We start from the raw sequence: 1,147,500 nt of genomic DNA on the forward strand, positions 1-1,147,500 counted from the left end.
CCTAACCTAACCTAACCTAACCTAACCTAACCTAACCTAACCTAACCTAACCTAACCTAACCTAACCTAACCTAACCTAACCTAACCTAACCTAACCTAACCTAACCTAACCTAACCTAACCTAACCTAACCTAACCTAACCTAACCTAACCTAACCTAACCTAACCTAACCTAACCTAACCTAACCTAACCTAACCTAACCTAACCTAACCTAACCTAACCTAACCTAACCTAACCTAACCTAACCTAACCTAACCTAACCTAACCTAACCTAACCTAACCTAACCTAACCTAACCTAACCTAACCTAACCTAACCTAACCTAACCTAACCTAACCTAACCTAACCTAACCTAACCTAACCTAACCTAACCTAACCTAACCTAACCTAACCTAACCTAACCTAACCTAACCTAACCTAACCTAACCTAACCTAACCTAACCTAACCTAACCTAACCTAACCTAACCTAACCTAACCTAACCTAACCTAACCTAACCTAACCTAACCTAACCTAACCTAACCTAACCTAACCTAACCTAACCTAACCTAACCTAACCTAACCTAACCTAACCTAACCTAACCTAACCTAACCTAACCTAACCTAACCTAACCTAACCTAACCTAACCTAACCTAACCTAACCTAACCTAACCTAACCTAACCTAACCTAACCTAACCTAACCTAACCTAACCTAACCTAACCTAACCTAACCTAACCTAACCTAACCTAACCTAACCTAACCTAACCTAACCTAACCTAACCTAACCTAACCTAACCTAACCTAACCTAACCTAACCTAACCTAACCTAACCTAACCTAACCTAACCTAACCTAACCTAACCTAACCTAACCTAACCTAACCTAACCTAACCTAACCTAACCTAACCTAACCTAACCTAACCTAACCTAACCTAACCTAACCTAACCTAACCTAACCTAACCTAACCTAACCTAACCTAACCTAACCTAACCTAACCTAACCTAACCTAACCTAACCTAACCTAACCTAACCTAACCTAACCTAACCTAACCTAACCTAACCTAACCTAACCTAACCTAACCTAACCTAACCTAACCTAACCTAACCTAACCTAACCTAACCTAACCTAACCTAACCTAACCTAACCTAACCTAACCTAACCTAACCTAACCTAACCTAACCTAACCTAACCTAACCTAACCTAACCTAACCTAACCTAACCTAACCTAACCTAACCTAACCTAACCTAACCTAACCTAACCTAACCTAACCTAACCTAACCTAACCTAACCTAACCTAACCTAACCTAACCTAACCTAACCTAACCTAACCTAACCTAACCTAACCTAACCTAACCTAACCTAACCTAACCTAACCTAACCTAACCTAACCTAACCTAACCTAACCTAACCTAACCTAACCTAACCTAACCTAACCTAACCTAACCTAACCTAACCTAACCTAACCTAACCTAACCTAACCTAACCTAACCTAACCTAACCTAACCTAACCTAACCTAACCTAACCTAACCTAACCTAACCTAACCTAACCTAACCTAACCTAACCTAACCTAACCTAACCTAACCTAACCTAACCTAACCTAACCTAACCTAACCTAACCTAACCTAACCTAACCTAACCTAACCTAACCTAACCTAACCTAACCTAACCTAACCTAACCTAACCTAACCTAACCTAACCTAACCTAACCTAACCTAACCTAACCTAACCTAACCTAACCTAACCTAACCTAACCTAACCTAACCTAACCTAACCTAACCTAACCTAACCTAACCTAACCTAACCTAACCTAACCTAACCTAACCTAACCTAACCTAACCTAACCTAACCTAACCTAACCTAACCTAACCTAACCTAACCTAACCTAACCTAACCTAACCTAACCTAACCTAACCTAACCTAACCTAACCTAACCTAACCTAACCTAACCTAACCTAACCTAACCTAACCTAACCTAACCTAACCTAACCTAACCTAACCTAACCTAACCTAACCTAACCTAACCTAACCTAACCTAACCTAACCTAACCTAACCTAACCTAACCTAACCTAACCTAACCTAACCTAACCTAACCTAACCTAACCTAACCTAACCTAACCTAACCTAACCTAACCTAACCTAACCTAACCTAACCTAACCTAACCTAACCTAACCTAACCTAACCTAACCTAACCTAACCTAACCTAACCTAACCTAACCTAACCTAACCTAACCTAACCTAACCTAACCTAACCTAACCTAACCTAACCTAACCTAACCTAACCTAACCTAACCTAACCTAACCTAACCTAACCTAACCTAACCTAACCTAACCTAACCTAACCTAACCTAACCTAACCTAACCTAACCTAACCTAACCTAACCTAACCTAACCTAACCTAACCTAACCTAACCTAACCTAACCTAACCTAACCTAACCTAACCTAACCTAACCTAACCTAACCTAACCTAACCTAACCTAACCTAACCTAACCTAACCTAACCTAACCTAACCTAACCTAACCTAACCTAACCTAACCTAACCTAACCTAACCTAACCTAACCTAACCTAACCTAACCTAACCTAACCTAACCTAACCTAACCTAACCTAACCTAACCTAACCTAACCTAACCTAACCTAACCTAACCTAACCTAACCTAACCTAACCTAACCTAACCTAACCTAACCTAACCTAACCTAACCTAACCTAACCTAACCTAACCTAACCTAACCTAACCTAACCTAACCTAACCTAACCTAACCTAACCTAACCTAACCTAACCTAACCTAACCTAACCTAACCTAACCTAACCTAACCTAACCTAACCTAACCTAACCTAACCTAACCTAACCTAACCTAACCTAACCTAACCTAACCTAACCTAACCTAACCTAACCTAACCTAACCTAACCTAACCTAACCTAACCTAACCTAACCTAACCTAACCTAACCTAACCTAACCTAACCTAACCTAACCTAACCTAACCTAACCTAACCTAACCTAACCTAACCTAACCTAACCTAACCTAACCTAACCTAACCTAACCTAACCTAACCTAACCTAACCTAACCTAACCTAACCTAACCTAACCTAACCTAACCTAACCTAACCTAACCTAACCTAACCTAACCTAACCTAACCTAACCTAACCTAACCTAACCTAACCTAACCTAACCTAACCTAACCTAACCTAACCTAACCTAACCTAACCTAACCTAACCTAACCTAACCTAACCTAACCTAACCTAACCTAACCTAACCTAACCTAACCTAACCTAACCTAACCTAACCTAACCTAACCTAACCTAACCTAACCTAACCTAACCTAACCTAACCTAACCTAACCTAACCTAACCTAACCTAACCTAACCTAACCTAACCTAACCTAACCTAACCTAACCTAACCTAACCTAACCTAACCTAACCTAACCTAACCTAACCTAACCTAACCTAACCTAACCTAACCTAACCTAACCTAACCTAACCTAACCTAACCTAACCTAACCTAACCTAACCTAACCTAACCTAACCTAACCTAACCTAACCTAACCTAACCTAACCTAACCTAACCTAACCTAACCTAACCTAACCTAACCTAACCTAACCTAACCTAACCTAACCTAACCTAACCTAACCTAACCTAACCTAACCTAACCTAACCTAACCTAACCTAACCTAACCTAACCTAACCTAACCTAACCTAACCTAACCTAACCTAACCTAACCTAACCTAACCTAACCTAACCTAACCTAACCTAACCTAACCTAACCTAACCTAACCTAACCTAACCTAACCTAACCTAACCTAACCTAACCTAACCTAACCTAACCTAACCTAACCTAACCTAACCTAACCTAACCTAACCTAACCTAACCTAACCTAACCTAACCTAACCTAACCTAACCTAACCTAACCTAACCTAACCTAACCTAACCTAACCTAACCTAACCTAACCTAACCTAACCTAACCTAACCTAACCTAACCTAACCTAACCTAACCTAACCTAACCTAACCTAACCTAACCTAACCTAACCTAACCTAACCTAACCTAACCTAACCTAACCTAACCTAACCTAACCTAACCTAACCTAACCTAACCTAACCTAACCTAACCTAACCTAACCTAACCTAACCTAACCTAACCTAACCTAACCTAACCTAACCTAACCTAACCTAACCTAACCTAACCTAACCTAACCTAACCTAACCTAACCTAACCTAACCTAACCTAACCTAACCTAACCTAACCTAACCTAACCTAACCTAACCTAACCTAACCTAACCTAACCTAACCTAACCTAACCTAACCTAACCTAACCTAACCTAACCTAACCTAACCTAACCTAACCTAACCTAACCTAACCTAACCTAACCTAACCTAACCTAACCTAACCTAACCTAACCTAACCTAACCTAACCTAACCTAACCTAACCTAACCTAACCTAACCTAACCTAACCTAACCTAACCTAACCTAACCTAACCTAACCTAACCTAACCTAACCTAACCTAACCTAACCTAACCTAACCTAACCTAACCTAACCTAACCTAACCTAACCTAACCTAACCTAACCTAACCTAACCTAACCTAACCTAACCTAACCTAACCTAACCTAACCTAACCTAACCTAACCTAACCTAACCTAACCTAACCTAACCTAACCTAACCTAACCTAACCTAACCTAACCTAACCTAACCTAACCTAACCTAACCTAACCTAACCTAACCTAACCTAACCTAACCTAACCTAACCTAACCTAACCTAACCTAACCTAACCTAACCTAACCTAACCTAACCTAACCTAACCTAACCTAACCTAACCTAACCTAACCTAACCTAACCTAACCTAACCTAACCTAACCTAACCTAACCTAACCTAACCTAACCTAACCTAACCTAACCTAACCTAACCTAACCTAACCTAACCTAACCTAACCTAACCTAACCTAACCTAACCTAACCTAACCTAACCTAACCTAACCTAACCTAACCTAACCTAACCAAACCTAACCCAACCTAACCTAACCATCACGGAAATCAAAGAATTCGACATTGCAAAAATATACTTGAAACTCGCTTACCGAACAAAACCTTACGAAACCTAGCCTTACTATCACCGAAATTAAAGAATTCGACATTGCAATAATATACACAAAAATCGCTAACCTCACCGAACCTAACCCAACCTAACCTAACCATCACCGAAATCAATGAATTCGATATTTTAAGATTTACACAAAACTCGCTTACCTCAACAAACCTAACCCAACCCAACCTAACCGTCACCGAAATCAAAGAATTCGACATTGCAAAAATATACACGAAACTCGCTTACATCACCAAACCTATCCCAACCTAGCCTAACTATCACCGAAATCAAAGAATTTGACAATGCAAAAATATACACAAAACTCGCTTACCTCACCAAACCTAACCCAACCTAGCCTAACTATCACCGAAATCAAAGAATTCGACATTGCAAAAATATACACGAAACTCGCTTACCGCACCAAACTTAACCCAACCTAACCTAACCGTCACCGAAATCGAAGAATTCGAGATTGTAAGATTTACACAAAACTCGCTAACCTCACCAAACCTAACCCAACCAAGCCATACTATCACCAAAATCAAAGAATTCGACAATGCAATAATATACACAAATCTCGCTTACCTCACCAAACCTAACCATCACCAAAATCAAAGAATTGCAATGTCGAATACTTTGATTTCGGTGATGGTTAGGTTTGGTTGGGTTAGGTTTGGTGAGGTAAGCGAGATTTGTGTATAATATTGCATTGTCGAATTCTTTGATTTTGGTGATAGTTAGGCTTGGTTGGGTTAGGTTTGGTGAGGTTAGCGAGTTTTGTGTAATTCTTACAATCTCGAATTCTTCGATTTCGGTGACGGTTAGGTAAGGTTGGGTTAAGTTTGGTGCGGTTAGCGAGTTTCAAGTATATTTTTGCAATGTCGAATTCTTTGATTTCCGTGATGGTTAGGTTAGGTCGGGTTAGGTTTGGTGAGGTAAGCGAGTTTTGTGTATATTTTTTCGATGTCGAATTCTTTAATTTCTGTGATGGATAGGTTGGGTTGGGTTACGTTTGGTGAGGTAAGCGAGATTCGTGTATATTTTTGCAATGTCGAATTCTTTGATTTCGGTGATGTTCAGGTTAGGTTGGTTTAGGTTTGGTGAGGTTAGCCAGTTTTGTGTATATTATTGCATTGTCGAATTGTTTGATTTCGGTGATAGTTAGGCTAGGTTAGGTTAGGTTTGGTGAGGTTAGCGAGTTTTGTGTATATTTTTGCATTGTCGAACTCTTTGATTTCGGTGATAGTTAGGCTAGGTTGCGTAAGGTTTGGTAATGTAAGCGAGTTTTGCGTAAATCTTTTTATCTCGAATTCTTCGATTTCGGTGACGGTTAGGTTAGGTTGGGTTTAGTTTGGTGCGGTAAGCGAGTTTCAAGTATATTTTTGCAATGTCGAATTCTTTGATTTCCGTGATGGTTGATTAGGTTGGGTTAGGTTTGGTGAGGTTAGCGAGTTTTGTGTATATTTTTGCAATGTCGAATTCTTTGATTTCGGTGACGGTTAGGTTGGGTTGGGTTAGGTTTGTTGAGGTAAGCGAGTTTTGTGTAAATCTTAAAATATCGAATTCATTGATTTCGGTGATGGTTAGGTTGGGTTGGGTTACGTTTGGTGAGGTAAGCGAGTTTTGTGTATATTTTTGCGATGTCGAATTCTTTGATTTCGGTGATGGTAAGGTTGGGTTGGGTTACGTTTGGTGAGATAAGCGAGTTTCGTGTATATTATTGCAATGTCGAATTCTTTGATTTCTGTGATGGTAAGGTTAGGTTGGGTTAGGTTTGGTGAGGTAAGCGAGTTTCGGGTATATTTTTGCAATGTCGAATTCTTTGATTTCGGTGATGGTTAGGTTAGGTTGGGTTAGGTTTGTTGAGGTAAACAAGTTTTGTGTATATTATTGCATTGTCGAATTCTTTGATTTTGGTGATAGTAAGGCTAGGTTGGGTTAGGTTTGGTGAGGTTAGCGAGTTTTGTGTATATTTTTGCATTGTCGAATTCTTTGATTTCGGTGATAGTTAGGCTATGTCGGGATAGGTTTAGTTCTGTAAGCGAGTCTTGCGTAAATTTTTTTTTCTCGAATTCTTTGATTTCGGTGACGGTTAGGTTAGGTTGGGTTAGGTTTGGATTGTTAAGCTAGTTTCGTGTGTATTTTTGCAATGTCGACTTCTTTGATTTCTTTGATGGTTAGGTTAGGTTGGGTTAGGTTTGGTGAGGTAAGCAAGTTTTGTGAAAATCTAAAAATCTCGAATTCTTTGATTTCGGTGTTGGATAGGTTGAGTTGGGTTAGGGTTGGTGAGGTTAGCGAGTTTCAAGTATAATTTTGCAATGTCGAATTCTTTGATTTCCGTGATGTTAAGGTTAGGTTGGGTAAGGTTTGGTGAGGTTAGCGAGTTTTGTGTATATTATTGCATTGTCGAATTCTTTGATTTCGGTGATAGTTAGGCTAGGTTGGGTTAGGTTTGTTGAGGTAAGCGAGTTTGTATATATTTTTGCATTGTCGAATTCTTTGATTTCGGTGACGGTTAGGTTGGGTTGGGTTAGGTTTGGTGAGGTAAGCGAGTTTTGTGTAAATCTTAAAATATCGAATTCATTGATATCGGTGATGGTTAGGTTAGGTTGGGTTAGGTTCGGTGAGGTTAGCGAGTTTTGTGTATATTATTGCATTGTCGAATTCTTTGATTTCGGTGATAGTTCGGCTTGGTTGGGTTAGGTTGGGTAATGTAAGCGAGTTTTGCGTAAATCTTTTTATCTCGAATTCTTCGATTTCGGTGACGGTTAGGTTAGGTTGGGTTAAGTTTGGATTGTTAAGCTAGTTTTGTGTATATTTTTGCAATGTCGAATTCTTTGATTTCGGTGATGGTTAGGTTTGGTTGGGTTAGGTTTGGTGAGGTTAGCGAGTTTTGTGTATATTTTTGCATTGTCGAATTCTTTGATTTCGGTGATAGTTAGGCGAGGTTGGGATAGGTTTGGTGAGGTTAGAGAGTTTTGTGTAAATCTTACAATCTCGAATTCTTCGATTTCGGTGACGGTTAGGTTAGGTTGGGTTAAGTTTGGTGCGGTAAGCGAGTTTCAAGTATATTTTTGTAATGTCGAATTCTTTGAGTTCCGTGATCGTTAGGTTAGGTTAGGTTAGGTTTGGTGAGGTTAGCGAGTTTTGTGTATATTTTTGCGATGTCGTATTCTTTGATTTCGGTGATGGTAAGTTTGGGTTGGGTTACGTTTGGTGAGGTAAGCGAGTTTCGTGTATATTTTTGCAATGTCGAATTCTTTGATTTCGGTGATGGTTAGGTTAGGTTGGGTTAGGTTTGGTGAGGTAAGCTAGTTTCGTGTATATTTTTGCAATGTCGAATTCCTTGATTTCCGTGACGGTTAGGTTGGGTTGGGTTAGGTTTGGTGAGGTAAGCGAGTTTTGTGTAAATCTTAAAATATCGAATTCAGTGATTTCGGTGATGGTTAGGTTAGGTTGGGTTAGGTTCAATGAGGTTAGCGAGTTTTGTGTATATTATTGCATTGTCGAATTCTTTGATTCCGGTGATAGTTCGGCTTGGTTGGGTTAGGTTTGGTAATGTAAGCGAGTTTTGCGTAAATCTTTTTATCTCGAATTCTTCGATTTCGGTGACGGTTAGGTAAGTTGGGTTAAGTTTGGTGCGGTAAGCGAGTTTCAAGTATATTTTTGTAATGTCGAATTCTTTGATTTTCGTGATGGTTAGGTAAGGTTGGGTTAGGTTTGGTGAGGTGAACGATTTTTTTGTAAATTTTTGCAATGACGAATTCTTTGATTTCGGTGACGGTAAGGTTGGGTTGGGTTAGGTTTGGTGAGGTGAGCGAGTTTCGTGTATATTTTTGCAATGTCGAATTCTTTGATTTCGGTGATAGTACGGCTAGGTTGGGTTAGGTTTTGTGAGAGAAGCAAGTTTTGTGAAAATCTAAAATTCTTTAAATCTTTGATTTCAGTGTTGGATAGGTTAGGTTTAGTTAAGTTCGGTGAGGTTTGCGAGTTTTGCGTATATTTTTGCAATGTCAAATTCTTTTATTTCGGTGATAGTTAGGCTAGGTTTGGTAAGGTTTGGTTAGGAAAGCGAGTTTTGTGTAAATCTTACAATTTCTAATTCTTTGATTTCGGTGATGTTCAGGTTAGGTTGGGTTAGGTTTGGTGAGGTTAGCGAGTTTTGTGTATATTATTGCATTGTCGAATTCTAGGATTTCGGTGATAGTTAGGCTAGGTTGGGTTAAGTTTGGTGAGGTAAGCGAGTTTTGTGTATATTTTTGCATTGTCGAATTCTTTGATTTCGGTGATAGTTAGGGTAGGTTTGGATAGGTTTTGTAATGTAGGCGAGTTTTGCGTAAATCTTTTTATCTCAAATTCTTCGATTTCGGTGACGATTAGGTTAGGTTGGGTTAAAATTGGATTGTTGAGCTAGTTTCTTGTATATTTTTGCAATGTCGAATTCTTTGATTTCTTTGATGGTTAGGTTAGGTTGGGTAAGGTTTGGTGAGGTAAGCAAGTTTTGTGAAAATCTAAAAATCTCGAATTCTTCGATTTCGGTGTTAGATAGGTTAGGTTGGGTAAGGTTTGGTTAGCGAGTTTTGTGTATATTTTTGCATTGTCGAATTCTTTGATTTCGGTGATAGTTAGGCTATGTCGGGATAGGTTTAGTTCTGTAAGCGAGTCTTGCGTAAATTTTTTTTTCTCGAATTCTTTGATTTCGGTGACGGTTAGGTTAGGTTGGGTTAGGTTTGGATTGTTAAGCTAGTTTCGTGTGTATTTTTGCAATGTCGACTTCTTTGATTTCTTTGATGGTTAGGTTAGGTTGGGTTAGGTTTGGTGAGGTAAGCAAGTTTTGTGAAAATCTAAAAATCTCGAATTCTTTGATTTCGGTGTTGGATAGGTTGAGTTGGGTTAGGGTTGGTGAGGTTAGCGAGTTTCAAGTATAATTTTGCAATGTCGAATTCTTTGATTTCCGTGATGTTAAGGTTAGGTTGGGTAAGGTTTGGTGAGGTTAGCGAGTTTTGTGTATATTATTGCATTGTCGAATTCTTTGATTTCGGTGATAGTTAGGCTAGGTTGGGTTAGGTTTGTTGAGGTAAGCGAGTTTGTATATATTTTTGCATTGTCGAATTCTTTGATTTCGGTGACGGTTAGGTTGGGTTGGGTTAGGTTTGGTGAGGTAAGCGAGTTTTGTGTAAATCTTAAAATATCGAATTCATTGATATCGGTGATGGTTAGGTTAGGTTGGGTTAGGTTCGGTGAGGTTAGCGAGTTTTGTGTATATTATTGCATTGTCGAATTCTTTGATTTCGGTGATAGTTCGGCTTGGTTGGGTTAGGTTGGGTAATGTAAGCGAGTTTTGCGTAAATCTTTTTATCTCGAATTCTTCGATTTCGGTGACGGTTAGGTTAGGTTGGGTTAAGTTTGGATTGTTAAGCTAGTTTTGTGTATATTTTTGCAATGTCGAATTCTTTGATTTCGGTGATGGTTAGGTTTGGTTGGGTTAGGTTTGGTGAGGTTAGCGAGTTTTGTGTATATTTTTGCATTGTCGAATTCTTTGATTTCGGTGATAGTTAGGCGAGGTTGGGATAGGTTTGGTGAGGTTAGAGAGTTTTGTGTAAATCTTACAATCTCGAATTCTTCGATTTCGGTGACGGTTAGGTTAGGTTGGGTTAAGTTTGGTGCGGTAAGCGAGTTTCAAGTATATTTTTGTAATGTCGAATTCTTTGAGTTCCGTGATCGTTAGGTTAGGTTAGGTTAGGTTTGGTGAGGTTAGCGAGTTTTGTGTATATTTTTGCGATGTCGTATTCTTTGATTTCGGTGATGGTAAGTTTGGGTTGGGTTACGTTTGGTGAGGTAAGCGAGTTTCGTGTATATTTTTGCAATGTCGAATTCTTTGATTTCGGTGATGGTTAGGTTAGGTTGGGTTAGGTTTGGTGAGGTAAGCTAGTTTCGTGTATATTTTTGCAATGTCGAATTCCTTGATTTCCGTGACGGTTAGGTTGGGTTGGGTTAGGTTTGGTGAGGTAAGCGAGTTTTGTGTAAATCTTAAAATATCGAATTCAGTGATTTCGGTGATGGTTAGGTTAGGTTGGGTTAGGTTCAATGAGGTTAGCGAGTTTTGTGTATATTATTGCATTGTCGAATTCTTTGATTCCGGTGATAGTTCGGCTTGGTTGGGTTAGGTTTGGTAATGTAAGCGAGTTTTGCGTAAATCTTTATATCTCGAATTCTTCGATTTCGGTGACGGTTAGGTAAGTTGGGTTAAGTTTGGTGCGGTAAGCGAGTTTCAAGTATATTTTTGTAATGTCGAATTCTTTGATTTTCGTGATGGTTAGGTAAGGTTGGGTTAGGTTTGGTGAGGTGAACGATTTTTTTGTAAATTTTTGCAATGACGAATTCTTTGATTTCGGTGACGGTAAGGTTGGGTTCGGTTAGGTTTGGTGAGGTGAGCGAGTTTCGTGTATATTTTTGCAATGTCGAATTCTTTGATTTCGGTGATAGTACGGCTAGGTTGGGTTAGGTTTTGTGAGAGAAGCAAGTTTTGTGAAAATCTAAAATTCTTTAAATCTTTGATTTCAGTGTTGGATAGGTTAGGTTTAGTTAAGTTCGGTGAGGTTTGCGAGTTTTGCGTATATTTTTGCAATGTCAAATTCTTTTATTTCGGTGATAGTTAGGCTAGGTTTGGTAAGGTTTGGTTAGGAAAGCGAGTTTTGTGTAAATCTTACAATTTCTAATTCTTTGATTTCGGTGATGTTCAGGTTAGGTTGGGTTAGGTTTGGTGAGGTTAGCGAGTTTTGTGTATATTATTGCATTGTCGAATTCTAGGATTTCGGTGATAGTTAGGCTAGGTTGGGTTAAGTTTGGTGAGGTAAGCGAGTTTTGTGTATATTTTTGCATTGTCGAATTCTTTGATTTCGGTGATAGTTAGGGTAGGTTTGGATAGGTTTTGTAATGTAGGCGAGTTTTGCGTAAATCTTTTTATCTCAAATTCTTCGATTTCGGTGACGATTAGGTTAGGTTGGGTTAAAATTGGATTGTTGAGCTAGTTTCTTGTATATTTTTGCAATGTCGAATTCTTTGATTTCTTTGATGGTTAGGTTAGGTTGGGTAAGGTTTGGTGAGGTAAGCAAGTTTTGTGAAAATCTAAAAATCTCGAATTCTTCGATTTCGGTGTTAGATAGGTTAGGTTGGGTAAGGTTTGGTGAGGTAAACGAGTTTTTTGTATATTTTTGCAATGTCGAATTCTTTGATTTCGGTGACGGTAAGGTTGGGTTGGGTTAGGTTTGGTGAGGTTAGCGAGTTTCGTGTATATTTTTGCAATGTCGAATTCTTTGATTTCGGTGATAGTTAGGTTAGGTTGGGTTAGGTTTGGTGAGGTTAGCGAGTTTTGTGTATATTTTTGCATTGTCGAATTCTTTGATTTCGGTGATAGTTAGGCTAGGTTGGGATAGGTTTGGTAATGTAAGCGAGTTTTGCGTAAATCTTTTTATCTCAAATTCTTCGATTTAGGTGACGGTTAGGTTAGGTTGGGTTAAGTTTGGATTGTTAAGCTAGTTTCGTGTATATTTTTGCAATGTCGAATTCTTTGATTTCGGTGACGGTTAGGTTGGGTTGGGTTAGGTTTGGTGAGGTAAGCGAGTTTTGTGTAAATCTTAAAATATCGAATTCATTGATTTCGGTGATGGTTAGGTTAGGTTGGGTTAGGTTCGGTGAGGTAAGCGAGTTTTGTGTATATGATTGCATTGTCGAATTTTTTGATTTCGGTGATAGTTAGGCTTGGTTGGGTTAGGTTTGGTAGTGTAAGCGAGTTTTGCGTAAATCTTTTTATCTCGAATTCTTCGATTTCGGTGACGGTTAGGTTAGGTTGGGTTAAGTTTGGTGCGGTAAGCGAGTTTCAAGTATATTTTTGCAATGTCGAATTCTTTGATTTCCGTGATGGTTAGGTTAGGTTGGGTTAGGTTTGGTGAGGTAAGCGAGTTTTGTGTAAATCTTAAAATATCGAATTCATTGATTTCGGTGATGGTTAGGTTAGGTTGGGTTAGGTTCGGTGAGGTAAGCGAGTTTTGTGTATATGATTGCCCTGTCGAATTTTTTGATTTCGGTGATAGTTAGGCTTGGTTGGGTTAGGTTTGGTAGTGTAAGCGAGTTTTGCGTAAATCTTTTTATCTCGAATTCTTCGATTTCGGTGACGGTTAGGTTAGGTTGGGTTAAGTTTGGTGCGGTAAGCGAGTTTCAAGTATATTTTTGCGATGTCGAATTCTTTGATTTCGGTGATGGTTAGGTTGGGTTGGGTTACCTTTGGATTGTTAAGCTAGTTTCGTGTATATTTTTGCAATGTCGAATTCTTTGATTTCGGTGACGGTTAGGTTGGGTTGGGTTAGGTTTGTTGAGGTAAGCGAGTTTTGTGTAAATATTAAAATATCGAATTCATTGATTTCGGTGATGGTTAGGTTAGGTTGGGTTAGGTTCGGTGAGGTTAGCGATTTTTGTGTATATTATTGCAATGTCGAATTCTTTAATTTCGGTGATAGTAAGGCTAGGTTTCGTAAGGTTTGGTGAGGTAAGCGAGTTTTGTGTATATTTTTGCAATGTCGAATTCTTTGATTTCGGTGATGGTAAGGTTTGGTTGGGTTAGGTTTGGTGAGGTAAGCGAGTTTCGTGTATATTTTTGCAATGTCGAATTCTTTGATTTCGGTGATGGTTAAGTTAGATTGGGTTAGGTTTGGTGATGTACGCGAGTTTTGTGTAAATCTTACAATCTCGAATTCTTCGATTTCGGTGACGGTTAGGTTAAGTTGGGTAAAGTTTGGTGCGGTAAGCGAGTTTCAAGTATATTTTTGCAATGTCGAATTCTTTGATTTCCGTGATGGTAAGGTTAGGTTGGGTAAGGTTTGGTGAGGTAAGCAAGTTTTGTGTATATTTTTGCATTGTCGAATTCTTTGATTTCGGTGATAGTTAGGCTAGGTTGGGTTAAGTTTGGTGAGGTAAGCGAGTTTTGTGTATATTTTTGCATTGTCGAATTCTTTGATTTCGGTGATAGTTAGGGTAGGTTTGGATAGGTTTTGTAATGTAGGCGAGTTTTGCGTAAATCTTTTTATCTCAAATTCTTCGATTTCGGTGACGATAAGGTTAGGTTGGGTTAAGTTTGGATTGTTGAGCTAGTTTCTTGTATATTTTTGCAATGTCGAATTCTTTGATTTCTTTGATGGTTAGGTTAGGTTGGGTAAGGTTTGGTGAGGTAAGCAAGTTTTGTGAAAATCTAAAAATCTCGAATTCTTCGATTTCGGTGTTAGATAGGTTAGGTTGGGTAAGGTTTGGTGAGGTAAACGAGTTTTTTGTATATTTTTGCAATGTCGAATTCTTTGATTTCGGTGACGGTAAGGTTGGGTTGGGTTAGGTTTGGTGAGGTTAGCGAGTTTCGTGTATATTTTTGCAATGTCGAATTCTTTGATTTTGGTGATAGTTAGGTTAGGTTGGGTTAGGTTTGGTGAGGTTAGCGAGTTTTGTGTATATTTTTGCATTGTCGAATTCTTTGATTTCGGTGATAGTAAGGGGAGGTTTGGATAGGTTTTGTAATGTAGGCGAGTTTTGCGTAAATCTTTTTATCTCAAATTCTTCGATTTCGGTGACGATTAGGTTAGGTTGGGTTAAGTTTGGATTGTTGAGCTAGTTTCTTGTATATTTTTGCAATGTCGAATTCTTTGATTTCTTTGATGGTTAGGTTAGGTTGGGTAAGGTTTGGTGAGGTAAGCAAGTTTTGTGAAAATCTAAAAATCTCGAATTCTTCGATTTCGGTGTAAGATAGGTTAGGTTGGGTAAGGTTTGGTGAGGTAAACGAGTTTCGTGTATATTTTTGCAATGTCGAATTCTTTGATTTCGGTGATAGTTAGGTTAGGTTGGGTTAGGTTTGGTGAGGTTAGCGAGTTTTGTGTATATTTTTGCGATGTCGAATTCTTTGATTTCGGTGACGGTAAGGTTGGGTTGGGTTAGGTTTGGTGAGGTTAGCGAGTTTCGTGTATATTTTTGCAATGTCGAATTCTTTGATTTCGGTGATAGTTAGGTTAGGTTGGGTTAGGTTTGGTGAGGTTAGCGAGTTTTGTGTATATTTTTGCATTGTCGAATTCTTTGATTTCGGTGATAGTTAGGCTAGGTTGGGATAGGTTTGGTAATGTAAGCGAGTTTTGCGTAAATCTTTTTATCTCAAATTCTTCGATTTAGGTGACGGTTAGGTAAGGTTGGGTTAAGTTTGGATTGTTAAGCTATATTCGTGTATATTTTTGCAATGTCGAATTCTTTGATTTCGGTGACGGTTAGGTTGGGTTGGGTTAGGTTTGGTAAGGTAAGCGAGTTTTGTGTAAATCTTAAAATATCGAATTCATTGATTTCGGTGATGGTTAGGTTAGGTTGGGTTAGGTTCGGTGAGGTAAGCGAGTTTTGTGTATATGATTGCATTGTCGAATTTTTTGATTTCGGTGATAGTTAGGCTTGGTTAGGTTAGGTTTGGTAGGGTAAGCGAGTTTTGCGTAAATCTTTTTATCTCGAATTCTTCGATTTCGGTGACGGTTAGGTTAGGTTGGGTTAAGTTTGGTGCGGTAAGCGAGTTTCAAGTATATTTTTGCAATGTCGAATTCTTTGATTTCCGTGATGGTTAGGTTAGGTTGGGTTAGGTTTGGTCAGGTTAGCGAGTTTTGTGTATATTTTTGCGATGTCGAATTCTTTGATTTCGGTGATGGTTAGGTTGGGTTGGGTTACGTTTGGATTGTTAAGCTAGTTTCGTGTATATTTTTGCAATGTCGAATTCTTTGATTTCGGTGACGGTTAGGTTGGGTTGGGTTAGGTTTGTTGAGGTAAGCGAGTTTTGTGTAAATATTAAAATATCGAATTCATTGATTTCGGTGATGGTTAGGTTAGGTTGGGTTAGGTTCGGTGAGGTTAGCGATTTTTGTGTATATTATTGCAATGTTGAATTCTTTAATTTCGGTGATAGTAAGGCTAGGTTTCGTAAGGTTTGGTGAGGTAAGCGAGTTTTGAGTATATTTTTGCAATGTCGAATTCTTTGATTTCGGTGATGGTAAGGTTTGGTTGGGTTAGGTTTGGTGAGGTAAGCGAGTTTCGTGTATATTTTTGCAATGTCGAATTCTTTGATTTTGGTGATGGTTAAGTTAGATTGGGTTAGGTTTGGTGATGTAAGCGAGTTTTGTGTAAATCTTACAATCTCGAATTCTTCGATTTCGGTGACGGTTAGGTTAAGTTGGGTAAAGTTTGGTGCGGTAAGCGAGTTTCAAGTATATTTTTGCAATGTCGAATTCTTTGATTTCCGTGATGGTAAGGTTAGGTTGGGTAAGGTTTGGTGAGGTAAGCAAGTTTTGTGTATATTTTTGCAATTAGAATTCTTTGATTTCGGTGATAGTTAGGCTAGGTTGGGTTAGGTTTGGTGAGGTTAGCGAGTTTTGTGTAAATCTTACAATCTCGAATTCTTCGATTTCGGTGACGGTTAGGTTAGGTTGGGTTAAGTTTGGTGCGGTAAGCGAGTTTCAAGTATATTTTTGCAATGTCGAATTCTTTGATTTCCGTGATGGTTAGGTTAGGTTGGGTTAGGTTTGGTGAGGTTAGCGAGTTTTGTGTATATTTTTGCGATGTCGAATTCTTTGATTTCGGTGATGGTTAGGTTAAGTTTGGTTACGTTTGGATTGTTAAGCTAGTTTCGTGTATATTTTTGCAATGTCAAATTCTTTGATTTCGGTGACGGTTAGGTTGGGTTGGGTTAGGTTTGGTGAGGTACGCGAGTTTTGTGTATATTTTTTCGATGTCGAATTCTTTGATTTCGGTGATGGTTCGGTTGGGTTGGGTTACGTTTGGTGAGGTAAGCGAGTTTTGTGTATATTTTTGCGATGTCGAATTCTTTGATTTCGGTGATAGTTAGGCTAGGTTGCGTAAGGTTTGGTAATGTAAGCGAGTTTTGCGTAAATCTTTTTATCTCGAATTCTTCGATTTCGGTGACGGTTAGGTTAGGTTGGGTTAAGTTTGGTGCGGTAAGCGAGTTTCAAGTATATTTTTGCAATGTCGAATTCTTTGATTTCCGTGATGGTTAGGTTAGGTTGGGTTAGGTTTGGTGAGGTTAGCGAGTTTTTGTATATTTTTGCAATGTCGAATTCTTTGATTTCGGTGATGGTTAGGTTTGGTTGGGTTAGGTTTGGTGAGGTAAACGAGTTTCGTGTATATTTTTGCAATGTCGAATTCTTTGATTTCGGTGATAGTTAGGTTAGGTTGGGTTAGGTTTGGTGAGGTTAGCGAGTTTTGTGTATATTTTTGCCTTGTCGAATTCTTTGATTTCGGTGACGGTTAGGTTGGGTTGGGTTAGGTTTGGTGAGGTAAGCGAGTTTTGTGTAAATCTTAAAATATCGAATTCATTGATTTCGGTTATGGTTAGGTTAGGATGGGTTAGGTTCGGTGAGGTAAGCGAGTTTTGTGTATATGATTGCATTGTCGAATTCTTTGATTTCGGTGATGGTTAGGTTTGGTTGGGTTAGGTTTGGTGAGGTAAGCGAGTTTTGTGTATATTTTTGCATTGTCGAATTCTTTGATTTCGGTGATAGTTAGGCTAGGTTGGGATAGGTTTGGTAATGTAAGCGAGTTTTGCGTAAATCTTTTTATCTCAAATTCTTCGATTTAGGTGACGGTTAGGTAAGGTTGGGTTAAGTTTGGATTGTTAAGACAGTTTCGTGTATTCTTTTGCAATGTCAAATTCTTTGATTTCGGTGATGGTTAGGTTGGGTTGGGTTAGGTTAGGTGAGGTTAGCCAGTTTTGTGTATATTATTGCATTGTCGAATTCTATGATTTCGGTGATAGTTAGGCTAGGTTGGGTTAGGTTTAGTGAGGTAAGCGAGTTTTGTGTGTATTTTTGCATTGTCGAATTCTTTGATTTCGGTGATAGTTAGGCTAGGTTGCGTAAGGTTTGGTAATGTAAGCGAGTTTTGCGTAAATCTTTTTATCTCGAATTCTTCGATTTCCGTGACGGTTAGGTTAGGTTGGGTTAAGTTTGGTGCGGTAAGCGAGTTTTAAGTATATTTCTGCAATGTCGAATTCTTTGATTTCCGTGATGGTTAGGTTAGGTTGGGTTAGGTTTGGTGAGGTTAGCGAGTTTTGTGTATATTTTTTCGATGTCGAATTCTTTGATTTCGGTGATGGTTCGGTTGTGTTGGGTTACGTTTGGTGAGGTAAGCGAGTTTTGTGTATATTTTTGCGATGTCGAATTCTTTGATTTCGGTGATGGTTAGGTTGGGTTGGATTACGTTTGGTGAGGTAAGCGAGTTTCGTGTATATTTTTGCAATGTCGAATTCTTTGATTTCGGTGATAGTAAGGTTAGGTTGGGTTAGGTTTGGTGAGGTTAGCGAGTTTTGTGTATATTTTTGCATTATCGAATTCTTTGATTTCGGTGATAGTTGGGCTAGGTTGGGATAGGTTTGGTAATGTAAGCGAGTTTTGCGTAAATCTTTTTATCTCAAATTCTTCGATTTAGGTGACGGTTAGGTAAGGTTGGGTTAAGTTTGGATTGTTAATCTAGTTTCGTGTATATTTTTGCAATGTCGAATTCTTTGATTTCGGTGACGGTTAGGTTGGGTTGGGTTAGGTTTGTTAAGGTAAGTGAGTTTTGTGTAAATCTTAAAATATCGAATTAATTGATTTCGGTGATGGTTAGTTTATATTGGGTTAGGTTCGGTGAGGTTAGCAAATTTTTGTGTATATTATTGCAATGTCGAATTCTTTAATTTCGGTGATAGTAAGGCTAGGTTTCGTAAGGTTTGGTGAGGTAAGCAAATTTTGTGTATATTTTTGCAATGTCGAATTCTTTGATTTCGGTGATAGTTAGGTTAGGTTGGGTTAGGTTTGGTGAGGTAAGCGAGTTTTGTGTATATTTTTGCCTTGTCGAATTCTTTGATTTCGGTGACGGTTAGGTTGGGTTGGGTTAGGTTTGGTGAGGTAAGCGAGTTTTGTGTAAATCTTAAAATATCGAATTCATTGATTTCGGTGATGGTTAGGTTAGGATGGGTTAGGTTCGGTGAGGTAAGCGAGTTTTGTGTATATGATTGCATTGTCGAATTCTTTGATTTCGGTGATAGTTAGGCTAGGTTGGGATAGGTTTGGTAATGTAAGCGAGTTTTGCGTAAATATTTTTATCTCGAATTCTTCGATTTCGGTGACGGTTAGGTTAGGTTGGGTTAAGTTTGGATTGTTAAGCTAGTTTTGTGTATATTTTTGCATTGTCGAATTCTTTGATTTCGGTGATAGTTAGGCTAGGTTGGGATAGGTTTGGTTATGTAAGCGAGTTTTGCGTAAATCTTTTTATCTCAAATTCTTCGATTTAGGTGACGGTTAGGTAAAGTTGGGTTAAGTTTGGATTGTTAAGACAGTTTCGTGTATTCTTTTGCAATGTCGAATTCTTTGATTTCGGTGATGGTTAGGTTGGGTTGGGTTAGGTTAGGTGAGGTTAGCCAGTTTTGTGTATATTATTGCATTGTCGAATTCTATGATTTCGGTGATAGTTAGGCTAGGTTGGGTTAGGTTTAGTGAGGTAAGCGAGTTTTGTGTGTATTTTTGCATTGTCGAATTCTTTGATTTCGGTGATAGTTAGGCTAGGTTGCGTAAGGTTTGGTAATGTAAGCGAGTTTTGCGTAAATCTTTTTATCTCGAATTCTTCGATTTCCGTGACGGTTAGGTTAGGTTGGGTTAAGTTTGGTGCGGTAAGCGAGTTTTAAGTATATTTCTGCAATGTCGAATTCTTTGATTTCCGTGATGGTTAGGTTAGGTTGGGTTAGGTTTGGTGAGGTTAGCGAGTTTTGTGTATATTTTTTCGATGTCGAATTCTTTGATTTCGGTGATGGTTCGGTTGTGTTGGGTTACGTTTGGTGAGGTAAGCGAGTTTTGTGTATATTTTTGCGATGTCGAATTCTTTGATTTCGGTGATGGTTAGGTTGGGTTGGATTACGTTTGGTGAGGTAAGCGAGTTTCGTGTATATTTTTGCAATGTCGAATTCTTTGATTTCGGTGATAGTTAGGTTAGGTTGGGTTAGGTTTGGTGAGGTTAGCGAGTTTTGTGTATATTTTTGCATTATCGAATTCTTTGATTTCGGTGATAGTTGGGCTAGGTTGGGATAGGTTTGGTAATGTAAGCGAGTTTTGCGTAAATCTTTTTATCTCAAATTCTTCGATTTAGGTGACGGTTAGGTAAGGTTGGGTTAAGTTTGGATTGTTAATCTAGTTTCGTGTATATTTTTGCAATGTCGAATTCTTTGATTTCGGTGACGGTTAGGTTGGGTTGGGTTAGGTTTGTTGAGGTAAGCGAGTTTTGTGTAAATCTTAAAATATCGAATTAATTGATTTCGGTGATGGTTAGTTTAGATTGGGTTAGGTTCGGTGAGGTTAGCAATTTTTGTGTATATTATTGCAATGTCGAATTCTTTAATTTCGGTGATAGTAAGGCGAGGTTTCGTAAGGTTTGGTGAGGTAAGCAAATTTTGTGTATATTTTTGCAATGTCGAATTCTTTGATTTCGGTGATAGTTAGGTTAGGTTGGGTTAGGTTTGGTGAGGTAAGCGAGTTTTGTGTATATTTTTGCCTTGTCGAATTCTTTGATTTCGGTGACGGTTAGGTTGGGTTGGGTTAGGTTTGGTGAGGTAAGCGAGTTTTGTGTAAATCTTAAAATATCGAATTCATTGATTTCGGTGATGGTTAGGTTAGGATGGGTTAGGTTCGGTGAGGTAAGCGAGTTTTGTGTATATGATTGCATTGTCGAATTCTTTGATTTCGGTGATAGTTAGGCTAGGTTGGGATAGGTTTGGTAATGTAAGCGAGTTTTGCGTAAATATTTTTATCTCGAATTCTTCGATTTCGGTGACGGTTAGGTTAGGTTGGGTTAAGTTTGGATTGTTAAGCTAGTTTTGTGTATATTTCTGCAATGTCGAATTCTTTGATTTCCGTGATGGTTAGGTTAGGTTGGGTTAGGTTTGGTGAGGTTAGCGAGTTTTGTGTATATTTTTTCGATGTCGAATTCTTTGATTTCGGTGATGGTTCGGTTGTGTTGGGTTACGTTTGGTGAGGTAAGCGAGTTTTGTGTATATTTTTGCGATGTCGAATTCTTTGATTTCGGTGATGGTTAGGTTGGGTTGGATTACGTTTGGTGAGGTAAGCGAGTTTCGTGTATATTTTTGCAATGTCGAATTCTTTGATTTCGGTGATAGTTAGGTTAGGTTGGGTTAGGTTTGGTGAGGTTAGCGAGTTTTGTGTATATTTTTGCATTATCGAATTCTTTGATTTCGGTGATAGTTGGGCTAGGTTGGGATAGGTTTGGTAATGTAAGCGAGTTTTGCGTAAATCTTTTTATCTCAAATTCTTCGATTTAGGTGACGGTTAGGTAAGGTTGGGTTAAGTTTGGATTGTTAATCTAGTTTCGTGTATATTTTTGCAATGTCGAATTCTTTGATTTCGGTGACGGTTAGGTTGGGTTGGGTTAGGTTTGTTAAGGTAAGTGAGTTTTGTGTAAATCTTAAAATATCGAATTAATTGATTTCGGTGATGGTTAGTTTATATTGGGTTAGGTTCGGTGAGGTTAGCAATTTTTGTGTATATTATTGCAATGTCGAATTCTTTAATTTCGGTGATAGTAAGGCTAGGTTTCGTAAGGTTTGGTGAGGTAAGCAAATTTTGTGTATATTTTTGCAATGTCGAATTCTTTGATTTCGGTGATAGTTAGGTTAAGTTGGGTTAGGTTTGGTGAGGTAAGCGAGTTTTGTGTATATTTTTGCCTTGTCGAATTCTTTGATTTCGGTGACGGTTAGGTTGGGTTGGGTTAGGTTTGGTGAGGTAAGCGAGTTTTGTGTAAATCTTAAAATATCGAATTCATTGATTTCGGTGATGGTTAGGTTAGGATGGGTTAGGTTCGGTGAGGTAAGCGAGTTTTGTGTATATGATTGCATTGTCGAATTCTTTGATTTCGGTGATAGTTAGGCTAGGTTGGGATAGGTTTGGTAATGTAAGCGAGTTTTGCGTAAATATTTTTATCTCGAATTCTTCGATTTCGGTGACGGTTAGGTTAGGTTGGGTTAAGTTTGGATTGTTAAGCTAGTTTTGTGTATATTTCTGCAATGTCGAATTCTTTGATTTCCGTGATGGTTAGGTTAGGTTGGGTTAGGTTTGGTGAGGTTAGCGAGTTTTGTGTATATTTTTTCGATGTCGAATTCTTTGATTTCGGTGATGGTTCGGTTGTGTTGGGTTACGTTTGGTGAGGAAAGCGAGTTTTGTGTATATTTTTGCGATGTCGAATTCTTTGATTTCGGTGATGGTTAGGTTGGGTTGGATTACGTTTGCTGAGGTAAGCGAGTTTCGTGTATATTTTTGCAATGTCGAATTCTTTGATTTCGGTGATAGTTAGGTTAGGTTGGGTTAGGTTTGGTGAGGTTAGCGAGTTTTGTGTATATTTTTGCATTGTCGAAGTCTTTGATTTCGGTGATAGTTGGGCTAGGTTGGGATAGGTTTGGTAATGTAAGAGAGTTTTGCGTAAATCTTTTTATCTCAAATTCTTCGATTTAGGTGACGGTTAGGTAAGGTTGGGTTAAGTTTGGATTGTTAAGACAGTTTCGTGTATTCTTTTGCAATGTCGAATTCTTTGATTTCGGTGACGGTTAGGTTGGGTTGGGTTAGGTTTGGTGAGGTAAGCGAGTTTTGTGTAAATCTTAAAATATCGAATTCATTGATTTCGGTGATGGTTAGGTTAGGATGGGTTAGGTTCGGTGAGGTAAGCGAGTTTTGTGTATATGATTGCATTGTCGAATTTTTTGATTTCGGTGATAGTTAGGCTTGGTTGGGTTAGGTTTGGTAGTGTAAGCGAGTTTTGCGTAAATCTTTTTATCTCGAATTCTTCGATTTCGGTGACAATTAGGTTAGGTTGGGTTAAGTTTGGATTGTTAAGCTAGTTTTGTGTATATTTTTTCAATGTCGAATTCTTTGATTTTGGTGATGGTTAGGTTTGGTAAGGTAAGCGAGGTTTGTGTATATTATTGCATTGTCGAATTCTTTGATTTTGGTGATAGTCAGGCTTGGTTGGGTTAGGTTTGGAGAGGTTAGCGAGTTTTGTGTAAATCTTACTATCTCGAATTCTTCGATTTCGGTGACGGTTAGGTTAGGTTGGGTTAAGTTTAGTGCGGTAAGCGAGTTTCAAGTATATTTTTGCAATGTCGAATTCTTTGATTTCCGTGATGGTTAGGTTAGGTTGGGTTAGGTTTGGTGAGGTTAGCGAGTTTTGTGTATATTTTTGCGATGTCGAATTCTTTGATTTCGGTGATAGTTAGGCTAGGTTGGGATAGGTTTGGTAATGTAAGTGAGTTTTGCGTAAATATTTTTATCTCGAATTCTTCGATTTCGGTGACGGTTAGGTAAGGTTGGGTTAAGTTTGGATTGTTAATCTAGTTTCGTGTATATTTTTGCAATGTCGAATTCTTTGTTTTCGGTGACGGTTAGGTTGGGTTGGGTTAGGTCTGTTGAGGTAAGCGAGTTTTGTGTAAATCTTAAAATATCGAATTAATTGATTTCGGTGATGGTTAGTTTAGATTGGGTTAGGTTCGGTAAGGTTAGCAATTTTTGTGTATATTATTGCAATGTCGAATTCTTTAATTTCGGTGATAGTAAGGCTAGGTTTCGTAAGGTTTGGTGAGGTAAGCAAATTTTGTGTATATTTTTGCAATGTCGAATTCTTTGATTTCGGTGATAGTTAGGTTAGGTTGGGTTAGGTTTGGTGAGGTAAGCGAGTTTTGTGTATATTTTTGCCTTGTCGAATTCTTTGATTTCGGTGACGGTTAGGTTGGGTTGGGTTAGGTTTGGTGAGGTAAGCGAGTTTTGTGTAAATCTTAAAATATCGAATTCATTGATTTCGGTGATGGTTAGGTTAGGATGGGTTAGGTTCGGTGAGGTAAGCGAGTTTTGTGTATATGATTGCATTGTCGAATTCTTTGATTTCGGTGATAGTTAGGCTAGGTTGGGATAGGTTTGGTAATGTAAGCGAGTTTTGCGTAAATATTTTTATCTCGAATTCTTCGATTTCGGTGACGGTTAGGTTAGGTTGGGTTAAGTTTGGATTGTTAAGCTAGTTTTGTGTATATTTTTGCAATGTCGAATTCTTTGATTTCCGTGATGGTTAGGTTAGGTTGGGTTAGGTTTGGTGAGGTTAGCGAGTTTTGTGTATATTTTTGCAATGTCGAATTCTTTGATTTCGGTGACGGTTAGGTTGGGTTGGGTTAGGTTTGTTGAGGTAAGCGAGTTTTGTGTAAATCTTAAAATATCCAATTAATTGATTTCGGTGATGGTAAGTTTAGATTGGGTTAGGTTCGGTGAGGTTAGCAATTTTTGTGTATATTATTGCAATGTCGAATTCTTTAATTTCGGTGATAGTAAGGCTAGGTTTCGTAAGGTTTGGTGAGGTAAGCGAGTTTTGTGTATATTTTCGCAATGTCGAATTCTTTGATTTCGGTGATGGTTAGGTTTGGTTGGGTTAGGTTTGGTGAGGTTAGCGAGTTTTGTGTATATTTTTGCATTGTCGAATTCTTTGATTTCGGTGATAGTTAGGCTAGGTTGGGATAGGTTTGGTAATGTAAGCGAGTTTCGCGTAAATCTTTTTATCTCAAATTCTTCGATTTAGGTGACGGTTAGGTAAGGTTGGGTTAAGTTTGGATTGTTAAGACAGTTTCGTGTATTCTTTTGCAATGTCGAATTCTTTGATTTCCGTGATAGTTAGGTTAGGTTGGGTTAGGTTTGGTGAGGTAAGCGAGTTTTGTGTATATTTTTTCGATGTCGAATTCTTTGATTTCGGTGATGGTTCGGTTGTGTTGGGTTACGTTTGGTGAGGTAAGCGAGTTTTGTGTATATTTTTGCGATGTCGAATTCTTTGATTTCGGTGATGGTTAGGTTGGGTTGGGATAGGTTTGGTTATGTAAGCGAGTTTTGCGTAAATCTTTTTATCTCAAATTCTTCGATTTAGGTGACGGTTAGGTAAGGTTGGGTTAAGTTTGGATTGTTAATCTAGTTTCGTGTATATTTTTGCAATGTCGAATTCTTTGATTTCGGTGACGGTTAGGTTGGGTTGGGTTAGGTTTGTTGAGGTAAGCAAGTTTTGTGTAAATCTTAAAATATCGAATTCATTGATTTCGGTGATGGTTAGTTTAGGTTGGGTTAGGTTCGGTGAGGTTAGCGATTTTTGTGTATATTATTGCAATGTCGAATTCTTTAATTTCGGTGATAGTAAGGCTAGGTTTCATAAGGTTTGGTGAGGTAAGCGAGTTTTGTGTATATTTTCGCAATGTCGAATTCTTTGATTTCGGTGATGGTTAGGTTTGGTTGGGTTAGGTTTGGTGAGGTAAGCGAGTTTCGTGTATATTTTTGCAATGTCGAATTCTTTGATTTCGGTGATAGTTAGGTTAGGTTGGGTTAGGTTTGGTGAGGTTAGCGAGTTTTGTGTATATTTTTGCATTGTCGAATTCTTTGATTTCGGTGATAGTTAGGCTAGGTTATGATAGGTTTGGTAATGAAAGCGAGTTTTGCGTAAATCTTTTTATCTCAAATTCTTCGATTTAGGTGACGGTTAGGTAAGGTTGGGTTAAGTTTGGATTGTTAAGCCAGTTTCGTGTATATTTTTGCAATGTCGAATTCTTTGATTTTGGTGATGGTTAGGTTTGGTGAGGTAAGCGAGATTTGTGTATATTATTGCATTGTCGAATTCTTTGATTTTGGTGATAGTCAGGCTTGGTTGGGTTAGGTTTGGTGAGGTTAGCGAGTTTTGTGTAAATCTTACAATCTCGAATTCTTCGATTTCGGTGACGGTTAGGTTAGGTTGGGTTAAGTTTGGTGCGGTAAGCGAGTTTCAAGTATATTTTTGCAATGTCGAATTCTTTGATTTCCGTGATGGTTAGGTTAGGTTGGGTTAGGTTTGGTGAGGTTAGCGAGTTTTGTGTATATTTTTGCGATGTCGACTTCTTTGATTTCGGTGATGGTTAGGTTGGGTTGGGTTACGTTTGGATTGTTAAGCTAGTTTCGTGTATATTTTTGCAATGTCGAATTCTTTGATTTCGGTGACGGTTAGGTTGGGTTGGGTTAGGTTTGTTGAGGTAAGCGAGTTTTGTGTAAATCTTAAAATATCGAATTCATTGATTTCGGTGATGGTTAGGTTAGGTTGGGTTAGGTTCGTTGAGGTTAGCGATTTTTGTGTATATTATTGCAATGTCGAATTCTTTAATTTCGGTGAAAGTAAGGCTAGGTTTCGTAAGGTTTGGTGAGGTAAGCGAGTTTTGTGTATATTTTCGCAATGTCGAATTCTTTGATTTCGGTGATGGTAAGGTTAGGTTGGGTTAGGTTTGGTGAGGTTAGCGAGTTTTGTGTATATTTTTTCGATGTCGAATTCCTTGATTTCGGTGATGGTTAGGTTGGGTTGGGTTAGGTTTGGTGAGGTTAGCCAGTTTTGTGTATATTATTGCATTGTCGAATTCTTTGATTTCGGTGATAGTTAGGCTAGGTTGGGTTAGGTTTAGTGAGGTAAGCGAGTTTTGTGTATATTTTTGCATTGTCGAATTCTTTGATTTCGGTGATAGTTAGGCTAGGTTGCGTAAGGTTTGGTTATGTAAGCGAGTTTTGCGTAAATCTTTTTATCTCGAATTCTTCGATTTTCGTGACGATTAGGTTAGGTTGGGTTAAGTTTGGTGCGGTAAGCGAGTTTCAAGTATATTTTTACAATGTCGAATTCTTTGATTTCCGTGATGGTTAGGTTAGGTTGGGTTAGGTTTGGTGAGGTTAGCGAGTTTTGTGTATATTTTTGCGATGTCGAATTCTTTGATTTCGGTGATAGTTAGGCTAGGTTGGGATAGGTTTGATAATGTAAGCGAGTTTTGCGTAAATATTTTTATCTCGAATTCTTCGATTTCGGTGACGGTTAGGTTAGGTTGAGTTAAGTTTGGATTGTTAAGCTAGTTTTGTGTATATTTCTGCAATGTCGAATTCTTTGATTTCGATGATGGATAGGTTTGCTTGGGTTAGGTTTGGTGAGGTAAGCGAGATTTGTGTATATTATTGCATTGTCGAGTTCTTTGATTTTGGTGATAGTTAGGCTTGGTTGGGTTAGGTTTGGTGAGGTTAGCGAGTTTTGTGTAAATCTTACAATCTCGAATTCTTCGATTTCGGTGACGGTTAGGTTTGGTTGGGTTAAGTTTGGTGCGGTAAGCGAGTTTCAAGTATATTTTTGCAATGTCGAATTCTTTGATTTCGGTGATTTTCAGGTTAGGTAGGGTTAGGTTTGGTGAGGTTAGCCAGTTTTGTGTATATTATTGCATTGTCGAATTCTTTGATTTCGGTGATAGTTAGGCTAGGTTGGGTTAGGTTTAGTGAGGTTAGCGAGTTTTGTATATATTTTTGCATTGTCGAATTCTTTGATTTCGGTGATAGTTAGACTAGGTTGCGTAAGGTTTGGTAATGTAAGCGAGTTTTGCGTAAATCTTTTTATCTCGAATTCTTCGATTTCCGTGACGGTTAGGTTAGGTTGGGTTAAGTTTGGTGCGGTAAGCGAGTTTCAAGTATATTTTTGCAATGTCGAATTCTTTGATTTCCGTGATGGTTAGGTTAGGTTGGGTTAGGTTTGGTGAGGTTAGCGAGTTTTGTGTATATTTTTGCGATGTCGAATTCTTTAATTTCGTTGATAGTTAGGCTAGGTTGGGATAGGTTTGGTAATGTAAGCGAGTTTTGCGTAAATATTTTTATCTCGAATTCTTCGATTTCGGTGACGGTAAGGTTAGGTTGAGTTAAGTTTGGATTGTTAAGCTAGTTTTGTGTATATTTTTGCAATGTCGAATTCTTTGATTTCGGTGATGGTTAGGTTTGGATGGGTTAGGTTTGGTGAGGTAAGCGAGTTTTGTGTAAATCTTAAAATATCGAATTCATTGATTTCGGTGATGGTTAGGTTAGGTTGGGTTAGGTTCGGTGAGGTAAGCGAGTTTTGTGTATTTGATTGCATTGTCGAATTTTTTTGATTTCGGTGATAGTTAGGCTTGGTTGGGTTAGGTTTGGTAGTGTAAGCGAGTTTTGCGTAAATCTTTTTATTTCGAATTCTTCGATTTCGGTGACGGTTAGGTTAGGTTGGGTTAAGTTTGGATTGTTAGGCTAGTTTTGTGTATATTTTTTCAATGTCGAATTCTTTGATTTTGGTGATGGTTAGGTTTGGTGAGGTAAGCGAGATTTGTGTATATTATTGCATTGTCGAATTCTTTGATTTTGGTGATAGTCAGGCTTGGTTGGGTTAGGTTTGGTGAGGTTAGCGAGTTTTGTGTAAATCTTACAATCTCGAATTCTTCGATTTCGGTAACGGTTAGGTTAGGTTGGGTTAAGTTTGGTGCGGTTAGCGAGTTTCAAGTATATTTTTGCAATGTCGAATTCTTTGATTTCCGTGATGGTTAGGTTAGGTTGGGTTAGGTTTGGTGAGGTAAGCGAGTTTTGTGTATATTTTTTCGATGTCGAATTCTTTAATTTCGTTGATAGTTAGGCTAGGTTGGGATAGGTTTGGTAATGTAAGCGAGTTTTGCGTAAATATTTTTATCTCGAATTCTTCGATTTCGGTGACGGTAAGGTTAAGTTGAGTTAAGTTTGGATTGTTAAGCTAGTTTTGTGTATATTTTTGCAATGTCGAATTCTTTGATTTCGGTGATGGTTAGGTTTGGTTGGGTTAGGTTTGGTGGAGTAAGCGAGATTTGTGTATATTATTGCATTGTCGAATTCTTTGATTTTGGTGATAGTTAGGCTTGGTTGGGTTAGGTTTGGTGAGGTTAGCGAGTTTTGTGTAAATCTTACAATCTCGAATTCTTCGATTTTGGTGACGGTAAGGTTTGGTTGGGTTAAGTTTGGTGCGGTAAGCGAGTTTCAAGTATATTTTTGCAATGTCGAATTCTTTGATTTCGGTGATGTTCAGGTTAGGTTGGGTTAGGTTTGGTGAGGTTAGCCAGTTTTGTGTATATTATTGCATTGTCGAATTCTTTGATTTCGGTGATAGTTAGGCTAGGTTGGGTTAGATTTAGTGAGGTTAGCGAGATTTGTGTATATTATTGCATTGTCGAATTCTTTGATTTTGGTGATAGTTAGGCTTGGTTGGGTTAGGTTTGGTGAGGTTAGCGAGTTTCATGTATATTTTGGCAATGTCGAATTCCTTGATTTCGGTGATGTTCAGGTTAGGTTGGGTTAGGTTTGGTGAGGTTAGCCAGTTTTGTGTATATTATTGCATTGTCGAATTCTTTGATTTCGGTGATAGTTAGGCTAGGTTGGGTTAGATTTAGTGAGGTTAGCGAGATTTGTGTATATTATTGCATTGTCGAATTCTTTGATTTTGGTGATAGTTAGGCTTGGTTGGGTTAGGTTTGGTGAGGTTAGCGAGTTTTGTGTAAATCTTACAATCTCGAATTCTTCGATTTCGGTGACGGTTAGGTTTGGTTGGGTTAAGTTTGGTGCGGTAAGCGAGTTTCAAGTATATTTTTGCAATGTCGAATTCTTTGATTTCGGTGATGTTCAGGTTAGGTTGGGTTAGGTTTGGTGAGGTTAGCCAGTTTTGTGTATATTATTGCATTGTCGAATTCTTTGATTTCGGTGATAGTTAGGCTAGTTTGGGTTAGGTTTAGTGAGGTTAGCGAGTTTTGTGTATATTTTTGCATTGTCGAATTCTTTGATTTCGGTGATAGTTAGGCTAGGTTGCGTAAGGTTTGGTAATGTAAGCGAGTTTTGCGTAAATCTTTTTATCTCGAATTCTTCGATTTCCGTGACGGTTAGGTTAGGTTGGGTTAAGTTTGGTGCGGTAAGCAAGTTTCAAGTATATTTTTGCAATGTCGAATTCTTTGATTTCCGTGATGGTTAGGTTAGGTTGGGTTAGGTTTGGTGAGGTTAGCGAGTTTTGTGTATATTTTTTCGATGTCGAATTCTTTGATTTCGGTGATGGTTCGGTTGGGTTGGGTTACGTTTGGTGAGGTAAGCGAGTTATGTGTATATTTTTGCATTCTCGAATTCTTTGATTTCGGTGATAGTTAGGCTAGGTTGGGATAGGTTTGGTAATGTAAGCGAGTTTTGCGTAAATCTTTTTATCTCAAATTCTTCGATTTAGGTGACGGTTAGGTAAGGTTGGGTTAAGTTTGGATTGTTAAGCTAGTTTCGTGTATATTTTTGCAATGTCGAATTCTTTGATTTCGGTGACGGTTAGGTTGGGTTGGGTTAGGTTTGGTGAGGTAAGCGAGTTTTGTGTAAATCTTAAAATATCGAATTCATTGATTTCGGTGATGGTTAGGTTAGGTTGGGTTAGGTTCGGTGAGGTTAGCGATTTTTGTGTATATTATTGCAATGTCGAATTCTTTAATTTCGGTGATAGTAAGGCTAGGTTTCGTAAGGTTTGGTGAGGTAAGCGAGTTTTGTGTATATTTTTGCAATGTCGAATTCTTTGATTTCGGTGATGGTAAGGTTTGGTTGGGTTAGGTTTGGTGAGGTAAGCGAGTTTCGTGTATATTTTTGCAATGTCGAATTCTTTGATTTCGGTGATGGTTAAGTTAGATTGGGTTAGGTTTGGTGATGTAAGCGAGTTTTGTGTAAATCTTACAATCTCGAATTCTTCGATTTCGGTGACGGTTAGGTTAAGTTGGGTAAAGTTTGGTGCGGTAAGCGAGTTTCAAGTATATTTTTGCAATGTCGAATTCTTTGATTTCCGTGATGGTAAGGTTAGGTTGGGTAAGGTTTGGTGAGGTAAGCAAAATTTTGTGTATATTTTTGCAATTAGAATTCTTTGATTTCGGTGATTGTTAGGCTAGGTTGGGTTAGGTTTGGTGAGGTTAGCGAGTTTTGTGTATATTTTTGCATTGTCGAATTCTTTGATTTCGGTGATAGTTAGGCTAGGTTGGGATAGGTTTGGTAATGTAAGCGAGTTTTGCGTAAATATTTTTATCTCGAATTCTTCGATTTCGGTGACGGTAAGGTTAGGTTGGGTTAAGTTTGGATTGTTAAGCTAGCTTTGTGTATATTTTTGCAATGTCGAATTCTTTGATTTCGGTGATGGTTAGGTTTGGTTGGGTTAGGTTTGGTGAGGTAAGCGAGATTTGTGTATATTATTGCATTGTTGAATTCTTTGATTTTGGTGATACTCAGGCTTGGTTGGGTTAGGTTTGGTGAGGTTAGCGAGTTTTGTGTAAATCTTACAATCTCGAATTCTTCGATTTCGGTGACGGTTAGGTTAGGTTGGGTTAAGTTTGGTGCGGTAAGCGAGTTTCAAGTATATTTTTGCAATGTCGAATTCTTTGATTTCCGTGATGGTTAGGTTAGGTTGGGTTAGGTTTGGTGAGGTAAGCGAGTTTTGTGTATATTTTTGCAATGTCAAATTCTTTGATTTCGGTGACGGTTAGGTTGGGTTGGGTTAGGTTTGGTGAGGTACGCGAGTTTTGTGTATATTTTTTCGATGTCGAATTCTTTGATTTCGGTGATGGTTCGGTTGGGTTGGGTTACGTTTGGTGAGGTAAGCGAGTTTTGTGTATTATTTTGCGATGTCGAATTCTTTGATTTCGGTGATAGTTAGGCTAGGTTGCGTAAGGTTTGGTAATGTAAGCGAGTTTTGCGTAAATCTTTTTATCTCGAATTCTTCGATTTTGGTGACGGTTAGGTTAGGTTGGGTTAAGTTTGGTGCGGTAAGCGAGTTTTGTGTATATTTTCGCAATGTCGAATTCTTTGATTTCGGTGATGGTTAGGTTTGGTTGGGTTAGGTTTGGTGAGGTTAGCGAGTTTTGTGTATATTTTTGCATTGTCGAATTCTTTGATTTCGGTGATAGTTAGGCTAGGTTGGGATAGGTTTGGTAATGTAAGCGAGTTTTGCGTAAATCTTTTTATCTCAAATTCTTCGATTAAGGTGACGGTTAGGTAAGGTTGGGTTAAGTTTGGATTGTTAAGACAGTTTCGTGTATTCTTTTGCAATGTCGAATTCTTTGATTTCGGTGACGGTTAGGTTGGGTTGGGTTAGGTTTGGTGAGGTAAGCGAGTTTTGTGTAAATCTTAAAATATCGAATTCATTGATTTCGGTGATGGTTAGGTTAGGATGGGTTAGGTTCGGTGAGGTAAGCGAGTTTTGTGTATATGATTGCATTGTCGAATTTTTTGATTTCGGTGATAGTTAGGCTTGGTTGGGTTAGGTTTGGTAGTGTAAGCGAGTTTTGCGTAAATCTTTTTATCTCGAATTCTTCGATTTCAGTGACGGTTAGGTTAGGTTGGGTTAAGTTTGGATTGTTAAGCTAGTTTTGTGTATATTTTTTCAATGTCGAATTCTTTGATTTTGGTGATAGTTAGGTTTGGTAAGGTAAGCGAGGTTTGTGTATATTATTGCATTGTCGAATTCTTTGATTTTGGTGATAGTCAGGCTTGTTTGGGTTAGGTTTGGAGAGGTTAGCGAGTTTTGTGTAAATCTTACTATCTCGAATTCTTCGATTTCGGTGACGGTTAGGTTAGGTTGGGTTAAGTTTAGTGCGGTAAGCGAGTTTCAAGTATATTTTTGCAATGTCGAATTCTTTGATTTCGGTGACGGTTAGGTTGGGTTGGGTTAGGTTTGTTGAGGTAAGCGAGTTTTGTGTAAATCTTAAAATATCGAATTAATTGATTTCGGTGATGGTTAGTTTAGATTGGGTTAGGTTCGGTGAGGTTAGCAATTTTTGTGTATATTATTGCAATGTCGAATTCTTTAATTTCGGTGATAGTAAGGCTAGGTTTCGTAAGGTTTGGTGAGGTAAGCAAGTTTTGTGTATTTTTTTGCAATGTCGAATTCTTTGATTTCGGTGATAGTTAGGTTAGGTTGGGTTAGGTTTGGTGAGGTTAGCGAGTTTTGTGTATATTTTTGCCTTGTCGAATTCTTTGATTTCGGTGACGGTTAGGTTGGGTTGGGTTAGGTTTGGTGAGGTAAGCGAGTTTTGTGTAAATCTTAAAATATCGAATTCATTGATTTCGGTGATGGTTAGGTTAGGATAGGTTAGGTTCGGTGAGGTAAGCGAGTTTTGTGTATATGATTGCATTGTCGAATTCTTTGATTTCGGTGATAGTTAGGCTAGGTTGGGATAGGTTTGGTAATGTAAGCGAGTTTTGCGTAAATATTTTTATCTCGAATTCTTCGATTTCGGTGACGGTTAGGTTAGGTTGGGTTAAGTTTGGATTGTTAAGCTAGTTTTGTGTATATTTTTGCAATGTCGAATTCTTTGATTTCCGTGATGGTTAGGTTAGGTTGGGTTAGGTTTGGTGAGGTTAGCGAGTTTTGTGTATATTTTTGCAATGTCGAATTCTTTGATTTCGGTGACGGTTAGGTTGGGTTGGGTTAGGTTTGTTGAGGTAAGCGAGTTTTGTGTAAATCTTAAAATATCCAATTAATTGATTTCGGTGATGGTAAGTTTAGATTGGGTTAGGTTCGGTGAGGTTAGCAATTTTTGTGTATATTATTGCAATGTCGAATTCATTGATTTCGGTGATGGTTAGGTTAGGATGGGTTAGGTTCGGTGAGGTAAGCGAGTTTTGTGTATATGATTGCATTGTCGAATTTTTTGATTTCGGTGATAGTTAGGCTTGGTTGGGTTAGGTTTGGTAGTGTAAGCGAGTTTTGCGTAAATCTTTTTATCTCGAATTCTTCGATTTCGGTGACGGTTAGGTTAGGTTGGGTTAAGTTTGGATTGTTAAGCTAGTTTTGTGTATATTTTTTCAATGTCGAATTCTTTGATTTTGGTGATAGTTAGGTTTGGTAAGGTAAGCGAGGTTTGCGTATATTATTGCATTGTCGAATTCTTTGATTTTGGTGATAGTCAGGCTTGGTTGGGTTAGGTTTGGAGAGGTTAGCGAGTTTTGTGTAAATCTTACTATCTCGAATTCTTCGATTTCGGTGACGGTTAGGTTAGGTTGGGTTAAGTTTAGTGCGGTAAGCGAGTTTCAAGTATATTTTTGCGAAGTCGAATTCTTTGATTTCCGTGATGGTTAGGTTAGGTTGGGTTAGGTTTGGTGAGGTTAGCGAGTTTTGTGTATATTTTTGCGATGTCGAATTCTTTGATTTCGGTGATAGTTAGGCTAGGTTGGGATAGGTTTGGTAATGTAAGCGAGTTTTGCGTAAATATTTTTATCTCGAATTCTTTGATTTCGGTGACGGTTGGGTAAGGTTGGGTTAAGTTTGGATTGTTAAGCTAGTTTTGTGTATATTTTTGCAATGTCGAATTCTTTGATTTCCATGATGGTTAGGTTAGGTTGGGTTAGGTTTGGTGAGGTTACCGTGTTTTGTGTATATTTTTTTGATGTCGAATTCTTTGATTTCGGTGATGGTTAGGTTGGGTTGAGTTAGGTTTGGTGAGGTTAGCCAGTTTTGTGTATATTATTGCATTGTCGAATTCTATGATTTCGGTGATAGTTAGGCTAGGTTGGGTTAGGTTTAGTGAGGTAAGCGAGTTTTGTGTATATTTTTGCATTGTCGAATTCTTTAATTTCGGTGATAGTTAGGCTAGGTTGCGTAAGGTTTGGTAATGTAAGCGAGTTTTGCGTAAATCTTTTTATCTCGAATTCTTCGATTTCCGTGACGGGTAGGTTAGGTTGGGTTAAGTTTGGTGCGGTAAGCGAGTTTCAAGTATATTTTTGCAATGTCGAATTCTTTGATTTCCGTGATAGTTAGGTTAGGTTGGGTTAGGTTTGGTGAGGTTAGCGAGTTTTGTGTATATTTTTTCGATGTCGAATTCTTTGATTTCGGTGATGGTTCGGTTGTGTTGGGTTACGTTTGGTGAGGTAAGCGAGTTTTGTGTATATTTTTGCGATGTCGAATTCTTTGATTTCGGTGATGGTTAGGTTGGGTTGGATTACGTTTGGTGAGGTAAGCGAGTTTCGTGTATATTTTTGCAATGTCGAATTCTTTGATTTCGGTGATAGTTAGGCTAGGTTGGGATAGGTTTGGTAATGTAAGCGAGTTTTGCGTAAATCTTTTTTTCTCAAATTCTTCGATTTAGGTGACGGTTAGGTAAGGTTGGGTTAAGTTTGGATTGTTAAGCCAGTTTCGTGTACATTTTTGTAATGTCGAATTCTTTGATTTTGGTGATGGTTAGGTTTGGTGAGGTAAGCGAGATTTGTGTATATTATTGCATTGTCGAATTCTTTGATTTTGGTGATAGTCAGGCTTGGTTGGGTTAGGTTTGGTGAGGTTAGCGAGTTTTGTGTAAATCTTACAATCTCGAATTCTTCGATTTCGGTGACGGTTAGGTTAGGTTGGGTTAAGTTTGGTGCGGTAAGCGAGTTTCAAGTATATTTTTGCAATGTCGAATTCTTTGATTTCCGTAATGGTTAGGTTAGGTTGGGTTAGGTTTGGTGAGGTTAGCGAGTTTTGTGTATATTTTTGCGATGTCGAATTCTTTGATTTCGGTGATGGTTAGGTTGGGTTGGGTTACGTTTGGATTGTTAAGCTAGTTTCGTGTATATTTTTGCAATGTCGAATTCTTTGATTTCGGTGACGGTTAGGTTGGGTTGGGTTAGGTTTGTTGAGGTAAGCGAGTTTTGTGTAAATCTTAAAATATCGAATTCATTGATTTCGGTGATGGTTAGGTTAGGTTGGGTTAGGTTTGGTGAGGTTAGCGAGTTTTGTGTATATTTTTTCGATGTCGAATTCTTTGATTTCGGTGATGGTTCGGTTGTGTTGGGTTACGTTTCGTGAGGTAAGCGAGTTTTGTGTATATTTTTGCGATGTCGAATTCTTTGATTTCGGTGATGGTTAGGTTGGGTTGGGTTAGGTTTGGTGAGGTACGCGAGTTTTGTGTATATTTTTTCGATGTCGAATTCTTTGATTTCGGTGATGGTTCGGTTGGGTTGGGTTAGGTTTGTTGAGGTAAGCGAGTTTTGTGTAAATCTTAAAATATCGAATTCATTGATTTCGGTGATGGTTAGGTTAGGATGGGTTAGGTTCGGTGAGGTAAGCGAGTTTTGTGTATATGATTGCATTGTCGAATTCTTTGATTTCGGTGATAGTTAGGCTAGGTTGGGATAGGTTTGGTAATGTAAGCGAGTTTTGCGTAAATATTTTTATCTCGAATTCTTCGATTTCGGTGACGGTTAGGTTAGGTTGGGTTAAGTTTGGATTGTTAAGCTAGTTTTGTGTATATTTTGGCAATGTCGAATTCTTTGATTTCGGTGATGGTTAGGTTGGGTTGGATTACGTTTGGTGAGGTAAGCGAGTTTCGTGTATATTTTTGCAATGTCGAATTCTTTGATTTCGGTGTTGGTTAGGTTGGGTTGGGTTACGTTTGGTGAGGTAAGCGAGTTTCGGGTATATTTTTGCAATGTCGAATTCATTGAATTCGGCGATGGTTAGGTTGGGTTGGGTTACGTTTGGTGAGGTTAACGAGTTTCGTGTATATTTTTGCAGTGTCGAATTTTTTGATTTCGGTGACGGTTAGGTTGGGTTAGGTTAGGTTTGGTGAGGTAAGCGAGTTTTGTGTAAATCTTAAAATATCGAATTCATTGATTTCGGTGATAGTTAGGTTAGGTTGGGTTAGGATCGGTGAGGTTAGCGAGTTTTGTGTATATTTTTGCATTGTCGAATTCTTTGATTTCGGTGATAGTTAGGCTAGGTTGCGTAAGGTTTGGTAATGTAAGCGAGTTTTGCGTAAATCTTTTTATCTCGAATTCTTCGATTTCGGTGACGGTTAGGTTAGGTTGGGTTACGTTTGGTGAGGTTAGCGAGTTTTGTGTAAATCTTACAATCTCGAATTCTTCGATTTCGGTGACGGTTAGGTTAGGTTGGGTTAAGTTTGGTGCGGTAAGCGAGTTTCAAGTATATTTTTGCAATGTCGAATTCTTTGATTTCCGTGATGGTTAGGTTAGGTTGATTTAGGTTTGGTGAGGTTAGCGAGTTTTGTGTATATTTTTGCGATGTCGAATTCTTTGATTTCGGTGATGGTTAGGTTGGGTTGGGTTACGTTTGGTGAGGTAAGCGAGTTTCGGGTATATTTTTGCAATGTCGAATTCATTGAATTCGGCGATGGTTAGGTTGGGTTGGGTTACGTTTGGTGAGGTTAACGAGTTTCGTGTATATTTTTGCAATGTCGAATTTTTTGATTTCGGTGACGGTTAGGTTGGGTTAGGTTAGGTTTGGTGAGGTAAGCGAGTTTTGTGTAAATCTTAAAATATCGAATTCATTGATTTCGGTGATAGTTAGGTTAGGTTGGGTTAGGATCGGTGAGGTTAGCGAGTTTTGTGTATATTTTTGCATTGTCGAATTCTTTGATTTCGGTGATAGTTAGGCTAGGTTGCGTAAGGTTTGGTAATGTAAGCGAGTTTTGCGTAAATCTTTTTATCTCGAATTCTTCGATTTCGGTGACGGTTAGGTTAGGTTGGGTTACGTTTGGTGCGGTAAGCGAGTTTAAAGTATATTTTTGCAATGGCGAATTCTTTGATTTCCGTGATGGTTAGGTTAGGTTGGGTTAGGTTTGGTGAGGTTAGCGAGTTTTGTGTATATTTTTGCAATGTCGAATTCTTTGATTTCGGTGATGTTTAGGTTTGGTTGGGTTAGGTTTGGTGAGGTAAGCGAGTTTCGTGTATATTTTTGCAATGTCGAATTCTTTGATTTCGGTGATAGTTAGGTTAGGTTGGGTTAGGTTAGGTTAGGTTAGGTTAGGTTAGGTTAGGTTAGGTTAGGTTAGGTTTGGTGAGGTTAGCGAGTTTTGTGTATATTTTTGCAATGTCGAATTCTTTGATTTCGGTGATGTTTAGGTTTGGTTGGGTTAGGTTTGGTGAGGTAAGCGAGTTTCGTGTATATTTTTGCAATGTCGAATTCTTTGATTTCGGTGATAGTTAGGTTAGGTTGGGTTAGGTTTGGTGAGGTTAGCGAGTTTTGTGTATATTTTTGCCTTGTCGAATTCTTTGATTTCAGTGACGGTTAGGTTGGGTTGGGTTAGGTTTGGTGAGGTAAGCGAGTTTTGTGTAAATCTTAAAATATCGAATTCATTGATTTCGGTGATGGTTAGGTTAGGATGGGTTAGGTTCGGTGAGGTAAGCGAGTTTTGTGTATATGATTGCATTGTCGAATTCTTTGATTTCGGTGATAGTTAGGCTAGGTTGGGATAGGTTTGGTAATGAAAGCGAGTTTTGCGTAAATATTTTTATCTCGAATTCTTCGATTTCGGTGACGGTTAGGTTAGGTTGGGTTAAGTTTGGATTGTTAAGCTAGTTTTGTGTATATTTTTGCAATGTCGAATTCTTTGATTTCCGTGATGGTTATGTTAGGTTGGGTTAGGTTTGGTGAGGTTAGCGAGTTTTGTGTATATTTTTGCAATGTCGAATTCTTTGATTTTGGTGATGGTTAGGTTTGGTTGGGTTAGGTTTGGTGAGGTAAGCGAGTTTCGTGTATATTTTTGTAATGTCGAATTCTTTGATTTCGGTGAAAGTTAGGCTAGGTTGGGTTAGGTTTGGTGAGGTTAGCGAGTTTTGTGTATATTTTTGCAATGTCGAATTCTTTGATTTCGGTGACGGTTAGGTTGGGTTGGGTTAGGTTTGTTGAGGTTAGCGAGTTTTGTGTAAATCTTAAAATATCGAATTAATTGATTTCGGTGATGGTTAGTTTAGATTGGGTTAGGTTCGGTGAGGTTAGCAATTTTTGTGTATATTATTGCAATGTCGAATTCTTTAATTTCGGTGATAGTAAGGCTAGGTTTCGTAAGGTTTGGTGAGGTAAGCGAGTTTTGTGTATATTTTCGCAATGTCGAATTCTTTGATTTCGGTGATGGTTAGGTTTGGTTGGGTTAGGTTTGGTGAGGTAAGCGAGTTTTGTGTATATTTTTGCATTGTCGAATTCTTTGATTTCGGTGATAGTTAGGCTAGGTTGGGATAGGTTTGGTAATGTAAGCGAGTTTTGCGTAAATCTTTTTATCTCAAATTCTTCGATTTAGGTGACGGTTAGGTAAGGTTGGGTTAAGTTTGGATTGTTAAGACAGTTTCGTGTATTCTTTTGCAATGTCGAATTCTTTGATTTCGGTGATGGTTAGGTTGGGTTGGGTTAGGTTAGGTGAGGTTAGCCAGTTATGTGTATATTATTGCATTGTCGAATTCTATGATTTCGGTGATAGTTAGGCTAGGTTGGGTTAGGTTTAGTGAATTAAGCGAGTTTTGTGTGTATTTTTGCATTGTCGAATTCTTTGATTTCGGTGATAGTTAGGCTAGGTTGCGTAAGGTTTGGTAATGTAAGCGAGTTTTGCGTAAATCTTTTTATCTCGAATTCTTCGATTTCCGTGACGGTTAGGTTAGGTTGGGTTAAGTTTGGTGCGGTAAGCGAGTTTTAAGTATATTTCTGCAATGTCGAATTCTTTGATTTCCGTGATGGTTAGGTTAGGTTGGGTTAGGTTTGGTGAGGTTACCGTGTTTTGTGTATATTTTTTTGATGTCGAATTCTTTGATTTCGGTGATGGTTAGGTTGGGTTGAGTTAGGTTTGGTGAGGTTAGCCAGTTTTGTGTATATTATTGCATTGTCGAATTCTATGATTTCGGTGATAGTTAGGCTAGGTTGGGTTAGGTTTAGTGAGGTAAGCGAGTTTTGTGTATATTTTTGCATTGTCGAATTCTTTAATTTCGGTGATAGTTAGGCTAGGTTGCGTAAGGTTTGGTAATGTAAGCGAGTTTTGCGTAAATCTTTTTATCTCGAATTCTTCGATTTCCGTGACGGGTAGGTTAGGTTGGGTTAAGTTTGGTGCGGTAAGCGAGTTTCAAGTATATTTTTGCAATGTCGAATTCTTTGATTTCCGTGATAGTTAGGTTAGGTTGGGTTAGGTTTGGTGAGGTTAGCGAGTTTTGTGTATATTTTTTCGATGTCGAATTCTTTGATTTCGGTGATGGTTCGGTTGTGTTGGGTTACGTTTGGTGAGGTAAGCGAGTTTTGTGTATATTTTTGCGATGTCGAATTCTTTGATTTCGGTGATGGTTAGGTTGGGTTGGATTACGTTTGGTGAGGTAAGCGAGTTTCGTGTATATTTTTGCAATGTCGAATTCTTTGATTTCGGTGATAGCTAGGTTAGGTTGGGTTAGGTTTGGTGAGGTTAGCGAGTTTTGTGTATATTTTTGCATTGTCGAATTCTTTGATTTCGGTGATAGTTAGGCTAGGTTGGGATAGGTTTGGTAATGTAAGCGAGTTTTGCGTAAATCTTTTTATCTCAAATTCTTCGATTAAGGTGACGGTTAGGTAAGGTTGGGTTAAGTTTGGATTGTTAATCTAGTTTCGTGTATATTTTTGCAATGTCGAATTCTTTGATTTCGGTGACGGTTAGGTTTGGTTGGGTTAGGTTTGGTGAGGTAAGCGAGTTTCGTGTATATTTTTGCAATGTCGAATTCTTTGATTTCGGTGATAGTTAGGCTAGGTTGGGATAGGTTTGGTAATGTAAGCGAGTTTTGCGTAAATCTTTTTATCTCAAATTCTTCGATTTAGGTGACGGTTAGGTAAGGTTGGGTTAAGTTTGGATTGTTAAGCCAGTTTCGTGTACATTTTTGCAATGTCGAATTCTTTGATTTTGGTGATGGTTAGGTTTGGTGAGGTAAGCGAGATTTGTGTATATTATTGCATTGTCGAATTCTTTGATTTTCGTGATAGTCAGGCTTGGTTGGGTTAGGTTTGGTGAGGTTAGCGAGTTTTGTGTAAATCTTACAATCTCGAATTCTTCGATTTCGGTGACGGTTAGGTTAGGTTGGGTTAAGTTTGGTGCGGTAAGCGAGTTTCAAGTATATTTTTGCAATGTCGAATTCTTTGATTTCCGTAATGGTTAGGTTAGGTTGGGTTAGGTTTGGTGAGGTTAGCGAGTTTTGTGTATATTTTTGCGATGTCGAATTCTTTGATTTCGGTGATGGTTAGGTTGGGTTGGGTTACGTTTGGATTGTTAAGCTAGTTTCGTGTATATTTTTGCAATGTCGAATTCTTTGATTTCGGTGACGGTTAGGTTGGGTTGGGTTAGGTTTGTTGAGGTAAGCGAGTTTTGTGTAAATCTTAAAATATCGAATTCATTGATTTCGGTGATGGTTAGGTTAGGTTGGGTTAGGTTCGTTGAGGTTAGCGATTTTTGTGTATATTATTGCAATGTCGAATTCTTAAATTTCGGTGATAGTAAGGCTAGGTTTCGTAAGGTTTGGTGAGGTAAGCGAGTTTTGTGTATATTTTCGCAATGTCGAATTTTTTGATTTCGGTGATGGTAAGGTTTGGTTGGGTTAGGTTTGGTGAGGTTACCGAGTTTTGTGTATATTTTTTCGATGTCGAATTCTTTGATTTCGGTGATGGTTAGGTTGGGTTGGGTTAGGTTTGGTGAGGTTAGCCAGTTTTGTGTATATTATTGCATTGTCGAATTCTTTGATTTCGGTGATAGTTAGGCTAGGTTGCGTAAGGTTTGGTAATGTAAGCGAGTTTTGCGTAAATCTTTTTATCTCGAATTCTTCGATTTCCGTGACGATTAGGTTAGGTTGGGTTAAGTTTGGTGCGGTAAGCGAGTTTCAAGTATATTTTTGCAATGTTGAATTCTTTGATTTCCGTGATGGTTAGGTTAGGTTGGGTTAGGTTTGGTGAGGTTAGCGAGTTTTGTGTATATTTTTTCGATGTCGAATTCTTTGATTTCGGTGATGGTTCGGTTGTGTTGGGTTACGTTTCGTGAGGTAAGCGAGTTTTGTGTATATTTTTGCGATGTCGAATTCTTTGATTTCGGTGATGGTTAGGTTGGGTTGGGTTAGGTTTGGTGAGGTACGCGAGTTTTGTGTATATTTTTTCGATGTCGAATTCTTTGATTTCGGTGATGGTTCGGTTGGGTTGGGTTAGGTTTGTTGAGGTAAGCGAGTTTTGTGTAAATCTTAAAATATCGAATTCATTGATTTCGGTGATGGTTAGGTTAGGATGGGTTAGGTTCGGTGAGGTAAGCGAGTTTTGTGTATATGATTGCATTGTCGAATTCTTTGATTTCGGTGATAGTTAGGCTAGGTTGGGATAGGTTTGGTAATGTAAGCGAGTTTTGCGTAAATATTTTTATCTCGAATTCTTCGATTTCGGTGACGGTTAGGTTAGGTTGGGTTAAGTTTGGATTGTTAAGCTAGTTTTGTGTATATTTTTGCAATGTCGAATTCTTTGATTTCGGTGATGGTTAGGTTGGGTTGGATTACGTTTTGTGAGGTAAGCGAGTTTCGTGTATATTTTTGCAATGTCGAATTCTTTGATTTCGGTGATAGTGAGGTTAGGTTGGGTTAGGTTTGGTGAGGTTAGCGAGTTTTGTGTAAATCTTACAATCTCGAATTCTTCGATTTCGGTGACGGTTAGGTTAGGTTGGGTTAAGTTTGGTGCGGTAAGCGAGTTTCAAGTATATTTTTGCAATGTCGAATTCTTTGATTTCCGTGATGGTTAGGTTAGGTTGATTTAGGTTTGGTGAGGTTAGCGAGTTTTGTGTATATTTTTGCGATGTCGAATTCTTTGATTTCGGTGATGGTTAGGTTGGGTTGGGTTACGTTTGGTGAGGTAAGCGAGTTTCGGGTATATTTTTGCAATGTCGAATTTTTTGATTTCAGTGATAGTTAGGTTAGGTTGGGTTAGGTTTGGTGAGGTTAGCGAGTTTTGTGTATATTTTTGCATTGTCGAATTCTTTGATTTCGGTGATAGTTAGGCTAGGTTGCGTAAGGTTTGGTAATGTAAGCGAGTTTTGCGTAAATCTTTTTATCTCGAATTCTTCGATTTCGGTGACGGTAAGGTTAGGTTGGGTTAAGTTTGGATTGTTAAGCTAGTTTCGTGTACATTTTTGCAATGTCGAATTCTTTGATTTCTTTGATGGTTTGGTTAGGTTGGGTTAGGTTTGGTGAGGTAAGCAAGTTTTGTGAAAATCTAAAAATCTCGAATTCTTTGATTTCGGTGTTCGATAGGTTAGGTTGGGTAAGGTTTGGTGAGGTAAACGAGTTTTTTGTATATTTTTGCAATGTCGAATTCTTTGATTTCGGTGACGGTAAGGTTGGGTTGGGTTAGGTTTGGTGAGGTTAGCGAGCTTCTTGTATATTTTTGCAATGTCGAATTCATTGAATTCGGCGATGGTTAGGTTGGGTTGGGTTACGTTTGGTGAGGTTAACGAGTTTCGTGTATATTTTTGCAATGTCGAATTTTTTGATTTCGGTGACGGTTAGGTTGGGTTAGGTTAGGTTTGGTGAGGTAAGCGAGTTTTGTGTAAATCTTAAAATATCGAATTCATTGATTTCGGTGATAGTTAGGTTAGGTTGGGTTAGGATCGGTGAGGTTAGCGAGTTTTGTGTATATTTTTGCATTGTCGAATTCTTTGATTTCGGTGATAGTTAGGCTAGGTTGCGTAAGGTTTGGTAATGTAAGCGAGTTTTGCGTAAATCTTTTTATCTCGAATTCTTCGATTTCGGTGACGGTTAGGTTAGGTTGGGTTACGTTTGGTGCGGTAAGCGAGTTTAAAGTATATTTTTGCAATGGCGAATTCTTTGATTTCCGTGATGGTTAGGTTAGGTTGGGTTAGGTTTGGTGAGGTTAGCGAGTTTTGTGTATATTTTTGCAATGTCGAATTCTTTGATTTCGGTGATGTTTAGGTTTGGTTGGGTTAGGTTTGGTGAGGTAAGCGAGTTTCGTGTATATTTTTGCAATGTCGAATTCTTTGATTTCGGTGATAGTTAGGTTAGGTTGGGTTAGGTTTGGTGAGGTTAGCGAGTTTTGTGTATATTTTTGCCTTGTCGAATTTTTTGATTTCAGTGACGGTTAGGTTGGGTTGGGTTAGGTTTGGTGAGGTAAGCGAGTTTTGTGTAAATCTTAAAATATCGAATTCATTGATTTCGGTGATGGTAAGGTTAGGATGGGTTAGGTTCGGTGAGGTAAGCGAGTTTTGTGTATATGATTGCATTGTCGAATTCTTTGATTTCGGTGATAGTTAGGCTAGGTTGGGATAGGTTTGGTAATGTAAGCGAGTTTTGCGTAAATATTTTTATCTCGAATTCTTCGATTTCGGTGACGGTTAGGTTAGGTTGGGTTAAGTTTGGATTGTTAAGCTAGTTTTGTGTATATTTTTGCAATGTCGAATTCTTTGATTTCCGTGATGGTTATGTTAGGTTGGGTTAGGTTTGGTGAGGTAAGCGAGTTTTTTGTATATTTTTGCAATGTCGAATTCTTTGATTTTGGTGATGGTTAGGTTTGGTTGGGTTAGGTTTGGTGAGGTAAGCGAGTTTCGTGTATATTTTTGTAATGTCGAATTCTTTGATTTCGGTGAAAGTTAGGCTAGGTTGGGTTAGGTTTGGTGAGGTTAGCGAGTTTTGTGTATATTTTTGCAATGTCGAATTCTTTGATTTCGGTGACGGTTAGGTTGGGTTGGGTTAGGTTTGTTGAGGTAAGCGAGTTTTGTGTAAATCTTAAAATATCGAATTAATTGATTTCGGTGATGGTTAGTTTAGATTGGGTTAGGTTCGGTGAGGTTAGCAATTTTTGTGTATATTATTGCAATGTCGAATTCTTTAATTTCGGTGATAGTAAGGCTAGGTTTCGTAAGGTTTGGTGAGGTAAGCGAGTTTTGTGTATATTTTCGCAATGTCGAATTCTTTGATTTCGGTGATGGTTAGGTTTGGTTGGGTTAGGTTTGGTGAGGTAAGCGAGTTTTGTGTATATTTTTGCATTGTCGAATTCTTTGATTTCGGTGATAGTTAGGCTAGGTTGGGATAGGTTTGGTAATGTAAGCGAGTTTTGCGTAAATCTTTTTATCTCAAAGTCTTCGATTTAGGTGACGGTTAGGTAAGGTTGGGTTAAGTTTGGATTGTTAAGACAGTTTCGTGTATTCTTTTGCAATGTCGAATTCTTTGATTTCGGTGATGGTTAGGTTGGGTTGGGTTAGGTTAGGTGAGGTTAGCCAGTTATGTGTATATTATTGCATTGTCGAATTCTATGATTTCGGTGATAGTTAGGCTAGGTTGGGTTAGGTTTAGTGAATTAAGCGAGTTTTGTGTGTATTTTTGCATTGTCGAATTCTTTGATTTCGGTGATAGTTAGGCTAGGTTGCGTAAGGTTTGGTAATGTAAGCGAGTTTTGCGAAAATCTTTTTATCTCGAATTCTTCGATTTCCGTGACGGTTAGGTTAGGTTGGGTTAAGTTTGGTGCGGTAAGCGAGTTTTAAGTATATTTCTGCAATGTCGAATTCTTTGATTTCCGTGATGGTTAGGTTAGGTTGGGTTAGGTTTGGTGAGGTTAGCGAGTTTTGTGTATATTTTTTCGATGTCGAATTCTTTGATTTCGGTGATGGTTCGGTTGTGTTGGGTAACGTTTGGTGAGGTAAGCGAGTTTTGTGTATATTTTTGCGATGTCGAATTCTTTGATTTCGGTGATGGTTAGGTTGGGTTTGATTACGTTTGGTGAGGTAAGCGAGTTTCGTGTATATTTTTGCAATGTCGAATTCTTTGATTTCGGTGACAGTTAGGTTAGGTTGGGTTAGGTTTGGTGAGGTTAGCGAGTTTTGTGTATATTTTTGCATTGTCGAATTCTTTGATTTCGGTGATAGTTAGGCTAGGTTGGGATAGGTTTGGTAATGTAAGCGAGTTTTGCGTAAATCTTTTTATCTCAAATTCTTCGATTTAGGTGACGGTTAGGTAAGGTTGGGTTAAGTTTGGATTGTTAATCTAGTTTTGTGTATATTTTTGCAATGTCGAATTCTTTGATTTCGGTGACGGTTAGGATGGGTTGGGTTAGGTTTGTTGAGGTAAGCGAGTTTTGTGTAAATCTTAAAATATCGAATTAATTGATTTCGGTGATGGTTAGTTTAGATTGGGTTAGGTTCGGTGAGGTTAGCAATTTTTGTGTATATTATTGCAATGTCGAATTCTTTAATTTCGGTGATAGTAAGGCTAGGTTTCGTAAGGTTTGGTGAGGTAAGCAAGTTTTGTGTATTTTTTTGCAATGTCAAATTCTTTGATTTCGGTGATAGTTAGGTTAGGTTGGGTTAGGTTTGGTGAGGTTAGCGAGTTTTGTGTATATTTTTGCCTTGTCGAATTCTTTGATTTCGGTGACGGTTAGGTTGGGTTGGGTTAGGTTTGGTGAGGTAAGCGAGTTTTGTGTAAATCTTAAAATATCGAATTCATTGATTTCGGTGATGGTTAGGTAAGGATGGGTTAGGTTCGGTGAGGTAAGCGAGTTTTGTGTATATGATTGCATTGTCGAATTTTTTGATTTCGGTGATAGTTAGGCTTGGTTGGGTTAGGTTTGGTAGTGTAAGCGAGTTTTGCGTAAATCTTTTTATCTCGAATTCTTCGATTTCGGTGACGGTTAGGTTAGGTTGGGTTAAGTTTGGATTGTTAAGCTAGTTTTGTGTATATTTTTTCAATGTCGAATTCTTCGATTTTGGTGATGGTTAGGTTTGGTAAGGTAAGCGAGGTTTGTGTATATTATTGCATTGTCGAATTCTTTGATTTTGGTGATAGTCAGGCTTGGTTGGGTTAGGTTTGGAGAGGTTAGCGAGTTTTGTGTAAATCTTACTATCTCGAATTCTTCGATTTCGGTGACGGTTAGGTTAGGTTGGGTTAAGTTTAGTGCGGTAAGCGAGTTTCAAGTATATTTTTGCAATGTCGAATTCTTTGATTTCCGTGATGGTTAGGTTAGGTTGGGTTAGGTTTGGTGAGGTTAGCGAGTTTTGTGTATATTTTTGCGATGTCGAATTCTTTGATTTCGGTGATAGTTAGGCTAGGTTGGGATAGGTTTGGTAATGTAAGCGAGTTTTGCGTAAATATTTTTATCTCGAATTCTTCGATTTCGGTGACGGTAAGGTTAGGTTGAGTTAAGTTTGGATTGTTAAGCTAGTTTTGTGTATATTTTTGCAATGTCGAATTCTTTGATTTCGGTGATGGTTAGGTTTGGTTGGGTTAGGTTTGGTGGAGTAAGCGAGATTTGTGTATATTATTGCATTGTCGAATTCTTTGATTTTGGTGATAGTTAGGCTTGGTTGGGTTAGGTTTGGTGAGGTTAGCGAGTTTTGTGTAAATCTTACAATCTCGAATTCTTCGATTTTGGTGACGGTAAGGTTTGGTTGGGTTAAGTTTGGTGCGGTAAGCGAGTTTCAAGTATATTTTTGCAATGTCGAATTCTTTGATTTCCGTGATGGTTAGGTTAGGTTGGGTTAGGTTTGGTGAGGTTAGCGAGTTTTGTGTATATTTTTTCGATGTCAAATTTTTTGATTTCGGTGATGGTTAGGTTGGGTTGGGTTACGTTTGGTGAGGTAAGCGAGTTTCGTGTATATTTTGGAAATGTCGAATTCTTTGATTTCGGTGATGGTTAGGTTTGAATGGGTTAGGTATGATGAGGTAAGCGAGATTTGTGTATATTATTGCATTGTCGAATTCTTTGATTTTGGTGATAGTTAGGCTTGGTTGGGTTAGGTTTGGTGAGGTTAGCGAGTTTTGTGTATATTTTTGCGATGTCGAATTCTTTAATTTCGTTGATAGTTAGGCTAGGTTGGGATAGGTTTGGTAATGTAAGCGAGTTTTGCGTAAATATTTTTATCTCGAATTCTTCGATTTCGGTGACGGTAAGGTTAGGTTGAGTTAAGTTTGGATTGTTAAGCTAGTTTTGTGTATATTTTTGCAATGTCGAATTCTTTGATTTTGGTGATAGTTAGGCTTGGTTGGGTTAGGTTTGGTGAGGTTAGCGAGTTTTGTGTAAATCTTACAATCTCGAATTCTTCGATTTTGGTGACGGTTAGGTTTGGTTGGGTTAAGTTTGGTGCGGTAAGCGAGTTTCAAGTATATTTTTGCAATGTCGAATTCTTTGATTTCCGTGATGGTTAGGTTAGGTTGGGTTAGGTTTGGTGAGGTTAGCGAGTTTTGTGTATATTTTTTTGATGTCGAATTTTTTGATTTCGGTGATGATTAGGTTGGGTTGGGTTACGTTTGGTGAGGTAAGCGAGTTTCGTGTATATTTTGGAAATGTCGATATCTTTGATTTCGGTGATGGTTAGGTTTGGTTGGGTTAGGTTTGGTGAGGTAAGCGAGATTTGTGTATATTATTGCATTGTCGAATTCGTTGATTTTGGTGATAGTTAGGCTTGGTTGGGTTAGGTTTGGTGAGGTTAGCGAGTTTTGTGTAAATCTAACAATCTCGAATTCTTCGATTTTGGTGACGGTTAGGTTTGGTTGGGTTAAGTTTGGTGCGGTAAGCGAGTTTCAAGTATATTTTTGCAATGTCGAAATCTTTGATTTCGGTGACGGTTAGGTTGGGTTGGGTTAGGTTTGGTGAGGTAAGCGAGTTTTGTGTAAATCTTAAAATATCGAATTCATTGATTTCGGTGATGGTTAGGTTAGGTTGGGTTAAGTTTGGTGAGGTAAACGAGTTTTTTGTATATTTTTGCAATGTCGAATTCTTTGATTTGGGTGACGGTAAGGTTGGGTTGGGTTAGGTTTGGTGAGGTTAGCGAGTTTTGTGTAAATCTTACAATCTCGAATTCTTCGATTTTGGTGACGGTTAGGTTTGGTTGGGTTAAGTTTGGTGCGGTAAGCGAGTTTCAAGTATATTTTTGCAATGTCGAATTCTTTGATTTCCGTGATGGTTAGGTTAGGTTGGGTTAGGTTTGGTGAGGTTAGCGAGTTTTGTGTATATTTTTGCAATGTCGAATTTTTTGATTTCGGTGATGGTTAGGTTGGGTTGGGTTACGTTTGGTGAGGTAAGCGAGTTTCGTGTATATTTTGGAAATGTCGATATCTTTGATTTCGGTGATGGTTAGGTTTGGTTGGGTTAGGTTTGGTGAGGTAAGCGAGATTTGTGTATATTATTGCATTGTCGAATTCGTTGATTTTGGTGATAGTTAGGCTTGTTTGGGTTAGGTTTGGTAGTGTAAGCGAGTTTTGCGTAAATCTTTTTATCTCGAATTCTTCGATTTCGGTGACGGTTAGGTTAGGTTGGGTTAAGTTTGGATTGTTAAGCTAGTTTTGTGTATATTTTTTTAATTTCGAATTCTTTGATTTTGGTGATGGTTAGGTTTGGTGAGGTAAGCGAGATTTGTGTATATTATTGCATTGTCGAATTCTTTGATTTTGGTGATAGTCAGGCTTGGTTGGGTTAGGTTTGGTGAGGTTAGCGAGTTTTGTGTAAATCTTACAATCTCGAATTCTTCGATTTCGGTGACGGTTAGGTTAGGTACGGTTAAGTTTGGTGCGGTAAGCGAGTTTCAAGTTTATTTTTGAAATGTCGAATTCTTTGATTTCCGTGATGGCTAGGTTAGGTTGGGTTAGGTTTGGTGAGGTTAGCGAGTTTTGTCTATATTTTTGCGATGTCGAATTCTTTGATTTCGGTGATAGTTAGGCTAGGTTGGGATAGGTTTGGTAATGTAAGCGAGTTTTGCGTAAATATTTTTATCTCGAATTCTTCGATTTCGGTGACGGTTAGGTTAGGTTGGGTTAAGTTTGGATTGTTAAGCTAGTTTTGTGTATATTTTTGCAATGTCGAATTCTTTGATTTCCGTGATGGTTAGGTAAGGTTGGGTTAGGTTTGGTGAGGTTAGCGAGTTTTGTGTGAATCTTCAAATATCGAATTCATTGATTTCGGTGATGGTTAGGTTAGGTTGGGTTAGGTTCGGTGAGGTAAGCGAGTTTTGTGTATATGATTGCGTTGTCGAATTTTTTGATTTCGGTGATGGTTAGGCTTGGTTGGGTTAGGTTTGGTAGTGTAAGCGAGTTTTGCGTAAATCTTTTTATCTCGAATTCTTCGATTTCGGTGACGGTTAGGTTAGGTTGGGTTAAGTTTGGATTGTTAAGCTTGTTTTGTGTATATTTTTGCAATATCAAATTCATTGATTTCGGTGATGGTTAGTTTAGGTTGGGTTAGGTTCGGTGAGGTTAGCGATTTTTGTGTATATTTTTTCGATGTCGAATTCTTTAATTTCGGTGATAGTAAGGCTAGGTTTCGTAAGGTTTGGTGAGGTAAGCGAGTTTTGTGTATATTTTTGCGATGTCGAATTCTTTGATTTCGGTGATGGTTAGGTTGGGTTGGATTACGTTTGGTGAGGTAAGCGAGTTTCGTGTATATTTTTGCAATGTCGAATTCTTTGATTTCGGTGATAGTTAGGCTAGGTTGGGTTAGGTTTGGTGAGGTTAGCGAGTTTTGTGTATATTTTTGCATTGTCGAATTCTTTGATTTCGGTGATAGTTAGGCTAGGTTGGGATAGGTTTGGTAATGTAAGCGAGTTTTGCGTAAATCTTTTTATCTCAAATTCTTCGATTTAGGTGACGGTTAGGTAAGGTTGGGTTAAGTTTGGATTGTTAAGCTAGTTTCGTGTATATTTTTGCAATGTCGAATTCTTTGATTTCGGTGACGGTTAGGTTGGGTTGGGTTAGGTTTGGTGAGGTAAGCGAGTTTTGTGTAAATCTTAAAATATCGAATTCATTGATTTCGGTGATGGTTAGGTTAGGTTAGGTTGGGTTAGGTTCGGTGAGGTAAGCGAGTTTTGTGTATATGATTGCATTGTCGAATTTTTTGATTTCGGTGATAGTTAGGCTTGGTTGGGTTAGGTTTGGTAGTGTAAGCGAGTTTTGCGTTTTTTTATCTTTTTATCTTTTATCTTTTATCTTTTTATCTTTTTATCTCGAATTCTTCGATTTCGGTGACGGTAAGGTTAGGTTGGGTTTAGTTTGGATTGTTAAGCTTGTTTTGTGTAAATTTTTCAATGTCAAATTCTTTGATTTTGGTGATGGTTAGGTTTGGTGAGGTAAGCGAGATTTGTGTATATTATTGCATTGTCGAATTCTTTGATTTTGGTGATAGTCAGGCTTGGTTGGGTTAGGTTTGGTGAGGTTAGCGAGTTTTGTGTAAATCTTACAATCTCGAATTCTTCGATTTCGGTGACAATTAGGTTAGGTTGGGTTAAGTTTGGATTGTTAAGCTAGTTTTGTGTATATTTTTTCAATGTCGAATTCTTTGATTTTGGTGATGGTTAGGTTTGGTAAGGTAAGCGAGGTTTGTGTATATTATTGCATTGTCGAATTCTTTGATTTTGGTGATAGTCAGGCTTGGTTGGGTTAGGTTTGGAGAGGTTAGCGAGTTTTGTGTAAATCTTACTATCTCGAATTCTTCGATTTCGGTGACGGTTAGGTTAGGTTGGGTTAAGTTTAGTGCGGTAAGCGAGTTTCAAGTATATTTTTGCAATGTCGAATTCTTTGATTTCCGTGATGGTTAGGTTAGGTTGGGTTAGGTTTGGTGAGGTTAGCGAGTTTTGTGTATATTTTTGCGATGTCGAATTCTTTAATTTCGGTGATAGTTAGGCTAGGTTGGGATAGGTTTGGTAATGTAAGCGAGTTTTGCGTAAATATTTTTATCTCGAATTCTTCGATTTCGGTGACGGTAAGGTTATGTTGAGTTAAGTTTGGATTGTAAAGCTAGTTTTGTGTATATTTTTGCAATGTCGAATTCTTTGATTTCGGTGATGGTTAGGTTTGGTTGGGTTAGGTTTGGTGAGGTAAGCGAGATTTGTGTATATTATTGCATTGTCGAATTCTTTGATTTTGGTGATAGTTAGGCTTGGTTGGGTTAGGTTTGGTGAGGTAAGCGAGTTTTGTGTAAATCTTAAAATATCGAATTCATTGATTTCGGTGATGGTTAGGTAAGGATGGGTTAGGTTCGGTGAGGTAAGCGAGTTTTGTGTATATGATTGCATTGTCGAATTTTTTGATTTCGGTGATAGTTAGGCTTGGTTGGGTTAGGTTTGGTAGTGTAAGCGAGTTTTGCGTAAATCTTTTTATCTCGAATTCTTCGATTTCGGTGACGGTTAGGTTAGGTTGGGTTAAGTTTGGATTGTTAAGCTAGTTTTGTGTATATTTTTTCAATGTCGAATTCTTTGATTTTGGTGATGGTTAGGTTTGGTAAGGTAAGCGAGGTTTGTGTATATTATTGCATTGTCGAATTCTTTGATTTTGGTGATAGTCAGGCTTGGTTGGGTTAGGTTTGGAGAGGTTAGCGAGTTTTGTGTAAATCTTACTATCTCGAATTCTTCGATTTCGGTGACGGTTAGGTTAGGTTGGGTTAAGTTTAGTGCGGTAAGCGAGTTTCAAGTATATTTTTGCAATGTTAAATTCTTTGATTTCCGTGATGGTTAGGTTAGGTTGGGTTAGGTTTGGTGAGGTTAGCGAGTTTTGTGTATATTTTTGCGATGTCGAATTCTTTAATTTCGGTGATAGTTAGGCTAGGTTGGGATAGGTTTGGTAATGTAAGCGAGTTTTGCGTAAATATTTTTATCTCGAATTCTTCGATTTCGGTGACGGTAAGGTTATGTTGAGTTAAGTTTGGATTGTAAAGCTAGTTTTGTGTATATTTTTGCAATGTCGAATTCTTTGATTTCGGTGATGGTTAGGTTTGGTTGGGTTAGGTTTGGTGAGGTAAGCGAGATTTGTGTATATTATTGCATTGTCGAATTCTTTGATTTTGGTGATAGTTAGGCTTGGTTGGGTTAGGTTTGGTGAGGTAAGCGAGTTTTGTGTAAATCTTAAAATATCGAATTCATTGATTTCGGTGATGGTTAGGTAAGGATGGGTTAGGTTCGGTGAGGTAAGCGAGTTTTGTGTATATGATTGCATTGTCGAATTTTTTGATTTCGGTGATAGTTAGGCTTGGTTGGGTTAGGTTTGGTAGTGTAAGCGAGTTTTGCGTAAATCTTTTTATCTCGAATTCTTCGATTTCGGTGACGGTTAGGTTAGGTTGGGTTAAGTTTGGATTGTTAAGCTAGTTTTGTGTATATTTTTTCAATGTCGAATTCTTTGATTTTGGTGATGGTTAGGTTTGGTAAGGTAAGCGAGGTTTGTGTATATTATTGCATTGTCGAATTCTTTGATTTTGGTGATAGTCAGGCTTGGTTGGGTTAGGTTTGGAGAGGTTAGCGAGTTTTGTGTAAATCTTACTATCTCGAATTCTTCGATTTCGGTGACGGTTAGGTTAGGTTGGGTTAAGTTTAGTGCGGTAAGCGAGTTTCAAGTATATTTTTGCAATGTCGAATTCTTTGATTTCGGTGACGGTTAGGTTGGGTTGGGTTAGGTTTGTTGAGGTAAGCGAGTTTTGTGTAAATCTTAAAATATCGAATTAATTGATTTCGGTGATGGTTAGTTTAGATTGGGTTAGGTTCGGTGAGGTTAGCAATTTTTGTGTATATTATTGCAATGTCGAATTCTTTAATTTCGGTGATAGTAAGGCTAGGTTTCGTAAGGTTTGGTGAGGTAAGCAAGTTTTGTGTATTTTTTTGCAATGTCGAATTCTTTGATTTCGGTGATAGTTAGGTTAGGTTGGGTTAGGTTTGGTGAGGTTAGCGAGTTTTGTGTATATTTTTGCCTTGTCGAATTCTTTGATTTCGGTGACGGTTAGGTTGGGTTGGGTTAGGTTTGGTGAGGTAAGCGAGTTTTGTGTAAATCTTAAAATATCGAATTCATTGATTTCGGTGATGGTTAGGTTAGGATGGGTTAGGTTCGGTGAGGTAAGCGAGTTTTGTGTATATGATTGCATTGTCGAATTTTTTGATTTCGGTGATAGTTAGGCTTGGTTGGGTTAGGTTTGGTAGTGTAAGCGAGTTTTGCGTAAATCTTTTTATCTCGAATTCTTCGATTTCGGTGACGGTTAGGTTAGGTTGGGTTAAGTTTGGATTGTTAAGCTAGTTTTGTGTATATTTTTTCAATGTCGAATTCTTTGATTTTGGTGATGGTTAGGTTTGGTAAGGTAAGCGAGGTTTGTGTATATTATTGCATTGTCGAATTCTTTGATTTTGGTGATAGTCAGGCTTGGTTGGGTTAGGTTTGGAGAGGTTAGCGAGTTTTGTGTAAATCTTACTATCTCGAATTCTTCGATTTCGGTGACGGTTAGGTTAGGTTGGGTTAAGTTTAGTGCGGTAAGCGAGTTTCAAGTATATTTTTGCAATGTTAAATTCTTTGATTTCCGTGATGGTTAGGTTAGGTTGGGTTAGGTTTGGTGAGGTTAGCGAGTTTTGTGTATATTTTTGCGATGTCGAATTCTTTAATTTCGGTGATAGTTAGGCTAGGTTGGGATAGGTTTGGTAATGTAAGCGAGTTTTGCGTAAATATTTTTATCTCGAATTCTTCGATTTCGGTGACGGTAAGGTTATGTTGAGTTAAGTTTGGATTGTAAAGCTAGTTTTGTGTATATTTTTGCAATGTCGAATTCTTTGATTTCGGTGATGGTTAGGTTTGGTTGGGTTAGGTTTGGTGAGGTAAGCGAGATTTGTGTATATTATTGCATTGTCGAATTCTTTGATTTTGGTGATAGTTAGGCTTGGTTGGGTTAGGTTTGGTGAGGTAAGCGAGTTTTGTGTAAATCTTAAAATATCGAATTCATTGATTTCGGTGATGGTTAGGTAAGGATGGGTTAGGTTCGGTGAGGTAAGCGAGTTTTGTGTATATGATTGCATTGTCGAATTTTTTGATTTCGGTGATAGTTAGGCTTGGTTGGGTTAGGTTTGGTAGTGTAAGCGAGTTTTGCGTAAATCTTTTTATCTCGAATTCTTCGATTTCGGTGACGGTTAGGTTAGGTTGGGTTAAGTTTGGATTGTTAAGCTAGTTTTGTGTATATTTTTTCAATGTCGAATTCTTTGATTTTGGTGATGGTTAGGTTTGGTAAGGTAAGCGAGGTTTGTGTATATTATTGCATTGTCGAATTCTTTGATTTTGGTGATAGTCAGGCTTGGTTGGGTTAGGTTTGGAGAGGTTAGCGAGTTTTGTGTAAATCTTACTATCTCGAATTCTTCGATTTCGGTGACGGTTAGGTTAGGTTGGGTTAAGTTTAGTGCGGTAAGCGAGTTTCAAGTATATTTTTGCAATGTCGAATTCTTTGATTTCGGTGACGGTTAGGTTGGGTTGGGTTAGGTTTGTTGAGGTAAGCGAGTTTTGTGTAAATCTTAAAATATCGAATTAATTGATTTCGGTGATGGTTAGTTTAGATTGGGTTAGGTTCGGTGAGGTTAGCAATTTTTGTGTATATTATTGCAATGTCGAATTCTTTAATTTCGGTGATAGTAAGGCTAGGTTTCGTAAGGTTTGGTGAGGTAAGCAAGTTTTGTGTATTTTTTTGCAATGTCGAATTCTTTGATTTCGGTGATAGTTAGGTTAGGTTGGGTTAGGTTTGGTGAGGTTAGCGAGTTTTGTGTATATTTTTGCCTTGTCGAATTCTTTGATTTCGGTGACGGTTAGGTTGGGTTGGGTTAGGTTTGGTGAGGTAAGCGAGTTTTGTGTAAATCTTAAAATATCGAATTCATTGATTTCGGTGATGGTTAGGTTAGGATGGGTTAGGTTCGGTGAGGTAAGCGAGTTTTGTGTATATGATTGCATTGTCGAATTCTTTGATTTCGGTGATAGTTAGGCTAGGTTGGGATAGGTTTGGTGATGTAAGCGAGTTTTGCGTAAATATTTTTATCTCGAATTCTTCGATTTCGGTGACGGTTAGGTTAGGTTGGGTTAAGTTTGGATTGTTAAGCTAGTTTTGTGTATATTTTTGCAATGTCGAATTCTTTGATTTCCGTGATGGTTAGGTTAGGTTGGGTTAGGTTTGGTGAGGTTAGCGAGTTTTGTGTATATTTTTGCAATGTCGAATTCTTTGATTTCGGTGACGGTTAGGTTGGGTTGGGTTAGGTTTGTTGAGGTAAGCGAGTTTTGTGTAAATCTTAAAATATCCAATTAATTGATTTCGGTGATGGTAAGTTTAGATTGGGTTAGGTTCGGTGAGGTTAGCAATTTTTGTGTATATTATTGCAATGTCGAATTCATTGATTTCGGTGATGGTTAGGTTAGGATGGGTTAGGTTCGGTGAGGTAAGCGAGTTTTGTGTATATGATTGCATTGTCGAATTTTTTGATTTCGGTGATAGTTAGGCTTGGTTGGGTTAGGTTTGGTAGTGTAAGCGAGTTTTGCGTAAATCTTTTTATCTCGAATTCTTCGATTTCGGTGACGGTTACGTTAGGTTGGGTTAAGTTTGGATTGTTAAGCTAGTTTTGTGTATATTTTTTCAATGTCGAATTCTTTGATTTTGGTGATAGTTAGGTTTGGTAAGGTAAGCGAGGTTTGTGTATATTATTGCATTGTCGAATTCTTTGATTTTGGTGATAGTCAGGCTTGGTTGGGTTAGGTTTGGAGAGGTTAGCGAGTTTTGTGTAAATCTTACTATCTCGAATTCTTCGATTTCGGTGACGGTTAGGTTAGGTTGGGTTAAGTTTAGTGCGGTAAGCGAGTTTCAAGTATATTTTTGCGAAGTCGAATTCTTTGATTTCCGTGATGGTTAGGTTAGGTTGGGTTAGGTTTGGTGAGGTTAGCGAGTTTTGTGTATATTTTTGCGATGTCGAATTCTTTGATTTCGGTGATAGTTAGGCTAGGTTGGGATAGGTTTGGTAATGTAAGCGAGTTTTGCGTAAATATTTTTATCTCGAATTCTTTGATTTCGGTGACGGTTGGGTAAGGTTGGGTTAAGTTTGGATTGTTAAGCTAGTTTTGTGTATATTTTTGCAATGTCGAATTCTTTGATTTCCATGATGGTTAGGTTAGGTTGGGTTAGGTTTGGTGAGGTTACCGTGTTTTGTGTATATTTTTTTGATGTCGAATTCTTTGATTTCGGTGATGGTTAGGTTGGGTTGAGTTAGGTTTGGTGAGGTTAGCCAGTTTTGTGTATATTATTGCATTGTCGAATTCTATGATTTCGGTGATAGTTAGGCTAGGTTGGGTTAGGTTTAGTGAGGTAAGCGAGTTTTGTGTATATTTTTGCATTGTCGAATTCTTTAATTTCGGTGATAGTTAGGCTAGGTTGCGTAAGGTTTGGTAATGTAAGCGAGTTTTGCGTAAATCTTTTTATCTCGAATTCTTCGATTTCCGTGACGGGTAGGTTAGGTTGGGTTAAGTTTGGTGCGGTAAGCGAGTTTCAAGTATATTTTTGCATTGTCGAATTCTTTGATTTCCGTGATAGTTAGGTTAGGTTGGGTTAGGTTTGGTGAGGTTAGCGAGTTTTGTGTATATTTTTTCGATGTCGAATTCTTTGATTTCGGTGATGGTTCGGTTGTGTTGGGTTACGTTTGGTGAGGTAAGCGAGTTTTGTGTATATTTTTGCGATGTCGAATTCTTTGATTTCGGTGATGGTTAGGTTGGGTTGGATTACGTTTGGTGAGGTAAGCGAGTTTCGTGTATATTTTTGCAATGTCGAATTCTTTGATTTCGGTGATAGTTAGGCTAGGTTGGGATAGGTTTGGTAATGTAAGCGAGTTTTGCGTAAATCTTTTTTTCTCAAATTCTTCGATTTAGGTGACGGTTAGGTAAGGTTGGGTTAAGTTTGGATTGTTAAGCCAGTTTCGTGTACATTTTTGCAATGTCGAATTCTTTGATTTTGGTGATGGTTAGGTTTGGTGAGGTAAGCGAGATTTGTGTATATTATTGCATTGTCGAATTCTTTGATTTTGGTGATAGTCAGGCTTGGTTGGGTTAGGTTTGGTGAGGTTAGCGAGTTTTGTGTAAATCTTACAATCTCGAATTCTTCGATTTCGGTGACGGTTAGGTTAGGTTGGGTTAAGTTTGGTGCGGTAAGCGAGTTTCAAGTATATTTTTGCAATGTCGAATTCTTTGATTTCCGTAATGGTTAGGTTAGGTTGGGTTAGGTTTGGTGAGGTTAGCGAGTTTTGTGTATATTTTTGCGATGTCGAATTCTTTGATTTCGGTGATGGTTAGGTTGGGTTGGGTTACGTTTGGATTGTTAAGCTAGTTTCGTGTATATTTTTGCAATGTCGAATTCTTTGATTTCGGTGACGGTTAGGTTGGGTTGGGTTAGGTTTGTTGAGGTAAGCGAGATTTGTGTAAATCTTAAAATATCGAATTCATTGATTTCGGTGATGGTTAGGTTAGGTTGGGTTAGGTTCGTTGAGGTTAGCGATTTTTGTGTATATTATTGCAATGTCGAATTCTTTAATTTCGGTGATAGTAAGGCTAGGTTTCGTAAGGTTTGGTGAGGTAAGCGAGTTTTGTGTATATTTTCGCAATGTCGAATTTTTTGATTTCGGTGATGGTAAGGTTTGGTTGGGTTAGGTTTGGTGAGGTTACCGAGTTTTGTGTATATTTTTTCGATGTCGAATTCTTTGATTTCGGTGATGGTTAGGTTGGGTTGGGTTAGGTTTGGTGAGGTTAGCCAGTTTTGTGTATATTATTGCATTGTCGAATTCTTTGATTTCGGTGATAGTTAGGCTAGGTTGCGTAAGGTTTGGTAATGTAAGCGAGTTTTGCGTAAATCTTTTTATCTCGAATTCTTCGATTTCCGTGACGATTAGGTTAGGTTGGGTTAAGTTTGGTGCGGTAAGCGAGTTTAAAGTATATTTTTGCAATGTTGAATTCTTTGATTTCCGTGATGGTTAGGTTAGGTTGGGTTAGGTTTGGTGAGGTTAGCGAGTTTTGTGTATATTTTTTCGATGTCGAATTCTTTGATTTCGGTGATGGTTCGGTTGTGTTGGGTTACGTTTCGTGAGGTAAGCGAGTTTTGTGTATATTTTTGCGATGTCGAATTCTTTGATTTCGGTGATGGTTAGGTTGGGTTGGGTTAGGTTTGGTGAGGTACGCGAGTTTTGTGTATATTTTTTCGATGTCGAATTCTTTGATTTCGGTGATGGTTCGGTTGGGTTGGGTTAGGTTTGTTGAGGTAAGCGAGTTTTGTGTAAATCTTAAAATATCGAATTCATTGATTTCGGTGATGGTTAGGTTAGGATGGGTTAGGTTCGGTGAGGTAAGCGAGTTTTGTGTATATGATTGCATTGTCGAATTCTTTGATTTCGGTGATAGTTAGGCTAGGTTGGGATAGGTTTGGTAATGTAAGCGAGTTTTGCGTAAATATTTTTATCTCGAATTCTTCGATTTCGGTGACGGTTAGGTTAGGTTGGGTTAAGTTTGGATTGTTAAGCTAGTTTTGTGTATATTTTTGCAATGTCGAATTCTTTGATTTCGGTGATGGTTAGGTTGGGTTGGATTACGTTTGGTGAGGTAAGCGAGTTTCGTGTATATTTTTGCAATGTCGAATTCTTTGATTTCGGTGATGGTTAGGTTGGGTTGGGTTACGTTTGGTGAGGTAAGCGAGTTTCGGGTATATTTTTGCAATGTCGAATTCATTGAATTCGGCGATGGTTAGGTTGGGTTGGGTTACGTTTGGTGAGGTTAACGAGTTTCGTGTATATTTTTGCAATGTCGAATTTTTTGATTTCGGTGACGGTTAGGTTGGGTTAGGTTAGGTTTGGTGAGGTAAGCGAGTTTTGTGTAAATCTTAAAATATCGAATTCATTGATTTCGGTGATAGTTAGGTTAGGTTGGGTTAGGATCGGTGAGGTTAGCGAGTTTTGTGTATATTTTTGCATTGTCGAATTCTTTGATTTCGGTGATAGTTAGGCTAGGTTGCGTAAGGTTTGGTAATGTAAGCGAGTTTTGCGTAAATCTTTTTATCTCGAATTCTTCGATTTCCGTGACGGTTAGGTTAGGTTGGGTTAAGTTTGGTGCGGTAAGCGAGTTTTAAGTATATTTCTGCAATGTCGAATTCTTTGATTTCCGTGATGGTTAGGTTAGGTTGGGTTAGGTTTGGTGAGGTTACCGTGTTTTGTGTATATTTTTTTGATGTCGAATTCTTTGATTTCGGTGATGGTTAGGTTGGGTTGAGTTAGGTTTGGTGAGGTTAGCCAGTTTTGTGTATATTATTGCATTGTCGAATTCTATGATTTCGGTGATAGTTAGGCTAGGTTGGGTTAGGTTTAGTGAGGTAAGCGAGTTTTGTGTATATTTTTGCATTGTCGAATTCTTTAATTTCGGTGATAGTTAGGCTAGGTTGCGTAAGGTTTGGTAATGTAAGCGAGTTTTGCGTAAATCTTTTTATCTCGAATTCTTCGATTTCCGTGACGGGTAGGTTAGGTTGGGTTAAGTTTGGTGCGGTAAGCGAGTTTCAAGTATATTTTTGCAATGTCGAATTCTTTGATTTCCGTGATAGTTAGGTTAGGTTGGGTTAGGTTTGGTGAGGTTAGCGAGTTTTGTGTATATTTTTTCGATGTCGAATTCTTTGATTTCGGTGATGGTTCGGTTGTGTTGGGTTACGTTTGGTGAGGTAAGCGAGTTTTGTGTATATTTTTGCGATGTCGAATTCTTTGATTTCGGTGATGGTTAGGTTGGGTTGGATTACGTTTGGTGAGGTAAGCGAGTTTCGTGTATATTTTTGCAATGTCGAATTCTTTGATTTCGGTGATAGCTAGGTTAGGTTGGGTTAGGTTTGGTGAGGTTAGCGAGTTTTGTGTATATTTTTGCATTGTCGAATTCTTTGATTTCGGTGATAGTTAGGCTAGGTTGGGATAGGTTTGGTAATGTAAGCGAGTTTTGCGTAAATCTTTTTATCTCAAATTCTTCGATTAAGGTGACGGTTAGGTAAGGTTGGGTTAAGTTTGGATTGTTAATCTAGTTTCGTGTATATTTTTGCAATGTCGAATTCTTTGATTTCGGTGACGGTTAGGTTTGGTTGGGTTAGGTTTGGTGAGGTAAGCGAGTTTCGTGTATATTTTTGCAATGTCGAATTCTTTGATTTCGGTGATAGTTAGGCTAGGTTGGGATAGGTTTGGTAATGTAAGCGAGTTTTGCGTAAATCTTTTTATCTCAAATTCTTCGATTTAGGTGACGGTTAGGTAAGGTTGGGTTAAGTTTGGATTGTTAAGCCAGTTTCGTGTACATTTTTGCAATGTCGAATTCTTTGATTTTGGTGATGGTTAGGTTTGGTGAGGTAAGCGAGATTTGTGTATATTATTGCATTGTCGAATTCTTTGATTTTGGTGATAGTCAGGCTTGGTTGGGTTAGGTTTGGTGAGGTTAGCGAGTTTTGTGTAAATCTTACAATCTCGAATTCTTCGATTTCGGTGACGGTTAGGTTAGGTTGGGTTAAGTTTGGTGCGGTAAGCGAGTTTCAAGTATATTTTTGCAATGTCGAATTCTTTGATTTCCGTAATGGTTAGGTTAGGTTGGGTTAGGTTTGGTGAGGTTAGCGAGTTTTGTGTATATTTTTGCGATGTCGAATTCTTTGATTTCGGTGATGGTTAGGTTGGGTTGGGTTACGTTTGGATTGTTAAGCTAGTTTCGTGTATATTTTTGCAATGTCGAATTCTTTGATTTCGGTGACGGTTAGGTTGGGTTGGGTTAGGTTTGTTGAGGTAAGCGAGTTTTGTGTAAATCTTAAAATATCGAATTCATTGATTTCGGTGATGGTTAGGTTAGGTTGGGTTAGGTTCGTTGAGGTTAGCGATTTTTGTGTATATTATTGCAATGTCGAATTCTTTAATTTCGGTGATAGTAAGGCTAGGTTTCGTAAGGTTTGGTGAGGTAAGCGAGTTTTGTGTATATTTTCGCAATGTCGAATTTTTTGATTTCGGTGATGGTAAGGTTTGGTTGGGTTAGGTTTGGTGAGGTTACCGAGTTTTGTGTATATTTTTTCGATGTCGAATTCTTTGATTTCGGTGATGGTTAGGTTGGGTTGGGTTAGGTTTGGTGAGGTTAGCCAGTTTTGTGTATATTATTGCATTGTCGAATTCTTTGATTTCGGTGATAGTTAGGCTAGGTTGCGTAAGGTTTGGTAATGTAAGCGAGTTTTGCGTAAATCTTTTTATCTCGAATTCTTCGATTTCCGTGACGATTAGGTTAGGTTGGGTTAAGTTTGGTGCGGTAAGCGAGTTTCAAGTATATTTTTGCAATGTTGAATTCTTTGATTTCCGTGATGGTTAGGTTAGGTTGGGTTAGGTTTGGTGAGGTTAGCGAGTTTTGTGTATATTTTTTCGATGTCGAATTCTTTGATTTCGGTGATGGTTCGGTTGTGTTGGGTTACGTTTCGTGAGGTAAGCGAGTTTTGTGTATATTTTTGCGATGTCGAATTCTTTGATTTCGGTGATGGTTAGGTTGGGTTGGGTTAGGTTTGGTGAGGTACGCGAGTTTTGTGTATATTTTTTCGATGTCGAATTCTTTGATTTCGGTGATGGTTCGGTTGGGTTGGGTTAGGTTTGTTGAGGTAAGCGAGTTTTGTGTAAATCTTAAAATATCGAATTCATTGATTTCGGTGATGGTTAGGTTAGGATGGGTTAGGTTCGGTGAGGTAAGCGAGTTTTGTGTATATGATTGCATTGTCGAATTCTTTGATTTCGGTGATAGTTAGGCTAGGTTGGGATAGGTTTGGTAATGTAAGCGAGTTTTGCGTAAATATTTTTATCTCGAATTCTTCGATTTCGGTGACGGTTAGGTTAGGTTGGGTTAAGTTTGGATTGTTAAGCTAGTTTTGTGTATATTTTTGCAATGTCGAATTCTTTGATTTCGGTGATGGTTAGGTTGGGTTGGATTACGTTTTGTGAGGTAAGCGAGTTTCGTGTATATTTTTGCAATGTCGAATTCTTTGATTTCGGTGATAGTGAGGTTAGGTTGGGTTAGGTTTGGTGAGGTTAGCGAGTTTTGTGTAAATCTTACAATCTCGAATTCTTCGATTTCGGTGACGGTTAGGTTAGGTTGGGTTAAGTTTGGTGCGGTAAGCGAGTTTCAAGTATATTTTTGCAATGTCGAATTCTTTGATTTCCGTGATGGTTAGGTTAGGTTGATTTAGGTTTGGTGAGGTTAGCGAGTTTTGTGTATATTTTTGCGATGTCGAATTCTTTGATTTCGGTGATGGTTAGGTTGGGTTGGGTTACGTTTGGTGAGGTAAGCGAGTTTCGGGTATATTTTTGCAATGTCGAATTTTTTGATTTCGGTGATAGTTAGGTTAGGTTGGGTTAGGTTTGGTGAGGTTAGCGAGTTTTGTGTATATTTTTGCATTGTCGAATTCTTTGATTTCGGTGATAGTTAGGCTAGGTTGCGTAAGGTTTGGTAATGTAAGCGAGTTTTGCGTAAATCTTTTTATCTCGAATTCTTCGATTTCGGTGACGGTTAGGTTAGGTTGGGTTAAGTTTGGATTGTTAAGCTAGTTTCGTGTACATTTTTGCAATGTCGAATTCTTTGATTTCTTTGATGGTTTGGTTAGGTTGGGTTAGGTTTGGTGAGGTAAGCAAGTTTTGTGAAAATCTAAAAATCTCGAATTCTTTGATTTCGGTGTTCGATAGGTTAGGTTGGGTAAGGTTTGGTGAGGTAAACGAGTTTTTTGTATATTTTTGCAATGTCGAATTCTTTGATTTCGGTGACGGTAAGGTTGGGTTGGGTTAGGTTTGGTGAGGTTAGCGAGCTTCTTGTATATTTTTGCAATGTCGAATTCATTGAATTCGGCGATGGTTAGGTTGGGTTGGGTTACGTTTGGTGAGGTTAACGAGTTTCGTGTATATTTTTGCAATGTCGAATTTTTTGATTTCGGTGACGGTTAGGTTGGGTTAGGTTAGGTTTGGTGAGGTAAGCGAGTTTTGTGTAAATCTTAAAATATCGAATTCATTGATTTCGGTGATAGTTAGGTTAGGTTGGGTTAGGATCGGTGAGGTTAGCGAGTTTTGTGTATATTTTTGCATTGTCGAATTCTTTGATTTCGGTGATAGTTAGGCTAGGTTGCGTAAGGTTTGGTAATGTAAGCGAGTTTTGCGTAAATCTTTTTATCTCGAATTCTTCGATTTCGGTGACGGTTAGGTTAGGTTGGGTTACGTTTGGTGCGGTAAGCGAGTTTAAAGTATATTTTTGCAATGGCGAATTCTTTGATTTCCGTGATGGTTAGGTTAGGTTGGGTTAGGTTTGGTGAGGTTAGCGAGTTTTGTGTATATTTTTGCAATGTCGAATTCCTTTATTTCGGTGATGTTTAGGTTTGGTTGGGTTAGGTTTGGTGAGGTAAGCGAGTTTCGTGTATATTTTTGCAATGTCGAATTCTTTGATTTCGGTGATAGTTAGGTTAGGTTGGGTTAGGTTTGGTGAGGTTAGCGAGTTTTGTGTATATTTTTGCCTTGTCGAATTTTTTGATTTCAGTGACGGTTAGGTTGGGTTGGGTTAGGTTTGGTGAGGTAAGCGAGTTTTGTGTAAATCTTAAAATATCGAATTCATTGATTTCGGTGATGGTAAGGTTAGGATGGGTTAGGTTCGGTGAGGTAAGCGAGTTTTGTGTATATGATTGCATTGTCGAATTCTTTGATTTCGGTGATAGTTAGGCTAGGTTGGGATAGGTTTGGTAATGTAAGCGAGTTTTGCGTAAATATTTTTATCTCGAATTCTTCGATTTCGGTGACGGTTAGGTTAGGTTGGGTTAAGTTTGGATTGTTAAGCTAGTTTTGTGTATATTTTTGCAATGTCGAATTCTTTGATTTCCGTGATGGTTATGTTAGGTTGGGTTAGGTTTAATGAGGTTAGCGAGTTTTGTGTATATTTTTGCAATGTCGAATTCTTTGATTTTGGTGATGGTTAGGTTTGGTTGGGTTAGGTTTGGTGAGGTAAGCGAGTTTCGTGTATATTTTTGTAATGTCGAATTCTTTGATTTCGGTGAAAGTTAGGCTAGGTTGGGTTAGGTTTGGTGAGGTTAGCGAGTTTTGTGTATATTTTTGCAATGTCGAATTCTTTGATTTCGGTGACGGTTAGGTTGGGTTGGGTTAGGTTTGTTGAGGTAAGCGAGTTTTGTGTAAATCTTAAAATATCGAATTAATTGATTTCGGTGATGGTTAGTTTAGATTGGGTTAGGTTCGGTGAGGTTAGCAATTTTTGTGTATATTATTGCAATGTCGAATTCTTTAATTTCGGTGATAGTAAGGCTAGGTTTCGTAAGGTTTGGTGAGGTAAGCGAGTTTTGTGTATATTTTCGCAATGTCGAATTCTTTGATTTCGGTGATGGTTAGGTTTGGTTGGGTTAGGTTTGGTGAGGTAAGCGAGTTTTGTGTATATTTTTGCATTGTCGAATTCTTTGATTTCGGTGATAGTTAGGCTAGGTTGGGATAGGTTTGGTAATGTAAGCGAGTTTTGCGTAAATCTTTTTATCTCAAATTCTTCGATTTAGGTGACGGTTAGGTAAGGTTGGGTTAAGTTTGGATTGTTAAGACAGTTTCGTGTATTCTTTTGCAATGTCGAATTCTTTGATTTCGGTGATGGTTAGGTTGGGTTGGGTTAGGTTAGGTGAGGTTAGCCAGTTATGTGTATATTATTGCATTGTCGAATTCTATGATTTCGGTGATAGTTAGGCTAGGTTGGGTTAGGTTTAGTGAATTAAGCGAGTTTTGTGTGTATTTTTGCATTGTCGAATTCTTTGATTTCGGTGATAGTTAGGCTAGGTTGCGTAAGGTTTGGTAATGTAAGCGAGTTTTGCGAAAATCTTTTTATCTCGAATTCTTCGATTTCCGTGACGGTTAGGTTAGGTTGGGTTAAGTTTGGTGCGGTAAGCGAGTTTTAAGTATATTTCTGCAATGTCGAATTCTTTGATTTCCGTGATGGTTAGGTTAGGTTGGGTTAGGTTTGGTGAGGTTAGCGAGTTTTGTGTATATTTTTTCGATGTCGAATTCTTTGATTTCGGTGATGGTTCGGTTGTGTTGGGTAACGTTTGGTGAGGTAAGCGAGTTTTGTGTATATTTTTGCGATGTCGAATTCTTTGATTTCGGTGATGGTTAGGTTGGGTTTGATTACGTTTGGTGAGGTAAGCGAGTTTCGTGTATATTTTTGCAATGTCGAATTCTTTGATTTCGGTGACAGTTAGGTTAGGTTGGGTTAGGTTTGGTGAGGTTAGCGAGTTTTGTGTATATTTTTGCATTGTCGAATTCTTTGATTTCGGTGATAGTTAGGCTAGGTTGGGATAGGTTTGGTAATGTAAGCGAGTTTTGCGTAAATCTTTTTATCTCAAATTCTTCGATTTAGGTGACGGTTAGGTAAGGTTGGGTTAAGTTTGGATTGTTAATCTAGTTTTGTGTATATTTTTGCAATGTCGAATTCTTTGATTTCGGTGACGGTTAGGTTGGGTTGGGTTAGGTTTGTTGAGGTAAGCGAGTTTTGTGTAAATCTTAAAATATCGAATTAATTGATTTCGGTGATGGTTAGTTTAGATTGGGTTAGGTTCGGTGAGGTTAGCAATTTTTGTGTATATTATTGCAATGTCGAATTCTTTAATTTCGGTGATAGTAAGGCTAGGTTTCGTAAGGTTTGGTGAGGTAAGCAAGTTTTGTGTATTTTTTTGCAATGTCAAATTCTTTGATTTCGGTGATAGTTAGGTTAGGTTGGGTTAGGTTTGGTGAGGTTAGCGAGTTTTGTGTATATTTTTGCCTTGTCGAATTCTTTGATTTCGGTGACGGTTAGGTTGGGTTGGGTTAGGTTTGGTGAGGTAAGCGAGTTTTGTGTAAATCTTAAAATATCGAATTCATTGATTTCGGTGATGGTTAGGTAAGGATGGGTTAGGTTCGGTGAGGTAAGCGAGTTTTGTGTATATGATTGCATTGTCGAATTTTTTGATTTCGGTGATAGTTAGGCTTGGTTGGGTTAGGTTTGGTAGTGTAAGCGAGTTTTGCGTAAATCTTTTTATCTCGAATTCTTCGATTTCGGTGACGGTTAGGTTAGGTTGGGTTAAGTTTGGATTGTTAAGCTAGTTTTGTGTATATTTTTTCAATGTCGAATTCTTTGATTTTGGTGATGGTTAGGTTTGGTAAGGTAAGCGAGGTTTGTGTATATTATTGCATTGTCGAATTCTTTGATTTTGGTGATAGTCAGGCTTGGTTGGGTTAGGTTTGGAGAGGTTAGCGAGTTTTGTGTAAATCTTACTATCTCGAATTCTTCGATTTCGGTGACGGTTAGGTTAGGTTGGGTTAAGTTTAGTGCGGTAAGCGAGTTTCAAGTATATTTTTGCAATGTCGAATTCTTTGATTTCCGTGATGGTTAGGTTAGGTTGGGTTAGGTTTGGTGAGGTTAGCGAGTTTTGTGTATATTTTTGCGATGTCGAATTCTTTGATTTCGGTGATAGTTAGGCTAGGTTGGGATAGGTTTGGTAATGTAAGCGAGTTTTGCGTAAATATTTTTATCTCGAATTCTTCGATTTCGGTGACGGTAAGGTTAGGTTGAGTTAAGTTTGGATTGTTAAGCTAGTTTTGTGTATATTTTTGCAATGTCGAATTCTTTGATTTCGGTGATGGTTAGGTTTGGTTGGGTTAGGTTTGGTGGAGTAAGCGAGATTTGTGTATATTATTGCATTGTCGAATTCTTTGATTTTGGTGATAGTAAGGCTTGGTTGGGTTAGGTTTGGTGAGGTTAGCGAGTTTTGTGTAAATCTTACAATCTCGAATTCTTCGATTTTGGTGACGGTAAGGTTTGGTTGGGTTAAGTTTGGTGCGGTAAGCGAGTTTCAAGTATATTTTTGCAATGTCGAATTCTTTGATTTCCGTGATGGTTAGGTTAGGTTGGGTTAGGTTTGGTGAGGTTAGCGAGTTTTGTGTATATTTTTTCGATGTCAAATTTTTTGATTTCGGTGATGGTTAGGTTGGGTTGGGTTACGTTTGGTGAGGTAAGCGAGTTTCGTGTATATTTTGGAAATGTCGAATTCTTTGATTTCGGTGATGGTTAGGTTTGGATGGGTTAGGTATGATGAGGTAAGCGAGATTTGTGTATATTATTGCATTGTCGAATTCTTTGATTTTGGTGATAGTTAGGCTTGGTTGGGTTAGGTTTGGTGAGGTAAGCGAGTTTTGTGTATATTTTTGCGATGTCGAATTCTTTAATTTCGTTGATAGTTAGGCTAGGTTGGGATAGGTTTGGTAATGTAAGCGAGTTTTGCGTAAATATTTTTATCTCGAATTCTTCGATTTCGGTGACGGTAAGGTTAGGTTGAGTTAAGTTTGGATTGTTAAGCTAGTTTTGTGTATATTTTTGCAATGTCGAATTCTTTGATTTTGGTGATAGTTAGGCTTGGTTGGGTTAGGTTTGGTGAGGTTAGCGAGTTTTGTGTAAATCTTACAATCTCGAATTCTTCGATTTTGGTGACGGTTAGGTTTGGTTGGGTTAAGTTTGGTGCGGTAAGCGAGTTTCAAGTATATTTTTGCAATGTCGAATTCTTTGATTTCCGTGATGGTTAGGTTAGGTTGGGTTAGGTTTGGTGAGGTTAGCGAGTTTTGTGTATATTTTTTTGATGTCGAATTTTTTGATTTCGGTGATGATTAGGTTGGGTTGGGTTACGTTTGGTGAGGTAAGCGAGTTTCGTGTATATTTTGGAAATGTCGATATCTTTGATTTCGGTGATGGTTAGGTTTGGTTGGGTTAGGTTTGGTGAGGTAAGCGAGATTTGTGTATATTATTGCATTGTCGAATTCGTTGATTTTGGTGATAGTTAGGCTTGGTTGGGTTAGGTTTGGTGAGGTTAGCGAGTTTTGTGTAAATCTAACAATCTCGAATTCTTCGATTTTGGTGACGGTTAGGTTTGGTTGGGTTAAGTTTGGTGCGGTAAGCGAGTTTCAAGTATATTTTTGCAATGTCGAAATCTTTGATTTCGGTGACGGTTAGGTTGGGTTGGGTTAGGTTTGGTGAGGTAAGCGAGTTTTGTGTAAATCTTAAAATATCGAATTCATTGATTTCGGTGATGGTTAGGTTAGGTTGGGTTAAGTTTGGTGAGGTAAACGAGTTTTTTGTATATTTTTGCAATGTCGAATTCTTTGATTTGGGTGACGGTAAGGTTGGGTTGGGTTAGGTTTGGTGAGGTTAGCGAGTTTTGTGTAAATCTTACAATCTCGAATTCTTCGATTTTGGTGACGGTTAGGTTTGGTTGGGTTAAGTTTGGTGCGGTAAGCGAGTTTCAAGTATATTTTTGCAATGTCGAATTCTTTGATTTCCGTGATGGTTAGGTTAGGTTGGGTTAGGTTTGGTGAGGTTAGCGAGTTTTGTGTATATTTTTGCAATGTCGAATTTTTTGATTTCGGTGATGGTTAGGTTGGGTTGGGTTACGTTTGGTGAGGTAAGCGAGTTTCGTGTATATTTTGGAAATGTCGATATCTTTGATTTCGGTGATGGTTAGGTTTGGTTGGGTTAGGTTTGGTGAGGTAAGCGAGATTTGTGTATATTATTGCATTGTCGAATTCGTTGATTTTGGTGATAGTTAGGCTTGTTTGGGTTAGGTTTGGTAGTGTAAGCGAGTTTTGCGTAAATCTTTTTATCTCGAATTCTTCGATTTCGGTGACGGTTAGGTTAGGTTGGGTTAAGTTTGGATTGTTAAGCTAGTTTTGTGTATATTTTTTTAATGTCGAATTCTTTGATTTTGGTGATGGTTAGGTTTGGTGAGGTAAGCGAGATTTGTGTATATTATTGCATTGTCGAATTCTTTGATTTTGGTGATAGTCAGGCTTGGTTGGGTTAGGTTTGGTGAGGTTAGCGAGTTTTGTGTAAATCTTACAATCTCGAATTCTTCGATTTCGGTGACGGTTAGGTTAGGTACGGTTAAGTTTGGTGCGGTAAGCGAGTTTCAAGTTTATTTTTGAAATGTCGAATTCTTTGATTTCCGTGATGGCTAGGTTAGGTTGGGTTAGGTTTGGTGAGGTTAGCGAGTTTTGTCTATATTTTTGCGATGTCGAATTCTTTGATTTCGGTGATAGTTAGGCTAGGTTGGGATAGGTTTGGTAATGTAAGCGAGTTTTGCGTAAATATTTTTATCTCGAATTCTTCGATTTCGGTGACGGTTAGGTTAGGTTGGGTTAAGTTTGGATTGTTAAGCTAGTTTTGTGTATATTTTTGCAATGTCGAATTCTTTGATTTCCGTGATGGTTAGGTAAGGTTGGGTTAGGTTTGGTGAGGTTAGCGAGTTTTGTGTGAATCTTAAAATATCGAATTCATTGATTTCGGTGATGGTTAGGTTAGGTTGGGTTAGGTTCGGTGAGGTAAGCGAGTTTTGTGTATATGATTGCGTTGTCGAATTTTTTGATTTCGGTGATGGTTAGGCTTGGTTGGGTTAGGTTTGGTAGTGTAAGCGAGTTTTGCGTAAATCTTTTTATCTCGAATTCTTCGATTTCGGTGACGGTTAGGTTAGGTTGGGTTAAGTTTGGATTGTTAAGCTAGTTTCGTGTATATTTTTGCAATGTCGAATTCTTTGATTTCGGTGACGGTTAGGTTGGGTTGGGTTAGGTTTGGTGAGGTAAGCGAGTTTTGTGTAAATCTTAAAATATCGAATTCATTGATTTCGGTGATGGTTAGGTTAGGTTAGGTTGGGTTAGGTTCGGTGAGGTAAGCGAGTTTTGTGTATATGATTGCATTGTCGAATTTTTTGATTTCGGTGATAGTTAGGCTTGGTTGGGTTAGGTTTGGTAGTGTAAGCGAGTTTTGCGTTTTTTTATCTTTTTATCTTTTATCTTTTATCTTTTTATCTTTTTATCTCGAATTCTTCGATTTCGGTGACGGTTAGGTTAGGTTGGGTTTAGTTTGGATTGTTAAGCTTGTTTTGTGTAAATTTTTCAATGTCAAATTCTTTGATTTTGGTGATGGTTAGGTTTGGTGAGGTAAGCGAGATTTGTGTATATTATTGCATTGTCGAATTCTTTGATTTTGGTGATAGTCAGGCTTGGTTGGGTTAGGTTTGGTGAGGTTAGCGAGTTTTGTGTAAATCTTACAATCTCGAATTCTTCGATTTCGGTGACGGTTAGGTTAGGTTGGGTTAAGTTTGGTGCGGTAAGCGAGTTTCAAGTATATTTTTGCAATGTCGAATTCTTTGATTTCCGTGATGGTTAGGTTAGGTTGGGTTAGGTTTGGTGAGGTAAGCGAGATTTGTGTATATTATTGCATTGTCGAATTCGTTGATTTTGGTGATAGTTAGGCTTGTTTGGGTTAGGTTTGGTAGTGTAAGCGAGTTTTGCGTAAATATTTTTATCTCGAATTCTTCGATTTCGGTGACGGTAAGGTTATGTTGAGTTAAGTTTGGATTGTAAAGCTAGTTTTGTGTATATTTTTGCAATGTCGAATTCTTTGATTTCGGTGATGGTTAGGTTTGGTTGGGTTAGGTTTGGTGAGGTAAGCGAGATTTGTGTATATTATTGCATTGTCGAATTCTTTGATTTTGGTGATAGTTAGGCTTGGTTGGGTTAGGTTTGGTGAGGTAAGCGAGTTTTGTGTAAATCTTAAAATATCGAATTCATTGATTTCGGTGATGGTTAGGTAAGGATGGGTTAGGTTCGGTGAGGTAAGCGAGTTTTGTGTATATGATTGCATTGTCGAATTTTTTGATTTCGGTGATAGTTAGGCTTGGTTGGGTTAGGTTTGGTAGTGTAAGCGAGTTTTGCGTAAATCTTTTTATCTCGAATTCTTCGATTTCGGTGACGGTTAGGTTAGGTTGGGTTAAGTTTGGATTGTTAAGCTAGTTTTGTGTATATTTTTTCAATGTCGAATTCTTTGATTTTGGTGATGGTTAGGTTTGGTAAGGTAAGCGAGGTTTGTGTATATTATTGCATTGTCGAATTCTTTGATTTTGGTGATAGTCAGGCTTGGTTGGGTTAGGTTTGGAGAGGTTAGCGAGTTTTGTGTAAATCTTACTATCTCGAATTCTTCGATTTCGGTGACGGTTAGGTTAGGTTGGGTTAAGTTTAGTGCGGTAAGCGAGTTTCAAGTATATTTTTGCAATGTTAAATTCTTTGATTTCCGTGATGGTTAGGTTAGGTTGGGTTAGGTTTGGTGAGGTTAGCGAGTTTTGTGTATATTTTTGCGATGTCGAATTCTTTGATTTCGGTGATAGTTAGGCTAGGTTGGGATAGGTTTGGTAATGTAAGCGAGTTTTGCGTAAATATTTTTATCTCGAATTCTTCGATTTCGGTGACGGTAAGGTTAGGTTGAGTTAAGTTTGGATTGTTAAGCTAGTTTTGTGTATATTTTTGCAATGTCGAATTCTTTGATTTCGGTGATGGTTAGGTTTGGTTGGGTTAGGTTTGGTGGAGTAAGCGAGATTTGTGTATATTATTGCATTGTCGAATTCTTTGATTTTGGTGATAGTTAGGCTTGGTTGGGTTAGGTTTGGTGAGGTTAGCGAGTTTTGTGTAAATCTTACAATCTCGAATTCTTCGATTTTGGTGACGGTAAGGTTTGGTTGGGTTAAGTTTGGTGCGGTAAGCGAGTTTCAAGTATATTTTTGCAATGTCGAATTCTTTGATTTCCGTGATGGTTAGGTTAGGTTGGGTTAGGTTTGGTGAGGTTAGCGAGTTTTGTGTATATTTTTTCGATGTCAAATTTTTTGATTTCGGTGATGGTTAGGTTGGGTTGGGTTACGTTTGGTGAGGTAAGCGAGTTTCGTGTATATTTTGGAAATGTCGAATTCTTTGATTTCGGTGATGGTTAGGTTTGGATGGGTTAGGTTTGATGAGGTAAGCGAGATTTGTGTATATTATTGCATTGTCAAATTCTTTGATTTTGGTGATAGTTAGGCTTGGTTGGGTTAGGTTTGGTGAGGTTAGCGAGTTTTGTGTATATTTTTGCGATGTCGAATTCTTTAATTTCGTTGATAGTTAGGCTAGGTTGGGATAGGTTTGGTAATGTAAGCGAGTTTTGCGTAAATATTTTTATCTCGAATTCTTCGATTTCGGTGACGGTAAGGTTAGGTTGAGTTAAGTTTGGATTGTTAAGCTAGTTTTGTGTATATTTTTGCAATGTCGAATTCTTTGATTTTGGTGATAGTTAGGCTTGGTTGGGTTAGGTTTGGTGAGGTTAGCGAGTTTTGTGTAAATCTTACAATCTCGAATTCTTCGATTTTGGTGACGGTTAGGTTTGGTTGGGTTAAGTTTGGTGCGGTAAGCGAGTTTCAAGTATATTTTTGCAATGTCGAATTCTTTGATTTCCGTGATGGTTAGGTTAGGTTGGGTTAGGTTTGGTGAGGTTAGCGAGTTTTGTGTATATTTTTTTGATGTCGAATTTTTTGATTTCGGTGATGATTAGGTTGGGTTGGGTTACGTTTGGTGAGGTAAGCGAGTTTCGTGTATATTTTGGAAATGTCGATATCTTTGATTTCGGTGATGGTTAGGTTTGGTTGGGTTAGGTTTGGTGAGGTAAGCGAGATTTGTGTATATTATTGCATTGTCGAATTCGTTGATTTTGGTGATAGTTAGGCTTGGTTGGGTTAGGTTTGGTGAGGTTAGCGAGTTTTGTGTAAATCTAACAATCTCGAATTCTTCGATTTTGGTGACGGTTAGGTTTGGTTGGGTTAAGTTTGGTGCGGTAAGCGAGTTTCAAGTATATTTTTGCAATGTCGAAATCTTTGATTTCGGTGACGGTTAGGTTGGGTTGGGTTAGGTTTGGTGAGGTAAGCGAGTTTTTTGTATATTTTTGCAATGTCGAATTCTTTGATTTGGGTGACGGTAAGGTTGGGTTGGGTTAGGTTTGGTGAGGTTAGCGAGCTTCTTGTATATTTTTGCAATGTCGAATTCATTGAATTCGGCGATGGTTAGGTTGGGTTGGGTTACGTTTGGTGAGGTAAGCGAGTTTCGTGTATATTTTTGCAATGTCGAATTCTTTGATTTCGGTGATAGTTAGGCTTGGTTGGGTTAGGTTTGGTAGTGTAAGCGAGTTTTGCGTAAATCTTTTTATCTCGAATTCTTCGATTTCGGTGACGGTTAGGTTAGGTTGGGTTAAGTTTGGATTGTTAAGCTAGTTTTGTGTATATTTTTTCAATGTCGAATTCTTTGATTTTGGTGATGGTTAGGTTTGGTGAGGTAAGCAAGATTTGTGTATATTATTGCATTGTCGAATTCTTTGATTTTGGTGATAGTCAGGCTTGGTTGGGTTAGGTTTGGTGAGGTTAGCGAGTTTTGTGTAAATCTTACAATCTCGATTTCTTCGATTTCGGTGACGGTTAGGTTAGGTTGGGTTAAGTTTGGTGCGGTAAGCGAGTTTCAAGTATATTTTTGCAATGTCGAATTCTTTGATTTTCGTGATGGTTAGGTTAGGTTGGGTTAGGTTTGGTGAGGTTAGCGAGTTTTGTGTATATTTTTGCATTGTCGAATTCTTTGATTTCGGTGATAGTTAGGCTAGGTTGGGATAGGTTTGGTAATGTAAGCGAGTTTTGCGTAAATCTTTTTATCTCAAATTCTTCGATTTAGGTGACGGTTAGGTAAGGTTGGGTTAAGTTTGGATTGATAAGCCAGTTTCGTGTATATTTTTGCAATGTCGAATTCTTTGATTTCGGTGACGGTTAGGTTGGGTTGGGTTAGGTTTGGTGAGGTAAGCGAGTTTTGTGTAAATCTTAAAATATCGAATTCATTGATTTCGGTGATGGTTAGGTTAGGATGGGTTAGGTTCGGTGAGGTAAGCGAGTTTTGTGTATATGATTGCATTGTCGAATTTTTTGATTTCGGTGATAGTTAGGCTTGGTTGGGTTAGGTTTGGTAGTGTAAGCGAGTTTTGCGTAAATCTTTTTATCTCGAATTCTTCGATTTCGGTGACGGTTAGGTTAGGTTGGGTTAAGTTTGGATTGTTAAGCTAGTTTTGTGTATATTTTTTCAATGTCGAATTCTTTGATTTTGGTGATGGTTAGGTTTGGTGAGGTAAGCGAGATTTGTGTATATTATTGCATTGTCGAATTCTTTGATTTTGGTGATAGTCAGGCTTGGTTGGGTTAGGTTTGGTGAGGTTAGCGAGTTTTGTGTAAATCTTACAATCTCGAATTCTTCGATTTCGGTGACGGTTAGGTTAGGTACGGTTAAGTTTGGTGCGGTAAGCGAGTTTCAAGTATATTTTTGAAATGTCGAATTCTTTGATTTCCGTGATGGCTAGGTTAGGTTGGGTAAGGTTTGGTGAGGTTAGCGAGTTTTGTCTATATTTTTGCGATGTCGAATTCTTTGATTTCGGTGATAGTTAGGCTAGGTTGGGATAGGTTTGGTAATGTAAGCGAGTTTTGCGTAAATCTTTTTATCTCAAATTCTTCGATTTCGGTGACGGTTAGGTTAGGTTGGGTTAAGTTTGGATTGTTAAGCTAGTTTTGTGTATATTTTTTCAATGTCGAATTCTTTGATTTCGGTGATGGTTAGGTTGGGTTGGGTTACGTTTGGTGAGGTAAGCGAGTTTCGTGTATATTTTGGAAATGTCGATATCTTTGATTTCGGTGATGGTTAGGTTTGGTTGGGTTAGGTTTGGTGAGGTAAGCGAGATTTGTGTATATTATTGCATTGTCGAATTCGTTGATTTTGGTGATAGTTAGGCTTGGTTGGGTTAGGTTTGGTAGTGAAAGCGAGTTTTGCGTAAATCTTTTTATCTCGAATTCTTCGATTTCGGTGACGGTTAGGTTAGGTTGGGTTAAGTTTGGATTGTTAAGCTAGTTTTGTGTATATTTTTTTAATGTCGAATTCTTTGATTTTGGTGATGGTTAGGTTTGGTGAGGTAAGCGAGATTTGTGTATATTATTGCATTGTCGAATTCTTTGATTTTGGTGATAGTCAGGCTTGGTTGGGTTAGGTTTGGTGAGGTAAGCGAGTTTTGTGTAAATCTTACAATCTCGAATTCTTCGATTTCGGTGACGGTTAGGTTAGGTACGGTTAAGTTTGGTGCGGTAAGCGAGTTTCAAGTTTATTTTTGAAATGTCGAATTCTTTGATTTCCGTGATGGCTAGGTTAGGTTGGGTTAGGTTTGGTGAGGTTAGCGAGTTTTGTCTATATTTTTGCGATGTCGAATTCTTTGATTTCGGTGATAGTTAGGCTAGGTTAGGATAGGTTTGGTAATGTAAGCGAGTTTTGCGTAAATATTTTTATCTCGAATTCTTCGATTTCGGTGATGGTTAGGTTAGGTTGGGTTAAGTTTGGATTGTTAAGCTAGTTTTGTGTATATTTTTGCAATGTCGAATTCTTTGATTTCCGTGATGGTTAGGTAAGGTTGGGTTAGGTTTGGTGAGGTTAGCGAGTTTTGTGTGAATCTTAAAATATCGAATTCATTGATTTCGGTGATGGTTAGGTTAGGTTGGGTTAGGTTCGGTGAGGTAAGCGAGTTTTGTGTATATGATTGCGTTGTCGAATTTTTTGATTTCGGTGATAGTTAGGCTTGGTTGGGTTAGGTTTGGTAGTGTAAGCGAGTTTTGCGTAAATCTTTTTATCTCAAATTCTTCGATTTAGGTGACGGTTAGGTAAGGTTGGGTTAAGTTTGGATTGTTAAGCTAGTTTCGTGTATATTTTTGCAATGTCGAATTCTTTGATTTCGGTGACGGTTAGGTTGGGTTGGGTTAGGTTTGGTGAGGTAAGCGAGTTTTGTGTAAATCCCTAAATATCGAATTCATTGATTTCGGTGATGGTTAGGTTAGGATGGGTTAGGTTCGGTGAGGTAAGCGAGTTTTGTGTATATGATTGCATTGTCGAATTTTTTGATTTCGGTGATAGTTAGGCTTGGTTGGGTTAGGTTTGGTAGTGTAAGCGAGTTTTGCGTAAATCTTTTTATCTCGAATTCTTCGATTTCGGTGACGGTTAGGTTAGGTTGGGTTAAGTTTGGATTGTTAAGCTAGTTTTGTGTATATTTTTTCAATGTCGAATTCTTTGATTTTGGTGATGGTTAGGTTTGGTGAGGTAAGCGAGATTTGTGTATATTATTGCATTGTCGAATTCTTTGATTTTGGTGATAGTCAGGCTTGGTTGGGTTAGGTTTGGTGAGGTTAGCGAGTTTTGTGTAAATCTAACAATCTCGAATTCTTCGATTTCGGTGACGGTTAGGTTAGGTACGGTTAAGTTTGGTGCGGTAAGCGAGTTTCAAGTATATTTTTGAAATGTCGAATTCTTTGATTTCCGTGATGGCTAGGTTAGGTTGGGTTAGGTTTGGTGAGGTTAGCGAGTTTTGTCTATATTTTTGCGATGTCGAATTCTTTGATTTCGGTGATAGTTAGGCTAGGTTGGGATAGGTTTGGTAATGTAAGCGAGTTTTGCGTAAATCTTTTTATCTCAAATTCTTCGATTTCGGTGACGGTTAGGTTAGGTTGGGTTAAGTTTGGATTGTTAAGCTAGTTTTGTGTATATTTTTTCAATGTCGAATTCTTTGATTTTGGTGATGGTTAGGTTTGGTGAGGTAAGCGAGATTTGTGTATATTATTGCATTGTCGAATTCTTTGATTTTGGTGATAGTTAGGCTTGGTTGGGTTAGGTTTGGTGAGGTTAGCGAGTTTTGTGTAAATCTTACAATCTCGAATTCTTCGATTTTGGTGACGGTAAGGTTTGGTTGGGTTAAGTTTGGTGCGGTTAGCGAGTTTCAAGTATATTTTTGCAATGTCGAATTCTTTGATTTCCGTGATGGTTAGGTTAGGTTGGGTTAGGTTTGGTGAGGTTAGCGAGTTTTGTGTATATTTTTTCGATGTCAAATTTTTTGATTTCGGTGATGGTTAGGTTGGGTTGGGTTACGTTTGGTGAGGTAAGCGAGTTTCGTGTATATTTTGGAAATGTCGAATTCTTTGATTTCGGTGATGGTTAGGTTTGGATGGGTTAGGTTTGGTGAGGTAAGCGAGATTTGTGTATATTATTGCATTGTCGAATTCTTTGATTTTGGTGATAGTTAGGCTTGGTTGGGTTAGGTTTGGTGAGGTTAGCGAGTTTTGTGTATATTTTTGCGATGTCGAATTCTTTAATTTCGTTGATAGTTAGGCTAGGTTGGGATAGGTTTGGTAATGTAAGCGAGTTTTGCGTAAATATTTTTTTCTCGAATTCTTCGATTTCGGTGACGGTAAGGTTAGGTTGAGTTAAGTTTGGATTGTTAAGCTAGTTTTGTGTATATTTTTGCAATGTCGAATTCTTTGATTTTGGTGATAGTTAGGCTTGGTTGGGTTAGGTTTGGTGAGGTTAGCGAGTTTTGTGTAAATCTTACAATCTCGAATTCTTCGATTTTGGTGACGGTTAGGTTTGGTTGGGTTAAGTTTGGTGCGGTAAGCGAGTTTCAAGTATATTTTTGCAATGTCGAATTCTTTGATTTCCGTGATGGTTAGGTTAGGTTGGGTTAGGTTTGGTGAGGTTAGCGAGTTTTGTGTATATTTTTGCAATGTCGAATTTTTTGATTTCGGTGATGGTTAGGTTGGGTTGGGTTACGTTTGGTGAGGTAAGCGAGTTTCGTGTATATTTTGGAAATGTCGATATCTTTGATTTCGGTGATGGTTAGGTTTGGTTGGGTTAGGTTTGGTGAGGTAAGCGAGATTTGTGTATATTATTGCATTGTCGAATTCGTTGATTTTGGTGATAGTTAGGCTTGGTTGGGTTAGGTTTGGTAGTGTAAGCGAGTTTTGCGTAAATCTTTTTATCTCGAATTCTTCGATTTCGGTGACGGTTAGGTTAGGTTGGGTTAAGTTTGGATTGTTAAGCTAGTTTTGTGTATATTTTTTTAATGTCGAATTCTTTGATTTTGGTGATGGTTAGGTTTGGTGAGGTAAGCGAGATTTGTGTATATTATTGCATTGTCGAATTCTTTGATTTTGGTGATAGTCAGGCTTGGTTGGGTTAGGTTTGGTGAGGTTAGCGAGTTTTGTGTAAATCTTACAATCTCGAATTCTTCGATTTCGGTGACGGTTAGGTTAGGTACGGTTAAGTTTGGTGCGGTAAGCGAGTTTCAAGTTTATTTTTGAAATGTCGAATTCTTTGATTTCCGTGATGGCTAGGTTAGGTTGGGTTAGGTTTGGTGAGGTTAGCGAGTTTTGTCTATATTTTTGCGATGTCGAATTCTTTAATTTCGGTGATAGTTAGGCTAGGTTGGGATAGGTTTGGTAATGTAAGCGAGTTTTGCGTAAATATTTTTATCTCGAATTCTTCGATTTCGGTGACGGTTAGGTTAGGTTGGGTTAAGTTTGGATTGTTAAGCTAGTTTTGTGTATATTTTTGCAATGTCGAATTCTTTGATTTCCGTGATGGTTAGGTAAGGTTGGGTTAGGTTTGGTGAGGTTAGCGAGTTTTGTGTGAATCTTAAAATATCGAATTCATTGATTTCGGTGATGGTTAGGTTAGGTTGGGTTAGGTTCGGTGAGGTAAGCGAGTTTTGTGTATATGATTGCGTTGTCGAATTTTTTGATTTCGGTGATAGTTAGGCTTGGTTGGGTTAGGTTTGGTAGTGTAAGCGAGTTTTGCGTAAATCTTTTTATCTCAAATTCTTCGATTTAGGTGACGGTTAGGTAAGGTTGGGTTAAGTTTGGATTGTTAAGCTAGTTTCGTGTATATTTTTGCAATGTCGAATTCTTTGATTTCGGTGACGGTTAGGTTGGGTTGGGTTAGGTTTGGTGAGGTAAGCGAGTTTTGTGTAAATCCCTAAATATCGAATTCATTGATTTCGGTGATGGTTAGGTTAGGATGGGTTAGGTTCGGTGAGGTAAGCGAGTTTTGTGTATATGATTGCATTGTCGAATTTTTTGATTTCGGTGATAGTTAGGCTTGGTTGGGTTAGGTTTGGTAGTGTAAGCGAGTTTTGCGTAAATCTTTTTATCTCGAATTCTTCGATTTCGGTGACGGTTAGGTTAGGTTGGGTTAAGTTTGGATTGTTAAGCTAGTTTTGTGTATATTTTTTCAATGTCGAATTCTTTGATTTTGGTGATGGTTAGGTTTGGTGAGGTAAGCGAGATTTGTGTATATTATTGCATTGTCGAATTCTTTGATTTTGGTGATAGTCAGGCTTGGTTGGGTTAGGTTTGGTGAGGTTAGCGAGTTTTGTGTAAATCTTACAATCTCGAATTCTTCGATTTCGGTGACGGTTAGGTTAGGTACGGTTAAGTTTGGTGCGGTAAGCGAGTTTCAAGTATATTTTTGAAATGTCGAATTCTTTGATTTCCGTGATGGCTAGGTTAGGTTGGGTTAGGTTTGGTGAGGTTAGCGAGTTTTGTCTATATTTTTGCGATGTCGAATTCTTTGATTTCGGTGATAGTTAGGCTAGGTTGGGATAGGTTTGGTAATGTAAGCGAGTTTTGCGTAAATCTTTTAATCTCAAATTCTTCGATTTCGGTGACGGTTAGGTTAGGTTGGGTTAAGTTTGGATTGTTAAGCTAGTTTTGTGTATATTTTTTCAATGTCGAATTCTTTGATTTTGGTGATGGTTAGGTTTGGTGAGGTAAGCGAGATTTGTGTATATTATTGCATTGTCGAATTCTTTGATTTTGGTGATAGTTAGGCTTGGTTGGGTTAGGTTTGGTGAGGTTAGCGAGTTTTGTGTAAATCTTACAATCTCGAATTCTTCGATTTTGGTGACGGTAAGGTTTGGTTGGGTTAAGTTTGGTGCGGTTAGCGAGTTTCAAGTATATTTTTGCAATGTCGAATTCTTTGATTTCCGTGATGGTTAGGTTAGGTTGGGTTAGGTTTGGTGAGGTTAGCGAGTTTTGTGTATATTTTTTCGATGTCAAATTTTTTGATTTCGGTGATGGTTAGGTTGGGTTGGGTTACGTTTGGTGAGGTAAGCGAGTTTCGTGTATATTTTGGAAATGTCGAATTCTTTGATTTCGGTGATGGTTAGGTTTGGATGGGTTAGGTTTGGTGAGGTAAGCGAGATTTGTGTATATTATTGCATTGTCGAATTCTTTGATTTTGGTGATAGTTAGGCTTGGTTGGGTTAGGTTTGGTGAGGTTAGCGAGTTTTGTGTATATTTTTGCGATGTCGAATTCTTTAATTTCGTTGATAGTTAGGCTAGGTTGGGATAGGTTTGGTAATGTAAGCGAGTTTTGCGTAAATATTTTTTTCTCGAATTCTTCGATTTCGGTGACGGTAAGGTTAGGTTGAGTTAAGTTTGGATTGTTAAGCTAGTTTTGTGTATATTTTTGCAATGTCGAATTCTTTGATTTTGGTGATAGTTAGGCTTGGTTGGGTTAGGTTTGGTGAGGTTAGCGAGTTTTGTGTAAATCTTACAATCTCGAATTCTTCGATTTTGGTGACGGTTAGGTTTGGTTGGGTTAAGTTTGGTGCGGTAAGCGAGTTTCAAGTATATTTTTGCAATGTCGAATTCTTTGATTTCCGTGATGGTTAGGTTAGGTTGGGTTAGGTTTGGTGAGGTTAGCGAGTTTTGTGTATATTTTTGCAATGTCGAATTTTTTGATTTCGGTGATGGTTAGGTTGGGTTGGGTTACGTTTGGTGAGGTAAGCGAGTTTCGTGTATATTTTGGAAATGTCGATATCTTTGATTTCGGTGATGGTTAGGTTTGGTTGGGTTAGGTTTGGTGAGGTAAGCGAGATTTGTGTATATTATTGCATTGTCGAATTCGTTGATTTTGGTGATAGTTAGGCTTGGTTGGGTTAGGTTTGGTAGTGTAAGCGAGTTTTGCGTAAATCTTTTTATCTCGAATTCTTCGATTTCGGTGACGGTTAGGTTAGGTTGGGTTAAGTTTGGATTGTTAAGCTAGTTTTGTGTATATTTTTTTAATGTCGAATTCTTTGATTTTGGTGATGGTTAGGTTTGGTGAGGTAAGCGAGATTTGTGTATATTATTGCATTGTCGAATTCTTTGATTTTGGTGATAGTCAGGCTTGGTTGGGTTAGGTTTGGTGAGGTTAGCGAGTTTTGTGTAAATCTTACAATCTCGAATTCTTCGATTTCGGTGACGGTTAGGTTAGGTACGGTTAAGTTTGGTGCGGTAAGCGAGTTTCAAGTTTATTTTTGAAATGTCGAATTCTTTGATTTCCGTGATGGCTAGGTTAGGTTGGGTTAGGTTTGGTGAGGTTAGCGAGTTTTGTCTATATTTTTGCGATGTCGAATTCTTTGATTTCGGTGATAGTTAGGCTAGGTTGGGATAGGTTTGGTAATGTAAGCGAGTTTTGCGTAAATATTTTTATCTCAAATTCTTCGATTTCGGTGACGGTTAGGTTAGGTTGGGTTAAGTTTGGATTGTTAAGCTAGTTTTGTGTATATTTTTGCAATGTCGAATTCTTTGATTTCCGTGATGGTTAGGTAAGGTTGGGTTAGGTTTGGTGAGGTTAGCGAGTTTTGTGTGAATCTTAAAATATCGAATTCATTGATTTCGGTGATGGTTAGGTTAGGTTGGGTTAGGTTCGGTGAGGTAAGCGAGTTTTGTGTATATGATTGCGTTGTCGAATTTTTTGATTTTGGTGATAGTTAGGCTTGGTTGGGTTAGGTTTGGTAGTGTAAGCGAGTTTTGCGTAAATCTTTTTATCTCAAATTCTTCGATTTAGGTGACGGTTAGGTAAGGTTGGGTTAAGTTTGGATTGTTAAGCTAGTTTCGTGTATATTTTTGCAATGTCGAATTCTTTGATTTCGGTGACGGTTAGGTTGGGTTGGGTTAGGTTTTGTAGTGTAAGCGAGTTTTGCGTAAATCTTTTTATCTCGAATTCTTCGATTTCGGTGACGGTTAGGTTAGGTTGGGTTAAGTTTGGATTGTTAAGCTTGTTTTGTGTATATTTTTGCAATATCAAATTCATTGATTTCGGTGATGGTTAGTTTAGGTTGGGTTAGGTTCGGTGAGGTTAGCGATTTTTGTGTATATTTTTTCGATGTCGAATTCTTTAATTTCGGTGATAGTGAGGCTAGGTTTCGTAAGGTTTGGTGAGGTAAGCGAGTTTTGTGTATATTTTTGCGATGTCGAATTCTTTGATTTCGGTGATGGTTAGGTTGGGTTGGATTACGTTTGGTGAGGTAAGCGAGTTTCGTGTATATTTTTGCAATGTCGAATTCTTTGATTTCGGTGATAGTTAGGCTAGGTTGGGTTAGGTTTGGTGAGGTTAGCGAGTTTTGTGTATATTTTTGCATTGTCGAATTCTTTGATTTCGGTGATAGTTAGGCTAGGTTGGGATAGGTTTGGTAATGTAAGCGAGTTTTGCGTAAATCTTTTTATCTCAAATTCTTCGATTTAGGTGACGGTTAGGTAAGGTTGGGTTAAGTTTGGATTGTTAAGCTAGTTTCGTGTATATTTTTGCAATGTCGAATTCTTTGATTTCGGTGACGGTTAGGTTGGGTTGGGTTAGGTTTGGTGAGGTAAGCGAGTTTTGTGTAAATCTTAAAATATCGAATTCATTGATTTCGGTGATGGTTAGGTTAGGTTAGGTTGGGTTAGGTTCGGTGAGGTAAGCGAGTTTTGTGTATATGATTGCATTGTCGAATTTTTTGATTTCGGTGATAGTTAGGCTTGGTTGGGTTAGGTTTGGTAGTGTAAGCGAGTTTTGCGTTTTTTTATCTTTTTATCTTTTATCTTTTATCTTTTTATCTTTTTATCTCGAATTCTTCGATTTCGGTGACGGTTAGGTTAGGTTGGGTTAAGTTTGGATTGTTAAGCTTGTTTTGTGTAAATTTTTCAATGTCAAATTCTTTGATTTTGGTGATGGTTAGGTTTGGTGAGGTAAGCGAGATTTGTGTATATTATTGCATTGTCGAATTCTTTGATTTTGGTGATAGTCAGGCTTGGTTGGGTTAGGTTTGGTGAGGTTAGCGAGTTTTGTGTAAATCTTACAATCTCGAATTCTTCGATTTCGGTGACGGTTAGGTTAGGTTGGGTTAAGTTTGGTGCGGTAAGCGAGTTTCAAGTATATTTTTGCAATGTCGAATTCTTTGATTTCCGTGATGGTTAGGTTAGGTTGGGTTAGGTTTGGTGAGGTTAGCGAGTTTTGTGTATATTTTTGCGATGTCGAATTCTTTAATTTCGGTGATAGTTAGGCTAGGTTGGGATAGGTTTGGTAATGTAAGCGAGTTTTGCGTAAATATTTTTATCTCGAATTCTTCGATTTCGGTGACGGTAAGGTTATGTTGAGTTAAGTTTGGATTGTAAAGCTAGTTTTGTGTATATTTTTGCAATGTCGAATTCTTTGATTTCGGTGATGGTTAGGTTTGGTTGGGTTAGGTTTGGTGAGGTAAGCGAGATTTGTGTATATTATTGCATTGTCGAATTCTTTGATTTTGGTGACAGTTAGGCTTGGTTGGGTTAGGTTTGGTGAGGTTAGCGAGTTTTGTGTAAATCTTACAATCTCGAATTCTTCGATTTCGGTGACGGTTAGGTTAGGTTGGGTTAAGTTTGGATTGTTAAGCTTGTTTTGTGTATATTTTTGCAATATCAAATTCATTGATTTCGGTGATGGTTAGTTTAGGTTGGGTTAGGTTCGGTGAGGTTAGCGATTTTTGTGTATATTTTTTCGATGTCGAATTCTTTAATTTCGGTGATAGTAAGGCTAGGTTTCGTAAGGTTTGGTGAGGTAAGCGAGTTTTGTGTATATTTTTGCGATGTCGAATTCTTTGATTTCGGTGATGGTTAGGTTGGGTTGGATTACGTTTGGTGAGGTAAGCGAGTTTCGTGTATATTTTTGCAATGTCGAATTCTTTGATTTCGGTGATAGTTAGGCTAGGTTGGGTTAGGTTTGGTGAGGTTAGCGAGTTTTGTGTATATTTTTGCATTGTCGAATTCTTTGATTTCGGTGATAGTTAGGCTAGGTTGGGATAGGTTTGGTAATGTAAGCGAGTTTTGCGTAAATCTTTTTATCTCAAATTCTTCGATTTAGGTGACGGTTAGGTAAGGTTGGGTTAAGTTTGGATTGTTAAGCTAGTTTCGTGTATATTTTTGCAATGTCGAATTCTTTGATTTCGGTGACGGTTAGGTTGGGTTGGGTTAGGTTTGGTGAGGTAAGCGAGTTTTGTGTAAATCTTAAAATATCGAATTCATTGATTTCGGTGATGGTTAGGTTAGGTTAGGTTGGGTTAGGTTCGGTGAGGTAAGCGAGTTTTGTGTATATGATTGCATTGTCGAATTTTTTGATTTCGGTGATAGTTAGGCTTGGTTGGGTTAGGTTTGGTAGTGTAAGCGAGTTTTGCGTTTTTTTATCTTTTTATCTTTTATCTTTTTATCTTTTTATCTCGAATTCTTCGATTTCGGTGACGGTTAGGTTACGTTGGGTTAAGTTTGGATTGTTAAGCTTGTTTTGTGTAAATTTTTCAATGTCAAATTCTTTGATTTTGGTGATGGTTAGGTTTGGTGAGGTAAGCGAGATTTGTGTATATTATTGCATTGTCGAATTCTTTGATTTTGGTGATAGTCAGGCTTGGTTGGGTTAGGTTTGGTGAGGTTAGCGAGTTTTGTGTAAATCTTACAATCTCGAATTCTTCGATTTCGGTGACGGTTAGGTTAGGTTGGGTTAAGTTTGGTGCGGTAAGCGAGTTTCAAGTATATTTTTGCAATGTCAAATTCTTTGATTTCCGTGATGGTTAGGTTAGGTTGGGTTAGGTTTGGTGAGGTTAGCGAGTTTTGTGTATATTTTTGCGATGTCGAATTCTTTAATTTCGGTGATAGTTAGGCTAGGTTGGGATAGGTTTGGTAATGTAAGCGAGTTTTGCGTAAATATTTTTATCTCGAATTCTTCGATTTCGGTGACGGTAAGGTTATGTTGAGTTAAGTTTGGATTGTAAAGCTAGTTTTGTGTATATTTTTGCAATGTCGAATTCTTTGATTTCGGTGATGGTTAGGTTTGGTTGGGTTAGGTTTGGTGAGGTAAGCGAGATTTGTGTATATTATTGCATTGTCGAATTCTTTGATTTTGGTGACAGTTAGGCTTGGTTGGGTTAGGTTTGGTGAGGTTAGCGAGTTTTGTGTAAATCTTACAATCTCGAATTCTTCGATTTCGGTGACGGTTAGGTTAGGTTGGGTTAAGTTTGGTGCGGTAAGCGAGTTTCAAGTATATTTTTGCAATGTCGAATTCTTTGATTTCCGTGATGGTTAGGTTAGGTTGGGTTAGGTTTGGTGATGTTAGCGAGTTTTGTGTATATTTTTGCATTGTCGAATTCTTTGATTTCGGTGATAGTTAGGCTAGGTTGGGATAGGTTTGGTAATGTAAGCGAGTTTTGCGTAAATCTTTTTATCTCAAATTCTTCGATTTAGGTGACGGTTAGGTTGGGTTGGGTTAGGTTTGGTGAGGTAAGCGAGTTTTGTGTAAATCTTAAAATATCAAATTCATTGATTTCGGTGATGGTTAGGTTAGGTTGGGTTAGGTTCGGTGAGGTAAGCGAGTTTTGTGTATATGATTGCATTGTCGAATTTTTTGATTTCGGTGATAGTTAGGCTTGGTTGGGTTAGGTTTGGTAGTGTAAGCGAGTTTTGCGTAAATCTTTTTATCTCGAATTCTTCGATTTCGGTGACGGTTAGGTTAGGTTGGGTTAAGTTTGGATTGTTAAGCTTGTTTTGTGTATATTTTTTTAATGTCAAATTCTTTGATTTTGGTGATGGTTAGGTTTGGTGAGGTAAGCGAGATTTGTGTATATTATTGCATTGTCGAATTCTTTGATTTTGGTGATAGTCAGGCTTGGTTGGGTTAGGTTTGGTGAGGTTAGCGAGTTTTATGTAAATCTTACAATCTCGAATTCTTCGATTTCGGTGACGGTTAGGTTAGGTTGGGTTAAGTTTGGTGCGGTAAGCGAGTTTCAAGTATATTTTTGCAATGTCGAATTCTTTGATTTCCGTGATGGTTAGGTTAGGTTGGGTTAGGTTTGGTGAGGTTAGCGAGTTTTGTGTATATTTTTGCGATGTCGAATTCTTTAATTTCGGTGATAGTTAGGCTAGGTTGGGTTAAGTTTGGTGCGGTAAGCGAGTTTCAAGTATATTTTTGCAATGTCGAATTCTTTGATTTCGGTGATGGTTAGGTTTGGTTGGCTTAGGTTTGGTGAGGTAAGCGAGATTTGTGTATATTATTGCATTGTCGAATTCTTTGATTTTGGTGATAGTTAGGCTTGGTTGGGTTAGGTTTGGTGAGGTTAGCGAGTTTTGTGTAAATCTTACAATCTCGAATTCTTCGATTTCGGTGACGGTTAGGTTTGGTTGGGTTAAGTTTGGTGCGGTAAGCGAGTTTCAAGTATATTTTTGCAATGTCGAATTCTTTGATTTCCGTGATGGTTAGGTTAGGTTGGGTTAGGTTTGGTGATGTTAGCGAGTTTTGTGTATATTTTTTCGATGTCGAATTTTTTGATTTCGGTGATGGTTAGGTTGGGTTGGGTTACGTTTGGTGAGGTTAGCGAGTTTCGTGTATATTTTGGCAATGTCGAATTCTTTGATTTCGGTGATGTTCAGGTTAGGTTGGGTTAGGTTTGGTGAGGTTTGCCAGTTTTGTGTATATTATTGCATTGTCGAATTCTTTGATTTCGGTGATAGTTAGGCTAGGTTGGGTTAGGTTTAGTGAGGTTAGCGAGTTTTGTGTATATTTTTGCATTTTCGAATTCTTTGATTTCGGTGATAGTTAGGCTAGGTTGCGTAAGGTTTGGTAATGTAAGCGAGTTTTGCGTAAATCTTTTTATCTCGAATTCTTCGATTTCCGTGACGGTAAGGTTAGGTTGGGTTAAGTTTGGTGCGGTAAGCGAGTTTCAAGTATATTTTTGCAATGTCGAATTCTTTGATTTCCGTGATGGTTAGGTTAGGTTGGGTTAGGTTTGGTGAGGTTAGCGAGTTTTGTGTATATTTTTTCGATGTCAAATTCTTTGATTTCGGTGATGGTTCGGTTGGGTTGGGTTACGTTTGGTGAGGTAAGCGAGTTTTGTGTATATTTTTGCGATGTCGAATTCTTTGATTTCGGTGATGGTAAGGTTGGGTTGGATTACGTTTGATGAGGTAAGCGAGTTTCGTGTATATTTTTGCAATGTCGAATTCTTATATTTCGGTGATAATTAGGTAAGGTTGGGTTAGGTTTGGTGAGGTTAGCGAGTTTTGTGTATATTTTTGCATTGTCGAATTCTTTGATTTCGGTGATAGTCAGGCTTGGTTGGGTTAGGTTTGGTTGGGTTAAGTTTGGTGCGGTAAGCGAGTTTCAAGTATATTTTTGCAATGTCGAATTCTTTGATTTCCGTGATGGTTAGGTTAGGTTGGGTTAGGTTTGGTGATGTTAGCGAGTTTTGTGTATATTTTTTCGATGTCGAATTTTTTGATTTCGGTGATGGTTAGGTTGGGTTGGGTTACGTTTGGTGAGGTTAGCGAGTTTCGTGTATATTTTGGAAATGTCGAATTCTTTGATTTCGGTGATGTTCAGGTTAGGTTGGGTTAGGTTCGGTGAGGTTTGCCAGTTTTGTGTATATTATTGCATTGTCGAATTCTTTGATTTCGGTGATAGTTAGGCTAGGTTGGGTTAGGTTTAGTGAGGTTAGCGAGTTTTGTGTATATTTTTGCATTTTCGAATTCTTTGATTTCGGTGATAGTTAGGCTAGGTTGGGATAGGTTTGGTAATGTAAGCGAGTTTTGCGTAAATCTTTTTATCTCAAATTCTTCGATTTAGGTGACGGTTAGGTAAGGTTGGGTTAAGTTTGGATTGTTAAGCTAGTTTCGTGTATATTTTTGCAATGTCGAATTCTTTGATTTCGGTGACGGTTAGGTTGGGTTGGGTTAGGTTTGGTGAGGTAAGCGAGTTTTGTGCAAATCTTAAAATATCGAATTCATTGATTTCGGTGATGGCTAGGTTAGGTTTGGTTAGGTTCGGTGAGGTAAGCGAGTTTTGTGTATATGATTGCATTGTCGAATTTTTTGATTTCGGTGATAGTTAGGCTTGGTTGGGTTAGGTTTGGTAGTGTAAGCGAGTTTTGCGTAAATCTTTTTATCTCGAATTCTTCGATTTCGGTGACGGTTAGGTTAGGTTGGGTTAAGTTTGGATTGTTAAGCTAGTTTTGTGTATATTTTTTCAATGTCGAATTCTTTGATTTTGGTGATGGTTAGGTTTGGTGAGGTAAGCGAGATTTGTGTATATTATTGCATTGTCGAATTCTTTGATTTTGGTGATAGTCAGGCTTGGTTGGGTTAGGTTTGGTGAGGTTAGCGAGTTTTGTGTAAATCTTACAATCTCGAATTCTTCGATTTCGGTGACGGTTAGGTTAGGTTGGGTTAAGTTTGGTGCGGTAAGCGAGTTTCAAGTATATTTTTGCAATGTCGAATTCTTTGATTTCCGTGATGGTTAGGTTAGGTTGGGTTAGGTTTGGTGAGGTTAGCGAGTTTTGTGTATATTTTTGCGATGTCGAATTCTTTGATTTCGGTGATAGTTAGGCTAGGTTGGGATAGGTTTGGTAATGTAAGCGAGTTTTGCGTAAATATTTTTATCTCGAATTCTTCGATTTCGGTGACGGTTAGGTTAGGTTGAGTTAAGTTTGGATTGTTAAGCTAGTTTTGTGTATATTTTTGCAATGTCGAATTTTTTGATTTCGGTGATAGTTAGGCTAGGTTGCGTAAGGTTTGGAAATGTAAGCGAGTTTTGCGTAAATCTTTTTATCTCGAATTCTTCGATTTCGGTGACGGTAAGGTTAGGTTTGGTTGGGTTAGGTTTGGTGAGGTAAGCGAGATTTGTGTATATTTTTTCGATGTCGAATTCTTTGATTTCGGTGATGGTTAGGTTGGGTTGGGTTAGGTTTGGTGAGGTTAGCGAGTTAGTGAACAGTACCGCAACATTCCTCATCGATGGTATTCGGATGCAAGCTCAAGATCTGCAGTCTACACACCAACTGCCTACCTGCGAATCACGAATGCTGTTTCAATTGGCGTCCAAGGCTGGACGTGGGTGGAGATGAGGGGAGTGAGGTTCTATAGCTGCTATTTTTCTCCTAGTGCAACAATAGAGGAGTTCAAGAGAGATCTCGTCTGCCTTGAAGATGACGTGAGAACATCGACCTTACCTGTTGTCGTTGCCGGAGATTTTAACTCAAAAGCTCCAGAGTGGGGCTCTCAAAAAACGGATCGCAGAGGTATTTTACTCTCTGAAATGGCATCGCATTTACATCTGCATGCGGCCAACGTAGGAAGTGCTTACACGTTCGTTCGGGGCAGCACCGGATCGGTCATCGATGTCACATTTGCAGGTGAAACAATAATTGGCAGGATCCGAAAATGGCAAGTGCTTGACAGCTACTCTCACAGCGACCATCGCTATATTGGCTTCGAGTTGGAAGATCGCCTCGCCGGGCCACAAATGTTACCTTCTAGTTCTGGCTGGGGAGCTCGTCAGCTGGACATCGTAGCTTTGGACGAAGCCGTTGCAGAACTAAGATCAAAAGTGACTGACGTCGCAAGCAGCGGGGTTGGAGCCGAAGACATTGCCAACTCATTAAATGACCTATTGAGTGAGAGCTGCGACGCATCGATGCCGAGACGCGGAGGTAAAAAGAGGCGCCCGGTCTTCTGGTGGACCGAAAACATCGCCATACTTCGCCGCGAGTGCTTAACCTGCAGACGCCGAGCACAACGACGGTCAAGCAATGAACAGCACAGAGTGAAATATCAAGAAGCCAGGATAGCTTTACGAAAAGCTATAAAAGAAAGTAAAGAGAGATGCTGGAAAGAGCTCTGCAAATCGATTGATGTGAATCCGTGGGGGAGCCCATATAAGATCATAAGGAAAAAGCTCCGAATTGGAACTGTCGATCCATATCTTGAAAATAAGGCGAGTCTTGAATTGGTCATAGATGGCCTCTTTCCGCAACACCCAGTGATGGAAAGACGATCGGCGAGCAGTACTGGTGATGAGATGCCGATTTTCACGGAGGAAGAAGTCGTAGCAGCCGCCAAACGAATAAATATTGAAAAGGCGCCGGGACCGGACTGCATTCCAAACGCAGTTATTAAAAGAATTGCCTTGAGCGATCCTGCGTTGCTGTTGACGACCTTCAATGCTTGTCTGTCGGAAGGAACCTTTCCAAAACCATGGAAAAGACAAAAACTCGTGCTGATTTCAAAAGGAAAGGGAGGCCCACCAGGACCTTCATCATACAGGCCACTCTGCCTACTTGACGGGGTAGGAAAGTTACTAGAGAGACTTCTCCTACAGTGACTACAACAACAGCTAGAAAACAGCGACACAGGACTGTCATCGCAGCAATTTGGATTTCGACCCGGTCGCTCAACTATTGACGCGATCAGTGAAGTCGTAAACACCGTAAGACTTGCATGGCGTGGGAGCGTCAAGGCGAGCAAACATGTTGTGATGATCGCGCTCGACATAAAAAATGCATTCAACACTGCCAACTGGGGAAGGACTCTCGATGCATTAGTCACTATCAATGCTCCGGAAAAACTTATCAAGATGATCGAGAGCTATTTTTCGGACAGAATCCTTCTGTATGAATGCATGGGCAAAAAATACGAACGATCAGTCACTGCGGGCGTACCACAGGGATCGGTCCTGGGCCCGGCGCTTTGGAATGTAATGTACGACGGCTTGTTGAAGATCCCAATGCCAGATGAAACGAGCCTGGTCGCCTTTGCTGACGATGTCGCGTTGCTTGTCACCGCAAAGAACACAACATCTTTACGCCTAAGAAGCGAAGAAGCCATAAGAAGGGTTAAAAAATGGCTCGTGGATGCGGGCTTGGAGCTCGCCGTCCAGAAAACCGAAGCTGTATTCTTCACAAGACGTAGAAAGCTGCTGCCTCCTCAAATAACAGTCAACGGTTTTGAGGTGACGTTCAGCAGATCACTGCGGTATTTGGGAGTGCAGTTAGATGACAAACTACGCTTTGCAAAACATGCGGAAAAAGCGGGAGCTAGGGCGGCCCAAATAGCAGAAGACCTCGCCAGACTGATGCCCAACATCGGTGGACCGAAACAGAGGAGAAGAAAACTATACTGTGAAGTAGTACACTCAGTCCTCCTGTACGGTGCTCCGATTTGGGCGGAAAAAACAAAGGTTGAGAGGACGAGGCTCAGCCTCGCTAGAGTACAAAGAAGAGCTGCATTAAGAGTCGCAGCGGCATACCGTACAGTATCTGAAGATGCCATCCTGGTGTTGTGCGCCATTCCACCGATCGACTTACTCGCTCTAGAACGACAAGCGATCTACAGAGGTGAAAAGAAGAGTGCAGCCAGAGAGACAACGATGATCAAATGGCAAGACAGATGGAACAACTCAGAAAAAGGTCGATGGACACACCATCTCATCGGAGACCTAAAAGCGTGGTGCCAAAGAAAGCACGGCGAACTGAATCACCACACGACCCAAATACTCACAGGTCACGGGTGCTTCGGGACCTACCTACACAAAATAGGAAAGGAAACAACTCCGAAGTGCCACCACTGTGAAAACGAGAAAGACGACGCGGCCCACACAACCTTTGATTGTCCAGCATGGGAAGACGACAGAAGAACATTCAGAACTGTAATCGGCGTAGAACACCTGACGCCGATAAACATAATCTTCGTCATACTGGATAGCGCAACTGCCTGGTCAGCGTGGGAAGCATTTGCTTCGATGATAATGAAAAATAAAGAAGAAGCAGAAAGAACCCGAGAACTCGAAGGAAGAGCCATAAATGGCTAAGACAAAACTGCTTTCCCGAAGCAAAACATGAAAATGTGTCCGGGGAGCAGGGGAGTCAAGGGGGTGGGGTTTAGTCGGTAAAAATCCGACACTATCCTCCAGTTCGGGCTGGAGGATGTCTTTGGAAGATTCCCCACCTCCGACGATAAAAAAAAAAAAAAAAAAAAAAAGGTTAGCGAGTTTTGTGTATATTTTTTCGATGTCGAATTTTTTGATTTCGGTGATGGTTCGGTTGGGTTGGGTTACGTTTGGTGAGATAAGCGAGTTTTGTGTATATTTTTGCGATGTCGAATTCTTTGATTTCGGCGATGGTTAGGTTGGGTTGGATTACGTTTGGTGAGGTAAGCGAGTTTCGTGTATATTTTTGCAATGTCGAATTCTTATATTTCGGTGATAATTAGGTAAGGTTGGGTTAGGTTTGGTGAGGTTAGCGAGTTTTGTGTATATTTTTGCAATGTCGAATTCTTTGATTTCGGTGATAGTCAGGCTTGGTTGGGTTAGGTTTGGTTGGGTTAAGTTTGGTGCGGTAAGCGAGTTTCAAGTATATTTTTGCAATGTCGAATTCTTTGATTTCCGTGATGGTTAGGTTAGGTTGGGTTAGGTTTGGTGATGTTAGCGAGTTTTGTGTATATTTTTTCGATGTCGAATTTTTTGATTTCGGTGATGGTTAGGTTGGGTTGGGTTACGTTTGGTGAGGTTAGCGAGTTTCGTGTATATTTTGGCAATGTCGAATTCTTTGATTTCGGTGATGTTCAGGTTAGGTTGGGTTAGGTTCGGTGAGGTTTGCCAGTTTTGTGTATATTATTGCATTGTCGAATTCTTTGATTTCGGTGATAGTTAGGCTAGGTTGGGTTAGGTTTAGTGAGGTTAGCGAGTTTTGTGTATATTTTTGCATTTTCGAATTCTTTGATTTCGGTGATAGTTAGGCTAGGTTGGGATAGGTTTGGTAATGTAAGCGAGTTTTGCGTAAATCTTTTTATCTCAAATTCTTCGATTTAGGTGACGGTTAGGTAAGGTTGGGTTAGGTTTGGATTGTTAAGCTAGTTTCGTGTATATTTTTGCAATGTCGAATTCTTTGATTTCGGTGATAGTTAGGCTAGGTTGCGTAAGGTTTGGAAATGTAAGCGAGTTTTGCGTAAATCTTTTTATCTCGAATTCTTTGATTTCCGTGACGGTAAGGTTAGGTTGGGTTAAGTTTGGTGCGGTAAGCGAGTTTCAAGTATATTTTTGCAATGTCGAATTCTTTGATTTCCGTGATGGTTAGGTTAGGTTGGGTTAGGTTTGGTGAGGTTAGCGAGTTTTGTGTATATTTTTTCGATGTCGAATTTTTTGATTTCGGTGATGGTTCGGTTGGGTTGGGTTACGTTTGGTGAGATAAGCGAGTTTTGTGTATATTTTTGCGATGTCGAATTCTTTGATTTCGGCGATGGTTAGGTTGGGTTGGATTACATTTGGTGAGGTAAGCGAGTTTCGTGTATATTTTTGCAATGTCGAATTCTTTGATTTCGGTGACGGTTAGGTTGGGTTGGGTTAGGTTTGGTGAGGTAAGCGAGTTTTGTGTAAATCTTAAAATATCGAATTCATTGATTTCGGTGATGGTTAGGTTAGGATGGGTTAGGTTCGGTGAGGTAAGCGAGTTATGTGTATATGATTGCATTGTCGAATTTTTTGATTTCGGTGATAGTTAGGCTTGGTTGGGTTAGGTTTGGTAGTGTAAGCGAGTTTTGCGTAAATCTTTTTATCTCGAATTCTTCGATTTCGGTGACGGTTAGGTTAGGTTGGGTTAAGTTTGGATTGTTAAGCTAGTTTTGTGTATATTTTTTCAATGTCGAATTCTTTGATTTTGGTGATGGTTAGGTTTGGTGAGGTAAGCGAGATTTGTGTATATTATTGCATTGTCGAATTCTTTGATTTTGGTGATAGTCAGGCTTGGTTGGGTTAGGTTTGGTGAGGTTAGCGAGTTTTATGTAAATCTTACAATCTCGAATTCTTCGATTTCGGTGACGGTTAGGTTAGGTTGGGTTAAGTTTGGTGCGGTAAGCGAGTTTCAAGTATATTTTTGCAATGTCGAATTCTTTGATTTCCGTGATGGTTAGGTTAGGTTGGGTTAGGTTTGGTGAGGTTAGCGAGTTTTGTGTATATTTTTGCGATGTCGAATTCTTTAATTTCGGTGATAGTTAGGCTAGGTTGGGTTAAGTTTGGTGCGGTAAGCGAGTTTCAAGTATATTTTTGCAATGTCGAATTCTTTGATTTCGGTGATGGTTAGGTTTGGTTGGCTTAGGTTTGGTGAGGTAAGCGAGATTTGTGTATATTATTGCATTGTCGAATTCTTTGATTTTGGTGATAGTTAGGCTTGGTTGGGTTAGGTTTGGTGAGGTTAGCGAGTTTTGTGTAAATCTTACAATCTCGAATTCTTCGATTTCGGTGACGGTTAGGTTTGGTTGGGTTAAGTTTGGTGCGGTAAGCGAGTTTCAAGTATATTTTTGCAATGTCGAATTCTTTGATTTCCGTGATGGTTAGGTTAGGTTGGGTTAGGTTTGGTGATGTTAGCGAGTTTTGTGTATATTTTTTCGATGTCGAATTTTTTGATTTCGGTGATGGTTAGGTTGGGTTGGGTTACGTTTGGTGAGGTTAGCGAGTTTCGTGTATATTTTGGCAATGTCGAATTCTTTGATTTCGGTGATGTTCAGGTTAGGTTGGGTTAGGTTTGGTGAGGTTTGCCAGTTTTGTGTATATTATTGCATTGTCGAATTCTTTGATTTCGGTGATAGTTAGGCTAGGTTGGGTTAGGTTTAGTGAGGTTAGCGAGTTTTGTGTATATTTTTGCATTTTCGAATTCTTTGATTTCGGTGATAGTTAGGCTAGGTTGCGTAAGGTTTGGTAATGTAAGCGAGTTTTGCGTAAATCTTTTTATCTCGAATTCTTCGATTTCCGTGACGGTAAGGTTAGGTTGGGTTAAGTTTGGTGCGGTAAGCGAGTTTCAAGTATATTTTTGCAATGTCGAATTCTTTGATTTCCGTGATGGTTAGGTTAGGTTGGGTTAGGTTTGGTGAGGTTAGCGAGTTTTGTGTATATTTTTTCGATGTCAAATTCTTTGATTTCGGTGATGGTTCGGTTGGGTTGGGTTACGTTTGGTGAGGTAAGCGAGTTTTGTGTATATTTTTGCGATGTCGAATTCTTTGATTTCGGTGATGGTAAGGTTGGGTTGGATTACGTTTGATGAGGTATGCGAGTTTCGTGTATATTTTTGCAATGTCGAATTCTTATATTTCGGTGATAATTAGGTAAGGTTGGGTTAGGTTTGGTGAGGTTAGCGAGTTTTGTGTATATTTTTGCATTGTCGAATTCTTTGATTTCGGTGATAGTCAGGCTTGGTTGGGTTAGGTTTGGTTGGGTTAAGTTTGGTGCGGTAAGCGAGTTTCAAGTATATTTTTGCAATGTCGAATTCTTTGATTTCCGTGATGGTTAGGTTAGGTTGGGTTAGGTTTGGTGATGTTAGCGAGTTTTGTGTATATTTTTTCGATGTCGAATTTTTTGATTTCGGTGATGGTTAGGTTGGGTTGGGTTACGTTTGGTGAGGTTAGCGAGTTTCGTGTATATTTTGGCAATGTCGAATTCTTTGATTTCGGTGATGTTCAGGTTAGGTTGGGTTAGGTTCGGTGAGGTTTGCCAGTTTTGTGTATATTATTGCATTGTCGAATTCTTTGATTTCGGTGATAGTTAGGCTAGGTTGGGATAGGTTTGGTAATGTAAGCGAGTTTTGCGTAAATCTTTTTATCTCAAATTCTTCGATTTAGGTGACGGTTAGGTAAGGTTGGGTTAAGTTTGGATTGTTAAGCTAGTTTCGTGTATATTTTTGCAATGTCGAATTCTTTGATTTCGGTGACGGTTAGGTTGGGTTGGGTTAGGTTTGGTGAGGTAAGCGAGTTTTGTGCAAATCTTAAAATATCGAATTCATTGATTTCGGTGATGGCTAGGTTAGGTTTGGTTAGGTTCGGTGAGGTAAGCGAGTTTTGTGTATATGATTGCATTGTCGAATTTTTTGATTTCGGTGATAGTTAGGCTTGGTTGGGTTAGGTTTGGTAGTGTAAGCGAGTTTTGCGTAAATCTTTTTATCTCGAATTCTTCGATTTCGGTGACGGTTAGGTTAGGTTGGGTTAAGTTTGGATTGTTAAGCTAGTTTTGTGTATATTTTTTCAATGTCGAATTCTTTGATTTTGGTGATGGTTAGGTTTGGTGAGGTAAGCGAGATTTGTGTATATTATTGCATTGTCGAATTCTTTGATTTTGGTGATAGTCAGGCTTGGTTGGGTTAGGTTTGGTGAGGTTAGCGAGTTTTGTGTAAATCTTACAATCTCGAATTCTTCGATTTCGGTGACGGTTAGGTTAGGTTGGGTTAAGTTTGGTGCGGTAAGCGAGTTTCAAGTATATTTTTGCAATGTCGAATTCTTTGATTTCCGTGATGGTTAGGTTAGGTTGGGTTAGGTTTGGTGAGGTTAGCGAGTTTTGTGTATATTTTTGCGATGTCGAATTCTTTGATTTCGGTGATAGTTAGGCTAGGTTGGGATAGGTTTGGTAATGTAAGCGAGTTTTGCGTAAATATTTTTATCTCGAATTCTTCGATTTCGGTGACGGTTAGGTTAGGTTGAGTTAAGTTTGGATTGTTAAGCTAGTTTTGTGTATATTTTTGCAATGTCGAATTTTTTGATTTCGGTGATAGTTAGGCTAGGTTGCGTAAGGTTTGGAAATGTAAGCGAGTTTTGCGTAAATCTTTTTATCTCGAATTCTTCGATTTCGGTGACGGTAAGGTTAGGTTTGGTTGGGTTAGGTTTGGTGAGGTAAGCGAGATTTGTGTATATTTTTTCGATGTCGAATTCTTTGATTTCGGTGATGGTTAGGTTGGGTTGGGTTAGGTTTGGTGAGGTTAGCGAGTTAGTGAACAGTACCGCAACATTCCTCATCGATGGTATTCGGATGCAAGCTCAAGATCTGCAGTCTACACACCAACTGCCTACCTGCGAATCACGAATGCTGTTTCAATTGGCGTCCAAGGCTGGACGTGGGTGGAGATGAGGGGAGTGAGGTTCTATAGCTGCTATTTTTCTCCTAGTGCAACAATAGAGGAGTTCAAGAGAGATCTCGTCTGCCTTGAAGATGACGTGAGAACATCGACCTTACCTGTTGTCGTTGCCGGAGATTTTAACTCAAAAGCTCCAGAGTGGGGCTCTCAAAAAACGGATCGCAGAGGTATTTTACTCTCTGAAATGGCATCGCATTTACATCTGCATGCGGCCAACGTAGGAAGTGCTTACACGTTCGTTCGGGGCAGCACCGGATCGGTCATCGATGTCACATTTGCAGGTGAAACAATAATTGGCAGGATCCGAAAATGGCAAGTGCTTGACAGCTACTCTCACAGCGACCATCGCTATATTGGCTTCGAGTTGGAAGATCGCCTCGCCGGGCCACAAATGTTACCTTCTAGTTCTGGCTGGGGAGCTCGTCAGCTGGACATCGTAGCTTTGGACGAAGCCGTTGCAGAACTAAGATCAAAAGTGACTGACGTCGCAAGCAGCGGGGTTGGAGCCGAAGACATTGCCAACTCATTAAATGACCTATTGAGTGAGAGCTGCGACGCATCGATGCCGAGACGCGGAGGTAAAAAGAGGCGCCCGGTCTTCTGGTGGACCGAAAACATCGCCATACTTCGCCGCGAGTGCTTAACCTGCAGACGCCGAGCACAACGACGGTCAAGCAATGAACAGCACAGAGTGAAATATCAAGAAGCCAGGATAGCTTTACGAAAAGCTATAAAAGAAAGTAAAGAGAGATGCTGGAAAGAGCTCTGCAAATCGATTGATGTGAATCCGTGGGGGAGCCCATATAAGATCATAAGGAAAAAGCTCCGAATTGGAACTGTCGATCCATATCTTGAAAATAAGGCGAGTCTTGAATTGGTCATAGATGGCCTCTTTCCGCAACACCCAGTGATGGAAAGACGATCGGCGAGCAGTACTGGTGATGAGATGCCGATTTTCACGGAGGAAGAAGTCGTAGCAGCCGCCAAACGAATAAATATTGAAAAGGCGCCGGGACCGGACTGCATTCCAAACGCAGTTATTAAAAGAATTGCCTTGAGCGATCCTGCGTTGCTGTTGACGACCTTCAATGCTTGTCTGTCGGAAGGAACCTTTCCAAAACCATGGAAAAGACAAAAACTCGTGCTGATTTCAAAAGGAAAGGGAGGCCCACCAGGACCTTCATCATACAGGCCACTCTGCCTACTTGACGGGGTAGGAAAGTTACTAGAGAGACTTCTCCTACAGTGACTACAACAACAGCTAGAAAACAGCGACACAGGACTGTCATCGCAGCAATTTGGATTTCGACCCGGTCGCTCAACTATTGACGCGATCAGTGAAGTCGTAAACACCGTAAGACTTGCATGGCGTGGGAGCGTCAAGGCGAGCAAACATGTTGTGATGATCGCGCTCGACATAAAAAATGCATTCAACACTGCCAACTGGGGAAGGACTCTCGATGCATTAGTCACTATCAATGCTCCGGAAAAACTTATCAAGATGATCGAGAGCTATTTTTCGGACAGAATCCTTCTGTATGAATGCATGGGCAAAAAATACGAACGATCAGTCACTGCGGGCGTACCACAGGGATCGGTCCTGGGCCCGGCGCTTTGGAATGTAATGTACGACGGCTTGTTGAAGATCCCAATGCCAGATGAAACGAGCCTGGTCGCCTTTGCTGACGATGTCGCGTTGCTTGTCACCGCAAAGAACACAACATCTTTACGCCTAAGAAGCGAAGAAGCCATAAGAAGGGTTAAAAAATGGCTCGTGGATGCGGGCTTGGAGCTCGCCGTCCAGAAAACCGAAGCTGTATTCTTCACAAGACGTAGAAAGCTGCTGCCTCCTCAAATAACAGTCAACGGTTTTGAGGTGACGTTCAGCAGATCACTGCGGTATTTGGGAGTGCAGTTAGATGACAAACTACGCTTTGCAAAACATGCGGAAAAAGCGGGAGCTAGGGCGGCCCAAATAGCAGAAGACCTCGCCAGACTGATGCCCAACATCGGTGGACCGAAACAGAGGAGAAGAAAACTATACTGTGAAGTAGTACACTCAGTCCTCCTGTACGGTGCTCCGATTTGGGCGGAAAAAACAAAGGTTGAGAGGACGAGGCTCAGCCTCGCTAGAGTACAAAGAAGAGCTGCATTAAGAGTCGCAGCGGCATACCGTACAGTATCTGAAGATGCCATCCTGGTGTTGTGCGCCATTCCACCGATCGACTTACTCGCTCTAGAACGACAAGCGATCTACAGAGGTGAAAAGAAGAGTGCAGCCAGAGAGACAACGATGATCAAATGGCAAGACAGATGGAACAACTCAGAAAAAGGTCGATGGACACACCATCTCATCGGAGACCTAAAAGCGTGGTGCCAAAGAAAGCACGGCGAACTGAATCACCACACGACCCAAATACTCACAGGTCACGGGTGCTTCGGGACCTACCTACACAAAATAGGAAAGGAAACAACTCCGAAGTGCCACCACTGTGAAAACGAGAAAGACGACGCGGCCCACACAACCTTTGATTGTCCAGCATGGGAAGACGACAGAAGAACATTCAGAACTGTAATCGGCGTAGAACACCTGACGCCGATAAACATAATCTTCGTCATACTGGATAGCGCAACTGCCTGGTCAGCGTGGGAAGCATTTGCTTCGATGATAATGAAAAATAAAGAAGAAGCAGAAAGAACCCGAGAACTCGAAGGAAGAGCCATAAATGGCTAAGACAAAACTGCTTTCCCGAAGCAAAACATGAAAATGTGTCCGGGGAGCAGGGGAGTCAAGGGGGTGGGGTTTAGTCGGTAAAAATCCGACACTATCCTCCAGTTCGGGCTGGAGGATGTCTTTGGAAGATTCCCCACCTCCGACGATAAAAAAAAAAAAAAAAAAAAAAAAGGTTAGCGAGTTTTGTGTATATTTTTTCGATGTCGAATTTTTTGATTTCGGTGATGGTTCGGTTGGGTTGGGTTACGTTTGGTGAGATAAGCGAGTTTTGTGTATATTTTTGCGATGTCGAATTCTTTGATTTCGGCGATGGTTAGGTTGGGTTGGATTACGTTTGGTGAGGTAAGCGAGTTTCGTGTATATTTTTGCAATGTCGAATTCTTATATTTCGGTGATAATTAGGTAAGGTTGGGTTAGGTTTGGTGAGGTTAGCGAGTTTTGTGTATATTTTTGCAATGTCGAATTCTTTGATTTCGGTGATAGTCAGGCTTGGTTGGGTTAGGTTTGGTTGGGTTTGGTGATGTTAGCGAGTTTTGTGTATATTTTTTCGATGTCGAATTTTTTGATTTCGGTGATGGTTAGGTTGGGTTGGGTTACGTTTGGTGAGGTTAGCGAGTTTCGTGTATATTTTGGCAATGTCGAATTCTTTGATTTCGGTGATGTTCAGGTTAGGTTGGGTTAGGTTCGGTGAGGTTTGCCAGTTTTGTGTATATTATTGCATTGTCGAATTCTTTGATTTCGGTGATAGTTAGGCTAGGTTGGGTTAGGTTTAGTGAGGTTAGCGAGTTTTGTGTATATTTTTGCATTTTCGAATTCTTTGATTTCGGTGATAGTTAGGCTAGGTTGGGATAGGTTTGGTAATGTAAGCGAGTTTTGCGTAAATCTTTTTATCTCAAATTCTTCGATTTAGGTGACGGTTAGGTAAGGTTGGGTTAGGTTTGGATTGTTAAGCTAGTTTCGTGTATATTTTTGCAATGTCGAATTCTTTGATTTCGGTGATAGTTAGGCTAGGTTGCGTAAGGTTTGGAAATGTAAGCGAGTTTTGCGTAAATCTTTTTATCTCGAATTCTTTGATTTCCGTGACGGTAAGGTTAGGTTGGGTTAAGTTTGGTGCGGTAAGCGAGTTTCAAGTATATTTTTGCAATGTCGAATTCTTTGATTTCCGTGATGGTTAGGTTAGGTTGGGTTAGGTTTGGTGAGGTTAGCGAGTTTTGTGTATATTTTTTCGATGTCGAATTTTTTGATTTCGGTGATGGTTCGGTTGGGTTGGGTTACGTTTGGTGAGATAAGCGAGTTTTGTGTATATTTTTGCGATGTCGAATTCTTTGATTTCGGCGATGGTTAGGTTGGGTTGGATTACATTTGGTGAGGTAAGCGAGTTTCGTGTATATTTTTGCAATGTCGAATTCTTTGATTTCGGTGACGGTTAGGTTGGGTTGGGTTAGGTTTGGTGAGGTAAGCGAGTTTTGTGTAAATCTTAAAATATCGAATTCATTGATTTCGGTGATGGTTAGGTTAGGATGGGTTAGGTTCGGTGAGGTAAGCGAGTTATGTGTATATGATTGCATTGTCGAATTTTTTGATTTCGGTGATAGTTAGGCTTGGTTGGGTTAGGTTTGGTAGTGTAAGCGAGTTTTGCGTAAATCTTTTTATCTCGAATTCTTCGATTTCGGTGACGGTTAGGTTAGGTTGGGTTAAGTTTGGATTGTTAAGCTAGTTTTGTGTATATTTTTTCAATGTCGAATTCTTTGATTTTGGTGATGGTTAGGTTTGGTGAGGTAAGCGAGATTTGTGTATATTATTGCATTGTCGAATTCTTTGATTTTGGTGATAGTCAGGCTTGGTTGGGTTAGGTTTGGTGAGGTTAGCGAGTTTTGTGTAAATCTTACAATCTCGAATTCTTCGATTTCGGTGACGGTTAGGTTAGGTACGGTTAAGTTTGGTGCGGTAAGCGAGTTTCAAGTATATTTTTGAAATGTCGAATTCTTTGATTTCCGTGATGGCTAGGTTAGGTTGGGTTAGGTTTGGTGAGGTTAGCGAGTTTTGTCTATATTTTTGCGATGTCGAATTCTTTGATTTCGGTGATAGTTAGGCTAGGTTGGGATAGGTTTGGTAATGTAAGCGAGTTTTGCGTAAATATTTTTATCTCGAATTCTTCGATTTCGGTGACGGTTAGGTTAGGTTGGGTTAAGTTTGGATTGTTAAGCTAGTTTTGTGTATATTTTTGCAATGTCGAATTCTTTGATTTCCGTGATGGTTAGGTAAGGTTGGGTTAGGTTTGGTGAGGTTAGCGAGTTTTGTGTAAATCTTAAAATATCGAATTCATTGATTTCGGTGATGGTTAGGTTAGGTTGGGTTAGGTTCGGTGAGGTAAGCGAGTTTTGTGTATATGATTGCGTTGTCGAATTTTTTGATTTCGGTGATAGTTAGGCTTGGTTGGGTTAGGTTTGGTAGTGTAAGCGAGTTTTGCGTAAATCTTTTTATCTCAAATTCTTCGATTTAGGTGACGGTTAGGTAAGGTTGGGTTAAGTTTGGATTGTTAAGCTAGTTTCGTGTATATTTTTGCAATGTCGAATTCTTTGATTTCGGTGACGGTTAGGTTGGGTTGGGTTAGGTTTTGTAGTGTAAGCGAGTTTTGCGTAAATCTTTTTATCTCGAATTCTTCGATTTCGGTGACGGTTAGGTTAGGTTGGGTTAAGTTTGGATTGTTAAGCTTGTTTTGTGTATATTTTTGCAATATCAAATTCATTGATTTCGGTGATGGTTAGTTTAGGTTGGGTTAGGTTCGGTGAGGTTAGCGATTTTTGTGTATATTTTTTCGATGTCGAATTCTTTAATTTCGGTGATAGTAAGGCTAGGTTTCGTAAGGTTTGGTGAGGTAAGCGAGTTTTGTGTATATTTTTGCGATGTCGAATTCTTTGATTTCGGTGATGGTTAGGTTGGGTTGGATTACGTTTGGTGAGGTAAGCGAGTTTCGTGTATATTTTTGCAATGTCGAATTCTTTGATTTCGGTGATAGTTAGGCTAGGTTGGGTTAGGTTTGGTGAGGTTAGCGAGTTTTGTGTATATTTTTGCATTGTCGAATTCTTTGATTTCGGTGATAGTTAGGCTAGGTTGGGTTAGGTTTGGTAGTGTAAGCGAGTTTTGCGTAAATCTTTTTATCTCGAATTCTTCGATTTCGGTGACGGTTAGGTTAGGTTGGGTTAAGTTTGGATTGTTAAGCTTGTTTTGTGTATATTTTTTCAATGTCAAATTCTTTGATTTTGGTGATGGTTAGGTTTGGTGAGGTAAGCGAGATTTGTGTATATTATTGCATTGTCGAATTCTTTGATTTTGGTGATAGTCAGGCTTGGTTGGGTTAGGTTTGGTGAGGTTAGCGAGTTTTGTGTAAATCTTACAATCTCGAATTCTTCGATTTCGGTGACGGTTAGGTTAGGTTGGGTTAAGTTTGGTGCGGTAAGCGAGTTTCAAGTATATTTTTGCAATGTCGAATTCTTTGATTTCCGTGATGGTTAGGTTAGGTTGGGTTAGGTTTGGTGAGGTTAGCGAGTTTTGTGTATATTTTTGCGATGTCGAATTCTTTAATTTCGGTGATAGTTAGGCTAGGTTGGGATAGGTTTGGTAATGTAAGCGAGTTTTGCGTAAATATTTTTATCTCGAATTCTTCGATTTCGGTGACGGTAAGGTTAGGTTGAGTTAAGTTTGGATTGTAAAGCTAGTTTTGTGTATATTTTTGCAATGTCAAATTCTTTGATTTCGGTGATGGTTAGGTTTGGTTGGGTTAGGTTTGGTGAGGTAAGCGAGATTTGTGTATATTATTGCATTGTCGAATTCTTTGATTTTGGTGATAGTTAGGCTTGGTTGGGTTAGGTTTGGTGAGGTTAGCGAGTTTTGTGTAAATCTTACAATCTCGAATTCTTCGATTTCGGTGACGTTTAGGTTTGGTTGGGTTAAGTTTGGTGCGGTAAGCGAGTTTCAAGTATATTTTTGCAATGTCGAATTCTTTGATTTCCGTGATGGTTAGGTTAGGTTGGGTTAGGTTTGGTGATGTTAGCGAGTTTTGTGTATATTTTTGCAATGTCGAATTCTTATATTTCGGTGATAATTAGGTAAGGTTGGGTTAGGTTTGGTGAGGTTAGCGAGTTTTGTGTATATTTTTGCATTGTCGAATTCTTTGATTTCGGTGATAGTCAGGCTTGGTTGGGTTAGGTTTGGTTGGGTTAAGTTTGGTGCGGTAAGCGAGTTTCAAGTATATTTTTGCAATGTCGAATTCTTTGATTTCCGTGATGGTTAGGTTAGGTTGGGTTAGGTTTGGTGATGTTAGCGAGTTTTGTGTATATTTTTTCGATGTCGAATTTTTTGATTTCGGTGATGGTTAGGTTGGGTTGGGTTACGTTTGGTGAGGTTAGCGAGTTTCGTGTATATTTTGGCAATGTCGAATTCTTTGATTTCGGTGATGTTCAGGTTAGGTTGGGTTAGGTTTGGTGAGGTTTGCCAGTTTTGTGTATATTATTGCATTGTCGAATTCTTTGATTTCGGTGATAGTTAGGCTAGGTTGGGTTAGGTTTAGTGAGGTTAGCGACATTTGTGTATATTTTTGCATTTTCGAATTCTTTGATTTCGGTGATAGTTAGGCTAGGTTGGGATAGGTTTGGTAATGTAAGCGAGTTTTGCGTAAATCTTTTTATCTCAAATTCTTCGATTTAGGTGACGGTTAGGTAAGCATGGGTTAAGTTTGGATTGTTAAGCTAGTTTCGTGTATATTTTTGCAATGTCGAATTCTTTGATTTCGGTGACGGTTAGGTTGGGTTGGGTAAGGTTTGGTGAGGTAAGCGAGTTTTGTGTAAATCTTAAAATATCGAATTCATTGATTTCGGTGATGGTTAGGTTAGGTTTGGTTAGGTTCGGTGAGGTAAGCGAGTTTTGTGTATATGATTGCATTGTCGAATTTTTTGATTTCGGTGATAGTTAGGCTTGGTTGGGTTAGGTTTGGTAGTGTAAGCGAGTTTTGCGTAAATCTTTTTATCTCGAATTCTTCGATTTCGGTGACGGTTAGGTTAGGTTGGGTTAAGTTTGGTGCGGTAAGCGAGTTTCAAGTATATTTTTGCAATGTCGAATTCTTTGATTTCCGTGATGGTTAGGTTAGGTTGATTTAGGTTTGGTGAGGTAAGCGAGTTTTGTGTATATTTTTGCGATGTCGAATTCTTTGATTTCGGTGATGGTTAGGTTGGGTTGGGTTACGTTTGGTGAGGTAAGCGAGTTTCGGGTATATTTTTGCAATGTCGAATTTTTTGATTTCGGTGATAGTTAGGTTAGGTTGGGTTAGGTTTGGTGAGGTTAGCGAGTTTTGTGTATATTTTTGCATTGTCGAATTCTTTGATTTCGGTGATAGTTAGGCTAGGTTGCGTAAGGTTTGGTAATGTAAGCGAGTTTTGCGTAAATCTTTTTATCTCGAATTCTTCGATTTCGGTGACGGTTAGGTTAGGTTGGGTTAAGTTTGGATTGTTTAGCTAGTTTCGTGTACATTTTTGCAATGTCGAATTCTTTGATTTCTTTGATGGTTTGGTTAGGTTGGGTTAGGTTTGGTGAGGTAAGCAAGTTTTGTGAAAATCTAAAAATCTCGAATTCTTTGATTTCGGTGTTCGATAGGTTAGGTTGGGTAAGGTTTGGTGAGGTAAACGAGTTTTTTGTATATTTTTGCAATGTCGAATTCTTTGATTTCGGTGACGGTAAGGTTGGGTTGGGTTAGGTTTGGTGAGGTTAGCGAGCTTCTTGTATATTTTTGCAATGTCGAATTCATTGAATTCGGCGATGGTTAGGTTGGGTTGGGTTACGTTTGGTGAGGTTAACGAGTTTCGTGTATATTTTTGCAATGTCGAATTTTTTGATTTCGGTGACGGTTAGGTTGGGTTGGGTTAGGTTTGGTGAGGTAAGCGAGTTTTGTGTAAATCTTAAAATATCGAATTCATTGATTTCGGTGATAGTTAGGTTAGGTTGGGTTAGGATCGGTGAGGTTAGCGAGTTTTGTGTATATTTTTGCATTGTCGAATTCTTTGATTTCGGTGATAGTTAGGCTAGGTTGGGATAGGTTTGGTAATGTAAGCGAGTTTTGCGTTAATCTTTTTATCTCAAATTCTTCGATTTCGGTGACGGTTAGGTTAGGTTGGGTTAAGTTTGGATTGTTAAGCTAGTTTTGTGTATATTTTTTCAATGTCAAATTCTTTGATTTTGGTGATGGTTAGGTTTGGTGAGGTAAGCGAGATTTGTGTATATTATTGCATTGTCGAATTCTTTGATTTTGGTGATAATCAGGCTTGGTTGGGTTAGGTTTGGTGAGGTTAGCGAGTTTTGTGTAAATCTTACAATCTCGAATTCTTCGATTTCGGTGACGGTTAGGTTAGGTACGGTTAAGTTTGGTGCGGTAAGCGAGTTTCAAGTATATTTTTGAAATGTCGAATTCTTTGATTTCCGTGATGGCTAGGTTAGGTTGGGTTAGGTTTGGTGAGGTTAGCGAGTTTTGTGTATATTTTTGCGATGTCGAATTCTTTGATTTCGGTGATGGTTAGGTTGGGTTGGATTACGTTTGGTGAGGTAAGCGAGTTTCGTGTATATTTTTGCAATGTCGAATTCTTTGATTTCGGTGATAGTTAGGTTAGGTTGGGTTAGGTTTGGTGAGGTTAGCGAGTTTTGTGTAAATCTTACAATCTCGAATTCTTCGATTTCGGTGACGGTTAGGTTAGGTTGGGTTAAGTTTGGTGCGGTAAGCGAGTTTCAAGTATATTTTTGCAATGTCGAATTCTTTGATTTCCGTGATGGTTAGGTAAGGTTGATTTAGGTTTGGTGAGGTTAGCGAGTTTTGTGTATATTTTTGCGATTTCAAATTCTTTGATTTCGGTGATGGTTAGGTTGGGTTGGGTTACGTTTGGTGAGGTAAGCGAGTTTCGGGTATATTTTTGCAATGTCGTATTTTTTGATTTCGGTGATAGTTAGGTTAGGTTGGGTTAGGTTTGGTGAGGTTAGCGAGTTTTGTGTATATTTTTGCATTGTCGAATTCTTTGATTTCGGTGATAGTTAGGCTAGGTTGCGTAAGGTTTGGTAATGTAAGCGAGTTTTGCGTAAATCTTTTTATCTCGAATTCTTCGATTTCGGTGACAGTTAGGTTAGGTTGGGTTAAGTTTGGTGCGGTAAGCGAGTTTCAAGTATATTTTTGCAATGTCGAATTCTTTGATTTCCGTGATGGTTAGGTTAGGTTGGGTTAGGTTTGGTGAGGTTAGCGAGTTTTGTGTATATTTTTGCAATGTCGAATTCTTTGATTTCGGTGATGTTTAGGTTTGGTTGGGTTAGGTTTGGTGAGGTAAGCGAGTTTCGTGTATATTTTTGCAATGTCGAATTCTTTGATTTCGGTGATAGTTAGGTTAGGTTGGGTTAGGTTTGGTGAGGTTAGCGAGTTTTGTGTATATTTTTGCCTTGTCGAATTCTTTGATTTCAGTGACGGTTAGGTTGGGTTGGGTTAGGTTTGGTGAGGTAAGCGAGTTTTGTGTAAATCTTAAAATATCGAATTCATTGATTTCGGTGATGGTTAGGTTAGGATGGGTTAGGTTCGGTGAGGTAAGCGAGTTTTGTGTATATGATTGCATTGTCGAATTCTTTGATTTCGGTGATAGGTTGGGATAGGTTTGGTAATGTAAGCGAGTTTTGCGTAAATATTTTTATCTCGAATTCTTCGATTTCGGTGACGGTAAGGTTAGGTTGGGTTAAATTTGGATTGTTAAGCTAGTTTTGTGTATATTTTTGCAATGTCGAATTCTTTGATTTTGGTGATGGTTAGGTTTGGTTGGGTTAGGTTTGGTGAGGTAAGCGAGTTTCGTGTATATTTTTGCAATGTCGAATTCTTATATTTCGGTGATAATTAGGTAAGGTTGGGTTAGGTTTGGTGAGGTTAGCGAGTTTTGTGTATATTTTTGCATTGTCGAATTCTTTGATTTCGGTGATAGTCAGGCTTGGTTGGGTTAGGTTTGGTTGGGTTAAGTTTGGTGTGGTAAGCGAGTTTCAAGTATATTTTTGCAATGTCGAATTCTTTGATTTCCGTGATGGTTAGGTTAGGTTGGGTTAGGTTTGGTGATGTTAGCGAGTTTTGTGTATATTTTTTCGATGTCGAATTTTTTGATTTCGGTGATGGTTAGGTTGGGTTGGGTTACGTTTGGTGAGGTAAGCGAGTTTCGTGTATATTTTGGCAATGTCGAATTCTTTGATTTCGGTGATGTTCAGGTTAGGTTGGGTTAGGTTCGGTGAGGTTTGCCAGTTTTGTGTTTATTATTGCATTGTCGAATTCTTTGATTTCGGTGATAGTAAGGCTAGGTTGGGTTAGGTTTAGTGAGGTTAGCGAGTTTTGTGTATATTTTTGCATTTTCGAATTCTTTGATTTCGGTGATAGTTAGGCTAGGTTGGGATAGGTTTGGTAATGTAAGCGAGTTTTGCGTAAATCTTTTTATCTCAAATTCTTCGATTTAGGTGACGGTTAGGTAAGGTTGGGTTAAGTTTGGATTGTTAAGCTAGTTTCGTGTATATTTTTGCAATGTCGAATTCTTTGATTTCGGTGACGGTTAGGTTGGGTTGGGTTAGGTTTGGTGAGGTAAGCGAGTTTTGTGTAAATCTTAAAATATCGAATTCATTGATTTCGGTGATGGCTAGGTTAGGTTTGGTTAGGTTCGGTGAGGTAAGCGAGTTTTGTGTATATGATTGCATTGTCGAATTTTTTGATTTCGGTGATAGTTAGGCTTGGTTGGGTTAGGTTTGGTAGTGTAAGCGAGTTTTGCGTAAATCTTTTTTTCTCGAATTCTTCGATTTCGGTGACGGTTAGGTTAGGTACGGTTAAGTTTGGTGCGGTAAGCGAGTTTCAAGTATATTTTTGAAATGTCGAATTCTTTGATTTCCGTGATGGCTAGGTTAGGTTGGGTTAGGTTTGGTGAGGTTAGCGAGTTTTGTGTATATTTTTGCGATGTCGAATTCTTTGATTTCGGTGATGGTTAGGTTGGGTTGGATTACGTTTGGTGAGGTAAGCGAGTTTCGTGTATATTTTTGCAATGTCGAATTCTTTGATTTCGGTGATAGTTAGGTTAGGTTGGGTTAGGTTTGGTGAGGTTAGCGAGTTTTGTGTAAATCTTACAATCTCGAATTCTTCGATTTCGGTGACGGTTAGGTTAGGTTGGGTTAAGTTTGGTGCGGTAAGCGAGTTTCAAGTATATTTTTGCAATGTCGAATTCTTTGATTTCCGTGATGGTTAGGTAAGGTTGATTTAGGTTTGGTGAGGTTAGCGAGTTTTGTGTATATTTTTGCGATTTCAAATTCTTTGATTTCGGTGATGGTTAGGTTGGGTTGGGTTACGTTTGGTGAGGTAAGCGAGTTTCGGGTATATTTTTGCAATGTCGTATTTTTTGATTTCGGTGATAGTTAGGTTAGGTTGGGTTAGGTTTGGTGAGGTTAGCGAGTTTTGTGTATATTTTTGCATTGTCGAATTCTTTGATTTCGGTGATAGTTAGGCTAGGTTGCGTAAGGTTTGGTAATGTAAGCGAGTTTTGCGTAAATCTTTTTATCTCGAATTCTTCGATTTCGGTGACAGTTAGGTTAGGTTGGGTTAAGTTTGGTGCGGTAAGCGAGTTTCAAGTATATTTTTGCAATGTCGAATTCTTTGATTTCCGTGATGGTTAGGTTAGGTTGGGTTAGGTTTGGTGAGGTTAGCGAGTTTTGTGTATATTTTTGCAATGTCGAATTCTTTGATTTCGGTGATGTTTAGGTTTGGTTGGGTTAGGTTTGGTGAGGTAAGCGAGTTTCGTGTATATTTTTGCAATGTCGAATTCTTTGATTTCGGTGATAGTTAGGTTAGGTTGGGTTAGGTTTGGTGAGGTTAGCGAGTTTTGTGTATATTTTTGCAATGTCGAATTCTTTGATTTCGGTGATGTTTAGGTTTGGTTGGGTTAGGTTTGGTGAGGTAAGCGAGTTTCGTGTATATTTTTGCAATGTCGAATTCTTTGATTTCGGTGATAGTTAGGCTTGGTTGGGTTAGGTTTGGTAGTGTAAGCGAGTTTTGCGTAAATCTTTTTTTCTCGAATTCTTCGATTTCGGTGACGGTTAGGTTAGGTTGGGTTAAGTTTGGATTGTTAAGCTAGTTTTGTGTATATTTTTTCAACGTCGAATTCTTTGATTTTGGTGATGGTTAGGTTTGGTGAGGTAAGCTAGATTTGTGTATATTATTGCATTGTCGAATTCTTTGATTTTGGTGATAGTCAGGCTTGGTTGGGTTAGGTTTGGTGAGGTTAGCGAGTTTTGTGTAAATCTTACAATCTCGAATTCTTCGATTTCGGTGACGGTTAGGTTAGGTACGGTTAAGTTTGGTGCGGTAAGCGAGTTTCAAGTATATTTTTGAAATGTCGAATTCTTTGATTTCCGTGATGGCTAGGTTAGGTTGGGTTAGGTTTGGTGAGGTTAGCGAGTTTTGTCTATATTTTTGCGATGTCGAATTCTTTGATTTCGGTGATAGTTAGGCTAGGTTGGGATAGGTTTGGTAATGTAAGCGAGTTTTGCGTAAATATTTTTATCTCGAATTCTTCGATTTCGGTGACGGTTAGGTTAGGTTGGGTTAAGTTTGGATTGTTAAGCTAGTTTTGTGTATATTTTTGCAATGTCGAATTCTTTGATTTCCGTGATGGTTAGGTAAGGTTGGGTTAGGTTTGGTGAGGTTAGCGAGTTTTGTGTAAATCTTAAAATATCGAATTCATTGATTTCGGTGATGGTTAGGTTAGGTTGGGTTAGGTTCGGTGAGGTAAGCGAGTTTTGTGTATATGATTGCGTTGTCGAATTTTTTGATTTCGGTGATAGTTAGGCTTGGTTGGGTTAGGTTTGGTAGTGTAAGCGAGTTTTGCGTAAATCTTTTTATCTCAAATTCTTCGATTTAGGTGACGGTTAGGTAAGGTTGGGTTAAGTTTGGATTGTTAAGCTAGTTTCGTGTATATTTTTGCAATGTCGAATTCTTTGATTTCGGTGACGGTTAGGTTGGGTTGGGTTAGGTTTTGTAGTGTAAGCGAGTTTTGCGTAAATCTTTTTATCTCGAATTCTTCGATTTCGGTGACGGTTAGGTTAGGTTGGGTTAAGTTTGGATTGTTAAGCTTGTTTTGTGTATATTTTTGCAATATCAAATTCATTGATTTCGGTGATGGTTAGTTTAGGTTGGGTTAGGTTCGGTGAGGTTAGCGATTTTTGTGTATATTTTTTCGATGTCGAATTCTTTAATTTCGGTGATAGTAAGGCTAGGTTTCGTAAGGTTTGGTGAGGTAAGCGAGTTTTGTGTATATTTTTGCGATGTCGAATTCTTTGATTTCGGTGATGGTTAGGTTGGGTTGGATTACGTTTGGTGAGGTAAGCGAGTTTCGTGTATATTTTTGCAATGTCGAATTCTTTGATTTCGGTGATAGTTAGGCAAGGTTGGGTTAGGTTTGGTGAGGTCAGCGAGTTTTGTGTATATTTTTGCATTGTCGAATTCTTTGATTTCGGTGATAGTTAGGCTAGGTTGGGTTAGGTTTGGTAGTGTAAGCGAGTTTTGCGTAAATCTTTTTATCTCGAATTCTTCGATTTCGGTGACGGTTAGGTTAGGTTGGGTTAAGTTTGGATTGTTAAGCTTGTTTTGTGTATATTTTTTCAATGTCAAATTCTTTGATTTTGGTGATGGTTAGGTTTGGTGAGGTAAGCGAGATTTGTGTATATTATTGCATTGTCGAATTCTTTGATTTTGGTGATAGTCAGGCTTAGTTGGGTTAGGTTTGGTGAGGTTAGCGAGTTTTGTGTAAATCTTACAATCTCGAATTCTTCGATTTCGGTGACGGTTAGGTTAGGTTGGGTTAAGTTTGGTGCGGTAAGCGAGTTTCAAGTATATTTTTGCAATGTCGAATTCTTTGATTTCCGTGATGGTTAGGTTAGGTTGGGTTAGGTTTGGTGAGGTTAGCGAGTTTTGTGTATATTTTTGCGATGTCGAATTCTTTAATTTCGGTGATAGTTAGGCTAGGTTGGGATAGGTTTGGTAATGTAAGCGAGTTTTGCGTAAATATTTTTATCTCGAATTCTTCGATTTCGGTGACGGTAAGGTTAGGTTGAGTTAAGTTTGGATTGTAAAGCTAGTTTTGTGTATATTTTTGCAATGTCGAATTCTTTGATTTCGGTGATGGTTAGGTTTGGTTGGGTTAGGTTTGGTGAGGTAAGCGAGATTTGTGTATATTATTGCATTGTCGAATTCTTTGATTTTGGTGATAGTTAGGCTTGGTTGGGTTAGGTTTGGTGAGGTTAGCGAGTTTTGTGTAAATCTTACAATCTCGAATTCTTCGATTTCGGTGACGGTTAGGTTTGGTTGGGTTAAGTTTGGTGCGGTAAGCGAGTTTCAAGTATATTTTTGCAATGTCGAATTCTTTGATTTCCGTGATGGTTAGGTTAGGTTGGGTTAGGTTTGGTGATGTTAGCGAGTTTTGTGTATATTTTTGCAATGTCGAATTCTTATATTTCGGTGATAATAAGGTAAGGTTGGGTTAGGTTTGGTGAGGTTAGCGAGTTTTGTGTATATTTTTGCATTGTCGAATTCTTTGATTTCGGTGATAGTCAGGCTTGGTTGGGTTAGGTTTGGTTGGGTTAAGTTTGGTGCGGTAAGCGAGTTTCAAGTATATTTTTGCAATGTCGAATTCTTTGATTTCCGTGATGGTTAGGTTAGGTTGGGTTAGGTTTGGTGATGTTAGCGAGTTTTGTGTATATTTTTTCGATGTCGAATTTTTTGATTTCGGTGATGGTTAGGTTGGGTTGGGTTACGTTTGGTGAGGTTAGCGAGTTTCGTGTATATTTTGGCAATGTCGAATTCTTTGATTTCGGTGATGTTCAGGTTAGGTTGGGTTAGGTTTGGTGAGGTTTGCCAGTTTTGTGTATATTATTGCATTGTCGAATTCTTTGATTTCGGTGATAGTTAGGCTAGGTTGGGTTAGGTTTAGTGAGGTTAGCGACATTTGTGTATATTTTTGCATTTTCGAATTCTTTGATTTCGGTGATAGTTAGGCTAGGTTGGGATAGGTTTGGTAATGTAAGCGAGTTTTGCGTAAATCTTTTTATCTCAAATTCTTCGATTTAGGTGACGGTTAGGTAAGGTTGGGTTAAGTTTGGATTGTTAAGCTAGTTTCGTGTATATTTTTGCAATGTCGAATTCTTTGATTTCGGTGACGGTTAGGTTGGGTTGGGTTAGGTTTGGTGAGGTAAGCGAGTTTTGTGTAAATCTTAAAATATCGAATTCATTGATTTCGGTGATGGTTAGGTTAGGTTTGGTTAGGTTCGGTGAGGTAAGCGAGTTTTGTGTATATGATTGCATTGTCGAATTTTTTGATTTCGGTGATAGTTAGGCTTGGTTGGGTTAGGTTTGGTAGTGTAAGCGAGTTTTGCGTAAATCTTTTTATCTCGAATTCTTCGATTTCGGTGACGGTTAGGTTAGGTTGGGTTAAGTTTGGTGCGGTAAGCGAGTTTCAAGTATATTTTTGCAATGTCGAATTCTTTGATTTCCGTGATGGTTAGGTTAGGTTGATTTAGGTTTGGTGAGGTTAGCGAGTTTTGTGTATATTTTTGCGATGTCGAATTCTTTGATTTCGGTGATGGTTAGGTTGGGTTGGGTTACGTTTGGTGAGGTAAGCGAGTTTCGGGTATATTTTTGCAATGTCGAATTTTTTGATTTCGGTGATAGTTAGGTTAGGTTGGGTTAGGTTTGGTGAGGTTAGCGAGTTTTGTGTATATTTTTGCATTGTCGAATTCTTTGATTTCGGTGATAGTTAGGCTAGGTTGCGTAAGGTTTGGTAATGTAAGCGAGTTTTGCGTAAATCTTTTTATCTCGAATTCTTCGATTTCGGTGACGGTTAGGTTAGGTTGGGTTAAGTTTGGATTGTTTAGCTAGTTTCGTGTACATTTTTGCAATGTCGAATTCTTTGATTTCTTTGATGGTTTGGTTAGGTTGGGTTAGGTTTGGTGAGGTAAGCAAGTTTTGTGAAAATCTAAAAATCTCGAATTCTTTGATTTCGGTGTTCGATAGGTTAGGTTGGGTAAGGTTTGGTGAGGTAAACGAGTTTTTTGTATATTTTTGCAATGTCGAATTCTTTGATTTCGGTGACGGTAAGGTTGGGTTGGGTTAGGTTTGGTGAGGTTAGCGAGCTTCTTGTATATTTTTGCAATGTCGAATTCATTGAATTCGGCGATGGTTAGGTTGGGTTGGGTTACGTTTGGTGAGGTTAACGAGTTTCGTGTATATTTTTGCAATGTCGAATTTTTTGATTTCGGTGACGGTTAGGTTGGGTTGGGTTAGGTTTGGTGAGGTAAGCGAGTTTTGTGTAAATCTTAAAATATCGAATTCATTGATTTCGGTGATGGCTAGGTTAGGTTTGGTTAGGTTCGGTGAGGTAAGCGAGTTTTGTGTATATGATTGCATTGTCGAATTTTTTGATTTCGGTGATAGTTAGGCTTGGTTGGGTTAGGTTTGGTAGTGTAAGCGAGTTTTGCGTAAATCTTTTTTTCTCGAATTCTTCGATTTCGGTGACGGTTAGGTTAGGTTGGGTTAAGTTTGGATTGTTAAGCTAGTTTTGTGTATATTTTTTCAATGTCGAATTCTTTGATTTTGGTGATGGTTAGGTTTGGTGAGGTAAGCTAGATTTGTGTATATTATTGCATTGTCGAATTCTTTGATTTTGGTGATAATCAGGCTTGGTTGGGTTAGGTTTGGTGAGGTTAGCGAGTTTTGTGTAAATCTTACAATCTCGAATTCTTCGATTTCGGTGACGGTTAGGTTAGGTACGGTTAAGTTTGGTGCGGTAAGCGAGTTTCAAGTATATTTTTGAAATGTCGAATTCTTTGATTTCCGTGATGGCTAGGTTAGGTTGGGTTAGGTTTGGTGAGGTTAGCGAGTTTTGTGTATATTTTTGCGATGTCGAATTCTTTGATTTCGGTGATGGTTAGGTTGGGTTGGATTACGTTTGGTGAGGTAAGCGAGTTTCGTGTATATTTTTGCAATGTCGAATTCTTTGATTTCGGTGATAGTTAGGTTAGGTTGGGTTAGGTTTGGTGAGGTTAGCGAGTTTTGTGTAAATCTTACAATCTCGAATTCTTCGATTTCGGTGACGGTTAGGTTAGGTTGGGTTAAGTTTGGTGCGGTAAGCGAGTTTCAAGTATATTTTTGCAATGTCGAATTCTTTGATTTCCGTGATGGTTAGGTAAGGTTGATTTAGGTTTGGTGAGGTTAGCGAGTTTTGTGTATATTTTTGCGATTTCAAATTCTTTGATTTCGGTGATGGTTAGGTTGGGTTGGGTTACGTTTGGTGAGGTAAGCGAGTTTCGGGTATATTTTTGCAATGTCGTATTTTTTGATTTCGGTGATAGTTAGGTTAGGTTGGGTTAGGTTTGGTGAGGTTAGCGAGTTTTGTGTATATTTTTGCATTGTCGAATTCTTTGATTTCGGTGATAGTTAGGCTAGGTTGCGTAAGGTTTGGTAATGTAAGCGAGTTTTGCGTAAATCTTTTTATCTCGAATTCTTCGATTTCGGTGACAGTTAGGTTAGGTTGGGTTAAGTTTGGTGCGGTAAGCGAGTTTCAAGTATATTTTTGCAATGTCGAATTCTTTGATTTCCGTGATGGTTAGGTTAGGTTGGGTTAGGTTTGGTGAGGTTAGCGAGTTTTGTGTATATTTTTGCAATGTCGAATTCTTTGATTTCGGTGATGTTTAGGTTTGGTTGGGTTAGGTTTGGTGAGGTAAGCGAGTTTCGTGTATATTTTTGCAATGTCGAATTCTTTGATTTCGGTGATAGTTAGGTTAGGTTGGGTTAGGTTTGGTGAGGTTAGCGAGTTTTGTGTATATTTTTGCCTTGTCGAATTCTTTGATTTCAGTGACGGTTAGGTTGGGTTGGGTTAGGTTTGGTGAGGTAAGCGAGTTTTGTGTAAATCTTAAAATATCGAATTCATTGATTTCGGTGATGGTTAGGTTAGGATGGGTTAGGTTCGGTGAGGTAAGCGAGTTTTGTGTATATGATTGCATTGTCGAATTCTTTGATTTCGGTGATAGTTAGGCTAGGTTGGGATAGGTTTGGTAATGTAAGCGAGTTTTGCGTAAATATTTTTATCTCGAATTCTTCGATTTCGGTGACGGTTAGGTAAGGTTGGGTTAAGTTTGGATTGTTAAGCTAGTTTTGTGTATATTTTTGCAATGTCGAATTCTTTGATTTTGGTGATGGTTAGGTTTGGTTGGGTTAGGTTTGGTGAGGTAAGCGAGTTTCGTGTATATTTTTGTAATGTCGAATTCTTTGATTTCGGTGAAAGTTAGGCTAGGTTGGGTTAGGTTTGGTGAGGTTAGCGAGTTTTGTGTATATTTTTGCGATGTCGAATTCTTTGATTTCGGTGATGGTAAGGTTGGGTTGGATTACGTTTGATGAGGTAAGCGAGTTTCGTGTATATTTTTGCAATGTCGAATTCTTATATTTCGGTGATAATTAGGTAAGGTTGGGTTAGGTTTGGTGAGGTTAGCGAGTTTTGTGTATATTTTTGCATTGTCGAATTCTTTGATTTCGGTGATAGTCAGGCTTGGTTGGGTAAGGTTTGGTTGGGTTAAGTTTGGTGCGGTAAGCGAGTTTCAAGTATATTTTTGCAATGTCGAATTCTTTGATTTCCGTGATGGTTAGGTTAGGTTGGGTTAGGTTTGGTGATGTTAGCGAGTTTTGTGTATATTTTTTCGATGTCGAATTTTTTGATTTCGGTGATGGTTAGGTTGGGTTGGGTTACGTTTGGTGAGGTAAGCGAGTTTCGTGTATATTTTGGCAATGTCGAATTCTTTGATTTCGGTGATGTTCAGGTTAGGTTGGGTTAGGTTCGGTGAGGTTTGCCAGTTTTGTGTATATTATTGCATTGTCGAATTCTTTGATTTCGGTGATAGTTAGGCTAGGTTGGGTTAGGTTTAGTGAGGTTAGCGAGTTTTGTGTATATTTTTGCATTTTCGAATTCTTTGATTTCGGTGATAGTTAGGCTAGGTTGGGATAGGTTTGGTTATGTAAGCGAGTTTTGCGTAAATCTTTTTATCTCAAATTCTTCGATTTAGGTGACGGTTAGGTAAGGTTGGGTTAAGTTTGGATTGTTAAGCTAGTTTCGTGTATATTTTTGCAATGTCGAATTCTTTGATTTCGGTGACGGTTAGGTTGGGTTGGGTTAGGTTTGGTGAGGTAAGCGAGTTTTGTGTAAATCTTAAAATATCGAATTCATTGATTTCGGTGATGGCTAGGTTAGGTTTGGTTAGGTTCGGTGAGGTAAGCGAGTTTTGTGTATATGATTGCATTGTCGAATTTTTTGATTTCGGTGATAGTTAGGCTTGGTTGGGTTAGGTTTGGTAGTGTAAGCGAGTTTTGCGTAAATCTTTTTTTCTCGAATTCTTCGATTTCGGTGACGGTTAGGTTAGGTTGGGTTAAGTTTGGATTGTTAAGCTAGTTTTGTGTATATTTTTTCAATGTCGAATTCTTTGATTTCCGTGATGGTTAGGTAAGGTTGGGTTAGGTTTGGTGAGGTTAGCGAGTTTTGTGTAAATCTTAAAATATCGAATTCATTGATTTCGGTGATGGTTAGGTTAGGTTGGGTTAGGTTCGGTGAGGTAAGCGAGTTTTGTGTATATGATTGCGTTGTCGAATTTTTTGATTTCGGTGATAGTTAGGCTTGGTTGGGATAGGTTTGGTAATGTAAGCGAGTTTTGCGTAAATATTTTTATCTCGAATTCTTCGATTTCGGTGACGGTTAGGTTAGGTTGGGTTAAGTTTGGATTGTTAAGCTAGTTTTGTGTATATTTTTGCAATGTCGAATTCTTTGATTTCCGTGATGGTTAGGTAAGGTTGGGTTAGGTTTGGTGAGGTTAGCGAGTTTTGTGTAAATCTTAAAATATCGAATTCATTGATTTCGGTGATGGTTAGGTTAGGTTGGGTTAGGTTCGGTGAGGTAAGCGAGTTTTGTGTATATGATTGCGTTGTCGAATTTTTTGATTTCGGTGATAGTTAGGCTTGGTTGGGTTAGGTTTGGTAGTGTAAGCGAGTTTTGCGTAAATCTTTTTATCTCGAATTCTTCGATTTCGGTGACGGTTAGGTTAGGTTGGGTTAAGTTTGGTGCGGTAAGCGAGTTTCAAGTAAATTTTTGCAATGTCGAATTCTTTGATTTCCGTGATGGTTAGGTTAGGTTGATTTAGGTTTGGTGAGGTTAGCGAGTTTTGTGTATATTTTTGCGATGTCGAATTCTTTGATGTCGGTGATGGTTAGGTTGGGTTGGGTTACGTTTGGTGAGGTAAGCGAGTTTCGGGTATATTTTCGCAATGTCGAATTTTTTGATTTCGGTGATAGTTAGGTTAGGTTGGGTTAGGTTTGGTGAGGTTAGCGAGTTTTGTGTATATTTTTGCATTGTCGAATTCTTTGATTTCGGTGATAGTTAGGCTAGGTTGGGATAGGTTTGGTAATGTAAGCGAGTTTTGCGTTAATCTTTTTATCTCAAATTCTTCGATTTCGGTGACGGTTAGGTTAGGTTGGGTTAAGTTTGGATTGTTAAGCTAGTTTTGTGTATATTTTTTCAATGTCGAATTCTTTGATTTTGGTGATGGTTAGGTTTGGTGAGGTAAGCGAGATTTGTTTATATTATTGCATTGTCGAATTCTTTGATTTTGGTGATAGTCAGGCTTTATTGGGTTAGGTTTGGTGAGGTTAGCGAGTTTTGTGTAAATCTTACAATCTCGAATTCTTCGATTTCGGTGACGGTTAGGTTAGGTTGGGTTAAGTTTTGTGCGGTAAGCGAGTTTCAAGTATATTTTTGCAATGTCGAATTCTTTGATTTCCGTGATGGTTAGGTTAGGTTGGGTTAGGTTTGGTGAGGTTAGCGAGTTTTGTGTATATTTTTGCGATGTCGAATTCTTTGATTTCGGTGATGGTTAGGTTGGGTTGGATTACGTTTGGTGAGGTAAGCGAGTTTCGTGTATATTTTTGCAATGTCGAATTCTTTGATTTCGGTGATAGTTAGGTTAGGTTGGGTTAGGTTTGGTGAGGTTAGCGAGTTTTGTGTAAATCTTACAATCTCGAATTCTTCGATTTCGGTGACGGTTAGGTTAGGTTGGGTTAAGTTTGGTGCGGTAAGCGAGTTTCAAGTATATTTTTGCAATGTCGAATTCTTTGATTTCCGTGATGGTTAGGTAAGGTTGATTTAGGTTTGGTGAGGTTAGCGAGTTTTGTGTATATTTTTGCGATGTCAAATTCTTTGATTTCGGTGATGGTTAGGTTGGGTTGGGTTACGTTTGGTGAGGTAAGCAAGTTTCGGGTATATTTTTGCAATGTCGTATTTTTTGATTTCGGTGATAGTTAGGTTAGGTTGGGTAAGGTTTGGTGAGGTTAGCGAGTTTTGTGTATATTTTTGCATTGTCGAATTCTTTGATTTCGGTGATAGTTAGGCTAGGTTGCGTAAGGTTTGGTAATGTAAGCGAGTTTTGCGTAAATCTTTTTATCTCGAATTCTTCGATTTCGGTGACAGTTAGGTTAGGTTGGGTTAAGTTTGGTGCGGTAAGCGAGTTTCAAGTATATTTTTGCAATGTCGAATTCTTTGATTTCCGTGATGGTTAGGTTAGGTTGGGTTAGGTTTGGTGAGGTTAGCGAGTTTTGTGTATATTTTTGCAATGTCGAATTCTTTGATTTTGGTGATGGTTAGGTTTGGTTGGGTTAGGTTTGGTGGGGTAAGCGAGTTTCGTGTATATTTTTGTAATGTCGAATTCTTTGATTTCGGTGAAAGTTAGGCTAGGTTGGGTTAGGTTTGGTGAGGTTAGCGAGTTTTGTGTATATTTTTGCGATGTCGAATTCTTTGATTTCGGTGATGGTAAGGTTGGGTTGGATTACGTTTGATGAGGTAAGCGAGTTTCGTGTATATTTTTGCAATGTCGAATTCTTATATTTCGGTGATAATTAGGTAAGGTTGATTTAGGTTTGGTGAGGTTAGCGAGTTTTGTGTATATTTTTGCGATGTCGAATTCTTTGATTTCGGTGATGGTTAGGTTGGGTTGGGTTACGTTTGGTGAGGTAAGCGAGTTTCGGGTATATTTTTGCAATGTCGAATTTTTTGATTTCGGTGATAGTTAGGTTAGGTTGGGTTAGGTTTGGTGAGGTTAGCGAGTTTTGTGTATATTTTTGCATTGTCGAATTCTTTGATTTCGGTGATAGTTAGGCTAGGTTGGGATAGGTTTGGTAATGTAAGCGAGTTTTGCGTTAATCTTTTTATCTCAAATTCTTCGATTTCGGTGACGGTTAGGTTAGGTTGGGTTAAGTTTGGATTGTTAAGCTAGTTTTGTGTATATTTTTTCAATGTCGAATTCTTTGATTTTGGTGATGGTTAGGTTTGGTGAGGTAAGCGAGATTTGTTTATATTATTGCATTGTCGAATTCTTTGATTTTGGTGATAGTCAGGCTTTATTGGGTTAGGTTTGGTGAGGTTAGCGAGTTTTGTGTAAATCTTACAATCTCGAATTCTTCGATTTCGGTGACGGTTAGGTTAGGTTGGGTTAAGTTTTGTGCGGTAAGCGAGTTTCAAGTATATTTTTGCAATGTCGAATTCTTTGATTTCCGTGATGGTTAGGTTAGGTTGGGTTAGGTTTGGTGAGGTTAGCGAGTTTTGTGTATATTTTTGCGATGTCGAATTCTTTGATTTCGGTGATGGTTAGGTTGGGTTGGATTACGTTTGGTGAGGTAAGCGAGTTTCGTGTATATTTTTGCAATGTCGAATTCTTTGATTTCGGTGATAGTTAGGTTAGGTTGGGTTAGGTTTGGTGAGGTTAGCGAGTTTTGTGTAAATCTTACAATCTCGAATTCTTCGATTTCGGTGACGGTTAGGTTAGGTTGGGTTAAGTTTGGTGCGGTAAGCGAGTTTCAAGTATATTTTTGCAATGTCGAATTCTTTGATTTCCGTGATGGTTAGGTAAGGTTGATTTAGGTTTGGTGAGGTTAGCGAGTTTTGTGTATATTTTTGCGATGTCAAATTCTTTGATTTCGGTGATGGTTAGGTTGGGTTGGGTTACGTTTGGTGAGGTAAGCGAGTTTCGGGTATATTTTTGCAATGTCGTATTTTTTGATTTCGGTGATAGTTAGGTTAGGTTGGGTTAGGTTTGGTGAGGTAAGCGAGTTTTGTGTATATTTTTGCATTGTCGAATTCTTTGATTTCGGTGATAGTTAGGCTAGGTTGCGTAAGGTTTGGTAATGTAAGCGAGTTTTGCGTAAATCTTTTTATCTCGAATTCTTCGATTTCGGTGACAGTTAGGTTAGGTTGGGTTAAGTTTGGTGCGGTAAGCGAGTTTCAAGTATATTTTTGCAATGTCGAATTCTTTGATTTCCGTGATGGTTAGGTTAGGTTGGGTTAGGTTTGGTGAGGTTAGCGAGTTTTGTGTATATTTTTGCAATCTCGAATTCTTCGATTTCGGTGACGGTTAGGTTAGGTTGGGTTAAATTTGGTGCGGTAAGCGAGTTTCAAGTATATTTTTGCAATGTCGAATTCTTTGATTTCCGTGATGGTTAGGTTAGGTTGGGTTAGGTTTGGTGAGGTTAGCGAGTTTTGTGTATATTTTTGCGATGTCGAATTCTTTGATTTCGGTGATGGTTAGGTTGGGTTTGGTTACGTTTGGATTGTTAAGCTAGTTTCGTGTATATTTTTGCAATGTCAAATTCTTTGATTTCGGTGACGGTTAGGTTGGGTTGGGTTAGGTTTGGTGAGGTACGCGAGTTTTGTGTATATTTTTTCGATGTCGAATTCTTTGATTTCGGTGATGGTTCGGTTGGGTTGGGTTACGTTTGGTGAGGTAAGCGAGTTTTGTGTATATTTTTGCGATGTCGAATTCTTTGATTTCGGTGATAGTTAGGCTAGGTTGCGTAAGGTTTGGTAATGTAAGCGAGTTTTGCGTAAATCTTTTTATCTCGAATTCTTCGATTTCGGTGACGGTTAGGTTAGGTTGGGTTAAGTTTGGTGCGGTAAGCGAGTTTCAAGTATATTTTTGCAATGTCGAATTCTTTGATTTCCGTGATGGTTAGGTTAGGTTGGGTTAGGTTTGGTGAGGTTAGCGAGTTTTTGTATATTTTTGCAATGTCGAATTCTTTGATTTCGGTGATGGTTAGGTTTGGTTGGGTTAGGTTTGGTGAGGTAAACGAGTTTCGTGTATATTTTTGCAATGTCGAATTCTTTGATTTCGGTGATAGTTAGGTTAGGTTGGGTTAGGTTTGGTGAGGTTAGCGAGTTTTGTGTATATTTTTGCCTTGTCGAATTCTTTGATTTCGGTGACGGTTAGGTTGGGTTGGGTTAGGTTTGGTGAGGTAAGCGAGTTTTGTGTAAATCTTAAAATATCGAATTCATTGATTTCGGTTATGGTTAGGTTAGGATGGGTTAGGTTCGGTGAGGTAAGCGAGTTTTGTGTATATGATTGCATTGTCGAATTCTTTGATTTCGGTGATGGTTAGGTTTGGTTGGGTTAGGTTTGGTGAGGTAAGCGAGTTTTGTGTATATTTTTGCATTGTCGAATTCTTTGATTTCGGTGATAGTTAGGCTAGGTTGGGATAGGTTTGGTAATGTAAGCGAGTTTTGCGTAAATCTTTTTATCTCAAATTCTTCGATTTAGGTGACGGTTAGGTAAGGTTGGGTTAAGTTTGGATTGTTAAGACAGTTTCGTGTATTCTTTTGCAATGTCGAATTCTTTGATTTCGGTGATGGTTAGGTTGGGTTGGGTTAGGTTAGGTGAGGTTAGCCAGTTTTGTGTATATTATTGCATTGTCGAATTCTATGATTTCGGTGATAGTTAGGCTAGGTTGGGTTAGGTTTAGTGAGGTAAGCGAGTTTTGTGTGTATTTTTGCATTGTCGAATTCTTTGATTTCGGTGATAGTTAGGCTAGGTTGCGTAAGGTTTGGTAATGTAAGCGAGTTTTGCGTAAATCTTTTTATCTCGAATTCTTCGATTTCCGTGACGGTTAGGTTAGGTTGGGTTAAGTTTGGTGCGGTAAGCGAGTTTTAAGTATATTTCTGCAATGTCGAATTCTTTGATTTCCGTGATGGTTAGGTTAGGTTGGGTTAGGTTTGGTGAGGTTAGCGAGTTTTGTGTATATTTTTTCGATGTCGAATTCTTTGATTTCGGTGATGGTTCGGTTGTGTTGGGTTACGTTTGGTGAGGTAAGCGAGTTTTGTGTATATTTTTGCGATGTCGAATTCTTTGATTTCGGTGATGGTTAGGTTGGGTTGGATTACGTTTGGTGAGGTAAGCGAGTTTCGTGTATATTTTTGCAATGTCGAATTCTTTGATTTCGGTGATAGTAAGGTTAGGTTGGGTTAGGTTTGGTGAGGTTAGCGAGTTTTGTGTATATTTTTGCATTATCGAATTCTTTGATTTCGGTGACAGTTGGGCTAGGTTGGGATAGGTTTGGTAATGTAAGCGAGTTTTGCGTAAATCTTTTTATCTCAAATTCTTCGATTTAGGTGACGGTTAGGTAAGGTTGGGTTAAGTTTGGATTGTTAATCTAGTTTCGTGTATATTTTTGCAATGTCGAATTCTTTGATTTCGGTGACGGTTAGGTTGGGTTGGGTTAGGTTTGTTAAGGTAAGTGAGTTTTGTGTAAATCTTAAAATATCGAATTAATTGATTTCGGTGATGGTTAGTTTATATTGGGTTAGGTTCGGTGAGGTTAGCAAATTTTTGTGTATATTATTGCAATGTCGAATTCTTTAATTTCGGTGATAGTAAGGCTAGGTTTCGTAAGGTTTGGTGAGGTAAGCAAATTTTGTGTATATTTTTGCAATGTCGAATTCTTTGATTTCGGTGATAGTTAGGTTAGGTTGGGTTAGGTTTGGTGAGGTAAGCGAGTTTTGTGTATATTTTTGCCTTGTCGAATTCTTTGATTTCGGTGACGGTTAGGTTGGGTTGGGTTAGGTTTGGTGAGGTAAGCGAGTTTTGTGTAAATCTTAAAATATCGAATTCATTGATTTCGGTGATGGTTAGGTTAGGATGGGTTAGGTTCGGTGAGGTAAGCGAGTTTTGTGTATATGATTGCATTGTCGAATTCTTTGATTTCGGTGATAGTTAGGCTAGGTTGGGATAGGTTTGGTAATGTAAGCGAGTTTTGCGTAAATATTTTTATCTCGAATTCTTCGATTTCGGTGACGGTTAGGTTAGGTTGGGTTAAGTTTGGATTGTTAAGCTAGTTTTGTGTATATTTTTGCATTGTCGAATTCTTTGATTTCGGTGATAGTTAGGCTAGGTTGGGATAGGTTTGGTAATGTAAGCGAGTTTTGCGTAAATCTTTTTATCTCAAATTCTTCGATTTAGGTGACGGTTAGGTAAGGTTGGGTTAAGTTTGGATTGTTAAGACAGTTTCGTGTATTCTTTTGCAATGTCGAATTCTTTGATTTCGGTGATGGTTAGGTTGGGTTGGGTTAGGTTAGGTGAGGTTAGCCAGTTTTGTGTATATTATTGCATTGTCGAATTCTATGATTTCGGTGATAGTTAGGCTAGGTTGGGTTAGGTTTAGTGAGGTAAGCGAGTTTTGTGTGTATTTTTGCATTGTCGAATTCTTTGATTTCGGTGATAGTTAGGCTAGGTTGCGTAAGGTTTGGTAATGTAAGCGAGTTTTGCGTAAATCTTTTTATCTCGAATTCTTCGATTTCCGTGACGGTTAGGTTAGGTTGGGTTAAGTTTGGTGCGGTAAGCGAGTTTTAAGTATATTTCTGCAATGTCGAATTCTTTGATTTCCGTGATGGTTAGGTTAGGTTGGGTTAGGTTTGGTGAGGTTAGCGAGTTTTGTGTATATTTTTTCGATGTCGAATTCTTTGATTTCGGTGATGGTTCGGTTGTGTTGGGTTACGTTTGGTGAGGTAAGCGAGTTTTGTGTATATTTTTGCGATGTCGAATTCTTTGATTTCGGTGATGGTTAGGTTGGGTTGGATTACGTTTGGTGAGGTAAGCGAGTTTCGTGTATATTTTTGCAATGTCGAATTCTTTGATTTCGGTGATAGTTAGGTTAGGTTGGGTTAGGTTTGGTGAGGTTAGCGAGTTTTGTGTATATTTTTGCATTATCGAATTCTTTGATTTCGGTGATAGTTGGGCTAGGTTGGGATAGGTTTGGTAATGTAAGCGAGTTTTGCGTAAATCTTTTTATCTCAAATTCTTCGATTTAGGTGACGGTTAGGTAAGGTTGGGTTAAGTTTGGATTGTTAATCTAGTTTCGTGTATATTTTTGCAATGTCGAATTCTTTGATTTCGGTGACGGTTAGGTTGGGTTGGGTTAGGTTTGTTGAGGTAAGCGAGTTTTGTGTAAATCTTAAAATATCGAATTAATTGATTTCGGTGATGGTTAGTTTAGATTGGGTTAGGTTCGGTGAGGTTAGCAATTTTTGTGTATATTATTGCAATGTCGAATTCTTTAATTTCGGTGATAGTAAGGCGAGGTTTCGTAAGGTTTGGTGAGGTAAGCAAATTTTGTGTATATTTTTGCAATGTCGAATTCTTTGATTTCGGTGATAGTTAGGTTAGGTTGGGTTAGGTTTGGTGAGGTAAGCGAATTTTGTGTATATTTTTGCCTTGTCGAATTCTTTGATTTCGGTGACGGTTAGGTTGGGTTGGGTTAGGTTTGGTGAGGTAAGCGAGTTTTGTGTAAATCTTAAAATATCGAATTCATTGATTTCGGTGATGGTTAGGTTAGGATGGGTTAGGTTCGGTGAGGTAAGCGAGTTTTGTGTATATGATTGCATTGTCGAATTCTTTGATTTCGGTGATAGTTAGGCTAGGTTGGGATAGGTTTGGTAATGTAAGCGAGTTTTGCGTAAATATTTTTATCTCGAATTCTTCGATTTCGGTGACGGTTAGGTTAGGTTGGGTTAAGTTTGGATTGTTAAGCTAGTTTTGTGTATATTTCTGCAATGTCGAATTCTTTGATTTCCGTGATGGTTAGGTTAGGTTGGGTTAGGTTTGGTGAGGTTAGCGAGTTTTGTGTATATTTTTTCGATGTCGAATTCTTTGATTTCGGTGATGGTTCGGTTGTGTTGGGTTACGTTTGGTGAGGTAAGCGAGTTTTGTGTATATTTTTGCGATGTCGAATTCTTTGATTTCGGTGATGGTTAGGTTGGGTTGGATTACGTTTGGTGAGGTAAGCGAGTTTCGTGTATATTTTTGCAATGTCGAATTCTTTGATTTCGGTGATAGTTAGGTTAGGTTGGGTTAGGTTTGGTGAGGTTAGCGAGTTTTGTGTATATTTTTGCATTATCGAATTCTTTGATTTCGGTGATAGTTGGGCTAGGTTGGGATAGGTTTGGTAATGTAAGCGAGTTTTGCGTAAATCTTTTTATCTCAAATTCTTCGATTTAGGTGACGGTTAGGTAAGGTTGGGTTAAGTTTGGATTGTTAATCTAGTTTCGTGTATATTTTTGCAATGTCGAATTCTTTGATTTCGGTGACGGTTAGGTTGGGTTGGGTTAGGTTTGTTAAGGTAAGTGAGTTTTGTGTAAATCTTAAAATATCGAATTAATTGATTTCGGTGATGGTTAGTTTATATTGGGTTAGGTTCGGTGAGGTTAGCAATTTTTGTGTATATTATTGCAATGTCGAATTCTTTAATTTCGGTGATAGTAAGGCTAGGTTTCGTAAGGTTTGGTGAGGTAAGCAAATTTTGTGTATATTTTTGCAATGTCGAATTCTTTGATTTCGGTGATAGTTAGGTTAAGTTGGGTTAGGTTTGGTGAGGTAAGCGAGTTTTGTGTATATTTTTGCCTTGTCGAATTCTTTGATTTCGGTGACGGTTAGGTTGGGTTGGGTTAGGTTTGGTGAGGTAAGCGAGTTTTGTGTAAATCTTAAAATATCGAATTCATTGATTTCGGTGATGGTTAGGTTAGGATGGGTTAGGTTCGGTGAGGTAAGCGAGTTTTGTGTATATGATTGCATTGTCGAATTCTTTGATTTCGGTGATAGTTAGGCTAGGTTGGGATAGGTTTGGTAATGTAAGCGAGTTTTGCGTAAATATTTTTATCTCGAATTCTTCGATTTCGGTGACGGTTAGGTTAGGTTGGGTTAAGTTTGGATTGTTAAGCTAGTTTTGTGTATATTTCTGCAATGTCGAATTCTTTGATTTCCGTGATGGTTAGGTTAGGTTGGGTTAGGTTTGGTGAGGTTAGCGAGTTTTGTGTATATTTTTTCGATGTCGAATTCTTTGATTTCGGTGATGGTTCGGTTGTGTTGGGTTACGTTTGGTGAGGAAAGCGAGTTTTGTGTATATTTTTGCGATGTCGAATTCTTTGATTTCGGTGATGGTTAGGTTGGGTTGGATTACGTTTGCTGAGGTAAGCGAGTTTCGTGTATATTTTTGCAATGTCGAATTCTTTGATTTCGGTGATAGTTAGGTTAGGTTGGGTTAGGTTTGGTGAGGTTAGCGAGTTTTGTGTATATTTTTGCATTGTCGAAGTCTTTGATTTCGGTGATAGTTGGGCTAGGTTGGGATAGGTTTGGTAATGTAAGAGAGTTTTGCGTAAATCTTTTTATCTCAAATTCTTCGATTTAGGTGACGGTTAGGTAAGGTTGGGTTAAGTTTGGATTGTTAAGACAGTTTCGTGTATTCTTTTGCAATGTCGAATTCTTTGATTTCGGTGACGGTTAGGTTGGGTTGGGTTAGGTTTGGTGAGGTAAGCGAGTTTTGTGTAAATCTTAAAATATCGAATTCATTGATTTCGGTGATGGTTAGGTTAGGATGGGTTAGGTTCGGTGAGGTAAGCGAGTTTTGTGTATATGATTGCATTGTCGAATTTTTTGATTTCGGTGATAGTTAGGCTTGGTTGGGTTAGGTTTGGTAGTGTAAGCGAGTTTTGCGTAAATCTTTTTATCTCGAATTCTTCGATTTCGGTGACAATTAGGTTAGGTTGGGTTAAGTTTGGATTGTTAAGCTAGTTTTGTGTATATTTTTTCAATGTCGAATTCTTTGATTTTGGTGATGGTTAGGTTTGGTAAGGTAAGCGAGGTTTGTGTATATTATTGCATTGTCGAATTCTTTGATTTTGGTGATAGTCAGGCTTGGTTGGGTTAGGTTTGGAGAGGTTAGCGAGTTTTGTGTAAATCTTACTATCTCGAATTCTTCGATTTCGGTGACGGTTAGGTTAGGTTGGGTTAAGTTTAGTGCGGTAAGCGAGTTTCAAGTATATTTTTGCAATGTCGAATTCTTTGATTTCCGTGATGGTTAGGTTAGGTTGGGTTAGGTTTGGTGAGGTTAGCGAGTTTTGTGTATATTTTTGCGATGTCGAATTCTTTGATTTCGGTGATAGTTAGGCTAGGTTGGGATAGGTTTGGTAATGTAAGTGAGTTTTGCGTAAATATTTTTATCTCGAATTCTTCGATTTCGGTGACGGTTAGGTAAGGTTGGGTTAAGTTTGGATTGTTAATCTAGTTTCGTGTATATTTTTGCAATGTCGAATTCTTTGTTTTCGGTGACGGTTAGGTTGGGTTGGGTTAGGTCTGTTGAGGTAAGCGAGTTTTGTGTAAATCTTAAAATATCGAATTAATTGATTTCGGTGATGGTTAGTTTAGATTGGGTTAGGTTCGGTAAGGTTAGCAATTTTTGTGTATATTATTGCAATGTCGAATTCTTTAATTTCGGTGATAGTAAGGCTAGGTTTCGTAAGGTTTGGTGAGGTAAGCAAATTTTGTGTATATTTTTGCAATGTCGAATTCTTTGATTTCGGTGATAGTTAGGTTAGGTTGGGTTAGGTTTGGTGAGGTAAGCGAGTTTTGTGTATATTTTTGCCTTGTCGAATTCTTTGATTTCGGTGACGGTTAGGTTGGGTTGGGTTAGGTTTGGTGAGGTAAGCGAGTTTTGTGTAAATCTTAAAATATCGAATTCATTGATTTCGGTGATGGTTAGGTTAGGATGGGTTAGGTTCGGTGAGGTAAGCGAGTTTTGTGTATATGATTGCATTGTCGAATTCTTTGATTTCGGTGAAAGTTAGGCTAGGTTGGGATAGGTTTGGTAATGTAAGCGAGTTTTGCGTAAATATTTTTATCTCGAATTCTTCGATTTCGGTGACGGTTAGGTTAGGTTGGGTTAAGTTTGGATTGTTAAGCTAGTTTTGTGTATATTTTTGCAATGTCGAATTCTTTGATTTCCGTGATGGTTAGGTTAGGTTGGGTTAGGTTTGGTGAGGTTAGCGAGTTTTGTGTATATTTTTGCAATGTCGAATTCTTTGATTTCGGTGACGGTTAGGTTGGGTTGGGTTAGGTTTGTTGAGGTAAGCGAGTTTTGTGTAAATCTTAAAATATCCAATTAATTGATTTCGGTGATGGTAAGTTTAGATTGGGTTAGGTTCGGTGAGGTTAGCAATTTTTGTGTATATTATTGCAATGTCGAATTCTTTAATTTCGGTGATAGTAAGGCTAGGTTTCGTAAGGTTTGGTGAGGTAAGCGAGTTTTGTGTATATTTTCGCAATGTCGAATTCTTTGATTTCGGTGATGGTTAGGTTTGGTTGGGTTAGGTTTGGTGAGGTTAGCGAGTTTTGTGTATATTTTTGCATTGTCGAATTCTTTGATTTCGGTGATAGTTAGGCTAGGTTGGGATAGGTTTGGTAATGTAAGCGAGTTTCGCGTAAATCTTTTTATCTCAAATTCTTCGATTTAGGTGACGGTTAGGTAAGGTTGGGTTAAGTTTGGATTGTTAAGACTGTTTCGTGTATTCTTTTGCAATGTCGAATTCTTTGATTTCCGTGATAGTTAGGTTAGGTTGGGTTAGGTTTGGTGAGGTAAGCGAGTTTTGTGTATATTTTTTCGATGTCGAATTCTTTGATTTCGGTGATGGTTCGGTTGTGTTGGGTTACGTTTGGTGAGGTAAGCGAGTTTTGTGTATATTTTTGCGATGTCGAATTCTTTGATTTCGGTGATGGTTAGGTTGGGTTGGGATAGGTTTGGTAATGTAAGCGAGTTTTGCGTAAATCTTTTTATCTCAAATTCTTCGATTTAGGTGACGGTTAGGTAAGGTTGGGTTAAGTTTGGATTGTTAATCTAGTTTCGTGTATATTTTTGCAATGTCGAATTCTTTGATTTCGGTGACGGTTAGGTTGGGTTGGGTTAGGTTTGTTGAGGTAAGCAAGTTTTGTGTAAATCTTAAAATATCGAATTCATTGATTTCGGTGATGGTTAGTTTAGGTTGGGTTAGGTTCGGTGAGGTTAGCGATTTTTGTGTATATTATTGCAATGTCGAATTCTTTAATTTCGGTGATAGTAAGGCTAGGTTTCATAAGGTTTGGTGAGGTAAGCGAGTTTTGTGTATATTTTCGCAATGTCGAATTCTTTGATTTCGGTGATGGTTAGGTTTGGTTGGGTTAGGTTTGGTGAGGTAAGCGAGTTTCGTGTATATTTTTGCAATGTCGAATTCTTTGATTTCGGTGATAGTTAGGTTAGGTTGGGTTAGGTTTGGTGAGGTTAGCGAGTTTTGTGTATATTTTTGCATTGTCGAATTCTTTGATTTCGGTGATAGTTAGGCTAGGTTATGATAGGTTTGGTAATGAAAGCGAGTTTTGCGTAAATCTTTTTATCTCAAATTCTTCGATTTAGGTGACGGTTAGGTAAGGTTGGGTTAAGTTTGGATTGTTAAGCCAGTTTCGTGTATATTTTTGCAATGTCGAATTCTTTGATTTTGGTGATGGTTAGGTTTGGTGAGGTAAGCGAGATTTGTGTATATTATTGCATTGTCGAATTCTTTGATTTTGGTGATAGTCAGGCTTGGTTGGGTTAGGTTTGGTGAGGTTAGCGAGTTTTGTGTAAATCTTACAATCTCGAATTCTTCGATTTCGGTGACGGTTAGGTTAGGTTGGGTTAAGTTTGGTGCGGTAAGCGAGTTTCAAGTATATTTTTGCAATGTCGAATTCTTTGATTTCCGTGATGGTTAGGTTAGGTTGGGTTAGGTTTGGTGAGGTTAGCGAGTTTTGTGTATATTTTTGCGATGTCGACTTCTTTGATTTCGGTGATGGTTAGGTTGGGTTGGGTTACGTTTGGATTGTTAAGCTAGTTTCGTGTATATTTTTGCAATGTCGAATTCTTTGAATTCGGTGACGGTTAGGTTGGGTTGGGTTAGGTTTGTTGAGGTAAGCGAGTTTTGTGTAAATCTTAAAATATCGAATTCATTGATTTCGGTGATGGTTAGGTTAGGTTGGGTTAGGTTCGTTGAGGTTAGCGATTTTTGTGTATATTATTGCAATGTCGAATTCTTTAATTTCGGTGAAAGTAAGGCTAGGTTTCGTAAGGTTTGGTGAGGTAAGCGAGTTTTGTGTATATTTTCGCAATGTCGAATTCTTTGATTTCGGTGATGGTAAGGTTAGGTTGGGTTAGGTTTGGTGAGGTTAGCGAGTTTTGTGTATATTTTTTCGATGTCGAATTCCTTGATTTCGGTGATGGTTAGGTTGGGTTGGGTTAGGTTTGGTGAGGTTAGCCAGTTTTGTGTATATTATTGCATTGTCGAATTCTTTGATTTCGGTGATAGTTAGGCTAGGTTGGGTTAGGTTTAGTGAGGTAAGCGAGTTTTGTGTATATTTTTGCATTGTCGAATTCTTTGATTTCGGTGATAGTTAGGCTAGGTTGCGTAAGGTTTGGTTATGTAAGCGAGTTTTGCGTAAATCTTTTTATCTCGAATTCTTCGATTTCCGTGACGATTAGGTTAGGTTGGGTTAAGTTTGGTGCGGTAAGCGAGTTTCAAGTATATTTTTACAATGTCGAATTCTTTGATTTCCGTGATGGTTAGGTTAGGTTGGGTTAGGTTTGGTGAGGTTAGCGAGTTTTGTGTATATTTTTGCGATGTCGAATTCTTTGATTTCGGTGATAGTTAGGCTAGGTTGGGATAGGTTTGATAATGTAAGCGAGTTTTGCGTAAATATTTTTATCTCGAATTCTTCGATTTCGGTGACGGTTAGGTTAGGTTGAGTTAAGTTTGGATTGTTAAGCTAGTTTTGTGTATATTTCTGCAATGTCGAATTCTTTGATTTCGATGATGGATAGGTTTGCTTGGGTTAGGTTTGGTGAGGTAAGCGAGATTTGTGTATATTATTGCATTGTCGAGTTCTTTGATTTTGGTGATAGTTAGGCTTGGTTGGGTTAGGTTTGGTGAGGTTAGCGAGTTTTGTGTAAATCTTACAATCTCGAATTCTTCGATTTCGGTGACGGTTAGGTTTGGTTGGGTTAAGTTTGGTGCGGTAAGCGAGTTTCAAGTATATTTTTGCAATGTCGAATTCTTTGATTTCGGTGATTTTCAGGTTAGGTAGGGTTAGGTTTGGTGAGGTTAGCCAGTTTTGTGTATATTATTGCATTGTCGAATTCTTTGATTTCGGTGATAGTTAGGCTAGGTTGGGTTAGGTTTAGTGAGGTTAGCGAGTTTTGTATATATTTTTGCATTGTCGAATTCTTTGATTTCGGTGATAGTTAGACTAGGTTGCGTAAGGTTTGGTAATGTAAGCGAGTTTTGCGTAAATCTTTTTATCTCGAATTTTTCGATTTCCGTGACGGTTAGGTTAGGTTGGGTTAAGTTTGGTGCGGTAAGCGAGTTTCAAGTATATTTTTGCAATGTCGAATTCTTTGATTTCCGTGATGGTTAGGTTAGGTTGGGTTAGGTTTGGTGAGGTTAGCGAGTTTTGTGTATATTTTTGCGATGTCGAATTCTTTAATTTCGTTGATAGTTAGGCTAGGTTGGGATAGGTTTGGTAATGTAAGCGAGTTTTGCGTAAATATTTTTATCTCGAATTCTTCGATTTCGGTGACGGTAAGGTTAGGTTGAGTTAAGTTTGGATTGTTAAGCTAGTTTTGTGTATATTTTTGCAATGTCGAATTCTTTGATTTCGGTGATGGTTAGGTTTGGATGGGTTAGGTTTGGTGAGGTAAGCGAGTTTTGTGTAAATCTTAAAATATCGAATTCATTGATTTCGGTGATGGTTAGGTTAGGTTGGGTTAGGTTCGGTGAGGTAAGCGAGTTTTGTGTATTTGATTGCATTGTCGAATTTTTTTGATTTCGGTGATAGTTAGGCTTGGTTGGGTTAGGTTTGGTAGTGTAAGCGAGTTTTGCGTAAATCTTTTTATTTCGAATTCTTCGATTTCGGTGACGGTTAGGTTAGGTTGGGTTAAGTTTGGATTGTTAGGCTAGTTTTGTGTATATTTTTTCAATGTCGAATTCTTTGATTTTGGTGATGGTTAGGTTTGGTGAGGTAAGCGAGATTTGTGTATATTATTGCATTGTCGAATTCTTTGATTTTGGTGATAGTCAGGCTTGGTTGGGTTAGGTTTGGTGAGGTTAGCGAGTTTTGTGTAAATCTTACAATCTCGAATTCTTCGATTTCGGTAACGGTTAGGTTAGGTTGGGTTAAGTTTGGTGCGGTTAGCGAGTTTCAAGTATATTTTTGCAATGTCGAATTCTTTGATTTCCGTGATGGTTAGGTTAGGTTGGGTTAGGTTTGGTGAGGTTAGCGAGTTTTGTGTATATTTTTTCGATGTCGAATTCTTTAATTTCGTTGATAGTTAGGCTAGGTTGGGATAGGTTTGGTAATGTAAGCGAGTTTTGCGTAAATATTTTTATCTCGAATTCTTCGATTTCGGTGACGGTAAGGTTAAGTTGAGTTAAGTTTGGATTGTTAAGCTAGTTTTGTGTATATTTTTGCAATGTCGAATTCTTTGATTTCGGTGATGGTTAGGTTTGGTTGGGTTAGGTTTGGTGGAGTAAGCGAGATTTGTGTATATTATTGCATTGTCGAATTCTTTGATTTTGGTGATAGTTAGGCTTGGTTGGGTTAGGTTTGGTGAGGTTAGCGAGTTTTGTGTAAATCTTACAATCTCGAATTCTTCGATTTTGGTGACGGTAAGGTTTGGTTGGGTTAAGTTTGGTGCGGTAAGCGAGTTTCAAGTATATTTTTGCAATGTCGAATTCTTTGATTTCGGTGATGTTCAGGTTAGGTTGGGTTAGGTTTGGTGAGGTTAGCCAGTTTTGTGTATATTATTGCATTGTCGAATTCTTTGATTTCGGTGATAGTTAGGCTAGGTTGGGTTAGATTTAGTGAGGTTAGCGAGATTTGTGTATATTATTGCATTGTCGAATTCTTTGATTTTGGTGATAGTTAGGCTTGGTTGGGTTAGGTTTGGTGAGGTTAGCGAGTTTCATGTATATTTTGGCAATGTCGAATTCCTTGATTTCGGTGATGTTCAGGTTAGGTTGGGTTAGGTTTGGTGAGGTTAGCCAGTTTTGTGTATATTATTGCATTGTCGAATTCTTTGATTTCGGTGATAGTTAGGCTAGGTTGGGTTAGATTTAGTGAGGTTAGCGAGATTTGTGTATATTATTGCATTGTCGAATTCTTTGATTTTGGTGATAGTTAGGCTTGGTTGGGTTAGGTTTGGTGAGGTTAGCGAGTTTTGTGTAAATCTTACAATCTCGAATTCTTCGATTTCGGTGACGGTTAGGTTTGGTTGGGTTAAGTTTGGTGCGGTAAGCGAGTTTCAAGTATATTTTTGCAATGTCGAATTCTTTGATTTCGGTGATGTTCAGGTTAGGTTGGGTTAGGTTTGGTGAGGTTAGCCAGTTTTGTGTATATTATTGCATTGTCGAATTCTTTGATTTCGGTGATAGTTAGGCTAGTTTGGGTTAGGTTTAGTGAGGTTAGCGAGTTTTGTGTATATTTTTGCATTGTCGAATTCTTTGATTTCGGTGATAGTTAGGCTAGGTTGCGTAAGGTTTGGTAATGTAAGCGAGTTTTGCGTAAATCTTTTTATCTCGAATTCTTCGATTTCCGTGACGGTTAGGTTAGGTTGGGTTAAGTTTGGTGCGGTAAGCAAGTTTCAAGTATATTTTTGCAATGTCGAATTCTTTGATTTCCGTGATGGTTAGGTTAGGTTGGGTTAGGTTTGGTGAGGTTAGCGAGTTTTGTGTATATTTTTTCGATGTCGAATTCTTTGATTTCGGTGATGGTTCGGTTGGGTTGGGTTACGTTTGGTGAGGTAAGCGAGTTATGTGTATATTTTTGCATTCTCGAATTCTTTGATTTCGGTGATAGTTAGGCTAGGTTGGGATAGGTTTGGTAATGTAAGCGAGTTTTGCGTAAATCTTTTTATCTCAAATTCTTCGATTTAGGTGACGGTTAGGTAAGGTTGGGTTAAGTTTGGATTGTTAAGCTAGTTTCGTGTATATTTTTGCAATGTCGAATTCTTTGATTTCGGTGACGGTTAGGTTGGGTTGGGTTAGGTTTGGTGAGGTAAGCGAGTTTTGTGTAAATCTTAAAATATCGAATTCATTGATTTCGGTGATGGTTAGGTTAGGTTGGGTTAGGTTCGGTGAGGTTAGCGATTTTTGTGTATATTATTGCAATGTCGAATTCTTTAATTTCGGTGATAGTAAGGCTAGGTTTCGTAAGGTTTGGTGAGGTAAGCGAGTTTTGTGTATATTTTTGCAATGTCGAATTCTTTGATTTCGGTGATGGTAAGGTTTGGTTGGGTTAGGTTTGGTGAGGTAAGCGAGTTTCGTGTATATTTTTGCAATGTCGAATTCTTTGATTTCGGTGATGGTTAAGTTAGATTGGGTTAGGTTTGGTGATGTAAGCGAGTTTTGTGTAAATCTTACAATCTCGAATTCTTCGATTTCGGTGACGGTTAGGTTAAGTTGGGTAAAGTTTGGTGCGGTAAGCGAGTTTCAAGTATATTTTTGCAATGTCGAATTCTTTGATTTCCGTGATGGTAAGGTTAGGTTGGGTAAGGTTTGGTGAGGTAAGCAAAATTTTGTGTATATTTTTGCAATTAGAATTCTTTGATTTCGGTGATTGTTAGGCTAGGTTGGGTTAGGTTTGGTGAGGTTAGCGAGTTTTGTGTATATTTTTGCATTGTCGAATTCTTTGATTTCGGTGATAGTTAGGCTAGGTTGGGATAGGTTTGGTAATGTAAGCGAGTTTTGCGTAAATATTTTTATCTCGAATTCTTCGATTTCGGTGACGGTAAGGTTAGGTTGGGTTAAGTTTGGATTGTTAAGCTAGCTTTGTGTATATTTTTGCAATGTCGAATTCTTTGATTTCGGTGATGGTTAGGTTTGGTTGGGTTAGGTTTGGTGAGGTAAGCGAGATTTGTGTATATTATTGCATTGTTGAATTCTTTGATTTTGGTGATACTCAGGCTTGGTTGGGTTAGGTTTGGTGAGGTTAGCGAGTTTTGTGTAAATCTTACAATCTCGAATTCTTCGATTTCGGTGACGGTTAGGTTAGGTTGGGTTAAGTTTGGTGCGGTAAGCGAGTTTCAAGTATATTTTTGCAATGTCGAATTCTTTGATTTCCGTGATGGTTAGGTTAGGTTGGGTTAGGTTTGGTGAGGTAAGCGAGTTTTGTGTATATTTTTGCAATGTCAAATTCTTTGATTTCGGTGACGGTTAGGTTGGGTTGGGTTAGGTTTGGTGAGGTACGCGAGTTTTGTGTATATTTTTTCGATGTCGAATTCTTTGATTTCGGTGATGGTTCGGTTGGGTTGGGTTACGTTTGGTGAGGTAAGCGAGTTTTGTGTATTATTTTGCGATGTCGAATTCTTTGATTTCGGTGATAGTTAGGCTAGGTTGCGTAAGGTTTGGTAATGTAAGCGAGTTTTGCGTAAATCTTTTTATCTCGAATTCTTCGATTTTGGTGACGGTTAGGTTAGGTTGGGTTAAGTTTGGTGCGGTAAGCGAGTTTTGTGTATATTTTCGCAATGTCGAATTCTTTGATTTCGGTGATGGTTAGGTTTGGTTGGGTTAGGTTTGGTGAGGTTAGCGAGTTTTGTGTATATTTTTGCATTGTCGAATTCTTTGATTTCGGTGATAGTTAGGCTAGGTTGGGATAGGTTTGGTAATGTAAGCGAGTTTTGCGTAAATCTTTTTATCTCAAATTCTTCGATTTAGGTGACGGTTAGGTAAGGTTGGGTTAAGTTTGGATTGTTAAGACAGTTTCGTGTATTCTTTTGCAATGTCGAATTCTTTGATTTCGGTGACGGTAAGGTTGGGTTGGGTTAGGTTTGGTGAGGTAAGCGAGTTTTGTGTAAATCTTAAAATATCGAATTCATTGATTTCGGTGATGGTTAGGTTAGGATGGGTTAGGTTCGGTGAGGTAAGCGAGTTTTGTGTATATGATTGCATTGTCGAATTTTTTGATTTCGGTGATAGTTAGGCTTGGTTGGGTTAGGTTTGGTAGTGTAAGCGAGTTTTGCGTAAATCTTTTTATCTCGAATTCTTCGATTTCAGTGACGGTTAGGTTAGGTTGGGTTAAGTTTGGATTGTTAAGCTAGTTTTGTGTATATTTTTTCAATGTCGAATTCTTTGATTTTGGTGATAGTTAGGTTTGGTAAGGTAAGCGAGGTTTGTGTATATTATTGCATTGTCGAATTCTTTGATTTTGGTGATAGTCAGGCTTGTTTGGGTTAGGTTTGGAGAGGTTAGCGAGTTTTGTGTAAATCTTACTATCTCGAATTCTTCGATTTCGGTGACGGTTAGGTTAGGTTGGGTTAAGTTTAGTGCGGTAAGCGAGTTTCAAGTATATTTTTGCAATGTCGAATTCTTTGATTTCGGTGACGGTTAGGTTGGGTTGGGTTAGGTTTGTTGAGGTAAGCGAGTTTTGTGTAAATCTTAAAATATCGAATTAATTGATTTCGGTGATGGTTAGTTTAGATTGGGTTAGGTTCGGTGAGGTTAGCAATTTTTGTGTATATTATTGCAATGTCGAATTCTTTAATTTCGGTGATAGTAAGGCTAGGTTTCGTAAGGTTTGGTGAGGTAAGCAAGTTTTGTGTATTTTTTTGCAATGTCGAATTCTTTGATTTCGGTGATAGTTAGGTTAGGTTGGGTTAGGTTTGGTGAGGTTAGCGAGTTTTGTGTATATTTTTGCCTTGTCGAATTCTTTGATTTCGGTGACGGTTAGGTTGGGTTGGGTTTGGTTTGGTGAGGTAAGCGAGTTTTGTGTAAATCTTAAAATATCGAATTCATTGATTTCGGTGATGGTTAGGTTAGGATGGGTTAGGTTCGGTGAGGTAAGCGAGTTTTGTTTATATGATTGCATTGTCGAATTCTTTGATTTCGGTGATAGTTAGGCTAGGTTGGGATAGGTTTGGTAATGTAAGCGAGTTTTGCGTAAATATTTTTATCTCGAATTCTTCGATTTCGGTGACGGTTAGGTTAGGTTGGGTTAAGTTTGGATTGTTAAGCTAGTTTTGTGTATATTTTTGCAATGTCGAATTCTTTGATTTCCGTGATGGTTAGGTTAGGTTGGGTTAGGTTTGGTGAGGTTAGCGAGTTTTGTGTATATTTTTGCAATGTCGAATTCTTTGATTTCGGTGACGGTTAGGTTGGGTTGGGTTAGGTTTGTTGAGGTAAGCGAGTTTTGTGTAAATCTTAAAATATCCAATTAATTGATTTCGGTGATGGTAAGTTTAGATTGGGTTAGGTTCGGTGAGGTTAGCAATTTTTGTGTATATTATTGCAATGTCGAATTCATTGATTTCGGTGATGGTTAGGTTAGGATGGGTTAGGTTCGGTGAGGTAAGCGAGTTTTGTGTATATGATTGCATTGTCGAATTTTTTGATTTCGGTGATAGTTAGGCTTGGTTGGGTTAGGTTTGGTAGTGTAAGCGAGTTTTGCGTAAATCTTTTTATCTCGAATTCTTCGATTTCGGTGACGGTTAGGTTAGGTTGGGTTAAGTTTGGATTGTTAAGCTAGTTTTGTGTATATTTTTTCAATGTCGAATTCTTTGATTTTGGTGATAGTTAGGTTTGGTAAGGTAAGCGAGGTTTGTGTATATTATTGCATTGTCGAATTCTTTGATTTTGGTGATAGTCAGGCTTGGTTGGGTTAGGTTTGGAGAGGTTAGCGAGTTTTGTGTAAATCTTACTATCTCGAATTCTTCGATTTCGGTGACGGTTAGGTTAGGTTGGGTTAAGTTTAGTGCGGTAAGCGAGTTTCAAGTATATTTTTGCGAAGTCGAATTCTTTGATTTCCGTGATGGTTAGGTTAGGTTGGGTTAGGTTTGGTGAGGTTAGCGAGTTTTGTGTATATTTTTGCGATGTCGAATTCTTTGATTTCGGTGATAGTTAGGCTAGGTTGGGATAGGTTTGGTAATGTAAGCGAGTTTTGCGTAAATATTTTTATCTCGAATTCTTTGATTTCGGTGACGGTTGGGTAAGGTTGGGTTAAGTTTGGATTGTTAAGCTAGTTTTGTGTATATTTTTGCAATGTCGAATTCTTTGATTTCCATGATGGTTAGGTTAGGTTGGGTTAGGTTTGGTGAGGTTACCGTGTTTTGTGTATATTTTTTTGATGTCGAATTCTTTGATTTCGGTGATGGTTAGGTTGGGTTGAGTTAGGTTTGGTGAGGTTAGCCAGTTTTGTGTATATTATTGCATTGTCGAATTCTATGATTTCGGTGATAGTTAGGCTAGGTTGGGTTAGGTTTAGTGAGGTAAGCGAGTTTTGTGTATATTTTTGCATTGTCGAATTCTTTAATTTCGGTGATAGTTAGGCTAGGTTGCGTAAGGTTTGGTAATGTAAGCGAGTTTTGCGTAAATCTTTTTATCTCGAATTCTTCGATTTCCGTGACGGGTAGGTTAGGTTGGGTTAAGTTTGGTGCGGTAAGCGAGTTTCAAGTATATTTTTGCAATGTCGAATTCTTTGATTTCCGTGATAGTTAGGTTAGGTTGGGTTAGGTTTGGTGAGGTTAGCGAGTTTTGTGTATATTTTTTCGATGTCGAATTCTTTGATTTCGGTGATGGTTCGGTTGTGTTGGGTTACGTTTGGTGAGGTAAGCGAGTTTTGTGTATATTTTTGCGATGTCGAATTCTTTGATTTCGGTGATGGTTAGGTTGGGTTGGATTACGTTTGGTGAGGTAAGCGAGTTTCGTGTATATTTTTGCAATGTCGAATTCTTTGATTTCGGTGATAGTTAGGCTAGGTTGGGATAGGTTTGGTAATGTAAGCGAGTTTTGCGTAAATCTTTTTTTCTCAAATTCTTCGATTTAGGTGACGGTTAGGTAAGGTTGGGTTAAGTTTGGATTGTTAAGCCAGTTTCGTGTACATTTTTGCAATGTCGAATTCTTTGATTTTGGTGATGGTTAGGTTTGGTGAGGTAAGCGAGATTTGTGTATATTATTGCATTGTCAAATTCTTTGATTTTGGTGATAGTCAGGCTTGGTTGGGTTAGGTTTGGTGAGGTTAGCGAGTTTTGTGTAAATCTTACAATCTCGAATTCTTCGATTTCGGTGACGGTTAGGTTAGGTTGGGTTAAGTTTGGTGCGGTAAGCGAGTTTCAAGTATATTTTTGCAATGTCGAATTCTTTGATTTCCGTAATGGTTAGGTTAGGTTGGGTTAGGTTTGGTGAGGTTAGCGAGTTTTGTGTATATTTTTGCGATGTCGAATTCTTTGATTTCGGTGATGGTTAGGTTGGGTTGGGTTACGTTTGGATTGTTAAGCTAGTTTCGTGTATATTTTTGCAATGTCGAATTCTTTGATTTCGGTGACGGTTAGGTTGGGTTGGGTTAGGTTTGTTGAGGTAAGCGAGTTTTGTGTAAATCTTAAAATATCGAATTCATTGATTTCGGTGATGGTTAGGTTAGGTTGGGTTAGGTTCGTTGAGGTTAGCGATTTTTGTGTATATTATTGCAATGTCGAATTCTTTAATTTCGGTGATAGTAAGGCTAGGTTTCGTAAGGTTTGGTGAGGTAAGCGAGTTTTGTGTATATTTTCGCAATGTCGAATTTTTTGATTTCGGTGATGGTAAGGTTTGGTTGGGTTAGGTTTGGTGAGGTTACCGAGTTTTGTGTATATTTTTTCGATGTCGAATTCTTTGATTTCGGTGATGGTTAGGTTGGGTTGGGTTAGGTTTGGTGAGGTTAGCCAGTTTTGTGTATATTATTGCATTGTCGAATTCTTTGATTTCGGTGATAGTTAGGCTAGGTTGCGTAAGGTTTGGTAATGTAAGCGAGTTTTGCGTAAATCTTTTTATCTCGAATTCTTCGATTTCCGTGACGATTAGGTTAGGTTGGGTTAAGTTTGGTGCGGTAAGCGAGTTTCAAGTATATTTTTGCAATGTTGAATTCTTTGATTTCCGTGATGGTTAGGTTAGGTTGGGTTAGGTTTGGTGAGGTTAGCGAGTTTTGTGTATATTTTTTCGATGTCGAATTCTTTGATTTCGGTGATGGTTCGGTTGTGTTGGGTTACGTTTCGTGAGGTAAGCGAGTTTTGTGTATATTTTTGCGATGTCGAATTCTTTGATTTCGGTGATGGTTAGGTTGGGTTGGGTTAGGTTTGGTGAGGTACGCGAGTTTTGTGTATATTTTTTCGATGTCGAATTCTTTGATTTCGGTGATGGTTCGGTTGGGTTGGGTTAGGTTTGTTGAGGTAAGCGAGTTTTGTGTAAATCTTAAAATATCGAATTCATTGATTTCGGTGATGGTTAGGTTAGGATGGGTTAGGTTCGGTGAGGTAAGCGAGTTTTGTGTATATGATTGCATTGTCGAATTCTTTGATTTCGGTGATAGTTAGGCTAGGTTGGGATAGGTTTGGTAATGTAAGCGAGTTTTGCGTAAATATTTTTATCTCGAATTCTTCGATTTCGGTGACGGTTAGGTTAGGTTGGGTTAAGTTTGGATTGTTAAGCTAGTTTTGTGTATATTTTGGCAATGTCGAATTCTTTGATTTCGGTGATGGTTAGGTTGGGTTGGATTACGTTTGGTGAGGTAAGCGAGTTTCGTGTATATTTTTGCAATGTCGAATTCTTTGATTTCGGTGATGGTTAGGTTGGGTTGGGTTACGTTTGGTGAGGTAAGCGAGTTTCGGGTATATTTTTGCAATGTCGAATTCATTGAATTCGGCGATGGTTAGGTTGGGTTGGGTTACGTTTGGTGAGGTTAACGAGTTTCGTGTATATTTTTGCAATGTCGAATTTTTTGATTTCGGTGACGGTTAGGTTGGGTTAGGTTAGGTTTGGTGAGGTAAGCGAGTTTTGTGTAAATCTTAAAATATCGAATTCATTGATTTCGGTGATAGTTAGGTTAGGTTGGGTTAGGATCGGTGAGGTTAGCGAGTTTTGTGTATATTTTTGCATTGTCGAATTCTTTGATTTCGGTGATAGTTAGGCTAGGTTGCGTAAGGTTTGGTAATGTAAGCGAGTTTTGCGTAAATCTTTTTATCTCGAATTCTTCGATTTCGGTGACGGTTAGGTTAGGTTGGGTTACGTTTGGTGAGGTTAGCGAGTTTTGTGTAAATCTTACAATCTCGAATTCTTCGATTTCGGTGACGGTTAGGTTAGGTTGGGTTAAGTTTGGTGCGGTAAGCGAGTTTCAAGTATATTTTTGCAATGTCGAATTCTTTGATTTCCGTGATGGTTAGGTTAGGTTGATTTAGGTTTGGTGAGGTTAGCGAGTTTTGTGTATATTTTTGCGATGTCGAATTCTTTGATTTCGGTGATGGTTAGGTTGGGTTGGGTTACGTTTGGTGAGGTAAGCGAGTTTCGGGTATATTTTTGCAATGTCGAATTCATTGAATTCGGCGATGGTTAGGTTGGGTTGGGTTACGTTTGGTGAGGTTAACGAGTTTCGTGTATATTTTTGCAATGTCGAATTTTTTGATTTCGGTGACGGTTAGGTTGGGTTAGGTTAGGTTTGGTGAGGTAAGCGAGTTTTGTGTAAATCTTAAAATATCGAATTCATTGATTTCGGTGATAGTTAGGTTAGGTTGGGTTAGGATCGGTGAGGTTAGCGAGTTTTGTGTATATTTTTGCATTGTCGAATTCTTTGATTTCGGTGATAGTTAGGCTAGGTTGCGTAAGGTTTGGTAATGTAAGCGAGTTTTGCGTAAATCTTTTTATCTCGAATTCTTCGATTTCGGTGACGGTTAGGTTAGGTTGGGTTACGTTTGGTGCGGTAAGCGAGTTTAAAGTATATTTTTGCAATGGCGAATTCTTTGATTTCCGTGATGGTTAGGTTAGGTTGGGTTAGGTTTGGTGAGGTTAGCGAGTTTTGTGTATATTTTTGCAATGTCGAATTCTTTGATTTCGGTGATGTTTAGGTTTGGTTGGGTTAGGTTTGGTGAGGTAAGCGAGTTTCGTGTATATTTTTGCAATGTCGAATTCTTTGATTTCGGTGATAGTTAGGTTAGGTTGGGTTAGGTTAGGTTAGGTTAGGTTAGGTTAGGTTAGGTTAGGTTAGGTTAGGTTTGGTGAGGTTAGCGAGTTTTGTGTATATTTTTGCAATGTCGAATTCTTTGATTTCGGTGATGTTTAGGTTTGGTTGGGTTAGGTTTGGTGAGGTAAGCGAGTTTCGTGTATATTTTTGCAATGTCGAATTCTTTGATTTCGGTGATAGTTAGGTTAGGTTGGGTTAGGTTTGGTGAGGTTAGCGAGTTTTGTGTATATTTTTGCCTTGTCGAATTCTTTGATTTCAGTGACGGTTAGGTTGGGTTGGGTTAGGTTTGGTGAGGTAAGCGAGTTTTGTGTAAATCTTAAAATATCGAATTCATTGATTTCGGTGATGGTTAGGTTAGGATGGGTTAGGTTCGGTGAGGTAAGCGAATTTTGTGTATATGATTGCATTGTCGAATTCTTTGATTTCGGTGATAGTTAGGCTAGGTTGGGATAGGTTTGGTAATGTAAGCGAGTTTTGCGTAAATATTTTTATCTCGAATTCTTCGATTTCGGTGACGGTTAGGTTAGGTTGGGTTAAGTTTGGATTGTTAAGCTAGTTTTGTGTATATTTTTGCAATGTCGAATTCTTTGATTTCCGTGATGGTTATGTTAGGTTGGGTTAGGTTTGGTGAGGTTAGCGAGTTTTGTGTATATTTTTGCAATGTCGAATTCTTTGATTTTGGTGATGGTTAGGTTTGGTTGGGTTAGGTTTGGTGAGGTAAGCGAGTTTCGTGTATATTTTTGTAATGTCGAATTCTTTGATTTCGGTGAAAGTTAGGCTAGGTTGGGTTAGGTTTGGTGAGGTTAGCGAGTTTTGTGTATATTTTTGCAATGTCGAATTCTTTGATTTCGGTGACGGTTAGGTTGGGTTGGGTTAGGTTTGTTGAGGTTAGCGAGTTTTGTGTAAATCTTAAAATATCGAATTAATTGATTTCGGTGATGGTTAGTTTAGATTGGGTTAGGTTCGGTGAGGTTAGCAATTTTTGTGTATATTATTGCAATGTCGAATTCTTTAATTTCGGTGATAGTAAGGCTAGGTTTCGTAAGGTTTGGTGAGGTAAGCGAGTTTTGTGTATATTTTCGCAATGTCGAATTCTTTGATTTCGGTGATGGTTAGGTTTGGTTGGGTTAGGTTTGGTGAGGTAAGCGAGTTTTGTGTATATTTTTGCATTGTCGAATTCTTTGATTTCGGTGATAGTTAGGCTAGGTTGGGATAGGTTTGGTAATGTAAGCGAGTTTTGCGTAAATCTTTTTATCTCAAATTCTTCGATTTAGGTGACGGTTAGGTAAGGTTGGGTTAAGTTTGGATTGTTAAGACAGTTTCGTGTATTCTTTTGCAATGTCGAATTCTTTGATTTCGGTGATGGTTAGGTTGGGTTGGGTTAGGTTAGGTGAGGTTAGCCAGTTATGTGTATATTATTGCATTGTCGAATTCTATGATTTCGGTGATAGTTAGGCTAGGTTGGGTTAGGTTTAGTGAATTAAGCGAGTTTTGTGTGTATTTTTGCATTGTCGAATTCTTTGATTTCGGTGATAGTTAGGCTAGGTTGCGTAAGGTTTGGTAATGTAAGCGAGTTTTGCGTAAATCTTTTTATCTCGAATTCTTCGATTTCCGTGACGGTTAGGTTAGGTTGGGTTAAGTTTGGTGCGGTAAGCGAGTTTTAAGTATATTTCTGCAATGTCGAATTCTTTGATTTCCGTGATGGTTAGGTTAGGTTGGGTTAGGTTTGGTGAGGTTACCGTGTTTTGTGTATATTTTTTTGATGTCGAATTCTTTGATTTCGGTGATGGTTAGGTTGGGTTGAGTTAGGTTTGGTGAGGTTAGCCAGTTTTGTGTATATTATTGCATTGTCGAATTCTATGATTTCGGTGATAGTTAGGCTAGGTTGGGTTAGGTTTAGTGAGGTAAGCGAGTTTTGTGTATATTTTTGCATTGTCGAATTCTTTAATTTCGGTGATAGTTAGGCTAGGTTGCGTAAGGTTTGGTAATGTAAGCGAGTTTTGCGTAAATCTTTTTATCTCGAATTCTTCGATTTCCGTGACGGGTAGGTTAGGTTGGGTTAAGTTTGGTGCGGTAAGCGAGTTTCAAGTATATTTTTGCAATGTCGAATTCTTTGATTTCCGTGATAGTTAGGTTAGGTTGGGTTAGGTTTGGTGAGGTTAGCGAGTTTTGTGTATATTTTTTCGATGTCGAATTCTTTGATTTCGGTGATGGTTCGGTTGTGTTGGGTTACGTTTGGTGAGGTAAGCGAGTTTTGTGTATATTTTTGCGATGTCGAATTCTTTGATTTCGGTGATGGTTAGGTTGGGTTGGATTACGTTTGGTGAGGTAAGCGAGTTTCGTGTATATTTTTGCAATGTCGAATTCTTTGATTTCGGTGATAGCTAGGTTAGGTTGGGTTAGGTTTGGTGAGGTTAGCGAGTTTTGTGTATATTTTTGCATTGTCGAATTCTTTGATTTCGGTGATAGTTAGGCTAGGTTGGGATAGGTTTGGTAATGTAAGCGAGTTTTGCGTAAATCTTTTTATCTCAAATTCTTCGATTAAGGTGACGGTTAGGTAAGGTTGGGTTAAGTTTGGATTGTTAATCTAGTTTCGTGTATATTTTTGCAATGTCGAATTCTTTGATTTCGGTGACGGTTAGGTTTGGTTGGGTTAGGTTTGGTGAGGTAAGCGAGTTTCGTGTATATTTTTGCAATGTCGAATTCTTTGATTTCGGTGATAGTTAGGCTAGGTTGGGATAGGTTTGGTAATGTAAGCGAGTTTTGCGTAAATCTTTTTATCTCAAATTCTTCGATTTAGGTGACGGTTAGGTAAGGTTGGGTTAAGTTTGGATTGTTAAGCCAGTTTCGTGTACATTTTTGCAATGTCGAATTCTTTGATTTTGGTGATGGTTAGGTTTGGTGAGGTAAGCGAGTTTTGTGTAAATCTTACAATCTCGAATTCTTCGATTTCGGTGACGGTTAGGTTAGGTTGGGTTAAGTTTGGTGCGGTAAGCGAGTTTCAAGTATATTTTTGCAATGTCGAATTCTTTGATTTCCGTAATGGTTAGGTTAGGTTGGGTTAGGTTTGGTGAGGTTAGCGAGTTTTGTGTATATTTTTGCGATGTCGAATTCTTTGATTTCGGTGATGGTTAGGTTGGGTTGGGTTACGTTTGGATTGTTAAGCTAGTTTCGTGTATATTTTTGCAATGTCGAATTCTTTGATTTCGGTGACGGTTAGGTTGGGATGGGTTAGGTTTGTTGAGGTAAGCGAGTTTTGTGTAAATCTTAAAATATCGAATTCATTGATTTCGGTGATGGTTAGGTTAGGTTGGGTTAGGTTCGTTGAGGTTAGCGATTTTTGTGTATATTATTGCAATGTCGAATTCTTTAATTTCGGTGATAGTAAGGCTAGGTTTCGTAAGGTTTGGTGAGGTAAGCGAGTTTTGTGTATATTTTCGCAATGTCGAATTTTTTGATTTCGGTGATGGTAAGGTTTGGTTGGGTTAGGTTTGGTGAGGTTACCGAGTTTTGTGTATATTTTTTCGATGTCGAATTCTTTGATTTCGGTGATGGTTAGGTTGGGTTGGGTTAGGTTTGGTGAGGTTAGCCAGTTTTGTGTATATTATTGCATTGTCGAATTCTTTGATTTCGGTGATAGTTAGGCTAGGTTGCGTAAGGTTTGGTAATGTAAGCGAGTTTTGCGTAAATCTTTTTATCTCGAATTCTTCGATTTCCGTGACGATTAGGTTAGGTTGGGTTAAGTTTGGTGCGGTAAGCGAGTTTCAAGTATATTTTTGCAATGTTGAATTCTTTGATTTCCGTGATGGTTAGGTTAGGTTGGGTTAGGTTTGGTGAGGTTAGCGAGTTTTGTGTATATTTTTTCGATGTCGAATTCTTTGATTTCGGTGATGGTTCGGTTGTGTTGGGTTACGTTTCGTGAGGTAAGCGAGTTTTGTGTATATTTTTGCGATGTCGAATTCTTTGATTTCGGTGATGGTTAGGTTGGGTTGGGTTAGGTTTGGTGAGGTACGCGAGTTTTGTGTATATTTTTTCGATGTCGAATTCTTTGATTTCGGTGATGGTTCGGTTGGGTTGGGTTAGGTTTGTTGAGGTAAGCGAGTTTTGTGTAAATCTTAAAATATCGAATTCATTGATTTCGGTGATGGTTAGGTTAGGATGGGTTAGGTTCGGTGAGGTAAGCGAGTTTTGTGTATATGATTGCATTGTCGAATTCTTTGATTTCGGTGATAGTTAGGCTAGGTTGGGATAGGTTTGGTAATGTAAGCGAGTTTTGCGTAAATATTTTTATCTCGAATTCTTCGATTTCGGTGACGGTTAGGTTAGGTTGGGTTAAGTTTGGATTGTTAAGCTAGTTTTGTGTATATTTTTGCAATGTCGAATTCTTTGATTTCGGTGATGGTTAGGTTGGGTTGGATTACGTTTTGTGAGGTAAGCGAGTTTCGTGTATATTTTTGCAATGTCGAATTCTTTGATTTCGGTGATAGTGAGGTTAGGTTGGGTTAGGTTTGGTGAGGTTAGCGAGTTTTGTGTAAATCTTACAATCTCGAATTCTTCGATTTCGGTGACGGTTAGGTTAGGTTGGGTTAAGTTTGGTGCGGTAAGCGAGTTTCAAGTATATTTTTGCAATGTCGAATTCTTTGATTTCCGTGATGGTTAGGTTAGGTTGATTTAGGTTTGGTGAGGTTAGCGAGTTTTGTGTATATTTTTGCGATGTCGAATTCTTTGATTTCGGTGATGGTTAGGTTGGGTTGGGTTACGTTTGGTGAGGTAAGCGAGTTTCGGGTATATTTTTGCAATGTCGAATTTTTTGATTTCGGTGATAGTTAGGTTAGGTTGGGTTAGGTTTGGTGAGGTTAGCGAGTTTTGTGTATATTTTTGCATTGTCGAATTCTTTGATTTCGGTGATAGTTAGGCTAGGTTGCGTAAGGTTTGGTAATGTAAGCGAGTTTTGCGTAAATCTTTTTATCTCGAATTCTTCGATTTCGGTGACGGTAAGGTTAGGTTGGGTTAAGTTTGGATTGTTAAGCTAGTTTCGTGTACATTTTTGCAATGTCGAATTCTTTGATTTCTTTGATGGTTTGGTTAGGTTGGGTTAGGTTTGGTGAGGTAAGCAAGTTTTGTGAAAATCTAAAAATCTCGAATTCTTTGATTTCGGTGTTCGATAGGTTAGGTTGGGTAAGGTTTGGTGAGGTAAACGAGTTTTTTGTATATTTTTGCAATGTCGAATTCTTTGATTTCGGTGACGGTAAGGTTGGGTTGGGTTAGGTTTGGTGAGGTTAGCGAGCTTCTTGTATATTTTTGCAATGTCGAATTCATTGAATTCGGCGATGGTTAGGTTGGGTTGGGTTACGTTTGGTGAGGTTAACGAGTTTCGTGTATATTTTTGCAATGTCGAATTTTTTGATTTCGGTGACGGTTAGGTTGGGTTAGGTTAGGTTTGGTGAGGTAAGCGAGTTTTGTGTAAATCTTAAAATATCGAATTCATTGATTTCGGTGATAGTTAGGTTAGGTTGGGTTAGGATCGGTGAGGTTAGCGAGTTTTGTGTATATTTTTGCATTGTCGAATTCTTTGATTTCGGTGATAGTTAGGCTAGGTTGCGTAAGGTTTGGTAATGTAAGCGAGTTTTGCGTAAATCTTTTTATCTCGAATTCTTCGATTTCGGTGACGGTTAGGTTAGGTTGGGTTACGTTTGGTGCGGTAAGCGAGTTTAAAGTATATTTTTGCAATGGCGAATTCTTTGATTTCCGTGATGGTTAGGTTAGGTTGGGTTAGGTTTGGTGAGGTTAGCGAGTTTTGTGTATATTTTTGCAATGTCGAATTCTTTGATTTCGGTGATGTTTAGGTTTGGTTGGGTTAGGTTTGGTGAGGTAAGCGAGTTTCGTGTATATTTTTGCAATGTCGAATTCTTTGATTTCGGTGATAGTTAGGTTAGGTTGGGTTAGGTTTGGTGAGGTTAGCGAGTTTTGTGTATATTTTTGCCTTGTCGAATTTTTTGATTTCAGTGACGGTTAGGTTGGGTTGGGTTAGGTTTGGTGAGGTAAGCGAGTTTTGTGTAAATCTTAAAATATCGAATTCATTGATTTCGGTGATGGTAAGGTTAGGATGGGTTAGGTTCGGTGAGGTAAGCGAGTTTTGTGTATATGATTGCATTGTCGAATTCTTTGATTTCGGTGATAGTTAGGCTAGGTTGGGATAGGTTTGGTAATGTAAGCGAGTTTTGCGTAAATATTTTTATCTCGAATTCTTCGATTTCGGTGACGGTTAGGTTAGGTTGGGTTAAGTTTGGATTGTTAAGCTAGTTTTGTGTATATTTTTGCAATGTCGAATTCTTTGATTTCCGTGATGGTTATGTTAGGTTGGGTTAGGTTTGGTGAGGTTAGCGAGTTTTGTGTATATTTTTGCAATGTCGAATTCTTTGATTTTGGTGATGGTTAGGTTTGGTTGGGTTAGGTTTGGTGAGGTAAGCGAGTTTCGTGTATATTTTTGTAATGTCGAATTCTTTGATTTCGGTGAAAGTTAGGCTAGGTTGGGTTAGGTTTGGTGAGGTTAGCGAGTTTTGTGTATATTTTTGCAATGTCGAATTCTTTGATTTCGGTGACGGTTAGGTTGGGTTGGGTTAGGTTTGTTGAGGTAAGCGAGTTTTGTGTAAATCTTAAAATATCGAATTAATTGATTTCGGTGATGGTTAGTTTAGATTGGGTTAGGTTCGGTGAGGTTAGCAATTTTTGTGTATATTATTGCAATGTCGAATTCTTTAATTTCGGTGATAGTAAGGCTAGGTTTCGTAAGGTTTGGTGAGGTAAGCGAGTTTTGTGTATATTTTCGCAATGTCGAATTCTTTGATTTCGGTGATGGTTAGGTTTGGTTGGGTTAGGTTTGGTGAGGTAAGCGAGTTTTGTGTATATTTTTGCATTGTCGAATTCTTTGATTTCGGTGATAGTTAGGCTAGGTTGGGATAGGTTTGGTAATGTAAGCGAGTTTTGCGTAAATCTTTTTATCTCAAATTCTTCGATTTAGGTGACGGTTAGGTAAGGTTGGGTTAAGTTTGGATTGTTAAGACAGTTTCGTGTATTCTTTTGCAATGTCGAATTCTTTGATTTCGGTGATGGTTAGGTTGGGTTGGGTTAGGTTAGGTGAGGTTAGCCAGTTATGTGTATATTATTGCATTGTCGAATTCTATGATTTCGGTGATAGTTAGGCTAGGTTGGGTTAGGTTTAGTGAATTAAGCGAGTTTTGTGTGTATTTTTGCATTGTCGAATTCTTTGATTTCGGTGATAGTTAGGCTAGGTTGCGTAAGGTTTGGTAATGTAAGCGAGTTTTGCGAAAATCTTTTTATCTCGAATTCTTCGATTTCCGTGACGGTTAGGTTAGGTTGGGTTAAGTTTGGTGCGGTAAGCGAGTTTTAAGTATATTTCTGCAATGTCGAATTCTTTGATTTCCGTGATGGTTAGGTTAGGTTGGGTTAGGTTTGGTGAGGTTAGCGAGTTTTGTGTATATTTTTTCGATGTCGAATTCTTTGATTTCGGTGATGGTTCGGTTGTGTTGGGTAACGTTTGGTGAGGTAAGCGAGTTTTGTGTATATTTTTGCGATGTCGAATTCTTTGATTTCGGTGATGGTTAGGTTGGGTTTGATTACGTTTGGTGAGGTAAGCGAGTTTCGTGTATATTTTTGCAATGTCGAATTCTTTGATTTCGGTGACAGTTAGGTTAGGTTGGGTTAGGTTTGGTGAGGTTAGCGAGTTTTGTGTATATTTTTGCATTGTCGAATTCTTTGATTTCGGTGATAGTTAGGCTAGGTTGGGATAGGTTTGGTAATGTAAGCGAGTTTTGCGTAAATCTTTTTATCTCAAATTCTTCGATTTAGGTGACGGTTAGGTAAGGTTGGGTTAAGTTTGGATTGTTAATCTAGTTTTGTGTATATTTTTGCAATGTCGAATTCTTTGATTTCGGTGACGGTTAGGTTGGGTTGGGTTAGGTTTGTTAAGGTAAGTGAGTTTTGTGTAAATCTTAAAATATCGAATTAATTGATTTCGGTGATGGTTAGTTTAGATTGGGTTAGGTTCGGTGAGGTTAGCAATTTTTGTGTATATTATTGCAATGTCGAATTCTTTAATTTCGGTGATAGTAAGGCTAGGTTTCGTAAGGTTTGGTGAGGTAAGCAAGTTTTGTGTATTTTTTTGCAATGTCAAATTCTTTGATTTCGGTGATAGTTAGGTTAGGTTGGGTTAGGTTTGGTGAGGTTAGCGAGTTTTGTGTATATTTTTGCCTTGTCGAATTCTTTGATTTCGGTGACGGTTAGGTTGGGTTGGGTTAGGTTTGGTGAGGTAAGCGAGTTTTGTGTAAATCTTAAAATATCGAATTCATTGATTTCGGTGATGGTTAGGTAAGGATGGGTTAGGTTCGGTGAGGTAAGCGAGTTTTGTGTATATGATTGCATTGTCGAATTTTTTGATTTCGGTGATAGTTAGGCTTGGTTGGGTTAGGTTTGGTAGTGTAAGCGAGTTTTGCGTAAATCTTTTTATCTCGAATTCTTCGATTTCGGTGACGGTTAGGTTAGGTTGGGTTAAGTTTGGATTGTTAAGCTAGTTTTGTGTATATTTTTTCAATGTCGAATTCTTTGATTTTGGTGATGGTTAGGTTTGGTAAGGTAAGCGAGGTTTGTGTATATTATTGCATTGTCGAATTCTTTGATTTTGGTGATAGTCAGGCTTGGTTGGGTTAGGTTTGGAGAGGTTAGCGAGTTTTGTGTAAATCTTACTATCTCGAATTCTTCGATTTCGGTGACGGTTAGGTTAGGTTGGGTTAAGTTTAGTGCGGTAAGCGAGTTTCAAGTATATTTTTGCAATGTCGAATTCTTTGATTTCCGTGATGGTTAGGTTAGGTTGGGTTAGGTTTGGTGAGGTTAGCGAGTTTTGTGTATATTTTTGCGATGTCGAATTCTTTGATTTCGGTGATAGTTAGGCTAGGTTGGGATAGGTTTGGTAATGTAAGCGAGTTTTGCGTAAATATTTTTATCTCGAATTCTTCGATTTCGGTGACGGTAAGGTTAGGTTGAGTTAAGTTTGGATTGTTAAGCTAGTTTTGTGTATATTTTTGCAATGTCGAATTCTTTGATTTCGGTGATGGTTAGGTTTGGTTGGGTTAGGTTTGGTGGAGTAAGCGAGATTTGTGTATATTATTGCATTGTCGAATTCTTTGATTTTGGTGATAGTTAGGCTTGGTTGGGTTAGGTTTGGTGAGGTTAGCGAGTTTTGTGTAAATCTTACAATCTCGAATTCTTCGATTTTGGTGACGGTAAGGTTTGGTTGGGTTAAGTTTGGTGCGGTAAGCGAGTTTCAAGTATATTTTTGCAATGTCGAATTCTTTGATTTCCGTGATGGTTAGGTTAGGTTGGGTTAGGTTTGGTGAGGTTAGCGAGTTTTGTGTATATTTTTTCGATGTCAAATTTTTTGATTTCGGTGATGGTTAGGTTGGGTTGGGTTACGTTTGGTGAGGTAAGCGAGTTTCGTGTATATTTTGGAAATGTCGAATTCTTTGATTTCGGTGATGGTTAGGTTTGGATGGGTTAGGTATGATGAGGTAAGCGAGATTTGTGTATATTATTGCATTGTCGAATTCTTTGATTTTGGTGATAGTTAGGCTTGGTTGGGTTAGGTTTGGTGAGGTTAGCGAGTTTTGTGTATATTTTTGCGATGTCGAATTCTTTAATTTCGTTGATAGTTAGGCTAGGTTGGGATAGGTTTGGTAATGTAAGCGAGTTTTGCGTAAATATTTTTATCTCGAATTCTTCGATTTCGGTGACGGTAAGGTTAGGTTGAGTTAAGTTTGGATTGTTAAGCTAGTTTTGTGTATATTTTTGCAATGTCGAATTCTTTGATTTTGGTGATAGTTAGGCTTGGTTGGGTTAGGTTTGGTGAGGTTAGCGAGTTTTGTGTAAATCTTACAATCTCGAATTCTTCGATTTTGGTGACGGTTAGGTTTGGTTGGGTTAAGTTTGGTGCGGTAAGCGAGTTTCAAGTATATTTTTGCAATGTCGAATTCTTTGATTTCCGTGATGGTTAGGTTAGGTTGAGTTAGGTTTGGTGAGGTTAGCGAGTTTTGTGTATATTTTTTTGATGTCGAATTTTTTGATTTCGGTGATGATTAGGTTGGGTTGGGTTACGTTTGGTGAGGTAAGCGAGTTTCGTGTATATTTTGGAAATGTCGATATCTTTGATTTCGGTGATGGTTAGGTTTGGTTGGGTTAGGTTTGGTGAGGTAAGCGAGATTTGTGTATATTATTGCATTGTCGAATTCGTTGATTTTGGTGATAGTTAGGCTTGGTTGGGTTAGGTTTGGTGAGGTTAGCGAGTTTTGTGTAAATCTAACAATCTCGAATTCTTCGATTTTGGTGACGGTTAGGTTTGGTTGGGTTAAGTTTGGTGCGGTAAGCGAGTTTCAAGTATATTTTTGCAATGTCGAAGTCTTTGATTTCGGTGACGGTTAGGTTGGGTTGGGTTAGGTTTGGTGAGGTAAGCGAGTTTTGTGTAAATCTTAAAATATCGAATTCATTGATTTCGGTGATGGTTAGGTTAGGTTGGGTTAAGTTTGGTGAGGTAAACGAGTTTTTTGTATATTTTTGCAATGTCGAATTCTTTGATTTGGGTGACGGTAAGGTTGGGTTGGGTTAGGTTTGGTGAGGTTAGCGAGTTTTGTGTAAATCTTACAATCTCGAATTCTTCGATTTTGGTGACGGTTAGGTTTGGTTGGGTTAAGTTTGGTGCGGTAAGCGAGTTTCAAGTATATTTTTGCAATGTCGAATTCTTTGATTTCCGTGATGGTTAGGTTAGGTTGGGTTAGGTTTGGTGAGGTTAGCGAGTTTTGTGTATATTTTTGCAATGTCGAATTTTTTGATTTCGGTGATGGTTAGGTTGGGTTGGGTTACGTTTGGTGAGGTAAGCGAGTTTCGTGTATATTTTGGAAATGTCGATATCTTTGATTTCGGTGATGGTTAGGTTTGGTTGGGTTAGGTTTGGTGAGGTAAGCGAGATTTGTGTATATTATTGCATTGTCGAATTCGTTGATTTTGGTGATAGTTAGGCTTGTTTGGGTTAGGTTTGGTAGTGTAAGCGAGTTTTGCGTAAATCTTTTTATCTCGAATTCTTCGATTTCGGTGACGGTTAGGTTAGGTTGGGTTAAGTTTGGATTGTTAAGCTAGTTTTGTGTATATTTTTTTAATGTCGAATTCTTTGATTTTGGTGATGGTTAGGTTTGGTGAGGTAAGCGAGATTTGTGTATATTATTGCATTGTCGAATTCTTTGATTTTGGTGATAGTCAGGCTTGGTTGGGTTAGGTTTGGTGAGGTTAGCGAGTTTTGTGTAAATCTTACAATCTCGAATTCTTCGATTTCGGTGACGGTTAGGTTAGGTACGGTTAAGTTTGGTGCGGTAAGCGAGTTTCAAGTTTATTTTTGAAATGTCGAATTCTTTGATTTCCGTGATGGCTAGGTTAGGTTGGGTTAGGTTTGGTGAGGTTAGCGAGTTTTGTCTATATTTTTGCGATGTCGAATTCTTTGATTTCGGTGATAGTTAGGCTAGGTTGGGATAGGTTTGGTAATGTAAGCGAGTTTTGCGTAAATATTTTTATCTCGAATTCTTCGATTTCGGTGACGGTTAGGTTAGGTTGGGTTAAGTTTGGATTGTTAAGCTAGTTTTGTGTATATTTTTGCAATGTCGAATTCTTTGATTTCCGTGATGGTTAGGTAAGGTTGGGTTAGGTTTGGTGAGGTTAGCGAGTTTTGTGTGAATCTTCAAATATCGAATTCATTGATTTCGGTGATGGTTAGGTTAGGTTGGGTTAGGTTCGGTGAGGTAAGCGAGTTTTGTGTATATGATTGCGTTGTCGAATTTTTTGATTTCGGTGATGGTTAGGCTTGGTTGGGTTAGGTTTGGTAGTGTAAGCGAGTTTTGCGTAAATCTTTTTATCTCGAATTCTTCGATTTCGGTGACGGTTAGGTTAGGTTGGGTTAAGTTTGGATTGTTAAGCTTGTTTTGTGTATATTTTTGCAATATCAAATTCATTGATTTCGGTGATGGTTAGTTTAGGTTGGGTTAGGTTCGGTGAGGTTAGCGATTTTTGTGTATATTTTTTCGATGTCGAATTCTTTAATTTCGGTGATAGTAAGGCTAGGTTTCGTAAGGTTTGGTGAGGTAAGCGAGTTTTGTGTATATTTTTGCGATGTCGAATTCTTTGATTTCGGTGATGGTTAGGTTGGGTTGGATTACGTTTGGTGAGGTAAGCGAGTTTCGTGTATATTTTTGCAATGTCGAATTCTTTGATTTCGGTGATAGTTAGGCTAGGTTGGGTTAGGTTTGGTGAGGTTAGCGAGTTTTGTGTATATTTTTGCATTGTCGAATTCTTTGATTTCGGTGATAGTTAGGCTAGGTTGGGATAGGTTTGGTAATGTAAGCGAGTTTTGCGTAAATCTTTTTATCTCAAATTCTTCGATTTAGGTGACGGTTAGGTAAGGTTGGGTTAAGTTTGGATTGTTAAGCTAGTTTCGTGTATATTTTTGCAATGTCGAATTCTTTGATTTCGGTGACGGTTAGGTTGGGTTGGGTTAGGTTTGGTGAGGTAAGCGAGTTTTGTGTAAATCTTAAAATATCGAATTCATTGATTTCGGTGATGGTTAGGTTAGGTTAGGTTGGGTTAGGTTCGGTGAGGTAAGCGAGTTTTGTGTATATGATTGCATTGTCGAATTTTTTGATTTCGGTGATAGTTAGGCTTGGTTGGGTTAGGTTTGGTAGTGTAAGCGAGTTTTGCGTTTTTTTATCTTTTTATCTTTTATCTTTTATCTTTTTATCTTTTTATCTCGAATTCTTCGATTTCGGTGACGGTAAGGTTAGGTTGGGTTTAGTTTGGATTGTTAAGCTTGTTTTGTGTAAATTTTTCAATGTCAAATTCTTTGATTTTGGTGATGGTTAGGTTTGGTGAGGTAAGCGAGATTTGTGTATATTATTGCATTGTCGAATTCTTTGATTTTGGTGATAGTCAGGCTTGGTTGGGTAAGGTTTGGTGAGGTTAGCGAGTTTTGTGTAAATCTTACAATCTCGAATTCTTCGATTTCGGTGACGGTTAGGTTAGGTTGGGTTAAGTTTGGTGCGGTAAGCGAGTTTCAAGTATATTTTTGCAATGTCGAATTCTTTGATTTCCGTGATGGTTAGGTTAGGTTGGGTTAGGTTTGGTGAGGTTAGCGAGTTTTGTGTATATTTTTGCGATGTCGAATTCTTTAATTTCGGTGATAGTTAGGCTAGGTTGGGATAGGTTTGGTAATGTAAGCGAGTTTTGCGTAAATATTTTTATCTCGAATTCTTCGATTTCGGTGACGGTAAGGTTATGTTGAGTTAAGTTTGGATTGTAAAGCTAGTTTTGTGTATATTTTTGCAATGTCGAATTCTTTGATTTCGGTGATGGTTAGGTTTGGTTGGGTTAGGTTTGGTGAGGTAAGCGAGATTTGTGTATATTATTGCATTGTCGAATTCTTTGATTTTGGTGATAGTTAGGCTTGGTTGGGTTAGGTTTGGTGAGGTAAGCGAGTTTTGTGTAAATCTTAAAATATCGAATTCATTGATTTCGGTGATGGTTAGGTAAGGATGGGTTAGGTTCGGTGAGGTAAGCGAGTTTTGTGTATATGATTGCATTGTCGAATTTTTTGATTTCGGTGATAGTTAGGCTTGGTTGGGTTAGGTTTGGTAGTGTAAGCGAGTTTTGCGTAAATCTTTTTATCTCGAATTCTTCGATTTCGGTGACGGTTAGGTTAGGTTGGGTTAAGTTTGGATTGTTAAGCTAGTTTTGTGTATATTTTTTCAATGTCGAATTCTTTGATTTTGGTGATGGTTAGGTTTGGTAAGGTAAGCGAGGTTTGTGTATATTATTGCATTGTCGAATTCTTTGATTTTGGTGATAGTCAGGCTTGGTTGGGTTAGGTTTGGAGAGGTTAGCGAGTTTTGTGTAAATCTTACTATCTCGAATTCTTCGATTTCGGTGACGGTTAGGTTAGGTTGGGTTAAGTTTAGTGCGGTAAGCGAGTTTCAAGTATATTTTTGCAATGTTAAATTCTTTGATTTCCGTGATGGTTAGGTTAGGTTGGGTTAGGTTTGGTGAGGTTAGCGAGTTTTGTGTATATTTTTGCGATGTCGAATTCTTTAATTTCGGTGATAGTTAGGCTAGGTTGGGATAGGTTTGGTAATGTAAGCGAGTTTTGCGTAAATATTTTTATCTCGAATTCTTCGATTTCGGTGACGGTAAGGTTATGTTGAGTTAAGTTTGGATTGTAAAGCTAGTTTTGTGTATATTTTTGCAATGTCGAATTCTTTGATTTCGGTGATGGTTAGGTTTGGTTGGGTTAGGTTTGGTGAGGTAAGCGAGATTTGTGTATATTATTGCATTGTCGAATTCTTTGATTTTGGTGATAGTTAGGCTTGGTTGGGTTAGGTTTGGTGAGGTAAGCGAGTTTTGTGTAAATCTTAAAATATCGAATTCATTGATTTCGGTGATGGTTAGGTAAGGATGGGTTAGGTTCGGTGAGGTAAGCGAGTTTTGTGTATATGATTGCATTGTCGAATTTTTTGATTTCGGTGATAGTTAGGCTTGGTTGGGTTAGGTTTGGTAGTGTAAGCGAGTTTTGCGTAAATCTTTTTATCTCGAATTCTTCGATTTCGGTGACGGTTAGGTTAGGTTGGGTTAAGTTTGGATTGTTAAGCTAGTTTTGTGTATATTTTTTCAATGTCGAATTCTTTGATTTTGGTGATGGTTAGGTTTGGTAAGGTAAGCGAGGTTTGTGTATATTATTGCATTGTCGAATTCTTTGATTTTGGTGATAGTCAGGCTTGGTTGGGTTAGGTTTGGAGAGGTTAGCGAGTTTTGTGTAAATCTTACTATCTCGAATTCTTCGATTTCGGTGACGGTTAGGTTAGGTTGGGTTAAGTTTAGTGCGGTAAGCGAGTTTCAAGTATATTTTTGCAATGTCGAATTCTTTGATTTCGGTGACGGTTAGGTTGGGTTGGGTTAGGTTTGTTGAGGTAAGCGAGTTTTGTGTAAATCTTAAAATATCGAATTAATTGATTTCGGTGATGGTTAGTTTAGATTGGGTTAGGTTCGGTGAGGTTAGCAATTTTTGTGTATATTATTGCAATGTCGAATTCTTTAATTTCGGTGATAGTAAGGCTAGGTTTCGTAAGGTTTGGTGAGGTAAGCAAGTTTTGTGTATTTTTTTGCAATGTCGAATTCTTTGATTTCGGTGATAGTTAGGTTAGGTTGGGTTAGGTTTGGTGAGGTTAGCGAGTTTTGTGTATATTTTTGCCTTGTCGAATTCTTTGATTTCGGTGACGGTTAGGTTGGGTTGGGTTAGGTTTGGTGAGGTAAGCGAGTTTTGTGTAAATCTTAAAATATCGAATTCATTGATTTCGGTGATGGTTAGGTTAGGATGGGTTAGGTTCGGTGAGGTAAGCGAGTTTTGTGTATATGATTGCATTGTCGAATTCTTTGATTTCGGTGATAGTTAGGCTAGGTTGGGATAGGTTTGGTAATGTAAGCGAGTTTTGCGTAAATATTTTTATCTCGAATTCTTCGATTTCGGTGACGGTTAGGTTAGGTTGGGTTAAGTTTGGATTGTTAAGCTAGTTTTGTGTATATTTTTGCAATGTCGAATTCTTTGATTTCCGTGATGGTTAGGTTAGGTTGGGTTAGGTTTGGTGAGGTTAGCGAGTTTTGTGTATATTTTTGCAATGTCGAATTCTTTGATTTCGGTGACGGTTAGGTTGGGTTGGGTTAGGTTTGTTGAGGTAAGCGAGTTTTGTGTAAATCTTAAAATATCCAATTAATTGATTTCGGTGATGGTAAGTTTAGATTGGGTTAGGTTCGGTGAGGTTAGCAATTTTTGTGTATATTATTGCAATGTCGAATTCATTGATTTCGGTGATGGTTAGGTTAGGATGGGTTAGGTTCGGTGAGGTAAGCGAGTTTTGTGTATATGATTGCATTGTCGAATTTTTTGATTTCGGTGATAGTTAGGCTTGGTTGGGTTAGGTTTGGTAGTGTAAGCGAGTTTTGCGTAAATCTTTTTATCTCGAATTCTTCGATTTCGGTGACGGTTACGTTAGGTTGGGTTAAGTTTGGATTGTTAAGCTAGTTTTGTGTATATTTTTTCAATGTCGAATTCTTTGATTTTGGTGATAGTTAGGTTTGGTAAGGTAAGCGAGGTTTGTGTATATTATTGCATTGTCGAATTCTTTGATTTTGGTGATAGTCAGGCTTGGTTGGGTTAGGTTTGGAGAGGTTAGCGAGTTTTGTGTAAATCTTACTATCTCGAATTCTTCGATTTCGGTGACGGTTAGGTTAGGTTGGGTTAAGTTTAGTGCGGTAAGCGAGTTTCAAGTATATTTTTGCGAAGTCGAATTCTTTGATTTCCGTGATGGTTAGGTTAGGTTGGGTTAGGTTTGGTGAGGTTAGCGAGTTTTGTGTATATTTTTGCGATGTCGAATTCTTTGATTTCGGTGATAGTTAGGCTAGGTTGGGATAGGTTTGGTAATGTAAGCGAGTTTTGCGTAAATATTTTTATCTCGAATTCTTTGATTTCGGTGACGGTTGGGTAAGGTTGGGTTAAGTTTGGATTGTTAAGCTAGTTTTGTGTATATTTTTGCAATGTCGAATTCTTTGATTTCCATGATGGTTAGGTTAGGTTGGGTTAGGTTTGGTGAGGTTACCGTGTTTTGTGTATATTTTTTTGATGTCGAATTCTTTGATTTCGGTGATGGTTAGGTTGGGTTGAGTTAGGTTTGGTGAGGTTAGCCAGTTTTGTGTATATTATTGCATTGTCGAATTCTATGATTTCGGTGATAGTTAGGCTAGGTTGGGTTAGGTTTAGTGAGGTGAGCGAGTTTTGTGTATATTTTTGCATTGTCGAATTCTTTAATTTCGGTGATAGTTAGGCTAGGTTGCGTAAGGTTTGGTAATGTAAGCGAGTTTTGCGTAAATCTTTTTATCTCGAATTCTTCGATTTCCGTGACGGGTAGGTTAGGTTGGGTTAAGTTTGGTGCGGTAAGCGAGTTTCAAGTATATTTTTGCATTGTCGAATTCTTTGATTTCCTTGATAGTTAGGTTAGGTTGGGTTAGGTTTGGTGAGGTTAGCGAGTTTTGTGTATATTTTTTCGATGTCGAATTCTTTGATTTCGGTGATGGTTCGGTTGTGTTGGGTTACGTTTGGTGAGGTAAGCGAGTTTTGTGTATATTTTTGCGATGTCGAATTCTTTGATTTCGGTGATGGTTAGGTTGGGTTGGATTACGTTTGGTGAGGTAAGCGAGTTTCGTGTATATTTTTGCAATGTCGAATTCTTTGATTTCGGTGATAGTTAGGCTAGGTTGGGATAGGTTTGGTAATGTAAGCGAGTTTTGCGTAAATCTTTTTTTCTCAAATTCTTCGATTTAGGTGACGGTTAGGTAAGGTTGGGTTAAGTTTGGATTGTTAAGCCAGTTTCGTGTACATTTTTGCAATGTCGAATTCTTTGATTTTGGTGATGGTTAGGTTTGGTGAGGTAAGCGAGATTTGTGTATATTATTGCATTGTCGAATTCTTTGATTTTGGTGATAGTCAGGCTTGGTTGGGTTAGGTTTGGTGAGGTTAGCGAGTTTTGTGTAAATCTTACAATCTCGAATTCTTCGATTTCGGTGACGGTTAGGTTAGGTTGGGTTAAGTTTGGTGCGGTAAGCGAGTTTCAAGTATATTTTTGCAATGTCGAATTCTTTGATTTCCGTAATGGTTAGGTTAGGTTGGGTTAGGTTTGGTGAGGTTAGCGAGTTTTGTGTATATTTTTGCGATGTCGAATTCTTTGATTTCGGTGATGGTTAGGTTGGGTTGGGTTACGTTTGGATTGTTAAGCTAGTTTCGTGTATATTTTTGCAATGTCGAATTCTTTGATTTCGGTGACGGTTAGGTTGGGTTGGGTTAGGTTTGTTGAGGTAAGCGAGTTTTGTGTAAATCTTAAAATATCGAATTCATTGATTTCGGTGATGGTTAGGTTAGGTTGGGTTAGGTTCGTTGAGGTTAGCGATTTTTGTGTATATTATTGCAATGTCGAATTCTTTAATTTCGGTGATAGTAAGGCTAGGTTTCGTAAGGTTTGGTGAGGTAAGCGAGTTTTGTGTATATTTTCGCAATGTCGAATTTTTTGATTTCGGTGATGGTAAGGTTTGGTTGGGTTAGGTTTGGTGAGGTTACCGAGTTTTGTGTATATTTTTTCGATGTCGAATTCTTTGATTTCGGTGATGGTTAGGTTGGGTTGGGTTAGGTTTGGTGAGGTTAGCCAGTTTTGTGTATATTATTGCATTGTCGAATTCTTTGATTTCGGTGATAGTTAGGCTAGGTTGCGTAAGGTTTGGTAATGTAAGCGAGTTTTGCGTAAATCTTTTTATCTCGAATTCTTCGATTTCCGTGACGATTAGGTTAGGTTGGGTTAAGTTTGGTGCGGTAAGCGAGTTGAAAGTATATTTTTGCAATGTTGAATTCTTTGATTTCCGTGATGGTTAGGTTAGGTTGGGTTAGGTTTGGTGAGGTTAGCGAGTTTTGTGTATATTTTTTCGATGTCGAATTCTTTGATTTCGGTGATGGTTCGGTTGTGTTGGGTTACGTTTCGTGAGGTAAGCGAGTTTTGTGTATATTTTTGCGATGTCGAATTCTTTGATTTCGGTGATGGTTAGGTTGGGTTGGGTTAGGTTTGGTGAGGTACGCGAGTTTTGTGTATATTTTTTCGATGTCGAATTCTTTGATTTCGGTGATGGTTCGGTTGGGTTGGGTTAGGTTTGTTGAGGTAAGCGAGTTTTGTGTAAATCTTAAAATATCGAATTCATTGATTTCGGTGATGGTTAGGTTAGGATGGGTTAGGTTCGGTGAGGTAAGCGAGTTTTGTGTATATGATTGCATTGTCGAATTCTTTGATTTCGGTGATAGTTAGGCTAGGTTGGGATAGGTTTGGTAATGTAAGCGAGTTTTGCGTAAATATTTTTATCTCGAATTCTTCGATTTCGGTGACGGTTAGGTTAGGTTGGGTTAAGTTTGGATTGTTAAGCTAGTTTTGTGTATATTTTTGCAATGTCGAATTCTTTGATTTCGGTGATGGTTAGGTTGGGTTGGATTACGTTTGGTGAGGTAAGCGAGTTTCGTGTATATTTTTGCAATGTCGAATTCTTTGATTTCGGTGATGGTTAGGTTGGGTTGGGTTACGTTTGGTGAGGTAAGCGAGTTTCGGGTATATTTTTGCAATGTCGAATTCATTGAATTCGGCGATGGTTAGGTTGGGTTGGGTTACGTTTGGTGAGGTTAACGAGTTTCGTGTATATTTTTGCAATGTCGAATTTTTTGATTTCGGTGACGGTTAGGTTGGGTTAGGTTAGGTTTGGTGAGGTAAGCGAGTTTTGTGTAAATCTTAAAATATCGAATTCATTGATTTCGGTGATAGTTAGGTTAGGTTGGGTTAGGATCGGTGAGGTTAGCGAGTTTTGTGTATATTTTTGCATTGTCGAATTCTTTGATTTCGGTGATAGTTAGGCTAGGTTGCGTAAGGTTTGGTAATGTAAGCGAGTTTTGCGTAAATCTTTTTATCTCGAATTCTTCGATTTCCGTGACGGTTAGGTTAGGTTGGGTTAAGTTTGGTGCGGTAAGCGAGTTTTAAGTATATTTCTGCAATGTCGAATTCTTTGATTTCCGTGATGGTTAGGTTAGGTTGGGTTAGGTTTGGTGAGGTTACCGTGTTTTGTGTATATTTTTTTGATGTCGAATTCTTTGATTTCGGTGATGGTTAGGTTGGGTTGAGTTAGGTTTGGTGAGGTTAGCCAGTTTTGTGTATATTATTGCATTGTCGAATTCTATGATTTCGGTGATAGTTAGGCTAGGTTGGGTTAGGTTTAGTGAGGTAAGCGAGTTTTGTGTATATTTTTGCATTGTCGAATTCTTTAATTTCGGTGATAGTTAGGCTAGGTTGCGTAAGGTTTGGTAATGTAAGCGAGTTTTGCGTAAATCTTTTTATCTCGAATTCTTCGATTTCCGTGACGGGTAGGTTAGGTTGGGTTAAGTTTGGTGCGGTAAGCGAGTTTCAAGTATATTTTTGCAATGTCGAATTCTTTGATTTCCGTGATAGTTAGGTTAGGTTGGGTTAGGTTTGGTGAGGTTAGCGAGTTTTGTGTATATTTTTTCGATGTCGAATTCTTTGATTTCGGTGATGGTTCGGTTGTGTTGGGTTACGTTTGGTGAGGTAAGCGAGTTTTGTGTATATTTTTGCGATGTCGAATTCTTTGATTTCGGTGATGGTTAGGTTGGGTTGGATTACGTTTGGTGAGGTAAGCGAGTTTCGTGTATATTTTTGCAATGTCGAATTCTTTGATTTCGGTGATAGCTAGGTTAGGTTGGGTTAGGTTTGGTGAGGTTAGCGAGTTTTGTGTATATTTTTGCATTGTCGAATTCTTTGATTTCGGTGATAGTTAGGCTAGGTTGGGATAGGTTTGGTAATGTAAGCGAGTTTTGCGTAAATCTTTTTATCTCAAATTCTTCGATTAAGGTGACGGTTAGGTAAGGTTGGGTTAAGTTTGGATTGTTAATCTAGTTTCGTGTATATTTTTGCAATGTCGAATTCTTTGATTTCGGTGACGGTTAGGTTTGGTTGGGTTAGGTTTGGTGAGGTAAGCGAGTTTCGTGTATATTTTTGCAATGTCGAATTCTTTGATTTCGGTGATAGTTAGGCTAGGTTGGGATAGGTTTGGTAATGTAAGCGAGTTTTGCGTAAATCTTTTTATCTCAAATTCTTCGATTTAGGTGACGGTTAGGTAAGGTTGGGTTAAGTTTGGATTGTTAAGCCAGTTTCGTGTACATTTTTGCAATGTCGAATTCTTTGATTTTGGTGATGGTTAGGTTTGGTGAGGTAAGCGAGATTTGTGTATATTATTGCATTGTCGAATTCTTTGATTTTGGTGATAGTCAGGCTTGGTTGGGTTAGGTTTGGTGAGGTTAGCGAGTTTTGTGTAAATCTTACAATCTCGAATTCTTCGATTTCGGTGACGGTTAGGTTAGGTTGGGTTAAGTTTGGTGCGGTAAGCGAGTTTCAAGTATATTTTTGCAATGTCGAATTCTTTGATTTCCGTAATGGTTAGGTTAGGTTGGGTTAGGTTTGGTGAGGTTAGCGAGTTTTGTGTATATTTTTGCGATGTCGAATTCTTTGATTTCGGTGATGGTTAGGTTGGGTTGGGTTACGTTTGGATTGTTAAGCTAGTTTCGTGTATATTTTTGCAATGTCGAATTCTTTGATTTCGGTGACGGTTAGGTAGGGTTGGGTTAGGTTTGTTGAGGTAAGCGAGTTTTGTGTAAATCTTAAAATATCGAATTCATTGATTTCGGTGATGGTTAGGTTAGGTTGGGTTAGGTTCGTTGAGGTTAGCGATTTTTGTGTATATTATTGCAATGTCGAATTCTTTAATTTCGGTGATAGTAAGGCTAGGTTTCGTAAGGTTTGGTGAGGTAAGCGAGTTTTGTGTATATTTTCGCAATGTCGAATTTTTTGATTTCGGTGATGGTAAGGTTTGGTTGGGTTAGGTTTGGTGAGGTTACCGAGTTTTGTGTATATTTTTTCGATGTCGAATTCTTTGATTTCGGTGATGGTTAGGTTGGGTTGGGTTAGGTTTGGTGAGGTTAGCCAGTTTTGTGTATATTATTGCATTGTCGAATTCTTTGATTTCGGTGATAGTTAGGCTAGGTTGCGTGAGGTTTGGTAATGTAAGCGAGTTTTGCGTAAATCTTTTTATCTCGAATTCTTCGATTTCCGTGACGATTAGGTTAGGTTGGGTTAAGTTTGGTGCGGTAAGCGGGTTTCAAGTATATTTTTGCAATGTTGAATTCTTTGATTTCCGTGATGGTTAGGTTAGGTTGGGTTAGGTTTGGTGAGGTTAGCGAGTTTTGTGTATATTTTTTCGATGTCGAATTCTTTGATTTCGGTGATGGTTCGGTTGTGTTGGGTTACGTTTCGTGAGGTAAGCGAGTTTTGTGTATATTTTTGCGATGTCGAATTCTTTGATTTCGGTGATGGTTAGGTTGGGTTGGGTTAGGTTTGGTGAGGTACGCGAGTTTTGTGTATATTTTTTCGATGTCGAATTCTTTGATTTCGGTGATGGTTCGGTTGGGTTGGGTTAGGTTTGTTGAGGTAAGCGAGTTTTGTGTAAATCTTAAAATATCGAATTCATTGATTTCGGTGATGGTTAGGTTAGGATGGGTTAGGTTCGGTGAGGTAAGCGAGTTTTGTGTATATGATTGCATTGTCGAATTCTTTGATTTCGGTGATAGTTAGGCTAGGTTGGGATAGGTTTGGTAATGTAAGCGAGTTTTGCGTAAATATTTTTATCTCGAATTCTTCGATTTCGGTGACGGTTAGGTTAGGTTGGGTTAAGTTTGGATTGTTAAGCTAGTTTTGTGTATATTTTTGCAATGTCGAATTCTTTGATTTCGGTGATGGTTAGGTTGGGTTGGATTACGTTTTGTGAGGTAAGCGAGTTTCGTGTATATTTTTGCAATGTCGAATTCTTTGATTTCGGTGATAGTGAGGTTAGGTTGGGTTAGGTTTGGTGAGGTTAGCGAGTTTTGTGTAAATCTTACAATCTCGAATTCTTCGATTTCGGTGACGGTTAGGTTAGGTTGGGTTAAGTTTGGTGCGGTAAGCGAGTTTCAAGTATATTTTTGCAATGTCGAATTCTTTGATTTCCGTGATGGTTAGGTTAGGTTGATTTAGGTTTGGTGAGGTTAGCGAGTTTTGTGTATATTTTTGCGATGTCGAATTCTTTGATTTCGGTGATGGTTAGGTTGGGTTGGGTTACGTTTGGTGAGGTAAGCGAGTTTCGGGTATATTTTTGCAATGTCGAATTTTTTGATTTCGGTGATAGTTAGGTTAGGTTGGGTTAGGTTTGGTGAGGTTAGCGAGTTTTGTGTATATTTTTGCATTGTCGAATTCTTTGATTTCGGTGATAGTTAGGCTAGGTTGCGTAAGGTTTGGTAATGTAAGCGAGTTTTGCGTAAATCTTTTTATCTCGAATTCTTCGATTTCGGTGACGGTTAGGTTAGGTTGGGTTAAGTTTGGATTGTTAAGCTAGTTTCGTGTACATTTTTGCAATGTCGAATTCTTTGATTTCTTTGATGGTTTGGTTAGGTTGGGTTAGGTTTGGTGAGGTAAGCAAGTTTTGTGAAAATCTAAAAATCTCGAATTCTTTGATTTCGGTGTTCGATAGGTTAGGTTGGGTAAGGTTTGGTGAGGTAAACGAGTTTTTTGTATATTTTTGCAATGTCGAATTCTTTGATTTCGGTGACGGTAAGGTTGGGTTGGGTTAGGTTTGGTGAGGTTAGCGAGCTTCTTGTATATTTTTGCAATGTCGAATTCATTGAATTCGGCGATGGTTAGGTTGGGTTGGGTTACGTTTGGTGAGGTTAACGAGTTTCGTGTATATTTTTGCAATGTCGAATTTTTTGATTTCGGTGACGGTTAGGTTGGGTTAGGTTAGGTTTGGTGAGGTAAGCGAGTTTTGTGTAAATCTTAAAATATCGAATTCATTGATTTCGGTGATAGTTAGGTTAGGTTGGGTTAGGATCGGTGAGGTTAGCGAGTTTTGTGTATATTTTTGCATTGTCGAATTCTTTGATTTCGGTGATAGTTAGGCTAGGTTGCGTAAGGTTTGGTAATGTAAGCGAGTTTTGCGTAAATCTTTTTATCTCGAATTCTTCGATTTCGGTGACGGTTAGGTTAGGTTGGGTTACGTTTGGTGCGGTAAGCGAGTTTAAAGTATATTTTTGCAATGGCGAATTCTTTGATTTCCGTGATGGTTAGGTTAGGTTGGGTTAGGTTTGGTGAGGTTAGCGAGTTTTGTGTATATTTTTGCAATGTCGAATTCCTTTATTTCGGTGATGTTTAGGTTTGGTTGGGTTAGGTTTGGTGAGGTAAGCGAGTTTCGTGTATATTTTTGCAATGTCGAATTCTTTGATTTCGGTGATAGTTAGGTTAGGTTGGGTTAGGTTTGGTGAGGTTAGCGAGTTTTGTGTATATTTTTGCCTTGTCGAATTTTTTGATTTCAGTGACGGTTAGGTTGGGTTGGGTTAGGTTTGGTGAGGTAAGCGAGTTTTGTGTAAATCTTAAAATATCGAATTCATTGATTTCGGTGATGGTAAGGTTAGGATGGGTTAGGTTCGGTGAGGTAAGCGAGTTTTGTGTATATGATTGCATTGTCGAATTCTTTGATTTCGGTGATAGTTAGGCTAGGTTGGGATAGGTTTGGTAATGTAAGCGAGTTTTGCGTAAATATTTTTATCTCGAATTCTTCGATTTCGGTGACGGTTAGGTTAGGTTGGGTTAAGTTTGGATTGTTAAGCTAGTTTTGTGTATATTTTTGCAATGTCGAATTCTTTGATTTCCGTGATGGTTATGTTAGGTTGGGTTAGGTTTGGTGAGGTTAGCGAGTTTTGTGTATATTTTTGCAATGTCGAATTCTTTGATTTTGGTGATGGTTAGGTTTGGTTGGGTTAGGTTTGGTGAGGTAAGCGAGTTTCGTGTATATTTTTGTAATGTCGAATTCTTTGATTTCGGTGAAAGTTAGGCTAGGTTGGGTTAGGTTTGGTGAGGTTAGCGAGTTTTGTGTATATTTTTGCAATGTCGAATTCTTTGATTTCGGTGACGGTTAGGTTGGGTTGGGTTAGGTTTGTTGAGGTAAGCGAGTTTTGTGTAAATCTTAAAATATCGAATTAATTGATTTCGGTGATGGTTAGTTTAGATTGGGTTAGGTTCGGTGAGGTTAGCAATTTTTGTGTATATTATTGCAATGTCGAATTCTTTAATTTCGGTGATAGTAAGGCTAGGTTTCGTAAGGTTTGGTGAGGTAAGCGAGTTTTGTGTATATTTTCGCAATGTCGAATTCTTTGATTTCGGTGATGGTTAGGTTTGGTTGGGTTAGGTTTGGTGAGGTAAGCGAGTTTTGTGTATATTTTTGCATTGTCGAATTCTTTGATTTCGGTGATAGTTAGGCTAGGTTGGGATAGGTTTGGTAATGTAAGCGAGTTTTGCGTAAATCTTTTTATCTCAAATTCTTCGATTTAGGTGACGGTTAGGTAAGGTTGGGTTAAGTTTGGATTGTTAAGACAGTTTCGTGTATTCTTTTGCAATGTCGAATTCTTTGATTTCGGTGATGGTTAGGTTGGGTTGGGTTAGGTTAGGTGAGGTTAGCCAGTTATGTGTATATTATTGCATTGTCGAATTCTATGATTTCGGTGATAGTTAGGCTAGGTTGGGTTAGGTTTAGTGAATTAAGCGAGTTTTGTGTGTATTTTTGCATTGTCGAATTCTTTGATTTCGGTGATAGTTAGGCTAGGTTGCGTAAGGTTTGGTAATGTAAGCGAGTTTTGCGAAAATCTTTTTATCTCGAATTCTTCGATTTCCGTGACGGTTAGGTTAGGTTGGGTTAAGTTTGGTGCGGTAAGCGAGTTTTAAGTATATTTCTGCAATGTCGAATTCTTTGATTTCCGTGATGGTTAGGTTAGGTTGGGTTAGGTTTGGTGAGGTTAGCGAGTTTTGTGTATATTTTTTCGATGTCGAATTCTTTGATTTCGGTGATGGTTCGGTTGTGTTGGGTAACGTTTGGTGAGGTAAGCGAGTTTTGTGTATATTTTTGCGATGTCGAATTCTTTGATTTCGGTGATGGTTAGGTTGGGTTTGATTACGTTTGGTGAGGTAAGCGAGTTTCGTGTATATTTTTGCAATGTCGAATTCTTTGATTTCGGTGACAGTTAGGTTAGGTTGGGTTAGGTTTGGTGAGGTTAGCGAGTTTTGTGTATATTTTTGCATTGTCGAATTCTTTGATTTCGGTGATAGTTAGGCTAGGTTGGGATAGGTTTGGTAATGTAAGCGAGTTTTGCGTAATTTTTTTTATCTCAAATTCTTCGATTTAGGTGACGGTTAGGTAAGGTTGGGTTAAGTTTGGATTGTTAATCTAGTTTTGTGTATATTTTTGCAATGTCGAATTCTTTGATTTCGGTGACGGTTAGGTTGGGTTGGGTTAGGTTTGTTGAGGTAAGCGAGTTTTGTGTAAATCTTAAAATATCGAATTAATTGATTTCGGTGATGGTTAGTTTAGATTGGGTTAGGTTCGGTGAGGTTAGCAATTTTTGTGTATATTATTGCAATGTCGAATTCTTTAATTTCGGTGATAGTAAGGCTAGGTTTCGTAAGGTTTGGTGAGGTAAGCAAGTTTTGTGTATTTTTTTGCAATGTCAAATTCTTTGATTTCGGTGATAGTTAGGTTAGGTTGGGTTAGGTTTGGTGAGGTTAGCGAGTTTTGTGTATATTTTTGCCTTGTCGAATTCTTTGATTTCGGTGACGGTTAGGTTGGGTTGGGTTAGGTTTGGTGAGGTAAGCGAGTTTTGTGTAAATCTTAAAATATCGAATTCATTGATTTCGGTGATGGTTAGGTAAGGATGGGTTAGGTTCGGTGAGGTAAGCGAGTTTTGTGTATATGATTGCATTGTCGAATTTTTTGATTTCGGTGATAGTTAGGCTTGGTTGGGTTAGGTTTGGTAGTGTAAGCGAGTTTTGCGTAAATCTTTTTATCTCGAATTCTTCGATTTCGGTGACGGTTAGGTTAGGTTGGGTTAAGTTTGGATTGTTAAGCTAGTTTTGTGTATATTTTTTCAATGTCGAATTCTTTGATTTTGGTGATGGTTAGGTTTGGTAAGGTAAGCGAGGTTTGTGTATATTATTGCATTGTCGAATTCTTTGATTTTGGTGATAGTCAGGCTTGGTTGGGTTAGGTTTGGAGAGGTTAGCGAGTTTTGTGTAAATCTTACTATCTCGAATTCTTCGATTTCGGTGACGGTTAGGTTAGGTTGGGTTAAGTTTAGTGCGGTAAGCGAGTTTCAAGTATATTTTTGCAATGTCGAATTCTTTGATTTCCGTGATGGTTAGGTTAGGTTGGGTTAGGTTTGGTGAGGTTAGCGAGTTTTGTGTATATTTTTTCGATGTCAAATTTTTTGATTTCGGTGATGGTTAGGTTGGGTTGGGTTACGTTTGGTGAGGTAAGCGAGTTTCGTGTATATTTTGGAAATGTCGAATTCTTTGATTTCAGTGATGGTTAGGTTTGGATGGGTTAGGTATGATGAGGTAAGCGAGATTTGTGTATATTATTGCATTGTCGAATTCTTTGATTTTGGTGATAGTTAGGCTTGGTTGGGATAGGTTTGGTAATGTAAGCGAGTTTTGCGTAAATATTTTTATCTCGAATTCTTCGATTTCGGTGACGGTAAGGTTAGGTTGAGTTAAGTTTGGATTGTTAAGCTAGTTTTGTGTATATTTTTGCAATGTCGAATTCTTTGATTTCGGTGATGGTTAGGTTTGGTTGGGTTAGGTTTGGTGGAGTAAGCGAGATTTGTGTATATTATTGCATTGTCGAATTCTTTGATTTTGGTGATAGTTAGGCTTGGTTGGGTTAGGTTTGGTGAGGTTAGCGAGTTTTGTGTAAATCTTACAATCTCGAATTCTTCGATTTTGGTGACGGTAAGGTTTGGTTGGGTTAAGTTTGGTGCGGTAAGCGAGTTTCAAGTATATTTTTGCAATGTCGAATTCTTTGATTTCCGTGATGGTTAGGTTAGGTTGGGTTAGGTTTGGTGAGGTTAGCGAGTTTTGTGTATATTTTTTCGATGTCAAATTTTTTGATTTCGGTGATGGTTAGGTTGGGTTGGGTTACGTTTGGTGAGGTAAGCGAGTTTCGTGTATATTTTGGAAATGTCGAATTCTTTGATTTCAGTGATGGTTAGGTTTGGATGGGTTAGGTATGATGAGGTAAGCGAGATTTGTGTATATTATTGCATTGTCGAATTCTTTGATTTTGGTGATAGTTAGGCTTGGTTGGGTTAGGTTTGGTGAGGTAAGCGAGTTTTGTGTATATTTTTGCGATGTCGAATTCTTTAATTTCGTTGATAGTTAGGCTAGGTTGGGATAGGTTTGGTAATGTAAGCGAGTTTTGCGTAAATATTTTTATCTCGAATTCTTCGATTTCGGTGACGGTAAGGTTAGGTTGAGTTAAGTTTGGATTGTTAAGCTAGTTTTGTGTATATTTTTGCAATGTCGAATTCTTTGATTTTGGTGATAGTTAGGCTTGGTTGGGTTAGGTTTGGTGAGGTTAGCGAGTTTTGTGTAAATCTTACAATCTCGAATTCTTCGATTTTGGTGACGGTTAGGTTTGGTTGGGTTAAGTTTGGTGCGGTAAGCGAGTTTCAAGTATATTTTTGCAATGTCGAATTCTTTGATTTCCGTGATGGTTAGGTTAGGTTGGGTTAGGTTTGGTGAGGTTAGCGAGTTTTGTGTATATTTTTTTGATGTCGAATTTTTTGATTTCGGTGATGATTAGGTTGGGTTGGGTTACGTTTGGTGAGGTAAGCGAGTTTCGTGTATATTTTGGAAATGTCGATATCTTTGATTTCGGTGATGGTTAGGTTTGGTTGGGTTAGGTTTGGTGAGGTAAGCGAGATTTGTGTATATTATTGCATTGTCGAATTCGTTGATTTTGGTGATAGTTAGGCTTGGTTGGGTTAGGTTTGGTGAGGTTAGCGAGTTTTGTGTAAATCTAACAATCTCGAATTCTTCGATTTTGGTGACGGTTAGGTTTGGTTGGGTTAAGTTTGGTGCGGTAAGCGAGTTTCAAGTATATTTTTGCAATGTCGAAATCTTTGATTTCGGTGACGGTTAGGTTGGGTTGGGTTAGGTTTGGTGAGGTAAGCGAGTTTTGTGTAAATCTTAAAATATCGAATTCATTGATTTCGGTGATGGTTAGGTTAGGTTGGGTTAAGTTTGGTGAGGTAAACGAGTTTTTTGTATATTTTTGCAATGTCGAATTCTTTGATTTGGGTGACGGTAAGGTTGGGTTGGGTTAGGTTTGGTGAGGTTAGCGAGTTTTGTGTAAATCTTACAATCTCGAATTCTTCGATTTTGGTGACGGTTAGGTTTGGTTGGGTTAAGTTTGGTGCGGTAAGCGAGTTTCAAGTATATTTTTGCAATGTCGAATTCTTTGATTTCCGTGATGGTTAGGTTAGGTTGGGTTAGGTTTGGTTAGGTTAGCGAGTTTTGTGTATATTTTTGCAATGTCGAATTTTTTGATTTCGGTGATGGTTAGGTTGGGTTGGGTTACGTTTGGTGAGGTAAGCGAGTTTCGTGTATATTTTGGAAATGTCGATATCTTTGATTTCGGTGATGGTTAGGTTTGGTTGGGTTAGGTTTGGTGAGGTAAGCGAGATTTGTGTATATTATTGCATTGTCGAATTCGTTGATTTTGGTGATAGTTAGGCTTGTTTGGGTTAGGTTTGGTAGTGTAAGCGAGTTTTGCGTAAATCTTTTTATCTCGAATTCTTCGATTTCGGTGACGGTTAGGTTAGGTTGGGTTAAGTTTGGATTGTTAAGCTAGTTTTGTGTATATTTTTTTAATGTCGAATTCTTTGATTTTGGTGATGGTTAGGTTTGGTGAGGTAAGCGAGATTTGTGTATATTATTGCATTGTCGAATTCTTTGATTTTGGTGATAGTCAGGCTTGGTTGGGTTAGGTTTGGTGAGGTTAGCGAGTTTTGTGTAAATCTTACAATCTCGAATTCTTCGATTTCGGTGACGGTTAGGTTAGGTACGGTTAAGTTTGGTGCGGTAAGCGAGTTTCAAGTTTATTTTTGAAATGTCGAATTCTTTGATTTCCGTGATGGCTAGGTTAGGTTGGGTTAGGTTTGGTGAGGTTAGCGAGTTTTGTCTATATTTTTGCGATGTCGAATTCTTTGATTTCGGTGATAGTTAGGCTAGGTTGGGATAGGTTTGGTAATGTAAGCGAGTTTTGCGTAAATATTTTTATCTCGAATTCTTCGATTTCGGTGACGGTTAGGTTAGGTTGGGTTAAGTTTGGATTGTTAAGCTAGTTTTGTGTATATTTTTGCAATGTCGAATTCTTTGATTTCCGTGATGGTTAGGTAAGGTTGGGTTAGGTTTGGTGAGGTTAGCGAGTTTTGTGTGAATCTTAAAATATCGAATTCATTGATTTCGGTGATGGTTAGGTTAGGTTGGGTTAGGTTCGGTGAGGTAAGCGAGTTTTGTGTATATGATTGCGTTGTCGAATTTTTTGATTTCGGTGATGGTTAGGCTTGGTTGGGTTAGGTTTGGTAGTGTAAGCGAGTTTTGCGTAAATCTTTTTATCTCGAATTCTTCGATTTCGGTGACGGTTAGGTTAGGTTGGGTTAAGTTTGGATTGTTAAGCTTGTTTTGTGTATATTTTTGCAATATCAAATTCATTGATTTCGGTGATGGTTAGTTTAGGTTGGGTTAGGTTCGGTGAGGTTAGCGATTTTTGTGTATATTTTTTCGATGTCGAATTCTTTAATTTCGGTGATAGTAAGGCTAGGTTTCGTAAGGTTTGGTGAGGTAAGCGAGTTTTGTGTATATTTTTGCGATGTCGAATTCTTTGATTTCGGTGATGGTTAGGTTGGGTTGGATTACGTTTGGTGAGGTAAGCGAGTTTCGTGTATATTTTTGCAATGTCGAATTCTTTGATTTCGGTGATAGTTAGGCTAGGTTGGGTTAGGTTTGGTGAGGTTAGCGAGTTTTGTGTATATTTTTGCATTGTCGAATTCTTTGATTTCGGTGATAGTTAGGCTAGGTTGGGATAGGTTTGGTAATGTAAGCGAGTTTTGCGTAAATCTTTTTATCTCAAATTCTTCGATTTAGGTGACGGTTAGGTAAGGTTGGGTTAAGTTTGGATTGTTAAGCTAGTTTCGTGTATATTTTTGCAATGTCGAATTCTTTGATTTCGGTGACGGTTAGGTTGGGTTGGGTTAGGTTTGGTGAGGTAAGCGAGTTTTGTGTAAATCTTAAAATATCGAATTCATTGATTTCGGTGATGGTTAGGTTAGGTTAGGTTGGGTTAGGTTCGGTGAGGTAAGCGAGTTTTGTGTATATGATTGCATTGTCGAATTTTTTGATTTCGGTGATAGTTAGGCTTGGTTGGGTTAGGTTTGGTGAGGTTAGCGAGTTTTGTGTAAATCTTACAATCTCGAATTCTTCGATTTCGGTGACGGTTAGGTTAGGTTGGGTTAAGTTTGGTGCGGTAAGCGAGTTTCAAGTATATTTTTGCAATGTCGAATTCTTTGATTTCCGTGATGGTTAGGTTAGGTTGGGTTAGGTTTGGTGAGGTAAGCGAGATTTGTGTATATTATTGCATTGTCGAATTCGTTGATTTTGGTGATAGTTAGGCTTGTTTGGGTTAGGTTTGGTAGTGTAAGCGAGTTTTGCGTAAATATTTTTATCTCGAATTCTTCGATTTCGGTGACGGTAAGGTTATGTTGAGTTAAGTTTGGATTGTAAAGCTAGTTTTGTGTATATTTTTGCAATGTCGAATTCTTTGATTTCGGTGATGGTTAGGTTTGGTTGGGTTAGGTTTGGTGAGGTAAGCGAGATTTGTGTATATTATTGCATTGTCGAATTCTTTGATTTTGGTGATAGTTAGGCTTGGTTGGGTTAGGTTTGGTGAGGTAAGCGAGTTTTGTGTAAATCTTAAAATATCGAATTCATTGATTTCGGTGATGGTTAGGTAAGGATGGGTTAGGTTCGGTGAGGTAAGCGAGTTTTGTGTATATGATTGCATTGTCGAATTTTTTGATTTCGGTGATAGTTAGGCTTGGTTGGGTTAGGTTTGGTAGTGTAAGCGAGTTTTGCGTAAATCTTTTTATCTCGAATTCTTCGATTTCGGTGACGGTTAGGTTAGGTTGGGTTAAGTTTGGATTGTTAAGCTAGTTTTGTGTATATTTTTTCAATGTCGAATTCTTTGATTTTGGTGATGGTTAGGTTTGGTAAGGTAAGCGAGGTTTGTGTATATTATTGCATTGTCGAATTCTTTGATTTTGGTGATAGTCAGGCTTGGTTGGGTTAGGTTTGGAGAGGTTAGCGAGTTTTGTGTAAATCTTACTATCTCGAATTCTTCGATTTCGGTGACGGTTAGGTTAGGTTGGGTTAAGTTTAGTGCGGTAAGCGAGTTTCAAGTATATTTTTGCAATGTTAAATTCTTTGATTTCCGTGATGGTTAGGTTAGGTTGGGTTAGGTTTGGTGAGGTTAGCGAGTTTTGTGTATATTTTTGCGATGTCGAATTCTTTGATTTCGGTGATAGTTAGGCTAGGTTGGGACAGGTTTGGTAATGTAAGCGAGTTTTGCGTAAATATTTTTATCTCGAATTCTTCGATTTCGGTGACGGTAAGGTTAGGTTGAGTTAAGTTTGGATTGTTAAGCTAGTTTTGTGTATATTTTTGCAATGTCGAATTCTTTGATTTCGGTGATGGTTAGGTTTGGTTGGGTTAGGTTTGGTGGAGTAAGCGAGATTTGTGTATATTATTGCATTGTCGAATTCTTTGATTTTGGTGATAGTTAGGCTTGGTTGGGTTAGGTTTGGTGAGGTTAGCGAGTTTTGTGTAAATCTTACAATCTCGAATTCTTCGATTTTGGTGACGGTAAGGTTTGGTTGGGTTAAGTTTGGTGCGGTAAGCGAGTTTCAAGTATATTTTTGCAATGTCGAATTCTTTGATTTCCGTGATGGTTAGGTTAGGTTGGGTTAGGTTTGGTGAGGTTAGCGAGTTTTGTGTATATTTTTTCGATGTCAAATTTTTTGATTTCGGTGATGGTTAGGTTGGGTTGGGTTACGTTTGGTGAGGTAAGCGAGTTTCGTGTATATTTTGGAAATGTCGAATTCTTTGATTTCGGTGATGGTTAGGTTTGGATGGGTTAGGTTTGATGAGGTAAGCGAGATTTGTGTATATTATTGCATTGTCAAATTCTTTGATTTTGGTGATAGTTAGGCTTGGTTGGGTTAGGTTTGGTGAGGTTAGCGAGTTTTGTGTATATTTTTGCGATGTCGAATTCTTTAATTTCGTTGATAGTTAGGCTAGGTTGGGATAGGTTTGGTAATGTAAGCGAGTTTTGCGTAAATATTTTTATCTCGAATTCTTCGATTTCGGTGACGGTAAGGTTAGGTTGAGTTAAGTTTGGATTGTTAAGCTAGTTTTGTGTATATTTTTGCAATGTCGAATTCTTTGATTTTGGTGATAGTTAGGCTTGGTTGGGTTAGGTTTGGTGAGGTTAGCGAGTTTTGTGTAAATCTTACAATCTCGAATTCTTCGATTTTGGTGACGGTTAGGTTTGGTTGGGTTAAGTTTGGTGCGGTAAGCGAGTTTCAAGTATATTTTTGCAATGTCGAATTCTTTGATTTCCGTGATGGTTAGGTTAGGTTGGGTTAGGTTTGGTGAGGTTAGCGAGTTTTGTGTATATTTTTTTGATGTCGAATTTTTTGATTTCGGTGATGATTAGGTTGGGTTGGGTTACGTTTGGTGAGGTAAGCGAGTTTCGTGTATATTTTGGAAATGTCGATATCTTTGATTTCGGTGATGGTTAGGTTTGGTTGGGTTAGGTTTGGTGAGGTAAGCGAGATTTGTGTATATTATTGCATTGTCGAATTCGTTGATTTTGGTGATAGTTAGGCTTGGTTGGGTTAGGTTTGGTGAGGTTAGCGAGTTTTGTGTAAATCTAACAATCTCGAATTCTTCGATTTTGGTGACGGTTAGGTTTGGTTGGGTTAAGTTTGGTGCGGTAAGCGAGTTTCAAGTATATTTTTGCAATGTCGAAATCTTTGATTTCGGTGACGGTTAGGTTGGGTTGGGTTAGGTTTGGTGAGGTAAGCGAGTTTTTTGTATATTTTTGCAATGTCGAATTCTTTGATTTGGGTGACGGTAAGGTTGGGTTGGGTTAGGTTTGGTGAGGTTAGCGAGCTTCTTGTATATTTTTGCAATGTCGAATTCATTGAATTCGGCGATGGTTAGGTTGGGTTGGGTTACGTTTGGTGAGGTAAGCGAGTTTCGTGTATATTTTTGCAATGTCGAATTCTTTGATTTCGGTGATAGTTAGGCTTGGTTGGGTTAGGTTTGGTAGTGTAAGCGAGTTTTGCGTAAATCTTTTTATCTCGAATTCTTCGATTTCGGTGACGGTTAGGTTAGGTTGGGTTAAGTTTGGATTGTTAAGCTAGTTTTGTGTATATTTTTTCAATGTCGAATTCTTTGATTTTGGTGATGGTTAGGTTTGGTGAGGTAAGCAAGATTTGTGTATATTATTGCATTGTCGAATTCTTTGATTTTGGTGATAGTCAGGCTTGGTTGGGTTAGGTTTGGTGAGGTTAGCGAGTTTTGTGTAAATCTTACAATCTCGATTTCTTCGATTTCGGTGACGGTTAGGTTAGGTTGGGTTAAGTTTGGTGCGGTAAGCGAGTTTCAAGTATATTTTTGCAATGTCGAATTCTTTGATTTTCGTGATGGTTAGGTTAGGTTGGGTTAGGTTTGGTGAGGTTAGCGAGTTTTGTGTATATTTTTGCATTGTCGAATTCTTTGATTTCGGTGATAGTTAGGCTAGGTTGGGATAGGTTTGGTAATGTAAGCGAGTTTTGCGTAAATCTTTTTATCTCAAATTCTTCGATTTAGGTGACGGTTAGGTAAGGTTGGGTTAAGTTTGGATTGATAAGCCAGTTTCGTGTATATTTTTGCAATGTCGAATTCTTTGATTTCGGTGACGGTTAGGTTGGGCTGGGTTAGGTTTGGTGAGGTAAGCGAGTTTTGTGTAAATCTTAAAATATCGAATTCATTGATTTCGGTGATGGTTAGGTTAGGATGGGTTAGGTTCGGTGAGGTAAGCGAGTTTTGTGTATATGATTGCATTGTCGAATTTTTTGATTTCGGTGATAGTTAGGCTTGGTTGGGTTAGGTTTGGTAGTGTAAGCGAGTTTTGCGTAAATCTTTTTATCTCGAATTCTTCGATTTCGGTGACGGTTAGGTTAGGTTGGGTTAAGTTTGGATTGTTAAGCTAGTTTTGTGTATATTTTTTCAATGTCGAATTCTTTGATTTTGGTGATGGTTAGGTTTGGTGAGGTAAGCGAGATTTGTGTATATTATTGCATTGTCGAATTCTTTGATTTTGGTGATAGTCAGGCTTGGTTGGGTTAGGTTTGGTGAGGTTAGCGAGTTTTGTGTAAATCTTACAATCTCGAATTCTTCGATTTCGGTGACGGTTAGGTTAGGTACGGTTAAGTTTGGTGCGGTAAGCGAGTTTCAAGTATATTTTTGAAATGTCGAATTCTTTGATTTCCGTGATGGCTAGGTTAGGTTGGGTAAGGTTTGGTGAGGTTAGCGAGTTTTGTCTATATTTTTGCGATGTCGAATTCTTTGATTTCGGTGATAGTTAGGCTAGGTTGGGATAGGTTTGGTAATGTAAGCGAGTTTTGCGTAAATCTTTTTATCTCAAATTCTTCGATTTCGGTGACGGTTAGGTTAGGTTGGGTTAAGTTTGGATTGTTAAGCTAGTTTTGTGTATATTTTTTCAATGTCGAATTCTTTGATTTCGGTGATGGTTAGGTTGGGTTGGGTTACGTTTGGTGAGGTAAGCGAGTTTTGTGTATATTTTGGAAATGTCGATATCTTTGATTTCGGTGATGGTTAGGTTTGGTTGGGTTAGGTTTGGTGAGGTAAGCGAGATTTGTGTATATTATTGCATTGTCGAATTCGTTGATTTTGGTGATAGTTAGGCTTGGTTGGGTTAGGTTTGGTAGTGAAAGCGAGTTTTGCGTAAATCTTTTTATCTCGAATTCTTCGATTTCGGTGACGGTTAGGTTAGGTTGGGTTAAGTTTGGATTGTTAAGCTAGTTTTGTGTATATTTTTTTAATGTCGAATTCTTTGATTTTGGTGATGGTTAGGTTTGGTGAGGTAAGCGAGATTTGTGTATATTATTGCATTGTCGAATTCTTTGATTTTGGTGATAGTCAGGCTTGGTTGGGTTAGGTTTGGTGAGGTAAGCGAGTTTTGTGTAAATCTTACAATCTCGAATTCTTCGATTTCGGTGACGGTTAGGTTAGGTACGGTTAAGTTTGGTGCGGTAAGCGAGTTTCAAGTTTATTTTTGAAATGTCGAATTCTTTGATTTCCGTGATGGCTAGGTTAGGTTGGGTTAGGTTTGGTGAGGTTAGCGAGTTTTGTCTATATTTTTGCGATGTCGAATTCTTTGATTTCGGTGATAGTTAGGCTAGGTTAGGATAGGTTTGGTAATGTAAGCGAGTTTTGCGTAAATATTTTTATCTCGAATTCTTCGATTTCGGTGACGGTTAGGTTAGGTTGGGTTAAGTTTGGATTGTTAAGCTAGTTTTGTGTATATTTTTGCAATGTCGAATTCTTTGATTTCCGTGATGGTTAGGTAAGGTTGGGTTAGGTTTGGTGAGGTTAGCGAGTTTTGTGTGAATCTTAAAATATCGAATTCATTGATTTCGGTGATGGTTAGGTTAGGTTGGGTTAGGTTCGGTGAGGTAAGCGAGTTTTGTGTATATGATTGCGTTGTCGAATTTTTTGATTTCGGTGATAGTTAGGCTTGGTTGGGTTAGGTTTGGTAGTGTAAGCGAGTTTTGCGTAAATCTTTTTATCTCAAATTCTTCGATTTAGGTGACGGTTAGGTAAGGTTGGGTTAAGTTTGGATTGTTAAGCTAGTTTCGTGTATATTTTTGCAATGTCGAATTCTTTGATTTCGGTGACGGTTAGGTTGGGTTGGGTTAGGTTTGGTGAGGTAAGCGAGTTTTGTGTAAATCCCTAAATATCGAATTCATTGATTTCGGTGATGGTTAGGTTAGGATGGGTTAGGTTCGGTGAGGTAAGCGAGTTTTGTGTATATGATTGCATTGTCGAATTTTTTGATTTCGGTGATAGTTAGGCTTGGTTGGGTTAGGTTTGGTAGTGTAAGCGAGTTTTGCGTAAATCTTTTTATCTCGAATTCTTCGATTTCGGTGACGGTTAGGTTAGGTTGGGTTAAGTTTGGATTGTTAAGCTAGTTTTGTGTATATTTTTTCAATGTCGAATTCTTTGATTTTGGTGATGGTTAGGTTTGGTGAGGTAAGCGAGATTTGTGTATATTATTGCATTGTCGAATTCTTTGATTTTGGTGATAGTCAGGCTTGGTTGGGTTAGGTTTGGTGAGGTTAGCGAGTTTTGTGTAAATCTTACAATCTCGAATTCTTCGATTTCGGTGACGGTTAGGTTAGGTACGGTTAAGTTTGGTGCGGTAAGCGAGTTTCAAGTATATTTTTGAAATGTCGAATTCTTTGATTTCCGTGATGGCTAGGTTAGGTTGGGTTAGGTTTGGTGAGGTTAGCGAGTTTTGTCTATATTTTTGCGATGTCGAATTCTTTGATTTCGGTGATAGTTAGGCTAGGTTGGGATAGGTTTGGTAATGTAAGCGAGTTTTGCGTAAATCTTTTTATCTCAAATTCTTCGATTTCGGTGACGGTTAGGTTAGGTTGGGTTAAGTTTGGATTGTTAAGCTAGTTTTGTGTATATTTTTTCAATGTCGAATTCTTTGATTTTGGTGATGGTTAGGTTTGGTGAGGTAAGCGAGATTTGTGTATATTTTTGCATTGTCGAATTCTTTGATTTTGGTGATAGTTAGGCTTGGTTGGGTTAGGTTTGGTGAGGTTAGCGAGTTTTGTGTAAATCTTACAATCTCGAATTCTTCGATTTTGGTGACGGTAAGGTTTGGTTGGGTTAAGTTTGGTGCGGTTAGCGAGTTTCAAGTATATTTTTGCAATGTCGAATTCTTTGATTTCCGTGATGGTTAGGTTAGGTTGGGTTAGGTTTGGTGAGGTTAGCGAGTTTTGTGTATATTTTTTCGATGTCAAATTTTTTGATTTCGGTGATGGTTAGGTTGGGTTGGGTTACGTTTGGTGAGGTAAGCGAGTTTCGTGTATATTTTGGAAATGTCGAATTCTTTGATTTCGGTGATAGTTAGGTTTGGATGGGTTAGGTTTGGTGAGGTAAGCGAGATTTGTGTATATTATTGCATTGTCGAATTCTTTGATTTTGGTGATAGTTAGGCTTGGTTGGGTTAGGTTTGGTGAGGTTAGCGAGTTTTGTGTATATTTTTGCGATGTCGAATTCTTTAATTTCGTTGATAGTTAGGCTAGGTTGGGATAGGTTTGGTAATGTAAGCGAGTTTTGCGTAAATATTTTTTTCTCGAATTCTTCGATTTCGGTGACGGTAAGGTTAGGTTGAGTTAAGTTTGGATTGTTAAGCTAGTTTTGTGTATATTTTTGCAATGTCGAATTCTTTGATTTTGGTGATAGTTAGGCTTGGTTGGGTTAGGTTTGGTGAGGTTAGCGAGTTTTGTGTAAATCTTACAATCTCGAATTCTTCGATTTTGGTGACGGTTAGGTTTGGTTGGGTTAAGTTTGGTGCGGTAAGCGAGTTTCAAGTATATTTTTGCAATGTCGAATTCTTTGATTTCCGTGATGGTTAGGTTAGGTTGGGTTAGGTTTGGTGAGGTTAGCGAGTTTTGTGTATATTTTTGCAATGTCGAATTTTTTGATTTCGGTGATGGTTAGGTTGGGTTGGGTTACGTTTGGTGAGGTAAGCGAGTTTCGTGTATATTTTGGAAATGTCGATATCTTTGATTTCGGTGATGGTTAGGTTTGGTGAGGTAAGCGAGATTTGTGTATATTATTGCATTGTCGAATTCGTTGATTTTGGTGATAGTTAGGCTTGGTTGGGTTAGGTTTGGTAGTGTAAGCGAGTTTTGCGTAAATCTTTTTATCTCGAATTCTTCGATTTCGGTGACGGTTAGGTTAGGTTGGGTTAAGTTTGGATTGTTAAGCTAGTTTTGTGTATATTTTTTTAATGTCGAATTCTTTGATTTTGGTGATGGTTAGGTTTGGTGAGGTAAGCGAGATTTGTGTATATTATTGCATTGTCGAATTCTTTGATTTTGGTGATAGTCAGGCTTGGTTGGGTTAGGTTTGGTGAGGTTAGCGAGTTTTGTGTAAATCTTACAATCTCGAATTCTTCGATTTCGGTGACGGTTAGGTTAGGTACGGTTAAGTTTGGTGCGGTAAGCGAGTTTCAAGTTTATTTTTGAAATGTCGAATTCTTTGATTTCCGTGATGGCTAGGTTAGGTTGGGTTAGGTTTGGTGAGGTTAGCGAGTTTTGTCTATATTTTTGCGATGTCGAATTCTTTGATTTCGGTGATAGTTAGGCTAGGTTGGGATAGGTTTGGTAATGTAAGCGAGTTTTGCGTAAATATTTTTATCTCGAATTCTTCGATTTCGGTGACGGTTAGGTTAGGTTGGGTTAAGTTTGGATTGTTAAGCTAGTTTTGTGTATATTTTTGCAATGTCGAATTCTTTGATTTCCGTGATGGTTAGGTAAGGTTGGGTTAGGTTTGGTGAGGTTAGCGAGTTTTGTGTGAATCTTAAAATATCGAATTCATTGATTTCGGTGATGGTTAGGTTAGGTTGGGTTAGGTTCGGTGAGGTAAGCGAGTTTTGTGTATATGATTGCGTTGTCGAATTTTTTGATTTCGGTGATAGTTAGGCTTGGTTGGGTTAGGTTTGGTAGTGTAAGCGAGTTTTGCGTAAATCTTTTTATCTCAAATTCTTCGATTTAGGTGACGGTTAGGTAAGGTTGGGTTAAGTTTGGATTGTTAAGCTAGTTTCGTGTATATTTTTGCAATGTCGAATTCTTTGATTTCGGTGACGGTTAGGTTGGGTTGGGTTAGGTTTGGTGAGGTAAGCGAGTTTTGTGTAAATCCCTAAATATCGAATTCATTGATTTCGGTGATGGTTAGGTTAGGATGGGTTAGGTTCGGTGAGGTAAGCGAGTTTTGTGTATATGATTGCATTGTCGAATTTTTTGATTTCGGTGATAGTTAGGCTTGGTTGGGTTAGGTTTGGTAGTGTAAGCGAGTTTTGCGTAAATCTTTTTATCTCGAATTCTTCGATTTCGGTGACGGTTAGGTTAGGTTGGGTTAAGTTTGGATTGTTAAGCTAGTTTTGTGTATATTTTTTCAATGTCGAATTCTTTGATTTTGGTGATGGTTAGGTTTGGTGAGGTAAGCGAGATTTGTGTATATTATTGCATTGTCGAATTCTTTGATTTTGGTGATAGTCAGGCTTGGTTGGGTTAGGTTTGGTGAGGTTAGCGAGTTTTGTGTAAATCTTACAATCTCGAATTCTTCGATTTCGGTGACGGTTAGGTTAGGTACGGTTAAGTTTGGTGCGGTAAGCGAGTTTCAAGTATATTTTTGAAATGTCGAATTCTTTGATTTCCGTGATGGCTAGGTTAGGTTGGGTTAGGTTTGGTGAGGTTAGCGAGTTTTGTCTATATTTTTGCGATGTCGAATTCTTTGATTTCGGTGATAGTTAGGCTAGGTTGGGATAGGTTTGGTAATGTAAGCGAGTTTTGCGTAAATCTTTTTATCTCAAATTCTTCGATTTCGGTGACGGTTAGGTTAGGTTGGGTTAAGTTTGGATTGTTAAGCTAGTTTTGTGTATATTTTTTCAATGTCGAATTCTTTGATTTTGGTGATGGTTAGGTTTGGTGAGGTAAGCGAGATTTGTGTATATTATTGCATTGTCGAATTCTTTGATTTTGGTGATAGTTAGGCTTGGTTGGGTTAGGTTTGGTGAGGTTAGCGAGTTTTGTGTAAATCTTACAATCTCGAATTCTTCGATTTTGGTGACGGTAAGGTTTGGTTGGGTTAAGTTTGGTGCGGTTAGCGAGTTTCAAGTATATTTTTGCAATGTCGAATTCTTTGATTTCCGTGATGGTTAGGTTAGGTTGGGTTAGGTTTGGTGAGGTTAGCGAGTTTTGTGTATATTTTTTCGATGTCAAATTTTTTGATTTCGGTGATGGTTAGGTTGGGTTGGGTTACGTTTGGTGAGGTAAGCGAGTTTCGTGTATATTTTGGAAATGTCGAATTCTTTGATTTCGGTGATGGTTAGGTTTGGATGGGTTAGGTTTGGTGAGGTAAGCGAGATTTGTGTATATTATTGCATTGTCGAATTCTTTGATTTTGGTGATAGTTAGGCTTGGTTGGGTTAGGTTTGGTGAGGTTAGCGAGTTTTGTGTATATTTTTGCGATGTCGAATTCTTTAATTTCGTTGATAGTTAGGCTAGGTTGGGATAGGTTTGGTAATGTAAGCGAGTTTTGCGTAAATATTTTTTTCTCGAATTCTTCGATTTCGGTGACGGTAAGGTTAGGTTGAGTTAAGTTTGGATTGTTAAGCTAGTTTTGTGTATATTTTTGCAATGTCGAATTCTTTGATTTTGGTGATAGTTAGGCTTGGTTGGGTTAGGTTTGGTGAGGTTAGCGAGTTTTGTGTAAATCTTACAATCTCGAATTCTTCGATTTTGGTGACGGTTAGGTTTGGTTGGGTTAAGTTTGGTGCGGTAAGCGAGTTTCAAGTATATTTTTGCAATGTCGAATTCTTTGATTTCCGTGATGGTTAGGTTAGGTTGGGTTAGGTTTGGTGAGGTTAGCGAGTTTTGTGTATATTTTTGCAATGTCGAACTTTTTGATTTCGGTGATGGTTAGGTTGGGTTGGGTTACGTTTGGTGAGGTAAGCGAGTTTCGTGTATATTTTGGAAATGTCGATATCTTTGATTTCGGTGATGGTTAGGTTTGGTTGGGTTAGGTTTGGTGAGGTAAGCGAGATTTGTGTATATTATTGCATTGTCGAATTCGTTGATTTTGGTGATAGTTAGGCTTGGTTGGGTTAGGTTTGGTAGTGTAAGCGAGTTTTGCGTAAATCTTTTTATCTCGAATTCTTCGATTTCGGTGACGGTTAGGTTAGGTTGGGTTAAGTTTGGATTGTTAAGCTAGTTTTGTGTATATTTTTTTAATGTCGAATTCTTTGATTTTGGTGATGGTTAGGTTTGGTGAGGTAAGCGAGATTTGTGTATATTATTGCATTGTCGAATTCTTTGATTTTGGTGATAGTCAGGCTTGGTTGGGTTAGGTTTGGTGAGGTTAGCGAGTTTTGTGTAAATCTTACAATCTCGAATTCTTCGATTTCGGTGACGGTTAGGTTAGGTTGGGTTAAGTTTGGTGCGGTAAGCGAGTTTCAAGTATATTTTTGCAATGTCGAATTCTTTGATTTCCGTGATGGTTAGGTTAGGTTGGGTTAGGTTTGGTGAGGTTAGCGAGTTTTGTGTATATTTTTGCGATGTCGAATTCTTTATATTCGGTGATAGTTAGGCTAGGTTGGGATAGGTTTGGTAATGTAAGCGAGTTTTGCGTAAATATTTTTATCTCGAATTCTTCGATTTCGGTGACGGTAAGGTTATGTTGAGTTAAGTTTGGATTGTAAAGCTAGTTTTGTGTATATTTTTGCAATGTCGAATTCTTTGATTTCGGTGATGGTTAGGTTTGGTTGGGTTAGGTTTGGTGAGGTAAGCGAGATTTGTGTATATTATTGCATTGTCGAATTCTTTGATTTTGGTGACAGTTAGGCTTGGTTGGGTTAGGTTTGGTGAGGTTAGCGAGTTTTGTGTAAATCTTACAATCTCGAATTCTTCGATTTCGGTGACGGTTAGGTTAGGTTGGGTTAAGTTTGGTGCGGTAAGCGAGTTTCAAGTATATTTTTGCAATGTCGAATTCTTTGATTTCCGTGATGGTTAGGTTAGGTTGGGTTAGGTTTGGTGATGTTAGCGAGTTTTGTGTATATTTTTGCATTGTCGAATTCTTTGATTTCGGTGATAGTTAGGCTAGGTTGGGATAGGTTTGGTAATGTAAGCGAGTTTTGCGTAAATCTTTTTATCTCAAATTCTTCGATTTAGGTGACGGTTAGGTTGGGTTGGGTTAGGTTTGGTGAGGTAAGCGAGTTTTGTGTAAATCTTAAAATATCAAATTCATTGATTTCGGTGATGGTTAGGTTAGGTTGGGTTAGGTTCGGTGAGGTAAGCGAGTTTTGTGTATATGATTGCATTGTCGAATTTTTTGATTTCGGTGATAGTTAGGCTTGGTTGGGTTAGGTTTGGTAGTGTAAGCGAGTTTTGCGTAAATCTTTTTATCTCGAATTCTTCGATTTCGGTGACGGTTAGGTTAGGTTGGGTTAAGTTTGGATTGTTAAGCTTGTTTTGTGTATATTTTTTTAATGTCAAATTCTTTGATTTTGGTGATGGTTAGGTTTGGTGAGGTAAGCGAGATTTGTGTATATTATTGCATTGTCGAATTCTTTGATTTTGGTGATAGTCAGGCTTGGTTGGGTTAGGTTTGGTGAGGTTAGCGAGTTTTATGTAAATCTTACAATCTCGAATTCTTCGATTTCGGTGACGGTTAGGTTAGGTTGGGTTAAGTTTGGTGCGGTAAGCGAGTTTCAAGTATATTTTTGCAATGTCGAATTCTTTGATTTCCGTGATGGTTAGGTTAGGTTGGGTTAGGTTTGGTGAGGTTAGCGAGTTTTGTGTATATTTTTGCGATGTCGAATTCTTTAATTTCGGTGATAGTTAGGCTAGGTTGGGTTAAGTTTGGTGCGGTAAGCGAGTTTCAAGTATATTTTTGCAATGTCGAATTCTTTGATTTCGGTGATGGTTAGGTTTGGTTGGCTTAGGTTTGGTGAGGTAAGCGAGATTTGTGTATATTATTGCATTGTCGAATTCTTTGATTTTGGTGATAGTTAGGCTTGGTTGGGTTAGGTTTGGTGAGGTTAGCGAGTTTTGTGTAAATCTTACAATCTCAAATTCTTCGATTTCGGTGACGGTTAGGTTTGGTTGGGTTAAGTTTGGTGCGGTAAGCGAGTTTCAAGTATATTTTTGCAATGTCGAATTCTTTGATTTCCGTGATGGTTAGGTTAGGTTGGGTTAGGTTTGGTGATGTTAGCGAGTTTTGTGTATATTTTTTCGATGTCGAATTTTTTGATTTCGGTGATGGTTAGGTTGGGTTGGGTTACGTTTGGTGAGGTTAGCGAGTTTCGTGTATATTTTGGCAATGTCGAATTCTTTGATTTCGGTGATGTTCAGGTTAGGTTGGGTTAGGTTTGGTGAGGTTTGCCAGTTTTGTGTATATTATTGCATTGTCGAATTCTTTGATTTCGGTGATAGTTAGGCTAGGTTGGGTTAGGTTTAGTGAGGTTAGCGAGTTTTGTGTATATTTTTGCATTTTCGAATTCTTTGATTTCGGTGATAGTTAGGCTAGGTTGCGTAAGGTTTGGTAATGTAAGCGAGTTTTGCGTAAATCTTTTTATCTCGAATTCTTCGATTTCCGTGACGGTAAGGTTAGGTTGGGTTAAGTTTGGTGCGGTAAGCGAGTTTCAAGTATATTTTTGCAATGTCGAATTCTTTGATTTCCGTGATGGTTAGGTTAGGTTGGGTTAGGTTTGGTGAGGTTAGCGAGTTTTGTGTATATTTTTTCGATGTCGAATTCTTTGATTTCGGTGATGGTTCGGTTGGGTTGGGTTACGTTTGGTGAGGTAAGCGAGTTTTGTGTATATTTTTGCGATGTCGAATTCTTTGATTTCGGTGATGGTAAGGTTGGGTTGGATTACGTTTGATGAGGTAAGCGAGTTTCGTGTATATTTTTGCAATGTCGAATTCTTATATTTCGGTGATAATTAGGTAAGGTTGGGTTAGGTTTGGTGAGGTTAGCGAGTTTTGTGTATATTTTTGCATTGTCGAATTCTTTGATTTCGGTGATAGTCAGGCTTGGTTGGGTTAGGTTTGGTTGGGTTAAGTTTGGTGCGGTAAGCGAGTTTCAAGTATATTTTTGCAATGTCGAATTCTTTGATTTCCGTGATGGTTAGGTTAGGTTGGGTTAGGTTTGGTGATGTTAGCGAGTTTTGTGTATATTTTTTCGATGTCGAATTTTTTGATTTCGGTGATGGTTAGGTTGGGTTGGGTTACGTTTGGTGAGGTTAGCGAGTTTCGTGTATATTTTGGCAATGTCGAATTCTTTGATTTCGGTGATGTTCAGGTTAGGTTGGGTTAGGTTCGGTGAGGTTTGCCAGTTTTGTGTATATTATTGCATTGTCGAATTCTTTGATTTCGGTGATAGTTAGGCTAGGTTGGGTTAGGTTTAGTGAGGTTAGCGAGTTTTGTGTATATTTTTGCATTTTCGAATTCTTTGATTTCGGTGATAGTTAGGCTAGGTTGGGATAGGTTTGGTAATGTAAGCGAGTTTTGCGTAAATCTTTTTATCTCAAATTCTTCGATTTAGGTGACGGTTAGGTAAGGTTGGGTTAAGTTTGGATTGTTAAGCTAGTTTCGTGTATATTTTTGCAATGTCGAATTCTTTGATTTCGGTGACGGTTAGGTTGGGTTGGGTTAGGTTTGGTGAGGTAAGCGAGTTTTGTGCAAATCTTAAAATATCGAATTCATTGATTTCGGTGATGGCTAGGTTAGGTTTGGTTAGGTTCGGTGAGGTAAGCGAGTTTTGTGTATATGATTGCATTGTCGAATTTTTTGATTTCGGTGATAGTTAGGCTTGGTTGGGTTAGGTTTGGTAGTGTAAGCGAGTTTTGCGTAAATCTTTTTATCTCGAATTCTTCGATTTCGGTGACGGTTAGGTTAGGTTGGGTTAAGTTTGGATTGTTAAGCTAGTTTTGTGTATATTTTTTCAATGTCGAATTCTTTGATTTTGGTGATGGTTAGGTTTGGTGAGGTAAGCGAGATTTGTGTATATTATTGCATTGTCGAATTCTTTGATTTTGGTGATAGTCAGGCTTGGTTGGGTTAGGTTTGGTGAGGTTAGCGAGTTTTGTGTAAATCTTACAATCTCGAATTCTTCGATTTCGGTGACGGTTAGGTTAGGTTGGGTTAAGTTTGGTGCGGTAAGCGAGTTTCAAGTATATTTTTGCAATGTCGAATTCTTTGATTTCCGTGATGGTTAGGTTAGGTTGGGTTAGGTTTGGTGAGGTTAGCGAGTTTTGTGTATATTTTTGCGATGTCGAATTCTTTGATTTCGGTGATAGTTAGGCTAGGTTGGGATAGGTTTGGTAATGTAAGCGAGTTTTGCGTAAATATTTTTATCTCGAATTCTTCGATTTCGGTGACGGTTAGGTTAGGTTGAGTTAAGTTTGGATTGTTAAGCTAGTTTTGTGTATATTTTTGCAATGTCGAATTTTTTGATTTCGGTGATAGTTAGGCTAGGTTGCGTAAGGTTTGGAAATGTAAGCGAGTTTTGCGTAAATCTTTTTATCTCGAATTCTTCGATTTCGGTGACGGTAAGGTTAGGTTTGGTTGGGTTAGGTTTGGTGAGGTAAGCGAGATTTGTGTATATTTTTTCGATGTCGAATTCTTTGATTTCGGTGATGGTTAGGTTGGGTTGGGTTAGGTTTGGTGAGGTTAGCGAGTTAGTGAACAGTACCGCAACATTCCTCATCGATGGTATTCGGATGCAAGCTCAAGATCTGCAGTCTACACACCAACTGCCTACCTGCGAATCACGAATGCTGTTTCAATTGGCGTCCAAGGCTGGACGTGGGTGGAGATGAGGGGAGTGAGGTTCTATAGCTGCTATTTTTCTCCTAGTGCAACAATAGAGGAGTTCAAGAGAGATCTCGTCTGCCTTGAAGATGACGTGAGAACATCGACCTTACCTGTTGTCGTTGCCGGAGATTTTAACTCAAAAGCTCCAGAGTGGGGCTCTCAAAAAACGGATCGCAGAGGTATTTTACTCTCTGAAATGGCATCGCATTTACATCTGCATGCGGCCAACGTAGGAAGTGCTTACACGTTCGTTCGGGGCAGCACCGGATCGGTCATCGATGTCACATTTGCAGGTGAAACAATAATTGGCAGGATCCGAAAATGGCAAGTGCTTGACAGCTACTCTCACAGCGACCATCGCTATATTGGCTTCGAGTTGGAAGATCGCCTCGCCGGGCCACAAATGTTACCTTCTAGTTCTGGCTGGGGAGCTCGTCAGCTGGACATCGTAGCTTTGGACGAAGCCGTTGCAGAACTAAGATCAAAAGTGACTGACGTCGCAAGCAGCGGGGTTGGAGCCGAAGACATTGCCAACTCATTAAATGACCTATTGAGTGAGAGCTGCGACGCATCGATGCCGAGACGCGGAGGTAAAAAGAGGCGCCCGGTCTTCTGGTGGACCGAAAACATCGCCATACTTCGCCGCGAGTGCTTAACCTGCAGACGCCGAGCACAACGACGGTCAAGCAATGAACAGCACAGAGTGAAATATCAAGAAGCCAGGATAGCTTTACGAAAAGCTATAAAAGAAAGTAAAGAGAGATGCTGGAAAGAGCTCTGCAAATCGATTGATGTGAATCCGTGGGGGAGCCCATATAAGATCATAAGGAAAAAGCTCCGAATTGGAACTGTCGATCCATATCTTGAAAATAAGGCGAGTCTTGAATTGGTCATAGATGGCCTCTTTCCGCAACACCCAGTGATGGAAAGACGATCGGCGAGCAGTACTGGTGATGAGATGCCGATTTTCACGGAGGAAGAAGTCGTAGCAGCCGCCAAACGAATAAATATTGAAAAGGCGCCGGGACCGGACTGCATTCCAAACGCAGTTATTAAAAGAATTGCCTTGAGCGATCCTGCGTTGCTGTTGACGACCTTCAATGCTTGTCTGTCGGAAGGAACCTTTCCAAAACCATGGAAAAGACAAAAACTCGTGCTGATTTCAAAAGGAAAGGGAGGCCCACCAGGACCTTCATCATACAGGCCACTCTGCCTACTTGACGGGGTAGGAAAGTTACTAGAGAGACTTCTCCTACAGTGACTACAACAACAGCTAGAAAACAGCGACACAGGACTGTCATCGCAGCAATTTGGATTTCGACCCGGTCGCTCAACTATTGACGCGATCAGTGAAGTCGTAAACACCGTAAGACTTGCATGGCGTGGGAGCGTCAAGGCGAGCAAACATGTTGTGATGATCGCGCTCGACATAAAAAATGCATTCAACACTGCCAACTGGGGAAGGACTCTCGATGCATTAGTCACTATCAATGCTCCGGAAAAACTTATCAAGATGATCGAGAGCTATTTTTCGGACAGAATCCTTCTGTATGAATGCATGGGCAAAAAATACGAACGATCAGTCACTGCGGGCGTACCACAGGGATCGGTCCTGGGCCCGGCGCTTTGGAATGTAATGTACGACGGCTTGTTGAAGATCCCAATGCCAGATGAAACGAGCCTGGTCGCCTTTGCTGACGATGTCGCGTTGCTTGTCACCGCAAAGAACACAACATCTTTACGCCTAAGAAGCGAAGAAGCCATAAGAAGTGTTAAAAAATGGCTCGTGGATGCGGGCTTGGAGCTCGCCGTCCAGAAAACCGAAGCTGTATTCTTCACAAGACGTAGAAAGCTGCTGCCTCCTCAAATAACAGTCAACGGTTTTGAGGTGACGTTCAGCAGATCACTGCGGTATTTGGGAGTGCAGTTAGATGACAAACTACGCTTTGCAAAACATGCGGAAAAAGCGGGAGCTAGGGCGGCCCAAATAGCAGAAGACCTCGCCAGACTGATGCCCAACATCGGTGGACCGAAACAGAGGAGAAGAAAACTATACTGTGAAGTAGTACACTCAGTCCTCCTGTACGGTGCTCCGATTTGGGCGGAAAAAACAAAGGTTGAGAGGACGAGGCTCAGCCTCGCTAGAGTACAAAGAAGAGCTGCATTAAGAGTCGCAGCGGCATACCGTACAGTATCTGAAGATGCCATCCTGGTGTTGTGCGCCATTCCACCGATCGACTTACTCGCTCTAGAACGACAAGCGATCTACAGAGGTGAAAAGAAGAGTGCAGCCAGAGAGACAACGATGATCAAATGGCAAGACAGATGGAACAACTCAGAAAAAGGTCGATGGACACACCATCTCATCGGAGACCTAAAAGCGTGGTGCCAAAGAAAGCACGGCGAACTGAATCACCACACGACCCAAATACTCACAGGTCACGGGTGCTTCGGGACCTACCTACACAAAATAGGAAAGGAAACAACTCCGAAGTGCCACCACTGTGAAAACGAGAAAGACGACGCGGCCCACACAACCTTTGATTGTCCAGCATGGGAAGACGACAGAAGAACATTCAGAACTGTAATCGGCGTAGAACACCTGACGCCGATAAACATAATCTTCGTCATACTGGATAGCGCAACTGCCTGGTCAGCGTGGGAAGCATTTGCTTCGATGATAATGAAAAATAAAGAAGAAGCAGAAAGAACCCGAGAACTCGAAGGAAGAGCCATAAATGGCTAAGACAAAACTGCTTTCCCGAAGCAAAACATGAAAATGTGTCCGGGGAGCAGGGGAGTCAAGGGGGTGGGGTTTAGTCGGTAAAAATCCGACACTATCCTCCAGTTCGGGCTGGAGGATGTCTTTGGAAGATTCCCCACCTCCGACGATAAAAAAAAAAAAAAAAAAAAAAAAGGTTAGCGAGTTTTGTGTATATTTTTTCGATGTCGAATTTTTTGATTTCGGTGATGGTTCGGTTGGGTTGGGTTACGTTTGGTGAGATAAGCGAGTTTTGTGTATATTTTTGCGATGTCGAATTCTTTGATTTCGGCGATGGTTAGGTTGGGTTGGATTACGTTTGGTGAGGTAAGCGAGTTTCGTGTATATTTTTGCAATGTCGAATTCTTATATTTCGGTGATAATTAGGTAAGGTTGGGTTAGGTTTGGTGAGGTTAGCGAGTTTTGTGTATATTTTTGCAATGTCGAATTCTTTGATTTCGGTGATAGTCAGGCTTGGTTGGGTTAGGTTTGGTTGGGTTTGGTGATGTTAGCGAGTTTTGTGTATATTTTTTCGATGTCGAATTTTTTGATTTCGGTGATGGTTAGGTTGGGTTGGGTTACGTTTGGTGAGGTTAGCGAGTTTCGTGTATATTTTGGCAATGTCGAATTCTTTGATTTCGGTGATGTTCAGGTTAGGTTGGGTTAGGTTCGGTGAGGTTTGCCAGTTTTGTGTATATTATTGCATTGTCGAATTCTTTGATTTCGGTGATAGTTAGGCTAGGTTGGGTTAGGTTTAGTGAGGTGAGCGAGTTTTGTGTATATTTTTGCATTTTCGAATTCTTTGATTTCGGTGATAGTTAGGCTAGGTTGGGATAGGTTTGGTAATGTAAGCGAGTTTTGCGTAAATCTTTTTATCTCAAATTCTTCGATTTAGGTGACGGTTAGGTAAGGTTGGGTTAGGTTTGGATTGTTAAGCTAGTTTCGTGTATATTTTTGCAATGTCGAATTCTTTGATTTCGGTGATAGTTAGGCTAGGTTGCGTAAGGTTTGGAAATGTAAGCGAGTTTTGCGTAAATCTTTTTATCTCGAATTCTTTGATTTCCGTGACGGTAAGGTTAGGTTGGGTTAAGTTTGGTGCGGTAAGCGAGTTTCAAGTATATTTTTGCAATGTCGAATTCTTTGATTTCCGTGATGGTTAGGTTAGGTTGGGTTAGGTTTGGTGAGGTTAGCGAGTTTTGTGTATATTTTTTCGATGTCGAATTTTTTGATTTCGGTGATGGTTCGGTTGGGTTGGGTTACGTTTGGTGAGATAAGCGAGTTTTGTGTATATTTTTGCGATGTCGAATTCTTTGATTTCGGCGATGGTTAGGTTGGGTTGGATTACATTTGGTGAGGTAAGCGAGTTTCGTGTATATTTTTGCAATGTCGAATTCTTTGATTTCGGTGACGGTTAGGTTGGGTTGGGTTAGGTTTGGTGAGGTAAGCGAGTTTTGTGTAAATCTTAAAATATCGAATTCATTGATTTCGGTGATGGTTAGGTTAGGATGGGTTAGGTTCGGTGAGGTAAGCGAGTTATGTGTATATGATTGCATTGTCGAATTTTTTGATTTCGGTGATAGTTAGGCTTGGTTGGGTTAGGTTTGGTAGTGTAAGCGAGTTTTGCGTAAATCTTTTTATCTCGAATTCTTCGATTTCGGTGACGGTTAGGTTAGGTTGGGTTAAGTTTGGATTGTTAAGCTAGTTTTGTGTATATTTTTTCAATGTCGAATTCTTTGATTTTGGTGATGGTTAGGTTTGGTGAGGTAAGCGAGATTTGTGTATATTATTGCATTGTCGAATTCTTTGATTTTGGTGATAGTCAGGCTTGGTTGGGTTAGGTTTGGTGAGGTTAGCGAGTTTTGTGTAAATCTTACAATCTCGAATTCTTCGATTTCGGTGACGGTTAGGTTAGGTACGGTTAAGTTTGGTGCGGTAAGCGAGTTTCAAGTATATTTTTGAAATGTCGAATTCTTTGATTTCCGTGATGGCTAGGTTAGGTTGGGTTAGGTTTGGTGAGGTTAGCGAGTTTTGTCTATATTTTTGCGATGTCGAATTCTTTGATTTCGGTGATAGTTAGGCTAGGTTGGGATAGGTTTGGTAATGTAAGCGAGTTTTGCGTAAATATTTTTATCTCGAATTCTTCGATTTCGGTGACGGTTAGGTTAGGTTGGGTTAAGTTTGGATTGTTAAGCTAGTTTTGTGTATATTTTTGCAATGTCGAATTCTTTGATTTCCGTGATGGTTAGGTAAGGTTGGGTTAGGTTTGGTGAGGTTAGCGAGTTTTGTGTAAATCTTAAAATATCGAATTCATTGATTTCGGTGATGGTTAGGTTAGGTTGGGTTAGGTTCGGTGAGGTAAGCGAGTTTTGTGTATATGATTGCGTTGTCGAATTTTTTGATTTCGGTGATAGTTAGGCTTGGTTGGGTTAGGTTTGGTAGTGTAAGCGAGTTTTGCGTAAATCTTTTTATCTCAAATTCTTCGATTTAGGTGACGGTTAGGTAAGGTTGGGTTAAGTTTGGATTGTTAAGCTAGTTTCGTGTATATTTTTGCAATGTCGAATTCTTTGATTTCGGTGACGGTTAGGTTGGGTTGGGTTAGGTTTTGTAGTGTAAGCGAGTTTTGCGTAAATCTTTTTATCTCGAATTCTTCGATTTCGGTGACGGTTAGGTTAGGTTGGGTTAAGTTTGGATTGTTAAGCTTGTTTTGTGTATATTTTTGCAATATCAAATTCATTGATTTCGGTGATGGTTAGTTTAGGTTGGGTTAGGTTCGGTGAGGTTAGCGATTTTTGTGTATATTTTTTCGATGTCGAATTCTTTAATTTCGGTGATAGTAAGGCTAGGTTTCGTAAGGTTTGGTGAGGTAAGCGAGTTTTGTGTATATTTTTGCGATGTCGAATTCTTTGATTTCGGTGATGGTTAGGTTGGGTTGGATTACGTTTGGTGAGGTAAGCGAGTTTCGTGTATATTTTTGCAATGTCGAATTCTTTGATTTCGGTGATAGTTAGGCTAGGTTGGGTTAGGTTTGGTGAGGTTAGCGAGTTTTGTGTATATTTTTGCATTGTCGAATTCTTTGATTTCGGTGATAGTTAGGCTAGGTTGGGTTAGGTTTGGTAGTGTAAGCGAGTTTTGCGTAAATCTTTTTATCTCGAATTCTTCGATTTCGGTGACGGTTAGGTTAGGTTGGGTTAAGTTTGGATTGTTAAGCTTGTTTTGTGTATATTTTTTCAATGTCAAATTCTTTGATTTTGGTGATGGTTAGGTTTGGTGAGGTAAGCGAGATTTGTGTATATTATTGCATTGTCGAATTCTTTGATTTTGGTGATAGTCAGGCTTGGTTGGGTTAGGTTTGGTGAGGTTAGCGAGTTTTGTGTAAATCTTACAATCTCGAATTCTTCGATTTCGGTGACGGTTAGGTTAGGTTGGGTTAAGTTTGGTGCGGTAAGCGAGTTTCAAGTATATTTTTGCAATGTCGAATTCTTTGATTTCCGTGATGGTTAGGTTAGGTTGGGTTAGGTTTGGTGAGGTTAGCGAGTTTTGTGTATATTTTTGCGATGTCGAATTCTTTAATTTCGGTGATAGTTAGGCTAGGTTGGGATAGGTTTGGTAATGTAAGCGAGTTTTGCGTAAATATTTTTATCTCGAATTCTTCGATTTCGGTGACGGTAAGGTTAGGTTGAGTTAAGTTTGGATTGTAAAGCTAGTTTTGTGTATATTTTTGCAATGTCAAATTCTTTGATTTCGGTGATGGTTAGGTTTGGTTGGGTTAGGTTTGGTGAGGTAAGCGAGATTTGTGTATATTATTGCATTGTCGAATTCTTTGATTTTGGTGATAGTTAGGCTTGGTTGGGTTAGGTTTGGTGAGGTTAGCGAGTTTTGTGTAAATCTTACAATCTCGAATTCTTCGATTTCGGTGACGTTTAGGTTTGGTTGGGTTAAGTTTGGTGCGGTAAGCGAGTTTCAAGTATATTTTTGCAATGTCGAATTCTTTGATTTCCGTGATGGTTAGGTTAGGTTGGGTTAGGTTTGGTGATGTTAGCGAGTTTTGTGTATATTTTTTCGATGTCGAATTTTTTGATTTCGGTGATGGTTAGGTTGGGTTGGGTTACGTTTGGTGAGGTTAGCGAGTTTCGTGTATATTTTGGCAATGTCGAATTCTTTGATTTCGGTGATGTTCAGGTTAGGTTGGGTTAGGTTTGGTGAGGTTTGCCAGTTTTGTGTATATTATTGCATTGTCGAATTCTTTGATTTCGGTGATAGTTAGGCTAGGTTGGGTTAGGTTTAGTGAGGTTAGCGACATTTGTGTATATTTTTGCATTTTCGAATTCTTTGATTTCGGTGATAGTTAGGCTAGGTTGGGATAGGTTTGGTAATGTAAGCGAGTTTTGCGTAAATCTTTTTATCTCAAATTCTTCGATTTAGGTGACGGTTAGGTAAGCATGGGTTAAGTTTGGATTGTTAAGCTAGTTTCGTGTATATTTTTGCAATGTCGAATTCTTTGATTTCGGTGACGGTTAGGTTGGGTTGGGTAAGGTTTGGTGAGGTAAGCGAGTTTTGTGTAAATCTTAAAATATCGAATTCATTGATTTCGGTGATGGTTAGGTTAGGTTTGGTTAGGTTCGGTGAGGTAAGCGAGTTTTGTGTATATGATTGCATTGTCGAATTTTTTGATTTCGGTGATAGTTAGGCTTGGTTGGGTTAGGTTTGGTAGTGTAAGCGAGTTTTGCGTAAATCTTTTTATCTCGAATTCTTCGATTTCGGTGACGGTTAGGTTAGGTTGGGTTAAGTTTGGTGCGGTAAGCGAGTTTCAAGTATATTTTTGCAATGTCGAATTCTTTGATTTCCGTGATGGTTAGGTTAGGTTGATTTAGGTTTGGTGAGGTAAGCGAGTTTTGTGTATATTTTTGCGATGTCGAATTCTTTGATTTCGGTGATGGTTAGGTTGGGTTGGGTTACGTTTGGTGAGGTAAGCGAGTTTCGGGTATATTTTTGCAATGTCGAATTTTTTGATTTCGGTGATAGTTAGGTTAGGTTGGGTTAGGTTTGGTGAGGTTAGCGAGTTTTGTGTATATTTTTGCATTGTCGAATTCTTTGATTTCGGTGATAGTTAGGCTAGGTTGCGTAAGGTTTGGTAATGTAAGCGAGTTTTGCGTAAATCTTTTTATCTCGAATTCTTCGATTTCGGTGACGGTTAGGTTAGGTTGGGTTAAGTTTGGATTGTTTAGCTAGTTTCGTGTACATTTTTGCAATGTCGAATTCTTTGATTTCTTTGATGGTTTGGTTAGGTTGGGTTAGGTTTGGTGAGGTAAGCAAGTTTTGTGAAAATCTAAAAATCTCGAATTCTTTGATTTCGGTGTTCGATAGGTTAGGTTGGGTAAGGTTTGGTGAGGTAAACGAGTTTTTTGTATATTTTTGCAATGTCGAATTCTTTGATTTCGGTGACGGTAAGGTTGGGTTGGGTTAGGTTTGGTGAGGTTAGCGAGCTTCTTGTATATTTTTGCAATGTCGAATTCATTGAATTCGGCGATGGTTAGGTTGGGTTGGGTTACGTTTGGTGAGGTTAACGAGTTTCGTGTATATTTTTGCAATGTCGAATTTTTTGATTTCGGTGACGGTTAGGTTGGGTTGGGTTAGGTTTGGTGAGGTAAGCGAGTTTTGTGTAAATCTTAAAATATCGAATTCATTGATTTCGGTGATAGTTAGGTTAGGTTGGGTTAGGATCGGTGAGGTTAGCGAGTTTTGTGTATATTTTTGCATTGTCGAATTCTTTGATTTCGGTGATAGTTAGGCTAGGTTGGGATAGGTTTGGTAATGTAAGCGAGTTTTGCGTTAATCTTTTTATCTCAAATTCTTCGATTTCGGTGACGGTTAGGTTAGGTTGGGTTAAGTTTGGATTGTTAAGCTAGTTTTGTGTATATTTTTTCAATGTCAAATTCTTTGATTTTGGTGATGGTTAGGTTTGGTGAGGTAAGCGAGATTTGTGTATATTATTGCATTGTCGAATTCTTTGATTTTGGTGATAATCAGGCTTGGTTGGGTTAGGTTTGGTGAGGTTAGCGAGTTTTGTGTAAATCTTACAATCTCGAATTCTTCGATTTCGGTGACGGTTAGGTTAGGTACGGTTAAGTTTGGTGCGGTAAGCGAGTTTCAAGTATATTTTTGAAATGTCGAATTCTTTGATTTCCGTGATGGCTAGGTTAGGTTGGGTTAGGTTTGGTGAGGTTAGCGAGTTTTGTGTATATTTTTGCGATGTCGAATTCTTTGATTTCCGTGATAGTTAGGTTAGGTTGGGTTAGGTTTGGTGAGGTTAGCGAGTTTTGTGTATATTTTTTCGATGTCGAATTCTTTGATTTCGGTGATGGTTCGGTTGTGTTGGGTTACGTTTGGTGAGGTAAGCGAGTTTTGTGTATATTTTTGCGATGTCGAATTCTTTGATTTCGGTGATGGTTAGGTTGGGTTGGATTACGTTTGGTGAGGTAAGCGAGTTTCGTGTATATTTTTGCAATGTCGAATTCTTTGATTTCGGTGATAGCTAGGTTAGGTTGGGTTAGGTTTGGTGAGGTTAGCGAGTTTTGTGTATATTTTTGCATTGTCGAATTCTTTGATTTCGGTGATAGTTAGGCTAGGTTGGGATAGGTTTGGTAATGTAAGCGAGTTTTGCGTAAATCTTTTTATCTCAAATTCTTCGATTAAGGTGACGGTTAGGTAAGGTTGGGTTAAGTTTGGATTGTTAATCTAGTTTCGTGTATATTTTTGCAATGTCGAATTCTTTGATTTCGGTGACGGTTAGGTTTGGTTGGGTTAGGTTTGGTGAGGTAAGCGAGTTTCGTGTATATTTTTGCAATGTCGAATTCTTTGATTTCGGTGATAGTTAGGCTAGGTTGGGATAGGTTTGGTAATGTAAGCGAGTTTTGCGTAAATCTTTTTATCTCAAATTCTTCGATTTAGGTGACGGTTAGGTAAGGTTGGGTTAAGTTTGGATTGTTAAGCCAGTTTCGTGTACATTTTTGCAATGTCGAATTCTTTGATTTTGGTGATGGTTAGGTTTGGTGAGGTAAGCGAGATTTGTGTATATTATTGCATTGTCGAATTCTTTGATTTTGGTGATAGTCAGGCTTGGTTGGGTTAGGTTTGGTGAGGTTAGCGAGTTTTGTGTAAATCTTACAATCTCGAATTCTTCGATTTCGGTGACGGTTAGGTTAGGTTGGGTTAAGTTTGGTGCGGTAAGCGAGTTTCAAGTATATTTTTGCAATGTCGAATTCTTTGATTTCCGTAATGGTTAGGTTAGGTTGGGTTAGGTTTGGTGAGGTTAGCGAGTTTTGTGTATATTTTTGCGATGTCGAATTCTTTGATTTCGGTGATGGTTAGGTTGGGTTGGGTTACGTTTGGATTGTTAAGCTAGTTTCGTGTATATTTTTGCAATGTCGAATTCTTTGATTTCGGTGACGGTTAGGTTGGGTTGGGTTAGGTTTGTTGAGGTAAGCGAGTTTTGTGTAAATCTTAAAATATCGAATTCATTGATTTCGGTGATGGTTAGGTTAGGTTGGGTTAGGTTCGTTGAGGTTAGCGATTTTTGTGTATATTATTGCAATGTCGAATTCTTTAATTTCGGTGATAGTAAGGCTAGGTTTCGTAAGGTTTGGTGAGGTAAGCGAGTTTTGTGTATATTTTCGCAATGTCGAATTTTTTGATTTCGGTGATGGTAAGGTTTGGTTGGGTTAGGTTTGGTGAGGTTACCGAGTTTTGTGTATATTTTTTCGATGTCGAATTCTTTGATTTCGGTGATGGTTAGGTTGGGTTGGGTTAGGTTTGGTGAGGTTAGCCAGTTTTGTGTATATTATTGCATTGTCGAATTCTTTGATTTCGGTGATAGTTAGGCTAGGTTGCGTGAGGTTTGGTAATGTAAGCGAGTTTTGCGTAAATCTTTTTATCTCGAATTCTTCGATTTCCGTGACGATTAGGTTAGGTTGGGTTAAGTTTGGTGCGGTAAGCGGGTTTCAAGTATATTTTTGCAATGTTGAATTCTTTGATTTCCGTGATGGTTAGGTTAGGTTGGGTTAGGTTTGGTGAGGTTAGCGAGTTTTGTGTATATTTTTTCGATGTCGAATTCTTTGATTTCGGTGATGGTTCGGTTGTGTTGGGTTACGTTTCGTGAGGTAAGCGAGTTTTGTGTATATTTTTGCGATGTCGAATTCTTTGATTTCGGTGATGGTTAGGTTGGGTTGGGTTAGGTTTGGTGAGGTACGCGAGTTTTGTGTATATTTTTTCGATGTCGAATTCTTTGATTTCGGTGATGGTTCGGTTGGGTTGGGTTAGGTTTGTTGAGGTAAGCGAGTTTTGTGTAAATCTTAAAATATCGAATTCATTGATTTCGGTGATGGTTAGGTTAGGATGGGTTAGGTTCGGTGAGGTAAGCGAGTTTTGTGTATATGATTGCATTGTCGAATTCTTTGATTTCGGTGATAGTTAGGCTAGGTTGGGATAGGTTTGGTAATGTAAGCGAGTTTTGCGTAAATATTTTTATCTCGAATTCTTCGATTTCGGTGACGGTTAGGTTAGGTTGGGTTAAGTTTGGATTGTTAAGCTAGTTTTGTGTATATTTTTGCAATGTCGAATTCTTTGATTTCGGTGATGGTTAGGTTGGGTTGGATTACGTTTTGTGAGGTAAGCGAGTTTCGTGTATATTTTTGCAATGTCGAATTCTTTGATTTCGGTGATAGTGAGGTTAGGTTGGGTTAGGTTTGGTGAGGTTAGCGAGTTTTGTGTAAATCTTACAATCTCGAATTCTTCGATTTCGGTGACGGTTAGGTTAGGTTGGGTTAAGTTTGGTGCGGTAAGCGAGTTTCAAGTATATTTTTGCAATGTCGAATTCTTTGATTTCCGTGATGGTTAGGTTAGGTTGATTTAGGTTTGGTGAGGTTAGCGAGTTTTGTGTATATTTTTGCGATGTCGAATTCTTTGATTTCGGTGATGGTTAGGTTGGGTTGGGTTACGTTTGGTGAGGTAAGCGAGTTTCGGGTATATTTTTGCAATGTCGAATTTTTTGATTTCGGTGATAGTTAGGTTAGGTTGGGTTAGGTTTGGTGAGGTTAGCGAGTTTTGTGTATATTTTTGCATTGTCGAATTCTTTGATTTCGGTGATAGTTAGGCTAGGTTGCGTAAGGTTTGGTAATGTAAGCGAGTTTTGCGTAAATCTTTTTATCTCGAATTCTTCGATTTCGGTGACGGTTAGGTTAGGTTGGGTTAAGTTTGGATTGTTAAGCTAGTTTCGTGTACATTTTTGCAATGTCGAATTCTTTGATTTCTTTGATGGTTTGGTTAGGTTGGGTTAGGTTTGGTGAGGTAAGCAAGTTTTGTGAAAATCTAAAAATCTCGAATTCTTTGATTTCGGTGTTCGATAGGTTAGGTTGGGTAAGGTTTGGTGAGGTAAACGAGTTTTTTGTATATTTTTGCAATGTCGAATTCTTTGATTTCGGTGACGGTAAGGTTGGGTTGGGTTAGGTTTGGTGAGGTTAGCGAGCTTCTTGTATATTTTTGCAATGTCGAATTCATTGAATTCGGCGATGGTTAGGTTGGGTTGGGTTACGTTTGGTGAGGTTAACGAGTTTCGTGTATATTTTTGCAATGTCGAATTTTTTGATTTCGGTGACGGTTAGGTTGGGTTAGGTTAGGTTTGGTGAGGTAAGCGAGTTTTGTGTAAATCTTAAAATATCGAATTCATTGATTTCGGTGATAGTTAGGTTAGGTTGGGTTAGGATCGGTGAGGTTAGCGAGTTTTGTGTATATTTTTGCATTGTCGAATTCTTTGATTTCGGTGATAGTTAGGCTAGGTTGCGTAAGGTTTGGTAATGTAAGCGAGTTTTGCGTAAATCTTTTTATCTCGAATTCTTCGATTTCGGTGACGGTTAGGTTAGGTTGGGTTACGTTTGGTGCGGTAAGCGAGTTTAAAGTATATTTTTGCAATGGCGAATTCTTTGATTTCCGTGATGGTTAGGTTAGGTTGGGTTAGGTTTGGTGAGGTTAGCGAGTTTTGTGTATATTTTTGCAATGTCGAATTCCTTTATTTCGGTGATGTTTAGGTTTGGTTGGGTTAGGTTTGGTGAGGTAAGCGAGTTTCGTGTATATTTTTGCAATGTCGAATTCTTTGATTTCGGTGATAGTTAGGTTAGGTTGGGTTAGGTTTGGTGAGGTTAGCGAGTTTTGTGTATATTTTTGCCTTGTCGAATTTTTTGATTTCAGTGACGGTTAGGTTGGGTTGGGTTAGGTTTGGTGAGGTAAGCGAGTTTTGTGTAAATCTTAAAATATCGAATTCATTGATTTCGGTGATGGTAAGGTTAGGATGGGTTAGGTTCGGTGAGGTAAGCGAGTTTTGTGTATATGATTGCATTGTCGAATTCTTTGATTTCGGTGATAGTTAGGCTAGGTTGGGATAGGTTTGGTAATGTAAGCGAGTTTTGCGTAAATATTTTTATCTCGAATTCTTCGATTTCGGTGACGGTTAGGTTAGGTTGGGTTAAGTTTGGATTGTTAAGCTAGTTTTGTGTATATTTTTGCAATGTCGAATTCTTTGATTTCCGTGATGGTTATGTTAGGTTGGGTTAGGTTTGGTGAGGTTAGCGAGTTTTGTGTATATTTTTGCAATGTCGAATTCTTTGATTTTGGTGATGGTTAGGTTTGGTTGGGTTAGGTTTGGTGAGGTAAGCGAGTTTCGTGTATATTTTTGTAATGTCGAATTCTTTGATTTCGGTGAAAGTTAGGCTAGGTTGGGTTAGGTTTGGTGAGGTTAGCGAGTTTTGTGTATATTTTTGCAATGTCGAATTCTTTGATTTCGGTGACGGTTAGGTTGGGTTGGGTTAGGTTTGTTGAGGTAAGCGAGTTTTGTGTAAATCTTAAAATATCGAATTAATTGATTTCGGTGATGGTTAGTTTAGATTGGGTTAGGTTCGGTGAGGTTAGCAATTTTTGTGTATATTATTGCAATGTCGAATTCTTTAATTTCGGTGATAGTAAGGCTAGGTTTCGTAAGGTTTGGTGAGGTAAGCGAGTTTTGTGTATATTTTCGCAATGTCGAATTCTTTGATTTCGGTGATGGTTAGGTTTGGTTGGGTTAGGTTTGGTGAGGTAAGCGAGTTTTGTGTATATTTTTGCATTGTCGAATTCTTTGATTTCGGTGATAGTTAGGCTAGGTTGGGATAGGTTTGGTAATGTAAGCGAGTTTTGCGTAAATCTTTTTATCTCAAATTCTTCGATTTAGGTGACGGTTAGGTAAGGTTGGGTTAAGTTTGGATTGTTAAGACAGTTTCGTGTATTCTTTTGCAATGTCGAATTCTTTGATTTCGGTGATGGTTAGGTTGGGTTGGGTTAGGTTAGGTGAGGTTAGCCAGTTATGTGTATATTATTGCATTGTCGAATTCTATGATTTCGGTGATAGTTAGGCTAGGTTGGGTTAGGTTTAGTGAATTAAGCGAGTTTTGTGTGTATTTTTGCATTGTCGAATTCTTTGATTTCGGTGATAGTTAGGCTAGGTTGCGTAAGGTTTGGTAATGTAAGCGAGTTTTGCGAAAATCTTTTTATCTCGAATTCTTCGATTTCCGTGACGGTTAGGTTAGGTTGGGTTAAGTTTGGTGCGGTAAGCGAGTTTTAAGTATATTTCTGCAATGTCGAATTCTTTGATTTCCGTGATGGTTAGGTTAGGTTGGGTTAGGTTTGGTGAGGTTAGCGAGTTTTGTGTATATTTTTTCGATGTCGAATTCTTTGATTTCGGTGATGGTTCGGTTGTGTTGGGTAACGTTTGGTGAGGTAAGCGAGTTTTGTGTATATTTTTGCGATGTCGAATTCTTTGATTTCGGTGATGGTTAGGTTGGGTTTGATTACGTTTGGTGAGGTAAGCGAGTTTCGTGTATATTTTTGCAATGTCGAATTCTTTGATTTCGGTGACAGTTAGGTTAGGTTGGGTTAGGTTTGGTGAGGTTAGCGAGTTTTGTGTAAATCTTAAAATATCGAATTAATTGATTTCGGTGATGGTTAGTTTAGATTGGGTTAGGTTCGGTGAGGTTAGCAATTTTTGTGTATATTATTGCAATGTCGAATTCTTTAATTTCGGTGATAGTAAGGCTAGGTTTCGTAAGGTTTGGTGAGGTAAGCAAGTTTTGTGTATTTTTTTGCAATGTCAAATTCTTTGATTTCGGTGATAGTTAGGTTAGGTTGGGTTAGGTTTGGTGAGGTTAGCGAGTTTTGTGTATATTTTTGCCTTGTCGAATTCTTTGATTTCGGTGACGGTTAGGTTGGGTTGGGTTAGGTTTGGTGAGGTAAGCGAGTTTTGTGTAAATCTTAAAATATCGAATTCATTGATTTCGGTGATGGTTAGGTAAGGATGGGTTAGGTTCGGTGAGGTAAGCGAGTTTTGTGTATATGATTGCATTGTCGAATTTTTTGATTTCGGTGATAGTTAGGCTTGGTTGGGTTAGGTTTGGTAGTGTAAGCGAGTTTTGCGTAAATCTTTTTATCTCGAATTCTTCGATTTCGGTGACGGTTAGGTTAGGTTGGGTTAAGTTTGGATTGTTAAGCTAGTTTTGTGTATATTTTTTCAATGTCGAATTCTTTGATTTTGGTGATGGTTAGGTTTGGTAAGGTAAGCGAGGTTTGTGTATATTATTGCATTGTCGAATTCTTTGATTTTGGTGATAGTCAGGCTTGGTTGGGTTAGGTTTGGAGAGGTTAGCGAGTTTTGTGTAAATCTTACTATCTCGAATTCTTCGATTTCGGTGACGGTTAGGTTAGGTTGGGTTAAGTTTAGTGCGGTAAGCGAGTTTCAAGTATATTTTTGCAATGTCGAATTCTTTGATTTCCGTGATGGTTAGGTTAGGTTGGGTTAGGTTTGGTGAGGTTAGCGAGTTTTGTGTATATTTTTGCGATGTCGAATTCTTTGATTTCGGTGATAGTTAGGCTAGGTTGGGATAGGTTTGGTAATGTAAGCGAGTTTTGCGTAAATATTTTTATCTCGAATTCTTCGATTTCGGTGACGGTAAGGTTAGGTTGAGTTAAGTTTGGATTGTTAAGCTAGTTTTGTGTATATTTTTGCAATGTCGAATTCTTTGATTTCGGTGATGGTTAGGTTTGGTTGGGTTAGGTTTGGTGGAGTAAGCGAGATTTGTGTATATTATTGCATTGTCGAATTCTTTGATTTTGGTGATAGTTAGGCTTGGTTGGGTTAGGTTTGGTGAGGTTAGCGAGTTTTGTGTAAATCTTACAATCTCGAATTCTTCGATTTCGGTGACGGTTAGGTTAGGTTGGGTTAAGTTTGGTGCGGTAAGCGAGTTTCAAGTATATTTTTGCAATGTCGAATTCTTTGATTTCCGTGATGGTTAGGTTAGGTTGATTTAGGTTTGGTGAGGTTAGCGAGTTTTGTGTATATTTTTGCGATGTCGAATTCTTTGATTTCGGTGATGGTTAGGTTGGGTTGGGTTACGTTTGGTGAGGTAAGCGAGTTTCAGGTATATTTTTGCAATGTCGAATTTTTTGATTTCGGTGATAGTTAGGTTAGGTTGGGTTAGGTTTGGTGAGGTTAGCGAGTTTTGTGTATATTTTTGCATTGTCGAATTCTTTGATTTCGGTGATAGTTAGGCTAGGTTGCGTAAGGTTTGGTAATGTAAGCGAGTTTTGCGTAAATCTTTTTATCTCGAATTCTTCGATTTCGGTGACGGTTAGGTTAGGTTGGGTTAAGTTTGGATTGTTAAGCTAGTTTCGTGTACATTTTTGCAATGTCGAATTCTTTGATTTCTTTGATGGTTTGGTTAGGTTGGGTTAGGTTTGGTGAGGTAAGCAAGTTTTGTGAAAATCTAAAAATCTCGAATTCTTTGATTTCGGTGTTCGATAGGTTAGGTTGGGTAAGGTTTGGTGAGGTAAACGAGTTTTTTGTATATTTTTGCAATGTCGAATTCTTTGATTTCGGTGACGGTAAGGTTGGGTTGGGTTAGGTTTGGTGAGGTTAGCGAGCTTCTTGTATATTTTTGCAATGTCGAATTCATTGAATTCGGCGATGGTTAGGTTGGGTTGGGTTACGTTTGGTGAGGTTAACGAGTTTCGTGTATATTTTTGCAATGTCGAATTTTTTGATTTCGGTGACGGTTAGGTTGGGTTAGGTTAGGTTTGGTGAGGTAAGCGAGTTTTGTGTAAATCTTAAAATATCGAATTCATTGATTTCGGTGATAGTTAGGTTAGGTTGGGTTAGGATCGGTGAGGTTAGCGAGTTTTGTGTATATTTTTGCATTGTCGAATTCTTTGATTTCGGTGATAGTTAGGCTAGGTTGCGTAAGGTTTGGTAATGTAAGCGAGTTTTGCGTAAATCTTTTTATCTCGAATTCTTCGATTTCGGTGACGGTTAGGTTAGGTTGGGTTACGTTTGGTGCGGTAAGCGAGTTTAAAGTATATTTTTGCAATGGCGAATTCTTTGATTTCCGTGATGGTTAGGTTAGGTTGGGTTAGGTTTGGTGAGGTTAGCGAGTTTTGTGTATATTTTTGCAATGTCGAATTCCTTTATTTCGGTGATGTTTAGGTTTGGTTGGGTTAGGTTTGGTGAGGTAAGCGAGTTTCGTGTATATTTTTGCAATGTCGAATTCTTTGATTTCGGTGATAGTTAGGTTAGGTTGGGTTAGGTTTGGTGAGGTTAGCGAGTTTTGTGTATATTTTTGCCTTGTCGAATTTTTTGATTTCAGTGACGGTTAGGTTGGGTTGGGTTAGGTTTGGTGAGGTAAGCGAGTTTTGTGTAAATCTTAAAATATCGAATTCATTGATTTCGGTGATGGTAAGGTTAGGATGGGTTAGGTTCGGTGAGGTAAGCGAGTTTTGTGTATATGATTGCATTGTCGAATTCTTTGATTTCGGTGATAGTTAGGCTAGGTTGGGATAGGTTTGGTAATGTAAGCGAGTTTTGCGTAAATATTTTTATCTCGAATTCTTCGATTTCGGTGACGGTTAGGTTAGGTTGGGTTAAGTTTGGATTGTTAAGCTAGTTTTGTGTATATTTTTGCAATGTCGAATTCTTTGATTTCCGTGATGGTTATGTTAGGTTGGGTTAGGTTTGGTGAGGTTAGCGAGTTTTGTGTATATTTTTGCAATGTCGAATTCTTTGATTTTGGTGATGGTTAGGTTTGGTTGGGTTAGGTTTGGTGAGGTAAGCGAGTTTCGTGTATATTTTTGTAATGTCGAATTCTTTGATTTCGGTGAAAGTTAGGCTAGGTTGGGTTAGGTTTGGTGAGGTTAGCGAGTTTTGTGTATATTTTTGCAATGTCGAATTCTTTGATTTCGGTGACGGTTAGGTTGGGTTGGGTTAGGTTTGTTGAGGTAAGCGAGTTTTGTGTAAATCTTAAAATATCGAATTAATTGATTTCGGTGATGGTTAGTTTAGATTGGGTTAGGTTCGGTGAGGTTAGCAATTTTTGTGTATATTATTGCAATGTCGAATTCTTTAATTTCGGTGATAGTAAGGCTAGGTTTCGTAAGGTTTGGTGAGGTAAGCGAGTTTTGTGTATATTTTCGCAATGTCGAATTCTTTGATTTCGGTGATGGTTAGGTTTGGTTGGGTTAGGTTTGGTGAGGTAAGCGAGTTTTGTGTATATTTTTGCATTGTCGAATTCTTTGATTTCGGTGATAGTTAGGCTAGGTTGGGATAGGTTTGGTAATGTAAGCGAGTTTTGCGTAAATCTTTTTATCTCAAATTCTTCGATTTAGGTGACGGTTAGGTAAGGTTGGGTTAAGTTTGGATTGTTAAGACAGTTTCGTGTATTCTTTTGCAATGTCGAATTCTTTGATTTCGGTGATGGTTAGGTTGGGTTGGGTTAGGTTAGGTGAGGTTAGCCAGTTATGTGTATATTATTGCATTGTCGAATTCTATGATTTCGGTGATAGTTAGGCTAGGTTGGGTTAGGTTTAGTGAATTAAGCGAGTTTTGTGTGTATTTTTGCATTGTCGAATTCTTTGATTTCGGTGATAGTTAGGCTAGGTTGCGTAAGGTTTGGTAATGTAAGCGAGTTTTGCGAAAATCTTTTTATCTCGAATTCTTCGATTTCCGTGACGGTTAGGTTAGGTTGGGTTAAGTTTGGTGCGGTAAGCGAGTTTTAAGTATATTTCTGCAATGTCGAATTCTTTGATTTCCGTGATGGTTAGGTTAGGTTGGGTTAGGTTTGGTGAGGTTAGCGAGTTTTGTGTATATTTTTTCGATGTCGAATTCTTTGATTTCGGTGATGGTTCGGTTGTGTTGGGTAACGTTTGGTGAGGTAAGCGAGTTTTGTGTATATTTTTGCGATGTCGAATTCTTTGATTTCGGTGATGGTTAGGTTGGGTTTGATTACGTTTGGTGAGGTAAGCGAGTTTCGTGTATATTTTTGCAATGTCGAATTCTTTGATTTCGGTGACAGTTAGGTTAGGTTGGGTTAGGTTTGGTGAGGTTAGCGAGTTTTGTGTATATTTTTGCATTGTCGAATTCTTTGATTTCGGTGATAGTTAGGCTAGGTTGGGATAGGTTTGGTAATGTAAGCGAGTTTTGCGTAAATCTTTTTATCTCAAATTCTTCGATTTAGGTGACGGTTAGGTAAGGTTGGGTTAAGTTTGGATTGTTAATCTAGTTTTGTGTATATTTTTGCAATGTCGAATTCTTTGATTTCGGTGACGGTTAGGTTGGGTTGGGTTAGGTTTGTTGAGGTAAGCGAGTTTTGTGTAAATCTTAAAATATCGAATTAATTGATTTCGGTGATGGTTAGTTTAGATTGGGTTAGGTTCGGTGAGGTTAGCAATTTTTGTGTATATTATTGCAATGTCGAATTCTTTAATTTCGGTGATAGTAAGGCTAGGTTTCGTAAGGTTTGGTGAGGTAAGCAAGTTTTGTGTATTTTTTTGCAATGTCAAATTCTTTGATTTCGGTGATAGTTAGGTTAGGTTGGGTTAGGTTTGGTGAGGTTAGCGAGTTTTGTGTATATTTTTGCCTTGTCGAATTCTTTGATTTCGGTGACGGTTAGGTTGGGTTGGGTTAGGTTTGGTGAGGTAAGCGAGTTTTGTGTAAATCTTAAAATATCGAATTCATTGATTTCGGTGATGGTTAGGTAAGGATGGGTTAGGTTCGGTGAGGTAAGCGAGTTTTGTGTATATGATTGCATTGTCGAATTTTTTGATTTCGGTGATAGTTAGGCTTGGTTGGGTTAGGTTTGGTAGTGTAAGCGAGTTTTGCGTAAATCTTTTTATCTCGAATTCCTCGATTTCGGTGACGGTTAGGTTAGGTTGGGTTAAGTTTGGATTGTTAAGCTAGTTTTGTGTATATTTTTTCAATGTCGAATTCTTTGATTTTGGTGATGGTTAGGTTTGGTAAGGTAAGCGAGGTTTGTGTATATTATTGCATTGTCGAATTCTTTGATTTTGGTGATAGTCAGGCTTGGTTGGGTTAGGTTTGGAGAGGTTAGCGAGTTTTGTGTAAATCTTACTATCTCGAATTCTTCGATTTCGGTGACGGTTAGGTTAGGTTGGGTTAAGTTTAGTGCGGTAAGCGAGTTTCAAGTATATTTTTGCAATGTCGAATTCTTTGATTTCCGTGATGGTTAGGTTAGGTTGGGTTAGGTTTGGTGAGGTTAGCGAGTTTTGTGTATATTTTTGCGATGTCGAATTCTTTGATTTCGGTGATAGTTAGGCTAGGTTGGGATAGGTTTGGTAATGTAAGCGAGTTTTGCGTAAATATTTTTATCTCGAATTCTTCGATTTCGGTGACGGTAAGGTTAGGTTGAGTTAAGTTTGGATTGTTAAGCTAGTTTTGTGTATATTTTTGCAATGTCGAATTCTTTGATTTCGGTGATGGTTAGGTTTGGTTGGGTTAGGTTTGGTGGAGTAAGCGAGATTTGTGTATATTATTGCATTGTCGAATTCTTTGATTTTGGTGATAGTTAGGCTTGGTTGGGTTAGGTTTGGTGAGGTTAGCGAGTTTTGTGTAAATCTTACAATCTCGAATTCTTCGATTTTGGTGACGGTAAGGTTTGGTTGGGTTAAGTTTGGTGCGGTAAGCGAGTTTCAAGTATATTTTTGCAATGTCGAATTCTTTGATTTCCGTGATGGTTAGGTTAGGTTGGGTTAGGTTTGGTGAGGTTAGCGAGTTTTGTGTATATTTTTTCGATGTCAAATTTTTTGATTTCGGTGATGGTTAGGTTGGGTTGGGTTACGTTTGGTGAGGTAAGCGAGTTTCGTGTATATTTTGGAAATGTCGAATTCTTTGATTTCGGTGATGGTTAGGTTTGGATGGGTTAGGTATGATGAGGTAAGCGAGATTTGTGTATATTATTGCATTGTCGAATTCTTTGATTTTGGTGATAGTTAGGCTTGGTTGGGTTAGGTTTGGTGAGGTAAGCGAGTTTTGTGTATATTTTTGCGATGTCGAATTCTTTAATTTCGTTGATAGTTAGGCTAGGTTGGGATAGGTTTGGTAATGTAAGCGAGTTTTGCGTAAATATTTTTATCTCGAATTCTTCGATTTCGGTGACGGTAAGGTTAGGTTGAGTTAAGTTTGGATTGTTAAGCTAGTTTTGTGTATATTTTTGCAATGTCGAATTCTTTGATTTTGGTGATAGTTAGGCTTGGTTGGGTTAGGTTTGGTGAGGTTAGCGAGTTTTGTGTAAATCTTACAATCTCGAATTCTTCGATTTTGGTGACGGTTAGGTTTGGTTGGGTTAAGTTTGGTGCGGTAAGCGAGTTTCAAGTATATTTTTGCAATGTCGAATTCTTTGATTTCCGTGATGGTTAGGTTAGGTTGGGTTAGGTTTGGTGAGGTTAGCGAGTTTTGTGTATATTTTTTTGATGTCGAATTTTTTGATTTCGGTGATGATTAGGTTGGGTTGGGTTACGTTTGGTGAGGTAAGCGAGTTTCGTGTATATTTTGGAAATGTCGATATCTTTGATTTCGGTGATGGTTAGGTTTGGTTGGGTTAGGTTTGGTGAGGTAAGCGAGATTTGTGTATATTATTGCATTGTCGAATTCGTTGATTTTGGTGATAGTTAGGCTTGGTTGGGTTAGGTTTGGTGAGGTTAGCGAGTTTTGTGTAAATCTAACAATCTCGAATTCTTCGATTTTGGTGACGGTTAGATTTGGTTGGGTTAAGTTTGGTGCGGTAAGCGAGTTTCAAGTATATTTTTGCAATGTCGAAATCTTTGATTTCGGTGACGGTTAGGTTGGGTTGGGTTAGGTTTGGTGAGGTAAGCGAGTTTTGTGTAAATCTTAAAATATCGAATTCATTGATTTCGGTGATGGTTAGGTTAGGTTGGGTTAAGTTTGGTGAGGTAAACGAGTTTTTTGTATATTTTTGCAATGTCGAATTCTTTGATTTGGGTGACGGTAAGGTTGGGTTGGGTTAGGTTTGGTGAGGTTAGCGAGTTTTGTGTAAATCTTACAATCTCGAATTCTTCGATTTTGGTGACGGTTAGGTTTGGTTGGGTTAAGTTTGGTGCGGTAAGCGAGTTTCAAGTATATTTTTGCAATGTCGAATTCTTTGATTTCCGTGATGGTTAGGTTAGGTTGGGTTAGGTTTGGTGAGGTTAGCGAGTTTTGTGTATATTTTTGCAATGTCGAATTTTTTGATTTCGGTGATGGTTAGGTTGGGTTGGGTTACGTTTGGTGAGGTAAGCGAGTTTCGTGTATATTTTGGAAATGTCGATATCTTTGATTTCGGTGATGGTTAGGTTTGGTTGGGTTAGGTTTGGTGAGGTAAGCGAGATTTGTGTATATTATTGCATTGTCGAATTCGTTGATTTTGGTGATAGTTAGGCTTGTTTGGGTTAGGTTTGGTAGTGTAAGCGAGTTTTGCGTAAATCTTTTTATCTCGAATTCTTCGATTTCGGTGACGGTTAGGTTAGGTTGGGTTAAGTTTGGATTGTTAAGCTAGTTTTGTGTATATTTTTTTAATGTCGAATTCTTTGATTTTGGTGATGGTTAGGTTTGGTGAGGTAAGCGAGATTTGTGTATATTATTGCATTGTCGAATTCTTTGATTTTGGTGATAGTCAGGCTTGGTTGGGTTAGGTTTGGTGAGGTTAGCGAGTTTTGTGTAAATCTTACAATCTCGAATTCTTCGATTTCGGTGACGGTTAGGTTAGGTACGGTTAAGTTTGGTGCGGTAAGCGAGTTTCAAGTTTATTTTTGAAATGTCGAATTCTTTGATTTCCGTGATGGCTAGGTTAGGTTGGGTTAGGTTTGGTGAGGTTAGCGAGTTTTGTCTATATTTTTGCGATGTCGAATTCTTTGATTTCGGTGATAGTTAGGCTAGGTTGGGATAGGTTTGGTAATGTAAGCGAGTTTTGCGTAAATATTTTTATCTCGAATTCTTCGATTTCGGTGACGGTTAGGTTAGGTTGGGTTAAGTTTGGATTGTTAAGCTAGTTTTGTGTATATTTTTGCAATGTCGAATTCTTTGATTTCCGTGATGGTTAGGTAAGGTTGGGTTAGGTTTGGTGAGGTTAGCGAGTTTTGTGTGAATCTTAAAATATCGAATTCATTGATTTCGGTGATGGTTAGGTTAGGTTGGGTTAGGTTCGGTGAGGTAAGCGAGTTTTGTGTATATGATTGCGTTGTCGAATTTTTTGATTTCGGTGATGGTTAGGCTTGGTTGGGTTAGGTTTGGTAGTGTAAGCGAGTTTTGCGTAAATCTTTTTATCTCGAATTCTTCGATTTCGGTGACGGTTAGGTTAGGTTGGGTTAAGTTTGGATTGTTAAGCTTGTTTTGTGTATATTTTTGCAATATCAAATTCATTGATTTCGGTGATGGTTAGTTTAGGTTGGGTTAGGTTCGGTGAGGTTAGCGATTTTTGTGTATATTTTTTCGATGTCGAATTCTTTAATTTCGGTGATAGTAAGGCTAGGTTTCGTAAGGTTTGGTGAGGTAAGCGAGTTTTGTGTATATTTTTGCGATGTCGAATTCTTTGATTTCGGTGATGGTTAGGTTGGGTTGGATTACGTTTGGTGAGGTAAGCGAGTTTCGTGTATATTTTTGCAATGTCGAATTCTTTGATTTCGGTGATAGTTAGGCTAGGTTGGGTTAGGTTTGGTGAGGTTAGCGAGTTTTGTGTATATTTTTGCATTGTCGAATTCTTTGATTTCGGTGATAGTTAGGCTAGGTTGGGATAGGTTTGGTAATGTAAGCGAGTTTTGCGTAAATCTTTTTATCTCAAATTCTTCGATTTAGGTGACGGTTAGGTAAGGTTGGGTTAAGTTTGGATTGTTAAGCTAGTTTCGTGTATATTTTTGCAATGTCGAATTCTTTGATTTCGGTGACGGTTAGGTTGGGTTGGGTTAGGTTTGGTGAGGTAAGCGAGTTTTGTGTAAATCTTAAAATATCGAATTCATTGATTTCGGTGATGGTTAGGTTAGGTTAGGTTGGGTTAGGTTCGGTGAGGTAAGCGAGTTTTGTGTATATGATTGCATTGTCGAATTTTTTGATTTCGGTGATAGTTAGGCTTGGTTGGGTTAGGTTTGGTGAGGTTAGCGAGTTTTGTGTAAATCTTACAATCTCGAATTCTTCGATTTCGGTGACGGTTAGGTTAGGTTGGGTTAAGTTTGGTGCGGTAAGCGAGTTTCAAGTATATTTTTGCAATGTCGAATTCTTTGATTTCCGTGATGGTTAGGTTAGGTTGGGTTAGGTTTGGTGAGGTAAGCGAGATTTGTGTATATTATTGCATTGTCGAATTCGTTGATTTTGGTGATAGTTAGGCTTGTTTGGGTTAGGTTTGGTAGTGTAAGCGAGTTTTGCGTAAATATTTTTATCTCGAATTCTTCGATTTCGGTGACGGTAAGGTTATGTTGAGTTAAGTTTGGATTGTAAAGCTAGTTTTGTGTATATTTTTGCAATGTCGAATTCTTTGATTTCGGTGATGGTTAGGTTTGGTTGGGTTAGGTTTGGTGAGGTAAGCGAGATTTGTGTATATTATTGCATTGTCGAATTCTTTGATTTTGGTGATAGTTAGGCTTGGTTGGGTTAGGTTTGGTGAGGTAAGCGAGTTTTGTGTAAATCTTAAAATATCGAATTCATTGATTTCGGTGATGGTTAGGTAAGGATGGGTTAGGTTCGGTGAGGTAAGCGAGTTTTGTGTATATGATTGCATTGTCGAATTTTTTGATTTCGGTGATAGTTAGGCTTGGTTGGGTTAGGTTTGGTAGTGTAAGCGAGTTTTGCGTAAATCTTTTTATCTCGAATTCTTCGATTTCGGTGACGGTTAGGTTAGGTTGGGTTAAGTTTGGATTGTTAAGCTAGTTTTGTGTATATTTTTTCAATGTCGAATTCTTTGATTTTGGTGATGGTTAGGTTTGGTAAGGTAAGCGAGGTTTGTGTATATTATTGCATTGTCGAATTCTTTGATTTTGGTGATAGTCAGGCTTGGTTGGGTTAGGTTTGGAGAGGTTAGCGAGTTTTGTGTAAATCTTACTATCTCGAATTCTTCGATTTCGGTGACGGTTAGGTTAGGTTGGGTTAAGTTTAGTGCGGTAAGCGAGTTTCAAGTATATTTTTGCAATGTTAAATTCTTTGATTTCCGTGATGGTTAGGTTAGGTTGGGTTAGGTTTGGTGAGGTTAGCGAGTTTTGTGTATATTTTTGCGATGTCGAATTCTTTGATTTCGGTGATAGTTAGGCTAGGTTGGGATAGGTTTGGTAATGTAAGCGAGTTTTGCGTAAATATTTTTATCTCGAATTCTTCGATTTCGGTGACGGTAAGGTTAGGTTGAGTTAAGTTTGGATTGTTAAGCTAGTTTTGTGTATATTTTTGCAATGTCGAATTCTTTGATTTCGGTGATGGTTAGGTTTGGTTGGGTTAGGTTTGGTGGAGTAAGCGAGATTTGTGTATATTATTGCATTGTCGAATTCTTTGATTTTGGTGATAGTTAGGCTTGGTTGGGTTAGGTTTGGTGAGGTTAGCGAGTTTTGTGTAAATCTTACAATCTCGAATTCTTCGATTTTGGTGACGGTAAGGTTTGGTTGGGTTAAGTTTGGTGCGGTAAGCGAGTTTCAAGTATATTTTTGCAATGTCGAATTCTTTGATTTCCGTGATGGTTAGGTTAGGTTGGGTTAGGTTTGGTGAGGTTAGCGAGTTTTGTGTATATTTTTTCGATGTCAAATTTTTTGATTTCGGTGATGGTTAGGTTGGGTTGGGTTACGTTTGGTGAGGTAAGCGAGTTTCGTGTATATTTTGGAAATGTCGAATTCTTTGATTTCGGTGATGGTTAGGTTTGGATGGGTTAGGTTTGATGAGGTAAGCGAGATTTGTGTATATTATTGCATTGTCAAATTCTTTGATTTTGGTGATAGTTAGGCTTGGTTGGGTTAGGTTTGGTGAGGTTAGCGAGTTTTGTGTATATTTTTGCGATGTCGAATTCTTTAATTTCGTTGATAGTTAGGCTAGGTTGGGATAGGTTTGGTAATGTAAGCGAGTTTTGCGTAAATATTTTTATCTCGAATTCTTCGATTTCGGTGACGGTAAGGTTAGGTTGAGTTAAGTTTGGATTGTTAAGCTAGTTTTGTGTATATTTTTGCAATGTCGAATTCTTTGATTTTGGTGATAGTTAGGCTTGGTTGGGTTAGGTTTGGTGAGGTTAGCGAGTTTTGTGTAAATCTTACAATCTCGAATTCTTCGATTTTGGTGACGGTTAGGTTTGGTTGGGTTAAGTTTGGTGCGGTAAGCGAGTTTCAAGTATATTTTTGCAATGTCGAATTCTTTGATTTCCGTGATGGTTAGGTTAGGTTGGGTTAGGTTTGGTGAGGTTAGCGAGTTTTGTGTATATTTTTTTGATGTCGAATTTTTTGATTTCGGTGATGATTAGGTTGGGTTGGGTTACGTTTGGTGAGGTAAGCGAGTTTCGTGTATATTTTGGAAATGTCGATATCTTTGATTTCGGTGATGGTTAGGTTTGGTTGGGTTAGGTTTGGTGAGGTAAGCGAGATTTGTGTATATTATTGCATTGTCGAATTCGTTGATTTTGGTGATAGTTAGGCTTGGTTGGGTTAGGTTTGGTGAGGTTAGCGAGTTTTGTGTAAATCTAACAATCTCGAATTCTTCGATTTTGGTGACGGTTAGGTTTGGTTGGGTTAAGTTTGGTGCGGTAAGCGAGTTTCAAGTATATTTTTGCAATGTCGAAATCTTTGATTTCGGTGACGGTTAGGTTGGGTTGGGTTAGGTTTGGTGAGGTAAGCGAGTTTTTTGTATATTTTTGCAATGTCGAATTCTTTGATTTGGGTGACGGTAAGGTTGGGTTGGGTTAGGTTTGGTGAGGTTAGCGAGCTTCTTGTATATTTTTGCAATGTCGAATTCATTGAATTCGGCGATGGTTAGGTTGGGTTGGGTTACGTTTGGTGAGGTAAGCGAGTTTCGTGTATATTTTTGCAATGTCGAATTCTTTGATTTCGGTGATAGTTAGGCTTGGTTGGGTTAGGTTTGGTAGTGTAAGCGAGTTTTGCGTAAATCTTTTTATCTCGAATTCTTCGATTTCGGTGACGGTTAGGTTAGGTTGGGTTAAGTTTGGATTGTTAAGCTAGTTTTGTGTATATTTTTTCAATGTCGAATTCTTTGATTTTGGTGATGGTTAGGTTTGGTGAGGTAAGCAAGATTTGTGTATATTATTGCATTGTCGAATTCTTTGATTTTGGTGATAGTCAGGCTTGGTTGGGTTAGGTTTGGTGAGGTTAGCGAGTTTTGTGTAAATCTTACAATCTCGATTTCTTCGATTTCGGTGACGGTTAGGTTAGGTTGGGTTAAGTTTGGTGCGGTAAGCGAGTTTCAAGTATATTTTTGCAATGTCGAATTCTTTGATTTTCGTGATGGTTAGGTTAGGTTGGGTTAGGTTTGGTGAGGTTAGCGAGTTTTGTGTATATTTTTGCATTGTCGAATTCTTTGATTTCGGTGATAGTTAGGCTAGGTTGGGATAGGTTTGGTAATGTAAGCGAGTTTTGCGTAAATCTTTTTATCTCAAATTCTTCGATTTAGGTGACGGTTAGGTAAGGTTGGGTTAAGTTTGGATTGATAAGCCAGTTTCGTGTATATTTTTGCAATGTCGAATTCTTTGATTTCGGTGACGGTTAGGTTGGGCTGGGTTAGGTTTGGTGAGGTAAGCGAGTTTTGTGTAAATCTTAAAATATCGAATTCATTGATTTCGGTGATGGTTAGGTTAGGATGGGTTAGGTTCGGTGAGGTAAGCGAGTTTTGTGTATATGATTGCATTGTCGAATTTTTTGATTTCGGTGATAGTTAGGCTTGGTTGGGTTAGGTTTGGTAGTGTAAGCGAGTTTTGCGTAAATCTTTTTATCTCGAATTCTTCGATTTCGGTGACGGTTAGGTTAGGTTGGGTTAAGTTTGGATTGTTAAGCTAGTTTTGTGTATATTTTTTCAATGTCGAATTCTTTGATTTTGGTGATGGTTAGGTTTGGTGAGGTAAGCGAGATTTGTGTATATTATTGCATTGTCGAATTCTTTGATTTTGGTGATAGTCAGGCTTGGTTGGGTTAGGTTTGGTGAGGTTAGCGAGTTTTGTGTAAATCTTACAATCTCGAATTCTTCGATTTCGGTGACGGTTAGGTTAGGTACGGTTAAGTTTGGTGCGGTAAGCGAGTTTCAAGTATATTTTTGAAATGTCGAATTCTTTGATTTCCGTGATGGCTAGGTTAGGTTGGGTAAGGTTTGGTGAGGTTAGCGAGTTTTGTCTATATTTTTGCGATGTCGAATTCTTTGATTTCGGTGATAGTTAGGCTAGGTTGGGATAGGTTTGGTAATGTAAGCGAGTTTTGCGTAAATCTTTTTATCTCAAATTCTTCGATTTCGGTGACGGTTAGGTTAGGTTGGGTTAAGTTTGGATTGTTAAGCTAGTTTTGTGTATATTTTTTCAATGTCGAATTCTTTGATTTCGGTGATGGTTAGGTTGGGTTGGGTTACGTTTGGTGAGGTAAGCGAGTTTCGTGTATATTTTGGAAATGTCGATATCTTTGATTTCGGTGATGGTTAGGTTTGGTTGGGTTAGGTTTGGTGAGGTAAGCGAGATTTGTGTATATTATTGCATTGTCGAATTCGTTGATTTTGGTGATAGTTAGGCTTGGTTGGGTTAGGTTTGGTAGTGAAAGCGAGTTTTGCGTAAATCTTTTTATCTCGAATTCTTCGATTTCGGTGACGGTTAGGTTAGGTTGGGTTAAGTTTGGATTGTTAAGCTAGTTTTGTGTATATTTTTTTAATGTCGAATTCTTTGATTTTGGTGATGGTTAGGTTTGGTGAGGTAAGCGAGATTTGTGTATATTATTGCATTGTCGAATTCTTTGATTTTGGTGATAGTCAGGCTTGGTTGGGTTAGGTTTGGTGAGGTAAGCGAGTTTTGTGTAAATCTTACAATCTCGAATTCTTCGATTTCGGTGACGGTTAGGTTAGGTACGGTTAAGTTTGGTGCGGTAAGCGAGTTTCAAGTTTATTTTTGAAATGTCGAATTCTTTGATTTCCGTGATGGCTAGGTTAGGTTGGGTTAGGTTTGGTGAGGTTAGCGAGTTTTGTCTATATTTTTGCGATGTCGAATTCTTTGATTTCGGTGATAGTTAGGCTAGGTTAGGATAGGTTTGGTAATGTAAGCGAGTTTTGCGTAAATATTTTTATCTCGAATTCTTCGATTTCGGTGACGGTTAGGTTAGGTTGGGTTAAGTTTGGATTGTTAAGCTAGTTTTGTGTATATTTTTGCAATGTCGAATTCTTTGATTTCCGTGATGGTTAGGTAAGGTTGGGTTAGGTTTGGTGAGGTTAGCGAGTTTTGTGTGAATCTTAAAATATCGAATTCATTGATTTCGGTGATGGTTAGGTTAGGTTGGGTTAGGTTCGGTGAGGTAAGCGAGTTTTGTGTATATGATTGCGTTGTCGAATTTTTTGATTTCGGTGATAGTTAGGCTTGGTTGGGTTAGGTTTGGTAGTGTAAGCGAGTTTTGCGTAAATCTTTTTATCTCAAATTCTTCGATTTAGGTGACGGTTAGGTAAGGTTGGGTTAAGTTTGGATTGTTAAGCTAGTTTCGTGTATATTTTTGCAATGTCGAATTCTTTGATTTCGGTGACGGTTAGGTTGGGTTGGGTTAGGTTTGGTGAGGTAAGCGAGTTTTGTGTAAATCCCTAAATATCGAATTCATTGATTTCGGTGATGGTTAGGTTAGGATGGGTTAGGTTCGGTGAGGTAAGCGAGTTTTGTGTATATGATTGCATTGTCGAATTTTTTGATTTCGGTGATAGTTAGGCTTGGTTGGGTTAGGTTTGGTAGTGTAAGCGAGTTTTGCGTAAATCTTTTTATCTCGAATTCTTCGATTTCGGTGACGGTTAGGTTAGGTTGGGTTAAGTTTGGATTGTTAAGCTAGTTTTGTGTATATTTTTTCAATGTCGAATTCTTTGATTTTGGTGATGGTTAGGTTTGGTGAGGTAAGCGAGATTTGTGTATATTATTGCATTGTCGAATTCTTTGATTTTGGTGATAGTCAGGCTTGGTTGGGTTAGGTTTGGTGAGGTTAGCGAGTTTTGTGTAAATCTTACAATCTCGAATTCTTCGATTTCGGTGACGGTTAGGTTAGGTACGGTTAAGTTTGGTGCGGTAAGCGAGTTTCAAGTATATTTTTGAAATGTCGAATTCTTTGATTTCCGTGATGGCTAGGTTAGGTTGGGTTAGGTTTGGTGAGGTTAGCGAGTTTTGTCTATATTTTTGCGATGTCGAATTCTTTGATTTCGGTGATAGTTAGGCTAGGTTGGGATAGGTTTGGTAATGTAAGCGAGTTTTGCGTAAATCTTTTTATCTCAAATTCTTCGATTTCGGTGACGGTTAGGTTAGGTTGGGTTAAGTTTGGATTGTTAAGCTAGTTTTGTGTATATTTTTTCAATGTCGAATTCTTTGATTTTGGTGATGGTTAGGTTTGGTGAGGTAAGCGAGATTTGTGTATATTTTTGCATTGTCGAATTCTTTGATTTTGGTGATAGTTAGGCTTGGTTGGGTTAGGTTTGGTGAGGTTAGCGAGTTTTGTGTAAATCTTACAATCTCGAATTCTTCGATTTTGGTGACGGTAAGGTTTGGTTGGGTTAAGTTTGGTGCGGTTAGCGAGTTTCAAGTATATTTTTGCAATGTCGAATTCTTTGATTTCCGTGATGGTTAGGTTAGGTTGGGTTAGGTTTGGTGAGGTTAGCGAGTTTTGTGTATATTTTTTCGATGTCAAATTTTTTGATTTCGGTGATGGTTAGGTTGGGTTGGGTTACGTTTGGTGAGGTAAGCGAGTTTCGTGTATATTTTGGAAATGTCGAATTCTTTGATTTCGGTGATAGTTAGGTTTGGATGGGTTAGGTTTGGTGAGGTAAGCGAGATTTGTGTATATTATTGCATTGTCGAATTCTTTGATTTTGGTGATAGTTAGGCTTGGTTGGGTTAGGTTTGGTGAGGTTAGCGAGTTTTGTGTATATTTTTGCGATGTCGAATTCTTTAATTTCGTTGATAGTTAGGCTAGGTTGGGATAGGTTTGGTAATGTAAGCGAGTTTTGCGTAAATATTTTTTTCTCGAATTCTTCGATTTCGGTGACGGTAAGGTTAGGTTGAGTTAAGTTTGGATTGTTAAGCTAGTTTTGTGTATATTTTTGCAATGTCGAATTCTTTGATTTTGGTGATAGTTAGGCTTGGTTGGGTTAGGTTTGGTGAGGTTAGCGAGTTTTGTGTAAATCTTACAATCTCGAATTCTTCGATTTTGGTGACGGTTAGGTTTGGTTGGGTTAAGTTTGGTGCGGTAAGCGAGTTTCAAGTATATTTTTGCAATGTCGAATTCTTTGATTTCCGTGATGGTTAGGTTAGGTTGGGTTAGGTTTGGTGAGGTTAGCGAGTTTTGTGTATATTTTTGCAATGTCGAATTTTTTGATTTCGGTGATGGTTAGGTTGGGTTGGGTTACGTTTGGTGAGGTAAGCGAGTTTCGTGTATATTTTGGAAATGTCGATATCTTTGATTTCGGTGATGGTTAGGTTTGGTTGGGTTAGGTTTGGTGAGGTAAGCGAGATTTGTGTATATTATTGCATTGTCGAATTCGTTGATTTTGGTGATAGTTAGGCTTGGTTGGGTTAGGTTTGGTAGTGTAAGCGAGTTTTGCGTAAATCTTTTTATCTCGAATTCTTCGATTTCGGTGACGGTTAGGTTAGGTTGGGTTAAGTTTGGATTGTTAAGCTAGTTTTGTGTATATTTTTTTAATGTCGAATTCTTTGATTTTGGTGATGGTTAGGTTTGGTGAGGTAAGCGAGATTTGTGTATATTATTGCATTGTCGAATTCTTTGATTTTGGTGATAGTCAGGCTTGGTTGGGTTAGGTTTGGTGAGGTTAGCGAGTTTTGTGTAAATCTTACAATCTCGAATTCTTCGATTTCGGTGACGGTTAGGTTAGGTACGGTTAAGTTTGGTGCGGTAAGCGAGTTTCAAGTTTATTTTTGAAATGTCGAATTCTTTGATTTCCGTGATGGCTAGGTTAGGTTGGGTTAGGTTTGGTGAGGTTAGCGAGTTTTGTCTATATTTTTGCGATGTCGAATTCTTTGATTTCGGTGATAGTTAGGCTAGGTTGGGATAGGTTTGGTAATGTAAGCGAGTTTTGCGTAAATATTTTTATCTCGAATTCTTCGATTTCGGTGACGGTTAGGTTAGGTTGGGTTAAGTTTGGATTGTTAAGCTAGTTTTGTGTATATTTTTGCAATGTCGAATTCTTTGATTTCCGTGATGGTTAGGTAAGGTTGGGTTAGGTTTGGTGAGGTTAGCGAGTTTTGTGTGAATCTTAAAATATCGAATTCATTGATTTCGGTGATGGTTAGGTTAGGTTGGGTTAGGTTCGGTGAGGTAAGCGAGTTTTGTGTATATGATTGCGTTGTCGAATTTTTTGATTTCGGTGATAGTTAGGCTTGGTTGGGTTAGGTTTGGTAGTGTAAGCGAGTTTTGCGTAAATCTTTTTATCTCAAATTCTTCGATTTAGGTGACGGTTAGGTAAGGTTGGGTTAAGTTTGGATTGTTAAGCTAGTTTCGTGTATATTTTTGCAATGTCGAATTCTTTGATTTCGGTGACGGTTAGGTTGGGTTGGGTTAGGTTTGGTGAGGTAAGCGAGTTTTGTGTAAATCCCTAAATATCGAATTCATTGATTTCGGTGATGGTTAGGTTAGGATGGGTTAGGTTCGGTGAGGTAAGCGAGTTTTGTGTATATGATTGCATTGTCGAATTTTTTGATTTCGGTGATAGTTAGGCTTGGTTGGGTTAGGTTTGGTAGTGTAAGCGAGTTTTGCGTAAATCTTTTTATCTCGAATTCTTCGATTTCGGTGACGGTTAGGTTAGGTTGGGTTAAGTTTGGATTGTTAAGCTAGTTTTGTGTATATTTTTTCAATGTCGAATTCTTTGATTTTGGTGATGGTTAGGTTTGGTGAGGTAAGCGAGATTTGTGTATATTATTGCATTGTCGAATTCTTTGATTTTGGTGATAGTCAGGCTTGGTTGGGTTAGGTTTGGTGAGGTTAGCGAGTTTTGTGTAAATCTTACAATCTCGAATTCTTCGATTTCGGTGACGGTTAGGTTAGGTACGGTTAAGTTTGGTGCGGTAAGCGAGTTTCAAGTATATTTTTGAAATGTCGAATTCTTTGATTTCCGTGATGGCTAGGTTAGGTTGGGTTAGGTTTGGTGAGGTTAGCGAGTTTTGTCTATATTTTTGCGATGTCGAATTCTTTGATTTCGGTGATAGTTAGGCTAGGTTGGGATAGGTTTGGTAATGTAAGCGAGTTTTGCGTAAATCTTTTTATCTCAAATTCTTCGATTTCGGTGACGGTTAGGTTAGGTTGGGTTAAGTTTGGATTGTTAAGCTAGTTTTGTGTATATTTTTTCAATGTCGAATTCTTTGATTTTGGTGATGGTTAGGTTTGGTGAGGTAAGCGAGATTTGTGTATATTATTGCATTGTCGAATTCTTTGATTTTGGTGATAGTTAGGCTTGGTTGGGTTAGGTTTGGTGAGGTTAGCGAGTTTTGTGTAAATCTTACAATCTCGAATTCTTCGATTTTGGTGACGGTAAGGTTTGGTTGGGTTAAGTTTGGTGCGGTTAGCGAGTTTCAAGTATATTTTTGCAATGTCGAATTCTTTGATTTCCGTGATGGTTAGGTTAGGTTGGGTTAGGTTTGGTGAGGTTAGCGAGTTTTGTGTATATTTTTTCGATGTCAAATTTTTTGATTTCGGTGATGGTTAGGTTGGGTTGGGTTACGTTTGGTGAGGTAAGCGAGTTTCGTGTATATTTTGGAAATGTCGAATTCTTTGATTTCGGTGATGGTTAGGTTTGGATGGGTTAGGTTTGGTGAGGTAAGCGAGATTTGTGTATATTATTGCATTGTCGAATTCTTTGATTTTGGTGATAGTTAGGCTTGGTTGGGTTAGGTTTGGTGAGGTTAGCGAGTTTTGTGTATATTTTTGCGATGTCGAATTCTTTAATTTCGTTGATAGTTAGGCTAGGTTGGGATAGGTTTGGTAATGTAAGCGAGTTTTGCGTAAATATTTTTTTCTCGAATTCTTCGATTTCGGTGACGGTAAGGTTAGGTTGAGTTAAGTTTGGATTGTTAAGCTAGTTTTGTGTATATTTTTGCAATGTCGAATTCTTTGATTTTGGTGATAGTTAGGCTTGGTTGGGTTAGGTTTGGTGAGGTTAGCGAGTTTTGTGTAAATCTTACAATCTCGAATTCTTCGATTTTGGTGACGGTTAGGTTTGGTTGGGTTAAGTTTGGTGCGGTAAGCGAGTTTCAAGTATATTTTTGCAATGTCGAATTCTTTGATTTCCGTGATGGTTAGGTTAGGTTGGGTTAGGTTTGGTGAGGTTAGCGAGTTTTGTGTATATTTTTGCAATGTCGAACTTTTTGATTTCGGTGATGGTTAGGTTGGGTTGGGTTACGTTTGGTGAGGTAAGCGAGTTTCGTGTATATTTTGGAAATGTCGATATCTTTGATTTCGGTGATGGTTAGGTTTGGTTGGGTTAGGTTTGGTGAGGTAAGCGAGATTTGTGTATATTATTGCATTGTCGAATTCGTTGATTTTGGTGATAGTTAGGCTTGGTTGGGTTAGGTTTGGTAGTGTAAGCGAGTTTTGCGTAAATCTTTTTATCTCGAATTCTTCGATTTCGGTGACGGTTAGGTTAGGTTGGGTTAAGTTTGGATTGTTAAGCTAGTTTTGTGTATATTTTTTTAATGTCGAATTCTTTGATTTTGGTGATGGTTAGGTTTGGTGAGGTAAGCGAGATTTGTGTATATTATTGCATTGTCGAATTCTTTGATTTTGGTGATAGTCAGGCTTGGTTGGGTTAGGTTTGGTGAGGTTAGCGAGTTTTGTGTAAATCTTACAATCTCGAATTCTTCGATTTCGGTGACGGTTAGGTTAGGTTGGGTTAAGTTTGGTGCGGTAAGCGAGTTTCAAGTATATTTTTGCAATGTCGAATTCTTTGATTTCCGTGATGGTTAGGTTAGGTTGGGTTAGGTTTGGTGAGGTTAGCGAGTTTTGTGTATATTTTTGCGATGTCGAATTCTTTAATTTCGGTGATAGTTAGGCTAGGTTGGGATAGGTTTGGTAATGTAAGCGAGTTTTGCGTAAATATTTTTATCTCGAATTCTTCGATTTCGGTGACGGTAAGGTTATGTTGAGTTAAGTTTGGATTGTAAAGCTAGTTTTGTGTATATTTTTGCAATGTCGAATTCTTTGATTTCGGTGATGGTTAGGTTTGGTTGGGTTAGGTTTGGTGAGGTAAGCGAGATTTGTGTATATTATTGCATTGTCGAATTCTTTGATTTTGGTGACAGTTAGGCTTGGTTGGGTTAGGTTTGGTGAGGTTAGCGAGTTTTGTGTAAATCTTACAATCTCGAATTCTTCGATTTCGGTGACGGTTAGGTTAGGTTGGGTTAAGTTTGGTGCGGTAAGCGAGTTTCAAGTATATTTTTGCAATGTCGAATTCTTTGATTTCCGTGATGGTTAGGTTAGGTTGGGTTAGGTTTGGTGATGTTAGCGAGTTTTGTGTATATTTTTGCATTGTCGAATTCTTTGATTTCGGTGATAGTTAGGCTAGGTTGGGATAGGTTTGGTAATGTAAGCGAGTTTTGCGTAAATCTTTTTATCTCAAATTCTTCGATTTAGGTGACGGTTAGGTTGGGTTGGGTTAGGTTTGGTGAGGTAAGCGAGTTTTGTGTAAATCTTAAAATATCAAATTCATTGATTTCGGTGATGGTTAGGTTAGGTTGGGTTAGGTTCGGTGAGGTAAGCGAGTTTTGTGTATATGATTGCATTGTCGAATTTTTTGATTTCGGTGATAGTTAGGCTTGGTTGGGTTAGGTTTGGTAGTGTAAGCGAGTTTTGCGTAAATCTTTTTATCTCGAATTCTTCGATTTCGGTGACGGTTAGGTTAGGTTGGGTTAAGTTTGGATTGTTAAGCTTGTTTTGTGTATATTTTTTTAATGTCAAATTCTTTGATTTTGGTGATGGTTAGGTTTGGTGAGGTAAGCGAGATTTGTGTATATTATTGCATTGTCGAATTCTTTGATTTTGGTGATAGTCAGGCTTGGTTGGGTTAGGTTTGGTGAGGTTAGCGAGTTTTATGTAAATCTTACAATCTCGAATTCTTCGATTTCGGTGACGGTTAGGTTAGGTTGGGTTAAGTTTGGTGCGGTAAGCGAGTTTCAAGTATATTTTTGCAATGTCGAATTCTTTGATTTCCGTGATGGTTAGGTTAGGTTGGGTTAGGTTTGGTGAGGTTAGCGAGTTTTGTGTATATTTTTGCGATGTCGAATTCTTTAATTTCGGTGATAGTTAGGCTAGGTTGGGTTAAGTTTGGTGCGGTAAGCGAGTTTCAAGTATATTTTTGCAATGTCGAATTCTTTGATTTCGGTGATGGTTAGGTTTGGTTGGCTTAGGTTTGGTGAGGTAAGCGAGATTTGTGTATATTATTGCATTGTCGAATTCTTTGATTTTGGTGATAGTTAGGCTTGGTTGGGTTAGGTTTGGTGAGGTTAGCGAGTTTTGTGTAAATCTTACAATCTCGAATTCTTCGATTTCGGTGACGGTTAGGTTTGGTTGGGTTAAGTTTGGTGCGGTAAGCGAGTTTCAAGTATATTTTTGCAATGTCGAATTCTTTGATTTCCGTGATGGTTAGGTTAGGTTGGGTTAGGTTTGGTGATGTTAGCGAGTTTTGTGTATATTTTTTCGATGTCGAATTTTTTGATTTCGGTGATGGTTAGGTTGGGTTGGGTTACGTTTGGTGAGGTTAGCGAGTTTCGTGTATATTTTGGCAATGTCGAATTCTTTGATTTCGGTGATGTTCAGGTTAGGTTGGGTTAGGTTTGGTGAGGTTTGCCAGTTTTGTGTATATTATTGCATTGTCGAATTCTTTGATTTCGGTGATAGTTAGGCTAGGTTGGGTTAGGTTTAGTGAGGTTAGCGAGTTTTGTGTATATTTTTGCATTTTCGAATTCTTTGATTTCGGTGATAGTTAGGCTAGGTTGCGTAAGGTTTGGTAATGTAAGCGAGTTTTGCGTAAATCTTTTTATCTCGAATTCTTCGATTTCCGTGACGGTAAGGTTAGGTTGGGTTAAGTTTGGTGCGGTAAGCGAGTTTCAAGTATATTTTTGCAATGTCGAATTCTTTGATTTCCGTGATGGTTAGGTTAGGTTGGGTTAGGTTTGGTGAGGTTAGCGAGTTTTGTGTATATTTTTTCGATGTCGAATTCTTTGATTTCGGTGATGGTTCGGTTGGGTTGGGTTACGTTTGGTGAGGTAAGCGAGTTTTGTGTATATTTTTGCGATGTCGAATTCTTTGATTTCGGTGATGGTAAGGTTGGGTTGGATTACGTTTGATGAGGTAAGCGAGTTTCGTGTATATTTTTGCAATGTCGAATTCTTATATTTCGGTGATAATTAGGTAAGGTTGGGTTAGGTTTGGTGAGGTTAGCGAGTTTTGTGTATATTTTTGCATTGTCGAATTCTTTGATTTCGGTGATAGTCAGGCTTGGTTGGGTTAGGTTTGGTTGGGTTAAGTTTGGTGCGGTAAGCGAGTTTCAAGTATATTTTTGCAATGTCGAATTCTTTGATTTCCGTGATGGTTAGGTTAGGTTGGGTTAGGTTTGGTGATGTTAGCGAGTTTTGTGTATATTTTTTCGATGTCGAATTTTTTGATTTCGGTGATGGTTAGGTTGGGTTGGGTTACGTTTGGTGAGGTTAGCGAGTTTCGTGTATATTTTGGCAATGTCGAATTCTTTGATTTCGGTGATGTTCAGGTTAGGTTGGGTTAGGTTCGGTGAGGTTTGCCAGTTTTGTGTATATTATTGCATTGTCGAATTCTTTGATTTCGGTGATAGTTAGGCTAGGTTGGGTTAGGTTTAGTGAGGTTAGCGAGTTTTGTGTATATTTTTGCATTTTCGAATTCTTTGATTTCGGTGATAGTTAGGCTAGGTTGGGATAGGTTTGGTAATGTAAGCGAGTTTTGCGTAAATCTTTTTATCTCAAATTCTTCGATTTAGGTGACGGTTAGGTAAGGTTGGGTTAAGTTTGGATTGTTAAGCTAGTTTCGTGTATATTTTTGCAATGTCGAATTCTTTGATTTCGGTGACGGTTAGGTTGGGTTGGGTTAGGTTTGGTGAGGTAAGCGAGTTTTGTGCAAATCTTAAAATATCGAATTCATTGATTTCGGTGATGGCTAGGTTAGGTTTGGTTAGGTTCGGTGAGGTAAGCGAGTTTTGTGTATATGATTGCATTGTCGAATTTTTTGATTTCGGTGATAGTTAGGCTTGGTTGGGTTAGGTTTGGTAGTGTAAGCGAGTTTTGCGTAAATCTTTTTATCTCGAATTCTTCGATTTCGGTGACGGTTAGGTTAGGTTGGGTTAACTTTGGATTGTTAAGCTAGTTTTGTGTATATTTTTTCAATGTCGAATTCTTTGATTTTGGTGATGGTTAGGTTTGGTGAGGTAAGCGAGATTTGTGTATATTATTGCATTGTCGAATTCTTTGATTTTGGTGATAGTCAGGCTTGGTTGGGTTAGGTTTGGTGAGGTTAGCGAGTTTTGTGTAAATCTTACAATCTCGAATTCTTCGATTTCGGTGACGGTTAGGTTAGGTTGGGTTAAGTTTGGTGCGGTAAGCGAGTTTCAAGTATATTTTTGCAATGTCGAATTCTTTGATTTCCGTGATGGTTAGGTTAGGTTGGGTTAGGTTTGGTGAGGTTAGCGAGTTTTGTGTATATTTTTGCGATGTCGAATTCTTTGATTTCGGTGATAGTTAGGCTAGGTTGGGATAGGTTTGGTAATGTAAGCGAGTTTTGCGTAAATATTTTTATCTCGAATTCTTCGATTTCGGTGACGGTTAGGTTAGGTTGAGTTAAGTTTGGATTGTTAAGCTAGTTTTGTGTATATTTTTGCAATGTCGAATTTTTTGATTTCGGTGATAGTTAGGCTAGGTTGCGTAAGGTTTGGAAATGTAAGCGAGTTTTGCGTAAATCTTTTTATCTCGAATTCTTCGATTTCGGTGACGGTAAGGTTAGGTTTGGTTGGGTTAGGTTTGGTGAGGTAAGCGAGATTTGTGTATATTTTTTCGATGTCGAATTCTTTGATTTCGGTGATGGTTAGGTTGGGTTGGGTTAGGTTTGGTGAGGTTAGCGAGTTAGTGAACAGTACCGCAACATTCCTCATCGATGGTATTCGGATGCAAGCTCAAGATCTGCAGTCTACACACCAACTGCCTACCTGCGAATCACGAATGCTGTTTCAATTGGCGTCCAAGGCTGGACGTGGGTGGAGATGAGGGGAGTGAGGTTCTATAGCTGCTATTTTTCTCCTAGTGCAACAATAGAGGAGTTCAAGAGAGATCTCGTCTGCCTTGAAGATGACGTGAGAACATCGACCTTACCTGTTGTCGTTGCCGGAGATTTTAACTCAAAAGCTCCAGAGTGGGGCTCTCAAAAAACGGATCGCAGAGGTATTTTACTCTCTGAAATGGCATCGCATTTACATCTGCATGCGGCCAACGTAGGAAGTGCTTACACGTTCGTTCGGGGCAGCACCGGATCGGTCATCGATGTCACATTTGCAGGTGAAACAATAATTGGCAGGATCCGAAAATGGCAAGTGCTTGACAGCTACTCTCACAGCGACCATCGCTATATTGGCTTCGAGTTGGAAGATCGCCTCGCCGGGCCACAAATGTTACCTTCTAGTTCTGGCTGGGGAGCTCGTCAGCTGGACATCGTAGCTTTGGACGAAGCCGTTGCAGAACTAAGATCAAAAGTGACTGACGTCGCAAGCAGCGGGGTTGGAGCCGAAGACATTGCCAACTCATTAAATGACCTATTGAGTGAGAGCTGCGACGCATCGATGCCGAGACGCGGAGGTAAAAAGAGGCGCCCGGTCTTCTGGTGGACCGAAAACATCGCCATACTTCGCCGCGAGTGCTTAACCTGCAGACGCCGAGCACAACGACGGTCAAGCAATGAACAGCACAGAGTGAAATATCAAGAAGCCAGGATAGCTTTACGAAAAGCTATAAAAGAAAGTAAAGAGAGATGCTGGAAAGAGCTCTGCAAATCGATTGATGTGAATCCGTGGGGGAGCCCATATAAGATCATAAGGAAAAAGCTCCGAATTGGAACTGTCGATCCATATCTTGAAAATAAGGCGAGTCTTGAATTGGTCATAGATGGCCTCTTTCCGCAACACCCAGTGATGGAAAGACGATCGGCGAGCAGTACTGGTGATGAGATGCCGATTTTCACGGAGGAAGAAGTCGTAGCAGCCGCCAAACGAATAAATATTGAAAAGGCGCCGGGACCGGACTGCATTCCAAACGCAGTTATTAAAAGAATTGCCTTGAGCGATCCTGCGTTGCTGTTGACGACCTTCAATGCTTGTCTGTCGGAAGGAACCTTTCCAAAACCATGGAAAAGACAAAAACTCGTGCTGATTTCAAAAGGAAAGGGAGGCCCACCAGGACCTTCATCATACAGGCCACTCTGCCTACTTGACGGGGTAGGAAAGTTACTAGAGAGACTTCTCCTACAGTGACTACAACAACAGCTAGAAAACAGCGACACAGGACTGTCATCGCAGCAATTTGGATTTCGACCCGGTCGCTCAACTATTGACGCGATCAGTGAAGTCGTAAACACCGTAAGACTTGCATGGCGTGGGAGCGTCAAGGCGAGCAAACATGTTGTGATGATCGCGCTCGACATAAAAAATGCATTCAACACTGCCAACTGGGGAAGGACTCTCGATGCATTAGTCACTATCAATGCTCCGGAAAAACTTATCAAGATGATCGAGAGCTATTTTTCGGACAGAATCCTTCTGTATGAATGCATGGGCAAAAAATACGAACGATCAGTCACTGCGGGCGTACCACAGGGATCGGTCCTGGGCCCGGCGCTTTGGAATGTAATGTACGACGGCTTGTTGAAGATCCCAATGCCAGATGAAACGAGCCTGGTCGCCTTTGCTGACGATGTCGCGTTGCTTGTCACCGCAAAGAACACAACATCTTTACGCCTAAGAAGCGAAGAAGCCATAAGAAGTGTTAAAAAATGGCTCGTGGATGCGGGCTTGGAGCTCGCCGTCCAGAAAACCGAAGCTGTATTCTTCACAAGACGTAGAAAGCTGCTGCCTCCTCAAATAACAGTCAACGGTTTTGAGGTGACGTTCAGCAGATCACTGCGGTATTTGGGAGTGCAGTTAGATGACAAACTACGCTTTGCAAAACATGCGGAAAAAGCGGGAGCTAGGGCGGCCCAAATAGCAGAAGACCTCGCCAGACTGATGCCCAACATCGGTGGACCGAAACAGAGGAGAAGAAAACTATACTGTGAAGTAGTACACTCAGTCCTCCTGTACGGTGCTCCGATTTGGGCGGAAAAAACAAAGGTTGAGAGGACGAGGCTCAGCCTCGCTAGAGTACAAAGAAGAGCTGCATTAAGAGTCGCAGCGGCATACCGTACAGTATCTGAAGATGCCATCCTGGTGTTGTGCGCCATTCCACCGATCGACTTACTCGCTCTAGAACGACAAGCGATCTACAGAGGTGAAAAGAAGAGTGCAGCCAGAGAGACAACGATGATCAAATGGCAAGACAGATGGAACAACTCAGAAAAAGGTCGATGGACACACCATCTCATCGGAGACCTAAAAGCGTGGTGCCAAAGAAAGCACGGCGAACTGAATCACCACACGACCCAAATACTCACAGGTCACGGGTGCTTCGGGACCTACCTACACAAAATAGGAAAGGAAACAACTCCGAAGTGCCACCACTGTGAAAACGAGAAAGACGACGCGGCCCACACAACCTTTGATTGTCCAGCATGGGAAGACGACAGAAGAACATTCAGAACTGTAATCGGCGTAGAACACCTGACGCCGATAAACATAATCTTCGTCATACTGGATAGCGCAACTGCCTGGTCAGCGTGGGAAGCATTTGCTTCGATGATAATGAAAAATAAAGAAGAAGCAGAAAGAACCCGAGAACTCGAAGGAAGAGCCATAAATGGCTAAGACAAAACTGCTTTCCCGAAGCAAAACATGAAAATGTGTCCGGGGAGCAGGGGAGTCAAGGGGGTGGGGTTTAGTCGGTAAAAATCCGACACTATCCTCCAGTTCGGGCTGGAGGATGTCTTTGGAAGATTCCCCACCTCCGACGATAAAAAAAAAAAAAAAAAAAAAAAAAGGTTAGCGAGTTTTGTGTATATTTTTTCGATGTCGAATTTTTTGATTTCGGTGATGGTTCGGTTGGGTTGGGTTACGTTTGGTGAGATAAGCGAGTTTTGTGTATATTTTTGCGATGTCGAATTCTTTGATTTCGGCGATGGTTAGGTTGGGTTGGATTACGTTTGGTGAGGTAAGCGAGTTTCGTGTATATTTTTGCAATGTCGAATTCTTATATTTCGGTGATAATTAGGTAAGGTTGGGTTAGGTTTGGTGAGGTTAGCGAGTTTTGTGTATATTTTTGCAATGTCGAATTCTTTGATTTCGGTGATAGTCAGGCTTGGTTGGGTTAGGTTTGGTTGGGTTTGGTGATGTTAGCGAGTTTTGTGTATATTTTTTCGATGTCGAATTTTTTGATTTCGGTGATGGTTAGGTTGGGTTGGGTTACGTTTGGTGAGGTTAGCGAGTTTCGTGTATATTTTGGCAATGTCGAATTCTTTGATTTCGGTGATGTTCAGGTTAGGTTGGGTTAGGTTCGGTGAGGTTTGCCAGTTTTGTGTATATTATTGCATTGTCGAATTCTTTGATTTCGGTGATAGTTAGGCTAGGTTGGGTTAGGTTTAGTGAGGTTAGCGAGTTTTGTGTATATTTTTGCATTTTCGAATTCTTTGATTTCGGTGATAGTTAGGCTAGGTTGGGATAGGTTTGGTAATGTAAGCGAGTTTTGCGTAAATCTTTTTATCTCAAATTCTTCGATTTAGGTGACGGTTAGGTAAGGTTGGGTTAGGTTTGGATTGTTAAGCTAGTTTCGTGTATATTTTTGCAATGTCGAATTCTTTGATTTCGGTGATAGTTAGGCTAGGTTGCGTAAGGTTTGGAAATGTAAGCGAGTTTTGCGTAAATCTTTTTATCTCGAATTCTTTGATTTCCGTGACGGTAAGGTTAGGTTGGGTTAAGTTTGGTGCGGTAAGCGAGTTTCAAGTATATTTTTGCAATGTCGAATTCTTTGATTTCCGTGATGGTTAGGTTAGGTTGGGTTAGGTTTGGTGAGGTTAGCGAGTTTTGTGTATATTTTTTCGATGTCGAATTTTTTGATTTCGGTGATGGTTCGGTTGGGTTGGGTTACGTTTGGTGAGATAAGCGAGTTTTGTGTATATTTTTGCGATGTCGAATTCTTTGATTTCGGCGATGGTTAGGTTGGGTTGGATTACATTTGGTGAGGTAAGCGAGTTTCGTGTATATTTTTGCAATGTCGAATTCTTTGATTTCGGTGACGGTTAGGTTGGGTTGGGTTAGGTTTGGTGAGGTAAGCGAGTTTTGTGTAAATCTTAAAATCTCGAATTCTTCGATTTCGGTGACGGTTAGGTTAGGTACGGTTAAGTTTGGTGCGGTAAGCGAGTTTCAAGTATATTTTTGAAATGTCGAATTCTTTGATTTCCGTGATGGCTAGGTTAGGTTGGGTTAGGTTTGGTGAGGTTAGCGAGTTTTGTGTATATTTTTGCGATGTCGAATTCTTTGATTTCGGTGATGGTTAGGTTGGGTTGGATTACGTTTGGTGAGGTAAGCGAGTTTCGTGTATATTTTTGCAATGTCGAATTCTTTGATTTCGGTGATAGTTAGGTTAGGTTGGGTTAGGTTTGGTGAGGTTAGCGAGTTTTGTGTAAATCTTACAATCTCGAATTCTTCGATTTCGGTGACGGTTAGGTTAGGTTGGGTTAAGTTTGGTGCGGTAAGCGAGTTTCAAGTATATTTTTGCAATGTCGAATTCTTTGATTTCCGTGATGGTTAGGTAAGGTTGATTTAGGTTTGGTGAGGTTAGCGAGTTTTGTGTATATTTTTGCGATTTCAAATTCTTTGATTTCGGTGATGGTTAGGTTGGGTTGGGTTACGTTTGGTGAGGTAAGCGAGTTTCGGGTATATTTTTGCAATGTCGTATTTTTTGATTTCGGTGATAGTTAGGTTAGGTTGGGTTAGGTTTGGTGAGGTTAGCGAGTTTTGTGTATATTTTTGCATTGTCGAATTCTTTGATTTCGGTGATAGTTAGGCTAGGTTGCGTAAGGTTTGGTAATGTAAGCGAGTTTTGCGTAAATCTTTTTATCTCGAATTCTTCGATTTCGGTGACAGTTAGGTTAGGTTGGGTTAAGTTTGGTGCGGTAAGCGAGTTTCAAGTATATTTTTGCAATGTCGAATTCTTTGATTTCCGTGATGGTTAGGTTAGGTTGGGTTAGGTTTGGTGAGGTTAGCGAGTTTTGTGTATATTTTTGCAATGTCGAATTCTTTGATTTCGGTGATGTTTAGGTTTGGTTGGGTTAGGTTTGGTGAGGTAAGCGAGTTTCGTGTATATTTTTGCAATGTCGAATTCTTTGATTTCGGTGATAGTTAGGTTAGGTTGGGTTAGGTTTGGTGAGGTTAGCGAGTTTTGTGTATATTTTTGCCTTGTCGAATTCTTTGATTTCAGTGACGGTTAGGTTGGGTTGGGTTAGGTTTGGTGAGGTAAGCGAGTTTTGTGTAAATCTTAAAATATCGAATTCATTGATTTCGGTGATGGTTAGGTTAGGATGGGTTAGGTTCGGTGAGGTAAGCGAGTTTTGTGTATATGATTGCATTGTCGAATTCTTTGATTTCGGTGATAGGTTGGGATAGGTTTGGTAATGTAAGCGAGTTTTGCGTAAATATTTTTATCTCGAATTCTTCGATTTCGGTGACGGTAAGGTTAGGTTGGGTTAAATTTGGATTGTTAAGCTAGTTTTGTGTATATTTTTGCAATGTCGAATTCTTTGATTTTGGTGATGGTTAGGTTTGGTTGGGTTAGGTTTGGTGAGGTAAGCGAGTTTCGTGTATATTTTTGCAATGTCGAATTCTTATATTTCGGTGATAATTAGGTAAGGTTGGGTTAGGTTTGGTGAGGTTAGCGAGTTTTGTGTATATTTTTGCATTGTCGAATTCTTTGATTTCGGTGATAGTCAGGCTTGGTTGGGTTAGGTTTGGTTGGGTTAAGTTTGGTGTGGTAAGCGAGTTTCAAGTATATTTTTGCAATGTCGAATTCTTTGATTTCCGTGATGGTTAGGTTAGGTTGGGTTAGGTTTGGTGATGTTAGCGAGTTTTGTGTATATTTTTTCGATGTCGAATTTTTTGATTTCGGTGATGGTTAGGTTGGGTTGGGTTACGTTTGGTGAGGTAAGCGAGTTTCGTGTATATTTTGGCAATGTCGAATTCTTTGATTTCGGTGATGTTCAGGTTAGGTTGGGTTAGGTTCGGTGAGGTTTGCCAGTTTTGTGTTTATTATTGCATTGTCGAATTCTTTGATTTCGGTGATAGTTAGGCTAGGTTGGGTTAGGTTTAGTGAGGTTAGCGAGTTTTGTGTATATTTTTGCATTTTCGAATTCTTTGATTTCGGTGATAGTTAGGCTAGGTTGGGATAGGTTTGGTAATGTAAGCGAGTTTTGCGTAAATCTTTTTATCTCAAATTCTTCGATTTAGGTGACGGTTAGGTAAGGTTGGGTTAAGTTTGGATTGTTAAGCTAGTTTCGTGTATATTTTTGCAATGTCGAATTCTTTGATTTCGGTGACGGTTAGGTTGGGTTGGGTTAGGTTTGGTGAGGTAAGCGAGTTTTGTGTAAATCTTAAAATATCGAATTCATTGATTTCGGTGATGGCTAGGTTAGGTTTGGTTAGGTTCGGTGAGGTAAGCGAGTTTTGTGTATATGATTGCATTGTCGAATTTTTTGATTTCGGTGATAGTTAGGCTTGGTTGGGTTAGGTTTGGTAGTGTAAGCGAGTTTTGCGTAAATCTTTTTTTCTCGAATTCTTCGATTTCGGTGACGGTTAGGTTAGGTTGGGTTAAGTTTGGATTGTTATGCTAGTTTTGTGTATATTTTTTCAATGTCGAATTCTTTGATTTTGGTGATGGTTAGGTTTGGTGAGGTAAGCTAGATTTGTGTATATTATTGCATTGTCGAATTCTTTGATTTTGGTGATAATCAGGCTTGGTTGGGTTAGGTTTGGTGAGGTTAGCGAGTTTTGTGTAAATCTTACAATCTCGAATTCTTCGATTTCGGTGACGGTTAGGTTAGGTACGGTTAAGTTTGGTGCGGTAAGCGAGTTTCAAGTATATTTTTGAAATGTCGAATTCTTTGATTTCCGTGATGGCTAGGTTAGGTTGGGTTAGGTTTGGTGAGGTTAGCGAGTTTTGTGTATATTTTTGCGATGTCGAATTCTTTGATTTCGGTGATGGTTAGGTTGGGTTGGATTACGTTTGGTGAGGTAAGCGAGTTTCGTGTATATTTTTGCAATGTCGAATTCTTTGATTTCGGTGATAGTTAGGTTAGGTTGGGTTAGGTTTGGTGAGGTTAGCGAGTTTTGTGTAAATCTTACAATCTCGAATTCTTCGATTTCGGTGACGGTTAGGTTAGGTTGGGTTAAGTTTGGTGCGGTAAGCGAGTTTCAAGTATATTTTTGCAATGTCGAATTCTTTGATTTCCGTGATGGTTAGGTAAGGTTGATTTAGGTTTGGTGAGGTTAGCGAGTTTTGTGTATATTTTTGCGATTTCAAATTCTTTGATTTCGGTGATGGTTAGGTTGGGTTGGGTTACGTTTGGTGAGGTAAGCGAGTTTCGGGTATATTTTTGCAATGTCGTATTTTTTGATTTCGGTGATAGTTAGGTTAGGTTGGGTTAGGTTTGGTGAGGTTAGCGAGTTTTGTGTATATTTTTGCATTGTCGAATTCTTTGATTTCGGTGATAGTTAGGCTAGGTTGCGTAAGGTTTGGTAATGTAAGCGAGTTTTGCGTAAATCTTTTTATCTCGAATTCTTCGATTTCGGTGACAGTTAGGTTAGGTTGGGTTAAGTTTGGTGCGGTAAGCGAGTTTCAAGTATATTTTTGCAATGTCGAATTCTTTGATTTCCGTGATGGTTAGGTTAGGTTGGGTTAGGTTTGGTGAGGTTAGCGAGTTTTGTGTATATTTTTGCAATGTCGAATTCTTTGATTTCGGTGATGTTTAGGTTTGGTTGGGTTAGGTTTGGTGAGGTAAGCGAGTTTCGTGTATATTTTTGCAATGTCGAATTCTTTGATTTCGGTGATAGTTAGGTTAGGTTGGGTTAGGTTTGGTGAGGTTAGCGAGTTTTGTGTATATTTTTGCAATGTCGAATTCTTTGATTTCGGTGATGTTTAGGTTTGGTTGGGTTAGGTTTGGTGAGGTAAGCGAGTTTCGTGTATATTTTTGCAATGTCGAATTCTTTGATTTCGGTGATAGTTAGGCTTGGTTGGGTTAGGTTTGGTAGTGTAAGCGAGTTTTGCGTAAATCTTTTTTTCTCGAATTCTTCGATTTCGGTGACGGTTAGGTTAGGTTGGGTTAAGTTTGGATTGTTAAGCTAGTTTTGTGTATATTTTTTCAACGTCGAATTCTTTGATTTTGGTGATGGTTAGGTTTGGTGAGGTAAGCTAGATTTGTGTATATTATTGCATTGTCGAATTCTTTGATTTTGGTGATAGTCAGGCTTGGTTGGGTTAGGTTTGGTGAGGTTAGCGAGTTTTGTGTAAATCTTACAATCTCGAATTCTTCGATTTCGGTGACGGTTAGGTTAGGTACGGTTAAGTTTGGTGCGGTAAGCGAGTTTCAAGTATATTTTTGAAATGTCGAATTCTTTGATTTCCGTGATGGCTAGGTTAGGTTGGGTTAGGTTTGGTGAGGTTAGCGAGTTTTGTCTATATTTTTGCGATGTCGAATTCTTTGATTTCGGTGATAGTTAGGCTAGGTTGGGATAGGTTTGGTAATGTAAGCGAGTTTTGCGTAAATATTTTTATCTCGAATTCTTCGATTTCGGTGACGGTTAGGTTAGGTTGGGTTAAGTTTGGATTGTTAAGCTAGTTTTGTGTATATTTTTGCAATGTCGAATTCTTTGATTTCCGTGATGGTTAGGTAAGGTTGGGTTAGGTTTGGTGAGGTTAGCGAGTTTTGTGTAAATCTTAAAATATCGAATTCATTGATTTCGGTGATGGTTAGGTTAGGTTGGGTTAGGTTCGGTGAGGTAAGCGAGTTTTGTGTATATGATTGCGTTGTCGAATTTTTTGATTTCGGTGATAGTTAGGCTTGGTTGGGTTAGGTTTGGTAGTGTAAGCGAGTTTTGCGTAAATCTTTTTATCTCAAATTCTTCGATTTAGGTGACGGTTAGGTAAGGTTGGGTTAAGTTTGGATTGTTAAGCTAGTTTCGTGTATATTTTTGCAATGTCGAATTCTTTGATTTCGGTGACGGTTAGGTTGGGTTGGGTTAGGTTTTGTAGTGTAAGCGAGTTTTGCGTAAATCTTTTTATCTCGAATTCTTCGATTTCGGTGACGGTTAGGTTAGGTTGGGTTAAGTTTGGATTGTTAAGCTTGTTTTGTGTATATTTTTGCAATATCAAATTCATTGATTTCGGTGATGGTTAGTTTAGGTTGGGTTAGGTTCGGTGAGGTTAGCGATTTTTGTGTATATTTTTTCGATGTCGAATTCTTTAATTTCGGTGATAGTAAGGCTAGGTTTCGTAAGGTTTGGTGAGGTAAGCGAGTTTTGTGTATATTTTTGCGATGTCGAATTCTTTGATTTCGGTGATGGTTAGGTTGGGTTGGATTACGTTTGGTGAGGTAAGCGAGTTTCGTGTATATTTTTGCAATGTCGAATTCTTTGATTTCGGTGATAGTTAGGCAAGGTTGGGTTAGGTTTGGTGAGGTCAGCGAGTTTTGTGTATATTTTTGCATTGTCGAATTCTTTGATTTCGGTGATAGTTAGGCTAGGTTGGGTTAGGTTTGGTAGTGTAAGCGAGTTTTGCGTAAATCTTTTTATCTCGAATTCTTCGATTTCGGTGACGGTTAGGTTAGGTTGGGTTAAGTTTGGATTGTTAAGCTTGTTTTGTGTATATTTTTTCAATGTCAAATTCTTTGATTTTGGTGATGGTTAGGTTTGGTGAGGTAAGCGAGATTTGTGTATATTATTGCATTGTCGAATTCTTTGATTTTGGTGATAGTCAGGCTTGGTTGGGTTAGGTTTGGTGAGGTTAGCGAGTTTTGTGTAAATCTTACAATCTCGAATTCTTCGATTTCGGTGACGGTTAGGTTAGGTTGGGTTAAGTTTGGTGCGGTAAGCGAGTTTCAAATATATTTTTGCAATGTCGAATTCTTTGATTTCCGTGATGGTTAGGTTAGGTTGGGTTAGGTTTGGTGAGGTTAGCGAGTTTTGTGTATATTTTTGCGATGTCGAATTCTTTAATTTCGGTGATAGTTAGGCTAGGTTGGGATAGGTTTGGTAATGTAAGCGAGTTTTGCGTAAATATTTTTATCTCGAATTCTTCGATTTCGGTGACGGTAAGGTTAGGTTGAGTTAAGTTTGGATTGTAAAGCTAGTTTTGTGTATATTTTTGCAATGTCGAATTCTTTGATTTCGGTGATGGTTAGGTTTGGTTGGGTTAGGTTTGGTGAGGTAAGCGAGATTTGTGTATATTATTGCATTGTCGAATTCTTTGATTTTGGTGATAGTTAGGCTTGGTTGGGTTAGGTTTGGTGAGGTTAGCGAGTTTTGTGTAAATCTTACAATCTCGAATTCTTCGATTTCGGTGACGGTTAGGTTTGGTTGGGTTAAGTTTGGTGCGGTAAGCGAGTTTCAAGTATATTTTTGCAATGTCGAATTCTTTGATTTCCGTGATGGTTAGGTTAGGTTGGGTTAGGTTTGGTGATGTTAGCGAGTTTTGTGTATATTTTTGCAATGTCGAATTCTTATATTTCGGTGATAATTAGGTAAGGTTGGGTTAGGTTTGGTGAGGTTAGCGAGTTTTGTGTATATTTTTGCATTGTCGAATTCTTTGATTTCGGTGATAGTCAGGCTTGGTTGGGTTAGGTTTGGTTGGGTTAAGTTTGGTGCGGTAAGCGAGTTTCAAGTATATTTTTGCAATGTCGAATTCTTTGATTTCCGTGATGGTTAGGTTAGGTTGGGTTAGGTTTGGTGATGTTAGCGAGTTTTGTGTATATTTTTTCGATGTCGAATTTTTTGATTTCGGTGATGGTTAGGTTGGGTTGGGTTACGTTTGGTGAGGTTAGCGAGTTTCGTGTATATTTTGGCAATGTCGAATTCTTTGATTTCGGTGATGTTCAGGTTAGGTTGGGTTAGGTTTGGTGAGGTTTGCCAGTTTTGTGTATATTATTGCATTGTCGAATTCTTTGATTTTGGTGATAGTTAGGCTAGGTTGGGTTAGGTTTAGTGAGGTTAGCGACATTTGTGTATATTTTTGCATTTTCGAATTCTTTGATTTCGGTGATAGTTAGGCTAGGTTGGGATAGGTTTGGTAATGTAAGCGAGTTTTGCGTAAATCTTTTTATCTCAAATTCTTCGATTTAGGTGACGGTTAGGTAAGGTTGGGTTAAGTTTGGATTGTTAAGCTAGTTTCGTGTATATTTTTGCAATGTCGAATTCTTTGATTTCGGTGACGGTTAGGTTGGGTTGGGTTAGGTTTGGTGAGGTAAGCGAGTTTTGTGTAAATCTTAAAATATCGAATTCATTGATTTCGGTGATGGTTAGGTTAGGTTTGGTTAGGTTCGGTGAGGTAAGCGAGTTTTGTGTATATGATTGCATTGTCGAATTTTTTGATTTCGGTGATAGTTAGGCTTGGTTGGGTTAGGTTTGGTAGTGTAAGCGAGTTTTGCGTAAATCTTTTTATCTCGAATTCTTCGATTTCGGTGACGGTTAGGTTAGGTTGGGTTAAGTTTGGTGCGGTAAGCGAGTTTCAAGTATATTTTTGCAATGTCGAATTCTTTGATTTCCGTGATGGTTAGGTTAGGTTGATTTAGGTTTGGTGAGGTTAGCGAGTTTTGTGTATATTTTTGCGATGTCGAATTCTTTGATTTCGGTGATAGTTAGGCTAGGTTGCGTAAGGTTTGGTAATGTAAGCGAGTTTTGCGTAAATCTTTTTATCTCGAATTCTTCGATTTCGGTGACGGTTAGGTTAGGTTGGGTTAAGTTTGGATTGTTTAGCTAGTTTCGTGTACATTTTTGCAATGTCGAATTCTTTGATTTCTTTGATGGTTTGGTTAGGTTGGGTTAGGTTTGGTGAGGTAAGCAAGTTTTGTGAAAATCTAAAAATCTCGAATTCTTTGATTTCGGTGTTCGATAGGTTAGGTTGGGTAAGGTTTGGTGAGGTAAACGAGTTTTTTGTATATTTTTGCAATGTCGAATTCTTTGATTTCGGTGACGGTAAGGTTGGGTTGGGTTAGGTTTGGTGAGGTTAGCGAGCTTCTTGTTTATTTTTGCAATGTCGAATTCATTGAATTCGGCGATGGTTAGGTTGGGTTGGGTTACGTTTGGTGAGGTTAACGAGTTTCGTGTATATTTTTGCAATGTCGAATTTTTTGATTTCGGTGACGGTTAGGTTGGGTTGGGTTAGGTTTGGTGAGGTAAGCGAGTTTTGTGTAAATCTTAAAATATCGAATTCATTGATTTCGGTGATGGCTAGGTTAGGTTTGGTTAGGTTCGGTGAGGTAAGCGAGTTTTGTGTATATGATTGCATTGTCGAATTTTTTGATTTCGGTGATAGTTAGGCTTGGTTGGGTTAGGTTTGGTAGTGTAAGCGAGTTTTGCGTAAATCTTTTTTTCTCGAATTCTTCGATTTCGGTGACGGTTAGGTTAGGTTGGGTTAAGTTTGGATTGTTAAGCTAGTTTTGTGTATATTTTTTCAATGTCGAATTCTTTGATTTTGGTGATGGTTAGGTTTGGTGAGGTAAGCTAGATTTGTGTATATTATTGCATTGTCGAATTCTTTGATTTTGGTGATAATCAGGCTTGGTTGGGTTAGGTTTGGTGAGGTTAGCGAGTTTTGTGTAAATCTTACAATCTCGAATTCTTCGATTTCGGTGACGGTTAGGTTAGGTACGGTTAAGTTTGGTGCGGTAAGCGAGTTTCAAGTATATTTTTGAAATGTCGAATTCTTTGATTTCCGTGATGGCTAGGTTAGGTTGGGTTAGGTTTGGTGAGGTTAGCGAGTTTTGTGTATATTTTTGCGATGTCGAATTCTTTGATTTCGGTGATGGTTAGGTTGGGTTGGATTACGTTTGGTGAGGTAAGCGAGTTTCGTGTATATTTTTGCAATGTCGAATTCTTTGATTTCGGTGATAGTTAGGTTAGGTTGGGTTAGGTTTGGTGAGGTTAGCGAGTTTTGTGTAAATCTTACAATCTCGAATTCTTCGATTTCGGTGACGGTTAGGTTAGGTTGGGTTAAGTTTGGTGCGGTAAGCGAGTTTCAAGTATATTTTTGCAATGTCGAATTCTTTGATTTCCGTGATGGTTAGGTAAGGTTGATTTAGGTTTGGTGAGGTTAGCGAGTTTTGTGTATATTTTTGCGATTTCAAATTCTTTGATTTCGGTGATGGTTAGGTTGGGTTGGGTTACGTTTGGTGAGGTAAGCGAGTTTCGGGTATATTTTTGCAATGTCGTATTTTTTGATTTCGGTGATAGTTAGGTTAGGTTGGGTTAGGTTTGGTGAGGTTAGCGAGTTTTGTGTATATTTTTGCATTGTCGAATTCTTTGATTTCGGTGATAGTTAGGCTAGGTTGCGTAAGGTTTGGTAATGTAAGCGAGTTTTGCGTAAATCTTTTTATCTCGAATTCTTCGATTTCGGTGACAGTTAGGTTAGGTTGGGTTAAGTTTGGTGCGGTAAGCGAGTTTCAAGTATATTTTTGCAATGTCGAATTCTTTGATTTCCGTGATGGTTAGGTTAGGTTGGGTTAGGTTTGGTGAGGTTAGCGAGTTTTGTGTATATTTTTGCAATGTCGAATTCTTTGATTTCGGTGATGTTTAGGTTTGGTTGGGTTAGGTTTGGTGAGGTAAGCAAGTTTCGTGTATATTTTTGCAATGTCGAATTCTTTGATTTCGGTGATAGTTAGGTTAGGTTGGGTTAGGTTTGGTGAGGTTAGCGAGTTTTGTGTATATTTTTGCCTTGTCGAATTCTTTGATTTCAGTGACGGTTAGGTTGGGTTGGGTTAGGTTTGGTGAGGTAAGCGAGTTTTGTGTAAATCTTAAAATATCGAATTCATTGATTTCGGTGATGGTTAGGTTAGGATGGGTTAGGTTCGGTGAGGTAAGCGAGTTTTGTGTATATGATTGCATTGTCGAATTCTTTGATTTCGGTGATAGTTAGGCTAGGTTGGGATAGGTTTGGTAATGTAAGCGAGTTTTGCGTAAATATTTTTATCTCGAATTCTTCGATTTCGGTGACGGTTAGGTTAGGTTGGGTTAAGTTTGGATTGTTAAGCTAGTTTTGTGTATATTTTTGCAATGTCGAATTCTTTGATTTTGGTGATGGTTAGGTTTGGTTGGGTTAGGTTTGGTGAGGTAAGCGAGTTTCGTGTATATTTTTGTAATGTCGAATTCTTTGATTTCGGTGAAAGTTAGGCTAGGTTGGGTTAGGTTTGGTGAGGTTAGCGAGTTTTGTGTATATTTTTGCGATGTCGAATTCTTTGATTTCGGTGATGGTAAGGTTGGGTTGGATTACGTTTGATGAGGTAAGCGAGTTTCGTGTATATTTTTGCAATGTCGAATTCTTATATTTCGGTGATAATTAGGTAAGGTTGGGTTAGGTTTGGTGAGGTTAGCGAGTTTTGTGTATATTTTTGCATTGTCGAATTCTTTGATTTCGGTGATAGTCAGGCTTGGTTGGGTAAGGTTTGGTTGGGTTAATTTTGGTGCGGTAAGCGAGTTTCAAGTATATTTTTGCAATGTCGAATTCTTTGATTTCCGTGATGGTTAGGTTAGGTTGGGTTAGGTTTGGTGATGTTAGCGAGTTTTGTGTATATTTTTTCGATGTCGAATTTTTTGATTTCGGTGATGGTTAGGTTGGGTTGGGTTACGTTTGGTGAGGTAAGCGAGTTTCGTGTATATTTTGGCAATGTCGAATTCTTTGATTTCGGTGATGTTCAGGTTAGGTTGGGTTAGGTTCGGTGAGGTTTGCCAGTTTTGTGTATATTATTGCATTGTCGAATTCTTTGATTTCGGTGATAGTTAGGCTAGGTTGGGTTAGGTTTAGTGAGGTTAGCGAGTTTTGTGTATATTTTTGCATTTTCGAATTCTTTGATTTCGGTGATAGTTAGGCTAGGTTGGGATAGGTTTGGTAATGTAAGCGAGTTTTGCGTAAATCTTTTTATCTCAAATTCTTCGATTTAGGTGACGGTTAGGTAAGGTTGGGTTAAGTTTGGATTGTTAAGCTAGTTTCGTGTATATTTTTGCAATGTCGAATTCTTTGATTTCGGTGACGGTTAGGTTGGGTTGGGTTAGGTTTGGTGAGGTAAGCGAGTTTTGTGTAAATCTTAAAATATCGAATTCATTGATTTCGGTGATGGCTAGGTTAGGTTTGGTTAGGTTCGGTGAGGTAAGCGAGTTTTGTGTATATGATTGCATTGTCGAATTTTTTGATTTCGGTGATAGTTAGGCTTGGTTGGGTTAGGTTTGGTAGTGTAAGCGAGTTTTGCGTAAATCTTTTTTTCTCGAATTCTTCGATTTCGGTGACGGTTAGGTTAGGTTGGGTTAAGTTTGGATTGTTAAGCTAGTTTTGTGTATATTTTTTCAATGTCGAATTCTTTGATTTCCGTGATGGTTAGGTAAGGTTGGGTTAGGTTTGGTGAGGTTAGCGAGTTTTGTGTAAATCTTAAAATATCGAATTCATTGATTTCGGTGATGGTTAGGTTAGGTTGGGTTAGGTTCGGTGAGGTAAGCGAGTTTTGTGTATATGATTGCGTTGTCGAATTTTTTGATTTCGGTGATAGTTAGGCTTGGTTGGGATAGGTTTGGTAATGTAAGCGAGTTTTGCGTAAATATTTTTATCTCGAATTCTTCGATTTCGGTGACGGTTAGGTTAGGTTGGGTTAAGTTTGGATTGTTAAGCTAGTTTTGTGTATATTTTTGCAATGTCGAATTCTTTGATTTCCGTGATGGTTAGGTAAGGTTGGGTTAGGTTTGGTGAGGTTAGCGAGTTTTGTGTAAATCTTAAAATATCGAATTCATTGATTTCGGTGATGGTTAGGTTAGGTTGGGTTAGGTTCGGTGAGGTAAGCGAGTTTTGTGTATATGATTGCGTTGTCGAATTTTTTGATTTCGGTGATAGTTAGGCTTGGTTGGGTTAGGTTTGGTAGTGTAAGCGAGTTTTGCGTAAATCTTTTTATCTCGAATTCTTCGATTTCGGTGACGGTTAGGTTAGGTTGGGTTAAGTTTGGTGCGGTAAGCGAGTTTCAAGTAAATTTTTGCAATGTCGAATTCTTTGATTTCCGTGATGGTTAGGTTAGGTTGATTTAGGTTTGGTGAGGTTAGCGAGTTTTGTGTATATTTTTGCGATGTCGAATTCTTTGATGTCGGTGATGGTTAGGTTGGGTTGGGTTACGTTTGGTGAGGTAAGCGAGTTTCGGGTATATTTTTGCAATGTCGAATTTTTTGATTTCGGTGATAGTTAGGTTAGGTTGGGTTAGGTTTGGTGAGGTTAGCGAGTTTTGTGTATATTTTTGCATTGTCGAATTCTTTGATTTCGGTGATAGTTAGGCTAGGTTGGGATAGGTTTGGTAATGTAAGCGAGTTTTGCGTTAATCTTTTTATCTCAAATTCTTCGATTTCGGTGACGGTTAGGTTAGGTTGGGTTAAGTTTGGATTGTTAAGCTAGTTTTGTGTATATTTTTTCAATGTCGAATTCTTTGATTTTGGTGATGGTTAGGTTTGGTGAGGTAAGCGAGATTTGTTTATATTATTGCATTGTCGAATTCTTTGATTTTGGTGATAGTCAGGCTTTATTGGGTTAGGTTTGGTGAGGTTAGCGAGTTTTGTGTAAATCTTACAATCTCGAATTCTTCGATTTCGGTGACGGTTAGGTTAGGTTGGGTTAAGTTTTGTGCGGTAAGCGAGTTTCAAGTATATTTTTGCAATGTCGAATTCTTTGATTTCCGTGATGGTTAGGTTAGGTTGGGTTAGGTTTGGTGAGGTTAGCGAGTTTTGTGTATATTTTTGCGATGTCGAATTCTTTGATTTCGGTGATGGTTAGGTTGGCTTGGATTACGTTTGGTGAGGTAAGCGAGTTTCGTGTATATTTTTGCAATGTCGAATTCTTTGATTTCGGTGATAGTTAGGTTAGGTTGGGTTAGGTTTGGTGAGGTTAGCGAGTTTTGTGTAAATCTTACAATCTCGAATTCTTCGATTTCGGTGACGGTTAGGTTAGGTTGGGTTAAGTTTGGTGCGGTAAGCGAGTTTCAAGTATATTTTTGCAATGTCGAATTCTTTGATTTCCGTGATGGTTAGGTAAGGTTGATTTAGGTTTGGTGAGGTTAGCGAGTTTTGTGTATATTTTTGCGATGTCAAATTCTTTGATTTCGGTGATGGTTAGGTTGGGTTGGGTTACGTTTGGTGAGGTAAGCGAGTTTCGGGTATATTTTTGCAATGTCGTATTTTTTGATTTCGGTGATAGTTAGGTTAGGTTGGGTTAGGTTTGGTGAGGTTAGCGAGTTTTGTGTATATTTTTGCATTGTCGAATTCTTTGATTTCGGTGATAGTTAGGCTAGGTTGCGTAAGGTTTGGTAATGTAAGCGAGTTTTGCGTAAATCTTTTTATCTCGAATTCTTCGATTTCGGTGACAGTTAGGTTAGGTTGGGTTAAGTTTGGTGCGGTAAGCGAGTTTCAAGTATATTTTTGCAATGTCGAATTCTTTGATTTCCGTGATGGTTAGGTTAGGTTGGGTTAGGTTTGGTGAGGTTAGCGAGTTTTGTGTATATTTTTGCAATGTCGAATTCTTTGATTTTGGTGATGGTTAGGTTTGGTTGGGTTAGGTTTGGTGAGGTAAGCGAGTTTCGTGTATATTTTTGTAATGTCGAATTCTTTGATTTCGGTGAAAGTTAGGCTAGGTTGGGTTAGGTTTGGTGAGGTTAGCGAGTTTTGTGTATATTTTTGCGATGTCGAATTCTTTGATTTCGGTGATGGTAAGGTTGGGTTGGATTACGTTTGATGAGGTAAGCGAGTTTCGTGTATATTTTTGCAATGTCGAATTCTTATATTTCGGTGATAATTAGGTAAGGTTGATTTAGGTTTGGTGAGGTTAGCGAGTTTTGTGTATATTTTTGCGATGTCGAATTCTTTGATTTCGGTGATGGTTAGGTTGGGTTGGGTTACGTTTGGTGAGGTAAGCGAGTTTCGGGTATATTTTTGCAATGTCGAATTTTTTGATTTCGGTGATAGTTAGGTTAGGTTGGGTTAGGTTTGGTGAGGTTAGCGAGTTTTGTGTATATTTTTGCATTGTCGAATTCTTTGATTTCGGTGATAGTTAGGCTAGGTTGGGATAGGTTTGGTAATGTAAGCGAGTTTTGCGTTAATCTTTTTATCTCAAATTCTTCGATTTCGGTGACGGTTAGGTTAGGTTGGGTTAAGTTTGGATTGTTAAGCTAGTTTTGTGTATATTTTTTCAATGTCGAATTCTTTGATTTTGGTGATGGTTAGGTTTGGTGAGGTAAGCGAGATTTGTTTATATTATTGCATTGTCGAATTCTTTGATTTTGGTGATAGTCAGGCTTTATTGGGTTAGGTTTGGTGAGGTTAGCGAGTTTTGTGTAAATCTTACAATCTCGAATTCTTCGATTTCGGTGACGGTTAGGTTAGGTTGGGTTAAGTTTTGTGCGGTAAGCGAGTTTCAAGTATATTTTTGCAATGTCGAATTCTTTGATTTCCGTGATGGTTAGGTTAGGTTGGGTTAGGTTTGGTGAGGTTAGCGAGTTTTGTGTATATTTTTGCGATGTCGAATTCTTTGATTTCGGTGATGGTTAGGTTGGGTTGGATTACGTTTGGTGAGGTAAGCGAGTTTCGTGTATATTTTTGCAATGTCGAATTCTTTGATTTCGGTGATAGTTAGGTTAGGTTGGGTTAGGTTTGGTGAGGTTAGCGAGTTTTGTGTAAATCTTACAATCTCGAATTCTTCGATTTCGGTGACGGTTAGGTTAGGTTGGGTTAAGTTTGGTGCGGTAAGCGAGTTTCAAGTATATTTTTGCAATGTCGAATTCTTTGATTTCCGTGATGGTTAGGTAAGGTTGATTTAGGTTTGGTGAGGTTAGCGAGTTTTGTGTATATTTTTGCGATGTCAAATTCTTTGATTTCGGTGATGGTTAGGTTGGGTTGGGTTACGTTTGGTGAGGTAAGCGAGTTTCGGGTATATTTTTGCAATGTCGTATTTTTTGATTTCGGTGATAGTTAGGTTAGGTTGGGTTAGGTTTGGTGAGGTTAGCGAGTTTTGTGTATATTTTTGCATTGTCGAATTCTTTGATTTCGGTGATAGTTAGGCTAGGTTGCGTAAGGTTTGGTAATGTAAGCGAGTTTTGCGTAAATCTTTTTATCTCGAATTCTTCGATTTCGGTGACAGTTAGGTTAGGTTGGGTTAAGTTTGGTGCGGTAAGCGAGTTTCAAGTATATTTTTGCAATGTCGAATTCTTTGATTTCCGTGATGGTTAGGTTAGGTTGGGTTAGGTTTGGTGAGGTTAGCGAGTTTTGTGTATATTTTTGCAATGTCGAATTCTTTGATTTTGGTGATGGTTAGGTTTGGTTGGGTTAGGTTTGGTGAGGTAAGCGAGTTTCGTGTATATTTTTGTAATGTCGAATTCTTTGATTTCGGTGAAAGTTAGGCTAGGTTGGGTTAGGTTTGGTGAGGTTAGCGAGTTTTGTGTATATTTTTGCGATGTCGAATTCTTTGATTTCGGTGATGGTAAGGTTGGGTTGGATTACGTTTGATGAGGTAAGCGAGTTTCGTGTATATTTTTGCAATGTCGAATTCTTATATTTCGGTGATAATTAGGTAAGGTTGGGTTAGGTTTGGTGAGGTTAGCGAGTTTTGTGTATATTTTTGCATTGTCGAATTCTTTGATTTCGGTGATAGTCAGGCTTGGTTGGGTTAGGTTTGGTTGGGTTAAGTTTGGTGCGGTAAGCGAGTTTCAAGTATATTTTTGCAATGTCGAATTCTTTGATTTCCGTGATGGTTAGGTTAGGTTGGGTTAGGTTTGGTGATGTTAGCGAGTTTTGTGTATATTTTTTCGATGTCGAATTTTTTGATTTCGGTGATGGTTAGGTTGGGTTGGGTTACGTTTGGTGAGGTAAGCGAGTTTTGTCTATATTTTTGCGATGTCGAATTCTTTGATTTCGGTGATAGTTAGGCTAGGTTGGGATAGGTTTGGTAATGTAAGCGAGTTTTGCGTAAATATTTTTATCTCGAATTCTTCGATTTCGGTGACGGTTAGGTTAGGTTGGGTTAAGTTTGGATTGTTAAGCTAGTTTTGTGTATATTTTTGCAATGTCGAATTCTTTGATTTCCGTGATGGTTAGGTAAGGTTGGGTTAGGTTTGGTGAGGTTAGCGAGTTTTGTGTAAATCTTAAAATATCGAATTCATTGATTTCGGTGATGGTTAGGTTAGGTTGGGTTAGGTTCGGTGAGGTAAGCGAGTTTTGTGTATATGATTGCGTTGTCGAATTTTTTGATTTCGGTGATAGTTAGGCTTGGTTGGGTTAGGTTTGGTAGTGTAAGCGAGTTTTGCGTAAATCTTTTTATCTCGAATTCTTCGATTTCGGTGACGGTTAGGTTAGGTTGGGTTAAGTTTGGATTGTTAAGCTAGTTTTGTGTATATTTTTTCAATGTCGAATTCTTTGATTTTGGTGATGGTTAGGTTTGGTGAGGTAAGCTAGATTTGTGTATATTATTGCATTGTCGAATTCTTTGATTTTGGTGATAGTCAGGCTTGGTTGGGTTAGGTTTGGTGAGGTTAGCGAGTTTTGTGTAAATCTTACAATCTCGAATTCTTCGATTTCGGTGACGGTTAGGTTAGGTACGGTTAAGTTTGGTGCGGTAAGCGAGTTTCAAGTATATTTTTGAAATGTCGAATTCTTTGATTTCCGTGATGGCTAGGTTAGGTTGGGTTAGGTTTGGTGAGGTTAGCGAGTTTTGTCTATATTTTTGCGATGTCGAATTCTTTGATTTCGGTGATAGTTAGGCTAGGTTGGGATAGGTTTGGTAATGTAAGCGAGTTTTGCGTAAATATTTTTATCTCGAATTCTTCGATTTCGGTGACGGTTAGGTTAGGTTGGGTTAAGTTTGGATTGTTAAGCTAGTTTTGTGTATATTTTTGCAATGTCGAATTCTTTGATTTCCGTGATGGTTAGGTAAGGTTGGGTTAGGTTTGGTGAGGTTAGCGAGTTTTGTGTAAATCTTAAAATTTCGAATTCATTGATTTCGGTGATGGTTAGGTTAGGTTGGGTTAGGTTCGGTGAGGTAAGCGAGTTTTGTGTATATGATTGCGTTGTCGAATTTTTTGATTTCGGTGATAGTTAGGCTTGGTTGGGTTAGGTTTGGTAGTGTAAGCGAGTTTTGCGTAAATCTTTTTATCTCAAATTCTTCGATTTAGGTGACGGTTAGGTAAGGTTGGGTTAAGTTTGGATTGTTAAGCTAGTTTCGTGTATATTTTTGCAATGTCGAATTCTTTGATTTCGGTGACGGTTAGGTTGGGTTGGGTTAGGTTTTGTAGTGTAAGCGAGTTTTGCGTAAATCTTTTTATCTCGAATTCTTCGATTTCGGTGACGGTTAGGTTAGGTTGGGTTAAGTTTGGATTGTTAAGCTTGTTTTGTGTATATTTTTGCAATATCAAATTCATTGATTTCGGTGATGGTTAGTTTAGGTTGGGTTAGGTTCGGTGAGGTTAGCGATTTTTGTGTATATTTTTTCGATGTCGAATTCTTTAATTTCGGTGATAGTTAGGCTAGGTTTCGTAAGGTTTGGTGAGGTAAGCGAGTTTTGTGTATATTTTTGCGATGTCGAATTCTTTGATTTCGGTGATGGTTAGGTTGGGTTGGATTACGTTTGGTGAGGTAAGCGAGTTTCGTGTATATTTTTGCAATGTCGAATTCTCTGATTTCGGTGATAGTTAGGCTAGGTTGGGTTAGGTTTGGTGAGGTAAGCGAGTTTTGTGTATATTTTTGCGATGTCGAATTCTTTAATTTCGGTGATAGTTAGGCTAGGTTGGGATAGGTTTGGTAATGTAAGCGAGTTTTGCGTAAATATTTTTATCTCGAATTCTTCGATTTCGGTGACGGTAAGGTTAGGTTGAGTTAAGTTTGGATTGTAAAGCTAGTTTTGTGTATATTTTTGCAATGTCGAATTCTTTGATTTCGGTGATGGTTAGGTTTGGTTGGGTTAGGTTTGGTGAGGTATGCGAGATTTGTGTATATTATTGCATTGTCGAATTCTTTGATTTTGGTGATAGTTAGGCTTGGTTGGGTTAGGTTTGGTGAGGTTAGCGAGTTTTGTGTAAATCTTACAATCTCGAATTCTTCGATTTCGGTGACGGTTAGGTTTGGTTGGGTTAAGTTTGGTGCGGTAAGCGAGTTTCAAGTATATTTTTGCAATGTCGAATTCTTTGATTTCCGTGATGGTTAGGTTAGGTTGGGTTAGGTTTGGTGATGTTAGCGAGTTTTGTGTATATTTTTGCAATGTCGAATTCTTATATTTCGGTGATAATTAGGTAAGGTTGGGTTAGGTTTGGTGAGGTTAGCGAGTTTTGTGTATATTTTTGCATTGTCGAATTCTTTGATTTCGGTGATAGTCAGGCTTGGTTGGGTTAGGTTTGGTTGGGTTAAGTTTGGTGCGGTAAGCGAGTTTCAAGTATATTTTTGCAATGTCGAATTCTTTGATTTCCGTGATGGTTAGGTTAGGTTGGGTTAGGTTTGGTGAGGTTAGCGAGTTTTGTGTATATTTTTGCAATGTCGAATTCTTTGATTTTGGTGATGGTTAGGTTTGGTTGGGTTAGGTTTGGTGAGGTAAGCGAGTTTCGTGTATATTTTTGTAATGTCGAATTCTTTGATTTCGGTGAAAGTTAGGCTAGGTTGGGTTAGGTTTGGTGAGGTTAGCGAGTTTTGTGTATATTTTTGCGATGTCGAATTCTTTGATTTCGGTGATGGTAAGGTTGGGTTGGATTACGTTTGATGAGGTAAGCGAGTTTCGTGTATATTTTTGCAATGTCGAATTCTTATATTTCGGTGATAATTAGGTAAGGTTGGGTTAGGTTTGGTGAGGTTAGCGAGTTTTGTGTATATTTTTGCATTGTCGAATTCTTTGATTTCGGTGATAGTCAGGCTTGGTTGGGTTAGGTTTGGTTGGGTTAAGTTTGGTGCGGTAAGCGAGTTTCAAGTATATTTTTGCAATGTCGAATTCTTTGATTTCCGTGATGGTTAGGTTAGGTTGGGTTAGGTTTGGTGATGTTAGCGAGTTTTGTGTATATTTTTTCGATGTCGAATTTTTTGATTTCGGTGATGGTTAGGTTGGGTTGGGTTACGTTTGGTGAGGTAAGCGAGTTTTGTCTATATTTTTGCGATGTCGAATTCTTTGATTTCGGTGATAGTTAGGCTAGGTTGGGATAGGTTTGGTAATGTAAGCGAGTTTTGCGTAAATATTTTTATCTCGAATTCTTCGATTTCGGTGACGGTTAGGTTAGGTTGGGTTAAGTTTGGATTGTTAAGCTAGTTTTGTGTATATTTTTGCAATGTCGAATTCTTTGATTTCCGTGATGGTTAGGTAAGGTTGGGTTAGGTTTGGTGAGGTTAGCGAGTTTTGTGTAAATCTTAAAATATCGAATTCATTGATTTCGGTGATGGTTAGGTTAGGTTGGGTTAGGTTCGGTGAGGTAAGCGAGTTTTGTGTATATGATTGCGTTGTCGAATTTTTTGATTTCGGTGATAGTTAGGCTTGGTTGGGTTAGGTTTGGTAGTGTAAGCGAGTTTTGCGTAAATCTTTTTATCTCGAATTCTTCGATTTCGGTGACGGTTAGGTTAGGTTGGGTTAAGTTTGGATTGTTAAGCTAGTTTTGTGTATATTTTTTCAATGTCGAATTCTTTGATTTTGGTGATGGTTAGGTTTGGTGAGGTAAGCTAGATTTGTGTATATTATTGCATTGTCGAATTCTTTGATTTTGGTGATAGTCAGGCTTGGTTGGGTTAGGTTTGGTGAGGTTAGCGAGTTTTGTGTAAATCTTACAATCTCGAATTCTTCGATTTCGGTGACGGTTAGGTTAGGTACGGTTAAGTTTGGTGCGGTAAGCGAGTTTCAAGTATATTTTTGAAATGTCGAATTCTTTGATTTCCGTGATGGCTAGGTTAGGTTGGGTTAGGTTTGGTGAGGTTAGCGAGTTTTGTCTATATTTTTGCGATGTCGAATTCTTTGATTTCGGTGATAGTTAGGCTAGGTTGGGATAGGTTTGGTAATGTAAGCGAGTTTTGCGTAAATATTTTTATCTCGAATTCTTCGATTTCGGTGACGGTTAGGTTAGGTTGGGTTAAGTTTGGATTGTTAAGCTAGTTTTGTGTATATTTTTGCAATGTCGAATTCTTTGATTTCCGTGATGGTTAGGTAAGGTTGGGTTAGGTTTGGTGAGGTTAGCGAGTTTTGTGTAAATCTTAAAATATCGAATTCATTGATTTCGGTGATGGTTAGGTTAGGTTGGGTTAGGTTCGGTGAGGTAAGCGAGTTTTGTGTATATGATTGCGTTGTCGAATTTTTTGATTTCGGTTATAGTTAGGCTTGGTTGGGTTAGGTTTGGTAGTGTAAGCGAGTTTTGCGTAAATCTTTTTATCTCAAATTCTTCGATTTAGGTGACGGTTAGGTAAGGTTGGGTTAAGTTTGGATTGTTAAGCTAGTTTCGTGTATATTTTTGCAATGTCGAATTCTTTGATTTCGGTGACGGTTAGGTTGGGTTGGGTTAGGTTTTGTAGTGTAAGCGAGTTTTGCGTAAATCTTTTTATCTCGAATTCTTCGATTTCGGTGACGGTTAGGTTAGGTTGGGTTAAGTTTGGATTGTTAAGCTTGTTTTGTGTATATTTTTGCAATATCAAATTCATTGATTTCGGTGATGGTTAGTTTAGGTTGGGTTAGGTTCGGTGAGGTTAGCGATTTTTGTGTATATTTTTTCGATGTCGAATTCTTTAATTTCGGTGATAGTTAGGCTAGGTTTCGTAAGGTTTGGTGAGGTAAGCGAGTTTTGTGTATATTTTTGCGATGTCGAATTCTTTGATTTCGGTGATGGTTAGGTTGGGTTGGATTACGTTTGGTGAGGTAAGCGAGTTTCGTGTATATTTTTGCAATGTCGAATTCTCTGATTTCGGTGATAGTTAGGCTAGGTTGGGTTAGGTTTGGTGAGGTAAGCGAGTTTTGTGTATATTTTTGCGATGTCGAATTCTTTAATTTCGGTGATAGTTAGGCTAGGTTGGGATAGGTTTGGTAATGTAAGCGAGTTTTGCGTAAATATTTTTATCTCGAATTCTTCGATTTCGGTGACGGTAAGGTTAGGTTGAGTTAAGTTTGGATTGTAAAGCTAGTTTTGTGTATATTTTTGCAATGTCGAATTCTTTGATTTCGGTGATGGTTAGGTTTGGTTGGGTTAGGTTTGGTGAGGTATGCGAGATTTGTGTATATTATTGCATTGTCGAATTCTTTGATTTTGGTGATAGTTAGGCTTGGTTGGGTTAGGTTTGGTGAGGTTAGCGAGTTTTGTGTAAATCTTACAATCTCGAATTCTTCGATTTCGGTGACGGTTAGGTTTGGTTGGGTTAAGTTTGGTGCGGTAAGCGAGTTTCAAGTATATTTTTGCAATGTCGAATTCTTTGATTTCCGTGATGGTTAGGTTAGGTTGGGTTAGGTTTGGTGATGTTAGCGAGTTTTGTGTATATTTTTGCAATGTCGAATTCTTATATTTCGGTGATAATTAGGTAAGGTTGGGTTAGGTTTGGTGAGGTTAGCGAGTTTTGTGTATATTTTTGCATTGTCGAATTCTTTGATTTCGGTGATAGTCAGGCTTGGTTGGGTTAGGTTTGGTTGGGTTAAGTTTGGTGCGGTAAGCGAGTTTCAAGTATATTTTTGCAATGTCGAATTCTTTGATTTCCGTGATGGTTAGGTTAGGTTGGGTTAGGTTTGGTGATGTTAGCGAGTTTTGTGTATATTTTTTCGATGTCGAATTTTTTGATTTCGGTGATGGTTAGGTTGGGTTGGGTTACGTTTGGTGAGGTTAGCGAGTTTCGTGTATATTTTGGCAATGTCGAATTCTTTGATTTCGGTGATGTTCAGGTTAGGTTGGGTTAGGTTTGGTGAGGTTTGCCAGTTTTGTGTATATTATTGCATTGTCGAATTCTTTGATTTCGGTGATAGTTAGGCTAGGTTGGGTTAGGTTTAGTGAGGTTAGCGAGTTTTGTGTATATTTTTGCATTTTCGAATTCTTTGATTTCGGTGATAGTTAGGCTAGGTTGGGATAGGTTTGGTAATGTAAGCGAGTTTTGCGTAAATCTTTTTATCTCAAATTCTTCGATTTAGGTGACGGTTAGGTAAGGTTGGGTTAAGTTTGGATTGTTAAGCTAGTTTTGTGTATATTTTTGCAATGTCGAATTCTTTGATTTCGGTGACGGTTAGGTTGGGTTGGGTTAGGTTTGGTGAGGTAAGCGAGTTTTGTGTAAATCTTAAAATATCGAATTCTTTGATTTCGGTGATGGTTAGGTTAGGTTTGGTTAGGTTCGGTGAGGTAAGCGAGTTTTGTGTATATGATTGCATTGTCAAATTTTTGGATTTCGGTGATAGTTAGGCTTGGTTGGGTTAGGTTTGGTAGTGTAAGCGAGTTTTGCGTAAATCTTTTTATCTCGAATTCTTCGATTTCGGTGACGGTTAGGTTAGGTTGGGTTAAGTTTGGTGCGGTAAGCGAGTTTCAAGTATATTTTTGCAATGTCGAATTCTTTGATTTCCGTGATGGTTAGGTTAGGTTGATTTAGGTTTGGTGAGGTTAGCGAGTTTTGTGTATATTTTTGCGATGTCGAATTCTTTGATTTCGGTGATGGTTAGGTTGGGTTGGGTTACGTTTGGTGAGGTAAGCGAGTTTCGGGTATATTTTTGCAATGTCGAATTTTTTGATTTCGGTGATAGTTAGGTTAGGTTGGGTTAGGTTTGGTGAGGTTAGCGAGTTTTGTGTATATTTTTGCATTGTCGAATTCTTTGATTTCGGTGATAGTTAGGCTAGGTTGGGATAGGTTTGGTAATGTAAGCGAGTTTTGCGTTAATCTTTTTATCTCAAATTCTTCGATTTCGGTGACGGTTAGGTTAGGTTGGGTTAAGTTTGGATTGTTAAGCTAGTTTTGTGTATATTTTTTCAATGTCGAATTCTTTGATTTTGGTGATGGTTAGGTTTGGTGAGGTAAGCGAGATTTGTGTATATTATTGCATTGTCGAATTCTTTGATTTTGGTGATAGTCAGGCTTTATTGGGTTAGGTTTGGTGAGGTTAGCGAGTTTTGTGTAAATCTTACAATCTCGAATTCTTCGATTTCGGTGACGGTTAGGTTAGGTTGGGTTAAGTTTGGTGCGGTAAGCGAGTTTCAAGTATATTTTTGCAATGTCGAATTCTTTGATTTCCGTGATGGTTAGGTTAGGTTGGGTTAGGTTTGGTGAGGTAAGCGAGTTTTGTGTATATTTTTGCGATGTCGAATTCTTTGATTTCGGTGATGGTTAGGTTGGGTTGGATTACGTTTGGTGAGGTAAGCGAGTTTCGTGTATATTTTTGCAATGTCGAATTCTTTGATTTCGGTGATAGTTAGGTTAGGTTGGGTTAGGTTTGGTGAGGTTAGCGAGTTTTGTGTAAATCTTACAATCTCGAATTCTTCGATTTCGGTGACGGTTAGGTTAGGTTGGGTTAAGTTTGGTGCGGTAAGCGAGTTTCAAGTATATTTTTGCAATGTCGAATTCTTTGATTTCCGTGATGGTTAGGTAAGGTTGATTTAGGTTTGGTGAGGTTAGCGAGTTTTGTGTATATTTTTGCGATGTCAAATTCTTTGATTTCGGTGATGGTTAGGTTGGGTTGGGTTACGTTTGGTGAGGTAAGCGAGTTTCGGGTATATTTTTGCAATGTCGTATTTTTTGATTTCGGTGATAGTTAGGTTAGGTTGGGTTAGGTTTGGTGAGGTTAGCGAGTTTTGTGTATATTTTTGCATTGTCGAATTCTTTGATTTCGGTGATAGTTAGGCTAGGTTGCGTAAGGTTTGGTAATGTAAGCGAGTTTTGCGTAAATCTTTTTATCTCGAATTCTTCGATTTCGGTGACAGTTAAATTAGGTTGGGTTAAGTTTGGTGCGGTAAGCGAGTTTCAAGTATATTTTTGCAATGTCGAATTCTTTGATTTCCGTGATGGTTAGGTTAGGTTGGGTTAGGTTTGGTGAGGTTAGCGAGTTTTGTGTATATTTTTGCAATGTCGAATTCTTTGATTTTGGTGATGGTTAGGTTTGGTTGGGTTAGGTTTGGTGAGGTAAGCGAGTTTCGTGTATATTTTTGTAATGTCGAATTCTTTGATTTCGGTGAAAGTTAGGCTAGGTTGGGTTAGGTTTGGTGAGGTTAGCGAGTTTTGTGTATATTTTTGCGATGTCGAATTCTTTGATTTCGGTGATGGTAAGGTTGGGTTGGATTACGTTTGATGAGGTAAGCGAGTTTCGTGTATATTTTTGCAATGTCGAATTCTTATATTTCGGTGATAATTAGGTAAGGTTGGGTTAGGTTTGGTGAGGTTAGCGAGTTTTGTGTATATTTTTGCATTGTCGAATTCTTTGATTTCGGTGATAGTCAGGCTTGGTTGGGTTAGGATTGGTTGGGTTAAGTTTGGTGCGGTAAGCGAGTTTCAAGTATATTTTTGCAATGTCGAATTCTTTGATTTCCGTGATGGTTAGGTTAGGTTGGGTTAGGTTTGGTGATGTTAGCGAGTTTTGTGTATATTTTTTCGATGTCGAATTTTTTGATTTCGGTGATGGTTAGGTTGGGTTGGGTTACGTTTGGTGAGGTTAGCGAGTTTCGTGTATATTTTGGCAATGTCGAATTCTTTGATTTCGGTGATGTTCAGGTTAGGTTGGGTTAGGTTCGGTGAGGTTTGCCAGTTTTGTGTATATTATTGCATTGTCGAATTCTTTGATTTCGGTGATAGTTAGGCTAGGTTGGGTTAGGTTTAGTGAGGTTAGCGAGTTTTGTGTATATTTTTGCATTTTCGAATTCTTTGATTTCGGTGATAGTTAGGCTAGGTTAAGATAGGTTTGGTAATGTAAGCGAGTTTTGCGTAAATCTTTTTATCTCAAATTCTTCGATTTAGGTGACGGTTAGGTAAGGTTGGGTTAAGTTTGGATTGTTAAGCTAGTTTCGTGTATATTTTTGCAATGTCGAATTCTTTGATTTCGGTGACGGTTAGGTTGGGTTGGGTTAGGTTTGGTGATTTAAGCGAGTTTTGTGTAAATCTTAAAATATCGAATTCATTGATTTCGGTGATGGCTAGGTTAGGTTTGGTTAGGTTCGGTGAGGTAAGCGAGTTTTGTGTATATGATTGCATTGTCGAATTTTTTGATTTCGGTGATAGTTAGGCTTGGTTGGGTTAGGTTTGGTAGTGTAAGCGAGTTTTGCGTAAATCTTTTTTTCTCGAATTCTTCGATTTCGGTGACGGTTAGGTTAGGTTGGGTTAAGTTTGGATTGTTAAGCTAGTTTTGTGTATATTTTTTCAATGTCGAATTCTTTGATTTCGGTGATGGTTAGGTTTGGTTGGGTTAGGTTTGGTGAGGTAAGCGAGATTTGTGTATATTATTGCATTGTCGAATTCTTTGATTTTGGTGATAGTTAGGCTAGGTTGGGATAGGTTTGGTAATGTAAGCGAGTTTTGCGTAAATATTTTTATCTCGAATTCTTCGATTTCGGTAACGGTAAGGTTAGGTTGAGTTAAGTTTGGATTGTAAAGCTAGTTTTGTGTATATTTTTGCAATGTCGAATTCTTTGATTTCGGTGATGGTTAGGTTTGGTTGGGTTAGGTTTGGTGAGGTAAGCGAGATTTGTGTATATTATTGCATTGTCGAATTCTTTGATTTTGGTGATAGTTAGGCTTGGTTGGGTTAGGTTTGGTGAGGTTAGCGAGTTTTGTGTAAATCTTACAATCTCGAATTCTTCGATTTCGGTGACGGTTAGGTTTGGTTGGGTTAAGTTTGGTGCGGTAAGCGAGTTTCAAGTATATTTTTGCAATGTCTAATTCTTTGATTTCCGTGATGGTTAGGTTAGGTTGGGTTAGGTTTGGTGATGTTAGCGAGTTTTGTGTATATTTTTGCAATGTCGAATTCTTATATTTCGGTGATAATTAGGTAAGGTTGGGTTAGGTTTGGTGAGGTTAGCGAGTTTTGTGTATATTTTTGCATTGTCGAATTCTTTGATTTCGGTGATAGTCAGGCTTGGTTGGGTTAGGTTTGGTTGGGTTAAGTTTGGTGCGGTAAGCGAGTTTCAAGTATATTTTTGCAATGTCGAATTCTTTGATTTCCGTGATGGTTAGGTTAGGTTGGGTTAGGTTTGGTGATGTTAGCGAGTTTTGTGTATATTTTTGCGATGTCGAATTCTTTAATTTCGGTGATAGTTAGGCTAGGTTGGGATAGGTTTGGTAATGTAAGCGAGTTTTGCGTAAATATTTTTATCTCGAATTCTTCGATTTCGGTGACGGTAAGGTTAGGTTGAGTTAAGTTTGGATTGTAAAGCTAGTTTTGTGTATATTTTTGCAATGTCGAATTCTTTGATTTCGGTGATGGTTAGGTTTGGTTGGGTTAGGTTTGGTGAGGTAAGCGAGATTTGTGTATATTATTGCATTGTCGAATTCTTTGATTTTGGTGATAGTTAGGCTTGGTTGGGTTAGGTTTGGTGAGGTTAGCGAGTTTTGTGTAAATCTTACAATCTCGAATTCTTCGATTTCGGTGACGGTTAGGTTTGGTTGGGTTAAGTTTGGTGCGGTAAGCGAGTTTCAAGTATATTTTTGCAATGTCGAATTCTTTGATTTCCGTGATGGTTAGGTTAGGTTGGGTTAGGTTTGGTGATGTTAGCGAGTTTTGTGTATATTTTTGCAATGTCGAATTCTTATATTTCGGTGATAATTAGGTAAGGTTGGGTTAGGTTTGGTGAGGTTAGCGAGTTTTGTGTATATTTTTGCATTGTCGGATTCTTTGATTTCGGTGATAGTCAGGCTTGGTTGGGTTAGGTTTGGTTGGGTTAAGTTTGGTGCGGTAAGCGAGTTTCAAGTATATTTTTGCAATGTCGAATTCTTTGATTTCCGTGATGGTTAGGTTAGGTTGGGTTAGGTTTGGTGATGTTAGCGAGTTTTGTGTATATTTTTTCGATGTCGAATTTTTTGATTTCGGTGATGGTTAGGTTGGGTTGGGTTACGTTTGGTGAGGTTAGCGAGTTTCGTGTATATTTTGGCAATGTCGAATTCTTTGATTTCGGTGATGTTCAGGTTAGGTTGGGTTAGGTTTGGTGAGGTTTGCCAGTTTTGTGTATATTATTGCATTGTCGAATTCTTTGATTTCGGTGATAGTTAGGCTAGGTTGGGTTAGGTTTAGTGAGGTTAGCGAGTTTTGTGTATATTTTGGCATTTTCGAATTCTTTGATTTCGGTGATAGTTAGGCTAGGTTGGGATAGGTTTGGTAATGTAAGCGAGTTTTGCGTAAATCTTTTTATCTCAAATTCTTCGATTTAGGTGACGGTTAGGTAAGGTTGGGTTAAGTTTGGATTGTTAAGCTAGTTTCGTGTATATTTTTGCAATGTCGAATTCTTTGATTTCGGTGACGGTTAGGTTGGGTTGGGTTAGGTTTGGTGAGGTAAGCGAGTTTTGTGTAAATCTTAAAATATCGAATTCTTTGATTTCGGTGATGGTTAGGTTAGGTTTGGTTAGGTTCGGTGAGGTAAGCGAGTTTTGTGTATATGATTGCATTGTCGAATTTTTTGATTTCGGTGATAGTTAGGCTTGGTTGGGTTAGGTTTGGTAGTGTAAGCGAGTTTTGCGTAAATCTTTTTATCTCGAATTCTTCGATATCGGTGACGGTTAGGTTAGGTTGGGTTAAGTTTGGTGCGGTAAGCGAGTTTCAAGTATATTTTTGCAATGTCGAATTCTTTGATTTCCGTGATGGTTAGGTTAGGTTGATTTAGGTTTGGTGAGGTTAGCGAGTTTTGTGTATATTTTTGCGATGTCGAATTCTTTGATTTCGGTGATGGTTAGGTTGGGTTGGGTTACGTTTGGTGAGGTAAGCGAGTTTCGGGTATATTTTTGCAATGTCGAATTTTTTGATTTCAGTGATAGTTAGGTTAGGTTGGGTTAGGTTTGGTGAGGTTAGCGAGTTTTGTGTATATTTTTGCATTGTCGAATTCTTTGATTTCGGTGATAGTTAGGCTAGGTTGCGTAAGGTTTGGTAATGTAAGCGAGTTTTGCGTAAATCTTTTTATCTCGAATTCTTCGATTTCGGTGACGGTTAGGTTAGGTTGGGTTAAGTTTGGATTGTTTAGCTAGTTTCGTGTACATTTTTGCAATGTCGAATTCTTTGATTTCTTTGATGGTTTGGTTAGGTTGGGTTAGGTTTGGTGAGGTAAGCAAGTTTTGTGAAAATCTAAAAATCTCGAATTCTTTGATTTCGGTGTTCGATAGGTTAGGTTGGGTAAGGTTTGGTGAGGTAAACGAGTTTTTTGTATATTTTTGCAATGTCGAATTCTTTGATTTCGGTGACGGTAAGGTTGGGTTGGGTTAGGTTTGGTGAGGTTAGCGAGCTTCTTGTATATTTTTGCAATGTCGAATTCATTGAATTCGGCGATGGTTAGGTTGGGTTGGGTTACGTTTGGTGAGGTTAACGAGTTTCGTGTATATTTTTGCAATGTCGAATTTTTTGATTTCGGTGACGGTTAGGTTGGGTTGGGTTAGGTTTGGTGAGGTAAGCGAGATTTGTGTATATTATTGCATTGTCGAATTCTTTGATTTTGGTGATAGTCAGGCTTTATTGGGTTAGGTTTGGTGAGGTTAGCGAGTTTTGTGTAAATCTTACAATCTCGAATTCTTCGATTTCGGTGACGGTTAGGTTACGTTGGGTTAAGTTTGGTGCGGTAAGCGAGTTTCAAGTATATTTTTGCAATGTCGAATTCTTTGATTTCCGTGATGGTTAGGTTAGGTTGGGTTAGGTTTGGTGAGGTTAGCGAGTTTTGTGTATATTTTTGCGATGTCGAATTCTTTGATTTCGGTGATGGTTAGGTTGGGTTGGATTACGTTTGGTGAGGTAAGCGAGTTTTGTGTATATTTTTGCAATGTCGAATTCTTTGATTTCGGTGATAGTTAGGTTAGGTTGGGTTAGGTTTGGTGAGGTTAGCGAGTTTTGTGTAAATCTTACAATCTCGAATTCTTCGATTTCGGTGACGGTTAGGTTAGGTTGGGTTAAGTTTGGTGCGGTAAGCGAGTTTCAAGTATATTTTTGCAATGTCGAATTCTTTGATTTCCGTGATGGTTAGGTAAGGTTGATTTAGGTTTGGTGAGGTTAGCGAGTTTTGTTTATATTTTTGCGATGTCGAATTCTTTGATTTCGGTGATGGTTAGGTTGGGTTGGGTTACGTTTGGTGAGGTAAGCGAGTTTCGGGTATATTTTTGCAATGTCGTATTTTTTGATTTCGGTGATAGTTAGGTTAGGTTGGGTTAGGTTTGGTGAGGTTAGCGAGTTTTGTGTATATTTTTGCATTGTCGAATTCTTTGATTTCGGTGATAGTTAGGCTAGGTTGCGTAAGGTTTGGTAATGTAAGCGAGTTTTGCGTAAATCTTTTTATCTCGAATTCTTCGATTTCGGTGACAGTTAGGTTAGGTTGGGTTAAGTTTGGTGCGGTAAGCGAGTTTCAAGTATATTTTTGCAATGTCGAATTCTTTGATTTCCGTGATGGTTAGGTTAGGTTGGGTTAGGTTTGGTGAGGTTAGCGAGTTTTGTGTATATTTTTGCAATGTCGAATTCTTTGATTTCGGTGATGTTTAGGTTTGGTTGGGTTAGGTTTGGTGAGGTAAGCGAGTTTCGTGTATATTTTTGCAATGTCGAATTCTTTGATTTTGGTGATAGTTAGGTTAGGTTGGGTTAGGTTTGGTGAGGTTAGCGAGTTTTGTGTATATTTTTGCCTTGTCGAATTCTTTGATTTCAGTGACGGTTAGGTTGGGTTGGGTTAGGTTTGGTGAGGTAAGCGAGTTTTGTGTAAATCTTAAAATATCGAATTCATTGATTTCGGTGATGGTTAGGTTAGGATGGGTTAGGTTCGGTGAGGTAAGCGAGTTTTGTGTATATGATTGCATTGTCGAATTCTTTGATTTCGGTGATAGTTAGGCTAGGTTGGGATAGGTTTGGTAATGTAAGCGAGTTTTGCGTAAATATTTTTATCTCGAATTCTTCGATTTCGGTGACGGTAAGGTTATGTTGAGTTAAGTTTGGATTGTAAAGCTAGTTTTGTGTATATTTTTGCAATGTCGAATTCTTTGATTTCGGTGATGGTTAGGTTTGGTTGGGTTAGGTTTGGTGAGGTAAGCGAGATTTGTGTATATTATTGCATTGTCGAATTCTTTGATTTTGGTGATAGTTAGGCTTGGTTGGGTTAGGTTTGGTGAGGTTAGCGAGTTTTGTGTAAATCTTACAATCTCGAATTCTTCGATTTCGGTGACGGTTAGGTTTGGTTGGGTTAAGTTTGGTGCGGTAAGCGAGTTTCAAGTATATTTTTGCAATGTCGAATTCTTTGATTTCCGTGATGGTTAGGTTAGGTTGGGTTAGGTTTGGTGATGTTAGCGAGTTTTGTGTATATTTTTGCATTGTCGAATTCTTTGATTTCGGTGATAGTTAGGCTAGGTTGGGATAGGTTTGGTAATGTAAGCGAGTTTTGCGTAAATCTTTTTATCTCAAATTCTTCGATTTAGGTGACGGTTAGGTAAGGTTGGGTTTAGTTTGGATTGTTACGCTAGTTTCGTGTATATTTTTGCAATGTCGAATTCTTTGATTTCGGTGACGGTTAGGTTGGGTTGGGTTAGGTTTGGTGAGGTAAGCGAGTTTTGTGTAAATCTTAAAATATCAAATTCATTGATTTCGGTGATGGTTAGGTTAGGTTGGGTTAGGTTCGGTGAGGTAAGCGAGTTTTGTGTATATGATTGCATTGTCGAATTTTTTGATTTCGGTGATAGTTAGGCTTGGTTGGGTTAGGTTTGGTAGTGTAAGCGAGTTTTGCGTAAATCTTTTTATCTCGAATTCTTCGATTTCGGTGACGGTTAGGTTAGGTTGGGTTAAGTTTGGATTGTTAAGCTTGTTTTGTGTATATTTTTTCAATGTCAAATTCTTTGATTTTGGTGATGGTTAGGTTTGGTGAGGTAAGCGAGATTTGTGTATATTATTGCATTGTCGAATTCTTTGATTTTGGTGATAGTCAGGCTTGGTTGGGTTAGGTTTGGTGAGGTTAGCGAGTTTTGTGTAAATCTTACAATCTCGAATTCTTCGATTTCGGTGACGGTTAGGTTAGGTTGGGTTAAGTTTGGTGCGGTAAGCGAGTTTCAAGTATATTTTTGCAATGTCGAATTCTTTGATTTCCGTGATGGTTAGGTTAGGTTGGGTTAGGTTTGGTGAGGTTAGCGAGTTTTGTGTATATTTTTGCGATGTCGAATTCTTTAATTTCGGTGATAGTTAGGCTAGGTTGGGATAGGTTTGGTAATGTAAGCGAGTTTTGCGTAAATATTTTTATCTCGAATTCTTCGATTTCGGTGACGGTAAGGTTAGGTTGAGTTAAGTTTGGATTGTAAAGCTTGTTTTGTGTATATTTTTGCAATGTCGAATTCTTTGATTTCGGTGATGGTTAGGTTTGGTTGGGTTAGGTTTGGTGAGGTAAGCGAGATTTGTGTATATTATTGCATTGTCGAATTCTTTGATTTTGGTGATAGTTAGGCTTGGTTGGGTTAGGTTTGGTGAGGTTAGCGAGTTTTGTGTAAATCTTACAATCTCGAATTCTTCGATTTCGGTGACGGTTAGGTTTGGTTGGGTTAAGTTTGGTGCGGTAAGCGAGTTTCAAGTATATTTTTGCAATGTCGAATTCTTTGATTTCCGTGATGGTTAGGTTAGGTTGGGTTAGGTTTGGTGATGTTAGCGAGTTTTGTGTATATTTTTTCGATGTCGAATTTTTTGATTTCGGTGATGGTTAGGTTGGGTTGGGTTACGTTTGGTGAGGTTAGCGAGTTTCGTGTATATTTTGGCAATGTCGAATTCTTTGATTTCGGTGATGTTCAGGTTAGGTTGGGTTAGGTTTGGTGAGGTTTGCCAGTTTTGTATATATTATTGCATTGTCGAATTCTTTGATTTCGGTGAAAGTTAGGCTAGGTTGGGTTAGGTTTAGTGAGGTTAGCGAGTTTTGTGTATATTTTTGCATTTTCGAATTCTTTGATTTCGGTGATAGTTAGGCTAGGTTGCGTAAGGTTTGGTAATGTAAGCGAGTTTTGCGTAAATCTTTTTATCTCGAATTCTTCGATTTCCGTGACGGTAAGGTTAGGTTGGGTTAAGTTTGGTGCGGTAAGCGAGTTTCAAGTATATTTTTGCAATGTCGAATTCTTTGATTTCCGTGATGGTTAGGTTAGGTTGGGTTAGGTTTGGTGATGTTAGCGAGTTTTGTGTATATTTTTTCGATGTCGAATTTTTTGATTTCGGTGATGGTTAGGTTGGGTTGGGTTACGTTTGGTGAGGTTAGCGAGTTTCGTGTATATTTTGGCAATGTCGAATTCTTTGATTTCGGTGATGTTCAGGTTAGGTTGGGTTAGGTTCGGTGAGGTTTGCCAGTTTTGTGTATATTATTGCATTGTCGAATTCTTTGATTTCGGTGATAGTTAGGCTAGGTTGGGTTAGGTTTAGTGAGGTTAGCGAGTTTTTTGTATATTTTTGCATTTTCGAATTCTTTGATTTCGGTGATAGTTAGGCTAGGTTGGGATAGGTTTGGTAATGTAAGCGAGTTTTGCGTAAATCTTTTTATCTCAAATTCTTCGATTTAGGTGACGGTTAGGTAAGGTTGGGTTAAGTTTGGATTGTTAAGCTAGTTTCGTGTATATTTTTGCAATGTCGAATTCTTTGATTTCGGTGATAGTTAGGCTAGGTTGCGTAAGGTTTGGAAATGTAAGCGAGTTTTGCGTAAATCTTTTTATCTCGAATTCTTTGATTTCCGTGACGGTAAGGTTAGGTTGGGTTAAGTTTGGTGCGGTAAGCGAGTTTCAAGTATATTTTTGCAATGTCGAATTCTTTGATTTCCGTGATGGTTAGGTTAGGTTGGGTTAGGTTTGGTGAGGTTAGCGAGTTTTGTGTATATTTTTTCGATGTCGAATTTTTTGATTTCGGTGATGGTTCGGTTGGGTTGGGTTACGTTTGGTGAGATAAGCGAGTTTTGTGTATATTTTTGCGATGTCGAATTCTTTGATTTCGGCGATGGTTAGGTTGGGTTGGATTACGTTTGGTGAGGTAAGCGAGTTTCGTGTATATTTTTGCAATGTCGAATTCTTTGATTTCGGTGATAGTTAGGTTAGGTTGGGTTAGGTTTGGTGAGGTTAGCGAGTTTTGTGTATTTTTTTTGCATTGTCGAATTCTTTGATTTCGGTGATAGTTAGGCTAGGTTGGGATAGGTTTGGTAATGTAAGCGAGTTTTGCGTAAATCTTTTTATCTCAAATTCTTCGATTTAGGTGACGGTTAGGTAAGGTTGGGTTAAGTTTGGATTGTTAAGCTAGTTTCGTGTATATTTTTGCAATGTCGAATTCTTTGATTTCGGTGACGGTTAGGTTGGGTTGGGTTAGGTTTGGTGAGGTAAGCGAGTTTTGTGTAAATCTTAAAATATCGAATTCATTGATTTCGGTGATGGTTAGGTTTGGTTGGGTTAGGTTTGGTGAGGTGAGCTAGATTTGTCTATATTATTGCATTGTCGAATTCTTTGATTTTGGTGATAGTTAGGCTAGGTTGGGATAGGTTTGGTAATGTAAGCGAGTTTTGCGTAAATCTTTTTATCTCAAATTCTTCGATTTAGGTGATGGTTAGGTAAGGTTGAGTTAAGTTTGTATTGTTGAGCCAGTTTCGTGTATATTTTTGCAATGTCGAATTCTTTGATTTCGGTGACGGTTAGGTTGGGTTGGGTTAGGTTTGGTGAGGTAAGCGAGTTTTGTGTAAATCTTAAAATATCGAATTCATTGATTTCGGTGATGGTTAGGTTAGGATGGGTTAGGTTCGGTGAGGTAAGCGAGTTTTGTGTATATGATTGCATTGTCGAATTTTTTGATTTCGGTGATAGTTAGGCTTGGTTGGGTTAGGTTTGGTAGTGTAAGCGAGTTTTGCGTAAATCTTTTTATCTCGAATTCTTCGATTTCGGTGACGGTTAGGTTAGGTTGGGTTAAGTTTGGATTGTTAAGCTAGTTTTGTGTATATTTTTTCAATGTCGAATTCTTTGATTTTGGTGATGGTTAGGTTTGGTGAGGTTAGCGAGTTTTGTGTAAATCTTACAATCTCGAATTCTTCGATTTCGGTGACGGTTAGGTTAGGTTGGGTTAAGTTTGGTGCGGTAAGCGAGTTTCAAGTATATTTTTGCAATGTCGAATTCTTTGATTTCCGGGATGGTTAGGTTAGGTTGGGTTAGGTTTGGTGAGGTTAGCATGTTTTGTGTATATTTTTGCGATGTCGAATTCTTTGATTTCGGTGATAGTTAGGCTAGGTTGGGATAGGTTTGGTAATGAAAGCGAGTTTTGCGTAAATATTTTTATCTCGAATTCTTCGATTTCGGTGACGGTTAGGTTAGGTTGGGTTAAGTTTGGATTGTTAAGCTTGTTTTGTGTATATTTTTTCAATGTCGAATTCTTTGATTTTGGTGATGGTTAGGTTTGGTGAGGTAAGCGAGATTTGTGTAAATTATTGCATTGTCGAATTCTTTGATTTTGGTGATAGTCAGGCTTGGTTGGGTTAAGTTTGGTGCGGTAAGCGAGTTTCAAGTATATTTTTGCAATGTCGAATTCTTTGATTTCCGTGATGGTTAGGTTAGGTTGGGTTAGGTTTGGTGAGGTTAGCGAGTTTTGTGTATATTTTTGCGATGTCGAATTCTTTAATTTCGGTGATAGTTAGGCTAGGTTGGGATAGGTTTGGTAATGTAAGCGAGTTTTGCGTAAATCTTTTTATCTCAAATTCTTCGATTTAGGTGATGGTTAGGTAAGGTTGGGTTAAGTTTGTATTGTTGAGCCAGTTTCGTGTATATTTTTGCAATGTCGAATTCTTTGATTTCGGTGACGGTTAGGTTGGGTTGGGTTAGGTTTGGTGAGGTTAGCGAGTTTTGTGTATATTTTTGCGATGTCGAATTCTTTGATTTCGGTGATAGTTAGGCTAGGTTGGGATAGGTTTGGTAATGTAAGCGAGTTTTGCGTAAATATTTTTATCTCGAATTCTTCGATTTCGGTGACGGTTAGGTTAGGTTTGGTTGGGTTAGGTTTGGTGAGGTAAGCGAGATTTGTGTATATTTTTTCGATGTCGAATTCTTTGATTTCGGTGATGGTTAGGTTGGGTTGGGTTAGGTTTGGTGAGGTTAGCGAGTTTTGTGTATATTTTTTCGATGTCGAATTTTTTGATTTCGGTGATGGTTCGGTTGGGTTGGGTTACGTTTGGTGAGATAAGCGAGTTTTGTGTATATTTTTGCGATGTCGAATTCTTTGATTTCGGCGATGGTTAGGTTGGGTTGGATTACGTTTGGTGAGGTAAGCGAGTTTCGTGTATATTTTTGCAATGTCGAATTCTTATATTTCGGTGATAATTAGGTAAGGTTGGGTTAGGTTTGGTGAGGTTAGCGAGTTTTGTGTATATTTTTGCATTGTCGAATTCTTTGATTTCGGTGATAGTCAGGCTTGGTTGGGTTAGGTTTTGTTGGGTTAAGTTTGGTGCGGTAAGCGAGTTTCAAGTATATTTTTGCAATGTCGAATTCTTTGATTTCCGTGATGGTTAGGTTAGGTTGGGTTAGGTTTGGTGATGTTAGCGAGTTTTGTGTATATTTTTTCGATGTCGAATTTTTTGATTTCGGTGATGGTTAGGTTGGGTTGGGTTACGTTTGGTGAGGTTAGCGAGTTTCGTGTATATTTTGGCAATGTCGAATTCTTTGATTTCGGTGATGTTCAGGTTAGGTTGGGTTAGGTTCGGTGAGGTTTGCCAGTTTTGTGTATATTATTGCATTGTCGAATTCTTTGATTTCGGTGATAGTTAGGCTAGGTTGGGTTAGGTTTAGTGAGGTTAGCGAGTTTTGTGTATATTTTTGCATTTTCGAATTCTTTGATTTCGGTGATAGTTAGGCTAGGTTGGGATAGGTTTGGTAATGTAAGCGAGTTTTGCGTAAATCTTTTTATCTCAAATTCTTCGATTTAGGTGACGGTTAGGTAAGGTTGGGTTAAGTTTGGATTGTTAAGCTAGTTTCGTGTATATTTTTGCAATGTCGAATTCTTTGATTTTGGTGATAGTTAGGCTAGGTTGCGTAAGGTTTGGAAATGTAAGCGAGTTTTGCGTAAATCTTTTTATCTCGAATTCTTTGATTTCCGTGACGGTAAGGTTAGGTTGGGTTAAGTTTGGTTCGGTAAGCGAGTTTCAAGTATATTTTTGCAATGTCGAATTCTTTGATTTCCGTGATGGTTAGGTTAGGTTGGGTTAGGTTTGGTGAGGTTAGCGAGTTTTGTGTATATTTTTTCGATGTCGAATTTTTTGATTTCGGTGATGGTTCGGTTGGGTTGGGTTACGTTTGGTGAGATAAGCGAGTTTTGTGTATATTTTTGCGATGTCGAATTCTTTGATTTCGGCGATGGTTAGGTTGGGTTGGATTACGTTTGGTGAGGTAAGCGAGTTTCGTGTATATTTTTGCAATGTCGAATTCTTTGATTTCGGTGATAGTTAGGTTAGGTTGGGTTAGGTTTGGTGAGGTTAGCGAGTTTTGTGTATTTTTTTTGCATTGTCGAATTCTTTGATTTCGGTGATAGTTAGGCTAGGTTGGGATAGGTTTGGTAATGTAAGCGAGTTTTGCGTAAATCTTTTTATCTCAAATTCTTCGATTTAGGTGACGGTTAGGTAAGGTTGGGTTAAGTTTGGATTGTTAAGCTAGTTTCGTGTATATTTTTGCAATGTCGAATTCTTTGATTTCGGTGACGGTTAGGTTGGGTTGGGTTAGGTTTGGTGAGGTAAGCGAGTTTTGTGTAAATCTTAAAATATCGAATTCATTGATTTCGGTGATGGTTAGGTTTGGTTGGGTTAGGTTTGGTGAGGTGAGCTAGATTTGTCTATATTATTGCATTGTCGAATTCTTTGATTTTGGTGATAGTTAGGCTAGGTTGGGATAGGTTTGGTAATGTAAGCGAGTTTTGCGTAAATCTTTTTATCTCAAATTCTTCGATTTAGGTGATGGTTAGGTAAGGTTGGGTTAAGTTTGTATTGTTGAGCCAGTTTCGTGTATATTTTTGCAATGTCGAATTCTTTGATTTCGGTGACGGTTAGGTTGGGTTGGGTTAGGTTTGGTGAGGTAAGCGAGTTTTGTGTAAATCTTAAAATATCGAATTCATTGATTTCGGTGATGGTTAGGTTAGGATGGGTTAGGTTCGGTGAGGTAAGCGAGTTTTGTGTATATGATTGCATTGTCGAATTTTTTGATTTCGGTGATAGTTAGGCATGGTTGGGTTAGGTTTGGTAGTGTAAGCGAGTTTTGCGTAAATCTTTTTATCTCGAATTCTTCGATTTCGGTGACGGTTAGGTTAGGTTGGGTTAAGTTTGGATTGTTAAGCTAGTTTTGTGTATATTTTTTCAATGTCGAATTCTTTGATTTTGGTGATGGTTAGGTTTGGTGAGGTTAGCGAGTTTTGTGTAAATCTTACAATCTCGAATTCTTCGATTTCGGTGACGGTTAGGTTAGGTTGGGTTAAGTTTGGTGCGGTAAGCGAGTTTCAAGTATATTTTTGCAATGTCGAATTCTTTGATTTCCGGGATGGTTAGGTTAGGTTGGGTTAGGTTTGGTGAGGTTAGCATGTTTTGTGTATATTTTTGCGATGTCGAATTCTTTGATTTCGGTGATAGTTAGGCTAGGTTGGGATAGGTTTGGTAATGTAAGCGAGTTTTGCGTAAATATTTTTATCTCGAATTCTTCGATTTCGGTGACGGTTAGGTTAGGTTGGGTTAAGTTTGGATTGTTAAGCTTGTTTTGTGTATATTTTTTCAATGTCGAATTCCTTGATTTTGGTGATGGTTAGGTTTGGTGAGGTAAGCGAGATTTGTGTATATTATTGCATTGTCGAATTCTTTGATTTTGGTGATAGTCAGGCTTGGTTGGGTTAAGTTTGGTGCGGTAAGCGAGTTTCAAGTATATTTTTGCAATGTCGAATTCTTTGATTTCCGTGATGGTTAGGTTAGGTTGGGTTAGGTTTGGTGAGGTTAGCGAGTTTTGTGTATATTTTTGCGATGTCGAATTCTTTAATTTCGGTGATAGTTAGGCTAGGTTGGGATAGGTTTGGTAATGTAAGCGAGTTTTGCGTAAATCTTTTTATCTCAAATTCTTCGATTTAGGTGATGGTTAGGTAAGGTTGGGTTAAGTTTGTATTGTTGAGCCAGTTTCGTGTATATTTTTGCAATGTCGAATTCTTTGATTTCGGTTACGGTTAGGTTGGGTTGGGTTAGGTTTGGTGAGGTAAGCGAGTTTTGTGTTAATCTTAAAATATCGAATTCATTGATTTCAGTGATGGTTAGGTTAGGATGGGTTAGGTTCGGTGAGGTAAGCGAGTTTTGTGTATATGATTGCATTGTCGAATTTTTTGATTTCGACGATAGTTAGGCTTGGTTGGGTTAGGTTTGGTAGTGTAAGCGAGTTTTGCGTAAATCTTTTTATCTCGAATTCTTCGATTTCGGTGACGGTTAGGTTAGGTTGGGTTAAGTTTGGATTGTTAAGCTAGTTTTGTGTATATTTTTTCAAAATCGAATTCTTTGATTTTGGTGATGGTTAGGTTTGGTGAGGTTAGCAAGTTTTGTGTAAATCTTACAATCTCGAATTCTTCGATTTCGGTAACGGTTAGGTTAGGTTGGGTTAAGTTTGGTGCGGTAAGCGAGTTTCAAGTATATTTTTGCAATGTCGAATTCTTTGATTTCCGGGATGGTTAGGTTAGGTTGGGTTAGGTTTGGTGAGGTTAGCATGTTTTGTGTATATTTTTGCGATGTCGAATTCTTTGATTTCGGTGATAGTTAGGCTAGGTTGGGATAGGTTTGGTAATGTAAGCGAGTTTTGCGTAAATATTTTTATCTCGAATTCTTCGATTTCGGTGACGGTTAGGTTAGGTTGGGTTAAGTTTGGATTGTTAAGCTTGTTTTGTGTATATTTTTTCAATGTCGAATTCTTTGATTTTGGTGATGGTTAGGTTTGGTGAGGTAAGCGAGATTTGTGTATATTATTGCATTGTCGAATTCTTTGATTTTGGTGATAGTCAGGCTTGGTTGGTTTAGGTTTGGTGAGGTTAGCGAGTTTTGTGTAAATCTTACAATCTCGAATTCTTCGATTTCGGTGACGGTTAGGTTAGGTTGGGTTAAGTTTGGTGCGGTAAGCGAGTTTCAAGTATATTTTTGCAATGTCGAATTCTTTGATTTCCGTGATGGTTAGGTTAGGTTGGGTTAGGTTTGGTGAGGTTAGCTAGTTTTGTGTATATTTTTGCGATGTCGAATTCTTTAATTTCGGTGATAGTTAGGCTAGGTTGGGATAGGTTTGGTAATGTAAGCGAGTTTTGCGTAAATATTTTTATCTCGAATTCTTCGATTTCGGTGACGGTAAGGTTAGGTTGAGTTAAGTTTGGATTGTTAAGCTAGTTTTGTGTATATTTTTGCAATGTCGAATTCTTTGATTTCGGTGATGGTTAGGTTTGGTTGGGTTAGGTTTGGTGAGGTGAGCGAGATTTGTGTATATTATTGCATTGTCGAATTCTTTGATTTTGGTGATAGTTAGGCTTGGTTGGGTTAGGTTTGGTGAGGTTAGCGAGTTTTGTGTAAATCTTACAATCTCGAATTCTTCGATTTCGGTGACGGTTAGGTTTGGTTGGGTTAAGTTTGGTGCGGTAAGCGAGTTTCAAGTATATTTTTGCAATGTCGAATTCTTTGATTTCCGTGATGGTTAGGTTAGGTTGGGTTAGGTTTGGTGAGGTTAGCGAGTTTTGTGTATATTTTTTCGATGTCGAATTTTTTGATTTCGGTGATGGTTAGGTTGGGTTGGGTTACGTTTGGTGAGGTAAGCGAGTTTCGTGTATATTTTGGCAATGTCGAATTCTTTGATTTCGGTGATAGTTAGGTTAGGTTGGGTTAGGTTTGGTGAGGTTAGCGAGTTTTGTGTATATTTTTGCATTGTCGAATTCTTTGATTTCGGTGATAGTTAGGCTAGGTTGGGATAGGTTTGGTAATGTAAGCGAGTTTTGCGTAAATCTTTTTATCTCAAATTCTTCGATTTAGGTGACGGTTAGGTTAGGTTGGGTTAAGTTTGGATTGTTAAGCTAGTTTCGTGTATATTTTTGCAATGTCGAATTCTTTGATTTCGGTGACGGTTAGGTTGGGTTGGGTTAGGTTTGGTGAGGTAAGCGAGTTTTGTGCTAATCTTAAAATATCGAATTCATTGATTTCGGTGATGGTTAGGTTAGGTTGGGTTAGGTTCGGCTAGGTAAGCGAGTTTTGTGTATATTATTGCATTGTCGAATTCTTTGATTTCAGTGATAGTTAGGCTTGGTTGGGTTAGGTTTGGTGAGGTTAGCGAGTTTTGTGTAAATCTTACAATCTCGAATTCTTCGATTTCGGTGACGGTTAGGTTAGGTTGGGTTAAGTTTGGATTGTTAAGCTAGTTTTGTGTATATTTTTTCAATGTCGAATTCTTTGATTTTGGTGATGGTTAGTGGAAAAGACTTCGATAATGGTTCGATGTAGTTTATTGAAATGTAAAATTTGCACGTGGTGGTTCAGCGGAGCGTACGGAACACAAGTTGTCCGTACGCCGTCTGCTCGCTGACTCTGTCGACCGTCGCGTATTTCCGCTTGGGCCGACACTAATGCCAACTCGTCAATAATGCCAATCGACAATCAGTTAATAAGACTGTTTGCCACACGTCATTACAAAAGTCGGAACATAGTCCCACATAGGAAAACTGTTGAACAATACAGTTATTCTACAGAGTTACAGCATTACTGACGAGTCGTTTACAATAAATCATAGCTCTTAAAATAATTAAATAGAGGGTGAATAATGAAACCTTTGCCTCATCCAGTGTGAGGATAAAATCAATTTATTGGTTTAGTAATATTTCAACTTATAGGTATACCTCTGGTGAATGTTGTTTCTATTTACATTAAAATTTTTGAAATCTCCTTTGAAGCTGTGAATAAGCATTACAAGATAAGTTTACTTTAAAGAAGAGAGAGTGGACTGTATATGGTTTAAAACTTAAGCATTCCTCATCTTGATGTTAACTTAGACAATACAATGTTGACACTGTTACAGTTGTCAAGACAGATCAGCTATTACCGATCAACTAAACTTGATTAGTGAGTGTAATGCTCCTAAGTTAACTTGATTTCATCAACAAGTAGCACAAACATTGCTAAATTAAAAGTAAATTGGAAAGTCATTCATTCATTCCTACAAGCAGGAAATGAAGGCGAACTATGATTATAGATGTCTCTACGTTAAACATCGAAATGTTCAGTATTATAATATTTACTTATTCTATGATTCACATAAATACTATAAACAGTAAGAGTTAACTTATGTTTTCATAACAAGAAACATAAGACCTGCGGATGACTCCCGGCAGGTTATAATTAAGTAGACATGAAATAATTTAAGATGCTCCATTAAGTGTGGCTTGGAGACTAACATTAACAAATCATGAATCTAATTTTAACTGTCAAATTTGAACAGTTTATTTTAAACTCGGATATAATCCTTCCGAGTGATGACATGAGACAAGTCTTATATTATAAAGACAAAATGATTAGATTAAATTCGGAGATATATACTGCCGAATGTTAAAATGAAAATAGCTTAAATTATACACACAACACAATTAAAGTGAATTACGGAGTACTACTATTAACATTGAATGATTTAAACTCATGATTACATCTAATAAGTAATATGAGTTGGGGGTAGTGTCTTCGGGTTAAACTAAGCTACCGAAGTTGACGGAATTGAAGCTGCTGTTTCTCCTCCCTCTTGCTGATCTTCCTTCCTGTCAAGTGATCCTTGTGGTAGAATCGGCAATGGCGCCACTAGATGACTGGACCGACGAAACTCTCCGCTGGCAGTAAAGACGTCGACGACTCGAACTCTGCCATCTGGTCCGGGATACAATTTAGTGACTCGACCCAAGACCCATCGGGTTGGCAGCATGTGTTCCTCCTTTAACAGGACCATTTGACCCACACTCAGATTGTTGCTCGAGTCCTTCTTCCATTTGTGTCGTAACTGCAAAGAATGTAAATATTCCGCCGACCAACGTTTCCAAAATGCTGCTGTGGTCAATTGTATCTGAAGCAGATTGGCATGGACATTAGTGTTATATTTAACCTCCATTGGAAGAGCGAGTAAGGATCTGCCAATTAAGAAATGTCCAGGTGTGAGGGGTAAAAGGTCTAGTGGATCCGAAGACAAGGGACTAAGAGGACGGGAATTCATGCAAGCTTCTATTTGAGTCAATACCGTACAAAATGATTCGAAATTTAAGGTGGTGGCCTTTAACACCTTGTTTAAATGAATCTTCATGGATTTAACCGCTGCTTCCCACAGCCCTCCCATGTGAGGCGCCCTTGGCGGGTTAAACTTCCAACGAATCCCTTCGGAGGCTACATACCGTAGTAGCTTCTCCTCATGAGGACGTTCGTTAATTAATTTTACTAAATTAACGAGTTCACGACTTGCACCGACAAAATTAGTAGCATTGTCGGAATATATCGTATTGGGCCTGCCACGTCTGGCTACGAATCTTCTTAAACAATTTAAGAAATTTGAACTCGTTAAGTCTCCGACAAGTTCCAAGTGAACTGCCTTACTGGAAAAACACACAAAGACACAAACGTAACCCTTAATTATCTTAGAATTCTTATTGCAACCACTCTTCACAGGAAAAGGTCCTGCGAAATCTATCCCCACATGACTGAAAGGAAAATTCGCAGTGGTACGTTCAAGCGGGAGTAATCCCATTAATCTATTGTGTGACAGTGGTTTATTTCTGAAACAAATGACACATGAACGCACCACTCCTTTGACCGTATTATGTACGGCCAATGGCCAATAGGTCTGCCGCAATAACGACAGTAAGGCTTGAGTACCCAAGTGAATATATTTCAAGTGCGCATCTCGGACAATCATGTGTGTAAGTTTATGCTTATTTGACAAGATAATGGGTGACGTTGATAGAGTTGTTCCCAGAGGAAGTCTTTTTCCAACACAAATTAAATTCTCGTGGAATAGAGGGGACAATTTAGCTAATTTACTGCTACTGGGAATTGGATGTCCCTTGCTCAGCAAACGATATTCCAATGGAAATGATTCCATTTGCGATAACCTTATCAAATTATTTAAAGCATCTTTTAATTCTAAAGCGGACGGTTCGTTATTTTCTTTAACGTTTAATTGTTTATTCCTTAGTGGCCGACGAACATATGATAAAACTCGAAGGAGTCTTGGAAGATGAGAATGTTTATCTATCCAATTATTTTCCCTCACAAGGGTAGCGTTAGTGACTACCCTTCTCTCTGGAAGATCTATTGTGATCTCAGGAGGTCTTCGAGGCCATCGTGATTCGTCTAATTTCAACCAACTAGGGCCGTCCCACCATAACGAATTATGATTTAATTCTGATGGTTGAGTCCCTCGAGAAATTAAATCTGCTGGATTGTCTGTAGAGGAGACATGGTACCACTCAATGGGTTGAGATATTGATTGGATTTCGGCCACTCGATTGGCAACGAAGGTGGTCCATTTACATGACTCTCCTCTAATCCAATGCAATGCGACGGTTGAATCCGTCCAATAATATTTTTCATTAATATGAATTGTTAATTGGTCTATTGTTGACTTCATTAACTTTGATAATAACATAGCGGAGCACAGCTCTAAACGCGGAATAGTTACAAAACTGAGCGGAGCGACTCTCGAACGAGAACACACAAGATGACATTTGGAATTTCCCAATTGATCAGTACATTTTACATAAATACAAGCACCATAAGCTTTCTCGGATGCGTCACAAAATCCGTGTGCCTGTATATTAATGACATTATTTAGTATTATCAATCTAGGAATTTTATAAAGTTTCATGACTGTATTGGATAATTGACAATCTTTCCATTTTTTGAAGATTGTCTGAGGAATGAATTCATCCCAACCAATGGTTTGTTGCCAGACAGATTGCATTAATATCTTATAATTAATTAACAATGGAGATAATAGTCCTAATGGGTCGAAGATCTGACTAATTACTGATAAAAAGTTTCTTTTTGTTATATTTTCAGTCTCGACTTCGGTTTGAACCTTAAATACAAAAACGTCTTCCCGCGGTTTCCAAAATAAACCTAAAGTTTTGTGTGATTCGTTAGAGAAGTTAAAATCTGAACAATCGTCAGCTTTAACATCCGTGATTATATCGGAGTTGTTCGATGTCCATTTGCTTAAGGGCATACCGGCTGATAATAATATGGTTTCCAGTTGAACCTTTAATAATTTACCAGCTTCAATAGTATTAGTTCCCGTGAGCAAATCATCAACATAAAAATCACGTTCGATCACTTTACTAGCGATGGGATATTTGTTTCTATTCTCCTCTGCTAACTGATTTAGACATCTAGTAGCTAAAAATGGGGCTGAAGCAGTTCCGAATGTTACTGTATTAAGCTTGTAATGCTTGAATTTACTCTGGGGATCTGTTCGCCAAATGATTCGTTGTACATTTTTATTTTTCTCTGCTATTTGAATCTGTCGGTACATCTGCTTAATATCCGCAGTAATCACGTATTTATGGAGTCGAAAGTTGAGTAGTAAACTTAACAAATCTGATTGGACACTAGGTCCCACCATCAAAATATTATTTAGTGAGATATTCGACGTTGTCTTTGCGGACGCATCAAAAACTACACGATATTTAGTGGTAAGGCTAGACTCCTTAACCACGACGTGATGAGGTAAATAACAATGAACCTCATGTGCCTCCGGAGGTTCACACTCTGACATATGTCCTAAATTTATGTACTCTTCTAAAACTTTATTGTATTCCATTTTTAAATTATTATTGGCTAAAAAACGTCTTTCCAAAGTTTTGTGTCTTTTCTCCGCAATGTGCAATGAACTTCCTAATACTACCGGGGAATTTTTATATGGTAAAGCTACACAAAATCTACCGTTTTTATCTCGTGATGTGTGTGCTTGGAAATGTTCCTCACATCTTTTCTCCTCAAGAGATTGATGTTTTACCATAGGAACCTGGTCGATCATCCAAAAGTTTTGAATGTGACTGTCTAATTGACTTAAGCCTATGTGGCTCTTCCCTGGAGCATTATTTACTTCGGGATATGGACCAACTATTGTCCATCCGAATTCGGTATCCTTTAAGATAGGCATACCTTTTCCTAACTGGATGGTTCCTGCTTTCATAGCATGAACGCAAATCTCGGCGCCGAGCAAGAAATCGATTGGCGTCGGTTTATTCCAAAGGGGATCTGATAACTTGATTCCCGCTGGTATTGAAATTAACTGTTGATCCAGTTTCACAGTTGGAATTTCGCCAGTAATTTCTGGTAATACCAAACACAACACTTTGGTTGAGTAATTAGTGGTTGAAGACCTTATGGTCACCTTGGTGATGTGACGAATGCTACTTTCTTGATTAGCGATACCTACAATTTTTTGAGAGATTTTCTCTAATTTGAAGTTATTCTTCTTAGCGAAAGATGTGGTAACATAGTTGACTTGTGAGCCGGAATCTAATAATGTGCGACCCTTAACGACCGTTCCATTGGACGTTATAATGTCTACTTGTACCGTCGGTAAAATTATCTCCCTTTGAGAGAAATGAGTAGAATGAGCATTAATTGACTTCCTTCCCGTATTATTGGAACTAAATGTATCGTCCTGATGCAACAAAGTATGATGGTTTTGTTTGCACCTTAAGCAATTATAGTTAGACTTGCAATTTGTTATCTTATGCGATGAATTTAAACATTTAAAACACATGTTATTAGATTTAACGAATTCATTTCTTTCCATACTGGATTTTGCTTTGAATTTATCACATTTGCCTATGAAATGATTATTTCGACAGAATGCGCATGCGTTTACCTTACTTGATGGGTTTTTGTTCGCGACATGAGTTCTCATGATTCTTTGACGACTATGAGGGAATTCCTTCACCGTAGTTACAGATGCAGTAGATTGTAATACATTACATCTATTCTGCAAGAATGTCTCTAAACTTTCATATGGTGGCATTTCTCTGCTAACCAGCGATATTTCCCAGTCTCTTACTATATTAAAAGGTAATTTCCTTAGAACTAAACATGTTACCCATGGATCTAAAATTTCTCTCGCGTAACCCAACGATTCAATGTTTTTAATACACACTGTTACCTGATTCAATAGATTTCTCAATTCGATATGTGATTCTCTTGTGATTAATTTTAAGTCACAAAGTGAATTAATCCTAGTTTTGAGATTAAGTCTTGGTTAATTATATTGCTTGTCTAAAATACTCCAAGCTATTTCGTAATTGTCTGAGCTAATATCTAAACCTGATACAGCTGCCAAAGCGGGACCGATTAAGGATTGATGCAAATATTGCAATTTCGTGACATTCGAATATTCCGTTTTGTTTCCTATTATATTCTTAAAAGCTTGTTGAAACGATTGCCATTCAGATGGATCTCCCTGAAATGTGGGAATGGTTAACGTCGGTAACTTATCTCTAGCAAATTTAATTGTTGCTTGCTCTACCTTTAGTTTACTATCTTGAAAGGATTGGCAATCTAATGCTGCTTTAAGATTTTTAACTGTTATTGTAATTGCATCGTACTCTTCGTCTATTTTGGCCGCTTTCGATATGTCTGTAAGGTTATCTAAATACTCGTAATGGAGTTTTCGGACATAATCGTATGCTTCTTTAATGGTTTGATACTGTCCTTCATCTAATTCGGAGGATTTATCTATTTTTCCTTTTAGTCTTTGTACCGCGCCTGAATACCTTAATTCTATTGACGTCATTATAACTTCTACTTTATTTTCCTTCGCTAATATTTCTATCGATTGAGTCTGACTTCGAGTCTGATGTATTCTAGAGCTTGACCTGTCTCTAATAGGTTCTACGTCCCTAGTTGGATTTCGACCTTTATGCGACTTGGAAGTCGAAGCTTCTATTTCCTCGTTTTCAGCACTTGACATTTGTTTCAGAAAGTTGCACTATTTCGTCTCATAAATACAGTTATTCTCTACTATAGCTGTCAATTGAACTATTCGTAGAGATAAGGTAATAATATTCAATGATTAACCGTGAATCTTAATATTCTACTTTAACTATTATCACCAGAATCTATCCAACATATTTTGGAAGAAATAACAACCCTAAATTGAATGGTGCTTGATTTAAACCACTTTGGGGCTACAAGTCTTGTGATTTATTTTAAATCACCACTGTTTCATCACACATTATGAAACAAAGAGATCTACCGATGTATGAATATGCCGGTATGTACTTGATTTAATCCACTTTGGGGCTACAAGTGTAATTCCACATTTATCGTGGAAGGGGGGGGGGGGGAGGGTGTTTCTACACACATTAAGAAACAAAGATCTACCGATATGAATATACCGGTATGTACTTGGTTTAAGCCACTTTGGGGCTACAAGTATAATTCCACATTTATCGTGGAAGGGGGGGGGGGGAGGGTGTTTCTACACACATTAAGAAACAAAGATCTACCGATATGAATATACCGGTATGTACTTGGTTTAAGCCACTTTGGGGCTACAAGTATAATTCCACATTTATTGTGGAGGGGGGAGGGGGGAGAAAGTTTCTACACACATTAAGAAACAAAGAGATCTGCCGGTATATGAATATACCGGTATGTACTTGATTTAATCCACTTTGGGGCTACAAGTGTAATTCCACATTTATCGTGGAAGGGGGGGGGGGGGGAGGGTGTTTCTACACACATTAAGAAACAAAGATCTACCGATATGAATATACCGGTATGTACTTGGTTTAAGCCACTTTGGGGCTACAAGTATAATTCCACATTTATCGTGGAAGGGGGGGGGGGGAGGGTGTTTCTACACACATTAAGAAACAAAGATCTACCGATATGAATATACCGGTATGTACTTGGTTTAAGCCACTTTGGGGCTACAAGTATAATTCCACATTTATTGTGGAGGGGGGAGGGGGGAGAAAGTTTCTACACACATTAAGAAACAAAGAGATCTGCCGGTATATGAATATACCGGTATGTACTTGGTTTAAGCCACTTTGGGGCTACAAGTATAATTCCCCACGTGCTTTGCTAATTTTACACTACATCTGATTTTACACTTTTAATACGAAATTCGATGCGACCGATGAAACATTCCTTCGTAGCGCGATATTATTTTATACAATCGCGTTAATTAATTGTTATACTTTAAAACATATTTTAAAAACTGACCTACCCACATGATTGCCTTTTGAACAGATTGCCTGAGATTGAATACATTCACTTACTTGAATATCCTTTACGATGTTTATGTGATCGTTCCGATAATTTTGGATTACCTCTGTGTCCCATGCGTCTTTGTAGGTTATGTTTTTATTTATATATTTTCTGCGTCAATCACGCGGTCATGTACCTCTGTACATCAATCAATATATTGCTGAAATAGAAGCAAACATGTTATTAGTATTGGAAAGGTATGGATAGTAACAAAGGAACGATACCGATTTCTTAATTGACATCCATTTTTTCTCGACCACGTTTTTTCCTATTGGTTTGTCCGTTTGGTGTTGTGGCCTAGGTTACTGGTGTCCGGTTTGAAAGACCATCATGGAAAAGACTTCGATAATGGTTTGATGTAGTTTATTGAAATGTAAAATTTGCACGTGGTGGTTCAGCGGAGCGTACGGAACACAAGTTGTCCGTACGCCGTCTGCTCGCTGACTCTGTCGACCGTCGCGTATTTCCGCTTGGGCCGACACTAATGCAAACTCGTCAATAATGCCAATCGACAATCAGTTAATAAGACTGTTTGCCACACGTCATTACAAAAGTCGGAACAGTTAGGTTTGGTGAGGTAAGCGAGATTTGTGTATATTATTGCATTGTCGAATTCTTTGATTTTGGTGATAGTCAGGCTTGGTTGGGTTAGGTTTGGTGAGGTAAGCGAGTTTTGTGTAAATCTTACAATCTCGAATTCTTCGATTTCGGTGACGGTTAGGTTAGGTTGGGTTAAGTTTGGTGCGGTAAGCGAGTTTCAAGTATATTTTTGCAATGTCGAATTCTTTGATTTCGGTGACGGTTAGGTTGGGTTGGGTTACGTTTGGTGAGGTAAGCGAGTTTCGGGTATATTTTTGCAATGTCGAATTTTTTGATTTCGGTGATAGTTAGGTTAGGTTGGGTTAGGTTTGGTGAGGTTAGCGAGTTTTGTGTATATTTTTGCATTGTCGAATTCTTTGATTTCGGTGATAGTTAGGCTAGGTTGCGTAAAGTTTGGTAATGTAAGCGAGTTTTGCGTAAATCTTTTTATCTCGAATTCTTCGATTTTGGTGACGGTTAGGTTAGGTTGGGTTAAGTTTGGATTGTTAAGCTAGTTTCGTGTACATTTTTGCAATGTCGAATTCTTTGATTTCTTCGATGGTTTGGTTAGGTTGGGTTAGGTTTGGTGAGGTAAGCAAGTTTTGTGAAAATCTAAAAATCTCGAATTCTTTGATTTCGGTGTTGGATAGGTTAGGTTGGGTAAGGTTTGGTGAGGTAAACGAGTTTTTTGTTTATTTTTGCAATGTCGAATTCATTGATTTCGGTGACGGTAAGGTTGGGTTGGGTTAAGTTTGGTGAGGTTAGCGAGCTTCTTGTATATTTTTGCAATGTCGAATTCATTGAATTCGGCGATGGTTAGGTTGGGTTGGGTTACGTTTGGTGAGGTTAGCGAGTTTCGTGTATATTTTTGCAATGTCGAATTTTTTGATTTCGGTGACGGTTAGGTTGGGTTGGGTTAGGTTTGGTGAGGTAAGCGAGTTTTGTGTAAATCTTAAAATATCGAATTCATTGATTTCGGTGATAGTTAGGTTAGGTTGGGTTAGGATCGGTGAGGTTAGCGAGTTTTGTGTATATTTTTGCATTGTCGAATTCTTCGATTTCGGTGTTGGATAGGTTAGGTTGGGTTACGTTTGGTGAGGTTAGCGAGTTTCGTGTATATTTTTGCAATGTCGAATTCTTTGATTTCGGTGACGGTTAGGTTGGGTTGGGTTAGGTTTGGTGAGGTAAGCGAGTTTTGTGTAAATCTTAAAATATCGAATTCATTGATTTCGGTGATGGTAAGGTTAGGTTGGGTTAGGTTCGGTGAGGTAAGCGAGTTTTGTGTATATGATTGCATTGTCGAATTTTTTTATTTCGGTGATAGTTAGGCTTGGTTGGGTTAGGTTTGGTAGTGTAAGCGAGTTTTGCGTAAATCTTTTTATCTCGAATTCTTCGATTTCGGTGACGGTTAGGTTAGGTTGGGTTAAGTTTGGATTGTTAAGCTAGTTTTGTGTATATTTTTTCAATGTCGAATTCTTTGATTTTGGTGATGGTTAGGTTTGGTGAGGTAAGCGAGATTTGTGTATATTATTGCATTGTCGAATTCTTTGATTTTGGTGATAGTCAGGCTTGGTTGGGTTAGGTTTGGTGAGGTTAGCGAGTTTTGTGTAAATCTTACAATCTCGAATTCTTCGATTTCGGTGACGGTTAGGTTAGGTTGGGTTAAGTTTGGTGCGGTAAGCGAGTTTCAAGTATATTTTTGCAATGTCGAATTCTTTGATTTCCGTGATGGTTAGGTTAGGTTGGGTTAGGTTTGGTGAGGTTAGCGAGTTTTGTGTATATTTTTGCGATGTCGAATTCTTTAATTTCGGTGATAGTTAGGCTAGGTTGGGATAGGTTTGGTAATGTAAGCGAGTTTTGCGTTAATATTTTTATCTCGAATTCTTCGATTTCGGTGACGGAGGTTAGGTTGAGTTTAGTTTGGATTGTTAAGCTAGTTTTGTGTATATTTTTGCAATGTCGAATTCTTTGATTTCGGTGATGGTTAGGTTTGGTTGGGTTAGGTTTGGTGAAGTAAGCGAGATTTGTGTATATTATTGCATTGTCGAATTCTTTGATTTTGGTGATAGTTAGGCTTGGTTGGGTTAGGTTTGGTGAGGTTAGCGAGTTTTGTGTAAATCTTACAATCTCGAATTCTTCGATTTCGGTGACGGTTAGGTTAGGTTGGGTTAAGTTTGGTGCGGTAAGCGAGTTTCAAGTATATTTTTGCAATGTCGAATTCTTTGATTTCCGTGATGGTTAGGTTAGGTTGGGTTAGGTTTGGTGAGGTTAGCGAGTTTTGTGTATATTTTTTCGATGTCGAATTTTTTGATTTCGGTGATGGTTAGGTTGGGTTGGGTTACGTTTGTTGAGGTAAGCGAGTTTCATGTATATTTTGGCAATGTCGAATTCTTTGATTTCGGTGATAGTTAGGTTAGCTTGGGTTAGGTTTGGTGAGGTTAGCGAGTTTTGTGTATATTTTTGCATTGTCGAATTCTTTGATTTCGGTGATAGTTAGGCTAGGTTGGGATAGGTTTGGTAATGTAAGCGAGTTTTGCGTAAATCTTTTTATCTCAAATTCTTCGATTTAGGTGACGGTTAGGTTAGGTTGGGTTAAGTTTGGATTGTTAAGCTAGTTTCGTGTATATTTTTGCAATGTCGAATTCTTTGATTTCGGTGACGGTTAGGTTGGGTTGGGTTACGTTTGGTGAGGTTAGCGAGTTTCGTGTATATTTTTGCAATGTCGAATTCTTTGATTTCGGTGACGGTTAGGTTGGGTTGGGTTAGGTTTGGGGAGGTAAGCGAGTTTTGTGTTAATCTTAAAATATCAAATTCATTGATTTCGGTGATTGTTAGGTTAGGTTGGGTTAGGTTCGGCTAGCTAAGCGAGTTTTGTGTATATTATTGCATTGTCGAATTCTTTGATTTCAGTGATAGTTAGGCTTGGTTGGGTTAGGTTTGGTGAGGTTAGCGAGTTTTGTGTAAATCTTACAATCTCGAATTCTTCGATTTCGGTGACGGTTAGGTTAGGTTGGGTTAAGTTTGGTGCGGTAAGCGAGTTTCAAGTATATTTTTGCAATGTCGAATTCTTTGATTTCCTTGATGGTTAGGTTTAGGTTGGGTTAGGTTTGGTGAGGTTAGCGAGTTTTGTGTATATTTTTTCGATGTCGAATTCTTTGATTTCGGTGATGGTTAGGTTGGGTTGGGTTACGTTTGGTGAGGTTAGCGAGTTTCGTGTATATTTTTGCATTGTCGAATTCTTTGATTTCGGTGATAGTTAGGCTAGGTTGGGTTAGGTTTGGTGAGGTTAGCGAGTTTTGTGTATATTTTTGCATTGTCGAATTCTTTGATTTCGGTGATAGTTAGGCAAGGTTGCGTAAGGTTTGTTAATGTAAGCGAGTTTTGCGTAAATCTTTTTATCTCGAATTCTTCGATTTCGGTGACGGTTAGGTTAGGTTGGGTTAAGTTTGGATTGTTAAGCTTGTTTCGTGTACATTTTTGCAATGTCGAATTCTTTGATGGTTCGGTTAGGTTGGGTTAGGTTTGGTGAGGTAAACGAGTTTTTTGTATATTTTTGCAATGTCGAATTCTTTGATTTCCGTGATGGTTAGGTTAGGTTGGGTTAGGTTTGGTGAGGTTAGCGAGTTTTGTGTATATTTTTTCGATGTCGAATTTTTTGATTTCGGTGATGGTTAGGTTGGGTTGGGTTACGTTTGTTGAGGTAAGCGAGTTTCATGTATATTTTGGCAATGTCGAATTCTTTGATTTCGGTGATAGTTAGGCAAGGTTGCGTAAGGTTTGTTAATGTAAGCGAGTTTTGCGTAAATCTTTTTATCTCGAATTCTTCGATTTCGGTGACGGTTAGGTTAGGTTGGGTTAAGTTTGGATTGTTAAGCTTGTTTCGTGTACATTTTTGCAATGTCGAATTCTTTGATGGTTCGGTTAGGTTGGGTTAGGTTTGGTGAGGTAAACGAGTTTTTTGTATATTTTTGCAATGTCGAATTCTTTGATTTCCGTGATGGTTAGGTTAGGTTGGGTTAGGTTTGGTGAGGTTAGCGAGTTTTGTGTATATTTTTTCGATGTCGAATTTTTTGATTTCGGTGATGGTTAGGTTGGGTTGGGTTACGTTTGTTGAGGTAAGCGAGTTTCATGTATATTTTGGCAATGTCGAATTCTTTGATTTCGGTGATAGTTAGGTTAGCTTGGGTTAGGTTTGGTGAGGTTAGCGAGTTTTGTGTATATTTTTGCATTGTCGAATTCTTTGATTTCGGTGATAGTTAGGCTAGGTTGGGATAGGTTTGGTAATGTTATTACCAGCCTATGATTAATACTGCAAATGAATGTTTTTCAGGAAACAGAAACCAAGCGGGTCAACTAGATGAACTGGAAAGGAGGGATCCGCACAAAAAGGAGAAGCCAACAAGGACGAAATCAGCCCCTGCGGAAGCAATCCACCAACGAGTGGGGTCCCCAAAGGGGTGAGGTGAGTCGGGGGAGTTTTTTAGTCAGTAAAAATCTGACACTTCCCTCTAGTGCGGACTAGAGGGAGTCTTATTGAAGATTTTCTCCTCCCACGCATAGGAAAAAAAAAAAAAAAAAAAAAAAAAAAAAGGTTTGGTAATGTAAGCGAGTTTTGCGTAAATCTTTTTATCTCAAATTCTTCGATTTAGGTGACGGTTAGGTTAGGTTGGGTTAAGTTTGGATTGTTAAGCTAGTTTCGTGTATATTTTTGCAATGTCGAATTCTTTGATTTCGGTGACGGTTAGGTTGGGTTGGGTTAGGTTTGGTGAGGTAAGCGAGTTTTGTGTAAATCTTAAAATATCGAATTCATTGATTTCGGTGATGGTGAGGTTAGGTTGGGTTAGGTTTGGTGAGGTTAGCGAGCTTCTTGTATATTTTTGCAATGTCGAATTCATTGAATTCGGCGATGGTTAGGTTGGGTTGGGTTACGTTTGGTGAGGTTAGCGAGTTTTGTGTATATTTTTGCAATGTCGAATTCTTTGATTTCGGTGACGGTTAGGTTGGGTTGGGTTAGGTTTGGGGAGGTAAGCGAGTTTTGTGTTAATCTAAAAATATCGAATTCATTGATTTCGGTGATGGTTAGGTTAGGTTGGGTTAGGTTCGGCTTGGTTAGCGAGTTTTGTGTATATTATTGCATTGTCGAATTCTTTGATTTCAGTGATAGTTAGGCTTGGTTGGGTTAGGTTTGGTGAGGTTAGCGAGTTTTGTGTAAATCTTACAATCTCGAATTCTTCGATTTCGGTGACGGTTAGTTTAGGTTGGGTTACGTTTGGTGAGGTAAGCGAGTTTCAAGTATATTTTTGCAATGTCGAATTCTTTGATTTCCGTGATGGTAAGGTTAGGTTGGGTTAGGTTTGGTGAGGTTAGCCAGTTTTGTGTATATTTTTGCAATGTCGAATTTTTTGATTTCGGTGACGGTTAGGTTGGGTTGGGTTAGGTTTGGTGAGGTAAGCGAGTTTTGTGTAAATCTTAAAATATCGAATTCATTGATTTCGGTGATAGTTAGGTTAGGTTGGGTTAGGATCGGTGAGGTTAGCGAGTTTTGTGTATATTTTTGCATTGTCGAATTCTTCGATTTCGGTGTTGGATAGGTTGGGTTGGGTTACGTTTGGTGAGGTTAGCGAGTTTCGTGTATATTTTTGCAATGTCGAATTCTTTGATTTCGGTGACGGTTAGGTTAGGTTGGGTTAAGTTTGGTGAGGTTAGCGAGTTTTGTGTATATTTTTGCATTGTCGAATTCTTCGATTTCGGTGATGGATAGGTTGGGTTGGGTTACGTTTGGTGAGGTTAGCGAGTTTCGTGTATATTTTTGCAATGTCGAATTCTTTGATTTCGGTGACGGTTAGGTTGGGTTGGGTTAGGTTTGGGGAGGTAAGCGAGTTTTGTGTTAATCTTAAAATATCAAATTCATTGATTTCGGTGATTGTTAGGTTAGGTTGGGTTAGGTTCGGCTAGCTAAGCGAGTTTTGTGTATATTATTGCATTGTCGAATTCTTTGATTTAAGTGATAGTTAGGCTTGGTTGGGTTAGGTTTGGTGAGGTTAGCGAGTTTTGTGTAAATCTTACAATCTCGAGTTCTTCGATTTCGGTGACGGTTAGGTTAGGTTGGGTTAAGTTTGGTGCGGTAAGCGAGTTTCAAGTATATTTTTGCAATGTCGAATTCTTTGATTTCCTTGATGGTTAGGTTTAGGTTGGGTTAGGTTTGGTGAGGTTAGCGAGTTTTGTGTATATTTTTTCGATGTCGAATTCTTTGATTTCGGTGATGGTTAGGTTGGGTTGGGTTACGTTTGGTGAGGTAAGCGAGTTTCGTGTATATTTTTGCATTGTCGAATTCTTTGATTTCGGTGATAGTTAGGCTAGGTTGGGTTAGGTTTGGTGAGGTTAGCGAGTTTTGTGTATATTTTTGCATTGTCGAATTCTTTGATTTCGGTGATAGTTAGGCAAGGTTGCGTAAGGTTTGTTAATGTAAGCGAGTTTTGCGTAAATCTTTTTATCTCGAATTCTTCGATTTCGGTGACGGTTAGGTTAGGTTGGGTTAAGTTTGGATTGTTAAGCTTGTTTCGTGTACATTTTTGCAATGTCGAATTCTTTGATGGTTCGGTTAGGTTGGGTTAGGTTTGGTGAGGTAAACGAGTTTTTTGTATATTTTTGCAATGTCGAATTCTTTGATTTCGGTAACAGTAAGGTTGGGTTGGGTTAGGTTTGGTGAGGTAAGCGAGCTTCTTGTATATTTTTGCAATGTCGAATTCTTTGATTTCGGTGACGGTTAGGTTGGGTTGGGTTAGGTTTGGTGAGGTAAGCGAGTTTTGTGTAAATCTTAAAATATCGAATTCATTGATTTCGGTGATAGTTAGGTTAGGTTGGGTTAGGATCGGTGAGGTAAGCGAGTTTTGTGTATATTTTTGCATTGTCGAATTCTTCGATTTCGGTGTTGGATAGGTTGGGTTGGGTTACGTTTGGTGAGGTTAGCGAGTTTCGTGTATATTTTTGCAATGTCGAATTCTTTGATTTCGGTGACGGTTAGGTTAGGTTGGGTTAAGTATGGTGAGGTTAGCGAGTTTTGTGTATATTTTTGCATTGTCGAATTCTTCGATTTCGGTGTTGGATAGGTTGGGTTGGGTTACGTTTGGTGAGGTAAGCGAGTTTCGTGTATATTTTTGCAATGTCGAATTCTTTGATTTCGGTGACGGTTAGGTTGGGTTGGGTTAGGTTTGGGGAGGTAAGCGAGTTTTGTGTTAATCTTAAAATATCGAATTCATTGATTTCGGTGATGGTTAGGTTAGGTTGGGTTAGGTTTGGCTAGGTTAGCGAGTTTTGTGTATATTATTGCATTGTCGAATTCTTTGATTTTGGTGATAGTCAGGCTTGGTTGGGTTAGGTTTGGTGAGGTTAGCGAGTTTTGTGTAAATCTTACAATCTCGAATTCTTCGATTTCGGTGACGGTTAGGTTAGGTTGGGTTAAGTTTGGTGCGGTAAGCGAGTTTGAAGTATATTTTTGCAATGTCGAATTCTTTGATTTCCGTGATGGTTAGGTTAGGTTGGGTTAGGTTTGGTGAGGTTAGCGAGTTTTGTGTATATTTTTTCGATGTCGAATTCTTTGATTTCGGTGATGGTTAGGTTGGGTTGGGTTACGTTTGGTGAGGTAAGCAAGTTTCGTGTATATTTTTGCAATGTCGAATTCTTTGATTTCGGTGATGTTCAGGTTAGGTTGGGTTAGGTTTGGTGAGGTAAGCCAGTTTTGTGTATATTATTGCATTGTCGAATTCTTTGATTTCCGTGATAGTTAGGCTAGGTTGGGTTAGGTTTGGTGAGGTTAGCGAGTTTTGTGTATATTTTTGCATTGTCGAATTCTTTGATTTCGGTGATAGTTAGGCTAGGTTGCGTAAGGTTTGGTAATGTAAGCGAGTTTTGCGTAAATCTTTTTATCTCGAATTCTTCGATTTCGGTGACGGTTAGATTAGGTTGGCTTAAGTTTGGATTATTAAGCTAGTTTCGTGTACATTTTTGCAATGTCGAATTCTTTGATTTCTTTGATGGTTCGGTTAGGTTGGGTTAGGTTTGGTGAGGTAAGCAAGTTTTGTGAAAATCTAAAAATCTCGAATTCTTTGATTTCGGTGTTGGATAAGTTAGGTTGGGTAAGGTTTGGTGAGGTAAACGAGTTTTTTGTATATTTTTGCAATGTCGAATTCTTTGATTTCGGTGACGGTAAGGTTGGGTTGGGTTAGGTTTGGTAAGGTTAGCGAGCTTTTTGTATATTTTTGCAATGTCGAATTCTTTGAATTCGGCGATGGTTAGGTTGGGTTGGGTTACGTTTGGTGAGGTAAGCAAGTTTTGTGTATATTTTTGCAATGTCGAATTCTTTGATTTCGGTGATAGTTAGGTTAGGTTGGGTTAGGTTTGGTGAGGTTAGCGAGTTTTGTGTATATTTTTGCATTGTCGAATTCTTAAATTTCGGTGATAGTTAGGCTAGGTTGGGATAGGTTTGGTCATGTAAGCGAGTTTTGCGTAAATATTTTTATCTCGAATTCTTCGATTTCGGTGACGGTTAGGTTATGTTGGGTTAAATTTAGATTGTTAAGCTAGTTTTGTGTATATTTTTGCAATGTCGAATTCTTTGATTTCGGTGATGGTTAGGTTTGGTTGGGTTAGGTTTGGTGAGGTAAGCGAGATTTGTGTATATTATTGCATTGTCGAATTCTTTGATTTTGGTGATAGTTAGGCTTGGTTGGGTTAAGTTTGGTGAGGTTAGCGAGTTTTGTGTAAATCTTACAATCTCGAATTCTTCGATTTCGGTGACGGTTAGGTTAGGTTGGGTTAAATTGGTGCGGTAAGCGAGTTTCAAGTATATTTTTGCAATGTCGAATTCTTTGATTTCCGTGATGGTTAGGTTAGGTTGGGTTAGGTTTGGTGAAGTTAGCGATATTTGTGTATATTTTTTCGATGTCGAATTCTTTGATTTCGGTGATGGTTAGTTTGGGTTGGGTTACGTTTGGTGAGGTAAGCGAGTTTCGTGTATATTTTTGCAATGTCGAATTCTTTGATTTCGGTGATGTTCAGGTTAGGTTGGGTTAGGTTTGGTGAGGTTAGCCAGTTTTGTGTATATTATTGCATTGTCAAATTCTTTGATTTCGGTGATAGTAAGGCTAGGTTGGGTTAGGTTTGGTGAGTTTAGCGAGTTTTGTGTATATTTTTGCGATGTCGAATTCTTTGATTTCGGTGATGGTTCGGTTGGGTTGGGTTACGTTTGGTGAGGTAAGCGAGTTTTGTGTATATTTTTGCGATGTCGAATTCTTTGATTTCGGTGATGGTTAGGTTGGGTTGGATTACGTTTGGTGAGGTAACCGAGTTTCGTGTATATTTTTGCAATGTCGAATTCTTTGATTTCGGTGATAGTTAGGTTAGGTTGCGTTAGGTTTGGTGAGGCTAGCGAGTTTTGTGTATATTTTTGCATTGTCGAATTCTTTGATTTCGGTGATAGTTAGGCTAGGTTGGGATAGGTTTGGTAATGTAAGCGAGTTTTGCGTAAATCTTTTTATCTCAAATTCTTCGATTTAGGTGACGGTTAGGTTAGGTTGGGTTAAGTTTGGATTGTTAAGCTAGTTTCGTGTATATTTTTGCAATGTCGAATTCTTTGATTTCGGTGACGGTTAGGTTGGGTTGGGTTAGGTTTGGTGAGGTAAGCGAGTTTCGTGTAACTCTTAAAATATCGAATTCATTGATTTCGGTGATAGTTAGGTTAGGTTGGGTTAGGATCGGTGAGGTAAGCGATTTTTGTGTATATTATTGCAATGTCGAATTCTTTAATTTCGGTGATAGTAAGGCTAGGTTTGGGAAGGTTTGGTGAGGCTAGCGAGTTTTGTGTATATTTTTGCAATGTCGAATTCTTTGATTTCGGTGACGGTTAGGTTGGGTTGGGTTAGGTTTGGGGAGGTAAGCGAGTTTTGTGTTAATCTTAAAATATCGAATTCATTGATTTCGGTGATGGTTAGGTTAGGTTGGGTTAGGTTCGGCTAGGTTAGCGAGTTTTGTGTATATTATTGCATTGTCGAATTCTTTGATTTCCGTGATAGTTAGGCTAGGTTGGGTTAGGTTTGGTGAGGTTAGCGAGTTTTGTGTATATTTTTGCATTGTCGAATTCTTTGATTTCGGTGATAGTTAGGCTAGGTTGCGTAAGGTTTGGTAATGTAAGCGAGTTTTGCGTAAATCTTTTTATCTCGAATTCTTCGATTTCGGTGACGGTTAGATTAGGTTGGGTTAAGTTTGGTGAGGTAAGCAAGTTTTGTGAAAATCTAAAAATCTCGAATTCTTTGATTTCGGTGTTGGATAAGTTAGGTTGGGTAAGATTTGGTGAGGTAAACGAGTTTTTTGTGTAAATCTTACAATCTCGAATTCTTCGATTTCGGTGACGGTTAGGTTAGGTTGGGTTAAGTTTGGTGCGGTAAGCGAGTTTTGTGTATATTTTTGCAATGTCGAATTCTTTGATTTCGGTGATAGTTAGGCTAGGTTGGGATAGGTTTGGTATTGTAAGCGAGTTTTGCGTAAATCTTTTTATCTCAAATTCTTCGATTTAGGTGACGGTTAGGTTAGGTTGGGTTAAGTTTGGATTGTTAAGCTAGTTTCGTGTATATTTTTGCAATGTCGAATTCTTTGATTTCGGTGACGGTTAGGTTGGGTTGGGTTAGGTTTGGTAAGGTTAGCGAGCTTCTTGTATATTTTTGCAATGTCGAATTCTTTGAATTCGGCGATGGTTAGGTTGGGTTGGGTTACGTTTGGTGAGGTTAGCGAGTTTTGTGTATATTTTTGCATTGTCGAATTCTTTGATTTCGGTGATAGTTAGGCTAGGTTGGGTTAGGTTTGGTGAGGTTAGCGAGTTTTGTGTATATTTTTGCATTGTCGAATTCTTTAATTTCGGTGATAGTTAGGCTAGGTTGGGATAGGTTTGGTAATGTAAGCGACTTTTGCGTAAATATTTTTATCTCGAATTCTTCGATTTCGGTGACGGTTAGGTTATGTTGGGTTAAATTTGGATTGTTAAGCTAGTTTTGTGTATATTTTTGCAATGTCGAATTCTTTGATTTTGGTGATAGTTAGGCTTGGTTGGGTTAGGTTTGGTGAGGTAAGCGAGTTTTGTGTAAATCTTACAATCTCGAATTCTTCGATTTCGGTGACGGTTAGGTTAGGTTGGGTTAAGTTTGGTGCGGTAAGCGAGTTTCAAGTATATTTTTGCAATGTCGAATTCTTTGATTTCCGTGATGGTTAGGTTAGGTTGGGTTAGGTTTGGTGAGGTTAGCGAGTTTTGTGTATATTTTTTCGATGTCGAATTCTTTGATTTCGGTGATGGTTAGTTTGGGTTGGGTTACGTTTGGTGAGGTAAGCGAGTTTCGTGTATATTTTTGCAATGTCGAATTTTTTGATTTCGGTGATGTTCAGGTTAGGTTGGGTTAGGTTTGGTGAGGTTAGCCAGTTTTGTGTATATTATTGCATTGTCGAATTCTTTGATTTCGGTGATAGTTAGGCTAGGTTGGGTTAGGTTTGGTGAGGTTAGCGAGTTTTGTGTATATTTTTGCGATGTCGAATTCTTTGATTTCGGTGATGGTTCGGTTGGGTTGGGTTACGTTTGGTGAGGTAAGCGAGTTTTGTGTATATTTTTGCGATGTCGAATTCTTTGATTTCGGTGATGGTTAGGTTGGGTTGGATTACGTTTGGTGAGGTAAGCGAGTTTCGTGTATATTTTTGCAATGTCGAATTCTTTGATTTCGGTGATAGTAAGGTTAGGTTGGGTTAGGTTTGGTGAGGTTAGCGAGTTTTGTGTATATTTTTGCATTGTCGAATTCTTTGATTTCGGTGATAGTTAGGCTAGGTTGGGATAGGTTTGGTAATGTAAGCGAGTTTTGCGTAAATTTTTTTATCTCAAATTCTTCGATTTAGGTGACGGTTAGGTTAGGTTGGGTTAAGTTTGGATTGTTAAGCTAGTTTCGTGTATATTTTTGCAATGTCGAATTCTTTGATTTCGGTGACGGTTAGGTTGGGTTGGGTTAGGTTTGGTGAGGTAAGCGAGTTTCGTGTAAATCTTAAAATATCGAATTCATTGATTTCGGTGATAGTTAGGTTAGGTTGGGTTAGGATCGGTGAGTGTTCCGACTTTTATAATGACGTATGGCAAACAGTATTATTAACTGATTGTCGATTGGCATTATTGACGAGTTGGCAGTAGTGTCGACCTAAGCGGAAGAACGCTACGGTCGGTAAGTCAGCGAAAAGACGGCGTACGGAGAAGTTGTGTTCTCGTACGCTCCGCTGAACCACCACGTGCAGATTTTACATTTCAATAAACTACATCAAACCATTATCGAAGTCTTTTCCATGATGGTCATTTCGAACCGGACACCAGTAACCTAGGCCACAACACCAAACGGGAAAACCAATAGGAAAAAACGTGGTCGAGAAAAAATGGATGTCAATTAAGAAATCGGTATCGTTCCTTTGTTACTATCCATACCTTTCCAATACTAATAACATGTTTGCTTCTATTTCAGCAATATATTGATTGATGTACAGAGGTACATGACCGCGTGATTGACGCAGAAAATATATAAATAAAAACATAACCTACAAAGATGCATGGGACACAGAGGTAATCCAAAATTATCGGAACGATCACATAAACATCGTAAAGGATATTCAAGTAAGTGAATGTATTCAATCTCAGGCAATCTGTTCAAAAGGCAATCATGTGGGTAGGTCAGTTTTTAAAATATGTTTTAAAGTATAACAATTAATTAACGCGATTGTATAAAATAATATCGCGCTACGAAGGAATGTTTCATCGGTCGCATCGAATTTCGTATTAAAAGTGTAAAATCAGATGTAGTGTAAAATTAGCAAAGCACGTGGGGAATTATACTTGTAGCCCCAAAGTGGTTTAAAGCAAGTACATACCGGTATATTCATACATCGGTAGATCTTTGTTTCTTAATGTGTGTAGAAACACCCTCCCCCCCCCCCTCCACGATAAATGTGGAATTACACTTGTAGCCCCAAAGTGGCTTTAACCAAGTACGTACCGGTATATTCATACATCGGTAGATCTTTGTTTCTTAATGTGTGTAGAAACACCCTCCCCCCCCCCCCCCCTCCACAATAAATGTGGAATTATACTTGTAGCCCCAAAGTGGTTTAAAGCAAGTACGTACCGGTATATTCATACATCGGTAGATCTATTTGTTTCTTAATGTGTGTAGAAACACCCTCCCCCCCCCCTCCACGATAAATGTGGAATTACACTTGTAGCCCCAAAGTGGCTTAAACCAAGTACGTACCGGTATATTCATACATCGGTAGATCTATTTGTTTCTTAATGTGTGTAGAAACATCCTCCCCCCCCCCCTCCACGATAAATGTGGAATTACACTTGTAGCCCCAAAGTGGCTTAAGCCAAGTACGTACCGGTATATTCATACATCGGTAGATCTCTTTGTTTCATAATGTGTGATGAAACAGTGGTGATTTAAAATAAATCACAAGACTTGTAGCCCCAAAGTGGATTAAATCAAGTACATACCGGTATATTCATACATCGGTAGATCTCTTTGTTTCATAATGTGTGATGAAACAGTGGTGATTTAAAATAAATCACAAGACTTGTAGCCCCAAAGTGGTTTAAATCAAGCACCCACCAATTTAGGGTTGTTATTTCTTCCAAAATATGTTGGATAGATTCTGGTGATAATAGTTAAAGTAGAATATTAAGATTCACGGTTAATCATTGAATATTATTACCTTATCTCTACGAATAGTTCAATTGACAGCTATAGTAGAGAATAACTGTATTTATGAGACGAAATAGTGCAACTTTCTGAAACAAATGTCAAGTGCTGAAAACGAGGAAATAGAAGCTTCGACTTCCCAGTCGCATAAAGGTCGAAATCCAACTAGGGACGTAGAACCTATTAGAGACAGGTCAAGCTCTAGAATACATCAGACTCGAAGTCAGACTCAATCGATAGAAATATTAGCGAAGGAAAATAAACTAGAAGTTATAATGACGTCAATAGAATTAAGGTATTCAGGCGCGGTACAAAGACTAAAAGGAAAAATAGATAAATCCTCCGAATTAGATGAAGGACAGTATCAAACCATTAAAGAAGCATACGATTATGTCCGAAAACTCCATTACGAGTATTTAGATAACCTTACAGACATATCGAAAGCGGCCAAATAGACGAAGAGTACGATGCAATTACAATAACAGTTAAAAATCTTAAAGCAGCATTAGATTGCCAATCCTTTCAAGATAGTAAACTAAAGGTAGAGCAAGCAAAGATTAAATTTGCTAGAGATAAGTTACCGACGTTAACCATTCCCACATTTCAGGGAGATCCATCTGAATGGCAATCGTTTCAACAAGCTTTTAAGAATATAATAGGAAACAAAACGGAATATTCGAATGTCACGAAATTGCAATATTTGCATCAATCCTTAATCGGTCCCGCTTTGGCAGCTGTATCAGGTTTAGATATTAGCTCAGACAATTACGAAATAGCTTGGAGTATTTTAGACAAGCAATATAATTTACCAAGACTTAATCTCAAAACTAGGATTAATTCACTTTGTGACTTAAAATTAATCACAAGAGAATCACATATCGAATTGAGAAATCTATTGAATCAGGTAACAGTGTGTATTAAAAACATTGAATCGTTGGGTTACGCGAGAGAAATTTTAGATCCATGGGTAACATGTTTAGTTCTAAGGAAATTACCTTTTAATCTAGTAAGAGACTGGGAAATATCGCTGGTTAGCAGAGAAATGCCACCATATGAAAGTTTAGAGACATTCTTGCAGAATAGATGTAATGTATTACAATCTACTGCATCTGTAACTACGGTGAAGGAATTCCCTCATAGTCGTCAAAGAATCATGAGAACTCATGTCGCGAACAAAAACCCATCAAGTAAGGTAAACGCATGCGCATTCTGTCGAAATAATCATTTCATAGGCAAATGTGATAAATTCAAAGCAAAATCCAGTTTGGAAAGAAATGAATTCGTTAAATCTAATAACATGTGTTTTAAATGTTTAAATTCATCGCATAAGATAACAAATTGCAAGTCTAACTATAATTGCTTAAGGTGCAAACAAAACCATCATACTTTGTTGCATCAGGACGATACATTTAGTTCAAATAATACGGGAAGGAAGTCAATTAATGCTCATTCTACTCATTTCTCTCAAAGGGAGATAATTTTACCCACGGTACAAGTAGACATTATAACGTCCAATGGAACGGTCGTTAAGGGTCGCACATTATTAGATTCCGGCTCACAAGTCAACTATGTTACCACATCTTTCGCTAAGAAGAATAACTTCAAATTAGAGAAAATCTCTCAAAAAATTGTAGGTATCGCTAATCAAGAAAGTAGCATTCGTCACATCACCAAGGTGACCATAAGGTCTTCAACCACTAATTACTCAACCAAAGTGTTTTGTTTGGTATTACCAGAAATTACTGGCGAAATTCCAACTGTGAAACTGGATCAACAGTTAATTTCAATACCAGCGGGAATCAAGTTATCAGATCCCCTTTGGAATAAACCGACGCCAATCGATTTATTGCTCGGCGCCGAGATTTGCGTTCATGCTATGAAAGCAGGAACCATCCAGTTAGGAAAAGGTATGCCTATCTTAAAGGATACCGAATTCGATGGACAATAGTTGGTCCATATCCCGAAGTAAATAATGCTCCAGGGAAGAGCCACATAGGCTTAAGTCAATTAGACAGTCACATTCAAAACTTTTGGATGATAGACCAGGTTCCTATGGTAAAACATCAATCTCTTGAGGAGAAAAGATGTGAGGAACATTTCCAAGCACACACATCACGAGATAAAAACGGTAGATTTTGTGTAGCTTTACCATATAAAAATTCCCCGGTAGTATTAGGAAGTTCATTGCACATTGCGGAGAAAAGACACAAAACTTTGGAAAGACGTTTTTTAGCCAATAATAATTTAAAAATGGAATACAATAAAGTTTTAGAAGAGTACATAAATTTAGGACATATGTCAGAGTGTGAACCTCCGGAGGCACATGAGGTTCATTGTTATTTACCTCATCACGTCGTGGTTAAGGAGTCTAGCCTTACCACTAAATATCGTGTAGTTTTTGATGCGTCCGCAAAGACAACGTCCAATATCTCACTAAATAATATTTTGATGGTGGGACCTAGTGTCCAATCAGATTTGTTAAGTTTACTACTCAACTTTCGACTCCATAAATACGTGATTACTGCGGATATTAAGCAGATGTACCGACAGATTCAAATAGCAGAGAAAAATAAAAATGTACAACGAATCATTTGGCGAACAGATCCCCAGAGTAAATTCAAGCATTACAAGCTTAATACAGTAACATTCGGAACTGCTTCAGCCCCATTTTTAGCTACTAGATGTCTAAATCAGTTAGCAGAGGAGAATAGAAACAAATATCCCATCGCTAGTAAAGTGATCGAACGTGATTTTTATGTTGATGATTTGCTCACGGGAACTAATACTATTGAAGCTGGTAAATTATTAAAGGTTCAATTGGAAACCATATTATTATCAGCTGGTATGCCCTTAAGCAAATGGACATCGAACAACTCCTGTATAATCACGGATGTTAAAGCTGACGATTGTTCAGATTTTAACTTCTCTAACGAATCACACAAAACTTTAGGTTTATTTTGGAAACCGCGGGAAGACGTTTTTGTATTTAAGGTTCAAACCGAAGTCGAGACTGAAAATATAACAAAAAGAAACTTTTTATCAGTAATTAGTCAGATCTTCGACCCATTAGGACTATTATCTCCATTGTTAATTAATTATAAGATATTAATGCAATCTGTCTGGCAACAAACCATTGGTTGGGATGAATTCATTCCTCAGACAATCTTCAAAAAATGGAAAGATTGCCAATTATCCAATACAGTCATGAAACTTTATAAAATTCCTAGATTGATAATACTAAATAATGCCATTAATATACAGGCACACGGATTTTGTGACGCATCCGAGAAAGCTTATGGTGCTTGTATTTATGTAAAATGTACTGATCAATTGGGAAATTCCAAATGTCATCTTGTGTGTTCTCGTTCGAGAGTCGCTCCGCTCAGTTTTGTAACTATTCCGCGTTTAGAGCTGTGCTCCGCTATGTTATTATCAAAGTAAATGAAGTCAACAATAGACCAATTAACAATTCATATTAATGAAAAATATTATTGGACGGATTCAACCGTCGCATTGCATTGGATTAGGGGAGAGTCATGTAAATGGACTACCTTCGTTGCCAATCGAGTGGCCGAAATCCAATCAATATCTCAACCCATTGAGTGGTACCATGTCTCCTCTACAGACAATTCAGCAGATTTAATTTCTCGAGGGACTCAACCATCAGAATTAAATCATAATTCGTTATGGTGGGACGGCCCTAGTTGGTTGAAATTAGATGAATCACGATGGCCTCGAAGACCTCCTGAGATCACAATAGATCTTCCAGAGAGAAGGGTAGTCACTAACGCTACCCTTGTGAGGGAAAATAATTGGATAGATAAATATTCTCATCTTCCAAGACTCCTTCGAGTTTTATCATATGTTCGTCGGCCACTAAGGAATAAACAATTAAACGTTAAAGAAAATAACGAACCGTCCGCTTTAGAATTAAAAGATGCTTTAAATAATTTGATTAGGTTATCGCAAATGGAATCATTTCCATTGGAATATCATTTGCTGAGCAAGGGACATCCAATTCCCAGTAGCAGTAAATTAGCTAAATTGTCCCCTCTATTCCATGAGAATTTAATTTGTGTTGGAAGTAGACTTCCTCTGGGAACAACTCTATCAACGTCACCCATTATCTTGTCAAATAAGCATAAACTTACACACATGATTGTCCGAGATGCACACTTGAAATATATTCACTTGGGTACTCAAGCCTTACTGTCGTTATTGCGGCAGACCTATTGGCCATTGGCCGGACATAATACTGTCAAAGGAGTGGTGCGTTCATGTGTCATTTGTTTCAGAAATAAACCACTGTCACACAATAGATTAATGGGATTACTCCCGCTCGAACGTACCACTGCTAATTTTCCCTTCAGTCATGTGGGGATAGACTTCGCAGGACCTTTTCCTGTGAAGAGTGGTTGCAATAAGAATTCTAAGATAATTAAGGGTTACGTTTGTGTCTTTGTGTGTTTTTCCAGTAAGGCAGTTCACTTGGAACTTGTCGGAGACTTAACGAGTTCAAATTTCTTAAATTGTTTAAGAAGATTCGTAGCCAGACGTGGCAGGCCCAATACGATATATTCCGACAATGCTACTAATTTTGTCGGTGCAAGTCGTGAACTCGTTAATTTAGTAAAATTAATTTACGAACGTCCTCATGAGGAGAAGCTACTACGGTATGTAGCCTCCGAAGGGATTCGTTGGAAGTTTAACCCGCCAAGGGCGCCTCACATGGGAGGGCTGTGGGAAGCAGCGGTTAAATCCATGAAAATTCATTTAAACAAGGTGTTAAAGGCCACCACCATAAATTTCGAATCATTTTGTACGGTATTGACTCAAATAGAAGCTTGCATGAATTCCCGTCCTCTTAGTCCCTTGTCATCGGATCCACTAGACCTTTTACCCCTCACACCTGGACATTTCTTAATTGGCAGATCCTTACTCGCTCTTCCAATGGAGGTTAAATATAACACTAATGTCCATGCCAATCTGCTTCAGATACAATTGACCACAGCAGCATTTTGGAAACGTTGGTCGGCGGAATATTTACATTCTTTGCAGTTACGACACAAATGGAAGAAGGACTCGAGCAACAATCTGAGTGTGGGTCAAATGGTCCTGTTAAAGGAGGAACACATGCTGCCAACCCGATGGGTCTTGGGTCGAGTCACTAAATTGTATCCCGGACCAGATGGCAGAGTTCGAGTCGTCGACGTCTTTACTGCCAGCGGAGAGTTTCGTCGGTCCAGTCATCTAGTGGCGCCATTGCCGATTCTACCACAAGGACCACTTGACAGGAAGGAAGATCAGCAAGATGGAGGAGAAACAGCAGCTTCAATTCCGTCAACTTCGGTAGCTTAGTTTAACCCGAAGACACTACCCCCAACGCATATTACTTATTAGATGTAATCATGAGTTTAAATCATTCAATGTTAATAGTAGTACTCCGTAATTCACTTTAATTGTGTTGTGTGTATAATTTAAGCTATTTTCATTTTAACATTCGGCAGTATATATCTCCGAATTTAATCTAATCATTTTGTCTTTATAATATAAGACTTGTCTCATGTCATCACTCGGAAGGATATCCGAGTTTAAAATAAATTGTTCAAATTTGACAGTTAAAATTATATTCATGATTTGTTAATGTTAGTCTCCAAGCCAAACTTAATGGAGCATCTTAAATTATTTCATGTCTACTTAATTATAACCTGCCGGGAGTCATCCGCAGGTCTTATGTTTCTTGTTATGAAAACATAAGTTAACTCTTACTGTTTATAGTATCTATGTGAATCATAGAATAAGTAAATATTATAATACTGAACATTTCGATGTTTAACGTAGAGACATCTATAATCATAGTTCGCCTTCATTTCCTGCTTGTAGGAATGAATGAATGACTTTCCAATTTACTTTTAATTTAGCAATGTTTGTGTTACTTGTTGATGAAATCAAGTTAACTTAGGAGCATTACACTCACTAATCAAGTTTAGTTGATCGGTAATAGCTGATCTGTATTGACAACTGTAATAGTGTCAACATTGTATTGTCTAAGTTAACCTCAAGATGAGGAATGCTTAAGTTTTAAACTATATACAGTCCACTCTCTCTTTTTTAAAGTAACCTTATTTTGTAATGCTTATTCACAGCTTCAAAGGAGATTTCAAAAATTTTAATGTAAATAGAAACAACATTCACCAGAGGTATACCTATAAGTTGAAATATTACTGAACCAATAAATTGATTTTATCCTCACACTGGATGAGGCAAAGGTTTCATTATTCACCCTCTATTTAATTAATTTAAGAGCTATGAGTTATTGTTAACGACTCGTCAGTAATGCTGTAACTCTGTAGAATAACTGTATTGTTCAACAGTTTTCCTATGTGGGACTATGTTCCGACTTTTATAATGACGTATGGCAAACAGTCTTATTAACTGATTGTCGATTGGCATTATTGACGAGTTGGCAGTAGTGTCGACCCAAGCGGAAGAACGCTACGGTCGGTAAGTCAGCGAAAAGACGGCGTACGGAGAAGTTGTGTTCTCGTACGCTCCGCTGAACCACCACGTGCAGATTTTACATTTCAATAAACTACATCAAACCATTATCGAAGTCTTTTCTAGTGAGGTTAGCGATTTTTGTGTATATTATTGCAATGTCGAATTCTTTAATTTCGGTGATAGTAAGGCTAGGTTTGGTAAGGTTTGGTGAGGCTAGCGAGTTTTGTGTATATTTTTGCAATGTCGAATTCTTTGATTTCGGTGACGGTTAGGTTAGGTTGGGTTAAGTTTGGTGAGGTTAGCGAGTTTTGTGTATATTTTTGCATTGTCGAATTCTTCGATTTCGGTATTGGATAGGTTGGGTTGGGTTACGTTTGGTGAGGTTAGCGAGTTTCGTGTATATTTTTGCAATGTCGAATTCTTTGATTTCGGTGACGGTAAGGTTGGGTTGGGTTAGGTTTGGGGAGGTAAGCGAGTTTTGTGTTAATCTTAAAATATCGAATTCATTGATTTCGGTGATGGTTAGGTTAGGTTGGGTTAGGTTCGGCTAGGTTAGCGAGTTTTGTGTATATTATTGCATTGTCGAATTCTTTGATTTCAGTGATAGTTAGGCTTGGTTGGGTTAGGTTTGGTGAGGTTAGCGAGTTTTGTGTAAATCTTACAATCTCGAATTCTTCGATTTCGGTGACGGTTAGGTTAGGTTGGGTTAAGTTTGGTGCGGTAAGCGAGTTTTGTGTATATTTTTGCAATGTCGAATTCTTTGATTTCGGTGATAGTTAGGCTAGGTTGGGATAGGTTTGGTAATGTAAGCGAGTTTTGCGTAAATCTTTTTATCTCAAATTCTTCGATTTAGGTGACGGTTAGGTAAGGTTGGGTTAAGTTTGGATTGTTAAGCTAGTTTCGTGTATATTTTTGCAATGTCGAATTCTTTGATTTCGGTGACGGTTAGGTTGGGTTGGGTTAGGTTTGGTGAGGTAAGCGAGTTTTGTGTAAATCTTAAAATATCGAATTCATTGATTTCGGTGATGGTTAGGTTAGGTTGGGTTAGGTTCGGTGAGGTTAGCGAGTTTTGTGTATATGATTGCATTGTCGAATTTTTTGATTTCGGTGATAGTTAGGCTTGGTTGGGTTAGGTTTGGTAGTGTAAGCGAGTTTTGCGTAAACTTTTTATCTCGAATTCTTCGATTTCGGTGACGGTTAGGTTAGGTTGGGTTAAGTTTGGATTGTTAAGCTAGTTTTGTGTATATTTTTTCAATGTCGAATTCTTTGATTTTGGTGATGGTAAGGTTTGGTGAGGTAAGCGAGATTTGTGTATATTATTGCATTGTCGAATTCTTTGATTTTGGTGATAGTCAGGCTTGGTTGGGTTAGGTTTTGTGAGGTTAGCGAATTTTGTGTTAATCTTACAATCTCGATTTCTTCGATTTCGGTGACGGTTAGGTTAGGTTGGGTTAAGTTTGGTGCGGTAAGCGAGTTTCAAGTATATTTTTGCAATGTCGAATTCTTTGATTTCCGTGATGGTTAGGTTAGGTTGGGTTAGGTTTGGTGAGGTTAGCGAGTTTTGTGTATATTTTTGCGATGTCGAATTCTTTGATTTCGGTGATGGTTAGGTTGGGTTGGGTTACGTTTGGTGAGGTAAGCGAGTTTCGGGTATATTTTTGCAATGTCGAATTTTTTGATTTCGGTGATAGTTAGGTTAGGTTGGGTTAGGTTTGGTGAGGTTAGCGAGTTTTGTGTATATTTTTGCATTGTCGAATTCTTTGATTTCGGTGATAGTTAGGCTAGGTTGCGTAAGGTTTGGTAATGTAAGCGAGTTTTGCGTAAATCTTTTTATCTCGAATTCTTCGATTTCGGTGACGGTTAGGTTAGGTTGGGTTAAGTTTGGATTGTTAAGCTAGTTTCGTGTACATTTTTGCAATGTCGAATTCTTTGATTTCTTTGATGGTTTGGTTAGGTTGGGTTAGGTTTGGTGAGGTAAGCAAGTTTTGTGAAAATCTAAAAATCTCGAATTCTTTGATTTCGGTGTTGGATAGGTTAGGTTGGGTAAGGTTTGGTGAGGTAAACGAGTTTTTTGTATATTTTTGCAATGTCGAATTCTTTGATTTCGGTGACGGTAAGATTGGGTTGGGTTAGGTTTGGTGAGGTTAGCGAGCTTCTTGTATATTTTTGCAATGTCGAATTCATTGAATTCGGCGATGGTTAGGTTGGGTTGGGTTACGTTTGGTGAGGTTAGCGAGTTTCGTGTATATTTTTGCAATGTCGAATTTTTTGATTTCGGTGACGGTTAGGTTGGGTTGGGTTAGGTTTGGTGAGGTAAGCGAGTTTTGTGTAAATCTTAAAATATCGAATTCATTGATTTCGGTGATAGTTAGGTTAGGTTGGGTTAAGATCGGTGAGGTTAGCGATTTTTGTGTATATTATTGCAATGTCGAATTCTTTAATTTCGGTGATAGTAAGGCTAGGTTTGGTAAGGTTTGGTGAGGCTAGCGAGTTTTGTGTATATTTTTGCAATGTCGAATTCTTTGATTTCGGTGACGGTTAGGTTAGGTTGGGTTAAGTTTGGTGAGGTTAGCGAGTTTTGTGTATATTTTTGCATTGTCGAATTCTTCGATTTCGGTGTTGGATAGGTTGGGTTGGGTTACGTTTGGTGAGGTAAGCGAGTTTCGTGTATATTTTTGCAATGTCGAATTCTTTGATTTCGGTGACGGTTAGGTTGGGTTGGGTTAGGTTTGGGGAGGTAAGCGAGTTTTGTGTTAATCTTAAAATATCGAATTCATTGATTTCGGTGATGGTTAGGTTAGGTTGGGTTAGGTTCGGCTAGGTTAGCGAGTTTTGTGTATATTATTGCATTGTCGAATTCTTTGATTTCAGTGATAGTTAGGATTGGTAAGGTTAGGTTTAGTGAGGTTAGCGAGTTTTGTGTAAATCTTACAATCTCGAATTCTTCGATTTCGGTGACGGTTAGGTTAGGTTGGGTTAAGTTTGGTGCGGTAAGCGAGTTTCAAGTATATTTTTGCAATGTCGAATTCTTTGATTTCCGTGATGGTTAGGTTAGGTTGGGTTAGGTTTGGTGAGGTTAGCGAGTTTTGTGTATATTTTTTCGATGTCAAATTCTTTGATTTCGGTGTTGGTTAGGTTGGGTTGGGTTACGTTTGGTGAGGTAAGCGAGTTTCGTGTATATTTTTGCAATGTCGAATTCTTTGATTTCGGTGATGTTCAGGTTAGGTTGGGTTAGGTTTGGTGAGGTTAGCCAGTTTTGTGTATATTATTGCATTGTCGAATTCTTTGATTTCGGTGATAGTTAGACTAGGTTGGGTTAGGTTTGGTGAGGTTAGCGAGTTTTGTGTAAATCTTACAATCTCGAATTCTTCGATTTCGGTGACGGTTAGGTTAGGTTGGGTTAAGTTTAATGCGGTAAGCGAGTTTCAAGTATATTTTTGCAATGTCGAATTCTTTGATTTCCGTGATGGTTAGGTTAGGTTGGGTTAGGTTTGGTGAGGTTAGCGAGTTTTGTGTAAATCTTAAAATATCGAATTCATTGATTTCGGTGATGGTTAGGTTAGGTTGGGTTAAGTTCGGTGAGGTTAGCGAGTTTTGTGTATATGATTGCACTGTCGAATTTTTGGATTTCGGTGATAGTTAGGCTTGGTTTGTTAGGTTTGGTAGTGTAAGCGAGTTTTGCGTAAATCTTTTTATCTCAAATTCTTCGATTTCGGTGACGGTTAGGTTAGGTTGGGTTAAGTTTGGATTGTTAAGCTAGTTTTGTGTATATTTTTTCAATGTCGAATTCTTTGATTTTGGTGATAGTCAGGCTTGGTTGGGTTAGGTTTGGTGAGGTTAGCGAGCTTCTTGTATATTTTTGCAATGTCGAATTCATTGAATTCGGCGATGGTTAGGTTGGGTTGGGTTACGTTTGGTGAGGTAAGCGAGTTTTGTGTAAATCTTAAAATATCGAATTCATTGATTTCGGTGATAGTTAGGTTAGGTTGGGTTAGGATCGGTGAGGTAAGCGATTTTTGTGTATATTATTGCAATGTCGAATTCTTTAATTTCGGTGATAGTAAGGCTAGGTTTGGTAAGGTTTGGTGAGGCTAGCGAGTTTTGTGTATATTTTTGCAATGTCGAATTCTTCGATTTCGGTGTTGGATAGGTTGGGTTGGGTTACGTTTGGTGAGGTAAGCGAGTTTCGTGTATATTTTTGCAATGTCGAATTCTTTGATTTCGGTGACGGTTAGGTTGGGTTGGGTTAGGTTTGGGGAGGTAAGCGAGTTTTGTGTTAATCTTAAAATATCGAATTCATTGATTTCGGTGATGGTTAGGTTAGGTTGGGTTAGGTTCGGCTAGGTTAGCGAGTTTTGTGTATATTATTGCATTGTCGAATTCTTTGATTTCAGTGATAGTTAGGCTTGGTTGGGTTAGGTTTGGTGAAGTTAGCGAGTTTTGTGTAAATCTTACAATCTCGAATTCTTCGATTTCGGTGACGGTTAGGTTAGGTTGGGTTAAGTTTGGTGCGGTAAGCGAGTTTCAAGTATATTTTTGCAATGTCGAATTCTTTGATTTCCGTGATGGTTAGGTTAGGTTGGGTTAGGTTTGGTGAGGTTTGCGAGTTTTGTGTATATTTTTTCGATGTCGAATTCTTTGATTTCGGTGATGGTTAGTTTGGGTTGGGTTACGTTTGGTGAGGTAAGCGAGTTTCGTGTATATTTTTGCAATGTCGAATTCTTTGATTTCGGTGATGTTCAGGTTAGGTTGGGTTAGGTTTGGTGAGGTTAGCCAGTTTTGTGTATATTATTGCATTGTCGAATTCTTTGATTTCGGTGATAGTTAGGCTAGGTTGGGTTAGGTTTGGTGAGGTTAGCGAGTTTTGTGTATATTTTTGCATTGTCGAATTCTTTGATTTCGGTGATAGTTAGGCTAGGTTGCGTAAGGTTTGGTAATGTAAGCGAGTTTTGCGTAAATCTTTTTATCTCGAATTCTTCGATTTCGGTGACGGTTAGGTTAGGTTGGGTTAAGTTTGGATTGTTAAGCTAGTTTCGTGTACATTTTTGCAATGTCGAATTCTTTGATGGTTCGGTTAGGTTGGGTTAGGTTTGGTGAGGTAAACGAGTTTTTTGTATATTTTTGCAATGTCGAATTCTTTGATTTCGGTAACGGTAAGGTTGGGTTGGGTTAGGTTTTGTGAGGTAAGCGAGCTTCTTGTATATTTTTGCAATGTCGAATTCTTTGAATTCGGCGATGGTTAGGTTCGGTTGGGTTACGTTTGGTGAGGTTAGCGAGTTTCGTGTATATTTTTGCAATGTCGAATTTTTTGATTTCGGTGACGGTTAGGTTGGGTTGGGTTAGGTTTGGTGAGGTAAGTGAGTATTGTGTAAATCTTAAAATATCGAATTCATTGATTTCGGTGATAGTTAGGTTAGGTTGGGTTAGGATCGGTGAGGTTAGCGATTTTTGTGTATATTATTGCAAAGTCGAATTCTTTAATTTCGGTGATAGTAAGGCTAGGTTTGGTAAGGTTTGGTGAGGCTAGCGAGTTTTGTGTATATTTTTGCAATGTCGAATTCTTTGATTTCGGTGACGGTTAGGTTAGGTTGGGTTAAGTTTGGTGAGGTTAGCGAGTTTTGTGTATATTTTTGCATTGTCGAATTCTTCAAATTCGGTGTTGGATAGGTTGGGTTGGGTAACGTTTGGTGAGGTTAGCGAGTTTCGTGTATATTTTTGCAATGTCGAATTCTTTGATTTCGGTGACGGTTAGGTTGGGTTGGGTTAGGTTTGGGGAGGTAAGCGAGTTTTGTGTTAATCTTAAAATATCGAATTCATTGATTTCGGTGATGGTTAGGTTAGGTTGGGTTAGGTTCGGCTAGGTTAGCGAGTTTTGTGTATATTATTGCATTGTCGAATTCTTTGATTTCAGTGATAGTTAGGCTTGGTTGGGTTAGGTTTGGTGAGGTTAGCGAGTTTTGTGTAAATCTTACAATCTCGAATTCTTCGATTTCGGTGACGGTTAGGTTAGGTTGGGTTAAGTTTGGTGCGGTAAGCGAGTTTCAAGTATATTTTTGCAATGTCGAATTCTTTGATTTCCGTGATGGTTAGGTTAGGTTGGGTTAGGTTTGGTGAGGTTAGCGAGTTTTGTGTATATTTTTTCGATGTCGAATTCTTTGATTTCGGTGATGGTTAGGTTGGGTTGGGTTACGTTTGGTGAGGTAAGCGAGTTTCGTGTATATTTTTGCAATGTCGAATTCTTTGATTTCGGTGATGTTCAGGTTAGGTTGGGTTAGGTTTTGTGAGGTTAGCCAGTTTTGTGTATATTATTGCATTGTCGAATTCTTTGATTTCGGTGATAGTTAGGCTAGGTTGGGTTAGGTTTGGTGAGGTTAGCGAGTTTTGTGTATATTTTTGCATTGTCGAACTCTTTGATTTCGGTGATAGTTAGGCTAGGTTGCGTAAGGTTTGGTAATGTAAGCGAGTTTTGCGTAAATCTTTTTATCTCGAATTCTTCGATTTCGGTAACGGTTAGGTTAGGTTGGGTTAAGTTTGGATTGTTAAGCTAGTTTCGTGTACATTTTTGCAATGTCGAATTCTTTGATGGTTTGGTTAGGTTGGGTTAGGTTTGGTGAGGTAAACGAGTTTTTTGTATATTTTTGCAATGTCGAATTCTTTGATTTCGGTAACGGTAAGGTTGGGTTGGGTTAGGTTTGGTGAGGTTAGCGAGCTTCTTGTATATTTTTGCAATGTCGAATTCTTTGAATTCGGCGATGGTTAGGTTGGGTTGGGTTAGGTTTGGTGAGGTTAGCGAGTTTTGTGTATATTTTTGCAATGTCGAATTTTTTGATTTCGGTGACGGTTAGGTTGGGTTGGGTTAGGTTTGGTGAGGTAAGCGAGTTTTGTGTAAATCTTAAAATATCGAATTCATTGATTTCGGTGATAGTTAGGTTAGGTTGGGTTAGGATCGGTGAGGTTAGCGATTTTTGTGTATATTATTGCAAAGTCGAATTCTTTAATTTCGGTGATAGTAAGGCTAGGTTTGGTAAGGTTTGGTGAGGCTAGCGAGTTTTGTGTATATTTTTGCAATGTCGAATTCTTTGATTTCGGTGACGGTTAGGTTAGGTTGGGTTAAGTTTGGTGAGGTTAGCGAGTTTTGTGTATATTTTTGCATTGTCGAATTCTTCGATTTCGGTGTTGGATAGGTTGGGTTGGGTTACGTTTGGTGAGGTTAGCGAGTTTCGTGTATATTTTTGCAATGTCGAATTCTTTGATTTCGGTGACGGTTAGGTTGGGTTGGGTTAGGTTTGGGGAGGTAAGCGAGTTTTGTGTTAATCTTAAAATATCGAATTCATTGTTTTCGGTGATGGTTAGGTTAGGTTGGGTTAGGTTCGGCTAGGTTAGCGAGTTTTGTGTATATTATTGCATTGTCGAATTCTTTGATTTCAGTGATAGTTAGGCTTGGTTGGGTTAGGTTTGGTGAGGTTAGCGAGTTTTGTGTAAATCTTACAATCTCGAATTCTTCGATTTCGGTGACGGTTAGGTTAGGTTGGGTTAAGTTTGGTGCGGTAAGCGAGTTTCAAGTATATTTTTGCAATGTCGAATTCTTTGATTTCCGTGATGGTTAGGTTAGGTTGGGTTAGGTTTGGTGAGGTTAGCGAGTTTTGTGTATATTTTTTCGATGTCGAATTCTTTGATTTCGGTGATGGTTAGGTTGGGTTGGGTTACGTTTGGTGAGGTAAGCGAGTTTCGTGTATATTTTTGCAATGTCGAATTCTTTGATTTCGGTGATGTTCAGGTTAGGTTGGGTTAGGTTTGGTGAGGTTAGCCAGTTTTGTGTATATTATTGCATTGTCGAATTCTTTGATTTCGGTGATAGTTAGGCTAGGTTGGGTTAGGTTTGGTGAGGTTAGCGAGTTTTGTGTATATTTTTGCATTGTCGAATTTTTTGATTTCGGTGATAGTTAGGCTAGGTTGCATAAGGTTTGGTAATGTAAGCGAGTTTTGCGTAAATCTTTTTATCTCGAATTCTTCGATTTCGGTAACGGTTAGGTTAGGTTGGGTTAAGTTTGGATTGTTAAGCTAGTTTCGTGTACATTTTTGCAATGTCGAATTTTTTGATGGTTCGGTTAGGTTGGGTTAGGTTTGGTGAGGTAAACGAGTTTTTTGTATATTTTTGCAATGTCGAATTCTTTGATTTCGGTAACGGTAAGGTTGGGTTGGGTTAGGTTTGGTGAGGTTAGCGAGCTTCTTGTATATTTTTGCAATGTCGAATTCTTTGAATTCGGCGATGGTTAGGTTGGGTTGGGTTAGGTTTGGTGAGGTTAGCGAGCTTCTTGTATATTTTTGCAATGTCGAATTCTTTGAATTCGGCGATGGTTAGGTTGGGTTGGGTTAGGTTTGGTGAGGTTAGCGAGTTTTGTGTATATTTTTGCAATGTCGAATTTTTTGATTTCGGTGACGGTTAGGTTGGGTTGGGTTAGGTTTGGTGAGGTAAGCGAGTTTTGTGTAAATCTTAAAATATCGAATTCATTGATTTCGGTGATAGTTAGGTTAGGTTGGGTTAGGATCGGTGAGGTTAGCGATTTTTGTGTATATTATTGCAAAGTCGAATTCTTTAATTTCGGTGATAGTAAGGCTAGGTTTGGTAAGGTTTGGTGAGGCTAGCGAGTTTTGTGTATATTTTTGCAATGTCGAATTCTTTGATTTCGGTGACGGTTAGGTTAGGTTGGGTTAAGTTTGGTGAGGTTAGCGAGTTTTGTGTATATTTTTGCATTGTCGAATTCTTCGATTTCGGTGTTGGATAGGTTGGGTTGGGTTACGTTTGGTGAGGTTAGCGAGTTTCGTGTATAATTTTGCAATGTCGAATTCTTTGATTTCGGTGACGGTTAGGTTGGGTTGGGTTAGGTTTGGGGAGGTAAGCGAGTTTTGTGTTAATCTTAAAATATCGAATTCATTGTTTTCGGTGATGGTTAGGTTAGGTTGGGTTAGGTTCGGCTAGGTTAGCGAGTTTTGTGTATATTATTGCATTGTCGAATTCTTTGATTTCAGTGATAGTTAGGCTTGGTTGGGTTAGGTTTGGTGAGGTTAGCGAGTTTTGTGTAAATCTTACAATCTCGAATTCTTCGATTTCGGTGACGGTTAGGTTAGGTTGGGTTAAGTTTGGTGCGGTAAGCGAGTTTCAAGTATATTTTTGCAATGTCGAATTCTTTGATTTCCGTGATGGTTAGGTTAGGTTGGGTTAGGTTTGGTGAGGTTAGCGAGTTTTGTGTATATTTTTTCGATGTCGAATTCTTTGATTTCGGTGATGGTTAGGTTGGGTTGGGTTACGTTTGGTGAGGTAAGCGAGTTTCGTGTATATTTTTGCAATGTCGAATTCTTTGATTTCGGTGATGTTCAGGTTAGGTTGGGTTAGGTTTGGTGAGGTTAGCCAGTTTTGTGTATATTATTGCATTGTCGAATTCTTTGATTTCGGTGATAGTTAGGTTAGGTTGGGTTAGGTTTGGTGAGGTTAGCGAGTTTTGTGTATATTTTTGCATTGTCGAATTCTTTGATTTCGGTGATAGTTAGGCTAGGTTGCATAAGGTTTGGTAATGTAAGCGAGTTTTGCGTAAATCTTTTTATCTCGAATTCTTCGATTTCGGTAACGGTTAGGTTAGGTTGGGTTAAGTTTGGATTGTTAAGCTAGTTTCGTGTACATTTTTGCAATGTCGAATTTTTTGATGGTTCGGTTAGGTTGGGTTAGGTTTGGTGAGGTAAACGAGTTTTTTGTATATTTTTGCAATGTCGAATTCTTTGATTTCGGTAACGGTAAGGTTGGGTTGGGTTAGGTTTGGTGAGGTTAGCGAGCTTCTTGTATATTTTTGCAATGTCGAATTCTTTGAATTCGGCGATGGTTAGGTTGGGTTGGGTTACGTTTGGTGAGGTTAGCGAGTTTCGTGTATATTTTTGCAATGTCGAATTTTTTGATTTCGGTGACGGTTAGGTTGGGTTGGGTTAGGTTTGGTGAGGTAAGCGAGTTTTGTGTAAATCTTAAAATATCGAATTCATTGATTTCGGTGATAGTTAGGTTAGGTTGGGTTAGGATCGGTGAGGTAAGCGATTTTTGTGTATATTATTGCAAAGTCGAATTCTTTAATTTCGGTGATAGTAAGGCTAGGTTTGGTAAGGTTTGGTGAGGCTAGCGAGTTTTGGGTATATTTTTGCAATGTCGAATTCTTTGATTTCGGTGACGGTTAGGCTAGGTTGGGTTAAGTTTGGTGAGGTAAGCGAGTTTTGTGTATATTTTTGCATTGTCAAATTCTTTGATTTCGGTGACGGTTAGGTTTGGTTGGTTTAGGTTTGGTGAGGTAAGCGAGTTTTGTGTTAATCTTAAAATATCGAATTCATTGATTTCGGTGATGGTTAGGTTAGGTTGGGTTAGGTTCGGCTAGGTTAGCGAGTTTTGTGTATATTATTGCATTGTCGAATTCTTTGATTTCAGTGATTTTTAGGCTTGGTTGGGTTAGGTTTGGTGAGGTTAGCGAGTTTTGTGTAAATCTTACAATCTCGAATTCTTCGATTTCGGTGACGGTTAGGTTAGGTTGGGTTAAGTTTGGTGCGGTAAGCGAGTTTCAAGTATATTTTTGCAATGTCGAATTCTTTGATTTCCGTGATGGTTAGGTTAGGTTGGGTTAGGTTTGGTGAGGTTAGCGAGTTTTGTGTAAATCTTAAAATATCGAATTCATTGATTTCGGTGATGGTTAGGTTAGGTTGGGTTAGGTTCGGTGAGGTTAGCGAGTTTTGTGTATATGATTGCATTGTCGAATTTTTTGATTTCGGTGATAGTTAGGCTTGGTTGGGTTAGGTTTGGTAGTGTAAGCGAGTTTTGCGTAAATCTTTTTATCTCGAATTCTTCGATTTCGGTGACGGTTAGGTTAGGTTGGGTCAAGTTTGGATTGTTAAGCTAGTTTTGTGTATATTTTTTTAATGTCGAATTCTTTGATTTTGGTGATGGTTAGGTTTGGTGAGGTAAGCGAGATTTGTGTATATTATTGCATTGTCGAATTCTTTGATTTTGGTGATAGTCAGGCTTGGTTGGGTTAGGTTTGGTGAGGTTAGCGAGTTTTGTGTAAATCTTACAATCTCGAATTCTTCGATTTCAGTGACGGTTAGGTTAGGTTGGGTTAAGTTTGGTGCGGTAAGCGAGTTTCAAGTATATTTTTGCAATGTCGAATTCTTTGATTTCCGTGATGGTTAGGTTTGGTTGGGTTAGGTTTGGTGAGGTTAGCGAGTTTTGTGTATATTTTTGCGATGTCGAATTCTTTGATTTCGGTGAAGGTAAGGTTGGGTTGGGTTACGTTTGGTGAGGTAAGCGAGTTACGTGTATATTTTTGCAATGTCGAATTCTTTGATTTCGGTGATAGTTAGGTTAGGTTGGGTTAGGTTTGGTGAGGTTAACGAGTTTTGTGTATATTTTTGCATTGTCGAATTCTTTGATTTCGGTGATAGTTAGGCTAGGTTGGGTTAGGTTTGGTGAGGTTAGCGAGTTTTGTGTATTTTTTTGCATTGTCGAATTCTTTGATTTCGGTGATAGTTAGGCTAGGTTGGGATAGGTTTGGTAATGTAAGCGAGTTTTGCGTAAATATTTCTATCTCGAATTCTTCGATTTCGGTGACGGTTAGGTTAGGTTGGGTTAAGTTTGGATTGTTAAGCTAGTTTTGTGTATATTTTTGCAATGTCGAATTCTTTGATTTCGGTGATGGTTAGGTTTGGTTGGGTTAGGTTTGGTGAGGTAAGCGAGATTTGTGTATATTTTTGCATTGTCGAATTCTTTGATTTTGGTGATAGTTAGGCTTGGTTGGGTTAGGTTTGGTGAGGTTAGCGAGTTTTGTGTAAATCTTACAATCTCGAATTCTTCGATTTCGGTGACGGTTAGGTTAGGTTGGGTTAAGTTTGGTGCGGTAAGCGAGTTTCAAATATATTTTTGCAATGTCGAATTCTTTGATTTCCGTGATGGTTAGGTTAGGTTGGGTTAGGTTTGGTGAGGTTAGCGAGTTTTGTGTATATTTTTTCGATGTCGAATTCTTTGATTTCGGTGATGGTTAGGTTGGGTTGGGTTACGTTTGGTGAGGTAAGCGAGTTTCGTGTATATTTTTGCAATGTCGAATTCTTTGATTTCGGTGATGTTCAGGTTAGGTTGGGTTAGGTTTGGTGAGGTTAGCCAGTTTTGTGTATATTATTGCATTGTCGAATTCTTTGATTTCGGTGATAGTTAGGCTAGGTTGGGTTAGGTTTGGTGAGGTTAGCGAGTTTTGTGTATATTTTTGCATTGTCGAATTCTTTGATTTCGGTGATGGTTAGGTTGGGTTGGGTTACGTTTGTTGAGGTAAGCAAGTTTCGTGTATATTTTTGCAATTACGAATTCTTTGATTTCGGTGATAGTTAGGTTAGGTTGGGTTAGGTTTGGTGAGGTTAGCGAGTTTTGTGTATATTTTTGCATTGTCGAATTCTTTGATTTCGGTGATAGTCAGGCTAGGTTGGGTTAGGTTTGGTGAGGTTAGCGAGTTTTGTGTATATTTTTGCATTGTCGAATTTTTTAATTTCGGTGATAGTTAGGCTAGGTTGGGATAGGTTTGGTAATGTAAGCGAGTTTTGCGTAAATCTTTTTATCTCGAATTCTTCGATTTCGGTGACGGTTAGGTTAGGTTGGGTTAAGTTTGGATTGTTAAGCTAGTTTTGTGTATATTTTTGCAATGTCGAATTCTTTGATTTCTTTGATGGTTAGGTTAGGTTGGGTTAGGTTTGGTGAGGTAAGCAAGTTTTGTGAAAATCTAAAAATCTCGAATTCTTTGATTTCGGTGTTGGATAGGTTAGGTTGGGTAAGGTTTGGTGAGGTAAAGGAGTTTTTTGTATATTTTTGCAATGTCGAATTCTTTGATTTCGGTGACGGTAAGGTTGGGTTGGGTTAGGTTTGGTGAGGTCAGCGAGTTTCGTGTATATTTTTGCAATGTCGAATTCTTTGAATTCGGTGATGGTTAGGTTGGGTTGGGTTACGTTTGGTGAGGTTAGCGAGTTTCGTGTATATTTTTGCAATGTCGAATTCTTTGATTTCGGTGATGGTTAGGTTGGGTTGGGTTAGGTTTGGTGAGGTAAGCGAGTTTTGTATAAATCTTAAAATATCGAATTCATTGATTTCGGTGATGGTTAGGTTAGGTTGGGTTAGGTTCGGTGAGGTTAGCAAGTTTTGTGTATATTATTGCATTGTCGAATTCTTTGATTTCGGTGATAGTTAGGCTTGGTTGGGTTAGGTTTGGTAATGTAAGCGAGTTTTGCGTAAATCTTTTTATCTCGAATTCTTCGATTTCGGTGACAGTTAGGTTAGGTTGGGTTAAGTTTGGATTGTTAAGCTAGTTTTGTGTATATTTTTGCATTATCGAATTCTTTGATTTCGGTGACAGTTAGGCTAGGTTGGGATAGGTTTGGTGAGGTTAGCGAGTTTTGTGTAAATCTTACTATCTCGAATTCTTCGATTTCGGTGACGGTTAGGTTAGGTTGGGTTAAGTTTGGTGCGGTAAGCGAGTTTCAAGTATATTTTTGTAATGTTGAATTCTTTGATCTCCGTGATCGTTAGGTTAGGTTGGGTTAGATTTGGTGAGGTAAGCGAATTTTGTGTATATTTTTGCGATGTCGTATTCTTTGATTTCGGTGATGGTAAGGTTGGGTTGGGTTACGTTTGGTGAGGTAAGCGAGTTTCGTGTATATTTTTGCAATGTCGAATTCTTTGAATTCGGTGATGGTTAGGTTGGGTTGGGTTACGTTTGGTGAGGTTAGCGAGTTTCGTGTATATTTTTGCAATGTCGAATTCTTTGATTTCGGCGATGGTTAGGTTGGGTTGGGTTAGGTTTGGTGAGGTAAGCGAGTTTTGTATAAATCTTAAAATATCGAATTCATTGATTTCGGTGATGGTTAGGTTAGGTTGGGTTAGGTTCGGTGAGGTTAGCAAGTTTTGTGTATATTATTGCATTGTCGAATTCTTTGATTTCGGTGATAGTTAGGCTTGGTTGGGTTAGGTTTGGTAATGTAAGCGAGTTTTGCGTAAATCTTTTTATCTCGAATTCTTCGATTTCGGTGACAGTTAGGTTAGGTTGGGTTAAGTTTGGATTGTTAAGCTAGTTTTGTGTATATTTTTGCATTATCGAATTCTTTGATTTCGGTGACAGTTAGGCTAGGTTGGGATAGGTTTGGTGAGGTTAGCGAGTTTTGTGTAAATCTTACTATCTCGAATTCTTCGATTTCGGTGACGGTTAGGTTAGGTTGGGTTAAGTTTGGTGCGGTAAGCGAGTTTCAAGTATATTTTTGTAATGTTGAATTCTTTGATCTCCGTGATCGTTAGGTTAGGTTGGGTTAGATTTGGTGAGGTAAGCGAATTTTGTGTATATTTTTGCGATGTCGTATTCTTTGATTTCGGTGATGGTAAGGTTGGGTTGGGTTACGTTTGGTGAGGTAAGCGAGTTTCGTGTATATTTTTGCAATGTCGAATTCTTTGATTTCGGTGATGGTTAGGTTAGGTTGGGTTAGGTTTGGTGAGGTAAGCGAGTTTCGTGTATATTTTTGCAATGTCGAATTCTTTGATTTCGGTCATGGTTAAGTTAGATTGGGTTAGGTTTGGTGATGTAAGCGAGATTTGTGTAAATCTTACAATCTCGAATTCTTCGATTTCGGTGACGGTTAGGTTAGGTTGGGTTAAGTTTGGTGCGGTAAGCGAGTTTCAAGTATATTTTTGCGATGTCGAATTCTTTGATTTCGGTGATGGTTAGGTTGGGTTGGTCTACGTTTGGTGAGGTAAGCGGGTTTTGTGTATATTTTTGCGATGTCGAATTCTTTAATTTTGGTGATGGTTAGGTTGGGTTGGGTTACGTTTGGTGAGGTTAGCGAGTTTCGTGTATATTTTTGCAATGTCGAATTCTTTGATTTCGGTGACGGTTAGGTTGGGTTGGGTTAGGTTTGGTGAGGTAAGCGAGTTTTGTGTAAATCTTAAAATATCGAATTCATTGATTTCGGTGATGGTTAGGTTAGGTTGGGTTAGGTTCAGTGAGGTTAGCGAGTTTTGTGTATATTTTTGCGATGTCGAATTCTTTGATTTCGGTGATGGTTAGGTTAGGTTGGGTTTCGTTTGGTGAGGTAAGCGAGTTTTGTGTATATTTTTGCAATGTCGAATTCTTTGATTTCGGTGATGGTAAGTTTAGGTTGGGTTAGGTTTGGTGAGGTAAGCGAGTTTCGTGTATATTTTTGCAATGTCGAATTCTTTGATTTCGGTGATGGTAAAGTTAGATTGGGTTAGGTTTGGTGATGTAAGCGAGTTTTGTGTAAATCTTACAATCTCGAATTCTTCGATTTCGGTGACGGTTAGGTTAGGTTGGGATAAGTTTGGTGCGGTAAGCGAGTTAAAAGTATATTTTTGCAATGTCGAATTCTTTGATTTCCGTGATGGTTAGGTTAGGTTGGGTTAGGTTTGGTGAGGTTAGCGAGTTTAATTACTTTCATTTACACACACCCACGGTGAATCGTAACACTGTTGACTGGAGACAAGAGACAAAGTTACTGTTAAAGTGTCCATCACAACATAAACGTCTTACAACAGCTCATTAATATTAATAACAACTACGTTGCTAACGACTTGTTGCGATTACGGCAGATCAAAGTACCACTAACAACGACCAAAATAAATAGTGTGCGAGCGCGTACCGATTGAAAAATTAACGATCACGGTGAACTTTTTAGTCGGAGAAATTGGAATAATGACAACAATGGCTAGCATATCTTTGGAAATGTGTGAGATTACTGCTAAAGAAGCTCTCGAGCAGAAGGTATTCCACAAATTAGAATTAATTCTAATTGATCTCAATAGTAAAATACGTAAAAATACCTACGTTCCAATCAAGGATGGAATTGAAGAGGCAATGATAGCCTTTAATACATATAAAGACATAAAACTAGACCTGTTAAAGCATAGATTACAAACTAAAACACTAATAGAACTCAATCCCACCTCGAGCGATGTTTTAAAGAATCCTCCAAATGCTTTAATACCGGAAAATCCCGCAATCATGGACTCGGCATCCTCACTAGATCAACCAAAAGAGGATTCCTGGAAAGAAGTAAGGTCAAAAAGAAGGCGGAATAAAAAGAATAAAAGAACAAATAATACAAAGAACACCAACAACAACAACGATCGGCGTCAGCCAAACATTGAAAATATCTTTCAAGATCGATATGCGCGATTTCCACCAGGCCCCAGAAATGAGGCTATAACAATAAAGTCAGACGGCACGGTGACATATGCAGACACCTTAAAGAAAATCAGAAAAGAAATTCCAATGGAGAATGTAGATGTTGCCGCTATTCGTCAAACAAAGGGTGGAGAAGTTCTTATAAAAATGCAAAAAGGAACAACAAAAACGGAAGAGCTAATGGGTGCGATTTCCGCGATTCTGGGCAATGGTGCGACTGTGAAGAGGCTCGTCCCTGGAGTCGTCATTGAAATACGGGACATCGATGGGGCCACGGATGAGACAGAATTGATGGAGGCATTAGCAAGCGCTTCACCACATGTGGTGAGAAATGCGCGATTGATCACGTTCAAACCGGCTTATGGAGGCACTCAGATGGCGATGGTCAAACTCCCGAGAGACGATGCCACTGAATTGATTAAGGCTGGAAGAATTCGAATCGGATGGGTCAATTGTCGTTTGAGGCCCCGAGTCCATATAATAAGATGCTTCAGGTGTCGGGGATTCGGACACATTGCGGTAGAATGCGCCAGCAAACAAGACAGAAGCAAAGAATGTAACAAGTGCGGCCAGGAAGGCCATAAAGCTGTGATTTGTAAGAACGACCCACACTGCAGCATTTGTGAAGGAGAAAAAATAAGCAGCGGTCATCAGACCGGTAGTCGAAGCTGTGCAGCCCTCCGGACAGCTCTGAAAAGACGAACACAACAATGATCCGCATACTCCAGATCAATCTGAATGGATGCCAGGCGGCGCAGGATGTGATGATACAGACAGCAGAGGAGCGGCGAGCGGACCTCGTGATTGTGTCTGAACAGTACCGCAACATTCCTCATCGATGGTATTCGGATGCAAGCTCAAGATCTGCAATCTACACACCAACTGCCCACCTGCGAATCACGAATGCTGTTTCAATTGGCGTCCAAGGCTGGACGTGGGTGGAGATGAGGGGAGTGAGGTTCTATAGCTGCTATTTTTCTCCTAGTGCAACAGTAGAGGAGTTCAAGAGAGATCTCGTCTGCCTTGAAGATGACGTGAGAACATCGACCTTACCTGTTGTCGTTGCCGGAGATTTTAACTCAAAAGCTCCAGAGTGGGGCTCTCAAAAAACGGATCGCAGAGGTATTTTACTCTCTGAAATGGCATCGCATTTACATCTGCATGCGGCCAACGTAGGAAGTGCTTACACGTTCGTTCGGGGCAGCACCGGATCGGTCATCGATGTCACATTTGCAGGTGAAACAATAATTGGCAGGATCCGAAAATGGCAAGTGCTTGACAGCTACTCTCACAGCGACCATCGCTACATTGGCTTCGAGTTGGAAGATCGCCTCGCCGGGCCACAAATGTTACCTTCTAGTTCTGGCTGGGGAGCTCGTAAGCTGGACATCGTAGCTTTGGACGAAGCCGTTGCAGAACTAAGATCAAAAGTGACTGACGTCGCAAGCAGCGGGGTTGGAGCCGAAGACATTGCCAACTCATTAAATGACCTATTGAGTGAGAGCTGCGACGCATCGATGCCGAGACGCGGAGGTAAAAAGAGGCGCCCGGTCTTCTGGTGGACCGAAAACATCGCCATACTTCGCCGCGAGTGCTTAACCTGCAGACGCCGAGCACAACGACGGTCAAGCAATGAACAGCACAGAGTGAAATATCAAGAAGCCAGGATAGCTTTACGAAAAGCTATAAAAGAAAGTAAAGAGAGATGCTGGAAAGAGCTCTGCAAATCGATTGATGTGGATCCGTGGGGGAGCCCATATAAGATCATAAGGAAAAAGCTCCGAATTGGAACTGTCGATCCATATCTTGAAAATAAGGCGAGTCTTGAATTGGTCATAGATGGCCTCTTTCCGCAACACCCAGTGATGGAAAGACGATCGGCGAGCAGTACTGGTGATGAGATGCCGATTTTCACGGAGGAAGAAGTCGTAGCAGCCGCCAAACGAATAAATATTGAAAAGGCGCCGGGACCGGACTGCATTCCAAACGCAGTTATTAAAAGAATTGCCTTGAGCGATCCTGCGTTGCTGTTGACGACCTTCAATGCTTGTCTGTCGGAAGGAACCTTTCCAAAACCATGGAAAAGACAAAAACTCGTGCTGATTTCAAAAGGAAAGGGAGGCCCACCAGGACCTTCATCATACAGGCCACTCTGCCTACTTGATGGGGTAGGAAAGTTACTAGAGAGACTTCTCCTACAGCGACTACAACAACAGCTAGAAAACAGCGACACAGGACTGTCATCGCAGCAATTTGGATTTCAACCCGGTCGCTCAACTATTGACGCGATCAGTGAAGTCGTAAACACCGTAAGACTTGCATGGCGTGGGAGCGTCAAGGCGAGCAAACATGTTGTGATGATCGCGCTCGACATAAAAAATGCATTCAACACTGCCAACTGGGGAAGGACTCTCGATGCATTAGTCACTATCAATGCTCCGGAAAAACTTATCAAGATGATCGAAAGCTATTTTTCGGACAGAATCCTTCTGTATGAATGCATGGGCAAAAAATACGAACGATCAGTCACTGCGGGCGTACCACAGGGATCGGTCCTGGGCCCGGCGCTTTGGAATGTAATGTACGACGGCTTGTTGAAGATCCAAATGCCAGATGAAACGAGCCTGGTCGCCTTTGCTGACGATGTCGCGTTGCTTGTCACCGCAAAGAACACAACATCTTTACGCCTAAGAAGCGAAGAAGCCATAAGAAGGGTTAAAAAAATGGCTCGTGGATGCTGGCTTGGAGCTCGCCGTCCAGAAAACCGAAGCTGTATTCTTCACAAGACGTAGAAAGCTGCTGCCTCCTCAAATAACAGTCAACGGTTTTGAGGTGACGTTCAGCAGATCACTGCGGTATTTGGGAGTGCAGTTAGATGACAAACTACGCTTTGCAAAACATGCGGAAAAAGCGGGAGCTAGGGCGGCCCAAATAGCAGAAGACCTCGCCAGACTGATGCCCAACATCGGTGGACCGAAACAGAGGAGAAGAAAACTATACTGTGAAGTAGTACACTCAGTCCTCCTGTACGGTGCTCCGATTTGGGCGGAAAAAACAAAGGTTGAGAGGACGAGGCTCAGCCTCGCTAGAGTACAAAGAAGAGCTGCATTAAGAGTCGCAGCGGCATACCGAACAGTATCAGAAGATGCCATCCTGGTGTTGTGCGCCATTCCACCGATCGACTTACTCGCTCTAGAACGACAAGCGATCTACAGAGGTGAAAAAAAGAGTACAGCCAGAGAAACAACGATAATCAAATGGCAAGACAGATGGAACAACTCTGAAAAAGGTCGATGGACACACCATCTCATCGGAGACCTAAAAGCGTGGTGCCAAAGAAAGCACGGCGAACTAAATCACCACACGACCCAAATACTCACAGGTCACGGGTGCTTCGGGACCTACCTACACAAAATAGGAAAGGAAACAACTCCGAAGTGCCACCACTGTGAAAACGAGAAAGACGACGCGGCCCACACAACCTTTGATTGTCCAGCATGGGAAGACGACAGAAGAACATTCAGAACTGTAATCGGCGTAGAACACCTGACGCCGATAAACATAATCTTCGTCATACTGGATAGCGCAACTGCCTGGTCAGCGTGGGAAGCATTTGCTTCGATGATAATGAAAAATAAAGAAGAAGCAGAAAGAACCCGAGAACTCGAAGGAAGAGCCATAAATGGCTAAGACAAAACTGCTTTCCCGAAGCAAAACATGAAAATGTGTCCGGGGAGCAGAGGTGTCAAGGGGGTGGGGTTTAGTCGGTAAAAATTCGACACTATCCTCCAGTTCGGGCTGGAGGATGTCTTTGGAAGATTCCCCACCTCCGACGATAAAAAAAAAAAAAAAAAAAAAAAAAAAAAAAAAAAAGGTTAGCGAGTTTTGTGTATATTTTTGCGATGTTGAATTCTTTGATTTCGGTAATGGTTAGGTTGGGTTGGGTTACGTTTGGTGAAGTAAGCGAGTTTTGTGTATATTTTTGCGATGTCGAATTCTTTGATTTCGGTGATGGTTAGGTTGGGTTGGGTTACGTTTGGTGAGGTTAGCGAGTTTTGTGTATATTTTTGCGATGTCGAATTCTTTGATTTCGGTGATGGTAAGGTTTGGTTGGGTTAGGTTTGGTGAGATAAGCGAGTTTCGTGTATATTTTTGCAATGTCAAATTCTTTGATTTCGGTGATAGTTAGGCTAGGTTGGGTTAGGTTTTGTGAGATTAGCAAGTTTTGTGAAAATCTAAAACTCTTTAATTCTTTGAATTTAGTGTTGGATAGGTTAGGTTTAGTTAAGTTCGGTGAGGTTTGCGAGTTTTGTGTAAATCTTACAATCTCTGATTCTTTGATTTCGGTGATGTTCAGGTTAGGTTGGGTTAGGTTTGGTGAGGTAAGCGAGTTTTGTGTATATTATTGCATTGTCGAATTCTTTGATTTCGGTGATAGTAAGGCTAGGTTGGGTTAGGTTTGGTGAGGTTAGCGAGTTTTGTGTATATTTTTGCATTGTCGAATTCTTTGATTTCGGTGATAGTTAGGCTAGGTCGGGATAGGTTTGGTTCTGTAAGCGAGTTTTGAGTAAATTTTTTTTTCTCGAATTATTCGATTTCGGTGACGGTTAGGTTAGGTTGGGTTAAGTTTGGATTGTTAAGCTAGTTTCGTGTGTATTTTTTCAATGTCGAATTCTTTGATTTCTTTGATGGTTAGGTTAGGTTGGGTTAGGTTTGGTGAGGTAAGCAAGTTTTGTGAAAATCTAAAAATCTCGAATTCTTTGATTTCGGTGTTGGATAGGTTGGGTTGGGTTAGGGTTGAGAGGTAAGCGAGTTTCGTGTATATTTTTGCAATGTCGAATTCTTTGATTTCGGTGACGGTTAGGTTGGGTTGGGTTAGGTTTGGTGGGGTAAGCGAGTTTTGTGTAAATCTTACAATCTCGAATTCTTTGATTTCGGTGACGGTTAGGTTAGGTTGGGTTAAGTTTGGTGCGGTAAGCGAGTTTCAAGTATATTTTTGCAATGTCGAATTCTTTGATTTCGGTGATGTTCAGGTTAGGTTGGGTTAGGTTTGGTGAGGTAAGCCAGTTTTGTGTATATTATTGCATTGTCGAATTCTTTGATTTCGGTGATAGTTAGGCTAGGTTGGTGAGGTTAGCGAGTTTTGTGTATATTTTTGCATTGTCGAATTCTTTGATTTCGGTGATAGTTAGGCGAGGTTGGGATAGGTTTGGTGAGGTTAGCGAGTTTTGTGTAAATCTTACAATCTCGAATTCTTCGATTTCGGTGACGGTTAGGTTAGGTTGGTTTAAGTTTGGTGCGGTAAGCGAGTTTCAAGTATATTTTTGTAATGTCGAATTCTTTGATCTCCGTGATCGTTAGGTTAGGTTGGGTTAGGTTTGGTGAGGTTAGCGAGTTTTGTGTATATTTTTGCGATGTCGTATTCTTTGATTTCGGTGATGGTAAGGTTGGGTTGGGTAACGTTTGGTGAGGTAAGCGAGTTTCGTGTATATTTTTGCAATGTCGAATTCTTTGATTTCCGTGATGGTTAAGTTAGATTGGGTTAGGTTTGGTGATGTAAGCGAGTTTTGTGTAAATCTAACAATCTCGAATTCTTCGATTTCGGTGCAGGTTAGGTTAACTTGGGTTAAGTTTGGTGCGGTAAGCGAGTTTCAAGTATATTTTTGCAATGTCGAATTCTTTGATTTCCGTGATGGTAAGGTTAGGTTGGGTAAGGTTTGGTGAGGTAAGCGAGTTTTGTGTATATTTTTGCAATGTCGAATTCTTTGATTTCGGTGATGGTAAGGCTAGGTTGGGTTAGGTTTTGTGAGATTAGCAAGTTTTGTGAAAATCTAAAATTCTTTAATTCTTTGATTTCAGTGTTGGATAGGTTAGGTTTAGTTAAGTTCGGTGAGGTTTGCGAGTTTTGTGTATATTTTTGCAATGTCGAATTCTTTGATTTCGGTGATAGTTAGGCTAGGTTGGGATAGGTTTGGTAATGTAAGCGAGTTTTGCGGAAATCTTTTAATCTCAAATTCTTCGATTTAGGTGACGGTAAGGTTAGGTTGGGTTAAGTTTGGATTGTTAAGCTAGTTTCGGGTATATTTTTGCAATGTCGAATTCTTTGATTTCGGTGACGGTTAGGTTGGGTTGGGTTAGGTTTGGTGAGGTAAGTTAGTTTTGTGTAAATCTTAAAATATCGAATTCATTGATTTCGGTGATGGTTAGGATAGGTTGGGTTAGGTTCGGTGAGGGTAGCGAGTTTTGTGTATATGATTGCATTGTCGAATTTTTTGATTTCGGTGATAGTTAGGCTTGGTTGGGTTAGGTTTGGTAGTGTAAGCGAGTTTTGCGTAAATCTTTTTATCTCGAATTCTTCGATTTCGGTTACGGTTAGGTTAGGTTGGGTTAAGTTTGGATTGTTAAGCTAGTTTTGTGTATATTTTTTCAATGTCGAATTCTTTGATTTTGGTGATGGTTAGGTTTGGTGAGGTAAGCGAGATTTGTGTATATTATTGCATTGTCGAATTCTTTGATTTTGGTGATAGTCAGGCTTGGTTGGGTTAGGTTTGGTAAGGTAAGCGAGTTTTGTGTAAATCTTACAATCTCGAATTCTTCGATTTCGGTGACGGTTAGGTTAGGTTGGGTTAAGTTTGGTGCGGTAAGCGAGTTTCAAGTATATTTTTGGAATGTCGAATTCTTTGATTTCCGTGATGGTTAGGTTAGGTTGGGTTAGGTTTGGTGAGGTTAGCGAGTTTTGTGTATATTTTTGCATTGTCGAATTCTTTGATTTTGGTGATAGTTAGGCTAGGTTGGGTTAGGTTTGGTGAGGTAAGCGAGTTTCGTGTATATTTTTGCAATGTCGAATTCTTTGATTTCGGTGATGTTCAGGTTAGGTTGGGTTAGGTTTGGTGAGGTTAGCCAGTTTTGTGTATATTATTGCATTGTCGAATTCTTTAATTTCGGTGATAGTTAGGCTAGGTTGGGTTAGGTTTGGTGAGGTAAGCGAGTTTTGTGTATACTTTTGCATTGTCGAATTCTTTGATTTCGGTGATAGTTAGGCTAGGTTGCGTAAGGTTTGGTAATGTAAGCGAGTTTTGCGTAAATCTTTTTATCTCGAATTCTTCGATTTCGGTGACGGTTAGGTTAGGTTGGGTTGAGTTTGGATTGTTAGGCTTGTTTCGTGTACATTTTTGCAATGTCGAATTCTTTGATTTCGGTGACGGTTAGGTTGGGTTGGGTTAGGTTTGGTGAGGTAAGTTAGTTTTGTGTAAATCTTAAAATATCGAATTCATTGATTTCGGTGATGGTTAGGATAGGTTGGGTTAGGTTCGGTGAGGGTAGCGAGTTTTGTGTATATGATTGCATTGTCGAATTTTTTGATTTCGGTGATAGTTAGGCTAGGTTGGGATAGATTTGGTAATGTAAGCGAGTTTTGCGTAAATATTTTTATCTCGAATTCTTCGATTTCGGTGACGGTTAGGTTAGGTTGGGTTAAGTTTGGATTGTTAAGCTAGTTTTGTGTATATTTTTGCAATGTCGAATACTTTGATTTCGGTGATGGTTAGGTTTAGTTGGGTTAGATTTGGTGAGGTAAGCGAGATTTGTGTATATTATTGCATTGTCGAATTCTTCGATTTTGGTGATAGTTAGGCTTGGTTGGGTTAGGTTTGGTGAGGTTAGCGAGTTTTGTGTAAATCTTACAATCTCGAATTCTTCGATTTCGGTGACGGTTAGGTTAGGTTGGGTTAAGTTTGGTGCGGTAAGCGAGTTTCAAGTATATTTTTGGAATGTCGAATTCTTTGATTTCCGTGATGGTTAGGTAAGGTTGGGTTAGGTTTGGTGAGGTTAGCGAGTTTTGTGTATATTTTTTCGATGTCGAATTCTTTGATTTCGGTGATGGTTAGGTTGGGTTGGGTTACGTTTGGTGAGGTAAGCGAGTTTCGTGTATATTTTTGCAATGTCGAATTCTTTGATTTCGGTGATGTTCAGGTTAGGTTGGGTTAGGTTTGGTGAGGTTAGCCAGTTTTGTGTATATTATTGCATTGTCGAATTCTTTAATTTCGGTGATAGTTAGGCTAGGTTGGGTTAGGTTTGGTGAGGTTAGCGAGTTTTGTGTATACTTTTGCATTGTCGAATTCTTTGATTTCGGTGATAGTTAGGCTAGGTTGCGTAAGGTTTGGTAATGTAAGCGAGTTTTGCGTAAATCTTTTTATCTCGAATTCTTCGATTTCGGTGACGGTTAGGTTAGGTTGGGTTGAGTTTGGATTGTTAGGCTTGTTTCGTGTACATTTTTGCAATGTCGAATTCTTTGATTTCTTTGATGGTTCGGTTAGGTTGGGTTAGGTTTGGTGAGGTAAGCAAGTTTTGTGAAAATCTAAAAACTCGAATTCTTTGATTTCGGTGTTGGATAGGTTAGGTTGGGTAAGGTTTGGTGAGGAAAACGAGTTTTTTGTATATTTTTGCAATGTCGAATTCTTTGATTTCGGTGACGGTAAGGTTGGGTTGGGTTAGGTTTGGTGAGGTTAGCGAGCTTCGTGTATATTTTTGCAATGTCGAATTTTTTGATTTCGGTGATGGTTAGGTTGGGTTGGGTTACGTTTGGTGAGGTTAGCGAGTTTCGTGTATATTTTTGCAATGTCGAATTTTTTGATTTCGGTGACGGTTAGGTTGGGTTGGGTAAGGTTTGGTGAGGTAAGCGAGTTTTGTGTAAATCTTAAAATATCGAATTCATTGATTTCGGTGATAGTTAGGTTAGGTTGGGTTAGGATCGGTGAGGTTAGCGATTTTTGTGTATATTATTGCAATGTCGAATTCTTTGATTTCGGTGATAGTAAGGCTAGGTTTTGTAAGGTTTGGTGAGGCTAGCGAGTTTTGTGTATATTTTTGCAATGTCGAATTCTTTGATTTCGGTGACGGTTAGGTTAGGTTGGGTTAAGTTTGGTGAGGTTAGCGAGTTTCAAGTATATTTTTGCAATGTCGAATTCTTTGATTTCCGTGATGGTTAAGTTAGGTTGGGTTAGGTTTGGTGAGGTTAGCGAGTTTTGTGTATATTTTTGCGATGTCGAATTCTTTGATTTCGGTGATGGTTAGGTTTAGTTGGGTTAGGTTTGGTGAGGTAAGCGACTTTTGTGTATATTATTGCATTGTCGAATTCTTTGATTTCGGTGATAGTAAGGCTTGGTTGGGTTAGGTTTGGTGAGGTTAGCGAGTTTTGTGTAAATCTTACAATCTCGAATTCTTCGATTTCGGTGACGGTTAGGTTAGGTTGGGTTAAGTTTGGTGCGGTAAGCGAGTTTCAAGTATATTTTTGCAATGTCGAATTCTTTGATTTCCGTGATGGTTAGGTTAGGTTGGGTTAGGTTTGGTGAGGTTAGCGAGTTTTGTGTATATTTTTGCGATGTCGAATTCTTTGATTTCGGTGATGGTAAGGTTGGGTTGGGTTACGTTTGGTGAGGTAAACGAGTTTCGTGTATATTTTTGCAATGTAGAATTCTTTGATTTCGGTGATGTTCATGTTAGGTTGGGTTAGGTTTGGTGAGGTTAGCGAGTTTCGTGTATATTTTTGCAATGTCGAATTTTTTGATTTCGGTGACGGTTAGGTTAGGTTGGGTTAGGTTTGGTGAGGTAAGCGAGTTTTGTGTAAATCTTACAATCTCGAATTCTTCGATATCGGTGACGGTTAGGTTCAGTTGGGTTAAATTTGGTGCGGTAAGCAAGTTTTAAGTATATTTTTGCAATGTCGAATTCTTTAATTTCGGTGATAGTAAGGCTAGGTTTGGTTAAGTTTGGTGAGGTTAGCGAGTTTTGTGTATATTTTTGATATGTCGAATTCTTTGATTTCGGTGATGGTTAGGTTTGGTTGGGTTAGGTTTGGTGAGGTAAGCGAGTTTCGTGTATATTTTTTCAATGTCGAATTCTTTGATTTCGGTGAAAGTTAGGCTAGGTTGGGTTAGGTTTGGTGAGGTTACCAAGTTTCTTGTATATTTTTGCAATGTCGAATTCTTTGATTTCGGTGATAGTTAGGCTAGGTTGGGTTAGGTTTTGTGAGATTAGCAAGTTTTGTGAAAATCTAAAACTCTTTAATTCTTTGATTTCAGTGTTGGATAGGTTAGGTTAAGTTAAGTTCGGTGAGGTTTGCGAGTTTTGTGTAAATCTTATAATCTCTAATTCTTTGATTTCGGTGATGTTCAGGTTAGGTTGGGTTAGGTTTAATGAGGTTAGCGAGTTTTGTGTATATTATTGCATTGTCGAATTCTTTGATTTCGGTGATAGTTAGGCTAGGTTGGGTTAGGTTTGGTGAGGTTAGCGAGTTTCGTGTATATTTTTGCAATGTCGAATTCTTTTATTTCGGTGATTGTTAGGCTAGGTTGGGTTAGGTTTGCTGAGGTTAGCGAGTTTTGTGTATATTTTTGCACTGTCGAATTCTTTGATTTCGGTGAAAGTGAGGCTAGGTTGGGATAGGTTTGGTTATGTAAGCAAGTTTTGTGTATATTTTTGCATTGTCGAATTCTTTGATTTCTGTGATGGTTAGGTTGGGTTGGGTCACGTTTGGTGAGTTTAGCGAGTTTCGTGTATATTTTTGCAATGTCGAATTTTTTGATTTCGGTGACGGTTAGGTTAGGTTGGGTTAGGTTTGGTGAGGTAAGCGAGTTTTGTGTAAATCTTACAATTTCGAATTCTTCGATATCGGTGACGGTTAGGTTCAGTTGGGTTAAATTTGGTGCGGTAAGCAAGTTTTAAGTATATTTTTGCAATGTCGAATTCTTTAATTTCGGTGATAGTAAGGCTAGGTTTGGTTAAGTTTGGTGAGGTTAGCGAGTTTTGTGTATATTTTTGATATGTCGAATTCTTTGATTTCGGTGATGGTTAGGTTTGGTTGGGTTAGGTTTGGTGAGGTAAGCGAGTTTCGTGTATATTTTTGCAATGTCGAATTCTTTGATTTCGGTGAAAGTTAGGCTAGGTTGGGTTAGGTTTGGTGAGGTTACAGAGTTTCTTGTATATTTTTGCAATGTCGAATTCTTTGATTTCGGTGATAGTTAGGCTAGGTTGGGTTAGGTTTTGTGAGATTAGCAAGTTTTGTGAAAATCTAAAACTCTTTAATTCTTTGATTTCAGTGTTGGATAGGTTAGGTTTAGTTAAGTTCGGTGAGGTTTGCGAGTTTTGTGTAAATCTTATAATATCTAATTCTTTGATTTCGGTGATGTTCAGGTTAGGTTGGGTTAGGTTTAATGAGGTTAGCGAGTTTTGTGTATATTATTGCATTGTCGAATTCTTTGATTTCGGTGATAGTTAGGCTGGGTTGGGTTAGGTTTAGTGAGAATAGCGAGTTTTGTGTAAATCTTACTATCTCGAATTCTTCGATTTCGGTGACGGTTAGGTTATGTTGGGTTAAGTTTGGATTGTTAAGCTAGTTTCGTGTACATTTTTGCAATGTCGAATTCTTTGATTTCTTTGATGGTTCGGTTAGGTTGGGTTAGGTTTGGTGAGGTAAGCAAGTTTTGTGAAAATCTAAAAATCTCGAATTCTTTGATTTCGGTGATAGTTAGGCTAGGTTGGGATAGGTTTTGTAATGTAAGCGAGTTTTGCGTAAATATTTTTATCTCGAATTCTTCGATTTCGGTGACGGTTAGGTTAGGTTGGGTTAAGTTTGGATTGTTAAGCTAGTTTTGTGTATATTTTTGCAATGTCGAATACTTTGATTTCGGTGATGGTTAGGTTTAGTTCGGTTAGGTTTGGTGAGGTAAGCGAGATTTGTGTATATTATTGCATTGTCGAATTCTTCGATTTTGGTGATAGTTAGGCTTGGTTGGGTTAGGTTTGGTGAGGTTAGCGAGTTTTGTGTAAATCTTACAATCTCGAATTCTTCGATTTCGGTGACGGTAAGGTTAGGTTGGGTTAAGTTTGGTGCGGTAAGCGAGTTTCAAGTATATTTTTGCAATGTCGAATTCTTTGATTTCCGTGATGGTTAGGTAAGGTTGGGTTAGGTTTGGTGAGGTTAGCGATTTTTGTGTATATTTTTTCGATGTCGAATTCTTTGATTTCGGTGATGGTTAGGTTGGGTTGGGTTACGTTTGGTGAGGTAAGCGAGTTTCGTGTATATTTTTGCAATGTCGAATTCTTTGATTTCGGTGATGTTCAGGTTAGGTTGGGTTAGGTTTGGTGAGGTTAGCCAGTTTTGTGTATATTATTGCATTGTCGAATTCTTTAATTTCGGTGATAGTTAGGCTAGGTTGGGTTAGGTTTGGTGAGGTTAGCGAGTTTTGTGTATATTTTTGCATTGTCGAATTCTTTGATTTCGGTGATAGTTAGGCTAGGTTGCGTAAGGTTTGGTAATGTAAGCGAGTTTTGCGTAAATCTTTTTATCTCGAATTCTTCGATTTCGGTGACGGTTAGGTTAGGTTGGGTTAAGTTTGGATTGTTAGGCTTGTTTCGTGTACATTTTTGCAATGTCGAATTCTTTGATTTCTTTGATGGTTCGGTTAGGTTGGGTTAGGTTTGGTGAGGTTAGCGAGCTTCTTGTATATTTTTGCAATGTCGAATTCTTTGAATTCGGCGATGGTTAGGTTGGGTTGGGTTACGTTTGGTGAGGTTAGCGAGTTTCGTGTATATTTTTGCAATGTCGAATTTTTTGATTTCGGTGACGGTTAGGTTGGGTTGGGTAAGGTTTGGTGAGGTAAGCGAGTTTTGTGTAAATCTTAAAATATCAAATTCATTGATTTCGGTGATAGTTAGGTTAGGTTGGGTTAGGATCGGTGAGGTTAGCGATTTTTGTGTATATTATTGCAATGTCGAATTCTTTGATTTCGGTGATAGTAAGGCTAGGTTTGGTAAGGTTTGGTGAGGCTAGCGAGTTTTGTGTATATTTTTGCAATGTCGAATTCTTTGATTTCGGTGACGGTTAGGTTAGGTTGGGTTAAGTTTGGTGAGGTTAGCGAGTTTTGTGTATATTTTTGCATTGTCGAATTCTTCGATTTCGGTGTTGGATAGGTTGGGTTGGGTTACGTTTGGTGAGGTTAGCGAGTTTTGTGTATATTTTTGCAATGTCAAATTCTTTGATTTCGGCGATAGTTAGGTTAGGTTGGGTTAGGTTTGGTGAGGTTAGCGAGTTTTCTGTATATTTTTGCATTGTCAAATTCTTTGATTTCGGTGATAGTTAGGCTAGGTTGGGATAGGTTTGGTAATGAACGCGAGTTTTGCGTAAATCTTTTTATCTCAAATTCTTCGATTTAGGTGACGGTTAGGTTTGGTTGGGTTAAGTTTGGATTGTTAAGCTAGTTTCGTGTATATTTTTGCAATTTCGAATTCTTTGATTTCGGTGACGGTAAATTTGGGTTGGGTTAAGTTTGGTGAGGTAAGCGAGTTTTGTGTAAATCTTAAAATATCGAATTCATTGATTTCGGTGATGGTAAGGTTAGGTTGGGTTAGGTTCGGTGAGGTTAGCGAGTTTTGTGTATATGATTGCATTGTCGAATTTTTTGATTTCGGTGATAGTTAGGCTTGGTTGGGTTAGGTTTGGTGAGGTTAGCGAGTTTTGTGTAAATCTTACAATCTCGAATTCTTCGATTTCGGTGACGGTTAGGTTAGGTTGGGTTAAGTTTGGTGAGGTTAGCGAGTTTTTTGTATATTTTTGCATTGTCGAATTCTTCGATTTCGGTGTTGGATAGGTTGGGTTGGGTTACGTTTGGTGAGGTTAGCGAGTTTCGTGTATATTTTTGCAATGTCGAATTCTTTGATTTCGGTGACGGTTAGGTTGGGTTGGGTTAGGTTTGGTGAGGTAAGCAAGTTTTGTGTTAATCTTAAAATATCGAATTCATTGATTTCGGTGATGGTTAGGTTAGGTTGGGTTAGGTTCGGCTAGGTTAGCGAGTTTTGTGTATATTATTGCATTGTCGAATTCTTTGATTTCAGTGATAGTTAGGCTTGGTTGGGTTAGGTTTGGTGAGGTTAGCGAGGTTTGTGTAAATCTTACTATCTCGAATTCTTTGATTTCGGTGACGGTTAGGTTAGGTTGGGTTTAGTTTGGTGCGGTAAGCGAGTTTCAAGTATATTTTTGCAATGTCAAATTCTTTGATTTTCGTGATGGTTAAGTTAGGTTGGGTTAGGTTTGGTGAGGTTAGCGAGTTTTGTGTATATTTTTGCGATGTCGAATTCTTTGATTTCGGTGATGGTTAGGTTTAGTTGGGTTAGGTTTGGTGAGGTAAGCGACTTTTGTGTATATTATTGCATTGTCGAATTCTTTGATTTCGGTGATAGTAAGGCTTGGTTGGGTTAGGTTTGGTGAGGTTAGCGAGTTTTGTGTAAATCTTACAATCTCGAATTCTTCGATTTCGGTGACGGTTAGGTTAGGTTGGGTTAAGTTTGGTGCGGTAAGCGAATTTCAAGTATATTTTTGCAATGTCGAATTCTTTGATTTCCGTGATGGTTAGGTTAGGTTGGGTTAGGTTTGGTGAGGTAAGCGAGTTTTGTGTATATTTTTGCGATGTCGAATTCTTTGATTTCGGTGATGGTAAGGTTGGGTTGGGTTACGTTTGGTGAGGTAAACGAGTTTCGTGTATATTTTTGCAATGTCGAATTCTTTGAATTCGGTGATGGTTGGGTTGGGTTGGGTTACGTTTGGTGAGGTTAGCAAGTTTCGTGTATATTTTTGCAATGTCGAATTTTTTGATTTCGGTGACGGTTAGGTTAGGTTGGGTTAGGTTTGGTGAGGTAAGCGAGTTTTGTGTAAATCTTACAATCTCGAATTCTTCGATATCGGTGACGGTTAGGTTAAGTTGGGTTAAATTTGGTGCGGTAAGCAAGTTTTAAGTATATTTTTGCAATGTCGAATTCTTTAATTTCGGTGATAGAAAGGCTAGGTTTGGTTAAGTTTGGTGAGGTTAGCGAGTTTTGTGTATATTTTTGATATGTCGAATTCTTTGATTTCGGTGATGGTTAGGTTTTGTTGGGTTAGGTTTGGTGAGGTAAGCGAGTTTCGTGTATATTTTTGCAATGTCGAATTCTTTGATTTCGGTGAAAGTTAGGCTAGGTTGGGTTAGGTTTTGTGAGATTAGCAAGTTTTGTGAAAATCTAAAACTCTTTAATTCTTTGATTTCAGTGTTGGATAGGTTAGGTTTAGTTAAGTTCGGTGAGGTTTGCGAGTTTTGTGTAAATCTTATAATCTCTAATTCTTTGATTTCGGTGATGTTCAGGTTAGGTTGGGTTAGGTTTAATGAGGTTAGCGAGTTTTGTGTATATTATTGCATTGTCGAATTCTTTGATTTCGGTGATAGTTAGGCTAGGTTGGGTTATGTTTGGTGAGGTTAGCGAGTTTTGTGTAAATCTTACTATCTCGAATTCTTCGATTTCGGTGACGGTTAGGTTATGTTGGGTTAAGTTTGGATTGTTAAGCTAGTTTCGTGTACATTTTTGCAATGTCGAATTCTTTGATTTCTTTGATGGTTCGGTTAGGTTGGGTTAGGTTTGGTGAGGTAAGCAAGTTTTGTGAAAATCTAAAAATCTCGAATTCTTTGATTTCGGTGTTGGATAGGTTAGGTTGGGTAAGGTTTGGTGAGGAAAACGAGTTTTTTGTATATTTTTGCAATGTCGAATTCTTTGATTTCGGTGACGGTAAGGTTGGGTTGGGTTAGGTTTGGTGAGGTTAGCGAGCTTCTTGTATATTTTTGCAATGTCGAATTCATTGATTTCGGTGATGGTTAGGTTAGGTTGGGTTAGGTTCGGCTAAGTTAGCGAGTTTTGTGTATATTATTGCATTGTCAAATTCTTTGATTTTAGTGATAGTTAGGCTTGGTTGGGTTAGGTTTGGTGAGATTAGCGAGTTTTGTGTAAATCTTACAATCTCGAATTCTTCGATTTTGGTGACGGTTAGGTTAGGTTGGGTTAAGTTTGGTGCGGTAAGCGAGTTTCAAGTATATTTTTGCAATGTCGAATTCTTTGATTTCCGTGATGGTTAGGTTTGGTGAAGTTAGCGAGTTTTGTGTATATTTTTTCGATGTCGAATTCTTTGATTTCGGTGATGGTTAGGTTGGGTTGGGATACGTTTGGTGAGGTAAGCGAGTTTTGTGTATATTTTTGCGATGTCGAATTTTTTGATTTCGGTGATGGTTAGGTTGGGTTGGGTTACGTTTGGTGAGGTAAGCGAGTTTCGTTTTTTATTTTTGCAATGTCGAATTCTTTGATTTCGGTGATAGTTAGGTTAGGTTGGGTTAGGTTTGGTGAGGTAAGCGAGTTTTGTGTATATTTTTGCATTGTCGAATTCTTTGATTTCGGTGATAGTTAGGCCAGGTTGGGATAGGTTTGGTAATGTAAGCGAGTTTTGCGGAAATCTTTTTATCTCAAATTCTTCGATTTAGGTGACGGTAAGGTTAGGTTGGGTTAAGTTTGGATTGTTAAGCTAGTTTCGGGTATATTTTTGCAATGTCGAATTCTTTGATTTCGGTGACGGTTAGGTTGGGTTGGGTTAGGTTTGGTGAGGTAAGTAAGTTTTGTGTAAATCTTAAAATATCGAATTCATTGATTTCGGTGATGGTAAGGTTAGGTTGGGTTAGGTTCGGTGAGGGTAGCGAGTTTTGTGTATATGATTGCATTGTCGAATTTTTTGATTTCGGTGATAGTTAGGCTTGGTTGGGTTAGGTTTGGTAGTGTAAGCGAGTTTTGCGTAAATCTTTTTATCTCGAATTCTTCGATTTCGGTGACGGTTAGGTTAGGTTGGGTTAAGTTTGGATTGTTAAGCTAGTTTTTTGTATATTTTTTCAATGTCGAATTCTTTGATTTTGGTGATGGTTAGGTTTGGTGAGGTAAGCGAGATTTGTGTATATTATTGCATTGTCGAATTCTTTGATTTTGGTGATAGATGGTTAGGTTTGGTGAGGTAAGCGAGATTTGTGTATATTATTGCATTGTCGAATTCTTTGATTTTGGTGATAGTCAGGCTTGGTTGGGTTAGGTTTGGTAAGGTAAGCGAGTTTTGTGTAAATCTTACAATCTCGAATTCTTCGATTTCGGTGACGGTTAGGTTAGGTTGGGTTAAGTTTGGTGCGGTAAGCGAGTTTCAAGTATATTTTTGGAATGTCGAATTCTTTGATTTCCGTGATGGTTAGGTTAGGTTGGGTTAGGTTTGGTGAGGTTAGCGAGTTTTGTGTATATTTTTGCATTGTCGAATTCTTTGATTTTGGTGATAGTTAGGCTAGGTTGGGTTAGGTTTGGTGAGGTTAGCGAGTTTTGTGTATATTTTTGCATTGTCGAATTCTTTGATTTCGGTGATAGTTAGGCTAGGTTGGGATAGGTTTTGTAATGTAAGCGAGTTTTGCGTAAATATTTTTATCTCGAATTCTTCGATTTCGGTGACGGTTAGGTTAGGTTGGGTTAGGTTTGGATTGTTAAGCTAGTTTTGTGTATATTTTTGCAATGTCGAATACTTTGATTTCGGTGATGGTTAGGTTTAGTTGGGTTAGGTTTGGTGAGGTAAGCGAGATTTGTGTATATTATTGCATTGTCGAATTCTTCGATTTTGGTGATAGTTAGGCTTGGTTGGGTTAGGTTTGGTGAGGTTAGCGAGTTTTGTGTAAATCTTACAATCTCGAATTCTTCGATTTCGGTGACGGTTAGGTTAGGTTGGGTTAAGTTTGGTGCGGTAAGCTAGTTTTAAGTATATTTTTGCAATGTCGAATTCTTTGATTTCCGTGATGGTTAGGTAAGGTTGGGTTAAGTTTGGTGAGGTTAGCGAGTTTTGTGTATATTTTTTCAATGTCGAATTCTTTGATTTCGGTGATGGTTAGGTTGGGTTGGGTTACGTTTGGTGAGGTAAGCGAGTTTCTTGTATATTTTTGCAATGTCGAATTCTTTGATTTCGGTGATGTTCAGGTTAGGTTGGGTTAGGTTTGGTGAGGTTAGCCAGTTTTGTGTATATTATTGCATTGTCGAATTCTTTAATTTCGGTGATAGTTAGGCTAGGTTGGGTTAGGTTTGGTGAGGTTAGCGAGTTTTGTGTATATTTTTGCATTGTCGAATTCTTTGATTTCGGTGATAGTTAGGCTAGGTTGCGTAAGGTTTGGTAATGTAAGCGAGTTTTGCGTAAATCTTTTTATCTCGAATTCTTTGATTTCGGTGACGGTTAGGTTAGGTTGGGTTAAGTTTGGATTGTTAGGCTTGTTTCGTGTACATTTTTGCAATGTAGAATTCTTTGATTTCTTTGATGGTTCGGTTAGGTTGGGTTAGGTTTGGTGAGGTAAGCAAGTTTTGTGAAAATCTAAAAACTCGAATTCTTTGATTTCGGTGTTGGATAGGTTAGGTCTGGTAAGGTTTGGTGAGGTAAAGGAGTTTTTTGTATATTTTTGCAATGTCGAATTCTTTGATTTCGGTGACGGTAAGGTTGGGTTGGGTTAGGTTTGGTGAGGTCAGCGAGTTTCGTGTATATTTTTGCAATGTCGAATTCTTTGAATTCGGTGATGGTTAGGTTGGGTTGGGTTACGTTTGGTGAGGTAAGGGAGTTTCGTGTATATTTTTGCAATGTCGAATTCTTTGATTTCGGTGACGGTTAGGTTGGGTCGGGTTACGTTTGGTGAGGTAAGCGAGTTTTGTGTATATTATTGCAATGTCGAATTCTTTGATTTCGGCGATAGTTAGGTTAGGTTGGGTTAGGTTTGGTGAGGTTAGCGAGTGTTGTGTATATTTTTGCATTGTCGAATTCTTTGATTTCGGTGATAGTTAGGCTAGGTTGGGATAGGTTTGGTAATGTAAGCGAGTTTTGCGTAAATCTTTTTATCTCGAATTCTTCGATTTCCGTGACGGTTAGGTTAGGTTGGGTTAAGTTTGGTGCGGTAAGCGAGTTTCAAGTATATTTTTGCAATGTCGAATTCTTTGATTTCCGTGATGGTTAGGTTAGGTTGGGTTAGGTTTGGTGAGGTTAGCGAGTTTTGTGTATATTTTTGCATTGTCGAATTCTTTGATTTCGGTGATAGTGAGGCTAGGTTGGGATAGGTTTTGTAATGTAAGCGAGTTTTGCGTAAATATTTTTATCTCGAATTCTTCGATTTCAGTGACGGTTAGGTTAGGTTGGGTTAAGTTTGGATTGTTAAGCTAGTTTTGTGTATATTTTTGCAATGTCGAATACTTTGATTTCGGTGATGGTTAGGTTTAGTTGGGTTAAGTTTGGTGAGGTTAGCGAGTTTTTTGTATATTTTTGCATTGTCGAATTCTTCGATTTCGGTGTTGGATAGGTTGGGTTGCGTTACGTTTGGTGAGGTTAGCGAGTTTCGTGTATATTTTTGCAATGTCGAATTCTTTGATTTCGGTGACGGTTAGGTTGGGTTAAGTTAGGTTTGGTGAGGTAAGCAAGTTTTGTGTTAATCTTAAAATATCGAATTCATTGATTTCGGTGATGGTTAGGTTAGGTTGGGTTAGGTTCGGCGAGGTTAGCGAGTTTTGTGTATATTATTGCATTGTCGAATTCTTTGATTTCAGTGATAGTTAGGCTTGGTTGGGTTAGGTTTGGTGAGGTAAGCGAGTTTTGTGTAAATCTTACTATCTCGAATTCTTCGATTTCGGTGACGGTTAGGTTAGGTTGGGTAAAGTTTGGTGCGGTAAGCGAGTTTCAAGTATATTTTTGCAATGTCGAATTCTTTGATTTCCGTGATGGTTAAGTTAGGTTGGGTTAGGTTTGGTGAGGTTAGCGAGTTTTGTGTATATTTTTGCGATGTCGAATTCTTTGATTTCGGTGATGGTTAGGTTTAGTTGGGTTAGGTTTGGTGAGGTAAGCGACTTTTGTGTATATTATTGCATTGTCGAATTCTTTGATTTCGGTGATAGTAAGGCTTGGTTGGGTTAGGTTTGGTGAGGTTAGCGAGTTTTGTGTAAATCTTACAATCTCGAATTCTTCGATTTCGGTGACGGTTAGGTTAGGTTGGGTTAAGTTTGGTGCGGTAAGCGAATTTCAAGTATATTTTTGCAATGTCGAATTCTTTGATTTCCGTGATGGTTAGGTTAGGTTGGGTTAGGTTTGGTGAGGTTAGCGAGTTTTGTGTATATTTTTGCGATGTCGAATTCTTTGATTTCGGTGATGGTAAGGTTGGGTTGGGTTACGTTTGGTGAGGTAAACGAGTTTCGTGTATATTTTTGCAATGTCGAATTCTTTGAATTCGGTGATGGTTGGGTTGGGTTGGGTTACGTTTGGTGAGGTGAGCGAGTTTCGTGTATATTTTTGCAATGTCGAATTTTTTGATTTCGGTGACGGTTAGGTTAGGTTGGGTTAGGTTTGGTGAGGTTAGCGAGTTTTGTGTATATTTTTGCATTGTCGAATTCTTTGATTTCGGTGATAGTTAGGCTAGGTTGCGTAAGGTTTGGTAATGTAAGCGAGTTTTGCGTAAATCTTTTTATCTCGAATTCTTCGATTTCGGTGACGGTTAGGTTAGGTTGGGTTAAGTTTGGATTGTTAGGCTTGTTTCGTGTACATTTTTGCAATGTCGAATTCTTTGATTTCTTTGATGGTTCGGTTAGGTTGGGTTAGGTTTGGTGAGGTAAGCAAGTTTTGTGAAAATCTAAAAACTCGAATTCTTTGATTTCGGTGTTGGATAGGTTAGGTTGGGTAAGGTTTGGTGAGGAAAACGAGTTTTTTGTATATTTTTGCAATGTCGAATTCTTTGATTTCGGTGACGGTAAGGTTGGGTTGGGTTAGGTTTGGTGAGGTTAGCGAGTTTTGTGTATATTTTTGCGATGTCGAATTCTTTGATTTCGGTGATGGTAAGGTTGGGTTGGGTTACGTTTGGTGAGGTAAACGAGTTTCGTGTATATTTTTGCAATGTCGAATTCTTTGAATTCGGTGATGGTTGGGTTGGGTTGGGTTACGTTTGGTGAGGTTAGCGAGTTTCGTGTATATTTTTGCAATGTCGAATTTTTTGATTTCGGTGACGGTTAGGTTAGGTTGGGTTAGGTTTGGTGAGGTAAGCGAGTTTTGTGTAAATCTTACAATCTCGAATTCTTCGATATCGGTGACGGTTAGGTTAAGTTGGGTTAAATTTGGTGCGGTAAGCAAGTTTTAAGTATATTTTTGCAATGTCGAATTCTTTAATTTCGGTGATAGTAAGGCTAGGTTTGGTTAAGTTTGGTGAGGTTAGCGAGTTTTGTGTATATTTTTGATATGTCGAATTCTTTGATTTCGGTGATGGTTAGGTTTGGTTGGGTTAGGTTTGGTGAGGTAAGCGAGTTTCGTGTATATTTTTGCAATGTCGAATTCTTTAATTTCGGTGAAAGTTAGGCTAGGTTGGGTTAGGTTTGGTGAGGTTACCAAGTTTCTTGTATATTTTTGCAATGTCGAATTCTTTGATTTCGGTGATAGTTAGGCTAGGTTGGGTTAGGTTTTGTGAGATTAGCAAGTTTTGTGAAAATCTAAAACTCTTTAATTCTTTGATTTCAGTGTTGGATAGGTTAGGTTTAGTTAAGTTCGGTGAGGTTTGCGAGTTTTGTGTAAATCTTATAATCTCTAATTCTTTGATTTCGGTGATGGTTAGGTTGGGTTGGGTTACGTTTGGTGAGGTTAGCGAGTTTTGTGTATATTTTTGCGATGTCGAATTTTTTAATTTCGGTGATGGTTAGGTTGGGTTGGGTTACGTTTGGTGAGGTTAGCGAGTTTTGTGTAAATCTTAAAATATCGAATTCATTGATTTCGGTGATGGTAAGGTTAGGTTGGGTTAGGTTTGGTAATGTAAGCGAGTTTTGCGTAAATCTTTTTATCTCGAATTCTTCGATTTCGGTGACAGTTAGGTTAGGTTGGGTTAAGTTTGGATTAGTAAGCTAATTTTTTGTATATTTTTGCAATGTCGAATTCTTTGATTTCGGTGATGGTTAGGTTTGGATGGGTTAGGTTTGGTGAGGTTAGCGAGTTTTGTGTATATTTTTGCATTGTCGAATTCTTTGATTTCGGTGACAGTTAGGCTAGGTTGGGATAGGTTTGGTGAGGTTAGCGAGTTTTGTGTAAATCTAACTATCTCGAATTCTTCGATTTTGGTGACGGTTAGGTTAGGTTGGGTTAAGTTTGGTGCGGTAAGCGAGTTTCAAGTATATTTTTGTAATGTCGAATTCTTTGATCTCCGTGATCGTTAGGTTAGGTTGGGTTAGTTTTGGTGAGGTAAGCGAATTTTGTGTATATTTTTGCGATGTCGTATTCTTTGATTTCGGTGATGGTAAGGTTGGGTTGGGTTACGTTTGGTGAGGTAAGCGAGTTTTGTGTATATTTTTGCAATGTCGAATTCTTTGATTTCGGTGATGGTTAGGTTAGGTTGGGTTAGGTTTGGTGAGGTAAGCGAGTTTCGTGTATATTTTTGCAATGTCGAATTCTTTGATTTCGGTCATCGTTAAGTTAGATTGGGTTAGGTTTGGTGATGTAAGCGAGTTTTGTGTAAATCTAACAATCTCGAATTCTTCGATTTCGGTGACGGTTAGGTTAGGTTGGGTTAAGTTTGGTGCGGTAAGCGAGTTTCAAGTATATTTTTGCGATTTCGAATTCTTTGATTTCGGTGATGGTTAGGTTGGGTTGGTCTACGTTTGGTGAGGTAAGCGGGTTTTGTGTATATTTTTGCGATGTCGAAACCTTTGATTTCGGTGATGGTTAGGTTGGGTTGGTCTACGTTTGGTGAGGTTAGCGAGTTTTGTGTATATTTTTGCGATGTCGAATTCTTTAATTTCGGTGATGGTTAGGTTGGGTTGGGTTACGTTTGGTGAGGTAAGCGAGTTTCGTGTATAATTTTGCAATGTCGAATTCTTGAATTTCGGTGACGGTCAGGTTGGGTTGGGTTAGGTTTGGTGAGGTAAGCGAGTTTTGTGTAAATCTTAAAATATCGAATTCATTGATTTCGGTGATGTTTAGGTTAGGTTGGGTTAGGTTCAGTGAGGTTAGCGAGTTTTGTGTATATTTTTGCGATGTCGAATTCTTTGATTTCGGTGATGGTTTGGTTAGGTTGGGTTTCGTTTGGTAAGGTATGCGAGTTTCGTGTATATTTTTGCAATGTCGAATTCTTTGATTTCGGTGATGGTAAGTTTAGGTTGGGTTAGGTTTGGTGAGGTAAGCGAGTGTCGTGTATATTTTTGCAATGTCGAATTCTTTGATTTCGGTGATGGTTAGGTTAGGTTGGGTTAAGTTTGGTGCGGTAAGCGAGTTTCAAGTATATTTTTGCATTGTCGAATTCTTTGATTTCCGTGATGGTTAGGTTAGGTTGGGTTAGGTTTGGTGAGGTAAGCGAGTTTTGTGTATATTTTTGCGATGTCGAATTCTTTGATTTCGGTCATGGTAAGGTTGGGTTGGGTTACGTTTGGTGAGGTAAACGAGTTTCGTGTATATTTTTGCAATGTCGAATTCTTTGAATTCGGTGATGGTTAGGTTGGGTTGGGTTACGTTTGGTGAGGTAAGCGAGTTTTGTGTATAATTTTGCAATGTCGAATTCTTGAATTTCGGTGACGGTCAGGTTGGGTTGGGTTAGGTTTGGTGAGGTAAGCGAGTTTTGTGTAAATCTTAAAATATCGAATTCATTGATTTCGGTGATGTTTAGGTTAGGTTGGGTTAGGTTCAGTGAGGTTAGCGAGTTTTGTGTATATTTTTGCAATGTCGAATTCTTTGATTTCCGTGATGGTTAGGTTAGGTTGGGTTAGGTTTGGTGAGGTTAGCGAGTTTTGTGTATATTTTTTCGATGTCGAATTCTTTGATTTCGGTGATGGTCAGGTTGGGTTGGATTACGTTTGGTGAGGTAAGCGGGTTTCGTGTATATTTTTGCAATGTCGAATTCTTTGATTTCGGTGATAGTTAGGTTAGGTTGGGTTAGGTTTGGTAATGTAAGCGAGTTTTGCGTAAATCTTTTTAACTCAAATTCTTCGATTTAGGTGACGGTTAGGTTAGGTTGGGTTAAGTTTGGATTGTTAAGCTAGTTTCGTGTATATTTTTGCAATGTCGAATTCTTTGATTTCGGTGACGGTAAGGTTTGGTGAGGTAAGCGAGTTTTGTGTTAATCTTAAAATATCGAATTCATTGATTTCGGTGATGGTTAGGTTAGGTTGGGTTAGGTTTGGTGAGGTTAGCGAGTTTTCTGTATATTTTTGCATTGTCGAATTCTTTGATTTCGGTGATAGTTAGGCTAGGTTGGGATAGGTTTGGTAATGTAAGCGAGTTTTGCGTAAATCTTTTTATCTCGAATTCTTCGATTTTGGTGACGGTTAGGTTAGGTTGGGTTAAGTTTGAATTGTTAAGCTAGTTTCGTGTATATTTTTGCAATGTCGAATTCTTTGATTTCTTTGATGGTTAGGTTTAGGTTGGGTTAGGTTTGGTGAGGTAAGCAAGTTTTGTGAAAATCTAAAAATCTCGAATTCTTTGTTTTCGGTGTTGGATAGGTTAGGTCTGGTAAGGTTTGGTGAGGTAAAGGAGTTTTTTGTATATTTTTGCAATGTCGAATTCTTTGATTTCGGTGACGGTAAGGTTGGGTTGGGTTAGGTTTGGTGAGGTCAGCGAGTTTCGTGTATATTTTTGCAATGTCGAATTCTTTGAATTCGGTGATGGTTAGGTTGGGTTGGGTTACGTTTGGTGAGGTTAGCGAGTTTCGTGTATATTTTTGCAATGTCGAATTCTTTGATTTCGGTGACGGTTAGGTTGGGTCGGGTTACGTTTGGTGAGGTAAGCGAGTTTTGTGTATATTATTGCAATGTCGAATTCTTTGATTTCGGCGATAGTTAGGTAAGGTTGGGTTAGGTTTGGTGAGGTTAGCGAGTGTTGTGTATATTTTTGCATTGTCGAACTCTTTGATTTCGGTGATAGTTAGGCTAGGTTGGGATAGGTTTGGTAATGTAAGCGAGTTTTGCGTAAATCTTTTTATCTCGAATTCTTCGATTTCCGTGACGGTTAGGTTAGGTTGGGTTAAGTTTGGTGCGGTAAGCGAGTTTCAAGTATATTTTTGCAATGTCGAATTCTTTGATTTCCGTGATGGTTAGGTTAGGTTGGGTTAGGTTTGGTGAGGTTAGCGAGTTTTGTGTATATTTTTTCGATGTCGAATTCTTTGATTTCGGTGATGGTCAGGTTGGGTTGGATTACGTTTGGTGAGGTAAGCGAGTTTCGTGTATATTTTTGCATTGTCGAATTCTTTGATTTCGGTGATAGTTAGGCTAGGTTGCGTAAGGTTTGGTAATGTAAGCGAGTTTTGCGTAAATCTTTTTATCTCGAATTCTTCGATTTCGGTGACGGTTAGGTTAGGTTGGGTTAAGTTTGAATTGTTAGGCTTGTTTCGTGTACATTTTGCAATGTCGAATTCTTTGATTTCTTTGATGGTTCGGTTAGGTTGGGTTAGGTTTGGTGAGGTAAGCAAGTTTTGTGAAAATCTAAAAACTCGAATTCTTTGATTTCGGTGTTGGATAGGTTAGGTTGGGTAAGGTTTGGTGAGGAAAACGAGTTTTTTGTATATTTTTGCAATGTCGAATTCTTTGATTTCGGTGACGGTAAGGTTGGGTTGGGTTAGGTTTGGTGAGGTTAGCGAGCTTCTTGTATATTTTTGCAATGTCGAATTCTTTGAATTCGGCGATGGTTAGGTTGGGTTGGGTTACGTTTGGTGAGGTTAGCGAGTTTCGTGTATATTTTTGCAATGTCGAATTTTCTGATTTCGGTGACGGTTAGGTTGGGTTGGGTAAGGTTTGGTGAGGTAAGCGAGTTTTGTGTAAATCTTAAAATATCGAATTCATTGATTTCGGTGATAGTTAGGTTAGGTTGGGTTAGGATCGGTGAGGTTAGCGATTTTTGTGTATATTATTGCAATGTCGAATTCTTTGATTTCGGTGATAGTAAGGCTAGGTTTGGTAAGGTTTGGTGAGGCTTGCGAGTTTTGTGTATATTTTTGCAATGTCGAATTCTTTGATTTCGGTGACGGTTAGGTTAGGTTGGGTTAAGTTTGGTGAGGTTAGCGAGTTTTGTGTATATTTTTGCATTGTCGAATTCTTCGATTTCGGTGTTGGATAGGTTGGGTTGGGTTACGTTTGGTGAGGTTAGCGAGTTTTGTGTATATTTTTGCAATGTCAAATTCTTTGATTTCGGCGATAGTTAGGTTAGGTTGGGTTAGGTTTGGTGAGGTGAGCGAGTTTTCTGTATATTTTTGCATTGTCAAATTCTTTGATTTCGGTGATAGTTAGGCTAGGTTGGGATAGGTTTGGTAATGAAAGCGAGTTTTGCGTAAATCTTTTTATCTCAAATTCTTCGATTTAGGTGACGGTTAGGTTTGGTTGGGTTAAGTTTGGATTGTTAAGCTAGTTTCGTGTATATTTTTGCAATTTCGAATGCTTTGATTTCGGTGACGGTAAGGTTGGGTTGGGTTAAGTTTGGTGAGGTAAGCGAGTTTTGTGTAAATCTTAAAATATCGAATTCATTGATTTCGGTGATGGTTAGGTTAGGTTGGGTTAGGTTCGGTGAGGTTAGCGAGTTTTGTGTATATGATTGCATTGTCGAATTTTTTGATTTCGGTGATAGTTAGGCTTGGTTGGGTTAGGTTTGGTGAGGTTAGCGAGTTTTGTGTAAATCTAACAATCTCGAATTCTTCGATTTCGGTGACGGTTAGGTTAGGTTGGGTTAAGTTTGGTGAGGTTAGCGAGTTTTGTGTATATTTTTGCATTGTCGAATTCTTCGATTTCGGTGTTGGATAGGTTGGGTTGGGTTACGTTTGGTGAGGTTAGCGAGTTTCGTGTATATTTTTGCGATGTCGAATTCTTTGATTTCGGTGACGGTTAGGTTGGGTTGGGTTAGGTTTGGTGAGGTAAGCAAGTTTTGTGTTAATCTTAAAATATCGAATTCATTGATTTCGGTGATGGTTAGGTTAGGTTGGGTTAGGTTCGGCTAGGTGAGCGAGTTTTGTGTATATTATTGCATTGTCGAATTCTTTGATTTCAGTGATAGTTAGGCTTGGTTGGGTTAGGTTTGGTGAGGTTAGCGAGTTTTGTGTAAATCTTACAATCTCGAATTCTTCGATTTCGGTGACGGTTAGGATAGGTTGGGTTAAGTTTGGTGCGGTAAGCGAGTTTCAAGTATATTTTTGCAATGTCGAATTCTTTGATTTCCGTGATGGTTAAGTTAGGTTGGGTTAGGTTTGGTGAGGTTAGCGAGTTTTGTGTATATTTTTGCGATGTCGAATTCTTTGATTTCGGTGATGGTTAGGTTTAGTTGGGTTCGGTTTGGTGAGGTAAGCGACTTTTGTGTATATTATTGCATTGTCGAATTCTTTGATTTCGGTGATAGTAAGGCTTGGTTGGGTTAGGTTTGGTGAGGTTAGCGAGTTTTGTGTAAATCTTACAATCTCGAATTCTTCGATTTCGGTGACGGTTAGGTTAGGTTGGGTTAAGTTTGGTGCGGTAAGCGAGTTTCAAGTATATTTTTGCATTGTCGAATTCTTTGATTTCCGTGATGGTTAGGTTAGGTTGGGTTAGGTTTGGTGAGGTTAGCGAGTTTTGTGTATATTTTTGCGATGTCGAATTCTTTGATTTCGGTGATGGTAAGGTTGGGTTGGGTTACGTTTGGTGAGGTAAACGAGTTTCGTGTATATTTTTGCAATGTCGAATTCTTTGAATTCGGTGATGGTTGGGTTGGGTTGGGTTACGTTTGGTGAGGTTAGCGAGTTTTGTGTATATTTTTGCAATGTCGAATTTTTTGATTTCGGTGACGGTTAGGTTAGGTTGGGTTAGGTTTGGTGAGGTAAGCGAGTTTTGTGTAAATCTTACAATCTCGAATTCTTCGATATCGGTGACGGTTAGGTTAAGTTGGGTTAAATTTGGTGCGGTAAGCAAGTTTTAAGTATATTTTTGCAATGTCGAATTCTTTAATTTCGGTGATAGTAAGGCTAGGTTTGGTTAAGTTTGGTGAGGTTAGCGAGTTTTGTGTATATTTTTGATATGTCGAATTCTTTGATTTCGGTGATGGTTAGGTTTGGTTGGGTTAGGTTTGGTGAGGTAAGCGAGTTTCGTGTATATTTTTGCAATGTCGAATTCTTTGATTTCGGTGAAAGTTAGGCTAGGTTGGGTTAGGTTTGGTGAGGTTACCAAGTTTCTTGTATATTTTTGCAATGTCGAATTCTTTGATTTCGGTGATAGTTAGGCTAGGTTGGGTTAGGTTTTGTGAGATTAGCAAGTTTTGTGAAAATCTAAAACTCTTTAATTCTTTGATTTCAGTGTTGGATAGGTTAGGTTTAGTTAAGTTCGGTGAGGTTTGCGAGTTTTGTGTAAATCTTATAATCTCTAATTCTTTGATTTCGGTGATGGTTAGGTTGGGTTGGGTTACGTTTGGTGAGGTTAGCGAGTTTTGTGTATATTTTTGCGATGTCGAATTCTTTAATTTCGGTGATGGTTAGGTTGGGTTGGGTTACGTTTGGTGAGGTAAGGGAGTTTTGTGTAAATCTTAAAATATCGAATTCATTGATTTCGGTCATGGTTAGGTTAGGTTGGGTTAAGTTCAGTGAGGTTAGCGAGTTTTGTGTATATTTTTGCAATGTCGAATTCTTTGATTTCGGTGACGGTTAGGTTGGGTTGGTTTAGGTTTGGTGAGGTAAACGAGTTTTGTGTAAAACTTCAAATATCGAATTCATTGATTTCGGTGATGGTAAGGTTAGGTTGGGTTAGGTTTGGTAATGTAAGCGAGTTTTGCGTAAATCTTTTTATCTCGAATTCTTCGATTTCGGTGACAGTTAGGTTAGGTTGGGTTAAGTTTGGATTGTTAAGCTAATTTTTTGTATATTTTTGCAATGTCGAATTCTTTGATTTCGGTGATGGTTAGGTTTGGTTGGGTTAGGTTTGGTGAGGTTAGCGAGTTTTGTGTATATTTTTGCATTGTCGAATTCTTTGATTTCGGTGACAGTTAGGCTAGGTTGGGATAGGTTTGGTGAGGTTAGCGAGTTTTGTGTAAATCTAACTATCTCGAATTCTTCGATTTTGGTGACGGTTAGGTTAGGTTGGGTTAAGTTTGGTGCGGTAAGCTAGTTTCAAGTATATTTTTGCAATGTCGAATTCTTTGATTTCCGTGATGGTTAGGTAAGGTTGGGTTAAGTTTGGTGAGGTTAGCGAGTTTTGTGTATATTTTTTCAATGTCGAATTCTTTGATTTCGGTGATGGTTAGGTTGGGTTGGGTTACGTTTGGTGAGGTAAGCGAGTTTCTTGTATATTTTTGCAATGTCGAATTCTTTGATTTCGGTGATGTTCAGGTTAGGTTGGGTTAGGTTTGGTGAGGTTAGCCAGTTTTGTGTATATTATTGCATTGTCGAATTCTTTAATTTCGGTGATAGTTAGGCTAGGTTGGGTTAGGTTTGGTGAGGTTAGCGAGTTTTGTGTATATTTTTGCATTGTCGAATTCTTTGATTTCGGTGATAGTTAGGCTAGGTTGCGTAAGGTTTGGTAATGTAAGCGAGTTTTGCGTAAATCTTTTTATCTCGAATTCTTTGATTTCGGTGACGGTTAGGTTAGGTTGGGTTAAGTTTGGATTGTTAGGCTTGTTTCGTGTACATTTTTGCAATGTCGAATTCTTTGATTTCTTTGATGGTTCGGTTAGGTTGGGTTAGGTTTGGTGAGGTAAGCAAGTTTTGTGAAAATCTAAAAACTCGAATTCTTTGATTTCGGTGTTGGATAGGTTAGGTCTGGTAAGGTTTGGTGAGGTAAAGGAGTTTTTTGTATATTTTTGCAATGTCGAATTCTTTGATTTCGGTGACGGTAAGGTTGGGTTGGGTTAGGTTTGGTGAGGTCAGCGAGTTTCGTGTATATTTTTGCAATGTCGAATTCTTTGAATTCGGTGATGGTTAGGTTGGGTTGGGTTACGTTTGGTGAGGTTAGGGAGTTTCGTGTATATTTTTGCAATGTCGAATTCTTTGATTTCGGTGACGGTTAGGTTGGGTCGGGTTACGTTTGGTGAGGTAAGCGAGTTTTGTGTATATTATTGCAATGTCGAATTCTTTGATTTCGGCGATAGTTAGGTTAGGTTGGGTTAGGTTTGGTGAGGTTAGCGAGTGTTGTGTATATTTTTGCATTGTCGAATTCTTTGATTTCGGTGATAGTTAGGCTAGGTTGGGATAGGTTTGGTAATGTAAGCGAGTTTTGCGTAAATCTTTTTATCTCGAATTCTTCGATTTCCGTGACGGTTAGGTTAGGTTGGGTTAAGTTTGGTGCGGTAAGCGAGTTTCAAGTATATTTTTGCAATGTCGAATTCTTTGATTTCCGTGATGGTTAGGTTAGGTTGGGTTAGGTTTGGTGAGGTAAGCGAGTTTTGTGTATATTTTTGCATTGTCGAATTCTTTGATTTCGGTGATAGTGAGGCTAGGTTGGGATAGGTTTTGTAATGTAAGCGAGTTTTGCGTAAATATTTTTATCTCGAATTCTTCGATTTCAGTGACGGTTAGGTTAGGTTGGGTTAAGTTTGGATTGTTAAGCTAGTTTTGTGTATATTTTTGCAATGTCGAATACTTTGATTTCGGTGATGGTTAGGTTTAGTTGGGTTAAGTTTGGTGAGGTTAGCGAGTTTTTTGTATATTTTTGCATTGTCGAATTCTTCGATTTCGGTGTTGGATAGGTTGGGTTGCGTTACGTTTGGTGAGGTTAGCGAGTTTCGTGTATATTTTTGCAATGTCGAATTCTTTGATTTCGGTGACGGTTAGGTTGGGTTAAGTTAGGTTTGGTGAGGTAAGCAAGTTTTGTGTTAATCTTAAAATATCGAATTCATTGATTTCGGTGATGGTTAGGTTAGGTTGGGTTAGGTTCGGCGAGGTTAGCGAGTTTTGTGTATATTATTGCATTGTCGAATTCTTTGATTTCAGTGATAGTTAGGCTTGGTTGGGTTAGGTTTGGTGAGGTTAGCGAGTTTTGTGTAAATCTTACTATCTCGAATTCTTCGATTTCGGTGACGGTTAGGTTAGGTTGGGTTAAGTTTGGTGCGGTAAGCGAGTTTCAAGTATATTTTTGCAATGTCGAATTCTTTGATTTCCGTGATGGTTAAGTTAGGTTGGGTTAGGTTTGGTGAGGTTAGCGAGTTTTGTGTATATTTTTGCGATGTCGAATTCTTTGATTTCGGTGATGGTTAGGTTTAGTTGGGTTAGGTTTGGTGAGGTAAGCGACTTTTGTGTATATTATTGCATTGTCGAATTCTTTGATTTCGGTGATAGTAAGGCTTGGTTGGGTTAGGTTTGGTGAGGTTAGCGAGTTTTGTGTAAATCTTACAATCTCGAATTCTTCGATTTCGGTGACGGTTAGGTTAGGTTGGGTTAAGTTTGGTGCGGTAAGCGAATTTCAAGTATATTTTTGCAATGTCGAATTCTTTGATTTCCGTGATGGTTAGGTTAGGTTGGGTTAGGTTTGGTGAGGTTAGCGAGTTTTGTGTATATTTTTGCGATGTCGAATTCTTTGATTTCGGTGATGGTAAGGTTGGGTTGGGTTACGTTTGGTGAGGTAAACGAGTTTCGTGTATATTTTTGCAATGTCGAATTCTTTGAATTCGGTGATGGTTGGGTTGGGTTGGGTTACGTTTGGTGAGGTGAGCGAGTTTCGTGTATATTTTTGCAATGTCGAATTTTTTGATTTCGGTGACGGTTAGGTTAGGTTGGGTTAGGTTTGGTGAGGTTAGCGAGTTTTGTGTATATTTTTGCATTGTCGAATTCTTTGATTTCGGTGATAGTTAGGCTAGGTTGCGTAAGGTTTGGTAATGTAAGCGAGTTTTGCGTAAATCTTTTTATCTCGAATTCTTCGATTTCGGTGACGGTTAGGTTAGGTTGGGTTAAGTTTGGATTGTTAGGCTTGTTTCGTGTACATTTTTGCAATGTCGAATTCTTTGATTTCTTTGATGGTTCGGTTAGGTTGGGTTAGGTTTGGTGAGGTAAGCAAGTTTTGTGAAAATCTAAAAACTCGAATTCTTTGATTTCGGTGTTGGATAGGTTAGGTTGGGTAAGGTTTGGTGAGGAAAACGAGTTTTTTGTATATTTTTGCAATGTCGAATTCTTTGATTTCGGTGACGGTAAGGTTGGGTTGGGTTAGGTTTGGTGAGGTAAGCGAGTTTTGTGAATATTTTTGCGATGTCGAATTCTTTGATTTCGGTGATGGTAAGGTTGGGTTGGGTTACGTTTGGTGAGGTAAACGAGTTTCGTGTATATTTTTGCAATGTCGAATTCTTTGAATTCGGTGATGGTTGGGTTGGGTTGGGTTACGTTTGGTGAGGTTAGCGAGTTTCGTGTATATTTTTGCAATGTCGAATTTTTTGATTTCGGTGACGGTTAGGTTAGGTTGGGTTAGGTTTGGTGAGGTAAGCGAGTTTTGTGTAAATCTTACAATCTCGAATTCTTCGATATCGGTGACGGTTAGGTTAAGTTGGGTTAAATTTGGTGCGGTAAGCAAGTTTTAAGTATATTTTTGCAATGTCGAATTCTTTAATTTCGGTGATAGTAAGGCTAGGTTTGGTTAAGTTTGGTGAGGTTAGCGAGTTTTGTGTATATTTTTGATATGTCGAATTCTTTGATTTCGGTGATGGTTAGGTTTGGTTGGGTTAGGTTTGGTGAGGTAAGCGAGTTTCGTGTATATTTTTGCAATGTCGAATTCTTTAATTTCGGTGAAAGTTAGGCTAGGTTGGGTTAGGTTTGGTGAGGTTACCAAGTTTCTTGTATATTTTTGCAATGTCGAATTCTTTGATTTCGGTGATAGTTAGGCTAGGTTGGGTTAGGTTTTGTGAGATTAGCAAGTTTTGTGAAAATCTAAAACTCTTTAATTCTTTGATTTCAGTGTTGGATAGGTTAGGTTTAGTTAAGTTCGGTGAGGTTTGCGAGTTTTGTGTAAATCTTATAATCTCTAATTCTTTGATTTCGGTGATGGTTAGGTTGGGTTGGGTTACGTTTGGTGAGGTTAGCGAGTTTTGTGTATATTTTTGCGATGTCGAATTTTTTAATTTCGGTGATGGTTAGGTTGGGTTGGGTTACGTTTGGTGAGGTTAGCGAGTTTTGTGTAAATCTTAAAATATCGAATTCATTGATTTCGGTGATGGTAAGGTTAGGTTGGGTTAGGTTTGGTAATGTAAGCGAGTTTTGCGTAAATCTTTTTATCTCGAATTCTTCGATTTCGGTGACAGTTAGGTTAGGTTGGGTTAAGTTTGGATTAGTAAGCTAATTTTTTGTATATTTTTGCAATGTCGAATTCTTTGATTTCGGTGATGGTTAGGTTTGGTTGGGTTAGGTTTGGTGAGGTTAGCGAGTTTTGTGTATATTTTTGCATTGTCGAATTCTTTGATTTCGGTGACAGTTAGGCTAGGTTGGGATAGGTTTGGTGAGGTTAGCGAGTTTTGTGTAAATCTAACTATCTCGAATTCTTCGATTTTGGTGACGGTTAGGTTAGGTTGGGTTAAGTTTGGTGCGGTAAGCGAGTTTCAAGTATATTTTTGTAATGTCGAATTCTTTGATCTCCGTGATCGTTAGGTTAGGTTGGGTTAGTTTTGGTGAGGTAAGCGAATTTTGTGTATATTTTTGCGATGTCGTATTCTTTGATTTCGGTGATGGTAAGGTTGGGTTGGGTTACGTTTGGTGAGGTAAGCGAGTTTTGTGTATATTTTTGCAATGTCGAATTCTTTGATTTCGGTGATGGTTAGGTTAGGTTGGGTTAGGTTTGGTGAGGTAAGCGAGTTTCGTGTATATTTTTGCAATGTCGAATTCTTTGATTTCGGTCATCGTTAAGTTAGATTGGGTTAGGTTTGGTGATGTAAGCGAGTTTTGTGTAAATCTAACAATCTCGAATTCTTCGATTTCGGTGACGGTTAGGTTAGGTTGGGTTAAGTTTGGTGCGGTAAGCGAGTTTCAAGTATATTTTTGCGATTTCGAATTCTTTGATTTCGGTGATGGTTAGGTTGGGTTGGTCTACGTTTGGTGAGGTAAGCGGGTTTTGTGTATATTTTTGCGATGTCGAAACCTTTGATTTCGGTGATGGTTAGGTTGGGTTGGTCTACGTTTGGTGAGGTTAGCGAGTTTTGTGTATATTTTTGCGATGTCGAATTCTTTAATTTCGGTGATGGTTAGGTTGGGTTGGGTTACGTTTGGTGAGGTAAGCGAGTTTCGTGTATAATTTTGCAATGTCGAATTCTTGAATTTCGGTGACGGTCAGGTTGGGTTGGGTTAGGTTTGGTGAGGTAAGCGAGTTTTGTGTAAATCTTAAAATATCGAATTCATTGATTTCGGTGATGTTTAGGTTAGGTTGGGTTAGGTTCAGTGAGGTTAGCGAGTTTTGTGTATATTTTTGCGATGTCGAATTCTTTGATTTCGGTGATGGTTTGGTTAGGTTGGGTTTCGTTTGGTAAGGTATGCGAGTTTCGTGTATATTTTTGCAATGTCGAATTCTTTGATTTCGGTGATGGTAAGTTTAGGTTGGGTTAGGTTTGGTGAGGTAAGCGAGTGTCGTGTATATTTTTGCAATGTCGAATTCTTTGATTTCGGTGATGGTTAGGTTAGGTTGGGTTAAGTTTGGTGCGGTAAGCGAGTTTCAAGTATATTTTTGCATTGTCGAATTCTTTGATTTCCGTGATGGTTAGGTTAGGTTGGGTTAGGTTTGGTGAGGTTAGCGAGTTTTGTGTATATTTTTGCGATGTCGAATTCTTTGATTTCGGTGATGGTAAGGTTGGGTTGGGTTACGTTTGGTGAGGTAAACGAGTTTCGTGTATATTTTTGCAATGTCGAATTCTTTGAATTCGGTGATGGTTAGGTTGGGTTGGGTTACGTTTGGTGAGGTAAGCGAGTTTTGTGTATAATTTTGCAATGTCGAATTCTTGAATTTCGGTGACGGTCAGGTTGGGTTGGGTTAGGTTTGGTGAGGTAAGCGAGTTTTGTGTAAATCTTAAAATATCGAATTCATTGATTTCGGTGATGTTTAGGTTAGGTTGGGTTAGGTTCAGTGAGGTTAGCGAGTTTTGTGTATATTTTTGCAATGTCGAATTCTTTGATTTCCGTGATGGTTAGGTTAGGTTGGGTTAGGTTTGGTGAGGTTAGCGAGTTTTGTGTATATTTTTTCGATGTCGAATTCTTTGATTTCGGTGATGGTCAGGTTGGGTTGGATTACGTTTGGTGAGGTAAGCGGGTTTCGTGTATATTTTTGCAATGTCGAATTCTTTGATTTCGGTGATAGTTAGGTTAGGTTGGGTTAGGTTTGGTAATGTAAGCGAGTTTTGCGTAAATCTTTTTAACTCAAATTCTTCGATTTAGGTGACGGTTAGGTTAGGTTGGGTTAAGTTTGGATTGTTAAGCTAGTTTCGTGTATATTTTTGCAATGTCGAATTCTTTGATTTCGGTGACGGTAAGGTTTGGTGAGGTAAGCGAGTTTTGTGTTAATCTTAAAATATCGAATTCATTGATTTCGGTGATGGTTAGGTTAGGTTGGGTTAGGTTTGGTGAGGTTAGCGAGTTTTCTGTATATTTTTGCATTGTCGAATTCTTTGATTTCGGTGATAGTTAGGCTAGGTTGGGATAGGTTTGGTAATGTAAGCGAGTTTTGCGTAAATCTTTTTATCTCGAATTCTTCGATTTTGGTGACGGTTAGGTTAGGTTGGGTTAAGTTTGAATTGTTAAGCTAGTTTCGTGTATATTTTTGCAATGTCGAATTCTTTGATTTCTTTGATGGTTAGGTTTAGGTTGGGTTAGGTTTGGTGAGGTAAGCAAGTTTTGTGAAAATCTAAAAATCTCGAATTCTTTGTTTTCGGTGTTGGATAGGTTAGGTCTGGTAAGGTTTGGTGAGGTAAAGGAGTTTTTTGTATATTTTTGCAATGTCGAATTCTTTGATTTCGGTGACGGTAAGGTTGGGTTGGGTTAGGTTTGGTGAGGTCAGCGAGTTTCGTGTATATTTTTGCAATGTCGAATTCTTTGAATTCGGTGATGGTTAGGTTGGGTTGGGTTACGTTTGGTGAGGTTAGCGAGTTTCGTGTATATTTTTGCAATGTCGAATTCTTTGATTTCGGTGACGGTTAGGTTGGGTCGGGTTACGTTTGGTGAGGTAAGCGAGTTTTGTGTATATTATTGCAATGTCGAATTCTTTGATTTCGGCGATAGTTAGGTTAGGTTGGGTTAGGTTTGGTGAGGTTAGCGAGTGTTGTGTATATTTTTGCATTGTCGAATTCTTTGATTTCGGTGATAGTTAGGCTAGGTTGGGATAGGTTTGGTAATGTAAGCGAGTTTTGCGTAAATCTTTTTATCTCGAATTCTTCGATTTCCGTGACGGTTAGGTTAGGTTGGGTTAAGTTTGGTGCGGTAAGCGAGTTTCAAGTATATTTTTGCAATGTCGAATTCTTTGATTTCCGTGATGGTTAGGTTAGGTTGGGTTAGGTTTGGTGAGGTTAGCGAGTTTTGTGTATATTTTTTCGATGTCGAATTCTTTGATTTCGGTGATGGTCAGGTTGGGTTGGATTACGTTTGGTGAGGTAAGCGAGTTTCGTGTATATTTTTGCATTGTCGAATTCTTTGATTTCGGTGATAGTTAGGCTAGGTTGCGTTAGGTTTGGTAATGTAAGCGAGTTTTGCGTAAATCTTTTTATCTCGAATTCTTCGATTTCGGTGACGGTTAGGTTAGGTTGGGTTAAGTTTGAATTGTTAGGCTTGTTTCGTGTACATTTTGCAATGTCGAATTCTTTGATTTCTTTGATGGTTCGGTTAGGTTGGGTTAGGTTTGGTGAGGTAAGCAAGTTTTGTGAAAATCTAAAAACTCGAATTCTTTGATTTCGGTGTTGGATAGGTTAGGTTGGGTAAGGTTTGGTGAGGAAAACGAGTTTTTTGTATATTTTTGCAATGTCGAATTCTTTGATTTCGGTGACGGTAAGGTTGGGTTGGGTTAGGTTTGGTGAGGTTAGCGAGCTTCTTGTATATTTTTGCAATGTCGAATTCTTTGAATTCGGCGATGGTTAGGTTGGGTTGGGTTACGTTTGGTGAGGTTAGCGAGTTTCGTGTATATTTTTGCAATGTCGAATTTTCTGATTTCGGTGACGGTTAGGTTGGGTTGGGTAAGGTTTGGTGAGGTAAGCGAGTTTTGTGTAAATCTTAAAATATCGAATTCATTGATTTCGGTGATAGTTAGGTTAGGTTGGGTTAGGATCGGTGAGGTTAGCGATTTTTGTGTATATTATTGCAATGTCGAATTCTTTGATTTCGGTGATAGTAAGGCTAGGTTTGGTAAGGTTTGGTGAGGCTAGCGAGTTTTGTGTATATTTTTGCAATGTCGAATTCTTTGATTTCGGTGACGGTTAGGTTAGGTTGGGTTAAGTTTGGTGAGGTTAGCGAGTTTTGTGTATATTTTTGCATTGTCGAATTCTTCGATTTCGGTGTTGGATAGGTTGGGTTGGGTTACGTTTGGTGAGGTTAGCGAGTTTTGTGTATATTTTTGCAATGTCAAATTCTTTGATTTCGGCGATAGTTAGGTTAGGTTGGGTTAGGTTTGGTGAGGTGAGCGAGTTTTCTGTATATTTTTGCATTGTCAAATTCTTTGATTTCGGTGATAGTTAGGCTAGGTTGGGATAGGTTTGGTAATGAAAGCGAGTTTTGCGTAAATCTTTTTATCTCAAATTCTTCGATTTAGGTGACGGTTAGGTTTGGTTGGGTTAAGTTTGGATTGTTAAGCTAGTTTCGTGTATATTTTTGCAATTTCGAATGCTTTGATTTCGGTGACGGTAAGGTTGGGTTGGGTTAAGTTTGGTGAGGTAAGCGAGTTTTGTGTAAATCTTAAAATATCGAATTCATTGATTTCGGTGATGGTTAGGTTAGGTTGGGTTAGGTTCGGTGAGGTTAGCGAGTTTTGTGTATATGATTGCATTGTCGATTTTTTTGATTTCGGTGATAGTTAGGCTTGGTTGGGTTAGGTTTGGTGAGGTTAGCGAGTTTTGTGTAAATCTAACAATCTCGAATTCTTCGATTTCGGTGACGGTTAGGTTAGGTTGGGTTAAGTTTGGTGAGGTTAGCGAGTTTTGTGTATATTTTTGCATTGTCGAATTCTTCGATTTCGGTGTTGGATAGGTTGGGTTGGGTTACGTTTGGTGAGGTTAGCGAGTTTCGTGTATATTTTTGCGATGTCGAATTCTTTGATGTCGGTGACGGTTAGGTTGGGTTGGGTTAGGTTTGGTGAGGTAAGCAAGTTTTGTGTTAATCTTAAAATATCGAATTCATTGATTTCGGTGATGGTTAGGTTAGGTTGGGTTAGGTTCGGCTAGGTGAGCGAGTTTTGTGTATATTATTGCATTGTCGAATTCTTTGATTTCAGTGAAAGTTAGGCTTGGTTGGGTTAGGTTTGGTGAGGTTAGCGAGTTTTGTGTAAATCTTACAATCTCGAATTCTTCGATTTCGGTGACGGTTAGGATAGGTTGGGTTAAGTTTGGTGCGGTAAGCGAGTTTCAAGTATATTTTTGCAATGTCGAATTCTTTGATTTCCGTGATGGTTAAGTTAGGTTGGGTTAGGTTTGGTGAGGTTAGCGAGTTTTGTGTATATTTTTGCGATGTCGAATTCTTTGATTTCGGTGATGGTTAGGTTTAGTTGGGTTCGGTTTGGTGAGGTAAGCGACTTTTGTGTATATTATTGCATTGTCGAATTCTTTGATTTCGGTGATAGTAAGGCTTGGTTGGGTTAGGTTTGGTGAGGTTAGCGAGTTTTGTGTAAATCTTACAATCTCGAATTCTTCGATTTCGGTGACGGTTAGGTTAGGTTGGGTTAAGTTTGGTGCGGTAAGCGAGTTTCAAGTATATTTTTGCATTGTCGAATTCTTTGATTTCCGTGATGGTTAGGTTAGGTTGGGTTAGGTTTGGTGAGGTTAGCGAGTTTTGTGTATATTTTTGCGATGTCGAATTCTTTGATTTCGGTGACGGTAAGGTTGGGTTGGGTTAGGTTTGGTGAGGTCAGCGAGTTTCGTGTATATTTTTGCAATGTCGAATTCTTTGAATTCGGTGATGGTTAGGTTGGGTTGGGTTACGTTTGGTGAGGTTAGCGAGTTTCGTGTATATTTTTGCAATGTCGAATTCTTTGATTTCGGTGACGGTAAGGTTTGGTGAGGTAAGCGAGTTTTGTGTTAATCTTAAAATATCGAACTCATTGATTTCGGTGATGGTTAGGTTAGGTTGGGTTAGGTTTGGCTAGGTTAGCGAGTTTTGTGTATATTATTGCATTGTCAAATTCTTTGATTTCAGTGACGGTTAGGTTAGGTTGGGTTAAGTTTGGTGAGGTAAGCGAGTTTCAAGTATTTTTTTGCAATGTCGAATTCTTTGATTTCCGTGCTGGTTAGGTTAGGTTGGGTTAGGTTTGGTGAGGTTAGCGAGTTTTGTGTATATTTTTTCGATGTCGAATTCTTTGATTTCGGTGATGGTTAGGTTGGGTTGGGTTACGTTTGGTGAGGTAAGCGAGTTTTGTGTATATTTTTGCGATGTCGAATTCTTTGATTTCGGTGATGGTTAGGTTGGGTTGGGTTACGTTTGGTGAGGAAAGCGAGTTTCGTTTATATTTTTGCAATGTCGAATTCTTTGATTTCGGTGATAGTTAGGTTAGGTTGGGTTAGGTTTGGTGAGGTTAGCGAGTTTTGTTTTTATTTTTGCATTGTCGAATTCTTTAATTTCGGTGATAGTTAGGCTAGGTTGGGATAGGTTTGGTAATGTAAGCGAGTTTTTCATAAATATTTTTATCTCAAATTCTTCGATTTAGGTGACGGTTAGGTTAGGTTGGGTTAAGTTTGGATTGTTAAGCTAGTTTCGTGTATATTTTTGCAATGTCAAATTCTTTGATTTCGGTGACGGTTAGGTTGGGTTGGGCTAGGTTTGGTGAGGTAAGCGAGTTTTGTGTAAATCTTAAAATATCGAATTCATTGATTTCGGTGATGGTTAGGTTAGGTTGGGTTAGGTTTGGTGAGGTTAGCGAGTTTTCTGTATATTTTTGCATTGTCGAATTATTTGATTTCGGTGATAGTTAGGCTAGGTTGGGATAGGTTTGGTAATGTAAGCGAGTTTTGCGTAAATCTTTTTATCTCGAATTCTTCGATTTCGGTGACGGTTAGGTTAGTTTGGGTTAAGTTTGAATTGTTAAGCTAGTTTCGTGTATATTTTTGCAATGTCGAATTCTTTGATTTCTTTGATGGTTAGGTTTAGGTTGGGTTAGGTTTGGTGAGGTAAGCAAGTTTTGTGAAAATCTAAAAATCTCGAATTCTTTGTTTTCGGTGTTGGATAGGTTAGGTCTGGTAAGGTTTGGTGAGGTAAAGGAGTTTTTTGTATATTTTTGCAATGTCGAATTCTTTGATTTCGGTGACGGTAAGGTTGGGTTGGGTTAGGTTTGGTGAGGTCAGCGAGTTTCGTGTATATTTTTGCAATGTCGAATTCTTTGAATTCGGTGATGGTTAGGTTGGGTTGGGTTACGTTTGGTGAGGTTAGCGAGTTTCGTGTATATTTTTGCAATGTCGAATTCTTTGATTTCGGTGACGGTTAGGTTGGGTCGGGTTACGTTTGGTGAGGTAAGCGAGTTTTGTGTATATTATTGCAATGTCGAATTCTTTGATTTCGGCGATAGTTAGGTTAGGTTGGGTTAGGTTTGGTGAGGTTAGCGAGTGTTGTGTATATTTTTGCATTGTCGAATTCTTTGATTTCGGTGATAGTTAGGCTAGGTTGGGATAGGTTTGGTAATGTAAGCGAGTTTTGCGTAAATCTTTTTATCTCGAATTCTTCGATTTCCGTGACGGTTAGGTTAGGTTGGGTTAAGTTTGGTGAGGTAAGCGAGTTTCAAGTATATTTTTGCAATGTCGAATTCTTTGATTTCCGTGCTGGTAAGTTAGGTTGGGTTAGGTTTGGTGAGGTTAGCGAGTTTTGTGTATATTTTTTCGATGTCGAATTCTTTGATTTCGGTGATGGTTAGGTTGGGTTGGGTTACGTTTGGTGAGGTAAGCGAGTTTTGTGTATATTTTTGCGATGTCGAATTCTTTGATTTCGGTGATGGTTAGGTTGGGTTGGGTTACGTTTGGTGAGGTAAGCGAGTTTCGTGTATATTTTTGCAATGTCGAATTCTTTGATTTCGGTGATAGTTAGGTTAGGTTGGGTTAGGTTTGGTGAGGTTAGCGAGTATTGTGTATATTTTTGCATTGTCGAATTCTTTAATTTCGGTGATAGTTAGGCTAGGTTGGGATAGGTTTGGTAATGTAAGCGAGTTTTTCGTAAATCTTTTTATCTCAAATTCTTCGATTTAGGTGACGGTTAGGTTAGGTTGGGTTAAGTTTGGATTGTTAAGCTAGTTTCGTGTATATTTTTGCAATGTCAAATTCTTTGATTTCGGTGACGGTTAGGTTGGGTTGGGCTAGGTTTGGTGAGGTAAGCGAGTTTTGTGTAAATCTTAAAATATCGAATTCATTGATTTCGGTGATGGTTAGGTTAGGTTGGGTTAGGTTCGGTGAGGTTAGCGAGTTTTGTGTATATGATTGCATTGTCGAATTTTTTGATTTCGGTGATAGTTAGGCTTGGTTGGGTTAGGTTTGGTGAGGTTAGCGAGTTTTGTGTATATTTTTGCATTGTCGAATTCTTTGATTTCGGTGATAGTTAGGCTAGGTTGCGTAAGGTTTGGTAATGTAAGCGAGTTTTGCGTAAATCTTTTTATCTCGAATTCTTCGATTTCGGTGACGGTTAGGTTAGGTTGGGTTAAGTTTGGATTGTTAGGCTTGTTTCGTGTACATTTTTGCAATGTCGAATTCTTTGATTTCTTTGATGGTTCGGTTAGGTTGGGTTAGGTTTGGTGAGGTAAGCAAGTTTTGTGAAAATCTAAAAACTCGAATTCTTTGATTTCGGTGTTGGATAGGTTAGGTTGGGTAAGGTTTGGTGAGGAAAACGAGTTTTTTGTATATTTTTGCAATGTCGAATTCTTTGATTTCGGTGACGGTAAGGTTGGGTTGGGTTAGGTTTGGTGGGGTTAGCGAGCTTCTTGTATATTTTTGCAATGTCGAATTCTTTGAATTCGGCGATGGTTAGGTTGGGTTGGGTTACGTTTGGTGAGGTTAGCGAGTTTCGTGTATATTTTTGCAATGTCGAATTTTCTGATTTCGGTGACGGTTAGGTTGGGTTGGGTAAGGTTTGGTGAGGTAAGCGAGTTTTGTGTAAATCTTAAAATATCATATTCATTGATTTCGGTGATAGTTAGGTTAGGTTGGGTTAGGATCGGTGAGGTTAGCGATTTTTGTGTATATTATTGCAATGTCGAATTCTTTGATTTCGGTGATAGTAAGGCTAGGTTTGGTAAGGTTTGGTGAGGCTAGCGAGTTTTGTGTATATTTTTGCAATGTCGAATTCTTTGATTTCGGTGAAGGTTAGGTTAGGTTGGGTTAAGTTTGGTGAGGTTAGCGAGTTTTGTGTATATTTTTGCATTGTCGAATTCTTCGATTTCGGTGTTGGATAGGTTGGGTTGGGTTACGTTTGGTGAGGTTAGCGAGTTTTGTGTATATTTTTGCAATGTCAAATTCTTTGATTTCGGCGATAGTTAGGTTAGGTTGGGTTAGGTTTGGTGAGGTGAGCGAGTTTTCTGTATATTTTTGCATTGTCAAATTCTTTGATTTCGGTGATAGTTAGGCTAGGTTGGGATAGGTTTGGTAATGAAAGCGAGTTTTGCGTAAATCTTTTTATCTCAAATTCTTCGATTTAGGTGACGGTTAGGTTTGGTTGGGTTAAGTTTGGATTGTTAAGCTAGTTTCGTGTATATTTTTGCAATTTCGAATGCTTTGATTTCGGTGACGGTAAGGTTGGGTTGGGTTAAGTTTGGTGAGGTAAGCGAGTTTTGTGTAAATCTTAAAATATCGAATTTATTGATTTCGGTGATGGTTAGGTTAGGTTGGGTTAGGTTCGGTGAGGTTAGCGAGTTTTGTGTATATGATTGCATTGTCGAATTTTTTGATTTCGGTGATAGTTAGGCTTGGTTGGGTTAGGTTTGGTGAGGTTAGCGAGTTTTGTGTAAATCTTACAATCTCGAATTCTTCGATTTCGGTGACGGTTAGGTTAGGTTGGGTTAAGTTTGGTGAGGTTAGCGAGTTTTGTGTATATTTTTGCATTGTCGAATTCTTCGATTTCGGTGTTGGATAGGTTGGGTTGGGTTACGTTTGGTGAGGTTAGCGAGTTTCGTGTAAATTTTTGCAATGTCGAATTCTTTGATTTCGGTGACGGTTAGGTTGGGTTGGGTTAGGTTTGGTGAGGTAAGCAAGTTTTGTGTTAATCTTAAAATATCGAATTCATTGATTTCGGTGATGGTTAGGTTAGGTTGGGTTAGGTTCGGCTAGGTGAGCGAGTTTTGTGTATATTATTGCATTGTCGAATTCTTTGATTTCAGTGATAGTTAGGCTTGGTTGGGTTAGGTTTGGTGAGGTTAGCGAGTTTTGTGTAAATCTTACAATCTCGAATTCTTCGATTTCGGTGACGGTTAGGATAGGTTGGGTTAAGTTTGGTGCGGTAAGCGAGTTTCAAGTATATTTTTGCAATGTCGAATTCTTTGATTTCCGTGATGGTTAAGTTAGGTTGGGTTAGGTTTGGTGAGGTTAGCGAGTTTTGTGTATATTTTTGCGATGTCGAATTCTTTGATTTCGGTGATGGTTAGGTTTAGTTGGGTTCGGTTTGGTGAGGTAAGCGACTTTTGTGTATATTATTGCATTGTCGAATTCTTTGATTTCGGTGATAGTAAGGCTTGGTTGGGTTAGGTTTGGTGAGGTTAGCGAGTTTTGTGTAAATCTTACAATCTCGAATTCTTCGATTTCGGTGACGGTTAGGTTAGGTTGGGTTAAGTTTGGTGCGGTAAGCGAGTTTCAAGTATATTTTTGCATTGTCGAATTCTTTGATTTCCGTGATGGTTAGGTTAGGTTGGGTTAGGTTTGGTGAGGTAAGCGAGTTTTGCGTATATTTTTGCGATGTCGAATTCTTTGATTTCGGTGATGGAAAGGTTGGGTTGGGTTACGTTTGGTGAGGTAAACGAGTTTCGTGTATATTTTTGCAATGTCGAATTCTTTGAATTCGGTGATGGTTGGGTTGGGTTGGGTTACGTTTGGTGAGGTTAGCGAGTTTCGTGTATATTTTTGCAATGTCGAATTTTTTGATTTCGGTGACGGTTAGGTTAGGTTGGGTTAGGTTTGGTGAGGTAAGCGAGTTTTGTGTAAATCTTACAATCTCGAATTCTTCGATATCGGTGACGGTTAGGTTAAGATGGGTTAAATTTGGTGCGGTAAGCTAGTTTTAAGTATATTTTTGCAATGTCGAATTCTTTAATTTCGTTGATAGTAAGGCTAGGTTTGGTTAAGTTTGGTGAGGTTAGCGAGTTTTGTGTATATTTTTGATATGTCGAATTCTTTGATTTCGGTGATGGTTAGGTTTGGTTGGGTTAGGTTTGGTGAGGTAAGCGAGTTTCGTGTATATTTTTGCAATGTCGAATTCTTTGATTTCGGTGAAAGTTAGGCTAGGTTGGGTTAGGTTTGGTGAGGTTACCAAGTTTCTTGTATATTTTTGCAATGTCGAATTCTTTGATTTCGGTGATAGTTAGGCTAGGTTGGGTTAGGTTTTGTGAGATAAGCAAGTTTTGTGAAAATCTAAAACTCTTTAATTCTTTGATTTCAGTGTTGGATAGGTTAGGTTTAGTTAAGTTCGGTGAGGTTTGCGAGTTTTGTGTAAATCTTATAATCTCTAATTCTTTGATTTCGGTGATGGTTAGGTTGGGTTGGGTTACGTTTGGTGAGGTTAGCGAGTTTTGTGTATATTTTTGCGATGTCGAATTCTTTAATTTCGGTGATGGTTAGGTTGGGTTGGGTTACGTTTGGTGAGGTTAGCGAGTTTTGTGTAAATCTTAAAATATCGAATTCATTGATTTCGGTCATGGTTAGGTTAGGTTGGGTTAAGTTCAGTGAGGTTAGCGAGTTTTGTGTATATTTTTGCAATGTCGAATTCTTTGATTTCGGTGACGGTTAGGTTGGGTTGGTTTAGGTTTGGTGAGGTAAACGAGTTTTGTGTAAATCTTCAAATATCGAATTCATTGATTTCGGTGATGGTAAGGTTAGGTTGGGTTAGGTTTGGTAATGTAAGCGAGTTTTGCGTAAATCTTTTTATCTCGAATTCTTCGATTTCGGTGACAGTTAGGTTAGGTTGGGTTAAGTTTGGATTGTTAAGCTAATTTTTTGTATATTTTTGCAATGTCGAATTCTTTGATTTCGGTGATGGTTAGGTTTGGTTGGGTTAGGTTTGGTGAGGTTAGCGAGTTTTGTGTATATTTTTGCATTGTCGAATTCTTTGATTTCGGTGACAGTTAGGCTAGGTTGGGATAGGTTTGGTGAGGTTAGCGAGTTTTGTGTAAATCTAACTATCTCGAATTCTTCGATTTTGGTGACGGTTAGGTTAGGTTGGGTTAAGTTTGGTGCGGTAAGCGAGTTTCAAGTATATTTTTGTAATGTCGAATTCTTTGATCTCCGTGATCGTTAGGTTAGGTTGGGTTAGTTTTGGTGAGGTAAGCGAATTTTGTGTATATTTTTGCGATGTCGTATTCTTTGATTTCGGTGATGGTAAGGTTGGGTTGGGTTACGTTTGGTGAGGTAAGCGAGTTTTGTGTATATTTTTGCAATGTCGAATTCTTTGATTTCGGTGATGGTTAGGTTAGGTTGGGTTAGGTTTGGTGAGGTAAGCGAGTTTCGTGTATAATTTTGCAATGTCGAATTCTTTGATTTCGGTCATGGTTAAGTTAGATTGGGTTAGGTTTGGTGATGTAAGCGAGTTTTGTGTAAATCTAACAATCTCGAATTCTTCGATTTCGGTGACGGTTAGGTTAGGTTGGGTTTAGTTTGGTGCGGTAAGCGAGTTTCAAGTATATTTTTGCGATGTCGAATTCTTTGATTTCGGTGATGGTTAGGTTGGGTTGGTCTACGTTTGGTGAGGTAAGCGGGTTTTGTGTATATTTTTGCGATGTCGAAACCTTTGATTTCGGTGATGGTTAGGTTGGGTTGGGTTACGTTTGGTGAGGTAAGCAAGTTTCGTGTATAATTTTGCAATGTCGAATTCTTGAATTTCGGTGACGGTCAGGTTGGGTTGGGTTAGGTTTGGTGAGGTAAGCGAGTTTTGTGTAAATCTTAAAATATCGAATTCATTGATTTCGGTGATGTTTAGGTTAGGTTGGGTTAGGTTCAGTGAGGTTAGCGAGTTTTGTGTATATTTTTGCGATGTCGAATTCTTTGATTTCGGTGATGGTTTGGTTAGGTTGGGTTTCGTTTGGTAAGGTAAGCGAGTTTCGTGTATATTTTTGCAATGTCGAATTCTTTGATTTCGGTGATGGTAAGTTTAGGTTGGGTTAGGTTTGGTGAGGTAAGCGAGTTTCGTGTATATTTTTGCAATGTCGAATTCTTTGATTTCGGTGATGGTTAGGTTAGGTTGGGTTAAGTTTGGTGCGGTAAGCGAGTTTCAAGTATATTTTTGCATTGTCGAATTCTTTGATTTCCGTGATGGTTAGGTTAGGTTGGGTTAGGTTTGGTGAGGTTAGCGAGTTTTGTGTATATTTTTGCGATGTCGAATTCTTTGATTTCGGTGATGGTAAGTTTGGGTTGGGTTAGGTTTGGTGAGGTAAGCGAGTTTCGTGTATATTTTTGCAATGTCGAATTCTTTGATTTCGGTGATGGTAAAGCTAGTTTGGGTTAGGTTTGGTGATGTAAGCGAGTTTTGTGTAAATCTTACAATCTCGAATTCTTCGATTTTGGTGACGGTTAGGTTAGGTTGGGATAAGTTTGGTGCGGTAAGCGAGTTAAAAGTATATTTTTGCAATGTCGAATTCTTTGATTTCCGTGATGGTTAGGTTAGGTTGGGTTAGGTTTGGTGAGGTTAGCGAGTTTTGTGTATATTTTTGCGATGTTGACTTCTTTGATTTCGGTAATGGTAAGGTTAGGTTGGGTTAGGTTTGGTGAGGTAAGCGAGTTTCGTGTATATTTTTGCAATGTCGAATTCTTTGATTTCGGTGATGGTAAAGTTAGTTTGGGTTAGGTTTGGTGATGTAAGCGAGTTTTGTGTAAATCTTACAATCTCGAATTCTTCGATTTTGGTGACGGTTAGGTTAGGTTGGGATAAGTTTGGTGCGGTAAGCGAGTTAAAAGTATATTTTTGCATTGTCGAATTCTTTGATTTCGGTGATAGTTAGGCTAGGTTGGGATAGGTTTGGTAATGTAAGCGAGTTTTGCGTAAATCTTTTTATCTCGAATTCTTCGATTTCGGTGACGGTTAGGTTAGGTTGGGTTAAGTTTGAATTGTTAAGCTAGTTTCGTGTATATTTTTGCAATGTCGAATTCTTTGATTTCTTTGATGGTTAGGTTTAGGTTGGGTTAGGTTTGGTGAGGTAAGCAAGTTTTGTGAAAATCTAAAAATCTCGAATTCTTTGTTTTCGGTGTTGGATAGGTTAGGTCTGGTAAGGTTTGGTGAGGTAAAGGAGTTTTTTGTATATTTTTGCAATGTCGAATTCTTTGATTTCGGTGACGGTAAGGTTGGGTTGGGATAGGTTTGGTGAGGTCAGCGAGTTTCGTGTATATTTTTGCAATGTCGAATTCTTTGAATTCGGTGATGGTTAGGTTGGGTTGGGTTACGTTTGGTGAGGTTAGCGAGTTTCGTGTATATTTTTGCAATGTCGAATTCTTTGATTTCGGTGACGGTTAGGTTGGGTCGGGTTACGTTTGGTGAGGTAAGCGAGTTTTGTGTATATTATTGCAATGTCGAATTCTTTGATTTCGGCGATAGTTAGGTTAGGTTGGGTTAGGTTTGGTGAGGTTAGCGAGTGTTGTGTATATTTTTGCATTGTCGAATTCTTTGATTTCGGTGATTGTTAGGCTAGGTTGGGATAGGTTTGGTAATGTAAGCGAGTTTTGCGTAAATCTTTTTATCTCGAATTCTTCGATTTCCGTGACGGTTAGGTTAGGTTGGGTTAAGTTTGGTGCGATAAGCGAGTTTCAAGTATATTTTTGCAATGTCGAATTCTTTGATTTCCGTGATGGTTAGGTTAGGTTGGGTTAGGTTTGGTGAGGTTAGCGAGTTTTGTGTATATTTTTTCGATGTCGAATTCTTTGATTTCGGTGATGGTCAGGTTGGGTTGGATTACGTTTGGTGAGGTTAGCGAGTTTCGTGTATATTTTTGCAATGTCGAATTCTTTGATTTCGGTGATAGTTAGGTTAGGTTGGGTTAGGTTTGGTAATGTAAGCGAGTTTTGCGTAAATCTTTTTATCTCAAATTCTTCGATTTAGGTGACGGTTAGGTTAGGTTGGGTTAAGTTTGGATTGTTAAGCTAGTTTCGTGTATATTTTTGCAATGTCAAATTCTTTGATTTTGGTGACGGTTAGGTTGGGTTGGGCTAGGTTTGGTGAGGTAAGCGAGTTTTGTGTAAATCTTAAAATATCGAATTCATTGATTTCGGTGATGGTTAGGTTAGGTTGGGTTAGGTTTGGTGAGGTTAGCGAGTTTTCTGTATATTTTTGCATTGTCGAATTCTTTGATTTCGGTGATAGTTAGGCTAGGTTGGGATAGGTTTGGTAATGTAAGCGAGTTTTGCGTAAATCTTTTTAACTCAAATTCTTCGATTTAGGTGACGGTTAGGTTAGGTTGGGTTAAATTTGGATTGTTAAGCTAGTTTCGTGTATATTTTTGCAATGTCGAATTCTTTGATTTCGGTGACGGTAAGGTTTGGTGAGGTAAGCGAGTTTTGTGTTAATCTTAAAATATCGAATTCATTGATTTCGGTGATGGTTAGGTTAGGTTGGGTTAGGTTCGGCTAGGTTAGCGAGTTTTGTGTATATTATTGCATTGTCAAATTCTTTGATTTCAGTGACGGTTAGGTTAGGTTGGGTTAAGTTTGGTGAGGTAAGCGAGTTTCAAGTATATTTTTGCAATGTCGAATTCTTTGATTTCCGTGCTGGTTAGGTTAGGTTGGGTTAGGTTTGGTGAGGTTAGCGAGTTTTGTGTATATTTTTTCGATGTCAAATTCTTTGATTTCGGTGATGGTTAGGTTGGGTTGGGTTACGTTTGGTGAGGTAAGCGAGTTTTGTGTATATTTTTGCGATGTCGAATTCTTTGATTTCGGTGATGGTTAGGTTGGGTTGGGTTACGTTTGGTGAGGTAAGCGAGTTTCGTGTATATTTTTGCAATGTCGAATTCTTTGATTTCGGTGATAGTTAGGTTAGGTTGGGTTAGTTTTGGTGAGGTTAGCGAGTTTTGTGTATATTTTTGCATTGTCGAATTCTTTAATTTCGGTGATTGTTAGGCTAGGTTGGGATAGGTTTGGTAATGTAAGCGAGTTTTTCGTAAATCTTTTTATCTCAAATTCTTCGATTTAGGTGACGGTTAGGTTAGGTTGGGTTAAGTTTGGATTGTTAAGCTAGTTTCGTGTATATTTTTGCAATGTCGAATTCTTTGATTTCGGTGACGGTTAGGTTGGGTTGGGTAAGGTTTGGTGAGGTAAGCGAGTTTTGTGTAAATCTTAAAATATCGAATTCATTGATTTCGGTGATGGTTAGGTTAGGTTGGGTTAGGTTCGGTGAGGTAAGCGAGTTTTGTGTATATGATTGCATTGTCGAATTTTTTGATTTCGGTGATAGTTAGGTTTGGTAGTGTAAGCGAGTTTTGCGTAAATCTTTTTATCTCGAATTCTTCGATTTCGGTGACGGTTAGGTTAGGTTGGGTTAAGTTTGGATTGTTAAGCTAGTTTTGTGTATATTTTTTCAATGTCGAATTCTTTGATTTTGGTGATGGTTAGGTTTGGTGAGGTAAGCGAGATTTGTGTATATTATTGCATTGTCGAATTCTTTGATTTTGGTGATAGTCAGGCTTGGTTGGGTTAGGTTTGGTGAGGTTAGCGAGTTTTGTGTATATTTTTGCATTGTCGAATTCTTTGATTTCGGTGATAGTTAGGCTAGGTTGGGATAGGTTTGGTAATGTAAGCGAGCTTTGCAAAAATATTTTTATCTCTAATTCTTCGATTTCGGTGACGGTTATGTTAGGTTTGGTTAAGTTTGGATTGTTAGGCTAGTTTTGTGTATATTTTTGCAATGTCGAATTCTTTGATTTCGGTGATGGTTAGGTTTGGTTGGGTGAGGTTTGGTGAGGTAAGCGAGTTTCGTGTATATTTTTGCAATGTCGAATTCTTTGATTTTGGTGATGTTCAGGTTAGGTTGGGTTAGGTTTGGTGAGGTTAGCCAGTTTTGTGTATATTATTGCATTGTCGAATTCTTTGATTTCGGTGATAGTTAGGCTAGGTTGGGTTAGGTTTGGTGAGGTAAGCGAGTTTTCTGTATATTTTTTCATTGTCGAATTCTTTGATTTCGGTGATAGTTAGGCAAGGTTGGGATAGGTTTGGTAATGTAAGCGAGTTTTGCGTAAATCTTTTTATCTCAAATTCTTCGATTTAGGTGACGGTTAGGTTTGGTTGGGTTAAGTTTGGATTGTTAAGCTAGTTTCGTGTATATTTTTGCAATGTCGAATTCTTTGATTTCGGTGACGGTTAGGTTGGGTTGGGTTAGGTTTGGTGAGGTAAGCGAGTTTTGTGTAAATCTTAAAATATCGAATTCATTGATTTCGGTGATGGTTAGGTTAGGTTGGGTTAGGTTCGGTGAGGTTAGCGAGTTTTGTGTATATGATTGCATTGTCGAATTTTTTGATTTCGGTGATAGTTAGGCTTGGTTGGGTTAGGTTTGGTGAGGTTAGCGAGTTTTGTGTAAATCTTACAATCTCGAATTCTTCGATTTCGGTGACGGTTAGGTTAGGTTGGGTTAAGTTTGGTGAGGTAAGCGAGTTTTTTGTATATTTTTGCATTGTCGAATTCTTCGATTTCGGTGTTGGATAGGTTGGGTTGGGTTACGTTTGGTGAGGTTAGCGAGTTTTGTGTATATTTTTGCAATGTCAAATTCTTTGATTTCGGCGATAGTTAGGTTAGGTTGGGTTAGGTTTGGTGAGGTAAGCGAGTTTTCTGTATATTTTTGCATTGTCAAATTCTTTGATTTCGGTGATAGTTAGGCTAGGTTGGGATAGGTTTGGTAATGAAAGCGAGTTTTGCGTAAATCTTTTTATCTCAAATTCTTCGATTTAGGTGACGGTTAGGTTTGGTTGGGTTAAGTTTGGATTGTTAAGCTAGTTTCGTGTATATTTTTGCAATTTCGAATTCTTTGATTTCGGTGACGGTTAGGTTGGGTTGGGTTAGGTTTGGTGAGGTAAGCAAGTTTTGTGTTAATCTTAAAATATCGAATTCATTGATTTCGGTGATGGTTAGGTTGGGTTGGGTTAGGTTCGGCTAGGTTAGCGAGTTTTGTGTATATTATTGCATTGTCGAATTCTTTGATTTCAGTGATAGTTAGGCTTGGTTGGGTTAGGTTTGGTGAGGTTAGCGAGTTTTGTGTAAATCTTACAATCTCGAATTCTTCGATTTCGGTGACGGTTAGGTTAGGTTGGGTTAAGTTTGGTGCGGTAAGCGAGTTTCAAGTATATTTTTGCAATGTCGAATTCTTTGATTTCCGTGATGGTTAAGTTAGGTTGGGTTAGGTTTGGTGAGGTTAGCGAGTTTTGTGTATATTTTTGCGATGTCGAATTCTTTGATTTCGGTGATGGTTAGGTTTAGTTGGGTTAGCTTTGGTGAGGTAAGCGACTTTTGTGTATATTATTGCATTGTCGAATTCTTTGATTTCGGTGATAGTAAGGCTTGGTTGGGTTAGGTTTGGTGAGGTTAGCGAGTTTTGTGTAAATCTTACAATCTCGAATTCTTCGATTTCGGTGACGGTTAGGTTAGGTTGGGTTAAGTTTGGTGCGGTAAGCGAATTTCAAGTATATTTTTGCAATGTCGAATTCTTTGATTTCTGTGATGGTTAGGTTAGGTTGGGTTAGGTTTGGTGAGGTTAGAGAGTTTTGTGTATATTTTTGCGATGTCGAATTCTTTGATTTCGGTGATGGTAAGGTTGGGTTGGGTTACGTTTGGTGAGGTAAACGAGTTTCGTGTATATTTTTGCAATGTCGAATTCTTTGAATTCGGTGATGGTTGGGTTGGGTTGGGTTACGTTTGGTGAGGTAAGCGAGTTTCGTGTATATTTTTGCAATGTCGAATTTTTTGATTTCGGTGACGGTTAGGTTGGGTTAGGTTTGGTGAGGTAAGCGAGTTTTGTGTAAATCTTACAATCTCGAATTCTTCGATATCGGTGACGGTTAGGTTAAGTTGGGTTAAATTTGGTGCGGTAAGCAAGTTTTAAGTATATTTTTGCAATGTCGAATTCTTTAATTTCGGTGATAGTAAGGCTAGGTTTGGTTAAGTTTGGTGAGGTTAGCGAGTTTTGTGTATATTTTTGATATGTCGAATTCTTTGATTTCGGTGATGGTTAGGTTTGGTTGGGTTAGGTTTGGTGAGGTAAGCGAGTTTCGTGTATATTTTTGCAATGTCGAATTCTTTGATTTCGGTGAAAGTTAGGCTAGGTTGGGTTAGGTTTGGTGAGGATACCAAGTTTCTTGTATATTTTTGCAATGTCGAATTCTTTGATTTCGGTGATAGTTAGGCTAGGTTGGGTTAGGTTTTGTGAGATTAGCAAGTTTTGTGAAAATCTAAAACTCTTTAATTCTTTGATTTCAGTGTTGGATAGGTTAGGTTTAGTTAAGTTCGGTGAGGTTTGCGAGTTTTGTGTAAATCTTATAATCTCTAATTCTTTGATTTCGGTGATGTTCAGGTTAGGTTGGGTTAGGTTTAATGAGGTTAGCGAGTTTTGTGTATATTATTGCATTGTCGAATTCTTTGATTTCGGTGATAGTTAGGCTAGGTTGGGTTAGGTTTGGTGAGGTTAGCGAGTTTTGTGTAAATCTTACTATCTCGAATTCTTCGATTTCGGTGACGGTTTGGTTATGTTGGGTTAAGTTTGGATTGTTAAGCTAGTTTCGTGTACATTTTTGCAATGTCGAATTCTTTGATTTCTTTGATGGTTCGGTTAGGTTGGGCTAGGTTTGGTGAGGTAAGCAAGTTTTGTGAAAATCTAAAAATCTCGAATTCTTTGATTTCGGTGTTGGATAGGTTAGGTTGGGTAAGGTTTGGTGAGGAAAACGAGTTTTTTGTATATTTTTACAATGTCGAATTCTTTGATTTCGGTGACGGTAGGGTTGGGTTGGGTTAGGTTTGGTGAGGTTAGCGAGCTTCTTGTATATTTTTGCAATGTCGAATTCATTGATTTCGGTGATGGTTAGGTTAGGTTGGGTTAGGATCGGCTAAGTTAGCGAGTTTTGTGTATATTATTGCATTGTCAAATTCTTTGATTTTAGTGATAGTTAGGCTTGGTTGGGTTAGGTTTGGTGAGGTTTTTAGAGTTTTGTGTAAATCTTACAATCTCGAATTCTTCGATTTTGGTGACGGTTAGGTTAGGTTGGGTTAAGTTTGGTGCGGTAAGCGAGTTTCAAGTATATTTTTGCAATGTCGAATTCTTTGATTTCCGTGATGGTTAGGTTGGGTTGGGTTACGTTTGGTGAGGTAAGCAAGTTTCGTTTTTTATTTTTGCAATGTCGAATTTTTTGATTTCGGTGATAGTTAGGTTAGGTTGGGTTAGGTTTGGTGAGGTTAGCGAGTTTTGTGTATATTTTTGCATTGTCGAATTCTTTGATTTCGGTGATAGTTAGGCTAGGTTGGGATAGGTTTGGTAATGTAAGCGAGTTTTGCGGAAATCTTTTTATCTCAAATTCTTCGATTTAGGTGACGGTTAGGTTAGGTTGGGTTAAGTTTGGATTGTTAAGCTAGTTTCGGGTATATTTTTTTAATGTCGAATTCTTTGATTTCGGTGACGGTTAGGTTGGGTTGGGTTAGGTTTGGTGAGGTAAGTTAGTTTTGTGTAAATCTTAAAATATCGAATTCATTGATTTCGGTGATGGTAAGGTTAGGTTGGGTTAGGTTCGGTGAGGGTAGCGAGTTTTGTGTATATGATTGCATTGTCGAATTTTTTGATTTCGGTGATAGTTAGGTTTGGTAGTGTAAGCGAGTTTTGCGTAAATCTTTTTATCTCGAATTCTTCGATTTCGGTGACGGTTAGGTTAGGTTGGGTTAAGTTTGGATTGTTAAGCTAGTTTTGTGTATATTTTTTCAATGTCGAATTCTTTGATTTTGGTGATGGTTAGGTTTGGTGAGGTAAGCGAGATTTGTGTATATTATTGCATTGTCGAATTCTTTGATTTTGGTGATAGATGGTTAGGTTTGGTGAGGTAAGCGAGATTTGTGTATATTATTGCATTGTCGAATTCTTTGATTTTGGTGATAGTCAGGCTTGGTTGGGTTAGGTTTGGTAAGGTAAGCGAGTTTTGTGTAAATCTTACAATCTCGAATTCTTCGATTTCGGTGACGGTTAGGTTAGGTTGGGTTAAGTTTGGTGCGGTAAGCGAGTTTCAAGTATATTTTTGGAATGTCGAATTCTTTGATTTCCGTGATGGTTAGGTTAGGTTGGGTTAGGTTTGGTGAGGTTAGCAAGTTTTGTGTATATTTTTGCATTGTCGAATTCTTTAATTTTGGTGATAGTTAGGCTAGGTTGGGTTAGGTTTGGTGAGGTTAGCGAGTTTTGTGTATATTTTTGCATTGTCGAATTCTTTGATTTCGGTGATAGTTAGGCTAGGTTGGGATAGGTTTTGTAATGTAAACGAGTTTTGCGTAAATATTTTTATCTCGAATTCTTCGATTTCGGTGACGGTTAGGTTAGGTTGGGTTAAGTTTGGATTGTTAAGCTAGTTTTGTGTATATTTTTGCAATGTCGAATACTTTGATTTCGGTGATGTTCAGGTTAGGTTGGGTTAGGTTTGGTGAGGTTAGCCAGTTTTGTGTATATTATTGCATTGTCGAATTCTTTAATTTCGGTGATAGTTAGGCTAGGTTGGGTTAGGTTTGGTGAGGTTAGCGAGTTTTGTGTATATTTTTGCATTGTCGAATTCTTTGATTTCGGTGATAGTTAGGCTAGGTTGCGTAAGGTTTGGTAATGTAAGCGAGTTTTGCGTAAATCTTTTTATCTCGAATTCTTTGATTTCGGTGACGGTTAGGTTAGGTTGGGTTAAGTTTGGATTGTTAGGCTTGTTTCGTGTACATTTTTGCAATGTCGAATTCTTTGATTTCTTTGATGGTTCGGTTAGGTTGGGTTAGGTTTGGTGAGGTAAGCAAGTTTTGTGAAAATCTAAAAACTCGAATTCTTTGATTTCGGTGTTGGATAGGTTAGGTCTGGTAAGGTTTGGTGAGGTAATGGAGTTTTTTGTATATTTTTGCAATGTCGAATTCTTTGATTTTGGTGACGGTAAGGTTGGGTTGGGTTAGGTTTGGTGAGGTCAGCGAGTTTCGTGTATATTTTTGCAATGTCGAATTCTTTGAATTCGGTGATGGTTAGGTTGGGTTGGGTTACGTTTGGTGAGGTTAGGGAGTTTCGTGTATATTTTTGCAATGTCGAATTCTTTGATTTCGGTGACGGTTAGGTTGGGTCGGGTTACGTTTGGTGAGGTAAGCGAGTTTTGTGTATATTATTGCAATGTCGAATTCTTTGATTTCGGTGATGTTCAGGTTAGGTTGGGTTAGGTTTGGTGAGGTTAGCCAGTTTTGTGTATATTATTGCATTGTCGAATTCTTTAATTTCGGTGATAGTTAGGCTAGGTTGGGTTAGGTTTGGTGAGGTCAGCGAGTTTCGTGTATATTTTTGCAATGTCGAATTCTTTGAATTCGGTGATGGTTAGGTTGGGTTGGGTTACGTTTGGTGAGGTTAGGGAGTTTCGTGTATATTTTTGCAATGTCGAATTCTTTGATTTCGGTGATGGTTAGGTTGGGTTGGGTTACGTTTGGTGAGGTAAGCGAGTTTCGTGTATATTTTTGCAATGTCGAATTCTTTGATTTCGGTGATGTTCAGGTTAGGTTGGGTTAGGTTTGGTGAGGTTAGCCAGTTTTGTGTATATTATTGCATTGTCGAATTCTTTAATTTCGGTGATAGTTAGGCTAGGTTGGGTTAGGTTTGGTGAGGTTAGCGAGTTTTGTGTATATTTTTAAGATGTCGAATTCTTTGATTTCGGTGATGGTTAGGTTGGGTTGGGTTACGTTTGGTGAGGTAAGCGAGTTTCGTGTATATTTTTGCAATGTCGAATTCTTTGATTTCGGTGATGTTCAGGTTAGGTTGGGTTAGGTTTTGTGAGGTTAGCCAGTTTTGTGTATATTATTGCATTGTCGAATTCTTTAATTTCGGTGATAGTTAGGCTAGGTTGGGTAAGGTTTGGTGAGGTTAGCGAGTTTTGTGTATATTTTTGCATTGTCGAATTCTTTGATTTCGGTGATAGTTAGGCTAGGTTGCGTAAGGTTTGGTAATGTAAGCGAGTTTTGCGTAAATCTTTTTATCTCGAATTCTTCGATTTCGGTGACGGTTAGGTTAGGTTGGGTTAAGTTTGGATTGTTAAGCTAGTTTTGTGTATATTTTTGCAATGTCGAATACTTTGATTTCGGTGATGTTCAGGTTAGGTTGGGTTAGGTTTGGTGAGGTTAGCCAGTTTTGTGTATATTTTTAAGATGTCGAATTCTTTGATTTCGGTGATGGTTAGGTTGGGTTGGGTTACGTTTGGTGAGGTAAGCGAGTTTCGTGTATATTTTTGCAATGTCGAATTCTTTGATTTCGGTGATGTTCAGGTTAGGTTGGGTTAGGTTTTGTGAGGTTAGCCAGTTTTGTGTATATTATTGCATTGTCGAATTCTTTAATTTCGGTGATAGTTAGGCTAGGTTGGGTTAGGTTTGGTGAGGTTAGCGAGTTTTGTGTATATTTTTGCATTGTCGAATTCTTTGATTTCGGTGATAGTTAGGCTAGGTTGCGTAAGGTTTGGTAATGTAAGCGAGTTTTGCGTAAATCTTTTTATCTCGAATTCTTCGATTTCCGTGACGGTTAGGTTAGGTTGGGTTAAGTTTGGTGCGGTAAGCGAGTTTCAAGTATATTTTTGCAATGTCGAATTCTTTGATTTCCGTGATGGTTAGGTAAGGTTGGGTTAGGTTTGGTGAGGTTAGCGAGTTTTGTGTATATTTTTTCGATGTCGAATTCTTTGATTTCGGTGATGGTTAGGTTGGGTTGGGTTACGTTTGGTGAGGTAAGCGAGTTTCGTGTATATTTTTGCAATGTCGAATTCTTTGATTTCGGTGATGTTCAGGTTAGGTTGGGTTAGGTTTGGTGAGGTTAGCCAGTTTTGTGTATATTATTGCATTGTCGAATTCTTTAATTTCGGTGATAGTTAGGCTAGGTTGGGTTAGGTTTGGTGAGGTTAGCGAGTTTTGTGTATATTTTTAAGATGTCGAATTCTTTGATTTCGGTGATGGTTAGGTTGGGTTGGGTTACGTTTGGTGAGGTAAGCGAGTTTCGTGTATATTTTTGCAATGTCGAATTCTTTGATTTCGGTGATGTTCAGGTTAGGTTGGGTTAGGTTTTGTGAGGTTAGCCAGTTTTGTGTATATTATTGCATTGTCGAATTCTTTAATTTCGGTGATAGTTAGGCTAGGTTGGGTTAGGTTTGGTGAGGTTAGCGAGTTTTGTGTATATTTTTGCATTGTCGAATTCTTTGATTTCGGTGATAGTTAGGCTAGGTTGCGTAAGGTTTGGTAATGTAAGCGAGTTTTGCGTAAATCTTTTTATCTCGAATTCTTCGATTTCGGTGACGGTAAGGTTGGGTTGGGTTAAGTTTGGTGAGGTAAGCGAGTTTTGTGTAAATCTTAAAATATCGAATTCATTGATTTCGGTTATGGTTAGGTTAGGTTGGGTTAGGTTCGGTGAGGTTAGCGAGTTTTGTGTATATGATTGCATTGTCGAATTTTTTGATTTCGGTGATAGTTAGGCTTGGTTGGGTTAGGTTTGGTGAGGTTAGCGAGTTTTGTGTAAATCTTACAATCTCGAATTCTTCGATTTCGGTGACGGTTAGGTTAGGTTGGGTTAAGTTTGGTGAGGTTAGCGAGTTTCGTGTATATTTTTGCAATGTCGAATTCTTTGATTTCGGTGACGGTTAGGTTGGGTTGGGTTAGGTTTGGTGAGGTAAGCAAGTTTTGTGTTAATCTTAAAATATCGAATTCATTGATTTCGGTGATGGTTAGGTTAGGTTGGGTTAGGTTCGGCTAGGTTAGCGAGTTTTGTGTATATTATTGCATTGTCGAATTCTTTGATTTCAGTGATAGTTAGGCTTGGTTGGGTTAGGTTTGGTGAGGTTAGCGAGTTTTGTGTAAATCTTACTATCTCAAATTCTTCGATTTCGGTGACGGTTAGGTTAGGTTGGGTTAAGTTTGGTGCGGTAAGCGAGTTTCAAGTATATTTTTGCAATGTCGAATTCTTTGATTTCTGTGATGGTTAAGTTAGGTTGGGTTAGGTTTGGTGAGGTTAGCGAGTTTTGTGTATATTTTTGCGATGTCGAATTCTTTGATTTCGGTGATGGTTAGGTTTAGTTGGGTTAGGTTTGGTGAGGTAAGCGACTTTTGTGTATATTATTGCATTGTCGAATTCTTTGATTTCGGTGATAGTAAGGCTTGGTTGGGTTAGGTTTGGTGAGGTAAGCGAGTTTTGTGTAAATCTTACAATCTCGAATTCTTCGATTTCGGTGACGGTTAGGTTAGGTTGGGTTAAGTTTGGTGCGGTAAGCGAATTTCAAGTATATTTTTGCAATGTCGAATTCTTTGATTTCCGTGATGGTTAGGTTAGGTTGGGTTAGGTTTGGTGAGGTTAGCGAGTTTTGTGTATATTTTCGCGATGTCGAATTCTTTGATTTCGGTGATGGTTAGGTTGGGTTGGGTTACGTTTGGTGAGGTAAACGAGTTTCGTGTATATTTTTGCAATGTCGAATTCTTTGAATTCGGTGATGGTTGGGTTGGGTTGGGTTACGTTTGGTGAGGTTAGCGAGTTTCGTGTATATTTTTGCAATGTCGAATTCTTTGATTTCGGTGAAAGTTAGGCTAGGTTGGGTTAGGTTTTGTGAGATTAGCAAGTTTTGTGAAAATCTAAAACTCTTTAATTCTTTAATTTCAGTGTTGGATAGGTTAGGTTTAGTTAAGTTCGGTGAGGTTTGCGAGTTTTGTGTAAATCTTATAATCTCTAATTCTTTGATTTCGGTGATGTTCAGGTTAGGTTGGGTTAGGTTTAATGAGGTTAGCGAGTTTTGTGTATATTATTGCATTGTCGAATTCTTTGATTTCGGTGATAGTAAGGCTAGGTTGGGTTAGGTTTGGTGAGGTTAGCGAGTTTTGTGTAAATCTTACTATCTCGAATTCTTCGATTTCGGTGACGGTTAGGTTATGTTGGGTTAAGTTTGGATTGTTAAGCTAGTTTCGTGTACATTTTTGCAATGTCGAATTCTTTGATTTCTTTGATGGTTCGGTTAGGTTGGGTTAGGTTTGGTGAGGTAAGCAAGTTTTGTGAAAATCTAAAAATCTCGAATTCTTTGATTTCGGTGTTGGATAGGTTAGGTTGGGTAAGGTTTGGTGAGGAAAACGAGTTTTTTGTATATTTTTGCAATGTCGAATTCTTTGATTTCGGTGACGGTAAGGTTGGGTTGGGTTAGGTTTGGTGAGGTTAGCGAGCTTCTTGTATATTTTTGCAATGTCGAATTCATTGATTTCGGTGATGGTTAGGTTAGGTTGGGTTAGGTTCGGCTAAGTTAGCGAGTTTTGTGTATATTATTGCATTGTCAAATTCTTTGATTTTAGTGATAGTTAGGCTTGGTTGGGTTAGGTTGGTGAGGTTAGCGAGTTTTGTGTAAATCTTACAATCTCGAATTCTTCGATTTTGGTGACGGTTAGGTTAGGTTGGGTTAAGTTTGGTGCGGTAAGCGAGTTTCAAGTATATTTTTGCAATGTCGAATTCTTTGATTTTCGTGATGGTTAGGTTTGGTGAAGTTAGCGAGTTTTGTGTATATTTTTTCGATGTCGAATTCTTTGATTTCGGTGATGGTTAGGTTGGGTTGGGATACGTTTGGTGAGGTAAGCGAGTTTTGTGTATATTTTTGCGATGTCGAATTCTTTGATTTCGGTGATGGTTAGGTTGGGTTGGGTTACGTTTGGTGAGGTAAGCGAGTTTCGTTTTTTATTTTTGCAATGTCGAATTCTTTGATTTCGGTGATAGTTAGGTTAGGTTGGGTTAGGTTTGGTGAGGTTAGCGAGTTTTATGTATATTTTTGCATTGTCGAATTCTTTGATTTCGGTGATAGTTAGGCTAGGTTGGGATAGGTTTGGTAATGTAAGCGAGTTTTGCGGAAATCTTTTTATCTCAAATTCTTCGATTTAGGTGACGGTTAGGTTAGGTTGGGTTAAGTTTGGATTGTTAAGCTAGTTTCGGGTATATTTTTGCAATGTCGAATTCTTTGATTTCGGTGACGGTTAGGTTGGGTTGGGTTAGGTTTGGTGAGGTAAGTTAGTTTTGTGTAAATCTTAAAATATCGAATTCATTGATTTCGGTGATGGTTAGGTTAGGTTGAGTTAGGTTCGGTGAGGGTAGCGAGTTTTGTGTATATGATTGCAATGTCGAATTTTTTGATTTCGGTGATAGTTAGGCTTGGTTGGGTTAGGTTTGGTAGTGTAAGCGAGTTTTGCGTAAATCTTTTTATCTCGAATTCTTCGATTTCGGTGACGGTTAGGTTAGGTTGGGTTAAGTTTGGATTATTAAGCTAGTTTTGTGTATATTTTTTCAATGTCGAATTCTTTGATTTTGGTGATGGTTAGGTTTGGTGAGGTAAGCGAGATTTGTGTATATTATTGCATTGTCGAATTCTTTGATTTTGGTGATAGATGGTTAGGTTTGGTGAGGTAAGCGAGATTTGTGTATATTATTGCATTGTCGAATTCTTTGATTTTGGTGATAGTCAGGCTTGGTTGGGTTAGGTTTGGTAAGGTAAGCGAGTGTTGTGTAAATCTTACAATCTCGAATTCTTCGATTTCGGTGACGGTTAGGTTAGGTTGGGTTAAGTTTGGTGCGGTAAGCGAGTTTCAAGTATATTTTTGGAATGTCGAATTCTTTGATTTCCGTGATGGTTAGGTTAGGTTGGGTTAGGTTTGGTGAGGTTAGCGAGTTTTGTGTATATTTTTGCATTGTCGAATTCTTTGATTTTGGTGATAGTTAAGCTAGGTTGGGTTAGGTTTGGTGAGGTTAGCGAGTTTTGTGTATATTTTTGCATTGTCGAATTCTTTGATTTCGGTGATAGTTAGGCTAGGTTGGGATAGGTTTTGTAATGTAAGCGAGTTTTGCGTAAATATTTTTATCTCGAATTCTACGATTTCGGTGACGGTTAGGTTAGGTTGGGTTAAGTTTGGATTGTTAAGCTAGTTTTGTGTATATTTTTGCAATGTCGAATACTTTGATTTCGGTGATGGTTAGGTTTAGTTGGGTTAGGTTTGGTGAGGTAAGCGAGATTTGTGTATATTATTGCATTGTCGAATTCTTCGATTTTGGTGATAGTTAGGCTTGGTTGAGTTAGGTTTGGTGAGGTTAGCGAGTTTTGTGTAAATCTTACAATCTCGAATTCTTCGATTTCGGTGACGGTTAGGTTAGGTTGGGTTAAGTTTGGTGCGGTAAGCGAGTTTCAAGTATATTTTTGCAATGTCGAATTCTTTGATTTCCGTGATGGTTAGGTAAGGTTGGGTTAAGTTTGGTGAGGTAAGCGAGTTTTGTGTATATTTTTTCGATGTCGAATTCTTTGATTTCGGTGATGGTTAGGTTGGGTTGGGTTACGTTTGGTGAGGTAAGCGAGTTTCGTGTATATTTTTGCAATGTCGAATTCTTTGATTTCGGTGATGTTCAGGTTAGGTTGGGTTAGGTTTGGTGAGGTTAGCCAGTTTTGTGTATATTATTGCATTGTCGAATTCTTTAATTTCGGTGATAGTTAGGCTAGGTTGGGTTAGGTTTGGTGAGGTTAGCGAGTTTTGTGTATATTTTTGCATTGTCGAATTCTTTGATTTCGGTGATAGTTAGGCTAGGTTGGGATAGGTTTTGTAATGTAAGCGAGTTTTGCGTAAATATTTTTATCTCGAATTCTTCGATTTCGGTGACGGTTAGGTTAGGTTGGGTTAAGTTTGGATTGTTAGGCTTGTTTCGTGTACATTTTTGCAATGTCGAATTCTTTGATTTCTTTGATGGTTCGGTTAGGTTGGGTTAGGTTTGGTGAGGTAAGCAAGTTTTGTGAAAATCTAAAAACTCGAATTCTTTGATTTCGGTGTTGGATAGGTTAGGTTGGGTAAGGTTTGGTGAGGAAAACGAGTTTTTTGTATATTTTTGCAATGTCGAATTCTTTGATTTCGGTGACGGTAAGGTTGGGTTGGGTTAGGTTTGGTGAGGTTAGCGAGCTTCTTGTATATTTTTGCAATGTCGAATTCTTTGAATTCGGCGATGGTTAGGTTGGGTTGGGTTACGTTTGGTGAGGTTAGCGAGTTTCGTGTATATTTTTGCAATGTCAAATTTTCTGATTTCGGTGACGGTTAGGTTGGGTTGGGTAAGGTTTGGTGAGGTAAGCGAGTTTTGTGTAAATCTTAAAATATCGAATTCATTGATTTCGGTGATAGTTAGGTTAGGTTGGGTTAGGATCGGTGAGGTTAGCGATTTTTGTGTATATTATTGCAATGTCGAATTCTTTGATTTCGGTGATAGTAAGGCTAGGTTTGGTAAGGTTTGGTGAGGCTAGCGAGTTTTGTGTATATTTTTGCAATGTCGAATTCTTTGATTTCGGTGACGGTTAGGTTAGGTTGGGTTAAGTTTGGTGAGGTTAGCGAGTTTTGTGTATATTTTTGCATTGTCGAATTCTTCGATTTCGGTGTTGGATAGGTTGGGTTGGGTTACGTTTGGTGAGGTTAGCGAGTTTTGTGTATATTTTTGCAATGTCAAATTCTTTGATTTCGGCGATAGTAAGGTTAGGTTGGGTTAGGTTTGGTGAGGTGAGCGAGTTTTCTGTATATTTTTGCATTGTCAAATTCTTTGATTTCGGTGATAGTTAGGCTAGGTTGGGATAGGTTTGGTAATGAAAGCGAGTTTTGCGTAAATCTTTTTATCTCAAATTCTTCGATTTAGGTGACGGTTAGGTTTGGTTGGGTTAAGTTTGGATTGTTAAGCTAGTTTCGTGTATATTTTTGCAATTTCGAATTCTTTGATTTCGGTGACGGTAAGGTTGGGTTGGGTTAAGTTTGGTGAGGTAAGCGAGTTTTGTGTAAATCTTAAAATATCGAATTCATTGATTTCGGTGATGGTTAGGTTAGGTTGGGTTAGGTTCGGTGAGGTTAGCGAGTTTTGTGTATATGATTGCAGTGTCGAATTTTTTGATTTCGGTGATAGTTAGGCTTGGTTGGGTTAGGTTTGGTGAGGTTAGCGAGTTTTGTGTAAATCTTACAATCTCGAATTCTTCGATTTCGGTGACGGTTAGGTTAGGTTGGGTTAAGTTTGGTGAGGTTAGCGAGTTTTGTGTATATTTTTGCATTGTCGAATTCTTCGATTTCGGTGTTGGATAGGTTGGGTTGGGTTACGTTTGGTGAGGTTAGCGAGTTTCGTGTATATTTTTGCAATGTCGAATTCTTTGATTTCGGTGACGGTTAGGTTGGGTTGGGTTAGGTTCGGTGAGGTAAGCAAGTTTTGTGTTAATCTTAAAATATCGAATTCATTGATTTCGGTGATGGTTAGGTTAGGTTGGGTTAGGTTCGGCTAGGTGAGCGAGTTTTGTGTATATTATTGCATTGTCGAATTCTTTGATTTCAGTGATAGTTAGGCTTGGTTGGGTTAGGTTTGGTGAGGTTAGCGAGTTTTGTGTAAATCTTACAATCTCGAATTCTTCGATTTCGGTGACGGTTAGGATAGGTTGGGTTAGGTTTGGTGAGGTTAGCGAGCTTCTTGTATATTTTTGCAATGTCGAATTCTTTGATTTCCGTGATGGTTAAGTTAGGTTGGGTTAGGTTGGGTGAGGTTAGCGAGTTTTGTGTATATTTTTGCGATGTCGAATTCTTTGATTTCGGTGATGGTTAGGTTTAGTTGGGTTCGGTTTGGTGAGGTAAGCGACTTTTGTGTATATTATTGCATTGTCGAATTCTTTGATTTCGGTGATAGTAAGGCTTGGTTGGGTTAGGTTTGGTGAGGTTAGCAAGTTTTGTGTAAATCTTACAATCTCGAATTCTTCGATTTCGGTGACGGTTAGGTTAGGTTGGGTTAAGTTTGGTGCGGTAAGCGAGTTTCAAGTATATTTTTGCATTGTCGAATTCTTTGATTTCCGTGATGGTTAGGTTAGGTTGGGTTAGGTTTGGTGAGGTTAGCGAGTTTTGTGTATATTTTTGCGATGTCGAATTCTTTGATTTCGGTGATGGTAAGGTTGGGTTGGGTTACGTTTGGTGAGGTAAACGAGTTTCGTGTATATTTTTGCAATGTCGAATTCTTTGAATTCGGTGATGGTTGGGTTGGGTTGGGTTACGTTTGGTGAGGTTAGCGAGTTTCGTGTATATTTTTGCAATGTCGAATTTTTTGATTTCGGTGACGGTTAGGTTAGGTTGGGTTAGGTTTGGTGAGGAAAGCGAGTTTTGTGTAAATCTTACAATCTCGAATTCTTCGATATCGGTGACGGTTAGGTTAAGTTGGGTTAAATTTGGTGCGGTAAGCAAGTTTTAAGTATATTTTTGCAATGTCGAATTCTTTAATTTCGGTGATAGTAAGGCTAGGTTTGGTTAAGTTTGGTGAGGTTAGCGAGTTTTGTGTATATTTTTGATATGTCGAATTCTTTGATTTCGGTGATGGTTAGGTTTGGTTGGGTTAGGTTTGGTGAGGTAAGCGAGTTTCGTGTATATTTTTGCAATGTCGAATTCTTTGATTTCGGTGAAAGTTAGGCTAGGTTGGGTTAGGTTTGGTGAGGTTACCAAGTTTCTTGTATATTTTTGCAATGTCGAATTCTTTGATTTCGGTGATAGTTAGGCTAGGTTGGGTTAGGTTTTGTGAGATTAGCAAGTTTTGTGAAAATCTAAAACTCTTTAATTCTTTGATTTCAGTGTTGGATAGGTTAGGTTTAGTTAAGTTCGGTGAGGTTTGCGAGTTTTGTGTAAATCTTATAATCTCTAATTCTTTGATTTCGGTGATGGTTAGGTTGGGTTGGGTTACGTTTGGTGAGGTTAGCGAGTTTTGTGTATATTTTTGCGATGTCGAATTCTTTAATTTCGGTGATGGTTAGGTTGGGTTGGGTTACGTTTGGTGAGGTTAGCGAGTTTTGTGTAAATCTTAAAATATCGAATTCATTGATTTCGGTCATGGTTAGGTTAGGTTGGGTTAAGTTCAGTGAGGTTAGCGAGTTTTGTGTATATTTTTGCAATGTCGAATTCTTTGATTTCGGTGACGGTTAGGTTGGGTTGGTTAAGGTTTGGTGAGGTAAACGAGTTTTGTGTAAATCTTCAAATATCGAATTCATTGATTTCGGTGATGGTAAGGTTAGGTTGGGTTAGGTTTGGTAATGTAAGCGAGTTTTGCGTAAATCTTTTTATCTCAAATTCTTCGATTTCGGTGACAGTTAGGTTAGGTTGGGTTAAGTTTGGATTGTTAAGCTAATTTATTGTATATTTTTGCAAAGTCGAATTCTTTGATTTCGGTGATGGTTAGGTTTGGTTGGGTTAGGTTTGGTGAGGTTAGCGAGTTTTGTGTATATTTTTGCATTGTCGAATTCTTTGATTTCGGTGACAGTTAGGCTAGGTTGGGATAGGTTTGGTGAGGTTAGCGAGTTTTGTGTAAATCTAACTATCTCGAATTCTTCGATTTTGGTGACGGTTAGGTTAGGTTGGGTTAAGTTTGGTGCGGTAAGCGAGTTTCAAGTATATTTTTGTAATGTCGAATTCTTTGATCTCCGTGATCGTAAGGTTAGGTTGGGTTAGTTTTGGTGAGGTAAGCGAATTTTGTGTATATTTTTGCGATGTCGTATTCTTTGATTTCGGTGATGGTAAGGTTGGGTTGGGTTACGTTTGGTGAGGTAAGCGAGTTTTGTGTATATTTTTGCATTGTCAAATTCTTTGATTTTAGTGATAGTTAGGCTTGGTTGGGTTAGGTTTGGTGAGGTTTTTAGAGTTTTGTGTAAATCTTACAATCTCGAATTCTTCGATTTTGGTGACGGTTAGGTTAGGTTGGGTTAAGTTTGGTGCGGTAAGCGAGTTTCAAGTATATTTTTGCAATGTCGAATTCTTTGATTTCCGTGATGGTTAGGTTGGGTTGGGTTACGTTTGGTGAGGTAAGCAAGTTTCGTTTTTTATTTTTGCAATGTCGAATTTTTTGATTTCGGTGATAGTTAGGTTAGGTTGGGTTAGGTTTGGTGAGGTTAGCGAGTTTTGTGTATATTTTTGCATTGTCGAATTCTTTGATTTCGGTGATAGTTAGGCTAGGTTGGGATAGGTTTGGTAATGTAAGCGAGTTTTGCGGAAATCTTTTTATCTCAAATTCTTCGATTTAGGTGACGGTTAGGTTAGGTTGGGTTAAGTTTGGATTGTTAAGCTAGTTTCGGGTATATTTTTTTAATGTCGAATTCTTTGATTTCGGTGACGGTTAGGTTGGGTTGGGTTAGGTTTGGTGAGGTAAGTTAGTTTTGTGTAAATCTTAAAATATCGAATTCATTGATTTCGGTGATGGTAAGGTTAGGTTGGGTTAGGTTCGGTGAGGGTAGCGAGTTTTGTGTATATGATTGCATTGTCGAATTTTTTGATTTCGGTGATAGTTAGGCTTGGTTGGGTTAGGTTTGGTAGTGTAAGCGAGTTTTGCGTAAATCTTTTTATCTCGAATTCTTCGATTTCGGTGACGGTTAGGTTAGGTTGGGTTAAGTTTGGATTGTTAAGCTAGTTTTGTGTATATTTTTTCAATGTCGAATTCTTTGATTTTGGTGATGGTTAGGTTTGGTGAGGTAAGCGAGATTTGTGTATATTATTGCATTGTCGAATTCTTTGATTTTGGTGATAGATGGTTAGGTTTGGTGAGGTAAGCGAGATTTGTGTATATTATTGCATTGTCGAATTCTTTGATTTTGGTGATAGTCAGGCTTGGTTGGGTTAGGTTTGGTAAGGTAAGCGAGTTTTGTGTAAATCTTACAATCTCGAATTCTTCGATTTCGGTGACGGTTAGGTTAGGTTGGGTTAAGTTTGGTGCGGTAAGCGAGTTTCAAGTATATTTTTGGAATGTCGAATTCTTTGATTTCCGTGATGGTTAGGTTAGGTTGGGTTAGGTTTGGTGAGGTTAGCAAGTTTTGTGTATATTTTTGCATTGTCGAATTCTTTAATTTTGGTGATAGTTAGGCTAGGTTGGGTTAGGTTTGGTGAGGTTAGCGAGTTTTGTGTATATTTTTGCATTGTCGAATTCTTTGATTTCGGTGATAGTTAGGCTAGGTTGGGATAGGTTTTGTAATGTAAACGAGTTTTGCGTAAATATTTTTATCTCGAATTCTTCGATTTCGGTGACGGTTAGGTTAGGTTGGGTTAAGTTTGGATTGTTAAGCTAGTTTTGTGTATATTTTTGCAATGTCGAATACTTTGATTTCGGTGATGTTCAGGTTAGGTTGGGTTAGGTTTGGTGAGGTTAGCCAGTTTTGTGTATATTATTGCATTGTCGAATTCTTTAATTTCGGTGATAGTTAGGCTAGGTTGGGTTAGGTTTGGTGAGGTTAGCGAGTTTTGTGTATATTTTTGCATTGTCGAATTCTTTGATTTCGGTGATAGTTAGGCTAGGTTGCGTAAGGTTTGGTAATGTAAGCGAGTTTTGCGTAAATCTTTTTATCTCGAATTCTTTGATTTCGGTGACGGTTAGGTTAGGTTGGGTTAAGTTTGGATTGTTAGGCTTGTTTCGTGTACATTTTTGCAATGTCGAATTCTTTGATTTCTTTGATGGTTCGGTTAGGTTGGGTTAGGTTTGGTGAGGTAAGCAAGTTTTGTGAAAATCTAAAAACTCGAATTCTTTGATTTCGGTGTTGGATAGGTTAGGTCTGGTAAGGTTTGGTGAGGTAATGGAGTTTTTTGTATATTTTTGCAATGTCGAATTCTTTGATTTTGGTGACGGTAAGGTTGGGTTGGGTTAGGTTTGGTGAGGTCAGCGAGTTTCGTGTATATTTTTGCAATGTCGAATTCTTTGAATTCGGTGATGGTTAGGTTGGGTTGGGTTACGTTTGGTGAGGTTAGGGAGTTTCGTGTATATTTTTGCAATGTCGAATTCTTTGATTTCGGTGACGGTTAGGTTGGGTCGGGTTACGTTTGGTGAGGTAAGCGAGTTTTGTGTATATTATTGCAATGTCGAATTCTTTGATTTCGGTGATGTTCAGGTTAGGTTGGGTTAGGTTTGGTGAGGTTAGCCAGTTTTGTGTATATTATTGCATTGTCGAATTCTTTAATTTCGGTGATAGTTAGGCTAGGTTGGGTTAGGTTTGGTGAGGTCAGCGAGTTTCGTGTATATTTTTGCAATGTCGAATTCTTTGAATTCGGTGATGGTTAGGTTGGGTTGGGTTACGTTTGGTGAGGTTAGGGAGTTTCGTGTATATTTTTGCAATGTCGAATTCTTTGATTTCGGTGATGGTTAGGTTGGGTTGGGTTACGTTTGGTGAGGTAAGCGAGTTTCGTGTATATTTTTGCAATGTCGAATTCTTTGATTTCGGTGATGTTCAGGTTAGGTTGGGTTAGGTTTGGTGAGGTTAGCCAGTTTTGTGTATATTATTGCATTGTCGAATTCTTTAATTTCGGTGATAGTTAGGCTAGGTTGGGTTAGGTTTGGTGAGGTTAGCGAGTTTTGTGTATATTTTTAAGATGTCGAATTCTTTGATTTCGGTGATGGTTAGGTTGGGTTGGGTTACGTTTGGTGAGGTAAGCGAGTTTCGTGTATATTTTTGCAATGTCGAATTCTTTGATTTCGGTGATGTTCAGGTTAGGTTGGGTTAGGTTTTGTGAGGTTAGCCAGTTTTGTGTATATTATTGCATTGTCGAATTCTTTAATTTCGGTGATAGTTAGGCTAGGTTGGGTAAGGTTTGGTGAGGTTAGCGAGTTTTGTGTATATTTTTGCATTGTCGAATTCTTTGATTTCGGTGATAGTTAGGCTAGGTTGCGTAAGGTTTGGTAATGTAAGCGAGTTTTGCGTAAATCTTTTTATCTCGAATTCTTCGATTTCGGTGACGGTTAGGTTAGGTTGGGTTAAGTTTGGATTGTTAAGCTAGTTTTGTGTATATTTTTGCAATGTCGAATACTTTGATTTCGGTGATGTTCAGGTTAGGTTGGGTTAGGTTTGGTGAGGTTAGCCAGTTTTGTGTATATTTTTAAGATGTCGAATTCTTTGATTTCGGTGATGGTTAGGTTGGGTTGGGTTACGTTTGGTGAGGTAAGCGAGTTTCGTGTATATTTTTGCAATGTCGAATTCTTTGATTTCGGTGATGTTCAGGTTAGGTTGGGTTAGGTTTTGTGAGGTTAGCCAGTTTTGTGTATATTATTGCATTGTCGAATTCTTTAATTTCGGTGATAGTTAGGCTAGGTTGGGTTAGGTTTGGTGAGGTTAGCGAGTTTTGTGTATATTTTTGCATTGTCGAATTCTTTGATTTCGGTGATAGTTAGGCTAGGTTGCGTAAGGTTTGGTAATGTAAGCGAGTTTTGCGTAAATCTTTTTATCTCGAATTCTTCGATTTCCGTGACGGTTAGGTTAGGTTGGGTTAAGTTTGGTGCGGTAAGCGAGTTTCAAGTATATTTTTGCAATGTCGAATTCTTTGATTTCCGTGATGGTTAGGTAAGGTTGGGTTAGGTTTGGTGAGGTTAGCGAGTTTTGTGTATATTTTTTCGATGTCGAATTCTTTGATTTCGGTGATGGTTAGGTTGGGTTGGGTTACGTTTGGTGAGGTAAGCGAGTTTCGTGTATATTTTTGCAATGTCGAATTCTTTGATTTCGGTGATGTTCAGGTTAGGTTGGGTTAGGTTTGGTGAGGTTAGCCAGTTTTGTGTATATTATTGCATTGTCGAATTCTTTAATTTCGGTGATAGTTAGGCTAGGTTGGGTTAGGTTTGGTGAGGTTAGCGAGTTTTGTGTATATTTTTAAGATGTCGAATTCTTTGATTTCGGTGATGGTTAGGTTGGGTTGGGTTACGTTTGGTGAGGTAAGCGAGTTTCGTGTATATTTTTGCAATGTCGAATTCTTTGATTTCGGTGATGTTCAGGTTAGGTTGGGTTAGGTTTTGTGAGGTTAGCCAGTTTTGTGTATATTATTGCATTGTCGAATTCTTTAATTTCGGTGATAGTTAGGCTAGGTTGGGTTAGGTTTGGTGAGGTTAGCGAGTTTTGTGTATATTTTTGCATTGTCGAATTCTTTGATTTCGGTGATAGTTAGGCTAGGTTGCGTAAGGTTTGGTAATGTAAGCGAGTTTTGCGTAAATCTTTTTATCTCGAATTCTTCGATTTCGGTGACGGTAAGGTTGGGTTGGGTTAAGTTTGGTGAGGTAAGCGAGTTTTGTGTAAATCTTAAAATATCGAATTCATTGATTTCGGTTATGGTTAGGTTAGGTTGGGTTAGGTTCGGTGAGGTTAGCGAGTTTTGTGTATATGATTGCATTGTCGAATTTTTTGATTTCGGTGATAGTTAGGCTTGGTTGGGTTAGGTTTGGTGAGGTTAGCGAGTTTTGTGTAAATCTTACAATCTCGAATTCTTCGATTTCGGTGACGGTTAGGTTAGGTTGGGTTAAGTTTGGTGAGGTTAGCGAGTTTCGTGTATATTTTTGCAATGTCGAATTCTTTGATTTCGGTGACGGTTAGGTTGGGTTGGGTTAGGTTTGGTGAGGTAAGCAAGTTTTGTGTTAATCTTAAAATATCGAATTCATTGATTTCGGTGATGGTTAGGTTAGGTTGGGTTAGGTTCGGCTAGGTTAGCGAGTTTTGTGTATATTATTGCATTGTCGAATTCTTTGATTTCAGTGATAGTTAGGCTTGGTTGGGTTAGGTTTGGTGAGGTTAGCGAGTTTTGTGTAAATCTTACTATCTCAAATTCTTCGATTTCGGTGACGGTTAGGTTAGGTTGGGTTAAGTTTGGTGCGGTAAGCGAGTTTCAAGTATATTTTTGCAATGTCGAATTCTTTGATTTCTGTGATGGTTAGGTTAGGTTGGGTTAGGTTTGGTGAGGTTAGCGAGTTTTGTGTATATTTTTGCGATGTCGAATTCTTTGATTTCGGTGATGGTAAGGTTGGGTTGGGTTACGTTTGGTGAGGTAAACGAGTTTCGTGTATATTTTTGCAATGTCGAATTCTTTGAATTCGGTGATGGTTGGGTTGGGTTGGGTTACGTTTGGTGAGGTAAGCGAGTTTCGTGTATATTTTTGCAATGTCGAATTTTTTGATTTCGGTGACGGTTAGGTTGGGTTAGGTTTGGTGAGGTAAGCGAGTTTTGTGTAAATCTTACAATCTCGAATTCTTCGATATCGGTGACGGTTAGGTTAAGTTGGGTTAAATTTGGTGCGGTAAGCAAGTTTTAAGTATATTTTTGCAATGTCGAATTCTTTAATTTCGGTGATAGTAAGGCTAGGTTTGGTTAAGTTTGGTGAGGTTAGCGAGTTTTGTGTATATTTTTGATATGTCGAATTCTTTGATTTCGGTGATGGTTAGGTTTGGTTGGGTTAGGTTTGGTGAGGTAAGCGAGTTTCGTGTATATTTTTGCAATGTCGAATTCTTTGATTTCGGTGAAAGTTAGGCTAGGTTGGGTTAGGTTTGGTGAGGATACCAAGTTTCTTGTATATTTTTGCAATGTCGAATTCTTTGATTTCGGTGATAGTTAGGCTAGGTTGGGTTAGGTTTTGTGAGATTAGCAAGTTTTGTGAAAATCTAAAACTCTTTAATTCTTTGATTTCAGTGTTGGATAGGTTAGGTTTAGTTAAGTTCGGTGAGGTTTGCGAGTTTTGTGTAAATCTTATAATCTCTAATTCTTTGATTTCGGTGATGTTCAGGTTAGGTTGGGTTAGGTTTAATGAGGTTAGCGAGTTTTGTGTATATTATTGCATTGTCGAATTCTTTGATTTCGGTGATAGTTAGGCTAGGTTGGGTTAGGTTTGGTGAGGTTAGCGAGTTTTGTGTAAATCTTACTATCTCGAATTCTTCGATTTCGGTGACGGTTTGGTTATGTTGGGTTAAGTTTGGATTGTTAAGCTAGTTTCGTGTACATTTTTGCAATGTCGAATTCTTTGATTTCTTTGATGGTTCGGTTAGGTTGGGCTAGGTTTGGTGAGGTAAGCAAGTTTTGTGAAAATCTAAAAATCTCGAATTCTTTGATTTCGGTGTTGGATAGGTTAGGTTGGGTAAGGTTTGGTGAGGAAAACGAGTTTTTTGTATATTTTTACAATGTCGAATTCTTTGATTTCGGTGACGGTAGGGTTGGGTTGGGTTAGGTTTGGTGAGGTTAGCGAGCTTCTTGTATATTTTTGCAATGTCGAATTCATTGATTTCGGTGATGGTTAGGTTAGGTTGGGTTAGGATCGGCTAAGTTAGCGAGTTTTGTGTATATTATTGCATTGTCAAATTCTTTGATTTTAGTGATAGTTAGGCTTGGTTGGGTTAGGTTTGGTGAGGTTTTTAGAGTTTTGTGTAAATCTTACAATCTCGAATTCTTCGATTTTGGTGACGGTTAGGTTAGGTTGGGTTAAGTTTGGTGCGGTAAGCGAGTTTCAAGTATATTTTTGCAATGTCGAATTCTTTGATTTCCGTGATGGTTAGGTTGGGTTGGGTTACGTTTGGTGAGGTAAGCAAGTTTCGTTTTTTATTTTTGCAATGTCGAATTTTTTGATTTCGGTGATAGTTAGGTTAGGTTGGGTTAGGTTTGGTGAGGTTAGCGAGTTTTGTGTATATTTTTGCATTGTCGAATTCTTTGATTTCGGTGATAGTTAGGCTAGGTTGGGATAGGTTTGGTAATGTAAGCGAGTTTTGCGGAAATCTTTTTATCTCAAATTCTTCGATTTAGGTGACGGTTAGGTTAGGTTGGGTTAAGTTTGGATTGTTAAGCTAGTTTCGGGTATATTTTTTTAATGTCGAATTCTTTGATTTCGGTGACGGTTAGGTTGGGTTGGGTTAGGTTTGGTGAGGTAAGTTAGTTTTGTGTAAATCTTAAAATATCGAATTCATTGATTTCGGTGATGGTAAGGTTAGGTTGGGTTAGGTTCGGTGAGGGTAGCGAGTTTTGTGTATATGATTGCATTGTCGAATTTTTTGATTTCGGTGATAGTTAGGCTTGGTTGGGTTAGGTTTGGTAGTGTAAGCGAGTTTTGCGTAAATCTTTTTATCTCGAATTCTTCGATTTCGGTGACGGTTAGGTTAGGTTGGGTTAAGTTTGGATTGTTAAGCTAGTTTTGTGTATATTTTTTCAATGTCGAATTCTTTGATTTTGGTGATGGTTAGGTTTGGTGAGGTAAGCGAGATTTGTGTATATTATTGCATTGTCGAATTCTTTGATTTTGGTGATAGATGGTTAGGTTTGGTGAGGTAAGCGAGATTTGTGTATATTATTGCATTGTCGAATTCTTTGATTTTGGTGATAGTCAGGCTTGGTTGGGTTAGGTTTGGTAAGGTAAGCGAGTTTTGTGTAAATCTTACAATCTCGAATTCTTCGATTTCGGTGACGGTTAGGTTAGGTTGGGTTAAGTTTGGTGCGGTAAGCGAGTTTCAAGTATATTTTTGGAATGTCGAATTCTTTGATTTCCGTGATGGTTAGGTTAGGTTGGGTTAGGTTTGGTGAGGTTAGCAAGTTTTGTGTATATTTTTGCATTGTCGAATTCTTTAATTTTGGTGATAGTTAGGCTAGGTTGGGTTAGGTTTGGTGAGGTTAGCGAGTTTTGTGTATATTTTTGCATTGTCGAATTCTTTGATTTCGGTGATAGTTAGGCTAGGTTGGGATAGGTTTTGTAATGTAAACGAGTTTTGCGTAAATATTTTTATCTCGAATTCTTCGATTTCGGTGACGGTTAGGTTAGGTTGGGTTAAGTTTGGATTGTTAAGCTAGTTTTGTGTATATTTTTGCAATGTCGAATACTTTGATTTCGGTGATGTTCAGGTTAGGTTGGGTTAGGTTTGGTGAGGTTAGCCAGTTTTGTGTATATTATTGCATTGTCGAATTCTTTAATTTCGGTGATAGTTAGGCTAGGTTGGGTTAGGTTTGGTGAGGTTAGCGAGTTTTGTGTATATTTTTGCATTGTCGAATTCTTTGATTTCGGTGATAGTTAGGCTAGGTTGCGTAAGGTTTGGTAATGTAAGCGAGTTTTGCGTAAATCTTTTTATCTCGAATTCTTTGATTTCGGTGACGGTTAGGTTAGGTTGGGTTAAGTTTGGATTGTTAGGCTTGTTTCGTGTACATTTTTGCAATGTCGAATTCTTTGATTTCTTTGATGGTTCGGTTAGGTTGGGTTAGGTTTGGTGAGGTAAGCAAGTTTTGTGAAAATCTAAAAACTCGAATTCTTTGATTTCGGTGTTGGATAGGTTAGGTCTGGTAAGGTTTGGTGAGGTAATGGAGTTTTTTGTATATTTTTGCAATGTCGAATTCTTTGATTTTGGTGACGGTAAGGTTGGGTTGGGTTAGGTTTGGTGAGGTCAGCGAGTTTCGTGTATATTTTTGCAATGTCGAATTCTTTGAATTCGGTGATGGTTAGGTTGGGTTGGGTTACGTTTGGTGAGGTTAGGGAGTTTCGTGTATATTTTTGCAATGTCGAATTCTTTGATTTCGGTGACGGTTAGGTTGGGTCGGGTTACGTTTGGTGAGGTAAGCGAGTTTTGTGTATATTATTGCAATGTCGAATTCTTTGATTTCGGTGATGTTCAGGTTAGGTTGGGTTAGGTTTGGTGAGGTTAGCCAGTTTTGTGTATATTATTGCATTGTCGAATTCTTTAATTTCGGTGATAGTTAGGCTAGGTTGGGTTAGGTTTGGTGAGGTCAGCGAGTTTCGTGTATATTTTTGCAATGTCGAATTCTTTGAATTCGGTGATGGTTAGGTTGGGTTGGGTTACGTTTGGTGAGGTTAGGGAGTTTCGTGTATATTTTTGCAATGTCGAATTCTTTGATTTCGGTGATGGTTAGGTTGGGTTGGGTTACGTTTGGTGAGGTAAGCGAGTTTCGTGTATATTTTTGCAATGTCGAATTCTTTGATTTCGGTGATGTTCAGGTTAGGTTGGGTTAGGTTTGGTGAGGTTAGCCAGTTTTGTGTATATTATTGCATTGTCGAATTCTTTAATTTCGGTGATAGTTAGGCTAGGTTGGGTTAGGTTTGGTGAGGTTAGCGAGTTTTGTGTATATTTTTAAGATGTCGAATTCTTTGATTTCGGTGATGGTTAGGTTGGGTTGGGTTACGTTTGGTGAGGTAAGCGAGTTTCGTGTATATTTTTGCAATGTCGAATTCTTTGATTTCGGTGATGTTCAGGTTAGGTTGGGTTAGGTTTTGTGAGGTTAGCCAGTTTTGTGTATATTATTGCATTGTCGAATTCTTTAATTTCGGTGATAGTTAGGCTAGGTTGGGTAAGGTTTGGTGAGGTTAGCGAGTTTTGTGTATATTTTTGCATTGTCGAATTCTTTGATTTCGGTGATAGTTAGGCTAGGTTGCGTAAGGTTTGGTAATGTAAGCGAGTTTTGCGTAAATCTTTTTATCTCGAATTCTTCGATTTCGGTGACGGTTAGGTTAGGTTGGGTTAAGTTTGGATTGTTAAGCTAGTTTTGTGTATATTTTTGCAATGTCGAATACTTTGATTTCGGTGATGTTCAGGTTAGGTTGGGTTAGGTTTGGTGAGGTTAGCCAGTTTTGTGTATATTTTTAAGATGTCGAATTCTTTGATTTCGGTGATGGTTAGGTTGGGTTGGGTTACGTTTGGTGAGGTAAGCGAGTTTCGTGTATATTTTTGCAATGTCGAATTCTTTGATTTCGGTGATGTTCAGGTTAGGTTGGGTTAGGTTTTGTGAGGTTAGCCAGTTTTGTGTATATTATTGCATTGTCGAATTCTTTAATTTCGGTGATAGTTAGGCTAGGTTGGGTTAGGTTTGGTGAGGTTAGCGAGTTTTGTGTATATTTTTGCATTGTCGAATTCTTTGATTTCGGTGATAGTTAGGCTAGGTTGCGTAAGGTTTGGTAATGTAAGCGAGTTTTGCGTAAATCTTTTTATCTCGAATTCTTCGATTTCCGTGACGGTTAGGTTAGGTTGGGTTAAGTTTGGTGCGGTAAGCGAGTTTCAAGTATATTTTTGCAATGTCGAATTCTTTGATTTCCGTGATGGTTAGGTAAGGTTGGGTTAGGTTTGGTGAGGTTAGCGAGTTTTGTGTATATTTTTTCGATGTCGAATTCTTTGATTTCGGTGATGGTTAGGTTGGGTTGGGTTACGTTTGGTGAGGTAAGCGAGTTTCGTGTATATTTTTGCAATGTCGAATTCTTTGATTTCGGTGATGTTCAGGTTAGGTTGGGTTAGGTTTGGTGAGGTTAGCCAGTTTTGTGTATATTATTGCATTGTCGAATTCTTTAATTTCGGTGATAGTTAGGCTAGGTTGGGTTAGGTTTGGTGAGGTTAGCGAGTTTTGTGTATATTTTTAAGATGTCGAATTCTTTGATTTCGGTGATGGTTAGGTTGGGTTGGGTTACGTTTGGTGAGGTAAGCGAGTTTCGTGTATATTTTTGCAATGTCGAATTCTTTGATTTCGGTGATGTTCAGGTTAGGTTGGGTTAGGTTTTGTGAGGTTAGCCAGTTTTGTGTATATTATTGCATTGTCGAATTCTTTAATTTCGGTGATAGTTAGGCTAGGTTGGGTTAGGTTTGGTGAGGTTAGCGAGTTTTGTGTATATTTTTGCATTGTCGAATTCTTTGATTTCGGTGATAGTTAGGCTAGGTTGCGTAAGGTTTGGTAATGTAAGCGAGTTTTGCGTAAATCTTTTTATCTCGAATTCTTCGATTTCGGTGACGGTAAGGTTGGGTTGGGTTAAGTTTGGTGAGGTAAGCGAGTTTTGTGTAAATCTTAAAATATCGAATTCATTGATTTCGGTTATGGTTAGGTTAGGTTGGGTTAGGTTCGGTGAGGTTAGCGAGTTTTGTGTATATGATTGCATTGTCGAATTTTTTGATTTCGGTGATAGTTAGGCTTGGTTGGGTTAGGTTTGGTGAGGTTAGCGAGTTTTGTGTAAATCTTACAATCTCGAATTCTTCGATTTCGGTGACGGTTAGGTTAGGTTGGGTTAAGTTTGGTGAGGTTAGCGAGTTTCGTGTATATTTTTGCAATGTCGAATTCTTTGATTTCGGTGACGGTTAGGTTGGGTTGGGTTAGGTTTGGTGAGGTAAGCAAGTTTTGTGTTAATCTTAAAATATCGAATTCATTGATTTCGGTGATGGTTAGGTTAGGTTGGGTTAGGTTCGGCTAGGTTAGCGAGTTTTGTGTATATTATTGCATTGTCGAATTCTTTGATTTCAGTGATAGTTAGGCTTGGTTGGGTTAGGTTTGGTGAGGTTAGCGAGTTTTGTGTAAATCTTACTATCTCAAATTCTTCGATTTCGGTGACGGTTAGGTTAGGTTGGGTTAAGTTTGGTGCGGTAAGCGAGTTTCAAGTATATTTTTGCAATGTCGAATTCTTTGATTTCTGTGATGGTTAAGTTAGGTTGGGTTAGGTTTGGTGAGGTTAGCGAGTTTTGTGTATATTTTTGCGATGTCGAATTCTTTGATTTCGGTGATGGTTAGGTTTAGTTGGGTTAGGTTTGGTGAGGTAAGCGACTTTTGTGTATATTATTGCATTGTCGAATTCTTTGATTTCGGTGATAGTAAGGCTTGGTTGGGTTAGGTTTGGTGAGGTAAGCGAGTTTTGTGTAAATCTTACAATCTCGAATTCTTCGATTTCGGTGACGGATAGGTTAGGTTGGGTTAAGTTTGGTGCGGTAAGCGAATTTCAAGTATATTTTTGCAATGTCGAATTCTTTGATTTCCGTGATGGTTAGGTTAGGTTGGGTTAGGTTTGGTGAGGTTAGCGAGTTTTGTGTATATTTTCGCGATGTCGAATTCTTTGATTTCGGTGATGGTTAGGTTGGGTTGGGTTACGTTTGGTGAGGTAAACGAGTTTCGTGTATATTTTTGCAATGTCGAATTCTTTGAATTCGGTGATGGTTGGGTTGGGTTGGGTTACGTTTGGTGAGGTTAGCGAGTTTCGTGTATATTTTTGCAATGTCGAATTCTTTGATTTCGGTGAAAGTTAGGCTAGGTTGGGTTAGGTTTTGTGAGATTAGCAAGTTTTGTGAAAATCTAAAACTCTTTAATTCTTTAATTTCAGTGTTGGATAGGTTAGGTTTAGTTAAGTTCGGTGAGGTTTGCGAGTTTTGTGTAAATCTTATAATCTCTAATTCTTTGATTTCGGTGATGTTCAGGTTAGGTTGGGTTAGGTTTAATGAGGTTAGCGAGTTTTGTGTATATTATTGCATTGTCGAATTCTTTGATTTCGGTGATAGTAAGGCTAGGTTGGGTTAGGTTTGGTGAGGTTAGCGAGTTTTGTGTAAATCTTACTATCTCGAATTCTTCGATTTCGGTGACGGTTAGGTTATGTTGGGTTAAGTTTGGATTGTTAAGCTAGTTTCGTGTACATTTTTGCAATGTCGAATTCTTTGATTTCTTTGATGGTTCGGTTAGGTTGGGTTAGGTTTGGTGAGGTAAGCAAGTTTTGTGAAAATCTAAAAATCTCGAATTCTTTGATTTCGGTGTTGGATAGGTTAGGTTGGGTAAGGTTTGGTGAGGAAAACGAGTTTTTTGTATATTTTTGCAATGTCGAATTCTTTGATTTCGGTGACGGTAAGGTTGGGTTGGGTTAGGTTTGGTGAGGTTAGCGAGCTTCTTGTATATTTTTGCAATGTCGAATTCATTGATTTCGGTGATGGTTAGGTTAGGTTGGGTTAGGTTCGGCTAAGTTAGCGAGTTTTGTGTATATTATTGCATTGTCAAATTCTTTGATTTTAGTGATAGTTAGGCTTGGTTGGGTTAGGTTTGGTGAGGTTAGCGAGTTTTGTGTAAATCTTACAATCTCGAATTCTTCGATTTTGGTGACGGTTAGGTTAGGTTGGGTTAAGTTTGGTGCGGTAAGCGAGTTTCAAGTATATTTTTGCAATGTCGAATTCTTTGATTTTCGTGATGGTTAGGTTTGGTGAAGTTAGCGAGTTTTGTGTATATTTTTTCGATGTCGAATTCTTTGATTTCGGTGATGGTTAGGTTGGGTTGGGATACGTTTGGTGAGGTAAGCGAGTTTTGTGTATATTTTTGCGATGTCGAATTCTTTGATTTCGGTGATGGTTAGGTTGGGTTGGGTTACGTTTGGTGAGGTAAGCGAGTTTCGTTTTTTATTTTTGCAATGTCGAATTCTTTGATTTCGGTGATAGTTAGGTTAGGTTGGGTTAGGTTTGGTGAGGTTAGCGAGTTTTATGTATATTTTTGCATTGTCGAATTCTTTGATTTCGGTGATAGTTAGGCTAGGTTGGGATAGGTTTGGTAATGTAAGCGAGTTTTGCGGAAATCTTTTTATCTCAAATTCTTCGATTTAGGTGACGGTTAGGTTAGGTTGGGTTAAGTTTGGATTGTTAAGCTAGTTTCGGGTATATTTTTGCAATGTCGAATTCTTTGATTTCGGTGACGGTTAGGTTGGGTTGGGTTAGGTTTGGTGAGGTAAGTTAGTTTTGTGTAAATCTTAAAATATCGAATTCATTGATTTCGGTGATGGTTAGGTTAGGTTGAGTTAGGTTCGGTGAGGGTAGCGAGTTTTGTGTATATGATTGCAATGTCGAATTTTTTGATTTCGGTGATAGTTAGGCTTGGTTGGGTTAGGTTTGGTAGTGTAAGCGAGTTTTGCGTAAATCTTTTTATCTCGAATTCTTCGATTTCGGTGACGGTTAGGTTAGGTTGGGTTAAGTTTGGATTATTAAGCTAGTTTTGTGTATATTTTTTCAATGTCGAATTCTTTGATTTTGGTGATGGTTAGGTTTGGTGAGGTAAGCGAGATTTGTGTATATTATTGCATTGTCGAATTCTTTGATTTTGGTGATAGATGGTTAGGTTTGGTGAGGTAAGCGAGATTTGTGTATATTATTGCATTGTCGAATTCTTTGATTTTGGTGATAGTCAGGCTTGGTTGGGTTAGGTTTGGTAAGGTAAGCGAGTGTTGTGTAAATCTTACAATCTCGAATTCTTCGATTTCGGTGACGGTTAGGTTAGGTTGGGTTAAGTTTGGTGCGGTAAGCGAGTTTCAAGTATATTTTTGGAATGTCGAATTCTTTGATTTCCGTGATGGTTAGGTTAGGTTGGGTTAGGTTTGGTGAGGTTAGCGAGTTTTGTGTATATTTTTGCATTGTCGAATTCTTTGATTTTGGTGATAGTTAAGCTAGGTTGGGTTAGGTTTGGTGAGGTTAGCGAGTTTTGTGTATATTTTTGCATTGTCGAATTCTTTGATTTCGGTGATAGTTAGGCTAGGTTGGGATAGGTTTTGTAATGTAAGCGAGTTTTGCGTAAATATTTTTATCTCGAATTCTACGATTTCGGTGACGGTTAGGTTAGGTTGGGTTAAGTTTGGATTGTTAAGCTAGTTTTGTGTATATTTTTGCAATGTCGAATACTTTGATTTCGGTGATGGTTAGGTTTAGTTGGGTTAGGTTTGGTGAGGTAAGCGAGATTTGTGTATATTATTGCATTGTCGAATTCTTCGATTTTGGTGATAGTTAGGCTTGGTTGAGTTAGGTTTGGTGAGGTTAGCGAGTTTTGTGTAAATCTTACAATCTCGAATTCTTCGATTTCGGTGACGGTTAGGTTAGGTTGGGTTAAGTTTGGTGCGGTAAGCGAGTTTCAAGTATATTTTTGCAATGTCGAATTCTTTGATTTCCGTGATGGTTAGGTAAGGTTGGGTTAAGTTTGGTGAGGTAAGCGAGTTTTGTGTATATTTTTTCGATGTCGAATTCTTTGATTTCGGTGATGGTTAGGTTGGGTTGGGTTACGTTTGGTGAGGTAAGCGAGTTTCGTGTATATTTTTGCAATGTCGAATTCTTTGATTTCGGTGATGTTCAGGTTAGGTTGGGTTAGGTTTGGTGAGGTTAGCCAGTTTTGTGTATATTATTGCATTGTCGAATTCTTTAATTTCGGTGATAGTTAGGCTAGGTTGGGTTAGGTTTGGTGAGGTTAGCGAGTTTTGTGTATATTTTTGCATTGTCGAATTCTTTGATTTCGGTGATAGTTAGGCTAGGTTGGGATAGGTTTTGTAATGTAAGCGAGTTTTGCGTAAATATTTTTATCTCGAATTCTTCGATTTCGGTGACGGTTAGGTTAGGTTGGGTTAAGTTTGGATTGTTAGGCTTGTTTCGTGTACATTTTTGCAATGTCGAATTCTTTGATTTCTTTGATGGTTCGGTTAGGTTGGGTTAGGTTTGGTGAGGTAAGCAAGTTTTGTGAAAATCTAAAAACTCGAATTCTTTGATTTCGGTGTTGGATAGGTTAGGTTGGGTAAGGTTTGGTGAGGAAAACGAGTTTTTTGTATATTTTTGCAATGTCGAATTCTTTGATTTCGGTGACGGTAAGGTTGGGTTGGGTTAGGTTTGGTGAGGTTAGCGAGCTTCTTGTATATTTTTGCAATGTCGAATTCTTTGAATTCGGCGATGGTTAGGTTGGGTTGGGTTACGTTTGGTGAGGTTAGCGAGTTTCGTGTATATTTTTGCAATGTCAAATTTTCTGATTTCGGTGACGGTTAGGTTGGGTTGGGTAAGGTTTGGTGAGGTAAGCGAGTTTTGTGTAAATCTTAAAATATCGAATTCATTGATTTCGGTGATAGTTAGGTTAGGTTGGGTTAGGATCGGTGAAGTTAGCGATTTTTGTGTATATTATTGCAATGTCGAATTCTTTGATTTCGGTGATAGTAAGGCTAGGTTTGGTAAGGTTTGGTGAGGCTAGCGAGTTTTGTGTATATTTTTGCAATGTCGAATTCTTTGATTTCGGTGACGGTTAGGTTAGGTTGGGTTAAGTTTGGTGAGGTTAGCGAGTTTTGTGTATATTTTTGCATTGTCGAATTCTTCGATTTCGGTGTTGGATAGGTTGGGTTGGGTTACGTTTGGTGAGGTTAGCGAGTTTTGTGTATATTTTTGCAATGTCAAATTCTTTGATTTCGGCGATAGTAAGGTTAGGTTGGGTTAGGTTTGGTGAGGTGAGCGAGTTTTCTGTATATTTTTGCATTGTCAAATTCTTTGATTTCGGTGATAGTTAGGCTAGGTTGGGATAGGTTTGGTAATGAAAGCGAGTTTTGCGTAAATCTTTTTATCTCAAATTCTTCGATTTAGGTGACGGTTAGGTTTGGTTGGGTTAAGTTTGGATTGTTAAGCTAGTTTCGTGTATATTTTTGCAATTTCGAATTCTTTGATTTCGGTGACGGTAAGGTTGGGTTGGGTTAAGTTTGGTGAGGTAAGCGAGTTTTGTGTAAATCTTAAAATATCGAATTCATTGATTTCGGTGATGGTTAGGTTAGGTTGGGTTAGGTTCGGTGAGGTAAGCGAGTTTTGTGTATATGATTGCAGTGTCGAATTTTTTGATTTCGGTGATAGTTAGGCTTGGTTGGGTTAGGTTTGGTGAGGTTAGCGAGTTTTGTGTAAATCTTACAATCTCGAATTCTTCGATTTCGGTGACGGTTAGGTTAGGTTGGGTTAAGTTTGGTGAGGTTAGCGAGTTTTGTGTATATTTTTGCATTGTCGAATTCTTCGATTTCGGTGTTGGATAGGTTGGGTTGGGTTACGTTTGGTGAGGTTAGCGAGTTTCGTGTATATTTTTGCAATGTCGAATTCTTTGATTTCGGTGACGGTTAGGTTGGGTTGGGTTAGGTTCGGTGAGGTAAGCAAGTTTTGTGTTAATCTTAAAATATCGAATTCATTGATTTCGGTGATGGTTAGGTTAGGTTGGGTTAGGTTCGGCTAGGTGAGCGAGTTTTGTGTATATTATTGCATTGTCGAATTCTTTGATTTCAGTGATAGTTAGGCTTGGTTGGGTTAGGTTTGGTGAGGTTAGCGAGTTTTGTGTAAATCTTACAATCTCGAATTCTTCGATTTCGGTGACGGTTAGGATAGGTTGGGTTAGGTTTGGTGAGGTTAGCGAGCTTCTTGTATATTTTTGCAATGTCGAATTCTTTGATTTCCGTGATGGTTAAGTTAGGTTGGGTTAGGTTGGGTGAGGTTAGCGAGTTTTGTGTATATTTTTGCGATGTCGAATTCTTTGATTTCGGTGATGGTTAGGTTTAGTTGGGTTCGGTTTGGTGAGGTAAGCGACTTTTGTGTATATTATTGCATTGTCGAATTCTTTGATTTCGGTGATAGTAAGGCTTGGTTGGGTTAGGTTTGGTGAGGTTAGCAAGTTTTGTGTAAATCTTACAATCTCGAATTCTTCGATTTCGGTGACGGTTAGGTTAGGTTGGGTTAAGTTTGGTGCGGTAAGCGAGTTTCAAGTATATTTTTGCATTGTCGAATTCTTTGATTTCCGTGATGGTTAGGTTAGGTTGGGTTAGGTTTGGTGAGGTTAGCGAGTTTTGTGTATATTTTTGCGATGTCGAATTCTTTGATTTCGGTGATGGTAAGGTTGGGTTGGGTTACGTTTGGTGAGGTAAACGAGTTTCGTGTATATTTTTGCAATGTCGAATTCTTTGAATTCGGTGATGGTTGGGTTGGGTTGGGTTACGTTTGGTGAGGTTAGCGAGTTTCGTGTATATTTTTGCAATGTCGAATTTTTTGATTTCGGTGACGGTTAGGTTAGGTTGGGTTAGGTTTGGTGAGGAAAGCGAGTTTTGTGTAAATCTTACAATCTCGAATTCTTCGATATCGGTGACGGTTAGGTTAAGTTGGGTTAAATTTGGTGCGGTAAGCAAGTTTTAAGTATATTTTTGCAATGTCGAATTCTTTAATTTCGGTGATAGTAAGGCTAGGTTTGGTTAAGTTTGGTGAGGTTAGCGAGTTTTGTGTATATTTTTGATATGTCGAATTCTTTGATTTCGGTGATGGTTAGGTTTGGTTGGGTTAGGTTTGGTGAGGTAAGCGAGTTTCGTGTATATTTTTGCAATGTCGAATTCTTTGATTTCGGTGAAAGTTAGGCTAGGTTAGGTTAGGTTTGGTGAGGTTACCAAGTTTCTTGTATATTTTTGCAATGTCGAATTCTTTGATTTCGGTGATAGTTAGGCTAGGTTGGGTTAGGTTTTGTGAGATTAGCAAGTTTTGTGAAAATCTAAAACTCTTTAATTCTTTGATTTCAGTGTTGGATAGGTTAGGTTTAGTTAAGTTCGGTGAGGTTTGCGAGTTTTGTGTAAATCTTATAATCTCTAATTCTTTGATTTCGGTGATGGTTAGGTTGGGTTGGGTTACGTTTGGTGAGGTTAGCGAGTTTTGTGTATATTTTTGCGATGTCGAATTCTTTAATTTCGGTGATGGTTAGGTTGGGTTGGGTTACGTTTGGTGAGGTTAGCGAGTTTTGTGTAAATCTTAAAATAACGAATTCATTGATTTCGGTCATGGTTAGGTTAGGTTGGGTTAAGTTCAGTGAGGTTAGCGAGTTTTGTGTATATTTTTGCAATGTCGAATTCTTTGATTTCGGTGACGGTTAGGTTGGGTTGGTTAAGGTTTGGTGAGGTAAACGAGTTTTGTGTAAATCTTCAAATATCGAATTCATTGATTTCGGTGATGGTAAGGTTAGGTTGGGTTAGGTTTGGTAATGTAAGCGAGTTTTGCGTAAATCTTTTTATCTCAAATTCTTCGATTTCGGTGACAGTTAGGTTAGGTTGGGTTAAGTTTGGATTGTTAAGCTAATTTATTGTATATTTTTGCAATGTCGAATTCTTTGATTTCGGTGATGGTTAGGTTTGGTTGGGTTAGGTTTGGTGAGGTTAGCGAGTTTTGTGTATATTTTTGCATTGTCGAATTCTTTGATTTCGGTGACAGTTAGGCTAGGTTGGGATAGGTTTGGTGAGGTAAGCGAGTTTTGTGTAAATCTAACTATCTCGAATTCTTCGATTTTGGTGACGGTTAGGTTAGGTTGGGTTAAGTTTGGTGCGGTAAGCGAGTTTCAAGTATATTTTTGTAATGTCGAATTCTTTGATCTCCGTGATCGTAAGGTTAGGTTGGGTTAGTTTTGGTGAGGTAAGCGAATTTTGTGTATATTTTTGCGATGTCGTATTCTTTGATTTCGGTGATGGTAAGGTTGGGTTGGGTTACGTTTGGTGAGGTAAGCGAGTTTTGTGTATATTTTTGCAATGTCGAATTCTTTGATTTCGGTGATGGTTAGGTTAGGTTGGGTTAGGTTTGGTGAGGTAAGCGAGTTTCGTGTATATTTTTGCAATGTCGAATTCTTTGATTTCGGTCATGGTTAAGTTAGATTGGGTTAGGTTTGGTGATGTAAGCGAGTTTTGTGTAAATCTAACAATCTCGAATTCTTCGATTTCGGTGACGGTTAGGTTAGGTTGGGTTAAGTTTGGTGCGGTAAGCGAGTTTCAAGTATATTTTTGCGATGTCGAATTCTTTGATTTCGGTGATGGTTAGGTTGGGTTGGTCTACGTTTGGTGAGGTAAGCGGTTTTTGTGTATATTTTTGCGATGTCGAAACCTTTGATTTCGGTGATGGTTAGGTTGGGTTGGTCTACGTTTGGTGAGGTTAGCGAGTTTTGTGTATATTTTTGCGATGTCGAATTCTTTAATTTCGGTGATGGTTAGGTTGGGTTGGGTTACGTTTGGTGAGGTAAGCGAGTTTCGTGTAAATCTTAAAATATCGAATTCATTGATTTCGGTGATGTTTAGGTTAGGTTGGGTTAGGTTCAGTGAGGTTAGCGAGTTTTGTGTATATTTTTGCGATGTCGAATTCTTTGATTTCGGTGATGGTTTGGTTAGGTTGGGTTTCGTTTGGTAAGGTAAGCGAGTTTCGTGTATATTTTTGCAATGTCGAATTCTTTGATTTCGGTGATGGTAAGTTTAGGTTGGGTTAGGTTTGGCGAGGTAAGCGAGTTTCGTGTATATTTTTGCAATGTCGAATTCTTTGATTTCGGTGATGGTAAAGTTAGTTTGGGTTAGGTTTGGTGATGTAAGCGAGTTTTGTGTAAATCTTACAATCTCGAATTCTTCGATTTTGGTGACGGTTAGGTTAGGTTGGGATAAGTTTGGTGCGGTAAGCGAGTTAAAAGTATATTTTTGCAATGTCGAATTCTTTGATTTCCGTGATGGTTAGGTTAGGTTGGGTTAGGTTTGGTGAGGTGAGCGAGTTTTGTGTATATTTTTGCGATGTTGACTTCTTTGATTTCGGTAATGGTAAGGTTAGGTTGGGTTACGTTTGGTGAAGTAAGCGAGTTTTGTGTATATTTTTGCGATGTCGAATTCTTTGATTTCGGTGATAGTTAGGCTAGGTTGGGTTAGGTTTGGTGAGGTTAGCGAGTTTTGTGTATATTTTTGCATTGTCGAATTCTTTGATTTCGGTGATAGTTAGGCTAGGTTGGGATAGGTTTGGTAATGTAAGCGAGTTTTGCGTAAATCTTTTTATCTCGAATTCTTCGATTTCGGTGACGGCTAGGTTAGGTTGGGTTAAGTTTGAATTGTTAAGCTAGTTTCGTGTATATTTTTGCAATGTCGAATTCTTTGATTTCTTTGATGGTTAGGTTTAGGTTGGGTTAGGTTTGGTGAGGTAAGCAAGTTTTGTGAAAATCTAAAAATCTCGAATTCTTTGTTTTCGGTGTTGGATAGGTTAGGTCTGGTAAGGTTTGGTGAGGTAAAGGAGTTTTTTGTATATTTTTGCAATGTCGAATTCTTTGATTTCGGTGACGGTAAGGTTGGGTTGGGTTAGGTTTGGTAAGGTCAGCGAGTTTCGTGTATATTTTTGCAATGTCGAATTCTTTGAATTCGGTGATGGTTAGGTTGGGTTGGGTTACGTTTGGTGAGGTTAGCGAGTTTCGTGTATATTTTTGCAATGTCGAATTCTTTGATTTCGGTGACAGTTAGGTTGGGTCGGGTTACGTTTGGTGAGGTAAGCGAGTTTTGTGTATATTATTGTAATGTCGAATTCTTTGATTTCGGCGATAGTTAGGTTAGGTTGGGTTAGGTTTGGTGAGGTTAGCGAGTGTTGTGTATATTTTTGCATTGTCGAATTCTTTGATTTCGGTGATAGTTAGGCTAGGTTGGGATAGGTTTGGTAATGTAAGCGAGTTTTGCGTAAATCTTTTTATCTCGAATTCTTCGATTTCCTTGACGGTTAGGTTAGGTTGGGTTAAGTTTGGTGCGGTAAGCGAGTTTCAAGTATATTTTTGCAATGTCGAATTCTTTGATTTCCGTGATGGTTAGGTAAGGTTGGGTTAGGTTTGGTAATGTAAGCGAGTTTTGCGTAAATCTTTTTATCTCAAATTCTTCTATTTAGGTGACGGTTAGGTTAGGTTGGGTTAAGTTTGGATTGTTAAGCTAGTTTCGTGTATATTTTTGCAATGTCAAATTCTTTGATTTCGGTGACGGTTAGGTTGGGTTGGGCTAGGTTTGGTGAGGTAAGCGAGTTTTGTGTAAATCTTAAAATATCGAATTCATTGATTTCGGTGATGGTTAGGTTAGGTTGGGTTAGGTTTGATGAGGTTAGCGAGTTTTCTGTACATTTTTGCATTGTCGAATTCTTTGATTTCGGTGATAGTTAGGCTAGGTTGGGATAGGTTTGGTAATGTAAGCGAGTTTTGCGTAAATCTTTTTAACTCAAATTCTTCGATTTAGGTGACGGTTAGGTTAGGTTGGGTTAAGTTTGGATTGTTAAGCTAGTTTCGTGTATATTTTTGCAATGTCGAATTCTTTGATTTCGGTGACGGTAAGGTTTGGTGAGGTAAGCGAGTTTTGTGTTAATCTTAAAATATCGAATTCATTGATTTCGGTGATGGTTAGGTTAGGTTGGGTTAGGTTCGGCTAGGTTAGCGAGTTTTGTGTATATTATTGCATTGTCAAATTCTTTGATTTCAGTGACGGTTAGGTTAGGTTGGGTTAAGTTTGGTGAGGTAAGCGAGTTTCAAGTATATTTTTGCAATGTCGAATTCTTTGATTTCCGTGCTGGTTAGGTTAGGTTGGGTTAGGTTTGGTGAGGTTAGCGAGTTTTGTGTATATTTTTTCGATTTCGAATTCTTTGATTTCGGTGATGGTTAGGTTGGGTTGGGTTACGTTTGGTGAGGTAAGCGAGTTTTGTGTATATTTTTGCGATGTCGAATTCTTTGATTTCGGTGATGGTTAGGTTGGGTTGGGTTACGTTTGGTGAGGTAAGCGAGTTTCGTGTATATTTTTGCAATGTCGAATTCTTTGATTTCGGTGATAGTTAGGTTAGGTTGGGTTAGGTTTGGTGAGGTTAGCGAGTTTTGTGTATATTTTTGCATTGTCGAATTCTTTAATTTCGGTGATAGTTAGGCTAGGTTGGGATAGGTTTGGTAATGTAAGCGAGTTTTTCGTAAATCTTTTTATCTCAAATTCTTCGATTTAGGTGACGGTTAGGTTAGGTTGGGTTAAGTTTGGATTGTTAAGCTAGTTTCGTGTATATTTTTGCAATGTCAAATTCTTTGATTTCGGTGACGGTTAGGTTGGGTTGGGCTAGGTTTGGTGAGGTAAGCGAGTTTTGTGTAAATCTTAAAATATCGAATTCATTGATTTCGGTGATGGTTAGGTTAGGTTGGGTTAGGTTTGGTGAGGTTAGCGAGTTTTCTGTATATTTTTGCATTGTCGAATTCTTTGATTTCGGTGATAGTTAGGCTAGGTTGGGATAGGTTTGGTAATGTAAGCGAGTTTTGCGTAAATCTTTTTAACTCAAATTCTTCGATTTAGGTGACGGTTAGGTTAGGTTGGGTTAAGTTTGGATTGTTAAGCTAGTTTCGTGTATATTTTTGCAATGTCGAATTCTTTGATTTCGGTGACGGTAAGGTTTGGTGAGGTAAGCGAGTTTTGTGTTAATCTTAAAATATCGAATTCATTGATTTCGGTGATGGTTAGGTTAGGTTGGGTTAGGTTCGGCTAGGTTAGCGAGTTTTGTGTATATTATTGCATTGTCGAATTCTTTGATTTCAGTGACGGTTAGGTTAGGTTGGGTTAAGTTTGGTGAGGTAAGCGAGTTTCAAGTATATTTTTGCAATGTCGAATTCTTTGATTTCCGTGCTGGTTAGGTTAGGTTGGGTTAGGTTTGGTGAGGTTAGCGAGTTTTGTGTATATTTTTTCGATGTCGAATTCTTTGATTTCGGTGATGGTTAGGTTGGGTTGGGTTACGTTTGGTGATGTAAGCGAGTTTTGTGTATATTTTTGCGATGTCGAATTCTTTGATTTCGGTGATGGTTTGGTTAGGTTGGGTTTCGTTTGGTAAGGTAAGCGAGTTTCGTGTATATTTTTGCAATGTCGAATTCTTTGATTTCGGTGATGGTAAGTTTAGGTTGGGTTAGGTTTGGCGAGGTAAGCGAGTTTCGTGTATATTTTTGCAATGTCGAATTCTTTGATTTCGGTGATGGTAAAGTTAGTTTGGGTTAGGTTTGGTGATGTAAGCGAGTTTTGTGTAAATCTTACAATCTCGAATTCTTCGATTTTGGTGACGGTTAGGTTAGGTTGGGATAAGTTTGGTGCGGTAAGCGAGTTAAAAGTATATTTTTGCAATGTCGAATTCTTTGATTTCCGTGATGGTTAGGTTAGGTTGGGTTAGGTTTGGTGAGGTGAGCGAGTTTTGTGTATATTTTTGCGATGTTGACTTCTTTGATTTCGGTAATGGTAAGGTTAGGTTGGGTTACGTTTGGTGAAGTAAGCGAGTTTTGTGTATATTTTTGCGATGTCGAATTCTTTGATTTCGGTGATAGTTAGGCTAGGTTGGGTTAGGTTTGGTGAGGTTAGCGAGTTTTGTGTATATTTTTGCATTGTCGAATTCTTTGATTTCGGTGATAGTTAGGCTAGGTTGGGATAGGTTTGGTAATGTAAGCGAGTTTTGCGTAAATCTTTTTATCTCGAATTCTTCGATTTCGGTGACGGCTAGGTTAGGTTGGGTTAAGTTTGAATTGTTAAGCTAGTTTCGTGTATATTTTTGCAATGTCGAATTCTTTGATTTCTTTGATGGTTAGGTTTAGGTTGGGTTAGGTTTGGTGAGGTAAGCAAGTTTTGTGAAAATCTAAAAATCTCGAATTCTTTGTTTTCGGTGTTGGATAGGTTAGGTCTGGTAAGGTTTGGTGAGGTAAAGGAGTTTTTTGTATATTTTTGCAATGTCGAATTCTTTGATTTCGGTGACGGTAAGGTTGGGTTGGGTTAGGTTTGGTAAGGTCAGCGAGTTTCGTGTATATTTTTGCAATGTCGAATTCTTTGAATTCGGTGATGGTTAGGTTGGGTTGGGTTACGTTTGGTGAGGTTAGCGAGTTTCGTGTATATTTTTGCAATGTCGAATTCTTTGATTTCGGTGACAGTTAGGTTGGGTCGGGTTACGTTTGGTGAGGTAAGCGAGTTTTGTGTATATTATTGTAATGTCGAATTCTTTGATTTCGGCGATAGTTAGGTTAGGTTGGGTTAGGTTTGGTGAGGTTAGCGAGTGTTGTGTATATTTTTGCATTGTCGAATTCTTTGATTTCGGTGATAGTTAGGCTAGGTTGGGATAGGTTTGGTAATGTAAGCGAGTTTTGCGTAAATCTTTTTATCTCGAATTCTTCGATTTCCTTGACGGTTAGGTTAGGTTGGGTTAAGTTTGGTGCGGTAAGCGAGTTTCAAGTATATTTTTGCAATGTCGAATTCTTTGATTTCCGTGATGGTTAGGTTAGGTTGGGTTAGGTTTGGTAATGTAAGCGAGTTTTGCGTAAATCTTTTTATCTCAAATTCTTCTATTTAGGTGACGGTTAGGTTAGGTTGGGTTAAGTTTGGATTGTTAAGCTAGTTTCGTGTATATTTTTGCAATGTCAAATTCTTTGATTTCGGTGACGGTTAGGTTGGGTTGGGCTAGGTTTGGTGAGGTAAGCGAGTTTTGTGTAAATCTTAAAATATCGAATTCATTGATTTCGGTGATGGTTAGGTTAGGTTGGGTTAGGTTTGATGAGGTTAGCGAGTTTTCTGTACATTTTTGCATTGTCGAATTCTTTGATTTCGGTGATAGTTAGGCTAGGTTGGGATAGGTTTGGTAATGTAAGCGAGTTTTGCGTAAATCTTTTTAACTCAAATTCTTCGATTTAGGTGACGGTTAGGTTAGGTTGGGTTAAGTTTGGATTGTTAAGCTAGTTTCGTGTATATTTTTGCAATGTCGAATTCTTTGATTTCGGTGACGGTAAGGTTTGGTGAGGTAAGCGAGTTTTGTGTTAATCTTAAAATATCGAATTCATTGATTTCGGTGATGGTTAGGTTAGGTTGGGTTAGGTTCGGCTAGGTTAGCGAGTTTTGTGTATATTATTGCATTGTCAAATTCTTTGATTTCAGTGACGGTTAGGTTAGGTTGGGTTAAGTTTGGTGAGGTAAGCGAGTTTCAAGTATATTTTTGCAATGTCGAATTCTTTGATTTCCGTGCTGGTTAGGTTAGGTTGGGTTAGGTTTGGTGAGGTTAGCGAGTTTTGTGTATATTTTTTCGATTTCGAATTCTTTGATTTCGGTGATGGTTAGGTTGGGTTGGGTTACGTTTGGTGAGGTAAGCGAGTTTTGTGTATATTTTTGCGATGTCGAATTCTTTGATTTCGGTGATGGTTAGGTTGGGTTGGGTTACGTTTGGTGAGGTAAGCGAGTTTCGTGTATATTTTTGCAATGTCGAATTCTTTGATTTCGGTGATAGTTAGGTTAGGTTGGGTTAGGTTTGGTGAGGTTAGCGAGTTTTGTGTATATTTTTGCATTGTCGAATTCTTTAATTTCGGTGATAGTTAGGCTAGGTTGGGATAGGTTTGGTAATGTAAGCGAGTTTTTCGTAAATCTTTTTATCTCAAATTCTTCGATTTAGGTGACGGTTAGGTTAGGTTGGGTTAAGTTTGGATTGTTAAGCTAGTTTCGTGTATATTTTTGCAATGTCAAATTCTTTGATTTCGGTGACGGTTAGGTTGGGTTGGGCTAGGTTTGGTGAGGTAAGCGAGTTTTGTGTAAATCTTAAAATATCGAATTCATTGATTTCGGTGATGGTTAGGTTAGGTTGGGTTAGGTTTGGTGAGGTTAGCGAGTTTTCTGTATATTTTTGCATTGTCGAATTCTTTGATTTCGGTGATAGTTAGGCTAGGTTGGGATAGGTTTGGTAATGTAAGCGAGTTTTGCGTAAATCTTTTTAACTCAAATTCTTCGATTTAGGTGACGGTTAGGTTAGGTTGGGTTAAGTTTGGATTGTTAAGCTAGTTTCGTGTATATTTTTGCAATGTCGAATTCTTTGATTTCGGTGACGGTAAGGTTTGGTGAGGTAAGCGAGTTTTGTGTTAATCTTAAAATATCGAATTCATTGATTTCGGTGATGGTTAGGTTAGGTTGGGTTAGGTTCGGCTAGGTTAGCGAGTTTTGTGTATATTATTGCATTGTCGAATTCTTTGATTTCAGTGACGGTTAGGTTAGGTTGGGTTAAGTTTGGTGAGGTAAGCGAGTTTCAAGTATATTTTTGCAATGTCGAATTCTTTGATTTCCGTGCTGGTTAGGTTAGGTTGGGTTAGGTTTGGTGAGGTTAGCGAGTTTTGTGTATATTTTTTCGATGTCGAATTCTTTGATTTCGGTGATGGTTAGGTTGGGTTGGGTTACGTTTGGTGATGTAAGCGAGTTTTGTGTATATTTTTGCGATGTCGAATTCTTTGATTTCGGTGATGGTTAGGTTGGGTTGGGTTACGTTTGGTGAGGTAAGCGAGTTTCGTGTATATTTTTGCAATGTCGAATTCTTTGATTTCGGTGATAGTTAGGTTAGGTTGGGTTAGGTTTGGTGAGGTTAGCGAGTTTTGTGTATATTTTTGCATTGTCGAATTCTTTAATTTCGGTGATTGTTAGGCTAGGTTGGGATAGGTTTGGTAATGTAAGCGAGTTTTTCGTAAATCTTTTTATCTCAAATTCTTCGATTTAGGTGACGGTTAGGTTAGGTTGGGTTAAGTTTGGATTGTAAAGCTAGTTTCGTGTATATTTTTGCAATGTCGAATTCTTTGATTTCGGTGACGGTTAGGTTGGGTTGGGTTAGGTTTGGTGAGGTAAGCGAGTTTTGTGTAAATCTTAAAATATCGAATTCATTGATTTCGGTGATGGTTAGTTTAGGTTGGGTTAGGTTCGGTGAGGTAAGCGAGTTTTGTGTATATGATTGCATTGTCGAATTTTTTGATTTCGGTGATAGTTAGGTTTGGTAGTGTAAGCGAGTTTTGCGTAAATCTTTTTATCTCGAATTCTTCGATTTCGGTGACGGTTAGGTTAGGTTGGGTTAAGTTTGGATTGTTAAGCTAGTTTTGTGTATATTTTTTCAATGTCGAATTCTTTGATTTTGATGGTTAGGTTTGGTGAGGTAAGCGAGATTTGTGTATATTATTGCATTGTCGAATTCTTTGATTTTGGTGATAGTCAGGCTTGGTTGGGTTAGGTTTGGTGAGGTTAGCGAGTTTTGTGTATATTTTTGCATTATCGAATACTTTGATTTCGGTGATAGTTAGGCTAGGTTGGGATAGGTTTGGTAATGTAAGCGAGCTTTGCAAAAATATTTTTATCTCTAATTCTTCGATATCGGTGACGGTTATGTTAGGTTGGGTTAAGTTTGGATTGTTAGGCTAGTTTTGTGTATATTTTTGCAATGTCGAATTCTTTGATTTCGGTGATGGTTAGGTTTGGTTGGGTTACGTTTGGTGAGGTTAGCGAGTTTCGTGTATATTTTTGCATTGTCAAATTCTTTAATTTCGGTGATAGTTAGGCTAGGTTGGGATAGGTTTGGTAATGTAAGCGAGTTTTGCGTAAATATTTTTATCTCGAATTCTTTGATTTCGGTGACGGTTAGGTTAGGTTGGGTTAAGTTTGGATTGTTAAGCTAGTTTTGTGTATATTTTTGCAATGTCGAATTCTTTGATTTCGGTGATGGTTAGGTTTGGTTGGGTTAGGTTTGGTGAGGTAAGCGAGATTTGTGTATATTATTGCATTGTCGAATTCTTTGATTTTGGTGATAGTTAGGCTTGGTTGGGTTAGGTTTGGTGAGGTTAGCGAGTTTTGTGTAAATCTTACAATCTCGAATTCTTCGATTTCGGTGACGGTTAGGTTAGGTTGGGTTAAGTTTGGTGCGGTAAGCGAGTTTCAAGTATATTTTTGCAATGTCGAATTCTTTGATTTCCGTGATGGTTAGGTTGGGTTGGGTTACGTTTGGTGAGGTAAGCGAGTTTCGTGTATATTTTTGCAATGTCGAATTCTTTGATTTCGGTGATAGTTAGGTTAGGTTGGGTTAGGTTTGGTGAGGTTAGCGAGTTTTGTGTATATTTTTGCATTGTCGAATTCTTTAATTTCGGTGATTGTTAGGCTAGGTTGGGATAGGTTTGGTAATGTAAGCGAGTTTTTCGTAAATCTTTTTATCTCAAATTCTTCGATTTAGGTGACGGTTAGGTTAGGTTGGGTTAAGTTTGGATTGTTAAGCTAGTTTCGTGTATATTTTTGCAATGTCGAATTCTTTGATTTCGGTGACGGTTAGGTTGGGTTGGGTTAGGTTTGGTGAGGTAAGCGAGTTTTGTGTAAATCTTAAAATATCGAATTCATTGATTTCGGTGATGGTTAGGTTAGGTTGGGTTAGGTTCGGTGAGGTAAGCGAGTTTTGTGTATATGATTGCATTGTCGAATTTTTTGATTTCGGTGATAGTTAGGTTTGGTAGTGTAAGCGAGTTTTGCGTAAATCTTTTTATCTCGAATTCTTCGATTTCGGTGACGGTTAGGTTAGGTTGGGTTAAGTTTGGTGCGGTAAGCGAGTTTCAAGTATATTTTTGCAATGTCGAATTCTTTGATTTCCGTGATGGTTAAGTTAGGTTGGGTTAGGTTTGGTGAGGTTAGCGAGTTTTGTGTATATTTTTGCGATGTCGAATTCTTTGATTTCGGTGATGGTTAGGTTTAGTTGGGTTAGGTTTGGTGAGGTAAGCGACTTTTGTGTATATTATTGCATTGTCGAATTCTTTGATTTCGGTGATAGTTAGGCTAGGTTGGGTTAGGTTTGGTGAGGTTAGCGAGTTTTGTGTAAATCTTACTATCTCGAATTCTTCGATTTCGGTGACGGTTAGGTTATGTTGGGTTAAGTTTGGATTGTTAAGCTAGTTTCGTGTACATTTTTGCAATGTCGAATTCTTTGATTTCTTTGATGGTTCGGTTAGGTTGGGTTAGGTTTGGTGAGGTAAGCAAGTTTTGTGAAAATCTAAAAATCTCGAATTCTTTGATTTCGGTGTTGGATAGGTTAGGTTGGGTAAGGTTTGGTGAGGAAAACGAGTTTTTTGTATATTTTTGCAATGTCGAATTCTTTGATTTCGGTGACGGTAGGGTTGGGTTGGGTTAGGTTTGGTGAGGTTAGCGAGCTTCTTGTATATTTTTGCAATGTCGAATTCATTGATTTCGGTGATGGTTAGGTTAGGTTGGGTTAGGATCGGCTAAGTTAGCGAGTTTTGTGTATATTATTGCATTGTCAAATTCTTTGATTTTAGTGATAGTTAGGCTTGGTTGGGTTAGGTTTGGTGAGGTTAGCGAGTTTTGTGTAAATCTAACAATCTCGAATTCTTCGATTTTGGTGACGGTTAGGTTAGGTTGGGTTAAGTTTGGTGCGGTAAGCGAGTTTCAAGTATATTTTTGCAATGTCGAATTCTTTGATTTCCGTGATGGTTAGGTTTGGTGAAGTTAGCGAGTTTTGTGTATATTTTTTCGATGTCGAATTCTTTGATTTCGGTGATGGTTAGGTTGGGTTGGGATACGTTTGGTGAGGTAAGCGAGTTTTGTGTATATTTTTGCGATGTAGAATTCTTTGATTTCGGTGATGGTTAGGTTGGGTTGGGTTACGTTTGGTGAGGTAAGCAAGTTTCGTTTTTTATTTTTGCAATGTCGAATTCTTTGATTTCGGTGATAGTTAGGTTAGGTTGGGTTAGGTTTGGTGAGGTTAGCGAGTTTTGTGTATATTTTTGCATTGTCGAATTCTTTGATTTCGGTGATAGTTAGGCTAGGTTGGGATAGGTTTGGTAATGTAAGCGAGTTTTGCGGAAATCTTTTTATCTCAAATTCTTCGATTTAGGTGACGGTTAGGTTAGGTTGGGTTAAGTTTGGATTGTTAAGCTAGTTTTGTGTATATTTTTTCAATGTCGAATTCTTCGATTTTGGTGATGGTTAGGTTTTGTGAGGTAAGCGAGATTTGTGTATATTATTGCATTGTCGAATTCTTTGATTTTGGTGATAGATGGTTAGGTTTGGTGAGGTAAGCGAGATTTGTGTATATTATTGCATTGTCGAATTCTTTGATTTTGGTGATAGTCAGGCTTGGTTGGGTTAGGTTTGGTAAGGTAAGCGAGTTTTGTGTAAATCTTACAATCTCGAATTCTTCGATTTCGGTGACGGTTAGGTTAGGTTGGGTTAAGTTTGGTGCGGTAAGCGAGTTTCAAGTATATTTTTGGAATGTCGAATTCTTTGATTTCCGTGATGGTTAGGTTAGGTTGGGTTAGGTTTGGTGAGGTTAGCGAGTTTTGTGTATATTTTTGCATTGTCGAATTCTTTGATTTTGGTGATAGTTAGGCTAGGTTGGGTTAGGTTTGGTGAGGTTAGCGAGTTTTGTGTATATTTTTGCATTGTCGAATTCTTTGATTTCGGTGATAGTTAGGCTAGGTTGGGATAGGTTTTGTAATGTAAGCGAGTTTTGCGTACATATTTTTATCTCGAATTCTTCGATTTCGGTGACGGTTAGGTTAGGTTGGGTTAAGTTTGGATTTTTAAGCTAGTTTTGTGTATATTTTTGCAATGTCGAATACTTTGATTTCGGTGATGGTTAAGTTTAGTTGGCTTAGGTTTGGTGAGGTAAGCGAGATTTGTGTATATTATTGCATTGTCGAATTCTTCGATTTTGGTGATAGTTAGGCTTGGTTGGGTTAGGTTTGGTGAGGTTAGCGAGTTTTGTGTAAATCTTACAATCTCGAATTCTTCGATTTCGGTGACGGTTAGGATAGGTTGGGTTAAGTTTGGTGCGGTAAGCGAGTTTCAAGTATATTTTTGCAATGTCGACTTCTTTGATTTCCGTGATGGTTAAGTTAGGTTGGGTTAGGTTTGGTGAGGTTAGCGAGTTTTGTGTATATTTTTGCGATGTCGAATTCTTTGATTTCGGTGATGGTTAGGTTTAGTTGGGTTCGGTTTGGTGAGGTAAGCGACTTCTGTGTATATTATTGCATTGTCGAATTCTTTGATTTCGGTGATAGTAAGGCTTGGTTGGGTTAGGTTTGGTGAGGTTAGCGAGTTTTGTGTAAATCTTACAATCTCGAATTCTTCGATTTCGGTGACGGTTAGGTTAGGTTGGGTAAAGTTTGGTGCGGTAAGCGAGTTTCAAGTATATTTTTGCATTGTCGAATTCTTTGATTTCCGTGATGGTTAGGTTAGGTTGGGTTAGGTTTGGTGAGGTTAGCGAGTTTTGTGTATATTTTTGCGATGTCGAATTCTTTGATTTCGGTGATGGTAAGGTTGGGTTGGGTTACGTTTGGTGAGGTAAACGAGTTTCGTGTATATTTTTGCAATGTCGAATTCTTTGAATTCGGTGATGGTTGGGTTGGGTTAGGTTACGTTTGGTGAGGTTAGCGAGTTTCGTGTATATTTTTGCAATGTCGAATTTTTTGATTTCGGTGACGGTTAGGTTAGGTTGGGTTAGGTTTGGTGAGGTAAGCGAGTTTTGTGTAAATCTTACAATCTCGAATTCTTCGATATCGGTGACGGTTAGGTTAAGTTGGGTTAAATTTGGTGCGGTAAGCAAGTTTTAAGTATATTTTTGCAATGTCGAATTCTTTAATTTCGGTGATAGTAAGGCTAGGTTTGGTTAAGTTTGGTGAGGTTAGCGAGTTTTGTGTATATTTTTGATATGTAGAATTCTTTGATTTCGGTGATGGTTAGGTTTGGTTGGGTTAGGTTTGGTGAGGTAAGCGAGTTTCGTGTATATTTTTGCAATGTCGAATTCTTTGATTTCGGTGAAAGTTAGGCTAGGTTGGGTTAGGTTTGGTGAGGTTACCAAGTTTCTTGTATATTTTTGCAATGTCGAATTCTTTGATTTCGGTGATAGTTAGGCTAGGTTGGGTTAGGTTTTGTGAGATTAGCAAGTTTTGTGAAAATCTAAAACTCTTTAATTCTTTGATTTCAGTGTTGGATAGGTTAGGTTTAGTTAAGTTCGGTGAGGTTTGCGAGTTTTGTGTAAATCTTATAATCTCTAATTCTTTGATTTCGGTGATGGTTAGGTTGGGTTGGGTTACGTTTGGTGAGGTTAGCGAGTTTTGTGTATATTTTTGCGATGTCGAATTCTTTAATTTCGGTGATGGTTAGGTTGGGTTGGGTTACGTTTGGTGAGGTTAGCGAGTTTTGTGTATATTTTTGCAATGTCGAATTCTTTGATTTCGGTGATGGTTAGGTTGGGTTGGGTTACGTTTGGTGAGGTAAGCAAGTTTCGTGTATATTTTTGAAATGTCGAATTCTTTGATTTCGGTGATAGTTAGGTTAGGTTGGGTTAGGTTTGGTGAGGTTAGCGAGTTTTGTGTATATTTTTGCGATGTTGAATTCTTTGATTTCGGTAATGGTAAGGTTAGGTTATGTTACGTTTGGTGAAGTAAGCGAGTTTTGTGTATATTTTTGCGATGTCGAATTCTTTGATTTCGGTGATGGTTAGGTTGGGTTGGGTTACGTTTGGTGAGGTAAGCGAGTTTTGTGTATATTATTGCATTGTCGAATTCTTTGATTTCGGTGATAGTTAGGCTAGGTTGGGTTAGGTTTGGTGAGGTTAGCGAGTTTTGTGTATATTTTTGCATTGTCGAATTCTTTGATTTCGGTGATAGTTAGGCTAGGTTGGGATAGGTTTGGTAATGTAAGCGAGTTTTGCGTAAATCTTTTTATCTCGAATTCTTCGATTTCGGTGACGGTTAGGTTAGGTTGGGTTAAGTTTGAATTGTTAAGCGAGTTTCGTGTATATTTTTGCAATGTCGAATTCTTTGATTTCGGTGATAGTTAGGTTAGGTTGGGTTAGGTTTGGTAATGTAAGCGAGTTTTGCGTAAATCTTTTTATCTCAAATCCTTCTATTTAGGTGACGGTTAGGTTAGGTTGGGTTAAGTTTGGATTGTTAAGCTAGTTTCGTGTATATTTTTGCAATGTCAAATTCTTTGATTTCGGTGACGGTTAGGTTGGGTTGGGCTAGGTTTGGTGAGGTAAGCGAGTTTTGTGTAAATCTTAAAATATCGAATTCATTGATTTCGGTGATGGTTAGGTTAGGTTGGGTTAGGTTTGGTGAGGTAAGCGAGTTTTCTGTATATTTTTGCATTGTCGAATTCTTTGATTTCGGTGATAGTTAGGCTAGGTTGGGATAGGTTTGGTAATGTAAGCGAGTTTTGCGTAAATCTTTTTATCTCAAATTCTTCGATTTAGGTGACGGTTAGGTTTGGTTGGGTTAAGTTTGGATTGTTAAGCTAGTTTCGTGTATATTTTTGCAATGTCGAATTCTTTGATTTTGGTGACGGTTAGGTTGGGTTGGGTTAGGTTTGGTGAGGTAAGCGAGTTTTGTGTAAATCTTAAAATATCGAATTCATTGATTTCGGTGATGGTTAGGTTAGGTTGGGTAAGGTTCGGTGAGGTTAGCGAGTTTTGTGTATATGATTGCATTGTCGAATTTTTTGATTTCGGTGATAGTTAGGCTTGGTTGGGTTAGGTTTGGTGAGGTTAGCGAGTTTTGTGTATATTTTTGCGATGTCGTATTCTTTGATTTCGGTGATGGTAAGGTTGGGTTGGGTAACGTTTGGTGAGGTAAGCGAGTTTTAAGTATATTTTTGCAATGTCGAATTCTTTAATTTCGGTGATAGTAAGGCTAGGTTTGGTTAAGTTTGGTGAGGTTAGCGAGTTTTGTGTATATTTTTGATATGTAGAATTCTTTGATTTCGGTGATGGTTAGGTTTGGTTGGGTTAGGTTTGGTGAGGTAAGCGAGTTTCGTGTATATTTTTGCAATGTCGAATTCTTTGATTTCGGTGAAAGTTAGGCTAGGTTGGGTTAGGTTTGGTGAGGTTACCAAGTTTCTTGTATATTTTTGCAATGTCGAATTCTTTGATTTCGGTGATAGTTAGGCTAGGTTGGGTTAGGTTTTGTGAGATTAGCAAGTTTTGTGAAAATCTAAAACTCTTTAATTCTTTGATTTCAGTGTTGGATAGGTTAGGTTTAGTTAAGTTCGGTGAGGTTTGCGAGTTTTGTGTAAATCTTATAATCTCTAATTCTTTGATTTCGGTGATGGTTAGGTTGGGTTGGGTTACGTTTGGTGAGGTTAGCGAGTTTTGTGTATATTTTTGCGATGTCGAATTCTTTAATTTCGGTGATGGTTAGGTTGGGTTGGGTTACGTTTGGTGAGGTTAGCGAGTTTTGTGTAAATCTTAAAATATCGAATTCATTGATTTCGGTCATGGTTAGGTTAGGTTGGGTTAAGTTCAGTGAGGTTAGCGAGTTTTGTGTATATTTTTGCAATGTCGAATTCTTTGATTTCGGTGACGGTTAGGTTGGGTTGGTTTAGGTTTAGTGAGGTAAACGAGTTTTGTGTAAATCTTCAAATATCGAATTCATTGATTTCGGTGATGGTAAGGTTAGGTTGGGTTAGGTTTGGTAATGTAAGCGAGTTTTGCGTAAATCTTTTTATCTCGAATTCTTCGATTTCGGTGACAGTTAGGTTAGGTTGGGTTAAGTTTGGATTGTTAAGCTAATTTTTTGTATATTTTTGCAATGTCGAATTCTTTGATTTCTTTGATGGTTAGGTTTAGGTTGGGTTAGGTTTGGTGAGTTAAGCAAGTTTTGTGAAAATCTAAAAATCTCGAATTCTTTGTTTTCGGTGTTGGATAGGTTAGGTCTGGTAAGGTTTGGTGAGGTAAAGGATTTTTTTGTATATTTTTGCAATGTCGAATTCTTTGATTTCGGTGACGGTAAGGTTGGGTTGGGTTAGGTTTGGTGAGGTCAGCGAGTTTCGTGTATATTTTTGCAATGTCGAATTCTTTGAATTCGGTGATGGTTAGGTTGGGTTGGGTTACGTTTGGTGAGGTTAGCGAGTTTCGTGTATATTTTTGCAATGTCGAATTCTTTGATTTCGGTGACGGTTAGGTTGGGTCGGGTTACGTTTGGTGAGGTAAGCGAGTTTTGTGTATATTATTGCAATGTCGAATTCTTTGATTTCCGTGATGGTTAGGTTAGGTTGGGTTAGGTTTGGTGAGGTTAGCGAGTTTTGTGTATATTTTTTCGATGTCGAATTCTTTGATTTCGGTGATGGTCAGGTTGGGTTGGATTACGTTTGGTGAGGTAAGCGAGTTTCGTGTATATTTTTGCAATGTCGAATTCTTTGATTTCGGTGATAGTTAGGTTAGGTTGGGTTAGGTTTGGTAATGTAAGCGAGTTTTGCGTAAATCTTTTTATCTCAAATTCTTCTATTTAGGTGACGGTTAGGTTAGGTTGGGTTAAGTTTGGATTGTTAAGCTAGTTTCGTGTATATTTTTGCAATGTCAAATTCTTTGATTTCGGTGACGGTTAGGTTGGGTTGGGCTAGGTTTGGTGAGGTAAGCGAGTTTTGTGTAAATCTTAAAATATCGAATTCATTGATTTCGGTGATGGTTAGGTTAGGTTGGGTTAGGTTTGGTGAGGTTAGCGAGTTTTCTGTATATTTTTGCATTGTCGAATTCTTTGATTTCGGTGATAGTTAGGCTAGGTTGGGATAGGTTTGGTAATGTAAGCGAGTTTTGCGTAAATCTTTTTATCTCAAATTCTTCGATTTAGGTGACGGTTAGGTTTGGTTGGGTAAAGTTTGGATTGTTAAGCTAGTTTCGTGTATATTTTTGCAATGTCGAATTCTTTGATTTTGGTGACGGTTAGGTTAGGTTGGGTTAGGTTTGGTGAGGTAAGCGAGTTTTGTGTAAATCTTAAAATATCGAATTCATTGATTTCGGTGATGGTTAGGTTAGGTTGGGTAAGGTTCGGTGAGGTTAGCGAGTTTTGTGTATATGATTGCATTGTCGAATTTTTTGATTTCGGTGATAGTTAGGCTTGGTTGGGTTAGGTTTGGTGAGGTTAGCGAGTTTTGTGTATATTTTTTCGATGTCGAATTCTTTGATTTCGGTGATGGTTAGGTTGGGTTGGGTTACGTTTGGTGAGGTAAGCGAGTTTTGTGTATATTTTTGCGATGTCGAATTCTTTGATTTCGGTGATGGTTAGGTTGGGTTGGGTTACGTTTGGTGAGGTAAGCGAGTTTTGTGTATATTTTTGCAATGTCGAATTCTTTGATTTCGGTGATAGTTAGGTTAGGTTGGGTTAGGTTTGGTGAGGTAAGCGAGTTTTGTGTATATTTTTGCATTGTCGAATTCTTTGATTTCGGTGATAGTTAGGCTAGGTTGGGATAGGTTTGGTAATGTAAGCGAGTTTTGCGTAAATCTTTTTATCTCAAATTCTTCGATTTAGGTGACGGTTAGGTTAGGTTGGGTTAAGTTTGGATTTTTAAGCTAGTTTCGTGTATATTTTTGCAATGTCGAATTCTTTGATTTCGGTGACGGTTAGGTTGGGTTGGGTTAGGTTTGGTGAGGTAAGCGAGTTTTGTGTAAATCTTAAAATATCGAATTCATTGATTTCGGTGATGGTTAGGTTAGGTTGGGTTAGGTTCGGCTAGGTTAGCGAGTTTTGTGTAAATTATTGCATTGTCAAATTCTTTGATTTCAGTGACGGTTAGGTTAGGTTGGGTTAAGTTTGGTGAGGTAAGCGAGTTTCAAGTATATTTTTGCAATGTCGAATTCTTTGATTTCCGTGATAATTAGGTTAGGTTGGGTTAGGTTTGGTGAGGTTAGCGAGTTTTGTGTATATTTTTTCGATGTCGAATTCTTTGATTTCGGTGATGGTTAGGTTGGGTTGGGTTACGTTTGGTGAGGTAAGCGAGTTTCGTGTATATTTTTGCAATGTCGAATTCTTTGATTTCGGTGATAGTTAGGTTAGGTTGGGTTAGGTTTGGTGAGGTTAGCGAGTTTTGTGTATATTTTTGCATTGTCGAATTCTTTGATTTCGGTGATAGTTAGGCTAGGTTGGGATAGGTTTGGTAATGTAAGCGAGTTTTGCGTAAATCTTTTTATCTCGAATTCTTCGATTTCAATGACGGTTAGGTTAGGTTGGGTTAAGTTTGGATTGTTAAGCTAGTTTTGTGTATATTTTTTCAATGTCGAATTCTTTAATTTTGGTGATGGTTAGGTTTGGTGAGGTAAGCGAGTTTTGTGTATATTATTGCATTGTCGAATTCTTTGATTTTGGTGATAGTCAGGCTTGGTTGGGTTAGGTTTGGTGAGGTTAGCGAGTTTTGTGTAAATCTTACAATCTCGAATTCTTCGATTTCGGTGACGGTTAGGTTAGGTTGGGTTAAGTTTGGTGCGGTAAGCGAGTTTCAAGTATATTTTTGCAATGTCGAATTCTTTGATTTCCGTGATGGTTAGGTTAGGTTGGGTTATGTTTGGTGAGGTTAGCGAGTTTTGTGTATATTTTTGCATTGTCGAATTCTTTGATTTCGGTGATAGTTAGGCAAGGTTGGGATAGGTTTGGTAATGTAAGCGAGTTTTGCGAAAATATTTTTATCTCGAATTCTTCGATTTCGGTGACGGTTATGTTAGGTTGGGTTAAGTTTGGATTGTTAAGCTAGTTTTGTGTATATTTTTGCAATGTCGAATTTTTTGATTTCGGTGATGATTAGGTTTGGTTGGGTTACGTTTGGTGAGGTTAGCGAGTTTCGTGTATATTTTTGCATTGTCGAATTCTTTAATTTCGGTGATAGTTAGGCTAGGTTGGGATAGGTTTGGTAATGTAAGCGAGTTTTGCGTAAATATTTTTTTCTCGAATTCTTTGATTTCGGTGACGGTTAGGTTAGGTTGGGTTAAGTTTGGATTGTTAACCTAGTTTTGTGTATATTTTTGCAATGTCGAATTCTTTGATTTCGGTGACGGTTAGGTTGGGTTGGGTTAGGTTTGGTGAGGTAAGCGAGTTTTGTGTAAATCTTAAAATATCGAATTCATTGATTTCGGTGATGGTTAGGTTAGGTTGGGTTAGGTTCGGCTAGGTTAGCGAGTTTTGTGTAAATTATTGCATTGTCAAATTCTTTGATTTCAGTGACGGTTAGGTTAGGTTGGGTTAAGTTTGGTGAGGTAAGCGAGTTTCAAGTATATTTTTGCAATGTCGAATTCTTTGATTTCCGTGATAATTAGGTTAGGTTGGGTTAGGTTTGGTGAGGTTAGCGAGTTTTGTGTATATTTTTTCGATGTCGAATTCTTTGATTTCGGTGATGGTTAGGTTGGGTTGGGTTACGTTTGGTGAGGTAAGCGAGTTTCGTGTATATTTTTGCAATGTCGAATTCTTTGATTTCGGTGATAGTTAGGTTAGGTTGGGTTAGGTTTGGTGAGGTTAGCGAGTTTTGTGTATATTTTTGCATTGTCGAATTCTTTGATTTCGGTGATAGTTAGGCTAGGTTGGGATAGGTTTGGTAATGTAAGCGAGTTTTGCGTAAATCTTTTTATCTCGAATTCTTCGATTTCAATGACGGTTAGGTTAGGTTGGGTTAAGTTTGGATTGTTAAGCTAGTTTTGTGTATATTTTTTCAATGTCGAATTCTTTAATTTTGGTGATGGTTAGGTTTGGTGAGGTAAGCGAGTTTTGTGTATATTATTGCATTGTCGAATTCTTTGATTTTGGTGATAGTCAGGCTTGGTTGGGTTAGGTTTGGTGAGGTTAGCGAGTTTTGTGTAAATCTTACAATCTCGAATTCTTCGATTTCGGTGACGGTTAGGTTAGGTTGGGTTAAGTTTGGTGCGGTAAGCGAGTTTCAAGTATATTTTTGCAATGTCGAATTCTTTGATTTCCGTGATGGTTAGGTTAGGTTGGGTTATGTTTGGTGAGGTTAGCGAGTTTTGTGTATATTTTTGCATTGTCGAATTCTTTGATTTCGGTGATAGTTAGGCAAGGTTGGGATAGGTTTGGTAATGTAAGCGAGTTTTGCGAAAATATTTTTATCTCGAATTCTTCGATTTCGGTGACGGTTATGTTAGGTTGGGTTAAGTTTGGATTGTTAAGCTAGTTTTGTGTATATTTTTGCAATGTCGAATTTTTTGATTTCGGTGATGATTAGGTTTGGTTGGGTTACGTTTGGTGAGGTTAGCGAGTTTCGTGTATATTTTTGCATTGTCGAATTCTTTAATTTCGGTGATAGTTAGGCTAGGTTGGGATAGGTTTGGTAATGTAAGCGAGTTTTGCGTAAATATTTTTTTCTCGAATTCTTTGATTTCGGTGACGGTTAGGTTAGGTTGGGTTAAGTTTGGATTGTTAACCTAGTTTTGTGTATATTTTTGCAATGTCGAATTCTTTGATTTCGGTGATGGTTAGGTTGGGTTAGGTTACGTTTGGTGAGGTAAGCAAGTTTCGTGTATATTTTTGCAATGTCGAATTCTTTGATTTCGGTGATAGTTAGGTTAGGTTGGGTTAGGTTTGGTGAGGTTAGCGAGTTTTGTGTATATCTTTGCATTGTCGAATTCTTTGATTTCGGTGATAGTTAGGCTAGGTTGGGTTAAGTTTGGTGAGGTTAGCGAGTTTTGTGTATATTTTTGCATTGTCGAATTTTTTAATTTCGGTGATAGTTAGGCTAGGTTGGGATAGGTTTGGTAATGAAAGCGAGTTTTGCGTAAATATTTTTATCTCGAATTCTTTGATTTCGGTGACGGTTAGGTTATGTTGGGTTAAGTTTGGATTGTTAAGCTAGTTTTGTGTATATTTTTGCAATGTCGAATTCTTTGATTTCGGTGATGGTTAGGTTTGGTTGGGTTAGGTTTGGTGAGGTAAGCGAGATTTGTGTATTTTATTGCATTGTCGAATTCTTTGATTTTGGTGATAGTTAGGCTTGGTTGGGTTAGGTTTGGTGAGGTTAGCGAGTTTTGTGTAAATCTTACAATCTCGAATTCTTCGATTTCGGTGACGGTTAGGTTAGGTTGGGTTAAGTTTGGTGCGGTAAGCGAGTTTCAAGTATATTTTTGCAATGTCGAATTCTTTGATTTCCGTGATGGTTAGGTTAGGTTGGGTTAGGTTTGGTGAGGTAAGCGAGTTTTGTGTATATTTTTTCGATGTCGAATTCTTTGATTTCGGTGATGGTTAGGTTGGGTTGGGTTACGTTTGGTGAGGTAAGCGAGTTTCGTGTTTATTTTTGCAATGTCGAATTCTTTGATTTCGGTGATGTTCAGGTTAGGTTGGGTTAGGTTTGGTGAGGTTAGCTAGTTTTGTGTATATTATTGCATTGTCGAATTCTTTGATTTCGGTGATAGTTAGGCTAGGTTGGGTTAGGTTTGGTGAGGTTAGCGAGTTTTCTGTATATTTTTGCATTGTCGAATTCTTTGATTTCGGTGATAGTTAGGCTAGGTTGGGATAGGTTTGGTCATGTAAGCGAGTTTTGCGTAAATCTTTTTATCTCAAATTCTTCGATTTAGGTGACGGTTAGGTTTGGTTGGGTTAAGTTTTGATTGTTAAGCTAGTTTCGTGTATATTTTTGCAATGTCGAATTCTTTGATTTTGGTGACGGTTAGGTTGGGTTGGGTTAGGTTTGGTGAGGTAAGCGAGTTTTGTGTAAATCTTAAAATATCGAATTCATTGATTTCGGTGATGGTTAGGTTAGGTTGGGTAAGGTTCAGTGAGGTTAGCGAGTTTTGTGTATATGATTGCATTGTCGAATTTTTTGATTTCGGTGATAGTTAGGCTTGGTTGGGTTAGGTTTGGTGAGGTTAGCGAGTTTTGTGTATATTTTTTCGATGTCGAATTCTTTGATTTCGGTGATGGTTAGGTTGGGTTGGGTTACGTTTGGTGAGGTAAGCGAGTTTTGTGTATATTTTTGCGATGTCGAATTCTTTGATTTCGGTGATGGTTAGGTTGGGTTGGGTTACGTTTGGTGAGGTAAGCGAGTTTCGTGTATATTTTTGCAATGTCGAATTCTTTGATTTGGGTGATAGTTAGGTTAGGTTGGGTTAGGTTTGGTGAGGTTAGCGAGTTTTGTGTATATTTTTGCATTGTCGAATTCTTTGATTTCGGTGATAGTTAGGCTAGGTTGGGATAGGTTTGGTTATGTAAGCGAGTTTTGCGTAAATCTTTTTATCTCAAATTCTTCGATTTAGGTGACGGTTAGGTTAGGTTGGGTTAAGTTTGGATTGTTAAGCTAGTTTCGTGTATATTTTTGCAATGTCGAATTCTTTGATTTCGGTGACGGTTAGGTTGGGTTGGGTTAGGTTTGGTGAGGTAAGCGAGTTTTGTGTAAATCTTAAAATATCGAATTCATTGATTTCGGTGATGGTTAGGTTAGGTTGGGTTAGGTTCGGCTAGGTTAGCGAGTTTTGTGTATATTATTGCATTGTCAAATTCTTTGATTTCAGTGACGGTTAGGTTGGGTTGGGTTAAGTTTGGTGAGGTAAGCGAGTTTCAAGTATATTTTTGCAATGTCGAATTCTTTGATTTCCGTGATGGTTAGGTTAGGTTGGGTTAGGTTTGGTGAGGTTAGCGAGTTTTGTGTATATTTTTTCGATGTCGAATTCTTTGATTTCGGTGATGGTTAGGTTGGGTTGGGTTACGTTTGGTGAGGTAAGCGAGTTTCGTGTATATTTTTGCAATGTCGAATTCTTTGATTTCGGTGATGTTCAGGTTAGGTTGGGTTAGGTTTGGTGAGGTTAGCTAGTTTTGTGTATATTATTGCATTGTCGAATTCTTTGATTTCGGTGATAGTTAGGCTAGGTTGGGTTAGGTTTGGTGAGGTTAGCGAGTTTTCTGTATATTTTTGCATTGTCGAATTCTTTGATTTCGGTGATAGTTAGGCTAGGTTGGGATAGGTTTGGTAATGTAAGCGAGTTTTGCGTAAATCTTTTTATCTCAAATTCTTCGATTTAGGTGACGGTTAGGTTTGGTTGGGTTAAGTTTGGATTGTTAAGCTAGTTTCGTGTATATTTTTGCAATGTCGAATTCTTTGATTTTGGTGACGGTTAGGTTGGGTTGGGTTAGGTTTGGTGAGGTAAGCGAGTTTTGTGTAAATCTTAAAATATCGAATTCATTGATTTCGGTGATGGTTAGGTTAGGTTGGGTAAGGTTCGGTGAGGTTAGCGAGTTTTGTGTATATGATTGCATTGTCGAATTTTTTGATTTCGGTGATAGTTAGGCTTGGTTGGGTTAGGTTTGGTGAGGTTAGCGAGTTTTGTGTATATTTTTTCGATGTCGAATTCTTTGATTTCGGTGATGGTTAGGTTGGGTTGGGTTACGTTTGGTGAGGTAAGCGAGTTTTGTGTATATTTTTGCGATGTCGAATTCTTTGATTTCGGTGATGGTTAGGTTGGGTTGGGTTACGTTTGGTGAGGTAAGCGAGTTTCGTGTATATTTTTGCAATGTCGAATTCTTTGATTTCGGTGATAGTTAGGTTAGGTTGGGTTAGGTTTGGTGAGGTTAGCGAGTTTTGTGTATATTTTTGCATTGTCGAATTCTTTGATTTCGGTGATAGTTAGGCTAGGTTGGGATAGGTTTGGTAATGTAAGCGAGTTTTGCGTAAATCTTTTTATCTCAAATTCTTCGATTTAGGTGACGGTTAGGTTAGGTTGGGTTAAGTTTGGATTGTTAAGCTAGTTTCGTGTATATTTTTGCAATGTCGAATTCTTTGATTTCGGTGACGGTTAGGTTGGGTTGGGTTACGTTTGGTCAGGTTAGCGAGTTTCGTGTATATTTTTGCATTGTCTAATTCTTTGATTTCGGTGACGGTTAGGTTGGGTTGGGTTAGGTTTGGTGAGGTAAGCGATTTTTGTGTATATTATTGCAATGTCGAATTCTTTAATTTCGGTGATAGTAAGGCTAGGTTTGGTTAGGTTTGGTGAGGTTAGCGAGTTTTGTGTATATTTTTGATATGTCGAATTCTTTGATTTCGGTGATGGTTAGGTTTGGTTGGGTTAGGTTTGGTGAGGTAAGCGAGTTTCGTGTATATTTTTGCAATGTCGAATTCTTTGATTTCGGTGAAAGTTAGGCTAGGTTGGGTTAGGTTTGGTGAGGTAAGCAAGTTTCTTGTATATTTTTGCAATGTCGAATTCTTTGATTTCGGTGATAGTTAGGCTAGGTTGGGTTAGGTTTTGTGAGATTAGCAAGTTTTGTGAAAATCTAAAACTCTTTAATTCTTTGATTTCAGTGTTGGATAGATTAGGTTTAGGTAAAGTTCGGTGAGGTTTGCGAGTTTTGTGTAAATCTTATAATCTCTAATTCTTTGATTTCGGTGATGTTCAGGTTAGGTTGGGTTAGGTTTAATGAGGTTAGCGAGTTTTGTGTATATTATTGCATTGTCGAATTCTTTGATTTCGGTGATAGTTAGGCTAGGTTGGGTTAGGTTTGGTGAGGTTAGCGAATTTTGTGTATATTATTGCATTGTCGAATTCTTTGATTTCGGTGATAGTTAGGCTAGGTTGGGATAGGTTTGGTGAGGTTAGCGAGTTTTGTGTAAATCTTACAATCTCGAATTCTTCGATTTCGGTGTCGGTTAGGTTAGGTTGGGTTAAGTTTGGTGCGGTAAGCGAGTTTCAAGTATATTTTTTCAATGTCGAATTCTTTGATTTCCGTGATGGTAAGGTTAGGTTGGGTAAGGTTTGGTGAGGTTAACGAGTTTCAAGTATATTTTTGCAATGTCGAATTCTTTGATTTCCGTGATGGTAAGGTTAGGTTGGGTTAGGTTTGGTGAGTTTAGCGAGTTTTGTGTATATTATTGCATTGTCGAATTCTTTGATTTCGGTGATAGTTAGGCTAGGTTGGGTTAGGTTTGGTGAGGTTAGCGAGTTTTGTGTATATTTTTGCATTGTCGAATTCTTTGATTTCGGTGATAGTTAGGCTAGGTTGGGATAGGTTTGGTAATGTAAGCGAGTTTTGCGTAAATCTTTTTATCTCGAATTCTTCGATTTCGGTGACGGTTAGGTTAGGTTGGGTTAAGTTTGGATTGTTAAGCTAGTTTTGTGTATATTTTTGCAATGTCGAATTCTTTGATTTCGGTGATGGTTAGGTTTGGTTGGGTTAGGTTTGGTGAGGTTAGCGAGTTTTGTGTATATTTTTGCATTGTCGAATTCTTTGATTTCGGTGATGGTTAGGCTAGGTTGGGATAGGTTTGGTGAGGTTAGCGAGTTTTGTGTAAATCTTACAATCTCGAATTCTTCGATTTCGGTGACGGTTAGGTTAGGTTGGGTTAAGTTTGGTGCGGTAAGCGAGTTTCAATTATATTTTTGTAATGTCGAATTCTTTGATCTCCGTGATCGTTAGGTTAGGTTGGGTTAGGTTTGGTGAGGTTAGCGAATTTTGTGTATATTTTTGCGATGTCGTATTCTTTGATTTCGGTGATGGTAAGGTTGGGTTGGGTTACGTTTGGTGAGGTAAGCGAGTTTTGTGTATATTTTTGCAATGTCGAATTCTTTGATTTCGGTGATGGTTAGGTTAGGTTGGGTTAGGTTTGGTGAGGTAAGCGAGTTTCGTGTATATTTTTGCAATGACGAATTCTTTGATTTCGGTGATAGTTAGGCTAGGTTGGGTTAGGTTTTGTGAGATAAGCAAGATTTGTGAAAATCTAAAACTCTTTAATTCTTTGATTTCAGTGTTGGATAGGTTAGGTTTAGTTAAATTCGGTGAGGTTTGCGAGTTTTGTGTAAATCCTATAATCTCTAATTCTTTGATCTCCGTGATCGTTAGGTTAGGTTGGGTTAGGTTTGGTGAGGTAAGCGAATTTTGTGTATATTTTTGCGATGTCGTATTCTTTGATTTCGGTGATGGTAAGGTTGGGTTGGGTTACGTTTGGTGAGGTAAGCGAGTTTCGTGTATATTTTTGCAATGTCGAATTCTTTGATTTCGGTGATGGTTAAGTTAGATTGGGTTAGGTTTGGTGATGTAAGCGAGTTTTGTGTAAATCTTACAATCTCGAATTCTTCGATTTCGGTGACGGTTAGGTTAGCTTGGGTTAAGTTTGGTGCGGTAAGCGAGTTTCAAGTATATTTTTGAAATGTCGAATTCTTTGATTTCCGTGATGGTAAGGTTAGGTTGGGTAAGGTTTGGTGATGTTAGCGAGTTTTGTGTATATTTTTGCAATGTCGAATTCTTTGATTTCGGTGATGGTAAGGCTAGGTTGGGTTAGGTTTTGTGAGATTAGCAAGTTTTGTGAAAATCTAAAATTCTTTAATTCTTTGATTTCAGTGTTGGATAGGTTAGGTTTAGTTAAGTTCGGTGAGGTTTGCAAGTTTTGTGTATATTTTTGCAATGTCGAATTCTTTTATTTCGGTGATAGTTAGGCTAGGTTTGGTAAGGTTTGGTTAAGAAAGCGAGTTTTGTGTAAATCTGACAATCTCTAATTCTTTGATTTCGGTGATAGTTAGGCTAGGTTGGGTTAGGTTTGCTGAGGTTAGCGAGTTTTGTGTATATTTTTGCAGTGTCGAATTCTTTGATTTCGGTGAAAGTGAGGCTAGGTTGGGATAGGTTTGGTTATGTAAGCTTGTTTTGTGTATATTTTTGCATTGTCGAATTCTTTGATTTTGGTGATGGTTAGGTTGGGTTGGGTTACGTTTGGTGACGTTAGCGAGTTTCGTGTATATTTTTGCAATGTCGAATTCTTTGATTTCTGTGATGGTTAGGTTAGGTTGGTTTAGGTTTGGTGAGGTAAGCGAGTTTTGTGTATATTTTTGCAATGTCAAATTCTTTGATTTCGGTGATGGTAAGGTTTGGTTGTGTTAGGTTTGGTGAGGTAAGCGAGTTTCGTGTATATTTTTGCAATGTCGAATTCTTTGATTTCGGTGATAGTTAGGCTAGGTTGGGTTCGGTTTCGTGAGATTAGCAAGTTTTGTGAATATCGAAAATTCTTTAATTCTTTGATTTCAGTGTTGGATAGGTTAGGTTTAGTTAAGTTCGGTGAGGTTTGCGAGTTTTGTGTATATTTTTGCAATGTCGAATTCTTTTATTTCGGTGATTGTTAGGCTAGGTTGGGTTAGGTTTGCTGAGGTTAGCGAGTTTTGTGTATATTTTTGCACTGTCAAATTCTTTGATTTCGGTGAAAGTGAGGCTAGGTTGGGATAGGTTTGGTAATGTAAGCAAGTTTTGTGTATATTTTTGCATTGTCGAATTCTTTGATTTCTGTGATGGTTAGGTTGGGTTGGGTCACGTTTGGTGAGGTTAGCGAGTTTCGTGTATATTTTTGCAATGTCGAATTCTTTGATATCGGTGACGGTTAGGTTGGGTTGGGTTAGGTTTGGTGAGGTAAGCGAGTTTTGTGTAAATCTTAAAATATCGAATTCATTGATTTCGGTGATGGTTAGGTTAGGTTGGGTTAGGTTCGGTGAGGTTAGCGATTTTTTTGTATATTATTGCAATGTCGAATTCTTTAATTTCGGTGATAGTAAGGCTAGGTTTGGTAAGGTTTGGTGAGGTTAGCGAGTTTTGTGTATATTATTGCATTGTCGAATTCTTTGATTTCGGTGATAGTTAGGCTAGGTTGGGATAGGTTTTGTGATGTAACCGAGTTTTTTTGTAAATCTAACAATCTCGAATTCTTCGATTTCGGTGACGGTTAGATTAGGTTGGGTTAAGTTTGGTGCGGTAAGCGAGTTTCAAGTATATTTTTGCAATGTCGAATTCTTTGATTTCTGTGATGGTTAGGTTAGGTTGGTTTAGGTTTGGTGAGGTAAGCGAGTTTTGTGTATATTTTTGCAATGTCAAATTCTTTGATTTCGGTGATGGTAAGGTTTGGTTGGGTTAGGTTTGGTGAGGTAAGCGAGTTTCGTGTATATTTTTGCAATGTCGAATTCTTTGATTTCGGTGATAGTTAGGCTAGGTTGGGTTCGGTTTCGTGAGATTAGCAAGTTTTGTGAATATCGAAAATTCTTTAATTCTTTGATTTCAGTGTTGGATAGGTTAGGTTTAGTTAAGTTCGGTGAGGTTTGCGAGTTTTGTGTATATTTTTGCAATGTCGAATTCTTTTATTTCGGTGATTGTTAGGCTAGGTTGGGTTAGGTTTGCTGAGGTTAGCGAGTTTTGTGTATATTTTTGCACTGTCGAATTCTTTGATTTCGGTGAAAGTGAGGCTAGGTTGGGATAGGTTTGGTAATGTAAGCAAGTTTTGTGTATATTTTTGCATTGTCGAATTCTTTGATTTCTGTGATGGTTAGGTTGGGTTGGGTCACGTTTGGTGAGGTTAGCGAGTTTCGTGTATATTTTTGCAATGTCGAATTCTTTGATATCGGTGACGGTTAGGTTGGGTTGGGTTAGGTTTGGTGAGGTAAGCGAGTTTTGTGTAAATCTTAAAATATCGAATTCATTGATTTCGGTGATGGTTAGGTTAGGTTGGGTTAGGTTCGGTGAGGTTAGCGATTTTTTTGTATATTATTGCAATGTCGAATTCTTTAATTTCGGTGATAGTAAGGCTAGGTTTGGTAAGGTTTGGTGAGGTTAGCGAGTTTTGTGTATATTATTGCATTGTCGAATTCTTTGATTTCGGTGATAGTTAGGCTAGGTTGGGATAGGTTTTGTGATGTAACCGAGTTTTTTTGTAAATCTAACAATCTCGAATTCTTCGATTTCGGTGACGGTTAGATTAGGTTGGGTTAAGTTTGGTGCGGTAAGCGAGTTTCAAGTATATTTTTGCAATGTCGAATTCTTTGATTTCGGTGATGGTTAGGTTAGGTTGGGTTAGGTTTGGTGAGGTGAACGAGTTTTGTGAAAATCCAAAAATCTCGAATTCTTTGATTTCGGTGACGGTTAGGTTGGGTTGGGTTAGGTTTGGTGAGGTTAGCGAGTTTTGTGTAACTCTTTAAATCTCGAATTCCTTGATTTCGATGACGGTGGGGTTAGGTTGGATTAGGTTTGGTGAGGTTAGCGAGTTTCGTGTATATTTTTGCAATGTCGAATTCTTTGATTTCGGTGATAGTTAGGCTAGGTTGGGTTAGGTTTTGTGAGATTAGCAAGTTTTGTGAAAATTTAAAAATCCCAAATTCTTTGATTTTGGTGTTGGATAGGTTAGGTTGGGTTAGGTATAGTGAGGTAAGCACTTTTTGTGGATTTTTTGGCAATGTCAAATTTTTTGATTTCGGTGATGGTTAGGTTAGGTAGGATTAGGTATGGTGAGGTCAGCACGTTTTGTGGATATTTTGGCAATGTCGAATTCTGCGATTTCGGTGATGGTTAGTTTAGGTTGGGTTAGGTTTTGTGGGGTAAGACCGTTTTGTGGATATTTTGGCAATCTCGAATTCTTTGATTTCGGTGATGGTTAGGTTAGGTTGGGTTAGGTTTTTTGGGGTAAGATCGTTTTGTTGATATTTTGGCAATGTCGATTTCTTTGATTTTGGTGATGGTTAGGTTAGGTTGGGTTTGGTATGGTGAGGAAAGCACGTTCTTTGGATATTTTAGCAATGTCGAATTCTTTGATTTCAGTGATGGTTTGGTTAGGTTGGGTTAGGTATGGTGAGGAAAGTACGTTTTGTGGAAATTTTGGCAATGTCGAATTTTTTGATTTCGGTGATGGTTAGGTTAGGTTGGGTTAGGTTTGGTGAGGAAAGCACGTTTTGTGGAAATTTTGGCAATGTCAATTTCTTTAATTTCGGTGATGGTTAGGTTAGGTTGGGTTAGGTATGGTATGGTAAGCACGTTTTGTGGATATTTTGGCAATGTCGAATTCTTTGATTTCGGTGATGGTAAGGTTAGGTTGGGTTAGTTATGGTGAGGTAAGTACGTTTTGTGGATGTTTTGGCAATGTCGAATTCTTTGATTTCGGTGATGGTTAGGTTAGATTGGGTTAGGTATGGTGAGGAAAGCACGTTTTGTGGATATTTTGGCAATGTCGAATTTTTAGATTTCGGTGATGGTTAGGTGAGGTTGGGTTAGGTATGGTGAGGAAAGCACGTATTGTGGATATTTTGGTAATGTCGAATTCTTTGATTTCGGTGATGGTTAGGTTCGGTTGGGTTAGGTTTGGTGAGGTAAGCACGTTTTGTGTATATTTTTGCAATGTCGAATTCATTGATTTCGGTGATGGTTAGGTTAGTATGGGTTAGGTTTCGTGAATTGGAGTGGCGCGCGGACAATGGGAGCGAGTGGACGTGTTTGTGCGCGCTCTCGGCCGATCACCGACGCCGGCAGTCTACACAGTCCAGAACCGCCACTAGAAGCCAGGAGTCGCAACTAGGAGTCAGGAGGGGCCATTGGAACTTCACTGCGTCTGTGCCAGTACTATCAGACGTATCTGAAGGAGCGACATCTATTGTCACAAATAAAAATCCTTACCCCAAAAATCGTAAAAAATAAACGTCACCGGGAACGAACCGCTGACATACATAGTTCGCTTTATGAACAGCTGACATACATGCGCGTGACTATTCGCCCCCATGCGCGAGAGACGTAACATTATTACATGCACAGCTGATTCTTAGACCAGTTGACCACAACAAACGATACATCGTGGATTATCTGCTGATATGAATGACAATGGGCAACGAATAGCCACAGCAACAAATTATGGATCCAATAAACAGAATAAAAGTGGAAATGGACATGTCAAAAACACGAAGATAAATATTAAAACCAAAATTAGCCTAGTAGACAGATTCGTGACAAGCCTAGCCGAGGAAGAGCAGAAAAAGAAAAAAACCAACAAAACTCCATCTTAAGTTTCCTCCTCCAGCACGGCGACAGAGACGACAGAGAAAAACAATCAGACCGAGACCGAAGAGTGGGAGACCCAACGGCAACAGCAGCGGAAGCAAAAGTGGAAGCCCCAGAAGCCGCTACAGAAGCAACAGGAACAGGAGCAAGCGCAACAGGAAGAATAACAGCAGCAGCGCCCACAGCCGTATTCACAGCCGCAGACGCAGCAGCAACGACAACAACAAAACAAGGTCCAGCAGGAAAAACCCAAACTGACTATACCGCTCCCAAAAACCGAAACGATAACACTGAAGCGAAACGAAAATAATAACAACACGTACGCGGATATTCTCAAAAAAATAAGAACCACCGTAGACATCGCTGAAACTGGATGCCAGGTGGACCGCATCAGAAAAACCCGGAACGGAATGATCCTAATGGAGCTGGAAAGGAACGGCGGCAACCCCACAACGCTAGCAGACGCCATTAAAACAGCACTTGGTGACGACACAACGGTCAGGAGATTGACGACGATGGTGAAGATAGAGGTGCGGGACCTGGATGAAGGAGAAGATGTGATGGACGCCCTTAAATCAGTACTGGGACCGCTTACATTCGAGGAGGCTGAAGTGGTCAGCCTATTCAACATTTACAACGGAACAAGAGTTGCAGTTGTAAAGATGGCAAGTGACAAAGCACATACAATCCTAAAAAAAGGTAAGCTTCGCGTAGGATGGGTAAACTGCCGCGTACGACAGCACATAGAAGCGGTCCGCTGTTACAAGTGCCAGGAGTACGGACACTTGGCAGTCACCTGCAGCGGAAGCGACAGGTCCCAACTGTGTCGCCGATTTGGTAAAGGAGGCCACATAGCGGCCAAATGCGAGAACAGTCTGTGCTGCATTGTCTGCAAAGACCGCGGCACGGACACACAGCACATGGCAGGGACACCCAAGTGTCCTGCATACAAAGCCGAACTGGAGAGACAGAGGAAGGGGAAGACACAAACATAATGGCTGCAAATGGAAAAATATGAGTCCTCCAGGTAACCCTTAACCATTGCAGGGCTGCGTAAGGACCTCCTCCTGTAGACCATCTATGAGAAAAAAATTGACATCACAATAATAAGCTAACAACATCGCCCATTAAATGGAGATTGGTTTGCCGACACAACCCAGCGCTCGGCGATCTACATCTCACGTGGAAGCGGGTTAATCACAGAGGCAGGAACACCACAGGCAGGTGCAGTCTGGGTTCGGGTGCGGGGCGTGCGGTTCTACAGCTGTTACTGTAGAACCGCCCGCCCCGAACGCCTCGGACTCGAACTTCGTACTGTTTTTGCAGGAATTGGAGGCGAGCTTCAGCAGGAGCACAGGACGAGTGGTCGTTGCCGGAGACTTCAATGCAAAGTCTACAGAGTGGGAATCACCGATGAGCGCGGTCGTCTACTAGCTGACACAATGGCCAGACTAAACCTGCATGTCCTGAACACCGGAAGTGCAAATACCTTCGTCAGAGGAAGCACTGGCTCCATAGTCGACGTCGCTTTCGCGGACGAGGACACCATTGGCCGCATTACCAACTGGGAGGTGCTCAGCGACACCACACTAAGCGACCACCAATACATCTCATACGAGCTAAGAGACACAAGAACGACCGATTCGATCCCGCATAAGAACGAACCGATAAGGTGGGCCGTCGGCAAGCTAGACACTAAAACGTGCGAAGAGACGCTCAAGTTCGAGTGTGGCCGTATTTGCCAAATTCCCTTCTTAAACAGAGATGGAAATTTGGAAACGATAGTTTCACACCTTTTCCCTACACACAACGAGACGACACCACAAGCGTGGATCATAGAGCCCGAAGACATCCCAGAGTTTTCACTGGGTGAACTATACTCGGCAACAAAACGGCTGTCCACTGACAAATCACCTGGACCTGACGGAATACCGACCGAAATTCTCCGCATATCTGCTAAAGTCTGCCCGGAAACATTGCTGCGGACAGTCAACAGTTGCCTCAAGAGCGGAGAATTCCCAAAAATATGGAAAAGGCAGAAACTCGTGCTCATACCTAAGGGCAACAAACCACCGGAGGAGCCGTCGTCATACCGGCCACTGTGTATGTTGGACGGATTGGGCAAACTTCCCGAGCGCCTCATATTACAGAGAGTAGCGAAGACGACGGAGACGGAAGGCGGGTTATGTTCGCAGCAATACGGGTTCAGACCCGGTCGGTCCACGGTAGACGCAATAGCCGAGGTCATAAAGACAATAAAAGACGCGTATAGTGGAACATTAAAAACGAGTAGTCACTGTATAATGGTGACACTGGACGTTAAAAATGCATTCAATTCTGCCAGATGGGGTAAAATAATGTCGGCTCTATCGGAGCTCGGTGGAATACCGGACTACCTTGTAAGAATAATAGGAAGTTACCTGTCGGAGAGGGTTCTGATCACAAGACTGGCAGAACGCAAAATCTCCTCTGGTGTTCCACAGGGCTCTGTCATGGGACCAACATTATGGAACATAATGTACGACTCACTTCTTAAGTTAAGACTTCCAGGAGGAGCGAAGCTGGTGGGTTTTGCAGACGACGTAGCTATCATTGTTGTGGCTAGGACAATAACGGACCTCGAGACCGCCACGAACGACACTCTCGACCTGGTGAACGACTGGATGACGGAAGCCGGACTACAGCTTGCACCACAAAAAACCGAGGCGGTTTTTTTCACCAGAAAATGAAAAATTGAACCCCCGAAAATCACCATTTCGGGATACGACGTGAGACTAAAAAGGTATTTGACTTATCTTGGAATAATTCTAGATGACAAATTAACCTTTAAGAAACAAGCTGAGCGTGCCGCCGAAAAAGCGGCATGCTCAAGACCTGTCAACAACATCGGACGACTAATGCCCAACATCGGAGGGCCCAAACCATACCGAAGAAAACTACTCAACAGCGTAGTGCACTCGGTGATCCTATACGGTGCACCAATATGGGCGCCCAGCATGGCAGTGGAGAGAACCAGAAAATACCTCGCAAGGGTACAACGCAGGGGCGTACTGAGAATCGTATCGGCATATACAACAGTATCGGAGTACGCAGTACTGGTTATTGCTGGAGTACCACCCATCGACCTACTGGCACATGAAAGAAAGAAGGTATACGAGGGAAGAAAGGAGGGAACGAAAAAAGTAAGAGCGACGGCACGGGCGGAGCTCATGACGGAATGGCAGGTCCGCTGGGACGGCTCAGACAAAGGTAGATGGACACATCGACTGATCCCATCAATCACAGCCTGGACAAGGAGGAAAAGCGCACAACCGGACTATCACACAACCCAGCTACTAATCAGCCATGGGTGTTTCGGGGCATTCCTCAACCGCATCGGAAAGGAAACGACAGCAGGATGTCACCACTGTGAATCAATCAGAGACGACGCGGAGCATACACTCCTCGTATGCCCTGCATGGGAATCTGAAAGAGCCACACTCGAAGAAAGCACCCCGGTCAACACAGAAGACATAGCACAGAACATCACTAAAGACGTAGCCTCTTGGGACGCATTCGCAGAGTTCGCACGGAGCGTCATGAAGCAGAAGGAGGAGGCCGAACGGCTAAGGAAAGCGGAAAGACTTATAGAAGGAAATGAACAGATGTCAATCCATAGATATAGATATACTATTACCAGCCTATCATTAATACTGTATATGAATGTTTTTCAGGAAACAGAAACCAAGCGGGCCAACTAGACGCACCGGAAAGGAGGGATCCACACAAAAAGGAGAAGCCAATAAGGACGAAATCAGCCCCTGCGGAAGCAATCCACCGACGAGTGGGGTTCCCAAAGGGGTGAGGTGAGTCGGGGGAGTTTTTTAGTCAGTAAAAATCTGACACTTCCCTCTAGTGCGGACTAGAGGGAGTCTTATATAAGATTTTCTCCTCCCACGCATAGAAAAAAAAAAAAAAAAAAAAAAAGGTTTGGTGAGGTTAGCGAGTTTTGTGTAAATCTTACAATCTAGAATTCTTTGATTTCGGTGATGGTTAGGTTAGGTTGGGTGAGGTTTGGTGAGGTTAGCGAGTTTTGTGTATATCCTACAATCTCGAATTCTTTGATTCCGTTGTTGGATAGGTTAGTTTGGGTTAGGTTTGGTGAGGTAAGCACGTTTTGCGAATATTTTTGCAATCTCGAATTCTTTGATTTCGGTGATGGTTAGGTTAAGGTTGGGTTAGGTTTGTTGAGGTAAGCGAGTTTTGTGTAAATCTTACAATCTCGAATTTTTTGATTTCAATCTCGAACTCTTTGATTTCGGTGATGATTAGGTTAGGTTTGGTTAGGTTTGGTAAGGTTAGCAAGTTTTCTGTAAATCTTACTATCTCGAATTCTTTGATTTCGGTGATGGTTAGGTTTGGTGAGGTTAGCACGTTTTGTGTATATTTAAGCAATGTCGAATTCTTTGATTTCGGTGATGGTAAGGTAAGGTTGGGTTAGGTTTGGTAAGGTTAGCGAGTTTTCTGTAAATCTTACTATCTCAAATTCTTTGATTCCGTTGTTGGTTAGGTTAGGTTGGGTTAGGTTTGGTGAGGTAAGAACGTTTTGTGTATATTTTTGCAATGTCGAATTTTTCGATTTCGGTGATAGTTGGGTTAGGTTGGGTTAGGTTTCGTGAGGTTAGCGAGTTTTGTGTAAAACTTACAATCCTTACAACTTACAATCTCTTTTGTGTAAAACTTCAAGTTGGTTAGGTTAGATTGGGTAAGGTTTGCTGAGGTATACGAGTTTTGTGAATAACTTACAATGTCGAATTCTTTGATTTCGGTGATGGATAGGTTAGGTTGGGTTAGGTTTGGTGAGGTTAGCGAGTTTTTTGTATATTTTTGCAATGTCGAATACTTTGATTTCGGTGATAGTTGGGTTAGGTTGGGTTAGGTTTCCTGAGGTTAGCGAGTTTTTTGTATATTTTTGCAATGTCGAAATCTTTGATTACGATGATAGTTGGGTTAGGTTGAGTTAGGTTTGGTGAAGTTAGCGAGTTTTGTGTAAATCTTACAATCTCGAATTCTTTGATTTCGGTGATGGTTAGGTTAGGTTGGGTTAGGTTTGGTGAGGTTAGCACGTTTTTTGTATATTTTTGCAATGTCGATTTCTTTGATTTCGGTGATGGTTAGGTAAGGTTGGCTTAGATTTGGTGAGGTTGGCGAGTTTTATGTTAATCTTACAATCTCGAAATCTTTGATTTCGGTGATGGTTAGGTTAGGTTAGGTTGGGTTAAGTTTGGTGAGGTTAGCGAGTTTTGTAAATAACTTACAATCTCGAATTCTTTGATTTCGGAAATGGGCACCTCTTTAACAAACTTCGATCCAAGTTTTGTTAGATCAGGTATTAGAGTTAAACTAGATAAAGTAATAGACGTGGCAAATCTTTTGAAAAAACATTATGGTGAGGACTGGAATACTAAAGTCTTAGAATACTAGTACTATGTTGATGTTGAGGAATTCAGCAAAAATTAAAATATGGCAATAAATTATGATGATCATAATCGGGTACATTGTCAAGCAATGGAAGAAAACGATTGCCGAGTATATGTAATGAGATAATCGATTTGATTAAATTTAATTTTCTATTATTTTACTTTTTGTTATTCATCGTTCGATTTTTTTTTCCTTCATGAATATATCTTGTTCGTCGTTCCTAGCATATTTTATTTAAAAAATATATTTACAGTTTTTCGTTCCTAACACATTTATAAAAATATATAATTTAAATGCTACAATTTTTATCGTTATTTTTTAAATAAAAATATTTTAATGTTTTTTTGTGCCAAATTTAGTTTTAAGTTTTCGATTTTCGAAAAAAAAGCTCGTAATTTTTTTATATCATGTTCCTAACATTTTCTTAAAAAAATACGTATTTTACGTGTTTTTCATTCCAAATATATTTTTTAACAAAAAACATAATTTTAAATTTTTGTTTATATTTTTTTACTTTTTCTAAATAAGAATTTCTAAAAAAATATTTAAAAATGAAAGTTTTTTTCTTAACCATACTGTATATGAATGTAAAGTTTACTTAAAAATTCATCATTTTTCGTTCCAAAGACCGGTAAAACGACAACTCAGGAACAGACACCGGCAAAATTATTTTCAAGTCTTAATATTTTATTTAATCTCAAAAATTTTCCAAAAAATTGAATTGCAAAATAATTTTAAATCGTATATCTTTCATTAAAATAAAACTTTGTAAATGAAATCCACTAAATAAAGTTGTGGCAGAAAAAGTGCGTTTACCAACAAATGAGTGAAACGCTTTTACCGGGTTTTGGAACTAGACGACTCAATATGTACAGTCAAGGCCGATAAGAGGGGGGGGGAGGGTATGTAAATAACCTGGGCCCGGCTGTCGTAGGGGGCCCGAGGCCCCCGCAAATAATACGTACATTTTTAGCAAAAGTATAAAATCAATATTTGGACTTTATACTCTTAGGGTTTTTTGAACACTAAACAAAATGTTATAACTGTTTTCGAAAAACGGATTTTACCTACTTATGGAGGAGAACGAGAACGAGAACGAAAACGTACAACGGGTGAGTAATATGAGACATGTGAAAACCGCATATTTTAGTACATTCTAAATGTAACGAATGTTACATTTAGTAACATTCGTTACCAACTTGAGGCATAAGCACGCTGACTAGATTTGAGGATGTTGCGGCTTGATGCTCCCGGGGCCGGGGCCCCAAGAGACAATTTTTGCCATGAAAATCTCGAATACGGAATATTTGGCACTCGAGTTCTTGTTAGTATGATAGTAATCGTTAGTGTGATGGATTTTTCGACTGCCAGAAATTTTAGTGACTTTTGGACGAGCGTTTTGTGAGCAACAAAAAACAAGAAGCTTAAAATAATTTAAAAGGTCAAAATAAAACAATGAAAAAATAATGAAAAATTGTTTTAAAAAAAAAACTACTAAAAATCACTATCAGTGTCATTGACACTCATTAAATATCAAGAAAATAAAAATAATTATAAAGGTCAAAATAAAATAATGAAATATTGTTTTAAAAAAAAATACTACTTTCGGTTTACGAATTCTGACCAAAACCCTACCAGCTCTAAGTTAGTACATAAAGGATAGAAATATATCAATTTTCAGCTTAATACGTTCAGGGGTGCGGACAGAGTAGTGGGCACAACATTTTCGACCTTTCTAAGAGAAAAAAATCCCACTTCCGGTTTATAAAATAAAATAATTTTTTTTTATTTTCATCAAATTGATACAAGAATTATACTTGAATTTTTTTGTGACGATTACACATGTTTAAGGGGTCGAAAAAAATAGTGGAAGAAAAATCGAACAAGAGTAAACTGCTACTTCCGGTTGACGGATGCTAACTAAATTTTATAATTAACTTGGTATTAAACTTAAACTTCTAGATATGAAATTTCAGTTCAATAAACCGAAAGGTTTCTGAAAAAAACATAAAAAACTTCGATTCTCTAGAGTAAAAGTACTGCTTCCGGTTCAGATAGAAATATTTAAAGAATATGAAGTTATAAAAATTATTATTTGTATTATATTTAAAAAAAATTCAGTCCGATTCAGTTAGTGGTTTGGGAGATAATTGAATTCAAAAACTTAAAAAAAGAGGACACCTATAAGGCGAGGTACCATTTCCGGTCAACTAAAAAATTTGAAAAAAATTTACGTCGTGTCGATAAGAATTTCAGTAACCGATACTAAGTTTCAGTTCGATAGGACTAACGGTGTTAAAAATATCCCCAAAATACACACCCACACAGACACATGTGTATTTTAGGGTTATTTTTAACACCGTTAGTCCTATCGAACTGAAACTTAGTATCGTTAAAAAATGAAATTCTTATCGACACGTCGTTATTTTTTTTCAAATTTTTTAGTTGACCGGAAATGGTACCTCCCCTTATAGGTGTCCTCTTTTTTTTAAGTTTTTGAATTCAATTATCTCCCAAACCACTAACTGAAACAGACTGAATTTTTTTTTAAATATAATACAAATAATAATTTTTATAACCTCATATTCTTTAAATATTTCTATCTGAACCGGAAGCAGTACTTTTACTCTAGAGAATCGAGGTTTTTTATGTTTTTCTCAGAAACCTTTTGGTTTATTGAACTGAAATTTCGTATCTAAAAGTTTAAGCTTAATACCAAGTTATATGTAAAATTTAGTAAGTATTTGTCAACCGGAAGTGGCAGTTTACTCTTGTTCGATTTTTCTTCCACTATTTTTTTCGACCCCTTAAACATGTGTGTTCGTCACAAAAAAATTCGAGTATAATTCTTCTAGTAATGTGATGAAAATAAAAAAAAGTTATTAAATTTTATAAACCGGAAGTGGGATTTTATTCACTTAGAAAGGTTGAAAATGTTGTGCCCACTACTCTGTCCACACCCCTGAACGTATTAAGCTAAAAATTTATATTTCTATCCTTTATGTACTAACTTAGAGCTGGTAGGGTTTTGGTCAGAATTTGTTAACCGGAAGTAGTATTTTTTTTAAAAACAATATTTCATTATTTTATTTTGACCTTTTAAATTGTTTTAAGCTTCTTGATATTTATTGTGCATAATAAAAATAGTAATTTCAAGTAAAAATAAAAAAAAAATTACTTAATTTAATGAACCGGAAGTGGGACTTTTTTCCTCGTAGAAAGGTCAAAAATGTTGTGCCCACTACTCTATCCGCACCCCTGAACGTATTAAGCTGAAAATTTATATTTCTATCCTTTATGTACTAACTTAGAGCTGGTAGGGTTTTGGTCAGAATTCGTAAACCGAAAGTAGTATTTTTTTTTAAAACAATATTTCATTATTTTATTTTGACCTTAATAATAATTTTTATTTTCTTGATATTTAATGAGTGATTTTTAGTAATAATCACTGATAGTGATTTTTAGTAATAAAAAAAAATTTAAAAAAATCAGACAACCGGAAGTAGAACTTTTGTTTTGTGCAAGTTTCCATACATGTGCGCTCAATTTGTATCGCTATCATAGTCATCAGTTCAATATCGAATTTTGTTTTGTAACCTTATTATATTCCTCAAATACATAGATAAAGTCATGGGTTGGTCACACCCGAATTTTTTTTATCTAAACGTACTAACTCGGTAATTTCAATTTAAATGCTTCATATTAATTCATTTTTTTTCATTTTTTGTGTCGAAGGCATCGGGGACGCTGGGGGCGTCGGAGGCGTCGGCGGCGCCGGGGGTGAAGGCCCCGGGGTTCCGAAGGCATCGGGGGCGAAGGCGTCGGGGCGTCGGCGATGCACAAAACGTAATTCGTAATCACTTCGTAATTTGTAATTCGTAATTTCTAATTCGTGCATCAATTTCTTTCCGAAACCAGTCGATTCTGTTCCTGTTTTGTAGCCTATTCTTGCCCCCCCCCCCCTCTCTTCACGTTAAGTTTATGCAAGAATGTTGGCGTTATTTATCGATTTTTTTTACTTAGAATTTTTATAACGATTTTTTTTCTTTGGAGAGAAATTTAAACTATTTGGATTGCATTTGCAACTCGAATTGTACTTGACTCTGGATCTGCATACTTGCGAACTAATTAAGCGAAGGAGAGGAAAAAAAGTCAAAAGGTAATGGTCGGATTTAAAAAACGTTACGAGTGGGGTGGGTAAGTGTCAAAGTGTCAAAATATACAATGTTTCGGTTGGAAGAGTTTGAAAGATCAATTTGAGCAATTGAAGATGGCCAACGCGAACGATGGCAGTGGAAATGGAAATGAAAATTGCGAAATATCAATTTTCGGATATGTTAAAAATCGCACCAGCTTTTAAGTCAGCTCGGTGTGGAGATGAAGAGTCGAAGCTCGGTATCGCCATCGGAAATTTAAGTTTCAATGTACGAGTATGATTATTTAGCAATGATTGACAATATTCATAATTACAATCACTTTTCTTTCAGGTCCATCACCGAGACACCAACGTCGTCAAACGAGTAACTCATTTATATATTGTTTCTGCATTATTATCGATTCTTGGATATGTTAATAATCTCAATCGCTTATAAATTTCAGCTCAGAATGTGATTTCGAAACAAAAAGTGGAAGATCGATCATATTATACGGAACGTAAGTTGTAACTGCTTATATCTATTATACGAATGATTATTTATAGTAAATCACATATATTGTTATTAATCGAATTAATTTAAATTTCAGCTCTGATAGCGGTTCTGAAAACAAAAATCGGGGCCGGGCCATGCTATCTGAAATGTAAGTAGTAACTGCTTATATTATATATCGATGGTAGACAATTACAATTACAATTACAACCACTTTACTTTCAGATCCAATGGAGAGGCTGCGTCCTCAATAACTGAGTAAGTCACACCGATTAACATACACATGTATATTATTCCCATAATATTCTCAATTCTGAGCAGTAATTTCAGTTTCAGCTCAGATAGCTGGATAAATGGATAAATGGATTTCATCGTATGCTGATCTAACAAATTCAAATTGGATTGTTTCCAAGTCGATAAACGTTTTATCTTTGCAGGTTTCTTTCCTGTTCCTTTCATTTAAATATATAGATGTAGTGTTGGGATTGAACGAAAGGCTGATGTATGGGCTATGGCTGAGAAAGGGTATGTTACGACCGATTGTAGAGAGGGGATGGAAAAGTGGCAGAGGGCGCGAAAGGACCGCTATTTTACAGTTAGTAGAAGTTAACCTTCCACTGGGGGCGGTTGGTCGTTAAACCACCGCGTGGTGTCGTTTTAATAAACAACATGACTGAAAACGCACGTGTTTGATCTTCAATTCCACCGCCACATCCCATCGTGGTCCTGAATAGCGTCATCTATTCAGGAATTCCACCCACATACATAGATATACAATAACTACCAGATATGTTAGCGTCAGTTATACGTATTTGAAAGGGCTATCATAACTTTTATCCATCATAACTTTTACGATTCATCTCAATCCGTTGAGCGGCTTATGAGACAATTGAATCCAAAAACTTAAGAAAAGACCTAAAATTTAATACACATTATTTAAAATCTCCAGTTCGAATTTTCATGTTCATAAACGAAAATTAAACGAGTTAGCCTTGATTTAATGCATTTATTTGATTTAAGCAATGCATTTAGTATATAATATAATATTATAGATAAGAGTTAAAACCAGTGTCAACAATCCTTCTTCTATTTTCAATAGTCGGTTGTTTTTTTGTGCGGTTTTTCCGCTATCATTGAAATTATCTTGAAAAAAATACATTTTTCGGTTATTATTCAATTCTTATTAATTGCTTACTTTAGATTTTATTTCTCTTGAGTGCAAAATATGCATTTCGGATTTGAGTAGTTTGTCGAATTCTATTATCGATGATCTTATTTTTAATTTCCAAATGTGTTTTATCTGTGAGAAGATGATTATTTTAATATCGGATGAGTGGTTATTTCCATGCGGTTTTTCATTATTATTGTAAAAACATGTTTTTGTGTAGTACATATAATGCCACATCCGGGTAAATAATCAAGTGCTAATTACATGTAAGTTAATTTCAAAAAACTCCAAAAACTGTTTTTATTCTTGCAAAATATGTGAATATCGCTTTTACAATTTAATCATTGAAATTTCATAAATCAAAATCCAAATACCAATTCAGACACAACATCTTTGTTCAAATTATTCATTTTAGCCATCACTATTAAATATTTTTTTTTATTTAAGATAACGTTTATTACAAAATTGAGAGGGAATAAAAATAAATTCAATCTTCTCAATGATTATGAATAAATAAATAAATAAAATAACTTAACAATACTTTGTTTATTTTATTTACCATAAAAATAAAATAGTTGACTTGCACGTATTTTGATGTGCTTAAATATTTATTTTTATTTCAATTTTTACTCTCATTTTTTTATTAAATTTATATGTTTGTGTATGAAATTCTTATCCATGCACTATGAATGTACTTACTCTTTATTTATACCTATTTCACTACCAATAATTCGATATATTGGATAAATGGCAATTTAATTCCATTATTTTTTTTTATATTTGAAATATCGCAATTATTTTCATTTTTAATAATTTTATGCATTGGCAAAAAAAGTCGATCATACTATAATATAATAATTCGAGTCCGAATGGAATCATAGCAAAACGTCGGAGTCTGACTCCACAGCCCTGATCTTAACTAAAGTTCAATTATATACTCCCCGTATGTTGGTCACCTGTCATGGCATTTATGAGAAATAATTAACTGCAGTAAATAATTAATATACGTTTCAATGCAACGAAAGGGTTGAGATATCCTTATCTATCGAGATAAAACCGCAGAACGACAGTTCTCCACATCAGTTGCTGCTATTCTTTCCAATTGGTAAGTCGAACTTTATTTTGCTTAGCACTTATAGTTATATTGTCTTTTTATATAATTTTCAATCTTGTTTTCCAGGAGAAATCTAAGAGAAAATCAGAAACAAGATGTATCTAGTGAAGGCGAAGCCTGATTTTGCTGCAAAACGAGTGGAGTATTTGTATGAGTCCTTCCAACTAAATAAGAAATGCGACACCTTATTTGCAGTTCGAGGCCGAGAGTATCTTAATTCGAATCCAAAATTATTTAAAATGTAAATTGTTCTGCCAGTTGAATTATAATTTTTCATAATCGCAGGTTTCCTGCACACTTGATAGTTCTAATGGCGTGTAGCGAATTCTTTGGGACAAACGAAGGTCTAGTGGAGGGGATTATGTCACAATTTGACTACGAAGTTATCGATGCAATCCTAAAGTATTGTTACACTGGAGAAATAAGTTAGAGTTCATAAACATCAAAAGTAATCAATTATTTTCGTCTTCAAATGTAATAATCTGAAATATAATTTTAGATATAGACGAAAAGCACGTCGAAAAATTAATGGACCTAGCCAACCGACTGGAAGTGAAAATTCCAAAGCAATTTAAAACAGTCGATCTCTCAAACTGTCTGGAAGTTTTGAAATCAACAGGAGATTCCGAATTACTAAAAAAGGCAATGGATTTGACTCTGGAAAACTTCGAGACGGTGAGTGTTGATTATATAAAAAAATATGTCACTTAAATATTTTTCAATTCCACTTCTGTTTCAGCTGCACAAAACTCAAGGTTTTCTCAATCTGCCGCTCTTCAACTTGATGGAAATCTTGAAATCGAATGATTTGTTCGTGCATTCCGAAGAAAGCGTATTCAAAGCTGTGAAATTGTGGGTAAATCATGATGATGCAAACCATAAAAGTAACTTGGCACAGCTGATGAAATCTGTGAGGTTATCCCTACTCTCGTTGGAGGTATTTCAAATTAAATGAATGTTTCAGTTTAGTGATAAAAATCATTCGAATAATGTGTTATATTTTCAGTTTATCGTCTATGAAGTAATGACGTTCTGTAATTTGTGTGCAGAGTGTATGACCACTATTAGACAAGAAATTATAAACAAGAATGATAAATCTTTCGTCCCAAGAGAGACCCCTCGTAGAAAAATAAAAGGATATAAAATGGCACTGGTTGGGGGGAATGATTTAGAAGTGAGTTTTGTATCACAAGTATAATATTTTGATTGGATTGTAAATTAATTATTTTATTGCATAACGTGTTTTCAGATGGCAAACACCATCGATATATTTGATGGACTAAAGAACAGTTGGACTCTATCCAAAAATATTGGAATAAATAAAATATGGTTTGCGTCTGTCCTCGTGGGAGATTGGATAGTTATCATCGGCGGATATAATTCTTCAGATGAATCAATGACTTCAGTAACGTTTTCCGGTGTTGCGAAGTAGCTGCTTAGAGAAATCGGAATATAACCGGAATTTATTTGTTTTCAGGTGGAATACATCGATTTGAAAAGCGGCGAGAAAAAGCCATTGAAGCCATTAAATCAAGCTCGTTATGACTTCTCAGCAGTGACACTTCGGCGCGGTTCGTCCACGGATGTTTACGCCATTGGTGGTGACTATTTATCTTCAGTGGAAAGGTGATTAAATTGCAATCATTTCATCAGATCGATTGAAAGAGAAGTTGACGATTATTGATTTCGATTAGGTGGAGCAGCAACACTGGGGATTGGGAGATCATCGCTCCATTGTTGCTAGCAGTTAGTCATCATAGTGCTTCTGTCATCGCCGATAAAATATACATAACAGGTGGGTTTACAATGGAAAATGGAAAATGGATATCCACGAATAAAGTGCAGATGTATTCAGTGGAGACCAATTCTTGGACTTACCGCTTTCAGATGATTCAGAGAAGACATTATCATTCGGTGAACATCAATTAACTTTATTCACAACAATCGCAAATAATATACAACTCTCCAAAATAAAATGAACTAAATTTTGATTTCACCATTTTAGAGCGTCGCATTCAAAGGAAAACTTTACGTCGCTGGTGGATATGATTGGCAAACTTCTTCTATTTTAGACAGTGTGGAGCATTACGATCCGAATGCAAATGTGTGGACTGCATTCACCAAACTACCGCAAGCTGCATACGTAATTAGTCTCGGCTGTTTCCAAAATAAACTGTTTAGCATGGGTGAGTTTTTTTACAACTTATTTTGGATTTATGGGTCTCGAATGTAGAATTAATTTATTGTTTTGATTTTCAGGTGGATATACAAGTGATGTTTGGGAATACGACGAGACGAACAAATCTTGGAAAGCTTCAACAAGTCTGAGCAGAACGAGAGGATTTGCAGTTGCACATGTCATTCCATATGATTCGATTATTTGATCGACTGCAGTTTTTTTGTATTATTTGAAAAAAATGTATCATGAAATAATCATTAAATGTACTTTTTGAATTTTTAATTTATCCAAATGTTTGAATAAATACATAATATGCAACAACTTCTCAAAATATATTTTATTTTTCCGTCAATATTTAATGTTCATGAATAATTAATACTATCTAAATGAACTGAAAAATCAGAGAATGGCCAAAATTAAAAACGTATACATACATATTTTATACATAAAAATGAATTCAATTCAATTCAATCCAGAAATGTTATATTTCATTTCTAATAATTTTTCTTGTTTAAATAATACGACTTTAAATTCGTGAAATTAATTCGAAATTCAAAATAAATTTTGTATATTTCTTTAAATTTATTTCAAACGGTAGCTCTCAAATATTTTTCACACTTTTCGTCGATTAAATAATACTTTTCCATTATTCATTAAGTGATTCTCAAACTTTTCATAATTATAACTTTTATTTAAAAATGAAGATGAATTTCATATATGTTTTTGCAATTTGCTGCATTCCAACGGCTCTCAAATGATTTTACGAAGGTTTCTCAAATACTTTTGCACTTTTATTCTGTTATATCGTGGTTTTTATCGAATTGTGAAATTTGTTAACTTTTATGAGAAATAATCAATATGTTAATGTCAGTGGCTCTGAAACTTTTATTTTATTAATATGTTTTTATCCTAAAGTTAATTTCCAAATAACGTAACTTCACAAATTCAAATGATTTCACAGATTTCCATTCGTTTATTAAATTCCAGTTATTCTCAAACGGTTTGTAGTACCAGAGATTCTCTGATAAAAAATTTTGATGAATACAAATTTTTGTGTTTATAATGATATTCGACTGATTTTAAGATGGTTTTTCACACTTTTATTAAGTTTAATAGTATTTTATGGGATAATTTTATTCATCTATGTTTTCAGTAATTGTCAACCATTTCAAGAAACGTTTCTCAATTATTTACATATTTTTTATTTTTTTATTTTCGTAATTATTTATTCAAAGTAATCAAAATATTTCCTTTAATTGTCTTTATACCAGCGCTTCTGAAATGTAATAGTGTATTTTTTCACATACAAATTTGAATTATTTGGATTTTCACTTATATATATATATATATATATATATATATATATATATATATATATATATATATATATATATATATATATACAGTGGCGGACTGGGACTGAAATCAGTGCATGCCAGTAGTCAAAGGGGGGCCCCCCAGGGTTAAAAAAATTTGTCCCCCCCCCCCCCCATATAACAAAATTTTCTTCTTTCCACCACGTCAGGGACGTCATTTCAGCTTTTTCTTGGGGGGGGCAGGCAAAGATTGGTCAAATTGAATTTTTTTTCAAAAAATCTTTTTTATATCGGAATAAAAATGGAAAATATTCTTTGAATACACCTAATTGAGTTATAAAATATGAAAAAAATAAGCTTATTTTTGAAAAAGTAATTATAAAAAAATATTATGTAAAGAGAAAAAAGCGCCGCAGGCGAAAATTTTTTTCCACAAATCTTCACATGGTCAACATTAATCGACCATCAAACTGAGTCATCAAAAAACTATCAATTAACTTAATTTCTACCAACTGTCTTTTCACTTTATCTATGTACATGTGCGTAATAACAATAGATAAAGTTTTGTTTTGTTTCTCTTCAAAGCACATAGCAGCGATTATTTTATTAGTTACCCAAAAGTAACATACATAAGAAATAAACGTAGCATTCATAGATCCGTAGTATCTCATTAATCATTAAATTCATAATATTTTCTAAATTCACACTATTCCTTAGTTTAGAGGGGCGAGTGCCCCCCTATGGCCACCCCAAATTACGTCCCTGAAAAAAAATGCATAATATTTTCAATGAATGTTAACCGAAAATCGGGATTTTGGGGAGGGGGCCCCTATCCTATATTTCTATTTACATGGATGTGTCTAAATTAGGAATAGATTTTATATTCGGAAACTGTTTAAAATTGTGTATTTAAATCTTACTATATCATCGAAGTATAATCAAATGTTATTTTGAAAGTATGAAGTAAATTTAAATCGCTGGTTGATGATGAATCGTCCTATCAAAATTGTTTTATGCAATTATGTTTATATTTTTCACGAAAATTTGTTTATTCCCATTTTTATTTCAGTAGTTAGTTGTTACATAGGTATTGGTATATACATAATATTGAGGTTGGAAATGGGCCCGGCAAAAGGGCCCACGCAAATGTTGAAACTTACATTTCGAGCCTAATAAAAAAAGTTAACCGATCCTTGGGCTGTTAAAGCAGGTATTAGTTGTTTGTGTATATCGTAAGAAATTTGTTTTGTTGAAATACCCAAACTTTAGGTCCCAAAGTTGCAATATCCTATAAATAGTTAAAAAGTTATTTAATTTTACTGAGGGCCCATATTTTCTAACAGATAGTGGGGCCCACATGCCATCGGGCATGTTCGCTTGTATGGCCAGTCCGCCACTGTATATATATATAAATATATATATATATACATATATATATATATATATATATATATATATATATATATATATATATATATATATATATATATATATATATATATATATATATATATATATATATATATATATATTTATTTATTTATTTATTTTTATTTAATAGTTTTGGACCATTGTGGCATTACAGGAAGAACCTAATGCGCCACAATGGCCTACATTTGAAAAAGATATAAAAATATGATATTAAAACAAGTAAACTGTAAATAAAGGAAAAAAGCAAAAGCAGAAAACATGGTAAAATAAAATAATAAAAAAAAAGTAACAAAAGGAAAATAATGCATCATTAAAAAAAAATAATAATAATAAAAGTGTAAAAATTAAAAATAAAATCCATAAATCCCATTCTTTGTTTACACTGAGCAAAATTAAAATAGTATATAAAAATGTACAAAGGAGAAAGAAAAAATAAAATAAAATAAAACAAAATATGAATAAAAAATAAAATCACAGCGAGGCCCAAATGGAAGAGAGTAGATTAAGATTCCACACATTCATCACATTCAAATTAAGAAAGTAATGATGAGCGCAGGTTACCAGATAAATATGTTAAGATAATATCCGATAATCTACGCTCCCCAAGGTGTAAAATATCACATTCAGGGACAGCAGCAACGATTTCATTGAGAAGTCGAATAGCTCTTGGAATAGGAGCCATTCGAAAAAGAACTGTGCGAGCAGCAGGTACAACCATTAAATGATGATGTCTACCACGCACATAATTATTAGGGACATAAAGTCCCAACTGTTCCAGCAACAACGGGCATGACGTATTACCACGCAATAGCTGGAGAACGAAACGAATTAACGAGAAGTTTCTCCGAAGTTCAAGGGAATTATACCCAAGCATGCCTAAAAGGAAAGGAGTAGGATAGAGATATGGGTAGTACCCATACTCTTTCTTATAAAGAAAACGAAGAAATGCTTTTTGCACTTTTTCTATAATAAGAGAGTAGTTTGCTTCATGCGGATTCCACACAATTGCATTATACTCTAGCTTACTTCTAACAATCGAGTTGAAAAGCAAGCGAGAAGACAAGGGGTTGGATAATAATCTAGCATATCTCAAGACAAATCCAAGTCGACGAAAGGAAACGTCAGCGATTGTCTTGATGTGGTTTTGAAAGGTGAATTGAGGATCAAAAGTAATACCCACGTCGACCATTGATTCCACGCGCTTCAACAATACGGATCCAATGGAATATCCGTGACAATAGAGCGAATTTGCACGTCCATAACTCATAATAGCACATTTACTAGTATTCAGTTCAAGCCCTAAACTGGAACTGAACTCTAAAACAGCGTTAATATCAGCTTGAAGGAGAGAGGCTTGCCTCTCATCCTTAACAGCAAAGAATAGTTTAACGTCGTCAGCAAACAAGAGACATGAAGCATTGCGTAGTACTTTTGGGAGGTTATTAATGACTATTGTAAATAGTAAAGGGCCTAAGGTGGACCCCTGAGTTACACCAGATCGCGTAAAAAATGAAGGAGATTCATAAATACCATATCTAACAAATTGCTTCCTATCACTAAGATAAGAAGCAAAGAGTTTAAGAAGACGTGGAGAAAAGCCCACTTCAGCTAATCTGATCATAAGAGCGTCATTGTTGATAAGATCAAATGCTTTTCGAAAGTCAAAGTAGGCTACATCAACTTGTTGTCCACGGTCAACTTTAGACATGGTATAATATGAAAAGCAGGCAAGATTGGTGGTAGTGGAACGACATGGTGAAAAACCATGCTGCTCATCACACAAAAATCTTTTGAACTGCAAAAGAATCAAACGGTGAAGGATATTATCGAAAATTTTGGGAATAGCCGAGATGATAGCAATAGGTCTGTAATTTTCAACCTCATTTTTAGAGCCACTTTTATGAATGGGAATGACTCTAGATAATTTCCATTTTTCAGGATAATTACCAGAACCCAGAATAAGGTTAAAAATAAACTGAAGAGGCTCTAAGAGCGAATTACAGCATGCCTTTAATACGTCAGGGGGCACACCATCAGGCCCAACAGACCCCTTCAGCTTCAAAATTGCTATCCTAACATCTCCAAGCGAGACCCGCGGAATGTCTATAACAAAACCTTCAGTACCAATTTGGGAAGCCAAATTAGCATCAAGGGATGGTGATCTCTGATCAAATACAGAGCTAAAAAAACTAGCAAAAGCTTTAGCGATCTCAGTACCGACACAACTTTTATTATTAAATGAGAACGAATGCTCAAGGCCATGTGAAATATGCTTATTCTTAATAAATCTGAAAAAGTGGTGAGGATTACTTACGATAGCACTCTCCATCTCTTTGAGATAGAGGGTATAACGCTCACTCACACCACGTTTCACGATCTTCCTAAGAATCCGAAATTTCTCATAGTCACGAAATGATTGGCTACGTTTCCATCTTCTATGAGACAACCATTTTGCACGAACATCAGTTATAAGTTTGGACCCAAACCACGGTGGAAAAACCCGACGATGTAGTTCTAAATTAGGATAACTGATGAACCGAGGAACATAACTGTCAAAAATATTATATAGTGTGTTATACAAAAATTCAACAGCATCACCAGTATTCATGAGGTACATTTGGCAATTTAGAATCAACGCGAGCAAAATTCCATCGTGATTAAGGAACCCCAACAGATGAACAAGCTGAAACAGGTCTCACAGAAGACAAAAACAGAAGCTCAATTTGTAATGCATCATGATAAAGGTCCTCAGGGATGATCGCAGTTCCTTTTGGGCATAGGATCATCGTTGCTGACACATTGGATTCATTCACCAACATAATATCAAGCTTACTTGGACTAATGGGTGAACCAACCTGTACTAGGTCGCAATAGGAAATTACAAAATTAAATTTATTGCGGACATGAATATTGGCACTAGGCATATTAAAATCACCCATTATTAATAATATGTCACGTTCATTTATGAAATCACGTACATTCATCATATTTGCAAACAATAACTCATATACATCGTCTTTCGCAGCGGGCGGAATGTAAACAACACAAATAAAAACTCTCGCAAATACAAAATCAACTCTCACCCATAAGTCCTCGCCAGAAAGAGTTTCAAAGTTCTTCAACCTGACAGACCGCAACCAGACACGAGAAGCAAATAAAACACCCCCACCACGTCGTTGCTCTCTGTCCCGACGATGCACTGTCCACGAAGAATCAAAGAACTCCGAATTAAAAAATGATGGCGTTAACCATGTTTCAGTTAACGCCACCATATCATCAACAATAGAATAAATCGCCGTATATATATATATATATATATATATATATATATATATATATATATATATATATATATATATATATATATATATATATATATATATATATATATATATATATATATATATATATATATCTGACCAGTAGCATAGCTCGGACGTTAAGCTTCGGATGACGATTCTGATTTGGGCAAGAAGAAAGAAGTCACATTCCTTCCGTCGTGGTTGGCTGCAGAGTCCAACAAACCGGATAAAACCTTATATACTCCCGAGCCGACTGCTGAAGATGTTGAAAAAGTAATCGTCGTGTGTTTGATTATGTATGGTAATTGTTTTCGTGATGATTTTTTAACTTGTTATTGTTTTTGTAGATGAAAGAGGCTCGAAAGCAAGCGCAACTTCACTATCCTCATTATTTGAAACCGTCGGGTAATAATTCGATTAATTATTTAGGCGTAGTAATCGATGCGGAGACGATTCCAGTAGCCGAGTTGGCTTTAGAAGTACCCCTACAAATACATGGTAGTTAGTATTCATGTTATTATAATATCAATTTTTGTATGCTGTTTTTTTTTTGTCTTTTAATAGTGAATTAGTTTCAGAAAAACGTTCTGATAAATATTTATACAATACTAAAGAATCAAAGTCATCGAAGAAAGGAAAGCGGTTAAAGAAAAATAAGAAGAACAAAAAATCACAACTGTCCGAGAGTGATACTGAAAAAGAAGGTTAATTTTTATATATATATATATATATATATATATATATATATATATATATATATATATATATATATATATATATATATATATATATATATATATATATATATATATATATATATATATATATATATATATATATCCGAGAGTGATACTGAAAAAGAAGGTTAATTTTTATATATATATATATATATATATATATATATATATATATATATATATATATATATATATGTATATATATATATATATATATATATATATATATATATATATATATATATATATATATATATATATATATATATATATATATATATATATATTATATATATATATATATATATATATATATATATATATGGTTTGCCTATGATGCAATGGACTCTTTTCTGGGGAAAGGCGTATGTAGTACGAAAAATACAATTAATTCTGTAAGTATATTTATTTATCTACAAAATACTTTATTTACAAAATATTTCCATTCTCGTTGATCACGCAAACTAAATTGCGAAGCTTCACTCGCGCCTTAAACCAGAAACTCCATGTGTGAGTGTGTGAGTGTTCGCGTTTCGCGGCTGGAGGCCTGCCCCATTTTGTGCGGGGAACTTCGAAAATGCAACACTTCCAGTAGCGTAGTTACCACTGTGCATAAATGATACAAAGCATACGGCCCATGCTCGATATGAAACAATTTCACCGTACACCACTGCTAAGGTGTGGCAAGTAGGCGTGTCAATAACAAATCAGGCGTGTAGCCCTCGAGCAGAAACATCGATTGCAAAAACGAGATCTTACTTTAAAGTTTAGACGAAGCCACTTTGGTGTTTGATCGTATATATGAGAATGTTAGTAAATTACGAAATTCATACGAAGAAATACAATCAAAAGCGAACAAACTGGCCAGGAAGTGGGAGAAATTTTTGCATCAGGGCCCAAAATTCTAGCTACGCCACTGGCACGAACAAAGTAATAATATGTTAGTAAAAAGCTGCCACTTCACTCGCAGATTCGCGGCGCGATTTCGAGCTGTGTTCGCACGCGAGTGAAGAGCCCGCAATACAAATGAATTTGCACAGCAATATAAAACAAGGTTAATATTCAGCATCTGGATATAGTCTCCATAGCAGTAGCTTAAAAGCATTTGCCGATCATTTTCTTCAATACACATTTGAAAAGGTTGCACATAATTTAACAAACACTGATATTTGATTTCAATTCAATTATAAAAAATAAAGTTAAAGATATTGAAATTGATGCACGAATGACAAATTACGAAGTGATTACTAATTACGAATTACGTTTTGTGCATCGCCGACCCCCCGACGCCTTTGCCCCCAGCGCCCCCGATGCCTCCGTCGCTCCGGGGCCTTCAGCCCCAGCGCCGCCGACGCCTCCGGCGCCCCCAGCGCCCCCGATGCCTTCGGCACCCCGAACAACTGATCATGGGGATGAACAACTGATCATCGCAACTGATCATGGGGGCGAAGCCTTAGACGGCATTTAATCATGGGGGCGTGGAGGGGCGAAGCCCTAAAAGGCAACTGATCATGGGGGCCAAGCCCTAAACGGCAATTGCTCATGGGGGCGTGGAGGGGCGAAGCCCTAGAAGCCAAAAAAAAATTTTTTTTTTTTTTTTTTTGATTTTTTTATTTATTTATTTATTTATTTTTTTTATTTTTTTTTTTTTTTTTTAATTTTTTAATTTTTTTATTTTTTTTTATTAAATGTTTACTATTAGCTTAGTCATGTTTAAGTGGTTTATATTATAAATACTGAGCGAAGCCGGGTAATACAGCTAGTATATAATATATATATATATATATATATATATATATATATATATATATATATATATTGCCAAAAAAACTTTGTAAGATCAATCCTTTTATAAACTAGTATTTTCTTTCATTTTTCCAGTTTATTTAGTTATTTTAACACCTTACCGCCCGCTTTGACGCGTGGATTGTTTTCACCCATGTCCGGAAATGTGCGCGACTATTATCACTAGAATCCGGGCCGATTTCAGTTTCAATAGAAAAAAAGCCTTTTTTGTGCATTTGATTACTTCTAGAATAATGATCGTATTGTAGTGATATTTTGAAACAATGTTCATTATATCCCTCTGCAAACATCTAAAAATTAAAACCAGGGATTTTAAGCTGGAGTACGCGAATTAATTTTAAAAAATAATAAATTACGTAAATGTCATCCGAATAGCCTTTGAATATAAAAATAGCATAAAACTGAAGTTTGTAGTAGTGGACAGTAATAGACAGACCATAGTAAATCAAAATTCCAAAAATGTGAAGAATAAAATCATTTTTCACACATTTGAAAATGAGACAATTTGTGATAACTTCGGAATAATAGTTGCTTAGGATAATGTTTAAATAGGATATTTCGGTTTAATTTAAATTAGCTGTAAAGTATAAGTATAATTTTTTAGTATCCCAAATCAACTAGTGAATCCTTGAGAAAAGTATCATCTGTGTTTTAATTTTTTTAAAAATCCAGTGTTTCTTTAACTTGCATTTTTGTAAAGCGATATTTTGGTTTTAAAAAAGTCAACTATTTTTAAGAGGTCATAAAATTTATTTTCCAAGAATTATTCTCAAACTATATTTTTTATGTAAATACATTAACAATTTTGATTCGGTGATTCTCTAACTTTTTTATTTAAAAAATACTCTTTAGCCATTAATAATTACGAGACGACATTTTTTTTTTTTTGTGAATTGCGAAAGTTCAAGACCAAGATGTCAAAATAATAATGTTAAACTCGGTGTTTCTCAAAGATTAAGTATTAATCTTGAAAAAGTATGGTTAGTGTTAGACAACACCAGCATCCACCATATCCCAGAAGTGATACCAGCATACCCCAGAAGTGATACCAGCATACCCCAGAAGTGAGTGAGCTGGTTGAACGTACAAACCATATTTTTAATTACTTACATTCATACACACCAATGATGAATCCCACTGAAGAAGTTGCAATATTTAAAATATGATTAAATATTGACTAGGGTAACCAGCCTTTTTTTATACAAAAAATATTATTACGTACACTCGGATTAGGCCGAGTAAGTGCAATCGGATTAGGCCGAGTAGCATCCCAGAGACTGTGTGACCGTTATAATTGGTTTCGAGGATTATCTCCCCCGAATGCACTTAGCGGGAGTAGCGGTAACTCGGGGTCGCATTCCGGTAGAGTTCTCAGAACCCACAGCGGTAGCGTGGGACATCTAGTACGTGACCATAACAATAGGCAAGCAAATCGGACGTTGAAGATGCCCTGAGAGATCTATCCGTTATAAGGCGGTACTTAGGCGATATCAAGACATTCTAGACGGAGCACTGCCAGTGCGTGTATCTCCTTAATCACCAATAAATGCTGTGAAACGACTTTGGCCTTTTACTTGGATCCTCCACCCACCCCTACGCAACAATATTTTCAAGTTGTAAATAAAATCTAAAAATATTCTCATTGTTTTTATGCTATGGCCTATGAATGATGACAAAATTTAAAATAAATTAATTTTTTGGACTAAGGTAACCATCCTTTTTATACAACATTTTTTTTTAAGCGAGAAAACATCTACAAATATTCCCATCTTCTTTATGATTAAAATTTAAAATACTATAAATTTTGATTAGGGTAACCAGGCTTTTTATACAGCAAAATTTTTGTAGTGAGATTAAAATCGAAAAATATTCCCATCGTCCCTATGCAAAATTTAAAATAAAATAGATTTTCAAAATAAATTAGATTATTTTGACAATTAAAAAAATTCGTTGTATAAAAAAGGCTGGTTACTCTAATAAAATTTATAGTATATTAAATTTTAATCGTAAAGATGATGGTAATATTTTTAGATGTTTTCTAGCTTTAAAAAAAATGTTATTTAAAAAGTTTGGTTACCCTACTCCAAAAAACTATTTTATTTTAATTTTTGTCATCATTTATAGTATAAAAACTATAGGAATATTTTAAAATTTTATTTTCAACTTGAAGAAATTTTTTGAATAAAAAAAGGCTGAATACCCTATTCAAAATATTATTATATTTAAAATTTTGCAATCATTTATAGCCCAAAAATGATATTAATATTTTTTCTTTTTTTTCTGCCTTTATCTGATTTTGTTGTATAAAAAAAGTTTGGTCACCTTAGTCCAAAAAATTATTTTATTTTAATTTTTACAATTATTTATAGCTAAAAGACGATGCTATATTTTTAGATTTTTTTTCCCACTTCAAAAATTTTTTCTATAAAAAAAATAAATCAAGATTTTCAGATGACCTTTAACCGATTATGAAATCATCTCAGCGATAAAATAAATACATATAGATATACATACACACATATAGATATGTATGCATACATATATGTATGGGAATTTGCTTTTGTGTGCGTGTATGTACACAAAGCGCAAGCTAATTTTATTCACGCATATACGCGTGAGCGGACTTTTACTCAAAGTTTTTATTCACGCATATACGCGTGAGCCGACAGTAAAGTGTTAATATTAACCCTTTGGCTGCTACGAGGTTTTTCAATGTCCAAGCAAAAAATGCTAACATTTGTAATTATTTTGAAAAAAAAAAAATATAATATTTTTTTTTACATACTTACTTCGCCGAACGCTCGTAATTTTTAAAATACTTTATATACATTTTTAAGAAGCAGTTGTGGACTTGTGCTCTCTCTTTCTGTCTTGCTTTTACATGCGTGCGTGCGAAAGAGATACCTACATATATACACTAAATAAGTTTTGACGATTGTTTTCCGAAGCTTTATTTTTTTCAATAATCTATTTTTAGACATCGATGTATCCTTACAACATGCGATATATTCGAAACAGGTAGCGGTCTTTCTCTCTTTCTTTCTTGGTTTTAATTGTGTACGTGTGAGCGAGACACACAAGGATGCGAAGTTTCTAATAATCAAATAATTTGTCAACATATACTATATATAAAAACGGACTGTCGCTAAATATATATATTTGTATATTTGTATATTTGTATATTTGTTTATTTGTATATTTGTATATTTGTATATTTGTATATTTGTATATATGTGACGGACGATCAACCGTCAACCAGTATGGGGAACAAATTTTTTTTTTTTTTTCATATTTTTCATTTTTTTCATATTTTTCATTTTTTTCATTTTTTTCGTTTTTTTCATTTTTTCAGTTTTTTCAGTTTTTTTCATTTTTTTCATTTTTTCAGTTTTTTTCATTTTTTTCATTTTTTCATTTTTTTCATTTTTTTCATTTTTTCAGTTTTTTCATATTTTTCATTTTTTTCATTTTTTCATTTTTTTCATTTTATCATTTTTTTCATATTTTTCATATTTTCATGGTGGCGCCGGGGGCGCTGGGGGCGAGGCCCTCGGGGTGCCGAAGGCTTTGGGGGTGCTAGGGGGGGGCCAGGGGCGCTGGGGGCGAAGCCCCCGCGGTGCCGAAGGCATTGGGGGTGCTGGGGGCGCCGGAGGCGTCGGCGGCGCTGGGGGCGAAGCCCCCGGGGTACCGAAGGCATCGGGACGCTGGGGGCGAAGCCCCCGGGATGCCGAAGGCATCGGGGGCGCTGGGGGCGAAGCCCCCGGGGTTCCGAAGGCATCGGGGGTGCTAGGGGCGCCGGAGGCGTCGGCGGCGCTGGGGGCGAAGCCCCCGGGATGCCGAAGGAATCGGGGGCGCTGGGGGCGCCAGAGGCGTCGGCGGCGCTGGGGCCGAAGGCCCCGGAGCGACGGAAGCATCGGGGGCGCTGGGGGCAAAGGCGTCGGGGGGTCGGCGATGCACAAAACTCAATTCGTAATTCGTAATCACTTCGTAATTTGTCATTCGTGCATCAATTTCTTTCCGAAACCAGTCGATTCAATATCTTTAACTTTATTTTTATTCGAGTTTCAATTCCTTTTCGAAACCACCCGTTGAAATCAACGGGTCCAACACTAGTGTATCATAAACATTTTGTATGCATTTCAGTTGCATTTGATTGATTGCATGAATTCGTGACGTCTCGTGACCTTTATAATTGAAAGCGGATTTCTATTGTTTTTTGCCATTTATTTTAACTCTGCAAAATGATATCGGACAGTAAAAGTGATGAAAGCGAAATAATAGCTCCTCGCCGAGGAACTCGACAAATCAGCAGCTCTACTGATTCTGAAAATGAATTTATCGACAATAATCAATTCCCAAGTAATAACTCCTTATATGAGATTGACAACGAACCCGAAATTTATTTTGATGATGAACCCGAAATTGAAGAGCTTTTATTTAAAAAATTGATAAATATTTTAAAGCCTGATTGAAAAATAAATATAAAAACGTATATAAAAAAAATGTTTCGTGCCACTGATGCGCTGGTGGCTCAACGAAAGTATTGAAATACGACAATTAATGACGACAACAACGATCGTCGTAGCAATCTTCGCCGATTTCAAAACAACGATTTATCGTTGTTGTAGCAATCAAAGGGTTAAATGAAATTAATTACATATTGCAAAAGAAGATTGAAAAAAAATCAATCTCAATCTCACTTTTCTTGCTTTTTTAAATTACAGTAAACTTGTAGTATTAAGAGGGCTGGACAGCAGCGCCTTGTCCATACAAACGTACTATACTTCTCTCTTCCTCAATTATGGCACTAGAGAAATTATATTTTAATATGCTATGGATATCCACCATTGGGGTACATCTATCATTTTATTTTTTTGATTAATTATTTTTTATATGAGCTAGGAGCCGCCAAACATCTATAAAATCGCCTCTTTTTAACACCCACGAAACGAGTGAATAACTAACAATCTCGAATTTTTTGATTTCGGTGATGGATAGGTTAGGTTGGGTTAAGTTTGGTGAGGTTAGCGAGTTTTTGTATATTTTTGCAATGTCGAATTCTTTGATTTCGGTGAAAGTCAGGGTAGGTTGGGTTAGGTTTGGTAAAGTAAGCGAGTTTTGGGTAATTCTTACAATCTCGAATTCTTTGATTTCGGTGATGATTAGGTTAGGTTGGGTTAGGTTTGGTAAGCTTAGCGAGTTTTCTGTAAATCTTACTATCTCGAATTCTTTGATTACGTTGTTGGTGAGGTTAGGTTGGGTTAGGTTTGGTGAAGTTAGCGAGTTTTGTGTAAATCTAACAATCTCGAATTCTTTGATATCGGTGAAGGTTAGGTTGGGTTGGGTTAGGTTTGGTGAAGTAAGCGAGTTTTGAATAATTCTTACAATCTCGAATTCATTGATTTCTGTGATGGTAAGGTAAGGTTGGGTTAGGTTTGGTAAGGTTAGCGAGTTTTTTGTAAATTTTTGCAAGGTCGAATTCTTTCCATTCGCTTATGGTTTGGTTAGGTTGGGTTAGGTTTGGGGAGGTAAGCGAGTTTTTTGTAAATCTAACAATCTCGAATTCTTTGATTTCGGTGATGGTTAGTTTAGGTTGTGTAAGGTTTGGTTAGGATAGCACGTTTTGTGTATATTTTTGCAATGTCGAATACTTTGATTTCGTAGATGGTTATTTTAGGTTGGGTTAGGTTTCGGGAGGTAAGCGAATTTTGTGAATAACTTTCAATCTCAAATTCTTTGATTTCGGTGATGTTTAGGTTAGGTTGGGTTAGGTTTGGTGAGGTAAGCACGATTTGTTTTTATTTTTGCCATGTCGATTTCTTTGATTTCGGTGATGGTTAGGTGAGGTTGGGTTAGGTTTTGTGAGGTTTGCGAGTTTTTTGTATATTTTTGCAACGTCGAAATCTTTGATTACGGTGATAGTTGGGTTAGGTTGGGTTAGGTTTGGTGAGGTAAGCGAGTTTTTTGTATATATTTGCAATGTAAAATTCTTTGATTTCGGTGATAGTTGGGTTACGTTTGGTGAGGTAAGCGAGTTTTTTGTATATTTTTGCAATGTCGATTTCTTTGATTTCGGTGATGGTTAGTTTAGGTTGGGTTAGAGTTGGTGAGGTTAGCACGTTTTGTGTATATTTTTGCCATGTCGAATTCTTTGATATAGGTGATGGTTAGGTTAGGTTGGGTAAGGTTTGGTGAGGATAGCAAGTTTTGCGTACATTTTTGCAATGTCGAATACTTTGATTTCGTAGATGGTAATGTTAGGTTGGGTTAGGTTTCGTGAGGTAAGCGAATTTTGTGAATACCTTTCAATATCAATTTCTTTGATTTCGGTGATGGTTAGTTTAGGTTGGGTTAGGTTTGGTGTGGTAAACAGGATTTGTTTTTATTTTTGCCATGTCGAATTCTTTGATTTAGGTGATGGTTAGGTTAGGCTGGGTAAGGTTTGGTGAGGTTAGCGAGTTTTGTGTATAACTGATAATCTCAAATTCTTTGATTTCAGTGATGGTTAGGTTAGGTTGGGTTAGGTTTCGTGAGGTAAGCGAATTTTGTGAATAACTTTCAATCTCAAATTCTTTGATTTCGGTGATGGTAAGGTTTGGTAGGGTTAGGTTTGGTGAGGTTAGCGAATTTTGTGTAAATCTTACAATCTCGAATACTTTGATTTCGGTGATGGTTAGGTTAGGTTGGGTTTGGTTTGTTGAGGTAAGCGAGTTTTGTGAATAACTGACAATCTCGAATTCTTTGATTTCATTGATGGTTATGTTAAGGTTGGGTTAAGTTTGGTAAGGTAAGCGAGTTTTCTGTAAATCTTACTATCTCGAATTCTTTGATTCCGTTGTTGGTTAGGTTAGGTTGGGTTAGGTTTGGTGAGGTAAGCGAGTTTTTTGTATATATTTGCAATGTAAAATTCTTTGATTTCAGTGATAGTTGGGTTACGTTTGGTGAGGTTAGCGAGTTTTTTGTATATTTTTACAATGTCGATTTCTTTGATTTCGGTGATGTCTAGGTTAGGTTGGGTTAGGGTTGGTGAGGTAAGCACGTTTTGTGTATATTTTAACAATGTCAAATTCTTCGATTTCGGTGATAGTTGGGTGTAGGTTGGGTTAGGTTTGGTGAGGTAAGCGAGTTTTTTGTATATTTTTGCAATTTCGAATTCTTTGATTTCGGTGATGGTTAGGTAAGGTTGGCTTAGGTTTGGTGAGGTTGGCGAGTTTTATGTAAATCTTACTATCTCGAATTCTTTGATTCCGTTGTTGGCTAGGTAAGGTTGGGTTAGGTTTGGTGACGTTAGCACGTTTTGCGAATATTTTTAATCTCGAATTCTTTGATTTCGGTGATGGTTAGGTTAGGTTGGGTTAGGGTTGGTGAGGTAAGCACGTTTTGTGTATATTTTAACAATGTCGAATTCTTCGATTTCGGTGATCGTTGGGTTAGGTTGGGTTAGGTTTCCTGAGGTTAGCGAGTTTTTTGTATATTTTTGCAATGTCGAAATCTTTGATTACGGTGATAGTTGGGTTAGGTTAGGTTAGGTTAAGCGAATTTTGTGAATAACTTTCAATCTCAAATTCTTTGATTTCTGTGATGGTTAGGTAAGGTTGGGTTAGGTTTGGTGAGGTTAGCACGATATGTTTTTATTTTTGCCATGTCAAATTCTTTGATTTAGGTGATGGTTAGGTTAGGTTGGGTAAGGTTTGGTGAGGTTAGCGAGTTTTGTGAATAACTTACAATCTCGAATTCATTGATTTCGGTGATGGTTAGGTTAGGTTGGGTTAGGTTTGGTGAGGATAGCGTGTTTTGTGTATATTTTTGCAATGTCGAATTCTTTGATTTCGGTGATAGTTAGGTTAAGTTGGGTTAAGGTTGGTGAGGTTACGAAGTTTTGTGAATAACTAACAATCTCGAATTCTTTGATTTCAGTGATGGTTATGTTAGGTTGGGTTAGGTTTGGGGAGGTTAGCGAATTTTTTGTATATTTTTGCAATGTCAAAATCTTTGATTACGATGATAGTTGGGTTTGGTTGGGTTAGGTTTGGTGAGGTTTGCCAGTTTTGTGTAAATCTTACAATCTCGAATTCTTTGATTTCGGTGATGGTTAGGTTAGGTTGGGTTTGGTTTGGTGAGGTAAGCGAGTTTTGTGAATAACTACGATCTCGAATTCTTTGATTTCGGTGATGGTTAGGTTAGGTTGGATTAGGTTTGGAGAGGTTAGCACGTTTTGTGTATATTTTTGCAAAGTCGAATTCTTTGATTTCGGTGATAGTACGGTTAGGTTGGGCTTGGTTTGGTTAGGTTAGCACGATTTGTGTATATTTTTGCAATGTCGAATTCTTTGATTTCGGTGATAGTTAGGTTAAGTTGGGTTAAGGTTGGTGAGGTTACGAAGTTTTGTGAATAACTAACAATCTCGAATTCTTTGATTTCAGTGATGGTTATGTTAGGTTGGGTTAGGTTTGGTGAGGTTAGCGAGTTTTTTCTATATTTTTGCAATGTCAAATACTTTGATTTCGGTGATAGTTGGGCTAGGTTGGGTTAGGTTTCCTCAGGTTTGCGAATTTTTTGTATATTTTTGCAATGTCAAAATCTTTGATTACGATGATAGTTGGGTTTGGTTGGGTTAGGTTTGGTGAGGTTTGCCAGTTTTGTGTAAATCTTACAATCTCGAATTCTTTGATTTCGGTGATGGTTAGGTTAGGTTGGGTTTGGTTTGGTGAGGTAAGCGAGTTTTGTGAATAACTTACAATCTCGAATTCATTGATTTCGGTGATGGTTAGGTTAGGTTGGGTTAGGTTTGGTGAGGATAGCGTGTTTTGTGTATATTTTTGCAATGTCGAATTCTTTGATTTCGGTGATAGTTAGGTTAAGTTGGGTTAAGGTTGGTGAGGTTACGAAGTTTTGTGAATAACTAACAATCTCGAATTCTTTGATTTCAGTGATGGTTATGTTAGGTTGGGTTAGGTTTGGGGAGGTTAGCGAATTTTTTGTATATTTTTGCAATGTCAAAATCTTTGATTACGATGATAGTTGGGTTTGGTTGGGTTAGGTTTGGTGAGGTTTGCCAGTTTTGTGTAAATCTTACAATCTCGAATTCTTTGATTTCGGTGATGGTTAGGTTAGGTTGGGTTTGGTTTGGTGAGGTAAGCGAGTTTTGTGAATAACTGACAATCTCGAATTCTTTGATTTCATTGATGGTTATGTTAAGGTTGGGTTAAGTTTGGTAAGGTAAGCGAGTTTTCTGTAAATCTTACTATCTCGAATTCTTTGATTCCGTTGTTGGTTAGGTTAGGTTGGGTTAGGTTTGGTGAGGTAAGCGAGTTTTTTGTATATATTTGCAATGTAAAATTCTTTGATTTCAGTGATAGTTGGGTTACGTTTGGTGAGGTTAGCGAGTTTTTTGTATATTTTTACAATGTCGATTTCTTTGATTTCGGTGATGTCTAGGTTAGGTTGGGTTAGGGTTGGTGAGGTAAGCACGTTTTGTGTATATTTTAACAATGTCAAATTCTTCGATTTCGGTGATAGTTGGGTTAGGTTGGGTTAGGTTTGGTGAGGTAAGCGAGTTTTTTGTATATTTTTGCAATTTCGAATTCTTTGATTTCGGTGATGGTTAGGTAAGGTTGGCTTAGGTTTGGTGAGGTTGGCGAGTTTTATGTAAATCTTACTATCTCGAATTCATTGATTTCGGTGATGGTTAGGTTAGGTTGGGTTAGGTTTGGTGAGGATAGCGTGTTTTGTGTATATTTTTGCAATGTCGAATTCTTTGATTTCGGTGATAGTTAGGTTAAGTTGGGTTAAGGTTGGTGAGGTTACGAAGTTTTGTGAATAACTAACAATCTCGAATTCTTTGATTTCAGTGATGGTTATGTTAGGTTGGGTTAGGTTTGGGGAGGTTAGCGAATTTTTTGTATATTTTTGCAATGTCAAAATCTTTGATTACGATGATAGTTGGGTTTGGTTGGGTTAGGTTTGGTGAGGTTTGCCAGTTTTGTGTAAATCTTACAATCTCGAATTCTTTGATTTCGGTGATGGTTAGGTTAGGTTGGGTTTGGTTTGGTGAGGTAAGCGAGTTTTGTGAATAACTAACAATCTCGAATTCTTTGATTTCGGTGATGGTTAGGTTAGGTTGGATTAGGTTTGGAGAGGTTAGCACGTTTTGTGTATATTTTTGCAAAGTCGAATTCTTTGATTTCGGTGATAGTACGGTTAGGTTGGGCTTGGTTTGGTTAGGTTAGCACGATTTGTGTATATTTTTGCAATGTCAAATTCTTTGATTTCGGTGATGGTTAGGTTAGGTTGGGTTAAGTTTGGTGAGGTTAGCGAGTTTTGTGAATGACTAACAATCTCGAATTCTTTGATTTCGGTGATGGAAAGGTTAGGTTGGGTTAGGTTCGGTGAGGTAAGCACGTATTGTGTATATTTTTGCAATGTCGATTTCTTTGATTTCGTAGATGGTTAGGTTAGGTTGGGTTCTGTTAGGTTTGGTGAGGTTCACGTCTTAATCCACGGTGGATGCAATCGTGCCAACGGATGCGTGGCCGTAGAGACGTTAAACAGTACGGTCGCAAACGAGCCTCCGGAGTACCAGCCGACCCTTCGGAGCATCAGGCTTATCCGACTATGCGGGGCTGTGATCGGACGGACTTTTATTTCCCTAGCTACTCGTGGGAATCACAATGGAGAATAGTAAATTAAACGAAATAATAAATAGTATAGAAACTGAAGTGAATGAGCTCATAACCTTCATCAGCAATCATGATAACGTCCACAAACCAATTAAAAAAGGTATTTCAATAATGCTGTCGTTAACAAATAAACTGAGAGAAGCGGCAGAAAAGAACTATACCACAGAATGCCGTTGTCAAAACAATGTAATGGCTGCAGACAACATTGTGAATGCTGGAAAGACTGCAGAACCGATTCCAAAAGAAAACACTGATCGGAATAAGAAAGGAGCCCGAAAGCTAAATCTTACCAAAAAAGAGATTACATCAACAAGAAAGGTCAGAAAAAGTTTACAACACGCGGAAAACGCAATTATGGGATTAAAAAAGGCAATTGCCACCATTGAACCCGCAATGCCCACTCAGAATGACCACACAGAAGACGACTGGAACCTGGTTCAAAGCAGACGTCACACACGACAAGGCAATGTTATTTGCAAGGACAAAGACAAGAAGAAGGAAAAAACTTTAAAACAAAGGAAGCCACGTTACAAGAGAGATGCTGTCCTCATCAGCAATCAAGAAAGTGGGAAAACATACGCAGAGATGGTGAAAATGCTCCGAGAGGTAAAACCGGACGAGATTGGATAGGAATTAACAGCTATCCGCAAGACGCGCAAAGGCGACGCCATTATAGAGCTGGCAAGAGGCTCAAAGGATCCAGCGGACCTGGCAGGGGTAATAGCTGGAGCACTGGGAAAGCCAAACGCCGCGAGAGGACTTGTACCAATCGAGACAATAACAATCCTCGACATCCCGGAAGGCGAAGAAGAAAGTGACATTGTTACTGCATTATGCGAGAACAACAGCGCTTTGAAAAAAGAGTATATCACAGTTAGATACTTAAAAGCTGGCACGAGAGGCACCCAAATAGCAATAGTTAGCCTTCCTGCCAAAATTGGAGTCCAACTACTACAGGCAGGGAAAGTAAAAATAGGATTCCTGAGGTGTAGGGTGCGCCGAAGAATCAGCGTCATGAGGTGTTATCGGTGTCAGGGCCTCGGCCACAGATCGACGACTTGCAGCAATCCACAACGAGAGACATGCTTCAGATGCGGGGAAGAGAACCATAAGATAGCTACCTGCCAGAACAAACTATGTTGTCTCACCTGCAAAAACAATGGCACAAAGGAATGTCCCATATACAGACAAGAAAAAAGAAAAAATGCAAATAAACCTAAATGGCCCTAACATTCCTACAAATAAATCTCCGCGGTTGTAGGGTTGCACAGGACCTTATGCATAAGGTGGCTGAAGAAAATGGGGCTGACTTGGCACTTATTTCTGAGCAGTATCCCCTCTGCTGCATATTACTGATGTAGATAGTGGTAGCAAAAGCGGCTGGACTTGGGTTGAGATGGACAAGGTGAGGATATATTCTTGCTATTTTTCCCTGAATTCAATATACACCGACTTCGTAGAAGGTCTCACCCGACTGGGAGATAGCATCAGCGCTTCTCCTCTACCTACGATTGTCGCTGGTGACTTTAATGCAAAAGCTCCTGAATGGGGGTCTCCACACACGGATAGAAGAGGTATATTGCTTTCAGAGATGGCATCACAGCCGCGACTACACGCTATAAACACCGGATCTAACACCTTCGTGCGCGGGAGCAGTGCTTCGGTTATAGATGTTACATTTGTACACAAATCGCTACTGGGAAGAGTTGGACATTGGGAAGTTCTTGACACCCATTCTTACAGCGATCATCTATACATCAAATTTACAATAAAAAATTGCCAAAAGAAGACAAAAAATAAAGCACTCGAAGGGTGGGCAGTCAGGAAATTGGAGGCACCAGCACTCGAAGGGGCCATAGCGCTCAAGAGAGAGACTGTTTTCAATGGTATATCTGGGAGAGGGGCTGAAGAAGTTACTCAATCGCTCAACGACCTTTTCCGCTTTGCTTGCAACGCCTCAATGCCCAAGCTTGGCAGCGGCGTGCGTCGACCCCCAGTGTACTGGTGGCATGACGGGATAGCAGAACTCCGACGGAACTGCACAGCTTGTCATCGCAGGATGCAACGACATCCCGACTGCGACGAGCGACGTCAAGCGTATAAAGAGGCTAGAAAGGCTTTGCGCAACGCAATCAAGAGAAGCAAATCGCAGTGCTGGGAAGAGATGTGTAACTCTGTCAACGCCGATCCATGGGGTACACCTTATAAGATTGTGAGGAGGAAACTTCGGCGATCGATAGATGATCCTTACCTCAACAACCAATCAAATCTGGAGATGATAGTTGATGGACTCTTCTCGACCCGGGAAAATTTTGACGTCATCGTCAGGAGAAATATGGACAATGATGTAACCGAACAAATACCCATCTTTACTGACGAGGAACTAAACATGGCTGCCAGACGACTACAGACTAACAAAGCCCCAGGACCAAACGCAATCATCAGACGGGTCGCTGACTCAGATCCTGCACTACTACTTGCAGTCTACAACTCTTGTCTGACAGAAGGGACGTTTCCTTCTTCTTGGAAGAGACAAAGATTGGTACTTATTCCGAAGGGAAACAAGGTCCAGAATAGCCCATCTGCATACAGGCCGCTTTGCATGCTGGACGGACTCGGCAAGCTTTTGGAGAGACTGATTCTCCAGCGGCTACAGAAGTACCTTGAGGATCCTACGAAGGGACTTTCGCCACACCAGTTTGGCTTCCGCCCGGGGCGCTCGACAATTGAGGCAATACAACAGGTCATTGACACTGTTAAGAAAGCATGGGAGGGAAGTGTCAAAGCAAGCGGGCATGTCGTGATGATTGCACTTGATATTAAGAATGCATTCAACTCAGCAAAATGGAACCTGATCCTTGAAGCGCTCCAAAGAATTGAGACACCAGCATACTTGGAGCGGATAATCAAATGTTATCTTTCGGACAGACAGCTGGAATACAACTGTAATGGCATTCAACGACAGCAAACGATCACGGCAGGCGTTCCACAGGGCTCGGTACATGGACCTGCACTGTGGAATGTCATGTATGATGGTCTTATACGTGTTCCATTTCGCCCAGAGGCGAAGATAATCGCCTTCGCCGATGATGTAGCATTGCTAGTTGCGGCGAAATCTGTAGAACTCTTGCGAGCTATTTGTGAAGACTCGATCGGAAAGATAAGGAGATGGCTGTCGGACGCTGGATTGGAATTAGCAGTTCAAAAGACTGAGGCCGTGTTCTTCACCAGACGAAGGAAGTTAATACCGCCGCAACTCTTCATCGACGGGCATGAGGTGAAATATAATAGATCGATCCGATACCTGGGAGTATGGATCGATGACAAACTTCGCTTCACTGTACATACAGAAAAGGCGGCGGCAAAAGCAGCAGGAGTTGCCGAAGACTTGGCCAGGTTGATGCCCAACATAGGAGGACCCAAAACAAACAGAAGAAAACTTTATAATGAAGTAGTCCACTCGGTTCTGTTGTACGGCGCTCCGATATGGGCGGATGCAATGATAACGGAAAAGGCGAGACTCAACATAGCAAGAGTTCAGCGAAGAAGTGCGCTAAGAGTTGCTGCTGCATATCGCACGGTATCCGAAGCAGCCATCCTCGCAATAACAGCCATACCACCCATCGATCTGCTCGCAGAAGAGCGGAAAGCGGTCTACAGAGGGGAGCAATAAAATGACTCAAAAGAAAGAACTATGTCTTTGTGGCAGACTCGATGGGATGCGTCAACTAAGGGTCGGTGGACGCATCGACTCATCAGAGACCTGAGGGTTTGGAGCCGGAAAAAAAAAGTGAACTGTGCTTTCACCTAACTCAGATTTTAACAGGACATGGCTGCTTCGGAAGCTATCGAAAGATAGGAAAAAGAGCAACACCAGGATGTCATCACTGCAGTGCAGAAAACGACGATGCTGAACACACTGCATTCGATTGTCCAGCATGGAACGCACATAGAACCAATCTAAAAAATGAACTCGGTGTTAACTCATTAACGACGACTAACATGATTCCTGCTATGCTTGAGAGTGCAGAGGCGTGGACAGCATGCACTACGTTTGCAGTATGCATCATGCGGGAGAAAGAAGAGGCAGAACGCGATCGAGAGAAAAAAAGTCAGACTTTGTGAAATGACGAGAGCCTAGATGGCTATTCTGGCTGCCACCCTTGAGAAATACTTAATTAGTAGCCGGGTGGTAGCTGAAGAGGAGGGGGGTTTTAGTGGGTAAAAATCCCACACTACCACCGGAATTAAACACGTCGGTGGTGTCTTCTAGAAGATTTCCCCCCCGCCGGAAAAAAAAAAAAAAAAAAAAAAAAAAGGTTTGGTGAGGTTAGCACGATTTGTGTATATTTTTGCCATGTCGAATTATTTGATTTAGGCGATGGTTAGGTTAGGTTGGGTAAAGTTTTGTGAGGTTACCAATTTTTCTGTATATTTTTGCAATGTCGAATTCTTTGATTTCGGTGATGGTTAGGTTAGGTTGGGTTAGGTTTGGTGTGGTTAGCGAGTTTTTTGTAAATCTAACAATCTCGAATTCTTTGATTTCGGTGATGGTTAGTTTAGGTTGTGTAAGGTTTGGTGAGGAGAGCATGTTTTGTGTTTATTTTTGCAATGTCGAATACTTTGATTTATTAGATGGTTATGTTAGGTTGGGTTAGGTTTCGTGAGGTAAGCGAATTTTGTGAATTACTTGCAATCTCAAATTCGTTGATTTCGGTGATGGTTAGGTTAGGTTGGGTTAGGTTTGGTGACGTTAGCACGATTTGTTTTTATTTTTGCCATGTCGAATTCTTTGATTTAGTTGATGGTTAGGTTAGGTTGGGTAAGGTTTGGTGAGGTTAGCGATTTTTATGAATAACTGACAATCTCGAATTCTTTGATTTCAGTGATGGTAAGGTTAGGTTGGGTTAGGTTAAGTCAGGTTAGCGAGCTTTTAGTATATTTTTGCAATGTCGAAATCTTTGATTACGATGATAGTCGGGTTAGGTTGGGTTAGGTTTGGTGAGGTTAGCGAGTTTTGTGTAAATCATACAATCTCGAATTCTTTGATTTCGGTGATGGTTAGGTTAGGTTGGGTTAGGTTTGGTGAGGTTAGCGAGTTTGCTGTAAATCTTACAATCTCGAATTCTTTGATTTCGGTGATGGTTAGGTCAGGTTGGGTTTGGTTTGGTGAGGTTAGCGAGTTTTGTGAATAACTTACAATCTTGAATTCTTTGATTTCAGTGATGGCTAGGTTAGGTTGGGTTAGGTTTGGTGAGGTTAGCGAGTTTTGTGTAAATCTTACAATTTGGAATTCTTTGATTCCGGTTTTGATTAGGTTAGGTTGGGTTTTGTTTGGTGAGGTTAGCACGTTTTGTGTTATTCTTACAACCTTGAACTTTCTATTTCGGTGTTGATTAGGTTAGGTTGGGTTTGGTTTGGTGAGGTTAGCACGTTTTGTGTATATTTTTGCAATGTCGAATTCTTTCCATCCGCTTTTGGTTAGGTTAGGTTGGGTTAGGTTTGGTGAGGTTAGCGAGTTTTGTGTAAATTTTACAATCTGAAATACTTTGATTTTTGGTGATGGTTAGGATAGGTTGGGTTTGGTTTGGTGAAGTTAGCGAGTTTTTTGAATAACTTACAATCTGGAATTCTTTGATTCCGGTGTTGGTTAGGTTAGGTTGGGTTAGGTTTGGTGAGGTTAGCACGTTATAGGGAGGGGCACTATGAGGAGGCCGGTGTATTGGTGGAACGACACCATAGCTGGGCTCCTGAGTTGCCTCGCCCTCAAAAGGCTTGCGCAGATAGTAGGGCACACCCTGAGGCGGATGAACTGTACCGAAATGCGCGTAAGGCACTTAAGGGTGCCATCACGGACAGTAAAAAGAAGTGCTGGCGGGAGCTGTGTGAGATGGTCGACATCGATCCGTGGGGACTGCCGTACAAAATAGTGCGACAGAAGCTACGTGGTCGGTCGGCCGATCCCTATCTCGAAGATGGAGTCCCGAACGAAATATTCTCGGCTGTAGGGAGGGCCTTTCCCGATGTCCTACTCGACGTCTACAATGCGTGCCTGCGGGAGGGGACCTTTGGCGGGGTTTGGAAGAGGCAAAAGCTCGTGCTTATACCTAAGAAGAGCCCTGCTGTGGGACCGTTCTCTTACAGGCCGCTGTGTATGCTCGATGGATTCGGGAAACTCCTGGAGAGACTGACTCTCCAGAGACTTTAGCCGTTCCTCGAAGATGACGCCACCGGACTCTCTCCGCTTCAATACGGATTCAGGCGGGGCCGATCAACGATCGACGCCGTCAACCATGTCGTCGGAACAGTACGATCGGCATGGGAAGGATCTGTGAAGCGGAGTTAGCATGTCGCTCTGATGGCACTGGACATCCGAAACGCCTTCAACTCGGCTCGATGGGAAAATATCCTAAGAGCCGTCGGGGAGGACTATCTGGTGCCCCGCTACCTGACGAGACTGCTGGAGAGTTACTTTGAAGACCGACTGCTAGAGTACCGGTGCGGCACTATAGGTGATCTCTCCTCGCGGCGACTCTCGTCGGGCGTCCCGCAGGGCTCTGTCCTCGGACCAGTCCTGTGGAACGCTATGTATGGCGGGTTACTGAGGGTGGAGCTCCCGGAGGGTGCCAGCGCCGTTGCTTTTGCTGACGATGTCGCAATCATGGTGGTTGCGAAATCGCTCAGAAGCGTGGAGATCTGCGGCAATGACGCGCTCCATTGGGTGAAGACATGGCTAGATCGCGCTGGGCTGGAATTAACAGTCCAGAAGATGGAGGCAGTGTTCTTCACCAGACGAAGAGGTTTCGGCCCGCCGAAATTGGAGTAGGAGGCTTTTGAGGTGCTGTTCCGCGATTCGATACCTCGGAATCCAGCTCGACCGAAAGCTCAGGTTCACGGAGCATGTGGAGCGGGCAGCCGCCAGGGCGGACGTGACGGCCTGTCAGTTAGCCCGCCTCATGCCAAATATGGGTGGGCCTAAGAGTGTTTGGAGGAAACTCCTGAGCTCGGTGGCCCACTCCATACTTTTGTACGGCGCTCCCGTCTGGTGTGACTCCCTTAAAGTGGAGCGCACTAGGCGGAAAATGGCTGGAGTGCAGAGACGGGTCGCTCTGAGCGTCGTTTCGGCGTACCGCACGGTATCGGAAGATGCCGCATTGGTGCTTTCTGGCACACCGCCTGTGGACCTGCTTGCGGTTGAGCGAAAGCCGACACACGGCGGGTTGAAAAGAAGCGAAGCGAGGGATGCCACCATGATACAGTGGCAGCAGCAGTGGGAGTCAGCTACTGGGGGGAAGTGGACGCAAAGGCTCGTCGGTGACCTGAAGCAATGGTGCGGAAGGACACACGGCGACCTGAGCTATCACCTCACCCAGTTGTTGACAGGACACGGTTGCTTCGGAACCTATCTGCACATGATAGGGAAAGAAGCAACACTAAGCTGCCACCACTGTGAGGCAGCTGACGATGACGCGGAGCATACATTGCTTCACTGTCCTGCGTGGGATGCCCCGAGAGAGGCCCTCAAAGCCGCGATCGGGGAGGAAACGCTATGGACGGGGATGGTGATGGGTTCCATGCTTCGCGACAGAGGGAGCTGGTCGGCTTGGGAGGCCTTTGCTGCCTCTGTGATCGGGGAGAAGTTGCAGTCCGAAAGGGAAAGGAGACGCCAGGAGCCTGCTTCTGAGTCGTAGGACTCGATAAGAGCACCGCGACCTGATATGGGCCTCTGCCGTCTCCTGTGTGAGTGCATTGTGCAAGGCCAGCTGCTGCCTGGTAGTACTTAAGTGCGGGTCCGGCAGCAGCTGAAAAAGAGAGGGGTTTTTAGTAAGTAAGAATCTCACACTTCTCCTGGAATTCGGGCCGGGGGGGCCTATGCAAGGTTTTGCCCTCTCACGGAAAAAAAAAAAGGTTGGGTTAGGTTGGGTTAGCACGCAAGGTGTTTGTATATCTCGCATTGTTGAATACTTTGCTCCGGTGACGGTTGGGTTAGCACTTAAGGTGTATATCTTGCATCGGTGAATACTTTGTACCGGTGAGGGTTAGGTTAGGTTGGGTTAGGTTCGCACGCATATGACGACCTCAACTCTGTTATGTATCTCTCTTACCATTCTGCGATCCGGATACTTTCACAACGAATTTCGACAATACTTTTTGACAATTGTTTTTTGTTTATAAGTTAGATCATAAGTTATTACCTAAGTATTTTGATGATTATATAATAAGGAATAGAGATAAACAGAGGACAAACTAGTTGTAAGTAGAGTAAGAAAGAATAAGACGGCTGGGGGTGTTTTTCACAGGGATGTGCTCATGTATAATGCCCTCCCTGAGTGCATCAGGTCTGCTAAAAACATGGATGCATTCCTGCGAGGTGCGAAGAGACACCTCTGTGAGGGACAGTACATATAAGTTAATTATAAATTTTAGAGTTAAGTATAATAATTAAGATGTATTTTTAAATTAGCTTGATAGCTAAAATATATATAAATAAATAAAAATAAAAATACTACGCATGGTTTAAATACTACACGTAGTATTTTTTCCGTGATGACAAGCGTGGAAATTCGATTCTTGTTGAATGTATCGACGTCTCTTTCGCACGCAAGGTACACGTGTCGCACTGCTCGCACTTTAAGTGAAATACCTACCTCGTATACGTTCTGTGATCCCGATACGTAAGTTCCGAATTTGCCTTTCCGAACTCGCCAGAAAGATCCAACTCAATTTTAATAATTACCATTTTAATAATTGAATCTGTGCACATCGAAAGGTTACTCGTCATCTGATGTGCAATATATCATTCGAGAAGAAGAGAATTGAATTTAAAGCAGCCGTCCGTTAATGCTGTGCTTCAAGTTTTCTGGCGATTTTAGAGTAAATGCACCAAACCCGTTTTTTGCTGGCCTTCTTGCAAAGAAAACCCATTCACGAAGGCGATGTCACGTTGTTTCTACACTTATTTCAGAACCACCAGCCGCTATAAACTCTGATCTGATATCTACGAGTTTTAAGCGATCTGAAGAAATAAACACTTCAAAAGTCGATCTTCAGCAATTATCGTCTTTTTCAATCTTTCTTGGCCTTTTTTTCGTTCTAGAGGATTTGATTTCATCTTGATATATTTGAGCACTGATGTCTTGATGCATCCAACTTGACTAGCAATAGATCGGGAGCTGATGTGTTTGTAAGCCAAAGCCGAAATTTTGACTATTTGCGCCGCGGTCAGTTTAGGATAATTTGATAACATAATTTTAGTAAACAGCACGGAGACAATGAGAATGAGACGAAAGTTATGGCTAAACTGACTTAAATAAAAGCAAAAGATCATATTCATAAAATAAAAGGGCTTTGAACAAATCCCCACCCCCCAAAAAAAAGTATACCTGCATTAACCGCAATTTGGAAGTGGACACTTTTTTATTGGTAGCATGATGAATGAGAGTTGCACAAAACAGAGACGAATGGAAGCATGTTGCAGAGGCTTTCTTCCAGCAGTTGATGGAAAATGGCTGTAGATGATGATAATAATCATGACCGTGATGATGATACATTTCAATATATGTATGTATTAATAAACGATATCTAATTTTTAAATCATTTTGTTATTTATTTGAATTTATTTAATTCAATTTGAAAAGTATGTTTCGTTTGTGAACAAATTCAGCCACTCGCGTTTCTTCGTCATCAGGACATCGATATCATCCACAAATCCCACCACTTGAGGCTTCTTTGTGAAGCGCGAAGTTCCGAAGATGGCCCGCAGAGCGACTTCTTTATTATATTTAGTAGAAAATTATTGTCTATTAATTTATTTTTACAGATGTTATCATTGAACTAATTACGTAATTCCTTTTTGATATTTCATCACTAGTATTTTATAAAATGTATGGGAGAAAATGTGGGAAGTAAAAAAAAACACAAAAAATTTAATAATAAAATTCATATTTTCAAAAATATGTTGTAAAAATATTTCACTATAAATAATTATTAAAACAAATAATTGTGCAGGATCTGGAAGAAGATGTAATAATTTACTTATCATTAACTATTAAATTGCAGCCTAAAGTCTTAGGTATGTATAAACTTGTTTATAAAGATCATAAAATGATAAATGTATGTATGTATGGATGTATATATAAAATCTAAATTATGTGTATATTGCAGATCCATAAATATTATATGTACAGTTTAATGAGAAATATTTAAAAATATTACATTTATTATTGCATAAACATCATAAATGTATGTAAATTTTGGAATAAAATCACAAATCTTTATATAAGTCTTAAAGCCCCGATATTTTGAAATGATTGAAATCAATGACTCATAATATCTACAGTATTGCTCAATGGAAATATAATAAATATGTCAGTATAAAATTTTTAAAATTACAAATGTTTTATTGAAAAACAAAATTGAAATGAAAAGGAGTAGCTGTAGTACATATGTATGTATAAGAATTTCAAAAACCCTGATTAAAAATTATTTTTTACATTAATATTTAGCTTTATGCATTTTTCTGAAGATACCATAAGTGAATAAAAATTATAGTAAATATTTAAATATATCTGCATTTGGATCTAGACAAAAACGAATATGCAATTTAGGAAAAGTAATAAGATTTCAAGTGATGTGTTTTATATTTAACGAATCAATTTAGGAATACTATATTTATTTTCGACGTTTTTAAAACAATGGGTTTGGAAATTTGAATTAACATGTTTTTATTTTATAATTGGTGTCATAGGTAAAATATTTTCAAAATCTTAAAATTATCAAATAAAAATAATAATATGATTGTGCAAAATTGTACGATTAACATAAAAAATAGATAGAAAAGCCATATTCCAAATATTCATTTGAAATGTCCGTTAGTTTCTCGTTTCCTTTTTAAAGTATACATTTGTAATATAATATAAACACATACACTTCATTCAAACCGACATTATGCCAATTTGTTGAAAAAACAATTACCAATTATACATTATCTATAACGAATGCAACGTAACATAAATATCGCTGCATAAATAATACATGTACTTACATGTACATACATATGTATGTACATACTTCCCAATTGAGCTCAACACCATTGTTAACACACCGACAATTCAAGTATTAAATATCGAAAACCCTAAAGTATCATGTCAAATACGAAAATTTCGACTCGTGGACCCATCATTAGTTCCATCAGGTCACTTTTTTATTGCTATAAATTAATAAACTGTCACTTTGACTACAATCGTACCTACCGTACCAGTGTACTTTACTTTTGTGTAAATATAAACTAAATTTCACGCATCAGTATTTAAAATTTGAAATGAGAATACAAAGACAAAAAGAATACAAACGTACTGTATTTATTTGTCATTTTATCACAAAACCTTATTAAAATATATTACTTGAAATAAATATTAAAATAATGATGTATAAATATTATATGTATATAAGTGTTTTGTAATGCGTATAAAATACAAGTAAGTATAAAATATGTATGTATGTATGTATATTGGTAATAAACTAAATTATGGAATTATTTTTCAAAGAAAATGTTTATGAAATGCAATATTTCTCATTTAAAATAACGAAACTTCATTCATTTGAGAATTATAACAGTATTGTAGCAATTTTTAAATACAAATTGTAATCATTATCGTGCACATTCAGCTTTGTATTGAGAATATCCACAAAAAAATGCTAAACACAAATTTTATTATTGTTAATAAATTTTTAGGTGTAATGTCTGGAATGAACATGGATAAAAACATATTAAAAATAAATATTATAAATTAATATAACCTAAAAAATATCATTAAGGTAAACCTATATTTAAATTTCAAATACGTATGTATGTAATTACTGTTAACAGCCATATTTGTGCGAAATATACAATATTAAAACAATTCATCCACTATATGTAGATGTGGACAAACAAAACACATTTTAATAGATTCTATCTATTTTACACAACCTAATAATGATGAAAATAGAATTTGCGACCAAAAGATGGATATACATAAGTTTTAAATGATCGATAAATATTGTGTGTACATACATAATTGAATTCAAATAAACATTTTTTAATTCAGATACAATGCACGGCCTATACATATTATATTTGGTGACAAAATGCTAGAGCGAGTTCCATTTGATACACACATAAAACACAAACATATTATTTTTATTCACATAACTTTTGATGTTAGTTCATATGTATGTATTTATGTATGTATGTATGTACGTATGATATTCATATTTCACATAATGAAAAAATAAATAGTACATTTTGATAAATAAGTAGATCAATTTAATCAATTAGACATTAGTACATTAATTTATGTTTGAAATTGAACGCAAAATAATGTGTCATGTATGAATTACTCATACCACCACTTGATTAATAATTTTATATAATGTAGGTACATATGTATGTAGTGTTGGGATTGAACGAAAGGCTGATGTATGGGCTATGGCTGAGAAAGGGTATGTTACGACCGATTGTAGAGAGGGGATGGAAAAGTGGCAGAGGGCGCGAAAGGACCGCTATTTTACAGTTAGTAGAAGTTAACCTTCCACTGGGGGCGGTTGGTCGTTAAACCACCGCGTGGTGTCGTTTTAATAAACAACATGACTGAAAACGCACGTGTTTGATCTTCAATTCCACCGCCACATCCCATCGTGGTCCTGAATAGCGCCAACTATTCAGGAATTCCACCCACATGTATATGAGTGATTAGAATAAATGAATGTAATTGTTAAATGTTGGGATGAAAGATATCCACAAACAAAACAAAACAAAAAAATCGAATAATTTACAATCATATCATACAATAAAAACTTTGATATTCACATTTATACAAACTGTCCAAAAATATGGCTAAATATTACACATATGTATGTATGTATGTATGTATATATATATATATATCAGTGGCGTGCGGTCCATGGATGCGGTGGATGCGGCGCATCCCCTATAACTTTAAAAAGCCAAGAGTATTTTTAATAAATATTTGAATTTCGCTTCGATGTATTCTTAGTGATGTACGTGATTATGATGTAGTATATGAGTATATATATATATATTTCACATATCACGTGTTTTTTGTTACATGATGCATTATATAGGATCTTTTGATAATTTTTATTAAGGATTCGCATAGGCCGCATTCGCATAGGCCGGCCACAGGCGAGTGACGCTGGCGAGTAGACGCGCGCGCGACTGAAGTGCGCGCGCGTCATGGATTCGGAGTTCGGACCGATCCCATTTGCGCATGCGCACTATGAGGCTGTCATATTCGCGCGGACGCGTTGACACTTGTTTAACCTCTACGGTGGATTCGGTTTCTCTGTTTGCTTATCTATTGAGTTTCACTTGGAAGCCGCTGTTGATCGATATTTCCGCACGCTACGCCCCAAGTTATTTATCAAAAAGCTAGCCGATTCATTTCTTTAGACGAAGTTAATCATTTATACTGTAAGTTGGTTATTTTTTACTTTTGAATTAAGTTTTCATTTTAATTAGTTTCGTCTAACTTTATTTTTAGTTTACTGTTCCACTACTTACGAGTTTTCATTATTGCCTTTAATATGGATATCGAAAATAACAATGAGAGTGGACTTGTCGTCGAGATCAATAATAATTGCAATTGTTTAATTGAAAATGTGCTGAAAAGAAGATTTGCTTCTCTCCCATTTAATGAAAAGGAGATTATTGTTAAGAGCCCCAAACCCACACCAATATTAAATATTCAGTCTAAAACAAAAACATTTAAAAGGTATTTTAACACAGAAACATACGAAAAAATTTCATGGATTTGTGGATGTGCTCACTTAACGAAATTATTCTGTTGGCCATGTATTTTATTTTCTCAAGAAGTGAATGTCTGGAGTAAATTTGGATTTTCTGACCTAAACAATTTAAGTAAATCGCGCAAGAGACATGAATGTTCTCAAGCTCACATATGTTCTGCTGCTCAATTTAAAAAATTTGGAAAGGGACCTCGTATAGAAAATTTTTTAAGTGCTCAATTTAAAGCAAATATTGAAATGCACAACAAAGAAGTTACTGCAAATAGATACATTTTGTCGAAATTAATAAGCGCGATCTGTTTTTTAGCAAAACAAGAACAACCTTTACGAGGACATTTTGAACACCAGGAATCGGAAAATAGAGGGAATTATATTGAGTTGCTGTATCTGTTGAGTGAATCAGACATAAAATTGAAAACTCATTTAGATAACTCTACGGTGTTTACTGGACTATCGAACCATATACAAAATGACTTGGTATCCGCAATATCAAAAGTCTTGCTAGATGAGATTAAAACTGAAATACGTGCATCAAAATTTGTTTCCATAATTGTGGACGAATCTACAGATATCAGTCGCAAAGCTCAGCTATCTACTATTTTTAGATATGTAGATGAAAACAATGAAATTCAGGAGAGATTTGTTGGATTTGTCGATGTTAGTCCCAATAGAACAGCTAATGCTCTTTTTCAGCACATACGTGAGACCTTGGAAGAATTTGGTTGTTTGGACAAATTAATTGCACAAACGTACGATGGAGCGGCTGTAATGTCCGGGGAGCATAATGGAGTGCAACGAAAAATTCGAGATATTTGTCCTAATTCTTTATTTGTCCATTGTTACGCTCACAGATTGAATTTAGTTTTGTCGCAATCTGTTAAACATATATCCGGATGCAAACGTTTTTTCAGCCGTATGTTGTCATTTTCAACTTTTTTTTGTAAGTCTTCAAGAAGAATTTCCCTTCTCGATTGTCAAATAAAAAAACGATTTCCCACTGCTGCCCCTACACGATGGAACTACAATAGCAAAATTTTAAATATGATATTAGAATATCAAACAGAATTAATGGAAATATTTAATCAAATAATTAATGATGAAGACGAATGGGATACTGATGCTGTCATAAATGCTGAAGTCCTTCATCGTTATTTAAAAGAGTTTGAATTCAATTTCAATTTGCATTTATTTTCTGCAATATTTAATTCGGCAGATTTTTTATTTGAAATTTTACAAAAAAAACCTTTGACATATCGTATTGCGTAAGTGAAATTAAAAAATTTGTAAAATATTTAGATAACAAAAAAGACGATTTTGATTCATTGTGGAACAAAGTAATAACTAAAAATTTTAATAGAAAAAGAAAATATGCTGAATGTGAAGAAGATGTGAAAACAACGTATAAACTTCACTATTCTGAAATTTTAGAAACTCTTTCAGTAAATACAACCAATCGATTTCGAGATATCGAAAATTTAAAATTTCTCGAATTTTTTAACGTCAAAAAATTTAAAGAATATGAAAATAATTTTCCAGATTTCCTATTTAAATCACTCCACCTAACTTATGGAAAATACTTTGATTTTATGAAATTAAAAAGCGAATTAATTTACATGTACTCAACGCAAGATTTTCATTTGAAATCTATAAATGACGTAAAGGAATTAATTGTGAAAGATGATCTAATAGACGTTTTGGAACAAGTATTTAGTTTAATACAATTAATTTGTACGATACCTTCCACGAGCGCATCGGCTGAACGATCATTTTCGACTATGAAAAGAATTAAAACGTTCACCAGAAGTAGTCAAAGTGAAGAAAGACTCTCTGGTCTTGCTTTAATTGCAATCGAAAAGAAAATAATGTCAAATTTAAAAAACAATAAAAAATTCTATGATGCGGTTATCGATGAATTTTGTAAAAAGGAACGAAGAATAAAATTAAATTTTAAAAAATAAATTGGTCGGTTTTTTTTTTCAAACAAGGGACAGCATCCCTTGTTTGAAAAGTCACCGCCCGCCACTGATATATATATATATTCATAAGTAAATACACGTGTATGCTAAATATAAAAAATGAAATGAAAGTCGTGGTATCACTGTATGTATGTATGTAATTGCAGGTGTGTTACATGTGCACCACCTGCATGTCCCGATGTCAAACGGTGGCGGGCCAAAGCGACACAGTTGACCCATCTAAACTGTCTAAATCCAGGGCAGTGTCTATCATGGTTGTGTCATGAAGTAGTCTTAATTTACTAGCACTTATTGTTAATTCATTATTGTTATTTCCATTTCTCGGTAATCTGTCCGCCCAAGTTTGATTTTGATTCGACGGAGCGTTCAAATCACTGGAATCGCGTTTCGCTGGAAATGATCTAACTGTATTATGATTTAATTCGTTATTTATGAGTGAAGTGTCTGTTTCGCGTTTATATGAAACATTTTGACTCCCCGGATCGGGAGGAAACTTAACAACTGTTTGTTTGTGCATCATTTCTATACGCTGTTGACATGCTTCTTTGGAAGACATTAGGTTTTCTTTTGAGCCTGGAAATAATATTTAAATGGTACACGAGTACGTTTAAATATATGTAACTACAATACATATAAACTATAAATGACAAAAAGCCTTGTAATTAGGGAAAATAGTCTCACCAGTCAACACAACAGGATCCAAATCTAAATTGTGATTCATGTAGCCGGAGTGACCAATGTTAGAATAAAGATGACTCTCTCTATTATTATCTACATCTAACTCGACCTTAGAAGAAGTTGGATTTGTGTTCATGGGATGATCTGCTGTCACTTCATCTTTACTTTCAATATCGCTGTCCCTTTCATCTAACCTATATAAATTTGTGTAACTACCAGTGTGTGGCCTGCTATATGTCCCGATAGATTCACCAGCATCTACATTGGATTAATACAAAATCGCTAAATTTTTAAGCCAAAAAAATTACACGTGTAACGATAGTCAAATAATACATTACATACCATATGGAACAACGGGAGGAACTGGTCTCTCAGTTTGCAGCGGTGGTAAAACAATAGTAGGAGTAGCAATAACAATTACCTTCAAAATAATAAAATAAATAAAGAGTTAATCTTAAATTGGCATTATATGTATGTACTACATTATTGTAAAGAGGAAATAGTACAACGTAAATTTGTAAATTTATCAAAATTAAAAATCAGGATGTTTAAAAATCATATGTTAACTATTATAACATGTACAAAAAACAAAGTTAGCCCTGGTTTTAAAATAAAATTATAATGTATAATATAATACTCATAATACAAATAATATTGGTCCACTATTTTGCCGGGTTACTCAAAAAATTAATTTTCGGTAACACCTTTTGGTTACTATGATTTCTCAAATAGTATGTATGTATATGTATATGTACATATGTACACGCATACATATGTAAAAAGTCGTTTAATTTTAAAAGGAAGAAAGATGCTGATGACTCATGGGTTGAAAAAAAAGTTTAAAATAAACCTGTATACAGTAGCGTAAATAAATGTTGGATATTTTTCCAAAATAATTGCATTTTGTGTGTACATACCATTGATATAGAATAACCTAGATGAGCCTTACAATACATTTTTGGTCGGAGATCTTGTCACCACTTACTGAGGGGTGCGGGGGGTTTAACTAGCGGGGAAGTTGGGATCGCCCAACAGTGGTAGGCATTGTTACGCAACCAGTTTATGTAACTATTACATGCACTGAAGTTTTATTTTATTGGACACTCCGCGTGTATGTTACTATAATAAAACCATCATTAACTATTACAATATTTAAACATTAAATGCATTCTTCCACAAGAATGCATTTAATAACACCTGTGGCAGAGGTTGTCGACCACTGTTCCATTAGTGCATAGAATCGCGCCGATATTTCATTATATTGTAACGTACGCCGCGGATTAAGCGAATAGAAGCCCAGAGACTTTGACCGTTCAAAGATTATCTGTAACGGATATCTGTTAACGGATTAACTAAATGCATACCGTGCGACTGGTATAAGTGGGTTTTAGGGATTAGCGACAAGCTAAGTGCATGAAAGCTAAACAATGATTGCACTTCTCATACCGTGGGAATACATATCCGAATACGTGACTATACTGTAGGTAAACAGATTAGACGTCCTGAGAGATCTACCCCTTATAAGGCGGTACGTAGGCGATATCATGGCATTTCTGGACGGAGCAGTGACCGTGCGTGTATCTCCTGAATCATCAATAAATGCTGTGAAACGACTGTTGGCCTTTTACTTGGATCCTCCACCCACCCGTACGCAACAATATGTTAAAATACTACTATAATTGAAGACATTATATACATATGTATATTAATTCGAATTTCGAAAAATGTCTATCGACCTTAGAAGCTAAAGGTTGTCGACCGCTAGACCTTCCGACTTAGAAGACCACTAGCTAATGAGACAAGTGTGCATGCCCCATGTATATGCATGCGCCGACAGGGAGACCGGCATAGAGCGTGAGGGCGCATCTACGGTTATTCTATATCAATGGTACATACATACAAAAAGTAGGGTTCAAAACATTCAGCAAGAAAATATGTAATAGGAATCTCCAAATTTATTATACCTTTGGTGCTCCCGATTCAAGTTCCATCCGCAACTCATTTGTAACAATGCCTCTTCTAAAAATATACAAAATGTTACAAGAATAAAAGTCGCTCTATTAATACAGATTAAACAATTTACATGGTGGTGGGAAATTACCTATCAATCAAAGACGGTGTTACAGGTCCACAGAGCACATGAAAACAATTACTACATACACCCCCCCTAGAATATGGATTTGGACTTTCTTGTCCACGCTTGGAAGAGAACGATCCTTTGATCTATAAGCAAAATTGTATCAACACCAACACCAGTCGTCGGGAGACGAACAATTTATTAATTTTAGAAAATATTGTCACAGAAATGATTTGTCCATTTTGTTATTGTCAATATTGTACATACATACATATGTACATATAGTACACATATTAAATAAAAGGTAAAAATTTTGATCATATTCACATGCATATATGTAAATGAATCAGTATAGATTTAAACACAATAAAATAAATTAGGAATATAATTAAAAAAAACGAAACATACATCTTCATTTGTCGTTTGATCAGTAGTAATGAGATATGTATGAAAACCAGCCATTCCCAAAACTGACCAAACAGAAAGAAAGCATATTGCGCAAACAACGGCAGATGCCGGACTTTCTTGCAATGCGGTTGTTACAGAATCACTGCTGCTACGAGTCACTGTATAAAAAAAATTGTATTACAAGTCAAGAGCAATAGAAACAATCACTTACAATGTATTTTTAATAGATTGTTGATGTACTCACGCATAATAAGGTGAGTTATTGCACAGGCAAATATAAATACGGCCAAAAATGCCAGTGATATTATAAACATATAAAAGAAACGATAGTTTCGTTTTCCAACGCAATTTCCAACCTACAATTATAACGAATACTTGGATTAGGCTACACTAAAATTTCACACATACAACATGAAAATAAACACGCATATATGTATGTACATACGTATATGAATTTAGTAAACAATCTTACAAACCCAAGGACAATGATGATCAAATCTATCGACACAATTATCACAAAGCGAGCAATGAGAAGCACGAGGAGGTCTGAAAATCTTGCAGGTGTAACAATATTTTAATTTAACTGGCTGTCCTCGTACCAACACTTCTTTCGTACGCGGGGGTGGTCTCAATGTGGGGGAGTTACACGAGTTCGGAACTTCTGAAAAGTTTTAGAACAAATCATGGGTTACTACAGGGGTTATGTACACTTGCTCGAAACGATGTGTAATTTAAACAAACAGACCTATTTGTTTTTCTATGTACATGGCTTCGTCTTGCGAGGCGCGGGGAATTATGCCAGGATCGCTGAAAGACGTCCTCAGTAGAGAGCCCATGGTAAAGATGAACAAAATGACACCGATACATGGTATGGCAGGTGAGATGTTCTTGGCAATGTAAGGGCAGCTACAAACGAACAGTGCCATTAGGCAACAACATAATCGAAATAAATACCTACTGACGAATTAAGTAATAAAAATGCCAATACTCACTCGAAAATGAAGAACAGGGTACAAGTAACGGTAATCAGGAAGACAGTGAGGTAGAAGATTCCACTGTGAGGTGCTGTCATGAGCCTTCCATTGCATAAAAATTTATTGCGACCGGCGAACACTTCCCAATTCCTTGTCACTTTTTTAGACGTCATGATGACATGGCATCACAAACACTCTTACTCGTTCACCACTACAAAGATACACACATATATATTTTAATTTAATTTTGACAATGCCAAAAATATGTCACCTTTTTAACCGATGCATTAATCAACAGATAACATTGTTATAGATAAAGAAAATATTTTATATACGTACATACATATGTATGTACGCAAACAATAATAATGTAGTAGAAGTTGTTCTCATACACATTAAAATAGGTATGTATTCGATAAATCAAATGGGATCCCGATTACTTTCCTGGACTGAGTCGAAACGTATAACAGAGCTTTTACCAAAACCAAAATAAACAAACCAAAAAGTGCAAAAAGCCATCGATAGGCATGACGTTTCAAATAGAGTAATGCACTAATAATAAGATAATTGTCACTGTTATATTCTTAAGTATATGTGTGTGTATGTATGTATGTATGTAGTTACACATACATATGATATATGTACACATGATGGGTTGACGAAGTATTGAAATTTAAAAAAATAGCAGATGCAGAATTGCGTGGTGTGGTGTGGTGTGGTGTGCTATCGTGATGTGTGAATTGTGATGTAGCGGTGAAGTCGTGACGTTTGGCTGTTGACAGGTGGCATCATCGTGCTGATGGCATCGAACGCTACTTACCAATCGACGAACGTTACTCCCTATCCTAAAAGCATCATCATCGAACGACGAACGACTAATGACAAACGACAAAAGGTGAACGAGCGAATCGAACGATACACCTCACATGACAGAAGGGGGGCACACGAGCGCGCGCACACAAGCGCAACTTCAACTGACAGCCGCGCACGCACACACTCACTCGCTCACTCACTCACTCACTCACTCACTGACACCTGCACACATCGACCTTCGCTAATACTACATTGTATTATGCATACGTACATAAACCATACTTACCGCCACCACTACGTGCACCTAGGGCTTTCTTTCTTTCCTCATTTCTACGACCATACGGCAATTGGTCTGAACATAAATAAAGATTCTCCATTTAGACTCAGCTTGTCAGACACAGCGTCTTTGCCTTTCTACAGTGTTTTCCCTCCTTTAGTATGTGTTCAGACCAATCGCCGTATGGTCGACTTTCGTGGCCTTACGACCCACGAGCTGTCCTATGTTTTTTGGTGCTGGCCGCACTGGTCAGCCAGCGCTGACACTTCCGCTCCAACCGTCGCCGCTTGAACACTGCTTGTCCGAGCCAAAAACCCTCATGGCCGTTGGTTGTCCTCCTACGGCTTCGGCTTTTGTTTTCTCTCTTTTACTCTGATCATCTGTCAGTCGTGCTAGATTCTCCCGTGGGTCCGGCGCCCGGTGATCCCGGCGCGGACCGCCAGATGCAGCGTCCCTCGTAAAAGCCGGCCTCGAACTAAGGCAGGCTGGCCCCGTGATCCACCCAAGCGATCACGGCGAGCGCTCATTGGCATCATATAAGCCCTCCGAGGAGTATGGCTTCTTCCATAGTTGTGCCTCACCGACTATGTCTACTGACTATACTCGACCACGTGTTCGACCCAAGCCTCGAACACGGCGAGCTCTCAGACGCTCGTGAGACTCCGACCGAGAAGGTCTTGCGTGGCTGGTCTACCCTTCCTGATCAGCCACGGCCTACTCAATCCACAGCCTCCGCCATAAAGGGGCACAGGCGCCGAGAAACTCCCCGGCACGCCATCTATTCATCAATATTATTGATGAATAGATGGAGAGATTATGGAGGATGAACGAATGAGACGACTGGCATGTTAATGCACGTGTTTATTATATGACAGCTGAAGACAGAGTGAGTAGCGGCTCTCCGAACCCAGCCGGGTTGGTCCCCACTCGCAGGAAGGCAACCAAACTCGACCATGTCGTATAAGCGAGCCGCCACAAGATCATAACCGTTACTCTTTTGTATAATTCCCCCACCCCGCACCGTTCCAGAGCAAGCTGATCGAGACGACGACACACACACACAGCCGCTGGTCACCCATACATATACACACATTACAGCTGCTGCAGCTATCGTTCACTGCTTCTAAGCGGCTCGCTTCCTCGCTCCCGAATCACCAGTTCGAGACTGGTGATGTTTGACGATATTTGGAGACCAGGTCCAGTATTCGTCCGGAAGGCAGACAACACGTAACCGCGTGTGTTGGGTGAAGTTTCTTGCATAAATTCAAGCCACACAACACGTGTTCTAATATAGGAACTGGATATGGAAAAATTCCTAAATATCGGGTGTAGATATCGGTAGTGTGGACGTAGCCAGTTGCTACATTCACTTCTTCTTCGGCCGTCATGATAAACACACGTGCATTAACAAGCCAGTCGTCTCATTCGTTTCATCCCCTAAAATAGTTAATAGAGCTCTCTATTTTGCCCTATTCGGCCCTATTTTGTATCATATCTAACCTATTCAGGTTAAAAACACGAGCAAGGTCCAACCACTATTTCACCCTCGAAATCCCACGGTGCAGCTGCTAAACAAATGACGTCAAGACGCCGTAGAACAGTGCACATTCTTTGCACACGACCTCCTGACAAAAAGACATTTGCACACGGCCACCATCGGACTACCATATATAAACCCGCACAGTGGACTCAAAGAGTAGTTCATCCAGCCACGCCACCATAAGCAGAGCAACTAGTTCAACCAGCCACTCCACCAGGAGCAGTTCTTCGAGTTCATCTTCAACATCGAGAACTTCCTCAACAACACCGCTTCATCAACATAGCCATATACTTGTACACCAAGACAAAAACAAAATAATTTATTAAAATATACAGCCGTGTTGCCACCACTCAGACACATCAGATCCCTACCGACGAATTTGTCTCAAATAACATGGGGACTGGTTACGAGATACTTCCCAACTCTAGCCAGACCCCATAGTATTATATTACATTATATGTATACATTTCAAAACTGGGACTAGGCATTTTGTCACCTGGGGCAAACGGAAAAATTTGTCCCCTTATGTAATTTTATTTTTTATATGCAATAAGTATTTTTAAGCAAAAATAGGATATTACACATATAATCCTTAAGGGGGGGCTTAATCTTAATTTTATTGGTATATATGTTTTCATAATGGATTGACACTTTTGCTCGTGGTGAGTCAGGGTTTTTCAAAATAATCAATACTGATTTCCTCATTAGAAGAACTTGCAAGACTGAACAATTTTTAAGTTTTGGTTGCATATTAATTTATTTCAAATAAGAATGTCGACAATTGGTGAGTAGAGGTAGGATAGTCACAGTGCTATCCATTGTTCGGCAAACCTTTAACAATGCATTTACAACCTTTGAACAATACACGGCCCCCTCAGGCTCCGGTGACTATTAATGAGCATGCACCCGCTTGGTTTGCAATCGTTTGTAGCGCAGGGATTTTATTTATATGAAATACATACAGTGGCTTATCATCAACAGCAGGGCCGTTCTGTGCTGTGATACGGTGATGAACCAGGCTCAGGCGGCACATTAAGCGGGGCGGCATAATCAGGGAAATCCATATACAATTCGAACGATCCAAAAATTAAAGATCTTTACGCAACGCTTTTCTATTTTGGTATATGTTATTACGATATTGGTGTATACGATTTACGATTTATATTTTATCGCACGCCACTTTCTATTGTATAAGAACTTTACACTTTTTTTCTGGTTCTACAAAGCGTTAACTAGTGCTAAAAAAATATGTTTCACAATTGACCCTAAAATCATTGAGCGCTACTAGATGGTCAAACAGAGTAGGTGCGTTAAAACCTTTACGATTTCAACTTTGCGAAATCTATGAAACAATTTTCCAAATAATAGAAGACGACAACAGAGATTCAGACACTTGAGTAAAAGTAAGAGGATTAACAAAAAATATAAAGAATTATAAATTTATGTGCGGGTAATTCTTTGGCATAATATTTTATTTAAAAGTAGCTGAACCCGGCATGCTGTATGCATATGTTCGGGAAACGAGTGTTGAAAAGTTCGAAGTCGGTACACAGATGGACAGAGACCTGTCCGCATCGGTGGATCCAAAGGGGAGGTGCCACGAAGCACCGTCCCTCTTCCTTCGAACGAATTTAATTTCATATAAAATGCATATGTATGTAAGATCGCCAATTTAGTAGTCGGCGGTCATCAGTGTAAGACAGGGAAGGTATGTTGACCGTATCCCGGTCTAACGAAACACGTGTTGTGTAGTTTGAAAGAGGATCGTTTATTTTTGTTCAATTGGTACAATGGTTATTGTATGTACGAAGAGGTTTCTTCGGAGATGTGATCTAGTTGAACTCTAGAGGCTCACTCTGCCGGTGGAGGTTGCTGCGTTGCTTTATAAACGTTTTGGGTTGAAGTGTGTCGTGTGCACATCTTTTGTTCTTGGTACTCGCGAGCGTGGTTTTATGGGTTCATACGCCTGGACGTAGTTCGTAGTTTTTATGGGTTCAGTGTGTTCTTCCTTTGTTTCCCAGATACGTGTATAGAAACACGTGTCGACCTTTTGACGAGGCGAGCGTGTGCCATGCGTTAATGACTTTCCTGGATATGTGTCGCAGTGACCTGATGAGATCATTTCAGTTGTACTATATGCCTACATGTATATGTACATACAGACATTTTTTTTCGTTTTTCGCATTTAAATATAATATATAATTTACGACAGATTTTTATTTGTATGATTATGCTTTTAGAGCCTTCCATTTAAATTTGACTGTCATTACGACCCTTCCAGGCAGACAGACTATCCTCACGGACAGGGTAAATCCTCATTTTTTATTTTACCTCATCTTAAAAAGTATGAATGCAAAATAAGTGTCAGCAATTTACGGTCTGGTGTTTATTTATTTATTTATTTATTTATTTGGAAAATTTACAGTTTATAAAGTTACATAGATTGATAGTAAAAAAACATAATTATGTTAAGTAAATCATTAATAATTTTCACATATAGGTAAAAAAAGAAAAGCTCAAACATTTAAAATAAGAAACAAAAATGATAATAGAGTAAGATAGTTAGAGAAAACAAAAAGAAAAAAATAGAAATAATAGTATAATAAAAATATCAAAATAATAAGAATAATAATTTGATAAAAATTATGAAATAATAAAAATAATATAATATATAACAAAAAACAAAAAGACAAAATAAATACATCAAAATAAAAATTCATAATCACAATCGTAAATTTTCAATAAAATTAATCATCGAAAAACAAATTTGCAATAATCACTCTAGCTTGTATAGTATTAATATTAAATAAGTCAAACATAGAAATTGTTAAAATTAGTGTGTTGACGGTGGAGCTTGCACGTCAGATGAATGAGCTTCTTCCATAATTAGAAAAAGTATTAGGTATGTAAAGGAGCTCATTACATCTAGTCATTCAATTTGGCACACGCAATATAGCGAGATTTATTTTTTACGTATCGTATTTTCAATTCGAATTCGAGCGGCCCCCTTCGAGCGGTCAGCGCTTTTCCGATTCGAAGTGGTCGGCGGTCGGCGGGCGTTGCGGGCGCACAATTGGTCGTTGCGAGCGGTTGGCGCGCCTGCGAGTGGACTCTGCCAGTGTTATGATCGCAGCGCTCCGCTGAGGCAGCCGTCCACTCGAATCGGAGCCATCCGCGCCCCCATCGGCCCTCCGCCCCTCGCCGTCTGCGCCCCCCGGCCTCCGCCCCTCGCAGCTCGCGCCCCCCCCTCTCCAGCGCCCTCCTGTCGCCCCTCGACCGCAGCCCCGCCCCGCTCCCCCTCTCGCAGTGAGTGCGAGCGAGAGAGCCGAGCCGAGGCGGAGTGAGCGAGCGAGCGAGAGATGGCGTGCGCTACGCTCAAGCGGAGCCCCGACTGGGAGGGAGTGGCGCAGCTGCCGGCCAAGCGGAGGAGGTGCGCCCCCCTGCACCCGCACCCGCACCCGCACCCGCACCCCCTCGCCCAGCACTCGAGTCACCAACACCAGCACCACCAACTGCAACAGCAACAACAGCAGCAGCAGCAGCAGCAGAGGAGCGAGACGGTGGCGCCCTCGCCCTTCGCGGAGCCCACTCTGAAGCTCACCCCAGGTCAGTGAGAGTGCTGATGCACCGATGAACCGATATAACAATACAACCATACACTCACCGTGACTGAGAGTCTGACTACATTCCTTGCAGAGCGAATGGCGCAAGAGATCTGCGACGAGATCACCCGACTGCAACACCGACGACAGCTGCGGATGAGCGGCCAGCGAGTGGACAGCGACGGCTCTTCCAGCGGCTCCGAGGGCGACTCTCCTCGCCCTCCGCACACTCGCGTCTTGTTTACCTTTAAGCAGGTGTGTGTGTGTGTGTGTAGCTTCGGAATCCAATATCCCTGACGAGCGATTGTGTGATGGGAACTGATTCGAACCGAAACTTTTGAAACGATGCGATTTTTTTAATTCTACTTGTACCCCAGCCCGACCGAGTTGTGTAGACCGAATCTGGAATACGATAAAAAAAATATACCCAAATCTCTCATACGATCGTATACTATTACTACTTTTTCTAATCCAAATAGTTAGACTCTTATACAGTTCTATGAACTACATATTAATGGGTGGTAAATTTTTCGTCGCAGTTAGCCACCGTCACTTTGGGTGTCGGGTGTCTGCAAATGGCGACTAAATGTGTAAAACTTGATTTTCAGTCTTTGATCGTGTGTTTATTCCAGGTGCGTATGATCTGCGAACGCATGCTGCGCGAACAAGAGGCGGCCCTGCGAGCGGAATACGAAGCGGCCTTGTGTGGAAAACTTGCCGAGCAATATGAATCTTTCGTTCGTTTTAGTCAAGACCAAGTGCAACGGCGTCACCTACAACCCGAAAATATCTCTTGTGAGTCCGTCGTCCGATCCGTAAACTTTCATTTTTCAGCATATCGAGAATACGCCCGTGATAAATATTTTTCCTTTTGTTTTCAGATTTATCGTAATGATGACGCTCGACCGCGATGAATAATTTTATATAAAATAAAAATTTGATATAATACAGAAGAATGACGAGAATAGACTTCATTGGGGCCAGTGTGCGAGGCCGTTGAAACATTTTGTACATCTTGCTGAACGTTTTTATACAGTTTTGTCAATCAAAATATAGCCATGCTTTTGCGAGTCGTTATTATTACTAAATTAGTCATAATGTGAATTGTTTCAATGGGAAGAATGGTCGTGTGATAATCCCTTTGGTGTACGCATTCCGGATTATTATTTACGTTTTGTCTTCTATCATGATATTACGATTCCATCATTTTCAACTCTTCAACATAATTACACTTAATCCGAGTGTAACGTAAATCATTCTTCTCTTTCTCGAAATAGTCACACTCGTCTACTTTCAATCCGGAATGCTAATTACACGCTAAATATTGACAAAAAAGAAATAGCATTATATTTCATCATATTCACCTTAAATATGTAAATGCATTCATTTATATGTATATATATATATAAAAATATACATATGTACATCAAATTAATATTCGATTTCACTGCCAAAATTCATCAGATTCACTTTTCCCCATATTCATATTCAAAAATAATATAACAATACGTAATTGTACACTGGGGTCTCACATTCTGCAGAAATACGATATTTATGATGATTTTCGTGGATTGTGGAATTTCTCTGCTCTTTGATATTACTCGTTAGGCTTGAATCTTGTGACAAAAAAAAAAAAATAGTAAACGTCGCATGTGGCAAAGTGTGAATATTATTTTATTATTGTTTTGCAATTTAACGTTCTATGTTTTGACTCGTATGTATGTATGTATGTACACCGTATGCTATTTGTGACATTTCGCCCCATAGCCTATTAAATTTTGCTATACAGATTTTCGGTCTTTATTATCCTCGTTGATTACATGAATTGGCGTGCATTGGTTTTTTGTCGAAACTGAAATAGTTAAAAAAAATCGTCACTTCAACGAATCGATTGGGTTTTCTTTCTTTCCACAGAGCAAAACATAGTGTATTTTGTATATATTTTGTTTCGTTAGTTTTAAACGATTTAGCGTAACAAATATACAATAAAAAGTGTGCTTTGATGCATCGATACACAGTTACACAGTTTGTTGAATGCCTTCTTTAAGTTAATTTTCAACGATTAAAAGATAAATAAGATACCTCAATAAAATCAACCAAAAAATTGGTCGTTGTACTCATTTCTAATTAAAGCAAATATTGAACTTGTGTAAATTCCATGTGTTTTTAGATTTAATATTTGTATATTTTGATGCAGTGAAAGGGGCGTGGGACTATTAAAAATTAAGGAAGCAATGATACATACTATATATATATATATATATTGTGAAGCCATATAAGGCCTTATATATCAGAGTAATTTGAGTAACTTCTTCCAAGTGTCGACGTTGGACACGTTGGGGCATAGTTAATATAGAAAATAATGCATATGTTGTTGGTTTTTTTTCTTTTTCTTTCATATGAATGTCAAAAATATGTAATATTTCGGTTTCAACATGTATTTATATATTATATATACGTACGTACGTATGTATTGACAATTTAATATTTCGTTGCAGATAAATTGTTTTTATTATAATATAATATACATAAATAAAGATCTCTGATAGCCGCATAACATACACAAACACATACACACACTCATTGATGAGACATGCATAGAATATATTATATTTAAATTACATATATTTTAAGACATTTATACTCCTTATGTTTGATTAGTTGTCTGTTTAAATCTAGTGTAGGCATAAAATAGCAATTTCCAAGGACTTTGTCCAAAAATTTTGATTTACTCAAAATTGTAAGTTTTTTTCATCATTTTTTGCTTCTATGTATAACACCAAATTTATGAACTATGTAACTTAAATAAATACTTATTTAATTAATTGGTCTATCTCATTACTGCTATGTGTACGAATTCATTCAATACAAAACACAACTTTCATATGTTTTCAGTTCTTGAAAACGTATGAAAGACTTGACTGATTTTGGTGCAGTTTTCTCGGTTCATGAGAATTTGTGAACATATGAAGATGACTAACAGGCAAGGGACGAGAGAGAGGCTCTCATGTTTGAAAAATAATTAATTATTAATACTTTTAATTCGAATCAAGGATCACAAACATTATTGAAATGGTATTTTTAAACCCTCGGAGCCGGGTCAGCCGAGTAGTTGCGCAACCACAACAAAGATTTGGAAATGAGAGTGACCAAAGAGTTTACCTACTGTCTGGATGTTACTAAATAAAACGACGACACTGATTGCTATACATATGTTCAAGAGTGATTCAATCTTGGTCCAGTCCTATGGTAGGTGTAGAAATTTATTGGATGGACGCTACTAAAATATTTATCAGACAAAAGGGATATATGCATATCGTTTACAACAGTGTCTTCTATCGATAATTTATTGGAGTAGAGCCACTAATGAGATTTCAAATATAACAATATAATAACTCTCAAAATATTGCATTAATACTATTTGTATGTACATATTTGAGAAAATAAGTGAAATCGTATACATTTGTTACCATATTTTAAAACGAAAAAAATGGCTTATTTTATCCGTGACTCGCCACCACCATCATTTATTTATTTAATAGTTTTGGACCATTGTGGCATTACAGGAAGAACCTAATGCGCCACAATGGCCTACATTTGAAAAAGATATAAAAACAAGTAAACTGTAAATAAAGGAAAAAAGCAAAATGCATGTATAATATAATGAAATTTGAAATGACACGACATTTATTTGGATTTGTATTCAAGTTCATCACCAAATGAATGCTGAACAGTAAAATGAAAGATCGATTTTTTTTTATAATCTTTTTATTCATATAACATTTGCAGTACAGTATGTACATATGTAAAAACATATATAACATACGAATAAATAGACATTATATTTATGTATGTACAGTATATAATACAAACATGCTATATTTTTTTGTAAAGAATGTAAGTTACAGAAAAATAACAATCACAAGATACGCGACACGTACACACTCGCACACATGTACAAAATAATCAAAATATAATACATATGCAAATAAGCTTTATATCGAAAGTGTAATCATGCGTGTTACAATTTAGTCCGATTGGCATATGTATGTATGTACATATAATTTGTATATGTACTCTGAATAGAATTATTCTGCTTAAAGAAATCGACAAAACGTGTATTGTATTATATGTACATATGTATCTGCCAACAACAAATGCACGCATATGCAATTGTTGTCAGCTAACATTGTTTTGCAACGTACATACGTTTTGTGGCATAAAAATGTGTGTACATTCATATGTAGTGACTATACACTATTAAAAAAATAAGTATGCAAATTCACTAGACAGAGACAAAGAAGTCGAAAAATCAAGTCACGTTTGAAATTTTTTATTTATTCCCAGATCAGAATCAGAAAATCACAAAACGCTGTTTACTCTTGCCTAATGTGAATATTGTTTTCGTTCACTCATTCATCGTGTCTTACATTATTATATGTACATACACCTACCTAGTCATATCGCTTCAAAACAATTAACTATAATACAATTTCATGTAAAATTCGCCAACTGTGTAGACAGTATTTGTATGCGTTAATATATGTAATATACATACATATAATACTTTTCAACCTTTAAAGAAATATATATAATATATATATATATATATATATATATATATATATATATATATATATATATATATATATATATATATATATATATATATATATATATATATATATATATCAATTAGACACCGAGAACTTTGGACTGGAGACAGATTATTAATAGTACATAATTATCATAGTTGTCGACAACATTGAAACATACAGATAATTCACTTTGAAACAATTTGAACACACTCCATATTGTAGATTCTCAAATTATGTATAATAGAACAACTTTGATTTTACATATCCTGCAACTTTTTTCCAGCAGACACATGTAATGTACAGCATTTTCAAATCAGACATCTTAATTTACTGATGACTAATTTCAGAACTACATTGTATGTAGAACAGTAATTGGCGAGTTGATTTAATATTTAACACTTACCGCACTGTGATGGATAGCGAGTGACCAGGACTTTGGTTTTATATCTCCAAATATGCAGTCTTCATATTTTACATATTCCCCATAAAAACCTCTATGATTCGAATGATGCCATTACGAAATAAAAACATTGATCATTATCAACAGATAATTATTTTTGCGGAAAATCCCTTGTACGTGTATGTACATCTCTCTCCATCAGGATTGCCAGATTTCCAAAATCAGATCATAGACATTCACCATTTCGAACGATAAAAAAATAATTTTTAATTATAATATATATGTATATGTATTTACATATATATAATACATATGTACATAGTATATATAATGTAGATGAAAACATAAAAAATAGTTTCTGAATAATCCACAGAAATCACAGTTGTTAAAATATATTGGAAACAATTACTGGAATTACATTCTGGTTTAAATGCAAAAATTTATACAATCAAAACAGTTTTATTAAAAGTTTTTTCCAAGCTTTTAGCTTGTTCACCAGCTTTGCTTAGTTCATTACAATTGCATTGATTCAGCTTCTAGTTTTTAATGATAATCTGTTTCTCTCCTTACTCCGCGTTGTATTCATTGGACGTATGTATATAATATTCTTTCGCAAATTACATTGGAATGTAGAATTGAGAAGATATATCTTCGTATGTACATATAGTAGGTCAATATTAAAATAATTTTATTAATTTTTAAATTGAAGAAAATTTGATTTTCATGTTTGGTTTAAGTCAAGTTATTACTTTTGAAGTCAAACCATTCCTATTTACGTACATATTTTATTAAGTCGGCATTTTCAGAGGCAATGCGGGACTCGGGACAGTCTCGCTCAAATAGGGACGTCTGGCAACCTTGCTGTCCATAGATGCGAGAGAGAGAGAGAAAGGGGGGGATATTCAGTACGCGTCGCGCTCAACGATCACTTTGAGAATGATATTCACCTTGGAATGACGACTCTACTTCAGCTGTCATTTTTTTCATTTCTTGCACTTAATTTATATTATTCGACGTTAAATACACGATAAAATGAGTTTTATAGCTTATTACAATAATAAGCCTTGCAGATTTTGCATTATTTCAACTTAAAACACACATTTCTAAGTGGACGCTTGGAGTCCAGCACAGTGGCTAGCGGATTTTTTTAGCACATTAAGGCAAGTGTAAAAAAAATCACAGTTCAAAGTTGAGAATATAATCCTTTAGAGACAGCGGCAATTTTAATTTGCCGGCATTAAAGGCGGGTTTTCTGTCGATGCATCTGTATATTTTATATCTCGCCATTTGTTTAAGCGTTCGAGGTTGTCTGCTGAGATCTTTAATTAGCATTACGAAGTTCTCGGTGGATTTGGCCGGCACCTGAGCTATACACTGAGTGTATAAACTTCGAAGACATGCATACAACGGTTTATGCTCCATCGAAAAATAGAAAAGGTGTATTACTTTAGCAAAGTTCATGTTGGGATCGGTTAAGATGTTTTCTTTTTTCGTTATTAGTGAAATATAATAGTATAGAATGGTATTTTTTGAACCGTTTCGGAATGAATTCCGACTTTCTATCGATTCCGATGTTGGATAAATGTGACTGTTGGATTGTAAATCGTGTTCAAAATAGATCATAGAAATGAGACTCTGATTTGACAAATGTGTATCGGGATCGGCCCCGTACTGCATTAGAGTCAAAATCAATTGGTGAATACAAGACATATCTTCCACACTTCTGACATTTTGCACCATATCTGCACAGCTTTGCAAAATATGTTGAGCTTGCGCCATTACTCGTAAATTACAGTCTAGCCCGTGTTGCAATAGTAAAACTAGCAAGTCTTTAATAAATTCGAAATTGGATTTTTTCTGTGTACCACAGTTGAGAGTTATATTTTCACTGATACTGAATATTAGGACATGTAACGGTGTTAGATTGTGTCTGTATGAACAGTTTGGACTCGCTCCATATTTTAATAAAATTCGAATACAATTCAAATAACAAACCTGCAAAGCAAAAATAAGTAAGGAAACACATATTATTTAATGTCTTTCTTATATTAGAAAAGAAAAACGTAAGTACAGATGTCATAGTATACCTTCATAGTATGGGTAAAATGATGAAGGGGGTCTTTGTTTATGAGAGGCACAAGACATACCATAATTGGTACAGAACCATCACGACCCACATTGTTGGGTTCACCTATAAAGTAAAAAATTGGAATACATTACAATAAAATGTAAAAAAAAACGTATGTGTGTACAGAGCAATAAATTATAACCTCCATGAGTCAACATCATATTTAAAAGTTCATAACAAACGTCCCAATCTCGAACATGTCTCAGAGTACTGGCGAGTGCACTATTTCCTGGCTGATTAATAGATAAACCAGCACCAGCCTGTAATAGGTGTCTGGCTAAGTTTAACACATCCCATTTATTCCAACGATTGCATCCATAATGAGCCTCCTCTAAGGCGTACCTGAAATTTACAAAGTATGTATTGTGTATTATTATGTATATGTAGATGTATTAACAACGTGGATCGATATGAAAAATAAGAAGAAAAGAAGAAAATCACCTAACAATCAGAGCATGAAGGGGTGTATTTCCGAGACTGTCGGGCGTGTTTATAACTTCTTTACAGCCGTGGTCTAGTAAAAATTTTAATATACTTAATGTTTCCTCTGCACTCTTTCGGGCAATTAAAAGAACAATATGCAACAAAGTCATCTGTTGAGTGCACGTTTTTACGCACGTTTCTGCTCCGTGATTGATGAGCAACTCCAAAAATTTCAAATCGTGAATTACAGCTAAATGTATGGGATAGTTTTCATCCTTGATCATATCGAGCTCATCAGATCTAACGTTCACCTAATTGTGAAAATTTCGTCGTTAAAGATTGTGGATAAACAACACGTGTACCTACACATTCATAATATTCATACGAGAGAAGGAGTTACCAAATGCTGAACACATTTCCAAGCCGCTCGTTCGCAAGCAATGTGTAACAGGGGTTTACGTACTCGAAAAGGCATCTATAATGTATAATACATACATACAACATAAACTCAATTTTAAAGCAACGATTCAATTGATACAACTTTTCACCTCTCCTTACCCACGGTTCTTCCATTTTTTGTGCGAGCATATTCATGATGTTTATCTGATCGCCGTCGATCGCATAATAAATTGCACTTTGTAGCTTAGAGCCTTGATTACTAGGTATACCCCCATCGGACATGGCTTAAAACGGTAAATCGTCAGTAACGGTAAATCATTCATAAACATTTAGAAACAAATCGAAAAAACCAATACTCACAACTTTTACCATATTCTTCACAGTTATGCTGGTGAGTGCCGGGAAAACACATTCTCGCTTCGGCGTCCGTGCGAGCCCCGTGACGCAACAACAACTCAACACATTCCTCATATCTACAAGGTTCAAAAATTATTGGAAATATTTCAACGAGTCCAATAAAATATTCTAAGCTCTAAAATTTAAATCACAATTGTTATAATTAACGAAAAAAATAATGAACGAAAAATAAAATAAACGGAAGGAACGAACGAACGAACGAAGGTTCTTTATCGAATACGTACCCTTTTAGGCAAGCTATATGTAACGGCAGAGAGCAAGGACACCGATTTACATCTAGATTGTGTCTAGTCAGGAGCCATCTGACGAGATCGACGTGATTGAGTCCAACACATTTTTGCAATATATTGTATCCAGATTCGTCGTGAACCGACAGAATGTTTTCATTCTGAAATAGAAAATGCGTTGAACGAACGAATTGACGTGAACGAATTGGGGTGAATGTGCCGTGCCGTTCGATACCTTGGCTATGCAGACAAGCAGTGCTTCGAGTCGCTGCAGAGAGACCTTGGGGTTGGCGAGCAGGGCTGCGAACAAAGTATGCAAATGTCTTTCAGCTGAAGCCGAGCAGCCGGCGGTCATCAGAGCGCCTCCGCGCAGACGAGCAGAAACCGACCCTCCCATCTCCTTTTTCCCTTTTCCCTTTTCACTCTTCCACCCCTCCTCTTCAATCTTCACTCTTTCTCCGACCCACTTGACCAGCAACACCCCAGCAACTGACGTATCCCCTAACACCCCGCTCTACGACCATTCCCTCACTTCACCGATACGTGATTATTTATTTATTTGGAAAATTTACAGTTTATTAAGTTACATAGATTGATAGTAAAAAAACATAATTATGTTAAATAAACCATTTATAATTTTCACATATAGGTAAAAAAAAGAAAAGCTCAAACATTTAAAATAAGAAACAAAAATGATAATAGAGTAAGATAGTTACAGAAAACAAAAATAAAAAAATAGAAATAACAGTATAATAAAATTATTCGGCACAAAGCGATCTAACGAAAACATATTCCGTATTATTATTACTATTCGATAGCTACACTGGGGCAACACCAACTAAGCCAACACTTGAAAGTGTAGCAGCCCCGAGGTACTGACCGTAAAACCATCGGTTGGCAAGTGCTTCGTCGGTAAGCATTGCGGCCTTCGATACAGTCAATATTATTTGCAATATTACCCGTCTCCTGCTCCCATATAGTAATATTGACTGTGTCGAAGGCCCCATTCACTTCTTCCCCGGTTGCCGAAATAAACATGTGTGCATTACCAAGACAGTCGTCTCCATAAAATAATACTAGCGATATATTGGTATATGAGTTAGTGATAACCATCATTTTAAAACTTTGTAGGCGGGGTAGGATGTGTTGACCGTATCCCAGCCTAACGAAACACTGTTGTGCTTGTTTTAATAAAGTTTTATTGTTTTCCTAAATATTGTACAAAGGTATTAGAATATGTGGGCAAAAGTATGTCGTTCAGCGGTCTCTGGATATGGTAGAGTGTCGCTGGCTCGGCATTCGGCTATGTTCAGAAGGTCTCTGGATGCGGCAGTGTGTTGCTGGCTCGGCGTTCGGCTATGTTCAGAAGGTCTCTGGTCTGCTGCTGTGTGTCGACGCTTGCTGCTGTGGGTCGACTGGTGTTGTTTGGGTTGTACCTCCTTTTATAGTGTTTCTGGTTGCTGGCTGTTGTTGATGCGTATGCGAGGAATGTGTTTTTGTCGATGGGGTAGACTTTTCTGGAACGATTGGCACCGTTCCGCTCGATGTAGTTTAATGGCTGCAGGTGTGCTTCGACTGGTTTGTTTCCGCTCTACTGGTAGGGGTGGAGCTTTCTAGAAGGTTTTGGCACCGTTCCGCTTGGGTTTAGTTTAATGACTGCAGGTGTGCTTCGACCGGTTTGTTTCCGCTCGCCTGGTTGGGATGGAGCTTTCTAGAAGGTTTTAGGAATGTATTCTGCGTCGTAGTATATGTCTTGATGATGGTGACGAGATTCCCACAACTTTAAAATCCAAGTGGCCAAAATCTGTGGCGAACCATGCCTTACAGTATTTCAGCGTCTCCCCCGTCTACGGTTATATTTTATATGTATGTATGTATGTGACTTCTGGTGAGACGACGAATTCTCACGTCGTAACGTCTGTTATTTTATTAGATTGGAATAGATATAAAATTGATCCTGAATGAAATTAGTAGTATTAGGTAATAAAAATAAAAAAGCGCCAATAGAAGAAATGGTGTTCGATGACTGGTATGACGTCTGTCTGCCTGCCGGTCGTTTGACTGTTGCTGTCAACGATGTCTGCTCTGTGAATTTATGTAACATGGACAATGTCATAAATACAGGTTGAATGGGATTTGCAGTTGACACTAAAATGATTAAGCTTTTTCGTACGTTCGCCGTTTTAGCGGACGTTTCTTGTGTGCAGTCGAATTTGGGGTTATGATTCTATTATGTGTGTAGAGTGGTCCTCACTTGGCGAAAAAAATATTGATTTGTCGATTTGACGCTAACTTTTCAACAAAGTGGAGGCTACTCTAATATACTTGTATGTATCGCGTGAATCCATACTCATTGTATGCATCGTCTGCTTTCAGAAATACCCGTTCAAAGTATTACTCTACCCTGTGTAATAAACAGTACAATTTTTCGCTTCGAGATGGATTATTTGCGCAAGCGAAACGTCAGTTCAAAGCGAACAGAAAGCCCTCTCGATCTGCGGACGCCACCTTTGAAGGAATTGCCGTGGAATCTGGACCGGTTCCGTTTAAAAATCTTTTAAAACCTTTGGGATTCACTATTGTGGTAATTTTTCCACCACACAATGCCTTTATTTAATATGAGCGTTTAATCGGTTGATTGAATTGTAGTTTTCAGCGGGGAGTTTAGCTGGTGCGACAATTTGGCAATATGAAAATATGAGGACACACGCCATGTCGATGGTTAGAAAGCCGACTCACTGGCTACAACAATCTCAAAAGAAAATGGTGACCAATTACCTTCCTCTTTCAACTGTAATGAATATGTACTCGAATATGCATATGTGTTTATTTATTGTGACATTGATGTGATAGGGCGCGTGGAGACAGGAGTTGAATAAGCAGTGGAATTCTTTGGGAGAAGGGGAGAAATTGTATATTCCATTATTTATTATGAATGCTATTGTGTTTGCAGTGTGGCGCGTCCCACGTTTCCAACCCTTTATGGTGAAATATTTCTGTTCAAATCCAGCAGCAAGTCAGTTTATAGATTTATATTTTACAGCCTTAAACGCATGTGTATATTTTATTTTATTCCTAATTTTCATTTCAGAGGTACTCTGCTGGCCAATGATACTCTCGACCTTTAGTCATTATTCAACATTTCACCTCCTAGCCAACATGTTCGTATTGTATACTTTTAGTACAGGTAAGCTATTTCAAAATCTCAACAGAATCACACTTGGAATAATTTCAACCTAATAGATTGTTCAACATATTATGACCATTAATACTGATTTTATTTCAGGAGTCGTTCAAAATATGGGAAAAGAACAATTTTTGGGGATGTATCTTGCCGGTGGAGTAATCAGTAGTTTTGCAAGCTATCTACATAAGGCTATAACTTGCCAAGCAAGTCTAAGCTTAGGAGCTGTGAGTTATTTTAATTTTTGAATCGAACTAAAACTTTTTATTATTATTTATTTCGAATCATTTGCACGAAAATTTATTTATAAATAAAATTAAAAAAAAAAAGCACAAAAGATATCTTTGTTCACTATTGGATCAACGTCTCCAAATCACATTCTACCATATGTAGAATTCTACAAAATTTTCAGCTACATTTACCACCTTATCATATTTCTCACCCACATAGTTTGCTTTCGATTTATTTAAAAAAAATGTATGCATATTGTTTTTTGTTCGATCCAAATTTCTAGCAAAAATTTATTATTAAAAAAAATGTATGCCTTTTGTATAATATATGTATGTATATATGAATGAAGATACATGGGCAAATATGTATTTCTTAGATTATCGATTGAAATAATCCGTCATATTTTTTCAGTCGGGAGCCATCATGAGTGTTCTAGGATACGTATGTAGTGAATACCCGGAAACGCGACTCTCCATTATATTTCTTCCCATGTTTACGTTTTCAGCCAGTATTGTGAGCACATCTAAAATAATTTTTGTTTATACTCTAAATAGTATTGCAAATTTTATAATCTGTAACCTGTTTTTTAATTTGCAGGCATTGAAAGTCATTATAGGTATTGATGTAGCTGGTGTAGTATTAGGATGGAAATTTTTTGACCATGCAGCTCATTTGGGAGGAGCATTGTGGGGAATGTAAGTGCTTTCCATATTTCGAGGATGCGTACATAAACACTCGCCATTTTTGTATGATATGTCATGATCAATTTACAATCGTTATTCGATTTCAGGAGTTGGTGCTATTGGGGTAATACTTATATTTGGCAAAAACGAGAACCTCTATTACAATATTGGCACAGTTTAAGGGGAGGTACTTCCAGATAACTATATAATTATAAGCTAATATTTATATGATTCATTGTGTATTTTTTTTTATTAAAATATTTTGCAACGTTATTTTAATTAAAAACTGTTTCTTATTTACAAATTTTTTAATGACACACTATGATACATATGTATATGTATGTATATACATAATACATAAAATACCTGCAGTTACCAAGTTATGAGATTAATCGTTATACATAAGAATGCAGGGCCGATGAGAGGGGGAGGGGTGGACTCAGCCTGGACTACTCGAGGGCCATATCATATAATACTTTCGTATTCAAGTATTTAAAAAAACGCAACTAACATATAGTTATTTTACTAATAATTAAAAATATGTATATCTAAAATATCTTTTTTTTTTCATCATGGGGCCCGAAATGATTTTTCCCATTGCCCGAAATTCCATTTGGCGGCCCTGTACATATGTACATACATATATAACTATTATACACCAGGAAACAATTATTATAAAAGTCTTCACTTTATTGATTGTTTTTATTTGTCAATATGTAATTTAATATAAAAAAATTATCATTTATAAAATGATTCACATTCACAATTTATTTAAAACTATATTATTCTTAATTATTTGATGATTTGATACATCATAAATCCATTAGATGTATTCGGAATACGTGTTCATGAGCCTCCTGTTACAAGGTCAATTAAATCTGCCAAAGACATTCCATCCAGCACTTGGTTTATCGATGTTAAAAGAGTGTCACCGACTAAATCAGCTATTGAATCCGAATTACTATTGAAAAAGTCTGGCACCCAATCGGCCAAAATAGCATTTATCACTTGATCGATATCGCCTCCTCCAAGCATGCCAGTTGTTTCAGACTGAAATTACAATTTTTCAATTGAAAATCTTATTTCGATAATTTTGCAGTTAAACATATATGTATGTACATATAATATTGTATTTAATAATACCTTGAAACTACCAAGACTCAGTTCTAATATTAAATCTCTTAAAGACACTCCACTTATTCCCACTGCGATTCTAGCATTACCTTTAAACTTTAGGGCGCCAACTTCAAAGCTACAAAATAATAATTATTTTTCACAAATAAACCGCTTATATGTAGGTATTGTAAATATGTTAAAAGATTATATAGATTTAAATGATCATCATTGTCGAATATAGTATGTACTTACAGAACATTTCCAGCACCATAAATAGGTAATACTGCAATTTTTCCAACCAAGTCATACTTTTCTGAAAAATATTTGTTATAACTGTAATATTATAATTTTTTAATTATTTCGCTATTGAGAAATATGTATATAGTATGTCCCACTGTTGAATAAAATGAAAATTAAAAGCTTTTGAGGTATTAAAATTTAAAGTTTACATTTAAGTTTTACAAATCGAAAACATTACATGTGTACTCGTACATATGTATATGTAGGTATGTATAAGAAAATACAAGTGACAAGGAGACTCGGTATGACGTTGAGAATCCTAGTCCCATTGTATCCTGCTCGCGCATATGTAAGTGCTGTGCGATAAAAACAATAAGATTTCCATGGCATTTATACATTACGCGTATTTATTTTACGCATTAAGTGTATGGACGCTAAATTTACCTGCAACGAGTTTTGTTAATGGGAATGAACCCTCAAATCTAAGTCCCATCGGGAGCAGAGTTATGTCAATATTGGACACATCGAAATCTCCTATTCCAGTCAGGGATATACCTTCAGCTTCTAAGTTTACTCTGAAAAAATAAATAAAAAATCTCGGATTAATTAAACGGGCTGTTTATAAAAGACTAATAATCTGAGAAGCTAGAATTTAAAATTATAACACAATTACTTTAAGGCGGAAGTATTTAAATTGATATCAATGGATGGAATTATCAATGGGTCTAACACTGGAATACCCAATGTTTCATTTCCATTATGAATTAAGTTTCGCAGCTTTTCCAAGACATCTTGCATTGGACCACTAACACCTGGTTCAAGACGAACGTTGGAATTCAATTTTCCTAAAAATGTTTTTACCAAATTAATAATTCATATTTAAAATATTGTATTTGTATTTGTTTATAAATACGACAATAAAGTATCCGTTGAATTTTTTTATGAACTTAAAAGTGACATTGTTTACTTACTTGGGTATGCATTTATCCCTGCAAAAATGCAACTAAGAAATAATATAATCACAATGTTTTTCATTTTGGAAAAAGTTTTTTGGACAATTGCTTGCTAAGACGAATTACTCAACAAAATGAACACAATCAAATCAACACCTTTTATAAATTAAGAGCCAATTGAAATACAGACATATCAGTAATTTTTTTACATTAATAAAAGAAAAGCTATCAATTTCCAACAGGCATGTAAGAGTGGGTAACCGCTAATGATCTAAATTGTCGTCATTTCCCAAAAAACGTTTTTGTTTTTTGGGAAAAGCAAAACAATTTTTTTTGCAAAACTATTATTCATTGAAGTTTTTTTTTCGTTTCTAGCTTTTTTATCTTAAAAAAACATAGTGAAAAATATTATACATAATAGTTTTTCACTCTCAATTCACCTCTCCACCCCGTGAAAAAGGAAGATTAGCCTCCCTCAAGAAAAATCCTATAAGAAAAACAGTCGTCAATTATTTCACGCATGTTATATTTACATTTTGTTTAATTAAATATAAGAAAAAAATAGTGAAATAGAACCATTTTATAAAATTTTTATGTCTTATGTATGTATTTTATGTACATATATGTACATAGGAAATAGTGGTGTGCGGTTGAAATATCTGTTTTTATCATGGATATATGTATATAGAATAACGTTATTCTATATCTATGGTTTTTATCGCACACATAAAAAATGTTCCCTCTAAGACTCTAAGGGGGTAGCTGCGCGGAAATCCAAAAGTCATGCAGACTTCTCGATATTATGGATCTTTTAAAAAAATTAATTTAATTAATTAAAAAAATTAAATTAATTTAATTAATTAAAAAAATTAAATTAATTTAATTAATTAAAAAAATTAATTTAATTAATTAAAAAAAAAAAATTAATTAATAATTAAATTAATTAAAAATTAATTATTAATTTTTTTACTTGCTCTGTGCAATAATACATACATATATCAAAACATTATTTCTATGTATTTTAAATTATTTTCACAATTACTAAAAAATCATATGAAAATTCTTGTTGGAAAATCTCGCAGATGAAAAACTACACTATTTGTAGTAACCCAGCATCTATTGGTCCATTTTTTGTTATTTTCGATATAAAGCAAACTCTCTCACTATAGAAAGCAAAAACGAAATCGAAAATACATTCGATCTCGAAACAAATGTATAAGATTTCTATTTAGGTGCCAAATTGACTGAAAAAATGTTTTTATATCTCTCACTTTTCTTATCCCATTTTATTTGGAGTCGGCTCTCTTAATGTGGCATTTCTAGGATCGTCTGCTCTGAGTTGTCTCAGGTTGTATTTTGGCATCATTTACATCCTTCATAGCGAGCCCCATCCATGTGAGCTTCGGCATACCGCTTCCTCTTAGGTGTTTTGCCATTTCTAGAACTCTGCGGGTCATGTGTAATGGTGCGTTCGAACCAAACCAACGAACGATCCCTGGGCCAACTTTTTAAACCAGTAGCGTACAAAATATCGAAATAAAAATTAAATTTATTTATTATTATATTAAAACTATTATTATTATATTAAAATTAAATTCAAATATCAAAATAAAATTATAATCATTATATTAAAATTAAATATTGAAAGTTAAAACAGAACATGCACAATTTAAATAAATTTTCGAGATTGACCTAAAATTAGATCATCAACAATCACATACAGGTAATCCTCGACTTAAGATGTTTTGACTTACGAAGATACGCACTAAGATCGAAAAAAAATCAGAGAATTATTATTTTTACTTCCACGTAATGCACAGTTAATGAGAATATATGATGTATTAGTATGGGTGATCCAGCGATTGTCGCCAATCCGTTGCGTTGTCGGTACATCAATCGAAATTTTTTTAGTCTTCAATTGTTTCTCTCGTCAAAATAAATCAAATAATTAAATCCATCTCAGAGGTTAAATTTATCGGATAATGTGTGATTATTAATTTTATTTCGACGAAAGAAAAAAAAACCCTTTGACAAATCACCGACGGTTTTTTTGTCAAATGTTTCATCGACGGTCGAAATACAGTAACATATCGTGACGACTTTTATGAAATAATAACAAGATTTTTTTTCGCTCGTAATCAGAAAAATTATAATATTTCTCTGGTTGTAAATGCGTATCGTCGTAATTCAAAACATCAACGACGATCTAATTTTAGCTCAATCTCGCTCTTTAGCTTAATTTTGATATTTAATTTCAATTTTTTAATTTAATTTTTATTTCGATATTTTGTACGCTACTGGTTTTAAAAGTTGGACCGAAATCGTCGTTGGTTTGGTCCGTACGCAGCATAAGAGACGGCGGTTAAATTGCTCGACAGCTAAAAAAATGGTTCACTATTGTCAACCATTTTTACTAGCCTCTTCTTATTATTAGAGGTAGGATAGTCACAGTGCTATATATTGTTCGGCAAACCTTTAACAATGCATTTACAACCTTTGAACAATACACGGCCCCCTCAGGCTCCGGTGACTACTTATTATTTTGCTTTGAGAAACTTAGAAAATCCAAGACGGTCAAACGGAGTAGACCCCTACTCATACCTATGTAGTAATTTTTTTGTTAAAAATAAATACTTTATATTTTATTCACCATTTTTAAACACGCTGTTAATAAATAGTATTCATTGACATTCTATTCATTAAATACATACATACATCTGATAGAAGACAAATTTAATAATAACAAGTTGCCAATGATAAATCGTTTAATATCAAATTTAATTTTAAAAATAAGATTTTATCTATTTCCATAAATTGACCATTGTATTTTTTTTATTAAGTATATGTTATCTTAGATTTGGCATCCAATAAATATTATATTGATTAGAAAGACTTTTAAATAACAACAACATAATGAATGTAAGGCAATTGAGCAAACAAAAAAATTGCAATATTGTTAATACACTATGTATTCACACTATTATCCCAAGGATCTTTTCAAGTTGGACAGCCCTGTTGTTTTTCAAATGAAGTGTAGTATGTATTTATGTAAATTCAAGGCGTTCAAATAATTCATTCACAATCAGATGATATGTATATCTCAACATTGTTTCTCAGAATTATAATATATTATTATTAAAATATAGGGGAAGGCATGGCAAGGGTGTCCATAAAATGCCAGGGCTCGGCTACCCGAAATTGTACATGTGTAAATTTGTAGATTATAAATTTGAAATCATATTCAATATTGTAAGTAGGATGGTTTTAACCAATTTGATAAAGAAACCGTTTCAACTTTGATAGGAAACAATCGGCTTTGAGTCTCATACACCCAAGTCTGACCAGCAGCACTGCAAAAACACTCTGAATAAATTGTCTTCAATCGAAGTCAACCGAGGGCTTGAAGTACAATTTCATTCATTTAATATGAAAAATATTATATTTATTTCCAAATCCAATAACGAATCTATACTCGCTGGATATCCTACATTAAAATCTTTATAATTTGAGAACGGTTATTATCAAAAATATCATATTTGATCAAAAAACGAACTTTAAAAAATAATTAAAAAAAGATAATGGGCTGTACGCGAAAAATTATAAAATTTCCTTCAGTCTTTATGCACATGAATTTTATAAAAAAAAAATGTTTTTTGACAAATTGCAATTTCTAAGATTACTTTGCCTCGTCTTTTCTATATCTACATATGTCCGCAAAATGCTCAACCTATATTGTAGATTTTAGAATGCCGAAATACAACTATGAACATATTTTCTGATACTTATTGCAAGTACCAACGATGCAGATCTCTAACTTTGTTACATTTTCTCGGGCTACATTGCTCCGAAAAATTTTCAGAGCACTCTACGACATGGTCGAACCTACATATGTACATACATATGTAGGTTGCAACCTGCGAGTTGGCACCAATTCGACCATGTTGTTAGATCCCATTTTACTTGTTTTTCCATCCATCGTATTAAAAAGCGTGTTTACAATAATAGCAACAAAAAGTCCTAACTGTTTTCTTCGGGATTTAAGAAACGAAATCAATAAAATTACCTAAAATATGTATAACATTCTACTCATATTAGTTGAAAAAGTACCGGAGAAATGGTAATTGGACTATTCGTCACATTGCGGTGGTCACAAAGACAATTTTTGCCATGAAAATCGCGAATACAAAATATTTGGCACTGAAGTTCTCGTTAGTTATCGTCAGTATGATGGACTTTTCGGCTGCCAGATGTTCCTTTATTATAGAGATTTTAGTGACTTTGTGACCAGTAATCACCGAACCCGGAGAAATATTCTATATTTGGAAACGAATGAATAACAGAATGCAATTTGTCTCTGTTTTGGGAAACTCTCATCCATCTAATGCCACACATTTTTCTGATTTTACCATCCACTCCTTGCACCTTTTACGGCCTTACTTGCACCATTTTACATTCTCTCGGATACCATTCATTACATTCTCTCGGATACCACGAGCACTTATTTCGTTCGTGATTCTAGCCCATTACCATTTCAATCTCAACAAGCTTATAAAAAAAAGTTTTTCTACGAAATTAACAATAGAAAAATCATCTGCCTCGGTCCTTATTCTTTGAAACTATTTTTGCAATATTCATCGTTCTAATTTTTTAATTCAATTGATCTTGTCATCTATAAATCATATCTTGTAATCAGCAGCTGCGAGATGAAAATAACTAAATATTTGGATCATAATCGTTTACTATTTTTATGTTATCAATAGTATTTACGTCAGCGATAAATGCAGGGTATTGTCCGCTCCATTGATTTAATTTCGTTATATACATACATATGTACGTAGCAGGGACGTCATTTCAGCTTTTTCTTTGGGGGGGGAGAGGGGGCAGGAAAAAATTGGTAAATATTTTTATGCTCAAAGTTTAATACATTTATATACTATTTCGTCATACTTATATTACTTATAAATGGTTTTAGAAAAACACAAAATTACAAAGTACATATAATATATTTTCTTTTCTTGATTAAATTTCCTTACAAAATAAATTTAATTTGATTTATTGAATTCATCGATACGTTGACTATGATTAATTATGATAATGTTTATTAATTAATATAAATAAATAATTATATTTATGATTTTAAATCATTCATTCATGTATGTCCGCCATTACTGATTTTTTTTTCGCGTACCACCATGTGGTACGCGTACGACTGGTTAGGAACCGCTGCTCTAGAGAATCGAGATTTTTCGGTGTGTTGAACTGAAATTTCATATCTAGAAGTTTAAGTTAAATACCAAGTTATATATTTATAATGTCTTCTAATCGTCTTCTCATTTATTATCAAAACGTTAGAGGCTTACGAACTAAATCTGACTCTTTTCTACATTAGATAATTATGATATTATCAGTCTCTCCGAAACATGGCGCATGACTCATTCCTCAATAGCGAATTTTTCAATGCCAGATATCAAATCATTCTTTTAGAGATTATTCTTTTCTTAAAAAAGGGTAGACCATTTTCCAACCATGAAGATGCCGATGATACCAGAAAATAAATTTGAAGAATATGTTGAAATTTTCAACGCTTTGATTGACGAGTTTTCACGAAGATTTGGCGACTTCCGAAAAATTGAGACAAGCTTGGCAATTGTATGAGATCCATTTTCAATAAATATTGATAACTAGTGGTTTTACCCGGCTTCGCTCGGTATTTGTAATATAAACCGCTTAAACATGACTAATCTAATTTTTATCTATTCTAATAAATCTATTTGAATAGTTTTATTTTATATAAATTTATTCGAATATTCATTTGTTTTTTTATTAAATTGACTGTCACGAACGAACAAACAAACATATATGTGTACTAAGTCGCTTTCGAAATTATAAGTATACCAGAATCCGGCAGCCCTTCCCCCCCCCCCCCGGAACTCTCCGGGGCCTTCGAATCCTTTGAATTGAAAATAAATCAAATCGGCGCCTATGAATCGAAAAAAAAAAATCGAATGTGCTGTTTACGAACCAACCAACCAATGTTACATATATGGGGACTGGTTTAGTCGTGAAGGTGGTCTTCACAACCAGTCACCATGTGTTTTAGACAGGTTCGTCCGTGTCCAAAGGGTTGAAATACGGTTGTATGTTTGAATAATGTTTTATTATGAAGTCTGGGTATACAAGTGTATAAATATGTTGATGAAGCGGGCATGTTCTGGAAGTTCTCGAAGCGGCTGGAATCGGCTGAGTTCTGGAAGTTCTTGAAGCGGCTGGATTCGGCTGTGTTCTGGAGCGGTTCTTCCATGTTGGTTGTTGCTGGTTCTTGGTTGCTCTTCCAGGTCAGCGTTGTAGGGCGGTTGCTGGCTGACTGTGTTGTTAGAGCGGCTCTTCCATGTTGTGGTTATTGGTGAGTGGTTATTGGTGTAGCATGGTGGTTGCTGGCTGACTGTTGAGCCCGCTGTGCGGGTTTATATAGGGTTTGTTTTGGTTCGTTCTGGAAGCTTTATGACGTCAATGGGTTACAATGTTGCTGGTTATGGTAGAAGCTTCTAGAATATGTGGTGCCGTTAGATTTAGTTTTGGATGTGGCTATTTGTACATATAGTATCGACGAATTATTGGATATTTGTACATACAGTATCGACGAATAATTGACTATTTGTACATACAGTATCGATGAATTATTGGCTATTTTTACATACAGTATCAACGAATTATTGGCTATTTGCACATACAGTACATAGTATGTACATAAGAAGATTATAAGAATTAGGATTAATAAATTATAAGATTAGAAATTTAAAGTCGATTAAGAAACTTTTCCTTCGCCCGTTGCACATAACGTAAAAGCGCAACATTTGACCGCGAAAGTGACGTTTGTTATTAGTGTTGTAAGTCAAGAATATTCTCGAGAGAATATTCTCGGAGAACGAGAATATTCCGAGAATATTCTCCAAAAGATTATTCGCCGAGAATTTTGTTTTTTCTTGGTTATAAAACATCTATAGATAGTTTATTAGATTTTTAGATGATTTTAGGATATTTTCAGAACCTAATTGGAGTAATGCTGCGTACGGACCAAACCAACGACGATTTTGGTCCAACTTTTAAAACCAGTAGCGTACAAAAATTAAATTAAAAATTAAAATTGAATATCAAAATTAAGCTAAAGAGCGAGATTGAGCTAAAATTAGATCATCGTTGATGTTTTGAATTACAACAATGTTTTGAATTACGACGATACGCATTTACAACCAGAGAAATATTATAATTTCTCTGATTACGAGCGAAAAAAAATCTTGTTATTATTTCTTAAAAGTCGTCACGATATCCACTATCCTCTGAGGAAACAATTATACGGCATCACACTATACGGTTATATGAGTTGATTTGAGATTGTATTTGTATATTCATGAATTCGCTCCCATTCGATCAAAATCCATCCTCTTGTCGGTCATAACAAAGGGAAATAATATTAATAAATAAATCAGCTCAGAGGTAAAATTTATCGGATGTTCTGTGATTTTTATTTTGTTTTTGTTTGTGATTGCCGACCGACTTAAAATATAGAATTCTCTATTAATTTTTTTTCGGTGAAAGAAAAAAACCCTTTGACAAAACACTGACAACCGACACCGACTTGTTTTTATCAAATGTTTTTTTTACCGATCATCGACGGCCGAAATTGTGTGTGAACTCAGTAGCGATGATTTAATGCTGCGTACGGACCAAACCAACGACGATTTTGGTCCAACGTTTTAACCAGCAGGATAAAACCAGTAGCGTAAAAAATATCGAAATAAAAATTAAATTTAAAAATTGAAATTAAATATCAAAATTAAAACTATTATCGGATAACAAAAAAAATGTCGGTGATTTGTCAAAGGGTTTTTTTTTTCTTTCGTCGAAATAAAATTAATAATCACACATTATCCGATAAATTTTACCTCTGAGATGGATTTAATTATTTGATTTATTTCGACGAGAGAAACAATTGAAGACATTATCCGATCAAATTTACCTCTGAAATGATTTAATTAATTGATTTATTTCGACGAGAGAAACAATTGAAGACTAAAAAAATTTCGTTTGATCAACCGACAACGTGTCGGGTTGGGACCATCACTCGGTCACCCATACTAACACATGATGTATTCTCAGTAACTGCGCATTACGGGGAAGTAAAAATAATAATTCTTTGATTTTTTTTCGATCTTAGTGCGTATCTACGTAAGTCAAAACATCTTCGACAAACAAAAGTCGAGGATTACCTGTATGTGATTGTTGATGATCTAATTTTAGGTCAATCTCGAAAATTTATTTAAATTGGGCATGTTCTGTTTTAACTTTCAATATTTTATTTTAAATTTAATATATTGATTATAATTTTATTTTGATATTTGAATTTAATTTTAATATAATAATAATATTTTTAATTTTGATATTTGATTTCAATTTTTAAATTTAATTTCTATTTCGATATTTTGTACGCTACTGGTTTTATCCTGCTGGTTAAAACGTTGGACCAAAATCGTCGTTGGTTTGGTCCGTACGCAGCATGAAAGACACATTGCAATGACTCAATCACTTTTACATTCAAGGATTATAAATAAAATCAAATGTTTTAGATATTACTTTATTGTTATTTTATAAAACTGCAAGCTTAATTGACAATATTTTTCAACTCCTCTAATGATAAACCATTAAATATTTCATTGACTTTTTCAAGTATAGGGTCTTTGACTAATTCAGAAACAAATTCTGAATTTTCGTTGAAAAATTCTGGTGCCATATCTTCCAACATGGCATTTATAACCTCATCAATATCACCTCCCCCAAGCATGCCAGTGATGTCAGACTAAAATTTACACGAAATAAGTATATAGTTTATATAATTTGTCTTCCTGCTGAACTTAATTGTCTGAAATATTTTAAATACCTTTACTGCTTCAATAGTTAACAATAAATGTAAATCAGTCAAATATACTCCATTGGGTCCTTCGGCTACTCCACTAGTACCAGAAAAGTAAAAATTACCAATTTCGAAACTGTAACACAAAAAATAGCGTTTTTAAAGTCAGAAATCCCGTTTTAAAATGGAGGAAAAAATTATTACTCACTCTACAGCTCCCGCACCATATATCGGTAAAGCATCAAATACTCTCCCTCTCAAAGTATACTTGGCTTAAAAAATAGTTGAAAAAAAATGAAAATTAATTTTCATATACATACATTTAATTACTACATTTCTTAAAATAAATTTACCTGCATCCATTTTTATCGCGGGCAAAGTAAAATCAAATTTTAGTTGCAAAGGTGATTCTGACAAATCAATGTTATGAACATTAAAGCCAGATAATCCAGTTAGTACAATATTTTCTGCACTTATTTTGAGACTGAAAATATCAAAGTTGAAGTTTATTGAAGCGCCAATTTTTCTCTCTATTTCAGATTTATAAATTTATTACCTCAGTGGTAGAGATGAAAATTCAAAGCTGTAAGTTTTTACTTTCCATGGATCCATGACCGGAATATCTCTCGATTGATCACCGTTAAGTAAAAGCTTTCGTAAACTTTCCAAAATTTCCTTTGCGGCATCGCTCAATTTGCGTTCCAAATTCTGCCTTAAAATCAATTCTAAAAAAAAAAACATACAAATTAAATTACTTTATATCGGTGGAACACGGGGTCTATTTACATCACTATTATTTCCAAGAAACATTTAATATTTTTTTCCAAAATTTTTAAAATTGAAAGACAAAATATTATTAATTACCGTTCACATTATTTGGGGCCGCCAAAGCACAACCAAATAACAAAAACAGCAAGAAGATTTTCATTTTAAAATGTATTTGAAGATATGAAAGAGGATCTATTCAATTCAATGTATCAAGAGAAACTGAGTTTTATTATCATTCGACTCTACATCTTTGTTCAAATTTTGCGATAAAAATCCATTGAAATCAATCAAAGCAGTGATTCATAAATGTATATGAATGTACATGTTTACCTCGTAAAATAAGCATTTCACTGTGTAAATTTTTTTTTATATCATATGTATTTTGTGTATACATATGTATATGTTTTTTATCCTTAATACCAAGCTGACGAGGAATTAATAAATTAAAACGCAAATTGGTTGAACCGAGAACATATAATGTATATATTTATATAATATGTAAAAACGGACTGTCGGTAAATATGTATATAAATATGTGACGGACGACTGGAGCAGTTTGGAAATCGAGTCGCCGGGAAGCGCGTTAGTGGGGGAGGAGGGGGTGTCGAGCGTCGTCGCATTTGTCGAGCGTCCTCCGGCTCCGCTGTACGTGCTGGGGGTGCAGGCACTGCGGCAAAGCCCCCAGGGCGACAGGAGCCCTGGTGATGAAGCCCCAGAGTGCCGAGGGCGCTGGGGCACAGACACCAGGGTGCCTGAGGCGTCGGGGGCGCGGGGGGCGAAGCCTCCAGGGCACACACACACACACACACACACACACATTCATTCATCATTTCGAACGGGTTGGATTGCTAAGTGTATAATGTGCCACTTTTATTACGATTAATATTACGTGCGCCTATAAATTACCTTACATTATACATTATACTACATATAACTTTATTTTTATTCGTGTTTCAATTCCTTTTAGAAACCACCCGTTGAAATCAACGGGCACAACACAGGTGTCACCAGTGTTGTGCCCGTTGGTGGTATATGTATGTATATATATATATATATATATATATATATATATATATATATATATATATATATATATATATATATATATACTGGTGGTATATGTATATATATACATATGTACATATATACAGGCGCGGCTCGTGCATAGGAACTGCGGCGCTGCAGCAAACCAGAAAAAATACAAAAAAATCAATGTATATATATATATATATGTGTGTGTATATGTATATGTAAATGTACTCTTATCTGATAAGGAATACATGTCCAACTTTGTAATAAACATTATATCCTGTAAATATATGTATATTAATAAATAAATAAAAAAAAAAAAATATATATATATATAGCCAGCAGCATAGCTCGGTCGTTAAGCTTCTGCTTAGCGCCGAGAGGCGCCGGGTTCGATCCCTGGGGCCGGGCCTCGAATGAAAAATGAATTTTTCAGAGTATACTGTTGGTCAGAGCAGGATTTGTGACTCCAGGTTGATCGTTTCCTATCAAAGTTTGCCAATTTTCTCTGATTTCATTATTGAAACGGTTCCCGGAAAAAAAAAATGGCTAAAAATCCTTCCTACCTACTATGTCACCACTATTTGAAGTATGATTGATGTACAATAAAATTTATGTACAATTCATAGGTTTCTCGTTAATTTGTGAGTTTTTCAGTGTCTCGTAATTCAACGAATTGTAATAAAAATGCTGCATTTGTAATTGTAATTTGTTAAAATAAAATAAAATAAAATATGTATATGTATTATATATATATATATATATATATATATATATATATATATATATATATATATATATATATATATATATATATATATCTTTATCTTCATCGATATTTAAAAAAAAACCAAATGGTGATATACCAATGCATTAAAAATAATTAAAATTAATTGTGAAAACAAGTTGAATACTATGAAATTTTGAACGATGCGCTGGTGCTGAATCATCGTGAAAGACAAGATCCTTAACCATTTCCGGTAAGCCTTCTAATGTAGGAATAACGCTTTTTTCGATAATTTTTTTATACTCCTGTGAGTCGACTATCCCATCTAGTTTAATGATTGACCCAACACCATACCGTGTGATGGCCCCCAATACCATACCATGGCGAATGTTAAACAGTCAGCGCTTAGCACGATTCTTTATAGTGTTCGCCTGGTTTTCGTCGTACTAGCGCCATCCCATCTGATCTTATCAGGTTGAATTTGGATTCATCTGAAAAAGTAATCGTCTCCCAATCTTGAACTGTCCAATTTTTGTTCTCTTTGGCCCACCAAAGACGAGTATCCTTCATTTTCTTCGTGAGGAGGGTTTTTTTTTGCACGGCGCCGTTAAAATAGACCAAGTTCATTTAGTTTATATTGAACTGTTCTAAGGCTTACTGTTTTTTCCAACTTCAATGAACTCAGACCTAATTTCTGACGCAGTTTTGAAACTGTTTTGAAGTAAAATTCTCTTTAAAATCCGTTCGTCTCGAGAAGTCAGTTTTTTTGCCATTTTTAGGTGGATTGTTTCGATGAATACTTACTAGACGGTACAAACTATTTGTAAAAAACGAATTAATGAATCAAAGCGATGTTTTTTACTTTATTTAATTACATTTTCGGATGTGTTTTATTTAATCTTAGAAATTTATGGATGCTAACCGAAAATTTAAAGAATGTAGCCAAACTCTCAAAATTAGTATGCCAATATGGGAGTATATTTTGCGTAAAACATCGGGAGAGTTTGCAAAATGCGATTGATCGTTTTTGAAATATGAAAACATGCAATTGAACTTTTTTTCTTATACATTTGAAATCCCGGGATCGAAAATTCCCAGCACCGCAATCCCGGTGCTGAAGTAACCTTCCGGGATTGGAAGCACTAGTATATATACATAAATACATTTATCTTTGCCGAAAAAAAAAATTAGGCAAACCCAAAATCATTTGTGGATGGTTTTGATTTAGATGCACTTTCGATGCACATTAGATGAACTTTCATCTGACTAAATATTTTGCCAATGCTTTTTTGAATATTAGAAAAATTGAAAGAATTTATTGGGTTCAAGTGCAAACCCACTTCTCTTCTGTTTTTTCTTATATTTTGCGTTTTTGGATATTTATTTTTATTTTTTTATATTTTGTACTTATAAAAAGTAATAAATCTAGAAATTAAAAACGACTTTTGTTTCATTTTAAAGAAAAACTTTGAAAAATTGATGTATATATACGTTAAGTATACGTTACGTGTATTGCAATCAACCAGTAGCTACCAACATTGTTTTATTGATCACTCTTTCGTTGAACGAACTCTACTCGTAGAAGAATTCTTATATGGTTTAAAATCTTCATACCAACTATTTTTATAAATATAATATTTATAAACTCATACACATCTACAATACTTTGAGAATTATTTTTAATCGCTTATCATTTCTTAATTATTTTATCTTTTGCAGTTACGAGAAAAACAATAATATTAATATCTTATAAATGAACTTCGATTAAAATCAAAGTTCATTTAATATGATAGACATTGAGCCCAGTGGCGTAACTAAGAATTTTGGGCCCGTAAGCAAAAAATCATCAAGGGCCCCCCCCCCCCCTTTGAATTTTTAAATCGAAATACCAAAATTTTGGTTTCGCAACACAGTATTAATATAACTGTAATTGTAATTAATATAAATATAATTTTCTTAATTTATATCACCTATTTTAAAATTTCTTCTTTCGAACCTTACCATTTTGGCTGCTTCTTTGTGCTCAATTGTAAACAAAGATAGTTAATTGAGTCTGGTTTGACCGATCGAATATATTTTGTAATCTTTAATTATTTTTAAATTATTGAATGTTTTCTACACTGCCACAGTTACCGGAAGAGTGAAAAATAACATGAATGTGGTGTATACTTCTGAAAAATCACTCTCCAAGCAACTGTATTTGGTAGTAAGTAATTCTGAAAATTGCCTTATTGTTTCAGAAAGATCTTTCTTTATTAATAAAAGTACACGTGTAAATTGAGATTTGAATTGATCTGAGAAAACTTCTGGATATTTTTTCCTGAGATTCAAACAATGGTCCGAAATATTTTGTTTACCAGTATATTAATAATTTTTTAGGTTCAAGAAAACCGAAATAGTTTTTCACTACCTGCATTCCAGAAAACGTGTCTTAATTTGAACAGTTATTTTATCGATTTATGACCCTCTATCTCCGTGGGCCCATAAGTATTGTGGTAGCGTATATATTTAGCACCACTGAGAACGATGGTTCAAGTCGTCAAACTGCTGGTTAGATTTGGGGGTTTTGTGACTCCAAATCGATCGTTTCTCTATCAGAGTTTAGCAATTTTATCTGATCATTGTTGAAACGGTTCCTGAAAATTGGTAATAGATCATTTCCTGTTGTCACAAATCTGTGTGTATAATTTGTAGAAATTATGCACAGTAATCTGAAATATATAGACATCTCTATAATTTCGTGTTTATTATGTGTATAACGATTGTAATAATAATTGTGCACAAAATCTAAAAATAGTCCATAGATGTCTCTATGATTATTATTTCTGTACTTGATTAATTATTATATTCTATGTATTCTGATTGTATTCTATGTATTATTGTATTCTGATCGTTATTTTTATTTATTTATTTTATTCTAAACAGACCATTGTGGCATAACAGGAATTCCTAAAGCGCCACAATGGTCAAAAAATATAACACAAAAAAAACAAAACAAAATAACAATTAAACATAAACATAAATACATCCATACATAAACATAAAAAATAGCATTTAATAATAACAGATAAAGTAAAAATATCAAATAAAATATAGCATAAGGAATGCCTTGCACCTACAGCCAGTTTCAATAAATATGTAAGAAACAACTACAAATACAAAACATCCCTGTAAGGCCCAAATGGAAGAGAGTTAATCAAAATTTCACTCATAAATCACAATCAATCGTGAAAACAATGATGAGCGCAGACTACCAGATAAATGGGTTAGAGTAATTTCCGACAATTTACGCTCACTAAGGTGGAAAATATCACATTCAGTCTCGGCAGCAACGATTTCATTAAGAAGTCGAATAGCTCTTGGAATAGGAGCCATTCGAAAAAGAACTGTGCTAGCAGCAGGTACAACCATCAAATGATGATGTCTACCACGCACATAGTGATTAGGGACATAAAGTCCCAACTGCTCCAGCAACAACGGGCATGACGTATTACCACGTAAGAGCAGGAGAACGAAACGAATTAAAGAGAAGTTTCTCCGAAGTTCAAGGGAATTATACCCAAGCATGTCCAAAAGGAAAGGGGTGGGGTAGAGATATGGGTAATACCCATAATGGCACATTTACTAGTATTCAGTTCAAGCCCTAAACTGGAACTGAACTCCAAGACAGCGTTAATATCAGCTTGAAGGAGAGAGGCTTGCCTCTCATCCTTGACAGCAAAAAATAATTTAACGTCGTCAGCAAACAAGAGACATGATGCATTACATAAAACTCTAGGGAGGTTATTAATAAGAATTGTAAATAGTAATGGGCCTAAAGTGGACCCCTGAGTAACACCAGATCGAGTAAAAAATGAAGGAGATTCATAAAGACCATATCTAACAAATTGCTTCCTATCACTAAGATAAGAAGCAAAGAGTTTAAGAAGACGCGTTGAAAAACCCACTTCAGCTAACCTGATCAAAAGAGCGTCATTATTGACTTGATCAAAGGCTTTACGAAAGTCAAAGTAGGCTACATCAACTTGCTGACCAACGTCAACTTTAGACATGATCAAATGTGTGAAGCAGGCGAGATTAGTGGTAGTGGAACGACAGGGTGTAAAACCATGTTGCTCATCACACAATAATCTTTTAAACTGCGCAAGAATCAAACGGTGAAGGATGATGTCAAAAATTTTGGGAATAGCCGAGATAATAGCAATAGGTCTATAATTTTCAACCTCATTTTTAGAGCCACTCTTATGAATAGGAATGACTCTAGATAATTTCCATTTTTCAGGATAATTACCAGAAGCAAGAATAAGGTTAAAAATAAACTGAAGAGGCTCTAAAAGCGAATTACAGCATACCTTTAATACGTCAGGGGGCACACCGTCAGGCCCAACAGACCCCTTCAGCTTCATAATAGCCATCCTAACATCTCCCAGCGATACCCGCGGAATGTCTATACCGACACCCTCAGTACCAATTTGTGAAGCCAAACTAGCATTAAGGGATGGTTTTCTCTGGTCAAAGACAGAGCTAAAAAATGAAGCAAAAGCATCGGCGATCTCAGGACCGTCAAAACTTTTATTACCAAATGAGAATGAATGCTCAAGACCATGTGAAATATGCTTACTCTTAATAAATCTGAAAAAGTGGTTAGGATTAACCGCAATAGCACTCTCCATCTCATTAAGATAGACAGTATATCGCTCACTCACACCACGTTTCACGATCTTCCTAAGAGTCCGGAATTTCTCATAGTCACAAAATGATTGGCTACGTTTCCATCTTCTATGAGACAACCATTTTGCACGAACATCAGCTATAAGTTTTGCTTATAAAGGGACAGGTCACTCATGGCATCTTTGACATCCCCATTGTTTAGTCAAAAACTCGGATATGCAGTTCCACGCTTTGGCGTTGTCAGTTCTAAGAACTCCGCGAGAATGCGACCGCTAAGTGCATTCGGGGGTCGGGTTAGCCGACTTGCACTTAAGCTTGGAGATAATCCTCGAAACCAATCATAACGGCGGCTCCTTTTTAGCATACGCTACAATAGTTTAAATTGAATTAAAAGTAAAAAACAATAAAAATACAGATAGATTATTCGGTGAAATATTGAAAATATCGATTTGATTACTGACCAAATTCAAACAACGTAAGACTCGAGCAATTAGTAAAAAACCAAGAACATTAGTTCTTGCTTTAATTGTTTGGAACAATGGACGCAACCGATAATCAATGAGGCGAGATGGAACCCATTATTTCATTTCTTCCAATATAGTTGGGTTGTAAATATCACCTCTTAATAATTTGAATAAATGACACATAAGAAGCATATCCCTCCGACAAGATAGGGAACTATAGCCAACAGATCCCTGCACAAAAGCACTGGGAAACAGTTGTGGGTAGTATCCGAACTCTCTCGTATATAGATTTTTTTTGTTTTTTTTTTTTTTATTTATTTATTATTGGCCAAAATTGGCCAATTTCTGAATAAGAATTGAATGATCAACTTTATCAAAAGCCTTCGGTATAGATCACATCAACTTGATGCACTGCATCTAGAGATTTGGTAACAAAGTTTGAGAAAGACAAAAGAATAGAGCGTGCTGAACAAAAACCATGCTGTTGGTCTATGAGAAACCGATTGCAATGGTTATAAAGTAATCTTTGCAATATAGTTTCAAATAATTTGGCTGGTGCCGAAACGATAGCTACTGGTCTGTAATTATTAATAAAGGATTTATCGTCTTTTTTGTGAATAGGAGTGACTTTTGTACATTTCCAAGAGTCAGGAAACAGAGAATATTTCAGTGATAAATTATAGATATGAAGCGAAGGATATAATAACCTGCACTTGCATCCCTTCAAAACAAAATCGGGAATTAAGTCAAGACCAAAAGATCTATTAGGTTTCAGCTTCTCGGACCAATACTCCATATCACTGATTTCAAATTCTAATATTGACAGAATAGAGGAATAACTTGTTTGAAAATCATTATTCGAAGATTGTAGCATCTAAAATTTGGCCATTTTTCTGCGAAATGCCCTGAGAAAACCTGTACATGTTCTCATTGAGCCAATATTGGACACGAAGAAAAGATTGTCCTAAACTAGCCGATAAACCGACTTGTGCCTCTTGTATGCGTCTCAAACGTGACCATAACTTAATTACTTTCGATGTAAACTTTGATTGTCCTATTAATTCTGTATCTGGTTTGCCCTTACCTTTTCTAACGGCACCAATCTATCTTGGATAAATTTCAAATCTCGTCTCTGTAATTTCTTTGACAGTCATTCTGCTGCAAACAGTTGCCCTGATTTGTGTGCTTCTGTAATTAACCTTGCTACCATTAATATAGCACAAGATGTCTTTGGTAGAGTTGTTAGAGTAGGTAGGCGCTCTACTCCTTGGTGGAATGACTACCTTGCATCCCTTAAATCCTTAGTGAAAAGGGCTATACGTAAATTGCACTCGGCTAAGCGTCGTGGTGTTGGTCCATATTTGTTAATGCGCCTTGGTATCGAGGCTAGAAGAGCATCTGCGCTTTTTAAGCGTCAAATTTTGGTGTCCAAAACAAAGTCTTGGGAGAATTTTGTTAGCTCACAAGCAGAGTCGGGACCTTGGGGACCAGCGTACAAGGCCATCGCTAGAGACCCCACTTTTATTATGTGTGGAGTTCGTAGTCCTCTTGATGGTCACCTTGCTTTATCTAGTAGTGAAGCGGTTAATAATCTTGTGAATTCACTTATCCCTGTTGATCGCTTTGACAATGATCTATCTGCTCACGTTTTTATCCGTAATTTTGCTTCTTATGTTACTGAACTTAGTTGCTATGAAAATCTTCCGACTTCGGAGGAAGTTAATGCGATTTTTAATAGCCTAGGCTCCTGGAGTTGATATGATAGGCGGAGATATTGCCAGAGCTGTTTGGTCGGTGGGTAATTTTGAACTTCTCGGTGTTTATAGGGGGCTTGGTGCATCCGCTCTAAAATCGCCAGATTAACAGAACGGCAGTTTAAACGTAATTCTCGTTTTCTCGAATGATAGATTGCACATCAGATGACGAGTAACCTTTTGATGTGCACAGATGCAATTATTACAATTGAGTTGGATCTTTCTGGCGAGTTTAATAAGGCAAGATTCGGAACTTATCGAATCTTGCCTTATTAAACTCGCCTGAAAGATCCAACTCAATTTTAATAATTACCATTTTAATAATTGCATCTGTGCAAATCGAAAGGTTAATCAATTTGTCTGGCGATTTTAGAGCGGATGCACCGCATCCGTTTATAGGAATTGCTTTAAATTTTGAACCTTCCCTAGTTGTTGGAATGTTGGGAAATTGATTGTCATTAATAAGCATAATACTGATATACTGGCTGGTGACCCTAAGGCTTATCGCCCAATTAGTTTGTTACCTATTCTTGGGAAAGTCCTAGAGAGACTAATTTCGAGTCGGCTCGGTAGTTTCCTTGACGACAACTCTGTTTTATTCGGTGGTCAATTTGGATTTAGATCGGGCAAGTCTACTGTTGATGCAATTCGCTGTGTCTTGAGGGAGTCTTCGGACACTCCATCCAAGTATGCAGTTGTTGTTTTTTTGGACGTTGCTGGAGCGTTTGATAATGCCTGATGGCCCATCCTATTGATCAAGTTGCGTCTGCTGGGACTGCATACGAATTTACTATGCTTACTGCAGTTACTTGTCGGATAGGAAATTGGTTTTCAAACTTGGAGGACAGGTTGGTTTCAGGGATCTCTATTGGATATCCACAGGGCTCCGTTTTGGGACCTATCCTTTGGAACATTCTCGTCAATGACATTTTTATAATTAATTTGCCGGAGGGTTGCAGGTTGGTTGCGTACGCTGATGACATCGTGTTATTAACGCACGCAAAGTCCCGTGTTGAGCTGGAATTTAAAGCTATTGCGGCACTTCACCTTCTAGACGATTGGGCCATAATTAATGAAAGGCTTACTAATGAAGGGTTCTCTTGTTAGAGCCCCTAATATCAAACTCAGAGACTGTAAAATCAAATTTGTCAACGAGTCCACTTATTTGAGTGTTGTTCTCGATGTCAGGCTTTCATTCAATGGTCATATTTGGAGAGCATTAGATAAAGCTAAGGTGTCCTTTGGTCGTATTGGTCGCTCATGGGGTTTAGGTTTTGTAATGAACGGATTTACGCGCGTCTTTATGCAGAGGGCGTGATACGTCGTTATTCTTCCAAGAGTCAAGTTAGGTGGAAACGTGGACTAACCTTGGGATAGTTATATAAATGTATATAGTCGGGGAGGTTCCTGACTGCAAGTCGTCTTTGGTGATTTATTTATTTATTTATTTAATAGTTTTGGACCATTGTGGCATTACAGGAAGAACCTAATGCGCCACAATGGCCTACATTTGAAAAAGATATAAAAACAAGTAAACTGTAAATAAAGGAAAAAAGCAAAAGCAGAAAACATGGTAAAATAAAATAATAAAAAAAAGTAACAAAAGGAAAATAATACATCATTCAGAGAGAAAAAAAAATAACAAAATAACAGCTTCCTCGTCGGTCTCACGGCTGAGGTTTCTCCGGAAACAGCGTGAGGAATGCAGGGGAAGTAAGTGGGCTGGAACTCAGGGAGGGAGTGATGCTACACTCGACCTCACGGCGGTTCTTCAGCAAGATGGCGGTGGATCTCTGGGCCCCGTCTCCCCCTGGAGACGTGCACAGGAGAGATCTTTCTTCGACGGGAGTTCGCGTGTAAGAGGCCGCGCGCCACATGCGCGTGCGCCTATATAGCTTTTCCCTGGGTGGCCACACGGAATAAAGGGCGAGTTTTGCCCTATGGGACGATGGGAAAACGTCGCGTTACAGTTTTCATTAAAAACGCTTGGTGTACGATGCTGTGTTTGTGAACTCTTTGACGTATGCATCCAGCTTTTTGTGTGTGTGTGTGTGTGTGTGTGTGTGTGTGTGCGTGCGTGCTTATGCACGCATAAACATGCATACATGTATGTTTATTTGAGGTGTGCGTGCATTCGCACGGCACATTTCAGGTATTATTTCCTAACGCATGCGCGCTTTATGTGTTCATGCGTTGTTGTTTATTTTGTACTTGGTTATTTACTGTGTGGTTTTTTTATTAGAACAGTGATGTGCGATTGTTCTTGTGCGATATTCATGAACAACCGTCTCGTTCTCCGACGAAAGGGTGTCTTAGATTGTATTCGTTGGAGGGTTGGTGGCCTCATGTTGAGGGCTTTAAGGGTCAAATTCCTTTACCTCTAAAGCGGGCTTAGAATAGTAATCGTAAGTGAAACATAAAAGAGGTATGTAAAAATTGAATACCGCCGAAGATCAACGCAAACCCATAAATGTTCACCGACGGTTTGGAGACGGTGAATTTGGCGAGCAGACCACACACGATCGGCACGGACATCCAGCAATACGCCACCTCTTCTGCTGCCTCTATCTCTTCTGAACACTATGTATCTGCCATCGAAGATTGTTCGGACGCCAGGGGTTCTCAATCGAGAGCCACCTGATGTCGGTTTTGTGAGATAGCTCGTGGTAAGCGTGGGTGGGGCTGGTTTCCTCACGGTGCCTTCCTTCGTCGTCGGTGGTCTGTTCTCTGCTTCTGGCTGCTCGGCTCTCGTACCGTGTGCGTAAGTGTGAGTGTGATACGGGAGAGTGGTGGGAAATTATATGTAATCAAAAACAGGTCTTAAAGCTGTATATGATGAATATATTTGCAAGTTGAATTTACATAGAGCAAACATAGTAAACAAAGAGAAGGGGGGGGGGGGTAAACAAAGAAACCACGCGTGCTTTTGAGGTTAGCCACGTGTAGCTGAGTTGTCTGCCTTCTGGACGAAGACGGACCAGTCTGAAGTCTGCCGAACAAGCCGAGCTGAACGGGACTCGGTGTCGAGGAAGCGACCGTTATCGAACAACAAACTGTGGGCGCTGACCAGGGTGGCCAACACCAAAACACATCGGCCAAATCGTGGGTCGTAAGGCCACGAAAGCCGATTTGTAATCTGATTTGCAATCTATTATGGGGACTGACTTTGGTTGTGGAGGTGTTCTTCACCACCAGTCCACCATGTATTATAGACAGGTTCGTCTGTGTTTTAGTAGTTAATACTGCTATATGTATGGATAAAGTATTTATTTTGGTTTAACAATGTATACAAGTGTATAAGCATCAGTTTATATAAGTATGTTATTCAGGTGGTCTCTGGATATGGTAGAGTGTTGCTGGCTCGGCATTCGGCTATGTTCAGAAGGTCTCTGGATATGGCAGTGTGTTGCTGGCTCGGCATTCGACTATGTTCAGAAGGTCTCTGGATATGGCAGTGTGTTGCTGGCTCGGCATTCGGCTATGTTCCAGAAGGTCTCTGGCTCGTTCGTTGGTTGATCCTCCAGGTCAGCGTAGTGTAGTAGTGGCTGGTCAGAAGCTGGATGTCGACTGGTCTGTTGCTGTGTGTTGACTGAAGTTGTTTGGGGTGGACCTCCTTTTATATTGTTTTTGGGGATCCACGTGACTTGTGTTTGGCGATTGATTCTGAGAACCGCAGGTGGTGTTTACGTGTGCGAGTTATGCGAGGAATGTGGTTTGTTGTTTAGGGTGGAAGTTTCTCGAATATGTGGCGTCGTTCCACTCGATTTAGTTTTTATCGCCCTTTGTTCCAGTGAGTCTGGATGTTTGTTCAATGGGTTACAATGTAGTCGTTATTTGTGCACTTTAATGGGTGCAGGTGTTCTTTGACTTCGTGTCGTTCTACTTGATTTGTTGGGGTGGAAGTTTCTCGACTATGTGGCGTCGAAATGACGTCAATGGTTGAGCGTGAGAAATGTATTCTCCGTCGCACTAGATGTTTCGATTGCGGTGACGAGATTCCTACACTATCATTCGAGAAAACGAGAATTACGTTTAAAGCTGCCGTTATGTTAATCTGTCGTTCGTTTATCCGGCGATTTTAGAGCGGACGCACCAAACCCGTTCAGAGTCGCTACTGAACTCCGTCTATGGCTACCATAATAAAAGCACGTGCATCAACATGCCTATACCATTTTTTAATAAATTTAAATAAATTGTACCACAGACAAATGTTTTACTAAAAAGTGTTATGATAAACAAAAGGATGATTTGTAGGTGTTCTAGCTGCGCTCGCAAACGTGAAATTTCTAGAATTGAAAAAGTCCATTGATGCTAATATGTAGAATAGTTGCAAATAGTTGGCTAGAGAAATGAACGTTACGGCCGAAGCCGAGCGGCAGGCTAGTGACAGGTTATCGTCAACCGGTTAAGTTGTCACGTCATCGTGTCGAAGCCGGTGTTACATCTCTCAACTCTTTTGTGCAACTCCCTTTTGATAAGTTCCCTCATTTTGTTGGTATACATTCATTTATTACACACAAGCCTCTTCTATACTTTTCACTCATTCACGCTCATTGCTTTCCGTCATTTCGATCAATTTAATACGTCGGTCACCTTCTTATCTCTTATTCTATTGTTCATTTACCTTAGCAGTATGAAGGAAAATACGTTGTCGCTATCGGCCCCGCTAGGTTTTTTATGTTTACTTTATCAGAGCCGTCATAACTTTGGATATATGTATGTCATCCATATACATTTGCCACCAAACGATGTAATTTTTTTGCAATAATAATCCGTTTTTACGAGCTTTTAGTTCTCTGTTTATCTCTGTTATTGTAATAATAAGTCAGACAATGAACTCAAGGTATTGAGTTGCATGCGGCGGCGTGCAGTGCGACTGTCGAAAATGAACATGCAAATTTCTTTATGCTGCCAAGTTAAATGGTACATATAAGCCCTTATTAAAAAAAATCATTATTTTTTCTTTGCTCACATAGGTATGTACATATGTATATATTAATATTTATACAAAAATTATTTTGACAACAGTTATTTTTCGAACAGAAAAATATGAAGTCACTACAAGTACTGTGCAGAATATTCTCTAAAATCAATAGTCATTCTCACGTTAGAAGGTATTCAATGAAATATGTAAATTATCGTGCATCTAATTTTGCACAAATATACAGCTCATCAGTCCAGAGACATTTCTACGGTTAGTCGCTGATAATATTTCACTCCTCATCCACCGTAATTCGAGTCTCGTGTACATGATAACGTTCAACCATGCCATGAATACTTTTATACCAGCTTGTACACGAGCTTAATATTTTTATCCAGATAAAACCCGTATGCATATTTAATAATGTAATCATACGTATGTACATAATATGGAAACTTTGTAGGAAACATGAGCAGCACCAATGCAGAGTTTCTCCTGCCAAATAGCCAGCCGGTTGTCGAATTGGATTGTACAGCGGCATTCAATAGTTTGACCGATAAAGAAAAACTCTACGCTCACCATCTCAGTCGAGTAAGTTGTGCTCACTACTTTTCATCATGTGCATATATGCAGTTATATTTTTGCTGTGATATTGTTGTTTTTTTTTGTTAAAGGCATGTTGGACCGGAGGCTTGATCGTCCTCGTCCAAACCAGTCCAGAGTCTCCTCTAATATTTTCAATGTTGCATAGAGTCATAATGGCTGAATCGCTCGAAAGCTTGAAAGCCGCAGTTCTGGCGAAGAATATTTCTGAAGACGAATGGACGGCTTTTCTGGTGTACATGTGTGGTATACTAGCAAATGCTGGAAATTACAAATGTATGGGCGATACTAAATTCATACCCAATATTCCCGAAGACAAATTTAAAACTATCGTACGATCGTCAAAGGCGTACAAAAATAATCCAGAGCATCTCGAAAATCTGTGGAATTTGTGCCATCGACAGATATATACACTGACCGATAGATTAAAGAGCCTCGGATTAGGCGAAAAGGTGAATTGCCAAATTATTTATGAATGCACGTTATTGCGTCATTGATTGCTTTTACAACCATTTCTTATTTCTCCAGGGTATTTCTACGTACTTTTCGGAAAATTGCACAATGGAAGACGCCAACTTGGTCGCGAAATGGATGCGCACGAAAAAAATGGAAGCTTACATTTCCCGAACGTGTAAAACTTTCGAAAATGGAACTCCGCTGTATTCGATCGTCTTGGCCAGCGTAGACAAAGATCCCATGCCCCCGATAACGATAGAAAAAGAGTCTTACGATGGGGCATTGTTCCAAGTGGTGCGAGGCGACTATTCACCTCTGCTGGCATTGGTCAACCAAAATTTAGAGCAGGCGATTCAGTATGTGGCCAACGATAACGAAAAAAATATGATTAAACACTACATTAACAGTTTTCAACGAGGAGACTTAGACGAGCACAAAAATGGTAGTCGTTATTGGATTAAAGACAAAGGACCCGTCATTGAAACGTAATATACACATTCATATGTAATATTAATCTGCTCAATCGATGCATCTCTCACTCAATAACACAATTTAAAATTTAATGTAACTTTTACCATAGGTATCTCGGTTTCATCGAAACTTACAGGGATCCGAGTGGTCAACGAGGAGAATTTGAAGGTTTTGTAGCTATGGTCAACAAAAAAATGTCGGAAAAATTCAAAGCATTGGTAGATAATGCTGAAAATTTCCTCAAATTCCTCCCATGGGGTCCCGAATTCGAAAAAGACAAATTCCTACAGCCAGATTTTACAAGTTTAGATGTGATGACGTTCGCCGGAAGTGAAACCCCAGCGGGAATCAATATTCCGAATTGTATAAACTTTGCATACTGTTACGTTCGACGTCATTTTCGCGTGCAATTTACACTTTGAATTGTTTTCAGATGATGAAATCCGTCAGTCTGAAGGATTTAAAAATGTGTCTCTCGGTAACGTAATTCCTGCACATTATAAAGATGCCGTAACACCATTTTTGTCGACGGAAGATTCTTCTTTAATCAATGCATATCGAGTGCGAGCTTTCGAGGTTCGCATTTCAAACTAAACATATGAACTTGCAATAGCATCTGTATACGTATGTACATATTTATGTGTCTAATAATTTAAAAAACCATATGTGAAGGTCCAAGTCGGATTACATGAACTTTTGGGACACGGCAGTGGAAAACTCTTCTATAAACATGCCGATGGAACACACAACTTTGATATTGCCAGCGTCAGAGATCCGTTGACAGGTAACATAGACGGATGCATAGAAAGTGGACAATCTTTTCTATAAACAAAGAATTTTCTATAATATTTTTTTTGAATTTCATAAGGTGAGCCAATCTCTTCGTGGTATAATGACGGGGATACCTATGATTCTCAATTCACTAGTTTGGGTTCGGCGTTCGAAGAATGTCGCGCTGAAGCTGTGGGCCTCTACTTATCACTAGATAAGAGTGTGTTGAAGTGAGTTTCAAATTTCCTGTAATGAATGCAATTACAACAAATATCCAAATTCTCCAACCTAACCTAGCGATTTTGTTTTAGGATATTTGGATATGAAGGCCAAATCGCTGACGATATAATATATGCAAATTGGTTAAGTTTAATGTGGAACGGTGCAGCGAAAGCTACCGAAATGTATCAACCAGCTACTAAAGCTTGGCTGCAAGTCCGTATTTTGCATACTTACATACCTACGTACATATAAATATGGAATATTTTTAACTCTTTTTTTTTTTAACAGGCTCATGCACAAGCGAGATTTGTATTAATGCGATTACTGGAATTGGATGGAGAAGGTATGCTGCAAATAACCGAAACTGAACCCGGAAAAAATCTTTTGCTTACTTTGGATCGAACCAAAATTGAAACTGTTGGAAAAAAAGTCATCGGTTTGTAAAAAAATTTTATTTCATATTCACAATTTTCATTTTGTCGACTAATGTCTCCTTACTTAAATTTTTCTGCAGGAAATTTCCTGTTGAAACTTCAAATTCTCAAGTCGACCGGTAACGCTGACGGGGCTCGTAAACTATTTGCACACTACAGCGAGCTTCGTGGCTCTTGGATACAATGGAGAGACATTGTCTTGGCGCATAAGCAACCTCGAAAAATGCTCGTCAAACCCAATTCATTCTTAAAGGGTAATTTTATTAATGTACAAATTAATATGTATGTATATACATCTATCATAACTGACATTTTAATACAATTTTATTTTTCATTACGAAATTAGATGGCAGTGTCGTGTTGAAGACTTACGAACCATCCCACCAAGGATTGATACAATCTTGGGTGGACAGATTTCCCAATACGGAGGTCGATGATATTCTCGAGAAATTAGCCGAGTCTGATAAAAAACACTATCTTAATTTGTATTGAAATCAATTACATGTAAGATTATTATTTTTATATGAATTATACAAATACTAAACATACCAAAGTTTGTATCTATCGAAACCCAAATATTGATAGGTAAACATTTTTTTTTTTTAATATTCGTTTCGATTTTAATCGTGAATATCTTTGGTCGGTGTTGAGTTGGTTTTCCACGAAATATAGGTATTCCAAAACAATGCTACACTTTGAACCAACAATACTTGATATTGCAGTGGTACGAAATAAAAATTGGTCATTTGAACCCAAGGCCAGACGCAATAGTTTGTCTTCATTATATCTATGTAATTTGCTCTCAAGTCGTTCTCAATCTCTCGGTAAGTTTTCCCTTCTAGAGCGCTTTGGGTGCTGATAAATATGGTGACGAAGGACGGTGCGAATAAGCATTGGTCAACGACCACTTTTTTCAATGTGACGATTCTTCCCGTAGATCCTATGTACTTGTTCAGAGCCCCATACCACAATCTCAATGCGGGACCCTAAAAATGGTAAATTAATACAAGTTGTAAATTTAGTACAAGACAGCGATTTAGACTCGTAATAACAAATCTGTGATATTGGTTAAATAATAAATATCTACTAATAACATGTAGGTCAATCTTTAAACGAACACGACGATAAGGGCGAATACACACTGAATCGAATGGCACGTGAACGTTTTTGGACTCCTGAGGTTAAATAGCCACAGTGGCTCTCCTACATTTAATCAAATATGGGAATCACCGTTATCGATCACTGCCAATACAAGGATTTATACCTGGGTGCCAAAACTATCTAAAAAAAGTAAAACACGTGCCGCGTGCCTCTGTGTGTTTGCGCCCTAAAAATTGTAAGAGTTGAGAAAGAAAGAGACTCCCACCCCAAGAAAGACTCCTATGGAGGCGAAGCGGACTGTTCGAATCCAGTCGACTGACGGAGTAGACTTTGAAGTAGAAGTAGAAGTGGAGGGTGAAAAGGGACGACGACCCTCCACCAAAGTCTGGGCGACCAAATCTCCGACGGCCATCAGCGAGCCTGTCTGCAAAGAAGCTATCCGAATCGAGCGCCACATCGCGATCGTAAAAACGCAAAACTGACAACGACAACTAAACGTCAGCGAATGACAGTTTTCAATGGCCCGCTCTCCACGCTCGGCGCCGACAACTCACCGTACAAAACTATCACCGAATTATATATTTTTTTAAATATGCCTTGCCCTCGACCTACCAACCGGTCAATCTCAATTGCGATTGTGAATTTTACAAATAGTAATGATTTTCATATTTAAAATGGTGATTAGTCCTTTAAAATTTGACAGATTTCAGTTGGCAGCACTGCATATCTCGAGGGCGAAAACAGAGTGGGACGTGAACGTGGAACGTGTTTTTTTTTTACATATTTTTAAACACGTGAAAAAATAAAAACCATTTGTTTCAACGAGTGTTTCGTATTAAGAACGATTTCAAAGATTAAAAACCCAATTTTTGCAGGTATAATAATATAACGTGTAATGAACGGATTTTCGCGCGTCTTTATGCAGAGGGCGTGATACGTCGTTATTCTTCCAAGAGTCGAGGTATGTAGGAACGTGGACTAACCTTGGGATAGTTATCTATATGTATATAGTCGGGGAGGTTCCTGACTGCAAGTCGTCTGCGTTGATAACAGCTCCCTCGTGCTCGGGAAACTGGCTCTGCGGTCGCCTTCTCGTTGAAGCACCGCTGGTCGGGTCACAGCAGCGGGAGGGGGGAGGCAGGAGACAAACTCCGTACTGCCTCGTGTAGACACAAGATGGCGATCTCTGGGCGTCTCTGAAGACGCTCGACGGAGATGCCGGATGGGGAGGTCCTTCCCGGATGACGGCTGGCTGTAGAGAGGGTCGGCGGTCCTCTGGTCGGGTCCTCTCACGGCTGAGGTTTCTCCGGAAACGGCGTGAGGAATGCAGGGGACGTTGTGCTGGAACTCAGGGGAGGGAGTGATGCTACACTCGACCTCGCGGTGGTTCTTCAGCACGGATGGTGATGGATCTCTGGGCCCCGTCTCCCCCTGGAGACGTGCACAGGAGAGATCTTTCTTCGACGGGAGATCGCGGGTGAGAGGGCGCGCGCGCCTATAAGGCTTTTCCCTGGGTGGCCACTATGGGACGATGGGAGAACGTCGCGTTACAAACGTTATCTCGGAAATCGACTTTATACAGTAAAAGCGATTCAATAATGTTATGCACATGATAACATTTTATACTTGAAAGACAGAGTGGTCTACTCACATGCCCGATTCAATTTGATGTTTCTTTTTGAACCAAAAAGGCGCGTTTGAATCGCGTTTTTAAACATCGAATGTGAATTTTAATTATTATGTATATGTATGTATTAATATTATGTAGTCCTCTAGGGTGGTGGCCATTGACCTCGTACCACCACCGTAGATCCACCAGTAAGTCATATACATAGAGATGGGCAAAAATGGGAATTTTGAATAAACGGGAAAAAACCCGGGAACTTTGGGAAAATTGGAGTTTTTTTTTTTTCCTAAACTGCACCCACCCCCGCGGGGGTGCAAGGCGAGTAGTTTCATGGGGCCCCGCCAGAGGCGCAGCCCCGTGGGGCCCCGAAGGGGCCGCAGCCTTATGGGGCCCCGAAGGGGGCGCACCCTTATGGGGCGCAGCCTTATGGGGCGCAGTCTTATGGGGCGCGGCCTTATGGGGCGCTGCCCTATGGGGCGCCGCCTTATGGAGCTCAGCCGCATGGGGCCCCGTAGGGGGCGCAGGGGGGCGCAGCCCCATGGGGCCCCGAAGGTGGCGCAGGGGTGCGCAGCCTCATGGGGCGCAGTCTTATGAGGCGAAGCCCTAAACGGCAACTGATCATGGGGGCGAAGCCCTAGACGGCATTTAATCATGGGGGCGCGGAGGGGCGAAGCCCTAAAAGGCATTAACTAAGGGGGGCGAAGCCCTAGACGGCAATTAATCATGGGGACGCGTAGGGGCGAAGCCCTAAAAGGCAACTGATCATGGGGGCGAAGCCCTAGACGGCAATTGCTCATGGGGGCGTGGAGGGGCGAAGCCCTAGAAGGCAAAGGCTCAGGGGGGCGCCGAAGGCGAAGCCCTAAAAGGCAACTGATCATGGGGGCGAAGCCCTAGACGGCATTCAATCATGGGGGCGCGGAGGGGCGAAGCCCTAAAAGGCATTAACTAAGGGGGGCGAAGCCCTAGACGGCATTCAATCATGGGTGCGCGGAGGGGCGAAGCCCTAATAGGCATTAACTAAGGTGGGCGAAGCCCTAGACGGCATTAAATCATGGGGGCGCGGAGGGGCGAAGCCCTAAAAGGCATAAACTAAGGGGGGCGAAGCCTTAGATGGCATTCAATCATGGGTGCGCGGAGGGGCGAAGCCCTAAAAGGCAACTGATCATGGAAGCGAAGCCTTAGACGGCATTTAATCATGGGGGCGCGGAGGGGCGAAGCCCTAAAAGGCATTAACTAAGGGGGGCGAAGCCCTTGTGGCGGCTCGCTTATACGACATGGTCGAGTTTGGTTGCCTTCCTGCGAGTGGGGACCAACCCGGCTGGGTTCGGAGAGCTGCTACTCACTCTGTCTTCAGCTGTCATATAATAAACACGTGCATTAACATGCCAGTCGTCTCATTCGTTCATCCTCCATACTGGTGACCCCCGACATCGAGCCACGCAGCCTCGATCAATTTCAACATGCCGCTCATCCCTGCCTCGCCGAGCCAGGCGGGAGAAGCTACCCGCCGCGCCCCCATCGCCATCAACACGCGTCGCGGCCCGCGGGTGACAATAAACGAGCAGACACGGCTACCTACCTACCTACCGACGTCCAGCCACAACGTCGATGACAGGTGCTTACAAAAATGGGGGAGCGAATGAGACGACGATCTTGACAGCTGGATGTGGAGTCATGCGCGATCCACTACACATAGAACGGTCATCCAGCACCACAAGACATACACCACCTCAGCACCATCATCATCATCATCATCATCATCAAGGCCCCGTCCGTCCCCACGAGCGTCGTCACGCCGAGACGGGCGGTAGCGCTACAACACCTCCACGAGCCACAACGACTCACAGTCCAGCTCGGAGTATCATCAACCACATCGATGCCCCTGCCGCCCCCGCCGCCCCACCAACCGACATCAGCCTCGGAAGAGCGGCACCGCCGCAGCATCGCATCGCGCGACCATCGGACCAGCCACCGTCCTGCTCGCGACGTCACCGCCCTCGAATCTACCGACCATTCAGGGCGGTACACCTATGTACACAGCGGATGACCCACGTCAACAATTTTTTTTCTCCCCACGTAATATTTTTTTCTCTTTGTGTAACAATAATTTTTTTCTTTTGGTAAAATTTGTTTCTTTGTAATTTTGGTATCGCTGATGCTGGGGGGGGAGTGATGTGGCGGCTCGCTTATACGACATGGTCGAGTTTGGTTGCCTTCCTGCGAGTGGGGACCAACCCGGCTGGGTTCGGAGAGCTGCTACTCACTCTGTCTTCAGCTGTCATATAATAAACACGTGCATTAACATGCCAGTCGTCTCATTCGTTCATCCTCCATACCCTAAACGGCAATTAATTTTGGGGGCGCGGAGGGGCGAAGCCCTAAAAGGCATTAACTAAGGGGGGCGAAGCCCTAGACGGCATTTAATCATGGGGGCGTGGAGGGGCGAAGCCCTAAAAGGCAACTGATCATGGGGGCGAAGCCCTAAACGGCATTTGCTCATGGGGGCGTGGAGAGGCGAAGCCCTAGAAGGCAAAGGCTCAGGGGGGCGCCGAGAGCGAAGCCCTAGAAGGCAAAGGCTCAGGGGGGCGCCGAGAGCGAAGCCCTAGAAGGCAAAAAAAAAATTTGATTTTTTTTTTTTGTTTTTTTTTATTTATTTTTTTTTTTAATTTTTAAATTATTTTTTTTTAATTAAATGTTTACTATTAGCTTAGTCATGTTTAAGCGGTTTATATTATAAATACTGAGCGAAGCCGGGTAATACAGCTAGTATATAATATTTGAGTGGTTATAGACTTGAACTCTCACATCGTTGCCGCTCTCGTCGAAATGAAGTCAATAGAGACTCCATTTTTACTTTATCTATGTACGTAGTAACAATAGATGGAAGTTTTTTGATCATGCAAAAATTCGAACTCGAGATTTTGACTAATTCGAACTCAGAATCGACCACTGATCACGTTTTCATGATCTAGAAAAATGTGTGTGTGTGTCTTGTGTATTTTGGGGAATTTTTGAACACCGTTAGTCCTATCAAACTAAAATTGAATCAAACAAACGTTGAATTATACAGAGAGAAACTGTTGTTTTCTCTCTGTATAATTCAACGTTAAATATAATTATAAACGTAAAGACAACAAGAGAGGGAGAGAGAGAGAGAGAGAGAGAGAGAGATGCGATTCATCTCCCCACACACCATCGACGATCAGACGATAAAACCAGATTTGAATGTCATCTTTCAAGATAGACTATTAGATAGAGCTGACGAAGGATTGAACACGGTTTTAAAAACCACGACATCAGTAGCTTCTTTTTGGATACATTTTGAAGCAGAATATCTTGAACTTGCTGAAATTTCCTTGAAAGCTTTATTCCCATTTTCTTCAACTTACCTCTATGGAACTTGTTTTTAAACAGGACTATGGCTTCCAAGCCGGCTTAAACCTAAACCGAAAAACCGGCTTTTTGACCATTTAAAAAAAAAACGAAAACAGGCTTTTTTTTTATAAGTTTTTGAGCTCTTTTTCCTATTATGTTGTACATTAACATTAGAATATGAATGAAAATAATAACCAAAGTCTAGCAAAATCCATCGCAATGATTTTTATTCCAACGGATGTTGGAAATTTAGATTGTTACAGTTGATGTTGACACAATTGAAATCTTCTTATATACATACATATGAATCCAGAAAAATACTGTTGCTACTTTAGCATTAATTCACTAGTCAGATATACATACAAGTCCAAATTTCTTTCGTAATTCGTCGTTCGAAGCTCAATAACGAATCATCTTCACATCTTTTATAATTATCCAGTTCTCATCTGCTTAACTGATAATATTTTGTACGTAGCTATGTACGTATATACATACATATGTATGCTCATTTACGAGTTTTTTAATTATTGAAAATTAAAATGTAATTGTGGCGAGTTCCCGCTTAATATTATATATAGCAAATTCCCAAACTAATGCCAATCAAAATGTAATTTGGCAAGTTGTCAGTCAACAATCTAACATATTAAATCTGCAATACTACATATGTACATATATTGTAATATTATTACACACATGCATTTTTTTATTCATCGAAATTTCTCGAGAAAATTGTGAAGTGAAATCTTAGGGAGTATATCTTATGTGGGTCTACGTGACGAGCCAGAATGTTAAATTACAGAAAACACAAAAATCGGAAGGCAAAGATCGAAAATCGAAAGATCTTAAGTCGAAAGATCAAAAAAAAAGGCTGCATGGTAAACGGTACATACTCACTTACATACTTAATTTGCGCGAGCAGGGTACAACAGGAAAAAGAGGAACAGGCTTTTCCTCCCGTATTCTGCGCGCGCACATTAATACGAGAGGAAAAGCCTGTTCCTCTTGTTCCTGTTGTATCCTGCTCGCGCAAATTAAGTGAGTATGTACCGTTTACCATGCACCCTTTTTTTTTGATCTTTCGATTTTCGATCTTTGCCTTCCGATATTTGCGTTTTTCTGTAATTTAACATTCTGGCTCGTCACGGAGACCGATCTTATGTACATAATAGATAATGTTGGTTAAATATATTTTGTGCAAAAAAAAAAGAATTAGTAAAAAACCACCAGGCTACCGGTAAACGGAAATTACGATAAATTTGGACTCTTTAGTATTAATTCAGTAAAATGTAAATCTGAATCAGAATTTTATCGAATGGCTAAAATCTAATCACTAGATGAAAAATGATACACGTTTGTACATACATATATACAGAGATTCATAAAAAATTTTTAACCGAGCCAGTGTCAATTTAAAACGAAGGAATACATTGGGAGTAAATCTAGCCAATGATGTGTCGCATGTTTATACGATGTATATACATACATACATACGTATTATAATTAAAACAGTTAAGACATTTCTAATATGAAATATTATTAAAAGTTAACATATTTGCAAAAAAATTTATTGGTTAAATTTAAAATTTCATTTAAAAATATAGAAAATATTTACAAATATAATAGTTACACTTATTTTTTCCCTTCTATCATTATAATATGATAGCCAAACTTGGTCTTTACGGGAGGATCAGTATAAACGGGATTGATGACAGTCGATACGGGGAGTGCAAATGCAGCATCTTGAAACGGTCCAACCATAGATCCTCGGGTCATCCAGCCCAGGTCGCCACCTTGTCTTGCTTTATCTTCGCTGTATGTGGCAGCGACGTCCGGAAATCGTTGTCCGGCTTTTATCTTTTCGAGTGCTTCCAAACATTTTCCTTGCTTTTCACAAAGTATGTGTCTCACTTTAACGGCAGTGCCACCTTTTTTTTCTTTGCTACCTATATTACAAAGAAACAACTCTGACTTAATATGTGCAAGCTTAATACGTACGTACATATTTGCTCAAAAAATAAAGTGAACATCGAAATGATTTAAAAGGATAATAATAATTAAGAAAAATGTACAAAAATACCTTTGTCATCGTCGCCCTTCGACTGTTTTGATGCGGCCTGCTTTTTCGGTGGCATCCTGGTTGAGGTTATGTTTGTCGAAACGTCAAAAGGGGATCGAGAAGTGCCAACATAAACATAATAACATCATTTTTATATGATTTAAAATAAATCATTTTTCCAAACAATATATATATCAGTGGCGGCTCGTCCTAATGGGCTGCCGGGCTGCAGCCCCTCCTATAAAATTCTAAGATATATATTTAATAATACATTTAATATTTTATTTATTAATGATATTAGTTTATTTTTATTAGTTGGATGGACTTAACTATTGGGGCCTTCGACAGAGTAAATATTACTTACAATATCACCCATATCCAAAAGGGTGATATTGTAAGTAATGTTGACCATTTCGAAGACCCCACTAACTTGTATGGTGACAGATGAATTAAAATGTTGCTGTACTGGCTGTAAAGTGTTACAGCGCCGAGCTGAACGCTGCCCAGCCCGGAGTTTCGGAACGAGAAAGAGAAAGAGCTATTTGCAACTGCAGATAGCTCTTTCTCTTTCACTCACTCTGCCTTTTGGGCTGGACAGTCGGCAGCCTTCGCCTGTTAAACGACATTCATCTGTCAGTTTGTTTAAGATTTCGCGCGCTTGATCTTATGGGAACTAGTCTTATTGTGAAGGTCTTCTTCACCACCAGTCCGCCATGTATTGTAGACAGATTCGTCTGTGTTCGGTATTAATACAACTATATGTTGAATGTGGTATTTATTTGGTAGTAACACGTATACACAAGTATGGTTAATTGTTTGTAAAAGTATGTCGTTCAGAGGTCTCTGGATGTGGTAGAGTGTCGCTGGCTCGGCATTCGGCTATGTCCGGCTAGTCTCTGGATACGGTAGAGTGTCGCTGGCTCGGCATTCGGCTATGTTCAGCAAGTCTCTGAATACGGCAGTGTGTTGCTGGCTCGTTGTTCGGCTATGTTCGGCTGGTTGATCTTCCAAGTCCGCGTAGTGTAGTGGTGGCTGGTCAGGAGCTGTATGTCGACTGGTCTGCTGCTTTGTGTCGACGCTTGCTGCTGTGGGTCGACTGGCGTTGTTTGGGTTGTACCTCCTTTTATAGTGTTTCTGGAATCGCCTGACCGATGGTGGTGGTTTGTTGATGCGTAAGAAAGGAATGCACTGTTGTCGAGGCGTAGAATTTTCTGGAACGCTTGATGGAAGTGGTTATTGATGCGTGCGAGCATTTAGTTGTTGATGCGTACAAGAGGAATGCACTTTTGTCGAGGCGTAGTATTTTCTGGAATGCTTGATGGAAGTGGTTGTACGAGCATTTAGTTATTGATGCGTACAAGGGGAATTTGCTTTCGTCGAGGCGTAGTATTTTCTGGAATGCTTGGCGCTGTTCCGCTCGATGTATTTTGTTGTTGCGGAATATTCTCGAAGGTTTCGATGACGATGACGACGACGAGATTCCTACAATCTTACATTTGATTAGTTGAATCGCACGATCACAGCTTTATTCGTTTTCGTTACTCTTAATCGTTGCGTACGAGCCCTCATCAAATCTTCGGTGAGTCGTTTTCATTTTGATAACAGCAAACTTTTTTCAAATCTGTTTAACTTTTTCTCGTAATTTTTATTTAAATATATTAAGATTTTTTTTCTTTTAAAAATGGAAGAACAAAAGAATTCAGTAAAATATTTACAAAATTTGCACTTTTCGCGACTAGAACTTACCGAAGAAGTCGCTATAAAAGCATTAGGCTGACTCACGCCCAATTTAATTATTTCACAGCCTGCAACTAGTAGATCTTTTAGTTACTCGCGAAAATTTAATCCAGACATTTATAAAAAAATACAATTGGTTAACGAGATGTACAGAAAAAAACGCGTTATTTTGTTATCCGTGTCTTTTGTTTGGAGGCGAGTCGCCAGGCGAAGCATCTTGGACGAAAACAGGAGTTATTGACTTAAAACATTTAAACGATAAATTTAAAAACACGAGGGAAGTGTCGAACACTTAAAAAATGTGTGTAATCTCACGATTTTGGGAAGCTTGTCGGCGGGAAATAGATAAGCATAACGAAAACGTAAAAAAAAAATCGGGATGTTTTATTTAAAATTATTGATTGCGTTAAATTTTGCGGTAAATTTGAAATGCCAATGAGGGGACACGATGAAACAGAAAATTCAAAAAATCCAGGAGTTTTTCGGGGGCTTCTAGAATATTCACAAAATTTCGACGATTCTTTAAAAAAACATTTTCAAACTTTTTCGGTTTTTAAAGGGACATCAAAAACTATTCAAAATTAACTTTTAGATTGTATTTTGAACGTGTGTAGGGAACAAATAAGTGCTGAAATAAAAAAAAGCAACTTATCTAGCTGTTATGGCAGATGAAACAACCGATGTATCGATGCATTGTCAACAGGTTAATGTTTTTCGTTACGAATTAGGGGGTTAAGTTTTTGAAAGGTTTTAGGGTTTTTTTTAATCCGCGTCGCGAAACCAGCAAGAACGAATTTTTTTTAGCAATCTTACTGGAGTACCAGCGTATTTTTCGAAATCTTCATCGCGTTTGGACGCACCCCTTTAATGGGTGGTGAATTTTGCTAGTTTTTTTTTCAATAATACTTAAATCCACATGTAAGTGGTCGTACGCCAAAAATTGTGCTTATTTTGTCCTGTTATGACATGATAGAATAATTATGGTGACATTTTTTAGATATCTTTTCAGTGCAGCCCCGCCACTAAAAATTATCACGAGCCGCCACTGATATATATATATATATATATATATATATATATATATATATATATATATATATATATATATATATATATATATATATATATATATATATATATATATATGTGTATGGCAAGATTGGCCACTTGAGGTTTAAAATTAAATTAGTAAAAATAAGAAACCTTTGACATTACTACTGAGAACCTTTTGCGCCTTCGATGGTCCTACCTCTTGTTCCCTACTAACTGATAATAATTTTAGCGTCAACTGTATTATGATTGCATATCGTGCAAGAAACCATCGTACACTAGTATAAATTTTATTTGTGCTCGTGTATAACTTAAGTCAGTCGCAGATTTAAACTACATAATTTTTTTCGACCCAAATAGTTACATTGTGTACCAAATAGTAACATACTGTGGCGGCTCGCTTATACGACATGGTCGAGTTTGGTTGCCTTCCTGCGAGTGGGAACCAACTCGGCTGGGTTCGGAGAGCCACTACTCACTCTGCCTTTAGCTGTCATATAATAAACACGTGCATTAACATGCCAGTCGTCTCATTCGTTCATCCCCCATACTGGTGACCCCCGACATCGAGCCACGCAGCCTCGATTAATTCAGCATGCCGCTGCTCATCCCTGCCTCGCCGAGCCAGGCGGGAAAGCTACCCGCCGCGCCGCCATCGCCATCGACACAGCACGTCGCGGCCCTCGGGTGACAATAAACGAGCAGACACGGCTACCTACCTACCTACCTACCTACCTATCGACATGAGTCCAGCCACAACGTCGATGACAGGTGCTTAAAAAATGGGGGAGCGAATGAGACGACTGGCATGTTAATACACGTGTTTATTATATGACAGCTAAATGCAGAGTGAGTAGTGGCTCTCCGAACCCAGCCGAGTTGGTTCCCACTCGCAGGAAGGCAACCAAACTCGACCATGTCGTATAAGCGAGCCGCCACAATACCAAATGCAATCCTCAGTGTAGTGTGACACAACTATCGGTCAGTTGGTATACCCATCTACGTGAACGGAATCGAGCAACCTTACTTTTTGTTGACGATATAACTTTACGAGTTGACAAAAAATAACTTCATTAAAACCCAACTGAATTTATTTTCGACAGCAGGACCTCTCCAGTACACATACTTCCCCTTCCTACAATTGGCAGCACACAGTCTTCATAAATATATTATGTATTTTAATCCAAGTAGCCATCGACCGTGGTATTTTTTTGTAATCGCCGAAACTAAGGGGTCAAGGGTTCGACCCAACAAGTGTTTGTGATGGGCTTATTGATCGGTCGGTCAGTATCTAGATCGAAATGAAAGGTGAAAATGTTGAAACGGAAGAAGATCAACAGTCAACAGTCAACACTGACCCAAATATCGCAATTGGCCGAAAGCGTTGCAAGCGACGGCCATAGCTGTTAGTCAGCAAACAGCTGTCACCGGATCGATGGCCGACTCCGACTCCGACTCTTATACGCGATTCTAGGTAATATTTGCGGCTTTCCAACACCTTTCCGTCGTCTATCGAAACAATGGACCAATTCTATTTTTCATATTTGCATCCATCGTGTATTGGAATATAAATTAATCTTACGTTCGACTTCTGTCCTTGGATGTGTTATTATTTACTAGAACGTTAAATAGATGAAGTCACAGAAAGACCGTTGAAATTTTCACTGAATATGGAGCAGACTCGAAGGAGTAGTTCGTAAATTAGATGCATTATTATTTCTACAAAAATATTTTTGTTACTTGTGTAGAAAATTCAACCCAAAATGTTGGGACCAATTTATGAAAAGAGGCCGTTGAAAAGACAACGTCTCGGTCCACCTGATGTTTACCCACAAGAAGCTTCCCAAAAAGAAGACGAGCTTACATTGACCAATGTAAAGCACGGCTTTTCTACAACACCACAGCTTATAGATGAATTTGGGACTGCACGAAATTGCACTTTCACTGCGTCTAAGGTTTGCAATAAATATTTACGTATTTGAGAGATTTGAAGAATCGCCATTAAAACAATGTATTAAAATTTTAATGATTGCAGATCGGCGCATACTTTTCTGGTATATTGACTCGAAAAGAAGAGCTCAGTCTTTTACCAGATTGTGGTAAAAAACGACAACATATTAATCCTAAAGACAACTTCTGGCCTGCCACTGCTCGCACCAAAGGTGCTATAGAAGCATGGTTCAAAGATCTTGCTGGTATGCGAAATGCTATTTTAAAATTCGTCACACGTTCATATTATATACATATATTTATGTAGTCTAAAATATTATGTATTTGTTGTTTTAGGTGGCAAGCCGTTAATGTCATTGGCTAAAAAAGCACCAAACTTTAATAAGAAAGAAGAGATCTTTATGACTCTGACTGACCACCAAGTGTCTATGGCTCGTGCTGCTTGGTTTATAAAACTAAGCTCTGCTTACACTGTGGCAGTTTCAGAAGCTAAAATTAAAAAGAGACAGCTGCCTGACCCCACTACTGGTATACATATACATATTATACTATATTAACCTTTATTTTTTTTTGTTTTCATCCTTAATATAATTTTAAAAAAATTTCAGAGTGGACATCAACGTTAATAAAATTTTTAAAAGATCAAATCCCTAAACTTTCTGAGCATTATCAAAACTCTCCAAATAGTAATATTCCCGATAAAACTCCCCCCACCAACTCGGGTATGTTGAATTTATTAATTAAGAATTAAGCTTCAATTAATGTGTTTAATGTGTCATATTAAATTATAGGCAATACAACTCCAGGTTCAAATCAATTAAACTCTTCTGGTGTTAGTAATGGCAATATATCTCAGCATTCCGTCGGAAACAATCAAAATCTACCCAACAATCAAACCAACACTTCGACCACTACCGTTCCACATTCAATGCATTCACCTGGTAATGATCTCATTAAAATTAATATACATACGTATGAACGCATGTATATATCCTAAGTAATGCTAATTCACCTTTTAGCTCAGGGGTCCGGAACTCCGACCAACACTGATTCGAACGTAGATAGTCAACAGGCTTTAAAACATTGGGCGTACTGCATTCAACTCGCCAGATGGCTCATTGAAGAGGGTCTCATCGATCGACACGACTTTCTCACGTGGATTATTGAATTACTTGATAAGCGTACCCCCGACGATGGTTTACTCAGGTGCGTTTCGTATTCACATTCATTTCAGTCCATTCAATACACTTCTTACAGTTTTGAATTCGATTTTAGGTTGTTTTTACCTTTAACCTTACAATATATGACTGAATTTGCTCAATGTGAGCTATTGGCTCGACGTTTGAGTCACACGTGCGCCCGAAAATTAGCTGTCATGTGTCAACAATTAAGCGAAAGTTCAATCCAACAATTAAACGCACCTGGATTGATGGAAAAATGCTTTGCTACCGGTTCAAATAAAACCCAAACCGATCCAAATGAACCAACCATGCAAGAACAAGGTTTTCTATCCGTATATATTATAAACATCTACATACATACATACCAACATATGCATCAAAGTTTATGTGTGTGTATATTTTCATATCAATAATATCTTTTAATATAGTTTCTAGTGCAATCAGTATGTCTCCACTCGATCAAGATGGCAATAATGATTCAAAAGTAAATATTAAAAAAGAAAGAGATTTAGATAATAGAACCAAACCGTCACAGACATCCTCAATATCAACAAGTTGTCCGATTCAACAAGCTTTTGCAGAACTTTTAGCATGCCCTCACCATAGAGACGTATTGCTTCAGCTCAGCACCATTATTCAAGTAAGTTTTTAGTTTTCAACTAAATTGAATGTCAAACAATTTGGAATATTTTAATGAAATATAATTTTGGTCGTTATAGATTATTTGTATTGAATGTCCAACTGCTTTGGTTTGGTCTGGAGTTCCCGATGGAAGGTCTGCCTTACACGGCAGTCCTTTGGATTTACTCCCCATGCCCCCGAGTGCTCTTCCGATGCCTTTCATGGACTCCCCTCTCACTGAAAAATATCGCAAACAAGTACTTTTTCGTATGCTTTTATTATTAAAAAAATTCGTTTTTTATTCATAAATTATGTTTTTTAAGGTTTGTGAAGCCGAACAAGAAATAATCATAAGAAGCAAACGTGCTGAAAGTAAGTGGTGTGCTGATAAATGGCAAACAAGTTCCCAAGGTATAAAAAAATATAAAATAAAATATTTTAGTATTTCATTATTATTATATTTACATAATTCAATATTTGGGTTTTAAATTGTGTTTTTGTTTTTTTAAATTTCAGGTACAAATACTACCCGAGTGTTGGCTGTATTAGAAGCGCTCGATAGACATTCGTTTGATCGCGTCGATTCCGGTAATAATTTAGACCTCCTGTACAACAAAGTTTTTGGAAGCAGTTCTTCTAGCCCGAATTCCTCGCCGACTCAGAATAATAAAGAGAACAATTCTGAAACGAAAGATCCCGTGAGTGTGTGTTGTCCGAGGAATCTTCTGATCGTTGATAGCAAATAAAATAATAGATGTGTACTATATATTTGTGTGTGTCGGTAGGAATGGGCTTGCAGCTATTCAGTTGTGGTGGTTCTGTGTGAATGGGCCGTGTGTAGTGCCAGATGGGGAGAACACCGAGCTGTTGCTACCGCTGCTCTGCTCGATCGACGACAACAACAATTACTGGCTAGTCCATCTTCCCAACAGCCGCCCACTTCACAGGATCACCATGGTATATTAATCACTTTGATGGAATCAATGTACATACATACATATGTGTAGTCCATCTATTTATGTACATATTATACATATGTGTACTTCTATTTCATTTAGGTGTTTGTGACGATAAAGAATCCATAAGTTCTGGTGCTGGCATCTATGGGGGACTACCGATTTTTCAAAATCTACTAATGAGATTTTTGGATAATGACGCTCCGATCTTAGGTTAACATCATATCATCACTATTTATGTATTTCGAATTAGAATTGTTATATTTTTTACTGTAGAATTCACGTTAACTTTGATTTAGAAGAGGGTGCAACAGCGACAGCTCAAAATAAAGCTCAATTCACGAATCTGGTACATCTTTTTGGTGAATTAATAAGAAGAGATGTATTTTCTCACGATGCCTACATGTGTACTCTTATTTCGAGAGGTAAACTTCACGTCTGTGTTGGAACAGATATGTTTGAATATCCTCTTCAATTCTGCTACTTTTATAGGTGACTTGCTCCCGACGACAGAACCTATGATATGTAATCCGGTAGTAAATAGTGTCTCTACTCCAATCAACAATTCAATGCAAGGTGTGGTTGTTAGTGTGCCTCATCATCATACGCCGACTCTCGACGAAGAGATCTTTGCAGGCATTGATTTAAAATCTAAAATTGAGGTTACATATGTAGTTACATAATATAATGATAGTTTTAATTGAATAAAAATAATTTCTTTTTCATTTATATAATTTCACCACATTCACTGTAGGATCATGTTAGAATGGACTATGACGATCCAAAAATCGATGAAGATCTTGGAAAACTTCTTCAGCACATCAAGGAAGATCAACAGAATTCAATGGACGCCCCCGATAGTCCGAAGGAACCTGGCGAGACGACTCATGGGTATTTAATACATGTATAATATTATTGTGGTGATTTCACTCCACAAACTCGATGAAAACTATTTTCTTGTTTTCTATTTAGAATGGATTCGGCGATGATGGGTATGCTGGGTGGAAATGCACCAAGTCCTCGTCACTTATTATATGCCACCCATTTCCCCCTCCCGTGGTCGGAAGGTGACGGCGGTGCTCCACCGCACGACACAAATCAAAGACACGTTTTATTATATGGAGTCGGTAGACACCGCGATGAAGCTAGACATCAAGTTAAAAAAATGTCCAAAGGTACATGGTTTAATTCAAGTGGTTCTGTGATTTTGTATTCTATTTTATTTTTACTTAACGTGTTGTTTTTTTGTTTCCAGAAATATGTAAACTATTCTCCAAGAAATTTTCCATTGATGTAGCTGAAGGTGGAAAAGTAAAAAAACACTCTCGCAGTGAATTTAATTTTGAAGCCGTCACTCAAAAATTTCAGGCATAATCTTGTTTTAATTTCTACTGTAACGGTGTCGAATAATCCAACTAATACATGTACTTATTTTCTAATTTTAGAATATGAATTATTTCGATCAGCACGTCGTATCATGGCAATGTGGTAGTACCGTAATTGAAATGCTTCAAGCCTTTGCCTTGGGTACATCTAGTTATCTCCCCGTGCAAGAACACGTTGCATTTCTTTTTGATTTAATGGAGTTGGCTGTTAACGTTTATGGACTCATTGATATTTGTATTCAGGTAATGATATATGATACGTGCATAGTCCAATTATGTATCTCCTTTTTATTAATTATATTAACTATTTTAGATATTAAAAGAACTCCTTGAAGTTGAATCTGTTCTGGCATCTAGAAGTCCTGGGCAAGGATTGCTGAGAAGCTACACTACTTCATTAGCTTTGTACGTAGTCGGTGTACTGCGTCGCTATCATTGCTGTTTACTATGTACGATTTAAAATGTCTTCATAGTATCATAATTAATAATCTGTCAGTCAAAATTTATAAATGAACCACTGTCTATTTAAATTTTTCCACAGTGTCTACTGACCAAACTAGTGCAGTGTTTGAACAGCTCTGTCGTCTTGTAAAACCTGTAGTGAATCCAGGCGATTGCAGTTCTGCCGAAAGATGCATATTAGGACATCTTCACGATCTTTACACTACCTGCGCCCACTTGCGATCGAAAACACACCAAGCTGAACCTTTTTCCAACGCTTATCCAAAAATTAGGTCACCATTACATTCTGTGAGTTAACTTAGTTTGTAGTAATATATATATAGTTAATTTGAATGGTATTTTTTAGACAAGTGCTTTATGCGGGCTTACAACCTACGCCGTCAAATTTTGTTTATAATCCACAATTTTTGAGTGAAGTTTTCGCTAATCCGCACAGAGGAGGTAAAATTGAGATATCTTGGGCGAGACAATTATCCGAGTCACCAAACAATCGATACAGTTTTGTTTGTTCTGCAATTTTATCCATATGTCGAGAGGTTGATAATGATAGGTACAAGAGTACAAGAGTTCATTTTATCAAATTTTTACATAAATATAATGTTTTTTTTTTAAATTTGATTTGTATTTAACTTTAAGAGTTAACGATATCGCTATTATGTGCGCTGAAATGACAGCTTGCTGTGGAGGCCTTTCTACCGAGTGGCTGGGTGCATTGATGGCCTTGTGCAACAGCTCCAGCTGTCATCAACCAGCTTTCTATCCCGATTTAATGTTGCAAATTGACATTCAAGATTTATCAATGCATAATAATTTAGCTGTTTTCACGTGCATTTTGATAGGTATACAATTTTTTTGTCTTCCATTAAATATATGTATGTACATAGATAAAATTAATCTTTTTCATTATTAATGCTTATTAATGTTATTTTTCTAGCCCGTCATTGTTTTTCACTCGAAGGGTTTGTGTGTAACGTGGCTCTCCCTAGTCTTTTAAATGGTTGTAACAATGAAGGTCGAGCAGAAGCCGGAGCTAGATTAACATGTCATTTACTGTTGAGATTATTCAAAACCATTGAAACTCCTCAACCAGGTATGTATTAAAATAGAAGTTTGCGTTATTATTCGATTAGATGATTTTTTAATTTTTGAATAAAATGCAACATAATGTTACAGGACTTTATTCAGTATCGACATCACCCCATCCTGCACCTGGCTCTCTTCATGCCATTAGATTAAGTTGCGATCGTCATTTATTAGCAGCAGCTCATAAAAACATAGCCGTGGGACCATTGTTAGCAACACTCAAAGCTATCCAAGGTTTTTGTCTTTATAAATTCATTTGACTTTTTATATGGATACACGATACATACGTACATATGTACATATGAATTTTAATCAAATTAAAAAACATGTAACAGTTGTCGGAGACGCTACGGCGAGAGACAGTGGTAAAAATTCAAATGTAATAAAGAAACCGTCTTCGGGTGGCTGTGAACTATCGCACATACTGGGCACGAGCGACGCCAACACTCCAGACACTAATTTGGATCTCATGTCGTAAGTTGTTTTTAAATTGTTAGCAAAATATTGAAATTTTTACATCATTATTCGTAAAACAAGTATGGTGCAATACATGCATATGCTATAGTACCATACCATAATGGTGGTACTACATAAAATATACAATATATAATTATTACTTTTTATAATTATTATTATTATACATTTCATTGTTAAAGTTTTGACGCTCTGTTTACATATGTTCATGCATACATACATGTATGTACATATATCGCAAATATAATATACATATTTAGGACTTATTTATTTTTTATCAACTTGCAAAATTTCATAAACATATTACAATTGGTATACTAATCTTATCAACAACTTTAATAGGTATCCTGAAAATATTTTAATTTGAAATGATTTCGTTGTAGGATGGTAGATATGGAAACATCCAGTGGTCATAGAACTCCTAGGTTTGTCACATTTTATTTTATGCGCAAAATTGACAATGACCCATCATTCCTCACCTTATTGTACTTGAATCACTTTCCATGGCAATGCTGTTAATAGAAAACAGTTAAACCATCTCCAAAGATCTTGTTTAAAAATTGGCTTTAGTTTATATAATATATTCTACATGTATCTATAATACATACACACCTATACGCTATACAAATACATAACACCAGGTAGTTCTTAATATTATATTTAATAAATATATGTAATATATTGATGACAAAATTGTACTCACTGTATGGTTGAGGTCTATTTGCACGCGTACTCCAATTAACTTGTATTATATCATATGCTTTTGTAACACGCTTCAGGTGTGTACATACATACATACATGTATGTATGTTTCGATTTTATCACATTCTACATATGTACATGTGCATATACATATTTTAGAGACTCGTTGTGTAAAAAAAAGTACACATTTTCATGTTCATGTACAATTGTTGATCAATCAATATTCATTAAAAACTACCTGCTTTCTGAATTTTTTTATTTTTTATTTATTAAATAGTGTTAATGTTACATATATTAATTTTCTTAATTTCAAGCCACCTCCAAGAAACATGATCTTTATTTTGTTTGTATGACCATCAACATGTTTTAGATTCCAATCACTGCTTTATGCCTCACTTTATACGCTTTTGTTTGCGTTAATTATTATATACTATTTCTTCCGAAGCCTATAATAGTGACTTTTACGTGTCCTTTCAGTGTTAGATCTTTTCTAGTGTCTTGTAAATTTATTGAAATCCATTTAATTTTTAAATATTTAAACAAACTTACAAATAGTGTTTGAACTTTTTTCTACAAAGTATAAATAAATATATGTATATACATACATATTGTTTACACTCTAAATATAAATACATAAATAATCAATATATGTAGATACATACATATAAATAATGTCTTAATAATGGTTCATTTTAGTTGTAACCACAACGAATTGCAATTTACCAAAAACAGAATTCTATAATAATAATTAGATTATGATATTGTAGCTATTATTGTGGTTTTTTTTTATTCGTTTGTTTTGCAAATGAACCATTCAATATAATTTTGAAATGTGCTTAAAAGTCATCAAAACTGTTTCTCCAGCTTTTTAATCAAAATTTAACTGTTATCGTACACCTGATTAAATTATACATACATGTATCATAATTTTGTTGGCGGGGCGATCTTGGGGGAAGATATGTAATGATACTTTGGGGCAGATGCTGGATGTGGTTAATAATTCAAGAGGCTCTATTATGTCGAGCCATCTGAGAAGAACAACTAACATAATGTATGGATTTGTATGAATGTTATAAAAATGCACGTACATGAGGTTTTCGTATTAAATATACGTACATACATACATATGACCATAGTATATGGGTTAGTAGCAATAATTATGACAGTAGAAAAAAATTCTAATCGTTTTTCTCACTTTCCATATCCTGTTAATGAACAAAAAAAAATTCCCCCTTGTATTTACAGATGCAAGCCACTTTGTTGTTTTTTTTCATTCCATTTAAAAGTAAATGCAACAACACTAAGATCTAATGCTAGTATCTAATATGATAATAAAAAATAATATAAATTGTTTATAACATATTAAAATAAATGGTGTACAACAAGACAGTTAGAAATGTGATTATGACTGTTGGGTGGTGGATGTTTGTAAACTAATAAATATTGCTGTAAATAAATGTATACACATTTGCACAATCACACAAACACATTAATTCTCCTTATTTCTTTCAATTTTCTAAATCTATTGAATCTATTCTTTGATAAACTTGAGCATCTCATAATTTTAATCTTATGCCTTTGTAATAAAAAGTGCGTGTGTGTGTGCATTTGTATATTCATCAAATTTGTGTGCTCGTCAATATGGGTATGAATGTATATATTTTTATTTTTATATATTGCTAATTATACATAATCTGTTTTTTTTTTTTTTTTTTTTTTTTTTTTTTGTCCAATAGACAAAACCAACTCTCGATGGTATCAATGGATACTTCAATGTCTTTGAGTGAATTTGCTCGTCACGTTCTTGCTGAAATATGTGGAGAAGAATGGGTGATGCAAAAATGTCTGCAATCACCAGAGGAACTCTGTCAGCCAGATATGCTTCTAGATTCTATGCTGACACCGAAGCAAGCTCAAAGGTTCTAACATCGGCGATTTCGAGTTTAATTAAATAATACCAATTCTTTAAATGATTGATGTGATGCGAATACTAATTGATTCTGCTTAAAACTTTTCAGATTGCTTCATATGATTTGCTATCCCGAGAGTGCAAATCATACTTCTCCAGATTTGGATCAAAAAACAATGATTACACGTATACTTGAGGTTACTTATTTATTTATTTATTCTCACATATGTACAATGTATGTCTGCACATGTGCATATTTTCGCCATATATGTGTCTATGCATATTGTATGTATGTACATATGTATGCTTGTATATATTTCAGAATTTAGAACAATGGTCACTTAGAATGTCATGGTTAGATTTACAATTGATGTTTAAACAATTTGCGCCAAATAGTCCAGAGCTAAATCAGTGGCTGGAAACAGTAGCTCGTGCAGCGATCGATGTCTTTCACATAACCACACCATCTGTCGTAAATGGCAACAGTAACTCAACAATCTCAAACGACAGCAAAGATTCGTAAGGTTTCAAAGATATTGTCGGTCATATTTGTAGTTTACCCCAATTTTATTAACTAGCCTATATGTTAATTAGAAACATTCCTTTGGATAAGCGTCGGAGTAATTCCATTTGGTTAGTTGCTCCGCTAGTATCGAGATTACCTCCTGCTGTGCAAGGCCGTGTACTACGAGTTGCGGGGCAGTTGCTCGAGGGAACGAGGCACGATAAAAGTCCACCTAATTACAAAGGATCCCAAAAGTATAATACATATTTTCGTGTGATATTTTCGTGTGATAGTTTCAGTTTAGTGATAAATATAAAAATTTCAGTTGTTCGGGAGGTGTGAGAAAAATTATTGGCCAATCTGCACCAGGTCTGTGTCATCAACCATTTTTAACTCTCGTGCTTACGTGCTTACGCGGTCAAGACGATCAAAAAGAAGGACTACTCACTTCACTTCATACTCAGCTTTCTCAATTTTTACAAACTGCCAAAGAAGTACTACATTCGTTTTAATCATTCCATACATATTTTGTTATATGCACTTATTATTTGTTTATTTAATATTTTAGGAACGATTAGGAGGTGTCGAGGATTGGCCGAGTAGAGAATTAGTAGACGGCTTACAACTTCGGTTTTCGTTATTGGGCGGTATGTTTGATATCATTCAGAGAAATGCAACCGTGACAACTGATTGGGCTATTCTTCTCGTGCAACTCATATCTTTTGGTGTTATCGACTACAATAACAACTCGTTAGTTGGATTTCCATAATTCTTCAACTCTTATAATACATATCTATTTTATTCGTTAATTATTCGAAATTTTATCTCATTTTAAGATCATTATTTACGACAGTCATCGACATGCTGGGCACTTTAATTCATTGGACCCTTGCCAGCGACAGCAGCAGTGGAGCAAATCAATCTGGAGACGAAAACAAAAAGCAATACCAGAATTTAATGAAAAAGTTGAAAAAAGAGGTTGGCGAGCGTCAAAGTCCCGAACTGCAATGTGTGCGACAACTTTTACCACTGCCGAAAATTACAATGGAGGTGAGAAAATGCTTTCACAAAATTATTGGCTTTTATGTATATTCTTATGGCGTTTAAATGTTTGCTCATTGTATAGGTAATAGCTTGTGAACCGGTCGGATGTTTAACGGATACCAAAGGTAACAAAATCTCAGGTTTCGATAGCAGTGACAAAAAACAGGTACGTGCATACATATTTATTTACAGACTGAAAATTGAAAAATGTGCTATATCATTTTAATTTTTGGAAAGGGCCTACGCTTGTCGGACAAGCAGAGGGTGTCTGCTTGGGAAATAGTAGAGGGCGGTCGCAGTCCAGCTCCACTATCGTGGGCTTGGTTTGGAGCCACAAAAATGGATCGAAAGCCGCTCACTTATGAACTCACCCACAAGTAATAGACATGTACATGTACCTACATATGTACATATGTACACTCGATATGTTGATCTTTTAACTGCATACATACATATGTATAATCGACTTTTCTAAAAACGATATTGATATGTACACATGTTTTTAAGGTTACTGAGATTTCACACTCACAGTTTAATTAAACCAGCCAGTTACTACCTTGAACCATTACCTTTGCCTCCGGAGGATTTGGATGCTCCATTGGAAAAGGTAGTAAAACACTTCAATTTAATTTTACGAATTTTTCAATTGCATTCTAAATATTCAAAATAACGGAAATAATTTTCAGGGAGGAGATTCTTTGGATCATAGTCCGGGTGGTATGGGTAGAGGCCGTGCTAGAAGTAGAAAAGCGAGAAAAATTAAACCTACTACACAAGTGAGACTTATTCTTACCTTTGTGACATATGTATGTACATACATATTATACATAAATACCTATGTATAATATTATATGTACATATGTATATGTAATACGTATGATGTTATGTACATATGTTCCTTTTCCAAATAATTGTTTCATTTAAATTCGCCAGGTTCCGACTAATATAATGACTCCTTCGCAAATGTATGCGAACGGTGTCGTTGGTATGAACCCAATGCCAAATCAACAAATGAATGTGGGCGGAATGGGTGCTCCCGGCGGCATGATGGGTCCCCAGGGTTCTATGGGTAATCCTAATCAAAACCCCACAAATCAACTGATGACACCTGCCATGCAACAACAACCTGGACAAATGCCCGGCATGGGTGCTCCATTTAACCCGCAACAGCAATGGTTCCCACAGCAAGCAGCTCAAAACTATTATAACCAACAAGGTGTGCCCCCCCCCCCCTATGACATTACTTTTCGATATGTCTCCAGTCGGAGTCAAATTTAATGTTTTTTTTTTTTAATTTGTTGTAGTGAGCCGTTTGGAAAGACCACCAATCAACCAATCGAAGCAAGCTCTCTCTAACATGTTGAGGCAGCGCCAACCTTTAGGAGGTGCCGGCGCATTCCCCTCAGCCGGTGGAGGTCAACATCCAGCGATGACGCCACAACACCGGCCTCCATACACTCGACAACAACCACGTCCACCACCTCCCCACCACATGCAAATTCCAGGACAGCAAGGGTTTGTTTTCTTTTTATTGAATAATACTTCCTTTGCTTTTTTTCACCGTGCATTATTTAATAATAAATGTATGCCACTACAGAAACCAGATGAGTCAGATGGGACAAATGGGTAATCAAATGAATCAAATGGCCGGCCAGATGGGAAATATCGGACAAATTGGAAATCAAATGGGGCAATTGGGTCCTGGTCAAATTGCCAATCAAATGGGTGGACAGATGGGTCAAATGGGAGGACTCACTAATGCGCAAGGTAATCAAGCAATGTTTGGCAATCAACAGTACGGGGGAATGCAACAGGGGGGTATCAATCAAAGTTATGGTGCTTCCGGATACAGCAATCAACAGATGATGCAATCTTCTCAGGGCGTACCTATGAATCAACAAGGTGGCTCTATGGCCCAACAGATGGCACAAATGAGTCAAGGAATGAATCAGGTAACGGTCGAACTAACTAGCCTTTAATTTTCTCTTTATCTGGAAAGATCTTTTCTAAATGTGACCTAATTTACTTAGGGTATGGCGCAAGGTGTTAATCAAATAAACCAAGGCGTAGGACAAATGGGACAAGGCGTGAACCAAATGAATCAGGGAATAAATCCTATGAGTCAATCTGTAGGACAAATGAATCAAGGCGTCGGTCAAATGGGACAAGGCGTCAATCAAATGGTCCAAGGTGGCATGGTTCCGATGACTAGTCAAGCCGGATCGATGGCTAATCAGGGACAACAGTCGGGAATCGCCGGATTCCCTAACCAGCAATCGTTTCAACAGGTTACGATTTTACTTTTGAACACGGTTTGTACGTTTTTCACGCTTTTTATTATACATACATATGATATTACATTACAGAGCATGATGGGAGGGAGGGGAGCTCAAGAAGCTTACATGGCTCAACAGCGTCAAAATACAAGACCACAGTACATGCAGGTAAATTGTTTTTTTACTTTTTTTTACTAGTTGTCATATTATTTTCACAGGACACTTATTTTTTTTTTATATTTCAAGGCTGCAAATGTGACTATGGGTGGTATGGGTGGACCTGCACCACCTTATCCTCGATCTGCGATGCCATCGCAACAAAATCAGCAGTTCCAACAGGTATAAAGATGTATTGAAACACTTTTTAAACTATATTTTATTATATTAATGCGTATATTGTGCTTGTTTTTAACGTATATCGTATTTCGCGGTTATAGCAAGTAAGCCAGCAACGAATGAGACAACAAATGCTGGCTATGCAGCAACAACAACAGCAGCAACAGCAGCAGCAGCAACAGCAACAGCAACAACAGGGCAATCAGCAAGGGGGAATGATGATGTCCAGACAATATCAACCTCCTCCTTACTAATGTTAAGTTTATATACATACATACATATGTATGTATGTATCTGTGTAAGTCTGAATATAATTTATGTATATCGCTTTTTATATATTTTTAATACATATTGTAAATACGCGTATTATAATAGTACATATGTAAATCTGGTATTATTAACCCTTTGACTGCTACAACAACGATAAATCGTTGTTTTGAAATCGGCGAAGATTGCTACGACGATCGTTGTTGACGTCATTAATTGTCGTATTTCAATACTTTCTTTGAGCCACCAGCGCATCAGTGGCATGAAACATTTTTTTTATATACGTATTTATATTTATTTTTCAATCAAGCTTTATAAATATTTATCAATTTTTTAAATAAAAGCTCTTCAATTTCGGGTTCATCATCAAAGTAAATTTCGGGTTCATTGTCAATGTCATATAAGGAGTTATTACTTGGGAATTGATTATTGTCGATAAACCCATTTTCAGAATCAGTAGAGCTGCTGATTTGTCGAGTTCCTCGGCGAGGAGCTATTATTTCGCTTTCATCACTTTCACTGTCCGATATCATTTTGCAGAGTTAAAATAAATGGCAAAAAACAATAGAAATCCGCTTTCAATTATATAGGTCACGAGACGTCACGAATTCATGCAATCAATCAAATGCAACTGAAATGCATACAAAATGTTTATGATACATGTTGAAAAATTATTTGATTATTAGAAACTTCGCATCCTTGTGTGTCTCGCTCACACGTACACAATTAAAACCAAGAAAGAAAGAGAGAAAGACCGCTACCTGTTTCGAATATATCGCATGTTGTAAGGATACATCGATATCTAAAAATAGATTATTGAAAAGAATAAAGCGTCGGAAAACAATTGTCAAAACTTATTTAGTGTATATATGTAGGTATCTCTTTCGCACGCACGCATGTAAAAGCAAGACAGAAAGAGAGAGCACGAGTCCACGACTGCTTCTTAAAAATGTATATAAAGTATTATAAAAATTACGAGTGTTCGGCGAAGTAAGTATGTAAAAAAAAATATTATATTTATTTTTTTTCAAAATAATTACAAATGTTAGCATTTTTCGCTTGGACATTGAAAAACCTCGTAGCAGCCAAAGGGTTAAGGAAAAAAATACACTGGTGATAAGTTTCTTACCCAATGTGTGTTTGGCTACAGAATAATATTCTGTGTAAGCTATATGTAATTTCCAGTTAAGGGTACTTAGTTAACTAAAATTAATTAAATATACTTATGTTTTGATCTTCCACTTACAAACATACATATTTAATGATGGTTTGTTGACCATCTTATGTTAAACAATTTAGTTATTTCATTGCGTTAATGTAAGATGAATAAATAATTTAAAAAATAAATATATGTACATGTACATTTAAGAACACAAAAATGATTTTTTCAAATAAATACTTTATCAAATATTATGTCAATTTTTCATTTTTATTATAACCCTTTAAATTAAAAGATATTGGGATAAGTAGCAGTCGTCGCCTAACATAGAGAGCTAACAACACATACGGTTCACATCAAGGCGATCTCGTGCACGTCACTAATATCTCGATCACAGAATATCTAGCCCTCGAAAATTCCATCCATCGCGAACTATAATGTGATACTAACGAGAATTCGTGTCCCAGATATTCTTTATTCGCGATTTTCGTGGCAATGATTGTGTGCGCGATCGCAATGTGCGAAATAATCCGTTTATTATATATAAGCACAAAAAGTTTGATGATTTTAGATTTAGTGCCCACTCACTTCAAACCATTATATGTAGTTAACTAGCTGTATTACCCGGCTTCGCTCAGTGTTTATAATATAAACCGCTTAAACATGACTAAGCTAATTTAATTAAAAAAAAAAAAAAATTAAAAAAAAATTTAAAAATTTAAAAAAAAAAATAAAAAAAAAATCAAAAAAAAAATAAAAAAAAAATCAAAAAAAAAATAAAAAAAAAATCAAAAAAAAATTTTTAAAAAATCAAAAAAAAAAATTAAAATTTTTTTTTGCCTTCTAGGGCTTCGCCCTCGGCGCCCCCCTGAGCCTTTGCCTTCTAGGGCTTCGCCCCTCCACGCCCCATGAGCAATTGCCGTTTAGGGCTTCGCCCCCATGATCAGTTGCCTTTTAGGGCTTCGCCCCTCCGCGCCCCCATGATTAAAAGCCGTCTAGGGCTTCGCCCCCCTAAGTTAATGCCTTTTAGGGCTTCGCCCCCCGCGCCCCAAAGATTAATTGCCGTTTAGGGCTTCGCCCCCCTTAGTTAATGCCTTTTAGGGCTTCGCCCCTCCGCACCCCCATGATTAAATGCCGTCTAGGGCTTCGCCCCCCTTAGTTAATGCCTTTTAGGGCTTCGCCCCCCGCGCCCCCAAGATTAATTGCCGTTTAGGGCTTCGCCCCCCTTAGTTAATGCCTTTTAGGGCTTCGCCCCTCCGCGCCCCCATGATTAAATGCCGTCTAAGGCTTCGCCCCCATGATCAGTTGCCTTTTAGGGCTTCGCCCCCCGCGCCCCCAAGATTAATTGCCGTTTAGGGCTTCGCCCCCCTTAGTTAATGCCTTTTAGGGCTTCGCCCCTCCGCGCCCCCATGATTAAATGCCGTCTAAGGCTTCGCCCCCATGATCAGTTGCCTTTTAGGGCTTCGCCCCTCCGCGCCCCCATGATTAATTGCCGTCTAGGGCTTCGCCCCCCTTAGTTAATGCCTATTAGGGCTTGCGCCCCATGAGGCTGGGCCCCCCGGGCCCCCTTCGGGGCCCCACGGGGCTGCGCCCCTTGTGGCGCCCCCTTTTGAGCCCCATGGGGCTGCGCCCCATGAGGCTGGGCCCCCCGGGCCCCCTTCGGGGCCCCACGGGGCTGCGCCCCTTGTGGCACCCCCTTTTGAGCCCCATGGGGCTGCGCCCCATGAGGCTAGGCCCCCCGGGCCCCCACGGGGCTGCGCCCCTTGTGGCGCCCCCTTTTGAGCCCCATGGGGCTGCGCCCCATGAGGCTGGGCCCCCCGGGCCCCCTTCGGGGCCCCACGGGGCTGCGCCCCTTGTGGCGCCCCCTTTTGAGCCCCATGAGGCTGGGCCCCCCGGGCCCCCTTCGGGGCCCCACGGGGCTGCGCCCCTTGTGGCGCCCCCTTTTGAGCCTCATGGGGCTGCGCCCCATGAGGCTGGGCCCCACGGGGCTGCGCCCCTTGTGGCGCCCCCTTTTGAGCCCCATGGGGCTGCGCCCCATGAGGCTGGGCCCCCCGCGCCCCCTTCGGGGCTTCACGGGGCTGCGCCCCTTGTGGCACCCCCTTTTGAGCCCCATGAGGCTGGGCCCCACGGGGCTGCGCCCCTTGTGGCGCCCCCTTTTGATCCCCATGGGGCTGCGCCCCATGAGGCTGGGGCCCCACGGGGCTGCGCCCCTTGTGGCGCCCCTGGCGGGGCCCCATTAAACTACTCGCCTTGCGCCCCCGCGGGGGTGAATCCATTGAATCGAAAAAAACAAATCGGCGCCCATGGATCGAAAAAAAAAAAATCGAATCACGTGTTCGATGACGTCACCGATCTACGGACGACGACGACGAAAACGAAGGATACATACATACATACAAAGTCTCTTTCCAAATTATAGATTAGAGATTGCAAATCGAGCATCGAGTTCGGAAATAAAAGTATCTATACTCGCGAAAAGGAAGATACGCATTGAATCTTCACTGGTTTCATTCGATGTTTTTGTCATCTTACCAGTTGTCGACAGTACAAAATATTCTGACAATTTTTTCGATAATAATTGAGCTCTCTTTGGTCTATAATTGTTTTCATTTGGTGGAACCCCAGTTAGAACTGTTATTACATCGGCTTCTTTTAAAATCCCATCCCAATTGTCGTTGCTTCTCAACGTGCTAAAATCATTTATTGTGAATTTTATCAACGATTCTGCTGATGTGGTTCGGTGATTACATCCCAGTGAATCGCTACCAGGATAACCGCCGTTATGAAAATTGCGCGCGCGGTCTCCTGTCGCACAAGAAAACTGCCCAAATATTGCTAAGCAAATGTTTTTTTTTACGTATATGTATGGCGATTCTTTTCTTGGCCTAGACTATGCTACTTAAAAGTAACATAAGAAATAACTGACTTCATTGGCATTCATAGATCATAGTATTTCATTAATCAATAAATTCATACTATTTCCTAAATGCACACTATGCCTAAATATAGGGGAGGCAAATTCCCCCCCTACCCCATGCCCCCCAAAATGACGTCCCTGCTTCCAAATGTTACATTTTTTGTTGTACTGCTTGCAAATTTTCCTTTTTTTTCAAATAAATTGATTTTTTGCTGTTTTTATTAATAACGCCACTAACAATTTTTATTTGTTTGTGCATGTTGAAATGATCGTGTGTTTTTCCAATGTCCTATTTCATTGCATTTTTCTTCCAAGTCCTTCTCTTTTTTATTTTCTACAAGACCTCTTCTTAGGTTTACTTCGCAAACGATTCAGTATCTTTTCCTACAGTCTTCTGATCGTTTTGAAACTTTGCCACTTTGCGCGGTTTGGTCAACAATAGATAACAATAGGAATTGTTAAGGCATGACTGTTTAATGTAATCTGATGTCAACAAATCAACATGGCCGAGTTGGTCTCAACTCACACGATGGTGGCTAAAACTCGACCTTGTCGTATAGCCGCCACAATACGTTTAAAAAATGCTGCAATTTTGACCATCTTGACGTCTTATTTTGAATCAAGCGGTGGATATCTTAGTATCGAGCGTTGTCTGTATTTTTAAATGTTATACAGCGATCCATTAAGTCTAGAATTTTAGTACAAATGCATGCGATTTTTGCCGTCCATATGGACTGCAGACCTCCCAGTATAGTACATATGCAGGCTATTTTTGTCTGCATTTGATCACCGGTATGGTCAATGAGCTATTACATCCCGATTAATCTCTCCAGCCCCCCCCCTCTATGAATTCTCACAAGCCGCCACTGAAATTTACACATTTCAAATAACACCAATCGTTGATAAATAAATATTATATAGTGCTAGAGTGGACGGGGGTGGGGCCGCGAGTCACGACAAATTATATTATACATATAATTGTATGGATGTGTGTCACGAGGTATTTATTTTGTAACTGAAATTCGGTGGCCAATAAAGGTCTGTTCATACTTAACAGCACTGCACGGTTTCAGCACTGCACGACTCCGTTTCAAATATGTCATTTTATTACATTTCTATTCATATCTACCTACACGTCGCGGTCATGTCACGTTTACAGCAATTTGGCCGAGTGCAAGGCAAAATCGGTTTACTTATACATTAGAAGCCATGACGATACGGCACAATATTGCTTACGTCGTATTGTCGAGTACTTGCAATATGAATGCATACACGTGCATTCGTAGCTACGCGTCAGAATACAAGTCAGCAAAAATGTGTCGACGTTTATCGAACGAAAAATTATGTATAATCACGCTGTTGTTGGAAGAAGAAGCTCAAGAAGGCAATAAAAAAGCACGGAGGCGTTTTGATGTGCATCCCATGTTAAAAAATAGAAAAACCGAAGGAGAGTTTTGGTTAAGGAGCTTGTGGATGATGAACAAATTTTTTTTAAATATTTCCGTAAAAAATTTAAATTTTTTTTAAATATTTGCGCCAAAACCATGTCGAAAGATTGAACAGCTGTAAATGTGCGCGCGCAGAATACGGGAGGAAAAGCATGTTCCTCTTGTTCCTGTGGTATCCTGCTCGCGCAAATTAAGTGAGTATGTACCGTTTACCATGTACCATTTTTTTTATCTTTCGATTTTCGATCTTTGCCTTCCGATATTTGCGTTTTCTGTCATTTAACATTCTGTCTCGTCACGTAGACCCGTATGTAGATATGAATGTGTTATATGTATTTACACATGCGTAAATATTATTACTAGTCGAAAAATAGATATGTACATATGGTTCGGTGATTACTGGTCACAAATTACTCGTCACAAAGTCACTAAAATCTCTATAATGGAACATCTGGCAGCCGAAAAGTCCATCATACTAACGATGACTACCATAGTAACGAGAACTTGAGTGCCAAATATTGTGTATTCGCGATTTTCATGGCAAAAATTGTCTTTGTGACCACCTCAATGTGACGAATAGTCCAATTACCGTACATATGTAATAGTTGTAGAATAGTTGTCATGGTCAAGATTGGGATTAGATTTGGGATAGAGTGTGAGTGTGAGTGGGAGCGAGTGTCAAGTGTGACAGGCCGCCTGTCGCAGTGTCGCGATGGCGGGTAACTTCTGGCAGAGCTCTCATCACCAGCAGTGGATCCTGGACAAGCAGGATTTGGTGCGCGAGCGACAACACGACCTGGCCATCCTCTCCGACGAGGAGTACCAGAAGGTGTTCAGTTTCTTCGCGAGCCTCATTCAAGTGCTCGGCGAGCAGTTGAAGTTGCGGCAGCAGGTCATCGCCACGGCCACCGTCTACTTCAAACGCTTCTACGCCAGAAACTCGCTCAAGTGCATAGACCCCCTTCTGCTGGCTCCCACCTGTATCTTTCTCTCCTCCAAAGTCGAAGAGTTCGGCGTCATCTCCAACTCGCGTCTCATCACCACCTGCCAGACTGTCATCAAGAACAAATTCAGCTATGCCTACAGTCAACAAGAGTTCCCCTACAGAACCAACCACATTCTCGAGTGCGAATTCTACCTGCTGGAAAACCTAGACTGCTGTCTTATAGTGTATCAGCCATATCGGCCGTTGCTTTTGTTCATTCAGGACATTGACACGGAACAGCGACTCTTGACTGTGGCTTGGAGAATCGTCAACGATTCGCTCAGAACTGACGTCAGTCTGCTCTACCCTCCTTATCAAGTACGTGCTCGATCGATCTATCCAAATGTATACTCATTCACTGCCTACCATACTATACTAAATATATATATTGTATGTGAAATCGTCATTTTCAGATTGCTATAGGATGTTTACACATTGCTTGTGTCATATTACAAATGGAATTAAAAAATTGGTTTGCAGAATTGAATGTGGACATGGAAAAGGTAAAATTAAAACAAATTTTGCTCATTATCTTTTTAAAATAGTGGTGTATATTAATTAACAAGATAAAATAATATGTTGTAATGTTTGGTTTTTCGTTATATTTTTAGGTGCAAGAGATCGTTCGCTCCATTACCAATTGGTATGAAATGTTGCGAAGTTATGACGAAAAGAAAGAAATTCAAGCTCTTCTAGCAAAAATGCCCAAACCGAAACCAGCACCACAGCGATGAGGCTAATAAAGCGTCTTTCACTACTTTATGTTTGAGGTTGATTTTTTGTACCAAAATATTATCTTATAAGTCGATCGTAATATTATATTATATTTTTAAAAAAGAAAACGTGGAAATAAATGATTTAAAAAATAATTATATTTTACATAAATGTACATTGTAGCACTTACTGTCTTCTAGTGGGGTTTAATGTTCTTCTGACATTCTGAAAATGAAGATTATCTGTTTCGAGAGGATTACATACTCTATGCAGGTGATTTGCTCTTCAACGTAAAACAGCAACGTTTCTTTAATAATATATAGTGTCAGAGAAATAAAAACTGCAAAACATATTTGGCTAAAATTAACTTTATTTCCTAAAAATATATACAATTCCAAGATAAAATTGTGATATTTAATTACTCTGTATAATTACACAACATAATTATGCATTTTAAATTACAATGATCAGATTGTTGATAACATACATATCAAAACACCGCCATAAGTACGGGGAAACCTCCATTACTAACCCCTATTAGGGATTATTTTAACGTGATAGGAAAATTATCCAATTGATGAGCATTGAGCCATTAGACTTTCACACAGGAGAAGAGAAAGAAAAAAAAGGGTACTTATTGTCAGTTCTTACATACATACGTATTGTTTGGATGTCAAACGATGCGCGTTAAACAAAATTGAAATAAATAAAATATATGTAACTAAACAAGGTGGAGCGTTGGAACATACATAATACACAAACACACAACAGTCCATCTGTATGTACATATACGAAAACAAGAACAATTTAAATAGTCGGATGTAAAATGATTTCACATGCATTAGTCGCAAATACATGCAAACCGTTCACAAAAATTTTGATTCGCCTTTTGAAAATCTTGTGTCCAGTAATTGAGCTTTTTTAATAATAATTTTTTTCTGTGCTTCGTCGAAACGGTTTGCTTTTAGATCAATATCGCGATCAAAAGGTCTTCTTGTCGGTTCGTCTTTATCTTTATCTTCTTTCTATGAATATAATCGTAATATTTTAATTAATTTTTATATAAATATAAATTCAAAAATTCACAAAAAGAAACCATTTATATATGTACCTTTTTCTTTTTCTTCAATTTTTTTTCATGAAGTTCTAATAAACTTTCCTTTCTTTTGCTCTTTTTTTTGTGTTTCCTGGAAAATAAGAGTCGAGTACCATATGAATATATTGAAAATATGAAATGAACATACAGCTGTGGCAATAATACACACCTAGCAACTAATTCCTGCTCAGCATCTCGCTGTTGTATAAATTCTAATTTTGCGTTTCTTAAAAGGTTTTGACTATCAGCTTCTTCGTTGTCGGTTTGGATTCCTAATGCTTTCAAAGTCTTCTGTTCCGGTGTGTCGGTCCAACTCGACCTAAAGATACGCATTTGAATAAACTTTACCAATTATTATGTACTTGGGTATATTAATATTACCTGTCGCTGAGATCGGGACCTTCCCGAGATCTAAATTGTCTAGATGTCAATCCCAGATGTTTGGCTTTCGCATCTGGAAGTTTTAGCATCCACTCTTCTCTGCTTTCTCTCTGCGATTTTTCAACTAAATCTCCATCGAGCGAGTTGATTTTCATTTTCAGCGCTCTTTCCTCGAGGCGTTTATGTGAATTGGACCATTTCATCTCGGATCCTTGAGGCATAGGCCCCAATACGTCTTCGCCGTCAGAACTCTGCAAGTCTTCATCTAACGAACGGTCTCCACTCAAACGATCGGAGTTCTCCAACAATCTCTGTCTCATGTCGTCCGGTAACGAAGGCCCTGCAATTATCGAAACTATCATAGGTTTTATTTACTCACCTACATATGTCACCGAAGAGGTGTTGTAATAAAATAAAACGTACCGATGTTTTTGGGTGTGTTGGTATTTTTCATCATGTGCGGTGGAAGCGCTGGACCTTCGACTGCATCTTCAATTTCATCAACATTGCTTTCGACGTTGTTACTCGAATGACTAGTTCTCGATACGGACGATAAATGCTCTCGTAGATCGGGCATTTGAGGTTTACTGTCCACACTGGAGATCTTTCGGTGTTTGCCAAGTCGGTCTCTTAAGTCGCTGTTGACGTGTTTTTCATCAGAATCGCTGACAATTTCGCCTTCTTCATTCGATTCGTCACATTTTTTTTTACCGACGCTCTTGTTTTGTCTGTGGGAATCGACTTTGTGTTCGAAAGAATGCATCGTCGAGGTGGAAGTTTTGTCTGCTGCATTATCGTCTGATAGAGTATCGTATTTCGAAAAGTTTTCACTGTTGCTCGACATGACCGTTTCGTCCAATTGGGATTTAGAATCTCTTCGTACTCTTTTTCTATCTTTGTGTTTTGATTTTTTCTTGCCCTTGGTTTTTTTCAACTCTTCTTCTAGCAATAAAAGTTGTTTTCTAAGCGCATCTTCGTCTTCCGAGGAATCGGAAACTGCGATCGCTTCCTCCTTGGCTAATTCTTGCGTTTTATTTTTGTAATCGGTGCTTACCATGTTATAGTAGGAGACGGGTCTCTGTTCCGTGTCGGACGTGTCAGATATTCTTATATCGTCGACAGTGTAGACTACCTCTGGCGTCTCTTCATCCTTTCTCGGTCGTTTCTCGACCTCTATTTGCTCCCTTACGATACTTCTTTTAAGTCTACTGGGACTGCTTTCGAGCGATACGATTTTTTGACTTTGATCTAGAATGTCGACGTCCGATTTTTTCGACTGATCGAATCTCGGTAAAGTTTGATAATCTCCAGGATGATCGCCGCCTCTATCGGGACCGTTTTTATCAGTTTTGGAGGCGTTCACGTTGCGATTTATAGAGCTTCGAACGTGCGATCCGTCGTCGTTATCCTTCCCCGAAGACTTTCTGGGAGCCAATCTAATTTTCCCATCGACATTCGAGTTTCTACTTTTCGAACTCTCCGCGTTTTTACTTTTTTCGTTGTCATTTTTGCCCACTTTAATCGAGAATCGTTCACCCCTTTCGTGTAATTTTCTGTCGTCAGACTTTCGCTTGTCCTCGCTCCTAGTCGATTGGTACTTGTGATTGGAATCCCGAGACGAAACGTTTTCCCTGTTTCCCCTCTCTCTGTCGTGGTTCGAAACTCTATGGCGATTAAAGTCTAACTTGTTTCTATCTTTCGAATATTTTATCTCGCGGATGGGAGATTTATCCCGTCGAGGAGAAACGTTTCTACTAGAATAACTTTTGCCCGAATCGCGGCGTCTAGAACTATCGCTGCGATGATTTCCACCAGTCTTGTTCTTTACGTCTTCTTCTTTCCTAGTCGGTCGCCTCGTCGATTCAGTTTTAAAACGGATTCCCGTATCGGAGTCGGACGTGGAGTCGTCGGATAACATATTTTCTGAAAAATTTTTTCGGTCATTAATCAATCACATTTACATAAGATGCGCAAATCGCGCCACACATAAATCGACAATTCGTGTTTCGAAATGTATAGAAAATTTCGTTTCCTTTGAAATTGCCGCAAATCTCGAAATCGGTCGAATCGTGGATGAAAATGAAAAGGTCAAAATCAAGAAAAAAAATTTAATCAGTTAAAACTAAATAACGAACGTCTACAATACTCGACAAACATACATATAATAAATTACATTCCAAAGGGTGCACACAGTCGACGGTAAATAAATGCAAACTTTTTAAGATCACTCGGGCTAAAATCCGCTAGGCGAACATCTTTTGGATCTTCCTGCCGCTGTATCGCAAAGACTTGAAGATCCCGGCGGTGAATATTCCTTTGATGGACTGTCGCACGCTCGACCGCCACACGATCCGTCGAATGGAGGTCTCCACCAGTCGAGAGCAGTCTCGGTGGCCGGCCACGTACTTCATCGCATCGTCCGCGTCGCCTCTCTGCTGCGCCAATCTAGAGACGATACTTTTGGGGGTCGAAGGCAAACTTATCAAGTGCTCGAATTTGGCCCGAGGGGCCGCGTCCTGCTCCATCGAGTGGTCGTCCCCGTCCAGTTCGCGAACGTACCGCTGCAACTGGGACAGGGGAGACTCGTACAGACGCCGGAACTCGTCGAGCTGCGGCGTCACGATGTTCGCGACTTTGTTTTTGTTCTCTCCGAACGTCATGCGGAAGTCGCCGGAGTAGCTGAGGTGGGAGACGGTGTGGAAGAGGTCGTAGCGGGAGAAGCGCTCCGGCAAGAGGAGCAGAGACGCCCTCAGCGCCGAGAGCAGGTTGCGGCGCAAGGCGTCGCCCAGGCGAGGATCGGCCGGAGGCACGACGACGCGCACGGGCTTGTGCAGACGGCCCGCGAAGTACAGGTGGCTCCAGCAGTCCAGGTCTTCCAGCAGATCCTCCTCGGCGACGAGCCCGTACTTGAAGAGCACGCCCAGGTCGGGCGCCGGCACCAGAGTGTTGAAGTACACGCCGGCTCCGAGGCCGCGCTGGAAGTGAGCGAGGGATTCCGCTCCCAGAAGGCGCAGGAACGAGTAGTGGGGGCCGTTGAGCTCGAGGTTGGTTCGGTGCCACGAAGCGCACTCCGCGGCGCGAACGCACGCGCACAGGTCCACCAGCGGCGAGTCGCGTTCCTTCTGGTCTGCGGATGCGGACTCTGCTGCTGCGCTGCTCTGCTGCTGCAGCTTCACCGCAGAGCCGTACGCGAAGGCGAATCTGGTGGCAGGCAATCGCCCCACCAGCGACGCTAACGTCCCCCGCCCCACGCCGCACATCTCACCTGAAGGACGAAGGACGACCGGTAACTGGCAGCTGGAGACTGGCAACTGGCAACTGTCAACCGACACGCGACCGGCGAGACTCCGCTCCGCAATCCTCTCTTCTTCCCCTCATTCCCCTCTCCGTCTCCGCCTCGTCCCGTTCCCTTCTCCCCTTCCCTACGCCTGTCGTCCGTTTCGGCCGAAGGCTGACGAGCGATCGGCCATAGCCATGGCACGGACAAGAAGCGAATCCAAACAAAAGATTGGCTCATTTTAAGAGGGCTGGACAGCAGCGCCTTGTCCATACAAACGTACTATACTTCTCCCTAGCTCAATTATGGCACTAGAGAAATTATTTTTTAATATGCTATGAATATCTACCATTAGGGTGCATCTATCGTTTTATTTTTTTGATTAATTATTTTTTATAGGAGCTAGGAGCCGCCAAACATCTATAAAATCGCCTCTTTTTTACACCCACAAAAAGAGTCTAGCGTGGTTATTTAACGGTCGATTAAAAAAAAAATACGCCGATAGATGCACAGAAAATATCTTTCTCATACCGATGATGAATTTTTTTAAAAAATTGGTCCAGTTTAGTAGAATACGAAACCTCGATTTTGTCAATTTAAAACACGTTTTATGTGGTCGAAGCGCAACTGTCGCATTCACTCAATATATATATTGATATATTTTGTCGCATTCACTCAATATATATATCGAAGAAAGGAACGGTAACAAAATTAAGGTTTCGGGTGTACAGCCCTCTTAATGGTGCTTACGGACTAAACCAACGACGATTTTGGGCCAACTTTTTAACCAGCAGTAGCGTACAAAATATCGAAATAAAAATTAAATTTTAAAATTGAAATTTAACATCAAAATCAAGCTAAAGAGCGAGATTGAGCTAAAATTAGATCATCGTTGATGTTTTGAATTACGACGATACCGCATTTAAAACCAGAGAAATATTATAATTTCTCTGATTACGAGCGAAAAAAAATATTGTTAAAGTCGTCACGAGATGTTACTGTATTTCCACGTGGATGATCGATAAAAAAAAAAACAATTCATAAAAAAACGCGGTGTCGGATGTCGGTGATTTGTCAAAGGGTTTTTTTTTCTTTCGTCGAAATAAAATTAATAATCACACATTATCCGATATGATTTAATTACTTGATTTATTTCGACGAGAGAAACAATTGAAGAATAAAAAAATCCGTTTGATGTGACCGACAACACCCCGGGTTAGCAAAAATCGTTGGATCACCCATACTAATACATGATATATTCTCAGTAACTGCGCATTACGGGGAAGTAAAAATAATAATTCTTTGATTTTTTTTCGATCTTAGTGCGTATCTTCGTAAGTCAAAACATCGACAAACAAAAGTCGAGGATTACCTGTATGTGATTGTTGATGATCTAATTTTAGGTCAATCTCGAAAATTTATTTAAATTGTGCATGTTCTGTTTTAACTTTCAATATTTAATTTTAATTTTAATATAATGTGTATAATTTTATTTTGATACTTGAATTTAATTTTAATATAATAATAATAGTTTTAATTTTGATATTTAATTTCAATTTTTATTTCGATATTTTTGTACGCTACTGGTTTTAAAAGTTGACCGAAATCGTCGTTGGTTTGGTCCGTACGCAGCATAAGTGGGCCGTTCGTTGGCTTGGTGCGTACGCACCATTAGACGAAATGCCTCGAAACTTTACGGTCACCGATCGAAGCGCAATTCTCAGCCATTGAGTTTTAAAATTGAAAAGAGGAATCCTGTGACGCTACTGAAAAACGTTTCGTGCTCATCTTCGATGTTTCGGTGAATTCGACGAAAATTTCTAATACATGGATAGAAAGCCTCATTTTTTGACGTCTCCTGCATAAATATTGTGCAATGAAACTTTTCATAAAAAAAAATAAATACTGCCGACAGGATGTTCTGTGAAATGAAACTCCACTTTGGACCGAATATTTACGTGTCGAAAACAGATTACTTGTTTGTTTGTACTGGAAATTAGTCAACAGGCAGTCGTCTATCGTTTGTGATTATTGTTCGCTTCTTATATTGGGTTCGAGCCCGCTATACTGCTGGTTAGACTTGGGTGTTTGTGAGTCGATCATTTCTTATCAGAGTTTACCAATTTTATCTGATCATTGTTGAAACGGTTCCAGGAAGGTGCATTGGGGTCTTCTTGACAAGCCTTCCTGGTATATATGTATCTATGTAAAATAAAAACAAAATATGCTATGCAATTCATGCATTTCATGGCATTAATCTCCAATTGCGGCGCTGGTGTGTATTTTCCAGTATTGCTTATATCGATGATATCGCTCGCCGTGCGAAAATACATCGTTTGTCCCGATCTGTCACATACTTAGTCATTAAAGGTCGGTTCATACCTATCCTGCACGACCCGTATCCTGCAGGTGTCATGCAATTGCGGATAGTATTCTTTGGTACATTATATGAACATACCTTAAAGCGGGCTTAGAGACATACTTTGTCGCTAAAGTGCAGAGTTTCAGAATTCGTCGACACTACACGGTATATGCAATGGTTAACGGATTATTGCGCAAATTAATTGCGACAATCGCGAATACGGAATATCTGGCACTAGAGTTCTCGTTAGTACAATATTTCGCAGATGTTCCGTGATCGAGATTTTAGTGACGTGAGCGAGATAGCTTTTTGCTGAATAATCACCTAACCATTTGTGATATGTACCGGTTAAACACAGCTAATCTAGTAAACAACTATTTTTTTTTTATAAAACTTAATTGAATCGAATAAAATGAATATTTAACCAAGTCTCTTTCGAAATTGTATATATTAGATTTATGTGACGAAAACATTTACGGGCGAAAATGGGTCACGTTGGGACGCGCAGGTGGTGCACAGGTGTTTTCCAGGTGTGCGATAGAAGGAAAACCGTAGAGGTTCTACAATTTCATTGAATCGCAGCCAGCTGTATAAGCTGGCGGGAGAGGAGTTGGAGACCAGGTCACGAGAGGCACTCTCGTCGACGTCGGGCTGTGACGAGGTCCCTTCCTATGTGGAGACAGCTTTTGGCTGTTCTGCTAACAGCTATGTACGAAGAGGGCGGGAGCTCCAGTAACTTTCAAAGCTACTACTGGGCTCGACACTAGGGATGTAGCCGGGACAGAGAGAATTGATCTCCGAGGAGAGCTTTGTCCGAGGGAATACTGTAGGAATATAGCACAATTTGTGCTATTACGAAACTAGGTCGATAATATCACCTATTTCCTCCATCGAATTCGAGCTGTACAAATGACATCATTGCGTCGTATTCGAATACAAAAAGTCAACTTTGGCTAAAGTACCTCCGTTCGAACGAGGGCAAAGCCACCACAAACTCGTTTCAGATATGCAATCAGGAGTACACGGGAGCCCCCACGGAACCGATCATCTCACCACTAACTACGCAACGACCAAGCCTAGAAGCCCGACACGCAAAGTAAGACCTCGACCTCGTAGGAATCTTCCAGAAGGCGATCTCACCAGCCGAGCTACGCGTTGCACAATTAACGACTATTTAAACTAGCGCATCGCTCCCAGATGCCAGTGAGTTGATGCCGGTTCACTCCTTCGAAGCAATTACCTACTTCGCCGTACATACAATAACACCTGTATTAATTGAGAAATAAAGTTGTTGTAGGCAGGGAAAGCGTGTTCACCGTATTCCTGACCTATCGAAACTCAGTTGCGTTTGTCGAAAGTTTATTTTTATTGTTAAATTATTTTATAGATATTGCACAATGTTATCGAAGAGAAGGAATTTGTTCCGATTTTGAAAGCAGTCGACATCCAGCATCTGACCAGCTACCACTGCACTACCCTACGATGGAAGACCGCTTGCAACTCAGCCGGATCCAGAGCAACGACACATTGCAGATCCAGCGGCCCGCACGACACCAAGTCAACAGCCAATAGCCGTCTCGAGAACACTACGATTCCAGCCGCTTCAACAACATATCTATACACTTGTATATTCAAACAATAAAGTACCTTACTCAAACAAACAGCAGTATTAACTACTAAAACACAGACGAACTCGTCTATAATACATGGCGGACTGGTGGTGAAGAACACCTTCACAACTAGATCAGTCCCCATAAATCCATCCTTCCCTTGTAAAGGTGGACTTTTTCGAGTGGAAATTCACTTATAAATTGTAAAATTGACATGACGAGCGAGCGATTCCCCACACATGTGGAATTGGGTAATTGGATTATTAGTTTATTACATTGCGATCGCCCAAAAGAAAAACTGGAGTTTTTGTCTGTCAGATGTTTCGCTATTTATTTATTTATTTATTCTAAACAGACCATTGTGGCATAACAGGAATTTATAAAGCGCCACAATGGTCAAAAAAAATATAACACAAAAAAAAAAAAAAAAATAACAATTAAACATAAACATAAATACATCCATACATAAACATAAAAAATAGCATTTAATAATAACAGATAAAGTAAAAATATCAAATAAAATATAGCATAAGGAATGCCTTGCACCTACAGCCAGTTTCAATAAATATGTAAGAAACAACTACAAATACAAAACATCCCTGTAAGGCCCAAATGGAAGAGAGTTAATCAAAATTTCACTCATAAATCACAATCAATCATGAAAACAATGATGAGCGCAGACTACCAGATAAATGGGTTAGAGTAATTTCCGACAATTTACGCTCACTAAGGTGGAAAATATCACATTCAGTCTCGGCAGCAACGATTTCATTAAGAAGTCGAATAGCTCTTGGTATAGGAGCCATTCGAAAAAGGACTGTGCGGGCAGGAGGTACAGCCAGCAAATGATGATGTCTACCACGCACATAGTGATTAGGGACATAAAGTCCCAACTGCTCCCGCAACAACGGGCATGACGTATTACCACGTAAGAGCAGGAGAACGAAACGAATTAATGAGAAGCTTCTCCGAAGTTCAAGGGAATTATACCCAAGCATGCCCAAAAGGAAAGGAGTGGGGTAGAGATATGGGTAATACCCATATTCTTTCCTATATAGGAAACGAAGAAATGCTTTTTGCACTTTCTCAATCATCAGAGAGTAATTTGCTTCATGCGGATTCCACACAATCGCATTATACTGTTACGTACGCCGTGGATTGAGCGAATTGTACTTAAACCAACGGATATCTGTTATCGGTTAACTAAATGAATGCACTTACTTCCAAAGATTATATCTGGACTCTAAGTGCATTTAGGCTAAACAATGACCGTTATTAGTTATTTCTCAGAATCGGTACGGGAAGACCCATTGTCTTGGAAATACATATCCGAATACGTGACTATACAACAGGTAAACAGATTAGGCGTCCTGAGAGATCTACCCTTTATAAGGCGGTACGTAGGCGATATAATTGATTCTGGACGGAGCAGTGACAGTGTGTGTAACTCCTTAATCATCAATAAATGCTGTGAAACGACTGTTGGCCTTTTACTTGGATCCTCAACCCACCCCTACGCAACAATACTTTAGCTTACTTCTCACAAGCGAATTGAAAAGCAAGCGAGAAGACAAAGGATTGGAGAATTGAGATTTGAGATTTGAGATGAGCATAGATGAGTATAGCTATAGAGATTTGAGTGAGCACTGGGCGAGCGCTTTGTGACCAATAATCACCGAACCGTGGAATTGCCTCGACGATTTCACATGTGTGGGAGGGATTCGCGAACGCGGCCCGCATCGTCCGTCTCTGTCTCCGGCTCCGTCACTCTCGCTCACACTCACTCGCGCGGTGGCCGCTGACGGAGCGGCGGCCGATCGCGATCCGCACTTGCCCCCCCTCCACCCCCCCCCCGCCCGCGCGCGGCCCTCTCTTTGCTCCTCACTCTGCAGTGTGCGTTCTGCGCTCTGCGGCCAGTCTCTCTCGGCCGCCGATCGTGTCCGCGACCGCACTCGCACTCGCACCCGCGCACTCGCACTAACACTAACACTAGACCGCGATCGCGACACTGGACTGCGACCACGATTGGTACGGGCGACCGCAACATCGACATCGACAGCCAAAGCGACCGCGACCGCGACTACGACCCGTCTCGCCGCCGCGCCGCGCCCCACCGGGCTGGCGGCCGCCCCTCGCCATGCACTGCCTGGTGCATCCGCTGCCGGCCACCGAAGACCAGCTCATCGACAGGTAAACCGCCCCCCCCATTCCCCACCCCCCCACCCCCACTCCACTCCACTCGACTCCACAGCCAGCCATCTTATCCGTGTCGCCATTTTCGAACGGCGCACGCGGCCCGGCCCTCCTCCCCCCTCCTACCTCCACTGTTGGCCTCTCCCCCGCCCCCGCACCCGCCCCGCCGCGCACCCCCCCGCACCCCCTCGCCTCCCCTCGCTCGTGACGCATTCCTGTGTGGAGCGGTGATGGGTGATCGGTGATGGGTCGATGGGTCGATGGGTCGATTTGCGCCAGACGTTTGCGACCCCCCAACTCCAACTCCAGCTCCCGAAACGAGGAGGGACAGATGTGGCGACGCGATCGTCGGATCCCCGTTGAGTTCGCGTCACCGAGGAAAGTCATCGTCGAGTGTCTCCATCTCTTGGAATCTTCGTCCGGCCGAATACGTGTCGTATCGTATGAACCGGAATTTAAGACGAATACCCCTCCCCTCCAAGTGGACTGTAAAAATATCGGCACGTTCTTTCGGTAATAGTGGAGGATGAAGAGTCCGATGAATGCGATCCGGTCGAAAGTCAATAGTGGCCAAATCGAAAGACGCAATTAGAAACTTGTACTGGAATGAAACCGAACCGACGACGACGACGAGTATTTTTCTCACGAGAGACGATGAGAAGGTCGCTAGCGATCGACAATGTGGACAAATTCGACAGAACGAAACAGAACCCTTCGTCAATATAAAAACTGTTCAGGTAAACTAGAGGTTGTGCATTGGGAACGAATCGTTTTGACCACACGAAGAATTTGTAAGTTGTAAATGACAGTAGTAGAAAGATTAAGAGCAGCGGCTAGGTTTTAGATTTGAGAAAATCGTGGCTTCAATGTCTCTATAGAGACACAACACATTGACCGCACCAAAAGTATGGTAATTGCAAATTAGTCATACGAGCGATATACTGTTCTCATCGACACTCTCACTTAATACAGTTATATATTGAAACTATTAGTGAAATTAAAATGTATTTCGATAGTGATGGTTTTAATCTCTGAATTGTAGATTTTTATTTATTTACTTACATATAATACATCTTATGACTCGTCAAATGTTTGACTGGAAAGTTCTATAGAATGTAGAAATTTGATTTTTCACTCGTTTGTTCCCTTATGGCATTTATCTAATCTAAATTATTATTTATTATTATAACTTATTATTCAGAATGAATTGGAATTTTAACCTTTATTGATTCATCATCCAAATTACCTTTTATTAGTGGTTATTGCAGAACATCTAAAGACTGAGTTTGCATTATTGCAGAAACAGAGCGAATAAGAGTCTCTTGCTCCTGATTTTTTTTCTAATTATGTTGTCATCTGACTTTTATTGTACATGCTCTTAAGAAAATCGATTCAACAAATCAAATCAAATATTATCGATACAATAACAGTGTGTAGATGATGAATTCGTATCAATTTTAGTGAAATATGATAAAATCGACTATTTTTGTGAAAGTTCACATATGCATATGTACATACATGATTAGTAGGTAGAAATCATGTATGATTCAATTGAATATTTATTATATAACACGATCTCAGACTGTCATATGAAAGTGTTGATGTTGATATTTAATTTTCATTTTTCAGGCTCAAAGAAATATCGGAACGATTGAATAGATTTGGTTACGGTGGAATATCTTCGGCCTTGGCGAACCTTCGTGGAGTGCAACAGGTCGTAGTCGGACCGTCACACATTGCCTGCCTGTTACAAGATGGACAAGTGTGCCGTATAGCCTTTTCTATTATTCCTGACCGCCTCGACTTCACCAAAAACGACAATTCCAAAGGGTAATTGATTGTTATTTTTTTTCCCCAGGACATGTTTCACATTTTTTGTTTTGTCGAGTTGATGCTAAAATCAGAGCGCTTGTGTTTCAGTGGAGGTAATGGTCCTGGTGGAGGTGGAGGTGGACTTGGAGGAGGAGGAGGGGGAGGAGGTGGAGGCGGAGGCGGAGGAGCCGGTGGAAGCGGAGGAGGAGCAGGAGGAGGCGGTGGTGGTGGTGGTGGTGGTGGCAGCAGCAGCAGCGGTGGAGGAGGAGGAGGAGGAAGTGGGGGAGGAGGCAGTGGCAATAAAGTTAACAGTTCCGGAAATGCCGGCAGCAGCTCTAGACAGCAACCGCGAACTCGGGCTCGTATCATGCGCACGAATTCGATTCGGACCACTTGCACTTCTCAAGGTATTACATACATATATGGTGGCTCATCGACACTCGTTTTGTCTTCCACATTTGTCGTTTGACCGTGAAATGTTTAAACCTATTCAGGGTCCAGTAGTAGGGCAGCAGGTGTCATCATCGGAGCTTCTGGATCTGGACGAGTCGTTTCCGTGCCTACCCCTTACGTACCCGAAGATTTAGTCTCACAAGCTCAGGTTGTTCTTCAAGGCAAGAGCCGGAGTCTCATCATTAGGGAGCTTCAAGTGAGTATTTTGTTTAGTTTTTATTTTGTCGCCTCCGATCTAACGTTTTTTTCTTTTATAACAATTAAATAATCATTTTTAGCGAACCAATTTAGATGTCAATTTGGCAGTCAACAATTTGCTATCTCGTGATGATGAAGAAGCAGAAGAAGGGGATGGAGGGGACGGTGGTGATAGTTATGTACCTGAAGATCTCATATCGTTGCTCGACGGTGGATTTCATTCGACGCCGACCGATCACTCCGTCATCATCGATGCTGATACAATGTTTTCAGAAGACATGTTCAGCTACACAGGCATCAGGAGGTGTGTGCGTTCGTTAGTGTGTTTTATTTTATTTTGATGTGTTTTTTGGTTTTTCGCTGATTTAATTTTTTTCCAATTATTATTTCAAGTTTCTTCCTCTAATATTTTTTTTTTTGTTTTTTTTTTTTTGTGGTTGTGTGATGACTGGGGGAGATACAATGATGAGAAAGTATGCATACATTAATTTAAGTCGTTTTTTTTTCAAGCCGAAGCAGTGGAGGTGGTGGAAATCGAGGCTTTACTGGCCTTAGTTCCACAGGAATAAATACAATCAATACTGGTAACAGTGGTACGACCACTAGAGATTCGGGAATTAGTGAAAGAGGCAGTGAATCTTTTACTCGTTGGCGAGATCGTCAATATTACGGTCCCAGGAGGTGGCTCGAATCCGCGTTAAGAGACTCTACGTGGGATAAAGATACAGGTTATTTTAAATACATTTTTAGCTAAAATGCATTTTTACCTGAAAAAAATTTCAAAAATTACATTTCCTTACAGCTGAAAATAAAAAGAAAGAGGCCGGTTGTGCTGCCAATCCGATGTGGACTTCAGATGAGACTGAATATTGGGAAGGAGTCCGATTTACTCAAATTATAGCATTGCATTCTGAATTGATAGGTCTTTCAAAGCAAGGTCATTTGCATCAATGGCGGTGGACAGACTCTCAGCCTTTTCGTCATGTTGACGTATGTATTTTCGTTTGTGTGGTTTTTTTTTTTTTTTATTATTATGTAACACAAAACAACTCTTTTGTGTATCAGAATCCTGGAATCCACCATCCGAGAGCCCAATGGTTGGGAATGGGTGCGGTGGGAGGAGAACGTGTTCGTCAAATGGCCGGAGCTGGTGTTCGTTGCTCGACCGTGTCTGAAAGTGGTCGCATCGCCACGTGGCTCGACGAGACACTCGCACACGCTGCTGCGCGTCTCGAACATCCGTCGCGAGATTTTCCGGAATTTAGCAGCGAAAGAATAGCATCGTTGCACGTCTGCTCGCTTTATACTGTCGCAAAATTAGACAGTGGTTCAATATATTGGTGGTAAGTTGAACTTAAGCTCAATAGCATACATACTCACACATGATATTATATCGCAGACAGAGCTCTTAACATTTGCAATGCTTTAGGGGTGTTTTGCCTCTTGCGCAACGTGCCCGGCTTTGGGAAAAACATCGTGCACGATCACGCAAACAAAGGCCGACCAGCGGTGCCTCGTCTCATCACAACACTGGCCAAGAGGTGTTTGCAGGTGCTACGGTTACAATGAAAAATTCACCCATGTATCAACCGGGTGCAGTCGGTTTGTATTCGTTTTCACTGCATTATTGGAGTCACTGCATGTTTCATGTCGCGTCATTAATGTTGAATTTTTTTTTTTTTTTTTTTGTATAGGATTTACCATATCTTGTGGCGTTCCAAAAGTTGGGGTCTTATTGTACGCTGCATGGAATCTCACTGATACGGGCAGATTTAAACTAATTTCTCCACCAGCACCCGATAGACAAGATAATAAAGATAAAAAAGACCAGAGTGTTAGTTTTCATAAGAGATTATATGAGATCATTTATATCCATTATCTCGTGTGTGGTTTTAATGTATTTCGATTTCTCATCTAGACATCTACCAATTGTCTACAAAGTTGCAACAAAACTAGCGGAGGAGCTAGCAGCAGCAGTAATGCGTCAGGTTCGAGTGGACGTGGACCCGCGGGCAGCTCTGCAACCACCAATGCAGCAAGCACTCGCAGTTCTACAGCGAGCGGAACTTCATCAAATAATTGCAATTCAGGTAACGGTAAAGTTGCTTTCTATTCTTCCCATTATGTATGAAATTTGTTTTTAAACTCATGTCGATATTTAATTAAATTCATCAGGTGCTAATATGTCGACTGGTAGTAGTGCCACTACACCGGCTAGTAAAGAAACTGCAGATCGTCTCGATATGCCTCCTCCACCCAGTCCAGCATCTTCTACGTGCAGTGATACTAGCACATCTCACAGTATTTATATATATATATATTCAATGTGTGTACACATGAATTTCATATTTGTATGCTTACATTAATTTACGATAAATTCACAGAACGTACCAGACGTATGACCGTGCGAGGAGAAGAAGGCAACGGAGGCGAAAACAAGAGGGATGAAGAAGAGTGGCCTTTAAAAGACGTAGTGTTCGTTGAAGATGTAAAAAATGTTCCGTTAGGTAATTTTACTGTTCATATTATGCAACGAGATAACCAAAGCCGGGTACGCACTAGCTTTCATTTTCACAATGTTCATTTTCACGAGATAAAGCTGACAAATCAATAGTTACTGCTGCATACATTTATTACCTTTTTACTTGATAACAAAAATCGTGGATGATGATGCGGTCATACCATGTATAATACTCTATTTCTTTTTATAATACTCTATTTCCTTTGAATCTCATAGTACTTGGCTATCTTTGTATGCATCAATTAAAAACAAGCATTTCTCTCGATCCTTTGAGCCGTGAGAATGGATCGGTACGAGCGTGCCAAAATATGTGGCATCCACATTACAATACGGCTAATGCCTTAAAATAATTCCAGTATTGACGTTTCGATTTGTTTTAGGTCGCGTTCTCAAGGTTGATGGAGCCTATGCTGCCGTACGTTTTCCCATAACAAAAGATCCTAAAGATATCGCTTCTGCTATTGCCGCTTTAGTGACAGGATCGTCGTCCAATAAAGATAGCGCTCCCGGACAAAGTATTATACCTCAGGCTGACGATTGTGTAGCGTTGCTGCAAGATTGTCGTTTAATGAGGAAGGATGAACTGCAGGTTGTTAAGTGGAACACCAGCAACAAGAGTCCCGATTGTTTCCAAAAGACTCCTAGGAAGTTGTCGGTTCCGGCAGACGTCACTATACTGTCCCTCGCTGTGAGTATATCTTCATGTGTGAGTAACATTAACATTGCATCTGAGCAAATAAACGAATACAGTTTTGGCTGTTGACAGGTGGACGCGAAAGGAGTTCATGCAGTTATCCAAAGAGCGGGAGGCTCTACGGGCTATGCGCTCTTACCGCTGGGTGGAGCCCGTGCTCTAACTGACAGTGCATTTCCAACCGATTCTACAGCGTTTTTGGGAAACCATTCTGGTTCGATATCACTTACGTGCGCTGCCGAGGTAACTGCCGTATTGTATCTCTGTTCTGCGTTTCGTTCCAGCTGTTATTGCTGTTCATTAAATTTTGAATTTTTAATTTCAGGGAACTGAAAGTGTCGTTTTATTGCGCGATGGTAATGCGACGCTATATCCTTTGGCCAGAGATTGCCTCGGATGCATAAGGGAACCTCCGACACTTGATTTACCGCCGTTGCGTTGTATCACCGCTCATACGGTGCCACTCATGCCCTCTGCCAACTCGTTGAACAACAAATCTCAGGTATTATTGAAATCTCGACGGGTGCCTTTATTGGTTGTCACTGCATTGAATACATATTAAAGTTTTCCTTTGTGTGTGATGATAGCAAGTAGCAGTGGTTGTATTGGTACCCGAGCAGCAGATTTTGATGCCTTGCGTTTTGAAGTGTGACGTCGATGGCGTCCGTCATATTTTACACCAACTGGAAAATGATCTCAGTGAGTGTTCATTTGTTTTCTGTTTCTTCCGATGATACTGAAACAAAATCATCGATACTATATAATCGACAATTTGCTTTTGCAGAACATCAAATACATACAGTGCTTTCTGAAAGGTGCGATGGAAACCGAAATGTATTACACGCTTGCGTCAGTATGTGTATGCCCACTTCTAACAAAGAACCAGACATCAACAGTGGTGAGTGCAATCATACCGAAAATGCAAATACATACAAGTATTATTAGTTATATGTATTTGCTCAATTTTAAATTTAGGTGAAGGATCGTCTTCAACTGTTGGAAATAATAGCAATGCGGGCGTATTGGAAGAGGAACCTATACCGACGATATCTTGGCCACCGGAAACATTTGATGCGACTTCTGGTGATGAAGACAGCCTCACAGGCTTGACCAACAATAGGTATAAATCGTATAACATATTTTCAATTGATTTTTTTGACTACACTCTGCCCGCATGCAAATGTTACCAATGTGAAATGAACCCACATCTTTCAAAGACATTTTCCGTGCTTCTTCGTGTCATGCAGTTAATAGTGCCTTGGGATTGTATTTAATAGGCACATACTAGTAGAGTTCATTGCATACCAGTGGATAGGTCATATTCAATTACTGAAGTTACAATTTTAAAAAATTGTGTCGTCTTGAAGGTGATTCCTGTCATGGCACATATTTTATTTGAATTGGCACACATACGGAATAAACCATAAAAAAAAGAAGCAGTACAGTGATACAAAAATAAATAAAAATATAATATTCTATGTACAGTGAGCACCACATGGTAATGTAAAGCAAACAAAAAAGAAAAATTACAAAAACATATTAAAATTTATAAACGATGAAGGTGAAGAAGCAAAGTGAAAGTGTCTCTAAATGATCTATATGGGTTTGGTAATAAGGAGACCATATGACTGAAGCATATACTCCATATTACTGCAGACCAAACTGTTATAGAGCAATATCAGAGTATGCGGATTCTTAAAGGGCTTCGCAACTCGGCAGATAAATCCCAATAGTTTATATGAATTAGTGACTATATGGTTAAGATGGTCATATGATGTATGTATGTATGTAATAAAATAGTAAAAAAAATTGTCGACAGTGGCTCGAAAGCGTGTGGTACAGGATCTGTTGCTGTTTGTGACCCGACAGAACGACGTACCAATGGACTGGCAGCACTGAAGGCGATGTGCGAAAGCACTACTCTCTCTTCTCATATGGCTCAACTTCTCAGTGCAAAGTAATCAAATTGTTTTCAGTCAGTGGATAAATTAGTGAATTGGTGCGTTTGCTTTAATTTTGTACTGTTTGCAGGGATGGTCAGGGACAAACACCGTTTATGTTGGCGGTGAGCTCTCGCGCATATCGTGCCGCTATCATACTGTTCGATGCCGCACAGCGTTGCGCCACACAGGAGCAACGCACGGCTGCAATCTTTCCACACAACGCTCCACCAGATCACTCTCCGCTCTTTGTGCTGTGTTGCAATGACACGTGTAGTTTCACTTGGACTGGACAAGAACACATTAATCAGGTTTAAAAAAATTGTCTGTTTTTTATATGTACATATATGGATTTTTACTTTTGTTGTCACATTTATAATTAAATTTTTAGGACATATTTGAATGTCGCACTTGTGGATTGACTGGATCTCTTTGCTGCTGCACGGAATGCGCAAAGGTTAGATATATATTCATATTGTAGACAGATTATAGAGAGTGTCGAGTTTGTTTTTATATAGATTGGTTAATCTTTCAGGTTTGCCACAAGGGACACGACTGCAAATTGAAACGTACATCACCAACAGCGTACTGCGATTGCTGGGAAAAGTGTCGTTGCAAGGCTTTGGTTGGTGGAAATTGGGAAGCTCGTTGTGAATTACTATCTCGTCTCACTCGAGAAACTCAACTGGTGACACATTTTAACTCTCGGTAATTTCAAGTCATCTTGTTTTGTGAAACTTTTGTTTCGTCTCACTATCAGGATGTATTTTATATGTGATTGAATGAATGGAAACGTTTCAGTGGGGAGAGTATTCTGCTCTTCCTTGTGCAGACGGTTGGACGTCAAGCAGTCGAACACAGACAGTTTCGTGCGTCTTGGCGTGCTCCCCGCGCCAGTGCCGGGCGAACCAGCGGCAGCGGTACGGGAAACGCTGCGTCTAACCAATCCAGCAATCAAAAACCACCGACATCTGTCAATTCGGCGCAGCACCCACAACAGGACGACAGGGATGACGGCGATACTCCAGAACACGATCTGGAACCTCCCAGATTCGCGAGAAAAGCGTTGGTTCACTTGTTGGGTATGATTGTGAAAGTTTTTCTCATTTCGTATTTCGTTCTTTACTTTTGATTTAATACTATGTGTTGTCATTTATAGCCGACTGGGCGGCTGTCGAGGCAGCTTTGATGTGCGGTGCGAGTGAATCCGAGGGTGGCAGCTCGTCCAATTCAGAGAGTCCCGTCTATCATCAGTCTGGAACCACTCTACTTGACAAATTCACTCATATGCTAATTGTGAAATGTACTACGGATGTGAGTTTACAATCGTATTTTATTTAATCTTCAATTTTTGTAGTGCAATGTGGTTATATTGAATTGTGTATTATTTTTTTGTTAGATGCAAGACACTCTGTTGCAAACTTTAATAAGAGAACAACAAAATGATTCGGTCGTTGATATCGGCCGTGCGGAAAGAGCTCATATTGTTGCTCGACGATTCATCCGATCCGTTGTTCGAATTTTCGTTATATTCAGTATTGAGACTGCTCCGGGACCGTTCAATGCGAGAGGGTGTGTATTTCAATCAATATAAGAAGAAAAAAAAGATTTTGTCAATTTAATTTTTTTTTTCGCATTTCTTCGTTGCAGATCGATGCTCGTGTGTATGTCCCTAGAAAGATGTAGGAGAATATTTTTCTCATTGGCCCGATTGGCAGCAGAAGAGCTGTGCGAAACGGCAGATTCGTTGATAGCACCCGTACGCCTCGGTGTAGTTCGTCCTACAGCTCCATTTTCCTTGGCTTCCAGTATTACGGATGTCATGAACGGAACTGAAGATTTGTTTTCTGTAGAACCATTAGCCCAACCCGGTACATCACACTTGCCCAGAAGATATCAGTGCGTACAAAATTGACCTAAATTTACCTATTAATCTCGTTACTTTGCATCGAATAAAATATTTTATATTTCCCATTTACAGGGACAATGTGATAATAACTGCCGAAGGTGCCGTTCGTAATATGGAATTGGAAGAAGCCGGTTCTGCCGAAGGAATGGTAGTCGAAGAGGAGGTATCTGAGGGTGAGGGTGAAACTGAAAATGCTGCCCCTACAGTGCAGCCTCCTACGGCAGTACCTCCTCCTCCTTTACAAGATCACCCTGCCCCTGTTCATCAACCCGATGAATCACTCAATGAACACAGGTAATAATAATAAATTCATTGCTTGCTTTTTTATTGGGGTATTTAAATATCTGTATTATTTATTGCCTTTTTATTTAATTTGTAGAGCTCATGAAGACAATGTACAAGAGCATGTCGGAGATGCGGAGTCTGAATCTGAATTAGATCTTTTGGCTGAAGCCGATACCGAGTCGGACTCGGACGATCAAGATAATCCAGAATCTGTTCAGCGCTCAACGCAACAAGGTGCTACGCAAGGATCTGATACAGGTATGGGACTGACTTTATGTATTTATGTACATACATAGTACATGTGTATTCGGTGGAGAAGTAATAAATTAAATTCCAGGAATTGCATCTCTTTTAATATTCCCCGATGAGGAAAGTGGCGATTCTACTCAACCGGAAGATGAAGATTCGGAAGCTGGAGAAACGGATGAACATGAACGAGATACGGATATGTCACCTGGAGAAGGTGGTGGCGGAGGAGGAAACGGTGTCAACGATCAGTTGGAACGAAGAGGAGGAACCTCTTCCGGGCCACCGAGGAGTAACTTGGCACCCCAAAGTATGCAATGGGCGATAAGGTATTATTATGCAGTATATTAATCAAAATTAAATTGTAATTTCTAAATTGCAAGTTCCCGTGTTTTACATTATTGTTGAAATTAATTTAGGAATCATCGGGAGGCGACTCGCGCTGAAAGGGTACGACTCACGGGAGGCTCTTCCCTAGTATTCATCGATCCCTCATCATTGAGACGATCCACGACTTCCACAACTCAAGAACCGCACTCCACCGCCACTACTGCTAGTTGTCTGGCTAGAGCGTTTGGTAATTTTGCGTTTTATTTTGTTCACAGCAATTTAAAAATCCACTTTTAAATAATAACTTTTTTTTGCTTTAGGTATTGTCGTTCGTCAGATAGCAGATTTGTTGGCGGGTGTAGGACGTTCCTCGTTGCTCGGTGGACCCAGACCACTTCCGTTTACACAGCAAGATGCCATCGCACTACAAACCCACCTCGAAGCGAGATTGAAGCCAACTTGGGATTGGCTCGTTACAGTTATGGATGCTACGGAAGCTCAACTAAGGTAATTGGTTGTTTGCTCAAATGTAACTATTTATGTTTTCACGAATTGGAGCTTCACTATGGTATACTTGAAATTTTTCAGATTTGGAGCTTCACTATCCCAAGGTTCTGACAGTAATAGTTCCGGTAGTTCTCTCTCAGTACTCGGTTCGAGCTCTTCACGTAATAGTAGTAATCAGCGTCATAGAACGCTCGGCAATTTCCCCTCTGGAGGATCCACTAGAATTGTAGGATTCACCTCTGCTGAACATTCACGATCTAGAGGAGATCGAGATCAAGGTAAATATTATGCATATACCTAAGTATGTGTGTACACTGTACATAAATCGTAGATATGATTTTATTGGTTTTATTTCAGGAGTTAATGGTCATAACGCTAGACGAGAATTTCTCGCTTACTGCCTTTCACTGATGCGAGCGCACAATGCTGAGCATTTAGATTCACTGCCTGTTTTGGATGTATCTGCTTTAAAACATATTGCATATGTTTTGGATGCACTTATATTTTATATGAGGTGAGTTACTTGTAATTTTTCACTTTGATTTTCAGTTCCGGGATCAATATTATAATAACTACCTATTTTGACATCTCGCTTACAGGTCAGATTCTGACAGCTCACCATTATTGTCACTGACGAACAATTTACAGCAAACGTGGCACGATCCAGTAAGAACCATTGATAGATTTTATTTTGTGATGTTTTTTTATGATCACATATTTTGCAAATATCGTTTTTGTTTCTAGGATGAAAATGAAAACGACGATGCATATGAGGAAATTCTTTTGAGTGGTGTTGCAGCCACAGTCATGGAAACTGATTCGACTGATAGTCTCGCTGGAGTTAGCGGCTCGGGTCGTAAGCATCCTTTCTTCCAACGTTCCGAATCGACACTCTGCCTCGGCTGTCCTCCACCTGACCCCTTTGCTAGTGAGTTGATTATTATTATTTTTCAATCACAATACATAGGTACGGTACGTTCATAACTGTTTAAATGAATTTTATTAGGTCAATTGCACGAAGCTCTACCCCTAGCTGACCAACCTCAATTACTTCATCCGAACGCCTGGAGGGAAGAACTGTTTGGTATGCCGAGACAACCGATCACTGTGCCGTCTTCTGGAAATGGTCCACCCGGTTTTAATAACCCTCTTGAAGGTGATTACAATAACAAATTTTTCACATCAACCCCCACCATATGTGTCATGATATAATATCAATATGACTTCCATTTTCTTTATGCAGTAGTACCGACTCGGCTGGGTCTATCCAAACGCTCGTCGGACCAAAGATCGGGACAATTGAATTCCGCTAGACCCGTCGCAGAAACCCAAACAAATGACGATGATATTGCTGCTAGTTCTCTTCATAGACAACTCAATCTTCACAATCACGTATGTATTTTATACCTGTGTTACTTTTACCTAAAAAAAGTGATTGTTTCGTATTTACCATCGTCTAATGTCGATTTTCAGACGACAACTTGCCACGAAGAGTTGTTCAGACCGATTGAGAGTGTACCCGTGACGAGTGAAGTTGGCACAGTATCTTGCCAAGTCATATCTAACAATGCCATACTAGGTGAAGAGCCTCAGGTAATTTGTTTGTTTTTTGCCCACCGCATCATCTGTACGGTCAAATCATTAAAAGTATTTTTTTGCAATACAGGATTTATCGTGTAGCAAAGACGGTACTTGCGCATCCAGTTTAGGCTCAGCCAAGATGGATGTCGATACCGACGGTGAATATGTATCTGATTCTGATTCCAACGACACCCGGCAAAATATGCCTAGGAAAAAACATCACAGGTAAAAACCAAATCATCATCAAATCATCTCACTTTGGTACAATAAGCGTAAATAACACTTGCCACCCATTTTTCAGACAACCACAAGTGACCGCTAATGAAGGACGAGGACTTAACAGTATGTATCCATCTTCGCACATGGCCAACATTACCAATGGTATAATGTCAGCGGGTGAGCATGCACCTCACAGTCCTTCAGGTAAAGCGTATTTCTTCATTACTTTATGTTTTATTATTTACTGCAAGTTGTTCGTCTAAATGTAGTAATATCAATACATATAGAATCAGGTGGACATAGACCTCAAATAATCGTGACACCCAGAAAAATGGCAGCAGCAGTCGAAGCAGCTATGGCTGTCAGTAGCCGATCTACAACATCCGATCACTTGCCGATGCCGACCTCGTTTAACTTTGCAGATCTCGTATTACCGGGTAAAAATCATCCGTCTATATATCTATGTAAAAACAAGAATAGTTACTAACGATTTATTAACGCTCATGAATACGATATTTACATTAAAGGTTCGAGCAATGCTATCTCATCTGTAGACAATCAAAGAAGTTCCTCTGCATCGAGAAGCCCATCGAAGAGCGTAATTGTCAGAGCTGTTAGTAAAATTAAAGTTAAAATAATTAAGTAAAATCGACAATCAAGTATTCATATTGATTTTTGAATTTTAGGGTGATCTTATGACACTTGGAGATACATCAGAAGCACAAGAAATTTCTGCTCATGTAACAATAGAAACATCCGGTCCCAGTGGTCCAGAGAGACCCAATCCCAGCATACAAGATTCTAATCCAATACCTAGGTTGCACTTTATTCTTTGTTGGTGATTTTACCGTGTTTAGATAATATATTCTTACGATATTTATGTATTATTATTAAATTGTACAGATCACAACCGTCTCTTGGGCAATGGGTATCTCACGATTTGTTACTCGGCCGTTGGAGACTATCGCTAGATTTGTTTGGAAGAGTGTTCACAGAAGATGTCGGCTTGGAGCCAGGTTCTGTTGTATCCGAACTCGGCGGTTTCCCAGTTAAAGAAGCAAAATTCAGGAGAGACACGGAAAAACTTCGAAATTCTCAACAGAGAGATTTGACTCTTCACAAAGTATGTTTGCGCCGCATTCGATTCTTGTGTGTTTTTCGAAGAAGCGAAATTGAACATGGATTTTATTTTGCAGATGGAGCGGGATAGAGCCAAACTCTTGACGCAGACATTTACCGAATTGAATACTGCATTCAGTGGGTACAATAGACGAACGCACGGTACGCAGCCACCACTCGCAGTGAACAGGGTCAAAGTAACGTTTAAAGACGAACCCGGAGAAGGATCGGGCGTGGCCAGATCGTTTTACACGAGTGTAGCCGAGGCGCTGTTAGCTAATGAAAAATTACCACTATTGGAGTCCAGCAGCACCACCAATACCGGCGCCAGTGGTGCAAACGGTGGCAACTCCAACAGTGGGACGGCAGGCAGCAGATGTACATCAAATACTCCCAGTGTAGCTCGCACCAGAGGAAAGGAAATAAATCGCCGTCCTCCGCTGAGACCCGTTTCCAGAGCTACTCCCACAAGATCTGACAGGTAACTACTCCATTACATGCGTGTGGAGTATTTAGGAAATTTGCGATTCATCACTAATCATCGTGTCTTCTTCAATTTAGAAGAGCTCTGAGTGTAGACGCTCGACCCTACTCGCCTCGTACTCCGGTAGCCGTTATAACACCACCTGGAAATTCTTCCAGTACATCGTCGCACCATAACGAACATCTCACTCTCCACCAGACGCAACTGGGTGAAAGGCTATACCCTAAAGTCAGTAAACAATACACGTGCCTGTGCAATCGCAACTTTCAACTTTCAACTTGTTGGTTCACATTAATCATTGGAGTGTGTTCTTTTAGGTTCACGTTATACATCCAAATTTCGCTAGTAAAATTACTGGTATGCTATTAGAATTATCTTCGGCACAACTCTTACAATTGTTGACGTCTGAAGAAGCTTTAAGGCAGAAAGTGCACGAGGCCATGGATTTAATCGTTATGAATCCGAGCGATGCAATATTAGGTAAGCGTTAGTTATCGTAATTGGAGTCGAAGACTTAAAGAAGTAAAGGATACGTCTCGCCAAGTTGTAGACGTGCCTTTACTTGCAAGATATTTTATCGATAAATTAAATGTACTCAGATCTGGACGTGTTTACACTGTCAGAACGAGCGAGTTCAGCGGCCGGTCCGTCTTCATCGGGCAGCAGCGGTTCCAATCGATGTAAAGACGACGTCAATCCTGATGCACCGCTGCCTCCTCCCGGAGAAGACACTGCACCGTTGTTTTATTCACCTGGAAAGTGCGGCTTCTACAGTCCAAGGCAAGGACGTGCCACTCCAGAGAGGATCAACGCATTTAGAAACGTAGGAAGGTACTGTATACATTATACATACTACATACACTTCTATTAAATTATGTAAATGTATACGATCTAATCAAAATTAATTTTTTCAGAGTTATAGGCCTTTGTTTATTACAAAACGAATTGTGTCCCATGTTCCTCAATAGACATGTATTAAAAGTCTTACTTGGAAGACCTGTGCGGTTTCACGATTTGGCATTTTTTGATCCTGTAGTATATGAAAGCTTACGCCAACTAGTTTTAGACGCTGAAAGGCGAGACGCAGAAGCGTTGTTCACCGCTCTCGATTTAAATTTCACGTGAGTTTGCTATTATATTAATATTACATACATCGAATCGAATATATACATCTATATTTGTTTTCTTAAATATTTCAAAATTTCAGGCTCGATTTATGTCCTGAAGAAGGTGGAGGCTCGGTTGAATTAATATCGGGCGGACGTGATATCGAAGTTAACGCCAGCAACGTGTACGACTATGTCAGAAAATACGCTTATTATAGAATGGTCGGCTCTCAAGAGAAGGCTTTAGAGGTGTTTATTATTTTTACATATACTATTTTTTATTGAGACCATAATTTGTTACAGTATATTATATACGCTATTTTGAATTTAAGGCGATGAAATATGGTGTTCTCGATGTACTACCTGCTAGTGCACTGGCTGGACTCACTGCCGAAGATTTGAGGTTATTGTTAAACGGAGTAGGCGATATCAACGTGGGTGTACTGATTTCGTACACTACATTCAACGACGAATCTGGAGCGTCGAGTGAACGCTTGGCTCGCTTTAAACGCTGGTTGTGGGCGATCGTAGATAAAATGACACATCTAGAGAGGCAAGATTTGGTCAGTGTATATTCGTATTTTTTATTTCCTTACGCATATATATATATAAATATATCTGTTTATATTATTGTTTGGACACTGGTTGGTTTTAAAATTTTAGATTTATTTCTGGACGGGTTCTCCGGCACTTCCAGCTTCGGAAGAAGGTTTCCAACCGATGCCGACAGTGACCATTAGACCGGCCGACGATGGTCATTTGCCCACCGCAAATACGTGTATTTCACGTTTATACGTCCCACTCTATAGCTCACGTGCTGTTCTTCGTCACAAACTTTTATTGGCTATCAAAACGAAGAATTTTGGATTCGTATAATTATAGTAAGTTTGTATGATTTTTCCAAATATAATATATATTGTATATATAATCTGTAATATTTGTTAATAACTGAGAATTTTCTCCACAGAAAACAACTTGTGTATTATATATTCGTATGTGAAGGAGTACTCGGTTAATTATAAAACTGTTCAAATAAAAGACTCATAAAAAATTTACTATTATATAATTAAACATAATTGTGAGTGAAAAAAAAGTTTGGTTCTCTACTTCTATTCAATGAATATATATATGTATTTAATAGTTTTGTTTTTTTTTTTGTATAATTTAATTTTGAAACACAGTAATACATGCGCACACATCTCATATTGTTGGATGATTTATTTAGCAATTATTTTATAATCAATTTGTCAACGAGAGTACTGCTGGAGCGTAATTCAATACGAAATAAAGCAATTTATCAATATGTAATTGGTGCGGATCTCAACTAAAAGTATGTAGATTTTAGCAGCGTATTTTACAATGAAGATAATCTGATAATCACCTGCATTTTTTAAAAGTGTATGAAATTTTTACGTTTAAAGTTTGGAACTTGACGCGCGATTCTTCAATTAGAAATGCGGAAGTTGCATACTGTTGTACCTCGTTTTATATATCAAAAAATATTATACAAACACTCATCATTTCGAATCTTTGATCAGGCCCAATCAATTGTTAAGTTGACGTTGGACTTTTTCTTTAATGTTTAATACAAGCATTATGTACTGATTTCATGTGCATATTTATGACATTTGATATTTGGCACTGTGTTGCAACATCGCTTACCTATAAGTTAAATAAAAATTGTAAAGTTAATATCTTTCAAGTATGACGCAAATCTAAAATAAGTAATATTGTCTTTCTTGGAGAGGGTGACGACGACCTTGTCAATATTTTTATTCAAAAGCTAAAGCTGGATCACTTTCATTAGTATGTTTGATATATAAAATCTTGTTCTTCTCCACCCAACCTCCCATGAAAGAAATAAATATTTATTGGCTTCAACTTTAAAATTATTGTATTTATATCCTTACATTTTAAAGATATGTAAAAAATGACAAATAAAATTATTGAAAAGGTATCCCGAGTCTTTTTATATTGCTCAAGCCCATATTGTATCGACCACATTATGCAAAAGGACCATATGTGCAAAAAAAAAATTGGAAATTTTCAGATAAGAACGCAACAATGCCAATAATTAAAATTCAAAATGAGCACATGTCGTAACACGGTCCTTTTGCATTTACATGGACGAAAGCTGACCTGCGACGATATTTAAATTTCACCCAATTAAACTTTGGTGAAACAGATTTCCATACATATATTAATCCCGAAATCCAAAAAATTTGCGGGATAGGCTCTTAATGTTCATTCAATTCGTATCAAATATTGTTAACTTTTACATATAAAATTATGTACTTCTTTGATTCAGATGCGAGGTGTTTGATTGAACATCATTTATGATCTTTAAATATTTCAGTCAAATGACAACACCTGTCTCGATATTCGATTCGATTGTGGAGCATTAATTCAAGTATTACAATTTTTCATGTTCGCAAAAAAATTTAAGCACCTAAGATTTTTTATTAGACAAAACCTGCCTGGATATCGGACTTGATAGTGCATAATATTATACTTAATTGACCATTATTAATTATATATCTCATATCATTTCGAAGGAGACTTTGTATGTATGTAAGGTTTGTTGGGAGCGTCGAAAACAAATCAAAGATTCTATGACGACGATATCGATATATGTGGTTGAATATTATTTGTTTTCGATTCAAATAAATAAACAAATGAATATTTACTATTAGTTTCGCCATGTTTAAAATATCTTAGTATGAGAATTAAATAAAATTCCACATCATATTTCGACTATTCTTATGGATTAATAACAAAAATTCGTTTATTTTATCGAGGTAAGCCAGTTATCAATAGAATTTTTGTTATCAATCAAAAATAATAGTCGAAATATGATTTTTTTAAGTGGAATTTTATTTAATTCTCATATAAAGACAATTTAACATATTATCCCTATTAATTCAATTCAGATTCGTGTAAATAAAAGATAGTACGAGCGTTTAGCTCGCAATTTTACCGATTTAAAATTCAACGCACTTAACCCTTTAACCAATTAACCCTTTTAAACGAAAACAAAAAATAGTGTGGCCAGAACACTATCCCAATAAACATCTTTCAATAGAAAATACTCGATATAAATAGTATTAATAGTGGGAAAAAATCCGAAATGAAAATACGTACTTTTGATTTGAACTGGACGACTACTTGGAGAGATTTGAAAGCTGAAAAGTATTATAAATGAATGATAAAATACCCGACTATAGATTCCAATATTCATTTTGAACCGGAAATTAACAGATTTTGAAACATCGACCGAACACCAAGATATATAAAAATCACGCGATTTACAAAACATATCTGCGAATCTCGAACCAATCAATATTTTTTATTACCAGATTCGTATTCACTGGGCATAGATCTATAAGAAAATTCATATCTCGTCTCTGAACCAAAAAAAAAGTCGTCATTGTCGAACAATGTTATTTTACATATGTATAAAATAATTTTGTAACGTGACGTTCTCCCCGTTGTCCCATCGGGCAACACTAGCCCATATTTCGGGTTGCAACCCTGAGATTAACACTCCTGTCGCGGGAAAGGAGACGAGGCCGCAGTCTTGGGCATTCGCATCTCGTCAGCCATAGGGTACCTCTGCCTGTGATCTCTCCCGTGCCCGTCTCCAGAGAAGACTGGGCCCAGATATCCGCCATCTTGTTGAAGAACCGCTGTGAGGTTGAGTGGATCATCACTCCCTCCCCTGAGTTCCAAAACCACATCGACTGCATCCTCATGCAGCTTCCGGAGAAGCGTTAGCCGTGGGAGGACCGACCACGAGGAAAGCTGTTATCGACGAGACGAGCCAGCAATCAGGAACCTCCCCGATAATTATACTGTATCCCAGGTTAGTCCACGTTCCTAATAACACGATTCCTGGAAGGACGACGACGTATCCGCCCTCTGCATCTCCCACCGCGAGATCGGTATAAGCGCGCGCAAACCGTTCGTTATAATTTATAATTAACACTAATAAAAAAAAATTGTAACAACGAAAATCCTTATTAATACAAAGAATTAAAAAATTATTATAATAAACTCTGTACTTTGTAAATAAATTTAGATTAAACTGGTTTATATATATTTTATTTATTTATCTGTGACAGGATAGTGTTGATTCGTCACGATACGTTTGAGTTTTGGAATATTTCTTATGTAAAATATAACGTTTTTGTACGAATGAATAATATCCGTGAGTGATGTCGTTGAGTGTTAGGTCCGTGAGCGATTTGTCGTGACACCAGAAAACTACCGAATAGTCAATTAGAATTGGATACGATGCCAATTTTAGATTTCTATTAAGCTTTGAAAAAAATTCTTAAATGTATAATTCCTATAAATTCGAGCATAATTTGGAAAAATGCCTGTGACGCTAATTATGATTAGAGGTAGGATAGTCACAGTGCTATCCATTGTTCGGCAAACCTCTAACAATGCATTTACAACCTTTGAACTATACACGGCCTCCTCAGGCTCCGGTGACTAATTATGATATACAGCCGTGGCCAAAAGTATGAAGCACCCCGTTTTTGTTGTTGATATTATTGAAATAGAACATTTTACAATCGCTTGATCAGGATCAGGATCGGTAACACATATTCCGAGAATATGAAATGGTAAATATCCCTTATTTTTTGTTTGTGGATGAAAGAGCATTTTGTTTTTTTATCTTATTTTTTTTGCTTTTTGTTCTATTTATTTTTTGTTTTTCTCCCCTTCTCGTTTTATTATCAAGGCCATTGTGGCGCATTAGGTTCTTCCTGTAATTCCACAATGGTCCAAAACTTTTAAATAAATAAATTTCTGTACTTTGGCTTATATTGGTGTAGGCGGGGTACTGTGTGTTGACCGTATCCCAGCCTAACGAAACACTGTTGTGCTTGTTTTAATAAAGTTTTATTGTTTGTCTATGGTTGTACAAAGGTATTATATTTGGGCAAGAGTATGTCGTTCAGCGGTTTCTGGATATGGTAGAGTGTCGCTGGCTCGGCATTCAGCTATGTTCAGAAGGTCTCTGGATGCCGCAGTGTGTTGCTGGCTCGTTGTTCGGCTATGTTCAGAAGGTCTCTGGATGCGGCAGTGTGTTGCTGGCTCGTCGTTCGGCTATGTTCGGAAGGTCTCTGGATACGGCAGTGTGTTGCTGGCTCGTTCGGCTGGTTGATCTTCCAAGTCCGCGTAGTGTAGTGGTGGCAGGTCAGGAGCTGGATGTCGACTGGTCTGCTGCTGTGTGTCGACGCTTGCTGCTGTGGGTCGACTGGCGTTGTTTGGGTTGTACCTCCTTTTATAGTGTTTCTGGTATCGCCTGACCCATGGTGGTGGTTGTTGATGCGTAAGCGAGGAATGTGCTTTTGTCGATGGGGTGGACTTTTCTGGAACGATTGGCGCCGTTCCGCTCGATGTAGTTTAATGGCTGCGGTGTGCTTCGACTGGTTTGTTTCCGCTCGATTGGTAGGGGCGTTCCGCTTGAGTTTAGTATAATGGCTGCAGGTGTGCTTCGACTGGTTTTGTTTCCGCTTGACTGGTAGGGGCGTTCCGCTTGAGTTTAGTTTAATGGCTGCAGGTGTGCTTCGACTGGTTTTGTTCCGCTCGAGTGTGAGGGGTGGAACTTTCTCGAAGGTTTTGGCACCGTTCCGCTTGAGTTTAATATAATGGCTGCAGGTGTGCTTCGACTGGTTTTGTTTCCGCTCGACTGGTAGGGGCGTTCCGCTTGAGTTTAGTATAATGGCTGCAGGTGTGCTTCCACTGGTTTTGGGAATGTATTCTGCGTCGCAGTAAATGTTTTGATGAATGTGACGAGATTCCCACATGGGCTTATATTATATTAGCGAAAGCTCTCGATGTGTTTATTCACCAATTTTTTTTTTATTATTTCATTCATCATCAAATTTAATTAAAATGTCACAAAATCGCGAATTGGAAGAATGGCAACGAGCAAATATTGTGTTATTGAACTCTCAAAGAATGAGCCAATTAAAAATTGCCCAGAAAATGAATTATTCACGTGGAGTAGTTCAAAACACGCTAAAACGCTTTAGGGCAACTGGATGTAACACATTCAAACCCAGATCGGAAAGTAAAAGGGCTACAACAGGAAAATTACGTCGTCAGAGCAGTGGCGTAACTAGGAATTTTGGGCCCGTAAGCAAAAAATCATCAAGGACCCCCCCCCTCGAATTTTTAAATCGAAATACCAAATTTTTGGTTTCGCAACGCAGTATTCATATAAATATAATTATTAATATATAGTTTTCTTAATTTAACTCACCTATTTTAAAATTTCATCTTTCGAGCCTTACTGTTTGCAAAATCATGAATTAGGTTTTTTAGAATTCCATTTTGGTTGCTTCTTTGTGCTCAATTGTAAGCAAACATGGTTCATTGAGTCTGGTTTGACCAATCAAATTTCTTTTTTAATCTTAAATTATTTTTAATTTATTGAATGTTCTTTAAATTTAAAATTCACGGGGGAGTGGGCTAGTTGCCTGCTTCAGGGGAAAAGTCTGGACTGGACTGCCGCTGCGTCTGCTGTGCGGGTTTATATAAGGAAGTTCCAGACGTGCCGTGTGCAGAGATGTCTTTGTTTTCAGGGCACGTGTTCTCGGGACACGTGTCTAATCCGTGTGTTGACCTGTTTTCAGGACACGTGTTTTATAGCTTTGGCCTCGTATATTTTATGGCTATGGCATCAGCGCCAGGACGTCGTTCATTTCCGAATGCTGTCGTGTGCCACATGTACACGCATGCCACGTGTAAACGTCTTTCAAGGCGTGTGTTGCAGTCGCCCGATGACAACACTGTTGGGTTTCGTTCGTTTTACGATCGAACGATGAATTCTTCCTTCTGGGATAATAAAAGGGGACGTTGCCCTCGAGTTCTGCATGTTCGTACAGGATATATGGGAACACTGTTTTTGATTCGAAATAGCACAAGTTGTGTTATATTCCTACAGCCTTATGGTCAGTGCCGGTTTTAGGAGGGGAGCTGGGTCGGGCGATGCCAGAGGGCGCCGAGTAAGTTAGGGCGCCACTGGATGCGCCAAGGCGCTTTAAAATTTAAAATTAGAGCGGCAAAAGCCGTACACTACACAATTTTTGATTAGAGGACCAAAGCCGCTTCTAAATTCTAAAATGTAAACAGGTTTATACTATGTTTAGCTTCAATATACCGCTGGAATATTCTGACTGATTCACTTGCAATTATATTCCTTATTATCTGACACATGATGAGAAGCGAGAATAGCAAGTGTCAAAGCAGTAAGTTATCAAATTGTTTACGTTCATGATGCTTTAATTACTTTATCAGAAACTGAAAGAAAGGATCCAGGTGTAGCTCATGAAGCAACCACATTAGTGGAACAATTAAAAGATTTGAGCTTTCTTGTTTCATTAATTGTTTGGTACGATGTTCTTTTTCAATTAAATGAATTTTTAATTTTTAGATACATTAGTGTCAATGAAAGAAAGATTCGAACAGTTGAATAAATATTCAGAAAATTGGGGTTTTGTGTATTTTGTAAAAAATCTACCGGAAAGAGCCGATCTTCTAATTAAGCTCACCATAAAAAAAATCTGATATTATTAGTAATGAACTTAGCGATGAACCTATTAATTTAAAAGCATGTCTTTCAAATAAAGTTCAAGGCAAAATTAATCCACTCAGTGAGCTAAATTTTATTAAACAGCATGATTTACAAGAAATGTATCCGAACATTTCATGTGGCAATTCTTACCACACGGTGAACAAATTTTCAATCTCTGGGAAATAACAAGGTCAACACTGATGGTGAAAATATAGCTAAATTTATTTTGCTATAACCTCTAATTTGATTCCCACTGTTCATCATAATTTTTTTAAAAAGCCTTGTATTTCTATGTGATTTTTTTATCTTGGATCTTTTGTTTGGTTTTCGATGGTTGTTTGAGTGTTCAGTGATTTCGTTAGTCTTCGATGTGACTTGTATAATATTATATCACTTGAATGAAAATTGTTTGTCTTGCAATATTATTTTGTTTAAATATTTACCATTATTTTGTATCTTTTGTTTACTTTTAATTGTGGCCTTTCTGTTTAACTTTTACTTTTCATTTTAACCGAAATTATTAGTTTTATTCTAATATCTTACTATTTAGCTTTCTATGTATTTTTTTTTTCTATATTAAATTATGGCCTCGATTATTTTTATTTAATTTACTAGCTGAACCCGGCATGCGTTGCAATGCCACAATAACGCATACAATTCCCGTTCCCATTTGTCGGAAAAACGCAGACAGCGAACATATTTGAAATTATTGCGTTGCAATGACACTCATTCCCGTTTTGGGGCGATTTTTTTTCACAGTAATCTTCCCGGACATGCATACAACAAATCCTGAAAGTTCCATTGTAATCAGTTCAGTGGTTTAGGAGCCTATACGAGACACACAGACAAACATTCAATTTTATATAATACTAGCTGTATTACCCGGCTTCGCTCAGTGTTTATAATATAAACCGCTTAAACATGACTAAGCTAATTTAATTAAAAAAAAAAAAAAAAAATTTAAAAATTAAAAAAAAAAATTTAAAAAAAAAATTTAAAAAAAAATAAAAAAAAAATAAAAAAAAATCAAAAAAAAAATCAAAAAAAAAAATCAAAAAAAAAATTTAAAAAAATCAAAAAAAAAAAATCAAAATTTTTTTTTGCCTTCTAGGGCTTCGCCCTCGGCGCCCCCCTGAGCCTTTGCCTTCTAGGGCTTCGCCCCTCCACGCCCCATGAGCAATTGCCGTTTAGGGCTTCGCCCCCATGATCAGTTGCCTTTTAGGGCTTCGCCCCTCCGCGCCCCCATGATAAAAAGCCGTCTAGGGCTTCGCCCCCCTAAGTTAATGCCTTTTAGGGCTTCGCCCCCCGCGCCCCCAAGATTAATTGCCGTTTAGGGCTTCGCCCCCCTTAGTTAATGCCTTTTAGGGCTTCGCCCCTCCGCGCCCCCATGATTAATTGCCGTCTAAGGCTTCGCCCCCATGATCAGTTGCCTTTTAGGGCTTCGCCCCTCCGCGCCCCCATGATTAATTGCCGTCTAGGGCTTCGCCCCCCTTAGTTAATGCCTATTAGGGCTTGCGCCCCATGAGGCTGGGCCCCCCGGGCCCCCTTCGGGGCCCCACGGGGCTGCGCCCCTTGTGGCGCCCCCTTTTGAGCCCCATGGGGCTGCGCCCCATGAGGCTGGGCCCCCCGGGCTTCTAGGGCTTCGCCCCTCCACGCCCCATGAGCAATTGCCGTTTAGGGCTTCGCCCCCATGATCAGTTGCCTTTTAGGGCTTCGCCCCTCCGCGCCCCCATGATTAAAAGCCGTCTAGGGCTTCGCCCCCCTAAGTTAATGCCTTTTAGGGCTTCGCCCCCCGCGCCCCCAAGATTAATTGCCGTTTAGGGCTTCGCCCCCCTTAGTTAATGCCGTTTAGGGCTTCGCCCCCCTTAGTTAATGCCTTTTAGGGCTTCGCCCCTCCGCGCCCCCATGATTAAATGCCGTCTAAGGCTTCGCTCCCATGATCAGTTGCCTTTTAGGGCTTCGCCCCCCACGCCCCCAAGATTAATTGCCGTTTAGGGCTTCGCCCCCCTTAGTTAATGCCTTTTAGGGCTTCGCCCCTCCGCGCCCCCATGATTAAATGCCGTCTAAGGCTTCGCCCCCATGATCAGTTGCCTTTTAGGGCTTCGCCCCCCGCGCCCCCAAGATTAATTGCCGTTTAGGGCTTCGCCCCCCTTAGTTAATGCCTTTTAGGGCTTCGCCCCTCCGCGCCCCCATGATTAAATGCCGTCTAAGGCTTCGCCCCCATGATCAGTTGCCTTTTAGGGCTTCGCCCCCCGCGCCCCCAAGATTAATTGCCGTTTAGGGCTTCGCCCCCCTTAGTTAATGCCTTTTAGGGCTTCGCCCCTCCGCGCCCCCATGATTAAATGCCGTCTAAGGCTTCGCCCCCATGATCAGTTGCCTTTTAGGGCTTCGCCCCTCCGCGCCCCCATGATTAATTGCCGTCTAGGGCTTCGCCCCCCTTAGTTAATGCCTATTAGGGCTTGCGCCCCATGAGGCTGGGCCCCCCGGGCCCCCTTCGGGGCCCCACGGGGCTGCGCCCCTTGTGGCGCCCCCTTTTGAGCCCCATGGGGCTGCGCCCCATGAGGCTGGGCCCCCCGGGCCCCCTTCGGGGCCCCACGGGGCTGCGCCCCTTGTGGCACCCCCTTTTGAGCCCCATGGGGCTGCGCCCCATGAGGCTGGGCCCCCCGCGCCCCCTTCGGGGCTTCACGGGGCTGCGCCCCTTGTGGCACCCCCTTTTGAGCCCCATGAGGCTGGGCCCCCCGGGCCCCCTTCGGGGCCCCACGGGGCTGCGCCCCTTGTGGCGCCCCCTTTTGAGCCCCATGGGGCTGCGCCCCATGAGGCTGGGCCCCCCGGGCCCCCTTCGGGGCCCCACGGGGCTGCGCCCCTTGTGGCGCCCCCTTTTGAGCCTCATGGGGCTGCGCCCCATGAGGCTGGGCCCCCCGGGCCCCCTTCGGGGCCCCACGGGGCTGCGCCCCTTGTGGCGCCCCCTTTTGAGCCCCATGGGGCTGCGCCCCATGAGGCTGGGCCCCCCGCGCCCCCTTCGGGGCTTCACGGGGCTGCGCCCCTTGTGGCACCCCCTTTTGAGCCCCATGGGGCTGCGCCCCATGAGGCTGGGCCCCCCGGGCCCCCTTCGGGGCCCCACGGGGCTGCGCCCCTTGTGGCGCCCCCTTTTGAGCCCCACGGGGCTGCGCCCCTTGTGGCGCCCCTGGCGGGGCCCCATGAAACTACTCGCTTTGCGCCCCCGCGGGGGTGAATCCATTGAAACGAAAAAAACAAATCGGCGCCCATGGATCGAAAAAAAAAAAATCGAATCACGTGTTCGATGACGTCACCGATCTACGGACGACGACGACGACGACGACGAAAACGACGAAAACGACGAAAACGACGAAAACGACGAAGACCAAGGATATTTACATACATACAAAGTCTCTTTCCAAATTATAGATTAGATATGAGTCTACCTCACGGGACCGAAAGTGAAAGGTCGAAAAAGCAAATATCAAAAAAAAGGGTACATGGTAAACGGTACTATGTATATATAATATTGTTACGTACGCCGCGGATTAAGCGAATAGAATCCCAGAGACTGTGTGACCGAACCTATGGGACAGGATTATCTGTAACGGATATCTGTTAACGGATTAACTAAATGCATACCGTGAGACCGGTGTAAGTGGTTTTAGGGATTAGCGACAAGCTAAGTGCATGAAAGCTAAACAATGATTGCACTTCTCATACCGTGGGAATACATATCCGAATACGTGACTATACAGTAGGTAAACAGATTAGACGTCCTGAGAGATCTACCCCTTATAAGGCGGTACGTAAGCGATATCAGGTCATTCTGGACTGAACACTGGCAATACGTGTAACTCCTTAATCATCAATAAATGCTGTGAAACGACTGTTGGCCTTTTACTTGGATCCTCCACCCACCCCTACGCAACACTGGTCGTCAGAAGTGGGATCCAAGATGGGCCGTGGAACAAAGTCACCAGCGAAGGAAGAGAAGCTACAGCGAAGCCATCCTCGGGAGCTGTAGGACAGAGTTCGAGCCATGGAGACACGAAATAAAAAAATGCAGTTTTCACTGCAACACACAGAATCGGTCATCACATATTCGGTTGTCGAATTGCAGTTATCACTGCAACTCGACTTTGACATTATCGGCGGTGGCCGCCGAGAATTCATCGGGATGACGGAAGGAGGTTACGAAACGGGAGGTTTCGTACAAGTGCTGCCGGGAGAGGACAACTTGGGGCGCTGTCAAGGGCAACATCGAGGAGCAGCATCCGGCAATTGCAGAGTCATCCAAAGGGCGACCGGGGCGAGTGCAGTTCGCCAGTCTACTTACGCCGCAAGTAGCAAGAATTAGCGGCTGTAGGTGACGACGATCCACGGGAAAGCATCGTCGTCAGAAGAGGAGCGGAGATCGACTACAACTGAGAGATGTCGATTACAAGCCACTATTCCCTTCAACTGTTTGTTGACGGCAGATGTCAACAAACTGAAAAAAAAATCTAATTGGAAACTAGTCGAGTCTAATTGGAAACTAGTTAACCACCTGTTACGTCACAGGTGTCGTCTCGCAAAGAGTCGGAAAGTAAACGGATTGAAATGGAATTCAATCGGAACCATGCAACGGCAGAGAGGCACATTTATCAGATTGGATAAATGTTGGTTGGTCAGTCGGCGGAGTCAATCAAGTCACTTTTGGGAGGATAGAGGCACCGCTTCAGAGGGAATGGCAACGGAAGCACGTTCTGGGTGGAACGTTGGTCTGCAGCAGGATGCTGGGCCACATGAAAGGAAGACGGGGCCACCGCAACAAATTTGGACGTTGGGGAAACGAGCGACTTGGATCAACCACGTGAGGGCATTTGAAACCGAAGAAACGCCAGATCGCGACTTCAACGAGAGAGAGCGGAACAATTGATATACGTCAACATCGAAAAAAATCTAGTTGGAAACTAGTGGAAACACGAGTACCTGAAAAAATACATGGGCAGTTGCAGCAGTGTTTAGATCATCTCGAAGATGTAACGGGAAAATACATCAGAAAGAAATGGATTTCAGTTGGGTCAATGGAACGGAAAAGAAGCACATTCAACAGAGTGACAGACTGTTGGGTGCACATTTACCAAGGTCAATGGAACGGAAAAGAAACACAACCAGCAGAGTGGCAGACTGAGGTGTGCACATTTTCCAGGGTCAAGGGAACGGAAAAGAAGCACCACCAACAGAGTGGCAGACTGAGGGGTGCACATTATCCAGGGTCAACCGTCATTTTTGTGAGAATGGTGGCGATTCTTGTGGGACATGGCTTTGGAGCACGTTCTGGGTTGAACGTTGGTCTGCAGCAAGATGCTGGGCCACATGACAGAGGAACACTGGGCCACCGTAGCAAATTTGGACGATGGTGACACGAGAGCAATGGACCAAGTCACTTTTGTGAGGATGGGAGCGATTCTTGTGGGACATGGCTTTGGAGCACGTTCTGGGTTGAACGTTGGTCTGCAGCAGGATGCTGGGCCACATGACAGGAATACGGGGCTGCCATAGCAAATTTGGACTTTGGTGATACGAGCAACATGGACCAAACACGTGAGAAATTTTGGACCGAAGAGCTAACAAATAATGATTTCCAAATGTAGAACATCGGATGACTAATTTTAGGGGATTAGAAATGTAACTGTAACTGTTTCCATTGTAAAGGTGACGTAAAGTGAAGTGTAATGTAATTGTTTCCATTGTAAAGGTGACGTAAATTGAAGTGTAACGAAAGTTTAATGTAATTGTTTCCAATGTCAAGGTGACGTAAATTTAAGTGTAACGAAAGTTTAATGTAATTGTTTCCATTGTAAAGTTGACGTAAATTGAAGTTTAACGAAAGTGTAACGTAATTGTTTACATTGTAAAGGTGTCGTAAATTGAAGTTTAACGAAAGTTTAATGTAATTGTTTCCAATGTAAAGGTGACGTTAATCTAACTGTAACAGAATTTAAATTGTAAAGGTAACGTGAATGTAACGGTAATAGAATTTAAATGTCATTGTTTCCATTGTAACTGTAAAGATCACGACTGTAATTGTAAATGTAACTGTGACTGATATCAGAGATAAATGTAACTACTGTAGATTTATCAGTTCGGATTTGTTGGTCAATCGGGACGATTTGACCTAAGAGGGAGGCAATGTTACGTACGCCGCGGATTAAGCGAATAGAATCCCAGAGACTGTGTGACCGAACCTATGGGACAGGATTATCTGTTAACGGATTAACTAAATGCATACCGTGAGACCGGTGTAAGTGGTTTTAGGGATTAGCGACAAGCTAAGTGCATGAAAGCTAAACAATGATTGCACTTCTCATACCGTGGGAATACATATCCGAATACGTGACTATACAGTAGGTAAACAGATTAGACGTCCTGAGAGATCTACCCCTTATAAGGCGGTACGTAAGCGATATCGGGTCATTCTGGACTGAACACTGGCAATACGTGTAACTCCTTAATCATCAATAAATGCTGTGAAACGACTGTTGGCCTTTTACTTGGATCCTCCACCCACCCCTACGCAACAATATATATCAGTGGCATGCGGTGAAATTATCTCTATTTTTGTCATACAGCCTTGTTTAATGTGCGCGCGCAGGATACGGGAGGAAAAGCCTGTTCCTCTCGTTCCTGTTGTATCCTGCTCGCACAAATTAAGTGAGGATTTACGACGGGGGCAGAGACTTTTACCGCACGCCACTGATATATATATATATACTAACCGTTTTTCATATGTATGCATGGTAAACGAACATTTTCGACTTTTTTACGGTCACACATATACATACATACAGTACCGTGCAGAGAAATGGCATCACCTGTAAATACTTTGAATTTTTGGAATTTCTCAGTAAAAGGTCCCCTAATTTCTGAAATACTCTTTTTATTCAAAACGGTAGCATTTCGAACATTTTGAGGTATTCAAAAAATTACACAAAATTTGGACTGAAGATGATTGGGAGAATGTAATCTTTACTGACGAGAACAAGTTTAATCTTGGCGACTCCGATCGAATAAATTGGATGAGGAGAAAGCCGAACGAACATTTCAGCTATCAGTGTGTTACTAGAATAGTTGAAAACCGTTTTTTCAATGGCACAGTGAAGACTAGACTATGAAAAAATTTTGGAAATTTTCGCCGCCTTCTATTGAGCAACATCTTTCAGAGTCAACCGACTTCAAATTTCAGGCCGATTTTGCAAATTATCATCGGGCAAAAATTATATTTATTGTATTTAAAATAAGTGATTGATATCATCAAACAAATTTAATAGCATTTTAATAAGTTTGGACGGCTATTTTTTTTACAAATAAAAAAATACAAAGAAAGTAGATATTCATCACTAAAATGACCAGACAATAGTCCCGACTTACAACCTATCGAATATTTATGGGCTATTATAAAGCAAAGGGAATAAAAACAAAACCCTGGGACAAATTATGAGTTAAAAATGTATGGTTTGAAGAAATTTCGGACATACTAAAAAAAATCGTATTGTCCGTGCCGGCAGGTATCGATGCCGTCATAAAAGCAAGAGGATTGTCTAGTAAATACTATATTGCTGTTTATTGTTGTCATATGTCCATTGCCTATGTATTTTAATTCATAGAAAAATAAATACTGTAATATTATATTAGCTTAAGATATTTGAACATTTAAACATTTGAAATACATATAAGAACAATGCCCTATTGTGCATATTTTTTTAAAATTCATATCTCACCTTAATTTAAAAATATAAATAATCTTTTTTAATCGTAAAACATGTTAAATAGTTGAAATCAAATAATAAAACCAAAAAAACTCGTGTATAGCTTCATGTAATTTTAAAAAATCGAACAATTGAAAGTGATGCGATTTCTCTGCATGGTACTGTATATTCGAATTCCAGATAAACGATGTCATACAAAACTATTCATGATCAATTGGAAACATACACTGTTTCCTTTTTTGGTTAACGGGCGATGGGATATCATAGGTAGTGAGTGAGTGTGTGACTAGTGAGGTGTAGCAATAAAAGAAAAGCATTCAGTTTTTTTTCTTTTATTTTTTCGCAACCATCTGAAAAACAAAAATATCCTCTAATCGGTGGTGCACTGTAATTAATTAAAAAATCTACAATTTGGCGCCTTCAATTTACTAGCATAAGACATGGGAGTGACTGTTGTTTTGGATGCCCTGAAAATTCGATTAATAATTAATTAAAATTATATGTAATAAAAAAGAAGAAATGTGCAAATTTGCCTTTGCTACTCAAACAAATGTTTGCACTTCAACCAGTCATACGTTTTTTTTTTTTGACACTTTTCAATAATTGAAAATGGCTTTCAGCTTTCTACTAACCACTTTCATTCCTTGTCAACATTTTAACATTGAAGATAATCGAGAAAAAAATATGGGAGGTTAATATGTGCCTTCCTCTTTTTTTACCAAAAAAAAGAACATTTTTAATAAAAATGGAGTTATTTGTATCTGTAAACCTTCAGTCTTGTTTGAAAAACAGCTAGTGAGAGAGGATATCAATAATCGTTAATAGATAACGATAAAATTAGGATAATCTATCAGAGATCAAGGAGTATTATTACGTTTATTCATGACATTTAATTTATTTTTACCGAGAAAAAACTTATAATGGCTTTTTACACCATATGTATATCCCAAAATAATCGAGTACATTAAAGAAGGTGGTGCACCAGTGATGAAGTACATATGTATGTTCTTGTAATAATCTAAATTAAATCGATTATCACTTACCTTGACGGCTTTTATTAATTCGAAACGTTTTTTTACGGGAAATTGGGATGCCGTCGGCTGCTTTTGTTAAATGCGTTGCATTAAAATAATTGAAATTGTTTTATACTATGTCATATTATTGACCACCACTGAAATAAAATATGTAATAACGCCAATATGCCCATTATAATAATTTTGTTTAAAATTAATTTAATTGGTACTTAACACTTGCTCTTGTGGCTGCTATTGCTAATTTTTTTTATTAAAATACATAAATGCATATTTATATAAACACAAACATTGAGGGCAGGGGTGTGCTAGGTCTGGCTTGCTGTAACCAGTTGTGGAGATTTTCGAAAATTGGCGACCCGTTAGTTGACTTGTACAGCAAGAAAAGTAATAAGGTAAATAAAATTGATCTCACCTTATTATGGACCACCCGAATTTTCTGAAAACTCCATGAGACCGCGTATTTTTCCCAAAGTACCGGTAAAAATAATAGGTTTTGTAAATTAAATTTATGTAATTCCTAAACCGTCTTATCAATTAAAATTGAACACAGTTTCGTCCGTATGAATTGTCACATCAGTATTTCTCAAAAACTGTGGTGATATCACGTAATAAACGATATCTATCTTATATTAAATTATTATTAATTTGAACGAATGAAGGACGTGTCTGCAAAGTCAACAAATCGTTACCTGGAAATTAGTACATAGTATTAGCAAATTCAGAGTCGTCCATGAAGAAGCATATTCCAACTTTTTTACAGTCACAGCAGGAGTACCGCAGGGAAGCGTAATGGGACCTATCCTGTACCTGATACATACTGCCGACATCCCAACAAGAAAATAAACAATTGCCGATGACATGGTGATTATGATATCGAGCGAATAACAAACAGAGGCGGTTGAACACTTGCAGTGTGCATTCGACGAAATCAACTGATGGACCAAATATCAACCTTCAGGTTTTCATCATATTCCACAAGCTAATTCAGCCAAATATTAGGACTGCATCTCGATTCAAGACCAATGTGGAGGCTTTATATCAAGAAAAAAAATAGAGCACGTTCGAATCAAACAGAGGGGGGGAGATGTATTGGCTAATAGAAGACACTGCAAAAAATTAATATACCATGCCATTATTGGACGTAAGGCATACAACTGTGGGGGTGCAGTAAACCAGCCAATATCAAAACTAGTTTCTTAGGATCATTACAAGGACCTGAAAATGCAAACAGTAAGAGAGGTGATACTGCACCGTCAATCCAATATAGAACCCTTGCAGTTGCTGGAGACAACTCACCAGTTGAGGCGTTTAAAGCGGAAAAAGCCTAACAAATTGGTAGTCTCGATTAAGATTAAGAGATTCAGAAGACCAATTCACAATCTTGGGGGAAAGATTGATCAAGAGAAGAAAAACAATTAAATTTAAATTCAATTAGAGAAGTGCGTATTCTATGCGAGAAAAAAGCAGTCAATTACAATCTTTTCTGAATATAATCGATGAATTCCTTGGAAAGAAACCATAGAAAAACATACAGTTTTTAATTTTTTAGTTTGGAGGATTCAGTTGGGTTTGAAATGAAAATCCAAACAGATTTTTGAGAGGAAGGAAAAAAAAGTGAGTTGGATAACGATTTAGCAGCACACCCCTTGATTACGGGTGTAGTTACGTTCAAGATGCTCCTTCAAACTGCAATATATTACCCATCGACTTACCTTTATAGCGTTATTTATGTATGTATATCCTGAAACATGCAAACAAAAAGGAATTAAAGTAAAAAATAAAAAGAAACTGACAGCAGTAAACATGAGTTTTGAATGACAATATAAGCGTAAATAAAATTAGAATTCAACATGTACATATATGTGAAGAATTTTAAAAGTCTCATATTATCTGGAAAGACAGATGATTATTTACGAAAGAAAAAAACAAACAAAAGATTAAAATCAAACATACTCAATGATAACTCACACAACCACAATTTGAAAACATAACACAAAGCAACGCGCTTTAATTCGGACAATCCTCTGCATATAAAAGTATTATAGAATTGGTGAAATGGTGAATGGTGAAATCATTATACTTCTACCTTGTGTACGCGTACTCTGAACAACAACTTACATTTGATTTCCTTTTCTCATACTCGTAGCATATTTTAAATCGAATCTCAGACTCTCTCTATAAACGGCCAATTCACTGTTTCATTCGCCATATTTGTTTATAAAATACTTACGTCTCGAAAATCACATAAAAAATAAATAACAGGAATACGACTCATACGATCCGATTATGTCCATACATAGAGTTTTAGCAAGTTTTGTGAAATACTTACAATAATCACAATTGACCACATGTATACATAATGTAAGAAGCATATACACGTACGTTTAAAAAGAATATCACTTTGTACAAAAAACACAGCTTATGTGACCCATACTAACCTGTTTCCTCCTCTTATATATATATATATATAAACATATATTTATATATCAAAATTCAAATCATACAGAACGTCTCCGCGCAGTAAGTTCACAGAAGAGACTGCACACATAAGGATTCATAGTCGAAAAAATAAAACCATACATCTACGATACTTGACACATTCATCTTTATTATTTTATACACAACTCCATATTAAATATATATTCAAATGTTGTAAACACCATATATAATCACAAAGAAAACTAGTCTACAGATTTGTAACACGCAGCTTAGCACACACAAACATGGGAGGTGCGTCGGGAGAAGCAATCTGCACAATCTGCTCTCAATCTCATATCTGCCGCATCATCTACAATACATTTTCTGCACACGCCTTCGGTTTTAGTTTTATTGCACACTACAACAGACACACCTATCTAACAATCGGTTACGTGCGATTGCCACCAACCAACCGCACACATTAATTACATTATATCCATAAATTACAGCTCATACAGTGTCACCCATTCCGGGTCGTTGACGTCGTCCAACGTGCAAAAATTATACATTGAACATACATACACACATACAACTATCTATTATATATATATATGCATAAAATGATTTTACGAGGTGGTGCGGAGTGGTCGTTTCGACCCCACACACCACGGTTCACAGTTTCTATTGGTTTTTTTTTTTTTTGTATTCTTAACTATCATACAAACTAGTGCTAATTGTGTTAACATTTCGTTTAGATCAATGTGTGCGCAAACGCACGGGGAAATAAAATGGTAAACAGAAAGAAGTGAGTGAGAGTCAGTGATCGTCGCGAAATGTTAACTCGAGACGTTTCAATGAAAACGATTATAAAAGTAATGATTAGGTCAACTGTTAATGTCTAAAGCGTGTATGTCTAGTTGGATTAAAAATTAAATATACTTGTTTTGGCAAGTTTCGGTGGACTATTTGTTATGCGGCCATGGTACGGTGAACGATCGGGTATAATGCGGCACCAGCACTGCGGGCACGAGGCTCGGGTGGGCGGGCAGGGCAGTGACTCGGTCCACACTATAACAGATCACCACTCGTCAGTCGTCGGTCTCGGGCGAAATGGGCCGGACGTCTACCGAAACCTGAGAGAACAAAAGACATGGGAGTGAGTTGGAGACGGTGAGAACAAATCAATCGCGACGTGTGATGGTGCTTACGGACTAAACCAACGACGATTTTGGGCCAACTTTTTAACCAGCAGTAGCGTACAAAATATCGAAATTAAAATTAAATTTTAAAATTGAAATTAAATATCAAAATCAAGCTAAAGAGCGAGATTGAGCTAAAATTAGATCATCGTTGATGTTTTGAATTACAACAATGTTTTGAATTACGACGAAACGCATTTAAAACCAGAGAAATATTATAATTTCTCTGCTTACGAGCAAAAAAAAAAATTGTTAAAGTCGTCACGAGATGTTACTGTATTTCCACGTGGATGATGGATAAAAAAAAAACAATTCATAAAAAAACGCGGTGTCGGATGTCGGTGATTTGTCAAAGGGTTTTTTTTCTTTCGTTGAAATAAAATTAATAATCACGCATTATCCGATAAATTTTACCTCTGAAATGATTTAATTACTTGATTTATTTCGACGAGAGAAACAATTGAAGAATAAAAAAATCCGTTTGATGTGACCGACAACACCCCGGATTAGCAAAAATCGTTGGATCACCCATACTAATACATGATATATTCTCAGTAACTGCGCATTTCGGGGAAGTAAAAATAATAATTCTTTGATTTTTTTTCGATCTTAGAGCGTATCTTCGTAAATCAAAACATCTTAAGTCTAGGATTACCTGTATGTGATTGTTGACGATCTAATTTTAGGTCAATCTCGAAAATTTATTGAAATTGTGCATGTTCTGTTTTAACTTTCAATATTTAATTTTAATTTTAATATAATGATTATAATTTTATTTTGATACTTGAATTTAATTTTAATATTTAATTTCAATTTTAAAATTTAATTTTTATTTCGATATTTTGTACGCTACTGGTTTTAAAAGTTGGCCTGTGGGCCGTTCGTTGGCTTGGTGCGTACGCACCATGAAACTCACTCGAGGGCCTCACGCGGACGCGGGCTTGTTGTTGTTGCTCCACTGGCCGGAGGAGGAGTTGCCCTGGTTCCAGGTGCCCGAGGGCTGCTGCTGCTGCGGCCAGTTGCCTCCGCCGCCGCCGCCCCAGTTCTTGCCGTGACCGCCCTGGCCCCAGTTGCCCTGGCCGCCGCCCTGGTTCCAGCCTTGGTTCCAGTTCTTGTTGCCGGGCTGGCCGGGCTGGTTGGGCTGCCAGTTCTGCGGCCAGTTTTGAGGCCCGCCCTGCTGAGGGCCGCTGCCGCCGCCGCCGAGGAGACCCGCGTTGAGCGCCGCCGCCACCAGGCTGATGGGCAGGTTGACGTTGGCCGTGGGCGTCGCACCGTTGTGGTTGATGCCCAGACTCTGGATGTTGAGCGAGTCGAAGTTGGGGTTGGAGTTGGGGTTGGAGTTGGCGTTGCCGCCGCGGCTCCAGTTGGGCCCGTTGGGTCCCTGCGGCCACTCGTTGCGGAAGTTGGCCTTGGGCTTGACCTTGGGCGCGGCGCTCGACACGGACACGGACACGCCCTTGATGACGTGGTCCTCGCCGCAGAGGCTCTGCGCCACCTCGGGGTCCAGGAAGGTGACGAAGCCGAAGGCGCGGAAGGGGCGCGGCACGAACACGTCGGTGACTTCGCCGAACTCCGAGAAGTAGTCGCGCAGGTCGTCGGCGGTGATGGCCTCCGTGCAGCGGCCCACGAACACTTTGCACGGGATCTGCGGCACCAGCCCTTCCTTGGAGTTGGGCACGCGCACGTCCACCCACCGCCCGTCGATGTTGTGTCTCTGCGCCAGCGCCCTCATCTGCGACGCGTACGTTCCGAACCGGATGAAGCCGAACCCCTTGAAGCTGCCGGACGCGTCTCGCTTCAGCTGCACCATCACCACCTAAGCATGAACGACAAACGTGTACACAGTGTACAGTGAAAACAGAGAGAGAGTACTGAAGTACGTTGAAGAAAGATACCTCGCCGAACTGCTCGAAGTACTCGCGCACCGACTCCTCGGTCGCCTTCCACGGCAGGCCGAGGCAGATGAGGTCGGAGCACGTGAGCTTCTTCTCGAGCCGCTTGGTCTTGGCGGCCGAGTTGTCCGCCGAGTCGTCCATCTTGCGCTTCTTGGGGAAGACGCAGATGTAGAGGGTTTTGAGGTCCCAGCCGTCGGGCGGGGGGTGCAGCAGGCCCTCGGAGAGACGCACTCCTCGCAGCGCGGCGCCCTCCTGCGCGCGGTACTTCATGCCGCACGCGCCGGGAAACACGCCCGTCACCGTCGACAGCAACATGCAGCCGTCCTTCTCCAGCGGCAGCTCGATCGGCTCCTCCGACTCCTCCTCGGCCACCTGCAGGTACTCCACCGACATCTTCGATTACTCACCTCACACCTCACACACCACGAACGACCACCCGACGCGGACGCCGACACTATTTTTACTCTCCGTCGCCGACAAATTATCTCACGCCGCTTTCCGCCACCCCGTACTACAAATCCGATGTACGCATTTCAAATTAATATTTTGCCGGTGAACACGTGCTCGTAGAATATTATCGATTGACAAATCAAATTTTTTATACAAAAAGTTCGTGAACCATATTGCAAATCATACTTTTTTTAATCAAGATCATAATACTTTATCATTTTTTTCTATTCAATTTCTTCTAATAAAATTCTATAATGTTCTTTTTCCTCTTTTAAGCACTCTAACTGATTTTTTCTTTCCAGACGCAGACGAACATGTCCTTTTTCCCCGAAAAATATTTTAAGATCTTCTCCCCTATATTCACATTATTTATAAACAACTGTCCTCAATTATCGGCAAAATTATACCAAATAGAGCGACCAAATATAATGAACTCCTTTGCATACCCAATGTCTATTCAAATTATGGAAGAAGTTCATTTGTCTGCCCTGCAGTACTGCTACTTATGATTTCGATGTTTTTAATGCAGACGCAAACCAAGCTAGAATGATTTTTGCAGATTTATTTTCTAATGTACATAAATCAGAATAATGTTAATTAATTAAACATTTGAATTGTAAATTTTTACTGGTTTTTCTAATAATTTTATTTACTCTTATGTGTTTTGTTTTCATTTTTAAAATTATTTTGCAGAAATATGGAAATATAATTTTTTTTTGTTTATTATTATAATTATCATCTATGTATGTATATACACTATTATTATTATTTACTGCTATCATTAGTACTACTGTTATCAATATTATTATTACTTCTTATTTTTTTGTTGTTATTTTTAATAACATCAATTTAATAATTTTTTTCTTATCTATATATCATATAGATAAGAAAAAAATTAGAAAAAGATAGACTATATGTAAAAATTTGTATATCTTTTAAACAATTATATTTTATTAAAACTGTAAATTTTCCAAAATACGACAAAAAATAGATGAATTTATAGTAAAAAAAAGAATTACAAATAAAGAGCTTTGCCAAATTATGAACCCTGTCGATCTTCTTTATTATTTTTTACTTTTAAGCACAAGTGGAAATGCACCTTTTTACACTCGAAGATGTTTTTTTTATGTGTTAATACCGTCAACTCGAAACGTTTTTTAGGTATTTTTTTTTTGTTTTTAAGTAAAAAAAATATATATTTTAATTTTATTGACGATAACACATACAAATGGTTAATAAAAACTAGTTTTTGAATTTTTTTTTTTAAATAATTAATCAATATAGAAATTTCCTAAGAATATACCCATAATTTGAAAAGTTGTGTCTGTCTGAAATAATGACAATTTCTTGCCAGTAGAGCATTCGAAACATAAAACAAATAACCTAATGCCTGTAACAAAATATGTATTGATGGCGAGTGGCGAGGACTAAAATTTCAAATTTTATAACCCGTAAAATGTTGCAACATTGGGGCCTTCTGCACAGTCAATATTACTAACAGTGTCACCTGTATTCAGCTTCAATATAGCCACCACATGTGGCTCATCTGATAATTCAACGAGATTTTTGCTTTGCAGGAAAGCGAATTCTGAAACAATGTCATTAAATGACGTGATATGAACCTTCAATTCCACTAAAGTTTCGTCTAGTTATGCATTAAAAATTGTTATTTAAATCTTTTTTAATGTTTTCTAGAATCGCGTATCGTGATTGCATAAGTTCATCGAAGTGTTTTTAGAAAAGAGAATGCCGATTTTATCTCTAGCCCCCATTTTGTTGCAATATTTGTTGAAGTATGTATGTATATCGAAATGCATTGGCGGATTCTAATCTGGATGACCAACAAATAGGGCACAATCTCTTTCGAGTAACTGATGGAAAATTTTCCTTAAGATCTCCCCACCTATTAATGCTGACAGTACAATATCTATGAATTTGTAAATTTTATTGTTTTAACACCACAAAAAAATACATACAACAATAAGAGAGAATTCTCAGCTATAGTATGTACATATGCACTATAGCCAGAAGTATGGCTCAATGGTAGCGTGTATGTTTAGAAACCAAGTGATCAGTGAGTTCGATCCACTATACTGCTGGTAAGATTTGGGGGTATTTGTGACTCCAAATCGATCGTTTCATATCAGAGTTTTCCAATTTTATCTCATAATTGTTGAAACGGTTCCTCAAAATTGAAAAAAAAATCATCTTTCCTGTTGTCACAAATCGTCTGTATTTATTGTACGTACAATTTTTAAAAATGATGTACAAAATCTAAATCTATAGATATCTCAATGGGTTAATTAATTGATTAATTGTTATTTCGTGTTGTTCAGCTTCTCAAAATACAGTGATTTATGTAATAATAAAAATGCTGCATTGTTTGTAATTAATTGTCCAGGAAAGCGCATTGGGGTCTTCCTGGTATATATCTATGTAAAATAAAATAAAATACAATAAATGCAAATGAAGAGAGGTTTTTTTAAAAATCAAATTACAGAAAAAAATACAACCAAATAGTAGGCAGGTAGAAGAAATACAGTATTTCAAACACAACAGTCGTTGATCTCGTAAATTTGAATTAAAAAACAAGAATCCCCGCAATCACAATATTTATGGGGTTCGGTGATTACTGGTCACAGAGTCACTAAAATCTCTATAACGGAGCATTTACTAACGATAACTATCATACTGTTACGTACGCCGCGGATTAAGCGAATAGAATCCTAGAGACTGTGTGACCGAACCTATGGGACAGGATTATCTGTAACGGATATCTGTTAACGGATTAAGTAAATGCATATCGTGCGACTGGTATAAGTGGTTTTAAGGATTAGCGACAAGCTAAGTGCATGAAAGCTAAACAATGATTGCACTTCTCATACCGTGGGAATACATATCCGAATACGTGACTATACAGTAGGTAAACAGATTAGACTTCCCGAGAGATCTACCCCTTATAAGGCGGTACGTAAGCGATATCAGGTCATTCTGGACTGAGCGGTGACAGTGCGTGTAACTCCTTAATCATCAATAAATGCTGTGAAACGACTGTTGGCCTTTTACTTGGATCCTCCAACAATACTAACGAGAACTTGAGTTCCAAATATTGCGTATTCGCGATTTTAATGGCAAAAACTGTCTTTGTGATCACCGCAATGAGACTAATAATCCAATTACCTCTTTACGGGGTTGCGAGCCGCGTTCGTCTATAAGTTTGACTGACTTCCCCTCTCAAAGTTGCGGGTGCGTCGCGACCAAAGATCGCCATCCGAAATGTAAAGGCGTTGCACATCCTGCTGTCACACATGCGACCGCCGTTTTTGTCACGAAGTAAACTTCGGTGGAGTGGCCGTAGCGTCTCCTACATCTACATGGATTAAATTAGTGAGCTAAAGGGGAATAGAGAGTGGTGTTGGTGTTGGTGTTGGTGTTGGTGTTGGTGGGGAGGTGCGGTTGGCGAGCGTGCGTGTCTTCGTCTTGGCCGTAAACAGCGGCGGCCGCCGGGGGCCGCGCGCCCCTCCTCTCCTCCTCGCCCCTCGCCCCGCCCCGCCCCGCCCCCGCCATGGCCACCGACAGGTGAGCTTTCGTCTCTTGACTCTTTCGTTACCAGTCACTTGACTTTGGAGATCCGAGATCCTAGATCCGAGATCGCACGTAACGCAGATGTTGAATGTTGAATGTTGAATGTGAATGTGGATGTGAATGTGTTGGTCGTTTTGCAGGGTCGACTGGGTGGAGATCATCGAGCCGAAGACGAAGGAGCACATGTACGCCAACCTGACTACCGGCGAGTGCGTCTGGGATCCTCCTCAGGTTCACTTCGCTTTCTCCATCTCTCTCTCCCCCTCTCGCCCCCTCTCCTCTCCTCCCCTCCGCCCGAACTTCACGACTTTCTGTGCCCAATTTTCGCGCAATTTATGTCATCGTGTAGAGCGCATAGCCTATATATCGTGTTTCGACTGCTTCAATTTCAACTTCAATAACACTAACCTATTTAATTACAAATAGTTTTCAGCTATCCGACCACGATCCCAAGCTTAAAGTTTTCTGTAGAAATTATTAGACACGATGACCCTCGAAAAATTTTAACTTTGTTCAAAATGATCGAGGATACACGGTTGAAAAAGTTACTCCTAAAATTCGATAAACGAACGACGAAAATGGAGTATTGAAAAAAAAAAGCTTCAAGTTGATTTTTAAGTTTTATATCCATTAGGTTTTAATTTTATATCGTAAACGAACTAAATAATATAAGAAGGAGACATCACTCCTGTGATTATATTATTAATTTCAATAATTAATACCTCAAATCCTAATTTAATAATTCGTAACACGGAGAATTAATTTTGAATTATTATAATTTAATTTTATATCGCAAACGAACTAAATAATATAAAAAGGAGACATTACTCCTGTGATTATATTATTAATTTCAATAATTAATACCTCAAATCCTAATTTAATAATTCGTAACACGGAGAATTAATTTTGAATTATTATAATTTAATTTTATATCGTAAACGAACTAAATAATATAAGAAGGAGACACTACTCCTGTGATTATATTATTAATTTCAATAATTAATGCTTCAAATCCTAATTTTATAATTCGTAACACGAAGAATTAATTTTGAATTATTATAATTTAATTTTATATCGCAAACGAACTAAATAATATAAGAAGGAGACATTACTCCTGTGATTATATTATTAATTTCAATAATTAATACCTCAAATCCTAATTTAATAATTCGTAACATGGAGAATTAATTTTGAATTATTATAATTTAATTTTATATCGCAAACGAACTAAATAATATAAGAAGGAGACATTACTCCTGTGATTATTTTATTAATTTCAATAATTAATACCTCAAATCCTAATTTAATAATTCGTAACATGGAGAATTAATTTTGAATTATTATAATTTAATTTTATATCGCAAACGAACTAAATAATATAAGAAGGAGACATTACTCCTGTGATTATATTATTAATTTCAATAATTCATACCTCAAATCCTAATTTAATAATTCGTAACACGGAGAATTAATTTTGAATTATTATAATTTAATTTTATATCGCAAACGAACTAAATAATATAAGAAGGAGACATTACTCCTGTGATTATTTTATTAATTTCAATAATTAATACCTCAAATCCTAATTTAATAATTCGTAACATGGAGAATTAATTTTGAATTATTATAATTTAATTTTATATCGCAAACGAACTAAATAATATAAGAAGGAGACATTACTCCTGTGATTATATTATTAATTTCAATAATTCATACCTCAAATCCTAATTTAATAATTCGTAACACGGAGAATTAATTTTGAATTATTATAATTTAATTTTATATCGCAAACGAACTAAATAATATAAAAAGGAGACATTACTCCTGTGATTATATTATTAATTTCAATAATTAATACCTCAAATCCTAATTTAATAATTCGTAACACGGAGAATTAATTTTGAATTATTATAATTTAATTTTATATCGTAAACGAACTAAATAATATAAGAAGGAGACACTACTCCTGTGATTATATTATTAATTTCAATAATTAATGCTTCAAATCCTAATTTTATAATTCGTAACACGAAGAATTAATTTTGAATTATTATAATTTAATTTTATATCGCAAACGAACTAAATAATATAAGAAGGAGACATTACTCCTGTGATTATATTATTAATTTCAATAATTAATACCTCAAATCCTAATTTAATAATTCGTAACATGGAGAATTAATTTTGAATTATTATAATTTAATTTTATATCGCAAACGAACTAAATAATATAAGAAGGAGACATTACTCCTGTGATTATTTTATTAATTTCAATAATTAATACCTCAAATCCTAATTTAATAATTCGTAACATGGAGAATTAATTTTGAATTATTATAATTTAATTTTATATCGCAAACGAACTAAATAATATAAGAAGGAGACATTACTCCTGTGATTATATTATTAATTTCAATAATTCATACCTCAAATCCTAATTTAATAATTCGTAACACGGAGAATTAATTTTGAATTATTATAATTTAATTTTATATCGTAAACGAACTAAATAATATAAGAAGGAGACATTACTCCTGTGATTATATTATTAATTTCAACAATTAATACCTCAAATCCTAATTTAATAATTCGTAACACGGAGAATTAATTTTGAATTATTATAATTTAATTTTTGTACTAAAAAAGACGCGTTTAATTCAATCGATGCTGGTTTGTTATCATAATGAAAAAAATATACAAGTCGTAGAAAAGAATCCTCACTTGAGAATAGTTTGTTTAGTTGAATCGAATTGAAATCCATCATAAAAAAATGACTACAATCAATTTGGTACTCAATATACATACATAACTTTTTCAAAGTCACACAGTCAGATCATAGTAAGGGAAAATAATTAGAAATAGGGAAGAAATTATAGACAAAGAGCATACAAGTTTTATTAACACAATCCACAATGGATAAATTGCTCTTAAAATGACACACGGCCAAACGGTTCCTGTAGTTAGTATTGTCTAGCTAAGTAAAGGTCGCGTCAAAACTGTACAAAACGGTATAACCCCAAGGGAGGATAATATCCTGTTGATTTGTCAAAATATGGAGGTTATTCCCTATATAAAATCTTAGCTAAACTTTTCAGCAAATGCATCCAGCACCAAACCATTCCAAAATAATGGAACAACACAACGGTAATCTTAATTCACAAAAAACCGACCCATTAGTCTACTTTCAGCGATTTTTGAACTATTTACTAAAATAATAGCAGAAAGGTTGAAAAACTAAAACTGGCAGGTTTTATGGCGAATTTCAACACAATGAACCATCTCCAAGTAATCAGCAAATTAATCGAGCGCGCCAATTAGTATCAACGGCCATTGCGCTTAGGTTTCGTCGATTATGAAAAAGCCACAGTTAGTCTAACGCATTATTTAACTATTTTCTCCACATAGGGTAGTATATACATATGTGGGGCTGCTAGCTGCAATATACATACAAGAATGCCACAACTTTGACTAAGCTTTTTTCTGATACAGATAAATTTAGCAAAAGGAGTCAGACAACGAGAGACGACATATTATTGATCGCTCTCGAACCAGCTAACTTACTCAACTAACACAGCTGGATAGGGAAAGTAGGAAAGTGGTACTAAAAATTGATATAGATTAAACCAAACGAATGTTCAATAGTTATTACATGCTTGGTAGCATTTCATTGGATGATAAAATAATAAAAGCACATAGTCAGTAATTATTTATATTTATTATGGGAAATAATATACGTGTCTGGTAGTAAAGAAGAATAAATAAAGAGTCATGAAATTTGGATGGAGTGCATTTAGGCGAATGAACGCCGTTAATAAATAAAAAATACCACTGCTTAAATAAAAAGATCTTTGATCAATGTGTTTTACCGGTGATGACGTATGGATGTGAAACTTGGATATTACGAAAGTCCAATGCACTCAAAGAAGTATGGAACGCTGTATGATCGGCATAACTAGGACAGATAGGAAGCGGAATACGTGGATGAAAAGTACGATGAGGGTAGTGGATATAGTGCAGAAATTGAAATGGCAATGGGTGGGTCAGCTAGAAGAATGGACAAAATGAGTGCTAGAATGGTACCCGAAAGAATATAAAAGGGTGAAAGATGGGTAGACGAAATTAGGAAAATTTAGGCGAGATGGATGAGAGTAGTACAAAATAGAGACGAGTGAAGGCGTGTTGGAGAGGCCTTCATTCAGCAGTGGATGGTGAATGCCTGTTAATGATATGTAACTTCTCGCTATGTGCGAAATTCTAATTGAAATGGCACGATTCTAGATACAGCAATAATTATGAAAGACCCTAGTGGGAGATATTGTTCATTTTTTCTTATTGTATTGATGTAATTTAAATACATATAATTTCCAACATTGCTCGTCATTTCCGGGCTTCGGGATTATTGAAGCATATTGTGTGACAACATAATACACACACAGAGTGTATAATGTTGTATTGCATGACAGGATAATCACCCTCTCCTGATTTGTGTGGACATTTTCGATCCCGTACACTGAACCCTTCTAAAACTAATCTTGGGAACTTTAACGTCTTGAACTCTGAAAGCCACTATAGTGGCTTTCGGATATTCGGCTGCCAGCTCGGAAAGCCAGTATAGTGGCTTTGTTAAGCGACTACTTTGAAGCTTTATTTTTAATATTCATTGGCAAATTTTTGAAGGTTTTATTTTACAATAGTGTACTTAAAGGATACGAGATGCTAGAAAATGTATAAATAGGATAATTACAGTAAAGGGTTAGCGTCTATATTGTTTCTAAGAATATTTGAATTCTTTACCTGCTTCTACATTTGAGTGCGCCGTTTTATTTGGGCAGTCGGTATCGATATATTGTGCTCTAAGGAGGTATTTTCGGTGGGGTGACCATAATTTTACGACGTGTTCGGTAATATTAGTGCATATGGAGAAATAATAAATACAAGTGTTGGCAACATTGAAATTTCAGTTTTTAAACTGTTAGTTAAAATCACATTTTCTATTCGTTACGTACTAGAAAACTTTCAAAACCTAGAAGACTTCCAAAATGATTGTGATAGTGATGATAACTATTTTGTATTTGATAATGTAGAAATTTTTTACAGTGGAAGTGGCATTCAACCCTAACCAAGTAAAAAAGGGGCTATGTTGATACCGAAAGCGATAGTGAAGGTGATATCAGAGATACAAACAGTGATAATTGTTCGATTTTAAGTCATCATATTTTCAACCAAAAAATTTTTATTTTTCGGTTGAAAATATGTTTTTTAGGAGTGTCTTCAAAAGAGATCGGTTTCTACAAATATTTCGGATATTACAACTCAAAAATAATAATGTAGAACACAATAGCTTTTTGAATCATTTAGATGCTAAATGCAGACAATTAATTATACCGTGCAGAGACATAGTGGTCGATGAGTTCGTCGTGAACTTCAAAGGCAAGATTTGTTTGAAAAGTGTAAAAAAATAGTGATCAAAAACACCGTGTATCTGTTAAATCTAATCTTTTCGTCTTTGCCCTCCTTCTGGAATGATCCAACTTTTTTTTTCGATGTGTCCTACAAGTAGGTAACGAATAGAAAATATGATTTTAACTAACAGTTTAAAAACTAACCAATAGACACTTTATGAGGGTGGGTACGCATTAAAATACAACGAGTAAACAGACAATAGCTTTGTATCCTTGGACCCAAACTGCCTAACGAACTATAGGGTAGGTATGAAAACATTTCTATAGGCATATTTTAAAAGTTTCTAGTAATAAAACTCATTTATTATACAAAACTGCTGTCATAAATAATACAAGAAATGTAGAACTTATCATTTAGTTCGATTTAGTAATTATGATGGTTTGAAATAATTGAGTTTAGTGACTATATTCGAAAAATGCTATCCCAAATCAACATCATGTTATTATGGTCACAATAGACTAGTGGTGAAGAGAAATTCCAATAAGAGTGCAAAGTGTTAACTCATCAAATTTTAGGTTCCCAAGTCGAAAATTGTGGCCCAGAAGTGTAGATAATTTTTATTAGTACATCTTTAAAAAATCATAAACACGAGCCACAGTTCGTACGGATCGACTTGATTAGCTTTTTCGGTCAACTTTCGGATAACTTGATAACTCACGGTAATTTTTGTCGTATAAATTTGATAAAAAATGTTAATTAGACGAGTACGATGAAAACTTGAATTTTATCAAAGTACAAAGTGTTTTCATTTGTGTGTAAAATTCAATGTGTATTTGTTTACTTATCTCCAATAAAATCCATTATATCTCATTTGAAGTTCAAAATTTGGGTATTTTATGTACATATGTGCATATCTAAATGGATCCATTGGTACATGCATAGATACGCATATAGAACTTTTTATATGTACATATGTACTTGAAGTAATACTTAAAACATATAATTATATGTACACCTGGTATAATATGAATAGTATTTCAAAATGAATATCATTACAGGGCGTGAACGTGAAGCGTACGGACTCTTCTCAATGGTGGGAATTGTTCGACAACAATACCCATAGGTTCTACTATTACAACGCATCCACCCAAGTGAGTCGAATATTAATAAACACATACATACATGCATGTTTATCAACATTTCATACAATTACAATTTTGACTATGTAGACGACTGTTTGGCATCGTCCTGTCGACTGTGACATCATTCCATTGGCGAAATTACAAACACTAAAGCAGAACACTGACCCTCAACAGAGACGGGAGATCTCTACCCAGACGAACACCGGTCAAGCCGGTCCTCAAGTACGACTTCGAATGAATCTACGCATACACAACACATATGTATGTATTCGCTCGATCGATTGATTATATCAACTGATCATTTCAGGTATCGACTAAAATTGACCCGCCAAATGTTTCTAATGGAATCGCTTTCGTCGGCGCAAGCAAGATGTCATCGCTGAATAGCAAGCAAGCGTCGCAGACCCAAACGAGTCCGTTGCAAACTAGACGATCTCATCATCACAGGTATAATACGGTTCGTTGTGATTGTCGGCGGGAGTTGAGAGTTGAGTCGATTCTAGTGGAGAATGTCGTTTCATTATTAGTAGGTGCAGTGGTGAAAGTAGACGATCTCGGACGTCGGTTCAGAATGTGGGTGGTGCTCCGTCTGCGGGAATTGCGAGTGGAACTGGAGGCGGCACTGGAGTGTGTCGTCATACTGATTCTGGTCGTTCGTCCGACAGTAGTATCAGCAGTGCAGCTCAACCGTACCGAAGACTACAGGTTAATTTTTACACGTGTTTACATTATCGACAATATGATTTGGAATGTCAAAATATTCGCTGTAATATAAATCAAAAGATAACTGACAGGAAATTGCTGTTTAAAATTGACGACTTCCTGTCGCCGATGTCTGTTTGTAAAAATATAATATGAACCGACAATGATATGTAAATAAACAAAGGCATAACCAAAATACATGTATTGTATGTAATTCATATTTATGTTTTTTGGGTTGCAGGAGTCCGGAATGCCCATTCCGGTCACACACAAGCCTGCCGATTCTAGGTTTGTGTTGAATAAATTGAATATACACACATGTGTATAATAGTTTTGATGATGTAATTGTTGGGTTGTAATTTGACGATGTATGTGTGTAGGTTGGGAAGTGACACTGGAAGCATATCGCGAGGAATGTCGGTGGCTCAATCTCTTCCGGCTAGCTCCAGCACTCCGCAGCTGAAGAAAAAGTCTCAGCAGCCGTCGCCCCACGCCCAACCACCGTCACTAGAATCTCAGGGCGATAAGTGGCCCAATGCGGGTATGCGATTCAATTTTAGCCCACTGCGATTTTTCGCCTAGCCTAATTTTTATATTCTCTATTTTATTCATATGTACACTTGTTTTAGGTTTGAACCGTAGCGGCAGCTTTATGTCTCCTCGCAAAGACGCATCCGACGATTCCATGCATGAAAAGTATTTCAAATCCGTCGAAAGTACCCCTTTAACCAGGCGAAAGGTAATCAATTATACGATTGAGAATTTTGTACATACATATTTCTCCATGTTTCCTATTTTTGCATGTTTAATTTTTCGTGCAATCTTATCAACTACGTATACTACATACATATATTGGAGAAATACCTAATTAAAATAAAATACTATACCTTTTTTAAACTCAATTAATACAAGAATAGTTTAGGGATACTTTTGATTGTTTTATTGGGCATCTCTCTTGCAGTTGTTAAATGCAAAATATTCTTGGTATTTTTGAAACTGTTGGAAATTCTCACCTTGCATTTATTTGGTAATTTGTGTTGTGTCGTACATCTGACTTCAATTTTGTCTATGCATATACAAAATATATACATATGTATGTATGTGTATTACATATGTGTACACTCTTCATTCTGTTTTTACTACATATGTATACTTTTTGTTGTTCCACTTTGCATGCTTCCATCTTGCACATTGCTTTTTGCTAGGTAAAACAGCAGCACAGCACTGCGGTCGCCGCTAACTCGTCATGCGAATCCTCGCCGCAGAGTCCCGACAGTCCTCAGCATCAATACTTATCGCAGCGACTATCACAGCAGCATTCGACTGCTCAACATCCGCAGGTTTACGATGCTTACTTTCAAAAGCTGCTTGTCTTTCAGATCAGATTTTTATTTTATTTCATTTTGCATTTAACAAGGTGAAGTTTGATTTTCTTTTTTTTTTTTGGTTGATTTTAGATTGAATTGATATTTTTACCTTGTTGTTTGCGTATAGTAAATGTTACGTTTTGTTTTTTCAGATTTCCACTCGGCCGTCTCTCGTGTCGTCTATATCGCTCGCAACGGATCATCCGTCTCTGGGACACTCTCACATACAACATTCGCATCCAACGCAGCAACAAAGCTTGGACAGGGTCGGTCACAGACACCGAGATCGAACCGCTCATCAGTACAACTTGGAGAGGGGTGCACGGGAAAGGTTTTCAGATAGGTATAAATATTAGGCACGTCCGATTGAGAGACGCATATTCCGTCAAATAATGCCGATTGACTCATTTTGTCTGTCTTAATTGTAGGCATATTGACAAGGAAAGAATCGACGATCGTATATTAGAGAGGAATTTAGAGCGCGCATACCCGAGTGACAAGCAAGCTATGTATAATATCGACAAAGGCTTTAGGCAGACGAGCCTCGATTACAGGCACAATTCTTCATCGCAAGCACCTGTCGTTCAATCCAAGTCGCAACACGGTCCTCCGACGAGTATCAACTGGCACACGTCTAAAGATATGACAAGGTTTGTAACAAATTGAACAAGTTATTTGTGCGCCTGAAATCGATGTCTTATAAATATAATTTGACAATTTGCAGACGACAACACGCCGAACCGGAAAAGCCAAAGCAAAGCTCCACGGGTAAGCAGACCTGCTCCACGCCCGACAGTCACTCTTCAAAGTCGTCTTACCACCAACAAGAATCTCACTCGGCAGCAGGTATATAATAATATGTCACATAATCATATAATAAGCGATATTTGTATTACACATATTATACGTACAGAGCGGGTTAAATGGTTTAAGTGAACGAATTTGCGATGGTTGAATTGTGATGTGTGAATGTTTCATTAGTCAGTTTTTTTGTAGCTGGATATGGTATGAAATCGTTGTCGTTAGAACAGTATTTAACAAAGCCAAATATAGAAAAACATAATTTAGAATTGGAAAGAGAAAGGCACAAAGATCGGGACAGGCATCGGGAGCGCGAAAGACCGACTAATGACAACGTCGAACCGGAGCACCGACGCACCCGCAAACAGAGTGAGAACATTTTCTACACGGTGACTTTTATTTCAATCTCCATATATCGACTGAAATCATTGATTTGTTTTGTGCATATTATAGAAGTGCCGACAAATATGGACACGTTGGAAAGCGGAAGCGGATGCGAAAACGGAAATACCTCACCGCTTTATTCCAATTGGGATTTACACATGCAACATTTGCTCCCGCTTCAGCATTACATTTTAGAGCAGGCCAAGCTTTCAGGTGTGTTTGTGCATTTGTTTTTAACTTGTTCATTTTGTAATAATATACATGCATAAAATATGATGGTGTTTTTAAAAATTTAGGTTGTTATAAATTGGATCCGTTGGGTGGATCTGGAGATTCTGATTCGCTTCACTCGTCGGCTTCTGCGTCCGACTCCAGCGCTCGCTCTCTCTCTGGACACGAGCCCGATAACGAAGATTCTGATCGTTCTGGTTCCAATGATGGCTATCTTCAACACCAACCACCTACTGCTCCGATCAGTCACCACCGTGAAGACGGTAATATTTGTAACAAATCTTCACATTGATGCCGTATGTAGATGTACACATACTAATAGCGCTATTTTTTTTTATTCTGCAGAATACATGAACCATGGAGTGTCCTATTACAACACGTTTGTCGGTTTTGAGAAAGATAATATTCCATCTTCTGGAGTACATAGAGTAAGTCCAATGAAACAAACTCTCACAATATGAAGAGTGACCGATGAGATTATTATTTGATTTACACCGTTTTCAGTCTACTAGCGGAACTGGCGTAGGCTTTATTTCCAACGTGACCGGCCCTCCAGTGCCACCGCAGCCGATTTGCGAAGCTCTCTATAGTCCTGTGAAATCTCATCCAGCTTTACATCACACCCCGAAAGAGACTGACATTGAAAAGTTTGCTCAGGATAATCTCAATCTGCATTCCAAAGGAATATTCCGAAAGAAGGTAATATACATATACATATGTATGTTACACTATACATATACACGCATGTGTATGTTCTATTCTGATCAATTTTTCAATTCATGTATTAGGCTTCTGTGAGAGACATGTTGTCGTGGACGTCTTCTGGTATAAGCGGACCGATGTTGGGCGCTCGTCACGATAAAGCGCACAAGAAAGCCGCAGCCGAGATCTTCAGACTCGTCCAGATATATATGGGCGATCGTAAAGCGCGTCCCGGAATGACTTTGAATTCTGTCGCCATCGATATATTGCACGCTGCTTTTAATAATCCCGCGTAAGCACATTTCGAATGTTTGGTTTTATAATTGAACGCTTGTCGGTGTATTGACTTTTGTTGTTGTCGTGTTGCAGTCTGCGAGATGAACTGTACGTTCAACTGTGTCGTCAGACCACTGAAAATCCTCAACGGGATAGTCTTCTACGTGGGTGGGAGCTTCTAGCCGTCAGCTTAGCGTTTGTTCCGCCGTCTCCAGCATTCCAACCGCCGCTATTGAATTATATGAATCGTCATCGAGATCCGGCCTTTGCCGATACCTTTCCAGAGGTATTGTTTTTGTTTCAAGTCTCATTACTTTTTTTTTGCTTTTTTATTTAACCAAAAATTGTAACGGAATTGTAACATTTAGTATATTTACATGTATGACGCTTTATCTTTTCAGTCATGTGGAATAGAGCGGTATTGTAAAACATTAAGGTGAATTAGTGTAGCATAATTTTTGTACTTCAAACTTGCACCGTGATCCGTATTTGTGCATACGTTTTTATATCTACCCAATGCAATTTTTTTTTTTTAAATATTCCATAAAGATTGTTTATGCCAGCACTTAACCCTCCCCTGTCAAGTTGTCATGCATTCTTACAAAATTTATTTTCCGACCTTTCTGAATCTTGAGATCTGGTGAAATCTAAATGTCTTATCTTTTGACGAATACGCTTACACTGCATTTACGAATGATTGATTGTTTTTATTTTATATACATACATACCTTTATATAAATATATACTTTGAATTGTTATTGTGATTAATTTACATTTATTTTATTATTTTAAAACCACAATTTTTCTATTGAACAGTACATAAGAGACAAGGATGCAATTTATGTAAATGTCTTCTTGATTTCGCTTCGTCTTTTTGATCGTACTCATACAAGTACGTCTCGAAAAAGTTTGTTTATTATTTTCAAATTCAAGTACTTATATGTACTTGTTAATCGTGATTGTTTCTCTGGTGTTTCAATTACAAATCAAATTTGAAGTGATATATTTCGAAATAGCGAAGCGCTCAGCCATATACATATATGTATGTGTATGGTTGAATTTGAAATAGCGTTGAAATAATAAAATGTGTATTTTTTGAAGGTTGGAAAGTGGCCTATACATGTTCAGGTTTCGCATTATGCTGGAGTGGCTTGCAAGCGACTCGAGCGGATCGGTCAATGTGGCAAGAAACAACCCAAGAAGCCCAACACTGAAGACATAGATCAAGCAAGGGTAAGAATTACATATGAATTGGAATTCTTTTATGCACGAAAATCTGCATATATAAACACGCACAATTTGTTTTACAGATACAGATATTCAGAATCTCAATGTTCGGCAATACGCTCACCGAAGTTATGACGCATCAAAAAGATCGATTCCCCAACAGACAACTTCCGTGGATTCAAGTTGCTCTATCTCAACAGGTTGTTGTTTATTCATTATACATATGTATGTATATGAGATAAAATTATAAAATACAATTGGCTTTTAAGGTTTTGGCACTACAAGGAAAACAGACTGAAGGTATTTTCCGCGTGTCTGCCGATGTGGACGAGGTGAATGCTTTGAAATCTAGACTGGACAATTGGGAATTACCAGATCATATACATACCACAGGTAAATTTGAATTTAATTTCATGTGAATAATGTTCGAATTTGATGTGTTTTATTTTTATTTTTATTTTGTTTATTTAATAGACGCTCACGCACCTGCTAGTTTATTAAAATTGTGGTATCGTGAGTTATACGAACCTCTGATTCCGGACACTCTTTATGCGGAATGCGTGGCCGATCCGGACAATACTGAAAACGCTTTTGATATAGTTCAAAGATTACCGAGGATTAATCGCTTGGTAATTGATTCACTTTTAGATGTTATTTTACCCTGTTAATGTTTACTGACGCATATTTATGTGTGTATATTTTAGGTCCTTACATATTTGGTGGCTTTTTTGCAACAATTTTCAACATCGGAAGTCGTTTCTCAAACAAAAATGGATTCTGCCAATTTAGCCATGGTGTTTGCGCCAAATTGTCTGCGGTGTACTTCGCAAGATCCTCGAGTGATTTTGGACAATGCTCGCAAGGAGATGACGTTTATGAGATGCCTCATTCTCAATATGGATACGCAACAAGTCAAAGATATGCTGTGATTTATTTATTTTTATCGTGTTTGCGACTTACTATTATTTATTGTAAATTTTCCGAAATTCGCGTACAGTATACGTGTACTCACATACATTTATATGTACATATATACAAATATATGCATGCGCTTGTATATGTCATATAATGTATGTGGTTCCGACAAAAGGCTTATTTATTCAACAATTAACGAACACCTTCATCTTTCAATTTAGCATGAAGATTTATGTATATTTAAATGCAAAATTACTTAATCGTAATTTGTTTTAAGTGAGATGAAATTGTGTCTTTGTGCTTTTGGGTTGAAGTGAAGTCTTCCAGTGTTTATTCGTTATTTTGTTGAATGTAAATTTATAAACTTTGAATATTTAATTCATATACATATATATATATATATATATATATATATATATATATATATATATATATATATATATATATATATATATATATATATATATAGATTGTGTAAGTTTTGCTTTTAGCTTTGCGCATAAGTACTCAATTTAATAATAAATACTACATAATACTGATTACATCGATATTTGAAAAACAAACAAAAAAAAAATGCAACCGATCATTAAATTATAAATTTCACTTATCCAATTTGTCTCGCTCGTTGAAGCGAGATAAACGAACTTGATTGGGACTTTCGCATAGTTTCTGCCATAAAAAAATGCAAGGCTTTAATTAGAAATTACATATATATATGTATATATATATATTCAATACAGGGGTAGACGATTATGTATGAGAACGAGCTTGTCGTAAGATTATGGGGACGTAGAAGAAGAAGTGTCATTTTTTTTTATTAATAATTTTTTCTGATAGATCTTGAGCCTAAACGATTCCAGTATTTAATTTAAAATATTGTATGTACAATGTGTGTTTATACAGATTATTTTAACGTGCCATTATTTTTTATACAAATTACATTGTAATTTTTTTCATGACGTAACATACTAGTCAATATTTGATGGCCACATCAGTTTCATTTGTATTATATTGTGTAAGAATCTCATTTTAGTGAAAAGGTGTCGGATTAAAAACCAAATTTTGAATTTGTTCCATTTCCAATTATTGAGGGTGACATTTATAATAAGAATGTACTCTCGCTTTGCATTTATTGTATTTTATTGTGAACAATATATGAAATAGCCATGTTATTTTTAACTTTTTTTCCCTTTCATTGTTTATTCGTTCACAGTATTTGTATGTAAATATCTAGTTTATATATATTTTTTTATTTGTTTGTATTGTGTAATTTATTTTATTTATATATACATATATGCATCTAATAAAATATGCAGATCTGCAACATCAGGCACATTTGTAAATATGTACAATTTGTAATAACGCTACATTTATTTTTTATTCTTGTAAGTTACTAGGTTTACCTGGAGAACACACAACAATGCCTATTTTATAATATACTACAATTAGGTAATAATTTCCCTCCGTCTTGGTCACACTTTCAAATTGTATGAAAAACATATCTCAAAAAGAAAATGTGTATTTTTATATTCTTTCAATAGAAAAATTTGATAATCATTGGAAACTATTTGCCGTTGTTCACGCTATAAATAATATTTCGATGGGAACTTTTATCATTTAATAATAAATTGTATACACACGTATACATAGGTTTAAGAAATTAACAAATTGCCTATAATAATATAATATATATATATTATAGTAAAAAGTAATGCACACAACCTCACTAGTTGCTTATTTTGGTATAAATTAAAACTGATCATTATTATATTATTGTGTATAATAATAATAAATTATGATTGATTCCTATATATATATTATACTACCTTAATAAATAATCTTTTCGAATGTTGATAGTCGAGGTCGAAGTTTTTTGAATGCCATGTAAATTTAGATAAATGAAATATTACCTTCTCTTGATTTTTTGCGGTACAGTACATATGAAGAAAAAGCCACGCACACTAAAGTGTTGTCTTGGTTTTAGACAAACCTGTGAATGTGATATTTTATCGTGACAGTGTGCCACATTTCCGGAGGGAATCCATCTCATTTTTATTAGTGGGATTTTTTGAAGATACTGAGGCAGCTTGAGAACGCTGTTATATACAAAAACACGTACTGAAATTGTGTCATTCTTTATGTATAGTAATTTTTATCTAATTCGATATCAAAATGTTTATCAAAGTAGCTTGAATTTCGCAAAATTTAGTGGACAAGTTGGCCTTTCTATCGTGCGCCAGTCAATTTATCAGCTCAAACAAAAAAAAAAAAAAAGTAAAAAGAAGTATATTAGCTTGAATTTTCAAACGAATTGCGTTTTTTTTTGTCGTTTCGTAGCCGATTGCCAAATTTATTTATTATAGATTTACAGTTACAAAAATTTAATTATAATAAGAGATAAACAAACAAAATAAGCATTAGTCATAATTGTAATGTAACAAACTGCGGTCTATTATACATATTATATTACATTTATATATATATATGTATGTATGAAGAAATCTCGACAATTGTTAATTGTAGTTTCATTATTATTATTATATGTATTATCATTATAATCAATTGTAACGATGAGCAGGTCCAATTTTATTTTTCATTTGGATTTGATTGTATTTTTTTGGAGGATATTGATGACCTCAGTGCCTCGGGCTGTTTGTAATATAAATAATTATTCAAGCTTATAATATATATATATATATATATATATATATATATATATATATATATATATATATATATATATATATATATATATATATATATATATATATATATATATATATATATATATATATATATGTAAGTACATAAGTTGGTTATATTCCTAAATGAGTCTCTGTAAAGAGGAATGCGACAAGAAATATAGACTGTAATATGATATGTGTATGGGGGCATACGTAGGTACTACCACACTTCGCCATTTGCCGTTTGTTAATTGTGCGTGTTTTCTGATCTCTGAGGATATGCTTCAGAAGTTTTTTTTTTCATTGTATCATTGTATGCATGTGTATTGTTTTATTTCTTATTTTTTGTGTGTTGTGTAATTACTAACCCGGGCGTACATACGGACATAAACATATGATTGCAATATATTGTTTAGCGTAAACATTTTGATTACAATATTGTTCGTGTTCGCGTTTGGGTTAGTTTGAAAGTTAACCAAATAAATAATTGATCGAGATCGCCATAAATTGGATTAAAATTGTATTCCCAAAGGTATTTATTTTGACGATCAATGTTAAACATTGTATTTTTTTTATATTAATTTATATATATTTTTGTGTTCCATGTATAATGTCGTTCGGTTCAATATTTATATACATACATACATGCATATGTGTATATATGCATATTAATGTTTGTCGGTTTGTGAAGTGAATGTTATACATATACATTTAAATATATAAAAGTTCCATTTTGTGTGGATTGAACATGCATAATTCGTATATGTATGTATATGTTTTGCGCATATTATTACAATAAGCAATACCATTAGATATTTCTATTATTTTTATTGTATTGTTGTTATATTATTATACATATATATATTAAAAAATATTATTTTGTGTTGTTATTATTATTTTTATTTTTGTATTATATAATTAACATACATATAATATCATTGTATTTTTTACATACAATCTTTCTCACACAGCATGCCAAAAATATAGTTAAAATATTAAATAAAGTAAATATGAAAATTTTTTGTGTTTTATTATATGTATTTTCCCATTTGAAACAGTTTTCCACCTCGAATATTCAAGCCAATGAAATTTTTCTAAGAAATGACTAAATTATACATAATAATAAATTAGTTATTAGTCCTTATTAATTTGTTCCTATTTTATATTAGCGAGAGACAATTTTAAAGGTTTAGTAATTACTTTGCAATGTGTATATAATTTCTTTTGACAACTTTTTAATTTTGAGTCGTAATGCTTATTGAATCGTGTCGCAAAAAAGCCGAAATATTTTATTTTTTTCAAACTTCCGAATACACATTTATGTATTACATAAATTTTAGCCATGGCATCTACAAAGCATTTTTAAATACTGCTTGAAACAAATACATTAATGTCTTTTTTTATTTTGCTTAACATTTTTTCACGTAGATGTCTATTTTGTTACAATAAAACCTTTAAAATTGACTAAAGAAATTGTTGGTGATTAATGCAATATACAATTTATATACATATGTATGTATGTATATGTTACAGTGAAATTGTTATTGCCAGCGTATATTATATTTCATTAGTAAAATAATAATTTCACTGACTCATTGGATGTCACAATTGAAATTCAAATTCACTTCTTAATGTTAGTGAAATTGTAATAATTATAATTCAATAAATTGAGAAATATTAACAGAGTAGAGTGTTTAAATAATGGTGCTTACGAACTAAACCAACGACGATTTTGGGCCAACGTTTTAACCAGCAGGATAAAACCAGTAGCGTACAAAATATCGAAATAAAAATTAAATTTAAAAATTGAAATTAAATATCAAAATTAAAACTAGTGTTATTATATTAAAATTAAATTCAAATATCAAAATAAAATTATAATCAATATATTAAAATTAAAATAAAATATTGAAAGATAAAACAGAACATGCCCAATTTAAATAAATTTTCGAGATTGACCTAAATTGGATCATCAACATACAGGTAATCCTCGACTTTTGTTTGTCGAAGATGTTTTGACTTACGAAGATACGCACTAAGATCGAAAAAAAAAATCAAAGAATTATTATTTTTACTTCCCCTTAAAGCACAGTTACTGAGAATATATCATGTATTAGTATGGGTGATCCAACGATTGTCGCCAATCCGTTGCGTTGTCGGTACATCAATCGAATTTTTTTTAGTCTTCAATTGTTTCTCTCGACGAAATAAATCAAATAATTAAATCCATCTGAGAGGTAAAATTTATCGGATAATGTGTGATTATTAATTTTATTTCGACGAAAGAAAAAAAAGCCCTTTGACAAATCACCGACATCCGACACCGACGGTTTTTTTGTTAAATGTTTCATCGACGGCTGAAATACAGTAGTATATCGTGACGACTTTTAAGAAAAATAAGATTTTTTTTCGCTCGTAATCAGAGAAATTATAATATTTCTCTGGTTGTAAATGCGTATCGTCGTAATTTAAAACATTGTTGTAATTCAAAACATCTACGATGATCTAATTTTAGCTCAATCTCGCTCTTTAGCTTAATTTTGATATTTAATTTCAATTTTTTAATTTAATTTTTATTTCGATATTTTTTACGCTACTGGTTTTAAAAGTTGGCCCAAAATCGTCGTTGGTTTGGTCCGTACGCAGCATAATAAGACGTCATTTTTTATATCTCTTATTTACTATTGCGTCAATTCTTTCAGTCGCTTTTGATCACCGAAGAAGTAACAACTGCGTGTATTCAGAGCAGATTTTTTCGAACACACGTATGTATAATTATTATCAATTATAATACTTTGTGTGTGAAATTATTTTCTTTGCTAATATCTCGAAAATATTTCAGATTTACATACCTGTTCGAAATATGGTTAAACAAAAAAATAAGTTAGAGGCGTTCGCGAGAGATTGTGATAGTTCTGCAGGTCCTTCGAAACGAAAAAGTATCAAGATTCGAAGATTTGGTTGCAACTATACTCATATAGTTAAATCAAAAATGAGCAGAAGGAATACCAATTAGCGGTCAAATATGTATGGAAACAGCCAATTTTTTCCATGAATAAGAAGAGGTATGTAAAAATTAGGATTAGTAGACATCTTCAATGCTTCGTCTGGCTGGTTGACTAGATTTTTTTAATATTTAACAGTAGTACTAACTATATGTAGGTACTAACGGCCACAAATCTGCTTAACTATAAGCGTTTTTCTAAATAAATAATGAATATTAAAATTATGAAACAAAAATTTGTGTTATTGATATGATATTATACTCGAAACCAAGTCAAAGTTTGATGATTCGGATTATCCGTGCCCTCCCCTTCAGCATTAGCCCGGATAATCGAGAGTGTACTGTATGTATATTTACATACAAAGTCTCTTTCGAAATTATGTATTAGATTGGAACTCGTTATTTCAAAATTGGGGTGACACCACTGATGGTTTCCCGGAAAGATGCACTAAATTGCACTGAATAGTAGCGCAGTTTCGAGAATTCATAATTTTAAAGGCGCTCAAAAAAAAAATAAAAAAAACGTACGCTATAGAATTCCACAAAAAAATATCATACAAATATCCTGTGAGGAATTCTATTGCGTTAGTTCTCCTTGAGAAACTTTGAAAGTTTGGATGTCTCGAGAGTGCAACTATGTCGAGTGCATTTTCCGGTCACCACCACTGATATAGACGTATTAAGTTCTATTCATATTACATAGAACAGCACCTACCGGTTATCGTATTGTTACGTACGCCGCGGATTGAGCGAATTGCACTTAGACCAACGGATATCTGTTATCGGATTAACTAAATGCAGGCACTTACTTCCAAGGATTATATCTGGACTCTAAGTGCATTTAGGCTAAACAATGACCGTTATTAGTTATTTCTCAGAATCGGTACGGGGAGACCCAATGTCGTGGAAATACATATCCGAATACGTGACTATACAACAGGTAAACAGATTAGGCGTCCTGAGAGATCTACCCTTTATAAGGCGGTACGTAAGCGATCTCAGGTAATTCTGGACTGAACACTGGCAATACGTGTATCTCCTGAATCATCAATAAATGCTGTGAAACGACTGTTGGCCTTTTACTTGGATCCTCCACCCACCCCCACGGAACAGTATGTAACCAGCAAGTACGTAAAGTATTCTTTGGTACATTCTATATGGACGTTTATGAATGCGTGAAGGTGCATAATTCTAATTTTAGCTTAAATTTAAAATCATCTTTTTTCTACAATACAAGACCACTGAGGTCAATTACGGATTCGGTGATTTTAAGTAAATTATGCTTCGGTAATCCGCGTTTATATTCAAAGGATAGAGTCTGTCGTGCCGTCGCCGGCTACGATACATTTCGTAGTCAGAGATCTTACGAGAGACGTGTCCGGCGGTGAATCTCTTCATCTTGAAATTGAAACCGGTTTTAACGAGTGATATTATTGAATGGATGTAAAAGCGCAATTTGGAGTTTGAGAAGGTGTGCGTGTGCGTGTACTCGTATGTGTGAAAGAGTCGAGAGGAGGGATTTTTTCCCGGGAAATTATCGAGGAGGCACGCGGTCTGGAGTGTTTCAATAATACTGAGAGTTTACGTGACCTGGGTCGAGAGGCGTCCCTCCCCCTGACAAACGACCTCCATGACGGGTCTGGGGGTCCAAACCAACCCCGGACACCAGCTGACGATTGAATATGAAAATCACACACACACACACACACTCACTACCCGACTCGACCCGACCACACATATCACTGACCCTTTTTTCCTTCGATATTAAAATTTTCGTTCGACCCAAACTCAATCCTTAGCTCGTCACACTTACACCTATCTACTACATTGTATTATATATTTTACATACATACATATGTATGTACATACCCACTCGACTTATGCCTACACACATACATACATAATATGTGCATATAAGCGATCTCATATACATATGTACATATGTACGCATTCTCTGACACCGTTAAGCGTAAACTTCAACACCATCAAATGGAGATTTTCCCTCGGATGCATCAGTGGATGAGTTTGAATAGATGTTCAAATTGCTACATGGTCCACAACTCCACACTCATGTAATGACTGTCTAGTTACGAGTAGGAGTGTACATATGTGTATGTGCTTATCGTTGAATATCGCTATCCATTATTAGGGCGTAATAACAATACTGTACACACTGTAATGATAATATTGGCAATTAGAATAAATAGCATCCAATATGCGTAATCATAATACGAAAATCACAATGAAAGACTGGTATAATTAGAATTATATATTTCAAGGAAATAAAACAAAAATTGAACTTGTATCGGTCTCCGTGACGAGCCAGAATGTTAAATTACAGAAAACACAAATATCCGAAGGCAAAGATCGAAAATCGAAAGATCTTAAGTCGAAAGATCAAAAAAAAAATGGTGCATGGTAAACGGTACATACTCACTTAATTTGCGCGAGCAGGGTAACACAGGAACAAGAGGAACAGGCTTTTCCTCCCGTATTCTGCGCGCGCACATTAATACGGGAGGAAAAGCCTGTTCCTCTTGTTCCTTTTGTATCCTGCTCGCGCAAATTAAGTGAGTATGTACCGTTTACCATGCACCCTTCTTTTTTGATCTTTCGACTTAAGATCTTTCGATTTTCGATCTTTGCCTTCGGATATTTGTGTTTTCTGTAATTTAACATTCTGGCTCGTCTCGTAGACCCCGTACGTTTATATGTATCTTTATATTCAAGGCCAAATTTAATGAAAATACACATATGTATGTACTATAGTTCTAGGTCCTACTTAAGAAAGGAACTATTGTTTTTTACATACCTCTTATACGTTTCAATTACAATTCAGAAAAAAATTTGCCTGTTATCTGATCGTTTTCATACTTTGCCATATTGCTCATTTTGGTCATCAATATAAGTGAATGGATCGTCCGCCATTACGATGGTGCAAAAATATCACGATAGACGCGTTTGAAACTTCTCCTACGAAAAAGTGCCTGACGTTTATCCAGCGTTTGTTTAGACTTTTCTCACTTTTCGCCATGTCAGATTTCAATTGTTTAAACGCCTATAACTTTTTCTTTTTTCACTCTATATTTTATAAAATTTACTTTATAGGTTCTCATTATTACTCGATATTTTTCCATGTATTATTATTATTTAATTAATTATTTTTTTTTATTTCATACCAGGAAGGTATTACAGGTAAACCCCAATGCGCCTTCCTGGCCAAATTACAAACAATACAGCATTTTTTATTATTATATTAGTCGCTAAATTACGAGACACTGACTTAAACTCGACAATTAATGAGACATCTATGAATTGTACATACATTTTTATTGTAATATTTACATTAATCATACTCAAATAGTGGTGACATAGTGGGTAGGAAGGATTTTTAGCCAATTTTTAATCGGGAATCGTTTCAACAATGAAATCAGAGAAAATTGGCAAACTCTGATAGGAAACAATCAACCAGGAGTCACAAATCCTGGTCTGACCAGCAGCATTACAGATATACTCAGAAAAATTCTTTTCAATCGAGGTCAGCTCAAGGGATCGAACTCGGCGCCTCTCAGTGTTAAGCAGAAGCTTAACGACCGAGCCACGCTGCTGGCTAATTATAATTAAAGGATAAACTGCAGTATCTCAACTTATTTTTTAAATTTAATTGTTTATTTATTTTTAATAGTTTTGGACCATTGTGGCATTACAGGAAGAACCTAATACGCCACAATGGCCTACATAAGAAAACAAGAGAGGGTTAAAAAAATTAATACATAGAACAAAAAAAAAGATAAAAAAAATTCCAAAAAAATGATCATTAACAGGATACATAGTAGGGAATGAGGAAAAAAACATTTAAACACAATCATAAAAAAAAAGTATTAAAATAGTAGCGGATAAATGAAAATTTCAAGTAATAAAATACAAAGAAGTTTTGAAAATGATTACTAATTAAATAATAACTATTTTATTTTTATTTTTACTATTATGAGTTACCCAACCTAAAAAATAAGTGGTTTATGAAGTGTTCCATTGCAGAAAAAGTTTAGGAAACCCTCTCCTTAAGAGGACTATACACCCGAAACCTTAATTTTGTTGCCCTTCCTTTCTTCGTTGAGCTTCGACCAGATAAAACGTATTTTAAATCGACAAAATCGAGGTTTCGTATTCTCCTATTTTCTTCTCTGAAACTGGACCAATTTTTAAAAAAATTTCATCATCGGTATGAAAAAGATATTTTCTGTGCAACTATGCGCGTATTTTTTTTAAAATCGACCGTTAAATAAGCACGTTGGACTCTTTTCGTGGGTGTAAAAAAGAGGCGATTTTATAGATGTTTGGCGGCTCCTAGCTCCTATAAAAAATAACTAATCAAAAAAATAAAACGATAGATGCCTTCCAGTGGTGGATATCCATAGCATATTAAAAAAATGCTATGGATAATTTCTCTAGTGCCATAATTGAGGAAGGGAGAAGTGTAATACGTTTGTATGGACAAGGCACTGGTGTCCAGCCCTCTTAATCATTCAATGCAATACGCTTGAATGATTAAGAGGGTGAATACGCCATACATACATACATACATATAAAGAAAACTGTATTTTTTATATTGTTAAATATGAATGGAGTTTTATATCAAATTTAAGTGTGGTAATGATTAATCAGAATGTCGTTTAGAGTGTCTTTTACATATAAATATGTATGTATAATAGATATATTGGTTCTCAAATTGAGGTACGATAGAAAGCGAGCGAGGGCTCAATAAAAGTGTAGAAACATTGGAGGCGAAAGGGAGAGAGTGGGTACTTGTATAAGCTGGTGAAAGAACGTACCCTTAAAAAGGTTAACATCAAAGCCTTGTCGCTAAAATAATCTGCTTTTCACGCTTTCAATCCCGCCGAACGGATTTAGGATATTTCAATTGAATTTAACCAGTGTTTCTACATCAAACGTGTCACACTTACTGTCCCTCATCTATTGCTGTTTTATCAATAAAATCCCAATGAAATATAACGCGAGCCCGAACGATCCCGTTGAGAAATCGGTGGATATTATCGCTTTAAAATATAATATATACGTTTGATATAATACATACATAGCTCTATAGCTACATATGTATAAGGTTTGTTGCATAGCTGTGGCTCGTTTGATGGATACTTTAAAAGTTTTCGCCGGTGGGACTTTCGCACCACTCTGTAAAGCGATATTAAAAATGAGAACTCTCCTTACGTGTGAGTGTTGATTTCCCGAGAGGGAGCGCGCCGCGAAAGACGTCCTTATTTTATATAAAGACACCGCGCGGTAATTATTTAAAAAGGACATTACTCATAATCATAATGAAAAATGTCGACGAATATTTCATTTTCATTTTCATTTTTAATCCAATATCTCTCCTTCTTTCCCCCACCTTCCACCCATCCACCCATCCACCCATCCACACCACTCTCCCCCTCCCACAAACTCTAGGCCGTTCATATTCCCTCCTAGAATTTTTGGGACGCCTTTAAAGTTTTTAAAAGTCTCGATAGATTGAAGATTATCCGATTACAATTTCAAAGTTGTGTCACATCGTTTTATAAGGATTTGGATTGGGCACGTTTCTCTCCGCTCGCTCCCTCCCTCCTTCCATCGTTCCCTCCTTCTAAATTGGATTATCCTTTTGAGTTTTAATTTCGAAATCTAATATAAAACAAAGCGAATAATACAGTCCCTAATACAGTCGGTAGCCTCTCGCGCTGTACAGCCGATCCGAAAGTCATTCAAAATCTCATTATGTATGTAAGTGTAATTTAATATTTTATCAATATGCATATATAACCAGCAGTACGGCACGGTGGTTGCATTTATGTTTAGCATTGAGAGGTTACCGGGTTCGATCCCGTGCTTATATTTAATGCTGCTGGTCAGACTTGGATATTTGTGATCATTTCCTATCAGAGTTTGCCAATTTATCTGATTTCATTGTTGAAACGGATCCTCCATCAAATTGGCAAAAACCAACCTACCTGCTGTCAAAAATATCTGAATTTGATTTACATATGTACAATATATAAAAAAATTCGGGTGTGACCAACCCATGACTTTATCTATGTATTTGATGAATATAAGAAGGTTACAAAACAAAATTCGATATTGAACTGATGACTGATAGCGATACAAATTGAGCGCAAATGTATGGAAACTTGCACAAAACAAAAGATCTACTTCCGGTTATCAGATTTTGTTCAAATTTTTTTTATTACTAAAAATCACTATCAGTATTATACTCATTAAATATCAAGAAAATAAAAATAATTATAAAGGTTAAAATAAAATAATGAAATATTGTTTTAAAAAAAAATACTACTTTCGGTTTACGAATTCTGACCAAAACCCTACCAGCTCTAAGTTAGTACATAAAGGATAGAAATATAAATTTTCAGCTTAATACGTTCAGGGGTGCGGACAGAGTAGTGGGCACAACATTTTCAACCTTTCTAAGTGAAAAAAATCCCACTTCCGGTTTATAAAATTTAATAATTTTTTTTCATTTTCATCAAATTGCAACAAGAATTATACTTGAATTTTTTTGTGACGAACACACATGTTTAAGGGGTCGAAAAAAATAGTGGAAGAAAAATCGAACAAGAGTAAACTGCTACTTCCGGTTGACGGATGCTAACTAAATTTTATAATTAACTTGGTATTAAACTTAAACTTCTAGATATGAAATTTCAGTTCAATAAACCAAAAGGTTTCTGAAAAAAACATAAAAAACTTCGATTCTCTAGAGTAAAAGTACTACTTCCGGTTCAGATAGAAATATTAAAAAAATATGAGGTTATAAAAACTATTATTTGTATCATATTTAAAAAAAATTCAGTCCGATTCAGTTAGTGGTTTGGGAGATAATTGAATTCAAAAACTTAAAAAAAGAGGACACCTATAAGGCGAGGTACCATTTCCGGTCAACTTAAAAATTTAAAAAAAATTTACGTCGTGTCGATAAGAATTTCAGTAACCGATACTAAGTTTCAGTTCGATAGGACTAACGGTGTTTAAAATATCCCCAAAATACACACCCACACAGACACACACAGACACACACACAGACACACACACAGACACACACACAGACACACACACACACACACACACATTTTTTCTAGATCATGAAAACGTGATCAGTGATCGATTCTGAGTTCGAATCAGTCAAAATCTCGAGTTCGAATTTTCGCATAATCACAAAACTTCATCTATTGTTACTACGTACATAGATAAAGTAAAAATATGTCCAAGTCTAAATCGGTTAATTAATTAATTGTTAATTTCGTGTTTATCAGCCTCTTGAAATACAGCGATTTATGTAATAAAAATGCTGCAATATTTGTCTAGGTTGTCGCGTTGGGGTCTACTTTTTAGGCCTTCCTGGTATATATCTATGTGAAATAAAATAAAAATATGTATATTTATTTTTTTACATATATACTAGGAAGGCCTTACAGGTAAACCCCAATGCGCCTTCCTGGCTAATTACAAATTACAATTACAATGCAGCATTTTTTTTTTATATAAGTCACTGAATTACGAGACACTGAAAAACTCGCAAATCAATGATACATCTATCAAATTGTACACAATTATTTATTGCACATTAATCAATCACAAATTATAGGTGACATATTGTATAGGAAGAGTTTTTAGCCAATTTTTTCCGGGAACCGTTTCAACAATGAAATCAGAGAAAATTGGCAAACTCTGATAGGAAACGATCAACCTGGAGCACAAATCCAGGTCTGACCAACAGGATACTCTGAAAAATTCATTTTCACTCGAGGCCCGGTCCTGGGATCGAACCCGGCGCCTCTCGACGCTAAAAGCAGAAGCTCAACGACCGAGCTATGCTGCTGGCTGATAGTGATTTTAATTAATAAAAAAAAATTGAACGAAATCCAACAACCGGAAGTAGAACTTTTGTCTTGTGCAAGTTTCCATACATTTGCGGTCAATTTGTATCGAAAATGCAGTAATAGTATTTCATAATGCTGCCGGTATGTGTGGATCATTATAGAATTTTGTTTTATGACTTTCTTATATTCCTCAAATACATAGATAAAGTCATGGGTCGGTCACACCCGAATTTTCTTACGAATTTTAGTAATTGATGAATCGTTGTGGTATTTTGACACAAATATACATAGATATGTTTTTGACCTTGACGGTAAATTCAGACACTGTGTCCGTACAACTCGATATAATTTTTGTATGCACACATTTTGACATGTCGCTAACGATCGTCGTGCGATTGACACACGTCAGATAAAATGTCAACCGCTTCCGAATAACGTGACACTACCCCCCCAATCCCACACGTATTGTGCATTGCACATATCCATAGAAATAACACACGTACATATGTATATACAAATAACATACACAATAATATTTCGACTAGAAAAATGCATAAATAAATAATAAAGTCTATTTTCGAGAGGTTGAACTCTTCACATAAATGTTAGTGTAGTGTAGTGTTGGAGTCGGGAGCATGTGAAAATAGTGCGATTTGCATCGAAATTGTTGTTTCACCCAGGACATTTCCCCAGTGGAAAACAAACAGAATTAAAGATAAGAAAAAAATAATGCGTTTCCCAGGAGGAGTTAATACAAAACTCTGAGTGAATAATATACCGGCAGCACTGCGATAAAACAACCTGTCACGGACCTGCGAGAGACGCTATCTGAGCACTAAACACATTTAAATTTATTTTTCATACTTACCAGTGTGTGTGCAGTTTCCCTGGAAAAGTGCACCTCTGATATATGTACATACATATTATACAAATGTACGTATGTACGCATTAGAGAGTATATTTCCTATTTGTATTTCTGTTTATTTTATTCCTCTCTGTACAAATATTGCAATTTGGGGACGGTGGCACTCTTAACCCTTTTACCGCTTCCGTTCCACTCCGGTTATTATACACTTAAATCTTTTATTCGTCCCAGAGAAATATGGATGTTGACGGAGAGAGAGACCTTTTCAAGTGTATGTACGTTCAATATACACGAGATGGAGGGCAAGTGAAAGGAGAGGGAATGGGGATGATGTGGAAACTTGTGATGGAGGGAGACTTCGACGCGTGTGTCATTCCAAATCTACCCGCTATATACATACATATTGCAAATAATGAAAAATATTTCAAATATCCTTAATTATTTAGCCTTTATGATCTTCATTTATTACTAGTTGTTTTACCCGGCTTCGTTCAGTATTTGTAATATAAACAGCGTAAACATGGCGAATCTGATCAATAATCGTAAGTGAAACGTAAAGGAAGTATATAAAAATTTATTTGTTTTTTTTTAAATGTATTTGAATCGAAAAAATCAACCAATGGAATTGTCATCATAGAAACTTTATTTTGTTTACGAAGTTTCAACCAAAGATACTTATATACATATATACATACTTACATACAAAGTATCTTTCGAAATTATATAGTAGATATAATAAGTACATCTTTTTCATACATACATATATATCTGACATGTATGTAAATAAATAAATACATACGACAAGGATAGTGGACATAATGGATAGAGTAAAGATATTGAAATGGCAATGGGCGGGCCACGTGGCTAGAAGAATGGACGATAGGTGGACGAAGGAAGTGCTTGAATGGTACTCGAGAGGATGCAAAAGGGTAAAAGGAAGACCGCAGGGAAGATAGGTAGACGAAATTAGGAAAATGTGTGGGGTGAGATGGATGAGAGTTGCACAAAACAGAGACGAATGGAAGCGTGTTAGAAAGACCTTCATCCATCAGTGGATGGTGAATGGCTGTAGCTGATGATGATGATGACATATGTAGGTAAATATACATAAATAAAGAATAAAGAATACAAAATAATTAAAAATAATAATAATTATGATTTATACGAGCTCAGTTGCATTTACGCCAGAGATGTTTGAAAATGATACCATTCGTCGTATCGATTGGTGAAATGATGAATTTTGTACCTTTTATTATACATAAATACATATGTATGTAAATACATATTGTGTAAAAGGCCGAATCGAAAAATGTAAGTTTTGGATTTTCATCGATATACCTGGTATAAAACTTTCATCGTGTCAAAGGAACGTTAAATAAAAAAAACATTGATTTAAAAAAATGTCCTGTGCCTCCAACCAATCGATCAAAAATTTTTCATATATCTGTTTTTTGGAAATGATTTCGAATTTTATATTATTAAAAAATATAAATGGTTAATATTCACTTAATTAATTAATAATTGTTCGATTATGATAAGTTTTGACTGATTGACGATAATTCGCCGTTACACTCAAAAGTCCCAATACAAAGAGCGCCGCGCTAGCAGGTTCTTGGTAATTGGATTATTAGTCACACTGCGATCGCCCAAAATACAAATTTGCCATGAAAATCGCGAATACGGAATATTTGACACTCGAGTTCTCGTTAGTATGATGGACTTTTCGGCTGCCAGATGTTCCGTTATAGAGATTTTAGTGACTTTTGGTCGAGCGCTTTAAGACCAATAATCACAGAAGGTTTTTTTTTTTGATTTTTAAATGCTTTTTATTATTACGAAATTATGTTCACAATACATCTTATATCTATTTTAATAGCTACTGATCTACTGATCATTTTCTATTACAATTAAATTTAATTTGGTTAGTAATCATAGTATTATATTATTCTAATGTTAATCTACAGCATAATAGGAAAAAGAGCTCAAAAACCTATTTACAATCCTTACAGAAGGTTTTTATGGGGGAAACATTATATTCAGAAAATCGTCATTTTTTTCACGTTCCCGTGATTATTTTGATAATAAAAATCGTTAAACGCTTCCTAGGGTATATATGTATGTTCATTTAATTTGAATAAAAAAAAAGAAAAAAATAACGATTTCATGAAATATAAAGTCAAGCCTGTCAAGTCTCTGTGGTATTGATTTTTTTAAAATAAAATAAAATAAGAAGACCAAAATGACTACACTAAATTCGTATTTTTCGCCCCAGTTTAGTATGTATGTATGTATAGGAATAAAAATGGGATAGAAATTCAATTCGACATTTAAAATGTTTTTAAATCAGAAAGTGTTGGATTCGTAATTTGTAGCTCAAATTTAATAGTTCCGTCAAGTATTTTCAATAAATTTGACGGAAGTATATGGAAAAATAGAGTTCCGGTCACACAGTCGTATGTCACATAGTCGAAGGTTTTGGGCGCATAATGCGCTTGTTGCTTACTGAGGGGACAGGGGACAAGGGGTTCCCTTTCCCAACCCCCCAAGATTTTGTATCGTTTATTCGTGGGTGGGTGGAGTCGTTTATTTGCGGTTCACGTTCAAAAATAACTACGCACGATGAATAAATTCAAATTCTGTTAGCCCGAGTCGCTTTACGAGACGCATTACTCCGCGTCGGCCGGAAGGAATTCGACCGGATACGCCGGAATAAGCCGGAAAACGGGGCGAAATCTCGCCATGTTCGCTCCTCGAGGGGAACGGGGAGGGGAAAGGGACTCGAACCTCCTCAAGGGCCAACAAACATAACCTAACTTTCGGTCTCGTAAACTGCGACTCGCATACGAGATTCGGACTCTTATATGTACGTACGTACGACTAGGTACGTATAGCCCCCCTACCTTTCCCTATCCCTGAATACCTACTTTTTTTTTTTTTTTTCATTTTTATGGATTCTAAATAAGTTTTCCGGACGAATGCGATGCGAAGTAACCCAAACCCCTAACAAGACTACTTTCCGTTTAATAGTGGCAATCTAACGGAGTACTATTTTATTTTATTACGATTTTTCCATATTGACCACGACGTGTACTTGAACTTAGGCTCGAGCAAAAAATAGAAACTTTAATTTGTTTCGATTTTTTTACTAATTGAAAAAGATAAACGAAAGATCCAAAAGTCGTTTATTTGACTTAAAATTAGTCCTGTGTTTAAAATTAAAATGAGTTTCGTTTGATTAACGTGGTCTCATTGGAAAATCGCCATTTTTATTATTACAAACCTCCTTTACGTTTCACTTACGATTACAATTCAGGAAAAAATTCGCCTCTTATCCGATCGTTTTCATACTTTGCCATATTGCTCATTTTGGTCATCAATATAAGTAAATGGATCCTCCGCCATTACGATAGAGATAAAATATCGTTTAAGACGCGTTTTAAGTTTGCAAATTTGAAATCTGGGTGATGTCTATGTAGTCTTTAGTTTTATACATAGATGGCGGTAGTAAAATAAAATAATTGCTATTTTTATTCAAAAAAATAATTTCAGGATTTTCTGTAATTCAACCAAAATCCAGTTAATCTTTAGTTAATAAAATATTGTGATATGACAATAGGTTAGAAAATTTTGACTTTCAGATGATGGCCAATAAAACGAAGCTGTGATGGTCATATGAATGATAATTCGACGATAAAATAAAGTTTCATCTGCAAAAAAGTGATGTTCACTCCAATAAAATGTGTTAAATAAAAAAAAAACTACTACTATTACACTACTGTAACGTGGAAACGTGGAGAGAGAGAGAGTATCCACTGTCTAAGTGAATTTGCGGGTGAAAAAAGGAGGCCCCGGATTAGGCTAATGGGTCTCAGTAAGTGCCCGAACCAAGGATACGCTGGAGCTCTCACATACCTGGGTGAGTGCATGCATTAACAATAGGCACATCGATGTATCGGAAAATTTATGCTGTGCAACTTGTCCATTATAAGGAGGTGCACATGGTAAATCAGACTATTCTGGAGTGAGCGGTGGTTCCGTGTGGACCTCTGGGATCGTTGATCGTTGACTTTGGCCTTTAGTTTGGATCCTGAACCCACCCCTACGCAACACTAGCATAGTTAAGGTAATCTTATATACATATGTATGTATGTGATATTGAGTAGTGGGGTTGATGTGTACAATATGAAGGTATTGTATGTAGGTGGAGTTGGTTCAGTGGTGCAGGGAGGGGGCAGTGTCCAAATGCGTGTTATTTGGACGTGTACGAGGTCGACGAGAGTAACCGGTCAATAAAAAAACCCCTTTGGGGCTTTTCGCGCGACGGGCTGGGCCCCTGAATCGCTTGGGGGCCCTTTGCCTCACTGGGGGCCCTTCTGCCCCCATCACATCGCATCACTCCCCGTCTATTGCCGGATCGTTTAGTTTTTCACTCAAAATCATCGGTGCGCACAACAGTTATACAACCCTGCCATTTACAAATATTAATGTGTATACATTGTGCATACAATATACATACACATATGTATGTATTCCGTCATTTTTATTATGCTCATCTTCTTTCTGCATTCCGTGTGACTTGAATGTTCCCGAAAACATAAATATATACCGGTTTTACACTCTAAATTGAACATTTTACAAATCAAATTGAACATTTTACAAATCAAATAAAACACTTTAATGTATTTAAGAAATACGTACATAAGATTGTTATTTTGATTTGTAAAATTTTCTGCTAGAAATTTGCTGGCGTATCCAATAAATTGTCTAAATTTGACAATTTATTAGATTAAATAAAGACATAATAAATCAGTCTATTGCAACTGTCACTTCTACAGATTGTTATAAACATTTTATGAATATGTACATGAAACTACCAGCATCTGCCGCAAAAGAACGTTTATAAATTAAATTTACGTAGTTACATACATATGTATTTATATATGTATCTTTTTTGTTTAACTGAACATATGTATGTACATGTAAAGGGAAGTTTTAATTAAATAATAAAAAAAAAAAAAAATAAAAAAATTAAAAATCACCTTTCAGTCATTTTTAAAAAATTAAAAAAACCTAGTTGTAATAAAAACAAACATATGAACATATGTATATTACATAAACATATGTATGTTCATTCGTTTCATCATTCAGCTTCTCTTTTATTTGCGTAGTTTTTTCATCCACAGATAATTAATTGTCTCTCATTATTATAATATACACAAAAGAAAGCTTTTATTTATAAACTGTTACGGGGACGAGAAGAAGATGGTGTACAAATATTATAGTCACAGTTTTTAATAAGATCTTCTTTTAATAGTAGTAAGTATACACGAGATTAATGTACAAGTTTGTATTACACGTTACTAGTTAGTAATTTACTAGTTCGGCAGTTTAATCACAAGTGCCTTGTAAGACTTTTTGATCGCAAGTGATCAGTTAGAGTGTTTGATCGCAAGTTACTAGTTACACTGTTCAATCGCAAGTTACTAGTTAGAGTGTTTGATCGCAAGTTATTAGTTACACTGTTCAATCGCAAGTTACTAGTTAGAGTGTTTGATCGCAAGTCAGACGGTTCGATCGCAAGTTACTAGTTAGAGTGTTTGATCGCAAGTGATCAGTTAGAGTGTTTGATCGCAAGTGCTAGTTACACTGTTCAATCGCAGGTTTAAAAAGGAGTCGAGTCGTGTGAAAAATGCTGCTAAAACCATAAAATTAATTAAAGACAATATTTTTGCATATGTATCCCTTGAGGTCGGATACACACTTCGTCGTGCGGATAATGAAGGGTTTTGATATTTGGGGGAAACATAATTTGTCACGCTGTTGGCGTGGGAATAAGAAATAAAGTTATTTAAAAACGATATTTTTAGTGTTAACATATGTGTCTTGAATGTATCGAGAAATGGTTGAGTAGATGCACGTAATTTGTTGTGCGGATTTAAGAAGGGTTTTGATATTTGGGGGAAACATAATTTGTCACGCAGATAGCATTGAGTCGTGAGAAAAATGCAACTAAAACAATAAAGATTTTGGAAGTCTCATAAATAACATTAAAGGAAAATATCAATTAAGCGTACGTTCAAAGAATCAAGATAACAAGCGGGAATAAAGAGTAATATAAGTACATACATAGGTTGTAAGATATTCACAACATAACAAAACATACATATGTAGCAATGCGTTTCCACTCGATGTGTTCGTATTTGGTCAAGTGAATACGTAAATACATAAGTATACATACATATGTATGTATGTAGTTGCTTCACTCGAGTTTTCAAATATCAAAATAAATAAATAAATAAGTAAAAAAAAAAAACTCACACATTGGACGTGCGCGCGCCTTTTCAGCGAATCGTATTTTTTAACGCGAATCTACTCTACCTTTTCGCCTTTTTTAAATCCTTTCACATCAAAAGCTTTCCGGACAGAGTCGAATCCCTTTGCTCTTTTTGTTTTTTGTTTTATTTTATTTTCTCCCACTTTTAAGAATTGGCCGCGCCCGTTTTGCAATGCAAATTTACGCCTTATGGCAGATAACTATCTGAATTTCATTAACGAATCCCATCACGACACTGTGTAGTAGTCCCCCGTCTCTGTCCCGGATGGAATTTAATGACGTATCGGATGGCTATCGAGACGGTCTATACGTCGTAAAGGGGGAGGAGGAGTGTTAACTTCCCGGGATTCGAGATCCGGGAATAACGGGAGCGATGAAGTTCATTCATCCGGCGATTTATACATATGAGGCTCAAACGTATCGAGTTCGTTCAATTCTATAAAAATCCTTTTGTAAACCAACATATGTATGTATATATGTACATATAAGTACATATGTGGGTTTTTAGTGAGCCTGAAATATGATTCTGAAAATTCGATTTTAGCTGGAAATATGACCGAATGTACCAATCGTTTATTTAACTTACTGATTAAAAACACGTTAATATGTAAGCCGTTAAATATGGCTGTCACACAAACTAATGTTTAAGTGCAGCGAAATGGTATAAAAATCTTCTGTGAAAGAGTTTTATTTATTTCGAGAGTATTTTCCAAAAAATAGTCAATATGGTCGTTAGCCTTTTGAGTGTTGATGTCTTTTCTGTTGAAAGCCTGCCACGTTGAAAATTTCGCCAACATTTTCAACTAGAATTATTTAGAAATCCAATAGAAAGCAGGTATAAAAATTGTAGCTAATACAAACAAGCCCTAGATAACTACCGCTGAGGATTTCAAGTTTTGTAAAGGAGTGTTTACACTCTCTATTATATCTCACAACAATATAAAATAAACAAAAGAAATGTATGTATTTTTCTAAAACTAGTTCCATCTTCTTCACTGTTGTTAAAATGGAATGCTTAAAATATAAATGCCAAGCCACAATATAAAATACTCAGCAGTTAGGCATTTCCATCAGGAAGTTCTGCTATGGTTATAAATTCAGAAATTCCGGTTAAATCGGTCTTTATAAACGTTGATAAATGAATGACACGGATTACACAACCCATTTTCAATGCTCTTTTTTCAATTCTACCTGGAAAGGCTTAGCGGGCAGTATTCTTTTGTACTTTGTACATGATCAAAATACGACGCCTATCGGCGTTTTTCAGGCTCATGGACTTATTGGCAAAACGCCGATCGGCGTTGGTCAGTGTTTAAAGGGTTAAAAGATCTACATAAATACTTTTTAAATTATATAACTAACGGTTTACGGATTCATTCTATAGCAGTAATTTTCCTTCGCAATACATTACAATAATAAGGTAGGACTATTATTTATTTATTTGGGGACTGACTATTGGGCAGTCGTTAATAATTGAGTGAATAAAAACAGTAAATTTACTTTTACAATAATACTAAGCATTTCTCTCAATATATGTACATACATACATACGTATATATGTAAGTGGAAAAGGCGTTATCTTAAATTGAGAAATAAATGAAATAAACAGTCTTGAATTTATTTTAGCATTAATTAGTGATAGTAGATGTGGATAAAGTATCCGTTCGCAAACATTGAATTATTTATTTGCAAAAAGGTAGCGAACTAGAGTGTGCGTAAATACCGACATACATACATATACATATAAGTACGTGTATATGTATGTATGTTTGTACGTTGAAAATGTAAATTCGACGTTAAGTTCGAATAAGTGTTTCGACGAGGTTTTCCACTTTTCCGCCGAATATCGCATTCACAGTGGACTCTTTCCGCAGCTTTCCAAGCCCGTTTCTATTTTATTTATTTGCGTTAAATTAATATTTATTAAATCGCGATTACGTAAGCCGTACACAGATAACAAACAAACAACGCGTACAGATTAATCAATATTATGCTAAATAATATGAACCGCGGCGGCACAGGTCACACGGCCAAAATATAATACCCAATTATGAATATCTACCTTTCCATATCTGCATTTTAATGTAATACCTACATATGTATGTCCGTATAATTTAATATAATTGTATTACGAGTACACACATGCATATATTCATACACCCACGATACCACGAAATACCTTATTCAGAGACAAATATTTAGTTTTTAATATAAGTTTTTATAAATTATCAAATTCCACAATTATTCGTAAAACTATTAAAAATATTTTAGTTTTAACATTTATTTAATACTAGCTGTATTACCCGGCTTCGCTCGCTATTTGTAATATAAACCGCTTAAACATGACTAATCTAATATTATAGTAAACATTTTATTAAGTTTATTTGAATACTCATTTGTTTTTTTTATTAAATTGACTGTCACGAACAAACAAACATATATATAGTAAGTCTCTTATAAAAAATATATATGTACAACCCCGGCGTCTGCACCCCCTAGGGGGCGGAGCCCTAGGGCTTCGCCCCCGACCACTGCGCCCCCTAGAGCTCCGCCCTCGGCATCTGCATCCTCTAGGGCTCCGACCTCGGGCGTCTGCGCCCCCTAGGGCTCTGCCCTTGGCGTCTGCGCCCCCTAGGGCTTCACCCCCCGGGAACTACGAGTCCTTTGAATCGGAAAGCGAATTATATGTTCGATGACGTCACGGATGTCTACGAACGAAGGATACAAACACATATACATACATATATACAAAGTCTCTTTTTCCAAATTACATATATATTATATATTTAATATATGTAAATACTTCATAGAACACTATTGAATTTAAATAAAAATTATTAACGCTTGCAATTTATTACGAATTCCAGCAAATTGAAAATTTTCAATACGTATTGAAAAAGCTTTTTTGTATGAACCTTTTTGTGTGCTTTTCAAAATGTCTGTTTTGCATGAAAACCAATATAGGGACGTGTTGACGTTAATTGGCGGCTCGAACCGCACTATTTACAGGAATGCATTACGTGTAAATCTCGCGGGAAATGCCTGGAAAATTCATATAGAGAGAGAGATGAATTTTCACGGAAGTTTTCCGTGCTGACTCGCGATGACTTCTATCGCATTTCTCGCGAGGTCATACAGCATAGCTTTATTGCAGTTTTATTTCAATAGAAAATTGATAAAACAGGTGAAGCATTTGTCAAGTTTATTATATTTTAAAAAATGTGTGAGTCACGCAATATACATTTATATAATGTTACATATGAGGTGTAAAATTCATATGAAGATGTCAAACTATTTCTGTTAAGTGTACATCCAGTATGAATATACTATTATACATATACATACTTTACTTCTATCTTTACGAATGCATACATATGCACTGTTATGTACCTCGCTTATCAATTTAGTTCCCACAATAATCAAATTCACTTTCTCACATTCATATACGTGAGTAACAAATCCATTAAAATTCCTGTAAAGGGATAGTCAGATAAGACAGGAGTGCCGGACTTTGCCCAACCCAAAAGATAAAAATCATTTATATAGATCACGATTCGATCACATAAGTCAGTCATCACCATCGAGACTCCGAGAGTGGTAGTCATTAATATCGACTGTGACAGTCAGCACAGCAGCAGAACAAGCCGAACCAAAGTTTATTAGTGAAACAAAGTTCCACGTATCTCATTTTAAATTCATCATCGTTCCACAATTAAATCTGTAGTTTTCGAATATATCTAGCAATAACATAAATGTAACGTTTTTATGATAATAAAGAAATCTTGGTTTGTTAACCAAGTGATTTAATAAATAAATGTAAGTTGCGTTTTGGAACATGACAGTACATATGTATGTATGTACGTACATACGTTTACATATCATCCTGGTACCATTTTTCGATTCGCTCGCTACCAAAGAAGAAGTTTACACTTGAAAAAATGTGAAGTAATGTTGTATACATAATGTATGTACATATACATATGTGTATGTGATATTATGTTAGTTTGATTATGGCGTGCGTGTACGTGTTTCAGAGAAACACTGTGTTGTATAAATCAAGTTGTATTAGTGAAATCGACAGAATCTCTTCATTATTATTAGGGGTAGTAAGGGTGGTTTTAATATACGGGGTGGTTGTCGGGGTTCAGAGCCCCATTTGGACCCCTTATCTCACTCGTTCCCAGGCGACGAGCTTCCTGCCAGCTTTTATTGCAACCCCCTGTACACTGCGCGACGTAATACTTCCGCTCAGGGGTCGTCAACCGTCCAAAACGTGCCTTCGCATTTCGCGCTTTCTAATTATTGTTCATGAATATCGTTACAATACACACAATTCTATTCTATCAAACTTAAATTTTATATTGGCAATCGATTGGATGGATCCTCTACCCTTTACAATGTACCAAATTATTCTCGACATTATATTTTTCAACTATAAATTTTCGAACGGAAATGCTATAGTGGTAGTAGTACATAGTAGTTAATATTTGATCGTCAATCTTCAACGGATTTTTATTTATGCTGATCTGAGCTGATAGCCTTTTACTTAAATTTAACATATTATTGGACAATAAGTTGTACATTAAATCTGTCGTATGTTTCATGTGCACGTATGTACAATACATATTTATTTATTTTAATTTTACATAGATATATACCAGGAAGGCTCGACAGGAAGACCCTAATGCGCCTTCCTGGACAATTAATTACAAACAATGCAGCATTTTTATTACATAAATCACTGTATTTCAAAAAGCTGAAAAACGCGAAATTAATTAAATTAATTAAATAATTAATCCATTGAGACATCTATGGATTTTAGACTAGTGGTTAGCATGTGTTGCTGTGGTCAGTGTGGTTGTGAGTTCAAGTCACACTGTTTGCTGCGGCTGTCCAGACCATGGTTTGTAACCAGGTCGGTCGTTTCTTATCAGAGTTTGTCAATTTTTCTGAATTTCTGCAAAATTGGCTTTTCCTTCCCCATTTCTCTCGCGAAATCTTGACTTATTGTGTTATATATCAGGTTTCACCACGTTTATCTACATAGATGTCTCTGTGGATGTTTGTTGTTATATAAATTCGTATTGTTACATGAAAATGGTTTTGATCGTATTGCATTCGATGTTTATTGATCATATTGCAATGTCTGATCATAGATGTCATGTATGGTTTCGATTTATGCAATAATTATGTATTAAAATATATACATAATTTCTTGAGTCTTAATCTGTTTAGCACACTCGTCGGTTTGGAGCAATCTGTTAGGCGAATGTGCATGAATAATTGATGTAATAAATAAAAATAAAATAAAAATGTTGGATAAAATGACATAGAATTAAAATGATGAATTGAAGGGCAAATGTTGTCGACCTCGCTTTAGCCGAAAGGCTACAATGTACATGTATGTATGTGTATGCAAGTACATATGTGGGTATTGTAAAATAAATATAAGAGAATTTATTGTGAATTTTATTCGTGTAATGCATACAATGTGTGAGCGTTTGTCTCCGTTAGCGAAGAATCGAATAGATGTCTCGTGTACAAAGGTACACGAGTATCTACTCGTGTACTCGTGTATCTCACAATAATATTTCGATTGCGAAGTTCTTAAATAGATTTTGCCGGTTTAACGACCGGCCTGTCCGGTTTACGTCCGGATAATCCTTAGCCCTTTAAGGGAATTAGCGCTCGCGGTAAAAAGGGCTCGGACTCGTGTTTATTTATTATACTACATACATACACTAAGCTACGTACATCTGTAAGGTTCGTCAACAGGTTCAAACTGATTCTTTTCGTTTCGTTCGTTTCAATTTTACGTGTGCTCACTTTAAATGCCAGAGCTGAATTTTATTACCGGTCTACAAAAAAGTTGATTGCGAACAAAGCCGGCTTTTACGGCCGAATCGGGAATTTTCGTACGCTTTTTGTTTATTTTTTTTTGTCCATCAGCCGGTTGCAAACGTGCGTTTTTATTTTCGGCCATGGCGGCTCAAGTGTGCATTGATTCGTTCATGAATTATGGATTGATAAAAGCCGTGTAGCTTTCATGCATCTCTGTCTACATACATACATACGTACATATGTATGCATGTATGTATGTGCGTATTGATATTAATATGCCAACATACTTGTGCGCTTTTCAATAGTCAAGATTAAGAGGGCTGGACCCCAGCGCCTTGTCCATACAAACGTATTACACTTTTCCCTTTCTCAATTATGGCTCTAGAGAAATTATTTTTTATGGTTCTAGTTTTTTTTATTTTTTTGATTAACCAAAAAAAAATAAATAAATCAAAAATCAAAAAATAAAAATAAATACCCGAAACCTTAATTTTGTTGCTGTTCCTTTCTTCGATATATACTCGTATATTGAGTGAATGCGACAATATATATCAATATATATATGTTGAGTGAATGCGACAGTTGCGCCTCGACCAGATAATACCTATTTTAAATCGACAAAATCAAGGTTTCGTATTCTCCAGTTTTCTCCTCCAAAACTGGACCAATTTAAAAAAAAATTTCATCATCGATATGAGAAAGATATTTTCTATGTTTGTGTTTTCGTATTTTTTTAAAAATCAACCATTAAATTAGCACGCTAGACTCTTTTCGTGGGTTTAAAAACGAGGCGATTTTATAGATGTTTGGTGGCTCCTAGCTCCTATAAAAAATAACTAATCAAAAAAATAAAAAAATATAAACATACCCATGGTAGATATCCATAGCATATTAAAAAATAATTTCTCTAGTGCCATAATTGAGGAAGGGAGAAGTGTAATACGTTTGTATGGACAAGGCGCTGGTGTCCAGCCCTCTTAATTGAATGACGAAACTTTATATATCAATTTTATTGAATGACGAAACTTTCTTTTTACTTACCTCTAATTACAAATATTCAATTTTTCTTTTTATTTTTAATAAATTAAATTCTGTGCATGATGATGTTGTACATTGTACATGAGACTTATGTACACGAGACTTATGTAGTTATTGTAAAAAAATAGTAAATATGACAGGTACATAGATCTACACAGACACTTTCGTTTGCGCTCAAACGAAATTTAAAGGAAGAAACGTTCTTCTTTTGGATAAATTATACGGGTCTCCGAAAATTCTTACGATTCATTATTTTTGGCCCTTTGCCAAAAAAAGGTTGAGTGCAACGGCTTCAAGTGATATATTTGGATCAATAAACTAGTTTTTTGTTGAAAACTTGACGACATGTATGACTGAACTGTTTGACTATCTGAATAACAAATATTTTATAAATATTAATTATATATAACATACTAGATTGTAACTACATAAGTAAGAGTAAGTAACTAGGATATTACATTCTTTGTTATTGGGTGGATAAAACAATAATAAAATAATTTGGAGACGGAATGAGCGGCACACGGAAGTGGAAACATCGACTTTTTTACGCTTTCATTCGCCGTAATAAAATCGAACGGTCGTAAAAGTATATTCGAACGATTGTTTGCACATTATACCTTTATTATATTATATGTATTATACGACATGGACAAACGGTAAACGTACATTTATTATCTCAGAAGTACATACACAATTTTGCTTAAATATACACACATCGCACACTTTTCATATATTTTTTTGTATTTATATATGAATATATTTAGGTCGTTTTTGGTTAAATATACAGCGAGCGATCATGGGTCAGCGATAGTACAGCATCACTCAAACGCTTTTTTAGCGTTCAACGGCCAAAAGCATAATAATCGCCCCTGGGGAAACAATTCTGTATTTGAATATGTATGATATTCGGATCGTAGCAAAATACTCTTTTTCACATTTTTTTTGTTTCGTTTGGAAACGAACGCTTCCAACGAAATTTCATTTTAACTTTCTACAAATAAAAAGTATTGTTTTGACCATTTTTCGAATGCGTGTGATGAATTTTCTGTCGACGAAATTTACCCTAGAATTACAATTTTTAATATTTAGAAATTTTTTGATAACGTGTACTAACAAATCGTTTCGAGTATTGACTCCATGAGAATATTATAATTATTATTATTTATTTTTTTTACATATATATGTATATACCAGGAAGGCCTTACAGGTAACCCCATTGCACCTTCCTGGCCAATCAAACATCGCGGCATTTTATTTTTTTTATTATACAAGTCGCTGAATTACGAGACACTGAAAAACTCGCAAATTAACGAGACAACTATTAATTTTACATACATTTTATTGTACATTAATCAATCTCAAATAGTATAGGTAGGAAAGATATTTAGCCAATTTTACCGGGAACCGTTTCAACAATGAAATCAGAGAAAATTGGCAAACTCTGATAGAAAACGATCGACCTGGAGTCACAAATATCTAGGTCTGACCAGCAGCACTACAGATATACTCTTTTCTCATTCCCATGAGCTGACCTCGATTAAAAATTCTTTTTAATCGAGGTCAGCTCATGGGATCGAACCCGGCGCCTCTCGACGCTAAGCAGAAGCTTAACTACCGAGCTATACTGCTGGAAAATGATTTAAATGATAGTATGATAGATTAAGATATTGAAAAATTTAAAAATGTGAAAAGCAAAGTGTCGTTTTTTTTCATATAATCACATACAATCTAATATATAATTTCGAAAGAGACATTGTATGTAAGTATGTATGTATGTATGTAATTATTTTTGATTGGGAACTTCGAAAACAAAACAAAGTTTTTATGACGACAATTCAATTGGTTGAATATTATATTTTTTTCGATTCAAATAAATTTAATAAAAAAACAAATGAATATTTACTATGTATTAGATTCGCCATTTTTACGGTGTTTATATTACAAATACTGCCGGTTAAAACAACTAGTATATTATGAAACAAGTTTAGGGTAGTGCAGTAAATGTTATTAAATAAAAAAATTGTTTGTAGCATAATATTTTATCTATAAAATGATTTAGCACGGAATTTTAAAGGAGGACGGGAAGGGAATTTACAGTAAAATTCTTCTTGGGAAAATTCACATGAACGACCCTTGGAATTCACATTTTTCAAATATATGTCCTCGGTCAAAAAAGTCATAATTTAGAGAAGTCTAATTGTAAATAGGCTTTTGAGCTGTTTTCCCTATTGTGCTGTACATTAACATTAGAATAATATAATACTATGATTACTAACAAAATTAAATTAAAATTGTAAAATAGAAAACGGGCAGTAGATCAGTAGCCATTAAAATTGATATAAGATGTATTGTGAACATAATTTAGTTATAATAAAAAGCATTTAAAAATCAAAAAAATAAAAATTTGGTGATTACTGGTCACAAAGCACTGGTCACAAAGTCACTAAAATCTCTATAACGGAACATCTGGCAGCTGAAAAGTCCATCATTCTAACGATAACTATCATACTAATGACAACTTGAGTGCCAAATATTCCGTATTCACGATTATAATGACAAAAATTGTCTTTGTTACCACCGCAATGTGACTAATAATCCAATTACCATATGTACATGCATACACCTCTAGTGAAATAGTGATAGCTTTCTACTCGATTGATCAGGCTTTAAATAATAATAATGAAAAAAATGATTACAATACGTAGAGGACGTGTTCAGTCGGATTTTGGAAAGATAAGCTTCACATTCGATTTAAATTCAAAAAACGTCTTTTCGTTCGAAATGAAATTAATGTGCGCGAATCAGACACGTTACAAATGTTAATGCGCGATTTATACCCGACATAACTTAATTCCCGCGTACGCTAAAAGCACAATTTATCATCGAATGAATACGTTAGGACGGGCCGGAAGGAGAGGAGGAGGAAACGGCAGAGAGGTGGGTGAGAGTGAGGTGGAGGGATGAGTGAAAACGTTGTCAATGTTTATACGAGAGGGCGACAAGACAAAAAAAATGAAAAAAAAAAAAAATAGAAGGCGCAGGAATTTGGCGCAATTTCGGCTTGCGATGATAAATAGGGTTGGCGTGTGAGTGGGGTGGGAGGGGGAGGGGGAGGGGGAGTGGGTGTTCGCGAGCGGAGCGGCAAAGGTCGGCACGAGTCGCGTTTGGGCCGCAAATGAGCGCAATAAGGCGGGACGGGACGGGACGCAACAGGCCGACACGCAATTCCCCACCAAAAAAATCACGTTTACACGCGCCGCCTGCTAATATTGACATTAACCCTTTACGGAACAACCCTCCTTCTCACATCACGTGCCGCAACGCCTTATTCCTTATTGCCAAAACAACACATACACAAATTAAGACAAAATATCACACACACGCGCGCGCGTATCTAGTCCAGTGGTTCTCATGTCAAATTTTACCGTGGCCGCATAATTGGCATCAGCACACTTTTCAGACCAAATTCTACTTCGATTATTTAAATATTCCCCTTATTCAACATGTTGAATAATAATAAAAGAGGAATATATGTATAATTGAACTTTATTTTACTACGATTTATGCTAAATCAAATCTGGAGTACCGCACGGAAGCATACTTGGACCCGTGCTCTGTTGAACATACACATCAGATCTACCAAAAACACCCCAAACCACAATAGCAACTTTTGCAGACGTCATCACCAGAATGGCACCAACAACAAACTACTCATGTACAAAGCAATACTGAAGCCTATGTGGACTACAAAATATGCAGTACTGCATTAATCTCAAACGTAGACATCCTAGAATGATTCCAGTCCAAAATCCTAAGAATTCTGGTAAACGCCCCGTGGAAATAAAAAAAGACCAAAAATGCAAGAAGAACCTTACAGTATATTGAAGGGTTAATTAAATATCCGAATAGGCTGGCGATCGACCTACTAGGCGAGCAGATACATATGTACATATGTATATGGCTTCAGTTTAAATTGGCTCAGATCAACAAATGTACCAGACAGATTCAATTAGTAAAAAAATGGTACTAAAAAACATAAATTGGTCATTACCAATGGGTAATTGATCCGAATTAAGCCGAAAAAAAAAAAAAAAATATATATATATATATATATATATATATATATATATATACATTATTTTCTTATATATAAAAACGAAACGGTGTGTGTAATTCGTTTCTGATTTGTCGGTCGTTAAAAAATATAATTTTTTCGATTAAAATAAATTTAATAAAAAAATAAATGAATATTTTTTCATGGTCACTACTAGACTACATTCCATATACCGAGCGAAGCCAAATAGAACCACTACATAGTATTATTATATAAATATTAAGCACATGAATTGAAATACGTAAACACTAAATAAATGGAGGAGCTTAGCTAACTTTGAAGTAGAACCTCGATTGCACGTTGCACGAAAATGAGTTTTCATCATATTAATTAACAGAAACATACGAGGCGATATTCACGTCTACTCAGCCTATGATACATGTCAAATTTGCGACCCGTCAAAACGTATTTTCTCTGCAATTGACAGCTTTTGACACAATAAATGAGCCTTTCTCCCCCTTGCCCCCACCTCACCCTCTCGCTACCTACATGTATGTACATACATTGTGAAATTTGAGCTAATAATCGCTCACGCATATGTCCTCTTTCTACGGTGAACATAAATATGATATGTGGGTACATATGTATATATATATATATATATATACATATATTAGGTTCATACATAGATACATACATATATTAGGTACATACATATTATCTGTATATATAAATGTGTTATATTTTCAGTTTCTCGTCGACGAAGTACTGATATTCTGTCTTTCGTGTACAGATTGTTGGACTTCTATTAGACAAGAAATTAAAGACAAGGATGATAAATCTTCTATCCAAAGAGACGCCCCTCCTAGAAAAAAGGCAAAAATAGCACTAGTTGGGGCGCTCGTGTCCCTTTAATAAAACCATCATATGTTTCCAATCGTTAGAATCAGCATTTGCCAAAGTAAATGCTCCCTTTACTAATTTTTTTGCAACAAAAACAGAACACTCGATCTATGTAATTCAGATGAATACACAAGCTATGTTCAATCCATTAATTCACCATTTCCTGTTCTTCGTTGGAAATGTATTTCGTTAAAAGGTCGTCCTACAGTGTCTTTTGGGTAATAATGCATTAAAACTCGTATTGGTCCTTTCAAAACTATAGTTTCAATTTTATTGGTCTGTAATTTTTCCGACCAATTCGTTATATTATCAAAATCATTGCAATCTCTAGTCTCCACTGGATTTTTTGAAATGTTTAATTCACTTTTTTACATTTCATTCTGTTCTGTTACATTTTCAGAAATTTCATTCGGTTCTGTTAGCTTTCGGACATTTCATCTTGTTCAGTTACACTTTCGGATATTTCATCCGCTCGTCGATTATAATTTAATTCTTGCGCCCAACCAACGAATTATGTAGCGTTTTTTGGTTTTTAATTTGCTCTTTCAACCTTTTTAACGTATAAAATTTCGTTCAATTTAAATTTTATAGGTGTCGCACCTCTGTACCAAGCATCGCTTGCACATGCCACGTACCAGCCCTGTGCATTCATTTGTACATACATATGTATGTATAATATAATATAATTTAAAATGATCTTTCGCGCTTCGATGAGCGCAAACTTTGTACCGTGCCCTTTATTTTATTAAGTCGTCAACATGGTGAAGTTTTCCACCAATTTTTTCACATTCTTCCCCTTCTTTTTACCTTCCTTCATCTCCCCTTCAAACAGAAATATTCCAGAACCGACGTTGAAAACTTTGAAACAATATTCGCGCGAGCCCCTTTGAGATCTGTTTTCTTTTTTTTTTACGTTTCTTTCTTTGAGGTGCAAACTTACATACATATAAGTATGTTCAATTTTTTACCCTCCTCCTTCATTTTGAAGTATTCGTTTCGTTTGTGTTATATTACATGCATACATATATATGTATGCATATTACATATAATATTCATATGCGTCGATACAATTACTATTAGTTATAGGTACATATGCAAATTAGTTATATTTTTATTGCCTCAGGTAAGCTTAAAACCGTTTTTAATTAATGAGACGGTAACACATTACAGTGGAGCGTATGTTACGCCTTAAAGACGGATGTTGCCGCTTTAATTACATATATTCCATCTTAATTTCGTTTATAATTCATATTAAAAGTAGACGCGTTCGCCGACTAATAACTGAGATGAATTATAGTTGAATGGCCTCGTAAATTTGGGATTTTACTAGCTAACACACTCGCGTGGAACATTTAATTCAAAATGAAATAATAAAAAAATCGTCTGAAAAAATATTGAATGAAATCGAGATAGAAAACGATCGTGCAGGTAAATGTGTCGCATCTTATCTTTGTACAACGTGCACCTCATTTCCTACCTTTCGTTGATGTTCATTCAAAAAATGACGTGAAAAAATCTGATGTGATCTACGCACTACTTTGTCATTTCAGGATAGAATGTTTCAACTTCCGGTTGATTGATTTTGATGAAAGTTTGATTCAAATTCGGGAAAATATCGGTTCGCTCATGAAAAACTCATTTTGGAGGAAAATAAAAATATGCTCTGAAAGGACTTTTGTGATTTTTCAAAATATTGTATTTTTTGTATACTTACGTATTGTATATGAAAAACTTGTAGAATACTTATTTATCAAATCAATTCTATAAATATCTAACAATTTACCTATGTATATTAAACTTGGAACCATAGATAGGAACTGTGCTAAGCTTTAGCGAATATTTAGAATGTTCTTTGTTTTTCAGACGTATGAGACCAAACTATCATTTTTATTTTTTCTCGGTTATAACTTTTCACTTTTAGTCTACAATACATACATATACAACATGAGTATTATCTTCAGAAAATTTTTTTGACTGCATCTGTCGCCTTTAATGTTCTTCCAGCCCCCATTAAAACGATTAATTAATTTCATAAACAGTGGTTTTCTGTGGTGAAGTGTTTCAATAATTTTATTTTTTGATTTTTACCCAATTTAATTAAGAATTTAATGTCCGTGCACACTTCAAATTTATGTTCGCAGATGCAAGGATAATTTTAAACTGGCATAAAAATACACGTATGTGTGGTGCAGCACTGACATGAATACCTGATAAAACAAGTCTTCACTTGCGTTAATTAATTTTAAATATGTACGTTTCAGTCTCCGTTAAGCTAAAGCAACTTCCGCCGGAGAACATCAAATATTCTTAATTGGGAAAAGATTCTAGCAATATGTTTTTATGGAAACGTCCGAAGAGAATATCATATTTATTGTATTGTAACTCGATTTGAAGTGTTTTATTTTGAATTTTTGGTCAAAAGTATAGGAATGTCCCTATCTATGACATCTTGTGGCCAAAGTGGTCGTCACGCTGTTGCACGGGTGTCCGTATATGTGTTACACCGAATCCGTGAAATTGTCTATTACACGCATTCGGCAAGAGAATTGCCGAATGCGTGAAAAATGCAAGCATGTTGCCCAGTTCACGGATTTGGAAAATTTTTTGGCGAATGCGTGTATTCGGCAAGAATTTGTCTGCTCAAAGCATGGAGTCGGCAAATAGACAGCAGCGCTCCGGTGTTGTTTTTTAGAACTGGACAGCGTGGACAAGTGTCAAAGTGACAGCTGAATGAGGATGTTTAATTTAGTTTAATTTACATATTATTATGTATAATAAGACTACATACATATGTTTCGATCATCTCATATGACTTATGCATGAATTAATGCCATTTTTATACATTTTGATCAATATTTTAACAGTGAAACATATGTATGTAGTCATATTATACATAAAAATATGTAAATTAAACTAAATTAAACATCCTTATTCAGCTGTCACTTTGACACTTGGTTATAATATAACACGCTGTCCAGTTCACGCATTCGGCAAAGAATTAACGGAATCCGTGAACTGGGCAACGTGCTTGCATTTTTCACGCATTCGGCAATTCTCTTGCCGAATGCTTGTAATAGACAATTTCATGGATTCGGTGTAACATATGTACATATACATACATATGTACATATACGTTGAACTCAAATTATCACAAAGTATTGAAATTTGTATGATTTCCAGATGATTTTTTTTTCAATAATTTTTTTCAGAAATTTAAACACCCACTACCCACTACTTATTGCAATGTTATGATCTTATTATTTATTTAAGAATACTTGGGAGAGGCGGCATATCCGATGAGGTTTGTTAATTTTATATTACAAAAATAAAAAAATCCTTGTAAAAAAAAGTGTTTTTTAAAAACAAGCCTCTTCTATATTTTTATATTAAATTAAGACAATATATGTATAACAAATCGAATGTCTCGATGGGTGCATGAGGCGTTATGAGCGATGGTACGTGCGATGGACGTATTTGGCCATAACAAGCATATCGATTCACCATTATAATTTTAACATTTTAACATTCATTATTAAAGAGCAGACCAACTTTGCGCCGTTCATTGTTCATTGTTCGTCTTGCTTTGTTCATTTTTATGATGAACCGTTTATTTATGCTCTCTCGCTTTGTAGTTTGCCCTGTTTCCTGGAAAATAGACCCAAAACGCCCTGTTTCCTGGAAAAAGCACGCTTCCGGTCCTACCTCTATTCATTATATAATGAATAGAGTGAATATATATGAGTGAAGTAAAAATATATATGAGAACCTATAATGCAAATTGTATAAGAAATAGTGCGAACAAGAAAAAGCTATAGGCGTTTAAACAATTAAAATTTGACAAAGCGAGAGGGTGGCGAAAGGAAAATAAATATGGCAACTTATCATTAGACGTCAAGATGGTCAAAATTGAAACATTTTTTAAACTTGTCTATTACGATTATTTTTCATCATCGTACTGGCGGATGTGATTTGAATATATATGTATATTGAAAAAGTCAAAACGCGCAAAATGCCAAAGTTTCATAACGATCGGAAGAATGTAGGATATCCGATGAGGTATTCGTACAGCGAGATGTCAGTGTCACAATGATAGTTGAGTCTAACGTATTTGGCCATAACAAGCGTATCGATTCACCATTATAATTTAAACATTTTAACATTCATTATCACATAAAAATGTTGTCAGACGAACGAGCGAAGGCAAACATAGAAGAGGCTTGTAAAAAAAGTCAAAATCAAACAACTCAACAGAGGAAAATTAAATAAACATGAGAAAATACAAGATATTTTAAAAGGAATTGATGAATTTTTTTTCTAAAAATGTTTATTTCTAAATTATTTTATTAAATTACATAAACACACATATTTTGTATGTGGGGCTAGGAATCGCTGTTTTGTAGCAATGTGCTTACGAGTTTTTGAACGCCCCGCCCAATCTTCCCAAAATAGACCAGTTCCACCGTGTTGTGGAATGAGGCACCATGATGCACGTCCACGTAAGATATGATAAATATTTGGGCATACTTGTGTATTAATTGGCTATTTGGTAGGGGCTATAAGGCTCAATTTAATGATTTATTTTGTCGGCGATGTGCTCAAGTCGGCCGCAGGTGGTCCGGTTAATATCGACGGGCGTGATTTACGACCGCCCCTGTACATGTAAATTATGAACAGAAGAGAACTGGGTTTAAGCCCCGACTAGTACTGGTTGGTGGGGCAGGGCAATAGTGGGGCTCACAACTATTATATGTACATGTACATGTAACAAACAACAACAACTGGGTGTAAAAAGTGGGGTCGTGTAATCGCATACGGCGCGGCGCACTCACTATACACAGCCAACTTAAATTCTACCAATTACAACCTACTCAAATATAATTGGCCAACTTTTACATTTTTCCAATACTCTTTCTCCCTTTCTCCCCTTCTCGGTGTTGGACTTAACGAGCCAATTAATCCCGACAGATGAAAATCTAGAAGGTGGCGAGCGACGAAAAAAATATTCTGTTCGTCTTTTTTCTTTTTATTCATTTTTTCCATCGTACAATTAATTAGTATGAATGACGGAGAGGAGTACGAGAGCAAGAGTGCCGATTCGATTATATCGACGGGAAATTATTTAATAAATCTCGACGATTATTCGTCCATTTTAATTAAAATATTTTAATGATTACGAAGCTGATGATACGACACGATTCATTACTCTCAACTGTGTAAATTCAATTGCCGCAAGTATTAAATGTAAATAGGTAAATAATCTATGATTTATTTATGTATATACATATTATGTACTGTTATGCACCTCGCTTATCAAAATTAATTAATTAAATAAATTTTCAATAGCTGGCGGTAAATTCTCTGCCAAGCGGAAACATTAGTAGCGATCAGTGTACATAGAAGTTTTTTCTTTTGTTATTGTATTCGTAGATATGTACGATTTGGCAGTGGTTTAGCTGTGACGTATAATACATATGTATCTCGAATCGAAACGACTATTATAGTACGGCAAGCGTTATCTCAGATATACACACAGACGGAATAGCGATATATTATATGTACGAGTATAATTAAATTATATTTATTTTCAATGCGTTTATGATGAGCGTAAATACATAGTACATATGTACATACTGTTATGAACCTCGTTTATTTATGCATTCCACTAACCAGTAGGGATAAGACACACCATTGATTTGTGGCACACCTAATTAAATAAGTAACACAATTGATTTGTAGCACACCTTAAACACTGACTAACCAAAATTGTACGAAAGGTGTCTTCAACACTTCATTGTTTTAAAGAAGAGTATATAAACTCATTGCTGTTAGAATTTAAGTTAGTCATCACCACCAAGACTCCGAGAGTGGTAGTCGATAGCATCGAGACTCCGAGAGTAGCAGTCAACACATTAGCAGCAGAACAAAGTTAAATAGTGAAGCAAAGTTAAAGTGAAACAGTTCTACGTATCTTATTTAAATTATCCGTTCCATAATTAAATTCTACCAATAAGATAAATGTAACGATTTAATAATAATAAGTGATTTAAAAAATGAAAAATTATTTAATCTTTCATTGGAACGTGACAGTACATATGTTGTTTAGTTTTAACGCTAATTATCCAAGTACAAAATTGTAAGAACCTATATCAAAGTACATAGAGTGATCCAAGATATTTTTAATTTTTAGTTTTCAATTAATTATAAATTTTGTGATGAAAGTCTCTTAGTTTGTTTTGCAGATATAAAGAATAATCCTCAATTTATGCGGTAGATATGAAGTACATATACATACATATTATATAGATTTGTATTTTTTGGAATCTTCTAATTTTCTTAAAAATACATAAAATTAAATCATTTTAGTAATTAATATATATTTATACATTAATGGACAAATTTGTGTGCTAAAAAATAAAACAAGGCAATTATTTTTGTATCCCTGAAGGCGCTCGATATATTTTTGATGATAATAAATAATCGCGCTAAAAACTCTGGACAGTTTATATATTTTTAAATGCTTACATATTTTATTACAGTAAATGGCATATAAAAATAACAGTTGTCTAGACGTTCACTAAGAATCGTATACCTTTGGAAAATAAAATAATTGAATTTTTTTATTAAATTGATTTTATATATGCAATGATTCATATGTATACTTATGTATGTATGTATATCAGTTTAGAATTTCGGATATAATACAACTTATGTATGCACATACATATGTATCTATGTACGTGCAGTAGGTAAGGGTTGATAAATCAAAACCGGGCATCATTTATAAACTCGGAAGCGACATGATATTTTTGAAATTTGTCATGATTTATCTACAAACATATGTATGTATGTAATTCAAATTGGGTATAACATAATTCAAATGTGCATAGATTAGGTACATCTACATATTTATGTATTATATCTCTACTACATATAATATATATATAATATATGTATATATGCAGTAGGTATATTGTTAGGGACTATACGTATGATATATGTACATATGTATGTATGTATATTGATATGAAGAGGTACATATAGTGTAATTATAATGTACAACGGCAGTCTGATCGGTGACGTATCTTAGAGTGATTTATTAAAGCATGTTGCACTGGACAGTGTATCAACACTGTTCGCTTGTCCAATATTGATATTGATTCGAAGCAACACATACATACATACGTATTATATATACATACACTCTACGAGAAACCATCTATTACATGCATGTGTCTGAGAGATCTGCTTACTCTTCAATTCAGTTCATATCTGATATCATATCAAATAAAATGTAAATATTATGTAGTTGTACATACAAAGTTGAATATTAGGAGCGACAACAAAATCCACTACGGAGCGTGATATTTATATTTATATGTATATTATATTATACTACATGTACATATGTATAATATGTATGTTTAATCCACATAATGGAAAATAAGCGCCCAACTTTGGAGGAGTTTTTGCGGAAGAAGTTGAGATATTGTCAACAAGAAATATTTTGGAATTTATTGTAGCAAACTTTAATGTATTTAAATCGACTAAGAACTATAAGTAAGTATATATACTTTTTACAAACCTCTTTTATGTTTCAATTACGATTACAATTCTGAAAAAACCACACTGTACATAAACGAGTACAAAATAAACAACAACGCATGAACACATAAAGCGCGCATGCGTTAGGAAATAAAACCCGAAATGTGCCGTGCGAATGCACGCACACCTCAAGTAGTGCACATGGTATAAATATGTGTGATTTACACTAGATTTTTGAGAGTGACGAATTGGGAAATCCATCATTTCGCTATAAAAATAGGACGGATTTAAATATTTCGTTCCGCACCTGTTTGACAGAGGAAAATAACTGAAAATTTTCAGCAGGGGGTAAAAAGCGTCGACGAATCGAATAATAGCAGATAATATAATCGCGGCAGGGAAGTGTGTAGGTGATGGGGCAGGGGCAAGGGGTAGGGGTTGGGGTGCTTGATGTTGGGGTGCGAATATGGAGTGTTGCGGTTTTGCATTTCGCGCACGTACGAGTCTGATTTGATTAAAGCAAATGGCGCCGAATGTAAGTTAATTTGCTGCATGGCTGGCCGACCCAACAAAAATCGGGACGGGACAATTCGCATTCGAAACGACCCCGTCGCGTTGCGTCGCGTCGTGTCGCGTCGTTACTTTCGATATCGAATATGTATGATTTCCTGTCGCGCGGGAAATTCGAAACGAAGCGAAAGAAAATTAGCCGATAACCGACTCGCTACGAAGGTTTAATAATAATGGGGTGTTAACGTGTTATCGCCCGCCTATAATATCCATATAGTGCCTACATATGTATTATGTACATATATGTACATACACATACGCAGGATGTGCTGTCGATTCCGGTACACCGTGCACAAACGTTTACAGAATGAAATCGGTTTAATTGATTAATCCGTTGAGGTGAACGAACACTGTTCATCAGGTATCATCCTACATATGTATTATATTATATAATACATATGTACGTTGCCTGGTAACAGATATGTCCAGTCTTCTCCGATAATCTAATAATTGTGTATGCTACCGTATTCATGGAATTTCCATTTCCAATTCATGGCTGACTCAATCATGATGGTGAAAAAGTGGCACATATGAAATACTAATACTATAATCTTTTCTAATATGTTTTCGGTTCTTTCGTTACTGTAATTTTCGTAGTAGGTATTTAGGGTTTTCCACGATATAAGGTCCAATGATATAAGATCCAACGACAAGGGCACCACGAAAGAAGATCCACCCGATAGAATGCCCACCTGATAAGTGATCCAGACGATAAAATGTTATGTTATGATTACTATTTATAGTTTTCTTAATTATTTTATATTATAGTTATATATATATATTATAGAAAGATACTTTGTAAGTTTGTAAGTATTGTTGGTTGGTAATCGAAAACAAATCAGTTTCTGGACGGTTCTATATATATTTTTTTCGATTCAAATAAATTTAATAAAAAAGCAAATGAATATTTACTATTAGATTCGCCATGTTTAGGCTGTTTATATTAAAAATACTGAGCGAAGCCGGGTAAAACAACTAGTAATTAAATAAATAAATCTGTGAATTTTAATTGATATGTATGTATGTATTTATTGAATTTCGCTAAATTGTTTAAAAATATTGCAAATTTACAAATTTGACCATAGTCTCTGTGGGTGTTAATTGATATGTATTTACTCTGATATATAATACTTGTATCAAATGTACAATGTTTCTGGCCAGGAAGTTGCATTGGGGTTACCTGTTAGGCCTTCCTGGTATAGATTAAAAAATTTTTTTGCAAAACAAATTATGTAGTATAAAAATTAATTTTCATAAAACATAATAAAATGATAAAGTAATTCAAAATTTAGTATTTTTATATATTTACATACGGGTATACCTCGTTCCACCAACTTGCAATATCTCAAGACTCGTTTTCCCAACTTTTTCGGTGTATTTCGTCATCGAGTTTTTATATATACAAAATAAACATACGAAAATGTTTTAAATAGTAGTATGCTTATTTTACGAGATATACAATAATACAATAAGAATTGACATTGAAACGTTTTTTTTTAATACTTGAAAGATGTGTTAATAGCTTAAAAATATAAGAATGATCGCAATACGTCACGTATGTATGTATATTAAAGACATACATACATATGTATGCTTAGAAATAATGAATAATATTTGCGAAACTTTTGAATCACATAGTAGTATATTAAAAAAAAAAAAAAATGGAAAGTAGGGTGTGTATTGAATAGAATCGAAAAATGAAAACGAGCCGAATAAATTTTTCGTTTGTGAAATTATTCAAAATAGCGTTTTTTGGCTGTATGGTACAATAATAAATTACGCTTTCGGCAAATATTAAAATTCCCCCTTTAAAACGGCGTATCATTTTCCGCATAATACGGTTGTCGCTATTCGCGAAAATTCTACACTGAAAATTCGAAAAGGTGGATTTTAATTAATGTCAAAAAATGTATGTATGTATTTCAAATGTATCGCAATAAAAATATCCGAAATAAAATATTCACTATTTATTGCTTTCCACCCATTCGTGTGTGAAATATTAATTAAATAAAAAAATAAAGCCGTAAATTAATCATTCAATATGTAGGTACATATAATATATGAGTATTATACATTCACAATGTATAATTTTACAATGTTCCCAGCTAAAAGGGGCATAATGAATAATTTGGCACTACATAAAGTAAAATTAGTGTTGGCGTTCCGGTTATTTTAAAAACAATATTAGAATTACTTTAACTAGAAGTTTTTGCTTTTCTGGAGAGTGCTATATTTTTTCTGGTCCCGTTCCTATATGTACATACATACAGCCATATTTATCTATCAGTATTTCTTTCAATATTTTTGGGGCTAAGGCGAAGAAGCTAATCTGTGGTTGATTCGCTTCTTCGCCTTCATTGTCATTCATTGTTTTTTTTCAATTTTGATATATTTTTGTAATATTTCTTTACTGTTTGCTTTATATTACCATGTGGTGCTCACTGTACATGGAATATTATATTTTTCTTTGCATTTATTATTTTTTGTCTCAATATACTGCTTTCTTGTTTATATATTATTCTGTATGTGTGCCGATTTAAATAAATAAATATGTACATTGTATGCTTGATAATTTCCAGAAACTCACCAATCAAAGCAACGAATGGGCGAATTTTTATATATATACATATATATTTTATATATATATATATATATATATATATATATATATATATATATACATATAAGCAAGAATACAGTCTAGTAAATAAGGAAATTAAGAAGAGAATAGTCTGGGATGTCAGGGATTTTAACAGCAAGCTAATAGAAAATACCATTAAGAATAACCGTAGCCTGAAAAAGTGCAAACAAGATCTTTTCTTAGGCAAAAACCAAATGATCGCTCCGGATTTCCCGCTCCGGAATCGACACACGGCCAAAGGGTTCCTGCAGTATTGCCTAGCGAAGTAGAGGCCGCGCTAAAAACTGCAAAGAACGGTAAAACCCCAGGGGAAGATAATATTCCCATTGACTTACTAAAATGTGGCGGCCCCCCCCTAATTAATATCTTAGCTAGGCTTTTCAGCAAATGCATCCAGAACCAAGCTATACCAGAAGGATGGAATAACGCAACTATCATTTTAATACACAAAAAAGGCGACAAAAGTGATATCAAGAACTACCGACCCATTAGTTTACTTTCAGCGGTCTACAAGCTCTTCACGAAGGTTATTACAGAAAGGCTGAAGAATATCCTCGACGAGAACCAATCTATAGAGCAGGCAGGGTTTAGGGCAAATTTCAGCACAATGGACCACCTCCAAGTAGTTGGTGAACTAATCGAGTGCGCCAACGAATATCAACGGCCATTGTGCCTAGGTTTCGTCGATTATGAGAAAGCCTTCGATACAGTTAGTCATAATGCAGTACTTAACGCTCTACAAACCTATGTGGAACTGTAAGCTGCAATATATAAGAATGCCACAGCTTCGGTTAAAATTTGTTCAGGTACAGATAGATATAGCATAGGAAAAGGAGTAAGACAAGGAGATACAATCTCGCCCAAGTTATTCAATGCGGTGCTTGAGGGAGTTTACAGGAACTTGGATTGGGATACAGCCGGAGTAAGCATCAATGGTCGCTTCTTGAGTCACATTCGGTTCGCAGACGATATAGTTTTAGTAGCTCGTGATTCAGCTGACCTACTTATCAGACTAACACAGCTGGACAGGGAAAGTAGAAAAGTAGGATTAAAAATTAACGTAGATAAGACTAAACTATGTAATGTTCAATAGTTATTGCATGCCTGATAGCATCCCCTTAGATGATAAACCAGTAGAAGTAGTAAATAATTATTTATATTTAGGTCAAATAATTGACATGTCTGGTAGTAAAGATGAAGAAATAAAGAGACGTATGAAATTAGGATGGAGTGCATTTGGACGGATGAATGCTGTTTTTAAATCAAAAATGCCACTCTGCCTGAAGAAAAGGATCTTTGATCAATGAGTTTTGCCAGTGATGACGTATGGATGTGAAACTTGGACACTGAACGCCAAGATGCTAAATAAAATCCAATGCACTCAAATAAGTATGGAACGCTGTATGCTTGGCATAACGAGGAAAGACAGAAAGCGGAACACGTGGGTGAGAAATATGACAAGGGTAGTGGACATAGTGGATAGAGTGAAGAGATTGAAATGGCAATGGGCGGGTCACGTAGCTAGGAGGATGGACGAAAGGTGGACAAAATAAGTGCTTGAATGGTACCCGAGAGAAGGCAAAAGAGTAAAGGAAGACCGCAAGGAAGTTGGGTGAATGAAATTAGGAAAATGTGCGGAATGAGATGGATGAGTGTTGCGCAAAACAGAGACGAGTGGAAGCGTGTTGGAGAGGCCTTCATCCAGCAGTGGATGGCAAATGGCTGTAAATGATGATGATGATGATGACATATATATTTGATTAACTGCATAATACATACATACATAATAATATTTATAAACAATAATAATAATAAGAATAATTAATTAATTAATCAATTTAATGTATATTTAAGGCGATCGGTGTAGTAGTACCATCTATCGAACATATGTATAGTGAAGAATGCAAATGAGAAGACAATTAGACAATAGCAAATTTTATAAAATATAGAGTGAAAAAAGAAGACGTTATAAACGTTTATACAATTAAAATCTGACATAGCGAAATGGGAATAAAGAAAAAGCGAAAAGGGAAAAAACGATTGGAACAGTGTGGACCGATGCGGCAATGTCGACAATAGACGTCACCGAAAAAGATTATGGAGTAGATATTTTCAAACGTGTCTATTACGATTATTTTTCACCATCGTAATGGCGGACTTGATTTTCACACATATTGATGACCAAACCGAGCAAAATGGCAAAGTTTGAAAACGATCGGAAGAGTGTGGAAAAATACCCAAATTTCATCAGACGAAAAAATTGAAAGTGAAGTGAGAAGAGGCTAGTAAAAATATACGAAGACGTAGAGAGGCTGGTCTCATCCTGAGAATGGGCTCAAAGTGAGGCACATGCCCTTCCACAAACATTTGCGACGCGCTGCAGCCCCTAGGTAGCCTGAAGAGAGCACGGTATGCGTAATTGGAAATAAGCATTGACCCCAAAGCTCTAGTTTTATTAAAATATGTAATAGCAAAACAATTTTCGAGAAGTGTTCGGAACAGAAATGATAAGCAAATGATTAGATGAAATCGTTATTTTATTTAGAAGAAAGCGTAGGAAAAAAGTCTTACGAATGTTTTTTGTGTGTTTGCAATCTTAAATTCCTCTGATTCATGAGGTATTTAATCAAGGGACGTGCACGAAGTCCAGGGGGAAAGAATGCGTCTCCGCGGTCAGGGGTATTTATTTTGCGCCAACCCCCATGGAATAATCTTCGGGTAATAAAACATACGAAGCTTTAACACGTTATTAGTCCTTTGGGAGGGAGAGTGTGTGGCCATCTACGCTCTCCACCACTACCACTACCACTACCACTGCCTCCTTTTTATTTATTCCTACTCGTACGACCCGACATACAAAAGTATTTGTTTCACACATATATACACGGCTAATACATACGTATCAAATAAGTATGTTCAGACAAGTATGTACGTATAATGCCCACTTATTTATTTACGGTCGAATTGTAATAATTGCGTTCGCCGCTCGCAAATATTTTTATTTAGCCAACATTCGAGGTCTGAGAGCAACGCAAATAAAATATACACGTAACGTTTTGGAAAATACTTTTTGAAATGTATCTGGAAGGCGGAAGACGTCCCGTCCCGCTTTTCCCCACCATCGTAACAATGCGGGTGCGGGGGCAGATGGAGGGGGGGGGGGGACATAAAAGGAAAATTCCAGGAAGTGTACGATATATCTCGTGCATATTTCGACAACGCCAAAATGTATATCCCTTTTTTGATACCAAACTTTTTCTATAGTCCGGATCAAAAGTCTATCTTGCATTCAGAGATCATGTTTCTACATCCGCTAGTGAGCTTCGTACACACGCGCCAGATAACGAAATCAGATTATGTGTACATCCATACAATACATACATAGTCGTAAATATACACATTTGAAGCTTCGTCTAAAAGGCTAAGCACGTCAAAATTTCTAAGAGTAGGGTTAGATTTAAAAAAACTCGAAAAAATTTAATTATGAAAGTAAACTTATTTAAAGTAGCTTCTTAAGAATACTAAAATATTTAAATGAGAATCCGGTCTAATTCTAGATTTGGTACAAAAATTTCCAGCAATGGAAAAAACCCTTTCAGTTTCGGCCGAAGTTGGTTTTATTGTTAAAAGGGACGAAAACATTTTTTTTTAAATTATCGGTTTTTTCTCCTGTCAGCATGTATATTTTAATTTCTGTTTTAAATTCGATGTTAATTTTATTTACGTTATTCACCGTCATTCATCGTCAAACACACAATTGTTTCGTCTTCATCCAAATCTGAAAGAGTTTCTTCCATTGTGGAATCGTCAATACAAGAAGGATATACTCGCTCCATAATAACTATTATGTGAAACTTCACCGTAGGATATATATTTGCTTTTATTACAACATTTAAAGAATGTTTTGTTCGGTATAAAATCAGAATTATTTATGTTAAAAAATTAGTTTTAGTCTTCTTCTTTCTTCGATTTTAATTTTTGAGAATATTTTTCGATTCTTTGTGTATTTGATTTATTATTTCCCTTCGTGCAGTCGTAAAAATGTTTTATGTTTAAAATAATTTTTTAAATCCAATTCCCGGGATTCGAGATAAAAATTCCCGGGACACGGGACAACAAAAATTCCGTGAATTCCCTGGAATGTCTGTCCCGGCTCGACCCGGGTCAGAAACCCTAATGTATATATAAAAACGGACGCGATGTATGTGGGTATGTTTGTGATGGACTGTCGATGGACACATCCAATCAGAGTCAAGTAGTCGAGGAGACGTGAGGAAGCGTGGTAGCGGGGAAGGGGAGGGGAGTGGAGCGCCATGTGACGTCAGGCCGAGTGATGACAGGCATGTGTGACGTCAGGCCGAGTGACGGGTGACACATACACACATCCACGAAGACACACACAAACATTCATTCATCATTTCGAACGGGTTGGATCGGTGAGCGTGTAATGCGCGCACTCAACTTTTTGCGATTAATAATACGTGCTCGCGCGCCTATAAATTACCTTACATACATTTATTCAGTGGCGTAGTCGGGCCAGGTCAGGGTAGGTCGCCGCCCCAGCACTTTGATTGATGTAAACATTGTTTTTCGAATACAATTAAAAAATATTTCGACTAAAATTTCACATAAAATTTTGTATTCCAAATATTGTGAGCAGACTCCCGTTCTATGTAACACTCGATGACCACAATCGAATAGTAATCTGAGCACATTCAAAACTTAAAAGAAATTTAATGAAATTTATTGGCTTTTTTATGTAAAACCACCCAAAACTTCGAAAGAAAACATTCGTTGATGGACCATACGCACTTGAGGATAGATAAAATGAGGGAACTCAGCTTAAATGAATAGTCATCTCTAAATTCAAATGCTAAAATTTGATTTTAACATTTGTTTTTTGACATATGTATGTATACATATTTACATGGTTTTAGCATTGCTAAAAGGAAATGTTGCTGTTGACACACAAACACGGGTTTTGCATTACGGAAGTTTTTATAAAATATAAGAAAATACATCATAATTTCAACTAGTATATTTTTTAATTATTATTTGATTTTTTTATAAATATTAGGATACAACTTTTTTTAGTAAAGAAAAAGGCGGGGGGGGGGGGGGGGGGTCGTAAAAATTAAACATCGACCTGGTTTTTTTATGTAGCACTATACCATTGCATATATTTATATATAACATATAACTTTATTTTAATTCGTTTATCAATTCCTTTCCGAAACCACCAGTTGAAATCAACGGGCCCAACTCTAGTTGATATATAAAAGAAAAAGAAAAAATGATGTAAGTTGTGAGTGGTAGAGTGTGGGTGGGTGAGTGGGTGGGTACACGAGTAGAGTATCGGAAAATGATTGTTCGTAATGAATAGTTAGATATAAACAGTAAAATTGAAGTGTATGATTGTGCGAGGAGTGAATCGGATCGGTTGGGTCGTCGTCGATTTATAATGGTCGTTATACCCTTGTCCATTAGGGCTAAAAGGTTTTTTTCGTACTCCTCAAGGTCGGATACGTCCACTTTTTCCAAACGATAAGTTGGCGCAACTTTTTTGCGTCGATTTAACACGTTCGCCGCCACATTTCGGGGTTTTTTTTAACCGACTGTCGTCCCTCGAGTCTCGAGTAAATACAATTTGCGTAGTCGCTCGTCTTGCGTATAGTCGCCGACCCATTTCAAACACCACACCACAATTTGTTTGTAATTCAATAGATCATCATTCATCATCAACACGGCTGCTTAATGAATGTCAATGCTTAATTTTTTCGCAAACGAATCGCACATAATCGCTATTAAATTGACATTTTTTGTTTTATTTCGTCTCATGCGATCTAACTGTTCAAAAATTAAATTTATAGACGACCTCTTTGGATTTAGTGAGTCGTTATATTGGATTAAATGAGCTGTATAAAAGTGATTTAAAAATCAGAGGGAATATTTTAGCGCCATAATCCGAAAAAAATTATAAATTCCGGAGTTCTTGGAACATTTTAATTGATACGGAATATATCTATGTAGTACTAATAAATTTGTTCGCTTTCATGTAATGTACAACATATTTAAATGAATCAACAACATTAGTATTCTTAGATCGTCGACTTTAGAAAATCTTTAATTTATGTATTAGATGTATTATGTGTATTTATAAGAATTGTAAATAGGTTTTTGAGCTCTTTTTCCTATTATGCTGTACATTAACATTATAATAATATAATACTATGATTACTAACAAAATAGATTAAAATTTTAAAATAGAAAATGATCAGTAGCTATTAAAATAGATATAAGATGTATTGTGAACATAATTTCGTAATAATAAAAAGCATTTAAAAATCAAAAAAAATATATATAAAACGCCGAGAGAAAAATTAATTAATTAAATAAATTTTCAATAGCTGGCGGTAAATTCTCTGCCAAGCGGAAACATTAGTAGCGATCAGTGTACATAGAAGTTTTTTCTTTTGTTATTGTATTCGTAGATATGTACGATTTGGCAGTGGTTTAGCTGTGACGTACATATGTATCTCGAATCGAAACGACTATTATAGTACGGCAAGCGTTATCTCACATAGACACACAGACGGAATAGCGTTATATTATATATACGAGTATAATTAAATTATATTTATTTTTAATACGTTTATGATGAGCGTAAATACATAGTACATACATATGTACATACTGTTATGTACCTCGTTTATCTATGCAGTTGACTAACCAGTAGGGATAAGACACACCATTGATTTGTGGCACATATAATTTAATAAGCAGCACCATTGATTTGTAGCACACCTAATTAAATAAGTAACACCATTGATTTATAGCACACTTAAATATTGACCAACCAAAATTGTACGACACGTGTCTTCAACACTTCATTGTTTTAAAGAAGACTATATAGATTCATTACTGTTAGAATTTAAGTTAGTCATCACTAGACACCGGATAGTCACAGTGCTATCCATCGTTCCATTGTTGTAAATCCTTTGTAAAAAAGGTTCGGTAAACCTTTAACAATGCATTTACAACCTTTGAACAATACGCGGCACCTTCTGGGTCCGGTGACTAGTCATCACCATCGAGACTTGGAAAGTGGTAGTCGATACCATCGAGACTCCGAGAGTAGCAGTCAACACATGTTGTTTTAAAGAAGAGTATATAAACTCATTACTATTAGAATTTAAGTTAGTCATCACTAGAGGTAGGATAGTCACAGTGCTATCGATTGTTCCATTGTTGTAAATCCTTTGTAAAAAAGGTTCGGCAAACCTTTAACAATGCATTTACAACCTTTGAACAATACACGGCCCCCTCAGGCTCCGGTGACTAGTCATCACTAGAGCCCGGAATCTGAAGGGGCTGTTTATTGTTCAAAGATTGTAAATGCATTGTTAAAGGTTTGCCGAACCTTTTTTACAAAGGATTTACAACAAAGGAACAATAGGCGGCACGTTTCCGGCCCCTTCAGATTCCGACCTCTAGTCATCACCATCGAGGCTCCGAGAGTAGTAGTCATCACCATCAAGACTCCGAGAGTAGTAGTTATCAGTGATAACTACCACTCTCGGAGTCTGGTGTCAGTGATAACTACCACTCTCGGATGGTGATAACTTATCACCATCGACTCCGAGAGTGGCAGTTGATACCATCGAGACTCCGAGAGTAGCAGTCAACACATTAGCAGCAGAACAAAGTGAAACAGTTCTACGTATTTCATTTAAATTCTCCGTTCCATAATTAAATACTACTAATAAGATATATGTAACGTTTTAATAATACATAATAAAGAGATCTTGGAGTATAAGAAAGTAGTAGTTTTAAAAAAAAGAAAAATGATTTAATCTTTCATTGGAACGTGGCAATACATATGTACAAGGTATAACATAGTAATACAATATAATAAAATGCTTAGAGACGGTGTTTGTTTGGGTAGGATACAATGGGCGTGGATGGCGACGCTCTTCGTTAAGTATACAACGCAAGATTTGCGTTCGGGGGGTGGTTGGGTGTGTGTGGGTGGGGGTGGGGCGGGTACCGGAAGTGTTGCCAACGGTCAAAATGTAAATTAATATATTTTGCGAGAGCAATTCAGAGCAGTGTAGGGGGTGTCAAGTAACAGTGGCGATGGCGATGGCAATGGTTGGGGTACACGGAACTTAACGCTGGTGTATACAATAAAATGGTAATGAGTCCCGCAGCGCTTGTTGGGGGAAGTGTGCGCCAGCCATCCATCCGCTTGTCCCAGACACTTCTCTCCTATCCCACCCCTTCCCATCCCTTACCATCCCTTCCCATCTACCCACCTACCCAACAACCACCTTCGCCTCCGGCCCTGCACAATAATCCCCTAATGGTAGGAAGCGCCACGGCAAAAATTATATGCACACTTGTCGAGCATTCGCTCTCACGTGCTCCAATGCTATAATTGCTCCAATGGCTTACATACAATATACAGCTTGTCTCAATACAAACACACACACCCTTTATACATACATACATACATACATATAATCGATTCAATCGCTGAAAAAAAGGACCAACGATTGTAATTATTTTATCTTTGAACTTATTATATGTATGTACATATATATACATACATACAGAGCCGTAGCGATTTAATATTTTTTTCATTACTACATTTAAAGAATTTATTTCATTTAAAAAATACACATTTATTGAAATATTTAAATTAAACATTTTAAAATAAAATTTGAAGTCAATTTCGCAATAAACATCATATTATAAAAGGAATCAGTGCACTTTTATTTATTTGTCGTTTGTTTATCATTTATTTTAATTTTTATAAATGGTTGTTTCAAATAAATTTTTCTTTATCTAAAACCATATAGCTGTCTTGACCGGTAATCAACAACATTTTTTACAACTTAACTATTAATTATTATTACAGATACAAAAAAAATAAAGGTGAATCTATTTAAAATTTATATTACTTGCTAATTCAATTTCTATTGTTATATATTCTTCATAATATTATACTTAGATATTTTTGATAATTCAATTTAGTGCAATGTTCAGTAACTTTTACTATTTAACTATTTTCAAGAAAATTCCTAAAATTATTATCGAGCCCCTGAATTAATAACGATGATCTCTAAATATCCTGTTCTTTCTGCTGAAGTGGAATGTTAACCTTATTCCATTTATCAATTATGAGATTCCACAGATTTGAAAATTCAAGAAACTTATTTGAAATTTCGTACATTTGAAAGTTTCGCAAGTGAATGTGAATTATCAAAATTATGATCGTATTTTATAATGCTTCAAACTGAAAGTACATATGTATTTACATATGTATGCCCTCATACTGATCGTGAACTGCTTTACCATTGGTTTCTATTTTGAGCACTATCTCGTATCCGAATGTTATTTTTAAATTAATAATTATTTATTAAAAAATAAAATAAAATAAGCGAGCGGAGCCTTCGGTGCCCCTCGCATCGAGCACCCTTGGCACTCGCCCATTTACCATAGCCTCATCTATTTAAAAGTATGCACGTATTTTTCTCAGCTTCCTTTAAGATTTCACCCAGAAGTGTAATGAATTCGCACTCTTATACTTTTCCTAATAGAATGGTGGCCGCACTTGAGAGCTACACCCTGTAGAAGTATTAAGTACTGCAATTTTGCAGGAAAAAAGTTAAACCGCCAAATTCAGTCTTCCCTGTAAGTATGATTGCGAGATTAGTGTGCGATTCAAAGTTGTTTGAAGTTCTCGATTTTACATAGTACAGCGTGCAAAGTTTGCTAGTGGAATCTAATGTATGTATGTACATACATACGTTCTACAAATATCCATTCGTATCATGCACACATATCTACATACATATATTATATGTAAATATAATATAATATTTTAATAATTATTTGAATTCGGAAAACGTAACTTAATGCTTTAATTGAGAGTTGTCTATTTTAAATGGGAGATGGACTATTTTTTTTTAAACTTTTATTTAATCTTTTATAATCAGTGCAAAAAAGAATCGTTGGATAATTCACGTGTTAAAAAGAAAGACCACACACTTTTCATTCAACGCTTGGATCTTATGTAATTTTTCGCCAACTTATTGATGGTACTGAAAATTGCTATACAAATTTGGAAGAAATTCATATTCAATAATGATTAATATTTATTTTACATATACAAAAAGTTATATAGCATTAAGAAATGTTCAAAGACACCAAGTTAATGAAACAATAATTCAACTATGCTTCAACTATGTACATATGTAGATCAGTATATCTCATATTAAATAAATCCGCGCTGATAGAAATCTGATTGGGCAACTCGATAGCCTTAAACCTCATGTTAGTACGTGAAACAGGGGGAGAGACCAAACTCCAAGAAAATAAGTTAACACTCTATCGGTTCACCAAAACAATATAATTACTTATGTGTGTACATAGTATGTATAAAACGCAAATTGTAAGCGCATCTGATCTTTGGTAATGGGAGTTGATTCGGAAATGAGGCAGGATTTGGCGTGGCGGTGGCAGTAAAATGTGTGTAAAATTTGAGGGCAGGAAAGCGTGTAGTTTCATTAAAAGGCATTAAGGTGCAGCTACATTAGGCTGCGGCCGCAATTGCTGTTTAATAATGTGAAAACTTGAAATTTCTGCGGGAATTTTACTGTAAATTGCCGGGCGACGGAGGACAAAATAATTTAGTCGTTACGTGGATTGGCGTGTTCTCTTTCCCGTCCCGTCCCGTCCCGACCCGACCCGTCCCGGTGGACCGCAGAGACGACGCCCCTAAATTAATCTGACGCCCCTTATTTCCGCGACGCGCCAAATCCTGCTCAACATAATAATCGTAAACGAGGCGGCCGCCGCTTATTAAAATTATATTATATATTCGACCCGACCAATTTTTCTACAACTCTTCTTTATGTTTCAAACGGCTGCGTTTCGCCTCACATCTTGATGGATTCCCTCCCTGCCTTCCTCCCTCCTCCCTCTTTTTCTCGTTCCTTCACATCGTACAAAAATTTTTCATTAAAACAAGAATACCGCAAATCTCGTTTATCTCACTACTAAATATAATGAGAGTACACACCCACATATGTACGTACAATATGTACAGAAGTAGGACGTCCTTTAATAATGTTTTTGCACTTTTAGAAAATGTGTGTGTACGTTTGGATGGGTTTTACGCTCATTTAGCTCTTGTTGGAATTAAATAATAAATTTAATTTGGTAGCTACATATAGTCATGATAGCACCGCACCTTTCAGAGTGAAAGACGCAGCGGTGTAGAGGTTTAGAGTTTAATGTTCTTGACCCGTCGGCCTTTCAGCTCCAAATGAAGCACGTATAGTCTGTTCAAGAAACGAGCGACCTGGGTGACAGTATTAGTGTATATACATGCAGTGGTCATTAGACGTAGGAGGACGTATCTTACAACGTGGTTACAAAGTTCCCAACACATACGTAATATAAAAAAAATTGTTAGTTATTTTTTTCAACAATGTAAAAGTATAGGTATAATACAGTCGTGCATGATGTAGTGGTGCGGCATGTGCGCTCCGGTATTTCCCTCCGCCAAAACCAGATAATAATCCAAAAACACCCGTCAATTCCGTTTAAAAATTCCAGAAATAAATAAATTAAAGAAATAAAAAGATAAAGAGATATAAATAAATTTAGATAACAAAAAAGTTCTTTTGTTTCATTTTTGAGAAAAACTTAAAAAAATTAATTGATATATATATATATATATATATATATATATATATATATATATATATATATACATATATGCGTAAAGCATACTTTGCAGTCAACCGGTAGTTACGAACACTGTCAACCAGGTCGCTCATTTCTTGAACAGACTCTACCAAAACCGCCTTATATAATATTTGTACCCATCGAGTACTCTCCGCACAGAGAGACGATTGGTCGACAGATCACGAGACCTTATTGGCTGTTGTATACAGCTTGTTCATAAGTCAAGGTCTTTTTAGCGAGATCAGGTGATCAGCGCTAGTAAACCAGACAATCACCTCATCTATACGTTACAATATTTTTAATTTATTTAAAACTAGTGTTGCGCTCGTTGATTTCAACGAGGAATTGATACACGAATTAAAATAAAGTTATATATAAATATAATGTAAGATAATTTCAAGGAACGCGTACGTATTAATAGTAAAAAAATGAGTGTTCGCATTACATGCTCGCCGATCCAACCCGTTCACCCGTTTGAAATGATGAACGCCACTCAATAACGTTCTAACTCACTCAATATCAGAAGCACCTGTCAGAAACTAAAGTCTCCACTTCCCCGCTACCCCACTTCCCTACGTCTCCTCGACATGATCGGTCGTCTCGCCACATCCCTATGCATAACGTTTACTCTTGGTATTCTAAAATCTCCATACTTTTCGATGCGTCCGCCACATACATACGTTTTTATATATATTATTATATGTATATCTGAATTAATCATTATTTTCCGTTTAAAAAATGATGAATTGAAATTGAGATAGAAATGTAAAATTATTACCCACAATATTTTTACCCACAAGTTTTTATATACCTACTAATGGTTTTACCCGGCTTTGCTCGGTATTCGTAATATAATTTGTAATAATAATAGTAAACATTAATTTGTTTTTTTATCAAATTTATTTGAATCGAAAAAAAAAAATTAAACCATCGTCATAGAAACTTTGATTTAATTTTGAAGCTCCCAACCAAACCTTACAACCCGACAAAGTCTCTTTCGACATTATATATAAGATATTATTTATTTATTTTTATTGTTACAAATCAATATACACTCGTCATTACAAATTTGCTCCAATGCGACAGGTGTACGTTAACGAAATACAGAATACTTAAACAACCAGAAATCAGAAATATGTACAGTAATACATATACAATCAGGATATATAGCATATAACAATTAATCAGAAATAATAATCATAGAGACATCTATGGATTATTTTTAATTTTTTTTTGTGTACAATTTTTATACATATAATAAATACGAAATTATAGAGATGTCTATAGAGATATCCATAGATTTCAGATTACTGTGTCTAATTATTACAAATTATACACAGGCAGATTTTTGTGACAACAGGAATAGATATAATTCCAATTTTCAGGAACCGTTTCAGCAATGATCAGATAAAATTGACAAACTCTGATAGAGAAACGATCGATTTGGAGTCACAAAACCCCCAAATCTAACCAGCAGATGGCGAGGACTCGAACCTTTGACCTCAGTGGCGCTAAATATATACGCTACCACTAAGCCAAACTGCTGGCTATATGTAGTATAAAATCTTTTAGCTTATTAGTTCTGTTTTAAATGAACTGATTAGTATTATTAGTTTTGAATGTTTGATGTGAAAGCTTATTGGGCTCGAATCATCATTGCAAATTTAGTTTTTTAGCGACAATTGAGTAATTAAAAGTTTTATAATTTATGAATATTTTACATTTATTTTCAAATGCTTTACAATGTTTTTTATACTTTTATGTTTTGTACGGGAAAACGCGTAATTGACTAACTTGATACATTATGTATTGTCCTATTTAGTCATATTTTAGTTTTTTGTATTATTTTCTTTTTCATTTGTTTTTCTATATGTTCTACATCTCTATTATGTATTTTGTAAAAATCTATAATTGGGCTCAGATGTTATTTTGTTATATTTAGTCTTTGTTTTTATCAATTTCTTAATCTGAGGCCTATTGATTTTTCAATAAATATATTAATACATTTGAGCTGTTGTATATAAAAATTTTGTTACCATTTGATTTATTATTTTATTACCAGACACAAGGAGTTTTGTTTAAAATATTATATGTACATACATACATGCATATAAATGTGCACAATGTAGGTATTTTAAAAAGGTGCAATCCGTCTCAGAAGACAGTAAAGGGTCATAGGACCGAGGTGAAGGGGGAGTTAGAGGGTGAGTAATTTCGCGGAAAAATTCATCGTAATTTGGTTAAAAAAATCTGTAGGGACTGATTGACGTCGATTTGGAGCGGAAGGAAAGGAGGGAGGGGGTGGGTGAGGGAGGACATTTCCAGAGCAGTTCAGCTCTTGTATGTATGTATGTATGTATGTGTGGCGTTGTCTTGGTGGCGTTGCGTTGGGTTGCTTGGTCGAGGTTTATCCTCGGGTGGATCCACGTGTCAAATCAGCATCAGCGATAAGTCCTGGCGTGCGCAGAACAGAACAGCAAGCGGGGCTAGCGCTTGTCACGCGCTCACGGGGTAATTGATTGATGGACGGCCCCCGGGGGGCGGAGGCGTCGAGCAAGGGGGTGGGGGTGGAGGGGGGGGGGTGAGGGTAGCTCGTGAAAGATGGCCGGATAAGCCGCCACCTGAGCACCTCGCCGCACCCCCCTCCGTTACTACCTTTTGCTTCTGCTGGATTTTCATATTCCTCTCAGTGACGATTATCTCCGCGCGCTCTCGGAAAACTGGCCAAAACTTTTACTACTCGTGGGAACATTTTTCCGAAACCACTTTTAATATCGGTGCCCGATTGGTACGAGTATCGGCGCGCGCTTTTATTCCCAACTCTCTGTTCAATTTTAATTATACGTCCAAAACAAAATGTGTGTACGGAATTCAAATTTTAAGCTACATATGTACATAGCATCACCTTTTCAAAAGCATTTTGAAAAAATGGTACAAACATATTAGTGTAATTTTTTATTATTTTACATACATATTTTTCACATACATATATACAAATATACCAGGAAGGCTTAACAGGTAAACCCCAAATGCGCCTTCCCGGTCCACATAATTATTACATAGATACATGTAAATCTAAATATCTGACATCTATGGTCAGTATACATATATTACAAACATCGTATTAATACGATAAATAACTTTCATGTAACAATACGAATTTTATATTCGATAAACAACCACAGAGACATTTATGGTGAGCAATATGGCGAAACCTAAGATATAACAATTACTAAAGGTTCGCAACAGAAAATTGGGAAGGAAACGCCAATTTTACAGGAATCGTTTCAATGAAAATCAGAAAAATTGGCAGATTCTGATAAGAAACGATCGACTTAGACAAATCAAGGTCTGGCCAACAACGAGACTTAGCGGGGAATCGAACTCGTAACATCAAGTACGAAATAATTCAACATTCACCACTAGACCACGCTGCTGGTTAATTTTATTTTTATTTTTATTTTTATTTTATTTTTATTTATTTTTTTATTTTTTTTTACATATATACCAGGAAGGCCTTACAGGTAAATCCCAATGCGCCTTCCTGGCCAATTACAAATACAAATGCAGCATTTTTATTATAAGTCGTTGAATTGCGAGACACTGAAAAAACTCGCAAATTAACGAGACATCTATGAATTGTACATAAATTTTTATTGTACATCAATCAAATTTCAAATAGTGGTGACATAGTAGGTAGGAAGGATTTTTAGCCAATTTTTTTTTCCGGGAACCGTTTCAACAATGAAATCAGAGAAAATTGGCAAACTCTGATAGGAAACGATCAACCTGGAGTCACAAATCCAGGTCTGACCAACAGCGTACTCTGAAAAATTCATTTTCATTCAGGGATTGAACCCGGCACCTTCTTGACGGTAAGCAGAAGCTTAACGTCCGAGCTATGCTGCTGGCTAATATTTTCGAATTCATGTAAACCTTGTTAGCACAAATTAAAATGGGTTAATATTTTATATTTATAGCCAGCAGTATGGCTCAATGGTAGCGTGTATGTTTAGCACTAAGTGATCAGTGTGTTCGATCCGCTATACTGCTGGTTAAATTTGGGGATATTTGTGACTTAATAATTTATTTTTTAAAAATTAAAGTTTCAGTTAGCCGATATAAAACACATTCTCGGGACAAATACATATCTGAAAACTTCTTACCATTTGTTTTTATCATCACATATTATACGATATATAAGCCCTTATATTTGAGAGTAGTTTAAGTCCACTTATTTTAATGTACAGAATTTTGGAAAATCAGAATAAACGTATTACAGGCCACCAATATTTTAAAATATTGTTAAACGTAAGACATTAAGCCAGCAGTATGGCTTAATGGTATCGTGTATGTTTAGCACCAAGTGATCAGTGGGTTCGATCCGCCATACTGCTGGTTAGATTTGGGGGTATTTGTGACTTCAAATCGAACATTTCTTATCAGAGTTTGCCAATTTTATCTGATCATTGTTGAAACAGTTCCTCAAAATTGGCAAAAAATTATCTTTCCTGTTGTCACAAATCTTCTGTATTTATTGAATGTACAATTTGTAAAAATTATGTACAAACCTAAAATGGTTACACGACAAGTCCAAAAGGTTCAACGACAAAATGTACCCGGTGCAAGTGACTAAACTTAGTGCACTGACAAAATGTACCCGTGACAAAATGTTCACGCGACAAAATGTCCACGGAAATAATGTTCAAGCGACAAAATGTTCAAAAAGTTAATTATAAATTATTATTATTTTTCAATTTAAATAAGTAAATATTGGATACGGTTGAGAACACCTGTCATTTACACTAATTTAATAACGCCTGCGATGTATACGATAAAAAGTAAATTATTCATTTGAAATAAAGACAATTTTGGAGACGGTTGAGAAGCCCTGCCATATAAACTAATTCAATGTAATCTGCAGTTCATACGTTTATAATTTTTTTTTTCAATTTAAATAAGTAAATATTGGATACGGCTAAAAACCCCTAACATTTAAACTAATTCAATGACATCTTAAAATGATATTCAATGAGTCGCAATGACATTCGCTTAAAATGTAATTCTTCAATTTAAATAAGAATATGTTGGTGCGGTTGAGAACACCTGTAATTTATACTAATTTAATAACATCCGCGATCTATACGATAAAAAGTACCATATACATCGATAAATATAATACAATAAAAATTTACTTTTTCCATTAAAATAGGAAAATTTAGGATTTTTGAACATTTTGTCGCTTGAACATTATTTCCGTGGACATTTTGTCGCGTGAACATTTTGTCGCGGGTACATTTTGTCAGTGCACTAATTTTCGGGTATATTTTGTCGTTGAACCTTTTGGACTTGCACCAATTGTCGCGTCCCCACCTAAAATCCATAGATGTCTCAATGGATTAATTCTGTAATTAATTAATTAATTAATTGTTTTTTCGAGTTCTTCAGCTTCTGGAAATACAGTGATTTATGTAATAATAAAATGCTACATTGTTTGTTTAGCTGCATTATTTGTAATAATAAAATGCTGCATTAATTGTCCAGGAAGGCGCATTGTGGTCTTCCTGTCAAGCCGTTCCTGTCAAGTATTAGTTTTGATTACAATATTTAACTGGTGTAATTTTGTGTAAATTTTACATTAGAACTAATTGGCATTGCCAGTGCTGAATATTCTTGAAAAAAAAAAGGTAAATTATACAGAATTTAGTGGTTCTAAGTCGAAAATTTGGACACAAGTATGTCGATGTTTAGTAGGTAGATGTTTTTATTGTGTAGATATTACATACATATATGTATGTATATGCTGAAAATACAAAATATCATTTAGGAAATGTTTAAATATACCGAAACTCAATTAGGGACTGTTAAATTGAATAAAATAAATAAATAGTACACATTCGCATACACATGGGGTGATTTTTTTTTTTTGGGGCTGGCGATTCGAACGAGGAGAAAATTTCCGCAGAGCCGCACTGGTCGAGAGGACTGTCAGGAGGGGAGGGGGGGAGGGGAGGGGCACGGAAAAGGCAAATAAGCTGTAAAAAACAGGTATTTTTTGCGAAAAGCTCAAAGTTTAGTCACTTGCACCATATGGCCGGTGGGAGCTTTTATTCATACATTTGGCGGATAGAGCTTTTGCCGGGCGCGCGGTACGATTCTCTCTGCATGTTCGGTGTATTTTACGGCCCTCGAGCTTTTTGAGTTCCACCATGAAATATAAATTACGGTTTGGCAAAAAATAAATATATATCCAGGAACGACCGGTCCTGCGTCCAAAAAAATACACACCCACGTCTACGTACACGCATACCTACTCCTACGTATGTATGTGTACATTAAATATATCCATACATACATCTCTCTGACTCTCCTCATTTATGTGTGAATATATATTTGTGTTTTCATTATTTTAACTATTTGAAGTTTTTAATTTGTTTCATAGTCTAATTTATACAATTCAGTTAATAAAAAAATAAGCCTGGTGGAGGCGTGGTGTGCTGAAATCCCGATTTCAAATCCTCACCACCAAATTCCTTAAATGAGTCAGTTATTATAACCAGACTTTGGCGACTGAAGATGCCACCATAAAATAGCAAAAGACCGCTTCATTATCTACAAAGCAAGAGAGCAACAAAAAAAAAAAAAATGGTTGACAATATTGAACCATTTTTTGTGCAAAAAGCATCTTTGGCCGCCTAGCTCTGATTATAACAGTGGCCAAGTTAAGGAATCATATGACATACATATAATAATAAAAATTTTACGGTTTTTTTTTATTATTTCTTTTAAACAGTACTAGCTGAACCCAGCATGCGTTGCAATGCCATAATAACGCATGCAATTCCCGTTGCCGTTTCAAGTGATAATTGGAACTCAACTAACGTCTTTTCAAAGCCGTGTCGTCATAAACCAAATGGTAACGTGGTTACCAACGAACATATTTCCTACACAATGGCGCTTCAAACTTTCGCGTCGGTAAAATCGTAAATACGAATATTATTATTAAGAGGTTTTTTTAACAGTAGGTTTCCCAGACATGCATACAACAAATCCTGAAAGTTCCATCGTAATCGGTTCAGTGGTTTAGGTTAGACAGACAGACAAACAATTTTCATATTGGGGTAACAGACATTCATATTGGGGTGACAGGTGAAGACACTGGTATACATATGTTTATTAAAATAAAATAATAACCATATATATATTTTTATTATTATATGTTTATTATAATTCATTTCAAGATAGTTAAGTTTTTGCCAAATTATCAGGGCTGTGGAGTCGGAGCATTTAAAGCGCAATTGGAGTCGTAAAAAGCAACTGACTCCGACTCAATACATAAAATTAATAGTATTACGGTTCGCGTCAAATTAAAGTCTCTAATTTTATTGAATTTCTTTAAAAAAATCAAGAATTTAAATTAAATTATAAATAAAATCGTTGAAATGCACAAATTTTGATGTCTTCTAACCAAAACCGATATTCATACCTTTTTTTATTGTAATTTTTATTATATAATTGATTTGCTTGTGCACGAAATTCATACACATATATGCACTATGAATGTACTTTCTTTTTATTTATACCTTTTTCATTACGAATAATTCAGTAAATTGGGTAACATGTAAATTTTTAATGATTTTTTAAATTCCTTTAATTTTATATATATTGTTGCGTAGGGGTGGGTGGAGGATCCAAGTTAAAGGCCAAAGTCGTTTCACAGCATTTATTGGTGATTAAGGAGATACACACACTGGCAGTGCTCCGTCCAGAATGTCTTGATATCGCCTAAGTACCGCCTTATAACGGATAGGTCGCTCAGGGCATCTTCGACGTCCAGTTACTTCCCTATTGTTTAGGCATGTACCCGGATATGTATTCCCATGATACTTAGTCCCACGCTATCGGTCACTTCTGAGAAGGGACCAATAGGTGGCCATTGTTTAGCCTACTTGGACTTAGTCTGGAGATAATCCTGGAAACCAATTATAACGATCACTCAGTCTCTGGGATGCTACTCGTCCTAATCCGATTGCATTTACTCGGCGGTGTACGTAACAATATTTTGAAAATCGCTAATATTTTTACCACTGATAATTTTATATGTAGACAAGAAAAGTCCACCTTACTAAAATCGTTCAAATTGGAGTCGGTAAATTTTGATCCGACTCCACAGTCTTGCAAATTTTGAAAAATCTATGCAAATTAGAAGCATGGATTTTCCACGTTTATTTCATTTTTTGATTTTTATTTTCCTCATTTGAATAGCACCGACTTTGACCGTTGTCATATTAGGAGGCACAAACATACTAATGCACAAAGTATAACTGAAGTATTTTGATGCAGCATATGTACATATGTACCTATACATATGTACACATGTATAGGTACTCATTCGAATTTAAAAATTAGGTCGGCCTACATACATACATACATTATTACTCGTCGGTGATAAATATAAATTCGCGTTCGCCCAATAAAACTCTAACCGCTCGGTGAAAATAACCGTCTCGATTAAATTAACCGAGCGATAGGAAAGATAAGCGTAGTGAAAATCAGTTGGCTGTGACACTGGCCCAATAAATTCGCGCGATGTGCAAAATTCTAAAAAATTATTTTAAGACGTCCATCAAACCAGATTAAACGACATCGCTTACCTTACACTTATTCTTAATATCGTTTCGGGCTATTCGCTTTCCGGTTCAATCTTCGCTTTTAAATTAATCACATCGTTTAAAATAACACCACTTTTTATTCGAATTCTCTCTTTTTACTATTTCATTTAATTTTATTGAAAATACTACTATTTAAAATTCGGCACGTTTTTCCATAAATTTACGCTATTATGCATTACACTGAACAGTCTAAGACACATATTAATTAATATTGAATTCGTATTATATAAAGTATGTACGTACATATATATTTATATATATATATTCGTATGAAAAGTATCGTGTTGGCCTTTTTGGATTTTTTAAGCGTGTCTTTCGAACGTAACGTCGTATTAAGGGCGCTTTATGCGGCGCCATTCTCCGGGCATAATAATGGCACAAGTCGTAAACTTCACTTAATACGTTCAAGTTTGTTTTGCTAATTGACTTAAACTGAGACTTTGCATCTTCCTTAATTACGTAGTAAAAGAAAAAAAGGCAATGAAAAAAAATGGGAGCGTAAATAATTGAATCGCAAAACGTAAAACATTTTACGCACATTGCATCACATACACATGTATATACATATATTAAATACAATGTACATACATACATGCCTATGTATGTTCATCATTAAAATTCGATCAATCAAAAGTAAATACATCGAAATTTTTAATTTTAATTAAAACCAAAAAATTGATAAATTTGAATTTGAAAAATTCAAAATACATACAAAATAAAATTAAAAAAAGATTCAAAATACGCAGACAAATTACTAAGATTATCTAACCCAGCGATTCTCAACCTGGGCTCACATGGCCCCATTGGGATACCCAGACTCTCTCAAGGGAGGCACAAACCAAAATTCTACTTTTTGGGAAGCATAACGAGCTCCAAAGAGAGGCACAGTTAGAGTAAAATTATATTTAAATAACATCAAAAGAAAAATTTAAATGTTTTATTTGTCATCAAACTGAATATATGTACGTTTGAATTTCGGAAAATATACTAGCTTGTGTAACCGATGAAGCTGCTTCAATTGTTGGCAAATATCGAGGATTTATCGCATATCTGAAAAAAGATGTTCATAAATATTTTATAAATAAGATTGGGAAGGCGTTTACACGGGTCTCTTAATATTATAATGAAAACAATAATTTTAATTAAATCAAGTCTTATTCAAGATCGCATTTTTTGACAAATATGTGAGGAAAACAGGGCGGATTTTGAGTGCCTTCTATTACACACAAAAGGTCGTTGGTTATCGAAGGGTAATTGTTTTAATCGTTTTGTTATAATTTGGAACAGTATTGTGTCCTTTATGAGTGACAACCAATTTGGGGAAGAGACGGTTAATGCAAAAAGGAGTTTTTTTTTAATTATCAGATATATTTGAGAAATTTTATTTGTTAAACAAACAATTATAAAGGAAAATGTTGTTATCTCATAACGTGTAAAAAAGTAATTATTGCTTTTCTTGGAAAGCTCAATCTTTTCAAAATTAATATTGGACAACGCGAGTTAACACAATTTTCATCATTGGCTACTATTTCTAATGAATTAAAAGATGATGATATTTACACGTACATATGTATATTGAACTTTTGAAGCAGCTTCATTAGGATATAAAAAATAGATTCAATGATATTATAAATCGAAATATTCCAAATTGGGTGATTGATCCCTTTACTGTGAATGTAATTGATATTGATATCGAATTGAAAATAAGTCTGATATATCTGCAAAATAATATGAATGCACAAGTAAGAATGAAACTAAATAAATAAGATAATTTTCATATCAACACTGAAATAGCGAGTATATTTCCACTGCTTTGGGAGAAGGCAAGTTTATACGTATTTCACTGCATTTCCTACATCTTATCTCGTCGAATCTGGATTTAGCAGAGTTATACATCTCTTCTCAAAAGCTCGTAATCATCTCGATGTTGTAAAAACCATGTGAACTGTATAAGAGGTATGTAAAAAGAGGCGATCTCTTGTATGTCATTAACAATATTTGAGCCAGATATAAATAAACTCGTTAGTTTACATCAGGCACAAGGATCACAATAAATAAAATTAACTTTCAATTTATTACTTATTTTAAATTTTAAAAAGTTTATATAATATATGTATAATATTTTTAAACTGTACTTTTTTTTTTCGAGAAAATATGGCACAGAAAAATATTAAACGCAAAAGAGGGCCACGGTCCAAAAAAGGTTGAGAAACGCTGATCTAACTAGTCAATATTATGTACATTCGTCAATTTATATACATATGTATGTACAAAATACAACATGCAAACGTTAATTTGACCTTTTTAATTTCATAAGATAATATTCGTCGTTCAATTTGATCAAATTCGATTGGTGGCGAATCGACAGACGGCAGAAATAATGTTATAATTAAATTGTAAAGAGAATATATTCAATTTCGGGAATAGGATTATATTTAATCGGATCAATTTTTTTTCCAGGTCAATTGTACGTAATCTTAACTGCTAAGCTGCTTACTTTAAAAACGATAACGATCAATCACTTTTTACTCCCCCCCTCACCCCCCACTCACCTCCCCGTTTACTTCTACAAATGATTTATTTAAAAAGTTGTGGCTTTCATTTGACTCGAGTTGATTTATAGCCACTTCATGCTGTGAAACGTGTTTGTCAAAGAAGTTCGATGTTTAATCGGAGATCAGACGAATTTCGATATGAACGATATCGACGAATAGAATTAAAAGTTAAAGTTGGCTCGTTAAGTTCGATAGATTACTATTAAGTAAACTAATTCACTTTCGGGGTGGTCGGGAGGCTTAGCGTCTACTTGCGAGATGTCATTAAAAAGTTCAACGATCGTCGTACATATGTATGTATTACATGTACATATGTACCTACCTATATGTATGTATGTACATATATGTAAAATGATGTGTTTTTCATCTGATTTAAATATTTCATTGAAGTTTACGACATTTACATATGTAAATATCTAATGTGGAAATTGTCATCCATGAAATGTGTATTTCATTAATATTCGCGTGCATTATACATAATTAATATTACATTAAAATTGAAAAAAAAACTTCTAGTTGAATGAATTTTAATTAATAGTTTCGAAAAATATGTCTAATAAAAATAAATGCTGGAACTTGACATATTTTCGTTACAAAAATCTGAAATGATAATTCAAAATGCTAAATTAGAGTAATAACACTGAGCAACAAAAAATCACGTTTTTGAGTTACCAGAGCGGAGACTAACCAATTTTTGACCGACTAAATTCGAATATGATAATGATTTTTTATTGTTTAGTGATCGTTTACGAGATATGAGCGTTTAAAAAAGTGTGCGATTTTTACAGTATTTTGGTTTTTGCAGTCTTTAACTCAAAATTTTGTATTGTTGTGCTCAAAATGAGTATTGGAATCAATAGTCAGATATTTTTTCTATTGATTGTGTATTTTTTCTATTTTACTGTTTTAAAATACTTTTAATTAATTGTCTAGCGAATTTTAAAAGTCAAAAATATATATATTTTTACGGATTTTTTCTCGGTGCTATGTTGCGTTTATTTGGCCAGTTTTTTATTTCACCACAATCATAGGGATTGGTTTTCTATCTCAATTTTTACTTTATCTATGTACGTAGTAACAATAGATGAAGTTTTGTGATCATGCAAAAATTCGAACACGAGATTTTGACTGATTCGAACTCAGAATCGATCACTGATCACGTTTTCATGATCTAGAAAAAAATGTGTGTGTGTGTGTCTGTGTGGGTGTGTATTTTGGCGATATTTTTAACACCGTTAGTCCTATCGAACCGAAACTTAGTATCGGTTACTGAAATTCTTATCGACACGACGTAAATTTTTTTCAAATTTTTAAGTTGACCGGAAATGGTACCTCGCCTTATAGGTGTCTCTTTTTTTAAGTTTTTGAATTCAATTATCTCCCAAACCACTAATTGAATCGGACTGAATTTTTTTTAAATATAATACAAATAATAATTTTTATAACCTCATATTTTTTAAATATTTCTATCTGAACCGGAAGCAGTACTTTTACTCTAGAGAATCGAAGTTTTTTATGTTTTTTTCAGAAACCTTTTGGTTTATTGAACTGAAATTTCATATCTAGAAGTTTAAGTTTAATACCAAGTTAATTATAAAATTTAGTTAGCATCCGTCAACCGGAAGTAGCAGTTTACTCTTGTTCAATTTTTCTTCCACTATTTTTTTCGACCCCTTAAACATGTGTGTTCGTCACAAAAAAATTCAAGTATAATTCTTGTTTTTTTATCTAAACGTACTAACTCGAGCAGAAATTTAAACGCTCATATCTCGTAAACGATCACTAACCAACAAAAATCATTATCATATTCGAATTTAGTGGGTCAAACTTAGTAAAGATTAGTTAGACTCCACTCTGGGAATTTTTTTTGTTAGTGTAATTATCAACTGAAAAAGGAAGTCAATGACTTTTTTCTAATTTGTGCAAAAAATTAATATTATTTTATTTTTTTCCTGCTCAATTTGAAGTGAAACTAACGAAACCGAATTTATCAAATACTATAAATGAAAGTAACATAAATTGCAATTAATAGTTGCCATTTGATTTAGAAGCGTCAACTTTGAAATATATCGTTTAAATCGAATTGCAAAGTTTGATAAAAAGTTCTCCACTAAAATATATATGATAAGAACATATCGGACACTCACTACATATGTATGTACATATGTACATATACACATATGTTCAGAGAGTTCTCGAGAGTTTAAAATTAAAAGAGGTTGAAAGTTTGAAGGCGCAAAGGAATCGGCAAAGTACTGACCTTCCAGAAGCGAAAAAAAATAATGTCGAGAAGCTTGTAAAAAGTGAAGTAAAAAAGAAATAGCATGAAATGGTCGAAGGCGTACAGGAGTAGGTAGTCGATCGGCGAAATTGGTTTTAGGCGGACGGCTCTAGAGTGGTCGTTTTATTCGCGATCGGGAATGGTTGCCCACTCCTGGCAGCGAATATTAAAATGGCGTTTGATCGGAACCCCTTTCCACCTCTCCACCCCCCCCCCCATCTGAAGAGGCTTTCACGCTGGAAAACGCGGCGGTCGCGAATTACCATTTAACAACGGATCATCGGATGTTAACAGACCACACACTCATGCATATAAAACCACATTAATTCAATGACTACAGCCCATATTCATACGCCGCCAATATTTCATCGTAAAAATTCATCCTTCAGATTTCGATATCAAAAATACCGTAGAGAATTTTCAATGAAAAAAAACTTTTATAGCGATTATTAGAGTTTTTCGGTGCACAGAGTTCGTACTTGTAACACGTCCTATCTCGTACACGCTTCGCGCCCCTCTATCACAAGAGCGCGCACCGTGTCTCGTGTCGTCTCGCTCGCTCTACCGGCTCTATTTCGAAATGCTCCACGATATGAAAAACGCGTTCTTATCTCAAATATGAAGAACGGACGGATGGATCAGCCTTTTACAATTAAACGTAAGTTCAGGGACCTGAGGAATTGTGATTTGTTTTCTCCTCCTGTGGCTCGCACCAATATGTCTCCAATATCTAGAGCGATATATCTGCTCAACCGGGTTGCTGGCGAAATTGACCTGTTTAATATAAGCTGTGCTGAACTGGTTGTGGAGCAGCGCCCGTGAATGATTTGATCAATTATAAATGTTGATGATTTTTCCATCAAAATATAACAGGTAGTTATTATTACGATTGTGTGATTTGCCACAGTAACGTGTCAGAGTACTCTGTAATGTAACTGTGGCTAATATGTTAAAAAAAAAAAAACATGAGCCGCTATAATTGAAAGTGGCATAAGTTCACTTTTCTTATTTCGAGAAATATCTCGCTACACATTAAATATAATACATATTTTTATTTTTAGATGTATATATGTATATATGTATATATATATATATATATATATATATATATATATATATATATATATATATATATATATATATATATATATATATATATATATATATATATATATATATATATATATATATATATATATATATATATATATATATATATATATATATATATAGCATTTTGTTATTACATAAATCACTGTATTTCCAGAAGCTGAAGAGCACGTAATAAGAATTAATTAATTAATTAATTACATAATTAATCCATCGTGACATCTATGGATTTAGATTTTGTACATAATTTTTACAAATTATACACACAATAAATACAGAAGGATGATACAGATGGAACCCACTGATCACTTGGTGCTAAACTACACGCTACAAATTAAGCCATACTGCTGGCTTAATGTTTTGCGTTTAGCAATATTTTAAAATACTGGTGGCCTTGTAATACGTTTATTCTGATTTTCCAAAATTACATATTATTACATATTAAATTAAAATAAGTGGATTTCAACCACTTTCAAATATAAGGGCTCATATATCGTATTATATGTGATGATAAAAACAAATGGCAAGAAGTTTTCAGATATGTATTTGTCCCGAGAATGTGTTTTATATCGGTTAACTGAAACTTTTATTTTCAAAAAATAAATAATAATAATAATAACTCGGAAATACGGTATTATATAATATATATCAAAGTGAACGTGGGTATTTATTTTCGAGCGGGAAAAATATATGCATCGGATTAATTATGCATACGCAGAAGCAAAGGCGTCACTTAAAATTAAGCAAATAAACCCGTAGTTTAAATGAGTTTATTTGGAACGCATCCCGATGGAATCATATTATTATAAATACTTGAGGGACTCTGCGACGTAATTATTTATAATATATGGATGCCTCGGTATGTATTTTAAATGCGGAAAAATTCGGCAAGAGCTTTCTAAAAAGCCAACGCTTTAATAATAAAGCGAAGCTAATGTAACGCTTTACTATATATGACCCGTTAAAATATCATATTATCTATATGTACATACATATATATAGGTATATAAATATTAAACATACTTTATAGTAATCTCTCGATTAACCGGCTGTGAATTATCTGTGAACGAATTTAGTATTTTTTTTCACGAAATTAGTACCTTCACGATTCATTTCATGAAGGAGTCATTTTATCAACGAAACAGTATTATTTTACTATTATTACAGTAGAACACTTGTGAACAAAATACCAAGATACAATTAGGAAAATTTAAATAATATAATCAAATATAAATATATTACTTTTCAATTCGAAACCATTTTAGCATTCAAAATATGAATTTACAACATGTGGCATGTATAAATAAATTATATTATATAAATAAATAAGAAACTGTATACTTCATGATGCAAAATTACCCTAGTAAATGAATCACCGAATGGATGAAAAAACTCAAAGTGAAATTACTCTATTTTCAATTTTAGTTTAAATGAGCCATTTCAATGAAAATTCGTTTTGATTTTGATTTGAAATTTTACTTTAATACGATTTTTTCTATTATGAATTTAAGATACTTGGGAGAGGCGGCATATTCGATGGGCAAACAAAATAAAATCTAAAACTACAGGTAATAAAATTCGAAGATGAAACAATACCATTTGAATAAAACAATTAAACAAGTGTTTGATTAGAATTATAATACATTCATAGGTTATCGTATTTTAAAATGAATTAATAATAAATAGTTCGGGCAATTCATGTTTTTTGAATTTACTGCAAGTATTGTCATGTTCCAAAACGTAGTTTATATATTTTTAAATTACTTGATTAACAAACCAAGATTTTTTTATTATCATAAAAACGTAACATTTATGTTATTGGTAAATATATTCGAAAACTACAGATTTAATTATGTAACAATGATGAATGAGATAAGTAGAACTTTGATTCACTAATTAACTTTGTTCTGCTGCTGTGCTGACCGTCACTTACCGGGTCGATATTAATGACTACCACTCTCGGAGTTTCGATGGTGATGACTAACACTCTCGGAGTCTTGATGGTGATAATAACTTTTGTGATCGAATCGGGATCTATATAAATGATTTTTATCTTTTGGGTTGGGCAAAGTCCGGCATTCCTATATTATGTGACTATCCTTTTATGCTGCGTACGGACCAAACCAACGACGATTTTGGTCCAACGTTTTAACCAGCAGGATAAAACCAGTAGCGTAGATACGCACTAAGATCGAAAAAAAAATCAAAGAATTATTATTTTTACTTCCCCGTAATGCGCAGTTACTGAGAATATATCATGTGTTAGTATGGGTGACCGAGCGATGGTCCCAACCCGACACGTTGTCGGTTTATGAAACGAAATTTTTTTAGTTTTCAATTGTTTCTCTCGTCGAAATAAATCAATTAATTAAATCATTTCAGAGGTAAATTTTATCGGATAATGTCTTCAATTGTTTCTCTCGTCGAAATAAATCAATTAATTAAATCATTTCAGAGGTAAATTTGATCGGATAATGTGTGATTATTAATTTTATTTCGACGAAAGAAAAAAAACCCTTTGACAAATCACCGACATCCGACACCACGTTTTTTTATGAATTGTTTTTTTTTTATCGATCGTCGACGGTAGAAATACAGTAACATCTCGTGACGACTTTAACAATATTTTTTTTCGCTCGTAAGCAGAGAAATTATAATATTTCTCTGGTTTTAAATGCGTATCGTCGTAATTCAAAACATTGTTGTAATTCAAAACATCAATGATGATCTAATTTTAGCTCAATCTCGCTCTTTAGCTTGATTTTGATATTTAATTTCAATTTTAAAATTTATTATTTTTATTTCGATATTTTGTACGCTACTGCTGGTTAAAAAGTTGGCCCAAAATCGTCGTTGGCTTAGTCCATAAGCACCATGATGGTCCGTACGCACCAAACCAACGACGATTTTGGGCCAACTTTTAAAACCAGTAGCGTACAAAATATCGAAATAAAAATTAAATAAAAAAATTGAAATTAAATATCAAAATTAAGCTAACGAGCGAGATTGAGCTAAAATTAGATCATCGTTGATGTTTTGAATTACAACAATGTTTTGAATTACGACGATACGCATTACAACCAGAGAAATATTATAATTACGAGAAATATTATAATTATAATAATAATATTTTTAATTTTGATATTTAATTTCAATTTTTAAATTTAATTTTTATTTCGATATTTTGTACGCTACTGGTTTTATCCTGCTGGTTAAAACGTTGGACCAAAATCGTCGTTGGTTTGGTCCGTACGCAGCATTACAGGTTGAGTCGGATGGTAACCGAGTGACTAATGTGGTCGAATCGCGATCTACATATATAAATGACTTCTTTATTTCTTGGGTTGGGCAAAGTCTAGCACTCCTATCTTATCTGACTATTCCTTTACAGAAATTTGAATGGACTTGTTATTAATCGCGTATTTATGTATATGAATGTGAGAAAGTGAATTTGATTATTGTGGGAACTACATTGATAAGCGAGGTACATAACAGTATACATACATACATATATGTATATATTCTATGTTGATTTTGAGGAAGGTTGCATTCGATGACTTAAATAATTCGTTTGTTCTAAGAATATGGTACATACATACATAGATACATAGATTCTATGTATGTAGAATAGTTGGGAAAAGGGCTGAACGTGCGGTAAAAACAATATTTGTCGCAGATTAAAAAGCTCATCGGTCGAAAAACAAAGAGCCGCGGTTTTGACGAGGTGGAACGTTTTCGCATTTTACACTTGCGGTCGGGTGAGGGGAGGAGGGGGGGGGGGGTGAGGTTGGTGAGGGAGGGAAGAGGAGGGCACTTTTGCAAATTGCCGGATCGGGATCTCGGCGAGCTACCCTCGAAAGCTCACTCTGCCCCCGGGAGAGCTTTTAGCATATGAACGAAAGCTTCACATCCCGTGCCAGAATGCTCGCTGACCAATGAAAAATTTATGAATTCGCCGATAAATCGCGGCGCGACCAGCTTTCCCGGTAATTCTCGCATTAGTGTGTGCGGGTTTCCAAATTCCGAACGTGATCCCTCTACAAATACCCATTCCGTGCAAATTTCTGTTGCGCGCTTCAACTTTGCGTTAAATTCTAATCCGCACACCATACCGTGTCTATTGGCAAAATGGTTCAAAAATTATCCACGTGTAATAACACAATCAGTGTACATATATTTGTACATACATACATATTATTTATGTAATTTATGAAGGGGTGGGGAGTTGTTTTGAATTTTCAAAAATAAAATATTACTTTTATTCGATATGTTTAAAATTTGCTAAAGAGAATACGCTAAATGTAAATTAACAACGCACTCGGAAAAACAAGAAATATAAGAAGTATAAAAAACAAAACTCGATAACGAAATATACATACAAGAGTTTCCAATCCGAATATTCGAATATATTCTTAATTTTAAAATATTAAAATATTTACAAATTTAGAATTTTTTTAACATAATACAATTTTATTTTTAACTCGAAATATGTAACGCAACAGTGTATTTTATTTTATTTTATTTAAATAGGCACACATACAGAATAAAATATAAAAAGAAAGTTGTATAATGAGACAAAAAATAATAATAAACATAAATAAAAATATAATATTCCATTTACAGTGAGCACCACATGGTGATATAAAAAAGTAAAATTACAAAAACATCAAGATTTTAAAAAAAAGAAAAGAAACAGATAAAGAAAAAGATACAGATAAAGTAAAAAAGAAAAAGAAAGACTATAAGGGTGAAGAAGCAAATCAACCACATATTATTTTCTTCACCTTTGTCCTAAAAATACTAAAAGAGTCTCTAAAGAGGTCAGGACAATCATCTAAGCTATCGTAAATACGGCATATACGAACGATTGCACTATTGAAAGAGGTGTTGCTATGACAAATAGGTGGATAAATATTGTGTGAAAGACGTATTAGTCGTCGACTCGAAGTCATTTTATCGCCTCAGTGTAATGGATTCGTGGAACTTGACATTGGAATTCCTCGGTTTAGAAATTGAACTTATGTATTTTACGAAAAAGAACTTATTGCAGCGTTTATTTTAAACGGAAACGAAAATACAGTTCAAAGCGGGGATGCAATTTTTATTCGATTAGCATTTTAGTTACCGATACTGAGTTTCAAGTTGATACTACATAGCACACAGACACGCGCATTTTTTCTAGATCATGGAATCGTGATCAGTGATTGATTCTTCGAAATTCGAATTTTGAAAATTCAAACTCGAGTTCGAATCAGTCGAAATCTCGAGTGCGAATTTTTGCATGATCATAAAACTTCATTTATTTTTTCTACGTACATAGATAAAGTAAAAAAGCTAGATTGAATCCGAGTTAATCGATTATCCTATATTTATATATCATCCTATCATAGATTATCTTGTATTGAAAACTACGAGACTGTAAAAATAGCACGTTATCGTCTTCAAAATGATTTTACTAATAGAACTTAATTTTTGAATTTTATAATTTATTAAAATATTGTCCTTTAAATACAAAATACTGATCAAAGGCAATTGCTATTACGATTACCGACTCATAAAACATAGGCCGTATAAATAATCGCGTTATATTAATGTACAGTTTCTATAAATAGTCACATTAAATAAGTAATTAAATATTTTCTGTGAATGGAATCATTGTTTGAAGAGTAAAATTTTTTTCGCATTATGAATATGCCATGTTGAAACTCAATTATTAAATCCCAGCCCCTGTTTCGAAAAGACGGCTAGACATAATGTATATTTCATATTCTCTATTATTTTTGTTGTTTGCAATTCATTATATCTCCCACGTAAAAGGGTTTCAAAAATGTATACTAACATATGTATGTACGTACATACGTAAATATATAACATTTTTAATTTACTCGCTTACTAGCCGATGTTGTCGATGCCAAGTGTTTTTCAGATATATGAAACTTTTAAAAAATACTTCAAATGGGATTTTGTGACAAATTTTCTGGTCGTTAATTGAAAACCAAAAACCAACTCATCAGAATTGCGAAGTGATCGCAATTCGTAAGTGATACGTTTTGTGCATCGCCAACACCTCGGAGCCTTCGCCCCCACCCCCCCGACGCCTCCGAAGCCCCGGGGCCTTCGCCCCCAGAGCCCCTAACGCGTATGGCACCCCCGGCGCCTCCGACGCCCTGGAGCCTTCGCCCCCAGCGCCCCCGACGCCTCCGAAGTATCCAAGTCTAACCAGCAGTATTAAAGATTAGCACGGGATTGAACCAAGTAATCTCTAGGTTGCTAAACATAAACGCGACCACCAAGCCATACTGCTGGCTCAAATACGATGGTTCGCCCTTTAGAGCGGTAAGAGTTTCATTAATATGTAGGTGGTGGATTCATCTTTTTGAAACCTCCTGTACATTTAAAGGTTCAAACGTTGAATCAATTATAGAATTATAGTAATACATATACTTATATGTATGTAATATACGAATAGGTCGGATATATTGGTGGTAAGAAGCTGTATGATTTGAAGCAGTATGAAAATCGAAAGGTTAATGAAAAGTTTAGAGGTACCGTTAAATAGTGATGTTGTTGGGTTTGGAAAGCACGTCTCAATTTCATAGGCAATTGGAACCGGGTGCACCGTGACGAGCTGGAGATGGTCCAACAATGCACACCCACACCCCCTTCCCTCCCCTAATCCAAACACATACCCCATAAACCAACCACGTCCGAAAGCCGATTCAAATTTATACTATAAAGTCTCAACGCTCCACACACGTGACGAATCTTCTTCATGTGGGTTCTGATCATGTCACCCAGATACGATTCCATCCATACATACATACATTCGTTGCAAACATAATCTAATCTAACAATCCCAATTCATAAAGCACAATACAAAGTTCTCGATTGTTGGTTGGTACTGTTTGAAATACAGCAGAAAATGGCTTTATTAGTTCTACATACTTGCTCTGCTTTGTCGCAAAGTTCAAAGATACAAATGGATATATGTATGTACATACGTATATTAAAGTGTTTTTCACTGTAAAAATGAGCACAAATTGTGCATACAACGATTCTGCTTGTAGTTATTTAGATTATTCTAGACACTTCTGGGTAAGTATAATTTAGCTAAATATTGAAAATAATAATAATAAAAAAAGTTTTTTAAAAACAAGCCTCTACTATATATTGTATATAAAATTCAGACAATATTTAACAAATTGAATGTCTCGGGTTCACGGAAGAGGCGCACGAGTCGCGATGCAACCGAAAAAACGTTCTAGGCTTTTCGATGCACCCCGGTTAATGTGCATACTTTAACCAAAAACTTCCCGTGTCAATGATTTGAAAACAAAACAAAAATATCGACCGATTCAGTGTCACAAATGTCACAATGACAGACGAGCTTGACGTATTTGGCCATAACAGCATAATTATTATTATTATTATTAGACTTATTTTTTATTATTATACATTATTTATTATTATTAGACTTATTTATTATTATTTATTTATTATAATTATTATTATTATTATTTATTATCAGTAATATTTATATATTTACTTATGTATTTATTTATTTATTTATTTTTTGTTTACTATTTTTCAATCCTTTTTTTTATTATCTATATATTATTTATATGGGCGTTGGGGATTGCACTATTCTCCTCATCGTCTGGAATAAAAGCTATTATTATTATTATTATTATTATTATATAAAATTTTTAACATTCATTATCTAAACTATGAGTGAAGTAAAAATATACATATGTATATGAGAGATAATGAAAATCAAATCCATAATGCAAATTTTATAGGGAAAAAGAAAAAGTTATAGGGGTTTAAACAATTAAATCTGACAAAATGAGAAGGTGGCGGAAAGGAAAAATAAATACGGCAACTTACCATTAGACGGCAAGATTGTCAATATTGTAGCATTTTTTAACTTGTCGTTTAATCGTACTGGCCGATTGGATTTGAATATATATTGTTGACCAAACCGCGCAAAATGGCAAAGTTTCAAAACGATCGAAAGAATGTAGTATATCAAATTGAAATGTTGTCAGACGAACGAGCGGAAGGAAACATAGAAGAGGCTTGTAAAAAATATTATTTGATTATATTAATTTCTTAAAATGAGGCTTCCGGACTTAATCCGAGGGTTAAATCTGGAGTTGAAATCGCCGAAACAATTTTCATTACTCCTCAATAATCGTTTCTATGTACTTTATTATCATCATTATCATTCTTTGGAGCCATTCGTCATTCACTGCTGGATAATGGCCTCTACAACTCGCCTTCATTCTCCTCTATTGTTAGCAATAATCATCCGTACAACTCTATAGGTTTTCCTTAATTCGTTCAATTTGTGGAAAGTCACTATACATGTTCCGTTTCATTATATTGAGTCGCATCTTGCCTCGAAAATACTGGTTACTTTCACAGTTACATATAAACAATTTGCTAATACGATATAAGACAGCAGTTATTCATTAATAATAAAGTCGTTCTTAAAAAAATGTGAGGTATTTTATAATTTTTTTATATGGGCGTAAAAACACACAAGTTCCACATGAAATTTTCTTTTTAGACAAGTCTTTAAAATTTTATATGAAAAATGTTAAAACGATTTTTTGTTTTATAAATTTAATATACAGTGAAATCAAAAGGCAATTTAAATTGTTCGTATATGTATGTTTGTGTAAAAAAAATAAAAGATTCTTACAACTATCTCCTGCTAGTTAAATTAAATCTTCAACCATCACTGCAACCTAAAAAGTTAAATATAATTAACATACAGAAGTTGTTAAATAAAGTTGCAAATCAATATAAAAACAATCAAAAATTTACCAGTCTCCATAGCGAAAGTTTATGGGACTTTGCCAATCATTTTCTTCGATGTACATATGTACACACATTTAAAAATATTGCACATAGCTTAACAAGCAATGATATTTATTTTCAATATTATTTAGAACTATATAAATTTTTCTAAAGATTTAAATTCACTGTATACAAAAACAAATGAATCTATTTTTCACACGCGTTGGAAAATTTCAAAATAGCAAAATTATAAAAATCATTACGAAAAACTGGCTCTGAAATCGCTATATTTCACAATATGCTAATAGTCATTAGTAATCGACGTGAATGATGATTTATCTGAATAAAATACGCGGATGCTGGTACAAAGTATAATACGAATTCGTAAACGACTAGATTCAGTTAAATGTAAGTCGACTTGAATTGTGATTAATCTTCTTTAAAATTTTTATTTCATTATGTTGAATGATATTTTGAAAGGTTGATTATTATTCGAAACGTAAATATTCGCGTACAATATTATGTATTTGCCTAGCGCGAGGCTCGTCTGTTATTTTTCAACTGAAATTTAAGGAAAATTAACAAGTGAACTAAATTTATTAAATTCAAATATATTTTTTTTTATTTTTATTTTACATCTATACCAGGAAGGCCTTACAGGAAAATCCCAATGCGCCTTCCTGGCCAATTACAAATACAAATGCAGCATTTTTTAATTATAAGTCGTTGAATTGCGAGACACTGAAAAAACTCGCAAATTAACGAGACATCTATGAATTGTACATAAATTTTTATTGTACATCCATCAAATTTCAAATAGTGGTGACATAGTAGGTAGGAAGGATTTTTAGCCAATTTTTTTTCCGGGAACCGTTTCAACAATGAAATCAGAGAAAATTGGCAAACTCTGATAGGAAACGATCAACCTGGAGTCACAAATCCAGGTCTGACCAACAGCATACTCTGAAAAATTCATTTTCATTCAGGGATAGAACCCGGCACCTTCTTGACGGTAAGCAGAAGCTTAACGTCCGATCTATGCTGCTGGCTTATGTAGTGTGTATTTGAGTTTTAATTTATTTTAATGATTTTTTTTCGTTTGATTATATTTTATAACGTTTAAGCGTCTGTAGTGAGACTATGCATATATGTATCATCGATCAATTTATCTTGAATCGATAATTTTCTCACTCTCAGAATGATTCATCACAAGTAGACGCGGAATAGACACTGTCAGAACAGAAAGACTAAAAGATTTATGTGATTTTGATAATATTGAATATAAAAATGTACTCTCACATTCAAAAACTAGGTGGCTATCACTATTACCTGCAATAGAAGGCACTCTAAAGCTATTTAAAGCTTTAAAAGCTTTTTTTAGCTGAAGAAAAGGCACCAAAAACCTTATTAGATTATTTCACTAATCCTCTCAGTGAAATAATCTAATAATCTTTTTTTTCTTCATTGTAATTGTAGCACTTTTCATTTACATATATTAAAAATAGAAGGGAAAAAAATCAATTATAGATATTCTAATATTCGGTTGTGCCGGTTTGACTTGCATGAAATCTGACAACCCTATCCATGCCACAACTCCATCTGATGGAGGCTATAAGATATCTTCTCTTCTTCTTCTAATGCCGAATCCGTATTCGGACGTAGGCGACTACCATGGGCAGACATCGTTTATGGCCCGTGCGAATTCTTCCCTATCATGGGCAAGCCGAAATAACTTTTCGAGACCGAGTCCCATCCATGACCTGATGTTCCAGAGCCAAGACAGCTTCTTTCTCCCAAGCCACCGTTTGCCTTCTATTTTCCCTTCTATGATTGTTTGTAGAAGGCGATATGTGGGGCCGCAAATTATGTGTCCAAAATATTCCATCTTACGGCGCTTCACCGTCTCTCTTTTTATGAAGAAGCTGGAGGACTTTTTCGTTTCTTACATGCTCCTTCCATGAGATCTTTAGCATCCTCCGGTAACACCAAATTTTCAAATACTCTATCCTGTTCATGGATGCCACAAACAGCGTCCACGTTTCGCGTCCGTACAGCAACACCGACCAAACATATAATATATGAAAACAGCCAAAAAAAAAGGTCTAATATACACACAAATGTTCACATGTACATAGAATAAAACAAATATGGTAACGATATGTATAATGTTTTTGTAAAGTTAGCTTGCCAAGGCCGGATCATCGAGTGCGTTGTTTATTTGTTGTACATTTTGATTTATCGTGATATTTTCCCATTAATTTGGGGACGGGTGAGCGGCAGTGAGGGGTGGTAGGGGGTGGCAGGGTGGTAGGCCGATAAGGTCGAAACTCGATTTCCGCAAGCTCACGGTCGAAAAGCTCTTGACGCGTACAAATGTACAAACTTTGGGCGGGCGCGCAAATTTTAATTTCAAACAAAAGTGTGCGAAGAGTCGGTCGGCGAGTCATTTTCCAACAAGGTTTCTACCTAGCTACCTAGCTACGTAGCTACCACCACTACCTAGCACTGTAGTGGTACAGTAGGTGGTAGGCAGGCAGTAGAGGTACACACGAGAAAAGTTTTTCCGGAGCTAAGAGGTTTCGGGGGTGACCCAGGCTCGGCCGGAACGTGATCCGACTACCCTAATTTAATAAGGCGGCTGCGGACGTTTCGCCTTTGTTGCGGCCACCGAACATGCTAACGGCCGATTATACCGGAAATGAATCGATTACTGACATTTTTTGCTTTCAAAATATGAAATACGGCGTCGTTAGTATCGTGGGTCAGTTTCGCCTCCGCCCGCCCCTGTGCTCTATTAATATCCTCGCTAATAATAATGGAACGATCGTGTGTGATTTTGTCCAAAGCAAACTGTCAATTAGAAACACTCTCGACCGACAATATTTCAAATAAAACGAGTCACACTTTCATCATTAAAGTTACTGCCATGACAGGTTGCTTCAAATCGACACTATGGTCAGGCGCGTACATGTGTACGTACAATATTATGACGGAAGTTCAACGGAAACCCTGTACCTAACTAGTAAATCTAAGTTATTTTGCTATGATTAATACATTATATACATTAAACCTATGCTTCACCTGTATGGAATAACGCCTCGAATACTAACCTTTCCAAACTTCAAATTTATAATACACCCATATATACTAACTTGAAAAAACTGCATGCCATAAATAATATTCCGTTTGTTACAGACATTACTTACAAATTAACCAGTAGATTCTATGACAGAATCACTAACAACCATACTAACACACTTGTGAAGAGACTCGGTGATTACAACTAAATGGGTATAAACACAGATTACCTAAACACAATCTGCTTTAGGTCATCGACTTTACAGAGTCTTTAATTAATATTATATATTAGATGTATTATGAGCATTTATAAGAATTGTAAATAGGTTTTTGAGCTCTTTTTCCATTAACATTATAATAATATAATACTATGATTACTAACAAAATTAATTTAAAATTGTAAAATAGAAAATGATCAGCTATTAATATAGATATAAGATGTATTGTGAACATAATATAGTAATAATAAAAATCAAATAGATTATAGCCAGTTTTAGCACTGAGAGATTACCAGGTCCGATCCCGTGCTAATCTTTAATACTGCTGGTCAGACTTTAATACTGTTTATTTTGAACAGTGTTGTAATTTCGATTTAAACGATCTATCGATGGGCTCTATTCAGCTAATCATGCGGTATAAAACGGTAAATTCAGTAACGGAATTATGGTGTCTATACATATATCTATCCATAACTACCAAAAATAACTCATATAAAAAACAGAAACTGTAATTATTTTCTGATTGGCTCGATTGGTCAAAGACATTTGTGATTGGTCGGTCATTAAATAATCAATTTTTTTTTCGATTCAAATAAATTGAATAAAAAAACCAATAAACATTTTTTTCATGGTTTTCATTTCATTTCCGTTTACCAAGCGAAGCCGGGTAGCACCACTAGTATTTGTAGTAGAAATATGTACATACATATGTACATATATAGAAAAAATAGCCACTAACTGATCACTGTTTATCAATATTTGCTCGTATTATAATATACTTAAATATGTATATACGCAATGTTCAAATGTATATAAATAATACATAGCCAGAAGAATGGCTCGGTGGTTGCGTTTATGTTTAGCACCGAGAGGTTACCGGGTTCGATCCCGTGCTAATCTTTATTACTGCTGGTCAGATCGGAGTTGACCAATTTATCTGGGTTCATTGATTAAACGGTTCCTCCATCAAATTGGCTAATATCATCCCACCCGTTGTTATGTCACAAAAATCTGAATTTGATTTATGTACAATATGTGAAAATTAATATACATACAAGTCTAAATCCATAGATTTCTCTATGGATTAATTATTTATTAATTTTGTGTACTTCAGCCTTCCAACATATAGCGATTTATGTAGTAAAAATGCTGTAATGTTTGTAATTAATTGTCTAGGAAGGCGTATTGGGGTCTAGCTGTTAGGTCTCCCTGGTATAGATATACATACATACATATGTATCTCCATATGTAAAATAAAAATGGAATAAAATTACAATCGAAACTTGAAAAATATATTTCTGTCATATTTTTCAAAACCAATCCACTATATATATATATATATATATATATATATATATATATATATATATATATATATATATATTATATATATATATATATATATATATATATATATATATATATATATATATATATATATATATATATATATATATATATATATATATATATATATATATATATATATATATATATATATATATATATATATATATATATATATATATATATATATATATATGTGTGTGTGTAATTTGAAACCATAACTGTAATAATAAAAATGAAAAAGCACGGTGAAAATGATATAAGGTAAAGGCTGATAAAATAGTTTCATTTTCCCGAGGAAAAATGCTAATTTGGATATACGTATTATGTAATACCTGTTGCTTTCGTTTGAAATACTTATTGTACATCTTACATGAGAGGAGAACAAAATGAATATTTATGTGTTCATAAAACATTTGGTAAATATATTTGTGTGATATACCGACGTATTCTCGGTATGTGTAAATTTTAGTACGAAAATATAATATAATCCAATTTATGCCGAATGTGTACTAAAAGAATTCCTCTCGAAGTTTTAATGAAAATTCATATGATTTGCGATATTATTATTAAATCTGAATATTTTTCAGCGCTCGTGCTTTTATTTCCGCATCCCCGTTATTTGCGGGATTTTCCGCTGAGCCAAAGTGCTTTGCATTAATTTAATACTATTACTATTTCGTTCGTCTGTATCAAACGTGCTGTCCCCCCCTTTTTTCATTCGTTCGAAATTAATTTTATCGTTTTATTTGGACGTTTAGAGGGTCAATTTGTACGTTGCCGAGATCGTTTCATGCCAAGTACATTTATGTGTGTATAGTATATTGACGGACGTTTAGTTTATTTTTTATATGCGCGTGAACAAGTGTCGGGGTTCAAATATATTTCGTGACCCCATTTTGAGGAATATGTGAAGCTGTTTTCTGAATATTTATGTGCGGACAACCGTCACGTAGGGTCAACTATCTTATCAGGAAATTCCGAGTGTTTGAACGCGTGCTGCGGTCGGTGAAAAGAACTTTTCACAAAACTCTGTGCGAAAAAATGCCCCTGCTCGAACGTCATAGTTTTCCTTTGCTCCCCTCTAAATCTCCCCTCAGGAAAATTCTTTACGTGCATTCGCGAGTCGATTTAATTAAATCGTTTGCCATTTAATGCCCTGCCCTTCTCTTCTATCAACATTGTATCTATGTACTTCGACTTTCAACTGCGATCAAAGCATCGAATGCAACAAATTCAAATTAATTCCCAATGTTTTTACATTGTATTTAAACTTCAATGTTTCTTTTAACATACATTCCAAAAAAATCAATTTAATATTAATTTAATTTCATTTTACTAAGCATAAAGCATACATATTCCAGTGCTTGAATACATTTTTATCAATTCGCATTACTATACCATATGGCTGCAACTACAAGTGGTTCTCAAATGTGGCCACCAAACGATTTTGTTGCACTTACCAACCCATGAAAAGTATAAAAGGGGATTTGATTATACGTCTGGAAGAAATCTTTAAAGAGGCTGGGAAAAGGGTTAAATTTTACAAACCTCCTTTTGGATTCACTTTTTCAGAAAAAAAAATTTTCCTCTTATCCTATCGTTTTCATACTTTGCCATATTGCTCATTTTGGTCATCAATAAAAGTAAATGAATCCTTCGCCATTACGATGGTGCAAAAATATCGCGTTAGACGCGTTTGAAACTTCTCCCACGAAATCTTCTGGTATACATATGTATATTTCGAAAGAGAGTATATATGTTTGTTTGTTCGTGACAGTCAAATTAATAAAAAAAACAAATGAATATTCAAATGAATTTATGTAAAACAATTCAAATAAATTTAATAAAATGTTTACTATTCGATTAGTCATGTTTAAGCGGTTTATATTACAAATACCTTGCGAAGCCGGGTAATACAGCTAGTATATTATATTATTATTATTATTTATTATTTTTTTTTATTTTTACATACATATATACAAATATACCAGGAAGGCTTAACAGGTAAACCCCAAATGCGCCTTCCTGGTCCACATAATTATTACATAGATACATGTAAATCTAAAAAATATCTGACATCTATGGTCAGATATTACAAACATCGTATTAATACGATAAATAACGATGAATAACTTTCATGTAACAATACGAATTTTATATTCGATAAACAACCACAAAGACATCTATGGTGAGCAATATGGCGAAACCTAAGATATAACAATAACTAAAGGTTCGCAACAGAAAATTGGGAAGGAAACGCCAATTTTACAGGAATCGTTTCAATGAAAATCAGAAAAATTGGCAAATTCTGATAAGAAACGATCGACCTTGACAAACCAAGGTCTGGCCAATAGCGAGACTTAGCGGGAATCGAACTCGTAACATCAAGTATGAAGGTTAAGGTGGGGAGTGGCCGTAACAACGTGAAGAGTGTCCATATGTAATAATAAAATGCTGCATTGTGTGTAATTAATTGTCCAGGTAGGCGCATTGGGGTCTTCCTGTCAAGCCTTCCTGGTATATATCTATGCAAAAATAAAAGAAAATAAAATATGGGCGTGTAGAATATGTATATAGGTAGATATGTATGATAAATCGGATCGTGGTAGAGTCGAGTCAAGTTGGTGTCTGAGGTGGCATTGAACTTGGAACATTGGCAACGGACGACATTTCCCCTCGGGACTTGGCTCACAACATTATTGATCGGTAATAAATCAGCGATCCGCCGTAGCGAAATGAAAAATCTGCAATTTGGCGTAATAGACGACGTACGTTGAAAATCTGCGCGCCACCAAGATAAATCACCGAAACGTTTCGAGCCGCACCCCCGTTCCCGTTCCCGGTCCCGTTCCCGTTTCCATCCCATCGTTGGGGTATAGACGTGGCACTTATGAGGCGCTAGGTCGCGTCGACAACGAACAGCTTGGAAGGGCGCGTGTGAAATTAATTTTCCCAAAGAAGCACTCAACAACACTGTCGCTAATAAAAATAATTACCGGGCGCTGCTCCACCCCTGGCGCCGTAAACAACGCCACGTCTCACCATGTGTGCGAAAACCCCCTTTCAATCCACTCCGAACTTGGGGAGGGTCGTCAGGGCTGTTTACCCCTGTTAAGTTTTCCGGTAGAGGAAAAATCGCCGACGAAAACGGCTAATTTCTCTGCCGAGTCCAAGTAGCGTGAAAGTACCGCACGACACGTGTCGGGTTACGTCTGATGAATATTCATCGGTTTAAACACTACCATATATACATATGTATCTACATACATACGTACCTACATATGTACATATGTACGCATACGTATACATAGAGTGCGTACGTGTGGGAAAACACATAAAAACATATATCATTGCCAAGATAAAATCGCCAAGGGATAATACGTTTTTGATGCGTGCGTTGCGCTGCGCCCCCAAACAAAAAGAAATATAACTCGCTATAAATCCGCGTAATGCGAAATTGTAAATGAGGTGGCCGACCCCCCCCCCACTTTCTCCCCCTTCTATCCTTCACTTGGTTATTGCGCCAAAACTGGACCGAACTTCTTGACAGACACACTGAACTAAGTCTGATGCGTATAAATGCTCGTATTCTTTTTAACAATTGCCAATTTCTATGGGCATTGCAGAAGTGTTTAATTTTTTATTGTGTGTCTAGAATAGATGTGAAAAGAAATGTTTAATTTCGACAATTTGTAGTTGGTCTATGACGTGTCGATGCATTTTTGGTATTCGTTTATCGCTCACTGTGTCCGATAAAAGGGTAGAGGGAGAGGAATGTCTCGAAGAGGAAAGGGGTAATGTAAATGTTCAATATGATGAATAAAATCTCTTTTTTTTTCCACATTTATAAAATGAAAGTTAACATTTCTATTGTGCGTAGTCCACACACTCAGTTTTTATGTGTGTACATATTTATTCATTTATTTATTACAGTTAAGCTATAGTGACATTACTGATATACTCCAGGGCGTCACTACATATATGTAGCTAGGCATATACGGCTTTGTTACAAATGGTTGCACTCATAGACCAATCGGAGAGCTGAGCTCACCGTGGCTCTGGCACTGTTCTGTTCTTCTTGATTCGGCTCCATTTGGTTGGTTTCCTCGATGAGATCTTCCGGTAACGATAGAGATCAAGTTTCTTGTCCTGACCATGCTGATCCCACTTCTGACACCAATGAAGAGTGTTCAGAGGTTAGAGGAGTCAAATACAGGCACAAGAATACAATCAGGTAGGTTTCAGATCTTTAATAGATGCTCTTCTGGGGGTAGCCGCGCGGGTTTAGTCGTTAAGGCGAGCTCGCTTATTAGTCGGTGAGCCGAGCTCTCCGATGGGTCGAGGAGTCAGGCAACGCAACAATAATATGTAGAAGAAAAACTGTGTTTTCCATGACGTACTTTTACTACGTGCTGTTCAGATGAAAGAGATTTGATATTGCTTTTTTAAAGTTTGATGTCACTTGCCAAATAGAATTCTTCAATGAAAAAAAAATATTCACAACGAAGAAAACGTTTTCATAGTTGGCTATCGTGGAATCAAAACAAAGGAATGTGGAAAGAATTGGTGTTTCTTTTAACTATGGTTAAAAGTCATTTTTGTAAATACAATTTAAAAAGAATACAGGCAAAAATTCAGAATTCTCATGCAACTCGATATAAAAAAATAAGCAACCTTACATTGTACACATTTCGAAAACAATTCTATCACAAATACGCTATAAAAATGTTAAATCATAATAAAATGTGCAATAAATATGTATTTTATATTCGATGTAACATTGAACCTAAAGCACAACAAAATTACACATCTTAATGACGAAGACATATGTAGATCACACTATTCCATACATGTAAGTACATACATATATATGCATGTAAATATACAATCTCATATATATTTTTTTTGAAATGACTTTATAATATATGTACTTATATGCGTACATACATATATTTATTGTATAATATTTGATCTCAAGATTGTATAAAATCTCAATCTCAAGATTCAAATTTCCAATGAATTCATTAGAAATTTTGTTTGATAAGTATTCAGTATCGACCCCGAAACGAGTTTTCACTATTATCAGAAAATGTGACCACACTACAACACCTGTGAAGAATCTCGGTGATTACAACAAAATGTCTATATCCTTCAGGTAAAAATACAGAACACAATCAGCTTTAGGTCATCGACTTTAGAGAGTCTTTAATTAATATTATGTATTAGATGTATTATGAGCATTTATAATAATTGTAAATAGGTTTTTGAGCTCTTTTTCCTATTATGCTGTACATTAACATTAGAATAATATAATACTATGATTACTTACAAAATTAAATTAAAATTGTAAAATAGAAAATTATCAGTAGATCAGCAGCTATTAAAATAGATATAAGAAGTATTGTGAACAAAATTTTGTAATAATAAAAAGCATTCAAAAATCAAAATACGGATGTCCTTTTGATTTTTCCCCCTGAAAGTGTTGAATGAATTGAGCTGAAACTTAAAAAGGTATATTTTGTTCAACAAAATGATATTTTCTTTTAAAAGCGCACCGGCTTAAAACGGTTTGACAGACGTTTGTAAAAAAGCATGATTTATTTGTGGCTTTGTAAGACCGCGTACTGAAGAAAATAATTAAAATAGTTTTCGCTCGACTTGTTGTAAAATCCTCGCACATTTTCCAGTTGGACTGAGCTGGGTGCATGCTGTTGTATACATGTGTAGATACAGACCCAAGTATACATGTACATATGTACGATAGTCGGGTATACATTGTATTATATGTATGTATGTATGTATTTATTAAGCGAGTGAACGTATTGGGCGCACGTCGCGTGTAAATTACACAAACTGACCAGCTCGGCAAAAGTATTGCTGAAACTGTAACAGGTGGCCGACTTACAGCTGTGCTTTTTAATCCGACACAAACCGTTATATACTTACCTACATACTGTTTATATGTACGTTACATAAATACATACATGTACATATGGTGTGGCATCGAAAACGGCACTATTATTGAAATGGAACCGACCGCATAAAAGTGAACCAACTACTGATTTCTCTTCTTCCTTTCTTCTTTTGAATCGCCACTCTTTTATATCTCCCTTCTTTCGTTATCCTATTATTTTAATTGCTTTTCTTCTCTTTGCAGTGTAAGCCCTTACCCATTCATCGCTTCAATGTATACAGTTTCCAAGCTAACAAAAACTATTGCTAGATGCATTTTACTTAATTGTTATAAATCCTTTGTAAAAAAGGTTTGGCAAACCTTTAACAATGCATTTTCAACATTTGAACAATGAACGGCACCTTGGTTATCCGGGCTTTACTAATCAGGTTACTTCATACAGGTTTACATATAATTAGTTCTAAGCCCGCTTTAAAGGTCAAGGAATTTGACCCTTAAAGCCCTCAACATGAGGCCACCACCCCCCCAAACGAATACAGTCTAAGAGACCCTTTCGTCGGAGAACGAGACGGTTGTTCATGAATATCGCACAAGAACAACCGCACATCACTGTTCTAATAAAAAAACCACACTGTATATAACCAAGTACAAAATAAACAACAACGCATGAACACATAAAGCGCGCATGCGTTGGGAAATATAATTAGTTATACTAAATTACATATCATCAAATACGATGGTCTTTTTGGACAGTACGTTTTTTTTTTTAGTTATAATGTTTTTTTTTAGTTATGGCTGCAGTTGCAAGACATTCCCTTCTATGTATTAAATTACAACTTATTAAATTATCCCTGTATTTTATTACTCATTTAAATTTTCATTTATCCGGTATTTTATTACTTAATTTTTTTTTATGATCGTGTTAAAATGTTGTTTTTTTAATATTTTCTTTTTTTACATACCTCCTTTACATTTCACTTACGATTACAATTCAGGAAAAAGTTTGCCTCTTATCCGATCGTTTTCATACTTTGCCATATTGCTCATTTTGGTCATCAATATAAGTAAATGCAGCGAGGTGCATATACATATATCGTGTAAGACGCGTTTGTAATTTGCCCGCCGACATTCTATTTGACATTTATCGTTGACGTTTGTTTATTAGTTTTAAATATACATAGATGGCGATAGTAAAAAAAAATTCGGGTGTGACTTTATCTATGTATTTGAGGTATATAAGAAAGTTACAACACAAAATTCGATATTGAACCGTACAGACAGATTATGAAATACTAATAACTATGACAGCGATACAAATTGAGCGCAAATGTATGGAAACTTGCACAAGACAAAAGTTCTATTTCCGGCTGTCGGATTTTGTTCAAATTTTTTTTAATACTTAAAATTCACTATCAGTATTATATAAATATAATATCAAGAAAAAAAAAATTTTTAAAAGGTCAAAATAAAATAATGAAATATGGTTTTAAAAAAAAAAAACTAATTCCGGTTTACGAATTCTGACCAAAACGTTAGCAGATCTAAGTTAGTACATAAACAATACAAATATAAATTTTCAGCTTGATACGTTCAGGGGTGTGGACAGAATCCAGACGACAACATTTTTGACCTTTCTAAGAGGAAAAAACCCTACTTCCGGTTCATTAAATTTAATGATTTTTTTTTCATTTTTACTTATTTGTAATTTTTTTTAATTTTATTTTTTGCTTTTGCCTTTTGTTCTATTTATTTATTTATTGTTTTTTCCCCCCTTCTTGTTTTATTATCTAGGCCATTGTGGCGCATTAGGTTCTTCCTGTAATGGCACAATGGTGCAAAATTTTCAAATGAAATCAAATAAAATAATTAGTTATTATCTCCAACTGCGTCTCTACAGTTCTAGTATTAATGCTTGTATTATACATATGTACGTATTCAATAAGAAATAAAATAAAATAAAAATTCATAAACTGAGCAAGATTGCACGAATTGAATTGACATTGTCTGTACTGCGACGAGGATATACAATAAATTTATCCAGTTTGAAAAAGTTGTAGAGGCGTCGCGTCGCTTCGGAGGCAATTTTAGCTCGGCTCGGATTTTTATCCGGCATTATGTCGGCACCTTCAAAAGGATATAGAAATTACGTAAAACGAAATTGGCCCGTCTGCGAACACCTGAACACCTCTTGCGAGCGCAAGCAACTGCCAATCGACTCTCCCACCTCCCACCCTCTCTTCAACAGTTATTTATTGTTATGTTTTAATCGGGCGGCGCTAAAAAAAAAGAAAAATAAAATAAATAAAGTAGGAGCGTAAGGGTTGGGGGTGTGGGATGGAGGAGTGCGCGATTAATCTTGCTTGGGGCGGATTAAGCGGTCCGGATAAATTGCAACCTGGTCGAAACAATGGGCGTCTCGTAGGCATTATCGGGTGTATTTGTTTAATGGGCGCGCGCGCCTACGCCATGCTACGCCACGCCACGCCACGCCACACCACGCCACACCACGCCACACAACGCCACGCCACCACAATGAAAGCGACGCGACGTTTCGTAAACAATGAGAGTCGCATCGTGCGGACAATGGATGCTCCTCCAGGCTGCCAACCTACCAATGCCCGCCAACCTCACGCGACTAATGGCGACTGCAGCGCCCTTCTGGCCCTCTCCTGCCCTAAGGCCTCTCCTCTATTTATGTACTTTTTTATTATTATTTTCGTTCATTCACATTGCATTCACTTTAACCATTTCAAGCGAATTTGGAAAGATCCTGTGCATACGTGCATATTTTATTTCTCTCTTAGATACACATACATATGTATATCTAAGGGGAGGGCTATGAGGGCGCCAGCCCCCTAAACAAAAACAATAATCATACACACACACACACACACACACACACACACACACACACACATATATATATATATATATATATATATATATATATATATATATATATATATATATATATATGTGTTTGCATGAAGCAAACTACTCTCTTATTATAGAAAAAGTGCAAAAAGCATTTCTTCGTTTTCTTTATAAGAAAGAGTATGGGTACTACCCATATCTCTATCCTACTCCTTTCCTTTTGGGCATGCTTGGGTATAATTCCCTTGAACTTCGGAGAAACTTATCGTTAATTCGTTTCGTTCTCCAGCTATTGCGTGGTAATACGTCATGCCCGTTGTTGCTGGAACAGTTGGGACTTTATGTCCCTAATAATTATGTGCGTGGTAGACATCATCATTTGATGGTTGTTCTAGAGCTATTCGACTTCTCAATGAAATCGTTGCTGCTGTCCCTGATTGTGATATTTTCCACCTTGGGGAGCGTAGATTATCGGATGTTATCTTAACATATTTATCTGGTAACCTGCGCTCATCATTACTTTCTTAATTTGAATGTGATGAATGTGTGGAATCTTAATCTACTCTCTTCCATTTGGGCCTCGCTGTGATTTTATTTTTTATTCATATTTTGTTTTATTTTATTTTATTTTTTCTTTCTCCTTTGTACATTTTATATACTATTTTAATTTTGCTCAGTGTAAACAAAGAATGGGATTTATGGATTTTATTTTTAATTTTTACACTTTGTTATTTTTTTTTCTCTCTGAATGATGTATTATTTTCCTTTTGTTACTTTTTTTTTATTATTTTATTTTACCATGTTTTCTGCTTTTGCTTTTTTTCTTTATTTACAGTTTACTTGTTTTTATATCATGTTTTTATATCTTTTTCAAATGTAGGCCATTGTGGCGCATTAGGTTCTTCCTGTAATGCCACAATGGTCCAAAACTATTAAATAAATAAATATATATTTATATATAGATGCTACCGTCTCGGACGTCCTTTTCCGTGCGTCTAATCAGTCACAGTGCGATGATCCTCGATTCTGGCGAAGTTTGAAGTCTGTTATTTTAAATTGTGCTATTTCGGCTTGGCAACTTAGATGGGATTGTTCCTCCAAAGGTAGGTCGCCTATTTGTTTTTTCCGAGGGTCACTTCGCGCCTTGAGCGTTATTGGCTATCGTCCAGTTTTTGGACCAGTCAATTTTTGACTGGTCATGGCCACTTTAACGGCAAGCTCGCATCTATGGGCTTGGTATCCTTTTGTCCTTTTGTCCGTGTTCTTTTCCGGTGCAGGATGCAGATCACATTCTGTGGTCCTGTCCTGGGATGGAGACTGAGAGGAGGGTTCTGCTAAACAGCGTCAGGGGTTCTCTCATCGGCCCCCTGCATCATGGGGATCTAATAATGAATAAAGCATCGTTTAGAGCTTTCGAAAAGTTCGCGGAATGCTTTGGGAAGCTGTGTTCCCCTGGATGCTACTACTCCACTTGATTGCATAAGCATTTATGAGTTCATTTTTATTTATTTATTATCATTATTTTTATTCTGTGAAAGTGTGTGTGTGTGAGTGTGCGTTTGCTGTTTAGGTGTGTGTGTGTGTGTGCGTGTTTATGCACGTATAAACATGCATACATGTATGTTTACTTGAAGTGTGCGTGCATTCGCACGGCACATTTCAGGTATTGTTTTCTAACGCATGCGCGCTTTATGTGTTCATGCGTTGTTGTTTATTTTGTACTTGGTTATGTACAGTGTGGTTTTTTTTAATATAACAGTGATATGCGGTTGTTCTTGTACGATATTCATGAACAACCGTCTCGTCCTCCGACGAAAGGGTGTCTTAGACTGTATTCGTTATTCGTTGGGGGGTGGTGGCCTCATGTTGAGGGCTTTAAGGGTCAAATTCCTTGACCTTTAAAGCGGGCTTAGAATATATGTATATATGGTTATTATTTTATTTTAATAAACATATACCAGTGTCTTCACATGTTACCTCAAGTGGCCAGAAAATAATATACAATCTATGTATGTATATATAAATAAAAACCAATGCCTGTTTATAAATTGAATCTATGTATGTATGTATATATATTGAATCCTTTTCGAGCAGCGTTAAAGCTGCTTGATGGTCTTAGATATTTTATTTGATATTTTAACAATGTTATATTTCATGGTGCCATATCAAAGGCTTCGAGAGTTGTGAGTCTCATTCTTATTATGTACATATGTACGTATTGAACTCATCTATCTGTTTATACTTAAGCATTACTGGTACAATACGATATACATATGTGTGAATATTTTTCAACTTCAAAAAAAAATCCAAATGGCCAATTTCTGTAATGAAAGTATTTTCGAATATACTAATTTTCTATTACTAACTTCTATATATACTAATCGAAGCCAATCTTTCCGCTTGACCGAGAATTTAACGCCTTCTATTGAAAATTTATTTAATTAAAAAATTTTTTTTATCAGTTTTTTGTATTGTTTATATGTAGGTAGGTAGGTACTTTTTACCGTTATAAACTTTTAAATAAAAAATATTCAATTAAATATTGTGTTGAATTAAATAAAATATTGTGTAATTAAACATGTGTTTGATCCCCGCGTGGGGATGGAACACATGACCAACGACACATTACTTTTAATATTTTTAAATTTAATAACTTAATATGCCCGATGACATATCATCGCATAACACCCATGTGATGATATGTCATCGGGAACAACACTGGTATATTATAACTGAGAATTAGCTTATATTTTTTATTTTATTTTCGTAGAACATGAACTCTTTTACAGATCACTCCAAAGTAATGAATGCACTTACATATACAGATACAATACAATCAATATGCATAAGCATTTTCTACAATGCGAATTCATACAAACATCCACATTTATGGAGATATTTTTGCAGCATTTTATAAAAAAATTGGCGAACCTAGACGCTGAATAACTTGACATTAACAAGAGAGATAAGAAATGAGAAACTAATTTTACAATAACAGTTTCAATGAAAATCAGAAATTGGCAAACTCTGATAAGAAACGATCGACCTGGAGACTCGAACCCGTGACCACTCTGCTCGAAAGCATAATGTGCTAACCACTAGTCCAACTCGCTGGTACATATGTACATATATTGATATATTGCTCTGGTACTTTTCGAACTGAAATATAAAATGTAATATTTTCGGTAAATTTCTTGTTTTCATTATTTAAATCCCGAAGAAAACTTAGTCTTTCTGCTTTCAACGGCAATACATCGCATTTATCGTGGTTTTGGCTTTTAGGCGCTTTAATTGATATTGTATTAAGCCTCTAGGCCAGTTCGGTTTTCAGTGATCCCCATTTTTTTTATAAAAGGTAGATGTTGAAGAACAAATTCAGGAAAAAACATTAAATATACTTATAAATAATTATTTTAATTCCACGTTTTTTCTAAATTTCAAACGAAAATAAAAAGCTAATAAAAATTTCGTAAAAAAATGTTTCATTCCCCCTCGTCCCTTAAAGGAAATCCTGACTAGGAACGTGATTAATGTGTTATAGTGAAATTGTTATTGTCAGTGAAACAGAGGTATGTAACTGAAATTCATTTCTCAATGTACGATAAGCGAATGATTAAAAAATTAAGTATTTTTGGGATATTATAATACACAATTTATAAGAATTTGAAGTTGACAGCCATCAAACAAAATCAAATATTAAAGTTGTTTTATTCCTACACTCTTCCGATCGCTATGAAATTTTGCCATTTTGCAAGGTTTGACCGCCAATAGAGATTTCAAGTCGATGATGAAATATAATCGTAATAAACACGTTTAAGGATCTAAAAATGTGGGAGACGGTGACAGCTAATCCATTGCCAATAACCATTTGCCTTGTTTTGAACGAACTTTTGCATGGTTTATTTAATAGTGACCCAGATATTGAGCAAGACACCAACATATGTACATACTAGGGTTTCTGATTTCCCGGACTTTTTCAATTCCCGGGACGGAGCTCAGGATCGTTCCCGGGATTCCCGGGATCCCGGGACACATGTAAAAGAAACTTTTTTTTTCAATTTAATATATTTTTTATTAATAAAAAAATATTTATTTATTTACAAAACAATACATAATATATGTATTAACTTGAAAAAATGTAAATATAAAAGTGAACTTATTTAAAGTAGCTTTTTAAAAATACAAAAATATTTAAATGAGAATCCGAAAGTCTAATACTAGATTTGGTACAAAAATTTCCAGCAATGGAAAAAACTCTTTTAGTTTCGGTCGAAGTTGGTTTTATTGTTAAAAGGGACGAAAACAATTTTTAATAACCTCTTCTTATTTTAAATTATCGGTTTTTTCTCTTGTCAGCATGTATATTTTAATTTCTTTTTTAAAGTCGATGTTATTTTTATTTACGTAATTTTGTATATTCGTCTTTGATAACTCCTTTTTTAATTATTTATTAATCGTCAAATACACAATTGTTTAATCTTCATCCGAATCTAAAAGAATTTCTTCCATTGTGGAATCGTCAATACAAGAAGGATATACTCGCTTCATAATAGTTTCACTGTAGGATATACATTCGCTTTTATTACAACATTTAAATAATTTTTTGTTCACTATAAAATCAGAATTTTTTAACATTTGTGTAAAAAATTTGTTTTATGCTTTTTCATTCTTCGATTTTAATTTTTGAGAATATTTTACGATTCTTTGTGTATATTCTAGAATACCTATCATTCTAGAAACCCTAGTACATACATAGGTTCATAGTTTGGGGTAAAAGTAAAAGCGTTATTCGGGTCGTCGTCAAAAATCAGAAACCTGATTTTTGTGCCTAGTTCGTCAGTAGGACGATTAGACAAAGTCTGCGAACGATAAATCGTCTTAATAAGTTGTTCAAGTACATAGTTAGTCTTATTAAATTTCATACCGCAATCGAGCTCTAGACTACATATTTCATTATGAGTGGACGATAGTGTGTGACGACTGCAGAAAATGGTATTTCGATACACTTTTATTTCATTGTCGGAACACGGACGAAAGCTCGTTTGTCACAAATTGCTTTCGTGCGCTTTCGATCCGATTCGATCTATTCGTTTCCTATAACTTATCGGCACATGCACAATATCTTCGCGTCGCATCGTCTACGTGCATGCATTCTAATTGTGCAATTTTAATCATCTTTATTGGCAAAAAGTGAAAGAGAGAAGTTTGAATTTGAATTTGTATGCGTTTCGGTCGCATACGCTAAATCAAATCGGAAATTATCGCCGAATCAGCGCGCATTTACGCCATTCGATTCCCTCGCGTACATTTTTCATTCGTGCAGATGTATCTGTGTATACAAATACAAGTACGATATATTGGAGCGAGAGAATATTGGACAAGTTGAAATATGGGTTCGATCGCACTAGATTAACTCCGATGTTGTTATCGCTCATAAACAAATATTATTCAATAAATAACGAGTGTAATTTGATTTTTTACGCCACGATCGCAGATGCGAATATAAATTATATTATTTTATATACATACATACACATATGGATTATAGATAGAGTGGAAATTTACAGAGAATCCATGTCAGCATTCGATCACGTTCAAGTATGCAAATACGGTTCAACATCAAAGTCCCGATGGGCATTTCAAAACGTGATCATTAGCGAGATGACTCTACCTACGTGATTTTTGACATGATATTAGACCGCACAAATCTCAATGTTAGTCGGGAGCTTGTTCTAATTAGACAATCAATGTAATATCAACACAACTGCTAGATATACTTATGGAATCTATTTTTCGGTTGTTTAAAAGAATACAGGTCTCACGTGAATTATTAGACGGTTTGATGATATAGCTAACTCAAATCAAGATAGGAAGTAATGAGATTATATATATATATATATATATATATATATATATATATATATATATATATATATATATATATATATATATATATATATATATATATATATATATATATATATAATATACTTATACATATGTAGCTTTATGGTTTAATAGACAGTTGCGTTCAAGTCCACCGAGAGGAATTCCAAGCCATGGGAAAAAATAATTCCGAGCCCTATGACAAAAAAAAATACTTCTTATAGATATACATATATATGTATGTCCATATGTACATAGTACATAATTTTCTATAAATATGCTTTTATGCCAACTTTTACTATAGAAGATGTAGTAAAAGTTGAAGATTTGCATCGTTGATACTCGCAATAAGCTAAACTGATTAGTGGGGTGCAGAGTGCTAGTGATGCTTGTGGGGACTCTTCAATTATTTCACTAAAAAAAACAAATATAATATTTAATTTTATTTATACAGGTATACACCCATTTTTATTTTATTAGCACGACATCTATGGGTCAATATTGTACATTCAAGGCCATTTACGAACATCGATCATCAAGCATTACAAGCATTATAGAGACATCTATGGGCAAATGCTAGCAGCAAATAAATTGGAAAACTCTGAAAGGAAACGACAGATATTCGAGTCACATATCCAAGGTCTGGTCAGCAACAAAGCCAGGAATAGAACCCGCGACCATACAATCGAAAGCATTAAATGCTAAATACTGGTCCATGTTGCTGGTTATATTATATATTGAAATAAAAGTGTAAATTTTAATATATTTTTCTAAAGATACAGCAGTAAAATAGAATTCATTTAGAATTCTTAAGAATAAGATTTGGGAAGGGGCATCAAATCAAAGAATTTAATAAAAGTGTGAATTTTCCGATATAATTTCAATACATTAAAAAAAAGATTTTTTTGACTTTAACTTTATGTACATATATCGGCAAACCTAAATCAGAAAATTCACACTTTTATTAAATTCTTTGATTTGATGCCCCCTCTCAAATCAGATGTTCGGGGCCCTAAAATGTGATCTGTACTATTTTACTATTTTACTACGAGTTTCTGTACTGTGTTAGTACGAGTTTTTCCGTAGTTATTTTGAGAGAAGTAAGATTGGCAAAAATCTGTTATAACTGTAAATAAATAATAATTATTGTGCTGATAAATATAAAACAGTGAATTTGTATATTTATATTTGTTTCTTCTGATTATTATTAAAAAAAAAAAAAAATAGATTCTAAAAAGTTCACACGTACAAATATGTACACATTTCATAAAATTATTAAGAAGATAAATTCACAATCCCGCTATCCTGATAAGCTAAAATTTTTGGCCCAGGAAAATCATGGGGTTTTTCGAAAACATGATATCTTGTTGCCAATTAGGGCTAGAATAAACGTGCTCATGAACTCCCCCCCTTCTCGAGAGCTGTTCGACTCCATAACTTACTGGCACATTCCTTGGATCTCTTCAATGCCAGTTATGTTGAGTTGGTCGAACACATCCTACACGGTATAGTTATCATTATTTTTTATTATATATATTTCTTACATGCTTTATATTTTTTTATTATTTTTGTTATTCTTGTTTTATATGTATTATAACCACAGTGACACTTTGGGGCTACATGTCAAGTCACTGTAGTATTGATTTTTTAAAATAAAATAAAAATGTGTATGTATAAGTAACTTAGGCGGTACTAAATTGTAATTATTTAAAAATAATAAAATTTTTACATATAAATTATTCATTTATAGTTTTAGACCGTTGTGGCATTACAGAAAGAATGGACTACATTTGAAAAAGAGAAGGACACAAAAATAAAATACAATAACATGCATAAAATAAAAAGTAAAAAGCAAAAGCAGAAAAATATGATAAAAAAAAAATAGTAAACGAAAAAAGACAAAAGAGAAATAATACATAAAAATGAAGATTAGGTGAAAAAAATCAAATAAATAAAAAGCTTAATAATAATAGTAATAGTAAATAGTAATAATAATAATGATGTCCTCATAGTAATCAAGAAAAAATAGTTGTGAAAACAGTGGATTTAAAACACATAATTTTTTTTGGAATATTTTGACAAAATCTTGAGGTATTTAAAACGTGTTGAACGCTAAGCTTCACCGATATCATTAGTTTAACTCGAGCCGAAAAGTATACTATTTATGGAAAATTAATTGGCTTTTGAAGGCAGATGGGGGGGGGGGGGGGGGGTGAGCGTAAGGCTGTAGGTTACATCGCATGGCATCGCATCGTCGGCACGTGCCTAGAAGCGCGTCCCTTTCAGAATAATTAATTTCAGCAAAAATTACTATTTTGTATTATAAACATGTACATATGTATGGGTGTGTGCAGAGAGCATTTTAGATCGAGAGTACACACACACACACAAAGCAGATATTACAAACAATATTTCCGTCTCGCTCGCACCTTCGAGCCGTCGAATGCGTCCGTCTCGCTCTCGCGACCCGATCGACCGATTAAAACCCTTTCAACGGCAGAAGGCCACTTCACAACCTAATGGATTTCTGGAGACCATAAAAAGTTTGCCCCGGATGCAGCGCTGACGAAATACATGCGACCAAATTATCCTTACCCTGTACCTATCAATTTCATTTTAGGATGTGACTACATATGTTCATATACATACGTACGTACCTATGCATACATATACTGTATGTATGTATTTACGTATACATATATGTATTATATAACTGTGATTTTATGTACCATTTTTCTTTTGTTTTATAGTATTTTTCTATGTGCGTGGTAGACATCATCAATTGATGGCTGCTGTACCCTCCTGCTCGTACAGTTCTTTTTAGAATGGCTCCTATTCCAAGAGCTATTCGACTTATCAATAAAATCTTTGCTGTTGTCCCTGGATGCGATATTTTCCACATTGGTGAGCGTAGATTATCGGATATTATTTTAACATATTTGTCTGGTAAGCTGCGCTCATCATTATTTTCTTAATTTGAATGTGATGTATAGAGATCGGACCTGAAGCGTGCCGTTCATTGTTAGTTGTTCGCTGTGCTTTGTCAAATTTTATGAAGAAACTTTTTTTTTGCACTCCAGCTTTGTAAATAGACCCAAAACGCCCTGATTCCTGGTAAAAGCACGCTTCTTATCCGCCCTTTAGTGATGTTTGAGTGGAATCTTAATCTACTCTCTTCCATTTGGGCCTCGCTGTGATTTTTTTTCCTTATGTATGTACATTTTTATGTACTAATTTTAGTACATTTTTATGTTTTAGTTTTAGTACATTTATTTATTTATTTTATTTTATGGTTTAGTTTTAGTACATTTTTTGTCATAGAAACTTTGTCTTACAAAGTCTCCTTCGAAATTATATATTAGATTAATCACTTTATTAACTACTAGTGATTTTACTCAGCTTCGCTCGGTATTTGTAATATAAACCGCTTAAACATGGCTAATTTAATAGTAAACATTCACTTGTTTTTTTATTAAATATATTTGAATCGAAAAAAATATGTTTAACGACAGTCAGCTGAAATTGGAAAGCGAAACTGGAACCGAAAAAAGAATCCGGAACCGGAACTGAAATTGGAATTTGAAACCGTAACTGAAATCGGATTTCAGTTACGATTTTCTTCCCCATTTGCTTCCGCCGACGATGTCTTTTTTGCTAACTTTTACAGTTATATTACTTTTTTAAAATTTGTTTTTTTATTTTATTGATTTGTTTTGCATTTAAATTTAAAAATGTAAAAATTCTTTTAAAAATTTAAGTAAGTTAAATATTTTACGATTTCAGTTTTAAGAAGCTGTTTGTTTGTTATTCTTTTTTATAAAATCATCAAATGGCCGCTCTTAGATAGAGTCACTAGTATGAAAAGTCAACCGTGTAGACAACATATGCATAAATAGCCGAAATTATATACCTACGGTATTTAATTCGAAAAAGTAGCTCCTGAATGCAATGCGGACGAAATCCAGGCGACAAAATAATCGTCAGAGTGTACCAATTGTTTTCGGTAGGGATTTAAATTTTAATAAACGGTCAGGCAAAACGCAAAACGGCCCCTGGGCCTCCATTCTGAGGATCGGCAAGGAAATTAGGGTGATGCAACCTCACGCCGCGGCTTTGGCGCGCTTTTGGTTTTTAATGAGATCCCCACCCCACTGCACCCCAGGCCACCCTTTGGACGACCGTGGTGGGGTCGTTTGTGTGTGGCCTTAAGTAAACGGCACACAGTGGGTGGGATGGGTGTGCGAAATCACTACTTCACCTTGCATACTAATTAACGGAACCGTAATGTGTCTTGTATCCGAGTTTAGTGTAGTGTAGTATAGTGTAGTGTAGAGGGAGAATTTCGTCCCTTTGAGGCGTTCTTGTAGCCTTTTGATACGCCAACTCACTGCTTTTTGCCACCAAATCGCTCCTGACGCGTCTTAAACCGACCAGACGTTCTCAAATTGCCCAAATACCTACACAACCCCCTACACCCTACCCCCTTCCATCTCACCCCACATCTCTAAATGAAAATGCCCATTTCGCATTAATTAATCAGTCCTTACCGAGTACAGATACAGACAGAGACACTGCTTCATGTTCCAAATATAACACTACAATATAAATTCGTACACACGTATTAAGTTACATACGCATATACTACATACCTACATAGTCTAAGGGTTCCAAATCTGAATATTCGAATATTTTTTATATGAAATTATTTTTTATCAACAGCACATTTAGTTCTATTTCATGTATGATTATGATTCTCTTAAAATTTGAATAATATCTTGACTCTTATTTATTTATTTATTTAAAGGTTGGACCATTATAGCATTACAAGAATTCCTAATGCGCCCCAATATAACAGAAAAGAAAAGAAAAGAAACAAAATAATAACTAATAAAATTAGAAACAACAAATAAATAATTTGAAGCTACTATTCGATATTCCAATATATAACCAGCAGATGAGACTAGTGGTTAGCATATAATTCTTTGAACAGAATGGTTACGGGTTCAAATCCCATTGGTCAGACCTTGGATTTGTGACTCCAGGTCGATCGTTTCCTCTCAGAATTTTCCAATTTATCTGATTTTCATTGAAACAGTTGCAAAAAATTGGCAACTTAAGCCATTTTCAAGCAAAATCTCGAGTTTTCAGCAATCTCGAATTTCACTGAATTGTATAAAATGCTGCAAATTTAAAAATTTGACCATAAATGTCTTTGTGGATGTTAATTGATGTGTATTTACTGAATTTCGCTGAGTTGTTTAAAATGCTGCAAATTTACAAGTTTGACTATTTGTTTGTCTCTGTGGATATTAATTGATATTTATTTATGTACTTTGTATAATACTGATAATATTTGTATCAAATGTACAATGTTTCCGGTCAGGAAGGCGCATCGGGGTTACTTGTTAGACCTTCCTTGTATAAATTAAAGATAAAATAATAATAATAAAATAATTCGAATGTTTGGAACCCATAGTACATACCTAAGTACATACATACATATATATGTAGGCACAGCTTATTTGAGATATAATTAGAAAGTTCCAGAATTGAATTCGTGTCTTGAATATGATGAATTTTCTATATATATATTATATATAATTTTTTCTCACGGAATGCTAATTTCGGTCGAGAATGTTTTATTTTTAAACTTATTAAGTAAATATGTAGATGTAATTTATTGTGAACACGTTTGGGACACTTTTATATAATAAAAATAAAAAATAGTAAATTCATTGAGTTTCAGCAAGAAGAAGAAATTAAGGTGGAAAAGATCGTTAAATAAAATATTTACATATGTACAATATATACATATATCCTTCTGTATTAAATTTATTTTTATAGCATATTCATTCTGCCAGTGTTGACGTAAGTATGTGAAACTTGGAAATTAAACGCCAAGATGCTACGCAAAGTCCAATGCACTCAAAGAAGTATGGGACGCTGTATGCTTGGTATAACGAGGAAAAACGGGAAACGAAATACGAGGGTGAGAAGTATGGCAAGGGTAATGGATATAGTGGATAGAATTAAGAGATGGAAATGGTAAGCCACGTAACTACAAGAGTGGACGAAAGGTGGACAAAAAATTGCAAGAATGGTACCCGAGAGAATGCAAAATGGTACAAAGAAGGTGTGGGGTGAGATGGATGAAAGTTGCGCAAAACAGAGACGGGTGGAAACGTGTTGGAGAGGCTTTCATCCAGCAGTGGATGGTGATGATGATTCATACAAATTTATAATTAATTAAAATATAAGTACACGTGTCACATTCCTAGAGCGCTTAAGTTAATAGCTCACAAAAAACCCCCTTTAATTGACAAATAAAGGGGGATGAATATTAAAATGATAATTTTTCATAAATCATTCCAGCTTGTATAAAGGTTCCTTAAGCTTTTATTTCTTAAGTCTTAAGTATGAATTGATCGAATGCTCTTATGTCACATTACTCGAAATACAATATTATTGCTAATCAAATAAAATTATGAAGCAGACTATCTATTTTATTTAATGCATAATATTATGTTTTATAATCCATATCAGAATGCAAAGAACCGTTTACACAAGTTAATTACATATGTACATATATGGGATTACATAGATGAAATAGCAGACAGCTTAGTATTAAATGCACGTATTTTAATTTTATCATATATATAACGACGGTAATCTGTGTGTGTGTGGGTGTGTGGGTGTGTGTGTGTGTCCTAACTCTCGCCGAACATAATGAACGAATCGATAAAAATTGATTAATTCATTTTTCGACGAGACGACTTTGTTCGCGACTCGAACCGATCACCCCAAATAGCCTGAATATGGGTCTAATGAGGTAATGGTCTCGGACATCGTGCCAAATCCAATTTTTCATTTCGCCTTTTTTTTTTAAACATTAATTGAAATATTCCTTCTCGCCATATAAAAATACGTAATTTTAATAATTTCATTTAGCGAGGTTTTGAACCATTTTTTTTTCTTTTCATATAAAACAATTAAATATATATTTTTAATTGAAATTATTGAAATTAATTTATATTTTAGCGATATTTGAAAAATAAAATTAATTCCAAAACGCGGGATCGAGCTGGGGTCCCCGCGTTCAGAACATTCACGCTAACCACTACACTGCCGTCTCGATAGAGAAAATGCTCTAAATTAAGTACAAAATATTCGATTACCCTTTACAAGTATGGGGAACCAATCATTCGCGTATCTTCGGCTTTCGTCGACAATCGACAATTGACTTCGGCTTTCGTCGACAATCGACAATCGACTTCGGCTTTCGTCGACAATCGACAATCGACTTCGGCTTTCGTCGACAATCGAAATTTTTTTTTTTTTTCATTTTTTTCATATTTTTCATATTTTTCATATTTTTCATATTTTTCATATTTTTCATATTTTTCATTATTTTCATATTTTTCATAATTTTCAGTTTTTACAGTTTTTTTCAGTTTTTTTCATTTTTTTCATTTTTTTCAAATTTTTCATCTTTTTCATTGTTTCCATTTTTTTCAGTTTTTTCATTTTTTTCATATTTTTCATTTTTTTCATATTTTTCATTATTTTCATATTTTTCATTTTTTTCATAATTTTCATTTTTTTCTGCCTTTGTCTTTCCGAAACCAGTCAATTCCATATCTTTAACTTTATTTTTATTCGAGTTTCAATTTCTTTTCGAAACCACCCGTTGAAATCAACGGGCCCTACACTAGTTATACATATTTACATATATGATGTTCTGTCTTTATCTTTTTATTAATTTTTAATTTATGAACTTTCTCTTGGCATGCGCAAACAATATTTTGTATAACACGAATCATGAAAATATTAATTTATTTACATATATACCAGGAAGGCCTTACAGGTAAATCCCAATGCGCCTTCCTGGCCAATTACAATTTACAATTACAAATACAAATGCAGCATTTTTATTACAAGTCGTTGAATTGCGAGACACTGAAAAACTCGCAAATTAACGAGACATCTATGAATTGTACATAAATTTTATTGTACATCAATCAAACTTCAAGTAGTGGTGACATAGTAGGTAGGAAGGATTTTAAGATTTTCATATAATTTCGAAAGAGACAGTATATATGTTTGTTTGTTCGTGACAGTCAATTTAATAAAAAACACAAAAGAGTATTCAAATAAATTTATATAAAATAAAACTATTCAAATAAATTTAATAAAATGTTTACTATAAGATTAGTCATGTTTAAGCGGTTTATATTACAAATACCGAGCGAAGCCGGGTAATACTGCTAGTATTATATAATTATATATTATATATTATTCCGAACAAATTGCATTTCGAACAATTGCAATTTGGCACTGATTTTGAATATTATTTTTATACCTGGAATACGTGTATTCTGAATGAATGAATTTGACAGCAAGTAAACGTGTACAGTACACATTTAGTGAAATGTACAAAATTACATAGTATGTATGTAGTACATATGTACATACTTACAAATGTACATTGGTGTGTGGCATTTTATTTTTATGTAACAGAGCGCTCTTTTGAACATAATACATTGTATTTGGAGGGAAACGGGACAATGGAATTGTGTATATAATATCGCACCGAGAGCGAAATAATACCAGGTGATAAAAATATACAAAATACACAAAAGCGTTCAATTTCACTTATCATTTTGATTAATATGTACATATACGTATGTATGTATATACTACATAAGCACTGCGGATTTGTTTATCTTCACGAAAAAAAAACAGCACATTATTTTATGTCTTTGAATTGAGGTCGAGGGGTTGTAAATGATGAGAGGACGTCATATTTATGTACCTGTCAAGAGGGCGGAATGCAATTAAAGGCTCGATTTGACAAAGGAAATTCGTCCAGACAGTAGTGTAGACGGGGATGAATGAATCGCTACGAGTCTCACTCTAAAGTCCCGTCATGCGACTGCAGGATGCATTTAAATGCAACGGATTTATTAAGCAGCGATTACTGCAGCGAAAGCGCATTCGAAGGATATTCCGTTTCGGAAAACTTCCGCATGTGTCTTATCGTATATTTACATATGTATGTACATTCATATGTAATGTTTGCCAAAGTATTCAAGTTGTTCCATTCAAATACATTATGACTTTATTTCATTCTACACTATTTATGCATTTTATTTATATGCACGACATTTTTCTAATTGTATTATGAAAGTATTTTTCGTGTTTTTGATACATCAATTTTGTTATTTTATTATTTTTATCAAAATTAAAATAAATATGAATGGGCATTAATTGTATGATAGTAAATTTATAACGCTCATTTATTTGTCAATTGTTTTTATTATTTAAAAAATCAGATTTTCCACATTTTTTTGGTATGTGTTTTGGAAAATACAGAACCCGTCGAGTTGAGATAGAATTATAATATCTGAATAGTTGAGTTAATCGGAATATTAAAATTTGAAGAAATATTTAGGATAACAATATGTAATACATAAATGTACTTGTATGCAGTGGCGGCTCGTGGATATTTTATTTATTTTATTTTATTTTAATTTTTTACATACACATATACAAATATACCAGGAAGGCTTAACAGGTAAACCCCAAATGCGCCTTCCTGGTCCACATAATTATTACATAGATACATGTAAATCTAAACAATATCAGACATCTATGGTCAGATATTACAAATATCGTATGAATTCTATAAATAATGACGAATAACTTTTATGTAACAATACGAATTTTATATTCGATAAACAACCAATATGTGAGCAATATGGTGAAACCTAAGATATAACAATAACTAAAGGTTTGCAACTGAAAATTGGGAAGGAAAGGAAGAAAACGCCAATTTTTAGAGGAACCATTTCAATGAAAATCAGAAAAATTCGCAAATTTTGATAAGAAACGATCGACCTCGACAAACTAAGGTCTGGCCAACAACGCGACTTAGCGGGAATCGAACTCGTAACAACAAGTACGAAATAATTCAACATTAATTCTCCAAGAACATATATGTATGTATTTATTATTATAAGTACATGTTATTATACATATATGTATTTATTTAATATATAATATAAATTAAATTTGTATTTTTACAGTCGCAATGAAATTTGTCCCAAATTTATTAAACATATCTACGAATATGGATTTATACAAGTGTATGTAAGATATATTGGTTTCAGGTTCAAAATTCAATATAGAATTTTGTTATTAACTATTCTAATAATTGGGTTTTGCGCGAATTATGCTAAAACATGCAAATCGTTTAAAGATCCCTATTAAAAATAAAAAGAAGGAAAAAAATAATATTATGCAAAGTTTAATATGAATATTTATTTTTAAGTGGCGTCTTTTGGAATCTGAAGGGAAACTTAATAAGAATTTGAAAAAGGACACATTTAATCCATTGAAAAATAATTTAATAAAATTAACAGAAAACGAAGTTATGTATGTACATACTTATGATACATTGGTATACATAAAACTCATATATATTTTAAATTTAATTTAATATAACTTGATGCAAATACAAAATAATTTTGAACATAATTTATTATTACGAAATTATGTTCACAATACATCTTATATCTATTTTAATAGCTACTGATCTACTGATCATTTTCTATTTTACAATTTTAATTTAATTTGGTTAGTAATCACAGTATTATATTATTCTAATGTTAATCTAAAAACCTATTTACAATCCTTATAAATGTTCATAATACATCTAATACATAATATTAATTAAAGACCGTCTACAGTCGACGATCTAAAGCAGATTGTGTTTAGGTAATCTGTGTTTATACCTGAAGGGTATAGACATTTTGAAAAACATTATAATGAGACATTATAATTCACGTGTGATAAAGAAAAAATATTTAAAATCTTCGTTCTAAATGAATTGTCCCGTACGAAGCATGGTATTCTTAATATATAAAATTCTTTAAACATACATATGTATACATGTATTTTTGATCAGCTGAAATTAGAAACGTGTCCAAATGGAATTGTGTTAATGCAGAGAGAGAGAGAGAGAAAAGTGGTCGAAGAAAGTGGTGTTTGGAGACGAGCGCGAGCCCTTAGTTATATTACATCTCTTGTACGTATATTTGTACGTAATCAACGTGAGACACGCCCGTTCCACTTTTCCGCGTCCACTTTGAATCATTACGCTTTGTGCGACCGAAATTCGATTATGTGCGAGAAAAATTGAATTTTCCGTTTGGAACCTCTCCTCTCCCCCCCCCCCTTCTGTCCGGAAAATGTTGTCCAACACCATCGCTACATGCGCATAGTAGTTACCTATGACGTACACATATAGGGGAGACCGGATCTGACGTTCACACTTTTTACTACTTTTTCCAATTTATAATAATTGGGATTTTATTTTTGAAATCGCAGGCCAACATATTTGTCTATGGGGCCGTTCAAGTATAACGTAAGCACTATAGGGGGGCGGGGGGGGATCTTTGCTTTGCTTATTTTTGATGACATGGGGGGTGGGGGGTCGAGATGGTGATTACTTTAGCAGTAGCTATTTTTTTTTTACACATTGGCAACCCACACATTGTCTATGCTTGAAAACCAAACACATATTCGGGGATTCCCACAAATAATGAATATGCATATAGGTACCAATGTTTACGTAAGCATGGGAGGGGGGGGGGGTAAGAGCTTTGCTTACTTTTGCTGACAAGGGGGAGGAGGGGGTTAATGATTGTAATAAATCTGCTTACGTAATACTTGAACGGCCCCTATATTGAAATGCATCAAACAAGTATTAGTCATTCAAATTAATCATTTGAAAATGCAACTTTGTTGCTTCTAGAAAATCGAGTTTGAAGTTTTGAAGATTTTAAAAATATTTATTGAAAATCTTATTACTAAAGTATGCAATTTTTTTGTTGTAATAGCGAAAAGAAAGGTTGTTTTAAATATTTTTATTAAAAAAAAAAAAAAAAACCGGAATGCCTTGTTTTAACACTTTGCACAGTAAATATACGAAATATACGGGTATTTTTGCGTTCTGAATCCAAAATTGCAATTTTTGCACTTTTTAATTTTTTTATTTTATTTTATTGCGAGAAGCTGAAGAACGCTAGATATATGTATATACCATGAAGGCTTGACAGGAAGACCCCAATTCACCTTCCTGGACAATTAATTACAAAAAATGCAGCATTTTATTATTACATAAATCACTGTATTTCCAGAAGCCGAAGAACACGAAATAACAATTAATTAATTAATTAATCCATTGAGACATCTATGGATTTAGATTTTTGTACATCATTTTTACAAATTATACACATAATAGATACTGTGTGTGTATAATTTGTGTCATAACATAAAAGTGTGAAAAATGCTATCACTCTCGGAGTCGATGGTGATGACTAACTTAAATTCTAATAGTAATGAGTTTATATACTCTTCTTTAAAACAATGAAGTGTTGAAGACACGTGTCGTACAATTTTGGTTGGTCAATATTTAAGTGTGCTATAAATCAATGGTGTTACTTATTAAATTAGGTGTGCCTCAAATCAATTGTGTGTCTTATCCCTACTGGTTTGTCAACTACATTGATAAGCGAGGTACATAACAGTATGCACAAATGTGCTCAACCAACCAAGGAAACCTGAAAATTTATAACTGAATTTTGACGTCTTTAGAATGATTTGATATTGAAAAAATGTATGTTTGTATGTGCAGCAAATGGGGGGGGGGGGTTATTAAAAATGTGAATCAACCCGTGTGACATCCAGACCCGGCATCCCCTACTGGTACACATAATAACATAGTATGGTATGTACATACATACGTATGCAGTATAGTAGTAGGTATGTATGTAGGTAGTAGTCGGAGACTTTTCCGGCTTATTTAACCGACAGCGGTTATTTACGGCAGGCAGTTACCGATATTTCGGCGCTTCGTCCATAATTTGTTTACATGCAATTTTCGCCGTGCCCAAGATGAGCGAAGTTTTATCTCGCGTAAATATTTAAACGAGCGGCTCGGCTCTGCCCTGCTCCGAGATGTTATAATATTATATTATTATAAGCCCATTGTGTGTTTGTGCGCGTACATATCGCCGCCAATATTTTTCATCTGAAGAATTATGTGTTTATTAAAATAATTGTAGCTTCTTTTCGCGACGAGGACGCCTCTTAATGGCGGTTGATAAATTCGGATTTCATCCGCCATTTCACGCGCCGCTACAAAATGGCCGGAGAAATCACCGCTCTACGTTCTCTCGTCACGAAAACTAGGACAAGACGCAACTTTTGGATACTTTTAAATTAACTTACAAATCTGCAAACATTATACATATATTATTGTTAATTTTTTTTATCTATCGTATTCGCAAGAACATAGAATTTGTTAATTCATAATTCATTGGGGTAATGAAAGCTTCTTCATATTTTTTTTTGACCAGTGCATTTTGCTAAGTATTTTTTATTTTGGTATCAAAAGTTTGGGATCATTATTGTTCAACGAGCCATCTTCGTGTTCTTTCCAAACTATTCTAGCAGATTCTTGAACAATAAAAATCCAATTTTTTTTTTGTATAATGATCTACAGCAGGGTTTCCCAAACTATGTTCCGTGGAACACTGGTGTTCCTCGGTAGTTAAGCTACTGCTTAGCGTCGAGAGGCGCCGGGTTCGATCCCATGAGCTGACCTCAATTAAAAAGAATTTTTCTGTATAATATATCTGTAGTGCTGCTGGTCAGACCTGGATATTTGTGACTGCAGGTCGATCGTTTCCTATCATTTGAGAGTTTGCCAATTTTCTCTGATTTCATTGTTGAAACGGTTCCCGGTAAAATTGGCTAAATATCTTTCCTACCTATACTATTTGAGATTGATTAATGTATAATAAAATTTATGTACAATTCATAGATGTCTCGTTAATTTGCGAGTTTTTCAGTGTCTCGTAATTCAGCAACTTGTATAATAAAAAAAAATGCTGCAATGTTTGTAATTGGCCAGGAAGGCGCATTGGGGCTACCTGTAAGTAATATATGTAAAAAAAATGCTGCAACACATTTAACCACTTCATCGCCATAACCAGCAGCGTGGTCTAGTGGTGAATGTTGAATTATTTCGTACTTGATGTTACGGGTTCGAGTCCCACTAAGTCTCGTTGTTGGCCTTACCTTGGTTTGTCGAGGTCGATCGTTTCTTATCAGATTTGCCAATTTTTCTGATTTTCATTGAAACGGTTCCTGTAAAAATTGGCGTTTCCTTCCCAATTTTCTGTTGCAAACCTTTATTTATTGTTATATCTTAGGTTTCGCCACATTGCTCACCATATGGTGGTTGTTTATCGAATATAAAATTCGTATTGTTACATGAAAGTTATTCGTCATTATTTATCGTATTCATACGATGTTTATAATATCTGTCCATAGATGTAAGATATTGTTTAGATTTACATGTATCTATGTAATAATTATGTGGACCAGGAAGGCGCATTTGGGGTTTACCTGTTAAGCCTTCCTGGTATATTTGTATATATGTATGTATGTAAAAAATAAAAATAAAATAAACGCACCGGTGCGCGCTCCTTCGTATTAATTTTGACTCGAAATTTGTTTTTGTTTTTTCACAGTGACATCTAAAACTATCCTGTGATACTAATGAAATTGAAAAAAAAGTCAATATTTTTCGTTAGTTTGATATATTCAAGCTATTTTTGTCTTATTTTTACAGAATCACAGAATTTTCTTATTATGCTGCAACGGTCAAAGTGCAGGAAGATTTGCGATTCAAGAACTAGAAATCAACAAAGTCGTTAAGAGCTTGTTTACTATGTTTAAAAATATTTATGAAATAGATAGTAAGTGTTTTAATAATATATTTTATTTTATATTTACCTAACTTTAAAAATAAGCCAAGTGTTCCGTTAAAATTTCCGGGTTTGTGAAGTGTTCCATTGCAGAAAAAGTTTGGGAACCCCGATCTACAAGATTAAAGCAATAATGAAATACATATGTGTTGTATAAAATTGAATAGCAAAACAGTTTGACATTTGTTCAACGCGCAGTGTATTCAATCAAAACATAGATCGCTCACTAAAGCATTAGTTTGTAACGATATTGTAACATCGGTAGAGAAGTTGTAATTGATTTCGGCGTCGGTTGTGAACATTTAATAAGAGATGATCGGTAAACCGATGTCGATCACAGTTTTAGACATTTGCAGCCACCATTATTGTTTGTTGTGTGATTATGTTATTTCGCAGAAACGAAGAAATACGATACGTATGGAAGTGTGCATGTATGTATATGTAGGTACATACCATTTATGTAAATACATATGTACACTTTTCGAGCCGCACCACAGGTACATACGTGTTGAGTGAAATAATTTATATTTATATAAAATATATTGTTGCACACGTTACCTTAATACCACTACCGAGTATATACACGACTGAGGAAATACATATAATAAATATAAAGAACGGGGGTGGTAACAGGGGGAGGCCTCTTTTTTATTATTCTTGTTTTTCTCGAAGAAGCAAAGAACAGTCTCTCTAATTCAACGTACATGGTACAGGGAACGTGCCCAATAACAATAATACGTCCCGAGTCACTCTTTATGGAAAATTTCCTTTTAAACCCTCTCTATGTATAGTCAAAGGTACATAAAACTTACATACTATTCTCTGGGAACATATATGTATGTATGTATATGTGTAAATATTTCTTTTTTAAAAATCATTGGGTATGAGGAGACACGATTAACCACAATGTCCTCTAATATATTTATTACATACATATGTATATGTTTTATATTTATGTAACATTTCAGGAATACAAATAAGTAGGGGTTTTTCCTAAGAACGAAGCGGAACGGCGTTCCGGCCCCTATTTCACGGCATTTTTAATGTTTCAAAAGCAATTTCTTTTTTATTTACAATTTTGAATGTTTTATTTCATTGTTGTTTTTTATTATTTTTTTGTGTATATTATACAATTTTTAATTACTTTATGTCGATTTTTATAAAATATTTTTAATGTTTTTTCTGGCCACAGTGTCGTATTGGGGTAACCTGTGAAGACACTCTGGTATATGTGTATTAAAACAAATAAACAAATTAGACGAAACAATATTCGTGCATACATAATCACAATCTGTATTTATGTATATAATTAGCCAGAATGATAAAATATAGTGTCCTTATGTAATTAATTTTTATTGTACTTGTTGACATAGGAAAAGCTTTAGAAGAAGTGCGTTCCGGCATATTTATATAAGAAAGCCCTCCCGCAAATAAATTATTAAAAAAGTATGTACGTTCTAATGAAACTACTTAGTTAACTAACCAAGATTTATTTATTATTCTTAAAATGTTACATTTATCTAATATTTACTGTAAATATATTCGAAAAACGACAGATTATGGAACGATGATGAATTTAATGTGAGATACGTAGAACTATGTATTTCAATTTAACTTTGCTTCACTATTTAACTTTGTTCTGCTGCTGTGCTGACCGTCACTTGCGGGGTCGATATCAATGACTAACGTTCTTGGAGTCTTGTTGGTGATGACTGTCGCTCTCAGAGTCGATGATGATGACTGACTGACGTGATCGAATCTATATAAGTGATTTCTTATCCGTTGGGTGAGGCAAATTCCTTAGTTATCTGAATATCCCATTACAGGAATTTGAATGGACGTGTTTTTTGTATGCTCGTATACTTCTTAATAGGATTATCAAATTAATATAACCGTAGATTACAATTTAAATTTAAAAAGTTCTGTTTTTTTAAAACTTTCAAAATCGACTATTTGAAGGATAAAATTCGTTTGTCCAATTTACAAATCTACAATTTTTATTTTAGAACCACCAACAACAATTTGGTGTACTTATAATTTTGAGGTATTTTAAATTTGACCGTAGATGTTTACTGAAAGGGTCTGTCTTTGAATTCGAGGGTCAAAGTTTATTTTGCATCAGCCCGAGCAACGCCCGGCGATCCAGCCAGTGCGAATATGTATATGTATATATGTATGTATGTATGTTTGTATATAGAAATTCTGTATAAAATGTGTTGTCGCCAAAAAACATAGAGGAAATTTTTATTGAGCAACACCAAGTAAGAATCACATTCGAAAGGGTGATATTTCGCGGTCAGTAAATTTAACGCGAATATCGAGGGAAAGTTGTAGAGGCGCGCAAGCAGGCGATTCTCGCCCTTATGGGGAGGGGATGGGGTGACGATAGGGGGCGGTAGTTTCGTCTTCGAAATCCACAGCAGGCGTACGATGTTTTCTCGTTTGCGTACAATGCGATAAAACAACCGCTTCGGGGTCGTACCCGAAAATTCGAGCGCTTTTTGCCGAGCTTTGCCTAGGTTTTTTTTATAGGTACACAGCTAGGCAAAAAGCCCTAGCGGCAATAAAAAGTCTAGTGCCTGGGGTACTCCGGTTCGTTTGGAACCGAATCAGATTACCATTCATAACGGATTAAGCGGACAAAATTGTTATTGTATCGCGTCTGAACAATGGCGATCCCATACTTGACGTTCAACGCTGGAAACAGACACACAAACACGTTCTCTTATTTTTTTTCAGTCCAGTGGGGGGGAGGTGGGGGGGTGGTTCCTTAATTTCGAGTCGTAATTTGAAGGCTTTTTCGCTGCGTCTCGAACCGTGGAAAGGACTCGTTTCTATCGCTCCGCTTTGTTCGCCTCGGCCGATACGCAGGACGAATAATTTTAAATTACGAACGAGAAAAGCTTGTTCCACAGAAGAGAAAAAAAAGAAAAACCGATCAATTGTAGTGTCGAACGAAGGAAATACGTTTTCTTTTTATCCGTGCACGAATAAGCGCGTATCGCTGTATAATAAAATGGTGGACGATGAATTTCAATTAGGAATCGTCGCGTTAACTCCTCCCCTGTACAAAGAAATATTGAAAATGCGAGTGAATTTCACATTACTGAAATATTTCATTTATCTGGAGTCGGGGTCATTAATAATAGAGCGACTCCGACTCTGATTTTGAATTTATTTATTTTTATTCTAATAATTAATATTATATGTGAGTATTGAATAATTAACAATATTCACACTATCAATGTATGCGGATTTAAGAAGCAGTGTTTTCATGTTACGGTCATATTGAGGAGTATGCCAATTAGAGTTTACAATTATTCGACTTCATCAACTATCCGAATATCGAATAATAACAATAGAACAGTATGAAATATTTATTTGAAATAATTAAAATTAGTGGGTTCCAGATATGTACATTAAAAAGGAAAAGTGAATTTATCGTCATTCATAAACTTTATTGTAATTTTAAAAATAATAATGCGTTAAATGTTTCAAAATTTAATATCACCCTTAATTTTGCTGTGGAGAACACTCTTTCAGTAGCAGTTGACGTTGTCTTAATTGTTAATAAAGTTTTTAGAAGGATATCTAAAGCTTCGGTTCGTTTTTTTAAAGTTATCCAAGTACTTGAAATCTTTTTTTAACCTTTTGGAATTATCTTGGTATTTGAAAAACGTACTTGTATAACGTTCAATCAATTTATAGCACGCGCGTTCAATCAATTTATTTAATTTGAGAAAAAATACCCGAATCGATAACGTGTAACTACGAACTCCAAAAGTTCAAAACAACATAAATGAAACGAAATATTTCTGCTTATATATAAAAATTACGTTCGCACTTCAGACTGTATTATCGTTTCCGTTTCAAATAAATGCCGTAATAAGTTTTCTTTCATAAAATACATAAGTTCAATTTCTAAAGCGAGGAATTCCAATGTCAAGTTCCACGAATCCATTGCACCTAGGCGATAAAATGACTCCGAGTCGACGACTAATACGTCTTTCACACAATACACTTTTGCGTTACACATTTCAAGTTAAAAATAAAATTTTATCTTATTAAAATTTCATTAAAAAGTTTCACGAACATTATTCGAATAATTGTTCAAATATTCGAATAACGAATAGTTCAAAACAGGCCGAATATATTCGAATATCGAATATTCGAATATTCAGATTAGAAAATCTAATGCTAATATTTGATAAATCCGTTTCATCAAACAGGTATATTTTATTAGTTTCATGTTTGACATATGTATGTATGTACATACATATTCATATATCGAAAATACAAAATATTGAAAGAAAAAAGTTTAATAAAAAATTGATGCTTTACATACACAAATTTGTGCATATGTGCTGCTATGTACTAGTACTAGTAATTAACCTAATGGAAGAAAAAAACTAGAAAAAATACCATTTCATAAAATTTTTACATAGATAAAGTAAAAATACAAAATGTTTACAAAAAAAAATACTTACATACAGTAAAATTGCGTACATACTGTACATATTTCATTAACCACATGCACCTGGAAATGATCTTATGTATGTACATCCAGTATTAAAAAATAAATCTTAAGTAGGTATTTAAATGCATTTAAGTTTGTTCTTAGATATGTAATTATTAATTAATAAAAATATCACATCTCATTTTTATTCAACTTAATCTTTTTTTTTTTTTTGATTTTTAAATGCTTTTTATTATTACGAAATTATGTTTACAATACATATTATATCTATTTTAATAGCTACTGATCTACTGATCTATTTATATTTTACAATTTTAATTTAATTTGGTTAGTAATCATATTATTATATTATTTTAATTTTAATGTACAGCATAATAGGAAAAAGAGCTCAAAAACCTATTAAGCTTGATCTTTAGGTATCGAAGTATGTCCTGGATTTAAAGTTTGGATTAATGTCATCTACATGCATAAATATGTATATTTATACGTATAATATGTAGTTATATTTTACATGATAATACAATTTGGTTAGTGAAAGGTTTTTAAAAGAAATTTAATAATGCAGGATAGTTTCTTACGAAAGTAAATTATGAATTCAATATCTCTTCCTTTATCTTTTCCAGTCAAGCTCACTCTCTCTCGTGCATTAAAATGAAAATACTACCGTTTCTCATATACATATGTATGTACGTATGTATATAAAATGTATAATGATATCGTATAAAAATACTAATAATATGCTATATTATTTAGACACATTAAATCGTATATAAATTAGAAATCGAAATTTAATCGATTGAAAACACACACATTATAGTGGTTAAAGCGCCTCGCACATAATTATTCGTAATTGGTTTTTGTTGAGCTTGCATAACAGTTAAATTATATCTACATACATACATATGTACATATGTATACATATACACGCATAGTTTAACCCTTACTGGAATTAATTTAATGTTTCCACGGTTTGCAAACTTATTAAATTGCCTTGTTTAAACCGGGTTTCGAATATTGTTTGGCATTAATTGTAAGATACAGCCAAAGCAGCTATCGGGTGTGTTTGCCACCAAAATGCTTAAAAATATCAAGTTTGTCCTGCTCGAATAGCTTTATATAATAATACTGGAACCACTTTTTAATTGTGTTACCATTTAATCACTAGATTTATTTAGACCAGAAAATTTCAATATATCTCCGTGAATATTTAAAAATAAAATCTCTATTTGTTTTATTTTTAATAATTCAATTTATTTATCTATTTGTTTGTACATAAACGTTAAACATTAACGTTTTTTATGTACATTCAATTAAAGTTTTGAATGAGCAAAAATTATCATATGGCAGATGAAGCCGGACATTTTCATAATATTCATGTACAGAAATTTTGCGCCGATGAAGAGGTAATCGCCGAAACTGAAGCCTATTTTGAGGCTAAAGACAAATCGTACTAAAAAAATGGTATCGAAAAATTGTATGACCGCTATAATCGTTGTATCGCCCTCGAAGGCAACTATATTGAATAATAAAATCAAATTCTAACAAAAAAAAGATTTTTTCTATGCTAGCCTACGAACTTTTCAGCCCACCTAATACATGTACATGGTTAAAAAAAATACACGACATAAAACATGGTTACACTTACTAAATAAAGATCGATTTGTCATCGAATTAAACAATTCTATTCCATTAGAAAAATCATCAGATTTGATCCGCACTAGTATCTGTCTTGTGTTTTCTGAGCGCCTTATTGATTAATGATGCTTATTTCGTCTTGTGCGCTTTCCTTTTTTTTCATTCTAGCTAAAACTGAATGCATTTATTTAATAATTTTCGTTTTAAAGAAAAATAAAAATGTTTGCTAAAGTTTTGAATAATTAGCAAATACTTTTTTATAAACTATTGGGGACTATTGGACAAAAGGTGATTTATATATTCAAAAGTTCATGAGGAAAAAATCAACAATGACTTAAAGAATTGAATAGGTCAAAATTAATCTGATAAATACACATAATGTGCACGTGAGACATACATATGTATAACCCTGTTTAGCCAGCGATCCATAAGCAATAAGCGTATCCGTTTAGAAATGTAGTTAAACACGGTGTCCGGACATGTACCCCCCCCCGTGCAAATAATAAAAATTATTTAAAAATAGTAATAAATAATTATAATTAATAATAAAGTAAAGTAATAAATAAGAATAAATATATTTTAAACTTATCCATTATGGAATTTGTAAAATCGAGAAAAGTAATAGAAAAAGAGATTAACCCTTTGACTGCTACAACAACGATAAATCGTTGTTTTGAAATAGGCGAAGATTGCTACGACGATCGTTGTTGTCGTCATTAATTGTCGTATTTCAATACTTTCTTTGAGTCGCCAGCGCATCAGTGGCACGAAACATTTTTTTTATATACGTATTTATATTTATTTTTCAATCATGCTTTATAAATATTTATCAATTTTTTAAATAAAAGCTCTTCAATTTCGGGTTCATCATCAAAGTAAATTTCGGGTTCGTTGTCAATGTCATATAAGGAGTTATTACTTGGGAATTGATTATTGTCGATAAATTCATTTTCAGAATCAGTAGAGCTGCTGATTTGTCTAGTTCCTCGGCGAGGAGCTATTATTTCGCTTTCATCACTTTCACTGTCCGATATCATTTTGCAGAGTTAAAATAAATGGCAAAAAACATTAGAAATCCGCTTTCAATTATATAGGTCACGAGACGTCACGAATTCGTGCAATCAATCAAATGCAACTGAAATGCATACAAAATGTTTATGATACATGTTGAAAAATTATTTGATTATTAGAAACTTCGCATCCTTGTGTGTCTCGCTCACACGTACACAATTAAAACCAAGAAAGAAAGAGAGAAAGACCGCTACCTGTTTCGAATATATCGCATGTTGTAAGGATACATCGATGTCTAAAAATAGATTGTTGAAAAAAATAGAGCGTCGGAAAACAATCGTCAAAACTTATTTAGTGTATATATGTAGGTATCTCTTTCGCACGCACGCATGTAAAAGCAAGACAGAAAGAGAGAGCACGAGTCCACAACTGCTTCTTAAAAATGTATATAAAGTATTATAAAAATTACGAGCGTTCGGCGAAGTAAGTATGTAAAAAAAAATATTATATTTTTTTTTTTTCAAAATAATTACAAATGTTAGCATTTTTCGCTTGGACAATGAAAAACCTCGTAGCAGCCAAAGGGTTAAAATAAAATTGATTCTGGAGCTTCGTATATTTTAAATTATTATTATTTATTACTGATTTTTTATTGTTGATTATTGATTATTTATAAAGAATCTGATATATGTATTATTAATATCTGTATTTTTCTGGCTGAAATAAATTAGCATTGATACTGACTTTTTATTAAAGATAATGTCAATTTTTATAAAAAATTTTATCCTTGACGTGGGGGGGGGGGGGGGGGTTATTTGCACGGGGGGTTAATGTCAAGGGGGTTTTTGACCGGGGGTATGTGTCCGGGGGGGTATGTGTCCAGGGGTAAGTGTTCTAGAACCGTAAAACACAAGTAATATTGACAAACAACTAACTTAAACAATCTTGCAGCTCGACCCGAAGTGTTTAAATAGACCTGATCTAATACATGTCAGTTTTTTTTACAAAATAAAAATACATATGCTGAATGAATTGCATACGTAGGTATGTCTATATTTACGTAAAATCAGTATACATGCATGTGTGCATTATAGAGAATGTAGAAATATAGAATGTAGATTTTCGGTCGGCCATTACGTATTCTATACGTCGGATAGAGGACAATGAGCAATGGCGGCACATTAAACAATGTGGACATTAAACGGGGCAAGAGTAACTGCCGGCATTATCATAATAATCTTGACCCGCCGAATGCCGAGTCACAACAGCGAAGGGGTCAGAGAGCGGAGGCAGCCAAAGGGTTACCCTAGAAAAATAATAGGAGAGATACGGCCGGGGAAATAGGAGCGGGCGTCTGGAAGAATGTGTACTCTTCAAATTGTCTTCATATCTCAACATGCGAGCCAGAAATATTGCCACTGTTGTGCCATGCCACGCGAATATATATTATGTATTGTATCTCTCAGTGCTTCTCAATCGGGGGCATCTATCAAACGTCCATTCAAAAATCATTATTTTGAATATCAATGTTAAATTTTATTTTATTTTACCAGGAAGGCTAGACAGGAAGACCCCAATGCGCCTTCCTGGACAATTAATTACAAACAATGCAACATTTTATTATTACACAAATCACTGTATTTCCAGGAGTTGAAGAACACGAAATAACAATTAATTAATTAATTAATTACAAAATTAATCCATTGAGACAACAATGGATTTTGATTTTGTACATAATTTTTACAAATTTTATACACAATAAATACAGAAGATTTGTGACAACAGGAAAGATGATTTTTTGCCAATTTTGAGGAACCGTTTCAACAATGATCAGATAAAATTGGCAAACTCTGATAAGAAATGTTCGCTTTGGAGTCACAAATACCCCCAAATCTAATCAGCAGTATAGCGGATCGAACCCACTGATCACTTGGTGCTAAACATACACGCTACTATTAAACATATTTTATTTTATTTCAATTGAACATGTACACTTGCCTTTACAAATCGTTCCAAAGTGACGAGAGTACTAATACAATCAATACAGGCCATCTGAATTCATACAAACATCAACCAAAGTGACATCTATGGATAAATATTTGCAGAATTTTAATTTTAATAACGAACTTCAAGAGACTGAATAACTTGAGATTTGCAAGAGAGATTAGAAAGGATATGCCAATTTCACAGGAACTGTTTCAATGAAAATCAGAAAAATCTGATAGGATCGATCTGAAGTCACAAACCAGGGTCTGGCCAGCAGCCACTAGTGGGACTAGTAACCATTAATCCACGCTGCTGGTTATATACATACGTGGGATCAAATTGAATGATACACGTGATGACAGGGGTGATGTTATAAGACTCGTATCAATTAATGCCATTTTTTATAGGCAGAAGCATCTTTCCATAGATACAAATTCTCAGTTGACTACAGTGTATCAATGAAACAAATGGAAAATTACTATACATATGTATATGAGATTCATTGGTGGTCTAAAAAAGCAGTTGTAAACAAACCCCACAAAGTGGCTATTTTAACAGCGTTTTATGTATTTATTTTTATGTACCTCGCTAATCAATGTAGTCGACTAACCAGTAGGGATAAGACACACCATTGTTTGTGGCACACCTAATTCTATAAGTAGCACCATTGATTTGTGGCACACCTACTTTAATAAGTAATACCATTGATCTATAGCACACCTTAAACACTGACTAACCAAAATTTTACGACACGTGTCTTCAACACTTCATTGTTTTAAAGAAGAGCATATAAACTCATTACTGTTAGAATTTAAGTTAGTCATCACCATCAAGACTCCGATAATGGTAGTCGATACCATCAAGACTCCGAGAGTAGCAGTCAACACATCAGCAGCAGAACAAAGTTAAATATTGAAGCAAAGTTAAAGTGAAGCAGTTCTACGTATCTCATTTAAATTCTATAATTAAATTCTACCAATGAGATAAATCTAACGCTTTGATAATAATAAAGAAATCTTGGTTAGTTAACCAAGTAGTTGAAAAAAAAAAAGAAAAATTATTTAATCTCTCATTGGAACGGGACAGTATGTATAAAAAAAATAATCAAAATAAGTAAAATATAGTCTTATAATGAAAATATAAAAAACAAATTCAATTCATTAATTCATGATTTGTGAGTGCTTATTATTCTTTAAAAATAAGTATAAAACATTTTTATGTTTCAATAAAAGAATGTCGAATTTAATTATGATTAAAAATCGCACTAATAGTATTGTACAGTTTATCTTTTCGCTCATAGTGCACGTCACTATTTTATTTTTTCGGATTTTTATTAGCAATATAAGTTGAAATCACCATAGTTAAAAGACAAGTTATTTTAAATTTCATTTATATAAATGTCATTTAACTTATTTAAAAACAATAAAAATAAATCGCAGGAGTTGCGTGCACTTGTCGGCTTTGCTCAATTTATGAACTTTGCGATGAATTCATGCATATTTCACGAAATCGGCAAATGCTTTTGAAACGTTTATGGAATAAATTGAATACACTGACATTATTTATTTAATATTTATGACTATTTATTATTTATTTCTCTTTTTTCTTTTATAAGACATTCCCTTCTTTGTTGTTTTTTATAATTTGTAATTATTATTATTATCCGCTATTATATAGCTTATTATTTTTATGATTGCGATAAATGTGTTGTTTGTGTATATACATATTTATATGTTTTATTTTTTTCATGTCTAATTTCTTTAGTTATTATTTTGTTTCTTTTCTGTTATATTTTTGACCATTGTGGCGCATTAGGAATTCCTGTAATGCTACAATGGTCTAAACTTTAAATTAATAAATAAATTATATAATCATACATTTAATTTTTTTATAGATGTATATCGGGAAGGTCTAACAGGTCTAACTCCAATGCGCCCTCTTTGACAATTAATTAAAAACATTGTTACATTTTTATGACATATGTATGTACATAAATCGCTGTATTTTGAGAAGTCAAAAAAGACGAAATTTACAATGAATTAATCCATAGAGACATCTATGGAATTAGACTTGTACATAATTTTTTACATATTGTACAAAAATCAAATTCAAATATTTGTGACATAGCGGGTAGGATGATTTTTGCCAATTTGATGGAGGAACCGTTTCAACAATGAAATCAAATAAATTGGAAAAATCTAATAGGAATCGATCCACTTTATTAGCACAGGATCGAGGAAAGATTAGCACAGGATACCTATATAATAAAATATTTAAATAAAAAAAGGTTAAGATCCAACGTGCTATAATAATATGTATTCATAGATATACATTTGTATGTACATAAGTTAGATTGTACATGTATTATATCGAAATGTAGTGTAGCAAATAATATATAATACATATTCTGGATATGTTTGAAATCTGATATTGACAGCGATACGCAATTGGTATTCAATTGGCGCAATCGAGAGTGGTTGTTGGATCCCATCCAGTCTTCTTTTCTTCCTGATGCCCAAAAATGGCATCGTTATCTCACAACTACAAAACATTCGCAAATCCATGTTACGGCGTTAACTTTTAAGGGCCACTTCAGACGTTTCTAGAATTCGAGTGTTTATTAACCTCTAGTTCACATGGTCAACACGAAACAACACAATTCTATATGTACATATATATATATATATATATATATATATATATATATATATATATATATATATATATATATATATATACATATATATATATTTACTAAATATAATATAAATACATATGTATTATGTATGAGTCATAATTATATCATTGTATAATTTTTATAAATTTGTTTTCTTTTTTACAATTTTTTCGAAACAATATTATTATACCATCAGGCACAGATTCACCTCAAGGCAATTTAGGCAATTTCTTTCGGCGTAAAATAGGTTTAAAATTTTCTCTTCCTGCTTGTTTTTTCATTCGCTTTTCCTACGGAAAACAGCGGATTTACTTTATGAAATCCAATATACATTCAGTTTACTACCTGCGAAATACGCAAAAAAAAGCTCCATCGCGACCATCGTATGACTTTACGACTATTATTATTACGTAAGGCGAATGCGTAATGTTATCATCATAAAATGTTAGTGCAAATAAATACTTTCCGTTTGACGAATCTAATCAATATCTACAATACAATATGCGTTTTCATTATTTTACTTAGATTGCAATGTATAGGTATAATATAATATTATATATGCATTTAAGTAGATACATATTTTATTACATATATACAAGGAAAGCCTAACAGGCTAACTCCAACTCGCTTTCCTGGCCAATTATAAACAATTATACAGTTTCATAGAGACAGAGTGGGTAGTTTTTTTTTATAATATCAGCAAATTCAATATGTAGGTAAAAGCAGTGGTGTCACTCCAATTTTGGAACAACGGGTTTCCAAGTTGAACATATATTATATTTATATTTATATACATTTCGAAAAAAGGTATTTTCTCTTTATTGCTATGTAATCGACTGCAACCTTTTCGAAGTTGTAACCGTCGAAAACAATTTTCAAGATTTGTATAATTTTTGACAAAAATTATATGAACTTTAAGATTTCTAACGGGTTTCCGCAAACTTTTGATTTTTAACAACGGGTTTCCGGAAACCCATGGAAAAGATTAGGGTGACATCACTGGGTAAAAGTACCTTAGAAAAACAGAATATTTTAATTTTTTTCTGACACTAACACTGACTTCTGTGGAAAATTTAAGTGGATTCGAATACGACGGTATAATAATATGTTGGAAAATTCCTCCTGCTGATCACAAAACACATATAGAAATATACGAGTTTCAAAACTAAATAAAAAAATCAATAGTTCGGATAATCCACGTTTTTATTGAACAAGTCGTGCTCTTTTCTCCATAATTAGCCCAAATAATTTAGAGGACTAATTTACGGCTAGTTCTTCATTTATTATAGAAAGAAAGTCATAGAATATAATACTTTCATAATATCAAAGTACTATATTCTATGATTTGCGTTACACCCATATATCCTAACTTGAAAAAAACTGCATGCCATAAATAATATTCCGTTTGTTACAGACATTACTAACAAACTAACCAGTAGATTCTATGACAGAATCACTAATAACCATACTAGCACACTTGTGAAGAATCTCGGTGATTACAATAAAATGTATATACCCTTCAGGTACCTAAACACAATCTGCTTTAGGTCATCGACTTCAGAGAGTCTCTAATTAATATTATATATTAGATGTATTATGAGCATTTTTAAGAATTGTAAATAGGTTTTTGAGATCTTTTTCCTATTACGCTGTACATTAGAATAATATAATACTATGTATGGTTACTAACAAAATTAAATTAAAATTGTAAAATAGAAAATGATCAGTAGATCAGTTGCTATTAAAATAGATATATGTATTGTGAACATAATTTCGTAATGATAAAAAGCATTTAAAAATCAAAAAATCAAATGAGTTGCATTCTTTCATATATGTGACGTACATAGTACATATATGTAATACGTTTCTGGGATTATTTTGAATCCTACATTCATGTATAATATAACAAACATGTTTTTGTACATATGAATATTTTACAACCATACATAGATAAAGTCGGACTTTGGAGGATTAATATTTTTCGCATTACTTAAAATGCTTTAAAAAGTTTTTATTATTAAAAATGTACCTCGTATTTACGGTATCATTCATGCAAAATTTTTATTTTTCGGAAACACAATAGTATTCTCATGAGGAATTTTCGCTATCGCGAGACAGTTTTCCGAATGTATTTACGTCACAGGAAATATATACACATATAAAGGTGAAATTTTCCGGTTGATTTTCTCTGGAACCCACTACATATGTATGTATATGTAACATCTGCAACATCTTGTATAAATAGCTTGTATAATTAAAAGTGTGGGTCGCTTCTCAATTTCGGGTGGAGAAATAAACTCAAAGTGTGCTTTTCGCAACGTCAAAAATGCCATTGACATTTTTAATAAATCAAAAGGGAGGATCGAGGGAGGTGGAGCTTTTCATTTGATCGTGTCGCAAAATAGAAAAATATCGCGTTTTCGGTCGCTTTTCATCACGGCTGCATAAAATATGCAAGGCCACTACCGACGCAGAGCTTCTCAAACATAGAGAGGGATCGCTTCTCAAACTTAGGTACGTACATATGTACATATGTACATATGTACATACATATGTATGAATGTACCCAAGTAGTGGCCCGTCTTCTAAGGTGACTCCTCGTTATCGTCTACACGGCACAAAGGCCTGCATCTCGCTTCGGTAAAATAAATATCCCTGTTTACGTACCGAATTCGAATTGCCGGGAAAATATGTACTTGCTAGTATGCATTCCCACATGTATACATACATACTAGTATATATGTATGTACATTGGTAGTATGTGGATAGTTGTAGACGCGCAACTTTGTGTCGTTCGAGGTCCGAAAACCGTCTGTTTGACTCTGGTGAAACTCGTCCTCTTTTATTTTTTCAGAATAGAATTTTCTAGAATATTTAGTGCCGCTAATAGCCTCATAAATAAAGCGGAATGCTACGCACAAGTAATGCTGTAGATTTGTGCTTTTAAACTTTTATGCATGTTCTTTATTGCGCTTCCCCTCGCTCTGACTCCCTTTTCGTCTCTGAAAGCTTGAATAATTTCTGCATTGTATTATTAGTCGAAGGTAATTACGAAAAGTCTTCAATAAACGAGTCGAATTACATCAGTATTTCATACTATGAAAATTATATTACAATACATTGAGTAGATATATTTATTTATTTTTTACATATATACCAGGAAGGCCTTACAGGTAACCCCAATGCCCCTTCCTGGCCAATTACCAACAATGTAGCATTTTTATTATACAAGTCATGTGGTTTATTGTGCCACTGTGCTTAATTTGTTTAGTGGCCAAGATTTAGAAAAAATGCAAAAAATACAGAATAAAGCTATGAGAGCTATTTTGAATGTGAGTAGATTTAAGAGTATTGGAAGTATGTTAGATGAATTAGGATGGATGAGTATTAGAATTAGTCTAAATATTAGTACATTGTCTTTTGTTTATAAGTTAGATCATAAGTTATTACCTAAGTATTTTGATGATTATATAATAAGGAATAGAGATAAACATAGTTTTTATACTAGAAATAAGGACAAACTAGTTGTAAGTAGAGTAAGAAAGAATAAGACGGCTGGGGGTGTTTTTCACAGGGGTGTGCTCATGTATAATGCCCTCCCTGAGTGCGTCAGGTCTGCTAAAAACATGGATGCATTCCTGCGAGGTGCGAAGAGACACCTCTGTGAGGGACAGTACATATAAGTTAATTATAAATTTTAGAGTTAAGTATAATAATTAAGATGTATTTTTAAATTAGCTTGATAGCTAAAATATATATATATATATATATAAATAAATAAATAAGTCGCTGAATTACGAGACACTGAAAAACTCGAAAATAACGAGGCATCTATGAATTGTACATACATTTTATTGTACATTAATCATACTCAAATAGTGGTGACATAGTAGGTAGGAAGGATTTTTAGCTAATTTTTCCGGGAACCATTTCAACAATGAAATCAGAGAAAATTGGCAAAATCTGATAGGAAACGATCGACCTGGAGCACAAATATCCAGGTTTGACCAGCAGCACTACAGATATACTAAGAAAAATTCTTTTCAATCGAGGTCAGCTCATGGGATCGAACCCGGCGCCTCTCGAAGCTAAGCAGAAGATTAACGACCGAGCTATGCTGCTGGCTAGTTTAGAGTGTTTTACTTTAAATAATTATAATGAAATATTAATTTACATATCAAGAAGATTAAAACAATTTAAAAGGTCAAAATAAAATATTGTTTAAAAAAAAAAAACTTCTTCCGGTTTACAAATTCTGACCAAAACCTTAGAAGCTCTAAGTTAGTACATAAAAAATACATATATAAATTTTCAGCTTCATACTGTTACGTACGCCGCGGATTAAGCGAATAGAATCCCAGAGACTGTGTGACCGTTCAAGGATTATCTGTTAACGGATTAACTAAGTGCATACCGTGCGACCGGTATAAGTGGTTTCAAGGATTAGCGACAGGCTAAGTGCAAGTAAGCTAAACAATGATTGCACTTCTCATACCGTGGGAATACATATCCGAATACATGACTATACAGTAGGTAAACAGATTAGACGTCCTGAGAGATCTACCCCTTATAAGGCGGTACGTAGGCGATATCATGTCATTCTGGACTGAGCAATGCCAGTGCGTGTATCTCCTTAATCATCAATAAATGCTGTGAAACGACTGTTGGCCTTTTACTTGGATCCTCCACCCACCCCTACGCAACAATACGTTCAGAGGTGTGGACAGAATAGTGGCCACAACATTTTTGACCTAAGAGGAAAAAATCACAATTCCGGTTTATTAAATTTGGTGATTTTTTTTTTATTTTCATCACATTAATACAATAATTATACTTGAATTTTTTCGTGAGAGCACACATGTTTAAGGGGTCGAAAAAAATAGTGGAAGAAAAATCGAACAAAAGTAAACTGCCACTTCTAGTTGACGGATGCTTAGTAAATTTTATACATAATTTGATATGAAGCTTAAACTTGTGGATATAATATGTATGTATTATTATTTATTTTGGTCGAAAAGAGGGTTTGTTTTTACAAGGCTCTTTTATTTATATTTCACTTCGCAAATGATTCAGCTGAAATTACTACATTCTTCTGATCGTTTTGAAACTTAAGCATTTTGCGCGAGTTGGTCAACAATATAAATTTAAATCTCATCCGATAGTTGGATTGTAAAAATAATCGTAATAATAATGCAAATATTTTATAGAAGATGACAGCTCAGCTACACCAGTGGCCAGTAGCCTTATTACATATGTTTGACTTTCCGCCACTCACTCGTTTTGTCAGATTTTAATTGCTTAAACTCCTATCTTTATCTTTTTACTAACCTCTTTTACGTTTCACTATGCGTAGTCATAATACGAAAATCACAATGAAAGACTGGTATAATGAGAATTATATATTTCAAGGAAATAAAACAAAAATTGAACCTCAATATACATACGTATGTATATATGTATCTTTATATTCAAGGCCAACTTTAATGAAAATACAAATATGTACTACAGTCCTAGGTCCTACTTAAGAAAAGAACTATTTTTTTTACATACCCCTTAAGCGTTTCACTTACGATTACAATTCTGAAAAAATCTTGCCTCTTATCCGATCGTTTTCATACTTTGCCATATTCCTCATTTTGGTCATCAATATAAGTAAATGGAGCCCCCACCATTACGATGGTGCAAATATATCGTGTAAGACGCGTTTGTAATTTGCCCGCCCACATTCTATTTGACGCTAATCGCCCTAAATGTTCAGTGGCATTGATCGCCCACTGCGCTCGCCGTCAGCTAGCTTGAATTGCTTGAACGTCTATAACTATTTCTTTTTTCACTCTACATTTCATGAAATTTGCTTGATAGGTTCTCATTATATCTCATATATATATATATATATATATATATATATATATATATATATATATATATATATATATACATATATTTTTTTTTTTTTAGTTCACTCAAAGTGTTAATAATGAATGTTATCGATCGAAATATCGATCCAGATTGCTTTTACGGCCAAAACTCTCGGCACATATTTGACACTTCTGCATATGTAGGTTATTTATACGTCAGTCGCCTCTATAAAGTCACATTTTTGTTTTGAACTCGTTCTTAGAGTTATTATAATTAAAATTGTTTTTAATCGGGCTTTTGAAAAGACGGGAGATATGTGAATTGGTTATCTAATTATTATAAAGTTCTTAAAAAGTGAATCTCGTTTATTTAGCACTGATAACACTGAACAACAAAGAAAAATACCGGAGTGAAAACTTATCAATCTTTACTAAGTTTGACCCACTTAATTCGAATATGAAAATGATTCTAGTGGTTTTATATACATACATACATATATGTATGTGCATATAATATGTAGTCAATTTTTACAGATTTTTAGCTTTTGCAGTCTATAATTCAAAATTTAGAATCGCTGTGCCAAAAGTAAGTATTGAAATCGATAGTCAGATGTTTTTTCTATTGATTGTGATTTTTATTGTTTTATAATACTTATTATTAATTATTTAGCGAATTTTAAAAGTTGAATATATTATATACTTTTTTTTATACATTTTTTTCTGTAATATTATTAGCTTATTTCGCTAATATTTCCTTAAGAAAAAATATTAAAATCAATAGAAAAAACATCCGACTATTGATTCCAATACTAATTTTTGGCGCAGCATTACTAAATAAATTTTGAAGTAATTACTGCAAAATTCAAAAATCTGTGAAAATTGCACAAATTTTTAAACACTCATATCACTTAAATGAAAGTGAAGCCAGCAAAAATCATTATCATATTTGAATTTATGGCGTTTAACTTAGTATGAATAGATTAATTTTCGCTCCGGTAAGAAGAAAACGGGATTTTTTGTTGCTTAGTGAGGGTGAGCAAACAGCGAAATTGTCCAATTGTTTGTTGATTTGAGTGCTAGAAAAACTATGAAAATTGTTGGATAAAAATTAAAAAATCGATAATAATGAGTTTTGTGTTTTTATCTTTTTTTAACAAGCACGATTGCGATTAGTAGTTTGGAAGCCCATTTAATATTTACAAAAGTAAGAAGTAGTCTCTCTCTATTATGTTTTTGTCAAATATAAACGAAAGAAAAGTGTTAAAATAAATAGCATCTCAATGTACATTCATTTGAACTTGAAAATGTAAATTTAATTTATTTGTTTACTTTTATATAATTTAAGTCGACGAATAACGGACGAACCACTATTGTAGAAATAAATTGTACGTAATTTTCAACGTTTCATGTAATTTATCAAAACAATCAATCAATATGGTGACATGAAAATTAATCGCAAACCAACTACAGTTTTATTGAATAATATCGTATATAATATACGAATCTGGACGTAGCATCCGCGTATTTTGTTCAGATTAATAATCATAGCGGTTACATAGTGATTACGTATTATATTAGCTACATACATATGTACATACATACGTATTGTAATACAAAGTGATTTTAGTGCGTGGTTTTTGTAATAATTTTTATTATTTAATTGGGTTAAAATTTTCTTTCGCGTGTAAATAATAAATTCATTTGTTTTTGTATGAAATGAATTTAAATTTAAAAAAATTATATACTTTGAAATTGCATTAAAATAAATACTGTATATTGTATAGTGAAGAAAAAAGTATAATGTATATCGAAGAAAAAAGATAATTGGCAAATACGCGAAACTATTGTAATTCATATATTGTTGTGCAATTTAATTTAATAATGCTTGTAAGTTAATTGTAAACATTTTTCATTTTTTTAGGTTGCAGTGAAGGTAGAAGGTAGAAGAAGTCGTGGGGATAGTTTAACTGTAAGTATTATTATATTTTATATACACACATAATTTAAAACGTCTTTCAATTTTGATGATCGAATAAAAAATAGTATTTACTGTTTCATATAAAAATTTAAGGATTTTCATATTAGATGATTTCCGAACGTATAAATGTACAATTGCATAATGTATGTAGTTATCTTAAATCATGAAAAAATTTAAATTAAGAAAGGTTATGCAATACAAATTGAAATTCAATACAATACGAGTAAGTAAATTAAATTTTGACGCTTTCACATAATTTCGGTTTGACGCTTTCACATAAACATCCATTTGAAGAAACAGATACGAAGATAGATTGTAGAGAAAGCGAAAATGTGCATACGTCTATTTTTTCCAGGGAAAATTTCGAATCGTATTATACGTACATATGTTAGAGGTATGGAGAGGATTTCGCGGGTATTTGCTTATCGACATCGCACGTAAAGTAGTTTGAAAGCATTTACGTTTGTTGACATTGCATTTCCCATTGGCAAAGTTTTATTGGCGCCGCGTGGAAAATCTATTTTTCCGGGATTTTCGCACTGAAGTTTTCCATTCACTCATCGCCGTAATTTTCTGCTAAAGCGCGCTTTAGAATCGTGTTATCGCGTCGTGTTAGAATCACACAGGATGTTTCAATGTCGACTCAAAGTAATGCAATCTGTGAATATAGACAGTCAAAGTAATTGGGTTTTGATTTGCCAATGTTTAGAATTTGATATGACGTTCGTGTGGATAATATGATATGATGCTAACGAGTGAATAATAATAATTGTTAGATAAATAGCGAGAATTAACGAGGAGACGAAAGGAGAGTCGACGTAAAGATTTGTGTATTTGCATGTAAGATTTGGTATTCAAATATTTCAATTAGCGCAATCTTTGGATGACATATGTACATATATTAATTTAGTGCTTATGTAATTTATAATATAATAAACGGGAAATTATTCCGCGAGTGCGAATGCATGCGATAGAAAACGAATCGAATAATAATTAACTTGTTGCTCTCTCTCTCTCTATTTACGCTCCCTCTCTCGCTTTATTAATTGGGCCGATTCTCTTTGCTCGTTATTTGATTAACATACGGTTTTTGTTTATCCATTTTACAAAGCCAATACGCATTATTACAATATGATAATTATCAGTGAGAGTTCCGCCCGAATACCGAATACCTACCTGTAATTTAATATCGCATAAATTAAGTGAATATTATATTGTATGTATGTAAATATAAACCCTCATTTGAAAGGTTATGAATGTGAATAAATCATATAACAACATACATATATTTATATTTCGTATATTATTCAATCAACTAAATTAACTTGTGTTCACCAGAAATTAGTTTTTTTCATCAAAAAATTTGAAATGCCAGGTCTTAAGATTAAACATAATATGGTGAAAATATGTACGTTAAACGAAAATTGTGTTTAAGTTAAGGAAATATTTCATTTATTTCAGTGGGATTTTATTTCCTTCACATCTTCATAAAATAATATACGTAATCGAGCTTACAACAATATTTTTAAACGGATATAGATTAGATTTGTGATTTTAAATGGAGGCAAAAGGAATGTTTTCTCATCGTCTCGTGTTGTGTTTCTGTGTTGTGAAATTTCATGACTCGTTTAGCCAAATAAAGCCAATTCACTCTGTAAAATCACTCGAAAACCACTGAAAACCCAAAACAAAATACGGGTCACCTTCTATTTAAATAAATTCAAAATTATATTTTATAAATATATACATTTATCAAAACGCTTTATTAGTCACTGGTTTTAACAATTGAAAATGTATTATTCACAATAAAAAAAGTTCATTTCACTGAAGTGGGTGTAAGCAACAATCCTACAAAACATTTGAAAATAGCTGGAATTAAATAAATGGAAGAAAATGTCATTTGAATTTTTAAAGTTACATTATTTGAAAACGAATTTTAGAGCCATAATATATTAAAAAAATGACAGTTAAATAAAAACCCATTAAAAAGCATGAAGTGTAAAAAGTTTGAGAAACCGTCGTAAAAATCATTTGAAAACCATTGGAATGCTACAAATCTTTTTTTTAACCCTACCATATATACATACGTACATACATATGTATGAATGTACATATTTTATTTTTATTTTTATTGTTACAAATCAATATACACTCGTCATTACAGATTTGCTCCAATGCGACGGGTGTACGTTAACGAAATACAGAATACATAAACAATCAGAAATCAGAAATACAGTAATACATATACAATCAGAATATATAGCATATAACAATTAATCAGAAATAATAATCATAGAGACATCTATGGATTATTATTAGATTTTTTTTTGTGTACAATTTTTATACATATAATAAATACGAAATTATAGAGATGTCTATAGAGATATCTATAGATTTCAGATTACTGTGTATAATTATTACAAATTATACACAGGCAGATTTTTGTGACAACAGGATTAGATCTATGTACATACATACACAGGTAGTATGGATATTTTCTTCATAAATTGAAGTTGCCAGTCTTCACTACTACTGTCATCTTTGGTGTCCTCTTGGTCCTAATTAAAACAATTAATTCACTCATAGAGGGTGGTTTTTTTCCATGTGATAAGAATAACAGGTTTTTCTAACCTAACTTAGTTATTTAAATTTTGCCTAATTCATGTTTGCAGATGTAAGTGTTTGACTCAAACTGACATTGTAAAGAACCGTCGTGAATATTGATTAAAACACACGTCTCAAAAGAACAATGAATTATAAATATACGTATGTTTTTATGTAGGTAGCATTCTGTTTACGAATAATAACTACATACTTTCTGGGAACTTTGTGAACGCCCCAAGTAGATAGAAACAGATCGAAACGTTTTGAAATATGCTGAAAGTTTCTGGGAAAATTTGCGTCCCGAGTGTCTCGTTGAGAATAAGGTTAGTTGTTAATTAATATATACTTCGTTATGTAAATTAGGTCAACAAAGCGCGTATTACACTTAAAGGGTCATTATTTCGGTCCTTTTTGCCGTTCGTCGGTGTGGTGTTTCGCCCCCGTTAACCCTTTCAGTGGCGAAAATTAATAATACACACTTGCCAACGCCAGAAATAGTGACGATTCCCACAAATCCCACTTTACCTCTTGCACCTTCAAATTACTTTTTTTACGGCAATAAAATGTTTCGTCATACTTTTGAAACGATGTAATAAAACTGGTTCTCAAGATTTTTATTCGCACCTAGCGAAAAAAAAAAGTTATTCTCATACATATTTTTTTCTCCTCGAGCGAGATTATAAAATTTCTTTTATTTTCCTTTTTTTATTTTATTTGCGGCCGACACTCAAAAAAGTTTATATTTTCGCGATGACGAAAGTCAAAAATTTTATTTTTGAAAATTGTATCTCTCGCGTAAAAAGTGTGCCAATAACAGTGTCTTTTATTGGGTATATCATAGGCATGATGAACAACACATAGAAGCCTGTCTAAATTCACAAATAAAATTCGTACATTCATCCGAATGACGTTATGTCAAAACTGCCCGGATTTTGGTGGAATCGCTTTTGATCGAACATTCGTTGGATTTCGAACATTTCATCTGTTCATTTCCTATTCATATATACAATTTACACACTCATTCATTTAATTCATGCACATACATCCGTTTCAATTGATTGTCGATGTGCGTGAGTTTGATTTAAAATATTGTCATAAAATCTACTGGTTAGTTTGTTATTAACGTCTCTGACTAATGGAATATTATTTATGGCATGCAGATTTTTCAGGTTGGTAAACATGTGAGTTATAAATTATATTTAGGGATTTATTTTGTATTATTTGGAGCTGGGAAAGGTTAGTATTGGAGGGGTTTTTCCATACAGGTGCAGCACAGGTTAATCTTCTAATATGAGCGGGCGATATAATTTTATTTTATTTTGAGTTGATAAAGTACTATGGCTATTAAATAGTGGGTATATTGAGGCTATACCACGTATCGCCTTATATTTTGCTGCCTCAAATTGAGGGGCCCATTTCATTTGAAATGGGCCCATGATTTTCGAAATATTACATATATAATATGTATATATGTAATATATACAGAATTTTTCGTCCATTCAATAAACCCTAGTTTTTTACAGAACAGATAGAAAGCTTAATATTTGTGTTTTTTTGTGTAATCAATGTGAGTATTTTGAATAATTTGCATAAATTGAAAAAATAAGTTAAAATTGTACTTGCCTGCTTATCCACTTGTTTTCGATATCTCAAACTTAAAAAAAAAATCTGAATTCCCTTGGTGTTAGCGAAATATTTTTGGGAAGTCGCTGTAAACAAGGGTGCGAAAGAGGTGAGGCAGCTAATCTCCTCCAATGGGATAGGCTTAGTTGCAAAATATACATACATACATACAATAAATATAAATATAATGTGCATAGAATCCGTGACGTTATCGAAAAAATCAAATTGTCGATGATGACGATATCGAAATCATTTTATATTCATTTTTCAGTTCCGGATCAAGATTCCTGTTTTCGTCCCGGATCCCAATTCGTCTTTAAGTTTCGGATCCCAATTATTTTTTCAGTTCCAGATCCGGATTCCTTTTTTCAGTTCCGGTTCCCGATTTCTCTTTCATTTAAGGATCTGGATTCCTGTTGAAGTTCCAATTCTGATTTCATTTCCAATTCCCTTATACAATATATAAAGGCTTTACAAATGTTTACAAACAAAATTAAACATTTTACAAATCAAATTGAACACTTTACAAATCAAATTAAACATTTTAATGTATTTTGTAAAAAAAAAAAATTTTAAGAAATACCTACATAAGATACCGTCAATGTGAAAAGTTGCCCGTATCTTATGTTGTTAAGACCAACGGCTGTGTTAGTTAGTTTAGCAAAAATTTTCTACCGCCATATTCACCAATGATGAATCCAATCGAAGAAGAAATTTGCTGGCGAATCCAATGAATTGCCTAAATTTGGAAGACATAATGTAAATCATTATATTGCAACTGTCACTTCTACATATTGTTATAAAACATGAAACTACCAGCAGTTGCTGCAAAAAAACAGTTATAAATTAAATTTACGTACATGCATATGTATTTATGTATCTTTTTTTATTTAACTGTAATATGTACATGTACAGGGAAGTTTTTATTAAATAATAAAATTTAAAAAAATAATTAAATTTAAAAAATCACCTTAATTATGTATGTATACATACTACATACATACATATTGTAATTCATCAAGATTTATTTGCAGTAATAAAGTTAATAAATATTATGTATTATGTGTATTATGAGCATTTATAAGAATTGTAAATAGATTTTTGACCTCTTTTTACATACCTCCCTTACGTTTCACATGGCTTTCGTGTTAGTGGTCATTTTTATCTCTTATTCCTATTATGCTGTACATATGATTACTAACCAAATTAAATTAAAATTGTAAAATAGAAAATAATCAGTAGATCAGTAGCTATTAAAAAATATATAAGATGTATTGTGAACATAATTTCGTAACAATAAAAAGCATTTAAAAATCAAAAATCAAGAGGTTTATATTATAAATGCGAAGCCGGGTAAAACCACTAGTATTCAATAAATAAAATGTAGCTCATAAATTCCAGTTCATATTTGATCGTAGTATTATAATATAATCAGAACGTGGAAAAACGAATTGAACAAGTTTGAAAAAAAAATGAAAGGTTAAGAATAAAATAATCGTGGAATTTACATGGGACAAGGAGAGTTTGACCGACAAAGTTTGTCCTTTGGATGCGCTTCCGTGAACAGACTAGAAGTTTTCAGTAAAAATGTGGTAGTGTCTGAGAAGCTCTCGATTCCGGGGCCACGACATTCATTAATTTTTTAATTAAACACAAACCCTCCGACGATTTCATATCCAATCACAACACCCGCCCACACCACAGGACATTTAAATTTCAATAATAATGTTTTGGTCGCGGGACGAATAGGGGGGGGGGGGGGGGGTGGGTTGGTGGGTCTAAGTCTCGCGCGTACACCATCTGCCTAGAATACTAATGCCGCGCATTTGCGGGCATGACCGGGCACAATTTCTTCTTTTTTTATTTTAAATTTATTTTTTGTGAACGGTGGGGTGGGGGAGGTGGGCGGTGGGAGGGGTGCACGAGGCGTTAATGTCGGCCGGCATTATGCAAAGTTCGATTGCGAGATTAGCGAGAGATGAGCTCCTTGTGGGTGGGTGGGTGGGGAGCATAGTTTATGGGGTCGCCATGGTGGGCGTGGGTGGGTGTGGCGTTGCAATTAACACCCCCCGACGTAACATGGGCTGTCGAGGGTGTGGGGGTGGGGGTGGAAGGTCCTGACACGGCTAACAACCCCTCACGGCTCGCGAGAGAAATACGGCATGACCCGCGTCATCGCCGCCGATGCCCGGAAATTGATAAATTTAACACGGCATTAATCAACGACGCCATACTATTTTATTTAAATTGCGGGACCGTGTTCCCCTATTTTAACACGGCGCCGTGTTGCGAATTTAACATTTGTACAAAGCCAGCGGTTCCTAACCTTCGCGTTCTCCTTCGCGTACTCCTTGCCAGACTCCTTGCTCTAAATACGAGACGAAACATGTGGATCTCGCACTCGAGTGCAAGAGAGACAAAACACTCACTTAAGCATATTCTGATATGCTAAGTGGAAGTGTTGGACTTTTCGAAACAACCGCAAAGCGACGCAATAGGCGTTTACGTAGGGTTGTTAGGCGTCCCGATTAATCGGGATTGTCACCAGTTTGCAGTCTCGTGTCCCGGTGTCCCGAACAAACCTCTCGGGACGCCCAAATGTCCCGGTTTACTACTTTTTTAAATTCCTACAGATGTTTTTAATTCAGAATTAACATAAACTATAAAAAAAAGTCGATGCCTGGACCAGACAGTCTGGTAAACACTGCAGCAATATTCAACAATGAACTATTTGTCTCTGCCTTATACTTTCTGTAGGACTACATATGTATGTGTAGAAGGGAGACAAAAAATGTGTATCAGGCATCAATCAATTTATCTTGAATCGATAATTTTCTCCCACTCATGAGAATGATTCATCACACGCAGACGGGGAATAGACACTGTCAGAACAGAAAGACTAAAAGATTTCTGTGATTTTGATAATATTGAATATAAAAATCTACTCTCACATTCAAAAACTAGGTGGCTATCCCTATAACCTGCAATAAAACGCTCTCTTAAGCTATTGGAAGCTTTAAAAACTTATTTTTAGCTGAAGAAAAAGCACCAAAAACCATATTAGATTATTTCACTAATCCTCTCAGTGAAGTCTATCTTCGGTTTCTTCATTTTAATTGGAGCACTTTTCATTTACATATATTAAAAATAGAAAATCAATTATAGATATTCTAAATATTATCACTTCGATTGAAAATATATCTATAGAAAAGTCAAAGATCTGATTTTTTTGGGGGGGAGGGGGTGTCCCGGTTTGACTTGTATGAAATCTGACAGCCCTAGCTTACGTTATATTATATGCCGTGACATTGCATATGTACTTCGCAGATACATAAAGAAATCATAGAAGATCTTTGAAAGGATATTCAACCGACACTGTGCACTTGATAGTTTGTCAAAATACTTTGCATACTCTGATATTGCTCTATAACAGTTTGGTTCGTAGTAATATGGAGTATGCTTCAGTCATATGTTCTCCTTATTACCAAACGCATATATATAGATCATTTAGAGACAATTCAGAAGCGTTTTCTGCGCCATTTATCCCATAAGACTGGTCTTGTAAGATTGCTGCCAACTTATAATGACGGACTGTCTTTTTTCAAGATCGCTAGTTTGTCTCATCGCAGAAGGGTTTCTGATTTGTTACTTTTATATAAGATTGCTAATGGTATCATCGACACATTTGTTTTGAACGAAATTAATTTTAATGTTACGTTAATGCCCGAGTCACCAGATGTAGAAATCTGTTCTATCCACCATTTTGGAATAACAACATTTCATTTAATAGTACAATCGCACGTATGTATATGTCGTCATTACGATGGTATTGTCCCGACATTTTTCTTGACACTTTCAGTACTTTTAGTGCTAAGATAAGGAAGCAAATCTGTGGTTGATTTGCTTCTTCACCTTCATTGTCATTCATTGTTTATTAATTTTAATATATTTTTGTAGTTCTTCTTTTTTGTTTGCTGTATATTACCATGTGGTGTACATGGAATATAATATTTTTATTTATATTTGTATATTTTTGTTGCCTCACTGTACTCTTTTCTTTTTTTATATTTTATTATGTATGTGTGCCAATTTAAAATAAATAAATAAAATGTTATGAATTTGCATTTTAATAATTGATTCTTCAGACAATATGGTACTTGATTCAAGCTTTTCATTTTTCGGTTTAGTAATGTTTTCAGCATTAATGATATAGGAAAAGATCTCACGTAATATGGGAAGAGAGATGGAAATAATCAACTATATTTGCTCGGAACGGTAAAAGATAATATTTTGGTGTACCCCATGCCTTCTTGCTTTGTTCTCGTTGGTTATTGGTTTGTTTTTAATCATTAAATTTTGATGGATTGAATCAGTGTGTTTATTTCGATTGTGTGTACGGACTTTGACAACCCTTTTAATATCGCACGTTATTTGTGAGGAAAACCGCTTAAACATGGCTAATCTAATAGTAAATATTAATTTGTTTTTTTATTCCGGAACTGAAAAACGAATCCGGAACTGGAACTGAAAAAGAAATCGGGATCCGGAACTAAAAAAGGAATCGAAATCGAAAACGATATCGATATTGTCGGCATAGAAACTTTGATTTGTTCGATGAACCAAAACTTACATATATGTATGTATACTAATTTTCTTTTGAAATTATATACATATTAGATTATTATGATGCTTTAGTTTTTTTTACTTACCTCCTTTACGTTTCACATGGCTTTCGTGTTAGTGGTCATTTTTATCTCTTATCCGATCGTTTTCATATTTTGCCATATTGTTATGATTATTTTTAAATGTATTTTTTTTCTTTATACCTACATATTTTTTGGTGGATTAGGGACTCCTGTTATGCCACATGGTCCAAACTTAAACTTGAAATAAATAAATTTTGGAAAGGTGTGATATTTGATATATGAACCACTATCAGGGCTATTGCCGCTAAAACCACAGTTTTAGTCTATTCGCATATACATATGTACATATGTTTCTACACTCTTACATACATGTACTTTTGTCTGTAATTTTTTTCTCGTCTCTGTTATATTTTCGACTATTATGGGGCATTAGGGGTTCCTATAATGTAACAATAAATAAATAATAAATATTAAAGTTAGTTTTCTTGCGTTTAGAGAGTCGCATGTAAGAATTTTTTGTCTTTCTAAATCCTCAATTTAAATTGCATTGTCTTCAGGTTTCCCGACTCAAGCTTCTATGCAGCCCCATAAATTGGAAATAAAAGGAGGAGAAATGTTGAATTCCGACATAGTAATTTCAGAAGGTTTTTACGAAACTCTTTGATATTTCTTCAACATTATTTTCGATTTTCAAATATTCATCCTCTCTGCACTATTAGTTACAATTATTTTTTAATATCGAATTTAATAGGCACTGCCCGGAAAGATGAAAGTAATTTTAATTTAACTATTTTTTACTTTAATACTATGTATAATATGTACATATGATGAAGCCCAGAGTTTGTTTTGGGCATATGTTTTATACATAGTTATGTTAATGTGTTTTGGAGATACATTGACTAGCTTTTGAGTTGCATGTGCAATTCTTTAACTGCAATAAGTAACAACGAGGGTTTCTGGATTCGAATCGGCCGGGTAATGATTTAAAATCCGGATTCGGTATCCGGGCTTCAAAATCCGCCGGATCCGCGTATTTAAAAATTCCGAGTATGAACGTAAAAATTCAAAATGATTTTTAGTCGATACATTGAAAATATCCAAATATGAATGTGTTATTTATAGATTCTGAGTGTACACCATTCATATGTGACCTTATTTGTTCGAGAACTTGATTTTATGACTTGTGAGTTCTGAGAAAACTGCGAATAATGGAACAGTGTACATATATATTGAATTTTGCCTTAGACTGCTCTAAGACTAAGAGTGTAAACATCGTTTCAACATTATCACCATCATCATCATACCTGATTTCGTATTTGTATTTGTCATTGTTTATTATATGTTTTGGATGTGGCTATTTGTACATACAGTATCGACGAATTATTGTCTATTTGTACGTACGTTATGTGCAACGGCCGAAGGAAAAGTTTCTCAATCGATTTATCTTATAATCAATTAATCTTAATTCCTAATTCTTATAATCTTCTTATATACTATGTACTGTATGTACAAATAGCCAATAATTCGTCGATATTGTATGTACAAATTGCCACATCCATATGTTTTTCATCTCCTTCTATAATATTATTACAGAATTGTATAATGAAACAAAATAAAAAATAAATAAATTTTGATTTTGAAAATCCGGCTTTTCAGAAAGCCTAGTAACAACGTAAGCTAAAGATTGTTGCATTGTTACTTTTGTGGATAGGAAGGTTGTGGATAGTGGTACATACATATGTATGTAGTAGTGGTAGTTTTTGCGTAATTTGAATGTGCAGCACAATTTCCACAAGTCGTAATGGCGACATCAATTATGTTCAGGCGTTCGAAGCGAAACTTCTGGCTGGGGAGAAGGCATACATTTTAATGTATGACATGATTTAATGGCGAAATCATGTCATGACTTTTTTGCCCCGATGAAAAGTTAAACCCCCTTCCCTGTCTCGGGCTAATATCGGGGGATCAGGGGCGACATCACGACTGTTGAACAACTTTGATTGTTTTCTTAATCCTGTCGTCTGGGATGATCCTCGACGGGGGGAGGCGGGTTGGGATTGGGATGGGTCCTATTGTGCGGCTTTATTATATGCCGCGGGTCCATTACGACCTTTTGAATTTGCCCTTGTCAAACCAGAACGTCGACAAAAAAACGAGCCGAAATAACACACGGGAAAATATTTTCGGTCCACATGTCACCTGGTGGCCTTCGCATTTATCGCGTATCGCGTATCTAAAGGCCAACACACACACACACACACACACACACACACACACACACACAATACAATCAATTTTAATAGGCTATTAACGTCCTCTCTCTCTCTCTCTTTTATAAATGCTTATTCAATTTTTATTACTAATTTATATCAATAGATGAACTTTCTAAAATGTGAGAAAATTTGACTGATTTGTACGCAGTATACATACATTAGGGGTTCCAAAAAACCACCCGAATATAAAAGGCGGTTTTTGGTTTTTTTACAAATAAAAATCCGGCTCTCACCGGTTTCAGAAAATTAAGATATTTTTAAAGTTTTAAATTTTTATATCGAAAAAAAAAATTGTAAATATATACATATTTTATTTTGAAAAAAATTAATTGCTTATAAATTAAATTGAGTTATAAACATTATGAACTTTCATAAGATCATTATTACATATATATTATAATTAGAAAATGGCAGATCCTGAATAGTCACAAATAATTAAAAGATTTAAATCAGCTACTATCAAGACGAAAAACGCGCAAAAGCTACAAATTATGGAAAATCCAATTTGCCGAAATTCTGAAAGGCCTTGTGTAGGTTATTGACTACACGGACTACTACAACAAACTACTTTCAATAACATTTTATTGGTTTATGATCTGGTCTTCGTCCATTGCTATATCTCAAAGCTACCGCTAAGTGCCATACCTTTTTCAAAGAAAGTTTGCATCCAATACACATTTTTACTTTATCTATGTACGTAGTAACAATAGATGAAGTTTTGTGATCATGCGAAAATTCGAACTCGAGATTTTGACTGATTCGAACTCAGAATCGATCACTGATCACGTTTTCATGATCTAGAAAAAATGTTTGTGTGTGTATGTGTGTGTGTCTGTGTGTGTGTCTGTGTGTGTGTGTATTTTGGGGATATTTTTAACACCGTTAGTCTTATCAAACTGAAACTTAGTATCCGTTACTGAAATTTTTATCGACACGACGTAAATTTTTTTCAAATTTTTAAGTTGACCGGAAACGGTACCTCCCCTTATAGGTGTCCTCTTTTTTTTAAGTTTTTGAATTCAATTATCTCCCAAACCACTAACTGAATCAGAATGAATTTTTTTGATATTTCATAGAAATTTGAAAAAAAAACATGAATTAAAGAAAATCTTAAAAAGCTGGTTGATCGAGCCAAAAAAGCTGGTTTTTGGTTTTTTGAAAGATGGTCAAAAAGCTGGTTTTTCGGTTTCGGTTTAAGCCGGCTTGGAAGCCCTAGTATACATAGATTATTTGTGACATGTTAAAGGTTTCTAGATAATTCTAAAACGGTAAATACTGTCCGACAAATTAAACACTAATCGGTATGTGGAGTTTTTTTTATGAATTTTTATTATCTTCTAGTCACTAAATAGATTAAGCTAAAGCCTTGAAAAGTATGACAGATATAATAAATGAAAAATGGAGTTTTGAGTATTTTTTTCACATCGTTTTATAAATTATTTTTTACGTTTTTTTCCAAAACCATCTGTTTTTATTGAATCGTATATATGTACAAATGTATTAAGAATTGCAATACCATAAGTTAAGCTTGAAGATGTTTTGTAGTATCTTTATTTACTACTAGTGTTGTACCCAATGAAATATCATTGCATGGGTGTTGGCATATTAAGTTAATAAATTAAAAAAAATTAAAATAAATGTTTCGGTCTTGTGTTCATATACGCAAGCCGTATATTTCAAAATACCTTTCAAATATACTTATATTTAATTGTTTAATATGAAATAAAATGGTAAAAAATATCTACCTCCGTACATAACCAGAAGCGTGGTCTAGTGGTGAATGTTGAATTATTTCGACTTGATGTTACGAGTTCGATTCTCGCTAAGTCTCGCTGTTGGCCAGACCTTGGTTTGTCGAGGTCGATCGTTTCTTATCAGAATTTGACAATTTTTCTGATTTTCACGGAAACGATTCCTGTAAAATTGGCGTTTCCTTCCCAATTTTCTGTTGCGAACCTTTAGTTATTGTTATATCTTAGGTTTCGCCATATTGCTCACCATATGTCTCTGTGGTTGTTTTTCGAATATAAAATTCGTATTGTTACATGAAAGTTAGTCATCGTTATTTATCGTATTAATACGATGATTGTAATATCTGACCATAGATGTCAGATATTGTTTAGATTTACATGTATCTATGTAATAATTATGTGGACCAGGAAGGCGCGTTTGGGTTTTACCTGTTAAGCCTTCCTGGTATATTTGTATATATATATGTATATACACAATATTAAAACACCAATAGAAAAAATAATTAATTAATTAATTAAGTCAATTTTCAATAGATGACGCTAAATTTCCAGAGACTAAGCGTCGTTTATTTGTAGCAAACAGTATATGTAGAAGTTTTTTCTTTCGATATTATATAATCTTCATTGGCAGTGGTTTAGTTATATGTATGCCTCTTCTCCTACATTTGCCTCTTCTCCTACATCTGCCTGCTCAAATGGTCCTGATAGTCGTGATGCTGTTGTGACTGTGTTGGCTTCTTCTTCTGCTTCCTCTTCCGTTTCGTCTCCGTTGGCTCAATCAAAACTGCCATTTCTTGTCTCAAAGAAAGTCACGCGTCAAACTGGGAAACCGAAAATTGGTAATTTATTACCAAAATGTACGAGGTCTCAGGACAAAGCTGGCTGCGTTTAATTCAGCCGTTTCTACTATTTGTGATGATATGGTAGCACTAACGGAAACATGGTTGACTTCATCATTTTTTGATGCTGAACTTTTTGATTCTTCCTGGAGGGTGCATCGTCGCGATAGAGTTGATCGACGTGGTGGTGGTGTATTATTTGCTTGTCGTGATTGGTTTCGGTCAGTCCGGATGACAAATTCTGAAACTCTATCTGGTGAGGACTTATGGGTGAGAGTTGATTTTATATTTTTGAGAATGTTTATATGTGTGGTTTACATTCCGCCTGCTGCGAAAGAGGACGTATACGAGTTATTGTTTGTGAATATGATGAATGTGCGTGATTTTATGAATGAACGTGATATATTGTTAATAATGGGTGATTTTAATCTACCTAGTGCTAATATTCATGTCCGCAATAAATTTAATTTTGTGATTTCCTATTGCGACATAATACAGATTCGTTCACCCATTAATCCAAGTATGTTTGATATTATGTTAGTGAATGAATGTAATGTGTCAGCAACGATGATCCAATGCCCAAAAGGAACTGCGATCATCCCTGAGGACCTATATCATGATGCATTACATATTGAGCTTTTGTTTATTTCTTCTGTGAGAGCTGCTTCAGCTTGTTCATCGGTTGGGGTTTCCTCACTGCGATGGAATTTTGCTCGTGTTGATTCTGAATTGGTTTATAATGAGGTTCGTTCAATTGACTGGCGCCAAATGTACCTCATGAATACTGGTGATGCTGTTGAATATTTGTATTATACACTTTATAATATTTTTGACAGTCATGTTCCTCGGTTCATCAGTTATCCTAATTCGGAACAACATCGGCGGGTATTTCCGCCGTGGTTTGGGTGCAAACTTATAGCTGATGTTCGTGCAAAATGGTTGTCTCATAGAAGATGGAAACGTAGCCAATCATTTTGTGACTATGAGAAATTCCGGACTCTTAGGAAGATCGTGAAACGTGGTGTGAGTGAGCGATATACTGTCTATCTTAATGAGATGGAGAGTGCTATTGCGGTTAATCCTAACCACTTTTTCAGATTTATTAAGAGTAAGCATATTTCACATGGTCTTGAGCATTCATTCTCATTTGGTAATAAAAGTTTTGACGGTCCTGAGATCGCCAATGCTTTTGCTTCATTTTTTAGCTCTGTCTTTGACCAGAGAAAACCATCCCTTAATGCTAGTTTGGCTTCACAAATTGGTACTGAGGGTGTCGGTATAGACATTCCGCGGGTATCGCTGGGAGATGTTAGGATGGCTATTATGAAGCTGAAGGGGTCTGTTGGGCCTGACGGTGTGCCCCTTGACGTATTAAAGGTATGCTGTAATTCGCTTTTAGAGCCTCTTCAGTTTATTTTTAACCTTATTCTTGCTTCTGGTAATTATCCTGAAAAATGGAAATTATCTAGAGTCATTCCTATTCATAAGAGTGGCTCTAAAAATGAGGTTGAAAATTATAGACCTATTGCTATTATCTCGGCTATTCCCAAAATTTTTGACATCATCCTTCACCGTTTGATTCTTGCGCAGTTTAAAAGATTATTGTGTGATGAGCAACATGGTTTTACACCCTGTCGTTCCACTACCACTAATCTCGCCTGCTTCACACATTTGATCATGTCTAAAGTTGACGTTGGTCAGCAAGTTGATGTAGCCTACTTTGACTTTCGTAAAGCCTTTGATCAAGTCAATAATGACGCTCTTTTGATCAGGTTAGCTGAAGTGGGTTTTTCAACGCGTCTTCTTAAACTCTTTGCTTCTTATCTTAGTGATAGGAAGCAATTTGTTAGATATGGTCTTTATGAATCTCCTTCATTTTTTACTCGATCTGGTGTTACTCAGGGGTCCACTTTAGGCCCATTACTATTTACAATTCTTATTAATAACCTCCCTAGAGTTTTATGTAATGCATCATGTCTCTTGTTTGCTGACGACGTTAAATTATTTTTTGCTGTCAAGGATGAGAGGCAAGCCTCTCTCCTTCAAGCTGATATTAACGCTGTCTTGGAGTTCAGTTCTAGTTTAGGCCTTGAACTTAATTTAAACAAATGTGCAATTATGAGCTATGGACGTGCACATTCACTCTATTGTCACGGATATTCCATTAGATCCGTCTTGTTGAAGCGTGTGGAATCTATTGTCGATTTGGGTATCACTTTTGATCCTCAGCTCACCTTTCACAACCATATCAAAAAAGTCGCTGACGTTTCCTTTCGTCGACTTGGATTTGTTTTGAGATATGCAAGATTATTCTCCAATCCTTTGTCTTCTCGCTTGCTTTTCAATTCGCTTGTGAGAAGTAAGCTAGAGTATAATGCGATTGTGTGGAATCCGCATGAAGCAAATTACTCTCTGATGATTGAGAAAGTGCAAAAAGCATTTCTTCGTTTCCTATATAGGAAAGAATATGGGTATTACCCATATCTCTACCCCACTCCTTTCCTTTTGGGCATGCTTGGGTATAATTCCCTTGAACTTCGGAGAAACTTCTCATTAATTCGTTTCGTTCTCCTGCTCTTACGTGGTAATACGTCATGCCCGTTGTTGCTGGAGCAGTTGGGGCTTTATGTCCCTATTCACTATGTGCGTGGTAGACATCATCATTTGCTGGCTGTACCTCCTGCCCGCACAGTCCTTTTTCGAATGGCTCCTATTCCAAGAGCTATCCGACTTCTTAATGAAATCGTTGCTGCCGAGACTGAATGTGATATTTTCCACCTTAGTGAGCGTAAATTGTCGGAAATTACTCTAACCCATTTATCTGGTAGTCTGCGCTCATCATTGTTTTCATGATTGATTGTGATTTATGAGTGAAATTTTGATTAACTCTCTTCCATTTGGGCCTTACAGGGATGTTTTGTATTTGTAGTTGTTTCTTACATATTTATTGAAACTGGCTGTAGGTGCAAGGCATTCCTTATGCTATATTTTATTTGATATTTTTACTTTATCTGTTATTATAAATGCTATTTTTTATGTATGTATGGATGTATTTATGTTTATGTTAATTGTTATTTTGTTTTTTTTCTTTTTTGTGTTATATTTTTTGACCATTGTGGCGCTTTAGGAATTCCTGTTATGCCACAATGGTCTGTTTAAAATAAATAAATAAATAAATAAATAAATAAATAAATAAATAAATAAATGTATGTACTTATGTCGAATCGAAACGACTATCATAGTATGGTGAGGGTTATCTCAGATAAGACACCCAGACAGGCAGAATAGCGATATATGATTAAGAATATTTCATTTTGTTTACACTTTTTTATATATAATAACATTAATTCCATTTAAAGTTTGAGAACGGATTATTGCACGTCAGTAAATATTTACTCGATTTATATGAAAATTCTTGGAATAGTTAATTAAAACTTAATATATGTATTAGCATAGAAATCGAAAAAATTTAAATAGCTGTATAAATAAATAAAAAAAAAACTTGAAAATAAAGTTGTACACTCCATTAAATTAAATTGAATTATAGCTTATAAATAAATATGGCGATTTTATCGTCGGCTGGGTAGATAGACGGGTAAAAAAAATAATGAGTGTCAGAGAGTAGGTTTTTATGTGAAATCGGTATCGCAGGCACGATAAACATCGTTTAAATTGTGTTTGTTGTTTATTTTATAAGCAATTCCGGTCTAGATTCGTTCGGAACGCCCACAGCACGTCTTCGAAAAGCCAATATGTATATACCTATGGGTACGAGGAAAAGGCAAAAAGAGAACGAAACGCAAGGGTTCAACGGCGAGTGAAATTTTTCTATAAATAAGTAGAGTCGGGAAAAGTCGGGAAAGGGGTGGAGGGGTGGCGAAGAGGGGGGGGGGGGGAGGAAAGAAAAAAAAAACGCTAATTTAGGCTCGCTCGAGTGTTCGGTCCATTTTCTCGCAAGATTAATACTTTTCCCTCGGCGAGATTAAATGCGCCCTCTACCGCTTTTTCTATTTTTTTTCTTCTACCCCGCACTGGATAATATTAATGGCAATTTCTGCGAGCTGACATGATATTTAGCAGTTAACGGGCGAGTCCGCACCGGCGTGAAAACGAGCCCGAATCCCTCCGTATACATATTTATGAATTTCGAGACGGCAGGCCCTTTATTAATAGAATCTCACCTGGAAGGAGATGAGAGGAGGAGAGAGAGGATATTTCGCGTCGATACGATACGAGTGCGAAAACGCGATAACTGGAGTGGTCGCCTTACTACACTTTGTATGGAAATGAGCCGGTAAGCCGGCAAAAAAATATATCTATAGTCTAGTGGCTTCCAACATTTTTCACTCGCGTACCCTTTGGCATTCCAAAAATTTTTGAATTTAAAGCCTTCAAGCACCCCCCACTGGCATCAAAAAATAAACCTCATATTTAAGACAACAGATTGTCGAAATGCTATTAATTTACAATAACCTAACCACTTTTTTGAGTTGCCCGCTCCGACACCTCAGTACTTGCTCCAACTCCGCTCCAGCTCCACTCCGTGCTCCGAATAGTTTTAATAGGAATCAGCCAGCGGTGTGGCTTAATGGTAGCTTGTATGTTTTGTGATCAGTGGGTTCGATCCGCCATACTGCTGGTTAGATTTGGGGGGATTTGTGACTCCAAATCGATCGTTTCTTATCAGAGTTTGCCAATTTTATCTGATCATTGTTGAAACAGTTCCTCAAAACTGGCAAAAAATCATCTTTCCTGTTGTCACAAATCTTCTGTATTTATTGTGTATATAATTTGTAAAAATTATGTACAAAATCAAAATCCATTGTTGTCTCAATGGATTAATTTTTAATTAATTAATTAATTAATTGTTATTTCGTGTTCTTCAGCTTCTGGAAATACAGTGATTTATGTAATAATAAAATGCTGCATTGTTTGTAATTAATTGTCCAGGAAGGCGCATTGAGGTCTTCCTGTCAAGCCTTCCTGGTATATATCTACATACATATGTAAGAATAAAAATATTATTTATTTAATTTTATTCATATACATTCTTCATATACTAAATTTTATTTGTGGATAATTTATTTATTATTAAAATATTTAATATTTAATATATATCATGAAAACACATGATATATATCTTTCCAAACTACCAAAAGTAACAAGAATAGAGAAAATAATCAAGAATATAATTTGATCGAAAATAAACTTTCACACATTCATTTTTACAAAGCAACAGTAAGTGAAAAAAGTGTATAAAACAAAATATTTATAAAATAATATAACCAAACTACATGATGTGCCACATATCAAATGATTCCAGGATAATAAACCATCAAATGTTGAATTAATCATAAATTGATAAACAAATTTAAATAAAAAAGCATTCATTTAATTTTTAAATTTTGAATGAAATTCTAATATATAAAAACAAAATATCGGAGCAGTGGAGCACTGCAAATTTTCATGCTCCGGCTCCACTCCTGCTCCGTGCAAAAACTCGTTGCTCCACTGCTCCGCGCTTCGCTCCAGATCTCTGTTTTAAACTCTGATCTATCCTTTAGTAAACATATTGACAATGTTGTAGCTCGAGCGTCGAAGGCCCTCGGGTTCGTCATCCGGTCCTCCAAATGCTTTACTTCTATAAAATCATACAAAATACTATATTGTGCATACGTAAGAAGTATTGTTGAGTTTGCATCCCAAGTTTGGAACCCAGATTACTCTGGTGCAAGAGACAGATTGGAGCGCATTCAGAAGAGATTCCTGAGGTACGTCAGTAGCCGTTTTGGATTAACCTATACTTCCTATGAAGATGCTTGTAGGTGTCAGCATCTACTTCCTCTTGTCAAAAGAAGGGAGATAGCTGACATCTCAACAATTTTGAACATCCTTAACGGCTCGATTGACTGTCCTCAATTATTGAGCAGACTATCATTGCGTGTACCAAATAGAATGACTAGATGTAATGAGCTCCTTTACATACCTAATACTTTTTCTAATTATGGAAGAAGCTCATTCATCTGGCGTGCAAGCTCCACCGTCAACACACTAATCTTAACAATTTCTATGTTTGACTTATTTAATATTAATGCTATACAAGCTAGAGTAATTATTGCAAATTTGTTTTTCGATGATTAATTTTAATGAAAGTTTATGATTATGATTATGAATTTTTATTTTGATGTATTTATTTTGTCTTTTTGTTTTTTGTTATATATTATATTTTTTATATTATTTCATAATTTTTATCATATTATTATTCTTATTATTCTGATATTTTTATTATACTGTTATTTCTATTTTTTTTCTTTTTTTGTTTTCTTTAACTATCTTACTCTATTATCATTTTTGTTTCTTATTTTAAATGTTTGAGCTTTTCTTTTTTTACCTATATGTGAAAATTATTAATGGTTTACTTAACATAATTATATTTTTTTTACTATCAATCTAATAAACTGTAAACTGTAAATTTTCCAAATAAATAAAATAAAATAAAATAAATAATTATGCAGGTGACTGGTATATGGTACTTTCATCTCTTTCATTCACTCACTATTAGATATACGAGTAGATACAAAGGTTAGAAATGATGATTGCGAGGTTTTTACCGGTTGGGAATCGCTGATCGGTGATACGAAGGGTATGGGATGAAAATAAAAGAGCTAGGTCGTTTTTGTTAGTGGTGTTGTATGTAGGAGTGGTGTACTAGTGGAGTAGGTATCAAAGTTTGCAACCTTGTTGTCATAAGATAAAACTTTGGCTAAGAGGTTCGGTTAAGAGCATCGCCGCAGTCTACTGCAAACTTTTCTTTTGATGTTCGACCGAAAGGGGTGCGGGAAACGCTAATAGGGTGAAAGGGGATCCCGAGCATTTGTGTTATTAACTTTTTATTGTCTCTCTCACCTGAAAAGGAAAATGGGGAAAAGGAAGTGGGTGACAACCGGAGCCGGCGTTACGTTTCCGGAAGTGTTAAGTGCTGCCACTGCCGCCAACAACACAATAAACCAAATAACAAAAATCCACATTAATGCCACTACCTCTTACTCTTTTCTATTCTATAATATTACATTCTATTTTATGATACGTACATTAACTCTTATTCTAAAGCAAAGTTATTGCCGATTTTCCGATTCCAACCGATCATTGCGTCACTAGTGTTGTGCCCGTTGATTTCAACTGGTGATTATGGAAAGGAATTGATACACGAATTAACATAAAGTTATATCATATCATATATATATATAATATCGCTTTTTTGTGTATCTGCGATAACGCCCGTCGTACTATAATAATCGTTTCGATTCGACATACATATGTACATATATACGTCACAGCTAAAACACTACCAACAAAATGTAGGAATATATATATATATATATATATATATATATATGTGGGATTTTATGTGTGTGAGCGAATTATGTAATGGGTAATGTTAAGGAGTGATGTACAAACAGTGGTACACATGAGTGTACACTGTTTGTGAGTTGGCAGAAGTGTGACGCCAACTGACGGTGAGTAGTCGAACCGTTGGCCGGGCGGCCGCCGGTGGTGCGTACGCGCACGTGTTTATACTCAATGGTATAATAAACGTACATTGATGGACCAACATCGTCTTTGATTATCTCTCCCGCAATCCTCCCTATATCTTTGGATCCCACATATATATATATATATATATATATATATATATATATATATATATATATATATATATATATATAAGAATATAATATCGTTTGTTACCAATTTTTCCTCTACGCAAGTCTCTTGGCATTTAGCGCCACCTATTGAAAATTGACTCAATTAAATAATTAGTTAATTTTTCTATTGGTGTTTGAAAAAAATTTGTCTGCTTGCGGGTCGAAAACAGGATCGACACATTTCTTTTTTTTTTATTTAATAACTTAATATGCTAACACCCATGCGATGGTAATTTATCGTGTTAATAGTAAAATTTTGGGTGCGCGCATTACACGCTCGCCGATCCAAACCGTTCACCCGTTCGAAATGATGAATTACTGTGTATGTTTGTGTGTGTCTTCGTGGATGTGTGTATGTTCCCACGCAGCGCATCTGACGCTGACGTCACCCGTTCCAAGTTAGGTGCTCAATATCCGGAGCCACGTCAAACCCCTCAATTTCCCCGCTACCACGTTTCCCCGCGTCTCCTCTACACGATCGGTAGTCATGCTGCATCCCTATACCGGGTGCTTAAAATGCACCCATTGGTCAGAATGTATTGTCGTTGCTCTAATTGGTCAATCGTTTTAGTCCACTTCACGCTGATTGGTTGTGCGCCTCGTTCGCGGGTATTTATTTTATTCAATATCTCTAGGCATAGCATATACGCCTGGCATTCTAAAATTTGTTTTTTTTTTTTGAAATCTTCATACTGGTCAACGCGTCCGCCACATACCCACATACATACATACATCGCGTCTGATTTTATATATATATATATATATATATATATATATATATATATATATATATATATATATATATATATATATATATATATATATATATATATATATATATATATAATATATATATATATATATATATATATATATATATATATATATATATATATATATATATATATATATATATATATATATTATTATATTTATATATTTAAATTAATCATTATCTTCCATTTTAAAAATTATGAATTCAAATTGAGATGGAAACGTACAATTATTAAAAAATATAGAAAAGCTAATTAAACGTAATATATTATACACACGTATACATACATACATATGGCTATTTAATGGAAATCAAAAATTAAATTTGCATTTCCGGCATAAAAACATTACACAATCCGAGCATAATGTAGCATACATATGTATGGAGAGGTTCGAACAATGGATGCATCCCGAATTCAACGGTCTACGACCCACTCGGAGTGAAACAATGGCATTACACAGTGTCTATGAATTATTTTCGACGCAAGCCAAATTAAACTAAACTTGGAAAGCCTCATTTGAGAGCGGAGGGGGCTGGATTTAACCCTTAGACATACATATATATGTAACTGCGGGGATTACTCGGGTTTTGTCAGACGAAAATTGAAAGCGTCCGACGACGACAGAATTAATCGAAACTCAATTAAAAGCCATCCCGCATTTTTACCATTTATTTTCTAGCCAACTGACAATTTTACGTATATATTATATAATATATGTAAGTAGAGATTTTCTTCTCGTTCTCTCTCTCTTTCTCAATACATATAATAATGTATGTAGGTGTGTGTGTGTGTAGTATGGGGCAAACAATGGATTACTGCTTTCTTTTCCTCTTTACAATGGTCAATTTTGAAGAGTACTACGCTTTGTCCTTGACTTGACCCTATAGAAAGAAATTCAAAGGAGAATCCACACACACATACACACACATTGTGTGGCGTAGAGATTGCTACTTTTCCTTTTACAAGCGACTTTATCGACGAAATGGACGTTTAAATTTGCTCGTGTACTGCGTGTGTATGCTCTTTGGGACTATTTTAAATTCGTAATTTTGCTTTGAAGTGTGCTGTTTATGAAACATGTACAATGTACATACATACATACATTTTTCATACAATAATTCTAAATTCCAATATATACATATAGTCGTTGAAATATTAAATAAAGAAACAAATGAAATTTATAACACGATTAAGCTCAAAACTATTTTCACCACAAATTACATCATACATTATGGTTTCCTTGATTCATTGAGTAAGGTTGGTTTCAGGATCCCAGTTACGTATTCTAGATACGTTGCACTCTTTTCACTTAATCCTTTCAAAGCCAATTGCCTGAAATATTCCTATCTACTGCATGTTTATCGTATGCTTAACGGGGAGCTGAATGAGGTTGATCTATTCGGTATTTCCTTATATCAATTCAGGACTGACATCAGGATAGGTTTGACTGATTGATCCATTTCTACATATTTCTATTGTATATTCTTTATCCAATTATATTATATCGCTTTATGTTTATCCAATTATATTGTATCACTTAATGTTTAATTATGTATTATCCTATTTAGTCATATTTTAGTTTTTATTCTTTTCTTACTCATTTGTTTGTCTAGAAGTACTAGATATATTATGTATTTTGTAAAAACCTATAATTGGGATCAGATGTTATTTGTTATATTTATTCTTTGTTTTTGTAAATTTCTACATCTGAGGCTTGTTGATTTTTCAATAAATAAATACTGTATGATGTATAAATATTATTTGTATAACATTATTTTTGTATATTGTGTAATATACAAATATGATATTACTTTAGCATAAGTAATTAATCCTACTCCGATATTATTTTGGCCTGAAATCCCGTAGACTTTTTCGTATTATTTGTTTAAAATCTATTCCATTATTTTTTTTTAATTATACATATATTTTTTTTACAAATATTGATAAACAGTGATCAGTTAGTGGTTATTTTTTCTATATACATATGTACATACATATTTCAAGTATTATATGAAAGTACGTATGTATACATGTTTGTGAGAGGTGGATTTATATAATACTAGTGGTGCTACCCGGCTTCGCTCGGTAAATGGAAATGAAATGAAAACCACGAAAAAAACGTTCATTTGTTTTTTTATTAAATTTATTTGAATTGAAAAAATTTATATTATTTAATGACGGACCAATCACAAATGTCTTTGAGCAATCGAGCCAATCAGAAAAGAATTACACACGCCGTTTCAGTTTTTTGTATGAGATATTTTTGGTAGTATGGGATACACCATAATTCCGTTACTGAATTTACCGTTTTATACCGTAACGTAGTATGAAAGCTTTCCGACAAGTTTGCATGATTAGCTGAATGGAGCCCATCGATAGATGGTTTAAATCAAAATTACAACCCTGTTGAAAATAAACAAGCACAATGGAGAAATAGTGGCATTAAAGGCGATAACCGGAGGGGGGACGGGGACGGGAACGAAACTTGGAGAGAGGAAACTTTTGCGCAAAATATTCGCGGGGCAAACTTCGACACCGAATTATAGCGAATCCCACACACCCTCACACCAAGTTGGCGTTTGTTCGCATATACATATCTGTGGGGAGGGGGGGGGGGAGTGAATATTATTACTAAGGTTTTGGTAATTAAATCGGAGAAATTCCACTGGGCGGGGGATGGGGTTGGCTGCCTCGCTTCCATCTTTCGTTGCCGCGCATAGTTTATCTTTTTAATTACCACTTTGTATCACACACGGTGGCAGCTCCACCCACACCCACACCACCCCTTCCCCCCGTTTCACCCCTTCTTAATCCGCGTTTCTGCGTTTGTTTGGAGCCGCGAAATAAATGAGATAATCCAGATGTACAGCCCGCGTTAGCGAGGCCGCTCAACCCCTTCTCTGCTCTACCCATCCAACTCTCCCCTTTACTCCTCTGGAAATTGAAATTAACCCACACACACTAGCCATTAACATGCCAGATTACAAGCACGTAACCGTCCGAAAAATGCCACTAAATTGTGCCAGACCCTTGATTCGCAGAAATGGAGGGAAGGAAAAACCTGGTCCACTACTCCGTAGCCAATTATTAAATTCAAAAAATAATCGCACCAAATTCTTAAGTCGATATTTTGTTAACTAATTTATGTGCCAATTGGAAAATGTTGGGTTTCATCTTGCGATGAAAAGTAAAAAAATATGATAAATGTCAAAAACGAATAACGAAATTTCAAGTGTAATTAATTATGTACATACATATTTGTACAAAATGTCTATACCCTTCAGGTATATACACAGATTACCACAACACAATCTGCTTTAGATCATCGACTTTAGAGAGTCTTTAATTAATATTATGTATTAGATGTATTATGAGCATTTATAAGAATTGTAAATAGGTTTTTAGCTCTTTTTCCTATTATGCTGTACATTAACATTAGAATGATATAATACTATGATTACTAACAAAATTAAATTTAAATTGTAAAATAGGAAATGATCAGTAGATCAGTAGCTATTAAAATAAATATAAGATGTATTGTAAACATAATTTATTAATAATAAAAAGCGTTTAAAAATCAAAATCAAATATTTGTAGTCCCAAATAAAGTTACTCTGCTCCAACAGCTGTTTTTCAAGTTTCATTACTATTGAAAAAATAATCAGAATGTAACATGAAATAATTTAAGGTTATAATATGTATAACAAGTGTGACTTCAACAGTAGATTCAACTAAAATAAAAGCGTAATATTCTAGGTAGATACACATTCAAAGTTGTGTTAATTTGATTATTTATTTTCAAAGTTGGTAAATATAGTATTTGTTTTAAGCACATACAAATAAAATTTAGTACGTCAAACATTTTGTCTATTTTTCATACGGTAAATTATAGTATTAAGTATGGTTTTTGCCCGGATCAACCCGGGACAGAAATTCTCGGGATATCACGTAAATTATGATGTCTCGTGTCCCGGAAATTCTCAACTCGATCTTTGGGATAAATATTTCAGTCAAAACGTACTTTAAATGTAATTTAATAATGGCCAATGATGAAACTATTGTGAATCGAGTGTATCCTTCTTGTATTGTCGATTCCACATTGGATGAAACTTTTTTAGATTCTGACGTAGATGAGACAATTATGTGTTTGACAATGAATGAAGAATTAAATAAGGAGTTATCAAAGACAAAACTATAAATTAATTTAAATAAAATAGCCTCGACTTGTACATAATTGATGATAGAAGAAATGATTAAAAAAAATGTTTTCATACCTTTTAAATCCAAAAGGAACTTCGACCGAAATTGAAAGACTTTTTTCCACTGTTGGAAATATTACATATATATATGTACATATATGTAGGTAGATTCTCATTGAAATAAAAGTATTTTTAAGTAGCTATTTCGAATAAATTTATTTTTATAATTACATTTTTCCAGTCAATAGATATACTGTTTGCTTTTTTAAAATATTTTTTGATTAAATAGATTTTATATTAATGTCTCGGGATTTCCGGAAGCCTGGGAACGACCCTGAGTTCCCTCCCGTGTCTCAGGAATTTAAAAAGTCCCGGAAATCAGACACTCAAACACAGTATGTAGTAGATTATTTTCAGCAGTTTCCTTTTGCAGCAGATTGCCTTCTAAACAATCGTTAAATCGATTTGACTGAATTTTATAATCATAAAGATCAACAGGTGTTCTCGTCCAGAAATCAACTAATAATTTTAGATTTATAACTCATAACCTCTCAAATTATATATGTACATATGTGTATGTACCCACATATGAAAAAAATCGTATAAATCATAAATATTTTAATTGGTTTATATGAAGAACGGTCTCGGAATTTTTACCGCATATTTCAAAAAGTGTGCATACATATGTAGACATGTATAAAAATAATAATAAAACGTATGTATGAGTGTACATATGTACATACATATATGTACATACATACGGTGGTGTTCTGTGAAGCGTAGCGCGTACCCCAGAAATAAGAAGTGATTTATCCCCGAAGTGAAAGGCGGTCGGTGGGTGTGTTTAGGGGGTGGGGTGGGTGGGGGGATTATGGGAGGTTGAATTTGCGGACGAATCCTGCAGGAATTTTTCGGGCACCCACCATATGAATATTTATGATGCGAAATTGAAAAAGTTTGTAGTCTGTGTCCCGCGCGCGAACAAAACGTCCCTTACGATCAACGAGCTTTCGTTAATTCGTACCAAAGCTCTCCGTCGCGTCGGATTCAATTAAAGCCGCACCCACACCTCACCTCACCTACCTCACCTCACAGCTTTCTGATTGTCTTTCACTTTTGTTCGTCGACAAAACTAATTTAATTCACCACTACTGCCGCCACCACCATGCCATGCCGTTGCTTTGCACTATTTTTTTTATTTCTTTTTCATATGAACAACTTTAACGAGGCCAATTACAACAATAACACAACACTACGTTCATTATTTCTCTGAATATATTAATTCAAATCGTCATTTTTACATACCTCTTTTCGATTTTCACCTACGATTACTATTAAGAAAAAATTTTACCTCTTAAGAGGGCTGGACAGCAGCACCTTGTCCATACAAACGTACTATACTTCTCCCTTCCTCAATTATGGCACTAGAGAAATTATTTTTTAATATGCTATGGATATCCACCATTGGGGTGCATCTATCGTTTTATTTTTTTGATTAATTATTTTTTATAGGACATAGGAGCCGCCAAACATATAAAATCGCCTCTTTTTTACACCCACGAAACTAGTCCAGCGTGCTTATTTAACGGTCGATTTTAAAAAAATACGCCGATAGATGCACAGAAAGTATCTTTTTCATACCGATGATGATTTTTTTTTTAAATTGGTTCAGTTTTGGAGATGAAAATAGTAGAATACGAAACCTCGATTTTGTCAATTTAAAATACGTTTTATTTGGTCGAAGCGCAACTGTCGCATTCATTCAATATATGTATATTGATATATATTGTCGCATTCACTCAATATATATATATCGAAGAAAGGAACGGTAACAAAATTAAGGTTTCGGGTGTACAGCCCTCTTAAGGTCTGACCGCACTATACGAAAACCGAACGATCCGATATTTCACAACAGTGTGCAAATATATTAGGTAAACCGCACTTGAACGACAGCGATGCGATACTCTGCAGTAAGTTATGAAAATCATTCGTTCGGTATCTCGGAGCAAGATGGACGAAACGGAGGCTATTATAGTATCTTTGATATGCGAGGAAGAAGAACAACCGAGAAAAACCAAAAGATTATGGCTACATGCTATTTCAAAGTCACGATATGAAGAAGGAGAATAATTGTCGCAAGGCAACCCCCACTCAACGACCCTTGCATCACGTCGCAAACGACACCTTGCGTCAAAGTTGGTCGAAAAGTCAACTTTGACTCACGGCGTCGTTCTACGTCATGCATAATTTAATTATAAAAATTGGCAAAGACGCTGAATAACTTTTGATATTTGCTAGAGAGGTTGGAAAGGAGATCCTAAATTTACAGGAGCTGTTACAGTAAAAATAGCAAATGCTGAACGAACTGGAGTCAAAAACCAAGGTCTGGCCAGCAGCTACTAGTGGGAATCGAATCGAGACCACTCTGCTCGAAAGCATAATATGCTAATGACTAGTCCACGCTGCTGGTTAGATATTGTAATATATTATAAGATTTTATTTATAAATGTCAGCAGTATGGCTCAATGGCAGCGTGTATGTTTAGTGCCAAGTGATCAGTGGGATCGATCAGCTATACTGCTGGTTAAATTTGGGGGTATTTGTGACTCCAAATCGATCGTTTCTTATCAGAGTTTTCCAATTTTATCTGATCATTGTTAAAACGGTTCCTCAAAATTGGCAATCATCTGTTCCTGTTGTCACAAATTTTCTTTATTTATTGTATGTACAATTTGTAAAAATTATGTACAAATCTAAATCCACAAATAGTAGGTACTTAATAAATAATAATGTAGTTTGTGTGAATCGCATAAGAAATCACCAATGTAGTACAAATTTATGTAAATATATGTTTGATAAATTTGATTTCTCATTTCTACGTATTATTACGGTTTAAAAAGGGTGTTATCATTTAATGAAGACGGCATATTATTTTAAGATATCACAATGAAAAAAGCAAACCGAAAGTTTCAAATTAGAAATAAACTGACGTAGCGTTATTGCCGCAGACATTACAAATTCAAATGAGTCGAAAGTCTTCAAAGTGTAAAATACGACGTTTCATTAAAATTTTGAACCGAATATATGTACTAGCTTAAACGTATGCAGGATGTATGAACTTGTTATATTAATCCTTATATCTTCAGTTTGCAATTCCCATATTTTAAGCTGCTAAACCGTAACTTTTAATCCTTGACACTGGAATATTGCACGTAGCCCACGCTCTCTGTATATAAGTTAATATGTACATATGTATATTATATTATATATGTATGTTATGGCACTTTTGCATATACACAATATTACCAATATTGATCATTTTATTTCGCACTGCACGAATTATAGCAAAGGAAATAATTCAATTGAAAGTGTTTAAATGAATTTAAATACGTAGGTGACTGAAACAGACGAGTGCATATGACATATTGTATTTAACCGTATCAAATCGTGTCTCTAATGAATGTTCATTGTCCAAATAAATTTATGTAAAAATAGCATGAAAATCATACCGGAAATGATACGTATTGTATTTTTTTTTGTGTTTGTTATGTGATAGCTACACCCCACGTTTACAAATTAGTGTACATTTCTACTGATTAATACGAGACGATAAGGGAAGGGGGTTGGCATGGGACGTGGAACAATGGGTGTATAATGGAAAAGGATAATTCATTCATCAATTATCCTTCGCTTCCATTATTGTCTGACTAGTCGTTAATCCGTGTTTTGCATGCGTGCCGCTGTTATGGCGGGACGAATTGAAAAAAAATAATAAAAAAATAACTGGAAAATAATACACCTTTGATAATGGGTCGCCGCAAGACATTCGACACGCTTTTTTGTATCATGATTTTCCAGTGTCGTCACTGTAGCGGAAAATGGTGAGCCAAGCCCGTGCTTGGTGGATTAATCAAATTGAAGTTTGATAATTCATTATACTAATGGTTTGGAATTGGTAAACATGGCAATAGTAATAGGACTATGAGGTAAAATGGGCGCTTAAATTTTATGCAATTATTGGGTGTTTCAAAATTTATGTGCAATATATGTTAATGAAATGCTATTTTGACCATAGTAAAATATTGTCGATATGTAATGAAAATCGGCAAAAAAAAACAATTTGATGATTGATTGATTATTGTATTATATTTGCTATATATATTATACAGTTCTAGGATTCTTACCCCCTGGACACATACCCCCGGTTAAAAACCCCCTGGACATTAACCCCCCGTGAAAATAACCTCCCCCCCGTCGCATAAAAATATTTAAAAAAAATTGACAGTATCTTTAATAAAAAGTGAGTATCAATGCTAATTTATTTCAGCCAGAAAAATACAGATTCAGAAATATAGATATTAATAATTCATACATATATCAGATTCTTTATAAATAATCAATAACACTGTTCGACAAATGACGACTTTTTTTTTGGTTCAGAGACGAGATACGACTTTTTTTTATAGATTTCGTTTTTTTATCGAGGTAAGCCAGTTATCAATAGAATTTTTGTTATTAATCCACAAGAATAGTCGAAATATGATTTTTCTAAGTGGAATTTTATTTAATTGTCATATAAAGACAATTTAATATATCATCCCTATTAATTCAATTCAGATTCGTGTAATTCTTATTAGTATTTATTCGTGATACGAATAAATACTAATAAGAGATATATTTAGCTCGCAGTTTTACCGATTTAAAATTCAGCTCGCATACAATTAAACCTTTTAAACAAAAAAAAAATAGTGTGGCCAGAACACTATCCCAATAAACGTGTTTAAATAGAAATTACTCAATATAAAATAGTATTAACAGTTGAAAAAAATCCCAAGTGAAAATATGTACCTTTGACTTTTGATTTGAACTGGACGACTACTTAGAGAAATTTGAAAGCTGAAAAGTACTAAAAATAAAAGATAAAATACCCGACTATAGATTCCAATATTCATTTTGAACCGGAAATTGACAGATTTTGAGTCATCGACCGAACAACACCAAGATATAGAAAAATCGTGCGGTTTAAAAAACACATACATATGTATACATAACTCCGAATCTCGAGCCAATCAAAATTACCAGATTCGTGTTCACTGGGCATAGATCTATCAGAAAAGTCACATCTCGTCTCTGAACCATTTTTCGTGTCGAACAGTGTAATCAATAATCGAAAATCAGTAATCAATAATAATAATTTAAAATATAAAAAAATTCCAAAATCAATTTTATTCTAATATCTTTTTCTATTCCTTTTCTCGATTTTACAAATTCCACCATGGATAGTCTAAAAATATTTAAAATATAATAATAATAAGATATACTTCTATTAAAATTTAATTTCAATACCACAGAACGCAAACGCTAACTGTTGACAAAAGTCTTTTAAATTGATATTTATTCTATTTACAACAATAAATTGAAATTAAATGTTGTATATAAATTGAAATTCAATATGCTCTACCTCACTCAATTTATTCTTATTTATTACTTAACTTTATTATTTATTATTTATTACTATTTTTAAACAATTTTTATCCATGGGGGGATATTTGCACGGGGGTCATGGCATGTCCGGATGCCATATTATACATATGTATATTGTAAACATGTTTTTCTTACAAACAGATTGATTGTACAACATCGAATATCATTTTTACTATGTTCCATATAAGCATTCGAACATCGAAAAATTCGGGACAAGTGCTGCTATATCTCACTTCGGAATCGTGCATTTGAAATGAATAGTTTCAAAGCATTTTAAAAAAGGGAATCAGTCGAATCTGGCTCGAGAGTAAATTCCGTATGTGTATTTAAACAATTGTAGGGGAGAATTGAGATGCGAAACGCTCTGCAGTCGTGTGACAGTAATGGCTATACGTGCGGGCCGGGCCGCGCACACGTGTGAATTTTCAATGCTTATTACTCCACCGCGCTTTCCCGGGATTTCCCGACACATTTTTCCCCTCTCTAGGAAGGGGAATCCATAAATTTTTAGATATACACGTTGGCAACTCGCTAATGGCTATTCTATGCGGGGATTTTGCCCCTCACCACGCTAATGAAGGATCCCAGACACTCCGGCGCGATTGGACGACCGGATTAAATGTGTTAATGTGATCCCCGACTAGGTGTTCTTATTTTTCCTGCGACTTGGCTTCGAATGAACTACGATAGTAGAGGCGATTTATTTTTCCCATTTATTTGCGAGGAACATTCGACGTACAGGATTTAATCAAAAGTTTAACTAAGTAGTGGAGACCGGGATGATTTTTCTATTTTTTCCTATTTAGAATAAGTAGGATTTTATTTTGATTTTTTTTGTCTATTTAGGTATATGTATAAAGCGTGGCATTGAAATGCCTAAAATAAGTATGTCCATTCAAATTAATGAATGGTTTGTATTTTACTAGTAAGTATTATAGGCTATTTTTGTCAGTAATTAAATATGGAATGTATTCTAAACTCGCTTTAAAGGTCAAGTAATTTGACCCTTAAAACCCTCAACATGAGACCACCACCCCCCCCAACGAATACAGTCTAAGTTCATGAATATCGCACAAGAACAACCGCACATCACTGTTCTAAAAAAAGGTACAAAATAAAGAACAACGCATGAACACATAAAGCGCGCATATGAAAGGCATAGGAAATTTATATTTAAATGGTCAGTAATAATATCAAACGGCCAGTATCCACGCTCGGCACATAAACGCCCCGACATTACCGCGCGGCGACAAAACCACCCTGGAAAAAAACGCTCGGCGACAAACCGCACCAGGATATATGTAAATATGAAAAAATAAATGAATATAAAGAAACCTAATTATTAATAAATCACCAATTCTCTCCGTAAACTTTGATTATGAGTATGGCAAAGTGCTGCCATAGCGAGAGGGGGGCGAAAAAGGAAAAAACGACCAGAACAGTGTAGACAAATGCAACAGTGTGGATAAATGCGACAGTGTGGATGATAGACGTCACATTGAACGAAGATGCAGTATTTTCAAACATGTCTATTACGATTATTTTTCACCTACGTAATGGCGGACGTCATTTCCACTTACATATATTGACCAAATCGAGCAAAATGGCAAAGTTTGAAAACGGTCGGATAAGAACCCAAACTTCGTCACATGACAAAATCGATTCTGAACTAAGAGGTTTGTAAAAAAATAAAATATCAATTGCGATTTCGATTTCGATTACGATTCCAACTTCAACTTTTTCGACTTCAATTTCAACTTCATTTTTGATTTCGATTTAATTAATATAACTGAAGCATAATCTATTAGCGAGTTCCCGCTTTCAACGTTAACTTGAGCAAAGCATCGAGGAGCATGAGGTGACGTCATTACGCATGCTCTCGTATCCAACGAGTTGCCAAAATCGAAGTCGAAATCAAAGTCGTAATCGAAGTTGAAATAGTAATTGAAATTTTTAATTTTTTCCTAAATTCTGGCGTGGGCGCTTTTTACTGAGGCGGTTTTGTCGGGGCGTTTTTTACTGTCGAGTTAAAGTCGGGGTACCCCATTGTTCAGTATAAAGTGGTCAGTATTTGTATTATGTGGTCAGTATTTGTATTAGCAATGGCTAGTATTCCTTTTTGGTTAGTAGCACCACAAGGTTGCTACGGTCTTGATAGACAATTCCACTCAACAGGCATTGCTACTTGTTCTGGTGAATGTACGACAGATTTTTATATTGTCCATGTGTTATGTATATTAAAATTTAATAATATACTGCTGACTGTTTTGTTAATAAAATACTGTCCGAAACCTTATTTATATACTTAGCGTAATTGATTAAAATACTGGCCATTTAATATGTTGCCTTTTTAATTAATTAATACTTTAAAATGTTGTGTACAATAGAAAACAATCGCTAATACTGAAAAAACTATACATTGAGTAGGCGAAATCAAATTAATTAAATGAATTAAATCACGTGTTGGCGTTTTTATTTGTTACTGAACAGCTATTAACATTGTATATATTATGACAACCAACCTGTGTGATAAATAGATCCGGTCTCTCGTATTCTACCTGGCTGGAAAGTGAGCCTGATTGATAATTATCGTTGTGTATATATGTATCATCGGTACATATTGGTACCGATGATCTCCACAGTTCAATGCTCGTTTGCATCATCAATACAGTTTCAATTAGTAAGCGTTTCCGACACATTTAGCACAATGATATCTCATCTTTAGCTTAATGAAATCAGCCTAAATACAGTTGCAATTTGAGCCATCTCGTTGAACCGAAGTCAGTTTAGTCAGTCATCGAATCAATATCAGTTTTAGGTATACGTGAGGTATATGTAGGTGAGGTTAGGTGGAGATATTTAAATGGAGGGTTCGAAGGAGGCAACAATGCCATACAAATCACCGTTCGGAGTGTGTCCACTTTTAAATCAAAGTGTGGGTCGTGCGCCGTATAGAGTCGTATCGGGGCTCACTTTTTATGCGGTAAAATCTGAGGAAATTTTAATAATGCCCCATTGAGCCATGGCCGAAGGGGCTCGCATAAAGAAGACGAGAAGTAGTCGAGATGGTAGTGGAAGAAGAAAAAGTGAAGGGAAAAAATCCCCGGGCTCGGTAATGGGGTACCCGAACAAAGAACCGCTAAATAGAAGGTTTATATTCGGGGGTGAGTGAGCCAGAGACGGGGGTGAGTTTCTTGTCGAGGAAAAGTTTCCCGTCAAAGCGAGGGGCGATAATCAGAAAGGATTTCCGTCCTTGTTTTGACAGGTCCGGTTTGGGGTTTCAGACACAAAACCCGGACGCGTTTAAATCTCTCGCTCGTTTAAATATCACACGCGCGCGCAGCCTCCACCGCAATCCTGTGGACTTTAATCTTTCTATATATGTACTTATGTATTTGTATAAATCATACATATCATTTATGCGTGCTACAATTTTTATATACATCACATATTATATGCATAGGTCTCGCGTAACCGCAAGTCTCGTATCCACTGTAAGCTCACTTTTTTGCAACATTCAACTTAGGTAATACTCCTTCTAATCATGGTCAAACATGTATTTATATTAGCGCTGTGGAGTCGTTAATATTTATTTTATCTATGTATGTATGTACGTAGTAGTAATAGATGGCGTTGTCATCATGCGAAAATTTGAATTTGTGATGTTTAGAAAAAATATGTGTTAAGTATTTGGTATCTGTGTATTTTTGATCAATAATGGTCTTATTGAACTGAAACTTGGGTATACGTAAATAAAAAATCATAAATGGGTTTTTTTTCCTGTTTTTTTCAAAATTTTGTGAACATACGAATGTTCCTACAATATTAAATGTATCAAGCTGAAAATAACTAATTTAGGGTTGATATGGTTTTGGATAGAATTCTTTTTAGTATTTCTTTTTTAAAACAATATTTCATATTTTATGGTGATATTAAATAATAAAAAAAATTAAAGGGAATCTTTTAAAATCGGAAGTAGACCTTATGTCTTGTGTGAAAAAATGTTATCATACTGATATGTATGAATGTACATACATATATGTGCATATGTACATAAGTGAGCGTCATTGTCGAATTTTATTCATTATATTTCTTATATTCCTCAAATACATAGATAATATCATGGGTTGGTCACACTCATTTCTTTTTTTAAATGTCAAATTTTATTTTTTTACATAAATACAATTGTAATTTCACTTACTTAGATGGGCCTATGTTCAACTCGGAAAAACAAAAACGGAAACACACGGAGTCTCAGACTCGCATAAATTGAGTCACTCTTAGTTAGTAATGCAATAATTAAAAAAAATAATAATAAATAAGGTCTACATATTTAAATACGACATCAAGAAAATAGAGAATTCCGACTGCGACTACAGCCTAAAAGCAAACAACTTTATAGCCTTGGTTTTGGCAAATTTATATATTATAGAAGAGGTTATATGTGAGCAGAGCAGAGCAGAAAGATACTCTTTCGTCGAAAATTAAAATTTATTTTCGAGGCATTTTGGGAAGGAGGAAGTTTTTCATTTTGAGATTACTTCGCATTTTAATAGTTATCGGTTGGTGGAAGTTTTCTCCTTGCGAAGCTATTTTCGGCCGCTCCTATCTCCTAACTCGTTAGGACGCCTCATTTTTCAGCGATATCGCAAATTGAATTCGACTTCGTCCGCGACTGCATTGACGTTTAACCCTCAATTTAGCACGGTCGAGACCGTCGAATTGGATAGACGAAAGACAAAAGGCTAGTCTAAAGTAACCCAATCGGAGTGCAATGAGCGTGAACGAGTCGCGTGCACCGAGACTCGTTCACGTCCTCCTCCAAACGAGTTAACCAAACTGTAAAGTGCATTAAATGCAACAGGATTACTAACCAAATCCCGCCTGCCCCAAATTACCGACAAAACGAATTACTTGTCATTCCACAAAGCGGACGCTTGTAAACTAGAACGTTTAACTTTTCCATTTCTTTTATTATAACCGTAATTGGAAGTTTGTGGATGAATTTTGCGATTTGGGGGTCATGTTCTCAAATAATTTTTATTTTAATCGGCGCATAGAAAATATTTGTTTGCGGGCCACAAAAATGCTGGGATTCTTACTACGAGTTAGTAAACCTTTCCAAAGTGCGTTGGTGCATAAAACTCTTTACAAATCTCTAGTACGTAGCATTCTAGAATTTTCTTCCATTATATGGAGTCCTACCCATATGACTCATTCATTCATTGATTGAGAGAATCCAAAAACGGTTTCTCAGATATCTTTATATGAAATTGTATGGCTATATCCTAGTGCATTCCTATTAGGGGCTTTTTATTAGGCTTCAACTCATTGGAGTCTCGTCGTGTTATGTTTCTGGGAAAGAACTTTTTTAAGCCATTAAATAGGATACTACACAATCCTCAGGTTCTTAATGAATATAGGTTTTATGCACCTAGTAAGTTCAGGGACCTGAGGAATCGTGATTTGTTTGTTCCTCCTGTGGCTCGCTCAAATATATTGGCAACGTCTTCAATATCTAGGGCGATATATCTGCTCAACCGGGTTGCTGGTGAAATTAAAGTAGCACCATTGATTTGTGGCACACGTTATTTAATAAGTAACACTTCTGATTGATAGCACACCTAAACACTGACTAACCAAAATTGTACGACACGTGGTTTCAACACTTTATTGTTTTAAAGAAGAGTATATAAACTCATAACTGTTAGAATTCAAGTTATTCATCGCCATCAAGACTTCGAGAGTGGTAGTCATCACCATCGAGACTCCAAGAGTGGTAGTCATCACCATCGAGACCCGAGACTCCGAGAGTAGCAGTCAACACATCAACAGCAGAGAAAAGTTAAATAGTGAAGCAAAGTTAAAGTGAAACAGTTCGACGTATCTCATTTAAATTCTCCGTTCCATAATTAAATTTTACCAATAAGATAAATGTAACGTTATAATAATAATAAAGAAATCTTGGTTAATTAACCAAGAAGTTTGGAAAAAGAAAACATATTTAATCTTTCATTGGAACGTGACAATACATATGTACATTAGCCAAAAGCATAGCTCGGTCGTTAAGCTTCTGCTTAGAGTCGAGAGCTGACCTCGATTGAAAAGAATTTTTCTGAGTATATCTGTAGTGTCAGACTGGGATATTTGTGACTCCAGATCGATCGTTTCCTATCAGAATTTGCCAATTTTGTCTGATTTCATTGTTGAAACGGTTCCCGATAAAAATTTGGCTAAAAACCTTCCTACCTACTATGTCACCAATATTTGAGTATGATTAATGTACAATAAAATTTGTGTGCATTTCATAATTTGCTAATTTGCCAGTTTTCAGTGTCTCGTAATTCAGCGACTTGTATAATAAAAATGCTGTATTGTTTGTAACTGGCCAGGAAGGTGCATTGGGGTTTACCTGTAAGGTTTTCCTGGTATAAAATGTAATGTAATAAAAAAGTAATCTAACTTAAGAAACGTTGCAGATCGGGTTGCATTCCAAACACGCGTTGCTAATATTGTTAATATTTATTAATGATTGGAGAATTGTGCTGACCATTAATGTATGGGTATGAAGCTTTTGAGTGCATTGAAGGACATGATCTGCCGTTAGATTTGACGGCAGCACGATAGCGTTATCATACTTGTATTATACTTAAGGGATCTGTATAATGGTGTCAATTAACAAAGGATCCGTCGTGCATTTTCCTGGATCAAATCGTTCATCCCCGGGCCGTTAACATTGTTTGCTACAATATCATCCACAAATCTCGAGTGACTTTAATAGCCTCCATTAGTTTTGATACCAATCTTATGCAAATTTGAGCCCTTAAATACATCTCCAAATGCCCCAGTGAACAATTTCGAGTAGATAGTGCGTCTCGTTCGACGAGCGAATGTTACGCCACTTGCTCGCATACACATACATACACCAGTCTGTTTTCGTTAATCAATAATTTTCTCATTTACATTACTACACATTGAATATACAAACACCAGCTCGAATGTAGGTACATATATTTTATGATAGTGTACACGTGTGTGTGTGTATGAGGATGGTGCTGAGGCAGATTTGATATAATACTCGGGAAAAGGGTCGCCGAAAAAGGTGTTTTGTTTCGCTTATCTCTATGCGAGTGCACGAAATTTGCATTCAAAAATTGAACAAATATCCTAATTGGATTTTAGCGAAATTAAAGCGAACCTTTTTGCGAAATATTAACTAGAATAAAAATTGCGAAAAGCGTTGGATTTTCCGCGAGTGAATTTTCCGATGACCAAATTGCCGCTCGTTCATTCGTTTTTACACACGAAAAGCAAAGTTATGTATTCGGGTTAATTATTTTTACAGTTACATATGTGGATTGAATATACTACCATTTCCAGATGAGGGATCTGCACAAAATATACAACATTATGTTACTGAATATTAAACTGAAAGTGATGTATTGAACGATTTTGTACATAAAAAAATCTTAAAACTTACAAATAATAGTTGTTTTTACAGTTGAAAAAAAAATATTTGAAAATAATCTTTTTGATAGTGTAAAAATTTCAGCTCAATTCATTGAGTGGTTTGAGAGATAAAAAAACCCAAAAAAATATGAAAAAAAGGAGACCTATAAGGGCAGTTACAACTTACAGCCATCTTAAGTTGAAAATAACAATAAACAAAGTTTCAGTTGTGTATGAGTTATCTCCAAAAAACAAACACACCTACCAACATTTTTTCAAACCATTTTAATAAATAAGAAATAGATGAATGTGAATTGACTTTGATACAAAACATCCCTTATTGAATGAATATTAAGCCCGAACCATACATACATACATATGTATATATTAATTATGATCTTTGCAATAATGAATAGATACAGCATGTACAAAAATTAATTAACACACATTACTATTTACTTTCTAATGCCCATTCATTTGGACGCCTTTCCATTTTGTCCGTGTATATAATACAATATATGTATATGTATATAAAATCAGCTTTCTCCCAAGTCCACCCCCCGTATGATTAATATTGTCGATATAAAAAGCGACGAGAAATGATACGGAAAACTAATTCCGAAAATAAATCACATACGATTATCACACACAATATTACACATTATATACAGATTGTGCAAAAAAAATGTATAGTACATATAAATCCTCTTACAGTATATTGGAATAATGACACATACATAATTTATCACATTGGATGAAAAAATTCATCACATAAATGCATACGTATATGAATAATAGTGACTAATGATTCGCTTATATGCTACAATAGGCAAATTAACTTGGTTGATATTGAATCGGACTATTATATTATATAATGTAAAGGGTTGAAACTTTGGTAAGTAAGCCAGATTAAATTGACTCGGAATAGGTTTGAGAGATGAGAAGACTGTTTTTTAAGTGTTCAGATGTCATATTGCAGTTCAATAGGAATATCCGTAGTCGAAGCCGGTAAGTTGGCACATTCTCCTGTCACACGGCTTTTGTGCTCACCCCGAACCCCTACCCTCGTGCCCAGGGGGATGGTTGGACATTGTTTTCAACTGTCGGAATGTGGACCTGTCACAGAGCTCCGGGGAGGGTAGCTTTCGACAGTCGACATTATGAAAACAAACAAGTATTAAATCGAGCGACTCAAACTTTTCCAACGTTGAACCCACTCGCGCGTTAAACTCTCCGATACTATTATTTATTCTCGTATAAATCCCGTAGAGGAAAATCATCTAATTTTATCGGGGAAATTCAAATAATAAATACAAAAATATATTTAGCCAGCAGTAAGGCTTAATGGTAGCGTGTATGTTTAGCACCAAGTGATCAGTGGGTTCAATCCGACATACTGCTGGTTAGATTTGGGAGTATTTGTGACTCCAAATTGATCGTTTCTTATCAGAGTTTGCCAATTTTATGTGATCTTTGTTGAAACGGTTCCTCAAAATTGGCAAAAAATCATCTTTCCTGTTGTCACAAATCTTCTGTATTTATTGTGTGTATAATTTGTAAAAATTATGTACAAAATCTAAATCCATAGATGTCTCAATGGATTAATAAATTAATTTCGTGTTCTTCAACTTCTGGAAATACAGTGATTTATGTAATAATAAAATGCTGCATTGTTTGTAATTAATTTTCCCGGAAGGCGCATTGGGGTCTTTCTGTCAAGCCTTCCTGGTATAAATCTATGTAAAAATAAAATAAAATAAAATAAAATAAAATATATGGCGTGGATGAGTGATAATGCGCTAACAGAATTTCAATCGTGTTAGCACGTACTTTTTGATACCATTTACGTAAAATTCGTTCAATCAATCGCATCCAAGAATGTTTTTATGAAAATGGATGGAGATGGTGCTCGAATGGTACCCAAGATGGTGTATAAGGTACCCAAGAGAAAGTAGCTCGTAGTAGTAGTGGTTCTTAGGCCACTAGATGTTTTTGCTGTGGTATACAAATCATGAAAAATGAACAGTGAATGTAAGAGTGGAAATTTACTATACAATTATACATAAATCCGGAAAAGTTGAGAAAATAAGCCAAATAAAAATTTGGTGCGGTTACGGGACATTGATATACGACCGCTGATGCCAATTATGCGGTCACTGTAAATTTAACGGAAAAACCACTGGTATACAAATGTAGATGGATAAGTGTTGCAAAGGAGAATGGAAGCTTAGTAAAAAAAGTTCGAGGATGATGAAGAAACATATTCCAACAATATTAAATATTTAGCTTTTAAAAAGACGAGTATTCTTTTCCTAGAAATCCTCGATTATTCTGAAAAGTTATAATTTATTATACGCAAAAAAAGCACTTTTGCAATCATCTGGCGCTTTTGCGTGATGGCATAATGGCGTAATAACAAAAATTTAATTCGCGGGAAAATTGAAAAATATTAAATCTGTTTGCGTTGCGACAGTGTCTATCCATATTCGACGGTGCGATTTTTTTTTTGACGCGAAAAACACAATTTCGTTGATAGCCTTTAGTGTATAAACGATTTTGCATATTTTGATTTTCCTTTTTTGTGTAGTTTTTTTTTCCGTTCGTTTTCTCTCCACGCTGGAGGGGTTCAAATTTATATCGGAAAAACAATGAAAGCCTTCATACTTTTTATCTATCGCTCCAGAAAAGGGATATTTTCGCTATTTTACTACATATAATATAAACCCGGCGTATGTACTTATGCTTATGTATGGTATATTTGATACGTGTGTGGGACGTTAGGATCAAGAGCGAATCGAGGCCAATTTTGAAAATCCGGAAAATTCGCTGAAATAATCCAATTAGACAAAGTTGAACATTGCTATCGTTATTCACATATTAGACTTCGCTGGAACATTAAATTCGTCGAATTATTATTGAAGGATTTTGTATTATATTTTCAACAATGTTATATGAAATCGACCATGTAAATATCTCGTTAAATATTTTATAGATATTTTGACATGAATAATTTTATTCCAACTATAAATTCATTAATTTTTTGAATATTATATACATTTATATGTATGTATACATTTTTACAAACCTCTTTTATGTTTCACTTACGATTAGAATTCAGAAAAAAATTTGCCTCTCATCCGATCGTTTTGGGCATTATATAATAAATATTTATTTATAATATATAAGAATACATATATGCAGGAGACTTGTAATAATATATGTATGTATAAAAAACAATTTTAATATTATATTTGAATTTTGAAAAGGATATACTTTTCAAAAAGCATGTGTTTATGTAAGTACATGAGATTCTAAAACAGAGGTTCTGGTAGAAAATATTTACCGTTGGCGCATAATTAGCATCAGGGGTTCGATTTTAAATTAAAGCTATTTTTTTATTTAATTTGGTGGGACGGGGACTTATTTTAAAATATCAACAAAATGAAATATTGTCCCTATTCGATATGTTTAATAATGGATAATAACTTTATTTTTGATAGAACTCACTAAGTACACGGAACTTTAATACGGCTACTTGAATGCATTTTATCAAAGTTGAATAATTTGTTGAGTGTACATTATGTTTATGTAAGTGCATATGGTCAAAATTTAAGTTGAATTAATTAGCAGACTCAACTAATTATGAATGAAAAAAATATGCATCACGCCATACACAAATTTTCTTTTAATATTCTGGTATGTATGTACATACTGTTATGTACCTCGCTTATCAATGTAGTCGACTAACCAGTAGGGATAAGATACACCATTGATTTGTGGCACACCTAATTTAATAAGTAACACCGTTGATTTAAAGCACACCTTAAACACTGACTAATCAAAATTGTACGACACGTGTCTTCAACACTTCATTGTTTTAAAGAAGAGTATATAAACACACAACTGTTAGAATTTAAGTTAGTCATCACCATCAAGACTCCGAGAGTGGTAGTCGATATCACCGAGACTCTGAAAGTAGCAGTCAACACATCAGCAGAACAAAGTTAAATAGTGAAGCAAAGTTACAGTGAAACAGTTCTACGTATCTCATTTAAATTCTCTGTCCCACAATTAAATTCTACCAATAAGATTAATATTAAGTTATGATAATAATAAAGAAGTCTTGGTTAGTTAACCAAGTAGTTTAAAAAAAAAAGAAAACTTATTTAATCTTTCATTGGAAGTGACAGTACATACATTTAAGCTATTATTTTAATGTCAAAAACAACACGATATCTAAAAATTTCAAGCTGCGCCGCGGGCAAAAGTAAATAAAGACATTATATTTTTTATAAATAAGACTTTATTAAATTGTGTACTAGATCTCAATGTAGGATATTTAAATACATAATTATATTTAGAAGTTCATATGTACCTACGTAAGCGAACAAAAATAAGATTATTTTTCCCAGCTTCCTTTAAGATTTTACCCGGAAATATATATGTATGTACTTTGTACATATACATATCTATTCTCACTTTGTACATACATATAAAAATGTATATTTTTCGTAGGTTGGTGGCCGCTGCAAAATCGCTTAGTAGCCGCACTAGAGAACTACTAGAGTAAGTAATAAAATGGATAAAATCAAAACATGTGTATGTATGAAGGCATTCATGATTCATAATTCAGAAAATGATATATGTATTTACATATATACATATACATAGGCAGCTTCATAAGTAGATGGATTTCAAAAGAGGTTAAATTGTTTGGACGCCAACTGTCGTTTGACAGACTAACCGACCTTCATATGTATGTATGTATATATACATAAAATATAGTATATGTTTGTATATATATATAGAATACATATGTATGTAAATATGTATGTAGGAGTGTAATACCTTCAAAAGGTACAACATTATTTATTCGACAGTGCGCGTAAAAAACATTGTTTTTCTTTCCGTTTGTTCAATTCAGGTTGTCCTCGACCCCTTCCCCTTTTCCATACGTATGTACATATGTATATATATTAATTTAGCACACGTTTTACGTCTTTTGCGTATGATGCGCAATCTCTGAATTTATGGCGAGATAGATCCCGAGAAAAGATGTCGTAAATGATGTAGGTCGAGTGCGATCTTCTTTCCCTTCCTACCGAACGTCTCCTCTTCTTTTCTACTAGAATTCTGGTTATACTCGTTTCGAGAGATACGTTCGAAATGAGATTTTTACCATTCTTGTCCGCGCGTATGGAAAATCTCAAATTATACATCCTCCTGCAACCCCTCTCCGGCAATTTTTCCGGACCAATCCCCCCTCCCCTTCCCCTCCCCTCCCCTCCCGCCATCTCTTCCTGTGGATCTTATATGAGGACGTAACGAAATATAATAAGAATCATAAGCGTGAATCCGACCGCACGCATTGCGAGCTCATAAAAAAGGTAACATGAAATTCATACGCTCTGTACAGCGTGTTCTGAAAAATATGCCTTCATATCGTTCGCTCATAAAAAGCGAAAAAAAAAACAACTCTTCAATTCAATAATAGTCTGTGGATGTTTTCAATAATAATAAACCTCTATTAATATGTGTGGAAGAAAAAGATCTTCGATCAATGAATGCCTTTTGACAGTGATGACTAGAGGTAGGATAGTCACAGTGTTAAACATTGTTCCATTGTTGTAAATCCTTTGTAAAAAAGGTTCGGCAAACCTTTAACAATGCATTTACAACCTTATATTATACGCGGCACCTTCTGGGTCCGGTGACTAGTGATGACGTATGGATGCGAAACTTGGACATCGAACGCCAAGATGCTACAAAAAGTTAAAAGGTAACAAGTTTTTTTAAATTTTTTTTTTTTTTAATTTTTTATTAGATAGATAGACCCCAATGCGCCTTCCTGGACAATTAATTACAAACAATGCAGCATTTTATTATTACATAAATCGCTGTATTTCGAAAAGCTGAAGAACACTATATATGTATATACCAGGAAGGCTTGACAGGAAGACCCCAATGCACCTTCCTGGACAATTAATTACAAACAATGCAGCATTTTATTATAACATAAATCACTGTATTTCACGAAACTAACAATTAATTAATTAATTACAGATTTAATCCATTGAGAAATCTATGGATTTTAGATCTGTACATAATTTTTACAAATTGTACATGCAATAAATACAGAAGATTTGTGACAACAGGAAAGATTTTGCCAATTTTGAGGAACCGTTTCAACAATGATTAGATTAAATTGGCAAACTCTGATAAAAAACGATCGATTTGGAGTCACAAATACCCCCAAATCTAACCAGCAGTATAGCGGATTGAACCCACTGATCACTTGGTGCTAAACATACACGCTACCATTGAGCCATACTACTGGCTAAATATATTTTTGTATTTATTGTTTGAATTTCCCCGATAAAATTAGATGATTTTCCTCTACGGGATTTATACGAGAATAAATAAACAGAGACGAGTGGAAGATTGTTAGAGAGGCCTTCATCCAGCAGTGGATGGTGAATGGCTGTAGATGACGATATGGAAATGAATGAATGTAAATACATTTGTATATAAATGAAAACTATCCTAATTTTGACCGTAGATAAGTTTCAAAAGGAGTTGAAGCCAATTATTTCATAAAAATTTTAACTTTCAATGACGAGCAACGCCGAGCAAGTAAGTGTGTTTGTCCACTGTAAAACTTTACAGTTTTTAATATATGTACATTGTATGCAGAACTACTAATCGTGTTTCGGGAAGGGGGATTGGAGATCTTTGATATTTTTTTCTCAACTTTAATCTGCCTGAACAAAGCCGACTTTGTATTTTATTTTATATTCTACACTTGAAAATTGTAGTCTCATGTAAAATATTGACCTTAATTGTATTTTATTATAATCAAACAAAATTTAATACATGCATCTATGAACTACATTTATAAGGCTGAAACTTAATTGCCCGTTAATTTTCAGATGAGTGAAAATGGGAAAGGCTAAGTGAAATAGTAAGTTGAATTGAAAACTTTCAACATACAAGCATTCATATCAAGGATTTCAAACTAGTGTCGGTAGAGAAAATTCATACAGAAAATACTTCACGACAATTTCTAATATCTACCTATAGATTATGCTGAAGTAATTGTTTTGACTTCCTTGCACTTGATGAAGAATGAGAATGTGTTGTTTCGTGGTTTGTATGACTTCTCTTTTGATCAACTTTTATGGAACGAATAGTCTTTGACACATTAGTTATATTAATTACTAGTTGTTTTACCCGGCTTCGCTCATTATTTGTAATACAAACAGCGTAAACATGGGGAATCTAATAGTAAATATTCATTTGTAATTTTATTCAATTTATTTGAATCGAAAAAAAAGTCGACTCGTCGTCATAGAAATTTTGACTTGTTTACGATTCCCAACCAAAGATACTGTAGCGTATGCTAAAAGGAGCCGCCGTTATAATTGGTTTCGAGGCTTATCTCCAGGCTAAGTGCAAGTAGGCTAAACAATGCCAACCGAATTGGCTTAGTAACGGCACCCAGTCCCTTCTCAGAACTGACAGCGATAGCGTGGGACTGACTGCCGTGGGAATGCATATATATATATATATATTTATGTACATGCCTAAACAATAGGGAAGTAACCGGACGTCGATGATGCCCTGAGCGACCTGTCTTTTATAAGGAGATACTTAGACCATATCAAGGCATTCTGGACGGAGCACTGGCAGTGTGTGTATCTCCTTAATCAACAATAAATGCTGTGAAACGACTTTGGCCTTTTACTTGGATCCTCCACCCACCCCTACGCAACAATACTTTTAAAAATACATATATATTTACATACAAAGTCTCTGTCGAAATTATATATTAGATAATACACTAGCTGAACCCGGCATGCGTTGCAATGCCACAATAACGAATGCAATTCTCGTTCCGGTTACCGTTCCCGTTCACGTTCCCATTCCCGTTCTCGTTCTTGTTTCCGTTCCCGTTTGTCGGGAAAATGCAGGCAGTTGAATATTATATAAACAATTGAATAATTTGAAATTATTATTGCGTTGCAATGCCACCCATTCCCGTTAATGGGCGATTTTTTACTGTAAATTCCCGGACATGCATTCAACAAATCCTGAAAGTTCTATCGTAATCGGTTGAGTGGTTTAGGAGCCCATACTAGACAGACATTAATTTTTATATATGTACATACATATGTACTATAAATCTGCAAGAAAATTAAAAAGTGGTTTCATAATGAAATGAAGTTTTTGTACAATATTATGAAATCAAGCTGTATATAAAGCGTGGGTATAGATATAGATATACGCATTTTAATTGCGCGGGCACGTCTCTGTTTCGCTGATGCTATTATAAACGACCCGTATACGATGAATTCTCTCTCTCAATTGAATGAAGATGTCTAGCCATAGTGTTTTCGCGCGTTCATTAAAAATGTGCATTGACGGGGAGGCTTTGAATGGGGTGGGGTTGGAAAAAAGGGGGGAAAGTCGTCAGCGGTGGGTTTTCCGCTAATGAGATTCCGGGCACACGCTTTTGCCGTCTGGACCACGGAGCTTTTCAAAATTTCTCACACAACTTGTAAGCTCACCGTTAAAAGTTTCCACTAAAGGTACTCGTACCGCCACTAGATTGTGTGGGCCACGTTTAATGCCTCGTTTGTTGAAAAACTCCACAGTCAAATACCTCAAACACCTCGCACAGGTGTTGGTACGAATACACATATATTATATGTATGTACATATAATACAAATATACCTGTCGGTGTGCGGATGAGTGATGAGCTGACCGGTCAAAGCATTAATTTCTGATAATTTCGCAACCCTCATCATTCGCTTTATTATTCTCAGTATATGGGTATGGACGTGTACGATTTTGGGTATTAAGCAGCTCGAGTACGCCCACGAAATGTTAGGGGCTTTACGGGGGGGAGGGGGGAGGGTTCTTTGTTTTTGAAATTTCAAAGGATCCCCTTCCCATCGTGCCGGGGGCGTTCTCTTAATCAATAAATAAAATTAATTGTCTTTAAAATTTATATTGCCGGGTAATTGGTATACAAATTGTTTCAACTTAACGCATTACCGAGTCCCTTTTCATATAATTTACATTACTTTACAAATATTCACTCTCGATGTCTCTATCTCTTTTTTGATGTTTGAGGTTTTAATAACGCTACTAACTACTTTACAGATAGACATCAATATGTAAAACATGGTCATTGCTCTTCTGATATGTGCATACATACCTAGTCTGGTGTTCCACAAGGATCTAATTTCGGATCATTGCTTTTCAATTTGTAAGCAATTTCCCATTTCAACGTATAATAATTATTATAAATTGGATATACGTATATGGATATTAAATATGATCTTCGCCAACATAATCTATAGATATTAATTCATGAAATTAATGCGGCACGGATAATTAATTGTCTCCGGCTTTACATTAAAAATTCCCATATTGTCGGCATGGTCCCATCTACAGTTCTGTTCTATGCCGAGAACTCCAAACAACGGATGTACGAGATACATTTGTAAACAAGTGATATTTTTGTAAAATATGTATGTATACTATGAAATTTTCTCTAATATGTTACAAGGGGATCGCTGGCTTAATGTGCATTTTCTCAGGTTGAAAATGGGTACATACATATTTTATTTTTGTTTTTATTTCACGTGTACACTCGTCGTGTACATCGTGATCGTGTACACTCGTCTTTACAGATCAATACAGATACAATACGATTAATACAAGCATTTATACTATGCGAATTAAAAAAAAACATCATCCACTGTAACATCTATGGAAAAAGTTTTGCAGAATTTTATTATTAAAATTTGGCAAGGACGCTGAATAACTTTTGATACTTGCTAGAGAGGTTGGAAAGGAGATGCCAAATTTATAGAAGCAGTTACAATAAAAATCAGAAAAATTAGCAAACAAAATAACAAAATTAGCTGAACGACATGGAGTCACAAAACAAGGTCTGGCCAGCAGCTACTAGTGGGAATTGAACCGTGACCAATCTGCTCGAAAACATAATATGCTAATGACTAGTCCACGCTGCTGGTTAGATATTGTAATATATTATAAGCTTTTATTTATAAATGGCAACAGTATTGCTCAATGGTAGCTTGTATGTGTTCGATCCGCTTTACTGCTGGTTAGGTTTGGAAGTATTTGTGTGTGAATACAAATCGATCGAGTTTTCCAATTTTATCTGATCATTGTTGAAACATTCCCAAAATTGGCAAAAATCTTCTTTCCTGTTGTCATAAATCTTATGTATTTATTGTATGTACAATTTATAAAATATATGTATGTACAGATCTAAAATTCATGGATGTCTCAATGGATTAATTATGTAATTGATTAATTAATTAGTTGTTAATCATACAGTGATTAATGTAATAATGAGATGCTGCATTGTTTCTAATTAATTGTCGAGGAATTTGCATTGGAGACTTCCTGTCCAGCCTTCCTGGTATATATCTAGTGTTCTTCAGCTTCTCGAAATACAGCGATTTATTTAATAATAAAATGCTGCATTGTTTGTAATTAATTATCCAGGAAGGCGCATCGGTGTTTTCCTTTCAAGCCTTTCTGGTATATATCTAGGTAAGTAAAAATAAAAAATAAAATAAAATGAAAATAATAAATATATATATGTATATGTATACCTCTATGAATGTACGTACGTCCGTAAGTGAGTATGGATAATTTGAATTCGCCCAGTTTGAAAGTACTTTAAATAGCCGTACCTGCATGTATGAATAAATCAGGCGAAATCCGTTTGCAAATAAAATTTAGAGAGTCACTTCATAAAAGTGAAAAAAGGGGTCTCGTACCCAACATACGGCCATATAATACGCACACACACACACACACACACATATATGTGCATATGTATGCGAATGTGAGAAAGAAGTGTGCAAAATTAGGTTTGAATTCGTTCACGTAGGCGCGCGCGCACGCTCGCTCGCTCTACCACGTAGAATGCCATTACGCCAAATTGCGTACACATTGATATAAAACGGAATTCGCCAGATTTATTTTTGCCAATTTTTTTCACACACATGCACACACACGCGCGCGCGCGCGCGCGCGTACAAGTGGAGGAAAGGGGAAGCATTTCGCGTTTGTTATTTACACTAAGTAAATTTCAGACATTGATTGATACGAATTACTAGGAGCGAGCGCGCGCGCCAATGTGTGACTGACCCGATATGTGTATGTATGTATGTATGTAAGTATGTACACCTAATACATACATATATGTAATATAATATATACTTTAGGTATGCGATTGAAAATAACTCGTTCGAGCTTATCGCCAACGACACACTGCACGACACTCGCTACGTGTTACATATATATTGTAACCTAAATATGGCGTACTAATATATGTACATGTATGTACGTGTGTGTGGGGTCGAGTTGCACTTTACACACGCGGGTAAGTATGTATTGTGATATTACACCATTTCGATTGACCATTACTTTTTTATGGTTATAATAATGTAATGGTTTTTTTCTTTTCTGGGGTTATAAGGGTTGTGAGTCGACAGAATCTTATCGCTCTAATCTAAATTTAAATGGTAATATTATTGTACGAAATTCGAGTGATATTTTGTAATGTGATTTGAAAAAAATCTTCTTAAACTTAAGTGCAAAAATTGTACTACAATCCATTGAGCGGTTTATGAGATGAAAAATCTAAAGAAAAATTAAAAATAGGAGAGCTACGTATAAGAAACGTGTTTGAAAATTTCATCGAATGGTTATTAATCTTTAATTTTTATGTTGACTGTACTTTTTGAAAAGTGTATTGAAACTGTTATTCAAATATTTGGGGTGATGATTTTTTGAATCATACTATTTTTTACTATCCTCCTTTACATTTCACATGGTCTTCGTTTATTAATAAAATTAATTGAAAACATACAAGATTTATTTTATCAACGAAACAATAAAATATATTTTTCGTATTTTTTAAATACAATTCATATTTAAATACATACAATATATTTTAAGTACGATTTAAAAACGGTCACCTGATTTGACCCCTTTACAATTTTTCATCCGAGTACGGGCTACGGTGGTCATTTACACAAAAAATAATAAAAACACAATAACAGATAATTAAAAAAATATAAAAAATCTTTTTACATCACGGAGGAAGAGATGAAACTTAAAATTACCACCTCGGAAGTGAGACAAAGGACTCAAGCGTGCATTAGAAATCGACATTTGAACATAAACAATAAATAATTTTAACGAAATTTTTGTTTTATTTGACACTAGTGGTTTAACCCGGTTTTGCTCGGTATTTGTAATATATACCGCTTAAAAATGGCTAATCTCATTGTAAAAAATTTATTTGAATAGTTTTGTTTTATTCAAATTTATTTGAATATTCAATTGTTTTGTTTTTGACCTTCGCCCCCGGCATCCCCCCGGGCCTTCGCCCCCGGCGCGTCCCAGGCCTTCGCCCCCGGCGCGTCCCAGGCCTTCGCCCCCGGCGCGTCTCAGGCCTTCGCCCCCGGCGCGTCCCAGGCCTTCGCCCCCGGCACGTCCCGGGGCTTCGGCCCCAACGCACCCCGGGCCTTCGCCCCTGGCACACCCCTGGGCCTTCGCCCCTGGCGCACCCCTGGGCCTTCGCCCCTGGGGTGCCTCCCAGGACTTCGCCCCCGGCACGCCCTGAGCCCGGCCCTAGGCCCGTCCCCCGCCCCCACGTTGTCATGGAAATAACGACTTGTTAAGTTACGAACCAACAATACGTATATACAAAGCCTCTTTCGAAATTATATGTATATTCGATTAGAAGTTAAAAGTGACTTGTGAATGGCGACCTTTGTTCGGCGCGCTACCTAAATTTGGTTTTACACCCTAATTCTGATAATTGGCAAGACATCTGCATGAGTGATATCTTAAAAGAAAGGGCAATAAGCAGGCATGTTTTTAAAAATGTTTGATCTCTAAAGGAAAATTCAGTTATTTTTTTAAATACAAAAAAAAATATTTTTTTACCTGCTTGACAAATTTTTGAAAACTTATTGTGCTTCTAATATTTTTTTCTGTTTACACACAAGATGGTTGTATTTGTATTTATTTGATTTAATTAACATAAGAAACACAAAAAAATTGTTTAACATACTATTTTTACTTTATCTATGTACGTAGTAATAATAGATGAAGTTTTGTGATCATGCGAAAATTCGTACTCGAGATTTCGACTGATTCGAACTCAGAATCGATCACTGATCACGTTTTCATGACCTAGAAAAATGTGTGTGTCCGTGTGTGTGTCTGTCTGTGGATTTTGTGGGATTTTTTGAACACGGTTAGTCCTATCGAACTGAAACTCAGTATCGGTTACTGAAATTCTTATCGACATTCTTATTTCATTTTTAAAGTTTTTACTAAAAAAATTTAAAAATGAAATAAAAAAATATCCCCAAAATACACACACACACACACACACAGACACACACACACACACACACACACACACACACATTTTTTCTAGATCATGAAAACGTGATCAGTGATCGATTCTGAGTTCGAATCAGTCAAAATCTCGAGTTCGAATTTTCGCATGATCACAAAACTTCATCTATTGTTACTACGTACATAGATAAAGTAAAAAATGCCATAATAATTTGTACTTGTAGGTATGTATGTGTTGTTCAAAATGTTCTGAATGATATGAGCTATCAACCCTTTAAGGCTTTGCCCTTAGCTTCAAGACATCCCGTATATGTATGTAGGAAAGTAAAAAGTCAAAGCACACAATATGAAAAAAAACTTTGATTTACAAATTTGAAATCTGAAGAAAATTTAGCATGGATGTGCGAAAATAGTTGGAGTCTAAATTGGGGTTGAAATTGAATCGGGATTTTTTATTCTGACGATTTCACAGTACGGTTAATAAATCATATTGAAAGAAATTTCAAAATTCGAAGGCTTAAATAACTTGAATAAAAAATGGCGACCATGTGAGACATAAATTTAATTTTTTTCATACTAATTTTGTAACCTTAAAAAGAAAAATGGAATTATGCTACATACATACGTACATTCAACGAAGTCTCGAAATAGCAATTTTTTCAGCGGTGTTCGGGTCACTACTATAAACATCTCAGAGATCAAAAAATGAATCTTGAACAAATCACACTCTCTTCAATCATTCCCGAACCCCTTTCAATCAACTTGATCCACTTTAGTACCTTCGAAAAGAAAAAGGAAAAAGCAAAAGCGAAAAAAATCATAGAAGGACACATCGTGATGCGTCATTGAGGAAAATGAAAATAGTGTATAAGAAAGTTTGAAGGCATGGAAGTAGTTGTAGTGCAGGGAATAAGCTGACGTCTTGTGCGTTGGGGAGCACTGATTTAGGGCTAGTGAAGCAGCCCCCCGTTTGCAACCCCCCCCCCCAGATTGATTAAACGCCGTGAACTGTGGAAGATCGATGCGCGCGACAGCCCTTACCACCGCCCACCCACCCACCCCACCCGGTCACAATGGCATATTCAATATAACGCGGCTGAAAGAAAAACCTGAAAGATGTCCCGTCATGTCGGCCCTGACGAGGGTCCCCTCATCGGGTGGTGGTGTGGGGTGGTGGGTGGCAACGTGCGGTCCAGGATTATGGACCGGGATGATAGTGAACTGGCTCCGCCAATTACACCGCTGATACATCATTCTGAGTTGGCCCCTTCGACCGACAAATGTATTATATACCTGCGATGTGGCGATAGCGATTGCGGTCACTGCCGCAAATGCAACTCATCCCATCCCCCATCCATCTCACCCCTATACCCTATACTGTGTGTCCACTCCTTTGCTGAAAAGGATGCTGCTGCTACTGGATCTACTCGTGCTCTCGACTGTGAATCGAAATTTCAGATCAGAGTCGCTTTTTTATTTTTATCTATGTATGTATGTATGTACATATATACAGCAGTGGCGTATATTGGGTGTGTGCTAGGTGTGCGGCGCACACCCGTGAAAACCAAAGACCACATAAAGTAGTATTTTAATACAAAATAATGTGTTGTTGTATAAACAGGCATTGATGTGTATGGTGTATTTACCGCGTGCGCTAAATGTATGGTGTATGGTGTGGTGTGCAGTCTGCAGCGTGTTGTGTGATGTTAGATGTAGTTTGTGCGCCGCGACGAGAGAATACCTATGCCGTGCAGCAAATTGGTGGGTTTGGTTGGAGTGTGCAGGCGGATATTCGCTTGTATAGGTTTGTTCGCGATATTAAGACGTACGGTGTGCTACGACTTCAGAGCACCGCGCACCGCACCGCACCGCACCGCACCGCACCGCACCGCACCGCACCACTCGGCAATTGACCGAATGCGATGCGACACGTGGTCTCGTACTTTTTCGCACATTCGTATTTTTATGGTCATTCGTATCTCAGTCATACCTCTAATAACTAATAATGGCTAACAGTGTTCAAGACATTTTAACTATTCCGTTTTCAAATAGAAGTTTTGAGATAAAATTAAAAATAATTAAAGATGGGAAACCGTGTCCGTCTCTTCCAAATTTATCCAGTTTGCATAAAGAAAAAACAAAAGTTTACACTAGACATTTTTGCGTTTCAAATTATAAAAAATTCGAATGGATTACAGGCTGTGAAATTCGATCCAAACTTTTCTGCTGGCCATGTTTATTGTTCTCCAAAGATATTAATGTGTGGAACAAAGAAGGATTTGCTGATCTCAACCATTTGACAGCAGCACTGAAGAAACACGAAGGATCGCAGGCACACGTTCAATCATTTCTTTCCATACAAATGTTTGGCAAACAACGAATCGACGTATTAATTGACAGTCAACGTAAAGCCGAAATAAGTCGACATAATGAACAAGTAAATAAAAATAGAGATGTTTTAAAACGAATTATTAACGCAATAATCTATCTAGGAAAACAAGAACTGTCCCTGCGAGGTCACGACGAGTCATGTAATTCCGTAAACAAAGGCAATTACATTGAATATCTAAATGCTCTTCGAGAATATGATTCTGTTTTAGATACTCATTTAAATACTGCTACTACCTTTCGTGGTACTTCTCCAAGTATACAAAATGACATAATCGAAGCAATCGCTCATGTTATTAAAGTTCATATAAAAAATGAAGTAGAGTCAGCAAGTTTTGTTGCTATTATTCTCGATGAAACTTCAGATATAATGACAAAATCACAGCTCTCAACAGTTTTACGTTTTGTATGTAAAGGCAATGTACATGAACGGTTTATTAGTTTTACAGACGTTAGTGCTGATAAAACATCTAATGGTCTATTCCGTCACGTGGTGAACATAGTTGAAGAATTTAAAATTCAAGACAAATCGGTTGGACAGACTTATGATGGAGCAAGTTTAATGAGTGGACACGTAAATGGTTTGCAATCCAAAGTCCTCAATGCTTATCCTTTTGCTCTTTTTACACACTGTTATGCTCATGTATTGAATTTAGTATTGCAGCAAGGTCTTTCTGATATTAAAGAAAGTAAATCATTTTTTCAAACTTTAAATGGATTGTCTACATACTTTTCAAAATCTTCCAAAAGAGTATTCGCTTTACAGGAATTTGTGACAAAAAGACTTCCCTCTGTAGCACCCACAAGGTGGAATTTTACATCTCGTTTAAGTAGCACAGTACAACAATACAGAAGTCAATTTACAGATTTTTTTCGACATGTTATAGAAAATTGTGAATTATGGGACACAGATACTGTTATAAAAGCACGAGGGTTTTTAGGCTTTTTAGAGGATTTTCAAACAATTAAACTTCTTCAATTTTTTTCAAAACTGTTTGGAATAACTGATGTTTTGTATAACATTCTTCAATCTAAATCTTCGGACGTTTTATATTGTTGTAAAAAAATTAATGATGTTTTGCAGCAACTGAAATACGAAAGGGATAATAATTTTGAAATGTTATGGAATAATTATTTAAATGAAAAAAATGATGATCATGATCGTAGGCCACAAAGATTAAAAAATTATTCAGAAGTAGAAGATAAAACTTCATTTCGTCAATTATATTTCAAAATAGTTGATAGCATAATCGCACAAGTCGAATGTAGATATTCTTCACTTTCCAAATTAGAATATTTTCACCTTCTTTGTAATGATAAATATGACGAATATAAAGAAAATTTTCCAAATGTTTTAATTAATAAATTAAAAGATTTTTATGGATCACTGTTTGATTATATTCGATTGAAAAACGAACTCATTGTGCTATATTCCAGCTCTGAATTTTCAGAGAAACCTGTTCATGAATTAATACAATTCATGACAAAAAATAACCTCGAATCTGGTTTTAAAGAGGTGTTTAAGCTGGGAGAATTAATATTAACGATACCAAGCAGTACAGCTTCAGCAGAACGTTCTTTTTCGGCGCTGAAAAGAATAAAAACTTGCTATAGAGGTACGCAAGGTCAAGATAGATTATGTGGCCTTAGCTTAATTTCAATAGAAAAAAAGTTATTGGTGGAATTAAAACAGAAAGACACATTCTATGCAGACGTGATTGAAAAGTTTATGTCTCAGAAACGTCGCATTGAACTTATGTATAAATCTAATCTATAATTTGGAAAGAGACTTTGTATCTAATCTATAATTTGGAAAGAGACTTTGTATGTAAATATCCTTGGTCGTCGTCGTTTTCGTCGTTTTCGTCGTCGTCGTCCGTAGATCGGTGACGTCATCGAACACGTGATTCGATTTTTTTTTTTTTTTCGATCCATGGGCGCCGATTTGTTTTTTTCGTTTCAATGGATTCACCCCCGCGGGGGCGCAAGGCGAGTAGCTTCATGGGGCCCCGCCAGGGGCGCCACAAGGGGCGCAGCCCCGTGGGGCCCCAGCCTCATGGGGCGCAGCCCCATGGGGCTCAAAAGGGGGCGCCACAAGGGGCGCAGTCCCATGGGGCTCAAAAGGGGGCGCCACGAGGGGCGCAGCCCCGTGGGGCCCCGGGGGGGCCCAGCCTCATGGGGCTCAAAAGGGGGCGCCACAAGGGGCGCAGCCCCGTGGGGCCCCGAAGGGGGCCCGGGGGGCCCAGCCTCATGGGGCGCAGCCCCATGGGGCTCAAAAGGGGGCGCCACGAGGGGCGCAGCCCCGTGGGGCCCCGGGGGGGCCCAGCCTCATGGGGCGCAGCCCCATGGGGCTCAAAAGGGGGCGCCACATGGGGCGCAGCCCCGTGGGGCCCCGAAGGGGGCCCGGGGGGCCCAGCCTCATGGGGCGCAGCCCCATGGGGCTCAAAAGGGGGCGCCACAAGGGGCGCAGCCCCGTGGGGCCCCGAATGGGGGCCCGGGGGGCCCAGCCTCATGGGGCGCAGCCCCATGGGGCTCAAAAGGGGGCGCCACAAGGGGCGCAGCCCCGTGGGGCCCCGAAGGGGGCCCGGGGGGCCCAGCCTCATGGGGCGCAAGCCCTAATAGGCATTAACTAAGGGGGGCGAAGCCCTAGACGGCAATTAATCATGGGGGCGCGGAGGGGCGAAGCCCTAAAAGGCAACTGATCATGGGGGCGAAGCCTTAGACGGCATTTAATCATGGGGGCGCGGAGGGGCGAAGCCCTAAAAGGCATTAACTAAGGGGGGCGAAGCCCTAGACGGCAATTAATCATGGGGGCGCGGAGGGGCGAAGCCCTAAAAGGCAACTGATCATGGGGGCGAAGCCTTAGACGGCATTTAATCATGGGGGCGCGGAGGGGCAAAGCCCTAAAAGGCATTAACTAAGGGGGGCGAAGCCCTAAACGGCAATTAATCTTGGGGGCGCGGGGGGCGAAGCCCTAAAAGGCAACTGATCATGGGGGCGAAGCCTTAGACGGCATTTAATCATGGGGGCGCGGAGGGGCGAAGCCCTAAAAGGCATTAACTAAGGGGGGCGAAGCCCTAAACGGCAATTAATCTTGGGGGCGTGGGGGGCGAAGCCCTAAAAGGCAACTGATCATGGGAGCGAAGCCTTAGACGGCATTTAATCATGGGGGCGCGGAGGGGCGAAGCCCTAAAAGGCATTAACTAAGGGGGGCGAAGCCCTAAACGGCAATTAATCTTGGGGGCGCGGGGGGCGAAGCCCTAAAAGGCATTAACTAAGGGGGGCGAAGCCCTAGACGGCATTTAATCATGGGGGTGCGGAGGGGCGAAGCCCTAAAAGGCATTAACTAAGGGGGGCGAAGCCCTAAACGGCAATTGCTCATGGGGCGTGGAGGGGCGAAGCCCTAGAAGGCAAAGGCTCAGGGGGGCGCCGAGGGCGAAGCCCTAGAAGGCAAAAAAAAATTTTGATTTTTTTTTTTGATTTTTTAAAAAAATTTTTTTTAATTTTTTTTTATTTTTTTTTATTTTTTTTTTATTTTTTTTTTATTTTTTTTTTTTGATTTTTTTTTTTAATTTTTAAATTTTTTTTTAATTTTTTTTTTTTTTTAATTAAATTAGCTTAGTCATGTTTAAGCGGTTTATATTATAAACACTGAGCGAAGCCGGGTAATACAGCTAGTAACTAATAAATTAAACATTTTTGTAATGCAAAACGAGTATTTTTTTTTAATTGCTAATTTTATACCCTATGCCCTACGGCATACACAGCACACCCGGTATTAACACCCACCGTCCGCCACTGATATACAGTACACTCTGGATTATCCGGTTTGTGGTTTATCCGTGCTTGAAGAATAATATATATATTTTTTTATTAATAAATTTTTTTTCTTATATTCATTTTATTTATTAGCTGAACCCGACATCTGTTGCAATGCCACAATAATGCATGTAATTCCCGTTCCCGCTCCCATTCCTATTCTCGTTCCCGTTCCCATTTGTCGGAAAAACGCAGACAGCGAATACATTTGACATTATTACATTGTTTGTTTATTTTACCCTAAAGCGCGCTCTACACTCGCGCGAGTTCGCGCCTCGAGTTGGCACCTCGCGAACTCGAAATTTCATGAATTTTGTTGTATAATTAAAATTTAACGCATTTTTCTGAAATCCACGTATTGTCATATCACGTTCCATTGAAATATTAAATAATTTTTCGTTTTTTATTATTATTAAAACATTACATTTATTTTATTGGAGCGGAGAATTTAAATGAGATACGTAGAACTGTTTTACTTTAACTTTGCTTCACTATTTAACTCTGTTCTGCTGCTGATGTGTTGACTGCTACTCTCGGAATCTCGATGGTGATGACTGCCACTCTCGGAATCGATGGTGATGACTAACTTAAATTCTAACAGTAATGAGTTTATATACTCTTCTTTAAAACAATTAAGTGTTGAAGACACGTGTCGTACAATTTTGGTTAGTCAGTGTTTAAGGTGTACTATAAATCATTGATGCTACTTATTAATTATTATTATTATTTTCCTTTTGTTACTTTTTTTTTTTTATTATTTTATTTTACCATGTTTTCTGCTTTTGCTTTTTTCCTTTATTTACAGTTTACTTGTTTTTATATCATGTTTTTATATCTTTTTCAAATGCAGGCCATTGTGGCGCATTAGGTTCTTCCTGTTATGCCACAATGGTCCAAAACTATTAAATAAATAAATAAATTAGGTGTGCCACAAATCAATGGTGTGTCTTATCCCCACTGGTTAGTCGACTTTATTGATAAGCGAGGCACATAACAGTATATAGGAATTTTTTTCCTAATCTTATTGAAGATGTATGGAATTTGTTTGATTTTTTTTGAAAACTTGGATGATACATTTTTTTTTTAATATTCGAGTTATTGATGTTTTATATTTAAATTTGATATATTCTAAAATAAAGTATGTATGTATGTATACTCGTTTTAAAATATGTACATACATAAGATTGAACAAGTGGTAGGTTTTTGCCGTATATTCTGAAGTGGTGGAACTGTGATGTTTTTGCGAGTAGGTACATACATATGTATATAATATAATTAAATAAAAAAAGCTTTAAATAAATAACATATCAAATGCACGCCCATTTTAATTTGAAATTTTAATTCTCTTGTTTATTTTTATTCAATTCCAGTCGACGAATAACGGAGTGCCCTACTACACTAGGCTAATATCGTACGCGAATATACCTATATAATGTTGCAAATAATTATGAAAAGTACCAAATCGATACAATTATATGAAAGTTTTCAAGTAAATTTATCGCAAATTATTGTTGACTATATTTTTATTGAATATTATCGTCTCTGCGTATTTTTGTCTAAATTTTCTAAAGTGTGAATTTTCCTTCACGTGTTAAAAAATAAATTCAATTGTTTTTGTTTTGTATGAACTGAATTTAATTTTTAAAAATAATAAATATAGTTTCGTGCGGTATTAAAAAATGTATTCATACATCAGTGTTTGTTAAATAAAATACATATGTATGTACAATCTTTTTAAATGTACATACACACATATTGAAGAAGATGATTGGCAAAGGCGCTTACATTTTGCTATGGGGACAATTTACAGCTGGTGATTTTTTACGTTATTTTATATTGCTATGCAATTTTATTTATTTATTAAATCAGATGCTTATTTTTATTATTATATTTAACTTTTTAGGTTGCATTGAAGGTAGAAGACTTAATTTAAATCGCGGGGATAATTTACCTGTAAGCATTATTTTATTTATTTTTATATAATGCATAAAAAATTTAAATCACCTTTCAATTTCGATGTAGTGTCACTGCTTACATTTTCTTTTAATAGAATAATATCTCATTTATGGAAGATAAAATTCATACCAACAGCTTTCGTATAAAATTTTAAAGATTTTTATGTATGAATTTATTCTACATATGTACATATATTTATGAGCATATTACATATGTACTATGAAAAAATTTCACCTGCAGTACAATTTTTCCTTTTACATATAATTTATTTTTCCTGAATCTGACTTTTCTAAGAGGAAAAATCCCACTTCCAGTTTATTGAATTTAGTGATTTTTTTTTGTTTTCATCACATTGATACAATAATTATACATGATTTTTTTGTGAAGAGCACGCATGTTTATAGGGTCGAAAAAAATAGTGGAAGATCGAACGGGAGAAAACTGCCACTTGCGGTTGACGAATGCTTATCAAATTTTATGCATTACTTGGTATTAAGCTTAAACTTCTAGATATGAAATTTCAGTTCAATAAACCAAAAGTTTGTAAGAAAAACATAAAAAAACTTCGATTCTTTATAGTCAAAGTACTACTTTTGGTTCAGGTAAAAATATTAGGGTATAAAATTTATAATTTCTATTACGTGTAAAAATATTTTAGTCTGATTCTGTTAGTGGTTTGGGAGATAATTGAATTCAAAAACTTAAACAAAAGGAGACACCTATAGGGGAAGTAACACTTCCGTTCAACTTAAAAAATTACGTCATATCGATAAAAATTTCAGTAAGCGATACTAAGTTTCAGTTTGATACGACTAACGGTGTTCAAAAAATACACAGACACAAACATTTTTTCTAGATCTGAAAACGTGATCAATGGTCGATTCTGAGTTCGAATCAGTCAAAATCTCGAGTTGTCGTTTTTGCAAGGTTTCAGACAGACATTCCCAAGAATTCATGGAATTTTTAGTGTCCCGTGTCCGGGGAAGTCTTATCTCGAATCCCGGGAATTGTATTTAAAAAAATCTTGAAAATACACAACATTTTCACGTCTGCACGAAGGGAATTAATAAATCAAATACACAAAGAATTGTTAAATATTCTCAAAGGCTAAGGTTTGTTGTTTAGCACTAAGTACTGCGCATTCCCCGAACGTGGAAGTTTTATGAGCATAATGCTTCTGTGCGTTTGGACAAAATCGTTTCTTGTAAATCTATTTTTGGAAAATCTCAATACCGCAGAACTTGACCTTACCGATGAATTATTCTGAGAATTGAAAATTAAAATTGAAAAAAGAGGAAGCCTGAAACTGATTTTTTTAACACAAATTTTAAATAATTCTAATTTTATATCGAACAAAACATTCTTCAAGTGTTATAATAAAAGCGAATGTGTATCCTACGCTGAAACTATTATGAAGCGAGTATATCCTTCTTGTATTGACGATTCCACAATGGAAGAAACTCTTTTAATGAAGAATTAAATACGGAGTTATCAAAGACAAATATTCAATTCGGATGAAGATGAAACAATTATGTGTTTAACGATGAATGAAGAATTAAATAAGGAGTCAAAGACAAATATACAAAATAGCGTAAATAAAAATAACCTCGACTTTAAAAAATAAATTAAAATATACATGCTGACAGAAAAAAAACCGATAATTAAAAAAAAAAAATTCGTCCCTTTTCACAATAAAACCGACTTCGGCCGAAGCTGAAAGAGTTTTTTCCATTGTTGGAAATTTTTTTACCTAATCTGGAAATAGTCGGATTCTCATTTAAATATTTTAGTATTTTTAAGAAACTACTTTAAATAAGTTTTGTAATTAAATTTTTTCCATTTAATAGATCTATTATCTATTGTTTACTTTTTTATATTTTGTAAATAAATACATATTTTTTTTATTAAGAATTTTTTTTTTACATATGTATGTCCCGGGATCTCGGGAATCCCGGAAACGATCCCATGCTCCGTTCCGTATCCCGGAAATTGAAAAAGTCCGGGAAATCAGAAACCCTACTACGTACATAGATAATGTAAAAAGCCCTGGACACTAACTAGTTTATAATAAATGGAAGCAAATAAAAAATGTTCCGTCTCGGGCTATATTAGGTATACATATATAAGCTCAATGTAAAGGTCAAATTTAATGCGTCCAATTTAATGATAACAAAAAAAGATGAAATAAATGAACCCCGAAGTAACGAAGATTAATAGGCGACTTTTGAATATTCATACAGAAATGTAAATAAATACGGGCTAGCAGCGTGCATACTAGGCAACGGGAAGATGTTCGATATAAATACACGTCGTAAGTATTATATTATATAATAATAGCAAAGTAGGGATTTTGTATCTGCATACATACATACATACATACATATGTAAATACGTACATACATATATATATATATAAATAAAATGTATAACGGTTAGGTAGATGGGCCGCGTAGCCACAGGTGGATGTAGTAGCGTAGCCTGCCAAGTCTGCAAAGGCTAGAGGCACCGTGATTTAGATAAATGATGGATTGAAATGAATAAACACCATCCATCATGATTATTATGTATATACATACGTATATAGGTGTATAATATAATGTGTATAGTACAAAGAAACTGAGGCTTATTACGTAGTCTCGCTCACCCCCCCCCCCCCACCCCCTCCAAGCCAGGTCTCCCTTTTTCCTTCGTTCTGCGTCTACGTTTCGTTTGTACAATTTTAATTTCGAAATTCCATTAACCTGCACGTTGCGTTGTCCATTTATTTACAATGTGCCGGGTCGGCGGGGGGTCGGGAAAATCTTTTCCTCTCGTTATTATATTCCCGTATTTCCGATAGCCGTGTCGTATTATTATCACCGTGTGATCAAATTACGGCAAGGGAGAGAGAGAGAGAGATACGCCTTTAAACATTACGAAACACCCTTGTACCTGCGCTAACGCTATTATATTTCGCTTCTTTGCCGGACTCGACTCGGGTAAATTTCGGGAATTCTCCCTGGAATCCCTCTGATGTGGCTATCGTGTCTAGTTTGTTCGCGAAATCAATCGATCTCCTTTTATTTCGTACCTGTTGTTTGGAAGCTTATTCTTTTCGCGCGCACGTGTCCTCTCACATCAAAGAGCGAATGTCTGAATGTTTGATTATATTTATGCCACACTCGAAATATTAATTTTTTACATATATATCAGTTAGGCCTTACAGGTAACCCCAGTGCGCCTTATTGGCCAATGAGCATTTTTTTTTATTATACAAGTCGCTGAATTACGAGACACTGAAAAACTCGCAAATTAACTAGACGTCTATGAATTGTACATACATTTTATTGTACATTAATCAATCTCAAATAGTGGTGACATAGTAGGTAGGAAGGATATTTAGCTAATTTTACTGGGAACCGTTTCAACAACGAAATCAGAGAAAATTGGCAAACTCTGATAGGAAACGATCGACCTGGAGTCACAAATATCCAGGTCTGATCAGTTATTTTTATATTTTATTTTAAACGTATGACTTCATTCACTGCATATTGATTAACTAATATGGTGACCATTGGCCAGAGAAATGTTATTTATTTGTTTTTTTGTATAGTATGTCAATTCAAAATATTTATTTATTTATTTTAAAGTTCAGACCATTGTGGCATTACAGGAATTCTTAATGCGCCACAATGGTCAAAAAATATTTTATTTTAACAAGTTTTTTTCTTTTGTTATCGTATTCGTATATACGTTTTGGCAGTGATTTAACTGTGACGTACATACATACATATGTATTTCGAATCAAAACGACTTTTATAGTACGGCGAGCGTTATCTCAGACAGACAGACAGACACACAGATGGAATAGCGATATTATATTATAAATGATATGATATATGTATTTCAAAAACATGATGTAATATTGATTTAATAGGTTACATTAGGTAACATTACACGGAACAGTTTGATGGCTATGCTAAAGTGAAATATTATACTTAAATAGGCATAAGATGAATTTCATCCCATACCTAAAACAGTTTCATGATTACAGCCATTAAAAATATTAAGAGCGTTTTTTTTTTTATAAAAGACCGTTCACGAAAAATTCAATTTTCTCACCCTATAGCATATAAAAATAGATTTTTTAATTTTTATTTCTTGAAAGTGAAAGTATGCTTGTTACTCGTATAATATCCAAAGCCTGTTAATTAGCATTACCATTTGTCATAGTGGATAGAGTAAAGACATTGAAATGGCAACATAGCTAGAAGAATTATTATTTTTTACTCGAAATTGCACTGAATAGTAGCATTTTCGAGAAGTCATAATTTCCAAAGGCGCTCAAAAATAACTTATGCAATAGAATTCCACAAAACAAAGGGTAGCACCCTTGCAGAACATCCAGATAACCATTGAAGCTTTTTTGTGAGTTCTCCTTGAGCATCTTTGAATGTTTGGATGTCTTGAGAGTGCAACCATCTTGAGTGCATTTTTCCGGTCACCAATTGAGGGTACTATGAGATAGCTAACCATTTTGGTGGTTTTACGTTGAAAATTGAGGATGCATAAAGTAGGAAAATAAACATACATATGTATATTGAAATTTATATTTATGTACATATATGCATGTAGATTATTTTGTCATTGGAAATTCAAGTTTTCAAAATTTCAAGAAAATTGGCTCTATATGTAGTTGGGTTGAAATTGATTGCAAAATTTTTGCTCCACCAACAGAAGCGTGAAGTTAAATAAAACCATATATATGTAGCTATGCATATGTACAATGTATGTACATGTAAAAAAGATGCGGCGCAATACGTTGACGGTCACAGTTTCTGTATTATTAAAAAAAATACACGTATCACTAAATAAATGTTAATTTATTACATCGACCGCATAAATATTCGCATTCTTACGATTATGGTAAAATTTATTTGAGAACCGAATCCAGCATCTGATAAAGGATTTACGAACGACCATTCGGAAAGCAATCCGCCCGTAATTCATGAGACGCCTCCACATATTCTTATTTATTATGTTTATGCTGTATAAAAAATATGAAGATAAATACTATATAAAGCAACGGGAATAAACCACGAGTCGCCGTATATTATGTACGTATGTATGTATGTATGTTGTGTTTATGAACCGCACAAACTCGGGATATGAAATCGAACGCAAAATAAAATAATAAAGAAATATCTTTCACGGCACCAAATCGTCCCAACGCAACGCAACGATATTAAAAATAAACATCGGACAAAAAAAAATAAACGGTCACAAAATAATATTAACTTTTATTTATTTATTCAATTATGAACATTTTTTCGAGCGATTTCCCAACGAACAAGATGTCAATCTTGATTCGCTTTCATTTGGGAATGTGGCCTATTCACATTTATGATTCCACGAATTGGAATGCATGCTAAATTTACTGGTTAAAACAGGGGTAGGCAATCGGTGCAAAAGATTGATCACTAATAAATTAACTCATTGGAAGTCATTTTACATTTGTTATACCTCTACATATTTAACTCAACAAGTATACCGAGAGATGGCTGTGAACAGTTTCTATTAATACTATGTACTTTCATGTTATTACCACGTATTTTTGGAAACAAACTTAACAGCTTATAATAGTATTTTTATGTTCGCGAACACACATTCTTTTACCGGGAGAATAAACTTTCTTCTCAACTGAATTATGAACATATTCTCCATGCTTCAAATCATGTAGGGAACACAATATGTCAATGATTCGCATATGTATTTTTTCTTCTTTAAATGCAAGAATGAAGAACAATATGTATTATCCGCTCTTAGAAGTGAACACTAAAAAAGTGTACGATGAAAAATTTTCAACAATTACTAACCCATATATCAATGATCAGGAGAAGTAGTAAATAAATAATTATTAATATTTAGGTCAAATAGTAGAAATCTCCGGTAGTAAAGAAGAAGAAATAAAGAAACGTGTGAAATTCGATGGAGTGCATTTGCACAAATGAATTTAATTTTTAAATCAAAAATGCCACTCTGCCTGAAGAAAAAGATCTTCGATCAATGCGTTTTGTCTGTAATGACGTATGAATGCGAAACTTGGACATTGAATGCCAAGAAGCTGCACGAAGTCCAATGCACTCAAACAACTATGGAACTCTATGTACATATGCTCGGTAAACAAGGAAAGACAGGAAACGGAATAAGTGGGTGAGAATTATGACAAGGGTAGTGGGTATAGTAGATAGAGTAAAGAGATTGGAAGGGCAATGGGTGGGTCACGTGGCTAGAAGAATGGATGAAAGGTTGACAAAAGAAGTGCTGGAATGGTACCCGAGAGAATTCAAAAGGTAAAAGGAAGACCGCAGGGAAGATGTTTAGACGTAATTAGGAAAACGTGTGGAGTGAGATGGATGAGAGTTGCACAAAACAGAGACGAGTAGCAGCGTGTTGGAGAGGCCTTAATCCAGCGGTGGATGGTGAATGGTTGTAAATGGTGATGATGGTGATATGCAAGAAGGACTAAGGCCAAGTTAGTGGTGGAGAAAAATGGAAAAAATTCAAGTGTGTGATTCAAGAAGGTATGAAAGCTGAAGAAAATCTAACATGCTATGTGATTATTATATAATTGAACTAGCTGAACCCGGCATGCGTTGCAATGCCACAATAACGCATGCAATTCCCGTTCCCGTTCCCATTCCCGTTCCCATTCCCGTTCTCGTTCCTGTTCCCGTTCTCAATTCCGTTCCCATTTGTCGGAAAAACGCAGGCAGCGAACACATTTGAAATTATTCACTTATTTGTTTATTTTACCCTAAAAAACATTTGAAATTATTGCGTTGCAATGCCATTCGCTCCCGTTTTTCCCGTTTCCGTTCCTGTTTTTACACAAATAAAGTAGATGGTTTTCCGATGCGTGAGCAGACAACATACTCCGGCTATTTTCATAAACTCCTTTGCAGTAAAAGAGTTTCCAGTCTTGCATCCCGTTGCTCGTCTGTTTTTTTCGTGCTTGAGGTGTAGATTGACCAATCGCTTTTCGTTTGGGTGGTATAATTAATTGAATGTTTGAATTAGTATTGTAAATATTCCTTTGTTTTCACATACCTCCTTTGCATTTCACATTTGATTTTTGATTTTTAAATGCTTTTTATTATTATGAAATTATGTTCACAATACATTTTATATCTATTTTAATAGCTAATGATCTACTGATCATTTTCTATTTTACAATTTTAATTTAATTTGGTTAGTAATCACAGTATTATATTATTCTAATGTTAATCTAAAAACCTATTTACAATCCTTATAAATGTTCATAATACATCTAATACATAATATTAATTGAAGACTCTCTAAAGTCAATGACCTAAAGCAGATTGTGTTTAGGTAATCTGTGTTTATACCTGAAGGGTATATACATTTTATTGTAATCACCGAAACTCTTCACAAGTGTGTTAGTATGGTTATTAGTGATTCTGTCATAGAATCTACTGGTTAGTTTGTTAGTAATGTCTGTAACAAACGGAATATTATATATGGCATGCAGTTTTTTCAGGTTAGTATATATGAGTGTATTATAAATTATTTTTAGGGATTTATTTTGTATTACTTGGAGCTTGGAAAGGTTAGTATTCGAGGCGTTATTCCATACAGGTGAAGCATAGGTTAATAATGGTAATATGAGCACGCGATATAATTTTATTTTATTTAGCGTTGATAAAGAACTATGGCGATTAAATATTGAATATATATTGAGGATATACCCCGCATCGCCTTGCATTTCGCTGCCTCAATGTGAGGTGCCGCATTTCACATGGTTTTCGTGTTAGTGGTAATTTTTATATATCTTATCTATTATTGTAATTTTAATTGTTCGTTGGTTTTCGTTGATCGTCTGTTTTTTCCGCGACTTACGCGAATACGAATTTGCTTTCTTCAGTTGGCAGACGTCGCGTTTCAAATAATGGTTGTAGTTGGCGGACTTGTGTATCAAGTAATGGTTGGAGAACAAACAACGTCTTTTCAAAACCGTGTCGTCAAAAACCAACTGGCTATTGTGGTTGTCAACAAACAAATTTAAATGATAACAATGGCGCTTTATACTTTCTCTTCGATAATACGAATTTCGAATTTCAAATATCGCTATTGTGGTTGTCAAGAAACAAATTTCCATGACAACAATGGCGCTTTATACTTTCTCTTCGATAATACGAATTACGAATTACGAATTACGATTTTCGATTTACGAATTACGAATTTCGAATTACGAATTTCGAATATCGCTATTGTGGTTGTCAACAAACCAATTTCCATGACAACAATAGATATTTAGGATTGGTATGAATGGTACGTAATGTCAGGTTGGTATGAGTGATACGTAATGTATTTGTACGTTGGTAATGCGTGCGCGCAAGTTGGTTGCCAACGTAAACATTTCCTTAACTAAACACTGGCGCTTCATACTTTCGCGTCGATAAAATCGTAATTACGAATATTATTATTATTAAGAGGTTTTTTTCCCTTTTTTATTTCACAGTAATCTTTCCGGACATGCATACAACAAATCCTGAAAGTTCCATCGTAATCGGTTCTTTGGTTTAGGAGCCTATTCGAGACAGACAGACAGACATTATTTTTTATATATATAGATTATAAGAAAGGTTTTACGTATTAGAGTGAATTTATACTTTAGCGACCATCTTTTGACGTGCACTTTTGTGGCAAGTACACCAAATTACGAGCAGAGATTTGATCCTGTCAAACACCGCGGTGGCATTTTAAAAGGGGTGGTGTGGGGGAGCGGGGGTTTCTTTGAAATTCGTTCACAAAGAAGCCAATTGAAAATCAGAAAAGCCTGCATAAGCTCCACGAACCAGCAGAGGTCTAAAACGGGGGCCAAAAGAAAACCCGATTGTATCGCTGTAAGATGAAAGACGGTTGCAGGCAGCCAGAGCTCCTTCCTCTCCTCCTACCTCCTCCTCATCCTCCCTCTCACAATACGTTATCGGGAAACGTCGTGTATAGTCCGCCAAAAGAAAACTGGGTTAAAAAGCAAATTTAGATAGTCTCCTTATCGGCGTCGGCGCAACTAGAATTTCCAGCTGCGACTGAAAAAAAACGAGAGCGCGATACGCTTATCAATTCGCGTATCGTAAGCTTTAATTTGAATCGTCTGGTATTACATGAATCCGCATGTGAAGATCGGCTACCTACTGGCATTGTTGATTTTTCTTATGAAAACGGTATGAAAATTCTATATATAATAGTTTAAACAAACACATCAATTATGTACATAATATATCGCAGTGCGGTCTCCGTGACGAGACAGAATGTTAAATGACAGAAAACGCAAATATCGGAAGGCAAAGATCGAAAATCGAAAGATCTTAAGTCGAAAGATCAAAAAAGAAACGGTGCATGGTAAACGGTACGGTATTAATGTGCGCGCGCAGAATACGGGAGGAAAAGCCTGTTCCTCTTGTTCCTGTTGTATCCTGCTCGCGCAAATTAAGTGAGTATGTACCGTTTACCATGCACCATTTTTTTTTTGATCTTTCGACTTAAGATCTTTCGATTTTCGATCTTTGCCTTCCGATATTTGCGTTTTCTGTCATTTAACATTCTGTCTCGTCTCGTCGACCCATCGCAGTGGCACGTTTACAGAATTTTATTTTACTATTTATTTTTACCTTACCTATGTACTTAGTAACAATAGATGAACTTTTGTCATTTTATGATTTTGACAAAGCGGTTTAAAAATAGTTGAACTCCTTGCGGAACGGTCACATTCAGATTTAAAAGCGAAAATCACAAACACAACAATCCGAATGGAAACGTCAAACTAAAATTACCGTTATCCCCAAGCCGTATAGGCTCTAACAACTTAAAGTACTACCAACATCTTCTTAATTTCGTTTATATCACGATCAACGTTAACAACAATATGAGGGACCTAAATATATAAGAGAGATAATGAGAACCTATAGAGCAAATTTTATAAAATTTAGAGTGAAAAATGAAATAGTTATAGGTGTTAAAGCATTTAAAGCTAGATGACGCCGGTAACGGACATTCACCAAGAACAATGCGACCGAACATTTTGGGCGATTAACGTCGGTCACTTATTCGTGGGAGAATTTTCAAACGAGTCTAATACGATATTTTTTCACCATCGCAAAAGCGGAGGATACATTTACTTATATTGATGACCAAAATGAGCAATATGGCAAAGTATAAAAACGATCGGATAAGAGGCAAATTTTTTTCTGAATTGTAATCGTAGGTGAAACATAAAAGAGGTTTGTAAAAAAATGTTTGTGTGTCTGTGTATTTTTTGAAAACCATTAGTCCCATTGAACTGAAACTTAGTAATGGTATAAAACATACGTAACGGCAATTTTATTTAGTGCAGTTTTGAACCATTCCTTTCATATTATACAATTAAATATAAATATTAAATTAATTATATTTTATACGACCGTGATGCGGATCGAACCACAGAAGCGACAAATTTCTTTTCTTTTTATTTAATAAGTTATATAAGTATCCCATAAACCATGCGATGATATTTCATCGGGAAGAATACTAGTATCACATAATAATAAACGGACGGTTAATATACATATGTATGTATGTATGTATACGTAGGAGTAACGGATTTTCTTAATTTAAAAAAGAAAAGCTGAGGAAAATACAAATAACTGGATCAATTAGTGAAAACAACGTCCAGATTAAGCAGCTTTGGATTGGATCCAACTACTCTAGCACTATGTCTTAGTTTATATATGTATGTACATAATTATAATATACTGAACGCTTTTGTATGTATGTATGTATAAGCTTCAGTATATGTATTGTCATGTTCCAAAACGCAGTTTATATATTTTTTAAATGACTTGGTTAACAAAACAAGACTTCTTTATTATCATAAAAACGTTACATTTATGTTATTGGTAGATATATTCGAAAACTGCAAATTTAATTATGGAACGATGACGAATTTAAAATGAGATACGTAGAACTTTGTTTCACTTTGATCTGCTGCTGTGCTGACCGTCACTTACGGGGTCGATATTAATGACTACCACTCTCGGAGTCTCGATGGTGATGACTGACTAACGTGATCGAATCATATTCTATACAAATGATTTCTTTATCTCTTGGATTGGGCAAAGTCCGGCATTCCTATCTTATGTGACTATCCTTTTACAGGTTCAGTTGGATGGTAACTGACTGACTGATGTGATCGAATCGCGATCTATATAAATGATTTCTTTATTTCTTGGGTTGGGCAAAGTCCGGCACTCCTCTCTTATCTGACTATCCCTTTGCAGGAATTTTAATGGACTTGTTACTCACGTATATGAATGTGAGAAAGTGAATTCGATTAGTGTGGGAACTACATCGATAAGCGAGGTACATAACAGTGTGTATATCAATTCGATAGACCACAATCGAATATTTTAATTAGAATGCACCGCAGAGAGCGTCGAACGGAATAGAGATGGTCGTAAAAAGCAGAATTTTTCAGTCGTCGTAAACAATTTAACCGACCGAAGCAAAACAAGTAAAATTTTTCAGATTGCATGTGTGTGTGTGTGTGTGTGGGTGTCTTGGAGCGACAGGGTTGCATAAATCTTCGTTTTTGCCGAGATTGCGTAGGATTTGTTAGAGCGGCGAATGTATAGGTACATATGTACATATGTACATACGTACATATAAATATATACATACGTTTGTAGGTGTATGTGGATTTGAGCTGGTGAGACACACAATGGGTGCACTTTCAGCTGAAAGTACGCGCTCAGCTTTCAGCTCAGCTTAAATTCCCCCCATAGTATATGTAGATAGTTCAGCAGCGAGCCGGCTCAACGCGGAAGTTATTGTATGAAACTCATTATGAAACCCATTTTATTGTCGTGGCTCGATTCGACGCGGAAAATTAAATAGAAAACACCGGTAGGGAAATTCGATCGATCGCTCTCTCTCTCTCTCTTGGTAAAGGTGAGCGCTTTCCGCTTCTCGTTTTCCTTACGATTACACTGTTCGACAAATGACGACTTTTTTTTTGGTTCAGAGACGAGCTATGACTTTTCTTATATATCTATGCCCAGTGAACACGAATCTGGTAATAAAAAATGTTGATTGGCTCGAGATTCTGAGATATATGCGTATTTTAAATCGCGAGATTTTTCTATATCCGGGTGTTGTTCGGTCGATGTCTCAAAATCTGCCAATTTTCTGTTCAAAATAATATTGGAATCTATAGTCGGGTATTTTATCTTTCAAAGTAAAAATAGATGAAGTTTTGTGATCATGCGAAAATTCGAACTCGAGATTTTGACTGATTCAAAATAAGGATCGATCACTGATCACGTTTTCATGATTTAGAAAAAATGTGCGTGTGTGTGTGTCCGTGTATTTTGGGGATTTTTTGAACACCGTTAGTTCTATTGAACTGAAACTTTGTTTCGGTTACTGAAATTCTTATCGATACGATGTAAATTTTTAAATTGACCGGAAATGGTACCTCCCCTTATATGTAGGTGTCCTCTTTTTTTAAGTTTTTTAAATCAATTATCTCCCAAGCCGCTAATCAAATCGGATTGTAAATTTTTTACCAAGTTTGTATAAAATTTGGTATGCAGCTTACACTAGTTCGATTAAACGTGCGCTTCACGATTTCGAGTATTATTGTGTAAATGTGATGAAAACAAAAAATCAGTAAATTTAATAAACCGAAGTGGGATTTTTTCCTCTTAGAAAAGTCAAAAATGTTGTTACAACGATTCTTTCCACACCCCTGAGCATATCAAGCTGAAAATTAATATTTCTTTTATTCGTGTACTAAATTAGCTTTGATAAGGTTTTGGTCACAATTCGTAAACCAGAAGTGGTAATTTTTTTTAAAACAATATTTCATCATCTTATTTCGACCTTTTAAATTATTTTAATCTTTTTGATATTTATTGTGTACATATAATATTTATAGTGATTTTAAGTAATAAAAAAATTTGAATAAAATGTGACAACCGGAATTAGATATTTTGCTTTGTACAAATTTCCCTACATTTGTATTCAATTTGTGCTCTTATAGCTGGTGTGTGTGAACGTGTTTGTACGGTTCAATGTCGAATTTTGTTTTGTGACTTCTTATATACCTCAAATACCTTATATATCAAAATAAAATAGATAAAGTCATCGGTTGTTCACAGTTGCTTAAATATTAAAATGCACATGCATATTTACATTAAATACATAAAATATAAATTTGATATATTTACATACTTATGTATATATAAGACATACAAACAGAATACAATAAAAAATATCAATTATTGAACCACGTGATATTAAAAAAAATATATTTTTAAAAGTTTTGGACCATTGTTGCATTATAGGAAGAACCTAATAGATATATAACGACAGCTTAGTCTAATTATTTTAGATTTGAAAATAGTAGCAATTTTATGTTTATTACTGTACATAATATATCAGGGCACACCTATGTATGTACATACACATATATATATATATATATATATATATATATATATATATATATATATATATATATATATATATATATATATATATATATATATATATATATATATATATATATATATATATATATATATATATATATATATATATATATATATATATATATATATATATATATATATATATATATATATATATATATATATATATATATAATGTATGTACATACTATCGTAAAGGTGACGAATCGAGGAAATTGTGCTATTATATGTACATATTTTATGTTAGATAACAAAAACAAGATTATTGGATCTTGTATTCCTGATCTTAGTACTAATGTTTATTTCATCTAAAGCATTGTTGGATTTTACATTTTTAAAAACACAATTTTACATATCAGATACTCTTCTCTTAGACTATCCGCTTTGAAATAGATAAGTCTATTATGATATTACATACATATATGCAGTGGCGGACTGGCCATACAAGCGTACATGCCCGATGGCATGTGGGCCCCACTATCCGTTAGAAAATATGGGCCCTCAGTAAAATTAAATAGCTTTTTAACTATTTCACGTGTGTAAAAATTTATAGCATATTGCACTTTGGGACCTAGAGTTTGGGTATTTCAACAAAACAAATTTCTTACGATATACACAAACAACTAATACCTGCTTTAACAGCCCAAGGATCGGTTACCTTTTTTTATTAGGCTCGAAATGTAAGTTTCAACATTTGCTTGGGCCCTTTTACCGGGACCATTTCCAACCTCAAGGTTATTTAATATTTCCAACCTATGTAACAACTACCTAATGAAATAAAAATGGGAATAAACAAATTTCCGTGAATAATATAAACTGAATTGCTTAAAACAATTTTGATAGGACGATTCATCATCAACCAGCGATTTAAATTTACTTCATACATACTTTCAAAATAACATTTGATTATACTTCGACGATATAGTAAGATTTAAATACACAATTTTAAACAGTTTCCGAATATAAAATCTATTCCTAATCTAGACACATCCATGTATATAGAAATAAGGATAGGGGCCCCTCCCCAAAATCTCGATTTTCGATTAACATTAATTGAAAATATTATGCATTTTTTGTTTTCAGGGACGTAATTTGGGGGGGGCACTCGCCCCCCTAAATTAAGAAATAGGTGAATTTAGAAAATATTATGAATTTAATGATTAATGAGATACTATGGATCTATGAATGCTGCGTTTATTTCTTATATTATGTTACTTTTGTGTAACTAATAAAATAATCGCTGCTATGTGCTTTGAAAAAAAAAGATTTTATTATTTTGAAGCAAATATATTTTGGTTTTTAAGTGGTATGCCTTGGGTAACATTCTTAGAAACTGTTCATCCCATTGAGCGAATCGTTAGAAAGGTCGCCTTTACTTTATTTTGTCTCAAAAACAGATGTGTATCGTTTATTTTTCCGAAAGTTTGTATATTTTTTTTATATAGTGATACATTTTGATGGTCGACTTTTGTTAACCATTTTGCGACCATGTGTAGATTTTTGGAAAAAAATTTTCGCCTGCGGCGCTTTTTTGGCTTTTTACATAAGATATTTTTATATATATATTTTCAAAAATAAGCTTATTTTTTTCATATTGTATATTTTCCATTTTTATTCCGATATAAAAAAGATTTTTTGAAAAAAAATTCAATTTGACCAATCTTTGCCTGCCCCCCCCCCCCCCTCCAAGAAAAAGCTGAAATGACGTCCCTGATTGTTTTCTACCGAAAGTAAAAGCCGCTTTTATGCCGCATTCTTTTACGATGCATTCTATTTACCTAGGACAAGGATTAAAACGAAATATACAATGTAAATTATGGATCTATTTTGCTTTTGCCATTTTTCTTGTACCTAAATTTTTTTATTCCCATTTTTGAAAATTTTATTTATTTTTTGCCCTTGATTTTTAGCGTGATGGAAAGAAGAAAATTTTGTTATATGGGGGGGGGGACAAATTTTTTTAACCCTGGGTGGGGCCCCCTTTGACTCCTGGCATGCACTGATTTCAGTCCCAGTCCGCCACTGCATATATGTATGTATACGGATCACAATCAAAAGAATTAGTAAGGTATGCTGAATGAAAATACTATACAGTAGTAGATGTTTAATTTTTCACGAATTTGGATTATAAATATCTTATATGTACATACATATGTATGTATATTAGGTCGGAGCGAAAAATGCGTATTTCATCGATGAACCTAGTGGATAACTTTTGTCATATCTAGTGAACGTTAAATAACAAATTTCGTTGACTTTAAACAATGTCCTGTGCCAATTGATTTATTTTGACGCAAAATATCACGTTTTATGTCAAAACAGGCTATTTTGGCCTTTTTATATTTTATAAAATTCGTAAAATTTTTGGGTTTTTTTTTGGTATTCAAATTAAAAGCTTATACCCAAGGAAGCTCAACGTTTTTTTTTATTTTCAAAATAATTACGGGAACATGAAAAAAATGACGAATTTTTGAAAATAACGCTTCCCCCATTCAAACGATGAATTAAGCATTAGTTTTTTCTGAGCGAAACGGTGACTTGAAAAACTTATCATAATCAACTCAAATAAACTTCAATACATAATGTATAACATTTTTTTTATATTAAAAAAATCAAAATTTTTCGCAAATAAGGGATATATGAAAAAAAAACTACTTTTTCAAAAATTTTTTGAGATAATTCGAATAGTTGGGGGCACAGGAAATTGCTTAAAATCAATGAAATATTTTATTTAATCTTCCCTTGACGCGACAAATGTTTTCCACTGGGTCCATCGAAGGAAGTCCAGAATTCGTGTTTTTCGTTCCTAACTAACTAATATACGTAAGATTCGCCGACGTTGAGGGGTTAAGTGATAGAAATCCCGATGCGAAGAGAACATCTTTTCTGGACAAAGCAAACTCTCCAGAGAGGGGAAAAGACTGGGCGAGATAAGAATAATGATGTTTGTAATGAGAGCCACCGTTGTAGAATCTTTGAATGGAGCATGCATGATAGCCATTTAAAATTTTAGTGGTAATTTTGTACTTCAAAATTCCTCAAATACTATGCGCACAACTCTATCCAGTCGGTTTTGTATATGTACATATGTAGGTACATCAACTAGTAATATAATATATTAAATAAGATAATCGTCGCCGAGATCCTTCTTTTCCACCAGTAACATATTGCGATAAGAATAGCTATCATCCATCGATTCCGTTATTGACCATTGATCCTTTATAGTGTCATACTCGAATGATTCAGAGCCACCTTGTGAAAAATTGTAAATATTGCATTAATTATATTATCAAGTGTATCTTTTTTTAAATTTTATATGTATATTGTAAGCGGTGTGTATATGTACATACTTATGGCTAAAATTTTGAATCCGAAGCCGACTGCACTGACGGTATTGAAGGCGATCGGCAAATCAGCAATTCTCCTCCATCTCATGGTTTTTAAGTCTAATCTTTCTGCGACCGTCGTCTTGCTCATAGTATTGTGACCTCCAATTACGTATAAATACCCTCGAACGGCTGCAACCTGAATTTGACGATTTTTATTTAATGTTTCCGTTGAAGAAGTTTGATCTAAACGTTTGATTGACGTACACCGGGATGAATCCTTTCAAATTCCATGGGCGTTCCGAGAGACCATTTATCGGATTGCGTGTCATAAATATATAGAGTTTTCATGTGATTTTCTTGCTTCTCTCCTCCATCGCTTCCACCGACTACGTATAATTTTCCTTCCCAGGTCCCCACTGAGAAACCTATCATGTACACCGGTATTTGCGCCATGTTGCTCCATGTTTTCGCTGTCGGATCGTATCTTAAATTTAATCGCTCATTACATATGTTCTGGAATAATTAATAAGAAAATTATTAAGCAAAAATAAAACGCTCACCGTTCCATGGTCTTTTTATTTTTATCGAAGTTTATACCCCCTAAGATGTATATATATCCATTGATCACAATCGATTTCGAAAGCACTCTCGTTTCTAGCATCGGAGGCAATTGCGAATGGATAGCTGTTTTCAAACTTACCGATGTCACCTGTGTAAAGAAAAATTAAATTCATAGTATCAATTGAAGAAAACACATTAATTATTTTCAATCTGTTGCCGATCTAGATATAAAACTAAGAAATTAAATAAGTGGTAACATTTTTAAATCCATGCTCATTATCAACTCCTCCAAATATTATCAGCTCTCCGTCAAGTGCAACGGCAGAATATAATGTATGCCGTTGTCTAGTTTTATCGAGAATAGACCACGACTTGTTTATTGAATTGTAAACCTCAGTATTGGAATTTTCCTGTAAAAATAAATATAATCATAAACTCTTCACAAAACTATACAAGTCAAATAAACTATGCCATTTCTGTGTGTGTGTGTTTTTTTTACTTTCTCTAATGAAACGACTACAACTGTCGAATCCTTGTCCTTTAACCATCCTCTTTTCGAGGTTGTCTTGGTTTGCTTAAGTTTTCCGAACAAATCAAAACATTCTCTAAATGAAGATTGGAGTGATTTACACTTCCCAGAAATATCTGAGCGTATAGTCTAAAAACGAAAAAAAAACGGTTTACATTTTTAGTAAATCGAAAGTTTATATGTAATAAAATCATAATCGATACCTCATTTTGAATCTGATCGAAGTGTATATATTTTATTGTATTTATAAAGTGATCCTTTCTTTGTTTCCAATCGTAATCTATCCAATTCATCAGCCCTTTCAAAACGGTTTCTTCATTTTTGACGTTCACATACTCGCTCTGTATTATTGCAGAGATCTGAGTTATGTTCAGTTGTTTCCATTCATCTGACTCAGAAAACTATAGAAAGTTTGTGACATTTATGTATAATAAATAGTTGATGGTTAATTGTTTTGGTTAATTAAAGTCAACCTGCTCGAAATTATCTTCGATATACGTAATGATTAGATCTGCTAGCAGAGAATCTTCTGATTCTGAATATGTACGCAAAAGCGAAAAATAATTCGTATTTTTCAATTGACTATGCAATAGTTTGATACAAGTATTTTCTAGTTGATATGCTTGTAATATTCTAGCCATGTCAATTATTTCTGTATGCTTATAAATGTTCCAACCTGAAATAAGAGAAATTTATTATTACATGTAAATATGATATGTGTGTATGTAGATGTCGGCTTGGTAGATGTATTTATTATATTTATATTACTAGTTGTTTTTCCAGAGTTGATGTAAGTTACAACAGCTTGTATTGTTTCAAGGCTAATGTTTTCCGTGCCATATATGAAGGCTTCTTTGGAAGAATTGTAGGTCTTATTTAAGACTTTGCTGTTTTCTGAAGCTTTTCTTTTATTTACTGCGTACCTGAATTTTTATTTTTAAGTAAAAATCAATAAAGTTTTTTAAAATATTTAAAGATGCCACTTAAGGGCCACGGCGAAATTTTGTAAGATATAAAGTTTGAAATATACTAAATGTGAATACGACCTTTGTTTTTTTACTTTATCTATGTACGTAGTAACAATAGATTAAGTTTTGTGATCACGCGAAAATTTTGACTGATTCGAACTAAGAATCGATCATTGATCACGTTTTCAAGATCTAGAAAAAATGTGTGTGTCTGTGTATTTTTTGAACACCGTTAGTCTTATTGAACTGAAATTCTTATAGATATGACGTAAATTTTTTTCAAATTTTTAAGTTGACCGGAAGTGTTACATCCCCTTATATGTGTCCTCTTTGGTTTAAGTTTTTGAATTCAATTATCTCCCAAGCCGCTAACCGAATCAGACCTGAAATTTTTTTACACGTAATAGAAATTATGAATTTTATACCCTAATATTTTTACCTGAACAGGAAGTAGTACTTTTACTCTAGAGAATCGAGGTTTTTTATGTTTTTCTCAGAAACTTTTTGGTTTATTGAACTGAAATTTCATATCCACAAGTTTAAGCTTAATACCAAAGTTATGCGTAAATTTTGGTAAGCATCCGTCAACCGCAAGTGGCAGTTTACTCTCGTTCGATTTTTTTCGACCCCTTAAACATGCGTGCTTTTCACGAAAAAAAATCCAATATAATTCTTGTATCACTGCGATGAAAAAAAATCACTAAATTTAATAAACTAGAAGTGGGATTTTTTCCTCTTAGAACGGTCAAAAATGTTGTGACCACGATACTTTCCACACCTCTGAACTTATCAAGCTGAAAATTTATATTTGTGTTGTTTATGTACTAACTTAGAGCCGATAAGGTTTTGGTCAGTTATTTAAGTCGGAAGAAGTATTTTTTTTTAAAACAACATTTCATTATTTTATTTTGACCTTTAAAATTAGTTTTATTTTCTTGAAATTTAATGAGTATAATAATTATAGTGATTATAAGTAATAAAAAAATTTTGAACAAAATCCGCCAACCGGAAGTGGAAATTTTGTCTTGTGTAAGCTTTCCAACATTTGCGCTCACACTCAATTTGCACCAAAAAGGCTTTCATAACCGGTATGTGTGAATGTGTATGTATGTTTAATTATCTAATTTTGTTTTGTGACCTTCTTATATTCCTCAAATACTTATATAAAGTCATGGCTTGGCCGCATCCGATTTTTTTTTTATATATGCTTGATTAGTTGTATAATATTTACACGAAACTAATACAGTACTGTTACGAATATTATAAGAAATGGTCAATTAGAAAAAGATGGTTTAAATATGAATTTACTTTTTTTTGTTGATTATTAAAAATACGTCGCATTGCCATTCCTTTTTACAGCCTGAAAAAAAATAAATGTAATAAATCATATTGAAGCAAGTTAAAATTAAAATAATTAGCATAAAACTGACTGGATACACATTGTGGAATTGGTCCATCCCAGGCACCGTTCACACAATGGATCGGATTAAAAAAGTATTGGATGGATTGATCGGGTTCGTATGATTTTTTACAATTCGGATATACAGTTGTGGCGTTCACCATGGGGCTACTAGCACACTGTATTTGTATACTTCTGTAGTAGCAGCTGATTTTGATTGCAGCGCTTGTCTCATTGATGCTTGGACACGTGCCTGTCAAATTCAAAAAAAATAAACATCTCAAATTCGATTCAAATCGAACTGTACATTACATTAGTTGACTCACTTATCGTATCTTTGTCGCAGCATACTTTTACGTGTCTCTTTGCAACGTTTCCGCAATACGATTGTCTGAAGAGCTCCAACTCCTCGCTTGATGGTTTTTTCTTCTTTAATATTTCCACTATCGATGGACAATCGTCGTTGAATACGCAAAATCCAGGCTTACCTGCAGGTGTGGTGCACTCCAATTCTGAAAGGTTTCAATTCTTAAGCGTAGGTATACAACTATTCGTCAAATGTATACACACACCTACTACTATAGCAGGGAATATCAAAAAAGCTTACTCTCGCTATATGTAAAGTAAAAGTTAACCACGAAAAGGAAGAGGAGTAAATGTCTCTTTAAACAACACATTATTTTAAGTCGATGAACAAAACACTACAATACAGAACGTAAGGAAGTACATATGTAACAATTTGGATACGTCAAATGTATTGATATAGTTTTATCGTTTGCTCTGCGGGCAATAGGTTATATCATATAAGAAACAAGGGTTATCAACATTTCTATGTATGTATATGAACGAATGTCCATATGTATGTATGTGCAAGGAAAAATAAATAATAAAAATATATGTACATACACGTGTATGATATAAAAATAATCCTATTTTTTTTATCATTTAAAGAAAATCATCCGCTTTTTGTTTGCGAATTTCAGATTAGGTTTTAAGTTCATGTAAAAAAAACGCGACTCTGGCTCTGACTCAAACATTTTCCCATTATCCATCTTGTTGGTTGGTGTATACATACTAGGGATCCCAAATATTCGTTGACTTCAACTATTCGAATATCGAATAGTAAATCAAGAGCTATACGAATATATTCGAAAATTAAAAAAAAAGTAATGACATGTACTAAGCATCGATCACACTATATTTATTCATCTATTTATTCATTTATAGTTTTGGACCATTGTGGCATTAGAAAGGAAGACCCTAATGCGCCACAATGGCTTACAGTTGATAAAGAAGAAAAACAAAAAATAAAATAAGTAAAATACATAAAATAAAAAGAAAAAAGCAAAAGCAGAAAAACATAATAAAATTAAATTAAAAAAAATAACCAAAGGAAAATAATATATAAAACAATATTACAATGAACAAAGGTGTAAAAATCAAAAATAAAATCCTCAAATCCTATTCTTAGTTTCACATTGAACAAAAGAAAAATATTATAAGGATAATTCAATATACTACATTTATATATGTAGTATATTAAAATTAAAAACACATAATTTTTAATTATAAAATATATACACAAATAATATTCGAATAGTTGTCGAAGTATTTGAATAACGAATTCGAATAATTCGAATATTCGATTGGGATCCCTAATACATACATACACATATTCAGGGATGCCGAGAGGAATCAGCATAGATCGGCGATCAAACTTCGCATGAATTTTTTTAATCTAATATATAATTTCGAAAGAGACTTTGCATATATGTAACCTTGGTTGGTTGGTTCGTAGACAACATATTCGATTTTCTTTATTCATATTCGCCAGGCATAGGTTTTCAAATTTTTCCATTTTGTTCGGTTTGGTTATCAATATATGTAGAAATCAAGTCCACTATTATGATGGTGAAAAATAATCGTAATATTAACGTCTATTGTCCAGATTGCCGGATATATTACCACACTATTCCGATAGTTTATTCCTTTTTCGTCACCCTCTCGCTATGTCAGATTTTAATTGTTTAAACTTTTTCTTTTTTCCACTCTATATTTTATAAAATTTGCTTTATAGGTTCTCATTATCTCTCGTTATTATATTGTCGTTCATTTGTTAATTTACATTTGTTATTTAAGACAATTATAGGTTTACTGAATCTGAATTCAGATACAGTGGATGTAAAAAAAAAAACTAAAATTATTAATAAAGGGTTTATTTACTTATTTATTAAACAGTACAATGTAATTACGGAACAATAAGTTTCTTCGGCAACGAGAACATGCTTCGGTAAAAATAAGTGCTATCCATTCCTTTTAATCTTTTCCACAAGTCTGTTCTAGTATGATACTCGAATAATTTGTGGCCACCTTAATTAAAAAAAGTATTTAATTGCATTATTTAAGTGAAATTCTGGACATATATTTAAATGTTTTGTTATTAATTAAATATGTGTGTATTTATGAAGAAAAATCGTGAGTATATTTTTAATCACACAGTTTTTTTATGACAATTATTATACTAATCAGAATATGAATCATGTGAAATTTATAGGAAATTATATGCATATACATAGATCACAACATAATTTAAAGCAATTTTTCGCAATAAAAATGGATCATTGGCATTTCGAAAATTATCTTTCAGGCACTGAACTGTTTTGAGATTGTTTGTATACACTTGACGTTTAAGGAATTAAATTACATTGCATAAATCGATTGTTTGATGACTTGTATGAAATAGAGCGAGGTCTTGTTAAATTTAAAGTTGATTTAATTTTTATTCGATTTATGTAATTCAGGGTGTTATATAGCTAAGCGGAAAGCATTAAAGGGTTGATAGCTCGTATCATTTAGATGATTTTGAGCTACACATACCTCAGTTCAAAGTCTAAGGTTTTTGTTTTAATTTTATTTTTAAAGATTTCTAGTAAAAACACAAAAAAATTCCCAGCTAATTGCCAATACTGCCCAAGTAAAAAGTGATATGTTAGTCAATTATATTTTTTATTTTATTTTTCTACTGTTTATTCAATCAAATAAAAACAAATACAGCCATATGTGTCAAAAGAAAAAAATATGAGTGGCACAATAAAATAATAATTGACTAACATACCACTTGTAACTTGGACAGTATTAGCAATTAACTGTGAGATTTTGGTGTTTTAACTAAAAATGAAATAAAAAAAAAACATAGATAAAGTAATAACCTTTAAATAAATAAATAATAAATAAATATATAAATAAGACTTTGGACTGATGTCTGCGTAACTCAAAATTTTCTAAATGATATGAGCTATCAAGCCTTTAAGCAGTGGTTTCACCCAAATTTTGGAACAAGGGGTTTCTAAATTTTTTTCAATTCATATATACATATATATTTCGAAAAAAACGTCCTTTATTTTCACCTGCTATGTAATCGACTGTGACCTTTTCGAAGTTGTTACCTTCGAAAACAATTTTTAAGATTTGTATAATTTTTGACATGAATTTTTAGATTTCTAACGGGTTTCCGGAAACTTTTGATTTTTACAAACCTCCTTTACGTTTCACTTACGATTACAATTCAGAGGACAATTTACCTCTTATTCGATCGTTTTCATACTTTGCCATATTGCTCATTTTGGTCATCAATATATGTACGTAAATGTATCCTCTGCCATTACGAAGCGGCAAAAATATCGTGTAATGCTGCGTACGGACCAAACCAACGACGATTTTGGGCCAACGTTTTAACCAGCAGGATAAAACCAGTAGCGTACAAAATATCGAAATAAATCTAATCTAATTTTAGGTCAATCTCGAAAATTTATTTAAATTAGGCATGTTCTGTTTAAACTTTCAATATTTTATTTTAATTTTAATATATTGATTATAATTTTATTTTGATATTTGAATTTAATTTGAATATAATAATAATAGTTTTAATTTTGATATTTAATTTCGATTTTTTAATTTAATTTTATTTCGATATTTTGTACGCTACTGGTTTTAAAAGTTGGCCCAAAATCGTCGTTGGTTTGGTGCGTACGGACCATAAGACGCGTTTGAAATTTGAATTTCAGAAAAGTGTCTGACGTCTATCCAGTTCTTAGTTTTAAACATAGATGACGGTAGTAAAATAAAATTATTGGTATTTTAATTAAAAAAAATAATTTTATAAACAAATTATAGAAGAGGTATGTTTTTATTATAATTTTTTAACAACGGGTTTCCGGAAACCCATGTAAACCATTAGGGTGACACCACTGCCTTAAAGGCTTGAAACTTAGCTTCATAGCACTCTGTATATATTTAGATGTTAACTGTTAAGCCTTAATGAAAGATAATGCAGATTCATCCATATTGACGATACAAATTTAAGTTTTATCCAATTTAACCTTACCTATGTACAACCGGAAACCTGCCAATATAAACATATTATTCATATTATATATGTATAAAGAAAATATTATATATGTATGTACTTATGACTATAATTTTGAATCCATGGCCGACCGCATAGACAGTCTCATATGGACTTGGCAAATCGGCGACTCTCTTCCATTTGCGGGTTTTCAGGTTGAATTTTTCGACCATTGGAGTCACACTCGTGCCATTGTGACCTCCAATAACGTACAATTCTCCTCGTACAATAGCTGACTGAAATGCATACGAATATTGAACGTGTTTTATTTTTATTAAATTAATTTATTATTATTTAAACTTTAAATAATAATAAATTAATCAGTTGGTCGGTTGACTCACGCCTGCATGGACCCTCGCAAATGTCATCGACTCGGACCCAATGGACCACCGATTTGTTATCGTATTGTAAATGTATATAGATTTCGAATAAGTTCCGTCGTTGGAACCACCGATTATGTATATCGATTCGTGCCATAATTCTGCCGAGAAGCCTACCAGCGATTTCGGCAAAGGCGCTTTTAAACTCCACGTTTTACTTGAAGAGTCATATCTGAAATTAAATCCGGTCATTATATCAATTGCGCTATATGTATTTCAAAGTTGTGCATACAATTAATATGTTCAATGTTGCAATTCACCGTTCAAAGGCAGTAGATTGAGTTTTATTAAAATTAACTCCTCCGATTACATATAACGAATCTCCGACCACTACAGGTTTTGAAGCTGCTCTTTTTTCTAACATGTTAGGAAAGTCTGTAACTTTATTTGTAGTTAGATCTATAGACAATACCTACACACACATATGTAGAAAACAAATGTATAAGTAATATTAATTAGTATTTTAAAAAATATTTTCATGTTTGATTTTATTCATAGTATTTTGGCATTTATGCGAGAATAAACTGAAAGTGAACGTAAGCAAGACTAAGATGATGTGGATGAATAATAAAAGCGTTGTAATTGATGTGATTATGGATGGGAGAGTGGTAGAAGAAGTAGATAATATTTAAGTATTTAGGCATTTATTTGGATTGTAAATTAAGTTTTAAATTAAGGTGCACGCAGATTATGTTATTAAAAAAATGGCAAAAAAAGTTGGTGTACTTTGAAATTTATTAAGTATAAAAAGTAAAATATTAATATATAATTGCGCTCAATCTATTTAGTGGATTGTGTATTGATAAACTGCAGAAAGTGTAGAATAGAGCAATGCGTGCAATTTTTAATGTGAGGAAACGTAAGAATGTTAGATGAATTGAAATGGTTGGATATTAGCTTTAGGAATTGACAGAAACAGACCATTGTGGTGCTGTTTAGAATAAAATAAATTAGAAATAGCCTAGAATTAAGCACTTTAAAATGTGTATATAAACTAGCTAAGAATTTATTACCCAAATATTTTAATAATCATATAGTTAGGAAAAGAGATATACATAATTATAAAACTAGAATTAGGAATAAATTAATAATAGGTAGAGTTAAGAAAGCAAAAACTACAGGAGGTGTTTTCTACAGAGGTGTTCAAATAGTCAAAACAGGACACTGTCTTTTTTTGAAAATTGATTGGAATTAATCAATCGATCGGGATTAAAATATAACGGTATGATAATTATTTTGAAACTTCTTACTTAAAAACACACTAAAATTTTCTGAATAAATAAATAAATATTATGTACTATGTGAATTTTCCGTCTGCACTTAAAGTACATGTGTACATATGTACATACATATATCGATGTAGGTATTTCGAAACTAAATAAAAATCAATAATCGATAATACATACAAATGTGTGTATGCTGCTGCAGCTTAGGGCTGATAAATATTACTTTTACATGTCTTCATTTTTTTTCATTTGAAAGGAGGAAACTACTGACCTTACCTTATTAAATCCTTGTTCATTGTTAACTCCACCGAATATTATTAGTTCATTATTAAATACGGCAGAAGAAAATAATATATATTCCAGTCCGGTTGAAGTGATATGGGACCAAGTATTTGTCTCTACATCGTAAGCTTCAATCTTGGCATGGAACTGAAAATAAAAAAAATTCGTTCAGGAAAACCCAGGTTTTTTCAGGGACATTTGCCATGTTACAACTGGCACTTACTGATTCTACTGAAACGACTAAAATTGCTAAATCATCGTCCTTCTGAACTCCTCTACTGGGTGTTTTTACCCCATTCTGTTTGCTTTCTTGATTCGAGTTCAATTTATTACATAACCGCGTATGTTCTTCAGTCAGCCTGTTACACTCGGGACTAATGTTTATCATTACATACTGAAAGGAATCAAAGACAACTGGTGAATCAATACAATCAATATATGTATATATGTATACAAACATCGATTGTCAATATTTATTTATTTATATTATGTATATACTGAGTCTGAGAGTTGATCCAATCGAATGTATTTGAGAAGTTCTCCAAAGGTATTTTTTCGCTTTTCGAAATTGTGTTTGGTCCATTTATCCAGTCCTTCAAAAACTTTTCTTTCACTGGTAGCGTTCAAAAAATCTGACGAAATTAATTCCGAAATATGGGTTTCATTCAGTTGTACCCATAGACTTTGTGTAGACAACTGTAATTTTTTAAAATTAAAAACACAGCCTAGGACTTGATGACGAGTAAAATCATTGACTTGCCGTATCAAAATTATCCTCGATGTACATAATGACTTGATTTGTCAGCATCGAATCGTTTGATTCTGAAAATTTTTCCAATATTGATATGTACGATGACTCATTCGTTTGACTTTCGAGTAATTTAACACAAGTGTCATAGATTTTAGTTGATTGTAATTTTTGGGATATTTCTATTATCTCAGGATACTGATAGACTTTCCAATCTGAAATGGAAGATGTATATTTAAGTGGTGTTGTATTTAGGTACGTACATTTGCCCATTGTATATAAGATACTCACAACTTGTTTCTAATGAATTCATGAAGTTAATTACGGCTTGGACCGTTTCATTTCTGAAATTTTCCAACTCCTTCACAAAAGCAGTTTCGGGAGTAGAATTGAAAATATTTCGTATAAATGGGCTTACATCTGAAACTCTTTTGCTATTTACCGGATATCTGAAATATATATTTATTGGCACAGATGTTTTTTTTTTTAGAAGGGCAATTTATGATTTACAATTTTTAGTTATGAATAAATTAATATACGGAAGCGAAGGGCAAATAGTTTGAGCCTTCCAAGAAAATAGCGCCAGTTTCAAATTAGTGAGCGCAATTAAAACACGTCACGTTTACAAAGAGTTATGTACATAAACATTTAAACTTAATGATAAAAAGTATTGATTTAGTATTTTGTATAAATTGAGTAGATAGTTTATACGACATATAACCTGTCTGTTCTGACAACTACATGGGCATCACATTTCCATTTGGCCAAGCAGCCTGAAACATTGTAAATTTTTCATGCAATCCTATTGTGTATTAACTTAAAAATCATATACCTACATATGTATGTATAAACTATATGTATGTATATTAAATATAGCCATATTATAAATAAATTGAAATCGATACTAACTGAAAACACATCGTGGAATCTGTCCGTCCCAAGTGCCGTTCACACAATTGATGGGATTCAAAGAATTGAGACTTGACAGTTCGTATTCTGGGATACAAGTTGGGTACACTACTGATTGCGTCACCATGGGATCGGAACACTTTGTGATTAGACTTCGATAGTGACATGTGATCTGAAGAGTTGGCTCGTTGATGTTTGGGCACGTATCTTCAAAATAAATTACACCATTATCAAAACACAATTACGCATAGGAGTTTGTGTTTTGGTTTTCACTCACTTAATTCTTCACTGTCGCAGCATACTTTTATGTTGTCTTCAATTTGACCACAATACAAAGATTTGATAAATTCAATATCCTTTTCTAATCCTAGATTTTGCTTTTTTATTGACGCTGCAGGTGGGCAATCGTCGTCTAGTATGCATAATCCGGGTTTGTTTTCAGGTGTCGTGCAATGAAATTCTGAAACGATTTTATTTTAACAGTATGTACTTAGTTATATTGACTTTAATTAGTTATACGAGTAATACTCACTCGTGGAATCTACCACGGCAAAGGTGGTGATGAATATTGTGAGAAAACGGTACATTTCTACGTTGAATTTTAAGCTTGGCTAACGTAACTGACAACTGTATATGTTCATACATATGTGTATATATATATATATATATATATATATATTTATATATAATGTACAATTAGGTTACGCTTCGTATTATTACCAGCATTATCAGTAGTATTCTGTAACACAAAAAAAATTACTATCTATGATGTCTAGGTTAAAGGTTAAAAATAATATAAACATTGTTTTTTGAAATGAAATGAAATTTTATTACCTCGTTTGCTATACGTTTTTTTTTTGTTTTTTTCGTTTGGGATAAAATTTATTACTATTCATTACAAAATTAAATTTTAATATTGAATTCAGTATTGGATAATTCCTTCAAATCATTGTGACAAACCCGTATTTTTTTATCATCTGTTTTTTTTCACGGCTGTGGAGTCAGGTCAAAATTTACCGACTCTGACTCCGGGTATATTTTATGATTCGAATTCGACTCCGACTCCAAATATACATTTTTGACTTTTAAAATTCACTAGACAATTAATTATAAGTATTTTAAAACAATAAAAAATCACAATCAATTGAAAAAAACATCTGAATATTGATTTCAATACTCACGTTGAGCACAACAAAACTAGATTGTGAGTTAAAGATTGCAAAAACCAAAATACTGTAAAAATCGCGCATTTTTTTAAGCGCTCATATCTCGTAAATGAGAGCAAAACAAGAAAAATCATCATCATATTCGAATTCAATGAGTCAAATTTAGTAAAGATTGGCTTGTCTCCGCTCTGGTAACTCCAAAACGTGATTTTTTGTTGCTCAGTGTTATTATCGATAATAACTCCAATACGTATACGATAAATCCAATATTTGTCTGACATATGTCCCATCAGTTTTTTTTTATAAAAACCTTAGAAGAAGCTTATATAAAACGAGCTCCTAAACCTTCCAAAACCCAATCCTCCAGTACTACATATACAACATATGTACATATTATATATTGATTATATAACTAGCAGGGCAATAGAACAGATGGTCCAATTGTAAGTTTTGGTCTGCAAGTTGATGACGGGATAATGTCTTTCGAGTAATGCTTCAATACTGTTTCAATTGCACTTTGCTCAGATGGGGGGAGCTCAGTTAATTCGAGATCCGGATTACGTATCCGGAATTGATATGACGTTGCGCCACTGCCAATAATAATACAGGGTCGACGGGAAGTTTGGCTGCACCGTTTCCGACTTGACCGGATTACTTCGCTCAAGTGTTTGAAAGCTTTGCAGAATCGGTATTGATTAGTTAAGTAGGTACCAATGATGACACTAGAGTGAAAGCATTTTTTTCTTTCAAATTTAAAAGATAAGCTGCTGCATTGCAAATCTTATGACTTTTTTCGACAAGCGATGTACCCACATATGTACATTCATAAATGTAGCCAGCAGCATAGCTCGGTCGTTAAGCTTCTGCTTAGCGTCGAGAGGTGCCAGGTTCGATCCCATGAGCTAACCTCGATTGAAAAGAATTTTTCTGAGTACATATATCTGTAGTGCTGCTGGTCAGACCTGGATATTTGTGACTCCAGGTCGATCGTTTCCTATCAGAGTTTGCTTATTTTCTCTGATTTCATTTTTGAAACGGTTCCCGGTAAAATTGGTTTAATATCCTTCCTACCTACTATGTCACCACTATTTGAGATTGATTATTATTGATTTATATAATTGTCTTTGGCCAGGAAGGTGCATTGGGTTTACCTGTTAGGCCTTCTTGGTGTAAATTAAATGAAAAAATAAAAAAATAAAAAATAAAATTAATGTACAATAAAATTTACGTACAATTCATAGATGTCTCGTTACTTTGCAATTTTTTCAGTGTCTCGTAATTCAGCGACTTGTATAGTAAAAAAAATGCTGCAATGTTTGTAATTGGCCAGGAAGGCGCATTGGGGTTACCTGTAAGGCCTTCCTGGTATATATGTAAAAAAAAAAAAAAATAAAAATAAAATCGATATACATACATTCTAAGCCCGCTTTAAAGGTCAAGGAATTTGACCCTTAAAGCCCTCAACATGAGGCTACCACCCCCCCAACGAATACAGTCTAAGAGACCTTTTCGTCAGAGAACGAGGCGGTTGTTCATGAATATCGCACAAGAACAACCGCACATCACTGTTCTAATAAAAAAAAAACCACACTGTACATAACCAAGTACAAAATAAACAACAACGCATGAACACATAAAGCGCGCATGCGTTAGGATACAATACCTGAAATGTGCCGTGCGAATGCACGCACACTTCAAGTAAACATACATGTATGTATTTTTATACGTGCATAAACACGCACACACACACACACACACACCAACACACACGAATATTTATTACTTTTTTACAATTTTGCCATAGTGACATTACAGATAAGCTTGAGGTCGTCACTACAGCTAATTTATTACAGTACATTGAAAACTCATAATTAACGAGACATCTAAATACATAATTATTACATAAATATGAACACATGTAAATCGAAACAATACCTGACATCTACGGTCAGATATTAAAAAAATCAGATATTACAAACCTATATAGAAAAATCTCTAAATAATAATATTCATAATTACGATTTTACCGATGCGAAAGTTTGAAGTGCCATTGTGCAGTCAAGGAAATGTGTTCGTTGGTAACCACGTTACCAGTTGGTTTATGACGACACGGCTTTGAAGAGACACGATTTGAGCTCCAACCATCACTTGAAAAGGGAACGGGAATTGTATGCCTTATTCTGGCATTGCAACGCATGTTGGGTTCAGCTAGTTATTAATAAAATTAAACTGGATTCATTATGTTCGTTCGTATATGCCGTATTTACGATAGCTTAGATGATTGTCCTGACCTCTTTAGAGACTCTTTTAGTATTTTTAGGACAAAGGTGAAGAAAATAATATGTGGTTGATTTGCTTCTTCACCCTTATAGTCTTTCTTTTTCTTTTTTACTTTATCTGTATCTTTTTCTTTATCTGTTTCTTTTCTTTTTTTTTAAATCTTGATGTTTTTGTAATTTTACTTTTTTATATCACCATGTGGTGCTCACTGTAAATGGAATATTATATTTTTATTTATGTTTATTATTATTTTTTGTCTCATTATACAACTTTCTTTTTATATTTTATTCTGTATGTGTGCCTATTTAAATAAAATAAAATAAAATTAATGTTAACTTGACTCAAGTGAACTTAGAGGAAGTGCTTTGAAATGATATTCTCTCTTTCCGTTAAAAAAATCTCACTTTTCAATGTCGATCCCGATTGTGTTATTCGATGTTATTCGATACCGATTGTGTTGATTGATTGTGTTAAGTTGACAAGTAATTTGCCACCAGTGAAACAGAACGTTAGTAGACAACGATAATGTATATAATTTTCATTATCATTCTAGCTTTTTGTGAAAACCCTGTTAGTCGAACTAGCTCGTTCTCGATTGATTAACCGTCATGACGTTTGACTCCGTTCTCAATCTTTTGTTCTCGAGAGCCCCCACATAGCATCATAAAAATGAGTATATTGGAGGCGGGCGAAATTGGCCGAGCTGTAATGGTCCGCAAGAAAGTTTTTCGATGTGCCGCTTCAAAGAGGTTTATAAACATGCAAATAGTTTAGAAAGCACCGACCAAGCCCCTCCCCAAACCCCCCCCTGCCTTCCTCTCAACCCATCAAACCGTTAGGGATTTGATGTGGGTGTGAATATTGCGGCTACGTAATCGCAAATACCAACGAATCCGGCACCAACTATATTTGTATACCAACTGTACAGCATGACACAAGAAAACTTATGAATTTATAATACAAAAATTTAATTGACTCGATTATTTTCATTATGTTATATCTATGACCACCTATGAGTGTATATTTAATTATGTTTGTATAATAATTATATTCATAGGTGCTACTTTAGTATGCGGTCTACCCTAGCATGCAATATACCTTTGAATCGCAGTCGACAATTTTTTTTATTTGTATCGTAGTAACGACCTGTTTATTATAATTTTTGTTTCTTTCCTGCCGCCTCATAATGCTGTCGAATCATTTCTATCAAAATATCGTCAGCAGCGAATAAAATACCGACCCTAATAAGCTAATCTTAAATGAACAGGGTCAACCCTAAGATATGTTTTTTTTTAGTTTTATTTCATCAATATTTTCACACAAAGAAACATATCTTAACAGCCAACTCCTATTTAATTAAGTCAGGTTAGGTTAGGTTAAGTTAGGGTTGGCCCTATTCATTTTAGATTAGGCTGTTAGGGTCGGTATTATTCAGTCTCACTGTCACACGCGAGAACTGAGACAGTGAGACCACCTATTAAAGTAAAAACGTGAAGGTAGATCGCATACTAAAGTAGATATGTGAAGGTAGACCACATACTAAAATGGCACCCATTTTTACATGTACTATACTGTAATTGGGTAACTTAGTGAATGTGCATATTATTTTCAATGCAATTATAAATTCATTAGTGGGATTATAATTTCACTGTCTCATATATGCAACCTAATGCTATAATGATATAACAATAAAATTCCAAATTAACCTCTCAATGCCAGTGAATTTGTAATTTGAATTACTACCAACCCTAACAACCTAATCTAATGTTTAATTTTGAAAGAGACTTTGTAACTATGTATAGGTATATGTAACTATTCTTGGTTCGTAAGGCGGTGACGTCATCAAACAAATGAATATTCAAATAAATTTAAATAAAATAAAACTATTCAAATAAATTTAATAAAATGTTTATTATCAGATTAGCAATGTTTTAGCGGTTTATATTACAAATACCGAGCAAAGTCGGGTAAAACCACTAGTTATATACATACATATATAGATAAAAAAAGGAATCATTATTTTGTTGAAATTGGTTTTACGATTTTTGATAGCTTTCGGTTGGGCAAAAATGTATTTATATAAAACATACATACAAGTATATCTACATATGTATGTATGTATATTATAATAATAATGGCATCGATATATAAAAAGGTATGATTTAGGCAGGTTTCCCGATATCGGGGCTTTGGCAATCTTCGACGGGGCGGCCCTTAATTGCGTTGCTTATATTGAGACGTATCCCTGGGACCCTGATTAGGCGCGCGCCCCTGCCTCTTTACTTTGCCGCCCCGTGGAAAGGGCTTCCATATCGGCTCTCTCCAATATTCACGGCTCGATAATTGTTTGATGGGATTATTATTATTATTGATGGTGTTGTGCCAATATTGACGTTTTTCGCCCCCTAAATTCGCATTATCCCCATTTCGACCCTGTTTGTTCTTATTAATAGTGAGATTAACCCCTTCCCTTCCACCTATCGCTCCGGTCGTGAGAAAGCGTGTACGCACATATTGTTACTTTATCCGATTATATTCGTACATACAAATGTATATATATAAACATGCATATATATTCTATATGTAGATCCAATTTCTGAAATTGCTTATTTCGTGACAATATCAAAAAATACTAGCTCGTGGATGGCCATAGCTAGAAACAAAATCGGATGAAAGTGATATAAAATGAACGGGTCTACGTGACTTTACAGAATGTTAAATTACAGAAAACGCAAATATCGGAGTATGTACCGTTTACCATGCACCATTTCTTTTGATCTTTCAACTTAAGATCTTTCGATTTTCGATCTTTGCATTCTGATATTTGCGTTTTCTGTAATTTAACATTCTGTCAAATCACGGAGACCGAAAATGAACATACTAAAATACATATACATATGTAGGTAAATAAATATTTGCAGGATCGAAGTTTGCTCGCCAATCAATCCCCTAATATAGGGTTGTGAGGCGTCCCGATTAATCGGGATTGTCACCAGTTTTAAGTCTCGTGTCCCGGTGTCCCGAACAAACCTCTCGGGACGCCTAAATGTCCCGGTTTACTACTTTTTAAATTCCTACAGAAGTTTTTTGCTCTGAATTAACATACGCTATAAACAAAAAGTCGATGTCTGGACCGGACAGTCTGATCAAAACTGCAACAATATTCAACAATGAACTATTTGTCTCTGTCTTATACTTTCTGGAGAACTATGTGAAGAAGGGAGACAAAAAATGTGTATCAGGCATCAATCAATCTATCTTGGATCGATAATTTTCTCACATTCAGAATGATTCATCACACGCAGACGCGGAATATACACTGTCAGAACAGAAAGACTAAAAGATTTCTGTGATTTTGATAATATTGAATATAAAAATTCTCTTCTCTCACATTCAAAAACTAAGTGGCTATCACTATTACCTGGAATAGAACGCACTCCATAGCTATTTGAAGCTGTAAAAGCTCTTTTTTTAGCTGAAGAAAAAGCACCAAAAACCTTATTAGATTTTTTCACTAACATCTCAGTGAAGGCACTTTGGTTTCTTCATTGTAATTGTAGCACTTTTAATTTATATATATTAAAAATAGAAGGGAAAAAAATGAACTATATATATTCTAAATATTATCACTTCGATTGAAAATATATCTATAGAAAAGTCAAAGTACTGATTTTTGGGGGGGGGGGGGGGGCGTCCCGGTTTGACTTGCATGGAATCTGAAAACCCTACCTAATATTCATGTTATTTTAAAATATTATATTAATTCTGTATTGCTAGTTTATATATGGGGATTGGATTGAGTAATTTCGCTGCTACATATATTTGATCCGATGTACGTGGTGCGTACTGTCACGTTCCAAAACGCAGTTTATATATTTTTTAAATTACTTGATTAACAAACCAAGATTTCGCTCTTTAAATTTGATTTATAATTGATTCAATTTTAATTTACATATAATAATTATAGTTTTAATTTTGATATTTAATTTAAATTTTGTAATTTGATTTTCGATATTAAATTTTTATTTCGATATTTTGTACGCTACTGTCTCGTTCCTACTAGCGGGCGCATCGGATGTCGGCGATAAAAAAATATGTATAGTCTCTTAATTTCGACGACAGAAAAAAAACCTTTGATATTGGGAATATAGAATTATTGTATATATATACATATATACGTATATGTGCCGATTATCGGCGAGCTCAAAGTTTTCCTTTGTGATTCACCAACAAAAATTTATCTCTGATTATAAATTATGCACTGATTTTTTTTTATTATTTCTCTTTGTGATTCCCGACACGAAGATCGATTTTGATCGAATGGGAGCGAATTCATAAATATACAAATACAATCTCAAATCAACTCATACAACCATTTATAGGGTAAAGTGTGATGCCATATAATTGTTTTTTCAAAGGACAGCGGATGTCGTGACGACGACTTTTAAAAAATAATAACAAGATTTCTTTTCACTCGAAAGCAGATAAATTATAATATTTCTCTGGTTGTAAATGCGTATCGTCGTAATTAAAAACAATGTTGTAATTCAAAACATCAATGATGATCTTATTTTAGCTCAATCTCGAAAATTTATTTAAATAGTGTATGTTCTGTTTTAACTTTTTTAATTTTATTTGAATTTTATTATAATAATTATAATTTTATTTTGATATTTGAATTTAATTTCAATATAATAATGATAGTTTGAATTTAATTTTTATTTCGATATTTTGTACGCTACTGGTTTCAGTTAAGTTGGCCTGTGGTGCCCTTTGTTGGCTTGGTGCGTACGCACCATAAAACTTATATAATTAATGGTATTGTGGTATGTTTCAACTATTATAGAATATCCGTTTTATTGAAGTGAATTCACTACTAAATTGACATTTAATCGTTTCTATGATCATGAATTTAAATTACATTATAAATAAAATCATTTTTGATGTCTTGTGGCCAAAACCGATTGTTTCCTCCGTCTGGATTTGTTTGTGTGTGAACGTACTTACTTTGTATGAATGCCTTGCTTTTTGTTTATACCAATAACATGTTACCCAAATATTTAAATTATTTTGAAATTAAGTGATTTTTTAAACTTTTTTTATTTTGAAAATTGTGTATAAAAAACAATTTTATACGCTGGCAAGAAAAGAGTCGGAGTTGAATCCTAAGATAAAGTCGGTTTCAGAGTCGGTCAATTTTGAACCGACTACATAGTAGGGATCCCAAATATTCGTCGACTTCAACTATTCGAATATCGAATAGTAAATCAAGAGCTATTCGAATATTCGAATATATTCGAAAATTAAAAAAAAGGTAATTACATATGTACTAAACATAAATTACATTATATTTATATATGTAATATATTACAATTAATAAAACATAATTTTAAGAAAATTAAAAAACATATAAAACTAAAATACACACACATAAATATAAGATAAAAATTTATAAACTCCTTTTGCTGTTATTAAAGAGGCACTATTTTTGCTTAATTCTTTGATTGCGGTTTCAACGGGAGTAATAAAATCAATTAAAATTTTCAAAATATTAATTGCCATTGAATTCGATCGTTTTTACATCCCATAATAATTTCAATTTATTTTCTTTTTCATTATGATTTCAACTAAAAATTTATATTTCGCCTTTGACTTCTTAAATATTCGTATTATTACTTTATCTATGTACGTAGTAACAATAGATGAAGTTTTGTGATCATGCGAAAATTCGAACTCGAGATTTTGACTGATTCGAACTCAGAATCAATCACTGATCACGTTTTCATGATCTAGAAAAAATCTGTGTGTGTGTGTGTGTGTGTGTGTGTCTGTGTGTGTGTCTGTGTGTGTCTGTGTGTGTGTCTGTGTGGGTGTGTATTTTGGGGATATTTTTAACACCGTTAGTCCTATCGAACTGAAACTTAGTATCGGTTACTGAAATTCTTACCGACACGACGTAAATTTTTTTCAAATTTTTAAGTTGACCGGAAATGGTACCTCGCCTTATAGGTGTCCTCTTTTTTTAAGTTTTTGAATTCAATTATCTCCCAAACCACTAACTGAATCGGACTGAATTTTTTTTTAAATATGATACAAATAATAATTTTTATAACCTCATATTTTATAAATATTTCTATCTGAACCGGAAGTAGTACTTTTACTCTAGAGAATCGAAGTTTTTTATGTTTTTTTCAGAAACCTTTTGGTTTATTGAACTGAAATTTCATATCTAGAAGTTTAAGTTTAATACCAAGTTAATTATAAAATTTAGTTAGCATCCGTCAACCGGAAGTAGCAGTTTACTCTTGTTCGATTTTTCTTCCACTATTTTTTTCAACCCCTTAAGCATGTGTGTTCGTCACAAAAAAATTCAAGTATAATTCTTGTATCAATTTGATGAAAATAAAAAAAAATTATTATTTTTTATAAACCGGAAGTGGGATTTTTTTCTCTTAGAAAGGTCGAAAATGTTGTGCCCACTACTCTGTCCACACCCCTGACCGTATTTAGCTGAAAATTTATATTTCTATCCTTTATGTACTAACTTAGATCTGGTAGGGTTTTGGTCAGAATTCGTAAACCGGAAGTAGTATTTTTTTTTAAAACAATATTTCATTATTTTTTCATTATTTTAATTTGACGTTTTAAATTGTTTTAAGCTTCTTGATATTTATTGTGTATAATAAAAATAGTGGTTTTAAGTAAAAATAAAAAAAAATTACTTAATTTAATGAACCGGAAGTGGGATTTTTTTCCTCGTAGAAAGGTCAAAAATGTTGTGCCCACTACTCTGTCCGCACCCCTGAACGTATTAAGCTGAAAATTTATATTTCTATCCTTTATGTACTAACTTAGAGCTGGTAGGGTTTTGGTCAGAATTCGTAAACCGGAAGTAGTATTTTTTTTTAAAACAATATTTCATTATTTTATTTTGACCTTTTAAATTGTTTTAAGCTTCTTGATATTTATTGTGTATAATAAAAATAGTAATTTTTAGTAAAAATAAAAAAAAATCACTTAATTAATTGAACCGGAAATGGGATTTTTTCCTCGTAGAAAGGTCAAAAATGTTGTGCCCACTACTCTGTCCACACCCCTGAACGTATTAAGCTGAAAATTTATATTTCTATCCTTTATGTACTAAATTAGATCTGGTAGGGTTTTGGTCAGAATTCGTAAACCGGAAGTAGTATTTTTTTTAAAACAATATTTCATTATTTTTTCATTATTTTAATTTGACCTTTTAAATTGTTTTAAGCTTCTTGATATTTATTGTGTATAATAAAAATAGTGGTTTTAAGTAAAAATAAAAAAAAATTACTTAATTTAATGAATCGGAAGTGGGATTTTTTTCCTCGTAGAAAGGTCAAAAATGTTGTGCCCACTACTCTGTCCGCACCCCTGAACGTATTAAGCTGAAAATTTATATTTCTATCCTTTATGTACTAACTTAGAGCTGGTAGGGTTTTGGTCAGAATTCGTAAGCCGGAAGTAGTATTTTTTTTAAAAACAATATTTCAATATTTTATTTTGACCTTTAAAATTATTTTTATTTTCTTGATATTTAATGAGTAGTGATAGTGATTGATAGTGATTTTTAGTAATAAAAAAAATTTGAACACAATCAGACAACTGGAAGTAGAACTTTTGTTTTGTGCAAGTTTCCATACATTTGCGCTCAATTTGTATCGCTATCATAGTCATCAGTTCAATATCGAATTTTGTTTTGTAACCTTCTTATATTCCTCAAATACATAGATAAAGTCATGGGTTGGTCACACCCGAATTTTTTTTCTGTTGTTTTCTAAAATTTCGAGAATTCACAAGCACTCACACATTTTAGTATATTTTTGTATTACGTACAGATATGTAATTTAAAATCCCCGAACCCTTGGAAATTTCTGGTAAGGTCGATAAAAAGTTATTTTATTTTCCGACATTGTTTCACGGTGTGAATCGACGAACCCCACTTTTCCAAACCGCTGATATCACGAAGTCACGTTGAGCCTTTTTATAAGCCATCTGATCCCACGGGGAGGGGAGGTCGTATAGGCGAAGTGGGAAGGGGGGGGGGGTTATTATAATGAATTACGAATTCCAATATTCATGAATTTTATTAATATTGTACTTATGTATTATGTATGTATGTATATATGGTTCGAGTGGAATAATCAAGTGTATTTCTTTGCAATTTGCGGCCGTTAATCAAAATTAGCAACAATTAACCAACGGTGTACTTCGGCGTAAAACATTTTATTGTCGGCTTGACCCTTTGCGCCCCGGCGGCATTGTTTTAGGTGCGCAATTAAGCGGAAATTATCGGAAGGCAAGTCATTCGAGAAGATTCATCAATCACGGCTGAGGTAAAAAGGGGAGAAACATGGGTGGGGGGAAGGGGGGTGAGGGGCGGATCATTAGGTTTGAGAACCACCTGTGAAGGGCTTCTGAATTATAAAATCGGCGCACAGGTCTATAGCAGTGAGTACTTACCCTAAAATTCATCTCCATCAGTGGGTATATCCAATTTCGACTCTCTCGAGGACGTATAGCTAATTCTCGACAAAACAAATAAATGATTATACAACAAGATTTTCATTAGTATATTACGAAAAATCGACACGAAAAATGGTTCAGAGACGAGATATAACTTTTCTCTTAGATCTATGCCCAGTGAACACGAATCTGGTAATATAAAATGTTGATTGGCTTGAGATTCGGAGATATATGTATGTTTGTATTCTTTAAATCGCGCGATTTTTCTATATCTTGGTGTTGTTCGGTCGATGTCTCAAAATCTGTCAATTTCTTGTTCAAAATGAATATTGGAATCTATAGTTGGGTATTTTATCTTTCATTTTTAGTACTTTTCAGCTTAATAATCTCTCTAAGTAGTTGTCCAGATCAAATCAAAAGTCAAAAGTACGTATTTTCACTTGGTATTTTTTCCCACTGTTAATATTATTTTATATTGAGTTTTTTCTATTGAAACATGTTTATTGGGATAATTTTCTGGCCACATTATTTTTTGTTTTCGTTGATTGGGTTAATTGGAAGTTTGCTGAATTTTAAATCGGTAAAATTGCGAGCTAAAAGCTCGTACTAGTATTTACTCGTATTTACACGAATCTGAATTGAATTAATAGAGATAATATATTAAATTGTCTTTATATGAGAATTAAATATAATTCTACTTAGAAAAATCGTATTTCGACTATTCTTGTGGATTAATAACAAAAATTGTATTGATAACTGGCTTACCTCGATAAAATAAACGGATTTTTGTTATTTATCTACAAGAATAGTCAAATCAAAATCAAAACATTCAGAAATCTAAAGGAAAATTCGATTTTGCCGAAAATGTAAATACATATATAGATAGTCTATTTAAATGCTGACCGGATGAAATATAATACTTAAAGAGCGAAACAGCTCTTTGCAAATGACAAATACACGACAAAAATCCGAGCAGTAAATACTTTTATTTTTTAAAATAATTTATTAAAAAATGTTTTGTGCCAGTCGGATTTTAATACGAATCTTGCAAAGCGATTTGGAATGAAAACGAGCGGATTTTGGCATTGAAATAAAAATAATTGTGCTTGTATTTTGCGTGTTTGCGAGACGGGATTAAAAAGAAACTCACTCAGGAAAGGAGGGGAGAGTAGTCCCTGATTTTAATAACGTTTCAGGGCGCTGTCAAGTGTTTCTCGATCTTTTCTTGTCACTGTTTTACAATCGGAACGACGAAAGAACAAGTCTTTAATAATTTCCTTACCTCTCTCTCTCTCTCTCTCTCTCTCAATCTCGTCCTCTTGCTCGCCCCAAAAGGGACAAATATAATTTGATGACAGAATCATTTGCTAACGTCATGCCGAATTACTGTCAGGTCATGGAATAGGAAAATTACGCAAAATTAAATCTACGCAATAATATCAATGTCGGCTCCTTCACTTTTATATTTATCATATTATTTTTTCATGCTGTGTAAATAAAACTTGAATAATATACATATGTACATACTCATTGTATCATTAAATATTTTGATTAAATGCTTATTTAAATCTACCGTCCTAATATAAAAATAAAAATGTCTAAATGCACGATCGTTTATGTTGTACAGCGTAAAAGCTATTGCTGAAATTCAAATGGCCTATATTCATTGAGTTATTGCGCATATTTTATTCATGGAAAAGCACTTTCAAAATGCGATTTAAGTGCATCCAATACCGTTTGCAAACGCTAATGCAATTTACAAACAAACCACGAATTCGACACGAATGGAGGAGTTTTGAATTAAATATTAGATCAAACAAAAACTTTAACAAGAAAACCAACCAACTTTAACAATTACACTGAGTAACAAAAAAAAACTCACCGGAGCAGAGATTAATCTATCTTTACTAAGTTTGACCTACTGAAGTCGAATATGATATTGGAACGGTAAAAAATATATATTTTTGACTTTTAAAATACGATTGATAATCACAATCAATAGAAAAACATTGATTTCAATACTAATTTTAAGCAAAGCAACACTAAAAACTGCAAAACTGTAAAATTTTGAGTTTTAAGACTGCAAAAGACATAAATCCATAATAATTGTCATATTCAAATTAAATGGCTCAAAGTTAATTATTTTGTTACTCAGTGTTATTGATTTAAATTCAATAAATAATTTGGTTTACACGAATTGAAGAATTTTTTCATTCGTGAAATATATGTATATACATATTACATACATACATATGTATGTATGTACTTACTAAGTAAATGTTTCATTAAGTTAATCTTAGGACGTCATAATATAAAATAGATTTAGTTTTTATATTGTATAATATGTATTTGCGTGCTTGAAGTTGAAAATTTGGGCGTTGAAAAATCGCAATTGCAGTAAAATGCATGCCAGCAATTGAATAGTGAAAATCGATCGGCCAATCTAGTGTAGCGAATCGGATTATACGGGAATAAAATTACATTGCAGTTTCATTTAATGCAATGATTGTTTGTAGTATGGTTCGTGTTTAAAATAAATGAAAAACAAATTAAAGAAAACGCACCGAGACGTTTGGCTTCTACATGCGGAAAACTACTATTCTTTTAGCATGCTTTTTGCAAGCCCTCAAAGGATTAAATCATAACATTTAACAACTAGGTAAGCAAAATTGTTTATTTATTTTAAATATAAAACAAGTCCAGAAATGAAATAATTAAGGACGTACAATTACGGTTGTCTTTGACGTTTTATTATTTTTATTTTTTCGGAACACATTTAGAACATTAACCGCTGAACCTTCCAACCATTCATATTTCAAATTTAATGTTGGCAATTAAAAGCGTTTTTATCTCAATAAAACAACGTAATTTTTTCAGGAAACAAAACGCTGATGTAAAGATAACGTCTTCACCGCAATGAAAAACTAACAAATTAGCTCTTTACACAAGATAACTCTTTTCAGACGAGGGAAAATTTTAACTCGTTGTAAGGTGTATGAAATATTTCGCTGTTGCGTTATGAAGTTCTCATAAACTTTTCCATACAAAATTTAATACTTTAAGTTTATAAAGATGTATGTATTCAATTTGGTTTTTTTTCTTGTGGACTTAACACAATAATGAAAATTCTTACATTGTAATCTATATTCTCTATGGTATTTATATTTAAGATAATACATATTTTTGAACTTTATTTAATTTCATTTATGTGAGATTTTGTTGTAAAGCATGACATAAAAGTGGTAATTAAAAAGTGCCACATCCTATGCTACAGATTTTAAAAAAAAATAAGAATTTTTATGGAACTAATGTCTAATGAGAGTTCATTGCAGTCATCTATTTATCAATAATGTGTAAATAAAGGGATGAAAATCAAGCGAGAAGCCTTGAATACATTGACATTGACGATCGGCGTCAGATTTTTTTTTATATTTGCGAGCCTATAATATATATTTCACTTTATTCTGCACCTTCCTGTCCAGAAACATTGTACATTTGATACAAATATTATTAATATTATACAAATTACATATGTAAATACATATCAATTAATATCCACAGAGATATCTATGGTCAAATTTGCAGCATTTTAAACAATTTAGTAAATACATATCAATTAACATCCACAGAGACATTTATTGTCAAATTTGTAAATTTGCAGCATTTTATACAATTCTGAATTCTGAGATTGCTGAAAACTCGAGATTTTGCGAGAAAATGGTTAAGGTTGCCAATTTGTTGAAACCGATTCAATGAAAATCAGATAAACTCTAATAGGAAAAGATCGACCTGGAGTCACAAATCCAAGCACTGGCCAGCAGAAACCAGTGGGATTTGAACTCGTGACCACTTCATGCTAACTACTAGTCTATTCTGCTGGTTTATAAAAACGGACGCGATGTATGTGGGGACGTTTGTGGCGGACGCGTGGACAAGTATGGGGATTTAAAAAAAAAACAAATTTTAGAATACTGAGAGTATATGTACATATGTATGTTGTGCATAGAGATATTTAATAAAATAAGTACATGCGAACAAGGCGCACAGCCAATCAGCGTGAAGTGGTCCACTTGGACTAAAATCTTTGACCGATTAGAGCAACGACGATACATAACAATGGGTACATTTTAAGCATCCGCTATAGGGATGTAACGAGTGATCGTGTCAAGGAGATGTGGGGAAGCGAGATAGCGGGGAAGTGGAACGTCTGACGTGTGCTCCTGTTACTGAGCGCTGACTGACGTCAGGCCGAGCGATGGGTGACGTCAGCGTCAGAGTAAGCATAAGTTGGATCGACGAGCGCTTAATGCGCGCGCTCAACTTTTTCTATTACGCGCACGCCTATAAATTACTTTACATTATATTTATATATAACGTATAACTTTATTTTAATTCGTGTATCAATTCCTTTCCGAAAGCACCCGTTGAAATCAACGGGCACAGCACTAGTTAAAAATAAAAAAATTCGGATGTGACTAACCCATGACTTGAACTATTTATTTGAGGAATATAAGAAGGTCACAAAACAAAATTCGATATTGAACAGTACAGACACATTCACACACACCGGCAGCATTATGAAATCCTAATAGCTATGACAGCATTTTCGATACAAATTGAGCGCAAATGTATGGAAACTTGCACAAGACAAAAGTTATACTTCCGGTTGTCGGATTTTGTTCAATTTTTTTTATTACTTAGAATCACTATTAGTATTATACACATTAAATATCAAAAAAAATAATTTAAAAGGTCAAAATAAAATAATGCAATATTGCTTAAGAAAAAAATACTACTTCCGGCTTACTTAAAAAAATTCTAACCAAAACCTTATCAGCTCTAATTTAGTACATAAAGAATACAAATATAAATTTTCAACTTGATAGTTTAGGGGTGTGGACAGAATAGTCGCCACAACAAATTTTGACCTTTCTAAGAGGAAAAAATTCCGCTTCCAGTTTATTAAATTTAGTGACACACATACACACATTTTTTCTAGATCATGATCTGTGGTCGATTGAGAAAACGTGATCAGTGAACGATTCTGAGTTCGAATCAGTAAAAATCTCGAGTTTAAATTATCGCATGATCACAAAACTTCATCTATTGCATACGTACATATGTATGTATGTATGTAGATACAGTAAAAAGTGTTCATATGCAGTGTGTGGGTGGTAAAATCAGTCGGCGATTAATTAACAATGTGATGCGACAGAATAATTGTTTTCATCCGGCGAAATGTCGTCAGTGACCCGAATAGAGAGAGGGTTGAAAGCGAAATGAAATGAAAAAGAGAAATAAAAATAGTGTGAGCGACGAGCAATTGGAACGGTTTGGTAAACAAATTTTTCAAGCTTTCACGGTATGAAATTGCCTATGGCCGCGCCCGCTCTAAATTGAATTAAAAACAATTTGTCACCGGCGAGTCGATACGGCCACGACAGCCGGAAAACTATGCGCCCGCCGGAAAATCGCTTTTCCGAACAACAATGTGTCTTGCCGGTGTTCATTGCATTCTTTTGTGCCCCCGAAACAAAGTGCTCCACATCCCCTATCCCCCCATCTCCATCCCCATCCCCACAGCACCAGTCGCTCACCCTGTCGGCGAGTTACCAGCGTCTTAACGGCTGGCAATTCCTGTGTGATTAATGACCGCCGGATCCTCTGGAACTTCCTCGTCCTCCAGGATCCTCGAAAACTTGCGCGAATTATTGCGCAACGACAACAACGGACACAAAGCGAAAAATGCAAATGAACACTTGCACGCCGGAGCCAGCCCGCCCATCCCTCCCCCTCGCTTACACGCTTCATACTTTTGCACGTTCACCCCACTACTAAAAATACACACACACATGTATGTACAATGAAGATTATTTCATCACTGTCTTGTGCATTTGCTTTGTGAACTTCTTCGTATAAAAATTCAATCAATTTTTGCCATAAATTATGTGTCAACCGATACACTGAGCAACAAAAATCACGTGTTTTACTGTGATACTGTTTTACTGTGATACGGAGCGGAGACTAATCAATTTTTACTAGGGATTGCAATTTACCGTCAAATTTCATAAACCGGTAAACGGTGAATTATTTTTCCTACTACCGATATGTCGGTATTTACGGCTAAATAAAAAAAAATAATCGAACAAGAGTAAACTGCCACTTCCGGTTGATGCATGCTTACCAAATTTTGTATATATGTAACTTGGTATTAAACTCAAACTTTTAGATACGAAATTTCAGTTCAATAAACTAAAACGTTTTTGAGAAAAACATAAAAAACTTCGAATCTCTAGACTCTAGAGTAAAAGTACTAGTCCGGGTTCAGGTAAAATTATTCAAAAAATATTGGTTATAAAATTCATAATTGATTTTCTAAAGCTCTAAATTGAATTTTAAAAAGTACAACTCAAAATATAGAGGGTTATGGGAAGTCAAAACTAGTTATTCCTTATTATTTATTTATTATTTATCTATTAAATATTGTATTTTTACCATTGATACTTCGATCATCGGTATGGAAATTTAGATTTTATTCCAAAAATACGAAATAATGTGTACAAAATACTGTTTAGAATATCAATTTATAACAAATTGGATAAATGAAATTACTATTGATTTTAGCTTATTATATTTGAGTCAGCTGTATTTAATTAGCTGTAAAGTTTTTAGGAGTATAATGTAATATAAGTATTTTAAAGATTAACAAAGTTTTGCGTGACTATGACTTAACAAAAGTTAGGGTAAATTTCTTATTTACTCAAAAACAAAATTCAGATAAACCGAAATCAATAATTTCAGCTATAACCATAACTATGTAGTTTGGAATACTCTTAGAGTTCATATCTATATACATATAGTATATGTATATAAAATTGAATGTCAGCAAGTACATCTTCTATATATATATATAAATATGAATGTCTGTGTGTGTGTGTCTCGAATGGGTTCCTAAACCACTGAACCGATTACGATAGAGCTTTCAGGATTTGTTGTATGCATATCCGGGAAGATTACTGTGAAAATTGCCCGAAAATGGGAACGGAAACGGGAAACACGGGAATTAGCGTTTATTATTGCAACGCAATAATTTCAAATGTTTTCGCGTCACGACCTGAGTTGTTAGGGTAAAATAAACAAACAATTGAATTATTTCAAACGTGTTCACTGCCTGCGTTTTTCCGACAAATGGGAACGGGAACGGGAATTGCATGCTTTATTATGGCATTGCAACGCATGCTAGTGTATAATATAATATATTGAATATTTTTAATCCTAACCTGCTTAGTAAAATTAGCATTAAACAAGGGATGAGAAAGAAAATTTTTTTGAGTTGGAATTAGCATACATACATACACATACATATGTATATTAAATAAATTTATTTTAAAAGAAAAACAAAAAAAGTGATGGGTTTTCAATAAATTGCAGTGCAATAATATGGTTTATATATATTATAAAACATCAAAATTCACACACACTCGTAGATTAATCTTGGATCACACAATGGAACGAATGAGTTTCGGTGAAAAATGCCCGGCTAACGGGTTTATCGCTAATCCCTTTTTTCTTTTGTCGCTTAAGTGAGCTTTCAAAAATTTTATATTTGCCCCCATAAAAATAAGGGAGATAAGGAATTTATGGTCGTCCGTTCCCCATACATGCACACACACACACACACACACACACACACTCACACATGTAATATATATATATATATATATATATATATATATATATATATATATAATAGTAAAAATTTATGCGAGAGCCGATACTACAAAGTAGAGCACTACCTGTACGTGTGTATACATAATATCACCTGAATGGCGAGCATGCGCACTTTAAGTTATTTTATTTTATTTCAAATTTCGCGCCATTAGCCGGTCGCCGGAAGTGCGGCGCTGATTTACGGCGCCGCCGGAAATACACGGGGCCTTTTGTCCGGCGACTTTTTGTTCGACTGGTGGGTCGAAACAGAGCCAAAGGCGGCCATTGCCAAGTCGCCGGGCGCAAAAGGGACAAGGGCGTCCTGAAATATGGACTTTAAGGGACGGTGGATGTGACCCGAAAAGAACCCCATACATCATATTTCATTTTTCAGCCTCCTCTATGCGTAATACTATGCTACCCCCCCCCCTCCCCCTCTCTCATTCTCTATCACCCTCTCGTTTTCACACCATATTCACATAGAGTGTGCCAAAAAATCTATTCGCAAATCGGTTGCTAAGTATTATGTTTATTCTATTAACAACTAGTTGGTGTTTTTGAGCACTTTCGGGCTTTGTCCGGTATCACTCTCAGCTAAATGAAATTTGGGAAAAAATCCTCAAATCATTTCAAAATCGTCTTAAGTCTATGTTAGGAAATTGTTAAATTGTACAATTTGTTAAAATTTGCGACAAATTATATTTGAAACATTTTTTCGTGCGCTCAACCGTTTTTGCGATAGATGGCGGTGAGCTCGCAGCGCTCAGCTATACGTACTGTAATGCAAGGTCAACCGTGTATATCTGTGAATACTACCTTGAATTTTGAATAATTTCATATTATTTATCAGTTAATACATTGTATTTAATAACATTTTACATATTTTTAATATATTCATTCAATAATACTTACCTACTTTGTGTAATTAAAAACTCATTAACTGAAATACTTATTGTATATCTTAATTTATTGAAAGTAGATTTTAAGTAGAAATTTATGAAAGGATCAATATGAGGATGAATATTGATAAAAGAAGAGCGACATATATGTATATGTTATTACGGGAATAGTTAGTAGAAGAGGAATTAATGTGAAATAATAATAAAAAAAACCTCCATTTTGTAGAGTAAAATTACTACTTCCGGTTCAAGTAAAAATATTCAAAAAATATGAAGGTATAAAATTTATAATTTCTATTACATGTAAAAAAATTCGGGTGTGACCAACCCATGACTTTATCTATGTATTTGAGGAATATAAGAAGGTTACAAAACAAAATTTGATATTGAACTGATGACTATGATAGCGATACAAATTGAGCGCAAATGTATGGAAACTTGCACAAAACAAAAGTTCTACTTCCGGTTGTTAAATTTTGTTCAAATTTTTTTTGTTACTAAAAATCACTATCAGTATTATACTCATTAAATATCAAGAAAATAAAAATAATTTTAAAGGTAAAAAAAAAATAATGAAATATTGTTTTAAAAAAAAATACTACTTCCGGTTTACAAATTCTGACCAAAACCCTACCAGCTCTAAGTTAGTACATAAAGGATAGAAATATAAATTTTCAGCTTAATACGTTCAGGGGTGCGGACAGAGTAGTGGGCACAACATTTTTGACCTTTCTACGAGGAAAAAAATCCCACTTCCGGTTCATTAAATTAAGTAATTTTTTTTTTATTTTTACTTAAAATCACTATCTTTATTATACTCAATAAATATCAAGAAGCTGAAAACAATTTAAAAGGTCAAAATAAAATGATGAAAAAATAATGAAATATTGATTTAAAAAAAAATACTACTTCCGGCTTACGAATTCTGACCAAAGCCCTACCAGCTCTAAGTTAGTACATAAAGGATAGAAATATAAATTTTCAGCTTAATACGTTCAGCGGTGCGGACAGAGTAGTGGGCACAACATTTTTGACCTTTCTACGAGGAAAAAAATCCCACTTCCGGTTCATTAAATTAAGTAATTTTTTTTTTATTTTTACTTAAAATCACTATTTTTATTATATACATTAAATATCAAGAAGCTTAAAACAATTTAAAAGGTCAAAATAAAATAATGAAAAAATAATGAAATATTGTTTTTAAAAAAAATACTACTTCCGGTTTACGAATTCTGACCAAAACCCTACCAGCTCTAAGTTAGTAAACAAAGGATAGAAATATAAATTTTCAGCTTAATACGTTCAGGGGTGCGGACAGAGTAGTGGGCACAACATTTTTGACCTTTCCACGAGGAAAAAAATCCCACTTCCGGTTCATTAAATTAAGTAATTTTTTTTTTATTTTTACTTAAAATCACTATTTTTATTATACACATTAAATATCAAGAAGCTTAAAACAATTTAAAAGGTCAAAATAAAATGATGAAAAAATAATGAAATATTGTTTTTAAAAAAAATACTACTTCCGGCTTACGAATTCTGACCAAAACCCTACCAGCTCTAAGTTAGTACACAAAGGATAGAAATATAAAAAGGAAAAAAATCCCACTTCCGGTTTATAAATTTTAATAATTTTTTTTTTATTTTCATCACATTGCTACAAGAATTATACTTGAATTTTTTTGTGACGAACACACATGTTTAAGGGGTCGAAAAAAATAGTGGAAGAAAAATCGAACAAGAGTAAACTGCCACTTCCGGTTGACAGATACTTACTAAATTTTATATATAAGTCGATATTAAGCTTAAACTTTTAGATATGAAATTTCAGTTCAACAAACCAAAAGATTTCTGAGAAAAACATAAAAAACCTCGATTCTCTAGAGTAAAAGTACTACTTCCGGTTCAGATAGAAATATTTAAAAAATATAAGGTTATAAAAATTATTATTTCTATCATATTCAAAAAAAATTCTGATTCAGTTAGTGGTTTGGGAGATAATTGAATTCAAAAACTTAAAAAAAAGAGGACACCTATAAGGGGAGGTACCATTTCCGGTCAACTTAAAAATTTGAAAAAAATTTACGTCGTGTCGATAAGAATTTTAGTAACCGATACTAAGTTTCAGTTTGATAGGATTAACGGTGTTAAAAATATCCCCAAAATACACACCCACACAGACACACACACACACATTTTTTTCTAGATCATGAAAACGTGATCAGCGATCGATTCTGAGTTCGAATCAGTCAAAATCTCGAGTTCGAATTTTCGCATGATCACAAAACTTCATCTATTGTTACTACGTACATAGATAAAGTAAAAATTCATCAGTCTGATTGGTTTAGCGGCTTGGGAAATAATAAAATTCAAAAACTTAAAAAAATAGAGGACACTTATGTATATAAGGGGAGGTACCATTTCCGGTCAACTTAAAAATTTGCGTCGTATCGATAAGAATTTCTGTAACCGATACTAAGTTTCAGTTCGATAGGAATAAAGGTGTTCAAAAAATCCCCAAAATCCACAGACACACACACACAAACACACATTTTTTCTAAATCATGAAAACGTAATCAGTGATCGATTCTGTGTTCGAAGCAGTCAAAATCTCGATTTCTAATTGTCGCATGACGAGATATGTCCTTTAATAGTTTTGACTTGGGATCGATTGGAAATATAAGAAGACATCCAGTTAAAAAGCTCACCGTGAATTCAAATACGTTTAAGCTTTTGAAATAAAGCGTTTTGAGAGATTTTATCAAAATCTTTTGCAAAGTCAGCATAAATAGCAGTCAGTCTGACATTAATCTTCCATAGAACATATTATGAAATCAGTCAACTCGAGAAGGTTAATTTCTACTGATTTTTTATGGAGAAAACCATGTTGTTCTGGAATAATAAATTTACAAAGAAGCGAAGAAAGTTGATCAGTGACAGTATTCTCTAGCAACTTACCAAAAATGGATTACAGTCATTTGTACAGAGTATCAGTTAATTTGATGTGCCCTTTCAGTCATAATCGGGTTACATAGTGAATGCAGATTTTTGGGGCACTCGGTATGTGTGTATGTATGTAGGTGTACGTTAAATGTATGTATGTATATAATTTTATATAGTGAGAAGGATGTCGGACACCGAAGTGATCCATCCTTCGCTTGCTTCATATTGAATTTTTGAATACCTCAATTTATCTTACATGGATGTTTGTACACTTTAGTGTGTGCTACCTCGCCTACGTTACGTGTTACACTTTGCCCCCTAATATAATCTAAAATGTGTCTACTCGTATATAACTCGCGCCTAGTTAACTACTACCTTTATGTATATGTATGTATGTATTTTTAATATAATGTGTTTTCGTACTCGTAGTGAAAATTTACGCACGTGCGAAACAATGCGTACCGTGTTGTTCACATTGTACGCAAATAAAGTGGAAGAATTGAACGGAAATGAAATTGATCGCAGCGGGTGCAGGTACGCTCGTTTCTGCTTCCGCTTCATTGATTTTTGATATTTTGGTTCGGGGGAAATGTTTAGCGCTCGCTAAAAGCTCGAAGTGATGAGACTGTTTCGCATTAATGCAACGTCGTTAAAAAACTACTCTCAATTCGGGACGGATATTCTCTATTACTTTAGTTTATTGAACATTTAAACAAAAGCAATTACAAGCTTTTTATTTGTTTTTTAAATGAAAAACAAATGAATGTCATTTAGCCTGTTTGTTAAGGACATTTTCGCAATTCAAGTTTTGTCAAAATGAAGTTTTCGTGAAGTTTTCTGGGGAGGAAATAGTTTTCCATAAAAATATCAAGGTACTTGATCGTATTTCTGAGTTTTCATTCTATCGAAATGTTATAAGTAAGTTATATCGTAAGATTATACTAGAGAATCGTACTTTCAGCATCTTTTGATACATTTTAGCATTATAAAATCAAAATTTACTTTGAATCTCATTGAAAAAGGACTTTTTATGTACTGTCACGTTCCAGGGAGATATTTATTTAATTTTTATTTGATTTGATTTTTTGATTTTTAAATGCTTTTTATTATTACGAAATTATGTTCACAATACATCTTATATCTATTTTAATAGCTACTGATCTACTGATCATTTTCTATTTTACAATTTTAATTTAATTTGGTTAGTAATTACAGTATTATATTATTCTAATGTTAATCTAAAGCATAATAGGAAAAAGAGCTCAAAAACCTATTTACAATCCTTATAAATGTTCATAATACATCTAATACATAATATTAATTAAAGACTATCTAAAGTCGATGACCTAAAGCAGATTGTGTTTAGGTAATCTGTGTTTATACCTGAAGGGTATAGACATTTTGTTGTAATCACCGAGACTCTTCACAAGTGTGTTAGTATGGTTATTAGTGATTCTTTCATAGAATCTACTGGTTAGTTTGTTAGTAATGTCTGTAACAAACGGAATATTATATATAGCATGCAGTTTTTTCAGGTTAGTAAATATGGGTGTATTATAAATTATTTTAAGGGATTTATTTTGTATTACTTGGAGCTTGGAAAGGTTAGTTTTCGAGGCGTTATTCCATACAGGTGAAGCATAGGTTAATAATGGTAATATGAGCGCGCGATATAATTTTATTTTATTTAGCGTTGATAAAGAACTATGGCGATTAAATATTGGATATATTGAGGATATACCCCGCATCGCCTTGCATTTCGCTGCCTCAATGTGAGGTGCCCATCTCATTCTTTTATCAAACGTTACTCCTAAATATTTTATTACTGACTGCCATTTCAGACTTTCTCCAGAGGGGATTTTCAGATCTGAACTTGGCTTATGTTTTCTAACACTAAAGAATATGGCGTCTGTTTTGGTTTGATTAATTTGAATTTTCCACTTAGTGAAGTGTTCAGTCATTGTTTTAATTGCAAATTCAAGATTTTTAAGAATAGTGTCTGGTTTTTTGCTACTTGTGAAGCAAGCTGTATCATCTGCATATAGGGCTATGTGACAGTTTTTTGGAATAGGTATGTCATTTATATATATGGAGAACAAGAGTGGGCCAAGCAAGCTCCCCTGCGGAACGCCAGCTGCGATTATTTTTGGAGACGATAATTCATTATTTACGCTAACCACTAGTTTTCTACGAGTTAAGTACGATTTGATGATGAGAATTAGGTAGTTCGGTATTTTGTTAATAAGGAGCTTATGAATGAGTCCATCGTGCCAAACCGTGTCGAAGGCCTTTTCTATGTCGAGACATACCATTCCGGTACTTCTCTTCATATTAAAGTTCTTCGTCACGTGTTCAGTTAGTCTTGTTAGTTGTTGGGTCGTGGAATGTCCAGTGCGAAATCCAAATTGTTCATTTATTAATTTCTTATTTACGACTTTAAGTAAACGTGTGTAGATTATTTTTTCCAGAATTTTTGAAAGCGTGCAAAGTAAGCTAATGGGTCGATAATTGGCCGGGTTTTTTGAGCTTTTATCGGGCTTAAGTATGGGAATTACGTTGGCTGTTTTCCAGTATTCTGGGAAATACCCGGTGAGTAAACATGCGTTGAATATTTTAGATAGTGAGACTAAAGCTTTAAATGGAAGTTGTTTGATTGTGATGTTATCTATTGAATCTCGCCCAGGTGCCTTTTTATTTTTTAAATTACGTATTATATTTTGGATTTCACACGGATGCACCAATTTTATATTTTTAGTACTGTTAGTGGGAGTTTTTGTGATGATTTTAATGGACCGGTTGACTTTATTATGCGTTGGTATGTGATTGTAATGTTGTGTGAGTGTGTGATGTTTTTGGAAGGATTTTGATAATAGTTCTGCTTTGTCGCAATCACGCGTCACTGAGATTCCTGCATCATCTAATGGAGGAATCGAGTTTTTTGTCCTGCGAATCGCTTTAGCTAATTTCCATAGAGAGCCATCAACTGAGCTCAATTTTTCTAATTTTTTAGACCAAGCTTCATTTTTGATTTCTTTGATTCTAATTTTAATTTGATATGTGAGCTTATTAATTAATGTTTTCAATGCTGGATTTTTTGATGTTTGCCAAATTTTACGGAGTTTATTTTTACTTTTAATTAGATTTGCAACAAAGTCAGTTATCTCTAATTTGTGTTCAATGTATTGTGTCTTAGGTATGTGAAGGTGTTTGGATCGAGTTATTGATTCCGTTAGGTGTATTATGGAGCTGTCGATTTCGGTTTTGTTTGTGAGTGTGGTAGAAGTTAGAATGGTTTGGTCATTTATGTATGACTTGAACTCTCGCCAGTTAGCTCTCCCGTAATCCCAACTATGCTTGATGATTTCCTCGGGTTTCCCGTCGATTGAGAAGATTATCGGGAGATGATCAGACGACAGGGTTTGAAGGGCATTTGGTGTCGATATTTTTGGGCAGTTCTTGACGAGGACAAGATCTAGTGTGGATGGTTGTGAGTTATTTGTGGGATAGTGTGTGTATGTATCCGGATGAAGTAAGATTGTATCTGTTAGTTGAATGTATTTATAAAGAGTTGTGCCTTGTAGGTCAGTGTTTACGCAACTCCATAACGGATGTTTGGCATTAAAGTCACCAGCTACCACTACCGAACTACCAATGTTAAATATTTTGTTAAGATCGGATGCCAATAATAATTTTTATTTACTACTTGGTTAACCAACCAAGTTTCTTTATTATTATTAAAATGTTACATTTATCTTATATTATATATATATTCGAAAAACGATATATATATATATATATATATATATATATATATATATATATATATATATATATATATATATATATATATATATATATCAGTGGCGTGCGGTGACTTTTCAAACAAGGGATGCTGTCTCTTGTTTGAAAAAAAAAACCGACCAATTTATTTTTTAAAATTTTATTTTATTCTTCGTTCCTTTTTACAAAATTCATCGATAACCGCATCATAGAATTTTTTATTGTTTTTTAAATTTGACATTATTTTCTTTTCGATTGCAATTTTAGTAAGACCAGAGAGTCTTTCTTCACTTTGACTACTTCTGGTGAACGTTTTAATTCTTTTCATAGTCGAAAATGATCGTTCAGCCGATGCGCTCGTGGAAGGTATCGTACAAATTAATTGTATTAAACTAAATACTTGTTCCAAAACTTCTATTAGATCATCTTTCACAATTAATTCCTTTACGTCATTTATAGATTTCAAATGAAAATCTTGCGTTGAGTACATGTAAATTAATTCGCTTTTTAATTTCATCAAATCAAATTATTTTCCATAAGTTAGGTGGAGTGATTTAAATAGGATATCTGGAAAATTATTTTCATATTCTTTAAATTTTTTGACGTTAAAAAAAATTAAAAGAAATTTTAAATTTTCGATATCTCGAAATCGATTGGTTGTATTTACTGAAAGAGTTTCTAAAATTTCAGAATAGTGAAGTTTATACGTTGTTTTCACATCTTCTTCACATTCAGCATATTTTCTTTTTCTATTAAAATTTTTAGTTATTACTTTGTTCCACAATGAATCAAAATCGTCTTTTTTGTTATCTAAATATTTTACAATTTTTTTAATTTCACTTACGCAATACGATATGTCAAAGGTTTTTTTTTGTAAAATTTCAAATAAAAAATCTGCCGAATTAAATATTGCAGAAAATAAATGCAAATTGAAATTGAATTCAAACTCTTTTAAATAACGATGAAGGACTTCAGCATTTATGACAGCATCAGTATCCCATTCGTCTTCATCATTAATTATTTGATTAAATATTTCCATTAATTCTGTTTGATATTCTAATACCATATTTAAAATTTTGCTATTGTAGTTCCATCGTGTAGGGGCAGCAGTGGGAAATCGTTTTTTTATTTGACAATCGAGAAGGGAAATTCTTCTTGAAGACTTACAAAAAAAAGTTGAAAATGACAACATACGGCTGAAAAAACGTTTGCATCCGGATATATGGTTAACAGATTGCGACAAAACTAAATTCAATCTCTGAGCGTAACAATGGACAAATAAAGAATTAGGACAAATATCTCGAATTTTTCGTTGCACTCCATTATGCTCCCCGGACATTACAGCCGCTCCATCATACGTTTGTGCAATTAATTTGTCCAAACAACCAAATTCTTCCAAGGTCTCACGTATGTGCTGAAAAAGAGAATTAGCTGTTCTTTTGGGACTAACATCGACAAATCCAACTAATCTCTCCTGAATTTCATTGTTTTCATCTACATATCTAAAAATAGTAGATAGCTGAGCTTTGCGACTGATATCTGTAGATTCGTCCACAATTATGGAAACAAATTTTGATGCACGTATTTCAGTTTTAATCTCATCTAGCAAGACTTTTGATATTGCGGATACCAAGTCATTTTGTATATGGTTCGATAATCCAGTAAACACCGTAGAGTTATCTAAATGAGTTTTCAATTTTATGTCTGATTCACTCAACAGATACAGCAATTCAATATAATTCCCTCTATTTTACGATTCCTGGTGTTCAAAATGTCCTCGTAAAGGTTGTTCTTGTTTTGCTAAAAAACAGATCGCGCTTATTAATTTCGACAAAATGTATCTATTTGCAGTAACTTCTTTGTTGTGCATTTCAATATTTGCTTTAAATTGAGCACTTAAAAAATTTTCTATACGAGGTCCCTTTCCAAATTTTTTAAATTGAGCAGCAGAACATATGTGAGCTTGAGAACATTCATGTCTCTTGCGCGATTTACTTAAATTGTTTAGGTCAGAAAATCCAAATTTACTCCAGACATTCACTTCTTGAGAAAATAAAATACATGGCCAACAGAATAATTTCGTTAAGTGAGCACATCCACAAATCCATGAAATTTTTTCGTATGTTTCTGTGTTAAAATACCTTTTAAATGTTTTTGTTTTAGACTGAATATTTAATATTGGTGTGGGTTTGGGGCTCTTAACAATAATCTCCTTTTCATTAAATGGGAGAGAAGCAAATCTTCTTTTCAGCACATTTTCAATTAAACAATTGCAATTATTATTGATCTCGACGACAAGTCCACTCTCATTGTTATTTTCGATATCCATATTAAAGGCAATAATGAAAACTCGTAAGTAGTGGAACAGTAAACTAAAAATAAAGTTAGACGAAACTAATTAAAATGAAAACTTAATTCAAAAGTAAAAAATAACCAACTTACAGTATAAATGATTAACTTCGTCTAAAGAAATGAATCGGCTAGCTTTTTGATAAATAACTTGGGGCGTAGCGTGCGGAAATATCGATCAACAGCGGCTTCCAAGTGAAACTCAATAGATAAGCAAACAGAGAAACCGAATCCACCGTAGAGGTTAAACAAGTGTCAACGCGTCCGCGCGAATAAGACAGCCTCATAGTGCGCATGCGCAAATGGGATCGGTCTCGACTCCGAATCCATGACGCGCGCGCACTTCAGTCAGCGTCTACTCGCCAGCGTCACTCGCCTGTGGCCGGCCGGCCGCCCGCCTATGCGAATCCTTAATAAAAATTATCAAAAGATCCTATATAATGCATCATGTAACAAAAAACACGTGATATGTGAAATATATATATATATACTCATAAACTACATCATAATCACGTACATCACTAAGAATACATCGAAGCGAAATTCAAATATTTATTAAAAATACTCTTGGCTTTTTAAAGTTATAGGGGATGCGCCGCATCCACCGCATCCATGGACCGCACGCCACTGATATATATATATATATATATATATATATATATATATATATATATATATATATATATATATATATATATATTATAATAGGAGACACGTAGAACTATTTCACTATAACTTTCGTTCACTTTATTCTGCTGCTGTGCTGACCGTTATTTGCGGACGCGTTCTCGGAGTCTTTATGATGACGACTGTCACTCTCAGAGTCGATGATGATGACTGTCTCTCTCGGAGTCGATGGTGATGAATGACTAATGGCGATCTATATAAATGATTTGTTATCTTATGGGCTGGGCACATTCCTGTGTTATCTGAATATCCTATTACAGGAATTTTTATAGTTTTGTTATTCACGTATATGAGCGTGTGAAAAGTACATTTGATATTGTGGGAACTAGAGTGATAAGCGGGGTACATAACAGTACGTATGTAAGTTTCGGTTCGTAGAATCCGTGACGGTATCGAAAAAATTTAATTTTCTATGTCGACAATATCGACGATTCCGTTTTCGATTTCAATTCTGATTCTTTCTTCAGTTCCAGTTCTGGACTACCGCTTCAGTTCCCGATCCGGATTCTTGTTTCAGTTCCAGTTCCGGATCCCGTTTCTTTTTTCAGTTCCGGTTCCCGATTCCTTTCTCAGTTCCAGATGCGTAATCCTTTTTCAGTTCCTGTTCCGGTTTCCTTTTTCGATTCCGGATTCCGATTCTTTGTTCAGTTCTGGTTCCCGATTTTTGCTTCAGTTCCGGATCCGGATTCCTTTTTCAGTTCCTGATCCATAATCTTCTTTCAGTTCCGCTTCCAGATTCCTGTTTCAGCTTCGGATTCGGATTCCTGTTTCAGTTCTAGATTCAAATAGATTTAATAAAAAAAAATGAATGTTTACTATTAGATTAGCCATGTTTAAGCAGTTTACATTACAAATACCGAGTAAAGCCGGGTAAAACCACTAGTAGACAAATGATTGCATAAGATCTTTATATTTATTTAATAGATTTTTGAACCCTGTTTACATCAAAATAAATAAATCAAAAATCTTTTTGACGTTGAAAATGAATTTCATTTCTAATATTCTAATTGTTTATTATACAAAGGTTAGATGTTGCTTTATTCCGTTCCAAGGAATACGTGTATGTATTATTCTAGTCGTATTTTAAATGTTTCAACTGTATAACTACCGAATAACTTTCAAGTTTTGCATAGAAACTGTCTTGGAAGCGTTTTAGTTTGCCGCAGAACAATTAAACATATAGTAAAAATTATTGCCTAAGCCTACGTCTATCCAAATGTTTTGTTTTTAAAAGATTTATTTTGATTTTTAAATGCTTTTTATTATTACGAAATTATGTTCACAATACATTTTATATCTATTTTAATAGCTACTGATCTTCTGATCATTTTCTATTATACAATTTTAATTTAATTTGGCTAGAAATCATAGTTTATATTATTCTAATGTTAATGTACAGCGTAATAGGAAAAATGGCTCAAAAACCTATTAACAATTCTTATAAATGCTCATAATACATCTAATACATAATATTAATTAAAGACTGTCTAAAGTCGATGACCTAAAGCAGATTGTGTTTAGGTAATCTGTGTGTTATACCTGAAGGGTATAGACATTTTGTTGTAATCACCGAGACTCTTTACAAGTGTGTTAGTATGGTTATTAGTGATTCTGTCATATGTAGAATCTACTGGTTATTTTGTTAGTAATGTCTGTAACAAATTGGAATATTGATTTATTTTGAGCATCCATCCCTACATTTGTATGAATTATATGTGAACGTGTGTCGTGCATTAAAATAATATAGATATTTAAATGCATTTGCTTTTCGCAACGGTAATAATGCGGACGGTGTCATTTCCCGTTTTGCAAATCGAAAAATAAAACGGATTAAAACGAGGTATATGTATGTGTGTATGTATGTATATTCCATGCGAATTTTCGCACTCTCTTTCGCACAGGATAATGTATTTGACCGAAAGTTGTTGAATAAGTTTGGAAATGAGCGAACGAGAGCGCGTTGTTATGGTAAAATTCTGCCGTCGTTTTCCAAACATTTCTGGAAAGTTTCGAACGGAAATGTAGGTTAATGGTTAGCTCGTGTTGTAGTCCTTAACGCTCTTCTACGATCATTTTAATAATTATTCTCTCGTATGGTAATAAAATTATGACAATTGTTTATTCGTATCAAAACCATACATGTAATATTTACCAGTTACTATGACAGTGACTCAGCTCATGTACATATACATACATACATATATTCCGTTTCTAGATAATTTTACTTTTACATTTGCGTATATTAAAAAATATGGATAATGATTCAAGCAAGTCTAATTTAATTTTTTTCCCACAAATATTTGATGTTTCATTGCCAAATAATACGCCTTTGAATAATACCGTACGAATGACTAATGTCAATATTTTTCAATAATTACTTACATACAAAAATATAAAAATAATACTATACTATAATAAAATATAAAAATAAATATAACATAAACATAGTATTCAAAATTATGATGGAAATTTGGCGTAACGTATATTTATATAATATTATATTTTTTACTTTATATATGTACGTATTATCTATGTAGTTTTGTGATAGCTTTTAAATTATATAATTGATGGTCCTTATTCATTAAGTAAGATCTTATTACAATCTCCGTATTTAATTCTATCTATGTACGTAGTAACAATAAATGAAGTTTTGTGATCATGAGAAAATTCGAGCTCAAGATTTTAGCTGATTCGAACTCAAAATCGATCACTGATCACGTTTTCATGATATAGAAAAAATATGTGTGTGTGTGTGTTTATTTTGGGGATTTTTTGAACACTGTTAGTCCTATTAAACTGAAACTCAATATCAGTTACTGAAATTCTTATCAATATGACCCTCCCCTTTAAGGTGTCCTTTTTTTTTAAGATTTTGAATTCAATTATCTCCCAAACCGCCAACCAAATCAGACTGAATTTTTTTTACATGGATTAATATTATTGCTTGTATTAATATTATTATTTTAGATGTATTAATAATTTTATAGGTATAAATAAAACCTTAATATTTTTTGAATATTTTTTTCTGAGCCGGAAGTACTTTTACTCTAGAGAATCGAGGTATTTTTATGTTTTTCTCAGAAACCTTTTCATATCTAGAAGTTAAAGCTCAATACCAATTATATATAAAATATAGTGAGCACCCGTCAACCGGAAGTGGCAGTTTTTTCATGTTCGATTTTTCTTCTACTATTTTTTTCGATCCTTTTAATACGTGTGCTCTTCACGAGAATATCTCGTCATTCCCAAATCCCATTATACATAGTATCAATTTCTTGTACAACACCTAATAAATATGTTAATGTGTGCTCTTCACGATAAAATTCAAGTATAATCCTTATAAATAAAAAAAATCATTAAATTTAATACAATGCAAGTGAAACTTTTTCCTTTTAGAAAAGACGAAAATGTTGTGATACATAACCCTGAACGTATCAAGGTGAAAATTTATATTTGTATTCTTTATGTACAAACCTAGAGGTGATAAGGTTTTAGTCAGAATTCGTAAACGGGTAGTAGTAATTTTTTTAAAACAATATTTCATTATTTTATTTCGACCTTATAAATTATTTTTATCTTCTTGATATTTGATGTGTATAATATATGTAGTGATTTTAAGTAGTAAAGAAAATTTGAACAAAAACTGACAACCGGAAGTAGCACTTTAGAACGGAAGTAGTCTTGTGTAAGATTCCTTACATTTCAGTTACTTTACTTCTTATATTCCTCAAATAAATAGATAAAGTTGTGGGTTGGTCACATCCAATTTTTTTTCTTTAGCATCGATGTGTTCTAATATTATATCCAAATACAAAGAAATCAATCGAATTAAAACTTTATTTTGAAATTACAGCATGAAAATTAAGAGTTGCCAGTTTTGTTGCAAAAGTCAACTGTTGCGTTTTTAATATGCAAATTAATATAAAATAATTTTAAAATTAATATTTCATATTACAGATATATGAACATATGTATGTACTATAATACATGTAGACTTTGACCGTTTTCTGGATCCTTTGGATGTTCAAACTTATTGATTGAAATCTGGACCAATTACAAAATTTGTTTTGCAATCATACAATAAACACAAAAATTAGGCAAAAATAAAATAACTTAATTTTTTCTACTATTCAGATACATAGAGCGTTGTCGTTAATCCGGGTGCTATGATAATTTCAATTACATCATATTTGTCAATTTCGAAACCTAGTTTAAGCATTATTCTATAGACATTATATCGAGAGAAAAAGAGCTATTTTTATCACACCATACTATCGATTTAATTCTGCAAGTGAACATTTATATGTATGTATATATGTATATGTACGTACATACGGTTCTTGTTATTGATACATCGAATTGCGAATTGAATGGACGTTTGAGAGGAAACGTCGCAACGGATAGAGTCGTACGTTTTCCCCGGTTACGTTACGATATTTTTGTCGTGAGCGAAAAATATAAAAAAAAACGGAAAGAAAATTCGCGCAAGTTTTCCGAGCGACACATCCTTTCCAAACATTTAAGAAATTCTGGTCACTTTGACAAGTTGGGAAAAATCAAAAGCGTACCTCCGAACCCACTTTGAAAGTACACACACGGACATTTTTATCTCTTTTCATTCACAACTGTCAAAGTTAAGACGACTTTGACAACTCTATACCTACGAATTTTCCGAATTTTTCGACGACTTCAAATGCCCCACATATTATATTTGTATGTATTCTTATGTATGTAGATATGAAGTCAATAATAAAATTTTGTTTTGTAATACCTTCGTCGGTATATTTCTCCTCATAATTAAGTACGTTCAAATGCAAAACGTCGCAAAGACGTAAAATTTTACTTCCGGTGGGCGGAAATTTATTAACAACTTATGTTTTCCGCAGATCGTGAATAAGAATTTCCATTTTAGAGCTCGCTTGCTAATATCCGATGTGCATTCGTTTGCTTACTTTCGTAAAAAAAATCCACATATATAAGAGACTTACATACATCACGTTGATGTAAGTTTTTTTTTTCCTTAAAACCATACGGTACATTAGTAATTGAACAATAAACCTTTTTTAATTAAGGGGATTGTAAACGTTATAAATATATAATTAGAAGCCGACATAACTTTTGCATACGAGTAATAAAGTTTTTATAAGAATTATAAGAATCAAAATTAAAATAAGCTTATTGTAAAAAACTAAATGTATGTAAGCTTATTGTAAATCATATTAACAATTAGATACAACATAACTTCTTATTGAATACTTATCTCGCAGATAAAACTCACTGAAGAGTAATACAGTGAAATGTCAGATCTGACATATTTGGCCAAAAATCAATATATATCGTGTATTACATTACATGAAGCTAGACGCCCAATTTGAAATTTATATATACATACATATGAGAGTTAAAACTATAAATATTTAAATATGAGAGATAACGAGAACCTATAGAGCAAATTTTATAAAATATAGAGTGAATTATAGGCGTTTAAACAATTAAAATCTGATATGGCCATATCAAGGCGAACAGGTTGGAAGACACGGGACGAACGCTTGTTAAACGTCAGGAAGGTCTACGGGTCCCGTTTTTTAAACGCGTTGTATACGATATTTTATCTCTAACGTAATGGCAGACGATACATTAACGTATATTGATGACCAAAATTAGCAATATGGCAAAGTATGAAAACGATTGGATAAGAGATAAGAGATATACAAAATGACCACTAACACGAAAACCATGTGAAATGCAAAGGAGGTATGTAAAAAAACGACCTCAACGAGTCAGTTTAAATATTCACATTTGGAACTACAATCAAAGTTTGGGTTGATTTTAGTTTGTATTGAAACTGAAGTGGTATTAATATTTTAATATTGGCTGTCGTTATTTCGTTATTGATACAATAACTGTTTGATCCATGATTTAAATTAAAAGTGGTAAATTTTTTATTGTATAAGATATATTTCAATTTTATTAGAATAATATGCTGGATTTAAACCGAGATAATAAATTATTCTATAATAATATATCATCCTCTCATACATATACTATCTTGTATTGAAAACTATGGCACTGTTTTTGCAAATTAACTACAAATGTATTAATGTACAAATCAGTAGCGTAGACTAGTGGTCAATCGTTTCCTTTCAGAGTTTGCCAATTTTTATGATTTTCATTGAAATGGTTCCTGTAAACTGGCATCTCCTTTTTAATCTCAAGTTATTCAGAGTTTTGAGGCTAGCCAATTTCTATAATACGCTGCAAAAACTCCTCCATACATGTCACTATGGATGATGTTTGTATGAATTTGTATGAATAGGTTTGTATAAAAAATGCTTGTATTGATTTAATTATTATATTGAATCTGTATTAGTACACTTGCCGCTATGGTTCGATTAAAATAAAATAAAATATATATAAATGGCCAAGCCTCAATTCCGGATCAATAATCTAATATATAATTTCGAAAAAGACTTTGTGTGTATTGTCAAGTTCCAATAAAAGATTAAATAGTTTTTCTTTTTTTTTCAAACTACTCGGTTAACTAACCAAGATTACTTTATTATTATTAAAGCGTTACATTTATCTTATTACACTTTAACTTTGCTTCACTATTTAACTATGCTTTGTTGCTGATACTACTACTCTCCGACTACTACTCTCGGAGTCTCGATGGTGATGACTACCACTCTCGGAGTCTAGATGGTGATGACTAACTTAAATTCTAATAGTAATGAGTTTATATACTCTTCTTTAAAATAATAAAGTGTTGAAGACACGTGTCGTACAATTTTGGTTAGTGTTTAAGGTGTGCTATAAATCAATGGTGTTACTTAATAAATTAGGTGTGCCATAAATCAATGGTGCTACTTATTAAATTCAAATAAAGCCAGCAGCGTGGCTCGGTCGTTAAGCTTCTGCTTAACACTGAGAGGCGCCGAGTTCAATCCCTTGAGCTGACCTCGATTGAAAAGAATTTTTCTGAGTATATCTGTAATGCTGCTGGTCAGACCAGGATTTGTGACTCCTGGTTGATCGTTTCCTATCAGAGTTTGCCAATTTTCTCTGATTTCATTGTTGAAACGATTCCCGATTAAAAATTGGCTAAAAATCCTTCCTACCCACTATGTCACCACTATTTGAGTATGATTAATGTAAATATTACAATAAAAATGTATGTACAATTCATAAAAAATGCTGTATTGTTTGTAATTTGGCCAGGAAAGCGCATTGGGGTTTACCTGTAATGCCTTCCTGGTATGAAATAAAAAAAAATAAAAAATAAAAATAAAAAAATAAATTAAGTCTGCCACAAATCAACGGTGTGTCTTATCCCTACTGGTTAGTCGAATATATTGATAAGCGAGGTACACATAAAAGTATGTTTGTTTGGTTCTAAAACTATTCAAATAAATTTAATAAAATGTTTACTATTAGATTGGCCATTTTAAGCGGTTTGTATTATAATACCGAGCGAAGTCGGGTTAGCCAGCAGCATAGCTCGGTCGTTAAGCTTCTGCTTAGCGTCGAGAGGCGCCGGGTTCAATCCCATGAGCTGAACTTGATTGAGTATATCTGTAGTGCTGCTAGTCAGACTTGGATATTTGTGACTTCGGATCGATCGATTCCTATCAGAGTTTGCCAATTTTTCCGATTTCATTGTCAAAACGGTTCCCGATTAAATTGACTAAAAACCCTTCCTACCTACTATGTCAACACTATTTGAGTATGATTAATGCACAATAAAATGTATGTACAATTCGTAGATGTCTCCTTCATTACGAGTTTTCAGTGTCCCGTAATTCATTGACTTGTGTAATAAAAATGCTGCATTGTTTGTTATTGACAAGGAAGGCGCGTTGGGGTTTACCTGTAAGGCCTTCCTGGTATATGTATACATATGTAAAAGATTATATACATACATATATATGTAGAATTAAATAATAATTTTAAACAAATAATAAGAAAAAGTCTTCAGTATTTCAGGCCAAAATAATATCGGAGTAGGATTAATTACTTTATGCTAAAGTAATAACATATTTGTATATTACACGATATACAAAAATAATGCTATACAGATAATATTTACATTATACTTTAACAGAAGTATAAAGTATTTATTTATTGAAAAATCAACAAGCCTCAGATGTTGAAATTTATAAAAACAAATAATAAATATAACAAAATAACATCTGATCCCAATTATAGGCTTTTACAAAATACATAATATATCTAGTACATATAGACAAACAAATGAAAAATAAAGGAATAAAAACTATCTGTATATCTGTATTGCTGCTGGTCAGACCTGGATATTTGTTACTCCTCGTGAATCATTTCCTATCAGATTTTGCCAATTTTCTCTGATTTCACTGTTGAAACGATTCCCGGTAAAATTGGCTAAATATCCTTCCTACCTAGTATGTCACCACTATTTGAGATTGATTTATGTACAATAAAATTTATGCACAATTCATAGATGTCTCGCTAATTTGCGAGTTTTTCAGTGTCTCGTAATTTAGCGACTTGTATAATAATAAAAAAAAATGCTGCAATGTTTGTAATTGGCTAGGAAGGCGCATTGAGGCTACCTGTAAGGCCTACATACTGTTACGTACGCCGTGGATTAAGCGAATAGAATCCCAGAGACTATGTGACCGTTCAGGGGTTATCTGTTATCGGATTAAATAAGTGCTTGCACTTAGACCAATGGATATCTGTTATCGGATTAACTAAGTGCTTGCACTTACTTCCAGGATTATATCTGGACTCTAAGCGCATTTAGGCTAAACAATGACCGTTATTAGGCCTTTCTCAGAATCGGTACGGGGAGACCCAATGTCGTGGAAATACATATCCGAATACGTGACTATACAACAGGTAAACAGATTAGACGTCCTGAGAGATCTACCCTTTATAAGGCGGTACGTAGGTAATATCATGGCATTCTGGACTGAGCACTGACAGTGCGTGTATCTCCTTAATCATCAATAAATGCTGTGAAACGACTGTTGGCCTTTTACTTGGATCCTCCACCCACACCTACGCAACAATATATATAAAAATAAATAAATAAAAAAAGCCACTTGTTTAGTATAGGTATGTACATATATAAACTAGTTGGATAAGATTTATTTTTGATGTGATATACATTTAAGCTATTGAAGTCCTTTTCTTTGAATTGAAATTGGAAAATCATCGATATAGAAGATCTTTGACGAATATTCTCGAAGAAGAAACGCTAAACGTTTGAACCGCTTATCAAACCAGGGCGTTGACTTTTTGTAGAGATTGAAATGAAAAGTATTTTAGTAATGGCCTTTTATTTTTTCCCGGTGGTTTTATATGATATTTTCCGAGGGATAGAGGTCGGTGAAACGCAAAAATGATACCGTTTGTCAGCGTCGGTAAACGGCGAATCCCCCTGAAACCACCCGAATCACTCCCCCAACCCCCCTCCCCCATGGAACTGCCATCAAAACAGCTCGACCGTTGAAAACACACGCCAGCTACATATTATACTTGTATCTTTGTATGTGTATGCATAGCATTGCATGTGCATTGGATTTTCGGTGCGGAGTGCGACAATAGAGAGTGGATGTGCGAGGTTTCAGGGGATGATATGCACCATAATTAGCGCTGATGATTTATCAGCTTTTGTTGGCGTACCATCTTTTGTCAGGTTTGCCATATGGCATGCTTTTTCACCGGCAATCACATTTGCGGACAAAAGGTTCTCTCGGTTCTATGTCATTGAACTTTAGTTGTTCGTACTCGAAATGATTCGTTTTTTCTCTCCGTAAAATCCGGTTTCTTTTTATTTTTATTTTGTGCTCTTATCAAACCATTTCGGCCACTAAATACGCTTCATTCCCGGTATTTATATTTCCCATATAGTCTTTATTTATATATAATATATAATTTAGAAAATACATCTTAATAATTTAACTCTAAAATTTTATATTTAACTTATATGTACTGTCTCTCACAGAGGTGTCTCCTCGCACCTCGCAAGAATGAATGCAAAAAATTTTTAGTTATAAAATTTATAATTTCTGTTACATGTAAAAAAATTTCAGTCCGATTCAGTCAGCGGTTTAGGAGATTGAATTCAAAACCTTAAAAAAGAGGATACCTATAGGGGGAGGTACCATTTCCGGTCAACTTAAAAATTTGAAAAAAGTATCCGTCGTGTCGTAAAGGAATTCAGTAACCAATACTAAGTTTCAGTTCGATAGGACTAACGGTGTTCAAAAAATCCTTAAAATACATAGACACACATACACACACACACATTTTATTTAGATCATGAAAACGTGATCAGTAATCGATTCTGAGTTCGAATCAGTCAAAATCTCGAATTCGAATTTTCGCATGATCACAAAATTTCATCTATTGTACTACGTACAAATGTGCAGGTAGATAAAGTAATAAATAATAAAATGTCACTGTGTGAACTTGTCGATGCGTTTAGTTGTCATGGAACCATCCGGTTAACTAATTACTCGAGTGAGTGCAATTTAGCCAATTTGACAGCAATTTATTTTCCCTTTTTTCTGGCAAAATAGCAAACGTAATTTATATGCCGCCTGCCAAAACTCAAAATAAAATAAAATTATATCGCGCGCTCATATGTATAACCATTATATGCTTCACCTGTATGGAATAACGCCTCAAACACTAACCTTTCCAAGCTCCAAACAATACAAAATAAATCCCTAAAAATAATTTATAATACACCCATATATATAATATGAAAAAACTGCATGCCATATATAATATTCCGTTTGTTACAGACATTATTAACAAACTAACCAGTAGATTATATGACAGAATCACTAATAACCATACTAACACACTTGTGAAGAGTTTCGGTGATTACAATAAAATGTATATACCCTTCAGGTACCTAAACACAGATTACCCCAACACAAACTGGTTTAGATCGTTGACTTTATAGAGTCTTTAATTAATATTATTTATTAGATGTATTATGAGCATTTATAAGAATTGTAAATAGGTTCTTGAGCTCTTTTTCTTATTATGCCGTACATTAATATTATAATAATATAATATTATGATTACTTACAAAATTAAATTAATATTGTAAAATAGAAAATGATCAGTAGATCAGTAGCTATTAAAATAGATATAAGATGTATTGTGAATATAATTTCGTAATAATAAAAAGCATTTAAAAATCAAGATGCCACCTGTGTAAATTCGAGATGTCGTGCAATATTTTATAATAATATAATGTAAATTTAAAATTGTGTTGAAAGTGGAGTTTCGTCGTAAAAGTGTAGACATTTTCGGTTTCAAAAATTGGATACGTGTTTCCATAGTGTGTTACACGTGTGACGTAAAACACAGACATTGTGCAGTAGTTGAAACAGGAACGGAATACGTCCGCAGATACAATCCAGTTTATATTTATTGCTCGGGTCGGTCGGGCCTCCTAATGCTCGTGCAGTTTTCCCGCGACAACTTCCGGCACATTTTCCGGTGCGGAAAATTGCAATATAAAAATCGCAACTTGTCGAGTCGGTTAATACGACAATTTGCTCATGGCGGGGGCGCAACGTCACTTTGTCTAGTTACGGAAAAAGGAAAGGGGTTGAGAGTTCGATATGCGCCTTCACCATTAGAGATGCATTGTTGACAACGACAATGCACCATGTTGCACTCACGTGCATGCACACATGGCAACACCGGAAAATTCGATTAGATCTTCACTCGCATATTAAAATCGGCTTCGCATATTTTATGCGAGATAACTCCTTTATGGCAGGTCTGCTTAGCCTTTTCGGGTCGCTGGGCCGCAAAATAACTGTTAATTTTGGGGGCATTTTCTTCATTTAATGGGGGGCCTCATTTTTAACACTACGGTGGCCGCTGACTCATATTTGTATCATGTTTGGTGCACAACGCTTACTGGCCCCTGTTACATATACATACATATGATTCACGACTGCGCGAACTGTTTCATTCCGCTGATATATTTTTGTATCACGTTTTCATCAATCGTTTGTGGCCGATGATACAATTTCGTATCACGTTTTCATTTATGAGGGAAACGTGATACAAAAATATATCAGCGGACACCCATATACATATGTATGTATATACTTACTTGAAAAAACTGAATGCCATATATAGTATTCCGTTTGTTATAGACATTACTAACAAACTAACCAGTAGATTATATGACAGAATCACTAACACCCATACTAATACACTTGTGAAGAGTCTCGGTGATTACAACAAAATGTCTATACCCTTCAGGTACCTAAACACAGATTACCTAAACACAATCTGCTTTAGGTCATCGACTTTAGAGAGTCTTTAATTAATATTATGTATTAGATGTATTATGAGCACTTATAAGAATTTTAAATAGGTTTTTGAGCTCTTTTTCCTATTATGCTGTATATTAACATTGGAATAATATAATACTATGATTACTGACAAAATTAAATTAAAATTGTAAAATAGAAAATTACCAGTAGATCAGTAGCTATTAAAATAGATATAAGATGTATTGTGAACATAATTTAGTCAAAATAAAAAGCAATTAAGAATTTCAAAGAATTTTATTTCATTTATTATATAATATTGTTATATCTGGCCACAATTTTAAATGTCTTGGTGGTTTTACTATCAATTTGAAGCGCAATATCGTCGCACTTAAGAACGGGTGAAAATGATCGATTAGTCGTAAAAGACGTCGAATTCTGTCGTCGTCGTTTTAATAAACCGCACACTGCAATAAAATGCATAAAACGATAAAATTTTACAATCCCCTCTCGTAGTATAGGTATTATAATCCTTCGTCTACAACGTAAAATAACCATCCTCCATTTTAAGCGAAAGATTGTACGATTAAGTACGTGGAAAATTTCAAAAGCAATTTTGACTCGACGCAAGGATTACCACCTGAAATAAAATTACCCGATTCAAACTCCAAAATATTTCACGAGCTCTTTAAATCAGTGAATTTCAACTGAGAGTATGTGAGGGATATCGTAAAAAAACTTTTGAAATATATAAAAATATACAGATATGCACATTGAAAGATACGCACATGATCAATATTTTTCCAAAGTTTCATCTTATTCTAATTCGTTTTTTATATTTTTTTTTATAAAAAATCATCTAGTGCTCTTCAGCCTGTAACGCACAAGGCATTTTTATAATATAACAGTACTTATTGGATGAATGTTTTGTTGTTAAGCCGTTGTTTCGGAAATTGGATGTAACTCCTTTTTATTCTGAGCACATTTTCTAAGCGATTTCTCAAATGTAAGGGGCACGAGTTGAAACAATATTGGTAAACACTGTTATAGATATTTAATGTGAACTGCATAATTACTAATAAGAGTAGATGCAAATTATTCGAATGCGGTTTATATTGTGTGTGTCTTTTATATAATTTAGTCCGTGTTTAGTCTACCGTACAAATTTGAAACGAGAAATATGACTGATTCGCAGAATTCTTGCGATGTTGAATATATACATGTACATATGCATGTATATATGTATAATATGCATTTATGTATGATATTCCTGGAATTAATATACCGGGCTGAAGAATTCCTGTAAATGTTCGCTAAAGCTGTGCTAATTACTTAAATGGATGTCGTTTCATCTCTATTTTCCAGTGCATATGTACATATGTCATGTAAATACAATATTTATCAGAGCAGTTAAAATAGTGATAGGTACATATGTACATATATATATATATATATATTAGTATAAATATATATGTACATACATATGTAGCTATCAATCATTATAGATAATTAAAAAAAAATAGTTTAAATGTTTGATGTAGTAAGTTAGAATACGAATGCGTTATATATGTACATATGTATGTAATTGATAAAATTAAGAATATCAAACATTATAAATATCAAACATTAAATGTCGTTAAAATATGGTTCTTTTATACATATGTATGTACATTAAATGAGGCTATCCAAACAGACTAATATCTACCCTATTCCCTAGCGAATTTCAGTTAAAAATCAATAGTTTTCGTGTTTGATCTTTACTCGCAAAACTCTCCAAATAACAAAATTAAAAAAAAAAACAGTTTTCACCTCAACATTGAAGAATAAATGTGGTACTACATATTTAGTAAGTACGGCTTTTATTAAGAATTTAACTAAAAAGTCAATTCTTAATATTAATAAATTAAATAATATACATATGTACTTACGAACGATAGCATTATTGTATTTTCTGCCGAGTAGATTCTACAATACATGTTTTAAATTGAAATATTTTATCTTGTCTTCATCTATATTAAGGTCGTTGTATTTTGACCCAATTTTCATCGATACATAGTACATTTCTATGTATAGTGTAAATAATTCTACGGAGGACAATAGCAGAAGTTTGGCGCGACACCAATTAACACTTGAAATATCAAGATTACAATTCCGTCGTTATCTATAATTTAAACATTTCAATATTTCTGAGACTAATAATAATAATAAAGCGAGCAGAAAATTTACATAATTGTGCACTAAACGGGCCGCAATTGAATAAATAACGAATATTTACGTCTATTAATTAATGAGATTCTTAATAGTTGTTTAGTTCTTTTGTTAGTCATATGCTTAAGTTATGAATCATTATTATTTAATGAAAAAAAAAACTTTTTTAAATGTTTCTTTGTATAGTAAAGATCATTGAAAATAATATTTACATGAAATAAATGGCTTTTTGTGGAGTCGGTTCAAAATTTACCGACTCCGACTTGAACAATTTTAGTAAGATCGCATTTTTTTGCTAACGTATAAAATTGTTAGTAGTAAAAATAATAGCGGTTGTCTCATATAAAAATAAAAGTACTACTTCCGGTTCAGATAAAAATATTAGAAAAAAATAAAAATTATAATTTCTATTATATGTGAAAAAATTTCAGTTCGATTCAGTTGGCGGTTTGAGAGATAATTGAATTCAAAAACTATAAGGGGACACCTATAAGGGGAGGTACCATTTCCGGTACCAACTTAAAAATTTACGTCGTGTCTATAAGAATTTTAGTAACCAATACTAAGTTTCAGTTCGATAGGACAAACGGTGTCCGAATCAGTCAAAATCTCAGGTTAGAATTTTCGCATGATCACAAAACTTCATCTATTGTTACTACTTACTATGTAGATAAAGTAAAAATTAAATAAATTAAAAAAATCACTAAAAATTTACATGTAATCCAATTTAATGAATTACACTGTTCGACACGAAAAATGGTTCAGAGACGAGATATGATTTTTCTTATAGATCTATGCCCAGTAAACACGAATCTGGTAATAAAAAATGTTAATTACCTCGGGATTCGGAGATATATGTGTTTTTTAAATCGCGTGATTTTTCTATATCTTGGTGTTGTTCGGTCGATGTCTCAAAATCTGTCATTTTTCTGTTCAAAATGAATATTGGAATCTATAATAGGGTATTTTATCTTTCATTTGTAGTACTTTTCAGCTTTCAAATCTCTCTAAGTAGTCGTCCAGTTCAAATCAAAAGTGCGTATTTTCATTTGGGATTTTTTCCCACTGTTAATCCTGTTTTATATTGAGTATTTTCAATTGAAAAATGTTTATTGGAATAGTGTACTGGTCACACTATTTTTTATTTTCTTTTAAAAGGGTTAATTGGAAGTGTGCTGAATTTTAAATCGAATTTTATTTCGAGTTTCAGTTTTCAATGTGTTCCAACCACGCTCTATATAAATATGTAGTATGTAGATATATGATTGAAAATGGATTCAAAGCTTTTACTGCTCGCTGGGAAAGGTTTATCTCAGAAAACTCTAGAGTTTTCCTGGATCGTTTCAATTAAACTCCAATTGTGGTGAGCTCACCCTCGGTCAGATTACAGTTCAAGATTCGTTAAAATAAATATAACAAGTTTAACCGTGTCTAGCTATAGACTACCTATTAATAACAAATATCTACATAGTATAGTTGAAGCATTTATTTTTCGTTGCATTTGACATGCTCTATCCAGTGCCGTAGCGAGGCTATGGCAAATGGGCAAGTGCCAAGGGCGCTCGATGCGAGGGGCGCCGAAAGCTCCCCCACGCCTATTTTATTATATTTTTTTAATAAATAATAATAAATTTAAAAATAAAATTCGGATACGAGATGATGTTAAAAATTGAAACCAATGGAAACAGTCCACGATCAGTATGAGGACACATGTACATACTTTCAGTTTAAAACATTATAAAATACGATCATAATTTTGCTAATTCACATTCACTTGCAAGACTTTGAAATGTACAATTATAAGTTTTTCGAATTTTTAAATCTGTGGAATCCTATACTTGATAAATGGAATAAGGTTCACATTGCACTTCAGCAGAAAGAACAGGATATTTAGAGATCATCGTTATTAATTCAGGGGCTCGATAATGATTTTAGGAATTTTCGAGAAAATATTTTATGTAAAAGTTACTGAACATTGCACTAAATTAAATTATAAAAAATATATAACAATAGAAATTGAATTAACAAGTAATATAAATTTTGATAATTGAATAACAGACTTTGCTAACGCCAAAATCACGGAAAATTCGTCTTTAGTGTTTTGTATAATAAATTAATGGTTAAGTTGTTAAAAAAGTTATTGTTTACCGGTCAAGACAGCTATTATATATGGTTTTAGATAAAAAAAAATTATTTGAAAGAACTATTTATAAAATAAATAATAAACAAACGACAAAAACATAAAAATAATTTTAATTGTGCTTAAGTGCACTGATTCCTTTTATAATATGATATTTATTGCGAAATTGTCAATTTGGGACATTTATAATATAAATACTAACTGTTTTTTTTTGTAATTTTATTTTAAAACGTTTAATTTAAATATTTCAATAAATGTGTATTTTTTAAATGAAATAAATTATTTAAATGTAATGAAAAAAAGGCGCCAAAAACATCGCTACGGCTCTGGCTCTATTTATTGTTAATTGAACATCTTCAATGACTACTCCCTAAAATAAAGCAAAATATGGTACGTATACATTGAATATATTATATATAATATGTACATACATATAAGATGTACGGCATCTTAACAAGGCATTAACCTAGAATGGCATCACAGTGCATACCTTCGCTTTGTGATGTAAACGGTCTCTCACAGTGAAATGTAAGCCCTCCTTTATAATCGAGAAGTGTGTGCGGTATACATATATAAGTATGTATGTATCTATATTGTATATATATTGTATGTATAGTGCATGTACATAGATTTGGTCGGAACAATCGCAGATGTGGAGATGTGAAGATGGAGAGGAGTAGTGATAGGCTCGCAAGTAGACGGCTAATTTTCCCCATTGGCAAGAAAACGGGGCGAACGTGACAAGCCGGGCAACAAAACAAATAATTCACAAATAACAAGCTTAACAACTTCGCCGCAATACATTCATAATAATTGTATAGATAAAGCGAATCACTCTGCGGCGAATTTCGCAGCGCGCGCGCCAACTTTGCTACAGGGTAGGTGCACACCCCCCTTTCCTTTGAACGGGAACACTTCGGGGGTGGTTTTGGGGTGGTCTGGGGCTTGTACCGGTACAGCCAGCACATTCCGGCACAAGATGGGTCGGCGGTCGAATTCGGTCTGGGTGGAATCAAGAGCCCTCGCCGCACCCGACCAACTTTGTTGTGACAACGGCCCGCTGTTTGAGATGACACGTATTGAATTGAAAATGCTCCTTGTCGCCCACCCCCATAGCCCATCACCCCTTCACACCCACACACCCAACAACTAATTCCGGATAAATGGAGAATTACTGTTCGATCCTGGATCGGGAAAGTTCACGGGTGGCCGCAATACACCCGCTGCTGCCGACAACAGCTTCGACATAACAGCTTCCATTTATTATCAATCATATTTGTAAATAGTTTTTTATATATACATAGGTACATTGGAGACGAGAAGAATAAGAGGCGACTTAATCAAAGCCTTTAAAATATTAAATAATCATTATAATTGTCATAAGTCCGAACTTATTACATTTAATGAAAACACTCATCTCAGAGGTCACTGCCTGAGACTCCAAAAAGAAAAATGAACTCGAAATGGTCAAAAAAAAGGTTTTTAAAAACAAACCTTTTACCGCCTTGTCTTATATAAACATACCGCCACTGTCTATATATACGAAAAAAAGTTTTTTAAAAACATACCTCTTATAATTTGTATATAAAATTATTATTTTGAATAAAAATACCAATAATTTTATTTTACTACCGCCATCTACATATGTTTAAAACTAAAAACTGGATAAACGTCAGACATATTTCAGAAATTAAAATTTCAAACGCGTCTTACACGATATTTTTGCACTATCGAAATGGCGGAGGATCCATTTACTTATATTGATGACCAAAATGAGCAATATGGCAAAGCATGAAAACGATCGGATAAGAGGCAAATTTATAAAAGTGAAGTATAAAAGAGGTATGTAAAAAATAAAAAAATGTAGTAATAAAGATAAGCCTTTTCTATTTTTTACATATAAAAATAATAAGACAATATATAATATAAAATTACATTTTTTTATTTTTATTTTTTTACATAGATACATATATACTAGGAAGGCTTGACAGGAAGATTATTAACTTTTGAAGATACGTATTAAATGGAATTCTTTTGAGACGACTTCCTATTACTACTCGTTTTACGACTACAACGATATTATCCATTTCGGTTACAGTAAAAAACATGAAACTGACAAAATATGTATTTATTAATTTATTACAGTTAAGCTATAGTGACATTACAGATATACTCCAGGGCGTTACTATACATGAAAAAACAAAATATACAAAAATAAAAAAATAAATGTCAAAATATAATATTTTAACAGTATATTCATATTTTATTTTACAGAGATATATACCAAGAAGGTTTTACAGGAAGACCCAATGCGCCTTCCTGGACAATTAGTAACAAACAATGAGACATTTCATTATTACATAAATCACTGTATTTCCAGAAGCTGAAGAACACGAAATAACAATGAATTAATTAATCCTTTGAGACATCTATGGATTTAGATTATGTACATAATTTTTACAAATTATACACACAATAAATACAGAAGATTTGTGACAACAGGAAAGATGATTTTTTTCAACAATGATCAGATAAAATTGGAAAACTCTGGTAAGGAACGATCGATTTGCAGTCATAAATACCCCTAAATCTAACCATCAGTATGGCGGATCAAACCCACTGATCACTTGGTGCTAAGCTGCTGGCTAAATATAAAATATAAAATATAACATATTAGTGAAGTAAAAATATATATGAGAGATAATGAGAGCATATAATGCTAATTTTATAAGATATAGTGTGAAAAAGATAAAGTTATAAACGTTTAAACAATTAAAATCTGACAAGACGAGTGGGTGGTGAAAAGTCAAACATTCAGATTTGTTTGTGGTGAAGTGCAATCATTGGTGTATTTGATACATTTAAATATTATAAGTCGTTTGCAATTAGCACCACTTTAATTATTAAATATATTTACTATACCATTTATAAAAATGTTAAATAGTACTGGTCCCATATGAGAGCCTTGAAGAACACCACTATTAGAGTTAAAGGAATACGAGTTGAAATGTATATAGTAAAATACATCTGTATATTATAATTCCCATTGTTTTATATAAATCTTTACAATATAATGGGAAGTAGAATGTACACATCAGTTGTAATCTATGCAGTCATGGTAAAATTTCACGTGAGAAGTACTTCACTGATAGTAGAACGATAGACGAGGAGAAATGTTAGATTTTCCCCCTACTCCTCCCTAATACAGTTATTTTGATAACTGTATTAACCCCTTGGTTAAATAATTACATACATATATTATTATAGCTCCATTCGTAGGAGTGTCGCAGCTCAACGGCCATTCAACCAGCATCAGAACCAAACATCTCGTTATGACTATTTGGACATGCAGTGCAGTGCAATAGCTCGGATCGAAGTGTGCAATGTTCAATTATGTCGTCGCATTCCATTGACTTAATCAGTTAAGCAATTGTAACCGCGGGGAGCAATTCCTCTCTGTCACAGCCTGGAACTTGTGTGTGTGGACACGCTCGATTTACTGCAACGAATCAACACGTGAACATTATCGAAACATACCGATTCAGCAGACACATACATGTGCATATATACATGTATGTATATGCACCTACATACATACATATGTATATATATGTACACTTTTATGTATTCGAAAAAACATTTGTAAGGCGCTCAAAAAGTTTCCAATTCGTAAAAAGATTCAATTTCTTTTCCAGTTTTTACTTGGTAATACGTAGAGACACGTATTTTGGGCATCTATTTTTTTAATAAAATTTATATACATGTATACAATTTAAAGACAAAACAAAAATTAAAAAATAATAGAAAAATTCAAAAATGTTTTGGAATTAAAATGACAATGAAAAAAACATGAATATAAAAATACAAAGACAAAAAATATGAATATAAAAATATAATACCAATTAAAATTTATTAAAAGTCAACATGGAGCATATTTCTACAGATTCTTTTTTGAGATTTGTGCGACGATCGGTAACAATTACATATATTGTATTTACTAAAATACCTTTCAGCATCCACACTACTGACGGGACACCAAATAAATTTTAGAGCTGCACAACCAAACTCTTCAAATTGAATTTTTGCTGCCATCAATAATAGCAATATATCCGGCGTGGATTCACTTTTTATATTCTCTATTAGTTGTCTAAAAAACTGCTGATATACTTCCAAACATTGAGCCTCTGTTAATACATTAAACAATGGCAGGTTTCTCAAAAACAAAACTGTTTATTTAACATTGATATTAGATTTTGTACCTGCCACAGATGAATTAAATAGTTTACTCAATTTTTAGTGGAATAGATTTGTCTCATTTAGTCTTAAGTGCGAGTCTAGTTTTATGACGCTTTTTTGAGCAGCCTTTTGGATACACAGCTCCAACTGTCTTCTTTTATTTACAGTAGTAAACAAAAGCAGTTGCTTAGTTTCGACAGGAAAAAAACCGTCTATGGTAAACTGCAAGCTCTGTTTTATCCCCTCAATTTCTTCACATAATAAATGGACAAAGAGATAGAAAGACCCTTCTAAATTGTCTATTAATTTTATAAATTTTATGCAAATTTCACTTTTGTTTGTTATTTTAGCATCAATTCCGAATTTTAGCATCAATTGATGCTAAAATAACAATTAATAACAAAATACTCAAAATACGTGTCTCTAGTCATACACATTGTTGCTAGAACGATTAGGATTTTATGTCACAATCAACTATTTGATGGTTGTTTTCGTTTCGAGCATAACCCTTTATCTGATGGCTCCTATACTAACGACATCGCTGATGTTACACCAGAATGTGATTCCTACCAGAAATGCCAAAAAAGATAAATGAACCGTATGGAAAAGGGTTTTAATTTAAACCAATCATTTATCTTTTTATTCAGATTATCTGGGAACTTTTTGAATGCCTCCTCGTACATTCCGTTTGTGGTTAAAATCGATCCAAGCATGCTGATGACTCAGTGGCGTGCACTTAAGCCAAATTACGATACCTATTTGATATTAAGACTCTACATAACGTAAGGCCGAGCTGTCAAACGTTATGGGCTATTTGAAATTGAATCTGAAATCTATGTATGTATTATATGTAGGTATATGACATATATGTACATACATATATTTTCAGCGTACTTGATTTTTTTCTATTTGTTTTCCATTTGCTATTTTTTTTTTAGGAGAAAATTCAATTTAAAGGTATATTGATCGAAATAAAGGCAAATCTGAAATTCGTATGAATTCAACTGGAATATATTATATGTAAAATGTCTATATTCAGATGGATGATACAATAATGTTCACTGAAGCGTATTGAAGCTCACTATTATAGAATATAAAATGGTTTATTATATGAATGTATGTACATTACAGTGGCCATTACTTCAGGGTATTTTAATGCAAAAACTTAAATTATAGCCTTTTACATTCATAAAAATTGTATTTTGATATTATAGTAGAACCAATCTAGCATTAGACTTATGTAACATGTATGTATAAGCTATCGAATTTACCCTCTACTCGACTCGCAATGGCCAATTACATTTCGTTTCAGTTTCGCATTACATTTTGGCCAAGAAATACAAAATTGTTCGTGCGTGTAGAGGTTGGAAAAATTTGACTTTTATTTTTTGTTAGTTTTGATTTCGTGTTTTGTATTTTGAAATATTTTCATTTGTAAAATTTTATTATGAAATATTTAAGTTGTTGATATTATTAATTTAATTTAGTAATATAAATTTTTTGAGAATCGAGAATTACTATCATGGCAAATATCAAAATTAATTCTGAACATAAATTTTTGATTGAAATCACTGCCAAATAAACAAAAAAAAAAGAAACGACCAATTTAAATACTATATTTTGATAAAATCAAAATGCTATATTTTTTTTTGTGTTCTTTATTGATATTTGAACATATTTCGGTAATTTTACGTAAAATAAATAAAGATTACAAACAATGCAGCATTTTTATTACACAAGACGCTGAATTACGAGACACTGAAAACTCGCAAATTAACGAGACATCTATGAATTGTACATAAATTTTTATTATACATTAATCATACTCAAATAGTGGTGACATAGTAGGTAGGAAGGAAGTTAGCCAATTTTAATCGTGAACCGTTTCGACAATGAAATCAGAAAAAATGGCAAACTCTGATAGGAAACGATCGACCTGAAGCCAAAAATATCCAAATGTGACCAGCAGCACTACAATTATTTTCAATCGAGGTCAGTTCATAGGATCGAACCCGGCACCTATCGGTGTTAGGCATAAGCCACCGGATCGACTATGGAAAAGATTAACAATACGTGTTAAAGTTTTAAGTCTGTATTATAAAAATGTTTTGGTATTTTTAATTGGATTAGTTGTGTTTTTCAATTATAAGTGACCCGCCATTCGCCCGGAAAATGGGTGAGTTCATTGTACGTAGGCGAACGTTGGTCGAATTCGCAAGCCACTGGTTTGTGTGATGCAAAATCATGTGCAAGCAAATACATAGCATAAAAGCAGGATAGAATATCCTGAGAGTTGAGAGTATTATTCCGAAACGATTATTGTGCGAGCACCCGTAACCCTTCCCACCGTTCGATGCAATTGCTTAGGAGCTTTGCGCATAATTATTAACTACTATTCCAAGTTTGCAATATGCAATATTAACATTCCGTGCGCATATCTATTCGTGCATTGGTATTGTAGGTGCTACATACATACATGTACATATTATTTGTATGGCTAGCGAGCGTGTATGGGTGTGGGTAGGCTTTGGCAAAATAAACAAATAAATTGCATGCGCTTTCGCGTAGTTTTTCGCCGACGAAAAGGCTTCACGCATGAACAAGTTTAATTTCAACAAGACTAATTAAGATGGAGAAACGTGTTTTTCGCGAGGCGAGCAAGTCGGTCGACGGAAGTTTTAGAATATTCCGTCGCGTAGTTTATATAAGTTGTTCTTGTGCGAGATGAATCCAAATTCACCTGAAAAACAAGTCACGGCCACCGTTGTAAGCGTGCAAAAATAAATCATGGAGGCCAACACGACGCTTTGGTTTTGATCTTTTTTATCATCATTTATTTATTTATAGTTAATTTTGGATCATTGTGGCATTACAGGATGAGCCTAATGCGCCACAATGGCCTAAATTTGATAAAGATAAACAAAAAATAAAATACATAAAATAAAAAGCAAAAATGCAAAGGCAGAAAAACATGATAAAATGAAAAAATAAATAACAAAGGTGTAAAAATCAAATAAATATAATCCTAAAATCCTATGCTTAGTTTCACAATGAACAAAAAATAAAATCACAGCGAGGCCCAAATGTAAGAGAGTAGATTAAGATTCCACACATCTGTATTTATTTATTTATTTACATATATACCAGGAAGGCCTTACAGGTAAATCCCAATGCGCCTTCGTGGCCAATTACAAATACAAATGCAGCATTTTTATTACAAGTCGTTGAATTGCGAGACACTGAAAAACTCGCAAATTAACGAGACATCTATGAATTGTACATAAATTTTATTGTACATCAATCAAACTTCAAACAGTGGTGACATAGTAGGTAGGAAGGATTTTTAGCCAATTTTTTTTCCGGGAACCGTTTCAACAATGAAATCAGAGAAAATTGGCAAAATCTGATAGGAAACGATCAACCTGGAGTCACAAATCCAGGTCTGACCAACAGCATACTCTGAAAAATTCATTTCATTCAGGGATTGAACCCGGCACCTTCTTGACGCTAAGCACAAGATTAACGACCGAGCTATGCTGCTGGCTATGTACATCACATTCAAATTAAGAAAATAATGATGAGCGCAGATTACCAGATAAATATGTTAAAATTATATCTGATAATATACGCTCACTTAGGTGGAAAATATCGCATTCAGGCACGGCAGCAACGATTTCATTGAGAAGTCGAATAGCTCTTGGAATAAGAGCCATTCGAAAAAGAACTGTGCGAGCAGGAGGTACAACCATCAAATGATGATGTCTACTACGCACATAGTTATTAGGGACATAAAGTCCCAACTGTTTCATCAACAACGGGCATGACGTATTACCACGCAGTAATTGGAGAACGAAACGAATTAATGTGAAATTTCTCCGAAGTTCAAGGGAATTATTCCCAAGCATGCCCAAAAGGAAAGGAGTAGGGTAGAGATATGGGTAGTACCCAAACTTTTTCTTATAGAGAAAATGAAGAAATGCTTTTTGCACTTTTTCGATCATAAGAGAGTAATTTGCTTCATGTGGATTCCACACAATCGCATCATATATGTATATGTATATATTAGCGCTATTCTGTCTGTGTGTGTGTGTGTGTGTGTGTGTTTAAGATAACGCTCGTCATACTATAAGTGGTTTTTTTTAGATAGTTTTAAACAAATAGAAAAAAAATGTGACGTTCATGGCACGCAGGCACACTGCTATATTGTTTATATTGTTACTGTGGCACCTTCAAACAAACTCAATGTGGTCTGAAGAAACTATATACATTATATAATATTAACTAAATTATAGGTAAGCCAGTTGTTGTGAAGAAACTTCCAAAAGCCGCCATTGGGTACTATACCAAATTCTTTACTAATTAATTATGATTATCATAATAATATTATATCATTAGTATTTAAATTCATTGGATTATACGAAAATGAAAAGTTTCGTTGTTTTGTTTAAATGTATTTGTAAAAATTACAATTTTATTCTTGGCGGGTCTGCAAATTTTGCACCAAACTTAACTACAAGTTTCGTACTCCAATTTAACTTTTGCCCCGTTCGCACAAAATTGCTAAATATCAAAATAATATATGTACGTCCTCGAAAAGGGAATACATTAAATATGTATAGGCACACCGCAATATTGCAAATCCAACGAATATAATAAATTAATTTAAATACATACCTACACGATTCGAGTATTTGTATGTATTTATGCAAATCTTTTAACTGTACTGAAATGATTATTCAAATGAAATGAAACACACGCGTGAATACATGCATGCATATACGATAATAACTATTTATAAATAATAATATAAATAAATCAAAATATTTTAAACGCGAATAACTATTTATCTTATTGAATTCGGAACACCTTTCAAAAACGCGTATTTCCGGTTGAATTTTCCGGAAATGCGATGGCGTAATTTTAAATAGAGTGCATCGTTTTATGCACTTCTGATGCTGATAAATCGATAATGCTGAGTTGTGTTTAATCTGTGTGCAGATGATTTGGACCACATCATCAAATACTCATAATCTGCGTGGTACACAATTTCATTTAAAGCGTGTTTAGGAAACATAATGCAAATAATATAATATAATATGAACCATAACAATGCAACGATGCGATATGATTTCAAATGAGCAAATGCATTAATGTTAATTGTTTGTATAACGCTTATGTATGCATTATATATTTGAAAAGTCATGTCAATTTGACTAATTCATATAAATGATGATGCGACGAGTGAATATTATTTGATATTTTAATTAAATCAGCTCCCATTATTTTTCTCTTCAATGTGGAGCGATTGCATTTTTGCGGGCTGTAAAGAAAACTCTCTGTGGAAGGTAAATTGTGTCAAGTGTGCATTGCCAATTAAATTAGCATTAGGCTAGTATTAAAACAAAATAAAATACTATTTTGAATCCTCTATTAAGTAGTAATTAATTAAGTATTAATATGTAGTAATTTAAGCTCGAAAGGCATCATTGAAATTCTACAATGCACTCTATCGATACATGCATACGATGCCTTTTTATTATCTTATTTAAGAAAAACATGTTCCATATCTTACATTGGAACGTAGAAATGTATAAATGTATATTTTTACGATGTACCCCTTTTCTAAATCATACAAAATCTATTAAAATAAATTTCTTGTAGTTCATTCTAGGAATATAAGAAATATAGGGTGTATAGCTTTGAAAACCACATACATAGTTATTACGAAAAATGTAAAAGTTGGGGCACTTGCATACCCCACTTCGGTGAGGGAGGGTTAAATATAAATATTAAATTAGTTATATTTAAAGGTATTTGTGTATATATTAACTTTATATTTTTATAATGATAGACCCGATGAAAATTTAATCGGGTGTATGATAAGTAAAAACTACCTACCTACTCACATATACATGTATCTATGTAATATATAATTTCGAATGTATGTAAGTATGTAATATTCGTTGGTAACATCAAAAATATATCAAAGTTTCTATGACGACGATTCAATATGGTTTCGATTTGATTTTTTTTTCGATATATTACGACATGTATTACGACTATTCTCTAAAGTAGTCATGTTGTCTTATACATGAATAGTTACTGAAATGTGGTTAAGCTACGAAATATCAACGAATTGATATTGGTGAGCTTTTGTAAGACAGACAGCCAGACGGACGGACGTGTAAATTGAATGCGTAAACGATTTCTTTTTTCGCGCCGAAAATGGTGGAAAGCGCGCCAGGGAAAAAATGAAAAACGAATACCTACAGATACATACATATATAGAATCTGTATACGGATGGATAGTTAGAATGTTTGAATGTGGGAGGGGGAGGGGGGTAAAGTAGTCTGTAAATTGAAATTTAGCGTCGTGTTGGTAATGGCCGCGGCGAGCCGGTTTTGCATCGTTCAAACAGCAACACTCACTACCATATGTCAACAGCGACAGCCAACATTAATCAAATACACGAAGCGCGCTTTGAAAACCGGAAGGCAGGTTACTTTGTAATCTTCCGCTGTCTACGGATTTTTCCAACGCCTTCTCAAACTGTACTCATCCCAATATATATGTAATCTATACATATTTTGGTCAAATTGCTTTTAAAGGTCTGACCGCACTATGCGTCAAACGAACGATCCGACACTTCACAACAGTGTGCGACAATATTAGGTAAACCGCACTTGAACGACAACGATGCGACACCTCAGATCAAGATCGACGAAACGGACGCTATTATAGTATCTTTGATTTATTTTTTACATTGTATATACCAGGAAGGCCTTACACGTAGCCCCAATGCACCTCCCTCGCCAATTACAAACATTGCAGCATTTTTTTTTATTATACAAGTCGCTGAATTATGAGACACTGAAAAACTCGCAAATTAACGAGACATCTATGAATTGTACATAAATTTTATTGTACAGATTGATTAATCTCAAATAGTGGTGACATAGTAGGTAGGAAGGATATTTAGCCAATTTTACCGGGAACCGTTTCAACAATGAAATCAGAAAAAAAACTCAAGTAAAAAAATAAATGTATATAAAAATTAATGTACTAAAATATAAAAAATTAATGTATATAAAAAATTTAGTAAAAAAACTATATTAAAAAAACTCAAGTAAAATAAATGTATATAAACAAATAATAAAATTATTAAAATAAAAAGACAATTTAATCAATATTTCAACAACAAATGTACGAATGTGTGGGATTAAAATTTCAATCAAAATGATTTCAATGATTGGGGTTTCAATCAAAAAGATTTCAATGATTGGGGTTTCAATCAAAATTATGATCCCGGCTTAAACTAATGTAATTAAATATATTACTAAGAGGTATGGGCCGCTTTTAGATCATCACATACATACCAAGGTATGAAAACGATCGGATAAGAGATAAGAGATATAAAAAATGACCACTAACATGAAAACCATGTGAACTGTATAAGAAGTAAGTAAAAAATGGCAAAATCTGATAGGAAACGATCGACCTGAAGTCACAAATATCCAAATCTGACCAGCAGCACTACAGATATACTCTAAAAATTCTTTTCAATCGAGGTCAGCTCATGGGATCGAACCCGGCGCCTCTCGATGTTAGACAGAAGCTTAACGACCGAGCTATGCTGCTGGCTGGATATGCGAGGAAGAAGAACAATCGAGAAAAACCTAAAGATTATGGCTACATGCTATTTCAAAGCCACGATATAAAGAAGGAGAACAATTTTCGCAAGGCAACCGACACTTGCGTCACGTTGCGAACGACACCTTGCGTCAAAGTTGGTCGGAAAGTCATCCTTGACGTACGGTGTCGTTCTACGTCATGCGACTGTCGCGCAGTGCGTCTGTCAATACAATTTCATACAATGTCTCATACAATTTCATACAAACAATATTTGGTCGCGTACTGTTGTGAAGTGCTGGATCGTTCGGTTGACGCATAGTGCGATCAGACCTTAAGAGTCGATTTTCAATCGTGAGGCAAAATAAATGGATATTTTCAATTTACGACATTTCAATAGATTTTGTGGATGTGTAGAAGGGTTCTGGAGATCGGGGTGAAAGACGCAGGTGTATTGTTGTTCCGTCGACGATCCAGCTCCAAATGAAGCACGGAATATTTATACGCAGCGTATGTATATCCTCAGCACAGAGAGATTATTGGTCGATGGGTCGCGAGACCTTATTGGTTGTTGTATACGGCTCGCTGATAGGCTGGGGCGATTTTAGCGCGAACGCAAGATCAGGTGATCAGTGCAAGGAAATAATTAATTGACGAGCACTCATCTAATCTCCACAATATTTTACAACTATGTTTAATATTTTATTATAACGAAAACTTATATTTTATACTACAAAATGGCATTTTGTTAAGGAGTACGTATTTGATTAAAATAAGTTTGGAAAGTTGAACGCGTTATGAATGCTTCATTGATAGATTCTAAATGCGGCAAAGAGCAGGCGACGATTTTCTGATACCCACCGTTTATTTATTATTATTATTTATTTGAAAAATTTACAATGCATTTTAATAATACATATATCATATTAAATATTTTTATTTAGTACATATTTTCCTACATAATTTTGAATGCCTTATCGTGTAGTCCTTATAATGACTAAAGGTCAATTGATGATTAAGGCAGATAACATTTCAAAAAATAATGGTTTGTTTATTTGAAATCGAAAAAAAATCAATTTTTCGTAGAAAGTTCACTAGAAATATTAACCGTTTAAAATAATTAATTTTATTTAAATTTTCATTTTTTATATGTACGTATCATTTAATTGAAATATTTTATGTTTGCGTAAGATAAATATATATAAAAAGTTGAATTATCTTTTTTTAATATGCATAGTACCTATGAGAATTTATTATATTAGAATATTTTAATTAAAAGTGGTTAGTTTTTGAAATTGAATTAATTATTTTAATAAATTTCAAACCACCAATGAAAGTCCAATGCTTTTAAAGCTTTTAACATTTATTTAAGTAATTTCATATTTTTTATAAAAAACCTCTTAAATATAAAAAAAAATGACAGATCCTTTGCAGATCGTGTGGAATAAATAAAGACTAATATATATTTTTTCAAATATTACGTTATGTCTTTTTCTTTGAAAAACTTCATCCCTGAGCCTTTTTTCATTGATTTCCTTTTCGAATACAGCTTAAAACCTTCCCATGAAATTTTTCAATATATTGAAGAAAAAGTACCTTAAACCAGCTTCAAGCCTTTGGAAAATGTGCGTGTATGTATGTTACATTACGTTTTATTTTTTGCCACATACATACACATACTTGATCGATGATTTGATACTGATCAATTGCCTCTTCAAGCAATCTATTACAATTAGCTTAATGCGTTCTTCGATATCGCCTTTACGATCGGTATAAATAATTTATCGAGCATTTAAATATTGAAAGTGGGCACACAAAAAGTAAACCGAGTCGGTTGTGAATACTCTCGAGCAAGCCGAAATACTTGGTAAACCCCGAACGTATTCGGCAAATTCGAAGTCTTCAGACCGTAATGGCGAAGTTTCATCAATTTTTAATCTTTGATGGTCGTATCGGAAAAACACGGAACGCTTAGAAGCGGTGAAAATTTCCTCACAAAATCACCACCCGATACCAAAGTGAAACACCCGCACCTATACATGTATAATAAATTTTGCGACTCGCAATAAAACAAAGAGGAAAAAAATGAATTAGTTCGGCATTGGACTTAATTTACATTAATGGGCGACCGAGCTGAGTTGTCTTACATGCGCACAAATAAAACCGAACAAAGGACAGATTAAAGAGAGAAGAAAGAGATCTGAAGGAGATTCTATTTCGAATCAGTGAGAAGGAAAAAACGGGAATGACAAAAATGTGCCAAATCTCGCCGTTAGCCCCGTATACGGGATTATTATAATCGGATGAAACTTGGATTCGAAGCCAAGATCTTGTACTTACTCTGCACTTAATACCCATTGCGTATTTATCATTACTTTATATTATACATAAGTATACGCAGATTTGCCTTGTGATATTTTATTTGAATAAAATACTTAATAATAATACAGTATATTGGAAGATACATACATATACGCGTGTGTATATTTATTTATTTTATTTCAATCGAACATATACACTCACCTTTACAGATCGCTCCAAAGGAACGTGTGTACTAATACAGATACGATACAATAATACGAGCATTTTATACAATGCGAATTCATACAAATATCATGTCCAGTGACATCTATAGAGAGATTTTATTATAGACATTGGAGAACCTCAGGACGCTGAATAACTTGAGATTGTAAAGGAGATGCCAATGTACAGAAACCGTTTCAATGAAAAATTTGCAAACTCTGATAGGAAACGATCGACCTGCAGTCACAAACCAAGGTCTGGCCAACAACTACTAGTAGGAATCAAACCGTTACTCTGCTCGAAAGCATAATATGCTAACCATTAGTCCACGCTGCTTGTATACTTGTGCATATGCACATACGTCTTCAAAATTTTTTTATATTTATTTAAATAATACTCAAGTAGACGGAACAGCTGAAGGACTCAAGGGGTTTTTTTCATTATAATACCTTAAAACAGTAGAACAAATTCGATTAAAATAAAACAAAAATGAAATAGAAATGGCTATTATTTGTGAGGAATTAATAAAATAAATTTGATAAATAAATTGTTAAGAATTTATTTACAATTTAAGTAGAAGTTAACTGATTTTTTATTTTTGATAATGATACAGGTTTTTCTTTCCAAATTGATCCTTTTTCATTTCAAATTGACGATTTTTCATTTAAAATTAAACTTTTTTTATTTCAAATTGATAAAATTGAAAAACCTATAATGACCAATGGACGATTTTTCTGTGGCTACGAACCTATGAAACATAAGAAAGAAAATTGTCTAGACTTCTATGTACATATAATACATATGCTATATGGGGAAGCTAAGAAAAATAGGTTTATTTTTATTATTCATAAACACTAACGATATTCATTTTTTAGGCAATGAAATTGAATTTGAAAACGATTACCCATGTGTACCCATATTTGAGAATATTTGTTATTATTTAAAATTTGATCGTGCTACTTTGTCTTGTAATTTATTTACTTGTATTTCAAACGACACAAATAGCATGTCCATATCTTTGGAATAGAATTAAGCAATAGTACAATTTGAGATCGTAAATGTGTTTAATCGTAGTTAAATTTATTTTTTATAATTTGGATTGTTTTTGTACTGGATTGTTTGTAATTTATTGTCCAGAAAGGCGCATCCTGGTATATATCAATCTAAAATAAAATATTTTGATATTTATTTTTTTATATTTTGTTTTTTCATGTATAGTAATGCCCTGCAGTATATATACTGTCACTATAGCTTAACTACAATAAATAAGTAAATACATATGTTGTCAGTTTCATATTTGTTACTGTAACTGAAATGGAGAATATCTTTGTAGTCGTAAAACGAGTAGTAGAGGAATAGGAAGTCGTCTCAAAAGAATTCCATTTAATACGTATCTTCAAAAGTTAATTTGTTTGGTCCGATTGGTCCATTTGTTAAACGAACAGAAAGAAAGAAAGAAAGAAAGAAGAAGAGCTAGTGCAGAGATTAAAAGTTGGCACTTTGGGCATCGGTCATCGCAAAAATCTGAGCGACGCTCAAAGGGTTAATTGGGGTGAGCAGTATAAAAGGGAATGTTGCGGTGCACGTATAAATTCTTTTCAATTAGTGGGAGGGTTGATTGTAGGGGGGTGGGCTACGATCGGACTCTTTTCTCCGGAATCAAGGGATCCAGATGGAAACTTTTTGAGCATTTAGTGGAGCAATCCGACCGTGCGGACTCTCACTTCACTCAATGCGAGAAAGCAAGGAGATAGTGGAACAATGGAGCGCCTGGCGAGAAATGGCCGACCCTAACAAAAAGGTGCCTTTGTTAGACGCTCCTTGCGAATGCTCAGATAAAATTTACGACCGTCACGACAACTGCGTAAATTGATTCGATGGATACCGAAAGAAAAAAAAAGAAGGACGCTGGAAAAAAAAGGAAAAAATTGGAGCGAAAACGATAAATCGTCGCGGTGATATTCGTCTTGGCGAGGCGCGGCCGCCGAAGGGTTAATTTTCATTCCGTTCATTTTCCACCCCCTCCTACCATCCCGCCCACTTTCCATTTTCCGCTTTTCAATTAAATTTCCAATTATATAGTCTTATCAACGCTATCAACTTCTTATTTAATTTGCATCAATTTATTATATTAAATAAACCGAGACTGCCTACACGACTTTTCCACTGATAATTAATCAATTGTTTTTCAATTCTAAAATGACAAAAAAAATATAGGTTTCATTAATGAAATCTATATTTTTATTATATTACAAGTTGAACCCGGCATGCGTTGCAATACCACAATAACGCATGCAATTCCCGTTCCCATTCCCGTTATCGTTTCCGTTCCCGTTCCCGTTCCCGTTATCGTTCCCATTCTCATTTGTCGGAAAAACGCAGGCAGCGAATACATTTTAAATTATTCAAATATTTGTTTTTTTTTTACCCTAACAACGCATGTCGCGACGCAAAAACATTTGAAATTATTGCGTTGCAATGTCACTCATTCCCATTATTCCCGTTTCCGTTCCTGTTTTTGGACGATTTTTTTCCACAGCAAGCTTCCCGGACATGCATACAATAAATCCTGAAAGTTCCATCGTTACATCGTACAATATCGCATGCAATTCCCGTTCCCGTTTCTCGATGCGTTTCGATAAGTGAATGTTTCAGTTTCAAATTAATACTTAATAATCAAATTAAATTATAGTAAAGTATAGGAACGCATTACGTGACATACAGACAAACATTGATTTATACACATATGTAGGATTGTTATGAGTGGTACGTAATTTCAGGTTGGTATGAGTGGTACGTAATGTATTTGTACGTTGGCATGCGTGCACGCAAGTCGATTACCAACGTAAACATTTCCTTACACACTGGCGCTTCATACTTTCGCGTCGATAAAATCATAATTACGAATATTATTATTAAGAGGTTTAATCCCGTTTTTTTTTCACAGTAATCTTCCCGGACATGCATACAACAAATCCTGAAAGTTCCATCGTAATCGGTTCAGTGGTTGAGGGGCCTATTCGAGACACACAGACTGATAATCAATTTTATTTATACAATAGATATTTCCGAATGGTGTAGTGTAAACCTTATGTATCTCAATATTTCAAAATGTTTCTCATTGAAACTTTCCGGAAATCATAATTTAATTAACTTCATTTACAATATTAATAACGAAGACTTTATAACGAAAAACTGTGCCAGAGACTTGGGTATTCTAATAGATTGCAAACTGTCATTTAATGAACATTTTAACCATATAGTCACTAATTCAAATAAACTATTAGGGATTTATCCTTTAAGAATCTGCATTCTCTAATATTGCTCTGTAACAGTTTGGTTCAGTTGTATGGTCTCCTTATTACCAAACTCACATAGATCAATTAGAGACAATATTCAGAAGCGTTTTCTGTGCCATTTATCCCATAAGACTGGTCTTGTTAAATTGTTACCGTCTTATAATGACAGACTATCTTTTTTCAAGATCGCAAGTTTGTCTCAGCGCAGAAGGGTTTCTGATTTTTTAATTTTATACAAGATTGTTAATGGTATCCTTGACACATCTGTGTTGAACGAAATTAATTTTAACGTTAATGCCCGATTCACCAGATGTAAAGATCTTTTTTATCCACCAATTTATCGTAATAACATTTATTTTAATAGTGCAATCGCCCATATATGCCGTCTTTACTATGGTTTAGAATCTTAACCATAGATGATTGTCCCGACCTTTTTGCTGACTCTTTCAGCATTTTTAAAGCTATGGTGAAGGAGCTGATCTATGGTTGATTTCTTCACCTTCATTTTTTTTTCAATTTTGATATATTTTTGTAATTTTTCTTTTTTTTCTTATATTACCATATGTTGCTCAATGTACATACATGGAATATCATATTTTTATTTGTATTTTTTTTTAAACGGAACGTCTTCAGAAAGTTTTATAGTCTATGGTCAAATTTAGAATACCGTGTGATAGTATTACAAATTTGGTGCTTCTAAATTAAAAACTGTAGATTTCATAGAGGAAAAATGAACCCATTCTATACTACTTACATATATATGTGTACCATTACACATACATATGTATACTATGCATATACATATTTATTTATTTTATTTTCAAAGGAAAACCAACAGTCTTAATTCAAATCAGAACAAATAATTAAATATATTACAAAAGACCAATTATAGGTTTCCGCTGGTAGTAATAAACTAAAGGGTAAATATACACGTAGTCATACATAAAATTTGGAAATTAACATAAGAAAAAGCAGATAAATTAAATAATTAAATGTGAGTATTAAATTTCACAATTAGTAAGATTACAATCTTTATAAAATTGATAAGAATAAGCAAACTTTTATAAAACGTTCATTAAAGTAAGAATTATAACTGAAAAAATAAATTGGTATAAATTGCAAAAGAGATTATATAATCTTAAATCACTGGTTTTGGTTATATGTAATATATGTATGTACATTAATAATATAAATTGGTATAGTATTATGTACTCATAGATACATGAGTACATACTAATACAATCCATTCATATTTATAATTCAATAATGTTAAAATGTTACGTAACCTTATTATTAAAAAAAAAAATCATTGAAAACATGTACTTACCTATTATGTTAAAATCTTGATCAAATTAAATATCCACTTTTATTTATGTGTGTGTGTTTGAAATTTTATGTAAAATTTCTTCATACTTACCCTATTTCTGTACTATCATTGTTTAATTAATAGTAGTAGTTTTTAATTGGATATGTATACTTTATGAAGCATCCTTGTCGAACTTTACTAATTAAGAGTTTCTAACTTGAGTATTTTCGAACAGTGATTTTACACGTAAATAGATTTTACATACAATATCTAAAGAACACTTACCAAGAATAGAATAACACGCTGACGTCAATTTATTCATATTATATTATAATATATGTACATTTAATCCGTATAAGAACGGTATCGTGATAGCAGCAAAGAGAATGCAATACGTTTTTATGTTAGCATTATGAAAGGCAAGGAACGATCGGTAGTTCACATTTTCTTTTACCCCCTTTCCTCCTATCATCTTATACCAATTTTATTGATGTATGTGTGTGTGTGTGCGTATGTATTGCATGTATAAAAGTAATCTAACAAATGAGGTGTACTCAAACTGTTTACTCTGCAGAAAAACGAAAAAGATCTTGAAATACGCTCCAAGGAGATTTCTTCGGCTGAAAGCCACGTTCAGCTTTCAGATCTTGATATAAGATTTATTTGAAACTCATGTTGCTGCAATCTCGCATGCTTTATACTTACATACATACATATAACTATAAATATAGATAATATAATATATACGTAGACGACAACATCGTATACATGATTTATTTTATTTAGACTCGAATCTTTCGATACAAGAGAGAGAGAGAGGTTCACAAAATGAGCAAGGCGTTGTTTTTGTTTTGTTTATTTTTATTTAAAAAAAACATCTTTATTTGTTTAAAAATACTACACTGGTATAATAATCGCTATGGATAACAAATAAAAGTTGATAAATTCCATAGATAAATTGCACATAGAGATTGTTTATAATGATGTATGATTTTTTTTTCATTTAGGCTCTCGGATAGTCGCTACTTAAATATATTCGATAAAATTCATACATTAAACGTAACATTTTTTCATTTATTATTTTATCATATGAATTGTATATATATATATAATATATAATATGTATTTATATATATATATATATATATATATATATATATATATATATATATATATATATATATATATATATATATATATATATATATATATATATATATATATATATATATATATATATATATATATATATTATATTGAATTATCTAGTTATTATTATTATTATTATTATTATATGCATACATTTAATCTAAACACAAATAATTTATTTTTATTATTATTTTTTCATTTCAATATTATAATAATAATACAATTTTTTCCATAATATACATATGTAATATATCTATTGAAACATTTTATCACTTTTTATTTGACATCAACGAAAATAAAATTTTCATAAGTTAATTTTATAATATACAAACATTCCGCTCGTCAACTTTTTTTTCCTAAGCATTATTCCTTATTATTTTTCAATGCAAACATTGGATGCGTGTATTGAAAGATAAATATTTTTTAAACACCCTTTGTTTTTCGTCTATGACGTTACCGTATAGCAGTCTTGGAGAAAATCGTTGATAGAACGATCGCCAAACATCCGTTCGCCACAGTAGTAGTGGAAGCAGCACCTAAGGAGAACACAAAAAAGCACACATAAGGGGTTGAATTATTGAACGTGCGTGTGCGTTAAAGGGTTATTCCGACGTGATGCGCAATAACTTTAGCGGGTGATAAAAAATGTCATTCCGTGCGAAATTTTTATACGGGGCCGACGAATATGTTAACCGTTTTTATGTTATAAAAAGACCATCGCGTATAAATAGCCATCAAAATGAATATTTTTTTAGTCAATCGTCACTTCGACTCAAAATATAATACATATCGTACGCTACGCTACAATTTTCCTTCATAATAATAATAATAAAAATAGCAGCGATGTTATACGGACGTAGGGGTTCCAATAAACCACCCGAAAGAAAAATCCGGATTTCGTTTTTTTTTACAAATAAAAAGCTGGTTGGCCGGCTTTCACCGGTTTTAGAAAATTGTTATATCGAAAAAAAATGTATATAATAATAAAAACAATGTGTCAATAACATGTAACGGACAGAACGTGGACAAGTACGGGGAACCAATCACAGCCGAGTATTCGAGGACACAGGGATTTCACAAACGCATGGGTGAAACATGCGCATGTGGGAGTCGGTTTCAGTTCCGGATCCCGATTACTGTTTCAGTTCCGGATCCCAATTTCTTTTTCAGTTCTATATCTTGATTTATTTTTCATTTTCGGTTTTGGATTTCTTTTTGTTTCGGATACGGACTCCATTTTCAGTTCTGGATACCGATCCCTGTTTCAGTTCCGATTCCCGATTTCTGTTTTAGTTCCGCTTCCGATTAATTATTACTATACGTATTGTTTATTTTTAATCATGTATCAATTTGTTTCCGAAACCACCCGTTGAAATTTCAATGGGCAAAACACTAGTATATTATATTATGCAAAAAAATAGGTTTTTATAAATTTAATTAAATATTACGAACTTTCATAAGATCATTATTTTATATTATTATTACAAATAATACAATTTGTATTATATATCACAGCCGTAAAATGGCAGATCATAAATACGCACAAATAATTTAAATAAGTTACTACCAAGAATATATTATTAAAAAAATAATGTGTAACCTCGCAGAAAAACTATAATTGTGGAATCGTGAATAGGTATTAAGAATATGTAGATATTAAGAAAACTGCTGAGATTTGCTCTGAGTTGAAATATTTCCATCTTTTAAAGTTGTTTTTACGGATCTGCTTTAACTTAAAAATCCCAAAGCTTGTCAAACCTTTGCAAATTTCGGAAACAAATTCATTAGAAATGGCGTATTACAAACATTTTAAAACCATAATAAAAAGTAGGTATGTGGCCTCGATATTTAAAGGGATTCCAGTTCCTTCGAAGAAAAATCAATTATATTCCGGAAATTCCAATACATTTTACCATAGAGCATTTGAGTTTACGACCACTTTTTTTTGTCAAGTACAAGGTCTTGCGATAACAATGTTTTCTATACTCTTATATCTGAACTTGGGTAGGTCATTGAAACGTCTTTAAATAATATTTTATTGTTTATGACCTGGTCTTCGTCCATTAATAAATCTGAAAGAAACCCATAAGTGCTGTACTTTTTTTTATTGTTCAAAGAAATATACGCCTATTACCTAAGTGAGTTTAGATATACATATTTATTTTGATCTTTCATAGAAATTTGAAATTCATAGTTGTTAATTTTGAGGAAAAAACATTAATTAAAGAAAACCTTAAAAAGCCGGCTTTTCGGTTTCGATTTAAACCGGCTTGTAAGCCCTAATACGGTAGTGTTATATCTTGGGTACCTCTTAAACTTCATATTAGAATCTCTAACTGTGGTCATTCGAGATCTTTAAACATTTACCATACAAATCTGCTGTCAATTTTTGCAAATAAGCAATGCCCATATTTTTTTTCAAAAAGAGAAAAAAATCTTTATAGAAATGTTTAGTATATTCATCAGTCAATTTGAGGTAATACTTTGTCAAAATAATTCTTCATATGACATGGCACTTTTCGGTGTTTGTTTGTATAGTTGTATGGATTGTTTTTCCGCAATTATTGATATTTTTTCGTTTGGGGTTCGCTGATGTGATATGTATGTGTGTATTATACAATGAGAACTTTTCGAAATGAAAACAATTACTACGCAACTGTGTTATTTCGCTTCGCATTCTAATCGGTGGTCTCTAACCGTTTCGTATAAAATAACCGTTTGCATCCTAAACGTTATCACGCGCAACTTTTATGATGATTTTTCCCGGTTTTTCCGAAACAGAAAAAAATATATAAAAAAAATTGTTTTCGCTTCGAACGGGTCGAACACATTAACGGAGGTTGCTCGTAAGCGCGGTGAAAATTTCGGAATGTTTTCCTTTTATTATATTATATTTTGTTTAATTATCTATATTCAGAAAACGTGTTACACATGAAATAGAAAACGTTTACAAAATATTCTGTAAATTTTTAATTAAATTATTGATAATATCTAAAGTTCAAGTTATGTTAAAATTTTATAAAATATCTGTCTTCATTATTTGCATACATATGTATGTACATATGTATATATGTAGTTACTAGGAAGTTTATTACCGGTACATACATATATATACATATTTACCGGTAAGTCATTACTTCTGCAGGAAAATCCACAAAGCATGAAATACTTAAAAAATAATAAAATACTAACAAATAAAATAAAAATAATAACTGGATATATGTATGTACATACATATGTTTTTGTCATGCCAAATATATAACATGAATTTTAATTTTTTTGTCATGCTAAATATATAACATATACATATTTTAATAATAATAATAACATTATTACAGCCATTAAAAGTTGAAATAAAGGGTTATAAAAAATATTGTTCACAAAATGTTCTTAATGCGCTTTAAAAAATGTTCAAAATTGGAATGCGATATTTGTGCGCATATTTGTATGCATGCTTAGCACTGATCTTTAATGTTTTTTATTCATAATATTACATTTTATTTTTTTATGTAGTTGTGTTTTGGTTGGAAACTACCTATACATAGCTCGCGAAGAAAATGATAAATAAATATGACAAATTTTTTTTTATTAATTTTCTAATATAGAAAACGATTGATAATTTATGTACTTGTAAACCAGTATTTTTTGATTTAAATAACTTTAAATGGAAGTGCTGGTTAGCTTGAACTATCTAATTTGTAGCACTTTAGTAGGTACAAATTAAATAAAAAAAATAATTTAATTTAATAATTTTAAATATGTGTTTGAACATATGTACATATGTATGTATGTATATGGGCTTCCAAGCCGGCTTAAAACCGTAACTGAAAAACCGGCTTTTTGACTATTTTCAAAAAACCGACTTTTTTGGCTCGATCAACCGGCTTTCCTTAAGGTTCCTGTTTAAGGTTTTTCCTTAACCATTAAGGTTTCCTTTAATTAATGTTTTTATCCTCAACAAACTATTATAAATTTTAATTTCTATGAAAGATCAAAAAAAAATGTGTATTGGATCCAAACTTTCTCAGGGAGTAGGCGTATATTTCTTTGAACAACAAAAAAGATACGGCACTTAGCGGTGGATTTGAGATAGTAATGGACGAAGACCATGTCATAAACCAATAAATATTATTGAGAGTAGTTTCAATAACCTACACAAGGCTTTTCAGAATTTCGTCAAATTGGGTTTTCCATAATTTGTCGTTTTTGTGTGTTCTTCTTCTTGATAGTAGCTTCTTTAAATCATTTAATAATTTGTGCGTATTTAGGATCTGCCATTTTACAGCCGTGATATTTGTTATAATAACGATCGTATGAAAGTTCATAATGTTTATAACTCATTTTAATTTATAAGCAATTATTATTTTGCATAATAAAATATATACATACATTTACAATTTTTTTTTCGATATAAAATTTAAAACTTCAAAAAAATCTTAATTTTCTGAAACCAGTGAAGGCCCGTCAACCGGGTTTTTATTTGTAAAAATACCGAAACCGGGATTTTTCTTTCGGGCGGCTTTTTGGAACCCCTAGTATATATGTACATATGTATTTGACCCGAAGAAAAACCTATCAATTTCTTAAATGAAATGATGACAAAAAAAACACATCTTTTATATACGACAGCTTATATATACATACAAACATATAAACGTATATAAAGATCAAAGCCTATTGCGTTTGCTCATTAATATAATGTCCAATGCTCGGGAAAAATAATTCCGGCTTGGGTAAAATGACTGGATACCGTCAAAAAAGCAACGGACACGAAATCAAATATTTATATTGTCTCGGACAATATTATTATATTATTTTAATTAATTCATATATTTATTTATAGCTAGTTTTGGACCATTGTGGCATAACAGAAAGAACCTAATGTGCCACAATTTGATAAAGAAAAACAAAAAATAAAATACATAAAATAAAAAGCAAAAATGCAAAGGCAGAAAAACATGATAAAATGAAAAATAAAAAGAAAACATAATACACAAGAAAAAAAAATAAACAAAGGTGTAAAAATCAAATAAATAAAATCCTCAAATCCTATTCTTAGTTTTTACAATGAACAAAAAAATAAAAAATAAAATAGTACCTAAAAATATACATAAGGAGAAAGAAAAAGACAAAATAAAATAAAATAAAATAAAAATAAAAAATATAATCACAGCTAGGCCCAAATGGAAGAAAGTAGATTAAGATTCCACACATAAATCACATTCAAATTAATTAAGAAAATAATGATGAGCGCAGGTTACCGGATAAATATGTTAAAATGATATCCGATAATCTACTCTCACTTAGGTGGAAAATATCGCATTCAGGCACATAATTTAATTAGTTTAAACTCACCACTGTGCGTATGTCCAGTGGCCAGGACAACGACCGGAGCAATCTGGGGTCTTTCAGCTGCCAGGAGCAATTCGGCTTGGGCACTGTACAGACTGTATACGGAAGCCTTGCACGTGAGACTCAAAGTGCCTTGTCTGAGACTTTCCTGGTTCACGACCATGGTCAGCGTGGACATTCTCCTCCTCTTCGTGGTCGGTTCTTCGGGGATCTTCACTTCTGGCAGCCAGATAGAGTCGTGGCCTCGATTATTCCAAATGTACGAAGTACCGTTGGCTCCAGGCTCGTAATAGTAGTACGGTGCTTGGGTACTGGTGGTCGTTGTAGTTACAGGATGCTTTGGGCCCCCATTATGAAAGTCGTCCACTTCTGGCAACACTTCCGTCGTTGTGGAGTTCATCTGAAATCGATATCTTTATGTTAATATAAATAATTCAACTTTGTTCAAAACAAAAGTTACATTTAAATTTCTTAAAACGCGCCGCCGTATTGCACGCAAAAAGATGTGCTTTATAAAGTTTTCTTCTTAATGCGCAAAAAAAAGAAATGTACATTTCTTTTTATAAAAAAGCAGGAGTTTTCCTTTTTTAGCAGCAAGCGTTCAAAGTTACTCAAATCAACTTTTGTCTTCAATTTCTAGAAAACTTCTTCAAAGGATTTCGTTTCAAACGGAACAAACTAAAATTCCGTATGAAACATTTTTAAAACATCACTGGTGTATAAACGTTTATATATTTTGTTGCGCGAGCATATAACAAAATGTTTTAAAATAGGTAGAGGTGCGAAAATATTTTTTTTAAATATCCGAGTATAAAAGTTTGGTTGTTGGATTATTAGTCACATTGCGATCGCCCAAAAGACAATTTTTGCAATGAAAATCGCGAATACGGAATATTTGGCAGTCGAGTTCTCGTTAGTATGATAGTTATCGTTAGTATGATGGACTTTTCGACTGCCAGATGTTCCGTTAGAGAGATTTTAGTGACTTTTGGGCGAGAGCTTTGTAACCAATAATCACAGAACCATTTTTCTCGAATTTTTCTGATTTATGAAAGGAACACCAAATAAATATATCTTAGAGTGCTCCTCAAGTTTTTATCAAGGGCTTATTTGTAGAGTAGAGGTCATCAAATGTGGCCACTGATCCATGAAAAGTATAATATACTACATTAAAATCAATTTTTTTATGAAAAATTGGCCTCTTATTTGTTTGCAGTGCAACTTAAGTAAACTTACATACATTTATATAAAAAATTATTTGTGAATGGGTAACTTTTATATAAAAAAAAAGTAATCCCATTTGGCGTCAATTATCAATTATTTAAATAATTAATTATTTTCCAAAACCAATCATTGATATCATCATCTGCAGTCATTCGCCATTCACTGCTCCAACACGCTTCCACTCATCTCTATTTTGCGCAACTCTCATCCATCTCACCCCACACACTTTCCTAATTTCGTCCACCCATCTTCCCTGCGGTCCTTCTTTTACCCTTTTTAATTCTCTCGGGTACCATTCTAGAACTTTTTTTGTCAACCTTTCATCCATTCTTCTAGCCACGTGACCCAACCATTGCCATTTCAATCTTTTCACCCTATCTACTATATTCACAGCTCTTGTCATTGTACTTCTCACCGACTTATTCCGTTTCCTGTCTTTCTTCGTTATGCTAAGCATACAACTTTCCATACTTCTTAGAATGCATTGGACTTTGTGTAGTAACTTGGCATTCAATGTCCATGTTTCACATCCATACGTCATCACTGGCAAAACACATTTCTTCGGGCAAAGTGGATTTTTTTTATTTAAAAACCACATTCGTTCGTCCAAATGAACTCTATCTTAATTTCACACGTCTCTTTACCGGAGACTTCTACTATTTGACCTATTTGAGTGTTGACTTATAGGAGCGTATAATACATATTGTTAAAATTCAAACGAGCATAATTATCATCTGAATTCATCTACAGCCTTTTGAATTCCGAGCCTTCTCATCTTAATGGAACTTGTCAATTGTCCACAATCCCCAGGAACAAAACATCCGCCTTCACCACTTAAAGTTAAACCCTTAATCGCACCCACTCGAGAGCGTAATAACGGTTTATCGGTCACGCAACCTCGCTTCAAAATTCTCACAACCCTCAAGACTTTTTCCATCGACATTAAGGCAAGTTGTTCCTTTGACTTGAGCGACTTTTGACCCTACCGATTAGGTGGCCTTTGAGTCCCGAAATCTTGCCCTCCGGTGTTTCGATTGCCTTTGTCGACTTAATCCATAACCGCGATGAGTTATCCAACATTTAATCAACGAAATACATCCGGCACTTTTGTATTATATTGTGTTATATACGTATGTATTGTACGTTTAATTTTAGCATCGCTGGGTTCGGGAATTGTTCGAATGCATGTAAATTTATCAGAAACTCGGCTGCATAATGGAATCAAGTGCCAAAACTGGAACAGTATTGGTCGAGTTTCTATTGTTGCATAGCCAAGTCTGCGCGAGATGCAATTCGCGACATTTCAGCCGACGAAGACGAACTTGCAAGTTTTAGAATGCGCATTGCACATGCACCCAGTTGTGCAGCTTTTGATGCAATCAAGCCACATGTCCTCACATTCGCTATAATTAAACTAAGTGATCATCGAACGAAACAGTTTCCGAACTTATCCCATTTGCATTGCGAGGGTTTTTCACGACAATTCTCCTGCGGATTAGTTCAAGCTCTACATATTAGAATCCAAATATATGTAAGCGCGAAAACAATTCTGAGAAGAGTGGGAGGAAATATTCGTATGTATGGCGCGAAATGTGCTGAATTTCAGATCCTAAAGTACTTAAGGTATTTTTATAAACCCACCATTTTTATTTTTATTTTTTATGTGGGGCATCAACTATGAAACATACCGTACGCATTTTACCATATGAGCGAATGGAAAGAGGGAGAGTTCATTATGGAAATATCTCTGTAAATAAATAAAACGTTTTTTTCCGTATTGAAACGATTCCAGCGTATGTTGTATAATAAGGCAGAAAATTAAATAAAAAAAAAAAAACAAGATTTTGATTTCGGATCGTGGATGAAAAATATTTATATACTTAATATGCACATAAAATATACGTATGTATATACAAATAAACGTATTTTTGAATTTATATAACAAAATTTGAAATGTTGACATAAAGCAATAAATTTACATAGAATCGTATGCGACTTGAGAGAAATGCAATTTCCGTTTAGACCAATTCCAACATTGACTGTTTATTTATTTAAGACTTGATACGAGAATATTTATAGCATAATAAATTGTGTAATATGGGTATGTGTGCTAATGATATGTATTGCATTTCGCATTATATATTATATATAAGAGCGTAATTGTATGTAAATGGGTAGATTTGTATTCACCTAAACACTAGCAGATACGTATTTTGGGCAATAAATCGTTCTTACATTACAGGTATTATTACGAACATGATCCTTTCTCCTCTCTCGAAAACAGATAAGCGGACATTTCAAGGATACCCGAGTCCTTTTGATTAACTATGTATCACTACTATTTTACAACGAAGCTGAATAGACCTGGTTTATAATTATACACAGTGATAAATGACCGATTACTAATAATACGAGATGTGTACATATTCATACAAACGTGTATAGTACATAGTCAAAGAGTGTTTCGTTTTTTATTCCGGCGAAAATAGATCGTACGAGCTTTTGATAAATTGTTCAGGATGATTTACGATTTGTAGTACACATTGTAATGGTCAATCGAAAAAAATTTCCACATAGGAAGTAGAATTTATAGGTCATTTTTTGTCATAAGACATCATAATATACCAATGTCAATTTAGTAAAAAAAATACAGGTATGTATGTATATACATAATTAAATAAATTCATAAGACATCATAATATACCATTATCAATTTATTAAAAAAATTTACAGGTCATAAATAATTTAAATAATTCGTCAGTAAATGGTTAATTGTTCAAGATAAACTACTAAGAAGAATTGCTTGAAATCAATTGCTCCCAAAACGATTGATATGAGGTAGTTTCTTTAAATTTTTTTCAAGTTCTCTTATGGAAATGTTTTTATAATTCAAGACCAGAAATCATACAATAAATGGCAAATGGTATCATAATTTTTTAAGCAAACTGTATTTTGAAAAAATAATTCATTAAAGAAATGAAAAAATTACTGGATTCCCGCGTTTCAGTTAATGTGTGTATAATATGTGATTCATTTTAATAACGAATATTTTGTCATGGCATTTATTTGATATGTTTATTGAAAAAAAAACACCAGTTTTCGATTAATTTTGATTGTAATTAAGTTGTCAAAAGGAAAATCTTTTCAAAGATTCATTTGATGAGTCTCAAATGGAAGTAATTAATTTCAGCAGAATTAATTTATATGATTTTAAATTGCAAATAATATACGTAATTTATTTCGAAGCGTAAATCTCGTCTCGGAACATAAATAAAAAAAATTTCACATATGACTTTAAAGCCAAAAATTTCATATTAATATTTATTACGTGTATTATATTTGGAAGACGTCTCTAAAAGGGAGAAAAGTGTTGCGTTATTTCCGTAGAATTTTTCACACAAGGCGCAGAGCGAGCTCTCGCTCATCACAACCCACTTTCCTCTTTTCTCTGGGGTGTTTCCGAACCCCACCATCCCCTCGAAACAAATTCGTCTGTCTGCGGCCGCTTAGGTTTTCCGCGATTTTTCCCGCTCGCTCGGCTAGAACACTAACAGAAGGAAAACCCACTCCGACACAAACACACACACACACAAAGAGAGATACGGAGAGAAAGAAAAGAAAAATGCCGGATTATTTCTGAAAATTAGATCGCGACCACGTGCGTCTTGTGCGAGCCTACCCTCCCCAAAACCACCACTTCACCACCACACAAAACCTATTATTGCGGCGACCCGTGATTTAGTACCGGCCAATATAATGGAACCGTATAAACGCCGATATACACAGCTACTTTTTATATACCTATATGTATGTGCATGCGTATATGTGTGTGTGTCGGGAAAAACGATCGGAAAAACGGGAAACGACGCGCGCGTGTCGGGAATAGTGATGCGACAGTAGGCGCGTCGTAAAATCGGTCGTCGACAGGTTAGGTTAGGTTTCACTGACCGAATTTCCGTTGAGGAACCAAGTTAGGTTGGCCGGGGGGTAGGAGGGGGGAGCCGTACACCTGGCTTTGAGGGTGTCTCCCGCAGCCACCCTCATCCGCTCGGCCACCAGCTCCGGTGCCCCATCTGGCAACTCTGAAACAAAAATATATACATTTACTTGTACGTACGTGCATACACATACTTGTATACCACTTATGGAACGATCGTTACCATGGAAAGCTTGCGAAAAATTTAACAAAAAAATAAATAAACGTTCTTTTTTCCATTTTAATTAAAATTTACGCTCTTTTGCAAAAGCGGACTGTAGTTAAGTTAAAGAACATATGAAGTTCAATCCATATGCTCTTTAACTGAGAAAAATATAATAAATAATTATTTCTGGGAAACATGCATACAATATGTATATACATATGTACATAGGTCGGTATATTATTAAAAATATTATCTACTATATAAAACACTAAAGTTTGTTTGTATATGCATGTATGTATTTATGTATTTATGTACCTACTTATTTTTCGTCAACAGTCTATTGTTCTGACGTCATTGAACAGATAATTCCTTTTTTTCCGATTCAAAGGATTCGAAGTTCCCGGGGGCGTAGGCGCTGAGGGCGAAGCCCTAGAGCTTTGACCTTTCTTATAAGATACTTACTATATATGTATGTTTGTTTGTTCGTGACAGTCAATTTAATAAAAAAAAACAAAAGAGTATTCAAATGAACTCATATAAAATAAAACTATTCAAATGAATTTATATAAAATAAAACTATTCAAATGAATTTATATAAAATAAAACTATTCAAATAAATTTAATAAAATGTTTACTATTAGATTAGTCATGCTTAGGTGGTTTATATTACAAATACCGAGCGAAGCCGGGTAATAAAGCTAGTTAAATATAATTTTTATTTTTATTTTTGAGATCAGAAGTGAACATTGTACATTGTATGTATTTTCAATTGTTAAATATCGGAGTTACTGTTTTACATTATTATTATTATTTATTACATAGATATAATATATACCAAGAAGGCTTGACAAGAAGACCCCAATGCGCCTTTCTGGACAATTAATTACAAACAATGCTGCAATTTATTATTACATAAATCACCGTATTTTAAGAAGCTGAAGAACACGTAAAAACAATGAATGAATGAATTAATTACAGAATTAATCCATTGAGACATCTATGGATTTAGATTTTGTACATAATTTTTACACACAATAAATACAGAAGATTTGTGATAACAGGAAAGATGATTTTTTGCCCATTTTGAGGTACCATTTCAACAATGATCAATTAAAATTGCCAACCTTTGATAAGAAACGATCGATTTGTAGTTACAAATACCCCCAAATCTAACCAGCAGTATGACGGATTGAACCACTGATTACTTGGTGCTAAACATACACGCTACCATTAAGCCATTCTGCTGGCTACATATAAATATAAATATTCTTTCATTTCATTTTTGTATTATGCGTTAAATTGTTGGGGGGGGGGGGGGAGATTATTTTTAAATTTACAAAACAAAATATTCCCTTTATACCACATGCTAAATAATTTTGAAAGAAAAACATGCGATGTAGGCAACTTTATATATGTATGTATACCCTTATTCAACATTACATATTTAATCTAATATATAATTTCGAAAGAGACTCTATATGTATGTACACATGTAAGTTTTGGTTCGTAGTATCCGTGACATTAAATTTATTAAATAAAACTATTTAAAATAATTTAATAAAATGTTAACTATTACATTAGCCATGTTTAAGTGGTTTATATTACAAATACCGAGCGAAGCCAGGTAAAACCACTAGTTGTCAATAAATTATGCCACAGGCAAAATAACAATTATTTTGTTCATACAAATAAGATATTTCAATTACAAAAAAATTATATGTAGAAGTATAAAAAAGAGCGTTCTTTAGCTTCATCAAATGGCTTCTTTAAGCTATTTAATAGTTTTTTTAAGCTTTCATCAAATTTTATCCTCCTTTAAGGTTTCATCAAGAATTATAAGTGAATTCCTATTATATTCCTTTTAATAGATTGGTGGTAGGTTTTCTGCTCGGGTTAAATCGGGACAGAAATTTCCAGGAGCTGTTGTTCTATAAATAAAAACAGGACAATTTTGATGTCCTGGAAAGTGTTTTCAATCAAAACGCAAAAGGCCAATGTATGTATGTCCTACGATGAAACCATAATATTATGAAGCAAGTGTATCCTTCTTTTATTGACGATTTCGCAATGGAAGAAACTCTTTTAGATTTTGATAAAGGTGAGATAATTGATAAAGTGAAAGAGTTATCATAGATAAAAAAATTACATCATATATCCCGGGATCCCGGGAACGATTCTAAACTTTATCCCTTGTTACGGGATTTGAGGATGTCCGAGAAATCAGAAGCCCTAGCTGGTGGCCGAAAGCTTGAGAACCATTGTTTTAATACATTCGTACATATAGGTATATAAAATTCAATGAAAAATAATTTATTTTAAGGACGTATTTACATTTTCTACTGCCGATTCTAAAATTAGCATTGAAACGAAACATTTTACTTTTACCAATTGCGAATTAACGTAAACAAGTAGAATCTGAAACTATACATACATACATACGTATAAATACGAAAATTTTACGGGGCCATAAAAAAGAAATACCATTATTATTTCTATTTTTTCCCCTCGTCGATCTTCGTGTTTACCGAAACGCTTTTTTTTCGAGTGATGTTTGACGATATTGTTGTCTAAAATTGACCCACACTCTCAAAGGAAACGATCATTATTTGTTTGTGGATTTGCCGAAATATATATTGTATGTATGTATAGTAAAACGACAATATATAATAATAATACGAACATCCTTTGTGTGAAATATAATACAAAGCGATTCTGCCAAATTCGACTGCATTATTATACATATACAAAAAAATAATAAATACAATCTTTTGATTTCTTAATTGGGATTCAATAAATCATGTATGAATATGAAAAAGTTATTTAAAAATTTTTCTTTGTAAATATGTATATAGTTGTCATAAAATGGTTATCATATGCTTATGATAACCATATGCGTCAGATTAACCCTGCCTCACTGAAGTGGGGTATGCAAGTGCCCCAATTTTTACGGTTTTCGTAACTATATGGTTTTCAAAGCTATACACCCTATATTACTTGTATTCCTAGAATGAACTACAAGAAATTTATTTTGTATGATTTAGAAAAGGAGTACATCGTAAAAAAATACATTTATACATTTCTACGTTCCAAAGTATGATTTAAAGACGGTAGCAATAAGTCATGTTTTTGACTGTTCGCTTGCATATTCTTGTTGATCGATGAATCAATGCGAGAGAAAAAGACAGCTATATTTTCGTAAGCTATTGTTTTTGTCGCTTTTGGCTTGTGGCTATTGAGTCATGCAGTCACCTGTTGGCCTATGTGCGTTTGCATGTTGATGCTTGTCGTTATTTTTTAATACAAAACTAGTCAAAAACATGCTATAGGACTAAAACTTTTTTTATGTTGATGTATAAAATGATTAATAAGATATATATTGAACTCATTTGTATTGAGAAAAGCTGTATTTTGATTAAAAACTACTGGAGTCTTACTCAACCCCGGTTCAAGACACTCGTTCGATCTCGACGCTCCGTCCTTCAAAGGTTAAGGAAGGATTATATTAAATATTCTTTGAAAATATCAAATAGATCATACATATGTATAATAAATTAAATATAAAAAGTATTATCTCTCTTGTGCTGTATATACGTATAATGTACCTGCCGTTTCTTTATATAAAATAATGGTGTTTTGTTTGGATGAAATCGTACAACTGTGTGTTAGGTGTAACCAAGACACCGGAAGTGAGTATCGTATCAGATTTGATCGTATATCGTGTGACATGAATCGCAGTTTCAAATCTCAAACAAAACAAATCGAAATATCCGTTTACCGTGACAACGTTTGACGTCGAAATTTGACACATTTCTGTTCACTGGACCATCTCCAATCGGCATTTCCCTTTTTCGCTGACCACTCGTCTAGAAGATTCGTCGAAACAAGATCGCTACTGCCTTCCCTTCAACCCCAAAAGTATACACACACACACATGTATACGTACACCCTTTTTTCCTCTCGATTCGAACGGAGTAGTCCTTTTGTACGCGTGCGTGAAGCTCGCCAAACATTTGGCCATGAAATTGCCTTTAACCCTTTTGTGAGGACGAGCATCGCAAAGGATATCATTGAAAAATATATAAAAAAAACACATACATACCCGGATATATAATATAAGAACCTTTTTACAAATATATACAATACAATTGTATCGCTAAAAACTCACCTTTTCAATACAACGAGTGTTGGATTATCCCGAAGCTTATTAAAACTAAGTATGTACTTGTAAGCCATGTCAATATCTAACTAATTTAAATTAATAGCCTTTTTAAGGAAAGGCTGTATACATATATACGTATGTATGTATATTTTAAATTATGATAGCTTTGATATTTGAAATCGCTTTTATTAAAAAAAATGGCAAATTTCAAAAATAGCGTCCGTCTTGAAAGTGCTCTTTAGAGATTCGTTTAAATAAGTAAATATAACGGTTTAATAATAAAAGTTTATCGATGCTTTATGAATAAGGAATTCTCACTTTGCCGATTTTTTTTTTTGCCAAGTCTCTCAGTAAAAGTTTGTTTTTGATTGTTTTGTTTTAGGCATGCAGAATATTGAATAAAAAAATAAAATAGAAACAAAAATATATCCATAACAATGATAAGAAAAAAATTAAACATGTAAAAAAAACGACATAAGAGAATAGAAGAATTGTTGTTATGGTTTTCAGAATGTACTACATTGTTGGGAAGACTATTCCAAACTGTAACCACTTGTAATTGTAATTTTCTTTTTGGAATCTGATAGTGTTTTCATTGAACGTATGTTATGAGTTTTGTACATAAAACAAATATAATGATTATGTATTATTTTAAAGACTTTCACTACGTCACCTCTTATTCTTCTCGTCTGCTTTAGATCGTCGACTTAAGAGAGTCTTTAGTTAATATTGTGTATTAGATGTATTATGAACATTTTTATAAGAATTGTAAAAAGTTTATTGAGCTCATTTATCTATTGTGCTGTACATTAACATTAGACTAATATAATACTATGATTACTAATAAAATTAAATTTAAATTGAAAAATAGAAAATGATCAGTAGATCAGTAGCTATTAAAAATGAGATGTAAGATGTATTGTGAACATAATATAGTAATAATAAAAAGCATTTAAAAATCAAAAATAATACTAGAGGTAAGAATAAGTTAATAGTTGAGTATCTAAAATTAAGCAGATCAAGGAGGAGTATCGTGTACAGGGGTGTTGTTGAGTACAATGGACTGTCAGAAATGTTGTCAAAGTCAATAGATTCCTGGCTCAGTTCTCAGTTTCTCTGGCTCAGTTCAGATGTATTGTGAATATAATTTAGTAATAATAAAAAGCAATCAAAAATCAAAATCAAACTCTTCTCGTCTCCAGCGTAGTGAGATTCATTCGTACATCAGTTCTTTTAGATTGTCCTGTTGACAATTTTACTTAGAAGGGAATTGAAACGTGATTTCAAATAAGCAGTCTTTCATTCTAATTACGCAATTAATAAAAGGCTGAAACTGCACAAAAAAAAAGTTTATTAACTTCCTGTATATACATATTCAAACTTCAATGCCAAAACAGTGCGGAAGCGTTAACATTCGGGGCAAATCCTACATCCTTCTCGTACAAAGACAAAGCGGAACGTGTGTGTGTGTGTGTGTGTGCCTTTGGATTTGGCAAAAGGGGGGTGGGTTTCACATTTGAAAAATCGCCAGTTTGAACATACACGCATACACATGCACCGACACACACAGAGGGAGAGGTTTGAGGAGCTTTTGTTCCAGCCGATAGGTGTACGTGTTCAAAGGCTACACGTATTTCACGTCGAGTTTATTTTCGAGTCGTGCTCAAGTGGCCGGTCGGTAAGCGTAAGCGCCAGATAAAATACAAAACGCCACTTTGGCACAATTGGGGCTATAAAGTGGCCGCTGCACGATTGAAACATTCGGCTTTTTAAACTTTTATTTGCCTCCCGAATATATCTACATATGTATGTTCGTGTGTGTGTTTACAGAGACGTACGTATTTTTCCTTTCCTAGGTTCGGACGTGTGCCGGGGCTTTTCTCCGATCGCCAAATTTATGTTTACGGCCACTTCTCGATTTCTCGCCGGCTAAAGAACTCCCCATGCCGTTCGCAAAACTAGGTCGTTGCCACTTTTTCCCCATGTTTTATTGTTGAGCCCCTTTATCTGCACCCCTTTCCTGCTCAGTGTGTCTATTCGGCGGATTTACTTTAAATTAACGCGCGTCTCTATTAAAACAGAAGCCTTAGTACACGCTTACGTGACGTTGCAAGTTCCGGTTACTTAAAAAAAAACAACGAAGTTAAATAAAATTCATTTGTCATTGAAAATTTTTGTGAGAAAGATTCTCAGTTTAAAACTATCGCAAAAGATGCAATTTCAACGTTCAGCAGAAGAAACTTCTAAAGAAGAAAAATATAAATGAAGTAGATGTGAATAACTTTATTAATGGGCTGCATAAATTTTCAAAACAAAGTTAGTAGGATTTGAGTAAGGATAAGGATTGAGTAATAAGGAAGTCTGTGTTTATATAGATACTTATCAAAGTGAAGTATTTACTTTTTACTACTACAAACATTCGCGAAAATGTTAAATAGCTAAATAGCTCATTTCAAAACAAAACTTTCAAATCTCACAACTGAATATACCTATACATACATAGATATAAAAAAAAGTGTTTAAACTTTTAAGTTTAAGTTTAAACTTAATTAAAAAAAATTAAAAATTTTAACAAAACGTGTCAAAATGTATATTTTTTCTCCAAATTGAATTTAAATACTTATTTATTTAATTAATAGGCTTTTTCTTTGTTTTTTTTTTGTGTGTTTCAAGTCAATAACTATTATAAATACAATCACTCCTCTTAAATGGCAGATCGTTTTTGTAAAATTTATTGATTTATCTTTGTTTTTCCAAATCAATTTTTTTCCCAAAAACAAATATTATTATATAAATATACATTTCACATACAACATATTCATTTTAAAGTAGGATTTAAATATTTTGTTACGTGATTCATTTTACATGTTTCTGACAAAATCATCGCTTTGTGTTTATTATTTTTAAATAACTCTTAAATATAATATTACAAATTGTTTTACCCAGCTTCGCTCAGTATTAGTAGTATAAACATCTTAAACATGGCGAATCTTATAGTAAATATTCATTTGTTTTTTTATTAAATTTATTTGAATCGAAAAAAATATAATATTCAACCAATTGAATTGTCGTCATGGAAATTTTATTCGTGGAAGTTCTAGCCAAAGATAGAAACTTACAAAGTCTATTTCAAAATTATATATTAGATATAATACTTAATTTTCTTCTTTTAAAGAAATGTATGTACTGGTAAAAATTATATTACTAACAAAAGAAGAATTGAAAATAAAAAATTGGGTTTTCAAATACTGTACATAATTTTTGCAATAAATTTATGGTAGCGTGTATATTTAGCACCAAGTGATCAGTGGGTTCGATCCGCTATACTGCTGGTTAGATTTGGAGGTATTTGTGACTCCAAATCGATTGTTTCTTATCAGAGTTTTCCAATCATTGTTGAAACGGTTCCTTAAAATTGGTAAAAAATCATCTTTCCTGTTGTCACAAATCGTCTGTATTTACTGTATGAACAATTTATAAAAATTATGTACAAAATCTAAATCCATAGATGTCTCAATGGATTAATTATTTAATTAATTAATTCTTATTTCGTGTTCTTTAGCTACTTGAAATACAGTGATTTAAGTAATAATAAAATGCTGCATTGTTTGTTCATAATTAATTGTCCAGGAAGATGCATTGGTGCAAGATTCAAATAAAAAAAATACTAATAAAAATAACATAATATAGGATAGCACTTCTTTATGCATATACATATGTATATTTAGTGTCACCATATTACCCAAGACTCAAAAAGAGACGCTCCACAAAATAGTTGCCCCCGCTATATGTATATTAATAATATGTATAACCATTACTATTGTTAAGGATTTATATAAAATAATAATTATAAAAAAAATAAGATTACTTGGAGTTGTTAAAGGATCTTCGATTGCAACTAAGTATTATGGGGATCTTGCAGTTAGAACAGCATACCATTATATAAGGCTTAAAACAACGACCAGATTAGCAGAAAGAAGGTAGACAACATAATCTATTAAGAGTGTTGTTTTTTTATTCGATTATACATAGATACACATACATACGTATTATATAATATAATATTGAATCCTTTGTTCCATTGTTTCGGAGCAAGAAGAAAACAGAATCGCGTAAAATTGGCGTTAATTTTTGGATCCGCGTTCGCGCTCTGCATTATTACGGTAATAACCGAGACAATCGAGATCGATAAATTCATTGGAGCGGGTCCCGATAACACAACACAACATGTGTTAAGTTTTAATAGAGAGTCACGTAGGTATGTACATAGGTACATAGGTACGAGTCCCACGAGACTCTATCTGTTGTGTATAGAGAGACAGAGATATCTCGCGATTCGCGTTTCGCGTTTCGCGCAAATCCACCTAGATTTGCGCGAGGCGAATTCCATCCCCCCGAAATGGGATATGTGGATAATGGGCGGGAACGGGTTGAAACATAATTTAAGCAGGATGCTGGGGAACATACATATGTATGTATATAGGGGGTACTGAAAGTTTGGCGCGAAACGTAAACACGTACAATTGATGGATTCTGGCCGTTGGACGTGATAAATCTGCCCGTTTCCGTGCGAATTTTGTAACAAAACGCCCCTCTGCAGCCTCGTAATTATTATCAATTATTTCGGCCGGTAACGACGCCGCATTTATTAAACGCACTTGTTGTTGTTGTTGTTGTTGTTGTCGGTTGCTCTACCGATGTTCGAGTCAATCTCCGTCAATATACATAAATACATCGCTGCTTAGTGAGGCGCATGGACTCTGTCAGGATGATAATAGGGCTATCAATACGGTCAGTGTTTGCGGAATGGAAGTGAAAATTGATTTTATATTTATATACATATGTACGAGTGCTGTGCCCGTTGATCTCATCGGGTGGTTTCGTAAAGGAATTGATACACCAATTAAAATAAAGTTATATCTATTAGGGTTTCTGATTTCCCGGACTTTTTCAATTCCCGGGACACGGGATGGAGCCCGGGAATTTTTGAGTGCATGCATTACACACTCACCGATCCAACCCGTACACCTGTTCAAAATGATGAATGAATGAGTGTGTGTATTTTATAGTGTATTATGCATTGGTGCTGGCTGTGGATGCAAGATATTCCCTACTATATATACTATAATATATTCTGTTAATTTGAAAATTTTTATTGTGTATTTTGTCCTTTTTTTCTTGTTTTCTTACGTTCCAATGTGGAGCATTAGGTTTTTACTGTAGTGCCACAATGATCTATACTTATAAATAAATCAGAGTAATTAATTCTATATATTGAGTTATTGAAGTAATGCGAGAAAATAATCACAAGTATGTATGTAATATTCGTACAAGTACCAAATAATCATATTAGTGTTCAATATTACAGTAACTTGAGTAATCTAGCATGGAAAAATGATAATTAGATTATCGACTATATTTACGAACAAAACACTTGGTCGTTAATCGTCGCGAAAAGGCTCAAGCCGATAATAAGTTTTTTTCCCGTTTAAGCCTCGAGTTGATGTACGACGGCCAATATTAAACGTGAATAATATATAGCTAGTAGTATGGCTCAATGGTAGCGTGTATGTTAAGCACCAAGTGATCAGTGGGTTCGATCCGCCATACTGCTGGTTAGATTTGGAGGTATTTGTGACCCCAAATCGATCGTTTATTATCAAAGTTTGCCAATTTTTACTGATAATTGTTGAAACGGTTCCTCAAAATTGGCAAAAAATCATTATGCCTGTTGTCACAAATCTTCTGTATTTATTGTGTGTATAATTTGTAAAAAATATGTACAAATCTAAAATCCATAGATGTCTCAATGGATTAATTATTTAATTAATTAATTAACTAATTGTTATTTCGTGTTTATCAGCTTCTGGAAATACCGTTATTTATGTAATAATAAAATGCTGCATTGTTTGTAATTAATTGTCCAGGAAGGCGCATTGGGGTCTTCCTGTCAAGCCTTCCTGGTATATATCTATGCAAAAATAAATATCCATCTACCTTGTAATATATGTATGTATCTCATTAACAAGTTATAAGCGTCTATTATTCTAGACGATATAGAAGTTGTTGATAAAGTTTCCAATGTATCCGAGTCCAGCGTGCCGCGCCATCTGCAATCACCCGTTGTGTATACAATATTTAGTCGGTCCCACTACTTTGGGTTCTCTCTCTCTCTCTCTCTCTTTCCTTCTTCCTCCTCTCTTTGAGGTCTCTCAATTTCTCACAAATACCTCTTTATATCCACGTTAACCCCACTCTATCGTATATCTTATATCACGCATCAATTAACACTCCTCTTATTAACTTGATCCACAGCAATACTTTTCTTTTTTTGTATCCCATTTTCTCTCCAACTTTCATCATTGCTAAAGTTTATTTTACAATAATTTATTCTTTTCTCTTTGAATATTCAAAATCGAAATCGTAACATATGTATGTAGTATGTATTTGTATATCATTTATTTCAAATTGAATAAACACAATCGCAGATTACACTTTTCGACACGAAAAATGGTTCAGAGACGAGATATGACTTTTCTTATAGATCGATTTTTCTATATCTTGGTGTTGTTCGGTCTATGTATGTCTCAAAATCTGTCAGTTTTATGTTCAAAATGAATATTGGAAACTATAGTCGGGTATTTTGTCTTTCATTTGTAGTACTTTTCAGCTTTCAAATCTCTCCAAGTAGTCGTCCAGTTTCACTTGGGATTTTTTTCCACTGTTAATACTATTTTATATTGAGTATTTTCTATTGAAACATATTTATTGGAATAGTGTTCTGGCCACACTATTTTTTGTTTTCGTTTAAAAGGGTTAATTAGAAGTGTGCTGAATTGTAAATCGGCAAAATTGCGAGTTAAAAGCTCGTACTAGTATTTACTCGTATTTACACGAATCTGAATTGAATTAATAGGGATAATATATTTAATTGTCTTTATATGAGAATTAAATAAAATTCCACTTCGAAAAATCATATTTCGACTATTCTTAACTATCTATTGATAACTGGCTTACCTCAATAAAATAAACGAAATTTGTTTCCACAAAATGTTGTTTTGAAATCCACAAAAATAGTCGAAATATGATTTTTCTAAGTGAAATTTTATTTAATTCCCATATATTAGGGGATTATCTCTAGGCTTAAGTGCTGTCGGCTAACAATGGAGACCCCCGAATGGACTTAGTTGTCGGTAACGGTATTCGGTCATTTCCCGCTCTCAGAACTGACAGCGCGAGACCGTGGGACTGCATATCTGGTACGTGATTATACCAATAGGTAAACAAACGCGTCGAGGAAGATGCAGTGAGCGACCTGCCTTTTTTAAGCAGGTACTTAGGCCATATGACGGGATTCTGGACGGAGCACTGGCAGTTCGTGCTCCGTCCAGTTCGGCATTTATCACCCAATAAATGCTGTGAAGCGACTTTGGCCTTTTATTCGGATCCTCCACCCACCACTACGCAACAATATTTACTATTCAGATTATCATTAGATATGTAGATTTTGTTTTCTCTTAACAATTATTATTATTTACAAGATTTTTATCAGCTTCACTCTATAGGTTCCATGATATTCGTACCCGCTAAAAATTTATGATCTGATTTTACAAAATAAATGTACTACTTGATCATAAATAAGTAATTAATATTCAAAAATACAGTTATTTCATCTCAATCATTCTATTTAAAAAGTTGTACGTATAAAGAAAAAATAAACAATTAACGATGTATGTATATAAATAAATTATATATGTTCATACATTATATTACATATGTATGTATATCATATTATATACCATCACTTCAAAGTATTAACTATGTATGTACATAGTTTGTAATTTATATTAAAATAGTTAAAGTTTAATGTACGTATATTACATTTCAAGATCCCATATTTTCGGCTTTTCCCGGAATATTCAATAATTTGAATTAATCAAAAATGAAAAGGAGCTCTTCCTAATTTTATTATTAATGAAATATAAATATAAAAAATAAAAAATAATAAAATATTATTATAATAATTTAATAAAAAAATTATAAATATTAAATTAGAAGAAGAAATTGTTTGAATAATGAAATATTTTATTAAAAATTCAGATACATACGTTAAACCACAAACGTGGAAAATTGAAATTCGATATTTACACTAAAGTATTCCGAATTTCAATTAATCGGAAACAGAAAATAGAAGCCCTTAAGGACGTGTAACGTGATCGTTTTTTTATCCATCGATTCTGGACTGTATTAGACTTCTAGAAACATAATTACCACTTTAGTTTTTTATTAATTAAAATATCATTTTTTTTCGTGTCTATATTGACAATATTTTAACATTCAATTTGATGTTATTGGTATTATTTATGACTATTACTTTGAATAAAAAACCTCTTAGTTATAATATTCATAATTACGATTTTACCGACGCAAAAGTTTGAAGCGCCATTGTTTAGTCAAGGAAATGTGTTCGTTGGTAACCACATTACCATTTGTTTTATGACGACACGGCTTTGAAGAGACGTTAAATGTGTTCGCCACTTGTGTTTTTCCGACAAATGGGAACAGGAACGGGAACGGGAAAAAAATCGCCCAAAAACGGGAACGGGAACGGGAATTGCATGCGTTATTGTGGCAATGCAACAAATTCCGGGTTCAGCAAGTACATCTTCTATATATATACATATATATATAAATATGAATGTCTGTGTGTGTGTCTCGAATGGGTTCCTAAACCACTGAACCGATTACGATGAAATTTTCAGAATTTGTTGTATGCATGTCCGGGAAGATTACTGTGAAAAAAAATCGCCCAAAAACGGGTACGGAAACGGGAAAAATGGGAATTAGTGCCATTGGCAAATGTTTTCGTGTCGCGACCTGCGTTAAAATAAACAAACAATTGAATTATTTCAAACGGGAACGGGATCGGGAACGAGAACGGGAACTGGAATTGCATGCGTTATTATGGCATTGCAACGTATGGCGGGTTCAGCTAGTATATGTATAAAATATATTATGAAAATATATAAAAATGATCGGACAAGAACCCAAATTTCGTCAGACGATAAAATCGCAAGTGAAGTAAGAAGAGGCTAGTAAAAATTGTAATTAGTCTTGAGATTTCGCCCCTATGATGCTATGTATACTCACATTAAAATAAGATAATAATATAAATACTTACAAGATATATAATATGTATAAATAGATGTTGACCAATGAAACAGTAGTTATTAAAATAGACGAAATATGTATTGTGAAACGGGAATTGCATGCCTTTTTCTGGCTTTGCATCGCATGCCGGGTTCAGCTATTTTGAATATGAAAGTCACAACCGCAATTATTTTTTCAGCAATGTAATAATTCAACAGCTAAAAAAATATCCTCGGAAAAACTTCAATTAAACGCCACGATAATAAACAAAATGGATGTTTCAGTCAAATCCGCAGCGTATACTTTCGGCGGGGTCGTTTAACGAAATTTATCGATCTCATTAATAAAAGTTTCATTAGCGAGGCAAGTTTGAACATTATGCGACGAGTCGGTTGTTTTGGTGTCGAGTGAATCGCATAAATCTGAAACGAGCGAAATAAAATGATAATCCGGCTAATGATATGATAATGATATCTTTCATTAACACAAGGCGGTCGCGTTAGTTCGGCTCGGTTAGTTCTCTCTCTGCGGAGGGGAGGGGGAGGGTTTTTCCCGCGCTCCTAGGGATTGATGTATCAAAATCCCGGTTTCCATTATTTAGCAGGTCCCCGTGTCGTCGGGTCCCCGACGTCCCGTATTTTATCCCGGGGGCCGCAAATCCCGGCGGACGACGGGGGCCCCAACGACCGCCCGGTGTTGATTTAGAAATCCACGCTCATGAAAAATGCAGGCGAGTCTCTAATGCCCCACACCCTCCCATCACACGACGGAAGGGAGGTTTCCCACACCCCCCCCCGGGTTTCCCGAATCCCACAAACACACCGCACACTGTCCTCGTGAACACAATGGGATGACGGGGATTCCCCGCAGCGCCTGCATTAAACTTGTACCGAATCACATCTCCCGTGTGTAAGGTAGGTGTAAATGTAGGGGGGGGTAGGAGGTTAGTAAATAGGTGAAACCCCTCCCCATGGGTAAGTCGGGCCCTTGGAATCCGATAATGTGCCGATCGTCCGGATTAAACGGAAATTTGAAATGTTAATGCGCGGAGATAATCGAGCCGTCTCGGTATCGGGTGGCGTAATCAAATCAACAATTGAATTTGCGATACGCACACCGTATTACGTATATATGTATGTACAGGGTGCTTTTGTGGCCGCTTAAGTTTCGGCGATAAAATATTTATTGTGCGTGAGTTCGCACGTGGATGCTTTCACTGTGTTGAATTAGTCGCGTGTGAGTGCGCCTTTATGCCGTGTTGTACATATGTGTGCGTACAAACGTGTTCGTCTTTTGTAACGTGTTTGTGTCGCTTTTGCAATTTTTAATATTGCTTATATCACACATGTTGTTATGTAGCTCGCTTATCAATGTACATATGTATATAGTTCCCAAAATAATCAAATTCACTTTCTTACATTCATAACAAGTCCATTCAAATTCCTGTAGAGGGATAGTCAGATAAGACAGGAATGCCAGACTTTGCCCAACCCAAAAGATACAAATCATTTATATAGATCACATGAGTTAGTAATCACTAGAGGTCGGAATCTGAAGGGGCTGGAAACGTGCCGCCTATTGTTCAATTGTTGTAAATCCTTTGTAAAAAAGGTTCGGCAAACCTTTAACAATGCATTTACAATCTTTGAACAATAAACAGCCCCTTCAGATTCCGGCCTCTAGTCATCACCATCGAGACTCCGAGAGTGGTCGTCATTTATATAGACCCCGCTAGTGACGGTCAGCACAACAGAAGAACAAAGTGAACTAAAGTTAATTAGTAAAACAACCTACTACGTATCTCATTTTAAATTCATCATCGTTCCATAGTTAAATCTGTAGGTTTCGAATATATCTACTAATAACATGTAACGTTTTTACATACCTTTTAGCTTCACTTACGATTACCATTCAAGAAAAAATTTGCCTCTTATCCGATCGTTTTCATACTTTGCCATATTACTCATTTTGGTCATCAATATAAGTAAATGTATCCTCCGCCATTACGATGGAGAAAAAAATCGTTTTAGACGCGTTTGAAATTTGAATTTCTGAAAAGTGCCTGACGTTTATCCAGCTTTTAGTTTTAAACATACATACATAGATGACGGTAGTAATTATGATAATAAAAAAATCTTGGTTGGTTAACCAAGTAATTTAAAAAATATATAAGCTGCGTTTTGGAGCATGACAATCTGTACAAACATAGACGTGATTATGCAGATAGAATCATACAAATATTTCAATGGCGGGTTATGCAGGGTTGCTGTTTTGGAAACGACTAAGGGAGAAAACATACGGCGATGAACGTGGCACATGATTTTTTTTAGATACTTTTAAAAATGTGGCTTGTACATATACATGGCATGGCCGGCACACATCATCCCGAAATCACCCCCTGGAGTGTTTTTGGTAAAATTTTATCCTTGTATTTATATTCTTGCTCGACAGCGATCGATAACGGTGTATCCTATATTTGAAGAAATGCAGTAGAACTTGTTGAAATAATAAGATATAATAATGACATTACAGACTTCAAACTTTTCTTGTTTAATAATTTAGTTTTAAACTTAATTACCAAATAATTAACAAAAATATGTTAACAAGTGTCTCGTTTGTAAACAATAATTGACTTATATTTCCAGGTGGGCTTAAGAATTAAATAATCATTTGAAACGACATATGCCATTCATAAATAAACGGACATAGATTATTTTTATATATCTTCGTGTTGTTCGGTCGATGTCAAAATCTGTCAGTTTTCTGTTCAAAATGAATATTGAAATCTATAGTCAGGTATTTTATCTATCATTTGTAGTACTTTTCAGCTTTCAAATATCTCTAAGTAGTCGTCCAGTTCAAATCAAAACTCAAAAGCACGTATTTTCATTTGGGATTTTTTCCCACTGTTGATACTATTTTATATTGAGTATTTTCTATTGAAACATGTTTATTGGAATAGTGTTCTGGCCACATTGTTTTTTGTTTTCGTTTAAAATGTTAAATTAAAAGTGTGCTGAATTTTAAATCGGTAAAATTGCGATCTAAAATCTCGTACTAGTATTTACTCGCATACGAATCTGAATTGACTTAATAGGGATAATATATTAAATTGTCTTTATATGAGAATTAAATAAAATTCCACTTAGAAAAATCATATTTCGACTATAACATGAATATTTTTCATACAATGTAAGAGTAAACTTAAAAAGTTCAATACATTTGCGGTCGTCAAAATTTTACTATCTTGCATTAAATCTTTCCTAGATGACTGTTCATATTGAGCGAAACTGTAAAAGTTTTACGGATATTCTTGCCCAAGCGCACTACGAAGTGTGATCATAAAATACTTTGAATATGTACAAATGTATGTTATCAAAAACCAGAATATTTTATTTATTATCTTTAAATGGACGTTTTCAAACTTTGGTTCAAATTTAGATAGACTGAGACACAGAGTCGTAAACAATTATGTGATATGCTAAAGCTTCGATTTTTGCCTAAAATTTCAATAAAATGAATCTCGATTTTAGGAAGTGAAATCGTCCAATTTAGCTCACATATCAACTAATTAACTAACAGATTATTATATTAATACATATGTATATCATATGTAAATGTTACATATTATCTTACAGTTCAAACAAATTTGAATAAATATTTGTGTATTGTTTTAAATTTTGAATACCTTTAACGAGTGAAGCTCCATTTTCCAGACATTTATTATGAACTGTTAGCGGATTACATAAATTAGTATTACATAAATTAGTGGTATCATTATGCAGAATTCGGAAGTTCATGAAATAAAAAAAACGTATAAAAAAAACCTTTCACTGGGTGAATATTACTTTTTGGAAAAAAAATAATAGGTAAAGACGTTCCATTGCTGCTTTGATATTTTACCGTTTTAATTTCTGATCTATCTTCTATCTTCCAATATATGATTCTAAAGAGATTTTGTATGTGTGTAACTATTATTGGTTCGTAGAATCCGTGACGTAAAATTTAATAAAAGAACAAATGAATATTCAAATAAATTTAATAAAATTTTTAATATTAGATTAGCCATGTTTAAGCGGTTAAAATTATAAATACCGAGCAAAGCCGGGTAAAACCACTAGTAATATATAATTTCGAAAGAGACTTAGTAAGGTTTGGGTGGGAGAATTCGTGACGTTATCGAAAAAATATAATTTTCTATGAAGACGATATTGATATCGACTTCAATTCCGTTTTCGATTTTGATTCCTTTTTCAGTTCCTGCTTCGGATTTTTTTTCATTTTCGGATCCAGATTCCGTTTTCAGTTTTGGTTCCAGAATCCTGTTTTAGTACCGGATCAGGATTCCAGTTTCAATTCCGGATACGGATTAATTTATTTATTTATTTAACATACTTGCGGGAGGCGGCAAAGCCAATAGACCCAAAGGGTTTGATTTATACATATTTTATCAATTTAGACATATTTGTAAATTGAATGAGAATAATCGTAAGTGACGTCAGTAAGATTAAATACAAAATGACAATATTAAAATAAAAATATAAAAAGAGAGAAAAAAAAGTAAATAAGAAACAGAAATAAAATTTATTAATTCCGGATACGGATTCCTATTTCAGTTCCGGATTCGGATTCCTGTCTCAGTTCTGATTCCCTTATATAGGTATACATATATGTATATAAAAAAAAACCATCTGTTGTTTGCATGTCATTTCTGATTGGCTATCATTACTTTTTTTCGAATCAAATAAATTTAATAAAAAAACAAATGAATGTTTTCTATTAGATTACCCGAACGAAGCCGGGAAAAAATCACTATTTAATAATAAATACATATATAAAAAGAGAATTAGCTGTTTTGAAAAATGATTCGACGCAATTAGTGATTCATTCAAAAATAAGAACACCAATTTCTGAATGACATCAAATGCTTCGCTTCCAACTTTTTATCAAAGGGCTCCATAGTGAATAGCCCAGAATCGCCCGCAGCTAAATCCTGCTGAAAATTGTGAGAGAAAAAATCGTAAAAAATATCTACAAATGTAAAAGTGTGCATTTTTTTATGAATTCGTCTACAAGTTCAGCTACAGAAACCAAATTGAAGCTTTTGACGAAAAAAACATAGTGGATACAAAGTGATTACGCAATATATATGTACATACATTTTATTTATGTCAAAATTTAAAAATACATACATACACATACAAGTTAGAGCAAACGCGTGGTGAATCCATGTGGTGCGATGACAATAAGATAATAATAGACGTAATTCTTCGTCAAAAGCCTACTTTACACATGTACACATCTACTATTAAGGATCTTGTTGTAATAATAATAAACTCGATTTCTTTGAACATATTTCCTTCATTACCAACAAAGCACTTAAATCTGTTGGATTCCTACTCCACTCAACAAAACCCTTTAATGATCTTAAGTTTGTCTTTGTCTCACCTTAAGTTTGCCTCAATTATCTGGTCACTTTTTTATTTATCACATATTAATTGTATTGTGAAAGTTCAACTTAAATTTATTAAATCCTTACGCTACCTTCTTCCTACCTACACCCATACTACTGTTTCCGATATTTTAAAAATGCTATCTTTCTGTCAGGTGACGAGTCACTGATGCTACATTCTTCTTTAAGTTCCTTAATGGTTTCCTTGATTGTTCTGATTTACTGAGTAAGGTTGGTTTTAGGATACCAGTAAGGTATTCTAGACACGTTGCACTCTTTTCACTTAATCCTTTCAAAACAAATTCCCTAAAATATTCTTATTTACAGCGTGTTTATCGTATGTTTAACGGGGAGCTCAATGAGGTTGATCTGTTCGGTATTTCCTTACATCAATTCAGGACTACCATCAGGAGAATCTTGACCGATTGATCTATTTCTTCCTCTATTATAGAACCTTTTTCCAATATTTTAACAATTTAAGTTTAGTTATGCAATACTCATGTTTTAGTTTTTGTTCTTTTCTTTTCATTTCTTTATCTCCATGCATAGGGTTGTCAGATTTCATGCAAGTCAACCCCCCCCCCCCAATAAAAAAACAGATCTTTGACTTTTCTATAGATATATTTTCAATCGAAGTGATACTATTTAGAATATCTATAATTGATTTTTTTTTGGGCGTCCCGAGAGGTTTGTTCGGGACACCGGGACACGAGACTCAAACTTGGTGACAATCCCGATTAATCGATACGCCTGAAAACCCTATCTGTGCACCATTTTGTGTTATTTGTAAGAATCTGTAATTGGACTGGATGTTATTTTGTTATCTTCTTCTTGTTAATACCTTGTCCGCATCCGAACGTTGGCGACCACCTCGTCGATTATTTGAAGATATCCACATCGGTTTTCATCGGCCTCATATCGGTCCACATGCGCATTTTTCGAATCCAAGATAACTTTTCTTGCCAATCCATTTTTTTCCTTCTATTTTCCCCATGGTTATCAAACGGAGAAATTCGTATTTTGGACCCCGTATCATGTGTTCGAGGTACTCCATCTTCCTCCGCTTGATGACAGAAACAAGTTCCCTGCCTCTCCCTATCATGCCGAGGACAGCTTCATTTGATATCTTTTTGGTCCATGGAATCTTCAGCATATGCCTGTAGACCCACATCTCAAGAGCTTCGATGCGGCCGATCGTCTTGGTCTTCAGAGTCCACGTCTCATATCCGTGTAGTAATCCTGTCCAGACGTAGCTCTTCGCGAATCTCAACTGCCTACGAAGACTGAGATGCTTGTTTCTAAGCGCCGCCTTCATTTTGATAAATGCTGTTCTAGCCATCTCGATGCGGATTCTTAGATCTTCATCTAGGTCCATCTCTTCATTCAGCCAGGTACCCAGGTATTTGAATATTTTTACTCTTTCTATCACCTCTCCATCACCGGTGTCTGTTTGCATTCTATCTACTATCATAAATTTTGTTTTCTTTAGATTTATGCGCAGACCTCTTCGATTGCTTTCTTGATGTACACAGTCTAGAGATCTTTGCAGGTCTGCTAAATTTTCAGCGACTAGTGCCGTGTCATCAGCATATCTTATATTGGTGATCGTCTCGCCACCCACCTTTATGCCCTCCGCCTCTTGGAGAGCATCGTGGAAGATGGATATTTTGTTATATTTACTTTTTATGCATTTCTACATCTTGTTGTCTGTTGATTTTTCAATAAATAAATAAATTTACATATTTGTTTTAGAACACATGGAAATGGAGCTGGAAGAGGAGTATATGCGTATCTGGATCGAAGGATTCAATTAAGCGTCTCTTTCTTGTGAGCAGGTGTGTGGGCGTACCTGAGAGTACGTACCTGTCGCGTAATTGCCGTAATACGCTAATTGCTTAATTAGTGAGACGAGGTGTTGTCGCACGAGTGCTGACCCATGAAATTACCTCCGTTTAAGCGAACACATGAAAGACCCATCATGGCAACACTTAGCCTTCAGCGGCTTGTTTAACCTTTCAGTCGACTTCAGTGTGCGTTATTGAATTTGCAAACGGATTACGGTCGCTTTAATTGTCCCACCCCTTTCCTATCCTTCTCTCTGATGACAAAATATTTTCAGGATTACCTCAAATCTGTGCGTGTTTTGGTCCACGAAGGACAGTGTGAGCTGCCGAAACTGCTGTTTTTACGTTCGCCACTAAACCGAACCATTTAGCCATTTTGACAGTCTAACTTTTGCCATTGTACGTATTCATTTTTGCCATCTTATTTTTATCGAATGTCGATGAAAGCGTTCGTAAATTAGATTTTATATCGTATTGTGCACAACTATGACTTCTTTTCTACATGGCAATATCCATTCGATTGATGAGAGTCAGTGAATTATGACACATAAGCGTTGATACCATCGACTGATAAAACGGCTATACATATTTAATCACTACTAGTGTGATGCTCGTTGTCTGTCAGGAAAGTTCAAATATATTATGCTAAACACTATATATATTATATAGTGTTTTTACCCGGCTTCGCTCGGTATTTCTAATATAAACCGCTTAAACATGGCAAATCTAATAGTAAACATTTTATTAAATTTATTTGAATAGTTTTATTTTATTTAAATTTATTTGAATATTCATATTTTCTTAATTAAATTGAACGTCACGGATTCTAAAAACCTAACAAACAAACATACATACATACAAAGTCTCTTTTGAATTAATATACCTATACATATGTATATAAGATTTGTTTATCACTTTGCATATTTCTTACTTGCTTTTAGTTTTTTTTTATATTTTTTTTATTATTTTTGTTATTCTTATTTTATGTATACTATTTGTATTAAAACTACAGTGACGCTTTGGAGCTACCTGTCAAGTCTCTGTTGAATTTATTTTTTTTAAATAAAATAAAAATAAAAAATAAAATATGGTTTCCTTACTGTTTTTAGTAGTGAAAGGATTATTGCGCAAATTTAGATACCGCGCACGATAATCGTTGCCAATCTGGCACGCGATTTCTCGTTATATTTATACATATAAAAATGTACATACATATATAGAAATGTTAAAATATTTATTTATAATTTTTCCATTTCAATTTTAAGATTTTAAGTATATATATATATATATATATATATATATGTATATATTATCAATTAACTGCTGTTCGGACGTCGAGGAGAGTAGCGGTCAATTAGCTGAAAACTTTTGATTGTTCAAAAAACTCGAGTCTGTTGATAAAAAATTCATAGTTTATTTTTTTCTTTTTTTAGAAGTCTAGCTTAAAAGATTTAAAATTTATATTTCAACCCTAAGGGAGAAACCTTTTCTTATTGAAAAACAAAAAAAAAATCAAGATTTTTCGGCAGAGTGAGAACCACTTTAATGCATAAGTTAGCGTTCGCTTATCTAACAAGAAAATTTCATGGGGGAAACTTGAATTTTTCCGTATAAATAATAACCCGATTGCAATATTTAAAAAAAACTTTAAACGAATCAATTAAAATCACAATATGTATATCAATACATTATATGAAACAGCCTCATATAATATAATATAATTTGAAAAGTAATATTAACCGTATAAATTTGAAACTGTAACATAGCAAAAATTTATACCTCAATAATTGTTCTATGACAGATTCACTAATAACCATACTAACACACTTGTGAAGAGTTTCGGTGATGATAACTAAATGTTAATACCCTTCAGGTATTAACACAGGTTACCTAAACACAATCTGCTTTAGATCATCGACTTTAGACAGTCTTTAATTAATATTATGTATTATGAGCATTTATAAGAATTATAAATATGTTTTTGAGATATTTTTCCTATTATGCTATACATTAACATTTGAATAATATAATACTATGATTTCGAACAAATTTTAATTCATATTGTACAATAGAAATTGATAAGTAGATCAGAAGCTATTAAAATATATATATATATATATATATATATATATGGAGTCCGGTCTTTCGTGTCATGCGGGGAAGACGTGCTTCTGCGTTCTTCCCGCTATTACTCGCTTAAACCCGGCTATTGCACGAAATTTAATCTAAAAATTTAACCATCTAATCACTTATTTTACTAATTGCATCCTAGTATAATTTAAGTGTAAAAATAAACAGACGATCGGCCGTTAACAGCGTTTTTAATACCAGTGATTGCGAAAAATTTTGTGTTAATTTTGTGTCAGTTACAAAAGCGTATACGAACGAGATACATCTCCCTACCTGAATACAAAAAAAATAAGGGTCCCTGCTCGCCAGTCAAAATTCGGTCCCACAGAAGCAATAAATCTTCCACATAATTGCTTTCAGACAAAAATTTTTAACGAACTCTACTTAATAGAATAATAGCAAACAGAAACGGTGTTTCCCAACTGTCTAATAGTTCTTTTTCATATTTAATTTATATTAAAGTAATTCGTGTAATTTTATATTCTTTACTAAATTTATTATTAAAATATTAAATTGCAAACCGCACTCACATATATAAATCCGTTGTCCCCAAAGAGGCGTCTCACGATAAAGATCTGTAAAAAAGTAGTATAACAATTGCTAATCTATTATTATCATAACTAACTACTTTCACTTACAAAGTAACCCTGTTAAATGGCATGTAATAACTCATAAGTGATCCAAGTGATACCTAGGATGACTATCTGTCAAAGCTGACCACAGAGAAGAGTCTATGGCGGTAAGAACTCACTCCTTGAATGGAAATCTCTCTCAAGTACCGCCTTTTTCTCAACACATCTTGGATAAATGCGAGAAAAATAATATCCAAACCTCCAACAAGGTAAGAGTGACGATGGATGATAGCTTAGCTAATAGAAACCTGTATTTAGCCACGTACAATGTAAGAACGTTATCGAGTGAAGGAAGTGTGCTTGCATTAGAGAATGAATTAGAAAATATCAAATGGGATATAATAGGACTTAGTGAAGTAAGACGAAAACAGCAAAACCAAATAATCCTAAAAAGTGGTAACTGTCTCTACTGGAGAGGGCTACCAAATGGTAGAATAGGAGGAGTAGGGTTTCTTATCAATAAGAGAATAGAAAGAAATATTATAGAAATAAGCGACATATCGGAACGTATATGCTATATAGTATTAAGAATCTCGAGCAGGTACACTTGTCAAATCTTCCAAGTGTACGCCCCCACATCTAGCCACCCAGACGAGGAAATAGAAGACTTCTACGAAAAAATACAGGACGCATACGATAATAGCCGTCACCACTTTAAAATAATCATGGGCGACTTTAACGCAAAAATAGGACAAAAGGCAAATACTGAAAGAGCAGTAGGCAATTTTGGTACCGGCCAAAGAAACGACAGAGGCGATCGCCTCATAGAATTCGCAGAACACAACAGGCTCTTTATCACTAATTCATTTTTCAGGAAAAACACCAACAATAAGTGGACTTGGGAGAGTCCTAAAGGAGACAGAAACGAGATCGATTTCATCCTAACAAATGCCCTGCACTCCGTTAAAGACGTTAGTGTTTTAAGTAAAGTAGATATAGGTAGCGATCACAGATTAGTCCGTGCCAAGATGGCCATTAATATAAATTGCGAACGTAGGAAATTAATAAAAGGATGCAGTAACTCTCCAGATTTCGCTCAACTAAGGTCTAGGAAAAAGGAATTCGAACTCGAACTTGGAAATCGATACGGGAAATTAAACCCAGAAGCAGACATCGAGGAATTGAACACTGTAATTAGTTCGGTTCTAACCTCAACAGGTAAGAAATTAGGTGGATTCAGGAAACAGATTAAATTAAGCAAAATTTCAGCGGAAACAAAAAACCTAATTAAGCATAAAAGGAATTTAGATAGGGATAATAATAAGCAAGAATACAATCTAGTAAATAAGGAAATTAAAAAGAGAATAGTCAGGGATGTCAGGGATTTTAACAGCAAGCTAATAGAAAATACCATTAAGAATAACCGTAGCCTGAAAAAGTGCAAACAGGATCTTTTCTTAGGCAAAAACCAAATGATCGCAATCAGATCAGAGAGCGGAGTAATAATTAGGAATAGAGAAGAAATCATAGACAGAGTTTACACGTTCTATGCAAAACTATACGAGAACGACAACGGCCAATTCCCCGCTCTGGAATCGACACACGGCCAAAGGGTTCCTGCAGTATTGCCTAGCGAAGTAGAGGCCGCGCTAAAAACTGCAAAGAACGGTAAATCCCCAGGGGAAGATAATATTCCCATTGACTTACTAAAATGTGGCGGCCCCCCCCTAATTAATATCTTAGCTAGGCTTTTCAGCAAATGCATCCAGAACCAAGCTATACCAGAAGGATGGAATAACGCAACTATCATTTTAATACACAAAAAAGGCGACAAAAGCGATATCAAGAACTACCGACCCATTAGTCTACTTTCAGCGGTCTACAAGCTCTTCACGAAGGTTATTACAGAAAGGCTGAAGAATATCCTCGACGAGAACCAACCTGTAGAGCAGGCAGGGTTTAGGGCAAATTTCAGCACAATGGACCACCTCCAAGTAGTTGGCGAACTAATCGAGCGCGCCAACGAATATCAACGGCCATTGTGCCTAGGTTTCGTCGATTATGAGAAAGCCTTCGATACAGTTAGTCATAATGCAGTACTTAACGCTCTAAAAACACAGGGAGTGCCGGAACCCTATGTGGGACTGTTAGCTGCAATATATAAGAATGCCACAGCTTCGGTTAAAATTTTTTCAGGTACAGATAGATTTAGCATAGGAAAAGGAGTAAGACAAGGAGATACAATCTCGCCCAAGTTATTCAATGCGGTGCTTGAGGGAGTTTTCAGGAAATTGGATTGGGATACAGCCGGAGTAAACATCAATGGTCGCTTTTTGAGTCACCTTCGGTTCGCAGACGATATAGTTTTAGTAGCTCGTGATTCAGCTGACCTACTTATCAGACTAACACAGCTGGACAGGGAAAGTAGAAAAGTAGGATTAAAAATTAACGTAGATAAGACTAAACTAATGTTCAATAGTTATTGCATGCCTGATAGCATCCCCTTAGATGATAAACCAGTAGAAGTAGTAAATAATTATTTATATTTAGGTCAAATAATTGACATGTCTGGTAGTAAAAATGAAGAGATAAAGAGACGTATGAAATTAGGGTGGAGTGCATTTGGACGGATGAATGCTGTTTTTAAATCAAAAATGCCACTCTGCCTGAAGAAAAGGATCTTTGATCAATGCGTTTTGCCAGTGATGACGTATGGATGTGAAACTTGGACACTGAACGCCAAGATGCAAAATAAAATCCAATGCACTCAAAGAAGTATGGAACGCTGTATGCTTGGCATAACGAGGAAAGACAGGAAGCGGAACACGTGGGTGAGAAATATGACAAGGGTAGTGGACATAGTGGATAGAGTGAAGAGATTGAAATGGCAATGGGCGGGTCACGTAGCTAGGAGGATGGACGAAAGGTGGACAAAAGAAGTGCTTGAATGGTACCCGAGAGAAGGCAAAAGAGTAAAAGGAAGACCGCAAGGAAGATGGGTGAACGAAATTAGGAAAATGTGCGGAATGAGATGGATGAGTGTTGCGCAAAACAGAGACGAGTGGAAGCGTGTTGGAGAGGCCTTCATCCAGCAGTGGATGGCGAATGGCTGTAAATGATGATGATGATATATATATATATATATATATATATATATATATATATATATATATATATATATATATATATATATATATATATATATATATATATATATATATATGATGTATTGTGAACATAATTTAGTAATAATAAAAAGCATTTAAAAATCAAAATACTTCAATTGCTCTTTATATTTTTGTAGGGATTCAGAAATAATAAGACACAATAAATAAACTAGACTGTCTGGAAAATAGATTCAATCTGGGAAAAGTCATTGTACCAAAAGCTCTATGCACTGCTACACCGAATTTTCTCAAACTTGATATCATATTATATAATTAAACTTTGAAATAACTGATAGATGATAAGACCTGAATAAAAAAAACGAACCTACGTGTAATTGAGTATACACGTATGTATGTATGTAAGTACAAAGTAAGCAAACACAGACAATATGTCGACGTCTAGAGAAGAGTCGCCAGTGAGTCGCTGAGCTTTTCGATATATAAACGCGTATATTTTCGGGGGAATATAATATACGGATAAGTTGGTACGAATACACAACACAATATAGAAATGTATTGGATTAAATTACACATTTATGAATTATGTAACAGCTCGAGGGATAAAAGTCGAGCTGGCACCTGCCTCAGCCACGCACATCCAACAAGTCCCGTATTTCATTTTAGAGTCGAGGATTTCCCCGGCAACATATCTCGTTTTAATCAACAAAAAAAAGGTCTCTCCTTTCCTCTCCTCCTTTTCGCCGAGATGTTCGCTCGCCTCTTGTCACCTCTCCCACCCACCCACCTACTTTTCCCACCCCCTGCTGGTGCTGCTTGGAAAGGGGCAACTCTCGCCGGTGGCGTCATTTTGGCGCCTGATTGCTAAGAACCTGCCGATTTTTTTGTCGGAAGCGAAAAAAGCCCAGCGTTAAATGAAGCGGAAGACACCTATGGGAATATAACTCTCGGGGACAAGAAACTCCGTGTTCGATATTTCCGGGCGGGTATCAATCAAAGCTGGAAAAATTCGACGTTGTTTTCCCAACCGAATTTAATATGTTGGAAAATATCCGCCGATGGGATATACACACCTCGAGTTTAATTGGATTTTCGATTCGCGATATAAATTGATTGATGAGGCGTAGCTCGATTTGGCGGCAAACCCCCCCCCCCCCTCTCTCTCTCCCGAGATTTGCAAATTTATCAAAAATGTATACATTTTGAAATGAAACGTATTTGCGTACGGTATCTGGGGGTGTACGAATACACTCTGTTATCACTTATCGAATGTGAATATTTTGCAAAAATTGACATTTTTCACGTCTATATAAACATATTTACATACAACAATGGTTCTCAAGTAAAATTTTAATACGTATAATCGCATAATAACCAGTCCCATAATAATGTCTTGCGCCCTTAATTTTTCATGAGCATTTTTATTTTAGAAATTAGAATACTAAATAATCTTTAGAATATTTCGTTAATCTTTAAAATATTTGAAATACCATCAATGGCCATTTAAAATATTATTTAAATGTCAAAAACAACACGACCTAAATACCCGTCTAGTAGCTGCTGATATATTATAGGTAGAACGTATCAAAACTTAAATTACAAATTATATACATATATATAAATAGGTAGCTTAGTTTTGTCTATTAAATATTTCAAATATATCATTTGAATTCACACGAAAAGCTAGAACTAACCCTATTAAAGTTATATTATGTGTAATAAAGTTTTTGCAACCCTCACGTTTTAAGCATTATTAGTTCAAATACATATCAATTTAGTTATTTAACAATACTCAAACAAGCGGCGCAGCTGATGAATTCAAGATATTTGTTCATTCATTAAAATAATAAATAATAGCGATATGTATCCATTATGTATGAAAATAAACATCAATTATTTTTGAAGAAAAAAAAATTGTTTGTGTTTGAAGATGATTATGTTTGATATATTCAAAGAATTTGATGATTCATATATATAATCTGTATGGAAATAACCTCAATTATTTGATTTAATTTGATTAAGGGTATAATATGTACATATGTATGTAAATAACCTCTCAGGTGTGCGCTTTTATTGGGATTCGGTGATTATTCCGCACAAAATGATCTCGCAAACGTCACTATACATAATCTGGATCATGGAACATCTGGCACCCTAAATTCCATCCATCGAGAGTCACCCATGCGAACTATCATACTAACGGAAAATAGAGTGCCAGATATTCCATATTCGCGATTTTCGTGGCAACGAATGCCGTTCGTGCGATCGCAATGTGGGCAATAATCCGTTTACCTTTTATTAGATATGAAGGTTTTGCTGAAAGAATTTTTTTTTATAGTGAACTAAGTTTATGTTTTTAGCTATATTTTGGGTTCAAAATACTATCCAGAAGTTTTGTGTCTGATGATTGTTTTATAATTTATAAACAACTTAATAGCAAATGGAGCTGTAACCACATTTAAATTTAGTACCCAAGATCACTCTGGGAATACATATGTACAATCTTTCATAAAATCGAGTTGTAGCACTTACGAGTGTGTGCTAATATCATGTGGTATCAAACTTTAACTAACACTGTATGTGCGAACAAACTTTGATTAATACCACGCAGAACATACATAGATCACTTTACAATGAAACGCTATTTCTCAATTGTTTTATGCAGATACTGAACTTGGAACCGAATCTTGAATATTGGTATTTCACTTTATGAACTCGGCGAAAATTCGCCGACAAACAATTTGCCAATTTGACAACTCGCTGAATAATTCACATTCAATGAAGATTGTTTGACAACTATGTGATAGTATATTCAAACGACACTGGATTAATTCTTAGCAAGATAAACACGCTGAAATTACATTTATTTAATGTTTATTAAATTACTCTTGCCTTACGATATAAATTTAATGTTTTGTTCCAACATGGCTAACTAGATTATATGTGCAAGAAAATAGTTGTTTTGAAAAAGCTTACAGAAAGTGGTGTTTATTGATACAAGGCTATCATAGATTCTTATACAGACGATACACTAATGAAATTCATGGCAGTCAGTAATAAAATATTTAGGAGTAACGTTCTATAAAAGATTGAGATGGGCACCTCACATTGAGGGAGCGAAATGCAAGGCGATGCGGGGTATATCCTCAATATATCCAATATTTAATCGCCATAGTTCTTTATCAACTCAAAATAAAATAAAATTATATCGCACGCTCATATTACCATTATTAACCTATGCTTCACCTGTATGAAATAACGCCTCGAATGCTAACCTTTCCAAGCTCCAATTAATACAAAATAAATCCCTAAAAATAATTTATAATACACCCATATATACTAACTTGAAAAAACTGCATGCCATATATAATATTCCGTTTTTTACAGACATTATTAACAAATTAACCAATAGATTCTATGACAGAATCACTAATAACCATACAAACACACTTGTGAAGAGTCTCGGTGATTACAACAAAATGTCTATCCCTTCAGGTATAACACACAGATTACCTAAACACAATCTGCTTTAGGTCATTGACTTTAGAGAGTATTTAATTCATATTATGTATGAGCATTTATAAGATTTGTTTTTGAGCTCTTTTTTCTATTATGCTGTAGATTAACATTAGAATAATATAATACTATGATTACTAACCAAATTAAATTAAATTGTAAAATAGAAAATGATCAGTAGATCACTAGCTATTAAAATAGATATAAGATGTATTGTCAACATAATAATAAGCATTTAAAAACCAAAAAAAAAAAAAAACTTTTTGAATTGATTAATCGTTTTAATGAGGATCGAAAGATTGTCAAAGTCCACCAACTGGAAATGGGGGAATCAATCTATACTAAAAAGATGAATTGAAATTGACTTACGACAAACTTGCATATGACTGGTTTTCATGGCCGTATGGAAAGAAGGAGCGTCTGCTGAAACTTCACATCTGTAACGACCGGAAAGGTTGATGGGCACTGATCTGAGGACCAGAGCAGCAGGGCCGGATCTTCCAATCTGAAAAAAATGAGGACAAAAGACGTCAACAAGCTATATACATATATATTTTTAGAAGTGAGGGAGGTAGTATGTAAATTATGGTGTCGGAGCTTTTAGCGTCTCTTCAAGTTGATGTGTTCTACCAGGGCAGGGGGATGGGTTCTTACAAAAAATTAATCTAGTGTAAAATCGCTCCATTTTGATCGGGAGATCATATAAAACGTTCTTTATTGCTCCCGATACTCCCGCAGAGCCTACAATCCGAAAAACGGGTCTTTTTTCCGAGCCATTTGTGGGCGATTCATTACCTTGGCACCCAGTACGCCTCTTTTGAAATATTGCCACCAGACAAATGGTTCATTTTAAACTGCACTTTTTCCCGCACACACACACACACACACACACACAAACGCACACACCATTTATTTCCTTGTTTTTGCACTTTTTTTTAGGATCAATTAAAATGAAATGGTTCACATTTAAACGAGAGCTTTTAAGGAATGGATGTGGAAAAATTGCTCTTGCAAAATACATCACTTTATTTAAACGACTGCAATTTGTTCAAGTTTCAATTTTACATAATACGATATTTAATGTTTGCTCGCGGAAAAGCTTGACATTTTCCCATAAAATATTGATATATTATACATACGTGTGTGTGTTCATATAATATTTTTATTTTATTTTATTTTACATACATACATATATATATATATATATATATAAGGAATGCTTGACAGGAAGACTCCAATGCGCCTTCCTAGACAATTAATTACAAATTAATTAATTAATTGTCTATTAAGTTATTTAATTACTTACAAAAACCAGCAGCAAAGCTCGGTCGTTAAGGGGGCTGGACAGCAGCGCCTTTTCCATACAAACGCACTATACTTCTCTCTTCCTCAATTATGGCACTAGAGAAATTATTTTTAATATGCTGTGAATATCCACCATTGGGGTGCATATATCGTTTTATTTTTTTGATTAATAATTTTTATAAAATATCTATAAAATCGCCTCTTTTTTACACCCTCGAAACGAGTCCAGCGTGCTTATTTAACGGTTGATTTTAAAAAAAATACGCCGATAGATAGAAAAAATATACAGAAAGTATCTTTCTCATACCGATGTTGAAATTTTTTTAAAAATTGGTTCAGTTTTGGAGAAGGAAATAGGAGAATACGAAACCTCGATTTTGTCAATTTAAAATACGTTTTATCTGGTCGAAGCGTAACTTTCGCATTCACTCAATATATATATATATATATATATATATATATATATATATATATATATATATATATATATATATATATATATATATATATATATATTGATATATATTGTCGCATTCACTCAATATATACATACACTCAATATGGGTCTACGTGACGAGACAGAATGTTAAATTACAGAAAACACAAATATCGGAAGGCAAAGATCGAAAATCGATAGATCTTAAGTCGAAAGATAAAAAAAAAATAGTGCATGGTAAACGATAAAATAAATTTGGAAAAATAAATTTCTTGTAGTTCTTTCAAGGAATAAAAGAAATATAGGGTGTATAGCTTTGAAAACCACATAGTTATTACGAAATATACCCCACTTCGATGAGGGATTGTTAAATTACATTAGCGTTATAGTTTCTAATGAGTCTTTTTTATACGCAAGTATGCTAAAATATAATTAAAATAATAAAATTATTCTATTTGAAATCTTTATATACACATATGTACATATATGCAGTTTGTTAAATTAAGGTAGTGTTTTCGAATTAAATAAAATAAATAATACAACCAAAGTATTTATATAATATATCCTTGGAGCGTATTTTTCTAGGTTAATTAATGACTTGCGGTTCATTGCCTCTGATCAAAAGTCACGATGACTAGTTGATAACAAGATTGAAAAGGTCTGAATTTACTTATCATACAAAGCAATTCATCTCCATCATCATCAATCCTTGCAACCAGGAAAAAAAACAAAAGCTTATGATTTTTTACAAAATCCGAACGTTCATTAGTTTGCAAACTAGACATTTTATATTCAGCCGACTGCAGGAACATTTCTATGATTTTATCGATTCATTTAAATTCACATTCAACTTCAATAGTTCAGCGTCTTGTCGTTTTGGATCGTTCAATCCTCTAGAGGTTTTAGCCCATAAGCTACCGCATAAAATCTATGTATTATATGTATACTCATGATACATATATAAACCGTAATAATAACCGTGTACGTGGATTTGAAATCGAATCGAAACATGCATAAATCGAATCAATCGGATTTCTCATCCGATTATTATAATCTCGCATCGGACGGATCGATCGTATCCAATACGTTTTTTGTTCAATTTATATTTTATAGCTTTTAAATGCGACAATTCGTATGAAACTTTTCCCATTCGAAAACCTCCCAAATATTCACATTAAAAATACTCGTGTCGCATAATGTGCTTTTTATGCGTAATTTGTAAATTCGGGAATTATGTGAATGTTTTCTTTCCATATATATTTTCCAAGGACATGCGTACACTTTTTCGAAAACGAATATTAGTAATGTTTACGGAAAAAAATTCTTTCAACCTACACAGGGGAAATATAGCACACTCCTCATTTAAATTAAATTTCGGTTTGATTTAAATATGTCAAGAAAATGCCAATTATAAGTTGTTCAAACTTTCTATACATACATATGTATATGTATATTTCATACTGTGTAAGACACTTACGTAATGTTATGGGGCTTTGTCCTTTAAAAGGTATTGATTTTGGTGTAAAGCTATCAAAATTGTATTATACAATATTTACTCAATTCCAATACATTAAGCGCTTTATTATGAGGCTTTACTCCATAAAAGGTATTACACAATAAGTTAAAATACTAATTAACATATGTATAAACACATGCATGATTAATTTATAGGGAAACTAATCAATTATCAGCACTTAACTAGTTTAATATTTATTTAAAATAGAAAAAAAAGCTCTATTTTTAGGGTGAATTCGAATTAAATGTTAATGAAGATTTAATGGTTTGAAAACATTGATATTACATTGTAATTATTGCGAACAATTCCTTAAGTACGATAGTCTAATCCTGAATAGATTAACGCTTCATTAGGGATTGCAATTTACCATCAAATTTCATAAACCGGTAAACGGTATATGATTGTTCCAACTTCTGGCATGTTCCAACTTCGGTAAATGAAAAACATGTTGTTTCCATTGATTGGATAACTGTATGTGGTTTCTTTTACTAAAAAAGTTACCTTATATTGAATCGGAAATAATTAAAAATAAATACCAGGTGAATAATGTCATATAATATATGTAAATGCATTTAAGTAAATTCGTAACAATAAATAAATTGATTTATTTTGATTTTTAACCAATCATATTTATTTATTTAAATTTTGGACCATTTAAAAGTTTAGAAAATAATTGAAACAACCGTCTGATCGCATTTATTACGATTTTGTTGGTCAGTGTTGCCAGTGAATTTATCAATTGAAAATTGTCACATTTAATACTAAAAATAAACAAATTCCAGACAACCTAAACCACAATACGCAATATTAATTTTTGATGTAATATTATGCAATTAAATGCGTTTATATGTATGTACTTAATTTGCTATAATTAACGGTAAGTTTTAAAATTTACCGGTATTTACCGATGGAAAATTTTCGTCAATTTACCGGGAAACCGGTATTGCATTCCCTGCGCTTCTTAGACCATCAATAAAATGAAATTTGAAAGCCGAGTGGATGAAAAGATCACTGCAAAGTTGTATAATTTTTCTGTTTATTATAATAAGCCAGCAGTGTGGCTTAATGGTAGTTTATTTTCAGCAACAAATGATCAGTGGGTTTGATCCGCCATACTGCTGGTTAGATTTGGAGGTATTTGTGATTCAAAATCAATCGTTTCTTATCAGAGTTTACCTAGGGTGCGCAGACCCGGGGGGTGTACATATAATTTTTATTTTTTATAAGAGACTTACTATATACGTTTGTTTGTTCGTGACAGTCAATTCAATAAAAAAGGAGTATTCAAATAAATTTATATAAAATAAAACGATTCAAATAATTTTAATAAAATGTTTAGTAATAGATTAGTCATGTTTAATCGGTTTATATTACAAATACCGAGCGAAGCCGGGTAATAAAGTTAGTATGGATATAAAATGACATAACAAAGTGACAGATGTCGATTGTAGCGGAAGCTGATAATTAAAATCTGAAATGATATTGTGAGCATTTTTAGATCGAATTAATTAAGGGTTGACAGCGGTGAGTTGCTCGATTGAATAGCACTTAAAGTGGAGGGGTGTTAAAAAGGCGTCGAATTGTAAGCGTATCGTGCCACACACTTTGGGAAGCGCTGATGTAGGCTTTGTGTGGAGAAAGTGAGGTAGTGAGGGAGAACGTCTCGGTGTATTCTATTCGGTCTATAACGGAGATTTACGATTCATAACTCTGGCGGTAATAGCGCGCGTTGACTTTCCTGCAGAATTTATACATCGCGAGGGTTAAAGCGTGTCGCGGATTTGTCGGCCACCCTGTACTTGCGCAAACACACCTATCTACTTGCTTATGTGCTTACCTATTCGCATCCGATGATACTAACTGCTTTTGCGCTTGGAATTGTATTATACTTCCGGTCTAATGGGAACAATTTCACTTTCAGTTCAATTTTATATTTAGTAAATAAAATTTGGAAATCTATATTTAGTATACATGTACGTCTTTTGTAAATACAATTATAAAATCTGACAGTATATAAAATTTTAATTTTAATATCTACTAGTCTTGGTTATGAAGCCCGTATACAATACAAGAAAAATTTGTTTTTTGTCTGACACAATCTATCTCCAATGGAAATTTGTGAAAAGTAAACGTCACATATGTATGTATATACATACATATATGTATATAATATGAATTTGTGTAGTTCAATATTCTTTCATTTTTTGAGTAGAATTGTGTGAAATATCGTTTTTTCAGTAGTTCAATAGTTCAATAGGGAATCAAAATCAAAATTTATATTGTATGTATCTTAAAAGCAGATTTTATTGACATTAAAAAAATTAAATGATAGATACATATGTACATATGTACATATATGAAAAATAAAAATTTAGATCTTAAAATATTCAAAAAAGTGTGAAATCAATGATTTTTAAAAATTCTAATGATACAGAAATGAAGATAAATTTTAATAAAAAGCCATCATAAAAAATCTAAAAATCGAGGCACAGAAAAATATTAAACGCAAAATTGGCCACCGTCAAAAAAGGTTGAGAAACGCTGGTCTATCCAATGAATTAATAACTTCTAGTAATTAAATTAATAACCTTTTTAAAAATAAACTTGATGATTTCCTTAAATTAATGAGTTTTTTTGTTGTTAAGTTTATCTTTTGTATTTCTTCTTGTTTGTTTTATTTTCGTATATTTTGAGTGGTCAATATTTTCGGCTTTCTTTGTTGATTTATATTTTTTCATTATCTTATTTAATACTTGTACTACTGTATGATAATGAAACCCCTTGGGTCCATCGGCTTAGTCGACTTTCCTAAATATTCTTAAATAAATAAATAAATAATATATAATTGATGTATCGACCACTGATCATGTTATAATGGACGGTTATTTAAATAATACGTGTATTTTTTTTAACAGTAGACATAAAGCTCCCTTGGTTGTGACACACTCGCAAATAGATAAACATGGAGTTTGAAAAGGTAATATAAACAGAATCGAGAGCTTTTCGACCTCTGAAGAGAGAGGCAAAAGTATGTAAACAATGTCAATATATTGAACAGACTAATATTAAGAAAAAAAAGTAAACTTTTTATATCAAAAGTAGCCACAACCAAATATAATAAACGTCTTTTGACCTCTAATGATAAACTTTCTAAAATAACGTTTATGACGGAACACTTCACTAAGTGGAAAATTCAAATTAATCAAACCAAAACAGACACGATATTCTATATTGTCAGAAAACATACGCCAAATTCAGATCTGAAAATCCCCTCTGGAGAAAGTCCGAAATGGCAATAAAATATTTAGGAGTAACGTTCGATAAAAGAAAGAGATGGGTACCTCACATTGAGGCAGCGAAATTCAAGGCGATGCGAGGTATATCCTCAATATACCCAATATTTAATCGCCATAGTTCTTTATCAACTCGAAATAAAATAAAATCATATCGCGCGCTCATATTACCATTATTAACTTATGCTTCACCTGTATGGAATAACGCCTCGAATACTAACCTTTCCAAGCTCCAAATAATACAAAATAAATCCCTAAAAATAATTCATAACACACCCATATATACTAACTTGGAAAAACTGCATGCTATAAATAATATTCCGTTAGTTACAGACATTACTAACAAACTAAACAGTAGATTCTATGACAGAATCACTAATAACCACACAAACACACTTGTGAAGAATCTCGATGATTACAACAAATGTCTATACCCTTCAGGTATAACACACAGATTACCTAAACACAATCTCGACACAATGGTCGACTTTAGAGAGTCTTTAATTCATATGATGTATTAGATTTATTATTAGCATTTATAAGAATTGTAAATAGGTTTTTGAGCTCTTTTTCCTATTATGCTGTACATTAACATTAGAATAATATAATACTATGATTTCTAACCAAATTAAATTAAAATTGTAAAATAGAAAATGATCAGTAGATCAGTAGCTATTAAAATAGATATAAAATGTATTGTGAACAAAATTTCATAATAATAAAAAGCATTTAAAAATCAAAATAAATCATATCATATCGTAAAAACAAAACATTTGGACAGACGTTATTTAAAAAATATTATTGTTTTAAGATTAGTATTAAATTTCATTATGCTGTACATTAACATTAGAATAAATATAATAGAATACTTTGATTACTAACAAAATTAAATTAAAATTGTAAAATAGAAAATGATCAGTAGATCAGTAGCTATTGAAATATATTGTAAACATAATTTATTAATAATAAAAAGCATTTAAAAGACAAAATACCTCAATTGCTCATTATATTTTTGTAGGGATTCAGAAATAATTAGACACAATAAATGAACTAGACTGTCTGGAAAATAGATTCAATCTGGGAAAAGTCATTGTACCAAAAGTTCTATGCACTGCTACACCGAATTTTCTCAAACTTGATATAATATAATTAAACTTTATAATAGCTGAATAAAAAAACAAACCTACGTGTAATTGAGTATGCACCTATGTATGTATGTACGTACAAAGTAAGCAAACACAGACAATATGTTGACGTCTAGAGAAGAGCTATTAAAATAGATATAAGATGTATTGTAAACATAATTTAGTAATAATAAAAAGCATTTAAAATCGAAATCAAAAATAAGAACGTTCAGCACTATCTACTTTCGTTCGAAAGCTATGTACGGACAAACCAATACTTGTAACTATCTGAAGACGGTTCCACCAGAACATCAGACTATGAGAAGATACTACTGTGTGGTATGTTGAAAGGAAGCAATTAAATAAAGTTGGTTGGTTGGTTACTCACATCTACGTCGACTCCGGTCAGCGGGAAGACTCTGGTATGCGGCAACTCCTTGGGGATGTACCGGAAGAACTCGTGCTTCCCCTTGTACCATTTGACACTGTAGAGGATGTCCGTTTCCAGATCGTACCGGCAGTGTAGGGTGACCGTCGAGCCAACGGACACGGCCTCCGGCACGGACACCCTAACATCCTTCAGACCTCCGGCGCCTGCGAACACACATATGTACATATGTATTATATTATATGTATATCTCTACATTAACATGAACATCACATGTCGCACTTACAATACACTCTGTCTAATGTGAATCGACAGTGGCGTCCAAACTAAACTCAACTTTAATTATCAAATACAAATTTCAATCAAAAACTATCATATATATATAAAGACGGTAATCTGTGTGTGTGTGTGTGTGGATGTGTGTGTGTGTCCTAACTCTCGCCGAACATAATGAACGAATCGATAAAAATCGATTAATTCATTTTTCGACGAGACGACTTTGTCGCGACTCGAACCGATCACCCCAAATAGCCTGAATATGGGTCTAATTGAGCTAATGGTCTCGGACATTTTTTTTTTAAACATTAATTGAAATATTCCTTCTCGCCATATAAAAATACGTAATTTTAATAATTTCATTTAGCGAGGTTTTGAACCATTTTTTTTTCATATAAAACAATTAAATATATATTTTTAATTGAAATTATTGAAATTAATTTATATTTTAGCGATATTTGAAAAATAAAATTAATTCCAAATCACGGAATCGAACTAAGGCCCCCTCGCCCAGAACAGGTCGGTAGCCATTAGACTACAGCCTCGACAGAAAAAACGCTCTAAAATTACTTAATATTCGATTATCATATAGAAGTATGGGGAACCAATCATTCGCGTATCTTCGGCTTTCGTCGACAATCTTTTTCGATTTCCGATTTCTTATGATCAACCATCAACCAGTATGGGGAACAAATTTTTTTTTTTCATATTTTTATTATTTTCAGTTTTTTCATTTTTTTCATTTTTTCATATTTTTCATTATTTTCATATTTTTCATAATTTTCATTTTTTTGTGCCTTTGTCTTTCCGAAACCAATCGATTCCATATCTTTAACTTTATTTTTATTCGAGTTTCAATTTCTTTTCGAAACCACCCGTTGAAATCAACGGGCCCTACACTAGTAATATAATAATATCCAGCAGCGTGGTCTAGTGGTGAGTGTTGAATTATTTCATGCATTATTTCACGGGTTCGATTCCCGCGATACCACGAGCATTTAGGGCCATCTACTGAATCTCGAACCTATGAGCCTCTTACCAATAACTCGAGCGCGTTAATTTGTTATTGTATAAACCAGTGCTTCCCAAATTGGGGGGTCGCGACCCCCTGGGGGGCCGTAGGATTTCTCGCGGGGGCCGCGAAAATATTCAATAGGAAGTACAAATATTCATTTATGAATATTTTTCCACATTTAGGGAGTGTATATTTATATTTATATATATATTTAAGGAAATATTTCCCAAACTTGAATGAGGATGAAAGGAACAATTGGATAAGAGCACCATTTGCCAAGTCCTTAAAATATGTTCATATTACGTGGACAGCCCAAGAAGAGTTGATCGATATCAGATCAGATAATTTGCTTGAAGTGGAATTTAATGAAAAAAGTTTTTCAGAATTTTGGTTAAGGTGACAGTAAGAATATCCTACTATTGGAAAAGAAGCCCTGGTAACTCTTATTCCTTTCGCGACTACGTACCTATGCGAAACAGCATTTTCGTCATTACTTATATTAAAAAAATAAGCAAAGGTCATGCCTTTCCACGGAAACTTTGGAAGATGCTTTGCGAGTTAGGATTTCTGACATTGAACCCGATATCGATTTGTTATGTAAAAACATGCGACCTCATCTATTGCATTAAATTGTTTCATGTGTGTATATGTATGTAGTTGTTATTTAAAAATAATGTTTTTAAGCAAGTTCCTATAATTTTGTACTGAATATATGTAAATATGTGTATTATAATTGTAATAATTACTGACAAATAAACCTTTTAACTAGAAAAAAATTTTTTTTAGGGGGTGGGAATTAATTATTTCAAATTTAGGGGGTTTTGACATGAAAGTAATTGGGAAGAACTGGTATAAACCAATACTGTGGAGTTGGAGTTGAAGCATTTCAGCGGAGTTGGGGTCCAAGCCGGAGTCATAAAAAAATCAACCGTAGGATGTACGAATATAATAATGAATCAAGAAAAATCGATCACAATGTATTCATACATATATACTGTTTGCTACTAATATTTTCTCTTGGAAAATAGTACCACGAGCATTTAGGGCCATTTACTAAAAATTAAATTGTGTTGAATTGCACACATGTTGATGCTTTGTGGCCAAAACCAATTGTTTCCTCCGTCTGTTTATTCTGATTTTTACTCTCATTTTTCGTACCGATTTATTTGTATATGAAACTCATACATTATGAATTTTCTTTTTATTTATGCCTACGAGTGAAGAAAAAAATATATAAGAGAAAAATAGACCCTATAATGCAAATTTTATAAAATATAGAGTGAAAAAAGAAAAATCTATAAGCGTTTAAACAATTAAAATTTGAAATAGCGAGAGGGTGGCGAAAAAGGAAAAAAAAAGATCGGAATAGTGTGGATAAATATCAATAGATGTCACCGAGAATGATAATGGAGAATTTTCAAACTGTCTATTACGATTATTTTTCACCATGTTGCATTTGATTTCCACATATGTACATATATTGATGACCAAACTGAGCAAAATGGCAAAGCTTGAAAACCATCGGATAAGAACCCAAATTTTGACAGACGAAAAAATCGAAAGCTAAGAAGAGGCTAGTAAAAATTGTGTCGGAGAGGCCTTCATCCAGCAGTGGGTGATGATAATGAATCTTAATTTTATTCTAATAACCACCCGCTCACTCAGTATCAGGAGCACATAGTAAGCAATATTGCTCGGTAATTGCGTTTATGTTTAGCACAGAGGTTTCAGGTTCGTATTAGTCTTTAATATTACTGGTTAGACTTGGATATTTGTGACTACAAGTCAATCGTTTCTTATTAGAGTTTGCCAATTTATCTGATTTTCATTGAAACGGTTCCTCAAATTGGCAAAAATCATCCTACCTTCTGTCACAAATATCTGAATTTGATTTATGTACAATATGTAAAAATAAATGTACAAGTCTAAATCCATAGACGTCTCACTGGATTAATTAATTAATTAATTGTTAATCTCGAAATGCAGTGATTAATGTAATATAAATGCTGCCCTAGGGGATTCGCCCCCGCGCCCCTGACGCTTCCAGTGGCCTGGGGGATTAACCCCCAACGCCCCCGATGCCCTGAAGGCTTCGAATCCTCGCGCCTCCAACGCTCTGGGGGCTTCGCCTCCCGCGCCCCCCACGACGCCTCCAGGGCCCTTGGGGCTTCGTTCCTGGGCCCTCGACGCCCAGAGCGCCTCCCGCGCTCCGGGGTCGTCCGGCACGTCCACCGCGGCTGGAGGACACTCGGCGAATGCAACGACGCTCAACGCCCCCTCTTCCCCACTACCACGCTCCCCGGCGTCTCGATTACTCGGCTGTGATTGGTTACCCATACTGGTTGATCGTCCGTCACAAACAAATATGCAAACATACATACATACATACATACATATTTAGCAACGGTCGGTTTTTATATATATATATTATTATATATGGTTTATCTGGTACAACTGGTTTGTTTAATATTTAATTACTAACTGAGTGCACGCATTCGTGCACTCGATGAAAAGTGTCTGTTTGAATGTGTGCGATGCGATGTCAGTTGACACACTGCGCATGCGCATTGTCAGTGTAACTTCCGTGAGTCTCGAAATGTTTACTTTTTGAATTCCCGATGTATTTTATTTATCGTATTATCGTATACTAGCTGTATTATTGTATTTATCGTATACTAGCTGTATTACCCAGCTTCGCTCGGTATTTGTAATATAAACCGCTTAAACATGACTAATCTAATAGTAAACATTTTATTAAATTTATTTGAATAATTTGTTTCAAACAAACATACATATATAGTAAGTCTCTTTCGAAATTATATGTATACCAGAATCCGGCGCCTGCACCCCCACGGCTGCGCCCCTTAGGGCTCCGCCCCTAGGGCTTTGCCCCTGGAGGCTTTGCCCCCTAGGGATTCGCCCTCGGGAACTTTGAATCCTTTGAATCGAAAAAAAACGAATCGGCGCCTATGAATCGACCCAACGAACGAAGGTTACATACATACAAAGTCTCTTTCCAAATTATATATTAGATGTATGTGGATATAAAAGTGGAAAGATCCAAATCGGGTGGCATGTGACGCCACTGGCGAGTGATGTATGTGGGTGATGGGTGGTGGGTGGTGGGTGGGTTTGTTCGGCGTTCCATTATATTTGGCAAATAATCGCTCGCGAGTTTCGACTAATCACAATACAAACAGTGCGCGATATTCGCGTGTGCCCCGAGATCAAAGCGGCTGTTCATCTGTGCAAATATTACACTATAATGTTAGTAAAATATTTGTGGATGCGTGTTTGTGTCGTGTGATCCGAGCGTACCATACGCACATTAAAACCGCGAGGGTTACGCCAACCTCTTCTCCCTTCCCCCTACTCCCTCTTATCCCTCCTACCCCTGTTGATATACAGAGTGTCATTGAAATGTTTATATTTAATTCTGCCTTTTATTTTATTATCATTTGTTTAATTTCGTATATATTATACCTAGTGGAAGTGCATAAATATTGAGGCTAAGCCTCGCATACGATCAAGACTAAGTTTGGATGACGTGGTGTATCCTCAACATTCCCAATATTTAATCTCCATTGTTCTTTATCAACTCAAAATAAAATTAAATTGCAGCGTTCATATTGCCAATATTAAACTAAATTGGGAGTGTATTGCGAGTTGTAAAATTTTCGGTAATAATCCTTTGGAGAATATTCTCCAAACCGAGAATTTTCGAGAATATTCATTTTTACTAACCTCTTATACGTTTCACATGATTTTCGTGTAAGCGGTCATTTTTTATATCCCTTATCTATTATCCTATCGTTTTCATACTTTGCCATATTGCTCATTTTGGTCATCAATATAAGTTAAGGTATCATCCGCAATTACGATGGTGAAAAAATATCGTATTAGACACGTTTGAAAACACTGCATCGTATGTATTACACGGTGACGTTTATCTGTCACATCGGTAGTTTCATTACTTTTCGCCCTGCCATCTCGCTGTCAAATTTTAATTATTTAAACGCCTATAACTTTTTTTTTTTTTCACTCTATATTTTATAAAATTTGCTTTATAGGTTCTCGTTAGCTCTAATATATAAATATTTATAGTTTTGTGGAGGCTTGCTGAGCCAACGGTCTTGGGTGTTGCCACACCGGCCTTTATGCAGGGTGTAAACCCTGTTCGGTGAGTCTGACAGAATGACGTTTAACCCATAACCTCAAATCAAAACAAACTTTCTAACCAATACAGGCTTAATATATGTACACAGATCAAACAGTGATAGTTTTATTTTTAGTTATTAGTTATCAGCTGATTTAAAAGTTCTACTCCGGTTATATAACTAGTAAACTAAAAATTTCAAAATAAAAACCCTGGTAAAAAAAACTTTTTTAAATACTCACCTCCTTTTAGTTTTGTATGTAATATTAAGATATATAAAATTATAATTATAGCATCTGGAGGGCTTTTATATTATTCAGTTGCAATTTCAAAAAATGGATAAATTAATGTGAACGGTAAGATGAGGGAAGACTCGTATAAAATTAATTATCTAATGCAAAACCCTAATTAATGATAATTTTTAACATTTTGCAGTTCATATGTACTGAGAGACGGTAAGCAAATGTGACTTTTGAACAGTTGGCGAAACACAACAGAAATGTTACGCGTATTGTGTAGTTTGTGTTAAAAGATTCAATGATTTCTGAGAAAAACTCAAAGCAACTTATTTGTTTATAGATCTGGAAGCAAAAAAAAACCAACTAACATTTTAGTGTTAATGGTAACTGGCATTGTTTATTTAGCAATTTTTATAGTTTCTAAACTTAATAAATTTATGATTTCATATTATGTAATGTGTTTTAAAAGTACGCACTGATGTGAAATAACAATTGAAATACCCGAACTCCTACAAAATTAAAGTTACAAATACAAAGTAATCTTAATTAGCCATATTGTCAAGAAATAAATATGTTGTGTCCATTTGAGACACGAAAGCGTTTTATGCATAATTTTGCAAATAAAATTTGAAAATACTCAATATAAAATAGTATTAACAGTGGGAAAAAATCCCAAGTGAAAATACGTACTTTTGACTTTGATTTGAACTGGGCGACTACTTAGAAAGATTTGAAAGCTGAAAAGTACCACAAATGAAAGATAAAATACCCGACTATAGATTCCAATATTCATTTTGAACAGGAAATTGACAAATTTTGAGACATCGACCGAAAAACACCAAGATATAGAAAAATCGCGCGATTTAAAAAAACATCTCCGAATTTCGAGCCAATCAACATTTTTTATTACCAGATTCGTGTTTATTAGGCATAGATCTATAAGAAAAGTCATATCTCGTCTCTGAATCATTTTTCGTGTCGAACAGTGTTTTTATTGATTATTGATTACATATAAATAATCTGATATATGTATTATTAATACCTGTATTTCTGAATTTGCATTTTTCTGGCTGAAATAAATTAGCATTGATACTGACTTTTTATTAAAGATACTGTCAATATTTATAAAATATTTTTATCCTTGGCGGGGGGGGGGGGGGGTTAATGTCTAGGGGGTTTTTGACTCGGGGTGTGTGTCCGGGGGGGTATGTGCCCATGGGGTAAGTGTCCTAGAACCAGAAATATGTTGTGTCCATTTGAAAAACACGAAAGCGTTTTATGCATAATTTTGCAAATTAAATTCGAAGTATTTATATATTGTATGTATGCACGAGCATATGTATAATAATTGGAGGTGTTTAATTAAAAGTGATATTGTTGATGTGTGCATGTTTCATAGATAAGCGTCGAAGAGTTAAAGAGCGACGGGTGAGGAAGCAGTTGTGCGCAAACGGGGGTTAAAAAGGTGACACACGGTTGAGTGTAATCGGGTCGAATTCGAGAAGGGTCAAAGCCGTGTAGTCAAAACGCCAATTAGCCTTTTTGCACGTGTCTGTGGGTTGGTTTAAAAATACAGGGCCGCGCCACGCCGGAGCAGAGGACGACGACGACGACGACTATAAATCCCGGGGGCGGCGTGCGCTGTTCATTAGCATTGTGCGCACCGCTTTTTGTGTTTGCTGAAAATCGCTGAAACCGCGCGATTTATTTCATTTTCCCTAATTAATTTTCTCTTGTCCCCTTTTTGTGTCTTTGTGCCGGAAAACTGCGGGAACCAGAGGCGGCGCGGCTCGGCGCGCCAAGCGACAAAAACGACTTTTGTCCTTTGCCTTTGCATTTGTTTGACGGACAAGTACTTCCTGCCCATGTATGTATGTAAGATATTATCTATTACATTACATATATACCAGTGGCGTGCGGTGACTTTTCAACCAGAGGATGCTGTCCAAAAGATGATCAGTTTATTTTTTTAAATTTTATTTTATTCTTCATTGTCATATTTATATTTATTAAAATGTCTTTGATGTTTTCGTTTTTGAATGAATATTCAATATTGGTGTGAGTTTTCAGCTCTTAAGAGGGCTGGACACCAGCGCCTTGTCCATACAAACGTGCTATACTTCTCCCTTCCTCAATTATGTCACTAGAGAAATTGTTTTTTAATTTGCTATGGATATCCACCATTGGGGTGCATCTATCGTTTTATTTTTAATTTAATTTTAATTTAACTTTGTGAGTATTTTCACGCTCATAAAAGAGGTGCATTTTTTAAACTCAAATAAATGTAAATTTTATTTTATATATCTATTTAGAATAGCTTAGAAAGCTGATTATAATATACATAACTTAGAGCTGTAATATAAACTAAACTTATTATCTAATATCATTTGTACAGAGGTGTTATTTTAAGGACCCCAGGAATCTATTTACTTTGTCAACATTTCTGACAACTTCTGGCAGTCCATTGTACTCAACAACACCCCTGTATAGGATACTCCTCCTTGATCTACTTAATTTTAGATGCTGTGGATGCTGCGCATCCCTTTACGTCAATTTAATTTAAATTTACATTTACGTCAAAAATATTTTAATACCGTTTATTTTATGAATTTTCTTAGTTTTATTTCTCTTTCATTGATTTTTGTTTGCGTGATTATAATATATGCGATCTTTTGTCTGATCCAAAATCGACATAAACAAGCATCCCCGTTAAGAGGCCGTAGTCAACTGCGCGACCGGTGCTTGTTTTTCCACACCAGGCTCGTATCACCATGGATGCTGAAGTTCTCTACAAATCTTTTGCGCAGGCGCACAAGTGAGCTGTCACTATTGCGTATGCGCATGAGTGAGACGACTCTACAGTCGTCTCGCTCGCGCGACACTTTCTCTGGAAGCAACATCTCCTTTTGCATTTGTATCGACTTGGTTCGATTTTTTTTATGTATGGACTTTCGCTTGATTCGTTGATTGATATTTCGTACGATATGTCCCAAGTTATTAGTTTTTATTATTTTGTTGTAATTCATTACGTCCTAAATTATTATTTATTATGTAAAATGCAAGTGGATTTATCGCCGTTGTTAATAATAATTGCAATTGTTTAATTAAAAATGTGCCAAAAGGACATTTGCTTCTGTGCCATATAATGAAAAAGATATTATTGTTAAGAACCCAAAACTCACACCAATATTGAATATTCAATTTTCGTAAATATTAGACGCATATTAGTACCCATACAAAATGAATATCTATAATCAATACAAACGTGCTGTTTTATACTTTTTATTTTAGAGTGCCGAATCTGCCAGATCTGCAGCGATAAAAAATAATAGTGTACATGGTGAAAATACTTTCAGTGTAAGAACTGCCCAGAAATGGTTTCAAAATTTTAAAGTTGAAAAAACAGCATTTATGATGAACCCCGTTCAGTACGTCCTGTTAATTTTGATAACGATTTCTTAAAAAATCTTGTGGAGTCAGAGCCCCAATTAACAGTGGATCAGATTGCAGAAAGGATGGATTCATCTCATGGAACAGTCTTTCATCATTTTTCATTTAAAAATTTCTCGTCTTTCATTTAAAAATTTAAAAATTTCCTGAAAATGCACACGAACTTATGGACTGACTTGATATTTTGTAAAAATCTATATTTGGGTCGGATGTTATTTTGTTATATTTATTTTTTATTTCTATGAATTTGTACATCTGAGGCCTGTTGATTTTTCAATAAATGAATAAATAAATACATGTTAAAAGGTAATTGAAACGTCAATGCATTTTCCGATGCTTTTATGAAGTGTGTGTCTGGAAAATATAAAAGCTCCCCACGTCCGGAATATTTTGAGCATGCATCGAGTTTAAAAGCTTCGCAAGTTGTATCGAACGTTTTACACGGTGGATACAAAAAGCAAACGTTCGCGATGTCCGTAAAGTGACGTCATATCCGCCACGTCGAACAGCCGTCGACAGGAAATTCAGTCGAATCCACGCAATAATGTATTTTCGAAGCGATAAAATAGCGACGATAAAGGCGAATTTCCCGCTGACGGACGCCTCATACCTGCGGCATATCATAAACCGCACAATGGCGCCTCCACACCACCGACATAATCTAATATAACATTATTATACCGGTGTGTGTGTGTGTGTGTGTGTCGCGCACACAACATTTTATGCTCGTATAATATCCGCGAACGGGTATTTCCCGCGAAAAACTACTAGCGTGCGAAAAGCCGCCCCCCCCCCACAGTCTGGGAAAACTCGCGCGCGCCGAAAATGTAAAATCTGTCGACTCGCATACGAACGAGGAAAATTTCGAAGACTTTTTTTCTCTCGCCCCGCGCCTCGGCATTGTTTATTCAACTAAGGCTTTTCTTCGGCCCGTATTTTCCGATTTTTCACTCGGAAAAGTTACGCGTATACATAAAGAACGGGAGAAAGAAAGCGTGCCGAGCGCGTACCTTCACCGATTTTAGATGTGTGTTTTTTTTTTGCTTTTTTTTCAGCAAGCATTCGACGCGTCAGTGCCTGAATTCGCATTAACGGGAGTTATGTAAATATATATCGGATTGATTCGTTGACCTTACGTTTGGGAACAAATACGATTTTCTAATCGGAAAACTCATGTCAGGTACATCAATTTATGGATGAATTTTATAATTATAAATATAAATGAAAAATTATTAAATTTCCATTTATACGTATATATATATATATATATATATATATATATATATATATATATATATATATATATATACATATATATATATATATATATATATATATATATATATATATATATATATATATATCAAATCTAAAAAAATCAAATATCCTTTTCCAATAGGAAATATGTCAATATGTCAAGTTATACCAATTGAATTGGTTTTTTTTATTTTTAAATGTTTTTTATTATTACGAAATTATGTTCACAATACATTTTATATCTATTTTAATAGCTACTGATCTGCTGATCATTTTCTATTTTACAATTTTAATTCAATTTGGTTAGTAATCATAGTATTATATTATTCTAATGTTAATGTATAGCATAATAGGAAAAATAACCCAAAAAACTATTTACAATTCACTTTATCTATGTACGTGGTAGCAAGAGATGAAGTTTGATGATCATGCGAAAATTCAAACTAGAGATTTTGACTGATTCAAACTCAGAATCGATCACTGATCACGTTTTAATGACCTAGTAAAAATATGTGTGTGTGTGTCTGGAAGTTTATTTATTTATTTTTTTTATTTATTTATTAACAGTTTATTAAATTACATAAATTGATAAAAGAGCATAATTATTTTAAGAAATACCATTAAGAATTTTCGCATATAGGTGTTCTCTTTTTTTAAGTTTTTGAATTCGATTATCAATCCAATGATTATCAAGGCATTGGTTTAATCTCAATTCAAAACATGAAAAGTAAATATGAGTCGTTATATCTGGAAGTGGCATAAGTTCATTTGAAAGTGTAATACGTTTATTCTGTATACTGTTATACGTTTATTTTAATACTGTAATACTTTTATTCTGATTTTTCGAAATTCTAGACATATCGAATTAAAATATGTGATTAAAATTTATGAATCACGTCAAACACAAATTGTATTTTTGAAACTGTTGTACCAATTTAATGGGTTATTTTTATAATTATTTAGTATTAAAAACTTTCGTTTTATTTCTTTGTTTATAACTATTTCTTATCATATTTATTTACTAGTAGTTTTACCCGGCTTCGCTCGGTATTTGTAATACAAAACGCTTAAACATGTCTAATCTAAATAGTAAACATTCATTTGTTTTTTTTATTGAATCTACCTGAATCGAAAAAGAATAATATTCAACGGTATTGATATAAAAATTTTGATTTGTTCGATAACGTCACGGATTCTACGAACCAAAACTTAAATACATATTATATGTATACACATACAAAGTCTCTTTTTTTATGAGTAAACTTTGAAATTCATTCAATTGAAAAATTATATGCAACTAACTACAATATACAAATAACAATTATATGTATATTTAAATAGATGTTGAGTTTCTTAGAATATGTAATGTAGAAAAATTCAATACTCGGATTTATTTCATATGAACTTTTATTTGTTCTTTGACTTTACAAGTTATTATATCATATTTCATAACATGCTAAATTATTCATAATATGTATATTAAGTGATTAAATTAATTAATGTTCAATATGTTTATCATGGTGCAATACACGATTGTGCAATGACTATAAACGCATCGTTTTATGATTAATAGAACGACAGCACAAATATGAATAATGGAAGCAGTGATCTGTCGAGAATTATGTAAAGTAATTTTTATTTCAAACTCGATGTTCCATCACGTTTGTTAATTAATTTGTAATTCAATGCGCACATATATTTAATATCCGTTTGAATAATTTTGCACGATGAAATTAAAATATGCGCTCATTTCAGTTTAAAATTATACTTGAACGAAATAAAAACGACACGAATAGTGGGATTCGAATGCGTGAGTTATTTTAGGTAAATTCGAAAAGATGTTTTGTTGACGCGTTTGGTCTATTTCCATCAATCATCGCATCGTACATCTCCATCTTATTCTACTTGAAAACTCATCTATCTTTCGGGAAAAGATGCCTCGACGCATAAAAGAGAAAACTTTCGAATTATAGACGTATAGATGTCGGCGAAACGGAACACGCCGAATTACACTATCTATACGAAAAATAATAAAAAAAGAAATATGCGCATTTTCCTTCCGCATATGAAGGAAAAATGTTTAAAAAAAGAAAAGTTATCGAACACGTAACAGACACACCCGACTACACACGAATCGCGCTATAAAAATTCATAAAATCATACACTACTATGCGATAAATTTCAATTATAAAATATATGTATGTACATCTCCGTCTATATGAAAACTTACATATGATAGATATGTGTGTATGTGTGTTTTTTGGAAGGAAACTCCGGTGCGATTTTCTCGTATTTATTGAAGCTATATTTTATTCATGAGAGAACATTTTCAATCCATGATCCGTGTTCATCCGATATTATATACAAACTCGCGTTGGAATTCTCAAGCAGAACACGGTGTCAATGCGTGTCGGGGATATTTGTTTGTTTCTGAATTTTATATTGTTTCACAAATAAACACGAGTGGCCAACTCGCGATTTTACTCATGAATAACAAAACATGCAATATTATGAAATTGAAAAAAATGCCGCAATATTTTCAGTCACCGCGGATTAGAATGGCGTTTTTCATATCATAGCGTTATTGCTATTTTGATGTCTTGAAAATTTTGATGACAGCAATCAAGAAAATAAATATCTTCTTCTACATACATATGTATATATAAAAATGAATGTCTTTCTGTGTGTCTCGAATAGGTTACTAAACCACTGAACCGATTACGATGGAACTTTTGTTGGATTTATTGTATGCATTTCCGGGAAGATTACTGTGAATAAAAAACGTGAAAAAGCCTCTTAATAATAATATTCGTAATTTAGATTTTATTGACGCGAAAGTAAAGCTACCCTACCGCCTTCAACGCATCACGCTGCGAGTGTGAGAATAATCGCGCCGCGCCTACCTCACATATGAATGTACTGACCATTCAGGGCTGTACCACAAACACAAGCGGATGGCTGGCCCACATCAGCAAATAATTTTTATTATTAATTAATAAACTTTATTTTTAAAATATATCTATACCTATATATATATATATATATATAAAAAATTTATAACTATATATATTATCTATAACTATATATATAAAAAACGGGAACGGGAACAAGAACGCGAACGGGAATTGTACGCGTATATATATATATATATATATATATATATATATATATATATATATATATATATATATATATATATATATATATATATATATATATATATATATATATATATATATATATATATATATATATATATATATATATAAATATATATATATATATATGTGTGTGTAGTTATATAATCGATATTTTCACGAGCAAACATTTTTCGTTGACCCAATAATTTACAGTATGAATCGAATCAAGCTTTACCTTAACAAGATAATTAGTTTTCACTTTGATACGAAACATACGCTTACAGTGTGCATAGCCCTTCAGAATTACGTAGATGGATGGCCAATGCACTATGACTAAGTGCCCATTATTCACGACATACTCCAAACATTGACTAAAAGCCTTCATCCGTATATGTAATATACGTAGAACGTCAAAAAGTGGTCATCACTCGAGAGCAGAATGTAGAATTTTTATAATCAACGTTCTCTGCCAACATACACACATAGCTATATTACATAGGTCCCGTATTATGTTTTCTACTCTTGTTGCACGTATCAAAATGATGATCTTATCACAAAATTGTGAATCAGGCTTCTGAATCTCTCACATTTAGACCACTAATTCATGAGGCTTTTTTTCTCTTTATCAACTCATGCCTTCCGGCGCATTTTCGCATAACTTCTCCTACGACCTGGGTTTTGTGGTCCTTGTGGATCTATTCATTTTTCAAAAAGCGATATGCATCGGTGATGATCCTCAGAAACTGGTTTGCACACATTCGATGTTGGATGGCTTACTGTACCCCCACAGTTGTAAGCCATATGTCCGTATTGGCTTCACAATTGCCTGGTATATTAATCTTTTGCAGTGCAGGTCTAATTTGGAGTGTCTTCCTACTAGCCAGTACATCTCTTTCTCTGTTTGATTCGAATATGCTCTATTTTTTTATTGATTATTCGGGAATATATTGAACACCCCTCCACATGTAGGTATATGTATGTTTTATGTACAGGCAAGGCATTTTATATAGATTTACATATGTACATATGTATATGTATGTATACAAAGTGTATTGGAGCATTTGGCTGCGGTCACAATAACCGACCGCTGGCCCCGGAAAGGGTTAACGCATACGTGCGCAACGTGCGGTTCGCGAACCGCATTTCATCGAATGCACCACCAATTGAATTCGATTGAAAACTATTTAATTGCGTTCGCATTCTGTTCGGCGACAATCGAAGCGAAATTAATAATAATGCACGTCCATTTTATTTTGTTCGAAATGTTATTTCAAAGGGTTTGTTTAAACACAATACGATACAGTATACAATTGTCTGCGCACGTATGAAATTTCAAACTCTGTATATATGTTTATGCTGTTTTCAAGCGTACAGCGTCATCGTTGCATACATATTATATGATACATACATATTCGTGTATGCAATCGTACATATGTAAGTATGTATGTGTATGGAGAATGAAGCGCACTGCACATTGAACTAGATTGTAAAACACGTATGCATTCATTGGTCGAATGCTTTGTTTTCAGATGGTGTAGTCTCACTATTATTGTGGCTATAAGATGTATTGCAGAAAATCTAGACGTGTTTATTGTTTACTTTTCAATGAACGCTGTTATATTGTTTTTCGAAGTACGAAGTAAATTCTCATTAGAAAAGAGTCTTTATTAAAAAGCTTTGAATGATTACACTGTTCGGCACGAAAAATGGTTCAGAAATGATATATGACTTTTCTAATAGATCTATACCCAGTAAACACGAATCTGGTAATAAAAAATGTTGATTGGCACGAGATTCGGAGATATACATATGTGTTTTTTAAATCGAGCAATTTTTCTATATCTTGGTGTTGTTCAGTCGATGTCTCAAAATCAGTCAATTTCCTGTTCGAAATGAATATTGGAATCTATTCGTTTATTTTATCAGGGTAAGCCAGTTATCAATAGAATTTTTGTTATTAATCCACAAAAATAATCAAAAAAAGATTTTTCTAAGTGGAATTTTATATAATTCTCATATAAAGACAATTTAATATATTATCCCTTTTAATTCAATTCAGAATCGTGTAAATACGAGTAAATACTAGTACGATTTAAAATTTAGCACACTTCTAACTTACCATTTTAAACGAAAACAAAAAATAGTGTGGCCAGAACACTATCCTAATAAACATGTTTCAATATAAAATAGTATTAACAGTGGAAAAAAATCCCAAATGAAAATACGTACTTTTGACTTTTGGTTTGAACTGGACGACTATTTAGAGAGATTTGAAAGCTGAAAAGTACTATAAAATACCCGACTATAGATTCCAATATTCTTTTTGAACAGAAAATTGACAGATTTTGAGACATCAACCGAACAATACCAATATAAAGAAAAATCACGCGATTTAAAAAACACATATATCTCCGAATCTCGAGCCCATCAGCATTTTTTATTACTAGATTAGTTTATTATTAATTTATAATTATTTTATTTCAATGGGCATAGATCTATAAAAAAAGTCATATCTTGTCTCTGAACCAAAAAAAAAAGTCGTCATTCGTCGAACAGCGTTATTTGACTGGTCACTGCTTTCAATTCGTTTAGTGATTACATAAAATAAATGGATAGTACATCTGGGCTAGCAGATAAATGGTCTATAATTATAATAAATGCTCATTTGCTTACATATATCGATTATTCATTATTGCATATTTAACGCTTGGTACTTAAATTAAAACGGCAGATTATTTTGAGTGTTGGTTCGTAATTTAACACGTGGAGCTCTACGCATGCTTCTTTGAAGTTTTTTTGAAGCTGTATCATTTGTTTAAAAGTTACTATCAAACTGCGATTAATAACTGACCATAAAGTATGGTAAAAAGGCACTGAAATACTTTTCTTCCTTGCGGAAAACAAATTACTGCCTATTGAACCCATAAACTACTTTTTCCTATCAAGATATTCTAGCAAATACGAGTATATATGTATGTATTTCCACAAATCATAATTTATATCTACTGATCCCGTGGGATCCACGTATTCGATTTATATTCGTCTGTATACGTAACTCAACATATGTTTCATACGTGTGGCAATAACATTTTTAAATCATTTTAAATAGTGAAGGATCATTTTAGGGAATTTTTTTTTATCATTTATCATTGCTACCATGATTTAAGACTTACGAATTAATTAATTCATATTTTAGTATTTTTTGCCAAACGTTTCATTTTTCAAATAAACATTTCCTATATGTACTCGATTATAACGAATATAAGGTAATGGAAACAGATGAAATCATTTTCAATGAATATTTTTCGGTATCAATAACCGTTTCCAATTTCCCAAAATCAGTTGTAGATTTATCTATTGAGCATATACATATGTATATCTATATGTAAAGATTTAAATATGTTTGAGCTCCTTAAGTGAAGTTGAGGCGGTAGTTACGAGCTAATTAAGTTACAAAAAAAAATCAATATGAGGGGGTACAATTTTTAGAAATGGGTATGGAACCGCTGCTTTAGAGGAAAAAAAATATGAACTATCGAATCAGATAGACGAGTATTTCTCAGAACAGAAAATGACGAGTGCCAACGAAAATAATGATATTATATTCATACGTATGTATTTATATACATAGATAATATGTACATATAATAGCGCGATTTCGCCTGTTTGTTTGTTTGCGGTAACATTTTTAGGTACGTAATATGACATACGAGATGACATATAAAATATATTTTCACCCTGGGCGAATCTCGAGCATATGAGCCTCTTACCAACTCGAGCGCGTTGATTTGTTATTTTATAAGCCAAGACTGTGGAGTCGGAGTCGAAGTCGTGGAGTCGAAGCATTTCAAGCGGAGTTGGGGTCCAAGTCGGAGTCGTAAAAATCAACCGTACGATGTACGAATATACATAATAACGAAGCAAGAAAAAATCGATCACAATGTATACATATCATATATACTGTTTGCTACCAATATTTACTCTTGGAAAATAGTACCACGGGCATTTAGGGCCATCTACTGAAAATTAAATTGTGTTGAATTGCACACATGTTAATGGTTTGTGGCTAAAACCAATTGTTTCCTCCGTCTGTTTAATCTGATTTTACATTTTTCGTATTGATTTATTTGTGTATGAAACTCATACATTATGAATTTACTTTTTATTGAAGTAAAAATATATAAGAGAGATAAAGAGAGCCTATAATGCAAATTTTATAAAATATAGGGTGAAAAAAAAAAAAATCTATAGGCGTTTAAACAATTAAAATTTGACATAGCGAGAGAGTGGCGAAAAGGGAAAAAACAATCGGAAGAGTTTGGATAAATACGTATATAAATAAGACGTCACCAAGAACGATTATGGAGTATTTTCAAACGTGTCTATTACGATTATTTTTCACCGTTGTAATGGTGGATTTGATTCCCACATACATATATTGATGACCAAACTGAGCAAAATGGCAAAGATTGAAAACGATCGGATAAGAATCCAAATTTAGTCAGACGAATAAGAGGCTAGTAAAAATATTCATCCAGCAGTGGGTGATGATAATGAATGTGAATTTTATTCTAATAACCAGCAGGTGGTCAAGTGGAGTGTTGTATGTGCAGGGTGTCACGGGTTCGATTCCCACTAGAGACCTTGGTTTGTCGAGGTCGATCGTTTCTTATCAGAGTTTGCCAATTTTTCTGGTTTTCATTGAAATGGTTCCTGTAAAATTGGCTTCCCCTCTCCAATTTTCTATTGCAAACCTCGAGTTATTTGTTATATCTTAGGTTTCACCAGATTTTTCTCCATAGACGTCTATGTGGATGTTTATTGAAGATAAAAATTCTTATTGTTACATGAAAAATGTTATCGATCGTATTGTATACGATATTTGACTGACGTCTGACCATGTCAGGTATTGTTTCGATTTATGTAATAATTATGTATTTAATATATATAATTTATTGAGTCTTAATCTGTTTAGCACACTATATCGAAGATAAAAGTCGCTTAACTATGACTGAGCATTATTTGCGTTCATACTTAGTTGCTTTGCCGACTCTTTCTCTATACCGTGTCTTTTTTATTCTGACATGTGTACCTAGTATGTACACATATGTATGGTCGTTGCCTTGGTTTGTTTTTGTAGCATACATTTTATTTTATTTTATTTTACATAGATATATACCAGGGAGTCTTGACAAGAAGACCCCAATACGCCTTCCTGGACAATTAATTACAAATAATGCAGCATTTTATTATTACATAAATCACTGTATTTCCAGAAGCTGAAGAACAAGAAATAACAATTAATTAATTAATTATAGAATTAATCCATTGAAACATCTATGGATTTAAATTTTGTACATAATTTTTACAAATTGAATACACACAATAAATATAGAAGATTTGTGACAACAGGAAAGATGATTTTTTGCCAATTTTAAGGAACCGTTTCAACAATGATCAGATAAAATTGGCAAACCCTGATAAGAAACGATCGATTTGGAGTCACAAAACCCCCAAATCTAACCAGCAGTATAGCGGATTGAACCCACTGATCACTTGGTGCTAAAAATATACGCTACCGTTAAGCCACACTGTTGGCTATATAAATATGTACATACGTGCGATTGCACTAAAAGAATTATTTTTACGACAAATTGGTGGATAAAAAAGATTTTTACATTTGGTGAATCGGGCATTAACGTTAAAATTAATTTCGTTCAACACATATGCGTCAAGGATACCATTAGCAATCTCGTATAAAATTAACAAATCAGAAACCCTTCTGCGCTCAGACAAACTTGCGATCTTGAAAAAAGAGATTCTTTCATTATAATATGGTAATAATTTAAGAACCAGTCTTATGGGATAAATGGTGCAGAAATCGCTTCCGAATTGTCTCTAAATGATCTATGTGAATTTGGTTGTAAGGAGACCGTATAACTGAAGCATACTCCACCTTGGGGAGCGTAGATTATCGGATATTATTTTAACATATTTATCTGGTAGCCAGCGCTCATCATTACTTTCTTAATTTGAATGTGATGAATGAGTGGAATCTTAATCTACTCTCTTACATTTGGGCCTCGCTGTGATTTTATTTTTATTTATATTTGTTTTATTTTATTTTACTTTTTCTTTCTCCTTTGTATATTTTTATATACTATTTTAATTTTGTTCAGTGTAAACAAAGAATGGGATTTATGGATTTTATTTTTAATTTTTACACTTTTGTTATTTTTTTCTCTCTGAATGATGTAATATTTCCTTTTGTTACTTTTTTTTTTTTATTATTTTATTTTACCATGTTTTCTGCTTTTGCTTTTTTCCTTTATTTACAGTTTACTTGTTTTTATATCATGTTTTTATATCTTTTTCAAATGTAGGCCATTGTGGCGCATTAGGTTCTTCCTGTAATGCCACAATGGTCCAAAACTATTAAATAAATAAATAAATAAATAATTATTGCGAACCAAACTGTTATAGAGGAATATTAGAGCAGATATGTAAATACGCAACTCGGCAGATAAATCCAAATAGTTTATATGAATGTACATACATTTTATTCTAATAATGCACTAGATATTATTTCATCGAGCCTATTACTGGTAAATAAAAAGGCATACATATGTATGCTACAAAAACAAACCAAGGCAACGATCATGTGTACTCACGTACACATGTCAGAATAAAAAAAAAAAAAAGACTCGGTATAGAGAAAGAGTCGGCAAAGCAAGGAAGCGTAAACGCAAAGAATGCTCAGTCATAGTTAAGCGACTTTGATCTTTGATATAGGTAGTTAGTTATTGACATTATTTCGTCTATTATAAGATCAAAGCTTATCTGAGGCACGGCCACAGCCCTCCCTGACCAACGGCCCCGTAAAGACAAACAAGCTTTGAAATAATAAACAAACAAGCAGACAAACAAACAAACAAACGATGAAGGGAGGTAATCAATTTAGGGTGGGGGTAGGACGGGGGGGGTCGTACTCACCGGCGATCAGCAGGATCAAAAGCGCCGTCCAATGAGCGGGTCTCCGAGACGACATGAGTGATGATCTTCTGTCGCAATCGCACTGCTTTGGGGTGAGCACCCTCTCACTCGCTCCACTCATGGGCCAACATTCGTTTAATTTACAACTGGCCAATGTTTGCTCTCACCCCTGAAGGCTTGCCCGCCTCACCCTCAAAGGACACCATTTTTCGACGCACCTCTGCTGCTGCTACACTCTTTCGTCTTATCGTCATTTGCGCGTTTGCTTTTTCACTTTTGACCCGGCAAGCAAACAGGCCGTGTGTTGGAGCCCTGCAAATGTAAACAACACCTTGCTCATTGGAGATATCGAATGTGTATACATATTGACATGTGTGTGTGTGTGTGTGTTTGACCAATAAAACGAATCGCCGGTAACGATTTATAAATAAAATATTTAGAGCGTTACGTTTTACGATGGTTGATTCCGATATGTGCCGAGTCGACGTGTGGAAAGCATTAAAAAATTTACTGGAAATCTATATTTGTTTTATTTTTATTTCATTTGATCCGTTACTTTTGATGGCGATCGGACAAAACCAAACACCGAAAATTCAATAACAGAAATCGGCGTGTGGAAAATCTAAAAAAACACCGAAAACACACCGAGTGTTTTCGTAGTCTGCGGCCGACTCTATTTAGCACGATGAAGTTTTATTTTTGATTCTTTTTAATATAGATCAAGTCCGATTATTGTTATTTTTATTACATACCTCCTTTACGTTGCACTTACGGTTATAATTCAGGAAAAAATTTGCCTCTTATACGATCGTTTTCATACTTTGCCATATTGCTCATCAATTTAAGTAAATGGATCCTTCGCCATTACGATGGTGCAAAAATATCGTATAAGACGCGTTTGAAATTTGAATTTCTGAAAAATGCCTGACGTTTATCCAGTTTTTAGTTTTAAACATAGTAAAATAAAATTATTGGTATTTTTATTCAAAATAATAATTTTATATACAAATTATTAGATACATATTTTATTTATTTATTTAGTTTTTACATTTTATACCAGGAAGGCCTTACAGGTAAACCCCAATGCGCCTCCTGACCAATTACAAACAATGTAGCATTTTTATTATGTTGCGTACGGACCAAACCAACGACGATTTTGGGCCAACGTTTTAACCAGCAGGATAAAACCAGTAGCGTACAAAATATCGAAATAAAAATTAAATTTAAAAATTGAAATTAAATATCAAAATTAAAACTATTATTATTATATTAAAATTAAATTCAAATATCAAAATAAAATTATAATCAATATATTAAAATTTAAATAAAATATTGAAAGTTAAAACAGAACATGCCCAATTTAAATAAATTTTCGAGATTGACCTAAAATTAGATCATCAACAATCACATACAGGTGATCCTCGACTTTTGTTTGTCGAAGATGTTTTGAATTACGAAGATACGCACTAAGATCGAAAAAAAATTAAAGAATTTTATTTTTACTTCCCCGTAATGCGCAGTTACTGAGAATATCTCATGTATTGGTATAGGTGACCGAGCGATTGTCGCAATCCGGTGCGTTGTCGGTATATTAATCGAAATTTTTTTAGTCTTCAATTGTTTCTCTCGTCGAAATAAATCAATTAATTAAATCATTTCAGAGGTAAAATTTATCGGATAATGTCTTCAATTGTTTCTCTCGTCGAAATAAATCAAATAATTAAATCCATCTCAGAGGTAAAATTTATCGGATAATATGTGATTATTAATTTTATTTCGACGAAAGAAAAAAAAACCCTTTGACAAATCACCGACAGTTTTTTTGTTAAATGTTTCATCGACGGCGGAAACACAGTAGTATATCGTGACGACTTTTAATAAGAAATAACAACAAGGTTTTTTTCGCTCAAATTATAATATTTCTCTGGTTGTAATGCGTATCGTCGTAATTCAAAACATTGTTGTAATTCAAAACATCAACGATGATCTAATTTTAGCTCAATCTCGCTCTTTAGCTTAATTTTGATATTTGATTTAAATTTTTTTATTTAATTTTTATTTCGATATTTTGTACGCTACTGGTTTTAAAAGTTGGCCCAAAATCGTCGTTGGTTTGGTGCGTACGGACCATTATACAATTCGCTGAATTTACGAGACACCGAAAACTCGCAAATCAACGAGACATCAATGAATTGTACATGAATTCTATTGTACATTAATCATACTCAACAAGTGGTGACATAGTAGGTAGGAAGGTTTTTAGCCAATTTTAATCGGGAACCGTTTCAACAATGAAATCAGAGAAATTGGCAAAATCTGATAGGAAACGATCGACCTGGAGGCACAATATGCAGGTCTGACCGGCAGTACTGTCAGCATATTGCTGGCTAATAGGTATATATGTAAGTAAACTTGGACAATTACAAACATCGATATATACTTCTTAGACTAATTTTGGATAAATGTGGAAAAATTTTTGATAGACTATATTTTCGGAATATTTATATGTATACATATAAACCGTCAAATTTGAATATGCTGAAAAACTCGAAAATTTCGAGTAGGTAGTTTTTACGGTAATTGAATTATTAGTCACATCACAATCGCCCAAAAGACAATTTTTGCCATGAAAATCGCGAATACGGAATATTTGGCATTAGAGGTCTCGTTATTATGATTTCACGTTCAGCTGCCAGGTGTTCCGTTACTTTTGGGAAAGCGCTTTGTGAACAATAATCACCAGTTTTTATTTATAATACACCCGATGAAATTTTCATCGGGTCTATCACTAGTAAAATAATTTCAAATATTTACTCAAAATTTTATTTCTTATTTTAGACGTTTTGCTCTTAACAAAATAACAAAAATTCGTTTATTTTATCAAGGTAAGCCAGTTAGTTATCAATAGAATTTTTGTTATTAATACACAAGAATAGTCGAAATATGATTTTTCTAAGTGGAATTATATTTAATTCTCATATAAAGACAATTTAATATATTATCCCTATTAATTCAATTCAGATTCGTGTAAATACTAGTACGAGCTTTTAGCTCGCAATTTTACTGATTTAAAATTCAGCACACTTCCAATTAACCCTTTTAAACGAAAACAAAAAATATTGTGGCCAGAACACTAACCCAATAAATATGTTTCAATAGAAAATACTCAATATAATATAGTATTAACAGTGGGAAAAAATCCTAAGTGAAAATACGTACTTTTGACTTTTGATTTGAACTGGACGACTACTTGGAGATATTTGAAAGCTGAAAAGTACTACAAATGAAAGATAAAATACCCGACTATAGATTCCAATATTTATTTTGAACAGGAAATTGACAGATTTTGAGACATCGACCGAACAACACCGAGATATAGAAAAATCGCGCGATTTAAAAAACACACATATCTCCGAATCTTGAGCTAATCAACGTTTTTTATTACCAGATTCGTGTTAACTGGGCATAGATCTATAAGAAAAGTCATATCTTGTCTCTGAGATATGATTTTTCGTGTCGAACTGTGACATTGTTCGTAAATAAACCTGAAAATTCCAGTCTGTGAAACGTACTCGCTAGTTGTAATAGTGTCACACTTTAAAATCCCAAGCTTCTTTCCGCTCTCATATATTACATCGAGCTGCAGGCCACACATACATACATACCCAAACATGTTTACTTTCGCTTGAGATTTACAGTTTGAAAAACACACACCGCCGTGCTTAATGGCTTGAGAAGCTGTCCCCATGGAGTGCGGGGACTCCTCATGTTTATGTATGAGAGCGGAGAACCGCAAACGGACAACCCCTTGCCCGCCGCACAACTGCTGAAACTATCGAAACCGTTAACCCCTTCCGGGTCACCACCACCGTCTTCAATTTCCTAGCGTCGACCGAACGAAACGACACCATTCGTATCAAACGCTACACCGACCAACCACCCCCACCCTTCAACATTAATTAATTTTCATCCCCTTCACTCCCCCCTCCCGCCACCCACCGATTAATTGTTGTAATTAACGTGTTTATAGTCGTTCTCGTAATGGAGACACACAGGAGGGGGTTAAAAGTGGGTGGGGTGGAGGGGTCTTTTTGTGTGCCCCAATTTAATGCGATCGCTCGGCAATAATCGGCCCCAATCAACGGGGGCGTCTATTGCGCAGTCAAGACGTTAAAATCGATTATTTAATATTGCCCCTCTCTCGGTGCGTTTCTATAGATATACAAAATATATAAATATATATATATATATATATATATATATATATATATATATATATATATATATATATATATATATTTATACAAGTACATCTTTATGTTTGTTATCGCTAGGGCGACATTAATTATTGACCCCTTACCGCTCCCGAGGCGCTCGCCGGGTCGCTTGAGCGAAAGGGGTTAAAATCGATACCGATATTAATATTATACGGTGCGATTTTTATTGTATATTATATTTATTCACGTTTAAATAATATGCGCAAATAAAGCTCCCAAATACGCGGTTCACTGATTTTATTGTATAAAGCGGTGAATATTGTACAATGTTTTTTTCCACGTGGCTATTTATTCAAAACGTTGAGGTGTTCAAATTGTATTAACAGTTCATTAGCAATGATTACGGTGGACATATTTTTTTGGAGAAAATATATAAAAGGACGTAAAGAATCGTTTTATTACGTAAAAAAACAAAACTCATATATATTCACTTTTAAATGTTGGTACTTAGATAAAAAAAAGATAGTGCACCGTTAGGATAGGTAGCTAAGGAAGTTGCGAATTTGAAGTTTAAACTTATATGAGCGAGATTCACTTTTCTAACTTGAATGTTATTTTATTTCAATCAATCATGCAAAATCGTCTATTAGATTTCTCCAGCGCGACGAATATGATATACAGATTGAGAATTATTAATTATATATACAGGCATCTTTGCATCATGCTGACAGGAGAAAAAACCGAATTTCCAGCAATAAAAAGAGTTTTTTTTTCATTGCTGGAAATTTTTGTACCAAATCTAGAAATAGGCTTTCGGATTATCATTTAAATATTTTAGTATTCTTAAGAAGCTACTTTAAATAAGTTTACTTTTATAATTACATTTTTTCCAGTTAATACATATTGTATGCATTGTTTACTTTTTTATATTTTGTAAATAAATAAATATTTTTTTTATTAAGAAAAAATATATTAAAATGAAAAAAAAAAAATTTTTACATGTGTCCCGGGATCACGGGAATACAGGGAACGATCCCGGGCTCCGTCCCTTGTCTCGGGAATTGAAAAAGTCCGGGAATACAGAAACCCTACTACAGATGTATCTATGAACAAATTTGCAGCATTTATACAAATCTATGAAATTTGAGATGCTGAAAGACTAGAAAATTTTGCGACAAAATCGGCAAAGGTTGCCAATTTTTTAGAACCGTTCAATGAAAATCGGATAAATTGACAAACTCTGATATACATATATTATCCAGCAGTATGGCTTAATGGTAGCGTGTATGTTTAGCACCAAGTGATCAGTGGGTTCGATCCGCCATACTTCCGGTTAGATTTGGGGGGTATTTGTGACTCTAAATCGATCGTTTCTTATCAGAGTTTGCCAATTTTATCTGATCATCTTTGGAACGGTTCCTCAAATTTGGCAAAAAATCATCTATCCTGTTGTCACAAATCTTCTGTATTTACGGTGTGTATAATTTGTAAAAATTATGTACAAAATCTAAATCCATAGATGTCTCAAAGATTAATTCTGTAATTAATTGCTATTTCGTGTTCTTCAACTCTGGAAATTCAGTAATTTATGTAATAATAAAATGCTGCATTGTTTGTAATTAATTGTCCAGGAAGGCGCATCAGGGTCTTCCTCTCAAGGTATTTATCTATGTAAAAATAAAATATATTTAATTAGTTGCTATAAATGCTTTATAAGTCAATTTTAATTAATTGGCCATCACTCATCGATTCTTTATACGAATCGCAAAAACAGTCATAGAAAGTTTTCATAAACTCATACAACCAATCTTACATATGTATAATCAATGTAGATGGATTATACATATAAAAGCATGAATAGGTAGTGCAATAGACGAACGTAACTAGTACGTCAATTGATCGTATATGTGAACGTAGACGCAGACGTAGGTTGGCAAAGGGTTGATTTTCTCAAATTTCCTTTCCAGAGCACGAACTCAACAAATGAACTACGATTTCGTGGTTCAATGATTCGCACCAAATCACATTTGAGAATTACTGTTGCTTCGTTTTAATGGCACTAGTAAAAAATGAAACAAAAAAATCGTTAAAAAAATAGGCAAAAGGACTCGAATCGTCCGTCGAAAACGTTTCCCGTATCGATTGGTGACCGCGGCCAATTAATTAATAATAACAGTGTGTGTGTGTATGTGTGTATCTAGTATTTAATTATTTGCAAACGAACGCAACTCTGTCTGCCCAATTAATTACAATTAGTTTTCGTGTTTACGCAGCGAATTTCCAGCAGATCCAAATACCTAATTAATTACGTTGACACACTCGCCAGCCAGCTGGACAAACCCCTTTTGTGTACCTGTTTATCATAAACTGTTGCAAAAATACTTCCTAATGGCCCATGTGCGCAAAATTGTGTGCGAGTACTCTTTCATAGCTTTACGAGTGCGGTATTCTGTTTGAAATTAACGGATTTCCGACCGAAATGACGTGGAGCAAAAAATATATTCATAAGTTAATAAGAAAAAACAAATTTCTCGGATATATTTTTGTTTACGAATTTTAACATTATCAGATTGTATATGCAAATTTTCGTTTTAATTTATTTCATAAAAATAATATTATGTAAGCTAATATTTATATATAAATGTATATGTAATATATGTACATTATATATTATATATATTTTCCACCTCAATTTAATAATATAAAAATTGTAAAAAGCACTTAGAAGCTCTAAAACCATTTACGTAGGTGCTTAAAACGAATATTTTACTAAACGAAAAATCCTAAATGAACCATTCAAGGAAATTCTGCTGTTTGTAGTTCTCAAATTATTTTCATTTAAATTTCGATCGAAAATTTATAAATAAAAATATGCTCGTTCTTAATACAAAGTTGTAGTGGGAAATTGGTAATACGACTGTTAATTTCTCATAATTTTAAAAACTGTTTGTAATACTAAACTTTTTATATTTTAACTATAAAACACTCCGTATATCAAAATATTTATAATAATATTGTTAAAAATATATACATAATTTAAACAATATAATCACAAAGTATTACATACGTTTATACAATATTCTTAAATAGGTTTTTGTGCTCTTTTTCCTATTATGCTGTACATTAACATTAGAATAACATAATACAATGAATAATAACAAAATTTAATTAAAATTGAAAAAATAGAAAATGATCAGTAGATCAGTAGCTATTTAAATAGATGGAAGATGTATTGTGAACATTATTTAGTTATAATAAAAAGCATTTAAAAATAAAAAAAAATACAATATTCTTCCATATTAACAAAAATTATATTATTACTGAAAAATATTGTCAGAATAAAACAAGATACTTTTAGATGATGGTAATAATAATAACTACGATTCCCAATAATTTTCTTATCTTATTAACGTGGCTCCTCTGTATCGCAATTTCACTCCTCATTATTTGTGACGGAAAATATGCTTAATTTTCATTTTCCTTCGATCGCTTCTTCTAATTGCATTGTCTCATTTTTTTACGTTACAAGCTTTATTTACATGTCTTCTGTACTTTTTGGGAATTTATTCGATTTCTTTATTGCGTAATGAATACTAAATTTGTATGTATGTGTATATATTTATATGTACTTAATAAAAATGTACAACATAACGGTATATAGCTAGCGCCGCTACTCGCACAGGGGAAAATTCTGAAAATTTTAATGGAAAAACCGCATTAAATCGAGACGCTCGCGGCAATTTTTCTCTCCGCGGAAAATATCGAAAAAAAATTGTTGTCGAATATTCAACACATTTACGGTACTTAAACGTTTGCTCTCTCATTTAGAATTCGAGCGGTGAATGTGTGCTATCGAAATTGGTAATTCGAATTGACCCGTGAGCACTTTTACTAACATTTACGGGAAAAAAAAGAACAAAGTCCATTTCCTAGCATATTTTTGTTTTCGCGCCGATTTCTTTGATACGGCGCATTGTTTGGATCGGATATAATAAATCATTTGCTACGCTTGTTGGTTTCTAGGAAAAAACCTTGTTCAAACGTACATATGTATGTATAACTTTACGAGGCCACCACGCGACTTTTTCTAAAAAAAACATATACATATATATAGCCGAAATAGAGGAAATCGGATATGAACTGACAATGAATGAGGAAAGGATGAGAAAATTCATCCCCTCTAGAAGGGTAGAAGAGGATCACTCTCCATCACTTTTGACGAGCATTTATACACACACTAATAATATGTACGTCCTAGCTCTTGGCACCTCATTTATATACAGGACGTGTCAAAAAATTAATTAAGTTTTCATACACTTCTGAACAATGCCTAAAATTGGTAATTTTGCGTTAAGAATTTTATGATTATGCATTAATTGTTCTATCAGCCATTTTTTTTATTATTTCACATTGACATTACAGAGTGATCTAATGGGGTACTGTTATCAAACAAATACAAGTAAAATAAAGTAAAAATAATAAACAAACAAGAAAAATTTAAATATTAAATATTATATATCATTCCTAACAGAAATTAACCAGTATTAACTATTAATTAGCCAGTAGCGTGGTCTAGTGGTGAATGTTGAATTATCTCGTACTTGATGTTACGAGTTCGATTCCCGCTAAGTTTCGCTATTGGCCAGACCTTGATTTGTCAAGGTCGATCGTTTCTTATCAGAATTTGCCAATTTTTCTGATTTTCATTGAAATGATTCCTGTAAAATTGGCGTTTCCTTCCCAATTTTCTGTTGCGAACCTTTAGTTATTGTTATATCTTAGGTTTCGCCATATTGCTCACCATAGATGTATCTGTGGTTGTTTATCGAATATAAAACTCGTATTGTTACATGAAAGTTATTCATCGTTATTTATCGTATTAATACGATGTTTGTAATATCTGACCATAGATGTCAGATATTGTTTAGATTTACATATATCTATGTAATAATTATGTGGACCAGGAAGGCGCATTTGGGGTTTACCTGTTTAGCCTTCCTGGTATATTTGTATATATGTATGTAAAAATATAATAAATAAATATCTTTCTGTTCTAAGAAATTTCGTTAATTTATAAAGGCTATAATTACTAAGGGAGACAGCATAGCCGATGGCTCCAAGGGGCTTGTTTTACAATAAAAACATGCTAATTAACAATTAATTGAAAATAAATAACAAATGAAGAGCTAAAAATAACAAACAAAATATCAAATGAAAAGACGGGTTAAAATTACCATTGATGAAAAGTTTTTAAATGTTACTAATTGATTCAGTAAACTATTCTAAGATTTAAGCGCTTTATCTCGAAGAATAATATTTGTATTATATGTATATGATATAAACGCTTAAATCCAACATAGAGAGCTATTCGAACTTGGTCCATTTTTTTCTGGCTAAAGTCCCGCACATTATTATATCAACGTAGCATGAAAATGTCACAATCGCAATATTTCCTTTTACGGAAAAAATAATTCAACGATGCGCGAAAAGATCAAAGCGTCAAAATAATTTATCCGCGCAAAAAATTGTATGGCAAAGATAAGTATACACTCGTATGTACATATGTATGTATGTATCTGACAAAAAAGCAAGCAAATGAGGGAAACGAGCAGTAAACACATGGCCTGGGACGAGCATCCAAACCAGCCATCCAGAGGAGAGATATCCATCAGGGGGTGGACCGGAAGGCCTCGAAAAACATATGTAAAAGTCTCTCTGATATATGTATATGTATATGTACTAGTTTGATATAAAAGCTTACCTATACATATATAAGGTACGTAGATGGCGAATGTTTTTCTTTCGTCGACATAAATCAATTTGATTCGCATGGCGAGGGGTCGCCGGGGTAATTCGAATATGCCTCTCGCCGGAAGGGAGGAAAAACCGGAAACCGGAGGAGGAAAACAAACCAGATGCCTGGAGATTGAAAGCTAACCCGGATCAATGGAGCGTCTTCCGAATAATATCACCTATAAAAATGATTCCCCGGCAGCGATGCGGGTAACCATTTTTTACCGGGAATTTTACGCTGACATTTTATTGGGATACGTCTCGAGAATGCCCGCACGTGCCGGACCCCTTGACGAGTTATTATACCGAAAAGATAAATGATTTTCCACTCTGAGGAAAAACCGGTTAAATCGTCCGTGTTTCGCAATATTATCCCCCCCGACTGTCTGCCGTATGCGCCGCTACGTCCTTCTTAAACATAATTATTTCCGTTTCTTTTTGTTTCGCATTAGATAAATAGTCTCGAAAATACGCGCTAAGATTCTGGACAATGGAATTGTCACATCTTATGATGGATAGCGTTAAAATAATTCGTCTATCTCGATATGTTATATACCCATGCATTGAGCGCTATAAATATTTTGCATATACTAGACAATGGTATAAGGCCATATTTAATTCCAACGAATACATTTGGAGAACTATTCTTAATTTAAAAAATCATACGTCTAATTCTTATTGGAAACATCTGAAAATATTATCTGGCTATTAAATATACATATTTGTAATATTTATTTATTTTATTATTTTAACATACTTGGGAGAGGCGGCAAAGCCGATAGACCCAAGGAGTTTGATTTATATATATTATATCAATTTATACATATTTGTAAATTAAATGAGAAAAAAGTAAAATAAATTCAAAATTACAATATTAAAATAAAAATAAAAAATAAGAGAGAAAAAAAAGTAAACAAGAAATAGAAATAAGATACCGGGATAGAAGAATTACAAGTTTAAGAAATGCATCAAGCTTATTGTTAAAAATATTAAGGTTGTCAGAAATTACAATATCATTGGGAAGACTATTCGAAACTGAAAGCACTGTTTGAAAATAAGGAGTGTTTTCATTGAATGTTGAATATTGGACATTTGACATTTATAATGATTATTTAGTATAATATTTTAAAGATTTCGATTAAGTCGCCTCGTATTCTTCTTGTCTCCAGTGTAGTGAGATTCATTATTTTCAATCTTTCGTTATAAGAAAGTTTATTAATTTCAGAAGGAATCTTTGTAATTTTCCTTTGAACTCTTTCGATACATGTAATATATTTTTAAAAATGAAGATTCTACATATATGCTAAAAGCGTATTCTTGATTTACTTTAGTTCATAAGTTATAAGAATGTGCGTATTCTATAGTCCTATCACCAAAGATCACAGTGACTTTAGCTTTACGTAATTTCTTTAGTGATCCAGTTTCTGGAACTTTTTTTTTTAAAAATTATTTATTTTCAATTTTTATTTAAATTATTTTGAATATTGAATTACAGGACTTAATTTCTCAACTAACTTAATTGCAATCAATAGTGTGTAATGGTATATTAATGGGCATTTAAAACGTCAAAATTTTCGTATATATAAAAAATTTTGGGTACCAACATATTTCAGTATTTTGGAATCATTTAAATTCAACTTTTATACTTGAACATGCGACTAAGACTCCGCCATTTTGACCACAAAATGGCGGAAATTCGCACATTCTTTTAGTTGAAATGATCAAAATGAAATATTTAAAATTGATATACAATAAAATTGATGTACGTAACATTAAAATAAGATATTTTTATGAACAGATATCTAGACAAAATTCCGAATTGCGAATTTTGATGTTCTTTTATTAGCCATACAAAAAATACTAAATATATTTCATTATAATAGGCTGAACGTGCCGTAATGTAATCATTCACACATACAGAACTTACGTAATAGAAATAACAATCTGAACCCGTAGACATAACAATGTACAATTTTCCACAGAGAAAAGTGTTTATGTCGACAAAAAACCGCATGAAAAAAATTCACTCGATCTATTTTCATTCGAAACGGTCCGTATGAATATTAAGGGTTGAATTTTTTATAATAAAATAAAATAATTTTTCGTTAGAGGATGAGAAGGTCTCTCTGTGAAACCGTTTCGTGGTGGCATTGTTTTTTTATTATTTTTTTTTTAAAGCTGGGTTATTTTTTTGCGGGGTGGCCAGCCGGCGCAAACGCGCGGGAATGCGTGAACGAACAAACGAAATTCGTAATAAATTGGTAGAAAGGATGGGATGATTGATGTAAATAGCTCGGCGAAGTTTCGAGGAACCATTTTTCTCGACCGGGGCCCGTAACCTTTATAGTTCCTTCGTCGGTACATTTAGTTCGCATACAGTAAAGAATTTCATCGAATTTTTCAACGATATCCGCGCACATTCTTACACACATATAATATATTACTCAGTGAAATTTCTAGAATTTCCACATCCCCTCCCCCCTCTCTACCTCTGCGGAAAAGGATCGACATTTTTTTGCCCGTGTGTGAATAATTTTTTAAATTGCTTTCGATATTACGCCACGCGTTAAATCGACACCTATTATTATTACACATCTATCCGACGATGCGAGAGAATTCGATTTTTTTCCGCGACGATGATGTGTTTTTAAGGATGATGGGGATCAGTTCCGAACTCGGTGCGATAATGAGCCAAGTCCGATAGAATCGATGCTTGTGATTCGACTTTAATGGGGTCGTAGTACACATTTGGTTCTGAGAAATTGGGATTGATATTATACAAAGGTCGAGTCTTGAGATTCAAATATACATATGTTCCTATATACATATGTATATTAATAGAAAATCGATCGATAAAGTTATTATAATAATGTCTATTTCAGTCTACAATTCCGGTTTAGCTATCTCGGGAAATACTCCGGTGTAACTATCAAATTCAATTATTTATTTGACACATACATATATGTTTATGTGCTTGCGACTAATACCATACAGTTCACAGTTTAAATATACATATGATATATTCGTACAGGTAGTTTTCTTATTTGAAATTGTACTAATTTCTGTTAACTAATAAAAAATGCCAGTCAAATTATAAGTCGATAATTCTGACAAATAGAATATTATAAATAATATATTTAATCGTTTATACATACATACACATATGTAAAATGTCTAAGCTCTTTTACGCTGTGTTTTCGATTTCTATTGTAATTTATTTTAATGTATTTTCATTGCTTATTTTCGTCTACATTCATATAACAGATGAAATTGCTCTATCTTCTACTATATAAAGTTGAATTTTCGTTTTTTCGCTATCCAAATCTACAGCTTTCAATTTAAGATCCGCAAATTTAGTATATTGCGTTTTGGTAGTCTAACTTAGATCGTAAACTATACAATTATCTGAAAAAGTTCTGTGTACATATACTGTGAAACAATATAACAAACTTTAAATAACTAATTTTTCGGTATCCGGGCTTCAAAACCCGACGGATCCGGGTATTTAAAATTTCGAGTATTAACATAAAAAATCAAAATGGTCTTCAATCTATACATTGAAAATATCAAAATATCTTTGTTATTTATAGATTCTGAGTGTACATAATTAATATATAACCTTATTTGTTCGAGAACTTGATTTTACGAATTGTGAGTTCTGAGAAAACTGGAGCGGAACAAAGGAACGGATTTTGCAAATACTGAAAATAAATACCGAAAACGATAACTGCGTACTGAAAATTGGCTAAATTTAGAATTTCACCCTTATATAGTGTACATATTTTTATAATTTTGGCTTAGACTACTCTATATTTATATTTATAATTTTGTAATTTTTATAATTTTGCCTAAGATTTCAGAGTGTAAACATCGTTTCAACATGATCATACCTCATTTCGTTAACGGTAAGTTGTTTATTTTAATGATTACTTGTAACTCTCTTAAAAAATCAGTTTTATTCTTGATCGAAGTACCTATAGTTTTCAATATATTTTTCGGAAAACTACAAAATTCTATAATGATAATGATAGTAATAAAGGGACACAAAATCACATATGTATTTGTTAAATGTGCCGATAATATTGGTATACCATCTCTGGTGGGATATAATTGTTTTAAGAATATTAATATTGACCTGTATTTATTTGTTAATTAATTTTAACTTCAGTAAACAAATACCCTGATTAAAATATGTTATTAATTTTTATAACATACAATATTTCATTCTCTTTTACTGTCAATATTTCAAATTACTTTACATAAAATTCATACGTATGTAGGTATATTTAGTTATTGAAAAATTTTTTAAATAAATGAATTAAAGTAAATTTGTAATAACGAATAAATATATGTATTTTATTCATATTTGTTTATTTAAAGTTTGGACAATTTGAAAGTTCTGTTTATAATAGAAACTTACGTTTGATCGCATTTATTACGATTTGGTTAGGTCTGTGTTGCCAGTGAATTTATCAATTTGAAATTACACATTTAATACTGAAAATAAACAAATTACGGACAACCTAATCCGCAATACGCCATTTGCATGGTTTTTTCATGTAATATTATGCATATATGTATGTACTTAATTCTAGATAAAATAGTTTATATATATTTTAATAACTACTGATCTACTGATCATTTTCTATTTTAGAATTTTAATTTAATTTCGTTAGTTATCATAGTATAATATTATTTTAATGTTAATGTACAGCATAATAGGAAAAAGAGCTCGAAACCCTATTTACAATTCTTATAAATGCTCACAATACATCTAATACATAAGATGAATTAAAGACTCTCTAAAGTCGACGATCTAAAGCAGATTGTGTTTAGGTAATCTGTATTTATACCTGAAGGGTTATTTTTTGCTGTAATCACCGAGACTCTTTAGACCGTGTTAGTATGGTTATTCGTGATTCTGTAATAGAATCCAGTGGTTAGTTTGTTATTAATGTCTGTAACAACGGAATATCATTTACGGCATGCAGTTTTTTCAAGTTAGTATATATGCATGTGTTATAAATTATTTTTAGGGATTTATTTTGCATTATTTGGTGCTTGGAAAGGTAAGTATTCGAGGCGTTATTCCATACAGGTGAAGCATATGTTAAGTTTACCGGTATTGAAATCCCTTGTATAGACTCGTATTCTTATTTTTACAAAAGATACTAATTTTTTAAATTTATTTTTGTATTTTATCATACGACTTATGTATATTCATAATAATGGTCATTTTATACTATTTTTCTTCGCTCCATGAATTTTAATTTTAATTTGAAAGTAATGTCTCGAAATGAAAATACAAAATGATAATTTAAAAGTACGGTATGTATATTTTGAAATGTCGTTGTTCGACAGTTCTTAAGCACGCTTATCGCCGTGTTGTTTTTGTAGCATTGAAGCATTATATGTATGTATATCGAGGCATTCGTGCTACATTTATTTGATTTGGAAAATCCGCTTTTCCAACAAAGTTCAAACGACACCGTATCGAGGAGACTTTCGTCCGGATTAAAAGACGCGCGCGAGCTTTTATGAAAAGTCGTAAGTGTTTTTTTTTTCTCTTCTTCTTCTTCTTCTTCTTCTTTTACTCCACGGTCCCGAATCAACAACTAATCCAATACGATCCCGATAAGGAACGATCTCTGGCAGAAAGTTGTCCGGCAAAGTTTCCCCTGAAAGTCTGACGGAACGCAAAAATGCAAGGGATGATATATCGATGTGTCGGTATCGCGGACGCTGATCTACGCGCTCGCCTCGCAAATTATTCAACTCGGCAAGAAAATACGAAAGCTAGAAGTGGGTCAACCGAAGTAAGCTATAAATTGACGGATCGTATTTCATCGGTGGAAAAATAAAATAAGTGAAACATACGTGCGATGGATCTGGGGGCTGTTTATCCCCTCCGATAGTTTATTTGATTATATTATCTGAATGTATGTATATTTGCGTTGTGCGGCTCCGCATAGCCTCTGGCGACGCCCAGAGTAACTTACGACCGGCCAACTTTTGAAATCGGATATCGGATCCAGTTATCGTCTACAAATAATGGCCCCTTTATTAAAATTCTATCCAATAAAACCCCATTAACGAGAAACATTACGCCCCGATGTTCAGTAGCTACCCTGGTGTTTTTAGTATCGCCTTATGTGATTCCTTGGAAAATATTAAAAACGAGTACATATTAATATCATTTTACATTCTATTCAATTGTATGATTATAAAAATATCTGTGAACGTGTTTTTACTGTATCTATGTACTATGAAGTTTTGTAATCATGTGAAAATTCTAGCTCGAAATTTTGATTATTTCGTACTCTAAATCGATCACTGATCATGCTTTTATGATCTATAAAAATATAGAGTGAAAAAAGAGAAAGTTATAGGCGTTTAAACAATTGAAATCTAACATGGCGAAAAGTGATAATAGTCTAAACAATCGCTCGGAGGATTCATTTACTTATATTGATGACCAAAATGAGCAATATGGCAAAGTATGAAAACAATCGGATAAGAGACAAATTTTTTCCTGAATTGTAATCGTAAGTGAAACGTAAAGGAGGTTTGTAAAAATGTCTGTCAGTGTATTTTAGGGATTTTTTGTACACCGTTCGTCCTATCGAAGTGAAACTCAGTATCGATTACTGAAATTATTATTATTGATACTACGTTTTTTTTTTATTTTTAAGTTGAACGGAAATGGTACCTCCCCTTATAGGTGTCATCTTTATTTTAAGTTTTTGAATTGGATTACACTGTTCGACACGAAAAATGGTTCAGAGACGAGATATGACTTTTATTATAGATATATGCCCAGTAAACACGAATCTGGTAATAAAAAATGTTAATTGGCTCGAGATTTGGAGATATATGTGTTTTTTAAATCGCGCGATTTTTCTATATCTTGGTGTTGTTCTAGTATTTTATATTTTATTTGTAGTAATTTTCAGCTTTCAAATCTCTCTAAGTAGTCGTCCAATTCAAATCAAAAGTCAAAAGTACGTATTTTTACTTGGGATTTTTTCCCACTGTTAATACTATTTTATATTTGGTATTTTCTATTTAAACATGTTTATTTAGATAGTGTTCTACCCTCACTATTTTTTTTTTGTTTAAAAGCTTGTAAAAGTCGCCAGAACACTATCCCAATAAACATGTTTCACTAGAAAATACTCAATATAAAATAGTATTAACAGTGGGAAAAAATCCCAAGTGAAAATACATTATTTCGACTTTTGATTTGAACTGGACGACTACTTAGAGAGATTTGAAAGCTGAAAAGTACTACAAATAAAATATAAATACCCGACTTTAGATTTCAATATTCATTTGGAACAGGAAGTTGACAGATTTTGAGACATCGAACGAACAACACCAAGATATAGAAAAATGGCGCGATTCAAAAAACAATATATAGCTCCGAATCTCGAGCCCATCAGCATTTTCTATTACCAGATTAGTGTTCAATGGGCATAGACCTATATGAAAAGTCATATCTCGTCTCTGAACCAAAAAAAAGTCGTCATTTATCGAACAGTGTAATTCAAAGGTGTACACGCCTATATAGACTAACTTGTTGTTGAAGACATCCAGACATTCAGACAGCACGATGAATGTATATTTAATATTTAATTGAAAAGAGTCTTAAGAGTTGGTTATAAATAATATATACATATGTATATGCATATTAAGCATGATAATAATGCGAAGGGTATAGAGGGATAATACGTTTTGGGCGTCGGCAGTAGGGAAACGTCGACAATGTCTAATGCGGAAATTCTATTAAATAACGAGTCTTAAGCATTTTTAAGTCGGATTATCCGATCGGATTGGAGAGCTCACCGTTCCAATTTTCGTAAGAATCTTTCTCGACTGCTCTCCCTCTCCCCGTCTCGCTCCCTCGAAAGGTAAAAGTTGAGACTGGGAATTGTTCAAATTTGATTTATTGTATGCGATCGAAATAGTACGCTCGGCCGAGCGTTAAACTCGCACACCGAAAGAGAACAAGAACATTCCGCCGAATTTTTCATAAATTACAACTTTCGAACCGGCGAACTCGCAATTAAATATTTTTGTGCAATTTAACGTCGATATCGAACGGCTGAGAGGCAGTGAGTGGGAGGGTGGGGGGTGAAAATACTTAATTTATTTATTTAATGTCGAATTCAAACAGTCTAAGTCGGTGGCTCTCAACTTTATTTGATTTGCATAGCCTTTGGCAGCCCATTTCCAAAAATTCGACCCGTCAATTGATTGAAGTGTAAACGACAAACATTATTTCCATAAATATCCAAGCCTGAATCGCACGGGATCGCACGGGATCGAACCCAGTAACCTCTCGGTATTAAAGATAAACGCAACCACCGAGTCATGCTGGCTAATTACTGTAATCTGTGCTTTAATTAATGCTCATATATATTTATTTAAAAACACAAGGCGTCAAAACCGATAGACCCACGAATTTTGATTTGAGGTATTTGTGACTACAAATCGATCGTTTCTTATCAAAGTTTTCCAATTTTATTTGATCATTGTTGAAACGGTTCCTCAAAATTGGCAATAAATCATCTTTCATGTTGTCACAAATCTTCTGTGTTTATTGTGTGTATAATTTGTAACAATTATGTACAAAATCTAAATCCATAGATGTCTCAATGGATTAATTCTGTAATTAATTGTTATTTCATGTTCTTCAACTTCTGGATATACAGTGATTTATGTAATAATAAAATTCTGCATTGTTTGGAATTAATTGTCCAGGAAGGCGCATCGGGGTCTTCCTGTCAAGCCTTCCTGGTATTTATCTATGTAAAAATAAAATAAAATAAAAAATCAGCTGATAACTAAAAATAATTGTATGTGATGTATGTATGTAAGCTTATTGTAAAAAACTAAATGTATGTAAGCTTATTGTAAATCATATTAACAATTAGATACAACATAACCTCTTATTGAATACTTATCTCGCAGATAAAACTCACTGAAGAGATATACAGTGAAATGTCAGATCTGACGTATTTGGCCAAAAATCAATATATATCGTGTATTACATTACATGAAGCTAGACGCCAAATTTGAAATTTATATATACATATGAGAGTTAAAACTATAAATATTTAAATATTAGAGATAAAGAGAACCTATAGAACAAATTTTATAAAATATAGAGTGAATTATAGGCGTTTAAACAATTAAAATCTGATATGGCCATATCAAGGCGAAAAGGTTGAAGATAGATTATAGTAGCTTGCCGTCACCGTCATAGACGTCACCGTACCCGATATTGTGGATATTTGATACGCATTGTATACGATATTTTATCTCCAACGTAATGGCAGACGATACATTAACGTGTATTGATGACCAAAATGAGCAATATGGCAAAGTATGAAAACGATCGGATAAGAGATAAGAGATATAAAAATTACCACTAACACGAAAACCATGTGAAATGCAAAGGAGGTATGTAAAATATATTTAATTAGTTGCTATAAATGCTTTATAAGTCAATTTTAATTAATTGGCCATCACTCATCGATTCTTTATACGAATCGCAGAAACAGTTCATAGAAAGTTTTCATAAACTCATACTACCAATCTATTAGAAACAGAAGCATGTTTAATTTACGTTGATTAGCAATTTAAATATTTTTCAGGTGACATGGTGCTACATGTGTATATTCATCTCTAATGTTTTGTGTGTTTTTATTTCATACAATTATATAATATGTAAGTATATAATATGTGACATAAGCGAATATATAAAAATTATCATATGCAAAGTTTGACAAAATAAACAAAAACAATCGATAATTAGTAAACGGAAAGATCATAAATGATGATTGCAATGTTTTTCTGCCATTTTGAATATTTCTCACACTCCTGGGGGTACGCGTACCTCGATTGGGAAACGCTGTTCCAAATGAAAATACTGTCTCGTCGTGTTTCGGGTCGTAATTGGGACGAACGAGACTATTTTCGAATCGCAGATCTAATTTGATATATAATTCTCCGAGGGGCACAAGCCTTTTCGTTTCATTAAATTTAATTTATATTCAATGTACAATTAGATTTAACAATTTCATGCCTCTCCGTCGCTAAGCTTTTCCCCTTTGATGCGGTTAATTTTAACCGTCGACACGCTCCTAACAATTTCTATCAAATTTTCATATTTTATAATAACAAAACAAACGTGTATATTATATTGTATATAGGTCAGTGTAGGAGCTGATAGAATATGTCATCATGAGCTAAAAATACTGGTCGAATGGGTTCTAATGCAAACTAATGTCCCCGAGCGTATCTCTATTTCCTTTCACACTGCAGTTAACTTTAACTAGGGCGAGAAAAGCAACCGGAGGGGAAAATCACCAGTAAGAAACAGTTTAATAGTTTTATTTAGTATTTTACTCAGAATTTCACCTTTGAGAATGGCACGTTTGAAATTAATGAATTCCAAAGTCGATTGATTGCCAAATAATAGCACAAAGGATTGCTCAACGAGCGTGAAAATCAGTTGAAAGGATTTATAACAAAATACATCGGCTACGATGTCTTCAAAGTGCGAATCTTTTCAAAAGTGAATAATAAATGTAAATTACCATTTATTCAATACAAAAATATCTCTTTCTCTACTCGACAATATAATTTTATTAACATTACAAGAAAAAAAATTTTCAAAAAGCATTTTACTGCGACACAATTTCTTTATAAATAGACTTTTGTTAACTTCTAATATAATATTAAAAATCAATGACAATTTTTGTATTTATTAAAAATATTATTGGTTCAGATAATACTATTTAATATTTTAGAACCAGTATATTTTTCATCGGACTTTATTAGGAAAAATAAATTAAATAGTTAAAGCATTTGTTTAAAATAAAATCTTTAAACTTCATACAATTACGGCACAAATGATAAATGATAACTTTGGAATATTTCAGAATTTATTATAAAATTTTCAATATCCATATAATAACATTTTATTTAAGTATTATAATGAAGTTTCACGAAACTGAGCAATTAATTATGTATTAACATTTTGGTATGTATGTACATACATACATACATTTAACATCCTTAGAGCACAAGATTCGACGATTTGAGGTATATTTCATCAAGCACAGGTATATTTTCGAAATTTCTTTGCATTTTTTGCTAGTACAATATGCAAAGGCATTAATTTAAACGCGTACTAATTCATTTTCAAAAATAAATATATGTATTTTTCAAAAATACATATACGAAATACTTATAGAAAATAAAAGCCACAATTATGAAAAATAATCATGGCGGATTTTAAACATCATTGTCCCGTTAAGACGCGATATGTTTCCTTTTCTGGATTAGAATAATAATGTTAACACTATGACGGCCGCTGACTTATATTTGTATCGTGTTGGGTGCACAACGCTTACTGGCCGCTGACGCATATATGTACATGATTCACTACTGCGCGAACTGTTTCAGTCCGCTGATATATTTTTGTATCACGTTTTCGCCAATCGTTTGTGGCCGATGATACAATTTTGTATTACGTTTTCGTCATATATCAGCGGACTGAAACATTTCGCGCAGTCGTGAATCATATATGTATTAGCGCCCGGCTACTAAGCGTTGTGCACCCAACATGATACAAATTTATTTTATTTAATTTATTATTTATAATAATAATAACAATAAAATGCCCAGTGTGACCTGAGAGGTTGCTCCAAAGCGTCACACTAGTTTTACAATACAAAAGAAAGAAAATAACAAAATAAAAACAATAAAAATTCCAATCATTTATCGCATTCATATAGTCTGGTGTTGAATGTCATGATCTTAACCAGCTCATCAACATGGCAATTGAACAGGTCCAAATACCGGATAGCCTTTACAAGAGACGAGTTATAGAAAGCCGACGTTTTGGCAGGAATAGGTTGGAAAAGTAATTGATGACGCAAAGCTCTACCGCATTCAGGCGCCGAAAATTTAAATTCAAATAAAATCGAAAGGTTGTCGATTCTTCCACTTAATACTCCAAAGAAATATTTGGAAATGGCAATAATTATTTTCGAAGATAGTGAGTCAAAGCCTAGCATACTTTGTAAAAAGGCAGTGGGGAATAAATAGGGGTAATAATGTTTAACAAATATGAGTCAGCGGCCGTCATAGTGTTAATACATGGAAAGCAAGAGTCAAAGTAAATAAAATGAAAGCGAGGGAATGTAGAGGAGTCCAAACAGCATCACAAGACAATTCTAAAGATTGCACGAGTCACAACAGAGCCACAGTGCGTGTTGAGCGTTTAACTGCCCCAATTACCGGCACGCGTAAAAGCCTAATTCCACGACATTTGACGCGCGCTATACTCGGCTCGTTCTTAATTGCTCAACCATAAAATAATATGAATTTTTGAACGCGCTCTCGTACGTATGTATGTGTGCATGTATAATAGATGAAAATTCCACGGTTGGCGAAATTGTCCCCGTAAATTTAGGGGTTCGTCGGCGATTAAGCGCGGGGGATTGGCGCGAAACCGACACGGGGGATAACCGCAATCAAACATTATTGCTAATTCCCGGAAATAATATGTACAAATTGGAGGCGGGCCTCGGTCTCTCCCGATCGCGACAATTACACTAATTGTCCGGCTGACACGCAAATCCAATTAACCAGATTCCCGTCTGGTGTTTTCTCTCTCTGTCTCTCTCTCTCTGGCCGAAAGCCCCCCGCAAACAGAAGAACGGCTAAAAATTCGACAACGTGACGTTTATTGCCGGCTAGCGTGTCAAACGTGCCCAAATTCAATATGCCGAATGCCAATTAACCGAATTCTAGACTGGAACGTTTCCACTTTGATTTTCCTTCACGTGTCTGCACGTCTCGAATTAACGAATGCCGCACGGTGTCGCCAAATCGCCTATATATACATACATCCAATTTATTTTTATTACAAAACTAACTTCAAACACATATATAACTTATTTTCAATATTTGACTTTGGTTTTTAAATGCTTTTTATTATCACAATACATCTTATATCTGGGTTTGCTGCAAACGACGCGGCTGCATTTCGGTGTTTGCCGTCTCGACGAAATTCGCCACTGTTTTAATTTAAGCTTGTACGAAAGACGACATACTTTTTGGGTTTCGCAGATGAAATTTCGATGTGCATTGATGATTGGCTATTATTAAAATTGCGTTGGATTTTTCTGGCAAGTATATCCCTCCCTCACCGAAGTGGGGTATCTTAATCTTGTAGCATAAGTACATATGTGGTTTTCAAAGCTATACAACCTATATTTCTTGTATTCCTAAAATGAACTACAAGAAATTTATTTTAATTGATTTTGTATAATTTAGATAAGGGGTACATCGTAAAAAAATACATTTATACATTTCTACGTTCCAAAGTATGATTGAAAGGCGGTAGCGATAAGTCATTTTTTGAATGTTCGCTTGCATATTCTTGTTGATCGATGAATCAATGCGAGAGAAAGAGACAGCTATATTTTCGTAAGCTATTGTTTTCGTCGCTTTGCGGCGTGTGGCTATTGATTCATGCAGTCGCCTGTTGGGCTTACCTATGTGAGTTTGCATGTCGATACTTGTCGTTATTTTTTAATACAAAAATAGTCAAAAACATGCTATAGAACTAAATATTTTTTGCTTTTACTAAATATTGCTATAGAACTAAATATGTTGATGAATAAAATGATTAATAAGACATATATTGAACCCATTTACACATATTGAGAAAAGCTGTATTTTGATTAAAAAATACTGGGGTTAGGGACACTTGTTCGATCTCGACGCTCCGTCCTTCAAAGGTTAAATGCTTTTCTATTATTACTAAATTATGTTCACAATACATTTTATATCTGGGTTTGCTACAAATCGTTGCAACCGACGCGGCTACATTTCGGTATTTGCCGTCTCGACGAAATTCGCGACTGTTTTAATTGAAGCATGTACGAAAGACGAGATATTCATTGGGTTGCGCAGATGACATTTCGATGTTCATTGATGTTCATGTTTAAAAAGGCAAAAATCTAGAGCAGAGTGGTCACGGGTTCAAGTCCCACTAGAATCCCGCTGCTGGCCAGGCCTTGGTTTCTGACTCCAGGTCAATCATTTCTTATCAGAGTTTGCCAATTTTTCTGATTTTAATTGAAACGGTTCCTGTAAAATTGGCTTCTTCTTCCTATCTCTCTTGCTAATCTCAAGTTATTCGGCGTCTTAAGGTTCACCAATTTGATTATAAAATGGTGCAAAAATTTATCCATATATGTCCCTGTGGATATTTGTATGAATTCGGATTATATATTATAAAATGCTTATGTATGTACATATATTGATTGTATTGTATTTGTTTAAGTGCACTTGTCAATTTGGAGCGATCTGTAATGGCGAATGTTTATATTCTATGAAATAAAATAAAATAAAATAATTGTTCAGAAGCTTTTAAATTTAATGTTCATTAATTATCCGAATTCAGTGACTTAAGTTAAATATAAAATACTCTTCAATCGAACATCTATAAATACATAAATATTTGTTTAGCCGATCATTTATTATAATTAACCGATTGCCTACTGATCGTTTATTACTAAATTATTTTGATGCTAGATTTTTCGAATACAGTATCACGCATTAAATCTTACCGAAAAACTTATTCAATTTTCTTTATGGCTTGTAATTATTTTAATCAGTCTGGTGGTAAGTTTTAAATATAATTAAATCCAAACTTCTAATTAACTTTTGCTAAAATGTGTCATTTTCTTGCTTTCATTTCATTCTCCAGAAAATATTGCCGAGATAAATCTCCAAAGACATCTTTAGACACCAATTTTAGGTTAATCTCTATAAATGCTCTTAGAGATTAAATAGTCATCAAAATAAAATAAAATTTGAATGTGGCAATTTCACTTTTATTCATTCCGAGAAATGTTTTGCAAAACATTGATCATAATATTTTCAGTTTATCAATATTTAAAAATACCGATGGCCTGTAATACGTTTTTTCTGCTTTTCCGAGATTCTGGACATATCGAATTACAAGAAGTAATAACAATTTGTGAATTAAGTCAAACAGAAATAGTGTTTTTCTAACTGAAAATTGGACTTTCAAATATAACGGCTCATATATTACATACATACATACGTATGTACATAAAATGCCGTCGCAAAAACAAAAAAAAGCGTTTCAAATCAAAATACAGCTTTTCTCAATACAAATGGGTTGAATATATATCTTATTAATCATTTTATTCATCAACATAAAAAAGTTTTATTCCTATAGCATGTTTTTGACTATTTTTGTATTAAAATATAATGACAAGCTTCAACACGCAAACGCATAAAGGTAAGGCCAACAGGCGACTGCATGACTCAATAGTCATGGGCCAAAAGCGACGAAAACAATAGCTTACGAAAATATAGCTGTCTCTTTCTCTCGCATTGATTCATCGATCAACAAGATATGCAAGCGAACAGTCAAAGACATGACTTATCCCTACCGCCTTTAAATCATACTTCGGAACGTAGAAATGTATAAATGGATTTTTTTACGATGTACCCCTTTTCTAAATCATAAAAAATCTATTAAAATAAACTTCTTGTAATTCATTCTAGGAATACAAAAAATATAGGGTGTATAGTTTTGAAAACCACATAGTTATTACGAAAAACGTAAAAATTGGGGCACTTGCATACCCCACTTCGGTGAGGGAGGGTTAAACTACAAACTATACATATATGTATGCACTATAAATGGTAGATAAAATTTGTATATTGTTAAATAAGATTTGTTTAATTAATATACATTGTAATAACATCATTGTATGACTTTATCTACAGGTCACGTAATTGAAAATAGCACAAACACCAATGTTTCGAGAAAATTTCAATATCATTGAGGGAGAGGGAGAGAGAGAGAACGAGGGAGAGATTTGCAAATAACAGAAGCGGTAAAATGGATAGCATTTATTGACCATCGCCATTTTGATTCAATAAGCGTGCCCATTGAATCAAAATGGCGATCTGATGCTAATGCAGAATTGTGTGAAAGCTGCACGCAAATTTATTATTATACCGTTTTGCGATTCCATTATATGTATGTATAATACACGCACCGAATAAATATTCATCTTTCTCATATCGCTTACAAAAACATTCGTACACATTCACATCTCGTTTAACATAATAAACATTTTATATATTACATTGTAATCATAGTACTAAATTAACCACGGCACGGCCTTATTCGCCATTCAATCTCATCTCATTTCCGTATGTTTGTATGTACCTAGGCATACATACGTAAATACATATTTATATGATCCCAATTTACCATTTTCCGGGTTGGGAATCTTAATTTATTCAATAACATGAGCCACTCACATAATTTCTTGTAAACATTTGTGTTTTTTTCGCATTTTATGTCAATCGCGAGCAGTTAGTATATACAAGATACATCGTCCTTTGTGTACGTCTTCGTATTCAAACGTCAACTGCTATATATCAAAATTGACAGGAGATTTAACCTACGTATAGTACATATGTATGTATATACATACATGCATACATAGATGAAGTGGAAAAAATGATATTAAATACATATAAAAAATATTTTATATACGACGGTTCTTCGACAACGACTTTCTATAATGAGTAGAGAAATGAATTGCATACTATTATCTCGAAATGAAAAAACTGCTTTTCCTAGATATTGCGTTGAAAGAAAAAAAACTGAGAAAAGGTTTTCTTTTGCGGAGAGAAAATCAATTTCTTCAGGTAACTTTTCCTCAGGTAGCTTATTGAATGCACATCTATGTATACGTCTACACATCTACAAATATGGAAATGATCTCTTTCTGATCTTTCTGAATATATATGAGACCTTACGCGACGCATAATTCAAAGAATAATAATTATATTTCCGTATATACAACATACGGTATACTCTCGATTATCCGGTTACACAGATTAACCGTACATAAATCCAGTATGAATATAATCAATTGAAAACGAAACACTTCCATGTGTAAGAATAGCTTTCCACATCATTAATCAAAACACTTAAATTAATTTCATCAATAAATATGGGATCTTACTACTACGTACATTGGTTTTATTAAAACTATTTTTGACAAAAATAACGATATTATGAGAATATTTAGAGTAACTCAAACTTGTCCCATTGGCAGGAAAATTTGTCCTTGTTAGAAAGATATTTATTATATTTGTCACAGTGAAAATATATTTTCACTGAAGTTTCAGTGAAATCATACATAACCAGCTACATTTTCAGGGTTAGTATTATTTAAGGGTTAGGATAGGTTAAGTTAAGTAAGAGTTGGCCATATTCAATTAAGATTGGGTTGTTAGGATTAAATTTATAGAGTTAAATGTTGTAAATTCAATGTTTAATACATTTTCACTGCTTGAATTGGTCAACATATATTTTCACTTGAAATATGCTCTCACTGTAACATATTCACAAAGCTATAAAATAGCATGCGTAAAGTCAAAAGGAAATATTAAATTTATAATGCTATGAAAGTGTCAACAAAGGAAACATCGAAATCAGTTTGAATTTGATTCGAATAGTTTTAATGAAAATTGATATTAATTTAAAAATATATATCAAAGAAAACATTCTCAAAAACACAGATTTTCTTAATAAACAAAAACTAATAGTTCGGATTATCCGTGATTTTCCACACCCATCTTCCCCACGATTAACCCGAATAATCGAGAGTACATATACAAGTACCTACGTATTTTATTAGTATTAAATTTAACGCTTATCTGCAGACATAAATAGGTGTACCTATATATATTTATGTATTATATATCCTGGTTAAAGGTTCGTTAACATCGGTCATAATGGTGTATCGATTTCGTATAAAAGTTAATTGCTGGAACACATTCGTTCCTCATCGTTTGTTTTACTTCAAGTGGGCCCATATCGTATACTCGTTTCAATTTTACACTTATGACCCTATAAGCGGTTATAGCGAACACGTGTCGTATATTACATACATACGTATATTTTTATGTGCAAAAACACACTGAAAGCTAAACATGTAGTGTATATGTATGTGCGTGTATAAAAGGTCTCCGATTTCTTTATATATTATACACAGAGTTCGACGTTATTACTTTAGGTTGTTGTTTGACAATCTTTGTGTAGTGCGAAGAGTTGCCAAGTTGTTCTCGAGTGAATTTGCATAATTTTTCATACGTTCGCCCAGATTAGTATAATGTGAAAATGTAAGACCGCCCGTAATACTCTCTGGGGTGCAGTTTAACGTATGCCACGAGATAAAATATTTACTTTCTTACTCTTCTTTTTTTTTTTGAACGTGCGCCTCTCTCTATGTGGAAATTTTTTACGAGCTAGAACGGATTTTTTGCTCGTTTGTGTGTTTTCAAAGCGTTTTACAATTTTCTTGCAAACGAATGTACATTCTATTATATTATAAGGCATGTGTACACATGTACTTGTGTGCGCAATAGTGCTTAAATGAATCGGGAGGAAAATTCCGTTCTCGTTCGTGAATTAACTAATAAGTTAAGCTTGATGCTGATCTTTGCTGAAAATTGGTGTTGCTTCGTTGTACTTTGAACGAAGTTCGAATTTCTTAGGCAAACATTTCAACCAGAGCTATGTACATATATATAAACTGTTTCAAGTTAAAAACCAAAAACGGCCGAGCCAAATGCATATATGTATTATATGAGCTAATATTTTAGTTTGAATATTCAACAAATTATAAATACATTTCGAAAATATACTTTATTTATAAATTCAGCTTGATTTCGCGCTACGCTATTTCTAGACTCCATATATTGAAGCGGATAAACGTAATCTGCAAAAAAAAGATAAATATCGAACGTGCCACATGTTTTTAAATAATATTTTTTTAAGATATCCCTAAAAATAATTTATAACACACCCATATATGTATAATAACATGAAAAAACTGCATGCCATATATAATATTCCGTTTATACAGACATCACTAATAACCATACTAACACACTTGTGAAGAGTCTCGGTGATTACAAAAAAGTGTCTATACTCGTATACTAAGTGTATATACACAGATTACCTAAACACAATCTACTTTAGATCATCGACTTTAGAGAGTCTTTAATTAATATTATGTATTAGATGTATTATGAGCATTTATAAGAATTGTTAATAGGTTTTTGAGCTCTTTTTCCTATTATGCTGTACATTAACATTAGAATAATAATGAATTGAGAATAAAAGCCTTGTTTTTTTTTCATTTCATGCTTTTTAGTGTTACAAATATTGTGTACACAAATATAAGATCAGTCTGAGCTGTCAGACTTTAGCATTTAAAATTTGGCCGTAACACGTACATACATACATATGTATGTTCATATATCAGCATTATATTATAAACATTTTAAAATTCATTATATAACAAATTAGTGAAGTAAAAATATATTGAGCATATTTTATAAGGTATAGTGTGAAAAAAATAAAGCTATAAGCGTTCAAATAATTAAAATCTGACAAAACGAGTGGGTGATGGAAAATTAAATAAAGGCCATTGGCAAAGCTGAGCTGTCATCGTCTCCAAAATTTTTAGATTCTTAAACGTGTTTATTACGATTATTTTTCACCATCGAACTAGTCGAAGCAATTTTAATTTCTATCGGTGACCAAACTCTGCAAAATGCCAAAGTTTCAAATTAATCGGAAGAATGTAGGAAATAGTGTCAGACCAAAAGGCGAAGTAAAACTTATAAAAGCCTTGTAAAAAGAGCCTTATCAATTGGCACAGAAGTTGCTCGTGGCTAAAAAATAACTACAACGGACAAATTGCTTAAAACAAGTCTTTTATCGCCAAAGGTTTATCAGCAAACAACCAACAAATGTTTTTGTCGATGTTACGTTAGATTTTTTCTTTTAAAAACATTTCTATAGCGAGAAGAATTCCATCATGTTACTATTTAAACACGCCTTTTCTTTCGTATCGTATATGTACAATGTGTTTTGTAATTTACAACGGTGAACAAACATACATTTTAAGTCGGACTTGTGTATGTAAACATATTTAAATATGATTAAATTTGCAAGTGACCCTTTTATACATACATATACAGATATATGCATATTATGAACACGAGGAAGTGTTTACATCGGTGATGAAATTAGCTCGAGCGTACTTAATTTACAAAAGCTGCACGTGGCGAAAGTGAAACGTCGGAAAGTTCCACGACACAATTTCCATTGAGAGAGCGAGATATATCCGCACGATGATCTTGAAGAACCAAAAGCCAATTTATATGAACTTTTCACTTTAAATAATAAATTCAGTTACACAATTTGAAATTAATGTGGGTCGAGCGATCGAACTTTCGCATTAATAAGGCAACGGGGCGCGAATTGATTTTTGTTTGAGCGCCCCGACGAAACTTTTCAATTTTCCCTCGCAATTAGCAGAAAGATAAATTCAATTTCAGATAGAGATCTCGCGTTCGAAATGTAACAACCTCCCCCTGCTACCCCAGCCTCGAGTATTTGTTTTAAATTACTGGTTATTGCCGTCGGTCTCTGTGGTGAAAATTTACTCACTCGTTACCGTTTTACACGTACTCGTTATCCGTCCCTTCCTATCTAACGGATATCTTAACGCCTGCTATTTTTAGATGAAACCGTAAACGCTTGCGAATAAAACTTTCTCCTTATATGCAATTAACTGTTAACCGATCGAGTTAGCACCTATTTACAGCTATGTACAATTTATGTGTATTGCACAATAATATCTAAAATATTTTTTATTAACATCCGTATCATTCGTAACATCTAGTCTATTTCTTGACTTTATATTAATATACATTTTTCATAAAACAATTCCACTTGTTCTACTTTCCGAGAATTCATTTGTACTTTTTCTAGAATGCTAACTACATTAAAAACATAGATAAAGTAAAAAGCAGATAATTGGTTTTGTACCGGTGCAATTTCTTTTTGTTTTGTAAGCTTTATATTTGTATTCTATATGTACTAACTTAGAGCTGTTAAGGTTTTGGTCAGAATTTGTAAAGCGGAAGTAGTATTTTTTTTTAAAACAATATTTCATTATTTTATTTTGACCTTTTAAATTATTTTAATCTTCTTGATATTTATTATGTATAATAATGATAGTAATTTTAATTAATAATAAAAAAATTGAACAAAATCCGTCAACCGAAAGTAGAACTTTTGTCTTGTGCAAGTTTCCGTACATTAGCGCTCAATTTGTATCGAAAATCATTATGAAATAGCTATTATTATTTCATAATGCTGCCGGTGTGTGTGAATGTATTTGTACGGTTCAATATCTAATTTTGTTTTGTGACCTTCTCATATTCCTCAAATACATAGATAAAGTCATGGGTTGGTCACATCCGATTTTTTTTTGTAAGCTCTGTGATGTAGCGCTGAAATTCCTCTGTAAGGGATTCAAAGTTCTCAATAACTTCGTATTTTAAATTCTCATTAAGTTCCCAATAAATTCCTTTAGACACTGATTAAAATTAATTTTGATATTGAATTTTACGACATAGTAGCTATTGTCTTTTGTTTAATATTATAATAACTCAGTAGTTGGTGACTTTTTCGAAAACCATCAATTCTATGAGAGCATATTCATTAGAATATTTATTTTTGTATGTTTCATCATTAAATTGATATCAACTTTCGAATATGAAATTTTTCAATAATATATTAATTAAAAATATATGTACATACACCGGCAGTCACATAAAACGGAACGCTTGTGAATTTTACGACTTCGAGGCCATTAAAGGATTATCCCTTTATGTGTAGGGTTTTTAACGACCAAATATTCTAAATATGATTGTTTTCTAAGATTTGAGTTCAGTTTAGTGTGGGTTTTCAAGGAGAAAGCATCAAATTCGAATTTTAACACGTCAACATGAAAAAACGAGCTCAGTTATCATTGCAGAAGAGTGTAAAAATCGCAACATTGGCGAGTTCAGGATTTTCCTTTCGGTCAATTTCCAAGAAAATGGGATGTTCTATATCGACTGTTTCGAGATTACTGGAAAAAAAAAAGAGAATCTGGAAGTTTTGATCGTAAGAAGGGGACCGGACTGAAAAGATGCACATCGGAGAGGCAAGACCGTGTAATAACCAGATTATCTTTACAGCAGCGATTCAAAACTGCTGTAGAATTAAGAACAGATGCATCTTCACAATTTTCCATGGAAATCAGCGACTCAACAGTAAGAAGGCGACTCAGAGAAGCTGGACTGTACGGTCGGAAAGCTGCAAAAAACCCATTACTAACCAAGAGAATGAAAAACAATCGATTGGAATGGGCGAAAGCACATGAAAATTGGAGTCCATCAGATTGCCAACGAGTGATACTTTCCGACGAATCAAAGTTTAACCTCTATAGTCCTGATGGTTTTCCGTATGTCCGAAGGAAAGTTGGCGAAAGGTATAATGAAAATTGTACCCTTAAAACTGTTAAGGATCTTCCAAGTCAAATGGTCTGGGGATGCTTTTCGTACCATAACATTGGACAGTTGGAGTTTCTACAAGGTGCCATCGATGGAAAAAAATATAAAAAAATTTTAGAAGAAAGCTTTGTCCCATCGATGGAAAACCACCTTTCATATTCCGATGATATAATTTTTCAAGATGACTCTGCCCCTTGTCATCGAGCTAAATTGGTGAGTATTCATTTTATTTGATAGCATTGAATATAAATTATAAAATTTCAATAAAAAAACTGAATTTTTTTTTTTACTTTTTTTTAAGTTCGGGACTATTTACAAGAAATGGATGTAAAGACACTACCATGACCTGGCAATAGTCCCGATTTAAATCCAATCGAAAATTTATGGATGTGTATCAAGTACAGGATAAGGAAGAACAATGTTTCTACTCTTAAATCGTTGAAAGAAATAATAGAAAATATATGGTACGAAGACCTCCCAATCGAAAATTTAAAAACTTTAGTAGATTCTATGCCAAACCGAATAAAATAAGTTATAAAATCGAAAGGAGCCGCTACAAAATATTAATTTCTTTTTTATAAGTTGTAAATAATAATATGTGACTGTAATAAAATTAAAAATGTATATGTATAGTGCTATTTTCATTTCAAATTTCATTTAACCGTGAAGTCAACGCACGGTCGTAAAATCTGCCCTCCATTAAATTTCTCCCCAACTCATCTTTATCACCTTTTATTTTCACGTTTGGTGTTACACGAATGCACTATGATACAACCTATCATTTAAATGACTTTCAGTTTTGGTTTTATATAAGATTACCGAAATTTCACGCAAAAACATGTTTCGCTTAAGCGTTCCGTTTTATGTGACTGCTGCTGTATATCTATAAGGCATTAATAAAATATTATACTATTGTATAATAATGTACTTTATCTAGAATGTTGACTACATTTAAAAAAACAGAGAATTGCTTTTGTACCGGTGCAATTTCTTTTCTTTTTTTGTAAGCTCTGTGATGTAGCGTTGAAATTTCTTTTTAAAGGATTCAAAGTTCTCAATAACTTGGTCTTTTAAATTGTCATTAAGTTCCCAGTGAATTCCTCTAGACACTGATTAAAATTAATTTTGATATCGAATTTTACGACATAGTAGCTATTGTCTTTTGTTTAATATTATAATAATTCAGTAGTTGGCGACCATTTCGAAAACCATCAAATCTATGAAAGGATATTCCTTAGAATATTTATTTTTGTATGTTTGAATGTTTCATATCATCATTTAATTCCGATTTAATAATTTAAGAAGCTTTGATATCGGCTTTTGAATAAAATAAAATAAAAATATACATCTATAAATATGTATATCTATAACGCATTTATAAAATATTATTCTATTGTATACAGTATTTGAAGTTTTAAAATATTTGTCAACTTATTCTGGAAAACTTAACCAGCAATTTTTAATACGTCTAATTATGTGTGCCTTACTGACGTGTATGTGCAATCATTATGCAGGATAGAAGCCACGTCCACGTTATGGCAAAAGACCAAGCTTTTAATGCTACAAAATTCGACCATAAAACTAATTTCGGCTGGAAATTGTGTTTTTATGTCGAAAATACATCACCTCGTTATTGATTTTCGTTTTCAGTTTATTACATCTGCACATTGTAGCAAAATATTGAAAAGAATCTGCGTGTTTTCAAACTACTACTGGTTTATTTAAAAAGTTCAACAACCTATTGTATTGTTAATTTTTATAAGGTGCGAGTTAAATTGCAATTACTTTAAGCCTGGTTTAAAAAATTGAAACCACATTTATAAATTTTAAATAATTATAAGAAAAGTCCGCAGACGTTTAAAGAGAATTCCATAGAAAGGTTTATGAATGTATAAATTCTCATATTTAAATAGATGTACGTGACGTAAAATAATCTACCGTCCACTCTAGCCAGCGTCGAATACGTATGAATTTATTCCTTTAACATTTTTTTGTCTGGAAAAAAGTAAACTCGGTCCATTTTTATTGGGACGACCCTCTCGTCGGTTTTTCGGTAAAAAGTTGAGCCGGGCGATAATAAACAATGGATAAATCCTACGGCGTGATCCTAGAAGCATTCTTAATGCGATTATGTCTGCCACTTCACCCTTTTTCTATGGCCCGACACATATAAGAAAGAGAAAATACACTTTCACCCATAGAATAAATGAGGTTTCGCCTTTACGTCACCGCTTTTTTATGTACTCGGATGTATAACTACGTACGTATAAAGTCAACTTGAGGGGTGTGTGAAAAAAATCAACCCCCCCCCTTCTTCCCAAGGGTTGTGTCCGGACGAAGAATAGGGGTAGTCTTGAATACCGTTTATGGTGTGGCACCCCAAAAAAAAAAAAAAAGGAAAAATACGAACATAATTTAACCGTATTGTATCACCAATTTCGTCGTAGATAAACGATTTTATTTTGCATAGGCTTTGAATTTCTTCATTGTTAAATTACATGAGGCGGTCAGCGTGTTTTTTCTCAAAATTAGATATAACCCTTCGAAGATAGAAAATGTTTAGAAGAGGAAGAAGAAGGTCGGCGTGTCTTATATCGTTTTATAAAGTTTTTATTCTATAAAACATATGTACTTTCGAACTTTCACATAAATTATGCGAGTTTTATGTAATTTTCGTGGTTAAAACATTTTCCTGTTTGCTGCCTCGTACGTATGTATGTATGTATGTATGTATGTTTGTTTAAAGTTAACTAATTAATTATTCCATAAATACATATGCTCAGTTCTTGTATTATATATTTCGACATTTAGACTTTTAGTACGTAAATATGGTGTATTCGTACAAACACAATTTTAAATGTGATTAATTTTAAGTTTAAGTCACACATAATCACGCTGTTCATATTTAAAATATCATTTATCATTTTTATCACACATTACGTCTACCATTACATATTATGATTAATAATTAATAATACAAATGAGGTAGAGCATTAGTTTATATGTAATAAAGAAAACGTTTTGTTTGTTTGTTTTTCTGGTATGAAAATCTCTCGCACATTAATCTACATAACTTATTTCATTCATTAGTATTTTTTATTCTGCTTTTTTTATAAATTTACCATATGTACATACAAAGCTATCAGACTTTTATAAATGGTTTTTGAAGCATTTATTTTTTTTAAATGTTATTCTTGAATATATTTTTAGATCTGAATGAAACCATACCATAAATAAATACCTCGAAAATCGGGAAAGTAATTCGATAGCCGATACCATTGAAATTTTCATAGGTTTCAAACAGCCTTTAGCTTTTAGTATGATACTAAAACAGCCATAATTTGAATTAGTGAAAATATTCCAAATTTACCTCATAGACAATGCGAAATTAGCGGAACATGCGGAAATGGTAAAAATTCACATACCTGGTGGAAATCGTTCGAATTTTCCGAGCTCAATGACCATGCAAACAAATGAAAAGGTTCCGATAGTACCTACATTCCTACACTAGAAACTACTCAATGTAACGACACATTCCAGTCATATATAGATTTGCGCAAATACCATCACTCACCCGACCAGTGAGATGCGAGATCAATAGAGAGAAGCAAGCAAAGCAGTCGAGGCTTATTTAGGCGTTAATCACGTCTAACTTAATGAATTTCTCCATATATTATGTATATGTAAGTGTGTACGTTGGATAGAGGCAAATGGTTCAATATATGAAATGTATGTAATACGTATGGCACCTCCCCATATATAATATATAACTCTTATTGTACCCAATTAACCGTTTCGCTATCCAGAACCAATTTGCTGCCAGATGGCCTTCCAACTTGGTCGCAAAAGACACAAACCCCACTACCGACCGACCAAACGTACTCGGAAAATTCAATTTCGTAACTCACTTATGTATGTCGAAAGTATGTACTCGTATATATTGACTTGGTGTGCCGCTTTCAAATGGCGCGTTATTCCATATTTCCTTAAATTATATACATATGTATATATGTATTTATATATATATGTATATATTTTAAGGAGAGAAGTTCGTCATATTCGGCAAATTCTAACGTCGCAATCAAAGTACTTGTTAATATCGTCGCTATTTCATTTCAATGCGATTTCAGTTGCGAAGGATGACAGTCCACGGAGCGATTTGTATGACTAATTGATTAAATCAGAATTAATTAATTGAAATTATTGTGGAATTCATTTCAAATTGAACCCATCATTTTTTAGTTTCAATGCCTACATTTATATTATACAATTAAAAATAATTTATAATACACCCATAAATACTAACTTGAAAAAACTGCATGCCATATGTTATATATGCATATTCCGTTAGTTACATACATTACTAACAAACTAACCAGTAGATTCTATGACAGAATCACTAATAACCATACTAACACACTTGTGAAGAGTCTCGATGATTACAACAAAATGTCTATACCCTTCAGGTATAAGCACAGATGACCTACACACAATATGCTTTAGATCGTCGACTTTATAAATTATTTAATTAATATTATGTATTAGATGTATTACGAGCATTTATAAGTATTGTTAACACTTTTTTGAGCTCTTTTTCCTATTATGCTGTACATTAACATTAGAATAATATAATACTATGAATACTAACCAAATTAAATTAAAATTGTAAAATAGAAAATGATTAATAGATCAGTAGCTATTAAAATAGATATAAGATGTATTGTGAACATATTTTCGTTATAATAAAATGCATTTAAAAATCAAAAAAATATTATACAAAAATATAATAAATCATTCCGGTGTATTGAAACTTTTTTCACTGGCCAATTTTTTTGTTTAAACCTGAAACTTTTATTATCTCAATAAACGAACCGATAAAATAAAATAAGCTTTAAAAAATTTAGTGCATTATCATATATTAATATGCGCGTAAAAGAAGATCCCAGTTTTGTAAGAAAAATATTATTATAATAATATAGAATTAGCATAAAATTGTAGAATGAACCAGTAGCGTACGGTGGGTGTTGATTAGGACATCCAATCCCGGGATCCCGGCGTTTCTTGGTACCGTGAATTCCGGTGCTGAAACTAGTATCAATACCGGGATTTCGGTGCTGACAGAAATTTATTTAAAAATATTAATTTTACAAAAAGAATATTTATAAAATATAAAACAACGTTATATTAGGTCATCCGCTCTAAAATGTTGTTTTTTTTATACGGATTTTTGAGAATCAGTTGTGTTTCAACCATTTATATGAACACGTGTTCTGGACGGATGCACTCTTTTACTAACGTAAATATTTTTCATTTTCATAAAAAATATTATGAATGATTTTGTGCCGAACAAATATTGGAGCATTTATGTATTGATCAATACGGAAAAGAAATTAAATTAAAAATTGACGTCAAAACTCGATGGAACAGCATGTTTTTCATGTTGCAGCGATATTTTTAAGTTAAAAACTGTATTTTAAAGTCATTGATTGATGTAGATTCACTCGTTTCATTCGAAGAGAAAGAATTTGAATTGATTCATGATTTGGTGAAACCGCTTGAATCTGTATATTAATATATAAATTATAATAATAATAATTAAATTCAGTACTACATAATAAAAATAACAAATATAATACTGTGTATTGTATTTATTTTTTTGTTTTATTTTGTTACTACTAATATTTTTTTTTCGTTTTATCACTAATATTTTAAGTATATTTTTATTTACGTGTATTTTTTTAAATAAATACAAAAATATTCAATTGAATTTTTTTTTTCTTATACATTTAATTTCCCGGTGCTAGCACCGGGATCCCGGGATCGGAAATTTCCAGCACCGCAATCCCGGTGCTAGGAATTGGATGCCCTAGTGTTGATGTTGAAAAAAAAATTATATTTTGTAAAACGACTTTTATGATTATTTTTATACAATTAATTCGGTTTTTCACTCATTAGAATTTTTCAAATACATTTTCGTATTATTTTCTCTTCTTTTTTAACTCGATAAGTATTACTTTTTCTATTGAAAAATTATTATCCTTAAAAAAATTTCGCTAATTTTTTTACAGCAACGTAATATATCTAAAGATTTATTTTATAAAATCCTGTATAACACATTAGTTATTCCAAAAAGTTTTGAAAATATTTGACGAAGTTGTCTTATTTGAAAATCTTCCAAAAAACTTAAAAACCCTCGAGCTTTCAATGCAGTGTCAGGGTCTCATATTTCAGATTTTTCAAGACTTCTCGAAAAAAGTCTAGAAATCAATTTCTGTTTTTTGGCACTGTGCTACTTAAACGAGATGTATAATTCCATTTTGTAGGTGCAACAGAAGAAAGTGTTCTATGTATGTAGCTACAAACTATTGTGAAGCATATATTCATTTAGGAGATTGCGAAAATAATCCAGACAATCCATTAAAAGTTTGAAAGAATGATGTGCACTCTTCTACATTGGAAAAACCTTGTGGTAATGTTTAATTCAAACACAAGCTTCGAGTACATGGGATGGCAAATCATTAATATGCCTGCCCATTAAACTGACCCCATCATTTGTAAGTCTATCCAACCAATTTCTGTTGAATTTTAAATTCATCAACCAGATTTACAAGGTAAAATAAACTCTCAGCTGTTTTTTCAGAGCTAATGTTAGTAAAGCCAATAAACCGCTCGTGAACTTTACTTTCATAGACAAAACGTAAAACAGTGATTTCATCATTAAATCTGTAGTTTTGTCACGAATAATTGCTTATTTTTTAATCAATCAGCAATTGCTTCAATCATATTATTTTGTATGGATGGGGAAGTACCACAAAACAGCGTTGCAGTGTTTAAATGAGGATATAAAATAGAATCGTATTCCCGAAGTGCATTTAAAAATTTGAAAAGAGGCCTATTATTGAGAAATAATGTAATATAATAAAAAAACATAAAGTTGAGAATAAAATTCAAAAAGTACATATTTAAATTATGGATGTCATTGAAGGTATTTTTGAAGTAAATACATAATGGCTCCAGTTGAAAAATTGGTGAATAATGTGTAATATTCGTTCAACATTTCAAAACGAATAAATGATCTCATTCTCATTAATAAATTCATATCATAAGACTTTCATATACAAAAAATATTCCCTACAAGTGAAGGCTACTCGTTTCTCTAGATAATATTAATATTGCGTATATCAAATAGTGTACCTTACATATCGAAATAAATATCTGAAATTTCTTAGTATTTGCTTTAACGTCACCTTCAATTTAAGCAATATACTTTTGGTCTTAGTGTACACCTATGAATATTTATAACATAAAAATTTTGTAATTACTTAAACAGAATATATTTATATTGCGTATGCATTAGCCAGTAGTAAGCTGGGTGCTTGTGGTGAAAACTTAGTTTTCAATAAAAAAAATAATTTGTTTTATCATTTGGTGTAACGTATTTATCAGACATCGGTTCTCTCCTCAATTTAAGCTAAATATAAAAAAAAAACAAAGATACTAGGTCTCAAATCTGCATAAACAGATAAGCTCTTCATAATTCAATATTGACACACATAATTAAATACATGAGAAATCGTAGTCACTCGATTTTTATTAACGGCTACGACTACGTGACTCTCGTATGGACCCGGAACAGAAATTCCCAGGAATTCACAGAATTTTCAATGTCCCGTATCCCGGGAATTCATATTAGCCAGATGTATGGCTCGCTGGTTGCGTTTATGCTTAACACCGAGAGGTTATCGGGTTCGATCCCGTGCTAATCTTTAATGCTGCTGCTCAGACTTTGTGGATATTTGTAACTCCAAGTCAATCGTTTCCTATCCGAATTTGCCAATTTATCTAATTTCATTGTTCAAACGGTTCCTCCATCTAATTGGCAAAAATCTTCCTACCCACTAAGTCACCAATATCTGAATTTGATTTATGTACAATATGTAAAAATGAATGTACAAGCATAGATCTATAGATGTCTCTATGGATTAATTAATTAGTTAAATAATAGTGAATTTCGTGTTCTCCAGCATCAAGAAATTCAGCGATTTATGTAATAAAAAATACTGCAATGCTTGTAATAATTGGTTAGTAAGGCGTATTGGGGTTTACCTGTTAAATAAAATAAAATTAAATGTGTAGTATGTCAATTGAAATTTAGATACTTATGTAGCTTCTTATAATGTCTTTAACGGTATATTATTCTTTCAGTATATTTTAAAATACTAATACAATAAATAGTTATTAAAATGTAAGATATATTATGTGAATATTTATTATATGAACATCGAAGCTAAAAGTACAAATTTTTGATTTTATTTTCAACAAAAAATATGAAAAAATTCTAGCTCTATCTACTTTTTAATGTTACCTGCGTTTGAACTTTGCTATTTTAAACGTGGACATTTATAGAGAGCATATTTTACATTGCCCTTTTTAGAACCAAGCCACAGAAATACACTAGTGTTTTTCATGAACCTTTTTAGCCCAGAATACGTACAATATCCTCATCTCTGAAAAGGACAGGCGACAGGTGGGTATTCAAAATATTACATTTAAAATATCCCTTAAGCTCAATACGGCACGGGACGTCCAAAAAATTCTGAACATACACCGAAATAAAACACACCGCTGCTTTTTTCAGACCAAAAAAATACGAAAATACTGCAATATTTTCGCACGGTAATTGTTTCGAATGATTTGAATATATTCGAAATTAATTAATTGTGTTTAAAATTATCCGAGCGTGGCACTTCGCTAACGGCTAGGGACTGACGAGGGGTGGGCCCTGCGGAGGTTCACATTTATCGGAAAAGCGGGAAAAGCCGAATTCTGCGTAAATGATGAAAACGTCGCCATTAATCGTATAATGGAACAATATATCCGACTGAAAAAGTCATTATTAGGATTTGAACTTCGAACTTTCGGGCCGTAAATCTAATCCATTAACCGTTTGCTTTAATACCAGCACCGCCCCTAAAATATATATATGTACATATGCATATATTTATATATTTTATCCGCACATACGTGGAAATGTGACGCCAATAAAGGCCTAGCGCGTGATTTTCCTCCTTTTCGCGGGCTTTTTAATAAAACCGGACGTAAAATATGCCCGGTGTGAATTATGGTCCTTTTCGGACACGACGTCACTTTTAGCAAGGGGATGATTTCGCGTCCTTTATTACCGTGTCCGGCAAATACCTATCAAATATATATATACACATAAATTTATAGGCTTCTTTGTGTACAACATTTTTTTTCAAGGGTAAAATTTCGAAATGAAACCGACCATAAATCTATTTTAACATAATTTACGATCTATAGTGGACGGGAAAAAATACCCAACGCGAATAGTATGTGAATGAATGGCTACGACAAACTTTCCAAAACTACAACTCATATTTTTATTAAGATAAATGATCGGCCCGGCCCGGTTTTGTAAACGTTTTTCTTATATTCCGTCTATTTAAAAAACTATTAAATCGCACAGCAAACGTCATCAATCCTACATTCAATTTGACAAATTCAATTGTTCGATTAATCATTTCGATCGCCCCACTTTCCGTGTCGGCTAATCGAATTACTGTTGGAATTTAATTTTCGTGCAAAATTTGAAAGCCCCACCCGTCAAATCGTAGTTTTGCATATTTAACGACAAAGCGAAACGGACATTTGCGCCCCGAAAACTTACTTCGAGCAGTCGAAGGGTTAACGTTAACGCTAACGGATACGTCCCAGAAGTATTAAAGCGAATTTAAACCGTTCGAATAAACTTCTAACACAAATTCGACGATTCTTTTAATCGCCTATCGTTTGTAGTCTGTTTTATATTTAAATTTGAACGATAAAATGGAAAGAATGTTCTAGAATCAAACATATGTATGTACATATACATCTATGTTCATACATATAAAATTTATTTCATCAAATATGTATTTGCAAATCAATCCAATATAAAAATCAAATTTGTTGACAGCAAAAACTATATACATACTAAAAGGGGCGTATTTTTTTCCCATAAAAGCACGTATACAAGTCTCCAATACAGTTATACATACACATATAATATATATGTGCGAATTTGTTTTCCATATTTTTGAAATCTACCAAATAGAATTTTTAAAATACGCTTAAAGTGAAATTGTTGTGTGTGTATTTTACTTCATGTTGATTTTTTTATAATTTTCTACAGCTTATTATCTGAAGTCATCCGTCAAAAATCCAAGCAATTAACTCTATTAAAAAATCATGCATATTTTCCATATTGAAAATTTAAATTCAAATAAAAAAAACATACATGCAAATGTATTTCAAATTTAGGCCGACGTAGCATTAAATCATCGCAAAATTTTTCAGAAAAAATTCAATACTTTTTTTGTGAGGACGTGCTTTGAATTTCGAAGGGTAATTAACCCTTTCGCACCCTTCCGAATCCCGACCGACCAACTTTATATCCTACATACGCACATCCAACCAAACAACAACAACTTGAAAACAACGACAAAACACCCATACAAAAGGCATTAAATAAATAAAAAATAACAACAACAATCAAACACACATCAAAGTTTCAGTGACGTTTCATTACAAACTAATTCTAAATGTATTCTAAACACTAAAATAAAAATACTTACAACAGTGAATATGTTATAAAAGTGAGCGGTAAACACGGAATGAGGGTGGTTAAATTTTAAAATTGAACTGTTGGGAAAGTGTTTGGCGCGAATTTTCCGCGGAAAACTTGTGTCGAGTTTCCCGACGAGGCGGGCGCGTTACGTCACTGTAAAAGTGAGCCAAGCCCCCGAATGGCGAGACGTGTTGCGGTGCGCGAGGTAGCCGCGCAACTGGATGAGAGAGAGCTGCCAGAGGGGGCCTGGAGAGAGCCTGCGCCCCTCCATGGGGCCAAGGGGGTGCAAGGGAGCAAAAGAGGGGTGGAGGGAGGGGAGGGGGGGGGCAAAAGAGGGACACAGCTCCGGACAGGGCGGCCAAACTCGGGTAAACAAATTAAAACGAAACTTCGCGCACAAAATACATACATTCGATTATTTTAGTTGTGTGTGAGTAACGTGCCTTTTTCTACATTTTCCTCTACGGTCAAATTTACGGAAGGGTTTTGGTCCGGTTGAGTTTGATTGAATTACTCACTCTCTCGCTCACTCTTCGGCTGCGGCCAAAAGAAAATACTCAAACCTCCAAACTTAATACCTCAGACTTACTTTTCCCCGGAACGGAATTGTGTTTTCGTTAGAAAGTGTTAGATACCTATCCCAGCCATGCGAGAATTACGCCCGGTCGTATTCGTGGATTTTTCATTATTTTCAGTATATCTGTACTGTTATGTACCTCGCTTATCAATTTAGTTCCCACAATAATCAAATTCACTTCCTCACATTCATATACGTGAGTAACAAGTCCATTAAATTCCTGTAAAGGGATAGTCAGGTAAAACAGGAGTGCCGGACTTTGTGGCACCCAAAAGATAAAAATTATTTATATAGATAATTATTTAATTACATAATTTAGTCATCACCATCGAGACTCCGAGAGTGGCATTTATCACCATCGAGACTCCGAGAGTGATAGTCATTAATATTGACCCCGCAAGTGACGGTCAGCACAGCAGCAGAACAGAGTGAACCAAAGTTAATTAGTGAAACAAAGTTCCACTTATATCATTTTAAATTTATCGTCGTTCCATAATTAAATCTGTAGTTTTCGAATATGTATATCTATACCGATATACATATTCGATATTTCGAATATGTATATCTACCAATAACATAAATGCAACGTTTTTATGATAATAAAGAAATCTTGGTTTGTTAACCAAGTAATTTAAAATATATATAAACTGCGTTTTGGGACATGACAGTACAAATATATAAAACAGTTTCAGACCAAGAGATACAACCTTCTGTTCCTATTTTAAGCTATCCAATTATTTTTTGTTCATAGCTATTGGCCTGGTGCACGCATTTGGGCACATGATAAATTGCTGTGACAAATATACGAATGCTTCACCTTTCATACCTATTTGATTCGTGTACAAATTTTAAGAAACCTAAATAAATGTATACCTAAACCCTGTAACTAGTAGATTTTGGTCAATTATTTACTCAGCTTTTCTATGTTTCACTTCGCAAACGATTGATCTAAAATTCCTACAGTCTTCTGATCGTTTTAAAACATTTTGCTCGTTTTGGTCAACGATGGAAATTTATATCGATTTTTATCGATCGGTAGTGAAAAATAATCATAATAATAACTTCGAAATATTTGAAGACGGTGATGTTTAATTTAATAGGTAGTGTAATTAATTATATTACTTAAAACCTTGGGTCGCCTTTATATCATTTCATACTTACGCGACCCAAGGCTTTAAGTAATATATTTAATTACACTACTTTAAGATTGGATCATAATTTTGATTGAAATCTAATCATCGTATTTTCGTACACTTATTATTGATATATTGTTTAAATTTTCTTTTTATTTTATTTTATATTTATTTTTTATATTTTAGTATATTTTATGTATATACATACACATACGAATGTATATACGTTTTTTATATATAATTTTTTTTTAATATATTGTCTTAATATATTTATGTACAAAACATAGAAGAGCCTTTTTTTTTTTTATTTTACTGCAGTTCTTTTACAGCAAATGGTCAGTGACTATAAAAAACTAGTGTTGTGGCAGTTGCAATTTCATCGGTTGGTTTCGAAAACTAATTGATACACGATTTAAAATGAAGATACAATGCGTAAAATAATAATTAATCGGAATTGTTTTTTTTTTAAATCTCCATACTTATCTACGCACTCTTCGCATAGTTAGATACCCACAAACATACATACATATATCGCGTCTGTTTTTATCTAATATATGTATATTATGGTTGATGAATAGAAAAAAAGGTCAGTACATTCGAGTTACAATTACTTACCGTTTGTCATCACAAACGGTAAGTAATTGTATATAAAAATATGGTCAGTTAAAAAACATTAAATCGATTGATCAGTATTTTTATATTTAACTTAAATTGAATAGTCAGTTTATTTTGACAGTTATTTCGTCGTGTGACATATGAAATTATAATTGAATTATATCAAATCCAATACGTTAGTAATTTCCTTATTTTATGGAACATTTTGGACAATGGACAATATAATAAAAATATTTACTGACCAAATTCGTATATTCATATGTGTGTATTTAGGGATGTAGTTTAATTTAAAAGTTACTCACCAACTATAATTATTAACTAACAAAAAATTTAGTTGCCTTTATATGTATGACACATTCTAACTAAGAATTTTCTAAACATTTTCTCAAAATCAAACGAAATCAGAGCGGTTAATATTAAAAATGAAATTTATATACATACATATATGTAATACAAGCAATATGTTTGGAAAAAAGTATATAATATTAAGTTTAAATTTGTCTCAATAAAAATATGTAAATATTTATCATGAAAAGAGGAAGTTGAAAGAACTCGTATTATTGATTTAATAAATTCTTAATAAAAAAGAACACTTTCTAGAAAAAAAAATTACAGGCTTTAAAAGCTCTAAAAATCCTTTTAATATCTAACGACGAGATAAAAGTGTGTGAAAAAAAAACTACAAAAGCTAAAAGAGTAAATCTACTGAGAGTACTTTTTTTTAATGCTGATATCCTTGTTCAATAACGTCGTTTAAATAATATACGAAGCATTACGTTGTATGTACGTATTTACATACCTGTACATTGTATATATTTTTCAATCTTTCCGGTACAAAATTGTAAAAAATTGGCGTTTTCACGACATAAAGAACCTTTACAAACATCTCGAAAAGAGAAGAGAAGTGGGGGAGGGAACGAAAAAGGATAAGCATATTTCAAAAGATTGGGTAATATTTTAAGATTCACTTGAATTTCGATTGAATCAATCATTTCAGCTCGAAAAAATCGAACCAACTTACATATAAAAATATAACAACCACTTCAAACATTCTACATATGAATTACGCATACGAATTCAAATATACATACAATTTGTACAACAAACCAAAATTGTTATTTATTTTATTATAAAAACTTCATGTATTATACATACGTACCATATATACATCTGTATAAGTACATATGTATATTTTATATGGTAAATACATGTATGTACATATATATAACTGAAATCATAATCAAATAATGGGTAAATGAGGCAATTTCCGAGGAACATTTTCGACAGTTAAATAATATGTAGGTATATTATTCGAAATTCGATTAAATTTTGAACGATACGATATCGACTATTCGAAAATTATCATAGTTAAATTTAACCCTGGTCATGTAAGGAGTGGATTATCGAGACACGGTTAAAATAACCCGAAAATGTGTCCTAAGCAAACACAGATGTGTCGAGCGTAATAAATTGCGCGAAAATGAACGCTTTTAACCCGTTGTGTGCCATACAACAAAGCGTTACATTAAAAAGGCATATTTCGATATCTCTCGCATATTAAATGCAAATACATACATACATACAACCAGTGAATCGAGCATAATCGAATTTTACATGAATTAAATCATCCCGTGCACGTATTTAATACCGAGTTTGCAGATTCGATGGATTTCGATTATAATTAGCTCCCGGTGAGTGTTTTTATTTTTCGTGATATTAACATTTTATTTTTGCACAATTTGATACATTTGCATTTTTTTCTAGCGTTGCGTAAAATGAAATACGACGGGAAGCGTTTTACATAATTTATTTTTTTCTTCTTTTTTTTCCTTTCCTTTTTTTGACAGTGTCCGTAGAAGACGTTTCGGTTAATTAATTTGACTGAAAACAGAGTCGAGCCTGTAACGAAATGCATCACGCGTTTTCTTTATTACACAGAAAATACTCTCGAAAGCGGAATGGAAAAATAATGGGATGAAGCAAAATAATAAATACGAATCAAATTACTAGTTTTTCATTTTAACATCTGAAACAATTAAAAATAAATTTAATATCAAAATTCATCCCGCAACATGAGGCACAAATTTCGTTAGATGTAACAAAGAATTAATTTATGTATGAATAATCTTAAATTTGTAATCCGATATTAAGCGTATATACAAACATCGTTATTCCGAGTACTTTTTCAGATTAGCTTAATTAATATTTAGTTTATCTAACGACAATATCAATAATCTAAAATACATAAACGTACGCACTAGAATAAAATCGAAACAAATCTACAAATTTACGTAAGCATTTTTTATTGGGAACTAATTATTTGGTGGGTTAAATATAACTAAAATGATCAGATTAAAATTAAGATTAATGATCAGTGATTTATTAAATAAGTTATCAGATAAATAATATAAACGATAAGTAAAATAAAAATAAATTATAATTTTTGACACTTGAATGATCCCATATTAGATCTTAGCTGCTAACACTTATTTATTTAAGGGTCAGGTTAGGTTAGGTTAAGTTAGGGTTAACCCTATTAATTTAAGATTAGGTTGTTAGGGACGGTATTTATTTAAAAAAAATCATATCTTAGCAGCCAAAACTTTTTTTTTTATTTAAGGGTCAGGTTAGGCTAGGTTAAGTTAGGGTTGGACCTATTCATTTAAGATTAGGTTGTTAGGGTCAGTATTTATTAATTTACACGGACACACGAAAACTGAGACAGTGGGACTGAAATAAACCTGAAGCGAGGGGCGATGACCGAGGGGGTTGAAAACGGAGAGGGGTTCAATATTTGTTTATGGACGATTTTCAAGTTCTTAAAGCCGGGTCAAGCACATATCCGAGAAAAAGTCAGTCCAAGGGAAAAAAAACAAAAATCCAGTAGCGTCAGCAAGTGAAAGAAAGCTATTTGAAAAATGAATTCGAAGTCCGAAAACGATCCGATATGGCAACATTGGCTATATGTACTTCATCTGTCAGAATGCGTAAAACTGATCGTTTCATTTAATAATTGATCATTTATTTTAAAATCTTATCATTTCGCTTTATATACTGATCATTTTGGCTTAATGACTACTCATATTATTGAAATACTTATCATTATATTTAATAACTGATCGCGTAGCAATTGATCAATACAAACTGATCATTTATTATATCAATCCATTATTTTTACCTACCAAATGTTTTTTTTTAATGATCAAAATGTGTATTATTTACTGATCAGTTAAATAGAGGCCTTTTTTATTTACATTTTACGTGTATACAGCTAATATTTTATGTACAACTAAATGACACTGTAGTTGAATACATCAAAAATAAATAATCAAATCAAACGAAGCGGGCAGGACATTTGGTGGCATGTTTTGACAGGAACGAAACGTCACTTAAACCTCAAATGATAAACAACATATTGAATAGGACCTTTATTTATTCACAAACACAAAATAGACGTTAATAATGACCCGTTGAAATGATTGCTTGTCGTCAGAAGCAATTCAATATCAATACGTCGTAGCACGCGTAGGCTGAAGACTACATAATATATTCTCATAAAAACACATAAATAACATTAAGCTTTATCAATTCCTAGAATACATATGTATATTGTTGGTGCTAAATATTATATAAAATAGTAAAATAGACTATGGGTAAAAATGTAGTGCTTATAAAAAATATTTGTATCATTTAAGGCTTACAAAAATGTTGTCGCCACTACTCTGTCCACATCCCTGAATCTATCAATCTGAAACTTTATATTTGTATTCTTTATGTACTAACTTAGAGTTGATAAGGTTTTGGTCAGAATTCGTAAACTGGAAGTAGTATTTTTTTTTAAAACAATATTTCATTATCTAATTCTGACCTATTAAATTATTCTTGATATCTATTGTGTATAACACTGGTAGTGATTTTAAGTAATAAAAAAATGAACAAAATATGACAACTGGAAGTAGAACTTTTGTCTTGTGCAAGTTTCCATCCATTTGCGCTCAATTTGTATGGAAAATGCTGTCATAATTATTAGTATTTCATAATGCTGCCGGCATGTGTGAATGTGTTTGTACGGTTCAATATCGAATTTTGTTTTGTGACTTTCTTATATTCCAAAAATACATAGATAAAGTCATGGGTTGGTCACATTCGATTTTTTTATATATACATATGTATATATATATATATATATATATATATATATATATATATATATATATATATATATATATATATATATATATAGGAAGTCCGCTCGGTAGTAGGGATGATTGCAGGAGAGAGAGACAAGTAAAAGCGATCTCAATTCAATCTTATACGTTTATTTGAGAACAATACTCGATGCGCGTACGCACCCGGTCAACGTCACACGCGACTACTGTCGCCCCCGGACAAGGTTCGGGAGTACCAACCTTAACATTAATACATATGTGTATAATACCAACTGTTCGGCATGAGCCACAACATTATACATAATTATAATCATTTTATATTAATATCCTACATATATATAGATCTATTGTGAAAATAATTTATTATTAATAATAAACGCATTTAAAAATAAAAAAAATTATCCGATACAGTAGTGGTCATAATTTTTTTGACCGTTTCATTTTTATTTCTGACGGAATGTTAGATAAGACCATTCAACGAGACAACCCTTTGAAAAAACTAATCTAGTTAGTAACAAGGGCATATCAGATTATTTAAATCCACGTCGAACTTTCACATGTAAATTACTCCGTACACACGGTACCGTGAGCATACCAATAAGTCAATTTCAGCAAATTCATACGTATTGAATTTTACCTGCGCTCTCAACGAGACACAACAGCAGCGGGCACTATGAATAGATAGTGCAGTGTAATATATGCAGGTAGAATGTGCATATGCACGTGACGATGCACTTGGCTGCAGGACGTGTCCGTCATCGCGATATGCTTATGACGAGCGAGAGAGAGAGAGAGAGAGACAGAACTTTAGCAGTTGGAGGCTTTCCAGCATCAACAATGTGACGCTGCCAGCCTCCCGTCTGTGTTTTGACTTTGCGCTTAAACCTCCACCATCCACCCTTCACTGCCAAACTTCATCATCGCTCAATCCCTCCCCAGAATATATTATTAATGCCTATAAATTATACAAACCGCATATCCAGTCTCCAGTCTTACACCGGATAGAAGGGGGAGACGTTCACAAAGTTCCTGGAAATGAAAATAAAAAGACTATAAGTTTCATTTTAGCTAGAATAATTCCTACCCTTATAAGCCCTCGCACTGAAATTCAGTCGTTTTTGGTTGAATCTACTTTAGATTTGACTTTACTTTTAAAACTAACACTATCAGTGGTATTCGAAAAGAAAATTTAAATGAATTTTACTTGAATGTGAAAAACACATTTATTTATTTTATTTTATTTAAATTGGCACACATACAGAATAAAATATTAAAACGTCAGGCACTTTTCAGAAATTCAAATTTCAAACGCGTCTACATAAAACGATTTTTTTTCTCCATCGTAATGGCGGAGAATACATTTACTTGTATTCATGACCAAAATGAGCAATATGGCAAAGTATGAAAACGATCGGATAAGAGGCAAATTTTTTCCTGAATTGTAATCGTAAGTGAAGCTAAAAGAAGGTACACTGAGACAGAAAATATACAAATATAAATGAAAATATTATATTCCATGTACAGTGAGCACCACATGGTAATATAAAGCAAACAAAAAAGAAAAATTACGACAACATATTAAAATTAATAAGCAATGAATGACAATGAAGGTGAAGAAGCAAATCAACCACATATTTGCTTCTTCACCTGAGCCCTAAAAGTAGTGAAACAGTAAGCAAAAAGGTCGGGATAATCATCCATATCATTGTAAAGACGGCATATACATGCGATTGTACTATTAAATGAAGTGTTGTTATGACAAATTGGTGTATAAAACAGATTTCTACATCCGGTGAATCGGATATTAAACGTTAAATTAATTTCGTTCAAAAGAGATGTATCAAGGATACCATTAGCAATCTTGTATAAAAGTAACAAATCAGAAACCCTTCTGCGATGAGAGAAACTGGCGATCTTGAAATAAGAGATTATGTCATCATAAGATGGTAACAATTTAAGAACTAGTCTTATGGGATAAATGGCGCAGAAAACGCTTCTGAATTGTCTCTAAATGGTCTATATGGGTTACTCCATATTACTACGAACCAAACTGTTATAGAGCAATATCAGAGTATGCAGATTCTTAAAGGGCTTCGCAACTCGGCAGATAAATCCCAATAGCTTACATATATAAATTAGAGACTATATGGTTAAAATGCTCATTACAAAATGTCACGGGTTTGAATCCCACTAGAGTTCAGCTGCTGGCCAAACCTTGGTTTGTGACCGCAGATCGGTCGTTTCTTATCAGAGTTTGGCAATTTTTTTCTGATTTCCATTGAAACAGTTCCTGTATAATTGGCGTTATCGTTCTTGCTAATCTCAAGTTATTCAGCGTTTTGCAGCTCGCTAATTAGATTATAAAATGCTGGAAATTTTTCTCAATAGATGTACATATGTCACTATGGATGTTTGTATGAATTCGCATTGTATAAAATGCTTATGTATATTGATTATATTGTGTCTGTTTAAGTGCACTCGTCGCTTTGGAGGCGAGTGTTTATATTCTATAAAATAATAATAATCTAAGAGTTTGATATAAGAGTAATTTCAAAGTATTGTGTTTATAAAACAAGTCTCTAAAACCTTAAGCTCACATTGTATCAAAGTACAGCAAATTCTCACTCTTATGTATGTACATATGTATCTAATGTTCAATAATTATTGCATGCCTGATAGCATTTCATTTGAAAATAAAATAGTAGAAGTAGTAAATTGTTTTTTTTATATTTAGGTTAAATAACTAACATGTCCGGTAGTAAAGAAGAAGAAATACAGAGACGTGCGAAATTAAGATGGAGTGCATTTGGACGAATGAATGCAGTTTTTAAATCAAAAATGCCACTTTGCCTGAAGAAAAATATCTTCGATCAATGTATTTTGCCAGTGATGACGTATAGATGTGAAATTTGTAAATTCAACGCCAAGATTCTAAACAAATTTGAATATACTCAAAGAAATATCTAACGATGTATGCTCGGCATAATGATAAAAGACAGGAATTGGAATATGTGGGTGAGAAGAATGACAAGGGTTGTGGATATAGTAGGTAGGGTGAAGAGATTGAGATGAGATGGACGTAAGGTGGACAAAATAAATACTACAATAGTACCCGAGAGAATGCAAAAGGGTAAAAAGAAGACCACAGGGAAGATGGGTAGACGAAATTAGGAAAATGTGTGGAGTGAGATAATAATGCACAATACAGAGATGATTGGATGCGTGTTGCAGAGGATGGTGAGCGGCTGTAGATGATGATTTTTGTATATTTATCATGGGAAATGTTGCATTTGAGAACCACTGCTCTAAAGTATGCAAGCAGCGTCGTCGATTTTTCAATGAATACTGCCTTAAGGGCTTTTCAAATTGGCCGCCCTGTGCTCTTAATAGTGTACAAACGAGTAAAGATGTAATCGCCTTCGGTATCCGTGTGAAAAACAATTTCTTCGACGCGAAAAGTGCCCGAGTGAGAGAGAGAGAAAGACATTAAGGCATTATTATTTTCATGAACTTGCTGCAGCATCCCCCCTCGTAAAATAAATCATTTTTCCCTCTTTAATGTGGGTTTTCAAAGTCAGTATTTTAGTGACCCATATAAGGGATGAAACACGCTTTCCTCTCGCTCCCCGTTTTTTTCCTTGTCTGCGCGCACGAGAACCGTAAAATTTTCCAGCCCAACAAAAACTTTTCCGAAGGGCAATAAAATAGACATTACAACCTTTCCTCTTTATTCAATATAAAGGTATGGTAATATTATTTATTGCCGTTTTAAATTGGTTTTTTTTTTGCATTCTCATTCTTCTCGATGGCCATTGTTGTACAAATAGCATTCTTTTGCAAAGTGTATTTTTATGGGCGTAATTTATTGACAAAACAAAAATTTGCAAATGTATCACGAATAGGCCCTTAAAATTTCAATATTTTTTTATTACAACTTATTCCGAATCAAATAATAACCATTTGTTTTAAAATTCAAATATAAAAAAACAAAACATCAAAATAATATTTATGCTCTAAATATAATACATACGTAATTAATATTTCACCTAAATATGAATATTATTTTAACTTTAAAATTTCACGGAAATTGCTATTGCTTTATTCAGATGATATTCAATTCAGGTCTAACATCAAGAGAATCTTGACCGATTGATTCATTTCTTCTCCTATTCTATTTTTCCAATATTTCCAATATTTTTATACTTTAGTTTAGTTATGTAATGTGCTATTTAATCATATTATAGCTTTCATTCTTTTCCTTTTCATTTTTTTATTTTGTATTTACCTTTTTCATTTGTTTTTTATTTGTAAATTTCAATTTCTTCGTATATTCTATTTTATAACCTTTTCCAAATATTTTAATACTATAGTTTAATTATGCAATGTTCTACATATTTTGTCATGCCTTTATTCTTTACTTTTTAATTTGTTTTCCTTATATTTATCTTTTTAATTTTTGTAAAAATCTATTATTGGACTCGGATGTTACATATATTATTTATTTACTATTTGTTTTTTTATACATATCTATGTACATCCTGTCTGTTGATTTTTCAATTAATAAAATAAAATAAAATAAAATAAAATATTATTTCTTACATAGTTTATAATTATAATAATGTAACGTCAAAACAAAAGTATGTTTAATAAAATAACTGATAATTAAAATCACGTACATACGTACATATTTCAGGATCGAATTTGAGATATTGAATTGTTGAAGAAAAACTAGACATCAATAATGCTTATTTGTGAGAAACAAAAATATTATTTTAGTACGAAAATATTCGGGGAAATCCTTTGGTGACTTACCAGATTTTTTGAACAAAAGATTTTAGAACAAAATAGATTATTTTCAGAACCTTTTTTTGAATCTCTGAAGGAAATCTAAATAACTTCAAATAAAACTATTTAGATAGTCAGAGAATACGTACATATGTAATTTATTATTTTATTCGTTGAATTCAAACGGGCAATTTTGGAAAAAACTACTTTAATTCAAATTGATTATTTTGATGATTTGAAGTCCTTCTTGAACCGTCCCTCACCGAAGTGGGGTATGCAAGTACACCGATTTTTTACTTTTTTCATAATAACTATGTGCTTTTCAAAGCTATACAAACACCCTATATTTCTTGTATTCCTTGAATGAACTACAAGAAATTTATTTTAATAGATTTTGTATTATTATTAGAAAAGGGGTATATCGTAAAAAATACATTTATACATTTCTACGTTCCAAAGTATGATTTAAAGGCGGTAGCGATAAGTCATGTTTTTGACTGTTCACTTGCATATTCTTGTTGATCGATGAATCAATGCGAGAGAAAGAGACAGCTATATTTTCGTAAGCTATTGTTTTCATCGCTTTTGTCGCGTGGCTATTGAGTAATGCAGTCGCCTGTTTGAATGTCGATAATTGTCGTTATTTTTTAATACAAAAACATGCTATAGGACTAAAACTTTTTAATGTTGATGTATAAAATGATTAATAAGATATGTATATTGAACCCATTTGTATTGAGAAAAGCTGTATTTTGATTAAAAAATACTGGGGTCTTACTCGACCCCGGTTAGGAACACTCGTTCGATCTCGACGCTCCATCCTTCAAAGGTTAAAAGAATTGATTTATTTCGTATTATTAACGAAATTTAAAGCTTTTAGATATTTCAATTTCCAATATATTTTTCTCAAAGACATAATACAGAAAAAGTGATTTCCTTTTACAGAAATATATATGTATGTTCAATTTAATTGCGACGAAATGACGAGAAAACTCTTCATTTTTATCAAAAGAGAAACCTCTAAGCTTATGGGATATTGTTCTAATGATTATTCTCAAGACTTTTACACAACAAATCTATATTATAGTCTGTCTGTGTGTCTCGAATAGGCTCCTAAACCACTAAACCGATTACGATCAGGATATGTTTTATGCATGTCCGGGAAGATTACTGTGAAAAATATCGCCCATTAACAGGAACGGAAACGGGAAAAACGGGAATAAGTGTCATTGCAACTCAATAATTTCAAATGTTTTCGCTGCCTGTAATTTTCCATTTTCAAATGTGTTTTTCCAAGAAATGAGAACGGGAACGGGAACGGAAATCGCATGCGTTCTTGTGGCATGGCAACGCATGCCGGGTTCAGCTAGTAAATAATAAAAAAATTTAAATACAAATGCATATGAATATGTATCTTCTAACTATAAATTTACAGGAAATCTTTGATAAGCTCTGGGTTGGAAAACGATCTAGCGCAGCTTCACATGTAAAATATATGCAAAATTTCTCTGTTGTCATCCATCCATATACTATATATATGTATATAATATGCATAGGTATATATGTAGGTATATTTGTACCGCATCCATTTCACGGACTAATTTGCAAGCGAAGCTACTACCTACCATCTGTTGGGGAGAATTGTCATTGATGGATGAGAGTAGACGAGAAGAGAAGAGAAGAGACGAGACGAGACGAGACGAGAAGAGAAGAGAATGCGCACCCCAGCTTCGGATTTGGCCAGGCTTATCCCCAGATATCCCACTAAGACGGGCCAGACGACATCAAAAAACAAGAAAACCCCTGATTTAAAATACACCACCTTGTCCCCGAGATTTATACCCAAATATCATATTATAAATAATGACCTCCTTGGCTCTACGACGCGTAGCTCCTGCTGCTTTCTCCCAAAATAAACAAACTTTTTTTTGTCTTTTTTCAACCCCTCTTAGATCATACTATATATAAACATATATACATACGTATGTTTGTATATACAGAATACTCTCGATTATTCGGGTGCGGATTATCCGGTTTGCAGATTATACGTGCTTGAAAAATATTAATTATTTTTTTTTAATTAATTTAATTTTTTTCTTTTATGATTACACTGTTGGACACGAAAAATGGTTCAGAGACGAGATATGACTTTTCTTATTGATCTATGCCCAGTAAACGCGGAACTGGTAATAAAAAATTTTGATTGGCTCGGAATTCGGAGATATGTATGTGTTTTTTAAATCGCGCGATTTTTCTATATCTTCGTGTTGTTCGGTCGCTGTCACAAAATCTGTCAATTTTCTATTCAAAATGAATATTAGAATCTATAGTCGGGTATTTTATCTTTCATTTGTAATACTTTTCAGCTGTCAAATCTCTCTATTTAGTCGTCCAGTTCAGATCAAAAGTTAAAAGTACTTATTTTCACTTGGATTTTTTCCCACTGTTAATATTTTATATTGAGTATTTTCTATTGAATTCGTTTATTTTCAAATTTAATTTGCAAAATTAAGCATAAAACGCTTTCGTGTCTCAAATGGACACAACATATTTATGTCTTAAAAATATAATTAAGATTACTTTGTATTTGTAACTTTAATTTTGTAGGAGTTCGGGTATTTCAATTGTTATTTCACATCAGTGCGTACTTTTAAAACACATTACATAATATGAAATCATAAATTTATTATGTTTAGAAACGATAAAAATTGCTAAATAAACAATGCCAGTTACCATTAACAGTAAAATGTTAGTTGGTTTTTTTTTTTTGCTTCCAGATCTATAAACAAATAAGTTGCTTTGAGTTTTTCTCAGAAATCATTAAATCTTTTAACACAAACTACACAATACGCGTAACATTTCTGTTGTGTTTCGCCAACTGTTCAAAAGTCACATTTGCTTACCTTTTCTCTGTACATACGAAATGCAAAATGTTAAAAATTATCATTAATTAGGGTTTTGCATTAGTTAATTAATTTTATACGAGTCTTCCCTCATCTTACCGTTCACATTAATTTAGTATTTACTCGTATTTACACGAATCTGAATTGAATTAATAGTGATAATATATTAAATTGTCTTTATATGAGAATTAAATAAAATTCCACTAAGAAAAATCATATTTCTACTATACTTGTGGATTAATAACAAAAATTCTATTGATATCTGGCTTACCTTGATAAAATAAACGAATGAATAAAATAAAAAATGAACAAATGATGTCGCACAGAAATGCTTCTCGTTCCCTTTTCAATTATTTTTAAAAGTAACAAGTGCGCTTATTCAAAGCAAATTATTTTCTTTGTTATAAACTCGAAAATATTTCAGATTTACATACCTGTTCGGATATATTTAAAAAAAATTAAGTTAAAGGCATTCGCGAGAGATTGTAATAGTTCTGCGGGTCCATCGAAACGAAAAAGTATGAAAATGTCTACATACGAAGATTTGGATGCAAATATGCTCATATGGTTTAATCAAAAACGAGTAGAAGGAATACCAATTAGCGGTCAAATGTGTATGGAAACAGCCAAGATTTTCCATGAGAAATTAGGATTAAAAGACAACTTCAAGGCTTCGTATGGCTGTTTGACTAGAGTTTTTTTTTTATATTTTGGCAACACTAGTAGGTACTAACTACTAACGTCTAATTATCTGCTTAATTATGTATAAGCTTTTTTTTTTACATATAATGAGTATTAAAATTATGAAACAAAAATTTATATTGTAAATATGATATTATATTCGAAACCAAGTCAAAATTTGATAATTCGGATTATCCGTGTTTTTCAATTATCCATGCCCTTCTTCCCCAGCATTAGCCCGTATGATCGAGAGTGTACTGTATTTGTATGTATATAGCCAGCAATTTGGCTTAGCGATAGCGTATATATTTAGCATCACTGAGGTCATAGGTTCGTGTCCTTGCCACTGCTGGTTAGATTTGGGGGTTTTGTGACTCCAAATCGATCGTTTCTCTATCAGAGTTTGCCAATTTTATCTGATCATTGCTGAAACGGTTCCTGAAAATTGGTATTAAATCTAATCCTGTTGTCACAAAAATCTGCCTGTGTATAATTTGTATTAATTATACACAGTAATCTGAAATCCATAGATGTCACTATGATTATTATTTCTGATTAATTGTTATATTCTATATATTCTGATTGTATATGTATGTATTACTGTATTTCTGATTTCTGATTGTTCATGTATTTCATTAAACGTACACCCGTCGCATTGGAGCAAATCTGTAATGGCGAGTGTGTATTGATTTGTGACAATAAAATAAATAAAATAAAATATATAAATAAGTATATAGACAACGTAACGGTCTAGCAACCTACGAATTACAAATACAATAGCTCTGAGACGCTTACTTGAAATAAGTACTACACGAAAAATGTACAATTAGAACATTATGTATTGATCAATATTGAAGAATAAGTGATAGGTGAAAATTATACGTTGAAACCTTTTTTTTAGCCTAGCCTTATAGACACGATCAATTTTACTCATATGGCAACCTTGGCGATAGTACGTAGATATATTAGTAGTGGGTTTTATACGGATGTTTCTATATATATTATATATTATGGGTATACAGTAGGCACACGTACGGAATTAATAAAACCGGACTAATCTTCCGATCGGGGCAGAGCGAACGGAAAAAAAATGAGAGACTCTCGAAGGGTTGATTTAGTGCGGATGATCTCCGCTCGAGAACATCCCTTATCCCTCATTCGACCTTAAAATAATTCCTTCGCGATAGATCCGATTACTCACTATATTTTTTTCGCATTTGTCCGTACCTCTGTAGTGGGGCTTTATTACGTTTTCCTCGAAAATAATAAAATGAGCCGTGTGATTTTCCCCCTCGTCTCTCGATTTTCCGCTTCGATTGTGGCCACTTTTTCGGCCGCACGGAAAGCGGACCTCCACCTCGAATATTAATTGAATTATTTACAGAGTGCTTCTGACATTTTTTTTCACACACACACACACACGCCGAACACAATACGTTCCATTGCAATGTTTAATTCAAAACACAATAGAAACTTTTTTAATATCGAAACGCTGCGCAAAAGTTCGTTAACGGCGTGGCGTGCGGCACAATTAACTGATGAGTCTCTCTCACGTCATAACCGTAAATTTCGATCATATTAAACAATCATAACTTATCAAAATTGACGTGTCGATTCGTGCATAAGTGAGTCAAGTCTAACACTATTATAAATTGCATTCGCACGCCTGTATATCAATATTGATAGCATTATAATGGAATGGTTTATCGTCGGCGTTAGAATACCGTGGTGGGTGAACAATATTTGTATACGGTATTGTTAATGTATTATATATTATTAAATTGCGCCAACATTATACGTAAACTTTGAGAATAGATAATCGCTTTTATAATATATCACTTTATAAGCTCTCTGAACTATATTAGAAAGTAATATTGTCATGCGTTCAACAACCTGAAAATATCCAGACGTTCTAAATCACAGCAACATGTGTGAAATCGATTCTGTATATCCAGGACCTCTCATAGAGTGAGAAAGACTTTGGCCATTATCTTTTTTGGTGTGCTTATATTATATACTATGTATGTATATACATATGTATAAATAAGATTCTTTGTTTGATATAAATAAATTTAAAACAAAATTACAAAGACTCTTTTATCATCTTTAACATCTCTAATACAATGTAATACATCTCTAAATAATTCAGTAGCATTTAATGTGTTTTAGCTTTTAAGTTTCATTTTATATTCTAGATATACATTTATACATATATGTACATATGTATATACCAGAAAGGTCTAACATGTAAACCTCAATGCGCCTTTCTGGTTGATTGATATACAATTTTAAAATAATTTTAACAAAGCATCCTAGAGACATCCATGGATGCATTTTTGATAGACTTGCATTTTCGGAGCTTTTTTTTTGATTTTACATTATTAAAATATGTTTACTTATACTATTTTAGAATAATCGTCAAATTTCGAGATGAAAAACTCAAAATTTGCGAGATATTTATGGAGAAATTTGCAGCATTTTATACGAATCAGCGAAATTTGCAATGCTGAAAACTCGAAAATTTTGATTTGCCAATTTGTTGGAACCGTTTCAATGAAAATCAGAAAAATTGGTAAACTCTGATAGGAAACAATCGATCTGGGTCACAAACTAAGATCTAGGCAGCAGCAACCAGTGGGACTCAAACTCATGACCACTATGTTCGAAGGCATATATGCTAACCACTAATTCATGTTGATGTTTAATATTTATTTATTTATTTACATATGTATCAACCACAGTGACATTACAGACTTCTCTTACGCTTCACTAAACACACATACATATAAGCATAATACAAATACTTTAAATAAGAAAATTAACGAGTCATCTATGTTATAGATACAAAAAAATTTAAATCATATTCAAATAGTGGTGACATAGTGGGTAGGATGATTTTTGCCAATTTGATGGAGGAACCACTTCAACAATGAAATCAGATAAATTGGCAAATTCTGATAGGAAATGATCGACTTGGATCACAAATGTCAAAGTCTGAACAGCATCATTAAAGATAATATTCAGAATAAATTCTTTTCAATCGAGGTCAGCTCACGGGATCGAACCTGGTGACTTCTCGGTGCTTAGTATCAACGCAACCACCAAGCCCTGCTGCTGGCTATGCATATTGTATTAAGAAAAATAATTTCAAGAAACTGAAATTTTATTTTTATTTTATTTTATTTTATTTTACATAGATATATACCAGGAAGGCCTAACAGGTAGACCCCAATGCATCTTCCTAGACAAATAATTACAAACATTGCAGCATTTTTATTACATAAGCAGTGCGGCTTAATGGTAGCGTTTATGTTTAGCACCAAGTGATCATTGGGTTCGATCTGCTATACTGCTGGTTAGATTTGAGGGTATTTGTGACTCTAAATCGATCGTTTCTTATCAGAGTTTGCCAATTTCATCTGATCATTGTTGAAACGGTTACTCAAAATTGGCAAAAAATCATCTTTCCTGTTGTCACAAATCTTATGTATTTATTGTATGTACTATTTGTAAAAATTATGTACAAATCTAAAATCAATAGATGTCTCAATGGATTAATTAATTAATTGATTGTTATTTCGTGTTCTTCAGCTTCTGGAAATACAGTGATTTATGTAATAGTAAAATGCTGCATTGTTTGTAATTAATCGTCCAGGAAGGCGCATTGGGGTCTTCCTGTCAAGCCTTCCTGGTATATATCTATGTAAAATAATACTGCTGGCTAATAGATAGAAATAGATTCATATACATATATATATTATTTTTTGTATATAATAAATTCCGATTGATTTTATCTAAAAAAAATGAACATGCGATGATTCAACTTTGCCCCAAATGCAATGAAAAACCGATGTAAAATTTTCCACACGAAATCAGTTACAGAGAAAATATTCATCGTCGTGTAACAGCTGCACTTGAAATCAAACATGCGTTAAAAATCCATATTACATATACATTTCGGTTCCTGACACATTCATTTTGTTTATGTATGCAAACATATACATATACATATGTCGTCCAATAATTAGCAAAACGGTCGATTGTTTTCGTCGACGATGCTTAAAGATCCAAGTACGTTAGTCTACCTCCAGCATCTTCCGTTCAGCTCTGTCTATGTTCATAGAAAGTTGGCGTTATTGAAGAAGTTTGTGATTTTTGCGAGTTGGGGGCAATTTTTGTGCAGGCCACTTGGAACAATGTTTTACGGTCGGGTGAAATGTTTGTAGGCGTGAGTGGGCGTCGCCGGCAGGTGTGACAAATTGGGGGCCCCAGTGTCGTCGGTGACCGCGGGGGCCCCGGGGGCGGAGCGCCCTGTCCGGCCAATTTGCGGCCGAGAGCCACGTCCCACCCACCCCCCCCCCCCCCCCGACGGGGACGAGGAGGGACCACAGGTAGTTGCCCACTTTCCAATCTGCCTCGCCCGGACCAAACATTACCATAAATTAAAAGTATTCGGGATATTCGGGATGCCAGGTGTGCGCAACATTCGCGCGTTATAATCGTAAAGCGAGCGCGCGAGCGTTTCCAAATTCTTAATTGGACCCCCCCCCCCACTACCCCCAAACCCTCACCGAACCTCCGCGCCCCCGAACGGTTTCATATTGAATTTTCCGACGAATAAAATTCGCATAAATATATTACCTTTGATTTTTGCGAATTTCGCTCGCCCGCTCGCCGATTTCGTTCCAACTTTATTTGGATTAATTTTATTTTCGGTGCGTCAACACTTTTTTTTCGCCTTTTAATTATTAAAATATTATTCCCATACACCTGTGGCTGGAATTCTTTGTCAATGTCAACTTTTAAAACAAATTCAGTTATTTATTTATGCATAATTTATACGTCGAAATGGATTTTAAAAAACAAATACACACTTTGACGAAATATCATAATTTTAATCAATATTTCAATATAGGGAAAAATTACCTCGCGATTGCCAGTCTATGTTAAATAATGTTACATAAACGAATATTGTTTTTTAACAATGGCAACATTGCAAAACTCTCCACTTGATCTGACAGTTCAAGATTGAACGTGTTCGGACTGGTGATTGGATTATTAGTCACATTGCGATCGCCCAAAAGACAATTTTTCCCATGAAAATCGAAAATGGAAAACTGAAACTATAACAAAATTTCAATTTTTACTATTTTTAAAAAATTCGGAAAGTCAAAAAAACTGGAAAAAAATGTCTTTATTTCAGACAGCGGCTATTTTTTACATACCTCCTTTACGTTTCACATGGCTTTCGTGTTAGTGGTCATTTTTATCTCTTATCCGATCGTTTTCATACTTTGCCATATTGCTCATTTTGGTCATCAATATAAGTAAATGGAGCCAAATATATCGTGTAATGGATGGTGCAAATATATCGTGTAAAACGCGTTTGTAATTTGCCCGCCGACATTCTATTTGACGTTTACGGTTGACGTTTGTTTGTTAGTTTTAAACATAGATGGCGATAGTAAAAAAAAATTATTGGTGTTTTTATTCAAAATAATAATTTTATATACAAATTATAGAAGAGGTATGTTTTTAAAAAACTTTTTTTTATTGAATAATTGTTGTTATTACTTTTATCTATTGATACTGTTTTCTGTTGTTATTATTGTTTATATTATACGATGTACTAAAATTGGTTTGTATCTTTATAAATAATTGACTTTTCCATAGTTTGGGCGATTGCAGCATTTGTTTGGATTAAGAATTAATTTGTTTTTTTTTTTTATATCAGATTACTAGGAGGGTTGCAATCGTGACAACCAGAGCGCGCCATTTTTTTGAGACCCCTCATTTCATCAGCCTGTAACTTTTTGAATTTAGATTTTTTTCCTTTGATGCATTCTTCAAACATTAATAAATATTTGGTAAAATAATAGCTGGTAAAAATATTTTTTGGTTTTTTTTTATTGCACCTGAAACCTCCAATTCATGCCTCTAGACTAGAATACCCCCTTAAGAATGAAGATGTAACTTTTGATTAATTGCACTTATTCTAAAATAGTATAAGTAAACATATTTTAATCATGTAAAAACAAAAAAAAAAATTACTGCACTTTGAATTAAGTGCACAAAAAACGCAAAATATGTACAATAATAATTAGTTAATATTATGTATAAAATGTATTATAAGCATTTATTAGAATTGTAAATAGGTTTTTCAGCTCCTTTCCTTTTCTGCTGTACATAAACATTAAAATAAGGTAATACTATATATGTACATATGTATTATATGTACATACATATGTATTTACTACGAAAAAAATAAAAAAATTGTAAAATAAATGAGGCCTGTAAAAATGATCAGCAGCTATTAAAATATATATAACATGTATTGTTAACACAATTTATTAATTTAAAAAATGCATTTAAAAATCAAAAAATTAACTGACTCATTCGTGGCCACAATTTTTTGACTTTTTGATTTTTGATTCTGACGTTAGATTCTGAATGTTAGATAAAGCCGACCATTCAATGAAGCAACCCTTTGAAAAATAAATTGAAAACTACTCTAGTTAGTAACAAGGACATATTATTAAGGCATATCATATTATTTAAATCCACGTCGAAATTTCACATATAAATTACCCCATATACACAGTACCCGTAATAAAACAATAACCCATAATAAAAATCCTATTCTCATAAATACATTTCATTCATTCCATTTATTTTATTTATATGTAAAAATACATATAGAAAAAACCAATTACATTGTTGAATCAATCATCAATAACAATAAAAATAATTAACTTCAACAAAAGTAGGCTAGTTTCAACATTAATTTTGTATACGTCAAAAAATTCACCCTCACTTCAAAATAAATAAACTAGAAAAAATAGGGTAATAAAAAGACGAGAAAAGGAACAGACAAATAACATTATCCTTTTATTTTCATTACATTTATTATACAATATATATGTATGTGTGTATACAACAACATGCCAATAATGAAAAACTATTTCATTCGTGAAATATCACCCAAAAAATAAACACCTCATCACAAAGTACTCCTGAAGATTTCACCATTGATCTGATGGCCAACGGACCTTGCAAATCTAATCCCAAAGTAACCAAAACCTATGCAATTGAGTAAATTGGGGTGAGGACGAAGGGTGGGGGGCGAAACTATGCATAATATTGAATAATATTATCCCGATGGGCATTGGCTGCATTCTGGCGAGGGTTTGAGAAGTCTATTAATTAATTCGTCGTGATGGAGAGCATCGTCTCCAGAAGATATAGAACCGTCTGCAATGGCTTTAAGCTGTAAGCAGACGAGCTGTAATGAGAAGGCAGCCACAAAGACGACAGCTGCCGACCTGTCTGCGACGCTACATTCTAACCAAACGTATTATATTATACGTATAACAAACTACCAATTTCTTCATAAACCCACATAGTACATATTGAAACACACACACACACGTATAAAAGGCATAAAAAAGACAATAAGCCAACACCGGATTGACCTTTCACAAATATACACCATTATAATATAATACTCCCTCGTCTCATATGAGCGTGTCTTCTTAAGCTGATCAACGGCTTTCCTAGTATTATATTATATGCATATCTACTCGAGTGCTTCACCAGCTTTGTATAAATACATATACATACATATGTAATGTGTATGTGCAGTAGTATATGTACAGTAAAATCTGATGATACGCCAATCCCCTATACGCCCTAGTACGGAGAATTACGAAATGAACAGAGCTTCTCTAATATCCTGCTCCATATCCTTTACACTTTTTAGCTTCTTTGAAGCTTTCGAATGAAGTCTTTATGGCTGTGTTGTTCCGAGTTTCGAATGTAGAATATGAGGCAGGAAGCTTGCAAAATAAAAAAATCTGCTTTTCCAGTCAAATGTATGGAGCATTGCTAATAATTTCATCAAAAACAAAATGTGCAAAATACATATGACCTGTTAAGAATGTTATTAAAAGGTTTAAAATTATTTAAACGTCTTACTTTTGGCTCATTTATCTGCTTTTTGAATACGGTTATCAGTAGAATATCATATTGAACTTTAAGTTCAATATGAAATCAAGTATATATGATTTTTTTTCAACGATTTTAAATTCAATTTACTTATTAAACAGAGCTGTAAATTAAAGGAATCGTAAAATAAACCAACTCCGACTGCTTTTTATTATTTTCTTTAAATAATAGTATAATGGCATGTGTCAACGAGTCCCCAATTTTATTGAAGTAAATCTACTTTTTTCATATAAAATATACTGATCTGGTTGAAGGATTGTTTAATTGGGATCGTAATATGTTCTAATTTATGCTTATTTTGTTTTTATTTATGTTTTATTTTATTTTCATCTTATTGAATACCTTTTTATTTTTTTTATTTAGCCATAATGACTTGAAACTATTCAGTAATGTCACTATGGAAAAATTGTAATAAATTTAAATAAAGGTTATTTTAAAAAATAATAAATACACGATTAATATCACTGATGTTTTGTGGCCAAAACCAATTGTTTCCTCCGTCTCGTTCTTTTTTATTCTGATTTTTCGCTTTGTTTTTTTTTATATTTGTTTATGAAATTCATACACATACACTTTGAATGTATGTACTAAATTTTAATTAATACCTATTTCATTAGCAAATATTCAATAAATTGGGTTACATGTCAATTTTTACTGATTTTTTATGTTTCAAAAATTGCTGTTATTTTTATTACTTATATTTTAAAATATTATGCTGGCAAGAAAAGTTGATCTTACTATAATCGTTCAAGTTGAAGTCGAATTACAAAATATAGTCGCAGTCGGAGTCGATAAATTTTGATCCAACTCCACAGCCCTGTAATTAAAATGAAAAAAAAATCCTGTCATTGTATCGTCGTGAATTAAATTAAAACTTTTCCATCTTGGAACCGTAAATTGAGTACATTAAATTATGTCTAGTAGTAACCTTGAAGAGATAACTTTGCTTTATGAAACAATCTCGGAAAATTGTTCAATTATTGAAAATTTCCGTTCAATCAAAGCAAAGTTTAGTTTTGAAATCTCGCAAAGTTCACGTTGTTGATTAAAGGAAAGAAAAAAAATAAAACAAATAATGGCTTCAACTAACCGCACACTTTTTTTTCACGTCTCACGACAAAGGTAACTTTGATTAAAATTAACAAAGCAAATTTATATAACCTCGTCATCGTCGTCGTCAACTTTAGTCATGTTTACCGATGCGGAGGAAGGAAAGGCTGTGAGCGGAGTTCGATGATGATTTATTTAAGCGACGGGCACACCCGAAACCAAATATTGAATTACTTCGGTCAATAAATTATTCAGTGAAAATTAGCGCGTCAAGGAATTACTTAATCTAGGTACGGAAAACAGGCCTCACTCGGGGATCCTCAGGTTGCCGACCGAAGGCAAGGATCGAGAGAGTGGGGATGGGCTTCTTTTCCGACATTCCCCCTCCAAATTGCCGGATAATCCCCCGGATAATTTTATAGATGTGTTTAAACAAAGTTTCACCCGTCGCGGAAAAATCGCAGCGCGAAAAATCAAGCGGATACAACGTTAATGTATGCAAGGGAGCGAGAGGCCGAGAGAGAAGGGCGGGAGGGGGGTGGGGGTGGAAAATTTCCATATATGATAATGAGACGTTTCTTTATTATAAGAAAATGATAGACGACCGTTATTAAGGCGTATACGCGGACGAGTGTGTATAGCTAATCTTTACATTGTTCGGTAGGAGCTGAATGTTTGCATTGTCGAGTAGTTTCTATCCGATAGTCTTGTTAAAATACAGCGCGAACAAAAGCCGTGCGCGCACAAGAATATGTACCTTGACTTCAAATTACGCCAGAACACTACTCAACTTCGCTCCTCGCCTTTATAAACACATCTCTTATTATCATTATCTAGTAATCATCGGCAAAAATACACATGCATATCTGTCTGTATCTGTATTGGAACAAAGAGATACTATCGTATGCGTATGAAAAAAATGTAATTTTTAAATACTATACTTTTTATTTTCATTTTATTTTTACACACATACAGGCAGGCCTGATGAGAGGGGGGGGGAAAGGGTATGAAAATAACCCGGCTATCGAAGGAGGCACGGGGCCCCCTCAAATAATATCTATATTTTTAGCAAAAGTATAAAAGCATTATTTGGCCTTTATACTCTAGGGTTTTTTGGGTACTAAGCAAAATGGTATAAATGTTTTCGGGAGACGGATTTTACCTACTTTATATGGCATAATCAAATTTAGGGGAAGATCAGTTCTGGTGTTCAGAATGGTCAGTTCCCTTGTCACAATATCCAAAACAAATTAGTAAAATAGGCCTTGGCCGATTCAAGCAGGTAACAAGCGGACAGTTAAAAGTACGAGATTAATGCATTTTTACATCGATAATAAATATAAGATCTTTCACATTTACCAATTTTTGCCAACTTGCTATGAAACTTTTAACTAAAAAATTGCAAATGTGATGCACGTGCTTTTCCTAGAATAATTCAACAGAATTATACTAATAAATGATTAAATTCTGTAATGAAGACATTAATTTATATTTAACAATGAATTGAAGAATTTACAGAGTGACATCTCTTCTTTCGAATAGTATTGTTTAAATCCATCCCTGATATACATATATGAATGTAAATATACATAAATATGTTTCAGCGATATTTTATATAAAATTCAATTCCAAATTACCATTCGTACCGACGACAGTTTTCTGTTTTACAAGTTTTAATCGTAAGTTGTTGATATTTGACAGTTAACCTCCTACGTTACTGGTAAATTTTAATATTTTACAACCAGTACTGTTACTTCAACTAGAACAATGACATAAATTGAATATAGAATGTTTTATAAGTTCAAAGAAGGCGGACTTTCTTAACTTTTTTATATACAAAGGTATATCTATATATATAAATCGTCAAATTTCGAGATGAAAAATTTGAAATTCGCTAGACAGTTATGGACAAATTTGCAGCAGTTTATACGGATCAGCGAAATTCAAAATGCTGAAAACTCTAAAATTGCGACAAATGGGTGAATTTGCCAATTTTCTGGATCTGTTTCAATGAAAATCTATAATCAAGCGTATATTTATGTACTTTATATAAATTCAAATGTATACATTTAAATCATAATCAGACAATTATGGACAGGTATTGGCCAATTTCCACAGAAGTACTTGAAATCACAAATCGAATTATATTGAATATCGAAGTCTAACTTGAAATATGCTGTGAAAAAATAATTTTTACACTCAATAAACCGTATATTTGAATCATGTGAATTCTTAACGATTGATTTTAGATAGGAATTTACACGAGATTTTAAAAATTATAACACTAAACTTATTTTGAGTGTTTACTAAACTTCATCTATTTCATTAAAGCACACACCGATGCATAAGTATGTATTTATTAGTTATATATAACTTTCAAGAAATTTTGTTGAACTTTGGATCAACTACAAGCGATAGCATGTGAAGTTCTTATTTTAAGACATTTTATTTAAAAAATACTTTGGAGAACAGCACAGACGATGTACCCAAGAGGTTTGTCTGCATCACAAAATAAGACGAAAATAAAAAATGCTTACAACAATTCACTTTAAGGAGCTACAAGAATCCATTAGTTCTAAGGAATGAATCAAGAGTCTGATTCTATTACCTAATCAGTTGATAATATGTATGAAAAAAATAATATACTCTTGCAAATTTTATTGTTTTGTTTTTACCGCGTACAGATTCTAATATTTTTGATCAAAATATTACACTATTTTGTACGTTTATTCATACATATATTCTACCTCGGATCTTTTTTTGCAAAACTAGTATTATATATCCAATTATTAAACATTCTCATTAGGCAAAAATTTTATTTGAATTCATTTAAAACGCAAATATTTCAATGAAAAAAATAAACGTTCCACATATGTACATATATTAGTATTAACGATTCAGAGAGATGTCCACAACGTGCTCTCACGTTTTTTTTTGCTATTTAAAATGGTCAAACACCAGAGAAGATACATACATATGTATATAAAATTACTCGGTACAAATTTTACATTGTATGTATAAGGCAACGTCCAAACCAAATTTAACGATTTTTCAGGTTGTAAAAAAAGTGCGTTTAAATTTATTATACATACATATACATAAGTGTGGTATTGTATTACGTTTAGCAAGTTGTTTGATGTAAAAGGAGGGTCTGCTTTGTAGAAGGGAAACTTTTGGACGATATCGATCCGATGGGGTCCTTGGCGTTGGCCACATTTTCTCATGGGTCAACTGTTTTTACCGAGCAATAAAATATGAACAAATGTAGTGCTTTATCGTACGGCTCAAAATGAACCGATTTAAATTGATAAGTTACGTAGTATATGAAAATTGAATGAAAAGCTCATATTTCATATAATGAAAAGGAAGAAGAGACTCGAGAGGAATATCCCATGTGAACGACCAAAAGGTTAAAAAGAAACGGTATATAAGTCTTCTCGCAGAGAAGAGCGCGAGGAAAACTCCCGTTTGAAAAATGACCCCCGGAATGGAAATTGAATGAGGAATAAAACGAGAAATGAAAACGGTACATGCGCGAGTGGGGTTTCCGCATTTTTTTCTTTCCTCAGCCAAAACTTAAGCACTCACAAACGAGGGAAACGTTCTTGTTTTTGATCTCATTATCCATACCAATTTTACTTCGTCCGTTTTGTCTACTCGGAGATTTTACATTTCTATCTTTTTTTTCCCTCTTGGTCCATCCCTTCCACGTCGGTTGGAGCGGAAGAGCTCCGTTTTAAGCTCTCATCTCTAATTTCTATCTGTGGGGAATTCTTAGTTCACTTCTGACGGATCTGCTCTCTTCTTCGGATCGTCGAAGATTTTTGCTACTACAAATTGGGAAGCGCCGGTTCATAAAAGCAGCAGATGTCCCCCGGGGAACGTGCCGAGTGCTTCCTCTACGGCCCGGATTACTTAATGTGCTACCATATTGTGTGTTCGACTTGAGAAAAAATAAAGAAAACAGCAAAAACAACAACAAGACGAAACAAAAACAAACGCTCGAAGTGTGCAACAGAAGAGGCACTAATTTTACACACAAAGAAAAACTTCAAATGTAGTTATCTGAGCTGAAAAGGGAATACGACGAGTCTAGCGACGAAATCACATTTGAATAGCTCTATCAAGCTGAAAAAACTATTAACCTTTTACCAAGTTATTATAAGTTCGCCTACGATAATAAGAAAACTTTTTAATTTAATAAACAAAATAAATTCAAATTCCTTCAGAAAAAGTACTGCGAAAGATGTTGGATTTGACAGAAGTACATAGATATTTGGAAAAAAATCTATTATTATATATTTCTTTCCAATATAAACAGCAACTCATTCTTCTTTTCAGATAGTGATCAACCAACAAAATAACTTGACGATATTACCAGTACCATATTGAAATTGTATGACATTCTTAATACTTCCAAGTCGGCTATAAAAGTGAAATATTACAGTCTCCGCCGACTTATTTAATCCTCATATACACACAGCGATTACTTTTCTCGGAATTCCTATCCCTCAATTTACGGCTAAGATCATATTATATTTAGGTACACTGGAAAATTCCACATCGTATTAAAAAAAAAACAACATTCCAATTATAATTTTAATAATATAGTTGGGAAGCCTTATTATAATATTCTTCCAATGTACATATTTTTGCACTCACATACATAATAGTCTAAAATTTCAAATACCGCACATTAAAACATATTATGCTTGTAGTAATTATGTGGTAAAGTCATGTGGATAAAATTATATACATATGTGTATAAAGAAACAATTTTGTTCATATGACTACCACAGCTTCATAATATCATACAAGATACAATTATAGTAATTGCTAAAAATATTCTGTCAAATAATAAGATAACTTTGTCTTCCACGCGCTGATATTGGTTTTGAATAATCTCGATGAAGTTAAATTGAATCATCATGGAGGCTAATTGACTTCTCGTTTCTGGAAACTTCAAGCGTAATAAAATGTTTGGTGACTTATGTACATACTCAGTGTTATGTTACATAGCTTATGTACCTAATTTATCAATGTTATCGACTAACCAGTAGGGATAAGACACACCATTGATTTGTGGCACACCTAATTTAATAAGTAGCACCATTGATTTATAGCACACCTTAAAAAACTGACTAGCCAAAATTGTACGACACGAGTCTTCAACACTTCATCGTTTTAAAATGGAGTATATAAACCCATTACTGTTAGACTTTAAGTCAGTCATCACCATCAAGACTCCGAGACTGGTAGTCATCACCACAAGACTCAGAGAATTGCAGTCAACACATCAGCAGCAGAACAAAGTGAAACAGTTCTCATTTGAATTCTCGGTTCCATAATTAAATTCTACCAATAATATAAATAGAACGCTTTAATAATAATAAATAAATCGTGGTTAGTTAACCAATTAGTTTAAAAAAAAAAGAAAATCTATTTAATCTTTCATTGGAACGTGACAGTAGGCATATAATATGTGACACCATATTATTGTAAACAAAACTCATCTGCATTCATATTATTAAATTGAGATCAATAAAATTCAATGACCACAATTAGTTCAACTTTGGTATGATGTTTAACAAACATTTGTGCCAAGTATTCACATCCGAAATACGAATTAAATTCAAGAAAATCTTTCAAATCAACGATTCGATCACCCGTAAGATATTGATTCTAAAACAATATACTCGTGTATAAGTTAATTACATAAAACTTTACCCGCCGCAATATTAAATAAAATTAGGTACACGTGTTGCCAATTCATAAACGTTGAAAATTGATGAATGATTAGCACAATTTGAAGGAAATATAATAGGTGTTTTGGTATACGTATAAGAAAGTTTGTCACCGGAAGTAATAAGCGGTGACATCCAATATACCGAGCGTAAAGTTTTCATACGTTCGGCAGTCACGCGAGGGTTGAAAAGGAATCCCCCCCCCTCCCTTCCGATACTCCGACACCCCGGGGGGTGGTCTTTAAGCGAGCTAGTTTTCTTGTTATATTCGATGGATATTGCCCCTCGCTGAAAGAAAGATCACCCCCTCCTCGTTCTGTCGGCGAGATGATCATTTCGACGAAGCCTCCAACTGTAAAGTGATATTACTCCATTACGCTTAAGCCGCATTTCTTTCTTTGTCTATTACGAATATGGAAAACGTCAGCACTTTCGCCCTCGGAAAAACCACCCCTGCCCCCCCCCCCCTACTCTCGCAGCAAATTTTCGAATAAAACTCCCAAATTTCATCCGGTGATTTCCATAACTTTCCCGTGAAACAAAACTTTCCAATCATCGCCGGCCACATTTTACATAATCCATTGTGTTCGGGCTGTTTCTTTCCGTCTCTCCCCCTGCATCTGATATTATCCTTAAGATGATCATCAAAAGGAGCACCTCTTCGCTTCGTATTTAGCCTTTCTTTTTTCATTTTTACTCGTTGTTGAGAGGGTGCGGTGGGGTGGGGGTGGATATAGAGGCGTTGGCGAATTTTCGCCAACATCGGCCAACTTCTGTGCGGAAACAACAATATCGGCGACCGAACTTTCTCATAACCCATCCCCCGAATGGCGTTCGAGCCCTTTGATCCCTAAATAATTTGGATACACAACTTTAGGGGAGGCTATCATAACGCGCCCGAATATTCTATATAATCTTAAAAGGGAATCCAAGACGTCGAAGTAGAGAGAGAGAGAGATAGAGTGAGAGAGAACCAATTAAAAATCTCATCGAACATCAACAATATCTATTTACATGCAAACTATCTGCTACCTACTGCTGCTTCTCCTTTTAATCATATCAATATCGCCTTAAAGCCGGAACCATTTTAATTAATACCAATAACCGTTTCCTTAGCCGCATACTTGTTCACTATCATACTATAACTACAACAGAACCTATGTATGTAACTGTATTTTGATATGTACATATGTACATCTCAAATTTTCATTACATTGACACCTGAAACATTAAAAATATGTATATTTAAACTTGTTACTTTATCTATGTACGTAGTAAACAATAGATGAAGTTTTGTGATCATGCGAAAATTCGAGCTCAAGATTTTGACTGTTTTGAACATATTTAACTGAAATTTCTAGCTAGAAATTTAAGCATAATGCCAATTTATGTATAAAACTTGGTAAGCATCCAAGCATCAACTGAAAGTGGCAGTTTACTCTTGTTCGATTTTTCTTCCACTATTTTTTCGACCCCTTAAACATGTGTGCTCTTCACGAAAAACCTCATGTATTATTCTTGTATTAATGTGATCAAAATAAAAAAAAAACACTAAATTCAATAAACCGGAAGTGGGATTTTTTCCTCTTAGAGAGGTCAAAAATGTTGTGGTCATTATTCTTTCCACACCCCTGCGTATCAAGCGTATCAAGAGCGTATCATTTATATTTGTATTTTTTTATGTACTAACTTAGAGCTAATAAGGTTTTGGTCAAAATTCGGAAACAGGAAGTAGTTTTTTTTTTTAAACAATATTTCATTATTTTATTTTTACCTTTTAAATTATTTTGATTTTTTTAATATTTATTGTGTATAATGATAATAGTGATTTTAAGTAACAAAAAAATTTCAAACAATGTCCGACAGCCGGAAGTAGAACTTTTGTCTTGTGTAAGTTTCCCTACATTTGCGCTCAATTTGCATCGAAAGTGCTCTCATAACCGGTATGTGTGAACGTGTATGTATATTTAATTATCAAATTTTGTTTTGTGACCTTCTTATATTCCTCAAATACACATATAAAGTCATGAGTTGGTCACATCCGAATTTTTTTATATATACTAGATAGTAATTTTCAGTAAAAAAGTAAAAATAGTTTTTTAAAATTTCGAAAAAGTCTTCCTCGAAATTCTTATGAAATACACAAATACATAAACTATCTGCCCTTTCTTTTGACTCTGGGTCATTTTTTCACTCGGAAATCGCACTCAAGTGCGAAAGCGATGAGACACATACTTTAGCATACACTAGCAGCATGGACTAATGGTTAGCATATTATGCTTTCGAGCGGAGGGGTCTCGGTTCGATTCCTACTAGTACCTGTTGGCCAGCCCTTGATTTGTGACTCTAGGTCGATCGTCTCCTTTCAGAGTTTGCCAATTATTCTGATGTTCATTGAAACGGTTCCTTTAAATTGACGTTTCCTTTCCAATCTCTCTTCCAAATCTGAAAAAAAAAAAAAAGTTAGTCGGCGTATTAAGATTCGCCAATTTTTATAGTAAAATGCTGTAAAAATCTCTCCATATAAGTCAACGTGGATGATGTTTGTACTTTTTTTTACTAGTTGTTTTACCCGGCATCGCTCAGTATTTTTTAATATAAACAGCTTAAAAATGGCGAGTCTAATAGTAGTTTTTTTTATTTTTTTTTATTAAATTTATTTGAATCGAAATATAATAATATTCAACCAACAGAATAACCATCATAGAAACCGACCTTACATACATACATACATATGTATGTACATACGAAGTCTCTTTCGAAATTATATATTAGATTTTATTTTTAATTTATACCAGGAAGGCCTGACAGGTAACCCAAATGCGCATTCCTGGCCAGAAACATTGTACATTTGATAAAAATATTATTAATGTTGTACGTAAATACATATAAATTGATATCCACAGAAACATTTACAGTCAAACTTGTAAATTTGCAGCATTTTATACAATTCAGCGAAATTCGAGATTGCTGAAAACTTAAGATTTGCGAGAAAATGGGTAAGGTTGCCAATTTGTTGGAACCATTTCAATGAAAATCAGATAAATTGGTAAACTCTGATAGGAAACAATCGACCTGAAGTCACAAATTCAAGGTCTGGCCAGCAGAAACCAGTAGGATTTGAAACCGTGTCTATTCTATTCTTCTGGTTTGAATTCGAATTGTATAAAATGCTTGAATTAATTGTATTATTATATTGTACCTGTATTAGTACATTTGTCTGTAAAGGCGAGTGTAGATATTCGATTAAAATAAAAATAAAAATAAAATAAATATTCTGATATACCAAGCAAAAGCTGTCAAACTCTTGAAAATAATCATAAGTTTCGTTTCGTGACGTGTCCTGTCTGAATTTAATACCCTCAGTATAGACGGTCTACATTTCAAAATTGTTTATTTATTTTTATTTAACATACTTTGGGGAGGCGGCAAAGCCGATAGACCCAAGGGGTTTGATTTATACATATTTGATCGAATTAATACACATTTGTAAATTAAATGAGAAAAAAGTAAAATACATTCAAAATGACAATATTACATATAATAAAAATAAAAATAAAAGAGAGAAAAAAAGTAAACAAGAAACAGAAATAAGATATTGTGAAAGAAGAATTACAGAATTCCTTTTTTAAGTTTAAGAAATACATCAAGCTTATTCTTAAAAATATTAAGGTTGTCAGAAATTACAATATCATTGGAAAGATTATTCCAAACTGAAACCACTCTGTTTGAAAATAAGGAATCTCTGATCAATTTATCAGATTTTTCTTTTTGGAGTCTAAACGAGTGACCTCTGAGGTGAGTGTTTTCGTTGAATGTAATAAGATTGGACATATGACATTTATTAAATTGACTGTCACTAACAAACAAACATATATGTACATATACTAAGTCTCTTTCGAAATTATATATATATATATACCAGAATCCGGCGTCTGCGCCCCCGGCGGCACCGGGGGCGCAGTAAAATAAATCGAATGTGTTGTCTACGAACCAACCAACCAAGGTTACATATATGCAAAGTCTCTTTCGAAATTATACATTAGATTTTAAAGACTTCGATTAAGTCGCCTCTTATTCAACTCGTCTCCAGTGTAGTGAGATTCATTCTTTTCAACCTTTCGTTTTCGTCTCGTTTCGTTTTCATTAATGACCAGACCGAGCAAAATTTTTACACGGATGTAAAGTGTTGAAAAACAAGAATCGATATTCTCATTCGCAATTGTAACGCAAACGTAAATCCTATCAATAACAACATTCAAAAAGCGGGAAAATTTAATTACACACCGTTTCGGCGATATTTTCGTCGGGCGTTGTGTCGCAATTATGTTGACCGTTATAACGGCACGGACCGGCCGTTGCGACAAATTTATTTTTTTCATTTCTCCCGTTAATAATGTACGTTAATTGATCGCGTCGCGTCGCAATAAATTCCCGCCGTTTATGGCTGTTATAATTGCTGTTTTTCGCTCTATCCGCTCGCACCGCTCCCCGCTCGCCCGTTTTCCCGCGAGTTATCCCGGCACACGCCCGGTCGATTTTCGCGGCTTTTTTTTGTTATTTTTTTTTTTTTTTGTTAACGGAGACCGACCGGAGGCGTCGCTCGTCAAAAACCAAATTAAGCTGAGCAAATATGGAAACTTCATTAAAAGGGTGCACGAAATTTCGCCGCAAATTGAGCAAACGCCAGTGTTTGGCCACGTCCCCCGGGGACGGTCGCCGAGACCTTTAATGGAAAACAGAGCCTTCGCTCTGCACGAATTTCTGCTCTCGAACCACCCACTCCCCTTCCCACCCACTACCACTCGCCCATCTATCTATCAGTCTATCCATTATGCGACGCGAGAGGGAAACGCTCCCGCTTCCGAAAGCGATCGTTGTGCCATTAACGCAACGCAAAAATTAATATTTGTTCCGAACGTAACACATACATACATCATACATTTACGCTATTAATAGTCGCGGTGTTTTTAAACAACATGAAGCAAGAAACTTCATAAAAACAGTCTTTTATCAAATTTTTACATATATATGTATATATATACCAGGAAGGCTTGACAGGAAGACCCCAATGCGCCTCCCTGGACAATTAATTACAAACAATGCAGCATTTTATTATAACATAAATCACTGTATTTCCAGAAGCTGAAGAACACGAAATAACAATTAATTAATTAACTAATTACAGAATTAATCCATTGAGACATCTATGGATTTAGATTTTGTACACCATTTTTACAAATTTTACACAAAATAAATATAGAAGATTTGTGACAACTGGAAAGATGATTTTTTGCCAATTTTGAGGAACCGTTTCAACAATGATCAGATAAAATTGGCTAACTCTGATAAAAAGCGATCGATTTGGAGTCACAAATACCAGCAGTATGGCGGATTGAACCCACTGATCACTTGGTACTAAACATTCACGCTGCCGTTAGGCCATACTGCTGGCTTATGGGAAAGCACTGATGCTAAATTGAAAAATACTCTGTATACATTTTTTTTTATATAAAAAATAGTATTATAGAAATAATTCTCGAAAATTTTTCGAAAAAAATGCCAAATTGAGAATTCTCATTTCTTGAAAAATTTTAAAATTTCTCGAGAAATTCCATAAAACATTTTTTTATTATACAAAATTATTTTTTGTCGAATATTTTCAAAAAGTTTACAACCACCGCCCTGTGTAAAGCTGCATTTTAAAGGGCGGATTTATACCTAGTGTGCATACTTCTTAGAAGGTTTTAATAAGGGGTCTGGGAATGATGAAAAATTGTTTTGTGCCTTATCTTATTTTGACTACTTTCTGAGTTGATATTTATCTAATTTTTACCTGTACATAGCAAACGCGTCAATCTTTAGAAATACGCAAACAATCTCTTCTGACTACCCTCAATTATCCTCTGAATGCATTTACCGTAATTTTCGACCTGACTTTTTTCTATTACTATTTATATCTATAACCTTATCCGGCTGCGGGTGTCATATTTGCATTGGTGATTATAGAAACCTCTCCGATAAGAAGAAATAAGGCGTGGGAATCGGCAGGATGAAATACAAAATGAATACAAAAATTACATTCCAATAATGCGAAATTCGTAGATAGCATTAGTCACAATACAACACCGACTGCTTAAATTATATTATAATAAACCAATAGATGGATAATAACTTTTAAGACAATTTTATTTATTTGTGTAAAGAAATCGTTAAAGAAAACACTCAAAAGATAAAAGATTTTCTAAATTAATAATACGAATTTAGTATGTTGTCTGCACTACAAATATATTATCATGCTTTGAGATATAATAAAAATTGATAGTCTGGTTGTCCGTATTTTTCGATTATCCATACGTGGATTACCTGGACGAATGATAGCACTGTAATGTTATATTATAAAATAACATGTACTAAGTTCGTTAAAAAAGCAAACATACATAGTTAGATACTTATATTCTGAAAAAAATCCATTTGTACATACATAGATAAGCAGTTCCATAATTACATGTATAGTAAAATATGATATAAATGTTAAGAGAATACAAAAAAAAAATACACCTCATTAATAAGTCAATAAAATATACATAGAACCATTGTTAACCTGTAAGGTACGAATAAAAAAATTGCATATTAAAATCCACACTAAAGTTTACAGTTTTAATATAAATGAAATGGAAAAGACATTACGTTGAAAGAATTTCTTTTGGTATCACATCGTGATACTAAAATTTGGTTTTGCATGAAAGAGATATAACGTTAATAACACCTCTATACGAACATGTCTGCTCTAACTATGTATGTGACTATGGTTAAACTTTTCAAAAAAAAAAATGTATTTGGAACTTCTCACGAAGGCAGTTTTTTTCTACATCATTTTCAATATTTTTTTTGTTTGAAACTTTTCTTCATAAGAATCCCACACTCTACTCAAAATTGGTAAAAATGAGAATGAAGAGAAAATTGCCTATCGATATTTTTTTTATATATACATACATACATATATGCATGTAATATTTAAAATTAGAATATTTTTGCAATATCGTGGGTTGTAATAAACGTGGGTTGTAATAATTTAACATTTCATGAAGTTGTCGAAGTTTTTCAAATTATGTTTATTTTAGTATTGATTGAATTATGCATTTCCATAAAAGACGGTTTAATTTTCAACGCCCGAGTGGTTTCTATTTGGCGTGCTTAATATGAAATAAAAGTAAAAAGTTCATCAGCACTTTAATAAGAGTTTCTCAAGTGGTCGGTCGTTCTGAGGTTGCGAACGTGCGCACACCACGTTTTGAGAAAATTTTATGCAGTCGAATAAACTGAAAATTCTTCTTAGACTAGTCTGGAGACGTCGACGTATAACAGTCGATTAAGGTCACTGACTCAAAGCAGGCGACTCGCTTTTATTAGCGAAATATACGAATAAAAAATATATATACTTATGAGAAAAATATAATACTTCTGCGAGTGAGGCGACGCCCTTAACACAATTATTGTTTGCCTCTATGAAATGAAATGTGTTTCTAAATAGAAAAACTTCATATTAACTTCAATATCGAAAAATAGTCATTTTCAATCATTATACGTTCAATCAAATACTGTAACATTATCATTACAGTGTTACTAAATTAACATAAAAAAGTTAAGGGCGAAATCAGACAGCGGTGAATGTGGCACGTGGTTTTTTTTTTAAATAGTTTTAAACATATAGAAAAAATGTGACGTTCATGGTTCATGGCACGCATGCATGGCACACGGTAGAACACGTCCTTTCAAAACGACACTTTAGACTTGAAATTATATATTTATCCTTGCTTGACAGTGATCTATACCAAAAGTCTAAACACAGATTACCTAAACACAATCTGCTTTAGATCATCGACTTTAGACCAGCGGTTTCCAAACTTTATGCTACTACGCCTCCCTAAAAAAAAATTTTTTTTCCCCGCCTCCCTACCTTTTATTTTTTAATAGATATAATAATATATGTAGACACGTTTTAAATAATTCAATAAACCTTTATTTAAAAAAAAATATTGAACACTACATTAGACAGAATAATAAAAAGGTTTTGCTATAACATAAATTTATACGAACACGTATATTTATTTTTATATTAAATTACTAATTAAACTACATCTAACACATCAAAATTTAATGCGAAGGATGTTGTTGTTTATTGTCACAAAGTTTATCAAATCTTGGGGGCAATATGGAGAGTGCCACTCGTAACTCCTTTTCGACTATTAACCTGGCTCGATATTTGGTTTTCATTGCAGCTAGTGCCGAAAAGCCCGTTTCGCATAAATACGACTTTACAAACGGTAAAAGCATTTGCATTGCTTTGCAATACAAAGATTCATACTCTCCACTAAGATTCATCCAAAATTTAATTATGATTTCATTTTGAAACTTTTGTTTTAGTGAGCTATCGCATGATAATTCTATCAATTTTTCTTTTTCGATGGTTGTCAGCTTGAATTCGTCTTATTCATTGTAGTTAAGTGGATTCTGTATCCACAAAAACTTTGAGAAATCAAGGTCTTTGAAATAATTGGAAAAATGCAACACTAAACCATCCAAGTGGTCAATAAAAAGATTTTTACTTGCTTCAATATTGACTGTGGCCCAGAAATCTTTGGAAAGTGAAAACATATCCAACTCATTCTATTGTAAATTTGATTTCCATAACTTCAACTTTTTAATGAAAGCTTTTACTTTGTCTTTTTGAACAAGTGGATGTATTTGTGATCCCTGCATTGATTTATTTAAACAGCTCAATTTTCCAAAAATTTCAACCATATCTGGCAAGTTTAACAATAAAATTACCGTTCGTCCACAAATGTGCCTTTTCATGTTGGTTTTCTTCGAGAAAGGTTGCTAATTAAATGTGTATATAAAAATGAAAGAAAAATAAAAATAAATATTCACGAATTGAAATTTTACTGTTAAGCTACGATATGAAGTTTTATTTATTTGCAGATATTATGGTATGAAAATTATTTTTTATTAAAAAGTTTTGGCGCCTCCCCTGGCAATAGTCCGCGCCTCCCCAGGGAGGCGCGCCTCCCAGTTTGGAAACCGCTGCTTTAGACAGTCGTTAATTAATATTATGTATTAGATGTATTATGAGCATTTATAAGAATTGCAAATAAGTTTTTGAGATTAACATTAGAATAATATAATAGTATGATTACTAGCAAAATTAAATTAAAATTGTAAAATAGAAAATGATCAGTAGATCAGTGACTATTAAAATAGATATAAGATGTATTGTATAAAATATATGTATATAAAATGTTTTATGTAATAAAAATGGTGCATTGTTTGTAATTAATTGTCCAGGAAGGCGCATTGGGGTCTTCCTGTCAAGCCTTCATAGTATATGTATATCTATGTAAAAAAAAATAGCTAAAAGTACCATGTGCCGTTTCCTTTTTTTTGGATAAAATCAATCGGAATTTATTGCATACAAAAAATAATATATGTATGTAGGAATGATTTTTAAACGAGCCGAGCCGTACGTGTGGTTGGTCAAACTGCTAGGGATAAATTATGTGTGTGGTATGCATGGGAGAGACCGGATGCGTGTTGTTATGGTCACTTGTTGGAGAGCAAGCCCGAAGACATGTTACAATAAATACTTCTGACTTAATCTGCGCGTTTCGCTTGGAATCCTTCACATCCGGATCCTATATGTATATATGTATATTTGATTGTTGATTTTTAAATGCTTTTTATTATTACTAAATTATGTTCACAATACATTTTATATCTATTTCAATAACTGATCTACTGATCATTTTCTATTTTAAAATTTTAATTTAATTTTGTTAGTAATCATAGTATCATATTATTCTAATTTTAATGTACAGCATAATAGGAAAAATTGCTCAAAAACCTATTTACAATTCTTATAAATGCTCATAAAACATCTAATCTAATACATCATATGAATTAAAGACTCTCTAAAGTCGACGATCTAAATGTAATAATAAAATGTAAAACGATTTATGTAATAATAAAATGCTGCGTTGTTTATAACGAATTGTCCAGGAAGGCGCATTGGGGTCTTCCTGTCAAGCCTTCCTGGTATATATCTATGTAAAAATAAAATAAATACATACACGCATTAAATCATTTGAGCAAAACTTAAACATAAAAAGGTTGATATTAATAAAAAGCGTACGTATTAACTAATAAGACTAAAAAACATTGAATTTCCCGTATAAGAATCTTTGAATTGCAAAAAAAACCCCATATTAAATAATATACTCGAACGAAATCCTACGTTTTCAATATGGAAAATTTGAAGCTTTCCACACGGAGGCATTATCGCCGACTTTAAAGATCGATTGCGCACACACACATATTGCGGTCGGACCTATTATTGAAAACGAACGGAAGGACACACGGTCACATATTGCACGTCCTTGCATCGGATCCGGATCGGGGATTAACCCTAGTGTAGAGAGAAGATAATCGGGAACAGAAGCGCAATTTATTAGAGACGAACCCGCACAAAGTTCCGGTGCGGACACATATAGCAAGTACATATGTAAATATGTATATTTGAGGAAAACGGTATCGGATAAGAGGATTTGGTCCCGATGGGCATTACGGCGGCACAATTACCTTTGTCACCTGGTGACGAGTGACGAATGCACCTGCAATCCGAGTACCGGCACACAAAGCCACTCCGAATCCTTTTGCCGACGAGGAAAATTTCCCAGTCGTTCCGCGGAAAATTCCCATCCGACAACCCACTCGTCGGGCGAACCCACCCCGTCTTTTCAATATGTCTATCACCGCACGATGCGCTTCCCAGGGCTACCAGACCAACCCTGTGCATAGTTGTCTCTTTCAAATCCACACACCCAAACTATCGAATGTGTTCGAACTCAAATCTGGTAGCTTCTGGCAAATCTAGCAAGTTTTAACGTCAGCTTCAAAACAAAAAATCACAATTTTATTTATTTTTTAACTAGCTGAACCAGACATTGCGTTGCAATGCTACAATAACGCATGCAACTCCCGTTCCCGTTACCGTTCATGTTCCCATTCCTGTTCCCGTTCTCGTTCTCGTTCCCGTTCCCATTTGTCGAAAAAATGCAGTCAGCGAACACATTAGAAATTATTCAATTGTTTGTTTATTTTACTCCAACAACGCAGGTCGCGTCGTTGGAGGAAAACATTTGAAATTATTGCGTTGCAAGCCACTCATTCTCGTTTTTCCCGTTTCTGTTGCCGTTTTTGGGCGATTTTTTGCAGTGAGCTTCCCGGACATGCATACAACAAATCCTGAAAGTTGCATCGTAATTGATTCAGTGGTTTAGGAGCCTATTCAAGACACACACACACACAGACATTCATTTTTATATATCTAATTTTTATTTATTATTTATTTTTATATTTTTATACATATATAAAAGTATATAGATTTACAAATAGATAAAATAAAAGCATATTCAAAACTAACTAACTTATTTTAGCAAGATTTCAGCATCATTATAAAAATCACGGATCAGTAAGTTTGTAATTGAATTTTTTTACAATGATATTATTTAGAATCGATAAGAGGGTTTCCATCTCCGAGAAGAAAATTCATTTTATTTATACATATATTTATATCAATAAGCCTTAATAGGTAAACCCAATGCGCCTACCTGGTTAATTATAAAAAAATAATAATAATAATCATTGAATAAATGAGAAAAAAAACATACATATTCACATACACACATAGGCCTTTTTTTTTCTTACATAGATATATACATACCAGGAAGGCCTGATAAGTAGACCCCAATGCCCCTTTCTAGACAATTAATTACAAACATTGCAGCATTTCTATCACATAAATCAGTGTATTTTAAGAACCAAATTAACAATTAATTAATGAAATAATTAATCCATTGAAATAATTATGGATTTAGACTTGTCAAATTGACGTGCGATAGTTTCACGCGACCTAATATAAACTTATCAATAATTAAACACATTAACAATTTATTATAAATATTCGAATCATACAGTTGTTCTATTTTTATGTACATACATATATTAAATTGTCACAATAATATATTATCAAAAGTATTAATTTAAAGTTGTGTTAAATATGGTAACCCTACTTTACACGGCATCAACTCAACAACTGCGCGAATCCTTTCAACAACAACATAATTACCGTAAAAAAAATACACACAGCTCCGCAACTCTCTCTCTCTCTCTTTAATTTTAACGTTAATTAACCAGTGGCAGTAGTACTATGTGAGAGGTTGAAACAGTCGCAAAGTTACCCAGCAGAGATCGAGTGGTTTCGGAAAAAAAACATATTTTTACAACATTCCTTCCCTCGAGTGCGACATAATTAGGGCTCATTATACGTTTTGAATATTTCGAGTGTTTCGCCATTATAAAATTATACTTACACAAACATACAATTTTATGTCAAGCAATGGGGGAGGGGGTGTTGCGGTGGTGTAGAGCCAAAACTGTGACAAAGCCGCAAAAACCACATAGAAGATCCGGCCATTATAACAATCGCCGATGGTCGCTTGTTGGCTCCGACAATTTTCGCTAAATGGGAATTGTTTTCATTTTTAAAATTTTAAATATTTACATCATTTAATTATAAATTTTTTATAATCAAATATATAAATCCCATATGTACATACATATATGTATGTATGTATATACGTATGTAGGTACCAAATCAGGATCTTTTATTGCGAAGAGTCGGTCAACACGATTTATTTAATAAAAGACAATGAATGGAGTTGAATTTAAAAAAAAAAAAGAGAAAAAGTTCAAGAATGTCTAATATTGAAAATTCCTCCTGTTGAGTTTCGTAAATGTTTTTCACTCATAATTATACTGATCAAATACTCTTGACCAATGTTTTATCCAACTGAAAAAAATCTATTTATAAAATCTGCATATATGTTTTGAGGAACTTTCGAGTAATAAACTAATTATTTTAATTTATATACAGGATATTATGGAAAAATTTACACACAAGAATAATTAATTCAAACCGTGAAGGAAGAGATGAAACTCAAAATTACCACCACGGAAGTGAGGCGAAGGACTCTAGTATGCATTAGAAATTGACATTTGAACATAAACAATAAATAAATTTAACAAAATTCTTGTTTTATTTGACATTGGAAGTTAAAATTAAGTCGCTTGTGTCTCTCTCAATTTAGATTTTACACCCTAATTCTAATAATTGGTAAGACATCTGCATGAATGATATTGTATAAGAAAGAACAATAATCATGCATGTGTTTAAAAAGGTTTTACCTCTTAAAGAAAATTTTGTTATTTTTTTAAATACAAAAAAATATTAGCTTTCTCCTACTCGATAAATTTTTGAAAACTTATTATGCCTCTAATATTTTTTTCTGTTGACACAGATGGTTGTATTTGTTTTAATTTGATTGAATAAACATTATAAAAACAAAAAAATAATAATTGACTAACATACCAATTTTAACGTGAGCAGTATTAGCAATTAACTGTGGGATTTGGGATTTCTACTAAGGTATGTATTGCTCAAAATGTTCTAAATGATACGAGCTATCTATATATATATATATATATATATATATATATATATATATATATATATATATATATATATATATATATATATATATATATATATATATATATATATATATATATATATATATATATATATATATATATATATATATATATATATATATATATATATATATATATATATATATATATATATATATATATATATATGTATACATATATGTATATACATACATACATATGTCGTATATAATTTTTCTATTGAAAAAAAAAATCACAACGTACCGATTAGCATTTCATCAGAAAATAAAACCTTTCAGATTGGTGATAAGATTAACGGTGTTTGAATTATGTCTAAAATACACACACACATATTTACATTACATTTATATTAAAAATCGATCACAACACTTCACGAATTGATATTTCCTACCCATTATAAAAATCTCATCAAGTTGAAACCGTACTATCGAATACAAATACCGCTATACCTGATAATTCGATGGTCAAATTTCATTCGAAGCACTAAACAAACCACGAAGCTCCAGTATTTGCCTTGTATTCATTTGATTTTGCATACATATTTAATGCAAACTAAACACGCGAATCGATTTCATTCGAAAAGCGTACAATTTGAGTTTTAAACGAACATCAATTTTATACATCCATTATGTTTACACTTGTAATATAATGTTTACAGTGTACTTACGTACAGCGGGCAAAATTTCGACCCCAATCTAAAATTAAACGCAATTTCTAAAGCTCGCAAACAATATGCTTCATTAAGGGGCATTCTTCGCCATCAAATTATTTCGCATTCACGCTATTTCTTTTTTTTGTTTTATTTTTTATTTTTGCAAAACCAAATTTTTATTTTAACAAACATATAATATAAATATATATATATATATATATATATATATATATATATATATATATATATATATATATATATATATATATATATATATATATATATATATATATATATATATATATTTATATATATATATATATATATATATATATATATATATATATATATATATATATATATATATATATATATATTTATATATATATATATATATATATATATATATATATATATATATATATATATATATATATATATATATATATATATATATATGTATATATACGCGCAAATGCAATATAAATCTTCTTTATGATTGTGATGTCAAACAAAACTGATGATTTTAATCCGCTTGCATTGTGATAGTTCTTTGGAGGGAAAACTTGGGCGTGTTTACCCCGCTTTTAATTAAAAATAATTACGTCCGAAAGGGGGTGCGTTTTTTATCCCCCCCCCCCCCTTCCTACCCTCTTTCTTCCGCATCCATCCCAGACGCCCATATTTACAGCGAACCATCTACAAACAAACGCTCTTTATTATAATTATTATGCCGCTTTTTGTCCTTTTTGCATATAAGCAAAACTACCGCCAACCTACCCATTCCATCCACTCTACCATTCGTCTACTGCAGAAATCGACAACCTCACAATTAAAACCACCCCGCATTCATAGTATGTAAATTTGAATCTAAAAACGATATGCATACCTGTTATATGTGTATAAAAAGGCTGTAGAGTCTGTATTGAGTGGCGCAAATATAGTGAACTAATGTAAATCATCAACTTTGTCTTAAGTAATATTATTTATTTGTTTTAAAATTTGGCGTAACGGATTTGGTAGCTCTCATCAATTTAAGCTGAATATAAAAAACAAAACAAATATGGAAACACTACATACGTCTCAAATCTGCGTAAACTCTCCACAGATAAGCTCTCCGTAATTCAATAATGACACGCATAATTAAATATACGTGAAATCGGAGTCGCCCGATTTTTATCAACGACTGTGACTTCGTGACTCTCCAGTGGGGTTTCTGCCCGGGTCAAACCGGGACAGAAATTCCCGGGAATTCACAGAATTTTCGATGTCCCGTGTCCTGAGAATTCATGTCATGCATCACGGGAAATATTTTTTTTATCAAAACGTTTAAAAAAATTCTTTAATAAAAGTAAATGTACCTATGTATATGAAATCCTATAATGAAACTATTATATAGCGAATGTAACCGTCTTGTATTTATATCGATTCCACAATGGAAAAAAAAAGTCTTTTAGATTTTGATGCCGATGAGACAATTGTGTGTTTGACGATGAACGAAGAATTGATTTTTTGATTTATAAATGCTTTTTATTATTACGAAATTATGATCACAATACATCTTATATCTATTTTAATAGCTACTGATCTACTGATCATTTTCTATTTAACGATTTTAATTTAATTTTGTTAGTAATCATATATTATTATTATTATTCTAATGTTAATTTACAGCATAATAAGAAAAAGAGCTCAAAAACCTATTTACAATTCTTATTGTAAAGAAGAATCAAATAAGGAGTTACCAAAAACAAATCTACAAATAGCATCGATTTATAAATGACAGGACTTTTGAAGGTAAGGCAAGGAAAGGAAAAGACTTAAGGAAATGAAAATACATTTGTGGATGTTGATTGGAGAATAAACAGATAATTTAAAAAATCTTTTCGTCTCTTTTAACTATGAAAACAACTTTGACCGAAACTGAAATATTTTTTTCCAATGCTGGAATTATTTCTGCCAATTTTAGAAACATACTTTTGAATTCTAGTTAAAATATTTTAAAAAGCTATTTCAAATAAATTTATTTTATAATTACATTTTTTCCAGTTCCATAGATACATATATTGTTTACTTACATATTTTTAAACTTTTAAACACAAATATTAATAAAATTGAAAAAATAAATTACATCAAACATGTACCAGAAATTCCGGGAACTATCTCAAGCTCCGTCCGGTGTTCCGGGAATTGAAAATGTCCGGGAAATCAGAAACCCTATTTTTCAGCCGTGGTATATAAGATCAACACGCAAAGAGAGAATTCGATGCCTTTTGAATTACTCTAATTTTAACTAAGTCTCAAAAACATTTGAGCATCGTATTACAAAATTCAATTAGTGGCACTTTATTTTTTATTCAACAAAACAAAACAACAGCCGTATTTTCTATATACAATGAAAGCTAATACCTTCAAGACACACTTCTCGAATACGCCCGGAAATTTTTCACGCTGTCATCCATTTTCGTTTTGGTTTTCATCTTCAATAACGATACTACTCGTTCGGATTTGTGAAAAAGTTGACGACCTCTGAGCAAACGAGCTGCCCCGCCCCACCCAAGTCGTAAAAGTGGGCCGATAAATGCCGTCCACATTCGGTTCTAGAATTAGGCGGTTTATTTACATTTTAAATGGGTTGTTTGACGGTTGTTTGAAGGTGGATAGTTTTGAGGGTTAGCGTGAAGGTGGAAAATGGCGATAGCGAAAACCCCCGTCTTCAAACCACCCCCTTTTCCCTCCCGCCATCCGCCCCATCCCCCTCGGGTGACATCCTTCGGTCGCCTACAACTACCCAACTTCCCTAGATAAAGCCAATTTTCCCGTTGATCGATTATCTTCCGTGTCATTAGTCGTAGATCAATTAACCTACATTTCAAACACACACTTTATCCGTCAAATGAAAATGCGATTTTCCTACAACTTAAATGGAAAAACTCGAGTGCGCACGCGTCTTTAATTGTCTCTTAGTGATTGATCGCTTGCAATGTTTTACATATTCTCTTTACATTCATTGTTAACTCTAACGGACAAAACGGTGAAACGAACCCAAACCGAAATTATTTATAAAATATCTGGTCACATAATTTTGACTCACAGACAGGCCCGGCCCGAGAGTATATGGCGTTCCTAGGCAGATTAGTTTCAGCGCCCCCCCCCCCCCCCCCTTAAATTTTTAAACAATAAATTTCATGAAAGTTCTTGCAATTTTATGTTAAAGAAAAATATATTAAGACAAAAACAAAAAAATAAATTTAAAATTTTTATTCAAAATACGTACGTTTTAGTATAAAATAAAATAAAATACGGTTAAATATGAATAAATTCGGTAATGAAGACATTCATTTATATTCAACAATGAATTGAAGAATTTTACAGAGTGACATTTCGACCTTCGAATAGTATTGGCTAAAATTTTTAATTCCGTGAAGCAAATCCATCCCTGATATATATATGTACATACATATATGAATGTAAATTTATATATGTACATATATTTCAGCGGTTTTTTATATAAAATACAATTACAAATTACCATTTTTAACGATGACATTTTCCTGTTTTACAAGTTTTATTCGTGAGTCGTTGATATTTGACAACTTCCTGCGTTCCTCGTAAATTATAATATTTTACATTCAGTATTGTCACTTCAAGAAGAAAAATTAAGTTGAATATAGAACGCTTTACAAGTTCAAAGAAAGCCAAACTATTTTATTTTTATTTTTTCAATATAATAATCAAAAAAAAAGAAAAATGGGGGTACTTTGCAGCGCCCCTTGTCTTCAAACGTACCTAGTCTGCTGCCCCTTTGAGCCGACCCTGCTCCCACATTCCGTTTCATCTCGGTTATTATTATAAAATATTCAGTCTATGTATATCTCAACCAAATCTCAACTTTCATTTTACAAAACGACTGTGCACAAAGGCGCGATTATTTGTAAAAAAAATTACAAAAAAAAAACTTTTTCTAAATTTAAAATGACATATATTCAAGTGAATTAAAAAGCCCATTATACTATACAGCCACCCCTTTAAATATACCTCGTCTCGATTATGACCGACATGCCCAAGATTTAATTCAACAATATTGACCGAGATAGTAACAACAAATAATGGGAAAGGTTAAAGACAAGAGCGGTCGAAATACCACAAAACTCGTTAATTCGAATTCCGAACTACCACCACACAATGTACAATATCAACATTAATCGAACACTTCAACTACCCCTTCCCACACTCGAAATGGTTCAATAAAAATTCGAAGCATCACACTCGAACCACCTCGAAGCCTACGCGAAATTATTTACATTCGCCCGTATTTAATCAACTCACTCGAAGTTCGATTGAGAAACCGCGAGTAGTAACAAATACCGCCAATCCATGTATGTATGTATGTATCAATATATACAATATAATAGCCGATTCGTGTATTTAACCGGTGTCGAAGTCGGGGAAAGTGGATGGTCTGGGATAAGCACCTCATCATCGACAAGACGATAGAGTCAGGTGCTTTCAATTTGGAGGCCTTTGTCTTATGTAGCCAATCAAATATCGAGTGCGGCCGCGAGCAGTCAACGACCAACCTCCCTCGTTTCCCACCCGCACCTCCACCCCTTCTCACGATAAATTCCTTTATAATTGAATCAAAATTTTGCGCTCGATCCCGGGAGAGGTAATGAAGTGGTTCCCGGTTCGAATCCCGCTTAATCCCGGGACCGGAGCCGTTTGTACAGAGAGGGACGGAGAATTCGCGTTCGGACGAAGATTTCCACGAAATTAAATTTGACCCGAACGGGTTGACAGGGGCGGCATCCCGGGAAATTTTAAGTGGCCGGGATCAACGGAGGGACTCCAGACTTCAAACGGTTAATTTCGGGACTAAATTGCTTTTTTGGAAGAATTCGATACGTTCCGATTTCATACGCTGCGTACATACATATTTACTAGCGTATTACAAATATACATTTGTGTTTGTATGCAGTTATATATATTTTTATGTAAGATTAGAATGGATTTGTCGCTAAAGGTCGCCTGATTCAATTTTAATTCATTGAGTCTACGTTTCATTTACGTGTCATACATTTCAAAGTTATATTAATACAGTTGACACTTCCTTTATCTTACACACAACTTTACGAAATTCAACATTATATCCCAAAAAAAAGTCTTATATTATTTTGCTGTCCATCCTATTGCAAAAAGTCAAACGAGTAAAAAATTTTTACTTGTCTAATTAGTATGTAGGTATGCTCATAGATTTAAAATTAATTCTGATGTGACTTCGGATATAACTCACAACTTTATATTTGAAGAATAAAAAACGAAATTTGATTTTGAAACATACACGTTCACGTGCTATGAGATGATTTTGGTACGTTTGTTATTTGCTACATACCGGTATACATATACCGGTATGAGGGTATTTTCGATACAAACTGAGAGAAAATGAACGGGGAAACTCGCACAAGACAAAGGTTCAACTTCCGGTTGGAGGATTTTGTTAAAAAAAAATATTACCTAATCATAAAATAATATAAATAATTTAAAAGGTCAAAATAAAATAATCACGTATTTAAAAAAAATGACTACTTTCAGTTTAGGAATTCTTATCAACTTTAAGATAGCACATACAAAATACAAATATAATATTTCAGTTTAATACGTTCAGTGACATGGAAAAAAACTTGAGTGTGGACACAATATTTTTGACTTTTCTAATTCTCGGTTTTTTTTATTTTCATCACATTGATACAAGGATTATATGTATATATGTATGTATTTAGGTAATACTTAAGTTTTCTCGTAAAGAGCCCACATATTTAAAGGGTCGAAATAAAAGTGTAAACTGCCTACTTCAGTTGACGGGCGTTCACAAAATGTTACATGTATGTAACTTCGTATTAAACTTAACCTTTTATATATTTATCAGTTCAATCAACCAAAAGGTTTTTGAGAAAAACATATAAAACTTCGATTCTCTAAAGTAAAAGTACTACTTTCAGTTGAGGTAAAATTTTTTAAAAAAATATAACGGTATAAAATTCATAGTTTCTATTACATGTAAAAGAAATCAGTTCAATTCATTGAATGGTTTGGGAGATAATTGAATTTTAAGCTTAAAAAAAGAGAACACCTACAACGGAAGGTACCATTTTCAAAACTGCTAAGATAACTTTGAAAGTAAAAACTGCTTTGGCTGCTATTTAGCAGCCACAGGTGTTGGCTGCTAAAATATGTATTTTTTTTGTGAAAATATTGATGAAATAAAACTTAAAAAAAAATATCTTAGCAGCCAACACCTATTTATTTAAGGATCAGGTTAGGTTAGGTTAAGTTAGGGTTGGCCCTATTCATTTAAGATTAGGTTTTTAGGGTCGGTATTTTCTTCGCTGCTGACGATATTTTGATAGAAATGTTTCGACAACTTTATGGGGCGGCAGGAAAATTATAATAAATAGGTCGTCGCTACGATACAAATAAAAAAAAAATAGTCGACTGCGATTCAAAGGTAGACCGCATACCAAAGTAGCACCGAATTTTCTTACACACTATAAAATGTACATAGCATATGTATATCTGGATGGATTTGAAATGAAATTTGAACGTCATATTTTAGTATTGTATGTTATAATTGAACGTTTAATTATCATACTACGTGTCCGTCTACACGGAGGAAAACTACTTTGCCCGTTTAAAAAGAAAATTTAAAATGAAAAAATTTCCGTATTTTTCTAAAAGGGAAGCGCAAGACGCAGTTGCCGCTTGCGAAATTAATTTCGCATCGTTACTCAAAGTTGCAGAAAATAATTCAAGTCACAAATATAGTGTAATATAATACGATATGCTTAAATTAATAAACGAAATAAATAATCCTTGTAAATAAATTCCACTTAATGAGCGGCGGCAAGTCTCCCTTTTAAAATACGCTAACAACTCTCCCTCGGGAACATGGGGCTTACTCTTCTCAAACTTCAACAAATACGCGTATAATATATCTATACATCTATCTATGTATGTATATTTGTACTTGCTCTAAGCTTGAAAACTTAGAGCAATATCAATCTGTAGCTTACTGTTGAAAAGGTGAATGTTATATTGAAAGCACGAAAAATTCCAATATGATAAAACGAAAGCCTATTTAATTTAAGATATTCACATAGGAGTGTATGGAGCTAAGATTTTCATTTTTATAAAATTATTATATGTATAAATATTTGTTTGTACCTTCAGTTCATCTGCTTCAAACTTCTGATCTTGATTTCGATGATTTACAACACTGATTTCTCTTAATTATGTATATTTAAAACACATACATTATTATTTTTTTTCAAAACAAAAGTAACGAAAAAAACAAGTGAAAATATTTTAATTATTTTTTCTATACAAAATACCGTTACTTTTTTCTAGAACCAAATTTAAGGGTTTCAATTTATGTATTTCAAATATTATAATTAGAAATTGAAGCACTATTGAATGTATTCACTTTTCACAATACATTAATTTTAATTCGAGCACATTTTTCATATACGAACTTATTTATATGAAAAAATATTCACTATTTTCACGGTTCGTTTACACATAAATGAAAATATTCATGATTTTTATCGCAAATTAATTTTAAAAACACACTTCCGATTTTAAAAAACACGCACACGCACACTTTTAAACGATTTTAATATTGACACTTATTTAATATCGTTGCTTAATAACAGACAACTGTCACATGGTTACGAGAAAACAACAACTGGTCTAAATAGTTTAACAAATACACACCTAAACAGTTATAATCTTTTTATTTTGTTTAGACCAAATATAAGCAGTTAATGCCTTGTCCGATTAAATTCTAATATTTAATTATTTTTCACTTTTGTTAACATTTAATACATGTCTACGAACTTTAAACGTGGCAAGCATGTCACATATTCTTTAATACATTGTCTATGGACACATTCACACTTATGTACATATTTACTAGGTACATAGCCAGCAGTTATGGGTCGGTGCTTGTGTTTATGTTTAGCACCGATAGGTTACCGGGTTCTAATATTTAATGCTGCTTGTCACACTTGGATATTTGTGACTCCAAGTCAATCATTTCCTATCAGATCATGGCCAATTTATCTGATATCATTGTTGAAACAGTTCTTCCTTCAAATTGGCAAAATCCATTCTACCCGCTATGTCACAAATATCTGAATTTGATTTATGAACAATATGTAAAAAATTATGTACAAGTCTAAATCCATAGATATCTCTATGGATTTATTGATTATTCAATTAATTGTTAGTTTTGTTTCCGTCAGCCTCTCAAAATACAGCAATTTATTTAATAAATAATGTTCATACTTTAACCAAAAACTTCCCATGTCAACGAGTTGAAAACAAAACAAAAAATTAACCGAATCATACAATGAAATGTCAGTGTGAAAAATGTCACAATGACAGTTGAGCCTAACGTATTTGGCCATAACAAGCATATCGAATCACCATTATAATATAAACATTTAAACATTCATTATATAATCTATGAGTGAAGTAAAAATATATATGAAAGATAATGATAACCTATAATGCAAATTTTATAAGATATAGTGGGAAAAATAAGTTATAAGCGTTTAAACAATTAAAATCTGACAAAGCGAGATGGTAGTGAAAAGGAAAATAAATACGGCGACTTCAACGTCAAGATGGTCAAAATTGTAGCATTTTTTAAACTTGTCTATTACGATTATTTTTCACCATCGTACTGGCGGATTTGGTTTGAATATATATTGTTGACCAAACTGCGGAAAATGGCAAAGTTTCAAAACGATCGGAAGAATGTAGGATATCAAATCCAAATGTTGTCAGACGAACGAGCGAAGGCAAACATAGAAGAGGCTTGTAAAAAAATGCTGCAATTGATGACGAATTGGTGTTTAAACACCTGTTAGTCCTTCCTGGTATATATCTATGTAAAAATAAAATAAAATATATTTGGTAGAGATCATTCCCAACTCAACCATTCAGAGACCATTCAAGACTCACCCTTACTTCACGGAAAATATGCGCAGATTTGGATAAAATATTAACTGTTTCTTTTGCGCATCTTTTCCGGTTCGTAGGGAGGGTCATCTTTACATCAGAACATTTATCTACCAAGCCCCGATTAATTCCTAAAGATATGAATGGCCACATCTTTTGAAGTGTAAACTTGTTTGGGGCGATTCACGTCCCCACACATTCAATTTCAAATAACATTTCCTCCCCCTTCTTTCCGTCGTATGTCCTTTGATCACGTTAATTCGTGGCACCTCACCATAAGTAGTTTCACTTTTACAGTACGTGAATTTTTTTATGACCCTTTTGACATGTAAACGACCTGACCAAGTCGGCCCATCTGTCATTGTGGCACATTACGAGCTGGGGATCGATTTTAAGCGAGCACTAGAATCCGTTGAACCTAATATAATTTCTCAGACCTCGATCGAATGAACTTTATCGGTACAATTCACCCGGCTGTCAAACGTCAATGGCCCCCCGCAGAGATCTCCGATTATGGCCTTTAATCGGCGGTCGATAGGGTCGAATTCAGCTCGACCCAGGCTCGTCTTTATTTATGATTAGATCGCTATCCCCCCATCCGAATACGTGTCGTTATTGTGACGGGGAACAATGTTTGCGAATACCTTTGTCCGGGGGATGGGGAACAGGTTGTTGCCGCGCCTTTTGTGAACATCCCCGGGAATCTTATTTATCATTCAGTTGTTATCGTTGCGCTTAAGACAATTTCCTTTTTGGGTTTCGCGTATTAGTATTCGTCGGGCGCGATCCGGGACTCCCACGGAATTATGTAAATCCCGGTACGGATTTTCGATAACAAGCGGCCGCGCACAAACGGGATTATTGAAACAATAAATCCCTTTTTCCGCCAACCTCTTCTCCCACCCCCCCCCTCCCTGGTCCTCCCCTTGAGTAATCCCGACGGGATGGCAAGGACGTTCTGTCGGAGTCCCGTTGCCGGTGTCCTTTGTTGCATTATCGAGTGCACTTCGAATTCGCTAACGTGCTGGGATACTAGAGAGTGGAACAACTGGGACTCTTGTTACTCGCGACTAGTGTAATCTAACACTTGTTGAAATATGCATAAACGATGGGACACAATCTCCTTATTGTCATCGTCGGATTTGGTTGAGAGTGCATTCGCGTATTGTGCAGTGGTTTTCAGTCGCAGGCCCGCGAAAGCTTTCTACCGAACTTTATGAAGAAGGGCGAAAGCACACATGTAAGCACACATAACTTCTCATCATCAAATCATACCTAACTCGTAGAAAGCTAGTGGTTAGCGTAAATAATAAATTATCGTCTCCGAAAATAATCGCAGCTGGTGTTCCACAGGGGAGCTTGCTTGGCCCACTCCTATTCTCCATATATATAAATGACATACCTATTCCAAAAATTGTCACATAGCCTTATATTCAGATGACACCCGTTTGCTTCACAAGTAGCAAACAACCAGACACTATTCGTAAAAGTCTTGAATTTTCAATTAAAACAATGACGGAAATGTAGGAGAACCCCCACAGCGGGGAGCCAAGCACACGACGTGCCGTTCTTTCCTGTGTGATTTCGCCCTAGCACGTTTATATAAGAATATAACTATACCGAAAGTTCTTAACCCTTTGAGTGTTGACGTATTTTCTGTTGAAAACCCGCCACGCTGAAAATTTCGCCAACATTTCCAACTAGAATTATTTAGAAATCCAATAGAAAGCTGGTATAAAAATTGTAGATAATCCAAACAAACCCTAGATCACTACCCTAGATAAGTTCCGCCGAGGATTTTGAGTTTTGCAAAGATATTTTTAGACTCCCTAATATATCTTGCAACAATATAAAATAAACAAAAGAAGTCTATTAATGAATATATTTTTCCAAAACTAATTCCATCTTCTTCATTGTTGTTAAAATTTAATGCTCACAATCTAAATTTCAAGCCACAATCTAAAATACTCAGCAGTTAGGGATTTCCATCGAGAAGTTCTGCTATGGTTATAAATTTAGTAATTCCGTTGTAAATCAGTGTTTATAAACATTGACATGGATTACACGTCCCATGTTCAATTCATTTTTTCAATCCTACCTGGAAAGGCTTAGCGGGTAGTATTTTTGTTTATTTTTTACATACTCAAAATACAACGCCTATCGGCGTATTTCAGGCTCATGAACTTGTTGGCAAAATGCCGATCGGGTCAGAATTCAAAGGGTTAATCAAACTTCAAGAAATATGGATTATGAAATATTAAAAAAGACTGAAAGTATGGACTCACAACACTAAGATCTTCTACACTCAGAAATGATGCAGGTAGGGATCGAACTCCAATTTGCGCACATCCTCCATTCAATAATACCCACGCTAAGTTTAAGTCCAAGTATCCTTAAGAAGCCGCTGCAAATAAGGGTAGAAAGCTTGGGGGAGGGGGTTGAATCTCCTACAGTGAGAAAGAATCACTAGAGAGTTGTGGATGTAAATTCCGGCCGAAAATTGATAGTTAAAATCTTAAGTTGAAAGAATTCACACATTGTACAAATATTTAAAAATTTTCCATAAATAATACATAAAAATAAATTATAAAAAGGATTTTTTTATATATATGTATATATACAGTTGAAAACCACTGTACTTACTCGTTGTGCTAGACGTTAGAGTGTTCCATTCTGGGTCTCTTCTAAGTACGCCGTTCTGAGAAAATGCAACTATTTATGTAAATCCTATGTGACAATTACTTTCAATTCGAATGTTTTACCCTTGCGATTGAAATTTTTCAATATGTTTATCTGCGGAATATGATTTTAAATACACGAACGTAAATGGATCTGTAAAAGACATCGTCTGATGAAATATGTCATAACTTGGTCGATTTTCCCTTTGATATATGCATGATATGTATGTATGAAAGCACGTATGCTTTTGAAGTTTTAGTCAGCTTACATATGTATATAATATATATTCAACGTCAAATGTAAAATTATATTTTGTTTTTGATTCTTCGATATCTATGTAAATACTTTGTGTACGACATCTTATTGTGAAGAAATAAATAAGATATATTTTAGTGAAGATATCGAGAAGAAGAAATATAACATATCAATAGTTTAATATTCATACACCAATTACTGTTAAGAAAACTTTGTAAGTTTTTATTTGTTTATACATATGTATTTAGATGCTTTTATTTGTTTGATTTTTTCAATATTCAATTTGTATTTATTAAAATTTCAATTAATCTTGAATAGTATAATATAAACACATATTTGGTCTACTATTGTTAATGTTTTAATTTATTTTAAATGTAATAAAATAAGTACAATTTCTACTTTCTGATTACGTTGATATATGTATCAAGTTTCATTTTCATGCTAATATATGTAAAGTTTTCAGTTTTCAATTTTTCATACAATATGTGGCAAAACAGTTCTCGCGTAATGTAAATCTTAATTTATGCAGTGCGGTTTCCAACATTTGAAATATCGAGGCTTATAACCTTTTACCCCTTTAATTTTTCCTGGCAGTTATTAGTTTTCTCACTGAAAAGTTTCAAAATTTATACGGAAGAAAAGCATCGAAGGAATTTTCACCTCGTGCACACCTCGCTTCGGAAAATCTACGACTATAAGTACGTATGTTTTCTTTCTTTCCTTCTTATTTTCTTTTTCTTTTTTTTTTCATTTATTTTGTTGTTGCCAGGTTTGTGGCGTTTTATAACCTGCCAAATACACGTGTGTTTCTACACACAGTGGCATTTTCCACGTGTTGAAATATTAAATAATTAATAATTAACTCGCACTATTTCAACCGCAGTTTTCTAAATGAACTCTCCTCCGACATTTCATATCTCACAAAGCAGTATTTCTCAACGTAATATATGTAATACCATTCACTATATGAATATTTGAATATTTCACTACATAAATTTAAAATGCTTCTTGCTATTGCAAATGTTTCCAGTTTACAATAAGTACAAATCGGAAGGGGGCTTCTGAGCTTTTATCTTATTATGCATTAAATTCTAACACGAAAAAATATGACACTATAAATGCTATCAATAAAAATAGCGTGTATAATATACTAATGATCACTGGATCCGAATTTAAAAGAGACTATAGATGTATTTTAAAAATAATATATGAACAATAAAAAACTTTTAAAAATATGTAAGTTCAAATTGAAATTGTAGTTCAAAGTGTCTTAGCGTAAAATTAAAGTCAATATTATTATGCTATTAATGTATTAAGTACGCCTTTATTAAAATTTCAATATTAAGTATCAGTTTTTTTGAAGAAAACAAATAGCCCGCTAGTGACTTTATCACTTATACAGATACAGTGCAATCAATCAATAAAATAAGCATTTTATACAATGCGAATTCATACAAACATCCACAGTGACATCTATGGAGGAATTTTTGTAGCATTTCATCATCAAATTGGTGAACCTCAAGACGCTGAATAGCTTAAGATTAGTGAGAGAGATAGGAAGGAGATAGGAAACGATTGAACTAGAGTCACAAACCAAGGTGGACTTGCATTCATGGCTATTACGACCTATTTCCCCCTACATTCAGTGTAATGCTCTATAAGGCGCAATGCTCACGCACAGTCAGACAGACACGTGGAGGTGGTCAACCGAGACACTCCTCTTAGGCAAACTGCTCACATCACTGAGCAGTTCGGAAACAGAAACATGTGAAAGTAGTCATTCGAGACCCACTCATCCACACACAACACACCTTATAGAGCAACAAAGGAAAGTGTACTTTTAAATTACAAATAAATGTAAGACAAAGAGAGGAGCAAGCATTTCATTTCATCATTCTGGATCCCGAATACAAGCCCGAATACAAGGTCTGGCCATCAACGGGACTCTAGTGGGACTCGAACCTGTGACCACTCTGCTCGAAAGTAACTGACGATAATATATGTAAATACGAATGCCAACCACTCACTTGTCTTCACCGCTGTTTATATATAAACTGTATAGTAATAAATCAAAATTGTGTGTAAAAATATTCATTGAAAATTCCTTCCGAGTTCTTATTGTCCAAGTGCCCATAGTTTGAGACATTTTAAACCTAGCTGTTATCATTAAAGATAAAACAAATTGTAAAGTATTCCAATGAAGAGAACCAAAGCGAAGAATGAGAGACGGAAAAACGTCTAGTGCAATTGAAATTTAATTACTCATAAAAATTGATGAGCAACAGCGGAGTTAAACGCTCCAACACTCAGTTCGCATTGTTCAATCAAAATTATTACTGTGCAAAAACAAAGACATTGAGTTTCTCGGTGCATTTTTCCCTCCTCACTGTCAATTGTTTTTTTTTTTTGCCGTTTCATTTTGAGCTCGCGTGTATGTATGTATGTATTTTTTTTTCGTTATTTTATTTTTTCGCTCTTTTGCCACACAATAGTTGGGTGCGAGCTTACGAGAGAGTTGGCGGTTGTCGGAGAGCGATCGTCCTTATTGACGTCTCGTCGTGACACAGTGCCAATAAGAATTCTTGCCGTGTCCATTTGTCACTGTCAAAAAAGGGCACATATTTATCACCATCCCGTGTTCTGTTTTCGAATAGATAAATTGCGCTAATTTCAAGAACTGGTTACGTGCATCATCAATCTCGGACCGGTTATAACGAGAGAAATGCCCCGACCATCAATAAGACACACCGCAAAAACTTCAAAAACACATCCGACGATAATAATAATAATGAACTGTTGGAATAAATCGACCAATATATGAACCGACCGGTGCAATATTAACAGACAGTCGGCGTTTCATTCATCCCACAACAACAGAGATGGGCTCAATAAATTCGTATTTATACTATCGAACGCTTCGATGCAGCTTATTTATTATTTCAGGCACAATTTTCGTAAATCATACAATTTTATATATACATATAATGTGCATATATATATTGTTGCGTAGGGGTAGGTGGAGGATACAAACAAAGTCGCTTCACCGCATTTATTGGGTGATTAATGAGATCCACGCACTGCCAGTTCTCTGTCCAGATTACCTTGGTATTGCCTAAGTACCTGCTTATAAAGTGCAGGTCGCTCACTGCATCTTCCTCGACACGTTTGTTTACCTATTATTATAGTCACGTACCAGATATGCAGTCCTACGGTCTCGCGCTCTCAGTTCTGAGAACTCTAGCGGGAAGTGACCGAATTCCGTTACCGATCACTAAGTCCATTCGGGGGTCTCCATTGTTAGCCGACAGCAGTTAAGCCTGGATATAATCATCGAAAACCAATTATAACGGCGGCTCCTTTTAGCATATGCTACAATATGTATGGATATTATAGTATTATTATTTTTAATATATTTTCAAAATAAGTGAACGTATTTTATGCATTACTAGCTGAACCCGGCATGCGTTTCAATGCCAGAATAAGGCTTGCAATTCCCGTTCCCTTTCCCGTTTCAAGTGATGGTTATAGCTCTACTATCATCTATTATAATTACTTTTATTATAATAATATCAAAGACTTTAACAAGGTCATTTTAATGTGTTTAAGATAATAAAAAAAGATTTAAACGGAAAATCAATTTTGATTAAATTAACACAGGTTTTCGTCTCTTATCTCCGGTAAAGAAGGTGTCGAAAAACTTTTTTATAATTTTCTATATAGAAAATTCAGAAGAAAGGTCTTTCACGTCATTAAATACGAATAAATAAAATTATATAGTTTTAACTTTAATAATGATGAATTTTGCATAGGAATTTGAATTACGTCTGGCAAAACGATTATATATGTATAATAGAAAATTAAAAGGAATACATGGCGAATATTCGGTTTAAAGTTTAACCATTCTGTCGCACAGTTTGTACGAGTGTAACCGCAGTTGTTCGGTTCCCACAACAGCGTTCATTGAAACTTATCCAAATTCATAAGAACCTACGTATTTACATTTGCACAAATACATCTTTATTTTAAATTTAACTCTTAAGACAAACTGTAGTTAAGTTTACCAGGGTAATAAATGGCTAAGTACACCATAAAACAAAAAAATAGTAACGTAAAATACACACATAGTTACTCTTCACAACTGTCAAAGAGTCGCGTGTAAACTTTAACAAGCTCTTATGGGGTGATTGTAAAAACCTTAAAAAATTTGAATATTGAATTTAAAAAATCATGTTTTCCATTTTGAATCATACAATTTATTATGCTATTTTAATTTATTATCCTATTAACCGGACAAGATAATTCAAATATGTACGTGCTGAGAACTTTCCGAAAGTGTCAAGACAATTTCGAGAACGTGAAATGAACTTGACTACTTGACTCTAGAACTGTGAAGCTATTTTGGCGTCTCATTTTGGATCCATTTTTGGAGCTTATTACCAGCTTGAATTTGACCATATTTTTAAAAGCACTAGCTTTTTTCGTTCATATATTAATGGGTGGTTATGGAAAGGATTTGATCAATAAATTAAGGTGTCTTTATGTAAAATATTTGAATTCAATAAATCAAAAAAATAAACATCGTTAAACGAATAATGAAGTTATGAGAATGAAGCGTTCGCATTTTTGCAATATAAAAAGACATAGCTCACATTTTTTTATTATTATATATGTCTACTAAACGTGTCGAACTGAAAATTTATATTTAACAATTCTAAGTGCTAACTTAGAATTGATAAGGTTTTGGAGAGAATTCGTTAACTGAAAGTAGTTTTTTAAGAAAATATTTCATTATTTTATTTTCACCTTTTAAATTATCTTGATGATGTTAAGCAAACAAAATCCGAGAACCGTAGGTAATTTTTATTCAAATCTTGTTTGAATTTCCCTACATTAACACTCAAACTTGTAAAGAAAATGTTCTAATAACCGGTATTTTATTTATTTATTTTTTATTGTTACAAATCAATATAATACTCGCCATTACAGATTTGCTCCAATGCGACGGGTGTACGTTAACGAAAATACAGAATACATAAACAATCAGAAATCAGAAATACAGTAATACATACATATACAATCAGAATATATAGCATATAACAATTAATCAGAAATAATAATCATAGAGACATCTATGGATTATTTTTAGATTTTTTTCTGTACAATTTTTATACATATAATAAATACGAAATTATAGAGATGTCTGTAGAGATATCTATAGATTTCAGATTACTGTGTATAATTATTACAAATTATACACAGGCAGATTTTGCGACAACAGGATTAGATGTAATACCAATTTTCAGGAACCGTTTCAGCAATGATCAGATAAAATTGGCAAACTCTGATAAAGAAACGATCGATTTGGAGTCACAAAACCCCCAAATCTAACCAGCAGATGGCGAGGACTAAAACCTTTGTCCTCAGTGGTGCTAAATATATACGCAACCACTAAGCCAAACTGCTGGCTATGTGTGCTTCATTGTCGAATTTTATTTTTTATATTCATATTATACTCCTCAAATACATATATTAAGTCATGGGTTAGTGACATCCAATTTTTTTGTATTACATACATTATAATGAGCTGAAAAAAACTATACATATATTGTTCACTAATTATGCAAAAGTGTAGATAATCGGTTTTGGAATTAGTCGCGATTATGATTCATATATTCTTTTGCCGTCCCAATATTGTTACAAAATAAAATCAAAAGGTTCTGACTGAAGCTATAAATCTCTCCAATAAGTCAAATAAATCAAAACTTTTATTAAAGTATTGAACTATTCACGGGTTCAACTACTGATATTAATTATAGAATATAATAGTTTTCACAGTTGAATTCAGTTTCCGGACCGATCTGCGTGTCACTCTGTATATAAGATAATCTCGAGCTTTAGGCTATATACGTATTATACATACAAATATAGTACGTATAATAATATAAAAAAGTGATATTTTTCATTGTCGTCACTATCGCCATTAGAGTCGTCGCGTCGCGTTGCTCGCGGATGTTCACGAACTTTTTTCCATTAAAAGACTTTTGTCGGGAGAGCCTGTAAACAGAGGGGTGCATTAACTCATTCTGCGGGTGGGAAGTTTTCAGAAGCGACCCCTCCCCTTCCATCGAGGGTAGGGGAGGGGTGGGAGGAGACGAGGGTTGGGGCTTTGGCCCGGGGGCCTTCCCAGGTCCCAGCTATTTCGCAGAGCAGACGGATAGAAAATAACAGCGTATCGGTATTGAATACCAAACGCTCACCGCCAAAGCCCGTCTGTTTCGAATTCGCTCTGCGAATGTGACGCCAACGAAACTTTCAGCATTCGACGTGCGCCTATTATTGAAATGCACCGTCACATCACCCCCTAATATAATAAAAATATATATCTCGGCAATCGTCTAATCCAGTGGTGCTTAAGCCGCAAACGCGATTTTTTTGTGAATCTTCCAAAGCACGAGGAACAGTTGTTTGGATTAATGCGACTGAACATACATATGTATGTATGTTAATAAGGGGTCTACCCCACGGGATCGAATGTGAAATACACGAAAAACCAAATATCGGAAGGCAAAGATTGAAAATCGAAAGATCTTAAGTCGAAAGATCAAAAAAAAGGGTGCATGGTAAACCTCTCCCCCCGTCGTACATCCTCACTTAATTTGCGCGAGCAGGATACAACAGGAACAAGAGGGACAGGCTTTTCCTCCCGTATTAATGTGCGCGCGCCTCTTGTTCCTATTGTATCCTGCTCGCGCAAATTAAGTGAGTATGTACCGTTTACCATGCACCCTTTTTTTTTGATCTTTCGACTTAGGATCTTTCGATTTTAGATCTTTGCCTTCCGATATTTGGTTTTTCGTGCATTTCACATTCGATCCCGTGAGGTGCACCCGTTAATAAGAATATAGCCAGCAGTATAGCTTAATAGTAGCGTGTATGTTTAGCAACAAGTGATCAGTGGATTCGATCCGCCATACTGCTGGTTAGATTTGGAGGTATTTGTGAATCCAAATCGATCGCTTCTTATCAGAGTTTGCCAATTTTATCAGATCATTGTTGAAACGGTTCCTCAAAAATTGGCAAAAAACCATATTTCCCGTTGTCACAAATCTTCTGTATTTATTGTGTGTATAATTTGTAAAAATTATGTACAAAATCTAAATCCATAGATGTCTCAATGGATTCATTCTGTAATTAATTAATTAATTAATTGTTATTTCGTGTTCTTCAGATTCTGGAAATACAGTGATTTATGTAATAATAAAATGCTGCATTGTTTGTAATTAATTATCCAAATTCTCCAGGATTTTAAATTATAATTCAGATCTTAGCATCAGTGATAGATACTCGTATCGTTGAGAAAATCGAATATATTTTTCGATTTCAGCCAGCATTCATTGAACCCACGACCATTGGAAAATGGGATAATTTGCCATGTTGGTAAAAAAATGTGTATCATTAGTTGAATTGAAAGATTCCTGAATTAACATCACATGGAAGGTATTTCTACAATTCTGTTGTGGATGTGGACTTTCCTTATTAATCTGAGCTACATATTCCAAGTTTCATAATTGGAATATTGATTAACCTTTTCAAAACTGCATATTTAAAATGATTAAATAAAATTAAAATATGCCTTGCATCGTTCTTGCAAACAGTTGAATAATGGTAGATATGAGATACGTGTACATATGTATGTACATATGAGCCATTATATTTGAAAGTGGTGGAAGTTCGCTTTTCTTTATTTCGAGAAATATGTCGCAAAACATCGAATAAAAATAAGTGATAACAATTTGTGAATTAAGTCAAACAAAAATAGTGTTTTTGGAACTGAAAATTGGACTTTCAAATATAGCGGCTCATATTTATTTCTAAGAAAAATGATAGAACAATAGAAATTAAGACAATAAAAAAAGTAACAATAAAAAAGACCAATATCAAGGGGAATATTGTTGAAATAAGAGCTACATAAATAGAAATTACAAGAATAGAACAGGCATTATTGTGAAATAATGAAGAATTGTCGAGGAATCTGATTATACATATATATAATTGTAGTTTCTTGTCTCAAAGAAAGTCACGCGCCAAACTGGGAAACCGAAAATTGGTAATTTATTACCAAAATGTACGAGGTCTCAGGACAAAGCTGGCTGCGTTTAATTCAGCCGTTTCTACTATTTGTGATGATATGGTAGCACTAACGGAAACATGGTTGACTTCATCGTTTTTTGATGCTGAACTTTTTGATTCTTCCTGGAGGGTGCATCGTCGCGATAGAGTTGATCGACGTGGTGGTGGTGTATTATTTGCTTGTCGTGATTGGTTTCGGTCAGTCCGGATGACAAATTTTGAAACTCTATCTGGTGAGGACTTATGGGTGAGAGTTGATTTTATATTTTTGAGAATGTTTATATGTGTGGTTTACATTCCGCCTGCTGCGAAAGTGGACGTATACGAGTTATTGTTTGTGAATATGATGAATGTGCGTGATTTTATGAATGAACGTGATATATTGTTAATAATGGGTGATTTTAATCTACCTAGTGCTAATATTCATGTCCGCAATAAATTTAATTTTGTGATTTCCTATTGCGACATAATACAGATTGGTTCACCCATTAATCCAAGTATGCTTGATATTATGTTAGTGAATGAATGTAATGTGTCAGCAACGATGATCCAATGCCCAAAAGGAACTGCGATCATCCCTGAGGACCTATATCATGATGCATTACATATTGAGCTTTTGTTTATTTCTTCTGTGAGAGCTGCTTCAGCTTGTTCATCGGTTGGGGTTTCCTCACTGCGATGGAATTTTGCTCGTGTTGATTCTGAATTGGTTTATAATGAGGTTCGTTCAATTGACTGGCGCCAAATGTACCTCATGAATACTGGTGATGCTGTTGAATATTTGTATTATACACTTTATAATATTTTTGACAGTCATGTTCCTCGGTTCATCAGTTATCCTAATTCGGAACAACATCGGCGGGTATTTCCGCCGTGGTTTGGGTGCAAACTTATAGCTGATGTTCGTGCAAAATGGTTGTCTCATAGAAGATGGAAACGTAGCCAATCATTTTGTGACTATGAGAAATTCCGGACTCTTAGGAAGATCGTGAAACGTGGTGTGAGTGAGCGATATACTGTCTATCTTAATGAGATGGAGAGTGCTATTGCGGTTAATCCTAACCACTTTTTCAGATTTATTAAGAGTAAGCATATTTCACATGGTCTTGAGCATTCATTCTCATTTGGTAATAAAAGTTTTGACGGTCCTGAGATCGCCAATGCTTTTGCTTCATTTTTTAGCTCTGTCTTTGACCAGAGAAAACCATCCCTTAATGCTAGTTTGGCTTCACAAATTGGTACTGGGGGTGTCGGTATAGACATTCCGCGGGTATCGCTGGGAGATGTTAGGATGGCTATTATGAAGCTGAAGGGGTCTGTTGGGCCTGACGGTGTGCCCCCTGACGTATTAAAGGTATGCTGTAATTCGCTTTTAGAGCCTCTTCAGTTTATTTTTAACCTTATTCTTGCTTCTGGTAATTATCCTGAAAAATGGAAATTATCTAGAGTCATTCCTATTCATAAGAGTGGCTCTAAAAATGAGGTTGAAAATTATAGACCTATTGCTATTATCTCGGCTATTCCCAAAATTTTTGACATCATCCTTCACCGTTTGATTCTTGCGCAGTTTAAAAGATTATTGTGTGATGAGCAACATGGTTTTACACCCTGTCGTTCCACTACCACTAATCTCGCCTGCTTCACACATTTGATCATGTCTAAAGTTGACGTTGGTCAGCAAGTTGATGTAGCCTACTTTGACTTTCGTAAAGCCTTTGATCAAGTCAATAATGACGCTCTTTTGACCAGGTTAGCTGAAGTGGGTTTTTCAACGCGTCTTCTTAAACTCTTTGCTTCTTATCTTAGTGATAGGAAGCAATTTGTTAGATATGGTCTTTATGAATCTCCTTCATTTTTTACTCGATCTGGTGTTACTCAGGGGTCCACTTTAGGCCCATTACTATTTACTATTCTTATTAATAACCTCCCTAGAGTTTTATGTAATGCATCATGTCTCTTGTTTGCTGACGACGTTAAATTATTTTTTGCTGTCAAGGATGAGAGGCAAGCCTCTCTCCTTCAAGCTGATATTAACGCTGTCTTGGAGTTCAGTTCTAGTTTAGGCCTTGAACTTAATTTAAACAAATGTGCAATTATGAGCTATGGACGTGCACATTCACTCTATTGTCACGGATATTCCATTAGATCCGTCTTGTTGAAGCGTGTGGAATCTATTGTCGATTTGGGTATCACTTTTGATCCTCAGCTCACCTTTCACAACCATATCAAAAAAGTCGCTGACGTTTCCTTTCGTCGACTTGGATTTGTTTTGAGATATGCAAGATTATTCTCCAATCCTTTGTCTTCTCGCTTGCTTTTCAATTCGCTTGTGAGAAGTAAGCTAGAGTATAATGCGATTGTGTGGAATCCGCATGAAGCAAATTACTCTCTGATGATTGAGAAAGTGCAAAAAGCATTTCTTCGTTTCCTATATAGGAAAGAATATGGGTATTACCCATATCTCTACCCCACTCCTTTCCTTTTGGGCATGCTTGGGTATAATTCCCTTGAACTTCGGAGAAAATTCTCATTAATTCGTTTCGTTCTCCTGCTCTTACGTGGTAATACGTCATGCCCGTTGTTGCTGGAGCAGTTGGGGCTTTATGTCCCTATTCACTATGTGCGTGGTAGACATCATCATTTGCTGGCTGTACCTCCTGCCCGCACAGTCCTTTTTCGAATGGCTCCTATTCCAAGAGCTATCCGACTTCTTAATGAAATCGTTGCTGCCGAGACTGAATGTGATATTTTCCACCTTAGTGAGCGTAAATTGTCGGAAATTACTCTAACCCATTTATCTGGTAGTCTGCGCTCATCATTGTTTTCATGATTGATTGTGATTTATGAGTGAAATTTTGATTAACTCTCTTCCATTTGGGCCTTACAGGGATGTTTTGTATTTGTAGTTGTTTCTTACATATTAATTGAAACTGGCTGTAGGTGCAAGGCATTCCTTATGCTATATTTTATTTGATATTTTTACTTTATCTGTTATTATAAATGCTATTTTTTATGTATGTATGGATGTATTTATGTTTATGTTTAATTGTTATTTTGTTTTTTTTCTTTTTTGTGTTATATTTTTTGACCATTGTGGCGCTTTAGGAATTCCTGTTATGCCACAATGGTCTGTTTAAAATAAATAAATAAATAAATAATTCAAAAGCTTAAACAAAAACCTAAACATAAAAAATCATAAATTTTCCTCCGAGATTGTATGGAAACAAAACGATCATTGTGAAAAAATCTGGAATTGCAATAGGAATGGAATTTTTTATTCATACGTGAATATTTAATAAAAACAAATCAATCTTTACTATTAAATTAGCCATGTTTATAACTGTACAGTACAGTTATAAACTTAAATGTACCTATATATGTATAAAATTAAATGAAACGTTTCGACCTATTTAAATATTACAATGATGTTGAAATTTCTTTGTAATCAATAAAATGCTAGTTAAAAAAACATAATTGACTTCTTTGGTCTGAAATTTACAACTTAAATACAGTGGTAGATAAATTATTTTATTTTATTAGCATTTCTTAGATGGCTATGAAAATAGACGGCTTGGGTCAATTAAATGAATTAAATAAATGAAAATCTTACTTTTACTTCGTATATTAAATTGAATGAACCGTATGTGTTATTTAAATTGAAAAAAAATGCTTTAATTATATTATATACAAATATACAATATTTATATCGATATAGTAATCGCTTGAAATTTGCAATGCCAATACATCCTTCTATAATAAATTAAACAAAATACATCCCGTGTATATTTATTAAAAGTACTCAATCTGAAAATATTCCATTTATAAAAGATTTTTTTTATAAAAGTACTAAAACATAAGCAGTGTTTCATTCAAATATTGGCAGTATAGTTTTGATCATTTCCATTAGTAAAAACTTTCAGTCTTAAAAAGCTTCACTACAGACCGCAAAGCTCTTCATCTTTGTAGTAACTTAAATCAATATATGTATGTATGCTTAAAGTTCGAATTCATTGTCTAGAATGTCTTTGCTTTTAGATTACATATTAAATACAGAAATATTTTTAAGCGAGATCTGTCTGCGTTCCGTCGAAAATTGTAATGTAGATATGTACATACATACATACATATATTTTTACGTATGAAATGTTTGATTCATTACATACTTTGATGTCTCGCTTTTGAGGCCCAAATCGCAGGGGAGTTCCACAAAAAAAAATATTAAGGAATCACCGTTGACATTTTCAACTTGTACGCATCCACGAAGACGACGTTTGAAAATTATCATCTTCTTCCTCCGCTTTGATCGTCCATTCATCTCGTTTAACGCTCTTTCTTCTGTCGAACCCAACTTTTATGTGACGAATCGCAATTTTCTCGATTCAAATTGAAATTTTAATACTTGTGTCGCATGTAAATGTATGCGAAATTCCAGTTTATAGTTTGCTAAATTCTTCACATTCCAAAATACCATAACTGAATCAGTGCCTCATTATTAGAAAATTCATAAAAGAGAATGCATTATATTAAAATACTATATTTATGCACTTCATATTGTTCATATTATATTATATTTCAGACTTCAATGAAAATTCATACAATTCGTTCATAATGTATGACCGTACAGATAACATTCATACAATTCATATTCACTCACATAAAATACCACACCTTTTATGCACAAAAATATTAAATAAAATATTTGTTTTAAACTTCTCTTTATATTTACAAACCTCCTTTATGTTTCACTTACGATTACAATTCAGAGTACAATTTACTTATTATCCGATCGTTTTCATACTTTGCCATATTGCTCATTTTGGGCATCAATATAAGTAAATGGATCTGCCGCCATTACGATAGAGATAAAATATCGTTTAAGACGCGTTTGAAGTTCGAAAATTTGAAATCTGGGTGACGTCTATGTAGTCTTTAATTTTAGACATAGATGGCGGTAATAAAAACATAGATGGCGGTAGTAAAAACATAGATGGCGGTAGTAAAATAAAATTATTGGTATTTTTATTCAAAATAATAATTTATATATCTTAATATTATATACAAAACTAAAAGGTTTGTTTTTAAAAAACTATTTTTTACCAGTTTTTATTTTCTAATTTTTAGTTTACAAATTAATTTAATTGTTATTTTATTTATAATTATGAATATTATAACTAAGGGTAACTGCAATATTTTAAAATATACAATTCGTTAATACACTGTTCAACAAATGACGATTTTTTTTTGGTTCAGAGACGAGATATGACTTTTCTTATAGATCTATACCTAGTGAACACGAAAAAATGTTGACTTAGCTCGATAAAATAAACGAGTTTTTGTTATTAATCCACAAGAATAGTCGAAATATGATTTTTTAAGTGAAATTTTATTTAATTCTCATATTAAGACGATTTAATATATTATCCCTATTGATTATATTCAGATTCGTGTAAATACGAGTAAATAATAGTAGTGAGTTTTTGGCTCGCAATTTTACCGATTTAAAATTCAGCACACTTAGAATTAACCCTTTTGAACGAAAACAAAAAATAGTGATCAAACTCAATAATGCTGCTGCTTCACTCAAATATATGTATGTACATACATATGTAGTATCCTATTAACTACCAAACCGTTGCCTAGATTAGCATTTTTAGCAATCACTAAAATCCTGTCCACAAACAGAATAAAATAGAGTTTAAAATGACTAATTTTATCATTAATAAAAGTCAGGGGAAAAAGTGATCAATGAAGCGAGAATACATAATGTGTAGAATCACGACATTAAGAGTGCCCAAAAGTTGACCCATTTACAAAAAAAAAATCTAAGTACTTACATATATGATTCTCGAATCGAATTTTTCAATACGTAAAAGCTTGTCATGTCGTGGATAGGGTAGATACTCTTACATGAGGCATTGGCACTCGAAAGCCGAACATTTTTACGGCTCTCTTAACAATTCGTTTGCGCGCCTATCTCACAGAGAGACATTTGATATCCAGTTCGAAAACATCGCCGAAAACTTCCGGTAAAATAATAATAAAAAAGACGAAAAAAAACACGGAGAAAAAAGCCAACAGCTCGACTCGCAAAGTTGCCAAGTTTCACTTCGCGTTTTATGAACCGTTCCTTTAACTTTCGCACCCTCCTCTCTCTCTCTCCACCAAAAATAGGATCCTATAACAATGGGAAATCTGAGACACGCGAGCTAATTAAAAGCGGCACGAACTTTACGAATAAAATTTCACTCCACTACTACGAGTACGTATTGGTCCGGGACGGTCAAAAAGCTTCGAAAAGTTCGACCTGTCCGAATGGAAAAACCTATCGTCGTGAAAACCGCTTTTCCACAACGTCAAACCAAGTGGTTAAATCAGCGGTTCTTAAAAACGGTTCTGTATTGTAAATTGGTTTTTGAGCTCTTTTTCCTATTATGCTGTACATGTACATTAACATTAGAATAATATAATACTATGATTACTAACAAAAATATATTAAAATTGTAAAATAGAAAATGATCAGTAGCTATTAAAATATATATAATATGTATTGTGAACATAATTTAGTAATAATAACATGCATAAAAAAATCAAATTTATTTTTCAAAGGGTTGCTTCATTGAATGCTAGGCTTTATCTAACATTCCGTCAGAATCAAAAATCAAACAGGCAAAAAAATTGTGACCACGAATGAGTCGGTTAATTTTTTGATTTTTAAATGCGTTTTTTAAATTAATAAATTATGTTTATAATACATATTATATATATATTTTAATAGCTACTGAACATTTAGACAAGCCTCATTTATTTAAAAAATATTTTTTTTTCTGGTAGTAATTATGTATGTATGTATATAGTAATACCTTATTTTAATGTTTATGTACAGCATAAAAGGAAAAAGAGCCGAAAAACCTATTTACAATTCTTATATATGCTCATAATACATTTTATACATAATATTAACTAATTATTATTGTACATATTTTGGGTTGTTTGTGCACTTAATTAAATCAGTAGCTGTTATAATAGATATAAGATGTATTGTGAGCATAATTTAGTAATAATAAAAAGCATTTCAAAATAAAAAATACTAGTAACCATAAATGAACCTACTACATAACAAGATATTTTCTTATGAATTTGTAATAAAAACTTGGTTAAATTTAATTAGCATCTGTCTCTGCATTAGCCACTACGAGTTACAACTTGTATAAAAGTGTAGCTTACACTTAAAATAATGTGAACATAATTTAGGAATAATAAAAATCATTTAAAAAATAAAAAACACGCTTCTGAGGGATCTGTTTGAAAAGATTTCAGGTCACCATCTCAGCTCGAAATCGGCATACTATTGTTTTTTCAACACACCTCAATCTGAAATCAAGCATTTCCTTTAATCGTGAGTTGGACAGAGATTTAGATTTGAAAATACCCCACAGATCGATTTTATGTGGTAAAATTGTAATCCAACTACGGATGAACTCATTGATCTCAGCTAGGGCCAAAAACATTTAAAATTTTCATTATTTTTAGTAACGAAAACAAAAAAAAGATCGGTTAGATGTCCAACATTATATGCGTATTATATTTTCAAGTACCATACCACATTTGTATTGATATTGTTCTACAACAGTATTTAAATAGGCACATCTTTAAAAAATAAATATTGCTATATAATTTTTAAATGAAAGCTTCCTTACACAAAATGATTAAATAGGATTTATCGGAACGTGTTATGAAATATCTCCTTCCTCTTTCTTTCCTCCATCCTTTCATTGGAAATCATATCATTAACCTTACCTGTATTATACCTTATAAATATATGAATACACACAGCAAGTTTTTCTAAAGTGAGAATTGTATTGTAAAACTTTATTCTAAGAATGGATATGTAGCTTGCATTCGATCCATGGAACAAAAAAGACTAAGAATCTCCAAGTTTAAGTGTACATAATTGAAACTACAATTAGTATAAACCGTGCATTTGGTCCAATCAAGCTGCCAGACTTTCAAAGTATCATAATAATACTACTGTGAAAATTGGCGATAGGTAAACAGTAACAGCTAGACTTGATCCCGGCTTGAAGTTAATCCCGAATGTTTCAAGATAATTAACTAAATCCGCGTGTTCAGTAAAACTGCTGGGATTAACGCTACTGCTGAGTGTATTAAAACGTCGTAAATTTGAAAGGTTTAATGGCATACGTCGATAAAAAAATGGAAAAAAAAGTACAACGGAGATTTTGAATGATCGTGTGCATTAAAATAAAGTGGCTCGCTTGTAGCGTTTGCTCCGTTGTTGAATTATGCGATTTGGCAACTCTTCAAAAATCTTTTCAAATTCAGTTGCGCTGCTTTTTTACTGCCGCAAATAAAAAAGGTCGAAAGAGGCTAAATCTATACCATAAAAAAAGAGTCGCTGACGAGTTAAATACTAAACTGCTGTTGCAGGGGTGTACATAGTGAGTGAACGACCGCTTCCTATTGGTGGAAATTCTCTGTGTGTTGTTTGTTATATTTGTTTTATTTCTTTTCCGTATTGTTCGATTTTATACGTCGGATACGACATTGTAAACATACATGTTAATCTATGAAAATATGAGCTTAACCGAATGAATTATACATGTAATGAGAAGGAAACTTGCTTAATTTTCGGTACAATGTCGGCTTAAAAATTAACGACGTTGAAACTTTCCTAATTAAAAGTTTTAATAACATTGCAATTGAAATATTATGAATCAATGTTATACACAACTAAAATGTATGAAAGTTACGACGTAATAGAACTAAGCTATGTATTAAATATATAAAAAATTTAGCAGGAGTTTTAGAATATAAAAATGAGGATCGTATTCCGACAGGTATTGATTTAAAGCTTGAAATTCTACATGAAATGTTTTCATTTACTTTCAGGCGAGCTGTTAGAGCTGTTAGTGAGAATTGACTATAAATTTTTACGATCATTGAACAATATTCGAATAATCAAATGTGTCTTTATTTTTTCAAAAAGTCTAAGTTTTGAATGCTTTGAATAACATATTTTTATTTGATTATAATCGTACTAGTGTTGTACCCTATGAAATGTCATCGCATGGGTGTTGGCATATTAAGTTATTAATTAATACAAATTTTAAAAAATGTGTCGGCCCTGTAACCGCAAGCGGTCGAATTTTTTTCAAAAACCTTTGAAAAATATTTAATTTATATTTAATTGTTTAATATGAAAAAAAATGGTAAAAACTACCTACCTACCTACATACATATTAGCCAGCAGCATAGCTCGGTCGTTAAGCTTCTGCTTAGCACCGAGAGGCACCGGGTTCGATCCCATGAGCTGACCTTGATTGAAAAGAATTTTTCTGAGTACATATGTAGTGCTGCTGGTCAGACTTGGATATTTGTGACTCCAGGCCAATCGCTTCCTATCAGAGTTTGCCAATTCTCTGATTTCAATGTTGAAACGGTTCCCGATTAAAAACTGTTTAAAATCTTTCCTACCTACAATGTCACCACTATTTGAGATTGATTGATTGATTAATGTACAATAAGATTTATGTACAATTCACAGATGTCTCGTTAATTTGCGAGTTCTTCAGTGACTTGTAATAAAAAAAAATGCTGCATTGATTGTAATTGGCCAGGAAGGCATGTTGGGGTTTACCTGTAAAGCCTTCCTGGTATATATGTATAAAATAAATAAACATAAACAATATATGTAAAAAACCAATAGAACAATTAATTAGTTAGATAAATTTTCAATAGATGGTGGTAAATGCTAAGAGGCTTAGCCCCGCTTATTAGCTTAGAGGAAACATTGGTAGCAAACAGTATATACATACATATATAGAAGTTTTTTTCTTTTGTTATTATATTCGTACGTTTTGTCTATAGTCTCATCTTAAGTTCTTAAAGTTCATACCATTGTGGCATTACAGGAATTCCTAATACGCCACAATGGTCAAAAAAAATATAACACCAAAAAAACAAAATAACAATCAAACATAAATTAATACATAACGAAAATAATAAACTAATCAATTATACATAAAAAATCCATTTAAACATAAACAAAAATACATTTATACATAAACATAAAAAAAACAATAGCATTTAATAATAACAGATAACGTAAAAATATCAAATATAAAGTAAGGAATATAAGGAATGTCTTGCACCTACAGCCAGTTCCAATAAATAAGAACCAACTACAAATACAAAACATCCCTGTGAGGTCTAAATAGAAGAGAGTAAATCAAAATTCCACTCATAAATCACAATCAATCATGAAAAACAATGATGAGCGCAGACTACCAGATAAACGGGTTAGAGTAATATCTGACAATTTACGCTCACTAAGGTGGAAAATATCACAATCAGTCTCGGCTTATTTATAAACAAGTATGTACACAATTTATAAAATATATTTATAATCACTCTCACGCTATATGCTCTCGCTGCTAAAGTTTAGAAACAAATCGCATCACCATAAATCTTGGCGCATGCACGAGAGCTGTATTTTTTAACCCTTTAAATGCGAAATCCCTAAGCTGGACGCTTATCTGGCCTGAGTTACGAAGGTGACTGGCGGTTCGGTGCATCGTTGCGTTGTTCGGGTAAAACTCTAAAATGCACTAAATGCACCGGAATTGATAACCGAACAACAGCATGCAAAGCCACACAAACGAAAATATTGTTTTTGTTCGTCTGCGAGCTTTTTGCAGCTTCGCCATTTTGTGCGGTTGCAGCGAAACAAAATGGCGCTCGGATGAAACGATAACCGCAACTGACGCACTCGCTAAATACTTCTGTGCAAATTTGTCACAGAATTTTCCACAGTTGTGGAGAGTATCTATAATATGTATAATATGTACATATTTATTTATTTTATAACGCGCTGTTTCGGGGTATATTTGAAATCGTGATAGTGTTTCTCGAAACTGCTCCGGGGTGTTTATCACTTTTGCGAACAATATGGAACATCTGCTCACTTTATAAGGTGCACATTTTTGCTGTGTCGCATAACCGTTTTAGCCACACTCTCCGTCTTAAATAAAATATAATTTCGTAGACTGGAAGAGTCTCTCGAATTTCGATGAAAAGTTGCAGTAGTGTACTGCGGTATATACATACATATATGTATGTTTGTGTGCGAAATTGTAATTGAATTGTATTTGAAATGAGCGTAACGCATTTCGCCCTCGCCGATTGTTTCTCAAAGTTTTGTTTAAAATGTATTGTTGTTTTAAAGAATCATTCATCACATCAACATCCGACCTGTTTCCCGTAATATATTATCAGTTCGGAGCGAACTCTTTTGTTTGCCCAATTGCCCGAACGGAATTGACGGGAAATAATGTTTTACTTTTAGGGTCTCAAAAATGTAAGTGAATTGAAACTGGGAACAATATTATGCCTTTTTCAATTTATATACATATATGTATATACAATCAATTTTTTTTAACTTCTTAACATTCCAATATATTTATACCTCTTTTGATCTGGTTGCTATTTAAAACATCCTTTTAAGTAAAATACGATTGATTCTAAATAATACAAATATTGAAACAAATTTATTATCAAAGCATTTTATACAGTTCACTATACTTGAATGTGCCCGCATGTGATGGAAAAAAAATATTTTTACTGAAAGACTGAATACGGATTTTTATAAGTTATAAAATATGAATGTATCTCATATCACAAATAGATTTATAACCAAGCCTGAATAGTGAATAATACATATCGTGTTCTATACTAATTTAAATATAAAATGATCTCTAAATACTCGTATGTATGTATGTGTGTATTTTTATTTTAAGTGTAGGCTACACTTTTATACAAGTTGTAACTCGTAGTGGCTAATGCAGAGACAGATGCTAATTAAATTTAACCAAGTTTTTATTACAAATTCATAGGAGAATAGTAGGTTCATTTATGGTTAATAGTATTTTTATTTTTAAATGCTTTTTATTATTACTAAATTATGTTCACAATACATCTTATATCTATTTTAATAGCTACTGATCTACTGATCATTTTCTATATTACAATTTTAATTTAATTTTGTTAGTAATCATAGTATTATATTATTCTAATGTTAATGTACAGCATATTAGGAAAAATAGCTCAAAAATATGTATTTATATTCAGTTCTAGATTACCTAAACACAATCTGCTTTAGATCGTCGACTTTAGAAAGTCTTTAATTAATATTATGTATGAGATGTATTATGAGCATTTATAAGAATTGTAAATAGGTTTTGAGCTATTTTTCCTATTTATGCTGTACATTAACATTATAATAATATAATACTATGATCACTAACAAAATTAAATTAAAAATGTAAAATATAAAATGATCAGTAGATCAGTAGCTATTAAAATGGATATAAGATGTATTGTTAACATAATTTAGTAATAATAAAAAGCATTTAAAATCAAAATCAATAATCAGTTCTAAGAGACTAGCTAGAAATTTAAAAAAAATGTGTAATATTACATTTGAAGTTTATTAAAGAGCCTGTAGCTTTATTAACGCTCCCTCACCGAAGTGGGGTATGCAAGTGCCCCAATTTTTACATTTTTCGTAATAACGATGCGGTTTTCAAAGCTATACACCCTATATTTTTTGTATTTCTAGAATGAACTACAATAAATTTATTTTAAAAGATTTTGTATGATTTAGAAAAGGGGTGTATCGTTAAAAAATACATTTATATATATTTCTACGTTGCAAAGTATGATTTAAAGGCGGTAGCGATAAGTCATGTTTTTGACTGTTCGCTTGCATATTCTTGTTGATCGATGAATCAATGCGAGAGAAAGAGACAGCTATATTTTCGTAAGCTATTGTTTTCGTTGCTTTTGGAGCGTGGCTATTGAGTCATGCAATCGCCTGTTTGAATGTCGATACTTGTTATTTTTTAATACAAAAATAATATAATTTTTTTTTATATTGATGTATAAAATGATCAATAAGATATATATTTAACCCATTTGTATTGAGAAAAGCTGTATTTTGATTAAAAAAAAAATACTGGGGTCTTACTCGACCCCGGTTCGGGATACTAGTTCATTCCGACGCTCCGTCCTTCAAAGGTTTAAGAAACTCGTGCACTGAAAATATATTTAAAGCCTACAGCTTTAATGATAATTTATATAATTAGCAATTTTACACACATTTGTGTTTGAAAGTCAAAGTAGGAAAGTAATAATGACATCATGTACCTATGTATGTACATATGTACATAGGTACTCTTCGAGCTGCTTCCCTTTCATATCTAATTAAGCTTTTATAGCAAAACGCATCCAAACAAGGAGCATTTGAGAAGCTAGGACGAAGTAGCGAAGGAGGCACCGCACCCGGTTTTGATGCTTTGACTGTCGGAGTATGTGATTAGAAGAATGTATGTCAGTTCGTTTGGCGCAGCCAGTGTTCCGTGAAGGTAAATAATGTACCGTTTCTTGTTTAGAAAGGGGGGAGCCCTGTCCAAATTATCGCAGGGGTCCAGGGGTGCAGCAGCCACGTGAACTGTGAAAAATGCCTTCACCCTACCCAACCCCTGTCCCCACTGCCGGTCCCGGGAAAACTTTCGACGCGAATTGATTCGAGTGGAGAAACTTTTCCCGTTTTATTACGGTGCTGGTCTGAGGGGCCACACCGACCCCCCAGAGCAGGGCAGGGGCGGCAAACCGTCGGCCCGAGTGCACCATCTGCTCCCGGATGATTCTTCTCGGCTTCGACCCGCAACATGAATCTCGTCAATGTGTCACTTCTGTGCGATTGAAAATTCCCTTTTGAGCCCATCGACGTTTTTCTTTTTTTTCGCTATTTTATTTTTATCCCAGATTATTTTACCCGACTCCCTCTCTCACTTTTGTTAAGTATTCGACAGCTCTGATTTATATTAATTCTGAAAATGCCTACGTACAGTATACTATCACAGTTATTCGATAACAAATTGACAAGTGATGGTATTAGAGTAGCAAAACAAGCTTAAACATTTTAAGTTTGTTGTAAATAAGCAAATTTGCGTAAAACTTTATTAATATACTTAATGAAAATTTCCCTTTTTAGAGAGAATTGAATGAAAAGAAGAAACGATGGGAATTTATATTCAGCGAAATCCATTTTATTTTAAATTTTGTATTTTACTTCAATAAATAAATATAAAACTGGAAAAAATAGTTGTTTATTTATTGAAAAATCAGACAAGAGATGTATAAATGCATAAAATAATGAGATAAATGTAACAAAATAACATATGAGCCCAATTAGAGATTATTACAACTTACATAATATTTATTTATTTATTGAAAAATCAACAGGCCTCAGATGTAGAAATTCATATAAGCTTATTGTAAAAAACTAAATGTATGTAAGCTTATTGTAAATCATATTAACAATTAGATACAACATAACTTCTTATTGAATACTTATCTCGCAGATAAAACTCCGTGAAGAGATATACTTTTAGCCGTGAAATGTCAGATCTGACATATTTGGCCAAAAATCAATATATATCGTGTATTATATTACATGAAGCTAGGCTGAAGCTAAGCCAAATTTGAAATTTATATATACTTATGAGAGTTAAAACTATAAATATTTAAATATTAGAGATAACGAGAACCTATAGAGCAAATTTTATAAAATATAGAGTGAATTATAGGCGTTTAAACAATTAAAATCTGATATGGCCATATCAAGGCGAAACGGTTGATGATTATGGTAGCTTGCCGTCACCGTCATAGACGTCACCGTACCCGAGATCCTGGATATTTCATATGCATTGTATACGATATTTTATCTCCAACGTAATGGCAGACGATACATTAACGTATATTGATGACCAAAATGAGCAATATGGCAAAGTATGAAAACGATCGGATAAGAGATAAGAGATATAAAAAATTACCACTAACACGAAAACCATGTGAACTGTATAAGAGGTAAGTAAAAAAGAATAAATATATCAAAATGACATCTGAGTCCAATTCTAGATTTTTACAAAATACATAATATATCTAGTACATATAGACAAACAAAAGAGAAATAAAAGAATAAAAACTAAATAGAACAATGCATAATTAAACATAAAGTGATATAATATAAAAGGATAGAGAATATATAATAGAAATAGAAAGACTCTCTTGATGGCAGTCCTGAATTGTTGTAAGGAAATACTGAATAGATCAACCTCATTCAGCTCCCCGATAAGCATACGACAAACTCGCTGTAGATAGGAATATTCTAGGGAATTGGTTTTGTTAATATAAATTGGTATTAATAATATAATGGTAAATAAAAAAAAAACCGGATGAAAAAGAAAAGATAAAAACTTAGGAATTGTTGCAAATACAATGTGTGTATGAAGGTTCCATGGATTTCTAGAACATGACTCAATAGAACAGTGCATGACTAAACATAAAGTGATAGAATATTGCATTAATATTGACAATTATAAATTGAAATAGAAATGGATCAGTCAATCAAAACTCTCCCGATGGCAATTCGATTTTCTCTCAAAACTCTCCGATTTTCCTGTAATTTGTGAATTCTTTGGGAATAAAAAAATCAATGATGTAACGCGACGTTCTCCCCATCGTCCCATAGGGCAACACTCGCCCTTTATTTCGATTGGCCACACAGAAAAAAGCCTTATAGGCGTGCGCGCATGTAGAGCGCCCTCTCTCACCCGCCATCGACCGACGAAGAAAGATCTCTACTGTGCACGTCTCCAGGGGGAGACGGGGCCCAGAGATCCATCGCCATCTTGTTGAAGAACCGCTGTGAGGTCGAGTGTAGCATCACTCCCTCCCCTGAGTTCCAGCACAACGTCCCCTGTATTCATCACGCCGTTTCCGGAGAAACCTCGGCCGTGAGAGGACCGACCAGAGGACCGCAGAGCCAGCTCCCAACCACGAGGAAGCTGTTATCAACGAGACGATTTGCAGTCAGGAACCTCCCCGACTATATATAACTGTATCCCAAGGTAAGTCCACGTTTCCATATAACCCGACCCTTGGAAGAAGAACGACTTAAACGCCCTCTGCATCACCACCGTGAGATCAGATAAACGCGCGTAAAACCGTTCGTTACAATTATCAATATACTTTTAATAACGTTTATGTAATATACTTTTTTAAACCAATATTTTAATAAAAATAATATTACATATATGCCCATATATGATGTTTCACCTCCAAATTAAATGTGACAGAAAAGTATGTATGTAAAACATCTACATACCTACTTAAAATTTCAGATGAAATAGTTTAAGCCTTTTTTAACTTCAACTCTTGTTTATTAGTCACAATAATTGCATAATTTCAATAGTTGATTTGTTAACCGATGATGTTTTTGTTTCCAAAACATAATCACAAATAATGATAATAAATAAAATCTTAAAAGCAATATTAAGTATAGTAACATGTGTACATATGTTTCTTGTTAAAATATAAGATTATTTTAATATAAGGCATAAGGAAAAGAGTGTATTTGAATATTTCTATAATAAATTAATTAACATTAAATAGACGATATTTTACATAGGATAGAAAATGATACGGAAATATAGTCGGGAAGGCTGTTATTTCATAAGTTAAGATTACGATATGATATAATATATGTACGTGTTGTTGAAAGGTAATACACACACACACATAGAGAGAGAGATGTAGGTGTAAGGGACCTTCCCGAGATAATGATACAGTGAAATGTTGACAAACTTGACCTTAATATGACATTTTTACGAGCGCTTTGCGGCAAACAAAAAGACTTCTATATTTGCCAAAAGGTTATTATTCGCGAGTGTGCGTGCCCGCTTCTCGCCATATATCTCTTTTTTTATTTTACTACCTGTAACATTTTAATAAAACTGCTCTCGTTAATTATCTCATACTCGTTTTCGTGTTCCCTCTCTCTTTCTCTCTCCCTTTCCTTTTATTTTTTTTTATTTCCCGGCTCGTTTTATGTGTATTTTTTCCGGGCGCTACGAGTATCCCTGCGGCCTCGTAGCCTGTTTGCACTTTTACTTGTTTCAACCCCTCCTGATGGTAAGATAGTGAGGTCCAGTGACTCGGTAAATTAAATTTTATTTTACTTTTCGCCCCCGTCGACTTTTGCGAAAATGAAATTTTCGCACAAATTCGAATTAATTCCAATTTAACAAAGGAGCCGAGTCGCCTCTCGCCCCCTTTCGTCACTCTTCACTGACAAAACTACCGGTTTCCGTCGATTCCACGAATCCCTTTGTCTCGTTCACAACATCAGATTACTGGATTTATCGCTCAGGTAAATAACGGACCATTAACTGTAAATGTACACTGCGAGGAAAATCCCAATTCATTGTTAGCAACTTTCTAGTTAGCCCTCCAGTCAAACAAATTTTGCCAAAATATACACGAACGAAATTTACTTACATACATAATATTATGAATTATGGAAAAACAGTTCTATTTAAATATCATTCGATAATTTTCAAATGCGGAAATTTGTCAAATTATTCTAAAATCAACAGCTATTTTTACTTTATATATGTACATATGTACATACGTAGTAACAATAGATGTTTTGTGATCATGCGAAAATTCGAACTCGAGATTTTGATGGATTCGAACTTATTTAACTGAAATTTCATATCTAGAAGTTTAAGCTTAATGCCAATTTATGTATAAAATTTGGTAAGCATCCGTCAACCGGAAGTGGCAGTTAGAAATCAGAATCGATCACTGATCACGTTTTCATGATCTAGAAAAAATGTGCGTGTATTTCTGTGTGTTTTTTTTTGAACACCGTTAGTCTTATCGAACTGAAACTCGAATTCCTATCGATACGACGTCAATTTTTTACTTTATCTATTCTACAAATGCATAAAAGTATTGCGATCGTGATAAAATTGGAACTCAATTTTTTTTCTAAACTATTTTAAGATAAATTCTGAATTAATTACATATCTTTAAACATTTTTTGAAATTGAAAGCAACACCCTAAATTAAACTCGGGACATTAATTACACTTAAAAATATGCATCGAAAAAGAGGAAAACTTTTAAATTTAAATAACTTCTTATATATTCAATTAAATATACGTATATATATATATATATATATATATATATATATATATATATATATATATATAATATGTATGTGTTACATACATATGTATATCATATATAATATGTACACGAAGAATTACATCATCCTAGTTAAAAAATAACATTATTTCCAAAATGTAATATAAATATGTATGTATTTACTTACATAACATTGTAAATATGTACTCGTATATATATAAATTGAATCAAATTTCATTTATAATTTTTTTAATATAATTTAATGCAGCATTTTGTTGCTTATAAAGTTATTTATTTCATGTTATTATGTTACTTACTTGTAAATGTAACTACAGTTTGGCTAATAATAATAATTTTTATCCCTGTCGGCCAAATAAACATACGCGTACATAATAATAATTTTAATATATACACAAATACAAACAAAATATAAACAGTAACAATGCTGATAAATAATAGTAATGTAAATAATTAACAATGAATAAATCAATCATTTCGTTAAAATGAAATAATTGGTGAATTATTTACGATTGACAATTGACGAATGGACTTCATAATACACACATGTGAGTTTATCAGTTACTCAAATGTGATATAAGACAATATTTGCGACAGTTTAACAGAGTAAGTTTGATGGTAATAGATTAAAATCAGTCAAAGTGATCGGTTGAAATATTGTGTTCCGCTGTTCCACATTTTCGACATCGTTATCGCAACTTTAAAATTCATGTTCAAAGTTACAATTACCATTTTAACTGATCACCCTCTCCCTACAGCGCAACTCGAGAAAATAATGAATTATATAGCATATTAAAAGAGCAAAAGGACCGTAAAGGCCTTAAATTAAAATCCTGGAAAATTTAATATTATATTATGAAGTCCTCGTGGCAGAAGCGTACTTACACCCCTTAAATATCATAGGTATATATTTATGTTTTATACTAAAACACACATTTTTGTATAATTTAAAATGATGGTTCACTATGTTTACTCTACAGACTTACAGTTATACTTACCACAGCCTCTTCAAAGCTCGAATTCTTGGCAAATATTTGAAAATATGATGTCATTTCACAATTTAACCTTGACCCGTTTTAACCATAGATGGATAACACAACATTTTACGTGCATCTTTTTCTTTTCACGTCATGAATATGTTAAAAATTGTTCAACTAGGTATATTAAAACTGCCCGTGAGAACTTTGCGTTTGGTTAAAAATATACTAAATTGCTTATAATATCACATAAAATCATTTAAAAATAAGTGGCCTGTGTATTTATTATAATGAAATTCAAAAAAATATATATTTGTGTAACACGTAACAATCTGACTACCATTGTCACCAATGTTCAATTTTATTAAGGTCACAGTGAAATTATATTTCAATTGAAAATATATTTTCACTGACGTTTCGGTGAAATAATAACCAGTTACATTTTCAGGGTTGGTTTTTTTCATTTAAGATTAGATTATTAGGGTTGTTATTATTTAAGGGTTAGGATAGGTTAGGTTAAGTAAGGGTTGGCCCTATTCATTTAAGATTGGGTTGTTAGGGATAAATTTATAGAGTTAAACGTTGTAAATTCATTGGTTGATACATTTACACTGCTTGCATTGGTGAAAATATATTTTCACTAACGAAAATATATTTTCACTTGAAATATGCTTTCATTGTAACATATTTAGCCAGCATCATAGCTCGGTAGTTAAGCTTCTGCTTAGCGTTGAGAGGCGCCGGGTTCAATCCCATGAGCTGACCTCGATTGAAAAAAAAATTGTAGTGCTGCTGTTCACACCTGGATATTTGTGACTCCAGGTCGATCGTTTCCTATCAGAGTTTTCCAATTTTCTCTGATTTCATTGTTGAAACGGTTCCCGGTAAAATTGGCTAAATATCCTTCCTACCTACTATGTCACCACTATTTGAGATTGATTAATGTACAATTCATAGATGTCTCGTAAATTTGCGAGTTTTTCAGTGTCTCGTAATTCAGCGACTTGTATAATAAAAAAAAAATGCTGCAATGTTTGTATTTGGCCAGGAAGGCGCATTGGGGTTACCTGTAAGGCTTTCCTGGTATATTTGTAAATAAATATTCACAAAGCTATAAAATAGCATGCGTAAAGTCAAAGGGAAATATCTTAAAAATGTAAACTAGTAAATATAATAATAAATTTATAATGCTATGAAAGTGTCAATAAAGGAAACATCGAAATCAGTTTGAATTTGATTCGAATAGTTTTAATGAAAAAAAAAAAAATATATATATATATATATATAGATAGATGTGCTGTATTTTATCCAAAATATGTATATGGTCACCGTAATGATAGGTATACTACATAGTTATTTTTTATTATATTTTATTTTTACTTTTTACATACATATATACAAATATACCAGGAAGGCTTAACAGGTAAACCCCAAATGCACCTTCTTGGTCCACATAATTATTACATAGATACATGTAAATCTAAATATCTGACATCTATGGTCAGTATATGTACATATATTACAAAAATCGTGTTAATACGATAAATAACGATGAATAACTTTCATGTAACAATACGAAATCTATGGTGAGCAATATGGCGAAACCTAAGATATATCAATAACTAAAGGTTCGCAACAGAAAATTGGGAAGGAAACGCCAATTTTACAGGGATCGTTTCAATGAAAATCAGAAAAATTGGCAAATTCTGATAAGAAACGATCGACCTAGACAAATCAAGTTCTGGCCAGCAACGAGACTTAGCGGGGAATTGAACTCGTAACATCAAGTACGAAATAATTCTACATTCACCACTAGACCACGCTGCTGGTTTTTATAGCCTGGGACCTTTCAGATGAATATCATAAGACAGTTAGTGTTTATTTTTTTATTTTAAATATGTACTTCAATTAAATCACTCTCATCTTTTCTTCTTCAATGTTGAGAGATTCATTCTATTCAATATTTTATATTTGGATTGTTATTTTTCCGATAAATTTTATGGAAAATGTACATATGTATTCACAAACCTCAATGCAAAAGTCTCTTAAATGATTTTAAAATGAATTTTTTTCTATTGCGATACTTAAGCGGGTGTTTTGTTTTGAAATTGAAACACAAATGTTTACTATAGAGAGATGGAGAGTCGAAATTCATCAGTAGACGCGCTCGTAGGTGCTGTATAGCAAAAGTAATCCATTAAGGTGTGCGAGCGTGTGCGAGTGTGTATTAAGTGTCGCGCGCGGAGTTATAACGCTTTTCCACGTTTTTCGCGGGGTTTTCCGAACCCGGCGCGATGCGAAAAAGAGGAAAAAACCGCGACGGGCTTGTTTCGGAAAAGCTCGAGACGAGCTTTTGTTTCGGGTAGGGGGACTTTTCACTCTTTTGTGTCACTCTTTATCGCGACGAAACTTCTCGTGCGCGCCGCGTTTTATAAAAGCACATTAGCGCCGCAATTGTTTTGTTACTTTTGTCTATGTATACGTTTTCTTTTTACGGCTTTTATTGAGTTTTTTTTTTCACTCGGCGCGTTTTCAAATTCGTTGTTTATTTTATTTTGTCTCGTGTGTTCCGCTCTCGGACTTTTTTAAGTGGAGATTTGTGAGCCTTTAGCCGGTGGGACCCCCGGACAAACTCCCCGTGAGACTTTTCAGCCTTCAGACATCCGTGAAACTGTACACCCCCTCCCCCTCCACCGTCTTACTTTTGCACACTTTTGCCTACCTTTTTATACCTTGCCTATCCACTTATACTTATACTTGCTTCATTTACGTCTGTCCTCTCTTTTAACTCGGCCAAACTCTCTCCGGATTCGACTAAATCAATTCCTCAATATTGACCGAAGAGTTAATCTGTGCTTGGAGCACAGAAGCCTTTTTCCGAATATTTTATTTAAATATACCGTTTTGAAAGTGTGTCTCCCTATTTTGTGCTTAAAAGTGTCTCGTGTTTGTGGACGGCAAATATTTACTTAGTGTTTTAAAAGTTTGACTAAAATGGAGGAACTGCACTTCTGCACTGACTGTCTCTTAGGTGTTTGTATTCGTTTTTACATTGCTTTTACGTCGTTTTACAACTCGTTTGGTTGCCTCTTGAATGTCTAAATCAGAGATTGTGAAACTTTTTGATATTATACATGAATTGATTAATAAAAATAATTACCGAAACGGATACGAAAGCAAAAGTGGTAAAGTGAAAAATAACGAAATTAGCTCCTAGTATTGCGGAAAAATGCGTAAAAAATATATATTTTTGACTTTTAAAATTCGATAGATAACTAATTATACGTATTTTCAAGCAATAAAATACATGATCAATAGAAAAAATATCCGACAATTGATTCCAATACTCACATTTTTCCCAACAATACTAGATAATGAATTAATTACTTCAAAAACCAAAAATCTGTAAAAATAGCACATATTTTTAAACGCTCAAACTTAGCTCAAACTAAGTAAAGATTGACTAGTCTCCGCTCCGGTGAGTAAAAACGTAATTTTTTATTGCACATTGTACAAAATTAATGAATAAACTATTAATAATTTTAAATAATTTTAATTTTACTGAAAAAAAACATTTTAAAATATTGGGATTAAAGCTATTTCTAGTTTAAATTTTATTTTTCATAATAATTATTAATATATATTAATTTTATAAAAAATTATTTAAAAAAAAAGTTAAAATTAAATTTAGATGTTCAGATTATTTCCTAGCTAATTTTTTACTTTATCTATGTACATACGTAGGAACAATAGATTAAGTTTTTTTTACTTACTTTGAGTGTTTTCAACATTTTTTGACTTTCCATTACCATTTCCGAATTCATACTTTATTTTTTTGCAATTTAATAAGCCTCCAAATGCCCTCTCCCCCATAACTGTACAAATTAAGCTCATACACATTAAAGTATTTGCTAAACATACTTAATATACAAATCTGCAACACTCATATGTAGATTCTAAATCCAAACCACCAATACTATATTTATTTATTTATTATTAAACAACTATAATATAACATAGCAATTGTCATAATATAACAAAATTAACAAAACTATAATTAGTAACCCTAAAATAATATAATATATGTAATTCCAAATATAGCATTTTATTAAACATACATACGTAACGGTCAATGAAAAAGTGTCCACTTTCAAATTACGGTAAATGCAAGTATACTTTTTTTTTGGGGCTGGGGATTTATGCAAAGCCCTTTTATTTTATGAATATGATCCTTTGCTTTTATTTAAGTCAGCTTAGCCGTGACTCATTCTCATCGTCCCCGTGATGTTTTTTAAAATTATGCCAAATTATCCTAAACTGACCGCGGCACAAAAAACTCAAAATTTCGGCTTTGGCTTTCAAACACGTCAGCTCCCGATCTATAGCTAGTCAGTTTGGATGCAACAAGACATCAGTGCTCAAATATATCAATATGAAATCAAATCCTACACTTCCAGAACGAAAAAAAAGTCCATGTAGACCGAAAAAGACCACAATTACTGAAGATCAACTTTTGAAGTGTTCCTTTCTTCAGAACGCTTCAAAACTATCATGGATATCAGTCTAAGTGACTAATGCTTTTTGCCAACGGTGAAGTATCCTGCAGGATAGATAGTCTGGTTCGTTCTTTTACTTTTGGGTGGGCCAGTTGGCTTTTATTGACAGAACGGTAAACGCAGAAGTTTACAAAAATATATTAACAATGAACCTGTTCCCATCTATTGAAATGCATTGCGCGTATGAAACACAGATAATTTTCCAGGACGATTCTGGAAATATTCGCTAAATCCGTATGTTTATATATTTTTAAAAACTTTATATCCTAAGAAATATTTTAAATGCAAAAATATTGTACATATTGAATGTTATGATATTTAGGTGAAAGACTTTATTAAAAAACATGGAATTTTGACGCTGGAGTGGCTGGGTAATAGTCCTGACTTGAACCCGATTGAGAACTTATGGGGCATAATGGGGTTAAATGTGAATAGCAATAAGCCTATTTGTAAATACCACCTTATATAAACATTAGAAAAAGTGTGGTGCGACGACATTACAGGCGATTGTTGAAAAATATTGGTGGAATCGATGCCTTCGAGAATGAGAGAAGTGATATAAAATAAAGGAACGGTTGCACAATATTAAATTAAGTGTTTGTAATGAGTATTATACATGTAGATATAGTTAAAGTTTTTTTTTCTATAAGACAACAAAAAACATTTTTTTCTATAAGACAACAAAAAACATTTTTTTCTATAAGACAACAAAATCTTTTAAAAAACCCAGTTTTACAAAAACTTGAATAAAATTTTTATTTTACATAATATTAAGGCTCAAATGATATCAAATCATCGAAAATATATTTATTTAACACTTGTCATCCAAAATTGTTGGATAGAAATTATATAGAGCAAATAAATTCAAAAAATATGCGTTTTTAAGGTGGACACTTTTTCAATGACCGTTACGGTATATGTATATAATAACGTCTCTTCCACAGAGGTATCCATTAACACCCCTCAAGAAGGCACCAATGTTACTAGCTCCTCTAATGCTCTCAAGAAGGGCATTACTTTGTCAAAATATGTATTAGTATTATAAAGATAAATCAAAAGATATATATAACAAATAATCCCATGAAACTTTTAGCAAATAAAGATGGACACAATCAATTATTGGATCAACAGACAGATATGAATAATGGCGTACCTCTGATTGGGAAACGCATTCCTAAATAGATGAAGACGTTTGATAAATCAAACTCGTAAATAAAGACTCGTTGAAGTCAAGGTTTTAGCTACAACGTAACATGGAGAAATTAGTAAATTTTACTACTCGTATTATGACAACACTTCAATAAAAAGGCTCGTTAATTCGATCGAAATAAGATTTTCTTTTTCAACAAATTATGTAGATGTTTTACCGTTGAACAATTAATTTGGAGTTGTTTTAGTTTCGTATAAAATTTGGAACCGAGTAAAATTGTTTGACCTAAAAAAACAATAAAACCCATTTAGAATTTTAGCGGCTATTAGTTAAACGCAAAAGTTTGTTTTCAAAGACAATTTTTCTCGGCAACTTTGCGACGACTCGACCGTCGATATTTGTGTAGAAGATCCGCTTCGACGGTATTTTTACAGCGGCAGAGAGAATAAGAAGTCGAAGTGGAGCTTTGAGTGACTTAAAAGCTGCTTATGCTGTTTAAGTTGAATATCATTACAATTTTCGCGATCACACCCATACAGATTCAATTAACAATGGCCGTCTCGTTTTGTGGCCGCAACCTGATTTATTGTGACCGGGGAATTTGTATATTTTCGAACCGTTTCATATAATTAAAAAACTTATCAGAAGTTGGTTCGCCTGTTGGCTTTTTCAATTAAATACTTCCGCAAGATGTTGTGTTCGTTTCACGGACGAAGGACTCTGGTCCTGGGGAGGGGGGGGGGGGCAGAGGGAGAAGAGGGACCAATGGACCTCCCGGTCCTCAGGAGTAAACAAGTCTCTGAATAAAACAAAAGCACGTACCCCTCCCCTTTTCAGCGCCCCTTTTCACCCCCGTCGTCCGTCCGTCCCGGGTTTGAGAAAGGATTATTAATTAATTTATAGCATTTCAATGAAAAAGTTTCCATTTTATCGCTCGCTTACCTGCGGACGGGCACTTTGTACGATTAATTGAATCGTCCATAATGAATAAATTTCCCTTAAGTAATTTGCAAGAGATTATTTTATCGCGTAAACGAATTATTTTCGTCGGGGACGAAACCTCCCGCCAAATCGTAAATTTTGCACGAAGCCCTCCAGGATTCGGGGATAAAAGGCGTGCGATTGTATTTATATTAACACGTTTAAGTCGAACGCTCCAAATAACTAAAGGGGTGGAGCAAAAAAAAAAATTAAGCTTTCCGATGCAAAAGTTTTATAAACAACGAACGAACGAACAGTCTCGTTTAATATAGGAACGCTGCGTAAGTATTTAATGCAGGATTAAGCCCTCTCCTTCCATTCTGTGCGAATTTCACTCCATTAATATTATATTAGTCGCTCGTTCAAGCTGTCTACGGCTCTTTATGAAATCTCTCGTCTTGCTCACTCAACAAACTCACTCATTACGAGTTCGTACGCTTTTTCAAATTTTTCTCTACGAAATATTTCCCATTAGGAAAACGGGTGCGTCCTTGAAATTCCGACCATACGTTTCATATTATATTCAAAACTCTATATATGTATGTACTCTTGTCAAATATTCACATTCAAATTTGTAATGAAAGAACTTGGAATGCATACATGTACTAATAAGAAGTGATGTCATCCAATTCCTGTAACAACGGGTTTCCGAAATAATGTTGTTTCCGAAATAATCATTTTTGTAAAGTGATTGTTGAATTGTTGATGCTGGTTATACTTTTTAGCGTGTTCAATTTTTAGCACACATAGATTCATTATTTTAGTAAATTTCTCTAACATCTAATATAGGGATTCCAAAAAACTGACCGAAAGAAAAATCCGGTTTTCGTTTTTTTTTTCAAATAAAACCGGTTTCAAAAAATTAACATTTTTTTTAAGTTTTAAATTCTTAAATCGAAAAAAAATTGTAAATATACATATTATATTATGCAAAAAAATTGTTTATTCAAATTAAATTGAGTTATAAACATTATGAACTTTCATAAGATCTGAGATGAATTTGTGTCCGAAAACGTAATGAACTATGAAATATTTCCATCTTTCAAAGTTATTTTACACATATGTTTAAACTTAAAACAGCAATGAATTATTAACAACTTACGATTATGTTTTCTATACTTTTATACCTGAACACACAAAAACTACAAATTATGGAAAACCCAATTTGTTGAAATTATGAAAGGTCTTGTGTACGTTATTGAAACTACTTTCAATAATATTTTATTGGTTTAAAACCTAGTCTTCGTTCATTACTAAATCTCAAAGCCACCGCTAAGTGCAGTACCTTTTTTTGTTGTTCACAGAAATATATGCCTATTCCAATGTTTTCAAGAACTTAAATATTCTTCCGAAAATACTGATAAAACAATAACAAATTCTACCAATTTACTGAATACAATTTTTTATTTTAGTCAGAACTTTTTCACAAGTTAATGCCGCATCTAGAAATTATTTATAACCAAATGCAATCTAGTAATATCGATGCATTTTCAATTAAAGAAAACTTAAAAAGTTTTACTAATGTCATTATACAAATATGAGATTCTTAAAGCGAATAGAAGCCAAAAATATGTGATGCATATATTATCGCACTTATTATAGGAGCCAAAAATATGTGCGATGTTATTATTAAGGATATAAAATAAAGATATACTTTTTCTAATCAATTAAAAGCTGTTAAATTATTTAATAAAGAAAATTTTGAAAAGTACTGAAAGAAAATGCCAATGGAAGATCTACTACTAACCGTTGAGTCATATCGAATGTTAGATAAAGAAAAACTTCAAACTGAATTAGAAGTGTTTTACTCAAGGAAAGAAATGCATAGTATTAATGATATATTAATATTTTTAAAACTTATTTTTGCAAACAAAACTTCTGCTTACAACTTCAACTACCTCTGAGCCAGAATGGTGTTTTTCATCAATAAATAGAATAAATACATACATATATAAGAAACACAATGGTTCAGGAAAGATTGACGGCTTTGTCTATGCTGTAAATTGAAAAAAAAAAATGATTATGAACAGTGAAAAATTTAACGAAAAGGTGATAGACCTTTTTTCAAGGAAAAATGACAGAAGAATCAATTTTATAATGAAATAAAATACATATAATGTTTAATTTTGATCATTTTGATGTTAATTGTAAAATATAATCCAAATAAACGTTTTTTTTATTTTTAATCAACCGCAGCACCCCCAGATATCTTATCCCCGAGCCGCCACTGCATATATTTACACATTTATTTTGATATTTCATAAAAATTTAAAATTCATAATTGCTGAGGTCAAAAACATGAATTAAACCTTAAAAATGGCAAATTTTGAAAACGATCGGATAAGAAGCCAAACTTCGTCACACGACAAAATCGATTCTGAACTAAGAAGAGGTTAGTAAAAAAGCCAGTTGATCGAGTTAAAAAAGTCGGTTTTTGGTTTTTTGAAAAATGGTTAAAAAACCGGCTTTTCGGTTTCAGTTTAAACTGGCTTGGAAGCCCTACATCTAGTATGAATATACATACATATATAATCATTGCTATATTGAATTTGAATATACGACTGTTACAAATCATCACGGAATAGATTACAGAGTAATTTAAAACAACGCTTGTCATACTAATAAAAATAATAAAGAAAAACGGCTTTCATTTGTATTATCTGTGCAATGTCAATGTCAACCCTGAATGGCGTTAAACAAAATGGCCACGAATTAGCGTCAAATTTGCTACAGCTTTTTCCGTTTTCTCGCGTATGGTAAGTGGCAGCGTCTCGAAAAAATAAACAACAATTATGGGGGGGGGGGGCAAGTTCAGGGTACGCCTCACCTGCTTCTCCGAATTTTAAGGTCGTAAAAAAGTACTAATGTCAAGGGTTACCACGCCGACCCTGACGAGTGAATATTAAATAAAGGGCCCCGGTAATGAGAGTTTATGCGTCCCGGAGGGCAACCCTCCCCATGACTCGCCCACCCTCTCCCTTTCATCCGGCCCACTCGTTGCACTTACATAATCATCGTCTAAATTATGAAATATCTTGAACGAGGTCGTGGCAGTTCCCGGAGTGTACGATGCTTTTTTTCGGTTTTATATCACTGAAGAATCGTTGTTTATTGCGGCGGCCATTTTGTGCCCTATTAGGCTGGGAAGACCTTCTCCTCAGAGGAAAAACCTTTAAAAAAATCCTCGAAAGAAATTCGTACGCCCTTTTCAAAGTTTTAATAGAGCTTCTTCTTTAGAATTCTCGGCTTAAAAATCATGCGCTTCTTTGCGAATAAATTCGATATCCATGAATCCTTTAAAAGCGGAGCGGGGCGTATTTAAAAGAACGTATGATAAGATTTATACTCATCGTTATATATTCTGTTTAAATTTTAATTTGCAGACATTTTTCGCTTTAATACGCCACTGGAAAGTTCAACAGGTGCTTAAAAGGCGTTAAAAATTAAACGAGACGGTACAAAAAACTAATTAAAATGTTTCGTAACATTTTAATACGAAATTAGGCTTCCAAAATCCATCTATGATCTATGTACACAAGCTAGGATCTCAGAAGATCGTAAGTATGTACATTTAAAATATTCACAGACGTTAAAATAATTGCAAGCATTATTTTTGTAATAGAGAAATATGTAATTGAACTCTTTTTTGACACTATTCACTAAGTACACTATAATTTGGCTACTTTTCACTTAAAATTAGAGACTATTCACTTGGTACATCCTAACTTTATTTCCAATACTGATACGTTAAATATCATGCACTTAAATTGCCAAGGGTTGTCGTTTCATCTTTGTTTTTTTTTTAATAAAAAAAGTGCAAATAAATGATTTCCAGTGATAATATTTTTTAATGTTGGATTAATTTATTTAATTTTGAATGCATTTAATTAAATTTGAATAATTTGCCTTTCGTGCGATATATGTATTAGTTATGAGTGTACATTATTTTTTATGAAAGTGAAAAAAATCATCAAAATTAAAGTTCAATTAACTAGCTCCCTTTGTAATATATTTCAATAGTAAACAACAGACGAAAGCTTAAACTTACTTGGTTATACATATATAATATTAAAATATTAATTCTAATTTATTCATATTATAAAGTAAATTATAATTAACCGATTTTGTTTTAACAGCTTGAAATCCCACAAGTTTTAAAATTATACTGTATATTTACGCACTTAAAAGTGTATCATATGAGAAAAAATAATACAATGTGTAAAAAAACAGAATTTCCATACTAGTATGTGATGCTTTAAAAATTATTACTTTTAGTTAAAGCATGATACTGAATATTTAAACGTACATACATATATTTATTACATTATACATGGATAGAATGAAAGTATTACTTTTATCTTTTATGTTAACCTATTGATCTAAGCACCATGATGATTTCAAATATTTAATAAATAAGCCCCACTAAAAAAGAAAAGTGAACATATAAATAAAAAATAAATATAAAAAAAAAAATAAAGTAGGGCATCATTCTGTTCGTTGAACTAAAACTTAAATTTACAATAAAGTGCTTTTGTAAAACTACCTGTTCACCATATTCACATTGCCCTATTTTCCGCAGGTGAGCAACCACTAATATCACGATTAATATTATAATTATATTCATAGGGCGACCACTTTATATTGTGAAATTTTCAAAGTCAACTTGAAATACATATATATACGTCTTAGAAATATATATAAATACATACATAGTATTTATATTCAAAATGTTAATTAATAATAAAAGTATGAGATCACAAAATGACATATTCTACTATACTAATTAGTATCATGACCATTCAGATACATATTTATGTATGTACATACCTATCAATCTGTTGAAACAAATTATCAGGTATTGTTAAATATTTAATTTTTCGATTTTCGTGTGCCTTTAAACTTTTCATGCGTAAAATTTGATTTGTTAGGATGAGATTACAATCTTCTTCTATGTACATACATACATACATATGTATATGTAATACGTTTACCACACCTACTCGTGGAATAATTTTCTCATATTGGATTTCCATCTTTTTCATGGAATTTAGTATTAAATTCAATTCAAAGATAATCCAATAAAGTGAATTTGTGATTTAGGTACATATTTGAAAAGTTTGGAAAAATTTACTTTTTCATCGTAAAATCATTTTGCATACTTTTTACAATACAATTCGTGCCTTCACAATTCAAATTAAATATTCAGTAACTATTCAAATTAAGTGTAAGTATTCAATTTAAAAAATTTAAATCGTTAAAAGTATTTTATTCATATTTTATACATTATTTTATACTTCATTCCCTAACAATAATATTCATTAATACGCACATATATTGTTGAACATGTGGTGACGATTTTAAATAGATTTTTGAATTTTATTACTTACTCAGATATGTACTAGCGTTTAAATCAAAGAAACATTACATGTAAATACTAACAACAATAAAAAATGAGTTCAACTCATAAATTCAGGTGCATCCCTAAGAGAAGCTTATCCTCACCTTATAATACGAGCTATAAAAGTTTTACTTCCGTTTGCAAGAAAAAATCTAGGCGATATGGGGTTGTCAATACTTGTATCAAAGAAAGTAAAACCTTGAACTCGAAAATATATCGACATTACATACGTTACATACCAAACAATATTTAAATGTACTCCATCAAGATAAAAAAAATCACAGTCTTGACAATCATTAAAATAACATATATATATAATGCTGTAGTTAACGCTCTACAAACACAGTGAGTGCCGGAACCCTACATATGTGGGGCTGTTAGCTGCAATATATAAGAACGCCACAGCTTCAGTTAAAAAAAATTCAGGTACTAATAAATTTAGCATAGGAAAAGGAGTAAGATAAGGAGACAACATCTCGTCCAAGTTATTCAATGCACTGCTTGAGGGAGTTTTCAGGAACTTGGAATGGGACACAGCAGGAGTTAAAATCAACGGTCGTTTCTAGAATTATATTCGCTTCACAGACAATATGCTTTTAATAGCTCGCGACCCAGCTGACCTACTTAACAGACAAACACAGCTGGACAGGGAAAGTAGGATTAATAATTAACGTAGATAAGACCAAACTAGTGTTCAATAGTTATTGCATGCCTGATAGCATCTCATTAGATGACAAACCAGTAGAAGTAGTAAACAATCATTTATATATAGGTCAAATAATTGACATGTCTGGTAGTATAGATGAAAAGATAAAGAGGCGTATTAAATTAAGATGCAGTGCATTAGGGCGAATGAATGTTGCTTTTAAATAAAAATGCCCCTCTGTCAGAAGAAAAAGATCTTCGATCAATGCGTTTTGCCAGTCAGTATGACGTATGGATGTAAAACTTGGACACTGAACGCCAAGATGTTACACAAAGTTCAATGCACTCAAAGAAGTATGGGACGCTGTATGCTCGACATAACGAGGAAAGACAGGAAGTGGAACACGTGGGTGAGAAGCATGACAAGGGTAGTGGACATAGTAGATAGAGTAAAGAGATTGAAATGGCAATGGGTGGGCTATGTAGATAGAAGAATAGACGAAAGATGGACAAAAGAAGTGCTTGAATGGTACCCGAGAGAATGCAAAAGGGTAAAAAATGGGTAGATGAAATTAGACGAAATGTGTGGGGTGAGATGGATGAGAATTGCGCAAAACAGAGACGAGTTGAAGCCTGTTGGAGAGGCCTTCATTGGATGGTGAATCGCTGTAGATGATGATATATATTATATACATACATATGTATAAATATGCCAGCAGCATAGCTTGGTCGTTAACCTTCTGCCTAATACCGAGAGGCGCCGGGTTCGATCCCTTGAGCTGACCTCGATTGAAAAGAATTTTTCTGAGTATATCTGTAGTGCTGCTGGTCAGACCTGTATTTTTGTGACTCCAGGTCGATCTTTTCCAATCAGAGTTTTTCCAATTTTCTCTGATTTCATTGCTGATACGGTTCCCGATTAAAAATTGGCTAAAAACCTTCCTACCTACTATATCACCACTATTTGAGTATGTTTAATGTACAATTCATAGATGTCTCGTTAATTTGTGAGTTTTTATTGCCTCGTAATTCAGCGACTTGTATAATAAAAATGCTGTATGGTTTGTAATTGGCCAGGAAGGCGCATTGGAGTTTACCTGTAAGGCCTTCCTGGTATAAAATGTAATAAAATAAATAAATAAAAATGTACTACTATACTATACACAATTATTCTTTAAATCACTTTATTCCTATATAACCAGATTGTAGTTTAACTGGTAAAGGTGTTCTTACATTGTAGAACAAAATATAGATTAAGTTGAAAGGTTTAGAGCTCCTGTTCTACGTACATATTTATATTGAGTCGTAAATTATTCTACACTGGTTTAAAAGCCTACTACCCTGTATTAACTGGTTTGTGAGAGCGAATAAGTTGGTTGAGTAGTAGTGGCAGGGGCTATTAGAGGGAATAATGTCTCACAAGATCGAGTTATGCGTGTTATTAGAGTGAAATAACATTTGGAGTGTAAATCGAATCGAGCGTGGAGGCTTAACGATCAGCGCCCGTCTACGAAACCATTCTTTTTTAAATAGGCTATTACCACTCAAAAAGACGTATCCAAGAAAATTGGTTCAGAAGAGAGATTGAGCTGAAGCAAAGGGAGAGTCGAACGGGTGGGTGGGTGGGTGGGTGGGGCGCGATGGGGTGGTGGTGTGCCGGCTTAAATGACGTGTATTCAAGCCATGTAAAATTCGCTGACGACGATACCCCTGAGGGTGGGGCTTCAGCATCGCTTTAACGAATTGACTTAAATAAGCACAAGAAGGGTTGAGACTGAAAATTAATTTCGCTGAAACGAATTTCGTGCCGAGACGCGACTTTCACCCGACCACCCCATTCCTACCCCCCGAGAAATTAATGAATCGAACCGGTCGTGTGTGATAATTGCCGGCTGTTGGATCGGCTTTTTTTGGATGATCTTCAATTACATAGTTACAAATCGAATTGACAATGGATTTATTACTAGGTCTTTGTAATATTTTTAAAATTTCGTACGACATCCTGTCTTGTTGAATCATAATCAATGTTCAAATTGGGCTTCGAACAAAGATTATATAAATTTTGTACGACAGACAGTCGTGTTGAATAAAATTCAATGTTACATATGAAAATTATTAGGGTTTCCATTATATTTAATTGCTAATCTAATTGCCTTACGTTGCTCAGGCGAGTGAAAGTAGGAAAAAAACGGAACTTTTTCAGAAAATTTCGTAATATACGGTTTAAACCAGAGTACTGCGAGTATACTTATCTACATAGTACAAATTATTTGTTTAAGCGGGTAAAAAATATTTTTTTTAATATTATGGTTCAATGGTTATTGGTAATTTATTTATAAGTTTAAAGTTTGGACCATTGTAGCATTACAGGAATTCCTAATGCGCCACAATGGTCAAAAATATAACATGAAAAAAAAGATAATTATTATAACCAGCAAAATAGACGATTAGCATATAATGCTTTGAACAAAGTGATCACGGTTCAAATCCCACCGGTTTCTGCTGGTCAAACTTTGCCATTTTTATTACGATTTAATTTAGTTTTTGTATTCAAAACTAACAATTATGAATTTCAAATTTCTATTAATATTCAAAATAAATGTGCTTATCCAAAATTTCTTCGGTAATCAGCGTATATTACTTTGAACAACAAAAAAAGGTACAGCACTTAGCGGTGGCTTTGAGATTTAGTAATGAACGAAGATCAGGTCTAAACCAATTAAATTTAAAAGAGAAGACCTATAAAGGCATGTAATATTTATGATCAAGTATTAGCCAGCAGCGTGGACTAGTGGATAGCATATATGCTTACGAAAATAGTGTTCACGGGTTCGAGTCCCACTGGTTGCTGCTAGCCACACCAGGATTTGTAACTCCAGATCGATCGTTTCCTAACAGAGTTTGCCAATTTGACTGAGTTTCATTGAAACGGTTCCAACAAATTGGCAACCTTACCCATTTTCTCACAAATCTCGAGTTTCCAGTAATTTCTAATTTTGCTGAACTGTATAAAGTGCTGCAAATTTACAAATTTGACCATAGATGTCTCTGTGGATCTTAATTGATATGTATTTATGTACTTTGCATAATACTAATAATATTTGTATCAAATTTACAATGTTTCTGACCAGAAGGGCGTATTGGGATTACCTGTTAGGCCTCCCTGATATAAATCAAAGATTAATATAAAATAAAATAAATTTAAAAGTGTAGATTTGCATAACACACATTTTAACAAAAATTCCTCTTTATGTACATAATAATAAGATAAAGTATTATATATGAAAAGCTTCGTATGTTTTATAAAACAAATTTATTTCAATAATATATTTCCACTTTTCTTTATTTCAAGAAATATCTCGCAAAACATTAAATGCAATGCTTGGCGTCTTACAATATTTAAAAATACTGATAGCCTATAATACGTTTATTCTGCTTTTCCAAGATTCTGGACATATTGAATTAAAAGAAGTGATAGCAATTTGCAAATAAAGACAAACAGAAATAGTGTTTTTGGACCTTAAATTTGAACTTCCGCCACTTTCAAATATATCGGCTCATATGTACTATTTTTCCACTCTAGAGAATATCTTCTCTTCGTTAATAAATTAAATTTCGGCTCATATACATATTTGTACATAGGTACATACTATACGTACTTTTTCCGGTAAAAATAATTTCTTTTAAAAATACATGAAATTGAAATTGCCTGGAAAATGGTTTGGATTTTTTTAATAATTGAATGCACTCAAATTTGATGCATATGCTGAAAAGTTCATAAATTTTATAACCAATTACTATTTTACACACATTCGCTCGTAAAATGCCGTTGAGAATATTGAATTTTGGCCATATAATAGTATCAAGGTTTGAAACAGATTATATACCTATGCATATATGAGTGTTATGTAAAAACTAGAATACTTTTTATTCGTCGTAAAATGTGTAATATATGTACATATACATACATATATAATATGTACCTGTTATAAAATCGTTGCTGTTCTTACACCAGTAAATTCAACTGACAATAAAAACATTATCGGTAAATAGTTGGATACTATTTTAATACCATGAAAATCAATTTTATAAATCATGCGATTAAAAAAATCGATTATTACCAAGCATTGAAGCAAACTTTAAAGCTTTTTCAATGAGAGATATTTTTTGTATTTAAAATACATACATACATATGTACATATACTACCTTCATACACCCGTATTATTATTAACCCTCCCTCACCAAAGTGAAGAATGCAAGGGCCCCAATTTTTACGTTTTTCGTAATAACTATGTGGTTTTCAAAGCCCTATTATTTGTTAATTTCCTAAAATGAACTACAAGAAACTTATTTTAATAGATTTTGTATGATTTAGAAAAGGGGTACATCGTAAAAAAAATACATTTCTACGTTCCAAAGTATGGTTTTGAGGTGGTAGCGATAAGTCATGTTTTTGACTATTCGCTTGCATATTCTTGTTGATCGGTGAATCAATGCGAGAGAAAGAGACAGCTATATTTTCGTAAGCTATTATTTTCGCCGCTTTTGGCGCGTGGCTATTGAGTCATGCAGTCGCCTGTTGGCCTTACCTACATATGTGCGTTTGCATGTCAAAAATAGTCAAAAACATGCTATAGGACTCAAACATTTTTTTTATTTTGATGTATAAGATGATTAATAAGATATATATTGAACCCATTTGTATTGAGAAAAGCTGAATTTTGATTAAAAAGTACTGGGGTCTTACTCGACCCCGGTTAGGGACACTCGTTTGATCTCGACGCTCCGTCCTTCAAAGGTTAAATATGTTTTTTAATATTCTTATATTTAAATTCTCATACGAAAATCGTACTGACTGTCACTTGAGGTGATAAATTCCAATCCACAACACACTGTTGTTCTAGAATCAGATTACACATATATAATAAAAAATAAAAAAGATAATCTCCATATTTTATCCACCGTAACGGTAATATCCGTACAGCGTCAAACTGTAAATTATGTTCAGTTCCGCGCTAAACACTTTGTTGAATAATAAATTATTGTAACGCTCCGCGTACGTTACGTTACGCCACTGTAAAATATTCATGGGACAGAATTGCGCTCGCAAATGTTTCATACAATAATAAATAGAACAATACACATTATCACCACCTCGCAAACACGACCATCGGACCATATTCGGTCAACAATTTTCCGGCCAAAATTTTGCAATCAACAAAACCGCGAATCTAAATCGCCATTAGACACACAATCAATACAAAAAATACGTGTCGTTTTGGATGAAAGTCACATAAGCTTTCAGATTAGCTGTCAACCGAGATAAGAAACCTTTTCGTGTATGATTTTTTTTTCTCCTCTCGTCTATTACATATTATGGGTATTGGCTATGCGACAAGTAAAATGTTTTTCGTGTCACATTTAACGTGCCCACACTCGGTGATTTCACAATATCTGAAATGAAAAGAGTTTCAATATATACTGGGGTTGAGAGTTTTCAAAAAGCTACCGGAAAATGTAAATAAAAAAAGACACCGAATCGGACATACATACATACATATGAATATCCCGTTTATGTTAAAACATTTTACATTTGATTTCTTCGCCTTTTTTAAGATATCTATTTTATTTTGTTTTTAATTTATACCAGGAAGACTTAAAAGGTAACCCCAATGCATCTTCCTAACCAGAAAAATTGTAAATTTGATACAAGTATTATTACTATTGTACAAAGTAAATATATCAATTAGCATCCACAAAGACATATATGGTCAAATTTGTAAATTTGCAACATTTTTAAACAATTCTGTAAATACATATCAATTAAGATCCACAGAGACATTTTTGGTCAAATTTGTAAATTTACAGCATTTTAAACAATTCAGCGAATTTCGAGTTTGCCGAAAACTCGAGATTTTGCGAGATAATGGGTAAGGTTGCCAATTTGTTTTGAAGCCGTTTTAATGAAAATCAGATAAATTGGCTCATGAGATAAACTCTGATAGGAAACGATCGATCTGGAGTCACAAATCTAAGGTCTTGACAAACAGAAACCAGTAGAATTTTATCGCGTTACCAAAAGCTTTATATCCTAACCACTGGTCTATTTTGATGGTTGAATATTATTTTATTGAATATAAGTACTATGAACTTATAAAAGCTCTTTCGATTAAAATGTGTATTCTTTGATTTATTTATATCTTTTAGATTTCTCTCGCCTAATCACATACAAATTCCAATATTTTTAAGTTAAGAAATTATAAATTTTCATTAAAGCCTTTACAGCAAGAATATTTTCTTCAAAAACTGAACCTTAAGGTCGCATCAATAATGGTTTTATGTATTTAATTTAAAGAATAAAAACTAAAACATGACTAAATAGGACAATGCATTATTAAACATAAAGTGATATAATATAATTGGATAATGAATATATAATAGAAATAGAAATAGAAATGGATCAATCAATCAAGACTCTCCTGATGGCAGTCCTGAATTGATGTAAGGAAATACCGAATATATCAACCTCATTCAGCTCCCCGTTAAGCATACGATAAACACGCTATAGATAGGAATATTTTAGGGAATTGGTTATGAAAGGATTAAGTGAAAAGAGTGCAATGTGTCTAGAATACCTAAGTGGGATCCCGAAACCAACCTTACTCAGTAAATTGGAACAATCAATGACACCATTTAGAAGCTTAAAAAAGAATGTAGCATCAGTGAGTCGTCGCCTGACAGAAAGAAATATCGGTTTTATTTAGTTAATTATGTCTACAAACATATGTATGTGATAGCGTTAATAATATGTATCAGTTTTTTGAAGTTGAAACACCCTTGCATAGAGTAGAGTGAATTGGATATATGCGGAATTTATAAAAAAATACCACTTTCCGGGAACTTTTACTTTCGCACTACGTACATACATACATACATATGTATGTATGTATACATTCATATGTGCATATACCAGTGAAAGTATACGAGTATATAAGAGGGGTATGTATATCGTAAATACGCCTCAATTTGAACAAATAGTTATTGGGGCAACAAAAAGCGTTTGCTCACCTTTGTGATCCTTGCCAATCCCGGCGGGCTTTTACCAAGAAATTGACCGATTTAGGGGATTTGCAGTCTCTATCTGCGAAATGAACACAAACGCGATCTATTATTATTTTTTTCCCCTGCTCTCTTTCCCATACGTGGTCTACCGCGAAAATACTGCGTCCGAAACCTTTCACTAACACTCTCCCGTCTAGACGTTAATAAACACTGGAAAATAATCGATACTTTTTTTTCAATTTTCGATATTTTACGTGACTTAATATTGCAAAAAGTTTTCTTTAAAAATAATATTCAATATAATAATATAATACGTCACATGCATCATCCGGTTTGCGACGTATTATTTGTACGTACACAATTCCACTCGAATGAACGACCACTTTACAAAAATGAAATTTAATCGACCAACGAATGCTCGCGTATTTTACCACAGTTTGATGTGAAGCTTGTATATTTTTACTGTATCTATGTATGTATGTACTTAGTAACAATAGATGAAGTTTTGTGATCGTGCGAAAATTCGTCACTATACACAATAAATATCAAGAAGATTAAAATTAGATTAAAATGGTCAAAATAAAATAATGAAATATTGTTTTAAAATAAAATACTACTTCCGGTTTACGAATTATGACCAAAACCTTATTAGCTCTATTTTAATACATAAAGAATACAAATATAAATTTTCAGCTTGATACATTCAGGGGTGTGGCCAAAACGTTTTTGACCTTTCTAAGAGGAAAAAATCTCACTTCCGGTTAACTGAAAAATCCCACTTCCGGGAGGTACCATTTCTGGTCAACTAAAAAATTTAAAAAAAATTCACGTCGTTTCGATAAGAATTTCAGTAACCGATACTAAGATTCAGTTCGATAGGACTAACAGTGTTCAAAAAATCCCCAAAATACACATATGCATGTTTTTTCACACACACACACACACACATATGCATGTTTTTTTTCTAGATCATGAAAATGTGATCAGTGATCGATTCTGAGTTCGAATCGAATTCGAATCTCTCATGATCTTTTTATCAATGTATATAATATTATATCTAATATATAATTTCGAAAGAGACTTTATATGTACATAAGTATGAAAGGATTATGTTGTATAATCCGTGACGTTAAATTTAATAAAATTATAAAAAAATGAATATTCAAATAAATTTAATAAAATGTTAACTATTAGATTAGCCATGTTTAAGCGTATTACAAATACCGAGCTAAGCCGGGTAAAACCACTATTCTATATAAAATAACCACTATTCTAACCAATATTCTATATAAAATAAAAATTTATGTAAATACTATTAACAATAAATGGCCCATTGGCCAATATTAAAAAAAAAGTGCAGTATTAGTATGTACATATAAATTTAGCCAATTTTTCAAAAGTAATATTATGAAATTAAAAACAATTGTTAATTTTCATAAAAAAAACTTCATATGCTGAAACCTAATTTAATATACAAGAGATTAATTTGAAAGTAAGCCAACTTTATAAGACTTTTTTCATACACCATATAAAGTATCCGCTTTCGTTTCAAGTTGTTCCATAACTTGATTGTCAAAAGGTTCAATATTGAACCTTTTAGAACCTAATAATATACGGGCATTATATTCATACATGAATTTGACCATTCGAATATAAAAAAACATAAATTTAAATATGTTTACTGTATTATAATATAAAAAACAAAAATTCTTTCGAAACTTCGCTTATATTTAAATCAGGAAAACCCCATTAAGTAGTATATTTTGTGAAATCGAGTAATGTTTGATTTTTGTGATCTACCAACCGGTATTGCTCGGGTGAATAAAAGTTGGAAAAAAACCTGCAAAGGATACATGACGAACTTTCATTTATATTTTTGTTGTATAAAATATTCATTCATACAAAATGTTATACTGAATGGTACATTTAAAATTGATTGAATTCTATCTGATGACAGTGTATCATTGTCACGATTCACCTTTGTAAAAGGGGGGTATTTTTTTGCTTTGAAAAAAGTATACATACATACATATATAATATAAATATTTAAAATTATTGGACATCTAAAAATTTACGGCATAGAATTTTTAATATACGCTTCCGTGAGGTGAAAAAATTTCACACAAATTGCATAGCAGTGCACAAACGACATATACTCCATTCTATTATATATATTCTACTGGCTGTATTACCCGGCTTCGCTCGGTATTTGTAATATGAACCGCTTAAACATAACTAATCTAATAGTAAACATTTTATTAAATTTATTTGAATAGTTTCATTTTATACAAATTTATTTGAATACTCATTTTTTTTTTTATTAAATTGACTGTCACGAACAAACAAACATATATAGTAAGTCACTTTCGAAATTATATGTATACCAGAATCTGGCACCTGCGCCTCCTAGGGCTCGGCCCCCGGCGTGAAGGCGGCTTCACCCTCGGCGCCTTTGCCCCCGGGGACTTCGAATCGAAAAAAATCGAATTATTTGTTCGATGACGTCATGGATTTATGACCCAACGAACGAAGGTTACATACATATGTACAAAGTGTCTTTCCAAATTATATATTAGATTATATATTCTACCAGCTGAACCCGGCATTCCTTTGCAATGCCAAAATAAGGCATGCAATTCCCGTTCCCGTTACCGTTCCCGTTCCCATTCCCGTTTCAAGTGATGGTTGGAACTCAACTAACGTCTTTTCAAGGCCGTGTCGTCATAAACCAACTGGTAACGTGGTCATCAGCGAACTCATTTCCTTGACTACACAATGGCGCTTCAAACTTTCGCGTCGGTAAAATCGTAATTACGAATATTATTATTAAGAGGTTTTTTCCCGTTTTTTTTTCACAGTAAGCTTCCCGGACATACATACAACAAATCTTGAAAGTTCCATCGCAATCGGTTGAGTGATTTAGGAGCCTATACGAGACAGACAAACAGACATTCAATTTTATATACATATATAGATATAATAATATTCATCCAGCAGAATAGACCAGTGGTTAGCGTATAAAGCTTCGAAAAAAGTAGTAACGCGATCAAATCCCACTGGTTTCTGCTGGTCAAAACCTTGGATTTGTGACTCCAGATCGATCGTTTCCTATCAGAGTTTGATAATTTATCTGATTTTCATTGAAACGGTTCCAACAAAGTACTTATATTCAATAAAATAATATTCAACCAGCAGAATAAACCAGTGGTTAGCATATAAAGCTTTGAAAAAAGTGGTAACGCGATCAAATTCCACTGGTTTATGTTTGTCAAGACCTTAGATTTGTGACTCCAGATCGATCGTTTCCAATCAGAGTTTATCTCATGAGCCAATTTATCTGATTTTCATTGAAACGGTTTCAAATCAAATTGAAAACCTTACCCATTATCTCGCAAAATCTCGAGTTTTCGGAAATCTCGAATTGCGCTGAATTGTTTAAAATTCTGCAAATTTACAAATTTGACCAAAAATCTGTCTGTACATCTTAATTAATATGTACTTACTAACTTATGTAATTGTTTAAAAATGCTGCAAATTTACAAATTTAACCATAGATGTCTCAACAGATAAACAGACATTCAATTTATATAGATTATATACCCGTAAACTATTATATTGTCAGAACCTGTAATATATCAACGATGATTGGAATAATAATGTTGGAGCTATCCTCTAAATATACACAAATTCTCCTATGATACTCGATGCATCAACACAAAAAGCAATAATCAGAATCAATCAATAAAAAAATAGAGTGGCGATTCTTTTTATATGAACAAATGAATAAAAACTTACATTGGCATAATCTTCCGTAAGAGAAGAGCCCGAGTTCGGTCAGAGGTTATAAAAACCTCAGAATCTTAGACTTTATCCTCGTCGAAAGCACGCCGCAGGACCTGGGGAGAGAGAACGAGTGCGGTTTTATCGATACGTACCCATTCTATATATATTAGGTAGGTACAATACACAAGATACGATCGCATTCTTGTAAAAGGAGAGGAGATAGAGAGAGCCTCGCGCATTCTATCCGCATTCTTCGCAAATCACCTGTTTACATACAAACGGGGATGAAGTCGCACACCCACCCCGTGATAAAGCTACCGACGGTTTGTTTTACCTAATGTCTACTCGATTTTTATTCAGGGTGTATTTTTACACGGGTTGGGGGGGGGAGGTGTGGGGTATCTCCGGGAAAGTTCTGTGAACCCGAAAGCTCCGATAAAAATTGCCGTTAGCTTGTTTGGTCGAGCTGCATTCTCGAGCTTGGGAGCACTCTCGGGAAAGCTGCTCTCGCTCCTTAAAAGCCTTACGGCGTCACTCTGCTAGTACACACACACACACACGTATACCCTGTCTATTATTGGCCAGACTCAAAGGAGCTCGGCTTCATTTTTTTCCTTTTAGAATCGAAGAAATTACGCTTTCATAACTTTTAACGAAAGCGAGCCACTATGTGAACTTACCGCGGGGCAAAATTCAATTAAACAGAAACATGCGGTTGCGATGAATTTATTATTTCAGTTATATTTTTATTATTTTTTCACTGCTTCACTGTGATATTGTAAAAATTCAAAGGCGGATGTCGTTGTAGATTTAATTTTAAAGCTCGATAGCGGAACAAGTCTCGTATTATGTATGTATGTATGTATGTTCACATCTTCCTTGCAGCCTTCCATATTGAAATGCTTTCTTTTGAACTTCGATAATTCATATTGCTGTTCGTCCTCTTAGAACATAATAACGTATTTTTACTCTATATTTTTTATTGTCATTACATTTTTGATTTTCAAATGCTTTTTATTATTACTAAATTATTTTCACAATACATCTTATATCGATTTTAATAGCTATTGATCTACTGATCATTTTCTATTTCACAATTTTAATGTAATTTTGTTAGTAATGATAGTATTATATTATTCTAATGTTAATTTACAGCATAATAGGAAAAAGAGCTCAAAAACGTATTTACAATTCTTATAAATGCTCGTAATACATCTAATACATAATATTAATTAAAGAATTTCTTAAGTCGACGATCTAAAGCATATTGTGTTTAGGTAATCTGTGCTTATACCTGAAGGCTATAGACATTTTGTTGTAATCACCGAGACTCTTCACAAGTGTGTTAGTATGGTTATTAGTGATTCTGTCATAGAATTTAAATACTGGTTAATTATTTTACATTATATTATTATAAAATATTGCACGTCATCTCCAATTTACACAGGTGGCATCTTGATTTTTAAATGATTTTTATTATTACGAAATTATATTCACAATACATCTTATATCTATTTTAATGGCTACTGATCTACTGATCATTTTCTATTTTACAATTTTAATGTAATTTTGTTAATAATCGTAGTATTATATTATTCTAATGTTAATGTACAGCATAATAGGAAAGAGAGCTCAAAAACCTATTTACAATTCTTATTGTCATTACATGGTTTTATTCAACTAGACGATATTTTATGTGAATTCGGATTTTTGCTACCAATTTTTTACCCACTTACTCAGAGCCAATATAAATTTTCACGTTACAATTTTAAAACGAATTGTATTTTTACCACATGTAGCCACGGCGTAATTCAAGTATCGGCCAAATATGCTTCTGGCGAGAATCTTGTGGGTTATTGAAATACAAACCGACCGTTTTCTATTAGAATTTTCCAATTTTTCTAACTTAATTGTTGTGACGGATATAATAAATTGGTATTCTCCCCTTCAATTTCTTGCAAATTTGATTTATTAGCATCTCAAATTTGTTGAATTTAATAATAAAAAAAGATATCCACTTGTAGATTCTCCATGAATGTTTCTATTGAATTATATTGTATTTTTTATACTGTACTTATGTATAAAAATTATCTAACTGAATGTGTCGCCTTGGGGTAATTCCTGTCATGGCAAATATATATGTAATAAAAAATAAAAATATGATTTGGTCAACATTAAATACTTATACTATACATATAATAGTCCAACGATAAAACATGACTTTTTGGAAAAAATATTTTTCAATGTTATTTTTTTTTTTATTAAATTTTCACAGTATACATACATATGTATGTATGTATAAAATACAATAAGTGACAAATTACAACTACTTTTCTAAAATCAGAGCAAATTAAAGTAATGTAATTAAATATTCTAAAAATTTTGTCCACCGTAACTATGTATGTACATATATTACACGTGTAGATACATGTCATACAATGATCAGAAAAATTGAATAAACCTATCAATTTTTACATTTGGAAAAATTTCCATTTTACCATTTATTAAAATATTACTCATTGCCTATACAATATAAAAATAATATTGTACCTAAATACAGCAGATATTAAATGTCGGGTATTGTTTAAAACAATACTGATTATTCTCATATGCTTAAATTTGTTTTGAAAGCAGTTTGGAATATTTTAGCCGATATTAAATTACGCTTTTATAATTTTCGAAGAAAAATTACACATAACAGTTCGATGAAATATTTTTGTAATTAATCCTTTTTGCTCAAACTGATTTGATTAAAAATATAATTTTGAATATTTAAAAATTTTAATGAAATTTAAATTAATTCACAGAAAATTTTATGTCATCTGTATCAAAACTAAACAATTGTGATATCAGATTATCGGTATATCATATTACAAGATCAAATCTATTTCTTATTCCATTTTATTTCCATCAAATACAATAATATATTTCATATTTCATGGGTATATGTACACATGTACATATTTATGCAGCGCGGTGCAAAGAAATAGTTGGGCCCGGGTCAAAAGTTTGATACATAATTACCGAAATCAATAGAATTATTATGTATTAAAAATTAATTAATCTAAATCTAAAAATTGTGTGTAATCCACACTTTCAATCCAAAGTATTCAGAAAATTTTCTAAGTAATTGTATATATCTTAAATAACTATTTATGTTTACTGAAACATTTTTCTGTTGAAGCAGTGAATACCGGAATACTTGAAGACTTAACATTTTCATATTTTTATAGTTTACTGTCAAATTGAATCTTTTAAATAAACGATAGACTTTCAAATGGTTAAACGAAAGGTGGAAACAATATCTGTAAAATTTGAGAATTCGTCGTATTAATTTTAAATTCGCATTAAATTTTGACGATTTTGGCGCCCGGGGCTGCCGTCTCCTTCACCCTCTTCTTCCCTTCTCCTTATCCACGGCTCTATACATATATGTATTTGTATATTACCAAATATGAATTTCGCAACTAAACAGATTATTATTTTTCTTACGTACCATTTATTTTCCTTATTTTATATTACATTTATGTTTATATTACAATATATCATTTTTACTAAACTCTTCTTACTTTTTATAAGGCCATCTCTAATCTATTCAAATAATAACCGTTCAAATCGGAATAATGTATTATATACATACATATGTACATATATCATGTAAATAATTAGTAGTCTCTTCATTCAGTTATCTATATATGTACATATAATATATAAAAATGAATGTCTGTTTGTCTGTCTGTCTCGTATAGGCTCCTAAGCCACTCAAACGATTACAATGGAACTTTCAGGATTTGTAAAAACTGTAAAAAAATCGCCCAAAAACGGGAACGAGTTGCATTGCAACGCAATAATTTCAAATGTTTTCGCGTGGCGAACTGCGTTGTAAGGGTAAAATAAACAAACAATTGAATAATTTCAAATGTGTACTGCCTGCATTTTTCCGACAAATGGGAACGAGAACGAGAACGGAAAAGGAAACGGGAATTGTATTATTATGGCATTGCAACGCATGCCAGGTTTAGCTAGTATTTAATAAAATTGTATGTGGGTAATGAGGCATTTACTATGTAAGCAATGCTTAAAATAGAAAAATTAAATTATTAAAATATTTCCGATCCATAGTTCTTTGGAGAATTTAGTCTGTATTAAAATGTATAAATAAATAAATTGCTCCGTCACAGGATCGAAGGTTCACGAAGAAAATTTTGTAACCGAGTAACTAAAATCGACAGAAATATTTTCCAACAGAGGGGAAAATTCCTAGCGTTCAAAGGAAAAACTAAAAAAGGAACTCGCGGGCGACGTCGATCGAACGAATTCCATTCCCCTCTTCATTTCAAAGGAAATTCTACAATTTGGTGCCATTATTTATTGTCGTATAAAATTACACGAATACACTTATACATACGTTTACGATATATATACGTATACATACATACGGTGCAAAATTGCATACTTTAACCCTTTGGCTGTTTTTATTCTAAAATCGAAACAACGCTCGTAATACTCGAACGTATGACTTTAAAAATTAATGGCGTTGAATGGACGAAATGCTTTCTTGAATTTATTCCTCGGCATGCGAAACTTTTGTGCCGGATGTCTAATTTTCCGGAATTAGTAGATAATAGTTCAGAAATTTATTCAGATAGGACAGATCCAGGAACAGGTATATGGGTCAAAGAAAGATCTGTCGTTAAGAACTTTACAAATAAATCACTTCTGCCGATTCGATGTTTCTCAAAACGATCCACTGAGATAATTTCAATTGCTAGATTATAAAATGTAAAATATAGAATGTATACACAATAAGATGTTATATAATATAATTTGGCGAAAAAGTGCACTGGAATTAAATTCAATTTTAAAGAGAGAGAGAGAGACACTTCTTGGTTGAGAATTTCAGACTAGATTTGTGGACTGTGAAGCATCCTCAGAATACGACTTGAGGATGCTCGAGTTGACCGAAAATGTAATTAAAATACTGAAATTTTAATGTTGGAAGTTTCCAGCACGAAATTGTACACTATTTTAATACGACATAATAAATATATAAGAGTCAAAGAAAGCTCGCTTTATATATTATACAGTCTACTAATGTTCGATATTTTATATTCATATATTTTTTTCCCGGGTTATTTATGGCCAAAGTTGAACCCGAAACTATCGAGTGTTATTCTTTAACTTTCGCATGTGACGTTTGACATATTGTCTTAAGATGGTGTCACATTTGCACACGGAGATTTTTTTTTATCGCATCGCATGTGAAATGGAAACGTGCTCGTAAAGAGACACAATTAAATATTATTATTTCGCCTTGTTCCGGTTGGGACGTTTTAGAACTGGGGCTCTCGACTTGGCAGTAATAATAACCTCGAGGGTTCATTTGGCGTATATTTCGAGAGAATATGAGTTAGTTAAATTG

The 1,147,500-nt window shown here is 35.9% G+C and overlaps 23 protein-coding genes and 2 long non-coding RNA genes across 31 annotated transcripts; 11 read left to right on the forward strand and 14 right to left on the reverse strand.

The window, feature by feature from the left end:
* The first annotated feature begins 300,382 nt into the window (after positions 1-300,382).
* LOC143916841 (uncharacterized) lies at positions 300,383-804,622 on the forward strand. The gene is made up of 2 exons (XM_077438089.1): positions 300,383-302,682; positions 803,940-804,622. The coding sequence occupies exon 1, from the start codon at positions 300,383-300,385 to the stop codon at positions 301,415-301,417; it is 1,035 nt and encodes a 344-aa protein (XP_077294215.1). The 3' UTR covers positions 301,418-302,682; positions 803,940-804,622.
* On the forward strand, positions 446,852-449,393 carry LOC143916878 (kelch-like protein 23). The gene is made up of 10 exons (XM_077438139.1): positions 446,852-446,878; positions 446,954-447,312; positions 447,387-447,562; positions 447,627-447,824; positions 447,894-448,061; positions 448,137-448,292; positions 448,365-448,513; positions 448,582-448,801; positions 448,893-449,073; positions 449,147-449,393. Exons 2-10 carry the CDS (start codon positions 447,198-447,200, stop codon positions 449,269-449,271), a joined length of 1,488 nt encoding a protein of 495 aa, XP_077294265.1. The 5' UTR covers positions 446,852-446,878; positions 446,954-447,197; the 3' UTR covers positions 449,272-449,393.
* Positions 481,516-484,076, forward strand: LOC143916310 (zinc finger MYM-type protein 1-like). Its single transcript, XM_077437338.1, has 2 exons — positions 481,516-481,811; positions 481,882-484,076. The coding sequence occupies exon 2, from the start codon at positions 481,925-481,927 to the stop codon at positions 483,410-483,412; it is 1,488 nt and encodes a 495-aa protein (XP_077293464.1). The 5' UTR covers positions 481,516-481,811; positions 481,882-481,924; the 3' UTR covers positions 483,413-484,076.
* On the reverse strand, positions 484,241-489,289 carry app (Palmitoyltransferase app). 2 transcript variants are annotated; one of them, XM_077437336.1, is made up of 11 exons: positions 489,080-489,289; positions 488,278-488,470; positions 488,031-488,191; positions 487,762-487,946; positions 487,530-487,641; positions 487,286-487,443; positions 486,902-487,023; positions 486,765-486,819; positions 485,143-485,221; positions 484,804-485,058; positions 484,243-484,695 (listed from the first exon to the last, which is right to left on the reverse strand). In XM_077437336.1, exons 2-11 carry the CDS (start codon positions 488,430-488,432, stop codon positions 484,304-484,306), a joined length of 1,674 nt encoding a protein of 557 aa, XP_077293462.1. In that variant the 5' UTR covers positions 488,433-488,470; positions 489,080-489,289; the 3' UTR covers positions 484,243-484,303. The 2 variants fall into 2 exon arrangements, with proteins under 2 accessions (XP_077293463.1, XP_077293462.1); XM_077437337.1 differs by having other exon boundaries at positions 484,241-484,695; positions 488,278-489,286.
* Positions 493,925-497,314, forward strand: LOC143916315 (akirin-like). The gene is made up of 4 exons (XM_077437344.1): positions 493,925-494,495; positions 494,586-494,746; positions 495,124-495,286; positions 495,373-497,314. Exons 1-4 carry the CDS (start codon positions 494,249-494,251, stop codon positions 495,381-495,383), a joined length of 582 nt encoding a protein of 193 aa, XP_077293470.1. The 5' UTR covers positions 493,925-494,248; the 3' UTR covers positions 495,384-497,314.
* On the reverse strand, positions 499,937-503,605 carry LOC143916307 (uncharacterized). Its single transcript, XM_077437335.1, has 9 exons — positions 503,319-503,605; positions 503,081-503,244; positions 502,800-502,912; positions 502,599-502,723; positions 502,441-502,515; positions 502,059-502,351; positions 501,760-501,959; positions 501,577-501,680; positions 499,937-501,484 (listed from the first exon to the last, which is right to left on the reverse strand). The coding sequence occupies exons 1-9, from the start codon at positions 503,478-503,480 to the stop codon at positions 500,666-500,668; spliced, it is 2,055 nt and encodes a 684-aa protein (XP_077293461.1). The 5' UTR covers positions 503,481-503,605; the 3' UTR covers positions 499,937-500,665.
* Positions 505,086-507,730, forward strand: rho-7 (rhomboid family intramembrane serine protease rho-7). Its single transcript, XM_077437680.1, has 9 exons — positions 505,086-505,301; positions 505,460-505,667; positions 505,733-505,849; positions 505,937-506,099; positions 506,175-506,270; positions 506,370-506,494; positions 506,910-507,011; positions 507,096-507,193; positions 507,289-507,730. The coding sequence occupies exons 1-9, from the start codon at positions 505,213-505,215 to the stop codon at positions 507,380-507,382; spliced, it is 1,092 nt and encodes a 363-aa protein (XP_077293806.1). The 5' UTR covers positions 505,086-505,212; the 3' UTR covers positions 507,383-507,730.
* On the reverse strand, positions 507,844-509,641 carry LOC143916786 (uncharacterized). Its single transcript, XM_077438036.1, has 6 exons — positions 509,509-509,641; positions 509,211-509,382; positions 508,982-509,112; positions 508,550-508,610; positions 508,325-508,433; positions 507,844-508,231 (listed from the first exon to the last, which is right to left on the reverse strand). Exons 1-6 carry the CDS (start codon positions 509,570-509,572, stop codon positions 508,028-508,030), a joined length of 741 nt encoding a protein of 246 aa, XP_077294162.1. The 5' UTR covers positions 509,573-509,641; the 3' UTR covers positions 507,844-508,027.
* Positions 518,105-519,462, reverse strand: LOC143916340 (uncharacterized). The gene is made up of 6 exons (XM_077437371.1): positions 519,263-519,462; positions 518,955-519,123; positions 518,752-518,882; positions 518,607-518,670; positions 518,426-518,534; positions 518,105-518,344 (listed from the first exon to the last, which is right to left on the reverse strand). Exons 1-6 carry the CDS (start codon positions 519,324-519,326, stop codon positions 518,150-518,152), a joined length of 732 nt encoding a protein of 243 aa, XP_077293497.1. The 5' UTR covers positions 519,327-519,462; the 3' UTR covers positions 518,105-518,149.
* DppIII (dipeptidyl peptidase 3) lies at positions 532,155-536,239 on the forward strand. 3 transcript variants are annotated; one of them, XM_077437330.1, is made up of 13 exons: positions 532,172-532,306; positions 532,855-533,005; positions 533,196-533,323; positions 533,407-533,787; positions 533,864-534,276; positions 534,372-534,625; positions 534,696-534,838; positions 534,935-535,046; positions 535,131-535,263; positions 535,345-535,468; positions 535,544-535,691; positions 535,770-535,943; positions 536,036-536,239. In XM_077437330.1, exons 2-13 carry the CDS (start codon positions 532,861-532,863, stop codon positions 536,179-536,181), a joined length of 2,301 nt encoding a protein of 766 aa, XP_077293456.1. In that variant the 5' UTR covers positions 532,172-532,306; positions 532,855-532,860; the 3' UTR covers positions 536,182-536,239. The 3 variants fall into 3 exon arrangements, with proteins under 3 accessions (XP_077293458.1, XP_077293457.1, XP_077293456.1); XM_077437332.1 differs by lacking the exon at positions 532,855-533,005 and having other exon boundaries at positions 532,155-532,302; XM_077437331.1 differs by lacking the exon at positions 532,855-533,005 and having other exon boundaries at positions 532,155-532,306; positions 536,036-536,238.
* Mpv17 (Mitochondrial inner membrane protein MPV17) lies at positions 535,690-537,355 on the reverse strand. Its single transcript, XM_077437345.1, has 2 exons — positions 537,056-537,355; positions 535,690-536,675 (listed from the first exon to the last, which is right to left on the reverse strand). The coding sequence occupies exons 1-2, from the start codon at positions 537,245-537,247 to the stop codon at positions 536,310-536,312; spliced, it is 558 nt and encodes a 185-aa protein (XP_077293471.1). The 5' UTR covers positions 537,248-537,355; the 3' UTR covers positions 535,690-536,309.
* On the reverse strand, positions 539,710-599,196 carry LOC143916321 (uncharacterized). The gene is made up of 2 exons (XR_013260968.1): positions 597,833-599,196; positions 539,710-540,754 (listed from the first exon to the last, which is right to left on the reverse strand). It is a non-coding gene; the product is annotated as an uncharacterized LOC143916321 (long non-coding RNA).
* Positions 542,951-543,961, reverse strand: LOC143916319 (peptidyl-prolyl cis-trans isomerase NIMA-interacting 4). Its single transcript, XM_077437347.1, has 2 exons — positions 543,870-543,961; positions 542,951-543,735 (listed from the first exon to the last, which is right to left on the reverse strand). The coding sequence occupies exons 1-2, from the start codon at positions 543,922-543,924 to the stop codon at positions 543,422-543,424; spliced, it is 369 nt and encodes a 122-aa protein (XP_077293473.1). The 5' UTR covers positions 543,925-543,961; the 3' UTR covers positions 542,951-543,421.
* Positions 548,006-562,514, forward strand: kto (mediator complex subunit kohtalo). Its single transcript, XM_077437329.1, has 46 exons — positions 548,006-548,109; positions 548,384-548,590; positions 548,671-548,830; positions 548,922-549,113; positions 549,194-549,307; positions 549,377-549,526; positions 549,605-549,791; positions 549,861-550,087; positions 550,195-550,406; positions 550,486-550,644; positions 550,711-550,798; positions 550,904-551,085; positions 551,173-551,344; positions 551,446-551,556; positions 551,643-551,768; positions 551,836-552,005; positions 552,098-552,234; positions 552,316-552,518; positions 552,599-552,711; positions 552,789-552,971; positions 553,042-553,177; positions 553,270-553,462; positions 553,537-553,740; positions 553,827-554,029; positions 554,125-554,280; positions 554,364-554,507; positions 554,609-554,747; positions 555,131-555,172; positions 557,186-557,368; positions 557,468-557,555; positions 557,681-557,877; positions 557,953-558,117; positions 558,189-558,357; positions 558,432-558,613; positions 558,700-558,913; positions 558,990-559,073; positions 559,145-559,284; positions 559,415-559,514; positions 559,594-559,683; positions 559,841-560,123; positions 560,212-560,422; positions 560,505-560,859; positions 560,938-561,195; positions 561,274-561,351; positions 561,430-561,522; positions 561,621-562,514. Exons 2-46 carry the CDS (start codon positions 548,399-548,401, stop codon positions 561,771-561,773), a joined length of 7,338 nt encoding a protein of 2,445 aa, XP_077293455.1. The 5' UTR covers positions 548,006-548,109; positions 548,384-548,398; the 3' UTR covers positions 561,774-562,514.
* CycC (cyclin C) lies at positions 551,092-569,353 on the forward strand. The gene is made up of 4 exons (XM_077437342.1): positions 551,092-551,095; positions 568,016-568,613; positions 568,709-568,798; positions 568,907-569,353. Exons 2-4 carry the CDS (start codon positions 568,023-568,025, stop codon positions 569,027-569,029), a joined length of 804 nt encoding a protein of 267 aa, XP_077293468.1. The 5' UTR covers positions 551,092-551,095; positions 568,016-568,022; the 3' UTR covers positions 569,030-569,353.
* On the reverse strand, positions 569,361-573,965 carry LOC143916306 (uncharacterized). Of its 2 annotated transcripts, none has more exons than XM_077437334.1 (6): positions 573,752-573,965; positions 570,910-572,409; positions 570,487-570,826; positions 570,275-570,424; positions 570,121-570,196; positions 569,361-570,034 (listed from the first exon to the last, which is right to left on the reverse strand). In XM_077437334.1, the coding sequence occupies exons 2-6, from the start codon at positions 572,402-572,404 to the stop codon at positions 569,876-569,878; spliced, it is 2,220 nt and encodes a 739-aa protein (XP_077293460.1). In that variant the 5' UTR covers positions 572,405-572,409; positions 573,752-573,965; the 3' UTR covers positions 569,361-569,875. The 2 variants fall into 2 exon arrangements, with proteins under 2 accessions (XP_077293460.1, XP_077293459.1); XM_077437333.1 differs by having other exon boundaries at positions 569,365-570,034; positions 570,487-570,841.
* Positions 572,582-574,978, reverse strand: LOC143916312 (phosphatidate cytidylyltransferase, mitochondrial). The gene has a single exon (XM_077437341.1). It carries the CDS (start codon positions 573,744-573,746, stop codon positions 572,730-572,732), a length of 1,017 nt encoding a protein of 338 aa, XP_077293467.1. The 5' UTR covers positions 573,747-574,978; the 3' UTR covers positions 572,582-572,729.
* Positions 576,603-579,992, reverse strand: LOC143916317 (uncharacterized). The gene is made up of 2 exons (XM_077437346.1): positions 579,263-579,992; positions 576,603-578,874 (listed from the first exon to the last, which is right to left on the reverse strand). Exon 2 carries the CDS (start codon positions 578,827-578,829, stop codon positions 578,392-578,394), a length of 438 nt encoding a protein of 145 aa, XP_077293472.1. The 5' UTR covers positions 578,830-578,874; positions 579,263-579,992; the 3' UTR covers positions 576,603-578,391.
* Positions 579,477-597,289, forward strand: hyd (E3 ubiquitin-protein ligase hyd). Its single transcript, XM_077437328.1, has 54 exons — positions 579,477-579,925; positions 581,558-581,758; positions 581,849-582,147; positions 582,235-582,389; positions 582,472-582,695; positions 582,902-583,119; positions 583,194-583,381; positions 583,457-583,734; positions 583,821-583,993; positions 584,086-584,225; positions 584,310-584,487; positions 584,567-584,692; positions 584,776-584,898; positions 585,293-585,600; positions 585,679-585,849; positions 585,932-586,108; positions 586,194-586,305; positions 586,391-586,504; positions 586,582-586,726; positions 587,426-587,563; positions 587,638-587,857; positions 587,938-588,003; positions 588,082-588,254; positions 588,348-588,628; positions 588,706-588,860; positions 588,946-589,118; positions 589,197-589,445; positions 589,528-589,749; positions 589,835-589,998; positions 590,078-590,315; positions 590,406-590,563; positions 590,637-590,823; positions 590,905-591,101; positions 591,181-591,337; positions 591,423-591,489; positions 591,568-591,751; positions 591,830-591,979; positions 592,067-592,215; positions 592,297-592,416; positions 592,490-592,629; positions 592,706-592,827; positions 592,911-593,060; positions 593,151-593,236; positions 593,310-593,440; positions 593,527-593,746; positions 593,820-594,223; positions 594,304-594,454; positions 594,544-594,706; positions 594,826-595,057; positions 595,141-595,347; positions 595,434-595,581; positions 595,665-595,895; positions 595,996-596,213; positions 596,300-597,289. Exons 1-53 carry the CDS (start codon positions 579,873-579,875, stop codon positions 596,206-596,208), a joined length of 9,429 nt encoding a protein of 3,142 aa, XP_077293454.1. The 5' UTR covers positions 579,477-579,872; the 3' UTR covers positions 596,209-596,213; positions 596,300-597,289.
* On the forward strand, positions 602,238-609,912 carry LOC143916320 (uncharacterized). The gene is made up of 2 exons (XR_013260967.1): positions 602,238-603,801; positions 606,358-609,912. It is a non-coding gene; the product is annotated as an uncharacterized LOC143916320 (long non-coding RNA).
* LOC143916311 (TAR DNA-binding protein 43-like) lies at positions 614,296-617,763 on the reverse strand. Its single transcript, XM_077437340.1, has 3 exons — positions 617,224-617,763; positions 616,245-617,144; positions 614,296-615,262 (listed from the first exon to the last, which is right to left on the reverse strand). The coding sequence occupies exons 1-2, from the start codon at positions 617,614-617,616 to the stop codon at positions 616,254-616,256; spliced, it is 1,284 nt and encodes a 427-aa protein (XP_077293466.1). The 5' UTR covers positions 617,617-617,763; the 3' UTR covers positions 614,296-615,262; positions 616,245-616,253.
* RhoGAP93B (MyTH4 and RhoGAP_KIAA1688 domain-containing protein RhoGAP93B) lies at positions 621,091-634,529 on the forward strand. The gene is made up of 25 exons (XM_077437537.1): positions 621,091-621,252; positions 621,399-621,489; positions 627,720-627,812; positions 627,891-628,025; positions 628,111-628,250; positions 628,331-628,508; positions 628,747-628,793; positions 628,886-629,046; positions 629,135-629,244; positions 629,711-629,845; positions 630,025-630,215; positions 630,301-630,522; positions 630,597-630,718; positions 630,869-631,042; positions 631,127-631,270; positions 631,354-631,551; positions 631,634-631,716; positions 631,793-631,987; positions 632,077-632,282; positions 632,360-632,552; positions 633,368-633,499; positions 633,577-633,693; positions 633,763-633,886; positions 633,968-634,122; positions 634,198-634,529. The coding sequence occupies exons 1-25, from the start codon at positions 621,239-621,241 to the stop codon at positions 634,420-634,422; spliced, it is 3,585 nt and encodes a 1,194-aa protein (XP_077293663.1). The 5' UTR covers positions 621,091-621,238; the 3' UTR covers positions 634,423-634,529.
* A 36,848-nt stretch (positions 804,623-841,470) lies between the features above and the next one.
* On the reverse strand, positions 841,471-848,780 carry LOC143917409 (kelch-like protein 35). Of its 3 annotated transcripts, XR_013261056.1 has the most exons (14): positions 848,597-848,780; positions 848,316-848,501; positions 848,021-848,242; positions 847,899-847,950; positions 846,391-846,545; positions 846,096-846,298; positions 845,826-846,023; positions 845,593-845,751; positions 845,351-845,503; positions 845,093-845,241; positions 844,797-845,016; positions 844,554-844,728; positions 843,169-844,455; positions 842,794-842,870 (listed from the first exon to the last, which is right to left on the reverse strand). XR_013261056.1 is itself a non-coding variant. In XM_077438913.1 (13 exons), exons 1-13 carry the CDS (start codon positions 848,664-848,666, stop codon positions 844,322-844,324), a joined length of 2,076 nt encoding a protein of 691 aa, XP_077295039.1. In that variant the 5' UTR covers positions 848,667-848,780; the 3' UTR covers positions 841,471-844,321. The 3 variants fall into 3 exon arrangements, 2 of the variants coding, with proteins under 2 accessions (XP_077295039.1, XP_077295040.1); XM_077438913.1 differs by having other exon boundaries at positions 841,471-844,455; XM_077438914.1 differs by having other exon boundaries at positions 841,471-844,455; positions 848,030-848,242; positions 848,597-848,766.
* A 1,410-nt stretch (positions 848,781-850,190) lies between these two features.
* Positions 850,191-856,608, reverse strand: LOC143916474 (kelch-like protein 25). Its single transcript, XM_077437599.1, has 13 exons — positions 856,472-856,608; positions 856,217-856,399; positions 855,940-856,146; positions 855,752-855,803; positions 855,322-855,479; positions 855,043-855,245; positions 854,781-854,978; positions 854,506-854,676; positions 854,277-854,429; positions 853,035-853,186; positions 852,736-852,946; positions 852,456-852,630; positions 850,191-850,359 (listed from the first exon to the last, which is right to left on the reverse strand). Exons 1-13 carry the CDS (start codon positions 856,524-856,526, stop codon positions 850,238-850,240), a joined length of 2,040 nt encoding a protein of 679 aa, XP_077293725.1. The 5' UTR covers positions 856,527-856,608; the 3' UTR covers positions 850,191-850,237.
* Positions 856,609-923,411: 66,803 nt separating this feature from the next.
* LOC143916314 (uncharacterized) lies at positions 923,412-972,131 on the reverse strand. The gene is made up of 6 exons (XM_077437343.1): positions 972,045-972,131; positions 971,759-971,964; positions 964,066-964,201; positions 933,555-933,688; positions 928,386-928,782; positions 923,412-923,566 (listed from the first exon to the last, which is right to left on the reverse strand). The coding sequence occupies exons 3-6, from the start codon at positions 964,091-964,093 to the stop codon at positions 923,484-923,486; spliced, it is 642 nt and encodes a 213-aa protein (XP_077293469.1). The 5' UTR covers positions 964,094-964,201; positions 971,759-971,964; positions 972,045-972,131; the 3' UTR covers positions 923,412-923,483.
* Positions 972,132-1,147,500: the final 175,369 nt, after the last annotated feature.

Source organism: Arctopsyche grandis, chromosome 9 (assembly GCF_051622035.1).
Source record: "Arctopsyche grandis isolate Sample6627 chromosome 9, ASM5162203v2, whole genome shotgun sequence".
Taxonomy (NCBI): domain Eukaryota; kingdom Metazoa; phylum Arthropoda; class Insecta; order Trichoptera; family Hydropsychidae; genus Arctopsyche; species Arctopsyche grandis.

What these genes read in the sequence shown, in the direction of transcription:
- Mpv17 (XM_077437345.1), bottom strand. Translation starts at nt 537,247, where the DNA reads ATGTGGCGCTCGATTCGGATAGCTTCTTTGCAGACAGGCTCGCTGATG. An exon ending in CCATAGGAGTCTTTCTTGGG is followed by an intron (nt 536,676 to 537,055) that starts GTGGGAGTCTCT and finishes TACCATTTTTAG; the next exon opens with GGTCCCGCATTGAGATTGTG.
- hyd (XM_077437328.1), top strand. Translation starts at nt 579,873, where the DNA reads ATGCACTGCCTGGTGCATCCGCTGCCGGCCACCGAAGACCAGCTCATC. An exon ending in GACAAGAACACATTAATCAG is followed by an intron (nt 587,858 to 587,937) that starts GTTTAAAAAAAT and finishes TTAAATTTTTAG; the next exon opens with GACATATTTGAATGTCGCAC. An exon ending in GAGATTTGACTCTTCACAAA is followed by an intron (nt 593,747 to 593,819) that starts GTATGTTTGCGC and finishes TTTATTTTGCAG; the next exon opens with ATGGAGCGGGATAGAGCCAA.
- LOC143916312 (XM_077437341.1), bottom strand. Translation starts at nt 573,746, where the DNA reads ATGTGCGGCGTGGGGCGGGGGACGTTAGCGTCGCTGGTGGGGCGATTG.
- LOC143916314 (XM_077437343.1), bottom strand. Translation starts at nt 964,093, where the DNA reads ATGAAAACCAGTCATATGCAAGTTTGTC. An exon ending in CAGTCATATGCAAGTTTGTC is followed by an intron (nt 933,689 to 964,065) that starts GTAAGTCAATTT and finishes TTTTTGTTTCAG; the next exon opens with AGTTGCCAGATGGGGCACCG. An exon ending in CACTGGACATACGCACAGTG is followed by an intron (nt 923,567 to 928,385) that starts GTGAGTTTAAAC and finishes TGTTCTCCTTAG; the next exon opens with GTGCTGCTTCCACTACTACT.
- LOC143916841 (XM_077438089.1), top strand. Translation starts at nt 300,383, where the DNA reads ATGGGATTACTCCCGCTCGAACGTACCACTGCTAATTTTCCCTTCAGT.
- LOC143916315 (XM_077437344.1), top strand. Translation starts at nt 494,249, where the DNA reads ATGGCGTGCGCTACGCTCAAGCGGAGCCCCGACTGGGAGGGAGTGGCG. An exon ending in CACTCTGAAGCTCACCCCAG is followed by an intron (nt 494,496 to 494,585) that starts GTCAGTGAGAGT and finishes CATTCCTTGCAG; the next exon opens with AGCGAATGGCGCAAGAGATC. An exon ending in TCTTGTTTACCTTTAAGCAG is followed by an intron (nt 494,747 to 495,123) that starts GTGTGTGTGTGT and finishes TGTTTATTCCAG; the next exon opens with GTGCGTATGATCTGCGAACG.
- rho-7 (XM_077437680.1), top strand. Translation starts at nt 505,213, where the DNA reads ATGGGATTTGCAGTTGACACTAAAATGATTAAGCTTTTTCGTACGTTC. An exon ending in TGTGTGCAGTCGAATTTGGG is followed by an intron (nt 505,302 to 505,459) that starts GTTATGATTCTA and finishes GTCTGCTTTCAG; the next exon opens with AAATACCCGTTCAAAGTATT. An exon ending in AACAATCTCAAAAGAAAATG is followed by an intron (nt 505,850 to 505,936) that starts GTGACCAATTAC and finishes TTGATGTGATAG; the next exon opens with GGCGCGTGGAGACAGGAGTT.
- LOC143916317 (XM_077437346.1), bottom strand. Translation starts at nt 578,829, where the DNA reads ATGATTGAGAAAGTGCAAAAAGCATTTCTTCGTTTCCTATATAGGAAA.
- DppIII (XM_077437330.1), top strand. Translation starts at nt 532,861, where the DNA reads ATGAAGTCACTACAAGTACTGTGCAGAATATTCTCTAAAATCAATAGT. An exon ending in GCCTCGGATTAGGCGAAAAG is followed by an intron (nt 533,788 to 533,863) that starts GTGAATTGCCAA and finishes TTATTTCTCCAG; the next exon opens with GGTATTTCTACGTACTTTTC. An exon ending in GGGAATCAATATTCCGAATT is followed by an intron (nt 534,626 to 534,695) that starts GTATAAACTTTG and finishes AATTGTTTTCAG; the next exon opens with ATGATGAAATCCGTCAGTCT.
- LOC143917409 (XM_077438913.1), bottom strand. Translation starts at nt 848,666, where the DNA reads ATGTGTTGTTTAAAGAGACATTTACTCCTCTTCCTTTTCGTGGTTAAC. An exon ending in CTGCGACAAAGATACGATAA is followed by an intron (nt 848,243 to 848,315) that starts GTGAGTCAACTA and finishes TGAATTTGACAG; the next exon opens with GCACGTGTCCAAGCATCAAT. An exon ending in TAGTCGTTTCATTAGAGAAA is followed by an intron (nt 845,504 to 845,592) that starts GTAAAAAAAACA and finishes TTATTTTTACAG; the next exon opens with GAAAATTCCAATACTGAGGT.
- LOC143916878 (XM_077438139.1), top strand. Translation starts at nt 447,198, where the DNA reads ATGGCGTGTAGCGAATTCTTTGGGACAAACGAAGGTCTAGTGGAGGGG. An exon ending in TATCCCTACTCTCGTTGGAG is followed by an intron (nt 447,825 to 447,893) that starts GTATTTCAAATT and finishes TTATATTTTCAG; the next exon opens with TTTATCGTCTATGAAGTAAT. An exon ending in TTGGGGGGAATGATTTAGAA is followed by an intron (nt 448,062 to 448,136) that starts GTGAGTTTTGTA and finishes ACGTGTTTTCAG; the next exon opens with ATGGCAAACACCATCGATAT.
- LOC143916786 (XM_077438036.1), bottom strand. Translation starts at nt 509,572, where the DNA reads ATGAAAAACATTGTGATTATATTATTTCTTAGTTGCATTTTTGCAGGG. An exon ending in TATGGTGCTGGAAATGTTCT is followed by an intron (nt 508,434 to 508,549) that starts GTAAGTACATAC and finishes ATTATTTTGTAG; the next exon opens with CTTTGAAGTTGGCGCCCTAA. An exon ending in TGAGTCTTGGTAGTTTCAAG is followed by an intron (nt 508,232 to 508,324) that starts GTATTATTAAAT and finishes TTGTAATTTCAG; the next exon opens with TCTGAAACAACTGGCATGCT.
- RhoGAP93B (XM_077437537.1), top strand. An exon ending in AGACGATCTCATCATCACAG is followed by an intron (nt 628,251 to 628,330) that starts GTATAATACGGT and finishes TTTCATTATTAG; the next exon opens with TAGGTGCAGTGGTGAAAGTA. An exon ending in CGGGAAAGGTTTTCAGATAG is followed by an intron (nt 630,216 to 630,300) that starts GTATAAATATTA and finishes TCTTAATTGTAG; the next exon opens with GCATATTGACAAGGAAAGAA.
- LOC143916474 (XM_077437599.1), bottom strand. Translation starts at nt 856,526, where the DNA reads ATGTACCGTTTTCTCACAATATTCATCACCACCTTTGCCGTGGTAGAT. An exon ending in TGCCGTGGTAGATTCCACGA is followed by an intron (nt 856,400 to 856,471) that starts GTGAGTATTACT and finishes AAATCGTTTCAG; the next exon opens with AATTTCATTGCACGACACCT. An exon ending in GAATTCATTAGAAACAAGTT is followed by an intron (nt 855,246 to 855,321) that starts GTGAGTATCTTA and finishes CTTCCATTTCAG; the next exon opens with ATTGGAAAGTCTATCAGTAT.
- LOC143916319 (XM_077437347.1), bottom strand. Translation starts at nt 543,924, where the DNA reads ATGCCACCGAAAAAGCAGGCCGCATCAAAACAGTCGAAGGGCGACGAT. An exon ending in GAAGGGCGACGATGACAAAG is followed by an intron (nt 543,736 to 543,869) that starts GTATTTTTGTAC and finishes TTTGTAATATAG; the next exon opens with GTAGCAAAGAAAAAAAAGGT.
- LOC143916307 (XM_077437335.1), bottom strand. Translation starts at nt 503,480, where the DNA reads ATGGGAGGGTCGGTTTCTGCTCGTCTGCGCGGAGGCGCTCTGATGACC. An exon ending in TGAAGAATATGGTAAAAGTT is followed by an intron (nt 502,724 to 502,799) that starts GTGAGTATTGGT and finishes TACCGTTTTAAG; the next exon opens with CCATGTCCGATGGGGGTATA. An exon ending in AAAAAATGGAAGAACCGTGG is followed by an intron (nt 502,516 to 502,598) that starts GTAAGGAGAGGT and finishes TATACATTATAG; the next exon opens with ATGCCTTTTCGAGTACGTAA.
- kto (XM_077437329.1), top strand. Translation starts at nt 548,399, where the DNA reads ATGTTGGGACCAATTTATGAAAAGAGGCCGTTGAAAAGACAACGTCTC. An exon ending in AGCTCAGCACCATTATTCAA is followed by an intron (nt 550,407 to 550,485) that starts GTAAGTTTTTAG and finishes TGGTCGTTATAG; the next exon opens with ATTATTTGTATTGAATGTCC. An exon ending in TAATGACGCTCCGATCTTAG is followed by an intron (nt 551,557 to 551,642) that starts GTTAACATCATA and finishes ACTTTGATTTAG; the next exon opens with AAGAGGGTGCAACAGCGACA.
- LOC143916311 (XM_077437340.1), bottom strand. Translation starts at nt 617,616, where the DNA reads ATGTCGGTGGAGTACCTGCAGGTGGCCGAGGAGGAGTCGGAGGAGCCG. An exon ending in ACTTCGAGCAGTTCGGCGAG is followed by an intron (nt 617,145 to 617,223) that starts GTATCTTTCTTC and finishes GTTCATGCTTAG; the next exon opens with GTGGTGATGGTGCAGCTGAA.
- LOC143916340 (XM_077437371.1), bottom strand. Translation starts at nt 519,326, where the DNA reads ATGAAAATCTTCTTGCTGTTTTTGTTATTTGGTTGTGCTTTGGCGGCC. An exon ending in GGCCCCAAATAATGTGAACG is followed by an intron (nt 519,124 to 519,262) that starts GTAATTAATAAT and finishes TTTTTTTTTTAG; the next exon opens with AATTGATTTTAAGGCAGAAT. An exon ending in TTTTCATCTCTACCACTGAG is followed by an intron (nt 518,883 to 518,954) that starts GTAATAAATTTA and finishes TGATATTTTCAG; the next exon opens with TCTCAAAATAAGTGCAGAAA.
- app (XM_077437337.1), bottom strand. Translation starts at nt 488,432, where the DNA reads ATGACGTCTAAAAAAGTGACAAGGAATTGGGAAGTGTTCGCCGGTCGC. An exon ending in ATCAAACGACAAATGAAGAT is followed by an intron (nt 487,024 to 487,285) that starts GTATGTTTCGTT and finishes TTTTGCTTATAG; the next exon opens with ATCAAAGGATCGTTCTCTTC. An exon ending in TTGAATCGGGAGCACCAAAG is followed by an intron (nt 485,222 to 486,764) that starts GTATAATAAATT and finishes ATTATTTTGAAG; the next exon opens with GTAATTGTTATTGCTACTCC.
- CycC (XM_077437342.1), top strand. Translation starts at nt 568,023, where the DNA reads ATGGCGGGTAACTTCTGGCAGAGCTCTCATCACCAGCAGTGGATCCTG. An exon ending in TGCTCTACCCTCCTTATCAA is followed by an intron (nt 568,614 to 568,708) that starts GTACGTGCTCGA and finishes CGTCATTTTCAG; the next exon opens with ATTGCTATAGGATGTTTACA. An exon ending in TGAATGTGGACATGGAAAAG is followed by an intron (nt 568,799 to 568,906) that starts GTAAAATTAAAA and finishes TTATATTTTTAG; the next exon opens with GTGCAAGAGATCGTTCGCTC.
- LOC143916306 (XM_077437333.1), bottom strand. Translation starts at nt 572,404, where the DNA reads ATGTTATCCGACGACTCCACGTCCGACTCCGATACGGGAATCCGTTTT. An exon ending in GGTCCCGATCTCAGCGACAG is followed by an intron (nt 570,425 to 570,486) that starts GTAATATTAATA and finishes GCGTATCTTTAG; the next exon opens with GTCGAGTTGGACCGACACAC. An exon ending in AATTGAAGAAAAAGAAAAAG is followed by an intron (nt 570,035 to 570,120) that starts GTACATATATAA and finishes TTATATTCATAG; the next exon opens with AAAGAAGATAAAGATAAAGA.
- LOC143916310 (XM_077437338.1), top strand. Translation starts at nt 481,925, where the DNA reads ATGGATATCGAAAATAACAATGAGAGTGGACTTGTCGTCGAGATCAAT.